The following is a 991,259-nucleotide window of genomic DNA, read 5'->3' on the forward strand; positions in this document are numbered from 1 at the left end:
CGACTTGCGAGGGTACATGAGCAGCTGTTGTTACAGTGGAGAGAAGAGGGTGTGGGCTTTAGAGTCAGACAGCCAGGGCTCGAATTCCAGTTCTGCAATTACTTGCTGGTGACCTTGGGAAAGTAACTTAACTTCTCTGAGACTCAACTTTCCTATGCTAGAAGTCATGATAATAATAGTAGGGTCGTTATGAGGATTGCATGTGTCATCTCTCTGAGAGCAGAGAAACTGTCTATTTATTAGTGTTTAACCCACATAAAGCATTGAGTAAATATTTATTGAATACATGCAAAATGCTTCACACAGTGTTTAGCACATAGACGACTGCAATGAATGGATAGTATTATCTTCCTTCTCTTTATTTTCTGCCTCTCTCAATGCTTCCCATGGAGGAGCTTATTTTGACCCTTGTGTCAGTCAGGGTCCCAGCAGGAAACAGATGTTGTGTTCCAAATGGGGAGATCTTCATGAAGGAGCCATCTGCAGGGGTGGCTGAGAGAACCAACAGGGAGAGTTAAGCATCCCACAAGTAGCCACAGCAGAAAGGTGCCAACTCTCCTCTCCCTGGAGGGTCAAGCAGGGAGCTGCTACCAGAGCCCTAAGTGAGAGAGCTATAGCTGTGAGGCCAGCTGCAGAGGATCCAAACCCTTCAGGGAACAGCAGAGCAGGGAGGGAAAAGGGGAAATTAACACCCAAGCCTTCCTCTCCTCCCACTCTATGATCTCTTGCTGCTGCCTCCCAATGGCCAAGCCCAATATCCACTGATGAGATCCTTGTAAATCAGCTTCCACAGAGCAGCCCAGAGAAGGGTAGGCTGGATCTAGCAGTGCAAATGGAGAAAATCTAGCACAGCCATTAAATCTCCAAGGATTTATGTGAATAGTCATCTTTCCTCATCTACATAGGTTCTTCTGCAGATTTACACTACAAAAGACAATATCTTCTCAAAAAAAGCTGAGATCAACAGGAGACTTTAGATTCAAAGATGATATGAACCACAATTTCACCTTGTACGTCTTCCTGTTGGGGGAATCTAAACAACTGGAGCACAGCTGTTCCATGGAGCTGGTTCCACAGCTGTATCACACCTTTGCTGCCCTTTCTCATACTACAAATTTTTACATGTAAAATCTAGAAATGGACATATTTCCATGCCTTGAAAACAATAGAAGGTGAATCCAGGCATGAATAACCTATAGGTAATTTTCTATGTTTGCAATATATGGGTATTTTTAAATACATAATAATTAAAATCTACTGACACTTTCCTGTCATCTTTGTATTGCATATTGTGTTTGTAAGAAGAAATTCTAGGCTTGAAGAGCTAAATAAGTCCACTGCTAAAGTGCTGGCATATTGGTGGCAGGGGATAAGCCAGATAGCAATTGGAAGCCAGTTCTGCAGAGGCCCCCTGGTCTTTGAAGGTTGGCATTCACTTTCCCAACACTGCACAGGTTGGGTGGACATCCTGCTAACTGGCATTCAGCCCTACTACCCAACAGCTGCCAAGAGGCCCAACGCCTTCACTGGATGTGGAACTCAGTGCTGGTATCTGAACACTAGCCCTCTAGAGGGTCAGCTTCATCTGTTAAGTGTATGCAAAAATGTATAAAGCAAGACGATAACCATGTTAAAATGAAAGCATACTCACAGTGAGGCATGGTTAGTTCTTCATGGACTCTGCTTCAATCTAGTTACCTGGCCCTGAGAAAATGGCTGTATTTAGAAATGGATGGAAGAAATGAAGGTGTTGATGAGGATAGCCAAGAATTTTGGAGCATTTCTTTTGTTCTAGACACTACACTAACTGACTCACATAGGTTAACTCAACCCCATGGCCCCCTACCCCGCCTCGCAAATAAGCATATGTTGTAGATTTTCCTTTAGAGATGAGGAACACAAAGCCAAGTGATATTAAGTTACTTGCCTAAGATAACAAAGCTGATGAGTGGAAGAGCTGGGATTGAAAATCAAGCAGTCTAACTCCAGATTGTACTTTTAACCACCAGACGATTCTGCCTCTGATTATGTTCCCTAAATATTCAGAGAGAGAGAGAGAAAAAAATTGGAAGAACATGTATTTTTCAACTTAAAAGCAGCTTGCTTCAGAGAGTGAGATAATAAGTGAATGTTTCTCTCTACTTTCTACTTTTTTGCTCTTTATTTTATTTAGGAGTCAATATATTAATTTCATAATGGAAAACATAAACTTCATGTCAAAAACCTATTTGAGGAATCTGGTTCTGTTATGAAAGTATGAGTCCCCTATAGCCTAGACCTCTTGCAGATGACAACTGCAAACCCTACACAGAATAGAAGCCAAGAATAGGCCAACACATATATAGTCAACTGATTTTCATTTAAGGTGCTAAGGCAATTTAATGAGGAAAGAATAGCCTTTCCAACACATGCTACCAAATCAATTACCTATCCATAAAGGAATAAATGAATATTGACCCCTAACTCTCTTCATATACAAAAAGGAATTTGAAATGGATCACAGACTTCCATGCAAAATATAAAATTACAAAACTTCTAAAAAAGATAAAGGAGAAAAGTTTTGTAACCTTGGAGTGGGCAAACTTTTCTTAGGAAGAAAGTAAAAATAATGGAGCATTTATTAGAAATGTTGTTTGCTCAATGCTACTTCATCACAATTAAACACTTTTATTCTGTGAAAAATACCATTAAGAAAACAGACAGGCAAGCCACTGCCTAGGAGAAAATATCCAAAGGACTTGTAACCAAAATGTATAGAGAACCCTTACAACTCAATAATTACTTACAATTATTGAACTAGACAAACAACCTATTTTCTTTAATGGGCGATGAAAGTTGAACAGACACTTCAAAAGAGTATCTATCAAGGGCTAAAATCATATATAAAGATGTTTAACATCATTGGTCATCAGGGAAATGTAAGTGAAAACCACAGTGAAATATCACTCCACATCCATCAGAAAGATTTAAATTAAAAAGACCAACCATACTAAGCGTTGGCAATGATGCAGAGCAAGCAGAACTTGTATACACTACTGGTGGAAATAGCAAATGATACAAATTTTTTGGAAAAGTGTTTTGTAGATTCTAAAGCTAAACATAAACCTACCATACAATGTTTGGAATGACCCAGCAATTCTACACCAAGTAAATAAAAACACATGTTCACATAAAGACTCATACATGAATATTCACAGCCACTTTATCTGTAACAGACAAAAACTGGAAACAACCTAAATGTCCATCAATAGGTGATTAGATAAACAAATTGTGATATATCTATACAATAGTACTCAGAAAACAGAGCAGACTGTTGATACAACAATATGGATGAATCTCAAAATCATTATTTTGTGTAAACAAATACAAAACCCCCTGAAAATAGAATACATATTGTATTATTCCATTTACATATTTATATAAAAATCTAAAAAATGCAAACTAGTATGTAGTGGCAAAGAGTAGATCATTTGTTGCCTGGAAATGAAGGTGGAGGGAAAGATGGATTACAAAGAAGCATGAGGGATCTTTTCAGAAAAATGGAAATCTTTGTTATATTGGTTATAGTGATGGTTTCATGAGCATATACATTCATCATAGCTCATCAAATTGAATTAAATATATGCAGTTTGTTGTATATCTTCAAAGTTGCTTTCAAAAAAACCTTTTCTGCTGAGATCCTTGTCTTAGCAACTAGACAGCAGCTGTAGCCTCAGCACCCCGCACCCTAGTTTGCTCTTCCCCAAAAAGCAACCATTGGGTTTATCATGGCAGTTCTGACTCACCATTCTGGGAAGCCGCCTTTTCCTTCTCTGTCTTGCAACCCTTCACCTTTCATCTGTATAGCCCTTTGATTTTTTTTTTCAAAGCTTTTACTGCACTGTAGTCACATGCATGCATTTAACTTATAAGAATGCAAGTATACACACACGAGGTAATAAAGAAAAGCAATTACAGCCTGTACAAGAAAGAGAAACAATGGGTGGTTCCATCTACCATTTCATTCCAAGAGTTTGAGAAGGGTGATGTGACCGCTTTTCCTCCGGCTGGTTCCATTGCTCCTATGTCTCCTATGTCATTTTAGGAGAATCTCATCATGTGAAGTAAAATTCTACTGGTGTTTGTTTGTTTGGTGAGAGGGTGTCACTCTGTTACCCAGGCTGGAGAGTAGTGGCACAATCATATCTCGCTGTAACCTCGCACTCCTGGGCTCAAGCAATCCTCCCACCTGAGCCTCCCTGGTAGCTAGGACTATAGATGCACACCATCAAACCTGGCTTCTACTGTTTAAAAGACACCTTTTTTGGTACAACAGAGCCTCTAAATGCAAATCAAGTGGTTCATCTGTTGTGGTTGTTGTTCACTTTTTAGATTTTTTTTCTTACCTTTGCTGATAATTGCATTTCATAATCACATCAACTTTAAGTTGTGTTGAATTTGTGTTGCTCTCAGTTATATTAAATCCTACTTTTTGATAAGCCATTTTATTTATTAAGTTTGTTGCATGAATGATGAAACAATGAACACAGGAGCAAGAAAAGAAAGCAACATGGGTGAAACTTAGGTTCAGTTTTATTTCCAGTTTAACCATGCTTCCTTAAATGGAAATGCTAATATATCCCTTTTTAAAATTTTAGGTTCAGGGGCACAGGTGCAGGTTTGCTATATAGGTAATTGTGTTTCAAAAAGGTTTTAGTGTACACATTATTTCATTACCTAGGTAATAAGCATAGTACCCAGTAGCTTTCCCGTGCTTCATTTTATACTCAACTGAAGAAACAATGATCTGTCCAGAAATGGAAAAATGTTGATTGTATTGGACTTATCAGGAAAAAGAATGTTCATCTCCTACATGGACTCTTAACAATTCATGAGGATAATTTTACTATACTTGATTATCATCATAGGTGATGATTTTAGAACCCCCATGTAAGATCAAATTTACTACATCTTTTGGGGTTTTCAGAATAGCCCCATAAGGTGGCCAGAGAAAATATTATCCACACTTGACAGAGGAGGAAACAGGGCCTCAGGGAGATTGTGACTTGCTAGTTACACAGCTAATAAGGGACGTCCCCCTTTCAAGAACTCAGGTCTTCAGACCGCAAGTCTAGTATTCCTTGAACCATATCACCACCTCCACATGTTGCCATTTTGCTTATCAGACAAAGGCATTATTATGGCCTGGATTTGCCCTGAGTCCCATGGAGAATTCTCACAGTGAAGATAACTTATTTTCACAATGGAAGCCAAAACTGCTGCTAACAACTCTTGGCTCTTTCTTCTCTTAACTAAAAAAGGAAAATGTGTTAAACCAAATGTGGCAGTTTTGTCACTCTTACCCCCTAATCATAATCAAAATTTACTTTAATTGACAACCAAGCTGTCAGTTATCCAAGCTTCCAGAAGAACGGACACAGATAAGGCCAAATTATGATATATTCCACAAACTCAGAGGAACCAACATCCTGGAGGTAGTCCCCATTCAGCCCAGAGGCAAGGGAAAGGGTCGAGTACATATCTAAACCACCGTGAGCTAGGCACTCCCCACCCATCTGCATACACTTTGTCATCTTTGCAACTACAGCGTTTAACAAGGGCTGGGAGATTTCAACTAAAACAGACAGAATGAACTTTCTTTTAGGGATCTTAGAACATTTTGCATGGATAGGTGGAGAATTTGAATAAAATGACCTATAGGGATAACTGTCTTTCTAAAGGTCTAAAAACAAACTGTCCCCAGTTCATTAACCAACATATTTATTGCCACTAGAAATCAATTTTCAAAGAGTGGTAAAAATGACAGGGACTGTAGCCACTGCCCAAAACCCGACTGACAGGGTCTCAGCACTAAATCAAGTAAAATTTAATAAGTGTCACTGTCCCAGGTGTGACAGCTAGGATAGAAATCATTCCATGTCTGGCCCAGACAGGAGGCTAAGGGACTAGTTACCCTGGGCAGTTAGGAGGCATACACTTGAGGGAAGAGGAAGTTATGCTTTCTATAGGGACATGTTTCCTATCCTTAATGAGTTTCCCTCCTATAAGAAGACACACAAGTTTAGGATAATAAAATTTACCCATACAACTTTACAAATTTGGCAGCAATCTCCATTACCCTGGCTGAGGCTGAAGGGTTAACCTAAGCTGCCATGTTTGGGGAACCAATGTTTGTGCTCACTCTTTCTCTCACTAAACTCAGTTGCAGCACAGAGGAAGGCTCCAAGAATCAGGGAAGATCAGGGATCCTGAGCTCTCATAGGGCAGTCATAAATGTAATGATTGACTGTTAAGAGGGATGCACAGCACTGATGCTAATGTCCTTTGTTTGGTTGTGTATGCATTTCAGAGTGAGAAGCGAAGCCCAATCACATTATAATCTGGGCAGTTTAGGTTCTTGTTTACCAGCCCTCATCCAATAGGCACCAGCTGGAGGCTTGGTATGTGGATTTTGTTTAGTTGCATTGTTGTCTTTTTATATCAAAGGAATCCTTCTATTACCCCAATTTCCTCCCTTCTGGTCCAGTAGCAAACCAGGACCATAACAGACAGGTTCCTAATGCTCTGCAGATGAAGGGATGTCAGGAAAATAAACAAATTTGCTCTCTTCTGTTGCATTCCTTTCCTTAAGGGAAGAAACTAAAAGAAGATGACTTAGAACTAAACACAGAAGTTTTCCAACAACACCTATCTTGCCAGCTCCTGCCGAGATCACTAGCTTTAAAAGTGCTCTTCGGGCCTGAGTTCAGGATGGCTCTTAAGCAACTCTGTCTCTGTGCAGAGCTGCCATTGCATTTCTTCAGCTGTTTTCCAGTTGCCTGAAAGAAGCACCCACTTGCCTGGGCCAGGAACGAGGAGCACAGAGAAACACAGAGTAGAACTGTTTCTTCCTCCAGAGTGTTTTTTTGAAAAAAAAAAAAAAAAAAAAGCCTTCCCCAGAGCATAGTCTACTTCTCTACTTGATGTCTCACAGAGCATTGGATGCAGAAGTTTGGGGATGGTTCTCTGAATAGGGGTGATTTGCACCAGGTTTGAACCACTGGAAGCCATACCCTTAGAAAGGGTAGATCCAAGAAGGTTTAACACCAAGAACTGCAGACACTGGCAGAAGTCATTCAGGGAAGAGTCATGTAGACAAACATGTTGTTTTCTCCAAAGCATAAAGCGCTCAGTATATAGATGGAGAAGGTGAGGCACAAGTACAGCCCAGTGATTATCCAAGGTGTTCATGATGGTGTCAGTCCTACAGCCAAGACAAGACTATGTGCCTTCTATGCTACCAGAACACATTAACTCTTGGGCATCGTGTCCTGGAAACAAATTGAGTGGGGAAAATATTCTATTCTGGAATACCAGGGTATCTTGGTATTCCAGAGGAAAACTATTCGTGGTCCACTTTCATAATCTGTTTTTAGGGATTTGTCATTTACTAAGGCAGAAATTTTAATCCTTCTCCCTGCTCAGGGGGGGATATCAGAATGAGGCTTCAGATAGAGGGTGAGTCAATCCCACCAATAGCAACCTTATCCCAACACAGCTTTATCAGTCTCCATTTGTCCTCACCTGGAAAATCAACTGGTGAATGTGGCAGTCAGGGCCTCCTGGGTATAGAAGAGCCGCTGGGTCAAATACTTCCATCATGCTTCATTATACCCTAGTTAGGAGTTGACTTCTTCCACCTGTCTGAGTCTGAACTAGATGGACTCGCCACTGAGAGAGGATGACAGTCAGGTAGGGGTCTCTCTGCAGCACCTCCTACCAGCCAACCAGCAGCAGCGTTCCTACCCAGGTGTCCACCTGTCACCACTGGGCAGGGGTGATGAGCACACAGTTGCCTTTTCCATGGCAGCATTGTTCTTTGTCTAACTTTCATCTCTCTGCTATCTCACAATGCTCTTCTAAAATAAGGTATATTTGGCAGCATTATCAAATAAAGGCTGGCAACAAAACTCAAGCATTGTGAATGTGTGTTTCTTCAATTTAATTTAGATCTCTAATGTCTTGAGATTTAAAAAAAGATACTTTAATTTTTTTGTGATTCAAGTTGCATTTGGATTGTGAAGACATTCTTTATAAGTTCGTGCCTGAAGTAAGTTATTTCTGAGTCCCTAAATAGATGCACAAGAGCCCCCAAACACCTGGGAAACGTGGTCTCCCTTGAAAAACTCACTGTAGCATGGCCTGAGTGCTTAGAATTTGTCTCATAAGAAAATTCCCTCATTTGATGAAACGATTTAAATGTGACTGTGGTCTCAATGGTTGGCGGGAAAGGCCACTTACAAATTCTCTTTATGAGAGACATGAGTTTACTATTCTACCTGTGAAGGAACAGCCTCTCTTGTTGGGTTTAAGAATAGTTTTTTAGCAGAATATCTTCTGTTCCAAGTCAAAATCATCTAAATAGGTTCAATATTCAGCTCTACATCTGTTTCTAATGCCTAAATGAAAAAACGTTTTTAGTTCATGGGCCAGTGGGTGTACAGCTTGAATGCTAAGTCAGGAAGTAAGAAACTTGATTATTAGAGAGATGGGTATCCAAATATTTAATATTTTTAATTAATGCTTACACATGTTTGGAAGTAAGAAATGGGCTTGCAGTCTCATTCCAGAGCCAACGCATCTAACCATCCCCCCTCATACACTCATTGCACATTAGGTTTCTCTGTAAAAGTTAGTACCCATCCCTGTTTACTATGTTTTTTTTTTTCTTTTGAGACAGAGTCTTACTCTCTCACCCAGGCTGGAGTGCAATGGGGTGACTTCAGCTCACTGCAACCTCCGCCTCCCAGGTTCAAGCAATTCGCCTGTCTCAGCCTCCTGAGTATCTGGGATTACAGGCACGCACCACCATGCCCGGCTAATTTTTTGTATTTTTAGTAGAGACAGACTTTCACCCTGTTGGCCAGGCTGGTCTCAAACTCCTGAGGTCAGCTGATCCACCCACCTTGGCCTGTTCACTCTTTCTCATCAAAGGAGACTAGCATTTCAGAATCTTTATCAACAATAAGAAATTGTTATGCTCTGATGTTTACAGACCTGTGCTAGACTCTGGGAGGCAGAGGTGAAAAGACACAGCCTTGAGGGTCTTACAGTTTTTGGAACAGCTGTCCAAATACACAACGTACAACGCAGGGCAATCAGAGCCAAGGGCACACAAGAGGCTCAGGCAGAGCTCCTCTGCAGAGGGCCAAGGCTCCTGGACCGCTTCCTGGAGGATGCCTGCATCCTTAAAGAAGGGAGAGGCACGGACACAGGACAGCATTGCAGAGGAGATGCACGGTGGGCTGGTGGTTTGATGGTTTGAACAAAGGCAGTGGTTGGCAAGTACACAGAGGATTGAGGAAATAAGTACCTCAGTTAAGGAGGATGAGAGAATTCATAAAGGACAGACTGGGAGGTGAAACCAAAGAGGCAAGTGAAGGCACAGATGGCCAAGGTCATAAAGCCAGGCTCATGTGCACCAAGTGTCAACCCAGTGCCCCTTTATTAAACTTCCATCTACCTTCTGTCAGTGTTAACTTAGGAAATCCCGATGGAGTGTTTCATTTCTTTCTTATTGTTGTTTTTGGTTTAGGGGTTTGGATTTTTTACTCCCGATAGGCTTTACCTTCAGGTCTACACCATTTGAACTTGATACGGTCAGCAATTAGGAAAAATAGAGAATATTAGAGGATTACATTTATTGATTTGCGTATATTGAACCAGACTTGCATCCCAGGGATGAAGCCCACTTGACATGATTATCTCAATAGATGCAGAAAAAGCCTTTGACAAAATTCAACAACCCTTCATGCTAAAAACTCTCAATAAATTATGTATTGATGGGACGTATTTCAAAATAATAAGAGCTATCTATGACAAACCCACAGCCAATATCATACTGAATGGGCAAAAACTGGAAGCATTCCCTTTGAAAACTGGCACACGACAGGGATGCCCTCTCTCACCACTCCTATTCAACATAGTGTTGGAAGTTCTGGCCAGGGCAATTAGGCAGGAGAAGGAAATAAAGGGTATTCAATTACGAAAAGAGGAAGTCAAATTGTCCCTGTTTGCAGATGACATGATTGTATATCTAGAAAACCCCATTGTCTCAGCCCAAAATCTCCTTAAGCTGATAAGCAACTTCAGCAAAGTCTCAGGATACAAAATCAATGTACAAAAATCACAAGCATTCTTATACACCAACAACAGACAGAGAGCCAAATCATGAGTGACCTCCCATTCACAACTGCTTCAAAGAGAATAAAATACCTAGGAATCCAACTTACAAGGGATGTGAAGGACCTCTTCAAGGAGAACTACAAACTACTGCTCAAGGAAATAAAAGAGGATACAAACAAATGGAAGAACATTCCATGCTCATGGGTAGGAAGAATCAATATCGTGAAAATGGCCATACTGCCCGAGGTAATTTACAGATTCAATGCCATCCCCATCAAGCTACCAATGACTTTCTTCACAGAATTGGAAAAAACTACTTTAAAGTTCATATGGAACCAAAAAAGAGCCCACATCGCCAAGTCAATCCTAAGCCAAAAGAACAAAGCTGGAGGCATCACACTACCTGACTTCAAACTATACTACAAGGCTACAGTAACCAAAACAGCATGGTACTGGTACCAAAACAGATATATACATCAATGGAACAGAACAGAGCCCTCAGAAATAACGCCGCATATCTACAACTATCTGATCTTTGACAAACCTGAGAAAAACAAGCAATGGGGAAAGGATTCCCTATTTAATAAATGGTGCTGGGAAAACTGGCTAGCCATATGTAGAAAGCTGAAACTGGATCCCTTCCTTACAACTTATACAAAAATCAATTCAAGATGGATTAAAGACTTAAACGTTAGACCCAAAACCATAAAAACCCTAGAAGAAAACCTAGGCATTACCATTCAGGACATAGGCATGGGCAAGGACTTCATGTCTAAAACACCAAAAGCAATGGCAACAAAAGACAAAATTGACAAATGGGATCTAATTAAACTAAAGAGCTTCTGCACAGCAAAAGAAACTACCATCAGAGTGAACAGGCAACCTACAAAATGGGAGAAAATTTTCGCAACCTACTCATCTGACAAAGGGCTAATATCCAGAATCGACAATGAACTCAAACAAATTTACAAGAAAAAAACAAACAACCCCATCAAAAAGTGGGCGAAGGACATGAACAGACACTTCTCAAAAGAAGACATTTATGCAGCCAAAAAACACATGAAAAAATGCTCATCATCACTGGCCATCAGAGAAATGCAAATCAAAACCACAATGAGATACCATCTCACACCAGTTAGAATGGCAATCATTAAAAAGTCAGGAAACAACAGGTGCTGGAGAGGATGTGGAGAAATAGGAACACTTTAACACTGTTGGTGGGACTGTAAACTAGTTCAACCATTGTGGAAGTCAGTGTGGCGACTCCTCAGGGATCTAGAACTGGAAATACCATTTGACCCAGCCATCCCATTACTGGGTATATACCCAAATGACTATAAATCATGCTGCTATAAAGACACATGCACATGTATGTTTATTGCGGCATTATTCACAATAGCAAAGACTTGGAACCAACCCAAATGTCCAACAATGATAGACTGGATTAAGAAAATGTGGCACATATACACCATGGAATACTATGCAGCCATAAAAAATGATGAGTTCATGTCCTTCGTAGGGACATGGATGAAATTGGAAATCATCATTCTCAGTAAACTATCGCAAGAACAAAAAACCAAACACCGCATATTCTCACTCATAGGTGGGAACTGAACAATAAGATCACATGGACACAGGAAGGGGAATATCACACTCTGGGGACTGTTGTGGGGTGGTGGGAGGGGGGAGGGATAGCATCGGGAGATATACCTAATGCTAGATAACGAGTTAGTGGGTGCAGCACACCAGCATGGCACATGTATACATATGTAACTAAACTGCACAATGTGCACATGTACCCTAAAACTTAAAAGTATAATTAAAAAAAAAAAGAATATTAGAGGAATCCCATGGCCTTAATCACGTGATAAAGCAGCAACTTAACTCCCAAACAGGTAAATTAAAGAATAGTAATTGAATACTTTTCTTGACCACCTGAAACACAGATCCCATTCTGGCTCTATTTTAAGTTGGTATTTTTAATGATTCAATTTTTAACCAATCGCTTCATTCTGATTCCGAGAGAAATACCTAATGGACAAGGTAGCTGCCTTTTCAGTGCAAAAAATAACTTGCTTCTATTCCCAGAGCACTCGCTAATTCACAAAACGCCTCACTGTGTGTCCCATTTGATCAGCAGTACCATCTCCCAGGGCAGCTAGGGACAGAATATTATCATCAGCCCCATTTCACAGGTGAGATAGTTGAGCTTCAGATAGATCGTGTGACTTGCCCTAGATCACCTGGCTTGGGTCAGTCTTGGGTCCCAACCCTCCATACCTATGAGGACTGTGTAAGGTCTTCATCAAGATCCCACTTTTTCTCTACCTAGCTGATTGCTTAAGATTTTTTCTCGAATTTCTCTAAACTTTAAGGAGCTTTTTGATCTTCTGCAAACCACGTTTTAGACCATACCTACCCCAAGGAAGAAAACTTTACACCTTATTCTCTGTGGCTATCAACTGATCAGAGGCAATGTTACTACTCAAAGCACTGTTTTTTAATCTTCCACAACACCCCTAGAATATAGGAATTGATGTCCAGATTAGACAGGTGTGAAATGAGGTGTTGTGTTGGTCAGGGTTCTCTGAAGGGACAGAACTAGTAGGAGATAGATATATATATAGTAGTTTATTAAATATTAACTCACATGATCACAAGTCCCACAATAGGCCATCTGCAAGCTGAGTAGGAAAGAGCCAGTTCAAGTCCCAAAACTGAAGAACTTGGAGTCAGATGTTCGAGGGCAGGAAGCACCCAGCATGGGAGAAAGATGTAGGCTGGAAGGCTAGGCCAGTCTAGCTTTTTCATGTTTCTCTACCTGCTTTATATTCTAGCCAGGTGTGCTGGCTGCTGACTAGATGGTGCCCACCCAGATTAAGGGTGGGTCTGCCTTCCCCAGCCGACTGACTCAAATGTTAATTTCCTTTGGCAACACCCTCACAGACACACCCGGGATCAATATTTTGCATCCTTCATTCCAATCAAGTTGACACGCAAGCTTAACCATCACAGGTGTAGAGCAATAAGGTGATTTGATTTGACCAAGCTCACTTAGCTCATACTTGAAAGAGTAGGAATCCCAAAGCCCTCAACCACACTAGCAGAAAAATGCCCAAACAGAGGTGGGAAGGTGTAAAGCAGTGATTCTCAGGCAGGATTTCTGGCTCCCCTGCATCAGAATCACAGAGGACTCCTGTTAAACTTCAGATTCCTTTTCCAGAATGTCTCAAGATGAAACACACACCAGGGAATCTCCATTTTTTCAGGTCCTCAGAAGATTTTTACCAACACCAAAAGCTAGGAAATACTGGTAGGAGACATGGCCAAGAGAATGGTGTATAGCTCAACCCCAGAAATACAGGGCAAATATGAGGAAGGAGGGGAGGATGGAGGGATGGAGGGCCAGGTGGTGGAGGACCCTGAATGAGGTTGGATTAGAGAGAACAGGAAAGGGACTAGAGGAAGGGACTTGAGGTGTCCCAGGAGCAGGAGTATTTTCATGTATTAGGAAAGGACTAGCTTTGGTAGAGGAAAAAGATCACTAAACTAAGAAGATACTGGCCTTTCAATCAACAAACCAAGCTGCCTCATCTTATTTCTCCTGTAAAGGAAGGAGGCCTGACTTGGGAGGCAGATCTGGATCTGTTTCCAACTCTGCCTCTAACCCCTCTGTGACTCTGAGCTAATCACTTGACATCTTGGAACCTCAGCTGAAGTTCAGCATCAGTAAAATCTCGCCCTGGCTGGGGAAGGTTGGGTGGGGGAGCAGAATGATTGCTAATATGTCATCCAACACCAAATTTTCGGGAGTTTCCACCCTCTCCTTCATTAAGCTCATCTCTATCCAATGTCTTTAGTGTTGCGTTCTCCAGCAAGACTCGGCAGGAAGATTTAGAAGGCTCTAAAGCCACAGAAGTGTTGTGCAGAGAAGCAGCTTAAGCCCAGGTCACAGTGGAAGGAGGCAGCCTCCAGCAGAATGATGGTCAGGTGTGGCTGTACGGTTGTGACCTCTGAGGGCACCCAGCATCTGGCAGCCATCCTCAGGGAGAGATTTCCTAAGTCTTTATTGGTTTTGTTGTTTGTTTGTTTGTTTGTTTGTTTGTTTGTTTAAGACAGGGTTACTCTCTGTCAACCAGGCTGGGTTACAGTAGCATGATCATAGCTCACTGCAGCCTCAAACTCTTGGGCTCAAAAAATCCTCCCAATTCAGCCTCCCAAGCAGCTGAGATTATAGGTGTGCATCACCACACCTGGCTAATGTTTAAATTTTCTGTAGAGATGAGATTTTCCTACATTTCCCAGGCTGGTCTCAAACTCCTGGCCTCAAGAAATCCACCCACCTTGGCCTCCCAAAGTGCTGAGATTACAGGTGTGAGCCACCACATCCATCTGCCAAAGTCCATATTTGAAAGCTGCCCAGCCCAGGATTTCTGTTAAGAGACACGTTCTGAGCTCCAGGAATGGCGAATGTGCTCTTTGGACAGAAACTTTGGACTTAACAGTGGCCAACTGGAAGCATTCCGACTTTGAGTAAAATTTAAGCACCTGTTATAAAAGTCTGGTGCATGTCACACTGTCACAATATCCTTTCTGTGGGTTATGGAAAGCTGGAGAAGCATTGTTTCAGACATGGGGGCAAACAGAGGACTGGGACCTGTGGTTCTGCCATCCCGGTTTGGAAATGGGAGAGGTCTGATCTGATCTGATCAAGGCAGAATCTGGATTAAGTAGAAATATATTCAGAGCTAAGACAACAATCTTGGATATACATACTCCATACTTGGAACTACATTCTCCATGAGATGGAAGAGGAATGTTCCTTCCAGCCCTCCTAAATTATTTAACATATATGAAAGATATTAATCTCTAGCCACTCACACCCCTCAAAACTTCTAGGGGGAGGTTTTATTATTCAGTATTGAGAACACCCAGTTCTGCTAGGAGAGCTGAATATTAGATTTGAAAGATGAATTTACTCAGGGTTTAAAAAAATAGCAGAAACAATTCCTCCTACACAGTTGACCCTCAAACAACATGGGCTTGAACCGTGCAGGTCCACTTACACGTGGATGTTTTTTCAATGAAAGTTACACCAAGTCTATCTGCCCCTCCTGCCTCCCCTTCCACTTCCTCTACCTCGTCCTCCTCTGCCACCCCTGAGACAGCAGATCAACTCCCCCTCTTTCTCCTGCTCCTCATTCTACTCACTGTGAAGACAAGATGAAGACCTAATGAATAGTAAACATATTTTCGCTTCTTTATAATTTTCCTGATAATATTTTCTTTTTTCTAGCTTACTTTATTGTAACAATACAGTATGTATTACATATAACGTACAAAATACGTGCTAATCAGCTATTTATAGTAGGATATTAGTAGTTAAGTTTTGGGTGAGTCAAAAGTTATACTCAGATTTTTTACTGAGCTGGAGGTCAGCACCCCTAATGAACTATGTTGGAGGGTCAAGGGTCAACTGTATTAGTTCACTAGAGCTGTCATAATAAAGTACCATAATGTGGGTAGTTTAAACAACAGAAATTAGTTTTCTCAGTTCAGGAAACTAAAAGTCCAAAATCAAGGCGTCCAGAGAGTTGATTTTTTCTGAGGACTGTGAGGAAAGGATCCATTCTAGACCATTCTCCTTGGCTTGCAGGTGGCTGTCTTCTCCCTGCATCTTCATGTCATCTTTCTTTTTTTTTTTTTTTTTTGAGACAGAGTCTTGCTCTGTTGCCCAGGCTGGAGTGCAATGGCAAGATCTCGGCTCACTGCAAACTCCACCTCCCAGGTTCAAGTGATTCTCCTGCCTCATCCTCCCGAGTAGCTGGGATTCCAGGTGCGCGCCACCATGTCCAGCTAGTGTTTATATTTTTAGTAGAGATGGGGTTTCACTATGTTGGCCAGGCTGGCCTCAAACTCCTGAGTCATCTTTCTTCTATGTGTGTCTCTGCATCTGAAATTTCTCCCTTTTATCCGTTTCTATAAGGACACCAGTCACAGTGAACTATAACCCATTCCAAGAATTTCATTTCAATTTGGTTGCCACTGTGAATACCCTACCTCCAAATAGGGTCACATTCTGAGGTACCAGAGGTTAGAACTCCAACATATCTTTTTTGAGGAGAATACAATTAAACCTGTAACACCTCCCTTTCCACAAAATCTAGTTCCATGGTTCTAAAGGAGGGAAAGAGCATCAGAATTAATGCCTTCTCATGAATAAGGCACACTGGGGGCACTAGGAGAAGGGATTAAGTCAGAGAGAGACATGCTCTAGAAATCCAGCCAAGAAGAAGGTCCTGTGTAACCTTTACATTTTCTTTGCACATCCAATTAGAAATGAGAAAATGGGAAGACTCTGAGTTCCTCAGCAAATGACTAGATTGTGAGTCCATTGACTGGGTAATTTATAAAGAATGAAATTTATTTCTCACACTTTCAGAGGCTAGGAAGTCCAAGATCAAGGCGCTAGTAGGTCTGGGGTCTGGTAAGAGCCCAGTCTCTGCTTCCAAGGTGGGGCCTTGAATGTTGCAACCTCCAGAGAGGATGACCTCTTTCCTCACATGGCAGAATGGCAGAAGAGAGCAAACCCACTTTTCTGAGCCCTTTTTATACAATCGTTAATCCATTCATGAGGATGGAGCCCTCATGACCTAAACACTTCACATTAGGTGCCATCTCTCAACACTCTTGCATTGGAGATGAGGTTTTAACCTGTGAATCTTGGAGGGAACACAAACATTCACACTGTATCATAGATTAATAGACTTGTCCATAGATGGCCCTCAAATGCTAGAAGGGCTCTGCACAGGAACCCAGGGACAAGACCCATCTATGGTCTGGCTACAGAGAGCAGAAAGAACACAGGGGTCAATACAAGCCTGCATGCATGCATCTGGGGCCCCTCCCCACCCAAATAAGGCCCTACAACCACTTTTTGGAGAGGAGAAAAAACAGAGATAGGAGCCTGAAATGTTGAGAATTTACCCCAAGGAGATGTTTCTACAAAGGTGACTATTTTAAACTGAAAGACACTTTCAAACCAAAAGAGTGAGTCTGAGATGCTTTAATTGGCAACTTGAAAAACTAGAAACATGTTTTCTTTTCTACCCATCTGGGGGAGGGTACTGGAGCAAGATTAGCTCCATTATGGAAAATAAAATTTACATTTTCTTTGCACATCCAATTAGTAATATAAAATTGTCAGCCCTTATTCCTACCACACAGGGAAATGGAGTTACAGAGACCAAGTGAGAGGACATTTTGGGGAGCATTTAAAAATCTAAACCCTGAACAGAGGTAGATGTGAAACCAAGAATGACGTGAACACTAAGAATGAGAACATCTGCATAGATGTTAGACTGGTTTTCAACGTAGCTAAGTAGATACCTTTACTCCGAGCCAAACCTACCTTACGTAAAGTCTCAACTGTGTGGCCATGACCATACTGGCCATTTTCCCCACCAGGGAAAATGTCAGGGTTCTCTAGAGGGACAGAACTAATAGGATAGATGTATATATAAAGTGGAGTTTATTAATGAGTATTGACTCACATGATCACAAGGTGAAGTCCCACAACAGGCCATCTGCAAGCTAAGAAGCAAGGAAGCCAGTCCGAGTCCCAAAACCTCAAAAGTAGGGAAGCCAACAGTGCAGTCTTCAGTTTGTGGCCAAAGGCCCAAGAGTCCCTGGCAAACCACTGGTGTAAATCCAAGAGTCCAAAAGCTGAAGAACTTGGAGTCCAATATTTGAGGGCAGGAAGCATCCAGCATGGGAGAAAGTTGAAGGCCAGAAGACTCAGTAAGTCTACTCTTCCATTTTCTCCTGCCTGCCTTATTCTAGCTGTGCTGGCAACTAATTAGATGGTACTCACCCAGATTGAAGGTGAGTCTACCTCTCCCAGTCCACTGACTCAAATATTAATCTCCTTTGGCAACACCCTCACAGACACACTTAAGAACAATACTTTGCATCCTTCAATCCAATCAAGTTGACACTCAATATTAACCATCACATCATCACTTTCCCAAGTGCTTTCCTGTGCAACCCCAAGTCCATCTTGCTCTTCCTCCTGAACTCTCCTCCTTCCTCCCAACCTGCCTCTGGATTTTAACCATTCTCCAATGTCTTAGTTCATTTTGTGTTGCTATAAAGGAATACCTTAGGCTGGATAAATTATAAAGAAAAAAGGTGCATTTGGCTCAAGATTTAGATGACTGAAAACTTCAAGCTTGGATGTCTGCATCTGGCGAGAGCCTCAGGCTGCTTCCACTTGTGGTGGAGGGTGAAGGGGAGCTAGCATGTGCAGGAGTCACATGGCTAGAGAGGAGGAAAGAAGGAGGGAGGAGGTGCCAGGCTCATGGAAACTAATGGTGAGAATTTACTCACCTCCAGGGAAGACGCCAATCTATTCATCTGCCGCCATAATCCAAATACTTCCCATTACCCCACCTCCGACATTGAGGATCAAATTTCAACATGAGGCTTGATGGGGACAAACAATCAAACCATAGCACCCCTTGATCTGTGCACTCCCTCTTTTAGAACACAAGCCTAATGCATGCAAAACAACCACATATCAAAAGCATTCTCCAAATGACTCTCTTTCATTGTGAAAGGGAGCTTGCTGTTAGCACAAGAGCGAAGCAAGCAACAGCTTTCGGGAAGTGATAACATCAGGATCTGATAGTGGAGCCCATGCCAAATCTCAGCAGAGAGCCTCAGGGCCTGCAAGGACTGTGCATGAGACTTGGCACTGGTATCCTCAAGCCACAGAAGAACCTTTTCTGGAAAAGCAAATGAAAGCCAGAGGGCAAGGGAGCCAGAACAGCAGTGAGGCACTGAGGACCCTGAGCTCAGCCCACAAGAGCACTCCCCTCCAAGTCAGCACAACAAGTAAGCACAGGCTTTCTACCTCCTTCAGGCCAGATGTTTCTCTCCCCGTTCTAGCTGAGGGCTGAAATATCCCTTAACTAGTTCTGAGAGTGTGTTGTTGGTTACAGCTTCTCTCTATATTGCTACAGCCCCTGCCTCTCACATCCACCTGCTCCAGGGCACACAGCCCTTTCCCTGCAGGCTGAGGTCCTGCTGCTGGGCTCTGAGTGTCAAAGACTTTAGCATTTTTAGCATCCTGCTACTCAAATCTCAAATTGTGGGCCCTACACCAGCAGCTTCAGCATCACCTGGATGCCTGTCAAGCTCCATTGCAGACCCACTGAATCGGAATCTGCATTTCAACATGACCCCAGATGATTGTGAGACAGAGTCAAGTTTGAGATACACTTTAACAGACTTTTCAAACTGGATGTAAATGGAATCACCTGGGGAGTTATTAAAAATATTGATGCTTACCTCCCACCTCCCAAAATTCTGATCTAACTGACACAGGGTGAGATCAAAGTATTAAGGGTTTTAAAAGCTCAGATGATTCTACTGGGGAGCATAGCTTGAGAACCAATGTTTCACTTCTCTCCCACTTGGATCTTCTATTTTTTCATTGATTCTCTTTCCAGTTATTGAACAAAGCAAATTATAAGCTCTCTTTTTCTATTTAATTTTATTTTTAACTTTTATTTTAGATTCAGGGGGTACATGTTTGTTACCTGGATATATTGCATGATGCCGAGGTTTGGGGTATGAATGATCCCATCACCCAGGTAACGATCATAGTGCCCAATAGTTTTTCAACCCTTGCCCCCATCTTTTCCTCCCCACTCTAGTAGTCCCCAGTGTCTATTTTTCCCTTCTTTGTGTCCATGTGCACTGAATGTTTAGCTCCCACTTAGAACATGTGGTATTTGCTTTTCTGTTCTTGTGTTTATTTGCTTAGGATAATGGCCTCCAGCTGCATCTATGTTGCTGGAAAGGACATGATTTTGTTCCTTTTTATGGCCTTGTAATGGTTCATGGTGTATATGCACCACATTTTCTTCATCCATTCCAACGTTGATGGACATCTAGGTTGATTCCACGTCTTCACTATTGTGAATAGTGTTGCAGTGAACATATGAGTGCATGTGTCTTTTCAATAGAACTTTCTTTTTCTTTTGGATATACACCCAGTAATAAGATTGCTGGGTCGAATGGTTATTATCATTCTCTTTTTAGTAAACCAACTTATAAAAAGATTTTAAATCAAAGCTTTGTGCTGCTAACCCCAGTGAGTCCAGAGCTTATATTTTTTATCTTCCATGGGGGTAGGAGGTCTGCAGAAGGTGGTGGCAGACACAGGCCCAGCCCAGGAACTGACAGCTTTTCAACCACAGCCTGGTTTCCCCTCCAAGGGCAGAGCAAGGGTTTGTACTTTAGTATCTGGACAGAAGGAGAACTTTAGCGGCAGAGCAGGCAGTTGACTAGCCTGAAGGGTATATTGGGTCCCTGGTTAAGAATCAATAACTCCCCGGTGGAGGGGCTAAGCTCCGTCCCTTTTTTTAGATCAAGCCTAGTGGTCATGAACTTCAGATGAACACCCTCAACACCAGCAAGCTCTAGTCACACGAGCATTAGCCCAACCTGGGCCCCCTCCAAGAATGACAATATCAACCGGCAAGAGGCTGGGATCCCAGCTGCCATCTATGGGGGAATAAGCCCAAGGAAGCTGGCAAAAGGGGCTCTGCTTACATCAAAAAAAGTCCTGCCAGGCATGGTGGCTCACGCCTGTAATCCCAGCAGTTTGGGAGGCCAAGGCGGGCGGATCACCTGAAGTTGGGAGCTCTAGACCATCCTGGCTAACATGGAGAAACCCCATCCCTACCAAAGATACAAAAAATTAGCCAGGCATGGTGGCTGGCGGCTGTAGTCCCAGTTACTTGGGAGGCTGAGGCAGGAGAATGGCATGAACCTGGGAGGCGGAGCTTGCAGTGAGCAGAGATGGCGCCACTGTACCCCAGCCTGGGCGACAGAGCAAAACTCCATCTCAAAAAATAAAAAAATAAAAAAGAAAAAAAATTAGCCAGGCGTGGTGGCAGGCACCTGTAATCCCAGCTACTCAGGAGACTGAGGCAGGAGAATTGCTTGAACCCAGGAGGTGGGGGTTGTGATGAGCCAAGATCATGCCATTGCGCTCCAGCCTGGGCAACAAGAGCGAAACTCAAAAAAAGAAAAAGTCCAAGAAGGAGTGTGGGAAGCCCCAGCCTGGAGTCTTTGCTGAACGTGAGCCCTTTATTGGGCCACAGGGTCCCTCTCATTTCTCAAAGAATAGGCTGCCTGACTAGGGTCTTCCCAGATTTTTGGACCCAAGTAGGCTTCATCTTTTATATGGAAAATTGGCTTATATTACAATCTGAGTAGTTTTATTTATTTATTGTAAAGAAAATTTGCCCCAAAGTGGGTATCTGAAGGAAATGAAAGAAATAGGAGATCTGTCCCCCAGTAATCTTTTTTAAAAGTACAGGTTCTCATCCACCAGGTACACCTGGGAGGAAGAAGGGGGGCAATGCCTCAGAGTGGTTGTATGACCTTCAGTGAGTCATCTCCCAGATCTGAGCCTTAGCTTCCCAATATGTAAAATAAGGGGACTCAGTTTCAATGATCTGTAAGGGGCACCTTCCTATTTAAGTGGTGTATGGTCCTACCTAAAGGCTGAGGCTTCAATTTGAAACACTTGGCAATAACTGTTACAATCCCAAAATCTGGTGACATAGTTCCTCCTGATTGGAACTTTGTCCGTATGTCCATCAACTAAGGAATGTGTAGAAAATTCCTGAGAGGATGTTAGGGGAGATAATACAGGCAGAACAGGGTATCATCAGCCCTGACTGGAGGTTGCTGATGCTCTTGTTTTGTTCCACTTCATGGAGCAGCAAAGACTAATGAATCTTTTGAGCCCATACCAATCAGGCTTTCACCACCACCCCTCCACCAAAATATGTCCTTTCCAAGGTCACCAACAACTTCACATTGTTAAAATAGTGGCAGAGCTTGCCCTTAGCTGACTACACCTCTCAGCAACATTCCTCAGGGTTGACCCCTCCTGCATCCTTGAAATACTGTCTTCCTCTGGCTTTCAGGACACCCCACATGCCTGATTGTCCACCTACTTCTCTCACCGCTCCTTCCTGGTCTTCTTTGTCTGTTTCTTCCCATCTCCCCAAATACTTAGTGTTACAGTGCCCCTGGTCTTTCAACCTCTTCTCTTTTCTCTCTTTATCTACTCCCCCTGGTGATTTCACCCATCTCATGGCTTTAAAACCACTAATGATTTCCATCATTACATCTCCAGCCCTGACCTCTCCCTGCTACAGGATGTCAAGTGAGCCTCAAATGACCAGAGATGTTTGAGATAAAGGAGCTTGTATTCCCAGTGCAAGACAGGGAAAAACCACCTTGAGGCTAGCCAGTTTTTAAAGCTTCCTTTGTAGAGGAGAATGAGTACTTACTGCTTACAAGACAAGCAGCATGTTTTTCAAAAGTCAAAAGAAAGCTTGTGAGGAACAAGGTAATACTCTCTAGATAGCTGGCCTTGTCTTATGCACATTCATTAATTCATTTTGTGCACAGAAATAACATGTCCATGAACCTGGGGGAACCACTCTTTTGAGAGACCTTGATCTTGGAGTTCCTCTGACTCAATATTAGGAGCAAGATAGAGTAAGACACCTATTTTTTTATGTTTGCCATTACATAAGAATGAATGAAACAAAGGCATAGTTCTGCATTGGTTAATAAAACAAAAAGCCCGCTAAAAGGCAATGTTATATATTCGGCAATCACATTTTGAAGACCAACTATATTCAAGACTCATGGCAGGTTCTGCATGCCACTGATGCATCTGCATGACCTTTCCAAGGCTATTTGTCACAGCAGCCCCGAAATCGTGGCCTCTAAGGGCCTAAGTGTTCTGGAGTAAATAGGCCAGGCCAGCACCTCTGAGAAATAGGGGCTCACCCCATCCTGAGCCACCTTCCCAGTCTCTGAGCAACCTCAGCATCAGTGGCCCTCTGACCGCATCAGCCTGTGGGTCCCTACTTGTCTGAACACATACAATTTTCTTTCTTTTAATTGGCAAGCTTTGAAAAACAAGTACATGAGTGAACACAGAGCAAAGAGTTTAGTCTGGGAGCTATTTCTCGTAAGTCTCTTTTGAGAAAGAGTTTCTAGCCCTTCCCCACTTTCATGAGATTAGAGAGATAAGAACAGGAACATGGAGGGAGGGGTCCACACTCTGGAAAACACTTTTGGATCTGATAACCACCCTAATGAAGCCCCAAAGCTATCGCCTTTGGATGGGTTTCTCAAACATGGAATTCTACCAGGATTTCTGTCAACAGGCCTCCTAATCCCCTCTCGCCTGCCAAGCCACATGCTACACAAAGGTGAAGAACAAGAAAGGCATTGAGACACGTGTTCTATCCAGCCAGGGGATGCACAATGTCTGCCCACGCAGGCTGCGTTATTATCAGCAGGAACTGACAGAGGGGTCTGTTCTCCCCTCTCCAGGCAGTGGAGGGGACGCTTCCCACCTCTGACCTGTGGCTGAGCCCAGCCCGAGCAGAAATCCCAGAAGAGGTCCCGGCCTTGCTCGCATCCTGCTTCCTGTGCTAAGACCTGGTCGGAATGAAAGATAGTAAAAGTTCTTTCACATTGGGAAGGCCTTTACAAAGCTTGCCTTTACTATTTTATAATCTCTACATTTTATTGTCCTTTTAAAATCACAAAAGCAAGCAGAAACATGAGGAGGCTGCTTTATTTGCTCTCCCATTCAACAACTGGGCTGCTGAGTTACCAGTTCCCCCTACTACTTGATTTGGAAATGGACACTAGAAATTTTTCCCACTTGTGACTGAAGCTGCAGAAACTTCAACCTGTTTTCAGTTACCCTGTTGTACCTAATAAGAGTCCATCCTCTTTTCAGTGGAAAGAAAGCCATGGACGAGGCATTGCAGGTCTAGTGTGGCTCTCAGACTCTCTGGGAGCAGCTGACGCACATTTAAGAACAGGGAGTCCCTGAAGGGTGGCTGAGGACAGATCACGAGACCAGAGGTGAGAGGCGCCCGACAGGGTTGGAGCCCTACTTTTGGGTGTGAGCAGTGGGGTCTGATGCACCACGGTGAAGGCATTCAGCAGCCAGGTCCTGAGTAGCAGAAACACAGGATACACAGAGGGCAATGTCTTAGAGCCACACCAACTGGGTAGGACTGAACAGATGGTCATTCAACAGATGATACACCTTTAGGGTGTATCAGCAATCCATTGGAAAACTTGTTAAAAGGCAGATTCTAGCTCAGCCCTAGATTCTGATCCAGCAGGCAGGAATCTGCATGTTTCCAGTTTTTCCAGCTGATTCTAATGTAGATGGACTCTGGATTGCCATTTGAGAGACACTGATGTAGAACAAGATCGGTTAGACTGGAGACATTGGCCAAGGTAATTTCTAGAGAAAATGTGCTTGCTCAAAGTCCTGAGGACAAATTTAAGATCAGAGTCTAGAGAAATGAACATGAACATACTCACAGCTTAAAGGCTAGGTTGGGAGGCCCAAAGGAAGCACATGTTCAAGGCACAAGCGAGTCATTACAGTGAACAAGCCTCAGAGAAGCTTCTGGAAGCCCATGATCTGGCAGATGGCACACACAATAGTATGGCAGATGGTACATACCAGGTAAACCCTAAATGCATAAGGTTCGTATTACACGTAGGAAAACAAGGCATAAGCCTAAGCAAGGGGCCTGGCCCCTCCAAATCTACAGGTAATGGGCAGAGTCCTTTAGAAGCATGGGTGCATTAGGGAATTTTACCTTGCCTCAACAGAAACTATGGTAAGCGTAGGTGCTGCAAGGAAGCCATACTTCAATTGCTCTACATCTATTATTCCAGCAAAGATGATGCTAGGTTCTATGAGAAATTCTAAAGACGACACAGCTCTGTTGTCAAAGAGCTTACGATATAATCATAAAGCACTTTAGAAAACTTGGCTATTTAAGTAAGCCCAAATACTGGATAATATTGAAGCAGTTGACTGCAATCTAGAGTACAAAGTGGGTCCTGTGCAGCCAGGAAAAAGCTCACAGAGTAGGCAGAGGGTCGAGACTAAGTGATTTAAAGCCCTCATAATTCTTTCTGCATGGCCCCTTTTTCCAGCAGGCCTGACCATGTTCTATGCAATTCACACCATCTGAAAATACATCGCAGCCCCCCTGTTCCCCTCACAGCATTAGTTCTCACCTTGAAGCTTCTGGGACTCACATTCAGCTTCTTGCCCTGTTCCTAGTCTCATCTTCTGATACTCCACCTTCCCTGTTAAGGTTTTGCCATGCCCTTGAACATGACATTAGATACAACTCCAGTTTTGACTCTTACTACCCTCTCTCTCCCCATTCACGGCACAATGATGATTTGCAAACTCCCTCCAGCCACCTTGGATATATAATCACGGTCCCTGATCCAACCTTGCCCCTGACCTTTGCATCCTTGTACCTTGGTATGGCACCTTGTACCTCCATGGGCAGCAGCTCCATGGGAATTTTCCAGTCCCAGAGAATTCATGCATTCATGAAGGGAAAGAACAAATGGGATGAGTATGAAGGCAGAAAGGAGAGTTGGAAGATAAGGAGCAATAGTCAGACAGGAGAACCTACATTTTGAGATCAACGATAATGTCTTCCCTCTCAATCAGGATACTTCTTAATCTCAAGTACTCTATTGGGAAGGAAGAGATCAGCTGTTTCTGGGCTCAAATAAAGGTAATCTTTGGCTGGAAGCACTAGGCAAGCACAGTCTTCTACATCTTGATGGAGCCTCATAGGAAGGTGGAGGCTAAAGCACAAATGACATGTAAAGGAAAGTCTGGTGAGATTGAGCATTAGTGGAAGAACTTTGGTGGCCTGGCCTGATTTTCACCTGAGCCAGGTTGCTGGAGGCGTGTTCTTGCTGAGTTTCATCTGTGGCCCCAAAGCCTTTGGGGATTCAGAACCAATGGGTACTCTGCAGTCTGGCCTCCACATGACCCCCAACTGGCTTTGTGATGAAAGGAATCATGTTCCATGTAAGAACCCATCTTCTGAACACCCCACTGCACTCTCACTGGTAGAAGACAAATCTGATGCTCTAGGGAGTTATATAGTTTATTTCTTCTCATTTCAACCTTTCTATTTCTCAGACACATATGCACAGGTGCACACACACACAAGTGCACACACACACGTGCTTGTGCACACACATACACACACAGAGGACTTTGAACTGCCTAAGGGCAAGAATAATTCCGTATTCATGTTCTACAATGCCTGGAGAAAGCTTTTCACACAGTAGGCCTTCAAAAAATTCCACTAATGAGCAGGATTCATAATAGTAAAGTAAATGATGCTGCTACAAATCTGAGCCATGGGAGGATCCATGAAGAATGCCAGGTACGAATATCTTCAGGGTCCGTCTCATAGGGATGCAGTCCCATAGATGTCTATAAGCCCCTTAACTCACAGCCTCAAATTAATCAAGCAAAGAGACTAAGAGAAACTTGTCAAGTCTTGTATCTCCTTAATTTTACCTTATGCTAAGTTTCCATGACAGGGAGCAGCTATGACTGGTCAGCAGTCACCAGCCATAGTCCAGCCCTTGGAGGCTTGGAGATCTATAGCCTAGATTGAAGAGTGTGGAAATGGCTAGGAAAGTAAGGATAGGTAAGAATTATCTATTGTATCTACTCTATAAAATTATAGAAAAGCCACTCTTCACTTTCCCAAGAACCCCTCATTGATAAAGATTTGCAGAAAGTGTCTGTCTGGGGTCCCTGTTGCTTCCTTTACTTGTCCTGAGTCAGCCACAGCTGTTTCCCTCCTTATAATCATCTCATTGTCATTGGATGGCAGCAGAGACTTTATGAGAAAGCTCATGTGGCTACGGCCCTGCCTCCTTTGCACGAGGATAAGAGGTTTCAAGAAGACCTTTTTCACAAGGGCTTGTCCAGGATTTGGGCCAGTCCCACAGCATTCCAGGTCCTTGAAGTCTGGCTGAAAACCTTGTGGGAAGAGAAAACCTTCTAAGCAAGAGAAAGCCAACATATATTAAAATGTTCTTGTCTTCCCGGATAGGTTGTGTTTTGTGAATAGGGCAATATGTCATTTCTCCCAGGAAAAGAAAACACAAAACTGATTCAAAATGTACTGAGGTAAAAAGAGTTGCAGAAGAAAATTAATCTTCAGATTCCCTAACTTTTTGTGTCCCATAAATAATCTGTGGCCTTGTCCCAGAGAGAAATGTGTCTGCCATTTTGGCAAACCAGGTATCTGAGAGAGAGAATAGAGTTGCCCTGTCTTGAGGAAAGACCACAAGGCAAACATAAATGAAAAGAACAAAGACTCTGTATTGTTGAGCTGAATGGCCACCCAAATATCCCAAAGAATGAACTTTAACTTTCTCAACAGAAAGGCAACCACAGGAAGTTTGGCAGCTCATGGAGAAAGTTCCTTCATGAATATGTGGCCTTTACAGTGCTTCGTCTTTACACAGAATTAACTCCGGGCCTGAAAGATGTGTGCCTTTTCCTGTTTTGTTTTAATGGCAGACTCAGAACACAGGGTACAGTTTTGCTTCTGTCTTTAAAGTTGTCCTTGCTTTGCCCTCCAAGGCCTGTAGCCAGTCGAGCATTTTTGGCAAGACAGAAACACTCTCCAGTCCCAAGAATGCCCAGGAACCAACAGACATAGATGGTTCCTAAGCTTATTTCCTGTGTTCAGATTCAAGAGTGGAATCCCAGTTTGGCCTGGCTACAGAGGCTGGAAGGTAGAAAAGGTGAAAAATTCTCTAAAATGTTTCCAGGTTTTCTATTTACTGGATAAGCAACAAACCAATAGCTGTTTGGAGTAGCTAGCTGGCTGGCAGCAATTTTCCAAGAATTTCCAAATAGCAGTACGTGGCCTAAGAAAGGGAGGTACCAGGAAAGGAGTAAGAAGGGAGCAAAGTAAAAAATGATTTATTGGTGCCCTTGGCAATATAAAGTTGAAGTGGACAGCGCAGCCAAAAGTATCTTGCTACTGCAGTAGGGAAATTAGCCAAGGGTGGTGTCAATTAGAGATACAAGGGGTGGTAATTTCACTGGAGAAGCCAACTCTAGGTATGGGTGCTGAGCAATTGCCCCAGCAACCTGCCAAGGTATGTTCTATTTGTTTTCACCAGGACTGTGGATAGGGGTGTGTGTGCGAGAGAGAGAGAGAGAGAAAAAAAAAAGTAGGTCATCCTATCAAAAGAGAAGGTGAAAGGGTTGAGGAAGGCCTCTCTTCTCTCTGATTTATTGTAGAGCAGGAAGAGTCACTGTCTGCAATACACAAAATAATACATCAGGAAAACAGGAAGTCAAACTTTCAAGAATGCAAGGGGAAATCAAAACCAGAGATAGGACAAGGATGAATGAAAACACCTGGCATAGAAGTGAAACGAGAAAAAAGGAAACTTTTGCTTTCTTGGAAATACACAATCGGTCTGAGCCTCATTCTTTGGAAGTTAAGTCCAGTCCTTCTGAAAAAGATGTGTGGACCACTGAAGAGGAACCATGATGATAATTCACCCCCTGCAGGCTGTGGGAGAGGAGGTTTGGAAGACAGGTAGGAAGTTGGCTCTCTGAATAATGTAGACAATGAGGAGGTACATCGTCCTTTGAGAGGTGATAAGGAGGCGGCCATCATTTAGCAAAATTCTATGCCTCCTAATGATAGATGTGCTTAGGTATTTCTATACCAATGGTTGTAATGAAAAGAGTATAAACTTGAGTCAAACAGAAACAACTTTTCTTTGTGTATACAACAGGAATAATGCTGATTACCCCAATCTTGGCTACAGAGTTAGAATGAAATGGCACCTGGAACATAATAGATGTTCTTTGGATTTAATTTATTGTCTTTTCCTCTTCATGCCGAGATAAAAGAGTACCAGTAGAAGAAGTTTGAGACACATTCTCTAGAGACAGAAAATGTAAATGGCATAAGATGATCAGTGGCTTTACCCATTGATTCTTCCAACGAAAGGTCGGGTGTAATGGACAAGAAAGGAAGGGATGAGAAACAAAAGACAGTGGACAAACGGAATTCAAAACCAGTTGTGTATTTCTAGTTCTGGATTTCAGACACTAAATGTAGAGCCTCTAGTTAAGAGTGGAACATCTCTCACAATGCCTGGAGACCAAATGAACTAATTCAGAAGCTTTAACTAATGTGAAAGAAATGCCAGATAAAAAAATGAAGAGAAGCTATTAAGAATAAGAGATGTGGCAAGAAATATAAAGTTGGAAAGGTGATCAGTGAACCACATGAAGAAATAACTAAAAATCAGGCAAAAACAACACTAATGAACTCAGATCTCTATGTTCCAATGTCAGAGCATGGACAACAAAAAACAAGATTCCAACATTGAATGGAAAATCTGATCTCAAAAGCTTCACCAGTGGCCAGGTGTGGTGGCTCACACCTGTAATCCCAACACTTTAGGAGGCCGGGACTGGCAGATCTGGCCTGAGGTCAGAAGTTCAAGACCAGCCTGGCCAACATGCTGAAACCCCATCTCTATTAAAAATACAAAAATTAGCCAGGCATGATGGTACACACCTGTAGTCCCAGCTACTCAGGAGGCTGAGGCACAAGAATTACTTGAACCTGAGTGGTGGAGGCTGTAGTGAGCTGAGATCATGCCACTGTACTCCAGCCTGGCCAACAGAGTAAGACTCTGTCTCAAAAAAAAAAAATTACCAGAACTTCTTGGAATGGAGCTCAACATTGAAATATTGCAAACATGCTGAGAAGGGAAGACAAAGTAGTTATAGGCCTAAATAATGCTCTGTGTTGCTGATGGCATTACTCACACACTGTAGGCAGAGATATAAAATGGTACATATTTCATAGAGGGTAATTGAAAATATGTAGTGAGTGTTCTGATGTGCCATCAGACTCTTCCTTCAGAACCAAGGGAGCCATTCTCCTAGTTGCAAGAGGATAGCCTGCTGCATTGGTTTCTGATAGCTGCTCTCACAAATATTACCACAAATTTCATGGCTTATGTTTTAGGCAAATGCTAAAACTGTCTTAAACAAATGTATTAACTTATAGTTCTAGGCATCAGAAGTCTGAAATGGGTCTTGTGTGGCTAAAATCAAGACGCTGGTAGAGCTGCATTCCTTTCTGGAGGTTCTTGGGAAGAATCTATTTTGTTTGTTTCTGTTGGTTTTCTGGGTTTGTTTTTTTTTTTTACTTTTTTTTTCTTTTGTCTTTTCCAGCCTTTAGAGGCTGCCTGCCTTCCTCGGCTCATGGCCCCATTCCATCTTCAAAGTTGAATCTTTCTTACATTACGTCATTGACACCCTCTCCCTTCTGCCTTCCTCTTTATAAGGATCCTTGTAATTATACTGGACCTACCTGGATAATCCAGTATAATATCTACATCTTCATTTCATCTGCAACCTTCATTCTTCTTTGCCATGTAATCTAACATATTCATAGATTTCAGGAATTAGGATATAGACATCTTTGGGGGCTGTTATTCTACCCGCCATGTCTGACAGCTGCTCACAGCTGAGTCTCTCCCCAGGAGTTATCTTTGGTTGAAAGCAGCTGCCTCACACAAGGTTATGCTCCACAGGAAAAACTGGCATCCAATGACTGGCTGATTTGAAGGCCCAAAGGTCCAGCCCCCCTCAATGCCTCAGTATGGAACAATCCTCACTAGCCATCCCAGCTCCAGGGTGCCCTTGAATCAACTGAAGCCACTGCTGCAATGTATTCCAAAATTCAGCTTTTTTCTGGGACTAGTCTTGTAATTTTAGGTCCCTCCAAGTTGTTGTTCTCAAGAGCTCTCTCCAATATCTTCCTGCTAACAAATCTCTGTCTCAAAGTGTTTCATGGGAAAACCAACCTAAGGCAGTGGATGTCAGGAATGGTCAGAGGAAGCTGACTCTAAAATAGAACTTAGGAGATGGGCACCTCCTAGCCCATTAACAATGAGGACCCCATCACTAGTGAAAACTGAAGTTTGTATGGCCCTCACATGTTATACTGGAGTGTTAAAATATTCCTTGGTGGTCAGTGGGATGGGATATAAGTGGAAGGAAATGCACCAAAGGATGCAATATCTTTGACATTTGAGCCATTCTGGGGAAACTGGGATTGCTGATGCTGAATATTATCTATGTGCTGGGAAAAAAGAAGGGAAATCTGGGAAAGGGGAGCTGATCAATTGTCTATTGAAATCAAATTGTGATAGCCAGAGGACTTCCTTGGCAGCACTAAAAAGTGACTCTCATCTTGTGTAGTTTGAAAGCAGAAAAATCTGAGAATCAGGCCAACGACTTAATTATAAGTATAGTACAACTCAAAAAAGGTAGAATTCTTAATCCCAGCAAATCTTGAAACTCCAGATCCCCTCAGAACCATTTGCTCCTGTAGAAGTGATGCACTCCTCTTCAAGTAAAGACCCCTTAGTTGAAGACAACACAGGGTTCTCTGCCTGTAAAACAGTATGTCTTCTCTTGGGATTTGGCTCACATCTACCCTCCTGGCCACTAGAGAGTCGAGTTGCAATAGAAGCTGGCCAGGAAAGTGCTGAGTCAGCTAGGAAAATAAAGAGCCCAAACCCCAAAGGGGTTGTAGGTCCCAGCCAAAATGTGCCAGCAGAGGTCAGTAAACTGTAAATGGGACTAAAGCCTGAGAAGCCTGGATCAAGGGGAGTATAATACAAATTTGAATAAGGGAGAGATTGTTGCTGTGAAGCTACTCTCTTACAATACAGGGTTCAACTCTGGTAGGCACCCAGGCAGATGGTGGTTAATGTTCTGCTAGCATAGCTCTTGGAAACTACCATATTCTACCATAATATATTATAAAAGAAGAAACCAAAAGACTCAAAGGGGTGGGCATAAAATGTAGAGATAAAATGGGAGCTGGAAAACCTACCAGCAGATGATGTTCTAAGACATATCAGAAAGACATTGTGCTCACCAGAGCGATGAGAGAGGTAATGGGAGCACAGCAGCAACAGCGTCAAGAAACTCAGTGTTGCCTGTCCTCTGTAGGCCAAGCTGATTATAAAAATTGAAAAGTGGGCCAGGCATGGTGGCTCGTGCCTGTAATCCCAGCACTTTGGGAGCCTGAGGCAGGCGGATCACGAGGTCAGGAGATCAAGACCATCCTGGCTAACACGGTGAAACTCCGTCTTTACTGAAAGTACAAAAAAATTAGCTGGGCGTGGTGACGGGCGCCTGTAGTCCCAGCTACTCAGGAGGCTGAGGCAGGAGAATGGCGTGAACCCAGGAGGCGGAGCTTGCAGTGAGCCAAGATCGCGCCACTGCACTCCAGCCTGGGGAACAGTGCAAGACTCCGTCTCAAAAAAAAAAAAAAAATAAGAAAAAAATTAAAAAGTGATAATCCTTTACCCAGTTTCCAGGACTAAACCAGTTTTCAGATCTTCCAGTGTTTGACTGAAGGAGAGACCAGGTACCCAGAAGGAACAGCTCTGCAGTGCCACAGCAAGTGTGTAAGGTAATGACTGCCTCAGTTTTTGCCTAAAGGACCTATAGCCGTTTACTCAAGTAACTCTAAACTGAGGAAAGGGGAATATCCTGACACTTTGAGGTTGATGGATGCAGGGTCAAAAATAACATGGATACCTAGGGAACTGAAGCATCATCATGCTTCCCTTGTTAGAGGACATAAAGAGGGCAGATAATAGAGCTGGGCAAGTTGGACCAATGAATCTTACAGTGGGTTTTTTCAAAAGATAAACAAAATTGACAAAACTTTAATTAGATTAACCAAGGAAAAAAGAAAGGACTCAAAAAAAATTACAAATGAAAGGAGGTATTAAAACTGATACCACAGATGTACAAAGGATCACAAGAGACTATGATGAACAATTACACACCAGCAAATTGGATAATCTAGAAGAAATGAAGCATACATTCCTAGAAGCATACAACCTGCAAAGACTGACTCATGAAGAAATAGAAAATCTAAACAGACCAATAAGAACTAAGGAGATTGAATCAGTAATCGAAAACCTCCCAACAAAGAAAATCCTAGAACCAGATGGCATTATTGGTGAACTCAATCAAGCATTTAAATGATTAACAACAATCCTTCTCAAATTCTTCCAAAAAAATGAAGAGAAGGAAACACTTCCAAATTCATTTTATGAGGTCAGCATCACACTGATACCAAAGCCAGTTAAGGATGCTACAGCAAGATAAAATTACAGGTTGATATTCCTAATGAATGTAGACACAAAAATTCTCAACACTAGCAAACCAAATTCAATAGCACACTAAAAGGATTTTATGCCATAATCAAGTGGGATAATCCCAGGAATGCAAGGATGGTTGAACATATGCAAATCAATAAGTGGGATAAACTACATTAACAGAATGAAGATTTATGATCATCTCAATAGATGTTTAAACAAAAGCATTCAACAAAACTCAACATTGTTTTATAATAAAAACTCTCAAACAAGTTGGGTACAGAAGAAATATACCTCAACATAATAAAGCTATATATGTCAAGCCCACAGTTAACATTATACTCAAATGATGAATAATCAGGAACAAGATAAGGGCACCCACTCCCACCACTACCAATATTATTGAAACTTATAGCCAGAGAAATTAGGCAAGAAAAAGAAATAAAAGTCATCTAAATTGGAAAGGAAGAAATAAAATTGTCTCTTTGTAGATGATGCGATCTTACACATTTAGCCAGAAAAACATTAGAACTAATAAGCAAATTCAGTAGAGTTGCAGAAAACAAAATCAGCACACAAAAATCAGTGTGTTTCTATATAATAACAACAAAGTATCAGAAAAAGAAATTTTAAAATATGTTATTTACAATAGAATCAAAAATAAAGTATCTAGGAATAAATTTAATCAAGGAGAGATAAAAGATCTGTACACTGTACATAAACATAAAAAGATCTGTACACTGTACATAAGGAATTGATGAAACAAACTGAAGAAGACATAAATAGGAAGGTAACCCGTGTTCATGGATTTTTAAAAATTAATAGTATTAAAATGTCTATACTACCCAAAATAATCTATTGATTCAATGCCATTCCTATCCAAATTCTTCAAGCATCCTTCAAAGAAATAGGAAAAACAGTCCTAAAATTTGTATGGAACCACAGATGACCCCAAAAAAGCCAAAGCACTCTTGAGAAAGAACAAAGCTGGAGGTATTACATGTCCTGATTTCTAATCATATTACAAAGCTAAAGTAATCAAAACAGTTAAAACAGACACATAGATCAATGAAACAGAATAGAGAGCCCAGAAATAAACCTACACATATAGGGTAAACTAATATTTGACAAGGGTACCAGGAATGCATATTGGGGAAAGAATAATCATTTTCATACACAGTGTTGAAAAACTGGATATCCACATGCAAAAGAATGAAACTGGACCTCTGTCTCATAGCATAAAAAAAAAAACTCAAAATCAAAACACAAATATAAGATCTGAAACCATAAAACTCCTACAAGAAAACGTAGAAAAAACTTCCTTGACATTGGCTTCATAATTACTTTTTTGATATGACACCAAAACACAGGAAACAAAAGCAAAAATAAATAAATAGGACTACATCAAGCTAAAAAGCTTATGCATGACAAAAGAATCAGCAAAATGAAAAGGCACCTATAGAATGGGAGAAAATATTGGCAAACCATGTATCTGTTAAGGGGTTCATTTCCAAAATATATAAGGAACTCATACAACTCAGTAGCAAATAATAATAATAATTTAACTAAAATTAAATTAAATTTCAATTTATTAAATTAATACTCAAATTAATTTTAATGTATTAAATTAACAGCATAATTAAAATGGTAAAAAGACCTGAATAGACACTTTTCTAAATTCATAAAAATGTCCAACAGGTTCATGGACAGGTGTTCAACATCGCTAACCATCAGGCAAATGCAAATCAAAACTAAAATAAGACATCACCATATACCTGTTCGTATGGCTATTACCAATAAGACAAGAGGTAAGTGTTGGTGAGGATATAGAGAAAAGAGAAAACTTGTGTACCCTTGGTAGAATGTAAATTGGCACAGCCGTTATGGAAAACAGTATGGTGTTGCCTCAAAAAATTAAAAAAAGAACTACCATATGACCCACCAATCCCACTTCTGTGTCTATATATCCAAAGGAAATAATATCAATCTCTCAAAGAGATATCTTCACTCTTGTGTTCACTGCAGCATTATTCATAATAGCCAAGACATGGGAACAACTTAACTGCCTGTCAACAAATGAATAAAGAAAATGTGGTATACATGTAGTTAAATATTATTCAGCCATAAAATTGGAGAACATCTTGCTATTTGCGACAACATGGATGAACCGGGAGGGCATTATGCTAACTGAAATAAGCCAGAAAAATGAGGACAAATACTGTATTATCTCACATATGGAATCTAAAAAAGTCACACTCACCAAAACAGAAAGTTGAATCATGGTTTCCAGGGGCTGGAGGTTAGGGGAAATAAGAGTATGTTGGTCAAAGGATACAAACTTTCTAATATAAGATGAATAAGCTCTGAGGATCTAATGTACAGCATGGTGGCTATATTTAATGATACTGTATTGTGTATTTGTAATTTGCTGAGAATAGATCCTGTGTTCTCACCACAAAAACAAAAATGGTAACTATCTGAGGTTAGGGATATGTTAACCAACATAATTGTGATAATCATTCCTTCACAATATATACTTATATCAAATAATCATGTTGTATATTTTAAGTGTATACAATTTTATTTGTCAATTATACATCAACACAAGTGGGAGGGAAAAAACGAGAAAATTGCATGAGCTAATGACCCAAGTCCTCATGTCATTCACCACTGTTGCACCAGCTATGGCTATATGGGCACCACTTATGTTCAGCTGATAGAGGAAGGGAAAAGCCAAGCTTTGTTCAAAACAGTTGGGCCAGTTTGATGTAGGAATACAAACCAGAAAAGGTCTTTAGTATTCTCAGTCCCACTCATGAATAACCCTAAAAGACAGCAGTGAGGGGACATCCTCCCAATGGACTTCAAGTGATGCACCTGGCCACTCACTTTGTGTGGAAAGTGGCTCAAGGTCAAATATATCTAAACTCATGGGCAATTGTAAATGGGTTGGCTGGTTGCTTAGTGGCCTGGAAGGAGAAAGAGTGAAAGATAAGGAATAAGGAGGTCTGGGGAAGAGGAATACGGAAGTGGACATGAAGTGCAAAGAGCTTCATGAAGATCTTTGTATACCATGTTAACGCCTACCATGGAAGAGGCAATTTCTAGTCAAATGGACAGACTGATTTGGCCAGGTGATGTCAGACAGCCCTTTCTCATTAATCACCCCAGTGCTGGCAAGCAGGCATATGAACAGAGTAATCATGGTGGCAGGCACGGAGGCTGTGCAAGGCAGCTTACAAAATAGGTGATCTAGTTTCTGCTGCTGCTGAATATCTATCAGGAACAGAGATTACTGCCGAGCCCCTGACAAAGAACAATTCTTCAGAGAGTCCAATCGGCCATGTGGTGGCACAGCAATTACATTAAACCTCTTTCTCCATGGAAGGGCCAGCAATTCATCTTGAAGGAAATCAACACATACTTAGGATACAGGTTTGCCATTCCTGCCCATAGATCCTCAGCCGGCACCATTATCTAAGGACTTACTTCATGTACGATTCACTAACACAGGAGCCCACAGAACATCCTGTTGTACCCAGAAACTCACTTTAGAAGAAAAGAGGTACAACGATGAGCACAGGACCAGCTGCTGACTTTATAAGGTAAAGGAACACCCTTTTGAAAGTATTGCTGAAGTACCACATTCAATATAATACTTAAGGCTGGAGTCCTTAAGCATCCCGCATCCTCCAGGATGCAGTGTCCACCCTTAATAATAAGTGACTATTATACAGTACTGTGTCTCCTCTATATAGATTACATGGTTCAGGGTGGAAATAGGGCTAATCCCTCCTACCATCTCACTCAATAACCTACCCAGGGAATTCATCCCTTCCATCTCCACGACTCTGAGCTCTGCAGCTCTAGAGAGTCTGGTTCCAAGAACAGAAACACTTATACCAGGAACACTACACGAATCCCATTAAACTTTAAGCTACAGCTGTTGGCACTTTATGTTTCTTGTGCCAAGAGGTCAACAGGCCAAAAAAGGCATCACCATTTTGGCAGTGGTAATTGATCAGGAGAAGGTTGAGCTATTGTTACACATGGTGACAGAAAAGACTATTTGGCTCCCAGAAGGACTTCTTGGGCATCTCTTGGTAATACCCTAGCCAATCGTAATGGTAAATGGATAAAAGTAGTAGTCATGGCTTGAGAAGGGCATGATGACTACAGGCTCAGATCCTTCATGGATGAAGGTTTGGGTCACCCAACCAGGTAAGCCACCTGGAGCAGAGCTTTCAGCCAAGGGGAAGAGAACTCTACACTGGGTTGTAAAGAAGGGATTTGATGAGTGTCAGTTGTGTCCCTGAGAACAGCTGCATTGTTGAGAGCTACAGTTTGTCCCATTAATCTTCCTCTTGTACATTTCCCTAGGAAAAGAAGCAAACCAGAGTTCTAGAGGAGCTCTTCCCAGATAGGGTGATTTTTTTAAATAAGAAATATGTGGTCCAAGAGTTGAAAGGGGTAACTGAAACAATCACTTTGATGCACCACAAGCTTCCCCGCTTCAGTTCTGAGGGCTTATTCCCCCAGTGGCCAGATATGTTATCTGCTGACAGCTAGCTGTTGAGTCTTTCTTTTGGAATTGCTCTTGGCCAAAGGGAGATGCCTCACCCAAGGTCATGACCTCTCCCTGGAGACAACCTGCATCCAATGAGAAGTCAATGCAAGAGCACAAAAGCTCGGCCCCCTTGCCTCAGCTTGGGACAACTCACAGGAGAGCTCCAAACTCCAGCGCTCCTCAGGATCAGCTGAGGCCATTGTTGCAATACATCATAGTTCATCTTCTTCCTTTGCCCAGTCCTTTTCCTCACCCTCTCAAGGGCGTTGAGGGCACTCCTTTAAAAAATTCCCACACAGAGACTCTCTGTCTCTGAGTCTATTTCATTGGAACATGATCCAAAACATAATATATATCAAAATCCTTGAAAACATTCATCCATTTTAACCCAGTACTCTCACATCTAAGATAGTCTAAGGTAATGAGAGATTAAATCATAGTTTTGAGTTTGCTGTTGTAACATTATAATTTTTTAAAAACTATAAAGAATCTAAATGTTCAAAAAGAAAGAAATAGCTAACATAATGGTATAGAATTCTTTACAGCCATTACAGTTCATATTTTTGAGAAATATAGTGACATAGGAAAATGTTCACAATATAATTTTAAGTGAAAACAGCAGGATATAGAACTATAAAATTATAAATGGTTTGCAAACATATTACTTAAAGAACTATCACCTTTAAGAGAAATGCAATGACCCCAGTGGTAAATATATTTAAAAAAATCTAAGGAGATAGTCAAATTTTGTTTAATTGAGTAAAATTTGATCTCATAGCCAGACCTATTTTTAGGTAAAATAAAGATAGTAAATTCTCTAGCACTGGATATTTGAAGAACAGCACAAATGACACTTGGCTTGCTGTAGAGTAGAATTAAGCATGAATTTAAAATGTTTAAGGTACCATTTTGCCCTCCGGAATTCCATTCTGCAGTGAGTGTCTTAGAGATGTGTGGTTTTGGTCGGCTTGCCTCTGCTTTCCCTTGGCTGGCCTGGCTTTGGTTGATTTGTCTTAGTTAACAACTTAACTCTTGAAGACATCTGACTTCTTTGGCTAACTTTGACAATTAGGCAAGAAGAAATTTGTTTGATCATCTCCACCTCAAAACCCTACTACCTTTAGACCTTTATCACAAGCATAGAGGAAAAGAATTCAAAGAAAAGAAACTCATGTGAGATGTTACTACCAAGTATCTCTAGGCAATAGGAAGGAGTAACCCAGACCCACCATTAAGGGAAGGGGAGTGCTTTTAGAAAATAAGATTGTATATTGAGACAAACTAATTGTGATGTTGTTATGTCACATGTTTAAATAATCCCAGGTGCACATTCTCTCACTTTCATCAGAACACAACCACACCAAAGCAGGTCAAAGAATCTGACTCCTTTCCACCACCAAGCCTCTTAACATTTTCTAGACCTGAATACAAACCAAACACTCTCATTTTCCCAATTTCTTACTCCCACTCAAGATATTTCAAACACGTGAAATTGATTATTTGAAGGTTTAAGGGAGTGAAATTTAAGATTAAAGACATTCCTTCCCCAACCACTGCTCCGCACTCACATGGCAACTTGGCCTATGCTATAGACAGGGGAGATGACATTTAAGCTCCATGCAGAGATGAGCCCTGTCTTTGAGTTCTTTGTGGCCTTTCCTTCAGTGAAGAGTGTCAGTCCCTGTCTGTCCCTGCCCTGCCCCTTCTAACCACAGATGTCCTAGCCTGGCCATGGATGTGGAGTTCCTCAGAGCAAATAGAGTCCATGATTTTGTGTTCTCAGGGGTCATCAAGGTGTGCTGATAGCTTTATCTTCCCTTTTCACTTCATTTTTCTCTAATATGTGATTAAAATGCAGGGCTATCCCAGAAGGAGTTGACTAGAGAACTAAAAAACAAACAAACAAAACAAAGGGACCCCAAAATGACTTCATGGTTAAAAGAAAAACATAACAGTGAAAAAATAAAGGCATTATAATGAACTCTTCTCCATACTCTCTAGAGCCCTGGGGAAATCTCTTTGATGTAGAATCACTGAATGAAGAAAAGCCCATGTGAAACCAGAACACTTGGGTTTATCCAACAGATATTTTTAAAGCACTTGCTATGTATCAGGCACTGTGCTAGATACTGAAGATACATAGACCTGGACACTGCCCTCATGGAAATTATACTCTAGCAACTCAGATTTATCAGTCCCACAACACTGGGTAGACCGCACAACAATATCAGGCACAGTAGTGCCGTGAGCTTATCCATCCCGTACATGTTCCCAGGAGTGCTAAGAAAGGGAAATAGCAGCCAGAAACATCCTATGAAAAGATTACCTGGAACGACTCAAGAAAATCTGCCCAGGTGCATCTGTTTACCTCTCCTCCTCTGCCAAGCAGGAGAACAATATTGAATTGGAGAACACATATGTTAATAACTCCAAAGAGAGGCTAGTATCTCAGCTTGAGCACCAGCTCCCTGGATGCTACTATAGTTCTGGGCAAAACTGCAAAGCAGCCAAAGTTGGTCTTGCAACCATCCCAACTTTAGCCCATTATCAATCTCCCAGACATCACATGCACATAGCCTACCCTAAATCTGCCCCAAATCCTTCAATCAGCCTAGACATGCCTCTAGACTAGTGTCTGGTTTAAAATGTAAATGAGGTTTAACCTTACCAGGGATGCCTCAACATCCCCTGGCAGACCTTCCACCCAGACAGGAAGAGGTGGCATAATGGAGCAAGCATGGGTTTGGGGCCAGAAAGACCTGGTTTTCTACCCCAGTTTCACAACTTACTATTTTGTGACCACAAGCAAGTTACTTAACCTCGATTAAGCCTCAATGTTCTTGGCCACAAAATGCAGATAATAATGTCTGCCCAAATATATTTCGGGAAGATTAAATACAAACAAGTTCTTCATTTCTTATCCTATCCTTCCTCATCTCATAAGGGGAACCAATAAAGCTCAGCAAAAACACAAAAAAGACATTGATTTTATTTATTTATAGGCATTGGCAGAAACCCCATCATGAACAGGGAAACCCTTTGGAATTCTGCTGCAATTGATTGCCTTGGCTGGGAGATGTGAGGTTCCTGGAGCAATGTGAAGAAATCCAGGGGATCGCCTGGGCAGGACCCAGGCCTCTAGGCAAAATGTGTGGAACAAGCCATCGGTTTTATAATCCTCCTAAGAAAGATCATGAAAAGCAAAGTGCATTCTTAATTATTTCAAAGAGCTCTGGATTCTATATAATCTGTCCTGGAAATAATGAAGAGAAGAAAGACAAAACTTGGCTTTATTTACAGAGGTGACGTTACAGGGATTCACCATCTATTATTACCTGGCAATACCTTAGGGCTGGCCTCCACCACTGCTTTTTATGAAGAGTAAAGTACACGTGAAGTCTGTTGTTCAAGGCCCTGACCCACATCCAACCTGGACTCCCACCACTCTCTCTCAGGCATTCTGGGCTAAGCTGTAACTCAGCCGTGTCTTCCCTACACTAGCGACAGTCTTCTGCTTCATCCTGCCCTTCTCTCCACCTACCAAGCCCTCCTTTCATGTCTTCCCATCAACCTTCTCCATATAGCCAAGCCCCTGCTCAAATGGACCCTCTCCATCAGGGAGAGGTAACAGAAGCTAGAACCCAGGCTCAGGGTCCATAGACCAGGCCCCAGGGCCTACTGGGGCCAGTCAGTATGGTGGTCTCGATACCACAGACCTGGGACTCAGTCCATAATGTGGCTATCAACCAGGGTGCCCTTAGAATTAACTCAGGAGCTTTTAGAAACATATAAATGCTCATATCCCCACCCCAAACCTTCTAAATCAATATTCCATAGGGGATAAGAAAGGTATCTGGGTATCTGAATTTTTTAAAGACTCCACCCTGGATTCTAATGCACGGCCTCAGCTGAAAACCATGGCTCACAGATAGGAACTCCTCTATAAAAAGGAAACTAGATACTATGCCATGACTTCATAGACTCTACAAATAGAGCTGATGGAAAATAATACAAAAAACAGTAATTGGACAACCTGAACATTTACAAATCAAAGGGGCCAGGTGATAAGTAGTTTGGGGTGTTCAAAGATCTGAGTAAGAAACCAGTGAAAAGTTTCATTATTTCTCACAACTTACTGGGAAGCAGATGGGTGGAGGGGAGTGGAAACTGAAAATGTCTGGACATTTGTTCTGAAACTAACCAGCACCTGTAAATCTGTAATTAGCAAAGTAAGGATAGTTGTGGCTAAAAATATAGTTTGTAAATGTATCAAGGACAGTGGAATGTCTCAAGCAATAAGCAAAACGGCTTTCTTAAGGACAAAAAAATCCAAAACAACATGATATCTTGTTTTGGAAAGGGTAACCATATGAGAAGACAAAAGAAACACAGCAGCTGCTGTGTTTGGGGCTTGAGTTGCAGCATTTCATACAACAGCTCATGAAATTTTAATTGCTGACATTTAAAGGTTCAAATTGGCAGGGAGAGCAAGTCACATGGGTTGAACACTAACAAAAGATTACGAAGGAAAGGTGAGGCTCTGTGGCACATCTCCAGCAAGAAGAGGTGCTTAGCAGGGTGCCCTGGGGTCAGTGCTTGCTCACTCCAGATTGGATTCTGCATTCTAATTAACAATGTGGAAGAGAGAACAAAAGACCCCTGAAAGATACCAGAAGAAGACTTGCAAAGGGGGATGAGGGCAACCCCCAGAGAGAAGAGCAAAATGAGACAGGTGAGCCCACAAGGCTTAATCTATAGGAAAAAACAGCAGACAGCTGAGACTACTTACAAAAAGGCAAACTAGCTCATTGGAGGAAAATTCACTAGAACCCCTTATATTTTAGAAACAAAAGGACACAGACCACAAAAATGTCTCAACTATCAACATGGGTAAGAGTGTCCAGCACCCTGGAGAGGAGGTCAGGCTGTACAGGAGGCAGCCAACCCACCTTCAGATCAGGATCAGCAGAGGCATTGCCAAGACAAAGTACATTCAGAATACTAATTAATATCTATCAATGGTTTCTCTCTAGAAAAAAAAATGAAATGCCACAGGGAATGTCTATTAACCAAATAATCCACTTGAAGATCTTTTTGCCCAACTGCTGTCATAATTTGGTTTCTCTTTCTAATTTCAGGTTAAGTTCACACTACTGTCATAATTTGATCAGCATGTGCAAACAGCCAAAACCAGAAACACATCCATACCTCTACAGCAGCCTAATCTAAGAAGAAAAAGGAGAGGTTGGGTTGGTGGTCAAAGGGAGAAAGGAATTTTCATTCCCTGTATCTGCCCCTGGGCTAATAACAGCCACCATGAGCTGAGTGCCTGGTAAGAGTCAAGCCCTGTATGAGGCACATCATTCGTATTGCTCACTTTAACTGCAATGGCAGAGTTGTGAGGCAGTTATTAGACTTATGACTTGGAGAAACTGAGCAACTTCCATACACATCTAGCAAATGCAATTGTCTGGATTTGAACTTGTGTCCCTCGGACTTCTCAATCTATGCTCTTTCCCTGCATTGTTCAGTCAGCCCCTGTTCTCTTTAAGAGGGTTTTCTCCCCAGTTCCCCCAGCTCCCCACTGCCCTCTATTCTGCCTCTGTGCCTGAGAGGCCTTGAGAGCCTTGAGAGCATCACTGGACAGCCCTGGCATACAGACCCTTTCACTGGGGCCCGGCCAATAAGCAAGCTTTTCTTTTACACAGAAATGTTTGTGGCAGTCTCCACCAATCTCACTGTCCCACTAGCTCCCTGTGGAGTCAGGAAGGGCAAAGATCCCCTTCTTCTGGGTGTGATCCTACTCCTTGGAAATGCTTCACGTAGAATTCTATGGATTCCAACTGCTGGTGAGTCAATCTCTGCCCCCCCTGGATTAAGAATCAGGTAGAAGGAATTGAAAAGGAGCTCTGCAGCCAGCAAGCATTTAAAAGGCCATAGAGAAAAATGCAGGACCGCTTGAGAAGGGCAGATAGCAGAGCAGCTAGGAGTGCCCCTGCTGGAGCTAGAGTGTGAGGGTGTAAATCCTGGCCCCAGCATGTTCTATGTGCACTTGGGCAACCTGCCCAACCTCGCTCAGCCTTTCTTTTCATATCAGCAAAATAGGTTGTAGTGAGCAACAGGGTAAAGCACTTAGTAATGCTCAATGGATGCTAGAGAAACAAAAACGGAGCAGAGGCAAAGATTCCAGAAGCCTCAGGATGAACTTTCGGCATCCCTAGATGGAGAACTTTCATATACTTAGTCTCCCTTGTTCACTTCTCCAGGGACTAGTCCTTGCTTCTCTTGTCTTGTGTAGACTAATATACCTCTGAAGTTGTTCTTGCAACCATTTCCCCTAAGTAGATGAGGGATAACAAACAAGCAAAATATGTACTGAAGTTGGGTGGCTGCAAGCAATGGACTTCTTTGAGTGGAGAAAAAAAGGGAAGGAGATGTGGGGTGGGGAAGAAGGAGAAATTATCATAAAATTGGATTCCAAAGCATTCAGTATGAACATTCCCAGCAATAGCAGATGCTTTTTGCCTGCTTTAGATAAGACGTCTATGATTTAGACCTCTGCGCAAACTGAGAAGCTGTTGGATGTTGAAACATTAAATCTAAACACCGAATGCCTGAACCCAAGCAGAAGAACAAGCCCAAACAAGCCTGCAGGCCCCGCTACCCATCACATCTCACCATGAATCAAAAACGCACTACTTAGGCCAGCTGCCACTGCAGCTGCTGCCAAAGCACAAGGTGGGTGGGACCTGAGCAGTGTTCTACCATCAAGGAAAGAACTGGATGAGGGTCCTGCTTACTCGGTGGGTGGGTTCCACGTGGAAGGGTTTCCTGCCACACACAGGGTCCAGCATGAGAAATGGCAAAGGCGGGGAACAATTCAGGGGTGCCCAAGGGAGAGAATACAGTCACAGGTTCTTAGTTGCTGTTTCTGGTTAGGCCAGTAAAGCCCCTTCCTCATCCCTCTTTTCCATTTATCACTAGAGACAGAAACTAAAAGCCATGGCTTCAGGCTGCTAAAAGCCTAAAACAAAATAAAAAGAACAACAAAATAAGGCGGGTTGGACGTGCCAACTAAATGATTGTATATACTATTTTACTATAGCTACTGCCCCCAAAGGCACCTTTGGATGCCATCTTTGGATTTCTCACGATTTTTCAATATGTAGAACATAGTAGATTCTCACACAATATCTGCAGAATGAAAAAATAAAAGTGTGCATGCAAAGGGGTGGCTGGGTCACTGTAGTCCACCCCAGAGAAGACGGGAAAATGCATTTTGCTAAGGCACACAGTGATGAGAGGCATCCCACATGGTAGAAAGAGAACCAGACTCGGCATCCAGCCTCTAAATGAGTATGTACCAGAATTTCCCAAGGCTCTTGTTAAAAACGCAGATCCTGGTCAGGCGTGGTGGCTCATGCCTGTAATTCCAGCACTTCGGGAGGCCTAGGCGGGTGGATCACCTGAGGTCAAGAGTTTGAGACTAGCCTGGCCAACATGGTGAAACCCTGTCTCTACTAAAAATATAAAATCGGCCAGGCATGGTGACGTGTGCCTATAATCCCAGCCACTAGGGAGGCTGAGGCAGGGGAATCACTTGAACCCTGGAGGCGGAGCTTGCAGTGAGCCGAGATGGTACCACTGGACTCCAGCCTGGGTAACAAGAGTGAAATTCCATCTCAAAAAAAAAAAAAAAACACAAATCCTAAGTCTTCCCTCTCCAGGAACTGAAATTCTGGAGTGGGGCCCAGGAATTTGCTTTCCTAACAAGCTCCTGGGATGATTTTGATCCAGGTGGCCTGTGGTTCATATTTTAAGGAACAACCATTCCAAGTCTCACTTAATGGTAGCCTTACCTTGAGCTTCAAAGATGACCAGCATGCTGGCCACATTTTCCCCCAAGGGGGTCTCTTTAGCCTCTTAAATGCTAATGGATACCAGCAGCCTCTAAGACCTATGTGCCATGTTATGTTCTGGAGGAGATGACAGGCAAACCCACTCATCAACAAAGGGCTTATTTGTAAGAGAAGTTCCTGGTGGGGCCAGTGGTAAGAAAGCAGGGGTAGCATTATCTGAACCATAGTCCATGCCCCACTAAAATTTCTGTCACAGGAAGTAAGAGCCTTCTGCGTAAAAGCATGTGTCCCTTGGAGAGAACATTCCTGGAAAACATAGAGGTTTTTATTGCTTAGTTTTAGAAAGGGGACAGGGTCAATCCCCCCATTACTATGAAATATGGGTAAATTGAGAGCGTAGTATGCTGCAAAGCATCATAAAAATAATTTTACATTGTTACTGGCTTGACTTTAATGGTGGGTTTTTAGGAGGAAAAAAATAATAAGAGAAATTTTTCTGAGTGCTCCGACAGGAGAGAGAACTCTCTTCAGAGTTAAGAGACATCTGTCGCAAAGCTGACTGATCCCAAGAGGGGTGAATTCTTGGAAGCCCAAGTCCAAGACGCACAAAACTCTGAGTTCAGGAAACAGCCCCTCTCTGGAGAAGGAGCCTCACCAGGTGTGTGAGAGTGAAGAAACCAAACACAAGACTAAGGAGGAACTATTAATAGCAAGCTTAGCTCCCAACCTAAAGCCAATGAAGTGAAATGCAATCTGCACCCTGTATCTAGGCCAAGGAACCAGGAAGACAATGCTGTGCCCTCACCCGTGCTGGATGCAGTCTGTCAGCCTCAGGCTCAGCCCTCTGCAGCAACCTGATGCCCTGCCTTCTTCCAAACCAAGACTGTCTTCTATTTTGTTCTACTAGTGTTTATTGAGTGCCTACTGTATACTCTTGGAAGTGTGAAGAAATGATCCTACCTGCCTAGCAGTGTGTATACCTGTCATTCCAGACCAGTTTCCAGTCTCATCTGAGATCATAAGACACCCATAAAGTCCCCTGCAGAATGTTAAAGAACAATAAATGATGAGAAATTCACATTACAAGATCTAGAAGCACAAGATACGCATAAATGAGTTGTATCCCAAAACTTTCTTTTTAAATTCATAGTTTAAAGGTCAGAACCCATTTTCCAAAGGGACAGTGCTGTAAATAGTCAGGTGTGTAGTCTAAACCTAACAAATTCATAGTATAGCTAAAATTATACACATGTGCCATAAAAACAAGGAAAACATTTCTGCTACATTATTATAATTACATTTAAAATAACTCAAAAATATTTTTGAGCAGTTATCCTTAGTGATGACATCCTTGGGAAATAATGTTTAATTAGAATTTAATGAAAGAGAGATTTCTGTAGAAAGTATGAGGAAACTGGACTCATAAGGACTTTAGATTCTTATCTCACATTCTTTAAAAATTTTTTCTCTTTGTAAAAATACTACATGGTTTTGTGGAAATTTTGGCAAATACATTAAAATTTTAAATACAGATATAAAAAATAAAATTTAATATGAAACCAAAAATTAAAAGCTAATATGTATTTCTGTCCAAGATTTTTTAATTCTAAATACATATGCATGTATTTTTTACTTGAAAAACAAGTCACAAATATTTTTGTAATCTACTTTTTCACCTTTCTATTATCAAATTATCTATTTTATCATAGTCTTCTCAACATCGTGTATTAGCTTTCTTCTTAATCCTTGCCAAATTGCTCAATTAAAAATTATATCTCATTTTAATTTTTATTTATTCGATCACTGTTGAAATTGGTCTTTACTCTTCTCCAATTTAATGGCCACTTGTATTTTATCTATATGTAATTATAATTAATTATCTTTTGCATTTTTTACCTACTTTTCTGCTGGACTGCTTATAGTTTTCTTGAGCTGAAAAGATTGTGAATATATAATAATACCTCCTTGGTTATTTACATATTGTAAATATTTTCATGGTTTGTCATTTAATTTTTATCTGGTTCATGGTGTTAACATACAGAAATTTTAAGCTTTATACAGTCAAATCTATCCAGTTTTTCCCTTTTAGTTTCTCCCTATGTTTTTAAATATTGAAACTATTTTCCCGGGTGATCCAAGTTCATTTGCGCTTATATGATGAAAAGGTCAAATCTATATAGATAGAAATACATCGACAGGCCTTGCCTCTACCCCTACTGTCTGCACCTCATTTGTCCCCATCACCTGTAGGGAACCAATTTTATTTGTGTCTCACTGATCCTTCTAGCACATCTTTTTGCAAACTTTAAAACAATTATCTAATTGATCTTTCTGGAATAGGTACATGGTATTGCATTTTGAAAAGGTTGTTTTTTCCATTAAATTTTGTAATTGTTTACAGTTGATATCAAAGAAAACTGTTGATTTCTGAACCTTTATTTTGCCTACATTCATCTTGTTGATCTAGTAATTTTTTAGTTGATTGTCTCGGGTTTTTAGATGGACAATTATATCATTTTTATGATTCATATTGATAATTTTGTCTTCTACCTCCAAATAGTATGTTGTTATTATAGTTCTTATTTTATTCCATCTAAATAAGCCATGATTTTACTTTGTGATGGCTTTATAATTAGCACTATTTATGGTTTTTAATCATAATTGTTATCTATCTTTTCTAGTTCTTAAAGGGCATGGCCGTGCCACATCTGGAGTTGCTGTTATCATTTATGTTAGATAGGATGGGCTAAACTGTGTTGCTTTTAGTAAAACAAGCCTAAAATCTCAAGAGCTTGGGACAGCGAAAACTTATTTATTACTTAAGCTACAAGTTGATCATGGGTCATGGTCAGGTCAGGTCATCTAGATCCAGGCCCATTCCACCAGAGCTTATACAACCAAAGGCTGTCATTTCGGCCGGGTGTGGTGGCTCACGCCTGTAATCCCACCACTCTGGGAGGCCAAGGCGGTTGGATCATGAGGTCAGGAGATCGAGACCATCCTGGCTAACACAGTGAAACCCCGTCTCTACTAAAAATACAAAAAAAAATTAGTCGGGCGTGGTAGCGGGCACCTGTAGTCCCAGCTACTTGGGAGGCTGAGGCAGGAGAATGGCGTGAACCTGGGAGGCGGAGCTTGCAGTGAGCCGAGATCAAGCCACTGCACTCCAGCCTGGGCGACAGAGGGAGACTCCTTCTAAAGAAAAAAAAAAAAGAAGAAGAAAGAAAAAGGCTGTCATTTACTGTGACTGAAGCTAGAGGAAGGAAAGCTGGAAAATTTTGCACTGTCTTTTACAGGTTTCTGTCCAGAAGTGACACACATCATCTCCAATCACATTTTACTGGCCAAATCAAGTCACTTAGCCATGTTCCAAAAGGGCATAGAAATTCATTCCTACCATTTGCCTAAAAGAACAGCTTGGAAATATGGGTGGACAGAGCTAATAAGTTACCATATCACTCTAAAGCACACACATTTGTATACACACCACAAATGCACAGAAGAGATTCCTTCACTATTGGCGATAGGTTTTCAATATGTCCTAGATTTTTGGAGGAGACAGAGTGATCTAAACTAGTTGCACAGATTAACTAGATGATTGTTAAATGAACTCTAATCCAATAATACTCACCTTTTATAAAGATTAGAGTCAACTCAAAGATAAAAATTTTTTAAAAGCATGAGTTAAGAGCTTTTACTTAATTCTTCTCTTCCCCTTGGAAAGCATAAATTAACTAAAGTTTACTATGATTACTAGTGGCTGAATTCCATATTTAAATTTATAATCATGTACAGCATAGCTAATAATTTAATTATAAGTGTAAACAATTCCCAAGACGCCAATAGTTCATTGTCAAATCTTACCTGCTTCACAAAATTTGGGTAATCTATGGTCTAGAAAAGACACTGCCTTTTATAACATTGAATAATAACAAAATGGCCATATATTCAATAAATACTAAGTAATTACTAAATAATTCAGCCTGGTAAACCATTTTTAATTGTGTCAAAAGCCAAAGGTATCATTCAATCTTTCCTCATTTGAGATGTATTGCATTTCTTATATGTGATGGTTAATTTTAGGTATAAACCTGACTGGATTAATGGATACTCAGGTGCTTGGTAAAATAATATTTCTGAGTATGTCTGTGAGGGTGTTTCTGAGAGATTAGCATTTGAATCAGAGGACTGAGTGAGGAAGATTGCCCTCACCAAGAAGGGTGAGCATCATCCAATCCATCAAGGGCCAAAGTAGAATAAAAAGGCAGAGAAAGGGCGAATTTGCCCTCCTGGATCTGGGACATCCACCTTCTCCTGCCCGCAGACATCAGAACTCCAGGTTCTGGGGCTTTAGGACTCAGGGATTTACACCAGTGCCTCCCACCCCCCAGATTCTCAAGCCGTTAACCTCGGACTGAGAATTATACCATCATCTCCCCCAGTTTTCAGGCCTTTAGACTCAGACTGAATTATACCTTTAGCTTCCCTGGTTCTCCAGCTTCCACCTGGAATATCATGAGACTTCCCAGCCTCCAGAATAACATGAGTCAAAGCTCATGTACCCCGCTCTTAGAGAGAAAGAGAAATTCTATTGGTTCTGCTTCTCTGGAGAACCCTGTCTAATACAATATACAAGGCAACTCTTTACTGTGAGGAAAATGGAGTCATTCAATCCTCACCATCCCAAACAGAACAGGCTCTTCCACCACAGCCTCTATCAGGCCCTTGTCGGCAGGCCTGGGGCATGAAATCACATAAAGTGGACTCTGGATGGAGAAGGCATTCAGGAACCAGTGCACCGGTCTGCAGTGTGCAATAACCTCACTCATGTGCCCCTATACCTCCATTTTCTACCTCTCTCTAATAAGAACATGAGGGATTGCTTTTAATACACAGATTAGCATTTGGGCCATTCATATAAACATACAACAATCCTGTCAACAGTATTATAGTTGGTGTCCTATAGTTGTGCCTCCTCTAACCTGTGAATTAGCAATAGATCATCCTATCCAGAGGCTTGGTCTGTGTGCTTCTTCTAAAGGTATCAAAATAAAGAAGTTGTTTCTTCTTTTCTCTGCTCCATAATCAATATACAACACAAAGCTTCATTCATGCATAGTTTGAGCTAGGTCATAGCATGACCATGTCCTAGAACTTACTTTCTGCCTTCCGATATCCATAGTAAATAGCCAAAATATGTACTCAATACATCCATTTTTAAAACTAGTCAATTTAAGATAAGAAATATCACAAATGGGTTTTTGGCATTATAAGATAAAAAGATCAATTGATTGAAAGTCTCGTTCCTTAAGATTGAATTTAATTGGTTTGATTGACATCATTTATCCACAGTCCATAAACCAAAGTTATCCATCATCATTGATGAACGGCATTTGAAAACTATCATCAAATTAGTTGCTTAGAAATGCCAAGATGCCACCTTAGACAAGGAAGGCCTCTGGCAAAATATATTCATGTGCTGCCTAATGACTTTTGTCCACCATGGACTGCATATATGACAGTAGACTCATAAGATTATAATACTGTATTTTATTGTATCTCCTCTAAGATTAGATATGTTTAGCTACACAAATACTTACCATTGTGTTACAATTTCCTACAATATTCAGTACAGTAACATGCTGTACTTGTTTGTAGCTCAGGAACAATAGGCTATACCATATAGCCTAGGCATGTAATAGCCTATACCATCCAGGTGTGTGTAAGTTCACTCTATGATGTTCACACAAAGATGAAATCGCCTAAGGAAGGACACAACTCTCAGAACGTATCTGGACTGTAGGAGAACAACAATCTGATTATCAGATCTTCAAAACGTGGGCAGCCTTACAAGATTCAGAGTTTAACTGATAAGCATGTAATTTGCAATTTCCTAACCCTGGAATTTGTCAAGATAATGTTATAATAGTCCCTTATAGAACTAATAGACTCTTCCAATAAGTAGATGCTGCTTTGTGAATTCAGTCCTATCGTGAGACTTCTGAATTGGGATCTTGGAATCTCATTAGCCTCAGAATCCTAAATTTATAATAAAGATGCATAGAGGCATAGTGAGTAGCATTTGGAAGATGCTCTTAATTCTCAGTTCTCCAGTTTGTCTTAATCTTTTTATATAAACTCCTCTAATCCTCAACCTGGCTTCTGCCTGTGCAAAAGTCAATATATGAGTTAGTTACTACTCCCCAGTGAAAGACGATAACATTTTAGGAGTGATACTTTATGTATATTTAGCATTTGTCATCCCTAAACTTCAGTTATAGAAATTCTCGCATGAATCCCCAAAATATGTCAGTGAACTAACAGTCTGTAAACATACAATCATGGCATTTAATATCGTATTAGCTACACAGAAAAATAAGGTATTTTATAGCACATGCTCAAGAGATTTCACTATTGACATTAAAATCTCCAATGGAAATACTCCTTGGAATTGAGGATATATTGCAGTAGTGGTAAAAAATATTAATATTTGTTGAGAACTCACCATAGCCCTGGCATTCTGCTAAATATTGGATATCCTTTTCTCATTTAAACCTCACTGCTATCCTAGGAAGTAGAAACTATTATTACCCCTATTTTACCAGAAGCAAATTGAATCAAGAGAGTAACTGTTTTACCCAAAATCATCAGCAGGAATGTTGCCAAACAATGGCCTCACTGCCTAAGGTACACAGAAGTCAGTACTATGGCACCAGCTTTTGAGAAAAGAAAGGGCTTTATTGCAAGTCAACTGCCAAGGAGACAGGAGCCAACACTCAAATCTGTCTTCCTGAACAAGGGTTTGAGAGCAGGTTTTCCAGGCAAACAGCAACAATGCAAGGGACAGGAAAATGAAACAAGGCATGATCTGATTGGATCATGCAAAGAAGTCACGCCAGGTCTTTGGTTAAGTCCATACGGCAGCAAAACAGGGCACCCCTTGCTTCTTAATTTGGCCCTTGCTCCTTGATCCAAGCACTTGGGTTCCACACATCATTGACTTTTTTATTCCAGCTGGCTCCAGGGTCCTGAATCAGGTACCCTTAGTTCATTTGGGCATGCTCAGGTAATGTGACCAGCAACCTGGGGGTCCCTTGCACTGAAAAACTCATCATTTTGTTACTGACAACGTTGAATTGGTTCTGCCATTACAGAATGACAAATTAACAGGAACTGCAGTGATCTACATGAGGTGTTGGTATCTTGGGCTAGGTCATAACAATGGAAATAGAAATGAGTGGATCTGGGGTCACTTTGCAGGCAACAGCAGCTGCTGATAGACTGAGTGTAGCAGGTGGAGAAGCAGCAGCAATCGGGGTGGCTGCTAGGATTCTGCTTGAGTAGTTGCCCTGATGGCATTTATGTATATGAGAGAGAAGTAGGTTGATGCGTGTTCCCAAGAGGAGAATAAAACACATTGTAGTCATGATCTACAAATTAAACATACAATTATACACACAGACACATGTATCTATACATATTTAAAACATGATCCTAGAGAAGGATGTTTTTTCTCTTGCTGTTTTTCATACTGTCCTATCATGGGAGACCCACAATTAGGACTCTGAAGACAGCTGTTTGCTTGGGGTTTTGCTAATGCTTCGGTGTATCAAAGTAAGGCACACACTCCTGAGGAGAAATCTGGCATGGAAACATCCTTAAATGCCACCCTACCCCTCATGGTTTATATAAGCCTTAGCTACAGCATTGTCTAGAAATGGCTATTCTTTGTCTTTTCTTTGGAACACATTTCTCACTTCAAATGCAACTACCCTTTGCCAGCCCAGGATTTTCCCAATACTGAACGGGTGCCCATCTTCAAGGACAATTCCAAATGTGTGCCCCTGCCTTTGGAACAATGAAGAGGGTTTCGCTCATTGTTTTTCTTGTCTTATCTGCATCCAGAAATTTCTGGCTTGTGCCATTTTAATTTTATATACTTTTACTTTATTTCATTTGAATTTTAGAAAATAATGAGTATTTAAGAGAATAAGTGTTTGAATTTAAACAACTAGGAGTAGGATTACTGCATGTAGAGCCTGGGATTGCCATTTGAAGTCATTAACCAGCCTGAGACCAACCTTTCCAGCATGCCTGCAGGGATGTCTTCCCGGGTTCTGATACATCGCACATTGTGTGACTCCCAAGCAAGCTCTTGGCCACTCAAAGAAAAACCACTGAATCAAAGGAGATGGCATATGAGTCATTTCATCAATTACTTATTTCACATAGATTTAAAACTATGTCTTGCTGAGCTCAACTTGACTGCATGTTTGAATAGTGAAAGACATTGTGTGAAAAAGAAAAGGGGCAAATCTAATCACAGGCACAAATACCCTTCTAGAACCACATTTTAGATAAGAGTGTCCCGCAGAGGCCGGGTGCGGTGGCTTACGCCTGTAATCCCAGCACTTTGGGAGGCCAAGGCAGCCGGATCACGAGGTCAGGAGATCGAGACCATCCTGGCTAACATGGTGAAACCCCGTCTCTACTAAAAAATACAAAAAATTAGCAGGGTGTGGTGGCGGGCGCCTGTAGTCCCAGCTACTAGGGAGGCTAAGGCAGGAGAATGGAGTGAACCCAGGAGGTTGCAGTGAGCTGAGATCGCGCCACTGCACTCCAGCCTGGGTGACAGAGTGAGACTCCGTCTCAAAAAATAAATAAATAAATAAATAAGAGTGTCCCGCAGAACAACAGTTCCTTGGGATATTAACAGGTATTCTCTCTTTTTTTTGCAAATTTTATTTCTTTTAAAAAATTATTGTAGGCACATAGTAGGTGTATATATTTATGGAGTACATGAGATGTTTTGAAACAGGCATGCAATGTAAAATAAGCATACCATGGCAACTGGGTTATCCGTCCCCTCAAGCGTTTATCCGTTGAGTGCAAACAATTCAGTTACACTCCATACATTATTTTAAAATGTACAGTTAAGTTATTGACTATATTCACCCGTTGTCTTATTCATTCTTTCTATTTTGTGTACCCATTAACCATTTCCACCCATTCCCAGCCCCCCACTTAACAGCGTACTCCAAAAGGGGAAAAATGATCTGTGGTCACGTGAGTAATGCTAGGTTAAGTAAATTTGAACAGGTTTCTTTACTATAGACTTCTCTAGATCTTTTTGTTGTTGATGCTTTTTTGTTTTGTTTTGTTTTGTTTTGTTTGAGATGGAGTCTTGCTCTGTTACCCAGGCTGGAGTGCAGTGGTGCAATCTCAGCTCACTGCAACCTCCACCTCCCAGGTTCAAGTGATTCTCCTGCCTCAGCCTCTCAAGTAGTAGTTGAGATTACAGGTCCGCACCATCATGCCTGGCTAATTTTTGTATTTTTAGTAGAGATGGGGTTTCACCATGTTGGCCAAGCTGTTCTCAAACTCCTCAGGTGATCCACCTGCCTCAGCCTCCCAAAGTGCTAGGATTACAGGCATGAGCTACCGCGCCCGGCCGACTTCTCCAGATCTTTAATGTGATGCTAATAGGTTCTGTATCTCCAAGAAAGGAGAGAGGGCATTTAACTGTTTCCCAAACTTATTTAATCACAGAAAGCTATTTTTGAGAATGTTTTGTGGCACATATTTTGAGAATCTCAATTCCAAAGGAAAGAAAAACATAAATAAGGGCTTAATTGAAAGGACAACCTCATTTAAAAGTTGACATAGAGGCCATTATTTGGGTCACAGAAAACTAAGGCCTGAGATTTGTCATGGAGTTCATGTCCCCATTTGGTCACTAAGATAGAGACTTGTCATTGTAATGGCTGCTCAGCACTGGTGAACACCCGCCATGAACTGACCCAAACCAGTGTGGCCACACATGAGGCGAGGCATGCCCGTTATCACACTACCAAATACGGAAACCAAGTCTTAAACCAATTTTTTGCTCCATATACAGACATTTACTTTACAATTGCTTATTAACAATTCATACAACACGTTTGGTTAGCTCAAAGAAGTCCCATTTTCTGTCCTTTTAGGGGCTCTCAGCACCACCTTGACTGAAACATTTTCTCAAGGCAGACATGGCAACATGCCCGAGGCAGGATTCTGGAAGGTTCCTAGGCCATGCCGGGCAACTTGGAATTCTCCAACTAAGTGGGTGGACACTGGGCCAGTTAGCGATCAAGTCTCAGGCACTATCCCTAAGAAAAAGGCTGCAGTCTTTGCTGGAGCCTTATACCCTCTTCATTAAAAACAGGAAGGGCTCTAATATTTTAGCCAATCGAGGTAGCAGTATTAGTTTGTGAGGGACCACAGGCTGGTAACAATAGAAATTTATTTTCCCAGAGTGCTGGAGGCTGGAATGCTAAGATCCAGGTGTTGGCAGGCTTGGTTTCTCCTGAGGTCTCTCCCCTTGTTTTGCAGATGGTCATCTTCTCACTGAGTCCTCACATGGCCTTTTCTCTGTACATGCACATCCCTGGTGTCCCTGAGTGTCCAAATCCCCTCATCTTATAAGGACTTCAGTCAGATTGGATTAGGGCCACAATAATGGCCTCATTTTAATGTAATCACCTCTTCAAAAATCCTATCTTTAAATATAGTCACATTCTGAGGTACTGGCGCTTAGGGCTTAAACATATGAATTGGTAGCAGGGACACAATTCAGCCCATACCAGTATCCTAAATATTGTTTTTTTTATTATAATGATATCCCATATCTAATGTTCATTTTGCTAATTAATGTCACTAGTTTCCACAGTGAAAACTCCTTTCGGATATTCACTATGCTAATTAGCAAAGTCTCATACACTTCTCTTCTTTTTTAATATAATTTCAACTTTTCTTTTAGATGTGGGGGTTCACGTGCAGGTTTGTTACCTGGGTATATTGTGTGACGCTGAGGTTTGAGGTATGAATGAATCCATCACTGAGATAGGGAGCATAGTACCCAATAGGTCGTTTTTCAGTCCCTTACTCCCCTCCTTCTCTTCCCCCGCTAGTAGTACCCAGTGCCTATTGTTGCCATCTCTATGTCCATGTGTACCAAATATTTAGCCCCCACTTATAAGTGAGAATATGTGGTATATGGTTTTCTGTTCCTGCATTAATTCACTCAGAATATCAGCCTCCAGCTGCATTCATGTTGCTGCAAAGGACATGATTTTGTTCCTTTTCATGGTTGCATAGTATTCTATGGTATATGTGTACCACATTTTCTTTATCCAATCCACCATTGATGGGCACCTAGATTGGTTCCATGTCTTTGCTATTGTCTCACTCACTTCCTTACATCACTAGCTCCATAATCAGTCAGGTGCAAGGGCATCTGATTGACTGAGCCTAATAGCAAGGGAGGCTGGTGAAGTATGTTTTTGGCTTTTATCCTGGGAGGAAAGGACTCATATAATTGGGCTCTTTTTTGCAGTATCTGTATTTCTTTGCATATTTCAGCATAGACAATGTGATATCATCTGTATGCCAGCTTCAATGCTAAGGGCAGCCAATTACCTTAATAGAGAATGTACACTGGAGGGTTGCTTACGTAGCAACACTCAGGAGACTTCAACAAATGCTCCGTTTATACCTATAAACTGAGTAGTGTCCTCATAGGATCAGCGTTGGATGGGGTTTGGCCAAATGTCATTATTTCAACTGGTTCTCTGTCTTTTGGAGATTCTGTGTTACCTCACAGATAATTCTTGTAATAAATCCCTTTTCTGCTTAAACTAGCCAGAATTCATCTTTGCAGCCAAGACACCTGATACAGTTACCAATCCTTAGATTTTCAGAAAGCATATGCAAGATATGTTATGGTATAGTGATCTCCTCTCTCATAAAACCAGGGAATCACAGGTTGACCAGCTGACCTGCCTAATTTAGACATCTCTATACCTATAGCAGGGAGAATTAGAGAGTCATATCATGTTGGAACTAGAAGGGACTGTAGCAATCATCTAACACAGATGAAGAAATAGTCCTAGAGAGAAAAGATTGCTCCAGGCCACATCCATTTTTATCCCTACCCCCAAAAGGATGTTTTAAAATAACCCCTGTAACAATCCTCAGCCTGGAGAGAACAATTTTCCATTTCTGTTTAAACCCATATCCCAAGGTGGCGGAGACAACATCAGGAAAAAGCTGCACAGCCAGGTCTTCATTAAAGACACGCTGGAGCCCAGGTGGGCTTGCAGAGTGACCTATCCCCCAGACTCGGCAGTGAGTCACTACAGGGTCAGTTCAGCATGTTTTTCTCTGTTTCAGACTACAGTTCAGCTAGGCTTTAGGTCGGCATCTTTTTAGGTTGCTAGGGAGGCCTCTCTGGTAGGGGTATGGAGAGGAAAACAAGATCTCCCAGCCTAACCAGACCAGGCTAGACAGGAGAGAGGCGCTGCTGTTTGGTTGTGGGTGTCATCCAGGGTAATTCACTTTTCTGTGTTTGCCACCCAGTCATATCTATGGTTGTAGGTTTGTTGTTGTTATTGTTGTTTTCCTTTGAGTTTTTTTTGTGTGTTAAAACCTAAACTGTTCAAAGAAAATGCATGCTGTTCTCATCCCTCAACCAAGCATGTTTTCTCAATTAGACGCATTTTCACAGAGAATTAGTCTTAAAACCCCTGTGAGCTTAAAAATAGATTAAGAACTATTTCTTAAGCTCCCTTTCTTTGGAATTTAAAGTGTTTTTGAGTGGAGTTTTTTTGGGGGGTGGAGGAGAGGAAGTTTAGCGTAATTAAGTAGATCAAGAAAAAAAAGAAAATCATTTAACTATTTCTTATATGATCCTCAGGCTTTGAGGTTCACTCATGTAAATAAAGCTCATCATGGATATTAATTCATTCATTCCTATACTCCTTCATTCACAACAGACTGTGTATCTATCAGGTTCAAGGCACTGTGCTAAAAGAAATATACAGGAAGAAGCCCGGAGCATTTAAAAGCAGGATGTTGACAAACACACACATTGAAGATACTATGATTTGAGCTTCTGACATCTGGACTAATTAAAGCTGAGGAAATTGGCATCTATTTGGCAAAATGGCCAACAAAGAAGACACCAGGCAGAACAACCCACAGAAAATTTCATCAGCCAGGAAATTAGAATTCACTCTCCCCATCCAAAGAGAAAGTTAATTACTGGCTTTGGTGGATTGCATTCCTGGCTCTGCACTATTATCTTAACACAGAAGGCAAGAGAAGGCAAGAAGGGGCTGAAAGAGCCATCCTTCCAAAATATACTTGGGAGAATTAAAACACCGATGTTCTTCTCTGGGGCCCTTGTGACTGGTCAGATCCTCTTGCCCAGATCATAAGAGGGCTTAGTGGAAACAAAAATGGTGGTTGTGAATGTGAACACTATTAAATGGTCTTTCTTCTGTATCCAAAGGTCTAAGCCTTTCTGAATGGAGTCTTTCAAGACTCAGCTCAGACACTACCTTTTCAAGGAAACCTTTTGTGACCTCTCTGCCCTCAACCCCACACACACAACCATGCCAGCTAGACCATAGATCTTCCTTAGCATTTCCACACATCTGCATTACCCCTCATGGCCCAGCCTCATTATCAGCATCCCTCATGAGGCTGGTGGACACTTGGGGTGTCTCTGGCACATTGTAAACCCTTCATAAATGATTTCTGAAGGACTGTAATACATAGTTTATACAATTTTCAGCATACGAATTTAAGGGAAAGCATAAAAGAAAAATACCCATGGTGTACATTTAAATAATAATAATACATAAAGGAAATTTCACATATTTAAACAGACAAAGACTGACTTATACTAGAAGAGAAATAATGACCTATCCCACAGGGTATATGTAACACCATACGTTTTCCAAACTGCTAAAAGAGAGGTAGTTTGCCTAAAGTTAACTCCCAACTCTACTCACTTAAAGGTGGAGGGTCCATTTATTCTTAACAGTGAGGAGCATTTCAGAATAGAATGTTCTCACACACACACACACTGAAGGCACATAATTTGAGCTACTGAAACCTTGAACTCGTTAAAGCTTAGTTGTTGGAATGCATACTCCTAACTTTGCAAGATTATTACACTTAGAGAACATCTGAGATTGCAGTTAAATAAAACTTAGGTTTGTCTGAAAAATTAATTAGTGTACATAATTATTCTGCCACATAAAGCAAGGTATCAGATGTAAGCAATTCATGTATGTTATTTTAATAATTAGCACCACTAAGTTATGTTCCTTTTCCACCTCTGGCTTAATTTATTCTCTAATATGTGTACAAGTGTCTGGTCTACTGTGTTCCCCACACCATTAATGCCAACCACACACACGTAAGCACAGGCAGCAAAAGATTAAAATCCTGCGCACCCTGTTTCGCCTGCCTCTTCACACTCCTGCCTCTACTATGGCCCCGGGTGGTGCTCCCCAGTACTCCCAAGCTCTCTGCCTCCTCATTCTCTCTCTTTTCCCCTACTTCCAGGGGAGGATTCACATCGGATGGGACTGAAACGTATACAATTTAGGGTTTCTTATTTTCAAAAAATAATATTAAATTATTAATTCTACTGGGTGCGGTGGCTCACGCCTGTAATCCCAGCACTTTGGGAGGCCGAGGCAGGCGGATCATAAGGTCGGAAGTTCTAGATCAGCCTGACCAACATGGTGAAACCCTGTCTCTACTAAAAATACAAAAAATTAGCCAAGTATGGTGGCACACACCTGTAATCCCAGCTACTCAGGCAGGAGAATTCCTTGAACCCGGGAGGCGGAGGTTATAGTGAGCTGAGATTGCACCACTGCACTCCAGCCTGGGAGACAAAGCGAGACTCCATCTCAAAAAAAATTGTTTTAAAATTAGGTAGAAATAAATATTTATTTAAAAAGAGAAGTTTCATCAAACTAAAACACAAAGTAACAAATATCACAAAATCTAAGGGAAAAAAATCTCAAAATAAATGTATTAGATAGTTCTTTGTGTAGCACTGGTCCACGGACTGCCTTCTGACTATGCCATGTATATTTCAAACCTTGTCTCTCCTGTATGACCCACATGCATCCAGGGGAAGCCACTGTAGGTTGACATGACCATCATGATAAGACCTCTAGCACTACATCTTCAGGTCAGGACAGCAGGTGGGCGATAGGAAGATGAATGGAAGCCATTCCAACACAAGGAGGGCTAGCCGTTACCTCACACAGTGACTGCAAACCACACAGATATATCTTCACAACCTGTCCCCTGAGCCAGATCCAAAAATTGCCTGTAGTCACTCTAACTCTCTAACAGAGAAGTGTGACTGAGGCAAGTTAAAATGGAAAAGTCAGAGGATGTAAGCAGTTGTAGCTAACATGTCTTACTTGTGCAAATGTTGCCAAACATGACCACATGAACGCATCACTAGGGCCTCTCTAGGGCCTGGGAAGGAACCCAGGCATGTGAGGGACCCTGACACCTAAGCCTCTACAGCTTCTTGGTAATCCCACCTCTGCCTTCCTCCCACACATCTTCCCATGGATTCCAGTCCCCAAGCTTCTGGGTCCAGCAAGGCAATGAGGCTCAAGGCACTGAGCGCCATGCCTTAGGGCAGGATGGACAAACTGGCAAAGGAAACAGGAAGAGTAAATCACACAGATGCCCTCTGCCTTCAAGTCTTGGGACAAAGAGGGATGGAGGGAGGGATTAGAGTTCTGAGCAAAGACAGGACTTTGAACTCAAGCAAGTGGACACTAGCTCATTGAATAACCATGAGCTAAGTGCTTCACACGGATTACTGCTTTCATCCTCACTACCACCCTAAGGAAAAGGAGAGAGGGAAGGAGAAGAGAAAGAAAAAGAGGAAGGAGAAAGGTAAGAGAAAGGATGATGATGAAAAGGAGGAGGAAGAAGGAGAACATGGAGAAGAAGAATGTAAAAAAGAAGAAGGAAGACAGAAAGAAGAGGGGTAGGAGGAGGGGAATAAGAAGGGGGAGGAAGAGACACAGAGGAAGAAGAGAAAGAAGAGAAAGAGATCAAGTGAAAGAGAAAAAGGGAAGGGGAGGGAAAAGAGCAAAGAAGAAAACGTAAGCTGATAGAGAGAGATAAAAGAAAAAAGAGAAAGTTTACTCGTGAACTCCTCTTCCCTAGGAAGCAGCAGTGTTTATCTTTGCTGTCATAATAAAATTAAAAGCTTTTTTTCAGACTATACACTCATCCTCTTAAATTAGAAAGAGTGACAATTTCTTTTGGCTCAGTTCTGCAAAATGCAAGTTGTCATGATCTCACCTCTTAAAAAAAGGAAAAAGGGAAAAAAGCAACCTCCCAAGAGATGGCTATCACTTCAAGCGAATGCCCAGCGGGCCAGCCATTTGGTTGCTGTCCATGTTTTCCAGTGGCATGTGAGCCTTTCACCCAGACCACAATCCCATGCCAAGCTCCATGTCATGTTCAATCTTCAAAATCTTTTGTACAATTCCAACACTTTCCAGCAAGAGTTGATTTTCTTTATGTTTGCTTGTCTTTTAACTGACTGACACTCATAATTTTCTTCCAAGGAAAAAAGAATAGCAGAAAACTTGAAAATATCACCTAATCTGTACTGCACATGTTAAGACTGTTCAGAAAAGTTGAAAAATTATAATTCGCAAATGGGTGGCTTGAAGTACCAGTTGAACCTCAGAAAAATTAAATTCTTTAGGAGGAATGCCTTTAATTAGAATCAGAAGTAGACTCTGTCATGGAAGTCCTGGAAACTCCATTATTTCACAGATTTGCAGACTCATAGACTTTCTTATTTATTGTCAGAAACTTCTGGAAGTCTCTCAATGAATCTCCAAGTTACTGGGTGAGACCACACCTAGCCCAGGATTCCAGATGAACTGCCTAGTCCATATTATTGGTGAAGACACCCAGGAAATATTTCACAACCTATCTCAGTAACATTCCAATGTGTTACAATCCTCGCTTTTAGGAAATCCTTCATTATTTCCAAAGATACTGCTACTGCTCTACATCCTTTGTGAAAATAACAAGATCAAAACCTTTATAATCTCAAAAAAAAAAAAAAAAAAAAAAACAGGAAAAGAATTAAGGAACATTCTCTCTTCTTTTTTTTTTTTTTTTTTTTTTTTGGAAATGGAGTCCCATCCTGTAGCCCGGGCCAGAGTGCAATGGCGTGAGCTCAGCTCTCTGCAGCCTCCGCCTTCCGGGTTCAAGCGATTCTCATACTCAGCCTCATGAGTAGCTGGGATTACAGGCACCCGCCACCATGCCTGGCTAGTTTTTGTATTTTTAGCAGAGACAGGGTTTCACCATGTTGGCCAGCCTAGTCTCAAACTCCTGACTTCAAGTGATCCACCTGCCTTGGCCTTCCAAAGTGCTGGGATTACAGGTGTGAGCCACTGCGCCCAGCCCACATTCTCTTCTTCTGCAAACTAACATGTCTATACCTTTTTCAGTCCTTTAATGACCTGTGTGGACCCTGTACATAACAACGTGCTCTGTGGGCCCCTCCGTTGTGGGTCGAACAATTAAACACCTCACTCTGGTTGGTGCCAGCCAGATGAGTTGATGAAACCTGAGAGGCCAGATTGCTTCCAGTTCTGTAAAACCTGTTTGAGAATTAAAAGAGATGCTCCATCATGTCCTAGGCTGAGTAAATATGAAGGAACAGTGTAATTCTATGGCAACTGACAATCCCAACAGTAAGCCAACACAGCACCACCCCCAGGAGCAACAGCAAGTGTTTGAGTGGGTTCAAAAGAGAGTTGGGGAACTAGGGGGATTGGGGCTGCACGTGACGAGGAGAAAGGGTGTGGGATAACATGGGTTGGCCTTGGTTGATAGGCTATGTCCAGTCTCTGCTGCCTCTGTCTCTCCTTCCTCCTCCTTACCTCACTCTTGAGCCCCCCACCTTTCTCTGTCTCCCTATCTGAAACACATACCCTGCTCTTAATTGGGAAACTAGTAAACATTTCTGCTGATTTTAATCCTGAAACATCATTGAGACCATATGAAATGAGTCTTAAGGATCAGAACCATATGAAGGGAAGGACTGTGGGCTGGCAGCCGGCGCACCTGTGCTGTCTTCTGGACTTCCACCACCAACAGTCTCCAGGACCTGTTTCAAGTTGCTTCACCTCTTTGAACCGACTTCATCTATTAACTGAGTGGTTGAACTAGATGGCTCTTTCTGGCTTAAAAATTCTGTGATTTCATTTCTGGAGGAATTTCAAGCATGGGTAGAGAGAGAAGAAACTGAGAGGCAAGAGGTATGGTTTGGACTCATCAAATTAAATCACAGGTGACTTTCCAGTCCCCCCACCACCCCGATCTGTAAGGCTGCCTTTGGGTGCGTGGCCTTCCTGCAAAATGGCAAACACTTGAAAAAGCTTCCACGCTGAAACCCAAACCAGACCATATTTAGGATGCCCCATAAGGTGGCATTTTTTACTAAGATGATAAAGGATAAACATTGGTGGAGCCAGAGAGGCTGCTCCCAAATACAGTCCTCCCCATCAGCAACACTGCAGTAGCCTGCACCTATCGTCCAGAGTATGAAAAAGACTTTTGCCAAAGACGGCTTTTGGGGATTTATCATTATTACATGTTAAGAGCCTGTTCTCCATGTCCTCACCTTCCTACCTTGCTAATCTTCCCCATTTCCATCTTTCGGCCCAGTGTGAGACCTCACCATCTCCTTTTCCCATCTTCTTTCCTCCATACCCTTGGTTTCCTAGCAGGTCAATGCCCCTGCCCCTTCACTGGAATCCATCCATCCTGGTTATTCTTTTCTTTATGAACCTGCTGGACTACATCTCAAAGTTACCCAAAAGAGGGATACAAAGACACAATAAAATCGGAAATAACGCTCACCCTTACCAGCCTGCAGTTAAGAGTGTGTGGAACTAGGGTGGCTGCAGGCAAAGAGATAGGGGGAAGGGCTGCCTCATGCCATGGGCAGGACAGTAAATGGTGCAAATTTTCTGGAAAGCATCTTAGTAATATAGGTGAAGAGCCTTTACAATGTGTTTATCCTATGACCTATCCTTACTTCTCTTATTCTAAAGGAATAAGAAGAGGTTTAATCAAAGCATGAGTGAAAAGGCCATCCAAACACAGGGAAAGGGGCCGTTATGATGTCTACGGTTCTAAGAAATAGAAAACAACAACTTGGCTTAAATAATAAGCACATAACCAAAGAAATCTAGAAGTAGGATTCCCTTAAGAGTTGAGAGATTTAGCAGCTCAAAAATGTGACCTGACATACGAGTTCTTTCTATGCTTTTGTTCTTCCTCCTCCAACACTGGTTTCACACTAAACTTGGCTCCCCAGTGGCCAATAGCACCAAACAGCACTTATCGGCATTCTTGTTGGTATCCAAAAGAGATGGAGAAAGCCTGATTTCACATGGCTCTTCCTTAAAAGCAACAAAGGACTTTTCCCGGAAGCCTTCAGCAAACCTCGTCAGATTTGAATCACATGCCAATTCCTAAATCAGTCACTGGCAGGGAAGTGGGAAAAAGGGGAGGAGGTGTTTACCCTTAACCAATATGCCTACCCCTGCCCACTGAGATCAATTCCATAAAAGTATTGCTTCAGTTCTTTGAAGAGGAGTACAATGTTTGTGAGTCACTCACCACATTTACCCACCAAGAGCTAAGGGATAACTGAGTAAAATGGTAGAGCTGGTAGGAAAATGGTGAGTAGTCCCGTCCTTCTGTGCCATAATTGACTTGTACACAAAGAGATTTGGAAATTTAAACATAAGAACTCTCTCTTCCCAAGCCCAGGGCTTTGGGCACTTCAAGTCTGGTCCTTGCCTGGGCACAGTGGCTCACGCCTGTAATCTCAGCAATTTGGGAAGCCAAGGAGGGTGGATCACCTGAGGTGATGAGTTTGAGACCAGCCTGGCCAACATGGCGAAACCCCAACTCTACTAAAAAATACAAAAATTAGTTGGATGTAGTGGCACACGCCTGGAATCCCAGCTACTCAGGAGGCTGAGGCAGGAAAATCGCTTGAATCTGGGAGGCAAAAGTTGCAGTGAGCTGAGATTGTACCACTGCACTCCAGCCTGGGAGACAGAGCAAGACTCCATCCCACCCCCCACCAAAAAAAAATTCTGGTCTTTACATGTGAAAAAATAAAAGCTAATTTTTAAAAACTAAATAATAAAGAGTGTTAGGTGATAAGTTTTATGATAGAGATAATGTGTGCTTTAAAACACACAGCATAAAACAGATGGAAAACACCTCATGGAGAAGGGAGAGCTTGAATTGGTGTTTGATTGAAGGACAAGAAAAATCTGTTGGTAACTTCCTCCTGGCTCTGACCTCTGATGCAGTTAAAGTAAAGCAACTTAGAATTATGATCTAGGGAACATATTCAGAGAGAAATGAATTTATGATGTCTTCAATTTGAAGATGCTATGATTTTAGACTATTCTAGAATACAATGATTTTTCATTGCTTCACACTTGTAAGAAATGTTCCACTACTGAAAATTTGCAACACTTAAAAAATTCCTACACAAAATCACAGCCCACCTTGCTGTTCTATGCTAAATAAACAAAATATTTTTTCTCAATTATGTTGCTCTCCTTAATTACACGCAATTTTAAAACTAGCTGTAACTGACAGCCCTTTCCTCACACTTACTGCCAATGTATTTAGGTCAATCCCACCTCCAATTAGAGAAACTTAGAAAAAGGAAATCCTACGGTGAAATGCCATATGCCTTACAATTTTCAGTAACTAATCCTCAAGGATGACAACTTGGCAAAAAAGAGAACTGGACCAGCTCCCTGAAAGGTCCATCACTTCGGCCCATGTTAATTGATTGCCTTAAAATCACAGTGCTTCCAGGTTGTAGAGACACACTCAAAATGGACTATTGCCCTCACATTAAAGGGGATAGGTTTTCTTTTCCCTTTTCCCATCCCTGCTTCTCTCAAAGCTGCACAGAGGTATATGAGGTTTGGGGAATATTTGCAGCACATGTTGGCTGGCAAGAATGTGGGTGAATTCCTGTTAAGGGGCGCAGACACTCCCTCTTCTATGACCTTTCCTTTCCACCCAGAACAACTGAAGTATCATGATAAGAGGAAGGGCTTTGTGTTTGAGATAAGCAGCTCCTATACCTGTCAGCTTTCTCTAATAAGAAAGCTCTTTCCTGCCACCGTATAGGTCACCTTCTTATTGGTAAAGCATGATGAAGTTTGGAAACTGTTGTCCTTGTTTTGTTGAAAGAAGCCAAGTTCCAAGAAATCTGCAGAGGCATTCCTACAATCCCTCAGCCATGGCAGCATGAATCCTGAAGGGGCAGTGAGTGCTGGTTTCTACTCTGTCTGCACAGCTAAGCCTAGGGGAGATAATCTTTTCATACAAGATGCATTCTGCTTTTGTGGGCCTCTTGCAGCCCTCAAGCCCCCATCTGATTTGTACACAATGATCCAGTGGGCCAGAGGAGCCCAGAGCCATGAGCGGCCCATCCCTCCAAGAACTATTTCTGACTGTCCAGTATCATGGAGCAAGTGGAAAGAAGAAAAAAAAAACCCAATTACTTTTCGAAGAGCAAGATGAATGCTGTAGAAGGAGAAGGAAGGGGAGGGAGATGGATGGGTGCCGATTCCAGAATCTTCAGATCTGCTTGGATGAATCATTACCTATGATTTGCGGGACAAGAATCTGATTTTATTCATCAACCAGTAGAAACTTTTCTTTCTGCCTCCCAACATCTGAAATCCAACAAACATGTGCCTTAGGAACATACCGGTCATCTTTTAGAGGCATTTTATATACATATTGAGTAACTAGAAAACACTCTTTCCGTAATACACACACACACACACACACACACACACCATCTTGTCATACAACACTCCCACGCAAGAAAAGCGAAACTGCTGTTTGATGAATGTAAACACTTGGCTGTTTGCAGCAGTCGGGAGTCCTGCCAGGTTTAAGTGCTAAGATGGGAGGTGAACCCCAGGGGTTTCCCCCTGCCCGTGCTGAGATCCTTATTTGGTCAAGCTTCTACCTATGCCCTGGCCTCGGAGCGAGCCCGATAGCGCTGGATCACAGCAGAGGGAGCGAGGCGGCTGACGTCCCATCCCGAAGAGATGAATGGAATTCCAGGAAGCTAGAGTCATGCTGGCTTGGGACAGTGGCTTGGAGACCAGACTTCAATGACAGAAGCACTAGGCAGCGGCACTCATGGCAATGTGTGCACCCACAGAAATGTAACCCACACCTCGGGTTCAGGAGCCGAAAAATGAAAAGAACGTTTAGGGAGGAAAAAGGGAAATACAATAATAGGCAGAGAGTAATTTATTACTCTATGGGTCTGCTCTGTAAATAGCTGAAGACTCTGGAGCCAGATGGTTCTGCAAATTCTCCAAACAGGAGTCACGTTAAGAAGCACGAGTGGGCACAAAAACTGTTTTTCAAGACACAATTTCAATTTGGCTTGTGGAAACTGGATACGAGTAAGTTTCCTTAAAATTCGAGTAGAAAGCAGCTGTCCTCCCCGGGCCCCTTGATGAGAATACGCACACCGCCCCCAAGCGGCCGGCCGAGGGAGCGCCGCGGCAGCGGGAGAGGCGTCTCTGTGGGCCCCCTGGCAGCCGCGGCAGGAAAGGGCCCGAAGGCAGCGAAGGCGAACGCGGCGCACCAACCTGCCGGCCCCGCCGACGCCGCGCTCACCTCCCTCCGGGGCGGGCGTGGGGCCAGCTCAGGACAGGCGCTCGGGGGACGCGTGTCCTCACCCCACGGGGACGGTGGAGGAGAGTCAGCGAGGGCCCGAGGGGCAGGTACTTTAACGAATGGCTCTCTTGGTGTCCCCTGCGCCCCGTCGGCCCATTTTTCTTTTTACAAAACGGGCCCAGTCTCTAGTATCCACCTCTCGCCATCAACCAGGCATTCCGGGAGATCAGCTCGCCCGAAAGCCCCTGCGCCACCCCGCGGGCCCTCCTAGGTGGTCTCCCCAGCCCCGTCCCTTTTCGGGATGCTTGCTGATCACCCCGAGCCCGCGTGGCGCAAGAGTACGAGCGCCGAGCCCGTGCGCGCCAAGGCTGCGTGGGCGGGCACCGACTTTTCTGAGAAGTTCTAGTGCTCCCAAGCCCCGACCCCCGCCCCCTTCACTTTCTAGCTGGAAAGTTGCGCGCCAGGCAGCGGGGGGCGGAGAGAGGAGCCCAGACTGGCCCCCACCTCCCGCTTCCTGCCCGGCCGCCGCCCATTGGCCGGAGGAATCCCCAGGAATGCGAGCGCCCCTTTAAAAGCGCGCGGCTCCTCCGCCTTGCCAGCCGCTGCGCCCGAGCTGGCCTGCGAGTTCAGGGCTCCTGTCGCTCTCCAGGAGCAACCTCTACTCCGGACGCACAGGCATTCCCCGCGCCCCTCCAGCCCTCGCCGCCCTCGCCACCGCTCCCGGCCGCCGCGCTCCGGTACACACAGGTAAGTCGCCCCCGGCGGCCGCCGAGGACCAAAGCTGCCCGGGACATCCACCTGGAGCGCTGAGGCTTCAGTCCCTCTGGTGGACCCCGGAACCTACACTCTCCCCGCTCGCCTACCCCAGCCCGCTCCTCTCAGCCGCTGGAGGACTCTTCAGGGCAAGGCTCCAGAGCCATCCTCTCCAGCCTTGAGGTTCACAAACCAACTCATCAGGACACCCCAAGATTTCCTTACTCTCTGAAGTCCTCCTTAAGCCTTTGTATCAGCACTCCAGGGAAGAGTCTGTACTTCCCCTGCCCTCCCTGCAACCCCAAACTACAGTTCCTGATCTTGCTCACCTTCGACTTCCCAAAAGCCCCCAAATTGTTGGTCTTGCGCCCCCCACACTTTAAAACCAGCATCTCTTTCCTCCACCTCTCTCTCTCTCTCTCTCTCTCTCTCTCATGCTCTCTGGAAAGTAATCCTGTTGTCCTTCATTTCAGCAAACGCGGGGTCAAAGAGGGATGGTCCCGGCCCTGTCCCCATGCCCAGCCCCGTTTCTGCGCACCGTCCCTCCCTGCCTAGCTGATCTCTGACCCTCGGCTCTTGTGCTTCCTGCTACAGGATCCCTGCTGGGCACCAACAGCTCCACCATGGGGCTGGCCTGGGGACTAGGCGTCCTGTTCCTGATGCATGTGTGTGGCACCAACCGCATTCCAGGTGAGTTTGTGTGGCACCTTTAGGGGAAGGAGGGACAAGGAAGAGGTGCTGGCTATCCCAGGTGTGCCCCCTCACGTGCTGTCCTCTCCCTCTTGAGCCTGACTGGACATCAGGACGCAGCTTCACTCTGATCCTGGTATTTATTCACCTCTTTCAGTGGTTGCCAGGAGTTTTCACCCCAACCCTTTGTCTCCACCCCTAAGGACTCAGCCCCCTACTGCTGGTCCCAGCCTAGAAAGCTCACTTTGTGTTCTCTCCTGTCTAACAGAGTCTGGCGGAGACAACAGCGTGTTTGACATCTTTGAACTCACCGGGGCCGCCCGCAAGGGGTCTGGGCGCCGACTGGTGAAGGGCCCCGACCCTTCCAGCCCAGCTTTCCGCATCGAGGATGCCAACCTGATCCCCCCTGTGCCTGATGACAAGTTCCAAGACCTGGTGGATGCTGTGCGGGCAGAAAAGGGTTTCCTCCTTCTGGCATCCCTGAGGCAGATGAAGAAGACCCGGGGCACGCTGCTGGCCCTGGAGCGGAAAGACCACTCTGGCCAGGTCTTCAGCGTGGTGTCCAATGGCAAGGCGGGCACCCTGGACCTCAGCCTGACCGTCCAAGGAAAGCAGCACGTGGTGTCTGTGGAAGAAGCTCTCCTGGCAACCGGCCAGTGGAAGAGCATCACCCTGTTTGTGCAGGAAGACAGGGCCCAGCTGTACATCGACTGTGAAAAGATGGAGAATGCTGAGTTGGACGTCCCCATCCAAAGCGTCTTCACCAGAGACCTGGCCAGCATCGCCAGACTCCGCATCGCAAAGGGGGGCGTCAATGACAATTTCCAGGTGAGGCTTCTTCTCTGAGCCCTGCTCCGTGGGATCATCTGCTAGACAGGTGACCTGCCAGGAGGGCTACAGGAAATCCTGTCTGTAAACTAACGCAGCAGTTCTCAGATTTTAGGCAGCATGAGCATCACCTGGAGGGCTTGTGAAAGCTCACCCTGCTGCACCCCAGCCCCAGAGTCTGGGATTCTGTAAAACTGCAACTCTAACAAGTACCAGGTGATGCTGATGCCGGTGGTCTGGGAAGCACACTTTGAAAACTACTCAAGGAAACAAGAAATGGTTTTCCTTTAGCAGTCAGCCTGTTCAAGCCTTAGATACTCCTTAGGCTCTTAAGAAAAGAGCTTATTTCAAATGCATTCCCCCAATTTTAATCTTGTTTGAAATGGATACTTTCTATGGGCAGAATCAGTACCACTTTGCTATTGGATTCCTCATGGGGATGCAGCTGGTCTCACATAAAAGGTTAAAATAGCAGTTAGTTGTTGCTGTTACAGCTTCATCTGTGCCTTAACTTCTAGATCTTTGCAACGGTGGCTTTGAACTCCCACATTTAACTCTTTGACACTGGAAAGTGTCATTATATCCTCTAGGCTTAGGATCAGATTCCATTTCCTGTGTACCCAAGTAGGCTGATAACTGAATTCTTTGTAAAATACTCAAGACTTGGCAGAAGTCACAATTAAGATTTTGAAGTTGTTTGGCGATTAATGTTGCTGTGTTATTTTGACATAGTGATCTTAAGACAGCTCTTTGAAGCTTTTAGAACATCTATTGTATGCTTTTCCTAGCATACAGACAGTCTCCCCCAACCCCATCCCCACCCCGCTCTGCATTCTACAAGTAATGTGTGTCCTCTGCCCACAGGGGGTGCTGCAGAATGTGAGGTTTGTCTTTGGAACCACACCAGAAGACATCCTCAGGAACAAAGGCTGCTCCAGCTGTGAGTACCCCTCTATTTTTAGGGCACATAGGGAATCAGGGGGAATTCCACCAAAAACAAACTGAGGAATTTAGCAATAGTGGTTATACATAAATTACCCCCAGTGAGATCATCAAGAGGCATACAGAAGTGACTCCAAGGGGTATTATACACACACACGTATACACACGTGCGCATACACGCAACCCCTCTACCTGCATCCTTCACACCAAATGAAACGTCTTCTACCACTAAGAACTCAAGAGGCTGGTTGGTAAGAGTATCTATTTGAAGTTTTCATTTTGTTTCTTGCCAGCTACCAGTGTCCTCCTCACCCTTGACAACAACGTGGTGAATGGTTCCAGCCCTGCCATCCGCACTAACTACATTGGCCACAAGACAAAGGACTTGCAAGCCATCTGCGGCATCTCCTGTGATGAGCTGTCCAGCATGGTCCTGGAACTCAGGGGCCTGCGCACCATTGTGACCACGCTGCAGGACAGCATCCGCAAAGTGGTCAGTGGCCTCTGCACCCAGCCCGTTAGCATGAACCCTGGAAGGTTTATCGCAGATGGTCCCAAATGACTGAAAATGCGGGGGGACACTAATGATATTCTCTCCCATTTAGACTGAAGAGAACAAAGAGTTGGCCAATGAGCTGAGGCGGCCTCCCCTATGCTATCACAACGGAGTTCAGTACAGAAATAACGAGGAATGGACTGTTGATAGCTGCACTGAGTGTCACTGTCAGGTAAGGGACCTTCACCAGCCAGAATAAGAATCGACGGCTTTTGTTTGAACCTACATCTTTGGGGAAATACCCTAATCGCCACAGAGATTCTTTTTATGTTCCATGGCCTGATAACAAAGTGTTTTTTTTTTCTTTAAGATGCAATTATGGCATCTATAAGTTCTTCTTTAAACTCTCAGATGGTTTATCAAAGTATTAATTATACCCCAGGCTAAGTATCTAAGAGAATGAATCTACTAAGACATCTGAATAATTTACCTACCTTAGTTCAAAGACTAAGTGTTGAATGTCAGGTAAATAAAACCTGGTTGGAACATTCATTTTTTTTTCCCAACCCTGATTTATATTCAGCTTTGGCATAGGTTCTTTTAGTACAGTAGCAATTGTTTTTCAAATCACTTAGTCTGACACTGTTAGGATGTTACTGTCTGCTTTGCTCAGATGGCACTGCCAGGTGTGTGATTCACTCTAGCATCCCCGCATGCCAGTGGCCAGTGAGTTTGGAGGTTCACCTGGCTTATCTATTAATAGCAAAGTATTTGAATTTGCTTAAATACAAATCACAGATGACTGGCTGTGGGAACCAACTTCATTAAATTCCCTTTCTTTTCCAATATAAAGACAGATCACAGATCTATAGATGAGGAAAAAGTGCTTATAGATCTTCCTTCCTCCCCCCAAACACATAATATAAAAATGTAAAAGTCCTGGCTGAATTTTCTGAGTTTGATTTCAGACATAGATTTGACCCATGATGTTTGTTGGTTCCTCTGCTATAAATTCTTTGTACTGTAACTTCCACCCTTGACTAAGTAGCAATTAAAAAGAACTTTCCAAGGAATGGAGTGACACGTAAACTAGCACTAGAACTGTCTCTACGATAGTGGTGGCTGCAAATATGACAGAGACAGATCTATGAAAATCATTCCACTAGAGCATTGACAGCCCTGACCATGTTTTGGCTTGTAAAGGAAATGTTACAGGATGTAGACTTCTGTATGCAACATGCTCAGCAGCCTGTTCCCCTCTCACTCTCTTGCCCTGCAGAACTCAGTTACCATCTGCAAAAAGGTGTCCTGCCCCATCATGCCCTGCTCCAATGCCACAGTTCCTGATGGAGAATGCTGTCCTCGCTGTTGGCGTAAGTTTCTCAAATGGCATAGCTATTCTTCAGTGACTAGGTCAGTTCTACATACATCCTAGACAGCCGAGCACAACACTGGAACCCCACCCCCATCTCCATCATGCTTCCATTCAGTTTCTTGCTGCAGCAGCTGGTTAACTGACAGCTTATCTGCTGTACAGAGCCAAAACTCCATTATGAGTACATCGTAATTACCCATCTGGATTGCAGTAATGGCAGTGAAGATCTTGGTATAGCTCATTAATTCTGATTTTTTGCTTTGAGGAAAAGAGATGAAGACGTGGCAGCAACAGCTCTAAGTTGACTGCTTTTAGAATTTGACCTTAGTGGCACAGAGTTAAGAAAAATCTGCTCACCAGAGATATTGACAGGCTTACTGTGTAAGCATTGGCCTGATCGGGCCTGGAAGTTTTGCCCCTTTCATCTGTAGGGATAAGAGGGCCTAAGAGAATAGCAGCAATCTGAGCTCTAGAGCACCAAAAGAAATAAGGCACGATATCGTTCCATGGCACGTTATCCCTGGCTTTTGTTACCAGTAAAATGAATGACTTTGCTGAGACAATACTTAGTGTAGCAGGTACAAGTTATAAAAGTGATTCATTACAACTAAGATAAGGAAGAAAACAGGAAAACAGCACTTGCCCTTCACACACACAGAAACACACATGCACACACACACAAACACACCCTTGTCACAGCTCAGAATAACCAATTCCATCCAGGGATCATATTAGCGATATTGGCACTGTAATGGTCGTTTTTACATTTATTTTCTGTTCCGCATTCACTTAACATGTGCGTTAAAAGGAACAAAGCTAGCTGGAGGTAGCAAAGTTTTGAACTTGAATCAGGGATTGCTAAGAAAACTTACAACTAATGACCACAGAAAGTAAGTTCTTTGTCTTCTGTCTGATACAGCTAGATGTGATTGTAGCCGTGGTGCCTGGGCAGATGGTAAACAAACATGCTGTCCTCTTATGACAATATGTGCAGAGAAGGCCCCAAACGCTGGGGTGAGAGGAACAACAAACTGACTAACTCACGGCCGAGTTGGAGCCAGAACCAACAACAGCTCGGCTGCCTTCACACTCATCTGTCAAACACATGGTGTATGGCTCCCCTGACAGAAATGACTCCTATAAGCTTCCTCATACTCGCGCATTCTTGGAAGTCTGAGACTGGAAATGCCTACCCAGATATGTTAAGTCAGTAAAGGAAAACTCATTTGCAATGCTGAGAGGAGAAAGAAAATCAATGAATAGGAGAGCATACACTGTGGGAAGGCTCAGCTGTACTGAGCCAGGCAAAGCATCCGATTACCCCACTGCTGTACACATCATGACCTGGGATAAACCCCTGGGCCGTTGGCCTAAGAAATATGTTGCTTTTCATCCTGTATAACTGCAACTTTGTGCCGGCTCATATTATGTTCTAGAGAGCTCATGTACACCATGGTGACCATAGTTAATAATACTGGATTGTATGCTTAAAATTTGCTAAGAGAGTAGATCTTAAGTCATCACCAAAAAAAGTAACTGTAAGATGATGGAGATGTGTTAATTAGCTTGACGGTGGTAATCACAATATATGTGTATATCAAAACATCACATTATACACCTTAAATGTATATAATATTTGTCAATTATACCTCAGTAAAGCCAAAAAGAAATAAATATATTGCTTTTCACCCTCTGGCAAGTGGAGGGCCCTGAACAGAGCCCTCTAAAGAACAGCTTGTCCTAATCATCACGTACCTGATGAACCTCTGTTTCCCCTGCAGCCAGCGACTCTGCGGACGATGGCTGGTCTCCATGGTCCGAGTGGACCTCCTGTTCTACGAGCTGTGGCAATGGAATTCAGCAGCGCGGCCGCTCCTGCGATAGCCTCAACAACCGATGTGAGGGCTCCTCGGTCCAGACACGGACCTGCCACATTCAGGAGTGTGACAAGAGATGTAAGCATCTTAGCCTCTCAGGGACGTGGAGAACTGACCTGTCCTTGTTGTCGTCACCAAGGGCAGCTCCACAGCATGTATATTAAGAACACGGGTTCTAGGATCTCTGGATCCCAATCCCACTGCTTAGCTGTGCACCCTTGAACACAACTTACCCTCTCTGAGGCTCTTTCCTCATTTGCAACTTGGAGATAATAATAGTTCTTGATAAGTTTATCTTGAGCATTTTATTTAGATACTGCATGTAAAGCAGTTAGCACTGAGTTTTGGTTTATGGTAAGCACCCTGTAAATGTTAGGATATTAACAGCAACCCATAAAAACAGCGAACTTATCCGTTCTCTGGTAGAAAACATTCCATGTTGACATTTGGGCATGTGGCCAGGAGCCAATTTCTACCGTACACTGGGTTTAGTTGCCATTGACCATTTCCTGGAAATACTTCTGCGTGCTCCTGATGGGAGCCTCTATTTGGCTGTCTCTAAGCCAAAACCATTTGTGACCATCAACTCTGTACTTTAGTTAAACAGGATGGTGGCTGGAGCCACTGGTCCCCGTGGTCATCTTGTTCTGTGACATGTGGTGATGGTGTGATCACAAGGATCCGGCTCTGCAACTCTCCCAGCCCCCAGATGAACGGGAAACCCTGTGAAGGCGAAGCGCGGGAGACCAAAGCCTGCAAGAAAGACGCCTGCCCCAGTAAGTGTGAGGTCCGCTGCAAGGGTGAGCATGGGCAGCAGCTCTGCCCAGCTGGTTGCCTGGCATCTGCAGCCTGCAGTTCAGTGGGTCATAGAGCAGGAAGGTTACCTACTAGAGAAACAAACAGAAGCAAAGTCCTGCAGGCTCAGCAACTTCTTTTAATGAAAAACAAACTCACCCTCTTCCCCAGCATTCTTTCCATGTGTCAGAGAAGCAGAGGTTTCTTGAACGGGCTTAGGAGAGTCTATGACAAGGGAGGGATTTGAAAGTTGATCTTAATTGTTGCCTGTGGTTCATCTTCTTACAGTCAATGGAGGCTGGGGTCCTTGGTCACCATGGGACATCTGTTCTGTCACCTGTGGAGGAGGGGTACAGAAACGTAGTCGTCTCTGCAACAACCCCACACCCCAGTTTGGAGGCAAGGACTGCGTTGGTGATGTAACAGAAAACCAGATCTGCAACAAGCAGGACTGTCCAATTGGTGAGCCACGCAGCCCAGGATGAAACGACCCAGGAGCTTTGCTCTTTTACTGAATGCTGCAGTCAGCATTCGAGGAGATTCCAGCTTGGTTAGTCCTGAGCGATTTGATTGCTCTAAGATGCAGGTGGACAACATAATCCCAACAAGTTATCGGTTCCCTATACCCTATAATATCTTACACTGTGTTAAGTGCCCAGCATGGCAGTATGGCAGCTTAGACCAACCATTTACTGTGACTGTCTCTCTCTCCTTGTCTCAGATGGATGCCTGTCCAATCCCTGCTTTGCCGGCGTGAAGTGTACTAGCTACCCTGATGGCAGCTGGAAATGTGGTGCTTGTCCCCCTGGTTACAGTGGAAATGGCATCCAGTGCACAGATGTTGATGAGGTGAGGAACTGATGGGGCTCCGAGTTTCTGGATCTAGGAAAGCAGCTAACCTGTGCAGTCGCTTCCTTATGGCAGTGACTTCTAAACATGATGCACGCTCTTATTTCCTCCATAGTGCAAAGAAGTGCCTGATGCCTGCTTCAACCACAATGGAGAGCACCGGTGTGAGAACACGGACCCCGGCTACAACTGCCTGCCCTGCCCCCCACGCTTCACCGGCTCACAGCCCTTCGGCCAGGGTGTCGAACATGCCACGGCCAACAAACAGGTACAGTCAACTAGACGAGTAAACCAGAGGACAGGAGAGCTGTCCTTGACCAAAATAACTGGGAGCGGGAGGAATGTAATTTCATACCCTTCACCAAAAAAAAAAGGGCGAGGAGATGAATGTACGGTCTAGTTTTAGAAACGTGATTAGAAAATCCATGGTAAATCCTGCAGGGGAAAAACAGTCTTCCATATTTAAAAATGCTGCTCTGGAATAAGTTGTGAGCAGATGGACTTGTAAACGCCTAGGTGCTGAGCAAATTCAAGAAAAATAAACATAAAGCAAAGTTTGCTTATAGCCTCAGGGAGAATGGGGAGGGACAGAGGTAACCCACACTCTTCCAAATGGAGCCTCTGTCTACTCAGAGATGACAGGGATCTGGATTCTTGTTTCCATGATATCTGAGGATTCTCAAAAGCTCTGTGTAACAGCAGCATGGTGTACCCTCAGGTGTGCAAGCCCCGTAACCCCTGCACGGATGGGACCCACGACTGCAACAAGAACGCCAAGTGCAACTACCTGGGCCACTATAGCGACCCCATGTACCGCTGCGAGTGCAAGCCTGGCTACGCTGGCAATGGCATCATCTGCGGGGAGGACACAGACCTGGATGGCTGGCCCAATGAGAACCTGGTGTGCGTGGCCAATGCGACTTACCACTGCAAAAAGGTAGAGCCAGGTCCTTTGTGTGCCTCCAGAAAGAGGGCCCATCACCTTATCAAAACACAGGCTAAGGAATTTTAAATACTTAAAGTTTGGACATGAAACTGAAAGATTAAATCTCCCAAAGGGAGAGGGGCACTAATTCCTATTAAAATTAAATCACTTGGTGCCAAAAACATGAACAGGGCTAGCTCTTTTTGGGCAACTGTGTTCCATAGTCAACTCTTCTGTCCAAAAAAAAGTTCAGTACTCTATCCAAATACCAGCAAAGCATGACTTGTGTTCACAACATCTATAAAGCCTAGAGCATTTACACAAATTCTGTATGTATATCCCCCAAGAAAAGTTTTATTTTCTTGTCTTCCCATAAAAAAAATATGCTGTTACTGAGCCAAATTCTGTTCTTTTTCTATTTGGAATTCCAGGTACACTCCCTCGTGCATGAGCTCAGCATGAGGAAGGCAACTGAAGCAGTGATATATATCTTCTCTTTCCTAGGATAATTGCCCCAACCTTCCCAACTCAGGGCAGGAAGACTATGACAAGGATGGAATTGGTGATGCCTGTGATGATGACGATGACAATGATAAAATTCCAGATGACAGGGTAAAAACAGTTTTCTATCCCTTTTTCATCTTTTCAGTTCAGCAACAGCCTGAAACACTTTGGGATTCAAGGAAATTACATGGCTATAGCAAAAAATATACCAAATCAATACACAGGATAATTAGAAATTATTCATTGTGTTCCAGTAGTTTAAGGATGTAGATGTTGCCAAGAGAATTTTTAAATGAGGGTTTTGTTTTTCATCAGAACTGTTTTTCTCTGTACTTGAGAAATTATAATGCATAAACAAATGCCACTTTGTTCCCTAGATTCATTTCAAATGTCACATCGAAATTACAGTAAAATTGACTTTGGGCACACTATGAACTGAGATGATGGGATTATATTCTACATCTCACTAACTTCTAACCCACAGGGATCCATTTTTTTAACTATGTCCTTTTAACTTTTGTAGTGATCGTTTTACACTGAGTGATCAATTAGCCTATCCACTAGGTAGAAAGTATTGCTGATTTTCACAGTTTTAGACATATTATGCACATGGTTTGAGGCTTGAGCTGTTTTCAAGGACAACATTGTTAAGTGCTCCATTTCTTCTCTTTGCAGGACAACTGTCCATTCCATTACAACCCAGCTCAGTATGACTATGACAGAGATGATGTGGGAGACCGCTGTGACAACTGTCCCTACAACCACAACCCAGATCAGGCAGACACAGACAACAATGGGGAAGGAGACGCCTGTGCTGCAGACATTGATGGAGACGGTAAGGTGCTGCCTGATCAGAGGGCCCGCGGGAGACAGGGACATGCACAGCTTTCCAAACGTACTTCTGTCTAGTCCTGGCTATTAGTATGCACTTTGGTGGAAACATCCAAGGCTGGAGAGCCCAGCTCTTATTTGTCCCTTGTTCTCTTCAGGTATCCTCAATGAACGGGACAACTGCCAGTACGTCTACAATGTGGACCAGAGAGACACTGATATGGATGGGGTTGGAGATCAGTGTGACAATTGCCCCTTGGAACACAATCCGGATCAGGTAGGTGGATGGACTCCTTTCAGAGTCTTTCAGTAAACTGTTGGAATATCCCTTTCATGGCCTTTGAAAAATGAGCTTAACAAAGTTCAAACACTTTCATTACTGTGGCTCCCTGGCTTCTCATAGCCAACTGGAATACGTTCATGTAAATAATTTGCCTGATGTGAGCTCCTTGCACAGAGTCTCACAGATCTTTAGCATGAAGATCTGGTAACTTCAGTCTTACCTTCTGTAAGAAGGGCTACTGGACTTGCTCAGCATCGTCTACCATTGTTAAGACAAATTATACAAAGCAGACATCTGTGACTGACAACTGTACAATAATATTAATCATATGTAATACTAAGAGATGGAAAAATAAATGTGCATAAGCAAAATAACCATTTTCATGGCTAATGATGTAATCTAGCTATAAGAAAATCATCAAACTAAGGATACATCCAAAACCAAAGTAATTTATCCCTGTCATAAACATTACCCAGACAGTATACAACACAGGGACCAGTGGTCTGTTTCCATCTTTTCAGGACTTTTCAGAGAAGTCGACGTGTCAACAGTTTTACAACTGAAACCTTCTAAGGAAATTCTCTGTTATAAAGTATCCAGAAAATTTCATTTAACATTAAGATGTAAACAGTTAACATTTCATTTCATCTTTAGTAATTAAATATCACTCTATTTGACCTTATTTAGAAAGTTTTATATGTAAAACATTTTTAAATTATCCCTTCTCAGATTTTTATACGAAAACAAAGATAAAGGAAAAAAACTTTTAAAATGTAATTGCTACTATTGCTATCTTTCTGCAGGAGTGTGTAAATAGACATGACACCCCACTGGCTGTATCAAACAATGGAGAATTTTCCCTGTGGTGGGGGCATAAGTTATCTTTAACATGAATGGTTTATACTGCAATTTACCCTCCATTTACATCTCTCTTTCAGCTGGACTCTGACTCAGACCGCATTGGAGATACCTGTGACAACAATCAGGATATTGATGAAGATGGCCACCAGAACAATCTGGACAACTGTCCCTATGTGCCCAATGCCAACCAGGCTGACCATGACAAAGATGGCAAGGGAGATGCCTGTGACCACGATGATGACAACGATGGCATTCCTGATGACAAGGACAACTGCAGACTCGTGCCCAATCCCGACCAGAAGGACTCTGACGGTGAGTCATGGGAGCCACTTTCTAAGACAGGGACTGCTGGCACAGCTGTGTAGATTGAAGAAATGAAACCAAGGCTCAAAGCATTTGACAGGATGAAGGGACCAAATGCCAACTTAGACAAGATAGTGACATTTCTGACACCAGTAATAATAATAGCACTTTAGAATTTTGCTGAACTCTTGCTTTTTTGACCTCAGGCGATGGTCGAGGTGATGCCTGCAAAGATGATTTTGACCATGACAGTGTGCCAGACATCGATGACATCTGTCCTGAGAATGTTGACATCAGTGAGACCGATTTCCGCCGATTCCAGATGATTCCTCTGGACCCCAAAGGGACATCCCAAAATGACCCTAACTGGGTTGTACGCCATCAGGGTAAAGAACTCGTCCAGACTGTCAACTGTGATCCTGGACTCGCTGTAGGTGAGTAGCGAGTTCTTAGATCCTAAGAGACTGATGCATACATGGGGAAAAACAAATATAAAACCTGGCAGTTGTACCTATCCCTGTGGGTGCTGAGGATGTCTAGGAACATGATGGAGAACCTTCTGAAGGCTGCAGGTTTTAACCTGGCTCTGGGCTCTTCTTCCAGGTTATGATGAGTTTAATGCTGTGGACTTCAGTGGCACCTTCTTCATCAACACCGAAAGGGACGATGACTATGCTGGATTTGTCTTTGGCTACCAGTCCAGCAGCCGCTTTTATGTTGTGATGTGGAAGCAAGTCACCCAGTCCTACTGGGACACCAACCCCACGAGGGCTCAGGGATACTCGGGCCTTTCTGTGAAAGTTGTAAACTCCACCACAGGGCCTGGCGAGCACCTGCGGAACGCCCTGTGGCACACAGGAAACACCCCTGGCCAGGTAAGAAGCAAAGCCCTGGAACAGAGAGAGAGCTTATGGGTGCCTGACTAGCACTGGGGATGCTGTGCTTTGACCAAGACTCTGACCAGGGAGTCTTAGAAAGTTCCCAGCATCACCAGCTGCAGCATTGAACTCTGCTTTGTAAAAACATAATAGTGTTGAAAAGGGAGCTTGACCAAGAATTGCCCTGCAAATCCTAAGGTGCCTTCAGCCTTTTCAAACAAAAAAACCTCCTTCCCTCCTCTCTGTCTGCTTTATATGTGTGCTCAGTGGCACACAACAAATATGAGAGGACTTGGAAAAATTCCCCATTGCAGCCCTCTAACTTAGATCAGCTCAGTACCTTTCAAGCATTGTTTCTGATGGAATGAAATAGAAATCTTTACCTGAAGGAGCTGTGTTTCAACCTTTCCTTTTCCTTTTCCTTCAGGTGCGCACCCTGTGGCATGACCCTCGTCACATAGGCTGGAAAGATTTCACCGCCTACAGATGGCGTCTCAGCCACAGGCCAAAGACGGGTTTCATTAGGTACGATCATACTGATTCACTTTCACTTACAGTCACACTGAGGGACAAAAAGACAAAAAGTATTAAATAGCATTGTCACTAAACAAGATTTTTTTTCCCTGCAGAGTGGTGATGTATGAAGGGAAGAAAATCATGGCTGACTCAGGACCCATCTATGATAAAACCTATGCTGGTGGTAGACTAGGGTTGTTTGTCTTCTCTCAAGAAATGGTGTTCTTCTCTGACCTGAAATACGAATGTAGAGGTAAGAGCAACATCACCATGAATGTACACTGGACATCTCTATTTCAGACTAATATCAAGGATGACGGTTATGGGGGAGTCCAGTGTAAAGACTGTTTTGGAGACAGGGTTATTTCTATTTTGCTTTTGAGGACACAAGGACAAAAATGGAATAATGCCTAGGCACTGTGGCTTATGAGTTCCTGAGTCCTTAGCTATAATATTAGTTTGCTTAGCAATCTCTGTGCTCCTCATACACAGTGCAAAGGTAAGCTGCAGAAAAGCTCCTATATAATTTGGACTTCATTAATAATACTGTTCTTTACAATTATATATTTATATATCTTACTGCTTATTGTTTTATGCATGCCATCACAGCACGAGTTAGCATTCCCAACTTTTCCCTGTATACAAAGAAGGGAGAGGAATGTTGCTTTCATATTGGCATGTTAAATTAATGTTCACTATTAAACTTAGCATTTTTTTTCCTCATTCTTTTTTACTTAGTCATTACTTAAGCTCGCTGAGTCCAACACTGGCTCTACCACAAAATAAGTGCTTAATATATATTTACTGGGCCAAGGCCAGATACCTAAAAGATCAATGACAGTAGAGAAAGATGGTTGATTTTACTCAAAAAAATCTAAATTATTAATGTAATTTTTGAGTCCAAATTTTTAAAATAAGACTCCCTAAACTGTTAACATTGAAAGCCTTTGGAAAGCATAATATATGTTCTGGAAGGTTCACGCTGTGTCGGTCTCCTAGCATCAATGTCAGCTAATAAAATTAAATGCTAATGTGCTTGAACAACCTTAAAATTAGGCTTTTGTCATTAGAAAAGTAGAGCTATTCCTATGTGGTTAACTTATTAACTAAGATGTCTATGCTTTTATGAATTAGTTTTCATTTGTATATTTATTTATATTTGTTTATTTAACAGATCCCTAATCATCAAATTGTTGATTGAAAGACTGATCATAAACCAATGCTGGTATTGCACCTTCTGGAACTATGGGCTTGAGAAAACCCCCAGGATCACTTCTCCTTGGCTTCCTTCTTTTCTGTGCTTGCATCAGTGTGGACTCCTAGAACGTGCGACCTGCCTCAAGAAAATGCAGTTTTCAAAAACAGACTCAGCATTCAGCCTCCAATGAATAAGACATCTTCCAAGCATATAAACAATTGCTTTGGTTTCCTTTTGAAAAAGCATCTACTTGCTTCAGTTGGGAAGGTGCCCATTCCACTCTGCCTTTGTCACAGAGCAGGGTGCTATTGTGAGGCCATCTCTGAGCAGTGGACTCAAAAGCATTTTCAGGCATGTCAGAGAAGGGAGGACTCACTAGAATTAGCAAACAAAACCACCCTGACATCCTCCTTCAGGAACACGGGGAGCAGAGGCCAAAGCACTAAGGGGAGGGCGCATACCCGAGACGATTGTATGAAGAAAATATGGAGGAACTGTTACATGTTCGGTACTAAGTCATTTTCAGGGGATTGAAAGACTATTGCTGGATTTCATGATGCTGACTGGCGTTAGCTGATTAACCCATGTAAATAGGCACTTAAATAGAAGCAGGAAAGGGAGACAAAGACTGGCTTCTGGACTTCCTCCCTGATCCCCACCCTTACTCATCACCTGCAGTGGCCAGAATTAGGGAATCAGAATCAAACCAGTGTAAGGCAGTGCTGGCTGCCATTGCCTGGTCACATTGAAATTGGTGGCTTCATTCTAGATGTAGCTTGTGCAGATGTAGCAGGAAAATAGGAAAACCTACCATCTCAGTGAGCACCAGCTGCCTCCCAAAGGAGGGGCAGCCGTGCTTATATTTTTATGGTTACAATGGCACAAAATTATTATCAACCTAACTAAAACATTCCTTTTCTCTTTTTTCCTGAATTATCATGGAGTTTTCTAATTCTCTCTTTTGGAATGTAGATTTTTTTTAAATGCTTTACGATGTAAAATATTTATTTTTTACTTATTCTGGAAGATCTGGCTGAAGGATTATTCATGGAACAGGAAGAAGCGTAAAGACTATCCATGTCATCTTTGTTGAGAGTCTTCGTGACTGTAAGATTGTAAATACAGATTATTTATTAACTCTGTTCTGCCTGGAAATTTAGGCTTCATACGGAAAGTGTTTGAGAGCAAGTAGTTGACATTTATCAGCAAATCTCTTGCAAGAACAGCACAAGGAAAATCAGTCTAATAAGCTGCTCTGCCCCTTGTGCTCAGAGTGGATGTTATGGGATTCTTTTTTTCTCTGTTTTATCTTTTCAAGTGGAATTAGTTGGTTATCCATTTGCAAATGTTTTAAATTGCAAAGAAAGCCATGAGGTCTTCAATACTGTTTTACCCCATCCCTTGTGCATATTTCCAGGGAGAAGGAAAGCATATACACTTTTTTCTTTCATTTTTCCAAAAGAGAAAAAAATGACAAAAGGTGAAACTTACATACAAATATTACCTCATTTGTTGTGTGACTGAGTAAAGAATTTTTGGATCAAGCGGAAAGAGTTTAAGTGTCTAACAAACTTAAAGCTACTGTAGTACCTAAAAAGTCAGTGTTGTACATAGCATAAAAACTCTGCAGAGAAGTATTCCCAATAAGGAAATAGCATTGAAATGTTAAATACAATTTCTGAAAGTTATGTTTTTTTTCTATCATCTGGTATACCATTGCTTTATTTTTATAAATTATTTTCTCATTGCCATTGGAATAGATATCTCAGATTGTGTAGATATGCTATTTAAATAATTTATCAGGAAATACTGCCTGTAGAGTTAGTATTTCTATTTTTATATAATGTTTGCACACTGAATTGAAGAATTGTTGGTTTTTTCTTTTTTTTGTTTTGTTTTTTTTTTTTTTTTTTTTTGCTTTTGACCTCCCATTTTTACTATTTGCCAATACCTTTTTCTAGGAATGTGCTTTTTTTTGTACACATTTTTATCCATTTTACATTCTAAAGCAGTGTAAGTTGTATATTACTGTTTCTTATGTACAAGGAACAACAATAAATCATATGGAAATTTATATTTATACTTACTGTATCCATGCTTATTTGTTCTCTACTGGCTTTATGTCATGAAGTATATGCGTAAATACCATTCATAAATCAATATAGCATATACAAAAATAAATTACAGTAAGTCATAGCAACATTCACAGTTTGTATGTGATTGAGAAAGACTGAGTTGCTCAGGCCTAGGCTTAGAATTTGCTGCGTTTGTGGAATAAAAGAACAAAATGATACATTAGCCTGCCATATCAAAAACATATAAAAGAGAAATTATCCCTAAGTCAAGGGCCCCCATAAGAATAAAATTTCTTATTAAGGTCATTAGATGTCATTGAATCCTTTTCAAAGTGCAGTATGAAAACAAAGGGAAAAACACTGAAGCACACGCAACTCTCACAGCGACATTTTCTGACCCACGAATGATGCCTTGGGTGGGCAACACGATTGCATGTTGTGGAGACACTTCGGAAGTAAATGTGGATGAGGGAGGAGCTGTCCTTGCAATGTTGAGCCAAGCATTACAGATACCTCCTCTTGAAGAAGGAATAATAAGTTTAATCAAAAAAGAAGACTAAAAAATGTAAAATTTGGAAGGAATCCATAAATGCGTGTGTGTCTAAATACAAATTATCATGTGAAGAAAAGGCCCAAGTGTACCAATAAGCAGACCTTGATTTTTGGATGGGCTAATTATGAATGTGGAATACTGACCAGTTAATTTCCAGTTTTAATGAAAACAGATCAAAGAAGAAATTTTATGAGTAGGTTAAAGGTCTGGCTTTGAGGTCTATTAAACACTAGAAAGGACTGGCTGGGTGAGATAAAATCTTCCTTGTTGATTTTCACTCTCATTCTATAAATACTCATCTTTCTGAGTAGCCATGATCACATACAAATGTAAATTGCCAAATCATTTTATAGTACCAAGGTGAAGAAGCAGGAACTAGAAAGTGTTGATAATAGCTGTGGAGTTAGGAAAACTGATGTGAAGGAAATAATTCTTTGAAATGGCAAAGAATTAAATACCATCATTCATTATCAGAAGAGTTCAACGTTTGAAGTGCTGGGAGATAATTCTAATTCATTCTTGGATAGTGAAGCAAAACTGATTGAAAATACCAAGATAAGACAGAAAAAGTGACTGGAAAGAGGAGCTTTTCTTCCAGGCATGTTCCAGTTTCACCCTAAGACTGACCTTCAAATAATCAGGTTGTACTGAAATAAAGGACTTGTTAAAAATTAAAATTATGTCATCGAGATGATAGCTTTTTTCCTCCTCCAACAGTTTATTGTCATGTGTTGTGGGAGAGCTCGAGTGAAGAGCAATAAACTCCAGGTCTTATAAGAATGTACATACAATAAAGGTGGTGCCAGCAGTTTTTTTTTTTCTAAAGAGTCACATGTAGAAAAGCCTCCAGTATTAAGCTCCTGAATTCATTCCTTAAATAAATTGGCTCTCTCTCTCTTCTATAATTTCTTTTTCTTTTTATTTTTGAGATGAAGTCTTGCTCTGTCGCCCAGGCTGGAGTGCAGTGACACAATCTCGGCTCACTGCAACCTCTGCCTCCCCGGTTCAAGCAATTCTCCCTCCTGCCTCAGCCTCCCAAGTAGCTGGGACTACAAGCGCCCGCCACCAAGCCTGGCTAATTCTGTATTTTTAGTAAAGACGGGGTTTCACCTTGTTCCGGACAAACACTAAGCCCTAAAGGGAAATCCAAAATAAAAACATCTATTTTTAATAACACTTTCTATCTAAATCAGGGTGACTTTTTAAAAAAAATCCGGAAGCTTTTTGTTGAATTACGTTACAGACTTAGTTACCAGTCCTTGTTAGAGTTACCTTCAGTTGACATGCTGTGAATGGTCCCACCTCTTTTATGGCAGAATTCATTACTTAAAATAACTCTATTTTCTTCCCCCTTACCTAAATAACAGAAAGGCTCACTATGTCCCAAATATCATTGGCAGAAGCAAACTATAAAGTCATAAGCCCTTTGCAGTGCAAGTCTAGAAATAATTTTACTCTGTGTTTCTTTCTGTCTCCCTCTTCCCTCCCCTTTTTCCTTCCTACCCTCCCCTCCCCTCCCTCCTCCTTCTTTCTCTCTCTCTCTCTCTCTCTCATACATACAAACATCAAATACCAGAAAAGCATAGATTTAGAAAGCTGAACTCCTCTGAAACGCTGACGGACAACACTGGCCCCTCTCTGCCCCACAACAAATTCTCACCCATATCACCTTTGCCCTCTGATTCTTCCCACCCAAACCCTAAAACACAGAGTGTGCCTCATGGCATTCCTATGAGAATCTAAAATCACAACTTTTAACTTATACTTCCATCCCACAGCAAAACTCTTGGCATCAAGATAAATTATACGTAGCACATTGACATCAGCATGAACAATTGCTATTTTAAATGAACAAATAGTAAACTGAAATAGTGTCTGGAAAAAGAAACTGCCTATCAATACCTCTGAAAATAGTAGCTATAGAATTCCTCATTTTAAAAAGTCAAGGAAATTCCATATAAACAATCATTAATGTTATTCAGTATCAGTGGATGAACATGTGCCAGCAAAAACAATGTTATGTATACATCACTCAAATTTTATTAAAGGCAGCACAATAGCCCGCTCATTTTTTGATTCAGAAATAAACTGGACTTCCAATTCTAATGCCAACTCATCTTATGGAATGTCAACACAAAATTTTCTCATGAATCTAAGTTACTGACTTGTAACTAAACCATCTCTCTTCAAATAGTACCGCAGACTGTCTTTTAAAGTAGCTCATCTTTATTTGATGCAATCTAAAAGGCCCAAACTCTGAAAGAAAATAAGAAACTATTGTTAACTATTATTAACAAAGTAATATATCAAATAATTCACTCAAACTCCTACTTAAGAAACGTGTCATCACCAATAAGATAGTAAAGGCTCTTCTAATATTGCTTTGTTGAGACAATTCATTTCATCTTATGGCAGGTTGTACCAGTTTCACAGACATGAGACAAGTGGGAAGAAGGAAAAGCAGGGCCACAGCAAAAATTCCCAGTGACCACCATGATCTGTCTGAATCACAGTAGAGGTGAAACATACAAAATTGAATACAGGACAATCACAGCACTTCAACGAGTTTTACCCTAACACGTATACATTAAAATGTTGGTTTTTATAATGAATCCTAATACTGTAAGATTAGCAATAAATTTATAAACAATGGTCCCAGAAATTTTAATGAGCAAAAACCACTGAACAATTACACCCCAAGTCTCAAAAATATCAAGGAAATATAATCCACAAAGAGCGACTCCAAATGTCAAAATCAATAAAGAATAGTCTCTGCAGTGCATTCATTGAATTCAAATAATTCAATAAGAAATTTAATTTAACTTCATTACCAACTTTCTGAAAAGCACACCCAGCAAGTCCTTGATTAGGGTTCTTTACATTCTTCTGCTGCATCTTTAGTCTCCTGCTCATCTGCACATAAAAACAATAACCACAGTTATTAGAGATTCAGAAATGTATGCATAATTAAGAAAAACAACTCAGCCTATAAAATATTAAATCCCTTTACACATGAGGCAATAATCACACTCTCATTTAATACTTACTGAACAGTCACCACGAGCTGCAGACAAAGTTTACGAGAAAAATAGAAAGATCAGGGCGCCTACTCTCATTGAGCTTACAGCTCAGGGAGAACACTACAGGTTTTGGAGCTAAAATGATTATGGATGTGGAGACACACACAGAAGTTAATATTTTGCTTTCTACTAAGTTTCTGGGAAGTACAGTGAGACCAAAAGTAAATGTTATATGTAGAATAGATAAGAGCTGATCGCCTTTCATTTCTTGAAGTGAGAAAAAAAATTGTGACATTAACAGAAAAGGAATGGAAATATTTTTCTACCCTTGGTGAGAAGGTTATCAGAAAATGCAGAATTGACAATAGAACTAAATTTTAAAAAGACAAAGAGAAACAGGAGAAACTGGAACCTTCATGCACGACTGGCAGGAATGGAAAATGGTGCAGTAGCTTTAGAAACAGTCTGGCAGTTCCTGAGAAGGTTACCATAGACCTGGCAATTCCACTTCTAGGTATAAGCCCAAGAGAAATGAAAGCATACATCCATACAAAAACTTGTACACAAGCGTTCATATCAACATTATATGTAATAGCCAAAAAGTGGAAACAACCCAAATGTCCATCAAATGATGAATGGATAAGCAAAATGTGATATATCCATATAATTGAGACTTATTCAACAATAGAAAAGAGTGGAGTATGGATACATGCTACAACATGGATGAATCTTGAAGACATAATGTAAGAAGCCAGTCACAAAAGGCCATATGCCGTATGATTCCATTTATATGAAATGTTCAGACTAGGCAAATTCACAGAGACAGAAAGACTGGTGATTGCCTAGGGCTGGGGTTGGGGAAAATGGGAAGTGATTACTAATACCCAAAATGTTGCGTTGTCGGGGGTGGAAAAAATAAAAAATTGATAGTGGTGATGGAGGTACAACTCTGTAAATATACTACAAACAATTGAATTGCACACTTTTAATGGGATGAATTGTAGGAAGCTGGTGAACAGTGGCTCCCCAAAACTCACATCCTCATCCCTGCAACCTGTGAAAGGGGTCTTTCTAGATGCAATTAAATTAAGCTTCTCGAGATAAGAAGATCATCCTGGATTCTCTGGGTGGGCCCTATATTCAATAAGAAGTGTTGTTATACAAAAAAGACAGAGGGAGATTAACACACACAGATGGAGGGAGGCAATGTGAAGACGGAGGCAGAGACTGGAGTGACGTGGCCACAAAGCCAGGAATGCCCATAGCCAGGAGAAGCTGGAAGAAGCATGGAAGCGTTCTAGCGTTCTCTCCTAGGGCCTCCAGGTGGCGTGTGGCCTTGGTGACACCTTGATTTCAAACTTCTGGCCTCCAAAACTGTGAGAGAATAAATTTCTGTCATGGTAAGTTGTTGTGACAACCATAGGAAACTAATACAAATATATGAATTATATCTCAATAAAGTTCTTATTAAAAAAAGACTCAACCTTGTAATGAAGGGCAGATGACTTGCAGTTTCAGAGCAAAGTGATAAATGTAGTGGTACTGTCAACACATGGAGAAGAAATATTAAACAGGATGTAGAGGCAGGTGGGATGAATGAAAAGTGGATCACAATACCCCCATGCATGAGGTGGGAGATGATGGGACATAATTCCACGCCTTCGTAAGTGCTATTCTCTCACTATGGAGTGTTCTTTTTGCCCACCCAGCAAATAACCATTCATCCTTGGAGGCACAACTTAAATGCCACCTCCCATCCCTCTATAGTGTTGTCTATGTACTTTGTCCTGAAGCTCTTACTATGTTTGTCCCACCCTACTGTAATTAAGTGTCTGTCTTTAGGCACTTAAAAATTTTCATCAATAGAACTAGATTGAGTAACAAAAAATTTTTCATCAATATACCTAGAACAACGGTCCTCAACTGGGGGAAATTTTGCCCCCAAAGAACATTTTTTGCAATGTCTGGAGACATGTTTGTCTGTCATAACTGCAGAGGACACTACTGACATCAAGTCAGTAAAAGCCAGGGATTCCATTAAACACCCGACAATGCACAAGACAGCCCTTCAAATGTCCAACTCAAAATGCTAACAGTGCTGAGGTGAAAAACTCTTGGAACTTAGAAAAGCATCTAATACACAGGAGAATCTCATGAAATGTTTGTGGGGTAAATCGATGAATGAATGGATGGCAGATGGATGATGAATGAATAGCATGGAGCCTTGGGGTTTTAAAGCATGGCTGCACAGCAGAATCACCCAGACCCTGATCTCAGAAACTGACTTAAATGACTGCTGCCAGAACCCACCCCTAGAAATTGACTTAATTCATCTGGGATGGAACCAAGCTGCTAATCTGTTTTAAATCTCACCAGGTGATTCTAACATGCAGCCAGAGGTAAGAGGCAGCACTGGCTAAGGAACAGACTCAGTATAGCTTAAATGCCAGGCCGGCTCAAGGCAGACGGAAGTAGAGAGACTGGGCAATCAAAAGTATGCAAAGCATAGATAGTTCCATACTGGTTATATGTGTCTCCAAACAAAATATTAACGAAGAAAGAGTAGAGAACTCAAGGGAGGGTCCCAGGGCATGCTTGCTCTAAGAGGAAGGTTGCCCAAAAGAATGACAAGATGGATGGCTGGAGAGATCACAAGACAATGTGGATGCAGCAGTATCTTCGTTAAAAAGAAATTTAAGAAGAAAAAAGCAGACATTCAGCAGATGGGAAAAAAGGTACTTTCTGTACATTATTTTCACTACCACCATTTATTTTTGATAATCCTAAAGTAGAAGTAAGTAGTAAACCATTTAGTCCGGAGCTTCTCACTCTGTAACATGCACACAAATCACCTGCGGGGTATCTTAAAATTCAGGCTCTGATTCAGTAGGTCTGCAGTGGGCCTGGCACTCTACATTTCTTTTTGTTGTTGTTGTTGCCCAGGCTGGAGTGCAATGTCATGATCTCAGTTCACCGCAACCTCCACCTCCCGAGTTCAAGCGATTCTCCTGCCTCAGCCTCCCAAGTAGCTGGGATTATAGGCATGCACCACCATACCCGGCTAATTTTGTATTTTTAGTACAGATGGGGTTTCTCCGTGTTGGTTAGGCTTGTCTCAAACTCCCAACCTCTGGTGATCTGCCCGCCTGGGCCTCCCAAAGTGCTGGGATTACAGGCGTGAGCCACAGTGCCCGGCTGAGACTCTACATTTCTAACAAGCTTCCAGTTGATGCTGACACCACTAGTCCATAGACCTAGTTTACAGTCACAATAGCGGATCTTCAGTAACTTTTTACTTTACCCAATTTGAATGAAGCAACAGAACCAGAAGTTTCCAATAACTGATAAAGTGATAAGGACATTACAATTAAATATCAAAACTCTCAAGCATGCCTTTGTTCATTTTATACTGCTAAAATGATAGAGAAAATGATCAACAGCAAATATTTATATGAAAAGTCTACCTCAAGAAGAATTAAAGAAAATTAGTTGAAAGTAAATTGAAGATGTAAATTAACCAAATATAAACTTACTATACACTAAGGTTTTATATTAAAAAATGAATTCACATTAGAAATTTCTAATATGGCATCTCTGATATTTTGACCAAATAAACTCTGGAAGAGCATTGGTTTGACTAGACAAAGGGAGGTTAAGTCACTAAGGGCATTGAAGAAGCAACGTGTAGCCTTGGAAAAGTAATTTAACAAATAGTAACTATGAGGTCTGAAGGCACACCCTGTTTGAGACAAACAGAAAACTATTAAGGCAATGATGAGTTAAGGACTTCCCTAAGAGCAATCCAAAATATTTTTAATGGAAAAGATCAGCTAATAGGGTCACTGTTTCTAGAATCTCACCGCTCTCCTGCAAACCAGTAAGACTATACTATAACAAAGAAAATTTTCTCAAACAATCTAGTTCCCTTGAAACTGTTCAGGTGGTATGACTAAGGACATATACCAACACACACCCACTTCAAACCACTGCAACACCCTTACCAAAAGTCAATCTGCCGGCAACCAGGCCTCATCCAGCAAGTTACAATCAATGGGCAAAATTTCAGCCTCAAGTATATTCAGATTATATAGTCGTCATTATTAGTAGAACTTTTTTTTTATCTGAGGATCCCAATAAGATAACATACTTAGCTTTCTTTCATCTAAACTGAAATCTATAGTTCTCAAGTGTTCACAGTGAAATCCTGTCCCTAGCATTAATTTAGCAGCCTGGACATTCCATCCCAGGAACTCTGATTTCAGCAAGTCTGGATAGGTCCTTGGACACAGCTAGAAAACAAACAAGCAAAAAACTCCCCAGATGATCTTGATACTCACTGTGGTTAGGAATAATGCTCTGCAGTTTGTAACAGGGCTTCTCAAACTTTATTGCCGGGAAGTATCACCAGGGATCTTATTAAAATGAAAATTCTCATGCCTTAGGTTGTGGGTGGGCCCTTAGGGGCCCTGCATCTCTAACAAGCTCCCAGTGGTTGGATTGCACTACAAGCAGAGGAGACTTACAACATGGAATGGAAATTCAATGTCTCCAAAGGACCAAGCCCATGAAGTAGAGAGGGCTAGGTGGGGGCTGTGTCCTCTTGGAGAATACACATGCCTTCTAAGGGGAGCATCTGCTACTCAGCTCCCGTGGGTGGTGGTAGAACTTGCTGATTTGTCAGAAATGTCAGAAATCTAGCCTTTTATGGAAAAATCTCCTGACAATGTTCAATGTTAAACGCCATGTAAGCCAACCAAGTCCAGTCCCAGAGCTAATCATTTTATTTGAATGTTCTCATTTGATCCTCATTACAACCCTACAGGGTATTAAGCCATCTTATATGATAGACAAGGAAACCAAGGTGTAGAGGAGAGAGAGAGAAATTAACTAACTTACCTAAGATCTCCATCTAGCAGCAGAGCAAGGATTCAAACCCAGGTCTTCCCTACCCAGAACCCATGTTCCTAACCACTAGGCCACTTCCCACTGGTGGGTGGTAGGCCACCCTCCCTCTGCTAATCTAGGTTCTAGCTTGGGATTCTGCTACTTACTTGGACTCCCTTAATTTGGTCCTTTGAGTAACTAATCTGCTCTTTGGTTTTATGTTCACAGTTTCAATTTAGAGTGACCAACCATTCCAGTTTGCTAGAGACTGAGGATTTCCTGGAACATGGAACATTCAATGGTAAAACCAGGACACTTCTGAGCAATCCAAGACAGTTGGCCACTATAGTTTTCATTTAGGGGTATTATTTTAAAAAGAAAACAAAACTTACATGACTCTTGTTGCATTTACTATAGGCTTTTAAACTGACACACAATTGTACATATCTATGGGATACACAGTGATATTTTAATACATACAATGTCTAGTGGTCAAATCAGGTAAATTGCATACCCATCACCTCATTTATCAATTCTCTGTGTTAAGAACATTCAAAACCTTCTCTTCTAGCTATCTGAAAATATATATTATTGTTGACTATAGTCACCCTACAGTGCTATAGACTATTAGAACTTATTCCTCCTATAAAGCTATAATTTTGTATCCTTTAACCAATAACTCCCTATCCCTTCCTCCCTGCTAACTTATACAATTTTTCAAGAATACTGTTCACTCAACAGGTCCAACGAGAAATTCCACTTTGTTTTTCTTAAAGAATTAGTGCAGTTCTGTCCCCATTTTTTACTGCACAACTGATTTTGTGTCCGTTTTTGCCCTATTTTACTATGTTTGTTATTTGCTAATACCATGTTCATCTTTATTTTATGAATTTCTGTTAATAATTAGCTCAAATGCTTAGTAGGAAGGGAGAATACTATACAAGCATAGGTGGCTTTTGCTTTGATTACCTAGAAAGCAACTCAGTATTAGATAATTTGATTAAATACTAGACTAACTCACAGACCTGATCCTTTTTGCTTCGGAAGTGCCAGTACATTCAGGATTGTCTCTGAGGTTAAGTGTGACCTGACAACACTTAATCCCCACTCTCCTCATGCTCCCACAAGGAGGAACTTGCAGTGGAAGCATCCTGGCCTCACTTCACACCCTCCACACTGTCCGTGGGAAGCTAAGTTTGGGAGATGAAATGGCATGCTCAGCTCAGCCCCTGCCTCCTCAGGAGTCAGCACCCAGCTCCCACCTGACCCTGCTCCCCAAGGCTCCATGCTTCGCTCCTCCACCCTATTGGTTTTACATGGACAGGTCTCCACAGATGATGCCTGAGATTTTCCATCTCTGCCAGTGACTGGGTGAGTACGTTTATTTTAAAGGCATAGCATTGGAAGCCTGTCTGGCTGCCCACCCGGATCATGACAATCCTCTACATTTCATTAGCAATAAAGCGAACCTCCTTGATCTCCATTTGTCAGAATCTATCTCTCTCTCAGTCGGTTCTGACCTGGGTGGGGAAGAGAAGAGTGCTAGTTATTTGTCCCGTAAAACCCCAGTAACTAGTGAGTACAATGCTGAATTTACTGAACCTTGTATTCAAAAATTCAAATAATACTGGTTACCATGAAGCTTAAAGCACAAACATTGATAATGTGTTTCACATTGAAAATTTTTAATACAACTGATAGGCAAATCCTTATTTTTCAATACCACCATTTAAATTGGTCTTCAAGGTCACTGAGTTTGGTTTTAGTTTTGAAGCCTTATCTGACTCTGCCTTTTAGAAGCACAATTGAAATAGTTGGAACAGACCTCAGCACATCAAGGAAAAGACAACTACGTATCAGTAATACTTGCTATTGAAAGAGAAAACAATAAATGGCTTTTCTTATTTTCTTCCTGTCTGCTTCCAGAAATCTAATCCGAATCACACTCTTGTGTATCTATTTCCTGAGAAGGAGGTAGAACAGAAATGTAACAGCCAAACACGCAGCAACTCCTCATTAGTTATGTCTTCAAAGGGCTTTTTGTCAAGAAAACTGACACAGCATTCAGTTTTGATGCACACTTTTGTAGAAAGCACATAATGGACAATTTAGTATTTTAGAATAAAATTGATCAGCAAGCTATTTTAATAATTATAAATAATGAGGTTAGTAAAACTCCAACTTCAGATATTCTAACATGCTCAAAGTAATAATGTAAGACCTATTCCTTAGAGCTTATTATGTAATAAACAGAAAGTAAAATATGGTTCACATATTCACACCTAAGACACCTTAATCATAGTCACAGGGTTAATTGTTATAATTGCATATTAACATTATCTGGTATAATCAGAGCCATGTTCTATGTCTCCATAGCTTCTTTCCATTAAGTCACATTAAGTTCCAATTCATTCCATCTTGTCATGCTCTACCCAGTGACAGATATGCATCAGTGTGACTCATGTTCACATAAAAATAAAGTCATATCTTAGCAAATTACTTTTCTAAACCCCCCTATATATGGACTCCATGGGAATGAGATCCCATACACAAGAAATGATTGCATCCAATTTTGTAAGTTTGATTTCAGAAGTCAGAGGAGATTCAGATACTTTCTAATAAAAACACTTTATCCAAAAAGAAGGACAATATACTTCAATTTCAGAGTAGAACAAAGTTTTCACAGTTCATTTATTAAATGAAGATCTTTGGTGTGAAGAAAGCAAACCACACCCATCTAACTGAATTGCATTTGTAAGTGAACTCTGCTGCTAAATAAAAACATTACAGCTGGAAGTTCTACTCAGGAAGATGGCAGAATGGGTGTTGCTCAGCTCCCATACCCCCAACAAAAATCCAACCAACTATTTACAGACAAGAATATCTTCATTAATACTCCTGAACTCCCTGAACGTGAAAAGCTGAGACACCCCCTTGGACCACATAACTGAAAAAAGCCTCATTCAAGGGGTAAGTGGAATAGAGGAATGGTTTCACTTTGACCACATCACCACTCCCCCAAACCCTGCCACACCTCAAGCCAGCACAGCACCACACACAGAAGATTCCCCTGGGCCCAGAGTTTCTACAGTGGGAAAAGAGAGAGGCAAACATTCAGCTTCCCCAACATTCTGGGACCCTGAGCAGGAAGCCCACTCATTATTATCTCCCGGGAAACACTGGGAGTACAGGCAGGGCTAGACCACCTAGGATCAGCCAGAAACAAAGAACAAAAGTGAGACTCACAGAAACGAGCACATGGATCTTGCAGTGGCTCTGCATTCTAGCCAATGGAGGCACTCCACCAGAGAAACTGGCCAACAGCATTAGCACTGTCCTGCAGGAAGTATAGTCAACTGATCTGCCAGGCTTCATTCCCTAGCCAGCTTCCCCACCTAGCTCTGGTGCTCTCCTTAAGCCTTCCCCAGGCCAGGCAGCAAGGGCAGGTCAGTGATTACCTAAGGAGGGTAGCAACGGGCCCCACCCAACCCCAGCAGCCAACTAGCCTAACCCTACCAAGCCTTCATGTTCTGCTTAAGGCTTGCCAGGCTAGGAGGCAAGTGCAGGTCAATGAATGAATATCTATGGACAAAAGTACCTGGCCCCACCCAACCCCAGCAGCTGCATGGTGACCCCACAAAGCCTCAGTGCTTTGCTTAAGGCTTCCCTGAGGGAAGCCTGCATCCATGTGTTTCTCTAGACGATAGCCTGGCCCATCCTGAATGGCTGAGCACAACAGCAGAAACCTCACCCAGTCGCTGAGCCCAGCACACAGACCTGCCCAGCTACAGATTAAAAACAGCAGTACTTCCCAGCCAGGGAAAACAACATGCAACCCTGTGCAATCAGAGGCTATTACAGAGCCCAGCCAGTAGCTCCACCTTAACTGTGGAGTCCAGCTAGTGATCTGTCTCATCAGACCACAGAGCACAGCCAGAAGTTCCACTTGACCTCAAAGAACAGCCAGCAGGCTGGCCCAACAGCAACACCAACAGCAAGGTGTACCTGTCTGGGGTTGTTACCAGCTGGCCTATCCATAATCAAATGCTAAACTAACTAGTGAAGGTCTACCACTGTGAAAGAAAACCTTCAAGGCCAAAAGAGGTGGCCATTTCCTCAAATGTGTAGACAACAAGGTTTAGAAAGAATCAGGGAAATGTGACACAACAAAAAGAAACTAATAAAGCCCCAATAATGGACCCTGAAAAAAATGTAGAGCTATGAAAAAAGAATGAAGAAAGCCTACATAAATCTATGGGACACCATCAAGAAAACTAACTTTCTTATAATAAAATTCTAAGAAAGATATGATAAAGAAAAAGGCCCAGAAAATATATTTAAGAAAATATGGCTGAAAGTTTCCAAAATTTGTGGAAATATGACAACATCCAGGTATAGAAAGCTCAGAGATCTCCAATTAAATTCAAGCCAAAGATGAGTGCACCAAGACAAATCATAATCAAACTATTAAAAAACAAAGACGGTCAGGCGCAGTGGCTCATGCCTGTAATCCCAGCACTTTGGGAGGTCGAGGCGGGCAGATCACGATGTCAGCCTGGCCAATATGGTGAAACCCCATCTCTGCTAAAAATACAAAAATTTGCTGGGCATGGTGGTGCGTGCCTGCAGTCTCAGCTACTCAGGAGGCTGAGGCAGGAGAATCGCTTGAACCCAGGAGGCAGAGGCTGCAGTGAGCCAGGATCATGCCACTGCAGTCTAGTCTGGGTGACAGAGCAAGACTCTGCCTTAAAATAAAATTAAATTAAAATTAAAATAAAACAAAGACAAAGAATCCTGAAAGCAGTAAGAGATCAGGAATGTATAATATTCAAGGGAGTCCCAAAACAGCAACCAGCAGATTTCTCAGCAGAATCCCTGCAAGCCATAAAAGGGTGGGATAATATAATCAAAGTGTAGAAGAAAAACAAAACTGGCAACCAAGAATACTTAACTCAGCAAAGCTATTCCTCAGAAATAAGGGATAAATAAAAACTTTCCCAAACAAACAAAAACTAAGTAAGTTTATCACCACTAGGCCTGCCTAACAGGAAATGCTAAAGGGAGCTAAGCTGAAATAAAAGGCTCCTAATTGATACATAAAACTTATAAAAGCAAAAAGCACTAAATGGTGTAAGTAAGACATAGTCATATTCAGAATAATACTGTAAGGATGATGTGTAAAGGAATTTTCTCTGTATTATGAGAGTTAAAAAACAAAACTATTAAAAACAAATGCAGCTATAATAAATTGTTAAAGGAATCCAAATTACAAAAAGATGTAAAATTTACATCTAAATCATAAAAGTTGTCGGGGGGAGGGCGTTAAAGTATTGAGATTTTATATGTGATAAAAGTTATCAGCTTAAAATAGCCTGTTATAATAAGATATTTTGTTGTTGTTTTTTTTTATTTTTTAAGGAGATGGAGTCTTGCTATATTGCCCAGGCAGGGCTCAAACTCCTTGGCTGAAGTGATCTTCCCACTTCATCCTTCCAAGTAGATGGGACTACAGGTATGCACAACCATGCCCAGCCTGTACAAGATGTTTTATATAAACCTGATGGTAAACACAAATAAAAACCTGTAATAGTTGCACAAAATATAAAAGGAAAAGATTCAAAGCATACCATCACAGAAAATTATCAAACCACAAAGGAAAGTAGCAAGAGAGGAAGAAAGAAACAACAGCTCTACAAAACAACCAGAAGCAAATTACAAAATGGCAGTAGCATGTCCTTACCTATCAGCAATTACCTTGAATGTAAATGGATTAAAGTCGCTAGTCAAAACACATAGAGTGGCTGAATGGGTTGAAAAAATAGTAATAAAAGGCCAACTATATGCTACCTGTGAGAGACTCACTTTACTAGTAAGAAAATACATGGACAAAGTGAAGGGATGGAAAAGTTACTCCATGCAAATGAAAACCAAAAGAGAGCAGGGGTTAGCTATACTTATATCAGACAAAATAGACTTTAAGTCAAAAGCTACACAAAGAGACAAAGAAGGTCATTATATAATGATAAAGGGATCATTTCATTAAGAGGACATAATTGTAAACATATACACACCCAACACTGGAACACCTAAATACATAAAGCAATTATTACATGATCTGAGAGATAGACTGCAATAGTATAAGAGTAGGGGACCTCAATACCCCACTTTCAATGATGAAGAGATCATCTAGACAGAAAATCAATAAGAAAACATTGGACTTGAATTACACTTTAAATCAAATGGACCTCACATTCATATACAAAACATCACACCCTACAGCAAGAAAATACACATTCTTCTCAAGCACACATGGGACATTCTCCAGGATAGGCCACAAAACAAGTCTTAATGAACTCAAGAGGATTTTAATCATATCAAGTATCTTTTCTGATCACAGTGGCATGAAACTAGAAATCTATAACAAGAAATCTTGGTGAATTCACAAATATGTGGAAATTAAACAACATGCTCCTAAACAAACAATAGGTCAGAGGGGGGAAAAAAGGAAATCAAACTATATTTTGAGACAAACAAAAATGGAAACACAACATATCAAAACTAATGGGATGCTGACAAAAGCAGTTCTAAGTGGGAAATATAAAACAATAAATGCTTATTATCAAAGAAAAAATCTCAAATAAACAATCTAATGTTAAACCTCAAAAAACTAGAAAAAGAACCAACTAAGTCCAAAGTTAGCAGAAGAAAGAAAATAACAAATATTAGAGCCAAAATAAACAAAATGGAGACTAGCAACAATAGAAAAAATCAACAAAACTAAGAATTGGCTTTTTGAAAAGATAAACAAAATTGACAAACCCTTAGCTAGACTAACTAGGAAAAGAAAGAAAGAAAACTCAAATAAATCAAATCCTCTGAACTCATCACACCATCATGTAATGGGAAGATAATGATTATGACCATATTTTTGTCTCATGATAGTTTTAGCTTATACAAAAAGTCTTAATATAAACGACCAAAAATAAAGAAATGCTTAAATTATGATACATCATAAGATACATTGCAGCCATCATAATGAATGATTTAGAAGAATATTTAATAACACAGAATGCTCAAAATATAAAAGAAAAAAATATCAGAATATATTATAAGAAGAATATGAAGACAATTTAAAATACACAACTAGAAAAAAGATGAATGTTAATATTAACAATGAATAGGTCTGGACAATGATTTTATCTTCTACACTTTTCTGTATGTTTCAAATAGCCTTCAACAAATTTACATTTGTTGTGCGATTAGAAAGCAATAACAAATACTTTTTAAAGTCTTTAAGCTCAAAACTTCTGCTTATTTAAAACAAAACGAAAATGAAATGAAAGAGGAGACATTACAACTGATACCAAAGAAATACAAAGGGTAATTATGTAAAATTATATGCCAACATATAATAACCTAGATATTTTATTGGATAACCTAGATGTGAACAGATTCCTGGACACATACATCCTGCCAAGGCTGAATCATAAAGAAACAAAAATCTGAACAGACCACTAATGAGCAAGGAGGTTGACTCAGTAATAAAAAGCCTCCTATCAAAAAAAGGCCCAGGGCCAGATGGCTTTACTACTGAATTCTACCAAACATTTAAAGAAGAACTAATACCAGTGCTTCTCAAACTCTTCCAAAAAACTGAAGTGGAAGAAAGCCTTCTGAACTCATTTTACAAGACCAGCATTACCCAGATACCAAAGCCAGAGAAGAATACCACAAGAAAAAAAAATTGCAGGCCAATATCCCTGATAAACACAGATGTGAAAATCCTCAACAAAGTACTAGCAAACCGAATTCAAAAGCAATTAAAAGAATCATTCACATGATCAAATGGGCTTTATCCCTGGTATGCAAGGATGGTTCAGCATATGCAAATTAATAAGTGGGATATACCACATTAATAAAATGAAGGATAAAAACCATATGATAATCTCAATAGATGAAGAAAAAGCATTTGACAAAATTCAACACCATTTCATGATAAAAATTCTCAACAGATTAGGTATAGAGGTAAAGTACATAATAAAGGCCATATAAGATAAATCTGTAACTAACATCATACTCAACGGTGAAAAGTAGAAAGCTTTTCCACAAGGATGCCCACTCTCACCACTTTTTTTCAACATAGTACTTAATGTCCTGGCCAGAGTTACGCAAGAAAAACAAATAAAAGGCATCCTAATAGGAAATGAAGAAATGAAACTATCTCTCTTTGCTGATGACATGATCTTGTATATAGAAAATGCTAAAGACTCCACCAAAAAACTGTCAGAAGTGACAAAAAAAAATCAGTAAAGTTACAGGATATAAAATCAACATACAAAAATCAGGAGCATTTCTATACATTAAGAACAAACTATCTAAATAGGAAATTAAGAAAACAATCCCATTAACAATTGTCTCTAATAAAAAAAATTAACCAAGGAGGTGAAAGAACTATATATTGACAACTATAGAACACTGATGAAAGAAAGTGAAGAAAAAGCAAATCAATTAAAAGATGTCCCATGTTCCCAGCCTGGCCCACATGGTGAAATCTCGTCTCTACTAAAGATAGAAAAAATTAGCCGGGCGTGGTGGCACGCACCTGTAATTTTGGCTACTCGGGAGGCTGAGGCAGGAGAATCGCCTGAACCCAGGAGGCGGAGGTTGCAGTGAGCCAAGATCATGCCATTGCACTCCAGCCTGGGTGACAGGGCAAGACTCCATCTCAAAAAAAAAAAAAAAAAAAGAAGATGTACCATATTCATGGACTGAAAGAATTAATGGTTAAAATGTTCACACTATCCAAAGTCATCTATAGATTTAATGCAATTCCTATCAAAAATCCAATGTCATTTTCACAGAAATATAAAAGAAACAATCCTTAAATCTGTATGGAACCACAATAGACCCTGAATAGCCAAAGAAATCTTGACCAAAAAAGAAGCTGGAGGTATCACACTCCTTGATTTCAAAGTATAACACAATTATAATTGCAACAACATGCTACTGGCATAAAAACAGATAAGTCAATCAACAGAACAGGACAGAAAGCCCAGTAATAAACTCATGCATTTATGGTCAATTGATTTTTGACAAAGATGTCAAGAATGCACAATGGGGAATGGTGTTGGGAAAACTGAATATCCATATGCAGAATAATAAAATTTGATCCTTATCTCACTCCATGTATAAAAATCAACTCAAAATGGATTAAAGACACAAATATAAGACCCAAAACTGTAAAACTACTAGAATAAAACAGGGGAAATGCTCCATGACATTGGTCTGAGCAGTGACTTTTTTTTAATACGACCTTGAAGGCACAGGCAAAAATAGACAAATGTGATTATATCAAACCAAAAAGTGTCTGCACAGCAAAGAAAACAATGAACAAAGTAAAGAGACAATCTGTGAAGTAGGAGAAAATATTTTCAAACTACACATCTGATAAGGGGTTAATATCCAAAATATATAAGGAACTCAAACAACTCAATAGCAAAAAAAAAAAAAAAAATTAAAAAATAGGCAAAAGACCTGAACAGACATTTCCCAAAAGAAGACATAAAAATGGCCAACAGGTTCATGAAAAAATACTTAGCATCATTAATCATTAAGAAAATGTAAATTAAAATCAAAACGAGATGCTACATCACACCTGTTATAACAACTATTATCAAAAGATGAAAGAGACTGGGTGTGGTGGCTCACGCCTGTAATCCCAGTACTTTGGGAGGCCGAGGTGGGCAGATCAAGAGGTGAGATCAAGACCATCCTGGCTAACACAGTGAAACTCCATCTCTACTAAAAATACAAAAAAAAAAAAAAAAAGTCAAACTCATGGAAGTGGAGAGTAGAATGGCAGTTACCAGTGGCTGGGGGATGAAGAGGGGGAAAAAGGGAATGGAGAGTTGTTGGCTAAAGGGTACCAGTTTTCACTTAGGAAGAATAAATTTTGAGATGAATTGCACAGCAGGGTAACTACAGTCATTAATCACATATTGTATGTTTCAAAATAACTAAGAGTAAATTTCAAGTGTCTTACCACAAAAAAATGGTAAGTGAGGTGATAGATAATGTAAATTAGCTTAATTTACTCATCTCACATTGTATACATACATCAAATCATCATACTTTACCCCACAAATGTATATAATTATGCCAATCTAAAAAATATTAATTTAAAAATTACAGCTTGCGAAATTTCATGTAAGAAACAAAAAATCCAAATATTTATATAGAATGTGTGACTTACATAATTCTTAAGCAACATTACCTACTTTCATTGGTAATGTAAAGAATAAATGTGAACCATATTTTCAGTGTTTTATTCTAAAACTGGTTATACATTTAAATTCTTTTATTTATTAAACAGGCACTTGGCTTAAGGCAGCACTTTAGACACCATGGAAAATGTAACAATGAATTGCAAGATAGAGTCTCTGTTTTTAAAAATGTTATGCAGTTTTAAGGAAGAGAAGGTGAGTGTGTATGTGATCCTATAGGAAACCAAAGTGCTTGGACATTCACAGAAGACAGAAAACTTAACAGAGGGGACCAGGGAAGGCTACAATCAGAGAGGATAAGGTTGGAATTCAAATACCATTGAAGGGGTACCTGAACATTTCTGGGAAGAAGAGGGCCTGAACAACAGCAGAAGCTAGGAAATCACCGAAATCATTAGACCAGATTAGCTACACACTGAATAACATTTAGGTGACTACTTAGAGATTGATTAGGAAAAGAACTTCAGGTCAGATCATGGAGACACTGAACAAGTTAAGGAATTCTGATTTTGATCAACAGGCATTGGAGAGCCATAGAAGGAAGTGTGGTTATCAAAGCTGTGCTTTAAGGAAATTCGTTTAGTGGTTGTCAACAATGGTAGGAAGAGAAGAGAGACTTGAGGCAGGGAGGTCTGGGAGAAGGGTTATGGCATTGGTCCAGTTGAAGTTGTAGGAAGAGAAAGGAAGGGATGGGCATGAGAGACACCGCAGGAATAGAACAAACAACACCTGAACACTGGAAGTGGGAAGCAAGAAAGAGAAGTAATTCAGTGATGACTCAGATTTTGCTCCTGGGTGACTAAGGAAATGGAAGTCAAAACCGAAATCTGACTCAGTTCAGAGTTAATGGATTATAGATTTAATAAGGAATAGATTAATAGATAGAAATGTAATAGCCAATATATTTTAGAGTAATCTACAATAGAGGTAAAAATTGAATCTATTTAAATAGATTCACCAATTGTTACACAGATTTCTAACATAAATAATTGAATATTTGTTTGTGTCGAAAACTAGTTATTGTTGTATCCTGTACCATGACCATTGCAAGATGAAACACTAGATCGTGACGAAACACCTGAGAACATAGGAGTGGCTCAGGAGAGGAGGTTTGCATACAGAAACTAATATAACCACAATGAGTTACAAGTTTTACATTTTAAATTCATTCCTTAGAACAAATTTTCATCACTAAAGTTTGAAAATACTAAAGTTTGAAGTTGAAATACTAAGCAAATCTATTCAAAGTATTTCTCTCCATTCAAACTAATTTCTCTTTTCCTGTGAAACCAACATTATTTTCTGGATGACACAATTAATTACCATCAAGAATAACGTATTTCATAGAGTACTAACCTCAACTTTGATTTCATAAGAGCATTGGGAAATAGGTTTTATGTTTGCATACTCTTATTGACGCTACCTGTGACTTACAAACATACCTTCTTACCCGACTCTAATTTAAACCATAATACCTTTATATTGAGGTGCTTTTAAGAATTATTTACCAAAACACATGTTCGCCAAGCCTCACCTGCTATTGTATTCTCTGGAGAACTGAGTTTCAGATGTTGGTCTTCTGATGAAAGGCTCACACTGATACCATACAGTGGATCATCTAAGAAGGAGGGCCTTTTCAGTCTCCCAATGCCAAGAGTCTTCGACATAAAATAGTCTTTTGTGTCACTAATAATAACGTCCTTGGAAAATTGAAGGCATTTCATATTCTCTGCTTCAGTGACAAGAGCTTCTGACATGTTATGTCCAGTCAAGGCTTTAGTGAGATAGTAGCCTTTAGAAGCTTCACATTCTTCACTCTCAAGCATATCTGCATCTTCTACCTCAGTTTTCTGGACCTTTGTTTCTGATTCATTTAGCAATTTAGAGATGATGGACCTGGAAAGCTGGGGGAACACAGGTGTTACGTCCTCAATGTCTTCCTTTTTTCTTTCTGAAGAAAGTTTAATGATGGATTTTTGTTTAAGTATGCATTCATCCAGAAGACACTTTAACTGTTCTTCAGAGAGACATGATGTGGACTCTAACTGATGAAACAAACCAAAAGATTACATAGTCAGTTGACTGAGTAAACACATTTATTTTTGGTAGGCATCCAGTAATACAAATATAAATGCAAGTAACCCCTTACACAACACATAAAAATAGAAAAATAATTCATTGTAAAGTATCCAAAACTGTAGGGGAAATGTCATAATCCTGGCAAAATCTTTGGTTGGTGTTTCTCTGACCCCACCCATCCCTCAGCATGAATCCCACCACCATCCAATTCCTTACTGGGAAAAAAATTGGCATACAAGGCAGACTACCCCTACCTCTGGGGATTCAGCACTCCCATGTCTGTCCACAACTATCAGTGGACAATACTGCTGAAGACAGAAAAGGAAGGGTGAAGGGTGGTGCATCCTGCAATGTGTCGTTGCTGCAAAGCTACAGGTCTAGGCAGAGGCCAGGGGCATTCCAGAGGCGGTGTATTTGGGGAGAATGATTTGATCATGCATACTTAATCTCTGCTTGTAAAGGTTACCAGGGCTAAGTGTTTCAACCAAGACCTTAAATATTTAAAAACATTTTTTTTCTTTCAGCAATATTCTCAGGAAATAAATTTTTAAAAATCAAATGAAAGTAGAGAGCCATGTCCCACAAGACTTCAGCTGAATACCATAACATTTGAGTTGCAACAATCTCAAAAAGGAATGAGATTAAAATATAGTGAAACACACTGAAAAAAAAATGTCTACTTCCCCAAAAAATCAGTGTCTTCCATGGTTTACATGTGGATTATCTAGGAAAAGACTAATCCTCCTTTACAGGGGGATGAATTATCTGAGAACAAGAAGTCCCCATAAGAAAACTTAATCATGAATTTCAATGACTTTAATTTCTACTTCAGCAAAGTAAAATAATGTTATTGGCCTACTCTGAAGGTACATAGTAAAAAATAACTAAATATTCTGCATATGTAAAGTACTGAAATAAAAAGCTATTACTGATACTAGTATAGTTAATTCTCCACTATTAGGTAAAGCTTCTAATGCAACTAATAAATACTAATATGTAAAACAATTTTGTGCCATGTTTAAAAAATATTGTTTAAAATTATGTTTAACTTACCTATATTAAAACTAGTTTTTACAGTGGCAAGTGTCACTATGAGTATGAGGATAATAAGAAATTGTCTGGAAATATATTCTTAGTAATTATTTGGAATTCAAAATTCAGGTGACTGACCCTAAGGTTAATATACATGTCAAGAAATAGGATTTGAGATTTGGAATTCAAAATTCAGGTGACTGACCCTAAGGTTAATATATATGGCAAGAAATAGGATTAGAATTATGTATTAGCAAATTCTACTTTTAGTCACTAGGCATTTCAGGAATCCAGATATAGTATTTTATCCATCTGTATCCAGAATCAGGAGCATTATCTCCACCCTACTATGGAAACCTAGTCAAGTAGAAAATGAAGGAAGTCCTTCTATGACATTAGATACCTAAAACACACTTTCAAACTTTGCTTATGTAAAATTACATATAATGTGTAGACAATTCCCTACGATTTAGAAAGAGCCCGCTGAGTGTCATCCTTACCAAACATCCTCATCAAAGCCTTATTATGATGAAATTTTTAGACACTAGAAAAAAAATCAGTCCATATTAGAGCAGGAGGAGGTCTCTAGGGAAAAAAGGGTAGGAGGGAGGATTGGTAGATTATCCAATATGCTTGACCATTTCCAAAAGTAATATTGATATGATAGATGTTTGGCAGTTCTGATGATGTATTTGGCTAAATACACAGAAAATGAAGCAGAAGGAAAATCAAAGCAATTATGAACTCTGGGGAAAACAAAAAGTTTTACAAAAAAAAGGAAAAGCAGTGACATATACACAGAAAATTAGGCAAAAGAAACTAAGATAATTATGAAGTCTAGGACAAACAAAAAGTTACATGAGAAAGGATGCCATAGGCTAATAATTGCTTCTGCTGTGAATAATATTTACACAGTCAATGATAATATAAATACTGATGACTAAGGTAAGCAAAAATTGTGACTTAACTATTTTGGGGAAATGTGACGAGAAACAAGGGGTGTTTGCACTTTATTAGTTAAATTATTGCCTACCATTACAGCAACCCAATATATAATGTCTAAAACTAATCAATTAAGAAAGTAAGTTATTAATAAATAATATAGAGGTAAAATTAGGAAAAACACAAAAGATTTAAAAGCAGTTAACTGGAGAAAATATCAAGGGGTAGGGAAGGCTGAGGCAAGGGGCTGCCATTTTTATTTAAAACATTTTAACACAATTTTTTCTTTATTACTATAACAAAAGTTAAAATTAAATATAAAAATAAAAGTAATTTAAATGTATTCTTTTTTTTTTGACATGGAGTCTTGCTCTGTCGCGCAGGCTGGAGTGCAGTGGCGCAATCGTGGCTCACTGCAACCTCTGCTTCCTGGGTTCAAGCGAGTCTCGTGTCTCAGCCTCCCCGGTAGCTGGAATTATAGGCACCCACCACCACACCTGGCTAATATATATATATATATATTTATATTTTTAGTGGAGACAGGGTTTTACCATGTTGGTCAGGCTGGTCTTGAACTTCTGACCTCAAGTGATCCACCCACCTCGGCCTCCCAAATTGTTAAGATTACAGGCGTGAGCCACCATGCCCAGCCCAAATTTTTTAATAAAAATGCACTTAGAAATAAAATTTAAAATATTTAAATGAAATTCCCAGGTGATTGTATGTTTGGACATCAGAAGCTGACCCATGTTTCACAGAGCCAGAAATTTATATAATCTTGAAGCAAGAGAAGGGCATTTCTTAAAAAAAAAAAAAAAAAATACAAAATTACAAATTCAAAATTAGGTACAAAAGCGAGTTTCTTTTATTTTAGAATGTGAAAAAGATCACAACAAATTACTGGGGTCTTGGGGAGGGTTGAGTCCATTTCTTACAGTATCTCTTTAGGTCATTGACCAGACGTGCTTACAGAAATGTTTGCTGATTGCAACCTGGCTTCCTCTTCCCACCCCAAAGCTCCTATAAGTGAGAGGCCCTGAGCTGAATCTTCACTGGCTTCATGGTAAATTGCTTCTGGGCACTATGAGATAAAACATTACACATTTCAGCTTGTGTGTACACAGAAATAAGCTGGACTACAATTACCCTGATCCTCCTGGGGGAAGCAGCTGGATAGGAAAGAAAACACAGAAGACTAGAACCTGGGCTTCTATCCAAGCTTTGCTGCCTTGAGCATGTCACCTGAGTTCTCAGGGGCTCATCTCCTTTATCTGTAAAATGAGGAACTTTAGAAGATAATCTCTACATTAAATTCTAACTCTAAAATTGCTTTTTATGAACAACTACACTAAAAATAAAAATAAATTTTAAAATAAACTTTTCTACTCACTTTAGAGTGTAGCCTGGGTAGAGTTATGAAAACAAAATAATAGCAAAAAGAGAACTTTTATTTATTTAGCTCCTTCACAATATCAATCCCGAACTCTTATAAAATAACTAAAAATTCTCTGGCCTCAAAATATAAGTAAGAGCAAATGAAATACATTAAGCCCTCAAATTAATTTAATTTGCTTCTGGGTGCAATACAGATTGGAAACTTCAACACGACCCATCTTTCTCATCTTTTGATTCCCAGCAGAGTCTTGCCCACAGTCAAAGCTCAGTCAATGACTATCATGAGAATTGAATGATTAGAGTGCTTAAACCATTTTTTAAGGCACTATATTGATATAATTTATTTACAAATACTGAACTGAACTAAACTAGGGCTCCATCACAAACATCCCTAACTGCCCTCAATAGTTAAGGAATCATCTAACCCACAGCCTTTTTCCAGATTGCTCTCAAAAATTCTGAGCTAATAAGCACCATAACTGAACCACTCACTGTGCAGGCACTGTCAAGTAACCATCTGTTCAAGTATTCACCTCAAAGTATTCATCTTTCGTGCCAGCTCTAATTTCCCAGTATTCCATAAACAAGTTATTATTCATACTATTCCTATCCTTCATAAAACTCAACATAGTGCATCTCAGTCCTCATTTTTCCAGGCCAGAACCCAATCTCTTTTCACTCTGTATATGAAAGCCCCTCTCTTCCCACCTTCATTTTAGTAGCTCTTTTATGAATCTTCTTTCTCGTTTCAGCCAATACACACACATTTCATAGTAAAAGAGTAAATCTATTGGATTTTTCATCAGGAAAAGAATAGAATACACATGCAGTTTTAGTTCTGCTGCATCTTGCATCTGGTTGGCACACTAGGTTATGTCTTACAGAATAATAATAAATAGGTAGCATTCACTAAGCAGACTAGACTCTGCTCTAGGCATAATACATGTATTGATTCCTTTAATTTTGCAATAAACCTATTAGGTAGAAACTATTGTTATTTCCACTTTGCAGATGAAGAAACTGAAGCACTAAGAAATGAAGTAACCTCTCCAAGGTCATATAGCTTCTAAACCGTGGACTTGAAATTTGAATCCAGGTAGTCTGGGTCCAGAACCTAAGTGTCTAGCCACATGGCTACACTGCCACTCGCTGTAAATGAGTTCTCCCTCTACCACCCTCCAAGTGTCCTTTTCCCAACTGCTGCTCATTTTTCTGTCCATTCTATCAGATACAGAAACTCTCCCCGCAGAACAGTTTACTTAACTTGGGACTTTATTGCCCAGATTGGCTTTTGTGTGTACGTTTTATGCAAATGTACACAGTGTATGTTTTATGCAAACATATATAGTGCCCTCTCTTTTAGCTCATTAAAAAAAAAAACCCAGCCACAGCTCCATTCCCAGGATACCCACTGTTTACACATCTCCACCCAGATAAATGCCAGTTTGATGTAGAAGCTAAATTTGATGAGGAATGCAACTTGTAATTGCTGGAGATGGAACACAGACTGTGGATTACCTCACTCTCATCCCTGCCCCACCTCCTATGCTATATATCCGGAGTTTCTCCAGCCATAAAAATCTCCAGTTAATTGGGCAATGGATTTCTTGACAAGGCAATCAAGATTATGTCCCTGGTGCAGATAATCAGAAAGTCTACCCATTATAAACCAGCAGAAGCAATCTTGTCCTTTGATGTAAGCTTACTTCGGGTGTTTTTTATTTCCCCCAAACAGCACTCCTAAAGACCCACCCTATGAAACCAATACCATTATCACAAGTGAGAAAAGGGTGGAAAGCTAGAATGTTCTAAATGATTAACAAGGAGAATATGGATGTACACAGATTTTAATGACACCTAGTTCTACTTCCAAATAAGCAACTAAAAAACATTCCACCGTTTGCTTAATGACGAAGATATAAGTTTATAGCTCTCTATTGCAACCACTACTGGCAACACCTCCGTAGTAGTCTATTTTAGTCAAGGTTTTTTGGCTATAAGGAACAGAAACCCTTATGTCAAAAAAAGAGGTGGTAGGGTTGAGGTTTGCTGTAAGATCAAAGAAGTCATTTCATGGACAACGACAAGCAGGAAATAAGAGTATAGACTGGCCTTTCAGAGTCTAGAGCTGAGAAACCACCAGGCACCAGTCATGTGCCCCATCTGTCTTTCTGGGTCCATGTCATCTCTTCACTCACTGCCTGCCTGATGCATCCTCTTCTCTGCAAACCAGCTTTCTCTGCTTATTGATGGTTTCTGCTTTCTCACAACCTCAGCTTGCCTATGTAGCATGAACTGACTCTGTAAGAGTATCACACCCACCAACAACTGACTATGTCCTTTAGCTCTCTATATTCTTTTGCTTAAATTTTCAAGCAAGATAACCTGGTTGGTCACTGGCCAGGTTGATGGACTGCCTGTGTCAGGTTCAAGTGTCCACCACTGGTCCAAACATCTGAACTGAGGGTCACATGGTAGAAACACAACCATCCAAGCCCAAGGTTTTGGCAGGGCTGTGGGTAAGGTGATTTCCCAAACAAGAAGGTATCAACAGAACAGGGATTCAAAAATATCATATTTTTGAACTATAATTACTATGAAGTACGTAACCATCAGAAGGAACCTGCCACTTAATTTAGTTCTATAGTCAACTACAAGATTAATGATGGAAGTGTTTCCAAACTTCACTGATCTCATTAAATCTGGGTACTCACTGAAGAGTTATTTGAGATATAAATGTAGAACTAGTTGTCAGAAAATACCTACCTGTGCATAGAAAAATAAAGGCACTCCAGTTAGGCTACAGAACAGCACTATCGAGTCTGAATGCTCACAATAGGCTCACATCACTTGCTATAGCTCTTTTGGATTAAACACATCTAAAAATCAAGGGGGAAAAATAATTGGTGTTCATTTTAATGTCTGTATCAATGGCGCTAAGGATTCATAGGAGAAAAGGGCTTGTTCTTCCTTCCTCTCCTAGCTCCTTCCCTCCCTTTTCCATTCTCCCACCTTCCTCTCTTACACTGAGGCTACCCCAATCATATAAAGGCAAGTCCGGCAGGTAGACTGCTCTTAAGAAGCCAAACCAAGGACAAAGGGTCCTGGGGGCCAGGGACAATCTGGCATATTTTTCACCAGAATAGTCAGAGGCTGTCTGGCCAGAAGAGAATCTGAACTCTAGTCAAAAAGGAAGCAAATATCATTGCCAGAGAAACTATGTAAACCACCATCAAGAGTGAGGGTTGAGGCAAGGCTGTAAACAGGAAAGTGAGTCAGCTCCCAGGTCAGCAGCCAGGAGGCTCAGTGGACAGAATAATACTGAGTGTGAAGTAGGTCACGGCAAACAGCTCTGAAGCGAGGTCATGAACGTTGTGGTGGTGTGGGAAGCCCTTTTTATGTGGGGCCTGGCATGGCAAAGTCACCGTGCAGAATCAGACCCCACCCATGCCTAGGCTACCCATCTTCCCCAAACAGCCGGGTGAGGCAGGGCTTGCCTTATGGGTTTGCCTGGTGAGAGGCTGCTGTGGCCCTGGGCATTCTGTGATGGCTCGTCTCCCGTGGCCCAGGTGCCCGGGCTGGCTCCATGGCTTCAAGGATCCAAGCTTTCTGTTTCTATGTACCAGAATGAGAGAGGTGGGCTGCCAGCGGGACCCCAGTGTGTAAGTTAGGGATGAGCATGGATCGAGGGAGCTAGAAGCAGGAGGTAGGATTCTCAAGTCCTACTATTTGAAAAAGGGCTAGAAACATGGCTTGCCGGGGACATAAGCAGAAAAGTGTGGAGGTGCTCGGCAGGAGAGCCAGACTGTGCTTTCTAACAGGGTGACTTTGCTTTCTAACAGGGTGACTGGTGAAAATGGACTCTTATGTTTTCATTTTGTGGGACAATTACCATTTGAGGATTGCCAACAGTAGCTGTTTTCTAGCAGTAGAGACAGCAAGTCCACTTGGATCAGATGCCCTTTGTTCTGAGCAAGTCGCCGGAATGGCCCTGTTATCACATGTCTATCACTTCCTTTCCCGAAACAAGTCTGGGGCCCAGCTCTACAGCTGGAGGGGGCCTGGCACCTCTGCCCCAAACTCCCAGCTAAAAAAGCCTGGCCAGGAGATGAGGTGCACAGATTTGCATAAAGAGCCTAAAAAGGGGCCCCTGATTGAGTAGTTCTCATGCTCCGAGGGAACTGGAACCTACTCCACCCCCTACTCCGGGAAGTAGATCCAGTTTGTTACTTTAGAGCAGCTAGCTCCCACTGCTTGGCAAGACTGTTTATTGGCTATTATTAGTTATGAGTATCATTTGCATGGGTGAAGGCCTTCTGTACTCTCAGTTTGATGATGCCTATTTTTACTGTGTAGAGATAAGTTGGGTCAAGGAAGGTTGTGATGGGGTCAGTAGTCAAGGAGGCCATTAGCTATTTAAATACCTTAACCTCCAATGGATCCAGATTAAACCTCACCCTCTTGCAGGAAATCAGCTGATAGATGAGTCACATTGGAGAAATCTGGTATAAATGAAACCTAAAGAACTTATGTATGCCCACAGGAGTCTCTAGAACTTTAAATACTTTGCTTGATATCATCTAAACTTCACAATTGAAGAGAAGGTATCCTCAGAACTCTGTCTCTGGGATCTTCAACATGTGTCTTCTGTGTTGAGCTGGCCTGAAGATGGAGGTGCTGTGTCTGTAAAGGATCTTCCCAAACAGGGGTTCATTTAAGGCCAGGTCAGGGGAGTGTATCCAAAACCCTCCACCTTGTACTGGTGCTGAAAGAAGGTGGAGATGTGGCATGGCCTGGAAGGTAGTACCTGGCCTTGCACAGTCTGCCCGTAGGTCAGCGATATGGTTTGGCTCTGTGTCCCCACCCAAATCTTATCTCAAATTGTAATCCTCATGTGCTGAGGGAGGGATCTAGTGGGAGGTGATTGGAACACAGGGGTGGTTTCCCCCATGCTGTTCTTGTGATAGTGAGAAAGTTCTCACAAGATCTGATGGTTTTAAAAGTGACAGTTTCCCCCGTGTGCTCTCTCTCTTGCCTGCTGCCATGTAAGATGTGCCTCTGCCTTCCGCCATGATCCTAAGTTTCCTAAGGCCTCCCCAGCCATTCGGAACTGGGAGTCAATTAAACCTCTTTTCTTTATAAATTACGTAGTATTTTTACAGCAGTGTGAAAATGGATGAATACAGTTAGACAAGGCTTCAGGTACCAGGACTTCTGCTTTCCAGAGACATGAGCCCTTAATACTTGATCAGTGCCACGATCACCAGCAGCTCCTCTGCCTCTTATTGTGAGAAGCATCTCACTAGTGTAGCACTATCTGGACCCTTCCCCCCTCACCCCAATCACAGAGAACACTCAGCTAGGCCCCACCCATATAAGAGAGACCCCTCAAAAAGATGCTCAACCCTGGGAACTGGAAAAGAAAACTGAGTATTTCCTTACATGCCCAAGAAGTTTCCCAGCAGCATACACAAGTCAAACGGCCAGGCTGCACTGACATTACACTGCTCAACGTGACTGGATTCAGATTACCCATCATCCAGACCTGTGCACTTGCCTGCTGCCGGGCTGAGCACTTGCCTGCTGCCAGGCTGAGCAGATCTAACATGGCCTGTGCTGCTCTCACAGGTGTAGACCTGGATGTCACTTCTGATGCCACTGCCATGGCCCCTCAAGTCACCCATGGGTACAGCAAGCCCCTCTTGGCTCCTTCCCAGGATTTCTTGTCTATTGCTGATGAGGTGTGAGTTGCTAATAAGGTGTGGGATGATCAGCTGGCCACTTCTAGGCTTGTACAAACCAGAAGTGCAAGAGAATTCATGCCCCTTGGGGCAGACTTTGACCAAGGGGAGAGGGAAGGCAGTGAAGGAGTTACTTTCCCCCAGAAAGACTCCCTGAAGTGCAGTCACCCACATGGCAGCTCTCTGCATATGTCCCACAAGTCACCCACATGGTATCTCTCTGCATATGTCCCACAAGTCACCCACATGGCATCTCTCTGCATGTGTCCCACAAGTCACCCACATGGCATCTCTCTGCATATGTCCCACAAGATCAATCAGCTGTACTTGCTAGCAAGCAGTAGTCAGGTCAATGATACAGCTCTTATATTTACTCTCTTTCTTTGCTTCACTTCTCTTGTTCCCCACTTCTGTTTCTCTGGTGATGCTTTCACTAATGAAGCAGCAGCAATATACTTTTGCCTCAGGCCCCACTGCTCCACACTAAGACACAATAAGCAACAGCTTCCAAGTCAGGGCTGGGCAGGGCTCTGAAGGGCAACTCGAACCAAACCAAACAGCGTGGGCCTGGAAGCACAGGGTTAGCAGCTCCAACCAGCCTCTGCAGACTGTCAACAAGGCTCACATGCTGGCACTGGCTGGGTGCAGGTACTGCAGGGTTATGGCCAACACTGTCAACGCCATAGGAGATAGGAGGCAAAGTGATGCTTCAGGATCCTTGGGGCTCATGGATTAATAGGTGGTTTCTACTGGCATATCTGGGACGAGAGCAGCAGAGTACTGTCCAAGAAGGCAAGAGTCAAAGGAGAAAATCCTTTGGAGGCCTAGGATTTACCTAGGGCAGCCAGAGGCAGCACCACTAGAGGGAGAATATGAATTGGAGCCAGGGAGAGAAAGCCAAGGTCACAGCTTAGGTTGGAGTGTCGAGATAAACAGAAAGAATGACAAGCATGAGGTATAAAAGAGGTCACGGCATGTTGTTCAGTGCCAATGCATGTCCACTGCGAAGACGTAGGAGGCCTGCTTTCATTCTGGATGGGCAGAGTGTAAGACCAGGCCAGGGGGCTAAAAGGAGTGAGGCAGGAGAAGACCCTAAAAGCCACTGAGGAATCAAAATGAGGTGCGAGGTGAGCCATGCACATGTGTGACATTCCTTCACATCTTAGACGCATCTCCAGCACCCTATCTTTAAGTTATTTCCTCGTGGCATTTTATACTCCATTTGGGAAAGCCTCTCAAGTTAAGTGTTCCTTCAGCTTGCAAACTCTCTCTCTGAAAGCAATAGAAAGCCCCAGAGGGAGAGGAAATACCCTTACCAACAGCAGAAGTTAGCAGGGGGAGGCTGACATTTCTAACTTTAGATTCCGGCTCTCTCATTCCCCAGCTGTTTGGTATTGGGCAAATCACTTAACCTTTCAAAGTCTCAGATTTCTAGTCAGTAGAGTAAAAATACTAACAACTAGCTGACTCCAAACAACTAGTTGGGAGGAATACTAACAAGCAACAATTTGCAATAGCATGAAATACCTGCGTGAAGCTGCGAGGACCATGCCTGATGCAGACGAGGCAGGAGCTCAATCAATGCTGGAACATCAATAGCAAATCTCAGCTTCCGTCTGGAAGCTGGCAGCAGCAGCAGCAGCCAGATGGCCTCTCTTGGAAGCTGTACACTGAAGCCTGTACTTTCCAAGTTCAACTGGCCCCTACTTTTGAAGATCTCTCTTGGATACCAGGAATGGAGCTTTATGGACGATCTCACAACTAGCAATTCACAATGAGTAAGCTGTCATGTGTACTCTTGTAGATTCCTGGCGCTGGGGAGGGGGTGCTACAGAGGCCATGAGATGCTGGGAGAGGGCACCCAAGAGGTAAAGATTGGCATGTGATTCTCTATCATCTATCATCGCCCTCGGAAGGTTTACACTTCAAGGCTGACACTATTAAGTCTTCAGCATCAGAAAGTACTGTATGCAGTAACCACAAAGTAACCAGAAAGGGGCTGGCTTCTAGATACTTTTACATTTGGTTAAAATAATCCCAGTCAGGGCACCAGGTGAGTCTCTTCAAGCGCAGGGCTGAAGCTAAGCCAGGTTCATCCCATGTTCCACGCACAGGGGCACGTGCCCCATTAGTCAGTTTTTCTCTTACTCCTCAGGCTGCCCCTCAGCCCTCTCTGCCTGCGCACACCCTCCTCAGGAAGCAAACTCTATTTCAAATGTTTACTCATTTCCTGTTGCCCTCACATCAAATCCTGAGGTGTGCTTCCTCACTACTGTCCCTGAGTCTAAGCAATCTAGGTCAATGTACAACTCTCTCAAGGAACAAACTCACATTTTATAGGAGCCTCGTTGAATCAGAATGACTTAACCTGAAGAGGTGATTCTAAGAATAGAATCCAAGCCCCATAGCTGGATGATAGAAAGATATTTGAAAGATATCACTTTGAGCACCCTCAAATCAGGCCACACTGGGCAAAGTTAGGCCTAGTCTGGTTCGACAAATGGTCAGTCCTGACAAATTTCATCAGATCTGATTTTCCTCTTGGGTATAAATCTAGTGCCATACAGTTAACTCCACATTTAACTTGTTAATCACAGAGAGCTTTTTCTGGTCACAAATGGGTGACTTGTAGCATTTCCCAGGGTTGAGCAAGTGCTCCTGAAGCTCTGCCCTGTCTAGACACGTATCTGAAATATCTAATTACCCCTGTACATTCTGTAGAGCACACAAAGCCCAACGTCATTACATAAACATGAAGCTCCATATTAATATATTTGCTCAGTGAACTGTCCTTTTACATTTGCCAATCTGAACGTGAAATCATGCTACTGCTGAGAATAAGGATACTATATTGTGAATAAGAAGTTCCAAGTTGTGCTATGATCCAAATTATGAAAGTTAAATTATCTAGAGAGCAAACCAAAAAAGCTGTGTAGTGAACTGAATCCAAATTCAGAAGAATCTAAATAGCTTGATGCATACCCTCTCTTAAATGACACATTTAAATAGTTTCCCTTTCACACAGAGCAAGAAACTTTAAGAAAGAGATGAATCCGTCCACCTCCCTCCCTGTCAGCGGGTCCCTTATTAGGTGGGTATCCAGACCAGCCCAGGTCATTAGTCAGTTGCACTGGGGGTGGGGCATGGAGGGAACAGGGCTGATAGCCCTGGACCATCTACTATGCACCACATACAGTATTTATTCCATTTACCTCTTCCAACTACCTAGTGGGGAAAATTGGAAAATCATTCTCCACATTGAACAGATAAGGAAACTAAGCCTCAGAGAAATTGAATGGTCCAGGGCCCAGAACTAATAAAAAAAATGAAGCCAGACTATAAAGTTAGGGCCTTTTCACACTAATTGTCTTCAGACAGATGCTTACAAGAGTTAGTTAAACTCCTTTTTCGAGGGGGAGCACCTGGCAGCAGCATGGTACCATAACATGCCCCCTCCACACTCTATCCGGCATCTGAAAATGTGATACCACAGAGCAGCCTAGTAAGGGGAGCCCCTCTCAACTCATAAATCTGAGGCAAGTGTATAAACAAGAATCCCTCACCAGTGGGTGGCGGCTGCCCTCTGTGTCTCCCAAACCTGGGGCATCAGGCTGTGCCATCCCAGTACCCTCTGCATCTACTTTCCCTGCTGGATGTAAGCTCCTCGGGCTGGCACCAGGTCCTCCTCATCTCTGTGTTCCCATACCTAGCACAGAGCCTTGGTATAAGATGCACACATGGCAAAGCTTTGTTGACTACATGATGCTTTCTTTGGGTGCTCCTCCACCCTCTGCAGTGACATCGCACCCCTAAAAACTCAGTGCTCTTAGTCTGTCCCCTTACTGACCAGTGGTCCTAGGCCATGGCCCATCCTAGGCCCAACTCCTCTTCTCTCCCCGATGTCTTGTTCCTTCCAGAGCGCGCACTCCCCACATGACTTTGTATGACAATGGTTTAAGCAATTAATGAACCTTTGTTTATGATTTGGGCACAGCAGATAGCAATGCTTTAACTCCTGGAGAGCTCCCCAATGTGAGAAACCTCAGATCCCAGCAAGGGCAGACAGACAGACAAACTGGTTGAAAGGAAGGGTGCTGAAAGTATTCTCCATATCACCCTGTATAGGCAATGACTCACCCCACCTACAGGCAGAGGCGAAGTAACGAAGACACCTCTTCCCAGACTTCATGTCCACTCACCATGGAAAAAATGCTTCAGATTTGCAAAAATGCCCAAGCGTAATAAAAAGCCTGCATTCTGGGCCTACTGCTGTGATATTCACTACAAGTCTGACATAGAGGTTTAATTTGGTCTGCTGTGAAAATAGAACTGAATAATAATCACAGTCTTTGATTGTGGTTAGGTTTAATTATAGAAACCTATTCAAGTACATATATATTAATAGAAAGCCTCACAAACATGGCAGAAAACCATTTCTGTTCATAAGTATTTACAGGGAAAGCTCTCCTTATTTACTTTATTTAAATAAATATTTCAAATCAGCAAACCAAAAAAGAGCCCCCATCTTTCATGTGAACATTTTCTAATCATGTCATGTTAATATTTTCTCCTTTGATTTCCAATGAGCTAGCACAAGCTCTGGCCTCTGCACTAGATGGTGGTGCTGAGTCACTTATTTAGAATGGAATTATGGATTATATAAAGACTGACGAGTACAATAGATGTTCAATGTGGTGGTTGTCGGAAACATCACCTAATTAAATATGCTAAAATATTTTGGCTGAAAATTTGTTTTAAATCTTCAAATTTTTATACCTTCTGATTTTCTTTGTTGTTGTTGTTGTTGAGACAGGGTCCGACTCTGTCACCCAGGCTGGAGTGCAGTGGCTCAATCTTGGCTCACTACAATCTCCACCTGCTGGGCTCAAGTTATTCTCCCACCTAGCCTCCCAAGTAGCTGGGACTACAGATACGCACCACCATGCCCGGCTAATTTTTTAATTTTTTTGTAGAGATGAGGTTTTGCCATGTTGCCCAAGCTGGTCTTGAACTCCTGAGCTCAAGCAATCCTCCCACCTCAGCCTCTCCAAAGTGCTGGGATTACAGGCGTGAGCCACTGCGCCCGGCAACTTCTGATTTTGTAATATAGAAATAACTGTCTTGGCCAGGCATGGTGGCTCAAGCCTGTGATCCCAGCACTTTGGGAGGCCGAGGAGGGTGGATCACGAGGTCAGGAGATCGAGACCATCCTGGTCAACATGGTGCAACTCTGTGTCTACTAAAAATACAAAACTTAGCTGGGCATGGTGACGTGTGCCTGTAATCCCAGCTACTCAGGAGTCTGAGGCAGGAGAATCGCTTGAACCAGGGAGTCAGAGGTTGCAGTGAGCCGAGATCGGCCACTGCACTCCAACCTGGTGACAGAGTGAGACTCTGTCTCAAAAAAAAATAAATAAATAACTGTCTTTGGAAGTCAGACAAAATAATGAGCAGCCTTTATTTCCTTTTAATCTAATTTCAAATTAATGTTTTAACTTCAAGTAGGCAGGGCAAAAACACAATTTCTCTCAAATCGGGTAATAAGAATTAATTGAAGGGTGATAGGTCGAAATACAAGGAGCATAAAAATGAAAACACAGAGATATGGACTCAGAATTGTACTTCCCTTTGCTAGACATAAATTTCACTCCTATAATTATCATTTTTAATGTCCAAAATCTTCCCCACATAGGCTATACTTCTTTTTTTTTTTTTTTTTTTTGAGATGGAATCTTGCTATCGCCAGGCTGGAGTGCAGTGGTGCGATCTCGGCTCACTACAACCTCCCCCTCCCGGGTTCAACCATTCTCCTACCTCAGCATCCCAAGTAGCTGGGACTATAGGCACGCACCATTGCGTCCAGCTAATTTTTGTATTTTTAGTAGAGACGGGGTTTCACCATGTTGGCCAGGATGGTCTCGATCTCCTCACCTCGCAATCTGCCTGCCTCTGCCTCCCAAAGTGCTGGGATTACAGGTGTGAGCCACTGCACTCGGCCTGGCTATACTTTTTAAATGTCCAAACAATTAATTAACTTAATCTAGTTTTTTTTATTCGTAAAATGCATTTCTTAACTGAATTCAACAGTTAATTAAGCCAGGTGACTTCTTCATGACTGACCCGTTAAAATCAATTTTGCATTTATAAATTACCATGAACCTATTAATGCACAGTATAATTACTGTATTATAACTAACTTCTACACTAAAACTTGCAATATGGACTGTGAAGCCAGTGGAGAGGAAAATCTTTAGACGTAGTTAATTGAATAAATATATAAATTTGAAGATTCATTAGGGATTTAAACATTCCGTTTCAAAACTGAAGCCATCACATACTATTATTCTAATTTATTTCAACCTATAGTTCATATTTAAGTGCTAAATATTAAAATGTTGTAATAGACGCTGATTATATCATCTTCATGTAAAATGAAACACCAGACTTTGCTGTCATACACACTGGACAATAGGTGAAAAAACTCCAACAGCAGAGTAAACCAACAACATTCCTAAACGATCTAAAGATTCTCACAGCCTCCAAATTTGCAGATACAGAAACTTACATATAGGCCCTCAGTTCTTCCACAAGCTCCACCACCCATCTACCAGCACCTGTACCCAGTGCCCCACCATCCCTCATGTCACTAAACGGACTCCCTGTGCTCCTCTTGATGGCTGTCCCCTCTACCTGCACACAAGAGACCACCTTGTCTTGCCTACTCAAGGTCATCGCTTTGGCAATCTCCCCACTCTCTTTTGCGTCACTGCTTTCCCCCTCTCTACTGGATTTTTCCCATGAGTATACAAAAAGCTGCTATTCTCCAATATTAAGGAAAAGCCCTCTTTTGATCCCGTTCCTCTCTCTGCCCACCACTGCATTTCTCTTACTTTCTTTACAATAAAATTTCTTAAAATAATTGGTCTTACTATCACCAAATCCCTCTCCTTCTATTGTCTCTTAAACTCAACCCAAACAGGGTTTAGTCCACCACTCCGTTAAAACTGCTCTTGTCTATCACACCAATGCCCTGCACATTTCTACAGCAGCTGTTCATTCTCAGTCTCCATCTTACTGGACCTCTCAGCACTGTATAACACAGCTGAACACTCTTCATCTGGCAACACCTGGATAGAGCATATTATACATTTCATAACTCAGCCCTATTTGTCAATGTAACTTTCTACTTTGATTTATCCAGCAATTTCATTTTTTGGCCAAGAACTGCAACTTTCTCAAACCATTTTCCCCTTTCTTCATTGTCTTCACCACACTAGCATGTGGCCTGTTTAGAGCTACTTCTCAGAACAAAATAAAGTATCTAAAACACAGTGATCATTACTGTGAAAATGGTGAGGCATAGAGAATGAAGCTTCACTGTCATGCGGACGCCATGTCTCCTTTCCACTAGTACATGTGCATCTTACACCAAGACATCAGTGGTACCTAATGTATCTTACTCCCAGGATCCTATGAGCACAATGTCACAATATATTGGACTAACATGGTGCCCTGTGTGAAACCTTGCAGACAAAATGGTAACACAGAGCCAAAAAGAAGATAGAGGCCTAAAAGCAAGGCAATGAAGTTATTCTGCTGCCCCTATGAGGTACAAGCAAACTGTTTATTCTCTGCTTATGTGCCTTTAGTAAAAAAAGCATTTGGGCTGGGTGCGGTAGCTCACGCCTGTAATCCCAGCACTTTGGGAAGCCGAGGCGGGCGGATCACAAGGTCAGAAGATTGAAACCATCCTGGCCAACATGGTGAAACCCCCTCTCTACTAAAAATACAAAAATTAGCTGGAGCATGGTGGTGCATGCCTATAATCCCAGCTACTTGGGAGGCTGAGGCAGGAGAATCGCTTGAACCAGGGAGTCGGAGGTTGCAGTGAGCTGAGATCATGCCACTGCACTCCATCCTGGCGACAGAGAGAGACTCTGTCTCAAAAAAAAAAAAAATCCATTTGCCAGATAGATACATGCATACCAAAGATCAAGGCATGTATTGAGTTACTAGAAACTTTATCCTGAAGAGGACACATGTTCCAGTAATCTCTCCATATTTCCATTTCCCCAATTACTCTAGTAAGTACACTCTTTCAAAGGGCCGGATCTAGCAAGTTCTTGACCTTAGTTCCATGTAAGGGATGTTGGGCTTATGAACTGACCTGTCTGGGAACAATCGGATGGGGGCTATGATTTCCTATTGTAATAGCTTAAATCAAGCCTCCATTTGCCAGAAGACCCAGAGTTTTTTGGTTGTAAAAATCAGGTGGCATAGCTAAGCACCTATGCATTTCAGTCACAGGAATCCCATTATCAGTAGCCATTCCCAAAGATTCCTGGTCATCCTGATTAAATACCCATCCTGCTGCCTATTATGGAAGCCATGCTGCCTACCCACCTTGCTTTCTGATGGTAAGGTGCTGCTGCTTAAGCTCTATTACCCCAGGATCCTAATATCCCTAGTAAGATTAGGGAGTCCCATTTCAACGGTACCATACTTCACAAGCATCAGAGGTCTACAGAGAACAGCCAAATTTTTTTTTTCCAATGAAGCCAGTTGGTCCCTCCTCACTGTATCTCTTAGGCTCTTGTTGAAGAGCATCTCATCAGGACCCTCTCAAGGAAAACAATTGGAATACAGCTCTCCATACCCATGATATATCCCCTCCAACAATATTATCTCCCTAAGTGCTTGGACTTCTTGCTCTTATAGTAGTACGTGACAGAATTTCTAGCAGCTCATTGGTGCCACAGTCCCAGTTTTGGTCAACCAGTCAAGAAAACATAAATAGATCAATGCCATCTATTTATGCTAGTACACTGAATTCAGAACCTCTGGTTAAGTGCTCTTATAGCAATAAATTCAAGCCATCTAAAGTGGTATTTTTCTCTATTTGACCTAAAACTTTCAAAATCCATTATCATACATATTCCCCCAGAATATTTTCCAGTATCAATTGGGAAAGTCTTGCAACTTTTTAGCACCATAAGCTATCACCTCCTACCTTTGACTTTGTCATTGGTGTCTTGAGGCATTCTGGGATCTAAGTTTAGTTACACATCTGGGAGTAGGGCAGAAGGAGAACTGACCTACCTTTGTAATGCAACTCCTTCAGATGGCAGAAAATTCCATCAAGACACGAATAGCCTCATCAGAGAAGGTCACAGGGCTGCTCTAACTGGCAAGGGTGGATTGATGGACTTTAGGGATTCGGGGTGCCCTGAATTCACCAAATCCTACCATATCCCCTGTTCTAGTTCCCAGAGTCCCACTCTTTCTCTAAATACCCAAACCAAATACCAAAATAAGGGACCTAGCTGTGAATTCAAATGACATCCTTAGTTGACAACTTGCATTACTGCATTTGGCTTTTGACTTTTTAACCCTGAAAGAGTTACAAAATAAATTTGTAATATTTATATATAGTACAAAAGAGATTCTTTTAGTGTACTCGTAGAAAGTCCCTATTTTTCAATCCATCCTTAGGTAAGAATATTTAGGAATCTGAGCTTATATTCCCTTTCTTTAAGCTGTCTGCCACCGTTACATGCAGCCATCACACCAGCCCAGTTTTTCAAGTCCTCATTCCTATGCAATTGTTGCATGGAAGTCCCTGCTTGGTTCCCAAAAGGTTTTCTTTCAATTAGCAACTCATTCTAGAAGTTCACAGATGATTTATTTGCTAATTTTCCACCAAATGTTATGGGGTGTCAGTCTTATCCCTTATGCAGCTGGATTTTTCACTACCTTCAGCTCCAACTAACCCAGACAAACCAATCCCAGCTTCCCCCAATTTTTCTGTGGTTCTATTTCCCGGAACCATTCCTGGTTTCAAACTCCCTATCAATCTAGGTTCTTACTTGCAAATAACAGAAATAACAAAACTAAGACTGGCTGCTTTAAGCAGAAACTGAATTAATTGAAACGATGGTGGATATTCCCACATAATCATTGAGAAGGCTATGGAAGGTACTGGAAAACAATCAGGAACAACAGTAGGCTACCCAATCACAACCAAAATCATGCCACAGAATTTAAGGCTGCTCCTTCCACTGGACCACTCAGCTAGCTAGCTGAGCTAACTACACCAACATCAGAAGCAGAGACAGGATGCGACTACTGGAACTGCCACCACTGCCACTTCAGTAAACTGATGTTTCTATCATCACTGTACACATTGAGTAGACCATCACCCATTCTCTGTAGTCTGTCCATTAGTACCGAGTGGGTATTCCTGATAGGCTAGGTCTAGCACATGTCCTGTAGCCAAGGTGGCTGTGATACTGAATAGTGGAACTTCCTAGATTCAATGATGAGAGGCAAGCTCTGAATCCTGCTAAGATTCACAAACTGGGGAACTTCCCAAACAAGGGAAGAGAAATCATATGTAAGGCAACCAGGAAAAAAAAAAAGACAAATACCCCTGTAGGTATCTTCTTGGTATTTTGGGGAAGCATCATTACAGAAAAAGAAGATGAATTTTTATGTGAGCCAAAGTTGGAAAATTTTCATGCTAAGGGAAAAACAGAATGTTGCAAAAGTTTCATTTATTTGTAGGTGTTTTGCATCTATGGCAGTTAGTGATATTTTATAGTGAATAAAAAGAAAGCAAGTAAAGAGAAAAGACTCCCTTGAGTTTCACCATGCAAATTAGAGAATCTGGAAATAATACTCTTGATCCCTCATTCTTTTTTCTGCCCTCAATAAGGCTGATTCAGAAAAAGTATTTATAATATCTGTTAGGATTTCCCAAGAATATTTTAAAATTCTACAAGGACTGACAAGAGAACATTTGCTACCAATTAGAATGGATTTGAGCATCAAAGAACAGAAAAATTCTTATAATAACCTGATTTCACACTTCCCGTTAAGCATGTTTAGAGTACATTATAGCAAAGCATGTTAAAGCAATCTGCCCTCCAAAAAGTGCAACTAAGAGGAGAGCCAATGGAGCAACACTGGAGAACCAGAAATTCAATTCTAGGAGAATGACAGGAGATATGTGAGTGGTCAGAGGAATTAGTGAGTACTCAGTGATTTTAGACGCTTTGCCATTGGTGAGGAGCAGGGAAGTTCTTTCTCCTTGTTAAAAAAGAGGATCTGGAAGCTATAGAAACACACGGCGATTTCTCATCTTAAGCAGGTATGTAGTCTTCTCTCTTGCTACAATCTTCAGAGTATTATATAAGTATTTTAATTTATCCATTTGTTAACATTTGGATATATGCATCCATTTCACTGTGTGTGTTTTGACAACATCTAGAAGACAAATAACTTAACAAAATGTGCTTAGATGGGCCATAAGGAAGAGTGAAAAAGAAGAAAGGGGAAAAGAAGGTAATAACAAGGAGGCAAACAGGGAACCAAAGAGACTATACTATTTTCCTATTTCATGCACATGTGGGTGCGTGTGTGGGTGCATGTGTGTGTGCGCGTGTGTGTGTGCATGTGTGTGTGTGGTGGGGGGTGGTTTTGCCTAGCAAATTTGCTCCATTTCAATAGAAACTTTAAACTTCAAAATTCCTTTTTTTCTTATTGCTAAGTATAAAAGCTAATACTTATTTAAGACCCAGTGCTTTATATTAAGAAAAATATAAAGGTATACATTTAGATTTGAAATGTAGTCTATGATATCGGAGATATATCATGAAATCAGAAGTAATACTAAAAGCAATAAAAGAAAACAAAGAGAAAAAAGAGCAAATGGCTTTTACATAGAGGTTAAAAATTTACTGAATTCTCTTGGTTCCCAACTAACACCAAAGACCAAAGTTCACCATTTTGCTTTTTTCTGAGGCTACAGAGATAGTGGTCATTGCCAAAGCTAGAAGGCCTGTGGGGAGTCCAGAGGAATTTAAGAGAAATGACTGAGCACTGGAGGTGATGAAGCAGAAGCAGCATTTTCCTTGTTCCTCTGACTACCTTTTTTTTCAAGCGTTTTTAACATGGCTCTTGTAGGTCTTCTTTGCAAGCCCTTGCCAGCAAGTGAAAAGCAATCTAGGAAACCACAAGCTTGGTCTGTAATTGAAACAAACAATTTTAGTTCAAGGCGATAAAAGCAGTAACAACGAAAATGGATTCGAAGTTGGTATACAAAACTCCACAATTATGTTTCTTTAAAAGGCTACAGTCAGGAACTACATACAATATATTTTGTATAGGAACTCTGCAACACAAGTGAATATGCTAGGGTTTCTCATGAGTCCTGTGACTCTCAGAAACCTTCTGTCTTCCAAAGAGTTCTTTGGATTCTACCATAAAGTATACAGCAGTATATGGAGAGCATTTTTACTGTTTAAAATCACAAATGCAAATAAGAACATACTGTAAAGGGTTGAGTATCCAGTAGCACACTCTGGATACCCAAAAATGTACAACAGGGAAGAACGGGGACTATTTTTTCATATAAATTCTTAACAATCTGTAAAAGGAAAAAAATGAAAGCCCACAAATAAGCAGAGTAACTTAGTTATAAAAGTTTAGTCATTTCAAATTCATCTCAAAACAACAAATATAGTATTTTATTCCCACTAGACTGTAAGTCTCATTTGTACAAGAGCCAAGTTTGTCTTTGTATTATTGTAATCCTAGCACCTAACAGGGTACCCAGCAAAGAGAAGATGCTCAGTAAATATTTGTTGATGAAATAAATAAATACTTAACGTGTAAAACAATAATTAAATGAATACTTGTGTTAACCCCATGTATGTACATAACATACACTAAAACACGCTTAGGACCCCAAATAATGTCAATTAACAGGGAGAGGCTGAAAGGTGAGAAAAGAGGAGAGATGAAAGCATAAAATAGACAGAGAATTGTCACTTAATCTCTGGAAATTCCTGTAAGCAGTTATCCATTGTTCATGACACCTTGAAAATTCTCATCTTTAACCTATTAGAATTTCTTCAACTGGAATAGCCACAGCAGCCTCCAGAGACATCATTTTCTCTGGGCATAATTAGTGGTCTCCTCCTTGCTCCATTATCCTGATAACATTCAATGAGGTCTCATCTGGCTGCATTATGTTTGGGACCTGTGGTAATGTCACAGAATCAGAAAGCCTTACACATGAACCATCTAATTCAACCTCCTTAATTCACTGATGAGTAATTTCCCAGAGGTTCTGAGTGCCTTGCCCCGGGTCGCAGCGGAAAGAAAACTTCTTTTGTTCCACAGAGTTCTGGGGTACGTGATAAAAGAAGAACTTCAGCTGAATTAAATTTAAAGGAGTTTGAGCAATGAATAATTCGCGAATTGGGCAGCCCCCAGAATCACAGCAGATTCACAAAGACTCCAGTGCAACCACGTGGTAGAAGAAGATTTACAGACAAAAAAAAAAAAAAAATGGAAATGACATACAGAAATTGGAAGGAGAGTACAGAACTGCCGGTTGGTTACAGGTCAGTGTATATGCCTTATTTGAACATCGTTTGAACATTGAGCAGTGTATGAAAGGTTGAAATCTGGCCTCTGGCCACTGGGATTGGCCAAGACTTGGCTATTGTTACAGGTGCATACTACTAAATTAGGTTTTCAATCTCATCTGCCTTTAAGCTAGGTTACAGTTCACCACAAGCACTCAAATATAAAAGTACAGAGTCCTTCTCAGGCCATATTTAGTTTGCTTTAACATACTGCAAAGAATACTAACTTATACATCCCAAAAGGCTCATGGACAGAAATGATTTGTTACTGAATATAAAGATCTATTAGACACCTGGAAATCTTTGGAGACAAAGATGCTTCAAATAGCCATAGAAGGGAATGCATAAGGAAGCTAACACATTACAAATACAAAATTTTTCTATGCCTAATTCAAACTGAAAAAAAAAATGTTTTTTTAATTCCTGTCATTCTCCAGAGAGAGGAAAGCAAAAATTGTTCTCTACATCTGAGCTGTGGTGTCAGCATATTACCCACCACTAGAGCACAAAAGCAAAGTTCAGGCCCTCATTTTAGAATCAACATGGGTGGCTGGTGACCGTCAATTTCACCAATGGGTAAAAACACACGACTTCCCTGGATGCCTGTCATTTGCCTCTCATCGCATAGTAACCAGCTGTATAAGTAAGCAAAAAAATCCTCGAAACTGTTTATTGACTATAATTAACAGGGTTTATGGTATTTGAAAGCAAATAAGCACTATGACAAATATAATAAAATATGATGCATAAAAATGATGTAAAACCGACTTGATGTTCTGACTTTCCAGTGAAAGTCGTTTTCCTGGTTTACCTGATGAAATGTTTCAGAGGTTCATTGCATGAACTATGAGTCATAGCTTCAAGTCTCTGGTTGCCACTTTACCATTTACATGATTTAAGGCCAAAATCTGCTCTCCTTCCTATGTCATAACAAAACCGCGCAAGACTATAACGTAAGCCTCACTACCCATATCCTAGAGCTTTGCAGCAACCAGCAAACGTAAAAACGGAAAACACCAGAGCTCTAAACAGATTACCCAGCTGCTGTGTAAATTTACAGCAGTCTATAAGCCTTCATAATATTAGTAATATTTATAAAATTATTGAGCAGTCCTTGATTATAGTGTATTATAGAAATGCAAATTGCAGTCACAAGAATAGGATGTGGGTTGGGACTCTTGAAATCAACCTTCATTTTTTGACCTGACATTTGATATTTTGCTATAAAGCCTCCAGTTTGAACGTTCTACTTGTCAAGAGTTAATGAAACTGAAATGAGTCACAGATACTATCTATGACTCATATTATTATAATATCACAATTATATAATACTGCAAGTATTCATGGTGCAAAAAAGAATGCCATAGGACAAAAGACCTTCCCTGTAGATCCAGTCATCACAATGAATAAAGCCCTAAGCATGCTTGCTAATTTTAATGGGACCGAAGAGTCTTAACGCAAGTTTCCCCTCTCCCACCCCTGTTTTTTATTTAATTATTTTTAACCTGCTTCTGGTCCAAGAAACCATTTCCTAGCCTGGAGTGCTAGGCATTTACTAATGGCCTTTCCAGCAGGGCTGACATACATGAGTGGCTGTCTCCAGCTCACTCACAGACTTGGGGGCGGCTCTTAGCAGCCTGTTTCTACCTGAGGGTCTTTGTATTTAACTGAATTCTTTAGTGACAGGGATCTGCAGAATAAAGAATGCTGCATGGGGTAGGAATGCACACACGTGTTTTCAGCTGCTTCATATTCAGGCCTGCTGTGACTCAGCTTACAAGATCAAAGTTATAAACTCATTTTTCATTTCTTAGGGGAAAATGTCTCAGTAAAAGTACGAAAACCTGAAACCTTTTTTCAAGGAAGATACAAAACAAACTTTCAAAGTTTTTTTGTTTGTTTTGTTTTGTTTGTCTGTTTTGCTAAGTAGTGGTCAGTATCACAAGATGACATCCATGAAGCTCCACTGGGGACTCTAACATTATATATAAGTTGATTCCTATGGCAAAGTGTATAAACTCACTGGTTATTGTCATTGTGTTCATCCACCATCATTGAGCATATCTCTAAAACAATGTTGTACTATAATTTTTTCCCAGGAGTTTTAGAGAGAAAATAAAATTCCTCTAATGGAGACAGTTTCTTGACACAATTGTTCAGTCCTCGAAGCACTTCATTATTAGGTGGTAGCCATACATTTGAATCAATAAATTCCTATTCAGACTCTGCCTTCAGAGAAAATCCTGTAGCAGTATAATTAATCCTTTGCACCTGAGGTTAAAAATGTGGCCGAATAATAACATCATTTTTAGGCACTGGCAGAGCAGAATTAAGTTCAATAAAAAGTGGGAAAGATAAAAGGAAAAAAAGGAAGATCCAACATATGAAGTGGCTGCTATTTTATTTCAACATTGCTTATATGTTTAGGAAAACATTTAAAAGATGAGTAGACAAGAATGAAATGATGTATCACAAGAAGTTTGTTTCCTTCTTACGGTTTCAAAACTGAAATTGTTAGAGAAAATGAAAAATGAGTTTTTAAGTGTTGAGAGTAATTCTAGAAAATATTTGTGCACACAAAGCCTGACTAGACCTATTCCAAATGATGTTCTTATCTGGAGTTTCCCAGCTAGGTTAATGCGGGCATTACCAAATCCTGAGGTACCTAAAAGGAGTTGTCAGAGAAAAGATAAAACAAAAATAAAAGATGGAGAAACAAATAATATAGAGTGTTTTCTGATCAGAAATAAGCCTGCCAACTACCCATTAGAGACTGGTTAATACTTGTGAGTCTCAAATTGCCTGAATTTATTCTGGAGCTTCTAGATATATCTGGGGAAATTGAGACAATGTACTTCTTTCTTTTTGTAAAAAAACAGTAGGTGTTACCCAAATAAGTGGGAACATCAAGTCTGGTCTTTATTTCTGAGGTTGCCTGCAAGTTGCTACATCCATAACAAAAGTGCCTTTGCAGTTTACTCTTCAGCATATATTATTTCATAAGCAAGGTACTCAAATTGAATCTCAGCTTCAAAACTTAGTATCAATCACATTTTTCAACCTTCCAGTTTAGTTTTGGTATGACTGGAAAATTCTGCAATGCTAAGGAAGTGTGCCAACCATAAATTAAAATAACATCTGAATGTACCCTACATAGTTTATAAGCCTACAAAGGACCTAACGTCATGAGGTTTATGAGTAACAAACCTTGGTGACAGTAATTTTCCTTAGCTGAAACTCTCTATCACTTAAAATATTCTGTCAGACACCCAGTTACACTTTGAGATTTCTCATCAGGCTTTTAGTATTTTAAAAACTCAATTTCTGAAATTTCGCCTATAGGCTCGATCCTTCCAAACACACCTCCCTCCTGAAATTTCATGCTCATCACAGCTGAATGCCTGCGACTGTCCCGAACACTTCCCCTCGCTACAGGAAAATGCATTAACTTCCAGCTGCCCGGCCGAGTGTGCCATGTCCGTATCAATTAGGCTTGAGCATTTAAAACGGCTGTTCCTGAGGTGATTAATGACTGCAAATGAGAAGACCTTTCGTTTCCCGGGGACAGGTCACCCCAGACCCTGTGTTATCGCCACCAGTCAAGGCATCCTGCTGAACCAGGCTGCCATGCATCCCCTTTCCAGCCCATTTATCAGTCAAACCTGCCAGGATGATTCTTTTCAGGTGTGCATCTGAGACACGAGGGGAGAGACCTTTGTTTTAATTGCCCATGATTTGCTTTATGGTCTCCAAGAACTCATGAGAACTTCTGCCAAAGTAGTTTCAAATTCAGAAGCTGGGACAAATGAGCATCTCCACCATGGATGAGGAGCAGTATCTAGATACACAATGTTCAAAAGCACTTTTCAGCACTATGATTTACAGGCAAGTACTGAAAAAAAAAAACTTAGCCAAGAGGATTTTTTGAATTTGTAACTAAAGGTAAACCTGTTTTATAGCTGGCATCTCATTGTTCAGGAAATTCCAAGGCCGGCTGCCATCAAAGGTTGAGAAAATAAAATGATTTAATTCAAGTTTTCAAATTGCTGATGTAAAATGGTATCATTCCATTTCTCATCCACATATAAGTGAGCTGAACAATCATCAGGCAGTTATAGTCAAAAGAAACTTTTCAGAACAAAGCTGTCATTAAGAGATATAAAAACATTTATCCAAAGAAGACATAACAATGGCCAACAGCTATGTGAAAAAGTGCTCAAAATCACTAATTATTAGAGAAATGCAAATCAAAACCACAATGAGATATCACCTCATGCCTGTTAGTATAACTGTTATCAAAAAGACGAGATAACAAGTATTGATGAGGGCATGGAGAAAAGAGAAACTTTCTACATTCTTAGTGGAAATGTAGATTGGTACAGCCATTGTGGAAAACAGTATGAAGGATCCTAAAGGAATTAAAAATAGAACTACTGATACAGTGGCTGCTGCCATCATGTCAGCTGCAGCAGGGAGGCGTGGCTGGGGCTGCACACTCCATGGAGCCAGTGGGAGCCCTGCCTCTTCTGAGTTGGAAAGAGAGCTACGTGCCTCTGCAGCCACCCAAACTGCAGCTACAGACCCAGGCCTCCTGCTCTAGTGAGCAAGCAGGAGCCTCGCCCTCCTGGGTGAGGCTACAGGCCACCTAAACTACAGCTGTGAATCCAAGCCTCCCTTGTGCTCTTGGGGGAGCCAGGAACAGTCAGGATCTGCCCTCCTGGGTGCAGCTGGAGCCACGGCACTGGTGGCTGCAGATCTGGAACTCCCAGTTGGGAAGCAGGCAGGAGCCGGGGACAAGCGGGAGCCCTGCCTCTTCCGAGTTGGCCAGGCCGGAGCTCCTGGCTGCAGCTGCTGCTGCCCTCCCACGTGCAGGGCGTCTCTGCAGCCTGCACCCTCGGGCACCCCAGGAAGGTTCCCTGCCCCTGTCCCTGAAGGCTCAGGGGTGTCTGCTCCCACTGCCTGGCCTCTCTCCGCTCCCAGTCCCCAGCTCCAATCTCGGAGCGGGGTTGGGGCCGAGCCCCAGGGCCATGAACGGCAGCAGGAGGCAGACAGAGTCCGGGGTGGAAGGGGGCAGGGTCCCCAGTAAGGCCCCACTTTCAGGCCGTCCCTGGCCTGAACACTGGGGGCCGGGCTGCCAGTCCTGTGGACGGGAGAGGAGACTCATGGTGCCTCTTTGGCTTGCCCATGGACCAACTGGCATGCACTCTGTCCTCTCTGAACTCCATAAAAGCTCTGTACTCAGCCAGAGCAGGGCAGAGGATGGCTAAGGACGAAGAGGGCAGAGAGAATGGGAGCAGACCACAAGGTGCAGAGAAGACTACCCTGTCTGCTGATAGCTGGAGACGATGGGAAGACCAGCTGCAGAGAGGAGTACCCTCACTGCTGAGAGCTGCAGAGATGACCTGCCAGTAGAGAGGAGCTACTCACTCCTTTGAGCTGTTCTAACACTAAATAAAACTCTGCTTCTTCACCCTTCACTTGTCTGTGTACCTCATTTTTCCTGGATGCAGGACAAGAACTCGGGCAAAGGTGCTGGGGCCACAGAGGTTTCCCACCAGAAAAATCGACACCCAAGAGATCTCCTAACACTACTGGTTTGGGCCGTAATCCCAGCACTCTGAGAAGCTGAGGCAGGAGGATTGCTTGAGGCCAGGAGTTCGAGACAGGCCTGCGTAACATAGCGAGACCTCATCTCTACAAAAAAAAAAAAAAAAAAAAAAAAAAAGGCTGCGTTTGGTGATGTGTGCCTGTAGTCCCAGCTACCCTGGAGACTGAGATGGGAGGAGTACTTGAGCCCAGGAGTTTGAGCTTTACAGTGAGCTATGATTGCACCACTGCATTCCAGCATGGGATACAGAGTGACACTGTGACACACTGTCTCTTAAAAAAAAAAAAAAAGTCTAATGGAAATGAAATCACCACTTAACTTCATAAAGGTATCCACATTTCCTTGTTCATTGCAGCATTATTCACAATAGTCAAGATACTGAAACAACTGAAATGTCTGTTGATGGATGAATGGATACAGAAACTGTGATATACACACATACAGAGAAATATTATTTAGCCTTAAAAAAGGAGATCCTGCCATTTGCCACACGAATGAACATGGATGACATTATGCTAAGTGAAATAAACCAGACACAGAAAGAAAAATACTGCATTATTTCATTTATATATGGAATCTAAAAAAAGAAAAACAAAGTTGAATACATGAAGATAGAATAAAGTGGTTGTTACCAGGGGTGATAGAAGTAGTTGTTACCAGGGATGTGGTGAGACTGGTAGGAAATGGGGAGATATACATAAAAGGATACAAAGTTGCAGACATGTAAGATGAACAAGTCTGGAGGTCTAACATACAACATGAGGACTATAGTTAGTAATACTGCCTTTTATTTGAGATTCTTGCAAAAAGAGTAGATTTTACGTGTTCTTTCCACACATACGCAAAGAGGGTAACTATGTGAAATGAATGTGTTAATTTGCTTGACTATAATAACCATTTCACAATGTATATCAAAACATCATGTTGTATACTTCAAATATATATAATTTTAAAAAAGTGGTTTTTTTGGTGGTCAAAAAAAAGAGATACAAAAACAAAAGCCCTGTGGATGCATCATCTGGGGTTTATTCCACTTGACATATGAGACTCTGCCTTATGGTAGGGCTCAGGTATCCACCTCTGTCCCTTCTGGCCCTGGGCATGCCAAACCTACACCCAGAAGAGACTTGTGCTACCCTTTCCACATCTTTTCTACCCCATGACATCACTGGTATGTTACTCAGATTTTGGTGTTTTCTAACAGTCTCAGGACATAGGAAAAAAATTTACACTTAAAGCTTCAGAACAGCCATTCAAAAAATTATCACTTAATAGAATGAAAACACACATGTACCATGAATAGGAGAGGGAAGGCATTAAAAAAAAAAGACTTCTTAAGGTCAATTTTCCAAAAGGTCTATGTTTAAATGTTCTAACAAAATCTACTGCATAAGGACAAATAGATATTAAACTGTTATATTGGGAAAAATACTGCATGACATAGAATGTCTGAAATCCAAAAATAAATTAATATCACTACGCTTTGCCCTTTAATCAAAAGTAAGTTAGTCACTGGTATTTAATGCACACAAGAATCTAGTATAACATGGACACATGAAGGGGAATATCACACTCTGGGGACTGTGGTGGGGTGGGGGGAGCGGGGAGGGATAGCATTGGGAGATATACCTAAGGCTAGATGACGAGTTAGTGGGTGCAGCGCACAAGCATGGCACATGTATACATATGTAACTAACCTGCACAATGTGCACATGTACCCTAAAACTTAAAGTATAATAAAAAAAAAAAGAAAAAAAAAGAATCTAGTATAAAATTGCTACCAAAAAAAAAAAAAAGAAAAATTAGAGAAACTTGAGATTGTACTGGCAGCTTGAAATTTTCTAGAATTCTAAATTTTAATTTTAGTCTCTACCTTAATATAAGATATTTGCCAAATGTCCATAGAATTGAAGGTTTTGTACTACTCACTAACAATATATAATGTTTGCTTAACTTGGGTTTGATGTAGACCAGTGGTTCCACAAACTAGATCATAACCTTAGAAGGTGAGACATACGCATCGTAAGTTCTTAAAAGTTCTCCAGGTGATTCTCATCTGCCGTGGTTGGGAACCACTGACACAGACCAATGCTTTCCAAGACCCCACCTTGTTAGGAAAAGAAAACACAAGTATAGCAGTTAAGAACCCAGGAGTAACTCAGAAGAAGTAAGTTAAACAGATTTTTAAAATTATAGTGATGTAAATAAGATACTAACATTGGTGCCCAAAAGTAAAGGTAGGTTGGAAATGGTGAAATGTGTGATGTAATTGGTAGTTTGGGGCCTATCAGGGAGACTTCTTGGGAAAGTCTTAATTATAAACTGAATTATAAAGGTCAAGAGTCAGTAAATCACAGAATAAAGAGGCAGGCATTTTAAAGATGACCCCTTCAAATAATCTGAGCATTCAAGCCACCAAGTAATAATGACTATAATTATCATGTGTTCTATCTTTATTTTATATCATTATTTAAAAAGGAAAGCTATTTCAGACTGGGATTTCTTGTGCAAAGTTTTTTTTTTTTATTTGGGTTTTTTGTAACTTATGGAAAATATTTCACCCAAAAAGGAATGGAAATCTTTATCCAGCCTAAGAGTGAGTGGAAGAGAACTAAGCAAACGGAAACAACCAATAGCTCAAAAGCTGAGTACCATAAACACCTACACATTTGACTGGACACGATTTCAGTCTTCTTTAAGAGGAGGGACTTAAGAGTCTTAAGAGTTTTCAGCTGGAATAAGATGTATAAGGATAAATTATGTTTATTCACATAAACTGTTTTGCAATATGAAAAGACCAAAAACACCTGTAAAGCCAGTGTGGCTCCCACTCCAGGAACTCTAGCTGGTAATGTTTCCTGACAGAGTAATTTATCCTAAATTTCACATCCTGCAAGCATAAGGGTCAAATATATTTTAGTCATAAAGACACTATAAGTTTCCGAGTAGAAATGCTTCAAGTTTTCAATCTCCAAGAACATTTGTCCCACCTATTCTGATAATACTTTACTATCCCTTTGTTTTTCAAGATACCAGAAATGACTGAGATGGAATTTACTCTAGCTTACTTCTTATATTTAAAAAGATCTCTTGCTTTTGCATTTATCTAGGCACATATAAAAATCAATATGTGACCTACTACTACCCAGACAGAGGTTAGCATCATTTTCTAAGGCTCCTTGCTCTTCACTGTACTTTGGTCTTTTCCATCCCTGCCTGACTCTACACCACTCTCAGGCTATTCTTCCCAGACACTTTTTCTACTCTGCCGTCGTCCTCTGCCCAGGAACCAACAAAGCGTTCCCTGTCGGATCAAGTCCTGAACACTCAGCTTGACCCTCTCTAATCAGAAGAATCTGCCTCTTCAACTTTATTTCCACGTTCCCCAACCTTTTCATTCTAATTAAGCCAATATCCCGATTGCCTTCCATAGAAATCATGTTTTCACTCACATACCTACTCAGTAAACACTTATTGAGTGCCAGCTGAGTGTCAGGCCTCGTGCTCATTTCTGGCCCCACACTTTTGTTCCTGCTGGCCTGGCTCAAATGCCAAGTCCTCCACAAAGCTCTCTTCAGCTGTGCTGATTCCCCACTCAGCGTCCTTATCCTCGGGATTCCCCACATCAGCATTCGCAACCTGAACTCACACAGCACTTTTCTAGAATACTTTCAGACATTCTGTTTCAAATAAATTTGGAAACTCTGGTTCAAACTCAGTTGGACAGGTTTCTCTACTATGGAATTCTCAGAGGCTTTAATAAGCTACCATCAGTTGTGAATTCCTAAGAGGGTTATATAATATTCAGAATTTCACAAAATTCCTTGGCCATAAAAATTTTACAGTATAATTGCTGAAATCCCAGGACAATCTTATTTGGGAAATGTTGCCTACTATTATTTAAAATTGGTACCACACAATTTATCACTTAATCACATTGCTGGCTATATGGTATCATCCTGTTACTTCTCTGTCTTCTTTCTATACATCTTTGTCCTTTTCAAATACCCAAAATATTAAGTCCTCCCTTATGACTAAAAGTAAAGAGTAAACCAAAAAATACTGTCTCAACCCTTGGGGAAAGTTTTCTAATATGTATTTATTTACCTCCCTGCCTTAGTAAGCAGTACAATCAATGGATCTTTGATGGCTGAGACAGGTTGAAATGGCAAAAAGACAACAGCACCACTTTTGAAAACGACTTTATGTAGACCACCTCCCTGGCCTCAGCGTCCTCATCTGAACAAGAAGGGAACTTCCCAGTTCTGACGGTCTATCGTACAGCATCTCAGCGTTGTGATTCTTAAATAAGTATTCACTGTACAATCCTATAAAGGTAAGAGCTAAACAATCAGATATCACCCCCAGAACATTCTTCGGAAGTCTCTGTGCTCTGCTTTCTTACTAATATAATAATAGCTTGTTTTCTTATGATTTTCCTCCTTCGAATAAAAACAATTCCTATTAATTTAGGTTTCCTGTCATTTGGCTTTGAGTTAACACAGGCTTTACTTGACAGGGAAGGGAATGACTCGGCAATCACAGCAACAGCCACACCTGCAGTGCTCCTTCGTTTCCCAAGTGCAGCCAGTAACTGGTCAGATGGAGTCCCAGAGGGCATGGGCCACAGAGAGAGGAAGTCATCTGATGGGAGGGTGGGCATGAACCCATGGACATGAACCCATGAAAAACAGCTGTCATGTGTCTCCATATCTAGTTATACTTCAGGTTCTAGTGGATGAACAACCAACCAACCAATTTGTTTTATAATGTAGGGTTTCCTAAGTTAACAAATCTTAAATTTCTTAAGCTTCCAGAGCCCACTGGAAAAAGATCATCACAATTCTAAGACTCTGGAAATGATGAATGTCAAAACAATCTCTATTCCATTATTCCAATAAATTTTGTGACATTGATGTGATTTTCACACAATGTTTAATGCAAAATGACAAGCAACTCAAATTTCCATATTATTCTTTTAACCATCTGTAAAAAATAGATAAATATGACATCTGGTGAAAGCTCTAATGAATGAAAAGTGCATTATTTCCTCCTCACAGCAGGTGTGTGACTTTGGGCAAGTTACTTCTCTAAGCCTCAGTTTTCTCATCTGTAAAATGGGGCTTATTTCATAGAGTTGTCCTGGGTGTTCAAAAAAATAATGTATTCAAAACACTTAACACATCATTGTGTGACTGTTATTGCTTTTTTGCTTATGGTTGTTGTTACTATGATTATCGTTTGACTAGTGTTATTGTTATAAAAAGGACAGTTAGAAAGAATTCTATTAAACCTCTGGAGATTACCTCACTTCGATTTGAAAGCCAATTCTTTCTGCACTGTTCTAAGTCAACCTATACAAATTGTTAGATACAAGTTGGAAAAGCCCATAAAATCGTGTGGTCTCTTTTGCCTTTAATAGATTCCTCCTTTCAACCACTACGTATCTATCTCCCCCAATTCACATCATCAAAGAAAGCTTAATGCAATTAAATGGGGAAAGAAGTTAAGATGAAATTAGACAAAGCCACATTAAAGCAGTCAGCTCAATTCTTGACACACAGATTGGAGGACAAATAAAGGGGTGAATGGAAGAGATGTTTTTCTTCCTAGGCAGCAGGCATAAGTTACACTCCCATAAATGTCAATAACCAGCTGTGTGACTCTGAGTGGGTTGAGAAACTATTAGAATAGATGACCTCCATAGTTCCCTTCCAGCTCAGCCTCAGAGCCCACACTGTTGCTTTCTGTAAAGTTAAGTCTGAAGGGGAGGATCGGGCTAAATATTACCATTTTAAAAAAGAATGCTAGTGCTATTCAAGAATGAAGTTTAATTCTCAGTCCTTTGGAATACAACTTCAACTCATTTACTTAGATAAATGCTTTCCAGTACATTTATTAAGAGAGCAAGAAGTGATGTTTTGATTAAAAGTGAATTCTAAACATTTGCTACATTCAGAGCAGTACTTTGTTAGTTATATTTTGAACTTGCATCTGTATTTATAGAAGCAAGTTCAACTTATATATATAGGACTAAGAGCTGTTGAAATAAAAATTTGCTATAGATTTTGCACATTTCGGGTGATTAATCAAAAGATTTCATCTACCTAAACATTTCTTTCCATTTTTTTTCTTAATCTTGGATCCTACTTATCTAAGCAGGCTTCCTTTCTACTGGATATAATTTCAATAACTTCAAAAGCAAACACAAAGTAATCTTATCTGTGACATTTCTCAAACACTTTTTTCTAAGTCTTTCTTATTTCATTTGTTATACACAAACCTAGATGGTGTAGCCTACTATACACCTAGGCTATATGGTATGGCCTATTGCTCCTAGGCTACAAACCCGTACAGCATGTTACTGCATTGATTACTGTAGGAAATTACAACAAAATGGTAAATATTTGTATATCTAAACACAGAAAAGGTACAGTTAAAAATATTTTTTTAACGGTATGCAGGCTGAATACAGTGGCTCATGCCTGTAATCCCAGCACTTTGGGAGGTTGAGGTGGGTGGACCGCTTGAGCTCATGAGTTTGAGATCAGCCTAAGCAACATGGCAAAACTCTGTCTCTACAAAAAATACAAAAATTACTCAGGCGTGGTGGTGTGTGCCTGTAGTCCCAGCTACTTGGGAGGCTGAGGTGGAAGGATGTCTTGAGCCTGGGAGGCAGAGGTTACAGTGAGTGGAGACCACGCCAGTGCACCGTAGCCTGTGTGACGGAGCCAGACTTTGTCTCAAAAAAAAAAAAAAAAACCCAAAAACGAAAAATGGTATGCCTGATTACTGATTAGGGCACTTACCATGAATGGAACTTGCTCTGGGTGAGTGGTGAGTGAAAGTCAAGGCCCAGGACATTACTATATACTAATGTATATTTTATAAACACTGTACACTTAGGCCACACTAAATTTATTTTTTAAATATTTCTTTTTTCAATAGTGAATTAACCTCAGCTTAACATAACTTTTTTACCTTCTAAACTTTTAAATTTTTTAAAACTTTTTTACTGTCTTGGTAATAACATTTAGTTTAAAACACAAACACATTAGCTGTACAAAAAAACTTTCTTTCTTTATATCCTAATTCAATAAACTTTTTTCCATTTGATACAGTTTGGCTCTATGTTCCTGCCCAAATTTCATCTTGTAGCTCCCCTAATTCCCACCTGTTGTGGGAGGGACCGGGTGGGAGATAATTGAATCATGGGGTCAGGTCTTTCCCATGATGTTCTCATAACAGCGAATGAGTCTCAAGAGATCTGATAGCTTTAAAAGGGGGAATTTCCTTGCACAAGCCCTTTCTCTTTGCTTGCTGCCATCCACGTAAGATGAGACTTGCTCCTCCTTGCCTTCTGCCATGACTGTGAGGCTTCCCCAGCCATGTGGAACTGTAAGTCCAATTAAACCTCTTTCTTTTGTAAATTGCCCAGTCTCAGGTATGCCTTCATCAGCAGCGTGAAACAGACTAATACACTATTTTTATTTTATTTTTTTTACTTTTAAATGGTACTGTTAAAAACTAAATAGAAACACACACATTAGCCTAGGCCTACACAGGGTCAGGGTCACCAACATCACTGTCTTCCACTCTACATCTTGTCCCACTGGAAGGTCTTCAGGGGCAGTAACAAGCCTAGAGCTGTCATCTCCTACGACAACAATGTCTTCTTCTGGAATTCCTCCTGAAGGAACTGCTCGAGGTTGCTTTGCAGTTAATTTATTTTTTTAATAAGTAAAAGACTCTAAAATAATGATTAAAAGTATAGTATAGGAAATCCATAAACCAGTAATATAGTCATTTATTATCACTGTCAAGTACATACTATGCATAATTGTATGTGCCATACTTTTATACGAATGACAGCACAGTAGGTTTGTTTACACCAGCTTCACCACAAACATGTGAGTAACCTGTTGTGCTGTGATGTTACAACAGCTACCTAGTCACTAGGTGATAGAAACTTTTCATCTCCATTATAATCTTATGGGACCACCGTCGTATATGCAGTACTTCAATGACCAAAACATCCTTATGTGATACCTGTGTACTAAATGTTTGAAATATTGCAACTCAGCAGAAATTTTAAATGGATCATTTATAGAAAAACTGCTAGAGCTCTTTGAGAGACAATAAATCCAATTCAGTCTGCCCAGTCAGAGCAAAGACAACCCCTTCAGAAGTTTTAAGAGGAAGCAAGAGCATATATTCTCTCAGATATAACACGTATATTCGTTTTTCAGCAGTTGCAGGACTACTGGCTGGCTGGAGCTAGTTCACAAGGACAACCACATCAGTCAGGAAGACCTGTGACCCAATGGCTCTCATGTGCTCATGGACTAAACAGGAAACAAAATTCTGCGACCCCAAGTATGGTAAATGATGAATGGCAAGAAAGCAACTGGTCTATCTTCTGATCATGTAAATTCCTTTCCTTTAAAGGGAGGTTTGTCTGCCCAGAGGCTTAAAGGCAAATCATGAAATCACGTGTCTTCTGGAAAAAGACACACCAGCTGATAAAAACATGGTTTCTCCAATAATCAGTTAAAAACATCAAAATATTTATAATTATGTGCTATTGCTTGAGCTGGCATTCTCTATTTCTCATCACTTTCATCAACCAAAGTTTATTAGGGTATGGAAGTTGATAAAACTTAGAGAAAAATCCCAAGGAAATTCCATGTCTTTTGTGTTCCCTCAAACTGAAGTTTTCCCAGTATCTGTTTTCTCCTTATTGGCAATGGTGAGAAGGAATACTATATGAAAAGAGATTTAAAATCTATCATAGACTTTGTCATATGAGAACAATCCTTTCTGGAAAAGAAATGTAAACTTACAGGGATTTCTTAAGGGTCTCCATGGATATACACCATCCCCCTCCTCCAGTAGCTGTTAGCTTTTATGTGCAAATGTACTGAACTAGAGACCTATTATATCAAAAGGACATTTTCATCCTAGAATATTTTTCAGAAAAACAAGCCTCAAAATGTAACTCTTCTGTGCAGATGCAATCACCCAATCAATTCTTCTGCTGATTCAACATTCTAATAAGACTAACAATCCATTCATTCATTCATTCATTCATCCAGCAAACATTTATTGAATGCCCACTACAAAGTTCAGTGTTGTAACGACTGAGGCTCTGAAAATCATGGCTCCAAAACTCAAAACCTATGAAACCTTGGATAAGTTTCTTAAACTCTCAAGTTTCGGTATCCTTATTTAAAATACTAGTTGCTGGTATGCAGCTACTTTTTATGAACCAACCTAGAGAAACCCCATCCTCCTTATTCAGATGCCCTACTGGGAGGAAGGTGCGTGGGTCAACCTAGAGGAAGACTATGATATATTTTGAAATGATCTTAGGATAGGACACAGAATCTCAAGCAGGTTGCTCTGGATCTTTCCACTGTTCCAAGAACAAGGATCACTCACCAAGGCACTAAATGCAACCATTTCTGTTGCATACAGACAGAGAAAATTAATACATTTAACAAATGATTAAAAGAAGTGTTCAGGAAGAATTCAATATAGAATCACATAACTAGAATGGCAACTATTGATTAGATGAGGCTGAAAGGGCAGCTGTGTGTATTTCAAAGGGCTCTGAATGCCAGATGAAAACATCTGTACACAGAGAGGGGAAGACATGAATAGGTTTGAACCCTAAAAAGATGTTTGTCGACACCAAGCAGACTGGACTGGGGTAGGGAGTGAGTGGAGGCTGTGAAGCCAATTAAGTTTGTGGTCACAGTTGACATAAGAATGTAAGGAAGAAAAAAGGCTTCAATAGCATAATGCTTTAATACCATGCTTCTCAGCCTTGAGTATTGCATGGGCCATTTGTAAACAATTTACAAAGTTAAGTTGTTATTATCATAGTGTTATTTAAAGGTGTACAATATTCCTTATACCTATAGCGCCAATGAAAGTAAAACCAAAACGAAGTTACAAACCCAGGTAATATTGTTCTAAATCTTGTCCTCTTTCTGGCTTTTCGACACCTCTAGGTCTTCCAACCTCCTTCCTCTAAAACTAACGATTGTCTGAGAGTGTGGCACTTCAAGCAAAAGACCTGGGTTCACACTCTGACTCTGCCACTTACTAGCTGGAGACTTAGGGAAATTGCTTGATCAATATGAGCCTCAATTTCTTCATCTATAAAGTCAGCAGAATAACCTACCCCATACAGTTTTTGTAAGAATCAAAACAATTATGTGGAAAGCACTCTGTTACCCATGAGTTCTCACTAACACAATCTTGTGGACTTGCATTAATATGCAAAAGACAACAGAAGTTTACTAAAGTAAGTGACATTTTTTGGAAGGGTTCTGAACTATTAATATTTTAAAAGAGAAAAAAATCAAAAAATGTTTATAAGAACAAGACAATCATTTATTCTTAACTACTCAAACTCAGAGGATCATGTGTGCCTCCATTTCATGCCATCATTTGCAGAGGAGGAAAAGTAGACAGGTTGAGGGCCCGTGTGTGTTGCTGACAAAGGCAAACTGAGCCCAGGCCTTGTGGCTCCCAGATCTGTTCACCAATTAAAAGCTACAAACTTCATTGATAATGCTTATAGCCAGCTAAAACAGCACCTTCTTTGGAAAGCAGCACCTGGGACCCTTCCACAAACTCTCTGCAATGTGCTAACACAAGTCTCAAAGACCGGGCATTTCCCAGGGAAGATGGAGGACACCACACCTCAGAACCTTTGCTACCCTCTGAGACAAGGCTCACTCTCCATGTGAGAGACCTCACTTAAGTGAAAAGAGGGAAGCAGTAATCCAGCTCAGGATCAATAGAAAGAATCAACTAAGTCTTCCTGTGTAGATCTATTTCATACCAAGGACTTCATGTCTTCAATTTGGAAAGAAGTTCAAAGAAAAAATCAGGGACAAGATTACACAATTTACAAACTGACTTCACACACATCATATTTGATCCACATGGTCACCATGCTAGATTGATATTATGACCCAAAAACACTCTCCAACAAAAACAACATGTTTATTTCTATTGTCTTAATCTTAAGCAAAAAATTTTACTTGATTTTTCCGTTTCTTCTGTTCTTGGAGAAAAACTTGGCACACCTTTAAAGCAGTAGTGAACTTCCCATTTTTGAGGAGGCTTAAATATTATTTATAAAAATAGCAAATAAAATGTTACCCCACCATTCCTCCTTCTTGAAATTAATATGGTACAGTGCCAAATTCCATTCATCCTTTCACTTATTCATAAAACAAACACATTGGTAGCACCCAGGATATGCCACCATTGTTTTATCCTGGAGGACATAAAAATGAAAACAACCAAAGTCTCTACACTCTGATCATAAAATCAATATTAATAAAAAATTATAGCCCGCAATGTGGACTGATGTCAAAAATCATGAATTCAGGGTAAAAAGAAAGTTACTAAAGACTGGGATGACTGTACAAATACACAGGAAAGAAGTCATCAACAAAAAATTCTAAAAATGCCTCAAGGTTTGGGCCATTCCTTCGAGAACAGCATATATAGTAGGGCCTGTGATGGATGGCCAATACAAAAACGCTCTGACACTAACTTAATTTGCAACTTAACAAGAGTATTAACTGTGTACTTTTAACATAAAATAAAATGGGTGACTATCTTTCCACAACTTTTAATATTTATTCTGTGTTTTTTAGCTTGTCCTTTAAAAAATGAAGAATCCATTAACATTAGTTTTCAGGTTACCATCTTAGGCAACTAAATATGAATAATCAATGCAAATTAACCAATATTATATAAGGAAATTTGACTTATCTTTCAACCTAAGCAGACATGATTTTTTTTTTTTTTTTTTTTTGAGATGGAGTCTCGCTGTCACCCAGGCTGGAGTATAGTGGCGCGATCTCAGCTCACTGCAACCGCTTCCTGGGTTCAAGTAATTCTTCTGCCTCAGCCTCCTGAGTAGCTGGGATTACAGGTGCCTGCCACCATGCCAAGCTAATTTTTGTATTTTTAGCAGAGACGGGTTTTCACCACGTTGGCCAGGCTGGTCTCAAACTCCTGATCTCCGGTGATCCGCCCACCTCAGCCTCCCAAAGTGCTGGGATTACAGGCGTGAGCCACCGCAACTGGCCTAAACAGACATGATAATCTATTTCTTTAATAAAGATAACTTAAGTTTGCCTAAATTCTCTATAATTACAAAATAAGAATGTTGTACTAAGATAAGATTTTTAAGATAGACATAGCAATACGTAGCTCATCCTGAATGATCTAATTCCAAAATCTTGCATATATTTGACTGCTTCCTATTTAGAAGTTGTATTAAAAGTCAATGGATTCTTCAAAAAGCAAAACATTGAGCTGCCGTATGACCCAGAAACTCCACCCCTAGGTATACACCCAAGATAACTAAAAACATGTCCACATGAAAATTAGTATACCAATGTTCATAGCAGCATTATTCATAATCGCCAAAAAGTGGAAAGAATCCAAACGTCCAAGTGACTAATGAGTAAACAAAATGTGGTATATCCATACAATGAAATATTATTTGGCAATAAAAAGGAATGAAGTACTAATACATGCTACAGAACTGATGAACTTTGAAAATATTATGTTTAGTGAAAGAAACTAAACACCAAAGACCACATATTGTATAATTCCATGTATATGAAATGTCCAGGCTATGAAAATCCATAGAGGCAGAAAAAAATCAGTGGTTATGCCATGAAATGGGGAGTGACTGCTAATGGATATAAGGTTTCTTTTGAGGGTAAAAAAAGTATTCCAGTATTTGATAGTGGTGAAGGATGTACCCTCTGTGAGTACAGTAAAAAACACTGGGCTGGACGCCGTGGCTCACACCTGTAATCCCAGCACTTTGGGAGGCTGAGGCTGGCGGATCAAGAGGTCAGGAGATCGAGACCATCCTGGCTAACATGGTGAAACCCCGTCTCTACTAAAAATACGAAAAATTAGCCAGGCGTGGTGGCGGGCGCCTGTAGTCCCAGCTACTCAGGAGGCTGAGGCAGGAGAATGGCGTGAACCCAGGAGGCGGAGCTTGCAGTGAGCCGAGATCGTGCCACTGCACTCCAGCCTGAGTGACAGAGCAAGACTCCTCCTCAAAAAAAAAAAAAACACTGAATTGCACACTTTTTAAAAAGTGAACTTCACTGTATTTGAATTATATCTCAATAAAGCTGTTATTTTAAAAAAAAAAAAAAAAAGCAATGGCTTTTCAAATCCTTCCTGAACTTCCTTGGCCTCTTTTTGCCTGTTTTTATTTGTGTCTGGTTAATTTCCTCATATATAATAAATAAAAATAATTACAGGAATAAATATGAGAGATTTGTCAGTGTGTATATCACTATAACATGTTCATTCTGGAATTTTTATTGCAATTTTGCTTCTAAAATTGGAACGTAATAATGTAGAAAATTCAGTGTCATTGGGTACTGTTATGACAGCAAGAACTTCTGAAATGTTTTCTAAATATGCAGTATCTCTAAGTCCAAGGATCATTTCAAAATATGAAATAAACACAAGACTTAGTGTGACTTCTTTTTTACTTCTATCCCTTCTCCCATCCTCACAAAACCAGTACCCATCCATGGGAAAACAGAAAAATGGCCAACCTCCAACTAACTCCAGGGGCAAGAATGACCAGCATGCCCTAGGATTGAGAGAGGAAAGAGAGAAGGAGGGGCCTGTATTTCTGCCTTGACAACGTAGTAAGTAAAACGTAGCACACTGTTGCCCGTAGTTTCAACCAGTGGATTAGCAGCCCCACCTTCTAGGTGAGGCTAGAGAGGGTGAAGAAAGGGGCAACATGTCCTTGAGTTCTGTCCCCATGCCTAGAGAGAGGAAGAACAATCTCCTCCCAGACAGAAGCACTCAGTAAATGCAGGCAGTTTTTATATATTCTCTAGCCCACACGACATTCAAATAAGGCTCAAGAAAGGTTAGCTGAATTGAATTATCAGAAAAGGGTAGGGGGAGGAGAGATCACTGAGTATTTATGATGTTGTAACAGTTTTAATTGAATATAAGTCAATGGATCAATTTCTTGATTATAAATCTTACAATTAGATTTCTTCAATCAGCAAGTAACTTTTGGCAGATTTCAGTAACATTAATGCACTTTCTAGCTTAAATGAAAAATGGCTGATAAAAGTCCAAAAGATAAAGTACATAAGTAAGAACTTACTTGGTTAAAACAAAAGATTATTTAGAGTAACATTTTATTTATTTAGAAAAAGAAAACTGGAAATTAGTATTATCTAAATTTTTAATATCTTCATGCTAAAGTTTAGTGAATTTTCTTATGTGAAGTAGACACCTTAATCTTAAAGCAATAATTGGCTGGGCATGGTGGCTCACACCTGTGATTTTCCCAGCACTTTGGGAGGTTGAGGCAGGTGGATTACCTGAGGTCAGGAGTTCGAGATCAGCCTGGTCAAAATGGTGAAACCCCATCTCTACTAAAACTATAAAAATTAGTTGGAAATGGTGGCGCACGCCTGTAATCCAAGCTACTCAGGAGGCCGAGGCAGAAGAATCACTTGAACCCAGGGATGGAGGTTTCAGTGAGCCAAGATCACACCACTGCACTCCAGCCTGAGCAACAGAGAGAGACTGCGTCTCCAATAAAATAAATAAATAAATCAATAAATAAATGCAATAATTAGAAAATTAACCATTTGAACAGCTTTTGACGTCTCTAGTGGAAAAACACACTAGATTGTTGGTATGCAAACTAGGGACTTCAAAATATTAAGGAGCTACATATTTCCCTGGCAATTTTTTCTCCCATTTATTTTCTTAACAAACTCTATTTCAATATATAGAACAGGGTTAACTTCTACTTACGTCACATCCAAATGATGAGATGGCTTTCTGTATACAATAGATCTGGACAGATAATTGGGAAGCAGAGCATCTGCTACAAATTTTGACTCATCTGAGCCTAGCTTAGCTAATGTAAAAGTTTACCACTTAAATTAATCCCAGATTATTTTGTACAATCTTATTACTTGGATCATTTTTTATACTAGGACCTAATAACATGATTACATTAAGAAAAAATATGAATTATATGAAAATTAGAAAATAATTCCAAATGGATTTGGTTCATTCACCTTGAATTCAAAGATGACCAGGTATTTTTCTGGACAGTACGAGTGGAAATTCATTTTGCCCAAAATGCTGAAAATATGACAATCTAGTCCCAAAGCACTATGGGTTTGGTTATAGATTGCAGAACTAATTAACTTTATTACCTTATTCTTTCCCTCAAGTCATACACCAGAGTAAAACTGCCTCTATAAGAGATACAGCTTCCTAACCACACATATTAATTTTTGGGTCATATCAAGTAGAGTTCTGCCCAGCTGGAAGTCACTCTTTTTTTCCACTAAGACTGCATGGTTTTAACATTACTTGAGGATATAAAAATATTAGTTAATCAGCCATTCAGGAGCCTGCTCTCCTGCATTCCATTAACACCTTCTAATACAGCATAAACATTGTAAAGGTTATATTCTTGGACAGGCCAGAATGTCTTTGAAAAATTATTAGATCACCCCCAGAAGAGAACTATAACACAAATGAATGAGTCACAGGACTAACTAGAAGCAGGGCAGTATCTAGTTTTCAGAAATACAGTTAACTACCACATTAAAAGACTTCTTTTCTAATGTTCAACTGCTTTCACCTCTCTTTCTGGCTATAGTTGGAGTGGGGGAAAGGGCTGTGAGGAGGGGAGGAAGATCATTATTCAAAGGCACCCAAGCAAAAAACTAGGCAAGTTGTATTATTTTAAAATATTAATTAATAAAGTTATACTGGTTAGCAGGAGTCTAGATGTGCCATACCTAAAATAAATGTAATCAAGCCCCCCAAAATTATAAAGTTTTAAAGTTTAGCTACAAGTATAAAGTTTAGAGAAGTTGAAAACCCAGCACCCAGAAGAGTTCTTTAGAAGAGTTCTTTTATAGTTCCATTATCTACCCAAAAAAGGAGGCGGAAAGATTTAGCAGGTAAGATGTTTTGAAGTAACAGATGTTCTGGAAATTAAGGATATGTAGTCACAGGCCCTGCAACTCTCAATTAATTTGCACAATGTTGCTCAATGAAAAATAATGAGGTGGATACATTAATCAGCAGTGAGGTCTTCTCTAGCCTTCCACACTCAACAGTACTGAGAAATCAAATCGACTTCCTTCTGCCTCAGCTGGATAGGGATGATTATCTTACTATCCAACACTAGACTGTAAGGTTAAGAAAAACCCACTAAGTCACTGAAAAAAAAAAAAAGACTATAATTAATGCTTTGTATTAACTTTAAAAGAAAGTCCATTAATTTGGTAACAGAATGCAAGTGTGAATCCTATTAAATAGCACTCAGGAAAGGCAAACAATTCACTTCTAATTGCATATATAAACGAATATAATGTCATAAAATAAGAGACCATAAATCAAAATACAGCTAAAGCATTACTGTCCTGTATATTCTATGCATTTTCTCACTGGCAAAAAAACTAGCAAAAACCCAAAATGACATATTCAAAGCATAATCTTAGACAGCAACCTTGCTAAACTCAAACAAGCTTCCTTGTTTAAAATTTTCTTCTGAAAAAATTAATTCTGCCCAAAATAACAAGATTCATAATGTGCAAAATAAAAAATCCCTTACTGGTCTATTGTTGTTTATTATTGTTATCTATTATTGTTGTTTTCAAATCCTCTAAATACCATATAATAGTGACAAAATTTAATTCGACTTTTTCCTACTTGAAAACGAGTAGCGCACATTATTAAACCCACTGACACTTGTGTATATGTTTTCAACAAAATCTACAGATTCGCCAACGTTGAATTTCTAAGTACACCACAAATAATTGATATCACAAGGGAAGAAATGTACTCCCCAGAGAACATAAGATATAAATATAAATAGTATATAAATCTTAATTGTATCTAAACAGATACAAATAACCTCTATATCTGTCTATGTGTATTCAAATCTACGGTAAATATATCCAACTCAATACCCAGTCCGATTTAATTCCAACATGGAGTAAAGGGAAGGTAATGAAAATTCCCTTAGACCTCTATGGTAGCTGCAGTTATATTCAAATCAAAACAATAGGAACTGTACTTGGCACAATCATAATACAGCCTTATAATATAAGGTTAGGAATGAAAATGGACTAAACCATTTTCATTGAAGGTAACTTGGGCAGAAGTAACAATGTGCAACGTATTGAGAAAAATAAGGTGTGAAACAAAAGGGGTTGCAGAATTAAGTTCCAGGATAAAATACTGTCCAAGGGGAGATAAAAAAGGAAATAGACAAAAGTCTCAAAGGGACAACTAGGTTTTTAAAATGTTTCTTACAGGCATTATTCAGTGATCCTATGCTCTATTTAAACTCTACTTCATCGGCAAGAAAAGAATTTCATGCAGATAGATATTGTGCAATGGAATGTAACAAAGCATTGCTCCAAGGTATTGTTTATTAATTTCTGTCACTGATTTTGGATCCATTCCTAATGGTAACTAAAAGCTTTTTGAATTGAAAACATTAAAGGGCTGTTAAAAGAAACAAATGCAGAGAGCAGTACATCCCGCAGCATAACCAGCCAGGGTGGGTGGGGGAAGGGTCTTCACATTTAGACAGCACTGGCAAGAAAGCAGGTTTTTTTAATACTACTAAAATTATGTTAGTTTTCAACAACTAAAAATATTCTGCAATAGCTGTTTCACCTAAGGTAATTTATTCTACTTAGAAAAGCAACTAATGAATTGATAAGTCAATTGAAAAGTGAGTGAGTCATATTTTTAATGTCAAATTGCAAAATTCTTTATGCTTGAAAAGAATTAGAATTAAGAAATCTGCTAAAATTTTGGCTAAATGAGCACATTTTAAGGGGTTTTTAAAAGAAAAATTTAAGTTCCCTCAGACCTATATAAAATTGGTCTAGAATCCATCCATTCATCATATTTATTTACAGCCAAGCCAAAGCTCATTCCTTTAGGACTACAGCAAAATCCAGCAATCAACCTGTAGCCAAGGAGCTGAATATTCATAGAGAAAAATCACATAAGCAAGCGAATGTATTTTATTTTAGATTCATTATCGCCACCCCAATACCTGCTCTTCTCTCCTTCAACCACCCCAACACACACACCTGACCCCAATCTCAGATGATGACCTTACATTTCACTGGGAAAACAAAACCCTTTAGGTAAGAGCTCCCCCAATCCCCACCATCAAGTTACAAACCTTGGAGCATCCATTTCCAGTGTCCCTTTGCCCCCTCCTATTACCAGGGAGAGATGTCCCTCTCTCCAAACAATACTAAGCTCCCCTACATGTGCTGTCGACCTTCCTCAAAGCACAAAAGACCCATCCTAGGGAAGAAAGTGCAGGGATGCCTGGAAGTGATCTCCCTCCTCTCTAACTGTAAAAATACTACCTAATTTTTTAATGTAGCTATTTCCTCCCACTAGAATATAAGCTCCATGAGAGCACAGACATTATCTTGTTCACCTGGCTGTCTAACACATGCAAGGGTGTCCATTTTTGGAGCTGTGAAATAAAAATTCCTTAAATATTTGTTGCAAGTCCTATCTTCTATTAAGCCTTCCCCTTCTCCCACCACTCCCATCGAAAGCTTCATTCATTAGCATGACCCCAGCTGCATCCAGGGAAAATTAATTACTACATCTTTTGGGCTCCCATAACATTTGAATCCCTCCTACAACACAGAAGAGACATTTTTATATACATTCTTCCTAACTCCGATTCTCATTCCACACTATAAAACAAGGTACTTAAGAGGAACGACTGCCTTATTTATCGGTTATTAGATCCTAAATCAATGCCTGAATGAGCTCAAGAGAGTTTCTTTAACTGTACTGAGGAGAAAGTCCAAACTACTTTATGAATTGATTTCTAACTCATCCCCTACTTTTTCAAAAGAAATATGTAAGATAAAATACCTATTTAATAAATAACAAAATATTACTTTTCTTTACTTGCAGAAGTTATTTAGTCATGAAGTAGACAAGCAGGGTACCACTTAACACTAATTTAATGGAAAGATAGTCTAAGTTTGTAATGAGAAAACGGAAAATGGTTTTTCCCCAAGGTCACAGACTAAGGCAGTGGCAAAGTCAATTAACTACTCTTTATCTTACCAACACCAAAAAGAGCTTTCATTTCCCACCAACCCACATCCATAGATTTCAAGATTTTTATTATTATGGAAGTAGTTGATAATTTTGTCTATTAGTAAAAGAAGAGTAAAGTTTTAATTAATTATACTGAATAAAAGTGCAGGGGTGGGTGGAGCTATTAAAAGAACAAACAGGTTTTCTTCTGGGCTATACCACAGAGAGCTGAACAAAAGCCACTTGAAGAAAACTCCCTCAGAGTACAAGAGCTGCTTTTCTCTGTAGATTCTTACAAGATAATGATCAAGCAAGAAAAACACCTAATTTCCTTTTTTTCTTGGATTCTTATATTTCCCAGAGAGATTATATTCACAATGTGGAAAGTGAAACTGTTAGAAGAATCTCACTTACTTATTAACCCCAGTAAACTTAAAAATTAAATAAAATACGGCATCAGCAATTTGGAGCCTCTGGTTAATAATAAAGGGTATAAACAGTGAAGCAAGAAACTCTGCGTTAATCAACTATGTCGATCTGTCATTCTGTGTTTCCTTAAAGTGAAAATGGTGAACTATGCTGAAAAACAAAATAAGATAAACCTTTGTGTGTGACTAAAAATCTAGCCAGCCGAGTTTCTGGCTAGCAGATATGGCAGAATGGCATATTCAAGACTTGGAAAGACTAACATTATCTATAAGTCCGCAATTTACAAGAAGTAGTTTTAACAGTGACATGAAAAAGATAAGAAAAGGTTCCAAATAAAGTTATTCCTATTATGATTTCAATATTGTTATTTGCATGAATGATTATGAACTATTTTTTCATCCATTCGTTCAGGCACTTATTTATAGGAAGTACTAGAATGTCACAGAGGTAATAACTAAACTCCCAATTGTTTAAATTTTTTCATAGTGAAAATAAATATTCATATGGAAAGCTTCATAAAGTAAATAGTTTCAAAATAAAACAGAATGACAAAATAACCAGTTAAATCACACTATCAAAGTGAATGAACCCAAATTTTTTAATTTTTCAAACTATACAGAGTCCCTCATTTTCAGCTGCTCCACATCTAAGTGTTCTCGTGTTTTCTTAGCGGCAGCACTGAACTTCAGAGTCAATCAAGTCCAATTTTTAGGATGCCTTTGGAATTGAAGTCTTAAGACCACAACTAACAAAAAGCAAGTACTTTGCTCCTTCACAGCAGGATGCAGATTCCTTTTTCTAAGCAGAATTCCAGACATTCCATGAGTTTCCTATAAAAATAGATGTCCATTTTAAAGTAGGCCAGCCTGAACTCATACCAGCATAAAATAGCCAAGAAGCACACTTATGACTGTGAGGTTTACATCTGCTCTTGTAAGCAAACTCTAGAGATTACCATTCTTCAGCTCCACCCTAAATCTGCTTCTCAGCTCTTCCTTACTATCACAAGACAGTGGGCGCTGTGAAAAGATGGCCTAGTGGTTCAAGGAAAAACCATTGATCAGGAGAGCTCTGAGGACAAACATGGACGAGTGCTTGACTTTCCCTTCCCCCTCCAAATAAACTGCTGCATTAGAAAACTGATATTACATTTAAAGGTTATCACTTCTCATAACTCAATGACTTGATTAAAGAAAATAATTTTTTTAATAAATCAAAAGTACCATGAGTTTTTTTTAACATGACACAACAGCATACACTATAATATCATGAAGAGTACAAAGCTTAAAAAAAGAATTTAAGTGTAGACATCAGAGTAAAGGCCTGGTTCTTAGTCTCTGGTAGCACATGTAGAGCTTGACTTAAGTGGGATTTACACCGGTCTCTGTCTATCCTTAGATGCCCCCAGGAGTGAGATGGAAAGCATAGGCTTATCAGAAGAGGATTGTGTGACCCTTTTAAGCCCTTTATTCAAAAAGACTTATCAGATCCCTACTCTGTGTCAGGACCGTGCTTGGCAACTGTAAGCCGAAACAGACCCAGTCACTGCCCTTCTGGAGCTGAAGCTTGCTGAGGGAAACAGACAATCACACAAAGGAACACATTATTACCTCCCATGAGCAGTTCTAGGAGGCAGTCTTAGCGGGAGAGTGAGAGAGAGAGACCCAATCTATTCCAGGGATCAGGGAAAGCTTTCCCAAAGGGAGAAATGTTTACACCAAGTGGAAGTTAACCAGGCATAAAAGGAAAGGGAAAGGACATTCCAAAATTAGAAATCAATTTAGGCAAAGGCCTGAAGCAAGAGGGGCAAAGCCTGTCAGAGGAATTAGTGAGTTTGAAAAGGCAGGTGTTGAGGGTTGGTGTCTAGTAATGTAACTAGTGAAAGTTGAGGCTGGTGGGTGCTAGGCCACAGTTCATGTCTAGTCTTTCAGGCTTTATTAAAGTCCTGAGAAGCAGAGAATAACATGACCAGAATGTCTGTAGAGTGAAGAACGGGGTTGAAAATAAACCTACAGCAGACAGGAGGAAAACAGTGGCTGGCCTATTGCAGTAAACTTAGGATAATAATGGTAGCCTAAACCAAGAGGGTGGCAATGGAAAAGAGAGAAGTGGGCCGTTTTTAATGATCTCAGATACAGTACTTTTGATGATCTTCTAATGAACTATATCATTAAATTTCCAAAAAAAAAAAAAAAACCTGGCCCGTAATAAGCATTCCATGAATATTTGTTGATTCAGTTAATCTTCTTCATTCCATGCTTCTTCCTTCTTCCTCGCCTTTTTTGTGAAGTCCCCTCCCCAGGTCTGTCTGGAGTGGACCCACCTTGCAGAAGCAATTTCTCCAGAACAAAAATCTGTCAACTCATATCTTAATATGTCGACACTAAAGGAATAAGAGGATACAAAGGAAAAATACTAGGGAGAAAAATTCTCTCTGTCTTCAAGTTGAAATTTTCATGTCTCTAACCAGCATTTTGCAGCTTGACTTCTTTTGGGTATTTAAGAAAATTAGCCTATATTGTGTTTCCTGCTATGAACACCAGGTGCCATACTATGTTTCATCTACACTATTTAAATGACATGCCAACTTCATTCCTTTTATTGCCAGATCAGCTCCCTAGAGGTCAGAGTGACCGTGTCACTTGTCTGGTCACAGAGCCAGAGAGAACATGAACTGGGAGATCAGGTCAGTTGGAATCTAAACCCAGCCTTTCCTTGCTTGCTTACCACACTAGTTCTCAAGTAGCTACAATTCCTTCGCCTCGCTTTTTCTTCACATATATTGACTGGCCACCCATTTAAAAATAATAAATACGTCCACTGCAGCATGATGTTAGTTTGCTGAAAGCTAGGAATAAGACACAGGTTATTCTTTCTAGTGTGGCCCAGAATTAACCATAAGATCTTAAGCAAAGTATTCTGCTTCTATTTTTTCGTTGGTCAGATGAAGATAATGATATAAGTATATGAATTATGAGTATTATTGTTAGTAATGAGAGTTCTAAGCAGTAGACACAGAGAGGTGCCACTCCATGCCCTTCAAGAAAGGCCTTTGTGCCCAGCTGTGGAGTGGGTGGTCAGCAGACAGCCTTCAGGAGGCAGCAACCTTAGGGCCAGCCTCAGCTGCAGAGTGCTGCTTGCCTGAGCTCTCCCACTTTCCAAGGTGGCCCATATTCAGTCCCTGAACAAGGGTGACAGAAGGGCTGTCCACTTCAGCCTACACAGGCCGCCACTGACTAGAAACCCTTGCTGCATTCACAAGGCTTGCCAGGCCTGCATGGCAGTTCAGCTCCTCTCTCTACCCAAAACTGCTTCCTCCCCCTTCCTTTTACAAGTAATGATTCCTAATAAACATCCTGTACCCCAAATTCTATCTTGGCAGTGCTTCTAAAGAACCCAAACCATGACACTGTGCTTTCTTACTTTGGAGATATTAACTAGGTCATCATAAAACTTAATTACATATTTGAAGTGCCAAGAACAGGCCTGTTGAGTAACTTGATTTGAAGTTGTTCTATTAATTAACAGAAAGATATCTTTATTTCATATTTTAAACAAATCAAGTCCTAGTTGATAGCCTTTTTTAATCTCAATTTAATTATATGCCAAGTTTGAACATTCAAGTTTTTATCCCAGATAACTTTGGAAGAAAGTTATGAGGCTAAAAATTAAAGGATAAAACTAAATTGGGACATCTAATATAATTAGAGTGTCATTTCAGTGACAACAAATACATTTCAGTCTAGTTTTTAATGTGTTACACAAAGCTGGTTCTATAAGTGCTTGGCATCAATAAATTAACAACCAGCATTTTTGCCAGCAAAGCCAGCAGCATGCATATAAAACCAACAAGGGATATTAGGCCCACTGCCAAAGCTTTATACAACTAGTGTCACTTAATTTAGTTCTCATATCAGAGTGGAATCATGCTCGTTCTGGAAAAGTATTTCTTCCAACCCTCCCGGAAACTGGAAATTAATATATTTCTCTGCTTGCTTATAGCCAACACTACAATTTTACTTTTATCTAAATCTGGAGGTAATGTTTAAAGACTGTAATTTTAAGCTATCCAAGTGAGGATAAGTTTTAAAACATTACATGGATAGTGGTGATAACAAGTGAAATGGTCATTCTAAACCCCTAAATAATATGACCACTGAATCAGATATGCATAGAGCCCAAAAGGTCCTTTCATTCAACGTCCAGAATGTATTCATTCAAATATTATTTAGTGAGCACCAACTATGTGCCAGTCAATGTCTGGGTAGGCAGAGCTATTCCGATAGTGGTTATCTTGCTTGGTGAACAGAAACAGGAATGCAGGAAACAAATTCTGCCAAAAGATCCCTACACTTAAGAAATGGCAAAAAATATACTCCTACATATTAAAAATAAATGAAAAGAACCATATATTAGATGCAAACAAAAGATTCATGATTATTTTCTCTCTTTTGTCTTTTTCTTTTTCTTTTTTTAGAGACAGAGTCTCGCTCTGTAGCCCAGGCTGGAGTGCAGTGGTGCGATCATAGCTCACTGCAGCCTCAATATTATTTTCTTAATGGTGTCCAAAAGAATACTGAAGAAAGGTCAGCCTGGAATGTTGAACCCTACTTATTTCATAGGCAGAAACAGCTGCCAGGTTTTGGTCAACTGCTGTCTTACTAAGACTGCCAAATGGAAAGCCCAATAGGGCTGCCATGTTATACTGCATGTCATTCAAATGTTACCAATCACTTAACATTCATTGTAAATACTGAGTGTTTAGGAATGCCACAGAAATTCTGGAGAGTCACAAACTTCTAAAGGTGTCGTAAGCACTTACGCAACATTTTTATAAGCAAAATCTGAGAAGTATGATACTATTTTTCATTTTAGAATTCAGTCATATTCTTCACTAAATTCAAAACCAAACCACATATATACCACTCAGGCCAGAGGGAGGCTGAAAAAATAACACTTGACAAACTGACAGAAAAATGCTACCTCCTGCAGAGAAATAGAGGTGTTAAAACAAATCAGGTTGATTCTTGTTTTTATTAATGTGTAATCATTTACAGGACATACTTCATTTGCAAAGAAAATACTTGTTCATCAAGTTGAAAGATGAATGATAATCGCTTTTTGAGCATTTTATATTAACTGGATTAAGGTAGGGAACTAGCAGAAGGGCAAAAGGCAAAATTTAACAATTCTTCCTAAAATTTATTTGTCAATTTTTTGGTGTTCCAGAGAAGAAAATAATTTTTTTTCACGTTTTCCATCACTCCCAAACAATTTTAAACAGAAAATTTTATTATTTTATCCTTTAGTTCATTATGATGAATTAAATACTTGATAAAAGGAGAAAAGTAAACTATCTTTTTATGTTGATTTTTTTTAAAAAGAAAACCAACTGTGTGGAATGAGGGAATCAGAGACTAATTATATGAAGACTATGTTAATGTTTAATTTGGTTATATTTTAAAAAACCTGAAGGCTCCTGCAGACTGTTTTCATTCTATGCTACTACCCCACTCCTGGGCGCAACCACCAAATTTTAGTGCCACCCTCATAAATGCCAAGGGAGTAAGTTTATTTTTCCCAAGGTTCAACAGAGATCTCTTGTGCTTAGTCTGAGGGCAGTGGAGTCCTGCATTAATGCATATTTTTATTAAGCTCTCACTTTAGTTTAGCATGCAACAGATATTTTCCAAAGGTTTTTATAAACCTTCCTAGTTTTCTGACTTAAAAACCCAAAATACAGTCATGAAGCCCACGTATCTAAATATTCCTGCTCCAAAGTGAATAATGCAAAAATCTCTCAAAGTTACCATTCTCATCATTAAATCATTTTAGATTTAATTTTCAGTGCAAAATAACCAAATAGCCCCCAAAGTTTCCAGAACCTGTTGCCTCAGCAGGGAGCTAGCCTTCCCAAAGAGCACAGAGAATCCAACTAGAGTCACCTACCCACCAGGTCTCACCAGATACAGGTTCCACAAACTTTCCTGCATCCAGAAAATATAGGAAGAGATAAAGACCTGGGGGAATAGCATTTGCATAAGCAGCGGTTATGACTGTGGGTTTTGGAGTCAAGGAGACTAGCGACTACCTCCTGATTTTGCCAATTACTAATTGTATGACACTGGGCTAGTTGCTGAATCTGTCCAAGCTCAGCTTCCCTGTGTCAAGATGAAGGCGTCAAGATGAAGATCTGCTTTAGGGAATTCGGTGAGAATCCAGCAAGATGCTGAGGGTAGGGCATTCAGCACAGCGGCTGCCTTAGCAGTGCTCCATGAAGAGGCGATTGCTGTGATTACTGTCGTCCTCAACATTGTGATCAGCCCAAACACCTACATCTGTCAGCTATGCTTAGAAAGGGCTTGGCTGTGAGCAACACTATTGACTGTCTCTCCCTTCTCTCCAGGAATAGTACAGACAAGATAGAAGAGTCAGTGGTTGAGAACTAAGAGGTAAGAATATTTTGGCACTGCGGTTCTTTATAACACTTAGGAATTAAAGCAATTGGCACCTTGAGTACACTCAAGGGAAAATCAGATCAGTGGCTTGAAAGTGCATCCAGTATACTTGGAAATGCAAAAATTAATTATATTTGATGGCGATATAATAATAATAGTAATAAAGATACACTTTAACACAACAACCTCAGAGGTAATATCACACAGATTTTTCAGATAACTCACGGTAGTTATTAAAATTTCTGAAGACCACATAGCTGGTAAGGAGAAGAGCCAAAATTAGAATCTAAGTCTGTTTCATTCCAAATGTTCATAATCACTGTAATCTGTTCCAAGTGTCCTCCCAACAAGCTAGAAGCCTCATACAAAACCACTACATGATGGAATCAGATGGATGAGATGGGGTAGGATGGAAACTCATGGCATGCTCAATACAGAACTATGTGGCCTAAAAAACCAGAAGAAATGGTCAGGCCTTCTACAGAACATTCCGCACAAAGTGTCAATCTAAAATGAGGGCCATTAATCATCTGGTAATTTTAAGATCAAACAACTGAGACCACAGGATAATCACGGAACTTGTCAGTCCTAGAACGTATGGACTCTAACGCATATGTCAGTCATGACATCAAGTCTCACAACCAAAAACTGCCCAAAAGGTTTCTGAAAAAGAGAAACTTTAAGAATAACAATGAAGAACAAATACGGACATTTTTTAAAATTCTCTTTTTACTAACCTAGGAGTAAACGCAACACAGTCTCATAAAAGCAAATATCAAATTTCCTTTTTTAACTACAAAGTTAGATTAATCATAATCCTTAGTTCGTAACACATATGCTTTTTGTTTAAGAGCCAGGGTCTCACTTGGTCATCCAGGCTAGAATACAGTGACCCAATCATAGCTCACTGCAGCCTCAAACTCCTGGGCTCAAAGAATCCTCCTGCCTCAGCCTCCCAAGTAGCTGGGACCACAGGCACACGCCACCACACCTGGTTATTTTTTTTTATTTCTGGTAGAGACGAGGTCTCGCTTTGTTTGCCTAGCCTTGTCTCAGACTCCCGTCCTCAAGCAATCCTCCTGCCACAGCCTCCCAAAGCACTGGGATTACGAAGATGAGCCATTGAGCCTGGCTCGTAACACATACATTTATCTCTCCTTAATGGTCCATGCATGGCCTGCCTTTATATTTAATCATTTATATTTTATGCATGTATTTGTATGTTTTAGATAATACGATACACCCTCATGAACCCACCACCTGACACAAGAACTAGAACATTAAAAATTTACACCTATCAAGTGTTTCTCTTCAACCCACCTGCATTAACTGCTATCATGAATAATAATAATTGGCTTATTTTTCTATATATATATCATATATTTTGTATATATCTTAAAAGCATTTTTTTAGTTTTAGTTTTAATTTTAACACATTAAAAGTTTAAAGGAGAAAAAGGATGTCATATAAATAGATTCATAAAAGCATTTAATAAAATTTTATATAAATCCCTGATATAAACTTTAGTAAATTAAGTATAGAGAAGGGAACATCCTTAACCCGACCCGATTTAATTTTTTTTTTTTTTTCTGAGACAGAGTCTCGCTCTGTCGCCCAGGCTGGAGTGCAGTGGCGCGATCTCGGCTCACTGCAAGCTCCGCCTCCCGGGTTCATGCCATTCTCCTGCCTCAGCCTACCAAGTAGCTGGGACTACAGGCACCCACCACCACACCCAGCTAATTTTTTGTAGTTTTAGTAGAGACAGGGTTTCACCGTGTTAGCCAGGATGGTCTTGATCTCCTGACCTTGTGATCCGCCCGCCTCGGCCTCCCAAAGTGCTAGGATTACAGGCGTGAGCCACTGCATCCGGCCAAAATTAAGTACAATTCTAGTCAAAATCGTACATGGGTCGTTCATGGAACTTGAGAAGGTGATTTTAAAATTCACATGGTAAAACAGCCAAGATACTTTTGAAAACGAAAAGCAAGGAGGGGACCTGCACCCTATCAGATATCAGCATTTCTTACAAGGCTAAGACAATCTAACTCTGGACAGGGAGAGACATATTGACCTATGGAGTAGAAGAGGGCCCAGAAAAAAAAAAATCCCACACATATGCATAACTTTAATATATGACAGAGATGGTGAGTTTATGTGAATAAAAATGAAAACTGAACCTCCATTTTACATTACACAAAAATTAACTCCAGATGGATTAAGGACTTAAAATATCAGAAGCATATCTTTAAAATGTTTAGTGGAAAATATGTTTTAAGGACTTCTTTCTGAATCTGATAAAAAAGTATTTTTTAAAGACACAAAAGTACCCATTATAAAACAAGATACAGTATTAGTAAATTTGACTCTTTTAAAAACAAGGACATACGACCATCAAAAGTCACCTTATAAAAAGTGGAAAAAAGCTACAAACTGGGAGAGGATAGCTCCCATCTGTATAACCACCAAAAGATTAGAATCAAGAATATATAAAGAACTTCTATAATAACAAGAAAAACTCAGACAATTCAAAAAAAACTGGGCAAAAGACATGAATAGGCTTTTTTTTTAAAGGGGGGGTGGAATATATTAGACATAAGTATTTGAATAAATATTTGACCTCATTAGTGATCAGGGAAATGCACATCAATTATAAACTCACATAATTGGCAAAAATTTTTAAGTCGGATAGTAGCCAGTGTTTCAAGAGAATATGGATGAACCAGATTTCTTAAATATTGCTGGTAGGAATGTAAACTGGTACAACTACTTTGGAAGGCATTATTGCATTATCTTATAACATTCAGATACTCTATATCTGTATATATACATTCCTCTGTGCCATTCCTCTGTGAAATGCCATTCCTCTGTGAAAACTAGAGGAAATTTTGTACATGTAGAGCAGATAACATGTACAAGAATGTTTATCACAGTAGCATTCATAACGAAAATCTGAAAATAACCCAAATGTCTATTTGAGAAAATGCAGAAATAAATTTAGGTACATTCTCACTATGGAATGTTATACAGTCCTAAAAAAGGGTGCACCACTGCATACAAAAATATAGATAGATCTTGGCAGCATAATACAGACTGAAAAATTAACTCCTGAAAGATGACCAATACCAAGATACTCTTTTATCAAATATAAACTTAAATATAAAATGTAAGGATATATTAAACCAGGGATCAACGTAACAATCAAACTGAAATCCCTACCTCAATAAAAACTGATCTTAAAAGTACAAACCTCCAGAATTTCCATGGTGTCATATGCAGTCTCCTTCACTTATTTCATGTGATAAAGTTCTGCATTTCATCAAGATGAAGTGAGATGCAAATAGATAAAACCACAACTGTACAGCAGTAGATATTACACCCTCTCTCATTATTTATTAGGAATAGTTTGCCTGCTCACTTAAGAATGAATATCCTAGCGCTTTGGAAGGCTGAGGCAGGTGGATTGCCTGAGCTCAGGAGTTCGAGACCAGCCTGGGCTACACGGTGAAACCCTGTCTCTACTAAAAATACAAAAAAAAAAAAAAATAGCCGTGCGTGGCAGTGTGTGCCTGTAGTTCCAGCTACTTGAAAGGCTGAGGCAGAAGAATGGCGTGAACCCGGAAGGCGGAGGTTGCAGTGAGCCAAAATCGCGCCACTGCACTTCAGCCTGGGTGACAGAGTGAGACTCCATCTCAAAAAAAAAAAAAAAAATGAATATCATACCTCATACACTCAGTCATAAAGAGTCTTGAGAAACTAGTGGACCAGAAAAATACTAGGTGTATTATCCTGAAAAAGCACACTCTGGAAAACAGCTCAGTCACATCATTCATCTTGCCACAATACAGTGTCCATCTGTGACCATTTTTGAGTGAATAAGGTCATACATTTGCTTAAAGATAATTTTTGGGCCCAGTAAGGAAATCTCTTTAGCTCCTAAATTAGAAGCCAGAGGAGCCTGGCAGCCTTCACATGTGAGAAACCTATTGAGCAGTGAATAGAATAATTATTCCTGAAGACTGTGTGCTCTGGATATATTCCTGAAGACTGTGTGTTCACGGAGCAGCTCAGTGCTCCGTGAAAGGCACATTTGCCTTCCCAACTCTCAGAATATACTAAAAATGAGTTTTTTCCCCTCCTAAATGTCATTAGCATATTCTGATAATAAACAACTGTCTTTAATAGCCAGATATTTAGTATAGTAGTTATACATATATAGAGATGTAGCCACTCAGCCTATTGTCCTGAAAACTGGAAAATCTGCTCTTCCTGTCCTAAATATTAAGGAAGTACATAGCAGATGCTGGAGAATCTGTAAAATTAAATGTAACAGGATTACCATGAGTTTTCACTTACTATAGGTATTTAGATTCCATTCTTACATGACTTATCCACACTGATAAAGAATACGCATAAAATTAGTGTCTTTTCTGCCTTTGATAAAGAACAAAATAGTGGTAAGATAGTTTTAAACAATATGAGTTGAGTTCTTAATTAACTGTTGCAAGTGTCAGAGTAGTGTTCTATTTGTGAGTGGCAGAAAGTATCAAGACACTAGGAGAGGGCAGTTAAGGAAGCCCCCATAAAACTATGGAAATGAGAATATGGTACAAAGGTAGACAAATTCCTTGTTACAGAAATAAGGATATCGAAATGAATTAGGTTTTTTGGATCAATAATGTCAAAAACCATTACGTATGTGATTCATTAAATGCAATAACCAAAATAAAAATATTTTTCTTTTCAGAAAAGTATTCCATGATGAAATCAGTAGATTTCAAAAGAACAAACATACACATTCCAAAACCACTTGCATGTATTGACAATGTTGGTGACATATGAATTCATATGAGCTTTCTGGAGAGAACAGGCTTGAGCTTCCCCATATATGTTTCTGTCCTCCCAACTGGGCTGTGAGTTAAGAACAGGGACTGTCTTATTCCTTGTTGTATCCCAAGGGTGTGATTCAATTCTGGTGCTTAGAAAATATTTTTTGACTGAATGAATGAACTTGGTATTATATACCAAGCACTTTTAAAATTATTTTCACACCCCTTTAAACCAGTATTTCTACCCCTAGGAATTTATCTGAAGGAAATAACCAGAGACACAAAGACACATATACAGGATGTTTGTTAGAGTATTATATCTAATAGCACAAAATCTAAATGTTCAATCACAGAGAAATGATAAAATGTCATAAATCACACAAGGAACGTAGTACTAGGCAGTTATTTAAAAGTGTGTTTACGACCGGGCGTGGTGGCCCAGCACTTTGGGAGGCCGAGGCAGGCAGATCACGAGGTCAAGAGATGGAGACCATCCTGGCCAACATGGTGAAACCCCGTCGCTACTAAAAATACAAAAATTGGCTGGGTGTGGTGGTGTATGCCTGTAGTCCCAGTTACTCGGGAGGCTGAGGCAGGAGAATCACTTGAACCAGGGAGTTGGAGGTTGCCGTGAGCCAAGATCGCACCACTGCACTACAGCCTAGTGACAGAGCGAGAATTCGTCTCAAAAAAAAAAAAAAGTCTGTTTACGAAGTATAATTATTGACAAGGAAAATTTTCATAATGTAACATAATATGTCCAGTATATTTAATACATATATACACCTAGATTCTAATGTATTATATACATATGCATGAGTATATTTATATCTGTAGGAAAAAAAGTGTGAAAATACACCAAATTGTTAACATATTTTGCTAATAAATAGAACTTAGCTGATATACTTTAAAATTTACAAAAGTAACTAAAATTTTATTAAAAATGAAATATAAATAATTTTAATTAATAAACATACTCCATTTGCGTATGTGCTCTATCTAGAAACTATCCGACAACCACAAAAAAGCATTTGATATTTAGTCTTATAATTCAGAAATGAGACCTTCATAAGGAAAAGGAAAATACACAAATATGGTTTAACCACCACAAGAGCAACTCCACCAAAATGAGCACATACTTTAAAAATAGTCATGCAAGTAAAATATCTCATTGGAAAGGTAAATATTAGTGAATATTTTATTGGAAATATAAAAACATTCGTATTTAGAGTAATGTAATCGGGAAACATACCTTACAAAAATATTCTAAAATATTTTAAAATAATATACACTAGAAAACAAATACAGTTGTTTCCAAATTTTACTTTCTAAAAATAAAATCCTACTACTAATTCTTAACAAGGGTATGGTATTTTCCTTTTTTAATGCTGTTTTACGTTATCACTCCCTAAAGTCAATAACTGTATCAGAATTCTGGGCTCATCTGATGAAAACATTCCATCCCTATTGGAAAACAATCTGAAATCACATAGCCTCAGTCTGCTTCCCTGTATAGTCCATACAAACCAAACCACAAAAGCTACTAAAATTAAACAGTGGAGAATTGATTCACTGATAGGCCAGCAAAAGGTTTTTAGGTTTTTTAATTCTTTGGGTATTGTTTTGTTATTGTTGTTATCTTTTTTCTTTAATCCAGGGAAAGTCCCTACTACAAAGGTCTCAAAACAGAATTGAAAAGAATGGATCTTGTCTGGGTGTTCAGCTATCCATATACACAGGTTCATTCTTCAGCAGAGTTTACTAAGCTGTTTAGTGTCTTTGAATCAGTTTTTCTCTTTGTTAATTAAAACAAGCTAAATTTGCCTTTTATGAATTCTTAGGAAGTTCTATTCTCAGATAACCTATATTAAACTTTTAAGAAAGATGGAGAATGGTTCAGAATAATTATTACAGTAGCCAAGAAGTCCAAAAACGCTAACGGCTAAGGAATAAGGAACCCTGAATATCTTAAAATCTAGCTTTACAAGCCAAAGACATCAAGACAAATATTGTAAGGCCTTGTGCATTTGTCTGACCTGTTGCGCCGACAAACTGACAGGGGAAGAGAATACCCAAATTCTGGTCATAGGCTCAGCTACTATTCAGCCGAGACAACCTTGGAATCTAACTTAAAAATAAGAGTTCTGGGCCAGGTATGGTGGCTCGCGCCTGTCATCCCAGCATTTTGGGAGGCTGAGGTGGGAAGATCATTTGAGCCAAGGAGCTTGAGGTTACAGTGAGCTATGATCAGGCCACTGCACTCTGGCCTGGGCAGCAGAATGAAACCCTGTCTCTGAAAACAAAATAAAACAAAAAACAAAAATCCTCATGTAAAGATAACCTGATCAAACAGGAGAATTTACTACTATATGCAAGAATATTGCAGTTACTGACAGGAATATTTATGCTAAAGCATTTTAATGATTATTCAATGCAAAAAAAGTATTAATTGATTAAGGGGGGAAAACAACATTATCACAAACAACGTCATCACAGGCATCTCCCTAGCTACATAATTTTCCACTTGTCACAAATGCAAATTTTAACATTACTATTTGAAATAGCCACAAGGTACCAAATATATTATTTATAGATTATAAACCTTCAGCTTTTTCAGGCCTGAAACTTAGCATTCATTTGAACGTTTATAACCACGTAACTGAAGTCTATACAACATTAATCTGAAGTAGTGAACTCTTGAGCAAGCTCCCACAGTACTTAACTAATTTCAGTGAAGAAAGTGCACCTCTTAAAACATGCCAGTGATAGAACTGGGGAAATGCAAAGAATAGGCCTGAAATTCTAGACCATGGGGAGATCTTAAAACATAGCAAGACTCTGTCTCAAAAAAAATAATAATAATGTAAGAAAAAAAATTCTATTAATAAACATCTAGCAATCACTATCTCAAAAACCAACAAAAGATGAGAATATAAACAAGTTTACAAAAGTATCTGATAAATGCATAGATAATAGAGCAGGAACCAGTTCTTAGAGTGTATTTATTCAGAGCATCTGACAGACAATGCTATAGATGGGGTGGCAGGGACTGTGAGTTGCCTCCCAATGTCTGTTTTCTTTTGACATGGTATCATAATTTCTAGTTGCCCATACAGTCACTTAACTCAAGACTCATTTCCCAGCCTTCCTTGCTGCTGTGTATGGTCACATGACTAAGATTTGGCCAATGGGATGTGAGTATACATATTACGCACAACTTCTCAGTCATGATCTTTGCCCTAGTTAGAATCTGATTGAAATGGTCAGAGCCATCTTAGGCCATGAAATAGTAGATACATGAGCATCAAGGTACAAGGAGCCTGGGTCCTTGGTAACTGTAGAACCACAGTCAGGCCTGGACCTTCATTCTAGCCATGTAGATAGTAGGGAAATAAATATCTATCTTGTTTGTACCATGATTACTTGAGTTTTCTCTATAAATAACAATTATTAGTCAAAATAATACAATAGCTAACATTTATTTGGCATTTACTACATACCAGACACTGTGCTAAGAGCTTTATATAAACTCTCTCATTTGCTCAAGACAGTAACAGTTTCAAGCAATTATTCCTATCCTCAGAAAGCCAGGCCTTATGGAGAAAAGATAACTTTCTCAGAGTCATTCAGCTACTAGGGCCTGAACATAGGCCTATCTGATGCTGATGCCATGGTCAGGCTGTGAGCCACAGCCACATACACAATAAATTCCATTTGCCTGGGATGGAGACCAGCCACGACCCCCTTCTACAAAGCATTCCAAGAACGTTGAGTTTTATGTCCCCCAGATTTAACTGGCATATCTTCAGGACTGTGAAGAAGAAAAAAAAAATTGCATCATAGCACAGAAATGAAGAAAGAGTTATACAGCCAAGATTCACAGGGGAAAAAGAAATCATTCCCACTGCCACTCCAATACAATGCAACTTAAAGTCATGCCATAAAGTTATACACCAAAAGGTTTATAGTTTTTTGGCTTTGGTTTTTTGTTTTTTGTTTTTTTTCAGCAGGAGGAGATTATAGAGGACCTTTATTTTCTACATTATATGTTTTTATAAGGTTTGAAATTTTTATAATCATCCAGTATTACTTTTATCATCTAAAGAGACAATAAAGATTTTTTAAAACATGTCATAATGGGTATCAGAAATTTTCCTGCTTGGAATTTTATTTTTTATGAGAATGCAATTGTAAGTTATGATTAAAAGTGTCAAAGTGCTAGAGAAATGTAATTATAGAGATAAAATAATAAAAGAAACATACCAATTTTTAAAAATCTATTTCCAACTATATTATTCCAATATGGATTTAAAGCAGCTTATAACAACAACTACAGTATAACACAGAAGGAGAGTTAAGTGAAAAAAATTGAAAGCAAAAAGGAAAGTAAAGGTGAAAGAAATAAGATGAAAATGATTCCAGATGTACAGTCAGTGTGCAAAACACATGGGCTCAGGTTCTGTAGCCTTGTTACAGATACCCTGAATTTTTTTTCTAAGCTTCCTAGCAGACAAGGCAAAAAGGAGCTCAGAGTGTCCATCAGATAATAATAAGTGAATGGTTCAGAAGGAAGCACAACTGATTTTGGCACCAGGACCTACTGAGATGCTTTCTCTAATGAGTCCACAGAATGAAGGTGCTTTTTCACAAAATGAATTGTGTGTCCAGACACAAACAGGATTTTTTTTAAATGTTGGGGCCCAGTTGCAAGTATAAAAGTTTAATAATTTGGGGGCCAAAATTTAACTGAAAGCTGAAAGGCATGCATATTATATAGAAATGCAAATAAAATGGTCTCAATATAGTTCCTGGACAAGTTTCCAACCACCTTCTCCTTTATACAAATGATATACTGTAATTTACTTTCCATAATTCACTTTCTTTGCAGATACTTATGTCTTAAATATTACTGACCATTTTTAAATATGCAACACTAAAATCATTATGGTCTGACATTTTTATATGCTTATAAAACACATTTTGTTCTAACTGTTTTTATTAGAAGAAATGTGGCCTGCTGCAAACCAAAACCTACATATTTTACTTTGGAAAAAAAAAAGCAGCTGGAAATATAAAACCCCACACATTTGCTTTTAACACTGCTTGGGAACTAAAACCTATCATGTGCACTTGACTGTGTTTTCACAGAAAAGCAGCATTCTCAGTGCAGGCACAGCCCACGGCATTCTCACTGCTCCCCAGGAAGGGGTGAGGGGGTGACTGTGCAAGCTGGGGCTCCCCGGATGAGGGCTCCCTTTCACAGGGATCTCTGGACCATTGTGTCTCTAGACTTAAGAATACAGAAAACAAAATTCCTTGGAATTTAGCCTCTGAGGAGGCAGGCAAATTATGTTAACCACAAGCAAACATCTACATTACTTTCTGGTTTGTTTCCACTACCTTCCAAAATAAATTGCAATTTAAAATCAGATCTTAGAAGACTACATATAACAAGACACCCGTATATTTTCTTTTCTTGCCTCATGAAATGACAAAAATTGCAAAAACTTTTAATAGCATTTAAATTTTAATACTCTAATCACATGTGTTTATATTTAAATAAATGTTGGTTTCTTAAAATACGATTATTCCCAAACTCTCTTGCTATAAATTAAAACACAAATGGAAGACGAAGATGCCCAGAGATGATTCCAGTTGATGGAAGTTCCTGGTCCAGTACAGAAAGGGAAAGAGAATAACAATAAATATAAGTCAAAAGAAGGGTGGAAACAAAATACACTGGCAGTAAAGGCATGTTGGTACCAGGTGGGTTCTTGGAAAACAGGTCAGCAGAAGTTAACAGGGTGGTCACTAGCCCAGTGAGCCAACTGTTTCCAAAACACTGGTCCAAACACAAGCCTACTTGTTCTCTGCTGGCTGGTCCCTTATTAGAGATTTCCAGCTGGAACTTCAAAACTTGATACAAACCATGACCAAGTGGGCTTTGTCATGGGAATGCAAGACTGGATGAGTACTCAAAAAACAACCGATGTAATCCACCAGATTATCAGATTAAAAGGAAAAACAGTCATCATCAATCAATGCAGAAAAGCATTTGACAAAATTCAACATACATTCATGATTTAAAAAAAAAAACTCTCAGCAAATTAGGAATAGAAGGGACCTTCTTCATTCTGATAACACCTACGTCTAACATAATACTTAATGGTGAAAGATTGAATGCTTTCCCCCTAAGACCAGAAACAAGGCAAAAATGTCCACTCCCACCACACCTACTTGACATTGTACTAGAAGTTCTAGCCAATGCAAGAAAAAAACTCAAGGAAAAGAAATAAAAGGCATGCAGATTTGAAATAAATTAAGTTGTTCCTATTCACAGACAACATGACTGGCTATGGAGAAAATCCCAAGGAATCAAGGGGAAAATAATTTCTAGAACTAATAAGTCATTTTAGCAAGTTCACAGGATAAAGTTCAACACAAAAATTAACCATTTTTCTATATATACACTTCTTGTATACATAGAAACCAAAAGAAAAAACACACATATTAGAAACCAAGAAAAAATACCACTTACAGTGTTACAATTTATACTTAAGTACAGGTCTCAAAAAGCACATACAGGATCTACATGCTGAAGATGACAAAATGCTGCTGAAAGAAATGAAAGAAGACTAAATAAATACAGAGGCATACCATGTTGATGAATTGGACAATTCGGCATAATAAAGCCATCTGTTCTCACCAAACTTATCTATAAATTTATGCAATCCCAATAAAAATCCCAGCATGATTTTCTGTAGGTACAGACAAGCTGATTCTAAAATTTATATGAAAAGACAGAAGAACTGGAATAACCAAAACAATTTTGATAAAGGAAAAATAAGATTGGAAAAATCATATAAGCTGATTTTAAAATTTAATATAAAGCAACAGCAATAAAGACAGTGTGGTATTGGCAAAGGAACAGACACATGTGTGTCTGAAATTTTTCATCATAAACAATTTTTAAAAATAAAATTTAAAATAAACCAAATATAAGGAATCTGGAAAGGTCACTGAGGCACATGCGGAACATTATTAAAAGGCTGGAGAACAGACACTACAGCTGTGATTCCTGCCTGTCTCATTCGCTCACTCAAACTCAATGCTTGGCATAGAGCACATAGTCCATAAATAGCTGCTCAATGAATAAAAAGTGAATGACGCACCAAGGGAAATCTTACTCTTTTTCCTTAACCCTATAGAAGGAAATAGCACCAAGAATCCTAATGAATTGATCTCCTTAATTGAAAACCAAATAGAGAAAGCTGCTTTAAAAATAAATTTTATTTTAGAATGTCAAATCCTAAAATAGAATGTCTTTTCCTAAATACCCCAGCCTACACTGCTTTCTCTTTTATGAACTCCTCTAGTAAGTGGCCTTAACATTTCTTAATCAAATACAGTGTTAAACTGTCCTCCTGTGTGTGGTGCCTGGGCTTTACCATGTGGTGAGGATGGAAATAGCTGACTTGTATTGATGGAGTTCCTGCCATATATCCTGACACTGTTCTAAGTGCTTTCCACTCAACCCTGCAAAGCAAGTTATTAGTATCCCCTCTCCCAGATGAAGAAACTGGGGCATAGAGGGTCAAGTAACTTCTCCAAGGTCACACAGCTAGTCCAGGGCAGAGCAGGGACTCAAACACAGGCAATCTGGCTCCGTACTTGCCTCAGTACTGCCTCTTCTGAGGACCTTGAGAACCCAGACTCCTACAAATCACACTATTTTTGTGTATTTTTCTCAGCAATGTCCACCTAGGACAAGGTTGGGTATGCAGCACATACTTTAAAATCTAAATGACTGGTGTGCTATCTGGGCTGCATTTGCAAATTCCAAGAGCATCTTTAGGGAAAGTTTTTAGTTAAAGTTTGTGTTGTTCTGAAGAGCCCTCCTGAACTTTCTATAATGTTTTAGTTAATTCCACCATGAGGATTTCCATGACAAAAAAAAATTGTTCATGTGTGATAAAGATAAAATGTTAGTACTTACCAGATGTTAAGTTTTTAATGTAAATATTGCCCAAAATAGATACCAAAACAAGACTAGCAAAGTAAAAATCCTCCTGGGGAAAATTATTTTATATCTCAGTGAAAGTCCTTTCCTATAAATCCCCCCGCCATCCCCAACAAACACACATAGAAAGCCTTTGATGGCAAAGGAAACCTCAAAGATGTCTTGCACTGAGAAAACAAAACATACAACACCCTCCAGGAATTCTGGTCCTTCTTAAGATCTCTATCACTAATTGTTTTGGAAAACCTCAATACAAGTATATGTTTCAATTCTGGGTTACATGTAGTTTAAGGGTAAAGAAAAGAAATGACTGTAGTCAGCCATCCATTGCCATCTCTCTAATGAGGTATGTGCTTACTGAACACATCTCATCTGAAAAAAAAATTTTTATACAAAAGATGAGTTTTTCTATTGATCTTTTTTCTTCTACAGCATTCTACTAAAGAGAGATTAATCCCAAAACAACAAGAAAGGCCTTTAATGAAACCTCACAGCAGCTGGCCATCACCCAGGCTTTAGCTGTGTCCCACGATACACTCCAGACATTCTGCATGCTCTCTGTACATTACATGTCAGACCATTCCAATGGAATGGGAAACTATGATTACACTATAATTTTAACATTTAACCCAAGTTTTTGCTGACATAATTAGCTAAAAATATTAGCAAAAAGGGTAACAAGAGCTGTCCAGTTAACAAAACTAATTTCAAATAACAAATTTGGAGGATGATAATTTCAGTGACCACAAAGTAAAAGTAAAAACTTTATCCTATCAAGGACAGCAATAGGCTAACCGAATTCACCACCTATAAGGGGATTCTCTAGGAAACCCACCACGGGTACCCAATTTCCACTGGCAAGAAAGAGAACACAGACGTGATTATGTGACCACTAGGTGGCACCTTCACACTGCTTCATCTCAAAACCATATTTCCACCTCCACTATGGCCTTCCCAAAGTATTAGCAGTATAAAATTCAAACCCAGGTGCCTCACTTTAACAAAAAATAAATTTAAAAAATGAGAAAATACATTTTCAATTAAAAACTTTTCCCATTAATTTCTACATCTAAGGCTTTGGTGTATAATCACAGAAGAATATCTCACCAAACTGTCAATATAAATTGGTATTCTGACTTTATCGCCCCTTGGCAATGCATTGTTCCAGTATTACAATGTAGAACTGAGATAAATTTGTAGCTTCAACTATATGTGTAACTGAATTAAAATAATTTCAAAAGCCCTGTGAGCAAAGGCTGTGACTAACTGAAAAAACAAATGGTGGCCTCTAATACTTCTTGAGTCCCAGCCTATGACGGCAAGTGTCAAGTAATCCTGCAGACTGGGTAGAATGTATATCATTTCTTCATCCCTTTCAAATAAATATATTGAAGTTTTAAAAGATTTTTTAAAACAGGTCTAGATTATGACCTTGTAGGATCTACAAACAATTAGCAAATTCCTCAAGACTTGGGTGACATTATTAGATTCAAAGGGAAAGTCTGAGTAATGGGCATTTCCCTTATTTGGAATTATGTTTTATGTTTTGTTTGTTGTTGGCAGGAGAATGGGGCAGACAGTTCTGCCTACTTGTCTGTATCTATTTGCAAAATATCATCCCAGTTTCAGGTAGCTACAAATGGCTGGGTCCCAAGTAAACCTTTTAAATGTGAGGTTTCTCCTTGGCAATCTCAATCTCTCCTTTTCTCTCCAATCTGTGTCCTTCCCTGCTTTGCAGCCTCTTACTCAATAACACTCCTGCTTTTGACACCCAATGCCCTTTCACCTTTCTTTCTTTCTTTTCTTTTCCTTTTTTTTTTTTTTTTTTTTTTTTTTTTGAGACAGAGTTTTGCTCTTGTTGCCCAGGCTGGAGTGGGAGTGCAATAGCGTGATCTTGGCTCAGTGCAACCTCTGCCTCCTGGGTTCAAGCAATTCTCCTGCTTCAGCCTCCCAAGTAGCTAAGATTACAGGCATGTGCCACCACACCCAGCTAATTTTGTATTTTTAGTAGAAATGGGGTTTCACCATGTTGGCCAGGCTGGTCTCAAACTCCTGCCCTCAGGTGATCCACCCGCCTTGGCCTCCCAAAGTCTTGGGATTACAGGCGTGAGCCACCGCACCCAGCTTTCACCTTTCTAAACTGACTGAGGCAAGCGTCTAGAATCAGCCATTTCTATTCTAAGGTAAACATGAGCCAGTCACTTGCAGAGTTGGTCCCTACCTCCCATCTGGTTCCCTGGCACTTTGTATCCACCTCTTTTTCAGGCCTGAATACCTCACATTGTAACTCTCTGTCTACATGAGGGCCTCCTCTACCAAGCTAAAAGTTTGTCAAGAAAGAAGACCAGGTCTTAATCTGTATGCCCAAAACCTACCCATGGTGTTTGTAAACATTAAGCCCTTAATCAATGCTTGTTTAATGAATGTATCCTCTTGCCTTGCCTGATTTACATTTTAAGCCTCTTCTCTAACTGTGGAAAGACTTTACCTCTACCTAACACAGGAGTTCTTAATTTTAGAGTTCAAGAACACATTTTTATGTACATCTATATGAGCATTTTTCCAGGAAAGAGGTTCACAGCCTTAATGAGATTCTTAAAGGAATCTCTAACTCCCAAAATTTGGAACCAAACCAAGCCAAAGAACTTCAAGCACTAGGAATCAGAAGAGAGGCATATTATTAGGCTAAGGGGCCTGCCAAGCATCCATGGAACTATATTGGTAGGAAGCTACCAACTCTGCTTATAGGTAATCTCTCTGAATACAAAGTAGAAGTAGACAGACTAGTCACTGCTGACAAAATCAGACCAGTCGATGCAATCGTATGCATTCACAAAATACACACCTAAAAGAAACCACAACTTCAGGGAGATGACAATGATCAGAATACAGATGCTCCTCAACTTACAATGGGCTTACATCCTGATAAACCCATTGTAAGTTGAAAATACAGTAAGCCAAAAATCCATTTACTTAATACACCTAACCTACTGAACATCATAGTTTAGTCCAGCCTACCTTAAACATGCTCAGAACACTTATATTAGCCTACAGTTGGGAAAAGTCATCTAACACAAAGCCTATTTTATAATCAAGTGTTGAATATCTCATGTAATTTCTTGAAAGCTGTACCTAAAGTGAAAAGAAGAATGTTGGTATAGGTATTCGAGTTAAGGTTTCTGCTGAATGCATATGGCTTTTGCACCATCATAAAGTTGAAAAATCATTAAATTGACCATAATAAATCAGGGACCATCTGTACTATGATTTCTAGAAAGCCACAAACTTTTAAAACTGGGTAGCAAAGGTATAGGACTGCAGAGAAAAATATCTATTTTTATTCCAGATTCTAAGTCCTATGCAGAAGCACAGCCCTGTTCCACATTGAGTGTCCAAATACATACAGGCCTATGCCCTCTAAAACCCTGCTTCATGTGGCTCTGACCCAGCACCCAATCTCTTTGCCTAACACCTGTGGGTGAGGTGGTGTCCTTCTCCAGTTTTGTGCCTGCTAAGTAGAGCCCACCACTGGAAAAATTTTCATAGGCTAAATTTTAGTGAATTACTAAGAACAATTTAAAATTGGGGAAGTGTATTTTCTAGAGGTCTGTTTCACCAAGAATTTTCAGTGGCATTAACTAGTTTGGATGAGTTATTTGACATATGAAGATGTCAGGTAGATACATCCCAGGCCTCTCTGACCTGGACTCTCTGACTGACTAATTATAAATCAGAGGTTCCCATGATCCACTCTTCAGGTTCAACAACTAGAATGACTCCCAGAACTCAGGAAAATAGTTAACTTACTATTACTGCTTTACTATAAAGGATACTACTGAGGAACAGCCAAACGGAACAGATGCATAGGGAGATGTACGTGGAAGGAGCACAGAATGTCATTGTCCTCTCTGTGCACCCCACCCTCCCAGCACCTCTACATGTATACCAACCCAAAAGCTCTCCAAAACCCATGATTTAGGGGTGTTTATGAAAGCTTCATTATATAGGCATGATTGATTAATTCTTTGGTCATTGGTGATGAGCTTAATCTCCAGACCCTCTCCCCTCCCTGGACATCTAGGGTGGACTGAAAGTTCCAACCTTCTAATCATGCTCTGGTCTTTCCAGTGACCAGCCTTCATCCTGAAATTATCTAGGAGCCTCCAGTCACCAGTCATCTCATTAGCAAACAAGACACTCTTTTCACTCCAGAGAGTCCAAGGGTCTTAGAAAGTCTTGTGTCAGGAACCGAAGACCAAGACCAACTATTATAACAAAAGTTGCTCCTATCACCCCTCTCACTCAGGATATTACAAAGGTTTTAGGAATTCTGTGCCAGGAACTGGGGACAAAGACTAAATATGTATTTCTTATTATATCACAATATCACACATACTTAATCAAATTACTGTATTTATAATAATAGTAAGATTAGTTATCTAAATGTCCACACAAATGGCATAAATCACTGAAGTCCTCAAAAAGAAAATGTTAGAAGCAAATGGAGAATCATTTGAGTCCATTATCATTTTCTACCTTTCTTCTTCTGATACGGCTTTTCTTGAGTCATTCATTTCTCATACTGAAAATCACTCATTCAAAACCAGCCTTTTAGGTAGAAGGTCAGTACCCATGTATTAGGCTTTAATGTTGGGATTCAGATGATATGGAGTGGAGTTTTTCTACCATAAAGGGGAAGATATTTGAATAAGCCTTTAAGAATGAGAAAGTGAAAAACAGGGAAGAATAACATGTGCAAAGATTCAGTGGCATAAAGAAGGTTTGTATGTTAGGGAACAGCAAGTAGTTCACAGTGGTGGGCACGCTGGGTGGACTGGGAGCTATGGCGAGAGATGAGACTGAAAAGCGTACAGCCAGCCAGGGAATCTGGATTCATCTTAAATGGTTACAGGGCCATTATAGGATGTTAATCAGGGGAGTGACATATCATATTTGCATTCTGGAAAGATCATTCTTGCAGCAGTGTGGAAATGGACTGAGGAGACTAGTTGCAGAAGGAGCAGTTAATGTGGTAAGACAGAGATAAAGGATTTGAAAGACATTAAGGAGGAAGAATACACTTATATGACTCCCTTCATAACTGTGGGGTAAAAATATAGTCCAATCTCTTCTTTTCCCAGTTCATTGGTTTTGAGACCCCATTAGTCTATGTTATTAGCAACAATTCCAGTATCTCCCTCCTGAAGCTGCTCCACAGCCCTACCCCAAATTGTTGAAAAATGCTGAGGTCTGTCCTGGTTCCAAATACCAGGTCGAAACAGAATAGAAAGCCTGATGAGTCCAAGATGAGTCCACATTTCTAGCTGCTGCAGCTCCTGGTAAAACCATAGAGTTGTTACTTTTGTCCATTGCTGCCACAAACCCTGGTGTTCCAGATCCCTGCAAAGACAACTGTGATGCCTCACACTTGGGATCCCAGGGGACTGCTGCTTTACCTTAACTCATATACACTGTCAAAGGATCGATACTGTGCCAGAAACCCAGGCTCAGCCACAAGCCCTCCTTCATGAGCCTAGAAAGGCCCTAATGCTAGCCAGTTCAACATTCTCCTTTCTCCATAGTGAGTTTCCCTTTGGGCCCCTTGGAGTCCTTTCTTTCCAAGGGACCTCTGCTGGGACAACATCAATCCATCAGAGAGGTTCGAGTAAAACTGAGCCAAAAAAGAGAAAGGAGCTAGAGTTGGACTGCCTTTCCTCCAGGAAGTTCCTTGGCCCCTATACAGGCAATCAGCACTGTGAGACTTTGTCTCGCCACCAATTTCCTGTCACTCTTCTCCCAGAATCATGGTTACTCATTTGCACTATATTTGCATAATTAATAGGGTTAAGTCCAGTCTTTGGGGAAGGGTGACTTTCCATGTCCACCTAAAGAGCAAGTGCCTGGACATTCCTCACAATTTAGAAAAGAAAAGAAAAAAAGAAGTGAAATGTCTGTCTTTAGTGACTAAGTAGATGGGGATGCAACTGCTCCTGTTCTGAGTGCCAGCAACAGGGCAGTGGCCCCAGATGAAAGTCGCCCCACTGCAAGGCTTGGCCAGTGACTGGAGCCTCCTGTGTAAGAAGAAGCAGTGTGCCAGCAAGCACCATTCATCAAATGGAACACAGCAGATTTCAGCCACTTCTTTCCCTCAGCCAGTCACCTCTGGACAGTGTACAGTGACGCAGTCGTCCTGCCTGAAACTAAGGCAGAATGTTCTTCTTCAAGAAGTTAGGTTCCGGGATGAGTCTGTGGCATCAGCCAATTAAAGTCCTTTCCAAAGAGTCTCATCTATTAAAGAAGAGAGATCCTGATAAGATAAAGATGGCAGAAGGGGACTGTTTGATGGGTACACTTTTTTTCATGGGGCTGGGGAAGTACTGGACTGAAAGTGATAAAGTCTCTCAACTAATGTGACTCCTTCCTAGCTCAGAAAAGAGAATTATCTGTGAATTCTCTCACCCTCTCTGAAGTGCCAGTTACCAGGGGGACAGTCATCAGTCTATCTTCTTTATACTTCTTTCAAGAGGCTTAAAGCCCTGTGAGGGGGTAGATAGATAGATAGATAGAGAGCGAGTGATAGATAGAGAATTTTAAAAGCTAGACTAGCAATTACTCACCAAAAAGAAAAAACAATTTCCTGTTTTGTGCTGTCAGTAAAATGTAAAATTTTACAGAATGCCCGCAAGTGATTCTCTTTAAGTGCTGCAAAAGGATTATTTTCTACAAAGTCGAAAAAAAAAATTTTTAATGCTGATAGGAAAAGATCATCTTATTAGGTGCTTTGTAATGTAGGGGGAACTCCAGTCAATAAGCAGTGTGAGGTGGAAGGAAAGAACCCCCAGAGGGAGATGAGACTTGTACGCCACACCAGCTGCACTACCAACTATGTGGCCTTCAGTGACCACCTCACAGGAATCCTTCAGTTACCCACCTGGAGGGCTACTTAAATACCAAACAGAATAGCTTATGTGTGAAATGCTTTGCAACTATAAACGATTATTCACCTGCATTATAATTATGTTTCTACAAATTGTGCTTGTCAGTTCACATCCCAAAAGGACCTAAACATTAGACACCATTTTACAAATTATAAAAGGTCATTATGAAGTTCTGAAATACACTCTGGCTGAAGAAAATACAGAGCACTTTAGGAAAAAAAATAACACATCATCCACGTCTTCAATTCTACATCCTAAATAAACAGTTTAATCCCATCACATAACACAGCAAAGCCTGTTATCCGATAAAAGGAGAGTACTAAACCCTCAATTTAAGGACCAGTTACAACTGATTAAAGTAAGGATACTTATAATTTAGTGTGTAAGAATGTATGCTGAAATATAATTAGTGCCTATGAATTAAAGCAGGATGGATTAGGCTAATTCCTGGAATGCTATTAGAGAGAAGACCCTAGGTTTAAAAAAAAAAGAAAGAAAGAAAGAAAGAAAAGAAGAAGAAAAAAGAATGATCTTTGTGTTTGCACAGCAGCTAAGCCGCTTAATGTCCCTCTAATGGATCTGAATGGGAAGAAAGGGGAGAAGGGGAGTGGAGCCCTCTCCATGGCGTCAGCCCACGCTACGCCTGCCTGGCACTGCAGCCCTGGAAACCTGGGTACAAGGCAGAAGGGGCTGAGTTGCATGCCCTCCGCTCACTTCCCAGCTTAATTTATATGGTAATTAGAGCTCTGCTGCCAGAAGGGAGAGCATCTGCCAAAAGTAAAGTCCTCACAATAACAAAACTGACATTAGCTGTGATGCCGCCAAAGTGCTGACTAAGAAATTTCTTTTATCTCCTTTTGAAGCCATAAAGTGCATTCATGTTATTACTAGTCGGGAATTTTTAACAGTCTTGCACTGACAGCAATTATTTAACACATGCACAAAACAATAGAGTTTCACACCACGTAATCAACCTTTGAGCTCCGTGACTTCCAATGCTCTCACTGGCTGGATTTTATGGTCTGGTAGCTCCTGAACAGCCAAGTATATAAGCCACAAAAACAGTATAAAAATGATTTGAAGCAACCACTTCTTGTGCCCTTGCAGATTTATTTAATGACTGAGGCACACTCCATGATCATGGGCCAATTAAAAGATTTGTCTGCCCACCTTATTCGCTGTGTTTGACTGCTACAATAAGTCTCTGCGAAGGAATCAAGCTGAACGCATGGTTGTTGACCTGTCCCTATATCCAATTTTTCCAAAACATCAGCCAGAATAAGATTTAAGTATTTTAGCAATCTATTTAAGGTGGACTATATTACTACCTTTCTCAGTAAAAGAATTCATTCAAATATTGTATTTGAATATCAACTCTGCTAAGGCCCAAAATAGAATACTATATACAAAGGAGAAGAAAATCAAGAAAACTGCTTTCAGGTATCATCTAACTGAGGAGTTGTAATCAAATAATAGTGATAGAGGCTGTGTGTGTTTAAAGAACTCTCCTGGAAGTCAGATGTGGGTTATGGACAAGTCACCAAAGCCCTATGTCTGGTGTCCTTATCTGTAACAATAGAGGTAGTGATAGCTATGCCACCTGCCTCTAAGGTTTTCATGAAGATGAAACAAAAACTGAAGGAACATAGAAGAATAGATTTTAAATATTCTCATCACAAAAAAAAATGATAAGAAGGTGAAGTGATGGATATATATTTATCAGCTTGATTTAATCTTTCTACAATATATATACATATCAAAAGACCACACTGTACCCTATAAATATATTCAACTATTATTTGTCAAATAAATTTAAAAACTGCAGTAACAAGCACTTTGCAAACTATGATGCACTATATAAATAAAGGAATAATTATTCTCTGCAAATGATACCAAGAGATTTATTTTTTTTTTTTGGCCACTCTAATTCAAGGATTTTAGTATGTAACCATCATAGCCATGGAGACCTTGAAATCTAATTGCATTTACTAATTTACTATGAGTTATCACTAGGAATTCCCTAACTCAGTATCAAGAATATAGAAATCAGAATATCAAAGTTTTAAGAATTATGAAATTTGTCTAAAGGGAACATATGGTTTAAAATAGATGGCTAAAACCAGCAAGCATTATAAAACAAAGTCAACTTTTAAAAGACTCAAATTATATACACAAAATCCTCAGTCACTATGTAAGTTCATGACTTTATACATATTTACGTGCAAAGTTTGAATTATATTATGACTCATTTTTGGCCGGTCATGGTGGCTCACACCTGTAATCCCAGCACTTTGGGAGGCGAAGGCAGGTGGATCACTTGAGGTAAGGAGTTTGAGACCAGCCTGGCCAACATGGGGAACGCCGTCTCTACTAAAAATACAAAAATCAGCTGGGTATGGTGGTGGGTGCCTCTAATCCCAGCTACTCAGGAGGCCGAGGCAGGAAAATCGCTTAAACCTGGGAGGTGGAGGTTGCAGTGAGCCGAGATCACGCCACTACACTCCAGCCAGTGAGACTCCGTCTCAAAAAAAATAAACAAACAAATAAAATAAAAAATAAAAAAAAGATATATATATATAAAGACTCATTTTTAAAGGCATTTTTAGTCAACTAGTTTTGAGTATTAAAAACATACTTAATGTAAGTCAGGTACAATATAGAAAGGTCATAATCAATCACATAATCTCTTTCTTAGCCCATTTATCTGCCCATACATCTGTAACAGAGATGTGCTGTCAGTAGGGTTTACATTTTCCCAGCAAACGGAATCATAGAACAATAGGGTTTTAGAGCTCTGTCTTGCTTTTATGTAGGTTGTACTTCCCTAACATTTGCATATGCCAGCATTTCACCTATTTTCTTAAACTGCATGCAATAGGCATGCCATGCCCACCATTTTGAAAAGGTACTAGCTGCCTACCTGGGATTAGTCCTTGACCTCTACATCAAAATACACTTCTGGTCATTGCCTTTGGTGTTTAATTGCCTTTGGTGTTCTCTGTCAGCCTCCCCTCCATGGCTGCCAATCCCCATCTGTACCCCGTGGCACCCAGTACCCAACTGTTCCTCTTCTGCTTGCCTCACTCTGCTCCTTCTCTCTAAATGATAACTCACACTCTGCCTATAAAGTTTTCTTGCCAAAGTATCACATTCTACTTTACACACTTTACCCTTCAAAGCCTTTAAATTATTGTTTATATACTCCCATGAGTTATATTTATTTGTGTCCCCTATATAATTTTAAATTCTTATGGACACAAATTTAATGTTACTATTTTTCACAGTCAAATTCAATATTACCATATTACTTTCATATGCAGAAGTATGACAATGGGTAGACTTCCCACACTATGCAAATTCCTGCTTTTTGACAGATAGTTAAATCTTAATACACTGTTAGGAGCCCACTGACTACGGGACATTGTTTGAGTTGCTAAGAAAATTTTCTGAAGGATAATCTTAGGCCATTGATGTTGATCATGTGTGTTTGCACACAACGTAGAGATAGAATAAATAAAAATTAAACCAGTGAGCTTACTACTTCTTGCTAACATTCAATTCAAATATTAAAAGTAGACTCACTCAAGAAAAAAATTACATTCCTCTATGTTTTTAATTGTCACTGCTTATCTAAACCTTAGATACTAAGAAATGAAGGTAAGAAGAGATTAGCAGCAAACTTCAAAGGTAGTAGCAGGCGCTTTCGCAAGAACATAATTAGATGGTGATTTCATTGACATTACTTACTCAAAACACACTCTAGAGATGATGCAGGGCTTATACATGAAAGTATATAAATGCTTTTGATGGATCACTTCAAGAAACAAAAAGCAGGCTGCAATACCCAGCATATATTTCTCACAAATGACTCCATATGAAAATAAGAGAGAAAAATAGCACCTTGCAAAACTTTTCAATATTGTAGAACAGTAAATAAAATTAACACTTTAGAGGTAGTAAAATCTGTAACATATGTGACAAAGAGTATATGTTTTAAATATATAAAGACAGCTTTCCAATACAAAACGAAAAGAATACCTTAATAAAATAAATAAATGAAAAAAGATACAAATGGGCAATGCACTGAAGAAGAAACACAAACTGCCAATAAACAACTGAAAACATGTCCAAATTTACTAGGAACCAAAAAAATATAAATTAAAGCAACTATATCATTTTTAAACTCTGAGATTGGCAGAAAAAGAATACTAACACTATAGGTATAGCACTCTAGAATATTCTTAGTGCAAGAATAAATTACACAACCTCTCTGGAGGACAATTTGGCAACACACAGCCAAACTCTACACATACACTCTCAGCAATTCCACTTAAGAATATATCCTAAGACAATAATTAAACAAATGCTCACTCTGTCATGGTTTATAATAACAATATTGGACATTACTAGAAATGAACAGAGAAAGGCCTCATTCAATAGACACACTCATATAGTACCATAATGTATTGTTAAGTGAAAAAGCAGGCTATAAAATGTATGTAGAATATGATCCTGGTTTGTAAAAAGACAAAAAAAGGAGGAAGGAAGGAGAGGAGAGGGAAGGAGATTGAAGAAGAGAGGAAAGGAGGAGGGGGAAGGGGTGTCTGTGTGTGTGTGTGTGTGTGTGTGTGTGTGTGTGTGTGTGTGTGTGTGTGTGTGTGTTGGGATGGGGGAAGGTAAGCATTTGGGGTATGTGTGAATAGGGAAAACCTCAGACAGGATCATGACCAAGTGTTAACTATGCTTGTATGCATAATTTTTCTTTTCTTCTTTATATTTTTCTAGAATGCCTGAATGCCCCCAAAAGCTATTTTCACTACGAAAATAAATTTAAACTGTAATCACATTTGCATAGCCACTTTATAATTAAAGAGAAATCTTTTAACAAATTCTCCATCATTATCTTCAGAGGCAGTCAGTGATTATTTCTAGTTGGGTACAAGAGAACCTTTCACATTCACAAAGTGTGTTTCTAGATATACCAAACAAAAACAAAAACAAAAAAACCTAAAACTTGCTGTGTGTCCACAGAGACTCTTTAAAAATATTCTCTAGTACTTCCCAGTGGGAAGCGCCTCAGTGGAGGCAGGGCCTGAAACCTCATTCCATGTATTAGATACTGGTTGGCCAATAAGAATGTGAAGAGTTAAATACCCTTCCAGAATACTTAATGTATGGAATGAACTGGGATAAATAATAATTACATTAGCAAATACTGCCCAAAGAAAGATTTCTGAGATATTCTAACTTCAGGAATCAAATACAAACTGAGTCGACATCAAGCTCAGCAGCATATAAGAATGAAGTAAGACACTCTGCCCTGTGCTTCCCAAATTCGTCTTCGCTCGTCACTCCCAAGTTAAGAAAAGCCTATAACAGAAAAATAATAAAACAAGAAAGTTTCCATCATTTTAGATAGACATTGTGAATAATTCTACAAAGACACACTTCTCCTACTTCTCAATATGTCCAAGATGTGAAATTGAGCGTATTCTTTCTTTTCCAAGATTACACATATGGTTTCAATAAATCTTTTATTTCAATTTTCATTTCTTGGCCATCATTTTTTAGATCAAATCTAACAACCCATGTCAGACTCACTTTAAAAACACACAGCTAGACACTTCTATGGGACCTCTCTCTTCACTATTTTTAGACTCTCCTAGAATCTTACTAATGCCTGTTTCTTCTATACCCCTAGAAAATTAGAATGTTGGGGAAATGTTTACTTTAAAAAAAAAAATAAACCAATGTATCTGAGTGCTACATAAATCACCTTTTTCTACTCTGAAACTGCCCTGTCAATAGTCACTAGCCACATGGGGCAATGGAGACCTTGAAAGGTGGCTGAGTCCAAATCAAGATGTGTTGAAAGTGTACAAAACACACTGGATTTCAAATATATATATATATAAAATATTAATTGTATATATATATAATATACAATTAATAATGTTTATATTAATTACATGTCACAATGATGTTTGACTATAGTGAGTTAAATATAATTTCATCTGCTTCTTTTTGCCTTTTTGATGTGACTAGCAGAAGATTTAAAATTACTTATGTGGCTGCATTGTGTTTCTGTTGGATGGTGCTGGTCTGGAATGCTAGTTCATCATGTCGAGATTCTTACTGCCATTTCTGTAACTCTGCAAATACTCAGTATTCTCTTTAAATAATAGGTCTTCATCAGTGGCATTACTCAAGAGATTTGCTCCCTCTACCACACTCGGTAAAACACCTGCCACTAGTTACTCCTTTTCCCCAAAATTAACGTCTGTGCTTACTAGAAGCTTTAGCTCTACTTTAATCTGAGCACTCTGCACTCCTCGTGATCAGTGTTTTCCCCAGCGGTGTTCTGCCCCTTTGTGCCACATACACTTGAGCAGTGGAGTGGCGTTATAGTTTGCCAATGCTGGTGGATGGCGTAACTTTCAGTTTGGGGTTCAAACTCGCTTCCCACAGGGCAAACACACTAAAGTGCCACCACAATTCCCTTGCAAAACTCATTCATTCCCTGAATTCTCCCAGTGCACCAGGAGGAATGTTAACCATTTTATACCTGCCCAAAAGTGGCCTACTGTATCAGTTAGGATTGCTTTCATAAAAGAAACCCAATGACCTGCCTGGCATAACCAAGGTTGGTTTATTTTCCAACTTAAGAAATTGGTCAGAGGTAAACAGATAAGAGGTGATGCAATAGCTTTATGATGGGACAACTGCCCTAGCCTCCTCTGTCTTTCCGACCTGCCCTTGTGGTCTCAAGATGCCTCCTGAATGTTCAGGCAGTGTATCTATGCTCCAACTAAGAAGGGAAAAGATGAAGGGCAAAAGGCACATGTCAGCGGTTTTTCTTTTTATCAGGAGACTTCTGCTTTTATCTGACTGGCCAGAACTAACTTATGTGGTCACCCTAGTTACAAGGGAGTCTGAGACAGCATTTTTAACTAGAATTTTATCAGTAAGGAAGAACGGTAAATGGATTTGCAGTTGTTAATGTGTACCATAGCTATATTTTCACAAATATTATTGCAATTTTGTTAGAGATACGAATAAATGCCTAGGGATAAGGGGATTAAAGAAAAATCCAACAAAATTCACAATCTTAATGTTGGATACAAAGTTGGGAGAATGGAAACTTTGAGAATATAATGTCTATTATGTGGATCATTTCATTTTATTGAACGTCCACTTTTTTGAATAGTTCTTACAACAACTTTCAGCATGTATCTTTGTTGATAGTAAAAGTATAATCAACCTGCCAGTAATATCTTTTCTAAAAGTTTAGTTCATATTAAATCAAATAGCTGCTTAGAAAACTTTATCCACCAGTCACAGCCTGCTATTCAACATGGCCTCACTCTACTTTTATAATTTTACTTCCTTCTATTTCCTGTCATCCAGAGTGGATGAAAGCAGACCTCCAATGTGAAAACGAGTTTCTTCCTGAGTCATCTGCAAAATTCCACACTCCTGTCACCCATCTGATCCAATACCAAATTCAGCATTCCACTCAAATTTCTGAAGCACTGTTGTTGCTAATAAGAACCACTGTCTGTTTTTCAATCACTGCCACTAGAAGATATTTTTTTAAAAGACATAGAAACATAGCTTCAGTAGTTCACAAGTATTAAGGCCTACACCATGCCAAGCTGAGAATGGGAGAGCTGCACTGCCTGAGGATGCCAGGCCCTCAGCTGGGAGCACTCACTCACTCACTACGTGATTCACTCCCAAACAAGAGCCCTGCAGAAAGCCTGATTCAAGTTCTTGGTTCAGCAAAATTCAAGTTTCTAAAATGTCATATATCTTTATGGCATTGGCAAAAAGTCAGAACTTTCTATGATTAATTCATAAATGTTACTGATCAATTCTGTTCCCTGTAATGGCCCAAGCTTTCCAAAAGCTGGCCCTTTTCCACAAAGTGTCTTCTTTCTGTAACACCCACCCCCATCTATACCAAATGAAACCCTACTCATTCCTCAAGGTTCAATTCTGATTTCACATTTTCCACAAAGCCTTTCCAAATCGCTCTGCTATAACTGTTCTCTATTTTGATCAAATATAGCACTTTATTTCTATTTCTCTCATGTCATTTATTTCTGCCTTATATTTTCGATCAGTCTCAGCCTCTCCCACTAGATCAAAAGCTTGACTCTATACTCTTAGCAGAGCATTTTATTTATTTGTTTGCATTGAATTAAATCTGGATTTGTTTTGTCTATGTGACAGACAAAAAGTAATTGTGCAACATCATTGACCACAATGTTTTTTTAAAGTCTGGTCACAAATTATGACTGTCAAAATAATAATCAGCCCATTGCTTTCCATTTTGAGCTCCAGAGAAAATTACTACAAACATATGAAGGGATGTCCTATGGCCTTGAGCACAGAGGAAAGATTGCCCACCCCAGTGTCTATACAAGGCTTTCACTACTCCACTATGCAGCCCATAGGTCCCCATATAAATTCAGCAGAAGAATCCAGTTACACAACGATTCTTGAGCATCTGCAAAGGATGAATAGATTTCCTGAACCCAAAAATTGGGACACAGAATCTTTGTGCCATTCCAGGTGAGTTCCCATTTAAAATACAGCTTTGATTGGATGCAGTGGCTCACTCATGTAATCCCAGCACTTGGGGAGGCCGAGACAGGCAGACTGCTTGAGCCCACGAGTTCAAGACCAACCTGGGCAACATAGTGAGACCTCACCTCTACAAAAAATACAAAAATTAGCTGGGCATGGTGGTGCGTGCCTGTAGTCCCAGCTATTTGGGGGGCTGAGGTGGAAGGATCACTTGAGCCCAAGGGGCAGGGGTTGCGGTGAGTCAAGATTGCACCACTGCACTCCAGCCTGGGTGACAAAGTGAGACCCTGTCTTAAAAAAAATTTTTTAATGGATCAGGGAGCACACTTATTTAGTAAACATAGCATGTATTCCAATTAATAAACTGTTCAATGTAAAAAGTTGGGGTGATAAGAATTAACATTCTAAGGAACAAAGAGCAGAAGCTAAGAAGGGCAATAAGAAGGGCAAAAAAAAAGTTGGAAAAAAATCCACCTTATTGGCAAAAAAATAATATTCTTGCACATGTAGGTTGTGTGTGATTATAATGTATCTCTTTTTCTTCCTTCTGCCCCAGGTCTCAGAGGCTAACGTGCTATTCTAGAGAAACATATAACAACTTTTCTCTGACTGGTTTGAAAAACTGATGTTGTTCTCACTAGAGGGATGGTGCAAAGCTTTAAAAAAGCTATAGAGTGATGAAGGGAAAATAGATGTAAGTGCCAGGATCCTGTTTAAAGGATCAAGGAAGGTCTAACTCCAAGAATGTCCACTTAACGTTATATTTTCATTTCTACAAATTCTATCTGGTTTCATTTCAAATCTTTGTCATATTCTCAAAGCTCATTTTATTTCTTTAAATATATTAAACAGACATATTTTACATTCTGAAATAGACCACTCCAAACTCTGCAGTCTACGTGGAACTGACTCTATAGTGTGTTTTTTCAATTAATGATTGCTCATGATAGTTTATTTCTTTATGTGTTGGGGATGGGAGGAGTCCTCTACCGTGGATTCAAGGCCCTTCAGTTTTATTTGTGGGAATTTATTAAGGTCTACGTTTAAATTATTGTGTTCTTCCAGAGAGATTTCCCTTTCCTTCTACCAGGAGCTGGGATTACTGCCAATCCAAGACCATTTTCAACTGAACATTCAACTTGGCCCTACAGGTGGTATGAACTCAAACCCAGAGCCTACCTTCATGCAGGCTTATCGTTGGTAACTCTCATGGGGGACTTCTCTTTTCCATTCCTCCCACAACCAAAGCAGAGACAGTTATATATGTCCCCACCATGCCCTCTCCAGAGCAGATTCTTCCTAGTGTTTCCACTCGGGGTTAACCATTTGGTGTGCTGACTCTATGTGGGAGCTCTGACTTGACCTTTACCCTGTCTTGGGCTCTGTTTCCTGTGCTCCCTACACATGCCTGGTTAAAACCCACACTTTAGGCCTTTAGAGGTTAACAGATACCACGGGGACCAATGCTTGTTCCAATGGTCACTTACCCCTCCTGACACATAGTGTCTTGTCATTCCTACCCTCCAAGGAATTCCCTTACATTTCTGCCAGCTCAGCCATGCTTTTAAAACTACTTTTTAAAAAATATTTTATCTAGCATGTTCAGGCTTGCTTTCCCAAGCACGGTCTCCCTTAACATCTAGTCTGCCATATAGCTAGAACTAGAACTCTCCCGTCCAGAGATTTGCACAGGGGCTGTAAACAGTCCCATGTGGCATGTTACTACCCTGGGTCAACATCCAAATAACAGGCTTCATTTCAACCTCTAAAATCAGTATAATGTTTATGTATACATTTTTCTTTTACCTCAATGCTATACTGTTTAAATATGGTGTGAGTGTGTATCACATATTATAATTTTTACAATAATTATTTTATATAATTATACTTAATTATATTCACATTTATTTATTTCTTGAAGCAAGTACCTGTACTTGTTCCATGTAATCACACCTACAGCACATGGCCTCTACCAATGAACTTTAAAAACCAATTCAGAAAGCAAAAGGTAAGTTATGTTAAAACCTAACTAGTCGTATTACCTATTTCTAGAGCCTCTGCTCAACAATAAGAATTTAAGGAAAAATAAGTAATATTATAAAACAAAGTTACTATCATAATTGTCTTTTTTTTTTTTTTTTTTAGATGGAGTTTCATTCTTGTTGCCCAGGCTGGAATGCAATGGCACGATTTCGGCTCACTGCAACCTCCCCCTCCCGGGTTCAAGCAGTTCTCCTGCCTCACCCTCCCGAATAACTGGGATTACAGGCATGCACCACCACACCCGGCTAATTTTGTATTTTTAGTAGCGATGAGGTTTTGCCATAGTGGTCAGGCTGGTCTCGAACTCCCAACCTCAGGTGATCCACCCACCTCAGCCTCCCAAAGTGCTGGGATTACAGGCGTGAGCCACCGTGCCCAGCTCATAATTGTCATTTTTAAGGTGCCTCTCAAGATATGGCACATTATTATTCAGAAACAGCACAATGCCTACACCTTCTATAACATATCATCTGCATTATCATAACACATGTGAAAAACCATAATCCAGAACCAAACATCTTTAATAATTTTTAAAATGTTTACAGTATAGGTAGAATACAAAGTATATTTATAACCTCTCTTGTTCCAAAATAAATTTGAAACTGAAACCTACTAATATATTTATAAATTGATTATAAATGATAGTTGAAACAAAGTAAGTTAATGGAAAAATATCCAACTATCCTTAACATTTTCATCTCAAACATTAGGAGAAATATCTAATCCATGCAGGGCTTAAAACCTAGATGATGGGTTGATAGGTGTAGCAAACCACCATGGCACATGTATACCTATGTAACAACCTGCACTTTCTGCACATGTATCCCAGAACTTAAAGTAAAATTTTAAAAAATAATAAATAAATAAATAAAAACATTTTCCTCTCAAAGAACTCCAGCTAATTATGTTTTAAATTTCTCATAAATTATATTGATCTATGTAGTCAATAACTTTTAAAAGGTTACTGGGTCATTTATTCATTGCAGGATAATTCATGATCATCAGCGAAATACCTATAACTGTACTACATTCTCAACTATTAAATGATAATATTCCATTGCAAGGAGTTTTGTTAAGGTTTCTGCATTAAATGATGTAGAAATATATAATTCTGAAAATTTTATGTTCTACTTGCTTGTTTCAAAATGGGCCTGTGATTAAGAGAACAAATTTTTTAACGTTTCTCTGTTAATGTACAAATCTCACTCTCCAAAGTTTACAACCAAATGTTTTGCATCATTACACACACCTGCCACCACCTACAGAAAGAACAAAAGTTGTATACTCTAAATACCAATTGTATGTGGCAGTGTTATTATTTTATCCACATTTCTAAAACCTGTTACAAGTGAAAAAAAGATTAAAATAATTTCTGCAGTTCTAAACAAAGACACCAAAGTATAACTATTTTTCCAATTCGGACCTTCATTAATGTACGAATGCCAAAGCACACTAGTTGGTCTTCCTATTTAACCACAAACATGTCAGGTCTGTTTGGAGTAGTGTTGAATGTGGAAAAGATGTATATCCGGTTGGTAACAGCTTAAAGGTTTTAGAATAAAGCCTACATTTGTGGGTGGCCACAAATCTTAGCTAAAAATTGGCTGAACTATACGGACGTGACTTAGAGAGGTTGGATTTATTGAAATGTTCACAGGCTGAGGTGTCAGAAGAGTTGGCCTTCTGATTATTTCTGAAAAATCATTTAGCTGCTCAAGACTTTGGTTTCTAATCCATGGAACTGGCCCAATGACCTCCAAGCCCCTTTAGCTGTCACATTCAAGAATTCTGAATCTATAGCATGTGTAACAATTGAAGGTAGACTTTCCACCCCATTCTCTAAGCAGAAGGAACACTCCAGTCTTCTGACTGGGGTTCATATATGCTTATATCAGGTTAAATGACAAGAGCATGTCGAAATAAGAATCAAAATGAGAGGATTTATCATCCTTTGTCAGCCACATTCTTATCCTCAATGCTCAGCAACAGGGCTTAGAGTGCTAAACATTTTGATGCAATAATGACAATGCAGTTCACCAAACAAGGCCAAGCTCAGTGGTTTCCAGGAAACTGAAAAGAGAAAGAATGTGGATAGAAATAGTAGAGACTTCAAATGATGAAGAAAATGAATGAAGTTCAAACTGAGAATCAAAAAGAGACAGAAAAAAGACCTAAAAAGTGTGGTCAATGCATTTGGAATGACTAGAACCAGGGAAAGTTTTTCCTAACAATACTAATAAAACATCTTTGAGAGTATTTTATCATTAGTGGGATCAATGGGATAAGGTCAGATTGATTATTTTTTATTTAAAATGCAAAAACTAAAATGGAATTCTTTTGATTTGTGAAAGATAGGATCATTATGCAACTTCATCAAAGGTATTTTTACCTAACCCTAGAAGTCAAAAATGTTCTTTATTTTTTAAAAAAAACAAAAAATCTTTATTGTCACAGTGGAACACTCACACCTCTGAAAAATGAGACAAATCATGAATTATTGTTACTATTCATTTAAATTACTCAAAAAGTCCATCATTATGTTAATGGATTAAAATATCTTTAAATAAGAGAATGATATAATAAAATTGCCTTAATTATGGCTCCCCTTTCTTTAGGAATAAAGGCAATTTAATAGAAAGTAGAAAATTATCTAATAAAGGTAAGTTACAGCACATATTCTATTTCCCTTCAGATGGTTGTTAGTATATATGCGCCAATATACGAATATATATATATAACATAGTTGATAAAAATCTATCTTAAATGTTTATTTTTATGTTTCGTATCATATATTTTCAATTAAAAGTCATATATTAATCAGGTGCAGTGGCTCACACCTGTAATCCCAGCACTTTGGGAGGCCAAGGCAAGCAGATCACTTGAGGTCAGGAGTTCGAGACCAGCCTGGCCAACATGGCAAAACCCCATCTCTACTAAAAATACAAAACTTAGCCGGGTGTGCTGGTGCATGCCTGTAGTCCCAGCTACTCAGGAGGCTAAGGAAGGAGAATTGCTTGAACCTGGGAGGCAGAGGTTGCAGTGAGCTGAGATCATGCCATTGCACTCCAGCCTAGGCAACAGAGTGAGACTCGGTCTCAAAAAAAAAAAAAAAAAAAATCTTCTAAAAGTCTTCTATTGACAAAGTCCACGTACTTGTCATTTTTATCATCCTACCATAGAATTAAATGGGTTAATATTATATAAGTTGCTTTGACATTCCCTTCTTTGAGAACATTTATTTCCTGGGTTTTTTGTTTGGTTGGTTGTTTGGTTTCCTCGGGCATTATTACTTTGAAAATATTCCTAAAAGTAGAATTATACAGGTCAAAAATATGAATCATATTATAGCTGTTGTTACATTTATTGACCAATTGTTTTCCAGGAGAAAAAATAACCCATTCAAACAGCTACCAATAATGTCCAAATATCGCTGTCCCAATCTTTACACCACTCTTACTGACACATAATGATATCACATTTGTCATTCTTTTGGCTGGCCTAACGGGTGTATATAGTTCCTACAGGTTGTCTGAATATGAATTTTAATTGCTGATAAGGCTGAATATTATTCCTTGTGATGACTCACTCTATTTTTCTAAATATATAAAAACCACTTACTGAGATACAATAAGCAATGATCTCTTGTACATGTAGATGCTTTCCATATTTTTAAACATTAATTTATTTCTGTTTATAGACACAACATATGTATATTACAGACAGTCTGAGATATAAACAAAAGCACAAGAATAATATAAAAATCACCCATAATCCCAACACACTTTTCCCTTTAAATACTGTGTGTTACAAAAAGTTAATTTCCTTTCTCCGCCTCCCCATCCATCCCGATCCCCGCTAAAAGTAATTACTGTTAAGCATTTGGTATATGTATATTGTTCCAGGACTTTCCTATGTTTCTTTCTATAAAAATAGAATCACACTGATCATTGTCTTCTGCAACAGGCTCTTTTTCCTTAATACTCTATCACAGACATCTTTTCAAGATACATAGACCTATCTCATTCTTTTGATAGGCAGATGGTATTCTAATCTGTGTACAGTAAGTTATGAAACTGGGTCAAAGCAAGGCAAAAGGGTCCCAGCTGATATCTGAGGTATATACATTACAATTTTTCAGTTACGGTCTCATAGGTAACTGCCACCAGTTCCCCTGCCCCCATAGGTATCTGCCACCAGTTCCTCTGCCCCCTTGATCTTTCACTGCAATCACCCAACCTCTCCTCACCCTTGCCTCAACTCATCAACCCTCATCTCCAGCTTTGGTGGACTGCTGAGGGCTGTCAGAGAAACCTTTCAGCCTTCCTGACTGGCTCCATTTCGCAGCAGGGTTTCCAACCTCCCCTGGGCTACCTGATTGTTTACCATTGCTTTTTTCTCATCTTCACTAGCTCTATTCCAGTCCCTTCCTACCCTTCTTCAATCCCCACTCTACCCTCCCACTCTGACCATACGGAGAGGTCGCTAATTTACAGAGTAAGTAGAGAACATTCAAACATGGCCTCACCCACCTTCTCTTCATCTCTCATCCTGCCTTTCTTGGCCCACCCTTCCTTTCTTTCACCCCAAGTCAGGAAAAGGGTACCTTGGTTCTTCTCCAAGGCTTACCCCTCCATCTTCAATGTTGCCCTCCATACGATGTCCTTCCCCCCTTATCCTGGAAACAAGCTTATGTAAATGCCATATTAATTATGTTAATAATAAAAATGTATATAGCACTTAAAATGTCCAGACCCTCTTCTAAGTACCTTATATATACTAATTTAAACTTCATAACAGCCCTATGAGGTGAGTGTTACAGTAATTGTAATTATCTCCATTCTACAGATTAGTGAATTGAAGCACATTGGGCTCAGGGGACCTGCCAAGGTCACACAGCTACTAAGTGAGATTCAAACCCCAAGCAGTCTGGCCCTTAACCACCAAGCCCCCTATATAAAGCTTATATAATAGGACCAGGGAAATGATTTAGAGCAGAGTGGAGTTAGAAGACTGGATGGGCAGAGAAGCCTGTAGAGCGCCCCAACCAACAGAAAACTACTCTCTTGTTTGTCTGGTTTGAAGTACCAGAGACAAACATCACTGGTATGGGAAATGATGGAGAGACTGTCTGTGGGGGCTGTCTTATGGTGCCTATTCTATGAAAGCGGATACTCCCATTATCTCTTCATTCTAACATCTCAGATTGTCTCCATACAAGTAGTTAACCTGGTGGAAAAACTCTTATCCATGGCTAAAGCCACTACACCTAATACCATGGGAACCAACTAGGCAAGCTGCAGGTGGCTCAGCACAAACTCCCTGACATGTGAAAAGAGCTCAAAGCACAGCTCCTCCACCTACTCACCATCTACAGGCTGCCTGCTTATGCCTGAGACACTCACCTAAACCATCCAGGCACCCCATGATACTTCAACACTCTCTCTACCCAGCCAGTGTCACTCCAGTCTACTTTGAATACTTAGTCCCAGACAGACCATTTCCAATGAGATAATTCTAACTTTCTTCCTCAATATTTACCAGAAATACGTCTCTTTTTGGCTTCCCAATCACCATGCATTTTCCTCCTCCACTATAAAGAATCAAATTAACATTTAACATGTTAGCCCTTTAAATCTCTTTGGGAAGTTACCATCTGTGATTTTTCTACCAAACCACTCCCCTTCCCTCCTACCCCAACCAACACACACAAAACACACTAGTCCCTTCTTTGCTGGGCTAAATAAATACATGTAGCCCCATTAACAATCCTTCATATGACCTGGTTTTACATCTCTTCCTCATCTTGGTCACTCTAATATCTAAATATGATCCATTTTGCTTACTTCTCTCTTAATGTGTCCCAGAGCAGCTGTATGACACTGTTGACTCACACTAAGGAAATCCTACAGATGTGCTTCACACATGCTACTTCCAGCACCCAAGGCTCATCCTTCCTCCACTCTCAGAGCTGCTTTTCAAGGCCCCTATATGCCTACTGAGTTTCATATTAAATGTGTGAGCTTCAACCTCATTCCATTGTGTCTACTTCCCCTAGCTCCTAATAGCTAAATCCACTGATGCCAACACTACCACCTCCTACAGACTAAATCAAATCCCACTTCCTCAACCAGTCTTGACCAAGACAAATGTGTATCAGCAGCCTCAGCCTAACCCTGAAACACAGAATTAAGCTACTTTTCCAGCATTTACTGACAAATCAATCCTAGATGCAGGCGTTTCCAGTAACCCCCAGGGTTCCTATACTGCCCCTTAGCTCACTCTTTCTTCTCCCATCGCTAAAACAGGATATGGGTTTGATCCCTAGATCACCAATTCAGTGGCCACAGATTACCTCTTCCACCAGTAATCCTGAAAGGATGTTCCATTGCAGGAGGCAGAATAAGGCAAAACTGCAAAGTTGGCCATTTCCTATCATTCAGAAACCACATTCTCTGGTTGGAGGGCAGTAGACTAATTTTGTATATAGAAAAGACAATCTCGCATTCTCCTAAAAAGTGTTACTAAACTTTCAAAAGTAACTTTCAATAGAAGATTTAATCCAATTAATAACAAATATTTAGGAAACACAAACTAGTTTTAGATACTATATATTACAAATAACATCACTTCTTATCAAAAATAAGTGTGCCAAGAATCTCTGGCAAAAGAACAGAGGTCATCTTGCACTACTCTCTTGATTTTAAAGCAATGAAATGAAGTCTCTCAGACAGTGGTCCCCAACCCTTTAGGCAATAGGGGGAGGGGTGGGGGAGGGGTATGGTTTTTGGATGAAACTGTCCCACCTTAGGTCATCAGGCATTAGATTTTCACAAGGAGCATGCAAACTAGACCTCTGGCATGTGCAGTTCACAACAGGACTCGCGCTCCTATGAGAATCTAATGCCACTGATCTGACAGGAGGCAGAGCTCAGGTAAAGCAAGAGATGGGGAGTAGCTGTAAATACAAACGAAGCCACCCTCACCTGCTGCTCACCACCTGCTGAGCGGCCCAGTACCTGGTCCTTGGCCCAGGCGTGGGGGACCCCTGCTCTAAGAAACTATGTAATTTATTCAAGGTCACAGAGCAGGCTATTAACAAAACTGAAACAAGGACTCAGGTCTCCAGATTCCCGGCTGAAATAATATCTAGTCATCTATGAGGTACAGTGCGTTTTCAGAGTTTGAAACACACAGTATCTTCCCCTCAACAGGTCACGTGGTACACAACATGAATCCACAATTATGAAATCAGTTATGAATCTACAGTTATGAAACACTAAGCAATGAAAACATACAACAGGGCCAGGCATGGTGGCTCAAGCCTGTAATCCCAGCACTCCAGGAGGCCAAGGTGGACAGATTGCTTGAGCCCAGGAGTTAGAGACAAGCCTGGGAAACAAGGCAAACCCCCGTCTCTCCTAAATATAAAAAAATTAGCTGGTCATGGTGGCACACACCTGTAGTCCTAACTACTCAGGAGGCTGAGGTGGGAGGACTACCTGCACTCCAACTTGGGCGACAGAAGTGATACTCTGTCTCAGAAAAAAAAAAAAAAAAAAAACATAAAACAGTACAGATCAACATTCATGGGCCTTTATCATGCAGACAACAGCCTCTGAAAGTGTTGACTATAAAACACAAAACTATGAAAATTAAATTTGTATAGGGGAACCCAAACATTTTGCTCATGATTACTGATTATAACAAGTTTATCACACTTTAATTCACAAAAAAAGACATTAATCATGAAAAGGAAATCAAGTCTCAGAAAGGCAGTAATAGCATAGTTATTAAATGTTAACCATTTGAATCCTACCTCCTCCACTTACTAGCTGTATAACCTCAAGGAATTAGTCAACCTCTCTTTCGCTCCATTTCTTCATCTATAAAATGAGGACTGTGGTATTTATCTCATGGAGCAGTTGCAATGATTAAATACTTTAGTATCTGTAAAATACTTGGGACAGTGCCTGGCTCATAGTTGGTATTCAATAATTGCTCTTATCTACTCATGTATTATTCTTTTCCACTTGGATAACAACCAACTCTTGACATTTGTCATATCCCTTTAAGTGTAGCCAAATTCCATAAGGCACTGGAATGACATACGATTTCTTAAAGGACCCTGGTTTTGAGCCAAAAATTAAATAATGGTAGAGATGTGGTAGAAAGTAACAGCTACATGTTCAAGGTATGTGATAAATGGCCAATGTGTTAGTCTGTCTGGGCAACAAAATAATGGTATTTTGGGTGGTTTATAAACAACACAAATTTATTTCTCACAGTTCTAGAAGCTGGGAAGTCCAAGATCGAAGAGCTGGCAGGTTTGGTGCCTAGTAAGGGCCCATTTCCTTCTTGATAGGGATGACTTCTCACTACGTCCTCACATGGTAAAAGGGGCAAATGAGTCCCCTGGGGCCTCTTTTATAAAGTCACTAATTTCACTCACGAGGGCTTCACTGACATGACCTAATCACTTGCCCAAATTCCCCACCTCCTAATCCCATCACCTTGGGGACTAGGGTTTCAACAGGGATTCTGAGGGGTCACAAACATCCAAACCACAGCAGTCAGAAATCAGGAGAATGGATCATGGGGAGTGACAGGCTTAGCCCGCCTTGGATTGGCAGATATGGAGTGAGAGGAAGTACCAACAGTTTTCAAAACCAATCAAACCAAAACATTTCATTTATCACATCGAATTCACAATGTACTATCGTTACCACTACAATGACTGGCCAAGAGCCTCCTTACACTTCCCTACCATTCCTACTTCTTTTTTTTTTTTTTTTTTTTTTTTGAGACGGAGTCTCATTCTGTCACCCAGGCTGGAGTGTGCAGTGGCGCAATCTCGGCTCACTGCAATCTCTGCCTCCTGGGTTCAAGCAGTTCTCCTGCCTCAGCCTCCCAAGTAGCTGGGACTACGGGCGCACACTGCCAAGCCCGGCTAATTTTTTTTGTATTTTAGTGGATACGGGGTTTCACCTTGTTACCCAGGCTAGTCACGAACTCCTGAGCTCAGGCAATCTGCCCGCCTCGGCCTCCCAAAGTGCTAGGATTACAGGCGTGAGCCACCGCACCCAGCCCATTCCTACTTCTTCTACTTCATCCCATCAACAGAATCAGAGAAATCTCTCTGAAAATGGAAATAGAGGTCTCCCTGAAATATAATGCCCATGAGATTTCTCATGCAAAGCAAATAAAAATGAGCTATAAAAAAAGCACGATGTATTCATTCCCTTTAGATCTGCTGCCTAACTCTCATTAGGGGGCCTGAGCTCCTGTAGGCTCTGTGTCAGTGCTGCTGCAGTGGGCCTGCAGGCAGTGAGGGCAGTTCAGCTGGGCTTGATTACAAGGTGTGAAGATGGGATTGTGGCACACTCTCAGGGGCTCTGAAGGGCATCACATTTTAAAATCACTCACCTGATGTTTACTCCATGGTGCAGCATATTAAGTGGAATAATGAGAGAAGGGAGTGACTGGAAACAAGAAATCCTACAAAAACCAGGTTATAAGTGGCTAAGGCATGAGGTGACAACACTGAGAGAAGGGTGATAAAAGTAGGGACCAAAAAAAAAGATTTTGAGTCTTAAGAAACTCAGGAAGAATATGGCAACAAACTAGTCACATTGGTTAAAACTCAAAGAAGCTTGAAGATCACCCAAGATGACAGAATTTAGTAGGAGACCAAAAGGGGTTACTGCAGGTAATTACCGCAAGACCACAATCACAAGCTCAGCCTTGACATGTTTAATTTTAGGTAAAATCCAGGTATCCAGCTGAAAACATTCTATGGGTAGTGGGAAAATCATAGTATGACAGAGCAATTCTAAGAGGTTCAGAGCATCAACCAGCTCACAACTTAGTTGCTTTAAGAGTTTTCACTCATCAGGAATGACATGTCTTTATGTTGAGCAAGAAAAACATGAAGTAGGCCAAGAAAGATTTGGAATGCATTAAAATTAACTAGTTACTAATAATATATTAGTAATTACAAACAAAAAGAGAATTTAAGCTATAAGTTCAAAACATAGGGAAGATTTTAGGGAGAACTACCAAATTTTTCCACGAAAAACAAATATTTGTGTCACTGTCAGAATATTAGGATTATGGATTATTATTCTGACTTCACATAGTATCTTACACACTATCTGAAGTCAGAATATGTTTTATATGTTATTTAATGTTTTATATTATATAAATTGCTTAAATTAAGAATAATATCAAAGTCCTACGAATTATATTTTTAGCTTTTATTCACATTGTTACTGACAAATTCACATGGCTGATTTAACACATGAGAACAGTCATAAAACAGTCAAAAGAGACTGAAACCTTTTTTGGTACAAGTGTTGGTTACAATTAAACTTTAAATAAGAGAGATGGACGGGTGCGGTGGCCCACACCTGTAATCCTAGCACTTTGGCAGGCTGAGGTGGGCAGGTCACTTGAGCCCAGAAGTTCGAGACCAGCCTGGGCAACATAGTGAGAACCTGCCTCTATTTTTTTCTTAAAAAAAATTAATTAAAACAAAAAGACTTACCACATTTTCCTTCATCATTTTCAGCTTTTCATCAATCTCTCTCAGCCGATTATGCAGATCGCGTTGCTCTTTGGTGTTCCTAAGTATCTTTTCTCCTGGAGTTACTTCCATATTTCTTTCACCATCACGGTCAGGTTTCTAATTTAAAGAAAAAAAAAAAACATCATTCACAGGCTGGAAATGTGCTGTCACATACCACCTCAAAGCAACTGAGCCTTGAGGGTTAGCTTTGCTTCTCAAACAATTATTTCTTCCCTTCAAAACAATATGTATAACGCTTTAAAGTCTTCCCATTTTAGGAGGTAAATGTCCAACTGTACATATAACAAGTAGGAAAGGAACCCAACTTCTGTAATCATTTGGGAAGCAGAAGGAGACAGTGAAAACAGCTGGAGCCAGGAAACAGGAACCTGGGTTCTGGTCCCTGCTCTGATACTTACCAGCTTGAGACCTTGGACTTTTCTTTGGACTTCAAGTTTATCATGTATAAATAAGAAGGAAAAAACCCTGCCCATCCATATTATTAGAAGCAGCTGTGTAATAATGGGAAGAAAACTGGATTTGGCAAGGTCAGGAGTTTTGAATCTTTGCCCTGCCTGGTTCCTGACTAGACTGACCTGAGGGAAATGAATTAACCTCTCTGAGCTTCAGTTTCATCATCTGTAAAACAGTAACAGTAATAATAGATCTAGGCTAAAAGTCATCACAGTATGTAGTAGGCAAGCAACAAATCTTAATGCCAAACAAATGCGAGCTGAATATGTCCTTTGAAAAGACTAAGTATTACATAATGAAAGTACTTCATTATTGTCTGCAATATTTATATTGACAGAACCATATTTTCCCAAAGTTAATGTTATTTCTGGGTGATAAAAATGGGCATTTCTTGATAGGAATTTGGTCCTGTATCTAAGATTAAACTTCCTTTCTCACATACATCTGCTCTGTGTTGCCATATAAGTGATGGGCAGTAATGACATTTTTGAAATCACTCAAGCCATAATCCTGCTACTCCCTCATTCCTTACATAGAGATGGTCACCAGGAATACTATCTAGTTGCCAATCCCTAATACCTCTCTAATCAAGGCACTTGTTTCTTTCTCACCGTCTTAGTTAAGATATCCTCATCATTCACCAGCAGTTTTTAAACTCCAGTGAGCTTCAGAATCACCTCCAGAGCCCAGGAAAAAATCCGAAGGACCAGCCTCTACCCAGGAGGTTCTGATTCAAAAGGGAAGGACAGGACAGGCCTGGTGGCTCATACCTGTAACCCCAACACTCCAGGAGGTCAAGTCAGGAGGATCCCTTGAGCCCAGAAGTTAGAGACCAGCCTGGGCAACACAGTGAGACCCCATATCTACAAAATAAAAAATAAAAAAATAATTAGCCAGACACGGTAACACCTACAGTCTCAGCCACTTGGGAGGCTGAGGTGGGAGGATCACTTGAACCTGGGAGGTCGAGGCTGCAGTGAGCTGTGATCGCACCACTGCACTGCAGACTGGGCAACAGAATGAGACTCTGTCTCAAAAAAAAAAAAAAAAAAAAGGACTAAGGACTAATAAACTGAAGCACACCTACTTGAGAATTCAAGAACTACTGACTTAGGTTGCTGCCAGAGCCTCCTGGCTGGTCTTGATGCTACCAGTCACCCTGTTGATTCCATTCTTTGCAGGGAAGACACAGAACAAGGTGCAAAGTATTCATGCTTTAGGCCCTGCCAATCTCTTCATCTCATTTCCCACTGCTTGAGACTCAGACTCAAATGTGCAGCAATATTCACTACTACCAGTTCCCCCAATTCCAACCCTCCAACTCCTGAGACTCCTACCCATTTTGGGCCCAGTTCAAGCATATTTCCATAATATTCCCTGACATACCCACAAAGGACAAATTATTCTCTCAGCCACGCCACATGCTCCTTTATTGCACTTACCACACTGTCACCACCTAGACAGTGACATGGCTGACCCTATTCTCTGCATCCCAATGCAAACTATAATCCTGAAGCTGTGTAAGCACTGGCCAATAGACTGTAATTTGGGTTTTCGAAACTTTCATCAAACTAGCAATGAATTTCAGTAAAATTCTTATTGTATACAGTTCTACCAAGCAAATTATTAAGAGTGCGTCAATTTCAAGAAGTGATTATTTTATATTTGGCTTCATTTCTCACTTCTGGTAGCTTTCAATCTCTAGAAGCATCCTGATATCGTTTGGATCTCTGTCCCTACCAAATCTCATGTCGAATTGTAACCCCCAGTGTTGGAGGTGGCGCCTGGTGGGAGGTGATTGGGTCATGGGGGTGGAGTTCTCATGAATGGGTTAGCACCATCCCTCAGTACTGCTCTCATGATTGTGAGTGAATGAGTTACCATGAGGTCTGGTTGTTTACAAGTGTGTAGCACCTCCCTCTTCTCTCTCTCTTCCTCTTGCTCTGGCCATGTAAGAAGTGCCTGCTTCCCCTTCACCTTCTGCCATGATTGTAAGTTTCCTGAGGCCTCCCCAAAAGCAGAAGCTGCTGTGCCTCCTGTACAGCCTGCAGAACCGCGAGCCAATTAAACCTCTTTTCTTTATAAATTACCCATTCTCAGGTATTTCTTTATAGCAGTGAAAGAACAGACTAATACACATCTAGAGGCTGAATTATTATCAGAAATATTTTTTAAAGGAAATCTAATGTTAGGGGGAAGTTTGGAAAAAATGGTATCAAGGTCTCTTTGCAATGCTAAGCAGTCAGCATTTTATAAACTTTCATGAAGATACACCAGCTATGAAGTAGGACACATGGTAATCTGCAAAACACCCCGGATTTCATTTTTAAATTGAAATTATTTTAATAATCTACAACTATGATTTTTTCTAAATCTTGGGGCAAGCAAAGAGAAGGCACAGAAAGAAAAAAATTATAAGTTGCACTTAACAACATTTTTAAATGTTGCTTAATCAAAACCACCACTGTGAAAATGAACAAACCACCAACTGAGAGAAAATGATCATAACACACAAATCTGACAGAGGACTTGTATCCAGAATATGTAAGGAACTCCTACAACTCGATAATAAAAATAATCAAATAGACAATAATAATTAATCAAATGACAATCAAATTCTATAAAGACTTGCACAGATACTTCATAAAAGCTATGTGCATGACAAATAAGAACATGAAAACCTCCTCAACATCATTAGTCACTGGGGAAATGCAATTAAACCACAATGAGACACTACTACACAGCCACTAGCATGGCCCAGATGAAAAAAACTGTGAACACCAAATGTTGGAAATGTGTGAAACAACAGGGACTCTCTTACATTGTTTGCAGGACTATACAAAGGTACAACCACTTTGAAAAACAGGCCATGTCTTTTTTTTTTTTTTTTTTTTTGAGACGGAGTCTCGCTCTGTTGCCAGGCTGGAGTGCAGTGGCGCAATCCTGGCTCCCGGCAACCTCTGCCTCCCGGGTTCAAGCGATTCTCCTGCCTCAGCCTCCTGAGTAGCTGAGATTACAGGCATGCACCACCATGCCTGGCTAATTTTTGTATTTTTAGTAGAGACAGGGTTTCACCATGTTGGCCAGGATGGTCTCAATCTCTTGACCTTGTGATCCACCCACCTTGGCCTCCAAAGTGCTGGGATTACAGGTGTGAGCCACCACGCCAAAACAGGCCATTTCTTAAAAAGTTAAATGTTTGTCGATCATGTGATCCAAAAATTCAACTCCTATGAATTTATCAAAAAGAAATTAAAATATATAACTAAAGCCTTGTACACAAATGTTCATGGCAGCTAAAAACTGAAAACAGCCCAGATGTCCATCAATAGAGTATGATAAACTATGGTGAGCACCTGCCACAGCTGGGACAATCAGAGTGTTTCTCCTTGAGCTCCATCTTCTGGTTAGGTTTAGTCAAAGTGAGGGGAGAGTACAGGACAGAAGGAGAGAGAGCTTAGGGTATTTTTTCCCCTTCCCCTAATGCTTTTGCATCACAGTTTGGGCAGTGATGTATCCCTGAGATGTGCTGAGTTTTCTTAGATTCAACTGCATATTCATGCTCAAAGACTAACAGAGGACACACTTAGAGCCACTCTACTCAGAAGGTTATAAGACAGGAAACACAGCAGGCCAGTATCAGGTATCCCTTTTCAATGGGAGTGTTTGCTACAGTCCATGCCAAAACAATATAGGTATAAAGAGCAAAACAGCTATAAGCTGACTGTCTTAAAATCCTCATATCCTACAGGAGCCATTATCTCTTGAAATGGCCCCATAGGCACACCGAGTCCAAGGACCCAGCAAGAAACGTGCCCAGCCACAAGAATCACTGCAGTCAGAGATGGCCAAAATACAGCTTCTCCATCAGGTCTTTATAATTCTCCCAATCCAGGGATCATTTTAAGCATAAGCAAAGTCGCCTCCTAACATATTCAGCATGCCAACTTTTCTCAGATTGCCAAGGAAACAGAGTTAGGAAACTAATTACCGCTCAAGCGCTCACGCTGAGGGGGCTGGGGTTGGCTAACCCTTTGCCCATGTCCTCTATTATTACAACTTCAGATGGCCAGTTCTTCTCCCACAATTCCAGCTCTTGCTGAGCTCCCACACACTTTTTCTTCCCCCATCCACGGTGGCTAGTCTCTCGGTGTCCCAACATCCACTGTTAGCTCCTTTAAATCTATATAAATAGTCCCTTCATATAATTATCTTCGAAATCCAAGCTAGGTATTCCTTCTGTTTCTTGTCAAAAACTCTAACATAGATATATACATAGATAGATAGATAGATATAGATACAGATATAGATATACACACACACACATATATATACACACACACAAATATAATTATATACATATATATGTGTGTGTACATATATATGTGTGTATATATATATAGTCTGTGTGCGTATAGAGAAATAGACTGGAAGGAAATTTAACAATAATTAACTTGGCAAAAATCCTGATGATTTAATCTTATTTTTCTTATTTTTTTGTAGTTCCTGAATTTCCTACAATAAACATGTTATCAATTTCATAAGCAGACAAACCTTTTTTTTTTTTTTTGAGACACGGTCTTATTCTGCCACCCAGGCTGGAGTGCAGTGGCACAACCACATCTCACTGCAGACTCGACCTCCCAGGCTCAAGCGATCCTCCCACCTCAGCCTCTCAAGTTCAAGTGGCTGGGACTACAGGTGCACACCACCTCGCCTGGCTGATTTTTTTTGTATGAAGAAGAAATGGGTTTCACTATGTTGCCCGGGCTGATTTTGAACTCCTGGGCTCAAGGGATCCTCCCGCCTCAGCCTCTCAAAGTGCTGGGATTACAGATGTGAGCCACTGATTTTTTATTTTTAATAAACTTTTCTGCCAAAGCCATTTTTGTCCTGCTCTGACAATGTGACTCTCCATACCTAAGAGGTATACACCCGAAGGTTGGATTCTAGCTTCCAATCCAATCAGCTGTGCACTTTTGAGGAAGTCACCTCCTCTTTCTGGGTCTCAGTTACTTCTGAGAAAGTTATTTCCCCTTCTAATAGCTTATGAGTCTATAATTCTCTACAGTTAGACCCAAAGGATATATAACAGCTTTCTTCAGTCATGGCCTCCGATGGCATAACCATATAGTTCAAATATTCGAAAAATACTGTATGATGAAAGCAGAGGCCAAGAGGGGGCAAGAAAAGGTTGCCACTGATGCTGATGAAAATTGCCCAGCTGCAAAAAGCTCTGTGGTGCCAGGAAAGATTCTTTTTTCACAACAAAGTGCCAACCAGTACTATCTGTCCTCGTGATCATCAGGAAATATCTTGATTTCTCATAGTAGAAATATTTAATCAGATTATCTGACCAACATATCATTTCTGTGTTTCTGGGTCATACAGGAATGCCTTCATGGAGAATTCAATAAAAGCTCTCCTCCATATGCCACAAGAAGAGAACTGTCCCTGAGGCCAAGATCAATAGATACTTGTTGATTTGACTAATTGGTTGCCAAGAGATTCTGAGTTTATCCTTAGAAAAATTATCTGTGGTGTTGACTAGGCCAAAAGGGATCTTTGAAGCAAAATAAACTCATTTTCAAAAATCAAAAACAGCAAATTACCCGCAGCTTCGTAAGTTATCTGATATGCAAATAAGGCATGCGTTAGGATTGGGAAAATACAAACCTGCCTAAATAAAGACAGCTTGTCCTATGTTTTCGAGACAATGCTATACATTTCTGTAGGTTCCTGCTATTTCTTGTCATTAGATGGATCGTGTGTCTGGCAGTACCAAAAGCAGGGAAAAAGATACTTCAGGCAGATTGTTTTTATCACCTTGGAATAATGCCATAAAATGAAGGAAACCTTGACTACATCAGAAGCTTAACAGAGGAAAGCAAAGAAATATAAACTTCACAGTAATCTGTAAAATGGAGGTGGCAAGGGCAGTTTCCCAGATTTAACTGGAGATCTAACAGATTGGCACTGGAGGTAAAGAGCTCTGAAGTAACTTCTTGTTTGTTCCTCAAACCCAGAAATGCATGCTCCTGTGGCTTCTATGGGTTTTGGAAATGAGCAGATGGTCAATAAGATTTCTGTGCCTGTGACTAGCATACATTTAAAAAATCCTAAATTCCTGCCCTCAACCAACACACACCTAAGTACATTTGGGGTCAAGTAGAGTCCATGGCCCTTACTGGAACTATACAAATCCCTGGACCCAATAATAAAACATCTTTCAGAATTACATGTCAAACAATGGTCTGTATTTCCTCAATTTTAGCTAATATTGAGACAGGAAGACATCAAAAAAAAATTAATTGTTGCTGTCAGCAATAATAGCATGATCTTGGCAAGAAAGGAGATCAATACAAACTACAATTTTCCTCAATCAAATGTTTGCTAATTTTTTCTCAAGCTTATCAAATTGTGTACAATTGAATCAATATTTCAAGAATAAGAAAATAAATCAAATTAAGGAGGACCTTTATATTCAATTAAACTAGTTAGTTTAAGAACACAGCAATGCCTCCTGTCAAGGAGAGCCATTTCTGAGGCCCTCCCCAACCAGAAAAAAAATCTAACGGTGAACTGGAATTCTAGATTTAGTAAAGCTGACTTCATGAGAGATGAATAAAATATACTTGTATATAACAGCCAAATGGAATAGAATTTACTATTGAATCCGGTTGCTAAGGATTTAAGAAACTGAATGCTTACATAACTCCTATATCTTAGATATTTCTGGAGAGAACTGGAATCTGATACTTCTACGAATAAGAAGTATGGTAACTAAATTATAGAACATCACTCAGTTTTATGGTGGGATTTACAATACGTGGAAAGAACGAACTGATTTGTTGAGGGTTAGGAGATGGATAAAGAAAAGTATGCACAGTTAAACCACAGATCTTAAGAAAAAATTGCTTCAATTAGTTCTCTTGCTAAGACAAAATGAAAATAAAAAGCAGATGTAAAAACTGCAACCACATATTATTCACACTACAGAAAGAGCAGTAATATGCCATTCTTTCTTTTGACTGTGACCACAAGCTTTGTTTTATGCTAAGGAAATCAGATACGTAAAAGCCAAATGCTGCTTTTAAAACATTGCCATAAAGTTAAGTGCTGGGCCAGAGCATCTATATGAGAACATCACAATCAGTGAGCCCATAAGGAAAAGAAGACTTCTTATCTGCCCTTTTCACAAAGACCAACACCTCCTTCATCTCTGAGCCACATTCCTAGAGTTCCTCAAACTATTCTGACTTAACCACATTGACTCAACCACATTTATCATCTTAAATCTATATGCATACCAACTTACTACCTTATAGTTACCATACAGAGATAAGTCAGAAAGTCTATGTTTCAACTTGTTCAGAAAACTGTTTTCTTGACCAACAAAGATAAATCTTCAAAGGAATTTTTAAAATATCATGCCTTCATCAAATAACCTTTCCTTTCTCTGTGCTCCCGCAGCATACACTTTCCGTACTTTTCATCTGATCAGTGCCCATCTGGTGGTGGTTCTTGTTTCATTGCACAGTTACTCCACAACTTGTTCTATTGTTTACATCATATCCTCTGGTATCCTACAAGCTACCTTGAGGTCAGAGATCAAGCTTCATACTAGTCTGGACACTACATCAACCACTACAGTGTCTCCTATGAAATAAGCAGGCATTCAAAAATGTATTGACGATCTCTGCAAAGGCTGAACAAGTAACATAAATGCATGAAGTGGGCCTTAGGGCCTGCCATACAATATAGAGTGGTGGATACTGCAGCAAACCGGAGAATCTGTGCCCCATAGAAAGAGCAGTTGCTATTCATCTCAATTCGGTAATTGTCAAGCAAGAAGTTAGGTCTAATGCTGACATATTTTCTAATTTGAATTTTTCAAGAGAGAACTAGAAATTTGGATTTTTATAGGAATTTACCTAATTTTTAAATGTTGGCTAAAAAAAATCATTAAACCCTTTGTAAGCAAAAGCAGACCCATCTGGGAGCTTAATTTGTCCTGTAGGTCAGGGGCTCCTGACCCCCCAGGCCATGGACGGTTCTGGTAGATGGCTTGTTAGGAACCGGGCCCCAGAGCAGGAGGTGAGCGGCAGGCCCAAGTTCAACTGTATTTGCAGCTGCTCCCCATCACTCATGTTACCGCCTGAGCTCTCCCTCCTCCTGTTAGATCAGCAGCGGCATTACATTCTCACAGTAGTGTGAACCCTATCATGAACTGCACATGCAAGGGATCTAGGTTGCATATTCCTTATGAGAATCTAATACCTGGTGATCTGTCACTGTCTCCCATTACCCCCGGATGGAACCATCTAGTTGCAGGAAAACAAGCTCAGAGCTCCCACTGAGTCTACATTATGGTGAGTTGTATAATTATTTTGTTACAATATAATAATAATAGAAATAAAGTACACAATAAATGTAACATGTTTGAATCATCCCAAAACCATCCCCCTCTCTGGGCCCGTGGAAGAATTGTCTTCCACAAACCCAGTCCCTGACGCCAAAATACTTGGGGACCACTGCTGTAGGCCACCAGTTTTCAGCCTCGTGATACATAATGGTGGTTTTCTTCTGTGTCTCTGATCCCTCTGCCTCCTTCCCTAGTTCCTCTTCCTTCTCCTGCCCCTCACTTATGGAAATAGACTTTCTGGATACTCCTTGGATATGCTCTCTCTCTCTCTGCTCTAAACCACCACAGCACTTTACTTAGAGCCTTCTATGAATCTGGGCACTTTGGGAGGTTGAGGCAGGTGGATCTCTTGAGGCCAGGAGTTCAAGACCAGCCTAGGCAACACAGTGAGACCACACCTCTAAAAAAAATTAAAAAATTAGCTGGTGTGATGGCATGCACCTGTAGTCCCAGCTTCTGGGGACGGTGAGGTTGGAGGATCACTTGGGCCCAGGAGGTAAAGGCTGCAGCAAGCCATGATTGCACCACTGTACTTCCAGCCTGGGTGACAAGCGAGACCTTGTCTCTTGAAGAAAAAAAAAAAAGCTTTCTATGGCACCTGCCTGTGCTGTCTTGTCCACAGTTTTCTACGTATACTCAATACCTCCCATAAGGAAATAAGTTCTTTATATCACTTATAATAACATAATTGGCTGAGATCTGTGTCACTGTGCTAAACACTTTATGTATATTAACTCAGCTACCCATTACCTAAAGAACCTTAAAGAATATTACTATTATTTTATAAATAAGGAAAACGAGGTTTGGAGAGCTTCTAATTAGTGCCCAAGTCCACAGAACTAGTAAATGCAAAAGTCAAATTTGAAGTGAGACTGTTTTTTTTGAAACAGAGTCCCGCTCTGTCCTCCAGGCTGGAGTACAGTGGCGCGATCTTGGCTCACTGCAAGCTCTGCCTCCCGGGTTCACGCCATTCTCCTGCCTCAGCCTCCCGAGTAGCTGGGACTACAGGCGCCTGCCACCACACCTGGCTAATTTTTTGGTATTTTTAGTAGAGATGGGATTTCACCATGTTAGCCAGGATGGTCTGGATCTCCTGACCTTGTGATCTGTCTGCCTTGGCCTCCCAAAGTGCTGGGATTACAGGCGTGAGCCACCATGCCCAGCCTGAAGTGAGACTTTTTTATTCCAAAGTATTTTATTTGCCTGATTCATCTTTAAGTTCTGTAAAATTCCTTACATCCAGGAGCACTCAATATGTGTTGAATCAATTGTTCAAAAACAGAAATTTATATTCCACTCAAAAGAAATTCTTTCTTAAGGAGTATGGAGAAAAATTACTGGTGAGTTAATGGTTTGCAGAAGAGTTAAAGTGAATATGAACTATGAATGTTTGTGGATTAGCAACTGATTGGAACTCATTCATCAACTACATAGATACACAGGGTTTATTCAAGATACAGTGTATTTATACAAAAAGTAGTCCAATCCAAAAATAATATCCCTAAAATACTTTGCCATGTTAGCATTCCTGCTTTGAAAATTCAATGTGTAATGCTGGTTTTAGTTAGAAATGAAGAAATGCCAAAGGGAAATTGAACAAAAGCTCAAAAGATATTCTTTATTTTTGCATGCAAGAAGCATAAATTATTTCTTTTTAACAACTACATTACATTTTTGTTTTTACATCCAATGTGAGTCCCAAAATGTTGTTTTCCCTTTTCTTTCCAAATATATGTTATTTCACATAAAAACACGTAATCTCAGTATGTAACAAAAATGTAAGGTACTGGTTTTCCCTTTCATTATTTTTAAAATATCTTATCTGAACCATAAATGTGAACTCTGAAAATGTGATTTTGCTGATGATAAGAAAATGGGACCATATTCATACTTTTTTTTTTTTTTTTGAGACGGAGTCTCACTCTGTCGCCCAGGCTGCAGTGCATGGCACGATCTTGGCTCACTGCAAGCTCTGCCTCCCGAGTTCACGCCATTCTCCTGCCTCAGCCTCCCAAGTAGCTGGGACTACAGGCACCCGCCACCACGCCCAGCTAATTTTTTGTATTTTTTAGTAGAGACAGGGTTGCACCGTGTTAGCCAAGATGGTCTCGATCTCCTGACCTCGTGATCTACACGCCTCAGCCTCCCAAAGTGCTGGGATTACAGGCATAAGCCACTGCGCCTGGCCCATATTCATACTTTTTATTTGAAGTCCTAATAGCCAAACAAATCTCTGAATTCTCTGTCTCTTTTAAGAAGAGAAGGAAATAAAGGTCACCAGGTCATTCCCATGTTATATTTTTGCCAAAAATACATCTTTTGGATGGCTATATCAGTGCCTCGGACTTCACAGACTTCACTTCATTTGACAGCCATGAAACATTTTCTATATTTAAGACCACAGTTCAGCTCTGAGATTTCAGCTACCCTTGAAATCTAACAAGAACAACAAAAATCAACTGAAACATGAAAAGAATAGAGTATCTGTGAAACATTTTATTATCCCATCTAGGGTTCCTCCTTTTTGAAAAATAGAATTCAGTAACATAAATAAACTAGCCTAACTCATGTCAAAGTCCTGGGATACGGCCGGATGCAGTGGCTCATGCCTGTAATCCCAGCACTTTGGGAGGCAAAGGCAGGCGGATCACGAGGTCAGGAGATAGAACCCATCCTGACCAACATGGTGAAACCCCATCTCTACTAAAAATACAAAAATTAGCTGGGCATGGTGGCACATGCCTATAGTCCCAGCTACTCAGGAGGCTAAGGCAGGAGAATCACTTGAACCCAGGAGGCGGAGCTTGCAGTGAGCCGAGATCGCGCCACTGAACTCCAGCCTGGTGACAGAGCGAGATTCCGTCTCAAAATAAAATAAAATACAAAGTCCTGGGACACATTTGAGTGAAGACAAAGATTCCAATTATCTCTGTTTTCCAAGAATTCTAATCCCACTGCAGAATTTCAAATCAATAGTGAGAACAACAGCACCACTACTGCTGTTTAAAGGGTCAGAAGCAGCTGTTCCTGTCCGCCAGAAATACAACCAGTCACAAAACTGTTTCCTTGGAACACCTTCACACTGCTCCTTTCCCCTGAGGTTGCTTCAACTGGCATGAAGCTAGATCCCCAGCCTTCAAGTGACAGCTTAGAGAAAGTGCTTACTATGAATCAGAAGGATTACCTATAGGCTACTGATATTTAAATCTTTGGATGGTCCACAAAGATCATGGTCATCTACAATTGTAGAGAAAATGATTTGGTGAAAAGTTTTACAAAGCTGCTACAGGGTTATTACTCTCTTATGCAATCAGACATTTTCTCCTCAGTCTACCACCCAAACCAAACCAGATTCCATGAAGTACTAAAATATAGGGTTGAGGGAGAAATTTAATTTTCTGATATGCCATACCTTCTACCAGATTTTTTTTTTTTTTTTGACAGAGAATCTCGTTGTGTTGCCCAGGCTGGAGTGCAGCGGCACTATATCAGCTCACTGCAACCTCCACCTCCTGGGTTCAAACGATTCTCCTGTCTCAGCCTCTCGAGTAGCTGGGATTACAAGCATGCACCACCACACCCAGCTAATTTTTGTATTTTTAGTAGAGACAGGGTTTCATCATGTTGCATGTTGGCCAGGCTGGTCTTGAACTCCTGACCTCAAGTGATCCACCCACCTTGGCCTCCCAAAGTGCTGGGATTATAGGCATGAGCCACCGCACCTGCTTTGTAAAAGAGTATTTGAGGGAACTACTGAGAGAAGAAACACATTCATTTCAAAACTCTCATAGGAGAGAAGTCAACATAATGAGCTTCACTGCTTGATGTTAAATTAAAGGAGATAAAAGAATGTGGTGGAGTAAGGGACAATGGCTGTCATTGCTAATACCTAGTGCCACAGGAATAAAGAAAAATAAGGCTCTCAAAGGACTCGTGAGTGCCATATCCGCTTTCTTCCCTCCCCTCTCTCTTGATCATGATCGAGATTTAGCTTAAATCATAGAGATATAATAATATTAAAAGAAATATTTCCTCAGTGACCGCATCCCAGAAAATTACCAAATGAAAGAAAAGTGAGTAGAAAGTGGAAGTAACCAAAGGAATATACACACTGTTATGAAACTATGATCACTGGAAAAAGCAACTGGTTAACAACCAGATTGTAAAATTATGTGAACAGCTTTAGCACACATTAACTTGAACAGTCTATGGGTTCTTCAAATACCTGATTATTCCGATTTTCAAGTCTTGGAGAAAAACTGGAAATTGTAGGGGAGGCTGCAGAGAGTTCTTGGAGTTTTATATCAATTTCAGCAAGCTGCTGATGCTGGGTGACTGCAAGTTCATATCCTTTTACTGGGACCACCCAGCCAGACTGATCACCCTAAGAGGAAACAAGGGTCACCAGGTCATTCTCAGGCTATATTTTTGCCAAAATATACCTTTCAAGTGGCTATAACAGTGCCCAGGTCTTCACATACACACACAAACACACACACACACACACACAACACACACAAACAGAATTAACATTGGGTTAGTAAAAGAATAATATGAAATAGTTTCTGGTTTTGTTATCTGCCAGCCTGTATAAAGTATCCTCTAATATTTTAAGGGGGGTTTCCCCTGTGGAACAAATCTTTTAGTTTCACAGTCTGGTTCTCATGACATTCTCATTTATCTACATTCAAAAAATGTTTTGTGACATGTTAAGTAGGAAGAAATCAGGTTTACCCTGTAATGGGACATGGTATTTTCAAACTCTGTCCCTTAAAAGTAACATAGCATCTATAAAATCAGTTGCTTGGGTTTCACAAACTTAATTGATCATCTTTCATTCAACTAATGTTTGTTCCATATTATCTCATCAAACCCATTCATTACATTCATTCAAAAATAATGCCTACTGAACATATGTATTATGCTAGGCACTGGTGATTCAATATGAATATCACAAGGTTCTGCCCTCGAGGAGTTCTCAATTTCTTGGCAGCAACAATTTTAACAAGGTGTGAAGAGTGCTGGTAAGCTCTGGGCACCATGGGAACCAGAGAGGATCAACTAACCTCTGTGAGCAGGAAGGGGCTGGAGAAAACAAGACCTTAATCAAAGAAACACCATGATCAGGTCTGTATTTTAAAACTGGAACTACTGACAGCAAGAGTGGAAGCAGAAAGACCAGTTAAGAAGCAATAGCTATAATCTAGAACACAAGTGCTGAATGGCTGAACTAAGGAATGTTTTCTGGGAACACAGAACAGAATCCAGAGATACACAGGAAGTAGAATTTACAGAACCTGGAGATAATTTTATGGAAGAGTAAAGGCAGACATAAAGATCAAGGATAAAGAATAAGTTCCTCAAGACAAGGATGCCCACTCTCACCACTCCTATTCAACACAGTACTGGAAGTCCTAATCAGAGTAACCAAGAAAGAGAAAAAAAATAAAAGGCATTCAAATAGGAAGAGAAGAAGTTCAACTATCTCTGTTTGCAGACAACATGATTCTATACCTAAAAACCCCATAGTCTCTGATCAAAACCTCCTATATTTGACAAACAACTTCAGCAAAGTTTCAGGATGTAAAATCAATGTACAAAAATCAATAACATTTCTATATACCAGCAACACCCAAGCTGAGAGCCAAATCAAGAACGCAATTCCATTCACAATAGCCATAAAAAGAGCAAAATACCTAGGAATACAGCTAACCAGGGAGGTGAAAGACCTCTACAATGAGAATTAAAAAGCACTGCTCAAAGAAACCAGAGATGACACAAACAAATGGAAAAACATTCCATGCTCATGGATAGGAAGAATCAGTATTGCTAAAATGGCCATACTGCCCAAAGCAATTTACAGATTCAATGCTATTCCTATCAAACTACCAATGACATTTTTAACAAAATTAGAAAAAACTATTTAAAAAATTCATATGAAACCAGAAAAGAGCCTGGATAGCCAAGGCAATCCTAAGCAAAAAGAACAAAGCTGGAGAAATCATGTTACCTGACTTCAAACTATATTACAAGGCTACAGTCACCAAAACATCATGGTACTAGTACAAAAACAGACACATAGACCAATGGAACAGAAGAGAAAGCCCAGAAATAAAGCCACACACCTACAACCATCTGATCTTCAACAAAGTTGACAAAAACAAACAATGGGGAAAAGGACTCCTGTTCAATAAATGGTGCTGGCATAACTGGCTAGCCATGTGCAGAAGACTGAAACCAGAATTCTTCCTTACACCATATACAAAAATCAAGTAAAACCTAAATCTATAAAACCCTTAGAAGATAACCTAGGAAATACCATTGTGGACATAGTCCCTGTCAAGGATTTCATAATGAAGATGCCAAAAGCAATCGCAACAAAAACAAAAATTGACAAATGGGACCTAATTAAAGAGCTTCTGCACAGCAAGAGAAACTATCAATAGGGTAAACACAATTACAGAATGGGAGAAAATATTTGTAAACCATGCATTCAACAAAGGTCTAATATCCAGAATCTATAAGGAACTTAAACAAATTAATAAGCAAAGAGCAAAGTAGGCAAAAGACACAAACAGACAATTTTCTAAAGAAGACATACACATAGCCAACAAGCATATGAAAAAAACGCTCGACATCACTAATCATTTGAAAAATGCAAACCAAAACCACAATGAGATACCATCTCACACCAGTCAGAAAGGCCATTACTAAAAAGTCAAAAAATCACAGATACTGGCAAAGCTGCAGAGAAAAACACCTATACACTGCTGGTAGGAATGTAAATTAGTTCAGCCATTGTGGAAAGCAGTGTGGCAATTTCTCAAGGAACTTAAAACACAAGCACCATTCAACCCAGCAATCTCATTAATGGGTATATACCCAAAGGAATATAAATCATTCTACCATAAAGACATATGCATGCAGGCCAGGTGCAGTGGCTCATGCCTATAATTCTAGCACTTCAGGAGGCCAAGGCAGGTGTATGGCCTGAGCCCAGGAGTTCAATATAAGCCTGAGCAACATGACAAAACCTCACCTTTACAAAAAAATTTTAAAAATTAGCCAAATGTGGTGATATGCACCTGTAGTCCCAGATACGAAGGAGGCTGAGGTGGGAGGATCACTTGAGCCTGAGAGGTCGAAGCTGCAGTGAGCCATGACGACATCACTGCACTCCAACCTGGGTGACAGAGTAAGACCCTGTCTTAAGGAGAGAAAAAAAAAGACACATGCATGCGTATGTTCATCGCAGCACTAGTCACAAAAATCAACCTAAATGCCTTTCAATAGACTGGATAAAGAAAATTTGGGACATACACACCATGGAATACTATGCAGCCATAAAAAAGAATGAGATCACATCCTTTGCAGCAACATGGATGCAACTGAAGGCCATAATCCTAAACAAAATAACACAGGAATGAAAACTCAAATACTGCATGTTCTCACTTATAAGTGGGAGCTAAACATTGAGTACACATGGACACAAGAAGGGAACAACAGATACTGGGGCCTACTTGAGGGCAGAGGGTGGTAGGAGGGAGAGGATGGAAAAACTACCTATTGGGTACTATTCTTATTACCAGGATGATGAAATAATCTGTACACCAAAGCCCTGTGACATCCAATTTATCTACAGAACAAACCTGCATGTGTACCCCTGAACCTAAAATAAAAGTATTTATTGATTTAAAATAAACAACTTAAAAAATAATAAACTTTGTTGTGGCCTTACCAGAAAAAAAAAAAAGAACAAGTTCCTGATTTTGTGAAGTAGGTTATGGTGGTCACATTATCTAAACTAGGGATTCTATAGATGAAGTAGGTTTGGAGAGAAAGATAATGAATTGTTTGGGACCTTTTGAAACTGGCAGACATCCCCCTAGGATATCCACAGATTATGTTAGGCAGTTAAATATGTTTATGTGAAATTCAAGATAGAGGCTTGGGATTAAATAAACACACTTGACTTACCCACATATCTACAGTGGTTCAAACCCTGGGGGCTATGAGAATGGATAAGGTCATAAAGGGAAGCATTACTGCAAAAAGAGGACAGAAGAATCATGAAGAATATTTGGAATAACGTGTCAAGTAGAGGGCAAAGAAACTTATTTCATACATTTTGATTTCACGATGTTAATACCAGGAACTAAGCCCTAGGTGATAATCAGAGGCATTATAGGTAAAAACTTTATGCACAAAAACTTTTATATTTTTATCCTCTTGACCCTGGCATTCACAGTCCATTTCAGTGAAACCAAACAGTGTGTGAGTCTTGGCAGGGGAGGATCACGACAAGACACTCCTCCCCACCCTCTGATATCAGGAAGACAAACAAATGACCTAGATTCAGCTATTTGAAAGCAAACACCCCAAACCTTGAGGGACAGAAGCAAAGGTGCAGGGAAATGATTAACAGGGACAGTGATGGTGGCAGCAATGAGCATCTCGTGGAAAGCAAACGTCTGGTGGCTGCGGAGCCACAGCAGCCAGCCCCTAACCAGGCTGTTCCTAAAGCCATGTTTATGGCTGCCTGGACATCTGCCCGGTGTACAAACCTGGTTCCCCAAACTTCCCACTGAGTCTATGGACTACTCAAGACTCCCAATAAATTCATTTTCTGTTGCTTTAGCCAAAGTCCATCTTTGTTACTTGCAACCCAGAACGGTGACTGATAAAAAATTTATTGTCACACTATTTATAATAAAACGTCTAAAAATAGGGGGAAAGTGGGTAGATTGTAGTATATCAATATAAGGATTATGATATAGTCATAAATGTTTTTAAACACACTTGTAAGTTGGTATAAAGAAATTGATCCTCAGTGAGGTTCAGTTAGCTAAAGGCACACAACTCTGATAAACTGACAGAATTCCAGGTTCTGATTTAAATTCTATTGCTCTCCCTTGAAAATAAACATGGACAGCTTAAAAAAAAAGAAAGTTATGCATAATTTTTAAAATATACTATATTACCTAATTACTCACAAACTCTGGTAATTTTTCCTAAATAAAAGTGATGTCAATACCATATAGCCTAAATGATAAAAAATAAAGAATCACAAAAAAGTAAAACTATGAAATCGATGATGAAATAGTGGCTAATAAATTTTAAGTTCTGTCTGAATGGGATTATTTTCATATGACACTGAAGTTAAAAGAGTATGTCAGACGAAATTCACCAGAAATGTATATGTTTTATGCACTATGCCGTTACAGAAATAAGATATATGTAAAAGGTAGTAAATGGCATCATCATTTTTTTCTATCTGTCTAGCACCTCTATACACCCTTGCTATGTGTGGGGAACTTCTAGCTTTTAGGAAACTTACCTTCCCAAGACAGAACAGAAAATGCTTTTCACCAGCAACCTTTATAGCCAGGGTTCAGGTAGGTAACTAAGGGTCCACCACCAGACTCCCCGACTCAATACTACTAGATGTGAGTGACCTGAGATCGGATGCAAACCCATTTCACTGGTGAGGGTGGTAGTAGAGACATCTAGCTTAGCGGGTGCCATTCACTGCAAGTGTGAGTTCCCAACATAGATGAAAATATTTCTTAAATTCTAAGTAAGTATCCTAGAGCAGAAGTCCCCAACATTTTTGGCCCCAGGGACAGGTTTCCTGGAAGAAAATTATTCCATGGACTGGGGGGAATGGGGTTAGAAAGGATGGTTTCAGGATGAAACTGTTCCACCTCAGACCATCAGGCATTAGATTCTCAAAAAGAGCAGACAACCTAGATCCCTCCCATGCACAGTTCACAACAGGGTTCGTGCTTCTGTGAGAATCTAATGCTGCAGCTAATGTGACAGGAGGCACAGCTCAGGTGGTAATGCTCGCTAGCCCACCGCTCATCCCCTCCGGCTGTGCAGCCCAGTTCCTAACAGGCCATGGGCCCAACTGGTACCAGTCCCCGTCCTAGAGAGATTCAAGAGAAGATTACATCCATAAAATTATGCATGACGGTTGGGCATGGTGCCTCACGCCTGTAATCCCAGCACTCTGGGAGGCTGAGGTGGGCAGATCACCTGAGGTCAGGAGTTCGAGACCAGCCTGGCCAACATGGTGAAATCCCATCTCTACTAAAAATACAAAATTAGCCAGGGGTGGTGGCAGGCATCTGTAATCCCACCTACTTGGAAGGCTGAGGCAGGAGAATCACTTGAGCCCGGGAGGCAGGGCTTGCAGTGAGCCAAGATCGTGCCATTGCACTCCAGTGTGGGTGACAAGAGTGAAACTCCATCTCAAAAAAAAAAAAAAAAAAAAAATTATGCATGCTACTAAAAAAAACAACTAGAGAACAAGAGTTCAGGGGAATTAAAACATAATTATCATTTTAGTCATATCATTTAGTCTTCTTTAAGCTGTGCATTTATTTGTCAAAGATGAGGTTGTGGGGCACTTCATAAAGGAAAGGGCACATTTGAAAACACAGAGATTTAAAAGAACACAGAGAATTTGAGGAACAGCAAGAAGTTCGGTATGATTTGAGAATATAGTAAATAGGTTCCTTCTTCAAAGTTTTCCTAAACTTTTCCTGCGGCACTGCTTCTTCCTCTGAATTTCTATTCTAACATTTGTCACCATCCATCGGACTCTAGAATTTCTGTATGTTTACCTCCCACATCAGATAAGAGGACTTGCAGAAAGAACTCTCAGTAAATATTAGTGTAAATATTTTTTTTTGAGACGAGTCTCTCTCTGTTGCCCAGGCTGGAGTGCAGTTGGCTCACTGCAACTTCCACCTCCCATGTTCAAGCGATTCTCCTGCCTCAGCCTGCCAAGTAGCTGGGATTACAGGCATGCACCACCAAACCTGGCTAATTGTTGTATTTTTAGTAGAGATGGGGTTTCGCCATATTGGCCAGGGTTATCTCAAACTCCTAGCCCCAAGTGATCCTCCCGCCTTGGCCTCCCAAAGTGCAGAGATTACATGCGTGAGCCACCACGCTGGGCCTAAAAACAATTGCCTTTAAAAATCTCAAAAGAGAGCTACATGGCTAAGCAGCAGAACAACATGGTTGAAACCCAACTTAGAAAACTGTAGAAGGAGCTCGTATGTACAAAATGACAAAAACGATTAACATTATGAGAAAGATGTTATAAGACCTGGAAGAGAAATCCAAGAGGTCCTATAGCCACCTGTGGCAGACACTGTCTACTGACTGACATGATCCCCATTTCTACCTCTACTACAAAAAAAGAGTAAGTCATATACCTGAATCCCCCTTCTCACTTGCAGCAACATACTGAACAAATGGCTACGCGATACAGCTTGGCCGCTGAGATGCAGGTAGAAGTCCTGGGGACACCATTCCATCCCCAGTGAAAAAGCAAAGCCTCAGAGGACAGTCTCTTTGCTTTTTACCCTTCCCTCTTTCTGTCTGCTTGGAAAATGGACACACTGCCTACAGATGTAGCAGCAATCTTGCAAACCTAAAGACAAAATCCGCATAGGAATGTAGAACAGGAGGACAGAAAGACATGAGCTGCTCACTCCTGGATTTCTTGTTACTAGAAAAAAGTAAACTCTTTACTGTTTAAGCCACTGTTACTGGCAGCCAATCACATTCTCAACTGATACCTCCCAAAAGGAGAAAAAAGAGATGATGGAAAGGAAGAAATAATATAAGATAATTTTCTGAGCTGAAGGAAGATTTGAACCTTCAGGTGAAAAGAGCCTACAAGGTACCAAGCAGGAACTGAAATGTTTTTAAAGACACACACAAATATAATCTGATAAAATTGTGAACTCCAAAATAAGGAGAAAATCCTACATGCTTCAAGAAAAAAAGGATTTTGCAAGTAGAATTTAGTCATCTGCTAAGCTAACATTCAAATGAGGAAAAAATAAATATTTGAATACACAAACACTCAAAAATTATCCACACTTCACCATTTCTTGGGGCAAAATTTTTCAAAAAAGTTCCAGAAAAATAATTCAAGGAATGATTTATACAAATAAATAATTCGTTGAGTCCAAATACACAGTTAATGATGTGGCTAAAAATTTTGGCTAAATTTTGTTTAGAGAGATTCCTAACATACAAGAAGCATACTGTTTTTAAAGGTAAAAACTAAAATGTGTAGTATTCTAGAACTAAAATTCCAGATGATTTCAATATATCCTGGAGGAAAGAAAATGAAACACAAGGGAAATGAAAGTACACCAAAGATCCAATCTTGTTAAAATATGAAATTTTAGAAACTAATTATTGAAGTTGAAAAGAAAATACGCATTTTAATGTATTTTTAAAACTTGAAGGTTAACAGTACCAGATCAGAAATAGGATATTAAGTTTCCAAACCACAAGAGGATAGGGAGATAAACAAAAACAAATATGATAAATAAAATATAAAGTTTGATGTCAGGAAAAGATTCAAAAAGTATGCGGTCGTAATGAATATGAGCAAATTAAATATGCTCATATTGATAATAACAAAAGATAAAGGATGAAGAAACAATTAAAGATAAAGACACAAAAGCAACAGCAAAAGCCCAGCTACATAGTACTTGTAAAAGATCAAAAACTAAAATGATAGAGATGACCTTAAACTAGAAAGATGAGACATAAATACTAACAAAAATAATATGCAAAAGGCAGTATTATTAACAAAAAGTCATTATGAAAGCATTCCTAGAATGTATCAAGAAAATCTATCGCCATAGTTTGATACGCAGTGAGACCATGGGTAGCAGTTTACCCAATTTTACAATTAATAACAAAACCAGAATGAAACCCAGATCCCTTAATTCTTACTGGTATCTAAGCTTTTGTTAATAAAGTAGACAAATTACAGTTATGTGTCGCTTAACGACAGGAATATGTGTTCTAAGAAATGTACCATTAGGCAATTCTGTCATTGTGCAAAAATCATTGGGTGTACTTACACAAACCTAGATGGTAGAGTGTACTACACACCCAGGCCACATTGTAAAGCCTATTGCTCCTAGGCTATAAACCTGTACAGTATGTTTTGTAGTTACTGTGTTGTAGGTGATTGTTAACACAATAGGAAGTATTTGTGAATCTAAACATATTACAACATAGAAAAGGTACAATAAAATATGGTATAAAAATCTTTTTAATGGCATACCTGTAAAGGGCACTTAACCATGAGTGGAGCTTGCAGGAGTGGAAGCTGCTCTGGTGAGTCAGTGAGTGAGTGGTGAGCGACTGTGAACACCAAGGACATTACTGGCTGCTACTGTAGACTTTATAAACACTGTAAACTTAGGCTACACTAAATTTATTTTAAAATATTTTTCTTTATTTAATAATAAAGGAATTTTTACTGTAACTTTTTTACTTTTAAAACTTTTAAATTTGTTTAACTTTTTCGCTCTCTTATAATAACACTTAGCTTAAAACATAAACACAGTATAGAACTGTACAAAAATATTTTCTTTCTTTGTAAGCTTTTTCCTATTTTAAAATTTTCTTTTTTTATTTTTAAGATTTTATGAAAAACTAAGACACAAATGCACCTATTAGCCTAGGTCTACACAGGGTCAGGATCATCAATATCACTGTCTTCCACTCCATATCTTGTCCCACTGGAAGGTCTTCAAGGGCAGTAACACGCATGGAGCTGTCATCTCCTATGATAACAATGCCTGCTTCTGAAATTCTTCCTGATGGACCTGCCTGAAGCTGTCTTACAATTCACTTTTTTATATGTAAGTACAAGGAGCACACTCTAAAATATAGAGCTACGGTGTCACTAGGTGACAGGAATTTTTCAGCTCCATTATTATCTTATGGGACCACTGTCATGTATGCATGTTGACCAAAACATCATTATGTGGCACATGACTATACCATGAACCAGCGAAGCTGAAATATCTCAGAATTATGTGGGCATTTAGCAGTTTCCCTCACCCACCCCTTTCCCCTACTTCATCAGCCCCAGGCATAGCAACACCTTCACCTGCTCCTAGACACAGCCCCCGCTGGGACCTCACCATCTCAGGAAGGATTATTTAGAGGATTATTATGTGTGATATTCTGTAGATATGTTTTTGCTTTTTGGTGGAAGGGAGGGATATTTTGTTTGCCCACACAGAACTTTTTTAAATAGGAGCAGTTGTGAACATTTTACAAGTTTAATGTTTCTCACAAAAAAATCTGAATTTCTAGCTTCCCTTGAAAAACTGGAGGATCCAGGCAGGCCTGGCCTGGGATTTCCATGCAGCAGACATTGAGTGTTACCTCCCACTGGACGGGCACACCCTCCTCCCCCGTGGGCCACAGGGATCACTGCACATGCACTGCTTTTAGACTTATAGCAAAAAAAACTACGCTCTGAATCTCTGTGTCCCTAGATGTGGAAACTAAGACAAGGATTCTTGTTCAAGTAATTCACTGGGAGAGTGCCTTTGGGACCAGGGACATGAGGAAAACAGCCGAGGGCAAGGGCACAGGGCCAAGCGAGGATGTGGTCTCAGCTGAAGCTCAGCTTCAGTCTGATCCCTGGGGAAGCTATGGAGGACACACTGCACCAGAGAGCTAATCTCACATTTAGGTAAGGGGCCTAGGGTGGGGAGGGAGTGATATCCTGGGCTGTTTGGCTCAGGGAAATTCTCAGGGGAAGGGGACAGCTGTGCACCCTTAGCACAGGGCTGGGGCGTGGATGCACAGACCAGTTTCAGGGAAAGGGGATATGGGCAGGGGGCCAGCAGCATTCACTCCATCATGTCCTTATTAAATGCAGGGGAATAAAAGATATACAATAGAGCTAAGTGCTTCAAGGAACATAGGACAGTGTATTTCTTCACAGAAGCAAAGGATATTTCTCAAGTTTAGTATGTAAACAAGTGCAAACATTGGGCCACAGCACTCTTTAGGTGACCTTCCCGGGCCCTATAAATACCTGCGTTTGCCCCACCTCACCCCCATTACATGCTGTTCCCCTCTTTCACTTTAGTCTGTACCCACCCGGACTTATCACCATAAGCAGGCCCTCCTGTTAACCCCAGGACTCTCCAGGGAACTGTGTGCTCAAAGTTAACTGGGCAGGAACAGGACGGAATTCTTTAGGATTACTGAAGAAGACTACACTGAAATACCACAAAACCAGTTTAGGGACAATAAGAAAAGGAGACAGAAAAACACATTCATATGTCATCAGTAATAAGCACATCACATCACAGGAAGAAGTTACTGTGATAACCAATGTGTAAACACTGCTTAGAATGACATTAAATAATCCTTTGAAAGTCAATAATGAATTGACCAAGAATAAATTTGAAAACCTCAATAAAAATAATTGTATAAAACAGGATTTTTAAAAAAAAATTTTAACTTGTATTTTAAGTTCAGAGGTACATGTGCAGGTTTGTTATACAGGTAAATTTGTGTCATGGGGCTTTGTTGTACAGATTATTTTTTCACCCAGGTATTAAGCCTAGTACTCATTAGTTATTTTTCCTGATCCTCTCCCTCCTCCCAGCCTCTACTCTCCAGCAGGCCCCAGTGTGTGTCGCTCCCCTCTATGAGTCCATGTGTTCTCATCATTTAGTTCCCACTTAAAAGTGAGAACACCCGCGGTATTTTGTTATCTGTTCCTGTGTTAGTAAAACAGGGTTTTTTTAAAATCAAAGAATAATGTCTCAGAATCCGAAAAATTATTGTAAATTTATGATACTGGGCCAATAATATTATTTTTTAAAATCTAAATTAAGAAGTGTAGTGTTCCCTATCAGAGTTTACGTACCTCAGAACTGGAGAGCCCGGAATCTTTCTCATCCAAGTCCTTCAAAAGCTCAACCAGCCTTTTCTTCTCTCTGTCAACCATAACCACTGGGTTTCTTGATTCCTTGGCCAACTACAGAATTTATTAATGGAAAATATCATATACTCAAGGAAATTCACAGTTCAGGAAAAAAAAAATGGAATCTGAGACTTCTACACTACAGATACACAAAGAAAAGTTGCAAGATTAGGCATTTTACATTTTCTAGGTAATTTTATTTTATACCAAAATTTTTATATAGGGCCATTCTCTAATATCCAAAGATATTATCCCTATAAGCAGGCCCTGCTGTTAACCACTCCAACAGACATTTTATTAAAAAATAATATGAGCAGTTTTCAAACCTCTCTACTATAGATAAAAAATATAAATGCAAAAACATACTTGCTGAGACATTTGGAAGAAATCTTCTTGCCACTTTCTTTGGGGTACTTATCCACTAAATGAAAGTGCTTTTAAATTTCAAGACTATCATATGAGGAATTTAAATATTCAGTTACTATTAAAAAGGGGAAAGAGAAATCTACGGTAGACCTGCTATCTGTGTTAGCAAGAACCTGGATAAGGGGGGAACTCTACTCCTCTAGGAAAATTGAACAGAAAATAAACATACAACAGGCCACTGCAAAGACAGAGACAGAACAAGATGGAGGTTTCCTGAAGAAGATCATATGAATGTGGAGCACAAAAATCGAGAGTCCCAGAGGCCAGTCCTGGCAGTGGCAGGCTGCCCCACGAATCCAGTTTGCCTGGAAATGATGTGCCAATTATGGGGAAAGCATCAGGCTTGAAGGGTAAAAAATTACTTAACTCTCTCTTGTCAATACTCCACACTCGCCCATGCAGTTTTCTAGTGACTCTGCTCAAGGGTGTGCAGAGCTTCTGTCCTCCTCACTACATTTCTTGTTGTAAATTAATTAATTCACATTCTGGTCTAACCCAGGAACCCCTGCGCCCTTGTTTAGTTTGAATCTGCCTTAAAGACAGGCTGCAAGGCCTGTAAGACCAAAGATAGGTGCTTGAAGCAGAAGCTAATGAAGGCCAGTGACCAGCTGCTGGGACGTCCAGAGAAGAGGCGGACAACCAGTTGGCTTCTCCAGCCCAGCCCTGCTGCTCTGCCAGGAGCATTTTCCATTCAAAGTTCTAAATGTACTGGCTACAAAATCAGTCTCATTACTTAAAAAAAAACAATTTTACTAATATGCAATTTAAAATCTGAGAAACATTGTCCAAAGCTATTATCTGAATAAATGTTTTGCAAATTGCAGGAAACAGACTATTTCTGGATAGTGAAATAAATGATAGATGCACCTACCATTTTTAAAAAGAGATAGGATAGGATAGGATGTAGTGGGTTGAACATAGAAATAATGAAGTACTGGTTCATAAAAGTTTTCTTTCATTATATCTACTAATTCAATCATTTATACATTTATGATGGTTGAAAAATATTTAAAGACACTGAACAAAACTATTGCCATTTTTTTCAACTCATTTAGCCCCAAATTCTGGCTTCTGAATTTCTAAGTACATACCTCAATGTTTCTCTTAATAAAATCCTGGTTGTGTTTACCCCTGAGCTCAATCTTTTCTGTATTCGAGAAAGGTTTCTTTCCTGATTTGATCAATGACTCATTTCTTTCCACATCACAGGTAAAATCTAATATTAAAAAAGTTCAAAATTTTTTCATAATTAAAAGTGTCAATTATGCTAAAAGTTCACTTTAAGCATATATTAAAATATATAAGAACTAAAACACACACAGAAGAACTAACTTCTACATTCCAGATCCAGAAACCTAATATATAATGGAGATCTAGTCTTAAAAAGATAAATGTGCTACTGTAACTTCAAATGAAGTTCTCATAAAACTTCTTGTGTAATTCATTATCATGTATCAAACTTCTTCCTGTTGATTCCATGAGAATGATGGGAAATATCAATAGAACTTCAAGACAGACATGAGAAGAAGAAATCGCTGATGTTAGGGAGACTTTAAAATATATTTTTTATTTCAGTCTTGACACAAAACAAAAATTTCCCTAAAGGCTAGGTCATCCCTGCTATTCTATTAATTTGCCATTACCCTTTCTGAACAGTGCATTTTGTTTTGCCTGTCTTTTGAGCAAGGTCTGGGAGTTAGCGTCCCATGTCCTAGCTCCCATCTGCACAAACCCCTAGAGCCCATCTCAGTTGGCCAATTTTCCTCAACCTTTTGGAAGAGGCTTGAGTCAATGTCTGAGATATTCAGACACCGAGTGCTCAAAATAAGAATAAGAAAAATACTTGTGGACTCGTATTCCCTTTATAAAATATCTTGTTTTCTATGTGTCGCATTAAAATATTCTAAAACAAGATCATGTGAACCCTTCATTAAAGCTCTGAAAATATGCACGAAGAAGGAATGTCTCCTTATACAACACATGCAGTTCACCCTACAAAACAGGATGCATTTCCACAATCAAGTCCACAAAGGAAAAAAACACCAGTCACAAGCTCAATCCAGACAAAGTTTATATAAAATTTAATTTTGTTTTATAAGGGAGGTTACCTGAACATAAAGGATTAAAGGAGCTAGTCAACTGGTGTGTTTATAGCTAGTTATCAAAGAGTCAATACAGATATAACCATTTAAAATTTTTTTGATGAAAATAGCTGGAAAGAACGAGAGAAAGAGTAAGATCTCTTGATTAAAATTCTTTTCAAACAGAAGTAGCTTTGAGTAAAAAAAAATTTTACTCAAATTTAAGTTATATAAGCTTATAACTTAAGTTATTAAGTTATATAAGCTTATAGCTTATATAGGCAAATAAACCTATGCTTTATACCTGGGGTTTTATTTTTTAACAATCACGTAATTATCTTTTAAATCAACTACCCATAGTTAACGTATGAGTTACTTTTTTGGTGAGTGGCCTAATAGATACAAAATATAACACTTCTTTCCATAATTCAAGTTGTATACAGTCTTTTTAGTTGAAATATGAGGTTTGTTTATTCATTCAGTTGAAGTTTCATATACTCTTAACCAATACAACATTTAAAAAATACAAACTGAATGCAGCCATGTTTACATTTATCACAGAGCTCCTTTAAAACATATTTCTAATAAACAGTAGGGAAAACACATTGGGTTATCTGGCCAGAACTGTCTTCACTGGAAATGTCCTCTTCTCCTCTCCAGTCTGGTATTGACATAGCTGCCATGTTCCTACAGTGACCCCAAACCTTGCTGGGTTGGACAAGTTGGTTGAGCCAGGGGTAGGCCCCTGACCCAGCTGGATCACTCAGGCTCTTCTCTAGGATTGCAGAACTGAGCCAACCTCTGAATGACTAACCACAGCATATGCTCTTGGGAACCAAAGAAAGCTGCCTCCCACCAAAATCATTTTCACAGACTTGTTTTTGCTTAAGCCAGGTTTTCATTACTTGCAGCCAGCTTTTTTTAAAAACTCTTTATTATTATACAAAATTTCAAACATCCAAAGTAGAATGGTATAACAAACTCTCAACAACTAGCTGCAACAATAACCAATCTTGTGTCATCTTGAACTCTACTTGCTTCCACTTACCTTTGGATTAAATTACATGAACTTATTTCATTTATGAATATTTCTGTATACAGCCAGTATTCCCTTGTGAAAATGTGTATAATCACACAAATTTAAATATACCTTTATTGAGTTTCTGCATCTGCATTTCATATTCTTCTGGAGGGATTTGAGTATGAAACACTGAGGAAAAGGTGTCTTCCTCCTCATGAGAAGGACCTGTTGATTTAAAAAATCACTTGTTCAATGCTCACAAAATAAATTAAGTAGTTGTCTACAAAATTGTTTTAAAAAGATAACATTTAATATTCTCTCCAGTGTTCCTCAGTCCCCTCCACACACATAAATTTCTTAAGACAATGTTAATGTCACCTCCAAGTAGAAATGACAATCACCTTTGTATACAGGAGCCAAATGAAACAAACTACAGAAGCTAAGATAGTTAAACAGCATTTCCCTAGAACTTAAGCACAAAAAGGATGTGTAAGAGTGTGCTAAAATAACACATTAACTCTCCAGAGATAATGCATCCAAATCTTGATGTTCATAATACAGAGAATATGCATACTGAGTAACTATAATTATGGTTTTCTCTTTTTATTTTAGGTCCCCAAGGTGGAGACTTCAAATATGCGATCAGTCATTAAGATAAAGGAATGTGAGAGAGAACTTGGGAGACTCTTAGCAGTTAACTTTCTTCTTTTCTGATGTATTTTCTTGGCACCTCCATAAAGAAGATAGATAGGACATTGTGTTTTTCAACTTAACTTTGTTTCAGTGTAGTTTATTTTTATGTTCTCCTATTAGCTAATTCGGACACTGTATATTTGCAAGACGCCGTTAACATAAACGTTTTATTAAAAGTGTGTCTCTGTACCCTAATGTGAGGGAATCTGCCAGGTTGCAGCACAGAAATGGTTTTGCCTCAGAAAATATGGGAAGTCTTGAGGATATTACAGGATCCACCACCTCTCCCAGAAAGCAAACCAAGTTCAGACACCCTCTATGAGCTGATACAGACAAAGGAAGCAGGCAGAAGATACATTCACCCTCAACACACATTCACCTAATTCAAAACACAAAACTTCTGCTACAAACACTAATTCATCAATTCCAATTCCCTAATTTGGAATTCATAATAATGAATTATGAACTGTGGTTAACATTACACTGTTAGTCTTTGTACAATCTTTGATGAGTTAATCAAGCAAATTTGTGGTGTAAGCCTGGGGAGAGAGGGGTAAACTACTTAGAAAACAAAAAGATTTAAAACTGTTTCTGAACTTTCAGTTTTTTGTTGCAACCACTATTATTAGGGGGTCTTCAATATTCATTAAAAGTAGGCTCAGCAAGTCAGCAATTTGGCAACATTTTATTATCAGTTTAAGTTACATTTACATCATAGTCCTGAAGTGGTAATATATTTTTCTATCCCATAATTCCTTTATGATAACAGTTTACTCAATTTTATATTAAAACACCTGTAAAGACACAAAAATATGAAAATTTACAATATGGAAAACCCTCACAGGTGATCAGCGACTATCTGAGACCAGTGTCATGCAGGTGGGTAAGAAGAATTTGAAATTACTCTTGTGACCCTGTGGCTCTTTGCCCATCTTCCCAGTGGTATTCATTGCCTCAGAGAGAGGTGTGTACTACATACAACAAAGGTGCCATCAATCGGCTTTGAGTTTAAAAGACAACAGTTTTAAAAGTTGGGCATTCAATTGCAAGAGCTTAACCCTTGGAGGAAAAAAAAAACATTTTCTGAATTCCACATCTCCCTTTAGAAAATTCTTCCTTCTTTTTCAAAAACAATTAACGTAGAAGAAATTATGGAATTAACCATTTAGTAACCATCATAACTGACTCAGGTAAGTATCACCAATGAACGATAAAACTAGTGGGTGACAGTTTGAGGAATAATAGGATAATAGCCTCAAAGTATCTATCTCCCCACAAGATAATTTATTAATTACCAAAGGAAAAATAGTAACTTTACCATGAAGAAACCTGGTAGACACCATTTTCATTTAAAGTGGCCAGAGTTAACATTGTGAGCATCAGGACAATCACCGTCATGCACTTCCTGATCTGATTCATTGAGAAGGACACTATCACTTCTGTGGGATTCCTGCCAAAAACTCATAACCTGAACCTAACCGAGCAGAAACAAACCAACCCAAACTAGAGGACATGCTACAAAATAATAGGCCTACTATCTTCAAAAATGCCTGTGTCATAAAACACCAAGACTAAAAGGTATGACAATAATGTAATGCATAGCCTGAGATTTTTCTTTTGCTATAAAGGATATTAGAGGGACAATTGGCAAAATCTCAATAAAGCCTATAGATAATTGCAAAATAATCATTTCCTGATTTATATGTATAATCGTGCATGTATGTGTGTATATGTGTGTCCTTGTGTGGAGAGGGAAAGAGAAAAGAGAATGTGGTAAAATGTTAACATTTGGAGACTCTGGATAGAGAGTATTTGAGAATCCTTTGTACTTTTCCTATGACTTTAAATCTGATCAAAATTCAAAGTTAATAAGAAAATTTTAAAAATTCCTCTCTTCACTACAAACATTCATGTGAGAAGGAAAAAAAAATCTCCCTTTAGAGATCATGAGCCAAAACATTGATGATTGAGCAAGTTTTTAATATGAGTCCTGAAAGAGGAAGATTGCAGGATGTGATTTAAATTGCTTCCTGCCACCCATGGAAGAAATTAAAGCCCATCCCAAATAAGGACCTAGAGGACCTGGAAGACCAGCAGAGGGGATGAGTTTAGAGTAGACACAAGTGATACAGGTATTAAGCTGCTCCCCGGCACAGCCCCTGGAGGTGAAATCCTGGAGGTGCATAGAGAACCTGAAGAGGCTGGAGAAACCCACAGCAGAGTGAGCTCTGCCTCACTGTACACCTGGAACTGAGGGGAGACCCCGCACAAAGGAACATGGTGCTCTCCAACCACCCATGACAGCTGCAGACAAGCAAAGGCAGTGTGGCATGCTTACAGGGAGACAGAGGCTGAAGTAGTCTGTCTGTCTGTCTGTCTGTCTCTCTCTCTCTCTCTCTCCCCCTCAGTCACACACACACACACACACACACACACACACACAGTTCCCCACAGCTGGCCAGCCTGTGGCTTGAAGGAGAACAGAAGCTCTCACATGCCCCTGTGAAGAAGACTGGGGTCGTGATGAGGGGGTGGCATAGAGCCTTCCACCAGAGAGGATGTGGCAGGGACCACATACAACATCAGCATCTGCTGGCAGATGACAAAGGCTAAATGGGACCAGCTACAAGTCAGCAGATGCCCCAGCTGGCTTCCCATATCCACAGACCAAGCAGGACAAGATACGCCTCTGAGAGAACAGCAAGGACCAGATTCACGCGCCACCCCGCCCCCCACCCCGCCATCCCCAGGCCATGATGCTACACAAGCGTCCTCCCGAACCCAGACACCATCCTGAGAAAAGGCAGGAAGAAACAGAAAGGGAAAAAGAGCCTCATTTCTGAATACTGAATTATGCCATACAATTTTTAGATGCCCTACACGAGTATAGTAAATCCTCTCTTAATGTCATCTATAGATTCTTGGAAACTGCGACTTTAAGCAAAATGACATATAAGGAAACCAATTTTACCATAGTCTAATTAATATAAATAAGAATTAAGTTTCTGTGGCACATTTCCGGAAACAAAAACATTATTAAACTTCTAAATAAAGACCAAAACACTTGTAATATTAAAACTCACATAAATGTGGGCTATAAGTACATTTCAGAAAAATTAATAAAAATAAGCAAGGTAATTATTTATCAGCTTATTCTAATTCAGAGTCTCAAGTGGCCAGAGTCTATCTGTGCAGCTCAGAGTCCCAGGTGGGAACACACCCTGGACAGGATGCCATGGCAGGGTGCCCTCAGACACACCCACACTCACTCACAGTGGAACCACGTAGATAACCTAACATGCATATCTTTGAGATGGAGAGGAAACTGGAGTGTCTGGAGAAAACACATGCAGACAGGGGGAAGACAAACTCCATACAGACAGTGGCCCTAGCTGGGAATCCATTTTTTTTTCATCAATGTTATAATAAAATGACAGAGCCTGGCGTGGCTCACACCTGTAATCCTGGCACTTGGGAGGCCAAGAGGAATCTCTTGAGCTCAGGAGTTTAAGGCCAGACTGGGCAAGATGGCAAGACCCCATCTCTACAGAAATTTAAACATTAGCCGGGCATGGTGGCATGTACCTGTAATCTCAGTTACTCAGGAGGCTGAGGTGGGAGGATCCCTTGAGCCCAGGAATTCGAGGTGGCAGCGAGCAGTGATCATGCCACTGCACTACAGCCTGGGCAACAAAATGAGATCACATCTCTAAAAAATAAAAATTTAAAAAATTAAAAATAAAAAAACACGATGTTGAATGAAACAATTTCATTCAACGACCTAATGTTCTCTATTTCCAGAATCTGGAAAAAATTGCCACCAACACAAATGATAGAAAGGGAAAGAGAAAAGCAATCAGTGGTCATGTAAGCTTTGCCTACTGAAACAGCGCAGGGGCAGACTTAGATCTAGATGGAAAGCACCCCCTTGACTCAGAGATAAAAGGAAAAAAACAACCAGAAACCAGAGTCCCCATCTCCTTGAGCAACAACACTGTTTCTTGAGGCAGTTCAAATGCTGTTACTCAACCGCTGTCATACTTCTTTCTACATCTCTTCAGAGGCTGCAACTCTTAGAAAACAACTGGACAGAAAGGAAGCAGAAATCAGCAATGAAGATCACAATTTTAAAAGCATGCAGATGGACAATGAGCAGACTCAAGGCAGATGTACCTTTTTGCTCTGTTGGTAAATGGCAGGTGTGGATGGATTTTACCTCATTGGAGGATAAGAAGACACAGAAGGAAAAAAAATGAAAAACAAATGAAACAGCATCCTGGTAATCAATGGGACAGCAGACATTTTGAAAATAACTATAAAAAAATCATAAAATTTCTAAAAACTTGTTGGCATCCTCAATATATCAAAATATATGACATTTGTGAAACTAGAGGAGTAAGTCACAGGAAAGAACTGATGAATATAAAAAGACAAGAGGATGGGATTATAAAAATAAAGGGGGAAGAAGGGGGAACTGAGTGAAATAAGGAGAGATGATAAGAAAACCAACGTGAGAGTGTATCTTTTAACAGGCTAGTTCAAAAGAGTACACTCATTGCCTCACCTAACATGTACATCACTAGACACATTAGTGATTTTCCTGTTAGACCCTAATGGTTTTCCTGTTTGGGCTTCCCTCCTTCCCTCCTTCCCTCCTTCCCTCCTTCCCTCCTTCCATTCTTCCTTTCTTCCTTCCTCTTTCCTCCCTCTCTCCCTTTCTTCCTTTCTTTTAATGCTCATTTTCTTGTCTTCTTTTCCTTTCTCCTTTATAAACCATAATCCTAACTATACAACAATTTGGAAAGTTTGCACTTTAATTTGAAGTCTAAGTTATATAAACATATTTTTTCTATATTAAGAAAGTCAAGAACAAAAAATGGTTTTCTGCCTCTCCTCTAAAGTAATACAAGGAATTTAGAATTGTTTTACTTACCCTCACTTTTCTCCCACTTTTCAGCCTCTGTTAATATAATCTGGACTTTTAGGCCTACCTATGGTTATTCTTATCTTCTAGCATAGAGTAATTCTTGGATTTATAAACATACATTTCTTTCTGTTCACCTCTGTGTTTGGCTGGTTATAATGCTCACAGATCATTCCTTTATATAGCAACTTCTCTAATCCTGGATTGTACATTGTGACTCATCTGCTGGTTGCCTAGAGTATGGTTTCAAGTACATTTATTCCAAAAACAATATGAGCAGTGAATTATCCACTCTACCATATCTAAGAATGTCTTTCTGTTGTCTTCACAAAACAATAACAGAAGCAATATGTAATCCCTAGTTACTATATTTTTCCTTTATTGCAAGAAAGATATCTGAACTCAGCTTCCATTTTTATAGGTAAAATAAGATTATTCTAATTTGGGCCTGGATGCTTGTAAGATTTCTTAGGGCCTTCCCATGGTTCAGAATCTTACCTGTGTATATATGGGTATTGGCCTTTTATCATTAATAGTGCATATATAATATTTTTTAAATCAGAAAAATTTCCTGTGATCATTGTTTCTATAATAGTTATACTAGTTTACTTTCTCAGAAATTTCTATAATTTTTAACTGGAATTCCTATTCCCTATCTCCACACTTATCATTTACTTCATCATTTCCTCATCTATTTATCCCTTCATGTTGTGGAGCATCCTTCACTGCCTTGATTCTCCTGCAGTCTTAATTATGCTCATTACTCCAATAAGTGCATTTTTCCTATTTTTCCTTGTAATCCTTTCTCATCTTAATCAGCTTCTTTTTTAAATCATCCTCTTGTCATTTCATGTTAATATACTCTTTCTTCCAGTTCTTCTTTTTTGGTTTCACAAATAATACGCATTTTCTACTATATTGAAGGATTCCAATCAGTTTTCAGAAACTAATAAAAGCACAATTATACTGAAAGACCTTAACAGAACTCTCTAAGATGAATGCAAATCAAATAGACAAGTAATAAGGACATTTTGCACATTTCAAAGTTTGTTCTCCACAGAGAGAAACAGTCCTTCTTTTCAAGTGTCCACGGAGTACTTATAAAAGTTAATCATATATTAGGTGAATTTTCCCTGGGGGTATTAATCATATTACAGGCAAAACAATTCTCCGTGTGGAGCTTCCTTATGCAATTCCTGACCTTTAGCAAACTTGGCCCCTGGCATAGTGGCATAAATTCCAGTAGTTCCCTCATTCTCCCCTGCAGCACATCCTTATGACAACCAAAAATGCACACATCCAAATGTCTCCTACAATTGAGAACCTCTCTAATAAGCTATAAAGAAAATTTCAACCAATTCAAAATATCAAAAACAGTTCTAAGAGGGAAGTTTACAGCAATAAATGCCTACATTATAAAAGAAGAAAGATCTCAAATAAGTAGCCTGACATTATGCTTCAAGGAACTGCAAAAATAACAAACTAAACCTAGTTAGCAGAAGGAAGAAAATAATAAAGATCAGAACAGAAATAAATCAAATAGAGGATAGAAAAGCCACAGGGAAGGAGAAATCAATAAAGCTAAGAGTTGTTTTTCTGAAAAATCAAAATCAACAAAAGTTAGACTAAGAAAAAAACAGAAGACTCAAATATCTAGAATCAGAAATGAAAACAAAGAAATTACAACAGACACCTAAGAAATAAAAAGTATCAAAAGGGACTATTATGAATAATTATGTGTCAAAAAATTTGATAACCTAGAGGAAATGGATAAATTCCTAGAAAAATATAAACTACCACTATTAAATCAGGAAGAAACAGAAAGCCTGAACAGATCTACAATAAACACAGAGATTGAAGTAGTAATTAAAAACTTCCCCGCAAAGAAAACCCCACGACCAGATGGTTTCATGGCTGAATTCCACCAAACTCTCCAAGAAGAATTAATACCAATACTTCTTAAACTCTTCCAAAAAAAAAAAAACCAGGCTAGAGGGGATACTTTCTAACATATTTTATGAAGCCAGTATCACCTTGATACCTGAGCCACACAAAGACCCAACACAAAAAAGAAAATTACACACCAGGAATCTCTGATGAACATTGATGTAAAAATCCTTAATAAAATATTACACCAAACCAAATTCAACAATATATCAAAAAGACTACACATCATGATCAAGTGGGATTTATCCCTGGCAGGTAAGGGTGGTTTAACTTATGTAAATCAATCAGTGTGATATATAAATAACATTAACAGATTGAAAGACAAAAACCACATGATCATTTCAATTGATGCAGAAAAAGCATTTGACAAAGTTCAACATCCTTTCTTGATAAAAACTCTCAAGAGTTTAGGTATAGAAGAAAATTTCCTGAAGGCCATTTATAAAAAGTTCACAGTTAACATCATAACCAAGGGGGAAAAACGGAAAGCTTTTCCTCTGAGATCTAGTACAAGGTAGGGATGCCCACTCTCATCACTTCTATTCAACACAGTACTGGAAGGACCAGCAAGAGCAATCTGACAAGGAAAAGAAATAATAGGCATCCAAATCAGAAAGGAAGAAGTAAAATTATCTCTACTTGCAGATGACATGATTTTGTATGTAGAAAACCTCACAGATTCCACCAGAAAAAAACTATTAGAAGTAATAAATAAATTCAGAAAAGTTGTAGAGTACAAAATCAACATATGAAAATCTGTGGCATTTCTATACACAAACAACCTAGCCTAAAAAAATCAAGAAAACAATCTCATTTATGATAGCATCAAAAAAATCAAATAAAGTACTCAGGAATAAATTAAACCAAGGAGGTAAAAGACCTGGACACTAAAAACTATAAAACATTGGTGAAAGAGATTCAAGAGGACACAAATAAATGGAAAGATACTCCGTGCTCATGGATCAAAGGATTCAATATTGTGATAATGTCCACACTACCCAAAGCAACCACTATCAAAATCCCAATAATATTTTTCACAGCAATAGAAGTCCTAAACTTCATATGGAACCACAAAAGACCCCAAATGGCCAAAGCAATTCTGAAAAAGAAAAACTAAAGTTGAAGGCATCACACAGAAAGGTGATCAAATTAGTATTACTAATGTAATCAAAACAGTATAATACTGGCATAAAAACAGACACACAGACCAGCAGAACAAAATACAAATCCCAAAAATAAATCCAAACATATACAGTCAACTAAGTTTTAACAAGGGCCCAAGAAGACACAATGGGGAAAAGGTAGTCTCTTCAATAAATGGTGCTGGGAAAACTGGAATTCCACATCCAAAGGAATGAAATTACACTCTTATCTTACCTCATACACAAAAATCAACTCAAAGTGAATAAAAGACCAAAACATAAAATCTGAAACTACAAAACTCCTAGAAGAAATCATAGAGGGAAAGTGCCTTAATATCACCCTGGGCAATTATTTCTTGGGTATCACACCAAAAGTTCAGAATACAAAAGCAAAAATAAATAAATGAGACTACAACAAACTAAGAAGGTTCTGCCTAGCAAAGGAAACAATCAATAAAAGAAAAAAACCTACAGATTGGGAAAAACATTTGCAAATCATATATCTGATAAGGTGTTAATATTCAAAATTTATAAAGAACTCATACAACTCAATAGCAAGAAAACATAGCCTGATTAAAAATGGGCAAAGTAAATAGATATTTTTTCAAAGAAAACATAAAAATGACCAACAATATGAAAAGGTGCTCAACATCACTAATCATCAGGGAAATGTAAATCAACCCTACTGTGAGATAACAACTTGTTAGGAAAGCTATTATCAAAAAGACAGGAGATAACAACTATTGGTGAGGGTGTGGAGAAAAGGGAACCCTTGTATACTGTTTGAGGGAATACAGATTGGTGGAGCCATTATGGAAACCAATATGAAGGTTTCTAAAGAAATTAAAAATAGGAAGAATTACCATATGACTCAGCAATTCCTCTTCTGGGTATAAACGCAAAGAAAATGAAATCACCACCTCATAAAGACATCTGCACTCCCATGTTTATTGCTCCATTATTCATAATAGCCAAGATATGGAAACAAACCAAGTGTCCATTGGCAGATGAATGGATAAAGCAACTGTAATACATAAACACACACACACACACACACACACACACACACACACAGGAATATTACTCAGCCTTAAAAAAGGAGAACCTGCCTTTTGCCACAACATGGGTAGACTTGGAGGACATAATACTATGTGAAATAAGCCAGACACAGAAAGAAAAATACCGCATGATCATGATCTCACTTATATGTGGAATCCAAAAAAAAAAGTCAAATTTACAGAGAAAGGGAATAAAACAATGATTACCTGGGGAGAGAACACTGGGAGGAAATGGGAAAATGTAGGTCAAAGGATAAAAAATAGCAGATATGTAGGACTAACAAGTTTAAAGATCTAATGTACAACTCAAGGACTATAATTGATAATAGTGTATTACATTCAGGATTTTTGCTAAATGAGATTATAGCTGCTCTTCCCATGATGGGGGTTTGGGGAGAGGAAATGGGTAACTATGTGAGGTGACTGATATGTTAATTTGTTTCACTATAGTAACCATTTTACCATATATATTTATAGATATATGTATCTCATATCATGTTGTAATACCTTAAATATACACAATAAAATTTATTTTTAAGAATATCAAAACCATGACCACAATATTATGAGACTCAATATTCATTTTTAAAATATAGGACTTGTACAAAATTCTGGAGAAGAAAAGAAAGTCATCATCATTTTCTAAATAACGATTAGTATATTTAGTTTAATGAGGTTCCCATTGTCAATTTTTGTTTTTGTTGCTATTGTTTTTGAGAATTTAGTCATAAAATCTTTGCCTAGGCCAATAACCAGAAGAGTATTTCCTAGGTTTTCTTCTAGAATTTTTATATATTTAAATCCTTAGTCCATCTTGAGTTGATTTCTGTACATGGTAAGTTAGAGATCCAGTTTTATCTCTCTTCCTATGGTTAGCAAGTTTTCCCAGCACCACTCCTTAAGCAGGGGCTGCAAATAGCAATCTCTTTCCAAAGAGTAGAGTGTGGCAAAGGATGGGGAAATATGGTAACTTACAGTGGAAAAATCTTACAAATATTTCCTCAGCCAGGTGAACAGAGTTAACATTAATAGCAATGTTATGTTAATAATATGATGTAATGTAATGAAAATGACCCTGTAACTCCATGGTTTTCCTCCCAAAAACACATACTCTCAGTCTAATCATGAGAAAAGCATGAGATAAATTCCAACTCTTGGACATTCTACAAAATACCTGACCAGTACTCCTCAAAACTGTCAAGGTCATTAAAAATAAAAAAAGTCTGAGAAAGTGTCATAGCCAAGAGTAGACTGAGGAGGCATGAGGGTTAAATGGAATGTGGCATCCTGGATGGGATTCTGGAACAAAAAACGGACATTAAGTAAAAGTTAAGGAAACCTGAATATATCAATATTGGTTCACTAGTTGAAACAAATGAACCATACAAATGCAAGATATTCATAATAAGGGAAACTGGGGGTGGGTATAGGGGAAATCTCTGTACCATATTCATAATTTTTCTATGAATGTAAAACTGTGCCCAAATAAAAAGTTTAGAAAAAACTTCCAGGTTAAAAAGATTGAGAAAACATTAACAAAATTAGAGATAAAGAGGATGTACAAACAATATGAAAAAGAATTATTATTTAAAAGACTATCTGAGATTGCATGTTAGTAAATTTTTAAATCTTCATGAAGTGGATACTTTAAAATCTTAGTGACATGGATGCATTGCCAAAATTGACTCCAGAATAGCTAGTAACCTGAAATAGAATAGCAAATATGAAGGCAGCTGAGAAAAGAGTCAGAGAAGTGCCTCCAAGAAATTATTTGAACCAGATGGTTTTTCCAGTGAAATCTTTCAAATTTGAAGGGAACAGATAATCCCTGTGTTATATAAACTGTTTCAAATCATAGAAATAAGTGAGCAGCCATCCCCATTCATTTTATGAAGTTCACACAGCCTGACAAAGCAAACACACATACATCGACTCTCCACCCTCAACTTCACCCCCTATACCATAACAAACATTTCACACACCTGTGTGTGCACACACAAACACAACTAACCTTGCTTATAAATATAGATGCAAAAAATCTGAATAAATTCATTCATTTAAATCTGGTACTAAATTAAAAGAATAATCTTCCATAACCAAGAAGGGTTGGCCCAGGAATAAAAGACTCATTTGGTATTTAAATCCATTAATTTTAAAACATTAAATATGTTGGACATGAAATAAAAATTTATGATAATTTAAATATATATTGAAATGCATTCAATAAATTTCAACACTAAGTTCTTACAGCTCTCAGCATAGGAATAATTGTTAAAAAGGACACAAAAATTAACATTATTTCCTGGTTATGTGTTCATAAACTAAAAAAAAGGTAAACAAGTAAAAATAATTAAAATTAATAAGATAATTTAGTTAAATGTACAAATAGAAAACAAATTATAAATGTCTAAAAAGTCACTAACTTTCGTCTATGTCATTAATAACCCTTTATAAATATGATGGGCTAAACACCAATCAGGGTAATAACAATAAAAAGATATATAAGACCTATGCATAGCTAACAGATGTATGAAACCTGAAGAAATTCTTTGACATATAAATGATAATATAAGAGACACAAACCATGTTCCTGTTGATGCAGTAACGTCTAGTAATCACAGGATTACTAATAATAACTCAATTTGTTGAGCACTTACTAAGTGCTCTAGAAGTCAGCTACCATGTTGTGAGGACATACACGCATCCTATGGAGGGGTTTGCGTAGTAAGAAATTAAGGTCTCCAACCCAAAGGCAGCAAGAAACTGAGGTCTGCAAACAACCATGTGAGTGAGCTTGGAAGCCGATTCTCCAACTCCAATAAAGCTTTCAAATGACTGTAGCCCCGGCAACCATTTGACAGGAGGGATCTTGAGTCGGAACCACCCAGCTAAGATACTCCCAGATTCCTGGCCCACAGAAACTGTGAGATTATAAATGTTTGTTGGCTTAGGTTGCCATGTTTTAGGGGTAATTTGTTACACAGCACTAGATAACCAGTACAATGATCTTGCAGGAAAATAATGACACCATGGAGGCGAGACTGAAAACTGTTTGAATAATCTGATAGAGAAATGCTGAGACCAAACCATTTAATAATGGGGATAAAAAAAAAACAGGTCAGATACAGATAGGGCAGAACAAATACTCATTTGGGGAACTCAAGGAAGAAGTGTAAAAGAACAATAACAGAGGAACTGAGGCTGGCTCTTCAATTTCTAGTTTAGGAGACTAGGTGGGTGATGAAACCATTAACTAAAGCAGAGAAAACATATAAAAGAAGGAATAAGTTTCAACAATAGGAGGAAGAAGGAAAGAAAAAGAAGAAAACCAGCAGGGAATAACAAATCCAGTAAAAATTGCACTATGCTATGAGAGGTCACTGTGTCAGATTCTACAGTGATGTCAAGTACAATCAAAACTGGAGGTATGCCATTAGATTTCAAATTTAGGAGGACCACTTATGAAGCAGCTTCCACAGCGTGACAGTAGAAAATACAGACACTGAAAAGTTAAGAAGTAAATGGAAGTTGACCAGGTAGCACCAAGAGATGTGGACTATTCTTTCAAGAAGTCTGACCTTTAAGGAGAAGAGGGAAACTGAGTGGTGTCTGTTTTAGAGTAAGATTAAAAAAAAAAATGAGGAAAAAGGCTTATTTGTATGTTCTGTTGGTTATTCATTGGTTCAATGGCTTTTTGATTCTGTTTTAGGACTAGAAGAGTTAAACATGGTAAGTTAAAGGGAAAGAGCCAGAGAGATTGAAGCTCTAGATGAAAAAATGGAATGACGAACAAACCAACAGCCAGGAACACAGTGAAAGGGATGGGATGTTACTGATTTTGGCCTCAGAGAATAAGAGTACCTTCCCTCCATCTAAAGTTAGAGGCAAGAGGCAGAGGATGAATGAACACAGTCAGGATGAAGCTTAGAAACAGAAGAAATGAATGTAAAAGGAATTCCTACCCTGTAGATTCATTTTCTCTGGAAAGGAAGACCAACCAAGACAGTGAAGGTCTTGCAGAAGATGGGAGATGAAGCACATAGTAATAGTTTGGAATCACCATTTTGGAGAATGCAAGAGATTGCTAAACAATGCTGAGACTCCAACAGAAATTAAAAACCAAAATCCTTGCCTGTGTCAGTCAGCACAGTTATGTGATTTCCTCCCTCTACCCTCTGCATATCAGAGTAGAAAGAGACTACCAGATTTTCTTTGAGTATTTAACCCAAGCATCCAAGAGCAGAAGTATCATATATCTGAGTCTCACAGAAAAGGCACCTAGAAAAAAGTATTCTCAAATTTGAAAAAGCCTAATTGGTTATGATGTTGATGTTTTGTGTTTATATGCATTTCTATATTTGGAGCTAGAAACACAAGAGAGAAACGTGACAAAGACAAAAAGAATAACCTCTATCAAAAAGCAACCCTGTCACTAGATGTATTTGTCTCAAAGAATATTGAATTCTACCTGTATTCATTAGATAAATGATAGAAACTAAGGGAAAACTCCTGGCGATGTAAAAGAGTTTTGATTTTTGCAACATGCCTCTAAAAAAACCCAAAAGTGACCCCTCAGTAATGGGATGGGACAGACTTTTAAAATACTTCAGAGATCTCTAGCAAGTACAATATTGTTTACTTCAAAATCCCAGTAAACTTGAGGTTAATATGTCTGGATTATAAGGTTCAAATGTGATATAAATCAATTTAATGTTGTTTTCAACTTTCTCTTGGAGTCAAGGCATCTTTTGTGTTTAGCACCTATAAATAAAAGTAAATGCACTATCCAACCACAGTTATTTTCTTCATTTATTTGCTGTTGCTTATTTGTGATGTTATAAGCCAACTGGGATGGGTTCTGTGTTTTGGAAGCTGAAAACAGGTTGGAAATTGCCATTCAGCCATCAGCCCAAAGTCCTTAAGGTTAATTTTTTGTTTGTTTGTTTGTGTTTTGGAGATAGGGTTTCACACAGTCACAAATGCTGCAGAGCAATGGCATGACTGCAGTCTCAAACTCGTGGACTCAAGCAATCCTCCCACCTCAGCCTCCTGATGCTTGGCTAATTTTTAAATATTTTGTATAGACAAGGTCTTGCTAAGTAGCCCAGGTTGGTCTCGAACTCCTGGCTTCAGGCAATCCTCCTGACTCCACTTCCCAAAGCGCTGGGATTACATGCATGAACCACCCACCCAACCTGAAGCTAACTCTTAAATAAGAGGATAAGAAAAACTGACTAGAAAAGAAAAATATCCATCCTAAGAATTTCTCCCTTTGTTTAAAGACAAAAAATGAAAAGAAAGAAAGTAGGTTTGGGTATATTGATAGGTATGCTGAAATAGGTCTGGCTTTAATAACGTGATCATGCTTAAAATGATTCTCTCTGAATATAGCTTTCAAGTCCCTTGCAGCTCCAGCTTTCACATCATTAAGTCCACTGAATTTCCATGTTAGAACATCAGGACTAATCTAACATTACAAGAAGTGTCTGCAGGGTGTAGAGCAGTCACATGACTCCAGAAATACAATGTGAACTCTATAGGTTTAAGCCAAAAATGTATGCCAGGAGCTTTAAAATTTTTTTAAATGCTTTAAGGCTTTTTAAAGTACTTATTGTAACTAGATGCTGCCACCTACTGGACAATTTACAAGTGCCTGAAACTGTGCTGGCAACAAAAAATTATACAGGAAAAAAAGGCAAAATTTTCCTGTTTTCCTAATAATACTTATAAAAATATCTTATTTAGAAATGTATGGCTATATATGATTGATTAAAATAATTTTTAAATTTTTATACATTTCTAATTAAAACAGTAGCTGAGATCTAATGAGTAATGGGAAATTCATTTCATTGTAGAACAGATGAAAGTAGCTTCGTACCACCTTATGATAGTGCTTATGTTGAAATACCAGGAATATGAGACTTTCAAAAAATCCGTGGCATGAGGTCAAACTGGACTGTTGTGTTTCTAATTATTTCTTTCATACTTGCAGTGAAAATATTCTGCTAATAATACCAAGTTTAAGCTGATTATTCCAAAAGTTTCCTCTTTTAGAATAAGGTAATAGTTATGTAGTCCAAAAAACAAATTAATATAATTAGGTTAATAATGCAGCCTAAAGTAAATGCTAACTACTTTTTTGTTTTTAAGAATTTAAAAAAAACAGATATGTGTGGCAATAAATGACTCCAAAACATATGTCTATGAAGTAAACAGCAAGCAGGAAATTTCATTAAGGAATTTGGCTTTTCTGTAAAAGAACAATCATCAAAAAAAGATTCTAATTAAATCTGAAGAAGCCAGTAATACAATAATGTTACCTCTTCATTTTGGTGAACTGGTCAAGTGTGAACTAATTAAGACAGTCAGTAGCAAGAGTGAAGTGCAACAGACATCTGGTTCACCTAACAGTATCTTGTATTCCCTTTTCCTTTTACGTTGACCCTACTTTTGCATCTTACCTGCTTTGCACACACTGCCAATACATAATAACTAAGAAGTCTGAATCTAAAAATTGAAGCTTTAATAATGTCATCATGTTTAAAACAATGATTCTCTCTTAACATAGCTTTCAAGCCCCTTGCAGCTCCAGCTTTCATATCATTAAGTCCACTTAATTTCCATGTTAGAACATCAGGACTAATCTAACATTATGGGAAGTGTCTACAGGGCCTACAGCAGTCACATAACTCCAGAAATACAATGTGAGCATAGATTTAAGTCAAATATACGGGCCAGGAGCTTTAAAAATTAAACATATTTGACAGTTTTGATTTGGTTTTGAAAAAAGGGCAACTGAAAACAAATGTCTTGCCTTCCAGGACCAAAAGTTCACTGGGTAGTGAACTCTGTGACCGAAAAGCTTAATGTTAAAAGGCCACCATAGATCCACTTACAGAGTGGCCTGTCTTACATTGCTTGCTCCAGAGTCAACCACAAGCAGGTTTGGTCTTTCAGAAAAGCCCTACCCACTAGAAAAATCAGTATTTGACTCCTGGTTTCCAAACTATAGACATTGAGATACTATAATATCCAGAATCTCATTCCTGACACTGTCCATGGATTTTTTTGAGGGGGGGGAATAAGGGGTATAGTCTCATTTCTATGAAGGTATAGAATTACTGATAAACATTGAATGAAATATATTAGTAAGTTGTACTTTTCCAAGCAGACTACGTTCATATACTGGTCTTTAGACATTTAAATAAATAAAAAAGCAGTTCATAAGCTATAGCTTTAGAGGTGCTTTTACAATCTCTTTTTTAAAAAATAATGTAGTCATTGCTAAACTCAGAAAAAAAATAGGTTTGAGAAAACCATGTTATTCCAAAATACTGCCCCAATAAAATATATTACAAAGACACAATAATCAAAATAGAGTGGTATTAACATCAGCACAGACAGAAATTTTAATGGAATAAAATAGAAAATCTGAAAATAAACCCAGTTCCTACACGATAAAGCTAGCATTTCAAATAAGTGGGGAAATGACAGATTATCCAATAAAGGGTCTTGGAATAGCTGGTTAGCAAATTGGGGGAAAAAAACAAAATCAACTCTCTAACTCATATCTAATACCAAAATAAATCTCAAGTGGGTTAATATTTAAATTTTTTCATTAAATTATAACTGATGAAAGGAAAATATATATTTTTTATACAATCTTGAGACATAAAAGGCCTTTTAAAGCAGAGTACCAATGAATGATAACATAAAAGAAATGACTAACTAGAGCAAGAAATGTCACAAAATTAAAAAAAAAGTTAGAAAAATGCTTATGGTGTTTGTGACAAATAATTAATATCCTTAATATTAAAAAAGTCTTTCAAATCAATAAAGAATACCTCACTTTATAAAAGAGACTAAGACATGAGTAGGTAACTCACAACTTAGCTAAACCAAAGAATAAATCTATAACCTCCCTGATAATCAGAGAAATACAAATTATTGTGATTCCACTTTAAATAAACAAAGCTTAAAAATAACTACAAAATCCATCGTTGGCATAGAAAAATAATATTCAGATACAATGTGGGTAAGAGTCTAAATTGATTTCAATAAGTCAATGTGAATAAAAATCTTGTGAAAGTCCAACCCTGGACTAAGTATTTCTCTTCTAGGAATGTATTTGAAAGTATACCCATTTTCTATAGCGGCCCTAACAAATTACCACAAACTTGGTGGCTTCAAACAACAGAAGTTATTCTCTCACAGTTCTGGAGGCCAGAAATCCAGAATCAAGATGTCAGCAGGGCCACGTTCCCTCCAGAGGTTCTAGAGGAATTTCTGTTCCTCCCTCTTCCAGCTTCTGATGGTTGCCAGCAGGCTTGAGGCTGCATCACTCCAATCTCTGCCTCCGTCTTTGCAGCACCTTTTCCTCTTCCTTATCTACCTCTTCTCCCTCCATCTCTTTCTGATAAGGCTACCTATGATGGAATTTAGGGCCCATCTCAATATTCCAGGACTTAATCACATCTGCAAAGACCCTTTTTCCAAATAAGGTAACATTCACAGGCTCTAGGGATTTGACATAGATATCTCTTGGGGGATTGGGGTGGATTTTTTTCAGCCAACCACAGAAGGTAATCATTGCAATAATTGACTAAGGATGTCACTGCAACATGTGTAATTTAAAAAATTGAAAAACTAAGGGAATAATCTAAATGTTCAATAGAAGGGTATTAGTTAAACAAATGATGGCACATCCATCTAATGAATTAATATATAATCATTAAAAATAATGCTGATGCACATTGTTCCAGTTATCTATTGTTGGATTACAAAATCACCCAAATCTAGTGGCATATGGTAAAAATTATTGCAGGCAAGATCTACTGATTGATGCTGAAATTAGTAGGTGAAAGCTGGAGAAGAAACAGGATATTTGCATAGTCTTAAAGCATCTCCCCCAAGATATGTATTAATTGTAAAAGAAAAAAATAGTAATTTTACAGTGCAGAAAACCAGCAGACACCATCTTAACAAAGTGATCAAGGTGAAACATTACCAATAATAATATATAACAGCATTAGGTATACCAAGTGTGATTGACTGAGAAGGGCACATAACTTCCAGAGTATGCTTGCCAAAATTCATAACTTTCATCTAATCATGAGAAAACATCACATAAACCAAAACTGAAGGACATTTTACAAAATAGCTGACCAATACTCTCCCAAAGGGTCAACATCACGACAGACAAGGAAAGACTGAGGAACTATCACAGATTGGAGGAGATTAAGGAGACATGACAACGAAATGTAACATGGGATCTTGGATTGGATACTAGTAAATAAAAAGGACATTAGTGGGAAAACTGGTAAATTTTTAAGAAAGTCTATACTTTAATTAATGGTATTATACCAATGTTGATTTCTGAGTTTTGATCACTATGGTTATGTAAGATTAGGAGAAGCAGGGGGGAAGGGTATATGGAATTCTGTACTACTTATGCAAGTTTTCCATAAATTTAAAATTATTTCAAAATAAAAAGTAAAAAATAAAACTTAATGGCATACAACAAATATGCAGAAAATGTTCAACCTCACTAATCATTCAGGAAATACAAATTAACCACAATGAACTATCATCTCACTCCTGTCAGAATGGCTCTCACCAAAAACACAAAAGATAAATTGTTGGTGAGGATGTGGATTAAAGGAAACCCTTGCAATCTGTTGGTGGGAATGTAAATTACTACAGCCATTATGGAAAAGTGTATGGAGGATCCTCAAAAAACTAAAAATAGAATTACCATATGATCCAGAAATCCCACCTCTGGGCATTTACCCAAAAGCTTTGGAATTCGTTTGTCAACGAGATGTCTGCTCTCCCATGCTCACTGCAGCACTACTCACAATAGCCAAGTTATGGAATAACCTAAGTATCCACCAACAGATGAATGGATAAAGAAAATGTGTTGTATAGACACCATGGAGTACTTTTCAGTCTTTAAAAAGAAGGAAATTCTATCATTTGCAACAACATGAATAGAATTAGAGGACATTATGCCAAGCAAAATAAACCAGACACAAAAAGACAAATACTACATGTTCCCATTTATATGTGGAATCCAAAACAATTGTACTCATAGAAGCAGAGTGGAATGGTGGTTACCAGAAGCTGGAGGATGGGAAAATGAGAAAATAATGGCCAAAGGGTACAAAGTCTCAGTTAGACAGGAAGAATAAGGGTTTTTCTTTGAGATCTATTGCACGGTGTGGTGAATATCATCAATAAGGATGTATTGTACATTTCAAAATTGCTAAGAGGCTAAATTTCAAATGGTCTCACCATAAAAGATGTTAAGTATTTGAGGTGATGGATAGGCGAATTAGCTTGATTTAATTATTCTATATTGTATTCATAAATCATAATATCATTTTGTACCCCATAAATATAAATTGTCAATTTACAATAAAAATTTTTAAGTTAATGGCATAAAACAGTGAACACTTTATTATGCTCATGCTTCTGTGGGCCAGGAATTTGAGGGACACAGCAGGAACAATTTATCTCTGCTCCACTATGAATGGGGCCTCAGATGGCTGGGTAGCTCCCTTTGGCTGGAGATGCCTGGAGCAGGTCAGGGGGCCGTATGTCTAGTCTTGGTTATTCTCTGCATTGTGTTTAGTGGAGCTGAAATGTCCAAGCTTGCTCTTTTATTCAGTGTCTGCATTGAAACTGTTGAACAGTCAGTGTATCGGTTTCCTAGGGCTGCTATAACAATTTATCACAGGCTGGGTGGCTGAAAACAACGGAAATTTATTCTCTACAGTTCTACAAGATATCTGAAATCAAGAGATATCTGAAATCAAGGTGTCAGCAGAGCATTCCTTCCGAATGATTCCTTGGGTCTTCCTAGCTTCTTTTGGCTTACAGCAATCCTTGCATTCCTTGGCTTGTAGCTACATCCCTCTATCTTCACACAGCCTTCTTCCCTGTGGCTCTATGTCTCTTTGTGTCCTCTCCTCTTTTTTAAAGGCCCACCCTAATCCAATAGACTTCATCTTAACTAAGTCTCTGCAAAGACCCTGTTTCCAAATAAAGACACATTCCAATGTTCCAAGTGGACATGAATTTGAGAGAGACATTACCAAAATCACTGTAGCCAGGAACTGGCCACCATCATCTTCTCTCTGCATAGCCCCTTCATATGGCTTGCTTGGGTTTCTCACAGCATGGCAGCCTTGGGTAACCTGACCTCTTACATAATGGCTGGCTTTCCTCTGAGTGAGCATTCTAAGGGAAGCAGAAACTGCCTGTTTTCTTAAAGACAAGGCCTGGAAATGGCATAGTATCATTTTTGCTGTAATATATCAATCAAAGTTGTTCCAGGATAGCCAAGACTGAAATGGGAGGGAAACATGGACTCCATCTCTAAATGAGGAGGAGAATGAACACAAATAAAGGGAAGGAACTAATGGCAGCCGTTTGGAAACAAACTACCACACACATCTATTATTGACAGGTAAAGGTGCTCGTGAAATACAAATTAGTGGGGGAAAGGTTACAAAATACCATATACATATATAATTTGATCATATTTTTATTCTCAAAATATATACATGGATATTTGCATTAAACACATCTCAAAAGATAAAGAGTAAACTAAAATATTAATAGTGGTTATCTCTACAAGTTGAGAATTTAGCTGATAGTAATTTTTTTTGTTTAACCAATATTTTCTTATATAGATTATACATGTGTTACCTCCGTAACGAAACAGAAGATGCAAAAAGTAAATGATCTATGAATTTAATATAGGCCAGACTAGTATTTTTTGATGTTTCAACTAGAATATACAAAAATACAAAATGTTTCTAATCCCTAAAATTTTCACCATCATATAAATGGGTTAAAGGTTACATGACTCCATAATATTTCTGTTTTCAAAAAGGAAGATTCACAAATATACATACAAACAAAGGAGAAAGGCAGAAATAAATATGCAGAATTGGCTCATCTCAAAAATATAGGACTGTGAGAGACCAGGAAATAGGACAAATCGGTCATAGATTTTAACAAAAGGAGTTCCACAGGCTCATAAGCAGTTAGGGAATTGTATGCAGAAAGTGGGGTCTAAAGACACCTAAAAGAGACAAGGAAGTAAAGGCAATGACATACTTTTGTCTATTTCCCAGTTTGTCCCTGCCCTGTCCCCCTTACCATCAAGCAGACACAAACACTTAAAGACACCAAAACATACCTAAGCTCGGAGTAGTTTCATATAATCCTACCTAATGTGATCAATTATTTCCCTAAAGAACAGTCAAACTCACAAAGAACAGGACAGAAAAACTGGATTGGGAATTTTACTTTAATCCAAATATTCCATGACTCAGATAAAAACAAAGTTGAATGACATCTCCATCTACTCACCAACAGTTTCTTCAGAAACAGCAGTCAAAGATAAAAATTTTTTTGTATTTTCCATCTCCTCTTTACTTTGCCAAGCTTCACTATATTTTGCAGACTAATGAAAGGAAAATTAAAATTTAAACATGGGAAAAGAAGGCAACTATAATCATTGATTTTTTAAACTCCAACACGGCTCCCAATCACATACGTACAAACGAGAAGTCTCAGGCTATTTTTTTTTTTGAGGAAATCTGTAAATCTCCTCTGTTCTCACAAAATTCTGTCAATGGGTATTCCCAGATAGAGTCAGAGTATATGCCTATCATTATATGATAATTACTTTGCTTAAAGTATCATAAGTTTCTGCTTGATATTTTTATAATCTGTGAGTAACCTAAAGATACACCATAAAATTTAAAAATTTCAGACATTTCAACATTGTTACTATGTTTTATTATGTTTCCATTTATAATTCTTGCTTCAAAGGAAATAAAAACTTGCTTGAGATTCAGTAGGAAAAAGTGATAGGCTAACTTTTTCTGCTAAAATTTCCAGAAACGATTTCTCCAGTTTAAAGCATTGCATTTTGGATGTTTCTTTCTTTCCATCCCAGTGGACTTCCTGGGAACCTCATAAAAATGTATTTTTAATTACTACATTTTTAATTCACATTATTGCCTAGGAAACTTTCCCAGAAGTCAGTCAACTGTTCAAGGAGGACTTTATCAAAAATAACCAATCTCTTATGACAAGGTTCCTTACCTTAAAGGTGCTTTCCTTTGAGGGTCAAAATTGAAATATGAGCCAATGGCTATATACCAAGTCAATGCCAACATCTAGTCAACTTCAAGCCCTCAATATTATAGAGAATAAGAGGTCCAAGAAGGCCAAGGAAAGTTCATTGAGCACCAGGAATTTGTTGAGACAGAAGCAAATGAAGTATGGTCCCAGACCTCAAGCACTTCACAGCTTCCCAAAGATCTTGACCAGCACAGGAAACAGTCAACTCCCCAAAACTTGTTTGTCACAAAGGTTTACCCAAATAATAAAGCTAACCAGAGGGTTAAACTGTGTCTATTTATCTCCAAACTATAAGGCTGCTGAAGAAAAAGCAGATATACATACTTGATGAAAGCAGCTATTACACCCCTTCCTATTCCAGAGATGGAGGGGCCCAGCACTTTACCAGCCTGCTGCTGGTAAGAGACATGGTACCCTGGGCCTGTCCCTGGGGAGATGAACACGCCAGCGCAGTGCTTGAAATCTGAATGTTGCAGACCAAGTTTTCTTCTCAGGTTCCAGAAAAATATCACCCCATGACTCCTTCATATACACACATATACATACCACTGCCACTACCTCCACAAAATAAAGCAATCAAGGCAGGCCACAGTAACACCATGGTCCATGATTTTCTTACTCATCTTAGAGGAAATTCTTTCTTTTTTTTTTTTTTTTTTTTGAGTGTCTTGCTCTGTCAGCCAGGCTGGAGTGCAGTGACATGATCATAGCTACTGCATAGCATTGAACTCCTGGGCTCAAGGGATCCTCCCACCTCAGCCTCCCAAGTAGCTAGGGCAACAAGCACGTACTACCATGCCTGGCTAATTTTTTAGGTTTTTTTTGTACAGATGGGGTCTCTTTATGTTGTCCAGGCTGGTCTCAAACTCCTGGCCTCAAGCAATCCTCCTGCCTCAGCCTCCCTAAGTGCTGGGATTACAGGTGTGAGCCACCATGCCCAGCCAGGAGAATTTATTTCTTACATGTCAGCATAAGGTTAGATAATTCTTACCTTAATTTCTTCCCACAGCTTTATTCTCATTTCTAGACCTTGCTTCTTAATTTCTTTTTCTCTGCGTTGTTTCTTTGCCAATATTTTATCAAGTTTTTTCATCTTCTGAATAGCATCTTGAAGTTGAGAATCTAATTCTTTTAATTTGGGTTCATCTATATTGTGTTGAAAGTAAAAATAGGTTTGAAGTATAGTAAAACTATAAAGTTTTGTTTTGTTCTTACAATTTGTTCTTTCATTCAACAAATATTTATAGCTGATAGTAATAACTACTACATTGGTACCATGTATCTCAATTTACAAGGTGCTTTCACATGTGTTTGTCTATATAATTATCTAACAACCCTATGAAACAGACATTTATCTCTATTTTACAGTTGAGATAACTGGGTCCTTTCAAATATGTAACAAATTATAGCACTGGACTCAGAAGTGATCCTCGTGATTTTAAATCCCAAATTCTTTCTCCTTCATTCTGTTATACTTTCTATGTTCATGACTAAAAAATAGGAAATAAGGAATAAGACAAGAATCCTGTCCTAAAGCTGCTTCAGACTAACTGAAAGAGAAGGCGTGTACACAAATGGCTACAGTAGAAAGCCGTAAGTCTTCAGTGACACAAAGTGGTTGCAACATATAGAAAGAAAAAAACTCAAAACAAGTACTCTATGTAGCTTGTATCTTTTTTCTATGCTGCTTCTTTTGTTCTAATTTCTTAAAGTACAATTGATAGTCACTTATTTGAAATTAAGGACTCTTTAGAACTTCTGTCATTAACTTATGATTAACGATAATAATAACTAACATTTATAGAGTTACCTGATAGGCACAGTTTTAAGTGCTTTATTTTTAAACTTTATATCATTTAATGCTCATATTAACCCTCTGAGGTGGTATAATCACTGTTCTCATTTTACAAATTAGTAAACTGAAGCTAATTTTTAACTGAGTTACACGTATGTCCAAGGTCATATAACTGGTAAATGCCAGTCAGGTTCCACCCAAATCTGTCTGACTGCAGAGCCAAAGTTCTTAGCCTCTTAGCCACAGATAATATTCTCTCCATTTAAATCTGATGAAAGCTGATAATCCAGCAATGAATGAGCATGAATGCTCAAACAGTAAGTCTCAGCCACCCCAGATTAGATCATTAGAAGTGGCATATTGTGCTAAGTAAGGCCAAATTTATCAACTTTTGAAAACCCAAAGGGTTAAGTGATGTTTCTCTATAATGTGCATCACTTCTTCTTCTTCTTCTTTTTTTAAGAGACAGGATCTCATTCTGTCACTCAGGCTGAAGTGTGGTGGCATGATCATAGCTCACTGCAACCTCGAACGCCTGGGCTCAAGCAATCCTCCCACATCAGCTTCTGAACAGCCAGAGCCAGGACTACAGGTGCATGTCACCATACCTGGATAATTTTTTAAAAAAATTTTTGTAGAGATGGGGGTCTCACTATGGTGCCCAGGCTGGTTTTAAACTCCTGGGCTTAAGTGATACTCCTGCCTGGGCCTCCCAAATGCTGGGATTACAGGTGTGAGCTACTGCTCTCAATTCCATCATTTCCTCTTAGAGGAAAAAAAGAAAGAGGAAAGCAACTTATCCAAAAAGGATATTATTAATAAGGAGGTTCCTTGAATCTTATTGCTTATGTACTTCAAAAGCAACACCTTCTAGTTCTCATTCCCAACTGCCAATCCTAGCATTCTCAGGCTCCGTGAACATAGGTAGTCTATATAGCGGGCATTTTGAAGTAACTCATGCAGTACTAAAACAATATAAACAAATCCAATGTAAACTGTGTCAGCAGCTAATTTCAATTATAATATCTTTGAGACAGGAAGGGGACAGGGAAGTGCTGGGTAGAGAAAGGTAGAGTCCCTGGCGAGGGCTCCACCCTTGGGCCTGTGCCCATGGACCTAAGTGAGAACAGGCACTCCTATTTTCATGCCCAAATGTTGCATTTTCCAAGCCCAGTCTGGCCTGCCATGCCCCCATCCTGTGCCCATATAAACCCGAGACCTTAAGCGTACAAGACACAAGTGGCTGGACGTTGAGAGGAGCAGAGGAACACACCAGCAGACACTGGCAAACCAGTGACTACGGAACGATGCAGATGCGAAGGTGAGTTCAGCCAGAGGCAGTCAGAGGACAGTTCAGCCACTGGGCAGCCTGACTCCAGGGGAAGACCACCTTCCCACTCCATCCCCGTTCCAGCTCCCCATCCATCTCACTGAGAGCTACCTCTACCACTCAATAAAACCTTGCACTCATCCTCCAAGCCAACATGTGATTCGATTCTTCTGGTATACCAGGGCAAGAACCCAGGATACAGAAAGCCCTCTGCCCTTGTCATAAGGCAGAGGGTCTCATTGAGCTGATTAACACAAGCCGCCAGCAGACGGCAAAGCTGAAAGAGCACACTGGAACACTCCCACTTGGGATTTGGGAGTTGTAAACACTCACCCTTAGACACTGCCATGGGATCAGAGCCCAAAAGCACTCCCCATGGCCTCTGCACCTGCTCATCTGCCTGCCCCCTCTAGGGGTTTGAGCAGGGAAGCACTGAAGAAGTGAGCCGTACCCTTGTCACACGTCCTTCAAGGGCGATAAGGGAAATCTCCCATTCCACTTTGTTTCCTGAAAACCATAATCCTGAGTCACCTGACCTAACAGTGAGAGTTGATCTCATCCCAAACATACTCTAAATCACAGCTCTCAAACTTTTTCTCAGCTCCCCTTTACGGCCTTAAAAATAGTTTAACTTTTCTTATGTGAGTTATAGCTATTGATAATGAACATATTAGAAATCAACACTGAAAAGTAAATATTTACTTATTAATTCACTTTCAAAAATAAAAAACATGCTATTACTAATTATGTTAACATAAGTATCACATTTTATAACAAATAACTATATTCTCAAACAAATTAGTGAGAAGAGTGGTATTGTTTAAATTTGTAATATCTGGATGAAGGGAAGACAGGTGGATTCTCATATTCTCATAGGAAGACAGTCATCCTATTGTAATCTGTTGTTTTGGCTAAAGTATATGCAGAAAATTTGGCCTCACACAGACAAGTGGTTAAAACAGGAAGAAGAAACTTAATAGCCTATTCAGATAATTGGACAGTCTTCTTTGATACTACACCAAAACTTAACAGGGGTGGTTTCCTACAGGTTAACTGTTAAGTGAAACCTGTAATCAAATCAGTGAGCTTTATGTATTTGTTCCATTAAAATCCATGGATCTATATTTTACATTGAATGGATCTTTTATCCTACATTAATCATTTGGAAAAAAGTGGTTAACTAAATTATGCAGACCTTCAACCTCTTAACACATTTCATTACACAACGGCATCAGTTAATATTGCCACCAATTTTTATAAGAAAAGTCTAAGGGCCGGGCGCGGTGGCTCACGCCTGTAATCCCAGCACTTTGGGAGGCCGAGGCGGGCAGATCACGAGGTCAGGAGATCGAGACCATCCTGGCTAACACGGTGAAACCCCGTCTCTACTAAAAATACAAAAAATTAGCCGGGCGTGGTAGCGGGCGCCTGTAGTCCCAGCTACTCGGGAGGCTGAGGCAGGAGAATGGCGTGAACCCGGGAGGCAGAGCTTGCAGTGAGCCGAGATCGCGCCACTGCACTCCAGCCTGGGCGACAGAGCGAGACTCCGTCTCAAAAAAAAAAAAAAAAGAAAAGTCTAAGTACTGGAAAGCTATCAACCTCACAGTGACATATGCAGTTTTCCAAAACTGTAATTTTCACTTCAAAGCTCAAATTTTACCATTGGCAACAAATACTGTCAGTAGTTATCCTCGAAGTAACATGTTTATTTTCTTAAAAAGAAGTCTACCAGATACCCATCTGAATGAGAATTGTTTGTCAGTCATTCTTTCAAGTAAAAACGGTGTTCCATTATAAAAGTGGCCAGTTCAGCTCTCAACTCCAACCATCACAAAAGTACTTTTCTTCAACACAACCTCAAACTTCGGTACACAGCATAATTGCTTTATGTATACTTCCCATTTTTCCCCACAGGATGTTAAGAAGATGCATATTTAAGGGTCAAAATTTCATAAAATTGATAGTTTTTACTGATTCATAGCCAGTGACACTGGCTATGTCTTTTTCCTGCCAGTGCCTGGTTGCAAAGAATACAATGACTACTAGTACATTTTGGTGCCATTGTCCTGATTCATGATAAAGCACCAGCAATTTTGCCCACCATTCCTTTTATACCATCAGTGCAAATGTCAGTATGGTGGACACAAAGGCAAATAGCATCTCAGCATTACTATGAAAACAGCTTTTACCTTGCAGAGCCCCTGCAAGGGTCTCAGGGACACCATCTCCCACCATACCCCCAGGGCTCTGCAGACCACTTTTTGAGAAACACTATTCTAATTCAATCTGACTAGAATTAATTTACCAGCATAAAAAATGTCATCTTTGAAAATCCAAATGTTATTGGGTGGGACTATCCCTATAAATTAGAGCATATATTATATTGTACAATTTTAGTCATCAAAAAATCAATAAATTGCATCAAAAAATGCAGAAATACTCCCTACTTGATTAATGCACAATGACCACAATTTTATTAAATGACATATTTTGTTATATTTCTAATATATTTAAGGGCTCTTAATATTGTTATAAATAAAAAGTGATTGCTTGCTCACAAATAGTCTATGTCTTTTTTTTGGTTTATTATTTATATTTAGTTGATAAAAACACAGGTAATACTAACACCTTAAATATAACATTTGTAATAATCATTAACATTTGTAATTATCATTAGCCAATCACCTAGTGATTATCCTACCTGAACACTCAGAGATTATCTGATGTTGAACCAAATCCAGATCTTCATCTGATCCCTCTTCAGCCAATTTTATTTTCTCAGAGCAGCTTTCCTGCTTATCATCATTACTAGTTCTTCTGTTCTCTGTATTACTGCTTTCGGAGTGGTCCTCTTTACCAGAGTTCAAGTTGCTTGCAGTATCGACCTAAAAATAATTTCAAAAAAAAAACAGTTTCCGAAAATACTGTCTTTTTTTAAACTTTACATTTCTAGAATATTTTGACACTAATGGAAGCAGATGGAGAATGTACATAAATGCATACACTAGCATTAAAGTATTCTAGAAATATAACACTCTAATTAAATGTAATTTAACTACACAATTCCATGTAATAACATTTGCACCATTCTCCAGCAATCCCTAGCAATAATGGAGAAGAGTCTACATCAGTCCTGAAGGGAACTGCTATCTGCCGGGCTCTGGGATAAGGCAGACGGGCCTGCTCCTTGAGCTCACACTGGGATGGGCAGTCAAAGGTCTAATACGACAGCCACTTGCCACATGTGGCTACAGAATGGTTGAAAAGTGGATAGTCTGAGTTGAGATGTGCTTTCTAGGGAGAGTCTCCTAATCAGAACCCTGTGCTTTGGTCATTTATTTATTTCTATGTTATTCACAGTTTTTCTATTTCATTTTAGTTTCCCTTTATATTTTAGCAAAGTTCATTTTGAAAACACCAATTGACACAGCTGTGTTTTCCTAAGAGAGAACAGAAAAGGACCTCCATGGCCGGGTGAGGGAAAAGCAGGGATCATAGGCCCTGGGGTTTGTAAACTGTGATGAAAATCACTTCAGAAGTTAACACAGCCCAAGGGAGACAGGAAAGACCTTAAAGAGAGAGAGTCAGCCCTTTCTCAAAGAAGCACCTTTCCCCTCCCAACAGAGAGACTGTCTCCTCCAGCCCATCTGCTCTCAGCCCTCTGTAGGTTTTGTGTTTTCTCTGCACCACATGTTCAACTCTCCACCACAATCTGCAGTCCCCTCGTGAATCCCCAGGGTGGAAGATGGACAGTGCTGAGAATGAAACTGCCAGGAATGCAGGCCTGCGTGAGTATGTCCCTGCCTGAGCCAGGACATAAACCCAGCGGAACTGAGCTGACTCAGTGGTAATAATCATAGCCATCATTTATTGAAGAATTACTATCAGTCATGGCCTGCCTCATTCGCTTCCCACAATGACCCTATGGTGTAAGTTTCTCTACCATGAATTAACAGAGAAGAAAACAGACCTAGCAGAAAACGAAACTAGTGAAGGCCCAATTTATAAATAAGCAAAATAGTGTCTACTTTATGTAATCCAGGAGGTGGTTAAACAGGGTTCCCTGTTCAAAAACATATTTCTGCCAAATGCCAGAAAAAGTCTGTAATTCCACAATATCCAGTTAATCCTTAAGGCCTTCCGTCCTGTGAAAATGCTAACATTTCTGGGAGAAGTCACACAAGTTCTGCCTGTCATTTATATTGGTATAAAGCAACTTAGCAGACCTTCCTCTGCGGCTGGGTTTCACATGGGGGAATAAAGAATATACAAAACATAACTAGATGGATAGCACACTTCAGCGTACCCCAAGACCTTTCACATCCATCATCTCATATGATCCTAACTCAGAAAGAGCAGAAGGTAATGAGGTACAAAGGTGAAGCTGGAGAACTAGGCAAATTTCACAAATTTTCCCATAGTTTCCCACCCCACTAGCTACCAACTGTCTTCCCCAACCCATTGCCCACTGGCCTCTCTATTCCTAACCCCCTGCTCTTCTGCTCTGTGGCCTATATGCATGATTTTTCTCTCTTCCTCATTCTTAACATCACATCCCATCTCTGTATAAATATATATATACATTTGGACAGGGTCTCACTCTGTCACCAAGGCTGGAGTGCAGTGGCATGATCATGGCTCACTGCAGCCTCGACCTCCTGGGCTCAAGCGATCCTCCCACCTCAGCCTCCCTGACTAGCTGGAACCACAGGCGCATGCCACCACACCCAGCTAATTTTTGTATTTTTTAATAGAAATGGGATTTCACCATATTGCCTAGGCTGGTCTCAAACTCCTGGGCTCAAGCAACCCACCCTCCTTGGCCTCCCAAAGTGCTGAGATTACAGATGTGAGCCACCGTGCCCAGCCTATTTTTATTTTTTGAGGTGGTGTCTCACTCTGTCGCTCAGGCTGGAGTGCAGTGGTGCGATATCGGCTCACTGCAGCCTCCATCTCCCGGGTTCAAGCAATTCTTCTGCCTCAGCCTCCCGAGTAGCTGGGATTACAGGCACCCACCACCACACCCAGCTAATTTTTGTATTTTTAGTAGAGACGGGGTTTCACCATGTTGGCCAGGCTGGTCTCGAACTCCTGGGTTCAAGTGATCTGCCCACTTCGGCCTCCCACAGTGCTGGGGTTACAGGCGTGAGCCACCGTGCCCAGCCCCACCTCCATTTTTCATGGCTCCACTTCCCCCATTCCATACCTTTATCTTAATCACAGGAAACGCAAATACCTCATGAAACCCCTTACTAGTATTTAGATTCCTACTTGAAACCCATGGGATTTTTACACAAAATACAACTACTGGCTCTTTAAAAAAAAAATTAATAAGCAACAACAAGCCAAAATTTTTAGAATGAGAAATATATTATCACTAAATACATGTCACTAAAACACTAATATTTTAAGCTCATTTTCTGCTGTGAAAAAAATCTTTGGTAAGAATTTAATAAAAGACAAATCTGAGCAATAAAACTAACTAGCACACCAAGATTTATTAGTCAAACAATATGTAAGGTTTTCTAGATGCTGAATGATTTGCAATCAGCAGTCAGCATACAATATATTTGTAGCTTTCTTCCCCAATCTAAGGTGAACCTTACTGACTTTCTATGAACTTGATTAACACAAATCACAACTTTGAAAACTTTGCTTTCAATATAAGTGCCAAAGTCCAGATTGGCTAATAAATATTCTAGAGTTTAACCTGTAGCTTAGTAGGTTCAAATAAAATCTGAGTTTACGTGATCACTGATATTCTCCTTTTAATAAGTCTTGAATGAAGTAATATTAATCTGTGTATTAAAATATGTGTAAGTTATCAATATCATGAAGTTGCTGCTTAAAAAAATTGTCACCCAGAAATAAATAAGCAGGAATACTAATTCTATGCTACTCTAAAATTTGCAGCCTGGACAACATAGTGAGACCCCTGTCTCTACTTAAAATTTTTTAAAAAGGAAATCAGCCACATGTATTAACATGGATGAATCTCAAATGTATTAAGTATGCTAGGAGATAAAAGCCAGCGTGAAAAGCTACATACTGTATGATTCCATTTATACAAACTTCTGGAAAAGGAAAAAGAAGAGAGACAGGGAATAGATCAGTAATTGTAAGGGATTAAGGGTGACATGGGATTATCTGCAAAGGAATAGAATGAAAAAATGTTTTCAGGGATGATGGAACAAACTGCTCCATATCTTGATTGTAATGGTAGTTATATCACTCAATCTATCTTCCAAAACTCATAGAACTATACACCAAAAAAGTGAATTTTATTGTATGTGACTTTTTTTAACTAAAAATTAAAAGTTAATAGATCAACTGAGATACAATATTAATACATGACAAGATTTAATATCACAAAGTTAGAAATTCTCCCCAAATTAATCTGTAAAGTCAAAGCAATTTCAATCAAAACCCCAACCGGATTTTTCAGAACTTAAAAAACTGATCTAAAGCACATATAGGCCAGACGCAGTGGCTCATGCCTGTAATCCCAGCACTTTGGGAGGCCAAGGCATGTGGATCGCCTGAGGTCAGGAGTTCAAGACTAGCCTGGCCAATATGGTGAAACCCCATATCTACTAAAAATAGAAAAATTAGGTGTGCCTATTGGTGTGTGCCTGTAGCCCCGGCTATTCGGGAGGCTGACAGGAGAATCACTTGAACCCAGGAGGCAGAGGTTGTAGTGAGCCAAGATCACACCATTGCATTCCAGCCTGGGCAAAAGAGCAAGACTCAAAAAAAAAAAAAAATACATACAGAGGAGCAAAAAGCCAAGGATAGTTAAGACAGTCCTGAAAACAAACAATATGGAAGAGCCACTATCAGATATCAGTAATTATTACAAAGCTGTAAGAGTTAACACACCATATAGTAATGATGCAGGACTAGATGAAACAAAACTATATTTTGTACAAAGTCACTTATAGCTAGGGTTCTGGACGTACGTTAGGATAATCCAATTAGATGAACCTGCACAAGATTTAGAAAGCAGATGTGAGGTAGAAGCATCGTCCTAAGTTCCTGATAGGAAGCTGGCAGAAAAATATCAAAGGCAGCCATCTCTGCATGTCTAGTCACCAGCTTTGTGGTTCTGAGGGACTTGTGGCAGTGGCGGAAGCAGCAGCAGCAACTTTCTGATCTCTGGATTACAGCTCTGGTGGCGTGACCTGAGAACCCATAATCCAGGTATAGCCCCTCCCTGAACTCCCTTTCTTGCTGGTCACCTGTTGATTTTGAGGTCTTCTGTTGATTTTGAGGAACTAAACTCTTTTTTGCAGTGGGGGAGGTGGAGGGGGAACACAGTTTCACTCTGTCACCCAAGCTGCAGTGCAGTGGCACAATCACAACTCATTGCAGCCTTGAACTCCTGAAATCAAGCTATCCTCTTGCCTCAGCCTCCCAAGTAGCTGGGACTACAGGCATGTGCCACCATGTCCTGCTAATTTTTTTAATTTTTTGTAGACTCAGGGTCTCACAATGTTGCCCAGGCTTTAACTCTTGTATTCAATCCCCTTCTGCTTGAAATACATAGAATGCTATTCCTGAACCACATCATGACAGACAGAATTCTAAGAGTTCCATAATGCAGAATCTAGTCTACAAACAAAAAAAAAATGAGTATGAATTCATTAACTTGCCAAAATTTTTCATTATAATGTTCAATTATTCATTTCCTAAAACCTTAAAAGAAATAAATGAGAAAACTAATGCTTTAAGTAAAAAAATCAAGTCTAGAAGTCTAGATATTTTAAGGAAAAAAAAGGGACTGCTGAAGAAAAAAAAAATAAGGTCACAGCCAGATAATATCTGATATGTTTTGACTCTGTGTCCCCACCCAAATCTCATGTCGAATTGTAATTCCCAGTGTCGGAGGAGGGGCCTGGTGGTAGGTGACTGAATCATTGCTGTTCTTCTGACAGTGTTCTCATGAAATTTGGTTGTTTGAAAGTGTGTAGCACCTCCTCCTTCACTCTCTCTCTCTCCTGCTCCAACCATGTAGGATGTGCCAGCTTCCCCTTCACCTTCCGCCATGATTCTAAGTTTCCTGATGCCTCCCCAGCCATGCTTCCTGTACAGCCTGTGGAACCATGCAAACCTCTTTTCTTTATAAATTACCCAGTCTCAGGTAGTTCTTTTATAGCAATGTGAGAAAGGACTAATACAATATACCTACCCAATATACATCACATGGCCTTTACCAAACGGTTTTTTTAAAATACTGAATCTTTTTGAGTAAGTGTTTTTAGTAAAAGTCAGTGGTGGTATATTAGATGTTGGAATACAAAACTTCCTTATAAAGAAAAAAAGAGTCGATACACAAGTTTTAACAAAGTACAGTGCAGAGAAATAAACCACACTCCAAAAAAAGAAAGGAAAAAAAGGAAGGTGGGAGGGAGGGAGGGGAGGAGCAGAGGGAGGGGAGGAGCAGAGGGAGGGGAGGGGCGGAGGGAGGAGAGAGAGGGAGGGAGGGAGGGAGGGAAGGAATGGAGTAGAGTTTTTTCATATTAATCTAGATTAAAATCCAAGAAATCTGCAAGTGCTCCCCAAACACACCGTCTAAGGAGAAAATTTAAAATGGGATGTTAACAACAACCTTAGTTTCATCAACTGCTGAGAGGTTGGGGAAAGGAGTTTAAATCTTTTCTAAACGTAAATTACCTTGAAGGATCCTGGTTCTGTTGAGAGCACCTCCAAAGAAGCATTTGAACTTCTGCTCCCAGGGCGTATTCTTGAATTTGAAGCTGGTTTTGAAATTCCATCTAGGTTTCCCTTTATAATATCCATTGAAATCCTGAAACAACAAATAAAATATTTAATACCAAGCGACTCGGATATTTAAATCTTTCATTAGTTAGTATTAATATCCAATTACTCAGAGGCTTTGTTTTAAAGATTATGTTGCTACTGAAGTCACACTTAAGGGTTCCCCAGCTTCACCAAAAGACATCTTGTGTACATGGATTGTTCAATCTTATGCCACAGTATGCATAAAATATACTGCCCAGGATGTTAGATACTGAATATGGCTAGAAGAGAACACAGAAGTGAATGCCATCTTGGTTGCTTCCTGGGCCTCCAGGAAAAAACATTTACATGTCCCTGGTCTTCCCCGAGGGAACACTCAGGGGCACCCGTCTCTCAAGCAAGATCCACTTCATCTTAATGATTTGCTAAGGCCCTCCTGCTACTTTCTCTTTTTTTTTGAAAATGAGTCTCACTCTGTCACCCAGGCTGGAGTGCAGTGTCGCGATCTTGGCTCCCTGCAACCTCTGCCTCCCAGGTTCAAGCAATTCTCCCTGCCTCAGCCTCCCAAGTAGCTGGGATTACAGGAGCCCGCCACCACGCCCAGCTAATTATAGTATTTTTTTTTTTTAGTAGAGACGGGGTTTCGCCATGTTGGCCAGGTTGGTGTCAAACTCCTGACCTCAGGTGATCCGCCCACCTCGGTCTCCCAAAGTCCCCCTGCTACTTTCTTTCGGTTTTGCCTTCTTTTTTCTAGCCTTGTCCACTCTAGTTCAGCCTTCTTCCCTCTCAGCTCTGATTTCTCCTCTCCCCCGTGGGGCTGCATTTTCATGGAGTACCTATCTCCAGGCACTGCTCTCATTTTATCAACCCTCCCCTTCTAAAACCCATAATTCTATTTCTGCCCTCTGAAGCAAGAGAACAAAACCTACTTCCTTTATTAAAGGACAGATTTTCATTATCTGGCTACACATTACCAATCTATTTAACTATTCTTCATGTGATATATCCACAGGCTTCTCACCACCCTGGCTGCTCTATAACTAGTGCTATTTCCGGAAGCAAGAAATACTAGGCAGGGTGGCATAAGCTACAGAGACACAGTGAGCGATGCAGGCACATTGATCCTTCCAAACTGTGTGGCTGACTAAGACCATTCCAGATCTGTCCTGTGACACTGGGGCAACACGCATGCTGAGTCAAATGGAAGAAAGAGGGTAATTCCAGCTTTTGCCCTCTCATACTCGGATTTACATGTGAATGGGTGTCTTCCAACAAATCCTTTCCTAAATTCCTATCAATTATACATTCAACCATAACAGAATGAAAAAGGCAATTGCCTCTACCCAACAATGTCCTTTTCTTACCCTACAAAATGACTCATCTTTCTTTTGCTTTTTTGAACAGCAGAGGCAGGGTCCAGAGAAGCTGTGGACACAGGAGAAAGCACAAATATAAACAACCTGAGGCTTCACCTAGGTACACAGAGCGATGTTACGGCTTGGCTTCCAACCATTCAAGGTGCCAAAGCTTATGTTTAAGAGATCAGGAGGTCAGCTCTTCCCATCTCAGCAGATGAAAAAAGCATTGATCTCAACATTATTCAAACTCTGCAAAAGAGTTTGGGCTCACTCAGGAAAGCACTGACATTATTATTGTGGGATGATGGATCACCCTGGCCCCTCACATCAAAACCAAAAAGCATAAGTCACCAAAAGGCCAAATGTCTTGTAAACGCCCTAAGCAGCCTGTCAAGGGAGACTTATTACAGCTTGCAGAGGGAGCAATGAGATGGAAGCATGCGCAGAACCGCATAATACATGTCAATAAAGGCACAGGCACAGGCAACCAACAATGACCTGGATCAGCTAAAGAGCTCCACAAATCTTTCATTTTGCTCTAGAAATAGGTCTGTTCTATTAGGTTCACTCCTGAAAATAATAAATTAAATAAAATGCAGTTCCTGAGGTAGGTGGGGACTCAATAACAGACTATCTTATGAATTTGGCCATCTAGAAAAAGGTATTGGTAAAGGGTATTAAAATTGGATCTTATAGATGTATTTAAGCATTTGAGAAGAAATTGCAACTGCCACAAAGAAATTCCACAAGAAAAATAAAGCATTGTACAAGAAAAAAGCAATCAATATGTAAATAGTTATAATTACGTAAGCATTGAATGTTGATTTAACCAAATATTATGCCTTAATTATATTGAGTGTTCGTGAGGAGTGCACAAAAGGAAGCGAGTAGTATCAGAAATGTAATCTGTTACCACAGGAAATCAAAGAGACTGTCCAGAAATTGATAAAGCCAAACAACAGTTAAACATAATACTTTAATAAAAGTAAAAACTAATTTTATAAGTAATAAAAAATATGAAATCTCTAACAGACTGGAAGGAACATAAAGATAAATTTATAAACATAAATGTAAAGATAAATTTCATAATTATGGAATTAATGACTTAGTAAGCGTGATACTAAGAATATAAATCAAAAAGGAAAAGACTAACAGATGTGGCTACGTAATAGTTAATGCTCTTGAATCTCAAACATGAAAAAGAACTCTAAGTGAAATTAAAAGGAACCTGAGAAACTGGGGAAATAAATGCAACAAAGATGATATACAAAAGGTTAATATATTCACATATTTATAGAGCTCTTACCAATCAGTAAGAAAAGAAAATTCTAATAGAAAACTGGGTAAAGATTTTAAACAGAAATGCACATATCAAAAAAAATAGAGAAAGACATACAAGTTGCCAATAATCCTGCTTTAAAAAGTCCAACTTCTCTTATTAAAGGAATATACACAAAGGGACCTGAAAGATGATGACACATCAAGGAAGTAAGAGTAGTGGGTTCTGGATTGGTGGGTTTCTGGATGTTCTTGTCCCCTTGCTTATCTGTATTTTCTGTTTTTCTATTAACTATATCTTGTATTTATAACTAAAGAATTCATTTATTATAGAAAGATCTCTAGAATGTACTAAAAGGTATTTGAAAAGAAATAAAAATCACCCAACATCCCACCACCCTGAGCTATACGCTATTGGTACATCTTTCCCATTTTTGCTCTGTCTTTTTCAACAAAATTGGACTAATGTGTTTTTCACCAGTACATAATGAGCATTTTCTTATGACATTAAAACACTTCAAAATAGAATCATATTTACTTCATGATACTTGATTAAATAGATTAGATATATGACCAGATTCTAAACTGTAACAAGTGCCAACTTATATAACATTCATTTCAAACAAGATTAAAGTTTTTCATAGAGGCTTCTGAGAAATGCAATCAACATAGATGATTTAAAGCCAAAATGGGGACATATGGCTGCTATAATTTGGTATTTTGAGGTGAATAAAAGAATCAAAAGAAAATGAATCCTCCTCTGTTTAGTCATTATGAGTAGCAAGACTTTAAAAAGTGGGACTGATTTAGTTTCATTATTTTTATGTCTAAAAATTATTTATGTATGGTCAGTTTTTTTACTTTATATATTTGTGTATCTGTAAGGAATACTTGCCCATGCAGAAAAAACATCAAATAATACAGGTGAATATCAAAATGTTTTAAGTCAAAATTCGGCTTATCCCAAGAATTAGTGTTAATAGAGACTTGCAGGTCTCATTTTTTTAGGCATATGCAAACCTTCTATCTTTTATACCCATCGACTCCTCCCCAACGCAGACACACATACAAATGGCATGGTGCTTTGCAACTTGCTTTTTCACAATTAACAATCAATTTTGGCCAGGCGCGGTGGCTCACGCCTGTAATCCCAGCACTTTGGGAGGCCGAGGCGGGCAGATCACGAGGTCAGGAGGATCAAGAACACCCTGGCTAACACGGTGAAACCCCGTCTCTACTAAAAATACAAAAAAATTAGCCGGGAGTGGTGATGGGCGCCTGTAGTCCCAGCTACTCGGGAGGCTAAGGCAGGAGAATGGCCTGAACCCGGGAGGCGGAGCTTGCAGTGAGCCGAGATTGCACCACTCCGGCCTGGGCAACAGAGCGAGACTCCGTGTCAAAAAAAGAAAAAAAAATTTATTTTATCTATTTTTCTATATCACCATTTATAGATATACGTCATGCTTTCAAACAACAGCATAATATCCCATAGATGCAGCACTTTTTTCATCAGTTCACTTAGGTGGTATATAGAATATTTGCTATTAAAAGCAATTCTAAAACTTGCTCAAAATGTATCACAGACCTAAAGTAAAACTTCACACTATAAAATTTTCTTTTTGTCGTTGTTATTGTTATTGTATTTGTAGTAAAGACAGGTTTCACTATGTTGGCCAGGCTGGTCTCGAACCCCTGACCTCAAGTGATCTGCCTGCCTCAGCCTGTCAAAGTGCTGGGATTACAGGGGTGAGCCACCGTGCCTGGCCAAAACTATAAAATTTCTAAAAAATACATGTGACTGTGGGTTAGGCAAAAATTTCTTAGATACAACATCAAAGGCATGATTCATAAAAGAAAATATGGATAAATTGGAAGGCATCAAAATTTAAAACTTGTAGTCTTCAAAAGATGTTAAGACAAGGAAAACAAAACCCAAAGACTAGGAGCAAATATTTGCAAAACACATATCTGACAAAGGACTCATATCCAGAATATATAAACAAGTATCAAGACTCAATAACAAGAAAACAAAGGATTTGGACACACACATCACCCCAGATGATGTACGGATGGCAAAAGAGCACATGAAAAGATGTTCAACATCATTACCCCTCAAAAAAATAAAATAAAAATCACAATGAGATACCACTACACACCTATTCAAATGACAAAAATTAATTTTTTAGAAAACTGACAATACCAAGTGCTGACAAAGTTGGAGAGCAACTGTAACACTCATATTGCCAATGACAATGCAAAATCATCACTTTTCAAAACTGCTTAGCAGTTTCTTATAAAGTTAAACATATATTTACCATATGACTCCACAATCTCATTCATATTTACCCAAGAAATGAAAACATATTCACACACACAAAAAAAAACCTGTACATGAATATTTATACCAGCTTCATCAATAATAGCCAACAACTGGAAAGAACTCATCCAAATATGCCTCAAGTAGGAAATGGATAAATATACTACCGTAGATCCATACAATGGACTATTACTCAGCAACATAAAGGAACAACTGATACACAGAACATGAATGAATAGCAACTGCATGATGCTAAGCTGAAAGAAGCCTGATTCAAAAGGCCACAGGGTGTTTGCTTCCATCAATATGACATTCTGGAATAGGCAAAATTACAGGAACAAAAAACTAGGAAGTTGTTGCCAGGGATGGCGTTAGGGGAGGGATTAAATACAAAGAGCACTAGGGAATTTGGGGTTCATGATGAAACTTCCGTATGCTGATTGTGGTGGTTGGTAATTACATAACTGTATACATTTGTCAAAACTCACAGAACTGTAGATTAAATGGGTGAGGCTTACCATAAGTAAGTTATACCTCAATTTTAAGTTAATATATTTGTGCCAATCTTTCTTTAGTTATGCTCATACATCCATAAAATATATTAGAATTGCTGAGTCAAAGAACACTTATGTTTCAAATTTTGGTAGTTCGCCAAATTGTACTCCAAAAAGGCTGCACCAAATTACACTACTTCCCCTACACTGGGCTGGGGCCCATCTGGTTATGTCAAAGCTGTTTCATCTTCTCCAGTCTCATAGGTGTAAAAGGTATCTGTGAATTTGGTTTACATTTCTTCACGAGAAAAGTTGAGTCTCTAATCAATTGTTTGCTGTTTGCATCTTTTTATTTTTCCTGTGAAATGCCTATTTGCATCCTTTGCCGTTTACGGTCTAGTTTAAATGGCTGGTGATCAGTTCTAGATCTTGGTGGGAAGATCCAAATCTCGGGAAAGTAGAAGCCTTGGTTACAGGTCCTAATGTTAGGTGATTCCTGGAGAAATAGCCTCCGCGGAGGCAGAAGCCGCTGGGGCCCCGCCCCCAATGAGCCCGCCCCCGCCCTCTCATTGGCCCTGTCCGCTCTCCCTGACAGTCCATCTACATGCCAAGCGGCCCGACGCAGCTCCGCCCCGCCCACTCCTCGGCGCACCGCCCCGCGACCGAGCTCCGCCCTCATCTGCGCGGCCCCTCACCTTCCCGCCGGGCCTCCTCGAGGAACTGGCCGCCGTCAGTCAGGGCGCAGATGGCCGCAGAAGCGCGCCGCAGACACTCGCCGCGCCAGCCACTTACCCCCAGAGGAGAGGGGTCTCTCCCGCCACCTCAGCCTCTCTGGTAGTGGAAGAAGCCGCCGGTCCAGATCCCTCCTGCCTGTGGGACCGCTGTTTCCCTGGCAACCAGATGCGCGATGCTTCCGGTCTCGCGATAGCGGAAAGGGCTGTACCATCCGGAAATGGGACCGGGGCCGGCGGCTGTTGGAGCCCTGCGAGCTGGGACGGCCGGCGTGTGTCCTTCCGTCTTCGCTGCCGACGGTGGGGGTTGGGAGCGATTTTTCGTCTTTAGGTTGGATTCGGAACGCGGACGTCTGGATGCTTGTGTATCTCTGTCCCTCATATTGCTGTGATGCCTTACAGGTCAGTTATCCTCTCCGAGCACAGTTTCCTCCTCCGTAAAATGGGAACAATAATAATTCCCTTCTTACAAGACTTGTGCAGCTCAAAAAGACCATGTATGTGAAGCTCTAGTAAATTTGGGGTGCTATGGAAATTTTAAAAATATGAGTTTTGCACAGATTCGGCTACAGTCCAAAAAGAGTTATAATTGCTTTTTGCACCTTCTTTCATTTCGTAGTTTCTCTAATTCTCAGTGCACGAAAATTATTTCCCTACGTCCACAAACTGATTTTCCTCACCTCCATTGCCATCATTTCTCCTGCTTTCCAGTCTGAACAGCACATTACCGTTTACAGGGCATTTTCACATTCATGGCCCCTTTGTCCTCATTGTTTTAACTAGGTACGATGTGGTTTTTTTTCAGCGAAGCAAATAGTCGTAGGCTGAGTTGCCGAAAGAACACAGCTGCAGTCTAGGCGAGTGCTGGGTATAAAAACCTGGCTATAAATGCCATCCCTATGCTCCTGAATCCTGCATCTTATCACCAGCCCAGACTTCCCTGAACTCCAGACTCCTTTACCTAACTGCCTATTTGGCATATCCACTTAGATGTGTAAGCATCTCAAACTTAACACGGGAAAAAACAACTTCTCCAGAGTCCCCCACCCACTTTCTATCCATCTCAGCAAATGGTAATTTCAGCCTGCCATGCCTAGACCAAAAACCTTGGAGTCATCCTCAATTCTTCTTCCTCTCTCACTCTACAATCTATTTGTCCTATCAGCTCAACATTCAAAATATATTCAGAATCCAAACATTCGTCACAACTTCAGTGCTTCCATTCAGGTTCATACTGACATCATCTCTAAATGATAAGGCTTTCTGTTGGCTCTCTGACCTCCACTCCTACCTACTGCTTTCCCCTGGTAAACCTGGTTCCAGCCTCACTGTCCTCATTGTTAGTGTTTCTGTGCAGGGATTTCTTCCCAGCATTTCTCAGGGAATTTATGTGGCTTTCCAAATCTCAAAAGAAAAAAAGTTGCAAACTGAAGAAAATGGGAGAAAGTATCCTAATCCTCCTATGAGAATTAAAACTTAGCAGCCGACCTAGAGATGTTACTGAAGAAATTCACCAATGTCAAGTTGAAAACCAGCACAGGAAATGCTGAGTTCGAGGTTGAGGTGAACATTTTCAGGAACCAGGTCAGGAGCACTTGGGAGAGACATGGCCACAATCTCATCAGTCAGTCTTGTTTGTAGTTGGTGCCATGAAAGCCTATGTTCCTGGCCCTGTGTGCCGCTGGCAGTGAGTCATTCTTGCAAATAAAATATAAATAGGTTGATACTCATTGTATACTTTATACAAATTCTATGAGCAGTGTTCAAAAAAGTAACGGGTTTTGGATTCAAAGTAAATCCTTAAATTGACAGTTTCCAACCCATGATTCTGGGTAGTACAGTTAACCCTGCTAGGAGATCTATTATTTGAATACTCCTCAATAATGTTCTCTGTGTTTTCCAGCATTTGAATATTTGCTATAAACCCCACTTCTTGTAAACACTTCTAAATTTAATAGTTCTCATTTTTTAAACAAAGGCTTCAGATACTTGTAATAATGAGTAAAGAATATGAAGAAGGTAGAGAATATTTTAAGAATAAGATTTTGAGAACAGCTGGTAATTCTGATTTCCTGTTTCTGCATCCCAAAGATCAGTATCTGTCAGGAATTTGGAAACACTTGTTGTTCCTCCAGTCCAAATACACACACACACACACCAGCCTGAAATACAGTTTCCCAGCTATCCACCTGGTTTGCTCCTCTCTTTCCTCAGGCGTCCGCTTCCTCAGGAGGGCCTTTCCCAACCACCCTGTATAAAATAATTATCCCCATCTCCACACTCCCTACCCTCTGTCCCCTCAACCCTGCTTTATTTTTTTATGAAGAAGAGAGATGACATTATTTGGATTTTGATATTAAACAGCTAGGTTATCTTAGGTAAATACATAAGCTTTTGTGGGCCACAGTTTCTTCATTTGAAAAATGAAGTTGGACTAGTTTTGCAGTGCTTAACTGCACAGAGCATTAGAATCACCTGGGGAGACTTCATAAACTACACAACCAGGGGTGTACCTGAGATCAAATGAATCTAGGCCTTCTCAACTTTAATGTGCAGACAAATCACCGAGGAATCTTGTTAAAAATGCTGATTCAAAAAAAAAAATGTTGATTCAGTATCAGGTGAGACCTGAGACTAACAGGCTCCTAGATGATGCCAATGCTCCCCGTCCACCGACCGCTGTTTACCTAGCGGCAAGACGAGATCATTGCCAAGTGCCTGCACGGTTCTCATACACCATAAACGAAGGCCATTCTTTCCAGTTTTTAATTTGGTGACTAATAGTGTCCACTAAGAAAACAATACCTTCCCAATTTCTCGGGGGGGGAAGGGGCTGAACTAAGAAAAAGCGGACCTATGATTACTGCTGTTTTCATTTTTTTAACTGTTGTTTTTAAAATGCAACATAAGATGCATATAAAGCAAGTGAAAATAAAATTCGGGTTCCACGTAAACTTTGTGTCTCTTCACTGTTTGTAACCTTTCCAGACTAAGTCCCTATTGACTATATTTGCATAAAACTATTTATCTCATTTTGAATTGTTTTGTCTCTGTGTCACTCTCACGTGTTTATTTACCTCCTGCTGCTTCCATTTTGTAAACTGCCGAGAGGCTGTGTGTGCCTTAAGGGCCAGCTTTAATAAATTGCATTTGTTGTGTATTTGTTTTTAATTTCCCCAGATACTTCTGTGTCAGCTATTGCAGGTGACACCCTCAAAACAGCACGGGGATATAAGTCCGAGAGCACCAAATGTCTATACTGTGTTTTCTGCAGTTCCATTTTCAAAAATCGCAAACACATCCTGGAAAGTGTTGTGCCCTTCAAAGTCATTCATAAAAATTTCTTCTAGAGTCAAGATATTTGAAGCTAAAATTTCCCTGGTCTCATTCCAGGTTGGTGACATATGGCAGTGGCAGTGTTAGTTTCGGAGTTAGCTTTTGTTTTTGTTTGCAGTCTCTCCCTACTCTTGACATCCTCCTTCCGAGTGGAGTCAGATTTGAATGAATGAAAGCGAGCAAGAGCATTGTTTGCCATCTGGGCACCAACTACCATTTCAGCCTTGTTGCCCCGGTTGCCCTTTCCTCACCATAAACTTCAACCGAATGTAACAATATGGTAGGAGAGGGATCTCATTAAGCCTCATATCGTAGATTCTACACACTGGATTTTGTGTATAATAGCCATTCCTACTGGAGAGCAGATAATAGTGTTTACCACTGGATAGTTCCCATGTCCTGTGAATCTATGCTTAGTGTTATTGAAAAACTGCATTTACAAAGTGTTTCAGACTTGCCTTCCAAGCATCATTTCACTTCATTCATAACATTCTATGAGTCGGCACTAGTATTACCTGGATTTAGAGTTGAGAAGCAGAGCACCTAAAGGGTAAGTAATTGTCCCAAGGTCGTTGGGGAACTAACTGGCACCGGGATTCCAACCTAGGTTCCAAAGCCTGCCCTCCATCTCCTCAGGGGTCCGAATTCTAGAAGAGGAGATATTTGTGTCCACTAGATGGTGCTGATTGTCCTCTTAAAAAAAAAAATTGGCAGCCACTTTCAGAAACACGTTCCTTTGGATTTTAGGTGTAATTCAAGAAACCACTGAACTGAAGTATCTTGTATGTCTGAATTGTGCCTGGATGCATCTTTAAATAGCCACCCAAATAGGAAAAGTGAAAATTTGATCTCAAAAAAACTGCATTTTTTAAAATGTTAGTACCTATAAATAATATCAAAAAACCATGGTGACTTTGAGACTCTGAAAATTCTCATACATCTGTATTTACATTAAATCAGTAGACTTAAGAAGAAATACATGTTTTATTCCATGTACCCCTTTTATACCAACTGTACTCCCTCCAGCATCTCCCAATCCTGCTTGGCCACAATGCCATCCATGCCAGCAAGGGTCATGAACAGGGAAGTAAATAAAGCCTGAAAAAAACAACAATCAGATTCTGGAACAGGTAACACTTTTTTCTTTTTCTTTTTTTTTTTTTTTTTTGAGATAAAGTCATGCTCTTTCACCCAGGCTGGAGTGCAGTAGCACAATGATCATGGCTCACTGCAGCCTCAACTTCCCAGGTTCAAGCAACCTCCCACCTCAGCCTCATGAGTAGCTGGGACTACAGGCATGCAACACCATGCCCGGTTGAATTTTTTTTTTTTTTTTTGTAGAGGTGAGGTCTCCCTATGTTGCCCAGGCTTAATGCTATTATTATTGAAAGTAAAATACATGTTAAGTATATGTTTCATATGTGCTTAGTACCTTATTTTAGTACATTTTTTAGAACTTAAAAGCTGTGAAATAAACCCGATTCAAATGGGTTGTCAGATTTTGTTGTTGAGAAGGATCAGTTCAGGTGTTATTTAAAATATTGATTCTAGTCCCTATTACATGATTCAGTGGGTCTGGAATGCAGACCAGGAATCTGCATTTTTAACAAGTCCCTTGGTGCTTGTGGTACAGATGAACCACTGACTTCAAGTTAATGTTTTAGAGGGTAAATAGTGGTGAGGACATTGCTCCTGGAGGCACCATGGAGCCCCCTGCAGCTGTTCTACACGGAGGCTGTGAACAGTGACATCCAGCACTTCCTTTGTAAACAGCAGGCTAGAGACTGAAAAATGCTCTCCCTGTAGAACTCTTTCCCTCCTCTCCCTGTCTGCTGTGGAGTGCTGCACAGAATTAGCTGCTGGTCAGTGGATGTCTCCATTTTTTAAAAGATCAAGCTTACAACTTCTCAATGCCTATTGGTCCAAAAACAGTGATGACTTTAGGTTTGTTTTCAGTTAAAGAAGTTAGATCATGTATTGTCATATAACTATTCAACTGGCTCGAGCGATCCGAATGTCAACCTAGGGGGCCACAAACTTCCAGGACATTGTGAAATTGTGTAAAAATCAGTGCACACATACACACACACACACACACATAGCAGTGCAGCTACATGTTTCTGGCCTAGAGGGTTGTTTTTAAAGATAGTAAAGTAAATCAATGAAAACGAAGGTATGTTATAATATCCAGAGTCATTTGCAGGGGGAAGGTGTCATGTCAAGTGGGCCCTAAAGCAATCAGCTCTGCCAAGTGAGTCATTCTCACCAGAAAGGAGAAAAAAATCGGTTTCTCTTCTTTTCTAAGGAAATTCCCTCAAAGTAACAGACTGCTTAACTTTCTCATGATCTTACTGGCTACAAAGTTTGGTCACCCGCAGCAACTCTGTACCTGTAAAGATTTAAAGAGTTGGCAGAAACTTCCCAAGGCCAGCTGCAGTTTCAGTTGCTGGATGCCCACTGAGATTAGTGTCTCGCCCCTGTCAGCTGAATGGATGTGACACTGCTTGCGCATAATGGCTGAAATTGCACTGCAACTATCAATCCTGGGCTGAAACCAACAGATTCTGAACATTGCCCATGCATTGGGTTTCATGCTTCATGCTTTCAACCTACAGGTAAGCTTGTCTCTGAGTCCAAAACCTAACTTCAGTATTGAGCTTGGTCTCTCTGATCCCATAGGGGTTTGTTAGTTTGTTGTTTTAAATTGGATCTCCTGATCTGTGTACTTGGTTGAGGTAAGCAGGTCTATGCAAACCTACCCCCAAAGGCCAAGGAAGCTGAGAGGCCAATGAAAGAAGCTGACAAGTCCAGTTTCTCAGAAAGAAACATTCAATAAGGGCTTACAAACAGAAGCCATGTCTCTGGCGGCCAGAGAGACAGTGGATCCCCGCAACTGCCCTCCAGAAAGCATCTTTTATATAGCAAGATTTTAGGGAAAGATGTGCAGCCAGTCATGCCTCAGGCCTTCTTGCAAAACTCATGACCCCTGGGGTGGTTAGATAAGCATCTCTATGAGAGTTTATCTATGCTACAGGAACACATTGGTCATCTTGCTATGCAACAGGCCGTTTTCCTACAATACTAAAATGAAGCTTTAGTATATAGTTATGTAAGCCTTCATTATTATGTAAACCTTTGTACATATTTTAACAAAAAATAAAGGAAGCTAAAATAATTAAGATGCCATATTAGAAACATTCAAATCAAATATTTAGGGTGTTAAGCAGCAAGGTAAGGAAATGATTTTTCTCAGAGTTAACATCTCAGACATAAAGAAATAAGAAGTAAACCACCCCAGGGGTTTGTTCATCAGTCATGGGTCAGGCTGCCACAATGTTTAAGTCTCATCCTGGCATTCTTAGCTTCTCACTTTATTTCTTACACAATCTTTTTCTTAGCTGGAATCCAAAGTAATGTTTCTATCTGAACATACAGTGTTTATTACACTAGGAACTAGTCATCATTTTGAAGACTTGGTTTTCTTGTTTACATTTTTAAAATTTGATCATCCAAACTCCTTTCTTAATAGAAGCTGGCTTATTTTCCCCTTATTTTGCCATAATAGGCAAACTAAAATTAGTGCTTTAATTTTGTTCAAAATTTGTGATGTTTTATATTTTTGTAATTCATCACTGACACACATTTTAAAATACACATCTCTGGATTTTCTGTCCTGTCTTTGCCAAGAACAGTGTGGCCTGGGCCTAGTCTCTTAACCTCTTTCCACCTCAGTTTCTTTGTCTAGTAAATAAGAGGTAGATAAAGGTTTCTACCACTACTTCCAGCTCTGAGACCCTGTGATTTTCTGATTTAAGCAGTCTCTGCTCTCTTTGGAAATGACCTGCTTCTCAACCCAACATTCATAACAATGTAAAAGGCATCTGCTCAACGTGCATGGCAGCAAGAATTACTTGTTTAGAAACATCTGGGTAATGGTAACAACCATCTGTCTTGTCCCTGCAATTGTCGAACAAAGAATTAAGCAAGCAAAACCACAAGAGAAGTGCCCTATTTTTATAGAACGATGCAATAGAACAGAATTTGTTTAGGTTTTATGAGAGTTGCATATGTATCCCACCTCTGTTATGGAACGGCAAGCCTCTTCACCTCTGCAGACTTCAGTTTACCAGCCTATCTGTCAAACAATGGGAAGATAACTCTCTAGCACTGTTCCTTATTTTGTTGAAATAGAGAAATTAATATGTTCTTGAGACACTATACTGAATTTTTCATTGCACTTGTTAATAAAATGAGTATTTTCATGTCAAATAACAGCAACCATCCAATCCATGCTGGAGAATGAAAGAAAAGCAGATGAATTATCAGGTTCAATTCATATCTGGTGTGCATTAAATGCTCATCTATCTTGTATAGCTTGCTACAGATGATGGTATTTTGGTGAAAATTGCCAACAATTTTTTAAATGAATCTAGAGATCATTACCTGGACCCAAATTTGTGAGAATTTTGCATTCGGGTGGACACTTGCATCCATGCATTCAATTTTCTATCATTCATTGGTCATTTTTTCTGAGTTAAATCCTCTAGCGAGGGCCGGGCACGGTGGCTCACGCCTGTAATCCCAGCACTTTGGGAGGCAGAGGCGGGCGGATCACGAGGTCAGGAGATCTAGACCATCCTGGCTAACACGGTGAAACCCCGTCTCTACTAAAAAATACAAAAAATTAGCGGGCGTGGTGGTGGGCGCCTGTAGTCCCAGCTACTCAGGAGGCTGAGGCAGGAGAATGGCGTGAACCCGGGAGGCGGAGGTTGCAGTGAGCGGAGATTGCGCCACTACACTCCAGCCTGGGCGACAGAGCAACACTCCGTCTCAAAAAAAAAAAGAAAAAAAACCAAAAAACCTCTAGCGAACTATTTCTGGGCAAGTGAACTTTTCAGCATTTCTCTAATCATGCCTAATTGCTCAGAGATTCTGACAGGGATAGGAACAAGATGGTCACATGAATCTTCTCCAACTCCTCACCTCCATTCCTTTGAGATAAAAAGTGTTGGAAGTCAGGGGGATTTCTAGGTACTAACTATGCAATAGTTACCCCTTCACAATAGTTAGCAGGGGAAGAAATGGAAGGCCTTAATTAAGGAAATATTTCTTTATTTCTCAACCTACTATCTACTGAATTACTTATATTTCATCATGAAAAAGACATTTAAAAGCAGTGGTTTCTGTCCTCCATAATTTGCTTATGGAGTAGGCATTTTTAAAAATTATTAATTCAGGCCGGGCGCGGTGGCTCACGCCTGTAATCCCAGCACTTTGGGAGGCCAAGGCGGGCAGATCACGAGGTCAGGAGATCGAGACCATCCTGGCTAACACGGTGAAACCCCGTCTCTACTAAAAATACAAAAAAATTAGCCGGGCGTGGTGGCGGGCGCCTGTAGTCCCAGCTACTCGGGAGGCTGAGGCAGGAGAATGGCGTGAACACGGGAGGCGGAGCTTGCAGTGAGCCGAGATCGCGCCACTGCAGTCCAGCCTGGGCGACAGAGCGAGACTCCGTCTCAAAAAAAAAAAAAAAAAAAAAAAATCATGAGTTCTGAAGAAAACCAAATACCACATGTTCTCACTTGTAAGTGGGAGCTAAATGATGAGAACACACGGACACACAGAGGGGAAAGACACACACTGGGGCCTATCGGAGGGTGGAGGGTGGGAGAGGGAGAAAAGCAGAAAATATAACCAATGTTACGAGGCTTAATACCTGGGTGATGAAATACTCCGTACAACCAACCCCTGTGATACACATTTACCTACGTAACAAACTGCGCATCTTGCACATGTACCTCTGAACTTAAAAGTTAAAAAAATAAAAAATTTAAAAAGAATCATAAGTTCTGATCCATAGTCTTGGACAAAGCACTTAATTTCCTGGACCTCAATTTCTTTATATTAAATTACAGGGGTGGCATATGACTAGGCTAAAATTTTCCGAATTCAAAATGTTATCACTATATAAAGTAAATGAGAATTTTATGGTGAAAGAAATCTTTTGAATTTAAGAAAGACTTGTCATTCATCAAAAGAAAGCACTGGAGAGCAGGGACCATATCTTGAACACTTTATATTCCATTACAATAGCATGTATTAAATGCAATAATATTTACTGCTATGAATGAATGAATCTTGTTAATGTTTCATGTCCTTACAGGGAAGAGTATCAAGTGACTCTCAGGAATGTGGGCAATGGGTGAAAGTGATTCGATGGCAGAAACTTTTAAAGTTAAGTAAACTCAGTGCAGAATTAACAAGGAGGGCCAGGCACAGTGGCTCACTCCTATAATCCAGCACTTTGGGAGGGGGAGGTGGGAGGATCGCTTGAGCCCAGGAGTTCAAGACCAGCCTGAGCAACACAGCAAGACCCTGTCTCTACAAAAAAGTTCTTTAAAATTATCCCTTGAGCCCAGAAGTTTGAGGTTGCAGTGAACTATGATGGTGCCACTGCACTCCAGCCTTGGTGACAGAGTGAGGCCCTCTGAAGGACCCTTTGAATGTCCTTTTAAGGCCATATAACATCTTCTTATATCTCCCTGAGGAGATTAAGAATGGGTTGTTGTTTTTTTTAAGTTATCTTCTTTTTGTATATCCTGTTTTTCCCCCCAATTTTTTTTCTTGTATGTTTGTTTTGGCATCTGCCTGTATGTTAGATACTTTCCTCAGAGGACTGGTCATCCTTGGCTGTCTGCTCATGTTTAAAAGTCTCAGAAAAAAAAAAAAAAAGCGAAGATATTAACATGGAGGACACAGGACATAAGAAGATGCCTCTGAGTGCTCTCCGCAGAGCGACCTCAGTCTTGGCATTCCTTCAAGAGTATCTTAACATTTATTTTAAACTGAATGCCTCTACAGCAAAACAGGGGAAATCATGAGGGAGAAGAAGTAAATTTGGAAAATAACATTGAGCAAAACAGCTGCCAAGCATCAAGGATTTTCATCTAGTCCCCAGTACATTTTAATGATATGTGCCAAGTGGGTATTCAAAAAATAGTTATGATAATGATAGATGATAATGATCATCAGTACTTTAGAGGGTGCTGTGGAAGAATTGGGCTTTAATGCCTTCTCTACTGTTTTTAGCTCTGTCTCTAACTTGCTTCGTCTCTTAGGGCTAATGACGTGGCCATCTGTGTCTCTAGTTTCCCCATCTGCAAAAAAGAGATTGTATCATTTCCTACAGAAAGCCCGTGGACTGTGCTTTAATATCCTCCGGTGAAACATCATATCTAAATATAAAGCAGACAATAAGAAGCCAAATATTACCAAGGGAATAAACTTTAAGACAGAGTATTATAAATTAAAATGAATTAAGAACTTCTAAGTAATATTCTACTGACCTTTGGTTGATGCAAAGGTACCTGTATTGCATACACTTTAGATTTTTTAAAAGTAGATGAGAACATAAATTATAAATACATAAACAAATCCTAGGATGCTTTGACTCATTAAACTCAATATCTTAGACATATTAATCCAAAATATTTTGTGGGTTCTAAATTAATTTCTAAAGCAAACCAGCATTACTTAAATTAAATCTATATAACAAAGTAGCAATAATCCTTAAAAGCACTGTAAAAATACACAGAAGAAGAAAGAAGAAATCTTTCTTCTTGGCTATAGAGAAGATATGGGGAGAAAAGTAGAATTCATTGTAGCCCATGATTGCCTAGTTCATACAGCCAAGCCAAAGGTATTATCTGAGTACATCTGACATGATTTGAGTATATCAGCAAAAGCCATCAGTTTCTCTGACCCTGACAGCCTAAATTGCCTCATTTTCTAAATTTCCTCTAATGATGTATATTGTTTCTTCTTTTTTCTTTTGTTTAGTCTGATGGAGCCTTGCAAAATTCAGAAGACTTTTAACATTAATGTGTATTCTTATCAAAATAATACACGTAGACTGTTTTAAAATATAACTAAAAGTCTTAAAACAAAACAAACAATAACAGTCCCAGAGAAAAGGACCTGCGATAATTTTAGCCGCCTCTTCTGGCAGTCATCACACATCCCCATATTTCTGAATAACTCACATTCTACTCTGTTTCGCGTCACACATTTTGAGCATAATTTGATTTGGCCCCCTGTCATGGTAGGGGAGGATATTGCTCTCTTGTGCAATACTTCCAATCCTTAGGAAGGTAAAGTCCTGACTGGAAGGGCATTGGGAATGGAGTGTGGGGAGAAGATATGGAAGTGCAGGGTAGTGGGGAAGCTGGACTAAGGAGAGGCAGCTGGCCCAGCAGTGTGGCACCAACAGCAGATCTAGCCAGGGCTCTAATTACTTCTCAAACAGCCATCAACCTCCCCAACCTGAGCTTTCATATCAAAGTCACCTAGAGAAGCCAATACCTTAGCTAAGAATTATTACTGTCAGGCAAAAAAATAAAATAAACCTCTTGCAAAAAAACTGGAAACTAAGACAAACCCATAGAGAAGAATTATCCTTAATATCCTCAGCGAGATAGTAGAAAATGTTTCTTTCCCTTAAAAATGAAGATCCAAAGGACACAAAAGAAAAGAAAAGAAAAAAAGAGAGGAAAAAAAGCTCCAGGGAAGTTCTTAAGTCTGCTGCCCAGTCAGTTACCACCTTCCATCTGCTTTCCAGCTTCTAAAATTTGTTGCTGTTGTAGACTCACCTGGAACCAGAGAGCACTTTGTCTTCTCTCCTATTCCTTGCATCCTTCTGGATTTATGACATTTCTTTTTAACCCCTTAAATGTGGTTTTAGTGGCATTTCAGGAAGAAATAGAATTAGACACGTATAATCAATCAGTCATTTCTTATCAGGAACCACACATGGTTCCTTTGTGGGGTTTTCTTCATTAAGTCAATATAAAACTTCAGATACAGCATAAAAAGGTAAATCCCAGGCAGGAAAACAGTGAATTTTTTTAGAAGATTACTTTATTTTATTGAGATTGTATCCCCAAACAGGAGCAATTTCTGATGCGTTCTTCTTTGCAAATAATAAATTAGCTCACATATCAAGTATGATGAGGGTGCTTTCTGCAGAAAATTGTAAAACTTTGACTCAAACTTGTGTGTACAACATGAAATTTATTGTCTCACATTAACTGGAAGTTCAAAGGTAGAGACATGTGACTTAGCAGCTGAGTGACATCATCAGGTACATGTTGCCCTGTCTGTACTGTGCTGTCCTCTTTGTCACCTTTATTCCAAGGCTGGCTCCCCTAACTGTCGTCATGATTTACTGTAGAGTCTGAACTTAGAATTGGTAACTAATCCAAGGAAGCTTCCTTTCTTGTTCCTTAACTGTAGCCCAGGGAGATCCTAGTACTCTACGGTTACTTTCAGATATTGAAGAGTCTGGTCCAGTTTTAAAGTTCACGATGATGCCTAATGTAATGCTCTTCCTCTCCCCCAACTCAGGCTTGATCTGTAGCCCAAGGAACTCACCATGAGTGGATGAGAATCCTCTCCTCCTATAGCTTGATGTTTCCTCTCGCGGGTCCCCCTTCTGCCTCCATGGAGTTAGGAGGAAGGATGGGCAAAAGGAGGAAACATCTTCTCCTTGATTGGTGCAGCCATTGTTCTCTCATTGGTACTTGGTGGGGAATCTCCAGAGGTGTGGCATGTGGCCCTCAGTGTACACATCTCTGGTGCCAGACACAGTGCCGGCCTGACCACTTTCAACCCCTCTCAGCATCCACCCACAGCCTCCTCCAAGTCTGGCCAGGGGCCAGTTTTCAAGTCGAGTTTCTGTGGTGTCTCCTTGACATTGAGAAAATCACCCATTCTCACCATGCCACATGATGGGTGTGCAGGATGCCCTCTCTGTTTACTCTGTCATCTCTCTCCAATTCCTTTCTCACACCTCCAAATTCAGAGGGCCGATCAGCAAGCCCATCCCTGAAGCAGATATCCAGCTGAGGAAAAGCAGCCAGGCTTGCATTTTTCCACCGAGCAGATGTCTCATGACCTACACAACTCTCTTTAAATTTCTTCTGTTTTCTCCATAAATAACCTGGGTTTGCATGGAGGACAGAGGTAAGGGTTGGGGAGATGGTCCCCCCCTCCTCAAACCACCTCAAACTTTTGGCTAACCCAGCGTGTCTCAACCTTAGCACTACTGATATTTTGGACCAGATAATTCTTTGTTGTGAGGGCTGTCCTGTGCATTAGAGGGTATTTAACAGCATTCCTGGCCTTTACCCAGTAGATGCCTGGAGCATGCCCCACTCCTTGACAATTACGACCAAAACTTCACTGGCCTAACCCCAAGAGTCCCCTCTGTTCTCCTAACACCTAGGTTTTGAGACCCAAATCTAGGAAGAGATTCAAAGGATATCTGCTTTCCCTTGAGGCAATGAAAGCCTCGTCCCCTCCCCTGAGGCAATGCATGTGAATGAGAGGGGCCAGGCAAAGAGAGAAGAGAAGTTAGATGCACAGGTAATATGGTTAATATAGCAAGAGCATCATGCCGTGTGTTCTATTTTCTCACCTGTTGCCTTAGAATGTATACCACGTGTTTATTCTAGTAACTCCTTTGTGTGTGTATTACATTTTGTATATGGACTGCAATGAATACACATATAAAGAGAAATTTAAGGGAGGCAGAAAGATTTCATCACTAAGTTCTGATCAACATAGCTGATGAATAATTATTCTTCAAGCCCAACACACATGCCTGGAACTGCGTTTCTCAGTATTGAACTTCCCCTCCAACTTTGGAACTTACACTCCTAGTGCATTAAAAGGAGGCTTGGGTATTTGAAGGAGATGGATCAAAGGCCTTGCGTTTGATGCCTTTTAACTCTGCAGGAGTCATTCCAAGGAAATCAATAAGAGCCAGCAATAACTCCACTGAAAGCAAATCTTTCATCACTCATACACGACAGAGACCGCACCCCTGCTCCAGGTGCTGTATCTCTTATGTATTCATTCACCATTCACTCATTTCAATCTGGCAATAAGAAGCCCCTGAATCCCCAGGACATGAAGTGCTATAGAGGTTCGCATAAACAATGCTGGAGATCACAGTTTCATTTCTATACAGGTTTCCAACCTTTATTCTACTGATCAACTGATACCTTTGGCACAAATGGGGGAAAACATGGGTTGAAACTGAGGCTAAGAAAAAGGGAGCTGTTTTATCTTCTGAAACCTCATGTATGGAGAATCTAAGCTCATTTCCATTTATTTTATACGTCTTGCACAAAAAGGCTTTTGATGCTGCCCTGGGCATTGATACTTATTTCAATTCCTATTTTATTCACAGATTCCCAGGTTATTTACCATGACTCATTTCTCTTTTGGTTACAGAGCTCTAATGTGGCACACTAGTTGGGATACAAATCTGCTAAATATTTACAACTATTTGGGGAAAGTGCATCACTATGTTATGGTATTATTGACACTGTATGTTGAGACGTTGGTACACTACACTATGAAAGCATTAACCCTTTCCCTCCACCACAATTCCGCCCGTAATAAGCTTTTTTCCTTGTGCATCTCTGATCCAACCTGTAGCAGCAGCTCCATATGCACAGAGCCACCTCACCTCGGGCAGGTCTGCCAAGAGCTCAGCAGTACCCAGCTGGGATGCAGCAGTGGCTTTCCTCCTCAGATGAATCAGACTGGTGCTTGAGCTCCAGATGTTCATTTAGCCCACCAACTAACTTGCAGTTTCTTTCCTACAGATGGGGCCACTTTGGATTTGCATATCTGTCCTTAGATACTCTATGTACTCTACTCTGTTCTTACTTCGATACGGTCATTGAGTGCATTCATATTCAGATATGGCCTACACGTTAGTGGCCAAGGTGAACCTTCTTTTAACATCCTATTTTTTTCAACTGAGAATTGTCTAATTAAGAAATACTCTGGCTTACAGAGTTATTTTTTCTTCAGGGAATCTAATAGTCCCTTGGCATTATGTATTACCCCAAAGTATCATCATTATGAAAATTAATTACTGTTAGAATAACTGGGGAAAAGACCTACAGTTTTCTAAGAATATTCCGCATAAGCTGCCTAGCCACTTTATTTTTTTATGTAACGTATAAGTGCTAACACTGATATAGCTGTACTCTGTGCCAGGCATTGTGTTAAACAGATTATCTCATTTAATCCTAACAGGTGCTCTATGCCTCACTTGGACTCCCTGAAAACAGAGCTTGAGATGAGGGCTTTGTGCAGGTAGTATGTTTGGGAGGTGATCCTTGAGGCATGAATGAGGACTGCAGAAAGTGAGTCAGAGAAGGAGAAAGTAGAGTCAATATAAGGCTGCATTATTGAAGTGCCATGGTGGGCCACAGGGACTTAACTCTGTGTCAGTGACCTCTTGAGAACTGGACAGAGGCCTCCCACAATTGTCCAGCAGGACAGGAAGCAGGGGTATTTATCCAGTGGTTCCCATGCCCCACAGGCCAAGGATTATTCCCAGACACAGGGAGCTCTGCTTGCAGGGAAGCGAGTAGATGCCGCCAGCAACAGCCCACTGCAGACACAGCTAAAGTCATAGGTGAAATATGTGAGAAGGGGCAACAGAAGCTTCTGACACAATTATTATCCTCCCATTTTACAGAGAGAGAACTGAGGTACATGGAGGTTACTTCATCCTCCCAAGGTCACAAGGCTAGTCAGTGTGGGGCCAGGATTTAAACACAGGCAATCTGACCTCAAAGCTCATGGCCCTAACTGCTGTGCTCCTGACCTCCCGCAGGAGGGATGATGACGGCTGCACTCCAGGCTTCCCTTGTGTAGCTCCGCCTAGAGATTTGGGTGTCTATCGCCAATTCAATCTGGAACCCATCTTGGTGATATTTTTTCAACTGTTGCAGTTCCTCCTTAGGGAATTTATTTTCTTTTAGTTGCAACAACACAAGAAAATGCTACTGAAATGCCACATCTGCATTCATGAGAAAAAAAAAATGAATATCTTTCATCAGAGACCATGTAGGAAGAGACAGGTTCCAACAGTATATCACTTGAGGGAGAGAAAAGGGGGAGAAAATATAGCTCATAAAACTTTTCTTGAGTTCAGAAACTGCTTTTCAATTTTTTATTAAAATGTTATTCTTCAAAGAGTATAGAAATACACCTGGCAATGACCTGTTAGTAGTCAGCCATCTGCTTCAAACATATATAAGAAACATACCCAACCAGATTCTGCCTCATCAAAATTTATTAAGTTGTACATATACAGTATATTATCAGAACAACACCAAAGTGGCTACACTTGACAGATTCTCCTAAAGTGGACATAATTTTCCTAGAGATTATTATTCCCCTTGATAAAAGTTGTAATGATTGTGAAAGCTTTGAAAGACAAGCTTGAAGGGCCACAGCATTGACTATCAGGGCAAGGAGCTATAGATGCCATGCACGCAGGGCCCAGAAGGCAGCAGAGCCGCAGGAGGCTGTGGCAGCCCCGTTTCTGCTGTGAGCAAACAGTGCTATGAGGAGACCAACACAAAGAGGAAGGTGCTTCCTCTCCAGGGGTAGGGTCTTTGGGTTCACATTCAGAAACACAAGACACCACACCCAAGAGAAGAAAGGAAAACAAAACTCCCTACAGGGTCTGGGCTCCCTCCAAGAGACGGGGCCAGTGTGGCCAAAAGAGGGCACGAGTTGAGATGTGGAAGTTTGCTGGTGAGGACACCCACTTCCCTTCAAGCTTGCTCAAGGCACCAGACTAGCTCCTGTAAGTACCAAGAGCAAGAACACAACACTCTAGAGAAAAGGGCAGAGCTGGCGCTTGGTTTGTCCTCACTAACAGGGAAGTATTATCTGCGGTTCTAATTCAACCTGGTGAAATCCACCCCAGAGGGGTCCCAAATTGCTTGTGAGGCTGATGAGTTGAGGACACTGCCCTCCCTCTTCTACCCAGTCTGGCTCTACAACGACAGGGAAGGAGGAAGTGAAGAGCTCATCTGGGTCAGATGTTGCCTTGGCACTCTACAATGATTATTTCTCCCTGTTCTGTTCCTCCTCTGTGTCCAAAATTAAGAGAGAACCGCAGCTGTACAAACAGACTGAAAAGGAGACTGGCCACACCTGAGTTCCGGAGTCTTCCTCGGAAGGAAACCATCTTTGTCAGATTCTTGCCAACCTTTTGGGCAGAGTCACCTTTCCAAATCAGGCCTTTTCAGTTTGATGTTTCCAAAGGACCCAGCTTACACTAACTCTCCATTTTAAAAATACCTTTTAATTCCTAAAGTTTGCATAAGATGATTTTTTCAATATATTTGACTCATACTGGTTGTTACATAGCACCTTTCATGTGAGATCATAGGGAAGAAAAAAAAACTACAGCGCCATAGGCATCTCTCAGGCATCTCCCCCGTAAGCTTCTCTCTCATTTGTTGAGAAAACACAATTTAAGGTGAAAGACAGAGCGAAGACTTTTCAGTGTTTTCCAGCCAACACTGACCCTGACTGGAGGGTGCAGGTGTATCTCTCTGAGGCGTTGGTGATGCCAAGGGAAAATCAGAATTATCAAGGACAAAATATCTCCCTTACTCCCGGGCACATCTATCGCCATGTGTACCATAGGTGAGGAATCGTCATTCCTTACCTACATCCCAATGAAAGGGACGAAGGGTATCAGGAGAAACAGTGAGTCATATGACTGGGGCTTCCAGAGAAACAGTGTAAGACACCAAATCCCTACCTTCTCAACAGAAAATGTTTGACATGTTTAAGTTCATCAAACAGGCATTTTCTCTGGAGCCACCATGCTCCATCATGATCTTGGAATTCCCTTAGAGTGCTCCTGCTCCCTGCTCCTGTGAGCTCTGAAAGTCTTCTCTCTGTGTGTTCTCTGCAGAGCCCAGGGAAGTGAGGCATCCTCAGAAAGTGCACATGGGGTACCCACCTCAAGACCCATTCAAAACTGCCCAGCTCTTGTCCCCACAGAGAATAATGTGGACTTCACTAAGGACATGGATCACTGAGATGGATACATATACTCCCTCAATAAAGAGGACACTGGATTTTATGTAGATTTCCCTATCATTCAAAAGCATCTGGCCCATATTGGAGGAATCAACTCACACTGAGTTGCAAGGAGATCATACAATCACATGGCCACAGCATTCCCACACTCTGGTGGGAATATGGAAGCTCCCCGTTGCTTCCAAGAATTTACAATCCTTGCTAGGAATCCACCTTTGGAAAAATGCTCACTTTATTGTTTCTGCTCATCTTCCGCTCCACCCTGCCTACCTTGGGCACCTTTGTCTGGATCAGCTCTTCTGGGGTGTTGCCCAAGGGGGGAAGCAGCCGCTTCTTGCTGTTTCGGGTCTCTGAGAGCCACTGAGGAGGCAACTCAAAAGGCCCAAAGCCAAACTGCAGGGAATACTTATCAGGGAATGTTTCAGGTTCCACAGGGGCTGCCGGTGCCACCTGGGATACAGAGTCCACTGTGCTCAGGGGTGGGGCAGAGGGCGCAAACTGTGGCCCCTGCTCTCCCTCCAGGCAGGTGCTAAATATCTCCTTGGCCTGGAAGTCAGCTGAGCCAATGTACTTGGCCTCACTCTCTTCCTCATCCTCTGTGGGCTTAAAGATCTGCTGCTGCCCAATGTGGAACATCTCCAGGAGCTGGCTACCCGAGCGTATGCTGGGTTCCAGGCTGGCCTCAGCCATGCCACTCCCTGTACTGACCACATTACGGCGACTGTACCGGTGGTGTAGTTGCACCAGGGTCCCTATCAAGCACTTGCGGACAGATTTGTTCACAGTAAGAAAGAGAACAGGGTTTGCCAGCAGGGAGACTTTGGGCAGCCAAACAGCAGTGAGCAGCAAGAAGACGGAAGTGTCAGGGACATTGAGCACAGTCTGGTAGACGACCAGGGTGGCATAGGGCACGCTACACAAGATGAAGACCATCACCATGGAGAGCAGGGTGGCGTGCAGCTCGGCCTCCCGCTGGGAGGCATAGGGAATAGAGATGGTGTTCTGTGGGGTCCGGAGCGCTGCTATGATGACCTTCTTCTTCTGGCTGGCACTCAGGGCCCGTCGGATCAGTATCAAGAAGAGGAACACCACCACCACAGGCACAATGACCGTGGTGATGTTATACACCAGAACGTACACCAGGTGGCCCAAGGAGTTGCTCCAGACTTCCGTGCAGGTGGACGTGGCATAGATGTCAGCCACATTGGTTACTGCAAACACAGGGACACTGGCCACCACTGCATGGGCCCAGATGTACATCACCAGTTCACGGGACTTGGCATCAGATATTTTCCTCTCCAGTGGATAGAGGACTGAGTAGTACCTGCAAGATACACAAACAAAATTAATTCCACAGAAGATACTTTTTAAATTAGGGGAACCTAAATCACCAAAAGTAGATGAGAGGGAAGAAAGGTCAAGTTCTTCTATTCGGCCTAAGACAGAAAAGCACTGGGGGAATCCAGGAAGCCAGACCTAAGTTTTGAGGACTTTGCAAGTACAATAAGAAGCGTCACTAGACCAAAAAATAAAAACCTTTCCAAAGGAGCAGCAAACCTGTCCTCATGAGGCTTTACAGGAAAACAAGTAAATAATTTCAATTCATAGCTAGCTTTATAATTATTGCTACCAGGATGAAATCGCAAACAGTACCCTCCATATAAAAGATTTCTCCATCTGCTATAAAGATATCTACTTTTCAATTTGAGGGTAAAGGGTAATTGGTAAACAATTTTATATGGGCTAAAGAAGCTTTAGGGCAATTTTCAAAGCTACCAACAGAAATAAGTTTGTCTACACACATATCTAAAGCAGACTTATGCCACAGTCCAGATATCATTAACAATTAAAGTTGTTCAGGGCAGAAGAACCAGTATGAAGAATGGACTCCGACAAGGTCCTTCCACAAAAATCAATTCAGCTGACAAAAGTTATGCCTGCTCAACAGTCATTGCTCCCATGATAATCACTCAGTAACCCTAAGGGCAATTAATAGGTCTAAAATGCCTGCACAATTAGATTTTTGTTAAAATCAGATGAGACATTGTTTTTCCTTCCAATATTTAACTTGATCATTCTGTAAGCACCTAAACAGAATTCCAAAAGCATGCCGTTTCAATATCACCAGTGATTTGAGGGAACTGAATAACTCTTTGCACCCTAGAACCACATCTGTAGTAAAAGGGCTGCCACTAGCTCTCAGAGATATGGTCAGTTTCTTCACATTTGCTTGGCCATATCTGTGCAGTCAGTTAATGCTGGGGTTGACCTTACAACCTTAGTGACACCCATTCACTCATAGGGCAAGTAAGCACATAAGCTTTCAGATAACAAGTACTTCTTTTTTTTTTTTTTTTTTTTTTTTTTGAGATAGAGTCTCACTCTGTCGCCCAGGCTGGAGTATAGTGGCATGATCTAGGCTCACTGCAACCTTCGCCTTCTGGGTTCAAGCCATTCTCCTGCCTCAGTCTCTCGAGCAGCTGGGATTACAGGCATGCACTACCACGCCTGGCTAATTTTTGTATTTTTAGTAGAGACGGAGTTTCGCCATGTTGGCCCAGGCTGGTCTCGAACTCCTAACCTCAGCTGATCCACCCGCCTCGGCCTCCCAAAGTGGTTGGATTACAGACGTGAGCCACCGTGCCCAGCCTCCTGTAACAGGTACTTCTGAGCACCACCTATGCACCAGGTCCTGTGCCTGGCACTGGGTTATAAGAATGAAAAGACACAGGAATGTCTCTAAACCCAACGGGGACAAAGATACACACACTAATAATTACGAACAAGGAGATGACAGCTCTACTAGAGGCAGGCACAAAGGAGGTACAGGTAGCGCCTAAAGCCACCTGGGAAAATAGCAAGAGAGGGAGACACTGCAGTGGAGTCTGGCAGGGGGACCAGCTGAAGGGGAACATTCCAGGCTGAAAGAGATGGGATGCAAACACAATAGCGACCATGGACAATCAGGGAAGGAGGGAGCATGGTAAGATATGTTCTAGATTTCTTTCTGGGAGGAGGGAAAAAGAGAAAGAAGTGCATAAGTGATGCATGCTTTCACATTTTTTTTTCTCTGAATGTAGATAGTTTTGTAATGACAACTCAGTAAATATGTGATGGCCCCACCTGTACACATGAATAGATGCTTAGGAGTTCACTGGCTCTGACTGCCATTTGCTCACTGACATGTAACAAACCCAGGCTTCCATTAATTTCCAATCCCGTTACATGTTGGGAAACAGATTGCAACATAAGCACACAGGCTCACTATAAATAATGTTCTTAGTGTGTACACCTCTAAACAGTGATGCAAGAAGTGTAGATGACCTCCCGATGAACTTGCTGACTTAGTACCATGAAATGAATAGCTATGAAGGAAGTGAGAGAAAAGACTGTCTTCTCTTCTTCAGGTGTACATGTGGATGCTTGTAAGTAATTTGCATCTGTGAATAACAAAATAGGAATTCACCAGCCCTGTTTTCCTACTAAAAGGACTTGTTTTACTTTTTAAAATTATGATAAATTTACAATAGCTTTTCTGCTGGAAAGAAAATGAGAATTTCTTACTGTTTTCGTATTTCTTTGTTTAAGACCAAGGCCCCAGAAGTAACCCACAGGGATTATTGCATTGCTTCCAGGTATAACAGCAAACTGTTCAGAATAATGTATTCTCCTTGTTGAGTCTTATTTAAAAAAAAAAAAAAACTTTCAGGATTCATAGCAGCATTACTCACAATATCCAAAAAGTAGAAACAACCTAAATATCCACCAACTAGTAAATGGAGAAACAAATTTAGTATACTCCTAAAATTAAATGAATATATTATTTGGCCATGAAAAATGAATGAAGTACTGATACATTCTATAACATGAACTTTGAAAACATGCTGAGTGAAAGAAGCCAGACACAAAAGAACACACACTGTATGATTCCACCTACATGTAATGTCCAATAAAGCAAACATATAGAAAAAGAGAGTAGATTCATAGTTGTTTATGGTCTGGGGATGGGCACAAGGAGTGACTGTAAGTAAATGGGCACAAGTTTCTTTGTGAGGTAATAGAAATGTTTTAAAATTATATTGTGATGATGGCTGTACAATTCTATAAATATATTAAAATTCATTGACTTGTATACTTCCAATAGGTGAATTTTATAATATGTAAATTATATCTCAGTCCAGAATATCAAACTGAAGACTTAAGACTTTACCACAGCAGGTACTACCAGGGGCATTCAGAAGGACACTGAACACAAAATGGTTCGACATAAAATGCATTAGTGTACCCACCGGAAGTACTCTTGAGAAAGGACTCTGACTTCACTCTTATATTCCAGTCCTGTGCAATGGCACTTTCCAGATATTCAAAAAGCAATGGAAGAGACATGCAACGTCACCATAAAGCAGGCGTGGCAAATTGGCATCTCAGGGCACACATTCATCTTGCTGAAGGGATTCACATGACCCACATAATACTTTTTGAAAAAAAAAAATAATTGCCAACATTTTTAAATTATGGAATTCTAAATTTTTTTATTCCTCTTCTGAAAGAATAAAAAAGTCCTGCCCACCGAGTCTAGATTCCTACAAAGCAATTATTAGCTGCAACTGCTGAGCGGCTGATCCCCATGAACGAGAATGTGGACACACTCTCCACGTGCCACAATTGCAACCTGGTTATTGCTTGACTTGTCACCTGCCTTGTTTGGCTCCATGGATGGTGAGATTCCAGTCCCTTCTAAGGAGCTGGAGCTGCTCCCAGCAAGATCTGATGGTAACATGATTGCAGAAATATATCTAAGGAAGAATGTGCCATCAGAAGGGAAGCCTGAGAAAGAGAGGCAAATATTGGTGCAGCCCATCCTAACACAGGCCATAAATAATTCACTTAATTATTTCTACTGCTCTGGAATCTGAGGCTCAGAAAGTTTAAGCAGCTTTACCCAAAGCCACTCAGCTAGAAAGCTATGTAGGCAGGACTCAAAGCCAGGCTTCTATTCCAACATCCATTCTCTTAACCACAATGGCAATGACTTCTCCCAGTATGCTGGGGGCTTCGTGTGACTCTGTGTCCCTCCATGCAGACAGCACCAGGCAGCTGAAGAAATCAGGGTCCCTGGCCTGAGAGGCTGAAATGACTCTATAGATGGGTTCTACAATCAATACCCTCACAGGTCATTAAGGTATTATGTTTTGAATGGACAAAGAGTTCTAAATTTTCAAATTAATCTAAAATGTAGTTAAATTTTAACATAGGGCATAAAATCAGAATAGCCTGCACTTTCCCTTCAGCAACGTTTCCTCTATGTTAATCTTGAAATCAAAAGTACTCATGGACATAAAATACTTTTCAATTCTTGTTTGCTTACTTAATTCAATTCTCTAGAAAATATTATCTAAACTGTATTCATGAAGCACTAGCTAGAAAGGAGAAAGGCAGGAATTTGCTGATTATGAGATCTTTATGCAACTTTGATAAAATTGATAAAATTATGTAGAATGGCAGTAACTAAGATGTAAGGTTCACTTCCAAATGAACATCTTTTTAAAGAGGATAGGAAGAGAAAGCAATCACCACTGCAATATGAAGCCTTGGAAATAAATCCTCCAGAGGAATTCTGGTGTTACCTAGCCAGATCCAAGTGGACCATCTAATCGCTTGTTAAATAACCACTGAATCATTCCCTTGTTCTTTCAGAGATGTTCCATACTGCATCAAAAAGCCCTAATTGCAGAGTTATCAATCAGATGAAAAATCTACTGCAAATTGCAACACAAATACCACCAACTGCAACCAAGCTGAACTGACACCATGATCTAGCAGCTCTGCCCCAGCATCCTCACCATGGAACTCCCATCCCCAGGTCTTCTCTCAATGGTTTTATTTTCCATGGCTGTTGCTAAATCCACCTGTCCTTTGTGAGGCATCTGTTTTGCACATTTATTCCCTTTCTGTTGATCACAAGCTGACTAAAAAGCAGTATACGGAACATTGACTACTCATCATTTGCTTCATGATGCTAATTTTTTAATACAACTTAAAAAAAAAAGTTAGCTCCTGGCTACCTGATCTTACCTGTCCAAAGCAATAGCAGGGAAGCTGAGGATGGTCACAGAGCAGAATACTTTGTGCAAAAATTTGACGACCTTGCAGAAGAGCATGGTGTAGATCCACCAGCAACAGTGAGGACTGGTGCTGAGGATGATGTCGAAGGGCACACAGACCAGGCTGGCACAAATCCCCGAGCAGGCCAGGTTTTTAATGAACCTGTTGGTGACAGATTTGAACACGGTTGTGCGGCAAGTTGACCATAACACCATGAAGTTTCCTGGTCAGATATGAAAGAAAATAAAATAATTTAAATAAAAATTTAAGAACTAAAAAAAGGAAAAAAGTACAGGTTAAAAAATGTAAAAAACACATTTGAGAGTTGATTTCAAAAGATTTAATGTAAATCCTAATATTAAAATTTAACATATATGATACATTACAGTCAATTTATGTGAAATTATTAAATCACATATCAATAAGTCTAGAAAAAATTTTAGTGGTGAGTTTCTCTATTTAATTTTGGGCAAAATAGTATTATAACGATGGCTTAGTCTCATCAGTGTATAAACAATTTGCTAGTTATTACTTAATCCCAGGCAGTCTGCTCTTATCAAGTTTTCTAGTGACCTCCATGTTGCCAAACTCTGCAACAGAAATACAGTGCAAACCGCACATGTCATCTTAAATTTATGGTAGCCATGTTTTAAAAAAGTAAAGAGAAGCAGGTGAGATTTTAATAATATTTTTTATTCAACCCAACAGATCCCAAATATTTCAACATGTAATGATTACTTTAAAATTATTAATATTTTTCATTGTTGTTTTTGTACTAAGTCTTCAAAATGCAATGTGCATTTTATTTTACACTTACAGCACATCTCAGTTTGCACTAGTCACCTTTCAATAGCCACATGCAGCTAGTGGCCACCACACTGGACAGCACTGTTCTAGACTTCAGCAGCAATGATGCAACCAATCATCTCTCTTTGAGCATTGTCCTCTGTGGCTTCCACAGGCCTACAATCTCCTGGTTTTCCTTCCACCCTCCCGCTTCCGCCAGTCCTTGGCTGCTGCAAGTCTACTCTTACCAGGTTTTACAGAAGAGCATGGTACAGCTCCGCCCCCTCTATCCTCTCTCAATAGCCTCTCCCTACGTTAGACTACCCATTCTGGTAATTTTCCATCAAAATGCTGATGACTCCCAAATTCATGTCCTAAAGTAGGGTTTTCCCCTCAACTCCAGAATCCTTTTTCCAGATAAACTTCTGATACCCCTCTCAATCCCCACCATGTTCCTCAAGGGTTTACCTACTCCGATGCCTGCTGCCTAATCTCATACCTTCCTTCCCCTGGCTTGCTGGGCTCCAGCCACTCTAGTCTTTGTGCCATTCCTGAAACACATCAGGGCTAATCCTGCCTCAGTGCCTTTGTATACATTTTCTTATACTGCTTGGGATGTTGTTCATATGTCTGATTACTTTAAATCCCAGTCTTAGTTTAAATGCTGCCTTGTCAAAAAAGCCTTCTCTAACCATTATTTTATTTTAAACACTAACTGCTCCTGCCTCCATTATGCTCCATTATCATATCCCATTGCATCCTTCATAGTTCTCATCACAATTATTCATTTGTTGACTTGTTATCTCTCCATTTCATGAAGAAAAACTGTATCAATCTTGTTCACTGTTGTAACTCCATGCCTAGCTCAGTATCTGGCACAGAGTAGGCATTTGATAAATATTTGTTGAAGAAATGAATTTGTAAAATAAGCAGACACACGGTAATCAAAAGTCCCTGTGGTAAGAGAACCCCTTTTGTAGTATGTATGTCATGTAAAGATATTCTAAGTCAGCAAGCAGTTCCCAAATCTCACCATACGTCGGAATGACTGTACCAGATATACTGAATCACAGTGCATAAGTATGAAACTGGGAACCTGCAACTGTAACAGGCACGTTGGTACAGTTGGCCCCCAGACTACAGTTTCTTTTAAACCACTTTTAGACAGAGTCCACAGCCCCATGCTCAGACTCTCACAGGGAACCAGTCCTCAGGTGTGAAGGGCAGCCTGCTGAGGGGTTTTATTAGCATTTACATGCTCATGAATGAGGAAAGTTGTTTTCATGCTGTTATTTCTTTAAAACCCGAGACTGCTATAATCACATTTTATTTCCATCTATTTATATGCCTCTAGACAGCATGCAGAGCCTAATCTCTTCTGCTATTAAGAACCTGAGGCTAAATAGTCCTATGTTCTTTCCATTCTCTAAACCTCTGCTCTCGCTCTCTCCTCATTTAAAACTGACTCATTTGGTTCTAAGAACCTGAATTGGATGAACATGTCAGGATACAAGCACCCATACCCAATACCCATTTGGTTACACATTTAAAAATAAATGTGTGTGTGTGTGTGTGCGTGTGCATGTACATGTGCATGCCCACACAGCAACAAAGCAAGATAACTATATGATTATTTAACCTCATTAGCACTTCAGATTCTCCTTCGTTTTACAAGGCATACCAAGTAAGGATAACTCATTATATATTTAAGTAACAAAATTTTCAACCTCTATATACTTTTTATTTTAGAGGTCACATTCTAAGTCACCTAATCTACCCTAGAAATGATCTAAGCTCTGGAACCATTCCAATTCCCTATGTATTCCCATTATACTTTCTAATGTTTAATTCCATGACAATACTCAACGCCATTGCTGTGGACACAGCAACACAATTAGGACATACAGCCCATACAACCAAAAAGGAAATAAGAGGTAGAGAGTGGTGACATTGGTACAAGTCTGCCCTCCCTGGGACTGCTGTAACTATGTCATTCCTCAAGAAAAATAACTAACGGATACTAGGCTTAAGACCTGAGTGATGGCCGGGCGCGGTGGCTCATGCCTGTAATCCCAGCACTTTGGGAGGCTGAGGCGGGCGGATCACGAGGTCAGGAGATCGAGACCATCCTGGCTAACATGGTGAAACCCCGTCTCTACTAAATATACAAAAAATTAGCCCAGCGTGGTTGCGGGCGCCTATAGTACCAGCTGCTCGGGAGGCTGAGGCAGGAGAACGGCGTGAACCCAGGAGGCGGAGCTTGCAGTGAGCTGAGATCGTGCCACTCCAGCCTGGGTGACAGAGTGAGACTCCGTCTCAAAAAAAAAAAAAAAAGACCTGAGTGATGAAATAATCTGTACAACAAACCCCCATGGCACATGTTTACCTATGGAACAGACCTGCACATCCTGCACATGTGGCCCTGAACTTAAATAAAAGTTAAAAAAAATACAAATTAAGACTTCTCGTTCTGTAATATACTTAATAGTCAAAGATAGTGGATGTGGAAGACAAAGCCATGTGAATTAACCACAACTCTGACAGACAGTGCTTGATTGATAATGAAGAACCTTTTTCCAACTAAATTTTGCCTCTGCAAAATTTTAGCTTTGGTTGTCCTTTTAAACCGGTTTATTGGCTTTGCATCTTTGAGAGCAACAATTCTGGCCTGTTAAAGAGACTAGTAACTAAAATGAAAAAGATATTCCAAAAGAGCATTGGGAAATCGTGTGCATCTGAGAATCCTTCTGGGAAAACAGACACATTACCTCTTTGAAAACTACCAGCTTCCCCAGAGACTTAAAGCAGTAAAATATCCATGGCCATGCTTGTACAGAAAGATAACATGCCACCCAGAACATTCTAAAAACTAGAACTTGAGAAAAGCTAATGCAAAGTGGAGGTGATATAAAATTACAAGGAAAAGCCTATGACAGACTGTGCCAAGAGGGAGGCCAAAGTGGATCGACAAGGGTCAGAAAGCCTACAAAGGAACTTTTACACTTAGTATACACCTTGTGATGCAAGAGGAAAGTTTAAACAAGTAACAGTAACCCCATAATAGAAGAAACAACCAGCCAACCACTACTTTGTGTTGCTGGATTTTTAAATGCCTTATTTGCTTCAGTTTGCAGTCCAAAATGTAACCAAGAAGAGTCTCTTGGGTTTAAAGAATTGTGTGAAGGGCATATTAGGAAAGGCTTTTAACTAATATGCCAGGTAACAACAGGAATGACTTTTAACCTAACTATGCATTTATATATAAAGTAGCTTTCTTATAGACAGCATATAGTTGGCTCTTGCTTTTTTTAACTGATCTGACAATCTCCATCTTTTAATTGGTATATTTAGAATATTTGTGTTTTTAATTTTAATTTTAATTTTTTTTTTAGAGACAGGATCTCACTATATTGCCCAGGCTGCTCTCAAGCTCCTGGGTGCAAGTAATCTTCCTAGCTCAGTCTTCCAAGTGGCCGAGACTACAGATGCACGCCACTCTACCCAGCTAGAACATTTACATTTAATATAATTATTGATATGGTTGTATTAAAATCTGCCATCCTGCCAGTTGTTTCCTATTGATCCCATCTGTTCTTTTTTCCTTTTTCTCTTTCTGATTTAGGATTATAGGTTGAGTATCCCTTATCTAAAATGCATGGAATCAGAAGTGTTTCAAATTTCAAACTTTTTCAGATTTTGGAATATTTGCATCATATTTACCAGTTGAGCACCTCAAATCCAAAAATCCAAAATCCAAAATGCTTCAATGAGCATTTCATTTGAGCATCATGTTGGTGCTCAAAAAGTTCCAGATTCGGGGTGTGGTGGCTCACACCTGTAATCCCAGCACTTTGGGAGGCCAAGGCGGGCAGATCACGAGGTCAGGAGATCAAGACCATCCTGGCGAACATGGTGAAACCCCGTCTCTACTAAAAATACAAAAAATTAGCCGGGCGTAGTAGTGGGTGCCTGTAGTCCCAGCTACTCAGCAGGCTGAGGCAGGAGAATGGCGTGAACCTGGGAGGCGGAGCTTGCAGTGAGCCGAGATTGCGCCATTGCACTCCAGCCTGGGTGACAGAGCGAGACTCCGTCTCAAAAAAAAAAAAAAAAATCAGATTTTGGAGCATTTCAGTTTTGTATTTTCAGATTTAGGATGCTCACAGTGTGACTGAATATTTTTTATAATTCCATTTTATCTCCACTGTTGGCTGATTATTTATACTTCTTTTACTTTTTTTCGTGGTTGCCTATATTTACAACATACATCATGAATTATAATCTACATTCAAATACTATTATACTGCTTCACATGTAATATAAGAATCTTATAACAGTATTGTAATGGTTAATACTAAATGTCAACTGGACTGGATTGAAGGATGCAAAGTGTTGGTTTTGGGTGTGCCTGTGAGGGTGTTGCCAACAGAGATTAACATTTGAGTCAGTGGACTGGGAAAGGCAGACCCACCTTCAATCTAGGTGGCCACAATCTAATCAGCTGCCAGCACGGCAAGAATAAAAGCAGCAGAAAAACGTGGAAAGACTAGACTGGCTAAGGCTAAGTCTTCTGGCCTCCATCTTTCTCCCGTGCTGGATGCTTCCTGCCCTTAAATATCAGAATCCACGTTCTTCAGCTTTTGGACTCTTGGACTTACACCAGTGATCTGCCAGGGGCTTTTGGACCTTTGGCTACACACTGAAGGCTGCACTATTGGCTTCCCTACTTTTGAGGTTTTGGGACTTGAACTGGCTTCCTGGCTCCTCAGCTTGCAGACGGCCTACTGTGGGACTTCACTTTGTGATCGTGTGAGTCAATTCTTCTAATAAACTCCCCTTCATATATACATCTATCCTATTAGTTCTGTCCCACTAGAGAACCCTGACTAATACAAGTATATTCCTAATTCCTCTCTTCTAAGCTTTATTTTTTTTTTTTTTGAGACAGGGTCTTGCTCTGTTGCCCAGTCTGGAGTGCAGTGGCATGATCCCAGCTGACTGCAACCTCCGCTCCCCGCAGGCTCAAGTGCTCCTCCTGCCTCAGCCTCCCAAGTAGCTGGGACTACTGGTGCATACTACCATGCTTGGCTAATTTTTGTAGAGACAGGGTCTCACTATGTTGCCCAGGCTTGTCTCGAACTCCTGGGCTTAAGTGATCTGCCTGCCTCAGCCTCCCAAAATGCTTGAATTACAGGCATGAGCCACCATGCCTGGGCCTCTTCTCAGCTTTTTAAACTGATCTGACAATCTCTGTCTTTTAATTGGTATATTTAGAATATTTACATTTTTGTTGTCATACATTTTACTTTTATATAAACTGTAATTCAATATATATTGCTACAATTTCTTCTTTCAGTAGTCATTTAACGTTTAGAGTAATTAAAAATAAGAAAAAATCTTTTATAGTTACCTCCATTTCAATCATTTCTGGAGATCTTTATTTCTTTGTGTAGACACAAGTTTCTGTCTGGTATCACATTCTTTCCACCTAAGGAATGTCCCTGAGCATTTCTTGCAGTACAGGTCTGCTAGTAATGAATTCCCTCTTTTTGGTTGTCTGAAAAATGTCTTTCTTTTTTCTTCATTTTTGAAAGAGTATTTTTGCTGAGGATAATACTCTGAGTTGAGAGGGTTTCTTCACCCAGCAGTTGAAAGATATCACTCCATTGTCTTCTGGATTACACAATTTCTGATAGTAAGTTTACTGACTCTTACCTTTGCTTCTCTGCGTATAATGTGTCTTTTCTTTTCTCTACCTTCCTTCAAGATTTTCTTTCTTTGGTTTATAGCAGTTTAAATATGATGTGTCTAGGTAGTTAAATATGATGTGTCTAGGGGTGTGTGTGTGTACGCACACACCTTGGTTAGGACTACGGTTTGATGTCTTTTATCATCATTTTAATAGCTACATAAAGGCAACAGTGCCTTCATGGTCATGCCCTAATTCATTTTATCTATTTTATATTGATGGGTTTTATAAACTGTTTCCAATATTTCATTATTATACAATGCTGACATCAACATCCTTATATATATATATAATCTTTGGGAATTGAACTGAATATTTACTGAGGATAAATTACTAGAAGCAGAATTTCTGGGTTAAACAGCTTGCACATTTTTAATATATATTACCAAAGGACTCTCCACAAATGGCATGTGAGAAAGTTGGTGTCCCCAAATGCTCACTAAAAGTTCTGCAGCCTCACTAAAATGTTTGCAACCATGGCATGTGAGAAAGTTGGTTTCCCCAAGTGCTAAAAGTTCTGCAGCCTCACTAAAATGTTTGCAACTGTGCATGTTACCTCTATCCTAGGATTTATGTCTTTCTATTTCTAGAAAATTTTCATCCATTGCCTCTTTGAATTTTATCCTGCCTCTTTCTCTTCATTCTCTTTTTCTGGATTTCTTATTAGACTTATGTCAGACCTCATTCTATTGATTATATCTCTTAACCACTCATTCTTATTTTCCATCAATTCACCCTCTTCTGAAAACTGGGTGATATTTCTCAGGTTTACCTTCAATTTTTAATCCATTCTCAATTCATCTGGAAGTAATCATATCATCCCCTCTTTTATTTAAAATTTGTATTTGCGTCTACTTCAAATGGCCTATTCTTTATTCCTAGTATTCAGTTAGTTTACTATGGCTTCCATTCCTTCGTTAATCTGTAATCATTTTTTAAATGCTTATGGTTTCTTTCAGATTATTCTGTTGTATCTACTTCTAGAAGAATTAATTTTGCCACCTGTTGGGTCAGCTTGCTCTCCTTTCTAGTTTTTCTCAGATGGTTCCTAATATTCAATTATGAGCTCATAGTCTGTGGGGGTTGTTTTTCTGTGGTAGGTTATATTGCCTGGCTATAGAAGTGTTCCAAGTGGCTGGCCAAGCACACATTAGTACTTGGTTGCACTTTTGTGAGCCAATAAAAGACAATATGGCTGACAGATCATTCTGAGAAAGGTTAAGTTTGTAGCGAAATTTTTATCCTAGGGAGATGCAGAATATTTTAATAACTAAGGACATAGATCCTGAAACCCAACTCCCAGACTCAATACCCAGCTCTGTCACTTACCAGCTATGTGGTTATGGGTAAATTACCTTCTTTGTGCTTCAGTGTCATCATCTATAATGTGAACATAATAACAAAGTCTATGTGCAAGAGGCATTGTGAGGGCTAAATTAGTCAATACAGTAATATATGTACAGTGCTTAGAACTGCTTCTTGTGAATAGTATGTGCTGTTTAAGTGTTATATGTTACTGTTACTATTATTTACATGGTTTCAGAGGGAACCAAGAAAAGGTCTGAAAGACAGAAAAAGAGAGAGGTTTGGCCAGAGGAAAAGAAACATGGAGCTGTGTGTAGAGGAGACAGAAGGGGACAGCTCAGAAGGGAGACAGAGGGCCTTGGGAAGCAGCCAGGAATGTGACATGGTAGGACTGACTGGCCCCAGTTTCCAAATGGAACACTGAGGTCTCCCATGGGAGAATCACCCAGGTTTGCCCTGTGAAGGCCCCTTGAGTGGTGCTCCTCTGGCAGAATCACATCAGATTGTCTCATGTGGTCAGAACGGGTGCCCCGGGACCATGAAGTTTGGGCAACTGTGGCAAACTCAGTGCTCTTCTTCAGGCCTGTAGAGACACAAGTTGTCTCTCTCCTCCTTGCTGTCATCTGGATTCAGTGACTTCACAAAAGCCTTTCTTTCTCTCTAGCAGAGAGGGCAGGAACCACTGTGAGGCCTGCTTTTCCAAGAATGTTCAACCTTGACTCAAAGCAAACATGAAACATCTCAGATTAAGGATATCCCTTCTCCAGATAGGTCCTGCTTATAGAATCTATCAAGTCTACTATAAAACGTTCAATATACCACACAGAAAATGTAAATTAATACAGCCATTATGACAAACACCAGGGAGGTTCCTCAAAAAAGTAACAAGAGAACTATCCCATGATTCAGCAATCCCACTACTGGGTATATATCCAAAGGAAATGAAATCAGTATCTAAAAGAGATATCTACACTCCCATGTCCATTGCAGCATTATTCCCGATCACCAAGATGTGGAATCAACCTGTGTCTGTCAAAGGATGAATGGATAAATGGACGAATGGCATATATACACAACAGAATACTGCAGCCTTAAGAAAAGGAGGAAATCCTGTCATTTGCAATAACACAGATGAACCTGGAGGAGATTATATTACATGAAATAAGCTAGGCACAGAAAGACAAAGACCACATGATCACATTTACAGGTGGAATCTAAAACATCCAGAATCATAGAAGCAGAGTGTAGAATGGGCTGCCAGTAGGACGAAGCGTTGGAGAGATACTGGTCAAAGGACACAAACTTTCTGTTAGGAGAAATAAGTTCAAGAGGTCTACTGTACAATATGGTGACTACAGTAAGCAATATATTATATATTTACAATTGCTTTAAAATGTAGATTTTAAGTGTTCTCAGCACAAATAAAAATACGAGATAATGCACATGTCAATTAGCTTGATTTAGCCACTCCACATTATACACCTATTTCAAAATACATGTTGTACAACACAGATATATACCATTTTTGTCAATGAAAAATATTTTTAAAAAGCAATAACAAAATAAAATGTCTAACAGAATTCCTGCAGTAGCACACAAACATGACATGCCTTAATAGAATGCCAATATGAATTAAAAACCACACAAGGTTATGAAAATCAAAAAAGATATCAATGACCTTGGCATTGTTTCATTAAGAAAAAGTAAAAATCTCAAAGTAATGATAACTGGCTGATAGTGTTTTAAATCCAATTAGCTAGACATCTTGAAACAACCATGAGATTATTTCATCATTATGGAAAGAGTTTTCTAAAATGTTATCTGACCAAGGATATGTTACAAATAATAAAACAATGATTCTAACTATGCTTGGTTACTTGTTTAATAAAAGACAACAACCAGCCAGGTGTGGTGGCTCACACCTGTAATCCCAGCATTTTGGGAAGCCAAGGCAGGAGGATTGCTTGAGGCCAGGAGTTCAAGACCCACCTGGTCAACATAGCAAGACCTCATTTCTACCAAAAATAAAAATTAAAAATAAGAAAGCTTAGCCTGGTGTGGTGGCATGCACCTGTAGTCCCAGCCTCTTAGGAGGCAGAGGCAGTAGGATCACCTGAGTCTAGGAGTTGGAGGCTACAGTGAGCTATGATCACAACACTGGACTCCAGCCTTGGTAACAGAGCAGGATTCTGTCTCAAAAAAAAAAAAAAAGCTTTGAAAAACATTAATCAATCCAAGACATGTTCCCAGTAGGTAGCCAGCAAGCGCCCTTGTGCATTTAGGCTCACAGGATGAGCAACTAAAAATTTTAATCAAGACGGAAAAAAACTATTCCATTTTTTGCCACCATCACTAGAAAGCAGTGAAAGCATTCCTGAATATCTGAGGGCACTGCTCTATTTGTTTAGGTATAATTCAAATGTAGTTTCACTATGACACTTATTTTTGAAAAGAGTTGGTTATGTATTCATTATTTGTAAATAAATACATAAATATTGCCAGAGAATATTCATTATTTGTGAGACTGACACTTAAATCCATATTGAAGAATAGCAGAGGTACAAAAGTAACTTGATTGATTTCACTAAAGGGATTCAATGGTTCCCTACTGCCGTTAAAATAAAACAAGTTTAAACTTCTCAACATCATACAACACCCTTTAAGATATAACCCCTGGCTACCCGCACACCTACTAACTAACGTTGCAGCATCGTGATGGAATGGGATAATCCTGGAAATCTAAAGGTCAAATTCATGTTTTTCTCTGAGTCCTTACAGCTGCTGCCCAAGCAAAACCTCCAAAGAGAATTAGAAAGAGTAAGAGAGAGAGCAAGAGAGAGAGCGAGGGAAAGACAAGATAGGAATACAGAACTCCTCAGCGTAGAGAAGTCAAATGATACCTGGAGAGTTCAAAAAAAGGCACTGTTAAGCTCTGTGGAGCAGGGAGTATGACGGCGGGTGGGGAACCAACATTAAACAACTGAGTTTCATAGTTCACACTTCCAAAGCAAATAGTTCTAAAAAGTTCTAAATAGCTCTAAAAAGGATTCTATCTTACTTTGATTTTTTAACAATATTGTTCTTTAATCTATGCAGATACATTTTCCAAGTGACCAGAGAGTCAGTGTTGACAGAGTGATAAGAAGTTTTTTGATTTGAGGATTTTTGCTACTGGTATCAGAAGAATTATGGCCAAAGAATGTAGGGGAAAACCAGCTTGCAGCCATAGGGCTATGCCTGGCAGTGTTCAGTACAATTTGCTCTTCCTGCCAGTCTAAAAGTTTGAGCCTCTTCCTCACTAAAGAAGTGTCAGTTTGCTGTAACTTATGATTAAACTAATACCTGCCCAACTCAGTTTAAGCTGATTGCTATTGGCATGAGAAAATCATGTTATTTTAGCTACAATTAATTTGATTCCAGAGGATTTTTTCTGAAATGATGCAGAAAGTTCAAACTAAGCAGGAGTTGAATTAACAGGAAGAAGCTATGTAGTAAGTTCATTAAAATTCATGGTGAATATTAAATAATTACTTTGAATGAAAAGCATCTTAAGAAATATATATCCCCTATGGATGTTTCTTCTCAGAATACTTGTTCCCAAAGAATAATGCAGATAAAATATTAGCAAGATTCACTTCTGTAATATATAAGAATATATAAAGAGACTCCAACAATAGCTTCATCCAGTCAGCTCCTGTGAGGCCACACAATGGATTTTAGGTGAGTCTACAACAAATGCGCATATCTTTTAGCAATAATGGTATCCCAAAGGGTAAGGCAAACTGTACAGCACGATCAAAACAAAACTATTTCAGCGACCACAGTCAAGTCTGCCCCATCCTTGGGGCTCTCTCATGGAATTCACAAAGCCCCTGAAATTAGTCATTCACGTCTCTCAACACACAGCAACATAGATACGGAGCCATAAAGTAAGAAGAAAAACACAGTCAGAATCTGAATTGATAACTCTCCTCCTTATATTTTCAGTGACTTGAATTTTTTCCATATAAATCAACTGGAAAACTTTCACGGCTTCACAAGATGCTTTCTCTCTGGTTGCTCATATTAGGTCTATTAACCTCCTTGAGAAGCACATTATTCTCTGAAAAGCTATAGCAAGAGCCTTGAAATCATCAGCCCTACTTAGCTGTGACAGTGTTGAAACCCTTTAATAGCAACAGGTTCCACTTCCCTACTTCCCTTTCTATAGGTATATGGAGAAAACTTCCAGAGAAAAGAAGGAAAAGTTTTACCTAACTCTACCCATTGTTAAGCATGCTCCCTTTGGACCAGCATCCAAACAAGCCACGCTTGATGGAGTGGACGTGCAACAGCTCACTGTCTTAAATATCTACTACACAGGCTATCTTACCAACAGGCCCTTGCCTATATTAAATTACTCATGCAAAAGGCAGGGTCCATATCTTCTGCACCATTCACATTGCACTTAGGCTTCATGGGTTATTTCTCCCCTTGCATATTGTAAGATTAAGGAGCCTGAAAAGAACCTTATCTGAAAACTCTGTCAACCCTCATTAGCACCAGACATGGTTTTATATCTAGGGGTTGCTTCATAAAGACCTAAATAGATGAATAAATTAAAACCTGAAGTTTAATATAACTTAACAGCATCATCATTTTTTCCTGTGTACTCACTTTTATAACTATACCTACTGATGAGAACTACCTTCAACCAACAAGCTGAATGTTTACTATCTTCCCATTGCCAACACACAGTGTCAGAGCTGCTTAGAGAGATGTATTCAACAATGATACATCATGCTACACTGTAATTAGTCTAGTGAACGTACAGGGAATACTCATGCACTCTATTCTACTCCCTCTGTCCCAGTAACTATAATTATGCAGTCTGAAAGGAAAAAATATGTTGGAAATATTTCCAAAGACCCCAAGGGTACGATAATTAGAGGACTAAGAAAGGAAAGTGAGCCTGATCGTGCTTCAGTCCACTGGGACCTAGCATAGCTGATGTGAACTGGAGAAATAAGATTTTGGAAATGAAAGCTTCTTACTCCTTATGATCTGACACAATCTGACAATGACATTAATTAAAAGCTGAAAATATCATTCATTTTTCTATAGCTGAATTTAGTAGGCAAGGCAGGAGAAAAAGGAGAGGCCTGAGGGTAAGGAGCTAGAAATGGCATTCCAATTCTTCTAACAGATTTGGGACACTCTCCCACTACTGAGGAGGTTAAATTGCTCTAGAGCAGACCTCCTGTGTGTCCTTCACCACTTTCTCCTGTCCCTGCAAGGAAGGAGAAGGCCAGCAGGAGAGGAGTGTTTGCGCAGTGAGGAGCTGGGAGAGCCAGAATAGCAGATAGGGCAAGAGCTGGGGGTAGCCAGATCCAGGACGAGGCAGGAGATAGCTGGCCAAGACAGGGAAGGCTCTGGAAGGAAGTGATGGATCATCGAAGGTCACAGCAAGGTCAAGAATAGAACACTTAACCTTGCTCTGACCTGAAAGGATGAGTTATAGCTCACAGGCCATGAGAGCCAGCCAGCTCAATAAGAGAATGGAATAAATGCTCAAACAGAATGCTGGGAGCCTAGAGCTCTGTAGGAAGGAGGGAGAGGGGCAAAGTAAACAAAATAACAGATTGGCACAATGGTAGCATGGAAGGAACTTGATAACTAAGACACTCTGGCCTAGACCCAGAATATCTATGATTCTAGACCCAGAATAATATCTGTAGTAATATATATAATTCTAGCAGAGTATCTATGATTCCTTTTGAGGTAAGAACTAAACTGGCAAAGTGTATGTAAGGGCTTTGCAGATGTAACATGATTTTGGAAGTACTTGTCTGTAATGAAGTGCATGTGGGTGGGCAGAAACAACACCTTTTGGAAAGCAAATCCTAATACTTGCTTTTCTCTCTTTTCTTCTTCAGCCCTCCCTCAAGTAAACATGGAGAGAGTGGAAGAGAAGAGGGCAGAAATAGAGAGCAAAACAACAGGGAGACTTATTTCAGTTCCATTTCTCTCCCCATGCTAAGCGCTATTTTGTATAAGCATTTCCCAGTGACTTTAAGCAACGGAGACTTTCTGTGCCTGAATCTTCATTAGTCACGTTGCTGAAAACTGGACAAAAGGTTTCTTTGCTTTGTAACATTTTCTAAGCATCCAAGATTCATGATGGTGATGGCCACAGTGACACAGATACGCAGAGAATTCGCCTAACATTTTAGCATTTCATGAATAATCAGTTTCCAATTCCTGCATTTTTACTCTAATATTAGTTGATTTGAATAACATTGAGTTATTTACCATGTAATTTTCCTGCTGGTTCAAAATAATGCAATTTTGAAAATGCTATTAGCCTGTTTAATGCAGTAAGATCAATGAGGAGATGTGACCTCTTATTTTCTCATTATAAAACAAAATGCAAGGGAAAGAATTTTCTATCCTGGGAAAGATCGATTTTCTACTTTCTCAGTTTGTAAAATATTGGCTTTCACAGTGCAATCAATGTCACTGACTCAATGTGGATGAAGCAAATAATATAAAATATAAATCTGTTCATTTTCATTAAGCCACAGTTTCCATTAGTCTTGCCCTTGGTGTTATTCTTATAAAGGCTTAAGTATGCAAATACCACAACAAAAGACTGATCACTGGATGATAAATATTAGCCAATAAATTTTAATATTACCCTAAGTAAGGAAACAAAAGTGAGCATATATGCAAAGATCAGTGACATGCTGCAACTCTTTAAATTATTTTTCCAGTAAAGAACTCTGAAATTTTGTAATAGGGGTAAGAAGGTAATCTACAACACCAAATAGATTTTATATACTCATATGGATGGAAGGAACCTGGAAAAGTTATCTACACCTTCCTTGTTTCCAGATAAGATTATGTAAGTCTTATGTAACAGAAAGAAAAGCTATTTTTGCTAACTGTTAAGAGTTCTGGCAAAAGCAAATATTGTAAGCCCCTCTTCATCAGCCTCTAAGATGGTCAATGATCTTCACATCCCTGTGTGGGCCTCTCCCATAGTCAATGAAGTCGATATGTGTAAACAATAGGACATGACAGAAATGTCTGTGAGATTTCCAAGGCTAGGTCACAAAAGGCATTGCTACTTCTGTCCTCATCTCTTTTGAATCACTTGCTCTGGGGAAAGCCAAATGACACGTCTTGAGGAAACCCAAGCAGTCCTATGAAGAGGCTCATGTGGTAAGGAACTGGGGCCTCCTGCCAACAGCCATGTGAATGCACCAACTTGGAAGTGGATCCTCCAGCCCCACTCATGCCTTCAGGTGGCCACAGCTCTGGCCAACATCTTGATGCAACCTTATGAGACACCTTGACCCAGAAATACCCAGCTAAGCTGTTCCTAAATTCCTGATCTACAGAAATTATGAGATAATAACTGTTGCTTTAAGCTGCTATGTGTTGAGGTCTACTACTTAGACACTTTGCATAGACTCTTACTTCTTTCATCTTCAGAATGAAAATGATAAAATTTACCTTTTAGAGCTGTCGTATTAAATGAGATATATAAAAAGTGCCAAACACTGCCTCACTCATTACAGGTGTTAAATAACTATAATATCACAAAGCATTATTATTTGTGAGCTTTATTTTGCTGATCATCATGAAACTATAAATTAGTGAGACTTATTTCTAAGTCATAAAAGGCATCACAGTAGTTACTGAGCAACCACAAAATAATGTTTTCTCAGTGTCAGATTTTACTTACCCTTCCTTTAAGAAAACAAATTTTAAAAAATCATGTAAACTTTAAGCTCTTTTAACTCTTCAAAGTAAATCTCCTTTTTATTCTCTGACTTTCTAAGAAATATAAAGAACACCAAAACCTAAACAATTAATAGTTCTTAAAATAATTTTATCAGCTTAACTTCTTTCCATCAGTAAAATTAATGAAATCAGAAAATGTAGCTCCTTGACTGTCCAACCGTGATTTTTCCCTGATAAGTAGCTGTTGGAAACACCATAAAAGCCACAGTCAAGGCACATCAGTCACTAACACTGAGGGCTAGGCCTATGGGATGGCAATGAGGACTCAAGGATGGTAGCATTTACCTTTAGCCTATGGGATGACCTTAACCAGATCATTCGAAGGCCTTGGTCTGTTCCCAGTTGGACATTAGAAACTTCCAGCAACACTTATGTCCAGAGTACGCTCTTCTGGTTTCCCTGCTACTGCTTTGGCTATTTCTCAGTATTTTTTGCTGGCTTCTCTTCCTTCTTCAGGCCCCAGTCTTGACCCTTCTCATGCTATCCTCTTCTCTAGACTATTTTAGGTGAAATTTTAATAACTTTCATGTGTATTGTTCCACTTTACCTCTTATCTGAGCTATAGACCCAAATATCCATAAGCCAACCAGATATCCATATGCCCACTTGACTTCTTTACTTTGGACTCTCACAATCATCTTGGACTTAACATGTCCAACCTAAGCATTTGACCTTTCCCAAAACTCTTCCTCCTCCAATATTATCCATCTCAGAAAATGATACCTCCATCCCCCTGGTTGCTCATGTTAGAAACATGGGAATCCTTGCCACCTTCTTATCACTTGGCCCCACATCCAATGCAATATTTAGTCCTGTCAACTCTACCTACAGAATAAATGCATAATGCAGCTGCTTCTCTCCATCCCCACTAGCACCACTCTGGCCTGTCACCCTCACCTCCACTGCTGCAGCTCCTCGCTGGTCTCCCCACACTGCTCCTCCAGCCCATCTAACACATTCTCCACACCACAACCAGACCAACAATTTTAACAGCAGTTAGGAACATCACTCCCCTTCTTGAAACTTCCATTGCCTTCCCATTGTTTGTAAAGGGAAAAACCAAAAGTCTAGCCTGCCCACCGCTAGACTGTGAGAATTAGGAAAGCTGTCCCTTCCTGCTCCTTACAATAGATGACAAGTCTATGACTTTGAATGTGAATGGTGCCCCCTAGAGTACTGCTATCCTACGGACAAGGGAGAGTAGCAGCCCCATGGGCCTTCACTTGAATCCCTAAAACTTCAAAGTTCTCCTCTGCCTGGGTGGCTGATATGGTTTGGATGCATGTCCTCTCCAAATCTCATGTTGAAATGTGGCCTCCATTGTTAGAAGTGGGGCCTAGTAGGAGATGTTTGAGTCATGGGGGTGGATCCCTTATGAATGGCCCGGTGCCATCCCCATGGTAATGAATGAGTTCTCACTCTGGTGGTTCACACAAGAATTGGTTGTTTAAAAGAGCCTGGCACTTCCTTCTCTCCCTCTTGCTCTGTGTCTCGCCATGTGACATGCTGTCTGGCTCCCCTTCGCCTTCTGCCATGACTGCAAGCTTCCTGAGGCCAGAAGCAGATGCTGGCACAATGCTTCATGTATAGCCTGCAGAACTGTGAGCCAAATAAACCTCTTTTCTTTTTAAATTACCTAGTCTGAGGTAGTATTTTATAGTAATGCAAACTGAGTAACAAAGGAGGCTTCCCAGACCCCCAAACAACCGTTCCTTCTGCCCTCTACCTCATCCTCACTAAGTTTACCTCACTTTTTAGGTCTTCTTCCAAGAAACCCTCCCTCACCACCAGAACCACCAATGCACATCAGGCCTGCCTGGCTTCAGTTCTCATCATACTGATTATTTCTTGTTTGTAGCAATTATTATATTGAGGATTAGTCAACTATCTCTGCCAATCTCCACTAAACTGTAAGTTTTATGAAGGTAGGGATCTCATCAGATATTTTTACCACTATAGCCCCAATGCCTAGAACAGTATCTGGTAACCATGAACACTAAATATGTATTTGTTAACTGGAAAAAAATGAAAAAGCAAATGAACATTGGGAAGCATATTTCCACTAGCTCCATGCTTACTAGTTATGTAGGATCCTAGTTGGATTCCAAGTTTGAGGGGAACCCAGAAACAAGATGCTGAGCTACATATCCACAAGCTCAACATTTTATCCCTCTACCCCTCTGCTTTTTCACAATGAAAACAGTTTTAGTTTCTTCCTGATTTTTTTTTAAACTAATACATGTTTACTGTTACAATGGTTCAGGCTGGATGTGGTGGCTCATGCCTGTAATCCCAGCACTTTGGGAGGCCAAAGTGGGAGGACTACTTGAGTCCAGGAATTTGAGACCAGCCTAGGCAACACAGGGAGACCCTGTCCCTATAAAAAATAAAGAAAAATTATCCAGGCTTGGTGGCACATGCCTATAGTCCCAGCTACTTGGGAGGCTGAGATACGAGGATCACTTGAGACCAGGAGGCCAGGGCCTCAGTGAGCCACGATCACTGCACTCCAGTCTGGGCAACAGAGTAAGAGTCTGTTTCAAAAAAAGAAAAAAGGTTTAGAGAAGTATAGGAAGAAAGAAAAATTACCTGAAATCCCACCATCTTAAGAAAAGCATGGTAAATATTCTGGTCTTCACTTTTTCATACATGTCTCTGTGAATATATACACTTATATACTTAATTTTATGTAAGTGGCCTATCATTTACACATGCTGTTCTTTGTGGATACCATCTTCTTATATATATAATGTGAATATACCTTTCTCCATTATCATTATTTCATCATATATAAACATTTACATTGTATTTACAGACATATGGTATTATTATTTTGTAAAAATATAATTTTATTTTATATATATGCATTACATAATGGGAAAAATCTCCCTATTCCACAGTGTGAATATATTACAATTTATTCAGCCTTTGTCCTACAAATGGGCACTCGCCTTGTTCATGGGTTTTTGCCATTATAAACAAAAAAAATTGTATATAAATATGCTTATTTTCTGGTGTTTTTATATCTGTGATATTGATTTCTCATTTCCGCCAGCAATATTTGTAGAGCCTTTTCCCCAAAAATTCCTGCCTGCAGCAGGTGCTATCACATCTCACTGATTTTTGCCAATCAGTGGATGAGAAGCTTGGTGGAGACCCAGAAGGAGTAGTCCTGTGCCCAGTACCCAGTGCTTCATGGATGAGGCATCATTTTTATGGCATATGCTTTTCCAAATGCATTACTATAACATTTCTGAAAAGTAATCCAGCTGGTTCAGGGTTGGATGGTTCTCTGAGTCCACCATAAGTGCAGCAACAGGTCTAAGTGAGTCAAGCAGATCCTCTTACCTCAGAGCCCTGTCTCTCACATCACATTCACTGCCGTTATGGGGGAAGAACCCCTAAGAGGGTGTGAGCACGCACTGCTCTGGGATGCCTATTTCATAGCATGCAGGATGAGAAGGACAGTGTGCCAGGAGAGGGAAACAAAAGCAAGCTTATGCCTCAGAGGAAAGCTTCAATCCACAACAAATAACTCCCCAGGATTGTGCTGAAATTCTTATCCGAGAGACATGCCATCTGGGCAAGCTGGAGCAGGGCAGCAGATGAGGGAATTGACAGTGAAGGCTAGAAGTAGAAATGGAAAGTCACTTCTAGAAAAACCCATTCACAACTCAGCAAAGCACACTGAAAAGGGGTCCACTTCTGGAACAAGGTTGAGAGATTTCCAACTGGAGTAAAGACAGGACCCCAGGGGTGCTTAAAAGTCACAGAAAACCTCAGGAAAGGGGGACCACTGAGAAATATGGATAGCTGAGTAGAAGGTCCTCCCCACCTACAGGGGGCTCCTGCATGTTGTGCAGTGTGCAGGGCACAGCAAGGTGACCATTGCAGAGCTGGGCAAAGCCACAATGCCCCTAGCAACTGTGAACACACATTAGCTATTCTTTCCTCTACATTAATGTAACCTTTTCAAATGCCATTTGCTTGAAACCCATCTTTTTGATTATTTTAAATTCATACAGCACACATCAGCTCCTATGATTAAAATCCAACCTGCTCATTGAAGCTGCTTCTTCAGCTCTTGCCTGGAGTAAACAGAAGCCAGAGGGGGCCTGAAAACAGTCCCAAAGATGCCATCAGAGTCAGCCTCCAAGGAAGAACCCTGACCACTGACACAGTGTATCCTAATGAAATGGGGAAAAATGCAAAAAACTTTCCACCACTGCTTGGCAGAATAACAATAATAATAATATGATCAAGTATTAAAAGGTATGAAGATATAAGCATCCTTATATGTTTTGGGTGGTGTCCACTGAAGAATGACGAGGTTCATACATTTGCAAAGGGGAGCTTTATTTCTCACAAAGGGTTGAAGCCTTCAGGGTGCCATTTTGACAGGCTGGAGGCTATGCTAAAAACAGATACTTCAAGGGAGGGGAAAAAAGGAACAGGAATTTATGCTAAACAATGTGCTCAAATATACATATTCAACAAGCTATAGGAGGAGCATGAATATATATGAAAGGAGAAATGTACGCACATGCAGTTGAGCTTCATGCCCTTTCATGGGTCTCATGTGACAAAAATAGCAGCATTAGCATGATCTAAGGGTGGAGTTTTCAGCCCTCTGCTGTCAAAAGGTGAAGCAGAGTACATGTAGGGCTTTACTGTGCCCTCTCCAGACTGGCCAGAGCCACTCCATGGTCAGTGGTCTCTTATCAGGCAAAAAAGGAGGGGCGGCATGAGGTTGTTAGTTGATATCAGTGTGGAGTCTTTTGAAAGAGTTAGTTTCTGTTGAACCCTTAGAGAAGAAAGTCTAATAGAAGTTAATGAAGGAGAGGGCATAAGGAAGCATGCCCCATCTTCTTCTATCCCACTGTGGCCAAGAACTCAGTTTTCAAGGTTACTCTGGGGTCCCCTTGGCCAAAGAAGGTCCATTCAGTCAGTTGGGGAGCTTAGAATTTTATTTTTATTTTACAGTGGACAGGTAGATTGCTACAGATATCTGAAAGGTAGGTTGGCAGTATCTATTAGATTGGTGCAATTGTGGTTTTTGTCATTACTTTTAATGGAAAAAAACACAATCACTTTTGCACCAATCTAATATTAAATGCATGTACCTTGCACAATCCTACTTTTGTAAAACTATCCTACAAATAAAAGAATCAATGTATAAAGTTGTGTGTTCAAATGTGTTTGTTGAAGGGTTGTTGACAGTGACTCTCAAATGAAAACAATCTGAATGTCCATCATTAGGATAAATTGTGGCATGTCCCTATGGGTACACAGAGAAATATGTGGAAGGCTACATCCTAGGCTGTCAACATGGATTATCTCAACTGAAGTGGTATTGGGAGATGGTATAATAAATGTGTGACTTAATTTGTTTATGAAATAGACAACTTTCCACCCCTAGCTAGCCTGGTGGTGAAAATGTCATCTTTAGGGATTAATTTTTCTATTTCTAAAAGTCTGTTGTTAAAATACAAATATTCCTGAAGTTGTTTTTCAGCCCTTAATACCCAGAGGTGGGAGAGAAAATGCTGTGGTTGCTTTCCAGCCCCGACAGCAAGCTGACAGAACCATCTTAACTAGGACAGGTAGGTGTCTGTGTGGGAAAGGCAGGAGGAAAGGCCTCCGGCTCATGGCCTGACTGACATGCATCTCGTTGACACTAACATGTTGTCTAGGAAGGAGAACCAAAAGAGAGGAAAAGACACTGCGTGGAGGGGCTGATGGGGCACATACATTGACTGCTGCCTGAGGCCAGTGCTACTTAGGATGCTGCTCAGGTTTCCTTCCTGGTTCTTTGGGGATTAGCACAAGCACTGAGTTGGCCCTCTGCCAGCTGGAGGGGCCGCCAACAGGGATTGCCAAGGGGTCAAAGAATCAGCATCACTGGCTGAGAGAGCAGCTTTACCAGCAGAGATCAAAGGTGCCAGACGTGGTTTCTTTTGATTCACTCAGGGAGCAGGACAAGTAATCAGAAAAGTGTGATTTTCCTCTGCTCCAATAAAATAAAAAAACCTGCCGTTGTTATAAAGCACCAAGAGAATCAATAAGAGTTTCAGGAGACATTGGCACACCTCACAGGCAAAGCCCTGGAAACAAACTACTGCTTTCACCACAGTGTGAACTTCAGGGCAGAGGCTCTTTGGCTTGGATGAGTTTACAGTACAGCAAAACTGTCCTCCCCGTCACAGTGTATGTGGAACGGTATGTCCATGCTGGAGTAGCTGGAATGTAAGTAGATTTAGTGTGCTAACATTAGAAAGAATGATACTACTAGCCAGAATTTAGTGAATACTTATTGTCTAAGTATGCGTATCATGTGATATTTGCAAGAACTCAATGAGTTAGGTACTATTCTATCCCATTTTAAAAATAAGGAAATTGAGGCACTGAAAGGTTAATTACCCAAAGTTCTAGAAATAAGAAGCAGTGGAGCTGGCATTCAGACAGAAGCAGTTGAACTCCAGAGCCTGGGATGTGATCACTACGTCACACTGCCTTCTCATGAAGAGACAACACCTCACAACGCAACCCCCAACACTGAGAACAAAGACCAAAGATGTGTCGCTGGAAAAGCCACTTGGACTCGGGCATCAGAATGGATCAGGGAAAGAACTTGGTGAGAGTAAGAAAGCCATGAGGTCACAAAGAATGCCAAAGTTCCATGGGGGCAATGTGTGCGCAGGACACAAGGAGCTCACAATGCTCTGAGGTCAAATCTAGGAAAGCCCTGTAGAGTGAGGTTGCAGGATCTACAGGGAAAAGTGAGTCATCTCAGGAACAAAGGGTGGGCTTGGGGACACATCCAGAAAGGACTTGAGACCATTAGTTGCTTAACAGACTATGGTTTAAAATTAAAGTAGAAACAGCTAAACCATATCTATATGATCTAATTTGTTTTTGACTACTTTCTCTGTTATAAACACTTATGTTTATTGATTTCACTTTATTGGTATTGTTCCCACCCACCTGAACGCCTGGTTATCTGTCTTTACAGTTCCAATCTGAAGATTTTAAATCGCAACCTCAAGGCCAACATTCACCCATTCCTCAGTCCCTGTCTCTCCTTTCCAAGCTGGGAAATTGGAGGAAGCCTGTCCCAAACAGGACAGCCTCTGCCTCTGAGTTGGCATGAGTACAACAGTTTTTTTCTCTAAGTTGTTCTACTACCTAAAGCTGCGAGGTTCACACAAGGATGGGTGATATGTGTTAATTGGAAAGTATATTTTATCTTCTCTGTCTAGAACAACTCAAATAACTTTGTATATTCTTAATACCAGTACTGTTATAATTATATAATTTAATTTATATAAATATATATATACACATTCCCAACCAGTTAGCTAAATAAATCTGTGACTAATTCACAGAATTCAAATCACCGTGTGTATTCTGCATCATAAGACAACTAGTATGAAGAAAATCCTAAGGTAGTGCTAAGAACATATTATCAGCATTTGTTCATTTTTCTGACTTAATTAAGAGTTACAAACTACTACTCTTTGATACTGAACAATCAATGAGCTGTGTATAAGAGAATAACAAAAATAGTTTACTTATTCAACAAACATTTATTAATTTATTAGACTGCAAGGCTCTGAGCTAAGTACCAGGTTTACAAAAATAAACAAGACAAAATCTCAAGGAGTTGACAAACGAGTTTGACATATAGATAGATAAGTATTTACTAAACAAATGATGGAGGAATATATGGGAAGAGGAAGGAGGACCCAATGGGCTGGAGTGGGAGGTGGAACACCACAAGAGGATACACTTGATCTGAGTCTTGGCTGGAAGACCAGGCAGACAAAAGAGAGAGACAGGACTGGAAGAGGGAGCACCCTGGGCATGCAGGCAAGTTGCACAGCATGGATATGGCAATAGCAAGGAGTTTAGTGAGGCCAGAGGCTAGAATCACTTTGAAGAAAAAAGTGAGAGTCAGCAGATGAGTTGCCAATTAAAGTGACTCTACTCTGTGTGCTAAATGTTAATAGCTGCAGCTATGCAAAATAGAAAAAGCAAAAATGTTCACAAATGACATGAGATTTCAACTTTAATGCTCTATTTTCTTAATTCTAAAATATCTCATTGATTTAAATAATACTTGATTGTAAAACATAACCCAATTTAAGAAATGTTAGAATATGAAAGGATGAAGGAAATAAGTCAATAACAACTGCTAGAAGGCCTCATCCAAGAGAATATAAACAGAGACTCTCACACAAAAGTGGACTTCTGCTTTGCCCCAGAGTCAATGTCAGTATAAGCAAAAGCCTCCACTACATTCCATGTTTAGTTTTCAAGCACTTCAAGATCAAAGAGCATTATCTTTGAACGTTTTAAATTGATTAAGCTAATTTAGAGTCATTAAAAATGGAAACAGTTCTTTTTAGCTTAAGGTTGGAACGGGGGAACCTTTTGGAGACCACTGAAGCATGTGTTAACTTGGTTTTTAGGTACTTGAGCAAACAATGGAAATTTGGAGTTGCCTTGGTTTCTATGACTGCCAAACCTCAGCAGATAAAGAATCTTCTGCCAACCTCTCTGCATCTCCTACATTGGTTCCTCTTTCGTGTCTGTTTCCTCAAAAGATGTTCCTATCCCTAACTTTCTTTTCTTCTCACACTACACAGTCTCCCCAGGTAATCTCAGCCACATCACAGCTTCAGCTAAATTGACCTGGTATTGATGCCTACATGTGTCTGTCCAGCCCAGACCTCTCTCCTTAATTTCAAACTCATGTCAAACAACCCATTTCCCCATGGATGCCTCACAGACACCTCAAAGTCAACATGGTTAAAACTAAATCCATTGTTGGTTTCCTACCTGCCCCCAAATGTTCCTGCTCCAGGGCTCTCTATGTCCATAAAATGTACCTCCTTCCACTCAATGGCCCAAACCAGATATCTAGGATTTTCTCAAGCTACTTTTGCTCTTAAACCCTCACATCCAACAAAATACTGTAGATTTGATTATCTCCCCTAAAATCCTTCAATCTGTAAACTCTTCTCTGCCCTACCACCACAGCCCTGGTTTCAAACCTCGTAATTTCTTGATTGCATCCCTCCAGTGGCCCAATATCTCTCAGCCACTAGTCCTCTGTCTCCTCCTTCCATCAGCCCTCCGTATCCTCCACTGGCTCCTCAGAATGTTTCCTAAAATACAGAATTGATCAGGAAGCCTGACTTTATATCCGTCATTGACTTCCCTTATCACTCTCAGTATTTTATCCCAAATCCCTGGTGCATGGTATACAAGGCTCTTCATGAACTGTCCCAGAATTGGTCCTGCTCCCTCTAATATCACACACATGTGCATGCACACACACACACACACACACACACACACACACCATGTTCCAGTGCAATGAAGGGGGCAAAGGATCTGAACAGACATTTCTCCAAAGAAGACATACAAATGGCCAATAAGCACATGAAAAGAAGCTCAGCATCATTAGCCATTAGATAAATGCAAATCAAAACCACAATGATAAACCACTTCACACCTACTAGGATAGCTATAATCAAAAAGACAGATAATAACAAGTGCTGGTGAGCATGTAGAGAAATTGGAACCCTCATAGACTGCTGGTGGGAATGCAAAATGGGGCAGCCGCTTTAGGAAACATTCTGACAGTTCCTCAAAAGGTTAAACATAGAGTTCCCATGTGATTCAGTATATTTGTTTCCAATTGCTGCTGTAACAAATTACCGCAAACTTGCTGATTAAAACAACACAAAATTATTATATTACAGTTCTGGTGGTCAAAAGTCCAAAGTGATTCTCCAAAGGCTATAATCAAGGTCTCAGCAGGTCTATGTTCCTTCCGGGGGTTCTAGGGGAAAATCCATTTTCTTGTTTCTTCCAGCTTCTAGAGCAAGGGTGTCCAATATTTTCACTTCCCTGGGCCAGACTGGAAGAAAAATTGTCTTGGGCCACACATAAAACATGCTAACGCTAATGATAGCTGATGAGCTAAACACACACACACACACACACACACACACACACACAAATCTTATAATGTCTTAAGAAAGTTTACAAATTTGTGTTGGGCTACATTCAAAGCCATCCTTGGCTACGTGCAGCTCAGGGGCCACAGGTTGGGCAAACTTGTTTTAGAGGGTGTCCCTGTTCCTTGACTTGTGGTTCCTTCCATCTTCAAAGCCAAAATGGCTGGTCAAGTATTAATCACAGTGCATGACTCTGGCACTTTCTGCCTCCATCTTCTATCTTTTAAGGACACTTTGGATTACACTAAGGGCACACTCAGATGATCTAGAATAATCTCTGTATTTTAAGGTGAGTTGATTAGCAGCTTAATTTCATCTGCACACTTAACTTCATGTCCATTTACCATGAGACTTAACATATTCATGGGTTCCAAGGACTAGGGAATGAACATCTTTGGGAGAGAGTGGGGTTGGGAGCATTATTCTGCTGCCTCCCACACATACGGCAATTCCACTCCCAAGTATACATATCCAAGAAAAAGGAAAACATGTCCACATAGAAACTTGTACAAAAATGTTCATAGCAGCCCTCTTCATAATAGCCAAAGAGCAGAAACAACTCAAATGTTCATCAAGAGATGAATGGACAAAGAAAATATGGTATAATCATACAATGAAATATTAAAAGGAATAAAAAAGAATGATGTGCTGATACATACTACAACATGGATGAACCTCAAAAACATCATGCTAAATAAAGAAGTCAGTAACAAAAGGCCACATATTGTACAATTCCATTTGTATATGTCCAGGATAGACAAATCCTTAGAAACAGAGAGTAGATTCATGATTGCTTAGGGCTGAGGGCGAAGGGAACTTGGGGGGACATGTGGATACTAATGAGAAGACAGTATCTTTCTGGAGTTATGAAAACATCTGAAAATGATTTTAGTAATGGTTACACAACTTTGTAAATATGCTAAAAACCAGTGAATCATACAACAAACAGCAGTGATTTGTATGGTAAGTGAATTACATGTCAATAAAGCTGTTATTCCTAAAAAATGAGTCAGTACATTACTGAAGATATGAGCACAAAACTGAGGAAAGTCCTAATATTTATTTAATTACACTTCCCTTAAAGGTTGCTTTTAGTGACTGTTTTGCTGGGATTGCGGTCTCCCAATTAAGTCAAAGAATAAAGACAGCTGGCGCAGAAATGAGTCTGGCACCTCAGACAGTGGCCCCAATTTCATGCACTAGAGGAAGCCGACATTGCTCCCCTATTGAGATGTGCCTCCTGCTCCCCAGGAAGCCATGAAACAGGGCAGCAATTAAACACATGAAGTGTTCTGCTTTGATGACATTCTTTTTCTTTCTCACACACATGTACACACAGAGAGAAAGTCCATTTTCTATTAATTCTCCGCAGATATTATAAGTGCATTCTATGTTTCCTCCTTTCACAGTTCAGTAGTTTATTCATTTTGCTAAGAGCAAGCTTGTTGTAGTCCCTAATAACAAATCACAGGCAAAATTAGAACCCAAACCTAGCACAGACAAATCTCTTACGAAGAAAAAGAATCCAGCTCTGAATATTTCCAATTTAAAAAGTTTTAAACCCACTGATTGACAAAAGCTATAAAATTAATGTGAATTAAAAATATTATATTCCATGAAGATTTATTATGAGAAAGAAGCCAATCAATTATTTTCCATTTTCAGAGAGTTGGAAAAGAGAAAACAGAACAGATTACATCAGAGATACTTTTTTAAAACTAAAAAGGAATATTTTAAGGATGAGCAAGCCCTATAATAAGCTTCCAAGAAGGGTTATGAAATCTCCCTAGAGTCATTATACCACTTAAGATTAGGTTTGGGTAAAGATTTGGAAGCAACCTAAGTGTCCACTAACAGATGAATGATAAAGAAAATGTGATACATATACACAATGGAATACTATTTAGCCATTAAAAAAGAAGGAGATCCTATCATTTGCAACAACATGTATGGGACTGGAAGTCATTATGTTAAGTGAAGTAATCCAAGCACAGAAAAACAAACTTCACATGTTCTCACTTTTTTGTGGGAGCTAAAAACTAAAACAATTGAACGCATGGAGATAGAGAGTAGAATGATGGTTAGCAGAGGCTGGTTAGGGCAGTGGTGGGCTGAGGAAAAGTGGGGATAATTAATGGGGTCAAAAATAGAATGAATAAGATCTAGTAACTGATAGACAATGGGTGATTATAGTCAATAATTTATTGTACATTTTAAAAAACAAAAACAGTAATATTGGAATGTTTGTAACACAAAGGATACCGGCTTGAGGTAATGTATACCTCTTACCCTAATGTGACTATTACACATTGTATGCCTATATCAAAATATCTTTTTTTTTATTTTGAGACAGAGTTTCGCTCTTGTTGCCCAGGCTAGAGTGCAATGGTGCAATCTCAGCTCACCACAACCTCTGCCTCCTGGGTTCAAGCAATTCTCCTGCTTCAGCCTCCCGAGTAGCTGGGATTACAGGCATGTGCCACCATGCCCGGTTAATTTTTGTATTTTTTTAGTAGAGATGGGGTTTCTCCATGTTGGTCAGGCTGGTCTCGAACTCCTGACCTCAGATGATCCACCGGCTCGGCCTCCCAAGGTTCTGGGATTACAGGAATGAGCCACTGTGCCCGGCCAAAATATCTTGTACCCCATAAATATATATACCTACTATGTACTCACAAAAAATAAAAATTAAAAATTTTATTAAAAAACAAAAAGCAAAAGATTCAATTTTGCTAAATATAAAATAACAGCTTAAGGAAGACAAAGAAGTTTTTCTGTCTCATATAAAAATCCAAGAGATAGTCCAGGACTGATTATAGGAGCTCTGCCCCAAAAAATTCTCAGCATCTTTATAGCTCATTATTCCACCATCCCGAATACTGGGCCCCCATTCTCAGAGTCTAAGGTGGAAGCTAGAGCTCCAGCAAAATATCTGTATTTCAGGAATTAGGGTGGAAAAGGGATGAAGAAGCTGGAGAAAGGGCAGTGAGTATCACCTGTCTTTAAGGAAAACTGCAGGAAACTCTTATGTGACACTTTGCATCAGTCATGTGACCATACTGGTTGCCATGGAGCCTGTCTTTATTCTGGAAAACAATGTGTCCATCTAAAAACAGAGTTTCAGGCCTGACATGGTGGCTCATGCCTGTAATCCCCAGCATTCTGGGAGGCCCAGGAGGGCAGATCACTTGAGGCCAGGAGTTCGATAATAGCCTGGTCAACATGGCAAAACCCAGTCTCTAATAAAAATACAAAAATTATCCAGGCATGGTGGCACATGCCTGTAATCCCAGCTACTCAGGAGGCTGAGGCACAAGAATTGCTTAAACCTGGGAGGCAGAGGTGGCAGTGAGCCAAGATCGTGCCACTGCACTCTAGCCTGGGCAACAGAGTGAGACCTGTCTCAAAACAAACAAACAAATATATAAGTAAATATAAAAAGAGTGTTTCTATTGTTCTGGAAAGAGTGGAAAGGATACTGGAAAACATACCAGGGTCTTGGCCACTGTCATCAACACTGATATTGTTTGTCAGTCTGTCTTCTCCAAATCTCATGCTGAAATGTGATTCCCATTGTTGGAAGTGGGACCTTGTAGGAGGTGTTTGGGTCATGGGGGCAGATCTCTCATAAATGGCTTGGTACCTTCCCCTGAGTTCATATGATATCTGGTTGCTTAAAAGAGCCTAGCACCTCTGCCTCTCTCTCCTGCTTCCTCTCTCACCATGTGACATGCCTGCTCCTTCTTTGTCTTCCTGCATGAGTGGAAGCTTCCTGCCACCCTCCCCAGAAGCAGATGTTGGCACCATGCTTCTTGTACAGCCTGCAGAACCATGAGCCAAATAATCTCTTTTCTTTATAAATTACCCAGTCTCAGGTATTCCTTTATAGCAACATAAATGGACCAACACAAACACCCACCTCCTTAATTTAGGCAGACTCTTCAGAAGGCACTTCTTTTTTATAAAATTTATAAAGAGACTGAGAGAGACTTCTAGGGGGACAGGGCTATAAAGTTCACATAAATTTGTTCTAAGAGAAGGAGAAAGGGAAAACCCTTTACTCTGGGTCCCCTTTAGTTTGTTAACCAACAAAATTAGTTCTGGAAATGTCCTTGTTCTTTGAGTCAAAAACAGTACTTGGCACATGGAGATGCTTACTAAATGTTTGTCAGTGAGCAACTGGATTCATGGCAAATAACAATAATGCAGTGTTACATTCAACTACATCAATGTGTTCTAGATATTTTTCTGATCCTATATATGGGGACATCTGACTAATACCAGAAGTCATCATACACAGAGGGTAATTAACTGAAGGTGCCGAAGAGGTAAAGTCAATTCTTTAAAAAATGTTGAAGTCTATTCAAACTGATAACAAGAAAAAGCTGAGTTATCAGTCTAGGGAAGGACTTTCACAATATCCACTGCCTAATGGGAGTCTGGTCTTGAATCTCTTCTAAGCTTTTCCATTTTCGCCAGTCATCTTTTAAAGACCAGAACTCATCTTTTTTAGTCCTCTAATAAAAATCCTCCAATGCCTGTTCTCTACTCACAGGATAAAATCTCAATTCCTTTGCACAGTACTATAAGTGCCTGACCAGCAGTCCTAAGATTCTCTCTGTCCACTGCCTACCATGATTGCAGGTTGGGTTCTAGCTTCCTGGATCACCTCTCACTCTGTGAGTGTGCCATTTACTCCAACTCCCTTATGTCTTTACCTGATAGCTTTCTTTTGTGTAGGAATTCCCTTGCCTCTTGTACATACGTGGTAAATCCTATTTAAGCTTTAAGGATCCATTTCCAATGTCACCTTCTCCATGAAGACCTCTTTGATTCCACAGATCCCATGCAAATTTAATCTTCTGTTTCTCCATTATACTTTGTTTACATTAATTAACACAGCACTTAGCACAGTAGTGGTGATACTAGTAGTGGTAACAGTAGTAGTAGTAGCAGCTAACATTTATTGCGCAATAATTACAAGCCAGGCATCTTACATACATTAACTCATTTAATCTCAACTACAACCTTATGAGGTAAGGCCCTCATAAGATCATAAGACTAACTCCTCCAAAAGCTCATTAACTCTTCAAGGATAAGAACAGTATTTATCTTTGTCTTTTCATCACCAGAGTACAACATAGTGCTTGGCTCATGGTAGGTGATTAATATGCGCTTGTTCTGGCCAATCATGGTGGCTCATGTCTGTAATCCCAGCACTTGGGTGGCTGAGGGAGGAGGATAGTTTGAGGCCAGTAGTTCAAGACCAGCCTGGCAACATACCAACACCCCAACTCCATTAATTAAAAAAAAAAAAAAAAAAAAGTCAAAAGGTACCAGCTGCTGTAATAATTTTAAAAAGGTGCTTGCTCATTGAGTGACTAATGACTTATAACAAAATTAGGTTGTCATAGATGCATTAAGTTTCTGCATTCTGAATATTTTTATATATGGACAAATATGCTGGGTTTTTCAATAAAGCAACAATTTAAATGTAGGATACTCTAAAGAATTAAATCTACAAAGCTAAAAAATGAATCTCTAAGTAATCTGACCTTTTCCACTTCATCTTCTGATGCTCCCTCAAAATAAATGCCCCATTTGCTTAAATCAAATGTAGATAAAACTTAAAACATTCCATTGTATTTTGCTGCTCAGCCTTCATCTTACTATTGTAGACTAAAAGAAGAAAAAATAAGATTTTCAAAGTTTTAAATTCTAAGATGACTTACTGATTCTTAATTAGTCTAAAGAAAGAAAACAGTTTTTCTTCAGCTAAAGAAGCAATTATTGTTAATAAAACGTGAAGTTTTACATTAATAGCCCATAAGGGTTCAATATATTCAAATCAATAAACATAACCCAGCATATAAACAGAACCAAAGACAAAAACCACATGATTATCTCAATAGATGCAGAAAAGGCCTTTGACAAAATTCAACAGCCCTTCATGCTAAAAACTCTGAATAAACTAGGTATTGATGGAACATATCTCAAAATAATAAGAGCTATTTATGACAAACCCACAGCCAGTATCAAACTGAATGGGCAAAAACTGGAAGCATTCCCTTCAAAAACTGGCACAAAACGGGGATGCCCTCTCTCACCACTCCTATTCAACATAGTGTTGGAAGTTCTGGCCAGGGCAATCAGGCAGGAGAAAGAAATAAAGGGTATTCTATCAGGAAAAGAGGAAGTCAAATTGTCCCTGTTTGCAGATGACATGATTGTATATTTAGAAAACCCCAACATCTCAGCCCAAAATCTCCTTAAGCTGATAAGCAACTTCAGCAAAGTCTCAGGATACAAAATCAACATGCAAAAATCACAAGCATTGTGAAGAATCAATATTGTGAAAACGGCCATACTGCCCAAGGTAATTTATAGATTCAGTGCCATCCTCATCAAGCTACCAATGACTTTCTTCACAGAATTGGAAAAAACTACTTTAAAGTTCATATGGAACCAAAAAAGAGCCCATATTGCCAAGACAATCCTAAGCCAAAAGAACAAAGCTGGAGGCATCACGCTACCTGACTTCAAACTATACTACTAGGTTACAGTAACCAAAACAGCTTGGTACTGGTACCAAAACAGAGATATAGAACAGAACAGAGACCTCAGAAATAATACCACACATCTACAACCATCTGATCTTCGACAAACCTGTCAAAAACAAGAAATGGGGAAAGGATTCCCTATTTAATAAATGGTGCTGTGAAAATTGGCTAGCCATATGTAGAAAGCTGAAACTGAATCCCTTCCTCACACCTTATACAAAAATTAATTCAAGATGGATTAAAGGCTTAAATGTTAGACCCAAAACCATAAAAACCCTAGAAGAAAACCTAGGCAATACCATTCAGGACATAGGCATGGGCAAGGACTTCATGACTAAAACACCAAAAGCAATGGCAACAAAAGCCAAAATTGACAAATGGGATCTAATTAAACTAAAGAGCTTCTGCACAGCAAAAGAAACCACCATCAGAGCGAACAGGCAACCTACAGAATGGGAGAAAATTTTTATAATCTACCCATCTGACAAAGGGCTAATATCCAGAATCTACAAAGAACTCAAACAAATTTACAAGAAAAAATCAAACAACCCCATCAAAAAGTGGGTGAAGGATATGAACAGACACTTTTCAAAAGAAGACATTTATGTGGCCAACAAACATATGAAAAAAAGCTCACCATCACTGGTCGTCATTAGAGAAATGCAAATCAAAACCACAATGAGATACTATCTCACTCCAGTTAGAATGGCGATCATTAAAAAGTCAGGAAACAACAGATGCTGGAGAGGATGTGGAGAAATAGGAATGCTTTCACACTACTGGTGGGAGAGTAAATTAGTTCAACCATCGTGGAAGACAGTGTGGCAATTCCTCAAGGATCTGGAACTAGAAATACCATTTGAACCAGTAATCCCATGACTGGGTATATACCCAAAGGATTATAAATCATGCTGCTGTAAAGACACATGCACACGTATGTTTATTGTGGCACTATTCACAATGCCAAAGACCTGGAACCAACCCAAATGTCCATCAATGATAGACTAGATTAAGAAAATGTGATACATATACACCATGGAATTCTATGCAGCCATAAAAAAGGATGAGTTCATGTCCTTTGTAGGGACATGGATGAAGCTGGAAACCATCATTCTGAGCAAACTATTGCAAGGACAGAAAACCAAACACCGCATGTTCTCACTCATAGGCGGGAATTGAACAATGAGAACACTTGGACACAGGGTGGGGAACATCACACACCAGAGCCTGTCATGGGGTGGGGGTAGCGGGGAGGGATAGCATTAGGAGATATACCTAATGTAAATGACGAGTTAATGGGTGCAGCACACCAATATGGCACATGTATACATATGTAACAAACCTGCACGTTGTGCACATGTACCCTAGAACTTGAAGTATAACAATAATAAAAAAGAAGGGTAGTAAGATAGACATATTTGACATTGTCAATGTAAGAACCAAGTCGATTGTAACCTTAAATACAGATCTAACCATTTCAGATTTTAAATAAGGAATCTGACTTAAAATATTACAGAAATAAAACCACAGAAAAAAATTTAAAAAAATAGCCCATGAGGAAGTTGGAAGGGCAATCCATTTTAATATTTACCAAGTATTTTACATGTATCCTATCATTTAATGTGTGGTAATACATTTTTGTTGATCTGAATTTGAGGCAGGTATTACTAGTTGCCCCCTGAGGAAACAGAAAAAGAAAGCCATATGATTTGCACATGATCACATAGTAATTAATGGAACCTGAACTTGACTCCAGATCCTCTGGCTTAAAATTACCTGTTGTTTCCCCAGCTCTCTGCTGCCCTGGGTCCTCATGCAGCTGTCCTTAAAACCTCATTTTTACCCAACTACCACTTAGCCCTGAAAGGAACTGTAGTTGATCATTTAACACTTATAACTAGATTGTGAATATGGCTGCAATTATTAAGGATGAATCCTGCTAGCTAGCTGTCCCTTGCCCATTAAGGCTTGACAATGGTCATAATAACGACCAATACATATTGATGATGTCTAGGTGTGAGGCTCTATGCTGAGCATTTCACATACACTTCTGTTATAAGTTGAATTGTGTCCCCACCCCACCCCACCCCAAAAAATACATTGAAGTCCTCAGTATCTCAGAATGTGGCTTGGAAATACGGTCTTTGTAGAGCAAATCAAGTAATAATGAGAGAATTATGGTGGGCCCTAATCCAATATGACTGGTGTCCTTATAAAAAAGGGGAGATTTGTCCGCAGAGACAGACACACACAGGGAAGATGACAGGAAGACCCACAGGAAGAAGGTCTTGTAAAGACAGGACTAGAGTGATGCATCTATAAGCTGAGGAATGCCAGAGATTGCCAGCAAACCACCAGAAGTGAGGAATGGGCAAGGAAGGGTTCCCCCACAGGTTTCAGGGACAGCGTGGTCCTGCCAACATTGATTTCAGACTTCTCGCCTACAGAACTGTGAGATAATAAATTTCTGTTGTGTTAAGCCACCCAGTTTATGGTACTTTGATACAGCAGCCCAGGAAACTAATATAACTTCTGATCATTTTGACAAAATGATAGGTTTACGAGGCTACATGACCAAATGTGGCTTACTTATAAACTTTGGCAGACATATTACAATGGCTTTTTTGTCTCCAACATATAGTCAGTAGTTATAATCCTACACACATGGTAGCTTTGCAACTTAATACATTAAGATTAAAGCTCTCAGTAGGGATCCCAGTTGGAGACTACACTGAACCCACTGAGGGGGCCCCTTTTGAGCTCATCTCACTAATGATGAGTGCTATAGTCTGAACGTCTGTGTCCCCCTCTCCCAAAAATTCATATGTTGAAAGCTAATCCCCAGTTTATTAGTCCATTCTCACATTGCTATCAAGAACTACCTGAGACTGGGTAATTTATAAAGAAAAGAGGTTTAATTGGCACACAGTTCCACAGGCTGTATAGGAGGCATGGCTGGAGAGGCCTCAGGAAACTTACAAGCACGACAGAAGGCAAAGGGGAAGCCAGCATATTTTACAGGGTAGGAGCAAGAGGAAGAGAGAGTGAAGTGGGGAGTGCTGCACACTCTTTCAGACAACCAGATCTTGGGAGAACTCTGTCACAAGACAGCATTAGGCGGATGGTGCTAAACCATTAGAAACCACCCCATGATCCAATCACCTCCCAACAGGCCCCTCCTCCAACACTGGGATTATAATTCCACATGAGATTTGGGTGGGGACACAGAGCCAAAACACAGAACCCAGTGTGAAGGTATTTGGAGGTGGGGCCTTTGAGAGGTGATTAGGTCATTTGGGCAGAGTCCTCATGAATGGGATTAGTACTCTTATAAAAAGAAGCCCAAAAGGGGTCCCTTCCCCTTTCCACCATAAAGAGACACAGTGAAAAGACATTCTGGCCATCTATGAAGCAGGACATGGGCTCTCATCAGACACTGAATCTGCCTCTAAGATCAGACACTGATCTTAGACTTCCGTGCCTCTAGAACTATGAGAAATAAATTTCTGTTGTTTACAAGCCACCTAGTTTATGGTATTTTGTTATAGCAGCCTGAATGGACTAATACAGTGAGGTAGGCCCACCAAAAGTCTGTACAAGGGGCTGAGGGAGAACTTGCTCTGGAGGAAGGAAAGCCAGGCATGACAGGACTTGCCTAGGACAGACTTCAGATTCTGAATACAGAAAGCCATCACCCTGTGGGTTTCATCCCCAGCTCAGCAACTTCTTGGAATCATACTCAAAGAGAAGAGGCTGTCACCAACAACACTAAAAGCAGCACTGGATTCACACTATTAAAAAAAAAAAAGTGGTGGGGGGAGCTTTCTTTTGTGCTTTGTGCATGAGTACTGGGCAGGAGGGAAGAGTCATGGTGGCCAGTAGACATGGTATGATAGCCTGCTGGTTGAAGCAGAAGAGGAAATAAGAGTGGCTGTCATGTGGGAATCTAGACTTTTGAGAGCATGTGTGTAATGTCCCATGCAAGTCCTAGAAATACTTGTAGTGGGGAGAAGAATGTGAAGAGGCTGATGTCCTCCAAGTAGGGCACAAAAGATAGTACAAAATGGCCTCAATCATATGTATTTCAAAGGTAACTTATAATCAAGAAAAAATCATTATTTTTACTATCCTGCAGACCTATTATCCAGACACTCACACCCCATACACCAAGACAATGAAAATTGCTATCGACTGCAGCATACCCTTCAAAAGAGGCCCAGATCAGTCCCAGTTACAATAACTCAAACAGCTACTCCCAGAATTGCATTTTGCAAGTGAGCCCACATCTGGAGGTTGAACATGCCAGTTGATTGACAGATCAATAGTACTCTCTGCCAGTGTAAGAGATTACACAGGCATAGCTATGCCTGAGGTAGGAAAGAAAGCCACATTCCCAGCTAAGATGTCATCTGGGTTTATAATACAATAAATCTCTCTCTAGAATAGATATTATTTTAGAATACTAGACATTTGATGGCAGCAGGTGCACTTAACAGAGAAAAATGCTGACTTCAACAAAATATAGCTTAAAGATCTCGTGGGAATTTATCCCACTTTCAGAATGCAGGCAACAAGTGCTATCTTCTTTTCTATGTGATTTTGACTCACTTCCCTCATTTAATTTCCTCTTCAGTCCTAGGGGAGGCCTATAAAGCTTAGAGAAAAATCTGTTAAACTGCTACGACAATATTATTTGTCACTTTCCACCCAAGTTCTCTCTCTACTACTAAAGGTAGAAAGAACAGGCTTTATAAAGTGTCAAGAGGATTGCTACTAGCGTTCTAAATCTCACCCAAACCTTAATGCCACACAATTAGTAGAATAATATAAAATAAAACTCTTCAAAGTCCCAAATAGTTTTCTCCATGCCCCTTTCAACAAAAACTAAAATCAGATACAAAATTCCCCTGATATCCTCCGGACATCACCACAAGAACAGTGGTCCTCAAATGTCCGGATTCATGAATATTACATGGGGTGCTTGTAAAAATATAGTTTCCTGGTCCCCACCTCAAACATGCTGATTCATAATCTAAGGGGGTTTGGCCTAGGAATCTGTATTTAATATGCTCCCAGACGGTCTTGAAAAGGTAGTTTCCAACCACACATCTGGAAATCCTGCTGTAAAATATGTATTTATCCTCAATCTACATTATATAGCTATCAGTTTAGCTATTCATCTACCCCAGAATCCAAACCACGGTTAGACAGTGTTCCATGGTTCTCACCACAGTCACAGGATCAGCCAAGAGGACCCCTGAAAAGAGATCAAGAAATCTTCTTTCAATCTGTTCCGAGGACCTAATGGGAGCCCCCAACCCCGTCTGCCCCCACCGCCTACTGAAAAAAAAAAATAGATCAGGTGAGAATTTGGGGCAAGAACCTATAGGCTACATAGATCCAGGCCCTATAAGTGCCCATACTTTTCCTGGGTTTGCTACCTTACAGAGCACACGTTCTAACAAGGCCTCAACAGTACAAGGCTTTGAAGAATCAAACCTGGGCAGCCCAACACTGATCGTGAACCACTTAAATGTCCCCTCAACCTCTTCCCTCCTGACATCCAACCAGAAAAGGTACTGAGGTGACTCTCAGACTCTCCTAGGGTGACCAACCATCCTGGTTTGTCCAGGACTGGGAAAGTTAGTAGGATGTAGGACTTTCAAGGATGAAACTAAGAAAATCCAGGGCAAACCAAGATAAAAGGGTCCCCTACTCCCAGTTCTAACCGTATCTCAAGAGCCAGCTCCTCAGAGCATAGGTGTTACCGGCACCAGGGAGGCAACACCATGGAGACTTCAGACAGAGGTGTCAGGGCTTGGCCAGGCAAAAGGCTCTCAGAGGAGGAAGAAGAATTCTGGCCAGGACAGCACTCACTGAGAGGCTATTCCTACCTAGGCCAGGCCCAGGTTCAGGCCCATAAGGTTGGGTTCGAAAACAGAAAACTCAGAGCCCTTGAGGGGTACTTTTAAACCAAGAGCTCACAGAGATCAATTCACATGAAGTCCTTGCTCTCATATAAATCTCAGTCTCCAGAATCTAAAGCAGAAACACAATTATTGCAAATAAGCAACTAAGTGTTCCATTTAAGGAGTTTAAACTCACTTTATCTACTAGATAAGGTCTAGAAAATAGAGGAAAACTAAGGAGTTAACAAATGAAGAAATGAATTTCAGGTAGTGATAAGAAGAGATAAAGAAAAGGAGCGGCAGTACTACTAGATAACCTTAAGTGGCTCTTAAGTACCATGGCTGTCCACTGGAACCCCCTTTAAAGCTTTAAAAACACTGATGCCTGGGCCACACTCAGACGCTTGATTTAATTTAGTCTGGGGTAAAACTGGGCTTTGGGATCTGTTAACGCTCCCCTGGTGATTCCAACATATAAGCCAAGGGCGAAAACCCTGCTGCAGGTGGGAAGGGCAGGTCTGTCTGAGGAGATATTTGAATTGAGACCTTAGTAAGCGGGAGAGAGCTGGGCAAACAGTATATCAGAAAGTGCAAGCCCTGAAGCATAAACGAGCTTGGTGTTCTAGAAACAGAAACTACGTAAGCTCTAGAGAGCAGGAACTTTGTGCCTACATCCTGAGGCCTAGACCAGTAACTGAAACATAATAGAGTCTTAATGTATTTTTGTTGAGAATGTTAATTTTAAAAAGGCCAATGTACCTGAAGCAAAGTGAGAAAACAGGAGAAAAGCATGAGGCAAAGGACAGAAAAGAAGTTATGACAAGGTTGTGCCCTGTGGGCCACAGATGAGCCTTCACTCTCAGTATAATCAAAGCCACTGAAGGGTTTCAAACAGGAGAGCAACATTTTACTTTTTGAAAATATCGTTCTGGACTTCTACATCTGTGAAAATGGAGTAGATATACTTTTCCCTATTTGTCCCACTAAGGTACCATTTAAAACTCTGGGCATTATATACAACAAACATGAGAAGACTCTGAAAGTAGAGATGAAACCACCTTTGCAAAGATTATGACAGCAAGAGAAGTCTAGCATGACTGACTCGATCTTGCTTCTAGCCTCACAGGCTAGCTATCCTCACTCATTCCTGGGCATAGGCCAAGCTAACCATGAGAGGAATTTAGTTTATAGTTTAACTTTGAAGAAAGGATGGTAACAGGCATCAGTAGAGGCCTAGCAGAGAGCTAGAACTGCCACCGCTACCCAGCTCCTCTTCCATATCAACAGAGGCCAGATGGGGAACCTGAACATCTATCCTCAATTGACACTAACAAAGCATCTTCTATCATAGTGGTATCACAAAACACCAACTAAAACTCAATACAATAAAAACTAATACAAAGAAAAAAACTTTTGAAAATAGTAAGCACGACAGAAATGACATCTTACCAATTAGGGATAAGAAACTAGAATGAAAGTAGATTTCTCACTAGAAATCATACAGGTGAGGAAGAAGTGACACAACATTTTTCACGTGCTGAAAGAAAGCTTTCAAGCCAGAATTGAATATCCAGTGAAAATATTCTTCAGGAATGAAGGAGAAGCAGACCTACTCTAAAAGAAAGGATTTTTCAAAAAGTCTCTAAGAAAGAAAATTATAAAAGGAGGAATACTGGGATATCAGAAAGAAAAAGAAAGATAATAGAAATGGTAAAATTATCAGAAAATATAATTTTTTTCCTCAAGTTTTCTAAATTATGTTTAATAAATGAAGCAAAAAATTGTAACACTGTCTAATGTGGTTCTAAATGCAGATAGAGGAAATAGTTACAACAACTAAAAAACTGGAAAGAGTAAAGGGACATAAAGGGAGAAAAAGTTTCTATTCCAAGAACTGGTAAAGCAATGGCACCAGCAGACTGTGATAAGTTATATGTGTTTAATAGATTGCCTAGAGCAACCACTAAGAAAGCAATATAGGAGGTTCATTAAAAAACAACAATGGAATTCTTAGGAAAATGTTCAAGTAACCCACAGGAAATCAGGAAAAATAAATAAAAAGCTGAGAGAATAAACAGAAAACAAAAAATAAAATAGCAGACTTAAGCCCTAACATATCAATAATCACATTAAATGCAAATGGTCCAAATACAGCAATTAAAAGAAAGAGATTAACAGAGGGGATCAAGAAATGTGATCCAACTACACGCTATCTCCAAGAGACTCACTTCAAATATAATGTTATATACAGGTTGAAAGTAAAAGGATGGAAAAAGCTGTATCATGCAAACATAAAGAACTCATGAGGCCGGGCACAATGGCTCACACCTATAATCCCAGCACTTTGGGAGGCCAAGGAGGGCCTCACTTAAGGTCAGGAGTTCAAGGCCAGCCTGGCTAACATGGTGAAACCCCATCTCTACAAAAATACAAAAATTAGCCAGGCATGGTAGCATGTGCCTGTAATCCCAGCTACTTGGGAGGCTGAGGCATGAGAATTCTTTGAACCTGGGATGTGGAGGTTGCAGTGAACCGAGATCACACCACTGCACTCCAGCCTGGGTGACAAAGCGAGACTCTGTCTCAAAAAAAAAAAAAAAAAAAAAAGAAGTCATGGTTATCTTAATATCAGATAAAATAGATGTATTAGTCCATTCTCACACTGCTATAAAGAACTACCCAAGACTGGATAACTTATAAAGAAAGAGGTTCAATTGGTTCACAGTTCTGCAGGCTGTACAGGCTTCTGCTTCTGGGAAGGTCTCAGGAAACTTACAATCATGGCCGAAGGTGATGGGGAGGCAGGCACATCTTTACACAGTCAGTGGGAGACAGAGTAAAGGGGGAGGTGCTACACACTTTCAAACAACCAGATCTCATGAGAACTCTATCATAAGACAGCACATGGGAGATGGTGCTAAACCATTACAAACCACCTTCATGATTCAATCACCTCCCACCAGGCCCCTCTTCCAACACTGGGGATTACAATTCGACATGAGATTTGGGTAAGGACACAGAGTCAAACCATATCAATAGACTTCAGAACAAAGAAAATTACCAGATACACAGAGAGGCATATATAGTGATAAAAGGGTCAATCAAATAAGAAGATATAGTAATCCTAAATGTATATGCATCAAACAACAAAATGTGTGATGCGAAAACTTAGAATTGAAAGCAGAATTAGATAAATCCACAGTTATAGTTGGAGATGTCAACCACCCCTCTTTCAGCAACTGATAAAACTAGACAGAAAATCTACAAGGAAAGAGAAGAATTCCATAACACCATCAACCAACAATATCTAATTGACATTTATAGAACATACCGCCCAGCAACAGGAGAATATACATTATTTTCAAATGCCCACAAGATATATATCAAGATAAAGTATATCTATGGCCATAAAATAGCCCTAATACATTTTTAAAAATTGAAATCATACAAAGTGTGTTCTCCAACCACAATGGAATCAAACTAGAAATTAGTAAAAGAAAGACAACAGAAAAATCTTCAAATATTTGAAAGCTAAACAACATATTTCTATATTATTCATGCGCTGAAAAGGTGTTTCAACATAAGTCAAAGAATATGTTGAACTTAACAAAAATGAAAATATGTACAACCTATCAAAATTTGTGGGACATAGCTAAAGCAGTGCTGAGAGAGAAATTTACACTACTAAAAGCTTATAATTAGGAATGAGAAAATGTCTCAGATAAGCTCCCAACTCAAAAACCTAAAAAAAGCAAAGTAAAAAAAAAAAAAACCTAAAAAAAAGAAAAAAAAGCAGAAGAGAGGAAATAATAAAGAGTAGAAATCAAGGAAATTTAAATCAGAAAAACAATAGATAAAAATCAGTGAAATAAAGAACTGGTCCTTTGAAAAGATCAATGAAATTGATAGGTCCCCTAGCAAGACTGACAAAGACAAAGAGAGAGAAGACACAGGCTACTAGTATCAGAAACAAAACGGGATAGCTATATGGATCCTGCAGACATCAAGAGCATAATAACGAAATAACCATACACACATAAATTTGACTATTCCTTAAAAACATAAGCTACCACAGCTCACTCAATATGAAACAGATCATTTGAACAATCCTATCACTATTAAGACAATTTAATATGTTAAACACTTCCCCCAAAAAGAAATCTCCAGGTCCAGATAGTGTTACTGGAGAATTCTACTAAACGTTTCAAGAAGAATTAACACCAATTCCACATACTCTCTTCCAAAAAACAGAAGAGAAAGGAACACATCATTTTATTAAGCTAGTATAACACTGATACCAAAATCAAAGAAAGTACAAAAGAGTACAGACCAATATCCCTCATGAATAGTTACACAAAAAGTCTTAACGAAAGATTAGCTAATAGAATTCAACAATACTTTAAAATAATTATACACCATTCCCAAGCCTGCTTTCAACATTTGAAAATCAATCAATATAATCTACTCTATTAACACACTAAAGAAGAAAATCACAATTAGGTCAATCAATGAAGAAGAAGCACATGACAAATTTTAACACCTATTCATACAAAAACTCAGAAAAATGGGAAGAGAGGGAAACTTCCTAAACGTGATAAACATTTACAGAACACCAATAGCTAACATTATACGGTCAGGCATCACTTAATGACAGAGATTCATTCTGAGAAAGGTGTCAATAGGTAATTTCATCACTGTGTAACATTACAGAGTATACTTGCACAAACCTAGATGGCACAGTCTACTACACAACTCGGCTATATGATATAGCCTATTGCCCCTAGGCTACAAACCTGTACAGGATGTCACTGTACTGAATACTGAAAGGCAATTGTAAATATTTGCATGTCTAAACATGGAAAAGGTATGGTAAAAATATGGTATAAAAGATTTTTAAAATGGTACACTTGTATAGGGCACTTACCCTGAATGGAGTCTGCAGGACTAGAAGTTTCTCTGGGTGAGTCAGTAGGTAAGCAGTGAGTGAATGTGAAGGCCTAAGACATGATGCTTATTGTAGACTTTACAAACATTATATACTTGGGCTACACTAAATTTATTTTAAAAACAAAGTGAGTGATTGCACTATGGCATTACAATGACTACAATGTCACTAGGGATTAAAAATTTTTCAGCTATCATCTAAAGGGGCCACCATCATATATGTGGTCCATCGCTGACTGAGCTTTGCTAAGCACATGACTATACTTGATGGTGAAAGACTGAATGCTTTCTCCCCAGGACTGGGAACAATTCAAGGATATCCATTACCAATACCCTTTTTCAAAATAATGCTAGAAGTTCCACATACATATGGTATGATTCTAACCATATAACATTCTTGCAAAGACAAAAATCATAGAAATGGAGAACAGATTGGTGGTTGCTAGGGGTTAAGGAGAGGGTTAAAGAGAGGGTAGTGTGGAAGGGAAGTAGGTGTGGTTATAAAAGGGCAACAGAAGGCTCCTTGTGGTGATGGAAACATCTGTGTCTTGACCTATCAATGTCAATATCCTGGCTGTGATATTGTACTACAATAATGCAAAATGTTACCATCGGGGGACATTGGGTTAAGAGTACATGGGATCTGTACTATTTCTTACATCTGCATGTCAATCTATAGTTAGCTCAAAATAAAATGTTTAATTTAAAAATAAAAAAATCATCCTGTCAGCTGTGGGGAGAATGAATGATTAAAAAAACAAAAAAACAAAAAACAATAGTGGCAAAAGAAAGACCTATTAGGAAAACACGAAGTTATCCAGGCAAGAGATGACCATGCTAGAACTAACATGCTGGAAGTTGAAAAAAGAAGAAGTAGATACGGGACATATAGTGAGGCAGAATCAACAATGTTTGTTGATAAATTAGCTGTGAAGAACGAAAGACAAAGTTGAAAATGACCTCTACGTTTCTTACTTGAACAACTGTCAGACAGATAATGCCATCATTTACTGAGATAAGGACAATTTTGTTCTACAGAAACATTTGAGATTTAAGATTTAAAACATTTGGGATTGTTCAATTAGTTTATCCTCTTCTTTAAAAACATTCAAAATTTGGATGTAACTCATTGCCCCTACACATGAAGAGCTTTCAAGGTTTCACACAGGCTACAGTACTTTGAATAAAATCTATGAAGAAAACATAAGCCTAAAAAGTCCAAAAACAAGAAAGTACTGCTGAGTCACAAACTCTCAATTCCATCATTTTTTCAAGAATTTTAATACCAGAGCAAGATGGGGTTGCTTACCCTGAAGCTGTCAACAAACTGTCTACTTGAAATATTTTTTTCCACTCAAACTGATGTTCTCATGTAGGTGTTTTCTTCCTGAGGTCAGACAAGGGTGCTTCACCTAGTTAGACATCACTGAATGACCTTAGAAAACTTATTTGCCCTGAGACACATGATGAGGGTCTGGCGCTTAAATGAACACATCCAGAACTCAGTCTTTTCTGTTAAGGCAATGCTTGGTTCTCATCCATTAACATCAACTCTTGTTTTCCTCACAAATGCGAGTCAGTGGGCTGCAGCCCCTGGTTGTCATAGCGACTGCAATTTCACGCACCAAAATGGTTTTCTCAGAACACAGACTTCGAGTAGCACTTTTTTTCCCAACATATATTTTAGCACATGAAGAATTTGTTGCCATTTCCAGTCATCTCTTTTGTCTGAGATATGTTTTGTTTATATAACGTCATAGTGACTAAAGACCAAGACCAAAAAAAGATTTCCAGCTTTGTCCCTTAATTAGACCTTTGATTGTAAGTGCTTCCTTGGCTGCTATCAGCTCCTGAACAGTCTGCTTTTGGTATTGTGCCCCAGGAGTATCATAAAGACATGTAATCAGATTCAGCCCACAAGGCAACAATAACCTACTGAAATATCCTGAAGGAAAGGTCCTACATATCCCTTTCTTTCACGGTCTTATTCTTCTGGTCTAGTGTTTCCTGCTGGCCCAGAAAAGAAAAAAAGAATGATGAATTTTCTCAATTGTAATATTATGAGAAACAGGGAAAAAATCATGAAGGCAGTGATTTGTTGTTTGAGGGGTTTCCAAATGGCCTTAGAGTGCACCTACACTACCACTCCCTCTATCTCACCCATGACAAACACTGAAAATCTACAACAGCCCTCTTTCCCTCTGAGCCCAGTATAAGACCTCAGAATCTTTCTCAACACAACATTCCAGACATGGGCAATTTGCCATCTGGGTACTAGAATCTTAGCTAGTGTTTCAAAATGTCAAGTTCAGCACTCTGTTTAACTGTAGGAGTCAAAAACTAATCCTTACACAAGAGCTAAGATTTTGCAAAACAATCTGAAAACGAGTCTGAATAACTCACTTGCAAAGTGAACTAGTCCACACCCATCAACTCAGGCAGTTAAAATATGATGCAAATGCAAAGTCATAGAGGAATCCCAGATGGGTCTCTTAGCCTTTCTCTCTTGCCCAAACACTGCTGTATTCTTAGCCTAACCAGCTATGCCACAAGTATATACTACATCAGACATTTTTAAGTGTCAGATTTTAAAAGCATGTATGAATATCAGCTCAAAACTATCATTACTAACAGAAAAGCAACTTAGGGCACATATTTAAATATAAACCCATTAGGAACACAGTTTGTGTGTCTTACTTACCATTATATCCACAATGTCTAGAGTAATATTTGGCACATAATAGGCACTCAAAAAGTTCTTGTTACCTTCACACCCATTAGGATAACTACTATTAAAAAATATAAAAACAGAAAATAACAAGGTGAGGATGTGAAGAAATTGGAACTCTTGTACACTCTTGATAACAATGTAAAATAGTATCGCTGCTATGGAAAACAGTATGGAGGTTCCTCAAAAAATTAAAAAATAGAACCATTATATAATCCAGCAATCTAATTTTTGGGTACATATACAAAAGAACTGAAATCTGAATCTTGAAGAGATATTTGCACACTCATGGTCATTGCAGCATTGTTCATAATAGCCAAGAGGTGGAAGCAACCTAAACATCCATCAACAGATGAATGGATAAAGAAAACATGATATATACATACAGTGGAAAGTTATTCAACCTTAAGAAAAGAAATTCTGACATATATTAAAACATAGATGAACCTTGAGGACATTATACCAAGTGAAATCAGCCAGTCACAAAAAGACAAATATGATTCCACTTATATGAGATATCTAAAGTAGTCAAATTCATAGAGACAGAAAGTAGATTGGTGGTTTCCAGGAGCTGGGGAAGGAGGAAAAGGGGAGTTGCTGTTCAATGGATGTAGAGTTGCAGTTTCGCAAGACGAAAAGTTCTGGAGATTAGCTGCACAACAATGCGCATATAGTTAACACTACTGAGCTATACACTTGAAATGGTTAAGATGGTAACTTTTATGTTATATTTTAACATAATTTTTTAAAATACCTATTAAATCAATGAACAGAAAGATTTCTTTCTCCTCTAGAATAGTGGCTCTCAATCAGAAGTGATTTTGTCCCCCTGGGAACATTTGGCAATGTAAGGAGACATTTTTGGTTGTCATAGCTGGGAGCAGGAGTGCTACTTGCACCTAGAAGACAGAGGCCAGGGATGCTATTATAAACATCCTCACAAAGCACAAGACATCCCCCAACAACAAAAAATTATCTGGTCCCAGAATGTCAATAGTGTCAGGTTGTTAAATCCTGCTCAAGAGTTTTCTGTTCAATAAGGGTATATAAAATGCATAGCTCAGAGCCTTAAAAATGTTAGCCTTACAATTATCATCATCATAATTATTATTATTATTATTTAACTCTAGGTGAAGACTGAAGTTTTTATTTCCTTAACTTGTATTTGACACAGTAAACTGAGGTCAAGTTGCCTACAAAATGAGTCTACTATACATCCTTCCATATTTGCCACCAGGAAACTATTGAGGGAAAGGGAGGGAGAGTCTGTAATACATTCAAAAGTCTGATGCTTCTGACTAACCCAATCTCAGAGCACTGCCCAGAGCAAGACTTTCCTGAGTTGCTCAGGAAAGCAGACAATAAGGATCCCCAGACAATAAGGTTCTCCCAAGGCAATCAGGACCTGTGATGTAAACTCTAGCCCAAAAGAAAATCTCAGATGTCTTCTCATTCCAGTGTCTCTTTCCAAAGATTAGGCAATTTGTTTGAGGTTTGAATCAGCTCCTTTAGATGATTATATAACCAAAATGGTGTCCAGGGCCTCTCTAATACTATATCATAAGGAGTGGAAATTTCCTTGAACCCCTTACTTTTATGGTGTAGAAAACTCCAAAGTATTACCTAAGACTTCTATGAATCATGTCCTATGAATTTAGAATCTCAGGGTCTGTAGCCATTTGTGCTCACTCTATCTTGTTCCCTGACATAGTCTTAGTTTCTCTTTACTGATCTCCAATAAAACAAAATAAAATAATAACAAAAATCTAGCCCATACCAAGAGTTCTGTGATTTGGGGTTACTTCTCTGAAATCTTGGTAGGGAGCATAGAAATCAGTCACATAGAGGAAGACTCAACAGTGTCTCCTGTTGTGGTCATTCTCCCCTCTCCTCCCTTGGTTCCCCTCCCACTCAGAAGTAAATCAAGCCAGGCACAGTGGCTCATACCTGTAATCCAAACACCTTGGGAGCCTGCGGTGGGAGGATCACTTGAGGCCAATAGTTCAAGACCAGCCTGGGAAACATAGTAAGACATCCCCCCACCACACCCCTAGTCTCTAAAAAAATAATAATTAGCTGGGTGTGGTGGTGCACACCGGTGATCCCAGCTACTTGGGAGGCTGAGGTGAGAGAATCACCTGAGCCAAGGAGTTCAAGGCTGCAGTCAGCTATGATCATGCCCCTGCACTCCAGCCTGGGTAACAGAGTGAGACCCTGTCTCAAAAAAAAAAAAAAAAGTAATTCATTCTCTCCTTGGAAACCTTGAAACTTGTCCCAAAGGGTCTTATTATGCCAACTCATCAAAGAACTCTCTTAACAAAGATGAGTCTTTCCCAGAAGGAATTTTCATAGTACCTGCTAAAAGAATACTATTTTCTCCATGTATTACAATGACAAAGTACATCGCCAATGCTATTTTACTCCAAAACTCCAAAACTATGCATGAAGAACCTTCCAATAAAGAAGCCACATTCCCCATTTTACTCTTTCCCCAATTTCGTCTTGTGTGTCCCAACTATAGTGAAGGCATGAGGAATTCAAATAAGCCCTGGTCCTATTTCTCGTCAATTCACAGCCCACCTAAAATGCTACACTATGTTTAGGAATAATTGCAGAGCTTAGAGATCATGTATTTCCCAAGCATCCCCTGCCACTAGTGTACAGAGGCGTGATTTCCTCTTCCTGTGGGAAGAGTGGAGCCTCTGGTGAGCACAGCAGCAGGAGTTTTGGTTCTCGCAAGCAGCTGTGGCAGAATTTCTGGCATCCAAGCCCCAGCATTATAAAGGCCACTAGAATAGTGTGGCTGGGGATTTTCTGGGCTGCACTTTTGGCTGTATTGTTTCTGTTTAGTAACTCAGTTGAGTTATGTGGCCATCTCTAAGATTCTGTGAGTTGCCAAATATCCTCTAATAAAATACCCATCAGCTGAGCAAAGTGGATTCTGCTGTTTGCAACCAAAAACTCTGATCAAATAAAGACAGTTAAGTTTGGGGAGGAAGTACCTGGATTATCCAGGAAATTAACAGCAATAACACAGTAACACTTACTAAACTTACTAAGACTGCAGTGCTATGTTCTAACCACCTTACATATGTAAATTCATTTAACCTCAAAACAACCATAAGAGTAGATATCATTATTCATTGCATTTTAAGATGCCGAAACAAATTCAGAAAAATATATCACTTGACCAATATCACCTAGCTAGTAAGTGAAGGAGACAAGATTCAAACCCAGGCAATTGATTCCAGAACCATGCTCAAAACGACAGCAGTATGCCACCTCTCTGGTCAACATCTGGACATGGAGGCATGCCCAATCTAAAGGGTCTGGAATTAAAGTTCCTCAAAACATACTGTGCAGGCCAAACAAAGCACATTCTGACAATCCTATCCAAAATAGCCACACACCTTTACCATACGCTGCTTTGTTTTCTTCACAACACTCACTACTTTCCTCAATTATGTCATTTATTTGCTTACTGTCTATCCCTCATACAAATATAATCTTTAGACAGTATATTAGTTATCTACTGCTGCATAACAAATTACATCAAAACTTGGCAGCTTCAAACAACAACTATGTATGATGGGTAAGTCAGGAATACAAGAGTAGTTGGGCTGGTGGTCTGGCTCAGCGTCTCTCAGGAGACTATGGTCAAGCTATGGGGCATGGCTGCAGTCATCTGAAGGTTAACGGGCTGGAGGATGCTCTGTTCACCCACATGGCTGTTGGCAAGATGCCTCAGTTCCTGCCAGGTGAACCTTTTCACAGGGCTGTCTGAACACATGGCAGCTGACTTCTCCCAGAGACACTGATCCAAGAAAAGGCAAGATAATAATGCCGCAATGTCTTTTAAGACCTAGTCTCCAAGTCACATACTGCCTTATTCTATTGATTAGAAGTGGGTCACTAAGTCTAATCACACTCAATGGGATGAATACATTGGAGATGGGCGGATTGGAAGCCATCTTGGAGACTGGCTACCAAACATGGACTATGACTTGTTCATTGTTAGATCTGCAATATCTAGTACTCAGTAGGTGTTCCATATGTATTTATTGAGTTTTTGGAAGATTCCAGTACACAGTAGGCATTCCATATGTATTTATTGGTTGAGTTTGGGGAAGATTCCGGTGCACAGTAGGCATTCCATATGTCTTTACTGGTTGAGTTTGGGGAAGATTCCAGTGCACAGTAGGCATTCCATATATATTTATTGGTTGAGTTTGGGGAAAGCTGTCTAACTGTATATAGCTCACATAGATGTGAAATAAGCAGCATATGCAAGTAAGCAAAGCCATGGGTGTGTATGAGATAATCCAGAAAAAGGTAGGATAAAAAGGAGCAGTGGACAAAATCTTGATGAATGTCAAAGTCCATGAATGTTCAGAGAGGGAATTTAGGTTGGCTTCCTGTTCTGGCAGCAGGGCAAACTCATTAACCCAACCCTTACTTCCCCCTGCCCCAAATACAAACATACACAAATGACACAATAAAAAATAATAATACTGAATCACTGAGCCTGAAAGAAAACAAAAGTGAAAGCCTTAAAAAGGAAATACGGCTGGGCACAGTGGCTCATGCCTGCAATCCCAGCACTTTGGGAGGTTGAGGACTGCTTGAGCCCAGAAGTTAGAGACCAGCCTGGGCAATACAGCAAAACCCCATCTCTATAAAAAATACATAAATTAGTGGGGTGTGGTGGTGCATGTCTGTAGTCCCAGCTACTCGGAAAGATGAGGTGGGAGGATCACTTGAGCCAGGGAGGTCCAGGCTGCAGTGAGCCGTGATTGCACCACTGCACACAAGCCTGGGTGACAAGGCAAGACATTGTCTCAAAAAAGAAAAAAAAAGGGCAGGGCGCGGTGGCTTGTGCCTGTAATCCCAGCACTTTGGAAGGCCAAGGCGGGCGGATCACAAGGTCAGGAGATCAAGACCATCCTGCCTAACATGGTGAAACCCCGTCTCTACTAAAAATACAAAAAAAAATTAGCCGGGCATGGTGGCGGGCACCTGTAGTCCCAGCTACTCAGGAGGCTGAGGCAGGAGAATGGCGTGAACCTGGGAGGTGGAGCTTGCAGTGAGCCGAGATGGCGCCACTGCACTCCAGCCTGGGCAAGAGTGTGAGACTCCTTCTCCAAAAAAAAAAAAAAAGAAAGAAAGAAAAAAGAAAAAAAAGGAAACTCTAAGCCAGTACTGAAATCTCCAGCTCTACACAGGCCATAAGACCTGGGGGCCAGGGTTTTCATGCTTATGTGGAGGAAGAGGAAATCTGGGAGCTGGAAATGAGACACCTGGATGAAGCTATGACCCAAGCAAGGTTGACCAGTCTGAAAAGGGAACTAGAAAAACGGTGCTTACTGGCAGAAAAAAAGCAAGCAAGAAGACAGAAGGTCTGGGTAGGAAGAGAAATTCTGTTAGAAATAAAATCCAATATTGCACCAAGCATAATATGGGAATCCCAAATCAAGAAATATAAAATTTAGTCCTGAATTTGTGGAATCCCTGAGGCTTTGGCAGAAATGAATACAAAACTGTTCTATGAAAGATTGCAACTCAGAATGCACTGAATTCCTACAGAAAAAAAAAATACCATTGAAGGGCTGGGCAGAGCAGCTCATGCCTGTAATTTCAGCACTTTGGGAGGCCAAGGAGGGAGAATCACTTGAGGCCAGGAATTTGAGACCAGCCTGGGCAACATGATGAGACTTTGTTTTTACAAATCAAAAAATCAGCTGGGTGTGGTGGTGCACACATGTAGTCCCAGCTACTTGGGAAGCTGAAGAGGGAGGATCACTGGGGCCCAGGAAGTCAAGGCTGCAGTGAGCAGTGATCACACCATTGTACTCCAGCTCAGGTGACAGAGTGAGAAAAAAAGGATAATAACTCACAATTAAAAACAAAATACAAATTCTTTTTTTTTCTTTTTTTTGAGATGGAGTGTCACCCTGTTGCCCAGGCTGGAGTGCAGTGGTATGATCTTGGCTCACTGCAGCCTCCACCTCTCAGGTTCAAGAGACTCTCCTGCCTCAGACTCCTGAGTAGCTGGGATTACAGGTACATGCCACCATGACCAGCTAATTTTTATATTTTTAGTAGAGACAGGGTTTCACCATGTTGGCCAGGCTGATCTTGAATTCCTGACCTCAGGTGGTCCACCCACCTGGGCCTCCCAAAACACTGGGATTACAGGTGTTAGCCACCACACCTGGCCACAAAATACAAATTTTGTGAGAAAACAAATCATCATGAGAATCAGCAGACACAAGAAATGTGAAAACTGGCACCCAAAAACTAGGATAGAAAAATCTTTAAAAGATTATAAAATGAGTATATTTAAAATGATCAAAGATGTTTAAGAAAGAATAGAATCGTAATATAGGAATGAACACTGAAAAAAGGTATATCTGAGGAAAAAGTAACATGTATGTATATATGTTATATGTATATCCAGAATATATAAAAAATTCCTAACAACACAACAACAAAAATAACCTGATTAAAAAAAGGAAAAGGACTTGTGTAGACATTTCTCCAAAGAGGATATACAAATGGCTAACAAGCACATAAAAAGATGTCCAACACCACTAATCATCAGAGAATTGCAAATTAAAACCATAATGAGCTATCACCTCATGTCCATTAGGATGGCCACTGTGAAAAAAAAAAAAACAAAACAAAAATAAAGTATTGGCAAGGATGCAGAGAAATTGGAACCTTTGTGCACTGTTGGTGGGAATGTAAAATGGTGCAAGCTGCTATGGAAAACAGTATGAAGATTTCTCAAAAAATTAAAAGTAGAGCTACCATATGATCTAGCAATCCCACAACATGGATCAACCTTGAAGATATTATACCAAGTAAAATCGGCCAGTCACACAAAGGCAAATACTGTATGATCCCACTTATATGAGGTACCTAAAGTAGTCAAATTCGTAGAGACAGAAAGTAGATGGGTGGTTAACGGCGGCTGGGGTGAGGGAGAAAAGGGGAGTTGTTTAATGGGTGTAGAGTTTCAGTTTTGCAAGATGAAGAGTTATGGAGACTGGCTGTACAACAATGTGCATATAATTAACACTACTGAACTACATACTTAAAAATGGTTAAGATGGTAAATATGTGGCATGTGTTTTTTTTGCCACAATAAAAAAGGCTTAAATCAAAAAAAAAAAAGCCATTGTTACTTCTTCAAATTACAGAAATTATTCAAACTCAACATATAGGCCACTTGTATTAATTCCTTGGCCCTCAGATTTCAAGGTGATAATCTACTGAAAACAATACTAGAGTAATAAAAAAAGTCTATCCATATGAATGAATTAACAATGGTGTGAATACATGCTTTTCATTAGTGGATGAGAGGATGGGCAATGCAAAGAATGTAGACAGAGGATTTTTAAATAAATGTTTCAAGTCCTGGTAAAGGCCGGGGTTCAGGCTGATGAGCTTCAGGCTATCCTTAGCCAAGAAACAGCTTCTCTAGCATCATCGATGCTGGGAAAAAGCACATTCCTCCCCTGCCCAGGGCACTGGAAGTGCATACCCTTTGTGCATTCTCCATGTCTCCTGCAAAGGAGAACAGAAGCAAGGCTGACTGCTTTCAGTTTCTAGGGGAGTTCAATGGCCTTCTTGCATCATACACAGTGTCAATGGCAAATATTCCCAATCATGTGTTTTTTCCTCCAGCTTCTACTCCCTCTGTTAGCTGTAATTTTAGAGTGTCTGTTGAGAAAATGCCTTAGTTTATAATCATTTTTAAGTCATCGACTATACATCCCATGATTGGCTAAATCAGGGAAATAAAAGAGACCTGAAGGCTCATAACACAGGCTTACCCTAGTATGGATAGGAGAAGCTAACTTAGACCTGCTTGCCGATGAGGATTTTAGGCTGACGCTACTCCGAGTCATGAAGAGCCTGATTGACTTTGCTCTTCTGTGAGTACTTACATTCTGGTTTTTACAACTTTCCCGATACTGATACCTACCTGAAAATGAAACGTAAGTTCCATTCTCAATTAATATGGTGCTGGGCGCCTTGGAATGCCCACTCACTGGCTCCATTTGGGAAGGTGGTACCAGGTGGAAAGCCTAAAAGAATTAGCATCAATTACTCTGAAGAAGAGAAACACTACTAATGGAGGTTCTGAGATAGTACTGACTGCAAGCCCTCTGTTCATACCAACTATAAATCCCTGAAATATCCTAAGAGTCCAATGTCTCACCAAGCTGATTGACTAAACAATCTAGAGTTAACAAACTCTAGATGGAAAGCCTCCAAACACCCTACTTATCTAAGAGAAAAAAGCCACACAATATGACAGCTAGCAAAGTTTATCAACCATGACATAACGTAAACATGGCAGATCTTTTTAGGAACTACTTTACTTATAATATGCAGAGTGTCTGAAATAATTTAATTATAAAACTATAGTTTAGCCCGGGCATGGTGGCTCACACCTGTAATCCCAGCACTTTGGGAGGCCGAGGCTGGCAGATCACAAAGTCAAGAGATCGAGACCACCCTGATCAACATGGTGAAACCCTGTCTCCACTAAAAATACAAAAATTAGCTGGGCATAGCGGTATGCACCTGTAGTCCCAGCTACCCGGAGGCTGAAGCAGGAGAATCACTTGAACCCAGGAGGCAGAGGTTGCAGTGCGCCAAGATCATGCCACTGCACTCCAGCCTGGTGACAGAGCGAGACTCCATCTCAAAAAAAAAAAAATCCTATATTTTAGTGTTGATGTGTCTAAGAAATTGTATCTTTAACCTGGCTTTGCAAGATAAATCTTTCTTTTTTGTTCAGGATTTCTGACAATCTCCATTTAATATTCTGTACTCTTAAAGAGTGACATAAACAGTGTGCCCAGCAGGAAATCTGACATCAGTTCACATCAGAGAGACATCAGCTGGCTGCCAGCTGGAGAGTTGCTAGTATTTCAATTCAGAAATTTCTCATCAAAATGTTAAAGGTCTGTTTTACAAAGAAAGCAGTAGCTGCACAGCAAATCTTAAGACGACTGTTGCAGGTCTTTAGAATCAATGTTGAATTATCAGCCCAAATGAATCCTGTGCCTTTTAACAAGATGACATACCCAAGTACCACGGCTGAGTCCCTCTCTGTTCTAGGTTATTGTGTAGGACCCTTTTCTCCTCCGGAGGCCTTTAGAAACTGCCACTCTAGTGGTTGCCTGACTAGAACTGCTGACCCTCTTGGCTTAGTCCCCATTTCTGGCCCTACCTTTGCCCTTGGAGTGAGAATTCACTTCTCCTGGTTCCACTCTCAGTGTTTGGTTGTTTAAACTTAAATTTTTACTGGTACAATCTAAAAACAGAATTATCAAAATTTTATGTTTTATTCTGAGCAGTAAGGTATAGGGAATAGAAAAAGAAAAGAAAAATGTGTATTACGAGTAATTTTGCTAAAAGTGTAAAAAGCTTGAGCTTACCTGTAAGAATATAAGGTAAGAACTTTTAAACATGATATCCTACCTGATGAAATAAGTGATGATAGTCTCCCCATCAGGAAAAGCAGGCTTTTTGATGCATTTGTTGGCATGTGAGCTGGTTCATGTAAATAAACACTACAGAGGTGAAAATCATACAGATTCTAAGAATCCTTTCCAAAAGTCAGTGGACCACTACAGTTAGTTTCAGGTCACACACTTGCAACAATTCTATAAATACAGTCATGTGCCAAATAAACATGTTTTGGTCAATGACAGACTGAATATACAATGGTGGTCCCATAAGGTTATAATAGAGCTAAAAAAATGTCTATCACCTAGTGGTCTAGTGACATCACAGCCATCTTAAAGTCATAGCACAATGCATTATTCATGTGTTTGTGGTGATGCTGGTGTGAACAAACCTGCACTGCCATTCATATAGAAGTATAACAGGTACAATTATGCACAGTACATAATACTTGATAATGAAAATAAACTACTATGGTACTTTTTGCTTATGTATTTACCACATTATACTTTTAATCTTTATTTTAGAGTGTATCTCATATATATATATACTAAAATAACCACAGGCAGGTTCTATAGGAAGTATTCCAGAAGAAGGCACCATTATCTTGGAGATGACAGCTCCTTGCCTGTTATTGCCCCTGAAGACCTTCCTATGGGACAAGATGTGGTGGTAGAAGAGAGTGATATTGATGATCTTGATTCTGTGTAGGCCTAACTAATGTGTGTGTTTATGTCTTAGTTTTTCTTTTTTTTTTTTTTCTTTTTTTGAGACAGAGTCTCGCTCTGTTGCCCAGAAGTGCAGTGGTGCGATCTCGGCTCACTGCAAGCTCCGACTCCTGGGTTCATGCCATTCTCCTGGGTTCATGCCATTCTCCTGCCTCAGCCTCTGGAGTAGCTGGGACTACAGGTGCACATCACCACGCCTGGCTAATTTTTTTTTGTATTTTTAGTAGAGATGGGGTTTCACCGTGTTAGCCAGGATAGTCTTGATCTCCTGTATGTCTTAGTTTTTAACAAAAAGTTTAAAAGTTTAAAAAATAAAAATTTTTAAAATAATTTTTTCTATTTAAAATAGAATATAGAATAACGATATAAAGAAAAAATTTGTACAGCTATACAATGTGTTTTAAGCTAAGTGTTATTACAAAAGAATCCAAAAGCTTTAAAGCATTTAAAAGTTTGTAAGGTTAAAAAGCCACAGTAAGCTAAGGTTAATTTATTAATTTATTATTAAAAGAAAGAACATTTCAAAAATAAATTTAGCATAGCCTAAGTGTACAGTCTTTATAAAGTCTATAGTAGTGTAGAGTAATGTCCTGGGCCTTCACACTCACCAACTCACACAGAGAAATTTCCAGTCCTGCAAGCTCCATTCATGTTAAGTACTCTATACAAGTGTACCATTTTTTATCTTTTAAACTGTAATTTTACTCTACCTTTTTATGTTAGATACACAAATACTTAACCACTGTGTAATAATCTAGCCTAGGTACGTAGCAGGCTGTACCATCTAGGTTTTTTAAGTACACTCTATGGTGTTAACACAGTGATGAAATCGCCTAATGACACATTTATCAAAATGTATCCCCATGGTTAAGCAAAGCATGACTATGTATTGAATATAAGGCTTGTATATTACTGAGTGTAAGATTGCCACTGCAGTCTGGTGTTGAGAATATGGGCTCATATCATAGTTCAAATATTCTTTCCCTTGAATAATTTTTGAACTCTCAGAAAATAAACAGGTATACAAAACAACCCCTACTAAGCTGAAAAGCGTGGTAAATATGTGACTCTATGTCACATAGAGTGGTTTCCTACCAGATGCTGCCTGATTTGACCCCCTTTCTTACCACTTGGTACTCAGATCCCCTACTCCTGACCAGCAATGGAATAAGGCTCAGATGAACTAACAAATGTTTGTTTCACCTATTCTTTTTTTAAGGTTGAAAGTTTAACAGATCATTAAACTGTCACCACATCAAAAGGGCTGTATCAGAACAGAGAACCCAGAAATAAAGTCATATATTTACAGTCAACTGATCTTTGACAAAACTGACAAGAATATACACTGGGGAAAGGAAATCCTTTTCAACAAATGCCGCTGGGAAAATTGGATTGGCATATGCAGAAGAATGAAACTGGACCCCTGTTTCTCACCATATACAAAAATCAACTCAAGATGGATTAAAGACTTAAACGTAAGACCTAAGAACTATAAAAATACTAGAAGAAAACCTAGGAAATGGGAACAGATTGTGAGGACAGAAAACTTAAAAAAGGAAACCTAGGAAAAACTCTTCTGGACATTGGTCTAGACAAAGAATTCACGACTAACACCTCAAAAGTACAGACAACAAAAACAAAAATAGACAAATGGGACTTAACCCAACTAAAAAAGCTTCTGTACAGCAAAATAATCAAGAGTGAACAGACAACCTGCAGAATGGGAAAAAATATTTGTAAACTATGCATCTGACAGGGGACTAATATCCAGAATTTACAAGGAACTCAAACAATCCAACAAAAAAATCCCAATAATCCCATTAAAAAGTGACCAAAAAGCATGAATAGACATTTTTCAAAAGAAGACATACAAATGGCCAGCAGGCATGTGGAAAAAAAAAAAAAACGCTCAACATTGCTAATCATCAGAGAAATGCAAATTAAAACAACAATAAGATATCACCTTACACCAGTCAAGAATGGCTATTATTAAAAAGAAAAAAATAATAACAAATGTTGGCAAGGACATAGAGAAAAGGAAACTCTTATACACTATTGATGGGAATTTAAATGAGTATAACCTCTATGGAAAAAATATGAAAATTTCTCAAAGAATTAAAAATAGAACTATCATTTGATCCAGCAATCCCCCTACTAGGTATCTACCCAAAGGAAAACAGATCCTTATATCAAAAAGATGCCTGTACCCATAAGTTTATCACAGCACTATCCACAATAGCAAAGATATGGAATCAACCTAAGTATCCATTAACAGATAAATGAATAAAGAAAATGTTACATATATACACAATGGAATATTATTCAACCATACAATACAATGAAATCATGTCTTCTTCAGCAACATGGATGGAACTGGAGATCAGTATCTTAAGTGAAACAAATCAGACACAAAATGACAAATACCATATGTTCTTCCTTATAAGTGCGAGTTTAATAATGTGTACACATGGAGGTAGAGCATGGAATGACAGAAAATGGAGACCCAGAAGGGTGAGGAGGTGGAAGGAGGATGGATGATGAAAAATTATTTAATGGGTACAATGTACATTATTTGGATTATGGATACCCTAAAAGACCTGACTTCACCACTATGTGATCTATGCGTGTAACAAAATTACAACTGTACCCCATAAATTTATACCAAAAAAGGACTATATCAAAGTGCCATCTGCCACCAATTTCTTTAAACCCTATGGAAAAAATATCTAACAAATTTACATATGCATTGGCAACATCTAACAAAATTTCATATGCATTTTCCCTTTGACCCAGCAATCCCACTTCTATGAACCCATCTAGAAAATACACTTTGACAAAAATAAAACAATATATGAAATAGTTATTCATTGTAGCATTAGTTGTAACGGTGAAAGACTGGAAACAAAACAGATATCCACCAAGAGGGAACCAGTTAAATAAATTATATACACACAGTGGAGTTCTGTGAATCATAAAAAGGGATGAGCAAGATCTCTGTGAGTAGATATGAAAGGATTTTTTCCAAGACATATTGTTAAGTGAAAAAGAAAAGTGTAGAAAAGAATATATGGTATGCTATTTTTTGTATAAGAAAAAGTGGAAAATAAGAATATATATACTACATATTTGCTTATTTTTGCAAAAGAAATACCAGAAAGATAAATTTAAAAATGTATGGAAAGTGGATATCTATAAGGGGTGGGGTGGATGCTGTGGAAAGGACAGGCTGGACTTTTCTAATTATCCCTCTCGATATACTTCTCCATTTTGAACAAAGTAAATGTTTAACATATTTAATAAATTACATTAAACTAAAATGGGGAAAAACAGACCCTATGATTGAACAAAACAAAAACAAGTAAATGTAATTGTCTCACATTAGTAACATAACTACACAAAGAAAGAATAATTTCAAGAAACTTTTGAACACCGTACATCCTTGTCAATATATAGTCTAAGGACAAAATGGATAGTAAGAAATAGCAAACTTCACTAGTAGGATTACTGTCAGTAGCAATTTTGAAACTAATTTAAGTATATTATAGGATTTTTTAAGTGAGTATATTAATGTTCTAAGAACCAAGATACTCTAAGAGAAAAATATATGTATAAAAGTACCAACTCAGAAATGTGATAATTCTTACTTTGAAAAATATTTTCAAAAATGTAAGCATCACACAAAACACCTGTGTAACAAACCTGCATGTGTATCCCCGAATCTAAAATAAAGTTGAACTTTTTAAATGTACTATTTTAAATGATACCATAAATGTGTGAAGAAATAAATCACTGAAACATATGAGGAAGGTGGACTGTCCAAAAGTCAGATTGGAAAGCATACAAAGGGGGAGCAAGGTGGAGTGAGTAGTGGTGCCCGTGTTCTAAAACTGAGGGAACAAGAGGGTACAGCAGGATCAAGCAAGGGACAGAGAGAAGGAAAGAATGGAAACCTGAGGTGTGGGCAGGCATCCAGAGAGGAGAAAGAGAATTCATATGAGGTATAATCAACATGTGGCACAAAGTCATGAGGAGTCCAGAATCCAAGTGAAAGATTAATTTTAGGAAGATGGTTCTTACTCTGAGAGTAGAGAGGAAGGTGGCAGGTGATGTCCTGAGATGAAGCTATAAAGTGCAAAACGAATTTACAGGTGTTCATGCCGGCTGATACCAATCAGTCCCATAATACATGGGCTACATGTGTAGTGGGGCCAAGGCCAACTGACTCTACCACCATGATGCTGTGTCCAGTTTAAGGACTCTGCTAGAAGGTGCAATGGGACCACAGAAAAGGAAAACTGGACTCAAACTGGGGGTTGAGATTCCAAATGTGGACAATAAGAATAAGTTAGGCAGAGAAGGATGGGAGAGAAGACAGCAGACACACAGAGAAGGACATCGGGAAATGCACAGCTGGCCAGGAAATGCCAAAGTCATGGCTGGCAGGAGGGGAGGTGAGGGGCAAGCCAGCTGGGAAACGCCTCAAAGGCCCCAGGGTTTGAACCTCACGCTGGAGGCTACTCAGGGCCAAAGGAGGATTTTAGGTGGCTGAGTGAAATCAGCAGATGCGGGGTGGGGAGGATTTTAGAACTGGAGGAGCAAGAGACAGGAGGGACAGAAATCTAGTTAGCACCTCTCCCCAAGACGTGAGTAAACAGCGGAGAAAGAGCAGATCCTGGAGGCATATTTATGAGGTCAAACTGACAGGAGAGAAAAGAGGAAAAGAGTGAAGTGAGGAGTGGACACAAGGCTAAGGCAGAGTGGGGCCCAGAGTATCCCGACCACCATCTAGACTGCTCAGGACCATCTATGATGAGGGATGTGAACTACAGCAACTCTGCTCAAGTATTTTGGAATAGGAGACAGTTTGAGTGGCTGGAGGGCAAGATTTTACATGAGGTTTGAAGTCTCTTTCAATGTTTATATTATTACCTGGATTCCAGCTATTTTCTCAGGCTGATCCAACCAAAGCCTAAGCCATGATGCCACCTGTTAAGATAATAAATGACATCTTACTAGATAAGTGGGATGGGGGGCTGGAAGGACCTTCTACCATCATTAAGAGATAGCTAAGTGCAAAGGGCACCAGGAATGAATGAACTGAGTTTTACACTGGTGCAAGGAGAAAGCAGGAGCAGGAAGCTAGCAGCAGAACAAAAGTCTGGGATCACGAACAGCCACCCACAAATGGGTTTCTCCAGGCTCTTGGAGTCCTTGTCACTTTTTTGACAAATGTGACTGATGGTCAGGAGCAATGTGATTGGTGATGTGATCAGAATACAGGCAGCAGAGTGGTTTTTCTCAACAAAGGCAGTCCATAAACCAGCCTAAAAACAAGCAGGGTCCCCATGCTGACTGTGAGTATCAGGCAGCTTCTAAATGAAAGCAGGGCAGAAGGGGGATCTTCTGATTTTAGTAAGACATACAAATGAGATACGAAGTAGGAATTAGCAACTTGGGCACATCTTCCCTGGAACTGGCACATGGCTAATCATGGTATCTAGGTCAGTCAAAGAGGTCACTCAAAGACAAACCAATGCTTTATGCATACAGTCATTTTTAGAACTACTTTGCCAAAACACTTGCTGTGGGTTTTTTTATTGGACTTTTAGGAATGCTCAGGATAAAGGCTTTAAGAGAGACATCTTTAATTAGTGCTAACATTAGCCCATTAACCCAGCGGTTACAATGAAATGTGGGGGACAGACCAAAATCTCAGTAACCATCAGCTTCCAGTCCTTGTGCAGGGGCTACCTGGACAGTGTTGTGCCCATACGAAGGGGCAGGAGCCAGGCCAGTGTCTGTCCTCTGCAGATACCTGAAATTCACCTGAATGACCTGTCCGATGAGGTAACAGGTCTGGCTTCATAAAAGAGTCTGAGGTCACCGGAAATGGGAAATGGGCTTGCTAGTGAAGTAAGAAATCCCCCAAATACAGCCTAGGCAACAAGAGCAAAATTCTGTCTCAAAAAAAAAAAAAAATTCCCCCAAATAAGTGCTTAGTCCTACAGAACATTTTCTGAGACATCTGAGTTTCCAAAAGCACTGTGTATACACTCCCCTCTGCATTCTGTTCAAGTGGCAGCACTGTCCTTCATTCCCACAACTGCTTTTTAAAAAAAAAAAAAAAAAAAAAAGAACACTGTGGTGAGCTTTTTATTTTGCTATTTTAGGGTCCATCATTTTACTTTAAAAAGGACTCTATCATGGGTATTTTGGAAAATACTTAGGTTAGGTGAAATAAAAAATACCCTATATCTTTTCCTCCATCAAACTATTTTAAAAGAAGGCAGAGATTCTTGGATCTGGAGTCCCAGACACAGCAGTTGAAGCCACAAGAGGCAATGGCAAGGTGCTCATGACATCGCTACCGAGCTGTGGAGAAGAAACAGCTTTGTCATGATGCCGACCTCGGGCAGGTGTCTCAGCTCCCAGAGGTGCAGCCCTGAGCCATCAATCCTCCCAGACAAGAGCCACTTGTCACAAGCTGTTTACAGAGCACATCTGTGGCCAAATTGTACTTCTCCATTCCTTATTTTTTTCTTCTCTCTTCTCCTCATCTTCATTTCCTCACATTTTGTTCCCTTTTTAATCCCTTCATTCTTTTGTTTCTCTCAATTATTTATTATTTTATTATTTATTTTGAACTCTTGTTCAAAGGCCTACTGTCTCTTTGCAATAGCACAATATTAATCCTTTACCCCAATCACATTTGATCCTTAGAAATATTCCCCATTTTGTTTGACCTCTTCCAACTTTATCCCCAAATAGTCTCAGTGCATATTTTTTTTAAAATGTAGACATCATAGATGTGGGGTGGTGGTGTCCCATTAGTATATCTAGAAGTAAACACAGTTATTAAAGGGTAGTTTCCTAGGACTGCTAAAAAACAAGTTAACCACAAATTTCATGGCTTAAAACAACACACATTTATTCTCTAACAGTTCTGGAGGGCAGAAGTCCAAAATCAGTTTCATTGAGCTAAAGTCAAGGCGTCAGCAGAGCCAGTTCCTTTGGCAGCTCTAGGGGAGAATCTGTTTCCTTGCTGTTCTGCTTCTGAAGGCTGCTCATGATCCCTTCCTCGTGTCATTCCAACTTCCTGCCCCCATTGTCACATCTCCTCCTTCTGTAGTCAAATCTCCCTCCCTGTGCCTCGCTCTCACAAGAACATTTGTGATGACATTTAAGGCCCACCCAGATAATCCAGGAAAATCTCCCATCTCAAGATCCTTTATTTGATCACATCTGCAAAATCCCTTTTGCCATATAAGGTAATAGCCACAGGTTTCAGGAATTAAGACATGGATATCTTGGGGGCCTACTACAGGGGGGCTATAGCAACTCCATCCATTTCTATTCCCTTCAAGAGAGCAGCAAAAGGGAATGACATCATTTAAAGGATAACCGCAAATCTCTTCCTATTAGAAGAAAATGATAAATTCCAGTACTTTATTGATAACAGATTATTTGTGATATCTTACAACTTATCTTTACTTATCAGTGTGTCATAACACCAAAACCAGAAAACTAACAAAATGGAGAATTGGTGTGGGAGGCATAATTCTAAATTGAGCCCCCCAGATTCCCAATCCCTGGTCTACATACCCTGTATAATCCTCTCCCCTTGAATGTGGGTGGGACCTGCGAGTATGATGGGATGCCACTCCCTTGATTACACTGCATAATATATGAGACTCTGTCAGAGCCCACTGACTGAGATTCTCCTGCTGACTTTGAAGTGAGGTGCCATGCTGTGAGAGGGCCCTCTCACTACGAACTGAGGAAGGGTTTCTAGGAGCTTAGAGTCCCAGGTAACAGCCAGCAAGAAAATGAGGACCCCATCCTAGAATTGCAAGAAATTGAATTCTGCCAACAACTTGAATGGGCTTGGAAGAGGACCTCAGCTAAGATAATCTCAGATAAGATTGCAGCCCCCACTGACACCTTCATTTCAGCCTAGTGAGACCCTGAGCAGAGGACTCACCTTACCCATGACAGAATCCTGGCCCACAGAAACTGACATAATACATTTGTGTTGTTTTAAGTCACTAACTGCCAAGCATAATAGAAAACTAATACAGTTGGCAAGCACAGAATTTAAAAAGAGAATTGTAAGGACAGACTTTGGGAGGGTCAATAAACTATCTGAAATTATATGAAAATTTTAGAGTACGTGTGCATTTAACTAAGGAATGGGTTCATAACTTGCATCATATCCTCAACAAGCCAGTGGCCCAAAACAGATGAAGAACACCAAACTGAGGTCTAATGGAGCAGTCAAAAAATAATATTTTGAGGTTCCAATCTGACATGATATCAAAGAGTAAGAGAGTTCCATAAAGAAAAAGTGGGGACTAATAAACCATTCTTTGTTAATATCCTTCCATCTCTTATCACACAGGGCAAGGTAGAGAGTGGAGATGTAGGAGTATGTTTCATTGCAAAGTATTTCTGTAGAGAGAAATACAGTACTTCCTCCATCCCTCAGGGCAGGATTCACTGCCTTTAACAGAACTAGTACACAACAGACAGTGCTCACCACATGCTCAAGTTGCCTTCTTCGATTGTCACCTTGACCTCATCCTCATGGCCCCTTTCCTAATACTCTACTGTAGTTCCTCACCGCTGTATGGCTAAAAGCTTCAAAACCCTTTCCCAAGCTTCCCTAAATAAACTCAAGAGTATCTGCACGAACTTTTCCACCCATGCAGGTGACCAATGACTGATGGAGTGATACCTTTCTATTACTTGATTTCCTAGCAACCAAAAAAGTCAACCTGCCTGGGAATCTAACTAATTAGGATTTGAATTCAAAGCACATACATTCATCTAATGTCAATACCATGCTATGTACTGATCCCTACTGAGTGACCTAAAAGCTAAAATGGAAAGACATTCATAAATAAACCCTGAATTAGCAAATTAGATTGCTTTTTAATGGGAAAGGGATAATGAGGCCAATTTTATCCAATTCAGCATTTATTTTCTGAGCACTTACAAATATGCAACCCACTGAGTTAGGCTCTATAGAGAATACAAAGATTCCTAAAACAAGTTCCTTACATTCCCAAGGTTGGAATATGCTGGTGGCAGCTGCATGAAAATAACTCAGTAAAACTCTTTTAAGGCAAGAAGAAATAAGTTGTATAATAGAGAGATAAACAACATTGTAGGAGAAAAGAAGAGGTATGAAGTCTGACATGGTGGGCCTTGAAGAATGAATAGGTGAGGGCATTTGGGATGTTCATTCCAAACTGAAGCAGGATGAAGTCAATGGTGGAGAGAAAGCTAAACATACACGATGTGTACAGAGAAGATGGGGAGTATGAGAAGGAGGAGTACAGGCTGACAACTGGATACAGCAGGACATGAGGCTGGACACAATAGGACATCCCTTGCAGGATGAGACCCAATTGTTAAGAGATCAAAATAGACCAACTTTATCCTCTAGGTAATGAGATACCAGGAAAGGACTTCACTGTGTGGTTGTTGCTGCTGCTAGTGTGTGTGTATTAGAGCATTCTTGCAGTGCTGTAAAGAAATATCTGAGGCTGGGTAATTTACAAGAAAAGAGGTTTAATTGGCTCACAGTTCTGCAGGCTGTACAGGAAATATAATGTCAGCAACTGCTTCTAGGGATGCAGGCACATTCATATGATGAAAGCAAGAGCAAGAGAGAGAGTTGGTGGGGAGGTGCCACACGTACCTTTAAAAGACCATATCTCACAAGAACTCACTCACTTTTCGCAAAGATAGCACTAACCCACGAGGGATCTGCTCCCATGACCCAAACACCTCCCACCAAGCCTCACCTCCAGCATTGAGGATTACAATTCAACATGAGATTTTGGTGGGGACAAATATCCAAAATATCTGTGTGTGTGTGTGTGTGTGTGTGTGTGTGTGTGTGTGTGTGTGTGTGTGTGTGTAATCATGAGAGTAATAGAATCCAAACAGTGCTTTAAGAAAATAACTTTGGTAACAGTAGGAGAAATGGCTTGAAGAAGCTAAAGATCAGAGAAATGAAAAACAGTGAAGAGTCCATTCGAAAAATACAGGTGCTGATAGCTAACATATATTAAACATTAAGCACTATACTTGTATTGTCTTATCTGATCTTCAAGACAACCTCACAAAGTAGGTACTATAACTAACCACATTTTCTGCCTGAGAAAACAGAGGCTTAGAGAAGTTAAGCAGCTCTCCCAAAGTCATAAAGCTAGTGGGTGGAAGGAACAGGTTCTTAAGTCAAGTTTGACTCCAAAGCCCAAATTTTTACTACACTGTTTCTCAGGTAATAAGGTCTGGACTACAGCAGTGGCAAGTGATAATGGGAAACATTTCAGGGGCAGAATCAATTTGGGAATGAGAAAGAGGAAGAGAGAGAAATCAAATATAACCAAAAATACCAGCTGTGCGCAGGTAGGGATATCACAGGCCAAGATGACAGCATAGAACCGAAAACTACAACACTGGCTGCAGCAAATGAAGAGCTAATCTGTGAATTTCATGGGTGACCTAGGCTCATACATTAGCACCTCATTCTATGAGAAATTAACCAGCCATGGGCTAGTTTTTCTTTTCTTTTTTTTTTTTTGAGACTAGTTTTTCTTATTAATATATATTCAATAGAAGGTGAAGTAGCTTCCTAGTAGACCAACCAAGTGGGAGACACTGACACTTATCTATGGGCACCCTGCACCTTCACCATCACCACAAGCCAGCCCCCACGATTGTCAACCAGTCATTTGTCTTTCATCTTATTCTATTCTTGTCCCCCTTTTGGCCATTCTATTCATTAACTACATCTTTATCACCAAGCAGAAAAGTACAAAGTCAGATGGTGAAATTCAAGCTGATAAAAATTTGCCCCTGCTAAGTGTTTCTGATTAAAGATTTTCAAGGGCAGGTTTTTAAATTACTGTGCAAAAAGGAAATCTATGAAATCAACTAGCCATGCTTCCCCCAAAACCTAATGACATGAAGAACTCAAAATGTATTGCACGAAGGTTAGGTATTGAGAAGATGTCTGTAAGTCTCAAGTGACTTACGTAAGTCTGCAGTCTCTATATGAGTTTCCACCAAACAGGTGGGTGACACTTCAGAGTTTCAACACCAGTCATCCTCCTCTTCTTTTCATTGATCTTCCTTAGATTTGGGCATCTTTTTCCAAAATTGACCTGTAGTGTGGTAAGTAACTCCCCTCAATAGTAACTCCCCAAGAGTTGACAACCCCTCAGGGGTTATGTCAGATGCTTACCAATGACATCTCACATGGATGATCTGCTGATGGGAACAGTCATAAAGCCTGTGATACCATCCATTTTCACCAGACCAAACCTTCTCATCTTCTCCAAATATTAGCCTAATTGGCATCTTTTTTTTATATTGACAGAGCTTTATGCAATAACAAATTCCAAAGTTCTTCCTTCTCCTCAGTCACATTTCTTTCATCTTGCTATGTATTGTTAGCTGCATTGAAACAGTAGTTTACATGTGTTACATGGTCTGCAGTTTGTCATTCAGAAACAATCTGGTGTCAAGTGATTCTTCTCTTGCATACTTAGGGAAGTCATCATTGTTGCTTCACCTTTTATCATCTTTACTTTCTTAAAAGTCAATAAGACTTGGAGTAATAGAATGTTTCTTATTATCATTGCTTTCCATACACCTTACATGAGGTTAATAATGTCACAAAAATGCTTAAAAATTAACTGCAATTCCAGCTGGGTGCGGTGGCTCATGTGTGTAATCCCAGCACTTTGGGGGGCCAAGGCAGGTGGATCACCTGAGGTCGGGAGTTCAAGACCAGCCTGACCAACATGAAGAAACCCTGTCTCTACTAAAAATACAAAATTAGCTGGGCATGATGGCGCACGCCTGTAATCCCAGCTACTTGGGAGGCTGAGGCATGAGATCACTTGAACCTGGGAGGCGTGGTTTGTGGTGAGCCAAGATCGCGCCATTGCACTCCAGCCTGGGCAACAAGAGCGAAACTCCATCTCAAAAACAAAAACAAACAAACAAAAAATTAACTGCAATTCCAGCAAACGTGAGTCTACCATAGACTAACAACAGAACATGGAGCCCAGTACACAACCAATACTGCCATCTGTTGGTGCCAGGCAGAGTTCACTCACTTTTGTTTGGAATAATGGCTTTGTTTCTACCTGTCAAAATTAATAGTTTCAAAATTCCTAAATATGGGAGCCACTATCTCGCTTTTTGAGCCTGATAAAAGCAAAAACCAACCGTTTCTAAAAATGTCTTAGATTATCATGACAATACAAATTGGAATTTCTATTGTTTCTTTGACTACAAAGAAATAATTTGTTTGGTAAGGTGTTTTCAGATAAATACTTGTCTTTGCAGAATCCATGCTAGATGGACAAATATTTTCATATCACTCTTGGAGCTGACACTTTAAAGCATTCCTGGAGAACTGCATATGTTCTCACATACAAGCAAAATTGACTCATTTGTAAATATTGAGCTTTTCAATGCTATCTATTCATAGACAATCGGCAGTATTAGGAAGCCCACTGGATCAAGAGTCAGCAAACAGATTCTTATCCAATCTGCCACTCAGTTCCATGAGCTTGGTCAAATCCTGACTTGCAATTTCTTCATGTAGGAAATGGGGTTTTAGTGCCGAGCCTCCTTACCTAATGGGTATGTTGAGAAAAGTGAATAACATATGTGAAAATGTTTTTAAAATCATTAAGTATGATAAAAATTTAAAATACTCCCTTTATCATCTTGCTTAACTCAAAGAAGTTTCTTCCACATACACAAACCACCACCTGTCATCATCTGACTTATTTGGTGTGTACTTTTTTGCAATATTTTGTAATCTATTTTTATTCCTCCCAATGTTTAACTCATATATATATATGAGTTTAAATATATGTATATATTTAATTTACATATATGTATATATTTAATTTAAATATATATATGTATTTAACCTGGGTGTGGTGGTACACACCTGTAGTCCCAGCTATACAGGAGGCTGAGGTGGGAGGATCACTAGAGTCCAGGAGTTTGAGACTGCAGTGAGCCACGATCCTGCCACTGCACTCCAGCCTGGGTGATCCAGCCTGGGTGACAGAGTGAGACCCTGACTCAAGAAATACATATTTTTAAAAAAAGAAGAAGAAGAAGAGAATTGAGCAGAAGAATAAAAATAAATGCTTCAGCTGCATAAACATATAACTTCTTTCATGGTCCTACTAACATATATTCAAAATTGATAGTAAACATGTGAAATAAATAGCAGATGCTACACTTCAGGGAGAATTTCAGGAACCTCTTTTTCCTTTGAACTTAAATCCATTGCTACTACCCTCTTGTGCACAGCGAACTAAGGCCTAATAAAATTGGATTTAAACACACCTTCTCTCTCATCTTCTTGCATACAAGATCAGTATGAGCTGCAATTCTCAAAGTGGTGTTCTACCAGTTGTTTCAGTGAGGGATATAATGTTAATGATGTTGATGTTTATGTTAATGTTTATAATTTAATTTCTATTGCTATTATTATGGAATGGCCTATCCAGTATCTCATGAAAGCTATTATTTTTCTTAGCCTATTTTCTGGTAGTAAATTTTCACAGTGAGAACATGGCAAAACCCCCTCTCTATAAAAAAAAAATACAAAAATTAGCTGGGTGTGTAGTCCCAGCCACTTGGGAGGTGGGAGGATGGTTGGAGCCCAGGAGGTTGAGGTTGCAGTGAGCTGAGATCCCACCACTGTACTCCAGAGCCAGACCCTGTTACAAAAAGAGAGAGAGAGAGAGGGAGAGAGGGAGGGAGGGAGAGAGAGAAAGAGAGACAGAGACAGAGACAGAGAGAGAGAGAGAATGAAAGAGAATAGGTGATCTACATTATCTTCTGTTCCTTCAAAGTAGTCTTAGAATCAGGGGGAAAAAATAAGGTTACTTCTTCAACTCACAAATAGAGCCTTCTTTACTAGTTCCAGAGCTTGGCTGCCTAATTTGTTCAATTTTATTTTATCCTATTTTTCTTAATAAAGCAATTAAAAGTCTCATAAGAAAACCCAATTATTGAGTCTAGCAGCTCTGAAACACCTAAAAAAATCCATGTTGGTCCTCAGTGCTATTTATATCCTCCCTTCTTTCATTCCCTAGTTTGCTGTCTCATCAGGCTTGGGAAGATCTCTTTTATCAAAGTTACTGTTGCCAGAAAACACAAAAACAAGATGGAGGACAAAGCTAAGAGGAGAATAAGTTTCTCCTCTCCCCCAACCCCAGCCACACTGATACGTTTAAGTGAACATCCCTGAACACACTCATTTATAGTCATATTCACCCCAAATTCCCCCAAATCCAAATGTAGGCAAACACAAAAGATGTTCCATCAAATGTGAGCAAATATTTTTCTAAACATTTTATTGCCTTGTATTAAATTAGCATTCACCTATGAACTAGGTCGCAGATGCATCAAGCCCAGGACTCCTGGCTCCTAATCACATGCTCTTCTTCTTCTTCTTCTTTTTTTTTTTTTTTTGTTTGTTTGTTTTGAGTTGGAGCCTTGCTCTGTTGCCTAGGCTGGAGTGCAATGACGGATCTCAGGTCACTGCAACCTGCACCTCCCGGGTGCAGGCAATTCTCCTGCTTCAGCCTCCCAAGTAGCTAGGACTACAGGCAGACGCCACCACACCTGGCTAATTTTTGTATTTTTTGGCAGAGATGGGGTTTCACAATATTAGCCAGGCTGGTCTCAAACTCCTGACCTCAAGTGATCTGCCCGCCTTGGCCTCCCACAACACTGAGATTACAGGAGTGAGCCACCGCACCCTGCCCCAACTCCATGCTCTTTCCATTACTCATGCAGTATTTCCCAACAGAGATGTTCAAAACAATGACACAGCCGCATTTTCCTTCACTATAAGCACTTCTTTCTTCCCAGCTTTACTGAAGTATAACTGAAAATAAAAACTGTATATATTCAAGGTATACATGATGTTTTGATATACATGTACATTATGATTACCACAATCAAGCTAATTAACATATCCATCACCTCCCATAGTTACCTGTGTGTGTGTGTGTGTGTGTGTGTGTGTGTGTGTGTGTTGAGAACATTTAAGATCTCTCTTGGCAAATTTCAAGTGTACAATACAGTATTACTAACAGTAGTCACCACATTGTACCTCAGATCTCCAGAACATATTAATCCTGTACAACTGAACCTTTTTACCCTTTGACCAACATCTCCCCATTTCTCCCACCCCTGACAGCCATCATTCTACCCTCTGCTTCCATGAGTTCAATGTTTTTAGATTCCACATATAAGTGAAATCATACAGTACTGTCTTTTTGTGGCTGGCTTATTATACTTAGCACAATGTCCTCCAGGATCACCCATGCTGTTGCAAATGACAAGACTTCTTCCTTGTGACCAAATAATATTTGTGTGTGTGTGTGTGTGTGTGTGTGTATCACATTTTTTTATCCATTCATCTGTCTACAGACACAGGTTGACTCTATATCTTGACTACTGTGAATAATGCTGCAATGAACATAGGAATGCAGTTATCTCTTAGAGATACCAATTTTATTTCCTTTGGATACATGCCCATAAGTGGGACTGCTGGATCATATGGTAGTTCTGTTTTTAGTTTTTTTAAGAACCTCTATATACCCTTTTCCATATGGTTGTTCCAATTAATTTACATTCATACCAGTGTACGAGGTTTCCTGCCTTTAGTTGTAAAACCACTTTAAAGCTCTTTGGATAATAAAGCTCACTATTATTCTAAAGAAGAGAATAAAACAAAAAGTAAATGACCAGAGTGACAGTCAGGGAGGGGTGGCTGGCCGAAAGGCCAACACTGAAGAAACCCCTATGTATTTAGGCACTGAGGACACGGTCCTTCCTGAACATCACAGATGAGGTAAGATGAGAGTAGGCGTTGCTGGATGTATGTATATGTGGCTAGGCCTGAAGGGTGGTACACCTTGGTGAAGATTACTGAGAGGTTACTGAGTGCTGTAATGATACTACAACAGTACCGTAAGTGCCACATTTAATGGAAGAAAACTAGAGAACAAATGGGTCAACTATCATTTTACAGACTACTGGGCCTACCCCTCACTTAAAAATAAGGAAAGTGAGGCCTTAAAAGTTTAAGTGATTCGCCCAGGTCCATAAAGTAGGTTAGAGGCAAAGCTAGCCTAAAACCCTGTTTCTTAACTCCCTGTCCAGTACTAAAACCTTGACCAATGAGGGTGTTGCTGCTTGGGAGCCCACTTAACCTCCTTCAGTAATGTTGGAAAAATATGGTCCCAGGAGCCACACAGCCTTGACTGGAACAGGTCAGTGGTCATCAGCTGATATTTAGATGCCTGTGGGAAACCTAAAGCAACTTCATCCCAAAGGTCTATTGAAATGTTCAGGCCAATTAATGCCACCACACTTCACATCCTTGTCATATGTGCAAAACTGTACTCTCAAACCCTCATGCCCATGCTGCTCAGAGCTCCCCCTCCTTGACCTTACTCCCCTTTCCTCTCTAACCTCTTACTGGACCCTCTGCAACTTGTTGCATGACAGGACTAACACTTGACAACATCGTGCCTACCTCACAGACCTTGGCCTTAACCAAAACCCAAGGGCCCGCTTCCCCACTGGATGCTGTGCAGTCTCCTGGGCACCCCACCTCGAAGTTGGGAATAAGGTCATCCTATTCCTCACTCACTCCCTATTTGTACATCTAACACACTGCCCTTCTATATTTATATAAAATCCAGACTCCTTTAACTCCTGTCATCTGGTTACATCTCTTTCTACTCCCTCTTTGTTTTTGTAACCTATCAGCCTCCAGGTAACTCCTTCTCATTTGCTAAAGATTTTAGTATCTGACTCATAGCCTCTGTCCCACCCAGGCCTTGCCATTATTTAGGATAATTTCAAAGTCCTATGTGGGTGACAAGACCCACAATTCCTATACTTATCAACAAATGAACTTAACCTGCTCTTTACTCATGCACACAGTGAACACCTTCAACCTTCTCAAGACTCAGAACTTCTCTGGCTAGGAAATCTTCAACTCCTGGCACAGTGGCTTCAAAGGGAGAAATTCACTCTCTCACCTTCCACTCACTTCCAAAAGTACAGCAATGGACCCCCACCACTCTTTTGAAACAGTTCTCTCCCAAAGTCATCATGCATTCCTCTGCATCCAGTGGACACTGTCTGGTCTCTCCCTGCTGGGTCTGATGCTATTATCACTCCCTCCTGGAAATCCTCTGCTCCCTTTGCTTCTGAGGCACTTCTCTACCACAGCTCTCCTGCCACCTCTTTGACCATTTATTTACTGTCTGCTGTCTCCTATATGGCACTCCTCTTCTTAAACCTGCTTGTTAAAAGGTCCACTCTACATTAGGTGAACTCATCTACTCTCATGGTTTGAGCTACCACTCAATTTTGATGACTTCAATACTTGATGACCCTCCAGCTTTAGATTCTTAGATCAAATTGGGTATTTCACAGGTGCCTCAAAGTCAATTTGTACCAAACTTAATACCTAATGCTTTGTCTCCTATATACCTTATTTTACCCCACCTGCTTCTCCTAAACTCAATCTCTTTCACACTCTCTCTCTTTCCCCTCCACCCCCTCAGAAGCCCAATATAGAGAACTAAGCATCATCCTTGGCTCTGTCTTAACGCAACCTTCACCCCTGGTCAATCACCAAGTCCTGAAAATGTTATCTCCTTTACTTCTTGAATGTGTCACAAACTCTTTAACCCTGTTGCCATGCCCTTGCCTAAGTCCTCATTATATCTCAGCTAGAAATCACGACAGCCTCATAATTAGTCTCCCTACTTCTAGTTTTACCTCCATCATCTCCAGCCTTCACCCAGCCCACAGAATTATCTTGCTAAAACATAAACCTGTCCTTATCACTGCCCTGTTTAAAACCACTCCATGGCTCCTTGAGGCCTAGAAGACAAACTCAAAGCTTCCTAACCAGCCAGTTCCATCTTGTGGGATCTAGTTTCTGCCCACCCCTCCAGCCTCACTTTTCACCTTATAATTTATGCTCCCACCACCCTGTCTATGATCTCCAAGTACCATGCTTTGCTCTCACTGGCCTGTCTCCAGCATTGCACTTAGCATAATGAATTATAACTTAGTTCATATTTCTGTCTTCCCCAACAGACCATAAACCGGCTCCCTGGGGAAGCAACTGAATCTTAGTCATCTTTATATCTCCAGCATTTAATAAAGTGGTTGGCATATATTTAGCATTCAATTAATGCTGATGAATGAATGGATACATTTAGAAACTTCCTATTAAAAGGCATGACTGTCTACCTACTACCTACTATGTCACTAAAGGACCTAACAGTATAGCGTTCTCAGGCAATCAATCGGTCAAGTGTCCAGTGGCGGGATTTGGCTGTTTGAGAGAAATTGTTTTATTCCCATACACCTTACACTTGAATGCAAAACTGATTAGGATTTTTCACAGCAATGCGGTTATGTTCTTAATAATCATCACACTCACCACAATCTTAAAAGCAGTACTGAGTGCAACTGGTCCCTTTTAACATAGTTTAACATCTTTGTGTGTTACTCTCTGTTAATGAAATTTACATTTCTCACTGTTACTAATGTGTTTTGTTTTATCCCCAGCTCACACAAATGAATAGATGGTTCAAAAGTGCTCATTACAGTATAAACATAGTAATGAATATAGCAACAAAAATCCTAGACCTCACAATAATGTTTTAAATACAAACAGTGAATCTCACTCTAGTACAAGTAAAAAATGTGAATATGCAACTGGGATGGTTTCTCACAAGTGAAGTTGGTCCCAGCAGCTGCCAAGGAATATATTGGACAATTATTCCATTTGCCAGTGTGTTTCTGTCACAAATTCTTATCAAAGAGCAGCTAGAAGCGTCAAAGATTTCATAACATTTTCAAACTACATTTCAAAATGTGCACAGCAATGTCCCTATTAAACTTCCTGAATTGTTCCAAAACAAGTACAAAATAATGCTTTCTGGAATGAAATTGACTCATTTTGTCATTAAGGGCAGAAAGAGACCAAAACTACAGAAGCATTACTCAAAGTTATATTCCTGAGACAAAACAAATAAAGATTATTCTATTTCTAAGAAACTGATAAAGCCAGTCACAAGGTTAATGACAAATCACATGCTCAGAGGAAAATTGGACTATGCAAGTATTGGCAAAATTATTAATGGCTCTATCAAACATTACATATCAACGGCATGCAATGTGGAAGAATTACAATCACATATGTACACTAGCATGTATTTTGCCTTATAGTTAAGTGAAATCAATGATATGCAGAGTATGCATATCAACTAGCATATTAGTGGAACATATTTGAGGGATAAGTACTTAAAAACTCTTGGCTCTATGTGTTACCAAGAACCCAATCTACGGAAGAGACTTTTCATGAGTTAACATTTCTTTTGTAGGCAATAATATAAATTGGAAAAGGTTCACTAGGATCAGTGCTGATGAAATAACCAGCTATGTTTGCAGCAAGGAAGAAGGTGTGACACAAATAAAAGTGTTACCTTTATGCCAAAACACCCACTTCTTTATTCACCAAAACAGATGACACACAACAATATGGTTTCTAATCTTAATGTGGTGTTGTAGAAAATAGTTTCAAGTGTGAATATAATCAGATCTGAGTATATGTTTTCTCAGCATGTTCTGCAAAGAAATGGGCAGAGGGCATTAGACTGATTGTTCCCCCAGAAGCACTGTGGTTGTCATCAAGGGTGCTCATGCAGACTTTTGAAATGATGAATGAGACTGGAACATTCCTGTTCCACACAGATAATGTCAGGAAGGAGCAGTTCCATAGCTTCAAGTGGCAAATGTCGGCAATGCAGTTAGTATCTGGATATTCCTGATCCTCTCATCCAGAACCCAAACATGTTTATGTTGAACACTGAGAGTAAGTATAGAGCTTCTTTGAGAAGACTGAACAGCAAGTTTGAAGATGTGCTTAGAGACTTGTAGACTTCGTACGTGATGAAACCCTGACTCTGATTTTCAGGTGGAAATCTTGCCACTATTTCTAGACAGTTTCAATCTGAATTATCCAAACTTTCCAAACTGATGGAACCATCATACATTTACTGCTATTCTTGACAGACTCTAATTATAACGAAGTATTTTCTATTTTGGTAAAATAATGAAGAAGGAAAAAACACTAGATAAGGAACCCATCATATAGCTAAATATTAGATATTTTACTTCAGAATTATACTATCTTTCACTGATATGAGAAACGTTTACTATTAATTTTCAAGCATGCTTTTTAAAAAAAAACACTTCATTGAGGTATGAGTAACATGAAAAAAGCTATACATATTTAATGTACACAATTCAAATAGTTTGGGGTATACACTCGTGAAACCATTACCACCATGAAGGAAAGACAAATATATCCATCACCTCCCAAAGTTTCCCCCATCTCATTTATCAAACAAGTTTTTCATTATTAAAATTTTTTTACTTCTTAAAAATTTACCTCAAATTATGGTCTACTCGTACATAAAGCAGTGTCTAGGTGGTCTGCAGTTGCTAAAAGTCTGAGAAACATCATGATGGCACATAAATACTCTCTACAATATTCTGTGTGGTCCTTGGACAATTTTCTTCTTCATAGGTCTAAAGGTCCTGGAACGTTCACCATGTAATTATTTTCCTTTCTTGCCATAAGCAAATGGGATCAGCAATCTATTGTTTTCTATTTTTCTTACATATAACAAGATCCAGAAGATACATGCATAGCAACAAAAAAGGACACTGTGTGATTACAAAATTCCTATGATAAATCTTTATTCAGAAATATGGTTATTTGCTGATTAATGAATGTATTCAAGAAAGCCTGCTCAATGGAACTGCCTCAAATAAGGTAACAGATTTATGGACGGATGTGATCCTGGACCAACATCTCTGCCCCAGAAGAGGAAAAATAAAAGAACTCCAAACATCTCTCAGAAGCAGTTACCAGGTCGTGCTCACAGAGCTTACCTGTGGGTTGTAGGCAAACCCCTCTGGGCCCACTCCCTTCAAACAAGGGGTCACACTAACTTGTTGGCTCCTAATCCCTCTGACTTTTGACATAATACTCCTTCAGCAAAGAGCTGCAAACAGTGCAGGTAATACCCAATTGCTGTTAGGCACTGCCTTACGTGGACCAATATTTGGAAAGTTTCTGCATATTGTAATTTCCAAAAAATAAGCCTAGCAGACATGGGAATCTCTCTATATCCAAAATTTCCAACTCTATGTAATAAGCTAAACTGTCCATTGAATTATACTATGATTAAACACACCTTGTATAAGGACCACCTAACTAGCAGTTTTCCAAGTTTGTATTTGACTTTATGTATCAGAAATCCAACTACAATGGCTTAATTGATAAAGGTTGTTTTTCTCATGTAACCCACATTCCAGAAGAGGGCTGGGGCAGCTGCTCAAAGAAGTCATTATGGCAAGGACCTAGACTTCTAATTTCCTCCCTGCCATTCTTCCCACATGGTTTGTGTTCTCATAGTTGCAAGATGGTTATTCTAACCCTAGGTGTTGTATCCAGGCAGAATGTATCCTTAGGTGTTGTATACCAGGCAGAAGGGGGAAAGGGTCAAGGCCAAGGGCAAAAGACATGCCCCAGCTTTTCATTTTTACCAGGAAAAATAGCATTTCAGAGCTCCACCCAGTAAACTTCCACTCACAACCCGCTGGTCAGACCTGGTGACACAGCCACCCCCACTCTGCACAAGAGTCTGGAAGGTATTTTTATCTGGGCACATTGTTGCCCTAAACAAAACCGGGGTCCTTTAAATAAGGAATAATAAAAGCATGGATACTGAGTAGGCAAGGAGCAGAGGCTGCCACAGGATAAAGAACATTTAAAGTTTTTGCTAAGTTCTACAAGTCAAAAACCATCAACTTAAACCTCAAACTGTCTACTAACTTCAGTTTTTTTCCCTTCAAGAAATAGTTCTAAGTTCCCGATCGTTTGCCATCAAACTTACTCTTCACAATTGACTTATGTTACCCATATTTCCCCAAAAGGATTGATCACACACTCTATTATAAAAAAACTACTTTAGCAACAACCTCAAAGAGCATTTGAAAAGAGGACATAAAGATATACCAGCTCCTCAGCAACCTCTGAGGGAATCAAGCTAACCCTCTAGCATTGCTCTGTTCAACAGAGTGTGTTTCCTGCCAATTCCACATAAGAAATATATTTGTGCCCTTTTTAAAAGCCAGGATGGCCTCCAAAGCAAATCAGGGAGTAAGAAGGAAAAATGGAAATGCAAAATAAAAACAAATCCATCCCCCACCTCCTTGCTCTACCCCATTAACTGAATCACCTGGAGGTCTCCAAAGTAAATTAGAGACAAGTCTTCCAATTAATTAAGTGTAGCACAATTATCACAGGACTTGATAATTACAACACACCTGCTCTCACAGGCACTGAGGGCAGTCCCCTGGTCTAGATTGCTTCATCTAGGTATGAAGCAATCTTTATTTCAGAATCTTTATTTCTGAATAAAGATTTATCATAGGAATTTTGTAATCACACAATGTCCTTTTTTGTTGCTATGCATATATCTTCTGGATCTTGTTATATGTAAGAAAAATAGAAAATAATAGATTGCTGATTCCATTTGCTTATGGCAAGAAAGAAAAATAATTACATGTTTCAGCCATGCACTGTACCTATCTCAAAAAGTGATGTAGAACAAGACACTGATGTAGAAGACAAGAGAAAGACAGTTTCTCCAAGTCTCATACTGAATAGACAATTCAATGCAATTTCCCTGCTTTCACAAGGGAACACTAAACAATGCATCTTTAGAAATGGGAATATTAGGCCAGGCACAGTGGCTCATGCCTGTAATCCCAACATTTTGGGAGGCCAAGGTGGGTGGATCACCTGAGGTCGGGAGTTTGAGATGAGACTCACCAACATGGAGAAACCTCGTCTCTAATAAAAATACAAAATTAGCCAGGCATGGTGGCGGGCGCCTGTAATCCCAGCTACTCGGGAGGCTGGGGCAGGAGAATCACTTGAACCCGGGAGTAGGAGGTTGCGGTGAGCCCAGATCGTGCCATTGCACTCCAGCCTGAGCAACAAGAGTGAAATTCTGTCTCAAAAAAAAAAAGAAAGAAAGAAATGGGAATATTAGACTTTGCCTACCAGGAACTGTAAGACTCAGCAGAGAATTTTACAGGTATACTTCCCTCCTGCTGAGTGTCAGCAGTAAGAAGGAAAGAACACCCACCTAGAAGCAGCACAACCTGGGGACTTGTTCCAGCCCTGACATGCTTGCACAAGTCACTTCATCCCCCACCCCCATCTTGATTTTCACATCTATAAAATTACAGCATTGGACCAAGTTAAGATATCTGTGTTGTTTTTCCCTCAACGGTGGGCCAAATGGTCTGAAACATCTAAGTGTGAAGCCTGAATGATCTCAAAAATTTTAATGAGTTGAGAGAATCCACACTTGGCACACGAATACTAATTAGAGTGACAAAGCTTGAGTCAAAGGCACAAAAAGTGCTTACTCACACTGATCTCCTTTGTAAATTATTATGCAAATGTTCCGGTTCCATAATATAACATTAGGAGAATTAAACTGTAACAGCTGAAAATGAAATGCCTGTAATTAATTATGTTCACCTTCAACTGTAATGACAGACCTGGGCCTGCTAATAGCAAGGTGTCACATAATAGTGATCCTTAAGAGGGGGCTTTGTCCTTACTGACCTACCAGATTGTGTGGGTATCCTAATTCCTAATTTAAATGGAAAAAGTATGCTACCAACCTTTCCCAGGCTTAACTCCAGCATCAAGCAGTCTGCATTTGTTCCAATGGGCCATACGTTGGGACCCCAAGGGAACACGAGGTTATTTCCTCTCTAATATTCTATGAGTCTAAACCAGTGATTCTCAAACTTTGATGTACCTATGAATTACCTGAGAAACATATTAAAAATGCAAATTCCTAAGCCTCACTCCAGAGGCTGTGGTTCAGTAGATTGGGAGTGCATCCCAGAAATGAATATTTTTAACAAGCACAGGAAGTGGTTCTGATGCAGGTAATCCAAAATCCATACTTGGAAACACACTGGCAACTCAAAAGTGGCTGGGTCCTAGAAGCAGAAAAAGGCCAGGGTTTTCCTTATTTGGTTAAAAACAGCACAGTCAAGAATTAAATTCCAAGCCAGCATAGTGCATATGTAAGTCCTTGCTAATGAGGAAGACTGAGGTGGCTCAGGCATAAATGGAACAATGCATATTTCCAGATCAACACAAAGAGGTGAATGGCCCACCACCCACATTTGCTGGAATGCCGCTGTGTAAAACAGCAGCATCATTCATCCAACAGGTGAGAAACAGCAGGGGCAAATGAATCATTCATCCAACAGGTGAAAAACAGCAAAGGCAGAGGCTCTGCAGAATCATGCAAACCTGACCAGGATTTATGCAGCATCCAACAGTTAATTTAAATTTAAAAAAAAAAAAAAAAAAGCTTGTCTCCTTTCTGCTTTTACTTGTCTAAAGCTTCTGGAATTTCCTGAGGACTTATTTTCCTAGAAGAAAATCTCACCCGCTCAAATCATACCACCTATTAGTAAGCCTGGCACAATGATTTTCAAGCGGAAAGATTCAAAGTTCTTTACTGAGAATCCTAAATCCTCTTCCAGAGGAGTATGTTGAAGGGTAGCTGAATATGCCATCCCAAAATATGCCACTTTGGCATAAGGATTATTTGGAGTTGAAGGCAACTGGGAAGATGCAGATATAAAAGAAGCTCTCTGCCATCCTCCTATCTGCAAAGGAGTCTAGGAAGGACAAAGGCTGATCACCAGCCTGGAGAGGGCACCAGAGGAATGAATCTACACAACAAACTTTCTAACTTAGCTTTATCTACCAGGAGTTTCCCATGTATTTTATTTGTCTTCCCACAGTTTGCCACGCCTAGAGACTCAAGGTCCTTTCCCTTTCTGCAGTCATTTATCTAAATATTTACTGTTCTTTGTTGAAAATGCTGTAAAGCCAGAGTACTAAGCCACCTCTTTGAGATCTATTCACTTCTCTGGTATCTCCCATATACATATAACACATATGTGTTAACTTCTTGCTTTTCTCTTGTTGGTTTTTTTGGGGGGTGAAGGGAATCTGCTTTTTATTTGTTTTTTTTGTTTGTTTGTTTGGAGACAAGGTCTCACCCTGTTGCTCAGGCTGGAGTGTAGCGACATGATCATAGCTCTCTGTATCCTTAAACTCCTGGGCTCAAGCAATCCTCTCACCTCAGTCCCCCAAGCAGCTAGGACTACAGGCACAGGCCATCACACTTGGCTAAGACTCTTGCTCTGTTGCCCAAGCTGTAGTGCCATGCTGTGATCATAACTCACCATAACCTCAAACTCCTGGCCTCAACTGATCCTCCTGCCTTGGACTTCCAAAGTGCTGGGATTACATGTTTGAGCCACCTTGCCCAGCTTATTCTTCTCCTCTTAATCTACCTTTTGTTACAAGGGTCCCAGCCCAGAATTCAGAAAGGTAAAGAGAACATTTTTTTTCTTCCCCTACAATGTGTAAATCATCTTTCTCTCCAGAGTTCTACCATCAGAGTAGCCTCATCAATCCCTTTCCTACCCATCTTGAGGATATGAACCTTCCCGATTCTTAGACACAATTTCCATTTCCAGAAGCTTATCCACTCCATAAGCTTCTAGCTGTGATAACTTTTAATGAGACAGGTAATTGTTTGCGATAAACAGTCACCTCCTCTGGGTTAGTTAGGGGACTGGAACTCCCAGCAAGACTCTTATCATCCCTGCTCTCCAATTTTCCCCCTTGAGGCACCAGCTATTTAAAAAGGAATCCAGGAAGGACAAAGGCTGATCACCAGAGATTACGTTAGAACCTTATCAGCCTGGAGAGGGCATCAGAGAATCTACACAACAAACTTTCTAACTAAGCTTTATCTACCATGAGTTTCCCATGTAAGATAAGCCAGTGCTCCTGACATTGCAAGGTTTAGATCTCTGTGACTCCAAGATGGAGACAATTCAGAGAGCAATTCTACCTCCTCCTCCATAATCCCTGCTTTACAACTAGGAAAACTAAAATAGGCCCATGCTATTTCCTTCATTTAATAAATTAAAGTATTGGCCGGCCACAGTGGTTTACGCCTGTAATCCCAACACTTTGGGAGGCTGAGGTGGGTGGATCACCTGAGGTTGGAAATTCGAGACCAGCCTGACTAACATGGAGAAACTTCATCTCTACTAAAAATATAAAAATAGCCAGGCATGGTGGCGCACACCTGTAATCCCAGCTACTTGGGGGAATGAGGCAGGAGAATCACTTGAACCCAGGAGGTGGAGGTTGCAGTGAGCTGAGATTGTGCCATTGCACTCCAGCCTGGGCAATAACAGCAAAATTCCATCTCAAAAATAAAATAAAATAAAATAAAATAAAATAAAATAAAATAAAATAAAATAAAATAAAATAAAACAAAACAAAACATTAAAGTGTTATGGGACCTTGACTCTAACTGTCCCAAATATGAGAACGCTAGGGTCCCAAGGAGGTGAAATTGCAAGTTTGTGAATACCTTCACTGGGACGCAAACTCCTTGGAGGTAAGGACTTTGTTTGGTTCCCTACTATATCCCTAGTACCTAGAGCAATGCTTGGCACATGGCAGGTGCTTAGTAAATATTTGTAGAATGAATGTATGCACAAAAGAAAACACAGAGAAAAGCTAGTCTCAGCATCTCCATAGCCTCTCTAAGCGCCAGATCTAAGGCACATCCCCTCAATTCTCCATCTACCCAAGGCCTATTGCAGAGGTGTTTTAGAGCCTATGTCCATATATCTGCCCAACTCCACTTCAGTGAGGTCACACTGGGAGTTTGAATGATGATATTTTCATCATGGCCAATTTCAAAATGATGAAAATTTTGATCATCATTTTCAATATGATGATATGAAAATATCACCACGCCTGGCTTTTTTTAGAGCCTACGAAAATCACAAACCACTACAAATTTGGGTTTTCTTAGAGAGAGCCTGATGTTAAACATTTACCAGCACACCACTGCCCTTAAGACTTACAATGTCTCTTTTCTGTGAACATAAAGGCAGGAAAAAATTAAGCTCAGCAAGTGCCAACTTATTTTGTAAAAATACCTATTCACACTAATTTTCTAATTCGGGTTTTTTGCAGGTCACTATAGAAGAGATTGCACTGAAAACTGAAGGGACTCCTTTGTGAGGACATTTCCCATTTGCCAAAAGTTACAGTTTATGAAACTTAACAGACCAAGGACAAAGATCTCAAAACAGAGGTGAATGGAAGGCTGAGGAGATACGCCTTAGGCGCAGACCACTGGGAAAGTATGGAGATTCTGAGAGTGGCCCTTTGAAATTGAGTAGTATAGAATCATATACTTTGATTTTGACTGTAAATTATACTTTTTATTTTATTTTTAAACAGGTTTGTGGCATTTATTATGTGCCAAGCTCTATTTGCTTAGCAAATATTCATTCATTCTAGCTACAAATACCACACACACACAAGTGTTCAATATCACCCAGACAAAGGAACCCTTACTGACTCCTATCCTTTTGCCCATGACAAAACAGAAACATAAATCTTCTCACCATCAGAGCCCAGTTAATGGCTCTGGGCCTGGTAATGGTAAGAAACCTGAGCTGGAGCTGAGGTCCACCAGACCATGGATGAGTTGGGCTTGGGCTTGACTAGGCTTCCATAAGGCCATATACTAAATTTGGCACCCTGGTATATATCCCTTCAAATTTATAATTGTAGAGTTTAATGGAGTAAGACAGAACCCAAGGGGGAGGTAGCAGTGTTGCCTTGGGCCTCTTTTTGAAGAGGTAGAGAAGAATAGATGAGCAAAACCTCTTAAATCTTTTTAGCTATGTAACAATGATGATAATAAAGATAAAACAAACTACACAGCTGGTTTCATTTATGCTTTTAGATATTATACCACTGATAAGAAATTATCTTTCAGACACTGAGCTCAGTATTGACAATAAATAACAAAAACTTCTATTTGCTTAGCAAATAGACTAGAGCCTGGCACATAATAAATGCCACAAACCTGTTTAAAAATAAAACAAAAAGTATAATTTACAGTCAAAATCAAAGTATATGATTCTATACTACTCAATTCCAAAGGGCCACTCTCAAGAGATGCTCTTGACAGGAGCAACTGCTCATGATATTTTCGGGGTTTTTTTGTTGTTAAAGATGAGTTCTTGCTGTGTCGCCCAGGCTGGAGTGCAGTGGTGCGTAGCTCACTGCAGCTTCCAATCCTAAGCTCAAGCGATCCTCTCATTTCAGCCTTCCAAGTAGCTGAGACTACAGGTACACACCATACCTGACTTTTTTCAGGGACATGGTCTCACTATGTTTCCCAGTCTAAGTCTGAAACTCCTGGCCTCAAGTGATCCTGCTTCAGCCTCCCAAAGCACTCAGATTACAAGCATGTGCCACCATGCCTGGCATGTTCATGCTATCTTAGAGCCAAAACAGACGGGCACCAGAATGAAACTAAAATACAGTACTGAGTGGTGGCATATACCTGTACTACCAGCTACTTGGGAGGCTGAGGTTGGAGGACCACTTAAGCCCAGGAGTTGGAGACTGTAGTGAGTTATGATTGCACCACTGCACTCCAGCCTGGATGACAGAGAGAGACCTTGTCTCTAAAAAAATAAAATTAAAATTAAAAAATGATACTAGTGCTCCAGGTAGAAATGTTAAAACAAAGAGAAAACAATATTCTACTTGATTAATTGAAGCTATCAAGCAGACCAACTTGAATTTTCTTCTGAAGCAACTTGAATTTTGGGACTCAAGCATGTAAAGCCATTATTTACTTTTCTTTCCAATCTATAATCTATATCCTTCTACTTTATCTGAAAATCAATTAAAATAATTATTGAGCACATATGTGTTAGCACTGTGCCAGGTGCTATAGGGAAAAAGAAAGTATGAAGCACCCCATCCTTAGGAATAAGACTTACTTAGATGAAGAAAGGAGGCCTTCCCTGCAGGGGTGACAGCACAAAGAGAGAAAAAAAGTAAGATTCAAGCTGAGAAAGAGCTATTTCTTACTATCAGAAATCATCTTGTCTATCAAAGGTAGAGCCAAGCAGACAAACTTAAACCAAATACAGTAGGCATGGGAAGCCTACTGTAATTACATTACATTAAGTAATATGACCAAATAAACTGAAGTTAGAGATGACAGTAGTGGATGTGGAGGAAGCAGAGATTATGAGTTTCTATTTGAACTTAGTGTTTGCCACTGTAAAGAGTTGAACTGTGTCCTCACAAAAAGATATGTTCATGTAATAACCCCTCCTCTACCTCACCCTCTCCCCTGGCCAGCTGCGAATACGACCTTTTTTAGAAACAATCTTTGCAGATGTAGTAATCAAGATGAGGTCGCATTGCATTAGGGTGAGCCCTTCCTTATAAGAAGAGAGAACACACAGAGACAGATGAGACATATGGAAGAAGCCCATGTGACCACAGAGGCAGGGACTGGAGTGATGCAGCTACAAGCCAAGGAAGGCCAAGGATGCAGGCAGCCGCCAAAAGCTAGGACTGAGGCATGAACAGACTCCCTCAGAGCCTTCAGAAGGAACCAGCCCTGCCGGCAGCTTGATTTCAGACTTCTGGTCTCTGGAACTGTGAGAAAATACATTTCTGCTGTTTTAAGCCATTTGGTTTGTAGGAGTTTGTTACAGCAGTCTTAGGAAACTAATGCGGCCAAGCTCTATGCTGTAGAATAGGTAGAAATGAGAAAAATAAGATATAAAGTTTCATTATTTCTTGATTTAGTTATTAAAATTACCATACCATTTTATGCCTTCTTTTAAGGTGGCTCACCACCCTCAAATCATTTTAATTAACACTGACAATTTGGCATATCGAGAATATTGATCTCTAACTCTCTTTTTTTTTTAAATTTATTTATTTTTTATTGATAATTCTTGGGTGTTTCTCACACAGGGGGATTTGGCAGGGTCATAGGACAATAGTGGAGGGAAGGTCAGCAGATAAACAAGTGAACAAAGGTCTCTGGTTTTCCTAGGCAGAGGGCCCTGCAGCCTTCCGCAGTGTTTGTGTCCCTGGGTACTTGAGATTAGGGAGTGGTGATGACTCTTAACGAGCATGCTGCCTTCAAGCATCTGTTTAACAAAGCACATCTTGCACCGCCCTTAATCCATTTAACCCTGAGTGGACACAGCACATGTTTCAGAGAGCACAGGGTTGGGGGTAAGGTCACAGATCAACAGGATCCCAAGGCAGAAGAAGTTTTCTTAGTACAGAACAAAATGAAAAGTCTCCCATGTCTACTTCTTTCTACACAGACACGGCAACCATCCGATTTCTCAATCTTTTCCCCAACTTTCCCGCCTTTCTATTCCACAAAGCCGCCATTGTCATCCTGGCCTGTTCTCAATGAGCTGTTGGGCACACCTCCCAGACGGGGTGGTGGCCGGGCAGAGGGGCTCCTCACTTCCCAGTAGGGGCGGCCGGGCAGAGGCGCCCATCACCTCCCGGGCGGGGCGGCTGGCCGGGCGGGGGGCTGACCCCCCCACCTCCCTCCCGGGCGGGGCGGCTGGCCAGGCGGGGGCTGACCCCCCCACCTCCCTCCCGGATGGGGCGGCTGGCCTGGCAGAGGGGCTCCTCACTTCCCAGTAGGGGCGGCCGGGCAGAGGCGCCCCTCACCTCCCGGACGGGGCGGCTGGCCGGGTTGGGGGCTGACCCCCCCCAACCTCCCTCCCGGACGGGGCGGCTGGCCGGGCGGGGGGCTGACCCCCCCACCTCCCTCCCGGATGGGGCGGCTGGCCTGGCAGAGGGGCTCCTCACTTCCCAGTAGGGGCGGCCAGGCAGAGGCGCCCCTCACCTCCCGGACGGGGCGGCTGGCCAGGCGGGGGGCTGACCCCCCCACCTCCCTCCCGGACGGGGCGGCTGGCCAGGCGGGGGCTGACCCCCCCACCTCCCTCCCGGATGGGGCGGCTGGCCTGGCAGAGGGGCTCCTCACTTCCCAGTAGGGGTGGCCGGGCAGAGGCGCCCCTCACCTCCCGGACGGGGCGGCTGGCCGGGTTGGGGGCTGACCCCCCCACCTCCCTCCCGGACGGGGCGGCTGGCCGGGCGGGGGGCTGACCCCCCCACCTCCCTCCCGGACGGGGCGGCTAGCCTGGCAGGGGGCTGACCCCCCCACCTCCCTCCCGGACGGGGTGGCTGCCGGGCGGAGACACTCCTCACTTCCCAGACGGGGCGGCTGCCGGGCGGAGGGGCTCCTCACTTCTCAGACGGGGCGGTTGCCGGGCAGAGGGTCTCCTCACTTCTCAGAGGGGGCGGCAGGCAGAGATGCTCCTCACCTCCCAGACAGGGTCGCGGCCGGGCAGAGGTGCTCCTCACATCCCAGACGGGGCGGCAGGGCAGAGGCGCTCCCCACATCTCAGACGATGGGCGGCCGGGCAGAGACGCTCCTCACTTCCTAGATGTGATGGCGGCCGGGAAGAGGTGCTCCTCACTTCCTAGGTGGGATGGCGGCCGGGCGGAGACGCTCCTCACTTTCCAGACTGGGCAGCCAGGCAGAGGGGCTCCTCACATCCCAGATGATGGGCGGCCAGGCAGAGACGCTCCTCACTTCCCAGACGGGGTGGTGGCCGGGCAGAGGCTGCAATCTTTCTGCAATCTCGGCACTTTGGGAGGCCAAGGCAGGCGGCTGGGAGGTGGAGGTTGTAGCGAGCCGAGATCACGCCACTGCACTCCAGCCTGGGCACCATTGAGCACTGAGTGAACGAGACTCCGTCTGCAATCCCCGCACCTCGGGAGGCCGAGGCTGGCGGATCACTTGCAGTTAGGGGTTGGAGACCGGCCTGGCCAACATAGCGAAACCCGGTCTCCACCAAAACCAGTCAGGCGTGGCGGCGCCAGCCTGCAATCGCAGGTACTCGGCAGGCTGAGTCAGGAGAATCAGGCAGGGAGGTTGCAGTGAGCCGAGATGGCAGCAGTACAGTCCAGCTTCGGCTCAGCATGAGAGGGAGACCGTGGAAAGAGAGGGAGAGGGAGACCGTGGGGAGAGGGAGAGGGAGACCATGGGGAGAGGGAGAGGGAGACCGTGGGGAGAGGAAGAGGGGGAGGGGGAGGGGGAGGGCGATCTCTAACTCACTTGCTTCTCCCACCAGCCAATACACATGCAACTGAAACACACATTGAATTCAAGCATTTGTGCAACATAAGATTTGACACTATATTAAAACCAGTATAAATACAATGAACAGTTGGGCCAAGCTTTCAAAGAACTGCCATAATTTCCTGGTTTTTAAAAATTAATTCAAAAGAAATACTTTTAATAAATACCACACTGTCTTTCCCCTCTACTTTTCACCTTAATAAACATATTTACTTTAAAAGGCAGTTTTCAAAAAGAGAACATTAGGCTAGATACTCACACATAATTCTATATCACAACAAATACAACTCTGTAAAAGCTTATTTTCCCTTTTTTTAATGGATGATGAGGGTGGTAGAGCATTTAATGATATGGTATGGACACTTAATATATTAAAGCAGACACTAAAAACATTAATAATATTTGCCAGTCGCTGAGCTAGGTACTTTATGTTAGGCCATATCCTCCCAATGTTATGATGCAAATATATTTAAAAACTGAAGCTCAGTTAAATTACTTACCCTTTACTCTTCCACAATTATTGGTAAAACTATAAACTATCAAAGCCTTTCTGAAAAACTTTCCAGTATTAAAAGCTTCGATAGGAAATATTTAAAATATTCAAGCAAAACTCTCTTCCTAGAAAACTACTCCATTGAAAAAGATACTTAAATTTTTGTAATTAAAGGAGATTCATCACAACAATATTTTCAGAATTTTTTATATTATTATTTTTTTTTAGAGACAAGATCTCGCTTTGTTGTCCAGGCTGGAGTGCAGTGGCATGATCGTAGCTCACTGTAGCCTGGAACCTCTGGGTTCAAGCAATCCTCCCACCTCAGCCTCTTGAGTAGCTGGGACTACAGACATACATATGCCACCACACCCAGCTAGTATTTTCATTTTTTGTACAGACAGGGTCTCACAAAGTTTCCTAGACAGGTCTCACAAAGTTTCCTAGACTAGTCTCAAATTCCTGGCCTCAAGCCATCATCCTGCCTCAGCCTGTGCTGGGATTAAAGGTGAAAGCTAACCCAACTGGCCTTCATGACAATACTGTTTATAATGGTCCAACCAAGAAATATCTTCAATGTCAAAAAATATAAGAATGGTTACATGGTTACATAATTGAATCTCATATAAATATATAAATTGATACTTTCAAAGAATGTTATTCATGAGCATTTTATCTTATTATTACGTGAATATTCTTTTCTTCTTTGTAACTTTCAATGTTCTCTAAATTCTCTACTATTTTATAATTAGTAAAAAGTTATTTTTAAGATAATCAAAGCTGACTCAAGGACAAAACACTAGCAAAGGGCAGAACCAGGACTTAAACTCAGAGCTGGCTGATTCCAAATCCCTTTGATCCACTACCCCACACAGGTCTTAGGTAAAGTCCCAGGAACATCATCCTCAGAAGAGGAATAAGCCAGGCATGGTGGCACCTGCCTATAATCTCAGCTACTCCACAGGCTGAGGCCAGAGGATCCAAGTTTGAATCTAGCCTGGGCAACATGGGAAGATCCTGTCTCTATAAAGAGAGAGAGAGGAATAGATTTGTGTGACCAAGTACTTTCTCACAAAATAAACTATTATGACTATGGGATTTCACAATTTAAAACACTGCCTCTATCTCTGGTTGTGGTTTCTTCGTTTGCTGGTACAACCTATATAAAAGACAGAGTTCAGTCTGGAAAAATGCATTATGCTGAAATGCAACACAAACCAAGAGAGTCATTACCCAAAGACAGATTGCCCAGGAAATCAGTAATGAGAAAAGAGGCCAGAGCTCCCACTCCAAGCATGTCAGCTAGAAAATAACTCATCAACAGTTCCATGACCCTGAGGAAAAGGAAATTATATCTGTGCTGTATCCTTAATGAAGCTGGCAATTCTGATTCTCTTTTGCATGCCTTTCTCCATAAAAGTGACAGGAATCTAGGACACAACATGATACAGCAGACACAAAACCACACTATAAAAAACTGTTCCTGAAAGCAAGGGCATTCCTTTCATTTAATTTAAATATTTCACACAACTTAGTCTATACACATTTACAAAACACTTACTGTGTGCAAGAGATTAAGACTTATCTCTCAAACACACACATTAAGGCCACTTTGCAAATGAAGTTTTAAGTCTATGAATGCCTCACCCTCCACCTTTCACCATCCCTTCTGCTATCTGCAAGTGCCATTGCAACAATGCAGCTGATAGCAAATTGCACTCATTGCCTGAGAGATCATGAGAAACATCCAAATATTTTTTTTTTTTTTTTTTTTTTTTTGAGACGGAGTCTCGCTCTGTCGCCCAGGCCGGACTGCGGACTGCAGTGGCGCAATCTCGGCTCACTGCAAGCTCTGCTTCCCGGGTTCACGCCATTCTCCTGCCTCAGCCCCAAATATTATTTTTAAAAAATTATTTGGCCATAGCCTAGTTTCTTTTGGACTTAATTCAATTTATCTCAGGTCCTGAGCCTGAGATATAGCTTGACTAATCAGCTAATAATCCATCAAGGCCTCAGTGTCTGCATCTTTTCTGGCAGCTCTCCATCTCTATTCCCTATTATTGTTGAGAAAACCCAATTAGCTTAGTGATGTGCATGAGGCCACTCTCTTAACCAGCAAGTGACCCTATCTGTCACTGCTCCCAAGGGTGACCAATGCAAGAAGTTGTCAAAATTCTAAGTTATCATCTGAAAACCTTACCATTCATCACTGTCTCTGGGGACCATATTAGTGAAAACATTCTCATCTGATAAAACTTATTATCTTTATTTTATTGCTTCATTTTCATGAAACCATAATGTCAGTGAATATTGTGTAGACCAACTAGAGTAACACACAATGATAAACTAATTTAAAATGTTCCTCTTCATGTACAGAGTGGTGATTAAGTCTTCCCCTTTTTTTTTCAAACAAGATTTACGGTGACTTTGCCAAGTTACTTGGTATCCTTAAAACCCTTCAGTAAGATTGACCACTACCATGTCAAGATAATACCGCCTTAAAATAATTCTGCAGTTACAGATGCACCCCAGAGAGGGAAAACACAGGTGTCCTTCCTTTCAATTATTCTTGAATTATACAAATAATACATATAAGCAAAGAAAGGAACTTAGGTTCCTAAGCAAAGACAGAGAGTGAAAGGAACAGCTGAAGAATGAGAGGAGATAGCCAGTGAACAAAGCAGAGAAGAGCTTTTATGGACAGAGGAAGAGCAAAAGCAAATGCAAGAAGACTGGAAAGAGAATAATGTACCCTGGGAGCCAAGCGTAATTTGGAACTCCTGGAGTGTAAAGAGACGAGCTAGGGAGGGAAACAGGAGCCATGTAGGGGATGTCACTACAAGAAGCCAGAGGGAATGAGGAGCCAGGGCAGGGTTTCAAAGAGTAAAGAGACATGATCAGAGTTGTTGATTGCAGAGTAATTGGGGAGGGCTAAAATGGAAGTATAAAATTTAAGGCTGCTCTTCCAAGAAGTATGACTATGAAAGGAAGAAGAAAGAAAGCACTGTGTGGGTGGGGGAGAAGGGGTCAAGGAGCAAGAGACCTTGAAGATGAAAGAATAAAGGACATACCTGTTGGACGATAAGGACACTGGTGAGTTTGTAAGTGTGGGAATAAGAACTTGAGAGCACTACCCACTAGAGACCTCCTTCCTGTTCTAGAGGAGCACTGAAAGCTACCTCCTACCTAAAACACCAAGTCTTCTAGTCCCTAGCTACTCAAAATATAGCCTGTGGACCAGCAGCATCAACATCAGCTAGACATTTGCAGGAAATGCAGAATCCTGGACTCCATCGTAGACCTCCTGGGCATGCTCTACCTTACCTCCATTGTGTAGTAGTAGCTTACCCTTGGTAATCAGGACCAATCATACCAGCCAGTCCAGCAACCCCCTGCTTTGCCTGTTGACTGAGAGGCATGAACCCAAAGGGGCTGGATGACAGTTTCAGCTTCCAGTTCAAGGGAATCACTATCCCTCCCTTTGGAACTAAGTCTCTAAGGATGGAAAACAACAATTTTCCTAGTGGATCACTAGGAGTGACAGTAAAGGGAGCCACTCCTGTTTCTACCCCTTGATTCCTGGACCTGTATTGTGTAACAAGATGCCTAGCAGATTCTTTTACACATTGATGTATGAGAAGTGCCAGATCAACTCTGAAGAACTTTAAGGAATTACAGATAATAAGAAAGGAACCAGAAGCCTGGAGACAAGGAAAAGGGGAACAAGAAAAATATAGCAAAATGCATATTGGTCAACCTAATGCTAGAATGAATGATCAAGAGGAAGGCAAGAAGTAGTCACTAGGAGCCAGCTTGGATACACTAGAATAAATCATGTAGATGTAGATTCTCCTTATTTTCTTACATCAATAAGCCTAAATGATGCAGTAGACATAGTATATCTGGCTTTTGGTAATGTATCTGACAAAATGTATTAAAGTCTTGACAAGGTGTTATCAAGATAAGGAAATATGGGCTGGGTGAGAGTTCTATTGAATGCATTCATAACTGGCTTAATGATCATCCCCAAATGGTTTTGACTAGTAAATTAAAATCATCCTAGATTCTAGCAGGTCTCCAATGGCAAGATTTCCAACCTTCTCTTCCTGACCGTTAAACTCTTTTTTAAAAATTATAATTTAGATGAAATACAAAAGATACAAAGGTAGTATCACTTAGAGCAATAATGTTATATAGTATAATCATGTTCCCCCACCAAAAAAATTAACAAGTTGATACAAAAAATTAAAACATGTTAGTTAAATTTAGATAAATTAAAATAAAATCTAGATAAATTTAAATGATAAAATCTAGGTAAATTTAAATGATGAAGATAAAGTGCTAATCTTGGCTCCTAAATTGAATAAAAACAAGGATGTTTAAAAAAAAAAAAAAGAAGAAGCCTAACAGCAGTAAGCCAAATAAAGGCTTGAGAATGGTAGTAGAGGTTAATTTCAATTAGTCAACATATGGAAGTTAACATGAAGGATAATATGTGAATTCAGTTAAACCTACATTCTTCATCCACAACAACATAAGACTCATGTTAAGATTACAAGTTGGCCATGGAGATTTCATGTAGCCTTTGCATTCATGCCTTGAAACAGTACACAAATTAAAGATGTCTGATATTAATAATAAGAATGCCTAATAAGCAGACCAAATGGAAGTACAGTTACTTTTAAAGCTGCCCACGTACTCCCGTTGTCCATATTCTAACAAGAGATTTGCATGCTAAATCAGTAACAATTATCCCAAAGCCAAACAGCCCTCAATTGGTCCTTCTGATCACCCACTTGCCCCCTCTGTTCTCTTTTGTGCCCAGCTGAAAACAACCTTTGACCCACCATTCCAGAAGAAGGCAGAACACAGCATGACTGAAATGGCTGAAGGGGAGAGGAGCCTGCAACATGAGGAGTGGCAGATGATGAGTTCCCTGACATGGTGCACATGGTCTGAAGTTTCCAATTCTATCTTAGTGAAAGTTTTGTGAATTTTTAAAAAACTGCCAAGAACAGAATTAGAACAGAAGTAGAAAAAAAGAAAGCTTCAGACAATTCTATCATGTTTCTGACAGCCAAGTATTCCAGCTGCTCCTCCACAGTGAGATATCAGGTTGTGAGGCAGAGAACAAGTGCCTGAAGAGAATGGGAAGCGGTCACCTAACCCCAACACTACCTTTATATTAATAACAAGATGTACCTGAAAGGCAAATAGAACTCCCCTCCTGCCTTTTTGAATAAATAATTTAGTTATTACTTATAGAATATGGAATGATATGAAAATGGTTGGCAGAAGGAGAACTAGGAAATTCAATGATCTTTATATTAATACCCAACACTACCTTTATATTAATAACAAGATGTACCCAAAAGGCAAATAGAACTCCCCTCCTGCCTTTTTGAATAAATAATTTAGTTATTACTTATAGGATATGGAATGATATGGAAATGGTTGGCAGAAGCAGAACTAGGAACTCCAATGATCTTAGGTATAAAATTTTTAGGAAAGTTTCTATAAGTCAGATTACGGAAGGGGCCCTGCCTATTCATATTAAAGTCTCTATATTTTTCCATTTTACCTTCAGCCCTTAAGCAACACTAGTTATTAAAAGATGGGTAGGACTGGTACCAATAACCCCAAAATTAAATTTCTACTTCTTCTCTGTCCCAACCATTCTCTTTGCAAGAATAAGCTGGCTTTGGGCAATGCTATTACTCCCCTAGGAACAACAACAAAAAAGTCTTCTAATGACCTTAGCACTTATCTTAAACAGCTTTTTCCCTTCCCAACTCTCCTGGCACTATAACCTGGGAGTATCCCTGATGCTCACCTGTCATCTCCACGGACACTAAGAAGTTGTTCAGGCATCCCTTAGATCAATGTTAAAGTGTGAAGCACCGGCATCAAGGTCACCTAGCATGTTCATTAAAAATATAGACTCCAGGCCTGGCACGGTGGCTCACACCTGTAATCCCAGCACTCTGGGAAGCCAAGGAAGGCAGATAATTTGAGGTCAGGAGTTCGAGACCAGCCTGGCCAATATGTTGAAAGCCTGTTTCTACCAAAAATACAAAAAAAAAAAAAAATTAGCCAGACGTGGTGGTGCATGTCTGTAATCCCAGCTACTTGGGAAGCTGAGGTGGAGGGATCGCTTGAACCCAGGAGGCAGAGGTTGCAGTGAGCCGAGATTGTGCCACTGCACTCCAGCCTGGGCAACAAAGTGAGACTCTGTCTCAAAGAAAACGAAAAAATAGACTCCAAGACCCCATGTCAAACCCACTAAAACAGAATTTCTGTTGGTGAAACTCAATAATTTGCATTTTGACAAGTGATTTTTATGCATACTAGGTTTAAGAATCTCTGCCTTGCAAGTACAATCACAAAAGAGGCAGGGTGATTTACCAGCACTCAACCCACCATTCAGCAGCAAGGCCAGGCTAGAATTTACCCTTCCCAAGCACCTGGTGTGATCCTTACCTGCTAGAGCCCATTGATTTGTTATTAACAAGAAAAATGATTTGACACTCTTCAGGGAAAAGTTCCATCCAATCTTAAGAATAATAGCATCCTGCAGAGAAACAGGCAGTTAGCCCTCTAGTCCCTAATCCTGCCTTTCACCTGGCAGACGCAGAAAGCTTCATCTTAAGGCTTCTGGTCATTTGTAGATTCATTGCTACTAAAGACTTGCAACCTTGGGAGCAGGCCACAGAAACAACAGGTCAAATACAAAAGGTGCTATTCTCATCAATCAATGAAAGGGTCTGAAAACTGAGATTTGATTATTTTGTCTCTGCTGGAGTCTCGCTTGAACTCTGTGTTCCTGGAAATTGAATTAACACTCAGGTTGACTTCAGAGAGTTATTCTTTCCTTCCCATTTAGCAGCCTCTGAAAGTGTTTCTTGCCCTAAGAAACTACACAGGAAGCCCCAACAAAAAGTAGTTGTAATTAAAGGTGCAAATGAGCACACAAGGGATGCCCAGGGAACCAGGGAGTAAATATCACATATTCTATACAAGGCAGAGATGTCCTCAAAAATTCTTGCTCAGAAAATACAAAGTCACTCCTAATACAAGGCACTCTCTCAATTAGAGATGGTCCCAACCTATGAGAGTTCCACTTTCAATTTTTCAACTTTACCATGGTGCAAAAGCAATATATTTTCAGTACAGTATTTAATAAACTACATGAGGTATTCAACACTTCATTATAAAATAGGCCTTGTGTTAGATGATTTTCTCCAACTGTTGGCTAATGTAAGTGTTCTGAGCTCATTTAAAGTAGTCTAGGCTAAGCTATGATATTTGGCAGTTTAGGTGTACCAAATGCATTTTCAGCTTATACTTTCAACTTACAATGGATTTACTGGGACACCTCATCATAAGTCAAGGAGCATCTGTACTTTATTCGAAACAAATAACAAATTATTTGGAACTTTGTTTGGAGAAGGCACGATGACCTGAAATTATCTCTGTCCATGCTACTTTGGGCTTCCTGTAGAGGTCATCTGATGCAGTACGTTTTAAAAAGAAGCAAATTATTCATCATTCCTGGGTGTGTGAGTTCACAACTGTAAGTTTTATAAGCTCTCTTTAAAAATCCATATATTATTATGTCATGGCATTTGTGAATGGCAACCAGACAAACAGGGAGAAGAAAGAAAAACAGTCCTAAAAAAATGAGAATGATTACTTGTGGCTTAGCATAATATTTTCAGTGGCTACATCATATGTGAGGTTTTTTTTTTTAAGTGTGGCATCTTACACAGGTTTAAGTAATGATGATGGGCCTCCAAAAAACTGTATGAGATGGCTCCAAACTGCTTCCAGCCAAAGCAGATGCTGATGTTGAAGAGGCATATGGAGACTTTGAACAAAACTGCATCATGAATTTTAAGTAGGGGGAAAAATGCTTCTAAATTAACATAGTGTCTGGTCATTGTGTTACAGGAAAGGGGTCCAATCCAGACCCCAAGAGAGGATTCTTGGGTCTCGTGCAAGGAAGAATTCAGGACGAATCCCATAGGGTGAAGTGAAAGCAAGTTTATTAGGAAAATAAAAGAATAAAAGGATGGCTACTCCATAGACAGAGCAGCCCCAAGGGCTGCTGGTTGCCCATTTTTATGGTTATTTCTTGATGATATGCTAAACAAGGGGTGGGTTATTCATGCCTTCCCTTTTTAGACCACATATGGTAACTTCCTGATGTTGCCATGGCATTTGTAAACTGTCATGGCACTGGTGGGAGTGTAGCAGTGAATACGGCCAGAGGTCACTCTCGTTGTCATCTTGGTTTTGGTGGGTTTTGGCTGGCTTTTTTACTGCAACCTGTTTTATCAGCAAGGTCTTTATGACCTGTATCTTGTGCTGACCTCCCATCTCATCCTATAAGTTAGAATTCCTTAACTGTCTGGGAATGCAGCCCGGCAGATTTCAGCCTTATTTTACCCAGCTTCTGTTCAAGATGGAGTTGCTCTGGTTCACATGCTTTTGATAATCAGAAGCAGAAAATTCTACCAAGGCATCAAGATATAATAGATATAAAGTAAGATATCAGATCAAGATGTAAATGTTTCACAGGTGTAGTCAAGAGGTATAAGACTCAAACCTTCACCAACCTGGAGGATATAATGGAATAGATAGAGAACTGTGGGTGCACTGTGAGTCCTACTTACCCAGGAAGGAAGGGTGGGGGTGCTCATCAAAGCCCTCAGGCCTGGTTAGGGGTTTTCAACAAGCCCATGCAGACATTTGATTTGTGTCCCCTGCAATTGGGGTTCACTGTGAATTTGTGATTGTTTTCTGTTTGAGAAACCTGAAGAGCAAGAGATGGGCTGATAAGCTGCTCAAAGAAGAGGCTACAGTGGGCAGCCTGCACTCCCCGAACTTATGGGGGCAAAGAATGCATGTGTCCTGTATAATGGGTATAGACCAGGGTGTGAGAGCAATGGCATGGGGTCACGTCAGGGCTTGTCCAAGACAGTCACCTGCACAGGTAAACAGGCTTCAACAGAGAGGAGCTAGAAGTAGAGCAGCATTTGCAGGGAGCAAGGACAGAATATGAGAGGGCATCATCACCATCAAGGAAACAGGCAACAGCCCAGAGTATGAAGCCACTCACAACACCATCAGCATCATGTAAGCCTATTCCTGCCCCTCCTACAACTCCCTCCTCCAGCCCCTACAACCACCAACCCCAGCCCAGCTGCAATCTTGGAGAGCCAAGCAAACTTGGCCAGAAGCTCAGAATGGAGGAGGAAGCAGACTAGACTCCTGTGTTCAACTTCAGGCTTCTCCCAGGCACCAGGCCTGCACTAGGGATTTTGTGGAGGAGAGAATTCTTTATTTTAAATCAAGGTTGGTGGTTTGCCTCTTTTATCAGCAGACAACAAATATTATGTACTAAATTGAGAGTGTTTTGTGACTTAAGAATAACCAGAAAAGTTACAGGGTTGTCATGCTTTCATTCAAAAAGGTCATATAGACTGGGTGCAGTGGCTCACGCCTGTAATCCCAGCACTTTGGGAGGCTAAGGCAGGAGGAGCACTTGAAACTTGGAGTTTGAGACTAGCTTAGGCAATATAGTGAGACCTCGTCTCTACAAAAAAAAAAAAAAAAAAACTTTAAAAATTAGCTGATGTGGCGGCACATAACAGTGGGAGGATTGCTTGATCACAAGAAGTTGCTGCAGTGAACCAAGATCATGCCACTGCACTCCAGCCTGGGTGACAGTAAGACCCTGTGTCAGAAAAAATAAAGTCATATAAATGGAATTGAAATAAAAAGGAACAAACTGTTGACAAACACAACAATTTGGATTAATCTCCCAAGAATTATACTGCATGAAAAACAACCAATCCCAAAAGGTTACATACCACAGTATTCCATTTCTATAACGATCTTGAATTAGCAAAATTATGGAAATGTAGAACATGTTAGTGGTTGCCAAGGGTGAAGGAGGGGATCGGGTGGGAGGGAAATGGGTGTGGCCATAACAATGCAACAGTTGGAATCCTTGTGGTGATGGAAATTTCGAGGGCAATGTCCTGGTTGTTGTATTGTACCCACCTTACACACAAACTACACACACACAAGCACTGTTTGTTGCAAGATGCTACCACTGGGGGAAACTGGGTAAAGGATACAGGCATCTCTCTGTATTTATTATTCCTTATAACTGTATGTGAATCTACAATTATCTCAAAGTAAAAAGTTCAGTTTTTAAAAAGATGCTGAAGGTTTTGTGTGTACAAATGGAAGCAACAGTGACGACCAGCCTTTATTAAACTGATACACATTCTATCAGCGGAAGACCCTTTGACTTATTTGTAAAACCTACGGCATTTAGTTGTGCAAAAAGCATGGTTTTCAACCTAATTTTTGCAGGCTTCCTTGGCTGCAGTCAAAATATTCTATTGTTTTCAGCCCTTTTTCCACAACCCCACTCCTACTACTGAGCCTTCCAGATAGATGGGTAGAAGGGGTGGTCCCCTAACAGTTGACAGAAACTCAAGGATGCCATTCTGATCCTACACACCTAATAGCCATGTGTGTCAGCACAGGCAGCCAAATGTCATGTATAGCTCCCTGATGACAACACTGCCTCTCGGCCACTCTTCCATAGGAAGGGTCATGTCCCCAGGCTGCTTTTGGCCATACTTTTGACCTGTCTAAGACCCAAAGACTCCAAAAGCTATAAGGACATCCCCCACACATTATGCTGCCTGGTTTAAAATGCTGCCTGTCTTATGTCATAGGCTCATTCTTATTTAAATCAGGTGAAACCTTCTGCCCCTGTGGATTTCCTATCAAGAGACCTGTTGTCCCTCCGGATATCTGGCTTTTGTAAGCACCACTTTAGTTCACTGGGCATGGCCATGTGTGTTTGAATCCTGGCTATGGATGAAATTCATGTTTATTTTCACAAGGCCCCTAAGTCTCATGCAAATCAAAATAGTGATTAATTAATCATCCTATGTAACTGTCCCCAAGCACTTCATTCAATTAATCACTATGTATTGAGCACAAACTATGCACCAGGCACTGTTCTAAATATTGGGGACACAGCAGTGCATGAAATAAAGTCCCAGTTCTCAAGGTGCTGCATTCTAATGGAGCAAGGGAGAACACCACACAAACAAGATAATTTCTGGAGTTATAACTGCTACAGAGGAAATAAACAGAGTGATGTGATAGAAGTGATTGGGGAAGACCCGTTAGAGGTGACATTTGAGCTGCAATTTAAAGGATGGATACAAGCCAGCCATAAGACGCATCTAGGAAAGAACATTCTAAGGCAGAGAGAACAGCAAAGTCAATGGTCTTTGCAAGTATTAAGCTTGATGAGTTAAAGAAACATAAAAATAGTTTAGAGGCTGTTCAGGATCTCTCTGCTTTGCTCCTCTCCACCTTTCACCTCTTGCTCGGTGCCTTCTGCCTTTGCATTGTCTATTTAACTTGACAATGCCCACGTGATCTAGCCCAGACTCTTATCTCCATTTGGATGCCTGGGCTTTGTGCTAACAAAGCTCCCGCTCTGCCCTCCAAGCCCTGAGCTTGGATCAGCTGAGGACACTCATTTCACCCCCAAAGGAGAGTTCTGTTTTGACAATCCTGAGAGCTGGCCACTAGCCATCTAAACCAGAAAACATGGAGCAGCTCATTTTCCCAACCATACACCTGCCATATGTCCAGTATTTCATCCACACCCCATAATTGACTGTAGCAAGAGCTGTGTTTCCAGAACTCACCCTTAGCCCTCCCTGCCTGCTGACTTCCCCAGAAGCTCTTATAAACATTCAGGAAAACTGAAGCCGGTTTATGACCTAGAGGCTATTGAGTTCATCATCTTCTGGGGGGCTACATCGAACAGTGCCAATATTTCCCTTTTCTAACACAGCTAGATTTTTTTTCTTGCCACTAGGTTTTTATGTTAATTAACTATCAGAAACTATTTATATATAAAAAGCTATTGATTAAAAATAGATGTTTAGGCCGGGCATGGTGGCGTATGCCTGTAATCCCAGCTACTCAGGAGGCTGAGGCAGAAGAACTGCTCAAACCCAGGAGGCGGAGGTTGCAGTGAGCCGAGATCATGCCACTGCACTCCAGCCTAGGTGAAAGAGTGAGACCCTGTCTCAAAAACAAAAACAAAACAAAATTTAAAAAAAATAGATGTTTAAATAAGAGACAAAAAGAATCAGAGGCTGTGTGCTGATTTGGGACAGTTGCCCCAGTATTTCCTGGTCCAGTAAAATCTCCCCTGGACCTCTGCCTCTGCACATCCATGAACCTTTGCCAGTCCCACAGCTTCCAGCCTTCTTTACATCCCTGGGCTCTTGGAGCCTAAGCATGACTTTCTCCTCCCACCTTCTTCCACTGGCAGGCTTTATGATCCTCCTCAGTGTCTATGAGCATCTCTTCAGTTGCCAGGCCATCCCTAGCTCCTGCTCAATTCTCCAGGCTCTGGATTGCAGCTGCTGTTCTTCTGGGCATCTGATTTCCATTGCATCAGGCCCTGCAGGGCTGTGAGAATGTGCTATTAAATGAGTCACTAACCCCCTGAACTTGTTCATGCAAATGTAGGATATGAATCGTACATCTGACTTATCTGCCAACAGTACAAAAATACTATATGTTATCAGTCAGGATATTTGTGTGACAGAAACCCAACTCAAACAAGTTTAAGCAATAAAGGAGATTTTCTTTTTTTTTTTTTCTTTTTTTTGTTCATGTAATTGGAAAACACAAGGGGTAGAATTAGGCTCAGGCCCTCCAGGGATACAAACAATATCATCAGGATTCATTCTCTCCCCCTACTCCCTGTGTCTATATCTCACCCTCACCTCTGCTTCTCTCTCTATCCTCATTCTCTCCTAAGCAGATACTCCTGGCTTCTATAATCCCTGCTTATCAGCCCCTGTGGAAAAAGATGGCGCCTTTAGCAACATCTCTATATCAAGGACGTTGATTGATTTGATTGATCAAGCTTGGATCCTATGACCATTCCTGGTCTAATCCTCATGGACAAAGAAATAGGATACTGGGATCAGTAAAGCCTGAATCATGTGCTCACCCTTGTATCCCAGGGTGGGAGTGGGGCTATACAGAGTACTGTGAGGGGAAGTCATATTTTAAAAAACCACACAAAGTATAAAGTGGCAGATACTGTAGTCTGGTTCACTCAATATTCCCTCTGTAATCTTTCAACCACCTGCTACCTTCTGCTACAAAGGCTGGAAAGTTTAAAACACCACTTTCCAGACAGGCTTGCAGTGAGGGTGCAGGCTTATGATACAGGTTCTGCCCAACAGATGTTCCCAAGGAAAGTGGACGTGATTAATGTGGGGTAGGGGCTGGATGCAGAGCCATCAGATTCTCTCTGTAAGGTCAGGGAGATGATGGATGCCTCTGGTTCTTCTGGACCAGCTGTGTCCTAGGGTTATGTGACTACTTCCTCACGTAATAGTTGGTACATGGCAACAGCTTCATGGTTTCTGCTCGAACAGTGAAATCACTGTACGTATTTCTTGACTGCGTCCCTGGCTCTGTGGCATCTAAGCTTGGTTCCCAGACCCTCTCATAAATTCTAAAAGCAACATAATACTTTGTAATAAATTTCTTTCTTCATACACTGGCTAGTTTGATACAGAAGTAAAACTAATGCTTTGTCCTGCTGCATTATGCAAGTGGGTGCACATTACACCCTACAGCCAGAAGAAAAACAAAACACTTGCAGCCAGAACCCCTTCCCTCTCCCAAAACAAAGACATACATTTAAAAAGACTAAGGCCGTTCTATGTAGTTCTGGTTCTCAAAATAAATGAAAACTTGAGCCTTTTCTTTAAGCTACTGCTTTCCAATACAAACAACTTTGTTGTTTCACAAAGTTATTTCTCTTTTAATGCTGATATCTGAAGGGATGATACAATCTTTGAGGTTATAACACTCATGAAATAACTAGCTTTTTTTCACAACCAACATAATAACTGTAAATTTGGTAATCTTGAGGTTTTCTTTTAATTACCTGTTGTATATTTCATTTGGCAAGCTAGTCCTTTTAAAGCCCGAACTCCCTTGCAATCCATTTTCACAAGGAAACATTTTTCTTTAAATGCTTTCATAGCTGTGTCTTCTTTTGACAGGAGGATCTGTTGTCTGCAACTAAGAACGCTGATGAATACAGGAAGGGAATATCACCAGTGGAAGTGCACGTGTTGTGGGAGAGCAATATTGCTAGGAGGAAGGGATGTGCTGAGAAAATAAGAACAGAAAATGCTCCCTACATTGTTTCACAAGGTTATTATGATGACTGAAAGAAATAATGTGGTATATGTTGTAAACTATAAATGTGTAAATGTAAGGCTAATGCAATACTCTTGGTTGGGAGTTACCACATTGGAGATAAGTCAAAGGTACCTAATTACACAGAAAGCATCGGTATCAATTGGTAAAAACTTCAGCCGGGCATGGTGGCTCATGCCTGTAATCCCAGCACTTTGGGAGGCCAAGGCTGGTGGATCACCTGAAGTCAGTAGTTTAAGACCAGCCTGACCAACATGGTAAAACCCCATCTCTACTAAAAATACAAAATTAGCTGGGCCTGGTGGGGCTGAGGCAGGAGAATCACTTGAACCTTGGAGGGGGAGGTTGCAGTGAGCTGAGATCACGCCACTCTACTCCAGCCTGGGCAACAAGAGCAAACCGCATCTCAAAAAGAAAAAAAAAAATACCAACTTCATGATCACAGGCAAGCAACAGGCAGAAACAACAGGACAAAGACAGGAAGAAGTTTATACTGTACACCAAATTCAGCACCGTGACTAGCTCTGGAATAGACAAGATAGAAAAGGTTGAGGAGAGGAATAGGGGAGATTCAACTGTACCTGCAACATTTTATTTTTATAAAACAGCCAGGCTCAGTGGCTCACACCTGTAATCCCAGCACTTTGGGAGGCCAAGGCAGACGGATCACCTAAGGTCAGTAGTTCGGGACCAGCCTGGCCAACATGGTGAAACCCCATCTCTACTAAAAATACAAAAATTAGCCAGGCGTGGTGGCATGCACCTGTAATACCAGCTACTCAGGAGACTGAGGCAGGAGAATCATTTGAATCCAGGAGGCAGAGGTTGCAGTTAGTCAAGGTTGTACCACTGCACTCCAGTCTGAGCAAGAGTGAGACTCTGTATCAAAAAAATAAAATAAATAAAATAAAATAAAATAAAATAATATATGAAAGAAACATGACAAAATGTTAACATTTGTTATTTCTGAGTGGTAGATTTATAATAATTTGTTAATTTTTTTCTGTATTTTTTAAACTCTGCAAAAGAAAAAAAGTGAGTAAACCAGAGAGTCTGGACAGGTTTCATGCTTTGCCCCTAACTCTGTAATTTTGTCCCTAAGGAGGAACTTTAATCAGAAAAAAATATAAAAAGCAAAAAATAAATAAACAATTCCAAAACTGATAATAAACCATTGTTACAAACTTATTTAGTGCCAGCATACCTAAACACTTGTGGCTTAATCTGAAAGTTTTTCAGTATCTCATTTATGGTGAAGCAAGTTTTCAGTACAGGCCAGAAACAACTGTTTCGTATATGATTCTTCCGAATGAAATGTGGCCACTGATCAAAATATCGCTCAAGTCAGTTTGAAGGCATTTCTCTGGAAATTGCTTGCAAATGCAAAAACAAAAGAAAACAATAGTAACAACAACAAATTTCCTCCTTGAGCAGGGGCATTCAAAAGTTTTCAGTAAGAGAAGCCATGAAGAAATGTCTCCATATGTGCTGCAGTGGGAGGATGCTTTCTATAAAAACTGATACAGTGATAACTGAGAGGGTTCAGGGCTACATGCTTAGCTTATTGAGTTTTGGTCATGCCTTACAGTATGTTAAGGGAGGTTTTATTTATACTTAGTTTCCTTTTGTCAATAATCCCTAGCTTCATGATACAATTTTAGTAGAATCAAACTTAAAAGATCCATCCAACCCATTTCTCTCTCTTACCTCTCAAATATATGAAATGTTCAAATCATCCTTTATGCTTAAGATATCTTCTTTTAAAAAAAAGTACCTTCAAAGATCACTATTTTAAAATACTTTAATACACTAACATCTGTTAACATCTGCATTTAACATGATTTATTTAGCCACCATGAAGGAATGGAATACAGATACTGCTAACTTTGGAAGAGAGGGGACAAGTCAGCAACTCAGAAGAAGGTCATTGGGCATCCAAAATGAACAAGAAAACGAGGTTTATGAGAAGACATGCAATAAAAACTGAAAATGAGAGTTGATTTTTTTAAGATAAAGTTTTCTTATTTTTTAGTTTTGCCTAGGGTAAATCCTTACTACAAAATTTTGCCTAGAGCCACTCCTACCTTCCAGGCTAGGCAAAAATGCCTCTGTTTTTGCGCTATATGACTAACAACAATCTTCCACCCAGCTAATGTGGAAACTCTCTGACAATAAAACTTTTCATGGCTAGGTGAAGTGGCTCACACCTGTAATCCCAGCACTTTGGGAGGCTGAGGTGGGTGGATCACTTGAGCCCAGGAATTCCAGACCAGCCTGAGGACCATGGTGAAACCCCATCTCTACCAAGAAAAAAAAAAAATTATCCAGGTGTGGTGGCATGCGCCTGTAGTCCCAGCTACTTGGAGGCCGAGGTAGAAGGATCACCTGAGCCTGAGAGGTTGAGGCTGCAACGAGCTGTGATCGCACCACTTCACTCCAGCCTGGGTGACAGAGTGAGACCCTGTCTCAAAAAAAAAAAAAAACGAAAAGAAAAGGAAAAAACAACCTTTCACAACAGTTCCCAGTCACTACAGAATCTAAATGGCTTATTTAGATTTAGATTAAGTGACATATGCAGAAATTGTTTGGCAAACTCTAGGGACAAGAGACTTTGAGACTTGGACATCCCACAGGAAAACATAGCTATGTTTCTTTGTTCCCATTTTGAGACAAATTTCCTCCTAGTCTACAAAATGTCACCAAATAAAACAAAAGTATATTCATTACAGAACCAGGGATATTTGGAGCTGTCTGGCAGTTCCTAAAAAGAAGAGTTACCATATGATATAGCAATTTCACTCCTAGGTATATACTCAAGAGAACTGAAAACACATGTCCACATAAAAACTTGTACGTAAATATTCAGAGCAGCATTATTCATAATTGCCAAAAAGTAGAAACAACCCAAATGTCTATCAAACGAATGGATAAACAAAATGTAATATATCCATACAATGAAATATGATTCAGCAATAAAAAATAAAGTGCTAATATATGCTAAAACATGGATGAATCCTGAAAATATTATGCTAAGTGAAAAAAGCCAGTCACAAAAGACCACATATTGTGTGACAGATCTATGGAACAGGTAAATTTATAGAAACAGAAAGTAGGGCCAGGCCTGGAGGCTAACACCTATAATCCCAGCACTTCGGGAAGCTGAGGTTGACGGATTGCTTGAGTCCAGGAGTTTGAGACCAGCCTGGGCAATGTGGCAAAACTCCATCTCTACAAAAAGTACAAAAATTAGATGGGCATGGTGGCACACACTTGTAGTCCCATCTATTCAGAGGGCTGAGGCTGCAGAATCACTTGAGCCCGGGAAGTGGAGGTTGCAGTGAACTGAGATCGCACCACTGTACTCCAGCCTGGGAGACAGAATAAGACCCTGTCTCAAAAAAAAAAAAGAAAAAAGAAAGAAAGAAGGAAAGAAACTAAATGAGTGGTGATTGCCTAGGGCTCAAGGTATTGAGGGGAAAAAGGCAGTGCTACTACCGAAGGATACATGGTTTCTTTAGGTTACATGGTTTCTTTATGGGATGATAAAAACCTTCTGGAATTCAGTAGTAGTAGTGGTTGCACTACTTTGTGAATATGCTAAAAAACCATCGAGTTGGCCGGGCGCGGTGGCTCACGCCTGTAATCCCAGCACTTTGGGAGGCCAAGGCAGGCAGATCACAAGGTCAGGAGATCAAGACCATCCTGGCTAACACGGTGAAACCCTGTCTCTACTAAAAATACAAAACATTAGCCGGGCATGGTGGTGGGTGCCTGTAGTCCCAGCTGCTCGGGAGGCTGAGGCAGGAGAATGGCGTGAACCTGGGAGGCGGACCTCGCAGTGAGCTGAGATAGCGCCACCGCACTCCAGCCTGGACAACAGAGTGAGACTCAGTCTCAAAAAACAAACAAACAAACAAACAAAAAACACCACTGAGTTGTACTCTTTAATTGGATGGATTCTATATTGTATGAATTTTATCTCAATAAAGCTTTTTTTAAATTTTCACCAGAGAATTTAATTTCCAGGAAGAATTCTATCATATAGACATCATATAGAAATAAAAGACAATGTGAGGCAATTTGATTCAATATATTAAGCTAGTAACTATTGATCCTACCACCTCCTGCCTCCTTAGGCATCAATTCAGGATATCTTATTCTTTTTTTTTTTTTTTTTTTTTTGAGAAGGAGTCTCACTCTGTCACCCAGGCTGGAGTACAGTGGCACGATCTCTGCTCACTGCAACCTCTGCCTCCTGGGTTCAAGCCATTCTCCTGCTTCAGCCTCCTGAATAGCTGAGATTATAGGCGCCTACCACCATGCCCGGCTAATTTTTGTATTTTTTACTAGAGACAGGGTTTCACCATGTTGGCCAGGCTGGTCTCGAACACCTCAAGTGATCTGCCCGCCTTGGCCTCCCAAAGTGCTGGGATTACAGGCATGAGCCACCACACCTGGCCCAGGATACCTTATTCTTAACGTAGTCTGCTAGGTTTTTAGGCATACAAAAGACAGAAACTCCATGTAGAAGTAAGGCTGTTGATATTATATTATTATTGGCTGTAAGTATTGTTAACTAAAAATGATCCTGAGTAATTACAAATTATAAGTGCAAACTAGTATTATAGTATTAACACATCTTCTATCAAACATTTAACTAAGGAACTCCAAGAATAATCCAGCTATTCTCTGGTTAATTTCAAATAATATCAAAAGCACAAGTATACTTCTCTATCAAACAAGTACCATGAACCTTGCTGGTACCCCATATGATTTTGCTCAAAGACTATAAGCAAGCATGAGCAAAACTAGTGTCTATCCAACAGATCTGCTGAACAGATTTAACAAGTCGATTTCCCACCTTTCCCTTCAAATGAATACTTCAATAACCACCTCATGGAATCAAGCCACAGGCAAGTTGGATCTTTACTTGGGGTCATCAATTTCACATGCTCACTACAGACCATTCATAAGTGTATTAGTCTGCTCCAGCTGCTATAACAAAATACCAAAAGCTGGGTGGCTTTAAAAATAGACATTTCTTTCAGTTCTAGAGGTTAGGAAGTCTGAGATCAGAGTGCTAACGTGGTTGGGTTCTGGGGAGGGCCTTCTTCCTGGTTTGCAAACAGCTGCCTTCTGCTATATCCTCACATGGTGCAAAGAAAGAGAGGGCAAGCTCTCTAGTTCCTTCTTATAATGTTACTAATTCCATCTTGAGAACTCTATCCTCATGACCTCATCTAAACCTAATTATTTCCCAAAGGTACTACCTCCTAATAACATGACATTGGGGATTAGGGCTTCAACATATGAATTTGAGGGGGAATATAAACATTCAGTCTATAAAGGAAAGGGAATATAGCTTAAGAATAAGAACCATACATTTTGCGGTCTAGCCAGACAAAGGAAAGCTGATTTCTCTATTTAAAAAATGTTAAAAATCAGCTGAGCGCAGTGGCTCACTCCTGTAATCCCAGAACTTTGGCAGGGTGAGGCGGATGGATCATCTGAGGTCAGGAGTTCAAGACCATCCTGGCCAACTTGGTGAAACCCCGTCTCTACTAAAAATACAAAAAAAAATTAGCTGGGCGTGGTGGCAGGCACCTGTAATCCCAGCTACTTGGGAGGCTGAGGCAGGGGGAATTGCTTGAACCCAGGAGGCAGAGGTTGCAGTGAGCCAAGATTGTGCCACTGCACGCCAGCCTGAGCGACAGAGTGAGACGCCATCTCAAAACAAAAAGAATTAAAAAATAAATTGCAATGTAGGATACATACTTGTGGGTTATTGCCCACCATGTTAATTTTCTTTAAATAAAAGCAAATTCATTTATAAAAATCTCTTATACCTCTGATGATGATTGCCACAGATGACAGGCAACCTGTGTAGGAGGAGCTCAGAGGTAATAGGCTAGATCATAGCCACCTACCTTTTTCAAGTCAAAGCACCAGAGAGGAGCCCAGTTCTCTTGGTACTTAGACTGTGAATCTAAGGAGAAGGGGAAAAAGAGAAATATTAACTCTGAGGAGTTCAATCCACCATTTCCAGTTCAATTGGAAATGGTGATTCCAGATCTTTTGGAGTCTTTGATTTCACACTCTTGACTACTAAAAGTGATTGGTGCCATTGAAGAGGAATCTAAATTATTTTACTCTATTTCAGTATCTACAACATACCTAAAGATATGCCAAGATGTTGTATAAAGAAGGCTGAGAAACACTGGTTTACGCAAACCCCCAAAATACATATTATTTGAATAATATTATGTACAAGCCTTGTGTTCATTTTCAACACAGCAAATAATGTTCCTTCTGGTTGGAATATTACAGTTATTCCAAGTTCTTAGGGATTTTTCCTAATACAAGACACTAAAACAGTTTTCAAAAAGAGGTACAAGACACCAGTAGTACAAATGAATTATTTTCACATAATAATGGTCCTCTGGAAATCCCAATAAAAAAGAAGTCTATTTAGAGAATATAAGAAGTATATTTAAATTTGTTTCAAGAGAAAAAAATAAAGAAAAACGAATTTGTCTATGTTTGGGGGCAGAAGAAATAAGAAAAGTAAGTTACTTAATCAGTTATTTTTTCCAGGTACTATTCCATCCTCCCACAATTTACTTTTCAATCATACAGATTCCTTTTCTTTTATTCCTAATCTATGATTTTTCTCTATTTGGAGGCTTTATGAAATGTGCTTCCCAAGTTTTCTTGCCTTGCTTCTGACTGCACATGGCTTTGAAACTTAAGCTCTGAGCCTCAACAGACATTATCAGAATTCTAATGTACACAGATGTGTTTGAATGGGACAAGTCCTTAGAAAACAATGAATCAAGAATACCAGTACGTAGGCAGGGCATCATGGCTCATGCCTGTGATCTCAGCACTTCGGGAGGCTGCGGTGGGTTGATCACCTGAGGTCAGGAGTTGGAGACCAGCCTGACCAACATGGTGAAACCCCATCTCTACTAAAAATGCAAAAACTTAGCCAGGCGTGGTGGCGGGCACCTGTAATCCCAGCTACTTGGGAGGCTGAGGCAGGAGAATCACTTGAAGCCGGGAGGCAGAGGTTGCAGTGAGCTGAGCTGAGATCCTGCCATTGCACTCCAGCCTGGGCAACAAGAGCGAAACTCCGTCTCAAAAAAAAAATAAAAATAAGTAACAGGTATACAGGGCAATGTTGTGATTGAACTTTTTTTTTTTTTTTTGGAGACTCCACTCTGTTGCCCAGGCTGGAGTGCAGCAGTGAAATCCCAGCTCACTGCAACCTAAGTCTCCCGGGTTCTAGCGATTCTCCTGCCTCAGCCTCCCGAGTGGCTGGGATTACACGTGCATGCCACCACATGCAGCTAATTTTTGTATTTTTAGTACAGTCGGGATTTCATCATGTTGGCCAGGCTGGTCTCAAACTCCTGATCTCAAGCGATCTGCCCACCTCGGCCTCCCAAAGTGTTGGGATTACAGGTGTGAGCCACCACGCCAAGCCCAGCTGAACTTTTAAGGAAACCAGACATACTGTCCATATTTATGGGTTTTTTTCTGCATATAAAAAGGAGCAAATTGAATTCTCTTTTAGGAGGGTCCATGTAACGTGGAAGGGGTAATAGAAGACTCCCAGCCGGGCATAGTGGCTCAGCCTGTAATCCCAGCACTTTGGGAGGCCAAGGCAGGTGCATCATGAGGTCAAGAGTTCGAGACCAGCTTGGCCAACATGGTGAAACCCCGTCTCTACTAAAAATACAAAAATTAGCCAGGCGTGGTGGTGGGTGCCTGTAATCCCAGCTACTCAGGGGGCTGAGGCAGGAGAATCACTTGAACCCAGGAGGCAGAGGTTGCAGTGAGCGGAGATCATGCCATTGCACTCCAGCCTGGGCAACAAGAGTGAAACTCTGTCTAAAAAAAAAAAAAAAAAAAAGACTCCTTAGCTCATCAGGCACCATAGATCAAGAGGAAATCAGTTTGTCCTTTGGAGACATCTACTAAAGAAGGTTTTGCATGTCACTCACAAGTGCTATGTGGAGAAAAGCTGAAATAAGGACAGATTTATCTAGAAATTCCTGAATCCAATGCAAGCTACAAAAATGGAAAGGACATGGATAACAGAAGTAACATTCATTAAATGTTTACGATTTGCTATGTCTTTTACATACATGTCCTGTCTTCTACTTCAATAGTACTCAAATTTTTAGACTCAAACCATGAGAAAATTTCTCAGAATTTCTCCTCCCAACACCACCTTTCTTCAGAGTTAAAGTTATCCGTGGGGGAGGGAAAAATATATATACATGTATGTATGAATGTATGTATATATATGTATATTGGGGGAAAACCTGCAGAAATAAAAATACAGTCACTTCTACTACCTCTCCAATAACCCACACTTTAAGTGTGACAATACTCAGAATTTAACTCCCAATAACCTACAATGCATCATGAATACCTAAAGTATTTTGAACATAGGCTTTTGCTTTGCTAATGTGCATTTAACATCCCAGTCATAAAAACACATCTTAAAACACACACACACACACACACCCCTAGATATAGCAATAGTAGTATCTACTCCTGAAAATATCCTCGTAACAAAAAAATCGAAGAGAAATACTATGATAGAGTAAAATGGAATGATGACAATTAGAGAAAGTATGAAGGGAAATTCCAAACATCTGAAATTCTTCTAAAAATAGTCTATTAAATGTCAGTTATCTTGGTTTCCATAGAAATTCACAAGTGTCTACAAAAAGTAACCTATTCCTACTTTGAAACTTTACGACTGTTCTTGCCAATAACACCACATCCTTATAAACGCCATATCGGGGACACAGGAAAGGAAGCCACATATATCCAAGTGGTATGCAGTATGTTCAACAGACCTTAATAGAAATGAATATTGCTTGTATCATTTAACGTTTGAAGAGGAGCGATAAAGACTATTATCATTTAAGAGTAGTGAGAAGTACAGGTAATTCTCACACTAGTAGGCTAATATTTTACTAGCCACTCATTTTAATTCGTTGATCTTTTCTTCCCTGAACAAGTATACCTAAATCTGGGATGTGTGTGTGTGTGTTTTATCCTACCTTTATTCTGTACCTTAAACAACACATAGATGGGGAAGTAGAGTGGGTTTGGTTTTGTTTTTTTTAAATAATCGACAGGCGACATACAGTTTAACTTCACAGGGTTGTTTACCAGCAGGTTGGTGTTCCGAAGAAGCACGCAGTAAAACACGCACAAAATAAGGGTCTATCAAAATAATTGTATATATTATTATTTCGAGATATATATGGAAAGATGGGATCGCAAAACATCTTTAACAGAATGGGTAACATTCCGTTCAATTATCAGTAACAAATTCCCACAGAATCTTTATTCCTCGCTATTTGTAAACAAGAGCTGAAGCCAGCCGGGCACCCAGGAGCATTCCGCCGGGGCCATCTGAGGAGGGGGACTCCCGCCTGGATCCCGCTCCATCCTCGGGCCACGAGAAAGCCCTATTTGAACTCTTCTGCTCCCGCGTGGGGGCTGGAGTCCACCGTCCCTGCTTAACTACACTGCAGCTACCCGGGATCCTTAAGCTTCCTTCAACTCTCTGCACTTTGCCAGGCACCCGAAACCCACGGCGGCTGGGCGGCCCTGCTCCCGGCTCTCCGAGCCTGTACCCTCGGGGAGGCCCGGTCCGGAGGCGCCCCGCGGGAGGCTTACCGAGCAGCGAGCCTATGAAGATGACGACCTGCACGGTGGTGGTGAACTGGCGGTACAGCTGCGCCTCGCCGAACTCCCCGAGCGCGCTGCGGTTCACACCCGCAGCCTCGGCGCCGGACGCGTTGTGCGGCTCGCTGGCATTTGGAGAGATCCAGCTCCCGTTATGTCCCATGGCGAGGCTGGGACTCCGGCTCCGCGCGCCGCCCGCCTCGGAGCCCCGCGCGGAGCCTCTCCTCCTCCGGGTGAGGAGGGACGCGCGGGCGCCTGGCGGAGTCCTGGAGAAGCCGGAGCAGCCGACGGGTCCCCTCACGTCTCCACATCGCCAACCCCGGCGCCCGGGAGGCGGGGAGGGAGGGAGGCGCGGCTGCGCCCCATGCCCACTCCCTCCTGGATCCCAGTCAGCAGCCACAAGAAGGCGGCACGGTCAGAGCCCGCCGAGCGTCGTCCGTCCCTCCTCCAGGGTGGTCAGCGTGGCCCAGCCCACTCGACAGGAATGGAAACACAGAAGGAGGCATTCGATGGTCAAGGAGGGCGCTCTCCGCTCCCGCTGCCTCCTTCAACCGCGGGTCCTCCGCCCCTCGAGGGCTAGGGCATCCCTCTCCAGTCCCCTCGGGCTGACGCACTCGACCCCTCTCCTTAGCGGGAGGAGAACGTTTGGCCGAAGCTATTTTTCAGTCCTGTTGGCTTCGAGGCTGGATGGCGATGTGAAGCCAACGTAATGCCCACGCCGAGTGGCCGGAGCCACGAGGGGACCCCCGAGTGCCCGACAGCGCCCATGGCTTGGGTGGAAAGCCCTGAGCGTCCCCAGCAGCCTGGCCCTGCGCCCGGCCGCCTGCCAAGACGCCCGTGCTGGGTCCTGCTTCCCAGCCCCTCACTTGTGGCTCCGACCTCCTGCCTCAGCACTGGCGACGGGGACCCCGTTCCGCAGCGCCTTTTTGCCTCTGCATGGCTGGGCGCCCCCTTTCTTAGCCCCCCTCGGTCCCTCGGCCGCTAGAACACAGCTTGACAGCCGGGCGGGGACGAAGGAGGACGCCCCCAGTGGGGCAGTGGCACCGTCTGCGCGGCCGCCAGACTCGGTGCGCGCCTGGGGCAGCCGGGGGCGCGCGGCTGGCGAGGATGGTCACGTGGCACGCGCGACCCCGCCCCTCGCGCCCAGGCTGCCGCGGGGAGGGCGCCATCTTGGCCCCGCGGAGCGTGACTGTCTCGGCTGGAAGCGTGGGAGGCCGGAGGATCAGTGACTGGCTGTCGTGGACATGCTCGCTACACCTCCCGGGGCTTCGCTTCGTTTACTATTAACTGTCGTTACTCCTCTGTATCTCGTCAGCAGGGGCTGCCTGCGGTGTTAGAATTACACGCCCCTGCCACCTGGGCACGGAGCCCAGTCTCCCGGCCCCTCAGTCAGTCCTTGGGTGTAGCTGGAGCATTTAAGAAAAATGAAATATAGGAACTCAGTGCATGGTTTCCTGGGCCTTTTTATTGAATATCATTTCTAACATGTACACAGTATAACCCAGGCTTAGTGGATTCCGGGACAGAAAATGTTGGGAGCTGGGATAGTCAAGTAAACAAGAAGAAATGGTAAAGAGATGCCAAGTGGGAGAGGAAACTACGGATGCAGAGAGAGGATCTGGGATAAAGAGAACAAAGATGCGTGGTCGACTTTATGGAAACTCGTTTCTTTTTAATAAGTGAGGTACATGGTAGAAGACTTTGACATGTTGATTATGTGACTGGGACCAAGGACAACAACTCGAGAATTGATTAAAACTACAGTTATTCCTTGGTTGCCCCAAGGATGATCCTGGTACAATATGGCTATTTCCTTTTCACTGGTAATCCTTATTTACTCTTGAAAGGGTAAAAATCCGTGTCTTGTACATATTTGGAGTTTCACAATACCTTCACATAGTAATCTATGTGAGAATTATTTTAAACATTTTGGAGACCAAAAAGGGGAAAGAGAAAGAGACGGAAAATTACTAATTACACTAATTGTATTTTACCCCCAAGAACGCCATTACCAGCGGTTAACATTAGTTCCAGGAGTCCAAACATAGTTTTCAAGATAAAACCCCTTACACTATAATCATTAGAAACCAAAAATTATAATAATTCACCAACATCCAGCATACTCATTTAGGAAGGGTTGAAGAATCTGTGTAAATAGAGTTGTTTGATAACAGTTATAAAAATATCCCTTTACCCATCTTCACCCTCCATCCCGAATTCAAAACTAGTAACAGTTGGGATAAAGGTATAGAAAAGAATCAGTTTTGCAAGTGTAGAGAATGGAGAAAGCAAGAAACCGCTCTCATGTTTTCATTCTGAAAAGATATCACTAAATTCTCTACAACCCCTCAATTGGTGTTAGGGTATATGGTCAGTAGAATCAAGAAATAACCCAATCAGCTGAGATCACCATGATTCTCAGACTTGAGGAAGGATTGCCTCTCAAAAATGAAGGGCTAAAGACAGGAATAGAGTGGCACAATTCTTAATAGTTGTGTGCTGTATGAGTTTTTTTTAAGGATGAGTCAAAAGATCTTAAGATTTGTGATGTAAAAGATTGGACACGATTTAAATATGTATTAAATGTCTGTAGTAGTGTTTTTTATAATTGTCTGGTCATCTACCAGTGCACAACAAACCATAACAAATTTCGTGGCTTAGAGCATAACTCCAGAAGTGTAGCTCAGCGTTGCTGCCTGGGTCTGGGATCTGAAGGCTTGTTCACTCTATGTCTGGCAGTTGATGTTGGCTGTTGACTGGGAACTCAGCTGGAACATCTATATGTGGCCTCTCCATGTGGCTGTTTGGCTTCCCCACAGCCTGGCAGCTATGCTCCAAAAGTGAGCATCCCAAGAGAGACAAGAGTCCCAAGAGGACAAGGCAGAAGCTGCACTGACGTTTTTTTTTCTCTCTTTCTTTTTAGGTTAGCCAAGTGAAGCAGTGGGAGTGGAGAAGGAACAAAGAAATCTGTAAAGTAGTTGTGATCAATTAGTTGTAAACACCACTGCACTCAGACTCAGACCAGCTTGCATTGATTTTTATGACCTAATCTCAGAGGTTGTACAGCGTCACTTCCACTGTACTCTACTTGTTGAAGCAGCTACAAAAACACCACATTTAAGTAAAGGGGACACTAATTGGGAGGAGTGTTAGTCACATTATAAGAAGAGCATGTGGAATGAGAGATTAAGTAGAGATATTATTGCAGTCATTTAAGGAAAATATAATCTCCCATAATATTAATATCTGTTTTCCTTTTGTAAAAAAAAAATGTACCATTTCAGGCTGAGCATGTTGGCTCATGCCTGTAATCATAACATTTTGGGAGGCTGAGGCCAGTGGATCACCTGAGGTCAGGAATTCGAGACCAGCCTGGCCAACATGGCGAAACCTCGTCTCTGTTAAAAATACAAAAATTAGCCGGGTGTGGTGGCAGTCACCTATAATCCCAGCTACTCGGAAGGCTGAGGCAGGAGAATCGCTTGAACCCAGGGGCGGAGGTTGCAGGGAGCTGGTACCACCACTGCACTCCAGCCTGGATGACAGAGTGAAACTCTGTCTCAAAAAAACAAAACAAAACAAAAACTAAAATGTACCATTTCAGATTTTTTTTCTGAAATTAAACCTGAAAAGGTCAAAAAACACATAAATTACAGTCCCTTTCAATTACTTACCAGGTACAGGTATTGTTTAAGTCTATAGAAGTTCAGACTATAGTAGTTCAAAATACCTTATACAGGGCAGCTTATAAAAAGCAGAAGTTTATTTCTCATAGTTCTGAAGACTGGGAAGTCCGGGTTCAAGGTTCTGGCAGATTCAGTGCCTGTCGAGGGACTGCTTTTTGGTTCACAGATAGTGTCTTCTAGCTGTCTCCTCATGTGGTAGAAGGGTGCCTTTTTTATTAGTACCCCTAGTTTTATTTATTTTATTTTATTTTTTAGAGACAGGGGTTTTACTATGTTGCCCAGGCTAGCCTCAAACTCCTGGGCTTGAGCGATCCTCCCACCTCAGCCTCCCAAGTAGTTGGGACTACAGGCACATGTTAAAACACCTGGTTCCTATTAGTGGTTATTTTATAAAGGCACTAATCTCATCTGTGGCACCAGAGCCCTCATGACCTAATTACCTCCCAAAGATCCCATCCCCTAATACCATCATATTGGTGATGAGGTTTCAATACATGAATTTGGGGGGCTGGGGACACAAACATTCAGACCACAGTAGTTGTTACATTGATATGAGCTGGTAAGTGTTAACACCTGGCAGCAATCAGATACCCAGCCATAGGTGAAGGCAGGTGATTAGAATTACCAGCCAACACATTTATGTGCTAGCTAATTTTTATTCAAAACTTTCTGAAGCTACATTCAAAGCAGTTAATGGGAAATGGAGTAAAAAAATAGGCAACCTCTCACTCTAGATAATGCTGTTAAAAGTAATTTTTCCTCCCAGTCCTCTCCTGTAATGAATAGTATAAGAAGGTATCCTCCCAACGTAGAGGCACCTTGTGTTTCCAAAGTTTTAATTAGTTGTCATGATAATTTTATGTGTCAACTTGACTGGGTTAAGGGATGCCCAAATAGGTAGTAAAACATTATTTCTGGGTGTATCTGTGAAGGTGTTTCTGGATAAAATTAACATTTGAATGGGTAGACTGAGTAGAGCAGACTGTCCTCCCCCATGTGGGTGGCCCTTATCCAAATGGTTGAAGGCTAAAATAGAACAAAAAAGCTGAGTAGAGGGGATTCCCTCTGCCTGACTACCTTCGAACTGGGGCGGTGGCTGTTTCCTGCCTTTGGACTTGAACTGAAACATCAGCTCTTCCTGAGTCTTGAGCCTCCTGGCTTTTGAACTGAAACAACAGTAATGGCTCTCCTGGTTCTCAGGCATTTGGACTTTGACTAGAACTACACCATCAGTTCTCCTGGGTCTCCAGCTTGCCAATCTCCAGTTTGCCAACTGCGGATCTTGGGACTTGTCAGCCTCCATAACTCCATGAACCAATTTTTTGTAATAAATCTCTTTCTATATGTCTATTTATTCTGTTGGTTCTGTTTCTCTGGAGAACCCTAATGCCATACATAATTTTTAAAAAAAAAAAAACTCTTTCCTTCTCTGTTTTTCTCTTATACTTTTGTGAGTGTAGTGATAGGCCAAATCACATAAGTGCTAATAAATACTTTTCCAACAAGTACTTAACCTTGTTTAGGTGATAATCACTTGTCTTACCTTTGTGTTCAGAAGAATTCCCAATTCCAACTTTCTTAGGTATTTATTGAAAAGCAGGAGGAGGGTTCGGTGGAGGGAAGAAGAGATGGAATAGGATTTAGGATCATTGCAAAGACCGAGGTAGTTGGGGAACATAAAGGTTTTATGTTGCCTTTCTTCTTCCTCCTTATCATTGAAGGTCTCCTCCTCCCTCCTGCTCCCCATCACACACCCTCACATGCCCCCATGTGGCCTCTTACTAAACAGGGAGAGAAGAGAAGAGCTGGAGAAATGGAAGTATTTTGTATTGGTAAGCCCAAGCAGCAGCATGCTGAGAAAAGAGGAGTTTTTATGGCCCCTGGCTACCCATCTGGAATAAACAGTTCTATTTCCAAATGGCTATTTCTATGCCAATGTAAAAAGACATAGATAATGCAGATTATTGTGTAGACATTACTAATATTCAACAATATCTCGTTTTCCTCTTCTTCCAGGCATACTGAAGACTATATTTCTCAGCTGCCTTTGCAGGTGGGCAGGGTCATGTGACTATTATGACTAATAAAATGTGAGCAAAAGTGACGAGTCACTTGTGGGCTGAGGCAGTGAAAAGTTGTTTGTGATTCTCAAATCTCTCTTCTGTTCTGCCATTGCAATTGTGGAAGGAGCTTTATGTTGAAACGGAAGAGCCAAAAGATTGAAGTAGTCTATGTCTCAGTCACCATATGGGAGGGCAAATGCCCTGGAGAACCACCCAGACACACAACAAGTTTGTATGAATAAGAAATAAAACTTTGTTGTATAAGTAATCATGATTTTTGGAGTTGCTTATTATCACAGCATAACCCAGCCTATCCTGGCAGACATTGTTATGAAAATTGGGGCCTGCATATTTAAGAGAGCACAGATTGTATTTCTGGGGAATGGAAGGTTTTAAGTCAGGACTTTAAAAATATTCTGTGTTTATTAGTAGTGGCAAAAAGGATATCCTAGGTCCTTGTAAAATGAAAGATGGTAGCTGATAATGGAGCCTCTGGGCATCTTTGAATTAAACTATTGGGCTTTTCAAGTCAAAAAAAGCATATTGGTCTCTGATAAACTTATGTTGTTGAAACAGCTTTTTGGAGAGTACTTAAGCTTGGGGTAGGCAATAACCCATTTCTCTTTTCTTGGAGACCTAGATTGTCTCTTTATACAGATTTCTACTAACGCTCTCAAGATAAAGAACCTAATATGGAGAGATAAGGGAGTATGAATGTTGATGTCAGTTGTACCTCTTGAATATTTTGTTGTTGTTGTTGTTGTTGTTATTGGTTTTAATGGTTAAAATATCTTTTCTCACGATGAGGAAGAAAATAGAGAAGACAAAACAATGTAGCAGCATTCACGGTAAGAGGCCAAGGATAACAACCAGAAAGAGAAAAGAGAGAAAGAGGAAGAGAGATGGAGAGAGAGAGAAGCTGATGTTGAAATTAAACAAAATTCTGAAAGGGGCATTTTTTAAAAATGAGAGAGAAGCGGGCTGAACAATAGAGAAGCCCTTTCCTGCTGAGGGGCCGGAGCCAGGGGCTCCTAGGTGTAGTGTGGGTGCACCAGGCCCTGACATGGCCACTGGGTAGAGGACAGCACCTGAAATGGGGGCAGGTGGCGGGGCCGGGGCCCTGGGCCTTGGGCTCCATGCTCCAGAGCCCCAGGCTGTGGCTGACATCCTTTGAGTCTGGCACCAGGGCCTAGTTGAGGGTCCCCAGCAGTTCTTGGAGCTACAGAGGCAGGGGATCTTGATGTCTTCGATGGGGTAACTTACAGTCACAGGTAGTCTCCTTGTTGGTGCTGATGAGCTGCTTCAAGTAGATGACTATCTTCTCGAAGATAGAACCATTTAAGATAGAACCATTCCAATCGTGTTCAAGTAACACTGGGCAGTTACTTGACCTCTCTAAACTCAGTTTTCTCCTCTACCAGAAATAAAGATGGCTATTTTGCAAGGCTGTTTTGAGGACAACAAAATATTGAATCAATAAAAACCTCTGACAGTGAGACATTATAGGCCATCAATAAAGGGCAACTATATAAGATCAATTCCTGTTTGTTGATGTTTAAAGAAATCAAATATCAAAAAGGGGAAAAGTCACCATCTAAGATTTTAAAAAATTCTTGCTATAGATTTAAATAAAATACAAGCTTTATATTTCAAAAATGAAAAAAAATCACTTTTTTGGAATTAACAAAGGACACAGTGGCTTTGGGGGAATTTTGACTTGAAGATTTAGAAGTCCAGAATTTAGCCTTTACATCATTGGCCTAAATATGTTTAGTTTTTATGGTTCTTAGTTTTGGGCATGTTAAATTACCATCCAAAGCAATTATCTGTTTAAAAGATAATAAGACAGCCCTTCATGTATTCCAAATTATCGCAATATGTGGATTGGGAAACGGTTTTCTACTTACATGAATCTATGAATATATCTCCTAATGCAGTTTCCCAGGAAAATGGCATTAGAAGGTATATCAGGAGTTTCTAGTAGTCCTTATACCTACAGACTTCCTGTTAAATTCATCAAGAATATCTGGGAAGGGGGAACTTGAATATTCCTTCCCTCCCTCTCCAGGAAGCCTCAATAGTCACATACACACAGACACACACACATAGTGATCATAAAGCAAACAGACTAATTTTTACCTTTATTTTATTTCATTTTATCTGAGACAGAGTCTTGCTCTGTTACTCAGGCTGGAGTGCAGTGGTGCAATCACAGCTCACTGCAGCCTCGACCTCCTGGGCTTAAGTGATCCTCCCACTTCAACCTCCCAAGTAGCTGGGACTACAGGTGCATGCCACCATGCCTGGCTAATTTTTATATTTTTTGTAGAGACAAGTTTTTGCCATGCTGCCCAGGCTGGTCTGGAACTCCTGGGCTCAAGCAACCCACTTACCTTGGCCTCCCAGAGTGCTGGGACTATAGGTGTGAGAAACTGTGCCTGGCCCAGACTAATTTTTTTAAGACAGAGTCTTGCTCTGTTGCCCAGGCTGGAGTACGGTGGTACAATCTCGACTCACTGCAAGTTCCACCTCCCAGGTTCACGCCATTCTCCCACCTCAGCCTCCCAAGTAGCTGGGACTACAGGGGCCCGCCACCATGCCTGGCTAAGTTTTTGTTTTTGTATTTTTAGTAGAGACAGGGTTTCTATTAGCCATGATGGTCTCGATCTCCTGACTTCGTGATCTGCCCACCTCAGACTCCCAAAGTGCTGGGATTACAGGCATGAGCCACCACACCCAGCCAGCCCAGACTAATTTTTAATAGCAAATATGTCAAACTAAAATATCCATGAGTATTATCACCTTCAAAGGAGTCACCTTGGGAAGGTATTTAGCTGCTGAAGATTATCATGATTTCTCAGCACCTTTTTAGGACTTCTCTTTTATAATTAATTTTGGAAGCTGACACATTTTTTCCTGTATCACTTATTATAATAAATATGTCCTTTAAGAATAAATTGGATTTATTTTAAAGAGCCAAATGTTATCTAAGACAAATTCTGGTGAATTAAGTGATTAAGGTAGTAATATTCTTTAGTAAAAGATGGAATATGGATATAAAATACTATGACTCATAGTCTGACTTTGAAGTAATGACACGGCTGTGGAATAAAGGTATATACTTATTCCAAAATTTAAAGGGCAAGACTCATTCGGGTACATAAATATGTAAATGCACACAAACACCCACAAAGTAATGCAAAAGTCACTAACAATTTTTATTTCAGACTTTCTTGAGCAGCAGGAACAGTGTTGCCGCTCTGCTCCTGGCTGCTAAGTCACAGTATGCTGCAAGAACAAGTGCCTTCACCTCCCGGAAGAGGAGACGGGTTGGCTGGAAAAGTATTCAAAGAAGTAATGGCTGGAAACTTCCTATATTTGGCAAAAATCATAAGCCTAGAGATTCAAGAAGTGAAGCAAATTCTAAACAGAATAAGCCAAATGAAATTTACAAGATATGTCATAGTCAAACTTCTGAAAACTCAGACATAGAAAACTATCTTGAGGGCTGGGTGCAGTGGCTTACGCCTGTAATCCCAGCACTTTGGGAGGCCAAGGTTGGGGATTGCCTGAGCTCTGGAGTTTGAGACCAGCCTGGGCAACACGGTGAAACCCTGTCTCTACTAAAATACAAAAAAAAAAAAAAATTAGCCAGGTGGGGCAGCGTGCACCTGTTGTCCCAGCTACTCAGGAGGCTGAGGCAGGAGAATTGCTTGAACCCAGGAGGCAGAGGTTGCAGTGAGCCAGGATAACACCACTGCACTCCAGCCTGCACCACTGCACTCCAGCCTGGGCAACAGAGCGAGACTCCGTCTCAAACAAAAACAAAAGCAAAAACAAAAACAAAAAACAACAACAAAAAAACTATCTTGAAAGTAGCCAAAGAGGAGTGCCACATTACCTTTAGTGGGAAAACAATGTGAATGATAACAGATTTCTCACTGAAACCATGTAGGTCAGAGAGAAATGGCACACTTTTCAAGTACTGAAAGAAAATAACAGTTGGCCCAGAATTCTATATTCAATGAAAATATCCTTCAAGAATGAAGGGGAAAGGGATTGCAGTTTTAAAATTTGGGAAACAGTGACCAAAATCTGAGAGCTTCTCTTTGGAACATCAAGGGCAAGCAGCAAGACCAGGAGATGTAGTTTGGGGGAGCAAGAAGGACATATAGGATTAGAGACTCTTCTTTGGAAGACTGATCTAAAGGTTTAGGAAGTACTTGGAGAAGAAGGAAATGTTGGGGTGTCCTGATGAGTTGGTTTGTGAACCCCAAGTATACAAAGACATCCTTATGAGGCAGAATGTCTCAAGGACTTAGAGGTTATCTCCCAGGAGCCAGTCATGGGCAAATCTTTTCTTTGAAATATACGGAGTTTATACATCGCAAGCCTGCTTAGTTAACCCCGTATTGCACATACAGCAACCAAATGCAATGTGTGGACCTTGTTTGAATTTTGATTCAAACAAACCACTGTAAACAAAACAAAACAAAAAAATGACCTTTTCCTTTTTTCATTTAACAGTTTATTAAGGTATAGTAAACATATAACACATTGCATATATTTAAATTGTACAGTTTGATAAGTTTTGATATATGCATATACTTGTGACATGATCACCACAATCAAAATAATGAATGTATACAGACATCACTCCCAAGAGTTTCTTCTTGTTCCACTTTAATCCCTCCACCTGGCTCTTCTATGTCCTCCCTATCCCCAAGCAACCACTTATCTTCTTTCTGTTACCAAATTTGTATTTTTCAGAATTTTATGTAAATGGAATTATGTAGTGTGTACTCTATGTCGGCCTTCTTTCATTCGGCATAATTATTTTGAGTTTGTCTATGTTGTTGCTGTATCTATAATGTATTTCTTTTTATTGCTGAATAGTATTTCATTGTATTGATATACCTCAATTTGTTTATACTTCAATATGTCCATCTTGTGTTGGTGGGCATTTGGTTTGTTTCCAGTTTGGGGATATTACAAATTAAGGTGCTACAAATATTTACATACAAGTCATTGTATGGACATACGCTTTTGTTTCTCTTGGGTAAATGCCTGGGATGGAATTGCTGTTTCATATAGTAGGTATATGCTTAAGTTTTTAACTAAAATGGATGATAGGCCAAAAGGTAAAATCTAACACTATCTAGATGAAGACATAGAAGAAAACCTTTTTGGCCTTGGGATAGGCAAATATTTCTTAGATATGACTGCAAAACATAATTCATGTAAGAAAAAAATGACAAATTAAATGTCCTCTAAAGTAAGAAACATGCTCTTTGAAATACAGTTAAGAGAATGAAAAAGCAAGCCACAGACTGGGTGAATATTTTTGCCTGTCACATATCTGATAAAAGACATGTCCGGCCTGGTGCAGTGGCCTACACCTGTAATTCCAGCACTTTGGGAGGCTGAGGCGAGCAGATCACGAGGTCAGGAGTTCAAGACCAGCCTGGCCAACATGGTGAAACCCCGTCACTACTAAAACTACAAAAATTAGCTGGGCGTGGTGGCATATGCCTGTAATCCCAGCTACTCGGGAGGCTGAGGCAGGAGAACTGCTTGAACCCGGGAGGCAGAGGTTGCAGTGAGCTGCGATCGCACCACTGCACTCCAGCCTCGGTGACAGAGTGAGATTCCATCTCAAAAAAAAAAAAAAAAATACATGTCCAGAATATATAAATATTTCTCAAAAGTTAATAAGAAAACAAAAACAAAATTTTTAAAATGCACCAAAGATGTGAATAAAAACAGAAGACAGACGATATATGAATGGAAAATAATCACATGAAAAGATGCCCAACATCATTAATCATTAGGATAATGCAAGTTAAGACACACTGAGATACTGCTAAGCACCAATTACTATGTTTAAGATTAAAAACATTACAATACCAATTACTGGCAAAGAGGTAGAACAACTGGAACTCCCATAAACTGATGGGAATATAAAGTGGTACAACCACTTTGGAAAACACTTTGACAGTTTCTTATTTTTTTTGCTTTGAACTTTGACTTTAAAATAATTTCCAACTTACATAAAATTTTCAAGTCACTCAAAGAGCTCTCATATATCCTTCACCTAAATTCTCCAATGTTCAACATTCTACATTTGATTTAGCATCATCTCTCTTCTTTTTCCTGAATCATTTGGGAGCTAACTGCATATTTAATACGTCACTGCCCCCTTAATGCTGCATTTGGTATAATACTGCCATGTAATCCACAGATTCCTTTCAAATTTTGCTGTTTGTTTTAATTATATCTTTTATAGGTCCAGCGTCCAGTATAGATTCTAATTTTACACAATGGAAATATTTGAACATAGATTAGGTATTAAACGATGCTAAGAAATTGTTAATTTTTTTTTAAGAGACAAGGTCTTACTCTGTTGCCCAGATTGGAGTGCAGTGGTGCAATCACAGCTCACTGCAGCCTTGGACTCCTGGGCTCAAGCAATCCTCCCACTCAGCCTCCTGAGGGTGGGACTACATGTCACCTCGTCCAGCTAATTTTTTATTTTATTTTTTGTAGAGATGGGGCCTCGCTATGTTGCCCAGGCTGGTCTCAAACTCCTGGCCTCAAGTGATCCTCCACCTTGTGCTGGGATTACAGGTGTGAGCCACTGTCCCTGGCCAAAGGGTTACATTTTTAGGGTATAAGATTAGTAATATGTTATGTTGGTTCCTTTTCTAGTTAGAGATATATCCTTAGGTATTTATTTTTTAAAATGATATGATTGAGACTTAAAAAAAACACTCCTGAGGGATGGAGAGAAGAGATGAAATAAAATTGACAAAATATCTATGGTTGTTGAAGCTGGATGATGAGTACAGAGGAGTTTACTTCTAAGTATGTTTGACATTTTCATAAATATAGGTTTAAAAGAATTTTTTTAAAGACCAATAGAGAAATGGAGTAATTTTAAGGATTAGAGTGCAATGGCCATATTTGCAATTTAGAAACATTACTCTGGCTGCAATAGGAAGAATGGCTTAATGTGGGGCAAGAATGAAGACAGTGACTAATTAAGAGAGTTATTGAAGTAACCCAGGGAATTGGTGACAGTAGCCTGAACTAAGTTAGTGGCAATGGGTTAGAGTGTAGTGGATGGACAGAAGTGGTGACTATTTGGATGTGAGTTGAGAGAAAGGGAATTCAGAATCACACTCAGTTGAATGGTGCCATTTACCTAGTCAGAGATCACTGGAGAAGGAACGGGTCTCCAGCAGAGGGAAGATGATGATTTAAATTGGCCTTGGGTCAAGCTAGTGCATTTGTGTTATCTGGCCAGAAATGAGTGGATAGATGGCAGCAAGGAATTTACACAATCATTATTTAGTGAACAGTGGAGGAGTAAGCAAGGTAGACAGAAGAAACGTCACTTAAACCTAACTTGGGTTAGTACAATAGGATTATTCGAAATGGACATGCAGCATTAGTAAGTTACTGAAGATGAAGTGCAATAACAATGTCTGGGTAGACAGGTTATTATTTTATAAACTTGAAAAACGACGACTTGAGGCAGGATATAACACAAAGACTCCCTAAATTCACACTGAGTGAACTGGGAAGGGAACATGATTCTCTTCATGGGAAGGTAGCTCATAAAGATGCCTGAGTGGAAAGACAGTTTTCAATTGAATTTGCAAGGTGGTAGTGGAGATCCCCAAAGCTGGGGAATGTAGAGACAGAGAACATAATGAGGGTGTTGAATCTGTGGCTCAGAGAATAAGTTTGGGGGTACTAAAGTGGGAGGAAGGAGGGTGGGGGGGGTCACAATTTTTACTCCCGGTAGTCTTGTTCTGGGAAGGTACAAGGTGAAATTAGAAGTGACCTCAGAACCCATCGACGTCTGCCCTTTAAGAGTTTCCCGGCCGGGCGCGGTGGCTCATGCCTGTAATCCCAGCACTTTGGAAGGCCGAGGCGGGCGGATCACAAGGTCAGGAGATCGAGAACATCTTGGCCAACATGGTGAAACACCATCTCTACTAAAAATAGAAAAATTAGCCGGGCGTGGTGGTGCGCGCCTGTAGTCCCAGCTACTCTGGAGGCTGACGCAGGAGAATCGCGTGAACCCGGCAGGCGGAAGTTGCAGTGAGCCGAGATCGCGCCACTGCACTCCAGCCTGGGGAACAAGAGCCGAAACTCTGCCAAAAAAAAGAAAAAAGAGTTTCCCGCACTAGCCATGCCAGGGTGGAGAAGTTCCAGCAAGCACTTCTGTTAAAGATACTTGTTTCGTGAAAACTATACAATGTGGCGTTTTCATTCCTATCTGTGATTCATTTCTTAAGTTCGTGGAGTTCCTTTGCTCCCCTTCCCCCAGCAGGATGTGGGCAAAGCTGTCCCCCTGCCTTCTTCCTTCGCCTGGGCTTCTGGAGCCTCCGGAGCTAGCTCCCGGCGCGGAGCTCCGCCTACGGCCCGTCCCCGGCGCGGAACCCCGCCCACGAGCCCGTTTCCAGCGTGGAACACCGCCCATAGCCCGTCCCCAGCGCGGAGCCCCGCCCCGCAGGCTGCCGGGGGCCCACCGCCGCCCAGGCAAGGCCGCCCTGCCTTGGGCGCAGCGCTGCCATGGCTGGGGGCCGTGGGGCCCCCGGGCGCGGCCGGGACGAGCCTCCGGAGAGCTACCCGCAACGACAGGACCACGAGCTACAGGCCCTGGAGGCCATTTACGGCGCGGACTTCCAAGACCTGCGGCCGGACGCTTGCGGACCGGTAGGAACGTGGCTTGTCAGGCCCGGGCTGGCGTGCCCTGGCCTCCCCGGGCCCTGGGCCAAAGCCCGGACACTTCCAGATTGGGCCGCCGCTTTAGGATCCTGCAGTCTTTTCATCCCTTAGGTTCCACCCATGCTCACTTTAGTCCTTGCACCTGCAGCTGGTCTGCAGAATCCCACCTAGGCCGAATTCTTCTACAGTCCTTTCCCCATGATTTCCCCAGAGGAATCCCCCTGGATTCCTCCCTCTTACCTGGCACTGCTTCTTATTCCTGCCTACATCCCATAACATAACTGCCTCCTTCCAACCTTGTCCTTTTTCCCCTCTGAAAGCCCTTGCGGATGATACCACAGCAATTCATACGCGCCCCTTGCTACTTTGTTCTGAGAACGCTTTTTGGGCTCTCGCACAGGCCTTACGTCCTCAATCAGAATTCTCAAGTCTCATCCATGCATTCAAATCTGCACGCCACATAATTCCCTCTGTACTCCCCAGGCATCCTCACTGTGTTTTCCGGTATGGAGGAACTTTCCATACCTCTGCACCTTCCTCTAAGACATTTAGCTCAGAATAAAGCACACATTCATCTTAGCTGTAGTAGAGAGAGGGTTCTAGACTGAGTCTAGAGAAGGAGTGTCCAATCTTTTGGCTTCCCTGGGCCACACACAAAATACACTAACACTAAGGATAGCTGATGACCTAAAAGAAAAAAAAAATTCGCAAAAAAACCTCAATGTTTTAAGAAAGTTTACGAATGCGTGTTGGGCCACATTCAAAGCGGCCCATGGGCCTCGGGTTAGACCAGCTTGCTCTAGCTCTAGACCTTTTAAAATGGCATTTTGTTTAAAATAATATTTTGCCTTTTTGTCTGGAAATTAAGGCACGTTATAAAGTATTTATACTGACAGTTTTTTCCCCATCCTTGAAGAGTTGATCTACCAAACTATTTCTGAATATTATCATATTATCATTTAAAACATAGTTCTAACTTCATCTGCTTTTTTTTTTTTTCTTTTTGAGACAGGGTCTTGCTCTGTCTCCCAAGCTGGAGTGCAGAGGCATGACCACGGCTCACTGCAGCTTATTCTCAAGCAATCCTTCTGCCTCAGCCTGTCAAGTACCTGGGACTACAGGCACATGCCACTACACCTGGTTAATTTTTTTAATTTTTTGTAGAGACAGAGTCTTGCTCTGTTGCCCGGGCTGGTATCAAGTTCCTGAGCTCATGCAATCCTCTCACCTTGGCCTCTGAAAGTGCTGGGATTACAGGTGTGGGCCACCGCGCCTGGCCTCTTCATCTGCTTTTAACTTTGGCATTTCACAACATCTGCTCTATCTACACATCCAGGATTTCCTCAAGAAATACCATCTTCTGGAGCTATCAGGACAAAATATTCTCTCTCAAACTCAGGGTGCTTCTTCCTTCATTAAATATTTGTTTTAGGCATTAGGAATACAGCTGTGGGCAAAACAGACAAAAATCCTTGCCCTCAGGGAGCTTACTTTTCTAATGCTTAATAATATGAAGTTATTTTTAACCTGAAATGGTAAAAATATAAATTATTCCCCTTAACATGACAGAGAAGTTGGTGACTGGGGAACTTCTATCTTCCCAAACCTTGAGAATCAGGAAGTAGGCCCAAGAAGCAGCCAAAATAGGTGTCTCAAAGTGTACATGGGACTCAACACAAAGCTCCTAAGGCTTCATTCTGAACTAGTTTGTTTACTTTATACAAGCTTAGTTGTCTGCTCCTAGGGCTGCAGAAAAATGGAAGAGAAAAAGCAACTTCTTTTAGGTAGGGATATTGATAACCTCAAGAATTTATAGCTGGTGGCTTTCATAACAAGATGGAATACTAGACAAACCAAAGCAAAAACTATAGAAGGCAGGCAGAAGAATTTAAATAGCTGTCTGTGGCCTATTGTACACCGGGCAAATGGCCTCAACACATTCATAGGACTGGCAGGCAAATAATTGATGGTCTCAAGGATGAATCAGAGTTTAGTCATTCAACAAGCACTTATTATCACCTGCTATTTGCCAGGGAAAAGTGATGCAGGTCCAAAATCCTTTATCCAAAACTCTTTATTGAGAGGGAGTTTCTCTCTGTCGCCCGGGCTGGAGTGCGGTGGAGCAATCTCGGCTCACTGCAACCTCCACCTCCCAGGTTCAAGCGATTCTTGTGCCTCAGCCTCCTGAGCAGCTGGGATTACAGGTACCCGCCTCCACACCTGGCTAATTTTTGTATTTTTAGTAGAGATGGAGTTTCATTATGTTGGCCAGGCTGGTCTCGAATTCCTGACCTCAAGTCCTCCCGCCTCGCCTCCCAAAGTCCTGGGATTACAGGTGTGAGCCACCGTGCCCAGCCTTTTATCCAAAACTCTTGAGACTTGATGGGTTTCAGAATTCAGAAGTGCTTCTGTTCACGTTTATGTGTGCACATTCCACACATTACCTAATACCTTCCTCAGTGTCTGGGGCAGCATCGAAAATCAAACACAATGAAACATAGAAATACTCAAATTTCACACTGAACAAATAAACACTATAACTAACCTCATGTCAGTTCAGGCTAAATTTGCTGCCAATAAATTCAGGTTAGATTTTTTTTTCAACTTCTTTTAGTGGGGATGTGTTGTAATATAAATTTCAGTTTAGTAGCATATGTATATCATTTATAAATAACATTTTGAGGTGCATGCTAAAAACTTTTGCATTTGTAAAAAGTTTAGACACTGCTAGTTTAAAGTATCTATAATTTATAGATAGTTACAAATTACTAACTTATTTTGGCTAGCTTTCCACAGCAGCAAAAGGTCTGCTCATTTATAATTTGATAGCTTTTGGAAACATCCCTCCAAAAAACTTGCTTCAATCCCTGGATCCCCCAGTAGTGTATGGTGGTGTTTGTTTTCCTTTATCTTCAACAATACTATATATGTTAGACTTTTTCATCTTTGCCACATAAATGAAACATATCTCATTTTAATTTTTATTTATTTATAAATTATCTAGAACACCTTTGTTTACAAACCATTGATTTTTCTTTTTCTGTGAACTGCTCATACTCTGGTTTATTTTTCTACTCTGTGGTCCATTTTCTTGTTTATTTGTAAGAGCTAAATATCTTAAGAAAACTAGCATTTTGGGTCATATAATGCATATATTTTTCTCCTAATTATATGCATTTATTTACGTAATTTATGTGATTTAAAAAATGTTGATAGAGTCAAAATGACCTTTTTTTTCTTTTATGGTCCCTGTGGGTTTTTTTTCCCCCTCTGTTCCAATGTTACTAAAAACCAAATTCGTCAAAGTTTACTTTTAACTTGTTCATGACTTCGTTTTTAAATTTTCATCAAATAAAGATATAAGTAGGTTTTTTTTTTTAAGTTCTTCGTTCCATCAAAGTACGGGCCTAGGCCACCTCCCCGTGTGCATCCCTCCTCCTCCAGCTAGGCAGCTAGACAAATATAGGCAATTGAATTTTTCAGTGTCTTCCACTCATTTGAAATGCCATTCCTACAAGCCCAGTGCCTGGTAAAACAAACAAAAAACTTTCAAAAATTGTTACTGAATGAAATAATTCTCAAATGTATTTCAAGTCTCTTTTTTTCCTTGCCTGGAATGCTTGGTCTCTTGGCTTGTCTCAGCTTCAATGCTACATCCTCAGATAGTTCTTCTTTGATAACCACATTTAAGTATATACCCTCACACCCCAAGTCGTTTGTTAAGGAGAGCACCACGTCATCTCTTCAACGGCACTCTCTAAGCTTGTACTTATGTGTTTATTATGTTTGTTTTCCCCCACCAGACTGAAGTTCCATGAGAGCTGGAACCATATCTGTGTTCTCACCTCCGTGGACTAAGCACAGTGCCTGACACAGAGTCAGTGCTTAGCAAATATGGGTGATGGATGTGTGATGGGTGAATGAGTGGATGAAAGACCTGTGGACCAAAGAGTGCTTAACCCTTCCCCAGACCACATTCGCAGAATTATGCTTTATGGAAGGACCCACACATTTATCAAGGATTATTATAAAGCCATATAAGAACTGATCTTACAAATTTTGTACACATAGTAGAAGAGTACAGTGTTTATTATATGGTACTCCTTGTAAGGTTCACGTTATAAATTTCTGTTAGAATTTAGTATTATAAGTACTTTGCTTCCCTAAAATAATTTTTAGGCTTTCTCTTTTCTGATGATACCACGTTTCTCTTTTTGCCCTGCCTGCCAGGACATTCAGAGAAAAAAATCAAGGCTCAATCCCAGCAACTTAGGATGGCATAATAAAAGAGTGGCTTATGGGAGGAGACAGGGTTTGGAGTTAAGGCTGGGTTTGAATCCCAGCTCTGTCCCTGTGTATCTGTAGGCAAGAATGTAAAACTCCCTGAGCCTGAGCTTCTGTATCTGTAAAATGGAGATGACACCTGCCTTGCAAAGTTGGTAAGGTGCCTGGACCATGGGAGCGCTCAGCCATTGTTTTTTCTCTCAGACTCCCCTTGTTCATTATATACATATAATATGAACTACTTCAAATCCACTTTGGAAAAAGTGTATCTAAATTGAAGAACAAGGGTATTTTGCGATTTGGTGAAAAGTAGTTGATTGAAAACATATGCAATTCTCTCCTTGTCAAGGGTTTTCATTTGTTAATATCTCAGTATTCAGATCTCAATTCAAATCTCCCCTGCTCGCAGAGTCCTTCACTGACCTACCTGTCCAGATACCTTCTCCTCGCCCACCACTATGTCCCTCTACTCTGCTTTGTTTTCTTTACAGCACTCATCACTATTTGAAATCACTCGTCTTCTAGTTTGTATCAGCTGGTTGGGACTGTGTCTGTCTAAATTTACCCCTGCACTCCCAGCTTCCAGGAGAGCACCCAGGCATAATAACTCAGTAACATCTGAACGAATGGAAGCTGAGTGGAACATTTTGGTTCATTCCTTAGATAACTTAAAAAAGGAAAGTGCATTTTCACTGGCTTAGGTTTTGTTTTTAAATCATGCTTTTGGAAAGTATGCCAGATTATCTATTTAAAATATAATTACAAATATTTTTAAAGTAGAACTTTTGATCTAAAATGATCATTATCTTAATCATTAATGATTGGCTCTACAGCTTTGAAAAAAATTTTTTTTGTTTTTCCTCTTTTAGGTCAAAGAGCCCCCTGAAATCAATTTAGTTTTGTACCCTCAAGGCCTAACTGGTGAAGAAGTATATGTAAAAGTGGATTTGAGGGTTAAATGCCCACCTACCTATCCAGATGTGTGAGTACATTTATAAATAGCTTTGACGTGGTTTCAGTTTTCTGTTTTGACAACATAGAAACAGATTGAAATTCGTAGTATTTTCTCCTTCCTGCTCCCATTCCACATAAAATTTCATTTCCTCTATTTCAACAAAACTACATCAGCAATAGATGTTTTCATGAAACCTGTCTCATTTTAAGCCTGTTCATAGTTATAGAATTGTCACTACAGATACTTATATTTGCCTAGTGACTATTTTGCTTCCTCTGATGTGTTAACTTTTGTTTATTTATTTCTTCATAAGTTAGGAAGAGGAAAATTTGGAAGAAAACAATAAAGGCATGGTGACTGTTGAAAGCCCTTGCATAGTTAGAGTGTGGCTGGTATTAGAAATTCAGCAAGTCTGTGCCTCAGATGACCTTTCACTGCCTAGAGTGAGGGAGAGTATTTGGATCTGTCCTGCCTCTCAATGGGGCACTCTGGCGAGTGTCCATTGTGCAGGGCTGTGCTGTGCACTGCAGTACGTTTAGCATCCCTGGCCCCCACCTACCAATGCCACGAGTGTCCTCCAGGCATTGAAACAACCAAATAACCTACATATTTCCAGACTCCCTCTGAAGGTGATGTCACCTCTGGTTGAGAAAAACTAGTTAGAGCCAAAGTGTTAGCCATCAGCACTTAAGCATGTCTATTTGGTGTAATCTTTCCCCACCCATCCCACATGGAAAGGCAGGTTGGCCTGGATGGCGTTAAGTAGTTTGAAATTATTGTATGGGGAACCAGTGAAGGTTTTTGAGATGGAAAGGGACAAGTAAAAGGAAACTCTGCTTTACACAGTGGGTGGTAAATTTATGGAATTTATTATCCTAAGAAGTGATAGGGAGGATATGAAAAGACAGATAAGTCAAAATTGAGCTCCTTGAAGTCAGTAACCATTCTTGGCCCCCAAAACTGTCCTGAGAGTATTATAGTAGGTATACTATACATACTATAAAAATATTAATTAACGAAACGTTAATTATAAAACATTAATGAAAAAGATAATTAAAAATTTATGAAAGGAAATTAAAAGAGTGCCTCTCTAGGTTGTTTTTTTTTCCTGACACCAAATACATGATGCCTTTTCTGATACCATGTGGGTGTCCAGTAGTTCAGTTCAATTCTGACACTATCTGTAGTTAGCAAAGACCCCACAGATTAAGGACCCAGTTCCACAAGATTGCCTCCATTTCTGATGCTAGTGGCAAGTCCCAGTACTTCTGACCATTTATAGCCAGTATTTATAACTGGCTATAAATTTAGGGGTTTCCACCACCCCCTCCTAAGTTGCGATAATTGCTAGAATGCATCACAGAACTCAGTTTCTGTGAGTTACATTTACCAGTTTGTTGTAAAGGATATGGCTCTGGAATAGCCACATGGAAGTATTATGAAGGGTAAGGTGTGTGGGAAGAGGCACAGAGCTCCCATACCCTCTCCAGGCCTGGCACCCTCCCAGCACCTCCCTGTGTTCTTCAACCAAGAATCTCCCTGAACCCTGTCGTTTAGGGGTTTTTATGGAGGTTTCATTATGTAGAGATGATTGATTAATTAAATCTTTGGCCACTGGTGATTGAACTTGATCTTCAGCCCCCTACTCCTCCCTAAAGATCTGGGATGGGGCTGAAATTTCTCACCCTGTAATCAAGGCTTGGTTTTTCTGGTGACCAGTCCTGATCCTGAAGCTATCCAGGTACTGACCAGAGTTCCCTCATGAGTACTAACTCCGGTATGGTTGGAAGGGGTTTGTTATGAAAAACATAAGATGCTCCTCTCACCCCTGTTGCTCAGGAAATTCCAAGGGTGATAGGATCTCTGTGCCAGGAACAGGGGTCAAATATCAAATATATATTTTTTTATTATACCATAGCCTCAAGAATTCAAAGTGTTTATTCTTGAAAAATCAAAATAAAGAAAAAGGTATAAGTGCTATAATGTTATATAAGTGCTAAAATATTAATTATAGCATTATTTGTGAAAGCAAAGATATTGGAAGCAATCTAAATGTCAAATACTAGAGTGAGGTTTCTCCACCTTGGCACTACTGACATGTGGGCAGATAACTCTTTGTTGTGGGGTCCTTCCTGGGCATTGTGGGATATTTAGTAGCATCCCTGACCTCTGTCTGCTAGATGTCGGGAGTACATTTCTCCCCAGGTTGTGGCAACCAAAAAAAGTCTCCAGATGTTGGCAGATATCCCCTGGGGCCAAAATCACCCCTGGTTAAGAATCATGGCACTAGATAACTATTCAGGTAAATCTTAATGTGTCCACTTGATAAAAATATTATGGGATGATTGCTTTTAACATGGAAATGCTTATAAAAGTTAAAAAGCAAACATTATAATATCAGCTACATAAACTATGAATTATATAGCAAGGAAATAAAGAGAACATTAGAATTTTTTTTGAAGTTTAATTAGCATCATTGATGATTTTTTCTCCATTCTGTTAATATTGCTATATTATGATTACTTATTTTTTAAATTATAACAAAAATCTTAATTTGGGGTAATATTCTTATCCTTTTGAATGTGGTACAGGAAAACATTGCTTTTCTGCAGAATAGTCCTGGGTGCCACTGTGAGAGAGAGACTCCCGGGTTAGATTCTGGAATTCTGGAAATTTCAGCCCCATCCCAGACCTTTGGGGAGGAATTCTAGAAATTTCAGCCCCATCCCAGCTCTTTGGGGAGGAATCTAACCCAGGATTCCATACATAGAGTCAGGACTGTATGGTTTGTTTTTCTGTTCTTTCCCTCATATAGACTACTTTCTCTCAGATTTCTATCTATAGAAATAGATAATGATCATAGCACCCTTTCATACTGAAGCATTGAGAGAACGCATAGATAAGTGCATACTCAAGACTTCACTGGTTAAATGCCATGAATTACTCAGAAATGCTTGGTAAAAAGTGATGAGTCATCATCTCTTCAGTAAAATTAAATAACTCCTATTTAATCTGAGAGAGTTGTTATTGGATATTTATTGGTTGGGAATAAAATGAAACCCGAGGGCTGGTTGTGTAATGTCCTTGAGTTGAAAGTGTTGACTTAGATGAGCTCTAGGCAGAGGTGCAGAGAGTGTGCATGACTAGATGTATTTATACACAAGAAGTGAGCATTTCCACCTGGTTTCGATCAGAATGAGTGATTGGGATGCAGCAGTGTGTTGTGGGAATACTAGAGGGATCACCAGGGCTCCACTCATCTATTTATTCTTGTTCTGCTTTATGCTAGAGCACACCTGAATGCAGAGCGCTTGGCCTTGCCAGTGAGCTGTCAGAGCTAGGTTAATTCTCATTGGCTGCAAGCTAGGGTAGAGAATTACCATACAAAGGAGCACATGGTTAAGTTACTGGGCTAGAGTCAGCTGCAGAACTGGAATGATTTTTTTTTTTTTTTAAGGTGAAGAACTCAGAGTTAGGGATCCAGGTCAAATCGTAGGAAATAAATAGTAATTGATGTTGGGAAATTTTAATCAGATTGTAAAGCTGAAATTAGATACAGGGGTCAAGCCCAGTAAGTCTAACAGCCCAGACAGAAGGCTTTGGCCAGCCCACTTCTTCCCTGTAGGACGCAGGTGACTCCACTGTCAACTGGAGTTGCAGGGATATGGTTGAAGTCCCTTTGAGATTAAGGGCCTTGGGCCCAGAGTGCTTTCAGTTTAGCAAATATTAATGCAAACAGGCTATACTTTCTGGAGTAACTCTTTTTTTTTTTTTTTTTTTTGCCTTTTCCAGAGTTCCTGAAATAGAGTTAAAAAATGCCAAAGGTCTATCAAATGAAAGTGTCAATTTGTTAAAATCTCGCCTAGAAGAACTGGCCAAGAAACACTGTGGGGAGGTAAGATTTGTTAAACTGGAATTAAAAGAAGACAGTAAACTTCCCCATTACACCTCAAATCCAATTTTGAGTAGCATGTTTTGTGTTTTATTGGTTCTACAAAAGGGAACATTGTGATTTTTATTTATTTAATAGGATTAATGAAATTTGTAGTCTATAGATGGTACTATTGATGCTGAAGAATGTTTCTGAAAATTGCTAGGCATGGTGGCTCACACTTGTAATTCCAGCACTTGGGGAGGCTGAGGTGGGAGGATCACTTGAGCCCAGAAGTTTGAGACCAGCCTGAGCAAAATGGCGAGCACCTATCTCTAAAAAAATTAACTGGGTGTGGTGGTGTATGCCTATAGTGCAAGCTGCTCAGGAGGCTGAGGTGGGAGAATTGCGTGAGCCCAGGAGTTTGAGGTTACAGTGAGCTATGATCACACCCCTTCACTCCAGCCTGGGCCATAGAGCAAGACCCTCTCTCTTAAAAAAAAAGAAAAAAAGAAGAAGAATTTTTCTGAAAACAGTTGATGTGAACCCAGCCATACTTTTTGTATACTTTGGATCTTGCATCATGACTTGAACCTTTTTGTTGGAAAATGTGGGCAGACAAACAATTTCGGACCACCTCTCCCCTTTGCATATCAGAGGAATTTGTTGTTTTCTTTCTCAATAATTAGTGACACACTCTACTCCTTCAGTGTCTGTCATATACCTGAGCATTTACACTGAGTGCAGTACTCATTCTTTTTTAATCTTCTGAACATTAGGATCTACATATGAGTTCTCTCCTGGGTGGCACAACTCTCTGTGGAAGGCAAGACTAAGTGTCTTCTGGAGGCAGAGTATGACTGTGCTTTCCTTAGGCCAGACCAATTCCCTCGAAGTATAACGCTTCTTTGCCCCACTTTTGTGTAAAATCACTCAGTGTTTTTGCCTGGCAGCTTATGTTTAACGATCTCTTTTTTTTTTTTTTTTTGAGGCGGAGTCTTGCTCTGTCACCCAGGCTAGAGTGCAATGGCGCAATCTCGGCTCACTGCAAGCTCCGCCTCCCGGGTTCGCGCCATTCTCCTGCCTCAGCCTCCCGAGTAGCTGGGACTACAGGCACCCACCACCATGCCCGGCTAATTTTTTTTGTATTTTTAGTAGAGACGGGGTTTCACCGTGTTAGCCAGGATGGTCTCAATCTCCTGACCTCGTGGTCCACCCGCCTCGGCCTCCCAAAGTGCTGGGATTACAGGCGTGAGCCACCGCACCCGGCCAACGATCTCTTTATGTGAAAACTAAGAAGAGGTGCCCTCGGCTTCCATGTCTGTTTCAGACTTTTATTAGACATAACCAAAGATAACCATTCATCTCATGGAAAGTAACTGGACAGATTTTTACTTGCTTTTCATAACACAATGAGTCATAGTACAGTCCATGGAATGCCTTTTAGTTGTAAAAATTGTGTCCATTTAAGTTGCTGCTTCCAAGAACTTCAGTGATTGATGAGATTTAGAAAGTGAGTGTAGAACGGCCTGGATAAAAAACTAGGCCTTGGAAATGATTCCAAAGTTCTTTCTAGTACAAGGGGATTCCAGTGTCTAACTGAAAAGTAATGTGAAGTTATTTGGAAAATTCAGCTCCAGAGAAACCTCTGGTTTCTTGGATTTTTGATTTGTGATTTAAATTTTTTTTTTTTTTCTTTTTGAGAGACGAAGTCTCACCATCTTGCCCAGGCTGGTCCCAAACTCCTGGCTCAAGCAATCTTCCTTCCTCAGCCTCCCAAAGTGCTAGGATTACAGGCCCGAGCCACCACACCCAGCCTGATTTAAATTTTTATTTTGAGATAATTATATATTTATATATACCTCTTACCCAGTTTGCCCCGACAGTAACAGTTTGCTGGAAAGAAGATCAAATTAGCCACCACATTCCTTTACGCCAAAGCATAATCTGGATCAAGGCCCTAACTCTCTTCAATTCTGTGAATGCTGAGAAGAGATGAGGGAGCTGCAGAAGAAAAGTTAAAAGGTAGCAGAGATTGGTTCATGAGGTTTAAGGAAAGAAGCCATCTTCATAACATAAAAGTGCAAGGTGAAGCAGCATGTGCTCATGAGGAAGCTTCAGCAAGTTACCCGGAAAAACCTAAGATAATTGATGAAGGTAGCTACAGATTTTCAGTGTAGATGAAACAGTCTTATATGGAAGAAGGTGCCATCTAGAATTTTCACAGCTAGAGAGGAGAAGTCAGTGTGTGGCTTCAAAGCCTTATGAAAGGACAGACTGACTCGCTTGTTAGGAGCTAATACAGCTGCTGACTTTTCAAAAGTTGAGGCCAGTGTTCACTTACCATGCCCAAAGTTCCAGGACCGTTAAGAATTATGCTAAATCTCCTTTGCCTGTGCTCTATAAATGGAAAGGCAAATCCTGTATGATGGCACATCTGTTACAGCAGGGTTTACTGAGTATTTTAAGATCATTGTTGAGACCTGCTGCTCTGAAAAAAAAGATTCCCTTTAAAATATTATTGCTCATTGACAGCGCACCTAGTCACCCAAGAATTCTGAAGGAGATGTACAAGGAGATTAATGTTGTTTTCATGCCTCTTAACACAACATCCATTCTGTAGCCCATGGATGAAGGAGTAATTTTGACTTTCAAGTGTTATTATTTAAGAAATACATTTTACAAGCTTATTGCTGCCATAGATAGTGATTCATTTGATCTGATGTGTCTTAGCAAAGTAAATGGAAAACCTTCTGGAAAGGATTCACCATTCCAGATGCCATTAAATACATGATTCATGGAAGGGGGTCAAAACATCAACATGAACAGGAGTTTGGAATATGATTCTGACCCTCATGGATGACTTTGAGGGGTTCAAGACTTCACTGGAAGAAGTAACTGCAGAAGTGATGGAAATATCAAGAAGTCTATTACTAGAATTAGAAGTGGAGCTTGAAGATGTGACTGAATTGCTGCAACCTCATGATAAAACTTTAACAGATGATTAGTTGCCTCTTATAGATTAGGAGAGAAAGTGGTTTCTTGAGTGGTTCCTGAAGATGCTGTGAACATTGTTGAAATGACAATCGAGCATTTAGGATATTTCATAAACTTTGTTTTGAAGCAGCAGCAGGGTTGGAGAGGATTGACCCCAACTTTGAAAGAAGTTCAAGTGTGACTCAAAGGCTATCAAACAGCATTGAATGCTACAGAGAAATCTTCCATGAAAGGAAGAGTCAATCGATGCAGCAACTTCATTGTTGTCTTCTTTTAAGAAATTGCCGCAACCACCCCAGCCTTCACCAGCCACCACCTTGATCAGTCAGCAGCCATCATCAAGACAAAACCCTCTGTCTGCAAAAAGATTATGACGTCCTGAAGGTTCAGATGATCATTAGCATTTTTTAGCAATAAAGTATTTTAAAATTAAGGTATATACATTGATTTCTACAGACATAATGCTATTTCACACTTAATAGACTACCATATAGTGTAAACATAACTTTTATATGCACTGGGAAACCAAAAACTTTGTGTGACTCGCTTTATTGTGACATTTGCTTTACTGAAGTGGTCTGGAACTGAACCTGCCATGTCTCAGAGGGCCGCCTGTGCTAGCATTCATCTGAGTCATCGTCATATAATGAGATTTGAATGGGTGTTAAACATGGGAAGGCACTGTGCAAATCACTCTTCTTGTTTATCTAAAATTCATTTCCATTAAGTCTGGAGTACTGGAAAGTCTAAAATAGACATAATTCTAAAGAAATTTTTTTATTTTCAAGTAAAATAGAGTATAATTAGGTACTAAAGCATGGCATAGGGATTCATCTTGGTATGGCATTCACTGATACTTGCCTTTTAAAACTAGGAGTCATTTAATTATTTGAATGGAAATAAGTACTCAAAAACAGCTTGTTCTTAAGCACTTCCAATTGCTTATGAATGATTTTTAATCTATACACAGCTCTTTGTCATGTAAAAATAAACTTAAGTATACTCTATTTTTTCAAATTTGTAAAGCCAAAGTTTATTTTTTTATTAATTTACTCAACAGATATTTATTGTCTGTGTACCATGTGTCAAGTGCTATTCCAGCACTGGGAAAACCACAGTGAGCAAACCACACCATGGGCTACACTGGGAAGGGAACAGACAGAAAGCAATCAAATAACTGCACAACCAATCAGGCAGTTATAAGTGCCATGAAGAAAATCAGGGTGAGCGGTCTAGAGAGTGTGACAGTGGAGTGGCTGTTCTTTACAAGGCATTCAGGAGAGGCCTCCAAGACTTAAGCAGAGGTCTGAGGGAGGCCAGTGAGCCCTGTAGCACCAGGGGAGTAGGAGGCAAGAGTCAGTTTGGAAAGTAGTTCTTTTCATCCAGTCTTAGAAGGTTTATCAGGTTGATTTGTACAGAAAACTCTAGTAAAGTAAATAGAACAGCAAAAGAAAAACCCTCCACAGCTTGGCTCCTGCCTCCTTTTTGGTTTAGAAGTGGTTTCTCTTTGACATGATAGAAATTGCCTACTTTCCCCAGCTTTCATTAGAAGAGCTTTTCTTAGAATAACCTGCCTCTTAGACTGTAGACTAGTGTTTCTGACTGTAAAGTGAAATATATCCAGTAAATGCCACAGCTTCTGGTGTAAGAAAAAATGCATTAACATCACCCAGCAAGAGCTGTGCTTTCTTTGCATTTGCTCCCTGAGAGAAAGGCAGGATACCAAATGAACTAACTTTATATTTTTGGGTACAATGACTTCTATTATTATTTACCACCCTGTTAAGTCCCTTTAGAAACGGTTTCAAACATATAATGAAAATAAGAATTTTAAAATTGCTTCACTGTAACTGAGAAAAAAAATCTCAATGTTATGTTCCTCATCCACCAAAGGATCAGCACTCTTTACCTCTTTGGGGTTGGGTAACCAGTCAGGGAGGGTCTCAGAAATCTTTGTTCTATTGATTTATCAACCTAAGTATGATTTATGTCTCCTGCGGGTAAGGGAAAGGGGCTTCCTGTGTTCACATAAAGAATGTGTGAAAGGGAGACCTTTTTCTTCCACATTCTATCTGTGACTGCTTCTCTAAGTGGAAATAAAATACTTTCTAAGTATTTATCAGCTTTTTATTGACCAGTTACTAACAAGGAGATAATAAGGCCTTTAAATATTTGCCTCTGTACTCCCAACAATATTTTCAGTATGCTGGGTAGACAGAAAAAGCTCTGATCTTAGCAATGAGTATTCTCTGCCCAACTCTCATTATGTGGACAGGTTTTCTAGTTGGGAAGATAGCTTTTACTTTCATGCAGTCTTAAATGTTTTGTCAGATTTATTTCTAAAGAAATATATTTTATTGGATTTACTATAGAGAAAATGCCAATAAGTTGAATAGGTCTATAAAAGAAAAGTGAAGCTTTTTATTTACCTAGGTAATGATCTGTCTTGATAATAACACAATGCAATGGGCCCTTTAAAAGCTTTTTCCTGCTGTGATTATATCATATACCGAATTCAGAGTATGTCATATCAAAATGAATAATGGCATTCTAAGTGGGCCTCTGACCGCCAGTTTGCTTTCCTGTTCTGTAGCCTCTCCTGTTTGGGCCTTCCCATTATTTGATCATTTGTGGTTGATTTTTGTTTACATGTTTAGGTGATGATCTTTGAACTGGCTTACCACGTGCAGTCATTTCTCAGCGAGCATAACAAGCCCCCTCCCAAGTCTTTTCATGAAGAAATGCTGGAAAGGCGGGCTCAGGAGGAGCAGCAGAGGCTGTTGGAGGCCAAGCGGAAAGAAGAGCAGGAGGTGAGATGCCCTTGTCGATGTCTGTGTGCATGGCCAGCCTGGAGGATTGCAAACTACTGTAGGTTTTATCTGTCTCTGCCTACAAACTTATCTTTAAGTTTTGCTCAGCCTTTGATTCAAGAAAGGTAGACACATGTGAGAGTATGAAAAATATGAGTGATTCCCTCCTGACACATATCAGTACTGTCCCTTAGAGCCCTCAGTCCAGGTCTTAAAGAAATAGAAGAGAAAAGAAGCTGTTTAACCAAACCACCTGTGGTCTTTTGGAGCTTGTTAGGGTGTACAGGAGTTCACTGCATTTTAGAAGCTATTTTCTTCTTCCCTGTGCAAGACTAGTATCTCATGCCCAAATGAGTAGCAAAAGCCAGAGAATAATTTTTTTATTCAAACATTTAGATGTATATATTATCTTTGATTTAAAGGATTTTAAAAATAAGACAGTTAATATCTACGCAAACAGATTAAAGAAAAAATACAAAGATTAAATACCATTTGTATTTAAATCAAAGATAATATATGCATCTAAATGGTTACCATTTGTATTTTATAAACTCCTGTTTATATCCTATGCTGAGATTCTAAAGATTTGTTTAAATTCAAGTTTGTTTAAATACAAATAGTTACCATTTGTATTTTTCTTTAATCTGTTTGCATAAAGATATAAACTCTTGTCTTATTTTTAAAATCTTTTAAATCAAAGATAATATATGCAACTAAATTCCCTTTTTTATTTTAATTTATTTTTCTAAAGTTTTAAATTTTTTATTTGTTTTTTCTATTTAGCACTTTAATCAACTTATCTAGAACTTACTTTGATTCAGGTTATAAAAAAAGCCTAAGTATATTTTTCTTAGACATTTTCCTAACACATTTATTAAATAATAATTCTTGAAGTGATTCATAATACTTTCTTTAAACTATATGTTTAAAAATAGTTTAATGTATTTTAATATTAACAGCAAACGTGCAAGAAGTGCACAGAAGACAGATAACATTAAAAACATGTACTTGCATGTAGGACAACTCAGTTAGAAAAGTATACTGAGGCCAGTTGTGGTGTCTTGTGCCTGCAATCCCAGGACTTTGGGATGAGGCAGGTGGATCACTTGAGGCCAGGAGTTCGAGACCAGCCTGGCCAACATGGCGAAACTCTGTCTACTAAAAATACAAAAATTAGCCGGGTGTGGTGGCAGGCACCTGTAATCCCAGCCACTCAGGAGTCTGAGGCACGAGAATTGCTCGAACCCGGGAGGAGGAGGTTGCAGTGAGCCAAGATCGTGCCATTGCACTCCAGCCTGGGCGACAACTAGACTCTGTCTTCAAAAAAAAAAAAAAAAAGAAAAGAAAAGAAAAATATAGTGAATGGGTGTAATCTACTGTATGATAAGAATGCTACAAACCGTTTAGTTGCCATCAATAAAAAATGTACTTATTTTGATCCTTCTATATAGTTCATAAGCTTGATGATCGGTGTTCACACACATGTGAGATACGCCACCTGTGAACCTTGTTAGGACATCAGCACATTACCCATCTGACATGAAAGCAGAAGAAAGAAAGAGAAGAATTTACTTGTTTTTAAAAAAATCCAAATACTGGCATTATCCAGAAAAATGTAACAGGTTTATCTATAATTATTAGAAAGTTAAACTGCCGAAACTTGTTCACTGAAACATTTTGATTTGCATTAATGCTTTACATCCCCCCCATTTATATTAAAAATTCACACATGAATGAAAATAGAAAAACGGCCAATACGTGATTTCTGTCCCCTCTTTTTCCACTCACAGTCATATATGTAGGTACCTTTTGACCCCATAGGAAAAAAATATTTAACATTCAGAAGTATCAGGAATAATAAGAGAATTTTTTGCGGGGGGAGTGAAATTTCCCATCATAGTGGATTCTTTTTGTTTCTTTGTTTGTTTGTTTGTTTTTGAGACAGACTTTCGCTGTTGTTGCCCCAGGCTGGAGTGCAATGATGTGACCTCAGCTCACTGCAACCTCTGCCTCCCGGGTTCAATTGATTCTCCTGTCTCAGCCTCCCAAGTAGCTGGGATTACAGGCTTGAGCCACCACGCCCGACCCACAGTGGATTCTTAAGCACGCTCTCCATGTATGTGTCATGCTAGCTGGATATCTTTCAGCACAATTGTTACATGTTTGGCATGGATAGATAGCATACAGGTTGGTGTTTTCAAAAAGGCCAACCAGATAGGCCTCACTTGCCTTCTGCAAAGCACCAATAGCTGCACTCTGGAAGCACAGATCTGTTTTAAAATCCTGAGCAATTTCTCTCACCAGATGCTGGAGGGGAGTTTGCAAATCAGTTCAGTGGACTTGTGGTAACGTCTAATTTCACAGAATGCCACAGTACCAGGCCTGAAATGATCGGTTTCTTCACTCCTCCAGTAGAAGGTGCAGTCTTGCAAGCGGCTTTCTGTAGCCAGTGGCTTCAACCCAGGAGGCAGAGGTTGCAGTGAGCCAAGAGCTTTACCACCTGTGGATTTGTGGGCAGTCTCCTTTGTATTATACAAGCCATGGTATAGAGACCTCCTTACTTACCCCCTTCTCCTTCTGCTGGAGTTATAGGTGGTGCAGCGGCGGCTGCAAACGCAATTCTCAAGTGCATCTTAACTGCTTACCTATACTACGTTCTATTTGTCAATGATCTGTTCAACTCATCTGTTTTTTCTTGAATCTCTACCACACTCTTTGAATTATTGTATCTTTATAATGCTTTAATATCTGACAAGTCAATCCTACCCCTCCCCATCCCTTCATCTTCCATTGTTTTTGTTTCTCAGCCATTCTCACCCATTTATTCTTACAGAAGATGTACAGAATTACTTTCCCATAGTCAAAACAAAACAAACATCCTGGGATTTTTATTGATTTTAAAAAATCTTACATATTTATTTAGGAAGAATTGATATCTTCACAGTATTTAGACTTCCCATTCAGGATTGTTTCTTTTTCCATCCAGGGCTGTTTGTTTTTGTTTTCTGTTTTTTGGATTTTTTTTCTTTTTTTTTTTTTTGAGACAGCATCGTGCTCTGTCGCCCAGGCTGGAGTGCAGTGGCGCAATCTTAGCTCACCGCAGCTCAAGGGATCCTCCCGCCTAAGCTGCCTGAGTAGCTGGGACTATAGCCGTACACCACTGCACCTGCCTAATTTTAAAATTTTTTTGTAGAGACAAGATCTCCCTATGTTGCCAGGCTGGTCTTCAACTCCTGGGCTCAACCAATCCTCTGGCCTCAACCTCTCAAAGTGTTAGGATTACAGGCATGAGCCACCGTGCCCAGCACCATTTGTATATCTATTTTTATTTTTTGTTGAGGCTTTCTAATTTTCTTCCTACAGATATTACTATTTCTTAAAGTTACTTTTAGTGTTTTGTTCTTAGGTTCTTATGCTTGTCTCTTTTTTCATTTTATTTTGTTTCTGCTTCATTTTGTTTATCCTGTGCTTACATTAACACTGTCTTTTTGTAGGTGCCATTGATTTTGTTACTTATTTTCTATTTAAGTGTGTAGCCTAGTTATTGTTGGGAGTTTGTAGTTCTTTTTTATTATTTTTATTTTATTTTAATTTCTTGAGACAGAGTCTTGCTCTGTTGCCCAGACTGGAGTACAGTGGTATGATACTGGCTTACTACAACCTCCATTTCTCAGGTTCAAGCAATTCTCCTGCCTCAGCCTCCCGAGTAGCTGGGATTACAGGCACCCACCACCATGCCTGGCTAATTTTTGGACTTTTAGTAGAGACGGGCTTTTGCCACATTGGCCAGGCTGGTCTCAAACTCCTGACCTTGTGATCCATCCACCTTGGCCTCCCAAAGTGCTGGGATTACAGGCATGAGCTACCGCACCCTGCCGGGAGTCTGTAGTTTATTATTGTCCTTGTTGTTAGGAAGGCTAATTTTTATTAGAAGATAGTGACTATTTAGCTAACAATTTTGTTTTGACATACTGCTATAGCTACCTATAAGTTTGGGGTGTGTTTTTACACATTGTATTATTGCTGTTATGGTTTTTGGTGAATCTCTTAATAGTTTTGATAATTATAATCTGGAATTTTAGAGGAATAATGCAAAATAGAGATCAAAATACCACTTTTAACATTGAGAAAGCTGATTAGAAAATACAGGTGATTGAAGAATGGCAGGTAGGTATGGTACTTGGGCCATGGCTACCTCAGGTGCAGGCACTGAGGCTTGCTCAGCCCACCTTCACCAAGCTGACCGGGACCCCCATGGCAGAGAGCAGGCACAAGTGCTTGTTCTCTGCAGATAGGCAGATATCAAACAGGAGGAGCTAAGACAAGTGTCGGAAGAAGTGAGAAGCCAACAGTGTTGCTGTAGTGGAAATCTCCTGCACATAGAAACATGAAGAATGGGGAGTAAATGCCCCTCCCCACACACGCTCAAACCTGTTTAAATGGGAATGCCTATTGCGTAAGAACTCTGATAAAACTGATAGAACTGCAGTTTGTACTAAGATGCTGTGTTTTCAGATCTCTTAGGAAGAGAGGGTTTGAATTATTGAAAGTTAAAAGATTTTTCTGTAGTTCCATAATTTATATGTTGTATGGGTTTCAGAGATTGGCATTTGATGATGGTTTGATTTATTTCAGCAACGTGAAATCCTGCATGAGATTCAGAGAAGGAAAGAAGAGATAAAAGAAGAGAAAAAAAGGAAAGAAATGGCTAAGCAGGTACCCTATCAACTCCACCATAATAATTTACATTTTGCAAAACAAAGTGTTTTTATTTCCACTGATGACATCTGTGTTACTATCAGTAATACAGCTTAAAATAAAGCACTAAAAATAAATAAATATTCACTGTGTATTTCAGACTCCCTAAATAGGTGGCAAAATTTAGAGTTTTATGTTGTCAGTAGATGATTTAGACTTACATAATTACTGTAATTTATCAAATGAGGGAGGGAAGAGATTGCGTCTTTAATAATTAACCTGGACTAAAATTGTTCTTTTTTTTGAGACAGAGTCTCATTCTGTCGCCCAGGCTGGAGTGCAGTGGTATGATCTCAGCCCACTGTAACCTCCACCTCCCAGGTTCAAGCAATTCTCATGCCTCAGCCTCCCGAGTATCTGGGATTACAGGCGTATGCCACTACGCCTGGCTAATTTTTGTATTTTTTAGTAGAGATGGGGTTTTGCCATGTTGGCCAGGCTGGTCCTCAACTTCTGGCCTCAAGTGATCCACCCACCTTGGCCTCCCAAAGTGTTGGGATTACAGGCGTGAGCCACTGCACCTGGCCTAGAATTCTTAATACTTGGAAAATAAAATGATTTGTTGATACTGAAGAGGGAATAGAAACCATATGGATCTGCCTGAAATTTCATCCAGTGATGAAAAAGAGTAATTCAACAGAGCAGATTTAAAAGGCAGTGGTGAAAAAGGATAGAGTGCTTTTTCCTTTATTTTTCCTGAGTCTAGCTCAAGCAAAAAACCAGTCAGACGTGTTTGGAGAAATTCAGAGAAAATTTTACTCATTCTCTTTTACATAAATTAGAGCATTAAACTTAAGGGACATGATGTGGTAGCAGGAAGAGGCACTGAAGCACAAGCAAGCTTCTCCTGGTTTAAAGCTTCAGCTTTCCTGCTGCCTCACTTTGTGACCTTGGCAAGGTGACATTCTCTGTGACTCTCTTTACTTGTCCCTTAAAATGGGACTGATAATGCCTTTCTTTCTGTCTTGTATAATTACCTCCACAGATAAGTGTACTGCCCTATGTGAAACTAAACCTGCGTAAAAATGTAAGATGAGATCCCTGTTTCCACCAGTGCTCCTGTCTTGCTCCTGACCTGCCTTCCTGTCAGCCACTCTCTGCCCTCTCTTTGATTCTCCCTTCTTCTGTTCATCTCCTGTTACTCTTCTCCCTAACTTTTTACACTATTGCAAGATTCTAAGCATTTTCATTTATAAAATTTACATTTTCTTGAAACCATAACCTGGACTTCAGTTCTTGAGCCAGTACATATTTAGGCATTAACATTTTTTTAATTTTATTTTTTAATTGACCAATAATAGTTGTATATATTCATGGAGTATATAGTGAAGTTTTGATACATATAATGTATAGTGATCGGATCAGGGTAATTAGCACATCCGTCACTGCAAATATTTAGCATTTCTTTGTGTTGGAAACATTCAATATCCTCCTTCTAGCTATTTTAAACGATTAAAAGTTAAGTTCAATTTTATTTCACTTGTAAACATTCAGCTTAAAATTTGCATTCTATACTGAATTAATAATTATGTACCATGATTTTCTTCCATGTATGACTTACATCTAAAGTAAGTTTTACTTTTCTTGTTCTAGGAACGTTTGGAAATTGCTAGTTTGTCAAACCAAGATCATACCTCTAAGAAGGACCCAGGAGGACACAGAACGGCTGCCATTCTACATGGAGGCTCTCCTGACTTTGTAGGAAATGGTAAACATCGGGCAAACTCCTCAGGAAGGTCTAGGTAAGTCCCTGGGATTTCTGATCTGGGAGAATGACAGATGTAGAAGGATTTTACTACATTGAAGATGTAGTGAAATTTGATGGAAATTTCAGGCGATAGTCTTAATAACTTTTTTCAAACCTTATATATCTTAATATATTAGCAATATATTAGGTGTATTTTTAGCAATATGAAACTAAATTGCGTTTAACACTTTCCAAGTATCTATCATGAATCTAGTTTTGTTGCTCATTCCCTTTTTTTTTTTTTTTTTTTGAGACGGTGTCTCGCTCTGTCACCCAGGCTGCAGTGCAATGGCACGGGCTCAGCTCACTGCAACCTCTGCCTTCTGGGTTCAAGCGATTCTCCTGCCTCAGCCTCCCAAGTAGCTGGGACTACAGGCATGTGCCACCACACCTGGCTAATTTTTGTATGTTTAGTAGAGTTGGGGTTTCACTGTGTTGGCCAGGCTGGTCTCGAACTCCTGACCTCGTGATCCACCCGCCTCGGCCTCCCAAAATGCTGGGATTACAGGCATGAGCCACCACACCCAGCCTCATTCCCCTTTATAACAGCCTATAACACATCACAAACTTGCCTTAGTACGATTTAACATTTATAAACTTAAATTCAGTAAGTGATTTTAAAATTTTTCTTCCATTTGAATCATCATCATCCAGTGTTTCAGTCTACAATGCCTTAGGTCCCACCACAGTTGTAAGGAGTGCCTGAAAATGAGCACAGGTGAGACATCTGTTACATGAGAGTAGGAACCCCAGTTGGCTGCCAGGGGTCCCCTCCCTAATACTGAGGTGGGCTCCTGGGCTGTTCCCTGTCACCACTGGTCACTTAAAAGATACTACTTGTTCTTCTATATCTTTTTCACTGAAGAATTCCAACTTTGCTCTCTATTTGCTGTGGCCCCCTGTACACCAGAAAGGAATTTTGGTGAAGAAACCATTTATGAGTGGGGTGGGTTATTAAATAGTGTAGGGACTTCAACCTTCATTGTATGTTTAAATTATCTCTTGTGAGACTCTAAGCACAACTTAAAACCACCACTTTGCTTCCATGAAAAGAAACATTTTAGGCACCAAACTGAAGATTTATATAAACTTCTGTATAGTTTGTTTATTAGAAGGAGCCATTTTAGTTCTTTCCCTAATTATCTACTACTAAAAAAACAGTTCAGAAATCATTTTGACACTAATGTTTACCTACTATTAGGTTTAACTAAATTTTTAAAAAAATACTGTTTCTGGTAACCATTCCTTTTTAAGATTATAACTCCTTCCCAATTTAAATTATTTTTGAATCTGGGCTTCTAATAAGCAACAGAGTTTGAAGTTGTCAGAGAATTTCACTAGGAAATATCTAACAAATTTTTGTTGTATTAGAACCTTTGAATTAAATCAATGATATAAATAAGTCTTTTCAGATATATGGAAGATGATTGTTTTAAGTTTAAACATTTCTATTTTTGTGGCTAACTATAAACAGTGAATCCAAGGTTAGGCTTGTTTTTGAGATCAGAGATAGCACGCTGGGCACGGTGGCTCATGTGTGTGACCCCAACACTTTGGGATGCCAAGGCTGAAGGATCACTTGAGCCCAGGAGTTCAAGACCAGCCTGGGCAACAAACTCCTTCCCATCTCAGAGCCTCTGCCGACCCCTCTGCCTGGACTACTCAACCTCTGGCATTTTGCTTGCTGAGCCCCTCCTTCTCATTCAGTTCTCCCCTCAAATGCAACCTTCTCAGGGATGCCTTCCTGAGCCCCCCTCTACCCTATTTCCCTGCTTTGTCCCTTGCTCTCCAATTCTCTGCTTTATTTTTTACATAACACTTAGCACTAGCTGAAATTGTTATTCACTTGTTTACTTTGGAATGTGAGGTCTGTGAGAGCAAAGCCCTCATCTGTGTTTTCCTCAAAGCCTGAAATCGTGCCTGGAAGACACATGGTAGGTGCCTGGTCAACATCTGATGCAGGGAGGGAGCCAGGGAGGGAAGATGACACAGGGAAAGTGGGACACTGTGTTTCTGGTGTTTGTAGGGTCTACAGCCTCTTTAACCAGGGCAGTTTTGCTTCTCTTGATCTGTGGGGTATGTAAAAAACCAGTGAGGTTTTATTTAACAAAAGATGTTCACGCTGAAAAGAAGAGAAAGAGAGAAAAGAGAACCACTCACTATTCTAGTGGAAAGAACGTAAAGGCCTGATACTCAAAGGCTTTTCACTGATGAGTCTTGGCTTTTGTTGAAGAACTTTATTTTCTGTGCTTCAAGTCTTCTTTTCCCACCTTGAAGGATTCACTTTTTAGAATATTAAGGTAAAAATCAAAAAACATAAAATTAGCTATTTTAATGTGTACAGTTCAGCGTGAGGCTGTATTTGTGAAGTGCAGACATAGTCCCCCCAACCCACTGCCTTGTTTCTGGGATGTTGCTCCTCATAAGTGGGCAATATGAATTTTGTAGAAGAAGCAAAACTAAAAAACCAAAAAACCTCTATAAAATAGCTCATGGTAGAAAATTACCTTCACATATTCAGACTTGCTGTCTTTGCAGATTACCGTAGTGTAGCCCAGAATCTAGAATATATCACCTATTTATATCTACCATCAACAAGATTAGGTTATCTAGTTTGTTTTCCCTATTCTAAAGCCAGGTATGGTAACTGCTGGCTCCTCACCCTTACAGAGAAGAGATCATTAAGGGTATAAGACATGGGATTCTCTCTGCTCTCCTCAAAAAACTTGGGGAACCATTAAAGTATAAAGGTGTAGGGGAGAGAGGATCCTTGATACGTCTCTCCAGACATGGTCCTCTGTTGTTCAGTTTCTGTGGTTGGTTCCATGGAGGCATAGACTGGTTTACCTCAAATTAAACAATATCAGGAATTCTTACTAATGTTGTCTCTACAAAGTGGCTCTGTGTTTCAAATTAAGGGACCTAGAACTAGCATTTTCTGTGGCATCTTGGTGAGTTAGACAGGAAGGTGAGACTATCCCTGCCCCTGTGTCTCAGATAAGATCCTCTTTCTCCCTCCTGCCCCAACATCTACACATTGATCATAATGGTAGAGCAATCTTTTGGATGGTAGCCCAATTCTCTAGTCCCCACTTGAAAAATTGTCATCTCTCTTCTTGCCACTTGGCTTTTTAAAAAAAAAAAGATTATCCTTTTTTCTTTTTTCAGGTATCAAGCTCCTAGCTGCCTAATTTAGTCATCTAAAATTGTATTATGTTTCTCTGTTCTTTTTAAAGACCTAGATTAATACTATTTGGTAATTTTATTTGAAACACCCTTCATATAGGTTGGGAACTGCCACAGATACTTGGCAAAACTGATAACATGGGTGATATTTTTAATATTATGATAATATTGCAAACCTCATGAACATCCATACTCTAGAATAGATCATGATGATGAGACCAGAGTCATAGCTTCTGAACACCATTTGTTTGCACTGTTTCTGCTGGAGTACAGAAGTCGTTTTACTTATGAATGGATTCAAATCCAAAAGGTTGTTCCAAGCCCAGTTCTTGATGGGTCCCAGGTAGACAGTATAAGCATCCAATATATATGAATCTTTTTGGCGAAAACAATAGATATGGATGACATTGCATTTGTCTCTTTATTCCTTCTTTTCAAACTCTGTGATTTACTTTTTATCCTTCAGAATTGTTTCTGCTACAACCTGTGCCATGCAGCATGTACCACATTTGTCGTTTTCTTACTTTCACTTTTATCTCTACTTTTCTTTCAATCCTAGTTATTCCTTAATCTTACAGCCATCAACACTCATTGTGTTTGTACTTATCAGTCATAATAGGGTGATTCACATTCTAAAACTCCTTAAAACCAAGCATTTACACATTGTAAACTTAAGAACAGAAAGATGGCCTAGACTAAAATGACCATTAGCACCATCTGCTGAGGAGGCCAGAGCTGATGTAGAGATGCTTCTGCATAGTTTATGTTACTAAGTCTAGCATGTAATTTTAAATCTTTGCTTTTATCCTTTTCTCCATAAATCTCAGTGTGTCCCTAGTTGCACACATAACTTTAGAAGTAGAAATTTGAACAGAACTACAATGTATTTGCTGTTTTCTGATGTTTAGAATATGTGGACATGGGCCAGGTGTGGTGGCTCATGCCTGTAATCCCAGCACTTTGGGAGGCCAAGGCGGGCAGATCACGAGGTCAGGAGATCGAGACCAGCCTGGCTAACACGGTGAAACCCTGTCTCTACTAAAAATACAAAAAAATTAGCTAGGCATGGTGGCGGGGGCCTATAGTCCCAGCTACTCAGGAGGCTGAGGCAGGAGAATGGTGTGAACCCGGGAGGCGGAGCTTGCAGTGAGCCAAGATCGCGCCACTGCACTCCAGCCTGGGCGACAGAGCGAGACTCCATCTCAAAAAAAAAAAAAAAAAAAAGAATATGTGGACATATGTGTGGTGTAAGATATGAGTATCATAATACATAATCTTGTCACCAGTGTAGGAGGGGTTTGAGGAAAGAGAGGATGTGTAGGATTGGAAGCAGAAAGACCAGATAATAACAGAGTATTGCATATGTCCAGGAGAAAGTTGGAGATGAACTAAACAGGGCAGGGGAGATAGAGAGGAGAAGGTGGTACTTGAAGACCAATTAGATGCAGATGTAGGAGCCCAAGGAGACTCACAGGTTTCTCACCTGTGAGACAGAATGGATGACTATGCCCCTAACCAAAATTAAAGAGTCAAGGGGAAAAATCAGGTTTAGAGCGAGTGGAGGGAGTGGCAGTTTTATTGACGTTGCAATGGTGTGAGGGATAAATAGTGCAGAAGTGGAGACAGGAAGTGCAGTAATGTGACTATGAGGAACAGGATGGGGCGGGTGGTGCAGGGTTGAGGGAGGGGAATGTATGGATCAGAGAGATTTATAGGCTGGTGGGAGGGAACCCAGAGAGAGGGGCTGACTGAACATCTGGGAGAAAGGGACTAACTAATAGACTAAGATCCCAGAGGAGACCTTTGTAGGGGATGGGACTGAGGACAGGGGTAGCCATCCTTCCTCAAAGTCACCCACAAAGAAAGAATAGTGCCAATGCCAAGTAACTTTATAGGAGGAACAATAGAAATTGTGGACTGTATTCCTCTTGCCTCGTGTTCTCAGTGAAAGTAAAAGTCAAAATCATGCTGAGAATGAGAGGGTGATCTCTCTAGAGATCTGTCCATGCACGTCATCGAAGTGTTTCTGATAAGTGTTCAATCCTGACCATCAAGAGCTCTCTCCCTTGCCTCTTCCCTGCAACCCTCTCCCCTAATTTATTGTTTTTGCATTATGATCTAGTTTCTTAGCTCTTGCTCCCACCAGAAAAAAAGTAGAAAAAAAGAAAGAGAGGAGAGGCTGGGTTTTAAGTGTTTTGGAGAAGTCATGGAAGGGAATGATGGGAATATCTACCAAAGACAAGCAAGAGAAGGAATGTGCACTCAATGGCTGGAGGCCCAGTTGGAAACCAGGAATTTGTGGCAGCTCCAACCCCCTCTGTTTTGCAGCTTTCTCCAGATGTGCATGTGCGTGGGAATGAAGCAATATGGGATACCTGTGGAATTGATCTAAATCACTGCTGACCAGTAGAACTTTTTATGATAATGGAAATGATCTGTATCTGTGCTGTCCAATATAGTAGCCACTAGCCATGTATGGCTATTGAGTACTTAAATGTGGCTACTGCACATGAGCTGAATTTTCAGTTTTATTTTAATAGCCACAGCATTGGGCAGCACAGACCTCGAGTTAGGGGTTTGTGGTTTTCATGTGGAGAAGATGACAATGGGAAGTGGGGGAAGTGAATGGCTTTCCCATTAGCACCGCCTACTCAATTCCCAGTAGAAACAGATGTTAGACTGCGAGTGGGCTAATAAACAGTAATAAACGGGAGAAAATGGAGGGGCATTCTTGCCTATGTTAATCTATAACATTCCTATGTTAATCTTAAAGAAAAAAATGAAAAATGATTGTTCAAATGTATTGTTCAAATTTATTTTTAAGGCGAGAACGTCAGTATTCTGTATGTAATAGTGAAGATTCTCCTGGCTCTTGTGAAATTCTGTATTTCAATATGGGGAGTCCTGATCAGCTCATGGTGCACAAAGGGAAATGTATTGGTGAGTAAACTAGCAAAATCTATTCATATTATTGTAATGGCAAAAGTTAATCACAAAGGAATGGGATGGATTAGACACTGTGTCATTCAGACCAGTGCAGTCCAAGGAAGACCATCAAGCTGGTAGTCATTCTGGCTCCCATCCTTAATGACTGGAATGAGAAATCACTCAGGTTTCCTCTAATGTAAGATGGAAATAAAAACCTGTGTTTTTGTCTGGGCACCGTGGCTATGCCTATAATCCCAATACTTTGGGGGGCCGAGGTGGAAGGATTGCTTGAGTCCAGGAGTTCAAAGCTGCAGTGAGCTGTGATCATGCCACTGCACTCCAGTGTGAGTGACAGAATGAGACCCTGTCTCAATAAAATAAAATAAAATTTAAAAACCTGTGCTCTTGGAATATTATTAACATAACGATCATTTTAAATCTGTCATCATTATAATTATCCAAGCTTATTGAAACAAAAAAATGATTAAAATATTATCAGTCAGTAGAATTTTACATCATATACAGCTAATGCTGATCAAATGTATGTAACAAAGTGAATTCTAATGCCTATGATCTTTTTTGTTGTTGAGACAGGGTGTTGCTCCATCACTAGGCTGGAGTGGTACAGTGGCACAATCATAGCTCACTGTAACCTCAAACTCCTGGGCTCACTCAATATTCTCCCCTCAGCCTCCTGAATAGCTAGGACTACAGTAATGTCTGTGGTCTTTATTGACCAGATCTCATTTTCTTAAGTGGATATCCATCCATTTGGCATTTTCCTGCTTGACATATTATACCTGACCAAGAAGACCACCTTATTTTCTATATGCCTTATTTAGAAGTTTTGTCTACTCGTGGCTGTTTGGCGTGAAGCTGGTTCAGCAAATCAGAATTTGAATTGCTCATACTAAAGTCAAGTTTTTGGTATTTCTTCCTTTACCCTAAATGTATGTCATCTTTACCCAGCCTTACAGATAAAACCAGTAATTGGTATAGAAACCATTTGTACATAGTGAATTTGGCAATTAACTTTCATTTTCAATCCCATGCATATTTTTGCCAGAAGTAACAGGTAGCCAAATTATGTGAAATGAGTTTGCTTTCTTTTGGGATCTTTTCCCCTTCCTCTTTAAGGAGATACAAATAAGCAAAAGAGTTGCCAGGAAGCAGCCAGCAGGTGGAGGGAGAAGAAACCAAACTTCTCAATAATCTATGAGCTAAATACTTAACCTTGGCAGACACACAGCAGCCTGGACAGTAAAGGATCCTGCACATAGACAGAGCTGCCATATTTAGACAAAGGAATCATTGGGCAGGTTCAAGACATTGGTAGTGGTGGTTGGCTTTAGACCTGAGACTGTCCTTGACTCAGACATTTCAGATTCATGAAGTGACAACATAAAACTACTTCTAATAACCTGGGGAAATCAAGAAGGCAAATTAATTCAATTCTTATTACCTTAACTTAGTCTCTTATTCTCACTGGTACTCATTAGACAGATTCACCATAGTTAATACCCTTATTAGGAGGCACATTTTCAGTTGGAGAATTTTTAATAAAATTACCAAGTAAATTATTCATTTTGTTTTCTCACAGTGGGTCTGATTTTTTAAAATATGCCCTAATTGTCTATGAAATGTTTTTATAAAAGATTAACTACTAATTTTTTTATTTTCAATGAAGTATTTTTATAAAAAACAATATTTGTTTTTCATTTTAAAGTTGTTAGAACTAGACAGAGGAGAGAACTTACTTATAGATATGACTATAGCACTATAGAGACTGTCTGCATAAATGATCATTGTGGGCATATAGGGTTTCAGTTAGAGTTCTTTTGATAATGTATTTTCTCTTAGCCTCGTCTCAGTATATTCTTTTGTCCCTTTTATTATTCCCATCATGAAAAACTGACAAGAAGAGTCTGGCAATACTAAAATTATAATTTTTTAAACCCCAGCAACTATGAAATGCCTGCCTAGTCCCAATTAGGGAAACAAATATTGCAAAACACTGTACTGCATAACACACAAATTTAATTAGGCTTTATGTAAATAACGTCTTACTCCATCCCATAAACATTTAATGCCATGTGTTTCTAGTAGACTGCTTAGATCCCACATTTCTCAGGTTGCTTCGTTTGGTTGACAAATTTTTAAACAGCAGGATTTTTTCCCCTTAGGCAAAGACTGTCAGGAGTTATTTATGACTAACAGATCATTTTAATTAAAATCTCTAAATTATCAGCATTCCCATGAAATAAAAACTGCTTGTCAGATAAAAAGTCAAAGTGAGCTAGTTCAGCCATATTTTTCCAAAGTATTTTTGCTGAGACATCTTTATCATGTATATGCAGGTTACTTCACCTTTGATTATTCAAATAGAAAAGATAATTAGCAATGTCTCTTTAAAAATTTGTTTTCATTATGAAGATAGTATAGCATCATGGAAAACTATTATTTATATAAGAGAAAAAGGCAGATTACTATATATCGGGGTTATCAGCTGGGGGCCATTTTGTAGCCTGCAGGACATTTGATGATGTCTGCACACATTTTTGATGGCTAACATTGGGGTCGGGGTGCTATTGGCATCTAGTGGGTAGATACCAGGATTGCTGCTAAAATCCTACAGTGCACAAAACAGCTGCCTACAACAAAGATTACCTGGTCCAAAATGTCATAGTGTCAAGGTGTTATATATATGCTATGATATGGTAAATTATGGGGTAAAGGAGAATAGAGGGAACTAAAAGAAAAATAAAACAAGTGGTGATTTTTTTCTCCTTTTCCAATTTTTTAGAATTTTCTATTATGGTTTTAATGAAAATAGAGATTTTTATAAGAAAATTTTTGGTGTTACAGAAATTTAGCTCTCCCTGTGTAAGTGAGAACCATATGACTATCACTAAATAAATGTGTCTCATTTTCTAGCTTCAAATCTAAACTGTCATCTCTTGTTCTTTCCTTCCAAAGCATTGACCAGTTTGTATTTACTGAGCATATTCAAATTTTGCACTTAGAAAGTCATTGATGTATTCAGATTTTCAAATTACTGTTTTACTGTGCACACTAATCTATAATGATCTCGATGGCTTGTTCTCTATTTTCATATTCTTTCTGTCATTTTAGTTGGTATTTAGCTGTATGAGTGTACACCAGTAGACACAGTCAGCAAAGGTAGACTCGTTATGAAAATAACATTGTGCATAATGGCTAGTAGCATAAAACACTGGCCTCTTTTGTTTTTTGAGACAGAGTCTTGCTCTTGTCGCCCAGGCTGGAGTGCAATGGTGCGTTGTAGGCTCACTGCAACCTCCGCCTCCCAGGTTCAAGCGATTCTCCTGCCTCAGCCTCCCAAGTAGCTGAGACTCCAAGTGCCCGCCACCAAACCTGGCTAATTTTTTTGTATTTTTAGTAGCGACGGGGTTTCACCATGTTGTCCAGGCTGGTCTCGAACTCCTGACCTCAGGTGATCCATCTGCCTTGGCCTTCCAAAATGCTGGGATTACAGGCGTGAGCCACCACGCCTGGCCAAACATTGGTCTCTTTATTTGCCTGATACTAAGATCTCATTGTAGATTCTTGCCCCTTATAAAAAATTATTTTAGGACTCAGGTATATTGCTAAATATCAAAAATTGTTTACAAAAGGACATTATTACATAAAGTCCTATTTTCCATAGTTAGCGCATGGTATCCATTGTTGAACTAAAGAATGTGTATTACCCCCTCCCTTCCTTCCCCCAAGAGAAAACATACCAGTGGGATTTAATTACACTTTCTGTTTAATGTGCAGGCAGTGATGAACAACTTGGAAAATTAGTCTACAATGCTTTGGAAACAGCCACTGGTGGCTTTGTCTTGTTGTATGAGTGGGTCCTTCAGTGGCAGAAAAAAATGGGTCCATTCCTTACCAGTCAAGAAAAAGAGAAGATTGATAAGTGCAAAAAGCAGGTAAGCATCCAAGGTGGCTGACTGAGCAAAAGGCCTAATCTCAGGCTTTAGGAGATGACAGAACAAAATAGCCCTGCATTTGTTTGCCCTGCAGAGATGGTCCAGAGCAGTATGAGAACTGTTTGACCAGGGAGGACAGTGAAGGACCAGTACCTCTTTGCCCCTTGCCTCTGGTTTCAGAACTTTCACAACATGATCAAAGCACTTCCAGCTGCCTTCTTAACCTCCTTTCTTAGCCCTTAGTATGGCATTAACAGTCATCTTTCCAACTGGGACTAAATACTAGTTCATAATTGGGTTTTTTTGCAATTCTTCTTTTCCCTACTCTTGAAATATTGCTTCAGGGCTGGGTGTAGTGACTCATACCTGTAATCCCAGCACTTTGGGAGGCCAAGGTAGGAGGACTACTTGAGCCCAGGAGGTTGAGACCAGTCTGGGCAACATGGTGAAACCCTGTCTCTACAAAAAATTTAAAAATCTGTGGGCATGGTGGCACATACTTGTGGTCCCAGCTGCTTGGGAGGCTGAGGTGGGATAATTGCTTGAGCCCGGGAGGCTGAGGTGGGATAATTGCTTGAGCCCAGGAGGTTGAGGCTGCAGTGAGCTGTGTTCATGCCACTGAACTGCAACCTGGGTGATAGAGCAAGACCCTGTCTCCAAAAAAAAAAAAAGAAAAGAAAAATACTGCTTCAAAACTGAATTTTGGGGGACCGGAGGATTTTTAAGTTAATTTATAAATTATGATTTATAACCAAGCATAAGGAGAACATTCAGTATTGCATATTGCAGTGTTACATAATAACAAGGTTTACAAAAACGTAGATAAAGCATGGTGTTCAGAAATGTGTGTGTATTTAAGTATAGAAAGAAAACTGAAAGTAAATGTGCCAAAATCTTGAGTTATCACTGGGTGGTGACCACATAGATAACATGTGGGTATTTTCTATCAAACTAATTTTTTAAATGTTGACAATGATCTTTATTAAATCAGAAAAGATTTTTTTTTTCTGTCTTCAACCTTAACTCCTCTTTGCCATGTGAGGTTCTGAGGATTAGGATGTGGCCATTATTCTGCTGCTCAAATCATATACTATATTTTTAAAAACCCAAATACAAAGCTAATCAGAAAAGGTTATTTTTAAATTAAAGTTTGTTTTTTCTAGTGGCTATACCTCAAAAGAATTTTATTTTAAAAACTGTTCACTAATTTTGTAGTATATGCATAGTAGGTTTTGAGATTAGAGAAGTTGAGAATTAGCTAAATTTTTTCCATCTTTATGAACTATTAGATTGACCATATGGTTTGGGGAGGATTCAGTTTAGGGCATATTTGTTCTCCTCTCATTTGAAAGTATATTTTCTATCAAATACTTCACTTTTGGTTTTGGTTTTGTTTTTTTATGCCCCCATCTTGTATGATCAAATACTTCACTTTTGAAATGAAACCCAAGTTAATGTTGACTGGCCCAATATTCTTTTTTTTTTTTTTTAACTTATCAGATTCAAGGAACAGAAACAGAATTCAACTCACTGGTAAAATTGAGCCATCCAAATGTAGTACGCTACCTTGCAATGAATCTCAAAGAGCAAGACGACTCCATCGTGGTGGACATTTTAGTGGAGCACATTAGTGGGGTCTCTCTTGCTGCACACCTGAGCCACTCAGGCCCCATCCCTGTGCATCAGCTTCGCAGGTACACAGCTCAGCTCCTGTCAGGCCTTGATTATCTGCACAGCAATTCTGTGGTGCATAAGGTCCTGAGTGCATCTAATGTCTTGGTGGATGCAGAAGGCACCGTCAAGATTACGGACTATAGCATTTCTAAGCGCCTCGCAGACATTTGCAAGGAGGATGTGTTTGAGCAAACCCGAGTTCGTTTTAGTGACAATGCTCTGCCTTATAAAACGGGGAAGAAAGGAGATGTTTGGCGTCTTGGCCTTCTGCTGCTGTCCCTCAGCCAAGGACAGGAATGTGGAGAGTACCCTGTGACCATCCCTAGTGACTTACCAGCTGACTTTCAAGATTTTCTAAAGAAGTGAGTATCACTGAGATTCTCTCTAATAGCACTTTACTCCTGTACTTTTGATTGTGCTGGAGTGTGCCAGACATCTAAGTGATGTGGAAGCTGAGAAGTGAGGAACAGGACTTCATTCTTTGCTCTCCCAATCCTGTCCTAGTCTCATATGTTCTGTTTTCTCATGTAGGTTGGTGATTCTCTTAACTACCACATTCTCTGAAATTCACTTGGAATTCACACTTGATTTTCAAACTCCTTTTGGGGGACTGATGGGATACTCTTGGAAGTCAATAGAGATGGTTATGGTGAGAAATGCCCTAGGTATTCCAAATACTGACCTTTGCTCTGGTTCCTAAAGGGTCAAAGACGAGGCTCCTTATTCAAAAACAGCTTTGGGAGTGAGATTCTGCCCCTTGTGCTTCTTAACCATTCTTCATTGGCTGTCTCATTCATTTAAGTTGTAGAATGCAAATAACTTCCTTAGTCTAGCCAGAGGAGTTTCAATACCTGTAAATCACAGGTGCATGTTTAATTACAAAGCCAAGTTTTATCCAATTTGGGAGAACCCTTCTTGAGATGTTTCCTCAGGCCTAAGATGTTTGTCCAGGTCCTTCACTTAAGTGTTTTCTAATTTCGTCCTGCCTCTGTTTTCAGTCCAAGCCAGAGCTAAGTTCTGTCAGTTTCTGTTAAATGGGAGATAAGATCCCTTCAGTCTGGATTTTTCCAGATGCTCCTCTGGTCCAGCTATCCTGCAGGAGTTGACCTGGGCTGGTTTCTTCCCTTTCTGACACTCTTTGTTTTTTACCTTCTTTTTCCCAATCATTTGCTTTTATTCACTTCTTCCATTTGCAACATTTCTTTTACCCTTCACATTTCTTTCCCTATTCCACCTATCGCAGTAGCCAGTTGGCCTGGTTTACATTGTTATGCTCTGTCACTGATGGTCTTACCATTACAGATGTGAAAGTAGCTGCACCTGTGTTTGAGATTGTTTTTGTGTAAAGTGAATATGATATATATATATATATATACACACACATACATACAGTTGTGGAAAGGGGCCAAGTTTGATTCTTTATGTTGGTTTCTCGCCTTGAAGTATATGAAAATATTAAGATTTCTAAAGAAATCTTTTATGGTATCTTTTTAATGCAATGGAGCTTTAAACATATTTATTTAAATGCACCCTAACAATGAGGTTGGCCAAAATGACAAATATGATGATAGAATCACAGATGGAAAGTTTCATTTCCATCTTCAAAATGTCACCTTTAGTGTTCTGCCTTCTTCATTGATGAAGAGTAATTTAGTCAAGGTTAGCAATAGCATCATGTGTTGTTAAAAACAGTACTGGGAGGTTTAAGTAGAAGTACCTTTCCTTTCCCGTTTAGTAGCAAAATGAATGGGCTCGGTAGGTAAAACTTTCCTAGTTCTCTTCTTAAATAGCTGTATGCTCTGTCAGTTTTAAACTTGAGATCAGCACAATTTCTTATTCTTTTTTTTTTTTTTTTTTTTTTGAGATGGAGTCTGGCTGTGTCGCCCAGGCTGGAGTGCAGTGGTACGATCTCAGCTTCCTGCAAGCTCCGCCTCCCAGGTTCACGCCATTCTCCTGCCTCAGCCTCCTGAGTAGCTGGGTCTACAGGCGCCCGCTACTACACCCGGCTAATGTTTTGTATTTTTAGTAGAGACAGGGTTTCACCATGTTAGCCAGGATGGTCTCAATCTCCTGACCTCGTGATCCGCCCACCTCGGCCTCCCAAAGTGCTGGGATTACAGGCGTGAGCCATAGCGCATGGCCTTCTTATTCTTTTAACAAGATTTTTCTTTAGACTATTTTGTATACTTCTCTCCCTGGAGTGGTTTGATAGACTGTGCTTGGTTAAGGAGCTGCCAAGAACTGTTTTTATGAACTTTGCTGTCCAGCCCTGGTTAACAAAAGAAAAATGCCATTCACAAAGAATGAAAACAGCAACCTTCCATTTGTAGTTATATTTTTACATATTAGTGAACACCCTTTGGAGCAAGATTTTGTTTCAAATCAGCCTCTGTGATGGGTAAGACTCTGGAGTCAAAACATCTGGGTTCAGGTCTCACCTCTATGTCCTACTGGCTGAGTGAATTAACCCCCTGCCCTGCGTTTCCTCCTCTGTGAAACTGGGATAATAGCACTGCCTACCTCATGAGGTGGTTGTGAGGATTAAATTAGTTAACAGCCATAAAGTGCCTGGCACTTGGCCCAGACTGAGTCAGTGCTGGTTTTCATCACCATCCTCAGTAGTGAGAACTATGAAGAAATGTGGGTGTTGCCAGGCATTTTATCCCTTTTTGTTCAAAGCTGAACCTTTTCTATATACGGCTACCCTGTTGCCAAAATTATTGATTCAGAGAAGTTCATTTTTAAAGTGAGATCTTGGTGGCTATAAATCTCTTAAAAATACTGTGCATTCTAGGTAGGCTGTAACATTTTTCTGATCCAGATTTACTTTCAAGTCAATAACATTTATGTCACAGTTGAGTTACAGTTGATAACGCAATTCAGAAACCCAACAGGGCATATATAGGGATGCTCATTGCAGCATTTTGTGAAAATGTGAAAAATTGGAAATAATCTCAACAGTAGGAGAATGTGTAAATAAATTCTGGTAGGTCCACGCCTATACAGAAGTTTAAAAAAAATCTTTAAGTACTGGCTTAGAAAGAGCTCCAAGACACATGGTGGAATGAAAAAAGCAAGCTGAAGAATAATGTATATAAGATGATATTGCTTAAAAAAATCAAAAAACAATACTATTTTGTTTGGATGGTTGTATGTTTATGTGTATAAATGCATAGAAAAATCTCTACAATGAGACACCCTAAGTGGAAGAAAGAATTGGAAGGGGAGGTTGGTCAAAGGCTTTATCATTATCAGTAATGTTTTAATATTTGCAAGGAGAAGGTATATATGTTTTAATGATATAATTAAAAAGTAATTTTAAATTTAAAGGAAAATACGGTATCTTATACAAATGGTTTTATTAGAATTTTTTTGCCTGTTCAAGCTATGAAATTAGGAGTACCTTGCTTTTTACTGCTGCAACATAAAAAAAAGTTACCATTTATGATAGTTGCTGTCACCACTTTGTATGTATAGATTTTTAAGTCCAGAACTCACAACGACAGTTGATTCTTTTAAGTATATTGTTTTAATTATAGGTCAAGTGCTACCAAGTCGTACTACTTGGGCCGTTGTAATGAAAGTAGCTTGGCATGGTGGTTCATGCCTGTAATCCCAGCATTGCAGGAGGCCTAGGTGAGAGTATCTCTTGAGTCCAGGAGTTCAAGACCTGCCTGGGCAACATAGTAAGACCTCATCTCTACTTTTTTAAGTATTCCAGCACAGCAGGGCGTGATACCTCACACCTGTAATCCCAGCACTTTGGGAGGCTGAGGCAGGCAGATCACTTGAGGTCAGGAGTTCAAGACCAGCCTGGCCAACATGGCAAAACCCCATATCTACTAAAAAGACAAAAATTAGCCATGCATGGTGACACTCACCTGTAATCCCAGCTACTTGAGAGCCTGAAGCAGGAGAATCGCTTGAACCTGGGAGGTAGAGGTTGCAGGTTGCAGTGAGCCAAGATAGTGCCACTGCACTCCAGCCTGGGCAAGAGAGCAAGACTTCGTCTCATAATAAAATAAAATAAAATGAAAATAAATAAACAAAACATTCCAGCATGGTGGTACACGCCTGTAGTCCCAGTTACTCAGGAGGCTGAGGCAAGAGGATGCTTTGAGTCTAGGAGTTCGAGGCTGCCATGAGTGATGATCGCAACACTGCTTTCCAGCTTGGGTGACAGAGCAAAACCTTATCTCAAAAAAAAAAATTAAAATTAAAAAAAAAGGCCAGCTTAAATCAGTTACAGTTTAACTACTTAGACTTTAACTTAGACTTTAGCTTGCATTGAAATCATTTGGAGCTCTTGTTAAAGCACAGATCACTGTCCAAACCTCCAGAGATGCTGATTTACTAGGTCAGGGGTATAGTAGAATTTGTATTTCTAACATTTTTTAGGGGATACTGATGCTACTGGCCAGGGACCCCACTTTGAGAAGCCCTGGGTTAAAGGTATGGCTTGTTTTTCTTCATTAAAAAACAAAACAAGAATTGTCTATTACACCATTAAACAGTAAGTTAATGGGTTCAAGGAATGAAGATTAAAAGAAAGTATATGAGGCCGGGCACGGTGGCTCACGCCTGTAATCCCAGCACTTTGGGAGGCCGAGACAGGCAGATTGTTTGAGCTCAGGAGTTGGAGACCAGCCTGGGCAGTGTGGTGAAACCCTATCTCTACAAAAAATATAAAAATTAGCCAGGCCTGGTGGTGCCTGCCTGTAGTCCCAGCTACTGAGATGGGAGGATTGCTTGAGCCCGGGAGGCAGAAGTTGGAATGAGCTGAGATCACACCACTGCACTGCAGCCTGGGCGATACGGCAAGACCCTATTTCAAAAAAAAAAAAAAAGCATAAACCAATTTTTAAAAAAAGTATGCAATAGAATATGGGACTTTAAAAAAGCCTTCCCTAAATGTTTCCAACTTGCTTCATCCTGTAATGAGCAGGCTTCATCTAAAGCTCGTCATACTGAGCCACTCTGCTGCACCAACTCTCTGATTTGCTTTGTCTTTCGAAAGCTTTATTTATAACCGGTTCCTGCAAAGGCTTAGTTTGGCATGACAAGGCATTAAACTGTTCATCGAGGTGAAAATTTATAGCCTACTTGTGCTACCTTAGACTTTTAAAAAATTGTTCCATGAGGGTAAGTCTTCTCATCTAGAGATGCCTTTTTTTGATTCGCCTCTTGTACCCAGCCTGTCGCATAGCATGTAAATCCTGCAGGAATGTTTATTAATTTAAATTCACCTATGAGAGTACATTCTGGTCTTTGAGTAACATGAATTCTATAATGTGTATCTTTAAAAAATAAACCCATAGTTAATGCCTTGGATTAACTAGTTTAGCACTGATTGTTTGTGATGCTAAGATTCTTCCTTCCCTCTCACCGAGATGTGTGTGCTTGGATGACAAGGAAAGATGGAGTCCCCAGCAGTTGTTGAAACACAGCTTTATAAATCCCCAGCCAAAAATGCCTCTAGTGGAACAAAGTCCTGAAGGTGAGTCTGTTACCTTTCTTTATTTGGTAACCTGTTTGACATTAAATTATTTTGAAAGTATACATAAACCAAAAACTGGAAGGGGCTGCATGTGTTATTTTATGTCTTTTATTCTGAACTAAATCCATTAGTTTGATGTGTGCCATGTGCATGGGACTGTTTTGCCACCCTGATTTTTCTAGTCTCTATTGATGGAATGAATGTCCATTGCTGTAGTCTCTTGTAGTGTTTAGTCACCCATAGTGCCATGTAACTAGATTTTTCCTGCTGCACCTGAGATTAAGGAACCTCGGTAGAGATTGGGATGGATCATGAGACCTGAGTTTTGGTTCTAGCTCTATAGTTAAGTCACTTATTCTATATAATCCCCCACCTGTAAACTTGGGCTAATTATATATTTCTGCCTACTTTAAGGAGGGCAAGGTGAGGAAAAGTTTTAAAAGGCCACTCAGGTAAGAGGTAATTTTTCAAACTACTGGTTGGAGCTCTTCTTCCAGGGCTTCCATCATTGTTGGCTATGTAGCTCTTCCTAAATTTCCAATGCCTCATGTGCCTCTTACTCCCTGTTTTATCTCAGATTCTGAAGGACAAGATTATGTTGAGACTGTTATTCCTAGCAACCGGCTACCCAGTGCTGCCTTCTTTAGTGAGACACAGAGACAGTTTTCCCGATACTTCATTGAGTTTGAAGAATTACAACTTCTTGGTAAAGGAGCTTTTGGAGCTGTCATCAAGGTGTGGTACAGAGTCATTCCCAGTCCCCTTTAGAGCTCCTTCTCTGTTCCATTTCCACAAAGACTCATGGACTTTACTTTTATTTTGGGAGTGGGGAGGGAAGTGAATATGGCTGTTGGATACTATGCTCATCCTCACCTTCCTGGAGTTAAAGGTTTTATTTAAGTTACGCTGGACACAGTTGAGAATTGTCCCACTCCTCTTTCCTTGCTTCATGTGGAGCATTAACATGAAACACACATGGTTATAACAGCACTTCAAGTGGAATCAAGACCTCCACAGAAAGAACATTTTTGTGTGCTTTGGTTCAGAAAGAACATTGTTCTTTTTTTCTCCTGTTTGCTGTTAGAGTTGCTGTAGATAAAAAGGTTCTAAGGTTAGAAGAGAGATGGACTTCAAACTGGGAGATGGCCCCAGCAGGTCTCGATGGCTTTTATTTTCCAGCTATTATTGGGACAGGAAAGTAGCGATGTATTATTAAGGTACACTGTTGTTGGGTCTTCCTTTCTTCGTTCTAGTCTATTTGGGTGACTTTTATTATTATCTGCCCCTTGTAGAAAGAGGTTTCAGCTGTTTTTATATAATAGAAGTATTTCTTTGTAAATTAGGAGACCCAGATTATTGTATTAAGTCCATATACAGTACATGTCATCTTTCACATATGAAGGTAACCCACCATCAACTGAGTATATTGTCTGTTAAGGATTCTGAGAGTATCATTAGGAAGCATTACTGTTACTGTAGAAAAACTTTTACACTAAAAAAGGAATTAAATTAGTTTTCCTGTGGTAAAAGACAGACAAGCAAGACAGATGTCCTGATCAGAAAGATCATAATTATGTCTAAGAGGAGGGGATGATTGAAGCGTATACTGTCCCTTTAACACAATATCATTTTGATCAAATCCTTTAACTTCATTCTATTTTAAATTCTTGAACGTAGAATAGTAACAAATTTCATCTCTTTACAAGTACTTAATAATGATAGGCAAGCTCATATAACAAAAACATCTGAGTAACTTAAGCCCCCACGGTTTCCAGTAGTTTCTCCCTGTGAGAATCCACAGCCCTCACCTCCTACCTCTGTGCTTCTGTGTCAGAGTAGGGCAGCCTGCCCAGTGATCTGGCATTCATTAGCAGTTGGACCCATTACTGTTTCTGCACCTTTTCACTTCAGTAAATGAATTCCTAGGGGTTTCCAGTATAGCAAGCTTTACTCCCAACCCAGTTCGTATATGATGTGTACTGAGACAGGAGATCGAAAGGCAATGCCAAGATCCCCACCTCCCGCCCTACACTGTCCTCTTCCCTATTAATGTGGCAGTAAAAGAACACAGGGCTATCATTTTTTGGAGCACCTGCCATATTTCAGATTGTGTGCCAGGTGATTTACAAACCTTGTCTTTAAATCTCAGGACATTCTTACGAGATGGGTATGATCCTCATTCCCTAGATGAGGGAACTGAAGCTCAGAGAAGGTTATGTCCTTTGCCTGAGATAAGGGAGATAAAACCAGCATTCAGACCCACCTCTGTTGTACTACAAAGTGTGTGTTCTTGTCACTATTTCCATACAAAAAAAGATAATCTGAAACTCAATTTTGTAGTACTTCCTTCTTATTCCCAGGACTTCACTTAGACTTTTATTAGTTTAATTGAAACTTGTGAGCCAAACAAGAGAATGATATTCTGTTTTGTGTTTTGTAATCAACTAATTTCTCCTGCCACCCATGGCCACATGGCATTTGCTTTTCTAGAGTATATCATCACCTCAGTTGACCTGCACGGATGTGACTACAAGGTTTCAGTGAATAAGACTCTGTAAAAGTTACTTCAGTCACCCCAATTACATAGTGAAACTGCCTGGCATAAGGATGCCTCTATGTAGGATGGGAGGACTTGCCTTTGCAACGTTTTCTTGCTTTCTTATTATTTTACTGTGTTGTTAATTGTATTGTTCTGGTTTCAGTATACATCATCTTAGGTATATAACAAAATCAATGGGCAGTGATTGTGTTAATAGCAATTGCTGTTATTGACTAAGCTAAGCACCTTTCTCTGTGAGGCCTTGATACAAGTGCTTTACAGTCACCATTTGGGGTAGTGGAAATGGTATAAATGCCATTTTAAAGATAAGAAAATTGAGTCTCAAGGAAATTAAGTAATTTTCCCAAGTTCACACGGCTTTAGAAATCAAGGAATTAACCTTTGTGTTCAGGTCTGTTAATATTTTTGGTGTTTAATTTGTTTTTAGTGACTTTAAGTGTAAAAAAAAATCAGAGAGAAACTAAAATCATCTGAAACTTTACACTGACTTTAGAAAATAATTTTTAATCTTAAAATCAAGACACTTAGAAATTTAGATAGCAGATACATTGGAAAAGCAGGGAGGTAACTGTCAGTAAAATTAATTATTAAAATGGAGATTATGTTTTCCCCAGGGTCTCCCAGCAAGCTAAATATATCTAGAGTCGGGTGGGCTGTTTTCTGAATTTTGTGGCAGTCAAAGCTTTCTTCAGTTTAAGAATTTCAGGCATGTGGTTCTTGACTGTAGCTGTGGGACTCATTTAGAACTTCACGCTTTCCTTGGGAGGGGATGGGGTGCGGTGCAAATGCCTGTTTGTGCAAGGCTCCGAGCGGCTGACCTTCCCCTGGCTGTGCCGCAGGTGCAGAACAAGTTGGACGGCTGCTGCTACGCAGTGAAGCGCATCCCCATCAACCCGGCCAGCCGGCAGTTCCGCAGGATCAAGGGCGAAGTGACACTGCTGTCACGGCTGCACCATGAGAACATTGTGCGCTACTACAACGCCTGGATCGAGCGGCACGAGCGGCCGGCGGGACCGGGGACGCCGCCCCCGGACTCCGGGCCCCTGGCCAAGGATGACCGAGCTGCACGCGGGCAGCCGGCGAGCGACACAGACGGCCTGGACAGCGTAGAGGCCGCCGCGCCGCCACCCATCCTCAGCAGCTCGGTGGAGTGGAGCACTTCGGGCGAGCGCTCGGCCAGTGCCCGTTTCCCCGCCACCGGCCCGGGCTCCAGCGATGACGAGGACGACGACGAGGACGAGCACGGTGGCGTCTTCTCCCAGTCCTTCCTGTAAGCGCACGGCGCGGACCAGCTGCCTCTGATGCGCCCCCTAGTTTCCTTTCTTTATTTTTTTTTCCTTTTTCCTTTCATTTCCTTCCTTCCTTCTTTCCTTCTTTTCTTTCTTTCCTTTTTTGAGATAGGGTCTTGCTCTGTCACCCAGGCTGGAGGTCAGTGGCGCGTCCTTGGCTGCAACATCCGCCTCCCGGGCCAGCGAATGCCCCCCAACATTAATCCCCACCAAGTCCAAGCCAGGGAAAAGGGGATTCATTTAGAAATCCAGACGTGTTGACCATGTTTAAAAACAAAAACAAAAACAAAACAAAACCACCACTTTTAGAGAGTAACCAAATGCAATCTAAAGGAGCGGTCCCCAGCGTTTTTAGGCACCAGGGACTGGTTTCATAGAAGACAATTTTTCCACAGACGGGTGTTAGGGAAATAGTTTCGGGATGAAACTGTTCCACCTTACATCATCAGGCATTAGAGTCTCATAATGACTGCTGAAAAAGCGCACAACCTGGATCCCTCGTGTGCACAGTTCACAATAGTGTTTGCGCTCCTATGAGAATCTAATGCGGCTGCTGATCTGACAGGAGGTGGAGCTCAGGCCTTAATGCTTGCTCACCTCCGGCTGTGCGGCCCTAACAGGCAGTGGACCTGTACCTGTCCATGGCCTGGAGGTTTGGGACCCCTAATCTAAAGGATTTTTTTTCCCGCTATTTTCAAAAGATCTCCAAAATCCAAGCCATGGAAAAAGGAAAATTCAATACCTCATCTTATACATTGAATAGAATTTCTCATAGGACATTCCTTTGGATAAGGGCTTGCAACCCTGTGAAACATTTAAGAACTAATTTGGAGTCTTGATACAGTGCCAACTGCAGCCCCCAAAGGTACCAAACCAATAATTATGATCCTAAATTTTATGCTTCTCAGAATCCACCCTGGATGTTTACTTTCATGATTTTGTTTTATTTTATCCAAGTGGATACAGTTTATGATTACTCTTCACTATTAAATTTTTTGAGGAAACTTAATCTGGCTAATTTTTATTAAATCAAGGGTTCTGTGTTTTGCATAATAGCAAGTACAAATCAGCACAGTGTAGAGTATACATTGATGCCTGTGGGCTCATGGTGTGATGTCTGTAGCCTCTTGTGCTTTCTAGTATTTAAAAATGTCCATGTTTATAATGATAATAGGGATTTCTGTTCCTTTAGTATTTCTGTTTCCCTTTTTCAGGCCTGCTTCAGATTCTGAAAGTGATATTATCTTTGACAATGAAGATGAGAACAGTAAAAGTCAGAATCAGGTATATATATGAATAGAAATTATATCATTTTATTCGTGATATAATTGACGTCTGATGTCATAAACCTTAGGTAAAGTATTAAGGCTTTAATCTGATATTCAGATATAGAAACCATAAATTTTAAAAGATGATTATTCATTTAAAATATATTCTACCTGTGTTTATTTATAGACCTTCTTTATTTATCCACATAGTAAAACATACCTCCTTTTAGAAGAGAGGAGTCAGTTGAGACACTGCATTTTTGTATGTGATGAAAACAGTTTTCTAAGGGTTTGGGAAACTTTATATGGTTGGGGATAAGAATTGAATGCAAATTAATGAACTAGATTTGCATTTATGGAGTTACCTCATCATGGAGTTACCTTGGTCTGTCCCACGTCAATTAATCTTGATTCCTTATTTTCATAGACCATCCTCTAGAACAGTGTTTTCACACTGTGTATCGTGATCCTATAATGCAGGGGTGTCCAAGCTTTTGTCTTCCCTTGGCTACACTGGTAGAAGAATTGTCTTGGGCCACACATAAAATATACTAACACTAATGATAGCTGATAAGCTAAACAAACAAAAAAATCACAAAAAATCTCATAATTTTTTTTTGAGATTGTGCTGTTTTTTTAGTTGTGTTTTCAATGGAGAAATACATCATCTGTTGACAAAATAGCTTTTGAAAAATACGAGTACAGATACTATAAAACAAAGCAAACTTCAGTCGTGAGACACTACATACATCATGTGAAAGCAACAGTCTGATCTCCAGGTTGTGAAAACTATAATTAAAAAGTCACTACACAGAAAAGATCCAAGTTTCCAGGTTGGCAAAACTTCGGTGCAGTTACATGAAACGTTTAACAAACTGATTTGTTTTCCCCAATGTGTAAACAAAATGACAAGACTAAGTCTGTGCCTGGTAATTTCAATGTAACTCTGAAGCTACACAAAACACACAGACACCTTATACACTTCACCTGTTAGTATGACCATCTTTTTTGTTAGGTGGTGGGAGGAAGGGCAAGGTGACTGTGTAAAGCAAAGATGTGGGAAGTAGAAATATTATGTACTAGACGTTATAAAATCATGGTGAAAAGAAAGCTTTGATTAATGCGTAGCCTAAGGGGGAAAAGACTACACTCCAACTTCAGAAAATTAATTTAGAAGGATAGGGGAAGAGATTAAGTAATTGCAGTTTAACATGAAAAATGCACATGTGATAGAATGGAGCACAATGGAAGATTCATAAAACATGCTCATCAGAAAAATCTGTTAAGTTTACTTTGTCCAGATTAAGAAAGAGTAAGTTTATCAACATCTGGCATCCCTCATACTTTGTAAAGATAGATCTTCTGCTGCTTAATTATGAGAAATTATTTTATTCAAAGAGGGGAGCTTGTCAAGTGCTTGCTAGAAATTATTTTTAAAATGCTTCTACATGTAAAATGTACTGACAAATTTTGGTAAACCATTTAAAAATAAGAATTAGTTTTGAAATCTTGGAGAAAATGTCTTTTTGCCCACATTTAAAACTGAAAATCAATTTTACTATAGACAGGAGTTCTGTGGAGTATACAAAATTCCTCTTAGAAATCAAATGGCCATCCCAGATAGATATCAAGTTTCACAGGCATTACTTTTAGTCAGTCTCAAGTTTCAGCCACGGGACCAAAATTTAGTGTTCTGTACCATGTTGGTTTCACATCACGGCTTAAGAAAATACTGACATTTTGTTTCTTATGAAATAAGTCCTATCTTGTGCATACAAGCAAAAAGAAAAAGGAAGAAAAGAGGGGAGGGGAAGGCGCAAGAAGCTCTTTTTTGTTTGTTTTGAAGACAACAGATTGAAGGCAAAAGAATACAGAGCTTTCATAAGCTCAAAGAAAAATATTTGCTGGCTAGTCGCTGATTTGTATGCACTATAAAACATTCCATAAATAAAACTGATATATCATTTCTTAATCATGACCCCATCAAAACGAAGTTATTTCCTAACTATTCTTTCAACGTCAATGTACCCTAGAGTTGACATTTCATTTTTAAGGGTTGCAGCTACCTCATAGGAACTGAAATAGACGTACGCTTACCCTTTCTCTGAAGTATAACAGTGCACAATGGTATCCAATTTGAAGACTAATGGTAAAGAAAATTCTTCAGAAAAAACTGAAAATCCATCAAGCTGAAAATCTATAATTAGTTCTACTTTCTAATAAAAAGTACATAAAAGTACATCATCAGAATAAATAATTCTTATGCCAGTTTGTATTGCAAATTTTCCAAACAATGCATCAAACATAAACCCAATCCAGATGTCAATTGTGAATACAAATAGAGCTTGAGGTTGTTTTTATTAAAGGCAGTAATTTTTGAAATAGTTAATGCAACTGTTGCTAACACAATAATAGGACTCCTGGCCTCACATACTAACCTGGACTTCTGATCAAGTGCTAATTAGCCCAGTAAGGGAGGTCACCAAAAACTACTAGGGCAGTCAGTTGTGGCTGTGGGGAATTATTCTACTATTGGGGACTGAATGCAACAACTTTATTACTATTATTATTTTAAGAGGCAGGGTCTCCATCTGTCACCCATGCTGGAGTGCAGTGGTGCAATCCTAGCTCACTGCAGCCTAGAACTCCTGGGCTCAAATGATCCTCCTGCCTCAGCCTCCCAAAGTGCTGCCATTATAGGTGTGAGCCACCATGCCTAGCCTGCAATGACTTTATTACCAGGAATAAAAATATAATTACCAGCAGTTACAAGGGTTCATTCATAGTAAAGAAAAGTCTAAGTGTAGACTCTTAAATAAGCAGTTCAATGTATTTGAAGGAGATCTGAGTATTAGCCAGTGTGTTTTTCTATAAGTACTTTCCTTGTCAATGAAATCACTACTAATAAACATTTATTAGTTATAAATTTAAACCAGGAATAATAGCATAAATAAACTATGTTGGCTGCAGTGGCTCACACCTGTAATCCCAGCACTTTGGGATGCCAAGGCAGGTGGATCACCTGAGGTCAAGAGTGAGACCAGCCTGGCCAACATGGTGAAACCCCATCTCTACTAAAAATACAAAAATTAGCCAGGCATGGTGGCGGGCACCTGTAATCCCAGCTACTCAGGAGGCTGAGGCAGGAGAATTGCTTGAACTCAGGAGGCAGAGGTTACAGTGAGCCCAGATCACGTCATTGCACTCCAGCCTGGGTGACAAGAGCGAAACTCTGTCTCAAAAAAAAAAAAAGTCTGAACTACTGCTAAAGCCAAAGTTAATGTTTGGTGTTAGCATTTGTTATGCACATAATTATTACAGGGGCACCAAATCCTGGTTTTGCTCAGTTAAGGGCAGCATCCATGGGCATCCTAATTGATGGGTAGAAACCTCCAAGAGATTAACAGTGTAATACAGATAATCCCCAGCATCCATAAATGATTCAGGAGTAGAACCTGATTGTTACCAGAGCAGAGCTTTTTTTTTTTTCTTTGATAAAGGAAAAAGTTCAAAAAAATTCTTCCTCAGAAAAAAATTATAAATCAGAAATGGTCAAATACTAACTAATACTTTTTCTGCACTTGGTGTTATAAGTATTCAAATACATCTATTGAGGGAAAAAGACTTTTTTAAGAAAAGTATCATGTATGAGAAAGAAAATTAGCTGTTGGGGACAAACAGAGTAATGGTATGGGAAGTGTCCTAGAGGGTCATTCACTGTAAGTGGCAGCTGAGGGCATGTTCTTCAAGCATGTACCTCTGAGGGCAGTGTGCCCTTTGATAATGTGGTCACTTTTTTTTTTTTTTTTTTTGAGACAGAGTCTCACTCATCGCCCAGGCTGGAGTGCAGTGGCACGATCTCGGCTCACTGCAAGCTCCGCCTCCTGGGTTCACGCCATTCTCCTGCCTCAGCCTCCCGAGTAGCTGGGACTACAGGTGCCCACCACCATGCCCGGCTAATTTTTTGTATTTTTAGTAGAGACAGGGTTTCACCGTGTTAGCCAGGATGGTCTCGATCTCCTGACCTCGTGATCCGCCCGCCTCGGCCTCCCAAAGTGCTGGGATTACAGGCGTGAGCCATCGTGCCCAGCCATCACTTTTAAATTGTTTTACCTAAAGGTGGATTTCTAGTCTTCTGTTTCTGAACTAAGCCTACCACCAAAAAATATGGAATTCCAGTAAAACTGAACCCTTCAAATATTAGCCTGTATGCATTCTGACCTTCTTAGCCATAGATGGTTATCAGCGGTAAGAAAGAATTGACTTGACAAGGAGTTTTTCTGTTTAATACCTGCCTATTTTCTGTTTACTGTATCATTGTTCTGTGTAGCAACAGACCTGTAAACCACACAGAGGATACTGGAAATAGCACATTTTCAATAATTCTGTGAGCTTCTTTTTTTTCCTTTTTCTTTTCTTTTCTTTTTTTAATTACACTTAAGTTCTGGGATACATGTGCAGAACATGCAGTTTTGTTACATAGTACACATGTGCCATGGTGGTTGCTGCACCCATTAACTTGTCATCTACATTAGGTATTTCTCCTAAAGCTATCCCTCCCCTAGCTCCCCACCCCCTAACAGGCAAGCCCCAATGTGTGATGTTCCCCTCCTTGTGCCCATATGTTCTCATTGTTCAACTCCCACTTACAAGTGAAAACATGCAGTGTTTGGTTTTCTGTTCCTGTGTTAGTGAGAATAATAGTTTCTAGCTTCATCCATGTCCCTGCAAAGGACATGAACTTGTTCTTTTTTTATGGCTGCATAGTATTCTATAGTGTATATGTGCCACATTTTCTTTATCCAGTCTATCATTGATGGACATTTGGGTTGATTCCAAGTCTTCACTATTGTGAATAGTGCCGCAATAAACATACGTGTGCATGTGTCTTTATAGCAGAATGATTTATAATCCTTTGGGTATATACCCAGTAATGGGATGGCTGGGTCAAATGGTATTTCTAGTTCTAGATCCTTGAGGAATTGCCACACTGTCTTCCACAATGGTTGAACTAATTTACACTCCCACCAGTAGTGTGAAAGCATTCCTATTTCTCCACATCCTCCCCAGCATCTGTTGTTTCCTGACTTTTTAATGATCACCATTCTAACTGGAGTGAGATAGTATCTCATTGTGGTTTTGATTTGCATTTCTCTAATGAAGACCAGTGACGATGAGCTTTTTTTCATGTGTTTGTTGGCTGCATAAATGTCTTCTTTTGAAAAGTGTCTGTTCATATCTTTTGCCCACTTTTTGATGGAGTTGTTTTTTTCTTGTAAATTTGTTTAAGTTCCTTATAGATTCTGGATATTAGCCTTTTTTTTTTTTGAGACTGAGTTTTGCTCTTGTTGCCCAGGGTAGAGTGCAATAGCACGATCTCAGCTCACCACAACCTGCACCTCCTGGGTTCAAGTGATTCTCCTGCCTCAGCCTCCCAAGTAGCTGGGATCACAGGCATGCGCCACCATGCCCAGCTAATTTTGTATTTTTGGTAGAGAAGGGGTTTCTCCTTGTTGGTCAGGCTCGTCTCATACGCCCGACCTCAGGTGAACCGACTGCCTCGGCCTTCCACATTGCTGGGATTACAGGCATGAGCCACCGCGCCCGGCCTGGATATTAGCCCTTTGTCAGATGGACAGATTGCAAAAATTTTCTCCCATTCTGTAGGTTGCCTGTTCACTCTAATGATAGTTTCTTTTGCTGTGCAGAGGCTCTTTAGTTTAATTAGATCCCATTTGTCAATTTTGGCTTTTATTGCCATTGCTTTTGGTGTTTTAGTCATGAAGTCTTTTCCCATGCCTGTGTCCTGAATGGTATTGCCTAGGTTTTCTTCTAGGATTTTCATGGTTTTAGGTCTTACATTTAAGTCTTTAATCCATCTTGAGTTAATTTTTGTATAAGGTGTAAGGAAGGGATTTGGTTTCAGCTTTCTGCATATGGCTAGCCAGTTTTCCCAACACCATTTATTAAATAGGGAATCCTTTCCCCATTGCTTGTTTTTGTCAGGTTTGTCAAAGATCAGATGGTTGCAGATGTGTGGCATTATTTCTGAGGCCTCTGTTCTGTTCCATTGGTCTATATTTCTGTTTTAGTACCAGTACCAAGCTGTTTTGGTTACTGTAGCCTTGTAGTATAGTTTGAAGTCAGGTAGCATGATGCCTCCAGTTTTATTCTTTTTGCTTAGGATTGTCTTGGCTATACGGGCTCTTTTTTGGTCCCATATAAAATTTAAAGTAGCTTTTCCTAATTCTGTGAAGAAAGTCAATGGTAGTTTGATGGGAGTAGCATTGAATCTATAAATTACTTTGGGCAGTGTGGCCATTTTCACAGTATTGTTTCTTCCTATCCATGAGCATGGAATGTTTTTCCATTTGTTTGTGTCCTCTTTTATTTCATTGAGCAGTGGTTTGTAGTTCTCCTTGAAGAGGTCCTTCACATCCCTTGTAAGTTGTATTCCTAGATATTTTATTCTCTTTACAGCAATTGTGAATGGGAATTCACTCATGATTTGGCTCTCTGTTTGTCTATTATTGGTGTATAGGAATGTTTGTGATTTTTGCACATTGATTTTGTATCCTGAGACTTTGCTGAAGTTGCTTATCAGCTTAAGGAGTTTGGGGCTGAGACAATGGGGTTTTCTAAATATACAATTAAGTCATCTGCAAGCAGAGATAATTTGACTTCCTCTCTTTCTATTTTAATACCCTTTATTTCTTTCTCTTGCCTGATTGCCCTGGCCAGAACTTCCAACACTATGTTGAATAGGAGTGGTGAGAGAGGGCATCCTTGTCTTGTGCCGATTTTCAAAGGGAATGCTTCCAGCTTTTGCCCATTCCATATGATACTGGCTGTAGGTTTGTCATAAATAGCTCTTATTATTTTGAGATACGTTCCATCAATACCTAGTTTATTGAGTGTTTTTAGCATGAAGGGGTGTTGAATTTTATCAAAGGCCTTTTCTGCATCTATTGAGATAATCATATGGTTTTTGTCATTGGTTCTGTTTATGTGATGGATTATGTTTATTCATTTCTGTATATTGAACCAGCCTTGCATCCCAGGGATGAAGCTGACTTGGTCGTGGTGGATAAGCTTTTTAATGTGCTGCTGGATTCAGTTTGCCAGTATTTTATTGAGGATTTTTGCATCGATGTTCATCAGGGACATTGGCCTGAAATTTTCTTTTTTTGTTGTGTCTCTGACAGGTTTTGGTATCAGGATGATGCTGGACTCATAAAAAAGGGAGGAGTCCCTCTTTTTCTATTGCTTGGAATAGTTTTAAAAGGAATGGTACCAGCTTTTCTAACTACCATCAGAGAATACCATAAACACCTCTACACAAATAAACTAGAAAATCTAGAAGAAATGTGTAAATTCCTGGACACATATACCCTCCCAAGACTAAACCAGGAAGAAGTTGAATCCCTGAATAGACCAATAACAAGTTCTGAAATTGAGGCAGTAATTAATAGCCTACCAACCCAAAAAAGACCAGGATTCACAGCCAAATGCTGTGAGCTTCTAAGGATAGTGGTTATGTTCTGCTCACTGACTTCTCCCTAAGGCAACTGGGTGGCCCTGTGTTGGGGGTGGGCACAAATACTTAATGATGGTGATGATTTTGCTTAATTTTGGCCTCCATTTTGAGTTATTGTGTGTTCGTCTTGGGTTAGGATGAAGATTGCAATGAAAAGAATGGCTGCCATGAAAGTGAGCCATCAGTGACGACTGAGGCTGTGCACTACCTATACATCCAGGTGAGGTCGTGGTGTGTAGTTAGGTGACACAGCAACACCCAGTAGTGGCGGGTGGGCCTGTTTCAGGGTATTAGAACAAGATAATGGACAGAGGAGGGCTTATTGCCACTACCAAAGATTAATTGGCCGAGAGGATTACCATATGGAGGCCCTTTTCCCCAGCCTTGAACTCATGCTTTCCTGCCACATATCAGGAGCAGCCACAGGGCAGCTCTGGGCTCAGGCTGTGTAAGTTCACATCCTGGATCCACCTGTTAGGACTGCATGAACTCGGGCAAGGTTCTTCAGCATCTTGTGCCTCAGTTTCCCCATCTATAAATTACATAATAGTAGTTCTTATAGACTTGTAAAGAATAAATAACATGTGAAGTACTTAGAACCATATCTGAGTTCCATAAGTGCTAGACTGCATGAGCACAGAAACTCTACTTTGCCTAACCACCTGAATCTGGACAAGTAAGATATGATGTGCACACATGCCTGTACATGCAAAAGTAACACCAAGGTGACTTTAGGCAAAGTGGCTTGACCAGGAACCTCTGGAGACCAGTGCACAGGCAAGCCAGTTCCAATGGGGCATGACTGAGAAGTCTGAGCTTTGGCCTGCCTACCTGCCAGAGCAACAACATCCTAAACAGGGGTGAGTGGGCTCTTCCAGTAGAGGAGTGGCCATAAAACAAGTTGGCCGGGCACGGTGGCTTACGCCTGCAATCCCAGCACTTTGGGAGGCCGAGGCGGGTGGATCACCTGAGGTCAGGAGTTTGAGACCAGTCTGGCTAACACAGTGAAACCCCGTTACTACTAAAAATACAAAAAATTAGCCAGGCATGGTGGTGTGCTCCTGTAATCCCAGCTACTCAGGAGGCTGAGGCAGGAGAATCACTTGAACCCAGGAAGCGGAGGTTGCAGTGAGCCGAGATTGCATCATTGCACTCCAGCTTGGGCAACAAGAGTGAAACTCTATCTAAAAAACAAACAACAACAACAACAACAAAAACAAAGAAGTCTTTCCTCTGCCCCAAGGGAACAGGACTGTGGGTCACTGTTAGTATTTCAGTCATAACTGCAAGCAGGCAGATCTTTAAATGTGAGATACAGAACTGGGCAGAAAAAGGAACCCTCGACAAGTTACAGCATTTTGAATGAGATGAATTAGGTATTTGCTTTCCTGGAGTTGGAGCTGGTTTTAGGTATTCCGTAACATAAATATCTTTGAGGTACCACTTACACAGATAATAAAGCATTGGTCCCCCAAACCACTGTTTATCCTCTATTATATTCCATTACCTTCTACACAATTAGAATGAGATAGAAGTACACAAAGGAGGTGCATCCGACATGCATCAGGATCACGGTGTGGGCATCAGAGGGGGCCTTGTGAGGCCCGGAGGGTGAACCAGAGTTTACTGACAATTATTCCGAAGGTGATAGAACAAAGTCTGGTCTTCCTCTCTTTAAAAACAATAAAACCTTTCTTCGTGAGAAATCTCAACTCTGGCACTAGTTGAAGCATATAGGCTAGTTTCATAAATCAAATGGTGCATGTTGATTTAAGATTTAAGTCATGTTGCACTGTTTTCTGATATGTGAATACACTCAAGAAGGGGTGAGACAGAGCCCCTGTGTCACTGTCCCAAGAAGACTTGAATGTTTTAATATTTATAATATTTTTCTCTAAACTTGAAGGTCATTTGTGTTTAATGTAAGAAAAGCTAATGATATAATTAGGTTAACTAACCCTCCTTGTAAATTTGGGTTTGGAAGCGATCTTGTAAAACAATAAATAAAATTTTACAACATTCTCAGTTTTTTATGTTAATTGTGATAAGTATTTTAAACAAGTCATATTTTTAAATGAGCAATAATATAAAAAATTAAAAATGGTTATGTTGGAGTGCCAAGAGTATGCATATTTACCCCCAAGGTATTTTTTAATACTGTTGGTTTCTTTTTCGTGTAGAAAACCAAGTCTTTCCCCTAACCGTTTAAAACCCATGGTACACGTTTTAAAATGGAGGATTATGTAAATTGCAGTTATACTCCTTCACTTAAAACTGTTGTGTAATCAAATTCTCCTGGTTTGTCTGTATATAGATGGAGTACTGTGAGAAGAGCACTTTACGAGACACCATTGACCAGGGACTGTATCGAGACACCGTCAGACTCTGGAGGCTTTTTCGAGAGATTCTGGATGGATTAGCTTATATCCATGAGAAAGTAAACTTTACAACATTTCATATCTGAAGACTTATGTTTACATAAATTTATGACTGCATAAAAATATCAAATGTAAGATTGGAGAAAAACTGAAATAGAGGGAAAGCTATGGGTATATTGACATAATCTATTTTTGTAGGAAATAGAACAAAGTGTCAAAGACAATAAAGTATTACAAAGTATCAGAGTATAACATTAAAAAATGTTAAGAAAACTTTAAAGGTTAGGACAGGGATCAGCAAACTGTGGCCCACAGGTCAAATCTAACCCACTGCCTGTTCTTGTATGGCCTGTGAGCTAATAATGACTCCTATATTTTTAAATGGTTGTAAAAAATTAGAAGAACATTTCGTGACACATAAAAATTACATGAAATTCAAATGTCAGTGCTCCCAAGGTTATTGGAACATAGCTATGCTCATTGGTTTACATATTGCCTATGGCTGTTTTTTTTCCATACCAGCAGATTTGAGTAGTTGCAACAGGGACTGTAAAGCCTAAAGTATTCACTCTCTGGCCCTTTACAGAAAAAATTTGTTAACCTCTGGGAGAGGAGAAAGTATTTGAACATGTAGGGAATATGAGGATGATTCCTTGAGTGCTTTAGAATTAGGGCCAGGTGCGGTGGCTCATGCCTGTAATCCCAGCACTTTGGGAGGTCAAGATGGGCGGATCACTTGAGGTCAGGAGTTCAAGACCAGACTGGTCAACATGGTGAAACCCCATCTCTACTAAAAATACAAACATTAGCTGAGTGTCGTGGTGCACACTTGTAATCCCAGCTACTTGGGAGGCTGAGGCAGGAGAATCACTTGAACCTGGGAGGTGGAGGTTGCAGTGAGCTGAGATTGTACCACTGCGCTCCAGCCTAGGTGACAGTAAGAGACTTCATCTGAAAAAAGAGAAAAAAAGAATTAAGCAAGGATGTGATTAATACCTGCCAAGTTACTTGATTCTAACTGAATTAGTGCCACCCTTCCTAGGAACACGGGGAAACCAGAAGGTCATCTAGCAAGAAGAGAAATGAGACTTTCTGAGTAACTTAGCTTGTCGCATGTCTAAAATGTCATTTTAAAGCTAGAAATTGCCATTATAATATAAATGCTAATGGGCCTAGCTTCAGGATGAAACACTGCTTACATTTTTAAAATGAGATTGTCTAATGCATTAACCAATATAAATTCATTATTTTTTTCCTTTGCCTCAAATTTCTTTAACCTTAAAATGTTTGTACTGTACCGTATTTATACTGAGAAGCAAGGGCTGTAATTTACACATGTGTAGTTTGTAAATGATTTGGTAGAAGCAGAATTTGCAAGGTTAGAAATGAAAATGAATTCTAATGAGGGCCATTTAAGCTGTATTACTGTGATTTTATCCTGGGATGCTAGAACAATGCCCCCTGTGCTCTATTCCACTCCATCCAATTTGCTCAGTATTGGCTAACCATTTGCTGGCATCTAACACTGTGCCATACCTGGAAATACAAGGAGGCACAAGTGTGTGTCCCGTGCTTGAGAGGGACTTCTTGCTCTTAGAGGGACCCAGAATTTACCTTCATGTAATGGTAAAAGAGATCATTATTTTCTCTATTATAATGCATGAAACAATACAGATTATGAGCCATTAGGAAAATGAGAAAGCAGTCTCATGTAACAAGTAATTGTTGCACACCTACTGTGTGTGCTGGGGATGCCAAGTTGAACTGTTAGAATTACTGTGGAAGGCTCATGAATGAGTTGGCAATTGCAAATGTTGGTATAGTGCAAATGCATGGAAAAAAGCGAGTATCCTACGAAGGGGAGAGGGTACAAAGAAAGGAATAGAAGAAGGAATAAAAATGGTGTGTCTCCCTGACCAGAGGAGAGGTTTTGTAATGCAGCAGAGGTAAGGGTAACTTGGTGAACCCAGTGGAAGGGGCCTTGGATGCCACAGGGAACTATTTAGAATTCACCTGGTCAGGATACCACCAGGTAGAACTAGGAAACAGTAAAGAGGTCATAGGACAGTCAGGACATATTGCAGAGGCCAGACAGCCTGGACCAGGGTGGTCTGTGGGAGAAGACCTCATACGATTTTCATCGCTAGGTTGGCCTTTTAAATTAGGAAGTAGGTATAACTTTATGCATGGAAAACCATTGTTTGTTTCTTCACTCTCTTTCAACAGGGAATGATTCACCGGGATTTGAAGCCTGTCAACATTTTTTTGGATTCTGATGACCATGTGAAAATAGGTGATTTTGGTTTGGCGACAGACCATCTAGCCTTTTCTGTAAGTATTTTAAAAATTAGACTGTACCTAAAAACAGACTCAGATGTCTTGATAATCCTGGAAGTGTTAGCGGATAGAATAGTGCGTTCACAGAACTATGCCGTCTAATCCTCAGGAGATTATACAAACCTGAAGGGGTATGCTGCAAATGATCTTGTAGGCTTTGCAATTGTGAGTATATTTTTTTGAGTGCATTCCACTTGAGGGACACAAAATTATTGGCTTGGGAACAATATTGTGGTCAAAGGTGTACAGTACTTTATGAAATCATTTGGTATTTTGGTCTACCATGCCTGGCACTGGGCTAGATGCTTTATACCTCAGAGGCTTTTGTTGGTTTGGGGAAATGAGGCTCAAAAACGTAAAACACCAGGAGACCATACAGTTGTAAGGCTCAAGAAAGGCTGGATAACGACAGTGGCATTTCAGATGTCCTTAAATGGTGGTTGGGAGTCCAACAGGTGGAGGTTGAGGGCAGGGCCTGGTGGCCCCAGGGTGGGAATTCCAGAGAGAGCACAGCATAAGCAGAGGCCCCGGGGTAAGCAGACTTGGCTGTCGGAAGACCAGCATACTGTCTGACTGGTCGAAACTGTGAGGTGCAGGGGAGAGTAAGAGGATGCGGGGCAGTTGAGGAGTCACTGGAAGGTTGGGCAGTCTTGTAGGTGGTAGGCTTTGAATGCCAGAGGAGGAATTTTGCTTCACATTATAAACCCAAGTTATTAAGCACCAAGATCTGTGGGAAATGCAGTTAATTCCAAGGGTGATCAGGAAAGGAAAATAGGATTTGAGTTAATGGTGAGAATAACCACTGGGGCCAAGTTAGAAGGTGAGACTAGGAGTGGAAAGGGAGGAGAGGGAAGGCAGACAGTACGGACAGGGTCCCGATCATGCTCCCCATGGAGTATATGGGAGAGTGCTGAGACCAAGGACGGGCCAGATGGTGGGGATCTTGATCCCCAAACTAAAGAATTTAACTTGATATCTGGAAGGCTGTAGCATAGTGAGATAGATAAGAGCTCAGGCTCTGGAATCTCACTGACCTGGACTAGAATCCTATCTCTGCCACTGCTTTGTAGCATGATATTGGACAATTAATTAACTTCTCAATACCTCATTTGTAAAGTGTGCCTAATACTAGTGCCTAGCTGAAAAAGTTATCAGGAAGATAAATAAGAATGCAGGTAAAGCACCTAGAACAGTGCCCAGCACTAAGAATGTTGAAGCCGGTGTTACTGATGGTGATGCTTGTAATGGGAAGCACCTATTACAAGTGCAGACATAACAATAGTGACTTAGGGTATTGACAACACTGTTGCACATAGTGGAGCAAGGTGAGGCTACCTGGGGGGCATTAGCCATGAGCGAGGGTGGAACATATTTGCTGAGCAGCCTCTAGGAAAGAAGAATAAAAATTGATGCAGAGAAAGTAACAGCAGTGGGTAAGTTGAAAGATGAATTTGTTGTTTTTAATATAATCTTACTCTTCTTAGAAAACAGATTCTGTTTTTGGCATTTGCAACATGAAAATAAATTGGTTTCTCTAAGTGTTTGCATATTTCTGTCCTAAAGAAAGAGTTGTACAGTGATTGCCCCCCTCCCTCTTGATTTCATTGGGTTTTCTGAGAGCCTTGCATTAGTGGGTTAACTAAACTAGAAAAAAAATTAAAACTCAAAGCGTTATTATATTATTTTGATTTCCATGTAATATTTCCTCAGTCTTCATTTAGAAACAGACAAGCCATTCTCATGGAATAATATCATGTTTTAATTGGATATTTGGCTTACTTATATTTTTAGGCTGACAGCAAACAAGACGATCAGACAGGAGACTTGATTAAGTCAGACCCTTCAGGTAAACCCAGAAGACTATATATTTCATCCATGTGTTAAAGACCCCAGAATTTCTTAACCTGAAACCTGTTTTTTACTTGTAAAGGTTTTATTCTACGGCAGATTTTAATTGCTCCTTAAGTTAACAAAATTATGGAAACGTTTTAATCTTTTTTTCCTTTTCAATTTATGAATTATTCTTTGAACTTTAAGAAATTAGAGCTTCAGTGAGTAGAATAATTGGCTCCCAGGGGTAGACAGTTTTATTTTGTCTAACCTCCATTGGTAATGTGAGGTTACCTCATGACCTGATCCATCTGGGGTCTTATCTGGCACTGTCCCTCCTCTTCAATAGCAAAGACATCCTTGTGTAGAACCGAATGTGTGGCCATACGTGACTTATGGTTATTCATTTGGTACAATGCATGCTCTGCTTCCTGTGAGTGGCATAGACAGTTAACAGATCATGCCTCACTTTTAAGAAACCTTTTTTTGTTTTTAGTTTGTGTCTTCTGTAAGTGCTATTATTGGGACGTTTTCCCTCTGTTTTCCTCCACACAGGTCACTTAACTGGGATGGTTGGCACTGCTCTCTATGTAAGCCCAGAGGTCCAAGGAAGCACCAAATCTGCATACAACCAGGTAAGAGGTTTTGTGGGGAAAAGGAATCTCAAAATTAAGGTAATAGGACATCTAGATCACAGCATTTGGGATTTAGTCCCGGCTAAAATAGTCAAGACATCCACTCATTCACACTCCAGGAAGGACTCATGGTCCTAAGGATAGTGACTGAAACTGGCACTGCTGCTGCCAGGAGCTTACAGTCCATCCATCCATCCATCCATCCATCCATCCATCCATCCATCCATTCATCCATCCATCCATCCATCCATCCATCCACCCACCCATCCACCCATCCATCCACCCACCCATCCATCCACCTGTCCATCCACCCGTCCATCCACCCATCCATCCACTCGTCCATCCGTCCGTCCGTCCATCCATCCATCCATCCAGCCATCCATCCATCCATCCATCCAAAGAATGTGCAAACCAACCCCTATCTTGGGCAAGGTGCCAGGAACAGATGTGGCTCCAGCCCTCAGGGAGCTTGTCCACTGGTGGATGAAACAGACAACAAATAAGTAAAAAATAAAAGATATAGCCACAAATTGTGGTGAGGGCTAGGAAGAAAAGAAATGGAACTGAGTGACAAAGAGAACAGATTGACCAGGGAAGATCTCTTGAGAGGATGGCATTTAGGATAAAGGATGAGAAAGGACAAGCCACACAGATTTGGGGGCTGACACATGCCAGGGAGGGAGATGGTAAGGAGCAGAGGAAACTGCACACATAAAGAGAAAGCCCTGAGTGAGAGAGACAGCTTGGCACATTTAAGACAGCCAAAAGGAAGGCTAGTGTGGCCACAGTGTGGCAAGCAACAGGGGACAGAGGCATGAAGTTAAGCTGGAAAAGAAGGCAGGGAAAGATCACACAGAGCCAGGTTGGCCTGGATAAGGAGTGTGCATTTAATTTGAAGTACACAGGGAGCCAGTGAAGAATCTTGAGCAAGAGAGTTCACTCTGGCTGCTGCGAGGAGGCTCTGCAGGAAGTCCTGGTAAGGCGGTTGGCAGCTGGAACTGGACTGCAAGCAGTAGAAATGGAGAGAAGTGTGCTGAATTAGGAAGGGAATTGAGAGATTTTCCCAATGGAAGGGATGTTGGATGAGAATTAGGAAGGGATTTGAGAGATTTTCCCAACGGAAGGAATGTTGGATGAGAATGAGGAAGGGAAAGAGTCCAGGGCTCAGGTTTCTTTCTGGAACACCTGGGTGAAGAGTATTTGACTGAAGTGAGGAAACCTAAGGACAGACATAAGAGGAAGGAGGAGAAGATGACAGAAAAATTCAGTTTGAGGCATGTTAGTTTGAAATATCTGATGAGAAATCCAATTAGAGATTTCGAGTAGATTGTTAGAGACCCAACACTTGAGTTCAGAGGAAAGGTGAGAATCAGAAGGATAAATTTGAAATCAGCACACAGATAGGATTTAAAGCTATGAGACTGGATGAGATCACTTAGGGCAAGAGTGTAAAGCTAAACTTTAAAAACACATTAGGTGCCAGGCATGGTGGTTCATGCCTATAATCCCAGGACTTTGGGAGGCTGAAGCAGGAGGATTGCCTGAGCTCAGGAGTTCAAAACCAGCCTGGGTAACATAGCGAGACCTCATCCCTACTAAACATCAAAAAAATTAGCCAGTCCTGGTGGCACACGTCTGTAGTCCCAGCTCCTCAGGAGGCTGAGGTGGGAGGACTGCTTGAGGCCAGGAGATTGGGGCTGCAGTGAGCTGTGATCATGCCAGTGCACTCCAGCCTGGGCAACGGAGCAAGACCCTGTCTGAATCAATTATATATGTGTAAAATAAAATACATTAGGAAAGCAATTTGCATCAAAGCAAATGCTCAGGCTTGCAGTGGAGATTCAAGCCTGGGTTTTGGTTCTGACAGGGAGCATTGGACAACAACATAAAGTTGAAACAGACATCTAAGTACCTGGTGAGGGTGAGGGTTAGGGTATCAGGAGATGGACTGCACACACTGTGAGTGTGGGCAGACACCTTTAGTGTCATTATTATTATTATTATTATTTTGAGATGGAGTCTTGCTCTTTTCGCCCAGGCTGGAGCACAGCGGTGGGCCATCAGCTCACTGCAACCTCCGCCTCCCAGGTTCAAGCAATTCTCCTGCCTCAGACTCCCGAGTAGCTGGGATTACAGACGCCTGCCACCATGCCTGGCTAATTTTTGTATTTTTAGTAGAGACAGGGTTTCACCATGTTGGCCAGGCTGGTCTCAAACTCCTGACCTCAGATGATCCACTTGCCTCAGCCTCCCAAAGTGCTGGGATTACAGGCATGAGCCACTGCACCTGGCCGTATATACATATTTTTTTAAAAAACCAAAGTGGGGGCATCTTAGACATCAGTAATAAATATCCCTGAGTGGTGGGATCATGAGATTGCTATTTTATTCTTGGTGCTTTTGTTCTATGTTTTCTATAGCCAACACGTATAGGAAATGCCACAGTGAATGTTTTTAAGATGTCGGAGGTCACCAGTGACAATCCAAGAGTCTCGCCGCCCCCTCTTTGAGTCCAAATGTATTCAAGAGTATTGCTTGAAAATGTTTTCCATTGTCCTGAAAGCGGCTCTACACCCTGCACCTCTGTGCCCCTGACCATGTGCAGTCTTTTCCTCGGCAGCTGTGTCATGCTCGGTTTCCTCAGATGCACTCCCTTCCCAACGCCATCTTCTCCTTCGTGGCACCCTACTTAGATTTTCTCTGCACTGACTTGCCTTTTTGCTTCTTTTTTCTTTTTATTGTAGATACTTTTTTTGTTTTTGTCAATTATTTAATAGTTATCTTGATTATTTATATCCTTCTAGTTTTTTGACTTTAGTGTTTTTTTCTGTAGCTTTTTATTTTTATTTATTTTTTATTTTTTTCCTAGCTTATGGAGGTATGATTGATGAAACTTGTCTATATTTAGGGTGTACAATGTGATGTTTTGATATATGTTTACATTGTGAAATGATTACCACAGCGAAGCTGACCGACATACCCATCACCTCACCTGGTTTCCATTTTTTGTGTATGGTAAGAACGCTTGAGAGCTACTTTCTTAGCAAACCTCAAGAATACAATGCGTTATTATTAATTATAGTCACCATGCCGTGCTTTAGATCTCCAGAATGTATTCATTTTATAACTGAAAATGCGTGCCCTTTGACCAGCACCTCCCCTTGACCCCCAGTCCCCAGCCCCTGGTAGCCATCATTCTGTTCTCTGTTACTGTGGGTTTGACTTTTATTTAGATTCTACATACCAGTGAGATCATGTAGTATTTGCCTTTCTGTGTCTAGCTTATTTCACCTAACATAATGTCCTGCAGGTTCATCTATGTTGTCACAAATGGCAAGATTCTCTTCTTTTTGAAGGCCATATGACCCTGTAGTCAGGAGCTGGCCTTTTCTATCAGCCGCAGATTTTGGTCTGTGTTTCACTTTTAAGATGGTTAGCTAAGATGTGAAACAAAGCAAATTCTTATGATCAATCTCAGTTGTCCTTGCTCTTCAGCCATTATTTCCAGTTTTCAGCCAGTGGTTTTCTATGTCTGTGGATACAACTAAACCAGTTACCATTAATTTTCTAGGAAGGCCAGGCGTGTTGGCTCATGCCTGTAATCCCAGCACTTTAGGAGGCCAAGGTGGGTGAATCACTTGAGTCCAGGAGTTGGAGACCAGCCTGGGCAACATGGCAAAACCCACTCTGTACAAAAAATACACACAAAAAAATTAGCTGGGCATGGTGGTGCACACCTGTAGTCCCAGCTACTTGGGAGGCTGAGGTGGAAGGATTGCTTGAGCCCAGGAGGCAGAGGTTGCAGTGAGCCGAGACTGCACCACTGCACTTCAGCCTGGGTGACAGAGTGAGACTCTGCCTCAAAAAAGAAAAAAAATTTCTAGGAAAATGTTTAAAGACATCATGCCAAATATTTTATCATCATCTGAATACAAAATATATCATTTAGCCTTTATAACCATAATTTTTAAGAACAAATCTTCGCATTTTTCCAGTGTGACCTGTTTTGTACTCCTACAAACTTTATTTCAGCTAACAATGCTTATCCTATAATTCCCTGGTAAATTATACTTTCATATCAAGGCTCTCTAAATGCAATTATTCTTCCCCCTCAGAAAGTGGATCTCTTCAGCCTGGGAATTATCTTCTTTGAGATGTCCTATCACCCCATGGTCACGGCTTCAGAAAGGATCTTTGTTCTCAACCAACTCAGAGATGTATGTATCAGGTGTTTTAGTGCCTACATTTTCAGTAACCGGAATCTTAGCACAGAGATCAGAATTCAAAGCAGGATATTTTTCTGGTATTTATAATATAGAAGAGGCTGCCCTACTGTAATTTTAATGACTCATTTATTCAGATATGCAAGACTAACCAGTTTTCCCATTTTTAGTGAAACATTTTTCTGAGCAAAGGAAGTCACCTCAGTTAAATTCTTAAAATAGCAGTTTTGGGAGCCAAAGATCATCAGCATGTAGGAGGGATCTTACTGGTCTCTCCACTATGTTTCCACAGTGAGGTAAATGGAACCCTACCTCTGATGATGGGAAACTTGCCCCAGTTTTGTTTGTTTTTGGAAATCTTACCTGGAGAAATTGCTAGGTTATAGTTGCTTTTTAAAAAATTATTCTGAGATTTACTCTTGATTTTAAAGCAAAGGAAGAAGCCACAAAATTGGGCTTGATATGAATATGGTTATAACAAGGGAGTAGATTGTAAAGAAATGGGTATTTAGTTCTAGAAGTTAAAGATGCCTGTTGAATGGGCCAGTTGTAGTAACGTCTAAAGAAAACTACCAAGACCAGAAGTTAAAACGGGTCCGAAAAAAATATCTGCCCCTTGAAATGTTTTTCCCAATGAAATTTCCATTTGTGTTCTTGGGATTAATCCTTGCCTCATTTACTGCCTGAGCTAAAAAGGGACCAGTGTTACATGTGCGAGGTCAGAGATGCCCATGAGCAAACCGCATTAAGATGAAAGTGAAGAGTGAGGTTTGGGTGAGAGTGATTTAAATTCACATATTTATGAGCGAGACATCTGGAGAGCCACCTTCTTTCTTACTGAGCAGAGTGAAGCAGGAATATTTATTAAGTTAATTCATAAACACGATAACTAGAATGCAGTAAGAATACTCCTGTATTCCACTATAAGAACACTTCTCTGGATAATTTTGAAAACAAATTATTTTACTGTGAGTACAGTGTGGACAGCTGTGTTCGTAAAGTATAGGACTAAGTGAAGTGATTTCTATTGCCTCGCCTTGACTGCAATGCTCTTAGATGATTATGTCCTTAATGAAGTGCCTTTCTTTAGTCTAAAATTCATGTTTATTTACCAGAAAGGTGAGAACTTTTGGGGAAGTAGAGATTTTTTTTCTCTTACTCTATCTGTGTTGGTATATGGGTGTGGTTTTTTTTTTTTGTTTTGTTTTTTTTTGCCTTTTTTCATCTGCATGTTTAATTAAACTACTTTGTTGTTCTCTGAAGCCATTAGGTTTTTACTTTGTACCCAGATGTGCTTTCTGCCCCTTGAAATTTTTTTCTCAGTGAAATTTCCATTTATGTTTTTGGGGTTAGTCCTTGCCTCTGTTACTGCCTGAGCTAAAAGGGACCAATGTTATAGTATGTGAGGTCAAAGGTGCAGACAGCATTAGGACGAAAGTGAAGAGTGAGGTTTGGGTGAGGCTGTCATTTGGGTAAAGTTTATATTAAAATAATATGTATGTAATTGGAAGAATAAGCGTCAGGTTTCAAGAAGGTATCACCTATCTTTTCTTGCTAGCAAATTTTTATTTCTGTATTTGATTTTCTTACTTATGGTGAATAAATGCTTTCACTGTGGCAGTCTGCCAAAACCTTGCTGATTTGAATATATTTTTTTAGCCCACTTCGCCTAAGTTTCCAGAAGACTTTGACGATGGAGAGCATGCAAAGCAGGTAATTTTCTGATGCGTCAATTACTATGTCTTCAGTCTTGCATTTTAATTATTATTTTTCTTCTTTTTCAATTAGTAATCTTCTGCCACTCATTCTCTTGTGTCCTGGGAACAACGTGGGGAAAAAATATGAAAAGATGAAGCACTTAAAATGTCATTAGACTTGAACTACACCATAAAAATGCCAAGGGCTGGCACAGAAAATTAACAAACTGCAGGGTTCTTTTGTGCAATTCGTTGTGCTTTTGAAGTGCTATTTGGACCCTTGGCTTAGCTGTTGAAAAAAAAAAAGAATCCTTTTACAACTCATTGTTTTTGATAAAGCTTGGGGCTTTAAGAAAAAAATATAATTTAAAACTGTAATTTTGTTCTGTTTTGTGGTTGCAGTAGCTCAGATTATGGGGGAAGGGTTGCATTTTCTGGACAGTCTATTGTCACAGTATTTTAAAGCAAAATAAATTCTCCTATATACCATAAATATCTGAGTATATGTGTGTGTGACTCATGACATAGGCTAATATTGGCATCCAGCAAATATTAAAAAAAATATTATTGGTGAATGTGTGTATTGGGCTTCTGGTATGCCTTTCTTCTGAGTGCCAGTTGTTTGTCTTGGTACAGTGGTTAATACTCTTGTCATATGGAAGTTTCTCAAACTGACTTACTGACAATTATAATCAAGGCAAACTCCTTATTTAAATCATTAATGTTGAGAACAAAAGCATAGATGGAATATTGTATTAATTTGGTCCTTCTTGCTTGCTGGTTATGTATCTGAATGGACATGCCACTTTTCTAGACTTTAATTTCCCTCACCTATAAAATAAAAAGATTAAGTACTCTTTATTTATATTAGCACTAACATTGTGTCATTTGGTAAGTTTAACATGATGGTTATTTATGGCTGTAGGGACCTATTCTGCCTCATCTGTTTAATTAGTGAAGGCCATTAGAAATACATTGAGTCATGTTTCTGCTTCTTTTGGTAGCTATTATTGTTTCTGGGTGTCATAAGTAAACATTCATTTCATAGCCTTTCCTTATGACAAGGTCAGTCTTATTTGGTGTTTCCCCTTGTTGACAGCTAAGATGGCCCAGGAACTATACAAACCATTTTTCACCATGAGGACTGCACTCCTACCATCAGATATATATTAGATACCCTTGAGCATTTGAGTCTGGGCTGTACAAATTGGCACCAAAACAAAAACAACAAAACCACAACCACCTCCCATGTCATAGTCATTGCTTTTTAGCTGAAAGGAGGAAACTTAGAAGATGCTTATAGAATGAGCATAGCATAATTTTTTGCCATGCACATTTACCAGTACAGCAGGGTCTATTATGCTCAATAGGGTATTCTTGTTTTTGTCAGTTTAATATACCTTTCATAAAAGTTGTATCATGTCATTTTCTTTCTATATAATACTCCTATATCCCATACAAACTAATTGCCTGTGTTTTTATTTTACCCTAATACTGGAAGGAGAGTGGTAGGGGGGCATATTTTAAAGATTTATAACTAGAAAATGCTTAATAAAGTCCATCTAATAATTGAGGTTTTCTTATCTCAAATATTTCTCTAACTCCTTATAAATCTTTATTATAAACAAGAGGATTAAACATCATTAAGGAACCTCTCAAAGGTTTAGATTGCCTTCATATGGTTCACTGCTTTAATGAGGTGGCTGTGAAGATATAACAAATCAGTAACATAAATCAAGAGAATTCAAGGGAATGGTATCAATGCAAATAACATAAATGGAGAAGAAACCATTAAAACAAGATGTTTTACATTGCTTTTAGGATTCCAGCAGTTATTATGCATTACAATTTCTACTAAAATTAGGCATGTAAAGCTATTTGTTTTATCTTTTTACATCTTTTTATACGATATTTTCTGTGTTTATAAGGCCTAATTTCTGCTTCTATGTAGTTGTTGATTTGATTTTTTTTGGTTGTGACAATAAGGTATAAAAACAAGGGGCCTCCTTTTAAGAAATGTTCATACTACATTGTTGCACAACTCTGTGGTCATAATAAAGCAGAAAAAATAATGACCTATTCAGAAATTTCAGAATGTCAGTTAAGTGCAAGAATAGTGGCACCTTTTCTTTGACCTGAACTGACTACTGACTTGTCCGGAGAATAGCTGAGCATTATCCATTGCATCCCATTAGCAGTGTGCCTGGGTTTTATTGTAGAAATCAGTCATCTCCTGGCTGTTGAACCACGATCCAGCAAAACGGCCCACAGCCACAGAACTGCTCAAGAGTGAGCTGCTGCCCCCACCCCAGATGGAGGAGTCAGAGCTGCATGAAGTGCTGCACCACACGCTGACCAACGTGGATGGGAAGGCCTACCGCACCATGATGGCCCAGATCTTCTCGCAGCGCATCTCCCCTGCCATCGATTACACCTATGACAGCGACATACTGAAGGTGGGCTTAAGCCACGCTGCACAAAGGGAGCTTCACCTTGTCCACAAAAGGATCAAGCCAGTTTCTCACAGATTCTTTTAATGCCTCTAACATAAGTTCTTATGTGAGGTATTGGAAGCCCCTAAAAGTACATGCAAAATGTGTGTATATGCATTCAGGGAAGAGGACCCATACTTTCAGTCACCTACTTGAAGGAGTCCTTGACCTTTCCTCCTCCCTACCCACCCAAGAGATTAAGAAGCAGTGCCTACAAAAATTAGCCGTGCGTGGTGGCATGCACCTGTAATCCCAGCTACCCGGGAGGCTGAGGCAGGAGAATCGCTTGAGCCTGGGAGGCAGGCGGAGGTTGCAGAGAGCCGAGATCGTGCCACTGCACTCCAGCCTGGGAGACAGAGCAAGACCCCAACTCAAAAAAAAAAAAAAAAAAGAAACAGTGCATTTAGAGACTGATCCCTAGCCCAAACGCCCAGAGCCATAAGCATCAACCAGCTCATATCTAGATGAAGTATAAAGTAGTTCCCAGTGCTGGTTGCACATCTACTTCATCTCAGAAACTCTCTGACAATGCAGATGCCCAGGTCCCGTAGCCCATCTAGTGGCTCAGAATCTCCAGGTGTGAGGCATTTCAGAATCTCATTAAAAGCTCCCAAGCAGTTTCTGAAGTGTAGCCAGGTTGCCAGTTTGGGAAGACTTTAACATTTAATTTCTTTTAAAAAGAAAAAAAATCTGAAGCATATTAGTGAAATGTTAAAATGTGTTAAAGTTGGGTGAGTAGGTAACAGGTATTTGTTATATTCTCTATTATGTTTCTGTTTGCTTAATATATATGATATAATTTAAAAAGATAGAGTAGTGGAGGAAGTCATAGTAAAATTTATGAAAGATCAGTATAGATTTTAGAGACCAAACACAATTTTTACTGGCTGGCAATATTATTATAGAAAGATATTTGCAGGATTATAGGTGACTTTTTTATAGATGTCTTTTTTCATATGTGTTGTTTCTAAATTTTCTATAGTGAAATGGTACTACTTTTATAATACAAAAACAAATGAAAAAGAAAGCTATTGGCAAAATATGTAAATGCCATGTAGCTTTCAACAGGCCTGCCATGAATCACCTTGGTATGTGGGAGGGGCCTGATGCTGTTAGGTGGTCATCGCGCCACAGTATCCCTGAGAGTCAGAGAGAATGTGTTTATTTGATTATCTCCCTCTGAAAGGCAAATATCAATGTGGCCAAGAATTTGGACTTTGAACCCAGGCATCCTTCCCATTGGTTGAAAGGTTAGCTCTTGCTTTCCAAAGCAGGCCATGAAAGATATGTGTCCTCTTCCCTGATGTGTTCAAAGAGGGATGGACTTGTCAAGACTTGTTTTTTGAACCTGGAAATAAGCAGTGTAGTGCCTACTGCAAGCCACAGATTAATATTTTAAAGGATCCCTTTGATAAGGCTTCAATGATGATGTTTTAATCGGTCCTGTTTTAGGGCAACTTCTCAATCCGTACAGCCAAGATGCAGCAGCATGTGTGTGAAACCATCATCCGCATCTTTAAAAGACATGGTATGTACGCCCTTTTTAAAAATGATATTTCTTCTCATAAGACTTTTTTCATCATTAGAAAGTACTGTTAGTGTTCGGGCATATCATATTTTACTTTCAAATTCAGTTATAAATAATTGACATCATATGGAATTTAAGCTTATTTTTGAAACTGATTTGAATATTACAGCCTTACTATTAATACTAAAATGCAATTGGTTTGTGGAGTCAGAAATATGACCAAACTGTCAAACTTAACTCTAGATGAGCTCTCTATTTATAAATTTAGAGAACTCAAGAAAAATTGATATGACTTCAATGGTCCCAGTAGCAATTACTTAACTGTCAGGTTTGTGTTAATTTTAGGTTGCCTTCTAAGGAGAATGTGAACCTGATGATGAGCTATTTTTTCTCATTTGGTGTAGGAGCTGTTCAGTTGTGTACTCCACTACTGCTTCCCCGAAACAGACAAATATATGAGCACAACGAAGCTGCCCTATTCATGGACCACAGCGGGATGCTGGTGATGCTTCCTTTTGACCTGCGGGTGAGGCTGGGAACACACTGCTGACAATCAGAATGCTGTATCTAGTCACAGGGATGGCATCTCTGTTAAAGGATTTTTCCCCCAGGCTTATATTATAAATGTCACCTTTGGGAAATGTATTCTTGAGGAAGTTGTCAGAGTGAGAGTGTTACTGGGGTGGAGGAAATGTTTGGTCCTGAATGCCTCCACCTTCCTAATAGCTCAGGTGTTTATGGCTCTAGGAACTGGAGGAACCCTGCATTGCAGGTGCCACATGTGCACCCCCCAGTGTTGAGTGACCACAGCAGGTTAACCCCACCCACTTAGACAAATAAATGTAGTTTGTTTGTCTTTTTAACTTCCTGGCTAGATCTTCAGTAAACATCCTAACATGTTAATGCCTAGAACAGTTAAATTCTTCTAACAGCAAGTGTCTCTCCTAATTGGGTATGCTGAGTTTTGCCCGTGCCTGCTTTCTTCCGACCCCCAGGGATCCTGTCGACAGCAGCAGTCTTAACTAGTCTTTCACTCACACAGTGTTGGCTACTAACAAGCTATCTGTGGTGCTGTATGATAGAGCAAGGAAAACATGCAATGCATGTGACAGACAAGGTTTAATACCTCTCACATACAGAAAGCACTGACAAGTGGAGACATGAGCAAAGGATATAACCAGGCAGCTCTCAGAAGAGAATATGTGCATGGCTGATAAACTTCTGAAAAGCTGTACTGCCTCACCAATAATAAAGAAGTGCAAAGCTGTCTCAACTTCACCCATCAGACAGGAAACATTTTTAAATTAATGTTATCCAGAGATGACAGGAGTGTAGGAAAGTAGGTATTTTCATATGTTGCTGATGGGAATGTGGACTGCTAAACCTTTAGAAAAGTAATCTAAAAGTTTATAATAAAACTTTAAAAATTTTGTTGCACATTCTTTATCCTTAGAACCAGCAATCCCACTTTGAGCAATTTACTCAAAGAAAGAAAAACACATCAGTGTATGAATGTTAAAAGGATGTTAATTGCCATATTATTGTGGTAGTCAAAAACTGTCTGTCTGTTTATCAGTAGGAAAATGGTTGAATAATTTGTCACCAATATTATGGAATATTAAGGAGCTATTGAAAAGAACATTGAGCTAGGCACAGTGGCTCATGCCTGTAATTCCAGAACTAGGCTAGGTAGGAGGAGTGCTTGAGCCCAGTAGTTCAAGACCAGCCTGGGCAACATAGGAAGACCCCATCTTTACAAAAAATTTAAAAATTAGCCCAGTGTGGTGGCTCGTGCCTGTGGTCTCAGCTACTTGGGAGGTTAAGGCAGGAGGATTGGTTGAGCCCAGGAAGTCAAGGCTTCAGTGAGCCATGATTCTGCCACTGCACTCCAGCCTAGGAAACAGGGCAAGACTCTGTCTCAAAAAGAAAATTTAAAAATTTTTTTTTGTAGAAACGGGCTCTCGCTGTGTTGCCCAGGCTGGTCTCAAACTGCTGGACTCAAGCAGATCCTTCTGCCTCAGCCTCCCAAAATACTGGAATTACAGGCATGAGCCGCCATGCCCAGCCAATCTATATTTTTATATAGATCAAATATGTATTTTTTATATATGTATAAGATGAAAATACAGTCAGCTCTTCGTACATATCCTTGGATTCCACATCCACGTATCCAGCCAACTGTGGATGGAAAATACTCAGAAAAAAAAATTCCAACAAGCAAAATTTGAATTTACCATGTGCTAAACACTGCATTGAATCCACACAAAAGAAGGGATGTATAGGCATAGTAGTAGATATTATAAGTAATCTAAAGATGATTTAAAGTGTACAGGAGGATGCGCATAGGCTATAGGCAAATGCTCTGTCATTTTATATCAGGAACTTAACCATCCACTGATTTTGGTATCCTTGGGGGAGTCCCGGAACCAATTTCTGAGGGACAACTATACATATTTAGATATAGCCATATTTATACTTGATTTGTAGGAATGTGCATGGCACATTGTTAGCTTTTTTTAAAAAGTAAATTTCAAAGGAACTCTATTATCCCATTTTTATTATAGAGAAAGAAAAGTTTTTTTAAAAAAATTGTGTGTGTACAGGAGGCTGAGGCAGGAGAATCACTTGAACCCGGGAGGCGGAGGTTGCAGTGAGCTGAGATTGCACCACTGCACTCCAGCCTGGACAACAGAGCAAGACCCTGTCTGAAAAACAACAACAACAAAACAAAAAAACAAAAAACTGTACATAAGGTATACTGTGTGTGTCTGCATGTACTTTTTTGTTTTATTTTTTTTTTTGAGATGGAGTCTCACTCTGTCTCTCAGGCTGGAGGGCAGTGGCGTGATTTCAGCTCACTGCAAGCTCCGCCTCCCGGGTTCACGCCATTCTCCTGCCTCACCCTCCCGAGTAGCTGGGACTGTAGGTGCCCGCTACCATGCCCGGCTAATTTTTTGTATTTTTAGTAGAGACAGTGTTTCACTGTATTAGCAAGGATGGTCTTGATCTCCTGACCTCGTGATCCGCCCACCTGGGCCTCCCAGAGTGCTGGGATTACAGGCGTGAGCCACCGCACCCGGCCTGCATACACTTGATATATGTGTAGATATATATATTTGGCCCTCTACATCCTTGGGTGGTTTCTGTATCCATGGATCCAACCGAGGATGGAAGATACTCAGAAAAAAAAAAAAAATTCACAAAGCTCCAAAAAGCAAAACTTGAACTTGTCACATTCACGTGTCTGAATGACCGTGCACATCAGGTTGTTTGTATCACCAAAGAGTAAGGTGTCAAAGAATACACTCATTTTGACCATACTTTTTGGAGGGGGGAGTGGAATCTTTTTTTAAATGTATGTCATATGGCTTATTGTGAAACAGGTTTTGTGTTTATAGTCTAAGAAGAAATTCCTTCCACATTCCTCACTTCTGTTTTTCTTTTATAGTGAGTAAAGTGATGTGGGATTATTCTGAGGTAGAGGTAAATAAACAGCAAATCAGATGAGACATTTGCGTTTTGTTGAAAAAAAAAGAATAGAAGTACAAATATTTACATAGCTATACTTAAAGCTGGCTTCTTATTCTCTAAATATTAGGAGACTAAAGTGCAGATTTTTAAATATCAGCTCCCATTCTATAAGCTGATATTGAAATGCAAAAAATTAAAAAGTGAATGTATGTTGAGAATTTGGCCCATCAGTGGTAATGATACCATGTTGGATCTGTTGGGGCAATCTAACAATGGTTTTACTAGTTGTGGTTACTATTTGAAGGTGTTTATTAAGAATTTATTCTAAGAGATTGATAGGAAAATCAGGAAATTCACCATAAGAGATAATACCCATTTTGACTGCATTACTATAAAAGTGACATTTTTTTTAAATTCATAAATAAATAACTTGCACTAATTTTAGTTGGACATAATAAAAGCTCCACAGAGAATATTTAACTAAAAGTGAATTTTAAAAAAAACCTAAGAAATGCCACAGTGAATAAGGTTGATGGTATGTCTAGCAGCGGAGTCCACCACTGACCAAAACACTGAAGAACATTTCAGGGAGTGTGAGTGGTGAGCAGTGCATAACTTAGTGAATACACTAAAAGCCACTGAAGTACATACTTTAAAGGGGTGAACTTTATGGGACAGGAGTTATGTTTCAATAAAGCCGCTATTAACAAAAGGCACATTTTGACATTGACCTTTCATATTTTGTTTATTTTTCAGATCCCTTTTGCAAGATATGTGGCAAGAAATAATATATTGAATTTAAAACGGTAAGAAACAATAGGAGATTCCATTTGGTAGACATAGGAAAATAGTTGAATAATTTGTCAACCAGGAAAGAATATTTTATTTCCTGTGATCCTTACACAGTTAAGAATTCTGGGTTCAGAATATTGAGCTTAGAATATGAACCAGAAGCCCAGCCACAGTACCCCTTCCTGTAAGGTAACTAGGACTGTTAGAAGGAATGTAGCAGGTAGGTACCGTCATGTTCCCACAGTCTATTCTGTACCTTCTAAATGTCCCCAAGCAACATTACTAATTATTTTCACAAACGGTTGCTTGATAAAAACATCTGGCTGTTCATGATCACAGATGGCCCCTTTTAAAACTTAATTGGTGGGACAAATGGCCAGTGGTCTCTATGTGAAAACTGCCTACACAGGTAACCGAACAAAAGCTGCTTGTAGAGAAGTGGAGTAAACCCAGCAGGAACGCTGAGCGCTGAGGACCTCCAGGCACTTAGCCCTGGAAAAAGGCTTTCTGTACATTCAAATACCACAGGGGTCCAACACTGAGATCTTCATAATTTGGAGCAGTATTGTTGTCAATGAGGCACCCTACTTTAAAGCTCCTTTCTTCAACTGAAAGCAAAGCTCTTTACATGCTTTTATTCTAGCTACAAGTGAATAATTAATAATCGTAGTCCTATGGTGTGGGTATCCCTGTGTAGAAAGCAATCACTAAGGTAAAATTTTTTGGTGTAATTTCATCTCTATTTCAGACATTTAAAAAACCTTAAGCCCCATAGCTTAATAGTGGCAAAACTGGGAATTGGAACCTAGATCACAAGGCAAGGCTGTTCCAGGTCAAATTTGTCTTTCAGTCCTCTTGATCATACCACCGATTAATTTTTTTTCATATTTGTTTCTTATATCTTGTTCAACAATTTCTTATACATATTTCTTTCTAGTAAGCAATGACCTTAGAAATCTGGGTTTCTCTCTCCAGATACTGCATAGAACGTGTGTTCAGGCCGCGCAAGTTAGATCGATTTCATCCCAAAGAACTTCTGGAGTGTGCATTTGATATTGTCACTTCTACCACCAACAGCTTTCTGCCCACTGCTGAAATTATCTACACTATCTATGAAATCATCCAAGAGTTTCCAGCACTTCAGGTTCCTTTCCATATTTTAACATTCCAAGATTCCCCACTATATTTCTTCACCAAGTGTGGTGGGGAAAACCACAGCTACAGACCTGCTTCTCAGTCTGTCCTGCAGATGAATCACATCTTTACTAAAGTAACTGAGAAGAGCTTGCTGGTGTTGCTTTTGAGGTTCAGCTCAGGCTCTTACCTTCACAGGAACTGGTTTTGTTTTGGGGGATGGGTATTCTCTGCCCATTCTTCTAAAATGCAAGATATCAGGCTAAGATTCCTAAGATGCTCTTAGCCTGTTCATACCCTGTTTGGAACCCTCAGTGGCTCTATCCTACACCCGATCTCTTCACTCCCCAACTTCCCTTTTCACCAAGTCTGCATGCTGCCTAGCTGGTGGGGACTGCTGCCAGCACTTCTCAGGCTTCCCTCCCCACCCCACACACACACCCTGTCATTCCTGCCACCGTCAGTCAAATGTTCCCTTGTCTAGAAAGTCTTTGCCCAGCCATGGTTTGGGCCCTTTCTCCCCAGGAAGCCTCACTGCACCCTCATTAATTAGTTGGCCACCTTTTCTTCTCAACTCTCACAGGTCTTGATCTGAGACACCCATGTACTACCTTGAGTTATGTTCATTGTTTTCTCCAAGCAGAACATGTGTTTTTAGGGCAGAGCCTACGAGTCCGCTTTGCCATATACCCCCATTGCAGCCAGCTCGGCACATGGCTCACCACTCGGTGAATACTCATTAATCGATTTGTGTGGACAAAAGTTAACAATAACTATTCCACTGGCCTGTGCTTATGAGTCGATTACTACTGGACCAGATCCTTCTGTCTTTGAAATCAACTCTCTCGGGCTTTTTAACATAGCTGAAGACCAGTCAGAGTTGTTTTTGTTTTGTTTTGTTTTGTTTTGTTTTGTTTTGTTTTGGAGACAGTGTCTCGCTCTGTCTCCCAGGATGGTGTGCAGTGATACTATCACAGCTCACTAGCCCCTACCTTCCAGGCTCAAGCAGTCCTCCTGCCTTGCTGCTTGAATAGCTGGGTCTACAAGCATGTGCCACTGACCCCAGCTAATTTTTTATTTTTTTGTAGAGATGGGGTTTCCCTATGTTCCCCAGGCTGGTCTTGAACTCTTGAGCTCAAGGGATCCTCCAACCTTGGCCTCCCAAAATGCTTGAATTACACAGGCATGAGCCACCACCCCAGCCAGTCTGAGTACTTTGGATATATATAATATAGTATTAAATTAGAGTATACTCTGACTATAACAGTGCAAAAAGAATGTATGAAAAAAAAATAAACTAGGAAGCCATATGCTAAATTCAATCCTTCCATTGTGTTAGGATGACAAATTGGTGGTAAGTTTCCAGATTTGGTCATGTACCAGTAATTGCTTTTATAATGAAAATAGTAATTTTTCTCCATATCCCAGGAAAGAAATTACAGTATTTATTTGAACCATACCATGTTATTGAAAGCAATACTCTTACACTGTGGGATCCCAGAAGATAAACTCAGTCAAGTCTACATTATTCTGTATGATGCTGTGGTAAGCATTTAATTACTTATGATGTTGAAAGATAATACCTTGATGTTGAAAGATAATAATAATAGTTCCTGATGATTTTCTTACCCATGCAGCCATGAAACTGAATTGGGAGCCTTATCTCCTTCCTTCATTGCTCTAAATTGAAAGAACCAATTGATTTTAATTATATCAACAGTTAACAAGTATTGGTTGAGCTTTTGTTCCATCCTCAGCCCTGTACTACTAATAACCTCCGGGGTGTTTTTTAAAAGGCTAACTTCTAATTTTAAAAGATCAAATTATTTAATTTGTCAGATAGTAAAGTTATTCACCAACCTACTTATTAAGGCAAATCACTAAGTAATTGGTCCTGATACTTGCCAATAATAATTTCAAAGATAGTTAACATTGACTGAGCCCCGCTCTGTGAGCTAGGCATTGTTCTGAGCTCCTCTGATGGATGAACTCACTTCATTCTCACACCAGTGCTGCTATTACCTTTCCTTTAGAGACCGAGAGCAACTGTTCATGTTGAGAATAAACAGTGTGCCTTGCCCTTGATTCTTCCAGTCTGCCTGTGCTTATCAGTAAAGTCATGTATAGATTTGCATTGATTGAATTAAGGCAGAATGGCTTCGAACTCTGGTGGGGCCTCATTTACCACCTCCTTCCTGTGGGACTGAGGCTATGGCACCTCCAGTTACTCTTCCCTAATTTAGTCACATCATAGTATTCATTACTTTATAGTATATGTGCGGGTACAGAGACTGGAAGGGGACGCATTGAAAAAATGAATTAGTGTTATATTATGATGCTAAGATGGAAGTGAATGCTTATGTTTTCTAATATCTTTTCATGTTAAGTTTTGTTTTCATAATGAATAAGAGGCATCCAGGAGATGTAAGAACTAACAGCACCAGAAGTCTATGGTTAAGACAGAGTAGTGGAAGTCCTCACATAATGGCTTATTGTTTTTATACACCAAAAGGATTAACTAGCTTTTCTTTCATCTGGCAGGTACACATCAATGGCCCAAACTTTACTGCTTGTTTCTTAGTGGTTCTTTACTCCCCCTAAAGCTCTGCTGCTGTTTGTCAGTGACAGATACAATATGATGTCAATCGGACACTGGCAGAAACCCCAGGGATTGTGCAAGGGGCTTCAGCTCTTACTGATTCATGTCCTGCGGCTACGGCACATCTGCCAGCGTGGGATGAAATGCCCAGAGCCTGGCCTTTGTTAGGGGAGCCCAGAGCAAAATGACTCCCTCCCTGCCCAAACAAATGCCCTCATTAAGCCTGTCCAGATTTGGGTCACCTCACCATTCAGCAAGTACAACTTTCCCCTTTTAATTCTTTTGTCAGGGTTTTTCAGATTTTAAAATAAGTTAATTACGGTTTTGTGTGAATTGGGAGAAAAAATTTTTTAATCACAGAATTCAATCTATCCTGTACCATTAGGAGCAGTTTGTTCAAAATGAAGGCTATACTTGTTAGAATTCGCCTGGAAATTGTGTCTTGTTCAGTGCCAGATTTCGCGACTCTCATTGTTACCTTTTTCTTCCACGTTAGACAGAGAAGCTGACGAGGAGAGAAGTGGAAGCTAAATTTTGTAATCTGTCTTTGTCTTCTAATAGTGTAAGTACCTTCTAATGGTATTATTACAGCTTTCTCTGTAATTTTGTGATACCAGAAAATGTCATCAAATTCTCGTTGCAGTAGGGTAGCAGCCAGCGCTTCCTACCACCTCGCAGATGCAGTTTTTCCCTTGAGTGTTAGGTACCATGGCAACCTCTGGGATTAGGAGAAGGGAGAAACTAATGCTGTGATCAAAGAATGTCTCTCCATGCTTCTTCTTGATACGCTGTAATCATCCTGCTCTTTCTTGATCAGCAGATACTTTTCTTTGTCACCCCTTATAGAGCTGTGCCTGGTAGAGCCTCCTGCTGAACATACCTAATACCAGTTGTCCTCTTTTGAATTAGATTATACAGGACTAGAAGGAGGCACAGAATTCTGCAAATTCATCTGGGGAGCTACCCTTCCCCTACCTCCATGTCTTCTAACTCCTCAGAGTTGAATTAAAGCTCTAGCTTTTCTGGTATATCTCTTAATCTTAAAATCTTACATTTGATCCCATCATCAATAAGGGAAATCTTATGGAATAAACAGTTTGGTCATATTCTCTCTGTAGGCATCAGATTGATCCCAGATCTTTGGTACAGTAACCCACACTTAATTGAGTAGCTGAACAACAGAATACAACAGGGATTTTGTACATTTTCCTGAATATTTAAATAAGGAAAGTTTTTTTTTAATTTCCCGGAACCTGTCTAGGCCCTTGTCTGACACTCAATTATATGATCTTGCATTGATCAGCAAAATTCACATATGGGATAGATTAAAATATGATTGTACACAGGGCAGGAAGAGTCACTCAATCTTTCGGACACCTACAGTGTGGCAGGCACAATGGCAGGGATATAAAGAAGAGTCCATAGACTGCATTCAGCTTCTTGGTTCATATTGGCCTTTAAAAAGCCATAAGGGGATATGCACAGCATGTATCTGCCCTCAACTCTGTAAAACAGCTTTCAGAGGGCACACGGAAACCAGAGTTCAAAGAAATCACCCCTTTGCGGGTAGGGAAAGTAAACCAGATGCATAGCACTAGGAGTTCTGAAAATTGAGCCAGGTTAAATCTTAAATATTTAATATTGGGGGAGATAGTAATGATATGCAAAGTAACACAACAGCTAAATATCCAAATATGAAGGACAATATACAGTATTTACATATAATCTAAACATGTACACAGCACACACCTATGTGCAGAAATAGTCCCATGTGTAAATAGCACAGAGAATCTGCACAAGACTGCTCAGTTCAATGATTCTATACCCAAGTTTCCAACCCAAAAGGTTATTTGGACTAAAGTCACATTTCAGAACATCTTTTTTTTTTTTTAAGAAAGTCTTATAAATATACATTCGGACGTAATAGCCACATTGGTTGTTCACATGTCAACTTCTTTTCTTTCTGTTAAATCTCTAACCACTGGTTATTCGATGATGCTAAGTGTTAATTAGACGTGTCTGATTCAGTTAAAAACAGAAAAATAGTATCTAATAAAGGCATTTGGTACTTTGATTATTTTAAAATGGACTCTAAGGGTATTAGGAAGGGGAGTAGAAATATTGCCAAAGAGTTTCACATATCTGACCCAGTCCTCTTATTTCACAAATGAGACACCTGAGGCCCAAAGAGATGTTGTGATTTGTCCTGAGTCACATGGAGTTAGTTGATGATAGGGTGAGGACCAAAATCTGGAGATATTGACTTCAGTGCTTCTGGTAGTTTATTATTGGGGTAATTTAATGTTCAAATTTATAGAGAAGAAATCATTTTTATTTTCTTAAAAAAATATTTTAAATCGAATACATGATTTTAAATTTAAATTTTTTTCTTTTTATTTTTTTGAGACAGGGTCTTGCACTGTCACGCAGGCTAGATTACAGTGGCACAATCATAGTTCACTGTAACCTCAAGCTCTTGGGCTCAAGAGATCTTTCTGCCTCAGCCTCCCACTTAATTTTTTTTTCTTTTTTATAGCGGGATAGCAGGCGTGAGCCATTGCATCCAGCCAAAATTTTTATCTTTAATCCCTCTATTAGTCTGCTGTCACACTGCTAATAAAGATATATCCGAGAGTGGGTAATTTATAAAGGAAAGAGGTTTAATGGATTCACAGTTCCACATGGCTGGGGAGGCCTCACAATCATGGCAGAAGGCACGGAGGAGCAAGTCACGTCTTATATGGATGGCAGAAGGCAAGGAGGAGCAAGTCACATCTTATATGGATGGCAGAAGGCAAAGAGAGAGAACTTGTGCAGAGGAACTCCTCTTTATAAAACCATCAGATCTCGTGAGACTTATTCATTATCACAAGACCAGCATGGGAAGGACCCGCCCCCACGATTCAATTACCTCCCACTGGGTCCCTCCCATGACACAGGGGAATTGTGGGAGCTACAGTTCAAGATGAAATTTGCATGGGGACACAGCTAAACCATATCATTCTACCCATGGCCCCTCCCAAATTTCATGTCCTCACATCTCAAAACCAATCATGCCTTCCTGACAGTCCCCCACAGTCTTAACTCATTTCAGCATTAACTCAAAAGTCCACAGTCCAAAGTCTCATCTGAAACAAGGCAAGTCCCTTCCGCCTATGAGCCTGTAAAATCAAAAACAAGTGAGTTACTTCCTGGATACAATGAGAGTACAGGCATTGGATAAATACACCCATTCCAAATGGGAGAAATTGGCCAAAACAAAGGGGCTAAAGGCCCCATGCAAGTCTAGAATCCAGCAGGGCAGTCAAATCTGAAAGCTCCAAAATGATCTCCTTTGACTCCATGTCTCACACCCAGGTGATGCTGATGCCAGGGGTAGGCTCCCATGGCCTTGGGCAGCTCCCCACCTGTGGCTTTGCAGGGTACAGCCTCCCTCCTGGATGCTTCCATGGACTAGCATTTAGTAGGGACTCTGTATGGGGGCTGCAAACCCACATTTCCCTTCTGCACTGCCCTAGCAGAGGTTCTCCATAAGAGCCCCACCCCTGCAGCAAACTTCTGCCTGGGCATCCAGGCGTTTCCATACATCCTCTGTAATCTAGGCGGAGGTTCCCAAACCTCAATTCTTGTTTTCCGTGCATCTGCAGGCTCAACAGCACATGGAAGCTGCCAAAGCTTGGGGCTTGAACCCTCTGAAGCAACAGCCTGAGCTGTACATACCTTGGCCCCCTTTAGCCATGGGTGGAGCAGCTTAGACACAGGGCACCAAGTCCCTAAGCTACATAGAGGAGGGGGGCCCTGGGGCCAGCCCACGAAACCATTTTTTCCTCCTAGGCCTCCAGGCCTGTGATGGGAGGGCCTGCCATGAAGACCTCTGACATGCCCTGGAGACATTTTCCCCATTGTTTTGGTGATTAACACTTGGCTCCTTGTTACTTATGCAAATTTCTGCCGCTGGCTTGAATTTTTCCTCAGAGAATGGGGTTTTCTTTCCTGTCTCATTGTCAGGCTGCAAATTTTCTGAATTTTTATGCTCTGTTTTCCTTTTAAAACTGAATGGTCTTAACAGCACCCAAGTCACCTCTTGATGCTTTGTTGCTTAGAAATTTATTCTGCCAGGTACCCAAAATCATCTCCCTCAAGTTCAAAGTTTCACAAATCTCTAGGGCAGGGGCAAAATTCTGCCAGTCTCTTTGCTAAAACATAGCAAGAATCACCTTTACTTCAGTTCCCAACAAGTTCCTCATCTCCATCTGAGACCACCTCAGCCTGGATTTCATTGACCACATCATTATCAGCATTTTGGTCAAAGCCATTCAACAAGTCTCTAGGAAGTTCCAAACTTTCCCCCATTTTCCTGTCTTCTTCTGAGCCCTCCAAACTGTTCCAACCTCTGCCTGTTACCCAGTTCCAAAGTCACTTCCACATTTTTGGGTATCTTTACAGCCCAACTCTACCGGTACCAATTTACTGTATTAGTTTGTTCTCGTGCTGCTAATAAAGACATACACGAAACTGCGTAATTTATAAAGGAAAGAGGTTTAATGAACTCACAGTTCTCTGTGGCTGAGGAGGCCTCACAATCATGGTGGAAAGCAAAGAGGAACAAGTCATGTCTTACATGGTTGGCAGCAGGCAAAGAGAGAGAACTTGTGCAGGGAAACTCCTCTTTATAAAACCATCAGATCTTGTGAGACTTATTCACTATCATGAGACTATCATGGGAAGGACCCGCCCACATGATTCAGTTACCTCCCACTGGATCCCTCCCATGACACATGGGAATTGTAGGAGCTACAATTCAAGATGAGATTTGAGTAGGGACACAGCCAAACCATATCAAGATTATAGGAGGTTTTAACATTTTTTGGGTTTTTTAAAAATTTAAGTGATTTATGATTAACTCTAAGATTAAGCTATGTCAATCTGAGCCTTCATTTAGCCCTTAGGTTTCATGTGCCAATTTATGGATGAACTAGGTTGTACTTGCCTACAGTCTTAAAATGGCTATAATTTTGTTTCTTAATAATTTCTACTTTAGCTCCTGGGAGTTTTCTTTCTGGCTTTATGACTATGGTTGTTTCCTCTTACTCCAGCTGAGTACCAGGGACTGTGAGATCAATCATCTCTAGCCACTGACCTCTTCTGGGGCAGTCTATGAGTACAGCTGGTGACAGCCAGGATCTGGCATCCAGGTGGGAGGAGAGGGAAGGGAGGATCAGGAGGCTGCCCACAGGAGAAGACATCTCAAGGTTGCAAATAGGAATGATTCAAGCCAAGGAAGGGAATTTCTAGCTAATTCTGTATTAAAACAAGTCAGACTTTGCCTTATTGTCCCCCCATGTCTATGCCTGCAGTAACAGGAATTCATGAGAATAAGAAAGGTAAAGAGGAAAAATACTGGCCTGAAAATAGATAATGGAAGCTCTGCTAGTGCCAGGGTCTGCTTTGCTGGGGTCAGCATTAAGTGTGAGTAAATGTATCTGAATAAAAGTGAACCATGAGTATGTGTCTAAAGCATTCCTGCAAGGTGCTTTCAAGTTGTTGGAAAAGGATAATCCTTAGTCAGGATTGTGGCAAAGCCTAAAATAATCTTTGACCACAAAGATAATCGTAGCATCCCATGTGCTCCTGCTCCTGCAGGTGCACACAGTCGGTGCAAAGGGAGTCTTCCCCTGCTGTGGATGGGCAGCTGACTGTGCCCCTTTGCTTTCCAGCTGTGTCGACTCTACAAGTTTATTGAACAGAAGGGAGATTTGCAAGATCTTATGCCAACAATAAATTCATTAATAAAACAGAAAACAGGTATTGCACAGTTGGTGAAGTATGGCTTAAAAGACCTAGAGGAGGTTGTTGGACTGTTGAAGAAACTCGGCATCAAGTTACAGGTTTGGCAACAGTTTGATACTGGCAGTACAAATGTGTAGCATTACTAATAGCACAGGGAGGAAATGTGTTTCATTTCACTAATGCTAGTTAGTGTTTTATTTTTCCAGAAAAACTGCTTTCTGTGTTTTGGAGCATTTGATATTTAGTAATAATTTTGGCTTAAATCAGGATTTCTTTGCAAGTGCCACTGTTCCTATCATGAAGCAGTTCTTACTATGTTAGCCTCAGAGAGGTGGTTATTCTTAAAGAGAAGAGAATTTATTTTACTTGTCAGGCTATGGTTAAACAGACTTTGAGCTAGATCTTACTGAATATTTTGTTTATGCTAAATAGATTGTTCTGATGCTATTGATGGGAAACACCATTTTCAGCATTATATTCCACATTCTAAATTTCAAACCCTTGACACATTTGTGTGGCATCTCTCTTTATAGGTCTTGATCAATTTGGGCTTGGTTTACAAGGTGCAGCAGCACAATGGAATCATCTTCCAGTTTGTGGCTTTCATCAAACGAAGGCAAAGGGCTGTACCTGAAATCCTCGCAGCTGGAGGCAGATATGACCTGCTGGTGAGGGCTTGCCCTTTATTTATTTGCTCTGACTTAATTTTATTTCTTCTAAACTTGTTATTTTGAAATTTTCAAACTAACACCAAAAATTTGAACCAGTAATATCATTGGATACTTCTATTAATATATGTTTCATCTAGGAATAGAAATATAATGTGAACCACATTTGTAGTTGTTTAAGCTTAAAACAATTATATTATTTTGCAAGATAGTTGCAAAGATAGTACTGAGAGGGCTCATGTACCCTTTACTCTGTTTCTATATATATATATATATATATATATATATATATATATATATATATATATATATGTATTTTGGAGACAGGGCCTTGCTCTGTCACCCAGGCTGGAGTGCAATGGCGCAATCTTGGCTCACAGCAGCCTCGACCTCCCTGGGCTCAAATGATTCTCTCACCTTAGCCTCCCGAGTAGCTGAGACTACAGGCATGCACCACCACACCCAGCTAATTTTTTGTATTTTCAGTAGAGACAGGGTTTTGCCATGTTGCCCAGGCTGGTCTCAAACTCCTGAGCTCAAGCAATCCACCCACCTCAGCCTCTCAGAGTGCTGGGATTATAGGTGTGAGCCACCACACCACCCCTTGCATAAGTACAGTAAAATATCAAAACCAGAAAATTGACATTTGTATAATGTATGTGCATCATTCTTCTCCATTTTATCACGTGTACTTTCCCTCAACAACCACCATAATCAAGGTACAGAACTATTCCATCACCACAGAGATTTATGGGTATCAACATCTTATCAATTCAAATGAAATGTAGAAACTTTATCTCCCTGTATGTCTCTTTACCTCATGCCCCATTTATAATATAATTGTCTTAAATATTTCTTCTAATACATTGAGATCCACATCAAACAGTGTTAAATTTTTTACTTTACTGTTAAATATAATTATAAAACTCAAGGGGAGAAGAAGGTCTATTGTATTTACCCCAAATTTCTGGTTTGTGATGAGAAATTTGCTGTTATTTGAGTTACTTTTCCCCTATAGGAAAGTTATTTCTGACTTGATGCTTTAAAGATTATTTTCTTTGTCTTTAGTTTCAAATTAAATCATGATGTGTCTTGGCATGAGTTTCTTTGGATTTATCCTGTTTAGGGTTTGCTTAGCTTCTTAAATCTATAGGTTTATGTCTTTTGCGAATTTGGAGGATTTTTTCAGGCATTCTTTGATTTTTTTTTTCAGTCTCACACTCTTTTTTCTCTCCTTCTATGACCCCAGTGACACAAATGTCCTTGAGGTTATGGGACATTTTTGTCCAGGCTGATCTCACACTCCTGGCTGCAAGCAATCCTCCTGCCTTGGCCTTTCAAAGCACTGGGATTGCGGGTGTGAGCCACCACACCTGACCTGTAATTTTAAATTATTTAGTAACATTAAGTAAAAGGAGACAAGTGGTATTAATTTTATAATATATCTTATTTAACTTAGTATATCCAAAATATTATTTCAACATGTACTCAAACTTCTAAAAATTATTAACAAGGATTTTACATTTTTTTCAAAGTCTTTGCAGCCAGTATGTGTTTTACATGTACAGCATGTGTCAATTTGGATTAGCCATATTTCAAATACTCAGTAGTCACTTGTGACTAGTGGCTGCCATATTGAACAGTGCAGAGTTAGATGAAACATTTGTTAATATTTTTTCTAAATTTGCATGTGTGCTTGCTTCTCTATTTTACTACACACACACATTTCTTTTTGTTGAACTCTTTGATGATGAGCTGCTGACAGAGTGCTCACTCTTTAATCATTGTTTTCCCCGTAATCACAGTTTCTTTCCTATTTCATAACCATAACTGTTTGTGTCTCTCCACAGATTCCCCAGTTTAGAGGGCCACAAGCTCTGGGGCCAGTTCCCACTGCCATTGGGGTCAGCATAGCTATAGACAAGATATCTGCTGCTGTCCTCAACATGGAGGAATCTGTAAGTTCTGGCTTGGCTTCCCAGCATACTTCGAGGTGTCTTTCATTTCTAAAAGTATGATTTGCCTTTTGCAGTCATTTACATGGGGCTTCTGATGTGAAAGCTATAGACGTAGGGTTTTGAAACTTACCTTTAATATGATAGACAAGCCTAAGACTTGATGTCAATCCCTGCATTTCAGTCCTTATCATCTGTTCTCTAGCTGGACGACCTTAGACCAGGGGTCCCTAACCCCCAGGCAGTGGACTGGTACCCATCCAGGGCCTGTTACGAACCGGGCCGCACAGCAGGAGGTGAGCAGTGGGCAAGCAAGCATTACCACCTGAGCTCCACCTCCTGTCAGATCAGCGGTGGCATTAGATTCTATAGGAGCATGAACCTTGTTGTGGACTGCACATGGAAGGGATCTAGACTGCACGCTCCTTAGGAGAATCTAACTAATGCCTGATGATCCGAGATGGAATAGTTTCATTCCAAAAGCATCCCCTCCCAACCCCCGCACCATCCATGAAAAATTTTCTTCCATGAAACCAGTCCCTGGTGCCAAAAAGGTTGAAGACTTCTGCCTTAGACAATTAATTCATCCTTCCCTAGACTCATTTTCCTTATCTGTAACGTACCATATAAATGTGAGATGTTATAGTTGTTAACAGGCTCTTAACAAAACTTCTTGTTCAGGCCAGGCATGGTGGCTCATGCCTATAATCCCAGCACTTTGGAAGGTCGAGGCAGGCAGATCGTTGAGCCCAGGAGTTCAAGACTAGCCTGGGCAACATAGCAAAACCCCATCTCTACCAAAAAAATACAAAAATTAGCTGGGTGTGGTTAATTAGCCATGCACCTGTAGTTCCAGCTACTCAGGAGGCTGAGGTGGGAGAATCGTTTGAACCCAGGAGGGGGAGGTTGCAGTGAGGTGAAATCATGCCACTTCCACTCCAGCTTGGGCAACAGAGCCAGACCCTGTCAAAAAAAAAAAAAGAAAAAAGAAAAGAAAAGAAATCCTGCTGTGGTCTACAAAGCTAGAAATAGCTTTTTTTCCCCCTTGTATTTCAGGCAAGATTAGTTTTCCTAGAGAAAAATGGTATTTTCCAGATGGCTCAGGGTAGTTGAAATAATTTCTGTCTTGAAAGACTAACATAACATTTTTTTTTTTTTTACTGTGGCCGAGCATGGTGGCTCATGCCTGTAATTCCAGCTATATCCCAATAAGGCCAAGGCAGGTGGATCACTTGAGGCCAGAAGTTCGAGACCAGCCTGGCCAACAAGCAGAACAACATCCCTACTAAAAAGACCAAATATATATATGTATATATATTTATTTATTTATTTATTTATTTATTTTAGCCGGGCATGGTGGTGCACGCCTGTAATCCAGCTACTCTGGAGGCTGAGGCAGGAGAATGGCTTAAACACAGGAGGCGGAGGTTACAGTGAGCGGAGATCGTGCCACTGTACTCCAGCCTGGGTGACAGAGTGAGACTCTGTCTCAGAAAAAAAAAGAAAAAGTTGTTTGAGTGTGTCTTTTTTTTTTTTTTTTACAATGTGTTTTGAAGCAAAGTCTTTGGCACGCTGTGTTTCTATGCAGGATTTCAAGAATGCCCATCTTCCCAAGAGTGCTGCCTCCCCTCCTGATGCTGGTTTCACTTCCATGCCTGCAGTCTTGCTCCTCTAACTGTAACCGGTCTGTTTCTGATCCAGGTTACAATAAGCTCTTGTGACCTCCTGGTTGTAAGTGTTGGCCAGATGTCTATGTCCAGGGCCATCAACCTAACCCAGAAACTCTGGACAGCAGGCATCACAGCAGAAATCATGTACGACTGGTCACAGGTAATGGGACAAAAAGCACCTGTGAGTGAAGTGCAAATTGCTATGGCTTTCATGGCAAATATCCTCTGCACCTATAGACTGTCAAACTCTGTTTATCTCTGTAATTCGAGTTGCCTCCTGTGTTAGTTTCTGATTGCTGCAGTAACCAATTACCACAAACTTACTGGCTTAAACACATATTTATTATCTTACATTTCTGGAAGTCAGAAATCCAAAAGCACTTTCACTGGGTTAAATTCAACAGGGCTGGCTCCTCTGGGAAGCTCTAGGGGAGAATCTGTGTCCTTCCCTTTTCTGGCTCCTAGAGGCCTCCTGCATTCCTTGGCTCATGGCCTCTTCCTCCATCATCACACTCAGCAATGAAGCGCCTCCTTCCTTGCTGACCTGTGCTTCTGTTCTTACATCTGTCTCTAACTCTTGTCTGTCCAGCTCCCTCATACATGCACCCTGTGATTACGTGGGGCCCACCCAGATAATCCTGGTTGATCACTCACAGGTTCTAGGAATGAGGATATGGACATCTTTGCGGGGCTGTACTCCAGCCTGCCACACTTCTGAAGGCACTCAGTGCTTAGTGTGTTTTGGGCTCTGTATCCTGAGACCTCCCACAGCATGCAGGCCTGACACTTGCCGTGGGTGTGGAGGTGTGGAAAGTGGCACCCAGGACACATGCCTGCCCTTTGGAATGGGGGCGTAAGCAGACCATAGAAGGGGTGCACTCCCAGGAGATCATCCAGGTTGTACCCACATTCGCCCACACTAAAGGTGCCCCAGAGCATGGCGATGACCAGGGACACAGACCCACCACCCTCCCACCTGCTCTGTTTACATCACCTGCCAGGAGGCTTCTGAAGCTGCTGCTGTTTACTCGTGTGTGTGTGTTGTATCAAAATTCACATCAGAAGTGTGCTGAGCAACAATTTTTAATCATTTGACAGAACAGTGTCCTCTTCTACTTGTTCACATGTTTCATAAATCATTAGAGAAGTGTTCTGTCCTGCAGTAAAATCCAAGCCTCGTGGCCAGTGACCTCAGTCCTGCACAGTGACACCCCACAGGCTTCTCTGCCCCCTCCTGGTTTGCTTCTTCAGTTCTGCTTTTCACCTTCCCTTATTTCCTTTGTTTCCTTCATTTTCCTCAGAGGCTTTTTCAGCGTGTGTGTGTGTGTGTGTGTGTGTGTGTGTGTGTATGTTGTGTTGTATAATTTTGGGCATCTTTTATTAAGTCTTGAAGCTTTTGAAAACCTCTTACTATTGATTGATTATTCATGGCCCTTTAAACAATCATGAAGGGAAGGGAGGCAAGAGAGGCCTTGTTCCTCCCTTGAATTCTATGCGGCTTCTTGCTTAATATTTATATCCCCCTGAAGTCAGCATTTTAGTAATTCACATTGAGAATATAATTGGAAACAGTATTTTCATTCTCCTTAATTACTTGAAGCTGTTCCAGGTGCTCTGTGTTTATTTTCTTTACTATGTTTGTTTGTTTCAGTCCCAAGAGGAATTACAAGAGTACTGCAGACATCATGAAATCACCTATGTGGCCCTTGTCTCGGATAAAGAAGGAAGCCATGTCAAGGTAAAGACGTCAGAGATTTTTTACAATTCAATAGTTAGGTGTTACCTGTGGAGCACCTGCCTTCACACTGAGGCCCGGGCCGTGTAGGTGACTGGAAATCCGTTCCCTCTACTCTCCCTTTCCATTGTTGGGTTTCTTTTTTTTTTTTGAGACGGAGTCTCGCTGTCTCCCAGGCTGGAGTGCAATGACGCAATCTCGGCTCACTGCAAGCTCCGCCTCCCGGGTTCTCGCCATTTTCCTGCCTCAGCCTCCCCGGTAGCTGGGACTGCAGGTGCCCGCCACCACGCTCGGCTAATTTTTTGTATTTTTAGTGGAGACGGGGTTTCACCATGTTGGCCAGGATGGTCTCCTGACCTCGTGATCTGCCCGCCTCGGCCTCCCAAAGTGCTGGGATTACAGGGGTCAGCCACCGCGCCCGGCCGTTGTTGGGTTTCTTGCTGAAGAAAATGTGTATAAAATAAGGAAGAGAGTCCACCTTCATTAAAGCTTTAAAAAGCAAAACAAACAAAAAAACTGGCTGTGGTTTTTTCCTACTTTTCTCCTCTTGTTCTCTTTTTCCAGCTAAGAAAATAAGAATAAGTAAAGTTGTATCTGCTGATAGGCATATCCTCTCATTGCTTTGTAACCAATTTTACTTTTTTGTATTCAACTAAAAGTGTTCATAAATATACCACCTCATAACCTTTATTTCTAATTATTTTTAAAGGGAAAAAAACTTTCTTAAAAATATTTTTCTCTTCTAATTTTTTTTTGGTTTCGATATCAGGGTAATGTTGGCCTGATGAAATGAGTTGGAGAGTGTTCTCTCCTCTTCTGTTTTCTGTAAGATACTGTATACAATTAGTATTAGAAGTCCAATCTCAAATATTTCTATATATAGAGCTATTCTGGTTACCTCTTTCTTCTAGAGGCAGCTTTGGTAGTTTATATCTTTCCCGGAACTTTTCCATTTCGTCTGAGTTTTCAGATATTCCCCTGTTATTGTTTCACTGTCTCTAGGATCTGCAGTGATGCTCCCTCCTTCAGACCTGATATGGGTAATTTGTGTCCTCCCTCTTTTTTGTCTAATCAGCCTGGCTAGAGATTGATCAGTTTTGTCTTTCCAAGGACCAGCTTTTGGTGTCATTGATTTTTCTCAGTTTTTATTTGTTCATGTGTTTTCTATTTTATTCATCTCCACTCTTATCCATTACTATTTTCTTCCTTCTGCTTATTTTGGATTTAGTTTATTCTTTTTTTAGTTTCTTCAGGTAGAACTTTAGATGAGGTATTGACAAACTACACCTTGGACCAAATTCAGCCCATAGCCTGCTTTTATATGTCTGTGAACTAGAAATTTTTACATTCTTTGTTAAAAAACAACAACAAACAAAGGAGAGTGTGTGACTCCAACTATGTATGGCCCTCAAAGCTTAAAACATTTCCTATCTGGCCCTTTACAGAAAAAAATTTGAAGCTTTGTTATTATACATGTTTAGGATTTTATATCTTCTTGATGAATTGTCTTCATCATTATAAAATATTCCTTATCCCTGGTAATATTTCTTGTTCTGAAATCTTTTGGTTAGTGTTTACGTCACTACCTTTCTCCATCCTTTTATTTTTAACCTGTCTTTTTTTTTTAAGAGATGGGGGTCTCATCATGTTGCCCAGGCTGGCCTTGAACGCCTGGGCTCAAGCAATCTTCTCACCTCAGCCTCCAGCTGGGATACAGGCGTGTGCCACTGCACCTGGCTAACTTATCTATCTTTATATTTAAAGTGAGTTTCTTATACACAGTCACTAGGTTGAGTTTTCCTTTTTTTTTTTTTTTTTTTTTTTGAGATGGATTCTTGCTCTGTCACGCAGGCTGGAGTGCAGTGGTGCAATCTCCACTTGCTGCAACCTCCACCTCCCAAGTTCTCCTACCTCAGCCTCCTGAGTAGCTGGGTTTATAGGCACACACCACCACACCCAGCTAATTTTTGTATTTTTAGTAGAGACAGGGTTTCACCATGTTGGTCAGGCTGGTCTCGAGCTCCTGACCTCATGATCCACCCACCTCGGCTCCCCAAAGTGCTGGGATTAGAGGCGTGAGCCACTGCGCCCAGCCTCCTTTTTTTTTTTTTACTCTGAGAATCCTGGCTTTTTTTTGTTTTTTTTTTTGAGACAGGGTCTCACTCACCTATGTTGGAGTGCAGTGGCGCGATCTCAGCTTACTGGAACCTGTCTCCCAGGATCAAGTGATCCTCCCACCTCAGCCTCCCGAGTAGCTGGGACTACAGGCACGCACCACCATGACTGGCTAATTTTTGTATTTTTAGTAGAGACGAGGTCTCTACTAAATGCCAAATGCCATGAGATTTGCTAAATGCCATGAGAGTCCTACAGATAAAGTTCTCCAAGGGTCCCTCAGGCTGGGAGATTTACATAAGAGGCAGCAGTGAAGTCTTCAGGAAGGTGCTGGGATTTATCCTACCCTCAAGAATTCGTGGTCCTGGAAGGGCCTTTTAGGAAGAGGGAACTGCAAAGGTGATGGTAGTTCTTTTAGTAGTTGTCCCAAAGATAGAGGCAGGCCAGCAGAGAACCATTCTGGTACAACCCTGAATAGTCTATTTTGGGTGAGACAGATGGATCAGAAGCAGAAAATGGTTATAGCTACATCATGGAGAGCCCAAATGCCAACCAAGGAATCTGGTTTTTTTATTTAGCAGTTATTGGGGAGGCCCCGAATGTTTTGAACAGAAGGAGACATCAAAGTTGTGTTTGAGAAAAATTAATCTGCAGGGATGTGTAGCATGGAATAGAGTGAGGGAGAAACCGAGGACAGTGATAGCAGTATAAAGAATATCAAACTAGCCTAGGCCAAGGTTGGGTGCTGGCCAGGGGAGTGAAGATGAAGGGACAGATGCCATAAAAGTGGGATGACAGGACTTGGGTTTAGAAAGGAGAGGGAGGAGTGGTAGATGAAGCTGAGATCTGAGAAACCTTGGTGGCTGACCAGATTTAAAGGGGAAGATGTTAAAGAATCACATGAAATGAGAGCCCATTCATCTTGGCCTTAAAAAAAAAAAATTCTATCATCTGTGATAAACTAGTCCAGACCAGGGTTTCTCAACAGCAGCGCTGTTCACATTTTGGGCCAAATAATTCTCTGTTGTAGGGGGCTGTCCTGTGCATTAACAGCATCTCTGACCGCTACCTACTACATGCCAGTTGCACCATCCAAAAATGTCACCAGACATTGCTAAATGTCCCCTGGGGAGCAAAATTGACCCTGGTTAAGAACCACTGACCCAAACTATTGATTTAGTAGTCTTACTGTGGTGCTCTGAGCTAGTCTTCTGGGTTCAGAAACCTCCAAATGATAGATCCGTTTCATTCTTTTTAAGGTTAAGTCTTTCGAGAAGGAAAGGCAGACAGAGAAGCGTGTGCTGGAGACTGAACTTGTGGACCATGTACTGCAGAAACTGAGGACTAAAGTCACTGATGAAAGGAATGGCAGGTAACTTAGGAAACAAAAGCCGAGAAAAGTGACTTCAGTTACCTATATGGAAACTACGTAAATTTATTTTAAAAGTCAATTTGAGCCAGGTGCTGTGGCTCACACCTGTAATCCCAGCACTTTGGGAGGCCAAGTTTGGGGAATCACTTGAGGCCAGGAATGCAAGACCAGCCTGGGCAACATACCAAGACCCCATTTCTAAAAAAAAAATTTTTTTGATTAGCTGGGCATGGTGGTGCATTCCTATGGTCCCAGCTACTCAGGAGCTGAGGTGGGAGGATTGCTTGAGCCCAGGAGGTCAAGGCTGCAGTGAGCCATGTTCATACCACTGCACTCCAGCCTGGGTGAAGAGAAAGACCCTGTCTAAGAAAAACAAAAAGAAAGAAATCAATTTGATCCTTTTGAGAAACAAAGATAGGTCAGGATTACTTTTAATGAACCATTCTGTTGCTTCTGAATAACTCAATCAGGAGTTTAATTGTATGACCATCTTGTATGAGACTAATCATAGCTTACATTCAACATTTGTTCTTCATACCATTTCCAAGAATACTTTATCATTTTGAAAAGCCTCAGGAGCCAAAATCTATCTGTCATTATCTTATTCAGTCTGCTAATCAGTGAATTTCAATAATATTTTGTCCGTGTACTTTGAAAGATGTAACGTTCTGGGAAAAGATCTCACTTCCTCATGATGGGAGTATCAACCATATGGGTAGGAATTTGACAAAGTAAATTAAAAGCCTTAAAACTAAACATTTTTTTTAAATTGACCCAGCAATTCCACTTTCAGGAATTTATAATAAAAATTATTTTAAAGATGTCTATCAAGGCTCATTTATAACAGCAGTTCTCAAACTTTTTGGTCTTAGAACCCCTTTACACCCTTAAAAATTATTTCAGGATCCCAAAGAACTTTTGTTTATGTGAGTTATATCTATAAATATTAAAACATAAACATTTTAAATATGTTTATTCATTTAAAAATAACAATAACCCCATTACATGCTAACGTAACATATTTCTATTGAAAAACAACTGTTTTCCAAAAGAAAATTAACTTAGTAAGGAAAATGGCATTGTTTAAAATATTTGCACATCTTTTAGTACACTGTTTTACATTTTTGTAATCTATTTTAACACTTTAGTAGAAGAAATGATTCTCCTGTCTGTTTATGTATTCAATCTGTTGTGATACCACAAATCATATAGTCTCTGGAAAACTCGGTTGCACATTTATGAGAGGATGAGAGTGAAAAGGCAATTAATATTTTAAGATTATTATGAAAATAGTTTTGACCTTGCAAGACCCCTTGAAAGGATATGAGGGACCTTCAAGATTCTCTAGACCACACTTGGAGAACCTCATTTCAAAATATACATTGGTAGAAGATTGTTTGAATTATGATAATTTGGTGAAATATTGTGCAGCCTTTAAAAATGATGATTCTACTAAAGCTGAGTTCATTGACATGGAAAGATGTCCATAAATAGGATGTTTAATATAATCCCATTTTGTGGCCGGGCGTGGTGGCTCACGCCTGTAATCCCAGCACTTTGGGAGGCCGAGAAGGGGGGATCATGAGGTCAGGAGATCGAGATCATCCTGGCTAACACGGTGAAACCCCGTCTCTACTAAAGATACAAAAAAATTAGCGGGGCATGGTGGCGGGCACCTGTAGTCCCAGCTACTCGGGAGGCTGAGGCAGGAGAATGGCGTGAACCCGGGAGGTGGAGCTTGCAGTGAGTGGAGATCGTGGACTGCACTCCAGCCTGGGTGACAGAGCGAGACTCTGTCTCAAAAAAAAAAACAAAAAGAACAACAACAACAACGAATATATAATCCCATTTTGTTTTAAACAAAATATACAACCTATACATAAAAAAATGTCTAGAAGAACGTACCAAATTTTTAATTGTAGTTTTGGTTAGTGGGATTACAAGGGATCTTAAATTACTTTGTTAAGCTTTTCTATATATTTGCAACTCCTTTTTTTTTTTTTGAGATAGAGTCTCACTTTTGCCGAGGCTGAAGTGCAGTGGTGTATACATGACTCACTATAGCCTTAACCTCCCAGGCTCAGGTGATCCTTCCTTCTTGGCCTCCTGAGTAGCTGGGACCGTAGTCATGTACCACCTTGTCCAGCTAATTTTTTTAAATTATTTGTAGAGACAGGATCTCCCTATGTTGCCCAGGCTGGTCTCCAACTCCTGGACTCAAGCAACTCTCCCGCCTCAAGAAATTCTTATATGTATGCTCATTATCAGAAAATACCACACGGTAATTTTTCTGGCTTACATCAGCAATTCTCAACCAACAATGATTTTGCTTCCCAGGGCACATCTGGCAATGTATGGAGACATTTTTGGTTGTCACAACTGGGGAGTTTTACTGGTATCTAGGAGAGGCCAGGGATACTGTGAAAACATCCTAAAGGGTACAGGACTACTACCCCCCAACAGAGAATTTTCTGGCCTAAAATTTCAGTAGTACCAAGATTGGGAAATCCTGGCTTACAGAAAACAAACCTTGCTCTGTTCTTCTCATGCCCCCACCCCTTCTTATTTGCACCTAGCCTTAATAAATTCACCATTAGGTGTTTCTGAGGGAACATAATGTTCTGGAAATCACCAGTATTGGAATTATAGATCTAAATCAAAGACAGAGGTTTAGAAGAGAAACCAAGAAATAGCCAAGTAGTGAGTATGGGGGAACATTACCAAGACACTTAAAAGGCTACATGGGATTTAGTTTTAGCAGGGAAAGGTTCAAAGTTTTTCCTCCAGCAAATGATTATTTCCCTGTTTTCCCAAGATAGAGTGCTGTTGTCTCTCTCAAAGGCTATAAATTAATTCACAGCATTTGAAAGAACATCCATTCACGGCTTTTTAAAGAATATCTTTATTTACCAAATGTTCTCCTGTGGGTGGTTGCCAAGGCTACTGCCATAATGAAGGTGGGGCTGCTGTTATTCATGTTTCCTTGTATTATGAGGGGGGCGGAAAGAACACCCATTATATTTCATTGAAATCAGCTTATTGTGTGGATCCAGGATTTCACGCCCAGCTGAATAAATCAGAATGTTTTCCTTAGGCATTTGTTAACTTAAAAAGACATCCTTTATAATTTTTACTTGCTCTTGACCAAAGCATAACTAAATGCAAATTTTTTGTTTTTGTTTTTCCACCAATAACCAAGAAGATGTTTTTATATTTAATGGAAAAGTGGCTCACTATACATGTAGTTCACTGTAAGTTATGTGTTGCTTGTGCCTTATTGACTGTTCTTTAATTGTTTTTGTTTGCTTGTTTTTAGAGAAGCTTCCGATAATCTTGCAGTGCAAAATCTGAAGGGGTCATTTTCTAATGCTTCAGGTATAATTACTAATTATAATCTGAACATAATGATGCTTATATGTTTGCTCTAAGCACTTATTACTGTAGCTAACTGCTTGTGACACTGGAAATCTATTTTTAAAATAACATATACGCAATAAATTGTACCACATGGGATGCATCCCTATGCTTTGAAATCCACATCCTAGAAAAGGATAAAACAACTGGAATTTAGCTGACTCTTCTACTCTATCTCTTATTTTTACAAGTGATTTAATCTTCCTTTTACTCAATTTATTGTACAAGTGAAATGTGTATAATTTTCCTGGAGATTTTCCTCATACAGAGGATTGAAGGAAGTATTTTGAAATCCCTTGAAGAAGGACACTATACACATTTTGTTTTCGTGAAAGCCAAGAGGGCACAGTGGTGATAGTTATGCCTTTGCTTTCATCACCTCTAGCAACCTTACTTCTTTTTTAAAGAAGTGTTCCAATTAAGGCCATGAGAAGACATATTTGGCTTTTAACAGAATTGAGTCTTTCCCATTCTCTTCTGTTAGCACTAACTTTGTGTTGCCATCAGATTTCCAATTCTTGCAGGAATTTAAAGAAGTATGCAGGTTTGGTGATATTCAGCTTGATTTTCTTAGGCCCCTGAGGTTTTGATGACTCCTGTTGCCTCCCTGCCCCTTCCACCACCCCCCAACCCCTGCCTGAGGAGAGAAGCATCAAAACTGCTGGGTGTTGGGGTTCTGGGCTCCTCACCTATCCGGTGCAGATGGTTGTAGGGATAGAAAACACAGCCCAGTCGTGATCTAGCCCTTAGAATCACGACAGGATGTCTACTAATAAACTCTGCCATCTCTCTGTAGTATGTTGTAGAAAGTGGGACCAGATAAGGCCATAAATTCTGAAACTCTCTTGGTCTCAGGTTTGTTTGAAATCCATGGAGCAACAGTGGTTCCCATTGTGAGTGTGCTAGCCCCGGAGAAGCTGTCAGCCAGCACTAGGAGGCGCTATGAAACTCAGGTACACTGGGTCAGGGTTTCTTTGGCTTTCTAATATGAGTTACAGAAGAGAAAAACAACAACAGGAAAGGAAAATAAGATAAACATGGAATTTCTTGGAAATATTTTTTCCAAGAAAAAAATTTTTCTTCCAACTTGCCTAACTGGGTGGCTTCTGGCTCCAGGATTCCCATCTGTCCTTCAGAGAGGGGCCATTGTGCACTGTGGGCACCTCAAGGCAGCTGTTGTCAGAGTGACTGCATCTAAATGAAAACTATCTAATCTGGCTCTAAAGGTAGTTGAGGTTTGTTTGTGCTCTAAATAGCAAAGTAGAAGAGGCCGATGACAAGACTTAAGGCAGGCTTCTCATTCCATACATGGTTTCGGCATTTGCTATATGCCTACTGGTGTGCTAAGGGCTGTGTAAAATGTAGAAAACATTAACATGGCCCCAGTCCTCAAAAGAGTTTATAACTTAGAAGCATATGCATTATATAGAGAATAATAAAAGCAAATAAATATAGGCCAGGTGCGGTGGCTTATGCCTGTAATCCCAGCACTTTGGGAGGCCGAGGAGGGCGGATCACTTGAGGTCAGGAGTTCGAGACCACCCTGGCCAACATGGTGAAACCCTGTCTCTACTAAAAATACAAAAATTAGCCAAGCGTGGTGGCAAACGCCTGTAATCCCAGCCACTCGGGAGGCTGAGACAGGAGAATTGCTTGAACTGGGGAGGCAGAGATTGCAGTGAGCCAAGATCATGGCACTACACTACAGCCTGGGCAACAGAGCAAGACTTTGTCTCAAAATAAAATAACTACAGTAGAACACTGAGTTAAATTTATAGAATATGAATGTTAGAGTATGCTGTGGACATATGCAAAAGAGTGAGTGTTAAAAGAGAGCAGTCAATTTTAGAAATGTAATCAGACTGAAATACAAAAATCAGGTACTTTATTTTTGTAAGCTCTTCTAGCTGTTTCTCAGGATTTGGGTGGAAACCTATTTTTCCCGTCTTCCTACTGCCTTCATCACCTACCAAGTTTCAGTTCTCACACCATGTCCTCATTGCTGCCACCTCTCCCTTTTTCCCAATTTAGCTTCATACTATCATCTCTCTGTCTCTGTGTGCACTGTTTCACTGCGCTACGCCTTTATAAGGAATCATTTCAAAATTATGAAGAGATAATTGACAAGGATTATTAAACAAATGGTCAAGATAAGTTATAAAAACCTCATTTCCCCTGAGATCATATTGCTAGACACCCCTTTCTGAGTGGATTAAGAGCAAATCTTCTTTTTTTTTTTTGAGACAGAGTCTCACTCTGTCACCCAGGCTGGAGTGCAGTGGTGCAACATCAGCTCACCACAACCTCTGCCTCCCATGTTCAAGCGATTCTCCTGCCTCAGCCTCCCGAATAGCTAGTATTATAAGCGCCGGCCACCATGCCCTGCTAATTTTTCTATTTTCAGTAGAGACGGGGTTTCACCATGTTGGCCAAGCTGGTCTCAAACTCCTGACCTCAGGTGATCCCCCAGCCTTGGCCTCCCAAAGTGCTGGGATTACGGGCATGAGCCATCGTACCCAGCCAAGGGCAAACCTTTAGACACCATTTGGAATCCTTTCTAGGCTTTGGTATGTAACCCTGTGATTGTATCCTGGGATAGGAAATAAGATGGCAAGAAAGATGGCTTGGTTTAACATGTTCTGAATTCCATTTTCTTACTATTTAGGTACAAACTCGACTTCAGACCTCCCTTGCCAACTTACATCAGAAAAGCAGTGAAATTGAAATTCTGGCTGTAAGTGGCTTTCTTTAGTATTTTGAAGGTGGCTTCTGTCCATACTGTCAAAGTAGTTGCCTCAGGGTTCAGAGCTTTTTTGCTCAGTGTCAGCAGAATTTGGATGCAGGCCTTATTGTGATGTGAACTACACGCAATTTAAAACTATTAAGAACTAGGGGGAGAATTTAAGGTTTTTTGTTTCTCCTCTTTGTTCCTCTTTAAGATAGAGGAAAATGAAAACAAAAGTCATTTTCCTACATATATCAGGCCTTTGCCTTGCTAAGCTTACACCGAATACATGTAGCAGCGTCAGACCTTTCGGGTGTGGTGTAGAGGGACAGGGAGTACAGTTTCCACTGCTTATTAATTCTCCAGGGCTAAGATCTTATCACTGCACAGTTCATTAAGCCCTTTTACAGCACAATAGCATCTCAGACTCTGCAAACCCTATTCATACTGCTGCATTTCACGTGACACTATGGTCACAAGGCAGTATTGTGCTGCTGAGAGTTGATGTACATTTGTGTGTATTCACAGGTGGATCTACCCAAAGAAACAATATTACAGTTTTTATCATTAGAGGTAAGCAATATGAACTCTTCTGCACTGTGGCCTTTAAGATCCCAAATCTTTGCTATTAGTTTGCCAAAATACTGAAGACGGCATTCATTAGTGATAGTATTTTTCTGGCAGCTGCAGGAATTTAGTAACATTTTTCCTTTTATGTAACATATATGTTCCTAAATCCTATGTTGAAGGACTCATACTTTTCTAGTGACTTTATTTTTCAGATACTTATTTTATTAAAAACAAAAAACAAAAACAAAAAAACACATATACTGCTTTTACTATGTGTCAGGGTCTGGCAGGCCTTGTTGTAAGCATTTTACAAGTAGTAACTCATTTAATCATTACCACCCCAAAATGTAGATACTGTTATTATCCCTTTACAGAGTACGGAAGTAGAGAGGTTAAATATCTTACCCACAGTCACCCAGCTAGTAAGTAGTAGAACCAGGATTTGAACCTAAGCAGACTAGCAGAATCGGTGTTCTTAACCACTATACTATACTATCTCTCAAACCTCCATTCCAGCTAGGGAAGCTCATTTGCAGATTAGTACTATACAAAACAAAATCCTTTTGTAAAAATTAATTAGGTCCTTTATAAATATATATATATTTTTACAGGTACATCCCTTTATCATCAAATAGCCTAAATAAGAACTTTAAAAATTTGAATAGTTATCTTTGCTATTAAGAACACTCAACTATAGTCATAGCTACAGGTGACTTTTGCAACATGTCATATCAAAGAATACTTTTTTGTCTATCCAGAGTGTTTAGTCACAAATTAAATTAGATTAATAGTGAACTTAGCCCTAGAACTAGTATTTTATATATCATTTTTTGTTCTCTTACAAATAAGCATATACCACTATCTCACTGGCAGTGTACTGATTTATGATCCAGTCAAATGGATATACTTAAGAGCTGCTATCACCGTTGTACAAAAAGTAAACAGAGGCCGGGTGCAGTGGCTCACGCCTGTAATCCCAGCACTTTGGGAGGCCGACGTGGGTGGATCACCTGAGGTCTGGGGTTTGAGACCAGCCTGGCCAACATGGTGAAACCCCATCTCTACTAAAAATACAAAAAATTAGCCGGGCGTAGTGGCAGGCGCCTGTAATCCCAGCTACTTGGGAGGCTGAGGCAGAAGAATTACTTGAACCCAGGAGGTGGAGGTTGCAGTGAGCCGAGATTGTGCCACTGCACTCCAGCCTGGGCAACAAGACCGAAACTCCATCTCAAAAAAAAAAAAAAAAAAAGTAAACGGTAGGCAGAAATAACTGCTCTAAAGTCACATCAGCACACTAGGGCTGCAGCATTGTTAATCAGGCTCTAATTAGGGAGTCTTGTTTTAAGGAAAACTGGTGCTTCAGAGGAACCCCAGCAGTCTCCTAACTGGTTCTGCTATCTCCCTATTACTGATTCTCCTGGTATACTTGAAGAGGGAAATGACACTGGAATTTCATTAGTGACCCAGAAAAAACCAGCTAGTAAACCCTAGAGACCTGTTGTTAAGTCTTATCTATTTTTTTCCTAGTGGGATGCTGATGAACAGGCATTTAACACAACTGTGAAGCAGCTGCTGTCACGCCTGCCAAAGCAAAGATACCTCAAATTAGTCTGTGATGAAATTTATAACATCAAAGTAGAAAAAAAGTAAGTTATCACTTGGGCATAGCAGGGTTCACATGGTTAAAATTCAGGGCGGGGGGTTTCAGAGTGACATTATTTTGTTGTCTTGTTGAGGTTTGACGCCTGGTAAGCTGTTCTTAGAATTGCAGCTGACAACCAATAAATCTTGCTTGGACTGTGAATCACAGTCATGATCTCATCAATAACAAAACACAGGGGTCCTAGGAGTAGCTGTCCCAATTACAATTTTGTTCACCCAGGTAATTCACTTTCTAAGTATGTTTAAATCAAAGAAAATAACCATGACTACTTTGCTGTATGTCCTTATGTCATAATGCCAATCAATCAATCAATCATTCATGTTATCATACACTTAAAAGGCAACAAGGAAGCCTATGAGGTGAATGGTTATCTCCTTACTAGGACCTTATACTGCAGACCCCTGTCAGTCACACCTTGTATAAAACCTATATAATTTTTTAATGACTAGCCTTCCATCTTGTTTTTGCTTAAATAAAGCTCCTACAGGTGTTATAAAAATTTATTAGCTCTGTTCTTCACTCATTAAACTGAGTCTGTCCTTATATCTTTTCTTTTCTTTTGCAGGGTGTCTGTGCTATTTCTGTACAGCTATAGAGATGACTACTACAGAATCTTATTTTAACCCTAAAGAACTGTCGTTAACCTCATTCAAACAGACAGAGGCTTATACTGGAATAATGGAATGTTGTACATTCATCATAATTTAAAATTAAATTCTAAGAAGAGGCTGGGTGCAGTGGCTCACACCTTTAATCCCAGCACTTTGGGAAGCCAAGGCAGGAAGACTGCTTGAAACCAGGAGTTTGAGACCAGCCTGAGCAACAAAGCAAGACCCCATCTCTATAAAAACTAAAAAAATTAGTTGGGCATGGTGGCACATGCCTGTAGTCCCAGCTACTCCAGAGGCTGAGATGGATCATCTGAGCCTCAGGAGGTTGAGGCTGCAGTGAGCTGTGACTGCGCCACTGCACTCCAGTCTGGGACAACAGAGCAAGACCCTGTCTTAAAAAAAAAAAGAAAAAAAAAATTTTTTTCTAAGAAGCTGTCCTACAAAGTTGAGCTTTGTTAGTTTTTCATGTGTAATATATTATAAATTTATCTTTTGGGATATAATAAATGCTTTCATATACCTGCTGCTTTTTAATTGTAAATCTATTAACACTAAAGGTTTTAGGGAGCTGGAACATAAGGTAAATAGCCTTTTCTTCCCTTGGCTGTAATGACTAAGCACATGAAAATATCCAAACCAAAGGGCATAAAGAAACCAAAAATCATAATTACTTTGGAACCTTTATTCTTGATGACTTTGTAGTATGTTTCTCCTAAGGTGGTTAAACAAACTCTCATTTGACTGTGAGAACTCATCGAAACTGGGGAACCATGATGATAAAATTATACAGCCAGGTGGGAAGCAGCTCATGAGATAACATGACTTTTTATAAAACTGTCAGGTTTCAATTCTAATAACCTAGAAGATATTATAGAGCTAAAGCCTATTCATTAATCACATCATTCTAGATTTAGTAGTTATTGCCAGAACTATTAAAATGGGTTGGGAAAGGAATAAAGAGACAGTGCTGATAAACAGACATGTTTAATGATAGCTTGCTCTTCACAGAGATGTCTACAGAGACTTTTAATCTATAATCCAGGAGTATATAACCATGCAGCACAGACCAATTAGCCAAATGCAAAATAAACTAGATTCTTACCACAACTATCCTATAAACACTGCAACTATTCTTTCCAAAAGGACCCTAATCTTATGTGAAAACACCTACTGTGGGGGAACCAGAAACCTAGCTATCTGGCCAAAAGGAAAAAATAGCAATTCAGTGGTTAATTGGTGAAAGCAGGAAATGTATGCCCTTTACTGTGCTGCTGTTGCTGCTGTTGTTGCTGCTGTTGTTGGTGCTGTTGCTGCTGCGGCAGGTGCTGCTGCTGCTGCTGCTGCTGCTGCTTTGGTCTTCTTAGTTTTGTTCTTTTTGTCTCTCTTCTTCAGCCCATCCATGTTAGCTCTAAGGAGGTTTGAATAAGCCTGAAAGATACAACAGAGCATACCTTAGTGGGAAGATGTGCAAACTGGCAGAACACCAGCCCTATCTGCATAATGGATTTAGGGTAGCCAAAAATCAGGAAAGAATATAGCACCATTGGACACTTGTACCGGAAAATGGTATAAGCATAAAACACTCTTTCACATTATAGCAGCTTCTGCAACACCCACAGACAGTTGCACACATTTTTTACGTTTTTTTCCAAGGGAAAATTGCAGGCAACTTCTTGTTCAACTATAGTATAGGTAGCATATATCTACAGCCTAAGACAAAATCTAACTTAAAAAAACTAGAAAGGAAGACGGTATTAGCATTGAAATTCACACCCTGGCAGCTTTTACTTGAAACATACTGGTAAAACTTATCTCCGGAGAGCAGTGAACCCAAGTATCAATCTTACCCAGTGTTCACTATCATACTGACTCTTGCCCTGAGAAGGGAAACATAAGGAACACCCAAAACTCACCATCTGAAACTTATTCACTTCCTTGGAGCTCACCTGAAAAAGAAGGAAAAAAGAGGTCATACCTATTATCCATATAAGCATCCTCTTCTCCACCCCAGATAGTATCTCAAAAGCCTCCGGAAGACAATATCCTTATCTTTAAAATACTTCTCCCCAACTTCAGGGTTCATAATACACGAATGGTTATTTTTCTACTCTACTTTCCTCTGCCTAGAGAACAAGAAAAGGAGCTCTGCATCTTTTTCCACATGAGAATTGCACCAAGAGGTGAAAGGCAGTAGGCTCCTTTTGGGGAAAAAAAAAAAAAAAGCTTTGTTTCTCACCTCTTGAAATCCCTTAGAAAGGTGGCATTGGGTTTTCTCCCTGGGTTCTGAGAAAAGTCAGAGGACTTCTCAGTATTAATTTTTTATACATTAATAGAAGATATATTTAAACTACTCCCTCCCCATCTTATTTTTAAACCTGCCTTCCATTAATTCAAGCATATTTAAGCACAATGCGAGCTACCACAAAATAAATTCTACCTCTGAAGAACACTCCTTAGGTTTTTGTTATTTCATGATATCTAACTTAATCTGTAAAACCACATAAGCTTGTTTTACTGTAGAAGTCCTCTCAAGATAACTTGTCCTTAGGTTTTTGTTATTTCATGATATCTAACTTAATCTGTAAAACCACATAAGCTTGTTTTACTGTAGAAGTCCTCTCAAGATAACTCAAGACTTCCAACTAAGTATAGTCTACATTTTCATGCAGTCAGTATCCTACACTAATGTGATTTCTGCCACAGCAGAATAAAGTAGTATTCACTCAATTCAAGGAGCCTCTTCCTTTGCCTTATTCAACCTCCACTGAAAGACTAGGGCTCTTGACTAAATGTATATTTTCTCAAGTGTCAAACCTAACATCTAGCTGCACATTCGCCATGTGAACCACAAAGATAAGGAAATAATAGCATCACCTGGTACCAAGAAACTGCTTATTGAAGGCCCAGCACAGTAAGGGGCTAAGGAATCAAATATTTATGCCAGCTGCTCCTTACAGTACTACGAATAAGGACCAATATGCTACTTTCATTTCCACAAGAGCTTTAGCAGAACTAACGACTGTCTGACCTCTACCTTCTTATTTTATTCTTGAGGTTTCCACTACTAAAGTATAGGAAGGTCCTGGTCTCAAAAATAGCCACACAGGGCAAAAGGGAAAAACAAATAAAAGCCTGGTTCAGAAACGCCCCATCCTCTGTTAAGTTCAAGTCTTTACATTTCAAAAGACAGCCTTAGAAATTAAGCTCACCACAGTGCTGATCTTCTTCTTCCCATCGGTAGCTCTTAACAGACACTTGTTGTCTGCGGGCTCAAAGCCCTCCACAGTACCCTTCTTTGGAATGGGTTTGGTTCGACCGTCATCTGAAGGAAAAAATGCATCCTGGTGAACACGGCCGCGTACGTGGCTGAGCGGCAGACAAACAGTTAAAACAGAGGAGTGGGGTAAGTGATGACCTAACCCAGCCCCGCTGCTCTAGTTTTGTTAAACACCTCATCTGCTATCACGGTCTGGCGAAACCCTGGAGAAACTATTATTTCCACGACGGAAACATGTAATATCGAAGCACGTTAAATTCCACTCAAAGTGGCGGCGTCTGGGATCCCTGACAAAGAGCCCTGGGCTGCTTGGGGCCCATTGTTACCAGAAGCAACCTAGGCGGCTCAGTGCTGGGGACTGAGCCAGCTACAATCCCTACTATTTTCCGGGCCCGAAGCCCCGAATGTGCTCAGTACAGGGTGGGGAAAGGTAGAGGAAGGCGGCGGTCCGCGGCAGACAGACTCCGGTGGCTCCCAGACACCGGGAACCCAGGGAGCATCGCCCGGCTCCCCTCCCGCTGCTTACACTTCTTCAAGGTGATATAGACGCTGCCCGACGTCCGGCACTTCTGGAAAAGTCTGGTCAGCTCCGTCAGGAACTGGAAAACAACAGGCCCAGCCCCGTTAGCCAGCCCCAAATCCTCGTCCTGCCGCGTCAAGGCCCTGGTCCTCCTGCAGGAGGCACAGGTCTCGAGTAACGCCTGAGCCGCCCCCTTCCCTCGGCCGGCCAGGCCTAGCCATACCTGCTCGCTCTCCAACAACACCATCGCGGCGACGCTGGCTCGACTCCCTCCGCTTAAGCCCCTAGCAGTGAGAGCCGGAAGTTCGGCCTAGGCTGGGCGGGACTTCCGCTACTAGACTTCCATTGTCTTCCACCAATCTCTTCTCTTCCACCAATCCCGGCCTGCGCCCTCCCCCCTCCCCGCCCGCCTAGCGCCCGCGCCCTGGGACGTCCGGGGGCCTGTGACCCGGAGGCGCTGGGGCTGTCCTGGGTCGTCACATGCGAGAAATCGTCTCACCCCAGCCAGTGTGACGGAGTGAGAGCAAAAGAAAGTTTTGATAGCAGCGTACGATTTATATTCAGCTGTATGCTGGGCAGGTAACCTAACAACTCAGTGACTCAGTTTCCTTATCCATAAAGTAAGGGTAATGATAGTATCTACCGCGCAGTGTGGTCGTGAAGCGTAAATGAAACTCAGATTAAATACGTAGAACAGTGCCTGGCACATAGAGCGTGTTCAGTAGGTATCAGCTATTGTTCTTTTCATTATTGTCATTATAAGTTCCTGTAGAGATCCTTTAAACTCTCCCTAAACGCTGACCTGCAGCTCTAGCCAGAAGGGCTGGGCCGGGCGTGGTGGCTCACGCCTGTAATCCCGGCACTTTGGGAGGCCGAGGCGGGTGGATCACGAGGTCAGGAGATTGAGACCATCCTGGCTAACACGGTGAAACGCTGTCTCTACTAAAAATACAAAAAAGTTAGCCGGGCGTGGTGGCGGGCACCTGTAATCCTAGCTACTCGGGAGGCTGAGGCAGGAGAATGGCGTGAACCCAGGAGGCAGAGCTTGCAGTGAGCTGAGATCGCGCCACTGCACTCCAGCCTGGAAGACAGAGCGAGACTCCGTCTCAAAAAAAAAAAAAAAAAAAAAAAAAATGAGGGGCTGGAGCCCAGTCTTTAGTTCTACCTCTGATTAGTCAGGAGAACTAGGTTGTAAGCCCTCTCTGCCACTAGCCAACTTGAACCCTGGGCCCTCTATAAAGTCAAGCATTCCACCACACAAGAGGTTTTCGCTGAGTGCCTCTCAGTCTGTGCCAGGCACGGTTGTAGAGGTTGGGGATGCAGCAGGATAAGAAAAGCTAAGTTCCTGGTTTCCTGGAAGTTGGGTTAAAGGGGCAGGGAGGAAATAAACAATGAAGCAAACAAGTAAGTAGTACAGCTTCAGATAATGAATTCCGTGAGACAGCCTAAGCAGGGCTGTATAATGAGAGTGGGAAGGGGACTGCCTGGGTTGGGGTCAGGGGAGTTCTCGTCGAAAAGGAGAACTTTGAGTTGAAAGCTGAAAGGACCAGCCATCCAAAGATCTAGGGACACAGTGTTTCAGACACAGGGAACGGCTAGAGCAAAACCTTCAAAGGGGAAACAAGTTGCCCTGTGTCTGTAAGACTGGCAGGTGCGGGTGGGGGTGAGGAGGGCTTGTGGAGCAAGGAGTAAAGGAGTATGGAGAGGTAGCTGGGGACCAGATTATGTAGGGCCCGTGACCATAGTAAGCCTGGATTTTGTTCTAGATACAAAGAGAAGACTCGTTAAGGAAGTTTTCAACAGAACACTGAAAATCTGATTTATATTTTTTAAAGATCCCCCTGTCTGTGTTGTGGAGAATGCACTGTAGAGAGACAGGGCAGGAAATGAGGAGCCCAGTTAGGAGATTCAAACTTAATGGCTTAAATATGTTCACTCTCTGATTTCACATTTTCTTCCAAATGGCCAGCGCCCGTTGCCCACTTCCTGCCCTAGGCTGATGACCTTGTGTAGCCAACCTGTATTGGCTTTTGGTTCTCCAGCATTTGAACCTGTTTGCAATCCCCTGTTGTGTGGGTTTTGGTGAGAGGCAATAAATAAATAAATAGAAGGGTCAGAGGGTCACTCTCTCAACTGCCCTCAGCACCTGGGCTCAAGCATATGACCTAACGTGGGTCAATCTGGTGCTCTCAACCAGGACTTTGACTTCTGAGCTAGTAATACCAAGGCCCAGGGCTCTTGCATGGGTGTCCAGTCATTTGAATGTGAGGATGTTTTTGCTCATCTGTATTGGCAGATATCATGAAAATTATGCATGGGCCCTTTTTAAAAAAATTTTATCTCATCAGCTATCATTAGTGTTAGTGTGTTTTACATATGGCCCAGGACGATTCTTTCAATGTGGCCCAGGGAAGCCAAAAGGTTGGACACGCATGCTAGAGGTTATTCATATGGTGCCATCACAAAGTGGTCTTGTGTTGGCGGCCCTATAGGAGGGGTTTTCACCAGACTGTTCTAATCTTTGCTAGTCTTGAGGTGTGCGAAGATGACTCCCCAATTTTTAATTATAGCTTTTACCTCTGTATTGAGCTCCAAACTTGCATATTCAGCTGTCCACTTGGTAGTTCCACCTGGATGTGTAATGAGCATCTCAGATATTACGTGACCAAATCAAAACTTTTTACTTCCCACATCTTTGCTATTTATTAAATGGCACCACCGTCTGACCAGTTACTCAAATAAAAACAACCATGAATCATCCCAGATTCCTTTTTCTTTTTGAGGCAGGGTCTCACTCTGTCACCCAGGCTAGAGTGCAGTGGTGCAATCTCGGCTCACTGCAGCGTCCACCTCTCAGGCTCAAGCTATCCTCCAGCCTCAGCCTCCTAAGTACTTGGGTCTATAGGCATGAGCCGCTGCCACCAGCTGTTCTTTTTCTTTTAATTTTCACATCTACACCTGCATGAGTCCTGTTAGCTATCTTGAAAGTTTAATCTGATTGCAATCACACTAGCATCTGGACTTCTGCAAAAATCTCGGTGGCAGGCTGGATGATCCCCCAGAGATGTCTATGTCCTAGTACATGGAATGCGTGCATTGCACTGGATCCAGTGCAATTCAACTACTGATGGAATATTCTTTGGGCTTTGTTTTTCTGTGGGAAATGACCAAGAGCACCTATTCAGAAGTCAAAGTGATCGGGGTTCAGATCCTACGTCTGCTACTTATTGATTATGTGGCCTCAGGCAACCTCTCAAGGCCTAAGTCTCTTCACTAGCAAAGTAACAAAATAATGCTTACTTCATTGAGATTATGAAGATTGTATAAAATACTATATGTAAGAGCCTTAGGCTTGCTCTAATATGGTAAATATAGATGTTTAAATTAATTTTAAAATTTTAATTCCTCAATCACACTAGCCACATTTCAAGGATTCAGTAGCAATATGTGGCTTGGATAGTACAGATGTAGAGCATTTCCATCATCACAAATTCTACTGGACAGCGCTATCATTGATAACATTGGGCCTAGCACATAGTAAATGCCCAATAAACAGTATAGTATCAAATAGTGTTATTACTTATAGACCACACACCTTCCATCATTTCAACATCACCATCCTGATTTCTGCCATTATCTTAATACCACCTGTACTGTTAGTTAATATTTTTCTTTAAATTGACTCACTTTCTACTTGTGTATTTAATATCATGATCATAAGTGGAAAACCAGTATCATTTGCCATAAATAAAAGGGATCATAAAAGGAAGTACTATGAAGTAAAATAATGTTGCTAAATTTAAATTTTTGAGATTAAAAAAATTAAAACAGTAAAAGCAATGATAAAGTTCATTGATTTATAAGACTATATCTGAAAATAAATTCATCAGTGAGAAAAATGGTATTGTATGTGATCAATCAGGAATAAAGGTAGCTCAGGGGTACAATGAAATTGAGAGTTTATGTCAATATAACATGGTTAAATTTTGATGTTTTCCAGCACCCCAAATCCTAACTTGCAATTATGTGTGATTAGGGTAACATATCATTCATCAAATTGTAATTTAAATGCATAATAGAGATTAATGGCTTTTGGCCTTGGAGCAGAGCAGTATGTATGTGAGGCATGGCGCTGGGTCACTGTCTCTAAGTCATGCAGGCCACACACCTTCCTGCTCCCTCTCAGTTTTTCCTCTCCCTTTCACAGTTCTAGGAGAACCATGACATGAAAATGGTTCCCAAATCCTTTCCCACATCATGGGGGCTTCATCAAAGGCCTAGGCAGCACCAAGAGCAAAACGAAGGCCCTGGGCACAAAACACCGTACCAGCTTTGGCCACTTCCCCATGGGAAGACGGGCAGAGAAAAGTACCCCTGCTCCTCAGGGCCTAGCCGACCTAAGGGACCTGAATAAGTATGCTTGTTTGTACAACCTGAGATTGTCTCTCCCAAAATGCAGGGGTAATGTGTTTTTTCCTCAGACAGAGCACACTTTAATTTATTAGGTGTTTAATTAGAGTTGGTTTTGAATTAGGGTCAGGAATTTGGTTAGGGTTTGAATTAGGGTCAAGGATCTTGTTCAGGTTAGGGTTGATTAATTTGCAGCTGCAGTTACTCTAATGCAATTACACTTTGCAGTGCCTGGAAAGTATAATGCTTAAAAACACAGTCGCTAGTTCCTGGATGGGGTTCCTAGCTGGGGTAGTCAAGGCTGCAATAAGCCATGATTGTGCCACTGCACTCCAGTCAGGGAAACAGTGAGATGCTGTCTCAAAAAAATTTTGTATTATGTTTAACCTATTATTAATAAGGAAACCAGATGTATGTTACAATCCATTCAAAGGGGAATCCAGTAAACATCAGGAATTCTGGAATGAATTTGTAAATGGAAGTAAAATTGGATTTTGCACAGGAGGGACCCAGGGTTGTCCCTTCACTGAACAGAAGCATTTGTACATCCATAGACAAGAATCCTCTGCATTGCCATTGAGTCTCTACAACCTACAGAGTTGTAAAATAGCGCAAAGGAAATAAAAGGCTAGAAATCAGCTAATCCAGAAGGCTGTGTTCTAATCAATGTATAATTTTTCATTGGAAACATCCACTATTTTTTATTTTGTTTTGTTTTTTGTTATTGTTGTTTTTGAGTTTATCTTTTTCTTTAATGTATTTGTTTCCACTAATCTTTTTTGCATATTCCAAAATTGCTTAAGTCTCTCTGTGCCTCAGTGTCCTCATCTGTAAAATGGGGAAGTCATAAAAGTGCCTACCTCATGTCAAGGGGAGGAGTAAATGAGCTAAGGGATGCATTATTACACTGCAGTCCCTTAGTTGGGAGTGGGCTGTTCTACGTCCTCCTCGTCAAGGTGGATTCATTCTACAGGAGCAGATTGCAACAAGACACTGTGCACCTTACGGAGGACTGGCCTCTGGGCTAGTTTAACTTTTCAGTTTCAGTCTGAGGGGAACTATACCTTGGGCTCTGAGCTGCCTCACCGTAGCTCCAGTGTGCTGATTTAAGGGTCAGTTCTGGATGAAGGAAGGAGGGTATCATCTAAACACATCGAGGAATGGCACTGGGCAGGTCTGGCTTTGGGATGACAAATTTTAGAACCTAAGGCTGGGAGACCTCCCACGTCAGCGGGAGGTGGTTAGCTCTGGTGGAGCCATCCTAGAGAAGGCCAGAGGAGTGGCCGGAGGGAGATGAGAGTGTGTCCTAGAAGCCTGGGTGCCCGGAGAGAGTAAACACCCTGAAGCCACACGTCAACACACTCCCTGGACTGAATCCACTCCAACACTGGCAGTTCCCAATTCCTTTATTCTTTTCTGCAGTCAGTTGGTCAACAAGTGTTCATTGTATCTGCTCAGCCAACTCAGGGCTCCAGGAACTCTCTCCATCCCCACCCCAGGATGAAGTCCTGGATTTAAATCCCAAGCCCCAGTGTCCTAGAGAGACAGCACAGGTGCCCTGGACTGTGAGTCAGAGACCCCAGGCTCACCCTGCTCCCCAACTTGCTGTGAGGCCCTGCACGAGGTACTTGCTTGCGCCCTATCCTCCACAGGGAACCTGCCTCAGAGGGTTGTTGTCGGCTTTCAAGGACATAATCCACGTAAAGGGCTCATAGTAAACACCCAGTTGATGTATTTTTTAAAGTATTTTCACTGTTATGTTCAGGACTTAGGCTAGATTGCTAATGTCACTTCTACTTCCAAAATTCTTAGAACTGCTGCTTTTCTCCCCCCAGCCCCTTCTGGGGGCCCTAGGGAAGTTTCCGGAGCCCACAAGTGTCAGTGATTAACACTGGCCTTCCCCTCGCTCGCAGCAACGCCACCACGCCCTCCCTCCACGCGCCATCGCAGAGATGAGGAGTGGCCTCGACCTGCCTGTGACTCGTCTTGGGCCAGTAGGGGACGCCCTGGCCTCACCAGACGAGCGCAGCCATGGGCGACCGCCTCAGCCACTCCCAGATCTTGCCCTGTCGTTTACCTTAGATCAACCCTAAGAATATCCAAGATCGTGGTCATTATTTTTCAAAATTACTTCTGTGGAGGCTAGAACTTTCCGTGTTACAGAAAGATTATCATTCATCCATTCACTGAACAAGGCTAAACAAGCAGTGTTTGGCACTGTTCTAGGTGCAAGAAGCTGACTGACTTCTCCACTAGAGAAGAGACTATTTTTTTCTCAGATAATAGCTTGCTTATATTTATTGAGAAGTTACTAAGTGCCAGGTTCATTTCTAGGTGCTTACATGTATCCACTTTTGAGCCCCCAATAGTCCTGTGAGGTGAGCGTTGTTCTAGCTGAGGAGCCTGCCACCTCTGTGCGAAGAAGCACTTGCAAATGAGTGTAGCCTGCGGGCAGCTCAGGAGTGCTGAGCTTTCAGCTGTCTTTCAGCTGTCCAAAGAGGTGACAAGAAGGGAGGGAAGGCAGAAAAGAGACCAGCTCTAGGCAGAGTGGAACAAACTGGGACTCTCTCTCCACTCCTCATCTTTCCCTCCCTCTGGGTGTGGGTTCCTATCCCAAGCCCCTGTCCCCCTCCCACTCCCATGCAGAATCCTGTCTCCTTAATCCTGTCTTTGGATTCCAGGTCCAACTTGGCATTTCTTGGCTGTATCTCTGAAGGAAAGTCATCTTAATCTCTATGAGCCTCCATTTCCTCAGCTGTAAAATGGGAAGATCTTCCTCACACTGCTGTGGTGAGTTCAGTGTGACAATGTGAATATAAAAGCTTATACGTGAGAAAGCATGGCAGAAAAGCTAGGTTTCATTGTTCTTTTCCTCTCCTTCTCAAGCAGTACCCTGAGTAGAAATATTCGGTCGTGCAAAACACCCCTCCCTCCCTCCCCATCAAAATCCCAGTCTCTCACTAAGCTCAGCTAGCTGTGTGGAGGCAACCCATCTGGTAGCTAAATCACACGAACATGTTCAGGACAAATGGTTAGTATGTCACACGCCCTCCATTTGTGGAGGAAACTTAGGTGATGTTAAACAAAGAACAGACTCTAATGGTGGGATTTCTGGTATAGGGGCTTTGGGGAGATACAAAGGAATTGCCAGTACCCTCTAGGCTACACTCCATGGGCAGCCCCTGGCCCCACATGCCTGGAAGGCCATCCTTGTACAGAATCAGGTGGTGGCACTCAAGAAATGTGTGTGAACTTTAAGAGGTTCTCCCCTTCTCATCTAGGATTTCCTTCCTTGCTGAACCTCAAGAAGGGGGCCAGCATACCCCATATTGTAAGAGGGGAAACTGAGGCCAGGAAAGGCAAGCATAGTTATTGCAAGCGTAGTTATTCCCAGCCAGGCTGGAAGTCTGGGGCATGAGCACCTATTCCTGCCCTCCTCCTCCCCACACTTTCATGGGTTTAGTGGGTGGGGGAGGGGCTCCCTTATTCAGGATGATTAGGGGTCCCCAATTTAAAGTTTCCTGTCTGAAAGTCAAGGACAGGAAATTATATAGCCAGAGTTCTGCACAAATTACCCAACAGGTGTCTCGACTCCCCAAAGCGACAGATGCTGTTCATCTCTTGGCCTCTGTGTCATCATTCATCCTTGATTGTTCGGGGAAGCCCACTCCACCTCTGTGACAGACCCACAGATGCAGATTTACACAGGGAATCCTAGACAGACACAATGAAGAAACTCCCATCTGATCAGAGCCAAGTCCCAGTAATAACATCAATGAATCATTGACTTCAGTGAGTCACAATATTGAGCTGGAAGAGGCCTCCAAGACCTTTTTAGTCCAACCCTTTACCTGCTAGTTATTCACAAGTGAATAGAAACTGAGTGAGGTCCAAAGAGGGAAAATGACTTGACCAAGATCACAAAGCTTGGTAATGCCAAAGGTGAGACTGGAAGCCCCGAGCCCTGAGCCCCAGGCCCATGCACTTTCCACACACCCCTCTGCCTGCCACAAACTAGCTGGCACAGAGAGCAGGAGGGAGGGCATAGGCCCCTCATGACTTAGCCAAGGGCAGCTCAGTGTCTCCATGCAGGTGGACTCCGTGTGTCAGCTTCAGCCCTCCCTTGGGAAGGGAAGGGCCTGGGGCCGTCCTCACACCCCAGGCGCCAGGCCACGGAGCTATAGGAGGCAGCTTCCTGCTTGGCCCTTATCCAAGGCCATTTCACAATGGGGGGAAAAGCGCTGAGCTGAGAGTCCCGGGTTGCTGCTCACTCCACCCCCACTCCAGCCCCTTTCAGACCCCCCAGGGACAACGAGCCAGGCCCGGCCTGAGGCTTGGGGTGAAGAGAGCTGCAAGAATGGAGACAGGCTGAACAGCCCCTTTTGGGAGTGTTCTATGAGCTGTGTCCCTGGAACTGGACGAGGGCACCACCTTGCATATTACCAGCACTATCCCCCTTCCCTTGCCGTCCACCTGCAAGCATTCAGGCTGGGGAAGTCCCTTCTGGGACAGGAGTGGTCGCTTCCAGTCAGCCCCATAGCACTCTCATGATTAGTCAGAGGGGAACCTGGAGGCAAGAAGGCCCACAAGCTGGGAGACGGCAAGGCCTGGGTCACTTCCTGCAGTGAGGCAACGTGACTACCAGGCAGAGGAGCCCAAATGTCTCCTCCCAAGATGCTACAGGGTCTGGGGTGAACTGTGGCTCAGCTGACTGAAATTCAGGCAGGAACCAAGACAGAGACACTGAGACGGGACATTCAGCCAGGATTTATTATGCCCTTACACACAGGGTCGGCTCTGAGCTCAGCTCTGTAAGGGATCTCGTTTGAAGTAGGAGGCAGTGGTTAAGGACCCAAATCATCCTGTCTTCAAGTCTTGAAGAGGAGACAAAACAAACCTAGGTGAAATGTCAAACCACAAGACAAGGCAGTGTGAAATGAGGGCCCACACTCTCATGCTGGACAGTCCAGTATGGCCAGTGAAGCGGGGGTGGGGAGGGAGTCACTGCAGACAAAGCTTCGGGGAAGAGATGGAACCGAGAATGATGGGGAGAACTTGACTCTGCAGACAGGATGGGAAAGATCTTTCAGACAGGGAAAGGAAGACAAGGCAGAAATCAACCTGCATACGTGAGGACAGGACCCTGTTTGCACCAGGGGTGGTCAGCCACGAGGCTGGAAATGTGCCTGGCCACAGGGCACTTCCTCACTCTGAGCTCTTGCTACTTGAACACAGCCTTCCTTGGTATCCGTGGGAAGTTGCTGGCCTACTGAGGCAGGATACCACACGGAGAACTAGGCAGGGGCGTGGAGGTGTCAAGGAACTCAGCCCCTTGGTGGAGGAGCCCTCTGACAACAGGAAGCAGCTGCAACGGGCTCCAGGGCTGTACTGGTATCTGCAACTCTCCCCCTACCCTGGCTGCACCCTGCAGAACAAACTGTTCTTCAAGAAGTTCTGGGGACAGAGGGCCCACACCTGCTCCCAGGTCGGGGTGGATAAACCCCCATCAGCCAGGCTGGGAGCCCAGCAGAGACATCACACAGCTCAGCAGCCCTCCTCACCCCCTGGCCCCCTGCCTCCTCCTACCCCAGACCAGGTTGCAGTTGACTAGGGCAATATAACACAAAACAAGAGCTTTATATTATTATTATTATTATTATTATTTTATAGAGACTGGGGTCTCACCATGTTGCCCAGGCTGGTCTCAAACTCCTGGTCTCAAGTGACCCTCCTGTCTCAGCCTCCCAAAGTGCTGAGATTACAGACATGAGCCATGTTACCCAGCCAAGAGCTTTGGAGAGGGAAATGAGAACTGAATCTTCATAAATACCTCATCCTGGAACTTCCAACAATGTCTCCAAAAATAGTACCTAAACTCCAGGCCTCAAACTCTAAATTGAGTGGGGATGTGAAGTGGTTGTGGCCTTACAGAAACAGCACTGGAGTGGCAGCCGAAGTGCTGAGTTCTAATCTGAATTCTGCCACTCATTGGCGTGGGACCTTGGACAAGTCACTTTTTGCCGGACTTGAGTTTCTTCCTCTGTAACTTGGGGAGTTGGGATTGAGCTGTAAAGTCCCTTCCAGTTTTAAATGTGAGACTCCAATGCTGTCAGGTAACTTTGGGATTGCTGTAATGACTGTTTGGGGGCTAGTATAGCTGGGAAAGAAATTAGGATGAGAATCCAATTGAGGGCAAGATAAAATGGAATTGTATTCTATTCAGAACTTGAAATAGGATGGGATTTTGTTTTCCCCAGATCCTCACCATAAAGAGATTTGGGAGAAAATCTTGGGAGATTTGGACTCAGAATATCTTAAGAGGTAGTATTCTAGAAGATTGCCCAACACTTGGTGGGGAAGAGCAAGAATTCTTCCAGATTGCTTGACAAGCAGAACATGGGGAGTGGGTCACAGTAATACCAGGAAAGACACATCCCATCCTCCCAACCCTCTTTTCCACTGAAGCTGCTCCTTACAATTCCTGTAACTGGGGACCAGGCCTTTCATTCCAGTTACAGCTAAAACTTAACATGGCCATTTAAATTTCCCTGAGGGTATAAATGGCTAATATTCTCTCCTTCTAAGACCCAGCATATGCTGAGAGAGGCCTTCAGAGGAGGTGGGGGCTGGAAGAAGGAGTGAAGGTGGAGGCCCAAAGATCACGCAGGAGCCATGCTTTTTCTGAAGCCAGATCTAGGCCTAGCAACTCAGAGCAGTTCCCCGTGGGCAGTGATGTGGAAGAAGGCCCTGGGCTTCCTAAGTGCCTCTAGGTCACTTTGTGAAACCTCTCACATGGGCCTGCCTGGGAGGAGGAGCCCAGTGTAGCCCCCACCTGTCTGCTGCCTGCTCATCTTCCAGGGTGTTGAGGGGATGGGTAGCATGGCTGTCTGCCCCCACCAATTACCCACATGGCTTGGGTCAACCAGACTCTGTCAGAGCTGTTGAAGGAGACATAAACCTAGGCTTTTGGAGGCAGCTTCAGGGAAAGGTGGAGTGTGTGAGGTGGAAGGTGGGTGAGAAAGTGTGCAAGGGGGAACACACTGTTCTCTACTGGCCCTTTGCCAAACAGCAAGGGAGAGAGGAGTAACAAGGCCAGACTATGGCCATGTTTAGTGGTTTTCAACTGCGGCCCAAAATGAGGCAGACATAGGCTAGGCATGGTCTAGCCCTTGTGTGTGTGTGTGTGTGTGTGTGTGTGTGTGTGTGTGTGTAGGGGGAGTGTGAGGAAGTTGTGAGGGTGTGTGGTGTGTGGGGGAGTGGTGTGTGTGGGGGGTGTGGTGTGTGTGAGGAGTGTGTGGTGTGTGGGGGATTGTGGTGTGCGGGGGCGGTGGTGTGTGTGGTGTGGGGTGTGGTGTGTGCGTCTGTGTGGTTGTGTGTGGTGTGTGGGGAGGTGTCATGTGGCATGTGTGGGGGGTTGTGTGTGTGTGAGGAGTGTGTAGTGTGGGGGGGGTTTGTGTGTGCATGGTGTGTGTGCGCGTGTGAGGGGGTGTGGTATGCATGGGCAGTGGTGTATGTGGTGTGTGGGGGGTGTGGTGTGTGGGGGTGTGTGGTGCGGTGTGGGTGTGTGTGTGTAAGGAGGTAGTGTGTGTGGATGTGTGTAGGGGGTGTGGGGTGATGGTGCGTGTGTGGTATGGGGGGTGTGGTGTGTGTGTCTGGAGTGGGGAGTGTGTGGTGTGTGGGGAGGGTGGGGATGTGTGTGTGGAGTGTGGGGGTGTGTGGTGTGTGTGTGGAGTGTGGTGTGTGGGGAGGGGGCGGGTGTTGGCCTGGGTGAGCCCTGGCAATCGCAGCAGAGAAGATGCCAAAATTTTGTATTTACTGTCAGGGCAATGATGCTGGAACTGCAGATCCAGCGCCCCGAAACCCGGCCCATCCCAAGACACTGCTTCTCACAGCCAACAGAGGAAGGAGGGAGGGGGAGAGGCCTGAAGCCGAGGCTTCTTCTTGAGGAATGCTCGCCAGGCCAGCAGCCTTCCTCACTTCAATGCAGCCTTCCCCTTCTATCCACCGATGAGCATTTAGCGGGCAACTCCTTTGTCCAGGGCAAGCCTTCCCCAGGTCTCTCTCTTCAAAAGCAGATGCTACCTAGTGGGAGGTGCGGAGTTATACATGCAAGAAAGGGCTACAGGACAGCATCACTAGTACCAAGCTGTGAAGGAGGTGGACTTTGAAGGGAAGAAAGAATTTAGAAAAACAGACTAGTGGACTAGTTACTGCGGGGAGCAGAGTGCCATTTCAGGCAGGAGAAGGAGTGTGATGTGAATCTTAGGGAAGAGTCCTCTTTGTATGTTCTGACAACTATTCTCTGACACCAACGGGGCATCCTGCAATTGGATTCAGTGTCAATTCTGACACTGACTACCTGCAGTTAGTGCCTGTGATATTGTGAAACAGGTATTAATTAGGTCTTCATTCCTGACATACAACTCCTAAAATCCTTGGAATCTCCTAAGTTTTAAGTGTCTTTTTGCACGCTAAGCACCTAGGTAGCTTCAAGATGGGAGCTGGCCGCCAGAAAGATCAAGACAGGGTTAGAGGATTGGGACTTTCAGCCCCACCCTTCAACCTCCAGGGAGGGAAAAGGGGCTGAAGTTTAAGTTGATCACCAGTGGCCAATGGTTTAGTCAATCAGGCTTATGTAATGAAGCGTCCATAAAAACCCAAAAGGGCAGGGTTCAGAGGATTTCTTGATAGCTGAACACGTGGGGATTCCTGGAGGGTGGAGCACCCATGGAGGTTAAAGAAGCTCCACCCCTCCTCCATAGCTCACCCTATGCATCTTTTCATGTATATCTTGTGGACTATCCTTATAATAAGCTAACACATGTAAGTAAGTTGTCCCTGAGTTCTGTGAGCTGCTTTAGTGAACCCCAATTAGCTGGTCAGACAGAGCAGCGGCGAAACAACCCAGGGCTTGCACTTGGCATCAGAAGTGAGGAGAGGGGACTGAGTTCTCAACCTGTGTGATCTGACACTGTCGGCAGGTAGAGTCAGAGTTGAACTGGAGGATGCCCCACTAGTGTCTGCTGCGGAAATGATAGCTTGCTTGGTGGCGGGGAGAGACCCCTGCCCCCCCATGTGGTGTCAGGAACGTGTTGAGAGAGCATAGTAGGAAAAACCGAGTTTGGTTTTTTTACAGTGTCAGACTCCACAAGTTAAATGTCAAAGTCCCCAAGACTACCCTTACTTCAGAACTCAGGCGCACGCAGGGTCCACAGGCTACTGGCACTTCTGTCTGACTTGACTACACATTTGAGTTCTCACCACCCAAACTTAGGGTTCAGTAGTTGGCTAGAATGGCTCACAGAACTCACTGAGCATGCTATACCTACAATTAGTTTTATTATCATATAGACTCAGAACAGCCAAAGGGAAGAGCTATGTAGGGCAAGGTGTTGGGTGGGGGCGGTGTGTGTGCAGAGCTTCCATGCCCTCTCCTTGTGGAATGTGGTATGTCCCTCTCCCAGCACATTGGTGTGTTCACCAACCAGGAAGCTCCTCGCAGTTTCAGTGTCGAGTTTTATATGGGGCTTTACTCCACAGGCACCATTGATGAAATCATTAACCACATGACGAACTCAATCTCTAGTCCTTCCCTCTCGCCCCAGAGGTTGGCGGTGCAGTAGGGATGGGAGTAGGGATGAAATTTCCACACTCTGATCACATGCTTGGTCTTTCTGGCATGGCCAGTCTCTCCCTTAAAATTAAGGGCCCACCTTGAGTTGCCTTCTTATCATAACCTGAGGTATGATGGAAATGCTCATTACAAATGACAAAAGGCGTTCCTGTCACTCAGGAGATCCCAAAGGTTTTTAAAGCTCTGAGCCAGGAAAGGGGGACAAAGACCGAATGGGCTTTTTAAAAAGTCATAGCAGAGATTGTAATGGGCAGTTCCTAGGGAAAGGAAGTGGGAGCTGAGGATGGAAAGGCAGGGTGGGGCAGATGTATAAGGTCAGAAGTTGATGGGTACGGGGAGGAGAAATCAGCCCTGCCCTCCTAAGGAAGTGCAGGCAGAGGAGAAGCAGTAGACACCACTCCCTCACTTGAGTGTCTTGGGGGAATCTTTCACTCTTCCAGTAAGTTTAATTTTCCCCTGGGTAGTTCGTCCAGGAGGAGGCAGCCTTCAGTTTCTGCTTTGGCACCAACGTCCCCACAACTCAGGTCCAGGTTCCCTCGTGCAGCCTCCTGACATTCCCCACAGTTCAAATACCACCTCCTTCTAGAAGGCTTCCCTGATTACCCAAGTGGGAAAAGACCCTGCCCTGAATTCTGAAAGCCCTTTGAAACCGTCCCCTACTGCCCCGCGGGGACGTCAAGACAACTTACTGTGACTCATTCCTATCTCCCCAGTTTGATCCTGAGCACTTTGCCTTACCCCTTTCTGCTTCGTTCCAAACAGCCGGCACTGTGTGCTTCATAGAACATTTGTGAGCTCTGCAGACATTCTGTCATCATCGGCCCCTCCTCTGCCCCTAACCAACTTGCTACCTTCCCTTGCAGAGCCCTGCCTCTGAATAGAGTGTGAATGTCTGCCCTGCCAGCCTGTGAGCTCCTCCAGGGAAAGAATGTGTGTCTACCTTCCAAGCCTGACAAGCAGTGGGTGCCCATGTGTGCGGAGTGAACTCAGTCACTTTTCTCCTAGACGGCGTCACCTTTCTCACATTTAGGGAAAATCAAGTGTAAGGGAATGAGTTACTTATTCTCGTAGAAGAATGGGAAGAGTGAGAAGAAAGTTGGGGGTGAAGCAGGACTCACACAAAGGCAAGGCTGGCCTCTTCCCGCAGGGGCTGGGTCCCCCTGGGCCTCTTGCCAGGACACTGTTCTCGGTGGGTGCTCCACCAAGACGCAGGTAACTGGCAAGATGAGAGATCAGACCAACCTGGACCTGTGACAGGCAGGCACATGGGCAGCATGAACATCCCACTAGCCTCTGGGGACAGCATGGCAGAAAGGAGCCATTCTGGGAAACTGTGAAACTTTCCCCTTGAATGGCTTCCAGCCCCTTTAACAACCCCAGAGCAGCGTCCCAGCCTTGGTGAGCTGGGGTTTACTCACTCACACTCACGGTTACCACGCAGAGGCCCAGGCTGAGGGGGAAGGAACCGCCTGCTCAGCCCCCACTGAGGCCGGCCCGGTGCTCCTCTTGGCATCACTCTGAGGGTCCTCAGTGGGCAGACCCCAGGTGGGGTGAGTTGCACAGCCCAAGAATGAAGCTCCCTTCTGCCTCCCCTGGGCAGGTCCCATGACTTGGAGGAAATTGCTCCAGAGAGTGGCAACTAGACATGAAGTGGGACACGGTGCCCAGGGTTTCTCAGTGGCCTCTGAAGCCACCCAGAGTCAGTGAGAGTATCTTGGCCTCTCTCTGTGGGCTTCAGGGCCTCTCAGGCAGGTGTTTGTCTCTGGGATCCCTGGATCACGAGCCCTGTGACTCTTCCACGGCCAGCTTCCCACCCCACACCCCTGCTGAGCATGTTACCCCGCATCCTGGGGGAGCCACCATTTGGGAATAGATTGGATGGAGAAGGCCTGCTCCCAAGAAACAGTTAATCCTCTCCCCTTCCCCCAGGCCCCTTGCACCTGCAGGCTGTGGTGTGTGGTTTCCCACAGCTGCAGCTGGCTCTGCAGAGCCCCTCCCTTCGAGGGAACCTGAGAGGCTCAGGGCCTGAGGCGCCAGGAGAGGCTCCTCGCCCTCTGTCCAGCTGCTGGGGATGGCATGAGAGGGCCTTGCTGCCCTCTGACCTGGACATACCACAAGAGTGCTCTGGTTGAGTGACCCATATGTGATTCCTGGCTTGCAAGCCAAAGGCAGAGATTCCAGTTTGGGAGGTCAGAGAGGTTTCTGAGAAGGGAAATCAGCCATGAGGCCCCCCAGTCCTGGGCTTGCTCCAGCTCTGCTGCCTTCTGGAAGAAGCTGACTGGCCTGGGTGTGGGCTGGGCATTCCCCTGGGGTAGGATGCAGGGCTCCAGAAAGAGAGGGTGAGTGGAGGGTAAGAGGTGACTGGGAAGGACCGGGAGGAACAGGAGGAAGTGAGATGTGGCAGGGCCAGGCCTCTGCTGGTCAAGACAGCCTTGAAGCCACGGTGCTACAACTCTGGCAGGGTCAGCCCTCTGGCTATCCCAGAAGAGGGCAGGTTGCCACAGAGCCTGGGCAAATACCCAGCTGCCCTCTGAACCAGGTGTTCCAGGGACACCTCCGAATACTGCTTACACTGAGACAATGAGACAAAAAGTGCCAGCAGCTTCCTGGCTGGGACACACCTTCAGGAGCATTAGCCTGGAGCAGAGGCTGAACCCATCCTAACAGCTTGCCCATGTCCCCAGCCCCGGGCTACCGGGCAAGTGCTCACATCCCCTGGGGACAGGTGGATGGCACACAGGGTCATGGCGGAGGGCTGCTCACTGGGTCCAGAGCCAGGGTCTGGGAAGAGGGAGGGAGATGCAGGAATCTGACAGGCTTGAGCCTCACAGGGCCCAGGGCTCTGGCTTCTCTCAGATCCAGCTCTGGGCAATGTTTCAGTTCAACACTCTCCCTGGGAGGCTGTGTAGCCTGGGGCTCAGGGCTTTGGTGGCGTCCTGTCTGCAGAAAAGCCCCACTCCCCACTAAGAGACAACTCCCCATACCAGAGCAGGAAGAGAGAGGGCGATTGAGCAAAGGAGGCCTGAGGGGAAACAGAGACACCCATCTACAGGAGCCCCTGAGTCAGGTGTGGGAGGAGGGAGAGGCAGGGCCCAGCAGAAGCCACCGTTTGCGCCACACTCCTCTACCTCAGGCGGAGACCAGCTGCAGGGTGGCAGCCAGGGTTTGGAGGAGGTGAGGGAGCGTGCCGGCCCGGCACCCAACAGGCTTCAGTCTTGGCTCCCACACAGCTTGATGCTCCTTTCGGGGTATAACTGATGCCAACCACCCAGGGCCACTGCCAGGAGTCCACTGTGTACTCAGACTGTGCTTGGCCCATTCGCAGCAGTGCCACAGGGCCACAGGCGCAGAGCTCTGGCTGGGAGTCACTGCCAATTTACAGTTTGCCCTCAGGTGTGTGGAGGCAAAGCCCTATGAAAGATTAGCTTTGCGCTCCGGAGGAGAGGGCGCATGGCAGGTGATCTGCCCACCATGGCTTATTTGTGGCTTCATCACTGTGATGACACTATGTTTGGCATTTACTCATTATTGTTATCCAGACCCCACGTTATCAAGAAAAGTACAGGAAATCTGCCGTTGGGAGAGCGGCAGCACCCATGTGGAGTGCCACTTTCTGATCTGGGACTTAAACAACATTGCTGTTTTCCTCCTTGCTCCAAGTCATCCATTTTGACAATTTTATATCAGCATGGACCCTTCACCAAGACTGAAATAACTCTGTTATTGAGGTGGGAATCTTTCTATTAATGCATTTATTTAGTATTTCATTCCACAGACATTTAGTGAGTGCCTGCTGTGTGTCATCCATTGTGACAGTGTTGGGAACACGGAGATGAATAAAACAAGGCCCCTGTCCTGGGAGAGCCGAGAGGCCACCTGTCAGCTGACATCTTAGGGAGGACACCATCTACATCCAACCCTGACTACTGAACACTTCCAGTTTCTTGGAAGAAAGATTTTAAAATCTTCAGAAATGAGAACTCCTCCAAATAGGATTTTCATTTGTTTCATATATTTTAAAATTTTATATTTTAATATGTAACAGTCATATGGTTTAAATATAAAAATGACATCAGTGGCTCAGTAAGAAGTTTTCCTCCTAATTTTTCCCTAACAGTTCCCAATTTCTGATATAAAAAATGTTATATCCTTGCAGGATTTACTTAGGTAAATACATGTTCTTAGTTTTCCTCTTCATTATTCCAAAGGTTGTTTACTGCAAGCATGGTTTTTCTTGCTCATACATCCTGGAGATTGTCCCATATCCACACAGAGAAGGTTCCCCATTTTTTTCTTACAGCCGCAAAGTGTTCCTTGTTCTAAACCAGGTTTCTATTGATAGTACTGGGTGGCTGGTCCTCAATCTTTTGCTCTCAGACTGTGCCATGTATGTCCTTTCAGAGGGGGGCAGGTACATCTGTAGGATGGGTTCAAGGGTTTGTAATTGAGAGAGAGATTGCAAATTGTCCTCCACAGAGGTTGCACTGCTTTCATCCCCACCAGCAATGTATGAAAAGGCCTGTTTCCTGTTTTCCCTATCAGGCTGATATTTATTTATTTATTTGTTTATTTACTTATTTATTAGAGCCAAGGTCTCACTCTGTCACCCACGCTGGAGTGCAATGGCGTGATCATAGCTCTCTGCAGCCTCAAACTCCTGGGCTCAAGTGATCCTCCTGCCTCAGCCTCCTGATTAGCTGAGACTACAGATATGTGCTACCACACCCGACTAATTTTTCACTTTTTGTGAAGACAGTGTCTCGCTATGTTGCCCCGGGGTGTGGGGGGAGTTCTCTAACTCCCGGCCTCAAGCAATCCTCCTGCCTCTACCTCCCAAAGTATTGGGATAAGCTAATATTTTTAAAGAGAAAGGAAGGAGGCAATATGAGGCCTCTAAAGAAGAGAGGTAGGAAGAAGGTGAAGCCCAGATGCCTGGAGCACACAGAGCTGCAGCCACTGCCTGCAGCTTTGCTTATGAGGGGGATTGAGTTTCTTCAGGCCATGATGTTTGATTTGTGTTTGGAGCAGTAAGCCTTACAGCTGATAAATGGTTTTTTTCTCCTGGGGGAGCACGAGACTCTAGGAAGATAATCTATTAGGAGAACCTGAGGGAAGAGAGTTTAGTTGGTGCATGTGGGTGTGAGGTTGTTTCTCGGTCCCTTCAGGCTGCTATTGCAGAATACCATAGACTGTGTGGCTTAGAAACAACAGAACTTTATTTCTTACAGTTCTGGAGGGTGGGAAATCCAAGATTGAGGTGCCATCAGATTCGGTGTCTGGTGAGAGCCTGTTTCCTGGCTCATAGACAGCACCTCTCACTGTCCTCACCTGGTGGAAGGGTGTCGCTGGGGACTGAGTGTCTTCATTTTTATCAGTGCTTCTTTTGTAAGGGCACTAATGCCCTTGTGCGGGCTCCACCCCCATGACCTAATCACCTCCCAAACAGCATCACCTCAGGGATGAAGATTTCAACATGTGAATTGTGGGGGACACAAGCATTCAGAACATAGCAGGTGGCATATGAAAGTGCAGACCACCATATCCAGCAAATACATATGCATTTCCAATAGTCAGGGGAAGAGACAGAGGGAGAGGTGGAGGAGGGTGGAGAAGAGGACAATCTTCTCTGAGGAGGTAACGTTTGGGCAGAATCCAATTCATAGATCTGGGAAGAAAAGTTCCAGCAAAGGGACAAGCAAGGGTCAAGATCCTCAGGGGAAGGAGAGGAGAGGGGCCTGCTCAAGACAGTGAGTGACCTTGGAGGAATTGGGACAGGGAAGGCAGTCAGCAAAGCTGGGAGTCGGGGGGGTGCTGGACCATGGGGAGCCTGGAAGGCCATGGCAGGGAGTTTGGGGTTTATCTTAAGAATAATGAGAAAAAGAAACTGGTCAGAAAAACCACATATTGCATTTTTCCATTTCTACAAAATATCCAAAATAGACAAACCCAGAGAGACAGAAAGCAGATTCGTGGTTGGCTGGGGCTGGGGAGATTGGGAGGAAATGGGGAGTGACTAATAATGGGTGCTGGGTTTCTTCTGAAGGATGATTACAATGTTCTAAAATTGATTGTGGTGATGGTTGCACAACCCTGCAAATATACAAAAAAAAAAAAAAGCCCATTGAATTGTATACTTTCAGTGGGTGAATTATATGATATGTGAATTACATCTCAATAAAGCTGATTTATTTATTTATTCATTTATTTATTTTGAGACAGGATCTTGTTCTGTCGCCTAGGCTGGAGTGCAGTGACGTGACACAATCACAGCTCACTGCAGCCTCGACCTCCCAGGCTCAAGTGATCCTCCTACCTCAGCCTCCTAAGTAACTGGGACTATAGGTGCATGCACCACCATACCCAGCTAATTTTTAAGGTGTTTTTTTTTTTTTTGTAGAGACAGGGGTCTCACTATATTGTCCAAGCTAGCCTCAAACTCCTAGGCTTGAGTGATCCTCCTGCCTTGGCCTCTCAAAGTGCTAGGATTATAAGCGTGAGCCACTATGCCCAGCCTTGTTATTTTTTAAAAAAGGATTTTAAAAAATTATAAAAAGGATAATAGGAAGCTGTTAGAGGGTGATTTAATCAGCAGTAACATTCTCACTCAGGCTGTTGTGGGAGAACAAACTGTAGGGAGGGGAGAGTGGGGGCAGGAGATGGTTGGGAAGCTAGTGCAGTCGGCCAGGCAAGGAGCAATAGTGACTTGGCCTGGGTGGGTCACTTTGTGATGAGGATTAATGAAAAGGCCAGACTGGGGTATTTTTTGAAGCTAGAGTTTGATAATTGGTTGTGAGGGGTGGGAGAGAGAGATGAATCCTGGCCATTTAACTGCAGTGAAAAGACTGGAGGAATAGTTGGACAAGCGGAGGGACGGGGCATACGAGTTCTGTTTTGAACATGACAGGCCTCCGAGGTGTCCACTAGGCAGACGGGATGTCAGGGCAGGGTTACCACCATGTAGATGGTCACTGCTAAGAGCTGGGCACTCCTCCAAACACATACATTAAATCATTTAGTCTTCTCAGTAACCTATGAGGCGAGAGCTGTAGCTATCCCTGTCCATAGGGGGCGTATCCTGTGTGCCATTTCAGATGCCCGCGGCCTCACCTCTTGTTCCAGCCATTGCCCCAGTGACCAGTTTTGCACAGGTCTTGACCAGTGCCGTGTAAATGTCGCCTGGCAGGGCCTCTCCACATGCCTCTCGCCCAACACCATGATGGGGGGACACCCATGGAACCTGCTTGGCATTAACACATGAGCCGCCCAGAAGTGAAGGGGAGCTAACATTCCATGGGATGACTCGAGAGGAGCCAATGGATAACTGTCCCCCTTCTTCCAGTGAGTTCTGAAGTACGTTTCATAAAGCTTCACAGAAAGACTGAGTGGTGTTCACTCAGAGAGATGTTAACACACTCCCATATTGACTCCCCCCTTTCTCTGTTTCATTCCTCCTCCCCCTCACCCCTGCTCCCTGGGATCATGTTCCCAAATAAACTACTCATGCTTAAGCCTTTGTCTCAGGCCCCATGTAAGATCTGATCTTACATGGAGAATTTAACAGCAACAACATCACACCAGGGGCATGCTCACCAGGGGCAGAGCAGGGGTTCACACCCCGGCAAGCTTCTCTACTCGCTTCCATGTTGCCTCTCAAAGATCCCAACCTCTAGAGGACATTTAAAGGCACAGGCCTAGATGGAATCTAACCATCTAACCGGGAGAGACTGTAAATAAGAAAAAAGTCCCCACACCATGCTCACATTTAGAGATCAAGAAGAGGAGGAGCCAGCGAAGGAGCCAGAGAAAGAGCTGCCATCCGGGTAGGAGGAAGCCAGACCAGTGTGGAGTCCTGGACTCCAAAGAAAGACAGCGTTGCAAGGAGGAGCGAGTGCCCTACTGTGCAAACGCTGCTGAGAAATTGAGGAGGTGAGACCAGGAGACAGACCTTTTGGATGCGCCAGTAGGAGGTCACTGGTGACTTGGACAAGGGCAGTTTCAATGGAGTGACAGAAACAAAAACTTGGCTGGTGTAGGCTAAGAGGGAATGGAGGTGAAGATTCGGAGAAGTAGCCAGCAGGGACAACCACTTCAAGGAGGGGTGCGTAAAAGGGAGGAGGAAGTGGAGCAGAAGCTGAAGAGGGTGTAGGGTCAAGGAAGAGTTTGTTTTGAAAGTGAGAGAGATCATAGCGCAGTTATGTGCCGAAGGGAATGGTCTGGCAGAGAGAAGGAGCTGGATAGTGCAGGAGGGAGAAAGGTGATTTCAGGCAGTCTTGAGTAAGTGAAGGGATATGGTGCACAAAATGAAGGGATTGGCCAGGGATGCAAGAGGAGGCCATCCCTCCATCTGTCCATCCATCTATCCATCTGTCCATCTGTCTGTCCATCCATCCGTCTGTCCGTCCGTCCGTCTGTCCACCCATCCATCCATCCATCCATCTGTCCGTCTGTCCATCTATCCTTCCGTCCATCCATCCATCCATCCATCTATCCATGCATGCATCCATTGTGAGGAAGAAAGGTAGCAGCGGGCATAGATGCAGGCACCTTGGGAGATCTGATGGTGAGAGGCACGTACGTTCCAGCAGATGACATTTAGTTTCTCAGCAAAATAAGAAGCAAGATCTTTAACTAACAGCGAGAAACTAAGGGAAGGTGTTGAGGGTTGGAGAAGATGTGAAACACTTATCTGGAGAGTGGCGCAGTGAATTTAGTAGAGAAATATAGTAAGATTACTGGGCAAGCTGAGCGCCCACTTGAAGTTTGTGGTCAGAAGCGTCAAGTGCGGCTATTCAGTATGACTGTGAGTTTCCCCGGCAATGCTCAGCTACTCAGTGCAGGTGCAGGGTGTTGGGTTTAAGCAGGGTGGAGGCTGTGTCAGGAGATTCCAAATGAAGGGAAAAGAGCAAGAAAGGAGAGGGCTTCCACAAATGGGTGATTCTTGTCAAGGCCTACAGAATTGAGCTGGAGAAGGGGGTTGAAGGCAGTGAAAAAGGACAAGTTCAAAGGCAGGGAGTTCCCAAAGGGGACACATCATTGAATGGAGGTAATAGAGTAGATAAGCTGAGAGCCGAGGAAGGGGTGGTCAGGGAGCAGGGGGTTCAGAAGTGCTGAGGCAAAACCCTGGCCATGGGAGTGGGAGGCCCAGGCAGCAGAACGAGAGGTGGAGAGTGAGGAGGCCAAAGACCAAGAGTGGGAGGTGCTGGGTGGACATCTACATGGATGACCTTCCTTGTCCACCATCTCTTAAACAGCTCCCCATCCTGCCACTACCCCTTCATCTGCCTTTTCCTTTCATAGCCCCTCTGTCTAACATTATTTTACGTAGGACTGGTTCATTGGTTAATTATCCTTGCTGCCATCAGAATGTAAGCATCTGAGGGCAGGGACATTTTCTCTCTGGTCTACACTTATAAACTCTTTTCTAAGAACATACCTGGCACAGATTAGGTGCTCAGAAACATGTGCTGGACAAAAGAATGAATTAATGTTAAGGTCTAGGAAAAGCATGGAGGAGTGGTGGTGGAGAGGAAGACCGTGGGCCAGGTACTAAAATCTGTGAATGAGCAGGAGTGGCCTAGAGTATGGTAAATACTAGAAGGGATGGTGGATGGTCTGGTCTGATGGCATAGCTGCAAAGGAGATGCAGACTTAGGCTGAGGAGGAAGGGGGAGAAACCTACAGGTGGCCATGAAAGCAGGGAGGACAACTCGCTGCCTCCAGGCATACTGATGTGGAAGAAGAAAACAGAGCCAAGACAGGAGGTGGCTGCAAGGAAGCTGTGTGTGGGGGTCAGGCAGGTTTGCAGTAGAACAGGATGGTGAAAGGAATGTTCAAAGGGAAAGTCGAGTGGATGGGGAGATTTTGCTGATGACAAACCATAAGTTCCCGAGAGCAGAGTGAAAGGATCTGGGGGATTGTGTCAGATTAGGGGAATAGAGCTACATGGGGGTGAAAGTCTTGGGGGTGAAGGATGAACAACAGTGTCAGGCTTCTGGAGGTGTCTAGGGACACAAGGCCACAGGGCATGATGGGCTCTCCTGAAGGTCTCTCTTGGGCAAGTGGGTACCCCTGCTCACGCCAGCTCCTCCTCCAGCCAGGGCCCACGGGCCATGGACCACAGTGAGGCAGTGATATTGGCGTTGGAGGGGCCTTGCCAGACACTGAGTGTTCGGGGTGGGAGGAGAGGGCAGCTTTGGGTATTGGAAGGAAAGTCGAGCAGGCACTCCGGAGACTAGATTCTCATCCAAATCTTTCCTACAAACCATGACGTAACATTGGGCAAAATGGTCATGATTTTCCTTATCTATAAAATAGAGAGGAGAGGAGGTCTCTCTTAGCTGTGCAAATCCTGGCCTCTGTCTCCTTCTTTCCCTGACTTCTTCTAGCTCCTGTCTCCTCAGCCCTCCCGACTTGTAGCTAAGCCCTGGCTTTGTATTAACCACCCTCCTGCTGTCAGCATCGCTGAGAGGCATAGCCAAGGCCTGCCCTCTTCCTCCTCCCTGGCTCCAAAATGCTCCATGCACTGTCCCATGCCACTCTGATCCTGAGCAGCCAAGTGGGCAGAATGACACTCCTTTGGGCGTGGAAGTGAACATCAGCCATGAGTAGGGAGAGGAAACTGCCCACAGAGAGGGCAGACTCCATCAGGGGCAAGTGACAAAGCCACAGACTGGCATGAAGAGGCTTCCCAGGCCCTCTGGAAGGCAGTGAAGCCAGCAGCCTGGCTCCTGGGATGGGCTGTCCCCTATTCAGCAGCTCCATGGGCCTGGAAGTGGGCCCAGGGAGCCAGCCAGAAGGAGGCTGTGGCCAGAGGCTTGATTTGCAGCCCAGGACTAGGACGCAGGGTTCTCATCCAGGCTTCACCCACAGCAAATGTGCGACTCTCCCTGGCCCTCTGGGTGGGGATTATAATAACTACCTTGCTTACCCCAGTTGCTGGAGGCCAATATTCACTGAACATTCATCATGAGTCAGGCATTCAGTAATCCTCACAATGGCCCTAGAAATTGGCCTGTACTATTTTCAACCCTTAGGGAGGAGGTGACAGACACATAGAACATCTAAGTAACTTGCCTGACACTCCACAGCTTGTAAGTGGCAGGGCCAGGCTCTTAGCCCTAAACCATACATTAGAGATTTATTATCATTTAGGTCCCTCAACAATCTTGTGATGCAGGTATTACCATCCATTTTACAAACATGGCAATGGCTCAGAAGTCTTCAGTTATTTGCCCAGGGTCACTTGGCTGACTGTAGCAGAATCAGGATTTGAACCCAGGCCCAACTTCAAAGCCAGTCCTCTTCTCATTGGGTTGCGCCCCCAGCATTAGCACAGGGACAGTTCCTCAGGCTGACTGCCCAAGGCCCCATCTGTGCAAACAGGAGAGGAAATGGCAGCCTAACTCCAGGCAGGGCCCGGGCTCAGAAGGGGGTCTACAGGGCTGAAGAGGCAGCTGGCCAGAGATTCCACAGGAAGCATCTTGTTGACACATCTTCATCACTTTGGAATTTGAGCAACAACATTTACCCCTTCTGAAACTCACCCAGAGGAAGCGGATTTTCTGACGCATATGAAGAGTGAGAACTGTCTACATCTAAGTCTTCTTTGAGAACAATACCAGCTGAGCGGCTATTTACATTCCAGCTTCTTTTGAGAATCTCTGAAGATGATTAAGTCATTGTCAGCTGGTAAGGGTTGGTCTCACCACTTCTCATGTTGGATCATTGAGGCAAGAAACCTTCAAAGAATCCTTTTTGGGTATCTTTTAGTGAGGAAAAAAGTGGGGACAAAGATACGTAAGGCAGTACTTGCCAGAAGTCGCGGGGTGGGAAGAGGAAGTGTGCAGAGTTCTAGAGCCTGTCTTCACCTGGGGGATGTGCACTGACGATGCATATACTTGGCTGTGAAGGCCCAAATTTAGGACAGGGAGTTAGAACCACCCACATTGAAAGTCTAAGGGCCTGTTTCATCTTGCAGCCTCACCACGCTCCCACCAATAGCACAAATACTGTAGTACAAATGCTATGCTCAGTAAATGTTAATCAGCCTCATAAACAGTTCAGGGAAGGCTTTGAGGAGGAAAAGGGTGGAATTTCACCTGGGCCTTGAAGGGAATTTGGGAGGCACAGAGATGGGAAAAGGAAGAAGGCTGAGAGAACAGCATGAGCAGGGCACGTGGTGCACTATGGGAGTGTGTCGTGGGAGATGAGATCAGACAACTCCAGAGTCTGGAGTCCTTTACTCCAGGGACTTGGTGAGCATGTGGTGATCTGCATCTCCTGTTCTCTACACCTTGACTTCTCCTAGGCCCAGAACCATATCCTGCTCCACAAGCCTCGTCCTTGGCAAGAAGTTGCACCTGCCCAGAGAGAAAACCTTTTGAAACTGGCACAAAGGCACTGGAGAGACTGGCAGGGCCCCCTACTTGACGATCTGGCTCATCCATCTGCACACTGACCACGCTAAGAGCTGTCTGCAGTGATGGAAACCTTCTCTAGCTGTGCTGTCCTCTATAGTGGCACCAGCTGCCTGTGGCTACTGAGCACTTCAACTGTGGCTGCAGAGACTATGTTAAATTGTATTTAATCATAATTAATTTAATTGTAAACAACTACATGTGGCTAGTGGTTTCTGTACTGGGCACTGCAGGTGCACATTTCCTGCTGGCCATGGACAGTAAGCTCCATAAGAGACTAATTGTGCCTGGTTTGCTTATAGGCTTATCCTCAGCACCTGCACCAGCCTAGAATATGATTGGCACTCTATTAATTAAAAGTTCCCAGGTAAATGAATTAGTGGATTCTCTGTTTCCTCCACTATGCCACAACCTCCTTAAGGGCAGAGATGGTGTCTTCAAAAAAAAAAAATTCTGGTCAAAAACACATAAGATCTACCACCTTCACCATTGTTGTGTCCAGTTCAGTAGTATTAACTACACTTACATTGTGATACAACAAAAGATTGTGTCTTTTTACATTCTTAGGACCCAGCACAGTGTCTGGCACATAATCTTAGTAAACACTGGCAGAGCACATGCCTTTGCCAAGGCCAGAACAGAGGTTCAGTGCCATCCATTACCACCCTTTCACACATCCACTGGGGCTTTAAAAACAACCTGGAATGAAAGCTGTTGAGTCTAGAGAAATGGGCTACAAAGAAGGTTTACAAGATAATCTATTAAGAATAGGGAATACAGGCCGGGCACGGTGGCTCACACCTGTAATCCCAGCACTTTGGGAGGCTGAGGTGGGTGGATCATTTGAGGTCAGGAGTTCGAGACCAGCCTGGCCAATGTGGTGAAATCCTGTCTCTACCAAAAATTATCCAGGCATGGTGGTGCGTGCCTGTAGTCCCAGCTACTTGGGAGGCTGAGGCATGAGCATCGCTTGAACCCGGGAGGCAGAGGTTGCAGTGAGCCGAGATCGCGCCACTACACCCCAGCCTGGGTGACAGAGCAAGACTCCGTCTCAAAAAAATAAAAAAACCTAAAATAAAGCTTAATACACATGACATATGGATTGGCAGTCACACATAAATATGATTGATAAGGATACAAATATTTGGAGGTGCTGCCTGACCATCTGTTGCTGATTATGTGGAGATCACTTGTCTAGGACCCTGAGATAGACTGATGTTTCTAACTCTGCCACACACGGTCTCTCCCACCCTCCAGACACTTTCTTCCTTCAGTTCAGGGAACCCTCAATACACAGTAAGAATGAAGAGGTTGCAGGTCTGAGCTTGAGGAGGACTGGACTAAAAGGAGTTTAGCCCTGCCAGGGCATTCCGAGGACTGTGAAGATCCGGAATATTGGCCACAGGCATCTATGTATTTGAATCATATCCATTTTTGAGCTCACTCCTAGCAGAGGAGTCAAAACTTACGTTCTGGCCCCCAGGTACATTTCCAGTCTCTTACTCATAAAATTGTGACATACCCCCAGGGGTGCCCAAAGGGGTTTGTGAATCAAGATAGTTTGAGGAGAATCGATTTTCTGATCCTCAGTTTTTCTATGCTCTTTTTCCTAAAAGCGATATTCCTAAAAAGGCATCCAAGACAAGGCATCCCCTTTCCCATTTGCTGGGGAAGACAGCTTTACAAGAGAAAGCTGCCCCTCTCACCCATGTGACCCCCCACTCTGGGGCACTGCCCTAGGGGTAGAAATCTCCAAGGCATCAAACAAAGTGACTCCTGGGGGTCAAGTGACAGAGGAGCAAGTCTTTCTGCAAGTCAAGTGGTTTCCAGCTCTGCTTTCAGCAAAATTGAAAGAGGCACTAATCAAATTGCCAGCGGATCATAAAAAAACATTTTGATAATAATGTTATTAGGCATATAACTTGGAAGAAGTTCAAAGAATTGAATGGCATCCTCATAACAAACTCATCGGCTTCCATTTATTTATTTATGTGGACAGTGTTTCTCAATGTTTAAACCTACAAAAGACTAAACATGGGAGTAAACTTCATGTTGAACCTTGTGTGAGTCTAGCAATAAGTCATCCACATATACATACACTAATTGGGAAGAAAACCTGTCCCAACCCCAACTATTTTATTAAGAGATGCATTTCCAATAAAAATTTACCTTTTATGTTTAATAGTTGTTTATCAAATTTCGTAATTATTTACATTGCTCTGATCAATTGGATATAAACTATTCTAACACTAAACTCATAACCAAAAAATTAATGCTCAGCTTTGGGAACAGAGGAATTTTTTTTTTTTTTTTTTTTTTTGAGAAGGAGTCTTGCTCTGTTACCCAGGCTGGAGTGCAGAGGCGCAATTTCAGCTCTCTGCAACCTCCACCTCCCGGGTTCAAGCGATTCTCCTGCCTCAGCCTCCCAAGTAGCTGGGACTACAGGTGTGTGCCATCACGCCTAGCTAATTTTTGTATTTTTAGTAGAGACAGGGTTTCACCATGTTGGCCAGGATGGTCTTGACCTCTTGACCTCGTGATCTGCCCCTCGGCTTCCCAAAGTGTTGGGATTACAGGTGTGAGCCACCAGTCCCGGCCAGAAGTTTTAATCTTTAAATTTTATTTAATACAATAATCAATCAAAGATTTTTCTTTCTTTCTTTTTTTTTTTTTTTTTTTTGAGACAACTTCTCCCTTTGTTAGTCAGGCTAGAGTGCAGTGGTGCAATCATGGCTCACTGCAGCCTTGACCTCCTGGGCTCAAGCCATCCTCCTGCCTCAGCCTCCCCAAAGTACTGGGATTACAGTCATGAACCACCATGCCTAGCCAATAAAAGATTTTCAAGCATAAAAAATAAATACAGGCTGGGTGCTGTGGCTCACACCTATAATCTCAACACTTTGGGAGGCCGAGGTGGGCGGATCATTTGAGCCTAGGAATTGGAGACCAGCCTGGGCAATATGGTGAAACTGTGTCTCTACAAAAAATACAAAAATTAGCAGGGCATGGTGGTGCAGGCCTGTAGTTCCAGCTACTCAGAAGGCCGAGGTGGGGGAATCACCTGAGCCCAGGAGATTGAGGCTGCAGTGAATCAGGATCACACCACTGCACTCCAGCCTGGGCAACAGAGCAAAACCCTGCCTCAAAAAAAAAACAAACAAACAAACAAAAAAAAACCCTTACATTAGCATAAAATCTGTAACAGGAGTGAAATGGAAATACAAGTTCTTGGAGAGAACGAAATAATGTAAACTTCTAAGCTGTTTAATTAGCGTTTGTTCCCCTATTTTTTTTAATGGATAATGTTGGACACAGAATTGCTCTGGCATTTAGATTCCATTGGACATTTAAAAGAAAGATACAATTTGTATTTGAAAATATCAATATTCATTTTTCTTTGAATTTTTTGACTATAAAATATAATAAAGGCATATAGAAAGTGAAAAAATATTCATAAAATGCTAAAAAGGATATCCTTTGGAACTATTTAAATTTCTGATGGAAAATTTCAAATGCCAACTTAAATACAAGAGGGTAGGTCATGTAAAAAAATTATTTAAGGGGCTTTGAAGGCGGCTGTCTGGGGAGTTAAGGTCTTGTGTCTCCAGTGCCCTCTCTCACCCCTAAGGTACTGGGTGGGCCTCTGGAGGTACATCTGCCTATACAAGGAATCTTTGATGTAGCAAAAAAAAAACACAAAACACAAAAAACCCTCACAGCATGCCCTGCCCTTGGGCTCTGGAAACCACCGTCCTGCCTGCCCCACTCCTGCTCTCAGCCCCCTCCTCAGGCCTAAGCCTCCCCAACCCTCCCCACCCCCCACCCCACTGCCCCACCCGCAGTCCACCCCGCTGTCGCCTCCCAGCCCTGGCCCGGCCAGCCCTGGAGTAAATAAACCACCGGGCAAGGACCCAGACAATGGGCCTTGGCAAGGAGTTAATGGGCTGGGCCTCTCGCGTTAGCCGAGTGTGACCGGAGCTGGCAGGGGGCCTGGCCTGGCGCCAGCATCGATTACGACCAGACGGAGCCAGGGCAGACTTGGCACGAATGGGCCCCACAGCTGGCAGATTCAGTCACCCTGGCCACAAGGGCACGAGGCCTGCCCTGGGCGCCGGCTGCCACCGCGGCTGTGCTCCCTGCCACCGCCTTCACTGCCAGTGTGGCAGGGCCGCTTGTCAGGCACTCAGTCCCTAGGCCCTTTTGGTTCTCCCCAGGGGATTGTCCCTGGTCAGGCCTCTTCCTGTCCCAGGCTGCCTCTGAGGCTGCTCTGTGGCCCCACAGACTGGGTGCAGAGCGGGGGTGGGGTAGGGGGAGGCTGAGGGTTGGGCTGGGGGATGCAGCTGTGACGCCCCTGCCCCCGGCACTCCCACCACTCCAGGACAGAGGGAGGCTGCTGAGCCAGGCTGGTGTTGGTCAGCAGGAAGAACAGGTGAAGCAAGCCTCATTTCTGGTGTCCAGATGGAGGACAGGGTCTTTCTTCCCCTGTTTCTCAGAAACCTTTGTGGGCCTGGGCTCTGCTCTGGCTCGGCAGCTCCACCCTGCAGGGGGATTGGCCGGGTGGCAGGGACCACCTGAGGGCTCACTGCGTCCCTGCTAAGAAGTTGTTCGAGTCAGGGTTTGCAAGCGGGGCTTGCCTGGGGGAAAGGGCATTTCTTGCTTTTTGGGTTTACTGCTCCTCCCAGGCTCTCTGGGTCCCTCTCCCCTGGGCGATGGGCTGTGGCATAACGTCCTCAGGGCAAGGTAACGGCTCCATCTGGAGCTGATGGCTCCTCCAACGCTAAGGAGCTCCATGGACCCAGTCTTGCTGAGCAAAGGTTTCTTTGGCTTGACTGCTGGAAGACAAATCACACCACTGGGCAGTCTCCAAATTTTAGGGGATGGTCAGTATCTCTCTGAGAGAGATACTGAGAGGTCCAAAAAACCCCACAGAGGAGAGAAAACACCAGGCCACATACCCAGAGTGACAGCCCCTGCTCTCTGAGGTCACAGGTGGAGAGCAGGGGAGGTCAGGCCCTGAGGGCTGTGGCTGCTGGAGCCAGCTCCACCAGGCCTGATAATCCCTGCAGATGAAGCCGGCGCCCATCCCAGTAGGCAGTGGTAATCCCCACCCAACCCCACTTCCCCGGGGAGGAAGCTGACACAGGGGTGAGGGGGCACTGGAAACACGGGAGAGCAGAGGAATGGCAGCTGGGGCCCTTACCCCGGCACCAGCTTCTGCACCTGCCCTGAGTTTCCCTTGTCCCCCTCCAGAAGCTCTCAGATCTTTACTTTTTTGTGAGCTCTGTTCTCAGAGAAAGTTCTAATACATGTATAATACCAACTGGCTAACTGAGTGGGGTGGGTTGGGGCTTGGGGGGCTGGGGAAATGTGTGGCCCACCAAAGGACACTAACCCAACAACCCTGCGGAGTTGTGGTCTCCAAACTGAAAGAGGACACAGTGTCAGGTGACAAACAAAACTGGCCTGGAGCCAGGCATGGTGGCTCACTCCTGTAATCCCAACATTTTGGGAGGCCGAGGCTGGAGGATCACTTGAGCTCAGGAGTTCAAGACCAGCCTGGACAATATAAGGAGACCCCTGTATTTACAAAAATTTAAAAAATTAGCTGGGCTAATGGTGGTGCATGCCTGTAGACCCAGCTACTCGAGAGGCTGAGGTGGGATGGTCGCTTGAGCCTGGGAGGCAAAGGTTGCAATGAGCCGAGATTGCGCCGCTGCACTCCAGCCTGGGCAACAGAGCGAGACCCTGTCTCAAAAATTTAAAAAGTTAAAAAAATTAAAATTAAAAACTGGCCTAGACTAGGGAAGTGAAATGTCCAAACATTTTGAACAGATAAGAGGCATGGTAGGAGGGATGAATTTTTATAAAAGAAATATTGACATTTGGTGGCGAAATATAAATATATACAAATCTTTTCCTCTACAATACTTTTTTATTGTCCTTGAAGGACCTACAAAAATCACTTAGGTCGTTTAGGCACATAAAATGTGCCATGCATAACTTGGCTCATAAAATTGTCACCTTTGTTATATGGTTCCAGAGATGTGAAGGTCTGTTTAAAAGTTAAAAACATGCTGTTAATGGAGACTCTATTTTTCCCCAATATTTTTTAAAACCAAAAGACTCCTCAAGGAGTCTGATTTTTTTTTCTCCCCTGGCCTTCATCTGGACTCTTCCTTTTGGTGGCCTTTAATGAAGTAGGTTGGAGACCCTTCATACTGGGTAACCTCACACCTTGACCTGGGTAGTCAGTAGCACAGGGCCCAATGCTTAGAAGGGCCTTGCATTTGGTTTAAAACTCTGTTGCCGCAATATATATATGTCTTTTTTGAGACAGGGTCTTGCTCTGTCACCCAGGCTGGAGTGCTGTGGCATGTTCTTGGCTCACTGCAGCCTCCACCTCCTGGGTTCAGGCTATCCTCCCACCTCAGCCTCCCTAGCAGCTGGAACTCACAGGCATGCACCACCACGCCCACTAATTTTTTATTTTATTTTTTTGAGACAGGGTCTTGTTCTGTCACCCAGGCTGGAGTGCAGTGATGCAATTTTGGCTCACTGCAACCTCTGCTTCCTGGGATCAAGTGATCCTCCCACCTCGGCCTCCTGAGTAGCTGGGACTACAAGCATGTGCCACTGTGCCTGACCTAATTTTTTATTTTTTGTAGAGACAGGCTCTCACTATGTTGCCCAGGCTGGTCTTGAACTCCTGGGCTTAAATGATCCTCCTACCTCAGCCTCCCAAAATGCTGGGATTACAGGCACGTGCCACCACACCCAGCAAACGCTTCATAATTTAATAAGGGGCCCGTATTTTCACTTTGCACTGAGCCCCACAAGATAAGTAGCCAGGTCTAGTTATACCCCCGCCTGAAGCCAACACTGACCTTCCCCAGCCCTCGGAGCTGTCCCCAGGCCTCACTAGTCTCATCTCTCCAGTAGGAGGCCTTTGCCCTTGTGTAAGTCTTGCTTCTTCTCGTCAGGAGTGCCTGACTGCGTGCCTCGCTTCGAGCCTCCCGTCCCCTCTAGCCAGCTCAACAGCATCTCCTTATATTCCCCTTCGGCCCTGGGGACCACTGGGAACAAAACAAAACGCAACCCGTTCCCTTGTGGCTGTCGGGCGGGCGGGCGTTGAGCCCTGTTCCTCACTCCAGCTGGTGTACCCCTCCGGGAGCCACGCCTCGCGCGGAGCGGGAGCCTTCAAAGAGGCCGCGCCTTCCTGGCTGCTCCCTTCGCATCCTGATCCAGTCCAATGATGTTTTTGCAATTTTCCTGTGAGCTTGGTGGGAAAAGCTCAAAGAGACTCTGTCTTCCTTTCTGGCTTCCTTTCCAGACGGCGCAGCTTTCTCTCAGCTGCTCCCCTGCCCCACCTCTCTCGAGGAAATCGGTCTCTTTCCTCTCCCCCTCACCCAAAAGGTCCATTCCTGAGGCTTATCCTGAAATCAAGCCGTAGCGGAGCGGTGGGGGATCCGAGGCACAAGGTGGGTCGGAAGTCGGCTAACCACCTGGCTTGGGGCCTCCCTACCAATGCCACCTGTGGAGGCAGACTGTTCGGAGGATCCCGGAGGGAGACAGGGATAAAGAGAGCTCCTGGGGCTGGAAGAACATTAGCACCTCTCATTAGGGCTCCCACAATACCCCATCTGAAAGAAGGTGATGGGTTGTTCATAACCCGCTTCTCCTGGAAACACTTTCTAGTGGCCGGGGACAAACGGGAATGTGTCGCCTCTGTGGCCTTTCTGTTGAAGCAGCTTAGCTGTCAACGCTATTCCCTGGGAAGAGCCTGGCATCCCAGGGGTCTCAGAACGGGCATCAGAGTTCAGAATGTATGACAATCACTCCCAGCCAATACCATCACTCTCCCAAATCAGGAGTTTCCAGTTCTCCCAAGGCATCAACTGTACCCTGACACCCTAGTGCAGTGCTAGGGAAGTGCGCATGTCCCATTAACATCACTCCTCCATCCGCTCCTCCGCCCCTCTTTCCTTCTCTATTAAAAGTGATAGGCTGGGCGCGGTGGCCCACGCCTGTAATCCCAGCACTTTGGGAGGCCGAGGCGGGCAGATCACTGTCAGGAGATCGAGACCATCTTGGCTAACACGGTGAAACCCCGTCTCTACTAAAAATACAAAAAATTAGCCGGGCGTGGTGGCGGGTGCCTGTAATCCCAGCTACACGGGAGGCTGAGGCAGGAGAATAGCGTGAACCTGGGAGGCGGAGCTTCCAGTGAGCCAAGATGGCGCCACTGCACTCCAACCTGGGGGACAGAGCGAGACTCCGTCTCAAAAAAAAAAAAAAAGATCCGCAGGACTTGAGAATAAAGAAGACTTGCCTGCTGTTTCCACCCACTAGAGAGCCCACCAGGCCCAGGGACAAGCCCAGGGCTCCAACTCTTCCCTTTTTTTTTTTTTTTTTTTTTTTTCCAGCAACGGGGCCTCATGATGTTGCCTAGGCTGGGCTCCAGCTCCTGGATTCAAGCAATCCTCCCACCTTGGCCTCTCAGTGTTTTGGGATTACAGGTGTGAGCCACCACGCCTGGTCTCAAGCCTTCGCTTTCGCAATCAGCACTAAAGGCAGCCAGAAATCAACCGTGCGCCACCCCCGACCTGAGAAACAAGTCTAAATGTGTCCGGAATTGGTGGGTTCTTAGTTTCACTGACTTCAAGAATGAAGCCGCGGACCCTCGCGGTGAGTGTTACAGCTCTTAAGGTAGCGCGTCTGAAGTCTGTCCCTTCTGATGTTCACACGTGTTCCGAGTTTTTTCCTTCTGGTGGGTTTGTGGTCTCGCTGGCTTAGGAGTGAAGCTGCAGACCTTCGCGGTGAGTGTTATACCTCTTAAGGCAGCGCGTCTGGAGTTGTTTGTTCCTCCCGGTGGGCTCGTGGTCTCAGGAGTGAAGCTGCAGATCTTCGCGGTGAGTGTTATAGCTTATAGCTCATAGACGCAGCGTGGACCCAAAGAGTGAGCAATAGCAAGATTTATTGCAAAGACCGAAAGAACACAGCTTCTATCAGCCTGGAAGGGGACCCGAGCGGGTTGCCAATGCTGGCTTGGGCAGCCTGCTTTTATTCTCTTATCTGGCCCCACCCACATCCTGCTGATTGGTAGAGCCGAGTGGCCTGTTTCGTCAGGGCGCTGATTGGTGCGTTTACAATCCCTGAGCTAGATACAAAGGTTCTCCACGTCCCCATTAGATTAGTTAGGTACAGAGTTTCCACACACAGGTTCTCCAAGGCCCCACCAGAGCAGCTAGATACAGAGTGTCGATTGGTGCACTCACAAACCTTGAGCTAAACACAGGGTGCTGATTGGTGTGTTTACAATCCCTGAGCTAGATATAAAGACTCTCCACGTCCCCACCAGACTCAGGAGCCCAGCTGGTTTCACCTAGTGGATCCCGCAATGGGGCTGCAGGTGGAGCTGCCTACCAGTCCTGCGCCGTGCGCTCGCATTCCTCAGCCCTTGGGTGGTCGATGGGACTGGGCGCCGTGGAGAAGGGGGCGGCATTCGTCGGGGAGGCTCGGGCCGCACAGGAGCCTACGGAGGGGGTGGGAGGCTCAGGCATGGCGGGCTGCAGGTCCCGAGCCCTGCCCCGCGGGAAGGCAGCTAAGGCCCAGCGAGAAATCGAGCACAGCACCGGTGGGCCGGCACTGCTGGGGGACCGAGTACACCCTCCGCAGCCGCTGGCCTGGGTGCTAAGTCCCCCATTGCCCGGGGCCAGCAGGGCTGGCTGGCTGCTCCGAGTGCGGGGCCCACCAAGCCCACGCCCACCTGGAACTCCAGCTGGCCCACAAGGCCGCACGCAGCCCCGGTTCCCACTCGTGCCTCTCCCTCCACACCTCCCTGCAAGCTGAGGGAGTGGGCTCCGGCCTTGGCCAGCCCAGAAAGGGGCTCCCACAGTGCAGTGGGGGCTGAAGGGCTCCTCAAATGCCACCAAAGTGGGAGCCCAGGCAGGGGAGGTGCCGAGAGCAAGCGAGGGCTCTGAGGACTGCCAGCAGGCTGTCACCTCTGATAAATAGGTAGGACCGTAAGCAAGCCAGAAGCCCAGGTGAACAGTGGGCCCGGAGCCAACAGGAACTCGCTCTGAAACTCCAAATCCCAAAAGAGTAGAGGGGCTGGTTTCCATAAAGGCCGCAAAGTAAACCTTGTGGAGAAGACTCCAGTGGCTCTGGAGAAAGGGGGAAGCAACGTGGGGCAGCAGAAGGGCAGAGGACAAATGAGTCAGCAAAAATGACTTCCTACCTCCCAAAGGGGAGGGGGTTGAGGACGGGAATTTCCAGTAAGAAAGACTGGCAAGATCCTGGGTAAAAGCTGAAAGGGAAAGAGGTACACGGGGCAGGAAAATAACACCATTGGAATGAAAATGGTTCCCCTGCAGTCTAGTGATAGGAGAAGGAGGGAATTGAGTGAGTTGGGGTATCTTAGCCATCTCGGCCAATCGCGTGGCACTACAGCACTGGGACTTTCTTGGCAGAATGAATACACAGGGGCTTAGAGGCATGTGCTGCTACTGAGGGGAGCACCAAGTGAGAAATGGAAAAGACCAGGAGAGTGGTGAACGGCCTCACGCTCACTTGACTTCACTCATGCAGAAGGGCTGCGGGAGCAAGATGGAAGTCCTGACTGACGATCCACACTCTGGGTCTTCAGGGAAGTGTCAGCCTCAGAGCTGCGGTCAGTGCGTGGAGCCGGCTACCTGTTGGGGAAGAAGAACTTAAGGTAGCTCCTTACCTCACACGTGCTAGTTAGGCTAAATAATTATTATTTTTGAAAGGAAGCAATTTAAAAAGAAAGAAACGAGAAGAATGTATAGGTAAAGACTTGAAAAAAAAAATATATATATATATATATAGTCAAGACAGGGTCTTGCCATGCTGCCCAGACCAGAGTGCAGTGGCTATTCACAGGCATGATCATGGTGTGCTACAGCCTTAAACTCCTGGGCTCAGGTGATCCTCCTGACTAAGCTTCTCAAGTAGCTGGGACCACAAGTGCATTCCACTGCGTCCAGCCTTCTTGAACATTTTTATATGAAAAGTTATATAAGCATAAATGCAACAGAAGTCACAAAGGAAGGCTTGATTTGGCTGCATTGAAAAAAATTTGTGACTCGAAGTGAAATTGTAAGACAAATAGCAGTTTATAAAGAATTCTCGTAGACAATAAAATACTAATTCCAAAAGTTAAAAACAGCCAAATACTAAGGAAGAGACAACTCGCAGAAGAAACAATGGCAATTAAGTATTTAAATATTTCTTACTAATTTAGAAAATAAGAAAGTGAAAGTTAAACAATGAAATGTCTCATTCTGGGTGGACATTGTAGCTCATGGCTGTAATCCCAGCGAATGGGGAGGTAGAGGTGGGAGGATCGCTTGAGCCCAGGAGTTCTAGACCAGTTTGAGCAACATAGCTGGTCTCTACAAAATAAAAAATAAAAAATAAAAAATTAGCGCAGGGCACAGTGGCTCACGCCTGTAATCCCAGCACTTTGGGAGGCCGAGGCGAGCGGATCACGAGGTCAGGAGATAGAGACCATCCTGGCTAACACACGGTGAAAGCCCGTCTCTACTAAAAATACAAAAAAAAAAAAAAAAAAAAAAAAAATTAGCCAGACATAGTGGCTGGCGCCTGTAGTCCCAGCTACTGTGCTCGGGAGGCTGAGGCAGGAGAATGGCGTGAACCCGGGAGGCGGAGCTTGCAGTGAGCCGAGATCGCGCCGCTGCACTCCAGCCTGGGAGAAAGAGCAAGACTCCATCTCAAAAAAAAAATAAAATAAAATTAGCAAGCGTGTTGGTGCACGCCTGTAGTCCCAGATACTTGGCGGTGGAGGGGTGGCGGAAGGGGGCGGGCTGTTTGAGCCCAGGAGCTCAGGAGGTCAAGGCTGCAGTGAGCCATGATCGTGCCACTATGCTCCAGCCTGGGCGACAGAGTGATACCTTGTGTCAAAAAAAAAGAAAGAGAAAGAGGGAGGGAGGGAGGGAGGGAGGGATGGAGGGAAGGAAGGAAGGAAGGAAGGAAGGAAGGAAGGAAGGAAGGAAGGAAAGAAGGAAGGAAGGAGAAAGAAGGAAAAAGAAAGTCCCTTTTCACTCGTAAAATTAGCAAAATAAAAATGTTTCAGGCTGGCCATGTTGGCTCACAGCTGTATTCCCAGCACTAGATGGAAACGTGGTGATTTAGGATCCAGGTTCTGTTTAGCTCAATAAGCTAGACGTCCTCCCCTGAGGAGGGAAGACGGCTTGAACCCAAGAGGTCGAAGCTGCCGTGAGCTATGATTGTGCCATTGCAGCCTGGGCAACAGAGTGAGACCTGTCTCAAAAAAAAAACAAAAAAAGTTTCAAATGATAATACAGTTGACCCTTGAACAAGGGTTTGAACTGCGTGAGTCCACTTATGTGCATGCTTTTTTTTGTTGTTTTTTTTTTTTTTTTTTTTTTTTTGGTTTTTTTGTTTTTTGAGACAGGGTCTCACTCTGTCACCCAGGCTGGAATTCAGTGGCACGATCATGGCTCACTGCAGCCTCAACCTCCCTGGGCTCAGGTGATTTCCCACCTCAGCCTCCCGAGTAGCTGGGACTACAGGCACGTGCCACCATGCCCAGCTAATTTTTATATATTTTTTGTAGACACAAGGTTTCACCATGTTGCCCAGGCTAGTCTCAAACTCCTGGGCTCGAGGAATCCTCCTGCCTTGGCCTCCCAAAATGCTGGGATTACAGTCATGAGCCATGGTGCTCAGCCCAGATTTTTTTCAATAAAAGTTACACCAGGTGTGCCTGCCTCTCCTGCCTCCCGTGCCTCCCCTTCTACGAACTCCTTCATCTCTACTGCCTCTGCCACTCCTAAGACAGCAAGACCTACCCCTCTCTTCCTCCTCCTCAGCCTATTCAATGTGAAGATGATGAGAATGAAGATTTTGATGACGATCCACTTCCACATAATGAATACTAAATATATGTTTTCTTCCTTATGATTTTCTTAATAACATCTTCTTTGCTCTAGTTTATTGTAAGAACACAGAATATAATACATATAACACACACAATATGTGTGAATCGACTATGTTATCACTACGGCTTTTGTCAACAGTAAGCTATTAGTAGTTAAGTTTTGGAGGAGTCAAAAGTTATATATATGAATTTTCAACTAATGGGGGTGGGGGTGGTCAGTGCCCCTAATCCCAACATTGTTCAAGGGTCGACTGTACTGTATTCAATTTTGGTGACCTTGTGTTAGGTGGGACTCTCATATACTGTAAACAAAAGTGTAAAATGATAAAAACTTTCTGGAAGACAATTTAGGGACAGGTATCAAAGGCTTTTGAGAAATTCATACCCTTGTATCCAGAGATGGTTAGCAGTCCACTTATCATGCTTCCTTCCATAGTGTGCAGGTGATGCAGGGAAGTGGCTGCCCAGACAGGGACCATATTCCTCAGTTCTCCTTGCCGTAGGTGTGGCACCATGCCACCAGCCCTTGCTAATGAAAAATGAATGGAGGCAGTGTGTGTTGCTTCCAAGCTGACACGGTAAAGATGTGCCTCCTCCACCCTCTCTTTCTCTGTGTATAGTGGCTTTTCAAGGTACACGCTGAAGACAGCAGAGTGACAAGCTAGATGGAACCTGGATCCTAAATCACCATGTTAAAGGCCACCCACCAAATACTCAACATTGAACAGCTCTGTGAGTGAGAAATAAACTTTTATTGTGTGAAGTCTTTGAGGTTTGGGGCCTTATGTATTATAGCAATTTGTGTTGCTTACTGTGACCCAGAAATTGCACTTCTAGGAATGTTTCCTAAAGAAATAATCCAAGATTCAAAGACTGATAGAATCTGAGAACAATGGACAAAACCCGAAATGGCTATAATCACAATGAATGCTGCAAAGGGCTCTGAAACATGGGAATGGAAACTGAACAGCAGAGGACAGAAAATAAATTACAAAATTGCTCAGTAGTACAAATACAGTATTTGTGATGGGAATTAAGAACAATAGTTGAAAAGAAAATAAAAACCTGATCAGCAAGCCTGGTGTTTAATAAGTGTATACACTGACCCATTTGCACAAACATTTTGGAATAGATTGGTGAATGGATCCTGGCATGGAAATACTTTGTTAATTGTGATCAGAGGGTTATCAGCTCTTTTTCTCTAAGAAATTATTTGACATATGATTAAATTGCCAAGGTCTCTTCTACCTTTTATATATAGATTTTTCCAGCCCAAGTCCCCTAACATTATTGTTTTCATAACTCTGAAGGCTTTTCTTCTCCTCTTCATAGCTGATCCTTCTCACCATTCTCCCTGGCCTCAGGCAGTGATGGTAATATGGGTAACGTAAGTGCTACTACCAGAAATTATGTTAAAAATGTATTATGGGCTGGACATGGTGGCTCACACCTGTAATTCCAGCACTTTGGGAGGCCGAGGCGGGCAGATCACTTGAGGTCAGGAGTTCGAGACCAGCATGGCCAACATGGTAAAACCCCGTATCTTCTAAAAATACAGAAATTAGCCGGGCATGATAGCAGGCGCCTGTAATCCCAGCTACTTGGGGGGCTGAGGCAGGAGAATCACTTGAACCCAGGAAGCAGAAGTTGCAGTGAGCCAAGAATGCGCCACTGCACTCCAGCCTGGGTGACAGAGCAAGACCCCATCTCAAAAAAATATACATATGTGTGTATGTATATGTGTATGTATATATATATATATATTTTTAAATATGTTTATACTTTCAAATTACTTTCACATATATTGCCACTATTTTGGATAATTGTAATCTCTATGTCAAATAGCATCTTTCAGACTGGTGAGTCATATATATACCACAGTTGATTTTCAAGGTTTTATCTTTCAGTTTTTGAAATAGTAATCTCTAATATGGACACAAAATGTAAAGAGAAAAAAAATTGTTCCTCTTTGACTACTATATTATTCAGGATAGGCCAGGGTATGCTGCAGTAATAAAGCAACCCCCAAATTTCAGTGGACACAAAAAAACATTGACTTCTCTCTCTGCTGCATGTTCATTCCAGGTTGGCAGGGACATGGTTCCACATAGTCACTTAAGGACACAGGATGAAAAAGGCTATTTCATTTTGTAGTTGTGCTATTGGAACAAGGGGCCTCTTCAATCACTGGAACAAGGAAAGAGGAAAGTAAAGAAGGGCACGTGGGTATTTTCTGTCTTAGCCCAGAGGTGATCTGCATCATTTCTGCTTATATTTCATTGTCTGGAACTTGTCAAATGGTTCACCTAATATACAGGACTAAATACAATGTTTAGCAAGCATCACTGTCTCTAGTTACTTCTCTCATTCTGTCTACCATTTCTTTTCTGGGGCTGACTGTTTTCTACTTATCTTTGCACATATATGACAGTCTAACTTTCTGAAATTGTGCTAGATAAGGGACATCAAATATGTGAGGTTGTTTCCTCCTCCCATGCCCAGTAGACATTGCTCTTTGGTCATGGTACTCTTTTGGGCTAAGCCTGGATGTAGCATCAGAAACCTTCCCAATACAGCTGGCTGCCAGTTTCTCATTATCGCTAGAGATGAAACTTATTTGTCATCCCCTGCCTAAGGAATTCCACTAGCCCCGAGGACGTGGAACTGACTTGCTTGATTCTAATCTACACTACTCCATTACTTTCTTCAGGGATGGACATGAGACTAGCAGGCACCTGACCAATTCTGTTATCTGTACTGTTCACAAATACCTAATCTCGGGACTCCAGAGTTACCATCATTTTGGGGCTCTGGTATTTTCCCTTCCACTGTCTGCCACTTTGATCAGGGCAAGAACAATCAAAGGAAACTTGACTTCCTTTACGGCTAACATGGGCTACTACCCATAAACTGGGAGAGAGAAAAAAAAAAAAGAAGAAGAAGAAGAAGAAGAAAAGAAAAAGGAAACTTTAGGGTAAAAACAAAAACACAAGTCTTCCCCAACCAGAACTTTGAAATGGATTGGCCCAGCCCTCCTCTCCAGAAGCCTCCACAGTTTCACAGGTCATTCCCCAAACCCAGGAAAGGGAATATTTCTTTCCCATCCTCAGTGACATGAAGCAAAGAGAATAGCCCTTTGAAAAATAATTTTTTTTTAAACTTAAAAAAGAAAATGTCACTTTCCTTAAGGGTTAAACAAAGTAGGCTATCAGGAAAATCTAGAATGTTCTTCCCCTCAGCCATGAAAACTGCTCACCATTTTCTGTTTCTTGCAAGCTTTATCCCGAGCCCCACCGGGGGTCTCTGGTAAGAGATACTTTAGAAAATAGAGAAGTTGGGGCAGGCTGCTGGCTTCCTTGTGTTTTTTTCCTCTCAGCCATTTCCCAAAACTTCTTAAAGTCCTCGCATTATACAAAGTGAAGATTTGTTCTCTCTACACCAGTAGTTGAGAAGTCTCTCCCGACAGAAGTTTTCACTACTGTTGCTGTTTGGAATTGGCTCAGCAGACGTAAACAGGGTCATCTGGGGCCAAAGAGGGTGGGTGTTTAGCTTTAAAGCTCCGGGGTTAAGAGTGAAAGCATGTGACTCCAGCCCGGCCAGAAACAGAGGAGCCTTTGTGTGCAGCGAGTGAGCCAGAGGCAGTCCACAGGGGGAGCGGGAAGGAGAACGCTGACACAGGTTCCGAGGGGCTGACAGGATGCCACTGCAGGGAGATTAACTCTTTGTTCCACAAGGGGAGCTTCTGTTCATGGCTCACAGTAGAGCAGAATACTTTTAAAAATAAAACAGCGAGCTTGCGAAGGGACACACATATTTCTGTAGCCAGAGTTGAGATGAGAGGCAGACCGAAGCAACTGGAAGCAAGAGCAATGTCCCAGCAGGAGTTTTTGGTCGATTAGCCTGGGCACTTCCTTGGGGTCCTCCCTTCTAAACACTGCAGGCTATTTCTGTGCTGCTGCTCCCCTCACACACACCCCTTCTCCTCCTGGATGGCTGGGATGAACCGCAGGAGATAGCAGGGCAGCCTGGACCACACCTCCCCTGGTTCTGCTTCCTCAGGAGCAGGGAGGCTGGTAGTTGGCAGGACCCTGCCAGAGGGAAGCTGCCATGCCACTGATTCAGCCCACCCTGGCCACACCCTCAGGCACCAGAGCCCACTGGTGTCATCCTTCACCAAGGTGCTTCGGAACCATGGACATTTGGTGAGCGTGGGCTCTGCTGGCACTGAGCAAGGAGGTGGCCCTCAGCCTGGCTCACCAGCCTACACTGCTCAGAGCCCACCTGCCTCAGTGCCAGCGTGCCCTTCCCCCAACTCCACTTCCACCCAGAAATTGCTGCATTGAACCCTACTGAAGTGAGCAAGTCAAATTTCCTGAAAGTCTGCAGAATGTGACTTTCGGACTTTGGCAGGAGGAGGAAAGGAAACAAGGTTCATTTTGCCCTCGCCCCGTGGGACTGCTCAGGAGTTCAGACGTGAGGGCGGCAGTGAGTGGCACGCCTTGCTGAACATCACGCCACGAGCACTCACACTTCCTCCCACTAGTATTCTTCACTCTTTGCTTACATGAAGATTGCTGAGCTCCTTGCAAGTGTCAGGTTCTTTGTTGGATAGCGGGGCTACAGTGGTAAATGAGACAGATCAGTGCCTGCCCACACAAGGGCCTTCGGTCCATCCAGACATGTAAAAAAGCCACTCACACAATAATGTCCATTGGTAGTCAAGAAAATGGTGACAGTTGTACTGAGTAAATGGTGACCATCGGTGGTAAGAGGTAAAAGGGAAATTTGTTGGTCCTTAATGGTATGAAATCCAGTCTTACAGGTGTATTTTGGTTTCCCCAGTCTGTGAAGTGTCATCAGTTCTTCTCTACATTTCACAGAGGAATCATGGAAATTATGGGTCTAGAATGGCCGTAAACTGCAGAATATTGAGGCAGTACCAAGCCCTGGTGCTCGGGCAAGAGGCTCCTGACCCCAGCCTTTGATCTACCAGACTCGGGGGCTGATGAATTTTTTTTGTGGTTGCTTTTTAGAATAGTAGCCAGCCCTCTCAAGCGTGTGAGTGTGTGTGTGTGTGTGTGTGTGTGTGTGTGTGTGTGTGTTCAGCACCTATGAAATCGGTACTCAAGGGCTCAGTACCTATGAAATTGGGCTAAAGGGTACTTGGCAAACATAATGCTGTGTTAGAAATGAGGTTGCCACCAGGCACCAAACCCTCTCCACTTCACAGACGGAATCATGGGGCAGAACCCTGGGCTCACTCAGGTGCAAAACAAGCAGCTTTTATCAGGGTTGCCCAGAACTCCCAGGCCTTTGCCCCTGTCCACTCCCGGGTCTTCCACAGTCCCCAACCATGTTTTCCTACCCCTCCAAGGGCTGACCACTCCCCACCAGTTCATTTTGCATGAACCTCTGAAGCCCCTTTCTGAGCTCATGGAAAAGCACCCCAGGTTCCTTGCCCGTCTTCCAGCTGGATAAGATAGAAGGCTGCAAAGCCCATTGTGGCTACAAATACTCTCTCTGGGCTGAAGTTGTGACCTCCAAAAGGACAGGACCATTTTCACAGCCTCAGTCTCTGAATGTGCTGACAGGAAGTGTACATCTCCAAAATCAAGAATGCAGTACAATAAACACACGTGCCCCCAGAGATTGCACCATCCTCCATCACCGTGTACACAGGGTGAAATGTACATGCGACAGCAGTAACTGCCTGGAGTATGAGGAAAGTCAGGAGCGCAATGAAGAAAAAGCTTGCTTTGGTTTCTAAGTTTTTGCAGTACTTGTTCTTTTGCTTTTTCCTTTACAAAGAAAACCATAATCCTGAAGCCTGGGGACCAAGTGACAGGTTCAGAGACTCAATAATTTTCCTGAAATCTTATGCAAAAATTCTTGAGTCTGAGCATGTCATATGCCTTTTCCCTAAGAGAGGATTGCTATCTTAATTCAGCAGAATCTCAAAAGAGTTCGAGACCTGACCAAAACAAAACAAAACAAAACACAAAATACTGCGAAGCTGGGGATGGTGGCTCACGCCTGTAATCCCAGCATTTTGGGAGGCCAAGGCAGGTGGATCACTTGAGTCCAGGAGTTCGAGACCAGCCTGGCCAACATGGTGAAACCCCATCTCTACTAAAAATACAAAAAATTAGCCGGGAGTGGTGGTGGGCGCCTGTAATCTCAGCTACTCGGGAGGCTGAGGCAGGAGAATTGCTTGAACCCAGGAGGCGTAGGCTGCAGTGAGCCAAGATCGTGCCATTGCACTCCAGCCTGGGCAACAGAGCGAGACTCCATCTCAAAAACAAAAAACAAAAAACCTGCTGAATAAAATGCTGGGGCAGGTCACAGAGATGCAGTCTGGTCCTGCCCCATTGATAGATAAGGACCCCAAAGACCAGTGAGGTGAAGTCACATCCTTGCCCAAAGTCATTCCGTCAGCTAATGATACAGTCAGCCTGAAAACCCAGTCTCCTTAATCCCCACCGGGTGATTCATCCACTTTTCCACACCACCTGGATTTCTTGTAGGGCATAATTTTGAGGGTGGGGACCATGTAGCTTATTTCTTTCCAATCTTCGCACTGGGCTTAGGGTGGCGCCTCGCTTCAGTGCCAGTGACTCATTCAGTGTACCTCACCTTCTTAGGAGCAGGGTTGGCGCTCGAATGAGCATTCGAATGCTGGTGACAGATCCCCCTGCAGAGTAGCGTGGAGCCAGGGGACATGTGAATGGTAGCAAAAGCAGTGGCCAGACAGGGCATCACTAACATCACTTACTTTCACCCTCCCTTTAGGACAATTCCAATTCTAATTCCACACCGAGCCTTCCCAGTTACGGGGGCAGAAGCGTCTCCTAGGAAGCAGTGCGTTAAGGGCAGCATGGTTTGGGGTTTAGGGGTCCAAAGGAGTCTCATTGTACACAGGGACTAGTTCCAAGACCTCCTGTAAAGCCAAATCACATAAAGTGAAAATTTCCCTTGAAAATCCTTTAAAATGCCTATGAAGTACAACAAGCAGACATGATCCCTCCACGGGACATCCCAGCCAGTCAGCTCTGCCTTCAGGCTGGAAGAGACTCCTGTTACCTCAGCTGAGCAGCAGAGGAAAACGTGGGTGGCATTTAGGGCTGTGCTGGGCCAGAGAAACTTATCTTCAGTGTGGCGAGATGCTGCCGTGAGATGAGGCCAGGGAAGGGTGGCTGCGTGTGCTCCCGTCTCACACACCCTCCGGGCCCTGCAACCTTGCCCGGCTGCTGCACTGTATCACCACACATCAACATATCACTGTATGTGTCCCTCCCGCTCTCCCCACCTCTCAGCTGAGCTCCTGCAGTTGACTTCATGAAAATTAAATGGGTGCTTCAGGGGTCTCCTCCTTAATACCAGCACCTTATCACGCGGCCACCTTGGGCTGCCACTCCCAAATTCCTGGCCCACAGAAACTGTGAGATAATAAATTTTTGTTTGTTTGGTTTTTGTTTTTTTTTTTGAGACGGAGTCTTGCACTGTTGCCTGGACTGGAGTGCAGTGGCGGGATCTCGGCTCACTGCAACCTCCACCTCCCGGGTTCAAGCGATTCTCCTGCCTCAGCCTCCCAAGTAGCTGGGATTACAGGTGCCCACCACCACTCCCGGCTAATTTTTTGTATTTTTAGTAGAAACGGGGTTTCACTATGTTGGCCAGGCTGGTCTTGAACTCCTGACCTCGTGATCCACCTGCCTTAGCCTCCCAAAGTGCTGGGATTACAGGCGTGAGCCACTGCGCCCGGCCATTTTTGTTTTAAACTGCTAAATGTAGGGGTAATTTGTTTTGCAGAATACAAGTACAGAATACTAATACAAAGGAGATATCTGGAGAGGCAGGCTAAGGATCCGGTAGGGCAAGTTTTCCAGTGGGGGCGATGGGATTGTGTCTGCCATTTAGGAAGTTTCCCTGGCAGCACAGAAGACCATGCTGTGGAAGGGGCAAGGCTGATGAGAGAACAGTTAAGATGCTCCACAGTTGTTCAGGCAAAAGGACTTACATTAAGACGGTGCAGCAGAGACAGAAGGAAGATAGGCTGCAAGAGACATTTCCAAGTAAGAATGGCCAGAGCTTATTGACCAACTGCCCACAAATAATAATATCATTAATATTAATAGCTAACATAAATTGAAAACTTAATATGTACCAAGCATTCTTCTAAGCACCTTACACATATTTACACATTTAATTCTCACAATAACTTTATGGGTAGGCACTACTATCTCATTTTATAGGTGAGGAAACTGAGGCACAGAAAGATTATGTGGCCTCCCAATGCCACATAGCTGGTGAGCGGCACAGTCTGGGTTCAAACTTGGACAGCTGTGCCTTTAATGTCTCTGTTCTTCCTCTGGAGGGATCAGACAGAGAGAAAGGAGGGAACAAGGGGAACGAAGGTGAGCGCTCAGATTTCTAGCCTGGGCAACGGAGTGCAGCCTTACCCAAGGTAGGCCTCGATGACGTGAAAGACATCACTATCACCAGTCACCTACTAATCCCCTGTGAACCTCATAGGAACTGCTTAATGGACTCAACTACAACCCAGCAAGTGAAATGTAGAATAACATCCGGACATGGCACCAGGCCCCACTTATACCACGCTCCAGTAAAAATAAACCTCCCTGTCCAAATATAGAGTGGTTGGAAGTGCCATACTTTACAGAAGAAGAGGCAGTTATTTGGCATTAAAAATAGATAAGTTTTGGCTTACTTGAAGACCTGGGCATGAGCAGTGCGATTCCCAAATGGAAACAGATGGATGGGGTGAGCCCCCCCTCAAGACTGACTCAGCTATTTAAAGAGACCAAATAGAAAATTATATCCCCTTTCTGGGCCTCAGTTTACTCACCCATAAGACAGAGAGGTTGGACAAAAGATCCAATGTCATGCCAAGCTCCAACCCTCTATGAGGGTTGGAACTGGAGGCCAAGGCTAGATCTGAGAGCTGACAACCTCCTAAATCAAGGACAGCCCAACAGATGCAGGGCGGGTTGGCCCCTCAGTTCATAACTTACTGCTGATAGGATCAGGAGTAGTTTTTCCCAAGGATTTTCAGAACTCTGTCAAGAGCTTTAAATCACCGCTTTGAATCAGACACATTGTTAATCCACAAAGAAATGCAAGCCAGGAAGTCCCCCTACAACTAGCTTGCCTCCTGAGGGGCTACCCTGATAGAAAGGAGGGGTGGGGTAGTGTGTGCGGGAGGGGCTGCCGGGGTCCTTTCCCTCACTGGGTCCCAGTGGCAGACAGGCCCTTTTGACACATTCCCTTTAATCCTGCAAGGCCGGCACAGTCGTATTTCACACGTGGAAGAACTGAAGGCTCAGAGAGGTGACATAACTTGCCCAAGATCATTCAGCTGGAGGAGGAGGGAACCGGGTCCAAAACCTGCATCTTTCCCCCTCACAGGGCCTCTGCTGTGCTGCCTATCGCGTGGTGGTCGGAATCACTCTTCTCAACTCCAAGAGGGGAAAGGAAATCACGGCGAAAGCTGAGCGCCTTCAGGTCACTCAAGCTGGCAGCTGAGAAAGCTAGAAGGCTTTAATTTCCTAACTGATCTCCTTGCATTTTTACCACACCTTGAAAAATAAAAGACCAGATTTGCTTTAAATGATTTTATTAAAAATTGTACCAATTGATGGGGGGAAAGATATACACACATACACACATATGCATGTGAAGAACATAAACACATAAAGCCAAAGGCTCTGTACAGTTTTTTAAAAAATGGGGCCCCTTTCTTCTTCCTCTCTCCCAGAGGCAGAGTGCCCAGACCCCAGGGCAGCTACCCTGGGGATGAACAAAATGCTACATTCTCACTGGGTCTCCTCGATAGCCCCTGTGGATCCAGGGATGGGGTAGAAGGCTAGCAATGCTCCCAGAGCAGGGAGGGGCACTGGCCACCTGCACAGAGAGAGGGGGCAGTGGGGCTCTGAGCACCTTTAGCTGGGAGGCTGGCTGGGCACCTATGAGCTCAGCTTTTTCCGCTATCCCCTCAAGACTCAAAAGTCCCCACCAGCCCTCAGGCTGCCTAAGGGTGACAGGTGAGCCCCTTCCTGCTAGGGTGTCTGGCCAGGATGGCCTGCTTCCAAGAGTCCTCACCTTCACACACAGAGCTGTTTCCAGCCCAGGCCAGCACTGATTTGCAGAAGGCCTGCAGAGCCATGGTGACCAAAGTCTTCCCGCTTCTGCCACGTCCCTTCTGCCTACCCCACCTCCCCATCAAGTCCCTCAAAAAGAAGTGCTCACTGGGGTAGCATGCTCCTTGCTGTCCAGGACAGTCACCGTGGCTCCACAGCACTCTTCCTGGGAGGCCCTGGCTGAACCATCCCGAATAACCCCCAGGCAGGGGCCACCTGCCGATGGGGCTGGGCTGCCAGGAGCAGTGAGACAGGTCAGCTGGGCCCCTCTGGGTCCTTCAAACAAGCCTGCCACATAGCTTTGGACACAGACCTACTCCCCTGGGGGCTGAGGGAGGTCACTGGGAGGTGATCTTTTTCCACCTCGGATTGAGCAAGAGAAGGCTGCCAGTGGCCCAGACTTTGAAACAGGCCAGGCAGAGGCCAGGCTGAGTCCTCCACCCTCATTGCAGGAGTCCAGCGTCTGGCCTGGGGACTTCCCTCACCAGATCTGTTGACCAACTTCTAGAAACCCCTGCTTTGGGGTTGTGAATTAGAAGGGCTGTTTTGACCCTGAATATCAGGCTTCCCTTCCTCCCAGGCATTTCTTTCCCGAGGAGGAAGGTTTCCAGTCCCTCTCCCAACCCCCACCCTCAGCAAGCCACAAAGCCTCCACCGTCTTCAGCTGGTTACAGGTCAGGATCCAGGTCAGACTCTCCCTCCCTCTAAATCTGATTCTCCACCCCTCGCTAGAGACAGCCAGGCTCCTGGGGGTGGGGGATGGAGTCTGAGGGGGTGGAGGTCGGGGGGGAGGGGCAGGTCTCCTGAGGCTAGACTTGAGGAATGTTTAGGCCAACTCACCAGGCAGAGGAGGAAGGGGCCAGTTTAGATCACTAAGCCAATTAAAAACAACCAGCCAGAAAGAACCTTTCTCCTTCCTGACAGCTACTCTGCCAGCTACCTCCTGGGTTTTGTTGGTGGGGAAGAAGGGAGAGGGAAACGTGAGGGGTGTAAATTTTGCCCTGGCTCACTTAAGACAGTGAGTGAGTTCCTGGCTTTGCATAAGATGGAGACAGTGCAGTCAGACCACCTTCCACCTGCCCCAGGCTTGATGTTGAGGTGGGTTTGTCAAAGTCTGGGCTCAGTTCTCAGGCCACAGGGCACCCAGCCTGGGCCTGGCAAGGTCTCTGAAGCTGATGGCCTTGCCCCAGCACCAAGATCTAAATCATTTTCTCTCTCACTGAACTCAGGTGGAGAGTCTGCCAAAAGGGGTGAATAGTGGCTGCTGTAAATAATCCCGGTTTTTTGGTGTGTGCCACTGAAGCATACGGCAGCAGGCTGCCTGTCACCACCTTGATCCAGAGAGGGGAGAACAACGTATGTCCCATACACATCATAAAATGGTATGGAGACCCACAGGGAAGGCTGAATTTCACAATGGTCAGTGTGTCCCAGAGCCAGTCTTCAAGCTGGTCCCCGGCTCCTTCTCTGCAAAGCAGGAACCCGTCTTCTTAGCAGACAAATCATGGTACACACCCTGAGAATAGAATTCTGACCAAGAAGAGGTAATATCCAGAATATCTGAGCAGAACAAAACAAAGGCTTACATGCACAGTTTGAGGCCCTTCTCCTCCAGGGTGCTGTGAGCCCATATGGCACCTTTGCAAATTAGGAAAGGCACCCCTTCTTCTTGGGAGAAGTAGCCCCACACCAGGGCACGCACACAGCTTAGTGAGCAGAACACAAGCTGAATTCCAGCCTCCATTAGCTGCAGGTGCCCTTGTGCAGTGAACAACCTGCACAACTGTACATCCAGAAGATCAATGTCTCCTTCAATAGTACTGAAGACCTCCTCTCCTCAGAACTGGAAGACTTGGGCTTGTTCAGATTTGTGAGTCTACTCTAGACTCCTCCTATTTCCTTGGGTAGCCCTGAGGTCTTCTTTGTCCAGGGAAGCCGTCTTTCCTTTGGGCCTTACTTCACTGTTAGCACCAATGTTGTCTTTTCTCACATATGCAAAAGTTATAATTTAGTTTCTAGCGTCTGGTTAACAGATTCCCTGTGCCTGCTATCGGAGCTGCCACACCGGCTGCTTTAGATCCTCTCCATAAGTGCCGCAGCAGGGAGAGAAGGGAAGACGTGCACAGGCAGCTGTGATCCTGCTGGGTTCCAGAGCATGCCCTTCTGGCCTAGCTGGAAGCTGGAGGAAGATAGGAAATGTGTACCCAGCTTTGACGGTTCCCCACTCTAATCGTTATCTGTTACTCTAAAAGTCACTTAGCTGGCAAAGCCACTGTCCTGGCTTCTTCTGTATCCCACTAGGTATGAAAAAGGACTGGGGATAAGGGGGAAGAGGTATGTTGTTTCCAAGGAAACCAAGGGGTCTGGGGTCCCCTACGGCTGACTCTCATGGTAGGGTGGCCACCATATTTTCCGGCCCCACTGCAAACTTGCCCCCGATGTCCCTCAGTGCCGATGTTGGGGGTGGAATGCGGTCTGTCGGTGGGGTCTTTTGAAAGAAGAGCTGACAAAGGCACAGGCTGCCAGCAGCAACATGCTGACTGGCTATTCGGCTCATCCGTGGCTGACACCCAGCTGGTCCCAGGCCGCCAGTGGTGGCAGTGGCTCTGTACCTCAGGACCAATCCTGGGGCCTCCAAGTGGGACCAAGTCAGTTTTGAGGCCTAGCCAGAAGTTTGGTTCATTTTGCGACATGTTTGAGGGGTCCTTAGAGAAACTCAACCCTCCCTGAGGTCTGCTGGAGGTGGCAGGAGCTGGCCAGGAATCCTTGAGCCCATGGGGCAGGTACTGGCTGAGAAGTAAGAACCCAGTCAGATGTGGAGCTGGCCGGCCAGCCTAGTGAAGCTGCTATCCTCAAGTGGAAAGCCCCTGGCCGAAGCCCTGCTGGGTTAAAGCAATGTGACCATCAGGATCACGGCCCCCATCCACAGTGGAAGGCTCATAGGTTTGGTGGAACTGGGAGTCTAATCCACTCTCGATTTCTTAACTGAGTTCCTCTGGAAAAACCACAGTCCACTTCCCAGAGAACATCACTAACGGATCATCTTCGACAACTGGTAGATTCCTCAGTCGAAGAATCTACTTGTCAGAGCCCTTGGGAATTCTCACCATCACAGACACATCAGCCTCTCCTTCAACAGTGTTTGACAAAGGCCCCCATTCCAGGTCAAGGGCCTGACAGAGAAAGAAGGTCCCGCTTGAGTATGTTGTATGTACACTCAGAGAGAAATTAAAAAAAATTAAAACACAAAATAACAACAAAAAAACAATTTCACAAGACACAGTGTCAGTCCTGCCCGATGTCCTTCCTGTTCCAGACGGTGTTCCTGGTGCCCCATGTGAAGAGGGCAGCCCACCCTCACCTAGGGCCTGCCCCGTTCCTGTTCTCTTCTCCATTCAAAGCAAGGTTGTGCAGGAAGAGGAGGATCTGCCACCACACACGATTTTGGTTCTGCTGGTGCTGAAGGGAGAAAAAAAAAAAAGACCAACATAACTCCCAAACGCAATCTTAGACGACTCCCTCTCATTTCCAGTAAAAGTTCAGATCTCCAAGTCTCACGGCTGGCACTTTAATCCTATCAGTACAGCTCACAGCGGGGAGGAGGGGGAGGTGAAAGAGACACTGCCATGTGGAGGAGAGAGTTGAGTTCTCCAAAAACAATTGCAGTTTTAACATTAAAAAGAAAAGACTAGGCTCTATATGCACTATGCACAAGAGGATTAAGCTTTTTCCCCTGCTTGCAGGATTTTCCAGAGTTTAGCCAAGTGCTGCTTTTAATCAGATTGGCTCCCGAGCCCCTCAAACCTCAGCTGCATGAACAACAAACTGGCTTCAGAAAGAGAAGAAGTGCCCCCCTCTCTCCCCCGACTCCAAAGTAACACAGAGAACAAGGGGAAAGGGGGGGCCTCCATCTGCAAGTGATTTGACACTGTGAAGGTCAAAGGGTTAATCTTCAATTTAAACCACACTGCTGAGGCAGCAAAAATCTGATTTCATCCAGTGCAAACACGCACACACACAGACTCACACACACACACACACACACACCCTTGTGCGCCCGCCCGCTCTCCCTCCCCAGCATCTCCAGCTCGGTGCTGCCCTTTTTATAGATGCTCTTGACAGTAAGCCATAAATAATCCCTCTTGGAGCGCTCTCCTACTGACTGGAGCCAATTAAACATTAAGCAAGAACATACTTGAAAACAAAACAAAAACAAAGAATATATACTATGCTCTGGAGGTTATCCCAGGTCCTACTGTCAGGCTGGGAAGCTAGGGGCAAAGTTCAGGGGTCAGTGGCTCACCAGATTGGGGCTGGTGCCCTGCCCACACAGGTACCATTTCCCAGGAGAGGCCTGGGGGGGTGGAAACTGGGGGGTGCTGGAAGAGGCGGTCTTTGTTCTCTCTTTGTCTGCCAGGGCAGGAGGACTGGGCGGGGGCCTCTCCACAGGGTTCTCACTGGACAGGGGAATAAAAACCTAGTGTGCAGAAAGGAGCCAGCACGGGCTGGACTTGGATTACTTCAGTGGCCCCGTCAGCAAGCAAGTTTACATGAGGTGTCCAAGCCTTCTCTTAAACTGTCTTTAACCACAGCACCAGCCCCCACCAGGCAACTACTCCTGGTCAGATGGGAAGAGGAGAGAGGAAGCCAGCGGCACAGCTGGAAAGGGGGCCCAGGTTGCCTGGACTCCCAGAGCTTCCAGGTTCTGTCCAGCCCTGGCCTCCCTGACCTTTCCCAGGGCCACCATGCAGGTTGCTGGCTTCCCCTTCACGCTGCCCTAGGCCACAAAAAGAGAGGCATCCAGGCAGCTGGCCTCAGGGCCTGACAACCCAGGTGAACACGGAATGCCCCCGTCCATCATGGCAACAGCATTCCTCCTTCCCCCGTGGAAGAGCCTGGAAAACAACCCGGCAAGCTGGAGGCGCAGCTCCTGCCCGGAGGGGAAGGGAAATCGGGCGTGCCACAGAAGAGGCCTGGCAGACAGAGGGTGGGGAGATGGATGGCTTCCTCGTGTTTTGTAAACAAAGATGAGTAAAAAGAGGAAACACACCCGGCTTAACAAAATCTGGTTAGAGTAAAACAGCGTGAAAATGGACTCAGCTGCAAACCCGAAGCCTCCGGCCTGCAGCAGCTGGGCCAAAGACCCCCTCTCCTCCCCTCCCCAGCTGCTGACCGAGACAGGTGCAGAGGTCATGTGGCCGAACAAGAGGAGAATCCAGGAGCAGACTCATCCCTGGAGAGGCCAGTCTGCTGGAATTCCAGTTCTCCTGAGGTGCTTGTCTGAGAAGACCGGTGGCAAGAACAATCATCACCTCATAATAGTAACGTGGGGTTAGGGTGGCAGTCGGGGGTGGGGAGGTGCCAGGCTCTGTTCTGTGTGTTCTGCATCCTTGCTTCTCAAAGGGTGGTCCATGGACTAGCAGCCTCAGCATCATCAGAGAGCTGCCTGGAAATGCAGACCCAGCATCAGAAGATTCCCCAGGTGATTTTGAGGCACATTATCATGCCCATTACTTAGCGACCACATAGCTAGTTTAAGTGGCAGGGACTGGACTGAACCTAGACCATCTGGCCCTAGAGCTATGTCCCTTCCCATTATCTCTGTGCTCAGAGTGCCACTACCTTTCTTTATACCAAAGCAGACCCTCTAGCCTCCCCTTTACTAAATCATCTCAAAACAGCTCAATGGCCAAGGAAAGCAGATGAGAATTCTATGATTTGGGGCTGAGGCAATTCTCATCTCTGTATGCCTCAGTTTTCTCCCAAATTCCACTAATGGAGGCCACCTACTCCCTGGGCAACTTGAGATCTCTGAAGATGAGGCACAGACTCCCATCATCTGGGAGCGTTGGGGGACTCAGAAGCAGCTGTGGGCCAGAGAGTGCTTTCAGACAGGAAGGCTGAGGTCTTGCAGGGGACCCAGGCAGGCCTAGGTGCAGGAGGCAGGATACATGGGCCGGCCCTTGGGAAGGAACTAGTTTCCATGCCTCTGCGTGTGACAGTCCTTAAGGCTCATGAATTGGTAAGGAAGGCTCTATGGTGCATGGATCCCCAGGGACCAGGAATCAGAGGACCTGGCTTTCGGGTTGGATCTCCCATCAACCTGCTCATGAGTTCTCTCTTGGCTTATAAGGAAAATGCAGGTATTGTACTAGATCAATGGTTTCTAAACCCAACTGTGTCACTAAGCCAGCTGAGGTGCTCTTGTAAGTATAGAGTCTCCAGGCCTCTCCCAGACCCACTGGGTCAGAATTTCAAGGAAGGGTCCCAGGAATCTGTATACTGAACAAGCTCCCTTGGTGACATTTTAGAGATCAGAAATCATTTATTGTATATTTTAATCATAAAAGCAATACATGTTAATTGTAGAAATATTGGAAAATACAAGACATTACAGAGGAGGAAATAAAGTCACTCATGATCCTCCAGGCTAGAAAACACTTCACGTGTTGGTGTTTTCTTCAGTCCCTTTCGATCTCTTTCCACCAAAGTAATGTCTTACCCCACTGGCCAAGCCAGAGGTCAATCCTGCCCAGGTGGTTCTGTGGCAGCCAGGCCACAGCCTTTTGGAAACCACAAAGGTGCTCTCCAACCCTAAGGAGTTTGTCATCCACGACTACCTTCAGGATTACAACTCAGAGCTCCAACAACTGAATTCTGTCAGCTGAGTGTAGGGCCTGGGAACCACCCATGGGCCCATGAGCCCTCTCTGGCTACAAGCAGATACCACACAGGCTCCCTTTGGCCTTCTCCCGCCTCAGGGCAGCCCTCACAAGACCCTTTTCCATGAGGAAACCAAGATAATCAAAGAATGCCCTGATTACAAAATACAACAATAAATAAAATTTTTCCTAAAAGTTTAACAAAAGGGCCTGACTAGAAAGGAAAGAAAAAAGACTTGAAGGGAGGCCAGTGGGAGAAACAGTGAGGAGGAAGGAAGTTGGCCTTCACTGAACAGGATGAAGAACACAAAGATACCAAAACACCAGAGAACGTGGGATCTTCCACAAGAGGGTGTGGAGGAGAAGGGGAAGAGAGGGGAACCAGGAATGAGTGTACTTGGCCTCTGACCCTCAGGCACCCGGCACAGCACCCAGCGCACAATCTGAGATCAACAAGGGCAGATCCCCAGAACCAGGCCTGCCCTCCTAGACTCAGCTAGGGAACCCCTCACAGAATGGGAGTTCCCAGAATACACAGTCAGGGTGACCCAAGGGTCGGGGCTGGGATACAGAGGAGGGGAAGCTCACCCTAGAGCCCTCGGACTCACATGGTTTAGAAGGCAGGGCCAAGGAATGGAGGGAATGAATAGAGGTGAATGCCCCCAGGGAAGGTGCCCTAACATGGTAGATCACGGTGTTCTCTTCAATGAAGAGAGCACAAGCAGGCATCAGAGCCCCATGCGGCTTCTTTGGCCCAGCCTCATTTTCTTGCCACGGACAGGGGATGAAGGCAGTCAGCTGACAAATGTTTCAATCCCTACTGTGTGCAACACCCTATGCCTGAATGCACAGCTGCTCATCCTGTGTAATGGGGAACATGGAAGGCATACAGTAGGCACTCAACAAGGGCATGCTGGACCGACTACAGAGGAGTCAGCCCTGAAAGATAACCCACTTGTCTGAGGCCAGGAACAACTGATGTCTGGCCAGGTCTAAAGATGTACTTTATGTGATAGTATCAGCCTCACACCTGGGGAGAGGCCCAACTAGTAAAAGGCCTCCTTTTTTTTTTTTTTTTTTTTTTTTCTCTAAAGAGCTGGCTGTGGTGTCTGACAAGGTTGGATTACATAAATCAAACTCTGTTTCATCCCACACAGCCTCTGCCCTAAGCACAAAGCGTGTTCCCTACGCTCCCTGGATAAGAATCTCCCTCTGCCTCTCCCCTTTTCAGATCCAATTCATACCCTCTGGGGGCTCTGTGTGTCACCAGTGTTCCAGATGCTCCAGCTAGAGCTAATTCACCCCAAAGTATCAGAGGAAGAAGCAAAGCGAAGCCGTGTGCAGCTCTAAAAGAACCTAACTCACAAAATGCAAATTTACCAAACAGAGAGCAACTTATAATATCTCAGATACAGAACAGAGCACTTTCCTTTCTTCTCATGTGATCCTCACGATAGGAAGAGCAGGTATTAATCAACCCATTTTAGAGCGACGGAAACAATGGCTCAGAAAAGTCATCCCAAGTTAGTTGGGAGGGGTGTAATTTGAGGCCCTGACTTCTGACTCCAAAGCTATGTTCCTTCACTAAAATTTTACAGTGTGTTTATTGACATTATGAAAATAGCATTACCTTTTTCAAAGCAAATCACCACTGATCTGCTCCCCTAGTATGCTTAAAGACATTGTTTCCAGATCATTAACTATTTAGTAAGGACGCTGTGGACCAGAAAAAAATAACCCTTTCAGAGGCAGAGCTAACTGAAGATCAAACAGAAATAAAGCTAAAACTGGTCTGAAATTATAACTTCAGACTGTGATCTGAAACCACACTCAATCTCTTCAAAATGCAGAATTGTCTATACTCTAGGGGAAGGTGCACAGTCCACGATGTGAAGTTTTCCTCCCTCTTCCCTTTTCCCTGTCATTCTCTAAACCTACTCAGGCCAAGGCTGAAAGAAAGAGCCTTGCAATTAAGAACAGGAACATTGAGAGCAGGAAAATTCCTGCTTGAAGGAAGCTAGGAAGATGTTTTCTGTTGAAATAAGGACATTTTAATGAAGCACCCAACTGAGCTATCAAGCACCCAACTGAGCTACCAAGCACCCAACTGAGCTACCAAGCACCCAACTGAGCTACCAAGCACCTAACTGAGCTACCAAACACCTGAGCTACCAAGCACCCAACTGAGCTACCAAGCACCTAACTGAGCTACCAAGCACCCAACTGAGCTACTAAGCACCCAACTGAGCTAAGAGTTATGTGGATACAAAGATGATTAAAATATTATAAACTTGGTTCTCAATTGTTTTACAATATAATGGGGAGAAGAGCAAGAGCACCTAGCTGAGTATCACATGAGGCAGAGCGGGTTGGGGCAGCAAATGTGTGCTTCCTTGTACCCTTGTTTTCCGGAATGTGATTGCTGGGCAGCAGGTATGGGGCGATTGGACCATGGTTCCAGAATCCATCAAATCTGTATGACGCCTAGCTCAGCAAATTACGGTGTGACTTGGACATGTTACCTCACTTCTCTGAGCCTCAGTTTCCTATAACACAGTGGCAATGGAGTCTAAAAGTCCAAGGTTGCTGTGGTGATTACGTAAGAAAAATATACATGAAGCACTGGGCCTGGGGGCTGCAAGGAGCAGGCTCCTCCTTCCCTGGGGAGCACAAGGAAAACCTGGGACTCACTGGCTTTGCAGAGCACGTCTCTCAATATGCTCTGCAACAGGGCCGGCCTGGGGAGCACCATCTTCCCGGCAGACTCACGAAATCCCTGGGAGATCCCTGACTTTCTGCTTTGAGACTGCCCACAGCAGCCACAGGCCATGGGGCTCAGGATTCTAGGCTGCCAGGGTAAGCCAAGGATTCTGAAACCCAGAGGGCAACCCCTTGGACCCAGTGGGCCCACTGCCTCAGACTGCTTCTGACCCAGAGGCCCGAGGAACGAGCAACGTGGCAAAACGGAAAAGGAAAAAAAAGACTCCTTGCCAAGAGCTTCCTCAGCCCAGCCAGCAGTGTTAACAGGACATTGAAGCCACCATGGCCACGCCCATTGCTTCTCTAAGGAAAAAAGAGCAGTCCGAAGCCAGCCAGCTCTCAGTGGAAGATGGCAAGGCTTCCTCTAACGCAACTGGAAGACACTGGCTCCAGCCACTGGGGGTTGAGGGGTACGGTTCGGGGACAGAGCTGTGCTGCACCATCCATGTCCCCAGACCCTTGTTTTGCACCTCCACAGCCTGGAGGGAGGAACTACTGAGACCCTTACTCAGTTTCCTTCAAGCTGAGAACAGCTCCATCAAACTACTGGGCAACTTCTTCAGAGCTCAGAAGGGCACAATGGTGTGTGCCCTGGTTAAAGAAGGGAGAGGGAGGGGGTTCGGGGGACAAGCCTGTTGTGTGTATTATGCTATGCAAAATAACCCCAGGTTCTGACACTCGACTTGGGGTCTTTTCAGCTGACTGTTCATGTCCTGTCCAGGACCAGGTCAAGGCAAACCAGGCAAGGAGGAAGGATGGAACCCTCCCCTTCACACACGGACTGATTGTGTGCTCTGGTCATGGAACATGACCTCTTGGCTGCCAGACATGGATCAAAAGGCAAACCAGTCATTTTTCTTTAACCTTCTTTCTTTGTGTCTCCCTTAGTCCCCTCCTCCCATCACCCACTTTCCAAAAAAAAAAGCCAATTTCCATCCCATGGCAGGCCTTGGTGGGGAGGGAATGAACTCTCCGGAACTACAAGGCCCTTCTCCTGGAAGAGAGAGCAGTCAGGTGCAGAGTGTGTGGGGAACTCAGCCTCTAGTCTGCCACGCTGATGACTCAGAAGCTAAATATAGCGAGCGATATAAACAGAGCCAGCCACAGAGCAAACACAGGGCCCCCAGCCCCGGCGCTGGCTCTCACGCACTCTGGCTCTCCGCAGTCCCTCCCCCAGCCTCATTCTTCCCCTGGCACTGTCCTAGGTGGGCCTCCCACTCCTGGGACAGAGGCTGGCTTCCTAGGGACCCATCTCACTCTATAGCAAACCTCTGGGGCCCCTGCCCGGGGCTGTCCCATCTAGACGCTGAGCAACCTAGTTAGCCAGCTTAAGTTCCAGAAAACCACTCACTAATAACTAGAGAATCCCAAAGTGTCAGGAAGCAATCAGGGGCTCCCTGAACAAAGGATCCAGTCTGCTAGGCAGAGAAGCTGCTAGTTAATAAACCATGCAAACACCAACTCGGGTACAACTTCCAAAAGAGCTCCCCAAATTACAAAGTCAGGTCCAAGCAAAATCCTAAAGTCATCTTTTAACATATTTCTAAAAGTACTCAACTGTCCCTGACTTAATAGTTATTTGTATCACAACTCCTAAAGGCCCTTCACATCAACTAGGCAAGGTAAGTATTAGAAACCAAGACTAAGCCGGGTGCAGTGGCTCACACCTGTAATCCCAGCACTTTGGGAGGCCGAGATGGGCGGATCGCCTGAGGTCGCGAGTTCAAGACAAGCCTGACCGACATGGAGAAACCCCGTCTCTACTAAAAATACAAAAATTAGCCAGGCATGGTGGTGCATGCCTGTAATTCCAGCTACTCAGGAGGCTGAGGCAGGACAATCACTTGAACCCGGAGGCAGAGGTTGCAGTGAGCCGAGATCGCACCACTGTACTCCAGCTTGGCAAGAAGAACGAAACGCTGTCTCACCAAAAAAAAAAAAAAAAAAAAAAGGCTTGGAGAGATTACATGATTTGCCCACGAACACATAACTTATAAGTGGCAGAGCTGGGATTTTAACAGATCTGCCTACAAGTCTAGGATCCTTTTTGTGATATTACAGCTAAAGATGGTTTCAACTGAGTGGCTGAAAGTTTTCTCAGATTTCATTTGCCAAAAAGTCTAATTACTATTCAGAGATTTCCAAACCCGGCTTTTCTGAATGGAGCCACTCCTGGTCCAAGTGAAAAAGCCATTTCCAACATGAAGAATTCCAACCCTCCTGTAGCTTTACTCACTCGACTGTTTACAGTAACTACTGTTTTTGAGGATTCTTGGCTTCTTAACATTGCCCAGAAATACCCCCAAATGTCATGATGGGCCACTGGGACAGAAGACTCTCCCAAGGGGAGGGGATACCACTTCCTGCCCCTCCTTAGGCTCGTGCTGAATGAGGCCATGGCACAAGGACAGGAAAGCTGGGGCTCAGACCTTCTGGCCAGGGCAGCCCAGGGGCTCAGGGAGGAAGTACATCTGCACCATGCTCTTCCATGCAGAAGCTGGACACAGAAGCACCACAGCACCACCCTCAAGATAAGTCATTATCAGCAGACCATCGGGGGTCCCTGCCACAGTTTGTCAGCTCACAGAGGAGCAAACAGGGGAACCTTCACTCCTGCCCCGGCCAAAGGAAGGTGGGATGTGTGGTGAGGTTCTGAAAGGTTTTTACCTCCACTCACTCTGCCTCCAACTCTCTTGCTGCTTTGGAGACACAAAGAGCTGAGGCGGAGCACCCTGCTAACTCTGATCTTCTGCCTCCGGTTTTTTGCCTGTGGATCTGGAAGAGTCACCCTGAACTGGTAACTCGGGTGACCAGGCTAGTCCTCCACCTAGCAAGGCTCTTGGGAAATGCGCTGAAAGTGCAGATGGCCCACGTAAAACGACACCCAGGGAAACTTGGAACCTGTTGCATCTGGAGCCAGGTCGATACACTCAATTGGGATTTCATGGCATCAGCACGCCCCCTCCCTCTGCTCCATACCTCCAAGGGAGAAGGTCGTTCTGGTGCAAAAAAACGAGTAACTCAGGTCTGTAACCAGGGACAAAAAGGGGGAGTGCACACTCTCCACAGGACTATGGACCAGTGGCCACTGTCTAGCCCCAGGACACTATCCCAGATGTAGGGGAAAGGTGACGGTCAGGCCTCCTCAAGTCCCATCTGCCTCTAGGGTTGCTTTTCTTGGCTCTCTAAATCCAGCCCGCAATGATGGGGAATGACTATCATTCCCTGAAGAGAAATCGATAAGGCCAAGGTCCACAGATGATCAGTCTGGACACTAATTCCTCTGGACCAGGCAGGTGGAGGGAAGTTCAGGGGAGGCAGCTCTGCTCAGGGAGTCCCCTGCCAGGTGGAGTGGGAAATGAATTGTGAACCAACAAGAACAAACGTCGGGGGTGATCAGGATCATAAACAGAAAGAAGGAAACAGGCATTAAAGAACATCTACTGTGTGTCCCAAACTCTCATAGGTATTTTCTCACTTAATTATCACAGTAAAATTCTGTGGTATTAGCACTAATTCATAGAAGAGGAAATAGGCTCAGTGAAGTCAAGTGACTTCCTGAAAACTAGTAGATGGCAGAGCTGGTATTCAAACCTGGGCTTTCTGACTCTGAACCCAAAGCCTAGAAACTAAATCCTAAATAACCTCCTTCCCACTGCCTCAGTTTCTCTGCCTGCAAAAATGAGGGAAGGGAATAGGGAAAGAAGATAAAGGATAAGAATGGAGGAGTGACAACAGTACTTTCTAGATATGAAATCTTAGACTGTAGTTTATATAAGAATCAAGCTTAGAAAATGACTCACTTCTCAAAACCAGCTGCTGAAACGTTCCAGGAGTACCAGTGTTCCACCTGCCTGAAGCCATCACCTTAGCCCTTCCTGCAGGATGAGTTCCTGGTGAAGGTCTATAAGTAGGGTCAGTGGGGAGGAGGGGGTTAAAAGCAAGAAGACTCTGGGGAGAACTGTTTAAGGAGAAGACAAAACCCTGGCTCTTTGTACTGGAAAATTTGGGAAAACCAGCTCTTTGAGCTAGAAAAGGCTCACTGGTCAGCCTCCTACCCTTGTAAGTAAGAAGTAGGTAGATGGCAGGAGGGTAGGGGTACAGGAAACCTGGGAGCCAGTGTGGAGTAAGGTGCAAGGCAGAGGAGACTCTCATGCCTTGCACCTCCACTTTCCTTCTCCCCAGCTTGGGTGGCTCTGGCTAAAAGCACAACACCTTGTCTAAAACTAACCTGTGCATGCAAAGAGGCAGCTCTGAACTGGGAGAAGTGATGCCAACCAGCAAAAAGCAGGGCAAGGCAGGCGCAGTGGCTCACGCCTGTAGTCCCAGCACTTTGGGAGGCCGAGGCAGGTGGATCATCTGAGGTCAGGAGTTCGAGACCAGCCTGGCTGACATGGCGAAACCCCGTCTCCACTAAAAGTACAAAAATTAGCCAGGTGTGGTGGTGCGTGCCTATAATCCCAGCTACTCGGGAGGCTGAGGCAGGAGAATCGCTTGAACTGGGGAGGCAGAGGTTGCAGTGAGCCGAGATCATGCCACTGCACTCCAGCCTGGGCGAAAGAGCCAAAAAAAAAAAAAAAAAAAAAAATCAGGGCCAGACCTTGGGATAAGGGCCTCCTCCTCCTCCTGTTCAGGACCAAGTTAGGAGGGCCCCCAGGACTGTATCCTAGTCCTGTGCCAGGGAGGGCTCCCGGCCTATTCCCAAGCCTATAGAGGCTCACCAGTGGATGGGGGAATATTCTGGGGAATAACTGGTGAAAGAGATCAGATTATTGCAAATGAAGCAAGCTGCCTTCCACGGAGCCCGCTAGATGAGTCTAAAAGAGCCACAGCCACTGTGTCCTCCCATCCTCTCCAGTACCAGGACTGGAAGCTGTGAGCTGGGCTCAGCCGTAGGCCTGTACAACCACGGTGGAGTGAATGGGCAGGAAGGAGGCCAAGAAACTGAAAACAAGAATCAGAGTGAGTCCACACATGGACTGAAGGGGAAACTCGAAGCCAAGTTTCCACCAAATAATCAAAGGAGAGAGTAAGAACTGGAGCTTAGATCTATTATCTAAGCATAGGGCCACCCTCCCTTCCTGATCACTAAGGGACTGGGAGGACTTACCAGGCCCAGACCTGGCCCCAAACTGTCCTTAGAACTCCTTGGCAGAGGGCACTAACCATATGTAACCCGCAATGTCCTGTTCTTAGGAAAGCCAAGGTCAATTCCTCTTCCCCTGGCACTGGTAATGGTTTGACCCTTAAGTCAACCTACCAATAGCTCTCCTCCGACCACCTGAAGCTACCCTTCTAACCTCGGAGTCTGCCCAGTCATGGTCAAGCTATTTATTCCCTTGATTTCCTCGCAGTCAGACACACAAACACACATTCAGAGCCAGCTGGGCTGGGGACACAGTCCCAGAAGTACAGAATGTGTTCGCTTCCAGGTGGCATGCCTGTGCTTCAGCTGTGGCTGTACCAGCACGGATGCAGCCTCAGGCTCCTCTCCCAGCCTTGGCAGCCATCCAGAAAGCCAGCCCGAAGAGGAAGGGTTAAGTGCCTGGGGACCCAGCCCAGACAGCGGCTGCTGGAACAGGGAAGGCAGCCTCCAGGCCATGGCACAGAGGGCTCCTCCAGCACGAGCCTGCCAGCCGCCGCCTTTGTTGATGGACTCTGCCACATGCTCGGCTGACACGTGATGCCCCGCCCTGGCGGGGCTGGTGCCAGGCTGCCGGCCAAGCGCCCGGCTGAGCGCCCGGCTGGCCGCCGGTCTGGGGAGCCTCTCCGAGGTACACTCTCCGGAGTCCCAGACCCTGGTTCCCAGACAGAGACAGTGAGGAGCGGCCTCCCCAGCTGGAAAGTGTCAGGTTTCAACCGGTTCCACCACTTTCCCCAACTCAGGCCCCATCCCTTGGCCTGGTTACCCGTTTCCCACTGTACCTTAGCCAGGCACCCCCCAACTGCCCAGTTTCATTGCAGCACCCGGAAAATCTTCCTCTTAGGTCCGTGAGGGGCAACCCCTCAGCCACGGCCATAAGAAGAGACAGGTTGTCAAGCAGAGCTGCAGAAAGCCATCCTATTCCCAGACTGTAGCCTCTCCCGAGAGGGCTCTTATGGAACATGAATTGAGACTGGGCAGTTAACCAATGTGGAGCTCAGAGATGAGGGCAAGATGCTTAGCCAGTTAGGCCCCTCCTGCCCATGGGAACCGCCATAACCAAAACTCTGGGACAATATCCTTGAGGTCTGGCAGAGACAGAGTTGCTGACAAGAGGAGAGAGGCAGGCCCTGGCCCCCAAGCCCCAGCAGACTCAACCCTCCTCCCCTAAACCCCCGTGCCTACTTGCTGCACATGAAGCCGGTGGAACTGGTCTGCAATGCACTGAAGCTTTCGGGCAATCTGTACCTCTGCTTGATGTTGCCACTGCCCTTCGGGGGGCTGCTCCCCAATGGGCAAGACTGCTGGGAAACTGGCAGGGAGAGGAAGCCGATAGCCAGCATTGCCTGCAAAGATAGAGGATCCACATCTCAGCATTCTCCACAACTGCTCCAACCTCCCTACGCCTGCCTGACCTGGCCAAGATTGGAGGCTGAGGGTAAATCCTCATATGAGAAAGGATAGGAGCCAGCCTGCCTCTATTGGAGCACTCTGCCAAGCTTGGACAGCCTGCTGCCCAAGTGCATAAAAGTTGCAGAACAGAAAGAATGGCCCCAGCCTTCTCTTCGCTTCTCCATTCACTGACAGTGCCATGACAAAGGGCAGGTGGTAACGTGTGCAGGCGAACATGCCAGCCTTCCGTCCTTATTTATCAAGCTACCCTTAACCACAGTTGGTTATTCACGTAGTAGCAGGTTGAAGCTCTTCTCTGGAAAAGCACTGGAGGTAGCTCTCCAGTTTCTGGGTTGAGCAAAGTAAGAGGCAGAGCAAGAAAAAATCAAAAAGTGTCTTCACTTTTTTAGTGCAGTAGAGTAAGGCTGGTCTCCCGAAGCTCCTGGGCAGCAGCACAAAAAGAGGGAGAGAAAACTGAGACGCACAGAGCTGCCAAGTTGCTCTCCGGAGACAGCCCCAGGCAAGACCTCTAGACCAGCGCTCCACACTTACCCAGTGCACGCGTTAGAACCACCGCTAGGGGCGCCAGTCCGCCGGGCTCCTCGCTCCTTTCCCTCTTCCCCGCCTGCCCGCCTTATCCAACTTCTCAGACTCCCGCCAGAACTGCTTTGCCAGAACTGCCCTAAGGGGCAGTTCCCTCTGGGAGTAACTGCAGTGTCTCCTCAATCAGCTCGTCAGACACAGTAAGCCACGCTCCTAGCCTTTACCCTCCCTCCATAAGCTGCAGTGCTAATAGAAGAAAACAGACTGTCTAACCCTGCCCTTTTGCCAGAGGAGGGCATATTTCTCATAAAACAAACTATTTAAGCCCACAAATGAAGGGGTCTTGTCTTAGCCTTGGAAGCATCCCCTCTCCTGGCATTGGGCCCAGGCAGGCCCAACCTCTTTCTCCAGTTCCCCTTTCACACACAGAAAGTCCCATGTGGCAACTGGGGGCCACCTTCTGCCTTTGGGAACCCTCCCTCCCAGAACCGGCTGGGTTTTTCCCTTCATTGTCAACAGCCAGTCACAGATCCCCCAGACTTCTCCAGGGCAACAGGAGCCACTTTATAGTAGGCAAGTCACTGCTAGGACACTAAAGGCCAGGCCACTCAAGGGGCACAAGATGTAAAAGGAGATACCATGGACCCAAGGATCCCTCCAGGAGGGGACAATTTGCCCTTTGGGGGGTCTGAGGCACAGGTGAGGAGCAATAACAAGCCGAGAGGCAGCAGGTGGAAGTCAAGGAATCAACAGCCCCGCTGATCACTTTGGGGGAAGGAAACAGCAAAGGGCAGGTTTGGGGAGGGAAAGTCCCCTCTTTTCCCCCAGTCTCTATGGGAGGAGTCTTGAGGCTGAGAGCACTCACCATAAAAGAGTCGCTGGGGTTCCTCAGTCACCCCACAAGGCAGCATGACACCTTGGCTGGGGGAGGCTGGGCTGAGAGTCTGGGTAGCTTTGTCTTCCTGGCTGGTGGGTCGAAGGCCAGGGCCACAGCAGTGGGTGAGAGGGAAGAGCTGAAGTCGGCTGAGGGGGCAGTCCAGTAGGCTCTGGGCAAACAGGTCAGCAGAGAGCAAGCTCCCGGGTTGGGTCACCGGCTCCCCATCCTCTGGTTGGAACACATCATCCTCCAGCTCCTCCACACACTGAGATGGCTCCATCTCTCCTGTGAGGGGGCAACGCAGGCATCTGGGCTGCTGCCCCACCAGGGCCATACCTGGAAGGACTCCCCTTCCCTTCTTCCTACCATACTCCCCCTTCTTATTTGAGCTGGCCGGACCACATACTGATGACATACAACCCTGGTAATAAAGCACTGCTAAGGGTGACATTCACTCCCCAAATGTGGACTGCCTGAATGTTCAGGGGCTCTCCACACCTCTTCCCTGGGCCCGCCTGGAACCACCCTTTTTCTTGATCACGTTTTCTGACCTAGGCCGGTCACAAAGTTTGACTCTGAGGGTTGTGAGCAATAGCAGGAGTAGAATCAGCAGCTATATGCATGCAGGGTACCTGGGAAAATATAAACAAGACTAGCCTCTGTAAGTTGCTGTCAAGGGTGCTGTGACTGGCTATACATACAGTGCTCACAACACACACACACACACACACACACACACACACACATACAGAGTCATTGTCCCAAGGAAATTCTTATCTCAGTCTGAGCTGAGCTCCAGGCTCAGCAGCAAAAACAAAAGCCAGCAATCCTAGGACAGCCAGGTTCCCTCCAAACCTCTAAGCCCCGCCCTGCTGCCCATCTACTCTAATCTCCACCCCTTGCTTGCACAACACAACAAACAGGCTCTGCAGTGTGGTAAGAATGTGTCCTGGGAGAGGGGATAAAGACCCAAGCTAGTCATTGCAGCTGCCGTCTCGGCTCTCTTTGAGCAGAGTTGAGCTGTCTGCCCACCAAAGTTTGGCCTAGAGGGTAGGTCCAGCCTCTCCCAACTAAGTCTCCTCACTAGTCTCCACGACTTCAAATCCCTGATTCCACAGCCTCCCGCTCCTGCCAGCTCTGAACCTGAGACTGGTACAACTGGTCTTACAGAAGGAAGTGAAATTCAGCCCTCTCCCTGTGACCTCACTCACTGCCTATACTGCTGAAGTTATTGATATGAGTTTCTTGGTGATAAAGAAGTTCCTCTTGCTCCACCTGATGGCTCTTGAAAGTCTGAGCTTGGAGCTACTCAGCATCTTAAGCTTCCAACCCAGCTCCCTACACATACCAGGAACTGCTTAGGGCCCCTGCAGCAGCCAGAAGCAGCAACCACCTGAACAGCTAAGGATAAAAAGAGATGAATTTCATTCTTGTCAGACTCAATTAGAGATTCCTGGGGGTTCTGTCCCCTAGTCTCTTGCCTTTGAAGAACAAGCCAAATGGTCTATGGATTGGTGAAGTAGCTAAAAGAATCTCAGTTCAATTCAGAATGCTGCCTTTGCCAAACACAAGCTGTGAGCTGCTTGCTTGGGCCCTGCCTTCGTCCCATCCCATCCCTGTCCCTGAGCTGTCTATGGTCCTGTCTGTGCCCTCTTCCCTGGAGAATGAGGAGATGCCTGCTAGGATGGCAAGCAGCCACGTGGTGTTCTTTGGACCGTGTTTCCCAAGTGTGTGTGTGTGTGTGTGTGTGTGTGTGTGTGTGTGTGTGTATGGGGAGGGGGGTGAGGTGGTGCACTCCAGCTTATTAACAACAGGAAACAAAATTTCCTGATGAAAGGACCAAGTGCTGTCCCGCCAGTCACCTGGCAGGGGCTCCCCTCCAGCTCTCCAACCTCCTCTTCTCAGGCTAGCAATCTTGACCTAAGAAGGGGCCCTCAAAGCCAATCACCAGCACGAGTCATTGTCTTGGTTTTTCCTTTGAAGCCTATCACCTTCCCCTCCCCCTCCCAGCAAAGCCCCAAAGTTCAACCTTTGCCTGGACTGGACAGTGGGGGAGGTGCAGCCAGAAGGTGTGGCTCTGCAAGCCCCAGGGACCCCTCTCACGCTCCACAAACTGTAGGTGGCTTGCCTGTAGGTGGGCGCCTCTGGAGGGGTGCTGGCCAAGGTCAAGGGTAAACTAAGAGAGGGTGAAATTTTTCTCCTGAGCTTAAGAGGTGATGTCCAGAGCGGTGGGAGGAGGAGGGCACTTCCTGAGAACAGGGCCAGGGAATGCTTTATTCCTAGCAAAGGAACTCAAGCCCCGCTGCAGCCATCCCAACCCCTAAGGGCTGGAAGAGGGATGCTGAACTTAGACTCCTCCTCCTCTTAGGAGAAGGCAGTAGTCAGACACCCAGATCCTCGACAGTGACTAGGAACACACACACACACACACACACACACACACACCCCAGACCTGGGTGACTCCAGGAGAGAGTCTCGGCCTCCGAGTCGTGATGCCAGGGCTCCGCGCCAGGGTCCAGCGTGACGAGCACTCGGGGGCTGGACGCCCAGACTCGATTGGGAAGGAGGGAAAAAGCCCAGCTGTTAAGGAGAGGAGCCTTCAGACTCCGCAGAGAGGCAGGATGCCCCACAGCTCCTGTCCTATCCCAAAGTCAGACCCAGAGGCTGGGCCGTTCTCGGGCGCCCAGGTCTGCTCAGCAGTGCACCCCAGGTTCCCCTGCCTACCTGGACCCAACTCCTTCGAGTCCCAAATGCTACCCCCAAGTTCCCTCTTGGAGCAGCGCACCCAACTGTGGGTTCTGCACCCCGTTCCCTCACCCCAGCGCCCCAGTTCTTCATGGTCACCCCAGACGTCCGCAGCCCAAACCCTTCCCGGGCCCCCGTGCGCAGCGCGACTCCGCTCCCCACTTCCCCAAGGAGCTGCGATCCAACTCCGCCCGGCCCCCGGCGGCCACCCGGGCGCTCACCGGGCTGCGGCAGGAGGCGGGAGGCGCAGGCAGGGGCGGCGGCGGCGGCGGGCACAGGCCGGGGCGGGAGGAGGCCACTCCGCACGGTGCGGTATTGTTTCCAAAATACGCCTGCTCGGGGCATCCCGCAAACAGCTGATGAGGCCCCGCCCCCCTGCGCGTCACGCCGAGGACTGACCAATGGCGAGTGAAGCGCCAAGTCCCGGGCTGGGCCGCTGCCAGGGACGGTCACGAATGTACGAACCTTCCCATGGAAACATTGCAAGGGGCCGAGCAAAATTCCGACCGTCGCCAGAAGCGCAGTCGGAGCGCCGTCGCCAGTGCGGATTCTGTCCCTAACACAGGCTCTGGAAGCGCCAGAGAGTCCCTGAATCCTCTGTATTAGGTGTGGGAGAGGGGGCGCCAAAGTAACTTTTGTCTTCTTTTTCACGGCAATGGGCAGAATAATTGCTGCGCGTCCACAAAGGGAGGGGGGAAGGAGGCGGGGAGTTTTTTTATGAGGCTGGTGCGTCCAGTGGGTGCAGGGTGCAGGGTGCGGGTCCCTATGGGATCCCAGCCTCAGGGGAAAGCTCCCTCCCGCCTGCCGAGCAGGTCGGAAGAAAACTGCAGCTCCAAAGCTGAAGGTGTGTTTGAAACAAACACATCCAGGGGAGCCCTTAGGTCCTCTTCTTGACTGGGCGTGGGCACTGGCAAAATAAGCACCTGGCTGAGAAGCGGAGCGCTCAAGAAGGCCGGGGCTGCTTGAGCGGTTGACACATATCTCGCATATGGCAGCATTTAGAGACTGTGCTGGTGCTGCCAGGAGAGCAGCATGTCCTGCAGACCGCGTAAGGGAGTCTATGGGCTACTTCACAGGCATTTACCGAGCACCTACTCTGTGCCAGATATTGGGCTGAGTGCCAGAAACCTGGCGTCTGCCCTCAAGGAGCTTACAGTCTACTAGGAGAGGTAGCCCTGAAAATAGTGAAAAGTTATTGGAATTGTATTCATTCCAAGGATAATGACTATTGAGGAATGCAGAAAAATTCAGAATACAAAGGCTGGAGAAGGCCTCAGGGAGACAGCTTTTAAATTGAATGGGAAATATTTTTCAATAAGGAAAACCAGATGCACATGTCTCACGCCTGTAATCCCAACACTTTGGGAGGCCGAGGCGGGTGGTTCACTTGAGCTCAGTGGTTGGAGACCAGCCTGGCCAACACGGGAAACCCTGTCTCTACTAAAAATACAAAAATCAGGCGGGCGTGGTGGCGCATGCCTGTAATCCCAGCTACTTGGGAGGCTGAGGTAGGAGAATTGCTTGAACCTAGGAGGTGAAGGTTGCAGTGGGCGGAGATAGCGCCACCGCACTCCAGCCTGGGCGACAATGAGACTCCGTCTCAAAAAAATAAAAATAAAATAAAATAAAAAAGAATAGCCCAGGCCTAAGGGTAGCAGACTGAAGTGCTGAGCTGGAGAGCTTACCTGTGCAGGGAGCAGAGGGAGGCTTGGTGACTGGATCATTGGGTGCACACTGAGATTTACGAACGGTAGGCATGGGCAGGTGGGTTCAGGTCAGACTACAGAGGTGTCCCTGGAATGCCAGACTGAAGAATCTGTATTTTATAAAGGGGAGGCAGCAAAGATTTTATTGGAGATGAGTGACTTGACCAAGCCTGAGTTTTAGGAAAGATAAAATGATGAGTCCAGAGAGCAGTGAGAGGGAGCCAGTCCTGCAACAACCCTGACCCACCAGGGGCAGTAGGGCTCAGCAGTGCTCTGACCACCGAGCTGCTCTCTGGGTTGTAAACTTAGATTTAAGTTCAGTGGAGCTGGGACCTTCAGCCCAATAGAGCCTGAAGTCTCCTTGTACCTTTTTCCCATCATTCTTTCCTTTGCTCCCTCAGAAGTCACCTGAAACAGAATGAACCAGCCATATTGAGGGCTGTGGTTGCTAGAATAGAAAAATACTGTCTCCAAAGGACAAAGAGGGAAAAGGGAAAGAGTGGGGAGTCAAGGTTAGCCAGTAGCACAGTCCCCCGAAATTGATAGATTTCCAGCAAAAGGCACTAAGCCAAAAGGAGGTATATTATTTTACCCAGAGGCTTGGCCAAAAGTGCATGTCTGAGCTGGTCAGAGTGACCTTGCACTCCTGCTACATGTAGGGAGATACAGAAACCAAACCTAGCCTCTGTGAAGGGCACCGGCAGCCCTCCGTGATTTCCAATGCACCGACTCCCTTCCGCTCCTTCCTTCCATCCTTCTCTTCTCATTTGCTTTCCTATCAGACCAGTGTCTCAGGCTGGCCAGTGGTGCCCCTGAGCATTCCTTCGGTTCAAGAGTGAAACTCAAGGCCACAGCAGCTCTGAATCTGCCCTCTGGGACAGCACAGGCCCTGAGGGCTGGGGCCATCGTAGCTCTCCTGACCCACCTGAGATGCTAAAGCTCTGTGTGCTTCATCACAGCCCTGCATGGTAAAATTGGGTCCACAAGGCAAAGAAGCTGAGAGAATGGGTTCTTTTTGTTTGTTTTGAGACAAGGTCTTGCTCTGTTTCCCAGGCTGCAGTGCAGTGGTGCAAACACAGCTTATTGCAGCCTCAATCTCCCAGGCTCAAGTGATCCTCCCACCTCGGCCTCCCAAGTAGCTGGGACTGCAGGTGTGCACCACCACAGCCAGCTACTTTTTAAATTTTTTATTTTTGTACAGACAGGGTCTCACTATGTTGCCCAGGCTGGTCTTGAACTCCTGGCCTCGAGCACTCCTCCCACCTCGGCCTCCTAAAGTGCTGTGATTATAGGCATGAGCCACCGCACCCAGCCAAGAATGGGATATTGATATGGGATCTATGTACTCATCAGGCTCATCAGAGTCCTGAGCTTTAGGGTTTATGAACCCCTGAAACTGGCTAAACTGTGTTTGTGGGTACACACAAACATTTTTGTGAGTGGGGTGGATCCATAGCTTACAACAGTTTCATAAAGTGGTCTGTGGCCCTATAAAGGTTTCAGAAAATCGTCATTGTGACAGAACTGGGCTGAGGAACAGGAGGGAGTATCTCAGGGGGTCTGGCAGTTTGCAAGATATGGGGAGGGTCACATCACTATTGATATTTATTTTAAGACCTCTCTCCCAGGTCTTCACAGCCTGCTCCCTCAGGCTGGTTCTGAAAGACACCTGTGGCTTTGCCTCCTGCGCTCTCAGTCTCTAAGGTCAAGCAGCAAGGGGCCCAGCCTTCTGAGCTAGAGGGACCAGAGAAGGACTGTCAGGGATAAAGGGGTCAGGGAGGTCAGGAGCCTCACCCCCACCTCTCATCACTGTCAAAGCAGACTCCTCCCTCTATGCCCTTTTCCCCCTTTCAGCACTGCATGGACTCAGCAGTATCAGGACCTGCTGTGCTGCAGATCTGGGCTCTGAGCCCCCTGACCAATAGCAGCACCCTGGGAACAGATGAACCCTGAGCTTTTGACTGGGCTCGGAGCAAATACACAGTGCAGTCACAGCAACCTCTATTTTGGAGAATTTCCTTTCTCTCATTCTCTTCCTGCACCTTGTCTCAATTTGTTTTCTCCTCTGCTAACTGATGCTGGCTCTGGGAGAAGGGTCCCCAGAGAAAGGCATCAGCACGGAGGCTGATAGGGAGGAGGGCCTTCCCTGACAATCTTGGAGGGATACAGAGTTAAGGGGAGGCTGCTCTCAACCAGAGAGAAAACCCAGCTCCTGTAGAAAGCGGGCAGGAGCCCTCTCCATTGTCTCACCTGGCTATAGGATTTCTCTCTGAGACAAGAAATGGCTCTAAAACTCCAGTAACTGGATCACTGGAAAGGGCGGTTTTTAAAAAACCAGCTGACAGCTGAATAATAGGAATTACCAGGCAGGCTGCCCTGGGGTTACTGAGGTTTGTAACTCAACCCCCAGGGAGGGGTTAGATGGGAAACTGATTTATGGGTAAGGTTGGGGTCTTGCTGGGGGAGCACATGGTGCCTGACCCCCTTAACTACTTCCAGAAGAGCTCATATATGTAAGAAAGACCAGGGATCTGCAAGACGTGGGTGTCCTTCCCTTGCCGGACTTGCCCTATCAAAGGGACTTTATCTGTTATCCGTCTGTCTGCAAAGGATAGTTCCTCTCTTCTGAGTTGTAGAGAGTGTGTGTTTGTGCGCACGAATGTGTGTGCATGTGTGTATGCGTGTGTGTGCGCGTGTGTGTGCGTGGGTAGGTGTGCGTGCATGTGTGTGCACGTGTGTGTGCGCTGGTAGGTGTTTGTGGGCGTGTGTGCACGCGTGTGCGTGGGTGTGTGTGTATGCGTGTGTGCGGGTGCACACACACGTATGGCGGGGGTGCGCGCACGTGTGTGTGTGTGTGTGCGCCAGAACAGACAGATTGGCTTCTACTAACTGGGCAAGTTAAGAAATTTGATTGCCTAGTCAATGAGCTCACTTCTTGCCAATTGCTGATTCAGAGGGATTCAAATAGAAAAAGCAGGTACTCTACTCAAGAGAAAGCATCTGGGAATTCAGAGACCTGGATGTAAAGGGAAATACAGAAACTAAGGACTAAAGCTGGCATGCTACCCTCTGGGAAAGCTTGGAAGATAAGATGTGAAGTCCAAGATCCCATGAAGTATGACAACAGCATATGTTCAGTTTCATTTGGGGGGACTACTCGGTAAATATTTGTTGAATGAGTAAATGAATGTATATTCACACGTTTAAAAAGTACAAGTAGTTCTGTATTAGGAAGTGGGAAGAAAGCTACAGTGGGGGATTCCCGATAAATGTCCTGTCTACATTGGCTTTGCCATTTAGGATGCCTGGTCTTATCTTAGTTTCTTTTTTTTTTCTTTTTAAAAAATTATTTAATAGAGATGGGGGTCCGCCTGTGTTGCCCAGGCTAATTTCAAACTCCTGACCTCAAGCGATCCTCCCACCTCAGCCTCTTGAGTAGCTGGGATTACAGGTGCAAGCCACTGCACCCAGCTTATCTGACTGAGTTTCTTCTCACCAGCGAGATGATCCTCCAAGAAGACAAGGGTGATGCCATCTACTCCTTGATACCCTCCGACTGCTCTGCTCCAGGCTTGGCACATGAGTCACTCACTAAGTCTTTGGAGACAAATTTACTGGAAAAACTATGAGCCAGGCCCTCAGGGCAGTATCCTCAGCTCCCCTCTCCTCAACCCAGTGTGCAGCCCGTGGAAAAGAAGTTAGCTTTATCCTGCCAAGGAATGAAGAAATCCAACAGAAATACACTTTCTTTAACTCTACTTCTCCCAGGATGTCAGCCTTTTTCCTGGTCAAATGTACATCACTACAACAGTACACACTTCTTTTTGGGATTGGCAGGGAAATCTCAGAAATTTCTAGCTGAGGCCAGATTTATTGCTATCAAGGAAACCTGCCACCCAGAAGAGCTGGGGACCAGTCCCTTCCCGGCTTCAAGTGTCCCAGGTTTTGAACTTGGTGTTCAAGATGATCTGGGCTGAGAAGTGAGTTAGATCAGCTGTTTTTCAGCCAACTCCTTAGTCCCCACTGTCCTGGAGGGGAACAGGGTCTCTCTCTGGAAGGGGCTTCATGAGACAGGGGTTCAATCCCTCAGGTGTGAGTTTATCAGACATTTACTGAGCACTTGCCATATGTTAGGCTCCACGCCAGCAGCTGGAGGTACAGACACAATCCCCTTGGGGATCATTGAACACATCAGAACCCTTTTTTCTCAAACATGAACTTGCATATACACACCTATACACATGCTCAAAGAGACACTGAGGATTAGAGGAGGGTATAGCAAGAAGAGCTGGAACTAAACAAGCTAAGGAAAAACAGCCTTCTCCCAAATGGTCTTGCCTTTCCTCGCATAGAAGCATCTGGAAATGTCTGAAGCCCCATTTCCCTGCTCTCAAAGCCCACCTGTTATCAGGTGGAGTAGACAGAGCTCTGGGCTAGTGTGGCCAGGTGCAGTAGCTCATGTCTATTTATCCCAGCACTTTGGGAAGCCAAGCCAGGAAGATTATTTGATGCCAGGGGAATCACTTAAGACCAGCCTAGGCAACATAGTGAGACCCTTTCTCTACAAAACATTTAAAAATTAGCTAGACATGGTGGTGCACGCCTATGGTTCTAGCTACTTGGGAGGCTGAGACAGGAGAATCACTTGAGCCTAGGAGTTGGGGGATACGATTGCACCACTGCACTCCAGGGTGAGTGACAGAGTGAGACCCTGTCTCTTAAAAAACAAAAAACAAAAACAAACAAACAAAAAAACAGAAAGAGCTCTAGGCTAGATGTCAGGAGATCTGGATTCAGCTCCCAGCTCTGCTACCACAGGTGATCTTTTCCAACATGCATTTATATGCCCTTATGGATTCAGAGGTGGCATAACTCGGGTAAATAGTCTGGCTTAGCAGGGATTAGAATTTAGGGCTGACGGGCCGGGCATGGTGGCTCACGCCTATAATCCCAGCACTTTGGGAGGCCGAGGTGGATGGATTACCTGAGGTCGGGAGTTCGAGACCAGCCTGACTGGAGATGGAGAAACCCCATCTTCTACTAAAAATACAAAATTAGCTGGGCGTGGTGGCACATGCCTATAATCCCAGCAACTCGGGTGGCTGCGGCAGGAGAATCGCTTGAACCTGGGAGGCGGCGGTTGCGGTGAGCTGAGATCATGCCATTGCACTCCAGCCTGGGCAACAAGAGCAAAACTCCATCTCAAAAAAAAAAAAAAAAAAAAAGAGAATTTGGGGCTGACACCCACCTCTTAGCGCAATCCTGCCCAGGTCCCTGGGCTGTAATGAAAACAACTCCCACCTGCTGAGCATTTACTATGTGCCAGACATGTTGTGTCAAACAGTGTCTCATTCAGGCTTTAACAACCTCAAGATAGACCTATTACCATCAGCCGTGTTTTACACTTAAGAAAACTAAGTTTACTTCTCCGAGTATGGGCCCACAGCAACAGAAGCACAGTCTGAAGCCACCCTGGCATGAAAGCCAGTGCTAACATCCCATACCTCTACTGCCTTTAGGCACACTCAGTCCCTCCCCACAGACAGGATTCACTCCCCTTCCCCCATCAATAACACACTGACCCCGGCTGCCCCCTGAACAGGAAGGCCAAGCCTGAGGCAGCCTAGCGAGGTACATTCCAGCTCTCTCAGTTGCAAACACTCCCACTGCCACCACCACCTGTGGCAGAAGCGATTGCATCACCCGCAGGAAGCGGTCCAGCGGCCCAGCATCAGCTCTAAGGCACATTTTCGGTTCCTACTTCTATCCTTGACTACATTCAACAGGCTGCCCTGTCTTCCAGCCCCTGCCCTGGCCCTGTAGCTTTAGGCTAATGTGATGACTGGACATGGGACTGCAGTCTGCTACTTAGATGAGATTTGTACAGGTCCATTTTCTCATCACTGCCGGGTGGGTGAGGGGGGTCCGGCTAAAGGGGGCTTCTCAGCTAAGGACCATTCGGAGATCCTGTGGGCTCAGAGAAAAGTCCTCTCGGATGCAGGAGACAAGCAAGGGAGGGGAGTCCCAGGCAGGTACCATAACCTTATCGCTACCTTTCAATGACGTGGGCCAGCGAGAAGAAGGCCCTCAAGAGCCTGCCAACACAGCCAGGATGTCTCTGATGTGGGGGTCTCAGCCCATCCGACTGGCAGACATGCTACACTGGGCTTTGCTTTCCTCCCTCTATTATTATTTTTTTTCTTGAAACAGGGTCTCACTTTGTTACCCAGGCTGGAGTGCAGTGGTGGCACAGTCTTGGCTCACTGCAACCTCGGCCTCCTGGGTTCAAGTGATCCTCCCGCCTCAGCCTCCCCAGTAGCTGGGATTACAAGTGTGAGCCACCATGCCTGGCTAATTTTTGCATTTTTAGCAGAGACGGAGTTTCGCCATATTACCCAGGCTGGTCTCGAACTCCTGACCTCAGGTGATCCGCCCCTTCTGCCTCCCAAAGTGCTGGGATTACAGGCGTGAGCCACCACGCCTAGCCACTTTCCTCCCTCTATTGCCATGGAATCTTCTGGAACTGAGGAGAGATCCTTGTCCCTGTAGTTTCTCTTCTGCCTGTCCTGGATGTTCTTTCCCTCTCTGCCAACTTCTGTCTCCCTCCTCCTCACGTAGCACTCTTTCTTTATCTCTTCATCTCTCTTCCTACGGTGGTTTCTTCCTGCATTCACCACCTCTCTCTGGCCCCACCCTGGGTCACAGCAATAGCAGTCAGCCTTTTAGGCTCATAAAATACTCGACATTTTAGTGGAAGTCATCTTGTGTGGAGAGGCTGCTTCTTTTAATGTTATCGTCCCCATTTGAAAAGGGTTCACTTGAGTCTGAGCGACATTTTAAATGCCTCTACAGGTGGGGTTATCACTGTCTCTTCACACAGAGATCAACCCTAAGCCAGAGACCAATATGGGTTTCTCCCAGCTCTCAGATAGCTCTTCAAATGCTGAACCTGACCGACTCCTTGGTAGGGGTTAAGGCACCTGGATCAGTGATTTGAATAAATATCAAGTTGTTCTTTTAGGACCAGCCCAGCCTTAAATGACCAACACTGGTTTACTCTGTTTAAAGAAATGTCAAGCTGCAGTGTGAACCTGGATAATGATAGGACCATTTCAGAATCACTCCAAAGGTTTTCAGGTCACAAAGCTGCACCAGATGTAATAAACCCTAAAGAAACAAATGGGGACCCCAAGGACTCTGAATTCTTCCCCAGAATTAGGCTAGGTTATGAGATCTATTCCAGGTTTCATGGAATCTTTAGTATCAACTGAGGCTATGCAAACTTGTGATAAAAAATAAAAATAAAAAATATAAAACTGACTGGGCGCGGTGGCTCACACCTGTAACTCCAGCACTTTGGGAGGCCAAGGCAAGTGGATCACTTGAGGCCAGGAGTTCGAGACCAGCCTGGCCAACATGGTGAAACCCCCTCTCTACCAAAAATACAAAAATTAGCCAGGCGTGGTGGCACGTGCCTGTAATCCCAGCTACTCAAGAGGCTGAGGTAGGAGAATCGCTTGAACCCCGGAGTCGGAGGTTGCAGTGAGCCAAGATCTCACCACAGCACTCCAGCCTGGGCAACAGAGCGAGACTCCGTCTCTAAATAAATAAATAAAAACTATCAAGATCAATCTTGAAAGTTAGGAAAATACAAAAAAGGAGGAAATTTTTAAAAATTCCCAGATGCTTCAGAGTAATTTTTTTTTGCCAATCTTGACCCCTCTCACAGTGAAGGTGTAAAATATACAAAAGTGACCCCTGTATAAGCTTCTGGCATAGATTCTTATTGACCTGAGGGAGAAAATACTTCTCCAGTTTATATCACCACTGAGACAAGATCATAGACTATGACCCTTACTATGGTTTGGAGAAGTTCTCAGAGGTGAGGAGAAAAGAACCTTGATGTTGCTTTGAGTATGGAACGTAGTTCCTCAGCAAAGCATTTTTGGAGTTTACTAGTTTCCTTGTCTGCAGGAAGTTTTTGCTTAAATATTTATTGCTCAAATATTCCCTGTCGGCAGAGAGCTTCTGTATTCCATTTCTTTGGTACTTACAACAAAGTTTGTGTCATTTTCTTTGAAATGCGATTTTTAAAAAATAATTTAGTCTTATATTTTGGGGACCTGGTTTCATTTGATCACGTTCTCCCCTTGGCAATGGGGTCCTTTCCTCTTTCTACATATTCCCCACAGGTTTAACTGAAATAATTATTACTTCCTCTCTGAAAAAAACTATTTCCTTTACATTAAGTATTTCTAGGGCACATACCATGTGCTATCCTCATCAAACCACATTAGGAATTTTAGGAAGGCCATGAGGTATAAGACATGTCTCCTACCTGCCTTCCCACTGGCCTGCCCCACCCCTCCTCCACTTTCATCATGCCCAGGGGCCACTGAAGGAGCCAAGATTCCTCGGGGATTTAATTGGGTGGCCACAGATAACACAGCGAAATAATACTATGACCACAGTGAGATAACACTGTGACTCAGTTAAGAAGCCAGTGTTGGCCAGGCTCAGTGGCTCATGCCCGTAATCCCAACACTTTGGGAGGCCAAGGCAGGCAGATCACTTGAGGTCAGGAGTTTGAGACCAGCCTGGCCAACATGGTGAAACCCTGTCTCTACTGAAAATACAAAAATTAGCTGGGCATGGTGGTGCATGCCTGTAATCCCAGCTACTCGGGAGGCTGAGGCAGGAGAATCACTAGAACCTGGGAGGCAGAGGTTGCGGTGAGTCGAGGTCATGCCACTGCACCCCAGCCTGGGTGACAGAAGGAGGTTTCATCTCAAAGAAAAAAAAGAAGAAGAAGAAGCCAGTGTAACAGGGTAAGAACAAGGCTTTGGAGTTAGACAAATGGGGTTTCAAATCTCAGCCTTGGCACCTGCTGGTGATTTGGGAGTAGTAAATTAACCTCTCTGAACTTAGTTACATCACTTCTCAGATGGAGATAATTATAACATCCTCATGTGGTTGTTGGGGAGTAGAAATTCTAATGAACTATACAAAGCACCTATTAGAGTGCTTTTGTATAGAATAGATGCTCAACAAATGGTAGATACTACCATGTGTTCAGCACTGTGTGACAACTGTGAGATAGAGAAAGAGTTGAGCCAGGCATGGAGGGGTGTTCCTATAGTCCAAGCTACTCTGGAGGCTAAGACAGGAGGATCACCTGAGCCCAGGAGGTCGAGGCTGCAGTGAGTCAAGATTTTGCCACTGCACTCCAACCTGGGTATCAGAGCGAGACTCTGTCTCAAAAAAGTAAAATAAAATAAAATAAAATATAAAGTTGGAAGAAAAATGAAAAAACTGTTGGCCCTGTTTATAGAAGCTGTTCTAGTTGAGGAATCAAACCTAGCACATAAAAAATAACTGTAGCATGTTAAAAATGGCATATAAGGCTGGGCTTGGTGGTTCACACCTGTAATCCCTGCACTTTGGGAGGCCGAGGTGGACAGATCACAAGGTCAGGGGTTCGAGACCAGCCTGGCCAATATGGTGAAACCCCGTCTCTACTAAAAATACAAAACTTAGAGAGGCCTGGTGGCAGGTGCCTGTAGTCCCAGCTACTCGGGAGGCTAAGGCAGGAGAATTGCTTGAACCCTGGAGGCGGAGGTTGCAGTGAGCCAGGATCGCGCCACTGTACTCTAGCCTGGGCGACAGAGCAAGACTGTCTGAAAAAAAAAAAAGCATACAAATTACCTTAAAAATCATATTCCAGTCAGCCCTCTGTATCCACAGGCTCTGCATCTGTAGATTCAACCAACCTCAGTTCAAAAATATTCAGGAACAAAACAATTGCATCTGTACTGAACATGAATAGACTTTTTTTCCTGTCATTATTTTCTAAACAATCCAATATAACAACTATTTACATAGCATTTACATTGTGTTAGGTACTGTAAGTAATCTAGAGATGACTTGAAGTATATGGGAGGATGTGCATAAGTTAAATGCAAATATTACATCATTTTATATAAGGAACTTGAGCACCTGTGGATATTGGTATCCAGTGGAGGCCCTGGAACCAATTCTACACAGATATTGAGAGATGACTATAATAGAATATAATGACTATAGAAATAAAATGAGACTATGCATGTAAAATGCTTGACACCAAAGTGCCTTACATATAGTAAATACTCAATAAATGGTAGTACAGTAGTTATTATTATTAACAATAACATTCTCCTAGATTCTTTCTAGAATAGTGGTTTTCAAAGTGTGATCCCTGGTTCAGCAGCATCAGCATCACCTGGAACTTGTTAGAAATGCATATTATTGATCTCCCTCCCAGACCTACTGACTCAGAAACTCTGAGAGTGGGACCCAAAAATCTGTGTTTTTATCTATCTATCTATCTATCTATCTATCTATCTATCTATCTATCTAGAGACAAAGTCTTGCTCTGTTGCCCAGGCTGCCATGCAGTGGCATCATCACAGCTCACTGCAGCCTCTACCTCTTGGGCTCAAATGATCCTTCTGCCTCAGCCTCTCTAGTAACTGGGGCCACAGGTGCACACCACCATACCCAGCTAATTTTTAAATTTTGTTTAGAGACAGGGTCTCACCATGTTGCTCAGGCTGGTCTCAAACTCCTGGCCTCAAGCGTTCCTCCTGCCTTGGCCTCCCAGAGTGCTGGGATTACAAGCATGAGCCAGCATGCCCAGCTCAATCTGTGTTTTAATAAGCTCTCTGGGTGATTCAGAGGCAATAGTTCTCCATATTGACTGCACATTAGAATTACTGGGGAATTTCTTTAAATCCTGATGCTGGCTGGGTGCAGTGGCTCATACCTGTAATCCTAGCACTTTGGAAGGCTGAGGTGGGCAGATCACTTGAGGCCAGAATTTTGAGACCAGCCTGGCCAAAATGGTAAAACCCCGTCTCTACCGAAAATACAAAAATTAGCCAGGTGTGGTGGTGCACACCTGTAATCCCAGCTACTAGGGAGGCTGAGGCACAAGAATCACTTGAACCTGGGAGGCAACGGTTGCAGTGAGCCCAAATCACAACACTATACTCCCGCCCAGGCAATAGAGCAAGATTCTGTCTCAAAAAAAAAAAAAAAAAAAAATCCTGATGGCCATGCTTCACCTAGACCAATCAGGATTTCTAGGGATGAGATCCAGGCATTAGGATTTGTTAAAGCTCCCCCATGTTATTCAAATGTACATCTGGGATTTTGGAATATATCTGTACATAGAGCTTTGAGTTTACAAGAAGAGAAGACTATTCAATCTTTACAATGAGTAAGTTTTCTAAAGTAAATTATGGAAAGGACCCTAAAATACCCTTTCCATCATTTCACCCCTCCTCCCAAATTGGCCCTATAAAAAAGACCCAGGAAGAAGACAGAGCCCCTTCTGTAACCTGAGGTTGAGCAGAGGGTCATGGAACAATTCATCCTGCTTCTTCCCTTTAGAAGAACAGCCATCCCAGGGAAAAGACATGGAGAGCTTGAGCCTGATACTAATTTTTAATCATTCCGTGCTATAAATTCCCTCTGGAGGACAAACAGGCATCTGTCTTGACATTAAGAGGCTCTTGTGTCACCCAAATCCTTTAATTATTCATGCAACAAGGAAGATCCTTTATGAGCCCCAACCAAGCACTCCAAGAGCCTGATCCAGTTGTCCCTAGATGCAGTCTGTCTACCTGGCCACACTTGCCCAACCTGGCTTAACTTTGGTGTCTCCAAAGCCCAGGATGATATCTCAGAAAGAGAACTTGGTGTGGAGTTTAGCAGAATTTGGAGTGAAATGGAAGGCAGGATAACCTAGAGCTCATGTGCCATCCTCTGTAAGTGATTGTACAAGATGAGGTGTTTGGAAACAGTGGGTTTTCACCCCAGCCATGCCTGTGATTAGAGGGAATAGCCACTGGCCCCTCAGTTGCGCTTGCTGGTAAAGTTGCTTTCCTACAGGCTGTTTTAGGAAAGTAGCTAGGAGTAAAAGAAAGGTGAGATTTGGAATCCTCCGGCAGACAGAAATCCTACTGTGTGTACCTTATAAGTTACTTAAACTTATAAGTCCCAACTTCATCTATTTATAAAAATTGGGGCTTCAACGAGATGACAAATGTATAAGTCCTAAGCATAGTGCCAACTACGTAGATGCTTAGGAAATGTTAGTTTCCCTTCCCTTTCCCAGAAAAGGGAAGGAGTGGCAGGAGTGTGATCAGTCAGCTGCCTAAGCCTCCTCTCTGACCCCCCAGAACCTCTAGTGAACCTGCCATTCAGTGTCACTGTCTTTCGGAGCTATTGCTAGTTAAAAATAGGGAAGATTTACATGTTAAATACTTATCTGATAATTCCCCCACCAGGGCTGCAGCGAATTTGTGGTTGAATCCACTTTTAGTTACTACCTACTTTTCCAGTGCATAACTTAGAAACTCAAGTAGCAGAAAATAAAGTTTAATTCTAAAATTATTATTGTAAAAATGAATATGACAATCCTGTGACCTCTGCTCCTTCACCGGGAAGGCAGCATCTCACGGGCTGAATCCATTCCTGTGACGGCTCAGGACTTTCTTCTAGGCTTCCTTTGTGGGTTTGGGTTCACATTTCTCCATCCCCTCACAGGATCTAGGGCTGAATTTCTAAAGAAGGAGGAGAAGTACAGGGAAAATGGGCTGTTGTCCTTACAAAGGAAATGGTCCCATCTTTTCAATGCCCCAGGCCCTCTGGAAAGCCCACAGAGACCCCACATTGCCAGCCTGGGAATCTGAATAAAAATAACCTCAGGCCTCTTGGAATAGACACAGATGTTGTGCTTATTTTCATACATTTAGAAGCAAATGTAAACAATGAATTAATTCTGGCATCCACTAGTGACTGCAATCAACCCCAGTGTTACAAGCTGTCCTGTGGGAAGCAGATGGCAGGAATGCAGCACAGGGCAGGGCAGAGCCCCAGGACAGGACAGTAGCTGCAGATCACAGGGCAGGGCAGGGCAGGGCCCCAGGACAGGACAGTAGCTGCAGCCCAGATGCAGTTACTGTTCTGGGACCTTCCTGAAGTAAGGGGCAGAGGCCCAGTGCCTCAGAGACCTAATGCCTCTGAACTCTCTCCCCTCTCAACTCCCGCTCCTTCCTCCCCCATATCCAGGGGAGGCCATGGCTCATTCACTCCCTGCCTGAGCCCCAGAGGATCTTCAGAGAGCTGCCCAGCCTGGGACAAAGAGGCTGGACACATACATCTTCACCGCGCCTGGCCAATTTTTGTATTTTATTTTTTAGAGGGAGTCTCACTCTGTCGCCCAGGCTGGAGTGCAGTGGCGCCATCTCAGCTTACTGCAAGCTCTGCCTCCTGGGTTCTCGCCATTCTCCTCCCTCAGCCTCCCGAGTAGCTGGGACCACAGGCGCCCGCCACCATGCCTGGCTAATTTTTTGTATTTTTAGTAGAGACGGGGTTTCACCGTGTTAGCCAGGATGGTCTCGATCTCCTGACCTTGTGATCTGCCTGCCTCGGCCTCCTAATGTGCTGGGATTACAGGCGTGAGCTCCCACGCCTGGCCCAATTTTTGTATTTTTAATAGAGACGGGGTTTCGCCATGTTGCCCAGGCTGGTCTCGAACTCCTGAGCTCAAATGATCCACCTGCCTCGGCATCCCAAAGTGCTGGGATTACAGGCGTTAGCCACTGAGCCTGGCCATCAGTCCAGATTATTTAAAAATTTTGATATCTTAAACTGTGTGAGCTATGAGACCGTGGCCGGTGTGAGGCTTGTGAAGGATCACACCTACTACCACAGTTTATTCACCAGGACCTGAGCCAGTGCTTCTAAGTCCTAACTGGCTGAATTTGCTTATGCCTAGAGGGACCAGAACCTCAGTCAATGACACATGTTCACAGCCTTGTGGCTGGAGTCCCCAACTTGCAGTGAAGTAAGATTGTCCACAGATATATTTCACATTGTTTTGAAATTTCACCTAAGCTAGGGTGTCTCAATTTCGGCATTACTGACACATTGGGCTGGGGAATTCTTTGTTGTGAGGGGCTGCCCTGACCCTTGTAGAATGTTTAACAGAATAACTGGCCTCTGCCCAGTAGATGCCAGTGGCACTCCCAGTTCAACCAATTCTGCCGACAAAGTTTCCCCAAAAGACAATGCCCCTCCATAAAAGAAAACACAAGCACATTTGTATTGTGGGGCCTAGCTACATAACCTGTGGGCCTCAAACTAGCAGCCTGAAGGATGCCTGGAAGCTCATTACAAATGGAGAATCTCAGGCCCCACTCAGACCTAGAAATCAGGATCTGCCTTTCAGCAAGATCCCCGGGTGATTCATCTGCACAATCAAGTTTGAGAATCACATTCATGGAGTTTATACAAACTGCACATCTGCGTGTGACTGGAGTGGGGCCAGCTCTGTTTCTCAAGGGTGGGAGGGGGATTACTGCCATTTTGGGTGGGACAATGTGTTGTTGTGTGGGATTGTCCCATGCTTTGTGGGACAGACTATCCCATCCCCATTAAATGTTCACAATGCTCCCCAGTGCCCAAGACAAGTAGACATTCCCTCTAAGACTTGGTGGAGTAGAGCTGCCCTGAGGTGTGAACCCCGGAAGAGGAGAGTCCCTCCACTCTTAAGACCTTGGATGAATGCAATTTGCCTGACAATAGGACTGCCTGTCCACAGATGGGTCTGGGAGGAAAGGAAAGATGCAGAAGTTAAAACATCACAGTGCTCTTCATCACGGCTTCAAGGGGTTAGGGGCTTGCTAGGAAGTGCCAGGTGATAAGTACTGGCCAAAGGGGAGCCAGGGCCATGAGCCTGGCATATCCCAGGCAATGTCCAAGCTAGGAGCATTGAGGAGTGGAACAGAGGAGATATAGGAGCCCTCCGGGAGAAGCAGGAATTACAAAGTGCTGCCCAACCAGTCAGACCAGCTGGGCCGGTTCCCCCTGAGTCCTGGCAGCCTTAACGGGCTCTTTAGAATAAAGCCAATGATTGAAAACACTTTGGCATCCCAGAGCTGTGCCTGGGCTGAGGAAGGAAATGGATACAGGTGGGTGAGGTGTCCATTTGGTAGGAATAACATCACAGGTGGGGTGTACACCCCCTGTGATATTGGGAGTAATATCATCCTCTCCCAACGTGGATATTGGGAACAATATCACAGGGGCCTGTACACTTCCTCGATATTGGTAGTAATACCATCCTCTCCCCCTTGCATATAAGAAACAGTATGTCAGGTGGGGTGGACCCCCCCCCGCCCCGCGATATGGGGAGTGATATCACCCCCCTCTCCCTCCCTGGATACTATGATCCATGGTGGACACACAGCGTGTTTACGATATTGTGAGTAATATCATCTCCACCTCTGGAAATTGTGAACATTATCACAGACGGGTGTACACCCTCTCCAACATCACAAGTAATATCATCCTCTCCCCCCTGGGATATTAGAAACAATATCAGAGGAGTGTTTCTATCAGAGGAGTGTCTACCCCCTGGATATTAGGATCAATATCACAGGGTGGGTGTACACCTACTGCCATATTGAAAGTAATATCATGCTCTCCCTCCCCGGATATTAGGAACTATATCACAGGTGGGTGTACACCCACCATGGTATTAGGAGGAATATCATTATTAATCACTAGTCATTTATTACCAATATTAATTTAAAAGAACATTAACATTAATATTAACTTCTAATATTAATATGAACAAATAATTGTTAACATTACTATACTATTAATATTAATATTAATTATTAGCTAATAATGTTATTTTATACATATTTGTGTATATAGAAGATCAGTATTATCAACATCAGTCATTATTATTAATAATTAATATTAATAAATTTTGTTATTAATATTACTGGTTAATTATAATTGTTATTGATTTTAATAATTATATTAATTATTGATTATTAATAATAATTATTAATATTATTCCTGATATCTAGGGGGTCGAGGATGACATTGCTTCCTATATCGCAGAACATGTAAACTCCCCTGTGATGTTGTTCCTAATAACCAAGGGTAGAGGATGACGTTCCTCCAAATATCGCAGGGGGTGTACATCCCTTCTGCGATCTTGTTGCTAATATCCAGGCGGGGAGAGGACGATATTAATCCGAATATTGCAGAAGGTGTAGACCTCCCCTGTGATATTGTCCGTAATATCCAAAGGTGGAGAGGATGATATACCTCCCAATTTCGCAGGGTATGGATACCACCCCTGTGATATTGTTCCTAAAGTCCAGGGGTAGAGAACATGATAAGACTCACAATAAGGCAGGGGGTGTGCACCCCCTCCATGATATTGTTCCTAATAGTCAGGGGGGAAGAGTATGATATTACTCCCAATATTACAGGGGGTGTGCATGCCCCCCTGTGATATTGTTTTTAATACCCAGGGAGGGAGAGGATGGTATTACTCCCAATATCGTGGGGGGTGTACACACCCCCTGTGATATTCTTCCTAACATGAAGGTGGGGAGAAAATGATATTACTCCCAATATCGCAGAGGGTGTACACCCTTCCTGGGATATTGTTCCTAATATAAAGTCGATGAAAGGGTGACATTAGTCCCAATATGGCAGAGGGTGTGCACCCTTCTGGCATATTGTTCCTAATATCAAGCAGGGGAAAAAATGATATGACTCCCAACATCGCAGGTACTGGACACCACCCTGTTATTTTGTTTTAAATATCCAGGTTGGGAGAGGTTGATATTACTCCCAAAATCGCAGGGAGTGTAGACTCCCCCCTGTGATATTGTTTCTAATATCCAGGGGAAGAGAGGACATATGACTCCCAATACCGCAGAAGGTGTACATCCCGCTGTGATGTAGTTCCTAATATCCAGAGGGGGCAGAGCATGATATTACTCCCAACATCTCAGTGGGTGTACAGCTCCCTCTGATATTGCTCCTAATTTTCAGGGGGTAGAATACGATATTACTCTCAATATAGCAGAGGGTGTACACCCCCCGCTTTGATATTGCTCCTAATATTCAGGGGAAAGAGCATGATATTGCTCCCAATATCGCAGTCTGTGTACACCCACCCTGTGATATTTTTCCCTATATCCGGGGAGGTGGAGAGAATGATACTACTCCCAATTTTCAGGCAGCATACTCCGCGACTCTGATATTGTATTCTATCCCCATGGGAGGAGAGGATGATGTTGCTCCAGTATGGAAGAAGGTGTACACCACCCCTGTGATACTGTTTATACTATGAAGGTTGGGAGAGGATGATATTAATGCCAATATTGCAGGAGGTGAACACCCCGCCTGTGATATTATTCCTAATATCCAGGGGAAGAGAGAATGATATTACTCCCAATAGCGCAGGAGGTGTACACACCCCTGTGATATTGTTCCTAATATTTAGTGGGGGAGACGATGATATTACTGGCCAAATCACAGGGGGCATACACGCCCTCTGTTAAATCGCTTTTAATATCCAGGGGTTAGAGGATGATATTACTCCCAATATTGCAATAGGTGGATATTCCTTCTTTGATATTGTTCCTCATATACAGGGGGAAGAGCATGATATTAACCCCAATATCTCTTGGGGTGTACACCCCCCTATGATATTGTTCCTAGGATCCTGGCGGGGGGGTGTCCATGATATTACTGACAATATAAGAGGGTGTGTACACCACCCCTGTAATATTGTTTTTTATGTCCAGCAGTGAAGAAATAGATATTACTCCCAAAATGGAACGGGCTGTACAGCCCCCATGAGACATTGTTCCTAACATCCAGGGGGCGAAGGATGATATTACTCCCAATTGTGCAGCGGGTCAATCATTCCCCTGTGAAATTGTTCCTAATATCTAGGAGGGGTGAGGATGATATTAATTTCAATATCGCAGGGAGTGTACACCGCCCCTGTGATATTGTTCTCAATATCCGTGGGAGTAGAAGATTATGTTACTCTCAATATCGCAGGTGGTGTGCACCCCACCCCCGTGATATTCTTTCTAATATCCAGGTGGGGGGAGGATGATATTACTCAGAATATCGCAAGTGATGTCCACCCCTTCTGTGATATTTTTCCTACTATTTCTGGGGGGAAAGGATGACATTATTCCAGCTATCGAAAACAGTGACCACGCCCCTGTAATATTCATCCCAATGCCCTGGTTAAGAGCGGATGACATAACACACAATATCGCAGGGTGGGGTGTACACTCCGTCTGTGATATTATTTCTAATATGCAAGAAAAGACAAAATAATATTACATCCAAGAGCTCAGGGGGTGTACACACACTGATATTTTTCCTAATATCCAGGGAAGGAGAGGATGACATTACTGGGCATAAGGCAGGAGGTGTGCGCCCTTCTGTGATACAGCTCCTAATAATCAGTGGGAAAGAGGACAATACTAATCCCAATATCGCAGGAGATGTACAGCCCCCCTATGACATAGGTCCCAAAGTACCGCAAAAGAGAACAGAATTACTGCCAATATCGCAAAGCGTGTAAACATCCCTTGTAAATTTTTCCAAACATGCAGCGGGGTACATATTAATAATACCCCCAATATGGAAAGCAGACACCCCCCGCGATGCGGGGAGTAATATCCCCCTGCCTCTCCCCGCCTGGATATTACGATCCACGGTGGACACACAGCGTGTTTACGTTATCGTGAGTATTGTCTTTTCCGCCTCTGGAAATTACCAGCTGTGTCACCTACGGGTGTACACCCTCTCCAGTATTTGCAGTAACACCATCCTCTTCCCATTGGATGTTAAGAAGCATATCAGAAGAATATTTCTACCCCCAGTGACATTCGGTGTAATATCGTCGTCTCCCAGGTTGAGATTAGGAACAATATCACTGGGGGCGTGTACACCCCCTGTGATATTGAAAATAATATCATCCTCTTTTCTACTGGATCATGGCACCAATATCACTGCTGGGTGTACACTTTCTGCAATATTGTGACTAGTATCATCCTCTCTGCCTTTTAATATTTAGGGCAATATCCCAGCGTGGATGTACACCTCCTGCTCTATGAGGAGTCATATCATCCTCTCCCATCCTGGATATTAGGAACAATATCATAGGGTGGATGTACACAGCCTGCGATATTGACTGTAATATCATCCTCTCGCCCTCCGGATATTAGGAACAATATCTCAGAAGTGGTGTACACTCCCTGCGATATTGGGAGCAATATCATCCTCTCCCTGGTTGACATTCAAAACAATATCACTGGGGGCGTGTTCACCCCCCGCGATATTTAAAGTCATATCATCCTCTTCTCTCCTGGATCATGGGCACAATATCACTGGGGGTGGGGGGGGTGTACACTTTCTGCGATATTGGGAGTAAGATCACCCTCTCCGCCTTGCAATATTAAGGAAAATATCACGGGGGCCCATGTACACCCCCTGCGATATTAGGAATAATATTATCCTCTCGTTCCCTGACTATTAGGAAAAATATCATAGAGTGGCTGTACACCTCCTAGGATATGGGGAGTAATATCATCTTCTCTTCTTCTGGATATTAGGAACAATATCACACGGGGTTATACACTTTCTGCGATATTGGGAATAATATCAACCTCGCCGCCTTTGAATATTAAGAACAATATCACAGGGTGGATGTACACCCCCTGCGATATTGGGAGTAATATCAGCCTCTCCCCTCCGTGGATATTAGGAACAATATCCCAGGGTGGGTGTACACCTCCTGCTATATGGGGAGTCATATCATCCTCTCCCTTGCTGGAAATTAGGGACAATATTGCAGGGTGGTTGTACACAGCCTGCGATAGTGGGAGCAGTATCATCCTCTCCCCCTCCGGATATTGGGAACAATATCACAGAAGGGGCGTACACTCCTTGCGATACTGGGAGTAATGTCATTCTCTTCTTCCGTGAATATTAGGAGCAATGTCACCGGGTGGATGTACACCCACTGCTATATTGGGAGTAACGTCATACTCTACCCCCTGGATATTAGCATCAATATCACAGGGTGGGTGTACACCTACTGCCGTATTGAAAGTATTATCATGCTCTCCCTCCCTGAATATTAGGAACTATATCACAGGTGGGTGTACACCCACTGTGGTATTAGGAGGAATATCGTTATTAATCACTAATCATTTATTATCAATAGTGATTACTAAGAACATTAACATTAATATTAATTTCTAAGATTAATATGAACAAATAATTGTTAGCATTATTAGACTACTAATATTAATAATAATTATTAGTAGCTAATAATGTTATTTTATACATATTTGTGTGTATATAAGATCAGTATTATTAACATCAGTCATTATTAATAATTAATATTAATAAATTTTGTTATTAATATTAATGGTTGATTTTAATCGTCATTATTATCGTTATTGTATATATAAGATCAGTATTATTAACATCAGTCATTAATAATTAATATTAATAAATTTTGTTATTAATATAATGGTTAATTTTAATCATCATTATTCTCGTTATTGTATATAGAAGATCACTATTATTAACATCAGTCATTATTAATTAATATTAATAAATTTTGTTATTAATATTAATAGTTAATTTTAATCATCATTCTCGTTATTGTATATAGAAGATCAGTATTAACATCAGTCATTATTAATAATTAATATTAATAAATTTTGTTATTAATATTAATGGTTAATTTTAATCGTCATTATTATCGTTGTTGATTTTATTAATTATATTAATTATCGATTGTTAATAATAATTATTAATATTATTCCTGATATCCAGGGGGTCGAGGATGACATTGCTTCCTATACCTCAGAACACGTACACCCCCATGTGATGTTGTTCCTAATAACCAGGGGGTAGAGGATGACGTTACTCCAAATATCGCCGTGGGTGTACATCCCTTCTGCGATCTTGTTGCTAATACCCAGGCGGGGAGAAGACGATATTAATCCCAATATTGCAGAAGGTGTAGACCTCCCCTGATATTCAGGGGAAAGAGCACGATATTGCTCCCAATATCGCAGTCTGTGTACGCCCACTCTGTGATATTGTTCCCTATATCCGGGGAGGTGGAGAGAATGATACTACTCCCAGTTCTGCAGGCGGCATACTCCTGGCCTCTGATATTCTATTCTATCTCCAGCGGGGAGGAGAGGATGATACTACTACCAGTATTGAAGGAGGTGTTCACCACCCCTGTGATATTGTTCCTAATATCCAGTGGGGGAGACGATGATATTACTGGCCAAATCACAGGGGGTTTACACCCCCTCTGTTTTTCTTTTTTTTTTTTTAATATCTAGGGGGCAAAGGGTGATATTACTCCCAATATCCCCAATATCGCTGTGGGTGTACATCAACCCCGTGGTATTGTTCCGAATATCCAGGGAGGGAGAGGATATTACTGTCAATATCGCAATAGGTGGACACCCCTTCTTTTATATTGTTCCTCATATACAGCGGGGAGAGCATGATATTAATCCCAATATCGCTAGGGGTGCACACCCCTCTATGGTATTGTTCCCAATATTTTGCAAGGGATTTATGATATTACTGGCAATATAAGAGGGTGTGTACACCACCCATGTAATATTGGGGTTTTTTTGTCCAGCAATGAAGAAACTGATATTACTCCCAAAATGGAACGGGCTGTACAACCCCCATGAGGCATTGTTCCTAACATCCAGGGGGCGAAGGATGATATTACTCCCAATGTTGCAGCGGGTGAATCATTCCCCTGTGAAATTGTTCCTAATATCTAGGAGGGGTGAGGATGATATTAATTTCAATATCGCAGGGAGTGTACACCGCCCCTATGATATTGTTCTCAATATCCGTGGGAGTAGAAGATTATGTTACTCTCAATATCGCAGGTGGTGTGCACCCCACCCGTGATATTCTTTCTAATATCCAGGTGGGGGGAGGACGATATTACTCAGAATATCGCAAGTGATGCCCACCCCTTCTGTGATATTTTTCCTACTATTTCTGGCGGAAAGGATGATATTACTCCTAGTGTCAAAGGGAATGTACACGCTTTCTGTGATATTGATCCTAACATTTAGGGTAAAAGAGGATGATATTACACACAATATCGCAGGGGTGTGGTGTACGCTCCGCCTATAATATTATTTCTAATATGCAGGAAAAGAGAGAATACTATTTCTTCCAGTAGTGCAGGAGGTGTACACACCCTGTGATAATTTTTCTAATATCCAGAGAAGGAGACGATGACATTACTGGCCATATCGCACAAGGTGTGCACCCTTCTGTGACATTGTTCCTACTATTCAGTGGGAAGGAGGATAATTTTAATCCCAATATCGCAGGGGATGTACAGTCCCCCTGTGTATAGTTTCTAATGTACAGGGAAAAGAGAATAATATTACTTCCAATATCGCAAAGCGTTTAAACACTCCTTGTATATTTTTCCTAATCTGCAGTGGGGTACAGGTTGATATTATTTTCAATGTCGCAGGGGGTGTCCATACCCCCTGTGATATTGTTCCTAATATCCAGCGGGAAACAGGCTGATATCACTCCCAATATCGCAGTGGCAGTACACCACCCATGTGATATTGTTCCTAATATCCACGCGGGGAGAGGATATTACAACATCACAGGGGGTGTACACCCCTTCTGTGATATGCTTCCTGATATCCAAGGGGTGAGTGGATGATATTATTCCCAATAGCGTAGGAAGTGTACACCCATCCTGTGATACTGTCTCTAACAACCACATGGGGAGAGGTGATATTATTCCCAATATTGCAGGAGTTGTTCACCCCGCCTATGATATTGTATTTTTTATATACAGTGGGGGAGAAAATGGCATTACTACCAATATTGAAGGGATGGACACCCCACAAGATATATTGTTCTTAATATCCGGGTTTAAAGAAGATGATATTACTCCCAATATAACAGGGGTTGTACACCCACCTGTGATATTATTCGTCAAATCTAGAAAAAGAGAGAATGATATTACTTCCAATAGTACAGGGGATGTACACCCCCCCGTGATATTTTTTATAATATCTAAAAGAAGAGATGATGATATTACTCCCAATTCCACAAAAGGTGTACAACCCCCCGTGATATTGTTCCTAATAACTAGTGGAGGACAGCACGATATTACTTCCAATACCACAGTTTCTGTACACACCCCCTGTGATAGTGCTCCTAATTTCTAGGGGTTACACTGTCATATTACTCCCAATATAGCAGTGGGTGTACACCCAACCTGTAATAATGCTCTGAATATTCAGGGAAACACAGGATGATATTACTCCTAATATCGCAGGGAGTGTACACCCCTTTTGTGATATTGTTCTTATAACCTCAGGAAAAGAAAACGATATTGTGTTCAATATCGCAGGCTGTGTACACCCACCCTGTGAAATTGTTCCTAATATACATGAGGGGAGAGGGTGATATACTCCTTATGTATAGCAAGAGGGTGGACACATAGCAAGAGGATGCGGGGAGTAATATCGCCCCCTTCTCCCCCGCTGGATATTATGATCCACATCGCAGGGAGGCGGGCGATGAGAATTATTAGGGGGTGGAAGCGGATCAGTAGGAAAACTCCTGCGACAACTATCATGCTAGAGTGAAGAAGGGCTGAGACTGGGGTTGGGCCTTCCATCGCGGAAGGAAGTCACGGGTGGAGGCCAAGTTGGGCTGATTTTCCTGCTGCTGCTAAGAGAAAACCAATTAATGGAAGAAGATCCGGGTAGTGTTTAGGATCAGTATTTGTTGAGGCTCTCATGTATTGGAGGATGACAGGAATCATGCTATAGCTAAAATAAAGCCAAGATCACCAATGCAATTATATAGAATTGCTTGGAGGGCTGCCGTGTGAGCATCTGCTCGGCCATGCCATCAGCCAATTAATAGAAAAGATATAATTCCTACGCCTTCTCATCCAATAAAAAGTTGGAAAGAGTTGTTGGCGGTAACTAGGATTAATATTGTGGTGAGGAAGATGTGTAGATATTGGAAAAACTGATTAATGTTTGGATCTGACTTTATATACCATATGAGAATTCTATAATAGATCAAGTGATAAATAGTGCTACTGGAATAAACATTTGGGAAGTAGTCTAGTTTGAAGCTTAATGAGAGTTTTGGGGTTTGGATTGTTATTCAATATCAGTTTGAGATGATGGCTTCTTGGTCTGTACACATAAATATTGTTGCCGGAAGGAGGCTAATGGCGAAAGTGCTTGAGATAGCTTTTTACGTAATATGGATACGAGTTCTTCTTACCAGGGTTGGTGAAGGCAATAATAATTGGTAAGGTTAAGGAGATTAAGGTTATTATAGTAATGGAAAAATACATGGTTATTACTTTTATTTGGAATTGCACAAATATTTTTGGTTCCTAAGACCAATGGATAACTCTCATCCTCTAAAAGTTGAGAAAGCCGTGTTGTTAGGCATGGGGGCCTGAGTTAGTAGTTCTTACGTACTTTCCTGGGAAATAAGAAGTTGAAGGCTTCTATTATTAGACCCACAATCTAACGTTTTGATTAAACTATATTTACAGGTTAGAAATCCTATAATAATTTTAGGATTTAGAGATCGTAGGACAATGGGTGAAAGGTGTATACATATTAGTATATTTTCTCGTGTAAAGGATGGTTTAATGCTGTTAATATAGTATGTAAGTGCTCCTCGTTGTGTTGTGACAAGTATGTAGAGGGAATAAATGGCTGTGATTAATATATTAAGTCCTATGAGCATGATAGTAATGTTTGATCAGGAGGATGAAGCCATTGTTACAAGGAGTTCTCCTATTAGATTAATAGTGGGGGGTAGGGCAAGGTTGGTGAGATTTGCTGTAAGTCATCAAAAGGCTATTAGTGGAAGTCAAGTTTGAAGTCCTCGAGAGAGTAATATGATTCGGCTGTGGTTTTGCTCGTAGTTTGAATTTGCTAGGCAGAAAAGTAAGGACGAAGTAAGTCCGTGGGCAATTACGAGGATAATTGCGCGGGTAAAACAAGGGAAGGAGTAGCAGGATTGTGATCAGTCAGCTGCCTGAGCCTCCTCTCTGACCCCCCAGAACCTCTAGTGAACATGCCACTCAGTGTCACTGTCTTTCGGAGCTATTGCTAGTTAAAAACAGGGTAAGATTTACATGTTAAATACTTCTCTGATAATTCCCCCACCAGGGCTGCAGCGAATTTGTGGTTGAATCCACTTTTAGTTACTACCTACTTTTCCAGTGCATAACTTAGAAACTCAAGTAGCAGAAAATAAATTTGATTTTAATTCTGAAATTACTATTGTAAAGATGAATATGACAATCCTGTGACCTCTGCTCCTTCACAGGGAAGACAGCGTCTCATGGGCTGGACCCATTCCTGTGACCGCTCTGGACTTTCTTCTAGGCTTCCTTTGTGGGTTTGGGTTCACATTTCTCCATCCCCTCACAGGATCTAGGGCTGAATTTCTAAAGAAGAAGGAGAAGTACAGGGAAAATGGGTTGTTGTCCTTACAAAGGAAATGGTCCCATCTTTTCAATGCCCCAGGCCCTCTGGAAAGCCCACAGAGACCCCACATTGCCAGCCTGGGAATCTGAATAAAAATAACCTCAGGCCTCTTGGAATAGACACAGATGTTGTGCTTATTTTCATACATTTAGAAGCAAACGTAAACTATGAATTAATTCTGGCACCCACTAGTGACTGCAATCAACCCCAGTGTTACAAGCTGTCCTGTGGGAAGCAGATGGCAGGAATGCAGCACAGGGCAGGGCAGAACCCCAGGACAGGACAGTAGCTGCAGACCACAGGGCAGGGCAGGGCAGGGCCCCAGGACAGGACAGCAGCTGCAGACCACAGGGCAGGGCAGGGCAGGGCCCCAGGACAGGACAGTAGCTGCAGACCACAGGGCAGGAGAGGGCAGGACCCCAGGAAAGGTCAGCACTGCAGACCACAGGGTTGGGCAGGGCAGGGTAGGGCCCCAGGACAGGTCATTAGCTGCAGACCACATGGCAGGGCAGGGCAGGACCCCAGGACAGGTCAGCACTGCAGACCACATGGCAGGGCAGGGCAGGACCCCAGGACAGGTCAGCATTGCAGACCACAGGGCAGGGCAGGGCAGGACCCCAGGACAGGTCAGCACTGCAGACCACAGGGCAGGGCAGGGCAGGGCAGGGCCCCAGGACAGGTCAGCACTGCAGACCACAGGGCAGGGCAGGGCAGGACCCCAGGACAGGTCAGCACTGCAGACCACAGGGCAGGGCAGGGCAGGGCCCCAGGACAGGTCAGCACTGCAGACCACAGGGCAGGGCAGGGCAGGGCCCCAGGACAGGTCAGTAGCTGCAGACCACAGGGTAGAGCAGGGCAGGGCCCAAGGACAGGACAGTAGCTGCAGCCCAGATGCAGTTACTGTTCTGGGACCTTCCTGAAGTAAAGGGCAGAGGCCCAGTGCCTCAGAGACCTAATACCTCTGAACTCTCTCCCCTCTCAACTCCTGCTCCTTCCTCCCAGATATCCAGGGGAGGCCATGGCTCATTCACTCCCTGCCTGAGCCTCAGAGGATCTTCAGAGAGCTGTCCAGCCTGGGACAAAGAGGCTGGACACGTACATCTTCGGTCATAGCCCCCCTCCGCCACCACACACACACCAAGAGAATCCCCACAGCAGTGGGGCAGACGTGCAGGAGCATGCCAACAGCATGGAGCCTTGTAAGGAAATCTCCAAGGGGACAGGAAGAGGGACAGATCTGGGAGTGTGGGGACACTTGGCCCCGATTCATTACACCTGCCTTTAAAGTGCACCATCAAAGTTGCATGCTGTTTTCTTCCCATGTCTGCAGAGCCCTTTGTCCTCTGGCCATTGCTGACCAGCCTGGCTCCCAGACAAAGCCAGACAGATTGTTCTAAAGTGTGGATTTCCACTGGCTCTCTGCATCTAATGAGCTGTCACTCAGAACTCTGCCTCAGAAGCCAGGCAATGCCTGGAAGAAGTGGGAGGGGACAGTAGGTGTGGCAGGATCTACAGCTGGGCCTCAGCCTTGCTGGGCAAGTGGGGAGTCTGGGCCGCCCTATACTCTGGCCCCAAATTCCACTCTCAAGGACCAATTTAGCCTCTGAGTCACCTGCTCTCCCTAGGGCAGAGCCCAACTGTGGGCAAGGTCTCTGGATCCGTCATGACCCTCAGGCCAGAGACGCCACTTGGCATTGCTCACCTTCTCTCTTCACAGCACTGTCCACTGGAATGGCTTGAGATGGAGCCCCAAACCCCTGGGTTCCCGCAGCCTGTGCTGGGTCCTGTAGATCTCACAACTGGAATCCTTTCTTTGGACTATCCAGAAGGCCTTCTTAAGATGTGGCTGTAGGCTGGGCATCGTGGGACATGCCTGTAATCCTAGCACTTTGAGAGGCTGAGGCAGGAGGATCATTTGAGCCCAGGAGTTTGAGACCAACCTAGGCAACACAGTGAGACCTCATCTCTATCAAAAAAGGTTAAAAAAAAAAAAAGATGAAGCTGTTGCTAGAAAACCGCTTTGGAGAAAGAGGCTGTGGCCTCCCCTAGGAGGAGCTCCAGCTTCTCTGGTGTACCATGTAGCCGCAAGGGATTTCTTCCTGTGACCAAAGACATGGACCAAAACCTGCCCCTGTAACTTCCCTCCATTTCCCTCTCTCATGGGAGGGGCTTCACACAGTACATATTTGGTGGCCATCATGGGACAAACCGCAGTGTATCTCATCAGTGATTAAGCAAAATCATTCATGGGGCATGCACTGGGGAAAGGCCACATGAGGACACGGTCAGAAGGCGGCCATCCACAAGCCACGGAGTGAGGCCTCAGGAGAAACCAAACCTGCTGACCCCCTGACCTTGTTCCAGCCTCCAGAACTGGGAGAAAATTAATTTCCATTGTTTAAGCCACCTACTCTGTGCTATTTTGTAATGGCAGCCCTAGCAAACTAATAACACCTTTGTTTTGTGGATGATAGTAATAGAATTTAACGGTTGGATTTGTTGTGAGGTTTGAATGGGTTAACCAATGTATGAACATAGTGCAGTTCCTGACACAGAGTAAGCACTCAGTGAAAGTTAGCTATTACGATGTAAAACCAGACTAATGGCATTTATCACATCCATTCACTTTCTCATACAAGAAAAAGTAATGAATAAGCCTAGCTGAGTTCTCTTCCTGAACTGCAGACTCATATATACAACTTACTCAACATCTCTACTCGGATGAATAAAGGGTACTTCCCTTCGCCCACTTTTTGGTGGGGTTGTTTGTTTTTTCTTGTAAATTTGTTTGAGTTCATTGTAGAGTCTGGATATTAGCCCTTTGTCAGATGAGTAGGTTGCAAAAATTTTCTCCCATCCTGTAGGTTGCCTGTTCACTCTGATGGTAGTTTCTTTTGCTGTGCAGAAGCTCTTTAGTTTAATTAGATCGCTTTTGTCAATTTTGGCTTTTGTTGCCATTGCTTTTGGTGTTTTAGACATGAAGTCCTTGCCCATGCCTATGTCCTGAATGGTATTGCCTAGGTTTTCTTCTAGGGTTTTTATGGTTTCAGGTCTAACATGTAAGTCTTTAATCCATCTTGAATTAATTTTTGTATAAGGTGTAAGGAAGGGATCCAGTTTCAGCTTTCTACATATGGCTAGACAGTTTTCCCAGCACCATTTATTAAATAGGGAATCCTTCCCCCATTGCTTGTTTTTGTCAGGTTTGTCAAAGATCAGATAGTTGTAGATATGCGGCATTATTTCTGAGGGCTCTGTTCTGTTCCATTGGTCTATATGTCTGTTTTGGTACCAGTACCATGCTGTTTTGGTTACTGTAGCCTTGTAGTATAGTTTGAAGTCAGGTAGCGTGATGCCTCCAGCTTTGTTCTTTTGGCTTAGAATTGACTTGGCAATGCAGGCTCTTTTTTGGTTCCATATGAACTTTAAAGTAGCTTTTTCCAATTCTGTGAAGAAAGTCATTGGTAGCTTGATGGGGATGGCATTGAATCTATAAATTACCTTGGGCAGTATGGCCATTTTCACGATATTGATTCTTCCTACCCATGAGCATGGAATGTTCTTCCATTTGTTTGTATCCTCTTTTATTTCATTGAGCAGTGGTTTGTAGTTCTCCTTGAAGAGGTCCCTCACATCCCTTGTAAGTTGGATTCCTAAGTATTTTATTCTCTTTGAAGCAATTGTGAATGGGAGTTCACTCATGATTTGGCTCTCTGTTTGTCTGTTATTGGTGTATAAGAATGCTTGTGATTTTTGCACATTGATTTTGTATCCTGAGACTTTGCTGAAGTTGCTTATCAGCTTAAGGAGATTTGGGGCTGAGACGATGGGGTTTTCTAGATATACAATCATGTCATCTGCAAACAGGGACAATTTGACTTCCTCTTTTCCTAATTGAATGCCCTTTATTTCCTTCTCCTGCCTGATTGCCCTGGCCAGAACTTCCAACACTATGTTGAATAGGAGTGGTGAGAGAGGGCATCCCTGTCTTGTGCCAGTTTTCAAAGGGAATGCTTCCAGTTTTTGTCCATTCAGTATGATATTGGCTGTGGGTTTGTCATAGATAGCTCTTACTATTTTGAGATACGTCCCATCAATACCTAATTTATTGAGAGTTTTTAGCATGAAGGTTGTTGAATTTTGTCAAAGGCCTTTTCTGCATCTATTGAGATAATCATGTGGTTTTTGTCTTTGGTTCTGTTTATATGCTGGATTATGTTTATTGATTTTCGTATGTTGAACCAGCCTTGCATCCCAGGGATGAAGCCCACTTGGTCATAGTGGATAAGCTTTTTGATGTGCTGCTGGATTCGGTTTGCCAGTATTTTATTGAGGATTTTTGCATCAAGGTTCATCAAGGATATTGGCCTAAAATTCCCTTTTTTTGTTGTGTCTCTGCCAGGCTTTGGTATCAGGATGATGCTGGCCTCATAAAATGAGTTAGGGAGGATTCCCTCTTTTTCTATTGATTGGAATAGTTTCAGAAGGAGACATTTATGCAGCCAAAAAACACATGAAAAAATGCTCATCATCACTGGCCATCAGAGAAATGCAAATCAAAACCACAGTGAGATACCATCTCACACCAGTTAGAATGGCGATCATTAAAAAGTCAGGAAACAACAGATGCTGGAGAGGATGTGGAGAAATAGGAACACTTTTACACTGTTGGTGGGACTGTAAACTCGTTCAACCATTGTGGAAGTCAGTGTGGCGATTCCTCAGGGATCTAGAACTAGAAATTCCATTTGACCCAGCCATCCCATGACTGGATATATACCCAAAGGATTATGAATCATGCTACTATAAAGACACGTGCACACGTATGTTTATTGTGGCACTATTCACAATAGCAAAGACTTGGAACCAACCCAAATGTCCAACAACGATAGACTGGATTAAGAAAATGTGGCACATATACACCATGGAATACTACGCAGCCATAAAAAAGGATGAGTTCATGTCCTTTGTAGGGACATGGATGAAGCTGGAAACCATCATTCTCAGCAAACTATCGCATGGACAAAAAACGAAACACTTCATGTTCTCACTCATAGGTGTGAATTGAACAATGAGAACACATGGACATAGGAAGGGGAACATCACACGCTGGGGACTTTTGTCGGGTGGGGGGGAGCGGGGAGGGATAGCATTAGGAGATATATCTAATGCTAAATGACGAGTTAATGGGTGCAGCACACCAAAATGGCACATGTATACATATGTAACAAACCTGCACGTTGTGCACATGTACCCTAAAACTTAAAGTATAATAATAATAAATAAATAAATACATAAATAAATAAAAATTTAAAAATTAAAAATAAAATAAAATAAAATAAGAGTACTTCCCACTGGCCTTGCGCGGTGGCTCACGCCTGTAATCCCAGCACTTTGGGAGGCTGAGGCAGGCGGATCACGAGGTCAGGAGATCGAGACCATCCTGGCTAATACGGTGAAACCCCGTCTCTACTAAAAATACAAAAAATTCGCCAGGCGTGGTGGTGGGCGCCTGTAGTCCCAGCTACTCGGGAGGCTGAGGCAGGAGAATGGCGTGAACCCAGGAGGCAGAGCTTGCAGTGAGCTGAGATCGCACCACTGCACTCCAGCCTGGGCGACAGAGCGAGACTCCGTCTCAAAAAAACAAAAAAGAAAGAGTACTTCCCACAAACCTACTTGCTGTGGTTTGAATGTTTCTCCAAAGCTCACGAAATTCAGTTGCCATTGTAACAGTCTTACGAGGTAGGACCTTTAAGAGGTGATTAGGCCATGGGGGTTCCAACCTCATGGGTAGAACTGGTGCCATTATAAAAGGGCAAGTTTGACCCACTCTTGCTTTCTCTTGCCCCTCCGCCTTCCTCCATATAATGATGCAGCAAGAAGGCCCTTGCCAAGTGCCAGCGCCTTCATCTTAGACTTCCCAGACTCCAGAACTGTCAGAAAGTTAACTTTGGTTCTTCATCAGTGACCCAGTCTGTGGTACTTTATTATAGCAGCACAAATGGTCCAAGATATTGACTCTCCTCAGTCTTTCCATCTGAGTAAGAAAACTCCATCCTTCTGCTTGTTCAGACCACAACTTTAGAGTCATCCTCTTCTTTCCCTATACTTTACATATCATCTGTCAATAAACGCTGCTGTCTCTGCCTTCAAAATGTACTCAGACTCACCACTCCACCATGGCCACACCAATCTAAGCTACCACCATCCCTTCCCTGGATTGTTGCAATAACTGATCCCTCTATTGCTTCCCTTGCCTCTTACAGACTATTTTCATCCCGGCAGCCACAGTGCTCCTGTTAAAACCCATACAAGACCCTGTCATTCTTCTGCTCAAAAGCCATCACTTCCCATCTTATGCAAAGTAAAAGCCAATCTTTCCAGTGGCCTGTGAGATTGAGCATGAACTGACTCCTGGTCACCTCTCCAGCTTCATCTCTTCTTCCTGTTTTCACTCATTCTGCTCCAGACACATTGACCTCCTTACTGCTCCTCTAACATCTGGGAGAGCTCCGCTTCTGGTTAGGATGTAGAAATATATGAAAAGCCTTTGCTACAATGCTATCAACAAGAAAAACCTAGACAAAAATAAAAATCGTGCTTTTCTACTGAGCAGTGCAGGCATGGCCTTGATGAGTTGAATTCCACAAAGAAACAAGCCCTTTATAGATGAGCAGAAGGTCAGCACAGCTTTCACACCTGAGGATGTGCCTGGTCTGGCTACAGGTGGATGGAGAAACATGCCATAGGCAGGGGTTTTGTAAGGATAAGAAGAAATCAGCGAGCTGCGGCATGGGCTGGCAAGACAGATGACAATCTGGAAGAGGCCCAATATAAAAGCAGGTCATTTAGGCCGATAATTCTCTGTTCTCCACCCACCCCCATTCCTGAACTTTGCCACAACTGTGGCACTGGAGAAGGGGCTGGAAAGCAGAGAGTAATGACACGGTCCTGCTTAGATTCTGGGGCCCTGCTGGAGTAGAGTCCAAAGTTGAATCAAAATGATCTGAATCTGTACGCTACCCCCACCCAGCTCAATTACTGACAACTTGAAAAGGAGGCAGAAGCTTGGGATTGGGCTACTTACAGGTGAACACAATCTAATTAAAGCTGCAGTGCAGCCTTACCTCAATTCCACTGTCCGAGGAGTCCCAGTGATCAGCTTCAACCTAACCACCAGACAGGGGAAAGGAACTGCAATTTCTGAGAAGTAAACAAAAAGATATATTTTCATTTCTACTGTTCTTTTATACAAAATTTCTGGAATACAGTTTTGAGAAACAGGAGAGTAAGGAAAAGAAGCATGTGATCCATAATCAAGAGAAAATAGAGAAGCAGATCCACACATGATCCAGTTATTGGAGTTAGCAGACAAAAGCTTTAAAACGATTAATATGAATATGTTAAAGTTCACAGGAAAAGATAGCTATGATGGTTGAAGAGAGGGTTATTTTAGTAAAGAAATGTAAACTCTAAAAAAGAACCAAATGGAAATTCTACAACTAAATATATATATATATATGAACTAAATATATATATATATATATATATATATATATATATATATAAAATTCATTGGATGAGCTTAATAGCAAATTGGACACCACAGAAAAAGCATCAATGAACTTAAAGACAAGCCAATCAAAAGTATCCAAACTGATAAAAAGAGAGAAAAAAATTAATGACCACAGTACAGTGACCTGTGGGATAACAGCAGCTGTCCTAAGATTTGTGTAATTGCAGTCTCAGAAAGAGAACAAATAGCACCAATTGTTTTTCTACAGGAAGAAATAATAGTGAAAAATTTAAAATGTAACAAAAAGGATCAACCTACAGATTTAAACTAATTTTTTTTTTTTTTTTGAGACAGAGTCTCACTCTGTCAGCCAGGCTGGAGTGCAGTGGCGCAATCTCAGTTCAATGCAACCTCCACCTCCCATGTTCAAGCGATTCTCCTGTCTGAGCCTCCCAAGTAGCTGGGACTACAGGTGTGCGCCACCATGTCCAGCTAATTTTTGTATCTCTAGTAGAGACGGGGTTTCACCACGTTGGCAAGGCTGGTCTCGAACTCCTGACCTCAAGTGATCTGCCCACCTTGGCCTCCCAAAGTGCTGGGATTACAGACATGAGCCACCGCACCTGGCAGACCTACAGATTTTAAAAGGTCGTCAAACCCCAAGTGGGGTAAATACAAAGAAAAACACATCTAGACACATCACAGTCAAGTTGTTGAACCAAAGATAAAATGAAAATCTTAAAAGCAGCCAGAGAAAAAAGGAACATTACAATGATAAAAATGATGCCTAACTTCTCTTTAAAAACAATGCAAACCAGAAGACAATAAAATGACATACATGAAAAGAAAACCAGAAAATATAGAATTCTCTGTCCAAGAAAAATAGCTTTCACAAATGAAACAGAAATAAAGATATGTTTAGATAAACAACAGCTAAGGGAAATAATTTTCAACAGACATGTACTTCAAGAAATACTAAAAAAGCTGGGTGCAATTGTAGTCCCAGCTACTGGGAAGGCTGTGGCAGGAGGATCACTTGAGCCTAGAAGTTCAAGATCAACTTGGGCAACGTAGGGAGACTCCATCACAAGAAACAAGCAAGCAAAAAAAAAAAAAAGAAAGAAAGAGAGAGAGAGAGAAAAGAAAGAAGAAAGGAAGGAAGGAAGGAAAGAAAGAAAGAAAGAAAAAAGAAAGAAAGAAAAGAAAGAAAGAAAGAAAGAAAGAAAGAAAGAAAGAAAGAAAGAAAGAAAGAAAAAGAGAAAAGAAAGAAATACTAAAGGGAGTTCTTCAGGCTAGTGAGAAAAGATAGCATGATAGCAGTTGGAGGCTCAGATCTACCAGAAGGAATGAAGAGCATTGCAAATGGTAAGTATGTGGGTAAATATAGAAGACTATTTTAATTTATTTTGAATGACAATTGGCTTTTAAAAACACAAATAACAACCATATATTATGGGACTTATTACATGCACACAAGTAGAATAGATAATAGTCAAAGGATGGAAGGGGCAAATGGAAGTAAAATGGAATTTTCTTAAATTATTTGTGAAGTGGTATAATGTAGACCCAAAATAAACTCTAACAAGTTAAAGATGCACACTATGATCCCTAGAGCAATTATTAAAAATAAAACAAAGAGGTATAGCTAAAAAGCTACTAGAGGCTGCATGTGGTGGCTCACGCTTATAATCCCAGCACTTTGGGACGCTGAGGTGAGAGGGCTGCTTGAGGCCAGGAGTACGAGACCAGCCTGGATAACACAGCAAGACCCAGTCTCTACAAAAAATAAAAAATAAACTAGTCAGGCATGGTGGTGTATTCCTGTAGTCCCAGCTACTTGGGAGGCTGAGGCAAGAGGATTGCTTGAGCCCAGGAGGTTGAGGCTGCCGTGACCCGTGATTGTGCCACTGCACTCCAGCCTAGGTAAGAGATCAAGATGCTGTCTCTCTCTCACACGCACGCACACACACACACACACACACACACAAAAGGTCAACAGAGGCAACAAAATTGGATATTAAAAAACAATTGATCCAGCTGAGCACAGAGGCTCACGCCTATAATCCCAGCACTTTGGGAGACCAAGATAGGAGGATCACTTGAGCTCAGGAGTTCAAGACCAGCCTGGGTGACATAGTGAGACCCTGTCTCTACAAAAAATAAAAAATAAAGTAGCTGGGCCTGGTGGCGTGTGCCTGTAGTCCCAGCTACTTCAGAGGCCAAGACAGGAGGATCTCTCAATCCCAGGAAGTCGAAGCTGCAGTGAGGCATGAGTGCACCGCTGCACTCCATCCTGGGCAACAGAGCAAGCCTCTGTCTCAAAAAAGAAAAAAGTGCATTGCCACTAACCATCTGCATTGCCTTTAACCATACCCACTTCCCTGGCTCGGCCAAACACTTGAAGAGCACTGTGCTGAGTGCCTAGTACAGTGCTGCTCAAACCCTAATGAATTGCCCGGAGATCTTGTTACACAGAAAACTACATTTTGATTATCAAGGCTATTTGACTATCATGGTAGGGGAATCAGAGATGACCAAGACAAGGTCCCTGTCTTCCTTTGGCTTAAAATCCATACAAAACAGCATGGGGGAGAAGGTGAGCAGTGCCCAAAGGGTGGTGGAAAGACAACAGAGGAAGAATTTCACCGGTTTCAATAAAAAATGCATGATTTTGGTAGACACTTGACAGATTTAGTGAGTAAGGCCATTTGGTAAGAGAGAGAGTTGGGCTACACCAAAACTCAGAGAAGTGTAGATGAAGCCAGTGTCCATGCAACCCAGAAGAATACGCTACTGGGATCCTTTCTTTTTTTCGCTTTATTCTGATGGCAATTGCTGAAGGGGAAGAGACATGGCCCAGTCTTGGCATGGGCAATGTGGGTGTTTTACTGTAGGCAAAGAAGGCCCAGGATTGGCTGTGGGGCACCTCGGAGAAATAGGCCCTGAGTACCGGTTCAGGTGTGGACTCTTCTTACAAAGGGCAATGCAGAGAGGGCCGAGCAGCAAGCAAGAGCATGACTCATTATGACTTGTCTTGAATTCTTGTCATTTCTAAGTAGAGGGCTCTGCCTGCTTCTTTTCAATCAGGTCTGCTTTGATGGGTATAGATTTGGGTACAATCTTAAATCTAAAAACCTCCCTGATGCAGGGCTAAGTCAGGCCCCTCACTCAGTATCTGCACAGAGCAGTGTATTCATCAGGGTTCTTTTAGAGGGACAGAACTAATAAGGAGAGAGATATATATGTGTGTGTTATATATGTATACACATATAGAGAGAGGGGAGTTTATTAAGTATTAACTTCCATAATCACAAGGTCCCACAATGGGCTGTCTACCAGCTGAGGAGCAAGGAGAGCCAGTCCAAGTCCCAAAAATGAAGAACTTAGAGTCTGATGTTCGAGGGCCATAAGCATCCAGCACGGGCAAAAGATGGAGGCTGGGAGGCTGGGCCCATCTCGCTGCTTCACTTTTTTCTGCCTGCTTTATATTCACCGGCAGCCGATTAGATGGTGCCCACCCAATTAAGGGTGGCTCTGCCTTCCCCAGCCCACTGACTCAAATGTTAATCTCCTTTGGCAACACCCTCACAGACACATCCAGGATCAATATTGCATCCTTCAATCCAGCCAAGTTGACACTCGGTGTTAACCATCACGGGCCGGATCAGAGAATCATGGGATTTTAGAGTTCGTAGGCCCTTCTTGTGGCCCAACACTTTCTCTTTATGGTAAGGAAACACCCCAAACTCAAACTCTGGCATCGTGCTCCCCTTACTCTGGAGCTTAGACCCCTAGTATAGACTGCTCCCCAGTCCCTGTAGAAACCCGCCTCGAAGCCCTCAGCAAGGCAGCAGGGATAAAGAGAAAAGGGGTACAGCTTCTGCCTGGGGTGGAGGGTCAGGGGTGAGGAAGGCTGGTTGATCAGCTTTCAGGCCATTCTCAGAGGCCAGTAGGCAGGGCTGTGTGCCTGGAGATCCAGTCCCCAAGGAGCAGAACCAGAAGGAAGGCCGGGGCACTTGGCTGCTGAGAATGGTGGAAATTAACCTGGAGTGTGACCCCATCCCTAGAGTGATGGAAGGCCAGCAAGAGTGGGGTCCGATGGATACCGCCCCCCAAAACTTAGACAGGCCATGTGTCTGGATTTGCTTAGGACGGTCCCATTACATAATATATAACTTTTATCTGAGCATAACTATTAGAGGTTCCCCTTTCACTACCCAAACTATCCTGTTTCAGACAATATTTCTATGGTCACCCCAGTGTAACTCCAAGACTTTGACCACCAAGGCTAAGAGGTGGGGTTGCTGAGCCCCTGTCCTGGCCCTGTGGGGCCTTCCTTCTTTGCCGCTCCTCTGCTCCGAATCATTCTAGATATACCTCCAGGATCAAGTACAGGTAGGAATCGGGTTCCTGTGGGGAGATCACTCTTCTTAGAAGCCCTAGAAGCTCAGCCTGGCCCCAGGGCAGCTCCAGAAGGGTAGGGAAGGGAACTGGAGGCACTCTGGGGCTGACTCAACATCTGAGATGGCTGCAGATGCCCCTTGACTGCACCCAAGCTCCAGCCAGGCCTGTTCTAAAGCTGACTGAAAGCCCCTTGCTGGGAAGGAGCAGGGCTTGGGACAGGGCACCCACTTCCAGAATATTTGCACCATGAAGTTACACTTTCCCCTCATGGGATGCGGCTGAGGAGGCAGCAAGGACTGTATAGTGCTGAATCTGAACTCGGGAAGGCCAGGACACTACCCCAAGGCAAAGTAAATTAACTAATTTTAATTAAAACTACAATAACACTGTTCATTGACTACTTCTATGGTTGCACGCTGCCTTTCTTTACCTGCGGGCTAGCTCTACCATACTTCAGTTACAGGTATCTGACGAGGTTATATCCCAGGGAATTACATACCAGACTTGCCTTCCCATGGGATCTCAATCTGGGCCTTTGCCTCTTGCCATGGTTTGAATGTCCCCTCCAAAACTCATGTTGATATTTAATTGCCCTTGTGATGGTGTTAAAATGTGGGACCTTTAAGTGGTGATTAGATCATGAGGGCTTTGGTCTCATTCATAGATTAATACCTTCGGAAGTGGGTTCATCATCATGGGAGTGGTTTCCTGGTGAAATGATAGGTTCAGCCCCATCTCCTCTGTCTCAGGTTCTCATTTCCACCTTCTACCATGGGATGATACAGCATGAAAGACCTAACCAGATGCCAAGACCCAACCAAGAGCCCTATGCTCTTGGACTTCCCAGGCTCTAGAACCACAAAGCAGATAAACTTCTTTATAAGTTACCCAGTTTGTGGTATTCTGTTATAGTAGCAGCAAACAGACTAAGACACCTCTGAATGAGCCACATTTTCCTCCTTTCATGTATGCTAATTGGGGCCTCAACTTCCCTGTCTCTCTTCACCATCACACACTGCTCTCCAAGGTGGGAGGCTAACTTTATTCCACACCTGAAATGTTCCTATGTTCCAAGTTTCCAGAGGGTCCCTAGGCCTCCGGGAGGGCTCTTACTGCAGCAGGTGTGACAATGCCCAAGTCAAGATGGTGGGTGAGGACCGGGGCTGGTGCCTCTGCTTAGCTGAAGAGTCCTCCACTGAGCTTTTGGCTGGTCGTGGCAGATAGTTGAGAAGAAGGCCAAATTGCAACTGACAGTTGAGCACCCTTGAGAACTGCGCTCCTAAGGACTTTGTAGAGCAGAACCACCATGCCAGGCAAGGCCTGCCTACCTGCAGACATTCACTTAAGAGAGAGTTGGCCTTTGTTTTATTGAAGCCATGGTTATTTTGTCTGTCTGTCTACCACAGCCAAACCTAATCCTAACTGATATCGCTATGTTAAGATTTACTGTTTACACTCCAATTATTTCCAAAAAGAATGAGACAATTTACAGCAAATGAAAAAGAAATGACAGAATCATTCAAACAAGCATAAATGAATAAGAGGCACATAATAAAAATGGGGTGACAGTTATTCCAGAAAATGTGAATTGGGGGTCATTATTATAGCCATGTGCAATTTTTCACATCTAACTTCCTAGCAGTCAAGTGAAATAAGGAACACCGGATGACTTACAGACTCCTTATTATCCGTGCGGGTGGTGAAGGAACAAGATTCTAGTCCTGGGGCCATCTTACAAAGCAAACCCATTGTTATCAATAGCATCACCCCACAGCAAGGATGTGAGTTAGAAACATGCACTGGTTGGTGTGCTGTGTCTTCCCCACTTGCCCCACCTGATTTACCCTCCGCTCTTCTCTCAACAGTGTCCTGGAAGCACTGTGCCCATCATTTCTTTTCTCCTCTGACTTCCAGTTGGTTTGGCCAGTGGGGGTCCCTGGCAGGACATCAGAAGGCGGGAGGGGAGACTGGTCATTAACGCTCCCGTGGTGCCATGCTTGCCAGTGGCTGCCTTCCTGACACAGCTTTTGTCAGGCTCTCTCATTGCTGTAGTCTCTCAATGGGCTCCAGGAGCAAATCTTAACTCTCTTCCCATCAGAACTAGGGGTAGCAGCTTCCCCTTGTTGCCAGTTTCTAAGTTCTTCACTATCCATGTTTGTTCCCTTTAATCCCATCCCTTCCATAGTAAATTTTCCCTTCATTTATTTATTTCACGGACAGTGAATCATTGGTTTCCTGCTAGGACCCTGATGATACAGATGGTGTCTCCGTTAGAAATGAATCTGGCTTCCATAACAGCGAGCCTTACAAACAGTGGCTTAAGCAAATAGGTCTTTTTATCCACATTATGAGAAGTCTGGGGGTGGTAGTTCCAGGATGGTGCAAAAGCTCCATGATGCTGTCATAAAGCCAGGCTCTCCCTTTCCACTCTCCTTTCCCTTAACCTGTTGGCTTTTGTCTTTCTGCCTTCACCTCATGGCCACAAGATGCTGCCCAGCTCTAGACATTCCACCTATCTTCAAAGTAGGAAGAAGGGCAAAAGGGCCATGCCAACCATGTCTCTTCTGCCCCAGTCTTCTCCAGACTTCCATTTGGGTCATACCTGGATCACAGGACTACTCCTGGATGCAAGGGAGGCCGAGAAATCGGGGAACACATTTGTCATGACTGAGTTGGGCAAATCATGACTCATTGCTCGGGGCACTCCTGGCACATTGCCATCCCAACCACTCACTCTGTTAACAAAGGAGAGCAGGGAGAATTGGTTTTGGGCAGGCCATGAATACTAACAGCTGCAGTGAAGCTTCCGAAGGCTGGGGAGGCAGCCTGTGTACAATGTGACAGTGAACAGAAACTGAGACAAGCTGGTGGAGAGCCGTGTCTGTACCCAGAGATAGGTTTTAGGGATACACTGTCCCTAAAACTACCTCATGCCCAGTTCCCCACTTTAGTGAGAATGATCAAGACCACAAGGTGTAGAGACAAACCCTAGACACAGTCAGAAGACTCCTCTGGAAATCTTCCACAGCCACCTTAGCATTTCTCTCTCCCTCCTCCACGTGCCCCGGCTTCATATGATACTCCTGCTAAGTCTCTGACCCCACTGTGTTGCAATTATCTTTCCACACAAGGCTGTCCTCACCCACTAGACCAGGGGCTACTTGGGGACAGAAATTCTGTCTTGTTTGTATTTGTGATCCCTTGCCCAGTTAGTGCCTGACATAAAATAACAATAACAAATGCTCAATAAGGGCAAGGCGCGGTGGCTTATGCCTGTAATCCCAGCACTTTGGGAGGCTGTTGCAGGAGAATTGCTTGAGGCCTGGCAGTCAACATCACCCTGTGCAACATAGCAAGACCCTGTCTCTACAGAAAAAAAAAAAAAAAAAGCCTGCAATGGTGGTGTGCATCTGTGGCCCTAGCTACTCGGGAGGCTGAGGCAGGAGCATCACCTGAGTTTGGGAGGTAGACTTTGCAGTGAGCCATGATCATGCCACTGCACTCCAGCCTGCGCAACAGAGCAAGACCCTGTCTCCAACAAAACAAAACAAAAACAAAAAACCCCACAAATGCTCAATAAAGATTTGTTGACTGAGCAACTGATTGACTAAATAAAGGAATAGGAGTTGGGTTGTGCTCTCTATCCTAATACACTGGGTGACCTTGGGCAAATAACTTTTCTGAACCTGGGTACTTCATCTGTCAATTGGGAGAGTTGCACTAGAACATCTCCAAGACCCCTTCTCGCTCTGACATTTGGTGATTTTTAACTCCCACCGTGAACCACAGAACTCCCATTTCTGGAGTTATTTATTTGGTTTGAGGCATTAGCTATCCAGATATTCTCTGTTAAATTGTATATGCACCATATGAGGACGTTATTCAAATAAGAATTCCATCAGCATCACTGAGGAAAAATCTCTGGTGTTATGATTAGCAGGTCTTAGAGTGAATTTTCTTGAGGGAGTGAAGCGTAGAGAGAGAAGCTTTAATGTGGATAGGAAAGTCTGAAGTGAGATATACCGTCCAGTTACTCTGGGACTCGTTGAGATCCTGCAACAGGAGACAGGGAGCCTGAGTAACTGGAATGTAGGTGACATAAGGACAGTGGGGAGTTATGGGGGCACAGAAAGGTGCCAAAGAAAGTGCCATTCGTTTGTTCATGTCTGTCTAGCAGAATAGCTGAACATGAACGAGCCAGGCTGTGTGTTGCAGAGGGGCATTGGGGCAGGGGTGGAGCAAAAAATCATGCTTTGCTCCAATCAGGGTGGCCAGAGGACCTGATGGGAGACTCCTCTGGCCAGGTTGTCAGTGTGTGGCCTGCGGCCATCTGTCTTCCACAGTGATACCCCACGGGACAGACCTTAGGGTCCCTGCATGGCTGAAATGGAACAAAAGAGGGAAGAGCCTGTCACTTTTTCATTTAGCCTGTACCTTCCAGACCCTTCCTCCGCCACGGCATGCAGGGGAGAAAGTCACACACAAGGCGAGTGGCATTCTTCCCAAGGTGCATACTTTTGCCTTTTTGCATAACCTGTCATGTGCGCTCCCCCTCATAGATATTTTTGCCATGAGTAGAATGGTATTAATTTATTACTAGTCATCATCATGAGTAATTCACTTTTTTGTACACCTCAGGTACATTGGATGAACCACAGTCTTTGGTCTATAATCCTCTCTTTTTACTGATCCAGGCCTGGCCCATCTTTGTGCTTATTTGTGTTTAATTATTTATTTATTTCAAAATAATATAAGAAACACAAACTACCACCCAGGGCTAGAACTAAAATATGAAGCAGACCCACATGTACCTATGTGCACCTCGTCCGTTCTATCCCTCTATCTGTTATCCTGCTACTCCACATAGATTATTATTATTTTATTTATTTGTTTATTTTGAGACAGGGTCTCACTCTGTCGCCCAGGCTGGAGTGCAGTGGTGTGATCTCAGCTCACTGCAGCCTCGGCCTCCTGGGTTCCAGTGGTCCTCCCACCTCAGTCTCCTGGGCAGCTGGGACTACAGGTGCATGCCATCATCTCCAGCTATTTTTTTAGTTTTTGTAGGGATTGGGTTTCGCCATATTTCCCAGGCTGGTCTTGACCTCCTGGACACAAGCAATCCACCTGCCTCAACTTCCCAAAGTGCTGGAATTACAGGCATGAGCCACCACACCCAGCCTAGGTTTTTTTTTTTTTTTTTTTTGAGGCAGAGTCTTGCTCTGTTGCTGAGGCAGGAGTGCACTGGCCTGATTTCTGCTCACTGCAACCTCTGCTGAATCCTCCACCTCCTGGCTGGGTTCAAGTGATTCTCCTGCCTCAGCCTCCCAAGTAACTGGGACTACGGGCGCGTGCCACCATGCCCGGCTAATTGTTGTTGTTGTGTTTTGTTTTTGGTTTTTTTTTTAGACGGAGTTTTGCTCTTGTTGCCCAGGCTGGAGTGCAATGGTGCGATCTGGGCTCACCACAACCTCCACCTCCCAGGTTCAAGTGATTCTCCTGCCTCAGCCTCCCTGGTAGCTGGGATTACAGGCATGCGCCACCGCACCCAACTAATTTTGTATTTTTTGTAGAGACAGGGTTTCTCCATGTTGGTCAGGCTGGTCTCGAACTCCCAACGTCAGGTGATCCACCTGCCTCAGCCTCCCAAAGTGCTGGGATTGCAGGCCTGAGCCACCACGCCCAGCCAATTTTTGTATTTTTTTTTCTTTTTTTTTTTTAGAGGGAGTCTCACTCTGTTGCCCAGGCTGGAATGCAGTGGCGTCATCTCAGCTCACTGCAGGTTCCGTCTCCTGGGTTCTCGCCATTCTCCTCCCTCAGCCTCCCGAGTTGCTGGGACCACAGGCGCCCACCACCATGCCTGGCTAATTTTTTGTATTTTTAGTAGAGACGGGGTTTCACCGTGTTAGCCAGGATGGTCTCGATCTCCTGACCTCGTGATCTGCCTGCCTCGGCCTCCTAAAGTGCTGGGATTACAGGCGTGAGCCCTCGCACCTGGCCCAATTTTTGTATTTTTAATAGAGACGGGGTTTCGCCATGTTGCCCAGGCTGGTCTCGAACTCCTGAGCTCAAGTGATCCACCTGCCTCGGCATGCCAAAGTGCTGGGATTACAGGCGTTAGCCACTGAGCCTGGCCATCAGCCTAGATTATTTAAAAATTTTGATCTCGGCCGGGCGTGGCGGGTGACGCCTGTAATCCCAGCACTTTGGGAGGCCGAGGCGGGCAGATCGTGAGGTCAGGAGATCGAGACCATCCTGGCTAACACGATGAAACCCCGTCTATACTAAAAATACAAAAAATTAGCCGGGCATGGTGTCGGGCGCCTGTAGTCTCAGCTACTCAGGAGGCTGAGGCAGGAGAATGGCATGAACCCGGGAGGCAGAACTTTCAGTGAGATTGCGCCACTGCACTGCAGCCTGGGCAACAGAGTGAGACTCTGTCCCAAATAAATAAATAAATAAATAAATAAAAATATTGATCTCTTAAACTGTGTGAGCTATGAGACCGTGAGCCTGTGTGAGGCTTGTGAAGGATCACACCTACTACCACAGTTTATTCACCAGGACCTGAGCCAGTGCTTCTAAGTCCTAACTGGCTGAATTTGCTTATGCCTAGAGGGACCAGAACCTCAGTCAATGACACATGTTCACAGCCTTGTGGCTGGAGTCCCCAACTTGCAGTGAAGTAAGATTGTCCACAAATGTATTTCACATTGTTTTGAAATTTCACCTAAGCTAGGGTGTCTCAATTTCGGCATTACTGACACATTGGGCTGGGGAATTCTTTGTTGTGAGGGGCTGCCCTGACCCTTGTAGAATGTTTAACAGAATAACTGGCCTCTGCCCAGTAGATGCCAGTAGCACTCCCAGTTCAACCAATTCTGCAGATAAAGTTTCCCCAAAAGACAATGCCCCTCCATAAAAGAAAATACAAGCACATTTGTATTGTGGGGCCTAGCTACATAACCTGTGGGCCTCAAACTAGCAGCCTGAAGGATGCCTGGAAGGTCATTAGAAACGGAGAATCTCAGGCCCCACTCAGACCTAGAAATCAGGATCTGCCTTTCAGCAAGATCCCCGGGTGATTCATCTACACAATCAAGTTTGAGAATCACATTCATGGAGTTTATACAAACCGCACATCTGTGTGTGACTAGAGTGGGCCCAACTGTGTTTCTCAAGGGTGGGAGGGGGATTACTGCCATTTTGGGTGGGACAATGCATTGTTGTGTGGGATTGTCCCATGCTTTGTGGGACAGACTATCCCATCCCCATTAAATGTTCACAATGCTCCCCAGTGCCCAAGACAAGTAGACATTCCCTCTAAGACTCTTGGTGGAGTAGAGCTGCCCTGAGGTGTGAACTCTGGAAGAGGAGAGTCCCTCCACTCTTAAGACCTTGGATGAATGCAATTTGCCTGACAATAGGACTGCCTGTCTACAGATGGGTCTGGGAGGAAAGGAAAGATGCAGAAGTTAAAACATCACAGTGCTCTTCATCACGGCTTCAAGGGGTTAGGGGCTTGCTAGGAAGTGCCAGGTTGATAAGTACTGGCCAAAGGGGAGCCAGGGCCATGAGCCTGGCATATCCCAGGCAATGTCCAAGCTAGGAGCATTGAGGAGTGGAACAGAGGAGATATAGGAGCCCTCCGGGAGAAGCAGGAATTACAAAGTGCTGCCCAACCAGTCAGACCAGCTGGGCCGGTTCCCCCTGAGTCCTGGCAGCCTTAACGGGCTCATTAGAATAAAGCCAATGATTGAAAACAGTTTGGCATCCCAGAGCCTGTCTGGGGAGAGGAAGGAAATGCATACAGGTGGGTGAGGTGCCCATTCTGTGCCCCACCCCCTTCTCACCTGCAGGCCCTTCCCAGAAGTGGGAGGAATAGGTGGTTCCACAGCTGGGAAACTTGAGAGCTCAGTGGGATAAGCCCCTGCTTTGACAATGCAGCTGGATGCCCGCCCTGGGCTCAAAACTGAAGGGGCTGGGTTTGCTCCCCACCTGCTGCTTGTCAGGCACAGTGAGTCAGGGTCTCATTTCAGGTCCTCACAACTCTCCTAGGCTCCTGCCATTGCAACCACCTGCACTTCCCCAGATGCCGAATGCACTCTCACTCTCCTGCCTCCTAGTCCTTCCTGTGCTATTCTCTCCACCTGGAAAGCCCCTTCTCTCTTTTTAGTAACTCCTACTCATTTTTAAAGACCCCTCTTGGCAGCAATCCCAACCTCCCTTTCTCTTGTTCTCTCAGCCCCCATGCTTGGGTGTGGGAGGGCCCCCATCCTCTTTCAAGTTCCCCTAACTCCAGGCTCCTGCTGGGGCTATAGCTCATAAGCTGTTATATCATAGATTGTTTTGTTTTTCTTGAGCATAAGACTGGTGCTTTTTTCATATTTATATCTCTGGTGCCTGGCACAGCACCCGACACAAAATATTCAAGAAATGTTTGTCAAATGAATGGTGGACATCCTAGAGTGCTTGGTCCAACAAGGTCATGTGCTAGCTATTCTCTTTTGTTCATTACTGTCAATCAGTCAGTTAACCAGTATTGATTGAGTACCTGCCTCGGGCCAGGTCCTAGGGATGAAGAGTTAGAACCCATATTCTCATAGCTTTTCTACACCAGTGAAGAAAACAAGGCTAACTGGAGCCTTTGACTGCTAGAAAGAGGTCAACTGGTCCAATATCTTTGTTTACCACTGAGGAGGAAGGCGCAGCCTGTGGGTAGACGGATGGGCCTCTCTCATGCTCGTCTGTGTAGTGGGGTCTTCCTCATGTCAGCTGCCATAGGTAACTCATATTCATTGTTGGGAGTCTGTTCCAGGCACACATCCCACAGCTGGCAGTAGTCAGCCTCTCAAATGCCACATCTTCCTCATTGACAACAAAGGGAACCAGAGCTAGCAAGAAAAAAAAAAGCCTTTTCTCTTGGAATGCCCACTGCCTTCTATAGCTGTGTTAGGCCATTTTTGCATTGCTCTCAAGAAATACCTGAGGCTGGGTAATTTATAAAGAAAAGAGGTTTAATTAGCTAGAGATTCTGCAGGCTGCACAGGAAGCATGGCGCCAGCATCTGCTTGGCTTCTGGTGACGGAGGCCACAAGGAGCTTTTACTTCTGGTGGAAGATGAAGAAGGAGCAAGAGAGAGAAAGGGGCGTACCACATACTTTTAACGACCAGATCTCAGGTGAACTCAGAATGAGAACTCACCATTCACCAAGGGGATGGTACTAAGACATTCATAAGGGATCTGCCCCAGGATCCAAACACCTTCCTTCAGGCCCCATCTCCAACAATGGAGAAGCCTCTTTCTATGCGAGATTTGGAGAGGACAAACATCCAAACCATGTCAATAGCTCCTTACAAAGGGTTTGGACGGAAAACTAGAAATAGGCTCAGATAGATCCAGAGAGGTTTGCAGCCCTCCATGCCATCTTTGGCTGTTAGGAGATGATGTTTCTAACTCTGCTTGTCTGGATTCTGTTCTCCCTGCTTTAGCTTGGGAGCCCGTGTTGGAAGAAAGGCACTGAAATGCCTCAGAGCAACAAGTGTCAAAGACCTACATGGAGAGCGGAAGCTTGTGGTTGTCTTGGCTCAAGAGGCTGGGGTTGGCCAGGCACGATGGCTCATGCCTGTAATCCCTGCACTTTGGGAGGTCGAGGCAGGCAGATCACCTGAGGTCAGGAGTTCAAGACCAGTCTGGCCAACATGGTGAAACCCAGTCTCTACTAAAAATACAAAAATTAGCCAGGCGCCTATAGTCCCAGCTACATGGGAGGATGAGGCAGGAAGATCGCTTGAACCTGGGAGGTGGAGGTTGCAGTGAGCAGAGATTGTGCCACTGCACTTCAGCCTGGGTGAGAGAGTGAGACTGCATCTCAAAAAAGAGGCTGGGGTTCTCATCTTTGGTATGTTCAATCATCCCAGAGGTGAGCCTGAAATTCTAAAACATAAAGAGTTCCTCCAAAGTTGCTCTGGGCGGGTCCCAAATTCAAGTTTCCCACTGGCCCTCAGTCTCCTAAGGTTGTTTTAAAGGGAGAATGTTGGCCAATTCTGACTGGGACCCACACCTCCAGGTAAAACTTTAAAAGGACAGCCTTTAGAGAAGAAGGCAGAGATGGGAAAGAGGTAAAACAGCTGTCACCTCTCTTAATTCTAACAATCTTCTCGCACCTAGCTGTAGCCAACTTAGTTCCCACATTCAGCGAAGTTAAGTTGTTTCCAATCATTTGGCCCCTCCCAGCCTGGGGGCCTCTGACCTCTGGCCTTTCTTTGGAAAAGCAATGCAGAGTCCAGATCTGCAGGAGTAGCTCCCAGCTGGGCCCCCGAGAAGGGAAGAAGCAAACTTTCCACAGTTTGCACCAAGACCCAGGAGGCAATGTCAGAGAGGAAGTGAGGAAGCCTGCCTGGCAGAAAAGCAATGGCGGCTCAGACATATCCACCCACAGACACTCCATTCTCCTGCAAGTGTCCCCACAATGGATTGGCTCTGCCAGGAGCCATCCCTACCCCCATTCAGCTATCTTAGAATTGTCACCTCCTGAAATAAGGACAGAACATTATGTAACCCATTTCCTCAGGCCTCAGACCTATGGAGTCACATGCACTAGTCAGGAGAATCCCATTGGCTCTTCCATAGGGCCCCAGGGCCGCTGCACACAGGGCTTTGTGTGAATTAGAGAGAGGAGGCCTCTCTGGGCACTTTTGAAGGTGCCTTCTCTGAGTAGAAAAAGCAGAAAAATGTCCCCATTTGCGTGACAGGCACTCTCGGATGCAGCAATATTTATGCAACTGTATGTGTGGCACTGAATGAGTCCCTCCTTTTGAAGCCTTCCCTAGGTGGTCTGGGTGTTTTCAGAGCATCTGCCATGTTCCTCCTGTCCTGCTCAAGCTCTCTCTGGTTGATGGCCTCTGTCTCCAAGGCTACTGGAGGACATCTTGCTTCTGCTGGTGTCCACTGTGGGGTGCTGATGTCTGGCTCCAGGGAGGGCCTCCCTGTGCTCTCAGAATGGCCAAGTGAGGCTGTGCCCTCGGCGCCTGGGCACGAAGGCAGTGCTGTTGGAGGCTGGCATCACACTGAACCAGCTTTTTTTTTTTCCTTTTTAGAGACAGTCTCACTCTGTTGCCCAGGCTGGAGTGCAGTGGCATGATCACAGCTCACTGCAACCCCCGCATCCCGGGTTCAAGCGATTCTCCTGCCTCAGCCTCCGGAGTAGCTGGGATTACAGGCATGCACCACCACACCCAGCTAATTTTTGTATTTTTAGTAGGACGGGGTTTCACCATGTTGGCCAGGCTAGTCTTGAACTCCTGACCTTAAGTGATCCGCCCGCCTCAGCCTTCCAAAGTACATAGAACCAGCTCTTAAGGCCACTGCCTCAGGCCCTCACTCCACAAAACCGTAAGTCCTTGGGACCAGGCCAACAAAGGGTCACAATCCAAGGTGGATATCCTGTGCCCCACTCACTCCAGTTCCCCCAAGTCCACAGACAAACCCTGCTGCTTTCAGCATTCCTCTTCCTCAAAGGCAAACCTTGCTTGCTGGGAGCTCCACCCATCAGTTCATGGGACATCCCTAAAAACTCATTTTCCAAATTAAACCACAGAGTACCTTCTGTCATACATTTTGGAGTTTTGTTTTACCTACCTCCTTCTTTTCCCGTAGTGAAACAAGCAAGGGGTTTAGCCTGAATGCATTCTACATCGTAGCAGAGTTTATGGGGAATCCGACTAGGTTATAGGAAAGACTGAGATCAAAAGACCAAACACTACGTTTCCAAGATTGTTTGTAGGAAATAGTCAAAATTGAGAAGCTGTAGATATGAACAGGACACCCTGTTGAAAGAAAATGAAGTGCTAGGCCAGTACTGACATAAGGTAAGAGATAAAATGAGCCAGTGAGAGAATCCCACGCACCACACCTCATATGATCCAGGAAAGCTTCCTGGATGTGGAGGACTTTGATGTAAAGAGTAACCAAAATTTCCTATGAGGAATCACCCCTTCCCCTCTCTCAGTCCCAAGGTGAAACACATGACTTGGTTCTGAACAATCAAAGCCCTGAATCCACTATCCCCAGTGACTGTTTGGGAGGAAGGGGTTAAGCAGGGTGACTCCTAAGTCTGAATTTGAACCTGTAAGGATAAAGTCGTGAATCTGTTACCCAATGGAGAATGACAATAAGCCAACAACAAGAGTAGAGGCGAGAAATGGAGAGAGGCCCAGTCCACATGAGTCCTGGGTTAAGCTTTATCTGAAGTCTTTTATATATAAAAGACAGTAAATTCCCTTTTCTGAGTAGGCCGATTTAAGTTGGATTTCTACTTCTTTGGAATCAAGAGTCCTGATGATTCAGAGGAAAGAAGGACTTATATAACATGAACAAAGACAGAAAGCTGGGAACTAAGAACCAGAGGGTAGTGGACAGTATCCTCAGCATCTGCCTCTGGGAAGTGCCACCTCTCTGACCATCCCCACAGTCATAAAGGAGAACTCCCCTGTACCTGGGCTTTCTTAAATGACCCTGTTCCTTCCTCAAGGTGGCTAATGCCTGTAATCGCAGCTACTGCGGAGGCTGAGGTGGGAGGATCACTTGACCCCGGGAGTTGGAGGCTGGAATGCAGTAGCCCCATGATGGGGCTACTGCACTCCAGCCTGGGCAACAGAGCAAGAAGAAGACCCTGTCTCTAAAACAAAACCAACCAACCAAACAAACAAAAAGACTCTACTCCCCTGGTCACATCTGAGCTATCACAATTTCTTCCTCAGAAAATTGAAATTGCAACAAACAGTTTAATGTCAGTCAAGGCTAGTCCCCTGAAGGGGAAAAGAGGTAACACCTTGGGAACCATAGCATGGCTGTGTTTACTGCTTGTGGACTGAGCAGAAGAGAAAGCAAGACAGTATCATCACTTTATAGATGAGGAAAACTGATGGTCAGAAAGATTATGTAGCTTGCCTAAGGTTGCACATTTGGTATGATTTTACAGAACTAGAATCCAGCTTTTTGAATTCAAGGGTGGGGCAGGAAACAGCTAGGTCAGTGGCCTAAGAACTCCGGACGGGTGAGATTTGGGGCAGACAGCAGGGGTAGTCACCCTACAAGAGTCACGCCAAGTGCAAGCACTCAGAGACATCTCCCAACACTCAAAACAGCAAAGAAGTTCTGGTGCTTTAAGTGTTCCTCGCTCGGCTCAGAGACTCGGCTTCGAGCCGCGACTCAAGACAGCACCTGGGGGTATTTGTTTTGCCTAAGCCTGCTGCACTTCCACGGCCATTGAATCCCAAAAACTACAATTCCCATTATGCACCGCGAGTTCGCGGACTAAACAGGCATAAACTACAAGCCCCAGAATGCCTTGGGCGAGACGCGAGAGCACGGAGGAGCGGAGGGGCGTGGCCACGTCGACCGCGCGGGACCGTTAAATTTGAAACTTGGCGGCTAGGGGTGTGGGCTTGAGGTGGCCGGTTTGTTAGGGAGTCGTGTACGTGCCTTGGTCGCTTCTGTAGCTCCGAGGGCAGGTTGCGGAAGAAAGCCCAGGCGGTCTGTGGCCCAGAGGAAAGGCCTGCAGCAGGACGAGGACCTGAGCCAGGAATGCAGGATGGCGGCGGTGAAGAAGGAAGGGGGTGCTCTGAGGTAGGTACGGGAGAAAGCTGCTGGGGGCTGGGCCTGAGAGGACACGGCCTGGTAGGTAATAGAAGGCTCCGCTCGGAGCAGTCGAGGGGGAGATCGGCACCGTCAGAACAGACCCCACCGGAGCCTCCTTCCTTTTGGAGTAGAATGCCGGAGGTGGAGGTGAAAACGCAGTGGACTGAGGGCACGTGCGAATCCTGCCGCATCCAGCTTCAAAGCGAAGAAGGCTGCGGGACCCCAGCGGAACAAAGAGTTTGGAAGTTGCAATGTTGTCTGTTTGTAACTCAGCTCAGCCACCTGCTAGTTGTTTGACCTTGGGCAAATCGTTTGTATGGAAAATGCTGATGTTAATGCTGCCTTACGTGGTTCTGGGGGAATTCAAAGTATTTGTTAAGTAACTGCTTCCAAATAAGCGCTCAACAAATGGCAGGTGCTATGCCAATAGCACAGAGATCTGAAAGCCTTTAGCCAATATCATAGAGATCTAAATTATGCCAATAACATAGAGATCTAAAAGCCTTTTTCTGCATGTTTGCGGCTTTTCCTTGTATTAAAAAAACTATATTGCAGTTCTAGGTTGGAAATCTGTATGTGTTTTCACTGTGGTGCCCGCAATACCTAGATAAGTGCTATGTCATGGGCTCTTTCATTCATGTAACAAGTATTTTTTTGGCTAAGCTCTGAGTGCAGCAAATATACAGACACAAAAATCTCAACCCTCATGAAGCTTAAGTTCTGGCATGGGATGAAGGTGGGGGAGTCAGACAATAAAGACAAACTGTTAGGTGGAGATGTGGTCAGTACTAAAAAAAATAATAAAGCAACTGGGTGTAGTGAATATTGGGGGTGGGGATTGGTGCAATTTAACTTGAACACTGGAGTCTCACTGAGGAGATGTCACTTTGGTCAAGACTTGAAGGAATCTCAAAAGCTAGAGGTTCTATATCTGAGGAGAGTACAAAGGCTGAGGGTGAGAGCTAGGGGAGGAAGTTGCACCTGGCATGTCCAAGGCCATTGTCACTGGAGCAGAATTAACTAGAAGAGTAAAAGGATATTATGTAAAAATGGTGAAGATGCAGATTGTAAGGACTTAGCTTTTACTCTAGTTGTAATCAAAAGTCATTGGAAGGTTTTGAGCAAAGGAAAGACATAATCTGACTTGGGTTTAAATGGGGTCACTTTGGCTGTAGTGTTGAATACACTAAAGGCAGCAAAGGATGGAAGCAAGGGACACCAGTTAAGAGGTTATTGAAATAATTCAGCTCAAAAGTGAGTTGAGCCAGGTGGAAAACAGTGGAGATGATGATAAGTGGTTGATTTCTGTATATATTTTGAAGGTAGAACCAGTAGGACTTGCTGACTGACTGAGGGGTATGAGAAGGGCATCAAAGTTGGCACTAAGATTTTTGGCTTGGGTAACTGAAGAATGGGATTGCCATTTATTTGAGAAAGAGGAAGACTGTGGGAGGAGCAGGTCTGGGAGGAAGTGGGGGCAGTCTTAGCTCAATTTGGGATATTTAACTGAGATAGTGTAATTCACTATTTTTAAGAGCAAGAGAAGAAAGTTCAGATGAATTCAACAAACAGGGCATAATAGTGTTATATCTCGTATTAGATCATGGGCATACAAAAATAAATGGCATAGCCCTTACCTTTACAGAGTTCACACAATATAGAGCAGGTCCTGGTATAACATCGTTTCGTTATAATGTTGATGAGAAAAAAAATCAATTCATTGCGGGGCTGCTGTGTATGTGGAGTTTTCATGTTTTCCGCATGTCTGCATGGGTTTCCTTAGGTACTCCAGTTTCCTTCTACATCCCAAAGATGTGCCTGTTAATTGGCGTGTCTAAATGATCCCAGTCTGAATGGGTGTGAATGTGATGCTCCCTGTGATGGAGTGGTGTCCTGTCCAGGGTTGGTTCCTCTCTGAGTTGCTGAGATGGGCTCTGGCCACCCTCAACCCCGAACTAGAATAAGTGAGTTGGAAAATGAATGAAGGAATGAATACAAATTACTGTAAAATAAAAATCTGTAAAGGCTGGGAGCGGTGGCTCACACCTGTAATCCCAGCACTTCGGGAGGCTGAGGCAACAGGATTGCTTAAGCTCAGCGGTTCAAGACCAGCCTGGGCAACATAGTAAGGCCTGTCTCTATTTAAAAAGTTTATATAAAGTGTGTATGATAATCATATAAATGCATGACAATAAACAATGCCTTATGAAAGTGCCCAGCATGCCCACTATAGTGTTACTATTTGTTTTTTGAACTTTGTGGTGGTAGGAGGTACTTCTTGAAATTTTCACTCTCAAACATTTATTCCTTGAGTTAACCCACCAACACTATGACTGCAGTCATTCACTGATTCGCCAAAAATTGGGTAAATGATTATTTTTTGTTTTCATTAAATGTTCTTAAGTGTACGGATAGCTCACATTTATTTCAATATTTAGTATTAAAAATGTTTGTTTCGAGTCTTTATTCAGAAGTTTGGTGACGTTTTTGTGACCAGAAATATGCCATAGGAACTTAACTTTTGTTTATGTCGATCAGCCTGTGGTAAAATTGGTTTTGTTACATGTCATTTTGATTAAAGTCATAGTTTCCAAGAAGCTGTCTCCAACGAGTTTTCAGTGCTCATCTAGACTGAAGTCACATATAACTTTCACTCTATTTCAAAGATTAGTGCCAATGTGTCTCTCTTTTTGTTTTAAGTCCAGAGGTAATGTCTCTTAGAAATAGTCTTCTATCTAACCATTGCAGGGCTCTGAATTGCAGAATACGTAATGGGAATTACCTCCAAAACGTTTCGGGGGTTTTCTCAGTAGGCTTGCTAGAATTGGGTGTGAGGATGCAGGGAATTGTGACTAGTAAACTGTGTTTGTTTGCTTCTGCTTTTAGCTACTTATATGTACAAACTTCAGTTTTGAATCATCATTGAAACATGGGACATTAGTCTCACCCACACTTTGCTAATTTTAATGTTTTTTTTTTGAGACAGGGTCTTGCTCTGTTGCCCAGGCTGCAGTGCAGTGGTGTGATCATGGCTCACTGCAGCTTCGACCCCTGAACCCAAGCAATGCTCCCACCTCAGTCTTCTAAGTAGCCACGACCATGGGCGTGTACCACCACGCCTGGCTAATTTTTCACTTTTTGTAGAGATGGGGGTCTTCCTATGTTGCCCAGGGTGGTGTTGAACTCCTGGGCTCAAGCACTTCTCCTGACTCAGCCTCCCAAAGTGGTAGGATTACAGGCATGAGCTACCACATCCGGCACTAATTTTAAATTAAACTAGATGATGCATTCAATGGTAGGCATAGAATTACTTGTTGCCTTTTTGTCTACTTTGCCAAATTTATAACACTTTTGTTCCCTTCTTTTCTTTCTGCCTTAAGCCCTATTCATTTTTCTTTTTTTTTTTTTTTTTAAAGAAAGAGGCAGGGTCTTGCTATGTTGCCCAGGCTGGTATCAAACTCCTGGCTCAAGAAATCCTCCCACTTCGGCCTCACAAAGTGGTGGGATTACAGGTGTGAGCCACCGCACATAGCCATGCCCTATTCTTATAGTACTGTCTACGATATCCTTGCCAAGTTGTCTTCTATCAGGCAATACTGTAGCCATAAACTTGAAAAACAGCTAACAAAGAAGCTTAGGCATATAATAATAATAATAATTATGTGTCAGTCCACTATATTCAACCCAAGACCATGAATAATCACCTTTCGGAAGACATTTACAATAATCTAGTGCTATAATAGTCAATGTTGGTATGAGATTTACATTTGTTTCCTTCTTCACAGTGAAGCCATGTCCCTGGAGGGAGATGAATGGGAACTGAGTAAAGAAAATGTACAACCTTTAAGGCAAGGGCGGATCATGTCCACGCTTCAGGGAGCACTGGCACAAGAATCTGCCTGTAACAATACTCTTCAGCAGCAGAAACGGTGTGTAGAATGGCTGAGTCTCAACCTGTCGTCATTCATCCTAAATGTTGTAGATAACGTGGGTGTGGATCCATGAGAGATGGCATAATGAGTACTTTTCAAAAATTGGTAGTATGAGAATCTGTTCTCTACCTGCTTTCGTATCACATGACAGCTATCTGAAGATGTCCTCAGGTATAATTAAGAACAAGGGCTATAGGATTTCATTTCACTGTGGTGCAGCGAAACTCTTTTTATCAATAGAAATACATTTTATACAGGGGGCAGTGATAAGCATAGTAAAGCAAGTATTATATTGCAATGCTTCCCAAAAGTATTATGTTAGGAACTTATTTTTGAGAGTATGACAAAAAAAGAAGTGGTCTCCAAAGACATGTAAACCTCAGAACAATTGAATTTATACCAGAAAGTTCTCAATAATTTTAACAAACTCTGGATAAATAAAAGCTGAAAAATACTCTTATGTTATTCAAATGGACCTGTGGATCTCCTTTAACTAATACATGTTTTGATAAATATGCTTTTTAAAAAAAAAGGTAAATCAGAGTATCAGTTTCTACCTTCAATCTCTGACAAAAAGAAATACTGCCATTACTGGCAAAATATCATAATTTGGGATTATAATGCAATGACTATTCTTATTCATCTCTTTGGATTTTTTTTTTTTTTTTAATATGACAGGGTCTCCCTCTATCACCCAGGTTGGAGTACAGTGGCCTGATTTCAGCTCACTGCAACCTCTGCCTCCCGGTTTTAAGTGATTCTCCCACCTCAGCCTCCCAAATAGCTGGGATTACAGGCGTGCGCCGCCACGCCTGGGTAATTTTTGTATTTTTAGTAGAGATGGGTCCTTGCCATGTTGGCTGTGCTGGTCTTGAACTCCTGAGCTCAAGTGATCCGCCCACCTTGGCATCCCAAAGTGCTGGGATTACAGGCGTAAGCTACCGCACTCAGCCTCATTCATCATATTTTTTCATGTTACATGCATCAGTAGATTGCTCTTTTTATTGCTGAATAGGATTTCATTTATTTATTCACCAATTGATGAATATTTAGATTCTTCCAGTTTTGTGCTTTATAAATAATGTTGCTATGGACATTCTTGAACAAGGCTTTTTGTAGACATAATTTTCTCTCTCTCTCTTTTTTTTTTTTCTTTTAGAGACGGAGTCTCGCTCTTTCGGCCAGGCTGGAGTGCAGTGGCACGATCTTGGCTCACTGGAAGCTCTGCCTCCTGGGTTCACGCCAATCTCCTGCCTCAGCCTCCTGAGTAGCTGGGACTACAGGTGCCTGCCACCACGCCCAGCTAATTTTTTCTATTTTTTAGTAGAGACGGGGTTTCACCGTGTTAGCCAGGATGGTCTCGATCTCCTGACCTTGTGATCCACCCGCCTCAGCCTCCCAAAGTGCTGGGATTACAGGCGTGAGCCACCGCGCCCAGCAGTAGACATAATTTTCATTTCCCTTGGAGTGGAATTGTTGGACCATAGAATAGATGTATGTTTAACTGTTGAAGAAACTGGTTTACCAAGGAGGTTGTGACATTTTACATTTCTACCAGCAACTCATGAGAGTTCATTTGTACCAAATCCACTCCAGTATTTGGTGTTGTCGATCTTTTTCGTTTTAGCCATTCTAGTTTTGTGGAGTTGTGTCTCATTACTTTGCATTTCCCTGGTGACTAATAATGGTGAACGTTTTTTCACATGCTTTTTGGCCTTTTGTATATCTTCTTTTGTGGTGTATCTGTTTAGATATTTTGCCCAGTTTTCAAATTGTGTTGTAGGGGTTCTTTATTTACTTTTCCCAGGAGTATAGATTCAAGTTTCCCTGATTCAAGTTTCAGGAGCATAGATTCAAGATTCCCTGAATCTATGCTCCTCAGTAGGGGTTCTTTATAAAGTCTCTATACTAGTCTTTTATCAAATATATGTGTTGCAAATTTTTTTTCCCTCACCCATGGCTGTTTATTTTCTGGGTGTTTTTTTTTTTTTAAACTGCTTAGTTTTAAATTTTGATGAAGTTCAATTAATTAGTATTTTTCTTTTATGGTTAGCATTTTTTGTGTCCTCTTCAGGAGACTTTTGCCTACCCCAAAGTGACAAAGTTACTCTCTTATGTTTTCTTTTACTAGCTTCATTTTAGCTTTTTTTTTTTTTTTTTTTTTTTTTGAGACGGAGTGTTGCTCTTGTTGCCCAGGCTGGAGCGCAATCTCAGCTCACTGCAACCTCCGCCTCCCGGGTTCAAGTGATTCTCCTGCCTCAGCCTCCTGAGTAGCTGGGATTACAGGCACGCACCACCACGCCTGGCTAATTTTTTGTATTTTTAGTAGAGATGGGGTTTCCCCATGGCCAGGCTGGTCTTGAACTTCTGACCTCAGGTGATCCGCCCGCCTCGGCCTCCCAGAGTGCTGGGATTACGGGCATGAGCCACTGCGTCCAGCCAAGCATTATTTTAGCTTTTATGTTTAGGTGTATGATTTTTCTTAAATTTTTCCTTGTATATGGTGTGGGGTTGGAGTAAACAAGTTTTTTTCCTCTCATATGGGTTATCTTTCTAGTTGTTCTGCCTCATTTGTTAGATTTTTTTTTTTCCTTTCCTCACTGAATTGCGTTGGGGCCCTTTTCAAAAATCATTTGACCACATATGTGTGGGTTATTTCTGGACTCTATATTCTGTTCCATTGATCAAATTGTCTGTCCTTTCACCAATAAAATACACTGTTTTGATTAGTTTTACATAGCAAGTCCAGCAGAGTGAGTTCTACAGCTTTTGTTCTTTTCAAAATTGCTTTAGTTATTCTTGGTCCTTTGCCTTTGCAAACAAAGTTTGAAATCATCTTGTCAATTTCTAGAAAAGAGCCTACTGAAAAAGAAAAAAAAAAAAAAAGGCTGGGCACGGTGGCTCAAGCCTGTAATCCCAGCACTTTAGGAGGCCGAGGCAGGCGGATCACCTGAGGTGAGGAGTTTAAGACCAGCCTGACCAACATGGAGAAACCCTGTCTCAACTAAAAATACAAAATTAGCCGGGCGTGGTGGCGCATGCCTGTAATCCCAGCTACTCGGGAGGCTGAGGTAGGAGAATCACTTGAACCTAGGAGGTGGAGGTTGCAGTGAGCCGAGATTGTGCCATTGCACTCTAGCCTGGGTAGCAACAGCGAAATTCCGTCTCAAAAAAAAAAGAAAAGGAAAAAGAGAAAAGAAAAGAGCCTACTGGGATTTTGATTACATTGGTTTGAATCTATAGATCAATTGGTAGGATTGCTGATTTTTATCAGTAGTGCCTTAGATTTTATTGTTTTACCATTTCTGCAGATAATCTCATTATTTCACACTTTAATTGCCATATTAGCCTCATAACTGTGGTCCCTTCTTCTAATGCCTGGCTATCCTTATAAAGTTGCTTGATTAATCTTTCTGAAATCTTATATTTAAGATGCCCTCCAATTAAAGAACCAATAGTGGCTGGAGTAGATGGAATCCAAAGTCTTTAAATTTACATTTAAAGCATGTGCTTCTTACTTCTCCAGGGGTCTCCATTTGCTCTCGGTACTGACTTTATGTTATAGCTTAGGGTTCACTCACCTTCCTTTGGATGAGCTCTTCCACCTTCGTAATTTTATTCAATATTAGTTTCCCTCTGTCTTGAAAAAACTGTTTTTCTTTCAAATTCCATGGTTCTTTCAGAGTCTCACCTTCTGAGGCTGCTTCTGTGATACCTCCTTTTGACTTAAAGCCTTTACTATCCATTCTTGGCAACTGTAATTTAGTATCCTGCTTTGTATTACTAGTTCATTTTTCATTTGTGTACTTTGTTTTTCTTATTAGAGTATAAATTCCCATGTGTCAGGGACTAATTATTTTTAGATCAAACATAACTGCTTATCCAATTTTTATTAATCATTATCCAAATTCTGGCTTATTACCTAATTCTTCCCCTCTATTCTAACTGGTCAGTCTTAATTTGGTCTTAGCCCTCTGCCTTTCCCAGCTTTTTATAGTCATATTTTACCCTTTTTTTGAGGTATTCTCCAAATTATTTATAGTATTATTCTTCTCTGACCAATGTTACCCATGGAAGTTTTTTTTGAACTTTAAAATTCTTATTTATATATTTGTTCATGTGTGTAAACCCTTTACATTTAAGACTAGTCAACCTAATAAGAAAGTACTATTATTATCCCCATTTTACAAATGAGGAAACTGAAAACAGAGTTTTAAGTAGCTTGTCCGTGTTACTCAGCTTGTGATTGGTGGAGCTGAATTTGAATCTAGGTTGTCTTGTTCCAGAGTTCTTAACTGCTGTGTAGTATTAATACTACTTTTCTGTATGTTGTCTTGAAATTTGTTTCTCTAATTTCTATATATTTTCTCTCTCTTCTTATGTTAAGTAGAATCTTAATTATTTCTATTCTTTTTTTTTTTTTTTTTTTTTTGAGACAGAGTCTTGCTTTGTTGCCCAGGCTGGAGTGCAGTGCTGCAATCTCTGCTCACTGCAGCCTCTACTTCCAGGTTCAAGTGCTCTTCCCACCTCAGCCTCCCGAGTAGCTGGGATTACAGGTGCTTGGCACCACACCCAGCTAATTTTTGTGTTTTTAGTAGAGATGAGGTTTCACCATGTTGCCCAGGCTGGTCTCAAACTTCTAACCTCAAGTGATCCACCCCACTTGGCCTCCCAAAGTGTCGGGATTACAGGCATCAGCCACCATGCCTGGCCTTTTTCTATTCTATAACAAACCCATAAACTCTAGTGCAATAATTTAGATCAATATTACCTACTTATTACATGAATAAAAATGGAAGTGATACTTGTTCATTGGCTGTTGTCACTATTGCATATGCTAACTTTTTCTGTTTACATTTCAGGGCATTTGAATATGAAATTCGATTTTACACTGGAAATGACCCTCTGGATGTTTGGGATAGGTGGGTCTTTTTATTTCACAAGGACAATAGAAACATTAACAGATAAGTCCTTATGGCCATGTTTCTCAAATTGGGGTATATGGAGTGTGTGTCAGAGTAGACAGTGGTGTCCTGGGGGCACAGAGATCCAGAATAATCATAATATATCTTCCTGAGGTGTTTAAGATTCAAGAAATTTCAAGTTTATGATGTACAACTTTGAACTACACCCTTCTATCCCTATCCTCAGTTTTCCCCAGAAGCATGTACTAGAGATACTTTGGAGAAGTTTGAGGGATACAGGCTTAGGGTATGTCATTGAGGACCTCAAAAGAAACATACTTTACTTCTGCTAAAATCCAGAATGGGTCTTGGAGCAAGAACAAAAGTACATGTTCAATTTAAAATGTGTTCTTATCTTTTTCCTCCCATTTAGGTATATCAGCTGGACAGAGCAGAACTATCCTCAAGGTGGGAAGGAGAGTAATATGTCAACGTTATTAGAAAGAGCTGTAGAAGCACTACAAGGAGAAAAACGATATTATAGTGATCCTCGATTTCTCAATCTCTGGCTTAAATTAGTAAGTCTTTCTCAAGTGCCATCTGAGTTTTAAATATTAAACTAAGAGATTTTCTCTAGAGGTATCTGGTATACCAAAAAAAAAGTAAAACAGCCATTTTGAACCATTTAGTAGATTGGAAACATTTAATAAATATGCAATACTTCTTAAATTGGTTCTACTTAAAGGTGGACTTAAATATAGTATAATAAGGTATTTTCGCCCTTTTAAGATTGATCGCAAAGTCTGTAGATCTCTCAGTGAGTATGGATTAATAATTTATTTTATATTTTGAAACAAGGTCTCACTCTGTCACCCAGGCTGGAGTGCAGTGGCTCCATCATGGCTCACTGCAGTCTAAACCTCCTGGGCTCAAGCAATCCTCTCGCCTCAGCCTCGTGAGTAGCTGGGACTACAGGTGCTGTGCCATTACGTCCAGCTAATTTTTTAATTTTTAATAGAGATGACTTCTCTCTCTGTTACCCAGGCTGGTCTTGAACTCCTGAGCTCAAGCCATCCTCCCACCTTGGCCTCCCAAAGTGCTGGGATTATAGGCGTGAGCCAACACCCCTAGTCCGGATTACTTATTTATTTATTCTAAACATAACTGGGTGCAGTGTTTCATGTCTGTAGTCCCAACACTTTGAGAGGCTGAGGTGGGCTGATCGCTTCAGCCCAGGAGTTCAAGACTAGTCAGGGCAAAATTGGTGAGACCCCATCTCATAAAGTACAGAAATTAACCAGGTGTGGTGGCACAGCACCTGTAGTCCCAGCTACTCAGGAGGCTGAGGTGGGAGGGTCGCTTGAGCCCGGGACGTCCAGACTACAGTGAGCTGAGATTGCACCACTGTCCGCCAGCCCAAGTGACAGAGCAAGATCCTGTCTCAAAAAAACAACCAAAACAGAAAAACATAATTGGGCCATTCAACTGTACTGGAGGAGGAGGTGCAGGAGCTAACATTTGGCAGCAGTGTGGTTGTTTGGGGAAAAACTTCCCTCTGTGATTCTGGTATCCCTTTCACTCCTTTATGAAAGTCATCAACACAAAGAAGTGATATTTTAGTTTTTTATTGGTCTTTGGACTTTTTTCACCTAGTATATTGCTACAGCCAAAAATGTCTGCCTCAGCTGGGCATGGTGGCTCATGCCTGTAATCCCAGCACTACTTTGTACTGTCTTACTTGACATGTAGGAAAAACATATTTTTTATTAAAAAAATGACCACCGTTTGTTAGACATTAATATTACTGCTTTTATTCTAAAATAAATTTAAAAAAATAAACAATAAATATTTGGAATTATTTACAACCACCACAATATGATGAAATATTGACATTAAAACTGATAAGATTTCTTACTAAAATAAATCTCTTGGCATTAAAACTGATAAGATTTCTTAATAAAATAAAGTAAGAAATAAATTTCTTACTAAAATAAAGAAATAAATTTCTTACTAAAATAAAGTAATAAAGTAAGAAATAAATTTCTTACTAAAAGTAATAAAGTAAGAAATAAATTTCTTACTAAAATAAAGTAATAAAGTAAGAAATAAATTTCTTACTAAAATAAAGTAATAAAGTAAGAAATAAATTTCTTACTAAAGTCTTAAGGAGGACTGATTTTAAACTTCCAATACAGTTGACCCTTGAACAACACAGGGCTTAGGTGTGCCCACCCCTCACCCAGTTGAAAGTCTGCATATAACTTTTGGCCCCCAAAATTATTAATAGCCTACTGTTGACCAGACGCCTTACCAATAACATAAAGTTGATGAACACATAGTTTGTATGCCATATGTATTATATCTTTTTTTTTACAACAATCTTAGCTAGAGAAAAGAAAATGTTATTAAGAAAATTATAAGGAAGAGAATGTATATTTAATAGTCATTAAGTGGATGATTGTAAAGATCTTCATCCTCGTCTTCACATTGAGTAGGCTGCGGAGGAAGAAAACGGGTTCGTCTTGCTGTCTCACGGGTGGCAGAGATGGAAGAAAATCTGTATATGTGAACCTATGCAGTTCAGACCTGTGTTGTTCAAGGGTCAACTGTAGTTACAAGTATAGAAAATTAGGTAAATCCTGAAGCCATGAGGTATCTTGATTTCCTCAGGACATTCGACAAATATTTTTACATCCTTAGTGAAAGGTTGGAGAAATTACCCTATGGATATTAGTTACAGAAACTTATAATGAAGAATGGCACCCAAAGAATGCTAAACAGATTTGTTAGCCTGGAGTCTGTGGACCCTGGTGGTGTAACAATGGATTTTGTCCTTCATTTGTCACTAGCCTAAATAATATCTTTACATGTAATTTATTATAAGATTGGAGACTGGGTGTGGTGGCTCCCACCTGTAATCCCAGCACTTTGGGAGGCCAAGGTAAGTGTATCATCTGAGGTTAGGAGTTCGAGACCAACCTGGCCAACATGGTGAAACCTCATCTCTACTAAAAATACAAAAAATGCAAAAATTAGCCGCACGTGGTGGTGCGCACATGTAATCCCAGTTACTCGGGAGGCTGAGGCAGGAGAATCGCTTGAACCCAGGAGACAGAGGTTGCATGAACTGAGATCATGCCACTGTACTCCAGCCTGGGCGACAGAGCGAGACTCAGTCTCAGAAAAAAAGATAAAAAAAAAAAAAAAAAAAAAAGATTGGACTAGCTGCACCTCTAAAGTGACTTTTAATCCCAGGATTCTATGATTATATTTAATTGGAGTTGTTAAAAGTAACAATTAATTAGAATAATTTATCTGTTTATTTTTGATAACCTGGTGCTTGTACTGAAGAAGAATAATATCATGAAGTAAAAAGCATAATCTAGATCAGTGCTACTGAAAGAAGGGTTTGCATACTGTTTGAGATAAGTTCAAAAATTGAAAGTGAGCTTTTGGAAACTTTGGTAACAATTTGATATTGCCGGGACATCCAAGCACATCATCATTCTTTGAGTAACTTCTGTTTTTATTGTACTTTATATCAGTCCATAATGGAACACACACATACACACAATAAAACTGGCCCCTTCGCCACAGATTTTTTGAGAAGCACGGGTATAGACAACCATCAAATTCAAATGATCAGCACTAGAATGATCAGCAATAATCTGAACTTTGTATGTGGCTAACGAGGTACATATTAAACTATTGCTTTTTCTTTGTGGGTCTGGTCAAGAGGAGTAACAGATGAATTCTTCACACTACTTTCTTTCGCTTTGCAGAAGGATTTCTCCAGTCAGTTATTTTATGTGACTCCTACAGTCTAGCTAAGGAAAAAATTGTTTCTGGAAAACTTCTGGTATTTTTATTTAAAGGTATAAAATTATTTTAGTTTGGCAATTTAAGGGTTACCAAAAAAAAGGTTTATTTAACTTTTAGATCTATTAATCTAACCATATAGTCCTTTTATTTATGTTATTTCTTAAGTGATCTTATTCAGCACTCTGAATAACCTGATCTTTACTGGCTGTCCCACGCACAAGAACACCAGAACCATTCAGAAAGCTCTCAAAATAGTGAAATCAATGTTAAGCTATATTTATGTAGTGACAGATATCAAAGACTGGATCTTATGCTGGTAGCACATTCAGAGTTATAACTTTTCTTGAAACACCACCACATATGAGAAAACATCACTAATTTAAATAAGCAAGAAAAATCCATTTACTGAATTACTGCAAAATTAAACTATAAAATACTAATTATTTTTGTTAAAGATATAAATAAAACATTCCATTTATTTAGCATTTGTTGTACTAGACCATGATTAAGGGCTGGCATATCATAGCAATGTCTTCTGAGTTTGTAGAGCTTAGTTTATCTGAAAGACAAATATGAAGCCATTAATTGTAACTGTAACAGAGAGAAAATTACGAGTTCTATAGGAACAAATACAAGACGGACTTAACCTGGGCTAGACAATTAGGAACAGATAAATAGGAGATATTTGGTAAAGTAACAAATGGTAGCTTCTCTAGTAGTAACAGAACTCCTAACTAGAACATTGAAATGCTATTTTTGACCAGGCATGGTGGCTCACACCTGTAATCCCAGCACTTTGGGAGGCCGAGGTGGGTGGATCACCAGGTCAAGAGATGGAGACCATCCTGGCCAATATGGTGAAACCCCATCTCTACTAAAAATACAAAAATTAGCCAGCCGTGGTGGCGGGCGCCTATAGTCCCAGCTACTCGGGAGGCTGAGGCAGGAGGATCACTTGAACCTGGGAGGCGGAAGTTGCAGTGAGGCGAGATCGCGCCGCTGCACTCCAGCCTGGGCGACAGAGTGAGACTCTGTCTCAAAAAAAAGGAAAAAAAATGCTATTTTTATGTGAATTTAGGGATTGTTTTTAATAGCTTCTAATGCTGATTAGAGTCTGGTGGAATGAGTATTTTTGCGAATTATTAAATTTTAGCATTAACAATTTTTACAACCTTCTCAGAAAGCAATTTGTTACCTTTTAACATAGTTCTAGGAATTTCTCTTAAGGGAATAATGTAAAATGTGAAAGGTTGTATGCATGAAGTTATTTTTTATAGAATTATTTATAATTGGGCAAAATTAGAAGTTGTTTAAATATCCAGAAGTAGATGAACAATTAAATTATGGAAGCTCTATTAGATGAAACATGATGCATTCATTTAAAAATAATAGTGAAAAGAATTCGAGGTTGCAGTGAGCTATGATTGCGTCACTGCAGTCCAGCCTGGGCAACAGAGCAAGACCTTGTCTGTAGAAATAAAAAAAAATTAAAAATAATGGTTAAGTGTAAGCAGCAGCGTGGAAAAGTGAATGATGCAGTATTATAGTGGAATAAAAGCAAATTTTATTATGATCAAAACTTTATAAGATAATACATATCCTTTCATCCTTAAGGGAAAAAAGACTGAAAAAATTTATCAAAATGTTTGTGATGTGAGGTTTTTAGTGATATTTTCCTCCCTCTTGCTAATAGAATTATCTACATTGTATATGGTCTCATAATGTCCCTTCTAAAACACAGATTTGACTATGTCATTCCTTTGCTTATCGCTCACCCACCCTAACACATACAACAATTACTATTAGGCAGATTCAAAATTGATTAGCTTGATATTCAAGACCTATCACAGCCTTTTTCTCCAGACAACTATCTAGCCTGGACCCCTACATAACTTTTAATTTTCTGTATCTTTGCTTATGCTATTTTCTCTGGCTGAAATACCCTTCCCTTCCCATTTTCCACCTGATAAAAGTCCATTTCTCCTTCAGGGCTAAGCTCAAATGTTAACCCCTTCCTCCCCCCTTTTTTTAATTTTCTTTAGAGACAGGGTCTCACTCTGTCACCCAGGCTAGAATGCAGTGGCACCATCATAGTTCACTGCAGCCTCAAACTCTTGGGCTCAAGTGATTCTCCTGCCCCAGCCTCCTGGGTAGCTAGGACTACAGGCGCCTTCCACCATGCCCAGCTAAAGTTTTAAATTTTGTTGTAGAGACAGGGTCTTGTTATGTTGCCCAGGCTTGTCTCAAACTCCTAACCTCAAGCGATCCTCCTACTCCTACCTCGGCCTCACAAAGTGCTGTAATTACAGGCAGAAGCGACTGCACCTGGCTTATTACTCCTTCTTGAAGCCTTTACTCTCCAACTCTTCTTACAAATCGCTCAGTTTTGCCTCTTTTTTAGGTCCTCCCAGTATGGTCCTTATCACATTGTAATAATAGATTTTTTTTTCAATACAGGAATTGCATGTAGTATCTCCAGTGATTGTTTGGCAACTAATAGGCATTCAATACGTGAGTAGAAATTGGTTAACTGTTAACACTTCTGTTACAGGGGCGTTTATGCAATGAGCCTTTGGATATGTACAGTTACTTGCACAACCAAGGGATTGGTGTTTCACTTGCTCAGTTCTATATCTCATGGGCAGAAGAATATGAAGCTAGAGAAAACTTTAGGAAAGCAGATGCGATATTTCAGGAAGGGATTCAACAGAAGGCTGAACCACTAGAAAGACTACAGTCCCAGCACCGGTAAACTTTCTTTGGAGCTTGTCTTAACTCTAAAAATAATAGAAATAAATTATCTCTTTTTTGCATCTGAATAAAGTGCTTTCTGGTGGATTGGCATGTTAAGTTTACTTAGTTACTATTCAATTTTTTTAAAGATATATTTTAAAAATTTTATTTATCATAGAGTAAAATCCACTCTTTGGTATATGGTACTAGGAGTAAAAAGACTTGTGATCATCATCATTAACAAGATACAGAATAATTTCACACCCCCCAAAAGAATTCCCTTTGTAATTAGTACCTATGCTGAACCCAAACCCCTGGCAAACACTGATTTATTCTCCAGCCTGTGGTTTTGCCTTTTCCAGACTGCCATATAAATGGAATCGTATAATATATAGCCTTTTGAGTTTGGCCTGTTTGATTTAGCATAATGCATTTGAGTTGTAAAAGTTCTTTATAGATTGTAAGTATAAGCCTTTGTCAGATATGTGATTTGAAAATATTTTCTCTCAGCTTAAGCCTGGTCTGTTCATTTTCTTAACTGTCTTTTTTAGAACAGAAGTTTTTAATTTTAAAGAAGTCTAATTTACAAGTTTTTCTTGTATGGATCGTGCTTTTGATGTTGTGTCTGAGAATTTTTTGTCTAGCCAAAGATTGTTACAGAGATTTTCATCTTCAAGTTTTCATCTTCAAGTTTTATAATTTCACTTTTTACATTTAGATCCCTGATCCATTTTGAGTTAATTTTTGTAGAGGATAGAGGTTAAGGTTCTTTTTTAGCATATTAATGTTCATTTGTTCCAATGCCAATTGTTGAAAAGACTAACCTTTCTCCATTGAATTGCCTTTATACCTTGATTTTTAAAAAATCAGTTGATCATATTCATGTAGGTTTATTTCTATTATTCTATTTTTTCTACCGATGTACGTGTCTATCCATTAGTGTTTACCATGCTATCTAGATTACTATACCTTTTATAGTAAGTCTAGAAATCAGATAAAATGAGTCCTCTAACTTTATTCTTATATTTAACTCTGGTAGTTCATTTGACTTTCTATATAAGTTTTAGAATCAGCTTTCTGGGATTTTGATTAGGATTATACAGGAATATGGTATAATTCTCCATTTATTTAGGCTTTTTTTTTTTTAAGTAAACTTTGGTAGATTTTTGTCTTTCAAGGAATTGATCCATTCATCCAAGTTAATGAGTTTGTGGGCATAGAGTTGTTCATAATATTCCCTTATTATGCTTTTAATGTCTGTAGGTTATATAGTGATTCTCCCTTTCTCCTGATACTGGTAATTTATGTCTTCTCAGTCTGGCTTGGATATCAATTTTACTGATTGTTTTAGAAAACCAGCTTTTGGGTTCATTTCATTGATTTTTTTTTTTTTTCTCTTAATGATTTTCTGTTCTTAATTTTATTTCTGCACTTTATTTCTTCCCGCTTGCTTTGGATATAACTTGCTCTTCTTTTTGTAGTTTAAGGTGAAAGCCTAGATCACTGATTCTAGACCTTTCTCTTTTTCTAATATAAGCATTTAATGCTCTAAATTCCCTTCTAAGCACTGCTTTAGTTGTATCCCACAAGTTGTGATATACTGTATTTTCATTTTAATTTAGTTCAAAATATTTTCTAGCTTACCCCGTGTCTTCCTTTTGACCCATGAGTTACTTAGAAGTGTATTACTTCAGTTAGGAAGTGTTTTTGGATTTTTCAGATATCTCTGTTATTGATATCTAGTTTAATTCCATAGTGGTCAGAGAACATAAGGTATATGGTTTCAAGTCTTAAATTTGTTAAGGTTTGTTTTATCACCCAGATTATGGTTTATCTTGGTGAATGCTTCATGTACACTTGAAAAATATGTGTATTCTGTTTTTTAGAGTGTAATATTCTGTAAATATAATTTAGGGCAAGTTGACTGGTAGTCTGTTCTGGTCTTCTGTATCATTGATGACTTTCTGTCTACTTGTTATATCAATTACTAAGAAGGGTTTTGAAGCCTCTTTGTGATTTTGTCTATTTCTTTTAGTCCCATCAGTTTTGCCTAATATATTTTGAAGTTCTTTTAGATGCATAAACATTTAGAATTGACCCCTGTATCATTATATAATGTCTCCCTTTATCCCTGATAATACTCCTTATTCAGAAGTCTACCTGGTCTGATATTAGTACAGCTATTCCAGCTTCCTTTTTGTTTGCATGATACATCTTTTCCCTTTCTTTACTTTTTAAAAACCACATTAAAAAAAAACCACTCTTAGAGTTGTATAATCATCATTACAATCTAATTTTAGAACATTTTTAACACCCTAAAATGAACCCCATGCCCATTAGCAGTCACTCTCCATTCCTACTTACCTCGCTCCTAGGCAACCACTACTCTGCTTTTTGTCTCTATGGATTTGCTTATTCTGGACATTTTAGTTAAATGGAATCCTACAATACATGGTCTTTTGTGATTGGCTTCTTTTACTTAGCATACTATTTCCTTTTTTTTTTTCCAGGGAGGGAAGGGTGGAACAGGGATTTTCAGCATACTGTTTTCAAGGTTCATCATAAATGAACATAGTTGTGACATGTATCAGTACTTTATTCCTGTTTATTGCCGAATGATATTCCATCATATGAATATTATTTATCCATTCATCAGTTAGTGAACATTTAGGTTGTTTGCACCTTCTGGCTATTACAAAATAATACTGTTATATTTGCGTAACAGGTTTTTGTGTCATTTTCTTTTTACCCTTTTGTTAAGCTAGTTGAATTTAGCAGTGGAGGGTTATATACCAACTTTAGTGACACTTATGTTAATTAGCTTCTTTAACTTTTAACCTATGTCTTTATATTTTTTAAGTGGGTTTCTTATACACAGCAAATAGTTGGGTCTTGTTTTTTCTGTGAACTCTAACAATATCTTTTTTGTTATGTTGAGACCATTTAATAGAATTTTTAATATTGTTGGGTTTAGGTCTACTATTTTATTATTTGTTCCATGCCTTTTGTTCCTCTTCAGCCTCTTTCCTACCTTCTTTTGGATTATCTGAGTGTTTTTTAGTATTTCATTTTAATTTGTGTTATTGGCTTTTTGCCTCTTACAACTTTAAGTGGTTGCTATAAGGTATATAATATACCTAAACTTTCACATTCTACTTAATGTTTTACCATTTAAAGTAAAATACAGAAGCTTTATAACCATAAAAGTTCCTTTATATTCCCTACCCTTTTGGTATACTTGTCATAGGTATTACATCTATATGCATTGAAAACCCCACCAGACAATATTTTGTTTTGCTTTCAAAAGCCATATATATATATATATATATATCTCTTAAATAACTTAGGAAAATAGTCTGTTGTGTTTACCCTTTTTTTTGTTGTTGTTTTTTCTTCATTCCTGAAGCTCCAAGTTCCCTTCTAGTATCATTTCCCTTCAGTCTGAAGAACTTCTTTTAGCCACTTTCTTTTAGAGCAGGTCCGTTGTCAATTAATTCTCCTAGTTTTTCTTCATCTGAGAATGTCTTCATTTCATCTTCTTTCCTGAAAAATATTTTTACTGGATATAGAATTCTGGGTCAACGTTTCGTTTCTTTTTTTTTTTTTTTTTTTTGAGATGGAGTCTTGCTCTGTCACCCAGGCTGGAGTGCAATGGATGGCACGATTTCAGCTCACTGCAACCCCCACCTCCCAGGCTCAAGTGATTCTCTTGCCTCAGCCTCCCGAGTAGCTGAGTAGCTGGGACTATAGGCATGCGCCACCACACCCGGCTAATTTTTGTAGTTTTAGAAGAGATGGGGTTTCATCACATTGGCCAGGCTGGTCTCAAACTCCTGACCTCAAATGGTCTGCCCACCTTGGCCTCCCAAAGTGCTGGGATTACAGGCATGAGCCACTGTACCCAGCCAACATTTCTTTTCTTTCACCACTTTAATGATGTTATCCCACTGTCTTCTGGCCTCCTTGGTTTCTTTTTTCTTTTTCTTTTTTTTTTTTTTTTTTTTTTTTTGAGACGGAGTCTCGCTCTGTCGTCCGGGCTACAGTGCAGTGGCGCAATCTCGGCTCACTGCAAGCTCCGCCTCCTGGGATTACGCCATTCTCCTGCCTCAGCCTCCCGAGTAGCTGGGACTACAGGTGCCTGCCACCACGGCTGGCTAATTTTTGTATTTTTAGTAGAGATGGGGTTTCACCATGTTAGCCAGGATGGTCTCAATCTCCTGATCTCGTGATGAGCCTGCTTCGGCCTCCCAAAGTGCTGGGATTGCAGGCATGAGCCACTGCGCCCGGCCCTCTCTGGTTTCTAATAAGAAATCTGTAGTCATTTAGTAGTTCCTGACCTATACATAATGTGTTGATTTTCCTCTGGCCTTGTCCAAGATTTTTTCTTGTTTAGTTTTGGTTTTCAGAAGTTTGATTGTGATGTGTCTAGATGTGATTTTTTTTTTTTTTTTTAGACAGAGTCTAGCTCTGTTGCCTAGGCTGGAGTGCAGTGGCACGATCTCAGCTCACAGCAACCTCCACCTCCCGGGTTCAAGTGATCCTCCTGCCTCAGCCTCCTGAGTAGCTGGGATTACAGGCATGCGCCACCATACCCAGCTAATTTTCTATTTTTAGTAGAGATGGGGTTTCTCCATGTTGGTCAGGCTGGTCTCCAACTCCCAATCTCAGGTGATCCACCCGCCTCGGCCTCCCAAAGTGCTGGGATTACAGGCGTGAACCACCACGCCTGGCCTAGATGTGGTTTTCTTTACATTTAATCTGGGCTTCACTGGGCCTTTTGAATTTGTAAATGTATGCCTTTCACAAAATTTGACAAGTTTTCAGCCGTTATTTTTAAAATGATTTTTTATACCTATTATCTCTTTCTTCTTTCTCTCTCTGAGACTTCAGTTGCACAAATTTTAGACCATTTCCCCCGACTCTGCTACCAATAATCTGTCCAAATTAAACCTTTTGATATCATTCCATAGGTCCCTGAAGCTCTGTTTAACCATTTTTCTTTTTGTTTTTCAGATTGGCCCATTTTTATTGCTCTGTCTTCAGGTTCACTTATTCTTTTCTCTTCCATCTCCATCCTGCTATTGAAACCATTCAACATAAATTTTTTATTTCAGATACTGTATTTTTCAATTCTAAAATTTCTGTTTCATTCTTTTTTATAATTTCTGTTTCTCTGTTGAGAATTTCTGTCTCTCCATTCATTTCAAATGTTTTTACCTTCATCTCATGGAACATAGTTATATTAGGTACTTTAAAATCTCCAGGCTGGGCACAGTGGCTCACGCCTGTAATCCCAACACGCTGGGAGGCCAAGGCGGGGGAATCACTTGAGGTCAGCAGTTTGAGACCAGCCTGGCCAATATGGTGAAACTCTGTCTCTACTAAAAATGCAAAAATTAGCTGTGCATGGTTGTGGGTGCCTGCAATCTCAGCTACTCGGGAGGCTGAAGCAGGAGAATCGCTTGAACCCAGGAGGCAGAGGTTGTAGTGAGCCGAGATTGTGCCACTGTACTCCAGCTTGGGTGACAGAATGAGACTCCATCTCAAAAAACAAAATAAAATCTCCATCTGAAAACTATACCATCTGGGTCATTTTATGTTTGCATTTGCTTATTGTTTTTTCCTTTGAAAGTTGGTCACATTTTTCTAGTTCTTTGTGTGTCAAGTAATTCTTGTACCCTGGACATTTATCCTGACCATATGTTATAAGACTCTGATCCTGTTGGCCAATATTCCCTGGAGAATATCTATGTTTTTGTCTTAGTAGACAACCACACTTCAGATATTACAAGTTCTTTGTCATCTTGTGTGGCTGTTGGTTCCACTGTCAGTTCAGTTTTCAAGACCTTTGCTGTGTTGCTTTGGGTCTGTCCCATGCATGTCCTGCTTAAGGGTTAATCTGGGGCTTGGGCAGTGGTTTATATCATTGTTCAGTTCTCAAAGCCTTTTCTGTGCTGCTTTGAATCTACCCTGTGCATGCATAGCTCAAGAGGGAACCTAAGATGTATGCCAATTCACATACAGAATTAGGAGATCCTCTTGTTCAGCTCATTCCTTTGCAGTTCTCCTCCCATATTCTTTGGCCTTCAGAGTCCTCTTTTCCCAGTCCTCAGGCCAGAAAGATGGGGTTTCTCTGAGTTTTACATTCACATACCACCACTGCAACAGTTCAAAACCACAAGAGAAAATAGAAGAATAAAAAAACAGGAAACAATCCTGCGTGGGTTGTTTCTTCAAGTTTTGACCCCTCTCCACAGTCTGCTTGCTTTTGTTGACTTTTCAGAGCCCTCAGTTAGTTGCTTTTTTTGTATATGGTCTATAGTTTTTAATTCCTATCAGTGAGAGAAAGAGAAAAGGTACAGTGGGCATACTCCATCTTGGCCAACACCTGCAATTTATTCTGGGTTTTTTGGGGTTTTTTTTACCCTTATGATAATACTTTTTAAGGCTAGTTAAATGAAGCAGTGGTAGGAATGGAGAATCTCTTCTGATAATACTTAAAACTGTGGCAGCAGCATAGGAAGTTTACTTTTCAAACTTCTGCCAGCTTTGCTAAAGTACAATGTCATGTCATATGCAACTTCATTTCATATAGGTCAGGAGAAACCGTATATGTGTGTGCGTGCACGTGCGCGCATGCATGTGTATAGAAAAAGAGACACAGTGATAAAATAGATGTGGCACAGTGTTAACAATTGGTGGGTCAAGTTTTCTAATAAAAAGTTAGTGGGAAAACTCTAATCTTAATAAACTCTGTGATCTTAGTCTTAATAACCCTAACCTGATCCTCAGATCAACTTAATGGTGATTTTCAGAATAATTTAAATTGGTCAAACTTGGGCATTTAAAGGGAGAGTTAAATAATTCTAGCCAAAACTTTTCATGATCTTAAGGTGACTCTCTTTACTTCTGAGAGAATAAACATGTTCTTTGGGATATTTCTGCATTCTTCCCCCAGCCTGCTCTTCTAATTTGTTTACTTTAACAAATTGGAAATTTTGAGTCTGGTAAAATAGTGGTCACCTCACTAAAAGTTGTGCATTCTGCTACTTTAGACAATTCCAAGCTCGAGTGTCTCGGCAAACTCTGTTGGCACTTGAGAAAGAAGAAGAGGAGGAAGTTTTTGAGTCTTCTGTACCACAACGAAGCACACTAGCTGAACTAAAGAGCAAAGGGAAAAAGACAGCAAGAGCTCCAATCATCCGTGTAGGAGGTGCTCTCAAGGGTAAGTTTGTTAAACGTTATTTCGGAAAACTGTTAGTTTCTAGTGGTAAAATCATGTAAGAAGATAATACATAAATATACCTGTGGACACTTCTAGTTTGCTGAATACTGAGTAGCAAAAAGAAGGAAGTCAAAGGAGAGCTAATATTACAGTGTGCAGTAAAATCAAAATGCATCAGTAATTTTGTGTCTTAATTAAGAAAGACCTAACATTTAGGAAGCATCAAGATTTTCTGAGTTTGAATTGTTAGTTGAAAGAAGATATGTAGTAACATAGCAGGTGTTGTTAAAGTGAAGCTTACATATACCAAAGCCTCAGAGAATGATACTAATATGGTTAAGAACCCTGCCTTCAGAGCCCTTTGGGACCAGAAATTAGACTCTCTATATACCCAAAGATCAGCAATAATTTTTTTTAATTAACATGGACTTTTTTTTTTTTTGAGAGATAGGTTCTCGCTCTGTTGCCTGAAACGTGGTAGTGCAATCATAGCTCACCGCAGCTTCAAACTCCTAGGCTCAAGCAGTTCTTTTGCCTCAGCCTCCCAAGTAGCTAGGATTATAGGTGTGAGCCACTGCATCTGGACAACACTGACTATTTTTTAGAGTAGTTTTAGGTTCATAGCAAAATTGAGCAGAAGGTACAGAGAATAATAAGCTTTTATTTACTAAATTTATAGCAGTTAGACATGTAAACCAGGCTGTTTTTTTAATCTCTTATTTCTTTCCTGGTATCAATTTATCAATAATCAGAATGTTACTTGGTGGTTCTAGAATTAGGATATAGGGAGTGTATGGTCCCAAAGGCTATTTCATCCAGATCATGATGAAGCTTGGTTAATAACCAGCCCCACAACAGAGAAAACCCCTAATAAATGGGTTAATTTTGTATTCTCTAGTTCCAGTATATCTCTGCTGATTTCCATTGAGAGAAAATTTAAAACTGAAGAATAAAACTTAGGTTAGTTTCTGATAAAACTAGATAATGTTATAATGATGACTGAAGGAAGATGCAGAATGTCTTTTTTGGAAATTTGTGAATAAAAGATGTGGGGTGACTGGAGGAGGGAAAAGAAGGCAGAATATAAGTAACAAAGAATGGATAAAACGATTCTATTTTTGATTTATTAATTTTTTTAAAGATTATTTTTAAAATTTCTTTTTTTTTTTCTGTTGTAGTGGAAATACTGTCCTTGAGTTGAGGAAGAATAGGTATACTTTATCTGGCATCTAAGTTAATAATGAAACATTTTACATGAGGTTTTAATATTTTTGCTCCTAGCTCCAAGCCAGAACAGAGGACTCCAAAATCCATTTCCTCAACAGATGCAAAATAATAGTAGAATTACTGTTTTTGATGAAAATGCTGATGAGGCTTCTACAGCAGAGTTGTCTAAGCCTACAGTCCAGCCATGGATAGCACCCCCCATGCCCAGGGCCAAAGAGAATGAGCTGCAAGCAGGCCCTTGGAACACAGGCAGGTCCTTGGAACACAGGGTAAGGACTCTTAGATCCAGTGCTTTGCTGACACAACAAAGACTTCACATTTAGGGTAGAGAAGTATTTTTACCATCTCTTTTAATTCCTCTTGAATATTTAGCCATGGTCTATATATGCTGTCTGAGAACATAAAACTATGGTAATTTTAGTTTTCTTCTTCATCTCCAGCCTCGTGGCAATACAGCTTCACTGATAGCTGTACCCGCTGTGCTTCCCAGTTTCACTCCATATGTGGAAGAGACTGCACGACAGCCAGTTATGTGAGTGTGGTTTTTGGATATTTTGAAGTGGGAATTATTAAGGGTGGGCAGAGGCACCTATTCTACTTCCCAAAGGCAGTTTCTTCTTTATGAAGATGAAAGTAACCAGGCCAGGCGCAGTAGCTCACACCTGTAATCCCAGCACAGGCTGAGGCAGGAGGATCCCTTGAGCCTAGGTGTTCAAGACCAGCCTGGGCAGCCTAGTGAGACCCTGTCTCTATTTATTAAAAAAAAAAGTAACCAGACAAAATTTTGTATATCCTTTATGTTTGTATTCCTTTGAGTATGTTAGGGTTAAAAGACCATTTGTTAATATTTTATTAAGGAATAAACATTAATTAGGTTTATATTTTCATTACTGAACATTGCTTTAGGAAAATCAATGGTGGCTATTCTGGAAGATGGATTGAACATACATAAATAAGCTATTGGAATAGTTCAGGCAAGGATATTAAGGGGCGGTATTTGGGCAGGGTAGTGGTAATGAAAGGAGAAGGGAGCTTGGATGGGAGAGGCTTCAGCAGTAGAGTTAGAAGATTTGTCTGATGGGATAATGGGGATGTAGGGAAAAGATAATGTGATTTAAATGAGACGTTCTCATTTTGTCATTGATAGTAATGAGAAATTATGATAGTTTTCCCTCTTATCCTGCTTTTTCCTTCTGGACATATTTTTCCTCTTTCTTCCTAATCCTTAGCATTTCTGTTTTTAAGAAAAAGTATAGTAGCTGGTGGTTAAATAAACAAGCCAGCCTGAGATTTAGTCTAATGCTTAACATTGCCTAGTTCTTTTTTTTTTTTTTTTTTTTTTTTTGAGATGGAGTCTCGCTGTGTCGCCCAGGCTGGAGTGTGGAGTGCAGTGGTGCGATCTGGGCTCACTGGAAGCTCTGCCTCCCAGGTTCACGCCATTCTCCTGCCTTAGCCTCCCAAGTAGCTGGAACTACAGGCATCTGCCACCACGCCCAGCTAATTTTTTTTTTTTTTTAGTGGACACGGGGTTTCACCGTGTTAGCCAGGATGGTCTCGATCTCCTGACCTAGTGATCCGCCCGCCTTGGCCTCCCAAAGTGCTGGAATTACAGGCGTGAGCCACTGCGCCCAGCCCTAGTCCTAATACTAGGTTGAATTCTGTCCCAGTGCAAGAGTTACCTCATAACTAATTTATAACTCCCACTACATGCTAGGAATGCAAAAATAATAATTAAGATTTTGAGCAAAAATTCTGCCTAAGTGCTCAGGACAAGGGGAAGGCTATTTTTTTTCTTTTTTTTTTTTTCTTTTTAAACAGAGTCTTGCTCTGTTGCCCAGCAGGCTGAAGTGCAGTGGCACCATCTCAGCTCACCGCAACCTCGACCTCCTGGTTCAACGGGCATGGCAGCCCACGTTTGCCATCCCAGCACTTTGGGAGGCCAAGGTAGGAGAATCACTCCAGGCCAGGAGTTCGAGACCAGCCTGGGCAACATAGCAAAAACCTGACCCTACAAAACAAATTTTTTTTTTTTTGAGACGGAGTCTTGCTCTGTTGCCCAGGCTGGAGTGCAGTGGCATGATCTCAGCTCACTGCAAGCTCTACCTCCCAGGTTCACGCCATTCTCCTGCCTCAGCCTCCTGAGTATCTGGGACTACAGGCGCCTGCCACCACGCCTGGCTAATTTTTTCTATTTTTTAGTAGAGACGGGATTTCACCGTGTTAGCCAGGATGGTCTCGATCTCCTGACCTCATGATCCGCCCACCTCAGCCTCCCAAAGTGCTGGGATTACAGATGTGAGCCACCGCACCCGGTCAACAATTTTTTTTTAATTAGCTGGGTATGGTGGTGGGTGCCTGTAGTCCTAACTACTCGAGTGGCTGAAGCAGGAGGATCACTTGAGCCCAAGAATTTGAAGCTACAGTAAGCTATGATCATGCCACAGCACTCCAGCCTGGGCAACAGGGCAAGAACCTATCTCTAAAAAATAAATCAATTATAATAATAAAGAAAAATCAGCTTGGCATCGTGGCTCATGCCTGTAATTTCAGCACTTTGGGAGGCTGAGGTGAAAGGATCGCTTGAGCCCAGGAGTTCAAGACCAGCCTGGGCAACACAGGGAGACCCTGTCTCCACAAAAAATTTAAAAATTAGCCAAGTGCAGTGGCTTGCACCTGTGGTCCCAGCTACTTGGGAGGCTAGGGATCACTTGAGCCCAGGAGTTTGTGGCTACGGTGAGCTGTGACTGCACCACTGCACTCTAGCCTGAGTACAGAGTGAGACCTTGTCTCAAAAATAAATAACGAAAATAAAAAAGAAAATCCTATGAGCCTTTATAGAAATGGATAACATACATTTGTAGATGTCTGGTTTTTCTAATGTTTCAAGTCATTTTGTAGAAACATGACTTATGTTAAAATTAATATGGTACAGGAAATATTAAACTTATTATTTTTGAGACGGAGTCTCACTCTGTTGCCCAGGCTGGAGTGCAGTGGTGCAATCTTGGCTCACTGCAACCTCCACCTCCTAAGTTCAAGCAATTCTCCTGCCTCAGCCTCCTGAGTAGCTGGGATTACAGGTTCGGGCCACCACGCCCGGCTGATTTTTGTATTTTTAGTAGAGACAGGGTTTCACCATGTTGGTCAGGCTGGTCTCGAACTGACCTCGTGATCTGCCTGTCTCGGCCTCCCAAAGTGCTGGGATTACAGGCATGAGCCACCATGCCCGACCTAAACTTATTTTTATTTTAAATTCTTTTCCATGGATGTTTTATTTGACCTCTCCACACATTTTTCTTTAGGTTGCGTTTTGCTTAGTGATGTATAGAAGCTCTTCATAGATGAAGAAAATCAGCTAAAAATCTATAATACGAGTTGCAAATATTTTCCCCCTACTTTGTCCTTGTCTTTTGGCTTCATGTAGCAGTAACCATTATGCTTTTAATTATCATACAGTCAAATTTAAGTTTTCTTTTTTTTTTTTTTTTTCGAGACAGAGTCTTGCTCTGTTACCCAGGCTGGAGTGCAGTGGCGCCGTCTCAGCTCACTGTAACCTCCGCCTCCCGGGTTCAAGCAATTCTCCTGCCTCAGCCACCCGAGTAGCTGGCATTATAGACGCCCGCCACGACGCCCAGCTAATTTTTGTATTTTTAGTAGAGCCATGGTTTCACCATATTGGCCAGGCTGGTCTCGAACTCCTGACCTCGAGATCTGCCCGCCTTAGCCTCCCAAAGTGCCGGGATTACAGGCATGAGCCACTGCACTCAGCCTTTTAAAGCTTTTTTTTCTTTTTTTTTCTAAACTTCATCGAAATATAATTCCGTGGCTTTTAGTATGTTCACAGAGTTGTGCAACCCTTACCACAATCAATTTTAGAGCATTTTTATCACTCCAGAAAGAACCTTGTACCCATACCTGTAAGACTCGATTCCCCACCATTACCCCAATCCCCACCCTAGCAACCAACTGTTTTTTTCTCTATAGATAATTTACCAATTCTAGACATCTCGTGTAAATAATATAATATGTGGTCTTTGTTTTTTTTTGTTTGTTTGTTTTTTGTGTTTTAGACAGAGTCTTGCTCTGTCGCCCAGGCTGGAGTACATTGGTGCAATCTCTGCTCACTGCAACCTTCGCCTCTCCAGTTCAAGCATTTCTCCTGTCTCAGCCTTCTGAGTATCTGGGACTACAGGCATGTGCCACCACTCCTGGCTAACTTTTGTATTTTCAGTAAAGACAGGCTTTCACCACGTTGGCCAGGCTGGTCTCAAACTCCTGACCTCAAGTGGTCCGCCCACCTCGGCTTCCCAGACCGCTGGGATTATAGGCGTGAGCCACTGCGTCCAGGCAGTGTATGGTCTTTTCTAACTGGTTTCTTTCACTTAGGGTAGTGTTTTCAAGGTTCATCCACGTTGTGACATGTATCAGTACTTCATTATTTTTTATTGCCAAGTAGTATTCCGTTGTGTGGCTTCACAACATTTTATTTAACCATTCATCAGTTGATACAAATTTTAATTGTTTTCATTTTTTGGCTATTATGGATAATGCTGCTGTGAATACCGTGTATACATTTTTGTGTGGACATGTGTTTTCGTTTTTCTTGGCTGTATACCTAGGAGAGGAATTGCTGGATCGTGTGATTAACTCCATGTTTAATATTTTGAGGAACTGTCAAATTGTTTTCCAAAAAAGCTGTACCATTTTACCTTCTCACATTCCCCTAATGTACGAGTACTCCAATTCCTTCCCAACACTTGTTATTATGCTTTTTTGGTTATTGTCATTCTAACAGAGATGTGAAGTGGTATTTCGCTGGTTTTGATTTGCATTTTCCTGGTGACTAATGATGTTGAGCCTATTTTCATAGGTTTATTGGCCTTTTGTATATCTTCTTTGGAGAAATGACTGTTTAAATCCTTGGCCTATTTTTCCTTTGGATTACAGTAGTCCCTCCTTATCTGTAGGGGATACGTTCCAAGACTCCAGTGGATGCCCGAAACTTGATAGTACCAAACCATTTATATACTATGTTTTATCTTATACATGCACTGTGGCCATAACTTTTGCAGTTTGAGGTATGACAGCAAAACTAACTTTTTTTCCTTCTTCACAATTTCACTGATAGAAGATTCATTCTTACTGTAAATCTTATCAACTTCAGCATGTGATTTATTTTTTATTTTTATTTTATTTTTTTTAGTGAAAGTTGAGGCTGGGCATGGTGGCTGATGCCTTTAATCTCAGCACTTTGGCTCTGGGAGGCTGGGGCAGGAGGATTGCTTGAGACCAGGAGTTCAAGACCAGCCTGAGCAATATAGTGAGACCCCATCTCTACTAAAAATAAAAATACACTGGCTGGGCATAGTGGCACATGCCTATGGTTTCCGTTACTATGGAGGATGAGGTGGGAGGATTGTTTGTGCCCAGGAGTCTACGGCTGCAGTGAGCCAGGGTCACGCCACTGTACTCCACCCTAGGCAACAGATTCAGATCCTGTCTCTAAAAATAAAATAAAACAATAAAATAAAAGTTAAGAACTTTCACCTTTGGCATATCCAAATCATCAGCATCGCTACTCTTGTGCTTTGGGGCCATTATTAAGTATAATAAGGGTTACTTGAACACAAGAACTGCAATGCTGGGACAGCTGATCTGATACGAGTCAGCTGCTAAGTGACTAATATGTGGATGCTGAACAAAAGGATGATTCACATCCTAGGTGGAACAAAATGGGAATATATGGGATTTCATCAGGATAGTCAGAACGCCTTGTAATTTTTTTTTTTTTTTTTGAGACCGAGTCTCACTCTGTTGCCCATTCTGGAGTGCAGTAGTGCCATCGTGGCTCACTGCAACCTCAGCTTCCCGGGTTCAACCGATTCTTGTACCTCAGCCTCCCAAGTAGCTGAGATTACAGGCTTGTGCCATCACACCCAGGTAATTTTTGTGTTTTTAGTAGAGACGGGGTTTCGCCATATTGCCCAGGCTGGTCTCGAACTCTTGGGCTCAAGTGATCCACCCGACTCAGCATCCCAAAATGCTGGGATTACAGGCATGAGCCACTGCGCCTGGCCAGAATGACTTGTAATTTAAAACTGATGAATTATTTCTGGAATTTTTCACTTAATATTTTTGGACCACCATTGACCATAGATAACTGAAACTGCTGAAAATGAAACCATGAGTAAGGGGAAACTACTCTATTTGGTTTTTTATTGTTGAGTTTAAGAGTCTTTTATGTATTCTAGATACAACTTCTTTTCGGATACATGATTTGCAAATATTTTCTCCCATTCTGGGTTGTCATTTTATTTTCTCAATGATCTCTTTTGAAGACCAAAAGTTATTTAAAATTTTGATGAAATGCAATTTATCTGTTTTTTAAAATTTTGTCCCTGAGCTTTCACTGTCATATCTAAGAAGGCTCTGACTAATCCAAAGTCATGAAGATTTGCTTTTATACATTTTCTTCTAGGAGTTTTATAGTTTTAGCTCTTATATTTAGGTCTGTGATCCATTCTTAGCTAATTTTTGTGTATGGTATAAGGAAGGAGTCCAAATTCATTTTTCTTCATGTGGATATCCAGTGGTCCCAGCACCACTTGTTGAAGACTACTCTTTTGCTATTGAATGGTCTTGGCACTCTTGTTGAAATATCAGTTGACCAAAATGTATGAATTTATTTCTAGACTCTTAATTCTATTCCATTGATCTTTTTGTCTATCCTTATGTCAATACCACACAGTCTTTTTTTTTTCCCCTACACGATCTCGATTACTGCAGATTTGTAGTAACTTTTGAAATTGAGAAGGATGAATCCAACTTTGTTCCTCTTTTTAAAGATTGTTTTGACTATTCTGATTCTCTTGTAATTCCTTATACATTTTAAGATTAGCCTGTCAATTTCTGCAGAAAAGCCAGCTGGAATTTTGATAGTGATTCTGTTGAATCTGTAGGTTAATTTAATGATATTGACATCTTAAAAATATTAAGTCTTCTGGTCCATGAACATAGGATGTCTTTCCAGTTATGTATGTCTTTGAATTCTTTCAGTGTTTTGTAGGTTTCAGAATACAAGTTTTGCACTTCTTTTTCTTTAATTAATAGACTTTATTTTTTAGGGCAGTGTTAGCTTTGCAGAAAAATGGAGTAGAAAGTACAGAGAGTTCCCACATACTCCATCCCCACCCCTCAACCCTGTACACAGTTTTTCCTATTACTAACATCATGCATGAGTGTGGTACATTTGTTATAATTGATGAACCAATATTGATACATTATTATTGGTTAAAGTTCTTTGTTTACATTAGGATTCACTCTAATGTGTTTTACAGTTCTGTGTGTTTTAACAAATACATAATATTATCTATCCATCATTACGGTGTCATTCAGAATTGTTTCATTGTCCCAGAAATCCCCTTTGCTCCATTTGTTCATCCCTTTCTCTCTCTCCCCAAATCCCCTGTAACTATTGATCTTTTCATTGTCTTTATAGTTCTGCCCTTTCCAGAAAATCATGTAGCTGGAATCATAGTATATGTAGCCTTTTCAATCTGGCTCCTTCCACTTAACAATAAGGTTCCTCTGCATCTTCTTCTGACACAATACCTCATTTATAGTGCTGAATGATATTCCATTGTATAGATGTGCCACGATTTGTTTATCCATTCGCCCACAGGAGGTCATTTTGGTGACTTACAAGTTTTAGCAATTATGAATAAGGTTGCGGTAGACATTCATGTGCAGGTTTGTTTGTTTTAAATAGTCTTGTTCTTTCACCTACGCTGGAGTACAGTAGCATGATCCTGGCTCACTGCAGTCCTGACTCCTGGACTCAAGTGATCCTCCCACCTCATCCTCCCTAGTAGCTGGGACTACAGGTGCATGCCACCATGGCTGGCTTATTATTTTTTTTTTTTAAAGATGGGGTCTCACTGTGTTGCCCAGCCTGGTCTTGAACTCCTGGGATCAAGTGATCTTCCTGCGTCAGCCTCCCAGAGCACTGGGATTACAAGCATGAGTCACCACACCCAGCCAGGTTTTGGTGCAGACATAAGTTTTCAACTCATTTGGCTGGATTGTATAATAAGACTAATTTTAGCCTTGTAGGAAAGTGCCAAGTTATTTTTCAAAGTAGCTATACTGTTTTGCATTCCTACCACCCATCAATGAGAGCTTCTATTGTTCCACATCCTTGGCAGCATTCAGTGTTGTCAATATTTTAGATTTTAACCACTCTAATAGGTGTGCAGCAGTATCTTATTGTTTTAATTTGCAATTCCTTAATGACATCTGGGAAGCATCTTTTCATATGCTTACTATCATCTTTTTTTTTTTTTATATGCTTATTACCACTTTTTTTTTTTTTTTTTTTTTTTTCCCTTAGAGACAGTGTCTCACTCTGTTGCCCAGGCTGGGCTCAAGCAATCCTCCTGCCTTATCCATCCTGGTAGTTGGGACTATAGGTGCATGACACCATGCCTGGCTAATTTTTTTTTTGAAGACAGGGTCTCAGCCGGGCGTGGTGGCTCATGCTTGTAATCCCAGTACTTTGGAAGGTGAGGCAGGTGGATCATGAGGTCAGGAGTTCGCCAACATGGCAAAACCCCATCTCTACTAAAAATACAAAAATTAGCTGGGCGTGGTGGCAGGTGCCTGTAATCCCAGCTACTCGGGAGGCGGAGGCAGGAGAATCGCTTGAACCTGAGAGGCGGAGGTTGCAGTGAACTGCGATCATGCCATTGCACTCCAGCCTGGGTGACAAGAGCAAGATTCTGTCTAAAAAAAAAAAAAAAAACAGGGTCTCACTGTATTGCCCAGGCTGGTCTTGAACTCCTGGCCTCAAGTGATCCTCCTGCCTCAGCCTCCCAAAGTGCTGGAATTACAGGCCACTGTGTCCAACTTCCATCTATATGTCTTCTCTCACTTCCTTATTTTAAATTTATTGTGAAGTATTTTACTATTTTTGAAGCTATAGTAAATAGAATTGTTTTCTTAATTTCATTTTCTTTTTTCCCCTTTTTTACATGCTGCCTTGAGATGTGATTTAATTTTATTTTCAGATTGTTCATTGCAAATGGGTAAAATAGGTTGATTTTGTATACTGATCTTGTATTCTTTGACTTTGATGAACTCGTTTGTTATCTAAGACCATATCTTCTGCAAAAAGAGATAGTTTTGCTTCTTCCTTTCCCATCTGGACTCCTTTTCTTTGTTTCTCTTGCCTAATAGCCTTGACTAGAACTTCTAGTACAGTGTTGTATAGAAGTGACAAGAATGGACATCCTTGTCTTGTTCCTGATCTTAGGGGGAAAGCATCTAGCCTTTTACCATGAAGTATGATGTTAGTGTGGGTTTTTCATAGATGTCCTCTAGCAGGTTGAGCAAGTTGGGGAAACTTTTTAAGCATGTAAATGCTTGGACCCTACCATTACAGTTTTTGATTCACTGAGTCTGGGAAGGACCGGTATCTTTAGTTGTACAAAGGTATATAAGAAAATAAAAGGTATATAAGTTATTCTGATCCACAGGGTTGAAAATACCTGCTATATCATGGTTGAGGTATCTTATACTTCATTCTTTTAAAAGCTATGCTGCCACTCTGATTCTTCCCCCTCAGCTGAGCACCTTGGACTTAATATTATTAGGTTCCTAATGCTATATTCTTAACTCTAATTCTTTTGGATACTAAACCATGAAAAATGGATTGTATTGCATAGGTTAATTTCTTTTTATATACTGGTTATGATGAGGATATGGTATTAAGATTTGCTTTCACCTATAAGTAATATAAGCTACTTGATTATCCCACTTATGGCTAATTTCCTTCCTTATCATAGCAGAGGTGGTACTCAGAACATAATTTTATTTTCCTTTTTTTTACATTTCAATAGGTTTTGGGGAACAGGTGGTGTTTGGTTACACAAATAAGTTACTTAGCGGTTATTTCTGAAATTTTGGTGCACCCGTCACCTGAGCAGTGTACACTGTACCCGATGTGTAGTCTTTTAACCCTTACTCCCCCCATCCTTTCCCCCAAATCCCCAAAGTCCATTGTATCATTTTTATGGCTTTGTGTCCTTATAGCTTAGCTCCCACTTATAAGTGAGAACATATGATGTTTGGTTTTCCATTCCTCAGTTACGTCACTTAGAATAATGGTCTCCAATTCCATCCAGGTTGCTTCAAATGCCATTTTTTTGTTCCTTTTTGTGGCTGAGTAGTATTTCATGGTAGATATATACCACATTTTCTTTATCCATGCATTGATTGATGGGCATTTGGGCTGGTTCCATATTTTTGCAGTTGTGAATTATGCTGCTAAAATATGCATGTGCAAGTATCTTTTTCATATAATGACTTCTTTTCCTCTGGGTAGATACCCAGGAGTGGGATTGCTGGATCAAATGGTGGATCTACTTTTAGTTCCTTAAGGAATCTCCGTACTGTTTTCCATAGTGGTTGTACGAGTTTACATTCCCCCCAACAGTGTAAACGTGTTCCCGTTTCACCACATCCATGCCAGTGTCTATTATTTTTTGATTTCTTTATTATGGCCATTCTCACAGGAGTAAGGGGTTATTGCGTTGTGGTTTTGATTTGCATTTCCCTGATAATTAGTGATGCTGAACATTTTTTCATATGCTCGTTGGCCATTTGTTTATCTTTTGAAAATTGTCTATTCATGTCCTTAGCCCACTTTTTGATAGGATTGTTTGTTTTTTTCTTGCTGATTTGTTTGAGTTCCTGGTAGATTCTGGATATTAGTCCTTTGTCGGATGCATAGATCGTGAAGATTTTCTCCCACTCTGTGGGTTGTCTGTTTACTCTGCTGATTATTCCTTTTGCTGTGCAGAAGCTTTTTAGTTTAGTTTAGCCCCATCTAATTATCTTTGTTTTTGTTGCGTTTGCTTTTGGGTTCTTGGTCATGAAGTCTTTACCGAAGCCAATGTCTAGGAGGGTTTTTCCAGTGTTATCGTCTAGAATTTTTATGGTTTCAGATCTTAGATTTAATTAAGTCTTTGATCCACCTTGAGTTGATTTTTTGTATAAGGTGAGAGAGGAGGATCTAGTTTCATTCTCCTACTTGTGACTTGCCAATTATCCCAGCACCATTTGTTGAATAGAGTATCTTTCCCCACTTTACGCTTTTGTTTGCTTTGTCAAAGATCAGTTGACTGTGAGTATTTGGCTTTATTTCTGGGCTCTCTATTCTGTTCCATTGATCTATATGCCTGTTTTTATACCAGTATTATGCTGTTTTGGTGACTATGGCCTTACAGCATAGTTTGAAGTCAGGTAATGTAAGGCCTCCAGATTTGCAGAACATAATTATTGATGGCCCTTGTAAATTATTTTTAGCTTCTTTTATCAATCTTATTGATTTTTTTTATTTTGACCCATATGAATAATAGTAATTTTGCTTCTTTAGGACACCATGTAAAATTGAACCTAGTATAAACCACATCCTAAGCACCAGAAAGCCTGGAAAGGAAGAAGGAGATCCTCTACAAAGGGTTCAGAGCCATCAGCAAGCGTCTGAGGAGAAGAAAGAGAAGATGATGTATTGTAAGGAGAAGATTTATGCAGGAGTAGGGGAATTCTCCTTTGAAGAAATTCGGGCTGAAGTTTTCCGGAAGAAATTAAAAGAGCAAAGGGAAGGTGTGTGTAATTCAAGTTTGTGAAGAGGACTTAACTTAGTTGTGTGAAGGTTGAGCTGACCTATTAAGTCTGAAGAAAACTAACCTTATAGTTTGTACCTTTGTATGATGTTTCTATGGTAGTACTGTTTCTTTCTGTGTATCAGCCAAAATCCCACTGCTGCCTTCTATGGTTGTACTGTTTCTGTGTATCAGCCAAACTCCCATTGCTGCCTTCCATGAAAACTCCTTGGGGTGTGGGGGCACTGAGTATGTTTAGAAGTAAAGGAAGAAGTTCTGAACTGTATGAACAATTTATATTCCCCAATACAATAAGCAAGCAGCTATGATCCCTGACATGCATATATGTACATTCCATGCATCCCTATTAAGTACTTTTCCTAATGTTATTGCTTGAAATATTTCACTTTACCTTTGATACTTTGTCTGAAATTTCTCCAAGGGCTTATTTAGATTAACATAGTAGGTCATACTGCAGTGATTTAGATTATAGATATTCGTATTGTTTTTTAAAGACATTATATTTCTAAATTAAAGGAAAAGGTTTAAAAATTGAGATATGGGGAATTTTTGGGAAACAGGAAGCAGTTCTGATTCTGGAGCCTGGAGTACTTGAAGGCAAGAGGTAGGGCAGAATGGGCTGGAAAGTAGGGAAGTAAGGCATATGGGGCTTAAGGCATGAGAAGGTGAAGGAGAATAAAGAAGGGTACAGAAAATGAGGTAGGGGAGGGTCCACTTCCATTTAGACATTTTTTATTAGGATCTGTAAGGAGAAAGTAATGTTTCTTTTATACATCCGTATCCAGAATAACCTACTAATATAGCTCAGCTCTCTTAACAGGATGTGGTGTTTGTGGGGTTAGCTGGGAAACTTAACCATCACTTATACTTTGAGGAGCAATCTTTTCTGAGTTCCAGGTGACAACCTGGAAGCAAACTTTGGTAAAGCAGACTGTTAGTAAGTTTGAAATTGCCTTCATTTGTTACACTAATTAGTGTCATCCAAGATTGTCAAAAGTGCTCTGGGTTCAAATGGAACTTGTGTGTCTAGGTAGAAGAGAGGGATGGTTGCAAAGCAAGGTGTTGAGTAAGGCTTTTAAAAAAGGAGAACCACTCCAGCAAAGAAATAGGCTAGGAGGGTGGCCAAATATGAACCAGAAAAGGAACTAGGTATCTAGATAAAAACTGTTTCCTAAGGGAAAAGCTTAGTCTGTACCAGATATATAGAAGGAAAATGAAAGTCCATTTTAGGGCCAGGCACAGTGGCTCACACCTGTAATCCCAGCACTTTGGGAAAAAAAGACCAGCCTGGGCAACATGGTGAATTCTCATCTCTGTGGGAAAAAGAAAAGGTACATTTTGTTTTCAACTAGCCAAAGAAGGACCTACTCTAGATTACATGGGATTTAATTAGGAATAAGAAGGCATTGACCTCTGAGAATTTTTTAATACTCATTTCTATTGTGTTTTTTTTTTTTTTAAATAGAGAGATGGGATCTCCCTGTGTTGCCCAGGCTGGTCTCAAACTCCTGGGCTCAAGCTATCCTTCCCACCTTGGCCTTTCAAAGTGCTGGGATTATAGGCATGAGCCACCATGCAGACCTTAATGCTTATTTCTAAGCTGGTCTCTGAATCTATTTCATGAACTTGTATAAATTCCCATCTGTGTATAAGTTTGTACCCTTACATAAATCCTCATTTCAATAAATGTGGTTTCTAGTTACTGTCAAAAACTGACTTCAAAGACTTGCCAACTACTTACTCTCAGGGAAAAATACAAGAAAAGAGGAAGCCACAATCAGGGCCTACACAAAGGTTGTTTTTTCTTTGCGTTGCACTTCCAAATCATTTTTTCCCTCTTCTTTCAAAAACTTTAGCTTCTTTCAGATTTCTGTCCTCTAATTCTTTTCTATCTCCTGAGCCTCCTTAGTGTACTCACCTCAGACTTTTCAGTCACACTCCATCATTCATTAATTGACTAATAAGCACATGGCTTACTATCTATGCCTCTTTACCCTAACCTGCAAAACCCTGCATGGCCAAGCATGGTAGCATGTGCCTGTAGTCCCAGCTACTCAGGAGAGTGAGGCAGAAGGATTGAGCCCACAAGTTTGAGACCAGCCTGGGCAATATAGCAAGACCCCATCTCCAAAAACAAACAAAACTCCATGTGGCTTAGCCTTTACCTACCTCTCCAACCCCATCTTTTTCTATTCACCCTCTTACTATGCTGCAACTACACTGGACTTCCTTTGGATTCTTAGACACAGTGGTCTTTTCCTGCATTGGGGCCTTTGTGCCACCTAGTTTGTTAGCCTAGAATCTTTCCCCAGAACTTTGGCCCCTTATCATTTAAATTACAGCTTAATACTGTCACTTTATCAGAATGATCTTCCCTGATCACTGGTCTTAAGTAGCCCTCCCTTGGCCTCCATCTCCCTACCCAGTCAAACATTCTCACGTCACCTATTTTATTCTTTTTCCTAAACTGATTTTCTTGTGTGTGTGTTGCCCCCAAATTTGAATGTTAGTATCACATAACCAAGGACTTTGTATTATGTACCACTGAAACCTAAGTACTCAGAGCTGTGCTTGGCACATAGTAGGTATTCAATGTTTTTTTCCTTTTAGTAGAAACCTGTGTTGTTCAAAGGTATTCTATTTTTTTATTGAATGGATAAAGAATAGAGGCCTAGACCACAAGTTGAGGACCTTATTCCACTTAAATCATTTTCATCTGTATTAGTAACATATATGTTGAGGAGATGAGCTCCAAAGGCAGTTTTTGACAGAATGAGTTACTATGAGGAATAATACCTCAAGCAACTTTACTGTTTCTAGCCGAGCTATTGACCAGTGCAGAGAAGAGAGCAGAAATGCAGAAACAGATTGAAGAGATGGAGAAGAAGCTAAAAGAAATCCAAACTACTCAGCAAGAAAGAACAGGTGATCAGGTAATTTTTCTTTTTTCATACACAAAACTAGAATTTATTGAAACAAATTTAAACATTATAAAAATATAGAAGGTTAAAGTCCTCCCAACCCCCATTTAGAGTTTCTGGTAGTTTCTTAGCTGTTAGTAGCCGGAAAGTTGAGCGGGAAAGTAATTTAACAGGTGACTTCAAATGGAATTTGTGGCATGTGAAATAAGTGGTGCAGTTTATTGACTTCTTAGTTATACTCCAAATCATTATGTTATTAATTCTGGCTTAAGCTTTTTATTCTAGCTATGTTCCATTAAAATGGGATTGCCTAAAGAAATTTAGTATATGCCTGGCACTGCTCAGTTGAGTACAACAGTACTGGTTTAGAGTAGGAATAAAAATTATTGGAAATGACTTTTGTGGTACACTCATTTTGTACTGTTAGTGGATGTCTAGGGAAAGAGTACAGTAAAGCTAATGTTAGAACTAGAAAATAGCATTTTCTGGATGGGAGGGACATTGATTTTGTTTATTTAATGCAAACAGCAAGAAGAGACGATGCCTACAAAGGAGACAACTAAACTGCAAATTGCTTCCGAGTCTCAGAAAATACCAGGAATGACTCTATCCAGTTCTGTTTGTCAAGTAAACTGTTGTGCCAGGTAAGACTACATAGGTGGAAGGGACAATGCATATAGGAGGGCATTTAGAACCAACCTTTGACTCTCTAGTGCCTTGAAGTCTCCTTGACGTTTACAGTATCGAGACATGGTTTTTGTAAGTCTCTGTCACAACATAAGCTTTGATGCTGATGAGGGAGGACAGAGCATTGACTATTTTCCACTGAAGAAACATGTTTCTTATAGAAACAAATACATATACTGTTTTTAAAAAACAAAATCACCCATTTCTACCACTAAGAGATGATTACCATTAACACTGTTCTGTCTCTTCTTTTGTGTTGTATTTTTGTTTTGTTTTATAAAAATGGCAGCTTACCATTTTGTAATCTGCTTATACTATTAATGCAACTTGACATCTATTATCAAATATATTTCTGCAACATTTTTGATAACCAAAGCTTCCATCTTCTTTAAGAGAATTTGAATTGACAGTAATAATTTATCTTAGAGTAAATATTATATTTAATGGAAAAGCCTCTTGGACTTTTAAAAATTAAACAGTTCTTTCTGTGGGTATTGAGCACATGATTTAAAACAAGTTTCTTTACAGAGAAACTTCACTTGCGGAGAACATTTGGCAGGAACAACCTCATTCTAAAGGTGAGTTGTATTTGACAGCCTTGAGAAGAACTTGCTGATAACAAATGTATTATGTAATAAATGGTAAATATTTTTAATTATGATAAAGGGATTGAAAGACAGGGGGACTAGGATACTAGGAATTTAGTATAAGCATATGCTTTATGATAGGAAAGACATTTGAAAGAGTATTTTTTTAAAGATTCCTCAGTGCTTCAAAATATTTGGTTTAATTGTAATTTTAAATTTACACTAACCACCAAATCTTATACTTTAGTTACTGTACACTAAACAGCAAAGACACTAAGGGAAGTGTTTCTTTTCAGGGAAAAAAAAATTTAAAGCTATTTTATACTCAAATTGGTTTTCTTTTCTTCAAAATGTGTTAAAAGTGGTGAAACATGAATATCTACTTGTAAATGGTTTGGCAAAAATAAAAATAAAAAACATTAAAATCTAATTAAACCTCTGTTTCTAACCGTCAATTTATTGGAAATATAAAGCATGGAGGAACGTTGTTAAACAACACAGCGGGATGGAATTGGCAAAATCCAGCATTATGGGGCTAGCAACCCAGTTTGTTCAACAAAAATTCCCCCCAAAACTCTATAGAATAAAAGAGATTTAAGAGGCATTTGAACAGTCACAGTATACGGATCTTAACTCTGCATTCCCAATTCAAACAAACTTTAAAAAAATTTTTTTTTATTTATTAATATTTTTTTGAGACTGAGTCTCGCTCTGTCGCCCAGGCTGGAGTGCGGTGGCGCGATCTCAGCTCACTACAAGCTCTGCCTCCTGGGTTCATGCCATTCTCTTGCCTCAGCCTCCCGACTAGCTGGGACTACAGGCGCCCACCACCACGCCCGGCTAATTTTTTTTTGTATTTTTAGTAGAGACGGGGTTTCATCATGTTAGCCAGGATGGTCTCGATCTCCTGACCTCGTGATCCGCCCACCATGGCCTCCCAAAGTGCTGGGATTACAGGTGTGAGCCACCACACCCGGCCAAAACATTTTTTTAATTGGTAAAATATGAAACTTCTCACTGGACATTTGATATTATATATATATTCATAAATTGTTCATTTTATAGGTAGGTATCATGTTTTGGGATTGGGATTTTTAAAAAGCCTCTTTTAGAAATATATACTGAAATATTTGCAGATAAAATGACATGTCTGGAATTTGCTTTAAAATAATCCTGTTGGGTTGGGTTTGGGGAGTAGTGACAGTGGTAGAGAATCTAAATGGAACAAGATCATCTAAGTTTAGGTAATTGGTAAATTGTTTAATGACCTTTTATATGTTTGAAGCTTTTTGTTATTAAAAAAACAGGTTGCCTTCCTGCTTTCAAACAACACAAAATATTGATTAATTTATCTGGTTGTCTTGAAGAGTAAAGCATTTACTCCTAGAGTATGTATCTAGTCTCTCTTTCTCTAGGTCCCAGTGTACCTTTCTCCATTTTTGATGAGTTTCTTCTTTCAGAAAAGAAGAATAAAAGGTACGTTGTTTTTTTGTTTTTTTGGTTTTTTTTTACTTAAGAATTTTCTGTTATTATAAGTGAGGATAAATTAGGGGTTACTGTTATGAAAAAAATTGCTAAGTGAGGTATGTCTTTTTCCAGTCCTCCTGCAGATCCCCCACGAGTTTTAGCTCAACGAAGACCCCTTGCAGTTCTCAAAACCTCAGAAAGCATCACCTCAAATGAAGATGTGTCTCCAGATGTTTGTGTAAGGAGCAGTATCCTTAAGTTAATGTAAATGGGCTAGTGGATTGTTTATTCAAAACCACAAAAGCTTAAGGTTAAAATTGAAACCACTGACTTGAATTAAGCACATGAAAAGATGCTCAGCATTACTACTCAACAGGGAAATGCAAATCAAAACCACAGTGAGATACTACTTTATATCCTCTAGGATAGCTATAATAAAAAATTACGCACAGTAACAAGTGTTGGCAAAATTGTGGAGAAATTAGAACATACATTACTGGTGGGAATGTAAAATGGTGTAGCCACTTTGGAAAACAGTTTGGCAGCTCTTTAAAATGTTAAACACAGTTACCATATGATCCTGCAGATCTCTGCCCAGGTATATACTCAAAATAATTGAAAACACATGTTCATACAAAAAATTTGTACACAAATGTTCATAGCCGTATTACTCATGATAGTGGAAACAACCCCAAATGTCCATCAACTGATGAATGGATAAACAAAATGTTATGTATCCATACCATGAAATATTATTTGGCAACAAAAAGGAATGAAGTACTAATACCTGTCACAACATAGATGAACCTTGAAAACGTTATGTCAAGTGAATGAAGCCAGATACAAAGACCACATACTATATGATCTAATTTTCATGAAATATCCAGAATAGGCAAAAGTGTCATGGATTGAGGTTTTCCAGGGGATTAGAGGGTGGTGGAGAGTGACTGCTAATGGGTATAGGGTTTCTTTTTGGAGTGATGAAAGTATTCTGGAATTAGATAGTGATGATGGTTGTACAACCTTGTGAATTTACTAAAAACCACTGAAATATACTTTAAAAGGGTCAATTTTATGGTATATGAATTATATCTCAATTTTTATAAGTAGGGAAAAATCACTAATTTTAAAGCCTTTTGTACTTTTAATTTTTTAACCAACATAGCAAAAGACATTTGTTCTTTTTTATATAAAATACCTTTTTTGGCAATGCAAAAGTTATGTGGGCCAATCATTTTTCTTCAGTAATGTTCTATATTAACCGCTATAGACTAATGACATAATACTTAAGGTAAAAAGACCCTGTGTAGACATTTAAGTCAAAATAAATAACCTGTATCATTGGCATTTTATTAAAGTTTTAAGGAGGAAAAATCATTCTCTTCAAACCAGCCTCTGGAAGCTTGTCATGAGACTGAAAAGAATTGAGTATGTTTAATCTGAAGACTTTTAAGGGGTGATGTGAGCAGTAGCTTTAGTAACTTAAAGCAGTGTTTTCCACATCCTAGGGAATCATTTGGAGGAAGTTTTTTAAAAGCACTTTTTCATTTTAGTTTCTTCTCTGTTGATGTATATTTTATATCCAGTAAACTGCACAAATATTGTACAGCTAGATGAATTTTTCCATGCAATTTTTTCCCATATCAAGATACAGAATATTTCCATCAACTCAGAAGAGACTAGCGAGTCTTTTGTGACTAACAGTGCTTAAGCCCCATTCCATCTAGGTGCCATTGGAATTTCCAGGGAAGAAGTCCAAGCATGTATTTTTGTCTTTTTAAAAATACTTTCTCAGATAATTCTGCTACAGTTAGTCTACTGACTGCTATGAAAAGACAGTGATGTAAGAGTAATTAATTACATATTGTGTTCTGGAGTAAACCACCAGAGAACATGATGAACAGGCTAGATTTGGATACAGTGGTTCTAGATTCAGCTGTTCAAGGATATGCTTAATTGTTAAAGGAGTCCAACTTCATTTACCTTTTTTTTTTTTTAACCAGTCTTTTACTTGAATTTTGTTAATAAGTACCTACCAGAATTTTCATCCCCTAAAAAAATCATATTTAAAATGTCTAAGCTAATATGGCCATAAGTAGTATTTGCATAAAATGTATAGATTATAAACATCTATTTTACTTTAATCACATATATAAATACATATATATGTATATATATATTTTTTTCTTTTTCTTTTTTAGACAGGGCCTCGCTCTGTCACCCAGGCTGGAGTACAGTGGCATGATCTCAGCTCACTGCAGCCTCTGCCTCCTGTACTCAAGCATTCCTCCCACCTCAGCCTCCCAATTAGCTGGGACTACAGGTGTGAGCCACCATGCCTGGCTAATTTTTTATTTTTTGGAGAGACAGGGTTTTGCCATGTTGCCCAAGCTGGTCTCAAACTCCTGTGCTCAAGTGATCTTCCCACCTCAGCCTGCCTCCCAAAGTGTTGGGATTACAGGTGTGAGCAAATGTACCTGGCCAAATCTTTTTTTTTTTTTTTTTTTTGAGACTGAGTTTCACTCTTGCACTCAGGCTGGAGTGAAGTGGCGTGATCTCGGCTCACTGCAGCCTCCGCCTCCTGGGTTCAAGCAATTCTCCTGCCTCAGCCTCCCGAGTAGCTGGGATTACAGGCGCCCACCACCACGCCCAGCTAATTTTTGTATTTTTAGTAGGGACGGGGTTTTGCCATGTTGGCCAGGCTGGTCTCGAGCGCCTGACCTCAGGTGATCCACCCAACTCAGCGTCCCAAAGTGCTGGGATTACAGGCGTGAGCCACTGCACCCGGCCTATAATTTTTTTTTTAACTATACTTTGTTTCTTCCAGATGTACCTCCCACCTTTAGTTACTAAGTCAGAAATTCAAAGTATGTGTCAAATTGGTAATGATCTAGAAAATTAATCTCTGGTATCCATATGGGTTAAATCAAATAGGCACTATTTGTATACTACAGGTAAATATGTAAAGTGGTATAATCTCTCTGAGGACAGCTAAGTAATATAGATAAAGAACTTTAGTGTTTATAACCTTTTGACCTTACAATTCTACTTTTAGGAATTAATCCTAAGAAAATTAAAGGATTTATAAAGATTTATGTATAAGGATAAAGTAGTTTTAAACTAGTAAAAAACAGAATAACCTGAAAGTTGGTTAATTTCTTATAGACCCACAATGTGGCCATTATGTTTTTAAAGAATTTTTAATAGCATAGGAAGGAAGAAATACAAAAAGTATGAGAAAGAGCAATACAGAGTATCATGAATGCTACAGTTTCACTGGTTGTAAAACTGCTTTTCAAATGCATAGAATATGCTATGCATATATCCTACCAGACATACATGAATTGTCTTTAAGAAATAAATAAAAATTAGGTATGTAGCATAGAGGAAGAAGACCTAAAAACTAGGAGGATAGCAAATCATTAGAATATTTACTAAGTGAAAGCAGAAGAAAAATAGTATTTGTGCTTTAGTTCATAGGTGAAATTTGTTGAGGAACAAAACCATTGCCCAATATTTTTCTTTGTATGGAGAATCTTCCTGGTACATTTTTTGGATGAAGTATAGTTTACTGTGTTCATGATATAAAAACCTTTTTATATTTGCCTAGATATTCTGATATGCTATTTCTGTACCCTGTGTCACTGAGCTAATATGTCTCTCTCAGTAAAAAAGTTCTTCATGTATTGAAATATTTTAGCTAAACTTTATATGGTCTTTATTTCAGGATGAATTTACAGGAATTGAACCCTTGAGCGAGGATGCCATTATCACAGGCTTCAGAAATGTAACAATTTGTCCTAACCCAGAAGACACTTGTGACTTTGCCAGAGCAGCTCGTTTTGTATCCACTCCTTTTCATGAGATAATGTCCTTGAAGGATCTCCCTTCTGATCCTGAGAGACTGTTACCGGAAGAAGATCTAGATGTAAAGACCTCTGAGGACCAGCAGACAGCTTGTGGCACTATCTACAGTCAGACTCTCAGCATCAAGAAGCTGAGGTGATTGGGGATTTACAGGTTTTACAAACCAGATTGTTTACTCTCTTATTCTGCATGTGCTTGTCAGTTACAGTAATCAGTTATCAAGTTCTTACTAACTGCCAGGTACTGTGCTAAGTGCTTTACATGAGAGTAGGGCTGCCCCAGATGAAGTGTCAATGGGATTTAGTGATTGATTTGGATGTGAGGGTTAAAAGTAAATTTTGATGGTAGAGAAACTAAGTGGTCCGAGAGGAGTATAGTACCATTGAGGAAACTTTGCAAAGTGTACATGACTGACGAAAAGGAGGCATTTAGTTTTTCTTTAATATTGAGTTTAAAATAGTGGTAGGATAGCTTTTGTTAATTTTATGTATTTATTTATTTATTGAAATGGAGTCTCACTCTGTCGCCCAGGCTGGAGTGCAGTGGCACTATCTTAGCTCACTGAAACCTCCGTCTCCCGGGTTCAAGCGATTCTCCTGCCTCAGCCTCCCAAGTAGCTGGGACTACAGGTGCGCACCATCATGCCTGGCTTATTTTTATATTTTTAGTAGAGACGGGGTTTCGCCATGTTGGCCAGGCTGGTCTCAAACTCCTGACCTCAGGTGATCCACCCGCCTCGGCCTCTCAAAGTGCTGGGATTACAGGAGTGAGCCACTGTGCCTGGCCAGCTTATGTGAATTTTAAATAGGCAACTAGAGATGTGTTTTTTAAAAAACTATCTTTTGATAGAGAGGTGGAAATGAACTATGGAATAGATATGAGGGAATGGCTTATGGCCAGGGTCTGACACTTGTTTTAGGTCAGCTAATTTAACTAATTCCAGTTTTAGGAATTCTTTGTAATTGGCAAATTTTTGCTTTTAAAGCTACATTTTGAGAGGCCAGATGCAGTGGCTCACCTCTGTAATCCTGGCACTTTGGGAGGCTGAGGGAGGCGGATCATTTCAGGCCAGGAGTTGAAGACCAGCCTGGTCAACATGGCTGTACTCAAAAAAACTTTTTTTTGAAACTTTTTCCCTACAGGCTTTTAAGCACATTTGCTAGCATGTATTCACATTGCATGATTTGGGTTTCTCTTTTCTTTGCCTAACCTTTTCTTCTTGAAGAAAAAAAAGTCCAGAGAAAGGATAAAGAGGAAGAAAGTGTCAATGTTAGTGTTTCTCAATATTATGGAATATAGAGTAGATATTTACTATAGGTAAATAAAGCATAAATCCAGAAATGTATGCTGGACATGGCTTATTCACCAGGTTTAGAGGAGGTTACCTAGATTCTGATTTGGGGAAATAATGGACTTGAAAAATGAGACTATTGCTGAGTGCATTGGCTCTTGCCTGTAATCCCAGCACTTTGGGAGGCTAAGGTGGGAGGATCACTTGAGGCCAGGAGTTTAAGACCAGCCTGGGCAACAAAGTGATGCCTTGTGTCTAATAAAAATAAAAAAAAAAAATAGCTAGGCATGGTAGCACTCACCCAGCTATCATTTCCTGGGCTCAAGTGATTCTCCCACCTCAGCCTCCCAAGTAGTCCCAGATATTAGCTTTTTTGTTTTACAACCTTTCAGCTACTTGGGAGGCTGAGGTGGGAGGATCACTTGAGCCCAGGAAATCAAGGCTGCAGTGAGCCATGATCGCACCACTGCCCTCCAGCCTGGGTGACGGAATGAGATCCTGTCTCAAAAATAAAATGAAAAGTAAAAAAAAAAAATGAGGCTATCAAATAAATTGATAACAAATTATAAATTATTTAAACCTAAATTTTATTGTGTTAAAAAATAAAAGAATAACATAAAATTATAAAATGTGTACATTAAGGCCAGGTGCAGTGGCTCACGCCTATAATCCCAGCACTTTAGGAGGCTGAGACGGGTGGACCATCTGAAGTCAGGAGTTCAAGACCAGTCTGGCTAACATGGTGAAACCCTGTCTCTACTAAAAATACAAAAATCAGCTGGGCATGGTGGCAGGTGCCTGTAATCCCAGCTACTCAGGAGGCTGAGACAGGAGAATCACTTGAACCCGGGAGGCAGAGGTTGCAGTGAGCCAAGATCATGCAGTTGTGCTCCAGCCTGGGTGACAAGAGCAAAACTCCATCTCAAAAAAAAGAAAAATGTATACATTAAGAATTTATGAAATTATAACAAAGTTGATATATATTATTCCTATAAGAATTAACTTATTTTTGATTCTTTTAGCCCAATTATTGAAGACAGTCGTGAAGCCACACACTCCTCTGGCTTCTCTGGTTCTTCTGCCTCGGTTGCAAGCACCTCCTCCATCAAATGTCTTCAAATTCCTGAGAAACTAGAACTTACTAATGAGACTTCAGGTAGGATATACATACCACTATATCCATGCCTAGTGAACACTTGTTTATCTCAGCAAACTGAGCTGTATGTTTTTCTTTTTTTGAGACAGGGTCTCACTCTGTCACCCAGGATGGAGTGCAGTGGCACAATCAAACTCACTGGGCTCAGGTGATCCTCCTACCTCAGCCTCCCGAGTAGCTGGGACCACAACTGTGCCACCACCAATTTTTGTATTTTTTGTAGAGGTGGGGTTTCGCCATGTTGCCCAGGCTGGTCTCAAACTCCTGGCCTCAAAGGATCCTCCCGCCTCAGCCTCCCACTCCCTGGGATTATAGGTGTGAGCCACCATGCCCAGTCTATGTGTTTTTCCTTCTTAAAGAAGTTGCCGGCCGGGTGCGGTGGCTCACGCCTGTAATCCCAGCACTTTGGGAGGCCGAGGCGGGTGGATCACGAGGGTCAGGAGATCGAGACCATCCTGGCTAACATGGGGAAACCCCAACTCTACTAAAAATACAAAAAAATTAGCCGGGCATGGTGGCGGGTGTCTGTAGTCCCAGCTACTCTGGAGGCTGAGGCAGGAGAATGGCGTGAACCCGGGAGGCGGAGCTTGCAGCAGTGAGCCGAGATGGCGCCACTGCACTCCAGCCTGGGCAACAGAGCGAGACTCCGTCTCAAAGAAGTTGCCATAAATTGTGAAATTTCTAGAGTAGATTAGTACGAAGTGAACACAGTTTCATAAACACCTGAGACAGGTGAGTGTAGTTAAATTAACAGTGCTGACTGTGTAATCTTGATTTTTTTTTTCTTCTACTCTGTTATAATATCCATTTTAAGCATTAGGGTTTTTTTGGTGATATATTTTCACCTTTCCCTCCCACTGGCAGAAAACCCTACTCAGTCACCATGGTGTTCACAGTATCGCAGACAGCTACTGAAGTCCCTACCAGAGTTAAGTGCCTCTGCAGAGTTGTGTATAGAAGACAGACCAATGCCTAAGTTGGAAATTGAGAAGGAAATTGAATTAGGTAAGTACCATTGAACTCATGTCCTCTGGTTCATGACAGTATACAAATAAGTGATTATTTGTACTTAAGCTTGATGCTTGAGCACTGTAAATATTCCTAGATTGTATTTTTTAAAAAAGCAATATAGAGGATGACACATCAGTAACTTCATGTCCTAATAATAGGAATTATGTCTTCTCCTCTTGCAATCTTTAACAAATTATTTTTAAAAGTATTCTAGATACTACTAACTGGCAAATACACCAGTGCCTCTATCCCTTAAACCAGGAGGTAAAAGCTACAGGGCTGTATATGTTCACAGTGATTTTTAAATGGAATCAAACTTTCTCAACAGGTAATGAGGATTACTGCATTAAACGAGAATACCTAATATGTGAAGATTACAAGTTATTCTGGGTGGCGCCAAGAAACTCTGCAGAATTAACAGTAATAAAGGTGGGACTGATTCTTTATAATTTCAGTTACTTTGTAAATAATACGGATTGGAGCAATAACTGTCCTCATGTTACCATCAAATCTTTCTAATAATCTCTTTCAATATGTCCAAATATATTAAGTATCCTTTCAGTTTCATTTTTTTTAGGAAATCTCTGCTGATACTTTCTGGCCTGCTCCAATCTGGACAAGTTATACATTAGCTTTCACACAATCACCACACACAATCACCTTGGAATTTCCATTTATTATCATCCTAGGTATTCACATTACCTTTGTCTTATATTGGATACCTAGTTTCTTTTTATCTTTGTTTTTTAAAGGACACGGTCTCTGTCATCCAGGCTGGAGTACAGTAGCATGATCACGGCTCACTGCAGCCTCAACCTCTTGAGCTCAAGCAATCCTCCCACCTCAGCCTCTGGAATAGCTGGGACCGTAGGTGCACGCCACCACTCCCAGCTAATTATTTTTTGTAGAGACGGGGGCCTCTCTGTGTTGCCTAGGCTGGTCTTGAATTCATGGCTCAAGCAGTCCTCCCACCTTGGCCTCCCAAAGAACTGGATTACAGGCATCTAACTTTGCTTTTGAATTTTTTTGCCATTCTGAGTCTCAAAGCTTTGTGTGAAGTTATTTTTCCTTCTTTCTGGATCCTTATAGGATCTTATTCTTGTCCCCACTATTCTGAAATGTCACAATTACATGCCTTTTCATAAGTTTGTTGTCACTTATGTGCTAGGTACTCAATGGCCATTTCAATCTGTTAATTCCCTCAGTTCTGAGAAATTTTCTTCAATGGGAAAATTATTTTTCCCCTCAGTTTTCTCTGTTCTCTTATTCTCTAATTCCTTTTATTAGAGGTGTATATGGCATCTTTGGACAGAACCTCTAAAAATTTAACTTTTTTTCTCCTATATTCTCTCTTTGTCTTTTTACTTTACTTTCTGAGTATATTATCAGCTTAATATTTTTGGTCTTTTTACTAGGTTTTTATTTCTATATTTAATTTTCAAGAGCTCTTTTTAAAATTTTTTACCCCTTTGTCATCTGTTTCTTCTTGTTTTCTTTTTTGTCTGTTTTGATCTCTCTCACACTACAGGCTTTCTTCAAGTCTTTGGCTCTCTATTCGTATTTAAGTATGGGACATTGAAAGCTCTGTGTATATGGAAAGACCTTGACAGCTGTGGACCTCAATGTAGGATGATCTAGTTTGGCCATTTTATTGGAAAACCCTCCAATCTTTAGATCCTTTCTCTTGACCTGATCATAGAAGTCTTCTCCCTCAGAGAAGACTTCTAATTTTCTGCCTGGAGCATATAAGCCTGGCTGCTAGCTTTCTGAAATCTGAGTGAGGAAATTGGTCTGAAGAATAGAAGAGCAGGGAGGTGCATCTTAACTGCTGCATATATAACATCTGATATATATACTTTTTCCTGTTTTCTATGTTATTTCTACCCCCCTCAGTGGTGCCTAGTGCCCTCTAGTCCAGAGCCCTTCTGTTTTATACTCACTAGGTAATAAACTTCTGGACTTCGAGAATAGGGGAGAGGTAGTTGCTGGGCTGGGCTATGGGAGCAGAGGAGGGAAGCTGGGGTCTACCTTCCTGTTTTTTTGTTTTTTTTTTTCTTCGAGACGGAGTTTTGCTCTTGTCACCCTGGCTGGAGTGCAATGGCATGATTTTGGCTCACTGCAACCTCTGCCTCCCAGGGTCAAGCGATTCTCCTGTCTCAGCCTCCCGCGTAGCTGGGATTACAGGCACCCGCCACCAAAAGCCTAGCTAATTTTTTGTATTTTTAGCAGAGACGGGGTTTCACCCCTTCATAATCATTGGTCAGGCTGGTCTTGAACCCCTGATGTCAGGTAATCCACACGCCTCAGCCTCCCAGAGTGCTGGGATTACAGGCATGAGCCACTGCACTAGGCCTACCTTCCTCTTAAATGGGATTCAATCACTCCTGTCTTAGCTCCACCCTCAGCCTCACTTCCATGGGTAATTGGTGCTGCCAGTTATATAGTATAGGAAAATAGCCTTGTAGTGTAAATGTAGCTCAGCTTTCTCCTCTGCCAAAATCAGTTTTTATTCTAATTGGATTGTTACCTCCTGTTCTCTTTCCAGCTTATCCTCTTTCCAGAATTTGTTGTTATTGTGTCTTTTATAGTAGATTTATGCCTTTAAAAATATCTCTTTATTATTTCTCTATCAGAAGGGCTGGAAGGAATGTGTTTCAACCTGCCAGCCATAACCATAGACTTAACTGAACTTATTTTTAAAATACAATGTCTTACAGGTATCTTCTCAACCTGTCCCATGGGACTTTTATATCAACCTCAAGTTAAAGGAACGTTTAAATGAAGATTTTGATCATTTTTGCAGCTGTTATCAATATCAAGATGGCTGTATTGTTTGGCACCAATATATAAACTGCTTCACCCTTCAGGTCTGTAATACTAAAAACATAATTTAAAGTCCTGAAGTAGAGAGATTTGTGCTCCATTTAGCAAAGGAATTTAGTACAAAATTCCTGTCAATCTTCTAGAAATAGACCAATTCAAGTATAAGTTAGAAGCATTGATAATTTTCTCGTTATTTTGACCAAAGATCTCTTTGGTATTTTTTTAACTTTTTTTGGTCCGTTGTCAAGCATAAATAAAAGTAGAATTGTACAATGAACTCCCATGAACTAGTCATCTATGATAATCTTAGCTCATGGTCACTCTTGTTTTAGCTATACTACCCCCACTGGATAGTTTTTAAAACCCAGACACAATATGTCATTTTACTCTTCGGTTTGTTCTTAAGAAGGTTTGCTATGGATTTTGATGATAATATGAATTCTCAAAAATGGTTGGAATGAGGGTATTTTAAATCCATTTATTAAGTACCTATTTTGGGCCAGGCTCATGCTTGATGCCCTTCATCATTATGTCATTAAATCCTTACAAACAATCTTATGGGAGATGGCAGTGTTATTAAAACTGGGACATAGACTCAGTCTACAGAGGTGCCTACGTTCCAGTAGAGAACAAGGAAGACTACAAACCATCAGTTTTCAAGGTATTGAGTATAACTACGATCTGCCAAACTTGAGAAATAGTGAGTTTTCTGTCCTTCAATTTCCAGGATCTTCTCCAACACAGTGAATATATTACCCATGAAATAACAGTGTTGATTATTTATAACCTTTTGACAATAGTGGAGATGCTACACAAAGCAGAAATAGTCCATGGTGACTTGAGTCCAAGGTGTCTGATTCTCAGAAACAGGTTGGTCCTTTTCATTCTTATAATTCTGCCAGCTGTCTCTTAAAACATGGATAGTTGCCACTTTTTTTTTTCTTTTTTGAGGCGAGGGTCTCACTCTGTCACCTAGGTTGGAGTACAGTGGCATGATCTTGGCTCACTGCAGCCTCCATCTCCCAGGTTCAAACGATTCTCCCATCTTAACCTTGCTAGTAGCTGGGACCACAGGCGCGCACCACCACACCTGGCTAATTTTTTGTATTTTTTGGTAGAGATGAGGTTTCACCATGTTGCCCAGGCTGGTCTCAAACTCCTGGCCTCAAGTGATCTGCCCACCTCAGCCTCCCAAAGTGCTGGGATTATAGGCGTGAGCCACTGCACCCGGCCAAGTTGCCAATTTTTAAAGCCTTTTGATAAATGCCATATCGAGGAACATATTATGTTAAGAGAGTATTTACCTAAAAGTCAAAAATCATTAAGAATAGTTTAAAATAATTCAAAGAAATAAACACATTGAGGAAATAGATTAAATCAGATAAAAGAATTAATCACTGAGTATTGTGATGATATATGTCAAGATGAGATATAAAATATGAATATTTTGAGGAATATAAAGTGGATTGTTTAGTCATTCTTTGAGTGGGACCAGTGCCACTCTAGCGAGGATGCCAGCAAAATCAAGGCACTACTCAGTTTCATAGACCAAAGCTTAAGTCAGGCCTAACTGACCTGTTAGCCAAGAGAAGTGGGTAAAACCAGAGTTCAAATACAAACTATGCCAAGGAATGGGGTTTAGTGTTCAAATTAAACCCAGTGTGTCCATCAGGTTCAAGGGGTGAGCACAGAGCAGGAAATAATAAATGAATACTAAGGACTGAGAAAATATAGATCACGTTCAGGCATTAACTAGGCAAAAACAGTCCAACATTTTTGCTTTGTGAAAAGTACTAGAGGACTACTATATTCTTTTAGTGATCATTGGTGTTATAGTATTTGAGTAAAAGCAGCCTGGTTTAAAGATGCTGTGTCTGCCCAACCCTGTGTCTTGGGTGAGGTGTTAACTTTGTTTCTGAGGCCACTGGTATACACTAATAGCTGGACTTACTCTTTACATTTCTTCTGAATACTTAATCTATCAGAAGAGATTGAATTAGACTCTAAATTATAGTTAACGTGGAAATTAAAAGAACCCTCAATGTGTTCCTGTGATTGTAACCAAAAGAACCAGAGAATCCCACCTTCTCCCCTGAGATAGCAGAGTCAAAGGCTTTCCCAGACATAATGTAGCAGCATTTCTCATCCAGGGCACCATAGGTATTTTGGGTGAGACAATTCTTTGTGCAGGTGTGTTCCAAGCAATGCAGGATGTTTTATATTCCTATTCCCCCCCACCCACCCAATTAAGTGCAAGTAACAATCCCCTAAGCCGTTGTGACCACCAAAAATCCCCCCAAATTTCCAAGTATGAGAACCCCTGGTATATTTTCACTCTACTTAACATTAAAATGACAGTGCTGAAATTCCCAGGGCTATGGAAATTGGAAGCAGAGGTTTTTTCTAAGCCTTTTAGAATTGGCCATTTGTGGTCTAATGAAGTACGATAACCCTTCTCTCAGCCACTAGAGGCTCTAGGAAAGTCCATAGTATTAAAGAGGCATTGCTTTTTACTTTGTCACTGCTTATCAAATTTAATCAGAAATTTCACATAGATTCATAAGGAATTAAAAGCCAGAAAGGGGCCGAGCACAGTGGCTCATGCCTATAATCAATCCCAGCACTTTTGGAGGCTGAGGCGGGCAGATCACCTGAGGTTGGGAGTTCAAGACCAGCCTGACCAACATGGAGAAACCCCATCCTACTAAAAATACAAAATTAGCCAGGTATGGTGGTGCATGCCTGTAATCCCAGCTACTTGGGAGGCTGAGGAAGGAGAATTGCTTGAACTCAGGAGGCAGAGGTTGTGGTGAACTGAGATCGCACCATTGTACTCCAGTCTGGGCAACAAGAGCAAAATTCTGTCTCAAAAAAAAAGCCAGAGGCCGGGCGCAGTAGCTCACGCCTGTAATCCCAGCATTTTGGGAGGCCGAGGCGGGCGGATCACGAGGTCAGGAGATCAAGACCATCCTGGCTAACACAGTGAAACCCTGTCTCTACTAAAAATACAACAAGATAGCCAGCCGTGGTGGCAGGTGCCTGTAGTCCCAGCTACTCAGGAGGCTGAGGCAGGAGAATGGCGTGAACCCGGGAGGCAGAGCTTGCAGTGAGCCAAGATCATGCCACTGCACTCCAGCCTGGGTGACAGAGCGAGACTCCATCTCAAAACAAAACAACAACAAAAGCCAGAAAGGGCTGGATGCAGTGGTTCACATCTGCAATCCCAGCACTTTGGGAGGCAGAGGCAGGAGGATCTCTTGAGGCCAGGAGTTCAAGACCAGCCTGGTCAACATAGCAAGACCCTGTCTCTACAAAAATAAAATAAAAGCCAGAAAGAACCTTTTGAAATTGCTTAGTTTAGTTGCTTACTTTAGTTTCTGCATATTTTTTGTGAGGAAAATGAGATCCAAAAAAATGGAATGTCCTACCCAAAGTAACAGTGAGTGAGTAGCTGATTAGAGGGCTAGGACACCTTCATGCATGCTTCTTTTTATTAATCTATGAGACATTTTTTCCCTATGCCTCCAAAGTTATATAAATATTTTACAATTACACTGGGCATGGTGACTCACATCTGTAATCCCAGCACTTTGGGAGACCAAGGCAGAGGATCACTTGAGCCTAGGAGTTCAAGACCAGTCTGGGCAATATAATGAGACCTCATCTCTACAAAAAATTAAGAAATTAGCCAGGCATGGTGGCACACACCAGTAGTCCCAGCTACTCGGGAGGCTGAGATGGGAGGATCGCTTGAACCTAGGAGGCAGAGACTGCACTGAGCTGAGATCGCACCACTGTACTCCAGCCTCAGTGACAAGAGTGTAGACCTTGTCTAAGAAACCAAACAAAACACACACATGCACACACTTTACATATATATATAAAATACATATGTATATTTTATATATATCAGAATCCACGATCCCTATAACTATATATATACTATATATATATATATATATATATATTTTTTTTTTTTTTTAATTATAGTATAGTTTTATGGTGGCCAAAAAAGGTTGGCTCTTGTGCCAAGGAAAAATGAGAGCAATTATCAATTTTAAAGTAAAATACATAGATCATTCTGTGCCGTGGAGGTATGTAATTGGAGTAGTTAAAGACTGTATTTAGGAATATTGCACCAATATCAGGAGTTTGAGGGAATTAATTGAGAAAAACAGACAAAAGGAACACATGAAAACCCACTCTTTTCATTTATAAACAGTTCCTATGTCCCCTTGGAGAATAGCATTATTGCATAGGATAGATAAACCCAAGGAAAACAAAATTAATTGATAATTAATTAGTATTATAAAGATTTTTTTAGTAAATAACTGGAATTACAAGTAAGAGTAAGATAAAATATGGTGTTTTACAAGAAATTTTACAATACAGATAGGACTTTATAAAACAGACTTGCATTGTTTTCCATTAAACTCTGGAAGGAAGAATCTAAACAATACTTGGAAAGCCTATCTGGAATAGTAAACAAGAAAGGCTATGACACCTATAAAATTTTAATTTCCTCCATCATAATTCCTGTCAGTGTATAAATCATTGCAATTGTATGTGTTAATGTGTACAGTACAGGGAAGAAGCCTGTGCTCTGCTTCCATACTTACTTTATATAATATGGAAGCTTGATAAATGTTTAATGGTGGCCATGCACCGTGATTGAAATATACTTTGTGTCACCAAAGTGGTGACATTCCTTCCGCATTGGGTGGACACTGCCACTGCTCTGTCTTACAGGTGCATTTTCAAAATTAACCACTGGAGGGAGTTGTTGGCATAGCTAAGATGTACCCAAGGTACCTTTTTTTTTTAAAGACCAGCTATGCAGCTTCTTTCATGGCCTATTTTTATTATCTCCTTCTCTTAAATCTGGGCTCAGAATCCACGATCCCTATGATTGTAACAAGAACAATCAAGCTTTGAAGATAGTGGACTTTTCCTACAGTGTTGACCTTAGGGTGCAGCTGGATGTTTTTACCCTCAGCGGCTTTCGGACTGTACAGATCCTGGAAGGACAAAAGATCCTGGCTAACTGTTCTTCTCCCTACCAGGTAAGTGTAAAACAAGCCTGAGCAAATATGGAGAGGGTTTCTTAATCTCTTTATTATCTAGATAAGCTATAAAAGCTACTGTTTACTGATACCGACTCCTAGAATAGATGACCTAGTTTTCAAATATCACCAAGTCAAGTAAAATGTAACATTTTTGTGTTACAGCATTGAAGAATATACACATACATGTGCAAACACATGACTAACTCTGTAACCGAGTGCCAGGGCCACTCCTACTGCCTACCACCCATGTAATCTTTTATAAGTCATTTTCTGTGATCTTCTCTGTAAAATAGGGATAACAGTCTCTGCTATGTGTTTATCAGAATTGTTATGAGGAGTAAATGAAGTAATGTATATAAAAAGAACATTAGCACAAATGTAAAGTCTTTTGTATGGTGGCATTATATGCAGAAATTCCTTCTAACTCAGCTTTAGACATAAGACATTTGCTGATTGAATATGTAGCACAAACCTGAACTAATCATGTGGACCCCATTTAGATCACAGCTGGAGTTCATGCAAACTCAGTAGGTCTACAAATTTGAATGTGATAGTCCAAATATTTCATCTTTTGTTCTTAAGGATAATTCCTAGAATTGGCTCTATTGATCACTTCTTTGGAGAGCTTCTCCCTTTACTGTAAGGGTGAGGAACAGTCTACTAAAATGTATGTCATAAAATAAACTTAGTTAAGCACTGTAATACCTTTCAACTTCCTACCGAAATAAGCTGCCATGGTAGAGGCAGAGAATTATTTTAGCTGATGGTGCTTTTTGTGATTTCAGGTAGACCTGTTTGGTATAGCAGATTTAGCACATTTACTATTGTTCAAGGAACACCTACAGGTCTTCTGGGATGGGTCCTTCTGGAAACTTAGCCAAAATATTTCTGAGTAAGTATTGATGAATGTCAGGGTCTCTGCCTGTCCCAATAATTTTCTGTTTCTCTTGGGTGCTATCTCTGCTTTGGCAGCCTTAGTTTTTTAATCCAAATGCCATGGTTCCAGTAGTTTCAGCCAGTTTTCATTAGAGTATCAGCAGAGCAGCTAGTGCAGGAAAAAGGAACTGCTTACTAAAAATAAGATTCAAAACTATTCAGACTTCAGGACATCATTCTGAATCTAGCTGTATCTTCCAGACTACAGCTATAGTATGGAAGCTTCCCTGTTTAGATATGTGAAAAGAAGCATTTCATGAGAATAATTTTCTAACTAATTGGTGTTAGCCTTAAATTCCTTTTTCTTTATTTATTTATTTTTTGAGACGGAGTCTCGCTCTGTTGCCCAGGCTGGAGTGCAGTGGCATGATCTCGGCTCACTGCAACCTCTGCCTCCCAGGTTCAAGTGATTCTCCTGCTTCAGCCTCCTGAGTAGCTGGGATTACAGGCGTGCGCCACCATGCCTGGCTCATTTTTGTATTTTTAGTAGAGATGCGGTTTCACTACGTTGGCCAGGCTGATCTCGAACTCCTGACCTTGTGATCCGCCCGCCTCGGCCTCCCAAAGTGCTAGGATTACAGGTGTGAGCCACCGTGTCTGGCCTAAATTCCTTTTTAATAGCAATTATTACCAAAAGTTAATAAGCATCCTTTGAAAAGACTTACATTTCTAAACTATATGCTAATTTTAGGCTATTTTTTATTTAATAAGTGGATAGAACCAAACCAGATAACTGACTCTCCTGGAGAAGAAGTAAGTGGTCTCTTAATAAGCACTGCTTGGTCTCAGAACCTTAGTACTCCCTCAAGCCTGCTCATAAAACTTACTAAGTCAGCCGGGCATGGTGGCTCACACCTGTAATCACAGCACTTTGGGAGGCCGAGGCAGATTACCTGAGGTCAGGAGTTTGAGAGCAGCCTGGGCAACATGGCGAAACCTTGTCTCTACTCAAAATACAAGAAAATTAGCTGGGTGTGGTGGCACATGCCTGTAATCCTAGCTACTTGGGAAGCTGAGGCACGGGAATCACTTGAACCTGGGAGGCAGAGGTTGCAGTGAGCTGAGATCGCGCCACTGCACTCCACCCAGGGCAACAGAGTGAGACTCCGTCTCAAAAAAAACTAAGTATCTACGTTCCACTTTAGCTTATCTTAGCAAATAAGTTCCCAGCCTGTCACCTATTGTTATATTCTTTGGTTAAAAAAAAAAATGAGTGTTGAAGATTTAATGCCCCTTCTCTATTTTCATCTTTGAATAATTGAATTGTACTTTTCTCTTCATTTAATTCAGAACTTGGCCAGTGTTGTCTCTTACATGAACTTTTAAAAATAGGCTTGAAATACAATGTAAGACATATAGGATGGATATAGGCATGTCCACTTGGCTATGGTCCAGGCAGGTCTGGCTAACACAAGCAGAAACAAGTGGGGTCAGTTGGGGTTTCCTAACAGCCCTGCCTTATCTAATAAGGGAAGTTTCTCTGATCAAAAGAAAATAATAAGAAGCAAAGGTACAAACATATTAAGCAGTAGTTAGTTTAGTCAAGCTTACGATTATCAGAGAATTGTAAAGAAGATCCACTACTGGGGTAGGAGAAAGGAGCTGTAGCCTTTTTAATGACCTAGACTCTAGGAAAGTTAGAGGAAATAAAATTCCTTTTTCTTCTATTTGTAGAAGAAAAGTGCTATGTCTTAGTACACAGAGGAAATTTATAGATTTAGATGAGAGATCTTCTTTCCCTTTATGTGCATTGTATCTTGGCTTTTCCCACTATGGTAGCCCTTTTTTGTAGTTCTTCCCTGGGCTTTCAAAGGACTATTTGAATGATCTCTAACCCTAGAGTTCTAGGTATTACCTTACACCATTTTGGTGCATAAATGTACCACTGAGTTAAACTAAAAGGAATTATAATTTTCATATGCCTAATCTTGATGGAAATGGTTTTATATATTTTTAGGCTAAAAGATGGTGAATTGTGGAATAAATTCTTTGTGCGGATTCTGAATGCCAATGATGAGGCCACAGTGTCTGTTCTTGGGGAGCTTGCAGCAGAAATGAATGGGGTTTTTGACACTACATTCCAAAGTCACCTGAACAAAGCCTTATGGAAGGTAGGGAAGTTAACTAGTCCTGGGGCTTTGCTCTTTCAGTGAGCTAGGCAATCAAGTCTCACAGATTGCTGCCTCAGAGCAATGGTTGTATTGTGGAACACTGAAACTGTATGTGCTGTAATTTAATTTAGGACACATTTAGATGCACTACCATTGCTGTTCTACTTTTTGGTACAGGTATATTTTGACGTCACTGATATTTTTTATACAGTGATATACTTACTCATGGCCTTGTCTAACTTTTGTGAAGAACTATTTTATTCTAAACAGACTCATTACAAATGGTTACCTTGTTATTTAACCCATTTGTCTCTACTTTTCCCTGTACTTTTCCCATTTGTAATTTGTAAAATGTTCTCTTATGATCACCATGTATTTTGTAAATAATAAAATAGTATCTGTTAAATTTGTGCTTCTAACATGTCATGTAGTTTTTGCAAACTAAAATAACAGATGGCTTAACTTTGCAGAGATGAACTATTTTGCCATGGAAATTTATATATCCTAGACTTCGAATTGTTACAATAGGGTTGTGATGAGACAGAGTAGCCAACTATTTCTTTAGGTGGGTCTGACCTTCCAATAAGTGGTCTAGACTGAAAAGTAGGTAAGATGATATGCATAAGACCAAATATCCTTCAATTTCAAGTGGCATGATTGTATACATGGCTTATGTTTTAATGTTTTCACTTTTTTGGAGACAGGGTGTCCTCTGTTGCCCAGGCTATAGCCTTGATTTCCCAGGCTCTGGCAATTTTCCCACCTCAGCCTCCCAAGTAGTTGGGAGCACAGGCGCACACCACCACATCTGGCTAATTTTTTGTATTTTTGTAGAGATGGGATTTCGCCACAGTGCCCAGGCTGGTCTCAAACTCCTGGGCTCAAGTGATCTGCCCACCTCGGCTGCCCAAAGTGCTGAGATTACAGGCGTGAGCCACCATGCCCGGCCCTAATGCTTTCACTTTTATCCACCAAGCTCCTTGGTCTATTTATATAATCTAGTGGCACTGCTGCTGGGGTCTTTTGATTAGGAATGTGACTGTTAGAAAGTAAAAGCAAATGTGTTAAACAGGGTTTAGCAACCTTTCAGAAATGGAATAATCACCATTCTATTACATGCAGAATGACTTGGAGGGGGCAAGGGTCAGTGAAGGAATAAAAGGAAATTTTGCTTGAAAGATTTGAGGAAGCAGGAGGTCAGAATAAAACGATAACTTTGAAGTATGAAATAGTTTGGAAGAGAATAGGCCTAGATAAAGTATTGGACTCCCAAAGGGAAGCGTGAATTACACCTGGCCTCAGGGATAGGGAAGAAAATTGGTAGAAAAAGGCAATGAAAATTATCCAACTATCAGCCGGGCACCGTGACTCATGCCTGTAATCCCAGCACTTTGGGAGGCCAAGGAGGGAGATTCATGTGAGACCAGGAGTTTGAGAGCTGCCCGGGCAACAAAGTGAGCCCCATCTCTACAAAAAATAAAAATAAACATAAATTAGTTGGGTGCAGTGGCACTTGCCTATAGTCCTAGCTGCTTGGGAAGCTGAGGCGAAAGGATTGCTTGAGCCTGGGAGTTCAAGGTTTAGTGAGCATGATTGCGCCATTGCACTCTTGCTCCGGGCGACAGAACAAGACTCTGCCTCTAACAAAAAAAGGAAAGAAAATTATCTAATTATCTATTTCATATCTAAATACCAAAATTATCTAATGTTCCTCCTTGCTAGTGCCTTATTTTTTTTTTACTCTAGTTGTCACTGTTACTGCTCTAAGATTGCTGGAAAGCAAAAAATCCTACGTATGTCTCAACTAAAAATATTTAAGCATATATAGTTGAAGCACTGCAACATGACTTGGATCTGAAAGATAATCAACTTAGAAATATTTGCTCTTAACCAAAATACAGCTCTCCAAACATTCTCACATTTGCTTCTTATACTGATGATGTAAAATGATATATCTGTATCTTTTACATAATCAAGCCCCTCTCCTCTCTGCTCTCCTCATTTCTCAGTTCACTGTGTTGACACATGAAGTTATTACTCTGAGACTGGACAGAAAATTTAGATTTATTCTTAATATAGGCTTAGCTACTATGTAGTGAATAGCAACCTTGACAGCAGGCTGCTGTGAAGTAAAGCTTTGTTTCTGGAGTAGGCTGTGAGGAAAGGGAGGGGAATCTGAGGAAACTACTTTGTTAGAGAACTTGCATCTGTTTTGCCACCCCTCCCTTCCATTCCAATCTCTTCCAACCCCAGCCCTTTGTAGAGAGGAGAAAAGTTTACCTGACCATTTAGGACTTACAATTGTCTTAGGTTTTCAGTTTGCCTAAGCATAAAACCACAAAGTGAGATCCTTTACATTTCCCTTATATTTTATGCTTATTTGTCTTGGGAGAAGGAAGCCTTTCCTTTTTGGCAGAAGTTTCAAATGGTTCTTATTTCTTGTCTCACTAAGGCAGTAATAGCATAGTGATGGACCTGGTTGGGTAGTGGGGGACAGCTGAAAAGGCAGGAGTTTTACTTTTGTTTGAAAAGAGACCACATCACATATAGCATCTCACCATTCACAAAGTGTACATCCACCGATACTACTCCACTGTTAGAGCCTTCGTCCTCCTATGGCAGTAGTATAAGAAACCTTCCACCAAGTCAGAGTGCTCTAACTGATGCCAAACCTAAACCTGGAAATAAAGATTTTCCTGGAGCAGTAAGACTTCAGACTGTTGGTTGAGCTATTATCTCAAGGTAGATAAGAAAGCCTTTCAGAAGGTGAGCACAAGGTTCTTTGAAATAACTCATTGGTGTCTTTAAGCTGAAGCCTTTAAGCAAAGACAGCAAAGAAATTGCATCTGAAAATGAGGAATTCTTCCAACTGCACCAGTTCTTTCTAATGTGCCAAAATTAGCTTCTAATTTGGCTCCTAAAATAAAGGTTTCCCTAGTGAGGAGAATGCATTTAAAAAAATTTTTTTTGTAATATGGCAAACTTCTACCTTAACGGGGTCCTTGGTTCTACCAGAGACATAAGAAGCTATGAATATTTAATAGGACAAAGATGGCATTTTAAGTCAGTATGTGAAAAGATTATTTAATAACTGGTGTTAAAACAATGGATTAGGCTGGGTGTGGTGGCTCGCACCTGTAATCCCAACACTTTGGGAGGCTGAGGCGGGTGGATTACCTGAGTCAGGAGTTCGTGACCAGCCTGGCCAACATAGTGAAACCCCGTCTCTTCTAAAAATACAAAATTAGCCATGCGTGGTGGTGCATGCCTATAATCCCAGCTACTTGGGAGGCTGAGGCAGGAGAATCGCTTGAACCCAGGAGGTGGAGGTTGCAGTTAGCCAAGATCATGCCATTGTACTCCAACCTGGGCAACAAGAGTGAAACTCTGTCTCAAAAAAAAAAAAAAAAAGAAAAAACAACCCACAATGGATTAAAGCTTGAACTCTATCTCCATTGACACTACTAGTTCATATAGCACCTTCGTGCAAATTAGAAAAGGCCCCTTCCTTTAGTGGATTCAGTACCTCCCAATGCACCATACCTTGACTGAATTTCAGTCCCCACTTACCCCCTCAGCCTGGTACCCTTGTGCAGCAAATACATTGTGCAGTCTTATGCATTGATCTTGCCTGTTTCACTGCTTATCCCCAAAATAATTTTGGAGAAATCAGAAATTTTAATCAAAATACAATGTAATAGATGGTTTTGCAATCTTTTGCCTGTGTGACATAAAAGCAAGATATAAACCAGAAGATTGCTATTACTATAGTAGATAAAAAATTAAATATAGGATGGATACCTATCCTCCCCTCCAAAAAAATTAAAACCATAAATTCAAACTAGGAACATTTACTGGCAACAAATATTTACATCTTTTTTTGCCTCGACTCAGGGATCTTGCTTTGTCGCCCAGGCTGCAATGCAGTGGTAAGAAGATCAACTCCTGGTTTCAGGCCTCCCAAGTAGCTGGGAGTCTCGGTGCACGCCACCACACCTGGCTAATTTTTTTAATCTTTAGTAGAGACAAAGTCTTGCTGTGTTGTCCAGGCTTGCATCCACTTTCATCTGGTCTCATGACTCTGTTGTTCCTACCCACCTCCAGCCAAATCAGAACCCTCCAAAGACTTTACCATGGCCTATAAGACCCCACCCTATCTGACCCCACTCTCTCTGACCTCCTCCCGGACTCCCCTCTTCCTCACCCACACTGCTGTAGGCGGCCTCCTTGTTGCTTCTCAAATGTGCCAACTAATTTCCCTCTCCCTCTCTTTAAAGCCTTTTGGCTTTTAAGGCCAGTTGTTTTTTGGCCTTGTTTTCCTTGATCTTCATGTAAATTACTCCCTTTCTTCCTTTCAGGTAGGTGTCTTCTCCAATCTCCACTCTATCAGAGAGGCTGTCCCTGACCATTCTGTACACTGCACAGAATAGCATCCCATCCCACACACACTGCTATCACTTTCTATCCCTTTTTACCCTCCTTTATTTTTCTATTGCACCTGTCACCGCCTCGTGCGTGTGTCTGTGTTGTGTGTGTGCGTGTATACATACACTTTTTTTTCTTTATCTCTCTACTAGAATTTAAACTCCTTAAGGGTGGGGATTTTCTTTGTTTCCTGTTTGACTGCACTGTCTAGAACAGTGCCTGAATGAATAAAACTGTTTTACCTAAAGTACAAAAAACTCTTAAAAATAAAAAATTGATAAAAGAAACAAAGGACATGAACAATCCACTAAAACATTTTAATGGCTCATATACATGAGATGTTCATTCCTAATTAAATAAAATGCAAAATAAATGAGAAATTGTCATACACTCTAAATGGTTGAAAATTGTATTTGTAAGGATGATAAGAAACAGGCATTCATATATTATTAATTGGGATGCAGATTGGTACATTATTAGAAGTTGATTTGGCAAAAGTCACTTAAATATTCCCTTTAGCTGAGAAATTTTCCTAAGAATTTATCTCACAAAAGCATTGACACAGGAGCTCAGAGAAAGCACTGTTTCTAACACTTGTCCTGTCTGCTTCCAAGACTCGACAGTCCCCAGAGGGATAATCCACGTGACAGACCCCAGGAAGGTAGTGCTTGCACTAGTGCAGAGGCGCTGGCAAGCCATCTCTGTAGGCTTCAGGGTGCCTCACCATTGGCAGGGAACGCCCTTCCAATTTGCCATGAGCCCTTGTAGATGGCAGAACCTGAGAGATAGGCAGACATTTTCAGCCTATGTAGGGAAAAAAGCCGTGGGGAAAAAGTGATTGCCTTTGGTGGGGAGAGTGTATGGGAGTGGAGAGAGGAAAGAATGAAGGCTCTTACTTTTCAATTTGTACATTTATAAGCATTTTGAATTTTCTGACCATGTACATGAATTGCTTTTTTAAAAAATGTACTGGGTTAATCTAGGCTAAGAAATTATAGGCCATGTTTTTGCCATCTTTTCCCTCCTCTATGTTGTAAAAACTAAGCCTTGTTAAGTGTTCGTTTTTTAAAAAACTGGGACTTTGGAAAGCTTTATTATCTAAACATGAAAGCAAGGTTGATATGGAATTCAAATGAAAGTAAAAATAATTTTAAATCATTGAAGATAATATATCTGAGCTTTTATTTTTAGTATATGAAAATTCATGTTTAAATGTTTTATACTGTTCTATTAGAGATATGCTTTGTAACATTACCATCTTCCTACTATTACAACTTCCTATGTCTGTGAACAAATTATGTATCAAATTATGTAAAGTCCAACTCTTTTCAACACAAAATACATTTTTTATGGCTTTCATATAAAAACTTGAGTTTTCACAAAGTGATGTATGTTTAAGAAAAGAACAAACAGTGATGAACTTAGGCTAAACTTCTATAGACATGTGCTTTTTTTCCATCAAAACATATTACTTCCAATAATCTTGCTCCTTAGAGGCTTGTGCGGCAAACCTTTGACTTATGAATAGTATCATCCTGTAAATTCATGTTAGCCTTTCCATAGGAAATTGTGGTTGTCCTGTCAAACTGCTAGTTTTTAAGCCCCTTGTGAGCAGGGGACTATGTGTCTATTAATTTTATATACTCCCAGAAATGAGCTCATGGGTCTTAAAAATAAGTAGTGAATTAAAATATTGGAAAAGAGCAGCCACAAGTTCAGAAAGTAGTTACATTGGCACCTTGGTGAGAGGGAAAGATATCTGAGTGAGTCTCTAGATGTAGCTGAAGGTGTAATCTCACTTTCATTTTTAGTATGCCACTTTATACATGTTTCTTTAACATGTAATAATTGACTGCTGACCTTACATTGCAATACACTTCACTGTCCTGTTTACACCTTTTTCAATTAAATGTTATTTTCACAAGTATATTCCACTGAAATGTGTACTGTATTTCCTATTAAATTGCATCAGTCTTGAAATTAAAGTGAGGATGGCATTTCATAAAAAAATACCAGTTAAAATCTGTGGACAAAAAGATATGCATTTTATTTGTTTTCTTTTTTAAAACTTTTTTTTTTTTTTTGGCATTTTAAAGCCTAGCTGTCTTCCCACCCCCCCGCATCCCCCCACCAAGAGATGGGGTTTCACCATGTTGCCCAGGCTGGTCTCGAACTCCTGAGCTCAAGCAGTTTGCCCACCTTGGCCTCCCGAAATGCTGGGACTACAGGCATGAGCCACCGTGCCTGGCCCTTATTTGTTTCCTTTTGCATTTTAAACAAAATTGAAAAATCTGATAACCCTAGAACAAAGTGATAACACAATTTAAAAAGATGACAAGCATGAAGCTTCAGTGATATTGTCTCATTCAAGGAAATGATAGCTAAGGGTGAATGAGTGTGCAGTGAGTCCAGAGTCCCAGCGAGTCCAGGGGGTCAGGCTGGCAGAAATATGAGTGAGGCAGAGTAGACAAAAGCTAACTAGCGTGGCCAGGAGAGACCTTTTCAGACCAACTGTACCCCATCACTGAACAGATATAAAAGCCATTGCTTAGGACTCACTCAGACCGGCATGTTCAATATCCTAGCATATGGACCAGTGGTTGAGGTTCCATGGTATAGGCCATTGGGGGCAGCTGCATAGCTCCTCCCTGTACCATTCCTCTGCTCCATTTTATTATGTATTGCGTTGGACTTGTCTCTATGTATGGCCTTACCTCTCCAACTCATATGAGTTTGTTGGGGGCAAGTTTTTTTTTTTTTTTTTTTTGAGATGGAGTTTCACTCTTGTTGCCCAGGCTGGAGTGCAATGGCGCAATCTCGGTTCACTGCAACCTCCGCCTTCTAGGTTCAAGTGATTCTCCTGCCTCAGCCTCCTGAGCAGCTGGGATTATAGGCATCCACCAACATGCCCAACTAATTTTGTATTTTTAGTAGAGGCAGGGTTCTCCACATTGGTCAGGCTGGTCTTGAACTCCCGACCTCAAGTGATCCACCCCCGTCAGCCTCCCAAAGTGCTGGGATTACAGGCGTGAGCCACTGCACCCGGCCAGCAAGTTCTCTTTTTATGCCCTGGTTAGGACTTCAGTATAGTGCTCACATTATAAGGGGTTGACTTTACAGGCCCAAGGTCTGCTTAGAACCTTCTCAGCATTGAGATGGCTCTCTGCCTATGGTACCAAAGCAAACACTAGCATGGTGGCTAGAAATTCTGCCTTTAGCCAGAATATCTGGACTTGAATCCTAGCTGTGTAGCAGTGGACAAGTTAACCTCTCTGAGCCAGTGTCATCTATAAAATGAGGATAACTGAAGTGCCTACTTTACGGAGTATTGAGAACTGAAGCTTTAAGTACGCATACTTGTAGATGTTTGTATTGATTTAGTTCTAATGTTTAATGGCCTAAGGTTCTCTGGAAACCTCTCAAGTAATTTGAGATCTCAGCTGGTTGATCGGAGCCTTACTATCTTTTGACTTAATGTGCACAGTGTAGCTAAACCTGTGATATAATAAAGGTAAGTGAAACATGTAGTATTCTGTAATTTAGAGATAAGGGAAAATTAGTTGTTTCTATCAGGATAAGTTTCAGGGAACCAAATATTTGTACTTAAAGAGATAGTCCTTAAGATCAGCCAAATACCAAGGTATCAGGAAAGTCCATCCAGTCCCCATTCTCATTCCACAAGGCCGTTTCAGCCCAGAGGACCTCTGGCTTGCAGCTGGGCTGCTTCTGTGCCATGTTCAGAGTGCAGAGATCTTTAAAAGGCTGACTTGGGTCCTGTTTGCTCCAAGGTACCAGGCAGGGTCTTGCTGCCCACCAGCCACTTACAGGTGCATCTCAGTCTTCCCCTCTCCAACCAGGAGAAATGGCTTTCTAGCTTAGGGGCATGGCCTACTGATCCCATTTAAGGCATCTAGTCCCTTCCTGAGACTCTTGTTGCTAGAGCATCTAGCCACACAACAATGTTGCGGTCAACAGTGAACCTCATATCTGACTGTGGTCTCATAAGATATAATACCAAAAATTTACTGTACCTTTTCTATGTTTAAATATGTTTACTTTTTACTTTTATTATTTTTTGAGACAAGGTCTCACTCTGTTGCAGGCTGGAGTGTGGTGACATGATCAGAGCTCACTTCAGCTCCATCTTCTAGGCTTAAGCGATTCTCCCACCTAAGCCTCCCAAGTAGCTGGGACTACAGGTGTGTGCTACCACACCTGGCTAACTTTCTTTTTTTAAAATTAGAGACGGTGTTTCACAATGTTGCCTAGGCGGGTCTCAAACTCCTGAACTCAAGGGATCCTCCCACCTCGGCCTCCCAAAGTGCTGGTATTACAGGTATGAGCAACTGCCTGCAGCCTAAATATGTTTAGATACACAAATGCATACCTTTGTGTCACAACTGCCTACTGTATTCAGTACAGTAACGTGCTGTGCAGGTTGTAGCCTAGGGGCAAGAGGCTACACCATATAGTCTAGGTGTGTAGTAGGTTTAGACCATCTAAGTTTGTGTAACTACACTCTGATGTTTGCACAATGAAACTACCTAACAACGCATTTCTCAGAATGTATCTCTCTCATTAAGCTAGTATCTGTCATTAAGCAATGCACGACTGTATTTCTATTTTATGCTCTCCTACATCCCTCACCTGAGCCAATGAATAAAAGGCGATCACTTGCTTAATAGGAAAAAGGAAAGGGGAAAATAATAGGAAGCCCTGTGAACTCAATTCAGGAACTGGAAAACCTGGGCTCAACAGCTGCTTAGATTAGGTCACTGCCTTTGCTTGCCCATCTAAACTATTACTGATGGCTCCTACCCCAAAGGGTTCTTATGAGAATGAACACAAGACAGGAGGTGAGCATGGAAGTTCCTTGGCTTAGAACAAGCAGTGTCTGCTTCCCCAGCATCCAGCCCAGGGCAAGGCACATGGGAGGCAGTAGGAGCTGGTGCAAACCACTGGTGAATCTAAGCCACTGTTGAGAGAGATGCCTGACATTCTTATTCACTCAGGCCTGCAGCTGCAACCTGTTGACTCCTGTTTTACTCTTTGTTGAACACAGAAATGTGTTCATTTTTGCCCTCCAGGGCAGCAAATAATATCTTGGAATGTGGCAAAAAAGATAAGCCCCTATATATTAAGTTTTACTGTGGCCTCCACAGTGATGATGGATACCACGAAGAATATAACAAAATGTAAGGCATGCTCACTCCCTTCAGAGAGCTTATAATTTGGAGAAACAGGCCACAACACTTTTTTTTTTTTTTTTTTTTTTTTTTTGAGACGGAGTCTCGCTCTGTCGCCCAGGCTGGAGTGCAGTGGCGCGATCTCGGCTCACTGCAAGCTCTGCCTCCCGGGTTCACGCCATTCTCCTGCCTCAGCCTCCCAAGTAGCTGGGACTACAGGCGCCCGCCACCACGCCCGGCTAATTTTTTGTATTTTTAGTAGAGACGGGGTTTCACCGTTTTAGCCGGGATGGTCTCGATCTCCTGACCTCGTGATCCGCCCGCCTCGGCCTCCCAAAGTGCTGGGATTACAGGCGTGAGCCACCGCGCCCGGCCCAGGCCACAACACTTAAAAGCCAAGATAATATATGAGAGAAATAAGTCAGTCAAAAACGGACATCTCGAGGGAAGCCATGAGCAGTAGCTGATGGAGTGGAGCGGTGTATATGTTAGACTGAACTAAGGGCTAGTGTGGCATGATAGGGGCTGGAGCTGGCTTATATTAGGTAGTTTTCAGCTGCAGAAAAACCCAGAAGAACAACCAAAATATCTTAAGTGGTAAGAATATCTGTTATTTCACATAACAGCAAACCTGGAGCTCAGAAGTTCATGCGGGGCCCAAGTTGTTTCCACCTGCCTATTCCTCCGTCCTCAGCATGCTGGCTTTTGTCCTCGAGCTGGTTCCCTTGTGGGTCTCAGTTGGCTACCACAGTTCCAAGTTCCTGAACAACTTGGAGCAGCATAAGAAAACTTTCTCCCAAAACCCTCCCAGCTGGCTTCCTCGCGTGTCTCTTGGCCAGATTGTCACATATGTGAGCCTACACCAATCCCTGGCAAAGGGAAGGGCGTTACCAAGATTGGTTTAAACTTAAGATTCACCCCTAAGGGCTGGGGCTGGGGAGGGGCCTTTCGCTGGGTACACAGTTAGGAGAGGAGTGTACATTCTAATAAATTGGGTTTCTTCCAGCAAGGGTGGTGAGATGGATTTAGAAAGGCAACCAAGCTGGGCATGGTGGTTCACACCTGTAATCCCAGCTACTCACGAGGCTGAGGTGGGAGGATCAGTTGATCCCAGGAGTTTGAGGTTACTGTGAGCTATGATGGCACCAATACACTCCAGCCTGTGTGACAGAGAAAGACCTCATTTTTTATTTTATTTTTTCTTAAAAAGCAAGCAAGTGTCTGCTATATAGGTAATGTTGTTGGGAAGGAGAAAGGAAGGATTTGGTAACACAATAGCATCCTAAACTCTGAAACGGATCGCCTGGGTTCAAACCCATGTCTTGTCATTTAATGACCTGAGTAAGTAAGTTAACACCACAATGCCTTAGTTGCATCATCTCTGAAATGGGATTATAATGGTTCCTACCCAGATTATAAATTTCATGGGGACAGGGTCTCATCTTGCTCACTGAGTTCTCCCCAGCACCTAGCAGAAAGCATTGTACCTAGCAGGTACTCGGTAGATATTTGTTGAATGGGTTAATTGTATTGTGAGGATTAAATGAGTTAGTGTATGGCAAGGGTTCAGCACAGCACATAATCTAAAGTATGTGCTCAAAAAAATAGTGTTTCACTGCAGGCTTTGTAGAGACCTTTGGAACCCTCTTTGAGTGGTCCCCAATCTTTCTGGCACCAGGGACCAGTCGCATGAAAGACAGTTTTTCCACAGATGGGGGATGGTGGGGGATGGTTTCGGGGTGAAACTAAATTCTCAACCTAGATCCCTTGCATGCGTAGTTCACAATAGTGTTCGCATGCCTATGAAAATCTAATGCCCCTTGCAGGAGGCAGAGCTCAGGCAGTAATGCATGCTTGCCTGCTGCTCACCTCCTACTATGCAGCCCGGTTCCTATCAGGCCACAGACCAGTACCAGTCCACAGCCCAGGGGCTGGGGACCCCTGGGGTGTCTTCTGGCTCCTTTGCACTACCTATGCCACCAGGCTTAGCAGCAGTCCTAGAAACAGGTGTATCAAGAAGACTCTGCTCCTGGTGGGCTGGGGCTGAGATGGCAGAGGCCCATCCCATCATATGCCAGAAAGAGGACACACTTGTGAGTCCAGGACTTGGGACTCTACAGTTTGCAGCTCTGCTCAGACTGGCTTCTGGGCAGCTCCTCACTTTGCCATTAACTCCTCAGAGTCAAGCCCCAGATGCCCCTTGGACCAGCCCCACTCCTAAGGTCATCTGGTCAGGGTCTGCAGGGGTGACGCTTTCACTGACAAAAGGATTTTAATTTTGGTCCTATCCCTAGTGTAGTCCCAGCCAGTCTTTGGTAGTCACCCACTTTTCCTGCTCTGACAGAGATGGGCCAGCCCCTCCCATAGGGGCTGCTCCCGGGAAAGGCTCATCCACAGGCTAGGCCTCTGCCGGGCCTGCTGCCAGCCACTGAGCCTTTGGCGATTGAGAGCTGACTCCCGACTGAGGTGTAGGCCTCCGTCCAGCCAGCACAAAGGGAGGCACATCCCTTGCAGCAGTACCCACAGCCCCTGTCACGGCAGGCTGTGGCCAGACCCTGATTGAGTGGCTCCCTCTCAGCCATCTGTTCAGTCACCCAGAAACAAGTCAAGTCAAAGCTCCCAGTGAGTTCCTGCCTCAGCCATTTGGTGTCACAAGGAAAGCCAGGGCGTTGCCACTTCCTGATTTGGGACAAGATGTGTAAATGCATTGAGCCTCAGACTCCTTATCTGTAGAACTTGGGGTAATGATAACTACTTCATGGTGTTTTAAGAATTCCATGGAATCACAGATGGAAAGAGCCTAGATGTACTATGCCTGACTCGTTGGAGACTTCACATAAAAGGGTTTTCAGCTGCTGCCACCCCCATCTTTTAAGTATTTTCACAATTCCATACACCTGTTCCTGGCAAAAAGAATTTCATTCCCTGTTCACTTACTTGAAAACCCCTCTTCTTTTTTTTCGAGAGAGAGGGTCTCACTGTGTTGCCCAGGCTGGAGTGCAATGGCCAAATCTCAGCTCACTGCAGCCTCAACCTCCCACGTAGATGGGACTACAGATGTGCACCACCATGCCTGGCTAATTTTATTTTTTGTGAGACGAGGTCTGTTGCCCAGGCTGGAGTGCAATGGCCAAATCTCAGCTCACTGCAGCCTCAACCTCCCAAGTAGATGGGACTACAGATGTGCACCACCATGCCTGGCTAATTTTATTTTTTGTGAGACGAGGTCTCACTGTTGCCTAGGCTGGTCTCGAATTCCTGGACTCCAGCAATCCTCCCGCCTTGGCCTCCCAAAGTGCCAGGATTAAGGCACGAGCCACCACGCCCAGCCTGAAAACCCGTTTTCCTGAGGGAAAACTGTTCTGGAAGTCAACAGCAGAGTCGCTTGCCAGGGCCACTTCTAATATTGATGAGATTCTGGCCTGTGCTCCCCTCCCTCATATCTTGTGTAGCATTGTGACTAGAGATTGGGTAAAAAGGGAAGACCTTGCCAAATGTTGCCCACCTGCTACCCTCTCCGGCTGTCTGCTGACGTTGGCCACTTGAGTCTCTTGTCACTGACTGTGCCCACCCTTGGCCCCTGCCAGCATCCTCCACACACCTTGCCCACAGGAGGACAGCTGGAGCAGGGCCACAGGGGAGGGCATGCAAGGGACCTATCTGACAAGGCCCTGAAACTTCCTTCCCACTGAGGACCCCAGGACTTGACCTAGTCATCCCCCACTTTGCTGCCAATACTTTGGGAGCAGGCAGATGTCCAGGAAGCGTCTGTTCCTCTGTACCCTCCCTGCCAAGGAAGGAGCTTGAGAAAAATCTCTTGAAGGTAGAGCCCCTGCTTCTGGCCTAGCTCTCCCGGAGGCGCAGGGCTGACGAGTGCCGCCAAGGTAAGACCAGCTCTGGAGTGTGGGATATACAGGCCTTCAGTGGCAACACCTGCTCATTAATCAAGCCCTTCCTTTCCGGAACCTGCCCTGGCTTGGGATGGTGGGAAGGAAGGAGAACAGAATCTGTTCCTCCCTTCCTGGCCCTGCGGTGAGAGGCGCTGACTAGTGTAGGTGGGTGGAGACAGGCCCATCAGAAGGCCTGAGTGAGGCACCCTCTGTACATGCAGCACAAGCGGGTGTGGAGTGTGGGGAAGCATCTAAAGATCTAGAAAAATTTGGCAGCAAAGGAATTTTACCCACACACTGGAGCCCTAGGCTTTGTTTCTAAAAGTTTTTATTATTCTTTAGGAAAACTTGGGAAGCACTAGTTTATGAAAATTTTTAGAACTTCATTGCTACATGGCCTTTCCAAACACATCCCCAGATGGTTTCTTTAAAACCATGCAGTGGGACAAGGTTGATATAAACAGTTGTTCCAGCTGAATCCAACTCACCAAAACGGTGCAGGTGAGGCAAATTACTTTTGAGACTGCAAGTACTGTATATGTCCATTAACAAAAACACAGTAAAAGACTTTAAGAAATTGTAAGGACACTGGCTTGACTGATTCATGCGGCTGCAAATCCCTGGGAGCCAAGATTCAAAGGCAGAAATGTCTGTGGTGACAGCACCACCACTGCCTTTGTCCAAATTACAGATCTGTCACACTCAGAGCTTGCTGCTAGCATGGGGCTGCCGTCGGCAGCAAAGGGAACTTCATGGATCTGTGAGGAGGAACAGCTGAGTTCCTGACTGCCTTTAATTTTCTCTGAGGCTTTGCTGAGTCACCTAATCTCTTGGGGCTGTGGTTTTCTCACCTGTAGAAGGAGGGACAGGGCTGATATCCCTAGAGTGCCTTTCAGCTCTGGGATTCACGCATTCTAAGGAGGGTGGCTAGAGCACAGAACCTCTAAAGATGTTCATTCATTCCTTCAACAAAGTTTACATGAGCACCTGCCATGTGCTAAGCACCAGGGCCGACCACTGGCCCAAAAACACAGGCATCTGCTGGCCTGCCCACTGCAGCAGCAGCCATACCTTTGCAGGCCGGTGGAGCCCCCCTTTCTACAGCCTGTGGAAAAAATGGTTCTAAATTTGCAGATCCTCTCATCAAATCAGGAAGTCAAGAAACATGATAGAATAGAGGAACTGGTCTCAGTTTGCACAGGCCATCAGTTTCACAAGACAGGAATCGAATATCAACAGTGGCTGATTATCACACTCAGGAATTGAAAATAATTAGAAAAAGAGGCAAAGATGCTGTGGCAATCATTGGCTGGTCCCCTTTGGTCTCCAGCACCCATTCCCCTTTGGTTTAGTAACAGCACCCTAACTTTCCTCCCTATATCGTGTGATAACAGAAGCACTCTCTCCAGGATACCCTCCCTGAGAGACAGGCATATGACCTGAGCCAGCCAATCAGACTCCTTCCCTGCAAGGATGCACTAGGTGGACAGCATGGTGGGAGCATCTCTCATCCAGGCAGGGGTGATCTGTGGGACTGCAGTCAGTCCTGTTGCTTAGAGACCCCAGGACTGCCATAGCTTCTGTCCTGGACTTGATTCTCCAGGCTAACAGAGAACCTGACTGATGCAGATTCAGGAGAGCTGGTTTGTTTAGTTCTCAGTTCCTTTCATGAAATGGCTATTATCTCTGCTAGCTACTATAGCAGAAATCTGGAAAACATGATTTTTCTTGATTTATGAAATTGTTGATGTTTCTTCAGGAATTTCCGCCTGCTTCTCATAAACTGGCAGAAACTTAGAAATGTTACATTTCTTAAAGAGAGTCATTGTAATTATTATCTGAATAAGATGATAGTGTTTTGAATTTAACGTAATAAACTCTATCTCCTGCCTTAGTGCCTTCACATCTTCATGTTGCCCCTCCCTCTAACAACATTTCTGAAAATTTGAAAGACATGAAGGAAGAAAAAGTGTTTTCCATATCCCCACATTGCCTTAAAGTGGACTTTGCAGAGGAAAATGTTCAAATATACAAGTTTTAGGTACTCTTCATAGCTCTTGGTTTTCTATTATTAGGGTTTGTTTGTTTGTTTGTTTGTTTGTTTTGAGACTGAGTCTCGCTCTGTTGCCCAGGCTGGAATGCAATGGCACAGTCTGCTCACTGCAATCTCCACCTCCCGGGTTCGAGCAATTCTCCGCCTCAGCCTCCTGAGTAGCTGAGATTACAGGTGCCCACCACCACACCCAGCTAATTTTTGTATTCTTAGTAGAGACGGGGTTTCGCCATGTTGGCCAGGCTGGTCTCGAACTCCTGACGTCAGGTGATCCACCCACCTCGGCCTCCCAAAGTGCTGGGATTACAGGCGTGTGCCACTGCGTCTGGCCTATTATTAGTTTTAAAAACATACATTCCTTTATTTTTACTTTTGTATTGTTTAAATACAACAGTACATGTTCACTGAAACAATGCAAGAGTGTAAAAAGTCCAAAGTGAAAGACCCCTCTCACCACCACTCCTATTTCCAAGGATAACCACATTGACAGTTTGCGGTTTAAACATACAGATATAGAAATATCTTTAAATAAAAAAACTTATATGAGATTATGCCATCTCATTTTCAAGTTAACATTGATAAACCTGGTCTTTTTGCTCAACTATCGTGGTCATCCTTCCTCATACATACGTATGTACATGCATACCGGTACACACATAGCTGGTACATACATACCGACTGACAAAACTCATTCATTTTAAGGCTGCAGATACTTCATTGCATGGGGATGTACCATCCTGTATAGATCTGTCACCCAATTAATCTGCCCAATTGATGCACATTTTGGTGGCTTCAAATTCTTTGCAGTTACAAACAGTGCTACCATGAATATTCTTATACAAATATCTTCAGGCCGATGTGCAACTATTTCTTAACTTGGATTCCTAGAAGTGCATTTGCTGGATCAAGTACATACACATTTTGAAATTTTGGTCAAGACTGTAAAATTGCCCTCCAAGAAGACTGTACCAATTCACTCTCCCACCTGCCATTTTTTTTTCACTGTATAATGACAGGGAGTGGTATATCCCTTTTGTTTTAGTTTGCATTTCCTGGATCATTCCTTAGTGAGACAGAGCAGAAGTGGATTATTTATAAGTTTACACACAAAATTACATTGAGATACAAAAAGAAGAAAAATACAGAGTTCCTCTCCAAAAGGAACTGATAACCTAGTTAAAGGGAAAATGTTTCATATTGACCACAAATTGAACTTTTTTTTTCTTTTGAGACAGAGTCTCGCTCTGTCGCGCAGGCTGAAGTGCAGTGGCACAATCTTGGCTCACTGCAACCTCCGCCTCCCGGGTTCAAGCAATTCTCCTGCCTCAGCCTCCCAAGTAGCTGGGATTACAGGCATGTGCCACCACGCCCAGCTAATTTTTGTATTTTTAGTGGAATGAGGTTTCACCATGTTGGCCAGGCTGGTCTCAATCTCTTGACCTCATGGTCCACCCGCCTCAGCCTCTCAAAGTGCTGGGATTACAGGCGTGAGCCACTGTGCCTGGCCACAAATTGAAATTCTTATGTTTAATGCCATGACATCTAACACTGCGTTCAATCAAAATGTCTACGCATGCAGCTTGAGACCTTTGCACAGAAGGTGCCTAGGGTCATGATTTGGGAAGATTAATCTGCCATCAGTGGAGGGGTGGATAAAAACTAATGTTTATTGGGATCAAGATGAGCAGTCTCTGTGCCAGAAACTTTATTCCTTTAATTTCCACAGCCCTGTGAGGCAGGTGAAATCATCCCCATTTTATGGATGAGGAAATTGAAGTTCAATTGGTTCAATAACATGCCAAAGGTCACTCAACTGATGAACAGTGGAGCTGAGATGCGGAAGACTGAAGACTCACAGCCTGGACTTTTAACCAAACACCACATGGCTTCGCTACAGAAGAAAGTTAGAAAGTTTTCAAAAATAAAATGTAGAGCCAAGTGCCACCTTGGATATAAGGGACTGGGGGACGGGAAGAGGCAAGAACTCCCAGGCTTCCCTCTGGCTGTCAATAGCTAGTGGGTCCTGGCAGTGGGAGCTGGGCCATCAGAGGTGGCGCCTGAAGTGGGGCAGGCACAAAATGGGTTTTCGGGCAAGCATTTGCCCAGGTGATGGTCAAAGCCACAGAAAAAAGGTGTTTTGATGGAGTGGTGGCTGAGTGTGGGGAGAGATGAGCAGGGGACCAAGCCTGGAGCTTGGGCAGCCCACGATTGGACACTAGGAGAAGAAAAGAAGCCAGTGGAGGAGACACTGAGGCTAGGGATGGGGAGGGCACTGTGGAAGGCTGGGCTCCACCTGGCGCTCCGGGGAGCTGGCAGGGGGGCACATCAAGGAGCTCAAGCTGCCTCACCAGCAAATGCCTCTGTTTCTGACCAGGGGCAATGAAATAAAGGGACCCGGTTGAGTAACTGGTTTCTGGTCCCTGCCAGCCCAGGAAGCCAGCACCCACCCTGCCTTACATCCCATGTGCCACTCTCAGCCTTCGAAGCAAAACCAGCTGAGACCAGCACCTGCCAGATCTGAATGCGCAGCTCCAAGTTCTGGGGGGTGGGGGTGGGGGTGAGCCAAGGAGGTCTGGCTTCTCTAGGGCAAGGGTAGGAAGGACAGCAGGGAGGCTCACCCTGAGCCCGGCAGGCAGCCCTTCCTCCTCCTCCCCTTCAGCAAAGAAAGGCAGATAAAAACGTGTTTTTATAAATAGCTCCAGCCCCAGCTGATTTGTAAATTCAGTGGGTTTTTTGTGTCAATGACATCACCTTCCTCCCCATGGCAACCCCCGACGATATCAAAATTGCCAAGCAACGTTGGAGCAGCTCGGCGCCCCAAACGAGCAGGTCGATGCCTGAGGATTTAATGGAGAAATCCCAAAGTGAGCCGGGGCGCGCGGTGGAGGAGGGGCGCGCCGCAGCCGGGGCCGCTGGGCCCTGATGGGCGGGAGCGGGGTGGAGCGGCCTCGCCTGCCAGGCAGCCCTGGGCGCGGGGCTCGGCGGCCACACTCTGGAGACAGCCACGGTCCAGGCAGGTGGGGGAGGGCGCTGCTCCCGTCCTGATGTGCCAGGAGCCGCCAGCAGCCATCCAGGTGACTAAGCCGGCCCACTAGCACTGAGTCACCGCCCGCCTCGAGCTGTTCTTGCTTCTCCTTTGCATCTGATTATTTTGGGAGCTGGAAACTTGGAGCTGCACCTGAGTCCCGCCCCTTCTAGCTCTCCCCTCCCTACCTTGGGCTCCAGGAAGATGGGACTTGCTGTGAGTCTGCTGCCACCCCCTAAAGATATGGAAGACGCTGTGGGGGCCAGAAGTGCCCGGGGGGCTGTGGCAGCAGGCAGAGTGCAATAGCAGATATGGTGGTCAGGCTGCCTGTGTGTGTCCTCTGGAGGTGTTGGGACAGAAGGGCAGTCTTGTCCGAGCTGACTGGAGTCCTCCCGGGCTGGCTCTGAACTCATCTCCCACGGGGATGTTTCGGTAAAGGAGTGGCTTCTGGGGTCGGAGTGGCATTTGGAGAGCGAGGCTGGATTGGCTTAGGCTGGCCTGGGCAGGTAGGTGGCTCTGTGTTGGGTGTGGACCCACGTGTGTGTGAGTGCGAGAGTGTGTAAGCCAGTGTGTGTGCCGTCCCCCTGCTGGGGACAGCAGCTGGGTCCAGCAGAGAGCTGGCTGGGGGCTTGACAGGAGTTTATCCTAACTGATGCTGGGTGGGCGCAGGCCCTGAGATGGGCGTCAGGGAGAGGGGACGCCAGACACACGGCCTGAGCAGGGTGAGGAGCAGCTGCCAGCCCCGGCAGGCCCAGGCCCTGTCTGGGTGCACAGGACAGAGACACAGCAAGATGCCCAGGTAGGAAGCCGTCCGGAGGGGCTGGCCAGGGTGAGAGCCCATCACTGGGGGGCTGGACAGCCCATCAGCTGCCCCTTCATTCTGGCAGGCCTGGGTACCAAGGAAACAGCTTCCTACCAAGAACCATGTCACTCTCTTATGCAGGGCCAGTCAGCACCCATGTGCGTCTCTGCTGAGCTCACAGGGACACATTCAGTGAGAAGGGTGCTGGCCAGGGTACGGCTTCCCCATGATCAGGACCCAGCGGGTGCCACCCTCAAGCCCCTGGTCCCCACAGGGCATGCCCCAGTGTGTGTCAGGAGGAGGGGGGAGGTCCCTTCTCCCCCACACAGCTGGCAGCTTTGCGGGCACCAGTGAGTAAGCTGCCAGAGGGAGGGAGGCTGTGTGCCCACAGTGGCAGGACAATACCAACCAGGAGCCTTCAAGAGAAGAGGCTGGGTGAGAAAAGCACTGAGGTTTTCTTTTCCTTTTTTTTTTTTTTTTTTTTTCTATTTTGCCTGAAGGGAGTGCCGCTTCCTGGGCTAGAGACAAGCACCAGCCTGCAGTGGAGAACGCAGGACCCCGCTGCCCAGAAGGAGCAGCCACGGTAAGGTCCCCACTGCCGCTGCGTGCTCCGGATTCCTGGGCTAGGGACGGGGGTGCCAAGGTGTCCAGGCTGCCTCCCACCTGGGACAGGGAGGCTAACTCCACAGCTGTGGGTTCCTGGGTCAAGGGGCTCCACTCCCCACCCGGCCTGCCACCTTCTTTCCAGATTGATTGTGAAACAGTCCAATCCCAGCTGGTCTCTGGCTCCCTAGCTAGAGGGAGAGGTGCTTGTTTCTACTCTTCCTGCCCCAGCTGGGCCAAGCCAGTGCCACCGGGACACCCCTATCCAAGGCCCCTCTCACTTTACCACCTCTGGGACATTTCCCTTGTGTATTCATTCCACAAATATTTAGGGAGCACTGCTGGGTCCCAGGCTCCAAGTCACACCCTTTGGCTGGGTTTGACCTGGCACAGATTCTGACTCTGAAACTCAGCATCAGGGCAGGTTCAGGGAGCTGCCTGGCCAAGCACGGTCACTCCTCACAGGCCTTGGTCTCCCCACCCCTGCTGCAGGGTGGATGACCTGGTCAGCTTTGGGGACATCGGGCCCAGTGAGCTCGGGTTTATAAAGCACTGGGCCCCACCGGGAAGCAAGGCTAACGTCTTGTGGTCTCCAGTTATCCTTTCCCTGGCATTGTACACCAAGAGGTTTGTGCCGTTCTGCCTGGGGTCTTCCTGAGGCTGGTTCTGGTGGGAACTGGGCTGCAGGAGGAGAGGATGAGCTTAGGAGCCGTGTGGCCCCCAGGCCTGGTGGGCCTGGGACTCAGCCCCACGGGAGCTCATCTAGCTGGGGTTGAGGCCTTTGGGGCAAGCAAGGAGTCCCCTCTGCAGGCAGGCTTCCCTGGCGGTTGTCCTGGCCCAGGCTTGGAGGTGGCACCTGGGAGCCCTAGTGACAGAGCGCCTGGTCAGGGAAGGGTCGGCACCAGAGGCAAGCCCTTCTGGGAGCAGCTGATTTGGATGGAAGCTCTGTGCACCTGAGAGGGGGAGTGTGGGGACTGCACGGCCTCTCCAGTGCCCCGAGGACAAACTGATGCTTTGTGAGTGCTCTGGGCCCTCCCGGACTTGCCAGACACAGGGAGGGTGCAGTGGGTGGGGTCTCCAGCCAAGGAAAGCCCGCTCTGTGCACAACTCCTAAGGATGACCAAAAAGTCCCCTGCCCTGGAGGAGCACATGTGCTCAGAGTCAGGAGGAACCCATAAGTGTCTCTCATGCCAGTGAATTCCCACACCTGGCTCCTGGATGAGGAGAATGACCCAGCTGTGGGGGTATCTCATGCTGCCTCACAAAAGGTGACTCTGTGCCTAGGAGTCTTCCATGCATGCAGAGCTGAGCAGGGGCTGCTGCCCAGTTGGGGTCAGAGGGGCGGAGGCTGTCGAGCACTAGGTAGACAGCAGGCCAGCAGCGGGCAGCAGGTTGGGCCAGGAGGGAGCAGAGAGTAGGGGCCAGGGCAGGCTGAGCAGGAAAGGAAAAGGCTGCCTGGGGTCCTGAGGGCTCAGGGAGGACTCCAGACAGCTGGCCTTCTTATGCCAGCCCGCTTCTGTGGGAGAGGCCCTCTGCGTAGGTGACTGGGCAGGGAAGAGGCTAAGACACTGAAAGATTGAATTCCTCACCCAAATGGCCCAGAGATGCCCACCGCACACAGTGTCCTGGGTGCAGAAGGCAGGAAGGACTCATGGGAGGCTGTCCTGTGGACTGAAGCAGAAAGTCCTTCCCGTAAGATGCGCTCGTCGCCCTGAGCAGGAAGGCCCAGGCTGCGGAAGCAGTGCCTGAGACCTGAGCAGCAGGAAGGACACCAGTAAAGCTCATCAGGAGGCATCTGGCCGCCTGCACCTACCGGGCCTCAAGGAGAGAGCTTATTTCTGGGAGCCTCCTTGGTAGAAAGAGGTGGACTAGCCAGCAGGTTGGGGAGGAGCATTGCAAATGGAAGCTTCTGAGGGCAGAATGAGTTCTGAACTTGCTGAAGCCAAGGCTGGCCCTCCTGCCCAGGGCGAGCAGTCTGCCTGGGCCTGGGAAGTTGTCCCCTTCTGAGGAGGTGCCCTCCACCCCACCAGAGCTCAGCCCTAGGGGCCAGGAAGGGCTAAAGCGAGAAGAGTGAGATGTGAGATAAAGGGGACCGTGTCTCTTCCTGGGAGGGTGTGGGGTCCAGGCAGCACCTTGTTCTGGCGCACAGGCTGCCAAGCAGATGACAGCCATGGCCTGACTACTAGGTGCAAGCACTGGTGGCAGGAAGAGGGGGTGGACAAAGCAGGACAGAGCTCTTGCCCTGGGGATGCTCATAGCCCTGCAGCAGAGCAGTGGAAAGGAAAGCTGAGCTGAGCGTGGGGCCAACCGCGCCAGAAACAAGCGGAGCCACAAAGCCACCATCAGCCCCCAGGTGGCTTCGTCCTTTTGCCAACTCTGGGTCCAACTCATCGCTGAAGTTGGCAGCCATGACCCATCCAGCCCAGATAATTTATAAATTTACACCAATACTGGGCAACGGTTCTTAACATAGAACTTTATAAAGATGGACAAAAAAGATAAGTTGAGAATGACAAACAAAGGAAGAAGCAGCTTCTATCTGCAGTTGCAGGAGGAGGTGAAGGCTCGGGGAGATAGACCAGGGCGGGAAGAGGCAGGATGGTGGTTGGTTAACATGAAGTCAGCAGCATGAGCCTCAGGCCCGGTGCTGCCTCTTCCTGGTGACTCGGGCAAGTTACTTCATGTCTCTGGGTCTCAATTTCCTCTCCTGTCCAACAGAGATAATTATAGTACCTATGAGTTAGGGTTGTTGAGAGGATTAAATAAGATAATAAGTGAATGCTCTGAATGGCATGACTGGCACATACGTACATGTTCAGCAAGAGATAACTATTATCACCGTGATGATAACTGGTGTCAGAGGAACAAAGTGCCAGGAGAGACCATACCTTGTTCGGGGGAATCAGGAAAGGCTTCACGGAGGAGGTGACTTTGAAAGAACCCTCCTCTGAGGAGAAACAAAAGCTCTCAGAATGCCCAGGAAAGCTGGGAAGAAACAATAATGCCAGGTCTATTTTTTTCCCAAATAGCATATTGTTTGTCCACTGAGGCTTTCTAAGGAATAACTTGAGACTCCTCTTTCTGGGGTCTAGACTTGGAGGTCTTGAGGACTTGAAGTGGGCTGCCCCTAGTGAAGGGATCGAGAGCCGGGCTGTGGCCCTGGCCCTACTCCTTTTGGGGACTGGAAGCTTTTTTCACATGCTGGTCCTAACTGCATGAGGAACTGTGTTCTGCTGAGCCCCATCTAAAGCATACACTTGGTGATGTGGCAGGCAGAGGGGCCAGACAAGGCCACGGCAGGCTCCTGGATCACTCTGGCAAGTAGCTTAGAAATGCCTAGTAATCGTGGGCAAGGTGCAGTGGCTCACGCCTGTAATCCCAGCACTTTGGGAGGCTGAGGTAGGCAGATCACAAGATCAAGAGATCCAGACCATCCTGGCCAACATGGTGAACCCCGTCTCTACTAAAAAATACAAAAAATTAGCTGGACGTGGTGGCGCGTGCCTGTAGTCCCAGCTACCCGGGAGGCTGAGGCAGGGGAATCGCTTGAACCCAGGAGGCGGAGGTTGTAGTGAGCTGGGATCGTGCCACTGCACTCCAGCCTGGCCACAGAGCAAGACTCTGTCTCAAAAAAAAAAAAAAAAGGCCAGTAATCGTGAGGTTCCATCTCAGAGACTTTTGTTTTCTCTTTTTTTCTTTTTATTTTTTTTTTTGAGACAGAGTTTCGCTCTTGTTGCCCAGGCTGGAGTGCAGTGGCACGATCTTGGCTCTCTGCAACCTCCGCCTCCCTGGTTCAAGCGATTCTCCTGCCTCAGCCTCCCAAGTAGGTGGGATTACAAGCACCCACCACCATGCCCGGCTGATTTTTGTATTTTTAGTAGAGATGGGGTTTCACTATGTTGGCCAGGCTAGTCTCGAACTCCTGACCTCAGGTGATCCGCCGACCTCAGCCTCCCAAAGTGCTGGGATTACAGATGTGAGCCACCACACCCAGCCTGCTTTTTCTACAAAGGATTATCTGTTCTATGAATTTAGGAAAGGTAATCCTAAAGCTTATTCACCTAAGAAAAACAAGGCAACCCCAGAGCATGACAGGCTTTCTTGGGCTGGGGGAACTCACATGTGAAAAAACAGGTTCCCTCATAACTACATGAGAGGCCGCAACTGCCTCAGCCCCAGCAAAGGGACACCTCTGCTGGCCAGCATTTCCTACAAAACCTCATCACGACACATCAGGCAGGGCAGAGACCCAAGTATTCACATAGGGCCAGTGATGACTTTTTTTGACACCTGTGGATTCTCCGTGGCAACCTATTCCCCAAAAGTGCTGCCTCGGTCAGCCAATCCCAGTGTCTCTCTGCCTAGGCAACAATCTCTTGTGCTCTGGTCTGCCCACAGCCTCCATGCACTCAGCTCTTTGGGCCTCTTGCTAAGGGGCTGGAAGCAGAGCTGTGTCCTTCAGGCTGTCAAGGACCTGGTGAGGGATCCTCTGGGTGTCCAGGGAAGCAGGTTCAGAAAGCTCAGTTCAGCTGGTGCTGTATTTTGATCTCTGATCCCAGTGCAGCGGGGACCAGCCTACTCAACTCAGTGCAGATAGCAACAAACCAGTCACCTTGCCCAAGACCTCCTGCTGCCTGCCTGCCTGCCTGGTGACCAGGACTCCTAAAGGCTGCAGCAGCAGCAGCAGAGTTAAAACTTTAAAACCGGGAGGACTGGTTCTGTGGCTCAGCTTCCTGGCCTGGAGAGGCTCTAGCCTCCATTTTCTTTCTTTCAGCTTATGGAATTGTGCAAGAAAGCACAGAGGGTGGAGGGAGCGAGGGGACCAGTTATGCCACAGCCTCCTGCACCACCAGAGCACAGTCTCAGATCAGCAAAGAGGAGCTCTGAGGAGGAAAAGGCTGCCCCAGGAAAGAGCTGGCCATCTCAGATTGCTGTAGCACATTCAAGCCAAAGGGAGTCCCCGGAGGATGTTTCGTCCAGCCCCCATAATTTTAGAGCGGGAAACAGAGGTCCAGAGAAGGAAAGTGGGTCCTGAGGCCACACAGCTAACTAATGGCAGAGTCAGTTTCCAGCCCAGGGATCCCCAGCTGCCTGCCCAGCACTCTTGCTACCCAGGCTGAACCCCCACCCCCGTGCTACCAAGGGGCCCATGCAGGAGCAGGCAGCAGCCACTGGGTAACTTGATGGCTTGGGAGAGGCGGCCTGGCCTGACACATTGGGAGGCTGGGCAGGTCCCCGCTTTGCTCCTATTGTGCTATTTGGGTGCCTCCTGCCATCCCCCTGCATTCTGCTAGACCTGAAACCACAGCCCAGCCCACGCTTGTCAGTCAAGTGCTTCCCGAGGATAAACTTTGCACACAGCACCCAGGCCACTCTTGGGGACCAGGCCACTCTCTGTTGAAGAGATCTAACTAATTTATAAATTGATTGATTGAAGTTCTTTTTGTCCCAGGTAACTTCATGTCTTAGGCCAAAGAAGGGAGTCATGATGAGTGCCAGAGATGAAACGGAGATTCTGGGGCAAAGGGTAGGGGAGGCACCTGGGAGGCCCTGTTCTTCAGGTGATCTTCTCATTAGTGTAGACTTTTGACCCCAGGCAGACATTTACATGTCCAATAGCCACCATCAGAGGTCAGTTCCCAGAAGCAGGAGGCCTGTCACTTGCCACCGGTCACCAGGCCCAAGCTAGACAAGAAGACTTTTTCTATTCCACTAGAGTGGATCTTGCTGATGATGTGTCTGGGATCCAGAAAGGTGGGGAGAAGTAGAGGTCTCAGCTCCTGGGGAGGGATGGAGCCAGCCCCGGGGGAAGAATGCAAGGCCGCCAGTGAGCAGGCATTCAGGGCTCCTGTCGAGGAGAGGGTGGTCAGGACAGGAGGAGGGGCTGCCTCATGGATGATGAGGTCCATCATCCTAGCAGAGGCTGTTGTACCAGCCACTGACGAGGGTGTGGCAGTGGTGTTACCAGAACCCTGCTATGTCAGCGTTCAAATACATGTCCCAGCAGGCCAACCACCCCTGCAGCAGTCAAGGGGTTCTGTCCGGTGTGTGCCAGAATGCTAGGGAAGAGAGGACCCTGAGAAGGATGGCAGCATGGCACAGACACGCCATGTGGCAGTTAGACAGGTCATGCCTTCTGACCCAGGGCACATGCAGAGGTCCACAGACTCTGAGGCCAGCTAGTTAGTGTTCCCAGGGGGCTGCACAGCCCAGAGCCTGTGAGTTTTGTGCATCTGGAGCTAAGGTGTTCTGCCCAAAGTGTTGGAGGTGGGCCTCAGGCAACAAATACCCTGCTTCCTCACATCCCCTTTTCTTCCTTGGAGCTTGGGCCTGGGCCCTCACCTAGTCAGGCACAGGCCTCCACTCCCCCACACTCACCTGTCCTTCCTGAAAGTCAGCCACTGGGCTCCACGCAGGGGTGTCACAGTCAGAGCCCTGCTCCAGCCTCAGACCTGGGGCAGTCACTGGAAACTCAGAAGAGAGAAGACAAGACAATGAAAGTTTCCCATTCAAGGAGGCATCCAGCTGTTAGTTCTGCCAGCAAAAATGCCAGCCAGAGAGCTAAACTGCCAGCAAAAGATATTTGGATGGAACTTTGGAGGCCATTAAGAGCAGGCACTGCAAAGCAATTGTAGCGAAAAGATATTAAATGAATCCATCACGTCTCTAAAATGAGTGTCCTTACCACAGATCTGGCTCTTGCTGTTCCCCAGCCCTTCCCAGGGTAGCCCAGGATGCACCTGGGACGGGCGCCGCAGCCTGCAATGGTCCCTGCATCTGAGGAGCTCCTCCCAGGTCACCAGGCTCCTTGGGACTGTCAGGCAGGTTTAGCCCCCAGTGTCAGCTTGTGTTTGGGGAGGATGGTTTTATATATTCTCGTTGGCACAGGAAGCCTAGTACAGATGCAGAACCTGAGGGAAAGGCAGGCAGAGAGAGAGAGGCTCGAGGTTCTGCTGAGGCCCAGGGTATCAGCAGGGCACATCTGTACAGCAGCCGGGCGGGGACCCATGGACTTTTCCAAAACACCTAACCAGGCCCTAGACAGTGCTACCCCCTGGCGCTGGGCTCTCTTTCCGGAACCCGGGGTGAACAGACCTGTTGGGTTGATTTAGTAGCAAGTGGTAGCCTTGTTTTCTGGACGAATCCTGGGATTCTACTCCATGGCACATCAAACCAAGCTCCAGTGTGCATGCCCAGGGTCGGGGAGGGGAGCTTTCTCCTTGGTCCCTTCTGCAGCTGTGAGGGCTGAGGGTTAAGAACCTTTCACCCCGTTTGGGGGTGCTGCTCCTCCATAGCCCTGTACCCCAATGCTCTAGACTTCATTATTCCACCACCTTCCCCAGGGCGGGAGGTACTCTTTCCATTACATGCATCAGGAAACTGAGGCCAGAGACATGCTGTAAGTCTTGCGAGGCAAGAGGGCTCCCGTCCGCAGGACTCCATGGCTCTGCAGCTAGACTCCGTCAACTTCCCTCCTGCCTGGGGACCCCAAGGGCCTGGCAGTGTCAGCTCCCTCGGCTCACACTTCCAGATGCTCGGAGGTTCAGAGGTTTGCACCTCCCTCTTGGTCCCATCAGCAGAGAGAGATGGGTGGTCCCATCAGGGTGAGGAGCAGGAAGAAGCAGGTGCTGGACAGCCTGGAGGAGAGGGGGAGGAAGGGATTTTCTCCCAAGAGTGCCTCTCTCCCAGGCTTCGGGCTCCAGGGTGAGTGGGCAGCGACCCCTCTAGGAGCCCCAGCTCCACAGGGCTCCTCCTGCCAAGCATCCAGCACACGTGCCCCCACCTCCCCGGCAGGTCCTGCTTGAGGGCCTGAGGCGACTGGGCCATCTGGGTCTGTGAAGGGCAGATGTGGGATGCAGGAACTTCAGGCAGGGTGCTGGCTTGTGGCCAGGAAAGCCTAGCACCTGATTCCTAGCAGGGAACTCAGTGACAGAGTGGGGGAACCTGAGGGCCCCTCTGCCCCTCACACCCAGTGCCATGTGGGGGTCCTCGCGTGTTACACAGAAATAGGAAGGGACGGTCCTCCTACCCGCACCCCAGCCCTCTTGTGTCTCACGTGACAGCCTGCCTGGGCAGTGATTTTTTTAAAACACAAATGCCTTATATTAAGGTCTGAGTTGGTCTCTCCCCACTGCCCGTTCAAACATTCCATGGCACCAGCAGCCTCTAAGCAGCAGAGTTGAGAGAACCAGCTTTGGGGTCGGATACACTTCCGTTCAAATTCCAGCTCCTCCCCTCAGTAACTGGCTTACTTAGTCTTTCTGGACTGGATAACAAAATACTATGGACTGGTGGCTTATAAACAACAGAAATTTATTTCTCACAGTTCTGGAAGCTGAGAAGCCCAAGAGCAAGGTGCTGGCAGATCCGGTGTCTGGTGAGGGCCTGCTTCCAGGTTCAGAGCTGGCTGTCTTTTTGCTATAACCTCACATGATGGAAAGGGCCAGGGATCTCTCTGGGGGCCTCTTTCATAAAGGCATGAATCCCATTCATGAGGGCTCTGCTTTCGTGACTTAATCACCTGCCAACAACCCCGCCTCCTAATACCCTCATATTAGTGATTAGGTTTCAACAGATGAATCTTGGGGGACATAGGTTTCAACAGATGAATCTTGGGGGGACACAAACATTCAGTCTATAGCAGTAATTATGAGACCTTCATCTGTTCTTTAACCACTCCGAGCCTCAGTTTCCTCATTTGTAAAATGCGAATAATAATTGTACAGGACTTCCATCCCAGGGTTCTTGTGAAGACTAAGGGAGGTAGCACAGGTACATAGCTTTGTACGGGGCCTGGCCCACGGGAAGCATGCCATCATTGGCAGCCATTACTATTTCTATTATTAGGGGAGGGCTGAGTCGCCCAGAGGAAGGAGTCTGAACGGAGTAAAAGAGCTTGTTAGTCGCCTTCCTCATCCCCAGAAAACTTTTCAAGTCATGGAGCAGAAAGATGCAGGGAAGGGATAATGTGTTTGTCTTTCTAAACCACAAGCTGATCCCTATCTTTCCTCTTTGGCCCTAGCCCGAGCACTCAGCCCTGGCTGTTGGCACTCAGATGTTACAACAGGCCCCGACAGCCACAGGCTGAGGGATAACCGGGAAGTGCCTGCCCCACCCGATGTGCCCACCTTGCTGCCCTCCCAGACCATACTGGCCTGCCAATGCCTCTGAGATGGCACCACTCCAAGAGCCATGTCCCCCTGTGAAATGTCTGTTTTGGGTGTCTCTTCCAGAGATCCTACCCAATTTGTAGAATGGGAGTGCCTGGACAATTCCTTCAACCAGAAGGTCTGTGCCAGCAGCCAAGGCTCCTCAAAGGAGGATGTGCCTGGAGCCCCCTGTGCTCAGCACGGCAACCTGGGAACAAGGCCAGAGGGTGGCACATGGATGCTGCAGGAGACACTGTCCCCAGACTGCTCCTGACACTTCCTGTGCTGTTGTTCTGCCCTTTCCTCCTGGGCAGGGCTGAGCTGGGCACGGATCAGAGGAGAATAGAGAAGGGGGAGAGTCACACACAGGAATTAATCACTCAGGACCTACCCTGAATGGATGATTCAGTGTGTATCCCCAGCTGTCTCAATGTGTGGGGAGAGGGGTGGCAACGGGGCGGATCGTGCAACCCGGTGCAGCTGAACCTCATGTAGACGAGACTGGAAGTGCAGAAAACTGGCGTTGTGATGGACCTGAGGGATTCCCTAGTCTAGTCTTGTATCCAGTTCTCTGGCCTACCCAACTGACGGTTATTCTTGAATACCTCCAGTGATGGGGGACTCATTACCTCCTTGGTCAGTCTAACTTGACCTTCTGCCTCTCTCAAGGCCCCAAACCCACTGTAGCTCCCAAGGGGTGGGAGGAACCCAGGGTTTCCTAGAGTTATTCTCTATAGGGTGAGGATGGGACTTGGCTAGTCGCCATTCTAGGGTACCTAAGCCTGGATTCAAACCAAATTGAATACCAGTTCATTTCTGGTAATAATCTAACATTCATACTTTATTGTAGTTCTGTTCAAAAGTACTGCTTGGAGCTGTGATTTGGGTATATAAGGCATTTGTAGTCAAAGAAAATAATTCACATATGCATTCATGAATCAGTAAAAATAATTTAGGGTGTCGATTCTAGGTTAGACAATATAATGCTTTCATTCTAGCTTTGGTTCATGGTTCATTTCAAATCCTCAGCAACCAATCTCTGCCACCTCCACGCAGCACATTCTGCTTCTGCAGCCAGCATTCGACCAGTGTACCCATGTCCTTGGGTAACGAATCTGTGGGGGGAGCCATTCTGGTATCACCTGGTCCCCCTCCCACTGCCCCCTCATCCAAGGCCTAGCAGTCAGCTTCCTGGGTGACCACAGGAGGTCAGAGTTTGTCTAAGCGGGTCAGGCCTACAGTATTGTCCACTCAGAGGAAAGAGAAAGAATCCGCGTGGGAAAGACACAAAGAGGAGGAGGAGGAGGCGACAGAGTAAGGGGAGGAGAACAGAAACTAAATATAAATATGTGTTGGGGATGTTGGGGATGGCAGCAGGGTATGGTTAGCTGGCTGGCTCCCACACCACTGTCCCACAGCACAGAGGGCCAGCATCTGCACCTGGCACCATGCTTTCCCTAGGAAAGCCGAGGGCATTGGGCTTGTGGTGCAGCCACACAGGGTACAGACCTGTTTGGGACTGTCAGGTTCCCACGGGTTGCCTGAGCTCTATTAGGTGGGCGCCTTAGAGTAAATTGTGTGAAACCAATACAGCCTATAATGCAAAAGATTGAGCCGTGAGTAGATTGATGCGTCTAAAGAATCAGTGAACAAAAATAAGTGGCCATAGTGACCTCAGTTAATCATTGAAGTCTGAGGTGCCCAACAATGATTTTTAAAATCCCTGCACTGTCCTTGGTCCCCGCTCTGTGACACTGGCAGTCACCCAGCCACCACTTGACGGCAGCCATTTGGAGTCCACATGTACTGAGTTTCCAAGCCAGAACTTCCTCAGCACTCAGCCAGAACACAGCCTTTCTCTGGGGGCCCAAGACAAGGAGAGCAAAGGTCTTCTCACTTCTTTATCTGGGGAAGAGATGAGTGATTCCTGTCCCTTCCCCCAGTATAGAAAACACCCTGTACCCCAAAAGAAACATGGCACAGGGGCAGCCAGGAGTGAGCCCCTTGGAATGGCCATTCTGATCTTAGGCAGGGACTGCTGAGGACAAGCAGAGGATGCCGACTCTGGGACAAAATCACAGGCGGAGGGGCTCCGAAACAGGCCCTAGCCGCTCTGGGGGTGCGGGTCTCCTGCCCTAGGACTCTCAGGCTAGAAAGTCCTCAGGACTCAGGACTGCGCAAGGGCTGACAAGGGAACTGGAATCCCTTAAATCCCGCTTTCCTGCCTGCGCAAGGGGCTACCCCAGCACAGTCTTGGGGCCCTGTCCACATGGGACAGATCATCCAAGGTGACAGGTTTTCCGACTCCCGCGTGGGCTCTCCAGGATGTGTGGGTGGGCACACGCGGCCCGCTCAGGTCCGGGAGAGTCGGCCCGCGGCTCTGGAGCGTGCATCTGCGATGCCAGTGAACGAGGTGATTACACACAGCCGGCGCTCAGCTGATTCTCCAGGTCGGGTCTCCGCGAGGCGGCCACTGGGCCGTGGAGCCGCAGGCAGGTCCCCGCGGCTGTGGCCAGGCCAGGGCCCGGAGGCGAAGGGCGGGCGGGAACTGGGGCCAAGCAGGTGGAGAGAAAGAGTTGAGCAGCACGGCGCCCCTCGGGCAGAGGGGCTCCTGGCCAAGGCCCCAGCGACACTTGGCAACTTCTCCCGCGCTCTGGGTTCGCCGCCGCGTCCTACCTGAGGCCACACCCTGAAATCAAAATCGCGGTCAGGTGAAGCCGGCGCTGCACCAACGTGTAAGCGCGGCCCCTCCTCGGCGTTCCCGCGCCGAGGTCCCTCCCGCGGAGGGCGGGCCCGGCTCCCACGACCTCTTCGAGCGTTCCTGGGCTTCCCGCTCCGCAGGTGGGTTCCCCGGCTGCCCCGGAGGTTCGCGGCGAGAGGACGGGCCTCCCAACACGCGCAGCCCCCTTCCTGGGTGCCCATGCCCCGAAGTTCGGGACCAGCCGGCGCCAGGCGAGGGGCCTTGGGCGCAGGCATCTGGAGCTCCGCGTCCCTGGAGCGGGACCTCCCTCCGCGGGCGCCCGCCCGGCGCGGGGCATTCGCGTCCCCGAGAGGGCGCAGCAGTGGGGCCTGCGAGCTGGGGCCGGGTGGCCGCGCCGGGTCGGAGTGTGGCTGGAGAGGGGCCGCCCCGGAAGCGGTGCTGCGCCCAACGTCCCCTTCTCCCCGTAAGCCCCGCAAGGAGCCTGCCGCCTCTTGCACCTGAGCCAGGAGTTCAGTCGGGAGGCGGGCGCGGAGCGGTTCCCAGCGCCTGGACGTCAGCCAGTCGCAACACCCGCGGGAACACTTGCTACATTTGCCATAATGCATTTCTGATCTGTTTCCGCGCAGGCCTGCGGAGGACTGGCCCAGCAAGGTCCCAGGTCTTCCCTCTCCTCAGCGCCTAAGAGAGAGGCCCAGTGCGGGTGAGGAGTCGCGAGGAAGAGGCGGAAGGCGCCGGAAGGTGAGTGAGCGAGCGGCCCCCGGCCCTAGAGCCTTCTGCACCCATTTTGAAGAGCAGGCAGGGAGGGACAGTGGGCAGGCAGGTGGCCCTCCTGGGCTGGCTCCTTCCTGGTACTGCTAGGCAGCGGAGGTGGTCCCTTCCAGGTGCCGTCTCTCGATCCTTAGTGGGTGCATGTTAAGTCACTTACACCACTTTGCCCCATGGCCCCACGGTAGGCTGGTAGACGTCAAGACCTCAAATGGCCCGCCCTGCCCCCGGGCCCATCTTCAGGTCTGATGCCTGTCCTGGGTGAGGGTGTCACCGCGGCAGAGTGCAGGGAATTCATGCCGGGGAAGAGGTTCCCAAACAGGAAGGGTGGTGGCAGGCCCAGTGGCTGTGCAGGGCAGGGTGGGAGGCAGCCGTGGGAGACTCCCGCAGGAGTTACAGGTGAAGCTGCCGCTCCACACATCCCAGCCCACCGCTCATTCCCCAGATCTCCAGACCTGCTCAGGTGGCATCCGATCTGGAGTGTAGGTGCTGCTGGGAGCACTGGAGGCTAAGCCATGAAGAGCTCCCAGGGTGTAGGTTGCGTTTTCTGTATCTTGCCCCATTCTGGTGGTTTTTTGGGGGCTTTTCTGACTTGTTTTTCTGGGTGAAGGGGGCAGAGGGGCTCAGGTCTGTGTCCATGCTCGTTTTTGGTGGCCGGTGTGGCATAGGTTGCCGCATTGGATAAGAAAACGCCTGGTTCCATGCAAGGTGAGGTTCAGCCTGCAGTGCCATGAATTCTCCTCCATAGTATATAGGACAGTGGCCGAAGACACATTTGGAACCGAAGAGAGTGGGGTTTGAATCTATCCAGACTTTGCCTTTGACTCCTTAGACAAGTTGCTTCACTTCTCTACAAACTTATAAATGGCCTCATCTGTAAAATGGGAATGCGAATGCCTTCCTCCTCATTAGGCGGTTGTGGGGAGTAACTGCCTCATCAGCCTCCAGCTGCTATGTTGGGAAGGGCTAAGCCACTCCAAGTTCTCCCATCCTGGAGAGCTTTGAGGGCAGTCTGGCTGTTTGGCAAGCTATTGTCAGAGGGTATTAGAGCAAAGCAATAGGAATAAAGTAAAGGTAGGGGTCCTTGGAGGGCGAGTAGTGAGAGACCCTAATTCAGGGTCTCTGGACCTCGTGGTGACCCAGGGAAGGGGCCATTCCTGGAAGAGGATCTGGCTTGGGCATCAGAAACAGCAGCGCCCCCTGCACATCACACATGTTCATGTGTTCATGGGTGACCCTGGAACCTCAACTGTTGCCTGGGATAGAGGGAGCCTCTGGCTTGAGCTTCCAGTCCCATCTCTGTTCTGCATAGCTGTGTGATCCAGAGCAGGTCACTTGACTTCTCTGGGCACTGGGCATTGTGGATGAGCCTGGAGTTTGGAGTCGGAGAGATCTGACTTTGAATCCCAGCTCCACACTTACTGTCTTGGACAATTACTTCTCTCTGAGCCTCAGTTTCTTCATCTGTAAAACAGAGCTCGCAGTAGCTACAATTAGCCATTAGATGTACTAATAAAAAGCACCTAGCACAGTCTATCCATGTGGTGGGCACTTTATAAGCATACCTTTCTTTTCTTGCCTCCTCCTTCTCTCTCCAGCTCCCTGCTGTCTTTAAAATGGGCCCAGGAAAGCAGGTTCAGCCCAACTCACAATGGTGTTGTGAGTGTAAAGTTGTGAGTGTTAAGGAGGTGAAATAGAGGTCTGGAAAGTTAAGAGCTGTAGAAAAAAAGGCAATCTTGTGATTAGGGATGCCAGAGGTTCCTTCTGCTTAGCATAGGGTTCCAATGCCAGAGGTTCCAATGCTTAGCATAGGGTCCTAGCTAGGCATTGAGGACCCTATGCTAAGGACTCAGACCTCTGTGTGCAGAGGCTGTTGAGAATCTAGGGTAGGCCGGGCGCGGTGGCTCACGCCTGTTGACACAAGTGACTGAATGAGCTGTATTACTGTATTCTTTTAAACAGCAGCCCATTATCTCTCCCCTGGGGATTCACTGGGGCCAGTGGTATGGGAATAGTGACAAAGGCAGAGAGCCCAAACATTTTGGCAGGTTGCATGTCATGCTGTCTGCCCTGGCCCATGCTGCATCTGTCTGGGTCCCTCAAGTGGGACAGCAGAGCCTCAGGGTCCTGCTCATCCTCCCAGGGCCTCTCCGCACTTCAGCACACTGACCCTGAGCAGGTTGTTTGAATCTTGTGGGCATCCACATGAGGGCCACAACCTGCGTCTAGGACCCTCCTCCCCCGCAGGTGACAGCTGAGCAGAAAAGCAGATGAAATTTCCTTCCCCCGTGTATTTTGGGAGCCAGGATAGGGTGCTGGGGTGCCACCTCTCCTGACTCTCAAGTCACGTGAAGAGGAGCAGATGGCAGACTCGGACCCCAGTAGAGGCTGAGGTGAGACAGAGTTCAGCTCCACACAAGGATCAGCGAGGGGACAGAGGGGACAGAAGGCAGGGGCTGCAGGGGGAGCTTTTCATCGCTGAATGAGTTCTAGCAGAGTGCGGGCAGCCTCCTGTTGGGAATGCCAGAGGGACTGAACTTTGGGCCAAGGGGAAGGTCAGACCCCGTCAGGAGTGCCACAGATCCTGCACTACCATCTCTTCTGGCTGCAGAAGGTTGGCCTAGAGCAACACCTGTTTGGAAGAAGCAAACTAAACCACACAGGAGTGAGGATTTCCTCTCGTTTACCATGGTCCCCAGAGCCTGGAGTAGAGTAGGTCCATAATAGATACTTTCTGAATAAAGGAATACTATAATTTCCCAGCTGGGCACGGTGGTATGCTCCTCTAGTCCTGACCACTCAAGCGACTGAGGTGGGAGGGTGGGTTGAGGCCAGACGTTCGAGGCTGCAGTAAGCTCTGATCGCGCCACTGCATTTCAGCCTGGGCGACTGAGTGAGACTCTGTCTCTAAAAAAAAATTTTTTTTTTGAAACAAACTTCTGAAAGTAAAGTTTGAGAAAAATCCTTCTGGCCAATGAGAATATTCCAGTGAAAGGCTGTCTTCTGTTCGCGGTAATTCTCAGCCAAGGGGTCAGGTGAGGCCTGTCACCTGTCAGAATGTGTGTGGGATGACAGTTCCCAAAGGGGGTTACAAAGAGGTCAAGAAACCCTGCTGCAGGTCTCAGCATGTCAGGGCCCAGCCCTGGAGGTGACAGGGTCCTCTGGAGGCCACTCTGACAGGTTGGTGATGGTAGTAGAGTGCTTTCCTAAGTTTTGTAGCACTCGGGGCTCACCTCTGTCTTGGGGCTGTGATTCTAGGATAGGCCCTTCCCCAGAGTGTCTTGGATGGGCCTGAGAATAACAGAGGGTGGTGGTAGGAGCAGATGGCCACTGCAGCCAAGTTCACATCAGGTCCTGGGTCAGACTCGTGTCTGCCCCTTCTTTGCCTCTCGGCTTGAATGAGTCACTTAGTCTCTCCTTCTCTGCATAATGGAGACAGTACTAGTGCTACCTCACAGGCTTGTGGCGAGGAGATCACATGTGTGAAATGCTCAGCCCAGAGCCTGCTACTTCCGTCTTATGCTAGGCTCTTCCTGAGTGACGACCGTGAGAAATATCCAAAGCTCCTCCGTGAGCAGGAACAGATGCTCCCCCTCACTGTGCCTGGAGAAGCTGGCAGAGGTGAATTAATCCATCCCTTGTCATCTACAAAAATGTCGAGGCCTACGTAAGGCGAGTAGGCCAAGGTCACAAGCCGGGACTTAGGAACACCAAGCCCAAGGTCCACGCTGAGCCAGCACTCGGGCTTGTGGCCCAGGACTTGAGCCCTGGTAAGCAGACCCTGAGCCTCACTGTGAGAAAGCCTGGGCCTGCCGCCCCCCTCTCACCCCCTGGCACCTTGAGCAACCCAGGAGCTGGCCCACTAGGCAGCGGCCTCCTCTCTTCCCAGTCGCCCGCAAATGGCAGGGAATTCCACCAGCTTCATTTCTAACAGCTTCCCAGCAATCCCAGCGCTTACACAGCCAGCCCAACGCTGACCCCTCCGGGTGGCTGCAAACCCCTTTAGACTCACTTTCTGGAAGCCAGCTTCCCAGCCTCAGCGCGTTCTTGTGAATCCCTTCGGTGGGCTGTGTCCTTTCCTTGAAAGGGACTCAGTATGCGCAAACAGCCCAAACTCACTCTAGGCCAGGTCTGGAGGGTCAGGTGGGTGACCACGTGGGATACCACCACTTCTGGTGAAAAGCGGGGTGACGGGTTAGGAGGACAGCTGAGGTGGGCTCATAACGTCTCCAAAGGCAGTTCCCAAAGAGGAGTTCTGGAAATGCCAGAGCATGTTTGAAACAGGCAGGTACATTCCCAAGTGGTCTGTCTCGCACAGCAATGCTCATTTGAATGCCCATGCTCTGGCTTGAGGTTTAACGGCAGGCATCCTCTGTAGTGCCACCCTGCATCTGTGGGGCCCTGATGGCTCTGGTGGCCCTGGCATCCCAGGGCCTGGCCCATGGATGTCTCCTCTCCAGGGAGGAGACGTTGAGGAGGGTGGCCCACCCACAGTGCAGCTGCTTTTCTCATCTGTGGACACTAGACCAGCCAAGCCTCAGTGCCATGCTCTGGGAATCCCCTTGTCTCTGTGGAACAGTAGCATCCGCCACAAAACTTACTCACCCCCTCCTCAAGCCAAGCCTGTGGGTCGCCTGGCTTCAGGCTGAGCCCCTACAGAGGGGCTGTGGATGCATCCTGTGCTGGACAGAACACACGCCTGCTGTTTCTGTAGCTTTTCCTAGATGCCAGGCCCTGACCATCACAGCCCCCACCATGACCTCTTGGAAACATTTTACTCACCCCTTGCTGAGTGGAAAAACACCTGGTTCCTTGCAAGATAAGGGTCAGCCTGCAAGTTAGGACAGCCCCAGGCCCCCTGGCCTCTGACTCACAGGTCAGCCCAGGAAAGAATTCAGCAGGCTTCTTCCCTGGAGGGGCCAGCCCTGTCCTACATACCTCACGCACATCTTGCCCGTTTCTGTTCATAAAGACCTCCAGAGAGGGAGAAGAACCACAGCTGACTCAGTCCGGGGTAAGCATGGTGGACGGAGCAGGGGCTCTGGAATCAGATCTGGGTTCAAACCTCAACTCAGTCATTTCCTGGTTCTGTGGCCTCAGGCAAGCTATTGAACCTCTTTGAGCCTCATCTGGATTTGTGGATAACAATTCCTTCTCTCAGGGTTGCTGTGAGGGTTAAATGAGCTAACCCTCGGAAGGGGCTTAGCACATAATAGGTGCTCAAGAAAAGTTTCTTCCCTTTCTGTGTCTGAGATTGCTGCTCCTCCAACACCACTGTCCCGCCCCTCAGTGACCCCAGGTACATAGCTCCTTGAACTGTCCACCAGCTCCGCCCTCAGGTTTACTGGGGGTAGCAGCATTTCCTCCAGAAAGTGTGTGCCAGGAACCGTCGGTCCCCACTGGCCAGGCTCCGGCTGGAGGAAGCCCCACAGCAGGGGAGCTTCCTTCTTGAACTGGTTTGGGCTGGACCCTTCCCTCCCAGGCCTTGGGCATCCCCCGATGCAGTCATGCGTTAGCCAGCAGGAAGATGCCTGCAGACATCCAGAAGAGAAAAGTTCAAAGCAGTCCTCACACACGGCAGTGCCTTTCCAGCCTGAGGTGGAATCTTCAGTGTGGCCTCCCTCCCCTGTGTTAAGGCGAAGTGTCAGCCAGGAGGGGCTGGGGCTGTGCCCGAGCTGGCCACCCCGTTCTGCTTGTTTCCACTTCAGGGTCTTAGGCTCACATCACTTCTTTCAAGCTGGGCAGGAGAAACGGCAGGGTCTGGCTCTCTGAGGGGGAGTCCCCTTCCTTCCTCCTCCTGGTGTCTTCTTGGAGGAAAGCTCCTCCCCTAGATGAATTGCGTGCAGATGGAGATGCTAGAGGGGCGACAGTAACAGCTGGCATGGCCTGTTTGACTTAACCTTGGGGCCCCATGGCTGGTGCAGCAGCCACCTCCCTCAGCCCAGTGGCCTTGGAGACATGGATGGGAAAAGGAGCCCTGGAAATGGCAAGCGGAGGCCCTGGCTGACCGGGTGGGAGTGCTCTGAGGACACAGCCTGATGCTGGGGAGAGGCAGGGCATGTTTTGTCCTGGGTGATTCACTCGCGATGACTGGGGCAACACTGGTCCCGTTCAGGTGGATGAACGTCTCTTAGGCACTCAGCCTCCATGGATCACTCTTCTCTGTATTTAAAAATATTTTGTTTTTGGCCGGACGCGGTGGCTCACGCCTGTAATCCCAGCACTTTGGGAGGCTGAAGGCGGGTGGATCACCTGAGGTCAGGAGTTCAAGATCAGCCCAGCCAACATGGTGAAACCCTATCTCTACTAAAAATACAAAAATTAGCCGGACGTGGTGGTGCACACCTATAGTCTCAGCTACTTGGGAGGCTGAGGCAGGAGAATCACTTGAACCTGGAAGGCAGAGGTTGCAGTGAGCCAAGATCGCACCACTGTACTCCAGCCTGGGCAACAGAGTGAAACGCTGTCTCAAAAAAAAAAAAAAAAAAAAAAAATTGTTTTTTTTTAGAGAAGCAATCCGTCGTCTTTAAGGAAAACTTAGAAAAAGAGTAGAAAGATAGAATAGAAGGAGATCACCTGTAGCCCCACCAGGTAAATGGGACAACTAATATGTTGATGTATTTCCTTCAAATAGCCATTGTATTCACACTGCATTGACAAATTACCATTGGCAAAATCTTTAAAAACCCCCTACCCCTAATCTATATCATCAAGAATTCCACTTTCGCCAAAGTAAACCTTGATAGTTTAATTTGTGTCTGGGACCCATGACTGTGGACAGGTTTAGGCCCCAGCAGGTCGTGGGATCCAGGAGAGACCACCAAATCGGGCCCCTCATAATGATCACACTAGACCTGAGGGAGGTGAGAGTCAGGCTACGGGTACCCGCCGTCACTCCCACCAGCTTTATTATTTTACCTTTCACATTGAGGTTTGTGATCTGTCTGCATAATTTTGGAGTATGATATGAGCTCATTCTTCCGGGTTTATTTTTTTTCCATGCAGATATCAAATTACTTCAGCTACATTTATTAAAAACATCATCCATTCCCCCAGCATGTTGCAGGGTCACCTTTGTCATTAATCAAATGACCTCATAAGAGTGGGTCTATTTTTGGATTCTCTCTTCTGTTCCATTGGTCTATTTGTCAATTCCGTACTAAATTTGCCAATTTTTGCCTATTTGCCTATTGCCTATTTGCCAATTCCATACTAAATTAATTATTGTAGCTTTCTAATAAATCTTAATATCTATTTAGTACAATCCTCCAACTTCGTTCATTAAGATTGTCTTGGCTATTCCTGGTTCTTTATATTTCTGTATACATTTTAGAATCAGTTCATCAATTTCTACCAAAGGAAATATGCTGGGATTTTGTTTGAGATTTAAATTAATCTGCAGGTTAACTTGGGAATAATTGACATCTTTACAGTATTGAACCTTCTCATCTATGAACATTCTTTAATATCTTTAATAATGTTTTGTATTTTCCAATATAAGGACTTTGTATTTTTTTGTTAGATTTATTCTAGATATTTTGTATTTTTAATGTAAAATGATATCTTTTTAAAAATTTCATTTTTTTTTTTGAGACAGAGTCTCGCTCTGTCGCCCAGGCTGGAATGCAGTGGCCTGATCTCAGCTCACTGCAAGCTCCGCCTCCCAGGTTCACGCCATTCTCCTGCCTCAGCCTCCTGAGTAGCTGGGACTACAGGTGCCCACCACCACACCCGGCTAATGTTTTGTAGTTTTAGTAGAGACGGGGTTTCACCGTGTTAGCCAGGATGATCTCTATCTCCTGACCTCGTGATTCGCCCACCTCGGCCTCCCAAAGTGCTGGGATTACAGGCGTGAGCCACCGCGCCTGGCCCTTTTTAAAAATTTCATGTTGTTACTGGTATGTAGAAATCCAGTTGATTTTTTAAAATATTGACCTTGAGCCTGGGCACGGTGGCTCATGCCTGTAATCCCAGCACTTTGGGAGGCTGAGGCGGGTGGATCATGAAGTCAAGAGATCGAGACCATCCTGGCCAACATGGTGAAACCCCATCTCTACTAAAAATACAAAAATTAGCTGGGCGTGATGGCGTGCGCCTGTAGTCCCAGCTACTCAGTAGGCTAAGGCAGGAGAATCACTTGAACCCGGGAGGCAGAGATTGCAGTGAGCTGAGATCACACCACTGCACTCCAGCCCGGGCAAGACAGCGAGACTCCATCTCAAAAAATATATATATATATATTGACCTTGAATCAGGGACCTTCTAAATTCACTCCCTTAATCCCAGTTTTATGTAGATTCTCCCGCATTTTCTACTTACACAGTTATGTTGTCCCACACAGTGTTGGCCTCACCACATTTCAGATGAGTCCTAGCTGCCTCCCTTTAGGTGGTTGATTGGTTGATTTTCCAGACCTAAGTGATGGCCTCTGGTTTCTAAAGCTCTACTCCCTAGCCCCCAAAGCCTGAGCTCAGCTGATTGCTTCTGCCAACTCCCACCCTCACCATCACCACTCCTGGCCCTGGGACACCCTCTGGGCTGTCCTTCTTTCTTCTCCAGCCTCCCTGCTGCCTCTGGGAAGAACTTGTTCCGGAATGGCTCACTATTAGAATGGACTCAAGAGAGGCTCCCAGAGTCAGAGACCATTTGCTAAAGATGCTCTCCCTGTGCATCCCCACAGCAAAAGCTGAGCGCTTGGGTGGGGCAGGGGAGTTGGGGAGAGGGCTGTTCTGGGGTGGGTGGTGGGGGGCGGATTCACCAGCTCTTCTTCAGCTGCAGTCTGTGTCCCTGCACCTCCAGAAGATTTCACAGAGCTAGGGAGGAGGGCGAAACAGGCAGCTCAACTAATCCAGGGATAGCAGGTCTATCCAAGGGACTGGGGGAATAGACCTGCTGAATAAAGACTCTTCTGTAGCAAAAGGCAAAGGCTGTAATCCCAGCACTTTGGGAGACCAAGGCAGGTGGATCATTTGAAGTCAGAAGTTCGAGACCAGCCTGGCCAACATGGTGAAATCCCGTCTCTACTAAAAATACAAAAATTAGCCGGGTATGTTGGTGGGTGCCTGTAATCTCAGCTATTCAGGAGGCTGAGGCAAGAGAATCACTTGAACCCGGGAGGTGGAGGTTGCAGTGAGCCCAGATGGTGCCACTACACTCCAGTCTGGGCGACAGGGCGGCAAGACTCCTTCTCAAAAACAACAACAACAACAACAAACAACAACAAAAAAGGCAAAGGCCAAAAGGAGGAGGACAAATTTTACCAAACCATGATGTATATATGGCGAGGTCCCCAGGTCCCAGACCCCTGACATCAGGCATGACCCCTTTGACTGGTAAGTCTGAGCAGAAAGTGGTTTGGTGTTACTCCCAGACTTGTATCTGCCCAAGTGCCAGTGTCTGGAGGGCCTGAGCTTCAAGACAGGGATTCAAAGAGAGGTGACATCACAAGAGAAACAACCGTCATGTATGGGGACTCTGCTTACTTCACACACCCTAAACCCTATGAGCTGTCTTTCATTAACCCCCCTGGCTCAGATCATTTCAGTTATTTGTTCAAAATCTCTCCAAATTATTAGTGGGAGACTCCCTACAACTCATCTGCAACTCACACAGGTTGTTTTATTCCAAAGGGCTTGGTCTGTAAGGGTCCTGTACATGTGGCTCTACCTCTAGGGGGTGTTCGGTGGATCCCGAACCTCAAGACCCAGAAGCATGGCTGACATTGAGATGTGACGTGGGCTCTGATTGAGTCACGCATGGTGAATTCCTAGTGGGGAACCACTGGCTGTCCAGGGTCCCTGCCTTTCTGCCAGCTGCCTCCCAGATCTGCGACCTCCTTCAGAACCTGCCAAAATGACTAGGAAAATGCTGTTTCCATAGCAAGAGCCAAAAGAGAACATGACGGCCCTGCACTCCAGATCTTCGGGCGGATGAGTAATCCAAGCTTTCAGTTCAAGAATCATGTTTCAGTTTCTTGAAGCCTGGAAGTGACCTTTTCAGATACATAAGAACCCAGTGAGCTGTTCTGAGCCTCTTCAGATCCAAAAGCATTCAAGAGGCAGCCCTGGCCCTGTCTGCCATCAACATGTGATCCCAGGTCCGGGATCCCCTGAAGGCGAAACTAGAGCAACCCTTTGGAAGTGTCCCTCCCCTTCCCAGGCCCCCAGTTCCCCACTCTCAGATCTACCCATGCTATCCATTGCAAGCCTGTGTCACTTCTGTGTATGCAGCTCAGCACGACCTTAGGCAAAGCCAGAATCAGCAAGGCACGGGACACAGGCTTGATTGCAGGTTAAGTGTTTTATTGTTTGTTTTTTGAGACAGAGTCTCATTCTGTTGCCCAGGCTGGAGTGCAGTGGGGCAATCTCAGCTCACTGCAGCCTCAGCCTCCTGGGTTCAAGCGATTCTCCTCCCTCAACCCCATGGGTATCCGGGACTACAGGCACGTGCCACCAGGCCCGGCTAATTTCTTTGTATTTTTAGTCAAGACAGGTTTTCACCATGTTGGCCAAGCTGGTCTCAAACTCCTGACCTCAGGTGATCCACCCGCCTCGGCCTCCCAGAGTACTAGGATTACAGGCATGAACCACCATGCCCGGCCCAGGTGATGTTTTACATAGAGCTCCAATACCAGAGAGAAGAGTGTCAAGGGGAGGTGGTGCTCTCTGCCTTCTCTGGAGAGCTTTACCCCTAAGTTAGCTGCCCCTCACCCACCCCAGGCTATCCTCTTGGCTCAGGGCCTTTCTGGAATTGAGGTAAAGCACATGGTAACCATGAAGGCCCTTTGGGGGCTCCCTGATACATAATAGTCCCACACCGGGCAGCATGTCTGTGATCAGCTGGTTGGCTTTTTATTAACGTATCATATTAACAGGTTCAACCATCCTGGGACAAAGCTGAGTTGTAATAAAAAAAAAAAGCCAACAAAAAAATAACTTTAATATACTGTTGGATTCAATTCGATAGTTTTAAGATTTTCATAGTTACGTTCCTAAATGATATTGAGTCAAATTTTCCTTTTCTTGCACTCTCCTTATCTGGTTTTAAGAATCAAGGTCATACTCGTTTCATAAAACAAGCTTGCTAACTTTCCTCCCTCTTTCCCCATTTTTAAAATTCGTTGACAGACAGTGGAATGATACTTGTAATGGGCTTTGGATTTTATAAAAACACACCCCCAGAGTCTGCCTGCTCCATAGGGGACTTGGCACAGGCAAGAAGACACCTCTTTTCCTTGTTTATAGTCTGCACTGGCTTATTTATGGCACGTTTGTTGTTTCTGGGACTGTTCTGCTGGGAGCCAGCCATTTCCCTGAGGAAGCAGAGATGGAGGTGGAGGGAAGCCCTAGGCTTCTAGGGGAGCTGTGCTGGGGGAGGGGAGGGAGCCCTGAACCTGGTGCCCCAGGCCCTGCTGCAGCCACCCCTCTTTCCCGGGAGGGAGCTCAACCTTACTCTGCACTTACAGGCACCATGTTCCGCAAGAAAAAGAAGAAACGCCCTGAGATCTCAGCGCCACAGAACTTCCAGCACCGTGTCCACACCTCCTTCGACCCCAAAGAAGGCAAGTTTGTGGGCCTCCCCCCACAATGGCAGAACATCCTGGACACACTGCGGCGCCCCAAGCCCGTGGTGGACCCTTCGCGAATCACACGGGTGCAGCTCCAGCCCATGAAGGTAAGAGGGGCCGGCAGGGATGAGGTTCAGCCTCTCCCAGTACTCAGACAACCATGCCTGGCTAAACCTCAGAAAGGCCCCTGGAGGAACCACCTACTTCACAGCTATCAGTTAATCAGCTGTTTTAACTCCCTGCCTGTCAGCCTGCCATTCTCTCCCTGGGTAAGCCAGGGCGAAGGAGGCTGGGGAGACCCTCTCTGCAGGGTGGTGGGGTTGCCAGATTCAGCACATGAAAATGTGAGATGCTCAATTGCATTTGTATTTCAGATGACAACGAATAGTCTTTTAGGACGTGTCCCATTCAATATTTGGACCTGCAGCCCCATAGGGACTGAGGGCTCTCCCAGACCAGGAGAATTTTAGTTGTGAGGGTCACGACTAGTAGACCCAAGAGCCTGGTAGAAGGTGGGGTCAGGGGCCCTATCAGGGTTTGGAGGCTGCGAAGCCAGTGTGTGTGGAGGAGCCCCCGGCCTGGTGTCTCTTCCTCAGAGGGCTGGGCACATCTCTCCCAGCCACCCGTGGAGCTAGAGAATGGAGCCCCGCCCCCTGAGCTCCAGCTCCCTGGCCCAGCCGACCACACCCCTGGGCATGCTGGATGCAGCCCCATGGCACTCACCATCTGCTCTGCTGACGCTGGGCCTTCTCCCCGCATCCCTGCATCCAGCACAGGCGGGACCCACGGTGGGCCCTGATAAATTATGGAAAAATTAATGGGTGGATGACACAGCAGGGAAGGTCCTTAGGTGGTCCTCCCCAGGGCCCCCAGGGACATTCTCTGACCCTGATCTCCCAGCCACCCCTCCCTGCCACAATTGGGCAGCTCCCACACACTCTTTTCTCTTCCCCCTACAGACAGTGGTGCGGGGCAGCGCGATGCCTGTGGATGGCTACATCTCGGGGCTGCTCAACGACATCCAGAAGTTGTCAGTCATCAGCTCCAACACCCTGCGTGGCCGCAGCCCCACCAGCCGGCGGCGGGCACAGTCCCTGGGGCTGCTGGGGGATGAGCACTGGGCCACCGACCCAGACATGTACCTCCAGAGCCCCCAGTCTGAGCGCACTGACCCCCACGGCCTCTACCTCAGCTGCAACGGGGGCACACCAGCAGGCCACAAGCAGATGCCGTGGCCCGAGCCACAGAGCCCACGGGTCCTGCCCAATGGGCTGGCTGCAAAGGCACAGTCCCTGGGCCCCGCCGAGTTTCAGGGTGCCTCGCAGCGCTGTCTGCAGCTGGGTGCCTGCCTGCAGAGCTCCCCACCAGGAGCCTCGCCCCCCACGGGCACCAATAGGCATGGAATGAAGGCTGCCAAGCATGGCTCTGAGGAGGCCCGGCCACAGTCCTGCCTGGTGGGCTCAGCCACAGGCAGGCCAGGTGGGGAAGGCAGCCCTAGCCCTAAGACCCGGGAGAGCAGCCTGAAGCGCAGGCTATTCCGAAGCATGTTCCTGTCCACTGCTGCCACAGCCCCTCCAAGCAGCAGCAAGCCAGGCCCTCCACCACAGAGCAAGGTAAGTCAGGAGCCTGGCCTGCAGGTGTCCACTGGGGAGTGGGTGTAGGGACACAGGCCTTGCCTAGCCTTCCCCTTGGAGGACTGGCAAAGAGGCTCCCTGGACTGCTTCCGCCTAAGGCGGCAGAAATGTGCACGGTAACCTCTTCTCTAAGGAGGGTGGCTCGCCTCCTCCTTCCCTCCCTTCCTTTCCTTCTTTTCTCTGTGGCTGTTGTGTTGTTTCCCATTTCTGTCAGTATTTGTTCCCAAGTGTGTGGCCATAGGAAAAGCTGGATTTGCCTAGTCCAGGGGCAGCAGGAGGCCGACTTGTGGCATGTGTGACTGCTTCAGACGCACATTTTTCTTGTGAGAAAGGAAAGGGTGAAGGGAGCCCCCGTGGTGACATTTCTTGGCAGGCAGAGTGGAGCGCACCTTTTTGCTTCTTCCAGGCCCTCCAGCATCCTGTTGATAGTGACAGTAACCTCTTTTCCCATTTGGCAGAGGAGGAGACTGATAGAGAGAGGGTGAGTCACCCCCAGGCATGATGGAGAGTGAGTCAGAGAAGGAAGGTGGGGAGTGCTCTGGGGCTGCCTGTCCGGCCCGGGCCCTCTTGGCTCATGACTCTTGCGTATGAAGGCTTTACAAGCACAGCAGCCACTTGTTCTTTAGCTCCTTCCTGGGAGGGTCAAAGGCAGTCCTAAGAAACGGCTGCTGACAGTGGCATGGGTAATGGAGCCTCCCCTCCCTCCTGGGAGGGCTTTAAGACAAGCCTGGGTACTCCCCTGTCATCGGTGGGGTGAGTGTGGCCCAGCCTGCACAGGGTGTGGGTTTGGGGATGACCCGGACTACAACCTCTCTGGGTCACTGCCTGCCAGCTGAGGTACTCAGAGAAAGTTCTGGGCGGCCGCGCGTGGTGGCTCACGTCTGTAGTCCCAGCACTTTGGGAGGCCAAGGTGGATGGGTCACGAGGTCAGGAGATCGAGACCATCCTCGCTAACACGGTGAAACCCCGTCTCTACTAAAAATACAAAAAAAATTAGCCGGGCGCGGTGGCGGGCGCCTGTAGTCCAAGCTACTCAGGAGGCTGAGGCAGGAGAATGGCGTGAACCCGGGAGGCAGAGCTTGCCGTGAGCTGAGATCGCACCACTGCACTCCAGCCTGGGGGACAGACAGAGCGAGACTCCGTCTCAAAAAAAAAAGAGAAAGTTCTGAGCTTTGTGCACTCTAGTCCCCTACTAGGTTAAAGGACAGTGGGTTGGGATCCCCATGGGTTGTGGCTTGATGTATCTGTGAGAGGAACACGAGCATCTGTGAGCTGCAGGGTGTCTGGAAGGCTGTGCCCCTGGGGAGACTCAGCCAGAAAACCAACGTAAGATCAGGACAGTGCACCCTGCTGGGAAGGTGAGATTCGGAGCTTGACCTCCCTCTGTCTCTCAGGAGTCCTGCTGCGAGGCCTCAGGGATTTGGAGAAAGGGGTTGTCAACACTGGGCTGGGCACTCATTTGCATCTTTCTGGGCTCCTGCCAGCACCCCACAGCAGGGGGAGAGGCCTGTCCATCCCTGCACAATGTACTGAGTACTCACCATGGGCCACTGCTGCTGGGTATGCCGGGATGTCCCCCATACTTGTGGGAGCAGGCGGTAGTTATCTCGAGCTCAGCAACACCATACTTCCAAATCCAGGGGAGTGGTTTCCTTCTGGGCAACTCAGACACATCTTTCAAGATTTCTACTCTGAAGCCAAGCCTCTCAATGGCAAGCTGAGACCCCCCGAGCTGCTCCGGGCCGGGGCTTCTCAGCGTCCTCACTGCAGGCGCTCAGGTCAGTCCATCCTTTGTGGTGGGCTCTCCTTGCACTGTAGCAGCCTCCCTGGCCTCTACTCACTAGAAGTTGGTGGTACCCTCGGTTGGAATAACCAAAAATGCCTCCAGACACTGCCAAATGTCACTCGAGCACACCCATTAAGAACCACTGCCTTAAGCAAATTCAATAACAGATGGGGAGCATCAGCCTTCCTCCTCCTCCTCCACCACCACCTACCCCAGGAGTCCCCAGATCAAGCCAGCAGCCCTTGGCACTGGGGCTGACTCTGGACACTTGCAGCAGCTTCCATAACAGCAGTTAGGCCACAGAGGCCATGCAGTGTGCCAGGCATGGCTGCAGGAGGGTCTGAGTATAGACTCCAGGGCTCCTGTACCTAGCCCCAGGCAGTGAGGCCTGGAGTCACTCTAGCTAAAGAGATCAGGAAGACAGGGCGTGGGGGCACAGAGACCAAAGAGGCAAGACAGTTTTTTAGGAGCTTGCAGGGATTAGACATGTTCCACTTAGAGTCAGAAGGGCAAACATTGGTTAAGCACCTACCGTGTACTCCGATATATGTCAAGGATACATGGCACCAGTGGGATTGCAGCATGGGAGTCAGCAGCCACGGGCGTCCTGCGGGTTCCAGTGCCTACAGGACAACCAAACAACCCACAGGGTTATGAGGATTACATGAGATAGTACGTTGAAGGCACTTGTCAAAGTGGTAAGCCCTCAATAAATGGCTTTATTAGTAGTATTTGAGATGGCGTCTCCCTCTTTCGCCCAGGCTGGAGTGCAGTGGCACAATCTTGGCTCACTGCAACCTCCACCTCCTGGGTTCAAGTGATCCTCCCACCTTAGCCTCCCAAGTAGCTGGGATTACAGGCACGCTCCACCATACCCAACTAATTTTTGTATTTTTAGAAGAGATGGGGTTTCACCATGTTGCCCAGGCTGGTCTTGAACTCCTGACCTCAAGTGATCCACCTGCCTTGGCCTCCCAAAGTGCTGGGATTACAGGCACCTGAGCCACCATGCCAGGCCGGCTTTATTATTTTTAAAAATATTATGCCATGGCCTCTCCCCTTTAGGATACTTAAGGTATAGCCCCCTAAGCCCACAGCTGGGGAGCCATGGCTCAGGGCGGGAAATGAGGCATTGCTGTAAATGTATGCATGACTCTTCTAGTGGCTTTCTTCCCAAGAGGTCTATCACATGAGTAACTTCAGAATTAATCCAGAGCCTGTAACAATTAATTAATTCTGTTGTCGTGTCCCCCTTTCCCTTTCTTGTGTGGCCTCACAAGTTTCATCTGGTCCTTGCTTGTGATTACATTGATAAAAGCTCCCTCCCTGTGGAGACAGGCAGTGAAGCCAACGAAAGGATGCTAGAGACCAGACCTTGCCAGGCTGAAGACCAAGCCAGCTCCCCAGACTCCCCAGCCTATGTCCCAGACTCTGCTTGTGCTGGGCTCCTGGCTGGGCCATCCCTCCCCCAGCCTCCAGACGCAGGCTCCGCCCTGAGCCCAGCCAGCACCTGCAGCAGCAGCAGCAGCACAGGGACCTGGCCTGTGGAGACAGGGAAGAAACCCCTACCTCAGCCTGTCCACGTGGTACCCACACATCCTCAGAGTAGAGCTGGCCCATGCAGAAGCCCTCAAGGCCAGGAGGGGAATGATCTCATTTTACAGCCTTTCTTAGGAGCTTCAGGATGAGAGGTCATCAGAGCCACCTCAGGAGGAGCTTTAGGTGGTCCCCAAGCTTCTGCCCCGACCCACCTGGATGGGTGCCTGGAGAGCATGTTTTCTGAGTTAAGTCCACACTCAGGCCAGCAGGCAGCTTCCTTAGAGCCCCGAGCCTTTCTACAGGTTGACTGTGTGATGCAGTGAGCCCTGCCCCACTTCCCTCCCTGTCCCTGCCTGGTGACGTCTCATGGAACCTCTGTTCCCAGGACCTGGTATCACAGCCTCAGTCATGGCCATGCGCCCTCCACCCCCCTCACAGCCCTCCCAGAGGCTCCCTGAGGCCGTAAGATCATACTGCCCACTTATGCAGAGTTTCTCAAAGTATGTTCCATGGGCCTCCTAGGACCCAGGGACCTTGTTCAAATGCAGTCTCTGCTCTAGGCTCCCACCGAATCAGGCTCTGAGGCGGGAAGTCTGCGGTTTCTCTAGCTCCCCAGATCTCTGCACACGTCCCTGCATTGTAGTGGAGACAGGCTCAGAGAGGATGACTTGCCTAAGGCTCATCACAGGGCAGAGCAGCCCAGGGCTGGGCCCCAGGTCCTGACAGCCCAGTCCAGGGGTCCCACTGCTCCACTACACAGTGGATGGTGACAGTGTCACAGTGTCACAGTGGATGGTGACAGTCAGGTGCTGGCGAGGACATGGGAGAATGTTTACTGTCCAAATGTACTCATCAGGGATGGAGTGAGTCCAGGCAGTCCTGGGAGGATTGCTAGCTTCTTTCCTGTGAAGGTCAAGCACACACTCGGGTGGGCAGGCAGGTGTGGGGGTGGCAGAAGTCTGCCCCAGCATGGCTGTCGGCCAGCAGGAGTGCCTATTCCACCCTAAGCAGGCCAGGGACTTGGCTGGAGAGTAGAAGCCCTGAAGCTGCGGGGGGTCGGGGAAGGAAGGGAGTGAGGGTTGCCAAAGACACTGAAAAGACTCTGGTGGGGCCCAAGGCCCAGATTTGGGGTTTGGGGTCCCTGAGCAAGCATCCCAGCCCAAACTTACTGCTTGAGATTTCCTGTAAGTTGTTTCAGCTATGGGATCAGGACCAGGACCCACTGGGCACCTAAGACAATGGCTTACATGATGGGTTTGGAGAAGTTCCTAGAAGGCTTTTTCTGCATCCCCTGAAGCATCCCTCTCCAGGTGCCCTTTAAAAACACGTAATCCCTGGGAGGGGTCATGGTGCATATCACCGCTCCTTGGGGAGAACCCAAAGATGGGCGGGCACCTTTCCTGTCAGAAAGAGCAGAAGGGCTTGGGCTCGGAAAAGCAAGAAGCCTCGCAGGCTTCCAGGGCTGGGCCTGAGCAGGGCTCACTGGGGGCCCAGGCTGCCCCTCAGCTCCACCTTCCCTTCCTCCCTCCCTGCCAGAGCCAATGAGGATAGGCCCCCTACCTTCTCCTCCCTCCCGGGGGCTCCTTAGCCAGGAGTTTCATGCCAGGGAGGAAGTGGAAGGACTCCTTTAGGGGGTCCTTAAGACATCTCCCCATCCCTGGCCTCAAGGCTTGGGTTTGGCTGGACCTACCCTCCTAACTCCAGATCTCTCTGGCACCAGATTCCCAGCCCAGGGGAGACACCTGAGAACCCCCCAGATGGTGACACACCTCTGTGGTCCTCTGTCAGGGACATAACCTCCCAGCACAGATTTGCAAACTCCCTGCTGCAGGCACAGGCAGGGCTATCGGGCCCCAGGTGTGGCTCCCCTGCCTTGGTTCAGGGAGTGGAGACACAGTTGCCCACTGCTCCCCACCCCACTGCCAGGCCTCTTCTGCCCCCATGGGTCCTGGGGTGGGGGAGCCTTGGGAGTGAAGAATGCCTCTGACCCAGATTCTTCAAGCAGCCTCTGAGCTCAGAGGAAGAGTCTGCCTCACGGCAGCCTCCCTGGGGTCTAGCTGTCAATCGCCCAGGAAGAAATACCCAGCGCAGGACCCGGCGGGGAGCTGGCCTTCTCTGTCTTCCCAGGTGCAGCAGAGCGAGTGTAAGGAGCTGTCTTGGGCCTGCCCAGCCTGGTGCCCTGCGGGGGACTGCTGGCACAGGACTGTGACTGGGCTTCAGCTCTGTCTGAAAATCTTTGCTCAGAGCACCTCCCTAGTTTGATCTGATACCCCGCCTGACCCTGCCAGAGTCCAGAGGTCACGGCGGCCAGCCCCTGCCTCCGGGAAGGTTATTCCAAATGCTCCCACAGCCCTGACCCTTCCTGTTGCTTTGTCCCTGCAGCCCAACTCCTCTTTCCGACCGCCGCAGAAAGACAACCCCCCAAGCCTGGTGGCCAAGGCCCAGTCCTTGCCCTCGGACCAGCCGGTGGGGACCTTCAGCCCTCTGACCACTTCGGATACCAGCAGCCCCCAGAAGTCCCTCCGCACAGCCCCGGCCACAGGCCAGCTTCCAGGCCGGTCTTCCCCAGCGGGATCCCCCCGCACCTGGCACGCCCAGATCAGCACCAGCAACCTGTACCTGCCCCAGGACCCCACGGTTGCCAAGGGTGCCCTGGCTGGTGAGGACACAGGTGTTGTGACACATGAGCAGTTCAAGGCTGCGCTCAGGATGGTGGTGGACCAGGGTGACCCCCGGCTGCTGCTGGACAGCTACGTGAAGATTGGCGAGGGCTCCACCGGCATCGTCTGCTTGGCCCGGGAGAAGCACTCGGGCCGCCAGGTGGCCGTCAAGATGATGGACCTCAGGAAGCAGCAGCGCAGGGAGCTGCTCTTCAACGAGGTGGGAGGACAGGGTGGGACACAGACGGGGGCGTTGGGGATGGGCAGTGAGCAGCCAGCCAGGCTGGACATCTGTGAGCAGGGGCAGTGGGTGGCCATGCGTCTGGGCACTGTGCCTGGCACTCAGGCCCCCGCCTGCCCCCAGGTGGTGATCATGCGGGACTACCAGCACTTCAACGTGGTGGAGATGTACAAGAGCTACCTGGTGGGCGAGGAGCTGTGGGTGCTCATGGAGTTCCTGCAGGGAGGAGCCCTCACAGACATCGTCTCCCAAGTCAGGTGGGCAGCTGGGAGGGCTGGACCCTGAGTGCAGGCTGCCCTCACCATGGCCCTGCCAGGGCAATGTGGTCTTCTGCCTGTGGCCCAGAAGACTTGGGATGCCTGGGCTCCCCTGCCTGCTGGGGTAACTGAGACCCAGGGGTCTTGGGAGTGGAGAAGAGAAGGATAGCTTCTAGCCAAAGCTCAGGCCCCAGTTTTCACCAGGGCTATGGCCTGACTGTGCTGCCAAACAGATTGCCTGGGAGCTGTGGGGCCTAGCACCAGGGACTCCTACTCTGCTCAGCCACCCCACGACCTGCCAGAGCTAACGTTCTCTTTCATCGGGTGGCCCCACCTTCCTGTCCAGGCTGAATGAGGAGCAGATTGCCACTGTGTGTGAGGCTGTGCTGCAGGCCCTGGCCTACCTGCATGCTCAGGGTGTCATCCACCGGGACATCAAGAGTGACTCCATCCTGCTGACCCTCGATGGCAGGGTAGGTCCCATCCTGTCCCTGGCACAGCCACGCTCCCACTTCCTCCTGATCCACCACTCACTCCCTTTTCAACCGCAGGTGAAGCTCTCGGACTTCGGATTCTGTGCTCAGATCAGCAAAGACGTCCCTAAGAGGAAGTCCCTGGTGGGAACCCCCTACTGGATGGCTCCTGAAGTGATCTCCAGGTCTTTGTATGCCACTGAGGTAACCGTTCCCTCCACCCCCCAGACCTCCCAAAAGCAACTTGGCAACTGGCAGCTCTTCTGCTGTGGCCCCTCCAGTGAGCTCACCAAAAGCAGCCCTGGTTTTCAGAGTCCCACCTAGTCAACACCCTTCCCCCTTTCGATGGGGCTGCTCTTACCCAGTGACTTTGCTGCCAGGAACGAGTCCTGCAAGTGCTTTCCTCAGCTCAAGGGCAGAATGGGGTATGGCCGGGCCTCCTATGTATGATGGCCTTTCTCTGAGTGACTGACAGCTGTGTCCCTATAGGCAGTGGTCACTCATGCAGGCAGTAACTGGCCACAGGGCAGGTGACCAGGGGAGGAAGGAGACAGACCCACCAAGGAGAGCTGGGGCCAGCTGTCCCCCCTCCACCACTGCTGCCACCAGAACGCAGCTACCAATGGGCCAGGGTCTGGCCATGGGGTCAGGGACATTTTCCTCCTGCAGGTGGATATCTGGTCTCTGGGCATCATGGTGATTGAGATGGTAGATGGGGAGCCACCGTACTTCAGTGACTCCCCAGTGCAAGCCATGAAGAGGCTCCGGGACAGCCCCCCACCCAAGCTGAAAAACTCTCACAAGGTCAGTTGGCACACAAGGGTGCGACCTCGCAGACCCCATTCCTCCTGAGGCAAGGGGACCAGAACCTGGGCTCCCAGCATCTCCCTTCCACTGAAGCCACAGGGTCTGGGCTCCTGGAAAAGGCTCCTCTTTCCCCACACAAAACCCGCACCTGGGTGTGGAGCCGCATCTACGCACAAGTTCGCATGTGCGCTCCGACAAGTCGCCTCCCACGGCTGTGGCAGGAGAGTTGCTGCTTGGCAGAAGGGTTGCTGCTTGGCAGGCACTGGTCGGAAGCCCAGTGGGGCCCATGAGCAGGGAAAGCCAGGACACCAGCAATCCCTGCTGTCCAGGGAGGGATCCGGAGAAGCTTCACTGAGCACAAACCCTTCTAACCCGTGTCGGGAGATCCATACCATGATTCGATGTCCCTGTCCATCACGGCGAGTCGGCTCATGCTCCATCGTTGCACACCCCGACACAGCTAAGCCACAGCGTTCCCCTTAAAGCCAGTATAAGTGCATGGAAGTGTATACATGTAACCCTTTTTGCCAAATCGGCCCCAACCCCGCAGGCCTTACTGTGGACGCCCCCTGCTGGCAGGTCAGCACGGGGCTGCTAAGTGGCACCGCCATCTGGTGGCCAAAACAAGAAATGTCTCAGAGGGCTGAAGCCTCTCCTCTAAAATAGCAAAAAAACAAGAGTTCTGTGGCCCCAACACAAAGCTGGATGGGAGGACCAACAGGAAACATCTTCCAAGACAACTGGTCCTTGGAGCCCGCACCGCTAACCCCAAAATTAGCATATAAAGATCTCCAGTTGGCTAATTCCTCAGAGGATGTAGCCTTCTGCCCAAGACTCAGCCTCATCCCAAGATACTGGCTCAAAATGAACCAAGATAAGCCCTTGCTTTAGACTCTTAAGGCCTAGAGCAACAAAGAAATCTTCCTTTTCAGGTCTCACTTTATTTTCTATTTTTCAGAGTACTTCCTCATCCTTGACTTGTTTGTTTCTGTTGTTGTTGGTTTTTTTTTTTTTTTTTTTTTTGGAGATGGAGTCTCTCTCTGTTGCTCAGGCTGGAATGCAGTGGTGCGATCTCAGCTCACTGCAACCTCCGCCTCCTGGGTTCAAGCAATTCTCCTGCCTCAGCCTCCTGAGTAGCTGGGATTACAGGCACGTGCCACCATGCTCAACTAATTTTTGTATTTTTAGTAGAGACAGGGTTTCGCCATGTTGGTCAGGCTGGTCTACGAACTCCTGACCTCGTAATCTGCCCAACTTGGCCTCCCAAAGTGCTGGGATTACAGGCTTGAGCCACTGCGCCCAGCGACCTGTTTTTAAAATCTCAAAAGCCCTATGTGGCAGACAGGGCAAGCATACTTTATCACTAGCCCATTTTACAGATGAGAAAACTGAGGCCTAGAGAAAACTGTGACTTGCCTGAGATCACGGATAGAGCCAGATCTGGATCACTGATGCCAATCCTCTGCCCCTTCCACAGAGCTATAGCATCTGAATGCTGAGAGCCTTGAGGGGGTGGGGAGGGACAAGGGAACAGGAAGTTAAAAAACCAGCGAATTCATGACTTTCAAACAATGATAAGTCCAGGCAATCAGGTCACCCCGAAGTGACTGCAAATTGTGGCTTCATCTTACTGCCCTGCCTCTACAGGTCTCCCCAGTGCTGCGAGACTTCCTGGAGCGGATGCTGGTGCGGGACCCCCAAGAGAGAGCCACAGCCCAGGAGCTCCTAGACCACCCCTTCCTGCTGCAGACAGGGCTACCTGAGTGCCTGGTGCCCCTGATCCAGCTCTACCGAAAGCAGACCTCCACCTGCTGAGCCCACCCCAAGTATGCCTGCCACCTACGCCCACAGGCAGGGCACACTGGGCAGCCAGCCTGCCGGCAGGACTTGCCTGCCTCCTCCTCTCAGTATTCTCTCCAAAGATTGAAATGTGAAGCCCCAGCCCCACCCTCTGCCCTTCAGCCTACTGGGCCAGGCCGGACCTGCCCCCTCAGTGTCTCTCCCTCCCGAGTCCCCAGATGGAGACCCCTTTCTACAGGATGACCCCTTGATATTTGCACAGGGATATTTCTAAGAAACGCAGAGGCCAGCGTTCCTGGCCTCTGCAGCCAACACAGTAGAAAAGGCTGCTGTGGTTTTTTAAAGGCAGTTGTCCACTAGTGTCCTAGGCCACTGCAGAGGGCAGACTGCTGGTCTCCACAGATACCTGCTGTTCTCAGCTCCAGCTTCAAACCTCGAGTCTCGAGAGGGCCACGGGGTGGTTTTTATGACCGGAATCCCGCTTCCTCCCTCACGTCTGATGTCCTGAAGGTGCAGTCCCACCTGTACAGCCCCTCCCCGCCCAGAACTGTGAATGGCCTGCTCCAGGCCATGGCTGGGGGCAGGGAGTGAGGGGACAATTTCTGAGTGAAAGAGAAAGAATGGGGTCGGTGGTGAAGGTGCTCTCACTTTACAGAATGGAGAGAACATCGTGTGTGTGTGTGTGTGTGTGTGTGTGTGTGTGTGTGTGTAAGGGGAGGAAAGCCACCTTGACAGCCCAGGTCCCTCCAGGTCACCCACAGCCAGTTTCAGGAAGGCTGCCCCTCTCTCCCACTAAGTTCTGGCCTGAAGGGACCTGCTTTCTTGGCCTGGCTTCCACCTCTCCACTCCTGTGTCTACCTGGCCAGTGGAGTGGTCCATGCTAAGTCTAACACTCCTGGGAGCTCAGGAGGCTTCTGAGCTTCTCCTGTACTGTGCATCGTGAGGGCCAGAGACAGGAATGTAAGGATTGGCAACTGTGTTACCTTTCAAGTTTATCTCAATAACCAGGTCATCAGGGACCCATTGTTCTCTTCAGAACCCTATCTGGGAGAGAAGGCGAACCACCTCCGGGTTTCCATCATGTCAAGGTCACAGGCATCCATGTGTGCAAACCATCTGCCCCAGCTGCCTCCACAGACTGCTGTCTCCTTGTCCTCCTCGGCCCTGCCCCACTTCAGGGCTGCTGTGAGATGGAATTCCAGGAAAGAACTTCAGGTGTCTGGACCCTTTCTATCTAGATAATATTTTTAGATTCTTCTGCTCCCTAGTGACCTACCTGGGGGCAAAGAAATTGCAAGGACTTTTTTTTAAGGGTCAGAGTTTTCAAAACAAAAGCATCTTCCCTAGAAATTTTTGTGAATTGTTTGCACTTGTGCCTGTTTTAAATTAAATTGAGTGTTCAAAGCCATTGGGCTTCCTGTGTCTCTGGGAGCGGAGACCGGCCGTCTTGGAGGGGGGTCTCCTGTGGCGGGTGAATCTCGTGTAGCCTCCCCTCCTCCCCACGTGAGCTCTCCAGCAGCCACACCACAGAACACCCAACTTCCCTGGTGGCCTGTGGACCCGAAAGGAGGGCAGAGAGGAAGGGAAACAGGAAGTGAAAGGCCCTTGGGAATGAAGGCGATGAAAAATAGACGGGGCTACTTCCCCAGGGGAGAAGAGCCCACAAGGAAAGCCAGGGCCCTGCGCTGCGTTTGCGGGGGGTGGCCGAAGTGGCTGACGACCACCCTGTGTGTCAGCTTCTCCCATCCTCTGCGCGCTCCTCACCCCCACCCCAGACCTCCAGCTGTCCATAGGAAGTGGTCTGAAACCGCTTCCAGTGGGAGAGCAGTCCCTGCCTCACTCCTCAGGACTGAGGGAGATGGTGTGGGGTTCAAAAAGAACGGAGCAGAGCCTGGAAACCAGGGAGCCTGGGCTTTCGTTCTGGGGGTGGGGAGGTGGATGAAATTATCTTGCAACTTCCAGCTCCCACACGGATTCCCGCACTTCCTTCCTGAGATCTCCCACTGCCCAGGATTCAGGAGCAAGCCAGGAGCAAGGAACCATGCAGCCTTTCTTTCACTCCCCAGTGCATTCACACCCTGACAGGTGCCCTGGTGCTGCGGCTGGCCCGGCCTGTCCCCCCAGCTCAGCAGAAGCAGCACCTGTGACTTACCTTCAGGAGCCAGCACAGTAGGACGGGCAGGGCGGAGGCTCACTAAGGCAGGGGCCTCCACAGGAGGCAAAGGCTCGGTCCATCTCTCCAAAGGGAGCCGAGGGTCAGGAGTGCTTGATAAGGCAAAGAGAGGCCAGTTCTCGCAACGGAATAATACACTGGATTTATTAACTATTCTTTGAGTTCTAACAGTCCTTCCACCACACAGTATCACTCTGAAAGGGTGTGCATGTCTCACAGCTCACACACACACCACTTCTGATCTTAGGGTACCAAGTGCCAGCATCCTGGGTGACTCTTCACAATGACAAAAGCAACAAGAACTGGAAAAGCAAAATATTTAGAAAAGTCTCTTCTGAAGGTAGAGATTGCTAGAGAGGACCCAGCCTCAACACCCTGGGGCTGACAAAGGGAGTTCAGGAGAGAAAAATGTGGTAAAACATGGAAGTTCTGCACAGAGCCGGGCCTGGGAAGGAGTCTGTATGTATGGACAGCAAGGCAGTCAGACACACGATGCAGTTCAGACAGGAAAGAGCCGCTGCAGTTGTTTAGAAACATCGCTTTCTACCACCAAGCTCTCGGCAGCTCCACAGAGAAGAGCCCTCATGGTTGTTTATCCAGTCAAGAGGGCCCAGGGTGACATTCAACCAGAAAGCCGTATATCAGAGATACTGGAAAGATTACAGCACCTCTGATACAATGTGCAACCCAGACTTCATGCTGTTAAGCCAAAATACTTGCATTTCTACACCACTAAAAACGTCATTAAAATTCAACACAGTTGAAAAGGGAGTACATAAGCAAGCAAGGGTCAGAAAGCAGCAGTTTGCACTTGGGGTGTCCAGTGGTCCCCACCCTACCCCAGACCCTCTCTCTCAGGCTTTTCAGGCACTTGGTATTGTGCACCCACCACCCAGACGGGGACTGAGGAGAGGCAGATGTTTTGGGAGAAGAGGGGAGGGAGAGGGCAGAATACCTCAGAAACCAAAGCTAGTATCAGAAGAAAACTGCATAATCGGCAGGTCCCAAGGGAAGGGTTGGCAGCTCCAGCTTTTCGGAAGAGAGCTGTAGCTCTCAGCCTTAACTTGGAAGATTTAACTTGGGGTCCTTATTGAAGGGTCTGGGCTCCTGCTACTCTCAATGCGAGTTTTTTGTTCATTGTCCCTCACTTCACTGCTGTAAAGTGACTTCAAGTATCCGGATTTAATATTCTACAAGAGGAAGAGGATTCCACGATAAATGCACATGGATGAAGAAGTACACAGGGGTGATCCCAAAGAAAACCAGGATGTCTGAGCTCCGAGCCGGGGCGCAGCGGGGAGGGCCCAGCGCTGCCACCAGGGGGCACCAGAGATCACGTCCAGTGCGCCGGCCTGCTTGGCCTAGCGGATGGGGGCAAGCGGAGGGCAAGGACTGGATAGGTGTCCTGACACCTGCACGAGGCCCACTCCTGGCCGCCCACCCCTCACCGCCAGGCCCAGCAGTATCTCGGCACATTCTCGCTCTGGGCAGTTCCCTGGGAGTTGCTGGCGAGAAACCTTCCGTACTGCAAAGGCAAACAGATCGAAGTCTTGCAAAGACCTTACTGCAGGCAGGTGAAAGGCTTCAAGTTCCACCCTCAGGGTTCACAAAAGAGCCCCACCTGCCGCCTCCCCGCGGGCCAGGCGCACTGACACACGTGCTGGCGCTTCCGCAAGGTCCTAGCGCACCCGTCCCGCCGGACCCCCGCCCCCAACCCCGCCGCCTCGCTAGGCCAGTATAGGGCAGGAGGGTGGGGGCGAGCAGGCAGGGGACAAAGGACAGTGTCAGGAAAGGGCCTCTGACCACCTCTCTGCGGTTGCCTCTGACTTACTCATCTACCCAGTAATAAAACTGGGCCGGGCCTGCGTCCCACGCGGTAGGACCAAGGCAGGAGTCCCGGGTCTCGAACTCTAGCATCCATCATCCGCCCTGCCCTCCATTAACGGCCCAGCGAGAAGCAGGAGCCGTTTAACAGGCTCCTTCCAGCTCTCGCCAGAGTTTGATATAATTTAAACCTGGACCCGCAGCTCGTGTGGGCTCCCGACTCCCGCGCGCCGCCGTTTCACGTCGCAAACACTTTAGTCAATTATCCCCCTCGCGGAGCTTCTATTTAAAGAGATATTGTCAGGCTCTTAAGCCTCGGAATCAGACCCGCTGCTTTCTGCTTCATATACAAAGGCTTAAAACACGAGTTCTTTGAGGATTGGAAGAAATACAATTAAGCACAGCCTTCGCAACCGTTCCACCCCGCGGGAGCACCCACGTGCGGGACGGGGGAGCTGGGAGGCGTGGAGGCGGGGAAGCGCTCAGTCCTTTCCATTTCAGGCCTCTGTGACCCAGCGGAAATAGGGCTTGGGCCTCCAGGGGTGAGGTGTTGAACCTCGATGATGGAATTCAAATGCATCTGAGCTGAAGAGCGGGCTGGCTCTGGAGCCCGGAGTTGGCCTGGGTAGGGGTTGTGTGGAGCAGTGACTCCACATTATCAATGAAGCTGAATCCTGGGGCAGAGAGAGAGGGAGCTGGAGTTACCCAGGAGCTGATTCAAGGGACAACTGGTGTTCAACACTAGGGACTCTCCCACTCCCAAAATATGCTTTCATTGTCTTGAGACAGGAGTTTCTACCCTGGAAAAACATAACAGCCAGACCCCTTCCTCCTCAACCCTCCAGTCCTGAAAGGCTCTAGGGCCCCCTCCGTCCTTTCCTTCTCCCACACTTGGAGGGAAAGGAGACTTTGGTAGTTTGTGGGATTATTGTCAGCATCAGTAGGCAGAAAGTGGGGAGGCTGGGTCCTTATTCTCCAAGGTGGACCCTTCTATTTACCTGGCTGCCCAGTTGTTGGGAAACCCAGCGAGGGGAGGGGGGCCGGACAGGAGCGACAGATGGCTAGGCCGACCCAGGATTGAGCCTGAGGGCTGGGGAGGGGGAATCCACCTTCCTGGCTGTAGCCTACGGAACCAGTCAATCGACACCTCTAGACCTAGGCAGGGAATACCGAGGAGCACAAAAAAGAAGATGGAGGTCCCTTATTTCTGGTGGAGGGCTGGTGGAGGTCTCGCCTTGGCAGGGAGGCAGGTTCCAAAATGGACTGCGGGGGGCGGCTGCCGAAAAGGTGAGGGACCTAGAAGAGAGAAATACCAGTGGAGTAGAAACGGGAGGGTAGGGGAAGCAGGCCTCGGGCCTTGGCGCCGTTTACCGCTGAGCACGCAGCACCACAGCCTCGGTGCCCGCCTGCCAAGGGTTCGGCCCAGGCACCGAGACAGACAGAGCGTTGGCCTCTAACTCCGGGCCACTCTCGGGCCCTGGCGCCTCCCCGACCAGGCTGGGGATATCTGGGGCTGTGGAGCGTCGGCGCAAACCCAGGCGGCCAGAGCCGGGGCCGCCCTCCGGGTGGGGACTGAGGCCAATGGGGGCTTGCGCTAAGGTTGGGGGCGCTCCCTCCAGCACCTCCTGTGAGCGCCACCGCCCAGTCCCCGAAGACTGGGGCGAGTTTGGTAGGGCCATCAGGGCCCCAGCCCGCAGGCGGGCAGCCTCCTCCTCGGTTACCGCACCTAGAGCCAGGCTCATGCTCCGACCCAGCTCGGGCCGTTCGCTGCCCTGCGCCCGGTGCCGGCCCGAATTCTTGCCCGCTGAGCCAGCCTCGCCGCCGTGGCCGCCCGCCGCTCGCGCAAAGCGCGCCAGGAGAGGCCGCGGGAGGCGGCGGGGGCTGGGTCGTCGATGCTCGGGGCTGGCCGCGGGGGCCGGGCGGCCAGGGGGACTATCGGAGTTGGAGCCCCGGGCCGCAGCGGCGGCGGCGGCGCGGCCCCAGGGCCCGGTGAGGGCCTGCACACAGGTCCCGTGGCCGCGGGCGGCGGCCAGTTGCAGCGCGGTGAGCCCCGCACGGTTGGTGCGGTCGAGGCGCAGGCCTAGGCGGCGGAAGGACCGCACCAGGAACTCGAGCACCGCCCCGTGGCCGCAGGCCGCCGCCCACATCACCGGGCTGTTGCCCGCAGAGTCGGCCGCCTCGGGGTCACCGCTGAACTGCACCAGCAGCTGCACGGCGTCCAGGTGGCCTCGCTCGCACGCCAGGCTGAGTGCGGTGCGGCCGCGCTCGTCTCGCAGGTTCACTGCAGCACCCTGCTCGAGCAGCAGCCGCACGAAGCGCGCGCGCAGCGCGGGGTCCGGCAGCCCCACGGCCACCATGAGCGGCGTACGGCCCTGCTCCGCGCGGCAGTCGATGATGCTGCGGTCCAGCGCATCCAACACGAAGCGGGCCAAGTGCACTTTGCCCGCCTGCATGGCCTCCAGGAAGGTGCGCGTCCCCGCTCGGGGGCACAGGTCCTTGGGTTTGAGCATGGCCCCGGCCGCCGCGCCCGGGCAGCCTGGCAGTTCCGCACGGGGGCGCCCCTGTTCTCGCGCCCCGCGGGGCTCCGGCCTCCGCCCGCGCTCTGATACCTCTCCCTCCGCGCGTGGGCGGCTGCAGCCGAGGGTCCCGAGGTTCCTACTCCGCTGTCCCGGAGGCTCCGACTGCCCCGCCGCTCCTGGGCCGCACGCCTGGCGTGTCGCCGCTCCTTCCCCGGGCCTCCCGCCTGGAGGTGTTGATTGCTCGCTACTCCGGGCTCCGCTCCTGGCCCGCCACCAGACGTCGGGAGCAGAGACTCGACCCTCTCCCGAGTCTCTCGCCGCTTTCCCGGTGTCCGGCGCCCCTCAGTCCTCGTGGTTTGGAGCCGCCGTGCCACTCACCCGCACCCAGGGCAGCCCCCGCTCCCCCGCAGCGACGGTGGCGCCCGCCGTGCACGCCTGCCTCCAGCCCTGGCGGGGCGCGCCGCTCCTCAAGCTGCTGGCGCCGTTCCTCCGCCTCCTCCCCTCTCGCGGGGGCCGGGCCACGCCAGGGCGCTTGCTCCTTACTTGGGGGGCTCAGCGGCGCGGGAGCTGCCGCCCGCCTAGATACCTGACTTTATAGCCTTGGGGGTCTCCATGGCAATGGCTGTCCTGGGAGCGGACTGCGCCGTCAGGGCAGAGACGGACGGGGCGGGGGAGACCGCTCCTGACCCCCACCCCTTCGTGGGCCACGAAGTAGGGGAGCGGTTCCTCCTCCGCGCTCCCCTGGGAATGCGGCGGCGGTTGCGGGGCGGGGGCGGGGGCTGCTCGCCGGGGGCCACATGCACCCAACCGGGCCAATCCCAAAGTCGCAGTCTTCTCTCCCCGCCCTCCGCCCCCAACCGAGTCGGTGCCCTCGGCTCCTTAGAAACTGGCGGGACCTCGGCCTCGTCGGGGAAGACTGAAAGCTGCCCCCATCGGTCCAGGGTGAAAGGAATTGGGACCCCATGAGCGCAGAACTGGACCACGCGCGAGCTAGGGGTGGCAGCGAAAGGCGGATGAGGAGTAATTTGGGGGAGGGGGTATACGTGCCGCGGATTGGGGGCGCTCAGCCTGGCTGGGAACTGCCACTCGAAGTGCAGAGAATCACGCACTCACACACAATTGTTCCACCCGCACACGCTCCCTGGGAACGAGGGGTGGGGTCCGAGTGCGCTCTCCAATTTCAGACGTCTCCAACCCCGACAACGCGCCCGCGTGCCAGCTCCTGGTGGCTGCCTAGCGGGCAGAGTGTAGACGCCCAGACCAGGGAGGGGCTCCTTAGGACCCGGGAGTGCCGCGGACATGTTAAAAGTTCCCTGGCGCCGCCACCCTGGAAAGAGCTAGGGACCCACTCGAGGTTCCCTGCCCCTCGCTTCTCCCTTGAGCACAAAACAACCCCCAGGCCACAGGGCTCTGGCTCTGACCACTGGCTGACCCCTAAAGAGAGGAGGCGAGCACAAGTTCCATTTTCCGTAAGATGCTTGGAGAAACCACTGCATCTCCTCTCCCTCCGGCCAGCAGGTCCCCCTCGGTCCTGGAGGAGGGGGGATGATACACAGGCCTGGGCGGAGCAGAGTTAGGGCGCCTCAGAGCCTGGGTGTGGGTGGTGGGGAGGGTGTGAGTAGGGTTGGAATGGATATTTGTAAAGTAAGGAGTAAAGCAGTTATCAGCTGCAGAATTTACTGAGACTTTTCATGAGCCGCACATTTTGTTGCCGGCAGCGGGTAAGAGAGAGACAGAATCTCGGTTCTGGGTGCGAGACGTTCCACCTCTTAAGAAGACAACACTGGGACTTAAAAAATGGACGTTGTCACCTGAGGGCTGAATTCTTCTGCTAAATACGTACCAACACAGTCCTTGGATGAAAAGATGGAGTTGTGGGCAGGAGAGGGCTCTCGGGCCTTTTAAAGATAGGCCTTCAAGGATGTGCGGGATCTGGCTGCAAAAGAAAGAAGGAAGGAATCCCAGGCCGGGTGCAGTGGCTCACGCCTGTAATCCCAGCACTTTGGGAGGCCGAGGCGGGCGGATCACGAGATCAAGGGATCGAGACCATCCTGGCCAACATGGTGAAACCCCGTCTCTACTAAAAATACAAAAATTAGCTGGGCGCGGTGGCACGCGCCTGTAGTCCCTGCTACTTGGGAGGCTGACGCAGGAGAATTGCTTGAACCTGGGAGGCAGAGGTTGCAGTGAGCCGAGATCACGCCACTGCACTCCAGCCTGGAGACAGAGTGAGACTCCGTCAAAAAAAAAAAAAAAAAAAAAAAAAAAAGGAAGTAATTCCAGACGGGTTCTGGAGGCAAAGGCTTGGAAGCAGGATAAACCTTCAGGGGACACTATTGAGGGCTGCTTTAAGGGGTCCCTTCCTATCAGAGACAGGAAATAAGGGAAGAATGATGGTGTTCTCAGTCTGAGCAGATGCTTTGGAGTAGGAGATGCCTGGGGAAAGGTACTGGGCATAGATAGGCGTGGCAAAGTGGGCTCATGGCCCTGCACCCTGAACCCCTTGCCTCTCTCCAGCTCCCAGGCTCCGGGGATGTCCACCTTGAATTTGGCACCCAGGCCATGGAGCAGAGGCTCCCACTCCCCTCTGTCACGTGAGGAGCGTGTGATGTGTACCTGCATCCACTACGAAGCCCCCCTTTTCTCTTTTTGCATTTGTTAAGCCTTTGGTCAGGGATCTGCCAATTTTCTTTCCTGGTGTCATGAAAAGGCCACAGATCTGACATCAGCGTTAAGTCCCAGCTTGAAGGCATTTACTAGCAGTGTGGCTCCAAGCCTGCATATTCTCAGCTGCAAAATGAGACTGATAAATACCAGCCCTGCCTGCTTTACACAAGAACAAGTTAGAAAGTGTCAGGGAAAGAGCTGCATAGTTATTTCATTTTTTTTATTTTGTTTTGTTTTGTTTTCTAGAGCTGCATAGTTATTTAGAGTGCAGCCCTCAAAGCTGCTCCCGCCCCAGAGCTAGGGCCCCCTTCTGGGGTGGCCCCCAGGAATGGATAGAGACTCTCCACCCCCAGTAACTGGGCAGGAATGCTCTCCTTTACTCAGCAGAAGAAAGGCTTTTCTTCCCTTTATGACTCAACTTCTCTTTTCAGCACTGTGAGGGAAATTGCTTTCTTCCCTTCTATTTCCAAGGTCAGAGGAGGGTGTACCCCTGGAACCTGTGTGTGGCCCACCAGCCTGACAAGCCATGACTCACACCCCCCCAGGTGGAGGAGAGAAGCAGCAGAAACCCAGAATGGGCACTTTCTTGGTCCTGAAGAGCCCCTCCTCCCTGAGACAACTGAGCTTCATTTCTGTTCCTGTTCCTCCGTGGTGGATTGAGACAGTTCCAGGGAAGAAGAGTTGGGGCAGAAAGTGCTGTGCTGGGTACCCTTTGGAAGGAGCAGTTGGTTCCCATGGCAGGAAGGGGGTGGTGGTGCCAGGTCTCGAGCCCTGGAGCCTTTGCTCTGACTTCTCTATGGGCTCAGTATGTTCTGAACAGAAAAGAAACAGCAAAGCTGAAAAAAAGCTGAGACTTTGCTGCAGAGCACAGAGGCACCAACAGCCGGAATTAGAAGCTGTCGCTTAGGGAGCTGAAGGCTGACAGGAGATGGAGCCCAGGCAGGCAGGGGGCAGGCAGGCACGTCATACTCACCTCCCCTCCTCTCCCCTCCTGTCCCACCTGCTGGGCCTGTCCTCCCAGCAGGCCCCAGGCTGGCAGAAGGGCTCCCTCCCCAAGATGCCTCAGTGTGGTCTGCCACTCTGTCTGCAACTGCCTCCCTCTCAGGCCCCTTCTTTCCTCAAGTGTCACCAGCCCCCTCACGCTGTCACGTTGCACCAGCTTGGCAGGGTTGGGCCTGGTGGCATGTGTCTGGGAGATCCAGAGGGCTGCTCAGGGGATGCAGGGGGCGGGGTGAGTCAGCAGGGGACTCGAGTCTGAGTCAGCAATGGAATTGGGAAAGGGGTAGGGACCCTTCTCTTTGTGCAAAAGGTGAAACTGAGGCATGATGCGTGAAGGGAGCCTTGCCCCAGTCCCATAGATACACAGCAGTGATGGAACCCAGGTGTCCTTCACCTGCCCCAGTACCCCAAGGGAAGGCGTCAACTCTTCTTCTATACATCCCCTGCAGCCAGAGACTAATTCATCTCCAGGACCCAGAGATGGCATTTGCCTAAGGGACACCTTGCCTTTTTGGGAGGAAAGCAGGGAGGCAGGTATCTAGGCCTGGCCACATGGGAAGGCCCCAGTCGGCTATGCAGAGGCCTCTCCGGGGGCAGGATTGCATCGCCTTCCCCATTCCTGGGCTACCCAGCTCCAGACTGGGAGCCCAGAGACTCTGCGTGGCCTGGCCCAGAGGTGAGGGGAAGGCAGCTTTTCCTTCTCCTGTACAGTCATCAGCAAAATCTGGGGGCTGCCCAGTGGGCTCCATTGGGCTCTGGCTCTGGCTTACGTGCACATGCCTGGGTCAGTGAGTTCCTCTAGGCCCGAATCCTCACCTTTACAGCCCAGTGCCTGGCAGAAGGGTTGAACATAGGGCACCACCCTGGGGTATAGGTGGTCTGCCCCAGCGTATCCAGTCTGTAATGATGTAGGGAGCAGGCTGATCAATGCTAGGCCTTAGCCCAGTAAATGATCAGCCCCCTCACCTCACCCTACAGCCAGGGCCTGGTAGAATCCCAGAGGTCAGACTCCCAGAGGGATGGGATGGCAGGGTGGGGGCAGGAGGACCTGTTTACTTTCCAAAGGAACAGGTGCTCACAGCTAACGGCATGTGCTGTAACTCTAATAAGAAAACAACCTCTTCCCAGAATCAATCCCCCTCTGCCTCCTAAGCCAGTGCCTGTCCCTATTTGGGATTTGGGATCATGTCATCGGTGCAGTGAGTGGCTGCCCACAAGCCCCTCCACAGCAAGTTTTGAGGTCAACCATAGCTGCCATAGGGTCCTGAGCATCCAACCACTCTGTCTTCCTAAAGGGGCCTAGATTGCCTAAAAGTTTGGAACTCCCCCTAAAATAGGGGACATCTTTGCACTCAGCTCTTCTGCTCCAACCCCGAGAGTGGAGACAATGAAGGGCCACATCTGTGTGGGGGCGAAGAGGGGGTGACATAATTTTCCAGTGATTGTGGCATCAGGGCCAGCAGAAGGGGAAATGAATCCTCTTCAAGTCCAGAGGCAGGGCCATTTCACTGGACTCTGGAAAGGACCTCACCCTGGGTTCAGCTCCCAAGAGATTTTTTTTTCCCCAGCCCGTTTCATTTCAGGGGCACTCCACTACCCTGCCCCCATTTTCTACCTGTAGAATAGAGACCAGGCTTAAGCAGGAAACACTGGGACGAGGTTCTTTAATAGGAGTAGGAAAGAGAAAAATAAATAAACCTCATAAATTCAGGAGAGCAAATGATGCTGACCTTGTCAGGCAGGCAGCCTGAGAGGGGTACATGGTAGGAACTGCCTGCCCCCAGGCCTAGGAAGAGGGGTGAGCCAGGGTCAGGGTGGAACAGCACCCAAGAGCCCACTGCCCCTTGTGACTCAGCCAAGCAGGGCCAAGGCAGCTTTTCCATTTCAGCCTCCCGTTCCGGACAGGCAGAGGGGAGGGGAGGGCCCTCAGCCAGGGAGTGGCCGTCCCCAGGGAGCTGTGAGGTAGTGCCAGGATCTGCCTCAAGGAGTGGACAAGGCCAACTCAGGGCAGGCCTGATGGGGCCTGGAAGCCTGGGGCAGGAGGGTTCGGGGCTAGAGTGGAGGTGAGTGGGTCCAACCCTCCAGGTGAGGAAACTGAGCCCAGAGCTGGTTGCTCAATAGGAAAGGCAGAGTGGGGCCAGGATCCCACTTTCTGCCTTCCAGTCCATAGTCTTTTGCCCTCAACAAATATATGACACTTATCTAGAGATGGAGGGGGAGGTAGGAAGTCAGCTTGAGAAGACTTCTAGGCCCCAGAGAGGCCCTGCCGTGAGGGTGCCTGGGTCCTGTCTCAGACTCTGGCCTGGCCGTTGAGGAGGGGGCTGCAGCGTCCAAGGCAGCCACAGGTTCCCACAGCCTCAGAAGGCTGGGGCTCCTTTTTCCTGGGGGAATAGAACCACATCCCAGAGAAGGGGCTGAACCTCCTTGCTAAATGTCCCAGTGGGATGGGGGCATCAGAGGCGGCTCTCCTGGGCATCTGCCTTTGCTATGAGTGGGTCCTGCTCACACAGCTCTGGGGGGCACTCGCAGGCCCTCTCAGGCTTGTCCTTGGCCTCGGAGGGAAAGCAGGTCCTGAGGCAGGCCCTCACCGACTCCTTCACCTCTGCCTCCAGACCCTTCATCCTGGCCTCGTACTCTGCCAGCGCCTCCTTCTGGAACTGTGGAGACAGCAAGGACCCCTGCCTGGCTCAGGAGGGGCCTGCTGGCCACCCTCGCTCCCTGGACAGTGGGAACAGGAGATGCCCAATATCCATGTTCGGAGCTCCCAGGAGACTGGGGTGAGAGGCAGGGTGGGGGAGTGGTAGAGCCCATCAGGAGCCTCTCAGGAAAGGGGATCCTAACCAGGCGGAGATCTGCAGAGCTGCCTCATTTGAAAGGGCCTCGGGACCCCACAGTGAAGGATGATGGCCCCCTTCCCCTACCCTCTCACTGGCAGCTCCCTGGGGCAAGGCCCCTTTACAACCCGGAACCCATTCAGTTCTGCTGGGGGTCCCAGTAGTGAACCTGTTACCTGCTTTTCCATCTCCCGTATCTGTTCCAGGCAAGCCGCCTGCTTCTCCTCCAGCTTCTCCTGGTGCCTCTCCAAGTTCTCCGTCATCTGGGTGGGAGTGGATGGCAGAGAATCAGGACAACACAGACAGGCAAGCTGGGTCAGAATCCAGCTGTAATCCCAGCTAACTAGTTGTAAGACTTTGGGCAAATTCCTTAACATTAGGTAGTTTTTAAAATTTGTAAGATAAGGATAGCAGCACCTGTCTCACTGGACTGTAAAAGATTATACAAGACAGCTCATGTGAGGCACCTGGCAGAGTGCCTGGCACAGGTCAGGACCCAGTAGGTGGCAGCTGTGTTCTGTGGTTAATGATCCCTAGGGGAGCTTCAGGTCCATTATTCCTTGGCACCTCAGGAAGCTTCCTCACTCCCTCTTCATCCCCTGACCCTCGCCAGTCCCAGCCTCCCCTGGCCCTGATATGGGCCAGTTAGCCCATATCATTTCCACACATGAGAACTGGCCAGAGACAGATCCCTTCAGGCTGGTACCCCAACCTCCATACACAGGCCAGAACCCCAGGATGTCCCCTGCCACCCCAGCTGCATGGACAGCGCTAGGCAGTGCATCTCCTAAGGGCAAAGTCAGGGCCTGGGGCCACCCCTTCCTACTTGTGAAGAGAGAGAGAGAGAGAGAGAGAGAGAGAGAGAGAGAGAGAGTGTGTGTGTGTGTGTGTGTGTGTGTGTGTTTAGGAAGGACACAGCCCTTACACACCTGCTTGATCACCTGCACTACTTCCTGGATGTGGGAGTTGTTAATCTCTCTCTTCAACCTGTTGGTGTAATTGGAGTTTTAGAAAAGGGAGAAAACCCCTAGGGAGAGTAGGGTAACATGAAGTCTACGCAGGATGTAGGCAAATGAGAAATCCAACATAGGGCAGGAACCAGCTGGGGGCAGGTGTGGGGACCCAAGGAGTATGTAGGGGCCACTGGGAGTCCTGGGGCCCTCTGAGGGAACCATTTCCCCATCAAAACACACTGTCCTTCCGTGGGAAACAGTGCCACCACAGTGGACAGGCTACAATCCCAAGGCCTCAGCTCCCTCCCTGCAGGCTTGGCTGCCTCCAGAGCTCTGCCCATGTAGTGTTGGCCTCCGTGTTTTGTCTGAGGAGGACACTCTGATCAAAGGTGACAGGGGGGATCCGCTTTTTGGAGAGCCAGGGGACAGATGCATCTTTGGGAAGTGAGTCAGGATCCATTTGTAGAGAGGCCCCTTTCCACCTGAAGTGGGGTCTGCCCAGCCCTGGGCCTCCCCTCCAGGGCTCACCTCTCCTGGGCCATCTTGTCTGTGGTGACTTTGGTCATGCCCTGGATCCGCTCCAGTCTCTTTGTCTCCAGCTTTTTCTTCATCTCTTTGGTGTCGCTGCAGAGAGACAGGCATGAAGGAGCTGTTTTGTGCGGCTGAGCCCTTGCTGGGAGGCGAAGCAGGTGTGGGAGGGAGGCAGTCGTACTTCTCCGACGTCTCCTTCAGGGCCTTCAGCTCTGCCGCCTGTTTCTCTCTGGCCAGCTCCATCATTTTGGAGATTTGCTGCAGGGAGAGGAAGTAAGCTTGGCGAGAAGCCCTTTGTTGTTCAGAGGGAGTACGGGGGGCGGGGGTCGGTGGAGGGGAGTCGGTGAGGGGGTTGGGTCGGTGAGAGGGGCGAATGGGGTCCATGGGGGGTGGGGTCGGTGGGGCTGGTGGGGTTGTCGCCCTGCCCCTCCCGGCCACCTCGGCCACGTGCTGCTCCTTGCGCTTCAGAACGCACTCGTACTGCTCCTCGCCCTGCCGCAGCAGCTCCAGCTCCAGCCTGTCTTTCAGCTCCCGCACGCGCCCGTCCACGCCCTCAGGGCCCTCGCCCGGCGCGGCTCCGGCGCTCTCCTCGCGGGGCAGGCTCCTGGGGAGGCCACGTGGGGACAGGCCCTGAGATCCTGCGCCACCCGCGCTGCAGAGGGCAGGGCACCGCCACGAGCCTTACCTCTTCTTGCGAGAGCCCTTGCCGGGACCGAGCTTGCAGGCCCCGACGCCCCCCACGCCCGGTGGCCCGAGCTCCGCCAGCTGCGCCGCGCCCCGCTGCAGCAGCTCCTCCCAGCGCCGCGCTCCGCGCCGCTCCAACTCTCGCAGCTCCTTCTCGTGCCGCCGCTGCAGCTTCACCACGCCCTTTAGCTCCCGGAGCTCCTCCAGGCTGGCGGTCCGCGGCTCTGCGGAGGCCCGGGTGAGGCGCAACACCGGCCAGGCCGTCCTGCCCGTCCAACCCCCAAGGAGCCCCGGACCCGCCCCAGGCTCATCCCCGAGATCACCGGGCTCAGCAGGCCTTACCCGCAGCTTCTTTCATAGCCTCTTCCCTGGCCCCGGCCCTGGCTGCTGCAAGAGCCACGGGCTGGGCTGTCAGGTGCTCTGGGGGGCCCCTTGGCTCCGTTCGCCTCCTCCACACCGCCCCCTGGGAGTCGCAGTATGTGCCCCCTGCCCCGCACTTTCCCTAGGTGAAATTTTTTAAAGGGAAGTGCCTGTGGGTGCAGAGGTGGAGGTGCCCCCAGTAGGTGTGCGGACCGAAGCTCATACCTGGTGACCCATTGCTCGTTGGGGCCAACGCCCCATTGACCTGGCTGGCAACTGGACTCGCCAGTGGGAAGGGCTTCTGTGTAGGGAGAGCAGGTCAGGAAGGTGGCTTGACAGCCCTCTCTCCCCGAGCCTGGGACTCGGCCCTCTCCCCAGCCTCTCCCATAAATAGGGCTAATCTCTGGTGAGCCCCTGGCAGCAGTGCAGGCAACACAGACCTCAGGCAGACCTCCCATGGCCTCCTTGAGCTTCACAGACTTCGTGTCATGGGCACTGAAGAACTTAATGGGGTTGGCGAGGGCCACAGTGAGATCTGGGTGGGTGCACAGGACATTACAACATAGTGTATATGGAGATGTGGCTGGAAGTCTCCCCTGTCCTCACCCACTCCAGGATGCCCCATCTGGATCCCACCCCAACTCTGGAAGCTGGCTTGATGGGAAGGAAGGGGGAACAGACACCCCGAGGCTCCTGGCATGCCATGGGCTCCTACCTGCCCAAGCACCAGGTATGTAGTCCTTCATCTCCAGGAAGATGAAGAGCGCAGGCATGGTGAGGGGCATGTTGCTCTCACTGTGCAGGCACAGGTGGTGGTACCCTGTGAGACAGGACAGGGTAGGCAGTGAGCCAGAGCCCGTTCCTGCCAGCACTGTGCACACACAGCCTAGGACCCAAGGGTCTGAGTCTGGCACTGCACCATCCTGGCTGTGTGACTTCAGCCAGGTTACTTTAACTCTCTGAGACTTTACTCATCTATGAAGAGGGGATGAGTGTCTACTCATGTGGTTATTGTGAGGATGAAGTGAGAATGTATTATAAGCCCTTAGCAAATTTTAAATGCCCATAAGTGTCAGCTACTTGAGAAACTGCCCCAGCCGTTTCAGAAAATTACAGCAATTCTGTTAGGTGGGCAGAGTTCCCGCCTCTCTTAGGTTCCTGGAGAGGTACTGTTCTGCCCTACTCCTTACAATGTGAGGGCTTAGGTAAGGCCTCACTCCAGGCCCCCTCCCAGAAGCTGCCCCACCCTGTGCACAGGCTCCTGCTGCTGATCTTGGAACAGTGAAGGACCCCACTCCTTACCAGAATTTAGGGCATTGATGGGGATGATGCGGTGTCCAAGAAACTTGTTGCCTTCCTCCATCACAGCCACTCTGAGGGAGGCCAGCTCAGGCATCAAGATCTGGGGAGAGTTGGGGACATGACAGGCTGGGAGGGGAGAGAGGAGCCAAGCTGACCCCCTCCCTGGCTCCAGAAGTCTCAGCATCAGTGTGAGAACATGGTGAGTGTCACCAGATTTGGTGAGGACAGACAGAGGGCACACTCTAGGCCATATACAAAGACATCCCCACAGCACATGCCATGGCTGGTTCCACACAGGGGAGGAGGGCTGGATTTGCAGCCCAAGGCTGAGGGGGCCTGGCACAGATAGCCCTTGACAGCTTTGCCAGTGGGTATCCAGTGGGGCAAAAGACTCCCATGGGAACCTCAACCCTGAGTGCACATTTCTGCCTCTAATCTTCACACACACACACTCTGCCTACCAAGTAAACTTCTGTAAACTTGGGTTTTGCACTCTTGAAACAGGAGGGCCCAGGGTGAGGGATGGGAAGAGGAGGAGGAGGAAGGTCAAGGAGCTGCCTTGTTTACTTCCTCTTGTCTGTAAGTAGAGGCCAAGAACTAGACAGACTCTGCCCTGCCATGCCCTGGCCCCCACCTTCTCAAAGACAAAGGGCTCCTCCTTCCAGACAGGATTGATGGAGTTAGTACTGGGTGACAGCTTAGTTCGATAGCGCCTCTTGGGGTCCCCAGGAAGGCCAAACAGCTCCACTTCTACATAGGTGCGCACGCTGCGTTCTGACAGGAACTGCCCAGAGATCACCTGGGGGTAGGGGCCCAGGAAAACCAGCATCAAATCCCCACCCAGGCTCTTCCCCAAGCATCTGGGGCCCCTGGCTGCCTAGAGCTGAAGCATTCGTTCTTGGGTGTTATGAAGAACCTCACTCAGCTCTGGCCATGAGTAGAGAGGCTGTGTAGCCCACGGGTTACAGCTAAGCTCTGAGGACCAGGGTGCTTCTAGCATGAAGGGAAGAGGTGGGCCTCCCACCTCCCTCCCTAGCCAAAGAGGGAACAATGCCTTCCCCCAGGACCTGGGGCTCCGGCTGCCCCACTCTGCCCACTCTTCCTCCCCTCCCCCACCCCAGCCTCAGCCCTTCCCGTTGGTTTCCATGGGGACCAAGTGGCAGCCTCCAGTGCTGAGGAGGAGGCAGTTTCCAAGGCAACTTGCTACTGCAGGAACTGGCTGGGGCTGAAGTTTCCAGGATATCAGGGGAGGGGGTTGCGAGTTGAGTGAGGGGTGGGCTCCTGTGCCCTTCTACTCAAGACCTCAGCCTCCCGGCCACTTGTGTGCCCCAGGGCCTTGCCGTAATGGAAAGGGTGGTGGCCACCACCACGTCGATGCGGTCCACTGAGAAGGGGTTGAACTGCTTGTCCGGCCGGCGCATGAACTCATGCTTGAGGAGGTAGCCGCTCTGCCCGTTGAACTCAAATACTGCCATGTTCTGCTGCATGGGCAAGTCTGGAGGGACAAGGACACTCAGTGAGGAAGGCCCAGCCCTGGGGCTGTGCCCAGTCTCCATTTCCTCCATTCCCAGCCTTTGCTGTCTGGTGAATGGGGAGGTTGGGTGGACCGTGAGGATGAGGGCTTCTCCTGTCCCAGTCTGGTTCCTTGCAGTGTCTCCTCTCTTAGGCAGGGTCCACAGCCTGGAGGCAGCAAGGAGGAAAGCCACAGCCAGGCTGAGGGACTGTGGTGGGAGCTGGGGCAGCTGGGGCAGGTGGCCCACAGACATACCTGGGTGGAGCGGCCAGAACCCACGCCGGCAGCCTGGCATCTTTACATCCATCATGTATGCGCAGGCACATGGGCACAGGCTAATGCATTTCTACCCCCAAATTCTCACGCACCTGGGCATGCTCCCAGAGTCTACACTAACAGCAGGACTCCCCAGCCTGTTCCAAAGACCCCTCAAGGATGTAAAGGTGGGGGGCGCAGGGACCAGGGAAGGATTCTTAGGGGCCTGGGAATGCCCTCACCCATCGTCTGGAAGTTGAGGGCAACCATCTGGCATCCAGCATTCCAGAACATCTGGGGCATGTAGTTGGAGGAGTCCATGCGGGTTCCCTTGGGGTAAATGCGGCTCATCTGGCGCTTGTTGTAGCTGTCCCTGAGTTTAGGACCCTAGCCAAGGCCATCTGCACCAGGAGAACCTAACAGCTTACCCTGGGGGCCCTGTCCCCAGGCCCTCCTCTGGCTCCCCACCCAAGCCAAGGACCCTGGCCACTGAAACCTCAAGGATACTCCACAAACTGCACCGAGGCCTTGGAGAGCAGGTCATATGCCTTGAGCTCTGTGAAGGACGAGATGACATAACTTCGGTTCTTTTCTATATAGGGGAGAAAGGGAGGGGAGGAGTTTTATCAGGCTGTCCCCTCCCTCAGTCTTGGCCTCCCCTTTGGGGCAGCTCCCTCTGGCCTATAGAGATGCCTCCACCCCAGCATTTCCACTGAGACCTGAGGTTTAGGGACCAACCTCTGGGAGAAGTGTATGAATCACAGTGCCTGCTGGGGTGAGGGGTGTTCTCAGTGTGTATGCACAGGGGTGGGGTGTGTGCCATGGATGTGGAGAGTGAGACCCACATGCCATAGATGGGCACAGAGGGTATGGGGAACATGCCAGGCTGAGCCTAGGGGGTCAGTAACATGCTGTGCACACATGAAATGTGAACACATGCTTTGATGTGCACAGGGAGTGAGGTATGTAAGCTATGGCTGAACACGTCTGGGGAGAGGGGCACATTAACTGTAGTACATGCCATGAGTGTACCCAGGTGGGGATGCAGGCTGTGGGTTCAGGGATGAGAAGTTAGTGCTACAGAAGTCCAGCTGTGCACAGGAGGAGACAGAAAGAGGTGCTCGTGCATGGGACATGCAGAGAGTGAGAGCAACGTACTGTGCTTGTGTCCAGAGAAGATACAGGTAAACAGCCGGGCTGTCCATGAAAGGGGAAGCATGCAAAGGGGCAGTATGCTCTGGTGGTTTTCTCTGCCTCCACTCCCTCTCAGGAAGTCTCATGTCCCACGGCCAGGGCTTCTGGGCTTGGGCCAGCCCACAGCACAGTTCAGCCCTGGGAGCCACAGAGCCTGCAGGCAGCTGCAGGAGCCCCAGGCCATCCCAGCCAAGGTGGCCTGTCATAACGCCCAGCCTGTCACCGACACACTCCAGAGCATTCTGTTTGGTGCCAAGTTCCTCACTAGAGAAACTGGGAGCCACTGCCACTTAAGCAAGCCCTTTGCCTGACTCCGTGGCTGGATATTTATAGGCAGGGCCCCAAGTCCAAGGAAGGGGGAGATCCCCCTTCTTCTTACCCACCCGTAAGTTACTCATGCTAACTTACGGGCAGAGAACTCAAAGGAGACGAACTTGGTGGGCTGGATGTAATTGACTAGGCTGGACATCTCCTCATAAGCCGTCACTTCCAGGCCCGCTGTGCCCTAAGGAGAAGAGGGGAGGGCAAAGAAGAGGAGGATGGTGCAGAGCCCAGGAATGGGGCCCAAGGCCCCCATCCAGGGGGCTTAACGGTGGAGGATGACACAGAGGGGCCTGGGGCTACCCCCACACACCTCATCCGACTGCATCTTCTTAATCTCTTCTTCATCCAGGTTTCCTGACTCCTCCTCCTCTTCCTCTTCCACCTCCTCCTCCTCCAGCTCAGTCCCTTCCTCGCCAGCCCACACTGCCACATACAGCTCTGTCGGCACTGGCTCCTGCATGGCTCCTCCAGGTCCAGCCCCTCTCCTGTTCCAGATGCTCCTAATACCCCCCACCATAGTCCTCCCCGACTCACCTGTGCCCTCACCTGCAGGGGCACTGGGTGGGCTGCTGCCCTCAGCCTCCCCACCAGTATCCTTACTGGAGGAGGTGGGGCCAGAAAACTGGTTCTTCTTGTTCTTGATGAGGATCTTGCCCCTGAGATCCTCAGGGCTGGGCAGGGGGACACCTGGTTTTAGCTATGGAGTGGAGAGCAGGTCAGCACCATCTTCTCACCTTCATGGCATAGCCTGAGCTCCTTATTACCAGGCATGCTCCCTCGGCCTCCCCCACTCCTCTTGACCTGCCTCTCACTACTGCTTATCATCCCCATTCTCACTGAGATAAATCCAGCTTATCCCTTGGAGTAAATGCGGCTCATCTTGTGCTTGTTGTAGCTGTCCCTGAGTATGGGACCCTGGCCCAAGGCCATCTGCACCAGGAGGACCTAACAGGCTACTCTAGGAGCCCTGTCCATCACTTCCTCCAGGAAGCCTTCCCTGATCCCCAAGACCAGATCAGAACTCCCCAGGTGCTCCCATAACAACCACTGGATTGTAATGGCCTGGTTACTTGTCTGTCTCCTCACTAGAGGGTAATACACCTGAGGGCAGTGACTGTGTCTTTGTCACTAGCATACCCTGAAGCCCAGCCCAGTGCCTGACACACGGAAGGTGACAGGATCCCAGACCCGCATCTAACCAAGTGAACCCTAGCATCCTCTGGGAGTGTCTCCCTCCCTAACCTGGTTCTCACCCTGCCCCAGGTTCCCAGGCCCAAGGCTCAAATGTCCCACAGCGAAGCCCACTCACTGGGAACTTTTCCAGGGGCTCTGTGAGCAGCATATCCCCAAAGATCGTCCGGCAATACTCAGCCATCTTAGCCTGCTGGCGGGGTCTGCGGGGAGCAAAAGCGGGGATGGGGTTCAGCCGCTCAGCACCAACCCTATTATGCATCCTTTTGTGCCCTTGATGACCCAGATCAGGGGCCAGGAGGTCAGGGAGGCTGGGACTCGAGCAGGAGAACATGAGGCCTTAGGGTGATTATACTGAGACGTGGGAGAAGCTGTAGGCAATGGTTAGAGGCTGGGGCAGTTGTGGGGAGGACAGTTGCAGACAGGAGACTGGGGGCTGGGTGAGAATGTGGCTGAATGGGCCTGGATACGCACGAGTCCACATGGTTCTCAAACGACAGGATGATGGGATAGGGGGAGGTCTTAAAGGCGCTTTCTGCAATAGCCTCAATTGCTTCCTGGAGGAGAAGGAGACTCCATGAACAGAAGGTCAGCGTTCCGACTGCCTGTCTCGTGATAGCACTTTTCCCCCCTGCCTAGTTTCAATACACACATATAACTGCATGGCCGCCATTGGCCCCCAATCCCTGCTGGTCCCCAATGGTCTGAGGCCTTCCAGCCATTCATCTTCTCTAGCTTCAGCCCTCCAACCCCTCAAAGCTTCTGGCCCAGAGCCCTTCCCTACTGCCACGGCCACCAGCCTCTGTGCCCAGGGTCTCACTTTGAAGAAGATGTCTGTGGTCATGGTGAAGCCATGGGTGATAATGGGCTCCTCGTCAGGGGGTTTCCCCTTCCAGCAGTCTAGCTCCACGCAACGGCAGCCAGAGAGCAGCACCTGGCGGTACATCTCAGCCGAGGAGAGGCCTGAGAACTGGCCGGCTGAGCCAGAGGATGGGGAAGAGGTGAGGGCATCACCCAAAGGCAGCCCAGCTCTCCCCCTACCGCCACTCCATCATGGTCTGTGTTATTCTCAGGGCCAGCAGCATGTGGGCAACCCCTGTGGAGGATGCAGGGAACCCCTGTGAAAGCAGAGGTTGGCACCAATGTTATCAGGGCCCACCTGTCAGGTAGGTGTTGTGGGACGAGTTGATGAAGTAATGATTGAGTGGCTGCGTCATGTCGTGGTGGAGCAGCAGCTTGTCCTGGGCCAGCACGCTGTTCTCTGGCCCACAGAGAAACCAGACCATGCCTTCAGGTGACAGCTGGCCTGGGGGACAGGAGATAGCTGTCAGGCTACAACCCCGCTGCCAAGGCAGGACAGGACCACAGGGGACAAGGGGTTCCCTTAGTCCTCACCCCTCTGTGCATTGATGCCACTGGGCTCATACTTGTCGATGAGGCCCTGCACCTGGTCAGGCCGTGCTGGCGGGAACAGCAGGGAGTTAAGCCGGGAGTCCCGCTGTTTCTGGTTGATGAATTTGGTCAGGTGCTCCTTCGTCATGTAGGGTTTGGCCTTAGCATGGCTTCAAGCCAGAGAGAAGAGCACAGGTCCATATCCCTTGGGCCTGGAGGCTTAGACAACCCCCTTGTCCAGTGAAGCCTCCTGACTCCCGGCATGGCAGGTGGGAGGAGGGGATTGTTAGCCACCACCCTTTTCCCATGACCAGCACAACCCAAGAAACTCACTAAGAAGTGAAGATCTCATCTATTTCTGGCCGAGGACAGAGGCTCATGAGGAAACTCTTGTAGACAGGTTCTGGGAAGTCCTCAGGATTGATGGCGTCATTCTAGGGGCATAGTAACCTTATTGCCCCTGCCCTCACCTTCTCAGAGCTAAGAACCACAAACTCGGCCCAGCCCTGGTCAAGGGGACCTGGTCAGAAGGCGGGCTCAAGGCAGACAGAAGAACTTCAAGGACACCCAAGCATCCACTTCTCAAGGCCCTGGTTGCTGAGCAGAGAGCATGCTTAGCTGGTTTGCTCTGACCCTGATTTTGTACAGTGGCTATTCCATTGGCTGGGGCAGGATCGGAACTAAGAATAACCAGAATGAGGTAGAAAAGAGGTCAGAAGAAATGATGCTGCTTGCCAGGCTAGTAGGCTATCTTTTTTAAGTGGAGGACAAATATTCAAAAAGAAGCAATTTGAATATAAACATATATGCACCTAACAACAGAACCCCATAATATATAAAACAAAAACTGATAGAATTGAAAGGAGGACAATTCAACAATAATATTTGGAGACACCAAAAGCACCGGGACAAAGAAAGATAAATTAAACGTCATCAAAATTAAAAACTTTTGTGCTTCAAAGGACACCATCAAGAAAGTGAAAAGGTAACCCACAGAATGGGATAAAATATTTGCAAATCAGATATCCGATAAGAGATAAGTCAACAAAAAGACAACCCAGTTGAAAGATGGACAATGGATTTGGACAGGTATTTCTCCAAAGAAGATATATAAGTGACTAATAAACACAGAAAAGGTGCTCAATATAATTTGTAGTTAGAGACATGCAAATCAAAACCACAATGAGATACCACTCCCACTAGGATGGCTAAAACAAAAAACAGACAATCACAAGTGTCAGCGGGATGTGACTAACCTAAAACCCCACACAGCACTTTGGGAGGCCGAGGAGGGTGGATCACCTGAGGTCAGGAGTTCGAGACCAGCCTGGCCAACATGGTGAAACCCCATCTCTACTAAAAATACAAAAATTAGCCCAGCATGGTGGCACATGCTTGTAATCCCAGCTACTTGGGAGGCTGAGGCAGGAGAATTGCTTGAACCTGGGAGGCAGAGGTTGCAGTGAACTGAGATCACGCCACTGCACTCCAGCCCGGGCAACAGAGTGAGACTCTGTCTCAAAAATAAATAAATAAATCCCTACACAATGCTCTCACTTTAGAAAACAGTTTGGCGGTTTCTCAAATTGTTAAATATAGAGTGACCACATGACCCAACAATTCCACCCCTGGGTATATACCCAAGAGAATTTACACATGTTCACACAAAATCATGTACATGAATATTCATAACCAAAAAGTACAAAAAACCCAAACATCTACCAACTGATAAACAGATGAACAAAATGTGGTATATCCATACAATGGAATATTATTAGGTGGTAAAAAGGAATGAAGTACTCATGCATGCTACAACATGGATAAACCTTGAAAACATTATGAGAAATGAATACAGCCTGACATCGAAAAGCATATATTTATGATTTCATTTACTTTACCACCAGAATAGGCAAATCTATAGAAATAGAAATGAAAAGTACATTTGTGGTATTCAGGGATTCTGCACCTTTGCATTCCTTCCCCCCCCAAAAAAAACATTAAATGTCTTTCAGAATCACACTGGAAGGCCAACATCAGTCTTAGTTTGGAGCAGAGGGTCTGAGCAGGAGAGTCTAACTGGATCTCCCCAAACCCCTCCCTGTCTCTGGAGCTTCAGCTCCAAGCAAAGTTGGGTCAGTAGCCTCTACTGAGACACAAGGAAAGCAGATAGATAAGGAGGACTTAGCCAAGGGAGGAGCTCAGGCAGCAGGAGAGAGGGAGGGTGGATGTGTGCTGACCACAGGTAAGTGTTGCTGGCTGTAGGGGAGCCGCAGGAGCCCATTCCTACCTCTCCCCAACGCCACATTTGGATCCCTGTGACTGACTGCATCAAGGAGTCACCAACTCTGCAGAGCTGTGGCTGTGGGGTAAATGCTCCTCCTGGGATTCATGTGGGCAGGTGATCAATGGGGGTCGTGGTTTTATTTATTTATAACGTTCCAAATTCTTACCAGGAGAAAATACTCCATGGGGTATAGGCTGGGACCCACACAAGAGCACTGGCCAAGCAGGGACAGGGGCTGAGATTCGCTCCATTGGCCAGGCTTGAAGCCTAGCTCAGGGCCATATCAGCCCAGAGGGCTCCTTTTTGTAATTCACACAAGTTGCTTCATGGGGTGACCCTGCTTACAACTTGTAATTAAAAATTAATTATTTAACTAAAAAGACAGGGAAAAATGCTTTTCTGTACAGAGCAGAAGTCTGCATCTTGGCAGCTTCCGCCTTTGGTTCAGTTCCTCTCCCTCGACACGCTGCAGACTTCCAGATCCCTGCAGACTGCCGCCTGCCACTGCCGACCTTATCTCGCTCCTCCAGGCTGAAAACATTCACGCTCAGCTCCCATTCCCAACACTAGACTGGGAATGCATGCCGTTTCTGCTGCCTGCCCTGAACACAGTCCATCAACCACAGCCCCAGCGCCCCCACCACCCAGGGTAGGGGATACAGACAAACCTGCTTGGAGCTCAGGGTCTCACTCCCTTGCCCTGGCTCCACCCCTGTGCCTAGTGTCAGTAACCAGCAGCTCCAGGGTTGATTGGCTCTCCAGGCTCTTGGCTGGGGCTGTGATGTCACCTCTGCTCCCCCACCCACCATTCCTGGCCAAGTTGCTTTCTGGTGGGGACAAGAATGCTGGGGGATGGGCAGGGGTGCAGATCCACTCACTTTGCCTTTGGGGAGGTGGCAGGCACTGAGAGCAGCTTCCACCCGCTTGCGGTCAGCAGGAAACATCTGGAAAAAGCTGAAGGGGCAGAGAAAGGTACCAGGTACAGAGAGGAGTCAGGCCTGAGAAAGAAAGGCTTTGGGGAGCCCCTGGAAGCCTGGGGAGGGGTTGGGGGGCTCACTTCTTCACCGGAATCTTCCCTTCAGAGTTGAGCTGCATCTTGAGCTTCACAAGGCTGGGGGCAGAAAGCAGCCCGTCAAGGCCCAGGGCTGGCATGCTCAGCACCAGGGCTCAGGCCAGGCAGAGGGCACTTACATCTTGTCCAGGAAGGTGCTGCGGGAGGCGTTGGCCGTCAGCGGATGTTTGACTAGGGCCAGTACGTCCTCAGCCCAGGCCTGCAGGACCACAGAGAGCAGCGGTCAGGCTCCTGAGCACCCCCGCCCAGGCCTGTGTCTCTCAGGAAGTCCAGGCTATCCCAGGGGCCCAGACCCAGGCCCAGTGCTCCCTGGCACACCTTGCCCACGTTCTCCTTGTAGGAGACGAAGTTGTGGAAGGTGAGGTCCACCATGTCCGGGCCGGACACCACCGTGAGTGTCTTCAGCAGGAAACTGTTATCAGGAAAGTCCATGTTGAAGACGTCCCGGAGCTTCTGGCTCTGCAGCACGTGGTGGTATGGTTAGGATGGAGGTGTGCTCCCTCCCTGCCCAGTGTGGCTCTCTCTGGCCCTCCCCTCAGCCACTTGGGCTATGGCCCACTGGGCAGAACCCCATCCCCATCCCAGGAACCACAGGCCTTAGCATCTTCCTGTCCCTGACTCCAGCGGCTGGGATGGGAAGGAGAGGCCCTGAGGAAAAGGTTAGCCAAGATGGCGGGCAGGCGGGGAGGCCGGCCTGGGAGTCCTGTGTGTGTTGGTTGCCACTTTTGTTTGAAGATAGATTCTTAGCTCCCAGTCTCAGGAAACCCCGCTTCCCACCAATCCCTTCCTCCAATTTTCCTACCAGCATTAGGCAAATATAGGCAAACTAGTCCGGGGGTGGGGGTGTAAGCCACCCCTCCCAGACAGACTGGGGTGCTTTAGGGGCAGGAGGTGACCCCTCCTCCCAGATCCCTGCCATCTCAGCTCACTGTGCGCAGTTCTGAAGCTCAGAGCCCAGGCGAGCCCAGGAGCTGCCGCTCCCCTTCCTTGGCTTCCAGCCACGGTCCTTGCTGCCCAGCCAAGGAACCATTCCCCGTGCTTCAGAAGTCAGGCTTCCCACCCGCACAGGGACCCCTGCCCTTGCCCCATGGAGCTAGTAGCTGTGCTTGAGCCTGGGCTGCTACTGGACACACCTACCTTGGGCATCTTGGCAAACTTCCCAAAGCGAGTATCCCGGATGCTGGTGATATCCAGAAACTCCATCTCCTGGGGGCAGGGTGCGGATCCCGGTGGGAGCAAAGAAGGGATGTGGGACAAAAAGTCCAGGTCAAGAATGAGCAATAGGGAGAAGGGAGCTTCCACACCCTTCAAATCTTGGCCAACACCTCTCTCTAGATGCCAGGCTGCCCAGGGCCAGCTGGACCCAAACTTCCCTTCCTATGGCCCAGGTTCTCTCTATTCATGCAGATCCTCCTCCCTTTCCCTCTGTCCATTCCTCCCTGGCAGGGAGCTGGAGCCTGCAGTGTCTCCTCCACCATCCTGGACCCTTCCCAGCTTCCCCTTCCCGTCCTCCTGCCCAGAGGCTGGGGCCTATCTCTCATCTCCCAGAGCCCCAAGTCAACCCACAGCCACAGGCAGAGCATCAGCCTTCAGCAGCAGTGCTTTCGCCTGTCTCTCTCTCTCCCCAAGGGATGCTAAGGATGGAACATTTGGGTAGCCACAGGTTGGAGTGACTGCATCCTCCTTTCCAGAGCAAAGAGCCCCTGCCTACAGGGGAGCCTCTGGAGCCACCCTTCCAGGCCATTCTGTACTCCCCAGCATCCATGCCTCCACCTTGGTGCAGCCAGGGGGCTGTCTGGCCTCAATGATAAGCAGGAGTCCAGGGCCATGGCACACAAGGGTTTTCTCACCTTACTTTGATACGTCCAGTATAAGTAGTAGCCCTTAGGATCCACACGGAGGATAACTGGAGAGGCAACTGTAGTTTCCTGCAGAGAGAAGGAGCCAGCACTCTGTTCCAAGACCTCAGGCCAAGCCTCCCTGGTCCAGGCCAGGGGTTTCAGAGCTCATTATCTTCCCAGGAGGTGCCCATCCCAGAAATCTGAAGGCATTTCCTTTTGTTGTCTAGAGCTAAGCACCAGGAGGGACAGAGGATTGGGGATGCCATTTCTGGAAGAGAAGGGTTTTCCCCTCTAAAGCCCAAATAGACATTCTCCCTCTAGACCCTAAAGAGGATCTTGGCCCCTACCTCATCTCATAGAGCGAGACTCCCTACTGCCACCCAGGAGAGATTGACACAGCGAGAGCCAAGAGCCCAAACTCCTGCACCAGCATCCAAGGCCCTGCACAATCCAGATGCAACCTAACCTCCCATATGCCCCTTCTTCCCTCCATGAACACCTCCTACCCTGTCCATTCAACTGTCCCATAAAGATACCAAGCCTTCCCACCTCCAAACCTAAGTGCCCAAATCTCCTCTGCTTGAAATAACTTCAAGGACAACCCAAGCCCCCCAACTTCTGAAAACCCTTCCTGAAATGTGCTACAGTAACCGGGGGGATGTGAGTCACAGACCTACAAGCCCACCTAGGAAATCCCCAGGGACTCATGGACTCCAGGACAACAAGCCTGTGCTAGACCTTGAGCTTGGTGCTTGGTGCTTGGCACTTGAATGTGGTGTTTGCTGAATGAGCAAATGAATGAATGAATGAATGAATGAACTCACCTTCTAAAGTCCTGTTCCACTCACTGACAGAGCACATAGGCTACCTTTTAGTTTAACGGTCTTTGTATGTGTACATAACAAGATATTAAAATTAAGGTTTCCAGCAAGGCACAATAGTTGCCGTATACTAAAACAGACCAAATGCAGCATTTACAAGGTGAATGATCCAAAAAATGTTCTCAGATCAGAGGTGGTTAGAGTACAGGGAAAAGGGAAAATTTTTGTGGAGAAGCCAATTTTAAGAAAGCTGTGTTGGGAGCTCCATTCCCTTACCTCCCCAAGGGAGAGTTGGAGTGCCTGATCCCCCACCTTAAGCCTAGTGAGGGGTTTCAACTCTACTTAGAGAGCTTTTGTGATCTCTTTTTTTTTTTTTTTTTTTTTACCTTAAGTTCTGGGATACATGTGCAGAATGTGTGGGTTTGTTACATAGTATACATGTGCCATGGTGGTTTGCTGCACCTGTCAACCTGTCATCTAGGTTTTAAGCCTCGCATGCATTAGGTATTTGTCCTAATGCTCTCCCTCCCCTTTCCCCCCACCCCACAACAGGCCCCTGTGATCCTTGAAGTTGTAGGCATAACAGACAGAGGTCGGACTCCTGCCCAGGAGACCAAGTGGACTACAGCGAGCTAACTGTGTGAGGCAGAGCAGGGGGTGCTGGCCTGTTGGACAAGCCTGCACCCTTGGGACAATGGATGCATGGGTATTTGCTGGGGTCCAGGGTGGGCCCATGGGAGAGTGGGGGCAAAGGGCCTAAAGCCACAGGAAGCTGAAGGTGGTAAGAAGGGGCTGAAGACATAGTTGTGAGTGACCCCTAAAATAGAAATGCTGGGGGGACTTCAAGCAACAGGTTCCCATTCGAAGGGGTGGGTCTCCCAAGAATCCTCAAAAATGTCCTCCAGAGAAAGAATCAGCTTTAAGCTTCTGCCAGGCTCAGAAAGCATGAGCCAATTTATGACAGCACCTGTTTAAATAGAACTTGGTTACCCCTTTCCCACCTCCCTCCCTATAGCTCATGCCTAGAGGGGCCTTGAGCAGGACCAGCAGGGAATCCCACCAAGGCCCTTTCCAGGGGGCCTGCAGCCTACCTGAAACCATTCCTAGAAGGAGAAGGGTAGAAGATGTCAGTGTAAATAAAGGTTGGAGTTTTGATTATAGCCAGTTTCTGACATCGGACTGGATTTTGTGATGAAAAGTGACCACTGGACTGTGTTACCTGAGAGTAAATATAATGTCTTGTGGCCTTGCAGAGTTTCTTTCCATGGCCAGGGGGAGAGCTTCTCCTACCAAATATATTGTAAAGAGGCCATGGGAGATGAAATAAAGTTGGGATTTGCTTACATCCTATGTATTCTGCTTATTCAACATGGCACAGCACACCCATGCCATCCACTAACTGTGCCAAAAGCAGCCTGAAAGCAGAGCCCTGTCTCACAGCAGCATGGACCTGTGGATAGGCTTGGGACATTCTTGCTTGTGCAGGTCAGGATCCAGAGAACATCCAATGCCCTACCTTGGAGAGGGGAAGGGAACAGCCAGGTACACAGGTGCCAGCTTAGGAAGAAGGACAGTCTCCGCTGGCCACCAACCCCCGACCTCCACTGCCACCCTGTGACCCTCTGCCCAGTCAGGTTACACACACTGCCCAGAGGAACTGAGAGAGGCCACTTCGCTTTTCATTCTGAGCCACTTCCCTCATTCCACAGGCTCCTGGGGCATGTCACCTCCATGCCACTGCCATGCTACACCAACCCCACATCACTCCTAGGGAAGCAGGAAGCATCTCACCACAGGGCCCCAACCCATAGTCATGGGCAGCGAGATCCCCTAGCCTAGCCCAGCCCCGAAGGGCCTAGACCCAGACCCCCTCATCCCACCTCCCATCAGGTGGACAAGTCAGCACTAAGGGCTGTCTTCCCTCCCCCACCAAGCCTTCATTTCCCTTCCTGGGACAAGCCCAGCACTCTAACTCTCAGACTGGGCGAGCCCAGCAGCCTCCCCTCCCTGAAGGAGAATCTCCATATTGTTCTCTCCAGCCTAAGAGAATCCCTGGCCTAAGGTAACATTTTCAGGGGCCAGGAGAACCAGAGCCTGGGAGCAGCCCCGTGTAGGAAGGAACAGACACAGCAGAGAGAGGGCTGCAGGGTGCAGCAGTGTCTTCCCCTTCCCTTGCTGACAGGCCTGCATCGGGGAGCAATGCTGAGCCCAGCAAGGGGTAGCAGAAGTCAAATCAGCTCCTTCCCTGGGAGCAGAAGCCTCTAGTTCTCACTTAGGTCCAGGGGCCTTTTGTGGCTGCCCCCACAGCAGCGCAGGGGAGAGCAAGGCTTCCCTGGACAGGATGATGCCCAGTGGAGGGGGTGAAGGAGCTGGGTCTGAGCGCCCTGCCGGAGCAAGGGCAAGACATCTGTGCTGGGAGCGGGGACGAGCTCACCTCTCCTCCTAGCCTGCCTCAGCTCTGGGGTGCACTTTCCTCCTCTTCTCTTGGGGGTTTGAAGGAGAAGAGAAGCAGACCCAAATAAACTACCTCCAGTGACCACCCAGGCAGCTCACCCACTTCTCACACCTAGAACCAAGGCTTAGCCCTTTAGCTGGGGACATACACCCTTAATCCCAGGTTTGTTTATCCAAGCAGTGGTGTCAGCTGCCTGGCCAAACCACACAGGCGCCTGGATCCTAGGAGACATAAACCAATCCTCCCACCCAAGCAAAGCCCCGTAGCAGCCCGGCCCCCACCACCTGGTGCTCCAGCAGCTGAGGCCCCTGCCCCACTTACATCATCCCATTTGATGAAGCGCTCCCCTTGGCTCAGATAGGCCTTCACCTTGGGGGGCAGCAGGACAGGGTTGAGCAGAGACATGGTGCCAAGCGTTCCTCTTTGCAGAATCTCAGCAGACACAGGCAGGCAGAAGGGCAGGAAGGAGGCCAGCCAGGAGGGGGAGCCAAGCTGGGCTCAAATGGCACCCATCCCCGAGCTGCTCCAGAAATCTAGTTGCTCTTATAGCCCCTGGGGTGGCCCTGGCTGAGTGCAGGACTGAGCTGTAGCCAGAGGCCCATCTGCCTTGTAAATCACCCTCCTCCCACCCGCCCTGCCTGCCATGGGGGCCTGTGGTCACTGCTTCTGCCCAAGGAGGCTGAAGCAGGAAGCCCCCGCCTCTTCTGGAGGCCCCCGCCCCCACCCCCAGCCCCACCCTGTGCCTCTCAGCACTTCCTGCTCTGGGCTTCCTTCTCTGCGCTGCTCACAGCGGAGACGTGGTCATGAGGCCGGGTCGCCTTGGAGCCAGGGCCTCTCAGTCCCTGTGGTGGTCTCTGGTCAGATTTGGCCCAGGAGGGCTGGAGAAGGACGACATGGAGACCAGCTGGGGAGACTGCTGCCCAGGCCTGGACTGAGGGAAGGCACAGGGAGCTCACTAGGAGAAAGGACCTCCTCAGGGGAAGGGTCCAGAGCATGGGCATCTGACCCCAAAGGTTGGGAGCACCGTAGAGGCAGGGGTGGGGTGGGGACAGGGCCCAGCTGGAATGGAGTGTTTTGAATAAGCAAAGTTTGCTGAACACACGGCTCCTCTTTCTCAATGCTTCCTCCCCCATGAAAATGAGGTGCACCTGCCGGGCGGGCGGGTGCGGTGGCTCACGCCTGTAATCCTAGCACTTTGGGAGGCCGAGGCGGGCGGATCACGAGGTCAGGAGATCGAGACCATCCTGGCTAACACGGTGAAACCCTGTCTCTACTAAAAATGCAAAAAATTAGCTGGGCGTGGCAGCGGCGCCTGTAGTCCCAGCTACTCGGGAGGCTGAGGCAGGAGAATGGCATGAACCCAGGAGGCGGAGCTTGCAATGAGCCGAGATGGCGCCACTGCACTCCAGCCTGGGCGACAGAGCAAGACTCCATCTCGAAAAAAATAAAAAAAGAAAGAAAATGAGGGGCACATGAGGCAAGGCAATCACTCCCCTCACCCACCTCACCAGACTCCCACCTCTGGGCCTCTGGGACTGCCTGAGGCCTGGACCCCCACTGAGCAGCCCTAGCCCCTGCCTCCACTGCGCTCTCCTCTCTCCTCCGTGTGCCCGCCTCTGCTGTGTACCCCAGCCTGCAGCGGGGCTGGGGCGGAGGGATGGCTGCTCTGGTTGGCCAGGCTCAGCCCCAGCTGCTCAGGTGCCTGACCCACACTCTGCCCCAGGCCCAGGGAGTTCAGCACCAGTCCAGCTCAGCCCAGCCCACTTCCTCTTGCCTAATCTGCTCCTCTTATCGCCCTTCTTAGCCCAGCCTGGGAGGCAGGGAGCTCTACCCAAGACTTCCTTCCCCTCTGGGGCCTGGCCTTTTGCCCTGGGTCACCCCCCCATGGGGCTTTGCATACCCCCAACAACGGTAAGACCCTCACCCAGGCCCTAGAATTGTCGCGGCTGGAGGTCTGGTCCAGGGCAGGGTGGAGGGTGAGGGAGGACACTCTTCATGCGGAATTAAGATAATAAACTGCCCAGTGGAGGCTGGAGCTAAGGGAATTCCCAGCACAGAAATAATCTGCAGAAGAGCAATTCTAGGGCCGGGGGATGGAGCCGGAGCAGGGCCTGACCAAGCCTCTGGAAATGGTAACAATTCAGAGGACTCTTCTTCCTCGTTTCCCCCAGTCCCTTAGCGTCATCTCTCCTCTCTCCCTCCCTCCAGTCTGGGGCCCTTCTGGGGGCCCCTCTGGCAGCCCATGCTGTTCTGGGTTCCTCCCTGGGATCAGGTTCCCTCGATATCTGTTTGAATGGATTTTGCAAGGGAAATCCCTGTCCCTTCCCAAAGCCCCTGCACCTGTCACCTGCGGCTGCCCTGGTCCCGGCACCCAAGTCCCTCCCTTTCATCTGTCCTGTAGCCATCAGCCCCCTCTCCACTTTGGGCCTGGAGAGACCAGTCCATTCCTCCCCCTCAGCCTGAGGAGGAAAGGGACAGCCTCCTCTCCTCATTTCAGGATTTCAGGGCTCCTCACTCTGTTCCTTTCCATCTCCAGCTCCGAATCCACAGAACAAAGCCTTGCCCATCTTTACTCAGTGATGTCACTGCCTGCACTGTTCTTGGGACCACAACTGTAGCTTCAGTGGGGGCCTGTACTCTCCTGCTCACATCCTGACCTCCTGCAAAGCTAGCTCCAAAAATGCAGAAAATCCAGGCAGTCAGGAGAGCGGAAAATCTTCATCAAAGAGCTTTTTGCTTTTAAAAATACATTTAGGTTTGAAAATTTGTGTTGACAAAGAAAAATGTTATGTAAATAATAGTAGAGAAAATCAGGGTAGTTACATGAATGCCCCGTTTGGGAAATGTGGCCTTGGGCTCCTGGGCTGAGCTGGGTAGAGGGCAACCCTGCAGTGGGCCAGTCTCACCCCTCCAGGGTGGGCAGTGGAAGGGCAAGGATGCCCCCTGCTGGGTGCACTCAAAGCATGCATGTCCTGGAAGTTGCGGTTGGGTCTGTCATTTGTGACCCACGGGAACACCTATGCCAGAGAGTTTGGCAAGTGGGAGCCTTGGGCCATAGAATGTGGTAAGAACTTATATTCAACCAAATGTTGCCTCCCACAAGGGACATGCTTGTGACCTGGACCCCAGCACATATGTCCCAAGTTCATTTGTTCACTTGCCAGTGCTATGTGGGAGCCCCATGCATTGGTTTCCCAGTTTGCTCATCAGAGAAGTTTAATGGCAGAAGTTGAACTCAGACCTTCAGGTGCCACAGCTGCCAGCCAAATAAGAGGATCAGACTAGGTCGGTTTCTTATCTGATGCCATGATGGTTGAAGCAGTGGGTTTCAGGAGTGTGGAACCCTGTTGTCCATCTTGGTCAAGGGCTGGCCCTCTTTTGGAGGGAAGATGGCTCTTATGGTGTCTGTTTCCCAGTCTGGCAAAGGGAGCCACACTCACCACTCTAGGAACCCAGCCACTTACTAGCTGGTTTATCTTGTGATACTTAACCTTCTTGGGCCTCAGCCTTCTCACCTGTAAAATGGGGATAATAATGCCTCATGGGGATGTTGCAAGGATTAAAGAATATAATGAATGGTACTTAATACAGTGCCTACACATGAGCTCAATAATACTATCATTATCATTATGAGTTATCATTGTTATTTTATTATTACTTATTAGCAGACACTGACAGGAAAAATGGCAGTTTCTTATTCCTTCTTCAACAGTTCTTTCTACAAACGTCTTCACTGACTTTCTCTTTGGATTTTTCTTCCAGCAGTTCGTGTGGATCAGGGGCTGTACCCACCTTTGCAGGGCAGACTGAGTTAGGGTTGCTCCTGTCTGTGGACTTGAAGCAAGCTGTTCCCAAGCGGCCTGAACTCATGAAGTGATGAGCACAAGGGCTCCAATCATGGGCAAGTGCCAGCCTCCCACCAGCTTCATGCCACCACAGCCCCCCAGCTGATGAGGCACAGATGAGAGTGCTGAGCTGCCCAGCTGTGTGTCCCTCTGTGGCCCCAGCTTCAGCCACCCTCTGTGTACTGAGAGCTAAGCAGAAGTGGAGGCATGGGCAAGGCTGGGTAGCCAACACTGATCCCTTAGGGAGGAGAGAGGCAATCAAGTTTCCTGTAGATGCCCAGGAGGAAGATGTTGCTTGTCTTCCCATTCCAAGCCCCTCTATAACCCGACAAGGAACCATCTGGGACTTAGAAGTGGAAAACAAACTGGGCATGGTGGCTCACGCCTGTAATCCCAGCACTTTGGGAGGCCGAGGCGGGTGGGTCACGAAGTCAGGAGCTCAAGATCAGCCTGACCATCATGGTGAAACCCCGTCTCTACCAAAAATACAAAAATGAGCCAGACATGGTGGCACACACCTGTAATCCCAATTACTCAGGTGGCTAAGGCAGGAGAATAGCTGGAACTGGGAGGCAGAGGTTGCAGTGAGCCAAGTTCACACCATTGCCTCCAGCCTGGGTGACAGAACGAGACTCCATCTCAAAAAAAAAAAAGTGGAAAACAATCAGTCCATGTATGTTTCTCTTTGAAGTGCTATTTTGGATCAAATTTACCTGTGTCCATCTTCAAGAAACCCAGAGTTTAGTCCCCACTGGAGCAAAGGTTTGTTCTGTGATCTTAGCAAGTTACCTGAGCCCTTGAATCTGTCAAACTTTTGATCATTTCTAAGAATCCTTCCAGCTCTAAAAATCTCTTTCCACTTGGAAGGGCCAATCTTGTCACTTTTCTCTCTTGCCTTTCCTCTGAGAGACAACAAACCTAGAGATGAGAGCTGTAGGTGGCAGGAGAGGCTTAGCTCTCATCCCAGTGTGACATTCTTGGGCACAATCACTCCTCTGCCTCTGTCAATCCCTCTGTGAAATGGGCCAGTTTTAATAAGTGTGATAGAAATAAATTATATGATGTCCTCCTCTAGGTGGGCACGGTGCATTGCATATAGGGAAGGTCATCAGTATTGATCAATTGCTTCTGTTCTTACTCCTGTCCTGGTCCAACCTTTTTTTTTTTTTTTAGAAGTTAAGCCTTTATTTCCTTGTTTTGTAAATAAAGCTGGCTGAGTTGGTTGTTTTTTGATGATTAGTCAAAGAGACCAAATCCCATATCCTCACCCAGCTCCTCCACCTCTTCCTTGGCTTCAACCTTAGCTGGGGCTGCAGCAGCGGGAGCAGCCGTGGTGGCAACAGCCACAGAGGCAATAGCCACAAATGCAGATGGATCAGCCAAGAAGGCCTTGACCTTTCCAGCAAGTGGGAAGGTATAATCAGTCTCCACAGAGCCAGGGCTCATTTGTACCCACTGATGATAGAATGGGGTACTGATGCAACAGGTGGGTAGCCAGTCTGCAGACAGACACTGGCAACATCGCGGACAACCTTCAGGAAGCAAGAAGGAAGTTTCCTCTGTGATGTCAAGCACTTCAGGGTTGTAGATGCTGCCATTGTCAGATGCCTGCTGGATGACCAGCGCAAAGGAGGAGGGAGAAATGCTCGGCGTGTTCAGCAGCGTGGCTTTGTTGGCTCCCACTTTGTCTCCAGTCTTGATCAGCTGCACATCACTCAGGATTTCAATGGTGCCCCTGGAGATTTTAGTGGTGATTCCTAAAGCCTGGAAAAAGGAGGTTTTCTCTGGCCCCAGACCAGTGTTCTGGGCTGGCACAGTGACTTCACATGGGGCAATGGGACCAGCACAGGTGGCAGCTGGCACCTTACTAGCCAGCAACATGTCCTTGATTTCAGTGAGGTCCTCCTTGGTGAATGCAAAGCCCACATTCCCCCAGATATGAGGCAGCAGTTTCTCCAGAGCTGGGTTGTTTTCCAGGTGCCCTCAGATGGCCGTGAGCATCATGGTGTTCTTGTCCATCAGCACCACGGCCTTCTCTCAGAGGGACATGCAGATCTGCTGCGTCTGCTTGGAGCCCACATTGCTGCTCCCACGATGAAACATTTTGGATAATCATCCAAAAGCTGGATGATCTTGAAGTAGTTGGACTTCCAGGTCATCCTGTCTTCCCTGGGCATCACGGCAGTGCATCAGGGATTGCCACGCAGGGTTTAAAGACAATGTCACTTTCACGAGGATGCCAAGAGAGAGTTTTTTTTTTTTTTTTTTTTTTTAATATACGATGTAATCTCACCCTGTTGCCCAGGCTGGTCTTGAACTCCTGGGCTCAAGCAATCCTCCCACCTCACCCTCTCCAGTAGCTGGGATTATGGGCATGTACCACCAAACTTGGCATCTGATCCACCTTTTTATCAGGACCTGGGCAAAGCCACAGAGAACAAGCCCCTCAACTTTGCGAATAGCAAGGAGCCAGCGAAGACAGGAATATGTTGGAAGACAGACTCAGGATCCAAAAACATTCTAACCTATTGGAGCACTGGCCTAAACCTCCCAAGGTGAAATGAACAGGGCTTAACTGAGAGATCTGGGCTTGGTGCCAAGACACCGACTGTACAAGGACAGGGTGGGGAAGTGGCAGCTTAGCAGAAGCATGTGTGAATAAAACTGAGGGTTTTCGCTGACAGCCAGCTCCATCTGAGTCAAATGACAGAGCTGCCAATAAAAACGGGCAGACTCAGGCTGCCGAACTGAAGTCGGGTACTGAGCCCTGTGGTTCTCCATCTTGATATCACACCAGAACCACCTGCAAAGCTCTGGTAACACTGCATATTCCTTGCTGTACCAAGACCCTCTGAATCGTGATCTGGGATGAGATGAGAGAGGGAAAGGAAGGTGAGGAGTTTGCATTTCTTTTATTTTTTTTTAGAGACAGGTTTCACTCTGCTACCCAGGCTGGTCTCAAGCTCATGGGCTCAAGCAATCCTCGTGCCTTGGCCTCCCAAAGTGTTGGGATTATAGGCATGAGTCACTGCGCCCAGCCAGGAGTTTGAGTTTCTAAAGAGTATCCCCCCTCATTCCAAGATGCATCCAGGGCTTTTGAACCAAGGAACAATCAGTCCCATTCTCATTCTCAGCACAACAGACCACACCCAAAATACTTGAGGAATTCAGTTTAGGTTGCTTTGTTGCAGGGAAGGTCATAAGTTGAAGGATATTTGGTGGAAAGCAGCCAGGATGCAGGCAACACTCTGAAGAGAACCACTTTATAGAAGACACAGGTGGCCAGGAGGCCCAACTTCACATGGATGAGTCTTGTTCTCTGAGGTCCCAAAAGTTAGAATCTAGGCCAGGTGCGGTGGCTCACGCCTGTAATCTCAGCACTTTGGGGGGCTGAGGGGGGCAGACCATCTGAGGCCAGGAGCTCAAGTCCCACCTGGCCAACATGGTGAAACCCCATCTCTACTAAAAATATAAAAATTAGCCAGGCGCAGTGGCACATGCCTGTAGTCCCAGCTACTCAGGAGGCTGAGTCAGGAGAATTGCTTGAACCCGGGAGGCGGAGGTTGCAGTGACCCAAGATTGTGCCACTGCACTTCAGCCTGTGCGACAGAGCGAGACTCTCTCTCAAAAAAAATTTAAGTACATATTTTTTTAAAGTTAGAATCTTAGGAGACTGTCTTAGGTCAGGTTTCTCAGGAAACATGCCGAGATAGAGATTTTCTTGTAGGAAGTTTATTGGGGGTGCTTTCAGAGATAACATCTGTGAACTAGTGAAAGAATCAGAATCAAGCCAGAGGAAGAAATTGGTGAACAATGCAGTCACAATACAGAATGCTTCCACAGGAAGCCCTGGGGTTGAGCTGGCCCCGTAGAGTTAGCCCCAACTTGGATAAGAGGGCTGTACCTTTGAATTCCACATTGACTTGGCAGATGACCCCTAGGGAAGGGTTGTGAAGTCCAGCAAGACAGCTCCCTTTAGCAGCTGAAGGAAATGCCAAGGGAGAGACTCATGTGTGAGCCATTGGCAGCCAACACTTCTGGCAACTTCAGGGATAAGCTCCTTGGTCCTAAAAGCAGTATCTGGGTGGTGCACCACAGCAACCGAGACAGTACCCCCAGGCATAGCCCAGACCTACTTGATTTATGTGGTAAGTTCACTCTACCTGGGAATAGCTCCTCCTGGATTCTGGGAAACTTACAAGAATTAAATGGAGAAACTATAGCCCCCACTACTGCAACTAGTCTTGGTGACACAATTGATGTTCATCATTCCCCTTCTCTGTCACTCATTCTAGATTCTTTTTACCTTCAACTTGCACCTCTGCTGGTGTAGGTGGCTTGCCTGTCGGGGTAACCAATCACCAATCACCATGGCCTTCAGACCATGCTGCTGATGTGTCCACCTTCCACCAAAATTGGGCATACCAACAGACACCCCAGTGGATCACCTGGGTGCCAAACATATTCTTTCCTGACCCCCTTATGTAACAGCAGCCCTATCTCTCCCAAAGGATGGGGGTCAGTTGCCCCTTCCAGGAAGTGACTCCTCTTCTTTCCTGCTGGTTTCTTGGCACAAAGAGTCTGACGAACAGAAAGCAGCCATACTTAAGTTTATGGGGTTCTTGTTCTGTCCCTGGTGGAAGTGCTCCCCCTCTGGGAACCAGATTCTCTGAACCTGGAGAGCTTGGAACTGCAGGAATGGGAACCACAAATTCCTCCAGAAAGGTCACTGGGAGTGATGGTAAGTGGAGTCATTCCTACTTCTACCCCTAGTTTCCTAAACCTCTATTCTACACGTTGACACATAGCACCATATATAACAGTTATTGATTAGGATGCATACCTCATCCTGGAGCACGGTGTCCCATCATCTCTAACATGGTATTTCAGCTGTGCTTCTAAAGGCTGTTCTATCATTCCACCAGCTCTATTCAGCTTCTGGATGGTGAAGTATGTAATAGGCCTAAAAGATCCCATGATCATGTGCCCATTCTATCCTTAAAGTGGGACTCTTGGTCTTCTGCAATGGTATGTGAGATCCCACGTCAGTGAATCAAACACTCTTTTAGCCCCCAGAGAGTGGCCTTTGAGCAGAAAAGACAAATCCATATCCAGAATATATGGCAATTCAGGTCAAGATGAGTCCCTCACCCTTCTGGAGTGGAACAGGTCCAAGGTAGCCAGCTTGGTACTGCGTGGCTGGTATCAGTTGCTGGCAGGTTGGACTTTTAGCAGTGACAATAGGTAATTGGCCTTGGTGAGTGGGAGCCCATTCTGTTGAGCCACCCCTGCCACCACACACATGCGACACGTGTCACCTCCATCTATGCCACCATGGCCACTTTATTCATGTGCCCATTGTGCTGGCATGGGGTGGTCAATGACAGAGGCAAGCTAACATCAATTCCACATCATTCTATCTACTTGATTATGCAGTCTCCCCTGTGGCAGGTGCTCTCTGATGAGTATTAACATGCAATATAAAGATCTTCAATAGTGAGACCTATCTCTACAAAAAAAAATTAGCCTCGTGTGGTGGTGTGTGCCTGTAGTACCAGCTACTCCAGGGTCTGAGGTAGGAGATCACTTGAGCCCCGGAGGTCGAGGCTGCAGTGAGCCATGATCGTACCACTGCACTCCAGCCTGGGCAACAGAGCAAGACCCTGTCTCAAAAAATAAAAAATAAAGATACTCACACTTGGTGCTCACTCAAATAGATAAAGCCACATATCTCTTCCCAAGACCTTCTTGTTCCCAGTCTTCCAGTATTTCTCTTTCTAGCCCTCTAACCAACCAGTCAAACCATTTGCCTATAGCTCATGAGCCTGTAGACAATTTTACCTCAGGCCGCTTTACCAGGGGCCATGCTGATGATTCAGTTCCCAGTCAGGTATCAATGTCAATGCAGACACTGCATCCAGCAGACCTTAAAGCGTTTGACTATTCTACTATCCCCAGTGTACAGTTACCCAGGTAAACGGCATAGTTCCCTTTAGGGAAGTAGTGGGGAAATCATTACTGTATTGCTATAGTATTGCAGAAACCTTTCCCCTGGGAACCTGAACTGAAAATTGAATTGGGACTGGAAACCAAACAAGATATTGTGACTTTTTATTGGAGCAGCTGCCATCAACCTCCTGGTCTTTCATCCTTGATTTATTTTAATTGTACAGCTCAGCAATTCTCAGTGTGTGGTCTCCAGACCCCTTGGGGTCCCTGAGATCACTTCAGGGGTTTCACAAGGTCAAAATTGCTTTCATAATAATACTAACATGTTATTTACCTTTTTAACTGTGTTGTCGTTTGCACTGATGGTGCTAAAGCAATGGTGGGTAAAACTTCTGGCACCTTAAACAACCAAGGCAGTGACACCAAACTGAACTAGTAGTTCATTGCAGAAAGAAAGAGGAAAGAAAAGAAAAAAAAAAGGAAGGGAGAAAAGTCGTTTTACTTTAGAATATCTTTAACAAAACGATATCAATTGTTAAATTGTATGAAGTTATGACCCTTAAATAGATGTCTTTTTAATATTCCATGTGATTAAATGAAAGTACTCTACTGCATATGGAAGTATAACGGTTCTCTTGGGGAAAAGTACTTTTGCGATTGGGTCGTGAGCTCAATTAGCTGCTCTTTTCATGGAACACCAGTTTTACTTGAAAGAAGAACTGAAAAACCATGGCTATGCAGACTTGGCTATTTGGCAGATGTTTTCTCACATTTGAACCAAGTGAGCCTGTCACTTTGAGAAAAAAATAACTGATAGTGTTTGTTACCAATTACAAAATTTGAGTTTTCAAGTAAAAACTAGAATTTTAGAAAACATGTATGCACTATCATGAGCTTCCTAGATTCCTGATACTTAAACTTTTTATAATATTATCAAATGTGATTTTTTCTATTATATAATGAAATGTATCAATATTGCAAAGATATGTTTAATTCAGTGAACCAATATTTTCCAAATGATCAACGTGGGATATTATAAAATCATGCATGGGTAAAAGTGCCATTCAAAGGGCAAGTTAGATCAATGGACTTTAATGTAATTGAGCACAAAAAAAGTTCACTGATATAGTTTTATAGTCTACATTTCAACCACCATTTAAGAAAATACTGCTTGTTGGGTTTTGGTGTAGCATCAAAGAAAAACAGCCACAATTATCTGAAAAGGCTGTTAAAATGTTCCTCTCTTTTCCAACTACATGTCTATATGAGGCTGGATTTTCCTCATATATTTTAACCATAACAACAAATTGCCAGCAGATTAAATGTAGATGCAGATATGAGATGCCAGGCATGTTGGCTCATGCCTGTAATCCCAGCATTTTGGGAGGCCAAGGCAGGTGGATCACTTGAGCTCAGGAGTTTGAGACCAGTCTGGCAAAATGGCAAAACCCTGTCTCTACAAAAAAATACAAAAATTAGCCAGGCATGGTGGTGTGCATCCGAAGTCCCAAGCTACTTGGGAGGCAGAGGTGGGAGAATTGCTTGAACCTGGGAAGTGGAGGTTGCAGTGAACTGAGATCACGCCACTTACACTCCAGCCTTGTGACAAAGTGAGATCCTGTCTAAAAAAAAAAAAAAAAAAAAAAAAAAGTGGATATGAGGATCCAGTTGTCTTCTACATTCCAGAGATTTGCAAATTTACAAAGCAAAGCCACTCTTTTCATTATTTTTTGTCATAAAAATATATTATCTGCCCAGGTGCAGTGGCTCACGCCTGTAATCTCAGCACTTTGGGAGGCCGAGGCGGGTGGATCACAAGGTCAGGAGTTCGAGACCAGCCTGGCCAACATGGTGAAACCCTGTCTCTACTAAAAATACAAAAATTAGCCGAGTGTGGTGGCATGCACCTGTAATCCCAGCTACTCGGGAAGCTGAGGCAGGAGAACTGCTTGAACCTGGGAGGCGGAGGTTGCAGTGAGCCGAGATCATGCCACTGCACTCCAGCCTGGGCAACAGAGTGAGACTCTGTCTTGGAAAATAAATAAATAAATAAATAAATAAAATATATATTATCTATGTTAACATGTAGTGGGGCTTATTATTCTTTAGACAAATTAATAAATATTTTGCAAAACCCTTGGTCTTATTTCTAATATGTCAAATAAAAATAGCTATAACCCACATAAACAAAATCCCTTTAGATACCTCTCTCTCTCATATATACATACATATATATATATTTAGAGACTAGGTCTCACTCTGTCACCCAGACTAGAGTGCAGTAGCATGATCATGGCTTAGTGCCGTCTCAAACTCCGGAGGTCAAGCGAGCCTCCTGCCTCAGCCTCTCGAGTAATTGGGACTACAGGCATGTGCCACCCTGCCTAGCTAATTTTCAACTTTTTTTTTTGTAGAGATGAGGTCTCACTATTTTGCCCGGGCTGATCTTGAACTCCTGGGGTCAAGTGATCCTTCTGCTTCAGCCTTCCAAGTAGTTGGGATTATAGGTGCGAGCCACCACATCAGGCTTAGAGACCTCAATATTTAAGAGTGTAAAGGGATCCTGAAACTAAAACATTTGAGAATCACTGGTATAGATAGAGCAGTACTGTTACTGGCTGCCTAGCTAGCTTGCTCCAGGGATGCTATGCTATCAACCATCTTCAACCATGGTCCTCTACTGGCCAGGACTGCCCCCACTGCCACTCCAACTTGCTGCTTATTACAACAGTTGTGCTGTCTAGCTTCTATGATTTCATGGTCCTATCATCCCCACTGCTATCTGGAGCCAGTTCTGGAATGGCCTCTTGCTGTCAGGCATGGCTTACAGAGGACAGTCCAAACTCAGCTTCTCAGGGATGCTGGTACCGCTCTCACCAGTGTGTTCCTTGTTGCTTTGGTAACTAGAGTATCCTCTGGGCCTTCCTGCAGAACTTAAGTGGTTTCTGGCCTTACATAGAATATACCCATTTCTGTGAGCTTTTGAACCCTTCTTCCACATTCTGCTGTGGTAGTTCTGGCATTTCCATTACACTCTGGTGGCCATTGCCTTCCTCCTGTCTCCCAGGATCCTTGTCAGGATATCACATCCTGATTCACAGGAGAATACTCCTATAACAACGAAGTATCCCTTGTTCAACTTAATGTGTGGCACCACACCCCACCTTGATCTAGCCTATACATTCGCTCCTGGATCCTGCCAGTATATACTGGCTACTTCCGCAACTACTTCATGGTCTAGCCTTCTTCCCTAGTGGGCCCCTGCACATCTCTGACTGGGCTTTATTGTGATCTGGCTCTATGTATTGGGCTTGTAGGCCAGGACAGAGAGGCAGCTTCCTTTGGTGTCAGAAGGCAAGTCCCAGTGACAGTTGCAGCTGAGCCATCATAGCCAACACTCCTGACAATTGGAAGAATGAGCACCTCCCTCCTGAGGCTGACCCGGGTAGTAACCCCCAATATCCACTATAGAGACAAAGTCTAGCTTTGCCTATGAGACAGAGCAGAACCAGGATCAAGAGCTTAATGCCCTGGAGTCAGAGGTCTGAATTCCATCAGGGCTTTTGAATTCCAAGGCATTAGGACTATGTGACCTTGAGCAAGTTCCTGGCCCTTTCTGAGGCAGGGACTTCATCTATGAAATGAAGATAAACAGTACTACCTGATAGGTCATTGGGAGACAAATAAGACAAGGAATGTAAAGGCTTGGTATAGTGCCTAGCACATTCTAAGGGCACTGTTATTGTCATAATTGGTCAGAACTTTCCAAAGCCAAAAAGGGCTGCCTCAGGGAGCAGACAGTAAGGTATGCCACCATCCCAGATGGTCTTTGGGCTGACGCTGCTGAGTGCTCCCCAGGGATTTTGTGGAGGAGGCTCTAGGGCCCACAGGGGTATTCACAAAAGATGACTTTTGGGGCCCATTCTGTCCCCAAGCTGCCTTGATTCTCTGATTTCTCTGATCCCTGCCTGTTCTTAGTGGGGGGAGGCATATTCACTTTCAGGCCACTAGGGGGCCATTTAGTTTTCTGCAACAGGAGAACACTAATGGTTTCTTAATGGCTCAGGCACCGGGGAGATCAGGCTCAATTATATCTGAAAGCATTCTTAGTTCCTGGGGTAAAAGACACTATGTAAATCCAGACAATAAATAGGGATTACTGATGACAGGTTAAAGAATCTGGCACTGTTTCGTTTAGAAAAGACAGAGTGAGAGGAATTGAATAAAGGCTTCAAGTATATTATTCTTTGGTACAGAAGAGTGACATGCTGTTTTCCCACTCCACTAAGAACCAAGCAAGAAGAAAGGCATTTAATTTGCAACAGAAATATGGAGAAGCAATATGGAGTGCATTCACGAAAGGGGACTGAAGGAAGCTTTGTATTGGCCTCAACCTGGAATCTTTAAGAATAATTCATCATGGAATAATTGTATGATATGTCCTGCCAGGAAGGCCCTAGAGCAGGGGAGAGAAGAGAGGACAACTTCCAGAGACAATTCAAGAATTGTTTTTTTTTTTTTTTTTGAGACGGAGTCTGGCTCTGTTGCCCAGGCTGGAGTGCAGTGGCGCCATCTTGGCTCACTGCAAGCTCCGCCTCCCGGGTTCACGCCATTCTCCTGCCTCAGCCTCCCGAGTAGCTGGGACTACGAGTAGCTGGGACTACAGGCACCTGCCAACACGCCCTGCTAATTTTTTTGTATTTTTAGTAGAGACGGGGTTTCACCATGTTAGCCAGGATGGTCTCAATCTCCTGACCTCGTGATCCGCCCGCCTCGGCCTCCCAAAGCTGGGATTATAGGCGTGAGCCACCGCACCCGGCGACAATTCAGGAATTTTAAGTCAACAGGCTGCCCTGGCTGACCTAGGAGCAGGGTGGAGGAGTGAGTTATTTCTTCCCCATCAACCCACAAAAGGCCATAAACACTCCACACTACCAATATCCTTGAAATTTCTCAGAAAGTAAAAAAAACAGCTTTTTCCTTGAAATAGCATCTGGCTAGCCATTACTAGTGGCAGCCCCACACCTGGGCCTGGATCAGGAATGAGACTGAGGCTGGGTTAGAGGCCTGTGGTTCCAGCAGTCCACTAGCACACTCAGTTCTGGTAGCCACTTGACTTCTGTGCTGCTGAGGTGGGCAAGGCAGCTGTTTTGGGAGGGCTTCCTCGTGTGTGTGTGTGTGTGTGTGTGTGTGTGTGTGTGTGTGTGTAAGGGGGGTCCTCTGGAAGCCAAAGATTCCTGGAGGAGGGGGGGAAGTGAGAAGGGCAGAGGGGATCCTGCCCCACAGGGTAGAAGCCAGGTCAGGCTCACACTTGCAGGGGCTTGAGGGAGGGTTCACCCACAGAACCCCATCAGAACCACAGTTCTGTTCCCCAACACACGCCCAGACAAGTCTCCCTCACTCATTCAGACACCCAGGCAGTCCATATGCCCAGTTCTGGGAACACAGGAAGTAGCATCCAAGGAGGAGGGAACCAGAATTCTGGAAAGCCTTATAGAGAGGGAATGGGGAGGAGAGAAGGCAGGGAGAGCAGAGAGCGGAAGGAGGGGGAGGGCACAAGTAAAGCCGCAAGGGAGAGTCTGAGCATGAAGGGTTGTTAGCACCTAGGGGGTCCAAAGACCAGGCACAGAGCCCACTGCCTGGCGCCTGGCCTGGAGCCAAAGAAGACAAACCTCACATGGGAAAGTGGGGAGGGGACAACCGCCCAAGCCTTGAGGTCTGGAGGGGATCTGAGAGTGAAAACGCTCTAGGAGTCCTGAGAGTTAAACTCCTCAGGTTCAGTGCAGCTCCTTGGGTCCAAATCCAGGCCAAAACCAGGAATTGGAAGACCCAAAAAGCGGGACCAGCGACCTGCGGCGAACTTTGGGACTAAGGTGGCAAGCGAGTCTGGAGAACAGCTCAGTCCGTGGCTCTGTCCCGGAGGCTCAGGGTTGGCGGGGTGAGGCGGGCTGGGGTACGCAATTGCGACGACTTCAGTAGAGCTCCGAAGCCCAGCCTGGACTGGGTGGAAGGAACACAACCAGCTGCGGCCCCAGTGAGCGCTCCAGGTGCCAGAACCGCCTACCCCTGGCGTCAACCAGGTTCTTTAGCTGTGAATGGGCCTGGGAGACCCACCCAGGGGGTACGCGGTGCGGGGAGCAAGCTGAGAGCTGGAACGTGGTATCTTCCCTATCCCTCTTACCGTCCCCTCCCAGAGGATAAACCTAGGCCTGGAGTCCGAAGCCCAGGCTGCTATTCCACCTGTCACTTCGGAGCCTCGGGGCGGAGCGGGGAGGCGCCAGAGTTGACAGCTCGCGCTCCGACCGCCCCCTTCTAGCTCCGCACTCCGCCTCGCACAACGCCGTTCCCCCTTTTAAAGAAGTGCCCGGGGCTCCACTCTACGCCGCGCCAGCCCACCAGGGGTCGCGGTGACGTCGCCCGTTTAAGAGCCAGCCTCCCTTAACTCTCTCTTAACGGGGCGTCCCGGCGGGGCTCGCGGCTCCCGGCAGCCGCCGCCTCCCCTCGCGGCACTTCCGGACCCCGGCGTCGCCCTTTTAAGGGGCAGCCCCCAGCAGCGCTCTCCCCGCCCCCTGTTGCCGGCGCGCGAGGCGGGGGAGCCGGGCTGGAGCGGAGCGCGCGGTCCGCGCGGCCACTGGAGACCAGGCGGCCGGCGGCCGGGCAGGCGGCGGCGGAGCGCGCGGCGGCGTGGCGGCGGATGGGGACGCGGAGCCGGGCGGCTGTGGCGGCTGTGGCGGCTGTGGCTGTGGCGGCGGCGGGGAAGCAGCTGACGGGCCGGCGGCGGCGGCGGCGCTGGCGGCGGTGACTGGTCCAGGCCCCGGCGGCGGCTGCAGCAACGCGGTGGCGGGCTGCGGGCGGGCGGCGTGAGGAGCGGCGGCGGAGCGCGGGGCCGCCGGGAACCGAGGGCGCCGGGCCGCCCCCTGCCCAGTCCTTGCAGGCCGCCAGGCCCCCTCCAGCCGGGGCCGTGGAGCACCGGGGCAAAGGCCGGGGCCCCCCCATGAAGGAGCGCGACGCGGCCCCGGCCGAGCGGGGCAAGCCGGCCACCTACACCGGGGACAAGAAGGCGAAGATGGCGGCCAAGACCAACAAGAAGTGGGTCCGGCTCGCCACCGTGTTCGCCTACGTGCTCTCCGTGTCGCTGGCCGCCATCGTGCTCGCCGTCTACTACAGCCTCATCTGGCAGCCGGTGGGCGCCGGGACCTCGGGGGGAGCCGCTGGCCCGCCCCCCGGCGGCTCCAACGCCACTGGCCCGTCTGGGACTTCGGGGGCGGCGGCGGCGGGGCCCAACACCACTGGGTCGTCCCGCCGCGAGGCGCCGCGCGACGTTCCCCCACTGCAGGCGGCGCGACCGGCGCCTCCGGAGCCCCCTGCGGACAGCCCCCCGGCCGGGCCGCTCGAGCGGCCTCGGGGGCCGGACGAGGACGAAGAGGAAACGGCGGCGGCGCCCGGGAGTCGTTGAAGCCCTCCGCGCTGGGGGCCGCCGGGAACCATTCTCCCCAAGCCCAGAGGCAGGACTTCGCAGCAGGATGGGGTGGAGAGCCCGCGGGAGTGACCCCCACGAGAGTGAACGCCCCTCACACTCCCACCATCGCCGGCTGGCCCCGGAGCGGGAGGCCCGCAGCCAGATCTTCAGCCAAGGGACCACGATTCGCCGGGGGGCTGGGGGTTTGCTGCCCAGGACCGTGCTGCACCAGGGCCCTGAGCCGTAGGGGGATGGGGGGAGGGGTGGGGAGATCCCGGCACCAAACCCTTCTGCGCCGCTCGCTCTGGTGTATCCTACATGCAGGGGTGACTGGGGCTTTCCCCCAAGACTCAGGGGAAGGATGGAGCTGTAGGGGCTCTTTTTAAGTAAGCTGAAGCTCTCGAAAGGAGGAGGGCACCAAAAGTAGTGGAGCTCAGGTACGTCAACCTAGTTGCAGTGGCCAGAGATGCATTAAATTTCTAGATCCCTGTATATAGTTGTTGACATATGCACTAGAAGCTATAATCACATAGAATTCTATGTATATCCTCCCACACCCTGGGTAGCTACTGACTGAAGGGGTCAAGCAAGGGCTATTTGCTGTCCCCCAAAAAGTACACCTGGCCAGAAGGGCACAAACACGGCTTCTTAAATCACTCACTTTCTCCTGTTCCCCTCCTGTTTCTGAAATATAAGTTTATGACGTTCTTTCACAAAAGAGTATAATCATTCTTAGACTGTTGACATGGCTGTGGAAAGCCTTAGGAGAAGTAGAAACAATTTAGGGAGGGTGGGGAATGTACTCATCCCCTCTTCTTTCCATCCTAGTGCCCCCACCAAAGAGGCTTCTTGTTGCAGCCCTCAGTATCTGGATATGGGCCAGGGAGGAAGGAAGGGAAAGAGCAATGCTGCTGTGCTTCAATCCTGGCCTTCCCCTCACAGAATTCTTTTAGGAAGAGCAAGCTTTTGTAAGTAGAGTGGCAAGTGTTTTTATCTTTTTTTTTTTCCTGCTCCTCAAAATGTTGTCTTGTTCCGGCAATCACTTTTGCCTTCCCTCTTTCCTGAGCCTGTAGTGACAAAGCCCGGCGATTTGGGATGAAATCTGTTGTAACACCAGAGCTTTGATTACACATCCTCTGGTTTTGAGTTATTCTACAGAATCAGAAAGGCTGGAAGGTGGGCTTCACACTCAGGATTGTGCTTTGAGAACCAGCTAATAGACCAGCCGAGGGAAGGTTGAATTGGCTGTCTTTACTTTTCCCGATAAGCCCTACTTAAATGCAGCCTGTAATTGTATAAAGGAGATGAGAAACATCAAGAGAAATGACATACATGTAGCTCTGGGGTAGCAAGAACTAGACTTCCTCAATTTGGATTCCATTTCCTTCTGCCATTTGCTTTTAGGCAATTGAGTGTGGGTAGTGATGAGATATCAAATCCCTTAGTGTTTCCATTTTGGGAAATGAGGCACTATTTTTTTTTTTAAAAGACAACTTACCCACCTGAGTCCTGAAACAGTTTGTCTCTCCAGTTTTCTGGCCTATACTCTAGTTAGCTCTGATCCAAGTTTACAGGACAACAGCCTTGCTTTAAGCCATGTCCTGTTGTGGGCACGATAATAGCAACTGAGCTGTCACAGCCTACCAGCAGGCTGGTAACACCTCCAGGGTCTCTTGGCTAGAGCAGATTTCTTAGCAGCTGACTAGGACTTCAGTCATTGGGAAGCCTATGAGGCCTTTACATTTTTGGTGTGAGATGGGGAAGAAACATAAAATGCCACTTTACAACTTCAATAATAGCCTGTAATTTATATTTACTGTGTGAATTTTTAGTCCTATATTTTAATAATTTGTAAATTGATCTCTTATTCCAAGAATCCTTTGAACTTGTAGAACATCTGGGAGTCCACTTCCCTGTCCTCTTCCTGATCCCTGCTTTCTGGACTGTTTAAATCCTCTTTGGGATGGATCAGAGAGTCTAGAGAGGCCACTCATAGGTCCAGCTGCTGGCCTCCTGACTCTCCAAAGCCTTCACTGGAATTGGGACATTTGCTCCAGCCCTAGCTGTGAACATGACCAGAGACATTATTTATAATTCAGCCATTTAAGATATACCTGTACTCAAAAAGTCCTGTATATTTTTAAAAAGTTTTATTTTTCAGGTGAACAAAAATACATCCTAAGAACTCTGCCTAAGCCTGTGTAAGTTGATCATTTCTCTTACTGTGCTTCGTGGGGACGGAGTAGAGGTTGGAAGAGTAAGTGGTCTGAGGTGTGATGGATGGATGGTGATGAATAGGTTGAGGAGGAAAAAGCAATTGCCCTGCTGTTCTCAGTGCCTGATGGCTTGAATGAATTGATTAGCGAAGGGCGGCAGAATCCATCTTAGTCGGGAAGCAATCCCGGGGTGGAAGAACAGTGATCTCTAGCTCAGCCACCTTTTGCCAACCTTAAACAGGCTGAGAAAAAGTTGTGCTTTACCAGAGCAGATGCCTAGCTGACAAAGCTAAGGGACCAGTAAGCATGAATATTAAGATTTACTGCAAACATTTAGCTGGCTAAGCACTGAGGTGAGGATAAGCTGCCTGATAGCATCACTGTCCTCACCTTTCAACCATTGGCCTCTAGATAACTCAAGAAGTGCTAACACCAGAAAGGCAAGTGTACATCTGTGGTGCTTGGTCAGAGCTTTGTCTACCATGGAGGAGGTAAATGGCTGAGAGGTTTAGGTTGCTTCAAAGGTGAGGTTTTTTTCTTCCCTTCAAGCAAACAAAAAAGACATGTGGGTGAAAGGCACAAATATAAGGGATTAGTTATGCTGCAAAATATATGGTAAGCAATTGAGCTCAGCTCATTATTAGACAATACTGCCCGGTACAAATCCGGAGTGAGAAGCCAGTGTTGGTGGGGCCCCCTGAGGCCTGCACTTCAGCAGAGCCGTTGGGGGGTAGCTACTGTTCTTTTACATTACCTTGTAGTCTGCAGGGAGGCATGGAAAAAGTCTGCCCTTCTTTTATTTCCCTCTTCAGCCTACACAATGGCTTTCTGAGAGAGGGCTTGGTAAGGTAGAGCAGAAGGGGAGTGAAAGAGTTTCCAAGGCTCTTTTGGTCGGCCCCTCCTTTTTGCAGACAGTGACATGTGGCTTCTACAGCTGCCCACGGCGGCTTCACATGTTGGGCACATACAGCAATATGTACAGTGGGAGCCTGCTAGCCGACGAGACAGGGCCTGGTTGGCTGAGGAGCAGTGGTCTGAATAGCTTTATTTCCAAGGGTTAGAAATCAGCTGCAAAATTGTCCATCAAGTTTTAAGCCAGGAAGGAGAGATCTGTGCAGAGGGGGTTACTTTCCTTCAAAGGCTTTGCACCGGGACTACCAGGACCCTTTCTAGGTGTTTGCTTATATTAGAAGTTAACGGTGTGCATTCATTTATTCCCTGACGGCCTGAACTTGAAGAAAGAGATAAGCCTGTTTTGAAAGTGAAGTTTTGGGGGGTGGAGGATCAGGGAAGGAACCCATTAGGCTGAGTTTGTGAGGGTATCTTCACTTTCCCCATTAATGTTAAGGTACAATGAAGTGTTTCTCTGAGGTTTTAAGCATAAGAAATATTTCTCTTCCTAACAGCCCTAGATTTCCACATGGTATGAGACCATGTTTTGGAAGCTTTTCTGTCTACCTTGTTTTTTCAGTTTTCACTGGGGAATTCTGAGATAGCGTGTTCTTTCGTGGAGTATTTATATCCTGTCTTGAAATGCTGAATGCATAGCATCTACTTGTTTCTACATGTTTCTTTAAGGAGAGCTGAAAGGTCAGGTCACAAGCTTTAGGACTACCACAGCTATGTAAAAGGGGTAATAATTGTCCTCTCTTTCCTGTCTACAGAGAATGGAGGTATTTCTGGAATTTCAGTTCAGTAACAAAAGGGCCACAGCTATACTTTTCGTTTTCCATCTCCCTCAGTGGAAGGAGAAACTGCAGTGGCTTTGCCTGTTTCTCATGACCAGTACTCACTCAGTGCCTGGCAGTGGGTACTCAGAATTTGTTGATCTCTGAGTTGATCAGCACCCAGTGGGTGCTGGGTGCTGATGGAATCAGCCTTAGTGTCATTGTGGTGTCCCTGTCATAATCTACTTGCATACCCGTATCCACAGCCCATAATCTGGTTCAAGGAGGTGGGTTGCTAAAGAAAACCCCTGCAAATCATAGCTGCACTGATCTCTCTAGCCTCAGTTTTTTTATTTCCAAGTTGAAGGACTCGGCCTTGGCCTTCCTGTTCTTTCCGGGTGCCGCAAGTCCACAGTGGTATTCCATATGGTGCTTAACGGACACACCATAGGATATGTGATCCATTCATTGTCTCCTAGGTCCCAGCCCTGCAGCCTCATGTTAAGCTATAAAAATATCTGCTCTGTCGACAGTTTTTTTGGTTACCTCTGTTTTACTTGCTGACATAGCCTGTGGTTTTCTGCTGCCAGAAAGCCTGTGTTATGCTTTTTGTCCCCTCCAGTAGCTAACTGAAAAAGCAAACAAACTTCTCTTTACCCCTCACCTAGACTCTACCAGGCTTTCCACCCTAAATGCAGAAATACCCAGCATGGGAGCCACCTGGTCAGTGCTCCTCACTGGATCCTGTGCCCCATTCAATTCTATAAACATTTGTTAAGCTACCACTAAAGGACCAGAAAATCACTCTCAAGGAATTTACAGTCATGCCCGCAAGTCTCCCCTTGTCAAACTATCCTGTTTTCTTAACTTCAGTATTCTGTTTTTGCAATAGCTTATCAGTTAAATAGCAATAAGATTTTAGCCAATATCCTTAGGGATATTTTCCACAAACCATTACCTTTAATTCAAGAACTTTAGTTTAGTTTAGGTCTTTATTTGGTGTCTACAGTGTGCTAAGTAAGCCTCAAAACTCCAAAAACCAACTTGTCCAAAAAAAAGCAATTGCATTGATTACCAAGGATTTCCTTTGACATACGTATACCTTTCTCTGCTACCTCAGTGTTCAGAGTCATTAGTTGAGGTCTCCCCACACTTGTGTCCTGGAGGCCCACCTGCTCCCTCAGCTCCTTGCTGGTATCCTGGATGGTGTAGAGTCACAGCAGTCAGGCTTAGAGGTATAGACAGCTCACGGCATCACAAGGCCCTGGGCAGGGAGACTGTGTGTTCTTGGGAGGGACCCCTGAACTGGAAGATGGGAAGCCTGGGGACTCAACAATGGCATTAGTTAAGGCCCTTGACCTCTCTCTTTTCTGCTAACCAAATGGGAATTCCTGAGAGCAAATGGAGGTTATAGATATGAAAGGGCTTTGAGATCTTGGGAGTAAAAGTACAACGTGTACACATGAAGTAATATATTTTCAAGGGAATGTCTGTCCCTTGGGCAATATGATGCACAGAAAGAAATGTGAAGGGGTAGGTGGTAAACATTACACCAGTGTCTAGACTAGCAGCATCAGCGTCACCCGGGAATGTGTTAGAACAATGACAGCTTAGGCCGCATCCCAGACCAACTGAAGAAGAAATTCAGAAAGCGAAGCCCGGCATTCTGTTTTAACCAGCCTTCCAGGTGATGCTGATGCACACTGAAGTCAGAACCACTGGCCCACCCTTTTCCTCTGATGCTGTAACTTAGGGGTAGGGTATTTCTGTTTTGACAGATGGTCATCGAGGTGCCTTTTGACCCTTTCTCTTGGTTAAAGACAGCAGTCCTGCTGGGGGAAGAGGAAATAGTGTCCCTAGTGCTTATAAGAAAAGGGAAAAAGGCTGCATTGTCCATTATTTTTGACAGTTGCCACAGAACTTGCCCTGGAGAGCTTGTTAAAAAGGAGGCAGCCCTGAACGAGTCCCCTCCCTCTCCCGCGAAGGTACTGCTGTGTTTGCCTCACCTCCTGCCCTGAGGCCTGCTGCTTCTTGAGCCAGTCCTTAAAAGGAGCAGTGGGTGCCACATTTGTTCTTTCTGGTGCCAGGTCTGTGCTATTTCACTTCCCCGGCGTCAAGTGGGTGCTTAATGAGCAGCTGTGACGTAAGGCCCAGCAGACTTGAGAGAAAGCAGCTGCAGTCCATGCTTTCTGCTGGCTGCTCTCCTTCCCTCTCCCAGCCTTGAGTTCTCCCACTTTGGTGGGGTTGTGGTCAACCCCTGTCAACCCTTCCTCATGAGCCCTGATAACCCTTGCTCAGAGATGTGTGTGGGGTGTGTGGACATGGATAAGTGACTCAAGATGGAAGTGACATGGTGTCTAGTTCTATTCCCTTGGCCCCTCCCCTTGATTTAGTCCCTAAAATAAGAAAATGTGGCTGTATTAGGATTTTTGACAGTTCCTTCTTGTTTTGGGGGGTGAGTGCGATCTTTTCCTGTTGTTCTCGTCCCTGACAGGGTCGGGGCTGGAGGTGACTGTGGTGCAACCTTCCAAACTTGTGCCTTGTTAGATAAGCTAAGCTCTCCTGCTTCCAAGGATCCCCAGTTCCTGTCCCTTGACCATAGCAAACGCTAGTCATGCTGCTCCTTTGGGTGACAAAACAACTCTGGGACACACAGAGCAAACTCCTCAAGGGGGTTTGTTTCTGGGGAAAATAAGCAGAAAACTGTGATGTGAGTGTGAGATTGCTATTGAGGTAGACAGAAGAGAGGAGGAACCCCTGTGAGCTGCAAGCGCAGCGCAGCGTGCAGGGTGAAGGGGGGTAAGTGTGATGGAGCCAGTAGGGGAGGTCAAAGAACACTCCTTGGTAAAGCAGGGGCACTGCTCGAGGCTGAGACTCCACTGGACCCCCATGGGACTGAAGGAAGCTCACCTGGTGGGCCGGATAATCTTTACAGACGGTTCCTTGTTTCTCTGAAAGTGCATTGAGTGCCCCCACCCCCCGCCCCTCCAGCAAAGATGAGGCTAGAAGAGAAGGTAAGGAAAAGATAGAAAACAAAGTAGACAGAGATCACACCAAATCGCTACTTCATTTATTCAACAAGTATTTACTGAGTGCCTTCTGTGTGCCACGCTACTGTTAAGACAGAGTCCAACTCCAACTGCGGGCAGGTATGTTTTCCATACTCTCCCCATCCAGGTACTAACCAGGCCTGACCCTGCTTAGCTTACGAGATTAGGCACGTTCAGGGTGGTATGGCCGTAGACTATTTTGGATACCCTTATCTTTAATTTTCTCAGCAACCCTTCAAAACAGGTATCACAAGCCTCATTTTGCAGATAAGGAGACTGAGGCTTTTAGAGGCTAAAATTGACCCAGGTCACCCGGCTGACAGATGGCAGGCCTAGGGTTCTGATTCAGTCCATTGGATTCCAAGGCCTGTGCTTGTTCCACCCGGCCACACTGCCTGTCATCAAAACACATGTCTTTCTTGCAGGCTGGTCTATTGCATTTCCGTCCCGCCATCTGTCAAAAATGGGCCTGGGACGGAGAGGCCTCTGCCTATTCTGCCCTCCTTGTTTCGAGACCTTAGGTAAAGCCAGCATCTCCCTACCAGCTCCTCCCTCCTCCTGTGTGCCCTCCTTTTTCCAGGCCCCCAGCCCTGTGCCTGGGCTCCTGGCAGCTGTGTTTCATGAAGACCCTCCACCTTTGAAGAGCAGTCTTTTCTGTTGGTTGGAGAAGAGAAAGACACCCAAAAGGAAGGCTCCCAGCCAGGCCTTTAAACAAAGGAGCCAGGAAGAGGTAGAACCAGCTTCCCATGATGCCAAGCTCTGTGGAGGGGTGTCTTATTGCGCCTCCCTCCCACTCCATGGCTGCTTCCATCCTACAGCAGGAGGGGTGGCAACCATCCGGACTGATAGCCGGGGGTTACCACCATAACTACCACTTCCTTATCTTGAAGAAGAGCTCTCCTTTTTTGAAAAGAGCTCAATGTTACCTGCCTACACTACCATCTTCCTGCAATGAAGAGGTCCTGTGCCAGTCTCTGTTCCCTCCAATGTCTATAACTCCTGTGATATTCCTCCTCCTGACATCCTTCTGGACGTCATCCATGGAGACAAGCCCTACTTCCCCACAGCCCTTCTGCCCAGCCTTCTCTCCTGCTTCAGTCCCATTGTGAGGGCTGAACCCGAGCTCTGCCTGCTTCCTACATCCTCATTCCAGGGTCAGACGAGCCTGGCATATGCCCCTTCGTGGAGGCGCAGCTGTACAGTTGGCAGCACTGGGTTGGGGAGCAGACTGTGAATCTTATAATTCAGATTCTTGATCACAATCATTTTTGGAGACATCTGCCTGATGTCTCCAAAATCTAAGGGCTTTGCCTGAACCTCCTCTACCCCTAGCCCCGTCCTTTGGGAGTCATGGATTCCTAGGCCAGTGTCACACTCCAAAGCCATGTTCTTGTGACTAGAAGGCAAGAGAAAAACTTGAGCTTGGAGTCTTTGCCCTGGCATAGGTGTGTCTCACATACATAGGAATGTTTCCAAGCCTTTCCAAAATTCCTCTGATCAACCCCACACCAAATGCCTCTGCCCCCTTCACTCCATCCCATCCCTGACCAGCTCTCCCACTGCACTACTAGAAGTTGACACCACCCACTCACTGCCTTCCAAAGCATCTTCCCCAAGTCTCCCACCCAACTCTGCAGCCAGGAAGCCCCCACCACCTGACAGGGGTAGCACTCCCCCATCCCCTACATAGCCAGCCACCAACCTTTAGAGTCTAGAGTCTGTCTTCACCCCCAGCCCTTCATATATTCTAGTCCAAACCCTTAACTACTCAAAACCATGGTCCAGGAACCAGCATGGGCTTCACCTGAAGCCTCTTAGAAATACGAATTCTCGGCCAGGTGTGGTGGCTCATGCCTGTAATCCCAGCAGTTTAGGAGGCCAAGGCGAGCAGATTGCTTGAGCCCAGGAGTTGGAGACCAGCCTGGGCAACATGGTGAAACCCTGCCTCTACAAAAAATACAAAAATTAGCCAGGTGTGGTGGCACACCTGTAGTCCCGGCTACTCAAGAGGTTGATGTGAGAGGATCGCCTGAGCCTGGAGGGTTCGAGGCTGCAGTGAGCCATGATTGTGCCACTGCACTCCAGCCTAGGTGATAACAGCAGGACCCTAACTAAAAAAAAAAAAAAAAAAAAAAGACGAACTCTCAGGCCCTCCCCAGACCATTAGAATCTGCATGACTCTTCAGTTAAAGTATGAGAGACACTTCTCAAAACAGTCTGGTCTGCTAAAGAGATGCCCCTCACCTTCCTGAATAGAGGGGTGGGGTGGAGTTGAGAGCCAGTGAGGAAGGCTGAGCTGGGACCCCACAGTTTAGGCTTCACATTGGGCAGTGGAGAAATCCCAGGGTGATCTGGACTCTCCCTAGAGCCCCACAGCCTTCAGCAGAGAGCAGCAGCCATGGCAGGACCAGAAGGAGGGGGCAGAGGGGACCATGCGGTGAGGTCCACACTAGGGCTCAGGAGCAGAAGGCACACATAACAAGAAAGAAGGGCACTTGCTTCTGCCAGGCAGAGGTGGGAGGGTCCCCTGGGGCTCCTACCGCCATCCTGCCCCCAGCCCTGTAGGGCACCTGTGGCCCAGAACAGCTCCCGCCCAGAACAGCCCAGATCTGCCGGATGACTGGCTTTCTTCCCTCCCTCCTGCTGGCAGTCTCCGTCGCCTACCGGCTGGATTACTGGTAGTGGGTGCTCAGGAAATGTTTGTTGAACTGAGAGGAAGCCACAGCTTGTGCGGAGTCCGGATAATTCAGCAGACGTGGGCCTCAGGGGAGGGGCGGGGATGGAGGCTTAGTAGGAAAGACAAGTCCTGATGTCATACTTAGCTGGAAGTTGTTTCTCTGTCTGTGGAGTAGCTGTCTGATTCTTGCCTTGGCCTGGCCCTGGTGCTAGTGCAGGACGGTGGGGAAAGAGGAAGTGGAAAGAGCAGGAAATGACCCTGGGCTGCAGGGCCAGGCCCTTGCCTACATTCAGGGTGCACGTGATGTCTGACCTGGGTGTGGGGGCCTGGGAGTAAGCTCTCCCATCCTGCTGTGGGAAGAGGAGGTTGTCGCTCCCCATCCCAACCCATTTCAGAGAGGAGGACTTTCCAGAGATCCTCCTTTTCACCAAGAAGACGTGAGCTCTACTCTTCTTTGCCCAGGCCAGACCCTGCCAGCTGTGTGGCCTCTCCTCCTCCAGGCCTCAGCCACCACTCAGGAGAGGCAGGAGGCTGGCGCATGGTTACTGGGATTCCCCTGGTTGGGCATCCTGGGAATCTGGGACTGGGGGAATCCAGCCCAGGCAAGAGGTGAAAGCCTGCAGCTGGAGAGGGAGGCCAGGCCCTGGGGGGGTGACGGGGAGCCAGGAGAGCCAGGTGCTGGGTGCCACCAAGCCTTGTTCTCTCATCATAGTGGAGAAGGCTTGTGGCCTGGGCAGCAGTAGGCCCAGGTCAGGGTGCACCAGCCTCAGATGCCAGATACTAGTACAGGAATACACCAGGGGCTGTGCCCGTGCGTGAAAACACACATGTGCACAGAGATGAGCGTGTGAGGTGCAGGGAGGCCACTCCTTGCCCTCACAAGGTCGCCATGCTGGAGAGTTTGCCACACTGCTCAGTGACAATGGCGCAAGCCACCGGCAACCACATGGCCATCACGCGGAGGGCCTTTAACAGAGTGATTCCCTTTTCCTCTCCCCGGGGACTCCCCAGCTCCCAGGAGCTGTGTTCAGCATCTTCCTGCCGGGCCAGGGCGCCCTGTCCTGCGCCTCACACCTGCTGTGCCTCTCGACCTTTGGCTGCCTCCTCTCGTGGGCCGGCTTCTCGGGGCCAGGCCCTGCTGGGCCCCAGACTTGCCAGACCTGTCTTCTCCGGGCTCTGGGAGCCCTGCTCCTCTCTGTGGCTCAGGGCAAGTCTGTACTTCCAGCTCAGCCTGGTGATTGCTCCACCCCAGGGGCTGCTGCTTAGAGCCCTCTGGCCAAGACACAGGGCTCTCCTGGGCCCCAGGCCTCAGACCGAGCACACACCCGCTCTCCCTGGGCCCAGGGATGCCAGCCCCTCCTAGGGAGAGGTCAAGAGGAGCCAAGTCAGGCTCCTGTGGAGAGCAGGGGACTGAGCTGGCTGTGGAAGCCACTGACTCCCCCTTCGGCCCCTCTGGGGATGCCAGGGCTGGGCTGGCTGCAGGGGCGCTCCCCAGTCGGCCCTGCTCCATCCCGCTCTGCTTCTGGGCTTGCTCCTCCTCACTGGGAGTCTCTCTGGTGCTTTGGCTTCCCTGAAACAAGAGAATAGCCCCGGTGGCTGATGAATCCAGGGCTCGCGTCCCCAGCCTGCCCCATCCTATACCCAAGTACCTACCTCCTGACCTTCCAGCTCCTCCTTGTCTTCCTTCATATCCCACCTGTAGAAACACAGCTCATGGCACGCCCCACCCCACTTCACTCCAGAGCCATGTCCCCCTGCCTGAATAGAGGGGTGGGGTGGAGTTGAGAGCCAGTGAGGAAGGCTGAGCTGGGACCCCATGGTTTAGGCCTCACACTGAGCAGTGGAGAAATCCCAGGGGTGACCCAGACTCTCCCTAGAGCCCCATAGCCCTCAGCAGAGAGGAGCAGCCATGGCAGGACCAGAGAGGAGGGGCCTCCACCTCCTCTGGGCCTCCATCTCCTTGCCAAAGAAACTCCTGGCAGAAGCCAAAGCCCAAGGGTCTCAGACTGGGATCAGAGCCAGAATGTGGCTCCAGGATGCTTCCCCCACCAAGCCTGACCTTGTTCCCTAAATCCAACTATTTCCTCTGAATACCACGCACTCTGGGCCCATCCTGGGTCCCCAGCTGCTGTTTATGGCCAAACTTGCAGCACCTTGAGTTCTGTGGGGACTCCAGGCATGTCCCCGCCTGCAATGCCTGGGAAAGGCATACCTCATTTCCCAGGGGAAGGGAGCTGCTGTAATTACCACCAGCCTCCCCGGGCACCAGGCTCTCGCTGCAGCCTCTGCTAATGGCCTCTCCCAGCATCTCATTAACCTGCCAGGCAGCAGTCAGCCAGGAGGCAGGGGCCCCAGGGATGGAGCTGGCACCTGGGCCTGTACTGGTCCAGGAAATTGGGACACCCACATGCCCGTCTTGATTTTGTCCCCTGCCACCTGTTACCTTCGGGCCCTGCCAGTCAGCCTCTCCTTGCCCCGGGCTTTGCTGCCTGTGGCTGGTGCCACCGAGGGTCTGCTGGCTTGCCCGCCCCGACCTGCAAGAGATGGTCGGCCAAGGAGAGAAGAGGCCCATAGCAGCCGGCTCCATCTTTAGCTGACGAGACCTGGCCCCTCCTCCTCCCCAACTCACCTTTTCCATCAGGGAGCAATGGTGGGGGCTGTAGTTTCTGGTGGCTCCTGGGACCTGCGGGGGACAAAAGAAGTGGGGAAAGGTGGGGTGACAAAGGATCCAAAACAGGAACACCAGTTCTTCCAGCCTCAGGAAGCTGTCAGTCCTCGGGGCCAGTCGTGGGTTTTGCCTCCCCAAAAGCGCCCTCGCCTGGGGGTCAGGAGAATAGGGTCCTGTGCTAGCTTTGCCACTCCATGGCTAGGTGTCTGGCCCCAACTCTCAGGCCACAGCTTCTTTATATATAAAACAAGGGGACCAGAACTCCACAGAGCTGTTTCTACAGTAGGTCTGGGGAAGGACCACCAGGACTTTCACCCTTTAGGGACCTCAAAGAGACCCCGGGCCGGCTTCCACTGAGCCTCCTTCTGGGGCCTTCTGCTCAGAACCTGGACAAGAGCTGTGGGCTCAGAGGGGAGGATGGGAGGTCTTGGTGCCCTCCTCTGATAGTGAGGGAGAGGAAGGAAGATGTTCTCCAACGCTTCCTTTCAGCTCTGAAAATAAGAGACTAAGAGACAGAGAAAAGAGAGGACAAGGGGGTGAAAGATGAACAAAGCCAAGGAGGGGAGGGATGAGGTAGGTGTGGGCTCACCCCTTCTGCTGCCTGCCCTGGCCGGGCCTTCTCCCCTCAGCTGGCTGCAGTCCTGTAGCCTGTGTAGACAGAGGGAGTCAGGTTGCTGGTGCACAGAAGCTGCCGCGGGCCCCACCCTGACACCCCCCTCCCCGAAGCCCAGGCCCAGAATTGAAGGCAGCAGGGAGATGGTGGGCCCAAGAAAGATGGGAGACCCAGAGCCTTGAACCCTGGGCTCGACCAGAATGCCCAGCAAGGTCCTCTCAACCCCGAGGAGGGTCCCTGCAGCCCTCCCAGCAGTGCCCGAAGCCAGCTCCATCCCGCACCACAGGCAACCTGCCCAACCCAGCCACCCACGTGGACTTGGCCTTGTCCAGGTCCCACGGGCGGCGCCAGTCACCCTGTGCGTCTCTGTGCCGGGCGAGGCGGGCTAGGTCGATCTGCTCCCGCTCCTGCTTCCACTGGGCATAGTCCCAGCCCGCCTCCGGGGGCTCCCCCACCGGCCGGCTCCAGGGCTCCCAAGAACCCTGTAGGGAGAAGACACTCAGAGTGAGGGGGAGAAGCAGGAAGAGGCTTGGGGTGGGGTTTGGAGACTCCAGGCGCTTCCTCTCTCAAGGTTTCCACATCTCCAGCTAAAAATTAGGCCTGTTCCAGCTCTCCCGTGGAAATGGTTTCCATCCACTTGTTAGCTGTGTGTTTTACATAAGTAATTTAACCTCTCTGTGTCTCATTTCCTCGTGTAAAATGGGGAGGATCTCCGTAGCACCAACCCACAGGGGTGTTGCAGGGGTATGCAGACGGGCCGGAGTGGGAGGGGCCCTGGAAGCTGTGAGCAAGGGCAAGGACTAGGGGCTGCTGCCACCTAGAGGTCACACCTGGCACTTGGCCAGTCAACTCCACCCTCCTGCCCCCTCCCCAACTCCCATGCCACCATCAGCAGGGCTAAATAGGGGAGGGGGCTGGATCACATCTTTGGCTTAAACTGTCTCCCACTTCAAGGCCCACCCAAAGTAGAGACTGGCCAGAGAAAGGGAGGAGGAGCAGGAACTCCTGCATGTGCTCCCTTGGCCACGTCCCCGCAAATGAGGGACATATCTGACTCAGCTTCTCTGCCTCCCCCAAGTGAGGACCTTCAGATCCATGTCCCCATCCCCTCTTGAAGACACACCTTCCGTGCAGAATCTGAGCTGATGGCCACCTGCGTGGGGGGGCTTCGGGTCACACGCCCTCCAGGTGACCCCTCTATGCCTTGGTTCCTTGCTCTGGTAGGCTTTTCACTTACAATCCGTTTGCCCTGGGGAGGATGAAGATGGGCAGTGCAGCAGAGCCAGGGAGGAAGAGGCTGCCTGCCGATGCCTGCACTCCCCACCACCCTGCTCACCTCTGCTTTGTTCTCCATGGTCACAGCCAGCTCCACCAGCTCCCCTAAGCAGAAAGTACCCCCGTGGTCCTCAGCATCCTCATCCTCAAGCATCTCGTTGGTCACTCTGGGTCCACAGGTACCCCTTGCCCAGTTCCTGCTAACCACCCGCTTTTCCTGCAGAACAAAGACCCTCAGGCCACATGGGCAGTGCTGGGCAGGACCTGGGTGCTGGGTCCTCTCGGTGGTTCCCCAGGCCTGGGTTCCAACCCCAGCCCTCCCTGCATTCCCCACAGAAGAGCTGACTCCCACAGGGTGTTCACATGCCAATGGCATGAGGTTATCCAGGGCCCAGGGCCACCCAGCGGCCCAAGATGCCACAGTGGCCCGTCATCTCTGAGCTGGGAAACCCAGAGCACTCAAACAATGGGTCTCTGTCCCTCAGACACTGCTCCTGGCATTCAGCCCCAACTTCTCTGTCCCCCACTTCCTGCAGGGTTTTAGCCCCTGGGGCTTGAGGTTTAGGAGTGGCCTGTGCTTTGTGGCATAGGCGCAGGGCTGTGGACTGGAAAAGGGTATGAAGATGCATCTACTGGGGGTAGGGGGGCTTTCAGCTGTGGCTCTTTGGTGGGGACAGCAGTGGTCCGACTGCAGGAGGTTGGGAGCTGGCAGGTGCACCCCAGAATAGTTAGTAGGAGAGGGGAACAGAGGCAGCTGTCTTTCCCCGACATGGTCTGGGCCTCCACCTCCTTGCTACGAGCCCTGTCTCCCAGGGTGAGGCTTACACCGGGAACCTGGCTGATGGTAACGGTGAGGCCATCAGGCTGGAGGAGTGCTGGTGTGGTCACAGCCATCCCCCCCTGCTCTGCCTGCCGACGGTCCTCCTGGATCTCCTGTGGGAGGGCTGGGGGTCAGCACACGCCATGGCCCCCCAGGTGCACAGAGACATAGATGCTGATAGGCCTACACAGAGAGACACCAGTGGGACACCAGGGGGCAGAGGCGCCACATCACACATCCCCAGGACCCTCACCAAGCCTCTAAGAGGGACCATGCCCACCCTACCCCTGGCCCCAGCCCCAGAGGCGCATTGCTGAGCCTGCAGGGAGACCACCACGTGTGGGGCACAGGGAGCGGCAGCCAAGTGGTTTCTCCTGGCCCTGTGGCAGCCCACTCACCTGGTACCTGCGGAGCAAGGCCTGGTTCTTCTTGCGCAGGGCAACTATCCTCCGATCCAGCTCTGCGTCCTTCTCCTGCCTGCTCATGGGGGACTCGGCTCTGGGAGTTCCCTGCAGAGGCAGGGAACCCAAGCTCCTGACTTCCGGGTCCCCCTCTCACCAGTCCCCAGCTTTCACATTTTCACCACCCAAGGAAGAGATCCCAGACCCACAGCTAAGGTCACCCAGGAAGGAAGGGGATTGCTTAGGGAGATGGCCCAAATAAGGCCCCAAGCCCCCATTCCAGCTAGGCCCGTCTGCCTGTCCCTGCCTCCTCAGGGGGCTCAGGTCAGGGCCTCATACCCCAAGCCACAGCTCCCAGCAGTGGGGTGCCCCTCCCCCAGCTCTCCAGGGAGCTTCACTGCCGAGCAGAGCCTGGAATGGGAGTTATAAATGGCTCTGGCAGCGGAACCTGCCGTGACTGGGAAGCTGCCAGGGGATTCGGGAGGTCGAGGGGGGAGCTGTTTGGCTCCCAGATCCACAACCAGAGAAAAAGGAGAGGCCCTGGCTCCGTCCTGGGCTCTCAGGCCCTGGACCCCGCACCTAGGCCTGTGCCCAGCCTGGAGGAAAGAGCCGCTCCCAGGGGCCCAGCCTCTCCAGGCCGAAAGCTGCTGGTAGTCGGGGCGGAGAGAGCCAGCTCCCCTGGCGGCCCCAGCCCAGGAGTCACCCTGGGCAAGCCATGTCTCTGCATCAAGATTCCAGGTTCCTCTCTGTCTGGATGCAGGTTCTCTGTTGTGACCCTAGTCACAGCCTTCTTCCTCCCAGCCCCAGCTGTCCCCAGCTGCCCCCAGAGGGTGGCTGCCTGGTATCCCAGCCCCCTCCCAGTCCCAAGAAGCCCCCTGCCAAAGGCAGACTGCCACTCACAGCCGAGTGCATGGCAACGGCGGGCACCGAGAGAATTCCAGAGCAGCCCCTGGGGAGCCAGAGTGGGAGGAAAGCTGGAGCCACCGGAGCCGGGCCTCTGCCGGCCTCTCCCTGCCGGCTTCGCTGCTCAGCACACGAGATCATGTTGTGATTACAAAAGACTCCTCTGGGCTCCCAGCCAGGAACGTCGGGCCGCCACCCCCACCCTTCCACTCTCAGAGGGCGAGGACCAGGGCACTGGCAGCTGGCTGGTCCTGCCTAGCACCTCTCCCTGCCCCACCCCAGCGTCCCCAGACAGACTGGTAGGGACTTCTCCCTGGTGGGTCAAGCCTACACAGGAGGCCTGGCTGCCTAGGCCCCAGCAGGACCCCAGCCTGGGCCTGCCTGCAGACAAGATGGGCAGCCAGCGTAGGCCTCTGTGCCTCCCATGAGTAGAAAAAGGCCTACAGCACACAGATGCGCCTGCCCTCTCCTGCTCCTTCTCCTCATCAGCCTTGGTTTAAGTAATTCAAAGGGATCAAGAAGCTCACCTCCCCTAGACTACCAAGTACTACCACATCCCTAAAATGACAACAATAGTCATTCATTCTTTTAGGTTGGACATTGTCTTCTCTGTGCAGTCATGCACCATATAATGACGTTTCACTCAACAATGGACCACATATATGATGGTGGTCCCATAAGATTATAATGGAGCTACAAATTCCTATGGCTTAGTGACATTGTAGCCATTATAACATGGTAGCACAGGGCACTACTTATGTGCTTATGGTGACGCTTGTGTAAACAGACCTACGGCATGACAGCCGCACAAAAGTATGGCACATACAAGTGTGCACAGTACAGAATACCTGATAATGATAATTAACAATTATGTTACTGGCTTATGTATTTACTATACTATACTTTTTATCATTATTTTAGAGTGTATTTCTTCTACTTACAACAACAACAAAAAAAAGTGAACTGTAAAACAGCCTCGGGCAGGTCCTTCAGGAGGAAATCCAGAAGGCATTGTTAGCATAGGAGATGACAGCTGCAGGCCTGTTAATGCCCCTGAAGACCTTCCAGTGGGTCAATATGTGGAATGGAAGACAGTGATGTTGATGATTCTGACTCTGTGTAGGCCTAGGCTAATGTGTGTGTGTTAGATTTTGAGAAAAAAGTTTAAAAAGTTAAAAAAAAGAAAAAGTTTCAAAATAGCAAAAAAACTTATAGAATAAGGATATAAAGAGAAAATATTTTTGTACAGCTGTACAATGTGTTTTGTTTGTGTTTTAAGCTAAGGGTTATTACCAAGAGAGTCAAAAAGTTTTTTTAAATTAAAAAGTTTATAAAGTAAAAAGGTTACAGTAAGCTAAGGTTAATTTATTACTGAAGAAACAAAAATATATATTTTTTAATTTTTCATTTTTTGAGACAGTCTCACTCTGTCACCCAAGCCAGAGGTCAGTGACATGATCATGGCTCACTGCAGCCTCAACCTCCTGGGCTCAAGGGATCCCCCTGCCTCAGCCTCCTGAGTAGCTTGGACAACAGGCGCATGCCACCATGTCCAGGTAGTTTTAAAATTTTTTGTAGAGAGAACGTCTTGCTATGTTGCACAGGCTGGTCTTGAACACCTAGGCTCAAGTGATCCTCCTGCCTTGGCCTCCCAAAGTACTAGGATGACAGGCATGAGCCACCATGCCTGACCAAAAAATCATTCGTATAAATTTAGTCTAACGTAAGTGTACAGTGTTTATAAAATCTATAGTAGCAGACGGTAATGTCCTAGGCCTTCAGATTCACTCATCACTCACTCAGTGACTCACCAGAGCAACCTCCAGTCCTGCAGGCTTCATTCATGGTAAGTGCCCTATACAGGTGTGCCATTTTAAATCTTGTACACCATATTTTTACTATATCTTTTCTAAGTTTAGATATGTAAACACTTAGCACTGTGTTACAGCTGCCTACAGTATGCAGTACAGTAACCTGCTGTACAGGTTTGTAGCCTAGGAGCAATAGCTATACCATATAGCCTGGGTGTGTAGTAGGCTGTACCATCTAGGTTTGTGTAAGTGCTCTCTGTGGTGTTCACACAATGACAAAACCACCTAACAACGTATTTCTCAGAACATAGCCCTGTCATTAGCAGACACATGACTATGTTTTAAAGCACAGCCGCTTCCAAGAGGCTCTGTTGTTTGGGTCTCTAGCCCTTTGGTATGGTGAGCCAGGCATTCCTCCAGGGCCCTTGCCATGGCAGTTCAGAGCTGGTCAACAGCCTTCCTCCCTCGGGCCCTAAGTTTGGGCCCTTCCTGGCCTTGCTCTCCAAGACTGGCTTTTTCAGCCTCTCTGAACCTGGCAAAGGAATCAGCCCTTCTCAGGAAAGCTCCTCCCCCATATCTTCCTCATACAGCTGAGACTGGTCTCCCTGCCCAGGCTCCTAGAGCCTCTGGGACTCAAGGCTTGGGGGTGCTGAGAGGAGGGTGGTCTTTCTGGACTAGGAATTCGTGGAGTCTGTTTCCTCAGCTACAAGGCCCTGAGCTCCAGGCCCTCAGGTGAGAATCAGAAGCCCCTGCATTCCCCACATCCCTGATTGACCAGGCCAGTTTCCCAAATGCCACAACTCGTCCCCTCTGTCTCCAGAGCAGAAACCCCCGCTGCCTTCTTTCTCCTCCCAGACCCACCCAGGCAGCCAGAGGTCCAACCTCCACCCCTCCAGAACTGCCCTTTCCTCCCCACTCCCTCCCCCAGCTCCGCCAGGCTTAGCCCTCTTCCTGTCCAGGCCTTTGCACAGCACCCCTGGCCCCACACCCCATCTCCACCACCCCAGAGTTCCCATCTTGCTTGCAAATGCCACTGCGCTCTCCCTTCCTTTCCTGCCGGATGTCCCCACTGAGTCAGACTCGTCAAACTCTCCCAGCAACCATGACGCACCCAGGCTTTGTGCCCTGGGCCTCTCTCACACACATACACGCACACACTCTCTCTCCTTCTCCCAGACGCTCTGCATCCTGCCCCATACAGTGGACTGAGTTCCACGCCAGCCTCAGGAGGCTTCAGAAGCCTCCAGAAGCCTCAAACTTCCCTTCGCCTGCCCCGCACTGTGTTGGAGCTGGGAGGCCCGCAGAGCACTTGCTGGGGAGGGAGACCTAATGCTCTCCAGCCTCTTCAGAACTCAGGCCCGGACCAGGTCTGGGGAGGAGATGTGTAGATGGGGTAAGGAAGCTACAGGGATAAGGCAAGGCTGTGTACCCCCTCCCCCATTCCCAGACAAGGTGGGGGCAAGAGAGTAGCAGGGGGGTAAAGGCATGGGCACAGGCTTATCGCCTGTGGGATGGCCACACAGCTCTTCTGGAAGGGCCTGCAGGAACACACTCCCCTCACCTAGGGCAAAGGCCTTCTGGTCTGTCAGGCTAGAGGGGTATGTGCCCAAGACAAACCAACCATCATACGGGGGGTACCAGCAGCTGCTGACTGTGTGTTTCCCAGTGTTATTCACACATGACGTCACACCTCTGAGCAGCCCCCACAGTCTCCCACTTTCCCCAGAGTCTGTGGTTGGCCTGTCTGCTCTCCATTGGACAGAGGCTCTCTGAGGGCAGGAATGACCTGCCAAGTGCCTCTGGATCCCCAGTGTCTGGCACGGTGCCCCTGCATACTAAAGAACCTCCATCAGCACTTCCAGAATGAAGACATGCGTGAATTGTGCTTGCCATCCTGTGCATAGCTGTGGGTATCCTATGCATAGGCTGGGACTGCCTTTCTGTCCACCTAGAATGTACGCAGCCCTGAGGGAGCCGGTGGGTGGTAAAGGTGCCCTAAGAGTAGCCCCACCCCACCCCGGGGAGAAGCCCACAGGAAGCAGGGGAGATGGAGAAGGACCAGCTTGCCATCCCCATGAGACTGGGTGTCTGTTTCTCTGTGTCGCCACTAAGGGGCAGCAGAGCGACAACAGCCTGTTTTTGGGTGCGGGAGGCGGTTCCCTTTCTCTGTTGTTCCACAGGGCCTCCCCCAAGTCCCTGTAACCTCCACCTCCCAACTCCATCAGACTAGAGAAGCCATCTAGTTGTAGAAGACTTATTTTATTGATGAGGAAGCTGAAGCCCAAAGAGGTGGCGCCCTCTGCCCAGGTGGCACAGCCTGTCTGTGATGCCGCTGAGGCCACACACCCGGGAGCTGCCTCCTGCCCAGGGCGCCTTCACCGGCTGCCCCGCCAATGCCGTTCTGCTGATCCTTCCCTCTGTGCCCTCCCTCTCTCCACCCGGGGTTGGGCCGGGTGTCCCAGCACCTCGGGCACAGGCTCTTCCCTGTGGTCCCCCACCCTCCCAGGCCACCCGCTGGCTCAGGGGGTACCCCCTGAGGTCCAGAAGGGAACGTATCTGGACCCTATTCGTGGTCCTCAGAGCACAGACCTGGGACCAGCCCTGAGAACGAGATGGCTGCAAGTTGGGATTCTCACTGAGGAGAAAGAGGGAAGGGGCTGCAGGGGAGGAAAGACCCTCCGAACCACACGTGGAGCCACCGCAACCCTGGGATCACAGCCCTGGCAGAGGCTCCACCCACGAGGGCCGCACATCTCAGACCTCATTCTGTTTCCGGAATGCTGCCCCTGAAGCTGGATCAATGAAACATAAGCAAGCCGGCCCCTGCCCTTCCCCTCGGCTTTGTCAGAAGATGGGATGGGGGGTGGGTGGATTCCAAATGAACTTCACCCCTTACTGGCTGTGTCCCTTCTCTCTCTGGCCCTCATCTATAAAATGAGGTGTACCTGCTTCACAGAATCATCTGGAGAGGAAATAAAATAACATGGGTAACCATCCATATCTGGAACAAAGTGTGCCCAGAGTAAGGCTCAAAACAGTTTTCTTGCCTCGGGTAACTTCCTGATGGCCACCTTCTGGATGCTACCTCCCCAGCATCCTTTGAGAGGCCCAAAGCCTGCCTCCTACCAGCCTGCTGGGGCCTGAACACATTAAGACTTCTGGGTTATGGAGACCATTTGTGATCTGGTGGGGCAGATCCTGAGGCATTCCCTCAGCCACCTCCCTTCAGGTCTCCTGCCCAGCACACCCTCTCCAGGGAGTCCTCCCTGTCCCTCTTTGTCCCCTCTGAAGTCCCAGGCCCTGGTTGCCATCCCTCTCCAGCCAGGACTCGTGCTTCTGGAAGCAGTCCCTGCACTTTACCTGCCTCTGGATACCCCCAGGCCCAGTTCCAGGATCACACCCCAGTGCTCGGGAACCCTTCTTATTGGTGAAGGGCCGAGCCCTTAGAGGTCACTGGTGCCACTAGCCAGCCCTGGGTGTGTGGGTGAGTATTGAGGAAAAGAGTGAGCCAGGCTGGATTGCATGAGAGCTCAGCTATTAGGCAGGGAGACCCTCCAGATGGAAAGGGGCCAGAGAGTGGCCTAAAGCACAGCATTCCCTTCCTGCAAACCCATCCTCCCTCCCTGCCCCACCATGGCGATTCTTGTCTCAAGAAAACTCCTGTCCTGGCTCCCAGGACTTGAGGTGTGGTCAGGCCAGGCCTGGTCTTGGGTGGGAAGGACTCAAGACTGCATGAGGTGGGGCTGGAGGGACCAGCCCTAGGCAGGCTCCAGCTGCCAGGGACAAAGTCTGGGCCACGCCTTTCAAAAGAACACATAAGCCAGAGCAAGGTGGAGCCCAGGCTGAAGTCCTTTGAGGCATTGGAAGCAGAAGGAAAGCTGTACTAAGGACATACCCCTCCATTCTGCTCTCCAGGACATACCCAGGGCTGGGGCATCCTGAACCTTCCAGCGTCAGACCCAGTAATAGGAGGTGAACGCTGGCATGGACCTGAGCCCCTGAGGTCTCCCTTGTTTGTTGATGTTCTGTTCCCACGCACCAACAATGGATCTCTTCATGGTGCAAAGGGGACTCATTGTGTTTTCCCAGAAGCCCCACCTTGACCCCCAGCCCACAGCTGTCCACGAGCAGAGGCTGAATGCTGCCCTGTTGGGACTTGCCCACACTATGCCATGAACAGAGCACCTACCCTGGCCAAGGTGATGCAGGAACCACCAGGGAAAGACCTCAGAGGCACCTGCCAACACTAGGCTGCGTTGGCCTGAGGCCCAGCCAGCACAGGGCTCAGGCCCACCAGGGAGTTTTCCAGAAGGGGATGAGCTTCAAGGGGATGAGCAAGATTCAGGCAGGGGGATGGGAGGAGAGGGCATTCCATGAATGCACAGGAGATAGCAGGATCGCAGGAGGCAGGGGAGTGGCGGTGGCTTTTACCTGCAAGAGGACATTAGGTTAGGAAGGTACAGACCAGACTGGGGAGGCACTGGAAGGTAGACTGAGGAGGTGGAGTCATGCAGAGGGGCTGAAAGTTTTACAGCAGCTGCTGATGAGGCCACCCCACGGTTTAGGAAGCTGAAGCCAGAGTGGTCTTAGATGTGTCGCATAGGGCAGGGGTAGGGTCGGGGGCAGTTAGGAGGCTGTGTCCAGATACCGAAGGGAGGCATCTGGGCCAGGCAGGGCATGGGGCGTCCAGGGAAAAGGTGAGCGGGAGAGCCTTCAGGAGGACTCAGAGCCTTGGCATGGCTGGTGCAACACAGTGGAGAGGGAGCACTAAGCGCTCAGGCCTGGGGGCCCTCACAGAGTCAGGCATGGAATGGCCTGGCCTGATGTCTCCGGGAAGGGTGCCCACTGGGCAGCAGCGGCTGGAAGGCTGGGTGGGACAGTCTCTACCCCTTCTCTAGGCTTGTCACATGGGTCTGAGGTGGCATCTCTGGGGCAGGGAAAAGGTCCAGTGTGGCTTTGAGGCATGGAGAGAAGGGTGACTAGGAGGCTGAGGGAAGGATGAGAGCCCAGGCCACTGAGGAGAGGGCATGGGCCTCTGGAGTGGCCTTAGGTGGTGTGGCTCAGGGGCTTTCACCCAGCCTAGAGGTGGCTAGGCAGGAAAGGGCAACCAGGGTGAGAAAGCACACTGAAATGCCGGGCCTGGACACCTGCGGGTGGGCAGCAGGGTGACTAATTGTCCCCATTTGCCTGGAACTGTCTCGGTTTTAGCACTGAAAGTCCTGAGTCTGGAACACACCTCAGTCCTAGGCACACCTGGATGCTCGGCACCCTGGGGGAAGAGGGGGCTGCGGGAGGCTGGGGCAGGGAGGGGGCCTCTTGGGGGCCTGTCAGTGGAATGCTCTGAGGGACCAGAGGCCAAAGGTGCGAGGGAAGTGTCCCGCAGGCAGGTCCCCAGGGCTGGGCAAGGGAGCCTCTGATGAGGCATAGAGGTCACCACTGATATTCATACTGATAACAGTAACACCCTGCACTCCAAGGTCTAACACTGCCAGAGCCTCACACAGATGATGCCATTGGATCTCTTTAAGCTCTGCAACCTGTGAATTAGCCAGGGCAGGTGCTATTAGCTTCTTTTTGGAGATGAAGGTCAGAGACCTGCCCAGGAGTCTCTAGGGTGGGGCCCTCCCAACTGCCTCTGAATCACTGTGGCTGGTGGCCCATCCCTGCAGCACTCTCTCCAGCGCGTACCTTTGGCCTCATACTGTGGAAAACCTGTCTGCCCAAGTGGCGCCTGGCTGTCCCACCTCCCTCCCCACCCTGCAGGGCAGCCCGGGAGGCAGGGGGGCCTTCCTGGTTCTGCTGACAGGCATTGGGGGTTCCAGAGAGGGCCTTCACTTTGTGTCCTCAACCTCCCAGGGCCCCCTCATGGCCTCCACTACCCCAGGAGATGCCCTTCAGCCTCCCTCCCTGATCTCCCGTCTCCTCTTCCAGATCCCAGCCCCTCACCCCAGAAGTATCTCCTCCTGCTCCACAGAGCTCCCTTCTCCATTCTGTGGCTTTCTAGCAGGGAAGTGCCGCCACACTCAGCCAGGCAATATGCCCAAGCACGTGGTGAGCAGTTATCATCTGTAAGGCACAGTGCCTGCTGAGGGGTGGTGGGGCCACACACATGGAGCAGGCCCTGCTTGCCCTCAAAATCTTAAGACTGGGTAGGAGAAGAGTCCATGAACACATACACCCTGCTATAGATCGTCTCCCATGTGCCACCACACCGTGGGTGCCCTCCTCACTTCTCACAGGCCTCTGGGCCCACTCGGGGTTCAGAGGCTGCCCTGTCTTCTCAGTCCACCCCATCAAGGCAGGGCCTACTGCCACCACCCAAGGCCTCACTACTCTGCCTGACTGCTGCTGTAGTGGGTTCTGTGATTGGCACCCACTGGAGCTCAGACCTTGATTCCCGAGATGGAGAACTTAGGCCTCAAGCCTGGAACCCAGAGCACTGGGCCCCCATGCATTCCTCTCAGCCCCTGCTTTCCTCCTGGGGCTTTGTGAAGACACAGGCCTCTCTTTCAGCTTCCTGCCAAAGGCTGGGGACAGAGGTGGAGAGGTTGCGGTGTCAAGATCCCTGAAGGGTAAAAGGAAGCAGAGTAGGGCTTAGAGGGCTGGTGAGGGCGGTGAGCACAGTGAGCAGTGGATGCAGTTGGTAACATTCACACAGTTTGGGCCGGAGCCTGGCAGGCACCATACCTTTGTAAACCTCCCCTGGGACTTCTGCCCCTCCCCAGTAGGCCGCCCTGTCCTGGTTCCCCATAGACCCACAGCAAATGTGTGCAGAAGGGACCAATAGCCTCCCACCTAGTCATAAACCAAAGTCCTTTGACCAACAATGTTAGCAAAGCAGGCTGGAATTTTTCAGAAGAGCATTCCTAAAAGGAGAGATTACCTAAGGTGAAGAAAGGGCCCGGGCTCTAGACTCAAATAGTCCCCAGTTGGGACTAACTACACACTTGGTGGGCGACCTCAAGCAGATTTCTTAATGTCTCTGAACGCTGGCAATGTTTTAATCTATAAAAGAGGGGAAGATCATAACCATTACCTCCAAGAGCTGATATGAGATAACTGATACTGTAAGAGAAACTGGCACACAAACACTTTCCTGCCCACCGTGGAGATAAAGGAGGATCACTCTTTTCCTCCTCTCCATTTTCCAAATTGTATCCTGATGGTGGTTACGTTACTGCTCTAATTGAGGGGATATAAAGGTGACTAAGAAAGCCACCACAGGCCGGGTGTGGTGGCTCATGCCTGTAATCCCAACACTTTGGGAGGTCGAGGTGGGTGGATCACCTGAGGTTAGGAGTTTGAGACTAGCTTGGCTAACATGGTGAAACCCTGTCTCTACTAAAAATACAAAAGTTAGCCAGGAGTGGTGGCGGGCGCCTGTAATTCCAGCTCCTCGGATGGCTGAGGCAGGAGAATCACTTGAACCCAGGATGCAGAGGTTGCAGTGAGCTGACATCGTGCGACTGCACTCCAGCCTGGGTGACACAGAGAGACTCCGTCTCAGAAAGAAAAGAAAGAGAGAAAGAGAGAGAGGAGGAGGAGGAGGAGGAGGGAAGGAGGGAAGGAAGGAAGCCACAACAGCCCCTGCCTCTGAGGAGCACAGAGTCCCCACTGGGATCAAGAGACATCAGGAGCAAGGATCCAGGGAGACAGGAGAGCTGAGCAAGGGCACTGGCTCTGTCTGCAGGGGACTAAGGAAGGCCACCATGGCTAGAGCACGCCAAGCAAGAGGTTGTGGCAGGCATCAGAGGCCACAGGGGTCAGTGGGGACCGGACCACAAGGGGCTTTCGGAGTGCAGAGCAAGCTGGCAGGCTGGGCTCCCTCCCCGCCTGCCTAGATCCATCCCAAAAGTTCCCTTTTCTGTGTCTAATTTCCATTCTCAGGCTAGCTCCCTGGGCTGGGCAGCACATCTGACAATTCAGGCCTGGGGCTTGGCGCCCAGGGCAAATATTCCACCAGGTCCTCCACTATGGTCACTATTTATTCCTCCACCTGCTGAAAGGAGGTAATCATCCTATCTATCTTGTGGGACTCATTGGGTTACTAATGTGTGTGAAGCACCGCATGCCTGGCCTGGCATTCAGTAGGAACTCTACAAATGTTCAGAGCCAGTCCCTGGTGTAAACAGCCTTGCCAGTGTTGGGGACTTCTGCCTGGATTCTGTGGCATCTCGTTACCACACCAATCTGGTAACGGCTTGTTCCCCAGCCTCCCCATCACACACACACACACACACACACACACACACACACACACATCCTGCTTTCAACTGTCCTTTGCCCAGATAAGGATTAGCCCATCCCTCTTCATTCCCTCGAGCCTTCTGCATCTGGCCCTCCCAGTGCACCTGTTCAATCCCAGCCCCTCCCTGACCTGTACAAATACACCTGAGGACAGACAGTGCCCCAGACTTCCTGCCCCTGCTCTGCACTCTCAGGTAGGGACCTGGCTCTACTTGCTGTTGGCTGGGGACAGTAGGGTCTCTGTGGGGTATGTTGTGTGTGCATGTGGTCAGGGTCTCTCTGGGTGTGTATATGCATTGAATTGGTATCCGTGCTTCCGTGTCTCTGCATGAGGGTGTGTGTCTGTCCATTTGCACTGTCCCCACTCCTGGGCTGGGCCCCTACACTTCCACTGTCTTCTTCAGTTATGATTTATAGCCTTTGCCATGCCAGGCAGCAGGGCTTAGCTGAGAGTGGAAGAAATTGCATGAGGTCCCTTCCAGAGCTGCCAACTCCTGTCCCTCAAACACCTGGGCCTGAACTGGGGAGATACATTCTGAGGATTGTCTTTTCTCTTTCGTCTTACCCGATCCTGACTGGCCCTGAGGTTTTCTTTACCTCTCCTCCCCGCAAAGCCCAGCCCCATAGGTCTCTTCCAGCTTTATCACTCACTAAGGGAAAGGACGAGGGAGCACGAAGGACCATGGGTATAGTTCACAGGCTGACCTCAGCTGAACACTTTGAGTACAAGTAGAGGCCAGTGAAAATGGGTAGCTCAAGAGGTGCAGGGGGCCGGGTGCAGTGGCTCATGCCTGAAATCCAGCACTTTGGGAGGCTAAGGTGAGAGGATCACTTGAGCCTAGGCTACATAGTGAGACCTTGTCTCTACAAAACAATTTTTTTTTTTGAGACAGAGTCTTACTCTGTCACCCAGGCTGGAGTGCAGTGCTGCAATCTCGGCTCACTGCAGCCTCTGCCTCCCGGGTTCAAGCGATTCTTCTGTCTCAGCCTCCCAAGTAGCTGGGACTACAGGTTCCCGCCACCATGCCCAGCTAATTTTTGTATTTTTAGTAGAGACGGGGTTTCACCATATTGGACAGGCTGGTCTCGAACTCCTGACCTCAAATGATCCACCCATCTAGGCCTCCCAAAGTGCTGGGATTACAGGCATGAGCCGCTGTGCCCAGCCAAAAAAAATTTTTTTAATTAGCTGGGTGTGGTGGCACATACCTATAGTCCCAGCTACTCCAGAGGTTAAGGTGGGAGGATTGCTTGAACCCTGGAGGTCGAGGCTTCAGTGAGCTGTGATCACGCCACTGCACTCCAGCCTGTATGACAAAGTGAGACTGTCTCAAAAAAACTTTTAAAGAGGCACTAAGGCTCCCTAGAAAAAAAAGAGGTTCAGGGGGCTGTGTCTTGCAAGAGGCTAGGGTTGTTGTATTGGGGGCGCTGTTTGTTTTTGTATGCTCAGCAAACTTGTAAGTACCAGAAAGCCCTGATGTCAAGTATTTGCTCCTGACGTCACATACTACACTCCCATTTGAGGGTTGAAAAAAAATGAATGTACTGTATGTTCACTGGGCCCATTCTGGGGTTGTCCATTGTGACTTGCCAGCCCCAAGCAAGACATGGCCAGCCTTGGCACCACGTTACCTCAGCAGCTCCATCTCATGACAGCACGGCTTGTTGGTGAATGACAAGTTGGCTCAGACTCCAAGCTCCCACCCCCTTCCAATCCTGGTGGGAGGAGACAGGTACAAGCAGCTAGGACCCCATGGAAGGCTTTCCATTCACTTGAGCCCCAGGGCAAAAATCCATTCACTTGTGCCCTCAGGGGCCACCAACCCCATTCCTGTCCTAGCAAACCATCCTTCCCGTCCCTGCACTGGGCACACTGATAGCTCCAAGCTTCCTGCTCCCATGCCATGCCAGATGTTTACACAAGACAAGAGTCTGTAGGGACAAGCATACCATGACCTGGCACAGGGCAGACACACAACATGAATAATTAGCAAATGAACGGATATTGAAATCTTCCCAAGAGGAATCGGATTAACACACAATTGTTGAGTCTAGGGGGGCAAGTGTAAGAGTATGGGGTGTAGGGGCTGGTACATGGTGCTGTTGTGTCTCCATCTACCCACCATGTAGGTGAACCCGCTGTGTCCATTTAACCCCCATGCCTGGCACCTACAGTGCCAGCTCTATATTGGGGCCAAGCTAAGCCGGAGGGAGCAGTTTTTTCCCTTTCTTCCTTTGAAGGGTGTGTGTGTGTGTGTGTGTGTGTGTGTGTGTGTGTGCGCGCGCGCGCGCATCCGTGGGAGGGAGAAAGGAAAGACTGCAATTTAGATTACAGTAAATTAAAAGTTACCTTTTGAACACAGGTATTCCCTGCTCTTACTCCAAAAAGATGGACCCAGGTAAGCACTGTGGCTGAGAGGCTGGGAATTGGAAGAAGGGAGAGAGCAGGAGAGCGGTAAAGGCAGGGACTATCAGTCAGCCATAACTAGTGCGTGCCAAAAATGTACGTGCGTGTGTGTTTGTATGAAGGCAGTGGTAGGGGTCCACAATGAAGACAAGCCCTTACATACTGTAGAACATGTTACAGTTTAAAAAGCATGCTTACTCATCATGTTCTTAGGTGCTTCTAAGGGTAGGTGCTTCTCCCACCGCACACTCAAGGCCCAGGGGAGCTAGGGGTTATGCTCAGGGAAAGGCCATAGAGGTGCAGCTGGGTCGGAATCCAGAATCCAGTTCTTGGGAGCTGTGCCATCGGCTTCCCTCGAAATGAACAAAAGACCGTCCTAGCCTTTAAGAAGTAGCAGGTGATTCCCACACCAATGGGGCACTTCAGAACATGCAGGACCACTCAGGTGGGTGCTGCAGGAGCCCAGTGGACCCACAGCTGGGCAGCCTGGATGGCTCCCATGTGGATTTCCTGCATGAGGGCAACACGCAGCTGCTCCAGGGAGATTTCCAAGTGGGAGGAGGCATGAGCAAAGGCCAAGAGCTGAGAACAGAAGGTCATAAACAGGAGACAACAAACAGCTCTGAGAGGCTGAGCAGAGATTGGGCCGAGATACGTGGGGCGTGACAGGGGCAGAGGACAGATGGGGAGGTTGGCAGGGCTGCTGGCCTGGAGGTAGAAGCAAGAATCAGGTGGATGACAGGGTTGGCCACCATGGAGCACCTCCAGGCTGACAGAGTTGAGACAAGAACCCATACCTCCTAACTGGCGCCACTCCACCCAGGAGGACTCAGCCAGCCCTTGAGCACACAGGGACACACTGCTGAACCTTATATTGACTTCCAATATGTATCTTTGCTGAGAGAATGAATGAAGGAATGATTGTCAGGCAAGTGACCATGTCTGAGAGGCCCTGTTGGGTTAGGGGTGTGGGCACAAAATCCTTAGTGCCAGGGAGAAGACAGGTTTTTTTTTACTGCAGAACCAAATGACCAAAGCTGCTTCTTTTTTTTCCCTTCCTCTCCCACAGGTCCGAAGGTAGGAAAGTTCCCCCAATGGTCTCCCCTTTTTCCTCCCACTGTCATGTCCTCCAGACCCCTAGCCTCCTTCCTAGACCCTCAGGGAGCAGCCACCACTTCCCCCAAATGAAAAGAAGGGAGCAGGCTCAGGCAGCAGCCCCGTGGAGTGGGGGTGGGGTGGGCAGCGCTGCACTCCTCCACCCCCTGCTGGCTGCAGCCTTCTTGGCGTTCTCTCCTCTGTTTTCCCATCTGTCTCTCTCCTTTCCTCACGTCCCCTCCCTGCCCTAGCAGCCCATCCTCTCTCCTGCTGCTTCCCCGCCTGTGCTATGCTTTTCTGCTTTCCTGGCTACCCCCACAGCCTTGCTGGATAGCTGGCTTGCTCCCAAACTCCAACCACACTATGGGGCCCCTAGGACCTACTCCTGCCAGAGAAAGGAGACTGCGTCTCCTCCACCTCTTCTCACCCACTGGCTACCACCAGCAGACTCAGTTCCTAGGCCTGGTCTGTGTGCCAACCCCCAAACAAAAGAGCCATAGGCAGAGAGGCAGGTGGGGTGGGAAGTGGCTGTTTCCAGGCATCACTGAGCCTGGATGGGGCAGGGGCTGCTCTACCATGGTCACAGGAAAGCGCCCAGCCCTGGAGCCTGCCTCTTCCCCACTGGTACCAAGCCCTAATCAAGCCCTAGGAGGCAGAAGGAGACTGGGGAGTTATCCAGCCCAGACAGTGGGAGCATAGCCCCGCCCTGCTCCACAGGGCCCCAGACCCCGAGTCCCCTACCACAGAAGCAAGGTGGTATCTCTTGCCTGCCCCCTGGGCTTGTGGCAAAAAGTTAAAAAAACAAAAAAAAAACAAAAAACTCCCCTGGCCTTGGGACTTCAGGAATGATTCCAGCCAAGATGGAAGGTTAAACCACACTTTTTCCAGACCTCTTCTGACTGAGGCAGAAAAGCTTTGATTTTACTTTCTATTCTTCCTGATTTCTTGGGTCTGGCATCCGCTCAGGAACAGGTATGAGCTCGCACATACTCATGTACACAGAACCATGCACTCCATGCACGTATCTGTGTACATACCAAGCTTGAATATGAACCCACCCATGCACACGTACACAAACATAGCTATTTTATATAAATATGGCACACACCGTCTACACACATACACACTACCTATAAAAAGAATACATACATCCTCACCTTGCCACCTCCTACCCTCCGTGTCTTCTCATCCTCCAACTGTCTTCCTTCTTCCCCTCCTCAGCTCTTTCATCTCCCCTGACCCAGCCTCCTGTCTCCCCCTGCCCCTGGCCTTCAAAGAGCTCTTCTGTAGCCTCCTCTAGCCTCACCCTTGCTCCTAAGTACAATGAGCCTGCAGTTCCTAGCATGGCAAAGCCTCTAATCACTCTGCAAGGGTTCCTGGGTGAGAGAAAGGAGAAGATGAAATAATTCTGCTTCTTAGTTGCAAATAAAATAAATCGAGGTACAGGGAGCGGGAGTCATATCTTGGCTCAAAGAATAGAAACCAATAAATCTAGGTTGCTTGCCTTTTATCTGCTCAGTGTTCTGGCCTCACCAAGGCAAAAGGCACGGGACATGCTACCCATGCCCCCAGCCCTCCACCGCAACTCCTTACTTGCCTAGAAATCCTGAGTCCCCCAGGGAAGTGGAGTGAGGGAGAGCTGATCTCAGGTAAGCTTAGCCCTGACCTCTGACTCTGACATTGTTCATTTGACTTTCCACAGGGGCACTGCCACTGTGGGGGGCATGGCCATCCTCCAGGTCACTGCGGGCCACCCCCTGGCCATGGCCCAGGGCCCTGCGGGCCACCCCCCCACCATGGTCCAGGGCCCTGCGGGCCACCCCCTGGCCATGGCCCAGGGCCCTGCGGGCCACCCCCCCACCATGGTCCAGGGCCCTGCGGGCCTCCCCCTGGCCATGGCCCAGGTCACCCACCCCCTGGTCCACATCACTGAGGAAGTAGAAGAAAACAGGACACAAGATGGCAAGCCTGAGAGAATTGCCCAGCTGACCTGGAATGAGGCCTAAACCACAATCTTCTCTTCCTAATAAACAGCCTCCTAGAGGCCACATTCTATTCTTTAAAGAGCCTGTCTTCCTTCATATCCAACCTGGCTGTCAGAGGACCCAGTTGTCTCCAAGCTCCCTAGTTGTGAAGATGGGGCAACCATCCTGGCATTCTCAGAAGCTTAATGCCATGGTGCTCACTATAAATGGCTGTGTAAGGTCACCTCTCCTTTCCTTTTCACTCCTGTGCCCTCCCATCGAGGAACTTCAAGTGTGGCCTCATTACCTCTATGCCATCCTGTACATCCAGATCTGGTGGGCCTTCCAAGGTTGCAGCTTGCATGCCTCACTCTACAGACCAGAAGCCTCCCTCCAATCCAGATGGTTTCTCACCATTCCCTTAAAATACACTGAACTTTCCAGCCCCCTTACCTTTGTTTGCACAGGTAAGGAAGAATGCCCCCACCCCAGGTCAGGAAGGCCTTCCCTCTCTCCTACCTCCACATTTCAAAGCCCACCCTTTCTTCCAAGCCAGCTGAAGCCCCACCATCTCCAAGAAGCCTTCTCTAAGGCCTATTAGGAAGAAAGAGGTCCTTCCTTTTTGCATACTGTCCCCTTCTCAACCACCTCATGGGCCTCACCATATCTTGCCTATTGGCAGCAATTTATGGGCTGGCCCTTTATCTCTCCAACCAAACTATAAGCTATTCAGGGCAGACCCAACACTTCTACACCTCTAGATTCTTCCACCCCATTTCTTATGACCTGTGTCTTACACGGACTGGCATTGGCACACATTTTAGGGATACCTATAGTCCAAGTGTTCCTGACTCTCTCCTCAGCCCCATGTCTTCAACCAAGGCCTCTCCCTGCACAAGTAACCAGGCCCTGAACAGCCTGCTTGCTGTAAAACCCTTTCTGCCTAGTCAAATCCCACATCCAGGATCCTCTCCACTCCCAGCCCCCCAGGCTTCTCACACTGCCAATATCTATTCTAGTTCTAGACCCCTTAGCCAGGCCTGTCCACAGTCCATCATACCCAAATGTGCTCTACTCACAGCTACTCCCTGGTGGGGGAGGTGGCACTGGAGTCAGTGGCTATTGGGCACCTCCCAGTGCCCTGGAGTCAGTGGCTATTGGGCACCTCCCAGGCTGAGGTGGGGTGGGGGGGCAGCGGTGACTATAAAAAAGGATCTGGGATCACTCAATATACCCTTATAACAAACCTGCACATGTGCCCCTGAATCAAAAATTAACCTTAGCTTACTGTGATTTGTTTGCTTTATAAACCTTTTAAATTTTAAAAAAGAAAGAGAAGGAGCTGGGGATGATCTGAGCGCCTCTCTTCTTCCCCCACCTCCTTCACCAGACTGCGCACTTGAGTAACGGAGTCAGGGCTCCGCATCTAAGGGGTGCACACCCAGGTCCAAGTCGAAGTCCAGAAGGATGGGAAGAAAGACCCAACCTGATGCCTCGCCCCACTGGGGAGGGGAGGAGGGCGCTGAGCGAGCCGGGAACCTCGCAGGCCTGAAGCCGCCCGCCTCGACCCGGGGCGTCCAGCGTGGTGAAGTGCGGGCGTGGAGCTCGCCCTCTATCCGGCTGGAAGGGTCTGCGTTTTGATTTGTGAGGATCTCTGCATGTGTCGCGCTCTCTGGTTCCTTACGGGAAGGCCGAGGCCGCTAGGAAGGGTTGCACGGCCGGACTCCTAACAGCGGCTCTCTGGCCTGGCGGGAGCAGAGGGGCGCTCACATCCGCAGCCCCGGGATCTTAGAGACAGAGCGCTCCGCTCCGGCAGCGGCGCCGCGCCCATTGGCTGGGCTCCTCCTCGCCCCGCCCAGCGACCGGCCCGCTCAGAGCCTACGCATGCGCACGAGCACCCCGCCGCCGCTGCCGCCGCCACCGCCGCCGCCGCCGCCGCCGCCGCGGCTTCAGCACCAGCGCCCGGACAGCGGTGCCGCCCACGGGCATGGACGGTGACAGCAGCAGCAGCAGCGGCGGCAGCGGTCCGGCTCCCGGCCCGGGTCCGGAAGGGGAGCAACGGCCCGAGGGGGAGCCCTTGGCCCCAGACGGCGGCTCCCCGGACAGGTAGGGCGGACAGCTCCGCAGATCCGTATCACAGACCCTCCCAGACCCTCCCCGCCCCAGGTATCCCCAGTAGCCGCCATATGTTGCCCCATTCATTCCCCAGACCCTCCCGGAGCCCCTTCCCGGGGTCGCCAAGCTCCAGGCCCCCCTCGCCACGCCCTCATCCTGCCGGGTCAATTTCCTCGCTCCCTGACACCCCCTAGTGTCAGCCCCCATCGCCCTCCCCGCTTAGGGAACCTGCCCCACCCACGGCTCCTACCCCTCCTCTCAGGCCAGGACTCCCTGGCTCCTCCGGCCCCTCCTTCTAGGCCCTGCCCCTGCGTCTTCTCCGGAAGCCCCAAGCCCGCAGTAACCTCAGTCCGGGTTTCAGCGTGCCAGTGTGCATGAAGGTGTGCGTGAATCGCGGATGGGAGGCTCGCCAAGGCGGGTGTCCTGGGGAAGGCAGACATTCGGCAGGCACGTCAGGGACTGTCTTTGTCACCATCAGTCGCTTGCCTGCCCTGCATGACCCCCAGCTGTGCACGTGTGGGTTCCAGTCCCTGCATGTGGCAGCCACACTGGCTGGAGCCGCTAAGATGGGAAGGATTTGGTGCTCAGGCTGCTGGCCTGTACCACCCCTGGAGGAGCCCCATACTGGTGGGACAGGAGGGACACCTTCCTGCTGAGGGCCCAGATCTCAGCACCTCTCTTCTCCCTTCCTCCACCATATGTGTGAGGGAACAGCCCAGCTAGGTAGCAATATGGCGCAATTTCTGTGCCCTGCCTGGCTCTGCCGCCCCCAGAATCCCTCCTCTGACATGACACTGCCTCTTTCCTGCCTGGACTGAAATAAAAGGCATTCCTTGATAGCAATAGCAGAAGTGGACACATCGTCTCCAGAATACCCCAGTTAAAATGTACATTCTGTACCCCAGAGGGGGAGAAAGCCCCACAAGTAGAGAGAAATGCTTTCTTCCCTTTATTGTTAACACATTAGCCTGGATAGATTTAGCCACTCTTCAGTCTGAAAGTCACAAAGCCTTCAAGAAGGTGAGACACAGGATGGGTGTATTCACCAGTCCAGGGACCTGCCTGGGACTATGGCCTGATCAAAGATGGGGCAGTGACAGGACAGAGCGAGGACCTGGGGCCAGAAGCATCCCTAGAAGGGGCAGGAGAGTCATTTGCTGTCTCAGATATCTTGCCAAGGATCAGCCATGTCCAGTCTCATTTCCCCTGGGCACAGGATCCACTTGCTCTCTTCCAGAAACTCCCTGGGGCCTCTGGCCCCTCTCTGGACTTCTCCAGAGACCATAGACACTAATTGGGCATAGGGACTTGCTTATGTGATTCAAGAAACACAAAAATGCTCCTGCTGACCTGAGTAGCACTCTGGGGATAGATACACAGTGAATAACTCACACACACAACATGCGCATGTGCACACACACTGGCTAGAGAGGAATTTGAAATAGTTCACACTTTGTGTTTTTAAAATTACCTTTTTATTTTCCTAGTGATATGAGCTGCTTCCCCATCTGTCCTGGCCACTCTGTGGGATCACACTGATGTTCACCTGGCTGTGTGTCTGTGGGCTTGGGGGTATAGTTAATGCGATATACATTTGCCCCTTATGGGGCTTCCAGGTTTGGTCTCTGTGTCTAGGAGCCTGTCAGCCAGGCCCTGATTGCTGGGATGCTGGCCTCTTAAATGAGGCCTGCATCCCCACTTTCCATCCCCCTGCCTGCCCTACTCACTTGGCGTACAGGCCTGCAGGCCCGGGCAGGCAACCCTGGAAGTTACTCATCCCAGTGAGGGCCATGGAACTGAGGGAGTGAGAATAAAAAACCCCTGTGTAGCCCTGGGGTGCTTAACTCCTATTTTACTGAGCCTCCTGAGATCAGAGGGCAGCAGGAGGTGACAAGAGAAAGCTTTTATTCTGAGAAGAGTGGAGGTCGGTTTTTCTCATGGGAGTTTTGAAGAAAAGGCCTGGCTCTACAGCAGTCAGAATATGGAAGGTTTCAAATTCTGCCACATTGATAATGGTGGGCACAGTCAGGAAGGGTGAGATTGGGGGCAGCTGATCCTAGGTCCCTGAAGAGGAATAGTAGGAGTTAAAGGGAAGGAGCTGGGGCCAGGGAGACTCCAGCAGAAGCAAACCAGTGGTGGAGGCTAAGATCCCCCTTGAACAAGAGCCAGCTAAGGAAAAGGGTGGACTTGGGAGGTTTTAGAAAACTGGGTAACCAAGAGTGCACCCACTCTTCTCCCGTATCCTCTGGAATGCTGGCTTCCCCTAATGCAAAAGAAACCAACACTCCAAGTGGGGCCCTGGCTCCTAAGACAAGCCCAGTGATCAGTTATCTAAGGCCATGGGCAGCTGGAACAGGCCCCCCACCTCCACCCAGGCTGCCCCACTCTCCTGACCTCTAGAAGGCAAGCCCTGCTCTGAAGAGGGAGACCAAGGCTGATGGGTCATCTTCAGGCCTCTAGGAGCAAGGACAATGCTAAAGCACAGGACAGTGCTCAAGAAAAACCCGCAGAATTTAACATCTTAAAGAGGTCTATGTCCACACTTACACACACAACCTAGGCCATTTATCCACCTTCTCACTGGCCCACAGGGATTGGCCTACAGAGTATTTTATCTGCCAGGACACTGGCTGCTTACGTTATTAACTTTATGGAGTCATCTGAGGTCTTGCTTTAGAACAACTTTGGTCAAATTCCTATTTTCCTAAATGTTGAGTTTGTAAAAAATAAGTATCAGTGATTAAAATCATGAGATCAAATTTTAATGCAGCTTTTGGATAACAAGAAGGAAAGTATTTATATAGGTAGTGAGATTCTCAAGGTGTGAGAAGTTCTAAAATGGAGATATATTATCTGAGGTGCCAAAAGAGGACAAATTGTAAATACAAACACACTTCTAAAAGTATATGCTCCCTGCTGCACTGACCGTGGGAAGGGGCAGGAAAGCAAACGTGTCTTCCACGTGACAGACCCTGTGCCAGGAACCTCACATATGTTACATCAGTTAATTCCCACACCAAACCCAAGAGGTGGGCATTATCTCATATCTTCAACAGACAAGGATGCCAATGCTCCAAGAATTGTGTGTCTTTCCCAAGGCCCCAGAGCCAAAGGGTGTTTGAGTCAGAAGCCCACCTCCACTGCTCCCCCATTTCACCCTCAGCATGAAGGTCATTCTCTCCTGTACTGCCGGGCCAGCCTGCCATCCTTCTGGGAAAGAAAGAAAGAGCATGTTTTTCCTTCCTAGTTCCTCTTCTCAGTCTCTGGGCTGAACTCAGCCTCTGTGGGCAATGCCCATCTGCCACTGAGGCTGGGACTGCAGCTCACAGCCCCTTCAGCAGTGCAGCAGCCAGGACTGGAAGCCAGGGTTGGCTCCGCATAGGTCTGACTCTCCTTGGGAGCTACACAAACTCTGGTGAGCAGGCTGGGTGAGCCAGGCAGAGGCAGGGGAGAAGAAGACAGGGCTCTGCAAGGCTGACCAGTCCAGAACCCCTCTGGGAACCCCCCATGGCCCTGGGCACTCTGTTCTGTAGCCACCTTTTCCTAATCTGGGTCTGCAATCCTGCCACTGGGGTTGAGACTCTACCTCTCCCTATACCCAAGGAGTGGGGCTGCACACATGCACAGAGTATTGCCCTTATGAGTAATTTTGGGAGAAGACTCTTGCTAACTCTTTTCTGACAAGTTCCTTGGGGTGAGGGGGTGTCCCAACTCCCTCTCCCAACTGTGCACATCCTTACAAAGCAAATCTTCTGCTCCGTGCTCCATGGCCCATGACAGGGTAGGTGGAGGGATGGCAGTTGCTTCCACAAACTTTCCCTGACCACCCCACCCCCTGTCAAAGTTGGGCCCTCTCTGAGCTCCCTCAGCCCTCTGTGACTTCTCCACTCACAGCATTCAACATGTTGGTCTGTTAACACCTCCCAACTACTGTGAGTGCCTAGAAGGCAAGGACCGGGTCTTCTTCATCCTAGCACCACTATTAGCAGCCAGCCTAGCACTCATTCAACAAACATTTCCAGGACGCCTTCTCTGTGCAAGGCACTACCAAGGCACTGGCGATATGGAGATGAACAAATGCAACAGACCCCTGTTCTCCCAGCACTCACATTCCACATGAAAGATAGGCAATAAACATAACGACTCTATAATATAATATTCAATTGCAACAGATGCTATGAAAAAAATATAAAGCAAGATAGGGAGATTGAGACCTGGTGGGTGACTATTTTAGAGAGAGTAGTCAGGAAAGGCTTCTCTGAGGTAGTACTAGTTGAAACAAGACCAGAATAAAAAAGAGGGCCATGCAGTTATCGGGGGGGATAGAGCAACCCAGGCAGAGGGAAGAGAAAGTTCCAAGGCTCTAAGATGGGAATTAGGAGTGCAGCACGTGCTCAATAATCTGTCTGGCAAGAGAAAGAGCAGACGACTGCAGCAGAAAGAGCACAGGACTGCAAGTCGGAAGAACTGGGTTTGAGTACCAGCTCTTCATCTGTCACTGAACCTGTTTTCAAATCTATCAGTTGAAGAAAATACCTCCTCTGTGAGGTTTTATAAGGAGTGAGTAAGATCGGCTGGGCGCGGTGGCTCACGCCTGTAATCCTAGCACTTTGGGAGGCCGAGGCAGGCGGATCACGAGGTGAGGAGATCAAGACCATCCTGACTAACACGGTGAAACCCCGTCTCTACTGAAAATACAAAAAAAAAAAAAAATTAGCGAGTCGTGATGGCGGGCACCTGTAATCCCAGCTACTCAGGAGGCTGAGGCAGGAGAATGGCTTGAACCCGGGAGGCGGAGCTTGCAGTGAACTGAGATAGCGCCACTGCACCCCAGCCTGGGTGACAGAGCGAGACTCCATCACAAAAAAAAAAAAAAAAATCATATATGTGAAAGCACATTCAGTGTCTAGCACAGGGCCTAGCATGTAGCAGCCTGCCAATTGTTTTTTGAGAGTGTGGAAAATGAGTGAATGAGAGAATGGTCTCCATGAGGTAGGCTGAGGGCGCAGACTTCGAGCCCCTGGCCTCCTCACCTCTCACTTCTCCCCCAGGACTAATAAATCAACCCTGAGTCCCTGTCCCCTTGTCTTGTCTTACTGAACTGAATAATGCTGGGGCATGGGGTGGCCCACCACCATCCCCCACCCCAATCTTCCTTGTCTCCTCTCTTCCTAGCACCCAGACCAAGGCTGTGCCCCCTGAGGCAAGCCCAGAGAGAAGCTGCTCCCTCCACAGCTGCCCCCTGGAGGACCCTTCCAGCTCTTCAGGACCCCCACCAACAACTTCCACCCTCCAGCCTGTGGGTCCATCCAGCCCCTTGGCCCCTGCCCACTTCACCTATCCCCGGGCACTGCAGGAATACCAGGGGGGCAGTTCCCTGCCAGGACTTGGGGATCGGGCAGCTCTCTGCTCCCACGGCTCCAGCCTCAGCCCTTCTCCAGCCCCCTCACAGCGCGATGGGACCTGGAAGCCACCCGCTGTGCAGCACCATGTGGTCAGCGTCAGGTAAGGAGGGGTCCAGCAGCCTGCCAGCTGCCACTGGAAAATGCGGTGGGGCTTAAGAGTGGGGCAGACTGCCGGGGCTCTAGACTCCTTTCTTAGGAGGCAACCAGATGCAACAGGAAGTAAGGGTTGGAACTTGGGAGTGGCAAAGCGCTAAAAGGGTTAATACCATGGGTTATCCCTCACCTACCCACTCCCACCCCACCTCCACCCCCAACACACGCCCTCTGCAAGAGAACTCTGGCAAGCAAGCATCTTTTCTTCTCTTCCACAGGCAGGAACGAGCCTTCCAGATGCCAAAGAGGTAGGCCTGGGCCTTCCCTGGACCTCTAGGGGTGACCAGGCTGGTGCCCAGTTAGCCCTGTTCCCCGTGCTCTCTGCTCTATCTAGCACCCCTTCTGGGTGGAGCCTGAGCTCAGCACCCGTTGCTACCACACCCAACTCATGTGGACTCCTCCCTCTTTCCCAGCTATTCCCAGCTGATTGCTGAGTGGCCAGTGGCCGTGCTGATGCTGTGTCTGGCTGTCATCTTCCTCTGCACCCTGGCTGGACTGTTGGGGGCCCGGCTGCCCGACTTCTCCAAGCCTTTGCTGGTGAGGAACCAAGGGGTGGGACGGGGTCCCCAGGCCTGGCCACCTTGACCCAGCCTGGGGCAGAAAGTTGGAGGTAGGGTAGCCATGGTAGCCTGGGGATAGGGTAGCCATGGTAGGCTCTTGACCTCCAGAGAGAGTTGGGGAGATGGTATAAAGTTCAGACTCACATCCACAATTCAGGCAGGCGGGCTGGCCTTCCCTGCTCTGAGGAGTCAAAGGGGCAGAGCTGAGAAGCACCCAAATGGAGAACTCCTACCCTGCCCACCTGTTCTTCTCCACCCTCCTCCCTGCAGGGCTTTGAGCCACGGGACACAGACATTGGGAGCAAGTTAGTGGTCTGGAGAGCACTACAAGCCCTCACAGGCCCCAGGAAGCTGCTTTTCCTTTCCCCAGACCTTGAGCTGAACAGGTAACAGGCTCTCATCTTTTCACTGTGGGTGGCAGAGGGAAGAATGAGATCTTCAGGAAGGGGACATTGGGTGACCCACCCCAAGGCAGGTCAGAGGGGCTTGCCAAGGAAGGCTCCCTGGGGAGTGGTCTCTGGCCTCCTCTGAGTCTTCCAACCCTAATGGTGCCTGGCATAGATATTCTCTCCACTTCAGCTCGAGCTCCCACAACACTCTGAGGCCTGCACCCAGAGGCAGTGCCCAGGAGAGCGCTGTCCGGCCTCGGAGAATGGTGGAGCCCCTGGAGGACAGAAGGCAAGAGAACTTCTTCTGTGGCCCCCCTGGTAAGCTGCAGCCTGGCCAGTTCCTGGTTTTAATAGTGGTCCCCACCCCACCTAGTAGGACAGGCAGGCCCAGAACAAATCTGGGCAGACAGAAAGGGAAGGTGGCCAGCTGGCCACAGTCAAGCCAAGGAAGCCGGGTTACAGCTGGGATAGGGGAGTTCTCAGATGCTCCAGCCAGACAGGGTCAAGCTGGGTTGGGGTGAGGCACAGGGACAGGATCAGGCAGTCCATGCACAGGCTTGAGATGCCTGAGAATCTGAACCTCATGTGGCCCTGGGTAAGCATCTTCCCTTTGGAGGACCCAGGACCTGGGGCCAAAGGACTGAGCTCCAGGTTGCGGGGGTATGTTGCAGAGAAGAGCTATGCAAAGCTGGTGTTCATGTCCACCTCCTCGGGCAGCCTATGGAACCTGCATGCCATCCATTCCATGTGTCGCATGGAACAGGACCAGGTGAGCTGGTGGGGGAGGTGCCAGGGGTTTGGGGGGAACTAAGGACATGAGGGAACTGATCCCAAGGAAATACAGCTGAGCCAGGACTGCCAGGGGGTGGACTGGGGAAGAGCATTCCCTGCTTAGAAAATTATTCCAACCCTGCTGAGAGGCTCCAGGTTGGGGTGGGAAAAGAAGAGTCGGCTGTTTTTAGAAGAGCCAAGATAGAAGTGCTGGAAGCGAGCCCATGCAGGGACTGCGGGTTTCCAAAAGGTCCTGAAAGGGCCCTCCAGAGCGGGTGAGGAGGCCCTGGCCCAGGGAGCTGAGACTGTGGGCTTCAAGGCCTCAGCCCCCATCAACCTGAGCAGTGCCAATCCAGTTATGCTAACTGGAGAATCATATACAATAACATCTGAAGAAAGGTTTGCTGCTGAAAATGGTGTGAAAACCACGCAGCAGCCCAGCCCCCCACTTCACACGAGGATATCCCAAGTACCAAAAGACTGGTTAAGAACATGCATTATAGAGTCAGATGTCTGAATTCAAGGCCAGCTCTAAGGCTGTCTTGCTATGTGACTTCAGCCATGTTTCTTAACGTCTTAGTCCCTCAGGCTTCATAAGCGCTAAATGGGGATGATAAACGTACTTTCCTCACAGGGATGTTGTGACAGTTAAATGAGATAGAAGTTGAAAAAATACAGCATAATGACTGGCAATAGTAATCTCTCAATAAGTACTGTGTTGCCACCATGATCTCAGGCCCAAGGTTACGCAGCCAGTTAGTGGCAGAGCAAGGGCCTCTGACTCCCAGGTCAGTGCTCTCTGTACTACGTCAGCTGTTGTGATGTCAACAACAGGAAAGGAGAAAAAAGGAGGCATGAGATTTGAAAAAGAAACAGCCCTGGGCCTAAGAGGGTTTAAGCGGTGCAGTGGACAGAGGGGAGCTGGGTTTTGGCAGTGACCCTGAACCTGGAATGTTTTGGCCTCCACTCTTCCCATTGCTTGCTTCAGCTCATTGGACCCTTGGCCCTGTTCTATCTGTGGCTGCTACCTCCACTTTTACATGGAGTTGGGGTGTGTGACCTACAGGGGCCCTTACAGCAGGGTCTCTGAGGCTGAAGCCTTGGGCAGCATCCCTGAGGCTCCTCTTTGATGAAGTCAAGATGTAGCTGCTGGCACCTGGGCCAGGAGCCAAAGGCAGCTGGGAGACAAGCCTATCTCACCAGGCTGTCAAGATCCCTCTCTGCGCTTGCCCTGTAGTGTGAAAGGAGATGAGAGAGCCTTGTATAGGACTGGGAAAACCTGAGCCCTTGGGCTGCCCCTGAACTCTCCCCTCCTGCGTGTGCCCTACAGATCCGCTCCCATACCAGCTTCGGGGCTCTGTGCCAGCGGACAGCAGCCAACCAGTGCTGCCCCAGCTGGTCCCTGGGCAACTATCTGGCTGTGCTCTCCAACCGCTCCTCCTGCCTGGACACTACCCAAGCTGACGCAGCCCGCACACTGGCCCTGCTTCGGACCTGTGCCCTCTACTACCACAGTGGCGCCTTGGTGCCCTCTTGTCTGGGACCTGGGCAGAACAAGTCCCCACGCTGTGCCCAGGTTCCCACCAAGTGCTCCCAGAGTAGTGCCATCTACCAACTCCTGCACTTTCTGCTTGACAGGGACTTTCTGAGTCCCCAGACCACTGACTACCAGGTGCCTTCCCTCAAGTACAGCCTGCTCTTCCTGCCCACCCCAAAGGGTGCTTCCCTCATGGACATCTACCTGGACCGGCTGGCCACCCCCTGGGGGCTTGCTGACAACTACACCTCTGTCACTGGCATGGACCTGGGCCTCAAGCAGGAGCTGCTGAGGCACTTCCTGGTCCAGGACACGGTGTACCCCTTGCTGGCTCTGGTTGCCATCTTCTTCGGCATGGCCCTGTACCTGCGCTCACTCTTCCTCACGCTCATGGTGCTGCTGGGGGTGCTGGGCTCACTGCTGGTGGCCTTCTTCCTTTACCAGGTGGCCTTCCGCATGGCCTACTTCCCCTTCGTCAATCTGGCAGCCCTCCTCCTGCTGAGCAGCGTCTGCGCCAACCACACGCTCATCTTCTTCGACCTGTGGCGCCTTAGCAAGAGCCAGCTGCCGTCGGGGGGGCTGGCGCAGCGCGTGGGCCGCACCATGCACCACTTCGGCTACCTGCTGCTGGTCTCCGGCCTCACCACGAGCGCGGCCTTCTATGCCAGCTACCTGAGCCGCCTGCCGGCCGTTCGCTGCCTCGCCCTCTTCATGGGCACGGCTGTGCTGGTGCACCTGGCGCTCACGCTGGTCTGGCTGCCCGCCTCCGCCGTGCTCCACGAGCGCTACCTGGCGCGCGGCTGTGCGCGCCGGGCGCGGGGCCGGTGGGAGGGCAGCGCGCCCCGGCGGCTACTGCTGGCGCTGCACCGGCGGCTCCGCGGCCTGCGGAGGGCGGCGGCTGGCACCTCGCGTCTGCTCTTCCAGCGCCTGCTGCCCTGCGGCGTCATCAAGTTCCGCTACATCTGGATCTGCTGGTTCGCAGCACTGGCGGCAGGGGGCGCCTACATCGCCGGAGTCAGCCCCCGCCTGCGGCTGCCCACGCTGCCGCCGCCCGGCGGCCAGGTCTTCCGGCCCAGCCACCCCTTCGAGCGCTTCGACGCGGAGTATCGCCAGCTGTTCCTGTTCGAGCAGCTGCCGCAGGGCGAGGGCGGCCACATGCCCGTGGTTTTGGTGTGGGGCGTCCTGCCTGTGGACACTGGCGACCCTCTGGACCCTCGTAGCAACAGCAGCCTGGTGAGGGACCCTGCCTTCTCGGCCAGCGGCCCTGAGGCCCAGCGCTGGCTGCTGGCACTCTGTCACCGGGCCCGGAATCAGAGCTTCTTCGACACCCTGCAGGAAGGCTGGCCCACGCTGTGTTTCGTGGAGACCCTCCAGCGCTGGATGGAGAGCCCCAGCTGCGCCCGCCTGGGGCCTGACCTCTGCTGCGGCCACTCGGACTTCCCCTGGGCCCCCCAGTTTTTCCTGCACTGCCTGAAAATGATGGCTCTGGAGCAAGGCCCCGATGGCACCCAGGACCTGGGACTCCGCTTTGATGCCCATGGCAGCCTGGCCGCCCTGGTCCTACAATTCCAGACCAACTTCCGGAACAGTCCGGACTACAACCAGACCCAGCTCTTCTACAATGAGGTCAGCCACTGGCTGGCAGCGGAGCTGGGCATGGCACCTCCAGGCCTCCGCCGTGGTTGGTTCACTAGCCGTCTAGAGCTGTATAGCCTGCAGCACAGCCTGAGCACTGAGCCTGCTGTGGTGCTGGGCCTGGCTTTGGCGCTGGCCTTTGCCACACTGCTCCTGGGCACCTGGAATGTTCCCCTCAGCCTATTCTCCGTGGCAGCTGTGGCAGGCACCGTGCTGCTCACTGTAGGACTCCTGGTTCTCCTCGAGTGGCAGCTCAACACTGCCGAGGCCCTGTTTCTCTCTGCCTCAGTGGGCCTCTCAGTAGACTTCACTGTCAACTACTGCATCTCCTATCACCTGTGCCCACACCCTGACCGCCTGAGCCGTGTGGCCTTCTCTCTGCGCCAGACCAGCTGCGCCACAGCCGTGGGGGCTGCAGCCCTGTTTGCGGCAGGCGTGCTCATGCTGCCTGCCACAGTGCTGCTCTATCGCAAGCTGGGCATCATCCTCATGATGGTCAAATGCGTCAGTTGTGGCTTTGCCAGCTTCTTCTTCCAATCTCTCTGCTGTTTCTTCGGGCCAGAGAAGAACTGTGGGCAGATCCTCTGGCCCTGTGCCCACCTGCCATGGGATGCTGGTACTGGGGACCCTGGTGGGGAGAAGGCAGGCCGCCCACGACCAGGGTCAGTGGGAGGGATGCCCGGGTCCTGCTCAGAGCAATATGAGCTACAGCCCCTGGCACGGCGTCGGAGCCCCAGCTTTGACACCAGCACAGCCACCAGCAAGCTGTCCCACCGGCCCTCAGTACTCTCTGAGGATCTGCAGCTCCATGATGGTCCGTGCTGTTCCCGGCCCCCACCAGCCCCTGCCTCCCCAAGGGAGCTGCTGCTGGACCACCAGGCAGTCTTCAGCCAGTGCCCTGCCCTGCAGACCTCCTCCCCCTATAAGCAGGCTGGCCCCAGCCCCAAAACCCGGGCCAGGCAGGACTCCCAAGGGGAGGAGGCTGAGCCCCTGCCAGCCTCACCAGAAGCCCCAGCCCACTCTCCTAAGGCCAAGGCTGCAGATCCTCCTGATGGCTTCTGTTCCTCAGCCAGCACCCTGGAGGGGCTCAGCGTCTCTGATGAGACCTGCCTAAGCACCTCTGAGCCCAGTGCCCGTGTACCAGATTCCGTGGGTGTGTCCCCAGATGACCTGGATGACACTGGGCAGCCAGTCCTTGAGCGAGGCCAGCTCAATGGGAAGCGGGACACCCTGTGGCTGGCGCTGAGGGAGACAGTGTATGACCCATCATTGCCCGCTTCCCATCACAGCAGCTTGTCCTGGAAGGGCCGAGGGGGGCCAGGGGATGGCAGCCCTGTGGTGCTGCCCAATAGCCAGCCAGACCTGCCAGATGTTTGGCTGCGCAGGCCCAGCACTCACACGTCAGGCTATAGCAGCTGAGGGGGACCCGGGGAGGCTGGACAGGGCGCGGAACCCTGTCATGGATGACAAGGCAAGGGCAGCAATAGGCTGGAGCCCGAAGGTATTTCTCCAGATCCACAGGGAGAGGTCTCACCCTCCAGCTGTGGATGTTAAACCCTGCCAGATGTCCCAGCCTTGATCTGTCTGCTCCTACTCCTCACATCTGGAGGATTCCAGCAGGAGGGGTTTTGGAGGGGACCTGCTTGCGACCTGCTGAGGGCTTGTCTGCTCCCACAGCACCATCTAAGACCCCTCCTCTAGAAGTGGGGAAGGCCAGATGTGTAGCTTCGGGTATCAGAGGAGGCTGACCTGGCCCCCATCCCAAGTTACAAGAACTTCAGTGAGACTAAGGGACCCCCATCCTAGGGATCTTGTCAGGGTTCCTTACTGACCAGAGGAGCCCGCAGCAATCTCCACAGCCTCCTGGGTCTCACCCCTTTCATGGGCTCTTCATCAGGACACTTCCCTCTCTTTTGGGAGCTTCTCTGGGCAGAATTGGGCTGGGACCTCTCTCCCCAACTGCCCTGCTCTCCTCATACTCACCGGTTTGACCAGAAATTCTCCAAATCCAGCCATAGATGGCTGCTGGGTGTGCAGCAGGAGAAGGAGGATGGTCAGCCTTGGAGCATCTCTCAATTACGGGACAGTCCCTCTTTGGAAGCAGGCTCCTGTGCTTTCCTGTGTTAATAAACAGTAATAATCCTTTCCATCTCTGCACATTTTAGTCTCCTTGGAATCTATCTCACTACTTCACTACAGGGTAGCCTGACATTGGTCAGGTTCTTTTGACACCCAATTTATAGGTAAAGACATTGAGACTAAGTAAGATGAACTGACCTCAGGGTCACTTAGCCACTAAATGGCAGAGCGGTTTCATTCCACCACTACAACCTCCAGTTTCCCTTTGGCTACCTGCCTTCTTTCACCGCTAGCACCCTCCTCCAATCTGCTTTCTCTGGTGTCTCTGACTGAATCCAGCCACCCTCTTTGGGCCTCCACTTCCTGAGAGAGCTGTATTCCAAAAAAACCCAGGAGTTCCTCTCCATCTCCCCCGTGCCTCCCTCTGGAATCTGGCTGAGATGTCTGCTGGCCCTGGGGCGTCCTAGCTGACCTGATTCCCAGGCTTCAGGACCGTGCCTCTTCTACAGCCACAGTGTATAAGAGGCCCCACCAGAAGAGGTACTGAGGGGCAGAAGAGGTGAAGCCAAATCCAATCAAGGCAGGAACTCAGACCTGCCCTTTGGGAAGTGTATGAGTCTGAAGCTGCTTCCCAGGTTAGGGTCCCCAGCTTTTTAAGGACAAGTCTCTCTGTGGAGCGTTAAGCAGACCAAAGGCTGGTTCCTCCTTCCCAAACTTCCTGGTAGGGAAGTTTTATCCCATGTGAGAGCTCATGACACCAGGTGGCATCAACATGTTTATTGAACACCTACTTTGCATATGGTATTACAAGGGGACAGAGGTGTGGAAGAAAAATTGAACACCACCCTCAAAGAGCTCACCTTCTAGCTGGGGAGACAGCTTATGCACACATGCAGGCATCGGATGGCTCACGGACGGCACCATATGCCTGCCATCATCATTATTGTTGGAGCTCAAGTACCCAGGACTGGGTAACAAGAAAGGCTTTCTGGAGGAGGAAAAACTTGAGCTGGGCTTCAGAAGACCAAGCGTCTCAGACTGGAAGGGGCCTTGGCGATCGTTTATTCCAGCAGTTTTCAAATTTTGTAGCCTCAGGACTCTTTCTTCAAAGAAGCTCTGTGTGGAAAAACAATATATAAAACAGGTAAAAGGCAGCTACTCTGGTGGGCGCTGGGTGTTGGGGGTGGAGTCAGCTTAGCCTGTCTTTCCACTGCAGCCTCTCCGGGTATCTGGGGAACCCCTCCGGCTCCTGGCAGCTTCACAGAATGTAATATGAAAGCTACTGATCCAGGCTATTTTACAGAGGAGTATCAGGAAAGGGAAGGGATTGTTCTAGGGCCAAATAGTCTGTGGCAGAGCTGGAGGCAAATCAGATGATGTTTTTGTTTTATTTAGTTTTTTATTATTGAGACCTACTTCCTACTCCAAGTAGCCCATGAGAAGTGGAGCAGAAACCGAAAAGAGACATGGGAGTTGTGGAAGAGACAGAAGGCAATAGGCAGGTACGGCAGGATACCTTGGCTCCTTTGCAAGATAAGTAAATCAAGATGAGTAACTCCTGACACCAGGAAGGGGAAGCTGGAACCTAATTTGAACCTGTCCCCAGGGGGTCTGCTGGGACCTCTCTCTTCATGTCCAGGTAGCATTCGGCCTCTCTGACCTAGAGCTGCTCATCAGCCCTGGTTTCTCTGATAATGGTGTCCCTCTGTCATCATGCAGCCAGGCTGAGAGAGCCCTGGTATCCTCAGGGACAATGAGCCACAGGGAGGTTAAGGGAACTCTTCCTCCCAAGCATGAGCAGAAGACACTTTGCCTGAACATAACCACTGAAATGTTAGAATGCAGAGGGGTGGATGGGTGGGCATGAGGGATCTGAGCACACCCGAGGGCCCTACCTGGGGATTTCCAGGTCATATTCTTGCAGGCTGTGGCCACACAACACTTCAGGAAGGTGAATGAGCCATAGCAGCTGATGCATTGATTAGATTTGTTCTTTATGTTGCCAGGCCCAGAAGAACCCAGCAGTAATCTAAAACATTACCTTATACCTAGAATGGCCCAAACCAACAGCAGGCAATCCACATCAGCAGGAAATCCAGCCTGCCTCTCTAGCCCTGACTTTGGAATGTGGAACTTAAAGCACTTCCTATTTCCTTTGAGTTGCAGCAGATCCTTTGCTTTATTATTATTAGGGGCACTTACAATGAGTGTATGGCCCTGGAGACATGGCTTACAAGCACGCTGTGAGGCGTACAAAAATGAGTCAAAGCACTTATGCTTGCCCTGCAAAATTCAAGAAATGATTTCTCCCCACTCAGACACTCTAATAGAACTACATTAACATTTGGAACTTGAGGTCATTTCCCCTATTTGTGCCACTGATCCTTGAACTCACATTCTGAGTACGAGTATGTATCCTGTATGCTATTAAAATATAACTTGAGGCCGGACATGATGGCTCATGCCTGTAATCCCAGCACTTTGGGAGGCTGAGGCAGGTGGATCACTAGACGTTAGGAGTTTGAGACCAGCCTGGCCAACATGGTGAAACCCCGCCTCTACTAAAAATACAAAAATTAGTTGGGCGTGGTGGGGGATGCCTGTAGTCCTAGCTACCCAGGAGGCTGAGGCAGGAAAATCATTTGAACCCGGGATGCAGAGGTTGAAGTGAGCCGAGATCGTGCCACTGCACTCCAGCCTGGATGACAGAGCAAGACACCGTCTCAAAAAATAAATAAATAAATAAGTCGGGCACGGTGGCTCACGCCTGTAATCCCAGCACTTTGGGAGGCCAAGGCAGGTGGATCATGAGGTCAGGAGATCGAAACCATCCTGGCTAACATGGTGAAACCCCGTCTCTACTAAAAATACAAAAATTAGCCGGGTGTGGTGGCGGGCGCCTGTAGTCCCAGCTACTCGGGAGGCTGAGGCAGGAGAATGATGTGAACCCAGGAGGCAGAGCTTGCAGTAAGCCGAGATTGCGCCACTGCACTCCAGCCTGGGCAACAGAGCGAGACTCCATCTTAAAAAAAAAAAATATATATATATATATATGTAAACTTGATATAGTCTGTTACCATGGGAAAACCATCCTTCCATGGCTGTGGTGATTTGGGGACTTTTAGAGTGACAGTGTTAGACAGACTGATTTTATTGGCTGAATCTTAGATTTTACTGATATATAGCATATCCCATACCATGATATGCGGGCAATATTCCAGCTTGAGACAATTTTTTTTTTTTTTTTTTGAGACAGAGTCTTGCTCTGTCGCCCAGGCTGGAGTGCAGTGGCACAATTTCGGCTCACTGCACTAATTTTTTGTATTTTTAGTAGAGACAGTAGAGTATTTTTAGTGTTAGCCAGGATGGTCTCGATCTCCTGACCTCATGATCCGCCTGCCTCGGCCTCCCAGAGTGCTGGGATTACAGGCATGAGCCACCGCGCCTGGCCGAGACAATTTTTAAAAAGACATTTCTCAAGAGAGTTATAAGCCAAAATTTCCCTAGCCCCCTCCAACTCATTCTGTCCTTCTCCCAGTGCATGTCAGGACAGGGAAGAAGGCTTTAAATCAGATTTTAAGAAAGAGGATACATTGGTTTACAACCTTTGCCTATCGTCCAGAGAGTTTCTGATCTTTTCTTTTTTTTTGAGACGGAGTCTTGCTCTGTCGCCCAGGCTGGAGTGTAGTGGCACGATCTTGGCTCACTGCAAGCTCTGCCTCCCAGGTTCACGCCATTCTCCTGCCCCAGCCTCCCGAGCAGTTGGGACTACAGGCACCTGCCACCACGCCTGGCAAATTTTTTGTATTTTTAGTAAAGACGGGGTTTCATTGTGTTAGCCAGGATGGTTTCGATCTCCTGACCTTGTGATCCGCCCACCTCGGCCTCCCAGAGTGCTGGGATTACAGGTGTGAGCCACTACACCCGGCCCTGATCTTTTCTTTGACGGTGGCAGTATCTCATTTTTTGATAATACACATGGGTAATGGCAAGCTCTTGGGACCCCATGCCAAGCATCAAGATCCCATTTACCTGGTGATAGGAAAGACAGACATTCCTCACCCTTTCTACCCACACCCTTGTTCACAGGGATGACTGTAACTAAGGTCTGCAGGTATTTATGCTTAGGAGAAGAAATCGTAGTTCAATTCACCAGGAATATGAGAAACAAAAGAAAGCCACTATGTGCTATGTAAATGTCTGGCCATCCAAAGCCACCTTATGCAGAGGAACACTGGAAGGGCCTTGATAAATTTCTCATAATTATTATCGGGCCTCTTTGTGATTACTCACATTTTTCTCAATATAGGGGAAAGATCAGCATTTTACCAAATCCACAACCATCAAACAAACAAGAGCTTTAATATTGCTAAAGAAAATCACACAGCTGAGCAGATTGATGTAGATTTGAATTCATGACCACCTATCTTAACTGGACCCTCAGCTCTGCCTAGCTAGTATTCATTCTAGCTACTAGTTTTGATTATTTGTATTGACTCTTTTATATTTTCTCCACCTTCCTCAAATATCTCACCTTCCCCCACCCCTCAGTGGACAAAAAAAAAAAAAAAATTCTTCATGAAGAAAACTGAAGCCTTCAAATAGAAATTTCCTCACCTTCAAGGCACCAAAGCCACAACTTACCTACCCCCGCTCCTGCCTGCTCCTCTCCCCATCCCTTCTGCTACAACGAAGGAAGCAGTAATGGCTCCATCAATGGCTTCTCACACTTGGTGTCAGAGGCCTTCACACGAGGGTTTGCACTCCCCTACAAGGACATGAAGACTTTCTAGAAGGTAGGTGGACACAGATAGTTTTAAAGTAATCAGTTTCCAGAGCCGCCTTCTCCATATGTTCCCCTCCTTATATTGGTGGGCCTAAGAAGCCACAGGCCTGACAGCTGTCCTTCCCAACTTCCACTTTCCCAGTTGCCTCCCCTCCCTCATTCTGAATCCTACTCTGGCTCCTTGCTCTGCGCTGTAAAAAACAAATAAAAGGGCCACTTGAGAATGCTCTGCTTGAGGAAGTCCTTGAAAGAGCAAAGCCTGGAGAGCTTCTTTGAGAAAGTTCACAGGGGCAGCCCTGTGGCTCAGTTCTGTGCCTTCTTCATTTAAGAATTCAAATTCATTGACATGTTATATTGTAAAATATATAAATATATATTAAAAAGGAAAAAATAATAAAAATTTTTAAAAATAATTCAACTTCAGGTGAGACACAGTGGCTCATGCCTATAATCCCAGTGTTTTGAAAGGCTGAAGTGGGAGGATGGCTTGAGGCCAGGAGTTTGAGACCAGCTTGGGCAACATAGCAAGATCCCGTATCTACAAAAAATAATTTTAAAAATTAGCTGGGCATGGGCCGGGCGCGGTGGCTCACGCCTGTAATCCCAGCACTCTGGGAGGCCGAGGCAGGTAGATCATCTGAGGTCAGGAGTTCAACACCAGCCTGGCCAACATGGCAAAACCCTGTCTCTACTAAAAATACAAAAATTAGCCGGGCGTGGTGGAGCATGCCTGTAGTCCCAGCTACTCAGGAGGCTGAGGAAGGACAATCGCTTGAACCCTGGAGGCAGAGGTTGCAGTGAGCCAAGATCATGCCATTGCACTCCAGCCTGGGTGACAGAGCGAGACTACATCTCAAAATAAATAAATAAATAATAAAATAAAAATAAAAATTAGCTGGGCATGGTGATATGCGCCTGTAGACCCAGCTACTCCAGAGGCTGAAGCAAGAGGATCACTTGAACTCTGGAGTTCGAGGTTACAGTGAGCCATAATCACATTATGGCACTCCAGCCTGGCAACAGAGCGAGACCTTAACTCTAAAAAAAGAAATAAAGAAGAATTTAAACTGAAAGTGAGATGGTTGACACAGGATACATATTAACCACATTGATTTGAATGGAAAAATAAAATCAGACTTTTTCTGTTAGAAGGTCAGAATTGGCTCACAGGTTTGACAGAGAGGATAGTCTTTGCAAGTAGGATGTATGGTGGACATTTTCCCTAAAATGGAATAACTTTAATCTGCAGCTCCACAGTTTGAACAAAAACAGACTGAAGGCTGGGCGTGGTGGCTCATGCCTGTAATCCCAACACTTTGGGAGGCCTAGGCGGGCAGATCACGAGGTCAGGAGATCGAGACCATCCTGGCTAACATGGTGAAACCTCATCTCTACTAAAAATACAAAAAAATAGCTGGGCGTGGTGGCGGGCACCTGTAGTCCCAGCTACTCAGGAGGCTGAGGCAGGCGAATGGCGTGAACCCGGGAGGCGGAGCTTGCAGTGAGCCGAGATTGCGCCACTGCACTCCATCCTGGGCAACAGAGTCTCAAAAAAAAAAAAAAAAATTTTTGACTGAAAGTACAGATACAACTTCCCTTTCCAGCCAAGATGGAGGAGCAGGGGCCAAGTTTATCCTCCTGCCTGAAACAACCAACCAAACAGTAAATACATGAAATAATGAGTTTCAAGACACTGGACATGAGGTAACAAAAGACAGTGATCTCTCAGAGGCAAGAAACAAACAAGGAGAACCCCTCGGTTGCCCAGCTTACCGCTTGAGAGGATGTATTTCACGGAGGGAGAACCCAGGCAAAGCAAGTGACTCTGAGGTGAGGGGATAGCTGGGAGTGTGGAGCAGCCAAGCTGGCTAGAGTGCTCAGGACAGGGTACTGGAGAGGAGAAAGGTGGATATATAGAGAATTCTGGGGATCTGCAAAGGGCCCCCCTTGAGTGTTCCACAGAGCATGATTCATCATATAAGTGTAAGGAAACCACTTGAGACAAAGGAAAGGACCACCCAAAACAATGGGCCGGAACAGTAGCCAGAAGTCACACACAGCCTGGACCACGCCTGTCCCCATCAGCCAGATTGGAAAACCTCAAATTTATGGAGCATTGGTCAGAGGTCTCAGAAGGGCCTTGCCTCGTAGTGGGGATTCATTAGCCCTAGTTTAAACATTGCTGGAACCTACCTAACAAATCTCAAAAGCAAGACCTGAATTCAGGAATCAAGCTGTTTCTAAGTAACTGAAGTGTATCCCAGAACAAAACCCAAGAACATTAACAGAAATCCAAAATTAACGAGCACCCAAAAATGTAAAATTCACAATGGCTGGTTTTCCAATAAAAAATTACCAGTCATGCAAACTATAACCCATCATAAGGAGAAAAATCAGTTGAAACCACTACAGCTGACACCTATGTGAGAATTAGACAAGGACACTAAAAGAATTATTATAACTGTATTCCATATGTACTAAGTAGAGACTAGGAAGATATTTTTAAATACCCACTTTGAATTTTAGAGACGAAAACTAAAATGTCTGAGATGATGGGGTGGGTGGGGTAGGCAGAAAGAGGAGGATGGGAAGAAGTACCAAGGGGAAGGAGGAATGATTTGGGGATGACGGCTGTGTTTATTATCTTAATTGTGGTGATGGTTTCACAGGTATATGTAATTTCTAAACTTATCAAATTGTACACTTAAAATATGTGGTCTATGGAATGTTAATTATATCTCAATAAAGCTGTTAAAATTGTACTGAAACAAAACCATTGGGGGAAACTGGGTAAAGAGTCCAAAGGACCTCCCTATACTATCATTGTAACTTCCTGTCAATTATAACGATTCCAAAATAAAGAATTTAAAAGTGTTTTTAAAATTAAAAAAAAAAAGTCTGAGATGGAAAATCACTGAATGGAATTAACAACAGTTTAGACGTTGCAGAAAAAACAGTAGTGCACTTGAAGACATAACAATAGAAATTATCCAAAAAACACCAAGAGAAAGAATTTTAGAAATGAATACAAAGGGCTAGGCGCAGTGGCTCATGCCTGTAATCCCAACACTTTGGGAGGCTGAGGCGGGCGGATCACCTGAGGTCAGGAGTTCGAGACCACCCTGGCCAACATGGTGAAACCCTGTCTCTGCTAAAAATACAAAAATTAGCCTGGTGTGGTGGTGCATGCCTGTAATCCCAGCTACTCAGGAGGCTGAGGCAGGAGAATCGCTTGAGTACGGGAGACAGAGGTTGCAATGAGCCGAGATGGCACCACTGCACTCCAGCCTGGGCAAAAGAATGAGACTCCATCTCAAAAAAAAAAAAAAAAAGAAAAAAGAAAAGAATACAAAGTATACACAATGTGACCAGGTGGGTGGCTCATGCCTGTAATCTCAGCACTTTGGGAGGCCAAGGTGGGAGAATCAGTTGAGGCCAGGAGCTCCCGACCAGCCTGGGCAACATAGCAAGACTTCATCTCCACAAAAAAATTTTAAAATTAGCCAGGCATGGTGGCACGTGCCTATAGCCCCAACTACTTGGGACGCTGAGGCAGGAAGATCGCTTGAGCCCAAGAGTTGAAGGCTGCAGTGAGCTATGATCGCACAACTGCACTCCAGCCTGGGAAACCAAGCGAGACCGTATCTCAAAAAAAAAGAAAAAAAGTATACACAATATACAACAGGCAGAAAGTATGTCCTTTACAATGATTTAAAGTTATGAAAAAAATTTAAGCCAGGTGAGATAGTGCATGCCTACAGTCTTGGCTACTTAGGAGGCTGAAGTGAGAGGATGGCTTGAGTCCAGAAGTTCAAGGCTACAGTACGCTATCTATGATCACACCTGTGAATAGCCACTGCACTCTAGCCTGGGTGACATAGCAAGATCCTGCCTCTAAAAAAATAAAAATAAAAGTAAACTTAAATTTTAGGTATCAAGTGAAAACAGGCAAGAGGGTTTTTTTATTTTTTTATTTTGTGGGGGCGCATGAATAAAGGAATTTAAAGATGCTACTCTGGATCCCATCTTCCTTCTTCCTTGCTCCTGAGTATCCTTTCCCTCTGTTCTGCTGGCTCGTTCCTATCAGCACACATATCCACAGCTTTAAGGAAAGCTTCCTTTGACCCCCATAACCCATCTCCAGTTACTGCCCAGTTGCTCTGCTCTTTTTGCAACAGACGCCTGGAGTTCTGCCATCTCTGCTTCCTCATCTCCCACGTACTCTTCAACCCATGCCCATGTGACTGCCACTCCAAACGCTCCACCAGCATTCCTCTTGCTAGACTCATCATGACTTCTCTGTTGCTAAATTCATTGGATGCTTTTCGTTCTCATTCTGCTTGCCCTTTCAACTATTTTCAATAGTTCACCACTCCCTCCTTCAGCAGCTTGCCACTTCCTCCTTGGATTTTGGAACACCACCCTTTTTTGTTTTCTTCTCACCTCTCTGGCACTTCTTTATCAGGTTTCTTGGCAAGCACCTTATTACCATTGCAACTTTTAAATGCAGGTGTCCCTGTCCTTGGCCCAAAGGCTCTCTGCACACTTCTTCTCTTGAGCTCATCAAATATCAAGGTTTTATTTTATTTTTTATTTTATTTTGTTTGAGACAGAGTCTCGCTCTGTCACCCAGGCTGGAGTACAGTGGCACCATCTCGGCTCACTGCAACCTCCACCTCTGAGGTTCAAGTCATTCTCCTGCCTTAGCCTCCCAAGTAGCTGGGATTACAGGCATGCACCACCATGCCTGGCTAGTTTTTTGTATTTTTAGTAGAGATGGAGTTTCACCATGTTGGCCAGGCTGGTTTCGAATTTCTGGCCTTAAGTGATCCCACCTCAGCCTCCCAAAGTGCTGGGATTACAGGTGTGAGCCACTGTGCCTGGCCATTTTTTTGTATTTTTAGCAGAGACGGGGTTTCATCATGTTGGCCAGGCTGGTCTCGAACTCCTAAATATCAAGATTTTAAGTACATTCATATGTCAACAACTCCCAAGGGTGTATCTCCAATCCAGGCTCTCTTCTGGGCTCAGGGCCTGTATTTCCAATTGCCTACTTGACCACTCCACCGGAATGCCTCAAAGATATGTCGAGGTTTTCCACGTTCAAAACCCAACTCTCAATCTCCCCCAGCAGAAAATAGTGACTCTATCCACACAATTATTCAAGCCCAATTATTCGAAAAGAAAAAGGACTGGGCGTGGTGGCTCACGCCTGTAATCCCAGTACTTTGGGAGGCCGAAGCGAGCAGATCACCTGAGGTCAGGAGTTTGAGACCAGTCTGGCCAACATGGTGAAACCCCGTCTCTACTAAAAATATAAAAAATTAGCCAAGCGTGGTGGTGGCACTGTAGACCCAGCTACTCGGGAGACTGAGGCAGGAGAATCGCTTTAACTCAGGAGGCGGAGGTTGCAGTGAGCCGAGATCGTGCCACTGCACTCCAGCCTGGGCAACAGAGTGAGACTCCGTCTCCAAAAAAAAAAAGAAAGAAAAGAATATATATATAAAGTATATATAAATTGAGCCAGGTACAGTGGCTCATGCCTGTAATTCCAACACTTTGGGAGGCTGAAGTGGGAGGATCATTTGAGGCCAGGGGTTTAAGACCAGCCTGGGCATCATAGCAGGACCCCATCTCTACAAAAATTAGCTGGGTCTGGTGGCAGGCACCTTTAGTCTTAGCTACTCAGGAGGCCGAGGTGGGAGGATCTCCTGAGCCCAGGAGTTCAAGGTTGCAGTGAACTATGATTGCACTCCAGCCTGGGCAACAGAGTGAGACCCTGTCTCAAAAAATAATAATAAAATAAAATAAAATATAAATTGGATGACACTCTCCTGCTATAATACTTCAGTGGCTTTCCATTACTTTTAGATAAAATCTAATCTCTATACCTTGGCCTGTAAAATCTGTCTTTTGACTGCTTATTTCTCCAGCTTTATCTGTACCACTCTCTTCCTATCTTTCTGTGCCTATAGAAGAACCCATTTCTGCCTTGGGACTTTGCATTTTCCCCTTTCCCCAATGAAATTAACTCCCTCTCCTTCCTTAATCAAACATCATCTCAGAGAGGTCTTCCCTGAGCCCCCAATATAATCTAAGTTTCCCTGCTTTTCTATCTTATACGATTTTGTACTTTTTCTTCATAGTGTGTGTGTTTTGGTTTGATTTTTGAGATCACGCTCTGTCACCCAGGGTGAAGTGCAGTGGCGCGATCTCCGCTCACTGCAACCTCTGCCCCGCCCAGGGTCACATAATTCCCCCACCTCAGCCTCCAGGGTAGCTGGGACTACAGGAGCATGCCACGACACCTGGCTAATTTCTGTATTTTTTGTAGAGACGGGGTTGCACCATGTCGCCCAGGGTGGTCTCAAACTCCTGGACTCAAGCAATTCACCCGCCTCCACCTCCCAAAGTGCTATAATTACAGCTGTGAGCCACTGTGCCCAGCCTTCTTCACAATTTCACCACAATCCGTAAATATATATTTATTTATGTGATTATTTGTTCACTGTCTGTTTTCTAAGTTGTAAACTCCAGGAGGGCAGAGCCAAGGTCAATCTTGATATTTGCCCTCCCTCACTCCCTTCCACCCACTGAGAACACTGTTGGGTAATCAGCAGGTACTCAATAAATGCCAGATGAAATGAATGAGCTAGTGCATTTAGTAATGGAAGCTACCCTGTTTATTGGGAGTAGCTTTGAATCACTACTGAAAATCTGGATAAGTGCTATTAAAATTAGGACCTCAGGTAGGTGCCTCAGGTATCTCAGCCCATAGGTCCTTTTCTTCAAGCCTCACCTGCCACTCTCCACCTGTAACGTGTAGTTTTCATCCAAATAACCTGTGCTCCTGGCAATATCCCTAACAATCCCAAACTAAATAAAGAGGATTGTGACATGGACCCTAAATGTCGCCACGTTTGCGTCTCCATCCCGGAATATGACGCTGGTAGCTCATTAGCTCCATTCAAGCCTACAAATTGCATCACCCTCCTCCTCTGCCCAGACCTGGGGGCTCCAACACCTTTCGCTAGGTCTGGCTCTGGCCTCTGAGCGAACCTTCCGTACAGTATGGCGGCTCCCGAAGCCCCGCCCCTGGACAGAGTTTTCCGTACAACATGGCTGTCTACAGAGTGCGATTCCCACCCACTTCCGCCTAGCTACCGGAAGTTTCTATTTGAAACCCAGGCGGCCGACTTAGCCGGTGGCACGACAGTTGCTGCAGGGAATCTTTTAAACGAGAGCGAGAAGGACTGCGGGCAGGACCGGCGGGCTCCTGGGTTCGGCTCTCCCGGGGCGAGGGACTGGGCTGGATGGGAGGAAGGACGGAATGAGCTGGGAAAGGAGGATTTTCTCTTTTCCAACCCCGAGCCGGGGCCTGTCGGGTCGCGCTATCCCCGGGCCCTCCACTCTCTCGGGCCCAGTGGCCCAGCGCTGGGTAACATTCATCCTGTACCTTCCAGGGTTCAGCCGTGCCGCCTCGTTACGATGACCAGTGTGGTTAAGACAGTGTATAGCCTGCAGCCCCCCTCTGCGCTGAGCGGCGGCCAGCCGGCAGGTGAGGGTCCAAGCCACGCCCGGGGCACTGCGGCCTGGCCGGGGATGGTCTCGGGAGTGTGGAGATCGAATGGGTGGCGCGGGCACGGGGAAGGGCGTCCCGTCGGCCCTGAAAACCTGTGAGCCCCCTATAACCAGGCTATGTAGGTTTATGATGGGAGTTAAGGGAAGGACCATGTGGTAGGATTTTAGACGTGCTCTGCACTTTTCTGCCCGCATGTGTACTGTATTCATCAGTTAGATTCAAGTTGTTGGTTATTGTACAATGTTATTCCCATTAAGCTAGGAATCCCCTTCTAATCGGTTATCGTCTTATTTCCAGACTTGGGCTATCTTGAGGGATTGGGTTTGTTTTCAGGGAGGAAAGAGGAGAATCATTTGAGAAGTGGGATACTTAGGGTTCTTTGTTCACCTTTATATCTGCACCGTGTTTCTCATTACCACATTCTCAATACACGTTTGTTGAGTGAAGTGGGAGAGAGGGGTTAGACCTAGGCACAGTATTTGAGAAACTTGGGCGAAGAGAGAGACATGATTAAAAATAGTTTTTAATTGCTTTGCCATCTGCTTTGTGTTGCTTTGCTTGTGGTTGAAAGTCATCTCATGGGGTCTGCAGTCGGGGAACTGCCTAATCTAGAGATTATAGTACAGAGTAAGCTTCAGACATCAGAAAACTGTTGTGGGAGATTATGGAGTAGCTATTTATGATCCCTTCCCAGATGATTCCACTCAGCTGGTACATAAACCTTGGCAAGATGGAGCGCTGAAGTGGCCAGGCACGGTGGCTCACGCCTGTAATCCCAGCACTTTGGGAGGGCGAGGTGGGCAGATCACGAGGTCAGGAGATGGAGACCATCCTGGCTAACACGGTGAAGCACCGTCTCTACTAAAAAATACAAAAACTTAGCCGGGCGTGGTGGCGGGCGCCTGTAGTCCCAGCTACTTGGGAGGCTGAGGCAGGAGAATGGCGTGAACCCGGGAGGCGGAGCTTGCAGTGAGCCGATATTGCGCCACTGCACTCCAGCCTGGGCGACAGAGCGAGACTCCGTCTCAAAAAAAAAAAGATTGAGCTCTGAAGTAAATAGGCTTTTCTCCAAAGGCTTAATGGGTTGTTTGTTGTCTTGTGTTGCCGCAGAACACCTGAATGGTAATCCTGGCACCAGCGGGGACTAGGAGTTGCTGGAAGAACTGGAGCCAGGTCTCTCAGCTGCTGTGTCTTTCCCTTAGATGCGGTGCCCCTGAGTCAGTGGGCAGTGACTAGCTCTCTCAGCCAAGTTGGAAGTGTTCATCTCTTTGATTTCTATCTCTGTCCCAGCTTTATGATCATATGTAACTGGAACAGTTTCAAATTTTTAGGCTGCCTCCCAGGATTTTTGTTTTGATTTTGAGCGTGGGCTGGATAAGTAATATATGCACATGTGAAAAAAAAAAAGGTGGAAAACCATATACAATGATAAACAAGTTTCCTTCCCTTCCTTGACACCAGCCATCCAGTTCCTCTCCCAGTGTCTCCCATTTTTAAGAGACAGCTTTGTTAAATCCTACTGAATTTTTCCTACAGTGCAATCCTAGATTTTAGCAAATACAAATTATTGGAACCAATTCTAGTCAATGAAGAGTGTTAATTTTGATCAATTGACTGTTAACTCCATTTTACATGGAGTAGATTTGTTATTGTTTAAAACTTACTAATACTTGAGAGAGGAGAAGATGATATTCCTCCAAGATTACCTTTTTCTTCAGACAGACACCTCAGAAAGAACCCTTTTAATACTTCATTTGTACTGCATTTCTTCAATTTGATTTGATTGTAATGGCTCTTAAGTTAGGTCAAACTTAAAGGGGCCATTTTACAGTGAACAAAGTGAGAGTAAGTCCAGAAAAGCCTGCATGTGAGGGTGGGGGTGCTTAACTCCAGATAAGTTACTTGAATTTGCTGTAGAACACAAATGATAGATTGTGTGGTTGCGGGGCTGGCACAAGGATAGAGGAAAATGCTCTCCTTTGGGGAAGAAGAGTGTTATGGCAGGGCCATTTCTCTGGTTATCTGGCAAGAAGATCAGATTAGAATGCCTAATAGGGAAACTCTAAACTTAACAAAGGGTAAACAAAAGGGCTAGTGGTAGAGGCAGGCAGCATGGAAGAGGAAGGGACCAGACAGGTGGTTTAGAGATGGTCTGTGAAACAACCCATGGAACTGTGAAGTGTTTCATTTATTCAACAAGCAGTTATTGAACCCCTGTTCATATGCCAGATACTTTCCTAGGTGATGGGGACACAAAGATGCCTTAGAATGGTTAGGAAGACATTCTAGTAAAAACAACGAAGTAACGGTTTAAAAAAACTCAGAGCAGCTCAGTCATGCCTTAGGAGAGTGTGCAGAGTGCTTGGAGGAGCTTAATGAGATGGTACAAGGATTCAGGCATGTTTTACCTGCTAACTTCCACCCTGCTCTCTGCTGGTGTCCATCTCCATGTTCACTTTTACAGCCTACACCTTTCAGTTCAATGAAACTTTTGGCTACCCTCAAACATGCTGTACTGTCACGTTTAAATAATTTTGGTTTTTATTGCCAATTAGCCTGGAAGTTTTATTCTTTTGAATTAATCTTCACATGTTGAAATTTGCCAGAATGAAAATAAAGATTTGGCCAGGCATCGTGGCTCACGCCAGAGTGGCCAAGGCAGGAGGATTGCTTGAGCCCAGGAGTTCGAGACCAGGCTGGGCAACATAGTGAGACCCTGTCTCTATTTTTAAAATTTTAAAACATATTTGAGGTGCCTATAGTCCAGCTACTCGGGAGGCTGAGGCAGGAGAATCGTTTGAACCCAAGAGGTGGAGGTTGCAGTGAGCCAAGATCACACCACTGTACTCCAGCCTGGGCCACAGAGCAAGACTCTGTCTCAAAAAAATAAATAATACTTTTTAAAATAAAGTAAAATAAAGATTTATGACAACTTCGAATGGGGCTCTGTTTGTTACAGGGTTGCAACTGTCGGGTCATGATGCCAGAAGCTTTACCTCTCATTTTCCTTTGCAGACACACAAACTCGGGCCACTTCTAAGAGTCTCTTACCTGTTAGGTCCAAAGAAGTCGATGTTTCCAAACAGCTTCATTCAGGAGGTCCAGAGAATGATGTTACAAAAATCACCAAACTGAGACGAGAGAATGGGTGAGAACGGATCATTAGTATCCAGTTAGAACATCTTCCTAGAAATTGCTCAATACAAAGAATTAGAAAACAGAGTTTTGGACAACACAAGTCTCCTGAACAACTGGCCTTCAATCAGTGGCCCAGAGCAGTGCAGCATTGCTGAGCTCTGTGCCAGAACCCTCTGTGTTGATCTTTCTGAAGAGACACAGCCAGAGTTATAAGAGGTGTTCTTTCCTCTTTCATCGCTTGCTCTGAGCATACAAGTGGCAGCACTGTAGTCATACAGCAACCCTGAGGGGTAGTCATGCAGGGTGGGGACTAGTTGTTATCCTAGGTTGCTGCTCTGACCACACAGTCCAGCCCTAGTGTGTGTGTATGTCCCCAGCCAGCAGTCAGTTCCAGGTGAGTGAGGTTGACATGAGATAGCCACGCCATCTTGAGAGGAACAGCTCTGTCAGGTTGTTAGGGTGGTCGGAGGCATGCCCCTTTGCTACTAAAAAGCCTTTTCAATAATCTGTGCCGAAGCAGTAATGCATAGTCTCTCAGAGCTCTTAAGCTTGTGCCATTTGCCTTTTATGTCTGGTTCTTTCCTCAGAAACTCAAGCTCTTTGTTCTGCCTGTTCACAGCACACTTAACAGTACTGTAAGTCTCTGATTCATTTCTTTGTTTCTGCCCTCCTAGGCAAATGAAAGCTACTGACACTGCCACCAGAAGGAATGTCAGAAAAGGGTGAGCATCAGGGTAAATCAACTTGGCCACTATTCTAGGGTAGTGGATCTCAATCCTTGGTTCTGCATCAGAATCATTTGTGGGACTTGTTTACTGTGTTAGGGTCTGGGTTCCACCTCAGGAACCTGAGTGGAATTTTCAGGGGTGAGGCACAGCTAGGTGTAAGAACCATTGTCAGTGCAAGAATCACTGGTGCTACTATCTTGTGTCTCAAGCAAGAGCTTTTTGGACTCCACGCCAGGACCACTGCTGATTGGAAATCACACTTAGCTATGGCCCATCAACAGGAGGGTAAAGCCTTCAGGAGAGGAAGGGCTGGGTGTATGTAGTTAGTGATCTCGAGATGAAGATTCTGGTGGTGGTGGTGGTGAAAACCTGGAGAAGGATTCATGTCTCATCTTTGAGGCTAGTTTGGAAGTTTTGCACTATCAGAAATAGAAATAATAAGCTGAAAAGTCTGTACAAATAGGTTTTAGTTCCAGATCTATTATTTGGGCATATCTTAAAAGTTTTGAAGACAGCAGGGCACACCAGCTCACACCTGTAATCGCAACACTTTGGGAGGCCAAGGTGGGTGGATCACCTGAGGTCAGGAGTTCGAGTCTAGCCTGGGAAACATGATGGGACCCCATCTCTACTAAAAATACAAAAATTAGCCAGGCATGGTGGCGCATGTCTGTAATCCCAGCTACTCAGGAGGCTGAGGCAGGAGGATCACTTCATCCCGGGAGGCAGAGATTGCAGTGAGCCAAGATCACGTCATTGCATTCCAGCCTGGGTGACAGAGCAAGACTCTGACTTACAAAAATAAAAAAGTTTTGAAGACAAAATACTAGCAAAAAAGACTGAGAACTTTAAGAAAAAACTCTAATATTGGTTGCTGAGACCAGCTTGGTCGGGGAGACCCTAACCCAGCGGCGCTAGAGGAATTAAAGACACACACACAGAAATATAGAGGTGTGAAGTGGGAAATCAGGGGTCTCACAGCCTTCAGAGCTGAGAGCCCCGAACAGAGATTTGCCCACGTATTTATTAACAGCAAACCAGTCATTAGCATTGTTTCTATAGATAGTAAATTAACTAAAAGTATCCCTTATGGGAAATGGATGGGCTGAATTAAAGGAATAGGTTGGGCTAGTTAACTGCAGCAGGAACACGCTCTTAAGACACAGATTGCTCATGCTATTGTTTGTGGCTTAAGAATGCCTTTAAGGGCCGGCGCAGTGGCTCACGCCTGTAATCCCAGGATTTTGGGAGGCCGAGGCGGGTGGATCTCAAGGTCAGGAGACCATCCTGGTTAACTATGGTGTTTCACCGTCTCTACTAAAAATACAAAAAATTAGCCAGGCATGGTGGCGGGTGCCTGTAGTCCCAGCTACTCGGGAGGCTGGGGCAGGAGAATGGTGTGAACCCAGGAGGTGGAGCTTGCAGTGAGCCGAGACCACGCCACTGCACTCCAGCCTGGGCGACGGAGCGAGACTCCATCTCAAAAAAAAAAAAAAATGCCTTTAAGTGGTTTTCCGCCCTTGGCAGGCCAGGTGTTCCTAGCCCTCATTCCCGTAAACCCACAACCTTCCAGCATGGGCATTAGGGCCTTTATGAACATGTTACAGTGCTGCAGAGATTTTGTTTATGGCCAGTTTTGGGGCCAGTTTATGGCCAGATTTGGGGGGCCTGCTCCCAACAATTGGTGATATTAGAGTTTATTAGATGATAAACTAACATTAGATAATAGCCCAGCTACTGGGCTAAGAAATGCACACGTGTTTTCTCTCTTATTACTCATAATAATAATACTATGAGATGTGGGTATTGTCCTGATTTCAAAAATGAGGAAACAAGGCCTCAGGGAGGTTATGCAACTCACTGAAGGTCATATACCACTGTGTAATAGCCAGGATAGAATGGGACGTGTTTGTGTAACTCTGTAGGCCGTATTTTTCTTTCTTTTTTTTTTAGACGGAGTTTTGCTCTTGTTGCCACCCAGGCTGGAGTGCAATGGCGCAATCTCAGCTCACCACAACCTCCGCCTCCTGGGTTCAAGCGATTATCCTGCCTCAGCCTCCCAAATACCTGGGATTACAGGCATGCGCCACCACGCCTGACTAATCTTTTGTAATTTTAGTAGAGACAGGGTTTCTCTTATCTTGGTCAGGCTGGTCTTGATTTCCCGACCTCAGGTGATCTGCCTGCCTCAGCCTCCCAAAGTGCTGGGATTACAGGCATGAGCTACCGCACCTGGTGTGGGCCATACTGTTAACCCTTTTATCTTTTCATGTAAGTACAACTATTATTACAGCTACAAACCACTGAGTAAGCAAAAATCAGAGGAAGAGCTCAAGGACAAGAACCAGCTGTTAGAAGCCGTCAACAAGCAGTTGCACCAGAAGTTGACTGAAACTCAGGTAAGAGACCCACCAGAGCTCTGTTACCAGCTGCCACTGGGCGATCCACATGGAATCCTGATGGGTGGCCCCTTGGATGAGCAAGCTTGTTAATGCACAGATGCCCAAGGGCAGAAAAAAAAAGCCAGGCTTTTGCTATGGCTGTCCAAGAGCAAGGGCAAGAAAGGGCAACCACCCCTAGGGAGTTGGACAATTCCTGATCTGTCTGTGCTGTGCTCCAATAGGGAGAGCTGAAGGACCTGACCCAGAAGGTAGAGCTGCTGGAGAAGTTTCGGGACAACTGTTTGGCAATTTTGGAGAGCAAGGGCCTTGATCCAGGTAAGAGACAGCACACAGCTAGCCTCCTTTGAAGGAATTGGTGCATGTGCCCCTTCCGGGGTTGATCTTGGCAGCATGGCATCAGCTGGCCCAGTATGTGCAGGGGTTACTTTCATAAAGCCCTAAAGATTTTGGAAAGCTTCTGTTTGTTTTCATGTGATGTTGATTTTTGCCTGGCCAATAGGATTTCAGATGATTATAGAGAGAGGGTTATCTCTTTCTTACCTGAACACTTTATGCCATTCATTTAGTGCCAACAGGTATGACCTTGCAAATAGATGAGAAACACTTTGTTCCTTTCAAGGGAGAACATTTTCTGTCTCTTCCTATTTGGGAAAGTTACTAGTGTGCTTGAAAGGAACATTTTGTTTGAACATGCTCTTCCTTTCAAGCATACTAGTAATCCCAAATGGGAAGAGAAAGAAAATACTATTTCAAGCATTCTTAAACCTGGTTAATCATCAGAATTACAGTGACTAAAATATGACTACTATTCTGACCCTGTCCCCCAGAAAGCAGTATCTGTAGCAAAGAGAGCAGAAGAAGGAATTGCCCAAAGACTGTAAGAGGGCCTCAGACTGAGTCAAAGAGCCAGAGAATGCCCAGGAAAGGGGCCCAGGCCTTTTTGTATTAAGGAATACTGACTTTGAATGTTACTGGTTAATCTTTAGGTTACAGTTGAGGATATTCTTTTTTTTTTTTTGAGATGAAGTCTCATTCCATTGCCCAAGCTGAAGTGCAGAGGTGTGATTTCGGCTCACTGAAACCTCCTCCTCCTGGGTTCAAGTGATTCTCCTGCCTCAGCCTCCTGAGTAGCTGGGATTACAGGCGTGTACCACCACACCCAGCTAATTTTTGTATTTTTAGTAGAGATGGGGTTTTGCCATGTTGGTCAGGCTGGTCTCAAACTCCTGACCTCAAGTGATCTGCCTGTCTCGGCCTCCCAGAGTGCTGGGTTTACAGACATGAGTTACCATGCCCAGCCTAGGATATTCTTTATAGTCACCATAAATATATATGTTTTTAAATTTAAAATTGTTTATTTTTTTGAGATGGGATCTCGCTATGTTGCCCAGGCTGGCCTCCAACTCCTGGGCTCAAGCAATCCTCCCAAATAGCTGGGACTACAGGTGTGCACCACCACATCCGACACCATAAATATTTTGTATGATTTTAGTTTATTACATGCATGTGATATTACCGAAAGTAATAATTTTTTAAGGCCTGAAAGGCTCTTAAAAATAGCTTTGTGAATTGTGAACAAAACCAAAAAAAATCCAACCTATACATTTCCTTTGGACAAATTGTCCACTGACCTAAGGAGAAAGTATACCGAATTTTTGGCCATATCAAAACCTAGATTGAAAGGAGATAAAATACAGTTTTGCAGGGCAGATATGGGTGACCCTGCCAAGGTGAAAACTTAGGAGAAAGTCCAGGATGAGACACTTAAGAGAAATTCCCCTCATGAATATTTCTGTACTTGTCCACGGAGGGTTTTTATTTTCTTTTGTTTAGGGTGTGTAGTTCCCTAAGTGAGATTGACTTTGTTGTATCCATCAGCTTTAGGCAGTGAGACCCTGGCATCACGACAAGAATCCACTACTGATCACATGGACTCTATGGTGAGGGCATGGGTGTGAAAGGGCGCAAGGGCTGAGTGACTGTGGGGCTCTGTAAATCTAAGAAGGTCTCTGCTATATATTCCATAAACTCCAAGAAACAGCCTTTGATTATCTGTGATGCTAGAAAAGAGAAATGGGATGTGTACTCAAAATAGCATATTTTACTTGAAAGGTAGCTTTGTGCTTACAAATATAAGTGAGTCTGAATTGAAAATTTAAAACACATAATAGGTAAACCTGTAGAGAGAGCTTTCTCGTTCTTCTGTTCTATACTTTATCAAATTTCTCTCCTGACTCCTTTGTTGAGAACTGTGTGGAAAGGATGTTAGCCATCATCTAATGCAAGTCTGGTTTTATATGAAGATTTGTTTACTACATTGTGCTTTCCTCTTAGTTGCTGTTAGAAACTTTGCAAGAGGAGCTGAAGCTTTTTAACGAAACAGCCAAAAAGCAGATGGAGGAGTTACAGGTGAGAGGCAGACATCACCCTGACCATTTCCTACCATGATAGGTAGATTTATAGTGGGGTCTTTTCTGTTTTTCTATTTATTTTTAATAAACTTTCTAAATAATTTTAGATTTATAGGAAAGTTACAAAGATAATACAGAAAATTTACCCTGATAGTAACGTGTTTTTTTTTTTCCAACTTTTAAGTTCAGGGGTACACGTACAGGGTGTGTAGGCTTGTTACACAGGTAAACGTGTGCCATGGTGGTTAGCTGCACAGATCATCCCATCACCTAGGTATTGAGCCCAGCATCCATTAGCTATTCTTCTTGATGCACTTCCTCCTCCACCCCCAATAGTAACATCTTACATTATCCTGGTACATTTGTCAAAACTAAGAAATCAGCCAGGCATGGTGGCTCACGCCTATAATCCCAGCACTTTGGGAGGCTGAGGTGGAAGGATTACTTGAAGCCAGGAGTTTGAGACCAGCCTGGGAAACATAACAAGACCCCATCTCTACAAAATAAAATTTAGAAAATAGCCAGGCGTGGTGGTACATACCTGTAGTCCCAGCTGCTCAGGAGGCTGAGGCAAGAAGACCACTTGGGCCCAGGAGGGCAAGGAGATAAAGTCTCACTGTTGTCCCCCAGGCTGGAGTGCAATGGCGTGATCTCGGCTCACTGCAACCTCCGCCTCCCGGGTTCAAGCGATTTTCTTGCCTCAGTCTCCCAAGTAGCTGGGATTACAGGCATTTGCGACCATGACCGGCTAATTTTTATATTTTTAGTAGAGACAGGGTTTCACTGTGTTGGCCAGGCTGGTTTCGAACTCCTGACCTCAGGTGATCTGCCCGCCTAGGCTTCCCAAAGTGCTGAGATTGCAGGTGTGAGCCACTGCACCCGGCAGGAAAAAAATTTTTTAAAAAACAGACCAACATCAGTACATTACTATTAACTATATTCCAAGTCTTCATTTGGATTTTAGCAGTTTTTTCCACTAATTTTTTTTTTTCTGTTACCGAGGCTTCTTGCAAATGTTCACATCACCAAGGCATGAGGCAATGTGTAACACAGTAGGTTGCTCAGAGTTGGGAATTGAGAACTATATGTAATCCATTCTATGGAAACTTGATAACTCAAGGAGAAGACCTGTAGTAAGCACAGATTCTTTGGTCTGGACTGTTTCAGATTGCTTGGATGAATCATGGGATATTGCACCAAATGTAGAGGATTTCATCGTTCCAGTTTAGATACAGGAGTCTAGTCCCTCTCTACTACTAGAGGGACAATTCCTAAAACCAGTGCATAGAAATAAAATCTAAAATAGAAGATACAGTCTGTTGATACTCCAGTGGTCTTCCTTAGTGGAATAGGAGCATAATGTTCTGATGTGGGAATTGTGTTTCCTGTTAGTCAAGAGTTTTGTGTATGTGTTGTTTTCTTTTGGAATGTCTTTCCATGCAGGCCTTAAAGGTAAAGCTGGAGATGAAAGAGGAAAGAGTCCGATTCCTAGAACAGCAAACCTTATGTAACAATCAAGTAAATGATTTAACAACAGCCCTTAAGGAAATGGAGCAGCTATTAGAAATGTAAGAAGAAGCAAGTGGCCAGATGGCTCCCTCTTGGGCATAAAATCTCAGAGGAAGCTACTTAGGACATCATCTTGGCCATGATCTTCTGGGACTCACCATCTCCAGAATGAAAACAATTTCTACAGTAGACTTAAGGACAGTTTATGCTGAAATGGCAATTCCTCATTTAAGCAAGTTTTCCCAACCTTCAGGTTGGTCAGCCCTCCTGAGCCTCACAGGTGGATAATTGAGGCCTACAAGAGAGGGGAGCCTAGGAGCTTGGATTGACCTTCTAGTCAACCACCTGACTTCAGCACACCATTACAATCGGGAGACTAAACCAACAACCAGAGGATCTAAAATGTCACATTCAGATTTTCAGGAAGAAAATCTTCATTACAGTGGAGCACAAATGTTCCATACAAGACATCATTGAGGAGCCATGCTGTCCCCTTCTAACCTGAAACACATTCTTTCCCATCCTGGTTGGGCTTCTGTACCTCCTTATTAATTTATGAACCTGAAGTTGCTTGAAGTGTTTTGGGCTTAATAAATGGGGTGAAAGTATAGGTAGCAGTAACACCTACATGAAACAATACACCTTGGATCTTTTAATCTAAATTACTTTTCTTTTTTAAGTCTACTTTTAAAATAAATACTTCTGTAAATATTCTGACTGTAACATTGAGGAATGAAAATAGCCTTTTAACCTAGATATGTCAGTTGATCATTATTGAACTAATTTAGTTAACAAGTCCAAGATATTCTGACTTAATCTAGAATATTTTTCTGCTACTCTTTAAGAGTCCTGTGGCTAGTCCCTCTGTCTCCCAAGAGCATTGGCTAGTCTCCTGAGGGTGTTGCCCATTTGTAGCAGTGGTTTCACCAGGTCTGTGGCCACTTGCTGCCCATGTTTTCCCTGCACTCTTTTTTTTTTTTTTTTTCTGAGACACAGTCTCACTCTGTTGCCTAGGCTGGAGTGCAGTGGCGTGATCTCGGCTCACTGCAACCTCCACCTCCCAGGTTTAAGCAGTTCTCCTGCCTCAGCCTCCCAAGTAGCTGGGACTACAGGGGCATGTCACCACGCCTTGCTAATTTTTAGTATTTTTAGTAGAGACAGGGTTTCACCATGTTAGCCAGGATGGTCTCGATCTACTGACCTCATGATCCGCCCGCCTCGACCTCCCAAAGTGCTGGGGTTACAGGTGTGAGCCACTGCACCCGGCCTTTTTTTTTTTTTTTTTTTTTGAGACAGAGTCTTGCTTACTCTATCGCCCAGCACAGTGGTGCGATCTCTGCTCACCACAACCTCCGCTGTCTGGGTTCAAGCAATTCTCCTGAGTAGCTGGGATTACAGGCACCCCACCCCCCACCACCACACCCAGCTAATTTTTGTATTTTTAGTAGAGGCGTGGTTTCACCATGTTGGCCAACTCCTGACCTTAAGTGATCCGCCCGCCTCAGCCTCCCAAAGTGCTGAGGCCAGGCATGAGCCACCACACCCTGCCATTTTTGTATTTTTAGTAGAGTCGGGTGGGGTTTTGCCCAGTTGGCCAGGCTGGCCTCTAACCCCTGACCTCAAGTAAGCCACCCACCTCAGCCTCCCAAAATGCTGGGATTACAGGCGTGAGCCACCACGCCCAGCCCTCCCTGCACTCTTAAGCATGATTATCTGCCTGCTGTTTGCTTTGCACAGCCAATCCTAGGCCTGGTCCAATAGATCCTTTAGTACATGGCCTGAAGTCCATGACAGGCCTCCCCCCGGTTTACCAAAGGCATGGCCAAATTTTTTTCTTAACCAAACTAGGCTGACTTTGGCCATCTCCTGTTCTTTCTGCACCTCCTAATTTCTTCTCCAAACCCTCCCACCCCCACCCTTCAGCATCTTTAAGGCTGCCCAGAGACACTCAGTGAAGCCAGTAACACTCCAACCTGAGCTTAAAGGGCCAAAATTGTTTGCCTTCTCATACAGACATTCACAAAGTTGGTTATGTTTCAAATATTTTGAGCCTATCCACTAAAAACTGGTCTTTGGCAAATTCTCTCAAACTGAGTTCATACCAATAAAACTGGTATGAACAGGCTGGGTGCAGTGGCTCATGCCTGTAATCCTGACACTTCGGGAGGCTGAAGTGGGTGGATCACGATGTCAGGAGTTAGAGATCAGCCTGACCATCATGATGAAACCCTGTCTCTACTAAAAATACAAAAATTAGCTGGGTGTGGTGGCACACACTTGTAGTCCCAGCTACTCGGGAGGCTGAGGCAGGAGAATCTCTTGAACCCAGAAGGCGGAGGTTGCGGTGAGCCGAGATGGCACCATTGCACTCCAGCCTGGGTGACAGAACAAGACTCTGTCTCAAAAAAGAAAAAAGTATGAATAAGTTCATACCAATAATACCTGTCTTGCTGGGTGGTTATAAAAGAGAATTATGTCCAGTACCTAACCCAGTGCCTGGCAAAGGTACTCAAATCCTGGTGGTGATATTATTAAAGTTTAAAACTTATCCTGGCAAAAGATTCCCTTCATAAATTCACCCCAAACTTCTATTCCAGTGCCCCCTTCTCCCCACCCCAAAACACAGTCGCTGATCTTACCATGCCTTTGCAGGCCTCAGTTATTCAACTTCCTTCTGACTTGGGAACTCTCAACTTTGACTCTTAAGTTCAAATTGCAACCATCTTAAAACATAAAGCCAAAACCCCACCCTTATCCCCTCCAGCTACCACATATACTATATTCACAGCCAAATATCTCAAGAAGCTATTTCCTTACCATTTTTCTTTCTCTGCCAATCTGGCTTCAAAGTACACAGAAACACTAATGTGATGTAGCTACAGTAGGCAAATCCATCCAAAGTAGAATATAGATTACCAGGGACTGAGCAGGAGGGGAGGGGAGTTTCTCTTTGGGATGATGACATTCTGGAAATGGAAAGTGGTGGTGGTTGCATAACATTGTGCATATACCTAATGCCACTGAATTGTACACTTTAAAATGGTTGAGGCCGGGTGCGGTGGCTCACACCTGTAATCCCAGCACTTTGGGAGGCCAAGGTGGGTGGATTACCTGAGGTCAGGAGTTTGAGCGGCCTGGCCAACATGGTGAAACCCTGTCTCTACTAAAAATACAAAAATTAGCCGGTTGTGGTGGCGGGTGCCTATAGTCGCAGCTACTTGGGTGGCTGAGGCAGGAGAATCGCTTGAACCCGGGAGGCGGAGGTTGCAGTGAGCCAAGATCGTGCCACTGCACTCCAGCCTGGGTGACAAGAGCAAGACTCCATCTCTAAATAAATAAATAAATAAATAAATAAATAAATAAATAAAATAGTTGAAATGGCAAACTTTAACCAGTTTGTTTTTTTTTTTTAATTTGAGGCTTAAAGTGCACTAACCTTAAGTGTACAGGTTCATAAGTTACTGTTGCTGCTGTGGAAGTGAGCACTACTCTACAAAATCACATCCATTAGTATTGTCCTTTCAAGAATTTCATATAAATGGACTCATAGTATATACTTTTTTTGAGAGAGAGAGAGGGTTTCTGTCATCCAGGCTGGAGTGCAGTGGTGCCATCTTGGCTCACTGCAGCCTGGACCTCCTGGGCTCAAGTGATCCTCCTGCCTCAGCCCCCCAAGTAACTGGGACTACAGGCACACACAACCACACCCAGCTAATTTTTGTATTTTTTGTAGAGATGAGGTCTTGCCATGTTGCCCAAGCTGTTCTCCAACACCTCAGCTCATACGATCCGCCTGCCTCGGCCTCCCAAGGTGCTGGGATTACAGGCTTGAGCCACCAAGCCCAGCTCCCCTTTTTTTTTTTTTAAGAGACGGACCAAGGCCAGAGTATAGCTTTAGGCCAGAAGTTCTTGACCAGCCTGGGCAACATGGTGATACTCCTGACTCAAAAAAAAAAAAAAAAAAAAAAAAAAGACAGCATCTTGCTCTGTTGCCCAGGCCGGAGTTCAGAGGCACAATAATACACAATAATAGCTCACTGTAACCTCGAATTTCTGGGCTCAGCCAACTGAATAGCTAGTACTACAGATGAATGCTACCACCCCTCGCTAATTTTTAAATTTTTGGTAGAGCTGGGGGCTCTCACTATGTTGCCCAGGCTGATCTTGAACTCCTGGCCTCCCAGAGTGCCAGGATTACAGGTTTGAGCCACTGCACCCAGCCGAGAATGTACTCTTGTGTTTGGTTTCTTTAGCTCAACATGTCTCTATAATTTGTATCGTTGAATGTATCAGTATTCTCTGGCTAGTGGACATTTGTTTCTATGTTTAGGCTATTAATAAAAGTGCACTGGTTTCTCTTGGATAGATACCCAAGAATAGAACTGCTGAGTCGGAGGGTAAGCAACTCAGTTTTCCAAAATAAATGTACCTGTTTATACCACCACAACAATGTATGAGAGCTGGAGGTTTAGTCAGTCTTTTTTGAAATATATATTTTGGCCAGACACAGTGGCTCATGCTTGTAATCCCAGCACTTTGGAAGACTGGGGCGGGAGGAGTACTTGAGTTCAGGAGTTCAAGACCAGCCTGGGCAGCATAGCAAGACCTCTTCTCTACCAAAAATTTTTTTAAATAGCCAGACGCGATGGTGCACACCTGTAGTCCCAGCTACTCTGGAGGCTTAGGTGAGGGGATTGCTTGAACCAGGGAGAACGAGGCTGCAGTGAGCTGTGAAAGCTCCACTGTGTTGTTGGTGGGCCGGTTCAGGTTCTTGACTTTGGTGAGCAAAAGAATTTGAGAGCAAATCCAAAGTAAAAGTAGGCAAAGTAGTTTATTGCAAAGTGAAAGTACACTCTTGATAGCTGGGCCAGAGAGGGCTACTTGAGAATGAGACAGCCCCATCCTACACTGGGGAAATTACCTTTATGAGAAGCTTATATAATTATTCATTAAAGGGTGGGAATGAGTGTTGCTGTTAAGCATGTTGTGGAAGGTCTTCTGGATGAGCACACACTATTGCTATACATGCCAGTATATACATTGCATGTCTCATTAGCATTGTAATTCTCCATCCTGGGGTGTGTTTTTACTGTTAAATGAGTATAGGTCAACCTAAAGACACTGACCAAGGGTTTCTGTCCCTGTGCAAGCTCGAGGTTTTTTCCCCTTTTACTCTTTTTCCTCCTTGCAGCAGGATGTTCTGACCACGAGTTCCTGATGCGGTTTGTGCAGCGTTGAGCTGTGCTCTCCATCTGTCTGTTTGGCAAGTATCTTCTTCCCCTTTAAGTGAGGCTGTGACCAACCTACCTGATCTATCTCAACTGCACTCCAGCCTAGGCTACAGAGTGACACCGTGTCTCAAAAGATAGTAATAATTTATATATTTGGGGATAATTTTAGATTTATGGAAAAGTTGCAAAGATAGTCCAGAGAATTCCCATATACCCCTTCCCCAGCTTCCCCTAATGTTAACATCTCACAATACCATGGCACATTTGTCAAAACTAAGAAACCAGCATCAGTAGATCATTATTAACTAAACCCTGGGCTTTATTTGGATTTCATTGGTCTGTCTACTAATGTAGTTTTTCTGTTTTAGGATCTCGTTCAGGATGCCATATTGTATTTTGTCATTAGTTATTATGTCTCCTTAGTCTCCCCTGGTCAATGACAGTTTCTCAATCTGTTTCTGTTTTTCATGACCTTGACAGTTTCAAGGAGTAGCGGTCAGATATTTTGTAGAATATCCCTCAATTTGGATTTGTCTGATTTTTCTTTCTTTTTTTTTTTTTTTTTTTTGATGATTAGACTGTGGTTATGTGTTTTAGGGAAGAATACCACATATGTAAAGTGTACTCAACGCATCATATTGAGAGGTGAAGCCAGCTGGACTTCTGGGTCGGGTGGGGACTTGGAGAACTTTTCTGTCTTACAAGAGGATTTTAAAATGCACCAATCAGTGCTCTGTAGCTAGCTAGAGGTTTGTAAAATGCGCCAATCAGCACCTTGTAAAATGGGCCAATCAGTGCTCTGTAAAATGGACCAATCAGCAGGATCTGGGCGGGGACAAATAAGGGAATAAAAGCTGCCCCCCAGCCCCGCCACCACCCCCCAACCCCAGCCAGCGGTGTCTAGCAGCTCGGCTCCCCATCCAGGTTGTGGAAGCTGTTCCTTTGCTCTTCAGAATAAATCTTGCTGCTGCTCACTCTTTGGTTCCATGCCACCTTTAAGAGCTGTAATACCACGAAGGTCCACAGCTTCATTTTTAAAGTCAGCGACACCAAGAACCCACCAGAAGGAACCAGCTTTGCACACGATATTACAGGTATATAACATCAACTTGACTTGTTGCTAGTGATATTAACTTTGATCACTTGGTTAAGGCAGTGTTAGCCGGGTTTCTCCACTGTAAAGTTACTGTTATACTCCTTCCATACTCTCTTTAGAAGTCATCACTAATTCCAGCCACTCTCAAGGGGAGTAAGAACTATCTACCTGTCTATATTGTTTGGAATTCTTCTGTAAGGAGGATTTCTGCCTTCTCCCTCCCATTTATTTATAACAATATAAACATGTTTGTTTTTTTCTGTTCTTTTTTTTTTTTTTTTTTTTTTTTTTTAAGACAGTCTTGCTCTGTGGCCCAGGCTGGAGTACAGTGTTGCGATCTTGGTTCACTGCCACTTCGCCTCCCAGTTTCAAACGATTCTCCTGCCTCAGCCTCCTGAGTAGCTGGGACTACAGGTGCACACTACCTTGCCTGGCTAATTTTTGTATGTTTGCAAAAATGAGGTCTCATCAAGTTGACCAGGCTGGTCTCAAACTCCTGACCTTAGGTGATCTGCCCACCTTGGCCTTCCAAAGTGCTGGAATTATGGATGTAATTATATACCACACCTGGCCTGTATGAACAAGTTTTTACTTTGTTTTTTCAACTTTTATGTTCAGGGGTGCATGTGCAGGTTCGTTACATAGGTAAACTGCCTGTCACCCAGGTGACGAGCATGGAACCCGATAGGTAGTTTTCTGATCCTCACCCTCCACCCACCCTCCACCCTCAAGTAGGCCCCAGTGTCTGCTGTTGCCTTCTTTGTGTCTGTGTGTACTCAATGTACTCAACTCCCATTTATAGGAGAGAACATGCAGTATTTTATGTTTTTACTTTATACTTTCATTTGTTCGATTTTTACCTTACTTTGTTGCTCAAAGCTTTATTGTTCACCTTTCATATTAAGGTTTATTATCTACCTCTAATCTTTTGTATCATATGAAATCGGAGTCTTGCTCTGTCGCCCAGGCTGGAGTGCAGTGGTGCAATCTCGGCTCACTGCAAGCTCCGCCTCCCGGGTTCACGCCATTCTCCTGCCTCAGCTTCCCAAGTAGCTGGGACTACAGGTGCCCGCCACCACGCCCGACTAATTTTTTGTATTTTTAGTAGAGACGGGGTTTCGTCGTGTTAGCCAGGATGGTCTCGATCTCCTGACCTCGTGATCCGCCCAGCTTGGCCTCCCAAAGTGCTGGGATTACAGGCATGAGCCACCGTGCCCGGCCTTCTTTTGTAATGTTTCTTGTAAGATTTTTGGTATCAGGATTATATTGGCCTCATAAAATGAGTTGAAATAATAAGTTTGGTATTATTTCCTTTTTTTTTTTTTTTTTTTTTTTCCGAGACGGAGTCTCGCTCTGTTGCCCAGGCTGGAGTGCAGTGGCGCAATCTCGGCTCACTGCAAGCTCTGCCTCCCGGGTTCACGGCATTCTCCCGCCTCAGCCTCCCAGTAGCTGGGACCACAGGCGCCCGCCACCACGCCCGGCTACTTTTTTTTTTTTTTTTTTTTTTTGTATTTTTAGTAGAGACGGGGTTTCACCATTCACAGGATGGTCTTGATCTCCTGACCTTGTGATCCGCCCACCTCGGCCTCCCAAAGTGATGGGATTACAGGCTGAGCCACCGGGTATTATTTCTTGTTTATTCTCTCTTAGGTTTATACCCATATTTTTTTTTCTTTTTCTTTTTTTTTTTTTTTGGTTTGAGACGGAGTCTTGCTCTGTCGCCCAGGCTGGAGTGATGTGGCGTGATCTCCACTCACTGCAACCTCTGCCTCCCGGGTTCAAGCGATTCTACTGCCTCAGCCTCCCGTGTAGCTGGGACTATAGTCTCCCGCCACCATGCCCGGCTAATTTTTTGTATTTTTAGTAGAGATGGGGTTTCACTATGTTGGCCAGGCTGGTCTTGAACTCCTGACCTCGTAATCCGCCCGCCTCGGCCTCCCAAAGTGCTGGGATTACAGGCGTGAGCCACCGCGCCCGGCCTATACCCATATTTCTTACTTAAGTATTTGGAAGAATTCATTAGTGAAGTCATTTACGCTTGGAGTTTTCTTCATGGAAAGTTTTTCATTGTGGATTTCAATTTATTTAGTAGATATAGGACTATTCAGATTTTCTGTTATGTCAGTTTGTGTCAGTTTGATTTGTCTATTTCATCTACATTATCAAATGTATTAGCATAAATTGCTCAAAATATCCTTATCTTTTTCATATCTGTAGGATTTGAGAGCTGTCCCCTTTTTAATTCTTGATATCAGACATTTGCAATTTCTCTTTTTTTCTTGATAAGTCTTGCTAGCGGTTTATCAATTTTTAAAATCTTCTTTTTATTTTAGGAGATAGGGTCTTTCTATGTTGCCCAGACTAGACTCCAACCCCTGGGCTCAAGCAATCCTCCTGCATCGGCCACCTGAGTAGCTGGGATTACAGGTATGTACCACAGCACCCAGCTTAATTTTGTTAATCTTTTTATTTTTTGTTTTTAATTTTTTTAGAGACAGGGTTTTGTTCCGTTGCCTAGACTGGAGTACAGTGGCCTGATCATTACACACTGTGACCTCAAACTCCTGGGTTCAAACCATCCTCCTGTCTCAGTCTCTCAAGAAGCTGAGACTACAAGCACAACCCACCACCGCTGGCTAATTTTTAAAATTTTTTGTAGAGACTGGTCTTATTGTGTTGCTCAGGCTGGTCTCGAACTCCTCACCTCAAGTGATCCTACTGCCTCAGCCTCCCAGAATGTTGGAATTACAGGCGTGAGCCACCATGCCTGGCCCACATTACCTCTTAAGATGACTCAAAAGCGCTTCAAACATAATTGTGCCCAAAACAAGCTCAAAGTCTTTCCTCTCAGACCTGATTCTTTTCCAGTGAACCTACACATTTATTGTAGGTTTGAGTTAAGAAAAGTGCCAACAGTGCAACACATAAATAGGCAAAGGACATGATCTGACAGTCCACAGAAAAATAAGGGCTTTCGGTATGAAAAAATCCTCCACCTCATTCATAAGAAGAAAAACTAAGTTGTATCTATACAATGGAATAGTCTTTAAAAAAAGAAAAAAGAGGACGCTCTTAACATAGTGATATGCCAAGATCTCCAAGATACATTGTTAAGTGTAAGAAGAATATATATTCATAATTGCTTGTATTTACATAAAACTGTGGAATATTTAAGAAACTAATAAAGGTGGGCTGGTACAGTGGCTCATGCCTGTAATCCAAGCAGTTTGGGAGGCCAAGGCAGGAGGATTGCTTGAGGCCAGGAATTTGAGACCAGCCTGGGTAACATAGTGAGACCCTCATCTCTACAATATACATACATATATATATATATGTATGTATATGTGTATAGATGTATATATTAGGCCGGTGGCATGTGCCTGTAGTCCCATCTACTTGGCAGGCTGAGGCCAGAGGATTGCTTGAGTCCAGTCATGGCAGTAAGCCATGATTGTGCCACTGTGCTCCAGCCTAGGTGACAGAGATCCTGTCTCAAAAAAAAAAAAAAAAAAATTTAATTTCAACCTGATTTAAAAAAAAAAAAAAGCGGCCGGGCGCGGTGGCTCACGCCTGTAATCCCAGCACTTTGGGAGGCCAAAGTGGGCGGATCACGAGGTCAGGAGATCAAGATCATCCTGGCTAACACGGTGAAACCCCGTCTCTACTAAAAGTACAAAAAATTAGCCAGGCGTGGTGGCAGGCGCCTGTAGTCCCAACTACTCGGGAGACTGATGCAGGAGAATGGTGTGAACCCGGGAGGCGGAGCTGGCAGTGAGCCGAGATGGCGCCACTGCACTCCAGCCTGGGCGACAGAGTGAGACTCCGTCTTAAACAACAACAACAACAAAAAAGCAGTGCTATGATCGGGTGTTAACTTCTCAGTAGTACTTCAAATTATGGTGAGGGGGTGAGTTAGAAGCTGAGGAATGGGTGCAGGGAAGTTGGATGTGGTATGAATGATCTAAAAATGAGAGCAATGTGCCAAGTACTGTGCTGAATCATTAAGTATGCAATCTCTTTTATTCCTCATAGTAGCCTTAAAGTTGGTTGGTATCATTTTCGTTTTAAAGATGATGAAACAGTGACTGAAAAGATCTAAGAAACTTGCCGAAAGTCCCACAGCTATGTAGTGGGATTGCATAGACTCCTGGACTCAGGGTACCAACCTGAGATGAGTTGTTCAAGAGCATTGACTTGGCTGGGTTCCGTGGCTCATGCCTGTAATCCTAGCACTTTGGGAGGCCAAGACAGGAGGATCACATGAGCCCAGGAGTTCAAGATCAGCTTGGGCAACATAGTGAGACTGCCCACCCCCACCCCGGCCCCATCTCTAATTAATTAATTAAATTTTAAAAATAACATTGACACAACATGGAGGAGGAAAATAGAGCAAGTGGAGAGGGGATAGAGACTTAATTCCATCAGCTCCCCTCTTTCCCCTCACCACTCTTCCTTTCCCTGTGTCCCGAACCCGTGTTTCTAAGTCCTGACTGCTATTATTCTGGTGTATTAAATACATACTATTTACTATTTAATACATCTTTTGTTGTTGTTTGTTTTCTCAAATTTTTTGTGGAGACAGGGTCTCCCTATGTTGCACAGGATGGTCTTGGACTCCTGGCCTCGAGCGATCTTCCCACCTAAGCTCCCAAAGTCCTAGGATTACAGGCATGAGCAACCATGCCCAGCCTATTTAATACATCTTATTTAATATATAGTATAATACGTAAATATGTACTATTTAATATTTAACACATATTAAATACAAATGGTCCCCAACTTACAATAGTTCAACTTAAGATTTTTCAACTTTATGATGGTGTGAAAGTGATAGACATTGAATAGAAACTGTACAATATTCAATAAATGATATCTAACACTGTCTTATAAAATATGCTTTGTGTTACATGATTGTGCCGTTATAAGCTATTATAAGTGTTCCAAGTACGTTTAAGGTCCACTAGTCTAAGCTATGATGTTTGGTAGGTTAGGTGTTTTTTTGTTTTCTGTTTTGAGACGGAGTGTCACTCTTGTTGCCCAGGCTGGAGTGCAATGGCGTGATCTCAGCTCACCGCAACCTCCACCTCCCGGGTTCAAGCGATTCTCCTGCCTCAACCTCCTGAGTAGCTGGGATTACAGGCATGCACCACCACGCCCAGCTAATTTTTGTATTTGTAGTAGAGACAGGATTTCTCCATGTTGGCCAGGCTGGTCTAAAACTCTCCGCCTCAGGTGACTCACCCGCCTCGGCCTCCCAAAGTGCTGGGATTACAGGTGTGAGCCATCATGCCCGGCCTAAGTGTATTTTCAAAGTGCATTTTTGACTTACAATATTTTCCATTTATGATGGGTTTATCGAGAAGTAACCCCACTGTAAATCGAGGCGCATCTCCAATCTAGAAGGCAGCTACTCCTTAATAACCCCTTTCCCATAAAACATGAATCTAAATCTACAAACCTTGTTATATAATAAAGCAAGATGTACTCTGTTATGATCAGTGTGCACGTTAGAGCAAGCACTACTTTTCCGATCTTAATTATTCCAGAGATGCTTGACCAATTTACTGGGTACGTGGGCAGTTTTCTGATTGCTGTTTCCACACTCTGCTTTCCCACAGAGAGATTTCCGCAGTTAGGGGCTGCTATTTCAACGCAGGGAGATAAAAAGAAAAAAACACTTGCTCTTCTACCCCGCTAAAAACACTCATCCTAGGGAGCACGCCAGCATTTGCAGCGTTCGGGGCAGGGCCACTCGGCCTGCGGCCGTTGCACTGGCTGGAAGCTGGCAGGCGATCACGGTTGATTGGCTCGGGTGCGGTCCAAGGGCAGCAACGCCTTCGGCGGGCCGCCTAGGGTGATTGGCTGCTGCAGCCCACCCCCTAGCCGGTTTGGTGGGCGGCGAAGCCTGGATTGGTGGAGCTAAGAGCTGGCTCAGTTTCAGCGCTGGCTCTTCGTGCATGGCAGAGATGGCGACTGCGACTCGGCTGCTGGGGTGGCGTGTGGCGAGCTGGAGGCTGCGGCCGCCGCTTGCCGGCTTCGTTTCCCAGCGGGCCCACTCGCTTTTGCCCGTGGACGATGCAATCAATGGGCTAAGCGAGGAGCAGAGGCAGGTGAGGAGACTGACCCCCTTCCTGGCCCCAAGGCCTCCTTCCTGCCTGGTCCCCAAGGCCTCCTTCCTGCCTGGTCCCCATCGGCCCAGCGCCCACCCAGCCTTGGCTTTTGCCCGTGGGCCGTTGGGAGCGCCAGCGCGGGGGCGGGACGCGGGGCCTCCGACCTCGGGTCCAGTCCTCTGACCTCGGCCTCACGTCTGTGGAGTGAAGATTTGAGACCGTGGGACAGTACTGCTGGAAGTAGAGAGGAGGAGTCGAGGCTGGGAGAGCTCCTGAGAGACTGATGGTGTTTTGGTGGAGGATTGGCCAGGCTACCTACCGCTTGTGGCACAAGGGCCCTCAATCTGTATGTAGTTCACTTACACCTGAACAGGCTGAGGTATGCTTCTCACACCTGGGTGGTCATCGTAATCACCAGGGAGTCTTTTTTGTATAAACAGTTTGGGGGTTTTAAAAAGCCACAGTGAGCTCTCCTGTCGCTCTTCAGCCCATTGGGTCAAAACACAAAAGTTGAACAAGTACTTGAAAGAAGTAGTTGGAGGCCAGGCGCCGTGGCTCACACCTGTAATCCTAGCACTTTGGGAGGCCGAGGTGGGAGGATTGTTTGAGCTCAGGGGTTTGAGATCAGCCTAAGCAACATAGCCAGACCCCCATCTCATAAAAAATAGAAAAGAAGACGAAGTAGTATTTACAAATGGAGCAGAACCAGAGTCCTTCCTGAGGTTTCACTTGGAGGCTGGATGGAGTTGGCGGAGGTATGAGCCTCCCAGCAACTCCGTAGTTTATGTTTATAGCCAGCGAGCGCTCAGAGCTTCCGTGAACCACCTCAAGTGGAAAGGGTTCAATCCCTATTCTCAAGCTTTCCTGGCAAGAGGAGTTTCTTTTCTTTTTTCTTTTTTTTTTTTTTTTGAGACGGAGTTTCACTCTTGTTGCCCAGGCTGGAGTGTAATGGCGCGATCTCCGCTCACCACAACGTCCGCCTCCCGGGTTCAAGTGATTCTCCTGCCTCAGCCTCCCAGGTAGCTGGGATTACAGGCATGCACCACCACGCCCGGCTAATTTTGTGTTTTTAGTAGAGACGGAGTTTCTCCATGTTGGTCAGGCTGGTCTCAAACTCCCAACCTCAGGTGATCCTCCTGCCTCGGCCTCCCAAAGTGCTGGGATTACAGGCATGAGCCACCATGCCCAGCCGCCAAGAGGCGTTTCTAATCTCTTTGGGTAATCAGACCCTTTTAGCCAAAGGTTCGGGGGCTTAAAAGAGCCTGACAACTATTGAGATCTGGCAGCTGCCTGGAATGCAGCTGGAGCACAGAGGGTGGGAGGTGGGAAGGTGCTGGGGAAGCTAGGAGAGTCAGCTGGGGTCAGCTCCTGCAGGGCCTAGTAGGCCTGGGTGAGAAGCTTGTGTTTTATTCTAAGTACAGTGGAAACCAATGGAATGATTTTTATGTAAAGTGTGACGTTTTAAAAATTACCATCAAGCTGTCTAGGCTGAAGACCTTAAGAAAGAGGGGTGAAGATCATCTCTGAGGAGGCATAAACTACTGAGGCCTCTCAGTTTCAGTCTGATGCTGTTTGGGGAAGTTACTTGTGGCCTTTTCTCTTGAATGTGTCTGGGTAGTGGAGATGCTGTCTGCAGTGGCATCTGTTTACCTCTCTCCTATTAGCTTCGTCAGACCATGGCTAAGTTCCTTCAGGAGCACCTGGCCCCCAAGGCCCAGGAGATCGATCGCAGCAATGAGTTCAAGAACCTGCGAGTGAGTTGGGAGGTCCGGGCAGTCGGGGGCAGTCAGGGAGTGGGGCTGAGCTGCACTGCTGCCTGGAAGAGCTCACACAGTTTTCTGGTAAATGAAGCCTCTCTAAGAATGCAGCCCCTCTCTCTGAAGTGTTTGGGTCTCATTGTTCCAGCCACATGTGACTGGCTGCCTTCCCCTCAACACTTATTCCACTCTGCTCCATTCTGTTGGCAGGAATTTTGGAAGCAGCTGGGGAACCTGGGCGTATTGGGCATCACAGCCCCTGGTGAGTATAGTGTCTTTCCCTAAAAAGAACTTTTCTTATGTGCCCTTTAAGACAGTTCCCAAAAGAAGCAGGAAGGGAAGGGAAAGATTGTGCTTAAAGAAACCCAGAACTGCATCTTTTGGACCTGTGAAAGCACCCATTGATTGTCAGCCCAGAGAACAGGACACTCTTCTATTTTATTAGACAGTGATGTAGAGAAGGCAGAGGGATTAATTAGGTCATTGTGGCTCACTTGGATCAGGATCAGTCCAACTCTTGAACTCTGCATACTTAATAGGCTCACCCAGGTGATTTGGGAAGTTTAGAAAACTCTGGATCAAGTGGTTGTCTTCATAGTACCTCAGTCTTACTGCCTCCCCTAATCCCTATAAGCTTTGTCCTACCAGTGGCCTCTCGGCAGGAACACTCTGGGCAGGTGTGTCCCTGCAGGGACTGCCTGTGTCCTCTTCTGCTTAAACCTTGGAGCTCATTTGGGAGCAGATAGCGGGGGGAGTAGGGTAGGGGCTGGGCAGGGGAGAGAGATGTCTATCTGGGCTTCCAGGTGAGGTGGCCAGATGATGTGTTTAATAGGCTGTCCGGAGGGAGAAGGCAGGGAGCTAGCAGGCTCTGGTTTGGATGATATTAACGTCTGAAAGAGGCCCAGACTGGCTTGCAGTGCCCGGTAAAGAGATGAGCCTAGGCCAGGCGTGGTTGCTCACACCTGTAATCCCAGCACTTTGGGAGGCCGAGGCAGGTGGATCACCTGCGGTCGTGAGTTCGAGACCAGCCTGACCAACATGGAGAAACTCTGTCTCTACTAAAAATACAAAATTAGCTGGTCATGGTGGTACATCCCTGTAATCCCAGCTACTCGGGAGGCTGAGGCAGGAGAATTGCTTGAACCTGGGAGGCGGAGGTTGCAGTGAGCTGAGATTGTGCCACTGCACTCCAGCCTGGGCAACGGAGCGAAACTCCGTTTCAAAAAAAAAAGCCCAGCCTGCTTGGGCCTGTATTCACTCTGGGCATGAGAGTATGAGTGGAACCCAATATACTTCTCCTTACATCCTAGAAAGTTATATCACCTTTCATAAAATGAAACCACTTGAAGATTAATTGAAACCATCTTAATGTAAAAGCATTAGGGGAAAGGCTGCTGGGTACTCCTAAGCAAGACTCTCCTACTGTGTTTTGGGGGTTTATGTACCCCACTCCCTGCAGACAATATGCTTCTGAATCAGATTGTATTTTACGGAAGAAAGAGGCAGTTAGAAATCAGATGAAAATGGCCAGGTGTGGTAGTGGGCTCCTATAATCCGAGTGACTCGGGAGGCCAAGGCAGGAGGATCGCTTGAGCCCAGGAGTTCAAGGCTGCAATGAGCCATGGTTACACCATTGCACCCCAGCCTGGATAAGAGAGTGAGAGCCCGCCTCTTGAAAAAAAAAAAGAAAAGAAATCAGATGAAAACTCTTTCAAGGGAACCTGAAAAAGAAAGCTGGTTACAAGTTCTGGTTTCTGCATGATGTCATGGTGGCTGTTTCTAATGTCACCTGCCTTCAGGCTTTCCTTCCTGCAGTTGTAGGGGCAGGTCAAGGTTTCCTTAGAGCCTAGAACGAGCCTGACTTATTGGTCAGAGTGAACATGTGTATAGGACCTTGCTAGGCTTGACCCAATCAGCAGGGCTGGGGGTGGTATCAGGTGTCTCAGCCACTTGGAGTTTGGATCTGCTGCCAAGGAAAAACCGTATATTTTATGAGGAGTTCTGAAATTCTCTGCCAGCATCTCATCTGCCCTCTGCTGTACAGCTCACCTCAAGATTTTCCCTGAGGCTGTGGCTCTCCTGTCCTGTCACCAGTCCTGCTTCTTTCTTTTTTTTTTTTTTTTTTTGAGACAGAATCTCACTCTGTCGCCCAGGCTGGAGTGCAGTGGCGCGATCTCGGCTCTCTGCAAGCTCCACCTGCCAGGTTCACACCATTCTCCTGCTTCAGCCTCCCGAGTAGCTGGGACTACAGGCGCCCGCCACCATGCCCGGCTAATTTTTTGTATTTTTAGTAGAGACGGGGTTTCACCGTGTTAGCCAGGATGGTCTTGATCTCCTGACCTCGTGATCTGCCCACCTCAGCCTCCCAAAGTGCTGGGATTACAGGCGTGAGCCCCATGCCTGGCCTCCAGTCCTGCTTCTTTGGGTTCAGCCCTATGCTATAAAATCTCACCTTCCTCAGGCCTTTTGCAGACACATCAGATCCTCTGGCTTTGTATCTGTTCTTGGTGCTTTGGACACCACCTCCACCCCAATGCCTTTGTTTTTCTCCAGGCCCTCTTTCTTCATTTATTCATCTGCCTCTGCATTTCTGTAACTTTCTGAGTAGTGGGTGCTCAGGTTGTTCACGTATCTTCATCAAGAAGTCTGTCTGGGATAAAGCAGAAGTTGCAATGATTGCCTTCTGAATCACCCCTCAGCTGAGGAGCACCAGCAGGCAAAACCAGTCCACTGAGCTTGTAAGCAGGTCTGTGGCATCAGCTTATTCTTGTTGCTAGAGAGAATTTGGAGTAGGTGCTACAAGGTGCTTCCCTTCTGCCGTCAAATGTAAGATTCTTAATGAATGTCCCGATTTAATCTGGGCTGCGTTTTCCACTCCCTTGTACCACACCACTCACAGTTCAGTATGGCGGCTCCGGCCTGGGCTACCTGGAGCATGTGCTGGTGATGGAGGAGATATCCCGAGCTTCCGGAGCAGTGGGGCTCAGTTACGGTGCCCACTCCAACCTCTGCATCAACCAGCTTGTACGCAATGGGAATGAGGCCCAGAAAGAGAAGTATCTCCCGAAGGTGAGGAAATGGAAATGTAATACACGCTAATCTCACAGTGCAACCACCAACTAAAAGATACCCTCTCCCCTTGGGGGCCAGTCAGACCTGCTTTCTGTAGCATGCTGCCATGAACCAAATGTGGTTAGGAAGGGGCCATGGATTGCTTTAAAATACTTGAGCCAAAAATAATAAAAATAGGACCAGAACTCTTGCATTGAACAACAGACAGACAACATTTGAAGAGAACTCTAAGAAATGGAAGAGTAGGACTAGCTTCCTTTGCAAAGGGAATGGAAAAAGGAGAGGCATTTTCAGCCTTGTAGCCATTGGGCTTAGAAGAGACTTCTAGGACTTTACCGACACCCTGGTCTGAGAGCGAAGTTTGAAGGGGTTTAATGTGGACAGGAAGAGGCAGTACCAGTGAGCTGCTCTAGGGTACTCTGAGGTTGTAACAAGGCCTGTTGGGGGTTTTCCTTGCAGCTGATCAGTGGTGAGTACATCGGAGCCCTGGCCATGAGTGAGCCCAATGCAGGCTCTGATGTTGTCTCTATGAAGCTCAAAGCGGAAAAGAAAGGTGAGGCCACTCTCAACTTGGGAGCCAAAATGGGCAGAGGTACAGACATTATCAGGATAATGGAGCAACAATTGTGGGTGGCCCCTGCTGGGTTTCCAGAACTTTCTCAAAGGTGGACAGCTTCTTGCTCAGCAGAAGGTCTATGGCCTGGCTGAGACAGGCCAAGATGGCTTGAGCAAATAGCCAACATCCTGCCCTTAGGAAATCACTACATCCTGAATGGCAACAAGTTCTGGATCACTAATGGCCCTGATGCTGACGTCCTGATTGTCTATGCCAAGACAGATCTGGCTGCTGTGCCAGCTTCTCGGGGCATCACAGCCTTCATTGTGGAGAAGGTGAGTATAGGTGGGTGCAGGGCCAGGAGGCTTCTGCCTCCTGACAGTGGTACCAGAGATAGCCCGTTCACTGATCTCAAATGGAATCAGTGTTGTGTGCTCTGCAAGGCCCCCAGAGGTGGGGGTGAGGCAGAGAGCAGACTGCAAGGAGGGTGACCAAAAGTCCAGGAAGTCCAGGGCAGATGGGTCACTTCTGAAGACGGTGGAGCCGTCCTCAGCGCCAGGCCACACAAAGAGGTCTAGAAAGGGGAGGACTAAAAGGAGGTCAGGACATGACGGTCAGGGTACCATTGGTGGATCTGATGAATGTGGCCATGGGAGACTGAGGTGTGGGTGGGATGCAAGTGGAGACTGCCCCTGCAACAGCCTTGACAACAGAAGCAAGAAGGAAGCAGAGCAGGAGTTCCAATGAAAAGTTAGGAGTTTGGGTTTGTTTTTAGAAATGAGAGAACTGAGCAGATTTTTTGGTCAGAAGGAAAAAAAAGGGAAGAAAAAAGAAAATAGAGGGAGAAATTGAAAAGTGTGGGAATGAGTGGGCAGAACACAATGGTGAGCTGGGGCAGAAGAGAGAAGGATGGGTTACAGGTGATGGTGCAGGAACCACTTGCCTAACGATCATGAGGAGGAAGCCAGGGGCCCTGTGAAGGCTGGGGCCACGAGTGGGGGAGTTGGCAAGAGTTTCATGAGCGAGTATTGTAAAGGTTTGCGGTACCCTCCATAGAGAGGGGGAAAGTAGCTGTCTAGGGTTGGAGCAGTAGGGACCTGGCTGAGATTGGAAATCTCAAGGTTGCGTGATGCCACCCTCATTACAGGCTGAAGGCAGCATGTGCCAGCACTTTGCTGGTCACTTGCCAAAACATGCTGCAACCCAGTAGTCCAGGTCAAAGTACAGAGGGCTCAGTTCAGCCCTAGTGGGATCCCTTTGGGTACAGACAGGAGAACAACAGAGGATAAGGGAATTGACCGGGCTGGTGACAGTGTCTTGGAAGTAATGTCCCCTGGGGGAGGGAAATAAGGCCAGGGGGGTCGGGAGGGCTCAGGGAACTGAGCATATCATTGAGAAAGAAGTGTCCCCATGAGAACTGGGGAGAACACAAGCTAGTGGCAGAGGAGGCTGGGATCAATCTGGGGCGTTAGCACCGGAAGGTCCCGGGGGGAGCATGGGACTAGGATGCTGCCATGCTGTGCAGGTACAGGGACTCAATAGGAAGGTGAGTGCCTTCTTCCCAGAGGCCTTTCCTTTACCAGGCCCCCTTGGGGCTAATCTGTAACCAGGACCACCTTTTGTTTCCTGTAAAGGGTATGCCTGGCTTTAGCACCTCTAAGAAGCTGGACAAGCTGGGGATGAGGGGCTCTAACACCTGTGAGCTAATCTTTGAAGACTGCAAGATTCCTGGTAAGTAGCACCGGGAATCGGGGAGCCCCTCTCCTGACCCCCTTCCAGGCTGATCTGGCTGTTCTCAAGTTGAGAAAGCCTCTGGGTTAGAGAGGCTTGGCATTGTTAGCGCTTCAGTGACATGTGGCTAGGCTGTGAGCTGGGGCTGCTGGACAGCGCTCCTTCCTGGCCAGGGCCCTGCAGCGGCATGCCTAACTGGCATCACACACTCCGCATAGGGTCTGTACTCAGTAGCCGGAGGAGAAGGGTCAGACCTACCCTTTCCCATTGATGTCCTTCAGTCTTCCTGTACTTTCGCCCATCCACTGCATGTGAGTAACTCATTAACTCACGTTTTTGTAAAATATTTTAAAAATGAGTTATTCATTTTTAGCATTAATGATGCTAAGAAAAAAAAACAAAACATCTGAATCCACTGATGGAATCCCGACTCAGTAGAGAGAAGGCAGTTCTGCTTGAGTATGAGTATTTTCTCCCCTGAGGTGTAACTGAAATCTGACATGGTGGAGCACTGTGGGAGAGCCAGCACAGCCATCATGTACTAACCAGACCAGGGGCATGGATTTGTTGTTTGGGGTTTTTTTTTGTTTTTTTTGTTTGTTTGTTTGTTTGTTTGTTTTGAGAAGGAGTCTTGGCTCTGTCACCCAGGCTAGAGTGCAGTGGCGTGATCTCAGCTCACGGCAGCCTCCACCTCCTGGGTTCCAGTGATTCTCCTGCCTCAGCCTCCCGAGTAGCTGGGATTACAGGCATGCGCCACCCTGCCCAGCTAAATTTTTTGTTTGTTTTTTTGAGATGGAGTGTCGCTCTTGTTGCCCAGGGCTGGAGTGCAATGGCGCGATCTTGGCTTACTGCAACCTCCGCCCCCTGGGTTCAAGTGATTCTCCTGTCTCAGCCTTCTGAGTAGCTGGGATGACAGGCACACACCGCCCAGCTAATTTTGTATTTTTAGTAGAGACAGATGGGGTTTCACCATGTTGGCCAGGCTGCTCTCGAACTCCTGACCTCAGGTGATCCACCTGTCTCAGCCTCCCAAAGTGCCAGGATTATAGGCCTGAGCCACCTTGCCTGGCCAGGGGCATGGATTTGATCAACAGTTAGGTTTGCTGTCTGCCTCAGCCATATACCACGCCTATCACTGACAGCCCAAAAAAGTGTACTTTAATTACAGGGAGCATCCAGGGAGGGGGAGCTGTGCAGCTCCTTCTTTGTTGACAGGAAAAAATTCAGCTAGCATTAAAGGCAGGTCAGTAGTGTCAACCTGTTTTCCTGCCCACACCTCCCAAGGCCATCCAGTCTCCTGGCTTTACTGGGTGGAGAGGTGCTCAGCAGCTTCTGTCACTAGCTCTGAATGGCCTGTCTCCTGGACAAAGAAGCTTTCACGGACTACTCTGCAGGGAGGTGACATTGGACCAGAGCTGACTCCACCTGGGGGAAAGAGTAATTCTCTGGTTTCTTTATAGGTGCCTGTGTAGAAAGAGTCAGGGAGGGATTGGGTGACTTCTAGACCAATTAACTTTTCTTCTTTCCCATCCAAGGGAGTCCAGAGAGGGAAGGGAAAGATCTAACAACTCTAGCCTTTGTGGTTGGCCTCGTGGATGGGGTGGGAGTCCTGGCAGCTCCACTTCTGACTGGAAGGGGTTCACTTGATCCTTTTCTTTCACCTGGAACCTTAGTTGAATAAAGGTCAAGTGACATATTTTAGTGCCTTACTTGAGAGCCATGTTTCCAAATCTAGTACCTTTGATAAAAGTGAGGAGGCTGTGGACAGCTCTCTCCCTCTGACCAGCACTTATCCTGGCAGCTGCCAACATCCTGGGCCATGAGAATAAGGGTGTCTACGTGCTGATGAGTGGGCTGGACCTGGAGCGGCTGGTGCTGGCCGGGGGGCCTCTTGGGTAAGTGTGAGAGGCTTGAGGGAAGCTGGGCTCTGTCGGCCTCCTCGGCAGGTGACCCACCATGAGCAGCAGCAGCCTTCCCCTTGCGGGGCCAAAGGGAGCTGCCTCTTGGCCCTGCTCTCTCCTGGGAGATGAAAGGAACCTCCTCTTCCCATGTTGAATTTCTTCCCACAGTGGGGAAATATCATTAAGTAACAGACAAAAGGCCTGAGGAGCAGGGTGGCTTACTCGGCTGTGAAACGACACCTGGGCTGTCACGCCCCTGCACCTCTGGCCAGTCAGTGCCGTAACTGTGGCAAGACTTTCTGAAGTTGCTTTTCTCCTCCCTGGGATTCTGGCCTTCCCACGCTAGCATTTTGCCACCACACCCGGTGGTGGGATGAGGAGGTGCCCACGGGGCCTTTCTCCTTTCTGACAGGCTCATGCAAGCGGTCCTGGACCACACCATTCCCTACCTGCACGTGAGGGAAGCCTTTGGCCAGAAGATCGGCCACTTCCAGGTGAGCCGAGTGCTTTTGCTGACATGTACTCTTCAACTGGGCTAAAGTTTTCTTTGAAAAGAGAGGAAGTGAGGTGGGCACCGTGGATGGTTACTGTCTCCTCTAGCAAATTGAGCTTGACTGCTTGGAATGCAGTCTTCCTCAGCATGCAGCCTGACTCTGGAAGTCATCAGGAAGTTCACCACATTGCCACCTCGATTCCTGTGTGAGGTGGATGAACTAGACATTGTAAGGTTGGAGAGCAAAGCGTGCAAGTTGTGGGGGCAGAAGGGAAAGAGGTTGCTATTTGTAGTTAGACCTTCTGGTCCGAAGAAGCTGCTGGAAGGTAATAAGCATTGGAGTAAATGGTGCCTTGGGAGCCATGCCTTTCGGAGGCAGTGATGGCCACTTCGGGGTGTCATGCGGGCTGTGGAACAGCCACTCTGTGGCCCTAACTCCCACACCTGCCCCCATCTCCATCATCCTGAGTAAATCCCATCTCCTCTCCATGCCCCTGCTTCCTCATCCTTGGCTGTCTTGTTGCCATTGCTGACCTGCTTTTGGTAACTGAGAGAGTGTTCCAGCATGTTGACCTGTGACATCCCTTTGTGCCCAGTTGATGCAGGGGAAGATGGCTGACATGTACACCCGCCTCATGGCGTGTCGGCAGTATGTCTACAATGTCGCCAAGGCCTGCGATGAGGGCCATTGCACTGCTAAGGTGAGGGCCAGCCTCAGTCGGGGAGAGGCGGGGGCAGTGGACCAGCTGCTGAGACTTGCTGTCTGCGTGCCTCGCAGGGCCCTGCTGACCCCAGCTTCCTCCCGTAGGACTGTGCAGGTGTGATTCTTTACTCAGCTGAGTGTGCCACACAGGTAGCCCTGGACGGCATTCAGTGTTTTGGTGAGTGATCCCCACTTCCCAGTCCCGGGGCTCCCTCACTCCTGGGGCCTGTGGCTGCTTCAGAAAGCAGTTTCAGGGCGGGCGTGGTGGCTCACACCTATAATCCCAGCACTTTGGGAGGCCGAGGTAGGCAGATCACCTGAGGTCAGGAGTTCAAGACCAGCCTGGCCAACATGGTGAAACCGCATGCCGGGCATGATGGTGCATGCCTGTAATCCCAGCTACTTGGGAGGCTGAGGCAGGAGAATCGCTTGAACCCGGGAGGCAGAGGTTGCAGTGAACAAAGATTGCACCATTGCACTCCAGCCTAGGTGACAGAGCGAGAGGCTGTCTCAAAAAAAAGCAATTTCCTCTCCACTTCTCCACTCCTCACTATGTGCTTATGCTAGGCCCAGCTGAGCTGGGACCTTCGGGCTCTTTCTGTCCCAGTTACAAGGAGGAAATGGAAAGCAAATGAGAAAACTGCTAGATGCCAGGAGTTGCTGCTGCCTTCGGCAACACCCCCCTCTCATCCTCCCCGCCTCATAGATGCTAGGAAATGGGAAAGGGAGATGTGGCTGGGCACAGTGGCTCACACCTGTAATTCCAACACTTTAGGAGACTGAGGCCAGTGAATCACCTGAGATCAGGAGTTTGAGACCAGCCTGGCCAACATGGTGAAACCCTGTTTCTACTAAAAATACAAAAAAAAATTAGCCAAGTGTGGTGGCAGGAGCCTGTAATCCCAGCTATTTGGAAGGCTGAGGCTGGAGAATCTCTTGAACCCAGGAGGCGGAGGTTGCAGTGACCGGAGATCGCGCCATTGCACTCCAGCCTGAGTGACAAGAGTGAAACTCCGTCTCGGAAAAAAAAAAAAAAAAAAAGGCCGGGCACGGTGGCTCACACCTGTAATCCCAGCACTTTGGGAGGCCGAGGCAGGTGGATCACCTGAGGTCAGGAGTTCGAGACCAGCCTGACCAACGTGGTGAAACCCCATCTCTACTAAAAATACAAAAATTAGCTGGGTGCAGTGGTGCGCGCCTGTAATCCCAGCTACTCAGGAGGCTGAGGCAGGAGAATCACTTGAACCTTGGATGCGGAGGTTGCAGAGAGCCAATATCATGCCACTGCACTCCAGCCTAGGCCACAGAGCATGACTCCAAAAAAAAAAAAAAAAAAGCTAAATGGAAATTTCTAGAAATAGTTCATAAGTTTCAAATCCACACCATCCTGAATAGCTTGAAGTGTTGTGCCATGCTGCTCTGTCATGTTTGGTACGTGAATCGTCCCTTTGTGCAGCCTATCTATGCTATGTGGGCTACCTGCCCGTTAGTAGTCACCTAGGGTATCCAATCAGCTGTCCTGATATCAGAGTGCCTGTGTTCAAGTAACTCTTATTTTGCTCAGTGGCCCCAGATTGCAAGAGTAGTGATGCTGGCATGTCATAATAGTTCTATTTTAGTATTTGTTATTATTGTTGATCTGTTACTATGCCTAGCTCATAAATTAAACTTTCTCATAAGTATGTATGTATAGGGAAAAAAACAACATATATATGGGGTTCGGTACTATCTACGGTTTCAGGCATCCACTGGGGTCTTGGAATGTATCCTCCAAGGATAAGGAAGGACTAGTGTATTCCCCACACCCCTCCCTCTTGCTACCTTTTGCTGCTTTTCTTTAATCACCCTCTCCTCCTGTGGCCTGTTTCTATATACTTGGCATTCTGTTTGCTTTCTTTGTTTTGTCAATCACTTCCTTTCTTCTCTGCCCAAACCCTGGTTGCAGGTGGCAATGGCTACATCAATGACTTTCCCATGGGCCGCTTTCTTCGAGATGCCAAGCTGTATGAGATAGGGGCTGGGACCAGCGAGGTGAGGCGGCTGGTCATCGGCAGAGCCTTCAATGCAGACTTTCACTAGTCCTGAGACCCTTCGCCCCCTTTTCCTGCACCTAGTGGCCTTTCTTGGGAAGTAGAGATGTGGCGGCTTTCCCACCCTGCCCACAGCAGGCCCTCCTGCCCAGCTGCTCTTGTCAGCCCTCTGGCCTCTGGATGAGGTTGAGTTCTCCACAACAGCTCCCAAGCATCATGGGCCTCGCAGCCGGGCCTGTGCCACGGCTAGTGTTGTGTGATTTAAAATGGACTCAGCAGGAAGCATATTGTCTGGGGATTGTTGGGACAGGTTTTGGTGACTCTGTGCCCTTGCTCTCTAACTTCTGAGCCCACCTCCCAGGGTAGGCACCTGGGGGCATGCAGGTGCCCACCTCCCAGGGTAGGCACCTGGGGGCATGCAGGTACCCACCTCTTTCTCTTGGGTGAGGCTCTGGCAAGGAGATCTCTCTGCTCAAGCACAGCAGAATCATGGCCCCTCTCCATGAATTGGAACTTGGTACAGGTTAAGTATCCCTAATCCTGAAATCTGAAACACTTGTGGTTCCAAGCATTTTGGATAAGGCAAATTCAACTTTCAGTCTCTTTTCTGGGGGAAAAAAATAATAAACCTAGCCTAGCCAGGCGTGGTGGCTCATGCTTGTAATCCCAGCACTTCAGGAGGCTGAGATGGGTGGATCACCTGAGGTCAGGAGTTCAAGACCAGCCTGGCCAACATGTGGAAACCTCGCCTCAACTAAAAATAGAAAAAAATTAGTTGGGCATGGTGGTGGGCACCTGTAATCCCAGCTACTTCAGGAGGCTGAGGCAGGAGAATTACTTGAACCCAGGAGGCGGACGTTGCAGTGAGCCGAGCTTGTGCCATTGCACTCCAGCCTGGGCGACAAGAGCAAAACTCTTCAAAAAACAAAACAAAACAAAAAAACCCTGGCCCTTGTTTCTTCCAGTTTCTAGAGGTATCAGCTCCTAGCAGCTTATGAACACATATGCTTGCTTGGCCAGGCAAGGTGGTGTGTGCCTGTAATCCCAGCACTTTGGGAGGCCAAGGCAGGTGGATCACTTGCAGTCAGGAGTTCAAGACCAGCCTGTCCAACGTGGTGAAACCCCATCTCTACTAAAAATACAAAAATTAGCCAGGGGTGGTGGTGCACGTCTGTAATCCCAGCTACTCAGGAGGCTGAGGCAGGAGAATCACTTGAACCCGGGAGGTGGAGGTTGCAATGAGCCAATATGACACCGCTGCAGTCCAGCCTGGGCCATAGAGTGAGACTCTGTCTCAAAAAAGGAAAGAAAAATAGGCTGGGCACAGTGACTCATGCCTGTAATCCCAACACTTTGGGAGGCCGAGGCAGGTGGATCACGAGGTCAGGAGTTCAAGACCAGCCTGGCCAAGATGGTAAAACCTCGTCTCTACTAAAAATACAAAAATTAGCCAGGTGTGGTGGCAGGCTCCTGTAATCCCAGCTACTCAGGAGGCTGAGGCAGAGAATTGCTTGAACCCGGGAGGCAGAGTTTGCAGTGAGCCAAGATCACACCACTGCACTCCAGCTTGGACGACAGAGCGAGACTCTGTCTCAAAAAATAATAGGCCAGGCATGGTGGCTCAACGTCTGTAATCCCAGCACTTTGGGAGGCCGAGGCGGGCAGATCACAAGGTCAGGAGTTCGAGACCAGCCTGACGACCAACATGGTGAAACCTCGTCTCTACTAAAAATACAAAAATTAGCCAGGCCTGGTGGCACGCGCCTGTAATCCCAGTTACACAGAAGACTGAGGCAGGAGAATCGCTTGAACGCAGGAGGCAGAGGTTGCAGGAGCTGAGATCGCGCCATTGCACTCCAGCCTGGGCAACAGAGTGAGACTCTGTCTCAAAAAATAATAATAAAATAAATGAACACACATGCTGCTGAGTCCGCAGGGGGGGCAGAGCAGAGGACAGCGTGCTTTTGTGTACTGTTGGAAGACTGGCTCCTCCTGTACAGCACCTCTGAGCCCTTGTGCACCGCCCTGCCACGGGCACCATCCAGTCCTGGCCGTGTGACCACCCACAGCTGACTGGGCAGCAGGCACAGGCCCTACCCGAGCAGGCCGGAGTTGGCTCGCATGACTCCAGCTGAGGCTGCCTGTGTACATTTCTCCAGATACCCTATGGCTAATTTTGTTATAACTGCACAGTGGCTGCTGCCATTTTGTATTAAATATATTGTGAAACAAACCTATCTGGGGAGAAGCAATCTACTTGCCGCTGCTTCCTGTCTGGATCCAGCTTGTGTCCTTGGAGAGTGGCTGGCCCAGGTCCTATTCCTGTCCTCCAGCCCGTTCTTTCATGAGGGACAGGAAGGTAAAATCAGCCCTTAGGAGAGAGGTCTCAGCCTCCCTTTCCCAGATCTCCCAGTGAGTTTTAAAGGAAGCAGGGAGCCCAGAGTGCTAAGTTCTTACAGCCAGAAGGAAGCTTATAGATTTCTGAAAACCGCCCCTTTGTTTTTAAAAAGATCAACACAATTTGACTTTCTCAAGGTCAAAACGAACTAGAATCCAGATCTGCTCATGGCAAAAATGGGGGTGTTCTGAGAATTCCAGCTTTGGGCCGCACTGTACAGCAGTCTGGATAGAGTGTGATCTGAGAAGGGAATGGGTCTGGGTTGTTCCACCCCTTCCGAGTTCCAAAAAGAGGGAACTGGTTTTCTTGGTTCTCAGCCCAGCAGCACCTATCCTGGCTCTTGGTCCTGGCCTGCAGCCAAGTGCTGTTCCTAGCCTGAGGCTTGAGACAGGTGGGGTTGGCTCCTCACCAACCCCAGTTCCGTCCCATCCTGAGGGCAAGATCCTGGGCTCATAGGCAGTCCCTTTCACTTCCTTGTCTTGCTCCCTGCTATGTTGGAGATGAATGTGACTAAAAGGGCCATCTTGCTGGCTTAATGTGTGGCTGGAGAGACCAGCCTGGAGACAATGTGGCAAAATGGGGCGCTTCATCCAGTCTGTCTAAGCCCTGTCGACTTGGGGAGGTGATTTCTTTCCTGGTTCTATATGTGAAGCAAAATAAATGTTTTAAAATTAAAAGCAAAAAAAACAAAATGAACCATGCAGCCTGAGTGGTAAATGGAAGAACAAGGGGCACGTCTACTTTGGTTCTTGTGGGCGTGTTTGGTTGCCTACATGCATTGGGCAAATCTGCAGCACCAGCTGCCAGCACTGCTCCTTCCTGCGGCTGGCTCTTACTCCACTCCAATTTTAGGCAGGTCACACTATCAGGGCAGCTCGCTGCTGTTGATGCTGCCTGCCCTGTGGGAGGGCAACAGAACCTTGGGATGTTTTTTAAGCGTGGTCTGAGCACACCCCTTATCAAAATTTGGCAACCTAGAATAAATGCAGGTTCCTGGATCCTGCCCCAGACCTAATCACATCCCCAAGGGTGAGTCTGCAAGGCAATCTTCTACAACCACCATCTGAGTCCTAAAGCAGGCTTCCCCAGGAGCCTAAGTCCTAATTCTAAATCCATATAATCTAGTGATAACAATCCCTTGCCCATGTAACCCTCTCAAGTCTGAGATCCTTGATCTTTGCACAACCGAGTGCAGGAGGCAAGGTTTCGCGCAGGGCCCCCTTTCAGAAGACCGGTAAGGTGAGTTGCCCTCGGTGGAATGGGACTAGACCTGGTGTCAACACACCGCGCGGTCTGGAGAGAGGTTCCCAGTCCCTGCCTGCCGGGTGGGAGCTGGGACCTAAGACCCAGGTGGCCATCTGTCGCGACCCCCAGCCTAGGGCAGGTCCAGAGTCCTTCCTCTGACCCTCTCCCTCGAGGCAGCGCGCTTCTTCGAGCGCAGCACTGGCTTGCCAGACGCAGCTCGAGTGTCGCATGGAGCTCGCCTGACCCCTGCCGGCTGCCCGCGGGGTTGGGTTGCAAACGCGCGGAGCCAGCCTATATGGCCTTTGCCTGGGGTTCAAGGCCCCCAGTTTGGGATTTCAGGACTCAACGACGTTTTGTTTTAGCCAATAAGGACATGAAAGGGAAGAGGGGTTGGGGGAAGCCTATCCTCTATTACCATCATTTCATAAAAGGCTTTTTTTTTTTGAGACGGAGTCTCGCTCTGTCGCCCAAGCTGGAGTGCAGTGGCGCAATCTTGGCTCACTGCAAGCTCCGCCTCCCAGGTTCACGCCATTCTCCTGCCTCAGCCTCCCGAGTAGCTGGGACTACAAGCGCCCGCCACCATGCCCGGCTAATTTTTTGTATTTTTAGTAGAGACGGGGTTTCGCCGTGTTAGCCAGGATGGTCTCGATCTCCCGACCTCATGATCTACCCACCTCGGCCTCCCAAAGTGCTGGGATTACAGGCGTGAGCCACCGCGCCCGGCCGACTTTTTTTTTTTTTTTTTTTTTTTTTTTTTTTTAAGACGGAGTCTCACTTTGTCATCTAGGCTGGAGTGCAGTGGCGCGATCCCAGCTCACTGCAACCTCCACATCTAGGGTTCAAGCGATTCTCGTGCCTTAGCCTCCCAAATAGCTGGGATTACAGGCATGTGCCACCATGCCTGGCTAATTTTTGTATTTTTAGTAGAGACGGGGTTTCACCATGTTGGCCAGGCTGGTCTCAAAGCCCTGGCCTCAATTGATCCACCGGCCTCAGCCTCCCAAAGTGCTGGGATTACAGGCATGAGCCACCACGCCCAGCTAGGCCAGGATTTTTATTTGTTTGTTTATTTATTTATTTTTGAGACAGGATCTCACTCTGTCACCCAGTGCAGTGGCGTGATCTCAGCTTACTGCAGCCTCGACCTCCCTGGCTCAAGGATCCTCTGGCCTCAGTCCTCCCCCTTGCCACCCACCCCCAGCCCCCCAGTAGCTGGAACTAGAGGTGTGCACCACCATGCCAGACTAATTTTTGTATTTTTTGTAGAGCCGGGCTTTCACCATGTTGTCCAGGCTGGGCTCAACTGCTGGGCTCAAGCGATCCTCCTGCCTCCACTTTCCAAAGTGTTGGGATTATAGGCGTTGAGCCAGTGTGCCCAGCCCTTAAATTTTTGTATATGCTTTATGTTCACTGTTTTAAAAAATACTACAGTTTTTAAAAGCTTATTTAAAAAAATAAAAGTCCCCTGTCCCTCCTATCCCCATTCCCACTCCCAGGACAAAACCACTTTTGAATCTTTAAGGGGCTTCTTTTGATAATTCACTTCATACCTCTAAGTGACATGCTTACTTATTGATTTAATTGTAAGCACTTTTAAGGATAGTTTTTGTTTTTGTTTTTAAGACGGAATCTTGCGCTCTCTCGCCCATGCTGGAGTACAGTGGCATAATCTCAGCTGACTGCAACCTCCGCCTCCTGGGTTCTAGCGATTCTTCTGCCTCAGCCTCCCGAGTAGCTGGGACTACAGGTGCACACCACCATGCCCGGCTAATTTTTGTATTTTTAGTAGAGACAGGGTTTCACCATATTGGCCAGGCTGGTCTCAAACTCTTGACCTCATGATCTGCCCACCTCGGCCCCCCAAAGTGCTGGGATTCCAGGCATGAGCCACCATGCCCGGCCCAAGGATAGTTCTTTAAAGTGCATACATTTGATTTATGAGAAGTTATGCCCATACTTTTTTCACTTCCTCGGGCCAGCCCTGTCCACGGGCCAGTGTTTGGGAGCCCTGAAATCAGGTGGTGCAGAGCCCCATTCACATTCCTGGCTGTCCCCAACCCCTGCCCACACTTGGTACCCAGAGCCTACAGCCACGCTAGTGCCGAGTGGGAGCTCTCCTCTCCCTGTGTGCGCCACTTGGTTACTCTTGCAGGGGGCCGTTCCAGAATTTGGCCTCTTTCCCTCACCCACCACCCAGCCACTCTCAGAGGCTAGCCTGGTATCTCTTAAATACTTCCTGGATCTTAACATCCTGCCAACTTGCCTTCCTTCTTCCAGGCCATGCCCCTCAACCCTTCCTCTACACTGAACCAGTGAACTATCAAGCTCCCCGCAAATTCTTCAGTGGCTCCCAGCACCTGTAAGATCTAAGGCTTGGCAAGGCAAATATGACTCTGATCCCCCTGGGCCTTCCCCTTCTGCTGCTTCCCTCCTTCCCTGCTGAATGTTCGTGTTCTTGTTGCAAGGAGTCCTCACTGCCATGTTTCTCATCCCTGTGCCTTTGGTCTGGGGCAGCTCTGGAAGTCCTTCCAGCCCTTCAAACTTTCTCTTGCTTCCTCATCTCTAAAGCCTCAGGCCAGGGCCTGCCTCCTTCAGGAAGACCTCTCTTCTCCAACCTTCCCTCATTCCTCTGTCTCCATCTCATCCATCCTGGATGGGTCCCCTTTCTCCTTCTCCCTGGGCATATCTGCACTGATGGGCTTGCCACACAGTTGTTTATTCCAGTTTCCCCAGCATTAGGCAGGCTGTGAATCTGAGAGCTAGGACTGTGATTTGACTGTCTTTACATGATCACCATCCAGCACAGTTCCTGGCATGTAATAGGTGCACAACAAATATTTATTGAAAGAGTAGATGAGTAGTCACATGACACTTAGCTCACATTTTGCTGGTATACTGTTATTTGTGTATACGGTCCTCTCTGTAAGATCTTTGAGGTCAAAGACCCTCTCTCACTTATCTGAACTCTCCCAATAGCACCCGGGGCTCACAGTAAGTGCTCAGTGGCTATGTTCATGCTGAATGAGTGAAATGACAGGTGGGCCAGAGCCCTGGCCTAATCCCAGCATTGGCAGAAACAGCAGGGCCAGCCGGCTTTGCCTGGCCCTGTTTTCTCCAGGCCTTCCCACCCTGGAGTGGCCAGAGCCCAGCCGCAGAAGGGAGGCCCTCATCCCCGTACTCCTCTGACCCACTCAGAGACAGAAGGAAGCTGTGCTAAAAGACCCTGACCCTCCTCTGCTAGCTGAGGACGAGAATGGGAGCTGGAAGGGGAAAGGGGCAGAGCAGAGCCACACAGCCTTTGTGTTCTTGTGTGAAATGCATGGTATATATGGGAGAGTATATACATGCACATATGCAGTGTGAAAAATAACAAACTCCTGTGTACCCAACACGCAGGTCAATGAAGACAGTATTCCAAGCCCATGTGCCCCTCCTTGACATATTCTCCCCAGGGGAGCCACCATCCTGAATTTGGTGATAATCCTCCCCTTACCTTTCTCAATGGCTTCCTGCCTCTGTATAGATCCCTGAACAATATTGTTTAGGTTGCCTGATTTCAAACTTTCTATAGCTGGACTCATACTATATATATATATATATATATATATATTCTTCCATATCTTGCTTTTTGGCTCATCATTGTATAGTTTTTGTTTTCTTGTTTTCTTGGTTTTTTTGTTTGTTTGTTTTTCATTTTGTTTTGAAACAGGGTCTCACTCTGTTCATGATCACAGCTCACTACAGCCTCAACCTTTTGGGCTCAAGCCATCTTCCTGCCTGGGCCTCCTAGGTAACTGGGATTACAGGGATTTGCCATAAAGCTCAGCTAATTTTTTTGTATTTTTTGTAGAGATGGGGCTTCATCATGTCGCCCAGGCTGGTCTCAGACTCCTGGGCTTAAGAGATCTGCCTGCCTCAGCCTCCCAAAGTGGCCTCCATGCTCAGCTCTTTTAAATTTTTTATTGTTTTTGAGACAGGGCCTCACTTTGTCACCCAGGCTGGAGTGCAGCGGCGCAGTCATGACTAACTGCAGCCTTGACCTCCCGGGCTCAAGTGATTCTCCCACTTCAGTCTCTTCAGTAGCTGGGATTAAAGGCCCAGTCCGGCTATTTTTTTTTTTTTTTCTTAAATGTTATAGAGACAGGGTCTCACTATGTTGCCCAGGCTGGTCTCCTGAGCTCAAGCCATCCTTCTGCTTCAGCCTCCCAAAGTGCTGGGATTACAAGTGTGAGCCACGGTGCCCAGCCTCATTCATGTTAATGAGCAGGACTGTAATCTCTTCAATTTTTTTTCTTGTGTAGTATTCCATAATGTGGAAATACAACAATTTAATTGTCCATTCTACTGTCGATGGACATTTGGGCTGTTTCCAGTTTGGGGCTATTCTAAAACATTCCTGGCCAGACGCGGTGGCTTATACCTGTAATCCCAGCACTTTGGGAGGCCGAGGCGGGTGGATCACCTGAGGTCAGGAGTTTGAAACAAGCCTGGCCAACATGGTGAAACCCTATCTCTACTAAAAATACAAAAATTAGCCGGGTGTGGTGGTGGATGCCTGTAATCCCAGCTACTCTAGAGGCTGAGGCACAAGAATAGCTAGAACCTGGGAGGCAGAGGTTGCAGTGAGCCGAGATCACACCATTGCACTCCAGCCTGGGCAACAGAGCGATACACTGTCTCAAAAAAAAAAAAAGAAAAGAAAAAACCATTCCTGTGGGTATCTTCTGATACAGATGTGCAAGTGTTCCTCAAGTCATAGTCCCAGGAATATAATTTATCTGTTGTAGGCTATGCACCTGATCAACCTTACTAGATAATTCAAAACTGTTTTCCAAAGTAGTTGTGGGCCTATTAGAATGATGCCACCAGAGGTGACTTGGGGCAAAAGTTGAATGCCAGCCCCAGGGCTAACCCCATGAGCTTATTTTCAGCAAGGGAGAGAAATCAGATGGCAAAAGTGTGCATCTGTGCATCGCTGCTTCCCCAGCCAGGCCCATAAACCACATGTTGAACAAACCTTTATAGGCAAGCTACTAAGACCCATGCACTGGGCGACGGGCTGGGGAGATGGTAATGATTTAGCACAGACCAGCCTCAGAGAGCAACAATTACGTTTCCATTTACCCTGCCAGGCAGCCGGATGCTCCAGTTTTGCCCTGGAAGACACGAGAGAGTAAGGGCTGGATAGATAAGTGGGAATTTTCTTGAAGAAAAAAAGGTATTCCAGGCCCAGGAATATCTCAGCACAGGCAGTACCTCCGCTCCTCAAAGGTGGCCAGTGGATCAGTGGCGGAAGTACAGAGGGCTGCCCTTGCTGGCAGAAGAAGGAAGGAAGGAAGCAAGAAGACTAGGGCTACGCTCGCACTGGCAGAGAGAGACACAGCTCCAGATCCAGATCCATTCAGACACAGCTTGTGCCTTGTGCCCGTCCAGGAGCAAACATGGGTGAGCATGCACATGGACATGCATACGTCTGCACACACTTTCAGAGAGGCTGTCAGACACGCTGCAGGAGCAGAGGCAAGGAGCGTGAACACGCAGCTGCTTGTGGGAGATAAGCCCAGCGCTGGGGGCTGCCTGCCTGGCCTGCCTTGAGAGTCCCCTTGCACATCTGCCTGGGTTCCCAAGAGGCAACCTCTACAAAGACATGTGTTTTCAGGACAACCTGCCCCCTCCCGCAAAGTCTTTCTATTTACAGGAATAGAGTAGCAAAATCCCTTAGTTCATACTTGAGTCTTGTCTGATGCTGCAGGCTGGCCAGGGCTGGGCATACAGTGGGTCTCTTTACTTGTTGAAGTAGAATAGTTAAATGAAATTTACTATAAGATAAATTAAGATAACTTTACTATAAGATATATTAAGATTTAAAATAGGGGGAAAGAGGAACCTGAAATGAGAAAAGGGTAGTGAAGGAAGACTTGATGTCCTTCATAACTGGCCTGCATCCTGCCCAGCCCCTCCTTTCTTTCCAGAAGCCCACCAGTGGCCCAGAGTGGAAGGGTGGGAGTCAGACCAGTCCAAGGTTGCTAATTAAGACTGGACTGCCAGGCACGGTGGCTCATGCCTGTAATCCCAGCACTTTGGGAGGCTGAGGCGGGCAGATCACCTGAGGTCAGAAGTTTGAGACCAGCCTGGCCAACATGGTGAAACCCCGTCTTTACTAAAAATAAAAAAATTGGCTGGGTGTGGTGGCACGCACCTGTAATGCCAGCTACTCAGGAGGCTGAGGCAGGAGAATTGCTTGAACCTGGGAGACGGAGGTTGCAGTGAGCCGAGATTTGGCCACTGCACTCCAGCCTGGGTGACAGAGTGAGACTCCGTGTCAAAAAAAAAAAAAAAAAGACTGGACTGTTTGTGGGTTTTATATGACTGCTGCTTGAGACTGCTTGAGAGAGCTGAGATCTGCTCTCCCTTCCTAAGACTGCTTCCAAGGCCCGGAGCTGGCAGCAGTTCAGAATCACCACCTAGATATTGAGATCCAGCCAGTTCCAGGTCCTCTTGTACCTCTTCCCAGCCCCTCTCTCCCAGGTACCCCGGGCAAAGTATACTCTACGGTCCTTTGAGGCTGGAGAAGCAGGTGGTTGTGAAATAGGCTGGCCTTTGGGACCTCCCTCTCCCCTGGTACCCTCCCTCCCTAGGAGGCTGCTTGGCTCCAGAGTGAAGGAGCAAGTGGGGGCCCTCCATAGTCTTCTCCTTCCATGGCCAAGCCGCCCAGGTGCTTGGAACCTGGCCACACACATCCAGGTGCCCCATTCACTGGCCCTCCAGGCTGTCAGAGACCTTTGTATTGCAGTTTTTCTGCCCTCCCACCTGATCACCCACACCTCCAAGGGGGCTGCAACCTCCTGTTCGGGACTCCTGAGCCTGGAGAGAGGCTGTGGGGGGTGGGGCAAGAGCCCTGGAAGTGCCCCAGAATGTGGAGCCTGTTGCCAATAGGGGCAACAAGACAATCTCTCTGTAGGACTGACTGTGAGGCCTCCCCAAAGAAGGATCGGGCAGAGAAATGCAGGGTCCTCAGCCCTGCCTGGGACATCTGCAGCTGCCTCAGAGCTCACATTGTGTGGATCCCAACAGCATTTCCCTCAGTAATGAGGACCCAGCCCGGTCCCAATTCTGCATTCCCCTCATCCCCAAGGCTGGAAACTCCCTATGGCCACTCCTGTGGGCTCAGCCATCTTACACTACAAGCTCCTCTGATAAGTCCCATCCCTCCGCCCAGCCTGCCCACTCACCAGGAACAGCCATACAACTCATTTCCCTGCTGCCCCATGGAAACTTCATCTCTCTGTGCCTCAGAGGGTCTGCCAAGCCCCTGTGGCCCACCACTCCATCCCCTGCCAGTGGATGCTCTGGCATGGCCAGCGTCCTCACTTAGGCACCTGTCCCCCAGCTGGCACACCCCAGGATCAGCCCACACGAGTGACCTGCCCCCACATCCACCAATCCCCTGCTCAGTTAAGAACTGGCATTTGCTGAGGGACTGTTATGTCCCAGGGTGCCAGGGATTCAAAGACTAGTAACAGTACGGGGCCAAAAAAGTTTACGAGTTAGTTGGGGAGATAGACATAAAAACTATGAGACATCTCAATTACTCCAATTTTAATGTTACCCATTCTTTAAGACCCAGCATGAGCACTAACCCATCTACACGCCCACCTGTCTCTGGTTTGCTGCCGTATCCCCAGCACTTTGCACTTGGCTCAGTGGAGGCCCTCTCCCTCCAAATAAATACTTGCATAATGAATGCAAAGCAGGGGGCGGGGGCAGGCTGCAGGGAGGATAACTTCTTCGCCCTCCACCAACCTTATCTAGATGAAATCAGATTTAAATAAAACATCAAGGGCGGCCTTGGAGCTGGGAGGGCAGGAGTGGGCAGGGGGGAATCTCAAGGCTTCGCCTTGAACTAAATTCTTCCATCTTTTTAGTGGCAGCTAAAAGAACAGAGTTCTGGGGCCGCAGCCTCTAGCTTCTCAGGGAAGCCATCTGGACTGCCGAAGCCAGAACTGTAACTTTTATGCCTCCAGATTTCAATGAGTCTTCCTTGTCAAACCCATAACCAATTGTTATCCAGTTGTTGAATGAATCAGGTCAGGACATTTTATAGTAAAAATATGTACAAGTCACAAAAAGTACAAATGTTGGTGATCACTCCTGAAAACAGGCAAACTGGGTCAGGATGGGTGTGTTTAAAGGTAGGGAGGCAGAGCCTGGCACGCAGTGTGGCTGCAAGAGGTAGTTTTCTAAGCTAATATGGAAGTCTAGCACTGTGGCCACCTGGCAGAGCAGTCAGGGTGCAGAGCCGCTGCGGCACAGGCAAAGGCTTGATTTCTCTGCCATTCATTCATCACTGAGTAGCTGTTACTGAGAACCTATCATGTGCAGGTACCCTGTGGGCCATGGAGAAACAGGAGGACCCAGGGAGACGCAGATGTGGTTTTCACCCTAGCCTAGCCGGGGAGGCAGATCTTAGCCAGGAATCACCGGCTTGCCAGGCTTGCTAGGAGGAGAGCATTGCAGGTTGCGGAGTGTGACTGAGCCCGAGAGATGAGATCAGAGGAGCCTCCTGGCTGGGGCGGCAACAATAGTCAGTTCCAGATTTGGATCTTTATGCTGAGTGTAAGCAGGAGTCACGGAAGGGTTTAAGCAGGAGAGTGCTATGAGGCAGTCTATTTTGGAAAGATCCCTCTGACTGGGGCAGAGTGGATGCGGGAGGCTGGGCTGTGGTTGATCACAGAGGTGGGAGGAGATTCGAGGCTGGAGACTCCAGTAAATGACAGGCTGTGGTGATGGATTAGCTATGGGTGGCGGCTTGGGAGGGAGAGGGAGGTGCCAAGGATGAGTCCAAGGTTCTTGACTCTTAAAACTGCCAGTGCACCCCACAGTGGAAACATTGGGAGAACACTGAGTTTGCTTGTAGTTGGAAGTTGGCTGAAGTGTATCTGATGTTCTTGAAAGACCATATTGATGTTTCAGTGTCAAAGAGAGTGCAGAAGGCAGGGAAAGGGTACTTTTGATAACGGCTTTGCCAAAGGAATATCTTTTTATAAAGAAATATGACAATCGACTTGCAACATTTTGCCCCCAATCTAACAGTGAGATGAATGTTGCTCACAGCAACTTCATGTGTAAAATTTGAATGAGTTGCTAACAGACATTTGGAAAACATAAGAGTAGAGAATTGTTTGGGGAAGCTTATTTAGGAAGAAGTGATGGAGAAATCATTAAAAGTGACAAGGCTGGGATGTAAACCCTGGCTCCACTATTATTACGCTTTTTTTTTTTTTGTCTTTTTTTTTCTTCCTTTTTGTGGAGAACGGGGTCTCGCTTTATTGCCCAGACAGGTCTCGAACTCCTGGGCTCAAGCTATCCTCCCACCTCTGCCTCCCTGAGACCTGGGATTACAGGTGTGAGCCACCGTGCCCAGCCGGCTCCACTATTATTAATGTGACCCTGGGAAGTTACCGAACCTCTCTATGCCTCAGTTTTCTCATTAGTAAAATGAGAATAATAACACTATCTATTTCATAAGACTGGCTGGGGATTAAGAGTATGTGTAGGCCGGGCGCAGTGGCTCACGCCTGTAATCCCAGCACTTTGGGAGGCCGAGGCAGGCAGATCACGAGGTCAGGAGACCGAGACCAGCCTGGCTAACATGGTGAAACCCCGTCTCTACTAAAAATACAAAAAATTAGCTGGGCACAGTGGCGGGCGCCTGTAGTCCCAGCTACTCGGGAGGCTGAGGCAGGAGAATGGTGTGAACTTGGAAGGCAGAGCTTGCAGTGAGCTGAGATCACGCCACTGCACTCCAGCCTGGGCTACAGAGCAAGACTCCATCTCAAAAAAAAAAAAAAGATTATGTGTAAAGAGCTTAACACAGTGCCTAACTCATGGAATCTCTCCAGGAACATTACCTATCACAGAATACACCCTGACAGAGGGAAGCAATGAAAAAGGCAATTGCTGATTTCCCATAATCCCTTTCAACAAAGAAGAGTTGTTGTCTATATAACTAAGTGTAATTTTTATAAATGCCCTTATTAGATTTTTAAATATAGTATAATATTCACAAATCAAGGGGAAAAATTGTCAGGCCTCTCATATCTAAGTCTTTTTTTTTTTTTTTTGAGATAGATTCTCACTCCATCACCCAGGTTGGAGTGCAATAGTTCCATCTTGGCTCACTGCAATCTCCACCCCCCAGGTTCAAGCGATTCTTATGCCTCAGCCTCCTGAGTAGCTGGAACTACAGATGCGTGTCACCACACCTGTAGAGACAGGGTTTTGCCACATTGGCCAGACTGGTCTTGAACTCCTGGCCTCAAGTGATCCGCCCACCTCGGCCCCCCAAAGTGCTGGAATTACAGGTGTGAGCCACTGCGCCTGGCCTATCATATCTAAGTCTTGATGTCACTTTTCCAGTTACTAATCATCTGGCCCAGTCTTGCTTAGGTCATACACTCTTTGATGTGCTCTTCAGTTTCTGAGGATCACGCCTCTGCTGGGTGGAGTAGCTTTCCTAGGTCAGAAGCAATGCTGTCTGCATGGCCTCCCAAGTCTTCTTGGTGCCTGCACAGTGCAGAGCACAGGTGGCACCATGGTTGGTTAACACCATACTTGTGGCCCAGACTGTAGTCCCCCCAGAGGGTGTCTGCTGGAAAGGGCTGGTCCTGGCTCTTGCTGTGGGTTCACTGAGGTTAAGTGAAGATGGCAAAAGAACCACAGGTGATTCTCTCCTCTGCTCTGGGTTTTGCAAGACTAGAGAGGTCAGTGGCTGTGGCTGAGAGCCTGTAGGAGATGGAACTACCTCACCTTGAGGAATGTGCTTAGGGATGCCACAGAGAATCTTTCCCGAAGAGGGAAATGGCTAGGGCCCTGGCCTTGGGAGGATGGAATGGAGAAGCCATGGGAAGAGGGGCTGGCCTCTCCTCCAAACCCAGCAAAGGGAGCCATCCTGCCTGACTGAAGCCAGAGTGGGGCCCACTGCTGGGTGGACAGAATACAGCCACAGGCACTACATTGTCAGAGCTCCAGATGGGAGACAAGGAGTACAAAACAGAGGTGGAAGACTGATTCCAGTATGGAAGCAGGGCAGGCTTCAGGCATGGCCAGATTTGGGCATGATGAAATAGATTCACAATTGCTAATGTTCTGGGGGCACTTGTGGCTACATCAGGTACTATTCTAAGTACTTTATATGTTTTAAGACACTGTAGCGCCAGGACTGTACTCAGAAAGTCTGCATTCTTAACCACTACGCTATGTGAAATGTAGAAAGAAGAAAGCTTTTAGACATATAAAGGGTTAGACCTCTATTTTATATGTTAAATGCCGTATGAAAAAAAAAGCAAAGGTTTTGGAGCCACTCCAAGCCTATGTGATCTTGGGCAGTTACTTAGATTCTCCAGGTCTCAGTTTCCTCATTTGTTTGTAAATTTGAGAGTACATTTACCTACCAGAGTTCTTGAGGGTTAAATAAAGAAACGTATGTTGAGTGCCTGTTCATGCCTTCTGTAAGAGACACCTGCCCCCTCTGGACCTCCTGCCGGCTTTGGAGGCTCTCAATACACTGCCCATTCCAGATCTGGATTTCTTCATCTTCCCAGGGGTCTGTACGTCTGGAATAAAGGAACCAACATAGTGGATGCACCCCTGGTCTTCCAGTCCACAGCACTGGGAGTTCCTCAGGGGAGAAGTCATACTCCAAGTTGATATCTGAGCGGACAAGTGTTCTGGTAACAGTAAAGGAGGTGACCCTGGAAGCTGAGGTCCCAAGCAACCCAAACCTAGATCATCACAGAAATGTCATGTTTCTTGGAATAATTCTCCCCTCTCTGTGTATTTATCCATTCAGTTTCTATTTACCAATTGTTTACTATTCAGTTCACCAAGCATTATTAGGCAACTACTATTTGCCAGGTATCATGCCATGTTCTCAGGAGTCACCTAGAAGAGCCCACAAACTCTGGACCATGTTTAATTTCCCTTTTCGTCTCCAGCCTGGGTCCATGGATCTTGGAGTGTGTTCAGTAAACATCTGCTCCTGGGGCAATAATGAAGGTACTATTAGAGATTGGCATGAGAATGCAACAGGGCTCTCTGAGTAGGTTCCAGTGAACTAGACACTGCAAAGGGCTGCACCACGATACCCATCCATGTCTCTGTGGCCACAGTGCAGGGCAAGGATCACACACCTGAAAACCTTCAGGGTTCAGGTCCCGTAAATGCCCCACATGGGCAAGGTGGGAGTATGGTAAACTGGAGCATGCCTACCCCATACAGACTGCATTTGCTACTTAGTACCAACCTACTGTTGCAAGTGAAAATGTGCGCCAGGGGTAGCAAATCTTCTGATTTTTTTCAAGAGAAACTGTAAACCTGGATTTTTATTTTGAATCTCCAAAAATTTCAGCATTGGCCCCTAATTTTAATCTTTTTTGAAAGCCCCATAGACAGTTAAATGGAACTTGTCTGCCTGCTTACTTTTGCTCAAAGGCTATTAGTTTGGGAGCCCTAAGTGTGCCTGTGAAAGGGGAGAGGTAGAGGGCTGTATGTCCTGGGGCCAGGTTATGAGAGACCTAGAATGCCATCCTTCCTTGGGGCCAGGACTGTGCTAGACACACAGGAAGCCATAAAGAGGATGTTAAAGCCATAGGCCTGCCCTCCAGGGGTTTATAATCTTATAAATAAAGACTTACGGGCAAAGCAGCAGATGGTCAGGAATGTGTGAGGAGGAGACAACTTGGAGTGCATAGAGTTCAGGGCAGCAGGGAGCAAGGTGGAATTGAGCTTCAGGAGAGTTTCACCTGAGCTTCGGGAGACCTTTCCAGGAAGTCAGGCTTGGACTGTGAGTATGAGGATTCTGGAGGACTCTGGGAGATCCATAAACAAATATGAATGGGCACGACCTATGCTGGAGACCCCAAAGAAAAGCCCCAGGGAATCTGCTTCCCGGTGTCATGGGAAGAGGCTCACAGGAAAGGGCAGGGCTATAGCATGAGGCTTCACTGACACCCTCACACCCCTTACTATTGAACCTGGCCATCCCTGGCCTCAGAAGTCCAGTGGGGTCAGCCTCTCCAAGCTTGCAGAAGTCAGTGTTGGGGGCTTGGGCAAGTGGTACAATTCCGGCTAGGGTATAAGCCCTGCCTGTGTGGCTCAGGCCAGGCATTAATGGCCCTAAGCCTCAATTTCCTAATTTGTGAAATGGCGATAGTAATTGCATATACCTACTGAGATTGGGGCGAGAATGAGAAACCAATATAGGATGTCGTTTGCCCCTGTTCCTATATGGTTTTTATGAGAAATGTGCACCACCTGGGGTGGGGGAAAAAGCACCTGGAGGGTGAAGCGAAGCTCGTCCCCATGTTTGTCTTTCTTGTTGCTGCTCCGGAAATGACACGGATTCTGGGAGGGCTGCCTATCTTAGCGAGTGAGGGAGGAGTGGAGCATGGGGGTCTCTCCATTTCTTCCCCGGGGAAAGAGATGGTAGAGCTCCTGGTTGGCAGGCAGGAGCCGCTGGGGTTGTGGACAGCGCTAAAAGAGGGCTCTCTTTCCCCTAGGGCAGACCTTTTCCGCCCAACACCCACCTGGGAGGGAGGGCGAGACCCGAGGTCAGACGTCCCTGGAGCAGGTGAGCACTGCGAGGGAACTGAGATGCAAGATCCTCCTGCCTGAACTCACACCCCGCGTGCTGCTCCCCCAACTCGCCTCTTGGATCTCAGACCAGAAGCTTCCTTTCCTCAAAATCCTTCTATGTTCTCCAACGTCTTTGGGACAGAGCTCCTTGGCAGGGTTTACAAAGCTTAGGTGGCCCTACCCACTTCTCCAGCCTCATCTGCTGCCTCACCCCTATACCACAGCTCTGCACCTTTGCTGAAACTGGTACTCGGCGCTTGGGGTGTCCTCATCTTTCCCCTACCTATGGCAGCCTGCCCGAAGAGTGCCTGCTCCTTCAGGCTCCGCTCTCGGCTTAGCCCCTTCTTGGAACGTCCCCGCACCTCACCCCAGCCCCTTGCCAGGGGCAGACCCTGGCAGCCTTCCCTCGTCCTCAGCAGCCATTACGTGTTGCTGTCATAAAGTTATCACTCTGTTTTCTGTCTACTTGTCTCTCTAGCCCCAGCCCATCCCAGCCTCCGACTGCAGGCTCCTGGAGAGCAGGAAAGCCTGGCTCCCCGTGGTAACCCTAAGGCAGGCCCTCTGCCTGGGGCGTCCTGGCACCCTACGCGGGCCGGAGAGCCGGGCGGGGGCGCGACGAGGGGGCGCCCAGGCCGCGGGCTCGGAGCCGGGGTTGGGGGTGGGCGAGGGGAGTCCTTCGCCCTTGCGGCGGGCTCCTGCCCAAGCCAGCCCACCCGGCCCAGCTCCCGCTCCCGCTCCCGCTCCGGAGCCGTGCCCACCGGGCCAGGTGATCTCGAACCTTCTCTCTCTCACACCCCAACAACAAACAACCCTCCACGCTCTCCCTCTGGAGAAAGGAGGTGGAGCCTGACCTCAGCCGGAGGCTGCCGCAGCTGCCGGGGGGAGGGCTTGGAGCTCCAGCCCTTGGGGGAGTCTTTCCTCTAGGGAGTGGTAGGGGTGGGGGCCTTGGAGGGCTCCTGAGCGCCGGGGAACCTCTCCCCCCGGCAGCGTCGACCCTCCCCCAGCGAAGGGAGGAGGGGCAGAGGGGGGGTGGCCTCAGTGAGTGCCCACTTCCGACTCTGTCCCTCTCTCAGGCTGCAGTACCCTCGGACACCTCCTCCCCCACTTACACCCACCCCCTCCTTGAACTCTGCAGTCCCAGAGGCAGGGTGAGACTGGGGACCAAGTGAGCCCAAGGGCTAAGATGCGACTCTGCTGGGCTCCCGGGAGCCTGGGGGGTGCCCATCCCCCACCACTTGACGGTAGTCGGGGGTGTGGGCGGGGTGAGAAGGACCCCGGGGACACTCCGATTAGGTCTGGAGACAGCCTGAAATAGGGTGTAGCCCGCAGTTGTTGGGGCTGCGGAGGAGGCGACTGGGGTGAGGGGCAGAGAATGCACCCCAAGAGAAAGGCATAGGGCCCCAAAGAGGGTAGGAGACGGGATTCAGAGAGCGGGAAGGAGAATGCAGAAACAGCTTTTACGGGGAGAGGCAGACTGCAAAGACGTCCCCTGGCCGGCAATCTGGAGGCTAGCGCTGGGCAGATGGGGGTTTTGGACACAGCGCCATGGACATGTGTTCCCCAAAGTCTGAGCGCATGCAGCCCCCTTGTTCCTTCTTGTGCGGAGACTGAGTCCCACACAGTCCCTACCTCACCGGGACCTCCCCACCCCCAAGGCCGGGGCCGTAGTTGCCTTCAGGGGAGGGAGAGGTCCTGTTCCTCACTGGGCACTCAACAGCTGGCTCCTTGGTGGTAGGAGGGTACCTTGCCCCTCCAGCTCAAGAGTCAGGAGGAGCACTTCTACCTCCTCATCCCTAGGGAAGAGGGCCCCCGCAGGTAAAGACCAGACTTCTGCACTAGGATTTGCCTGGGGGGCAAATAATTTCTGGAGATCCCTTTAAGGAGGGGTGTTCCAATCCCTTTAAGAGGGAGTGGGTCACAGCAAAAGGACTATAAAAGTCCAGCTTTCTTTATTCCCCCACCCCCCAGGGGCTTCCTATGATGGGGGAGGGGGCAAGTGCTGCTGCCGCATTTAATTGTTGCCTTGGTGTCCCTCCCCCAAAGAGCTGTGCCCTTCAGTTCGTCCAGTGGGGCTGAGGAGCCGGGTGGCTCAGTAAGTATTGTGGGGACCTAGACTTCAGGTGCTCTGGGGGTTGGGACAGGGGCTGCCCCACTTCCAGGAAAGAAGGTGGGACCTGGGCAGGGGCTGGAGGGAGGAGAAAGTGGTCACTGCCACCACTGCAGGGACTGCACTGCCGTTGGGGTGCCCTGCCTGGTGCCAGGTGGTTGGATCTCAGGCCAGGCGGTCTTCGGGGACTGCAGCGGGCAGTGGCGGGGAGGTGCTGGGGCTGGGCTGGAGATGACCGAGCAGCCAGTCTGTCCCGGCTGTCAGTCTGGTTGTGTGTGGTGGGGGAAGGGTGCGCCGCGTGGTCTCTCTGGCCCTGGATGTTTTACTCTAGGGCATCTCCCTCTGAGGCAGTTAACCCTTCCCGATGGGTCTGGAGGTGTCTGGGGAGAGAGAGCCCCTGCCTGGCAGCAGCCCGGGAAAGACTCCGGAGACCCGATGGACCCATTCCTCTTTCTACACCAAGTGCCAAACCCTTTTTTCAGTGGGAGACCTCTGGGCTGCCAAACATACCAGGGAGAGGAAAGGTGATGGGCCCCAGGCGTTGGCACAGCTGCCCAGTGAAGTGGGGTGGAGGCAGCATTCACTCAGGAAAGGTTACAGGACCGAAGGAAGGAGGAAGAGGTGGAGCCCTTTCCAGCTGTGGAAGGGCTTTGGACTGGGAAAGAAGGAGGCCCAGTTGCAGAGGTCCCTGAAAGTTGGGTGAAGGAGGCTAGGAGAGGCCAAAAGTTCCCTTTGGGGGACAGGCAGGGTGTAGCCCCTGCCTATTCTTTGCTGGCTTGTTTTAACAAGCAATAGGGAGGAAGGGGGGACAGAGGTGGCTCAGTGAGCTGGCACAGGAGGAACACTTAGTGCCTTTAGCCAGCCCGTGTCCCCGCACCATAGCCCACTCAGTCAGAGCCTCCTGGGGCAGCGGACACCGCCACCCACACTGGAGGCTCTGAGGGGAGAACTCCTCCAGCGGCCAGGCAGGCACTTGGTGGGCTGTCATGACTACTCTGCCTCCTCTCCGGTTGGTATTCCTTCCTTTCCCTCCCACTGAGACCCCAGATAAGACAACACTCCCCTGCTCACCCCAGGGCCCTCTAATGCCAACACCAGGAAGACACCCAATCCTGCCACCTCGTCCTGCTGCCATTTCCTCGGCTGAACGTGGGCTTCCTGCCACTTAGGTCTCCTTCCCTGCCACCAGGTACATTCCTCTTCTGGCCCTCCCGGCCTCCATCCCTGCCCATTATCAGGCCTGAAGTGGCTGCCAAGGTCAGCGCCGCCTGGGCTGCAGACAGGAGCCCGGCCTCTCTTCTGTCTTGGCCTGTAGCATGGCTCTGCCCCCGTGGCCACCACTGCTGTACCCTCCACCACCAATCTCTGACGAGTGGGGGCCACCGTGGGGTTAATTTGCCTATGGGCCAGACTGGGACAGGGAGAGGGGGAATTCTGTGAGGTGGGGAGTAGGGCTGGCCTGGTGTGTGTTGGGGGGGCGCTGCCGGGAACCTCTGTCCTGTCCAGGAAGGGGAGAAATCTTTCAGCGTCCTACTTTTACAGCTTTGGGGTTTTGCTTTCCCCAAGGGTGGGAGGTGGGAGAAGTGGCAGTGGGAGAACCTGGACCTTCGAGACATTTCCGTGCCACAGTTTTAGCTTTTAGCTTCCATTCACACACTTTCCCTGCTGAGGGGGCCCCTCCTTTAAGTGTGTCCCCCCAAACAGCTAAGACAGTCTGGGCCCCCTGGACAGCTCTGGAGGCAGATGGGGAACTGCTTCTGGGGGAGGTTGTTTCCCAGCCATATTGGCTAGCAGCCCTGATTGTCTTAAAAGGCTGCCTGGGTGAGCGCTGGAGTCCCAAGGTCTAGGAAAGGCTGGGCGCTGTGTGTGGTGCAGGAGGAGCCCCTCCGAAGCCCCTGGGCCACACTCCAAGGCTGGGTTTTCCTTGCTTGCCTGGGCAGCCTCAGCACTCTGGGTGCCTCTCTCTGCCCAAGGCGTTCCTGGGGCCCAGCCCCTCCCTGGGCTGCTCCAGCGCTCTGGTGACTTGACACTACCCTTTCTGCCGCTGCTCCTTTTACCTCCTAAAGCTCCCCTCCCCCGCCTGAATTGGGAATGAGGCTTTGTTCAGGGGTGAACTCAGCATTTCTCGAGAACCTACTGTGTGCATATCCCGGGCTTAGTGAAGTCCTAGGCGGGCTCTGGCACCACCAGGTGCCCAAGACACAGCTCCTTCCCGCACCTAACAGGGACTTCCCATCTCTCTCTGTGCCCTTAGCCTGCTGTGCCCACCCACCCCACTGACCCCGCGAGCGTGCTCGGGCTTGGGAGGGCACGTCTGTGGGGGTGAGAGACGGAGCCACAGCATTTGGTGACTAGGGGGAAGCCAGGTAAGTGTCTACACTTGGTTCTCCCGTAGCTTGGGGACGCGAGGGAGGGAGTCCAGCCGCTCCTGTCAGGCTGCCCGCCCCTTTCTCCCTCCCCCGGAGAGCTCTGATGTTCCCCGCGGTGGTGGAAGAGGGTGTGTGGGTGTCAAGGACTCACAGACCAGGCTCTGCTGTCAGCTGGAAATGGATGAGGGCTCCACACTCTGCTTCTGAAGAGGGTGAATTAGGAGCTGGGGTTGGGGGCGGTAGGTGAAGGGCAGAAAGAGGAAAAAGAGATGCGGGTGAGGGGTTACCGAGCCAGGACCGACCTTGCTGGAAAGGAAAGGAGACGTGGCAGGCAGGGAAGTCGGAAAGATGAGGCAAGGGCGGGAGGGGCTTCTCAGCAGTCGGGGCCCTTTTGCAGGAGTCTGGGGCCCTTTCTGCAGGAAAGGGGGGTTGTTCTCGCTTGATTTTCGGCTGGTCTTCCTGAAGCTTTGCCCTGGGGGCAGCAGCCTCCGGCGAGGATGGGGTGTTCCTCGGCCCGCAGTTTTCTCCAGCGCGTGCTGGGGAGGATTTGGGGGAAAGGGGATGCGGAGGGGTGATGGCCAGGGCGGGGGGAGATAAGATTTTTCCGGGGGGGCTAGCAGCTGGGAGATTGGGGTCGAGTCACCGTGGGATACGGGCTCAGGTTCTGAAGACGAAGAGAAAAATCCAAGAAGCCGGCAAAGAAAATCACCCCTTGCCACCACCCTTGGCACGGCACCCCTCCCCCAAGGCCCCACCACTCCCCGCACCGCCTCCCCCGGCCGCCTCGTGCTGCCCCCTGCGTTGGGACGACCGACCCACGGTTCTGATTGGTCAGAGACCGGGAGGGGGAGCCGAGGGCCGGATTGGCTGGCGGAGCCAGCGCAGGGCGGGGCGGCTGATTGGCGGAGCTGGCCGAGGGGCGCGCTGCTGATTGGCTGGGGACGAGGAAGCAGGAAGGAGGGCGGCGGAGGCTCCGCTCTCGGGGAGTTTGTGGGGGAACCGCGAGCGGCGTAGCGGATCCCGGAGCCCGGCCCCCGCCGCCCGCCCGTCCGGCTGCCTGCCCCGCCCGTCCGGCCCCCGCCGTCCGCCCGCCCCGGCCAGGCGCGCCCGCCCCCCCCGACGGCCCCGCCCGGCCGCGGTCCCCGCTCCGCCCGCCCGGCCCCGGCCCCCAGGAGGAGGCGCTGACGCAGCAGCGTGGAGCCCGGGAATTGAGCGCCCCCGGGGGGTTCCAGCCGCCGGATTCCAGCCCGGCCGGGGCCTGCGGGCGCCCAGAGCCGCGCCGTCCGCGCCGCCCGTTCTGGTGAGTCAGGGGCCGGGGTCGAGGAGGGGGAAGGGGCGAGCTGGAGGGAGGGAGCGAGCGAGGTAGGCAGAAGAGCGAAGGGGGAGAGCACCGGCCGCCCGTCAGCGCGCCCCACCGAGCGCGCCGCGCCACCGCCCCCGCCAGCCCGGGAAGGGACGGACGGACGGACGACGCGAAGCAGGTGCGGCCGCCCGCCCGCTCGCGCCACCTCCCTCCCCTGGGTCCGGCACCACGGTCCCGCCATCGGGGAACGCGGCGCGCCTCGAGGTGACAGCCCCCGGGGGCCGCCCGCCTTGCAGGCCGGGGGCGGGGTGGGTGGCGGCCGCAGGGTGGCAGCTCGGCCGGGCGGCGGCGGCGCGGGCGTCCCGAGCTGCGGAGGGCGGGAGGACGCCGGTCTTTCCTCGCCGCGGCGGAGCCGGCTCGCCTCCGAGTGCGCGGGCGGCGAGGCCCCCGCCGCGCCCCCTCCCCCATCGCGGTCCCCGAGGCAAGGGGCCGCGGCCGGGGGCGGCGCCGCGGGATCGCCCGCTCAGGGTGGGGGGCGCCCTCCCGCGCTGGGAGCTGACCGGTTATTGCTGGATGGGGGGCAGGGGATGAGGGCCGCGCCGGGCCGGGGGCGGCAGGGGGGAGTAGTGTAGACCCGACTCGATCGGGCTGAGAGGAAGGGAGGCGCCGAAGACGGAAGGGGACCGGTTCGAAAAGCGAGTGTGGGCCGCGGGAGGCCCTGCGGGGACCTTGCGGGGCGGCGGCCGAGTCCGAGGTGTGGCGGGGGGAATCGAAGTTGTCAGACCGCCTCCAAGTGACAGCGGGACCCTGTGCTCGCGGCCCGGCCTGGTCTTGCCCTGCTCGCTCCGCCGCCTCTCTTCTGGGGCTGGGGGCCGGGTCAGGTCGGGCCCGAGGGGCTCGCTTGGCGGTGAAGCGCCGGACAAAGGCGGCGCCGGAGCGGGCGCAGGTGGTGGCGTCGGGGAGGGGAGCGGGTCCGAGGCACCCACTCCGAGGGGCGGGCGACGGGGCCGGACTCTGCCCCGGGGACTGCGGGGGCCGGGGCGCCCGCCGGGAGGAGCTGCGGCACTGGCTTGCCGCTCTAGCCGCTCGCTGTTGGCCTCGAGGCTCTGGGAAGTGGGGTCTACTTGCCGGGGGCCGAGGGGCCGGGGTGGGGGTGTATGCTCATGATGTGCCTTGGCTGGTGGCGACGGGGTTGCTACTCACCGAGGCGACAGACCCAGTGAGCCGCTGTAGAGCCTGTCAAGAATGAGGGGTTTTTCAACAAGCAGAGTCTGCCTACAGGCAGAAGTCTAACCCCACCTGGGACATCTCCTAGTCGCCCATTGTCGACAGTGTTAGAAGTGCAGAAGACTAGTTTGATTAGGACAAGAGACACCCCACCCCGTGGGCTCCCGCCAGCCCTCCGCAGCTGCCTCCAGCACTTTTCCTTAGCCACAAAGGTACCCACTTAGAAAAATGAGAAGCTGAGTTTATAAATCCAGGCAGGAATTTAATAATGAAATAAAAAGCTTTCCAGTCCTTTTACTTTGTGCCACCTGAGACTTTCCTCCCTACTCTCTTCACCTCGCTGTCTTCCACAAAAAAAAAGAAAAAGGGCCCAGAGGGACCACATGTCTTGGAGGGGCACCACTGTCCTTGGCCAGCTTGGAGGATGCTTAGGAACCACTGGCTTAAGCTGTGAGTGCCTCCATCTCCCCCGGTGACCAGCTGTGAGCTGGATGTTGTTTACCTGCTTGGAAAAACTCATTCAGAGCTCCCATGCCCTCCATGTGAACCCCACACCCAAAAGAAGAGTTGGGATCATAAGGACAGGGAAACTCAGGCTGTTTCAGAATGTGGATTTTGCTGAGAATCTGAGTTCGAGTCCCACCTCAGGTAGGGCTGGTTAGAAGCCGCTCTCAACTGTGGTTGGCTGTAATCCCACCTGGGAAAGCTGCTTGTCTGCCACTTCAGAGGGTAGCATGGGCATGGGAGTTTATTCATGGCCACCCCCCATGGACCTCCCTGGAATGATCTAGACCCCAGCCTGGATGGAGCTGAGGCTTGTGAGAAAGGTAGGTATTACCTCACTCAGGAGGCTAAAGTTTGTTCTGAGATAATTTAATTGCATGTCTAAAATCCAGAGAGTGATGATGAATCTCAAGGCCTTTGTGCCTTCTGTGAGGCTACACGGCATGTGATTTCTTTTGGTGGCAGTCAGAAGGGGATGACGTGGTCTGGCCACTGGAATATGAAGGGGAGTTGCCCAAATAGCATTTCCCTCTTTGGTAGGGCTCTTACCTGGCAGGAGACTCATGCCAGTCGGATCTGGTGTTAAGGAGGGTTTGCTCCGGAGAGTTTAGCCAGTGATTAGGTTCTTTTTGATATCTCCCTCTCTTTCTTCCTTTCTGTTGTCCTGCTGTCCCCGTGTCAGGCCTGTGTTGTTGTTATAGCCTCCCTTTCCCTCCTGCTTCCTTTGGCCCTTCTGATCCAGTCTGTATGCAGCTACCAGGTCATTCTTCCTAAAACACCCCTTCCCGGTGTCACTCCCTTTCTCACAGACTTGCAATGGCTCCCCGTTCCCTGCAGTCTGACCCTAGACAGTGTCCCCTCCAGCTCTTCCCTAGCCATACCATGCACATTTTTTCTTCCTGCATCTTCACTGCTGCCGCTCCCCTTCCTTTACTCCCACTTGAATCCCACTTGTCCTTAGTCTGGTTGTTGCTCAGACCACTCCAGGCCAACATAGTCATCCCCGCCTGAGCTCATGACTCTGGATTTTCTAACGTGGTATCCTCTTGAGTGGTTTTGTAGGTTGGAAATTTCTTAAGGACAGGAACAATATGAGTGTTAAACCTCTGTGTGTGTGTGTGTGTGTGTGAATATTCTGGTATTTCTTGTACAGTGCTGTGCACATCATTTTTGTTGAGTGAATAAATGTGGTTGGTTGCTGAGTTAGGCAGGAACAAGGGGGAGACCTTCCTTTCAGCTTCTCCAGAAATGCTCATATTGGAGTCCTTGGAGATTTCCAGCCCTTTCTGTCAAAGGCATATGGATAGGGCATGTTTGGGGTGCTGTAAATGGGAAATTTAACTGCTGTTTCTAATATTTCTGCTGGTGAAGAGTCCTATGGATTGCTTATGTGATACCATATAGACATTGGAAAAGGGCTGTAATCCTGTTTTCCTCCTACCTCACCGGACCACCATTCTTTCTACCCAGCTTTGCTGCTCTTATGCAGTTTTCCTTGTTGTTCATGCTAAATGAATCCATGTTTTATCTCTTCTCAAACCGGGTGCAAATGAGGGAGAAAACACAATTCTGAGCACAGAAAAGAAAAATACTCCTGGGTCTGGCCCATAGATGGGACTTTTGGGGCTGGTTTGGAAGAGGTGTTTATGGGGGCATCACCAACATAAGAGGCACAATCAGCCCCACATTGGACCCCTCATAAAGGAAAGCTACAATCCCTGCTCTCTCAGGCTTCTGTTTTGGTTCACCATCAACCCTGGACCATGGGGGAAACGGGAAAGAGGACTGGTGACTGGTTAGAGGCCAGATAGTGAAAAAATATATTCTGCATCCATCCCCTTTCCCCCAAACCTCCCTTTTGTGCCCCAGTTTGATGATTAATGGACCAGCATTTCCCTTCTACGCGGGAAGGCCACCCCTCACAGTTGCCATGGCAATGCAGACCGCTCCCCCGTCAATTAAAAAAAAAATCCCTACTACTTCTCTCCTCCTTCTACTGTAGCAGGAGAAAAGCTACCTCAGAATGCATCTCCTGGGCTCTCTTCTCAGCTCCTTTAGCTGTGTTTGCTGTGTGTCCTAGAACACAGTCCTTCCTCTCTTTCTGGGGATTGCCTGAGTTTCTTCACTCTGAGCAAATTGTGCCCCTTCTGGAGCCAGCAGCCCCTGGAACACTTATATCAAGAAACAGAGAAAATTTCTGTTTATTTATTCATCCCCGGTGCAAATTAAAAACTAGAGAGAGCTCCTTTTGGGTAAAAAAAAAAAAAAAAAAAACAACCCTTTCACACCTTCTCTGGTTAGAGGTATAAGTTGGGGCACATTTGACATCCAGAAAGGAAGTTTTAGTAAACCTGGAAGGAATTCAGCCTCCTAGCATACATACTTCAAATTGGAGTTCTATGGGGAATTCTCAAAATTATTTTCATTCCTCCTCACCTCTCTGTTCCAGCATCCAGGAGGACTTGTGTGTTTTCATTTTATCTGTTCTTATTCCTCTTGGCCTTGCTCCGGCAACATCTGGCCTCAGCACCCTGTCGCAAGGTGAGTCATTAAGGAGAATAAAAACCTTAAGGAAAAAAAGTCTCTGGAGTTGAGAAGTAGCCTGTGTTGAACTAAGGCTGCCAGGCGAAGCTGCCGAGTTTATGGAGCATTATACGAACAGCCCCGACATTAAAGGGCCTCCTTTTTATGAATGGGTTGTGAAGAATGTAAATAAAGCAGCATCTCTCAATGGGGAAGCATTTTACATAAGCAGTACTACCCCGACCCAAGTATTTATGGGAATTTGCTAGCACAGTCTGGCAAGGCTCACTTCCTTTGTGAACTTGCCATTGTGCTGGGGACTTTGGAGGGACAAGGAGAGTGTGCTTCGGTTCTGAGGGCAGCCCCAGCACTCCCACTCTGCAGGTTTCCTGGCGTTGACTTGATGGGCCAGCTCATGGCTGGAAATGCCTGTTAACCCTGAAGTGACAGAAAATACCATGCGCAGTCAAGAGCTCATGATAATTAGAGATAGAGGCTCCTGATCCTGGGGTCTGGAGATGGTGTAGCTCCTGACCCCTCAGGCTGCTTAGACCTCCACAGGACAGAGGACAGGGAGTTCTTGGATGATGAAATCTTGCCCGGTTTTATGGGAGGCACCTAAGTGGTGTAAAATGGGCTGGTTTGAATTTCAGCTCCTTTATGTTCCCCTGCCCACCTCCTGGTACTGCCACTAATGATCAGTAAAATGGCTAAAAAGGAGGAGGAGAAAGAGCACCAGCAGCAGTGAGGCTGCACGTGGTCTGCTCAGGGCCAGACGGCCTGACAAGCACCCTCACTGAACACCGGCCCAGCCCTGGGGTTCCAACAGGGGTGTTGGTGTCCTGCCCCAGGTGACTTGGTAAGCAGGCCCTGGAGTACAGTCACATCCAGGACTTTGTGTTGTGTCCCTGTGGGTGGGAGTGGGGTCATCAGATTTCATTTTTCCCAGTGGGAAACACCTGCAAGGATGGTTATTCACTTGACTCAGTGTCCCCCCAACACAAAAAAATAACATTGTCTTTTAAGATCCTCTGCAGGCCCAATCCACCAGGAGAAAAAAAGGGGTTTGTCTCTCAGCCTCGCTGATTTGAATTGGGAACTTATTTCTAAGCACTATGACCAAGTTAGCTGAATGAAAAAAAACAGGTGATTTCTTAGTCTTGTTACCAATGTCAGGCAGGAACTTGGGTCTCAATATTTTTTCTTGCATGTGTTCCTTTTCCAGTGGGTTTGGGGAAAAGAGGTGCTTTGACCTCCTGTCTTTGGGTAAGGAGGATGGGACCTGTCTTTCTGCCGTTCTCTTGACCCCAGGGATCTCACCTGGAGTGCTGTTGATGGCTCCTACTTTTATTCCATCTCCAATGCCTTTTGGGGACTCCTAGCCTCCATCAGTGCAGCTTTTTCAGCTTCCTGCGTGCAGTGGAGAGGGGCAGCCCACACAGACCCTTTTCCAACTCTGGTTACCTGTCCACAATGTTTAGGAATAATTGTTAATCACATTCTCATGTGGCCAGGTGGTTTAAAGGTGAATTACTGTTTTTTAGAGGACCTATGTAGAAATCGTGGGAAAGGTATTATTAGGGTGCCGCTTGATGCCAGGAGATCCTAACAAGTATGCCAGAAGGAGGGGTGAAGTCACGTTTCCACCATAGTCAGGGCCAGCAGGGCCTTCCTCAGTAGTGAGGGGTGTCTCCTGCTTTGTGCCTGGAGGGGTTTCCACATTGGCTAGAATGTAAAAAAGAATTATAAAAATGATTGAGGCCAGGTGCCGTGGCTCACACCTTTAATCCCAGCACTTTGGGAGGCTGAGGCGGGTGGATCACTTGAGGTCAGGAGTTCAAGACCACCCTGGCCAACATGCTGAAACCCCGTCTCTACTAAAAATACAAAAATGAGCCGGGTCTGGTAGCATACACCTGTAATTCCAGCTACTCAGGAGGCTGAGACAGGAGAATTGTTTGAACCCAGGAGACAGAGGTTGCAGATCGCGCCAGTGCACTCCAGTCTGGGCGACAGAGCAAGACTCTGTCTCCAGAATAAATAAATAAATAAATAAATAAATAAATAAATAAATAAATAAATAAATAAAAATAAAAATGATTGAATAACTGAGAGATGATTTCCAGAGAAATTGAAAGGACTTGAATTTATTTGGCCCAGAGGGAGGTAGACAAGGGGCAGTTAATATGTCTTTGCATGTTAAGATGACAGTTTAGAGCATGATGACCAGTTTTTAGTCTTCATTGCAGTCTGGGCTGGAGGCAGGGAATTTCACCTGAGACAAGAGGTATTGGGTAGATGCATGGTTGGGGGTTACCTTTTTCTGGATTTACTATAAAATCAGGACAACGTATCTTTGAAGCTCTCTCATTTATTCATTTATTTATTTAGCCCAGACTTCTTAGCATGTCACCCTTTTCTAGGATATAAAATGTTTGTTTCGGCCAGGTGCGGTGGCTCACGCCTATAATCCCAGCACTTTGGGAGGCAGGCGGATCACGAGGTCAGGAGATCGAGACCATCCTGGCCAACATGGTGAAACCCTGTCTCTACTAAAAATACAAAAATTAGCCGGGCATGGTGGTATGCGCCTGTAGTCCCAGCAACTCAGGAGGCTGAGGCAGGAGAATCGCTTGAACCTGGGAGGTGGAGGTTGCAGTGAGCCGAGATTGCGCCACTGCACTCTAGCCTGGATGACAGAGCAAGACTCCATCTCAAAAAAAAAAAAAAGTTTCTTTCAAAAAAAATTTTTTTAATTGTATTTACGTTCTAGCCCATAGATGCCATTTAATTGGAGTACATCTTCAGTTCCTCTGTGGTGGGAAAACTAATAATGTGTGGTAATGCCAATAATTAAAGCACAGAAAAATAAAACTGAACGTGCAAGTTATCTTGCATCTTGGTCTGTGATCCAGCAGCCATCCTGTGATGCCCTAAGTAGAGGCAGTGTGTTGCAGTGCAGGAAGTGTGGGCCTTGGTGTAGATGCCAGGATGGCTCACCTCTGTCCTCAATCCTAGCAACTTTTTATTTTTTAAGAGCCAGCTCTGTCACCGAGTCCAGAGTACAATGGCATGATCATGGTTCATTACAGCTTCCACCTACCGGGCTCAAGTGATCCTCCCACCTCAGCCTCCTAAGTAGCTGGGACTACAGGCACACACCACCATGCCCGACTAATTTTTTATTTTTGTAGAGACAGGGTCTCACTGTATTGCCCAGGCTGGTCTTTTAACTCCTGGCCTCCCACAGCACAGGAATTCTAGGTTACAGGTGTGAGCCACCACGCCCACCCAGCATCTCCTTTTAACTCTTTTTTTTTTTTTTTTTGAGACGGAGGTTCACTCTTGTTGCCCAGGCTGGAGTGCAGTGGTGTGATCTCGGCTCATCGCAACCTCTGCCTTCCAGGTAGCTGGGATTACAGGTATGTGCCACCACGCCCAGCTAATTTTTGTATTTTTAGTAGAGACGGCTAATTTTTGTATTTTCTCCATGTTGGTCAGGCTGGCCTTGAACTCCCAACCTCAGGTGATCCACCCACCTCGGCCTCCCAAAGTGCTGGGATTACAGGCGTGAGCCACCGCGCCCAGCCTTCCTTTTAACTCTTTGTACCTGTTTTTTTTCCTTGTTAGGATGAAATGGTAACAACTAGCTCATAAGGCTGTTGGGAAGATAAATGAGATAGTGAATGTAGTGTGCTTAGGACCTTGCCAGGTGCATAGTGAGTGCTTGACAAACATTGACCATCCTTTTACAGTAGTCACCTCTGCAGTGAATCAGAAATTTCCAACCCTGCACACTTAGGGTGTCTGGGGACTGATAATGCTAACTTTAGTTCTTTGCTCCTGATTTCACCTATCTGTGACATTCTTTGTCTTGATACAAGTGTCTGTAGTACTACATTCACTTGCTTAATGGTTTAGGGGCAGCCACAGCCAGTGGAATGCTTTCCAGAGGTAGCTGGGCAACTTGGGAGAGAGAAGGAGGAGGATGAGGCCAGGCATGGTGACTCATGCCTGTAATCCCAGCACTTTGGGATGCTGAAATGGGAGGATCACTTGAGGCTAGGACTTTGAGACCAGCCTGGGCAACATAGTGAGACCTTGTCTCTACAAAAATAAAAATAAATTTAAAAATTAGCCAGGCATGGTGGTGTAGGCCTGTAGTCCCAACTACTCGGGAGGCTGAGGTAGGAGGATTGTTTGAGCCCAGGAATTCGAGGCTACAGTGAGCTATAATTGTGCCACTGCCCTACTACTGCAGCCTGGGTGACAGAGCAAGACCCTGTCTCAAAAAAAAAAAAAAAAAAGAAAATGAAAATTGATGGTAATGAAGGAGGGTTGTGCCATGAAAATACAAGAGATTTCCTATTGTAACCTTGTTGCACTGTGGATTAAATTGAAGATGCACAGTGGACTCCTGGGGATGGAGGAGAGTTTGGAGGTCAGAGGGCTCTTGTCTTGAGCTCCAAGTGGTGCTCTAAGTCTAGGATAAAGATTTTACACAGGGTGGGGCAGGTGGACAGCCAGATCTTCATTTATTCTTACCAAGCTCTTATTAAGTCATGTGGGTGGGATTTACTGTTAAGGAAGGCAGAGCCTACCTGTCCCCATAGGGCTGGCATCCTATTGGAGGTGGCACTAGCCACTTAACTAGTTAAGTGAGTGATATTTGGGTAGGGTGCCCATAACTCTGATACGATCTGCCTTGCGATTCTGCTCCTGCTAGTGGAGTGTGGGGGAGGCCTGGTCTTGGATCTTGTTCCTCACAGCTGGTTCATTCAGGAGGTTAGTGCTCTGCTGAGGAGGCTGGAGGCAGAGCTCCATCTTGGCCTGGCTGGCTAGTTTCTGTTCAGGACTAGAGCTAGCACCTGTAGTCTTGGCAAGCCATTTTAGAAATCTAAGTTGTTGGTCCATGTAATGTCCTGGTGGTTGAACCAACACTCGTTCTTTGCCATTCCTGGGCAGGTGCTTGGAGAAGGCTGGTGAGCTGTTCATGTTTTTTGAAGAATGGTGCATCAGTAGCACAAGGTTTTCCCTGGTTCTGCTGAGGCCTGTTGCTGAGCTTTGGGGTGCCCTGTCCCCTGTTTTATTCCTGTTTTATTTCTCCCACATTGTTAGCTGCTCAGAGCAAATGGGTTTTGCTGCAGGTGTAGGTTTGCCTCTGGCTGATCCTGGGCAGTATGGCATCTGGATGGGAGGGTCTGAGGGAGCCTTAGCCCAGAGTTAAGGGGTGCCCCCCAACCCCTGCCTGGAGTCATCCTACATGGAGCTAATAGGGGCGAGTCTGGGAAAAGTTGCATTTGTTTCCTGCTTTAAGACTTTAGCTTTTGGGCCGGGCTCAGTGGCTCACATTTGTAATCCTAACACTTTGGGAATCCGAGGCAGGCAGATCCCTTGAGGTCAGGAGTTTGAGACCAGCCTGGCCAACATGGTGAAAACCCGTCTCTGCTAAAAATACAAAAATTAGCTGGGCGTGGTGGTGGGTGACTGTAATCCCAGCTACTCGGGATACTCCTGCTGAGGCAGGAGAATCACTTGAACCCAGGAGGCGGAGGTTGCAGTGAGCCGAGATCACGCCATTGCACTCCAGCCTGGGCAACAAGAGCATAAACTCCATCTCAAAAAAAAAAAAAAAAAAAAAAAAAAACTTTAGCTTTTGTTTGTCACCCTTTCCTGCATCCAAACATTTATGAAATGAATTTCTCAGAGTGCTGCCCACTCCCTACTGGGCTTTTGTTCCCACGGTACACGTGGCATAAAGTAGGCCCTCAGTAAGTGTCTAAATGCCTGGCTCATATGTACCCTCTGAGAAGCTGCCTTGGGGGGACCCCTCAGCCAAGCTCTGAGCAGTCCATTATAGCCCTTGTCACACTATCTTGTTCTGTCTTCCTGCTAGCCCATGCTCCAACTCTTAGTCTTTTGCATTTTTTTCCAGCACTTAGTCTGGTGCTTGTAGGGGAAAGAGAAAACAAATGAGCTTGTATTGAGAACCTGCTGTATTCCAGGAACTCTGCTAGGCACTTTACACACATTCTTCTTTAACTTAATCCTCACAGCAACCTTGCTGTGTAGACAAGGAAACCAAGACTCAGAGTTCAAGCCATTGACTAAGGCCACACAGGATTAGCAGTGGCATGAAGTGGCTTCCAGCCCCACATGGGTCTCCCTCTGCTGTGGGGGGGCCAGCAAATGTTGGCTGAATGGGCAAAGGTCACAAGAGGTGCTGTGTGCCTGAGAATGAGGGGCAGGCTTAGCTGGGCTAGCACCTGTGGATGCAGGTCTACCTTATGCACACATGAGTTGTGTACTGGGAAGAAGCTGGGGGAAGGCACGTTGCCTAAAGTAGGGACATGTGCCTTTTAAGAAAGCCTCTAAAGACTAGTTTTTTATTGCATGTGATTACCTTCTAATTTGTCAGGTTAAAGTTCGTAAGGCAGAACACTGGTATGATTAAAACACAATGCTCTCTGCCCACTCTCCTCACTCAGGGATCTGTGTGTTGTATAGCAACTTCTAGATATGAGAGGTATACTCTTGTTTCTCTTGTCCTCAGCCCCTGCCACCAGACCCGAGGGCAGTCTAAAAGCAAGCCTGTGTCCAGATGGATCAGGCCAATTCCTTTCAGCTGCACTTCGTGCTTCTTGCCCAGGTGTTTTTAGGCTCCCAGTCTGGTTACAGAATGAATTGAGTGCCCGCAGCAAGTGAGGCTGTATGGGCACTGAGGAGGCAGGGCTGGTGGCTGAGGCCCCTGCTCTCTCTCTCTCTTTGAGGACAGTGCTCCTTGCAACTTTGTGCTGTGGAGCTGAGACTTCTGCTCTGCATGGGTGCCTCCACTGAAGCCTCATTCAGGTGGCACAGACAGGCAGGACGCACACCTTCTGACCTCACGTTGTGGGTCTAGCCCTGCCGTTAGCATCTGAGGAACTTGGCCTTTCACTGTAGAGTTGAGTATTTCTCAGAGACACAGAGCTGTTGTTCAGGGTCTGTTGGGATAGTTTCTGCCCCGGCCCTCTTGCTCAGTTGTGGCCCACAACTGAGGGCCACTTCCTGTCCCAGGCAGCCTCTGCTTGTGGGAGTGATCTGGGCTGTGACCTGCCCTTCCAGGCCCTCACCCTTGTTTCCCCAGAGCAGTGCCAGCACCCCGTGCTCCCCTGGGCCTCTGACTCTCCCTTGAACCTTCAGCCCGGCGTGAAGCACCTTGGTTGTGCTCTGCTCGTGCTGGTGGGGTTGCTGTATGGTGCTGCTGCAGCTTGAGGGCCAGAGCAGGGCATCTGTCTGTCCCTTTCTGCTTCTATGGAGATGACTACACCCGGCCCTCTTGCTGAGTTGTAAACTGAACCCCCCACAACTCACCCCACACTGGGTCCTGCAAGGGAAAAGGAGTGTCATCATCATTATCTTTCCTTGGGGTGGGCACTTAGGTGTTTTTAGTGGAATAGTGGCAGAGCAAAGTTCAGGTGCAAGCTTGGGTTTTCAGATTTCTCACTGGGGTAGGAGGAATCTGTCCCGGGCTCCTGCTGTGGGGAATGGCCAGCCAGGGCCAGCTGCCCTCCTCTGTCGGGTTGGAAGGATGGGGGAGGTTGGCCTGCCTGCCTCTGCTTACCACCGCTCCTAAGGAAGACTCTTTTTGGTATATCCATCTTAGATGAGGGATCTGGAGTTTGGAAAAGCTAAATACATTGCTCAGGAGGGACAGAGCATTTAAATCTAGGTCTGACTCAATGCTTTGGTTCTTTCTGCTGTACCAGCTCTTTAAGAGATTCACTACCAGCTGTGTCTTTACCTGGCTTTACCATAAGAATTTCAGCAGCTTCACCTGTTTCTCCATAAAGTAACAGCAACTAACTTTAAGTGAAAAGGAGCCTAGTTTTGTGCTCTTGCCACATTTCTTCTCTGATAGAAGATTCAAGAAATTCAGTGCTCATGACAAGTGTTTTATTCCTTTCATGGATGGGAGGGGTTATTCCAAGAGAGAATGCAGAGGAGGACAATGCTTAACTCAGCTCCAGTTGTGGTTTTAGCTGTAATTGGAAGGAGGTGGCTTCTAATGGGGCAGGGTCCTTCCCAGCCCTCACCCAGATGACCTGATCTACCCTTATCTAAGGCTCCCCTGAATCCCTCCCTCTCATTAAAAATAAACCGGGCTAGGTATGGTGGCTCATGCCTGTAATCCCAGCACTGTGGGAGGCCAAGGTGGAAGGATTACGTGAGCCTAGGAGTTTGAGACCAGCCTGGACAACATAGTGAGGCCCTCTACCCCCGGCCCCCCCCAACCCCCTGCAGCCTGTCTCTACCAAATTACCTGGGCATGGTGTCACGCGCTTATAGTCTCAGTTACTGGGGAGGCTGAGGTGGAAGGATCACTTGAGTCTGGGAGTTCGAGGCTACCATGATCCATGATTGCGCCACTGCACTCCAGCCTGAGCAACAAAGCAAGACCCTGTCTCAGACAAAAACAAAAAACAACAAAAAAGAAAAACCAAAGAAGCCTGAAAAGCAAAATTTAAAGTGTAGTCCTGAAACCCTCAGGATGGTGTGCGGGGTGCAACCCAGAGCTGGGTGGGTAAGGGGAGAGCAGCAACCACAACTGAGGGCCACTTCCTGCCCCAGGCAGCCTCTGCTTGTGGGAGTGATCTGGGCTGTGACCTGCCCTTCCAGGCCCTCACCCTTGTTTCCCCAGAGCAGTGCCAGCACCCCGTGCTCCCCTGGGCCTCTGACTCTCCCTTGAACCTTCAGCCCGGCATGAAGCACCTTGGTTGTGCTCTGCTTGTGCTGGTGGGGTTGCTGTATGGTGCTGCTGCAGCTTGAGGGCCAGAGCAGGGCATCTGTCTGTCCCTTTCTGCTTCTGTGGAGATGACTACACTCAGACCCTACTATGACAGTTTAGCTGGGCCTGACCTCCCCCTCGATTTTGAGATCCTGATGCCCCTGAGGTGAAGGTGGCCTGTTTACTGTCTTTAGAGTACACTTCTGAGGATTTGGGATTCAACCTGTGGTTCTCTGGGTCTTTGGCCTGGATGTCCACCAGCCAGCCACTATCCTTCCTGGCAGCTGTGTCAGAGCTGGAGACAATCAGACTGGTTTTCTCCAGTGAGAGCTTTCTTGACATCTTTTAGTGTCAGGAAAGTGTCCTGGGAATCCCTCCTAGAGACCTTCCCAAGAGGGCATGGACCACCCGTGTCTGGGAGGACAGAGCTTCCCAGAGAGGAGGGGATAGTGCTGAGAGAACCCAGCGCACCTTGTGCCCTAGCAGTGGTTGAAAGTTTCTGGGTGGATAGTGCGTAATTGGGAGGGGCAGCAGGAGGATTGGTGGGGCTGGGAGAGGGGAACCAAGCCTACCACTTTGCTGGGATCCCCTCTCCCCAACCAGCCCTGTAGCTGGGCCATCCCTTGTGGTTTGGAGGGGCCCTGGCAGGCTTGTAGCCCCTCCACCCAGCCCCACCCCAGGGAAAAAGTTGCAGCCGAGCTTCTTGTTTCTTCATCTGACTTCAAAGCATGACTCACACATGCTCTCCCCAGAATGGAGTGCAGCGAGAGGCAGGCAGCAGAGACCCCAGCCTCTCCTTAAGATGCCGAGTGGCTGGACTTTGCACCACAGGAAAGCTAGGAGCTATTTTGCGACGTGCTTTTGATGGCCTTGGGTGTTTTTAGCGAGTGACAGGGGATTTGGCAGATTTTAGGGAGTCTAGCAGGAGGCTGTTCTGCTGGATTTGGAAATGTGACTCGCACCCTGTGATTCAGACGCTTCCTGGGATCGTCAGCACCCTACCCCCCAGGGGAGTAGTGGGTGTCCCTGAGGGACTGGAAAGCTGAATGAGAGGTTAAAGAGCAAGATTAGTCCACAGGGAACAGATTCTCAAAGGTTCTGGGCTCAGACTCCTGAAAGTGGAAGCTGTGTAGTCAAGGCACTGACTCCCTTCCCACCTCTCTCTGCTTGGGACTTCTGTGTGTTGAGAGGGGAAGACTGAGTGGGGACAACTATCCAAAGATCTGAGGACCATCTGCCCATGCAGCCAGTCTCCCAGCCAGCTGGAGGTCAGGGGTGGCCAATCATCCCCCTGCTAAGAACGCTTCCAGTAGCCAGGCCTGACAGCACCTCCCTGTGCTGTCTTTCCCAGCCGCCTTCTCCTTACTCTGTACTGTGTCCTTATCCTCAAAGACGACAAGCCCAGGTGATCTCCACCTTGGCTCCCAGCCGTTCCCAGGCCTAGCCCCTCTGGTAACTTGGGGCCTGTTGAGGGGCTTTGGCCCGTGCTCAAATGCATGGTCTGTTCACTTATCCATCATCTCCAGGCCATTTGGGAGTTGGGGAGGGCTGGACCTGGGCTCCCTAGGAGATACTGATGTGCTTCTGCTGCTTCTCGTTGCATGCTCCTCCACCTCCAGCACAGGGGTGCCTGGATATGAGAGAAGGGCCTGTGGGTTATAAGAAATGGGATGATGTTGTTGTTGTTGTTGTTGTTTTGAGATGGAGTCTCACTCTGTTGCCCAGGCTGGAGTGCAGTGGCACGATCTTGGCTCACTGCAACCTCCACCTCCTGGGTTCAAGTGATTCTCCTGCTTCAGCCTCCCAAGTAGCTGGGACTACGGGCTCATGCCAGCACGCCTGGCTAAATTTTTTTTTTTGTATTTTTATTAGAGACAGGGTTTCACTGTATTAGCCAGGATGGTCTTGATCTCCTGACATCATGATCCATCCGCCTGGGCCTCTCAAAGTGTGGGGATTATGGGCATGAGCCACCACGCCCGGCATTGCCAATAAGCCTGCTGAGCAGACAGGGACGGGTGGTCACCCTGATTAGAAGCAGGAAAGAGACTTACGGAGCCTAGCAGATGCCTGGGATTTTTTAGGAGCTCTCCACCTGTGCTTCAGGAATGAATGGGTTTGCCTTCTGTGACTCTGTCTTGCCCGGGGCCTGGTCTCTGAGCAGTGGCAAGTCCCCGCACGTGGCCAGAGCAAAGCCTGGCACGCTGCCTCTCCTTTCCAGTTTTCCGTGTCCTTTCTCAGGGGTGAAGGTTGCCCACACCACCCTCAGCCTGGTTTTCTGAGCACTCTTTCTCAATTAATGCAGCATATCTCTGGAGAGGAGGTGTCCAGTGACCCCACCCACTGGCCCAAGGCCATGGGAGCTAACAGGGAAAGATTCAGGAATCCCTGGGAGCCCTCAGGCTTGAGACTTTCAGGGTTAAATCCTGGCACAGCAGGGACTGCTCTCAGTTCCTCTGTAGAATGAGTGTGAACAGCAATAGCAGTGGGGAAATTAAGCTGAAAAACCTGGGCCCGCTGGGTGGGGATGGGTTGCAGGAGTACCTGGTGAGGGACAGAACTTGTCTGGCACCTTACTTGCCAGCCCCTGTGCTTTGGGTTGAATGGTAGGAAGTGAACAGCTCCGTAGTCTCTGACCACCGCCCTCTGCAGTTCTTCATTGTCTTGGCCATGCCAGCTTCCAGTGCACAGCCAGCTCTGGCCTCTCACTCAGAACTGGGGCCCAGGCTGCCGCAGGTGTATGTTGGAGTGTTTTGCCAAGCAAAGTTAGGGGATGATGCCTGGTCATATGCATTTTCTGTCAGGGGCTCTGGGCTTCCCCCACCTCCTTGCATCCTGCCCCTGCCTACAAAGAGGGAGAACCGAGCACGACTAACAAGGCAGCTCATTTGTCTCCTGTGTTAGTGCTTCTCTTTGATACTTTCTTTTCCCAACTGTTTGTGGCCTTCAGGGGTTTAAAGCTGTATGGCAGGTCTACGCACCGTCCCTGGGTTTTCTCTACCCCCAGGAATATGCTGATCCTGGCCTTACTGTTACCCTTGCCCTGGGTACTGGCACCCTTTGGGCTGCTCTTGCCTGGAATTTGAACCAAAGTTCAAATGAGACTTCTCCACCATGGGCCCCTCAAAGCTGAGACCTCTCCACCATGGGCCCCTCAAAGCTGAGACCTCTCCACCATGGGCCCCTCAAAGCCAGGCCTTCACCCTTGATAGAGCTTTTCCAGCTAGACCCAGGTTGTGGCAGTCTTGCTTTATATGCCAGGGGAGGAGTCCTCAGAGACTGAACTTTGCCTTCATGGCCCAGCAGGCAGGGTCCCCATCTCAGCTCTTCACTGTCTGTCTTCTTGTCCTCCTGTGGCCAACCTCAGAAGCCCTGCGTTTGGGGAGGGGATTGTTAATGCCTTGGTTATACTTTTGGAAGAATAGATGGACTCCTGGCCGGGGGCAGTGGCTCACGCCTGTAATCCCAGCACTGTGGGAGGCCGAGGCGGGCAGATCACGAGGTCAGGAGATCGAGACCACCCTGGCTAACACGGTGAAACCCCCTCTCTACTAAAAATACAAAAGAAAATTTAGCGGGGCGTGGTGGCGGGCACCTGTAGTCCCAGCTACCCGAGAGGCTGAGGCAGGAGAATGGCGTGAACCTGGGAGGCGGAGCTTGCAGTGAGCCAAGATCTCACCAATGCACTCCAGCGAGACTCCGTCTCTCAAAAAAAGAAAAAAAGAAGAAAGAATAAATGGACTTCTACCACCCAGTCCCCCATCTTGGGAGGCTCTGTCTTCAGAGCCTCTTCCTATCCTGTGATGAATATCTAGTGAGAGAAGGACAGGGGGAGAGAACAAAGAGCTTTGCCACCAGCTCCTCCTATCCCCTGTCCCTGGGGTCTGCCTTGCTCCCTAGGCTCTTCAGGGGCTTAGTTCAGAGATACCCTAGGCTAAAAGGAAAGAGGAGGAACCAGTCCTTGCACAGCTGCTGGTAGCTTGATTCCACTGCCCCTTCACACTCTGGAAAGGGAGTCCCAGGAAAATCCATACTGGAGACAGGGTAGTTGTAGGCCAGGATCACTGCACCTGGGGCTGGGTAGGCTGCAGTGGGAGAGAAAGCAGGCAGGAGCAGGCCAGAGAGGGCTTCTCTCATTGCCCACCTTCTGTCCTGCAGGTTGGAAGTACTCCATGACACACACTCGGAGAAAGTCCCTTCCCATGCTGAGTTCGGGCCTCACTGGCCGCCGAGAGCCCCTGCAGATGGAAGACAGCAACATGGAGCAGGGGGTTGAGGGTGTGGAGCCAGGCATGCCCGAGAGCCCAGGTCACCTCACAGGGCGCCGCAAGAATTACCCACTTCGTAAGCGCCCATTGGTTCCTGAGAAGCCCAAGGCCTGCAAAGTGCTGCTGACTCGCCTGGAGAATGTGGCCGGTCCCCGGAGTGCAGATGAGGCTGATGAGCTACCGCCTGACCTGCCCAAGCCCCCCAGCCCGGCCCCATCCAGTGAAGACCCTGGCCTTGCCCAGCCCCGCAAGCGGCGCCTGGCCTCCCTCAATGCTGAAGCTCTCAATAACCTGCTGCTGGAGCGAGAGGACACCAGCAGCCTGGCAGGCACCCGCCGCAGTCGAGCAGGGGATCCCCACCGCAGCCGTGACCGTGATCGTGCTACTGGGGGCTGGTCCTCCTCCAAGAAGCGGCCCCGGCTGGGGGACCTTGGAGGAGGAAGTCGGGACCTGTCTCCAGAGCCAGCACCCGATGAAGGTCCCCGCCGAGATGGAGACCCAGCTCCCAAGAGACTGGCTAGCCTGAACGCAGCTGCTTTCCTAAAACTGAGCCAGGAGCGGGAGCTACCCCTGCGGCTGCCTCGTGCCCATGCAGAAGTAGATGGGCGCTCCACTGAGCCCCCAGCACCCAAGGCCCCGAGGCCAAAGTGGCCCAAGGTCAATGGCAAGAACTATCCCAAGGCTTGGCAGGGGGCCAGCTCTGGGGAGGCTGCAGGCCCACCTGGCTGGCAAGGCTGCCCTGATGAACCATGGCCATCTGCAACTCCTTGTGGGCCATCCGTCCAGCCATCTCATCAGCCCCTGAGCAAGGCTCTGGAGAGCCCTTTGGGGCTGCGCCCTCACCTGCCCCTGCTGATGGGTGGACAGGCGGCTCTGAAGCCGGAGCCTGGGCGCCCAGGCGAGGAGTCACCTGCCCCTAAGCAGGAACTGCATCAGCCCTCTTTCCCCACACCTCAGCTGTCGCCGCTGCCGATGCCTGGCAACCCCGCCGACTACAATGGCCTGTGTGTTGGGCCTGAGCTCACTGCACTAGGCAGCTTCTACCTGTACTGTGGCCAAGAGGGGCTGCAGTGTGGGGGCTACTCGCCCTGCCCCATGCTTCCTGAGGGCAAGCTGTCCCCAGTGGCTGCACCTCACGAGGAGGGGCTCCTCTTAGCTCCGAGCTCAGTGCCCTCAGGCACCCCTTTCCAGCACCCTCCCTGGGGCTCCTCTCGCTACTGCTCTAGCGAGGACACTGGAGTGAATGGCTACAGCATCTGCGGAGTGTTGCCCCTGTCTGTTACCCACGCTGGCACTACCTGTGGCGGCTGCCCATACAAAATGCCTTTTGCAGCAGGTGAGGCTTCCTGGGCCCAAGATGTACTGGGGAGTCTCGGAGACATGGCATCCCAGGAGGTTGGGCTGTTGATCTGAGCAGGGGTCTCCCTTGGGGTCTGGCTGCTAACTGGAAGGTAGGGGGCTTTCAGAAGTGAGAACTCCCGTAGTCTGTGCCCCAAGCCGAGGAGCATTCCCAAGAACAGGGCCCGTATAGCTCTGGACAGCCTTGCTCTGCCCAGGCTACCTTTGGAGATTCTTGGCCTGGCAGTTAGGTAGCATTGCAGTGGTACAGGCCACAGGAAGGCCTCTCTTCTCTCCTCATTGGGATACCCGTTCTTAGACTCTGAAGAGCAGGTTAGATATTGGAATTAGGACTTTTACCAAATTGTTCTCACGGCCCTTCTACCCTCCTTGAGGAAAGCTAGAATTCCCTAGTTTCTAGAAACCAGTACTCTCTGCATGCTGGCCAAGTTCAGCATTCATGGGAAAGGTGGTAGGTACCAGGCTCAGTAGGTGGTACCTACTGCACAGGGCAGCTTTGCCCTGGCTATAGAGGCATTGAAAGAGAAGTGCCCAGACTGAGCATCACTTTGCTGGGTGTGGATAGAGAGGGTGCACCATGAGAACAGACAAGCAGAGTTCCCTGACATGGATGGAATGCGATCAGGGCCCACAGCTTTGGTGTCTGCCTGCCTGACAAGACCCAGACACCTGAGAGGCCCATGCTCCGGCTGTTGAGACACTCCCAGAATCATTTCTCTTCCCTAAACTGGCAGAGGTATCCTCACCTGCCTCTTCAGGCTCCCTGCCTGCCTCCTGGGTGGAAATGAGACATGCTGGCCAGCAGGTCTGCCCTGCTGCTGGGGAGGTGAGGGCTGGACCTTCCAGATCTCCCTTCCCCTGACATCCTTTCTTGTAGGGGTCTATAAAACAACTTTATAGACCAGTTGGCCCTGGCCAGACTGGTTGTTTCAGGTTGTGGCTTGAGTTAGAGTTCTTATGACATGAGAACAGGCTGCTGCTTGGGGTTTTCCTTCTTTTTTTGTGCCATTCCCCAAGTCTAGACCCTTATCCCCTCTCCCTAATAATAAGGACACCAGTAAACACCATGTACCAGGCACTGTTCTGAGTGCTTTACATATGGGAGGCTGCTTGGCATGTAATTGAGCACAGACTCCGAAGCCAGACTGCCTGGAGTGAAATGTTCTCCCCCACTTTCCTAGCCATGTGACTATGGGCGAGTCAGTAACTGCTCTGTGTCTCAGTTTTCTTAACTATAAAATGGGTGTAATGATACCTATCTCACAGGGTTTTTGTAAGGATGAAATGAGTTAATGTGTTCGTAAGAAAACCAGCCAGTTGCTCTGAGGGGCAGAGTGACTTGCCTGAAGTCACATGGCTAGTAAGTGGCAGAACCCAGGCTGATTCTAGAACCCCTATTCCCAAGCATTATGAAAGCCTTAGAAAATTAATATCAGGGCCAGGCGCGGTGGCTCATGCCTGTAATCCTAGCACTTTGGGAGGCTGAGGCGGGCAGATTGCCTGAGCTCAGTAGGTTGAGACCAGCCTGTCTAACATGGTGAAACCCTATCTCTACTAAACATACAAAAAAATTAGCTGGGTGTGGTGATGGGCACCTGTAATCCCAGCTACTCAGGAGGCTGAGGCAGGAGAAATGCTTGAACCCGAGAGGCGGAGGTTGCAGTGAGCCAAGATAGCACCACTGCACTCTAGCCTGGGCAACAGAGCGAGACTCTGTCTCAAAAAAAAAAAAAGTTCGGAGTTAAAAAGGATGTTCCAACCACCTCTCTTTCAGACTAAAAGGGGAGATGGCCAATCTCCAAGATCAGGAAACACCCCTGTCCCCTTAGAGAGTCACTCTGACAGTCCACCATAAAAAGGCCTCTGATCCCATCGGCCACCTCAGTGGCCTTTGGTTGCACAGTTAGAATTAAGACAGGAGCAGGCTCTGAAAGCAGATGGGTGATGGGGGTCACTGCTTGTCCTGTCCTGACCACTCTCTCCCTTTCCTAGAAGGCTGCAGATCCCTGGGCCAGTTGGAATTTCCTCTCCCGGAAGCTGGCCACCCAGCCTCACCCGCCCACCCACTCCTGGGGTGCCCTGTACCCAGTGTGCCACCTGCAGCAGAGCCCGTCCCCCATCTTCAGACACCCACCTCGGAGCCCCAGACAGTAGCCCGTGCGTGCCCTCAGAGCGCCAAACCTCCCAGCGGTTCTAAGTCAGGTCTGCGCACAGGCTCCAGCTGCAGGCACACTGCAAGGAGCAAGGCTGCCCGCAGGCCTAGCCACCCCAAGCAGCCACGTGTCCAGCGCCCACGCCCTCGCCGCCGCCGTCGCCGCCGCACTAATGGCTGGGTACCTGTTGGGGCTGCGTGTGAGAAGGCTGTGTATGTCTTGGTAAGTGCTAGCTCTTAGCTGATGACGAGAGGGAGGGAGGCAGTGGGGACACATGACCTGCAGTGAGGTAGGTGCTAGAAGCACCTGGTTCTAGCTACTCTGAGAGCTGACAAGGGACTCCAGTTTACTTGTACCCCAGGAACCAGTCATGCTGGCCCACCCAGCTTGCTTCCCTAGCCCCCTACTGATCCTGTACCAGACACCCCAGGGAGGTCAGGAGACACACAGTCATAGCTGGTGGCTGCCATCTCGGTGAGTGTCTTCCCCTCCCCTCCCTGCTCACTTTGTCCCTTACACCCTGGATTGTAAAGTGGAGGACTTTCAATGGAGAACTTTTCTGGATAAGTCTATATAGGGGGCGTTGGAATGGGCAGAGAAAATTAGTGACACAGAGAACATCTCGGATGATGAAAAGAGGCCAAGTGCGGTGGCTCACATCTGTAATCCCAGTACTTTAGGTGGTGGAAGTGGTAAGATCGCATGAGGCCAGGAGTTCAAGACGAGCCTGAGCAATATAGACCTCATCTCTACAAAGTAAAAACATTAGTTAGCCAGGCATGGTGGTGTGCACCAGGAGGCTGAAGTGGGAGGATTGCTTAGGTCCAGGAGTTCAAGGCTGCAGTGAGCTGATTGCACCACTGCACTCCAGTCTGGGTGACAGAGAGACCCTGGCTTTTAAAATTAATTAATTAAAAACAAAAAGAATATTAACTAAAATTTATTGAGGCTGGGCAAGGTGGCTCATGCATATAATCCCAGAGCTTTCAGAGGCTGATGCTAGAGGATTGTTTGAGCTCAGGAGTTCAAGACCAACCTGGTCGACATAGCAAGATCCTGTCTACAGAAAAAAAATTTTTTTAATTAGCCAGGCATGGTAGCATGCATCTGTAGTCCCAGCTACTTGAGAGTCTGAGGCAGGAGGATCACTTGAGTCCAGGAGGTTGAGGCTGCAGTGAACTATGGTTGCACCACTGCATTCCAGCCTGGGTGACAGAGTGAGACCCTGTCTCTAAAAATAAATAAATACATAAATACATAAAATTTATTGAGCACTTCTTAGATGCCAGAACTGAGCTAAGCATTTTGTAAGTATTATGCCCTTTAATCCTCACCACTACCCTATGTGGTATATATCCCATCTTCCTATAATTAATCCCATTTTACAGATGTGGAAGCTGAGGCTTAGCAATACTTTAAATAATTTGTCAAAGGCTGTGCCCCTTATAACAGTGGTTTAAGGGTTCAGACCGAGACTTGTTCCATTAGGAAGCATGAGCACTTACCCAGCACTGGGGGTCTTGGAGTGAGAGTCAGCTGTCGGGTATGGTGGTCAGAGCTCAGCCCCAGAAGCTTCAGGCCACTTTTCCACCCCTATTCCCTTTTCTCATCCTTTCTCCAACCATGAGAATTCCCCAGCCCCATCCAAAAAAGGATAGTGGTTTGACAAAACCAAGGTAGTGGTTTGACTATCTTGAGGAAATCGTGGAAAGGATGTCATTCCCTCTCTCTGTCCTTACTCTGAGTGTGGCTCTGCAAGCCTATTTGTGTCATTGGTTTGTTGCCTAGGATGAGCCGGAGCCAGCCATCCGAAAGAGCTACCAGGCGGTAGAGCGGCATGGGGAGACAATCCGAGTCCGGGACACCGTCCTTCTCAAATCAGGCCCACGAAAGACCTCCACACCTTATGTGGCCAAGATCTCTGCCCTCTGGGAGAACCCCGAGTCAGGTACCTCTCCCTCTGGCTGGGGACCCAAGGGGCAGCTGCCTTCAGCAGAACTGTAGTCCCCAGATTGGCCCCTGCCTGGAGTTTGACCTGGCGTGAGTCTCCCCGTGTTCCTGGCACAGAGTCTGCCTTCCACTCGGCTGGGGTCTCTCTGCTGCCGAGGGCTGTGGGTGACCTTGTGGCTTGGGTTGGATCAGCTCATTAACCTTTCCAGCCAGCAGAGCCTGGGCACCTGTCCCCCCACCTCACCTGTCAGTGCCTTCTCCCCCTTCTCCCTCCATGCCTAACAGCATTCCAGGCCTCTGAATGCTTGGCCTGGGGCAGGGGACATGGGTTGCCGGAGCCTGCAGGATTGAGGTTGGATGAACCTCCAGGGCAGCCAGCCAGCCTCTCTGCCTGTCTAAGTAACTCAGGTTGCCAGTTCAAGCCATAACCACTGTGTTGTCCTTCCAGGAGAGCTGATGATGAGCCTCCTGTGGTATTACAGACCTGAGCACTTACAGGGAGGCCGCAGTCCCAGCATGCACGAGGTGAGCTGCCTGGCAGATGGGTCAGGGAGGGCAGGAGAGACAGAGGGAAAGGTTATGGCACTAAGACGTGGTAGGGGGAGGGCAGCCATGGGCTGTAGTCAAATCCCTGCGCTTGTCACTTTGGACTCCAGAGAACCTGGGAAAGGGCCCAGGATTTATTCTCTTTTCCCAACACTGCCCCAATTCATGTTTCAAAGGGAATAATAACCTTTGTCTTAAAAAGAGGAACAGAAAGGGAACCCTTGAGGTAGCAGGTGCCAATGGGAGCAAGTGGATGTGTTCCCCTGGAAACAGGAAAGGTGAGGTGGAGCTGCATACCTGGTCACTTTTGGTATTTTCTGTAGTAGGGGAGGGGAGGGGAGGAAAGACTCCTCCTAACACCCCATAGGCTCTCCACCAAGCTGTGTGCTAAAAGAGGTGACTGCCATCTGTGTGTGCCCTGGGCTCACCTTTTATTTCACTTTCCCTTGCAGGGACTTTCCATCTAACTGGAAAGATGAAGAACATTTCCCCTCTCCTACGCTAGGCAGGGCTGGGGTTTGGGAGGTCAGTGACAATCAGGGGCTAGAGCAGATACCTGGCTATTCTGGAGAAGGGGGGGACCTAGAAGGGACTCAGGAGGAATGCCTGGAGGCAGTAGGTGAGGCATACTTAGGCTGAATTTCCAGGGAAGCTTGCTGGAGTCATCTCAGGTCAGCAGGCCCAGCAGAGGGGTTAATGTCTGCCTTGCTCTGGGAATGAGGTGCTTTCCAGCCCTGGTAACAACCTCCACCTGTCTCCCTTTGAGCCCTTGCAGAATGAAGTGTTTGCATCGCGACATCAGGACCAGAACAGTGTGGCCTGCATTGAGGAGAAGTGCTATGTGCTGACTTTTGCCGAGTACTGCAGGTAGGTGGTTCCCTGCACCCTCTGGCTGGCCTCTTCCCTCAGGCTCCCCAGGCATATTTGGGGCTGCTTGGAATTCCCCGAGAGGATCTCATTCTGCTCTCTACCTGATCTTACTCACTGAGCCTAATCTCCCAGAACTTACTTCCCTATTGCTTGCCTCTACCATCTGATATTTTTTGGAAGAAAGAAGAAAAATTGTGTTGCCACACTGAGGTAGAATGGTTGGAGCAGAGTTGGGGGGTAACATTACTGCTCTTGGAAAAAATTTAGGCGAATTGGCAGGCAAATGGAGAGAGGCCCTGGCAAGTGTGGTTCTCCAGTGACAGAGAAGATAGCCTGGTGGTTGGCAGAGCAGACATCATCCCTGGGATGGGTGGAGACAGTACCACCCCTTGGGGAGCTAGGATAGCCTAGCTCTCTGGGTCGGGTAGGGTAGGGTAGGGAAGGAATTGGTCTTCCTGCAAAAGTGGCTGGAGTAAAGACAGTGAATGGTATCTCTCTACAGGTTCTGTGCCATGGCCAAGCGCCGAGGTGAAGGCCTCCCCAGCCGAAAGACAGCACTGGTTCCCCCCTCTGCAGACTATTCCACCCCACCCCACCGCACAGTGCCAGAGGACACGGACCCTGAGCTGGTGTTCCTTTGCCGCCATGTCTATGACTTCCGCCACGGGCGCATCCTTAAGAACCCCCAGTAGCCTCCTCATGCCCATGCTGGGGCTACCCATGGGCAAGTGGGGCTCGGGGTAGGGGGCACTGCTTGAAGCACAGCACTTGGTTAGGGGGCCACAGAGGCCTAAGTTTGCTGGCCTGTGGTTTTCTTGGGGGGGAGGGCAGGGGCCCCTGTGGGTTCTGGGCTCCAGGGGAGGGAGCTGGGGAGGCCAGGGTATAAGAAAAGCATCAGAACTCTCAGCTTGGCCCAAGGTACCTTCTGTGGTTCCCCTGGGTGGAGATTTCCGAAAAGTAGTCTTCTCTGAGGCTGGGCCAAGCCTGAGGGAAATGGGGCCCTAGGAGGGTGGGGGCGGGAAGGAGGGGCAAGGTCTTTCAGGAACCAGACCCAACAGGCCCTTCTGTAGCCTCCCCCTTGCCCTCAAAGGGGGAGTGGGGGCCAGCTTTACCTCACCCACTGTGACCCGCCGCTTCCCCTTCAGCCTGGGACCAGGCTTTCCTAGATCCCAGCACAGCTCTGAGCTTGTTCCTTTGAGGCATAGAGAGCCAGAGTCTGGCTTCCAGAGCATTGACTTCCTCTTCCTAGACTTGAGGCCTTTTCTCTGGCTTTCCTCCTTTGCCCTGCAGTAGCAACTGGTGCTGGGACAAGTTGACCCACCTCTCACAGTCATGGGTGTGGCCCACTTGTGGGAGTCTCCTGTCCACCTCCCAGAGACGGCCACCCAGCGGGTCTGGCTTCCCAGAAAGTTAACTGATGATTGTGGGGTTTGTCATATCTGGGAGGGAAGATGGGTGCTGGGAGAGGGTTGGGGGCAGGGGGCAAGGAAAATTGCTACCTGATTTGTTGAAGATTTTTCCTCTTGCCTTACACATGGAGGTTCCAGGAAACCTCTTGCAGAACTTCACACGTGATTCTTCAAGCCACACCCACCTGAAATCAAACCAAAGGAGTGCTGTGGCTCCCCTTGCCCTGCCACCCTTTCCCTAGTCTTTTGTAGATTGCACTAATTTACATCCTAGCAAGAATCAACACTGTATCAGTCCACGGACCTGCTGAGCTGCAGCCACTTGCTCTAGGAGCTAAGGACTTGCATTTTCAGTTTGTTCCTGTTGCCCAGAGGCCCTGTTCTCACCTCATGCTGCTCCCCAGAGTAGACTAACAGGCTCAGTCCCCTGTTGTCCTTGTGGAGACTAGGCCTTGGCCCTGGCCCTGAGACTCTGTGAGGGGGCTGGAGCAGCCTGGTTATTTCCTATCTGTACCAAAGAGGAGTATGGTGGGAGAGGGAGTGGAGTGCAGTGTGGCTTGGGCCTGGTGCTGGGAACCTGCTAGCTGAGCACTTCCACAAGGGCATACCCCTGGGGGCAGGGGCTGGGGCTGAGAACTGCAGCCCTGGGTCTTCCCTTAGGGAGGAAGGGCAGATGAACCCAGCAGGCTTAGGAGGTGGCACTGGGTGAGGACAGCTGGGCAGGGGCTGCAGAGGGAGGTGGAAATGAACCCTGAGGGCTCCCCCAACTTGCCATGCCCTGTCCCTTAGTAGATGAGTTGCTCCTGATTGGTCATTGGGTTTGGGTGAGGCCTGGAGGCTTCAGAGGTGAATTTATGCTTGGGAAGCCTGATCCCAAACCTGAAGGGAAGGGACTTGGATCTCCTTATATTGAATAAGCTGTTTGGAGGAAGGTGTCTGTCTGGGAGGATGGGGCAGTAAATGAGGTTGGCAGAGTGGCAGTGGGGGCTCTGCAGAGCCAGCCTTGGAGCCTGCTCATTCTGGGCCCTTGCTGCCAAGGAGCCCAGCCTCACCTAGCAGGAAAGGAGATGAAGGCCCTCCTCCCAGGAGGTAGGGTCTTGGCTGCCCCGAACTTAAATGCTTTTGAAATCTCTTAGATGTGGAAATATTTTTTCGAACCTGAAAATGCAGCTGGTAGAATTTCAATGGAAGCATAATCCATGTAAAATATATTTTAGTTGATATTTTGTAAAATGCACTTTTTGTGTGTGTTGATCCTGGTTTCCCAGATCTGTATTTCAGTGTTTACAAGGGAGGAAGGACCTTTCCTCACCTCCCTTTTGACAGAGATTAGAAGTACTTCTTTAAGAAAAAAATAAATTTGAGAAATTGTATTGATTTAGAAAAGGATCGTTTCCTGTGTGTCCTGTCATCTTTTGGTGTGTGGGTGTGGAGAGACCCACTATTCTTATTTCAGAGGTCCCTCTTAACCCCTGTGGCATGGATGCTCACCAAGGCCAATGAGCAAAGAGGGCAGGGAAGCAGAGGGAAAAGAGAGTGAGGGAAGGAGACAGAGGGACTGGGAACTTGGAGTTGACTTCTTGATTTCATGGTGGCCACAGCTGCCTGCTTAGGTCTGTGTGAAATACTTCAGTTGCCAGCCCTCACCTGACCAGTGACCTGGAAATTGGTCCCCAAGTAGGTACATGGCAAAGATACCTTCTTATCACTGGCCTCATGCAGTGGCTCCTGCCTGTAATCCCAGTGCTTTGGGAGGCAGAGGCAGGAGGGTTACTTGAGCCTAGGAGTTTAAGACCAGCCTAGGCAACATAGACCATGTCTCTCGAAAAATTTAAAAATTAGCCCGGCATGTCAGTGCATGCCTATAGTCTCAGTCAGGAGGCTAAGGTAGGAGGATTGCTTGATCCCAAGAGCACGAGGCTGCAGTGAGCCGTGATCATACCACTGCAGCCTGGGTGACAGAGTGAGATCCTGTCTCAGAAAAGAAAAAAAAAGCATCCCTCCTCATCACCTTGGGTAACTGGCCAGCACTGTCCTAGGGCCTCAGTGTCTTGCAGCTGGTGCTTCTTGCTTGCTGAGGAAGGCCACATCATGGGGCCAAGGGTCTGCGGCCAGCTGACCCCTGCTTCAGCCCAGCCCTGGTCCCAGCCTGGAAGCCTCAGTGTTGACCATGTTCCAGGTGGGGCAGCTCTAAGGCCATAGAGGTTCCTGGGAGCCACAGCACCCCCCCGCCCCGCCTCCACTTCTGCATTTTGCTAAGGCATGGTGCATGTGGGCAGGAACATTTTTTCAGAATTTATTGGTGGCACAGACACCACCATGGATTTTTCTAGCTCTGCCTTCAGTGTGGTGTCCACAAGACTCCCTTGAGGCGAGTGGTAGCTTGTCCTTATCTTACAGACAAGAAATTGGTATGGAGATAAGTACCAGGCCCAAGGACTCCCCCTGCCTCACCCTGACTGCTAACACAGAAAACTACCCTGTAACACAGAAGGGAGCACATGTGGCCACATTATCAAAAGATTTTTAAAGGTCTAAGGCCTTTTTTTCCTCTCCTGGTTTAAAGGACATACTTACTGGAAAATATGATTTTAATAGAAAATCCTATCACCAGAAATGTATACCTTTAGGATTATTGGAAGCAAGGAGCAGTGTAGACAAGGCAGAACCTTCACGCAAACTTCTGGTGCAGCAAATGGACAGGTGGTAGCCTGCAGATGCACTGGGGCAATCAGATGTGGAGAGCCTGCCCTGGAGAGCTGGAAGGCTGCAAGGCTTTACCGTTCCTTCCCCTGGCTCATCTGTGTGCTTTTCCTGTTGCTGGGATTGTGGGGTCATCAGTGAGCCCTCTAGTATCACCTCATCCCTCAAGTCCCCTCACCCTTCTGAATTCATCTGATCACTGGTAGCTCCATTCTCCCACTGGTATCTTCTATTTTCCATCACCTGCTCTGTACAGTCCGCCCTCGAGTCAGCTGCTTCCTCCCTTCTAGCCATTCCATGATATGCTCCTTTAATCTCTGAAGGGCCGTGATTAGAAATTTAGGTTTTAGACTCAGAACCACCCATACTGAGTCACATCTTCCCTGAGCCTCTGTTACTTCAGCTGTACAAAGGGAATGTCCACACTAGCTCCCTGCCAGGGTGGCTGTAACAACTAAAGGAGATAATGAATATAAAACACTTAGTGGGCGCTGTCCTCAGTACACTTGGGCTCTAATCATATTCCTCTGCTGCTTCAGAGGCTTGCTGGCTCTCTGCAGGCAGCAAGCACATAGCTGGACCAAGTCTGGCTACTGAGCCAGGTTCCCAGTGGGAAATGGTGGTTGCTGACATCCAAAGCACTTCGGGTCTGCTGTCCGCCCAAGTGACCAGCCTGGTGCCATGGAGCACACATCTAGCTCCAGGCAAGGAGACTACGTGCTGTTTCCCTGCTGTTTTGTGCCCCCAGCTCCTCACCCTTCCAAATGTGTGTTGGCCACACCAGCAGCTGATGGACCAATGTGTCAGACCCTCCCCAGAGTGCCCAGTTATCCCACTGCCTCATGAGGAGAAGGCAGAGGAGGGGAGACTCCATTTCCAGACATTTCAGCATTACCCAGTGGACAAGCACTGTAGTCAGTCCCCAGGTATTGCTAAACACAAGGGTCACCATGGAGACTGGTCAGTGTCTGACAGTTCTGCTTCTCCTTCCTGGAGTGGCCACGACCTGCAGGACGGAGGGAGTTAAGGGTGGCAAGGGGGAGCACACCGAGGGCTCCGCTTCCAGCTGGAAAGACCAGCCTCCGGCACGTCTGGACTCGGAGAGAGCGCTGCCCGCCTCCCTGCCTCCAGACCCGTTGCTGGAGGAAGGGCTAGGACAGGCCTGAGTTTGTGGCGAATCCCCCTTGTCCACTTCCCTGAGGACACACGCTGCAGGAGAGCAGCCTCGAGTCTTTTCTGCCTTCGAGGTCTCAGGAGCTTTTGTCCCCAAGCCCAGAGGACAGGGGTGGCCCTGACTCAGGCGCCCTCTTCCGGGTAGGGGTCCGCGTGCGCCCTCCCAAGCCCGCGCCCCGCAGGGGCGCCCGCCCCTCTCCCCGCCCCCGGCGTGGGCCCGCCCCCGCGCCTGTGTCACTGCGAGGCCGGGGGTGGAGAGCGGCCGGGCGGGACATCCGGCCCGGGTCCCTCGCCGCGCCCGCCGCCCGCCGCCCGCTTCGGCGCCGCAGCCCGGGAGCCGGCCACCCCTACACGCGCCAGGGCTGTCCCCTGCCCTCCCCTCCCCAACTACCCCCGGTCCCAGACCCTCCTCCCGCCCCCAGCCCGAGCCCGCCTTCCAGGCCGCCCTCGGATCGGCCGGGCCCGCGCAGGCCCCCACCCCTTGAGCACCATGTTCCCCCGCCCGCTGACCCCGCTGGCGGCCCCAAATGGCGCCGAGCCCCTGGGCCGGGCGCTGAGGCGGGCCCCTCTGGGCAGGGCCCGGGCGGGGCTGGGTGGGCCGCCCCTGCTGCTGCCGTCCATGCTGATGTTTGCGGTGATCGTGGCCTCCAGCGGGCTGCTGCTCATGATCGAGCGGGGCATCCTGGCCGAGATGAAGCCCCTGCCCCTGCACCCGCCCGGCCGCGAGGGCACAGCCTGGCGCGGGAAAGCCCCCAAGCCTGGGGGCCTGTCCCTCAGGGCTGGGGACGCGGACTTGCAAGTGCGGCAGGACGTCCGGAACAGGACCCTGCGGGCGGTGTGCGGACAGCCAGGCATGCCCCGGGACCCCTGGGACTTGCCGGTGGGGCAGCGGCGCACCCTGCTGCGCCACATCCTCGTAAGTGACCGTTACCGCTTCCTCTACTGCTACGTCCCCAAGGTGGCCTGCTCTAACTGGAAGCGGGTGATGAAGGTGCTGGCAGGCGTCCTGGACAGCGTGGACGTCCGCCTCAAGATGGACCACCGCAGTGACCTGGTGTTCCTGGCCGACCTGCGGCCTGAGGAGATTCGCTACCGCCTGCAGCACTACTTTAAGTTCCTGTTTGTGCGGGAGCCCTTGGAACGCCTCCTCTCTGCCTACCGCAACAAGTTTGGCGAGATCCGAGAGTACCAGCAACGCTATGGGGCTGAGATAGTGAGGCGGTACAGGGCTGGAGCGGGGCCCAGCCCTGCAGGCGACGATGTCACATTCCCCGAGTTCCTGAGATACCTGGTGGATGAGGACCCTGAGCGCATGAATGAGCATTGGATGCCCGTGTACCACCTGTGCCAGCCTTGTGCCGTGCACTATGACTTTGTGGGCTCCTATGAGAGGCTGGAGGCTGATGCAAATCAGGTGCTGGAGTGGGTACGGGCACCACCTCACGTCCGATTTCCAGCTCGCCAGGCCTGGTACCGGCCAGCCAGCCCCGAAAGCCTGCATTACCACTTGTGCAGTGCCCCCCGGGCCCTGCTGCAGGATGTGCTGCCTAAGTATATCCTGGACTTCTCCCTCTTTGCCTACCCACTGCCTAATGTCACCAAGGAGGCGTGTCAGCAGTGACCATGGGTGTGGGGCCAGCAGCTGGTGGGGACTGGTTTCAACGCCAGCTTTCTGTGCTTCTGCCTGTCATTCGGAGAAACTCTGGCTCTGGGGCTTGGGGCTTCTCAGGATCCTGGATGGCAGAGACTGCCCTCAGAAGTTCCTTGTCCAGGGTGGGCACCCACAGTGACTCAGAGGACAGGGCTAGGCAGGAGACCTGCTGCTCCTCATTGGGGGGATCTCTTGGGGGGCAGACACCAGTTTGCCAATGAAGCAACACATCTGATCTAAAGACTGGCTCCAGACCCCGGGCTGCCAGGATTATGCAGTCCACTTGGTCTACCTTAATTTAACCTGTGGCCAAACTCAGAGATGGTACCAGCCAGGGGCAAGCATGACCAGAGCCAGGGACCCTGTGGCTCTGATCCCCCATTTATCCACCCCATGTGCCTCAGGACTAGAGTGAGCAATCATACCTTATAAATGACTTTTGTGCCTTTCTGCTCCAGTCTCAAAATTTCCTACACCTGCCAGTTCTTTACATTTTTCCAAGGAAAGGAAAACGGAAGCAGGGTTCTTGCCTGGTAGCTCCAGGACCCAGCTCTGCAGGCACCCAAAGACCCTCTGTGCCCAGCCTCTTCCTTGAGTTCTCGGAACCTCCTCCCTAATTCTCCCTTCCTTCCCCACAAGGCCTTTGAGGTTGTGACTGTGGCTGGTATATCTGGCTGCCATTTTTCTGATGCATTTATTTAAAATTTGTACTTTTTGATAGAACCCTTGTAAGGGCTTTGTTTTCCTAATAGCTGACTTTTTAATAAAGCAGTTTTATATATAAGGCGAGCATTTCTGTGATTTCCCTTGGAGCTCCTGTGGGCCCAGCAGATCTCCTCGATGTCTGTCTTCCCATGTCAGGGGAGGCAGCCTGTAGATAGAGAAAGTAAGGTATAACTTGGTTGGGCTGGTCCAATGGGCCGTTGCCATTCCATGGAGACTTTGGGGGCTTTCTAATAGGCTATACCAGATCACAGACTCAGATCCTGGGATGTCACCAAAGGGCAAGCCCAGTTAGGAATGGCCTCACGTCCAGAGCATACCTACATGTATTATTCCCTAAAAAAGTAGGTGGGTAGGAGATACGGGATCCTCCTCTTATTCAATAAGAGTTGAATGAGAAGTTCCCCCAGAGCATTTTCTTTCTTTCTTTTTTTTTTTTTTTTTTTTGAGATGAAGTCTCGATCTGTCACCCAGGCTGCAGTGCAGTAGCACCATCTTGGCTCACTGCAACCTCTACCTCCTGGGTTCTAGCGATTGCCTCAGCCTCCCAAGTAGCTGGGATGATTACAGGCACGCACCACCACACCTGGCTAATTTTTGTATTTTTAGTAGAGATGGGGTTTCACCATGTTGGCCAGGCTGGTTTTGAACTCCTAACCTCAGGTGATCTGCCCACCTCGGCCCCTCCAAAGTGCTAGGATTACAGGCGTGAGCTACCACGCCTGGCCCCGGACCATTTTCAAATGAAAAAGAAAATTTTTGTGTGAGCAAGGAGATTTTTTTCTGGCACTACAAGGAAGGCAGGCAAGGAGGTTGAGTGAGGGTCAGGCTCTTGTTGACTTAGGTCCAGAGAAAGTTGTGGAAGGAATACAGTTGGAGCAGCAGAGGACAGACTTCAGTATGGCCCATTGCCCCCACTGCTCTCCAGGGATCCCAGGCCCATCAGGAGTTGCTGGGCCCAAGGGAGAGTTGCAAGGCCAGAGCTGGCCCTTCTCTGTTAGCCCTATTTCACACACCCCCAGTGGGAACTGCTGTACTTTATAGAGACCTGAGGCTATGGTAAGAGGGGGGCCCAAGGAAGGGAGGCAGGGAGGGCCCCCTTGCAGGTGCTACCTGTCGCTAGCTTTGCTATTGATTGGACTTTGTAGAGGAAAACTAACACTATTTCCCATATTTGGGATAGGGGGCTTCTATGGGCACTTATGGCTCTCCACTATGACTCATCAGGCCATGTTGCTTCCAGAAGGCCTTACCTGACCCCCTGTCTGGCTCAGATGTCCTTCTTCAGAGTCCCCTTGGCTCTGGGGACTTTACCTAGACCGATCAAGTCCCAGCCCTATTCCTCACCAGATGCCTATCTCTCAGAGCCTCTGTTTTCTCCAATGTGTCGTGGGAATAAAAACACCTATCTCATGTAGATTGCTAGGAGAGGGGAGGATTAATGAAGACAAAATGAATAAAAGGGCCCATCCCCACACCTGGCTCAGTGGATGTTCTTTTGGATGCTGGTTCAACACCTGACCCCTCAGAGGCCTGTGGGGACAAGGGAGAAGCCAGGACACTGTGTCTGGCCCAGCACTGGGTATCACTGCTACCTCTGGGCAGGGCCCCTTTGACCTCTGGGTTTACTTCCTCTACCAATGAGTCAGTCCTTCTCTGAGCTTCCGACCCCTCAGGACCCCCCTACTGCACCCTCTTTTTCCTCCTTGCCTGGGACTTTAAGCGGCTCCAGACCTACAGCAGCTAATCAGTCCCCCTAACTGGGGCCTGCAGCACGAACCGGAGAACCTGGAGAACACTGGGGCCGGCTGCTGTACTCACCCCATTTAATCCTCACAACAGCCGCGTGCCGGTGGGGTCATCCTGTTTTACAGACATGGAAACTGGCACAGAGAGGATAAATAACCTGCCCAAAGTGTCCAACCCAGGTCTGTCTGCCTCCCAAATGGGAGGGAGGAAAGGAGGAAGGCTTATGGAAGGTAGGGGTAGAGAGAAGAAGGAATAGGAAGGTGAAGTTAGAGGAAGGGTAGGTGGGGTTGTAGTCAGGGGTATTTGCAAACATTCTCCTTCCTCAGTTCTTTCGTTCATTTGCAAAGAACCCAGTTGAGCCCAGCTGACTTTTACCAGTTCCTGCCCTGGAGGACCGGGAGACAGATAGTGCTCTTGATGTGGTTAATTTATTGGCTACTCTCCTCCCAGGCAGAAAAGGGGTGCTGGGCCTTAGAGCATCCTGACAGCCACAAGTGGACACCTGTGGTGTGGGGAGGAGGGTGTGAGGAAGAGGAGAGGAGAGGGACAGGAGAGACAAATGCTACCTTCTGGGTCATTATTTTTCCACTAGTCAGCCCCTGAGGAAAATAATTTGTCACGTAGCCTTCCTTTCAGGAAAACAGACTTCTTAAAAGAAGCTGCCAAGGAAGTGGCATAGAATTGTGGGGTCCAGCAAGCCCTAGTGGGACCTGCTTTATGCTGGGTACTGGAGGCACTACCGGCTGTGGGTCACCGGGGCGGGGATGGGGGCATTCTCAGGACTGGATGCCTGGACTGTGTCTTCTGGGGATTCCTCCTTTTCTTTTCTTTTTTCTTTTTTCTTCTCTCCCTCTCCCTCTCCCTCTCCATCTCTCTTTCTATTTTCTTTTTTGAGATGGAGTCTCGCTCTGTCACCCAGGCTGGAGTGCAGTTGCACAATCTCGGCTGACTGCAACCTCCACCTCCTGGGTTCAAGCAATTCTTCTGCCTCAGCCTCTCGAGTAGCTGGGACTACAGGCGCGCGCCACCATGCCCAGCTAATTTTTGTATTTTTAGTAGAGACGGGGTTTTACCGTATTGTCCAGGCTGGTCTTGAATTCATGAACTCATGACCTTGTGATCTGCCCGCCTCAGCCTCCCAAAGTGCTGGGATTACAGGCGTAAGCCACCGCACCTGGCGGATTCCTCCTCTTCATTGCTTCTGCTGTGGTTCCCTACCCTCTGGAGCCAAGCCCTACCCTACCGCCTGGCCCCTCAAAAGACAAGGGGCCCCTTTAGAACTTACTCCCCGGACAACCCAACCCAGGTCCCCTAGGCACAGGGGCAGTTAACTTCTCTCACAGCTGAGGCCTATGAACAAAGGAAGGGGAGGAGCCCGAAGCAGGCTGGCCTTCCTGTCTCGACCCTGATTCCACTTCCAGGCTCCACTTCTTGTCCATTTCTCATCCCATCTGAAGCTACTGCCCAGAAACCACCTTAAATTTGGAGGCTCTTCCCGCCCCTCTTCCCACTCTCGCCTCTGCCCCCACACCCCAGGAGCATCACACCACACAGGGCCCCTGCAGGACACAACAAGGGCAGAGTGGGGCAGCTGACCCACCCCCCTGGGTGGACACTGAACCCTCACCTTTCCATGGGCCTATCACCACAGGGCCAAGCTCCCAAGACCCCACTCAGGATGGATGTTTCTTTTCTTTTGCTTTCTTTCTTTTTTTTTTTTTTTTTTTTGAAACAGGGTCTTGCCCTGTTGCCCAGGCTAAAGTGCAGTGTTGCAATTATAACTCACTGCAGCCTCAACTTCCCAGGCTCAAGGAGTCCTCCCACCTCAGCCTCCTGAGTGGCTGGGACTACAGGTGTGCACCACTATGCCCAGCTAATGTTTTCTATTTTTTGTAGAGACAGGGTGTTGCCCAGGCTGGAAGGATCTTTCTTTTTGAACAAGCCCCTGCCTGGCTCTAAAGAGAGGAAGGCATTTTTTCTCTTCCTAAAGAGAAAGACTAATAATGAACAGTAACTACTGTGAACTGAGAGTACCCGTGCTGGTGCTTTACATGCCTCATCCTCTCCATTCTTACAACCCAGCAAGGTAAGTAACATTATTTCCATTTTCTAGATGAGGAAATTGAGCCTAAGTGACTTGCCCAAAGAGATGGCAGGGTTGGGATTAAAAGTCAGCTCCAACTAAGGTTTTTCTTTTTCTATTTTTCTTTCTAACTTTTAGGTTCAGGGGATACACGTGCAGGTTTGTTCCATGGGTAAATTGTGTATTGCAGGGGTTTGGCATGCAAATTATTTCACTGCCCAGGTAATAAGCATAGTACTCACTGGGTAGTTTTTGCATCCTCACTCTCCTCCCACCTTTCACCCTCAAGTGGTCCCAGTGTCCATTGTTTTCTTCTTTGCGGCCATGTATACTCACTGTTTAGCTTCCACTTATAGGTGAGACAATGAAGTATTTGGTTTTCTGTTGCTGGTGTTAATTTGCTTAGGATAATGGCCTCTAGCTCTATCCATGTTGCTGCAAAGGACATGATTTTGCTCTTTTTTATGGCTGTGTAGTTTTCTATGGTGTATATGTACCACATTTTCTTTACCGAGTCCACTGTTGTCCATTTAAGGTTTGTTCCCCTCAAAATGAATATGCATTATAAACTACCCAGCTTATTGGCTTTGTGATGTGCCTCATGTTCCTCTTCTCTGATTCATGTCCCCTTCTCCAGTCCTCCTTCTGAACACTGCACAAATGATTCTGTTCACAACTCTCTCCAGCTATTATAAAATCCCCTAGGTTTGCCTACCTGAAGATCAACTTTCCAGTACTGTTGGACCCAGACCATGAATGTACTGGACTATCAGTTCAGATCCTCTGAGAAGTGGATACAAAGACAGAATTAGATGTGCAAGAGATTTATTGGGGAAAACACCTGTGGAGGATAAAGGAGAAGGGAGGAGCAGGAGGCAGAAACAGCCTACACTTGTGAAAGGAGAGAAGGAAGGAAGCATTGGGTAGGAAGAGTCTCAGATTACAGTGCAGCTCGAGAAAGTCTCTGAAAGGCCAGTGGAGAATCGCAGGCAAACATTGCCTATTAGAGGGGCTCTCTGTGGGCAGAAATGTTGCAGCGTTAGCACCCCAGGCATGTTCAGGCGTTGGGTAGAAGCAGCCAGGGGAAACCTGAATATTGAGCCAGACAGAAAGGTGTGGCAGCTGGAGGCTCTCAGCCAGCTGCACTTCTCCCAGCAAGTTCTCTTGAAGAACAAGCTGAGCAGTGCACCTCTGCGCAGACCTGGCATGTCTGCTGTGACTTATAGGTGTTGGCCCCCAGGGGTTTTGTTGACACAGTGACCTTTCAAACAACCAGAAAACAGCTGTGGGCCTAGCAAGAGCTCTAGGTGTCCTGGGGGTACTGAATTAAACTCTCCCCCATGGCCATCTCCTGGCTTTATAGCTGGACCACTGCCTCTGCCCTCCTTCTTTTTTTTTTTTTTTTTTTTTTTTTTTTTGAGACTGTCTTGCTCTGTCACCCAGGGTGGAGTGCAGTGGCATGATCTCGGCTCACTACAATCTCCGCCTCCTAGGTTCCAGCATTTCTTGTGCCTCAGCCTCCCCAGTAGCTGGGACTACAGGTTTGTGCCACCATGCTCGGCTAATTTTTGTATTTTTAGTAGAGATGGGGTTTTGCCATGTTGGCCAGGCTGGTCTTGAACTCCTAACCTCAAGTGATCCACCCACCTTGGCCTCCCAAAGTGCTGGTATTACAGATGTGAGCCACCGCACCCAGCCTCTGCCCTTCATTTGAGCATGGAAGACATGCGCCATCACTGTGCCGAAATGCTCATGCTATAATTTTCAGGACATTTTCTCTGCAATTTACCCAACTTGCTGTAGGTTTTGATTATGTGTGGTTTGTGTCTTTGTCGATAGTTGGTGGATATTGATGCTCACCTTTGTCTACTTTCCTCTCTCATAGGCTCATATCCTTAGCTGGGGTGGAGGGAGCAGACTCACCCAGAGGCTGAATCTAGATGCTAGTGTCACGGAGCTTTCCGGGATATCATCCAGTCTTCCTCTCAATGTGGTTATCTGGCTGGACTTAAACTCCAGGGGCAGCCTGAGAGGGAAGGGAAATTCCCTCAAAGAGAGTGTCCAGGGACCTGCATGCATATGAATGCCAGATTTTCTGTAGCATCCTTCTACTGAGCTCTTCAGCTCATCACTGCCTGATCCTTGCTTCAACAGAGGATTCATCTACAGAGGAGAACTCATAGAGGCACAGGGAATCACAGGATCAGCCCTGATCTGTCATTGTGAGGGGGCAAGGAGGACCAAGTTCAGGCAAGGTCATTTACTGCCCCCTGAACCCTCTAGCAGGAAAGCTGTGCCAGCCTCAGCCTTGGGGTAGGGCATTAGGGAACAGAGAGATATGAGGAGCTTCAAGGGTTCAGGAAGGAGGAGCCTGTGGTGCCATTCCTGCCAGTGGCCCAGCAGTGTCCCCAGACTTGGCTGGGCTGCTGGCTCACTGCTGGGTTGCAGATGAAGAAAAGCAGATATTCAGCCTCACAGCAGCCCAAGGAGCAGGAGCCCACAAAACATCACCTGATTATGTTTCTGTTCTCAGTGCTGGAGAGACAGAGCTGCCTCTGTGACTCCCGCCAGAGCCCAGGGGCAGCAGAGTCCTCAGAATCCAAGCACCATCATGGCCAGAGGGGCCACCAGAGCAGAGAAGTCCACGGGAGGTGGAGATCAGGCTGGGCTCTTTTTTATTTATTTATTTTTTTTTTTGAGACAGAGTCTCGCTCTGTTGCCCAGGTTGGGAGTGCAGTGGCACGATCTCAGCTCACTGCAAGCTCCACCTCCTGGGTTCAGGCCACTATTCTCCTGCTTCAGCCTCCCGAGTAGCTGGGACTACAGGCGCCCGCCACCACGCCCGGCTAATTTTTTGAATTTTTAGTAGAGATGGGGTTTCACTGTGTTAGCCAGGATGGTCTCAATCTCCTGACCTCATGATCCACCCACCTCAGCCTCCCAAAGTGCTGGGATTACAGGCATGAGCTACTGCGCCCAGCCAATATATTCTTTCTTAAATCTGTGGCCAGGCCTATAATTGTTATAATGAAAATTAGAAAACCTACAAAATGTCACAGGATTAAACTTTAAAGTCTGTCTCAAAGGACTCACAAAGTAGTGATTCACTTTGACCCCCTCAAAGATCAAATATCAAGCAATTTACCAGTTAGTGTTTTTAAATGGTGTGTAGCCCTTATTGGACTTTAAGTTCCATTCAAGATGGCATTGTCATTCCCAGAACTGCAGACTCCTCTCTGTCCTGCTCCCCAACTAATCTTTTGAACATCCCAGCTGCTCACATTGTCCCTCCACAACACAATAGCTTTTCCAATTGTTCTGGTGACCTCACTGTATGTTTCCGTGCTACTCAACAGCCTGTGGAATGGCGGCCAGCCTTGGACAGTGCTCTAGCCCCATGGCTGTGCTCTTCTTTGGGGGCAGCTTCCTCTTGGCATTGCCTCCTCCCTGCCCTCAGGAGACACTCTCTTCTCTGCCATCTTCCTCTGTGGTGTCGTGTCCTTACTCAAAAATACAAGTCCGTGTATCACCACACCTGACTCCTTGATATCGGGTGGTTTCTCTTCTGTCATTCCAGCTCTTGAAGTGTCTAGAAAGCTCAGTTTTACATTCCTTTTCTAGAAGAAACCTGGAAAATAAGTCTTCCAGGACCTGGCTGGAGGATACAGCTTGAGGAACATCACCCAGAGCAGCATTAAAGGATGTTTCTTTTTTTTTTTTCCCAAATCAATAGGTCTTTTATTGCATCATTTAAATATCACAAGTAGGTTTTAGGAGTCATCTGACATCTTGCTTCTGTAGCTGGACAACTCTTAGATCTTAGTCATCAGCCTGCTGAACAGTTCATTTTTCAGAGACATATATGCCATCCAAAAATTTCCTGATATCCTTGTTTTTAACTGTTGTGGCTTGCTGAATTTGAAACAAGCTCAATGTCATTTCCTTCAAGGATTAATCCATCTTTCTGGGCTTGAGATACTGAACAAGCAACACCTGGTCTCATCTGAACCCTGCGGATGTATTTTTCACCCAAGAAATTTCGGATTTCAACAAGAGAACCATTCTCCTGGATAATGATGTTGATGGGGAAGTGAACATACACAGACCTCATCTTGTAACAGAAGCCCAGTGTCACACCCTTGATCATGTTCTGTACGTGACTACAAATAGTCCAAATGGTAACCAGTTCCTTTCTGTTACTGCACCATTTGTCAACCAGGAGCCTCTTTTTTTTTTCTTTCCAAGAAGATTGAGTTCTACATTGATGTGATTGAAGTTCCTCCACAGGGTTCCTCTGGGGCCTTTCACGATAACTGTGTGTCCTTTCAGAGTAATGTCGACATTTTCTGGAATGTCGATAGTCTGATTGCTGAAAATGGTCTTCATTCACACAGTAGATGCGGCAAAGAAAGAAAGGATGTTTCTAGACCATAGTTTTGTTTTTGTTTTAATTGTGATAAAAAACATGTAACATCAATTTACCCTCTTAACAATTTTAAAATGTACAGCACAGTATTAACTACACACACACACTGCTGTACAGTAAAGCTCCATAACCTTTTCATTTTGCATGACTGAAACTCTATTCCCATTGAACAATTCCCCATCTCCCCTCCCTCCCCACCATCCCCTGGCAACTACCACTCTGCTTTCTGTTTCTATGATTACTTTAGATACCTCATATAAGTGGAATCATACAGTATTTGTCCTTTTTGACTGGCTTATTTTGCTTAGCATAATGTCCTTAAGGTTCATCCATGTTGTAATATGTACCTGAATTTCCTTCTTTCTAAGGCTGAATAATATTTCATTATTACACCACATTTTCTTTCTTTCATCCAACAATGGACATTAGGTTGTTTTCACATCTTGGTTATTGTGAATAATGTGGCAATGAATGTGGGCATGCAAATATTTCTTTGAGATCTTTATTTCAAGTCTTTTGGCTATATTCCCAGAAGTGGGATTATTGGATCATATGGTAGCTCTATTTTTAAGTTTTTGAGGAACCTCCATAGTGTTTTCCATAGTAGATGCACTATTTACAATCCTACCAACAGTGTGCAAGGTTTTCAATTTCTCTACATCCTCATCAATACTTGTTTGTGACGGGGTTTCCCTAGGTTGCCCAGGCTTGACTCACATTCCTGGGCTCAAGCCATCCTCCTGCCTCAGCCTCCTGAGTAGCTGGAACTACAGGCATGTGCCACGGTCCCTGACTAACACTGTTTTTCGGTTTTGTTTTGTTTTTTATAGTGGCCATCCTAATGGATGTGAGATGATAATTCACTGTGGTTTATGATTTGCATTTCCCTGATTAGCCTTTTATAGGCTTGTAGACCATTTGTATATTTTCTTTGGAGAAATGTCCATTCAAGACCTTTGCCCACTTTTTAATCAGGGTTTTTTGTTTGTTTGCTACTGAATTGTAGAAATTCTTCATATATTCTGGGTATTAACCCATTATCAGATATATGCTTTGCAAGTATTTTCTCCCATTCCATAGGTTGCCGCTTCACACTACTGTTTCTTTTGCTGTGCAGAGGTTTTTAAGTTTGATGTAGTCTCATTTTTACTTTTGTGGCCTGTGCTTTTGGTGTTACATCTAAGAAACCAGTGCCCTTTCCAATGTCATGAAGCCTTCCTCCTATGTTTTCTTCTTGTAGTTTTATAGTTTAAACCCTTATGTTTAGGTCTTTAATCCATTTTGAGTTAATTTTTGTATATGACATAAGGTAAGAGTCCATCTACATTCTTTTACATGTGAATGTTGTTTCTCAGCACCATTTGTTGAAAAGACTGCCCTTTCCCCATTGTGTAGTCTTGGCATCTTTGCTGAAGACCATTTGACCATATATGTGTGGGCTCCCTATTTTGTTCCATTGGTCTATATGACTATCTTTATGCCAGCACCATACTATTTTGTTTACTGTAGCTTTGTCATGTTTTGAAATCCAGAAGCGTGAGGCCTCTAGCTTTGTTCTTCTCTCTCAGATTGTTTTTTTTACTATTTGGAGTCCTCTTAGATTCCATATGAATTTTAAGATGATCTTTTCTATTTCTGCAGAACATGCCATTGGTAGACCAGGATTCCTTAACCTGTGGTCTCAGAATCCCTGGATGGCATTCAGGGTGCTGAGGGCCCCTGACACTTGTGTTTCTGCTGCTAAGCATTTTTATCTGGTCTCTGCTGAGACATATGAGGGTTCACGGGAGCCTACAGTCTAGGCTCCTAATTCCACACTTCACAAAGTCAAGAGTAATGGCCATGGGTAGTGGATTTATCATGATGCAAGGGGAAATCACAAATAAGCATCAAATTCAAAGGAGCTCATGGAATACATATCTAGCTTTTTTTTTTTTTTTTTTTGAGACAGGGTCTCTTTGTCACCTGGGCTGGAGTACAGTGATATGATCATAGCTATTTTTTTTTTCTTTCTTTTTTTTTTTTGAGACGGAGTCTTGCTCTGTCACCAGGCTGGAGTGCAGTGGTGTGATCTTGGCTCACTGCAACCTCTGACTCCCTGATTCAAGCAATTCTCCTGCTTGAGCCTCCCAAGTAGCTGGGATTACAGGCACACGCTACCACGCCCAGCTAATTTTTGTATGTTTAGTAGAGACAGGGTTTCACCATGTTGGCCAGGATGTTCTCCATCTCCTGACCTCATGATCCACCCCCCTCGGCCTCCCAAAGTGCTGCGATTACAGGCGTGAGCCATCGTGCCTGGCTCACACTTGGCTAATTTTTAAAAATTGTTTTGTAGAAGTGGGGGTGTCTCACTGTGTTACCCAGGCCGGTCTTGAACTCCTGGCCTCAAGCATTCCTCCCACCTCAGACACAAAGTGTTGGGATTACTGGCGTGAGCCACTATGCCCAGCCAATCTGACTTTATTATTACTTACTATTGTTGCTGTTGGATTCTTCAGTTAGCATTGTGACACTCTGGGGAAAATACTGCTGTCTTAATCTATACACTCATATAAGACTTTATTACATAGAGAACATTAACTGATTATTGCAATGGATAGTATTTTGTCCTAAAATGGATGTCCACTTTTCTCAAAACTTGACTTTTTCTGTTTGGCTCTCTGGTGGTGTATCATCTTAGGCTGTAAGTCTCACAGGAACTGGACAGTATCATTTTTATTTTTTTGTGTTTGTTTTTGAGATAGGATCTTGCTCTGTTAACAGCCCAGGCTGGAGTGCAGCGGCACAATCACCACTCACTGCAGCCTCAATCTCCCAGGCTCAAGCAATCCTCCCACAGCCTCCCAAGTAGCTGGGACCACAGGCATGCACCACCATACCAGGCTAATTTTTGTATTTTTTGTAGAGGCATAGTCTGCTATGTTACCCAAGCTGGTCTCGAACTCCTGGACTGAAACAATCCACGTGCCTCGGCCTCCCAGAGCACTGGGATTATAGGTGAGCCACCTCTCTGGACCGCTAGTATCTTTTTTTTTTTTTTTTTTGAGACAGGGTCTTGCTCTGTTGCTCAAGCTGGAGTGTGGTGGCACGATCTCAGCTCACTGCAACCTCTGCCTCCCAGGTTCAAGAGATTCTTGTGCCTCAGCCTCCCAAGTGGCTGGGATTACAGGCGTGCATCACCACGTCCAGCTAATTTTTGTATTTTTAGTAGAGATAGGGTTTCACCATGTTGGCCAGGCTGGTCTTGAACCCCTGGCCTCAAGTGGATCTGCCTGCCTTGGCCTCCTAAAGTGCTGGGATTACAGACATAAGCCACTGCGCCTAGCCCTGACAGTATCTTTTTTTTTTTTTTTTTTTTGAGATGGAGTCTCGCTCTGTCGCCCAGGCTGGAGTTCAGTGGTGCAACCTCCACCTCCCGGGTTCAAGCGATGCTCCTGCCTCAGCCTAATGAGTAGCTGGGACTACAGGTGTTTGCCACCATGCCCAGCTAATGTTTTGTATTTTTTTAGTAGAGGCGGGGTTTCACCGTGTTAGCCAGGATGGTCTTGGTCTCCTGATCTCATGAGCCGCCCACCTCAGCCTCCCAAAGTGCTGGGATTACAGGCGTGAGCCACCGCACCTGGCCTGACAGTATCATTTTTGTCCTTGCTCTAATCTTGCTAAGTGTAGGTGTTTGTGATGAAAATGTTACTTGTGTCTATGTTCCCTGGCCATGTCCAGCAGGTTAGGAAGCAGCTTCACAATGTGTTTACACATTTTGCTCAGTAGCTTGTATTCTTAAACTGCTATTGGAACAGTAACATTTTTTAAATAATTGTTAATTTAATAATTGTTAATGAGACTCTTGCTGGTTAAAACACAAGTGAAATAACAAGATCTTATGCTTTACTTTTCATAATTGAAGGCATTCCTTTCCTCCTGGAAAGCACCACCTGAAACATTAGGATAATGTTGCAAACATTAGGATGATGCCTCCTTGTACCCACAAAGCAAATTTGCCAATCTTGTGTTGGTTTTCCCCCTCTGCCCCTCTCTTTGACTACAGTGCTATGGCTTTGTCCTCATTCCTTTTCCCTCTGGAGCCACAACTTTTCTCAGGGGTGTAGAGATACTTTACCATTCAGAGTGTGCTGTCACGAGCATCACTGGTCAGAAAACCATTCATGCATTGCCAGGGTCATTAGTGAGTGCCTACCTTGAGCCAGGCAGGTGCTAGCATTTCCCCAGAGGAACAATACAAGTTGCATTCTGGTGACAGGTCTCGTGAAAACTTTTGGTGGTCAAATATGTTAGGGAAATCCAGAGTTACACAACATTTAAAAGATGACTGCAGAATGTTTCTTTTTCCTAATACGTTAATGTGTCTCCTATATTTGCGTGAGAGGTGTAGACAACAGAACATACACTGTTCTTCTTCCCAACTTGTTTGACCAGGTAATCTCTCTTTCACAAGTGTGGAGTTCCTCTGAATCCGCTTTGGGAAAGACAAGTTTCTAAAAGACTCACATGAGCTCTTAAACCAGCTTTGCCATTTTTATTGTTTCCTGTAGATAAACACATGTTTAGTAAAGACGGGGTTGCACCAGGTTGGCCAGACTGGTCTCCAACTAAATGTTCTCACATACTTTTTTTTTTCTTTTTCTGGTGAGACAGGGTCCCTATCTGCCACCCAGACTAGAGTGCAGTGGCGCAATCACGGCTCACTGCAGCCTCGACCTCCTGGGCTTAAGCGATACTCCCATCTAAGCCACCCGAGTAGTTGGGATTACAGACGCACGCCACCATCTGGTTAATTTTTGTGGAGACAGGGGTCTCTCCACGTTGACCACGCTGGTCTCGAACTCCTGCCCTCAGGTGATCCTCCCGCCTAGGCCTCCCACATCGCTGGGATTCCAGGTACGAACCCCGTGGGCGCCTCCATCTTCTAATTTGTGGCTGAGCCAGATGAAGATTCAGGGAAAAAAGGGACTTCCGGTTTTAAAATGGCGGCTTGACTTCCCCGCCCCCCCAGGAAGCCAAAAACAAATATGCAGCCCCGAGATTTTCCCCAGCAACAATCTGGAGCTCAGATTTGAGGATGAGACAGATCCCGGGGGCACGGAGAAGTGAAAATCTTCCGAGCAGGCGATAAGAAAATCGGGTTTTCACATCCGCCACGCCCCTCCCCATCACTGAGCCCCACACCAAGCGCGGGGAAACTTTCCCTCCGCGCGCGGATTCCGTGGTGAGAAAAGTGAGGCCCAAGTGTCAACCAAGTTTCCCACCATGTTGGGTTTCCTGGCAGGAGGCGCGTCCTTGCCTCAGCCATGGAAAACGTGGTGCCTGCTGAGGGGAGCCACATCCCCAGGACTAGCAGAGACAAAGGGGACGGTGGGCGGACCACCATCCCCAGCCCTGGAAACTGCTCTGTAGCCAATCAGAGCAGGTACTCAGCAGCACCGAACTGGAGGAGGTGCTTGGGCGCCAAGCGCTAGGAGGCCTTCCCCCCAGGTAGACGGAGGGGGTGGGTACCGGAGCATTTATTGTATTACTGTTCGAACTGTGCGTTTATTTTATGTGTACTCCTTGAATTTTTTTTTTTTTTCCCCAAAAGTTAGGTTTTCGGCCGGGCACGGTGACTCACGCCTATAATCCCAGCACTTTGGGAGGCTGAGGCGGGCAGATCACTTGAGGACAGGAGTTGGAGACCAGTCTGGCCAACCTGGTGCAACCCCGTCTCTACTAAAAATACAAAAATTCGCTGGGCACCATGGCTCACGCCTGTAATCCTTGCACTTTTACTTTGGGAGGCCAAGGCTAGCGGATTGTTTGAGTCCAGGACTACAAAGACCAGCTTGGGCAACATGGCGAAACCCCGTCTCTACCAAAAAAAAAAAAAAAAAAATTAAATTAAAAAAAAAAATCCCAACAACAACCCAAAACTAAAAATTAGCCAGGTGTGGCTGCCCACACCTGTGGTCCCAGCTACTCGGGAGGAGGGAGGATTATTTGGGCCCGCAAGGCGGAGAGTGCAGTGAGCTGAGATCATGTCACTGCATTCCAGCCTGGGTGACAGTGTGACCTCGTCTACAAAAAAAAATTGTTGGCCGGGCGCGGTGGCTCACACGTGCAATCCCAGCACTTTGGGAGGCCGAGGCGGGCAGATCACAAGGTCAGGAGATCGAGACCATCCTGGCTAACACGGTGAAAACTCGTCTCTACTAAAAATATAAAAAATTAGCTGGGCGCGGTGGCGGGCACCTGTACTCCCAGCTACTCGGGAGACTGAGGCAGGAGAATGGCGTGAACCCGGCAGGCAGAGCTTGAAGTGAGCCGAGATCGCGCCACTGCGCTCCAGCCTGGGCGACAGAGCGAGACTCCGTCTAAAAAAAAAAAAAAATTGTTTTTGTAGAGGTGAGTTCTCGCTATGTTGTTCGGGCTGGTCTCGAACTCCTGGGCTCAAGCTATACTCCCATCTCAACCTCCCGAGTAGCTGGGATTACAGACGCGCGCCACCGTCTGACTAATTTTTGTATTTTTTGTAGAGATGGGGTGTGAGGTGGGGGGGTGGAGGCTGGTCTCGAACTTCTGCCCTTAGGCGATCCTCCCGCCTGGGCATCCCACATCGCTGGGATTCCAGGCATGAACTCAGTGGGCGCCTCCGTCTTCTAACTTCTGGCTGAGCCAGAAGATGATTGAGGGAGAAGGAGGACTTCCGGTTTTAAAATGGCGGCTTGACTTCCCCGCCCCCCAGAAAGCCAAAAACAAATATGCAGCCCGGAGATTTTCCTCAGCGAGAATCCGAAGCTCAGATTTGAGGATGAGACAGATCCTGGGACCACGGAGAAGTGAAAATCTTCCGAGCAGGCGGTAGGAAAACTGGGCTTTCACATCTGCCAAGCCCCTCCCCACCACTGGGCTCTGCAGCAGGCGCGGGGAAACTTCCCTCTGCGCGCGGGTTCCGTAGTGGGAAAAGTGAGGCCCAAGTGTCAGCCAGCTTTCCCACCATATTGGGTTTCCTGGTAGGAGGCCTGTCCTTGCCTCAGCCATGGAAAACGTGGTGCCTGCTGAGGGGAGGCACATCCCCAGGACTGGCAGAGACAAAGGGGACGGTGGGCGGACCACCATCCCCGGCCCTGGAAACTGCTCTGTAGCCAATCAGAGCGGGTACTCAGCAGCACCGAACTGGAGGAGGCCAGTCCCCAGATGCTTGGGCGCCAACCCCTAGGCAGCCTTACCCCCAGGTAGACGGAGGGGGTGGGTACTGGAGCATTTATTGTATTACTCTTCTAACTGTGGGTATATTTTATGTGTACTCCTTTGAATGTTTTTCTTTCCCCAAACGTTATGTTTTTCGGCCGGGCTCGGTGACTCACGCCTATAATCCCAGCACTTTCGGAGGCTGAGGCGGGCGGATCGCCTGAGGTCAGGAGTTCGAGACCAGCCTGGCCAACATGGTGCAACCCCGTCTCTACTAAAAATACAAAAATTTGCTGAGCACCGTGGTTCACACCTGTAATCCTTGCACTCTGGGAGGCCAAAGCTAGCGGATCGCTTGAGTCCAGGACTACAAAGACCAGCCTGGACAACCCGGTGAAACTTCGTCTCTACTCAAAAAAAAAAAAAAAAAAAAGAAAAAAGAAAAAAATCCCAACAACAACAACCCAAAACCAAAAAATTAGCCAGGCGTGGCTGCCCACACCTGTGGTCCCAGCCACTCAGGAGGAGGGAAGATTATTTGAGCCCTCAAGGCGGAGGGAGCAGTGAGCCAAGATCATGCCAGTGCACTCCAGCCTAGGCGAAAGCCTGGGTGACAGAGTGAGACCTTGTCTCCAAAAAAAAAATTGTTTTTGTAGAGGTGAGGTCTCGCTATGTTGTTCGGGCTAGTCTCGAACTTCTGGGCTCAAGCAATCCTCCCACCTCAGCCTCCTGAGTAGCTGGGATTACAGACGCGCGACACCATCCGACTAATTTTTGTATTTTTTGTAGAGACGGGGGAGAAAGGAGGGGGCGGGGCGGGGGGGTCTTTCCATGTTGCCGAGGCTGGTCTCGAACTCCTGCCCTCAGGCGATCCTCCCGCCTGGGCATCCCACATCGCTGGGATTCGTCGTGAGCCAGTGCCGCCTCCATCTTCTAACTTCTGGCTGAGCCGAGATGATTCAGGGAGAAAGGGAACTTCCTGTTTTAAAATGGCGGCTTGACTTCCCCGCCTCCCAGAAAGCCAAAAACAAATATGCGGACCCGAGATTTTCCCCAGCGACAACCTAGAGCTCAGATTTGAGGATGAGACAGATGCCGGGGGCACGGAGAAGTGAAAATCTTCCGAGCAGACAGTAGGAAAATCGGGCTTCCACATCAGCCACGCCCCTCTCCGCCACTGAGCCCTACACCAGGAACCAGGCACAGGGAAACTCTTCCCCCGGCGCTCGGGTTCCGTGGTGAGAAAAGTGAGGCCCAAGAGTCAACCAGGTTTCTCACCATGTTGGGTTTCCTGGCAGGAGGCCTGTCCTTGCCTCAGCCATGGAAAACGTGGTGCCTGCTGAGGGGAGCCACATCCCCAGGACTGGCAGAGACAAAGGGGACGGTGGGCGGACCGCCATCGCCGGCGCTGGAAACTGCTTGTTTCCAGGAGAGGCTCCAGGGAGGATCGCCTGAGGGCAGGAGTTCGAGACCAGCCTGCGGAGAGGCTCAATCAGAGCGGGTACTGAGCAGCGCCTCGCTGGAGGAAGCCGGTCCCCAGGTGCTTGGGCGCCAACCCCTAGGCAGCCTTCCCGCCCAGGTAGAGGGGGTACCTTTACCTCTACCTAAAGTAATACAATACCTTTATTGTACTACTCTTCGAACTGTGCATATATTTTATGTGTACTCCTTTGAATGTATTTTTTCTTTTTCCCAAAAGTTACGGTTTTTGGCCGGGCGCGGTGCCTCACGCCTGTAATCCTAGCGCTTTGGGAGGCTGAGGCGGGCGATCACCTGAGGTCAGGAGTTCGAGACTAGCCTGGCCAAAATGGTGAAAACCCATCTCTACTAAAAATACAAAAATTAGCCGGGCCTGGTGGTGGGCGCCTGTAATCCCAGCTACTCAGGAGCCTGGGGCAGGAGAATCGCTTGAACCCGGGAGGCGGAGGTTGCAGTGAGCCGAGATCGCACCACCGCACCCCAGCCTGGGCGACAAAGCAAGACATTATCTTAATAAAAAAAAAAAGTTTTGTTTTTCTCTTGCTTTAATATTAAGCACCGCAGCTTTTACAATCCACATGCTATTATTTGTTGACTTCAGAAATGTAGAACCAGGAGGGCATGGTGGCTAACGCCTGTAATCCCAGCACTTTGAGAGGCCGAGGCGGGTGGATTTCTTGGGCCCCAGAAGTCTCATTTTTTTGTAGAGACACGGCAAAGCCCCATCTCTGCAAAAAATACAAAAATTAGCAGGGAGTGGTGGCGGGCATCTGTAGTCCTAGCAACTCAGGAGGCTGAGGCGGGAGGATTTCTTCAGCCCGGGAGGTCGAGGCTGCAGGGAGCCATGATCGTGCCACTGCACTCCAGCCTGGGTGACAGAGCATGACCGTATCTCAAAAAATAATAATAATAAATAAATAGAAATGGAGAATCAACTTCCTGAAGTTTGTTTTTGTTGTTGTTTTGAGACGGAGTTTCACTCTTGTTGCCCAGGCTGGAGTGCAATGGCGTGATCTCCGCTCACCGCAACCTCCACCTCCCGGGTTCAAGCGATTCTCCTGCCTCAGCCTCCCGAGTAGCTGGGATTAGAGGCATGTGCCACCACTCCTGGCTAATTTTGTATTTTTAGTAAAGACGTGTTTCTCCATGTTTGTCAAGCTGGTCTCGAATTCCCGACCTCAGGTGATCTGCCTTCCTTGGCTTCCCAAAGTGCTGGGATTACAGGCGTGAGCCACTGCACCCAGCCTCAAGTTTTAAATTGTAATAAACATTGACCATTTTTGGTTTGCGCTAAAAAAAAATCCTTTCTCACTTATCTACTATTTTAAATTTTTTTCAAACTATGCATAAGAAGATTTTGATGCTTGGAATCCCTGTAAATATTATTCAGTTTAGCTGTGTACCACATAATAGAACACCTCCTCCTCTATCCTTGTAAAGACATAATCTCCTCGGGGTGCTTGGCATAGTGGTTAACAGCAGAGAGTGGGAAACCAGGCAGACTTGGGTTCAGATTCACAGTTCATGACTTGTCTGTATGACACTGGGTAAATTGCTTCACTTCTTGCAGCCTTGGTTTCTGGATGTGTAGAACGGGGTTTGGAGACTTAGATTGGGATAATGCATGTCATACTCTATAAATTGCAGCCATTTGTATAAAGTACTTACTAGCACTATTGTTGGATGTAATCTTGTGAACTAGCAGGTAGAATGAGTGACTGTTGGTTTTAGGTGCAGCAGCAGGTCTTCCTGTGCTCTACTTTTGTAATGGTTAATTTTGCATGTCCACTTGGCTGGGCCACGAGATGCCCAAATATTTGGCCAAACATTATTCTGGGTGTGTCTGTGAGAATGCTTTGGGAAGAGACTAACATTTGAATGAGTAGACTGAGTAAAGCAGATTGCCTTTCCTAATGTGAGTGAATCTCATTGAATCAGTTTAGAGCCTCAATAAAACCAAAATGCTAACCTTCCTTCCAAAGTAAAGGGATAACTCCTTCAGCCTGACTGCCTTGAGTGGGATCCTGGTCTTTTCCTGCCTCAGACTTGAACTGAAACATAAGCTCTTATAGGTCTAAAGCCTGCCAGCTTTCAGACTAGAATTTACACTGTTGCCTCTCCTGCTTCTCAGGCTTTTGGACTCCAACTGGAGCTATACCTTTGATACTCCTGGGTCCCCAGCTTGCCAACTACAGATCTTGGGGCTTCTCTTTAGGATAAATCTTTCTATGTTATGTATATATCCCATTTGTCCTGTTTCTCTGGAGAACCCTGACTAAAACAAACTGGGTCCCACTCTGTCACCCAGGCTGGAGTGCAGTGACACAGTCTCGACTCACTGTATCCCTGACCTCTTAGGCTCAAGCAGTCCTCCCACCTCATCCTCCCAAGTAGCTGGGATCACAGGTACATGCCACCATGCCTGGCTTATTATTATTATTATTATTATTATTTAATTTTGGGCCAGGCACGGTGGCTCATGCCTGTAATCCCAGCACTTCGGGAGGCTGAGGCAGGTGGATCACTTGAGTCCAGGAGTTCGAGACCGGCCTAGGAAATATGGCAAAACCTGGTCTCTACCAAAAAAAAAAAAAAAAAAAAAAAAATATATATATATATATATATATATATATATATTCAGACATGTTGGCTGGAATATGTGGTCCCAGCTAGCTACTCAGGAGACTCAGGTGGGAGGATTGTTTGAACCTGGGAAATGGAGGTTCCAGTGAGCCAAGATCACCATTGTACTCCAGCCTGGGCGACAGTGAGAAGGCCTTTGCTCAAAAAAAATTTTTTTTTGTAGAGAAAAGGTCTTGCTATGTTGCTTGGGTGGGTCTCGAACTCCTGGGTTCAAGTATCCTCCCACCTCGGCCTCCCAAAGTTGAGATCACATGTGTGAGCCACCCCTGGTGTGTTTCTTAAACCCAAAGAGGAGCTTACAGATAGGGAGAAGCAAATACCTGATGTATGAATATAGATAGCTGTCACTGTCAAATAACTGTCTCTGAAAACCCTTCCCTTTAATATATGCTCAGCCTATGAGTACATATGTTTCAAGCATGCCCAAAGCCGTTTTTAAGTACCAACGCTCTTAGTGCAAGGCATTGCTGCTGTCAATATGATGTACCAGTGAGATACTTGCCTTAATGAACACCAATTTGAAAGTTTCAAACACTCTCTATTCTGCTGACATGTATTTCAACTTTTCAGGATCTGCTTTCTAGGTAAAAAGGATAAAATAAAAGGAGGGGTGCCTGCCGCCGAAACCGAAACTTCAGATATCAGCAATTAGGGTTAGGAGATTTTTGGTATATGCACACAGATAAAAGAAGTGTGCTGATGACTATTCAGTACCAAGTGAATGTTGTCAGTGTCTTCAAATGGGTCAAAATGTCTCAAGTATTGAGATCCAGAATGAAATAATCTCCTGCTTCTAACATGATCAGGTATCAAAGTGTGGGTTTTAGTGTGTTTCAGTCCCCAAATCTCCCATTCCCTCGTAGTTCTCATTTGTGGATTGAATGAATGCCGCATGCTTGTGTTTCCATAGCAGACCTTGCCTTGTGGTTTTGAAGTGGTCTCCGTGCTGTTTGAAGTGCCACAGGCAATGGTGGCAAGAACTGGGTGCTGATACATGCTGTGAGTCAGTAGTTCTGATGAAACATCCATCACTGTGATTAGTCTCTTTTTCTGCCACTTCCTGTTCCTAGTAGATCAAAGGGCTAAAAATGCCCCTGTATCAGTAATTGTCTACCAAACCATCTGTACATATAGATCATGCTGTTTAGGTTTGCAGGTATGTACCCAAAATGAAGAACATTTGTCTTGTTGATGTCAGGATATATGTAGCAGTCCTACCAGAATCAGTGCTCCACAGATTCATCAAGAGGGGCACCAATTCTATTTTAGTATGTGGGTTTCCTATTGACAAACAGTGGCTCTTTTTCCATTGAAATATGTTATTCGCCTCAGTGAATCCTAATACAGTGGTTTCAACGTCACAATTGCGTGTGCTAATAGAATACCCAAGCTTCTAGAAAGAGTTATTTATATGCATTGTCTCCATTTCTGAACTTCCTATTCATTCCTCCACTCCAGCCCCCGTCACTCCATAGAATCATTTTCCCCACAGTCATCAGTGACCTCTGTCTCACTGGATTCAGTGGGTATCCTCAGGCTTCTTTCTTGACCTCCCAGCAGGATTCAGTCCTGAGAATCACACTCTCTCTGCTGAAACACCCTCCTCCCTTAGCTTTCTGGACAGCCCTCTCTGCTAGTGTTACTCTTCACTCTCTGACCCCTGCCTACTCTTCTGGCTCTTTTGTGGGTTATTTCCTACATTCAGTCACTGAATGTTGAGGCTTGTCAAGGTCTTCCCCAGTCCTCTTTCTCTTACAGTATGTTTTCTCCCAACTCTCTCATTCTTGCCCAATGTTTCCTTTTTCTCCTCTTTTTTAGAGATGGGGTCTCACTTTGCCACCCAGGCTGGAGTGCAGAGGTACAATAATAGCTCACTGGAGTCTCCAACTCCTGGCCTCAAGCAGTCCTTCCTCGGCCTCCTGAGTATTGGGACCACAGGTGTGCATCACCACACCCGGCTAATTTTCTTTTTCTTTCATTCTTTTTTTTTTTTTAAGAAATGGGGTCTTGCTTGGTTTCCCAGGCTGGTGTCAAACTCCTGGCTTCAACCAATCCTCCTGCCTCAGCTTCCCAGAAAGTGTTGGAATTACAAGTGTGAGCCACCATGCCTGGCCAAATGCCTGATGTTTCAAGTACCATACATGCCAGTGATCTCAAATACAGATCCCTAGCCCAGGGCTCACCCTCTGTGTTACAGAGTCATGTATCCAGATGCTAATTAGCACCACCATTTAGGCATCTCAAAGGTACTTACAATTAGACATGTTCAAAATTCATGCTTTTCTCCCCAAGAAAAATGAGGAGAAGAAGAAGTGTGTTAGTCTGTTTTGCATTGCTTATAAAGGAATACCCAAGACTGGGTAATTTACAAAGAAAGGAGGTTTATTTGGGTCACAGTTCTGCAGGCTCTACAAGCGTGGCACCAGAATCTGCTCAGCTTCTGGTGAGGTCTCAGGAAGGTTTTACTCAGAGTAGAAGGTGGAGGGGGAACATGCATGTCACATGGTGAGAGGGAGCAAGGGAGAGAGGAGGAGGTGCCAGATTCTTTTTTTTTTTTTTTTTTTTTTGAGATGGAGTCTTGCTCTGTCACCAGGCTGGAGTACAGTAGCTCGCGATCTCGGCTCACTGCATCCTCCACCTCCTGGGTTCAAACAATTCCCCTGCTTCAGCCTCCCGAGTAGCTGGGACTACAGGCATGCGCCACCACACCTGGCTAATTTTTGTATTTTAGTAGAGACGGGGTTTCACCATGTTGGCCAGGATGGTCTCGACCTCCTGACCTCATGATCCACCCGCCTTGGCCTCCCAAAGTGCTGGGATTATAGGCATAAGCCACTGCACACAGCCTAAGCCTTGCTTTTGTACTCTATTCCTGTCTTGATGAACAAGACCTCTATTCATGCAGTTTCACAGGCCACACACCTGAGAATCTTGCTTAACCCCTTTTTCTCCCCATGTTCCAGTCAGTCGTCAATCTTGTTTTATCTTCAAGATGCCTCCACTTCTCTGTATCTCTACTCCTTCTCTAGTGCCACAATTAAGGTGATGACTAATACTGTCTTGTGTCTGAACTATTGCAATAGCCTCCTTTCTAGCTTCCCAAATCTCCATTGTCCCATTCCAGCCCAGTCCGCTTACATCCTTCAGTAACTTCCCTCCACTCTTAGGATAAGGACCCATATACTCAGCACAGCCATAGAATAAAGACCTACATACTCAGCACAGCCATAGACCCTGCATGGTCCACCCTGTCTTCCTTTCTCACCTCCACTTCCTAGAACACTTTTTCTAGCCACATAGGCTTTTCAGGTGTCAGTTACACCTGCTTCCCTGCCTACCACAGAGCCTCTGCACATGCTGTTCCCTCTTAAATGCTTTCCCTCCTCTGCTTCTACCTTGCATTGTCTGTCATCCTTCAGACCTTCCCAGTTGTCACTTCCTCAGGGGAGCCTCCTTGACCCCCTCCAGTAGATAAGTTGGCCTGCTATAAGCTTTCACAGTGAGATGCACCTCATCTTTATGGCCCTCCTGTCTATGTGTGATTATATATCTCCTAGGGCAATTATTTAATTAATGGCTGGCTCCCAATTAGCCAATGAATTTCAAGCAGATAGACACCATATATCTACTTGTGCTTACCTTTGTGCCTTCAGCTTAGCTATTGCAAATACTAAGAATGTTAAACTGTTGAACAATAAAAGCGGTTTTTCAATTTTGTTTTAAAGTATTTTAGTGGCTGTGCAAGGTGGCTCATGCCTGTAATCTCAGCACTTTGGGAGGCAAGGTAAGAGGATCGCTTGAGTCCAGGAGTTCAAGACCAGCCTGGGCAACATAGTGAGCCCTTCTCTCTACAAAAAGAAATTAAAAAATTAGCCAGGTGTGATGATGGCATGTACCTGTAGTCCTGGCTACTCAGAAGGCTGAGAAGGGAGGATGGCTTGAGCCCAGCAGTTAGAGGCTGCAGTGAGCTATGATTGCACCATTGCACTCCAGCCTGGATGACAGAGCAAGACCTTGTCTCTAAAAAAATAAAAATAAAAAATGTTTTAGTGGGTTTGTATTTGCATTTCCTTAAATAACTATAAATATAAAGGTTTTCTACTTGCCTCTTTTGATATATTTCTCAATCATGAATGGATCTACAAAAAGGGAGGAAGTGGTAGGCACCCAAAGAGCCAGAGCCTGCAGTAAATGAGGTTTTTGATGTCCCAGGTCTTATTTAAATCCTGAATGTCGGCCGGGCGCCATGGCTCATACCTGTAATCCCAGCACTTTCGGAGGCCAAGGCGGACGGATCACGAGGTCAGGAGATCGAGACCATCCTGGCTAACACAGTGAAACCCTGTCTCTACTAAAAATACAAAAAATTAGCCAGGTGTGGTGGTGGGTGCCTGTAGTCCCAGCTACTCGGGAGGCTGAGGCAGGAGAATGGCGTGAACCCGGGAGGCGGAGCTTGCAGTGAGCTGAGATCGTGCCACTGCACTCCAGCCTGGGCGACAGAGTGAGACTCCGTCTCAAAAAAAAAAAAAAAAAAAAAAATCCTGAATGTCACAGGTGTTACTGCACTTCTGACTCAGTGCTGTTGAAAATGTCCCCCAGGAGACTGCCACTTGTTTCAAGGGACTATGAGCCATGTTACCTCCCAATTCTGGACATTTTCTAAGCTGTAACATCATGTTTTCGTAATCTGACAACCTGCAGCTCAGTTAATGACATAAAACAATTCCATGATCTCTAAGACAAGCCCCCAGCACATTGAAGTCACTGGATGAGACCTCAGCACCATGGGCCCCTCCTCTCCACTGGGCTGACTCTGCCAACTCACTCTCACCTGAAACTGCCCTTGCTGCTCCTGCCTCTGCCATGTCTACCACTCTGTATAGCTGCCCTTTTCTTACTGCTGTGGCCTCTGGCTGCCAAAAAGAGACAGGGCCACTACCCTGGCCCTCATGACATTCAACTGCAGCTGCCATCTCTGCTAATGTGAGAGGAGGGATGGTTTCTCCACTGACATCAAGCCCAGCTCTCTTGAGTCTGGGCCAGACCTTGAATAGTCTGGCTTGTGAACGAGACACCAGCTAGTTCTTCCAGATGGTGTTCATGTGGCCCAGCGCTCTCCTACCTTAGGACGAGTTCCTGCCCACCCAGCTTGCTTCTCTCAGAAGTTTGGGGCAGCATTTTTCTACCTTTCTTATTTAGGATCCCAACCTTTTTTTTGAGACGGAGTCTCGCTCTGTCACCCAGGCTGGAGTGCAGTGGTGTGATCTCGGCTCACTGGAACTTCCACATCCCAGGTTGAAGTGATTCTCCTGCCTCAGCCTCACAAGTAGCTGGGACTTCAGGGGTGTGCTACCACACCTGGCTAATTTTTGTATTTCCAGTAGAGACGGGGTTTCACCATGTTGGCCAGGCTGGTCTCGAACTCCTGACCTCAGGTGATCCACCCGCCTTGGCCTCCCAAAATGCTGGGATTACAGGCGTGAGCCACTGCGCCTGGCCCCCAGAGCCCAACCTTGAATCCCAGCATCCTCTCTGCCATTTCCCAAGACACCCAGTGGGCCTCTGGATAAAAGACGTTTTTGATAGAGAGTTCTGTTATCCCAGACCCCGAGGTGACCCTAGCATAATCCCTGGACACTCCCCTATGCTGAGGCTTCTCCCCTAGACCCCCATTCTATTACATAGTCTGTGCCCCCTCAGCTCAGTCATTACTTTTCTGGGCAGCCTCCTTTGACCTGCAGACCAGATCAGATCTCTGTGGTTTGCTCCCTGATCACTGTGTCCTTCTCCTCTGTAGCTCTTACCACAGCTTGTAATTCTATATTTGATGCATGTCTATATCCCCCTCTATAAGGTGAGGTCATCAAAGGCAGCAGTTCTGTCTTTCTTGCCTACCACTGCATCTCCAGCATGCTGCTCATCTGGTCCGTGGTAGGGTTCAGTATTTGTTGAAGGAGTGAATGAACTATGATTCACTTCATTACGTGTCGGTCTTTTAAAAACATTTATCTTCAATACACCCGTTTCTCTGTGATGGCAAGTAAAACATTTTTGGAGGCAGTCACTAACCAGCATGCATTGCATGTGTGAGCACCACAATATTTTTATACTTGTGGGTTCGATAATCCAACCACATGCTTTATTAAAGTATTTCTTTCAGGGTTGTAAAAAACACTTCATTACTGGCTTGCGGGCAACCTGGCTCTGGGGGAAAAGGGTCGTGTTACCACACTGCAGATAGGTGAGGATACCAGTGCCAGGCAGGGAGGAGGCTGTGAGGATGCCCAGCCCCTGCTTAGGGATACTGCTTCCCCCCCTTCACTTTTGCAGATTGCAGAGGGCTTGAAGAAGGGATGCAGGCAGTTTGAGCACTGAGTGGCACGTATTCCTGCAATCCCCAAAGTCATGAGGGGGCTCTTTGGAGGGGGTCTCAGAATTGGACTGTATGGTTTGATTTCACGTATTTCTGGGTTTGCTTTGTAGTTTGTCAAGTCATCATACTGTATGCTACTGGCAGATGATAATATGTTAACCAAAAACGACAACAAAGCAGTTGTGATGCGAAGGATGAGGCTAGACTTGGAGTCAGAACCATCATCCAGTACATTGGTTCTTGGCACATAGTGAGAAAGAACCCTTGTGGAATGGAAGGAGAAGCTCCTGGGAAGCAGCGTGTGAAGGTGGAAAGGGTCTTGTTGCCAAGGCAATAACCATTCACTTCCATGGAGCACTGGCCAGGGGCAGGTGCTGTGCTGAGCACTTTGCATGCATGATCCCATTTAACCCCACAGTAATCTATGAGGTTTTTTTTTTTCTTTCTCTTTTTTCTTTTTTAGAGACAGGGTCTTTGTCACCCAAGCTGGAATGCAGTGGTGTGATGATAGCTCATGTGGTCTCAAACTCCTGGGCTCAAATCATCCTCCCACCTCAGCCTCCCGAGTAACTGGGACTACACGTGTATGTCATCATGTCCAGCTAAGTTTTTTGTTTTTTGGGGTTTTTTTCTGAGACAGAGTCTTACTCTGTCACCCAGGCTGGAGTGAAGTGGTGTGATCTCGGCTCACTGCAACCTCTACCTTCTGGGTTCAAGCAATTCTCCTGTCTCAGCCTCACAAAAAGCTGGAATTACAGGCGTGCACCATCACACCTGGCTAATTTTTAAATTTTTAGTAGAGACGGGGTTTCACCATGTTGGCCAGGCTGGTCTCCAACTCCTGACCTCAGGTGATCCGCCCATCTCAGCCTCCCAAAGTGCTGGGATTACAGGCGTGAGCCACCGCGCCCAGCCTTTTTTTAAAAATTATTGTAGAGACAGGTCTTGCTATGTTGCCCAGGCCGGTCTCAAACTCCTGGGCACAAGTGATTCTCCTGCTTCAGCCTTCTGAGTCCCTGGGATTACAGATGAGAACCACTCACCTGGCCAATTAGGGTTCTTATCAACATTTTCCATAATGAAACCATGTGTCAGAGTGAAAAAATGTGCCTGAGGTAACACAGCTAATAAATGTCAGAGCCAGGATTTGAAGCTAGTTCTGTTGGACTTGACATCAATCCACGTAACCTTGGGATACACTGGTTATCAGCTAAGTTGCATTCAAGCCCTTGCTCTTCCATTATGGCTGTGTGTCTTTACCTTATTTCTGTGAAAACATTATGTGCAAAATGTGAATAATAATACCTATGGCAAAATATTTCTGCAAAGATTAAATGAAACTGTGGATGAATACTTTAGAACTATACTGTCTGATACAGCAGCCATTAGCCACATGTAGCTATTGAACTTGGAATATGGCTAGTCTGAATTGAGATGTTTTATAAGTGTAAAAAATACACTGGATTTTGAATACTTAGTGGGAAAAAATGTAAAATTTCTCAGTTTTTCTGTATTGAATACATGTTGAAACGATAATATTTTGGATATACTGGGTTAAATAAAATACATTACTAAAATTAATTTCACCTGTTCCTTTTTACTTTTTAAATGTGATTACTAGAAATTTAAAATTATATATGTGACTCACATTACATTTCTATTGTACAGCACTGCTCTGGAGCCCTATAAATATGATTTATTATTGTTATGGTAATTTCACTCAGAACAATATTCTATTTCATCACTGAGGTCATCACCTAGACTGAGTCTGCCATAGAATGAGTCACCATTTTTCTATAAATGTGAGTTTTAGTATATAAAAAGATTATAAGTATTCATCTTTTGAATCCAGTCTTTCTCGTATGTATTTTATTGTCGTTTTTCAAATACACAGAGTCTTCCAAGGAGACAGAAGTCCCTATGTCTGGAGAAATTAACCCGTTCAAATATATAAATGACAATTTAAAACATTCTGACCCACATACTTTATTCAGGTAACTGGAGAATAACCTTCATCTTGTGGAGCACAGAATCACTTTTTCCTTGCACATGGTGGAAATAATTCCCTCCCTCCCCCCACATTACTCATCAAATGTTGTATCTTCCAATTCAAAATAATGCCTGAATCATTACTGTTTCAAACCACTATCTGTGAAAGCATATCATTTTAAGGCATGCGTAAAGTTTGTGTTCTTATTTGACCCATCATTCCAGCCTGGATACTCTTGGATCCTGATTTTCTCAATGAACATAATACTATCCCTTTCTACCTTATGTTTTTATGCAAATTTCATTTTAGACTTTCTGTAATTCCTTCAGGTCACTAAATGATAAAAGACGACATGGCTAAAGATAGTTAACTAAATTATAATCTCCATAAGGACAGAAGGCCCAAATTTACATACCTGAAATAGAGGACTGGTCTACATTCCATATTGAAGTTAAATTCCAAGAAAATGCAATTTACAATGAAAGGATTTTTTGTTTTCTTTCGTGGGTAACACTAGCTATTGTAACACATAATCCCAACATATAACAGGTTTAATATAACAAGCTTATTTCTACTACCCGTAACAATCCAGTGCTAATATTACTGGTCAGTTGGGTGCCTTGTGCCTTTCCTCCTCTGGTGATTCATGCCTAGGTGATTCCTCATCACACAGCTTCATTATCCCCTTGGCTTTGTCATCCATGCAGCCAATCAGCAAAGAGAGAACTTGGAGAAGGTACACGTGTTCCTTTTTTTTTTTTTTTTGAGATGGAGTTTCGCTCTGTTGCCGAGGCTGGAGTGCAGTGGCATGATCTCGGCTCACTGCAACCTCTGCCTTCTGGGTTCAAGTGATTCTCCTGCCTCAGCTTCCCAAGTAGCTGGGACTACAGGCGCCCGCCAGCACGCCAGGCTAATTTTCGTATTTTTAGTAAAGACGGGGTTTCACCATATTGGCTAGGCTGGTCTCAAACTCCTGACCTTGTGATCCGCCCGCCTCGGCCTCCCAAAATGCTGGGTTTACAGGTGTGAGCCACCATGCCTGGCCCATATTTCTTTAAACTGGCCTGCAAGTGGTACACAATTACTTCTGTTCATATTCCATCATGTGAATTTATCACTTGGTCCCACCTAGACACAAAGGGAGCTGGAAAGACAGTTCCTGGATGGGAAGCTTTTTCCTAGCAATACACTACACTACAAAGAAAAGCATGAAGTCTGGTAAACAGCTGTCCATCCCTGCTACAACTTTTTTTTTTTTTTTTTTTGAGTTGAAGTCTCACTCTGTTGCCCACGCTGGAGTGCAGTGGGCACAATCTCGGCTCACCGCAGCTTCCGTCTCCCAGGTTCAAGCAATTCTCCTGCCTCAGCCTTCTGAGCAGCTGGGACCACAGACACGTGCCACTGCGTCTGGCTAATTTTTTGTATTTTTAGTAGAGATGGGGTTTCACCATGTTGGCCAGGCTGGTCTTGAACTCCTGACCTCAGGTGATCTGCCCGCCTCGGCCTCCCAAAGTGCTGGCTTTACAGGTGTGAGCCACCGCATCTGTCCTCTGCTACAACTTATACATGGAAATTATTTCTATAAGGATGAATGCAAAATGTTGAGTTGTATTCCAGACTTCACCATCCAACTTACCTACCATTACTGCCCCTAAACACATTAAATAACACTTAAAACACATTGCATAAAATAGGGATAATAAAAGAGTGTGTAATCATTTATTGCACCAAAGGCAGTAGTCATAAAAGTGTACCCCCAAGATGGAATGAGGAGGCATAGGAGGATGAAGGAGTGGCAAGATGACCAATCTCCACATCCATTCACTGAATTGGAGGGCAGATGCAAAGACAGGGCAAGAAGATTCCATATGAAGGAGGCTGTAGTCTGGTCTCCTTATTGCTCTTAAAATTAGTAAGTATCAACTGTTTTCCTCTCAATTTTATTAACAAAAATCATGGTTGTTCGTATTTGCTCTCTCCTGGCCAAAGTTTCTAGATGACTTGCTAGCTGAAAACCTTGGAAAGATGGCTTACCACCCACATTGTCATATGTCATATGATTATGTGCAAATTTATGTAAAATGTGAAAGGGTAAACATGAACAATGACCTCTCATTTCTTTATATTCCCCACAGTGCCTAGCAGTGCCTTACCACAGCAGGCACCTGCTAGATATGTATTGATTTTTGATGGATTTAAGTGGATCCAGTTTGTTATGATTGTGCTTTGAGTCTTCTGTTCTAAAATATTTAAGTTTTGCATATGTTATAGGCATCAATCCTCTTCATGGATACTTCTTTCTTTGATGTGAAATGAGTGCATTTGATAAAAATGTCCTCTAAATTGAGGTGTCCCCATGTCTTTAGTTCTGAATCTGCTATCCA

General features: G+C 44.4%; 20 protein-coding genes, 13 long non-coding RNA genes, 1 other non-coding gene and 6 pseudogenes across 153 annotated transcripts, besides 139 other annotated features; 21 read left to right on the plus strand and 19 right to left on the minus strand.

Moving 5' to 3' along the window:
- Positions 1-258: 258 nt before the first annotated feature.
- Positions 259-8,721, minus strand: LOC105370784 (uncharacterized). Its single transcript, XR_001751505.1, has 3 exons — positions 7,564-8,721; positions 1,652-2,034; positions 259-492 (listed from the first exon to the last, which is right to left on the minus strand). It is a non-coding gene; the product is annotated as an uncharacterized LOC105370784 (long non-coding RNA).
- Positions 18,439-19,043: an enhancer, noted in NCBI's record as "OCT4-NANOG hESC enhancer chr15:39822787-39823391 (GRCh37/hg19 assembly coordinates)". NCBI's record gives its function as "activates a minimal SCP1, AML or CMV promoter by ChIP-STARR-seq in primed H9 embryonic stem cells {active_cell/tissue: H9 hESC(primed)}" and the evidence as "EXISTENCE:reporter gene assay evidence [ECO:0000049][PMID:30033119]".
- Positions 67,660-68,847, plus strand: LOC124903470 (uncharacterized). Its single transcript, XM_047433405.1, has one exon. The coding sequence runs from the start codon at positions 68,171-68,173 to the stop codon at positions 68,603-68,605; it is 435 nt and encodes a 144-aa protein (XP_047289361.1). The 5' UTR covers positions 67,660-68,170; the 3' UTR covers positions 68,606-68,847.
- Positions 68,023-68,760: an enhancer, noted in NCBI's record as "NANOG-H3K27ac-H3K4me1 hESC enhancer chr15:39872371-39873108 (GRCh37/hg19 assembly coordinates)". NCBI's record gives its function as "activates a minimal SCP1, AML or CMV promoter by ChIP-STARR-seq in primed H9 embryonic stem cells {active_cell/tissue: H9 hESC(primed)}" and the evidence as "EXISTENCE:reporter gene assay evidence [ECO:0000049][PMID:30033119]".
- Positions 68,183-68,412: a silencer, noted in NCBI's record as "silent region_6310". NCBI's record gives its function as "represses an Ori minimal core promoter by ATAC-STARR-seq in GM12878 lymphoblastoid cells {active_cell/tissue: GM12878}" and the evidence as "EXISTENCE:reporter gene assay evidence [ECO:0000049][PMID:35858748]".
- Positions 68,423-68,472: a silencer, noted in NCBI's record as "silent region_6311". NCBI's record gives its function as "represses an Ori minimal core promoter by ATAC-STARR-seq in GM12878 lymphoblastoid cells {active_cell/tissue: GM12878}" and the evidence as "EXISTENCE:reporter gene assay evidence [ECO:0000049][PMID:35858748]".
- On the plus strand, positions 68,932-87,319 carry THBS1 (thrombospondin 1). 3 transcript variants are annotated; one of them, XM_047432980.1, is made up of 22 exons: positions 68,932-69,081; positions 69,561-69,777; positions 70,046-70,605; positions 71,470-71,545; positions 71,841-72,040; positions 72,153-72,275; positions 73,323-73,416; positions 75,200-75,373; positions 75,895-76,071; positions 76,379-76,552; positions 76,812-76,939; positions 77,055-77,207; positions 77,658-77,876; positions 78,369-78,476; positions 79,044-79,203; positions 79,358-79,476; positions 80,421-80,655; positions 80,853-81,080; positions 81,250-81,521; positions 81,952-82,049; positions 82,154-82,293; positions 83,215-87,319. In XM_047432980.1, exons 2-22 carry the CDS (start codon positions 69,711-69,713, stop codon positions 83,220-83,222), a joined length of 3,513 nt encoding a protein of 1,170 aa, XP_047288936.1. In that variant the 5' UTR covers positions 68,932-69,081; positions 69,561-69,710; the 3' UTR covers positions 83,223-87,319. The 3 variants fall into 3 exon arrangements, with proteins under 3 accessions (XP_047288936.1, NP_003237.2, XP_011520273.1); NM_003246.4 differs by having other exon boundaries at positions 69,682-69,777; XM_011521971.3 differs by lacking the exon at positions 76,379-76,552 and having other exon boundaries at positions 69,682-69,777.
- Positions 73,979-75,106, plus strand: THBS1-IT1 (THBS1 intronic transcript 1). The gene has a single exon (NR_186398.1). It is a non-coding gene; the product is annotated as a THBS1 intronic transcript 1 (long non-coding RNA).
- Positions 81,252-82,451: an enhancer, noted in NCBI's record as "MED14-independent group 3 enhancer chr15:39885600-39886799 (GRCh37/hg19 assembly coordinates)". NCBI's record gives its function as "activates an origin of replication core promoter dependent on BRD2, BRD4, P300/CBP and CDK7 cofactors, and independent of MED14, by STARR-seq in HCT116 cells {active_cell/tissue: HCT116}" and the evidence as "EXISTENCE:reporter gene assay evidence [ECO:0000049][PMID:35650434]".
- FSIP1 (fibrous sheath interacting protein 1) lies at positions 85,293-270,694 on the minus strand. Of its 8 annotated transcripts, XM_011521305.4 has the most exons (13): positions 270,481-270,694; positions 264,252-264,384; positions 258,280-258,463; positions 253,445-253,599; positions 251,674-251,767; positions 229,658-229,753; positions 227,518-227,642; positions 225,944-226,054; positions 214,442-214,600; positions 201,297-201,434; positions 105,588-106,098; positions 88,698-88,779; positions 85,293-88,122 (listed from the first exon to the last, which is right to left on the minus strand). In XM_011521305.4, exons 2-12 carry the CDS (start codon positions 264,375-264,377, stop codon positions 88,733-88,735), a joined length of 1,746 nt encoding a protein of 581 aa, XP_011519607.1. In that variant the 5' UTR covers positions 264,378-264,384; positions 270,481-270,694; the 3' UTR covers positions 85,293-88,122; positions 88,698-88,732. The 8 variants fall into 8 exon arrangements, with proteins under 8 accessions (XP_011519607.1, NP_001311267.1, NP_689810.3 ...); NM_001324338.2 differs by having other exon boundaries at positions 87,884-88,779; positions 270,578-270,694; NM_152597.5 differs by having other exon boundaries at positions 87,884-88,779.
- Positions 105,187-106,386: an enhancer, noted in NCBI's record as "MED14-independent group 3 enhancer chr15:39909535-39910734 (GRCh37/hg19 assembly coordinates)". NCBI's record gives its function as "activates an origin of replication core promoter dependent on BRD2, BRD4, P300/CBP and CDK7 cofactors, and independent of MED14, by STARR-seq in HCT116 cells {active_cell/tissue: HCT116}" and the evidence as "EXISTENCE:reporter gene assay evidence [ECO:0000049][PMID:35650434]".
- Positions 111,629-111,718: an enhancer, noted in NCBI's record as "active region_9216". NCBI's record gives its function as "activates an Ori minimal core promoter by ATAC-STARR-seq in GM12878 lymphoblastoid cells {active_cell/tissue: GM12878}" and the evidence as "EXISTENCE:reporter gene assay evidence [ECO:0000049][PMID:35858748]".
- On the plus strand, positions 116,281-128,602 carry LOC105370785 (uncharacterized). The gene is made up of 3 exons (XR_932156.3): positions 116,281-116,369; positions 116,760-117,020; positions 128,428-128,602. It is a non-coding gene; the product is annotated as an uncharacterized LOC105370785 (long non-coding RNA).
- Positions 154,456-154,972: an enhancer, noted in NCBI's record as "NANOG hESC enhancer chr15:39958804-39959320 (GRCh37/hg19 assembly coordinates)". NCBI's record gives its function as "activates a minimal SCP1, AML or CMV promoter by ChIP-STARR-seq in primed H9 embryonic stem cells {active_cell/tissue: H9 hESC(primed)}" and the evidence as "EXISTENCE:reporter gene assay evidence [ECO:0000049][PMID:30033119]".
- Positions 192,561-192,855: a silencer, noted in NCBI's record as "tiled region #4200; HepG2 Repressive non-DNase unmatched - State 24:Quies". NCBI's record gives its function as "represses a minimal TATA promoter and a strong SV40 promoter by Sharpr-MPRA in HepG2 cells {active_cell/tissue: HepG2}" and the evidence as "EXISTENCE:reporter gene assay evidence [ECO:0000049][PMID:27701403]".
- Positions 270,324-270,503: a silencer, noted in NCBI's record as "silent region_6312". NCBI's record gives its function as "represses an Ori minimal core promoter by ATAC-STARR-seq in GM12878 lymphoblastoid cells {active_cell/tissue: GM12878}" and the evidence as "EXISTENCE:reporter gene assay evidence [ECO:0000049][PMID:35858748]".
- On the plus strand, positions 270,759-273,470 carry LOC105370941 (uncharacterized). Its single transcript, NR_135665.1, has one exon. It is a non-coding gene; the product is annotated as an uncharacterized LOC105370941 (long non-coding RNA).
- Positions 270,804-270,933: an enhancer, noted in NCBI's record as "active region_9217". NCBI's record gives its function as "activates an Ori minimal core promoter by ATAC-STARR-seq in GM12878 lymphoblastoid cells {active_cell/tissue: GM12878}" and the evidence as "EXISTENCE:reporter gene assay evidence [ECO:0000049][PMID:35858748]".
- Positions 273,471-286,860: 13,390 nt separating the features above from the next.
- Positions 286,861-408,119, minus strand: GPR176 (G protein-coupled receptor 176). 8 transcript variants are annotated; one of them, XM_011521167.4, is made up of 5 exons: positions 350,181-350,672; positions 349,930-350,013; positions 348,673-348,775; positions 294,859-295,111; positions 286,861-290,107 (listed from the first exon to the last, which is right to left on the minus strand). In XM_011521167.4, exons 3-5 carry the CDS (start codon positions 348,746-348,748, stop codon positions 288,985-288,987), a joined length of 1,452 nt encoding a protein of 483 aa, XP_011519469.1. In that variant the 5' UTR covers positions 348,749-348,775; positions 349,930-350,013; positions 350,181-350,672; the 3' UTR covers positions 286,861-288,984. The 8 variants fall into 8 exon arrangements, with proteins under 8 accessions (XP_011519469.1, NP_001258783.1, XP_016877362.1 ...); NM_001271854.2 differs by lacking the exons at positions 348,673-348,775; positions 349,930-350,013; positions 350,181-350,672 and adding exons at positions 295,421-295,478; positions 407,708-408,119 and having other exon boundaries at positions 294,859-295,050; XM_017021873.3 differs by lacking the exon at positions 349,930-350,013.
- Positions 371,834-372,504: an enhancer, noted in NCBI's record as "H3K27ac-H3K4me1 hESC enhancer chr15:40176182-40176852 (GRCh37/hg19 assembly coordinates)". NCBI's record gives its function as "activates a minimal SCP1, AML or CMV promoter by ChIP-STARR-seq in primed H9 embryonic stem cells {active_cell/tissue: H9 hESC(primed)}" and the evidence as "EXISTENCE:reporter gene assay evidence [ECO:0000049][PMID:30033119]".
- Positions 372,505-373,174: an enhancer, noted in NCBI's record as "H3K27ac-H3K4me1 hESC enhancer chr15:40176853-40177522 (GRCh37/hg19 assembly coordinates)". NCBI's record gives its function as "activates a minimal SCP1, AML or CMV promoter by ChIP-STARR-seq in naive and primed H9 embryonic stem cells {active_cell/tissue: H9 hESC(naive and primed)}" and the evidence as "EXISTENCE:reporter gene assay evidence [ECO:0000049][PMID:30033119]".
- Positions 373,454-373,986: an enhancer, noted in NCBI's record as "NANOG-H3K27ac-H3K4me1 hESC enhancer chr15:40177802-40178334 (GRCh37/hg19 assembly coordinates)". NCBI's record gives its function as "activates a minimal SCP1, AML or CMV promoter by ChIP-STARR-seq in primed H9 embryonic stem cells {active_cell/tissue: H9 hESC(primed)}" and the evidence as "EXISTENCE:reporter gene assay evidence [ECO:0000049][PMID:30033119]".
- Positions 373,987-374,518: an enhancer, noted in NCBI's record as "NANOG-H3K27ac-H3K4me1 hESC enhancer chr15:40178335-40178866 (GRCh37/hg19 assembly coordinates)". NCBI's record gives its function as "activates a minimal SCP1, AML or CMV promoter by ChIP-STARR-seq in primed H9 embryonic stem cells {active_cell/tissue: H9 hESC(primed)}" and the evidence as "EXISTENCE:reporter gene assay evidence [ECO:0000049][PMID:30033119]".
- Positions 375,051-375,581: an enhancer, noted in NCBI's record as "OCT4-NANOG hESC enhancer chr15:40179399-40179929 (GRCh37/hg19 assembly coordinates)". NCBI's record gives its function as "activates a minimal SCP1, AML or CMV promoter by ChIP-STARR-seq in primed H9 embryonic stem cells {active_cell/tissue: H9 hESC(primed)}" and the evidence as "EXISTENCE:reporter gene assay evidence [ECO:0000049][PMID:30033119]".
- Positions 382,459-382,984: an enhancer, noted in NCBI's record as "H3K27ac-H3K4me1 hESC enhancer chr15:40186807-40187332 (GRCh37/hg19 assembly coordinates)". NCBI's record gives its function as "activates a minimal SCP1, AML or CMV promoter by ChIP-STARR-seq in primed H9 embryonic stem cells {active_cell/tissue: H9 hESC(primed)}" and the evidence as "EXISTENCE:reporter gene assay evidence [ECO:0000049][PMID:30033119]".
- Positions 396,328-396,828: an enhancer, noted in NCBI's record as "H3K4me1 hESC enhancer chr15:40200676-40201176 (GRCh37/hg19 assembly coordinates)". NCBI's record gives its function as "activates a minimal SCP1, AML or CMV promoter by ChIP-STARR-seq in primed H9 embryonic stem cells {active_cell/tissue: H9 hESC(primed)}" and the evidence as "EXISTENCE:reporter gene assay evidence [ECO:0000049][PMID:30033119]".
- Positions 405,454-405,560: a silencer, noted in NCBI's record as "fragment chr15:40209802-40209908 (GRCh37/hg19 assembly coordinates)". NCBI's record gives its function as "represses an EF-1alpha promoter that drives an FKBP-Casp9 reporter gene in an ReSE screen in K562 erythroleukemia cells {active_cell/tissue: K562}" and the evidence as "EXISTENCE:reporter gene assay evidence [ECO:0000049][PMID:32094911]".
- Positions 407,158-407,963: an enhancer, noted in NCBI's record as "H3K4me1 hESC enhancer chr15:40211506-40212311 (GRCh37/hg19 assembly coordinates)". NCBI's record gives its function as "activates a minimal SCP1, AML or CMV promoter by ChIP-STARR-seq in primed H9 embryonic stem cells {active_cell/tissue: H9 hESC(primed)}" and the evidence as "EXISTENCE:reporter gene assay evidence [ECO:0000049][PMID:30033119]".
- Positions 408,574-408,973: a silencer, noted in NCBI's record as "silent region_6313". NCBI's record gives its function as "represses an Ori minimal core promoter by ATAC-STARR-seq in GM12878 lymphoblastoid cells {active_cell/tissue: GM12878}" and the evidence as "EXISTENCE:reporter gene assay evidence [ECO:0000049][PMID:35858748]".
- On the plus strand, positions 408,877-412,752 carry GPR176-DT (GPR176 divergent transcript). Of its 2 annotated transcripts, none has more exons than NR_184051.1 (2): positions 408,877-409,539; positions 410,640-412,752. It is a non-coding gene; the product is annotated as a GPR176 divergent transcript (long non-coding RNA). The 2 variants fall into 2 exon arrangements; NR_184052.1 differs by having other exon boundaries at positions 408,877-409,511.
- Positions 421,681-421,820: an enhancer, noted in NCBI's record as "active region_9218". NCBI's record gives its function as "activates an Ori minimal core promoter by ATAC-STARR-seq in GM12878 lymphoblastoid cells {active_cell/tissue: GM12878}" and the evidence as "EXISTENCE:reporter gene assay evidence [ECO:0000049][PMID:35858748]".
- Positions 421,841-422,250: a silencer, noted in NCBI's record as "silent region_6314". NCBI's record gives its function as "represses an Ori minimal core promoter by ATAC-STARR-seq in GM12878 lymphoblastoid cells {active_cell/tissue: GM12878}" and the evidence as "EXISTENCE:reporter gene assay evidence [ECO:0000049][PMID:35858748]".
- Positions 421,968-523,444, plus strand: EIF2AK4 (eukaryotic translation initiation factor 2 alpha kinase 4). Its single transcript, NM_001013703.4, has 39 exons — positions 421,968-422,192; positions 427,358-427,470; positions 431,236-431,338; positions 436,969-437,121; positions 441,757-441,837; positions 443,473-443,621; positions 449,637-449,752; positions 453,539-453,696; positions 455,197-455,732; positions 460,761-460,867; positions 461,445-461,602; positions 464,267-464,697; positions 465,931-466,000; positions 473,658-473,741; positions 475,836-475,958; positions 478,126-478,230; positions 480,028-480,082; positions 480,622-480,701; positions 484,817-484,918; positions 486,584-486,637; positions 488,841-489,077; positions 490,566-490,641; positions 491,046-491,167; positions 494,869-494,918; positions 495,880-496,048; positions 497,467-497,583; positions 499,134-499,199; positions 504,355-504,525; positions 504,961-505,095; positions 506,946-507,053; positions 508,752-508,880; positions 510,372-510,458; positions 513,830-513,942; positions 517,259-517,317; positions 518,212-518,309; positions 520,022-520,090; positions 520,610-520,654; positions 522,179-522,297; positions 522,880-523,444. The coding sequence occupies exons 1-39, from the start codon at positions 422,049-422,051 to the stop codon at positions 522,935-522,937; spliced, it is 4,950 nt and encodes a 1,649-aa protein (NP_001013725.2). The 5' UTR covers positions 421,968-422,048; the 3' UTR covers positions 522,938-523,444.
- Positions 427,775-427,864: an enhancer, noted in NCBI's record as "active region_9219". NCBI's record gives its function as "activates an Ori minimal core promoter by ATAC-STARR-seq in GM12878 lymphoblastoid cells {active_cell/tissue: GM12878}" and the evidence as "EXISTENCE:reporter gene assay evidence [ECO:0000049][PMID:35858748]".
- On the plus strand, positions 438,559-438,661 carry LOC124903607 (small nucleolar RNA U13). Its single transcript, XR_007064833.1, has one exon. It is a non-coding gene; the product is annotated as a small nucleolar RNA U13 (small nucleolar RNA).
- H3P38 (H3 histone pseudogene 38) lies at positions 438,679-439,742 on the minus strand (annotated as a pseudogene).
- Positions 447,375-447,876: an enhancer, noted in NCBI's record as "H3K4me1 hESC enhancer chr15:40251723-40252224 (GRCh37/hg19 assembly coordinates)". NCBI's record gives its function as "activates a minimal SCP1, AML or CMV promoter by ChIP-STARR-seq in naive H9 embryonic stem cells {active_cell/tissue: H9 hESC(naive)}" and the evidence as "EXISTENCE:reporter gene assay evidence [ECO:0000049][PMID:30033119]".
- Positions 490,141-490,435: an enhancer, noted in NCBI's record as "tiled region #10520; HepG2 Activating DNase matched - State 5:Enh". NCBI's record gives its function as "activates a minimal TATA promoter and a strong SV40 promoter by Sharpr-MPRA in HepG2 cells {active_cell/tissue: HepG2}" and the evidence as "EXISTENCE:reporter gene assay evidence [ECO:0000049][PMID:27701403]".
- Positions 510,227-510,728: an enhancer, noted in NCBI's record as "H3K4me1 hESC enhancer chr15:40314575-40315076 (GRCh37/hg19 assembly coordinates)". NCBI's record gives its function as "activates a minimal SCP1, AML or CMV promoter by ChIP-STARR-seq in primed H9 embryonic stem cells {active_cell/tissue: H9 hESC(primed)}" and the evidence as "EXISTENCE:reporter gene assay evidence [ECO:0000049][PMID:30033119]".
- Positions 510,729-511,228: an enhancer, noted in NCBI's record as "H3K4me1 hESC enhancer chr15:40315077-40315576 (GRCh37/hg19 assembly coordinates)". NCBI's record gives its function as "activates a minimal SCP1, AML or CMV promoter by ChIP-STARR-seq in primed H9 embryonic stem cells {active_cell/tissue: H9 hESC(primed)}" and the evidence as "EXISTENCE:reporter gene assay evidence [ECO:0000049][PMID:30033119]".
- Positions 523,543-527,055, minus strand: SRP14 (signal recognition particle 14). 2 transcript variants are annotated; one of them, NM_001309434.1, is made up of 6 exons: positions 526,946-527,055; positions 526,729-526,801; positions 526,135-526,247; positions 525,162-525,201; positions 524,839-524,871; positions 523,543-524,353 (listed from the first exon to the last, which is right to left on the minus strand). In NM_001309434.1, the coding sequence occupies exons 3-6, from the start codon at positions 526,158-526,160 to the stop codon at positions 524,186-524,188; spliced, it is 267 nt and encodes an 88-aa protein (NP_001296363.1). In that variant the 5' UTR covers positions 526,161-526,247; positions 526,729-526,801; positions 526,946-527,055; the 3' UTR covers positions 523,543-524,185. The 2 variants fall into 2 exon arrangements, with proteins under 2 accessions (NP_001296363.1, NP_003125.3); NM_003134.6 differs by lacking the exon at positions 525,162-525,201 and having other exon boundaries at positions 526,946-527,034.
- Positions 525,155-526,262, plus strand: LOC124903471 (uncharacterized). The gene is made up of 2 exons (XR_007064596.1): positions 525,155-525,382; positions 525,474-526,262. It is a non-coding gene; the product is annotated as an uncharacterized LOC124903471 (long non-coding RNA).
- Positions 526,052-526,997: an enhancer, noted in NCBI's record as "H3K27ac hESC enhancer chr15:40330400-40331345 (GRCh37/hg19 assembly coordinates)". NCBI's record gives its function as "activates a minimal SCP1, AML or CMV promoter by ChIP-STARR-seq in primed H9 embryonic stem cells {active_cell/tissue: H9 hESC(primed)}" and the evidence as "EXISTENCE:reporter gene assay evidence [ECO:0000049][PMID:30033119]".
- Positions 526,698-526,747: an enhancer, noted in NCBI's record as "active region_9220". NCBI's record gives its function as "activates an Ori minimal core promoter by ATAC-STARR-seq in GM12878 lymphoblastoid cells {active_cell/tissue: GM12878}" and the evidence as "EXISTENCE:reporter gene assay evidence [ECO:0000049][PMID:35858748]".
- Positions 526,768-526,947: an enhancer, noted in NCBI's record as "active region_9221". NCBI's record gives its function as "activates an Ori minimal core promoter by ATAC-STARR-seq in GM12878 lymphoblastoid cells {active_cell/tissue: GM12878}" and the evidence as "EXISTENCE:reporter gene assay evidence [ECO:0000049][PMID:35858748]".
- Positions 526,998-527,942: an enhancer, noted in NCBI's record as "H3K27ac hESC enhancer chr15:40331346-40332290 (GRCh37/hg19 assembly coordinates)". NCBI's record gives its function as "activates a minimal SCP1, AML or CMV promoter by ChIP-STARR-seq in primed H9 embryonic stem cells {active_cell/tissue: H9 hESC(primed)}" and the evidence as "EXISTENCE:reporter gene assay evidence [ECO:0000049][PMID:30033119]".
- Positions 527,028-527,237: a silencer, noted in NCBI's record as "silent region_6315". NCBI's record gives its function as "represses an Ori minimal core promoter by ATAC-STARR-seq in GM12878 lymphoblastoid cells {active_cell/tissue: GM12878}" and the evidence as "EXISTENCE:reporter gene assay evidence [ECO:0000049][PMID:35858748]".
- Positions 527,164-555,362, plus strand: SRP14-DT (SRP14 divergent transcript). Of its 4 annotated transcripts, none has more exons than NR_040059.1 (4): positions 527,164-527,443; positions 533,814-533,922; positions 552,314-552,454; positions 553,074-555,362. It is a non-coding gene; the product is annotated as an SRP14 divergent transcript (long non-coding RNA). The 4 variants fall into 4 exon arrangements; NR_040061.1 differs by lacking the exons at positions 552,314-552,454; positions 553,074-555,362 and adding exons at positions 544,306-544,494; positions 544,583-544,853 and having other exon boundaries at positions 527,164-527,301; NR_040060.1 differs by lacking the exon at positions 552,314-552,454 and having other exon boundaries at positions 527,164-527,301.
- Positions 535,227-535,356: an enhancer, noted in NCBI's record as "active region_9222". NCBI's record gives its function as "activates an Ori minimal core promoter by ATAC-STARR-seq in GM12878 lymphoblastoid cells {active_cell/tissue: GM12878}" and the evidence as "EXISTENCE:reporter gene assay evidence [ECO:0000049][PMID:35858748]".
- Positions 535,697-535,826: an enhancer, noted in NCBI's record as "active region_9223". NCBI's record gives its function as "activates an Ori minimal core promoter by ATAC-STARR-seq in GM12878 lymphoblastoid cells {active_cell/tissue: GM12878}" and the evidence as "EXISTENCE:reporter gene assay evidence [ECO:0000049][PMID:35858748]".
- Positions 542,355-542,564: an enhancer, noted in NCBI's record as "active region_9224". NCBI's record gives its function as "activates an Ori minimal core promoter by ATAC-STARR-seq in GM12878 lymphoblastoid cells {active_cell/tissue: GM12878}" and the evidence as "EXISTENCE:reporter gene assay evidence [ECO:0000049][PMID:35858748]".
- Positions 542,683-543,262: an enhancer, noted in NCBI's record as "H3K4me1 hESC enhancer chr15:40347031-40347610 (GRCh37/hg19 assembly coordinates)". NCBI's record gives its function as "activates a minimal SCP1, AML or CMV promoter by ChIP-STARR-seq in naive H9 embryonic stem cells {active_cell/tissue: H9 hESC(naive)}" and the evidence as "EXISTENCE:reporter gene assay evidence [ECO:0000049][PMID:30033119]".
- Positions 542,815-543,014: an enhancer, noted in NCBI's record as "active region_9225". NCBI's record gives its function as "activates an Ori minimal core promoter by ATAC-STARR-seq in GM12878 lymphoblastoid cells {active_cell/tissue: GM12878}" and the evidence as "EXISTENCE:reporter gene assay evidence [ECO:0000049][PMID:35858748]".
- Positions 549,434-549,493: an enhancer, noted in NCBI's record as "active region_9226". NCBI's record gives its function as "activates an Ori minimal core promoter by ATAC-STARR-seq in GM12878 lymphoblastoid cells {active_cell/tissue: GM12878}" and the evidence as "EXISTENCE:reporter gene assay evidence [ECO:0000049][PMID:35858748]".
- Positions 550,368-551,203: an enhancer, noted in NCBI's record as "H3K27ac-H3K4me1 hESC enhancer chr15:40354716-40355551 (GRCh37/hg19 assembly coordinates)". NCBI's record gives its function as "activates a minimal SCP1, AML or CMV promoter by ChIP-STARR-seq in primed H9 embryonic stem cells {active_cell/tissue: H9 hESC(primed)}" and the evidence as "EXISTENCE:reporter gene assay evidence [ECO:0000049][PMID:30033119]".
- Positions 552,050-552,159: an enhancer, noted in NCBI's record as "active region_9227". NCBI's record gives its function as "activates an Ori minimal core promoter by ATAC-STARR-seq in GM12878 lymphoblastoid cells {active_cell/tissue: GM12878}" and the evidence as "EXISTENCE:reporter gene assay evidence [ECO:0000049][PMID:35858748]".
- Positions 552,570-552,679: an enhancer, noted in NCBI's record as "active region_9228". NCBI's record gives its function as "activates an Ori minimal core promoter by ATAC-STARR-seq in GM12878 lymphoblastoid cells {active_cell/tissue: GM12878}" and the evidence as "EXISTENCE:reporter gene assay evidence [ECO:0000049][PMID:35858748]".
- Positions 556,173-556,356: a silencer, noted in NCBI's record as "fragment chr15:40360521-40360704 (GRCh37/hg19 assembly coordinates)". NCBI's record gives its function as "represses an EF-1alpha promoter that drives an FKBP-Casp9 reporter gene in an ReSE screen in K562 erythroleukemia cells {active_cell/tissue: K562}" and the evidence as "EXISTENCE:reporter gene assay evidence [ECO:0000049][PMID:32094911]".
- Positions 557,475-557,534: a silencer, noted in NCBI's record as "silent region_6316". NCBI's record gives its function as "represses an Ori minimal core promoter by ATAC-STARR-seq in GM12878 lymphoblastoid cells {active_cell/tissue: GM12878}" and the evidence as "EXISTENCE:reporter gene assay evidence [ECO:0000049][PMID:35858748]".
- Positions 557,665-557,784: an enhancer, noted in NCBI's record as "active region_9229". NCBI's record gives its function as "activates an Ori minimal core promoter by ATAC-STARR-seq in GM12878 lymphoblastoid cells {active_cell/tissue: GM12878}" and the evidence as "EXISTENCE:reporter gene assay evidence [ECO:0000049][PMID:35858748]".
- LOC105370787 (uncharacterized) lies at positions 562,140-569,649 on the minus strand. Its single transcript, NR_188231.1, has 3 exons — positions 569,382-569,649; positions 566,511-566,654; positions 562,140-563,873 (listed from the first exon to the last, which is right to left on the minus strand). It is a non-coding gene; the product is annotated as an uncharacterized LOC105370787 (long non-coding RNA).
- Positions 564,915-565,415: an enhancer, noted in NCBI's record as "H3K4me1 hESC enhancer chr15:40369263-40369763 (GRCh37/hg19 assembly coordinates)". NCBI's record gives its function as "activates a minimal SCP1, AML or CMV promoter by ChIP-STARR-seq in primed H9 embryonic stem cells {active_cell/tissue: H9 hESC(primed)}" and the evidence as "EXISTENCE:reporter gene assay evidence [ECO:0000049][PMID:30033119]".
- Positions 570,185-570,869: an enhancer, noted in NCBI's record as "H3K27ac-H3K4me1 hESC enhancer chr15:40374533-40375217 (GRCh37/hg19 assembly coordinates)". NCBI's record gives its function as "activates a minimal SCP1, AML or CMV promoter by ChIP-STARR-seq in naive H9 embryonic stem cells {active_cell/tissue: H9 hESC(naive)}" and the evidence as "EXISTENCE:reporter gene assay evidence [ECO:0000049][PMID:30033119]".
- Positions 570,502-570,621: an enhancer, noted in NCBI's record as "active region_9230". NCBI's record gives its function as "activates an Ori minimal core promoter by ATAC-STARR-seq in GM12878 lymphoblastoid cells {active_cell/tissue: GM12878}" and the evidence as "EXISTENCE:reporter gene assay evidence [ECO:0000049][PMID:35858748]".
- On the minus strand, positions 575,743-596,732 carry BMF (Bcl2 modifying factor). 24 transcript variants are annotated; one of them, NR_174116.1, is made up of 7 exons: positions 596,626-596,732; positions 596,112-596,239; positions 594,211-594,291; positions 593,648-593,944; positions 592,033-592,193; positions 581,456-581,728; positions 575,743-579,741 (listed from the first exon to the last, which is right to left on the minus strand). NR_174116.1 is itself a non-coding variant. In NM_001398497.1 (6 exons), exons 4-6 carry the CDS (start codon positions 593,937-593,939, stop codon positions 579,640-579,642), a joined length of 555 nt encoding a protein of 184 aa, NP_001385426.1. In that variant the 5' UTR covers positions 593,940-593,944; positions 594,211-594,291; positions 596,112-596,210; positions 596,626-596,732; the 3' UTR covers positions 575,743-579,639. The 24 variants fall into 24 exon arrangements, 20 of the variants coding, with proteins under 20 accessions (NP_001385426.1, NP_001385431.1, NP_001385427.1 ...); NR_174114.1 differs by having other exon boundaries at positions 594,158-594,291; NR_174115.1 differs by lacking the exon at positions 594,211-594,291 and having other exon boundaries at positions 596,112-596,210.
- Positions 579,212-581,790: an enhancer, noted in NCBI's record as "VISTA enhancer hs1611". NCBI's record gives its function as "enhancer in: hindbrain (rhombencephalon)[6/8] | somite[6/8] | midbrain (mesencephalon)[6/8] | forebrain[6/8]" and the evidence as "EXISTENCE:transgenic organism evidence [ECO:0001131][PMID:17130149]".
- Positions 584,556-584,605: an enhancer, noted in NCBI's record as "active region_9231". NCBI's record gives its function as "activates an Ori minimal core promoter by ATAC-STARR-seq in GM12878 lymphoblastoid cells {active_cell/tissue: GM12878}" and the evidence as "EXISTENCE:reporter gene assay evidence [ECO:0000049][PMID:35858748]".
- Positions 585,279-585,792: an enhancer, noted in NCBI's record as "H3K4me1 hESC enhancer chr15:40389627-40390140 (GRCh37/hg19 assembly coordinates)". NCBI's record gives its function as "activates a minimal SCP1, AML or CMV promoter by ChIP-STARR-seq in primed H9 embryonic stem cells {active_cell/tissue: H9 hESC(primed)}" and the evidence as "EXISTENCE:reporter gene assay evidence [ECO:0000049][PMID:30033119]".
- Positions 585,989-586,038: a silencer, noted in NCBI's record as "silent region_6317". NCBI's record gives its function as "represses an Ori minimal core promoter by ATAC-STARR-seq in GM12878 lymphoblastoid cells {active_cell/tissue: GM12878}" and the evidence as "EXISTENCE:reporter gene assay evidence [ECO:0000049][PMID:35858748]".
- Positions 586,439-587,008: an enhancer, noted in NCBI's record as "active region_9232". NCBI's record gives its function as "activates an Ori minimal core promoter by ATAC-STARR-seq in GM12878 lymphoblastoid cells {active_cell/tissue: GM12878}" and the evidence as "EXISTENCE:reporter gene assay evidence [ECO:0000049][PMID:35858748]".
- Positions 591,090-591,654: an enhancer, noted in NCBI's record as "H3K4me1 hESC enhancer chr15:40395438-40396002 (GRCh37/hg19 assembly coordinates)". NCBI's record gives its function as "activates a minimal SCP1, AML or CMV promoter by ChIP-STARR-seq in naive H9 embryonic stem cells {active_cell/tissue: H9 hESC(naive)}" and the evidence as "EXISTENCE:reporter gene assay evidence [ECO:0000049][PMID:30033119]".
- Positions 591,655-592,220: an enhancer, noted in NCBI's record as "H3K4me1 hESC enhancer chr15:40396003-40396568 (GRCh37/hg19 assembly coordinates)". NCBI's record gives its function as "activates a minimal SCP1, AML or CMV promoter by ChIP-STARR-seq in naive H9 embryonic stem cells {active_cell/tissue: H9 hESC(naive)}" and the evidence as "EXISTENCE:reporter gene assay evidence [ECO:0000049][PMID:30033119]".
- Positions 592,753-592,945: a silencer, noted in NCBI's record as "fragment chr15:40397101-40397293 (GRCh37/hg19 assembly coordinates)". NCBI's record gives its function as "represses an EF-1alpha promoter that drives an FKBP-Casp9 reporter gene in an ReSE screen in K562 erythroleukemia cells {active_cell/tissue: K562}" and the evidence as "EXISTENCE:reporter gene assay evidence [ECO:0000049][PMID:32094911]".
- Positions 593,445-593,494: an enhancer, noted in NCBI's record as "active region_9233". NCBI's record gives its function as "activates an Ori minimal core promoter by ATAC-STARR-seq in GM12878 lymphoblastoid cells {active_cell/tissue: GM12878}" and the evidence as "EXISTENCE:reporter gene assay evidence [ECO:0000049][PMID:35858748]".
- Positions 593,715-593,764: an enhancer, noted in NCBI's record as "active region_9234". NCBI's record gives its function as "activates an Ori minimal core promoter by ATAC-STARR-seq in GM12878 lymphoblastoid cells {active_cell/tissue: GM12878}" and the evidence as "EXISTENCE:reporter gene assay evidence [ECO:0000049][PMID:35858748]".
- Positions 594,761-595,055: a silencer, noted in NCBI's record as "tiled region #12469; HepG2 Repressive non-DNase unmatched - State 1:Tss, and K562 Repressive DNase matched - State 5:Enh". NCBI's record gives its function as "represses a minimal TATA promoter and a strong SV40 promoter by Sharpr-MPRA in HepG2 and K562 cells {active_cell/tissue: HepG2 | K562}" and the evidence as "EXISTENCE:reporter gene assay evidence [ECO:0000049][PMID:27701403]".
- Positions 595,335-596,030: an enhancer, noted in NCBI's record as "H3K4me1 hESC enhancer chr15:40399683-40400378 (GRCh37/hg19 assembly coordinates)". NCBI's record gives its function as "activates a minimal SCP1, AML or CMV promoter by ChIP-STARR-seq in naive H9 embryonic stem cells {active_cell/tissue: H9 hESC(naive)}" and the evidence as "EXISTENCE:reporter gene assay evidence [ECO:0000049][PMID:30033119]".
- Positions 596,540-596,789: a silencer, noted in NCBI's record as "silent region_6318". NCBI's record gives its function as "represses an Ori minimal core promoter by ATAC-STARR-seq in GM12878 lymphoblastoid cells {active_cell/tissue: GM12878}" and the evidence as "EXISTENCE:reporter gene assay evidence [ECO:0000049][PMID:35858748]".
- Positions 603,780-603,839: an enhancer, noted in NCBI's record as "active region_9235". NCBI's record gives its function as "activates an Ori minimal core promoter by ATAC-STARR-seq in GM12878 lymphoblastoid cells {active_cell/tissue: GM12878}" and the evidence as "EXISTENCE:reporter gene assay evidence [ECO:0000049][PMID:35858748]".
- Positions 604,165-604,668: an enhancer, noted in NCBI's record as "H3K27ac-H3K4me1 hESC enhancer chr15:40408513-40409016 (GRCh37/hg19 assembly coordinates)". NCBI's record gives its function as "activates a minimal SCP1, AML or CMV promoter by ChIP-STARR-seq in primed H9 embryonic stem cells {active_cell/tissue: H9 hESC(primed)}" and the evidence as "EXISTENCE:reporter gene assay evidence [ECO:0000049][PMID:30033119]".
- Positions 611,191-611,806: an enhancer, noted in NCBI's record as "H3K27ac-H3K4me1 hESC enhancer chr15:40415539-40416154 (GRCh37/hg19 assembly coordinates)". NCBI's record gives its function as "activates a minimal SCP1, AML or CMV promoter by ChIP-STARR-seq in primed H9 embryonic stem cells {active_cell/tissue: H9 hESC(primed)}" and the evidence as "EXISTENCE:reporter gene assay evidence [ECO:0000049][PMID:30033119]".
- Positions 611,807-612,422: an enhancer, noted in NCBI's record as "H3K27ac hESC enhancer chr15:40416155-40416770 (GRCh37/hg19 assembly coordinates)". NCBI's record gives its function as "activates a minimal SCP1, AML or CMV promoter by ChIP-STARR-seq in primed H9 embryonic stem cells {active_cell/tissue: H9 hESC(primed)}" and the evidence as "EXISTENCE:reporter gene assay evidence [ECO:0000049][PMID:30033119]".
- Positions 621,624-622,396, plus strand: MTND5P37 (MT-ND5 pseudogene 37; annotated as a pseudogene).
- Positions 622,621-623,067, minus strand: MTND4P37 (MT-ND4 pseudogene 37; annotated as a pseudogene).
- Positions 624,499-625,273: an enhancer, noted in NCBI's record as "H3K27ac-H3K4me1 hESC enhancer chr15:40428847-40429621 (GRCh37/hg19 assembly coordinates)". NCBI's record gives its function as "activates a minimal SCP1, AML or CMV promoter by ChIP-STARR-seq in naive H9 embryonic stem cells {active_cell/tissue: H9 hESC(naive)}" and the evidence as "EXISTENCE:reporter gene assay evidence [ECO:0000049][PMID:30033119]".
- Positions 645,322-646,182: an enhancer, noted in NCBI's record as "H3K27ac-H3K4me1 hESC enhancer chr15:40449670-40450530 (GRCh37/hg19 assembly coordinates)". NCBI's record gives its function as "activates a minimal SCP1, AML or CMV promoter by ChIP-STARR-seq in primed H9 embryonic stem cells {active_cell/tissue: H9 hESC(primed)}" and the evidence as "EXISTENCE:reporter gene assay evidence [ECO:0000049][PMID:30033119]".
- BUB1B (BUB1 mitotic checkpoint serine/threonine kinase B) lies at positions 648,922-708,976 on the plus strand. The gene is made up of 23 exons (NM_001211.6): positions 648,922-649,108; positions 652,906-653,049; positions 657,915-657,974; positions 658,390-658,534; positions 664,330-664,526; positions 671,567-671,736; positions 673,018-673,232; positions 673,404-673,495; positions 684,398-684,627; positions 687,468-687,580; positions 688,097-688,212; positions 688,784-688,833; positions 690,258-690,318; positions 690,442-690,547; positions 694,037-694,311; positions 696,490-696,623; positions 697,488-697,628; positions 697,963-698,063; positions 700,352-700,501; positions 701,185-701,327; positions 705,349-705,520; positions 706,309-706,415; positions 708,417-708,976. Exons 1-23 carry the CDS (start codon positions 649,074-649,076, stop codon positions 708,610-708,612), a joined length of 3,153 nt encoding a protein of 1,050 aa, NP_001202.5. The 5' UTR covers positions 648,922-649,073; the 3' UTR covers positions 708,613-708,976.
- Positions 649,056-649,155: an enhancer, noted in NCBI's record as "active region_9236". NCBI's record gives its function as "activates an Ori minimal core promoter by ATAC-STARR-seq in GM12878 lymphoblastoid cells {active_cell/tissue: GM12878}" and the evidence as "EXISTENCE:reporter gene assay evidence [ECO:0000049][PMID:35858748]".
- Positions 649,176-649,305: an enhancer, noted in NCBI's record as "active region_9237". NCBI's record gives its function as "activates an Ori minimal core promoter by ATAC-STARR-seq in GM12878 lymphoblastoid cells {active_cell/tissue: GM12878}" and the evidence as "EXISTENCE:reporter gene assay evidence [ECO:0000049][PMID:35858748]".
- Positions 649,313-650,077: an enhancer, noted in NCBI's record as "NANOG-H3K27ac-H3K4me1 hESC enhancer chr15:40453661-40454425 (GRCh37/hg19 assembly coordinates)". NCBI's record gives its function as "activates a minimal SCP1, AML or CMV promoter by ChIP-STARR-seq in primed H9 embryonic stem cells {active_cell/tissue: H9 hESC(primed)}" and the evidence as "EXISTENCE:reporter gene assay evidence [ECO:0000049][PMID:30033119]".
- On the minus strand, positions 659,745-727,554 carry LOC107984763 (uncharacterized). The gene is made up of 3 exons (XR_001751506.2): positions 727,338-727,554; positions 667,881-668,054; positions 659,745-662,337 (listed from the first exon to the last, which is right to left on the minus strand). It is a non-coding gene; the product is annotated as an uncharacterized LOC107984763 (long non-coding RNA).
- Positions 678,527-678,727: a silencer, noted in NCBI's record as "peak2300 fragment used in MPRA reporter construct". NCBI's record gives its function as "represses an SCP1 promoter by STARR-seq MPRAs in K562 erythroleukemia cells {active_cell/tissue: K562}" and the evidence as "EXISTENCE:reporter gene assay evidence [ECO:0000049][PMID:32103011]".
- BUB1B-PAK6 (BUB1B-PAK6 readthrough) lies at positions 705,281-765,340 on the plus strand. Of its 2 annotated transcripts, NM_001128628.3 has the most exons (11): positions 705,281-705,520; positions 728,452-728,534; positions 741,031-741,142; positions 752,634-752,842; positions 753,695-754,348; positions 760,077-760,574; positions 760,719-760,852; positions 761,199-761,325; positions 761,404-761,529; positions 761,995-762,129; positions 763,780-765,340. In NM_001128628.3, exons 4-11 carry the CDS (start codon positions 752,639-752,641, stop codon positions 763,945-763,947), a joined length of 2,046 nt encoding a protein of 681 aa, NP_001122100.1. In that variant the 5' UTR covers positions 705,281-705,520; positions 728,452-728,534; positions 741,031-741,142; positions 752,634-752,638; the 3' UTR covers positions 763,948-765,340. The 2 variants fall into 2 exon arrangements, with proteins under 2 accessions (NP_001122100.1, NP_001122101.1); NM_001128629.3 differs by lacking the exon at positions 728,452-728,534.
- Positions 714,687-714,887: a silencer, noted in NCBI's record as "peak2301 fragment used in MPRA reporter construct". NCBI's record gives its function as "represses an SCP1 promoter by STARR-seq MPRAs in K562 erythroleukemia cells {active_cell/tissue: K562}" and the evidence as "EXISTENCE:reporter gene assay evidence [ECO:0000049][PMID:32103011]".
- Positions 716,357-716,858: an enhancer, noted in NCBI's record as "H3K4me1 hESC enhancer chr15:40520705-40521206 (GRCh37/hg19 assembly coordinates)". NCBI's record gives its function as "activates a minimal SCP1, AML or CMV promoter by ChIP-STARR-seq in primed H9 embryonic stem cells {active_cell/tissue: H9 hESC(primed)}" and the evidence as "EXISTENCE:reporter gene assay evidence [ECO:0000049][PMID:30033119]".
- On the plus strand, positions 726,916-765,340 carry PAK6 (p21 (RAC1) activated kinase 6). Of its 5 annotated transcripts, NM_001395431.1 has the most exons (12): positions 726,916-727,655; positions 728,452-728,534; positions 741,031-741,142; positions 752,634-752,842; positions 753,695-754,348; positions 760,077-760,574; positions 760,719-760,852; positions 761,199-761,325; positions 761,404-761,529; positions 761,995-762,129; positions 763,780-763,958; positions 764,969-765,340. In NM_001395431.1, the coding sequence occupies exons 4-11, from the start codon at positions 752,639-752,641 to the stop codon at positions 763,945-763,947; spliced, it is 2,046 nt and encodes a 681-aa protein (NP_001382360.1). In that variant the 5' UTR covers positions 726,916-727,655; positions 728,452-728,534; positions 741,031-741,142; positions 752,634-752,638; the 3' UTR covers positions 763,948-763,958; positions 764,969-765,340. The 5 variants fall into 5 exon arrangements, with proteins under 5 accessions (NP_001382360.1, NP_001382359.1, NP_001263647.1 ...); NM_001395430.1 differs by having other exon boundaries at positions 763,780-765,340; NM_020168.6 differs by lacking the exon at positions 726,916-727,655 and adding an exon at positions 727,716-727,948 and having other exon boundaries at positions 763,780-765,340.
- Positions 730,177-730,676: an enhancer, noted in NCBI's record as "H3K4me1 hESC enhancer chr15:40534525-40535024 (GRCh37/hg19 assembly coordinates)". NCBI's record gives its function as "activates a minimal SCP1, AML or CMV promoter by ChIP-STARR-seq in primed H9 embryonic stem cells {active_cell/tissue: H9 hESC(primed)}" and the evidence as "EXISTENCE:reporter gene assay evidence [ECO:0000049][PMID:30033119]".
- Positions 733,001-733,502: an enhancer, noted in NCBI's record as "H3K27ac hESC enhancer chr15:40537349-40537850 (GRCh37/hg19 assembly coordinates)". NCBI's record gives its function as "activates a minimal SCP1, AML or CMV promoter by ChIP-STARR-seq in primed H9 embryonic stem cells {active_cell/tissue: H9 hESC(primed)}" and the evidence as "EXISTENCE:reporter gene assay evidence [ECO:0000049][PMID:30033119]".
- Positions 737,361-737,655: a silencer, noted in NCBI's record as "tiled region #12967; HepG2 Repressive non-DNase unmatched - State 20:ReprD, and K562 Repressive DNase matched - State 8:EnhW". NCBI's record gives its function as "represses a minimal TATA promoter and a strong SV40 promoter by Sharpr-MPRA in HepG2 and K562 cells {active_cell/tissue: HepG2 | K562}" and the evidence as "EXISTENCE:reporter gene assay evidence [ECO:0000049][PMID:27701403]".
- PAK6-AS1 (PAK6 antisense RNA 1) lies at positions 738,517-740,812 on the minus strand. The gene is made up of 2 exons (NR_168270.1): positions 740,511-740,812; positions 738,517-740,392 (listed from the first exon to the last, which is right to left on the minus strand). It is a non-coding gene; the product is annotated as a PAK6 antisense RNA 1 (long non-coding RNA).
- Positions 740,794-740,883: a silencer, noted in NCBI's record as "silent region_6319". NCBI's record gives its function as "represses an Ori minimal core promoter by ATAC-STARR-seq in GM12878 lymphoblastoid cells {active_cell/tissue: GM12878}" and the evidence as "EXISTENCE:reporter gene assay evidence [ECO:0000049][PMID:35858748]".
- Positions 744,349-744,398: an enhancer, noted in NCBI's record as "active region_9238". NCBI's record gives its function as "activates an Ori minimal core promoter by ATAC-STARR-seq in GM12878 lymphoblastoid cells {active_cell/tissue: GM12878}" and the evidence as "EXISTENCE:reporter gene assay evidence [ECO:0000049][PMID:35858748]".
- Positions 744,472-745,269: an enhancer, noted in NCBI's record as "H3K4me1 hESC enhancer chr15:40548820-40549617 (GRCh37/hg19 assembly coordinates)". NCBI's record gives its function as "activates a minimal SCP1, AML or CMV promoter by ChIP-STARR-seq in naive H9 embryonic stem cells {active_cell/tissue: H9 hESC(naive)}" and the evidence as "EXISTENCE:reporter gene assay evidence [ECO:0000049][PMID:30033119]".
- Positions 760,567-761,068: an enhancer, noted in NCBI's record as "H3K4me1 hESC enhancer chr15:40564915-40565416 (GRCh37/hg19 assembly coordinates)". NCBI's record gives its function as "activates a minimal SCP1, AML or CMV promoter by ChIP-STARR-seq in primed H9 embryonic stem cells {active_cell/tissue: H9 hESC(primed)}" and the evidence as "EXISTENCE:reporter gene assay evidence [ECO:0000049][PMID:30033119]".
- Positions 761,790-762,290: an enhancer, noted in NCBI's record as "H3K4me1 hESC enhancer chr15:40566138-40566638 (GRCh37/hg19 assembly coordinates)". NCBI's record gives its function as "activates a minimal SCP1, AML or CMV promoter by ChIP-STARR-seq in naive H9 embryonic stem cells {active_cell/tissue: H9 hESC(naive)}" and the evidence as "EXISTENCE:reporter gene assay evidence [ECO:0000049][PMID:30033119]".
- ANKRD63 (ankyrin repeat domain 63) lies at positions 766,225-770,917 on the minus strand. Its single transcript, NM_001190479.3, has one exon. It carries the CDS (start codon positions 770,437-770,439, stop codon positions 769,297-769,299), a length of 1,143 nt encoding a protein of 380 aa, NP_001177408.1. The 5' UTR covers positions 770,440-770,917; the 3' UTR covers positions 766,225-769,296.
- Positions 767,884-768,668: an enhancer, noted in NCBI's record as "H3K4me1 hESC enhancer chr15:40572232-40573016 (GRCh37/hg19 assembly coordinates)". NCBI's record gives its function as "activates a minimal SCP1, AML or CMV promoter by ChIP-STARR-seq in naive H9 embryonic stem cells {active_cell/tissue: H9 hESC(naive)}" and the evidence as "EXISTENCE:reporter gene assay evidence [ECO:0000049][PMID:30033119]".
- Positions 770,399-770,668: a silencer, noted in NCBI's record as "silent region_6320". NCBI's record gives its function as "represses an Ori minimal core promoter by ATAC-STARR-seq in GM12878 lymphoblastoid cells {active_cell/tissue: GM12878}" and the evidence as "EXISTENCE:reporter gene assay evidence [ECO:0000049][PMID:35858748]".
- Positions 770,679-770,738: a silencer, noted in NCBI's record as "silent region_6321". NCBI's record gives its function as "represses an Ori minimal core promoter by ATAC-STARR-seq in GM12878 lymphoblastoid cells {active_cell/tissue: GM12878}" and the evidence as "EXISTENCE:reporter gene assay evidence [ECO:0000049][PMID:35858748]".
- Positions 770,809-770,878: a silencer, noted in NCBI's record as "silent region_6322". NCBI's record gives its function as "represses an Ori minimal core promoter by ATAC-STARR-seq in GM12878 lymphoblastoid cells {active_cell/tissue: GM12878}" and the evidence as "EXISTENCE:reporter gene assay evidence [ECO:0000049][PMID:35858748]".
- On the minus strand, positions 772,109-795,788 carry PLCB2 (phospholipase C beta 2). 31 transcript variants are annotated; one of them, XM_047432679.1, is made up of 33 exons: positions 795,442-795,788; positions 791,854-791,931; positions 791,141-791,209; positions 790,322-790,462; positions 790,123-790,202; positions 789,989-790,042; positions 789,810-789,885; positions 786,981-787,081; positions 786,651-786,817; positions 786,415-786,561; positions 786,076-786,233; positions 785,730-785,812; positions 785,374-785,458; positions 784,599-784,761; positions 784,375-784,487; positions 784,149-784,245; positions 783,705-783,743; positions 783,054-783,138; positions 782,789-782,913; positions 782,119-782,273; positions 781,413-781,577; positions 780,779-780,878; positions 780,192-780,296; positions 779,917-780,011; positions 779,702-779,777; positions 779,459-779,503; positions 779,118-779,340; positions 778,871-779,036; positions 778,614-778,690; positions 778,430-778,525; positions 777,878-777,935; positions 777,125-777,211; positions 772,109-772,384 (listed from the first exon to the last, which is right to left on the minus strand). In XM_047432679.1, exons 1-33 carry the CDS (start codon positions 795,523-795,525, stop codon positions 772,364-772,366), a joined length of 3,414 nt encoding a protein of 1,137 aa, XP_047288635.1. In that variant the 5' UTR covers positions 795,526-795,788; the 3' UTR covers positions 772,109-772,363. The 31 variants fall into 31 exon arrangements, 30 of the variants coding, with proteins under 30 accessions (XP_047288635.1, XP_047288638.1, XP_047288636.1 ...); XM_017022319.3 differs by lacking the exon at positions 772,109-772,384 and adding an exon at positions 773,321-773,927; XM_047432668.1 differs by lacking the exon at positions 772,109-772,384 and adding an exon at positions 775,762-776,792 and having other exon boundaries at positions 784,611-784,761.
- Positions 779,160-779,705: an enhancer, noted in NCBI's record as "H3K4me1 hESC enhancer chr15:40583508-40584053 (GRCh37/hg19 assembly coordinates)". NCBI's record gives its function as "activates a minimal SCP1, AML or CMV promoter by ChIP-STARR-seq in naive H9 embryonic stem cells {active_cell/tissue: H9 hESC(naive)}" and the evidence as "EXISTENCE:reporter gene assay evidence [ECO:0000049][PMID:30033119]".
- Positions 779,706-780,250: an enhancer, noted in NCBI's record as "H3K4me1 hESC enhancer chr15:40584054-40584598 (GRCh37/hg19 assembly coordinates)". NCBI's record gives its function as "activates a minimal SCP1, AML or CMV promoter by ChIP-STARR-seq in naive H9 embryonic stem cells {active_cell/tissue: H9 hESC(naive)}" and the evidence as "EXISTENCE:reporter gene assay evidence [ECO:0000049][PMID:30033119]".
- Positions 783,669-783,718: an enhancer, noted in NCBI's record as "active region_9239". NCBI's record gives its function as "activates an Ori minimal core promoter by ATAC-STARR-seq in GM12878 lymphoblastoid cells {active_cell/tissue: GM12878}" and the evidence as "EXISTENCE:reporter gene assay evidence [ECO:0000049][PMID:35858748]".
- Positions 789,961-790,770: an enhancer, noted in NCBI's record as "H3K27ac-H3K4me1 hESC enhancer chr15:40594309-40595118 (GRCh37/hg19 assembly coordinates)". NCBI's record gives its function as "activates a minimal SCP1, AML or CMV promoter by ChIP-STARR-seq in primed H9 embryonic stem cells {active_cell/tissue: H9 hESC(primed)}" and the evidence as "EXISTENCE:reporter gene assay evidence [ECO:0000049][PMID:30033119]".
- Positions 797,890-811,496, minus strand: LOC112268152 (uncharacterized). 2 transcript variants are annotated; one of them, XR_002957721.2, is made up of 3 exons: positions 811,096-811,496; positions 805,249-805,346; positions 797,890-798,635 (listed from the first exon to the last, which is right to left on the minus strand). It is a non-coding gene; the product is annotated as an uncharacterized LOC112268152 (long non-coding RNA). The 2 variants fall into 2 exon arrangements; XR_002957722.2 differs by lacking the exon at positions 797,890-798,635 and adding an exon at positions 804,597-804,632.
- Positions 797,918-798,121: a silencer, noted in NCBI's record as "fragment chr15:40602266-40602469 (GRCh37/hg19 assembly coordinates)". NCBI's record gives its function as "represses an EF-1alpha promoter that drives an FKBP-Casp9 reporter gene in an ReSE screen in phorbol 12-myristate 13-acetate-treated (for megakaryocytic differentiation) K562 erythroleukemia cells {active_cell/tissue: K562(+PMA)}" and the evidence as "EXISTENCE:reporter gene assay evidence [ECO:0000049][PMID:32094911]".
- On the minus strand, positions 800,130-801,215 carry RPLP0P10 (ribosomal protein lateral stalk subunit P0 pseudogene 10; annotated as a pseudogene).
- Positions 808,705-809,222: an enhancer, noted in NCBI's record as "NANOG hESC enhancer chr15:40613053-40613570 (GRCh37/hg19 assembly coordinates)". NCBI's record gives its function as "activates a minimal SCP1, AML or CMV promoter by ChIP-STARR-seq in naive H9 embryonic stem cells {active_cell/tissue: H9 hESC(naive)}" and the evidence as "EXISTENCE:reporter gene assay evidence [ECO:0000049][PMID:30033119]".
- Positions 811,233-811,602: a silencer, noted in NCBI's record as "silent region_6323". NCBI's record gives its function as "represses an Ori minimal core promoter by ATAC-STARR-seq in GM12878 lymphoblastoid cells {active_cell/tissue: GM12878}" and the evidence as "EXISTENCE:reporter gene assay evidence [ECO:0000049][PMID:35858748]".
- INAFM2 (InaF motif containing 2) lies at positions 811,545-814,568 on the plus strand. 2 transcript variants are annotated; one of them, XM_011521149.4, is made up of 2 exons: positions 811,545-813,341; positions 814,248-814,568. In XM_011521149.4, exon 1 carries the CDS (start codon positions 811,909-811,911, stop codon positions 812,368-812,370), a length of 462 nt encoding a protein of 153 aa, XP_011519451.1. In that variant the 5' UTR covers positions 811,545-811,908; the 3' UTR covers positions 812,371-813,341; positions 814,248-814,568. The 2 variants fall into 2 exon arrangements, with proteins under 2 accessions (XP_011519451.1, NP_001288197.1); NM_001301268.2 differs by having other exon boundaries at positions 811,545-814,568.
- Positions 811,933-812,012: a silencer, noted in NCBI's record as "silent region_6324". NCBI's record gives its function as "represses an Ori minimal core promoter by ATAC-STARR-seq in GM12878 lymphoblastoid cells {active_cell/tissue: GM12878}" and the evidence as "EXISTENCE:reporter gene assay evidence [ECO:0000049][PMID:35858748]".
- Positions 812,023-812,252: a silencer, noted in NCBI's record as "silent region_6325". NCBI's record gives its function as "represses an Ori minimal core promoter by ATAC-STARR-seq in GM12878 lymphoblastoid cells {active_cell/tissue: GM12878}" and the evidence as "EXISTENCE:reporter gene assay evidence [ECO:0000049][PMID:35858748]".
- CCDC9B (coiled-coil domain containing 9B) lies at positions 819,305-828,792 on the minus strand. The gene is made up of 11 exons (NM_207380.3): positions 828,661-828,792; positions 827,758-827,868; positions 827,365-827,472; positions 826,601-826,756; positions 826,388-826,513; positions 825,577-825,746; positions 825,241-825,299; positions 824,613-824,666; positions 824,427-824,517; positions 823,637-823,679; positions 819,305-823,553 (listed from the first exon to the last, which is right to left on the minus strand). The coding sequence occupies exons 1-11, from the start codon at positions 828,670-828,672 to the stop codon at positions 823,011-823,013; spliced, it is 1,473 nt and encodes a 490-aa protein (NP_997263.3). The 5' UTR covers positions 828,673-828,792; the 3' UTR covers positions 819,305-823,010.
- RNA5SP392 (RNA, 5S ribosomal pseudogene 392) lies at positions 819,390-819,501 on the minus strand (annotated as a pseudogene).
- Positions 821,861-822,155: an enhancer, noted in NCBI's record as "tiled region #6286; K562 Activating non-DNase unmatched - State 5:Enh". NCBI's record gives its function as "activates a minimal TATA promoter and a strong SV40 promoter by Sharpr-MPRA in K562 cells {active_cell/tissue: K562}" and the evidence as "EXISTENCE:reporter gene assay evidence [ECO:0000049][PMID:27701403]".
- Positions 824,457-824,975: an enhancer, noted in NCBI's record as "H3K4me1 hESC enhancer chr15:40628805-40629323 (GRCh37/hg19 assembly coordinates)". NCBI's record gives its function as "activates a minimal SCP1, AML or CMV promoter by ChIP-STARR-seq in primed H9 embryonic stem cells {active_cell/tissue: H9 hESC(primed)}" and the evidence as "EXISTENCE:reporter gene assay evidence [ECO:0000049][PMID:30033119]".
- Positions 827,885-828,688: an enhancer, noted in NCBI's record as "H3K4me1 hESC enhancer chr15:40632233-40633036 (GRCh37/hg19 assembly coordinates)". NCBI's record gives its function as "activates a minimal SCP1, AML or CMV promoter by ChIP-STARR-seq in naive H9 embryonic stem cells {active_cell/tissue: H9 hESC(naive)}" and the evidence as "EXISTENCE:reporter gene assay evidence [ECO:0000049][PMID:30033119]".
- Positions 831,633-832,132: an enhancer, noted in NCBI's record as "H3K4me1 hESC enhancer chr15:40635981-40636480 (GRCh37/hg19 assembly coordinates)". NCBI's record gives its function as "activates a minimal SCP1, AML or CMV promoter by ChIP-STARR-seq in primed H9 embryonic stem cells {active_cell/tissue: H9 hESC(primed)}" and the evidence as "EXISTENCE:reporter gene assay evidence [ECO:0000049][PMID:30033119]".
- Positions 832,316-832,913: an enhancer, noted in NCBI's record as "H3K4me1 hESC enhancer chr15:40636664-40637261 (GRCh37/hg19 assembly coordinates)". NCBI's record gives its function as "activates a minimal SCP1, AML or CMV promoter by ChIP-STARR-seq in naive H9 embryonic stem cells {active_cell/tissue: H9 hESC(naive)}" and the evidence as "EXISTENCE:reporter gene assay evidence [ECO:0000049][PMID:30033119]".
- Positions 832,483-832,592: a silencer, noted in NCBI's record as "silent region_6326". NCBI's record gives its function as "represses an Ori minimal core promoter by ATAC-STARR-seq in GM12878 lymphoblastoid cells {active_cell/tissue: GM12878}" and the evidence as "EXISTENCE:reporter gene assay evidence [ECO:0000049][PMID:35858748]".
- Positions 832,613-832,702: a silencer, noted in NCBI's record as "silent region_6327". NCBI's record gives its function as "represses an Ori minimal core promoter by ATAC-STARR-seq in GM12878 lymphoblastoid cells {active_cell/tissue: GM12878}" and the evidence as "EXISTENCE:reporter gene assay evidence [ECO:0000049][PMID:35858748]".
- Positions 832,914-833,510: an enhancer, noted in NCBI's record as "H3K4me1 hESC enhancer chr15:40637262-40637858 (GRCh37/hg19 assembly coordinates)". NCBI's record gives its function as "activates a minimal SCP1, AML or CMV promoter by ChIP-STARR-seq in naive H9 embryonic stem cells {active_cell/tissue: H9 hESC(naive)}" and the evidence as "EXISTENCE:reporter gene assay evidence [ECO:0000049][PMID:30033119]".
- PHGR1 (proline, histidine and glycine rich 1) lies at positions 838,886-844,287 on the plus strand. The gene is made up of 4 exons (NM_001145643.2): positions 838,886-838,915; positions 841,085-841,120; positions 842,198-842,205; positions 843,926-844,287. Exons 2-4 carry the CDS (start codon positions 841,111-841,113, stop codon positions 844,154-844,156), a joined length of 249 nt encoding a protein of 82 aa, NP_001139115.1. The 5' UTR covers positions 838,886-838,915; positions 841,085-841,110; the 3' UTR covers positions 844,157-844,287.
- Positions 842,257-842,782: an enhancer, noted in NCBI's record as "H3K4me1 hESC enhancer chr15:40646605-40647130 (GRCh37/hg19 assembly coordinates)". NCBI's record gives its function as "activates a minimal SCP1, AML or CMV promoter by ChIP-STARR-seq in primed H9 embryonic stem cells {active_cell/tissue: H9 hESC(primed)}" and the evidence as "EXISTENCE:reporter gene assay evidence [ECO:0000049][PMID:30033119]".
- Positions 845,993-846,252: a silencer, noted in NCBI's record as "silent region_6328". NCBI's record gives its function as "represses an Ori minimal core promoter by ATAC-STARR-seq in GM12878 lymphoblastoid cells {active_cell/tissue: GM12878}" and the evidence as "EXISTENCE:reporter gene assay evidence [ECO:0000049][PMID:35858748]".
- DISP2 (dispatched RND transporter family member 2) lies at positions 846,072-866,474 on the plus strand. The gene is made up of 8 exons (NM_033510.3): positions 846,072-846,293; positions 851,478-851,807; positions 852,079-852,108; positions 852,274-852,397; positions 852,691-852,806; positions 853,000-853,127; positions 853,481-853,578; positions 854,911-866,474. The coding sequence occupies exons 1-8, from the start codon at positions 846,175-846,177 to the stop codon at positions 858,169-858,171; spliced, it is 4,206 nt and encodes a 1,401-aa protein (NP_277045.1). The 5' UTR covers positions 846,072-846,174; the 3' UTR covers positions 858,172-866,474.
- Positions 847,759-865,501, minus strand: LOC124903472 (uncharacterized). Its single transcript, XR_007064597.1, has 4 exons — positions 863,476-865,501; positions 859,692-859,947; positions 858,736-858,870; positions 847,759-850,990 (listed from the first exon to the last, which is right to left on the minus strand). It is a non-coding gene; the product is annotated as an uncharacterized LOC124903472 (long non-coding RNA).
- Positions 851,182-851,682: an enhancer, noted in NCBI's record as "H3K4me1 hESC enhancer chr15:40655530-40656030 (GRCh37/hg19 assembly coordinates)". NCBI's record gives its function as "activates a minimal SCP1, AML or CMV promoter by ChIP-STARR-seq in naive H9 embryonic stem cells {active_cell/tissue: H9 hESC(naive)}" and the evidence as "EXISTENCE:reporter gene assay evidence [ECO:0000049][PMID:30033119]".
- Positions 851,683-852,183: an enhancer, noted in NCBI's record as "H3K4me1 hESC enhancer chr15:40656031-40656531 (GRCh37/hg19 assembly coordinates)". NCBI's record gives its function as "activates a minimal SCP1, AML or CMV promoter by ChIP-STARR-seq in naive H9 embryonic stem cells {active_cell/tissue: H9 hESC(naive)}" and the evidence as "EXISTENCE:reporter gene assay evidence [ECO:0000049][PMID:30033119]".
- Positions 855,179-856,070: an enhancer, noted in NCBI's record as "H3K27ac-H3K4me1 hESC enhancer chr15:40659527-40660418 (GRCh37/hg19 assembly coordinates)". NCBI's record gives its function as "activates a minimal SCP1, AML or CMV promoter by ChIP-STARR-seq in primed H9 embryonic stem cells {active_cell/tissue: H9 hESC(primed)}" and the evidence as "EXISTENCE:reporter gene assay evidence [ECO:0000049][PMID:30033119]".
- Positions 855,853-856,032: a silencer, noted in NCBI's record as "silent region_6329". NCBI's record gives its function as "represses an Ori minimal core promoter by ATAC-STARR-seq in GM12878 lymphoblastoid cells {active_cell/tissue: GM12878}" and the evidence as "EXISTENCE:reporter gene assay evidence [ECO:0000049][PMID:35858748]".
- Positions 856,153-856,232: a silencer, noted in NCBI's record as "silent region_6330". NCBI's record gives its function as "represses an Ori minimal core promoter by ATAC-STARR-seq in GM12878 lymphoblastoid cells {active_cell/tissue: GM12878}" and the evidence as "EXISTENCE:reporter gene assay evidence [ECO:0000049][PMID:35858748]".
- Positions 869,452-869,952: an enhancer, noted in NCBI's record as "H3K27ac hESC enhancer chr15:40673800-40674300 (GRCh37/hg19 assembly coordinates)". NCBI's record gives its function as "activates a minimal SCP1, AML or CMV promoter by ChIP-STARR-seq in primed H9 embryonic stem cells {active_cell/tissue: H9 hESC(primed)}" and the evidence as "EXISTENCE:reporter gene assay evidence [ECO:0000049][PMID:30033119]".
- On the plus strand, positions 870,574-882,141 carry KNSTRN (kinetochore localized astrin (SPAG5) binding protein). Of its 3 annotated transcripts, none has more exons than NM_001142761.1 (9): positions 870,574-870,897; positions 871,081-871,175; positions 874,215-874,347; positions 875,012-875,059; positions 877,359-877,464; positions 877,689-877,782; positions 879,346-879,407; positions 879,802-879,876; positions 881,046-882,141. In NM_001142761.1, the coding sequence occupies exons 1-9, from the start codon at positions 870,689-870,691 to the stop codon at positions 881,082-881,084; spliced, it is 861 nt and encodes a 286-aa protein (NP_001136233.1). In that variant the 5' UTR covers positions 870,574-870,688; the 3' UTR covers positions 881,085-882,141. The 3 variants fall into 3 exon arrangements, with proteins under 3 accessions (NP_001136233.1, NP_150628.3, NP_001136234.1); NM_033286.4 differs by having other exon boundaries at positions 881,322-882,141; NM_001142762.1 differs by lacking the exon at positions 879,346-879,407 and having other exon boundaries at positions 881,322-882,141.
- Positions 870,578-870,647: an enhancer, noted in NCBI's record as "active region_9240". NCBI's record gives its function as "activates an Ori minimal core promoter by ATAC-STARR-seq in GM12878 lymphoblastoid cells {active_cell/tissue: GM12878}" and the evidence as "EXISTENCE:reporter gene assay evidence [ECO:0000049][PMID:35858748]".
- Positions 870,578-871,130: a biological region, named in NCBI's record as "H3K27ac hESC enhancer GRCh37_chr15:40674955-40675478".
- Positions 870,607-871,130: an enhancer, noted in NCBI's record as "H3K27ac hESC enhancer chr15:40674955-40675478 (GRCh37/hg19 assembly coordinates)". NCBI's record gives its function as "activates a minimal SCP1, AML or CMV promoter by ChIP-STARR-seq in naive H9 embryonic stem cells {active_cell/tissue: H9 hESC(naive)}" and the evidence as "EXISTENCE:reporter gene assay evidence [ECO:0000049][PMID:30033119]".
- Positions 870,896-871,065: an enhancer, noted in NCBI's record as "experimental_39392 CRE fragment used in MPRA reporter constructs". NCBI's record gives its function as "activates a minimal promoter by MPRAs in K562 erythroleukemia cells, with activity observed for the introgressed 15:40675329 variant allele {active_cell/tissue: K562}" and the evidence as "EXISTENCE:reporter gene assay evidence [ECO:0000049][PMID:34662402]".
- Positions 871,131-871,652: an enhancer, noted in NCBI's record as "H3K27ac-H3K4me1 hESC enhancer chr15:40675479-40676000 (GRCh37/hg19 assembly coordinates)". NCBI's record gives its function as "activates a minimal SCP1, AML or CMV promoter by ChIP-STARR-seq in naive H9 embryonic stem cells {active_cell/tissue: H9 hESC(naive)}" and the evidence as "EXISTENCE:reporter gene assay evidence [ECO:0000049][PMID:30033119]".
- Positions 886,353-886,422: an enhancer, noted in NCBI's record as "active region_9241". NCBI's record gives its function as "activates an Ori minimal core promoter by ATAC-STARR-seq in GM12878 lymphoblastoid cells {active_cell/tissue: GM12878}" and the evidence as "EXISTENCE:reporter gene assay evidence [ECO:0000049][PMID:35858748]".
- Positions 891,464-891,563: an enhancer, noted in NCBI's record as "active region_9242". NCBI's record gives its function as "activates an Ori minimal core promoter by ATAC-STARR-seq in GM12878 lymphoblastoid cells {active_cell/tissue: GM12878}" and the evidence as "EXISTENCE:reporter gene assay evidence [ECO:0000049][PMID:35858748]".
- Positions 893,648-923,800, plus strand: IVD (isovaleryl-CoA dehydrogenase). Of its 22 annotated transcripts, NR_148925.2 has the most exons (14): positions 893,648-894,203; positions 895,489-895,578; positions 895,792-895,843; positions 898,481-898,650; positions 899,113-899,206; positions 899,408-899,544; positions 900,844-900,940; positions 902,742-902,835; positions 903,254-903,335; positions 903,931-904,035; positions 904,143-904,215; positions 911,988-912,069; positions 914,843-915,155; positions 923,270-923,800. NR_148925.2 is itself a non-coding variant. In NM_001354600.3 (13 exons), exons 1-13 carry the CDS (start codon positions 893,681-893,683, stop codon positions 923,382-923,384), a joined length of 1,422 nt encoding a protein of 473 aa, NP_001341529.2. In that variant the 5' UTR covers positions 893,648-893,680; the 3' UTR covers positions 923,385-923,800. The 22 variants fall into 22 exon arrangements, 19 of the variants coding, with proteins under 19 accessions (NP_001341529.2, NP_001341527.2, XP_047288416.1 ...); XR_007064441.1 differs by lacking the exons at positions 911,988-912,069; positions 914,843-915,155; positions 923,270-923,800 and adding exons at positions 905,983-906,451; positions 906,490-909,161 and having other exon boundaries at positions 893,648-893,824; positions 895,489-895,665; XR_007064442.1 differs by lacking the exons at positions 911,988-912,069; positions 914,843-915,155; positions 923,270-923,800 and adding exons at positions 905,983-906,451; positions 906,490-909,161 and having other exon boundaries at positions 893,648-893,824.
- Positions 894,853-895,352: an enhancer, noted in NCBI's record as "H3K4me1 hESC enhancer chr15:40699201-40699700 (GRCh37/hg19 assembly coordinates)". NCBI's record gives its function as "activates a minimal SCP1, AML or CMV promoter by ChIP-STARR-seq in naive H9 embryonic stem cells {active_cell/tissue: H9 hESC(naive)}" and the evidence as "EXISTENCE:reporter gene assay evidence [ECO:0000049][PMID:30033119]".
- Positions 924,284-924,822: an enhancer, noted in NCBI's record as "H3K4me1 hESC enhancer chr15:40728630-40729168 (GRCh37/hg19 assembly coordinates)". NCBI's record gives its function as "activates a minimal SCP1, AML or CMV promoter by ChIP-STARR-seq in naive H9 embryonic stem cells {active_cell/tissue: H9 hESC(naive)}" and the evidence as "EXISTENCE:reporter gene assay evidence [ECO:0000049][PMID:30033119]".
- Positions 924,823-925,360: an enhancer, noted in NCBI's record as "H3K27ac-H3K4me1 hESC enhancer chr15:40729169-40729706 (GRCh37/hg19 assembly coordinates)". NCBI's record gives its function as "activates a minimal SCP1, AML or CMV promoter by ChIP-STARR-seq in naive H9 embryonic stem cells {active_cell/tissue: H9 hESC(naive)}" and the evidence as "EXISTENCE:reporter gene assay evidence [ECO:0000049][PMID:30033119]".
- BAHD1 (bromo adjacent homology domain containing 1) lies at positions 925,305-956,089 on the plus strand. 16 transcript variants are annotated; one of them, XM_047432244.1, is made up of 9 exons: positions 925,305-925,437; positions 926,529-926,641; positions 927,707-927,818; positions 946,304-947,749; positions 949,765-950,147; positions 951,714-951,873; positions 952,324-952,400; positions 953,188-953,288; positions 953,794-956,089. In XM_047432244.1, the coding sequence occupies exons 4-9, from the start codon at positions 946,318-946,320 to the stop codon at positions 953,981-953,983; spliced, it is 2,343 nt and encodes a 780-aa protein (XP_047288200.1). In that variant the 5' UTR covers positions 925,305-925,437; positions 926,529-926,641; positions 927,707-927,818; positions 946,304-946,317; the 3' UTR covers positions 953,984-956,089. The 16 variants fall into 16 exon arrangements, 15 of the variants coding, with proteins under 15 accessions (XP_047288200.1, XP_011519671.1, XP_047288201.1 ...); XM_011521369.4 differs by lacking the exon at positions 926,529-926,641; XM_047432245.1 differs by lacking the exons at positions 926,529-926,641; positions 927,707-927,818.
- Positions 927,512-928,049: an enhancer, noted in NCBI's record as "H3K27ac-H3K4me1 hESC enhancer chr15:40731858-40732395 (GRCh37/hg19 assembly coordinates)". NCBI's record gives its function as "activates a minimal SCP1, AML or CMV promoter by ChIP-STARR-seq in naive H9 embryonic stem cells {active_cell/tissue: H9 hESC(naive)}" and the evidence as "EXISTENCE:reporter gene assay evidence [ECO:0000049][PMID:30033119]".
- Positions 928,512-929,181: a silencer, noted in NCBI's record as "silent region_6331". NCBI's record gives its function as "represses an Ori minimal core promoter by ATAC-STARR-seq in GM12878 lymphoblastoid cells {active_cell/tissue: GM12878}" and the evidence as "EXISTENCE:reporter gene assay evidence [ECO:0000049][PMID:35858748]".
- Positions 928,512-929,356: a biological region, named in NCBI's record as "H3K27ac hESC enhancer GRCh37_chr15:40733201-40733702".
- Positions 928,608-928,793: a silencer, noted in NCBI's record as "fragment chr15:40732954-40733139 (GRCh37/hg19 assembly coordinates)". NCBI's record gives its function as "represses an EF-1alpha promoter that drives an FKBP-Casp9 reporter gene in an ReSE screen in K562 erythroleukemia cells {active_cell/tissue: K562}" and the evidence as "EXISTENCE:reporter gene assay evidence [ECO:0000049][PMID:32094911]".
- Positions 928,855-929,356: an enhancer, noted in NCBI's record as "H3K27ac hESC enhancer chr15:40733201-40733702 (GRCh37/hg19 assembly coordinates)". NCBI's record gives its function as "activates a minimal SCP1, AML or CMV promoter by ChIP-STARR-seq in primed H9 embryonic stem cells {active_cell/tissue: H9 hESC(primed)}" and the evidence as "EXISTENCE:reporter gene assay evidence [ECO:0000049][PMID:30033119]".
- Positions 929,242-929,301: a silencer, noted in NCBI's record as "silent region_6332". NCBI's record gives its function as "represses an Ori minimal core promoter by ATAC-STARR-seq in GM12878 lymphoblastoid cells {active_cell/tissue: GM12878}" and the evidence as "EXISTENCE:reporter gene assay evidence [ECO:0000049][PMID:35858748]".
- Positions 929,357-929,856: an enhancer, noted in NCBI's record as "H3K27ac hESC enhancer chr15:40733703-40734202 (GRCh37/hg19 assembly coordinates)". NCBI's record gives its function as "activates a minimal SCP1, AML or CMV promoter by ChIP-STARR-seq in primed H9 embryonic stem cells {active_cell/tissue: H9 hESC(primed)}" and the evidence as "EXISTENCE:reporter gene assay evidence [ECO:0000049][PMID:30033119]".
- Positions 930,022-930,141: a silencer, noted in NCBI's record as "silent region_6333". NCBI's record gives its function as "represses an Ori minimal core promoter by ATAC-STARR-seq in GM12878 lymphoblastoid cells {active_cell/tissue: GM12878}" and the evidence as "EXISTENCE:reporter gene assay evidence [ECO:0000049][PMID:35858748]".
- Positions 930,162-930,231: a silencer, noted in NCBI's record as "silent region_6334". NCBI's record gives its function as "represses an Ori minimal core promoter by ATAC-STARR-seq in GM12878 lymphoblastoid cells {active_cell/tissue: GM12878}" and the evidence as "EXISTENCE:reporter gene assay evidence [ECO:0000049][PMID:35858748]".
- Positions 933,649-934,150: an enhancer, noted in NCBI's record as "H3K4me1 hESC enhancer chr15:40737995-40738496 (GRCh37/hg19 assembly coordinates)". NCBI's record gives its function as "activates a minimal SCP1, AML or CMV promoter by ChIP-STARR-seq in naive H9 embryonic stem cells {active_cell/tissue: H9 hESC(naive)}" and the evidence as "EXISTENCE:reporter gene assay evidence [ECO:0000049][PMID:30033119]".
- Positions 940,334-940,683: an enhancer, noted in NCBI's record as "active region_9243". NCBI's record gives its function as "activates an Ori minimal core promoter by ATAC-STARR-seq in GM12878 lymphoblastoid cells {active_cell/tissue: GM12878}" and the evidence as "EXISTENCE:reporter gene assay evidence [ECO:0000049][PMID:35858748]".
- Positions 940,714-940,763: an enhancer, noted in NCBI's record as "active region_9244". NCBI's record gives its function as "activates an Ori minimal core promoter by ATAC-STARR-seq in GM12878 lymphoblastoid cells {active_cell/tissue: GM12878}" and the evidence as "EXISTENCE:reporter gene assay evidence [ECO:0000049][PMID:35858748]".
- On the minus strand, positions 941,300-941,723 carry LOC124903473 (uncharacterized). Its single transcript, XR_007064598.1, has 2 exons — positions 941,681-941,723; positions 941,300-941,399 (listed from the first exon to the last, which is right to left on the minus strand). It is a non-coding gene; the product is annotated as an uncharacterized LOC124903473 (long non-coding RNA).
- Positions 951,563-952,064: an enhancer, noted in NCBI's record as "H3K4me1 hESC enhancer chr15:40755909-40756410 (GRCh37/hg19 assembly coordinates)". NCBI's record gives its function as "activates a minimal SCP1, AML or CMV promoter by ChIP-STARR-seq in primed H9 embryonic stem cells {active_cell/tissue: H9 hESC(primed)}" and the evidence as "EXISTENCE:reporter gene assay evidence [ECO:0000049][PMID:30033119]".
- Positions 952,065-952,564: an enhancer, noted in NCBI's record as "H3K4me1 hESC enhancer chr15:40756411-40756910 (GRCh37/hg19 assembly coordinates)". NCBI's record gives its function as "activates a minimal SCP1, AML or CMV promoter by ChIP-STARR-seq in primed H9 embryonic stem cells {active_cell/tissue: H9 hESC(primed)}" and the evidence as "EXISTENCE:reporter gene assay evidence [ECO:0000049][PMID:30033119]".
- Positions 958,309-958,418: an enhancer, noted in NCBI's record as "active region_9245". NCBI's record gives its function as "activates an Ori minimal core promoter by ATAC-STARR-seq in GM12878 lymphoblastoid cells {active_cell/tissue: GM12878}" and the evidence as "EXISTENCE:reporter gene assay evidence [ECO:0000049][PMID:35858748]".
- Positions 958,709-958,948: a silencer, noted in NCBI's record as "silent region_6335". NCBI's record gives its function as "represses an Ori minimal core promoter by ATAC-STARR-seq in GM12878 lymphoblastoid cells {active_cell/tissue: GM12878}" and the evidence as "EXISTENCE:reporter gene assay evidence [ECO:0000049][PMID:35858748]".
- CHST14 (carbohydrate sulfotransferase 14) lies at positions 958,837-961,011 on the plus strand. The gene has a single exon (NM_130468.4). It carries the CDS (start codon positions 959,067-959,069, stop codon positions 960,195-960,197), a length of 1,131 nt encoding a protein of 376 aa, NP_569735.1. The 5' UTR covers positions 958,837-959,066; the 3' UTR covers positions 960,198-961,011.
- Positions 958,999-959,248: a silencer, noted in NCBI's record as "silent region_6336". NCBI's record gives its function as "represses an Ori minimal core promoter by ATAC-STARR-seq in GM12878 lymphoblastoid cells {active_cell/tissue: GM12878}" and the evidence as "EXISTENCE:reporter gene assay evidence [ECO:0000049][PMID:35858748]".
- Positions 959,701-960,604: an enhancer, noted in NCBI's record as "H3K27ac-H3K4me1 hESC enhancer chr15:40764047-40764950 (GRCh37/hg19 assembly coordinates)". NCBI's record gives its function as "activates a minimal SCP1, AML or CMV promoter by ChIP-STARR-seq in naive H9 embryonic stem cells {active_cell/tissue: H9 hESC(naive)}" and the evidence as "EXISTENCE:reporter gene assay evidence [ECO:0000049][PMID:30033119]".
- Positions 968,504-969,196, minus strand: RPL9P27 (ribosomal protein L9 pseudogene 27; annotated as a pseudogene).
- Positions 976,997-977,648: an enhancer, noted in NCBI's record as "H3K27ac hESC enhancer chr15:40781343-40781994 (GRCh37/hg19 assembly coordinates)". NCBI's record gives its function as "activates a minimal SCP1, AML or CMV promoter by ChIP-STARR-seq in primed H9 embryonic stem cells {active_cell/tissue: H9 hESC(primed)}" and the evidence as "EXISTENCE:reporter gene assay evidence [ECO:0000049][PMID:30033119]".

This window comes from Homo sapiens, chromosome 15, assembly GCF_000001405.40.
Source record: "Homo sapiens chromosome 15, GRCh38.p14 Primary Assembly".
NCBI lineage: Eukaryota > Metazoa > Chordata > Mammalia > Primates > Hominidae > Homo > Homo sapiens.

What these genes read in the sequence shown, in the direction of transcription:
- LOC124903470 (XM_047433405.1), top strand. Translation starts at nt 68,171, where the DNA reads ATGAGAATACGCACACCGCCCCCAAGCGGCCGGCCGAGGGAGCGCCGC.
- THBS1 (XM_047432980.1), top strand. Translation starts at nt 69,711, where the DNA reads ATGGGGCTGGCCTGGGGACTAGGCGTCCTGTTCCTGATGCATGTGTGT. An exon ending in TCAGGAGTGTGACAAGAGAT is followed by an intron (nt 75,374 to 75,894) that starts GTAAGCATCTTA and finishes TCTGTACTTTAG; the next exon opens with TTAAACAGGATGGTGGCTGG. An exon ending in CAGGAAACACCCCTGGCCAG is followed by an intron (nt 81,522 to 81,951) that starts GTAAGAAGCAAA and finishes CTTTTCCTTCAG; the next exon opens with GTGCGCACCCTGTGGCATGA.
- FSIP1 (XM_011521305.4), bottom strand. Translation starts at nt 264,377, where the DNA reads ATGGATATTATAAAGGGAAACCTAGATGGAATTTCAAAACCAGCTTCA. An exon ending in CCGGGCTCTCCAGTTCTGAG is followed by an intron (nt 214,601 to 225,943) that starts GTACGTAAACTC and finishes GTTTCCTCTTAG; the next exon opens with GGTGATCAGTCTGGCTGGGT. An exon ending in AAATGATGAAGGAAAATGTG is followed by an intron (nt 106,099 to 201,296) that starts GTAAGTCTTTTT and finishes TTGTTTCATCAG; the next exon opens with TTAGAGTCCACATCATGTCT.
- GPR176 (NM_007223.3), bottom strand. Translation starts at nt 407,879, where the DNA reads ATGGGACATAACGGGAGCTGGATCTCTCCAAATGCCAGCGAGCCGCAC. An exon ending in CTTCATAGGCTCGCTGCTCG is followed by an intron (nt 295,112 to 407,707) that starts GTAAGCCTCCCG and finishes ATATCTGACCAG; the next exon opens with GAAACTTCATGGTGTTATGG. An exon ending in CCTGCTATTGCTTTGGACAG is followed by an intron (nt 290,108 to 294,858) that starts GTAAGATCAGGT and finishes TGTATCTTGCAG; the next exon opens with GTACTACTCAGTCCTCTATC.
- EIF2AK4 (NM_001013703.4), top strand. Translation starts at nt 422,049, where the DNA reads ATGGCTGGGGGCCGTGGGGCCCCCGGGCGCGGCCGGGACGAGCCTCCG. An exon ending in CCACCTACCTATCCAGATGT is followed by an intron (nt 427,471 to 431,235) that starts GTGAGTACATTT and finishes TGCCTTTTCCAG; the next exon opens with AGTTCCTGAAATAGAGTTAA. An exon ending in TACAGTTTTTATCATTAGAG is followed by an intron (nt 520,655 to 522,178) that starts GTAAGCAATATG and finishes TTTTTTTCCTAG; the next exon opens with TGGGATGCTGATGAACAGGC.
- SRP14 (NM_003134.6), bottom strand. Translation starts at nt 526,969, where the DNA reads ATGGTGTTGTTGGAGAGCGAGCAG. An exon ending in AGAAGAAGATCAGCACTGTG is followed by an intron (nt 524,872 to 526,134) that starts GTGAGCTTAATT and finishes CTTCTTTTTCAG; the next exon opens with GTGAGCTCCAAGGAAGTGAA. An exon ending in AAGTGAATAAGTTTCAGATG is followed by an intron (nt 524,354 to 524,838) that starts GTGAGTTTTGGG and finishes TGTATCTTTCAG; the next exon opens with GCTTATTCAAACCTCCTTAG.
- BMF (NM_001398499.1), bottom strand. Translation starts at nt 593,939, where the DNA reads ATGGAGCCATCTCAGTGTGTGGAGGAGCTGGAGGATGATGTGTTCCAA. An exon ending in ACCCCAGCGACTCTTTTATG is followed by an intron (nt 592,194 to 593,647) that starts GTGAGTGCTCTC and finishes CTATCTTTGCAG; the next exon opens with GCAATGCTGGCTATCGGCTT. An exon ending in ACCGGCTTCATGTGCAGCAA is followed by an intron (nt 579,742 to 592,032) that starts GTAGGCACGGGG and finishes TTCTCCCTTCAG; the next exon opens with CACCAGCAGAACCAAAATCG.
- BUB1B (NM_001211.6), top strand. Translation starts at nt 649,074, where the DNA reads ATGGCGGCGGTGAAGAAGGAAGGGGGTGCTCTGAG. An exon ending in CAAGTAAACTGTTGTGCCAG is followed by an intron (nt 688,213 to 688,783) that starts GTAAGACTACAT and finishes GTTTCTTTACAG; the next exon opens with AGAAACTTCACTTGCGGAGA. An exon ending in ACTTACTAATGAGACTTCAG is followed by an intron (nt 696,624 to 697,487) that starts GTAGGATATACA and finishes TCCCACTGGCAG; the next exon opens with AAAACCCTACTCAGTCACCA.
- BUB1B-PAK6 (NM_001128628.3), top strand. Translation starts at nt 752,639, where the DNA reads ATGTTCCGCAAGAAAAAGAAGAAACGCCCTGAGATCTCAGCGCCACAG. An exon ending in TGCAGCTCCAGCCCATGAAG is followed by an intron (nt 752,843 to 753,694) that starts GTAAGAGGGGCC and finishes TTCCCCCTACAG; the next exon opens with ACAGTGGTGCGGGGCAGCGC. An exon ending in TGCTGACCCTCGATGGCAGG is followed by an intron (nt 761,326 to 761,403) that starts GTAGGTCCCATC and finishes TTTCAACCGCAG; the next exon opens with GTGAAGCTCTCGGACTTCGG.
- PAK6 (NM_001395430.1), top strand. Translation starts at nt 752,639, where the DNA reads ATGTTCCGCAAGAAAAAGAAGAAACGCCCTGAGATCTCAGCGCCACAG. An exon ending in TGCAGCTCCAGCCCATGAAG is followed by an intron (nt 752,843 to 753,694) that starts GTAAGAGGGGCC and finishes TTCCCCCTACAG; the next exon opens with ACAGTGGTGCGGGGCAGCGC. An exon ending in TGCTGACCCTCGATGGCAGG is followed by an intron (nt 761,326 to 761,403) that starts GTAGGTCCCATC and finishes TTTCAACCGCAG; the next exon opens with GTGAAGCTCTCGGACTTCGG.
- ANKRD63 (NM_001190479.3), bottom strand. Translation starts at nt 770,439, where the DNA reads ATGCTCAAACCCAAGGACCTGTGCCCCCGAGCGGGGACGCGCACCTTC.
- PLCB2 (XM_017022314.3), bottom strand. Translation starts at nt 795,525, where the DNA reads ATGTCTCTGCTCAACCCTGTCCTGCTGCCCCCCAAGGTGAAGGCCTAT. An exon ending in CCCTGCAGGTGAGGGCACAG is followed by an intron (nt 784,488 to 784,598) that starts GTGAGTCGGGGA and finishes TGTATGTGGCAG; the next exon opens with TGTGGGCTGGCGAGGAAGGG. An exon ending in GACAAGATGGCCCAGGAGAG is followed by an intron (nt 777,936 to 778,429) that starts GTGAGCCCTGGA and finishes TTACACCAACAG; the next exon opens with GTTGAAGAGAGAGATTAACA.
- INAFM2 (NM_001301268.2), top strand. Translation starts at nt 811,909, where the DNA reads ATGAAGGAGCGCGACGCGGCCCCGGCCGAGCGGGGCAAGCCGGCCACC.
- CCDC9B (NM_207380.3), bottom strand. An exon ending in CTGACTGGCAGGGCCCGAAG is followed by an intron (nt 823,680 to 824,426) that starts GTAACAGGTGGC and finishes GTGTTTCTACAG; the next exon opens with GTGGGATATGAAGGAAGACA. An exon ending in AGGAGCTGGAAGGTCAGGAG is followed by an intron (nt 823,554 to 823,636) that starts GTAGGTACTTGG and finishes CTCTTGTTTCAG; the next exon opens with GGAAGCCAAAGCACCAGAGA.
- DISP2 (NM_033510.3), top strand. Translation starts at nt 846,175, where the DNA reads ATGGACGGTGACAGCAGCAGCAGCAGCGGCGGCAGCGGTCCGGCTCCC. An exon ending in CACCATGTGGTCAGCGTCAG is followed by an intron (nt 851,808 to 852,078) that starts GTAAGGAGGGGT and finishes TCTCTTCCACAG; the next exon opens with GCAGGAACGAGCCTTCCAGA. An exon ending in CCAGACCTTGAGCTGAACAG is followed by an intron (nt 852,807 to 852,999) that starts GTAACAGGCTCT and finishes TCTCCACTTCAG; the next exon opens with CTCGAGCTCCCACAACACTC.
- KNSTRN (NM_033286.4), top strand. Translation starts at nt 870,689, where the DNA reads ATGGCGGCTCCCGAAGCCCCGCCCCTGGACAGAGTTTTCCGTACAACA. An exon ending in AGAAGGAATGTCAGAAAAGG is followed by an intron (nt 875,060 to 877,358) that starts GTGAGCATCAGG and finishes CTATTATTACAG; the next exon opens with CTACAAACCACTGAGTAAGC. An exon ending in CTGATCACATGGACTCTATG is followed by an intron (nt 879,408 to 879,801) that starts GTGAGGGCATGG and finishes CTTTCCTCTTAG; the next exon opens with TTGCTGTTAGAAACTTTGCA.
- IVD (XM_017022149.2), top strand. Translation starts at nt 893,672, where the DNA reads ATGGCAGAGATGGCGACTGCGACTCGGCTGCTGGGGTGGCGTGTGGCG. An exon ending in GCTCAAAGCGGAAAAGAAAG is followed by an intron (nt 899,207 to 899,407) that starts GTGAGGCCACTC and finishes TCCTGCCCTTAG; the next exon opens with GAAATCACTACATCCTGAAT. An exon ending in AGGGCCATTGCACTGCTAAG is followed by an intron (nt 904,036 to 904,142) that starts GTGAGGGCCAGC and finishes TTCCTCCCGTAG; the next exon opens with GACTGTGCAGGTGTGATTCT.
- BAHD1 (XM_011521366.3), top strand. Translation starts at nt 933,255, where the DNA reads ATGGGGAATTCTCAAAATTATTTTCATTCCTCCTCACCTCTCTGTTCC. An exon ending in CCTCAGCACCCTGTCGCAAG is followed by an intron (nt 933,397 to 946,303) that starts GTGAGTCATTAA and finishes TCTGTCCTGCAG; the next exon opens with GTTGGAAGTACTCCATGACA. An exon ending in CAAAATGCCTTTTGCAGCAG is followed by an intron (nt 947,750 to 949,764) that starts GTGAGGCTTCCT and finishes TCCCTTTCCTAG; the next exon opens with AAGGCTGCAGATCCCTGGGC.
- CHST14 (NM_130468.4), top strand. Translation starts at nt 959,067, where the DNA reads ATGTTCCCCCGCCCGCTGACCCCGCTGGCGGCCCCAAATGGCGCCGAG.